Source organism: Pleurodeles waltl, chromosome 2_2 (assembly GCF_031143425.1).
Source record: "Pleurodeles waltl isolate 20211129_DDA chromosome 2_2, aPleWal1.hap1.20221129, whole genome shotgun sequence".
Taxonomy (NCBI): domain Eukaryota; kingdom Metazoa; phylum Chordata; class Amphibia; order Caudata; family Salamandridae; genus Pleurodeles; species Pleurodeles waltl.
Genome location: NC_090439.1, coordinates 171,923,262 through 173,076,694, shown reverse-complemented (window position 1 = coordinate 173,076,694; position 1,153,433 = coordinate 171,923,262). Strand labels below are relative to the sequence as shown.

General features: G+C 44.1%; 1 protein-coding gene across 1 annotated transcript; it reads left to right on the top strand.

The window, feature by feature from the left end:
* Positions 1 to 195,607: 195,607 nt before the first annotated feature.
* Positions 195,608 to 917,259, top strand: LOC138281273 (band 4.1-like protein 4B). Its single transcript, XM_069219592.1, has 16 exons — positions 195,608 to 196,207; positions 468,499 to 468,603; positions 537,192 to 537,234; positions 625,079 to 625,157; positions 716,444 to 716,488; positions 796,190 to 796,242; positions 798,529 to 798,649; positions 823,031 to 823,118; positions 834,570 to 834,658; positions 854,069 to 854,138; positions 854,233 to 854,402; positions 866,833 to 866,942; positions 888,909 to 888,939; positions 906,805 to 906,838; positions 909,561 to 909,622; positions 916,978 to 917,259. The coding sequence occupies exons 1-16, from the start codon at positions 195,902 to 195,904 to the stop codon at positions 917,123 to 917,125; spliced, it is 1,554 nt and encodes a 517-aa protein (XP_069075693.1). The 5' UTR covers positions 195,608 to 195,901; the 3' UTR covers positions 917,126 to 917,259.
* The last annotated feature ends 236,174 nt before the right edge of the window (positions 917,260 to 1,153,433 follow it).

The following is a 1,153,433-nucleotide window of genomic DNA, read 5'->3' as shown; positions in this document are numbered from 1 at the left end:
TCTGAAATCATTGCAGAGTCTGTGCCCCTAAGCTTCCTCCTCCCTGCGTTAGGGTCTCCACTGTCCATGCCATACTTTGGCTTGCAGTCTCTTTACACTATCATTAACTCCCTGATTGCCACCTCATTATTTTTCACTTTGTCCTCTAATTTACAGTGATCATCCCAGAATATACTTAAGTCCACTGATAGTTTGTTGATCTTACTTTCTAGTATCTTGCGGGACACGTTGAATGTGGTGAGAATTCCAATTTATCTTGGTGGACCGGGGTCTAGGCAACAGCCTCTTGTGCCACAACAGATTCTACCACCAAGGGCACTATGTGACCCTGCCTGCTCTTCTCCATGTGTGTCGTGTGGCCCATATTGCTACTAGCTCCAAACTGCGGGAGGTCCAGGGTAGTGGGCAGCACTCCCATTGCCCAATGGATCTAGAAAGTGTCAGTCAGGTCCATAGGTGAGTGCGGGCAGTCTAAGCACCAAGGCCCATATTTATACTTTTTTAGTCCCTCGTTTGCATCATTTTTTTACGCAAAACCAGTGCAAACTTGCAAAATACAATTGTATTTTGTGTGTTTGCGCCATTTTTACGTCAAAAAGCAGTGCAAATGCAGCGCTAAAAAAGTATAAATATGGGCCCAAGCCTTCTCCAGGCTGTAATAATGGCTCACTATTGTTCAAGGAGAGCACCTTAGCCAGTCGGTCCAGGCAGCGTCCCAATGGGCTTGTTTCTCTGATCTGTGGCAGATTCAGTCTGCACCAAACAGGTCCTTCAGAGGTAAATCACTGGCTTCTCATAATAGTCTGTCCATTTGTGTACAATGCTCCTCGCAGCCACTATCTCTGGCTGTAAAAAAGGGGCACTGTAGCTCTCTGTATAGCCAGGTCTCAGGGGCAGGATGTTTTGTTGTGTTACTGACACCCAGTAGGGGATGTTGCTCCATTCAGTGCCCCAGGGACTCCGTTGTGCAGCTCCACGTTCACTGAAGGTGGGCGCACCGCAGGATGGCACCTATTGTGACGGCAAGACTCTCTCAGCTATTTCAGTTAGCAGCCCGCAAGAGAAGCAGCCAGGCCCTGGCTCCCAAGCCACCGCGTTTCAGGTCCTGGTTCTCAGGCTGCTGAGCTCACACATGCTGACTGTTATGCTTGGCCGCCTCACCTTGCCTGCTGCAGGCAGACCTTGATCCATAATAAGTCGGATCTCCTCGGCGTTGAGTTTGAACCCCTAAGCATCACGGTCACCGCTGCTCCAGATGCTTGCTCAGTGGTGTTGAGTCCTACTGTGCTCCCTGTCTCCTTCAGAGGGCAGCCGCCATCTTGGGGAGCATCTCTCAATGCAGGCTACAGCTTGCCAACCTACAATGTTTGTACCTAGCCGTGCTGTGTACAGCACACCCCTGCAAGAACAGAGCCTGCTTTTTACACCAGGTACCAGTGGCTCTGTGCACCACTGCTGGGCAGGAATCAGAAGCAGCCTCAGAAGCGGCTCTAAGGTGCGGCCATCTTGGTGTGCAGTTAGCAATGCCCATCTACTTAGGTTCAATACTTTTATTTTTTTTTAATTTATTTTTTTATTCAATTTTAAGAGCACAAAACAAAACCATACATTAATGCAAACATATCCCTCGACGAGGAAAATCAGAGAAAGATGAGGAACATTACAAACCATACAGCTTCAATGGGATCCCATGTCACGAGAGCTCTCTGCTAAAGTCTCTCCCTATACACTCAATATCGAGGGATCTATTCTCAAAAATCCTCCCCACTGGCGGAGCGAAGAAGTCCACAGCCCCGGCGCAGGAGGAAAACTTACACGCCAGTGGTCATAACCTAGCATCGTCGAACAGGAAGAACTACAGGAAAAGCAAATTGCTAAAACCTCTAAAAAGGCAGGTGGAGCACGCAGTCACATCACGCAGATTTATCTTACAACATAGTAACACACATGATCCGAAGGGGGATGAACCTCACGGATGGGAGCCATCAATCACGCAGCACACTCTGTCCGGGCCGCCAAGTATTCGTTCAGGGGGGCCCAAATATCCTTGGGACGGGACCCCTCTGGCATTAGTCCCCAAAATACCGACAGCTGATCATGGCAGAAAGCCGCATCTCGCAGCCATTCAGACCTACGAGGAGCTCTCCCCCGACCCCAGCACATAGCAACCCTGCGCTTAGCCAGCAACATGAGGAGGCCTACTAGACGTCTATGCGGGCCCTGAATCTCATCCATACATCCCAACAGCGCAATCTTAGGGGAGAGAGGCAGCTCCAGCTCTATCATTCCAGCAATCGACCGCCATACCTCCACCCAAAAATTATACACCTCCGCACACTCCCACGCCAGATGTAAAAAGCCCGCATCCTGAGTCCCACAGCGAGCGCAGCATGTATCCGCCAGCAACCCCATGGAATGTAGTCTCTTGGGCGTATAGTATAGTCGATGCAAAAACTTAAAGTGCAGCAGACGCAGCCTATAATTCGGGGACAATGCTTTCATGTGCGCGCAACAGCCGCGCCACATTACCTCCGGGATAGGCTCTCCCATTTCCCTCTTCCATGCCGTCCTAGAGGACTCCCCAAAACCTCCCCCTTGCTCCTGCAAAGAATTATACAGCTTTGTTATCAGCTTAGAAGGGGATCTCGCACCGCAAAGTACCTCCAGGGCACGAAACTCCGAGGGAGCACCAGACGCACCAAAGAGTCGATCCCGTAGCAAAGCACGGACCCGGAGAGCATAAAATCGCTGCAACGCAGTACCATCACAGCCCGAAAGTGCCTCGGAAATGTCCAACAGACGGCCGTCCACTACCCAGTCTCCCAGCACCATCAGGCCAGAGTCTCGAAGAAACCCACGCACCCCACCATCCCGGAACATCTGAGCATCAGCAATTGCCATAACAGGCAGCGAAGGGGCGAATGGTACAGAGACCCCGAACCGCTGCATCAGCGCCCTCCACGCTCTCGCCGAGCAAGCCACCGTATCGATTCCCCTTGAACGGGCTGGCACCCGCCTTCCAAGCACACGCACCAAGCCGTCCGGCCACACAGAATCACTCTCAGGCGCCAGATGTGGCATGTAGCGAGTCGGATTCAGCCAATAGTATGTAAAATGCGCCTGAGCACAGTGATAATATAACTCCAGGTCTGGGGCCGCCAGCCCGCCCTGTTCAAATGGTAGCGTCATTTTCTCCCAGGCAATACGCGGCTGTCACCCCGCCCAAGCCAATCGGATGAGCGCAGACCTGAGGCGTCGAAAATAGCCCCCTGCAAGCGGAAGGGGAAGATTCACGAACAAATATAGAAATTTAGGGAGTACCACCATCTTGGCAATGGCAATGCGTCCGATCAGCGAGAGTGGCAAAGCGCTCCAGACCTCCACCTTTTCCTCCAGCCATGTCAGCGCTGCCCCATAGTTGGCAAGACGTAACGCATCCTCGTCACAACACAGGTGTATGCCCAAATATCGCACCGGGCCCTCCGCCCAAACCAAAGGATACCGAGAGTCAAATCTCTTCACGCTAGAAGTCAGAGGCAGGATCATCGACTTCGACCAGTTAATAGTGACACCAGAAAAATTCCCGAAGCGCACAATTTCATCTAATAAAATATCTAAATTCTGCCCTGGGTTTCGCACGTATAACGCAATGTCATCCACATATAAAGATATCAAGACTGGGCGTTGCCGAAACTGTAAGCCACTGCTGCTGTATTTCTGTCGCAAAGTCGCCGCCAACGGCTCCATTGCAGCCACAAAAAGAAGCGGAGACAGCGGGCACCCCTGGCGCGTACCCCGAGAAACCGGGAATGGAGCCGATACACTTCCATTAAGACGCAACCTGGCAGTGGGCAAAGTGTACAGCAGTCTTATCCAGTTCACAAAGCGCGCGCTAAGTCCCACTCGACCCAAAAGCGCAAACATATACTCCCAAGCCAGGGAATCAAAGGCTTTGGCTGCATCAAGAAACACCGCAGCCACATCATCACTCGCCTCCAATGAGCCCGCCACCGCAAAGAAGGTGCGCAAATTATGGCATGTGGACCTCCCAGGAACAAAACCTGATTGATCCGGAAGCACTAATCTAGGAAGAAGTGGCTGCAAGCGCGCCTCTATCATCTTTGCGAGAATTTTGTTATCGATGTTTATCAGGGAGAGTGGGCGATACGAATCACACCGCGTCGGGTCCTTCACGGGCTTCAGAACTGTTATTATTAAAGCCTCCCGGAGGGAGGCTGGGAGTGACCCAGTCGCCAGAGATTCCGCATACACCTCCAGCAGACACGGAGCAAGGATATCCACGTATTCTTTATAAAACGCAGGGGTCAGCCCATCGACTCCTGGAGACTTATCCCCGGGTAAACTTAGAATCGCCGCTGCCACCTCCTCCACTGTAAACGGCATATCCAGATACGCCCTGTGTGCCTCCTCAAACCACACCAGCGCAATGTTTTCAAAATACTCCTTCGTATCTGCCTCCCTCAGATCTACCGGGCCGCATACAGCCACGTAAAATATTCTATAAATACTTGCATCACGCCACTCGATCTGGTCACCCTGCCGCCCTCAGCGTCAATTGTCTCAGTAACATAATTACTGGCCCAGGGTCTACGCAGTAATCCCGCTAGCGTCCTCCCGGCTCTCTCACCCTCCCCGTACCTACGAGCCTGTGCATGTCTCCCAAGGAAACAAACTTCTCTTAGAGAGGCCTCCTCGTACAAGGACACCTCCCACCTGATTTCCGCAAGGACCTCACTTGACCATGTCGCCTCCAAGCGTCGTTCCAGCTCACCGAGCGTCCTTTCAATATCGGCCATCTCCCGCCTTAAGGTTTTCACAATCCCATGCTGCTTCGCGAGACACACCCCACGGATAACCACTTTGAATGCCTCCCAAATAGTGCCGGGAGATCCCAACGATCCTCGGTTCTCAACAAAGAATAGCCGAATCGCCTCCCGTACCTCCTCCCGAAAGATCTCGTCTCGGAGCGCTCCGCTGGGCAATCGCCACGTAACCATCGGTTGCAGCTCACTAGGTATCGCCAATTCTAATAATACCGGCGAATGGTCCGATAACGTACGGGGGAGATGATCTACCGCTCTTGTCCAAGCCTCCACATCTCTAGTGCTCAGCCATCGGTCAATACGAGACCAACTGCTATGGAAGTAGTTCAAGCAGGTGCCCTCTCGCACACCTACATGCCTCTGCCTCCACAAATCTACTAAAGCTCCGCTATTCATCACTGCCGCCAGAGATCTCGCCGATGAAACATGCTGCACCTTAGCTACGCTCTTGCGGTCCAACTTAGCATCTAGGACTACATTAAAATCACCACCCCAGATCACAGCTCCAGCACCCAACGACTCCACAAGGCGCCACACCTCCAGGAAAAATTCTGGGTCATCAACATTCGGCCCATACACAGCCACAAGTCGGCAAGCTCTGTCCAGCAACATTCCACTCAGTAACACATACCTGCCGTTGGGATCAATAATAATTTCGCGTGCACGCCACTGCAATCCTTTGCGGATAATAATTGCGACCCCGCGCGAGTAGTTAGAATACGTAGAGCAATGTGTCTCCCCAACCCAACCAGCTTTCAGTCTGCCCACCGCAGACGCCATCAGGTGCGTCTCTTGTATCATACAGATATCAATACCATGTCACTTAACATAAGCAGTCACCAGCCGGGCTTTCCGATTATCGTTGAGCCCCCGCACATTCCATGTCAAGCATCTAACAGTAGAGGCAGCATCACCCCTCATCCAGGATTATAGCCATACAACACTGCGCGTGAACACATCTCTCCACCTGCCAAGAACTTAACGAAAAGGTAACTTGAAACAGTCCCAAATTGGCCCAAACCCCCCACCACCCACACAGGCCCCCCAATCGGACCCTCACAGTGACCCACCCATCCAGCCCCAAAGTCACCCCCGTAAACTTAAAGCAAGCAATAACCGGACTCATCCAAGGGGGCAGAAGCCTGCCAAACAGCTCTCCACCCAGACTGTTCTAGGTGAGAGGGGCCATTGGGCCAAGCAGTAGCTACACATCAGGGGCCCGATCACGGAGCAGACCCGCACGCACCCACAACCCCAGCCATAGCAGTATCTTATGCAAGCCGGTTAGTCACTGTCGCTAAGAGCAGCGTCTTCTTCACCCGCCCCTCCAGATCCCGCCGACCCGAGCTGTCTTGGTAATCGTCTAGCAAACTTAGTCGCCTGCTTTGGATCCGAGAAATACTGCACCTTACCCTCGTGTTGCACCCTCAGTTTAGCCGGGTATAACAAGGCAAACCCAACTCCAGCCTGGCTCAGTAGACGCTTCGACGGCAGAAAGGCCCGCCTCTGGGCCTGTACACCTGGGGTGTAATCAGGGAAGAAGTTGATTTCGGAATTCTTATATACTAGAGGTCTTCTCTCCCTGGCCAACCGGAGGACAACGTCTCGGTCCCTGTAATTCAATAGACGTGCAATAATTGGGCGTGGAGGAGTACCATGCGGGGGCCGGGGCCCCAAGGATCAATGTGCCCTCTCAATCACCAACAGCCGTGAGAGCTCGCCGGCAAACAGCTCATGCAGCATATTCTCCACGAAGTCTTCCATACGACCCATATCAGTTGCCTCCGGCAGCCCCACAATGCGTATGTTATTACGCCGCGATCGTGCCTCCAAGTCCTCCTTTTTATTCCGTGTCACCTCTAGGAGACGCTCCATTTGCGCAATCTGTTCTCTGTCACCACTGCGCGCATCCTCCATTTCAGACGTACGTGATTCCAGAACCTCAAACCTGGCATCATGGTCATCAACCCGGGCTCTGATGCGATCCAGCCGTTCCGACACATGGTCCAGCTTAGCGTCAATGCCTGCCAAGCTGGTCTTAAGTTCCAAGAACATGGACCGCACAGACATCTCTGGAGACTCTTCTTCAGTCCCGGCGTCCCCAGGTTGGGAGGCGGAGGGGGCACCACGTTTTTCTCCACCCGAGAAGGTGAGTTTAGCTTGTCGCTTATCTGCCCTGCCCATCATTCAATACGTCACGAGTAATCACAGCATGCGCCAGCTCAGGAAAAAAAGATGAAGAGTGCAGAGTACCTCTCCAAAAATCATCCAACTGGCAGCACAGTTCTCCTCACTGGGCCACCAGACAGCTTCCAGGCGCACCGGCCCGCCGCCCGGGCCATCCAGGCCAAACCAGCCTCCTGTGTAGGGACTCCGCCAACTCTACCAATAGCAAAGTAATCCACGCAGCACAAGAGGGGGGAGGAAAGGGCGTCAGGTGGGCTCCAGATTCCAGAGTCGGGGTGTTCCACAGCCCCAAGTCACCAGGAGACCACTCGAAAGCACTCTACCGCACCAGCCCGGGCCTCTGCGCTCCACCTCACCTCCTGCACCAGTGTCCACTCGATCCTCTCTGCCCGGGGGAGTTCAGGGTCTGCAGTGCGATATGGAAGCCTCCTCCAACAGGGATCCGCAGGTGAGTACCTCAGGGCCAAGTCGCCGCTCCGACCGGCAGTCCTCACACCAGGCCTAAAGTTCCAGGCCCTCGCCCCCTCAGGCAGTCTCACCGTCCGGAGGCAGGGCAACTCTTCCCCTCTGCGCGCTCTCCGCACGTGTTGGCCGTCCAGGCCCAGCATACACCAGCCGGGAGCCCGAGAATCAGCAGGCCCAGGAAAGTCCTCCGGCCGAAGGGCCACGAGGACCCAGGGGGCCGGCACCAACAGCCGCGGTGCACACCAGGGAGGGGGGGGGGCGCGGCTCGATGCAGCCGCCGAACAGGCCCCCCGGAACTCTTCCACACACCCGGCCCCTCTTCACGGCCGAGAGCAGCCTCAGCGCCTCCTCTCCCTTAAGCGCGCATTCAGAGTCAGCGCGCGCAGGAGACCGCCGGCTCCAGGTCCGATCCATTATGACCGCTGCAGTCGGTGGTATAGTGGAGGTATTACCGCCAACAGGCTGGCAGTACCTACCTTCACTATTATGACATTGGCAGTTTGGCCAAAGCCAAACCGCCTATGTACCACACCGACTGCCATGGTGGGAACGACCGCCGGGCTGGAGACTTCAGTCTACAGCCCAGTGGCCGTCACTAGGCCACCCATGGCATTATGACCCCATCCACCGCCATGGTTTCAGTGGTTTCAGTACAGCTACTGAAACCATGATGGAACTCCTTCCCTGGCACTGATAGGGGTCTCCCCCTCCCCCTCCCAGAGTCTTCCCCACCACCCTCCCTCTCCCAACCCCCTGCACATTTACACACATACATGCACACCCATACACACAGGCATCCACACATTCACCCACGCATTCATACATTCATACACACTCAAAGCAACACTCACAAACATACATCCAGGCACACACGCAAACTCACAACACAATATGCACGGACACTTACACCCACTCAAGCACACATGCATTACATACACATGCACGCATTCACACACAGTCACACATACCCCCACTCATGCCCTCTCCTGTCGGAAAACCCGACTTACCTGCTTGCAGGGGGTCTTCCGGCAGGAGACGGGATGCAGCGTTGCTGCCAGTAGCAGCGTCTGCCAGCAAAACATTATATGGTAGGTGGTGTTTTGCTGGTGTGGCGCTGCTGCTGGCAGAAGCGACACCTTCCGCACTCAGCTGCCATGACCGTAGATGGAATACCGCCAGCCTTCTGGTGGTATTCCATCTATGGCCGTAATGCCATGGACGGTCGGTAGCCACGGCGACGGTATGTTGGCGTCCGTTGCCATGGCGGCATTTGCAGCCAAGATCCTAATGAGGGCCTTTGTCTGGTTTAAAGTTGGGTTTCTCAATTTCTTGAGGAAGAAGTCAAGCGCGCAAGCGCTTCCAACCTGTTGTCTTTCTGTTCGGCTTCTAACCACGCCCATGTCACACCTATCACTGTCATTCGTTTGTGGGCTTACCTTTTAAAATGCCCTTGATTTAATTTGTGAAAGGCATGCATACACCATTCTTTTTCCAGTGTTTAGCCCTCCGCGAGCACACCGGACAGCTACTTAAAACATATGAGACTCCATGTTTTCCACATGGTTTCTAGACTACTTATTTTTATTTCATACACAGCATGAGCTTGCTGGGCAGTAATCGAACGCTTTGCATTATTACCAGTTTAATTCTATTGTTTATCCAAGCGCTCTTTGGCAAATTCAGGGTTTTACAGAGTGCAATTGAGCTTGTTTTTTATTCTTATTTTTTTGTAATTTTCACCTGTCCCCACCCCTCCCCTGGAGATTTGGGGTAGTTGCTGCTGCACATACACATTGTCACACGTTCTCTAGTGTGATTATGTTTTCTTTTTTTGTGTACACACAACAATGTTCCTAGTTGTTTTATTGCTGGTGCCTTTGCAATGCTCAACACTCTACGATGGCTGTCTTAATGTGGCTACTGGTTCAAGTGCCATGCAGTGGTGCATGTGAAATTATGTGCTCGCTGTCAAGACATCAAGTGGTGTTGGGTTTTCAGAGTGTGGGGAGCAGCTTCAAAGGGCCCTGAGCACATGGCCATCTTTGTGTGCTGAACCTCCTGTGAGTCTGGACCCGCCTCGCCATTGCCGCATGCCTCCTCAGCACAGAACAATACATCCGGGCAGATGCAGGGCTGTCAGCATGGCTTCTCCATGGTATGGTCTGTGGGCTGGGGTGTCTTGAGCAGCACATGCTAGTTCTCTAGTGAGATGATGGAAGCGGTAAGGTAGCTGTGTTTGAATTTTCATATCTACCTCCAGCCCAGTGTGCTGCTTCTTCCAGCCACACAGCTCTGCTAGGATGAAAGGGACAGGCTTTGCTTCACTCGTACAAGATGCTTTGATATGAGTGCCCTCTCTATAACATGTTTGCGAAGACAGTTGTTTGTATAGTGTGTTGTAATTTACTTTAGTGCTACTGCCGTGCACACGTTGCATGTGGGATGTTGGCCTTAGTTATGACCTGTTTTGTTTTTGTTAACAGAACTTTATGTGGTGCAGCGGGAACTGTGACACTTGTATCTTTGGAATTACGGGTGTAAAAACTAAGCTGTGTTGGTGTACCACAAATACTTTGCACGATTGTAGCACACAGACTTCCTTTTCATCCCGATTGTGATTTATTTAAATGCTAACACGTCATTGGCACCATGTTTTGATTCAGCCGCTTCTGTTGGAATTGTCTCCACCACCCAGCATGGTCCTGTTAGCAGCGGCAGTGCCTCATTAGGGTGGAGGAGCTTTGCTGCCCCGCAAGCAGCAGAAGCTGCAAAACCTTTCACAAAGAAAGGATAATAAACTGTGTTTATTATCCTTTCATTGTGAAACGGGCAGGGCACTGGAATTGACGAGCAGTGAGGGAAGTGCATTGTGCACTCACCTCAGAGCGCATGTGTGTTTGATCGGCCATCTCGGGCCAGCCAAACACACATGCGCAGTGTGCTCTCTCGAGCCCGACACTTTGTTGCTGGGCTGGAGAGAGCAGGCACAGGCTCCCAGTCTGCCTGGGAGTGCCCTGGCTGGGAACCCCAAGCCAACCCTCACGCTGCTCTGAGCAGCCTCAGGATTGACCACAGGGCAGACTGGGAGCCTGTGCCTGCAGCGACAGGAGAAAGAGGAGCGGCGCAGTGCAGCGGCTGATCAAGTATGTTTTTCATTTTTTTATTTATTTTTTATTAGATTTTACCCCCTCCCAATCCCCACTCGCCCATCCCTGCGCGCCACAGCCGCCCCGCCCCTTGTGATCACAGCAAGCCATGACTGCCTGTTATAGCACAACACGTATGCCGAGTTTAGCCTAGTGTCCTGTGAATATATTCTGTGTTTCATACAAAGCCACTGAAATTATATGGTGGGAAAGGACGAAATTATGAGACAGGGTTGACATTTATGTGGCAACAAAAGTCCTGTTATGAATTTACAATGCCAATAGCTCTAACACAAGAAAGTGAGACCTATTGCATTGCACATGCTTGTTCTATTAGGTGGTTGCTAATGTTTTCTATTTAATTTTTGTATTGTATAACTAAAGAAAATGTGTTTTTTTATATATTTGGTTGATCACATTTTTATTTAAAAAATACATTATTAGGGTGTCTTTGTTACTCCAGGTTATTTTACACAGTCTCTTTAGTTTTAAATATTTTTCAAAAAATCATTAATTTTAGGGTTGTTACATTTATTTATTTAATGTGATGACAGTATGACCAAGACACCCAGAATGCATTATGCCACTATAAAGTAGTCCAGGACTTTATTCTGTGTTTAGAGTGACCTGTAATTCATTACATTTAGGGCCTCATCATGAGTTTGGTGATCAGAAAACCCGATCACCAGACCCGTGGTGAAGAGGCCGCGGTTAAGGTGGCGGTCTCCCCACCAGCCCTATTACAACTTTCCCACAGGGCTGAGTGCTGGGAACCAAGGTTCCCATCCGTCAGCCAAGTGGGAAAAGTGCGGCAGCATTGTTCCCAGCTCATAATTGAGCCAGCGACAATGCTGCCACACGTAGGGTGCACCAGCACCCTTGAAATGCACACTGTCTACACAGCAGTCAGTGAGCATTTCAAGGGTGCTGGGTAAGGGGCCCCTGCACTGCCCACTTCACAGGGCATGTTGCCCCCTACAGAGCATGTGGGCAAGTCACCCACTGGAGAGACTTTGGCCTTGCACTCCCCAGGACCAAGCACAGGGCATGTTGCCCCTCCAGAACCAGTGGTGTTGTTCCATCTGCCGGCTGAGGTGCCCCCCGTTCCCCTTCCCCCTTAGGTGCCTGCCTATTTTCCAACTGATGCCCCTGCAGTGTTCTCTCTGTGTTGGTGCAGTAGACAAGTGGGGCCTTAGGCTTTGTCATGTGGCCCTGTGGCCCACGCACATTGAGGACTGGGCAGTGCCCCTTGAACTGTACATATGTAGATACTTTTAGATTGAATGTTTGTATTTTTACTGTATTTATATTATTACACTCACTTTCATCTATTCCTGTTATCCTTGCATTATTCCTGAGGGGTACAGTGTGTCACTCTCTTTTTCTCCCCCCCTCCCCTGCCTCCCCTGTGCGCTAGGGGGCTGTACTCGCCGTGGTCATCTTCGCCATGGTTGGTGCTTGTGGTGGACGTAAAATATCATAGGAAAGATTTGCAACTCGGGTTCCATGGCGTCATGGTTGTTACCTGTGTCTCCAAAGGTGAATCCTTTTGTTTTTTGTGCAGTGTTTCCGCAAGGCTTTTGCTGTCGTTGGTACCGCCCTGGAAAAGGTGGTGGTTTGCAGGGTCTTAATATGGTGGGAGGAACACTGACTTCCATCTGGCTGTGGGTGGCTACCGCCGTGGTGGCTGTTGTTTCTGCCCTGGGGTCAGTGTGGTAAAGTGGCTGTTTATCTGAGATCTTTCCATCATGGTCATAATTTGGCGGTAGTTACCACCAGCCTGTTGGCGGAATTACCACCACTCTATCACCGACCGCCAGGGTTGTAATGAGGGCCATTATCATTTAAATAAACACAGAAACAAAAAATAATGAGCATCTTCCATATAGAGTTACATTTATATATAGCCCTATATTGAGATCCCACCAAGGTCGGACCACTGTAGCTGTGGCTGTCTGACCTCCACATTACGCGGTTGGCGGGCTGACCCGCCCACCTACCTCCATCCCCACCAGAATCAGTGATGCCAACTGGCTGACGGCGGTCCTGTTTATAATCAGCCAGGGTGGCGCTGAACTCAGTACTGGCCTGCTGATTACATGGGCAGTGCAGCCCCCCCCTCACTTTAGCCCCCTGCACCTGCTCTCCACCAGCCTTTTCATGGCTGCCAGACCACAATGAAAAGGCTGGCGGAGAAAAAGGTTGTAATCAGCAGGCCAGTACTGAGTTCAGCATCACCCTGGCTGATTACAACCAGGACCGCCATCAGCCTCTCCTGATTGTCACCCTTGTGTCCCACCCTGTCCACCTTGAACTGCCTTTGCTCCACTTCCCATGCCCCCTTAGACAATGTACCTGTGATCCACCTAGCCTGGACTCTATCCTGGACTTTCCCCCACCATCAACCCAGCCCATAACACATCCCACTCAACTTATTAGCACTTAAATAAACACCTTTTGAAAAATAATACAAGTATGGAGATTGTCAAATGATTGAACTATGTATTCGTTTAACAAGGTATAAACACTGCATACAACTGTACAGTAATGTATTCATAGGAATTACCTGTAGTTGGCTGCAGTCAACACACCATGAGCGATAGTGGGGCACAAATATCTGTAAATAGAGATGCCAAAGGGTACAGTGAGTGGCCATAGAAGTGGGAAAATCAGCCTGCCAGTGACAATGTCAAACACAAAACAGTCATTTAAATTTGAAGTTACACTGTCTTACCTGTGTGTCATTGGAAGTATTGTCAAATTCTTGCACTTCTGTTGTCCTCATCCTCTGCCTCCTCATCTTCACTGTCCACAGGGTCCACTGCTGCCACATGGCCATCTCCAGCCTCCTCCTGCTGCAGAAAAGGCACCTGGTGACACAAGGCAAGGTTGTGAAACATACACCATGCCATGATAATCTTGCAGACCTTCTTGGGTGCGTAGCACAGGGAACCACCTGTCAGATAGAGGCAATGAAACCTAGCCTTCAGGAGGCCGAATGTCCTCTCTATGATTTTTCTTGTTTGCCCATGTGCCTCATTGTAACATTCCTCTGCCCTTGTCCTGGAATTCCTCATAGAGGTCAGTAGCCATGAGAGGTTGGAGTGACCAGAGTCACCTGCAAATATCGAGGGACAACTGTTAGCCACACACTTACCATTAAGGCCCACACCGTACCCATACACCAACATCCACTGGGTGGAAAACAGGGTTCACCTATTAGCCACACCCTGTACTTCTGAAGTTCAGCCATCACATATGGGATGCTGCTATTCCTCAGGATAAAGGCATCATGCACAGACCCAGGATACTTAGCATTGACATGGGAGATGTACTGGTCCAACACGCACACTATCTGCACATTCATGGAGTGAAAGCTCTTTCGATTTCTGAACACCTGTTCATTTCTCCGGGGTGGGACAAATGCAAAATGTGTACCATAAATAGCCCCAATAATGTTCGGGATATGTCCAATTGCATAGAAATCTGCTTTCACTGTGGCCAAATCCTCCACCTGGGAGAAAACGATGTAGCTGTGCATGTGTTTAATCAGGGCAGATAACACTCTGGTCAGCACTATTGAGAACATTGCTTGTAACATTCCTGCTGCCAAGCCCACTATCACTTGGAAAGAACCAGTTGTCAAGAAATGGAGCACTGATAGCACTTGCACAAGAGGGGGGATCCTGGTGGGGTGACAGATAGCAGATACCAGGTCAGGCTCTAATTGGGCACACAGCTCTGTGATTGTGGCCCTGTCCAGTCTATAAGTGAGAATAATGTGCCTGTCCTCCATTGTTGGCAAGTCCACCAGTGGCTTGTACACGGGGGGATGTCTCCATCTCCTATTCATCCGCAGCGGTTGCAATATAGGGGGCAAAACGGTGAGCAGCTGGTCAGTATCCCATATTTCCAAACACTACCCTTCACTGCATGTTGTGACTGTAACAGTGTTAAAAATAGTGTCTTTGGTTGGCAGTCAGGTTACCCACGTCCAAGCAAGGACCCTCACTCTATTTAGGGTAAATAACACACAATCCAATTATCCTGTGCCCACCCTCTGGTAGCTTGGAACTGAGCAGTCAGGCTTAACTTAGAAGGCAATGTGTAAAGTATTTGTGCAATAAATCATACAATAACACCATTTAGCACCACAGAAATACACCACACAGTGTTTAGAAAAATATATAATATTTATCTGGATAAATGCAGGTCAAAACGATCAAAGATGCAATAAGTAAATGTAGAGATATCACTGAAAAGTGATATAAAGTGTCTTGAGTCTTTTAAAAGCAAACAAAGTCTTGTTCAAGCACCAAGTACCTGGTTTGCATGAAAAATCTCCGCAAAGGGCCGCAGAGGAGGTGAAGCGTGGAAACAAAGGGGTGTTTGTCGATTTCTCAGGCCACACAAGGCGATGGGCCGTTTAGTTTCCACGCAGGAATGGCAGTGCGTCGATTTCCGACGCTCGGTCGTGGATTCTCTTCGGGTTGCGGAGTATGCAAGTGAGGCTGAGTATCCTATGTTTGGGGTGTGTCTGAGTGAATGCACAAGGAGCTGTCAACTAAACCCAGCCAGACATGGATTGTAAGGTACAGAAAGATTTAAGTGCAGAGAAATGCTCACTTTTTCAAAAGTGGCATTTCTAAAATAGTAATATTAAATCCAACTTCACCAGTCAGCAGGATTTAATGTCACCATTCTGGCCAAACTAAATATGACCTTCCTACTCCTTTCAGATCAGCAGACACCACTCAAACAATGTTAGCCTATAAAGGGAGCAGGCCTCCCAGCAGTGTAAAAATGAATTTATGAGTTTTTCACTACCAGTGAGGTACCTATAGGTACATGTCCTGCCTTTTGCCTACACAGCACCCTGCCCTATGGGTTACCTAGGGCATACCTTAGGAGTGTCCTATATGTAGAAAAAGGGGAGTTGTAGGCTTGGCAAGTACTTTTAAATGCCAAGTCAAATTGGCAGTGAAACTGCACACACAGGCCTTGCAATGGCAGGCCTGAGACAAGGTTAAGGGGCTACTAAAGTGGGTGGCACAATCAGTACTGCAGGCCTACTATTTGCCTTTAATCTACAGGCCCTGGGCACATGTAGTGCACTCTACTAGGAACATATAAGTAAATTAAATAGTCCAATTGGGCATGATCTAATGTTACCATGTGTAAAGGGCAGAGCATGTGCACTTTAGCACTTGTTAGCAGTGGTAAAGTGGGCAGAATCTTAAAACCAGCAAAAACAGTATCTAAAAAGTGGAGGGAGGCAGGCAAAAAGTTAGGGGTGACCACCCTAAGGCTGTCAGGTCTAACAAACAGTACATTGTTGGATAGGCCCAAATGGTGCTTATGTCTACTGTGACGCCTGCCCCTCCATTCCCCTGAAATGGCGTCCGCCTGTCCTGTTAGGAGGGACATGTGGAAATGAGGTAATTCTGCAGACGTTATGCCTTTGCGGGAGGCGATCAAAAACCGCTGTGCAACTCCTCATTGGTTAACATTGAGCCCTATGGGTCACAGTGGCCAATAGTGATGTACGCCGGCGGTGATGGTACACATCGCCGCGGACGTGACCGCCATTTTCTATCTGTTCACCCACTTGCTACCTGACCTTCAACAGGAGAGGACCTACACTGCATGTGCTGCTGTGACCTGTGTCTGGAACCTACAATGGCTCGTGTCACTGGGGAAAGTGCACCTGCCTTCCCCGCGGCGGAGTCAGAGTGACTGGTGGATGGGGTCCTACTCCAGTACCGAATGCTGTATGGGCTTCCAGATCAAGCGGTGAGTACACTATGAGCACGATGCATGGGGCATGAATGCATGGAGTGCTTTGTGTGAAGGCCTCGTGTGGGGGTGTTGGTGGAAGGGCAGTGGGCAGCGTGCTGCATGTTTAGTGGGCATGTGAGGGCTATGGTGGGCCATGAGTTTAACAGGCAGGACGGTCTGACTGATACCTTTTCCTGTGTGTATTTCTCTGCAGGTCAGCACCCATCAGAAAAAGAGTATATGACGTGCCGTGCGGACCCTGGGTGTCTATGGCAGGCGGGGCACCCACTGTCGGAAACGGTAGGAGGATCTGAGACGCTGGGCACGGAAGACCACGGAGGCCCAGCTGGGGATGGCCTCCCAACGAGGAAGGGGTGCTCGTCAAACCCTGACCCCTCTATGGCCTGCATACTGGTGGTGGCCTATCCAGAGCTGGATGGGCTCTTGGGGGCATCACAGCAGCCACAAGGGGGTGAGTACAAGGCCCTAATTACTACTTGCGTGTGGTGGGATGGCATCCGGGTGGGGGATGTGGGCCTGTGGGTGCCCCTAGGCCAGGTTGGACATTGCAGGGTAGGTCCCATGTTGGGCAGGGTCCTGATGTAAAATATCTCCAACCAAGCTAGTAGGCACATCCACTACTAGGCAGGGGTCTGTGGGTCCCAGGTATGCTGCAATTGGCATTAGGTGTCCCTGTCCATGGGCTGGTGACTAGCATTGTGACTGTTAGTGCATTGCCTAGTGCGTAGGGCTGTTCCCTTTGTGAGTGTGCTGTGTACACCAACGGTGGTGTTGTTGCCACTACTAACCAAGTGTATCCTCTGTCTCTCCCCTCCCTTTTTGTTTTGTCACCCTGTCCTTATGTGCATTAGCATCATCTGGTGTAGGCGCAGAAGCACCGGTGAGGGGGAGAGCTGCATCTCACAGCACCCAAGAGGCTGAATCTACTGACAGTGAGGACACCAGTGATACAGAGGGAGAGGGGACCACCATGGCGGAGACTCGAGGGGACAGTTTGGACAGTGATACCACCTCCAATGGAAGCTCCCTGGTGGTGGCGGACACCTCTGTGCCCACCCCTTTTACAGGTACAGCCACCACCCCCGTACCAGCACCGCCCTCCCAGCAGCCCCTCAGGGTGGGCATCTCCTTCACCGCAGGCACCTCAGGCCCTGGCCCAGTTAACCCTGCTGCCCTGAGTGAGGAGGCTATTGACCTTCTGCGATCCATCTCTGTTGAGCAGTCAACAATTGTGAATGTCATCCAGGGGCAGGCAGCCCATTTGCAACAGACTAATGCATTCCTGGAGGGCATTCACTCTGGAATGGCGGCCCAACAGAGATCAATCCAGGCTCTGGCCTCCTCCCTGATGGCAGCCATTGTCCCTGTTTCTAGCCTCCCCCTCCAACTTCCTCTACCCAGTCACATTCCCCTCAAACCCAACCTATCCCAAGCACACAGGCAGACCAACATGCACACAGGACAACACACAGGAGTGGTTCAGGCAAACACAAGCACCACACATCATCCCACAGGCACTCACACAAACATCATCCAGAATCAGACATACCAACATCCTCTGCCTCCACTGTGTTCCCCTCCTCCTCCTCGTCCACCTCCCTCCAAGTAGTGTCTACACTCACACCTTCATACACTACATCCTCATCCACTACCACCATCATGCCTATCACTACACGCACCTCACTGGCAGTCACCATCCCCACATCCATGCACACGTCCCTTGTGTCCTCTCCCACTGTGTCTGTGACCCCTCCTCCAAAAGTACATAAAGTCAAGCACTCAGACACCCAACAGCCATCCACCTCACAACAGCATCCAGCCCAACCACCTGCACCCAAAATCAGCAGACAGCCACCTCCTACAATCACTTCCTCTTCCTCCACTGCCAAACCTTCACCCTCTTCCTGCCCCAATGTCCCTAAGAAGCTTTTCCTCTCCACCGCTGAACTCTTCCTACCACTCCCCCCATCCTTCACGTCAGACCAAGGTGGTCCAAACCCAGGCGAGCACCTCAACCACCCAATCCACGGCCACAGTAGTGTTGACAGCTACTGCAGGTGGGAGAGGATCCTGGGCACCAGGCAGCCACACTGAAAGGGTGCCTGCACCAGCAGTGTCTAGGAAGGGCAAGGAGGCACCACCAGCTGCATCTAGGAAGGGCAAGGAGGCACCCAAAGCTGCTACAGGGAAGGGCAAGGAGGCACACCCAGCTGCCACAGGGAAGGGTAAGGGGTAATCCACGGCTGCTGACAGGACGGGCAAGTGGTCTGCACCAGCAGGCAAAAAGGACAAGAGGCCTGGTGCTGGGACTCAGTCGGAGGCCCCACCCACAACCATGGTGATTCAGCTGTCGGAGGCTGCAGGGGAAGGGCTGGAACCTCCCCCCACCACTGCCACCAGCACCGCCACCAGCACTGCCACCAGCACTGCCACCACCAGCAGCAGCCCCAGTGGGCAACTGTCCGAGGCTGCAGGGGAAGGGCTGGAGCCTCCCCACACCAGGGCCAGCACCATCACCAGCACCACCTCCAGCAGCAGCAGCCCCAGTGGGCAGCCGTCCGAGGCTGCAGGGGAAGGACTGTAGCCTCCCCCCACCACTGCCAGCACCGCCACTGCCAGCACCGATACCTGCAACCCAATGCCACCACTGAGCAGCCGTCACTGCCGGTGGGCAGTATGTAGTCCTGCATCTATGGGCTGTTGTACGGCCTGGGCCCTGCAAAACCTGTGGGTCTGACACCCAGGTGAGAGACTGTGACCTTGCACTCCCCAAGGTCTGCATCACTGGGCACAATGCTCCCTCCAGAACCAGTGGAGATGCCATCCACTCACCCCATCCTTCCCAGGATGAAGCACACTGGGCACAATGACCCCTCCAGAACCAGTGGAAGAAGCCATCCACTCACCCCGTCCTTCCCAGGATGAAGCACACTGGGCACAATGCCCCCTCCAGAACCAGTGGAAGAAGCCATCCACTAGAGAGACTGTGGTCTTGCACTCCCCAGGATCAAGCACAGGGCATGCTGCCCCCTTCAGGGAATGTGGGCAAACCACCCACTAGAGAGACTGTGGCCTTGCACTCCCCAGGACCAAGCTTTGGGCAAACCACCCACTTGAGAGACTGTGGCCTTTCACCCCCCAGGACCAAGCAGTGGGCAAATCACCCACTTGAGAGACTGTGGCCTTGCACTGCCCAGGACTAAGCAGTGAGCATTTAGCCCCATTCAGGACCAGTGGGATTGTACCTTCTTCCGGCTGAGGCGCCCCCCCATTTCCCATCCCCCTGAGGTGCCTGTGTATTTGCGACCTGATGCCCCTGCAGTTTTCTCTCCATGTTGTTGCAGGAGTAAGGTGGGGCCTTGGCTTATGTGATGTGGCCCTGTGGCCCACGGACATTGAGGACTGGGCAGAGCTCCTAAATTTGTAAATATGTAGATACGTTTGGATTTTGATGCACTTATTCCTAGTATTTTTTCAGATTACACTTACTTTCTTCAAATCATTTTGTCCTTGCATTATTCATGAGGGGTATGGGGAAAATATGTAAAGTTACTGCATCTGTTTGTGTGTATGGTGTTGGGGTTGGGGTTGTTGCGTTTTGCGTGTGTGTTCCACTCTCTTTTTTCTCCCCCCTCCCTCGTTTGCTAGAAGGCAGTACTCACCGTGGTCATCTCCGCTGGCGTTGATGTTCATAATGCAGCAGAAGGTAGACGAGCATGGGGAATATGTGCAACTCGGGCTCCATGGCGTCGTGGTTGTTCCCTGAGTCTCCACAGGTGAGTCCTTTGACTTCTGAGATCTGTTTCTGCCAGGCTTTTGATGTCATTGGTACTCCCCCAGAAAAGGTGTCAGATAGGGCGGTCATAATAGTGTGGGTGGTTCATTGTCTTCCGCCTAGCTGTTGGCGGTTACCGCCGTGGTGCCTGCTTATTCCGCCATGGCGGTCGGTGTATTAAAGTGGCTGTTTGTCTGAGCAGTTTCTGCCGTGATCATAATTCTATTTTTGTTACCACCAGCCTGCTGGCGGTATTACCGCCGCTTTATCACTTACCGCCAGGGTTGTAATGAGGGCCATAGTGATGGAGCGTTTCAAGGGGAGCAACTTGCAAGTTATCAAAAGAAGCAATTAGTTGAGTATTGTCTGCATAAACATACAATTTATGCTAACAGATTTTATAAGTTTAGCCAGAGGACAGATGTAGAATTTGAGAAGCGTAGGGCTGAAGGACGATCCCTGTGGAGCCCCTTGATTTAGTTCCTTAATTCCTGATTGAAAAGGTGAAGGGTGGACCGCCTGGCATTTAACCTGAAGATAAGATTTCTACCACTGGAGAGCAAGCTCACAGATCACCACTTCCACCAATCTAGGCAACAAGATGGAATGAAAGACTGTATAAAATGTGCTAAAAGGTCTAGAAGCACCAGGTGCACACTGCCCCCTATCTGCCGACATTCTAAGATCATCATGATTTGACACTAGCGATATTTCTGTGCTGTTCACCGGGTGAAAACCAGAATGGACAGATTTTAAAACTTTATTTTGCTCCAAACAGCCCGAGAATAGCCTGTTAACATAATCCGCCAGGATTGGTATAGGGCAAATCATCACTGAAATTGGCTGAAAGTCAGAAAGAACAACAGAAGTAACACTGGGCTTTTTCAGAAGTGGAAAAATCAAAGCTATTTTCCACTCATCTGGAACAAAAACACATTGGTTAAGAGCTATTGCATACATCCAGAAGTGGCTTAACTAGATAGAGAAAGCCTCTTTTCAAAGCCTTGGTTGAAAAGGATGAAGAGGAGAGGTGACATAAAATGTCATTTTCTCTAAACAAATCAGGTGGAAGCAAATTAAAGTGCCCAAAACTGGGAAAGACCTGAGCAAATCGCCATCAACCAGAATGGAAACTGCAAACCCAATGCTGTGGGAAGTGAGCCTGAGCAAAATTGTTGCATAAAGCCGCAATTCCATCCCCAAAAAGACAGTTTGTCACAAAGTGAGTGGGAATGTTCAATGCTAAAAAAATGCTGTGTGCATGCATCCCTGTGTGGCTCTGTGTTGGACCCCCCTGATTTATTAACACCACGGTCTCCAGAAAGAAGTGCTAGCTAAAAGCTGTTTTCCATTCATGTTGTAACACACTTTGTCCCCACTCAATATTTTGCCATCACTATCACCATTATTGTTAAAGTGATATTGATTATTACTGTCATTACAAGTAATCATGAACTTAAAATAAAGTCAGTTAATATATCTAATGGACAAATCAACTCCTCATTTGAACACCTGATTTCAGTTAACATCTGAAAGGAACACGAATAAATTGTTGAATAATTATTTTGGTGCTCATTAATATGGTTCTAGACCCTTAAGAAAGATATGGAACACAGGACTTTGAGATTTAAAACAGTTAAATATAAGATCCCAAAATAACATTAAAACAGTTATATACGAGGCCCAAAATTAATCTACTTAAAAGTTAGATAGAATGAACGACAGTGGACTAATTGATAAAGTCCTACATGAAGATCAGAGCACTTAACAAACACTGAGTTATTGCAATCAGGACATACATCTCTGGGAATTTTATGAATAGGCATAATTTCTGTTTTTATATTTATGTAGTGAATTTGCCCTTGTTCTTGGTGGCGAAATGTTTATCCTCAGCCTAAGCATTAGGGTAGCTATCGCAAAGGTTGTCTTTGAAGTTAGGGTGTTAAGAGTCCCACAGTTGGAAAAGGTTTATGCATCTTTTCACCAATGTTTACAATACAGTGGTAACTATGTGGCTGGCATCTATAATCCCTTGTAGTTTATGTTTGTTGATCTGCGCTTGGACCCGGGAGCGTCTGGAGAATGCAGTAAACAGGAAGAAGCAGCAAGCCAACAAGGATCATGTGTAGGCAGGAAATGTGCAATCTAGATGAGTCTGACACTCTTTATCTGCCATTACGTTCTATGTTAATAAGTGACAAGTCTTCTTTTGTGTTCCCCGCGGCATTTAAATTACTACTAATTGTGCAAAGATGTATTGTCTGTTCAACATGTGGTGTCATGGGTTGGAGTGAAGATTTGCTCAATCTGCTTTGCTACAGAAAATGGAAGATAGTATAAATGTATCCCTAATTTGACATTGTTGCTTTGATTCATAATAACGCAGCAGGCTCATTTGACGTGAATGCTTGCACTGCCTTTCCAGCCCAACAATGGCACAAATTTGAGCGATGTTTGCTTTACTACTGCCACCTGGGACAAAACTTATCAAGATAAATACTCAAAAAAATACCGTTTCATTTTCCTGATTATTTCATTGCATGGTAAGCAATGGTCTAGATGCGTTTTGTTCTTGGATTATGTGACATTTGTTACATAGAGTTTCACAGAAAGAAAAAATCTGTCTAGCGTGCTTGTGTGTCGTTTAGCTTGAAGTCACGTGATGAATGTAGCAGTAAGATGTAAAGGATGAATCTTTCTTTATTTCTCATCAAAAACTAGCAGACAGAAGCATTGGCATAGACAATGGGACTGGCTATTGGTAATGGCTAGAGTTTCATAGCTCATACGATCACAAAAAAGAGCTGTGGTTAAGGTCCTATGTTGATCTTCTTTTCAGGCATTTGTTTAGGAAACAATCGTGTTAGCTCTCCCTTGACGTAGTTCCATTGGTCAAATCTGAAATACTGTTAAAGCACACCTCTTTTCAAATACAGTAGGAAGGGTCTTTGAATGGTGAACACCCAAAAAGCACACATTTGTGGCAAATACTAATAATTTTTTGAACTCCTTGGCAATAAACATGGGCAGGGCTTTCCATTGTGAAGTCTATGACAAAAAGTTATGAATTTGTTGTAACTACATTCATGAAGGTAAAACTACCTTTGAAGATGCATTACAGAACACGACATTCAGGGAAACAATTGTTGAGATAAAAGGAGACGTAGTGAAAAATTACAGGCAGCAAGATTACTGTTCAACATTGATAGCAGTCTTTATACCGTGTGGTCATGATTTGTAATCAAGTGAGTGAATTTCACTTTGTATCACTTTAGGGATTTGTTTTTTCCAAGTTTGTGCCTAATGTGCCTTGTTGTAGTATACAGTATAATCAATAATATGGTTTATTCTGAATGTTGTGATAAGCTAATCACATTCATTACAATAAATGTGCTAATATTAGAATTCGGAGCATTATATGATTGTTGTCAATGTTTTACAACCGAGAGGAAACACGATCCACAAGATCTACAGAAATGGATTTGTTTAATCATCTGGCTCGTTGGTAGAGCACGTGGTTAAAACGAGCTTTTACATTGAAACACTCACTAAAAGATATTAGCAGGTGTTACATAAGGTACGTTATTGCAGGATTATTATCGGATAAGCCAGTGGCAAAAAGAGACTATTGCCATTGCAGTGACACTTATACATTTGCCAGCTGGCATCATTGACGCCACGTTTTTAATCACTCTAGAACTGACAGTTGGCCAATAATCTCATGCATGGTCTGAGGGTATCGGTTTATGGTACACAACATGGTAGATTCGAGAGTCCATTTTGTCCGACCCAGGGTTGACTGAAGGGCCATGATAAGGTTGAGTAATGCCTCTAACAAAATTGTGGATTACTGCATTCCTGTGAGATGGGCAGGAGACACAGGAGGAAGGGAGTGCCAGCGTCTTCAGTATACCTCTTTGATTCAGATAGAGGTCACTGGAAAGGGGCCTGGGCACATCTGGGGAAGGAGATGGGGTTGATAGTTGAGTCATAAAGAGTAGTGCTGAGACCCAGGGGAAACCTTTTGATGAACATATCACTGTAACTGACATCCAGGTGTGAACATATTGGGGGCCATTATGACCTCGGCGGTCAGTGTAAAAGTGGTGTTAGTACTGCCAACAGGCTGGCGGTACATACCGCCACTATTATGACATTGGCGGTTTCACCAAAGCCAAACTGCCAATTTAACACACTGACCGCCATAGTGGTAGCGACCGCCATGCTGGAGACTACCGTCTCCAGCCCGGTGGCCATCACTAGGCAACCCTTGTCATTATGACTCCGCCCACCGCCATGATTTCCGTGGCTTCTGTACTTCTGTACCGCCACGAAAACCATGACGGTAGGCACTATCAGTGCCAAGGAATTCCTTCCCTGGCACTGACATACACACACATACACGCATATACATACACACTCATACACACACACTTGCCCACATTCACCCACGCATCCATACATTCATACACACATACAGCAACACTCACAAACATACATACTAGCACACACACAATCACATGATACAACATACACGTACCCTCACACCCTTTCATGCACACACACATTCCACACGCCTCACACCCACATGCAGGCACACAAACACAGTCACACACACCCCCACACACAGAGGCAACACCCCTACCCCTCTCCCCTATTGGAGAACCCGACTTACCTGCTTGCAAGGGGTCCTCCAGCAGAAGATGGGAAGTGGAGCTGCTGCCAGCAGCAGCGTCCACCAGAAGAACACTGCCAGGCCATATCATGGGACATGATATGGTCGGCAGCGTTCTACTTGCATATCGCTGCTGCTGGCAGCAGCATCACCTTACCGCCGCCCGCCGCCATGACCGTAGCCAGAATACCGGCAGCCTTCTGGTGGAATTCCGGCTATGGTCATATTTTGGTCGATGGATGGTAGCCACGGCGACGGTATGTTGTCGGCCGTCGCTGTGGCGGTAGGCGGTATTTGCCGCCAATGTTGTAATGAGTGTCATAGTCACTCCAATAGCCTGTGTTGTGGGCTATCAGATTTGGAGACTGCTTTCTGGAGGAATGGTAAGGTAGAGAGAGGGCATTTGAAAAGAGAGCAACATAAAACTCAAAGATGCAGACTCTAAATCACATTTGGCGCCTAGAAATGGACTGGAAAGGGAGCTCGAGGTCTCCAAAATTGTCAACTGTCCAGCAGCCAGACGGGCTGTGCAAGGAGGAGAAGCTTCACAAGGCTTCTGCCTGTGACCAGGACTGGAGGCTAAGGTCTGCAGGTCTTCCAGTTGGGTGAGAGGACATCACCTAGGGAATCCAAGACCACCTGCCCCTGGAGCCTAGTGCACCAATGCCCGCCTGCTTCCCAAAACCAGTGTGCCCTGTGAGGAAGAGGAGAGTCCTGGAGGAAGTGAGGTCTAGTGGGAGTTCCTGATGATTGGATCTTTGAAGCGAGGTCTGAGGAGATGGTTTCTGCACCTAGCAGGTTGTATTCTGTGAAGAGAGAGTTGTTGGCGACCCCATATGTGAGATGGGGCCACTGTGAAGATTACTTTTGTGCCAATAGGACATCACCTGTGTGTGGTCTGAAGTATGTGACGCAGTATGTCAAAGGAGGGCCACAGTGAAGATTACTGCTGTGCTGATTGGGCCACAGCCTCTGTGCAGAGTGAAGTGAAGGACCCTATATTCCAAGTAGGGCTGGTGTGAACATTTCTGCCATGCCCATCAGGCTTCAGCTTGTGTTCAGAGTGAGGAAAGTGACCTAGAATGCCAGGTGTGTGGTCTGGTCGAGACTGTCACCCAGAAGAAGAGACTGCCATGATAACCTGTGTGGGCCCTAGCCTCGACTTAGGTTCTGGACTAGGAGCATCAACTTCCCCCTACACCGACACCTATGGGGAGAATATAGGAAACTTAGCAGCTTTGGATGTGTACTGGGGACAATGTCTGCTGTGCCAGCTAGGCCTTTTGTGAGGAACTCAAGGACAGCCAACTGTTGCTCCTGAAGGTCCTCGCATGCAAGACTCACTAGAGACAGCTGTTGCAGACTCCGTGCCTACAAGGGGGACACTCTCCAAGACTTTGGCTGAACAGGTCCTGCTGGTGCATGTAATACTGATTATTGGGCTAGTGGCCCCAGAGGAATTGCCTGTCTTATAGCTCTTCAGCACAGGAACACATTTGACTTTAACTGGAGTTGGAGTGAAACTCCTGAGACTCGGGCTACTAGTGGGGCTTGACTTGTATGTTGCCTATATTGAATGGGGAAATAACCACTATTGCTAGAGAGAGGAGACAGGAACTCAGGAACCACCAATTGAAACACTAGAGCCCTGACTCTAGGGGCCTTACGGGATTGTGTGTATTGTTGTTAAAACTGTATTTTACTTTGTGTTGGTATATAAGTACGTGGGATGTCTAACGTTTAGGAATCTTGGATACAGGTGTGGTATTGGCCATTTTCAATTTAAGCCAATAGTATAAAAAGTCTAGTTTTACAAAAAAAATTGGCACACATAGTAATGGAAACATAGGGTTTGGAAGAGATGGATCAGATGAAGGATTTATGTAGGAAGGGTTCCCAGGAGCAGGGACCATATTGAGTCACTGGGTAAAAGGAATGAGGCTGTAGTTGATTCTGGGGAGGGAACCATATTAGGAATCCAGGATGAGAGCACTGTGGACTCACGCTTTAGGATCCCTTTAGGACAAATCTATTCCAGACAGATGCAGCGTATGTCCCCTAATGCATTTGCCATTTAGTTTCTAGAGTGCCCCAGGTGTACACGGCACCTCCAGTTTCAAGAGTATCACTATCACCAATTCCAGAAATAAATTCCTTGGATGGGTTGAGTCTAGCAGAGATCCTGAGCTTGCAGCTGGCTTTTCCGAAGGCTAAGACAGAGGAAGAGAAGGCTAGAGAGTTGGAGTGGGAGAAGTAAAGACCAGCTCACTAGGAACAAGAGGAGAGGAGGTGGGAGAGACAGGAGGAATGGGCCAGGGAAGAGACATTATGAGAGAGGGAAGAGGAACAGAGAGTAGGAGGAGAATCAGCAGGACAAAGAAAGAGAGCTCGAGAGGGAAAGGCTAGCCTTGTTGTCAGAGAGAAAAATGTAGGATGGCAGCAATGAAAACTCCATCTGGTTTAAGTGACTCTACTTGCACTTTAGGCCACATTGTGGTCAAGATTCCAAAAGATCTTGTGCACATATATGTGAGATGTCAGGACATCTTGGAGTGGTTTGTGTGCTTTGAGGTCACTTGTAAGGTGCAGGCCTAAGGCAGCTGTCACAATGAGGAACATACCATTGGAAGGGACAGCCATTAATGGGAGGATGCCAGTGGCAGTCCAGATAGTGTACGAGCAAGTAAAGAAGGCCCTGATTAGATGGTTTGGGCTAAAGCCAGCTCAGTACCTTCAGAGATTTCGGGACTACAAGAGAGTAGAATGTGTGCTGTTTGAGGCTTGGATTCATGGAGATTGTGTGATTGGAATGAGTGGGTGAGTGGGATGAAAGCCAAGGACTTTCAGTCCCTTAACCAGTTGATGGTGACAGAGTGGCTCAAGGAGGAATGCTCTACCCCACTTAAGCAATACCTGCCTGATCTGACAGAGGGGGATCCAGAGAAGCTTGCAGTGTTAGTTGACAAGTGGTTAGCTAACATATTTCACAAGGGGCTTGAGCAGCTTGGTTCTAAGCCAAAGAGGAAGAGGAACTCTCCAAAGACTGGTTCCAGACTGGAGGATAAGGGCCAGGGTAATTTCCATGGGTCTCATGGAGGGCCCAAGTGCAGTGGGCATGGTAATGGTGTGTCTGGGAAGGAGCATCATGAGAAGGGAGGACAAAGAAATTCTTCCAGGTTCAAGGTCATGATTTGCTGGAAGCACTGCCAGGTGGGTCACTTCAAGAGGGATTGTCGGGTGAAGGATCCTGAACCAGCATTACCTATGATAGCAAGCATGTCACATGTGGGTGAAGAGACCCAAGAGTGCCCAGTCACACTCAACCTAGTAGCTATGGAGATCTTAGAGAGTAACCCAGATGCTCTGAAGCACATTCATCATAACATGCTTTTGCAGGATGTTAGCATCAGTGGAAGGATGGTGCCTGCTCTGAGGGATACTGTAACCTATATGGTTGAGAGGAAGAACCTTCAGCTTAAGGAGATGCTCGCTGATACCAAGGATCCAGGTTAGGTAGACAATGGAAAGAGCATGGAGTATCTGCTTGCGAGGATTGAGATTGAGCTCAATGGCAAGACGGCCATGGTTGATGTAAAGGTAAGGGAAAAGCAAGGTGCTGGATGTCTTGTGGGCAATGACCCTGGCTTGGTGCCAGGACTGGAATTTGTGACTTGCACAACGCCAGCTGTGTTCACCACAGGACAGGCTGCTCATCAGTCTTAGGGTGAGACTGGGATAATACCTGAATCGCAGGGACCAGGACAAGCAGGTTTGCAGTAAAGGGTAGACTCTAGGAAGGTAGTGGTCATGGAGATGATTGCTTCTGCTCCAAATCGAGAGGACGATGCAGCTCTTGAAGTAGAGCAGGTGCTGGAGCCTGGGTAGCTTCTAGAACTTTAAGGTTTGTTAGCTGCTAGAGGCCTTACCTGTAAAGATTTACACAAGGCACAGAAAGAGTGCACTACCCCTGTGGGACTTCAGAAGGAAGCCCAGGAACAAGTCAGCAATGGAATTGTCGGGAAATACTGTTGGCTGGGAGGATGGCCTGCTTTATAATGAGCTGGTAAATTCTCATCCAGGAACTAGCAAGAGGCAAGTGGTTACATTAGTGTACAGGAATGTCCTGTTGTCACTGGTCCATTAACTACCATTGGCGGCACACCTGGGCATTAGAACAACCCAGGTTAGGTTGGAACTTCTGTTATACTGGCCAAGGATGCTCAGAGACACAGTGAGGTTCTGTAGAAAATGCCCCACTTGCCAGGTGAGTGGTGGGACAGAAGGGAGGACAAAGGCACCATTAGTGCCTCTACCAGTTGTAGGTGTTCCATTTGAGCAAGTGGGAACAGACATATATAGGTCAATTTGAAACTCCCTCACAATCAGGTAACAAGTATATTTTGGTTGTGGTGGATCATGCCACCAGTTACCAGGAAGCTATACCTCTGAGGACTATGACTACATGGGTGGTAGCGAGAGCTCTCCTGGGGATCTTTTCTAGGGTTGGATTTCTGAGAATGGTAATTTCTGACCAGTGAAGAAAATTGACCTCTTCTTAAATGAGGGAGATGTGGGAGCAAGCTGATGCCACATACAACTCCTCCACAGCAAACCATCTACAAACCAGTAGTTTGGTGGAGTGGTTTAACAAGACACTGAACAACATGATGGGGATACTGCTGGAGAACTTCAGGAGGAAGTGGTGTCTTCTCCTGCTATGTTTCTTGTTTGCCTAGCAGAGATCCCACAAAAGGGTGTAAGGTTCAGTCCCTTTGAGCTTCTGTATGGGAATGGTGGGTCTACTCACCTTAGAGACAGTTAGAAAAGAACCTTAGAGTGTCAGCAGAAGGATATTGTGAACTATGTAATTGGCTTAAAGTTGATGGTGCAATCCATGATTCAGGCAAAGGAAAGCCAAGTGTTGATGAAAGAGTGGTACGACAAAAAAGCTATGCTGACTGGGCATCAGAAAGGTGGGGTTGGTGCTGCAGCCTATTTGTCCACGGGCTTTGGAGGACACGTGGTGTGGGTCATAAAAGTTGGTTCCTAATATTACTTAGGTTAGCTACTTGGTGGACTAAGGTGCCAAGGGAACCACAAACGGATGTTCCAAGCGAACAGACTGCAGCCTTACCTCTGGGGTGGTTACACAGTGAATGCCATGACTATGGCGGAAGAAATAGAGGAAGACAGTAAGCTTCTTCTTGACCTTCGGCATAGTGACATTTGAGACGGCACTGTGGAAGGTGTTCAATTAGCCCCTGAGTTAACACCTGATTGGCAGAGAGAGAGTGGAAAGTTCTCTGGATGATTTGGCAACATTTCCTCGCTGTCTCCAGGGTTGACACCTGTCAGTGTGCGTGACCTATACACAGGAAACAATCTGCTAGTGAAAGGCAGGATGAAGAGAATGACAGGGTTTAGTGATGCGTTAAGGCAGAAGTTGTCACTATGTTGGACTTGGGGGTCACTGAGAGAACTTGTAGTCCATGGTCTGGTCCTGTGGTGCTAGTACCAAAGCAACCATCTACTCACTTGTGATTTTGTGAGAGCTACCACGCTCTCAGTGAGCTAACCAGAACTGATGCCCATCCAGTCCCAAGAGGGGGTGAGCTTGTGGATTGGTTAAGTGCTGCAAAGTACTTGAGCACCTTGTATCTGACCAATGGGGACTGGCAACTTGCCTTGGCACCAGATGTTACGGAGAATACTGCATTTTCTATGCCAGAGGGGCTATATCAGTTTAAGATAATTCCCTTTGGGTTGAAGAATCCTCCTGCCATTTTTCAGCACCTGCTGAGTCATGTTTTCAGAGGGCTAGAAGTGTTCTGTGTGCTTACCTGGATGACATTGTGGGGTTCAGCAACTTATGGCAGGACCACCTGAGGAACCTAGAATATGTGCTGGCTAGAACAGAGAAGGCTAAAATGACCGTCAAGGTGAGGGGCGACCCTCTGTAGTCTTCATTGGGCATGGGGTGTGGAACTATAAGATTCATCCATTAGATGCCAAGATTCATTCTGTGATGGAGTGGGAGGTGCCTACGACCCAGACACAGGTGAGGTCCTTTTCACAATTCACTGGGTCCTACATGAACTTTGTAGTGAACTATGGAAGTATAGTTGCCCCATTGACTGCTTTGACCTCCAAGAAGCAGCCCAGGAAATTGATATGGACACAGGAGTGTCAGAAAGCATTTGGGGAACTGAAGAACAGACTAGGCACTGCACCTGTATTGAAAGAACCAGCCTTGGATTGCTCGACCTCACTACCACTGAGAGGTAAGTACAAAAGTCTATTTATAGACGGGCTGGAATCTCACTTCATGCAAGCTAAAAAAGCTGTGATTGTGACTTCCTTTCTCCTCCCTTATATCAATCAGGGTGGCTCCAAAGTTAGTAATAAGACATATCGGCTGTCATAGCAATGCCAGAGTGTGCTCCTTTTCTCTTCTTCAGGTAAGCGGAATAGCAGAGCTCCCTATTTCCAAAACTTCCACAGTGGGGGCATTTGATGGCCATGCCAGTGCATATTTATATTTGCCGTCCTTCAAATGAGCCAGCCAGATGGAATAGCATTTATTAAAAACATTGGTTTAGCTAAACAAACAGCATTAACATTGTCATGAATACAATCTAATCAGAAAACGTATAAGTGCTGGAAGTAGATGTGCAGGGGTTTGTGGTGCTGTAACACCCCCAAAATAATCATGCAGGAGTTCAGAAGGTGAATAAGCAATAACAAATGTGGATTTGTTTTTATTTTGCTTTCAAATAAAGGGATCAAATACCAGGCTATGGCGGTCATTCTGACCGCGGCGGTCGCCGCCCGCCAAGCGGTTCCCGCCAAAAGACCGCTCCGCGGTCAAAAGACCGCGGCGGCCATTCCGGCTTTCCAGCTGGGCCGGCGGGTGACCGCCAGAAGACCGCCGGCCGGCCCAGCGGGACAGCCCCTTCAACAATGAAGCCGGCTCGGAATGGAGCCGGCGGAGTTGAAGGGGTGCGACGGGTGCAGTGGCACCCGTCGTGAATTTCACTGTCTGCACAGCAGACAGTGAAAATCTTTGTGGGGCCCTGTTAGGGGGCTCCTGCACTGCCCATGCCAGTGGCGTGGGCAGTGCAGGGGCCCCCAGGGGTCCCACGGCACCTGTTCCCGCCATCCTGGTTCTGGCGGTGGACACCGCCAGAAACAGGCTGCCGGGAAGGGGGACTGAATCCCCATGGCGGTGCTGCAAGCAGCGCCGCCATGGCGGGTTCCCTGGGCCAGCGGGAAACCGGCGGGAAACCGCTGGCTCCCCTTTTCCGACCACGCCCAGGAAGCACCGCCAGCCTGTTGGCGGTGCTTCCGCCGCACTCCGCCATGGCGGTCATGGACCGCCAAGGTCAGAATGACCCCCTATGTCTACTGACAAATTAATACACAAATGTTTCAAACTATATCAGCCTTTATGAAAGCAATAAGCCTTTATGAAAGCACGAATGAAGCACATTTTCTTTTGTAATTCTGAAATGTGATCAAAATCATGCTTTTAATGGGATCAAATCAAAATCTGGTGATGTACAAATGATAAATATTGTAGTGTATTGTATTATATTGCAGCATTTGTATACTGCATACTACCCCTATGTGAGGCACTGAAGTGCTTACCTACGTAGGCGGCAAGCTACTCCGAATAGGGTGTGGGGATTGAGGGTTGTTGCCTTGGTTATATGATCCTACGTGGGAAGTGTTGTGAGGTGCGGATATCATGTTATGGGACATATAGGTACAAGTGTGGTAGATGAGGTCAGAGAGACACAGACTCCCAGTATAGGACTTTCCAGTTTGCTGTGCTGTCAGCTTTGAACAGCTCTGCAGGTCTCTTAATGGTATTTCTTAAGATTATAGTCTACCCAGCTGGCTACTGCAGACATTATGGCCCATATTTATACTTTTTTAGCACTGCATTTGTGCCGCTTTTTGATGCAAAAACGGCGCAAACTTACAAAATACAATTGTATTTTGCAAGTTTGCGCCATTTTTTGGTCAAAAAATGGCGCAAATGCGACGCTAAAAAAGTATAAAGATGGGCCTATGTGTATAGTTGTGGACCTGAGGTGACAAGGTTAGAGGGAGAAAGAAGTGGAGACGTGCTGGGATGGACATTGTTACAATCATCCCATATCTGAATGTCAATGTGAGATGTAAAGAAGTGACCTTAGAGTACAGATTTTCAGGACATGAAGTGGTGAAATAGATTAAGCTCCTCCAATTGACCAGCAGTGTGTGACAGATCATTTCAGGAACTCAATGCATATTCATTTGGTAATATCTGGTTTAACTGGCTGCACAATATTGGTGATGGATAACCCTTGCAGCAGATACATGTATGTAAATGTAAGACAAATTAATTACAGTTAGCTAGTAATCATTGAGCGTTATGATATTCGTATTAGTGGGGACCAGAAATGTTACAAATGAAATTGTATAAATATATGATACCGAGGTGAACCAGAGGTCAGCCCTCCTTAATTTATGTGCCTATTGAAAGTAGTTACAGGTTGAGTTGTTTACAATCTATGGATTGTAAGTTGAAGATTGAGTTTGGGTGACAGTGGAGAAGTCTTGCAGCACCATTTTGGATGAGTTTTATTTGATGTACACAGGTGCATCAAGATACAGGCTGTTGAGATAGTCAAGCTTGGGTATTAGGAGCGGGAGGATGGTTTGCAGTTTCTACTGGCATCCCAAGAATGGGAAAATGCAACATGGTGTTTTGATTGTGTAGAAGGCACTCTGTGATGTTGTTAAGTTGTAGTATCAAGTAGAGGTCTGAGGGGGGGGGGCGTGGCTAACCACCCACAATGGCGGTCGCTTGATTGCGGGGCTCCCAACCCGAGCCCGCCAAACTACAATAATCCGGAGAAAATTGGGGCCATATACGGATCCCAGATCGATCGCAGTGCAGGGGTGATGGCGAAGCATCTGTGGAGCGAACTTTGAGCTCCCCACCGGGGACTGAATCCCGACGAGTGCTGGGCCTACAACGTAGGGCCGAGGTGAGGTGGGACGCGGTCTGGGCCGGTGCCGGGACGCGGTGCACGGGGGACGCGATAGAGGCTAACATCAGACGCTGAGATCAGGGCCGTGGCGGTGGATCTGCCGAGACGGCCGGCCTGGGCCTCCCCTTCTCCCTCCTCTCTCTTCTGGTAAAATATTGTGGAAAGCGTGCAAAGTAGTAGGGCAGAAGGAAGGGCCAATGCGGGGCAGCAACGATTGAAGAGGGGCCACGTCTAGCATAATAACCAGGGAGATTGGGAGCGTGCTCCGACAGATGCGAGGAGCACCGGAGAGACTGCGGCGATCCCTACCACAAGCGAGATCTGAGACTGAGGTGTTCCGGTCGCTGCAGATTCTGGCAGCCTCCCTTACCCCCCAATAAGGAGAAGCCGGGGGAGTGAGATAAGAGTAAGATAAGACATACAGAGTGAAACCAGGGGACAAGTGAACAGCAGGGCCAGCGGCACTCGGTAAACACAAAAGTAAAGAAACTTAAACGGCACATTCCCAACAGTGTGAGTGGGGGAAGTGTATGTTACGTGCCAGAGCGTAGATCCCACCCCAAAAGGGTCTCAGATTTGGCGCTAAGCAGCGACAAGACAACCAGGCAGCTCCTCTGTTACGACGTGAGTACCCCCAATGCAAATATTCAATATTAAGCTATAGAGGTGTGGTAAGAAACCGTAACTGGCGCAGGCCCCCTGTTGAATTGCCGGTCAGAGTCACTGCTTTACTGAACTGGAAACGTCACAGTGACATAAAACTATGGGCCGTACAAAGGACAAGCAATTTGAGGACATGGAGACACCGACCTCTGGTGGTCCTGCACCGATGACATCTGCAAAAGGCCAAACGGATAAGCTGGACGTCATCCTGCCGGAAATTGAAGACTCACGAGAAGCGATAGAGCACAGATTGGGCGCTATTACAACAGAACTGAGTATCCTGAAAGACGACCAAAGGAAATTGCCAGACAGAATAAAACAGACCGAAACAAGCGTTGCTGAGATCCTCCCGACCCACAGGGAAAATAAAAATACCATCAGACATCTTCAGCAACAAGTGGAGGCTTTGCAGGAAAAGGTCAAAGATGCAGAAGGGCGATCGCGCTGTAATAATGTCCTCATAATCGGCCTTCTGGAAGGAAAGTAGGGGAGAGACCCCACACAATACATGGAACACTGGCTGAAATCGATAGCAATGGACCGGTTATCAATATACTTTGCAGTAGAGAGAGCGCATCGTATACCAGGTAGCAAACCTCCACCAGGAGCACCAGCACGCCGATTGATTGCACAGATACTGAACTATAGAGATAGAGATATTATACTGCAAGCGGCGAGGGACTTAGACCCCATTGTTGTGGATAACACCCGAATCTCCCTCTACCCGGACTACACACTGACAGTCCAGAAGCGCAAAGCGTCTTTTCAATCAGTAAAAAAAATGACTAAGTGCAGAGGGGATAACATATGCCCTATTATTCCCTGCCCGATTACGAATCACATTTAACCAAAAAACAAATTTCTTTGAAACACCTGATTTAGTGTGAGCATGGCTTGATGAGACCTTTCGCAAGTCTAGTGAGCAAAATGATGCTCCTCCTCCGAGACAGTTCTCCCAGCCCCGCAGAGACAAGTGAAACTGAATACAATTGACGCAAACAAAAACAGGTCCGACACCTCTACAAGTACTGGAAGGTCAAAATGATGCCATACAATCAGCATACTCTATGCAGGGAGTAGACTCCTCTCCACACGGCGTTGCCTCGTAAATGGATAGCACTGTAGCGTCGGACTCAGAGGGAAGCCTGGCTTTATTTCCCGCTGTCACCCCGCAGACAGTGCAAGATCTCTAACAGATTAAATTTCCACATTAGCACTGACTATGCACCCATCTTTTGCGGGGATCATACCCCCCTGCCCAAATGGCGGGCTCGGGCGGTGGAGTTCCTTGATCTTCGTTACATACAGAGCAACCCACTGGCCACAGGTGAGAACTACTGAACGCACATCTTGTACAACCCCATTGCATAGGCTCCTTGGATAACTTTTCTTTTTTTTCTTTATCCTCCAATAATGGTTCCATATTGCACAAATGTTTGGCAGAGCGGGTTTTGGCTTTGCCTAGTGTTGCGGTTAGTAAATGGCACTGTTTATTATTTCAAAAGTTCGACATCAACATATACATCATACATAGTATGTCAAGGGGAACATAGGCTGAGATGGGCCAAGAGAGTAATAACTATCTTAGTACCTCCGAATGGCTTTGAAACGTGAGTACAACATTATCACTTGGAATGTACGGGGAATGGGATCTATTCAAAAGCGACATATAATATTGGCCCACTTAAATCATCGAAAAACACACATTGCCTAACTGCAAGAGACTCACCTCACTACCCGTGAGGCGATAAAACTCCGCAACAAATGGCGGGGACAATTCCTACACACATCATATTCCACGTTTGCATGAGGCGTGGCAGTGTGGATACGGGCGGGAGTACCTTTTGAGGTAATGTATACCAAGATAGATGAAGAGGGCAGGTACGCCCTGGATTAGGGGTAACCTAGACGGGAAACCTATGGTACTAGGCAGCATATATGCCCCGAATAGCGGACAGGACGCCTTTCTGGAACGCCTGTCAAGGGTGCTATTTCAATGGGCGCATATCCCGTGGGTGCTGGGAGGGGACTTCAATGTAGTGTTAGATGTTGCCTTAGACAGCACCACCCCCCCCCACTATCTGGCACTAATGCACGGAGACAAGCTGACGCTCTGCGGGAACTGGTTACAAGGCTGGTCACTGACAGATATATGGCGTGCTAGAAATGTCGGTATGAAAGAGTATTCGCACCCACATAAAATACACATGAGACTAGACTGCATTGTTTGCACAGCATCACTACAGGCACAAATGTCCCAGGCTACATACTTAGGGAAAACGTTATCAGACCATAACTCTTTAGAGCTGACCCTGTTATGGGGGCGCCTATCTACACCAATACCCACGTGACGCCTGCAGCCATCGATATTAGAGGATGCTGTATTGAGGGAAGAAATAACTCAGGTGATCACAAACTTCTTTAATGGCAACACAGGCTCAGCGTCCTTTCCACTTGTGGAGTGGGAGAAGTTAAAAGTAGTGGTGAGGGGTGCATTGCTGGGAGCAACGTCAGGAGTGCAGAAGGTACTGGCACGTGAGCTCCAACAAGTAGAGGACCGGCTAGGCTTACTAGAAAAAGAGTCAATATTACAACCCCCTAAAGCTCAGCAATTGCAGGACGCCAGGGCCGAACATGCAGAACTCATCGAAAAACTAAGGAAATTTGACTACGCTAAATACAGGGAGCATGCACACAGCGAGGGGGACAGGGCAGGGACACCTCTGGCGCGCCTTATAAAAGAAGAGCTATCCCCTACCCTCATCCTGCATATTAGCACACCACAATGTGCTAATAAAACCACAAAATTGGAAATAAATGCGGCATTCCGAGACTGTTACACAACGCTCTATTCCACCCCACCAGTAATGGACCGGATAAAAATCGACTCCTTTCTCGCTAATATTGAACTACTGACACTTAGCGAGGAAGCCAGGTTAAAGCTGGGCACGCAGATAACGCAGGGGGAGATACGGGAAACTATTAAAAATATGGCGTGCAATAAAGCGCCAGGATCAAATGGCCTTCCGTCCGCATTTTACACTCTATATAGCGCACAGCTTGCCCCACATTTAGAAAAATTATACCAAGCCTCGTTATCAATAGGATACCTCCCAGACACTACCAAACAAGCAATAGTGATTTCGCTCCTAATGCCGGGAAAGGCTGCAACAGATATCTCATCCTACAGACCACTGTACTTACTGAATACAGAATATAAAATACTAACGAAAATACTAACACAATGACTCCTCAGTTATATCAGCAGTTTAATACACACAGATCAATGTGGATTTGTTCCATCACGGAACACTTCCCTAAACATCCGGCGACTATATTATGTGATGGACGCTGCCGAGGTATTGGAGAGATTCCAGATACCTCACAATTATATACGATGTGTACGACTACTATATGCTGCACAAGCGGCTAGAGCATGCACAGGACAAAACATCTCTGACTCCTACCATGTTCACAGAGGCACTCGGCAGGGATGTCCGCTGCCCCCCCTGCTGTTCGTCCTGGCAATAGAACCCTTGGCACAACGATTGAGACGAGATGGCAAGATTTGGGGAATAGACATAGCGAATACGAGCCATGCGGTATCATTATACGCAGATGACATTATACTGTATATAAAAGATCTCCGACACAACCCAGACACCATTGCGCAGATATTCCGGGAGTTCACACCACTATCCGGGCTGGCCATGAACTTTGATAAATCTATAGCATTTGCCTTTTATAGATCAGATGTGGGTAGTGTAATGGCATTTGGAGATAAACAACTACAAGTTGCTGTGACTACATTCCGGTACCTCAGTATACAAATTTATCTTACCCCGACAGATTTGCTAGAAGGTTACCTTAAGGAGAGCGATGACCTCACTTAGGCCGCAGATCCAGTTTTGGATAATATTGCCTATATCAATTGCAGGCAGACTAGCAGTGGCCAAGATGGTGATGCTGCCCCGCCTATTATACTGTTTTACGAATTTGCCAGTGAAAGTGCCAGAGACTTACTTTAAGTCACTTCACTCTATGTTACTTGAACTCGTTTAGGGGAAGGGAAGGCATCTAATAAGCCTGGCCAAGCGGCAGATACCTGTAGATCAAGGGGGCATGGGCGCACCAGATTTCAAGGCCTACTGTATAGTGAGCCAACTTCAATGGCTGGCATATTGGCTGGCCAGACGAAACCTGCAAGAAATAGAATACGCCCAAACAATGCTGGACAGGGGCAGCATACACTCCTTGCTGTGCCCAGGATCCCAGGCTCCGGAGAAAATACCACTCTTATTACGAGTGGCCTTACAGTACTGGAAAATGTCGCTCAGATACACAGCTAACACAATCCCTTACTCTCCTAATATACCGCTGTTGGGACTACCAGTCAATGCTGGTACACTAACCTGTGTCCAAATAAAAAAATGGACACAAGATGGGATACACACAGTCGGTTCACTGTTCAAAGACCAGCGCTTGCTCACACATACTGACTATATCCACAAACACAGCCTGTCATCTTCACTCTTCCTTTTACATGCTAATATCACACATTATGTAAAGAGACACTTGGCCCCGGATAACATGGAACCCCCTGCACATGCTCTGGTATGTACTATACACACCATAGGCCATGGTAACCACTTGATAAAGTGGCTTTACCGGGGACTCAGAGTCCACTTATTACAACCCCTAACAGCACTTAGAATTAAGTGGGAGGCAGACATTGACAAAGAGCTACCGGATGAAGAGTGGGCCACAATACAAAAATACCTTAGTCAAATATCCCGCAACATAAGATTCAAATTTATTCAATATGCTATACTACATAGAGCATACCTCACACCACACAAGTTACAAATATTGTACCCCGAAGTGTCATCCAAATGTCCCAGCTGTGATATAGAAGAGGCAGGACTCCTACATATGCTTTGGAACTGCCCAGGCACAGCCCAATACTGGAATGGAGTGCACACTATATTAGAAAAAACAATGGGAAGCACTACATACTGTACAGTAGAGGTCTGCATGCTTGGACTACTCCCACGCTCAAGTAAAAGGAAAATGCTCTCAAGGCTGATAAACCTAGCACTCATACTGGCAAAACACCTACTAACTAGGCGTTGGAAGGCCGCATTAGCCCCCACGGTGACCCAATGGAGTATAGAAGTGATAGAATGGGGAAGGACAGAGTGGTTCACGCTCAGAACGGAAGAGAGTAGAGGAGTCAGAGGCCATCCTAGAGCTCAGGACTAGGATGACCAAATAGACACTTTTGAGACAATATGTGAAAAGGAAGGGACTCAGGTTTGATATAGGAATATCACTGATCAGCAGCCACAGAGGTAAAAACAAGATTATTAATACCAATAACCTGTCATACGTAGAAACACACTATGGAAGTAAGATCACTAAACATGAGTAATGGTAAAGGGAAAGTCCTCAAACAACATATATAACATAGAGATAAGGAGTCAAAGATAAACATTTTAAGTTTACTACACAGCGGCTAATGCACCCTACCAACACGAGACCAAGATGTCAAGTTTTAAATAGTGAGTAGGATAGGAATGTTAAATGTTTTGAGTTAAATAGGGAGACCATGTATAAACTGATGTATACGGATAATGTACCATGCTAACCAAAAGGTGCACACATACAGTAAATATTGTGAGACAATACGATGTATAGTGTACCACAACAAATGTTCTTGGGACACACCAAACAAATACCAATGTATGACGAGGTGTGAAAATAATAAAAATATGTTTTAAAAAAAAGAGGTCTGAGTCCATGGATACCCCTAGGTTTTTGGCTTCTCTTGATATTCTTGTAGGGGTCTCAAGTTCCTTATGCCACATAGCAGTAGGCTTGTAGTTTTGCCATTTCCGCAGGTCATAATCTCCATCTTTGCAGTATTCAGCTTTAGATGTTCATTCAACATTCATGTGTTTCTGACCTCAGTCGTCAAGTTTTACAATGTAGAGGTGTTCCATTCCATCCATTTTTAAAATGATTTGGGAGTCATCTGCAGAGCTGCAAAGGTGAGTTTAATAATTTAATCAGGTTTGGTGAGGGAGTTAGGTAGATAATAGAGGGGATTTGATGGACCTCTAAGTAATGCCACAGTGTTGTGTGCAAGGAGCTGACGTGAAAGGTGATACTAACACTAGATTGCAGTCACAGCTGATAGGCCATAAATTCAAGGAGCATTAGCTCAACTCCTTTCTCACTTTTCTCGTGTATGTCAAACAAGAATTTACTGTGTGAAAAGATTGCACAAATATGCAGGACATTGAGTCACATTGTTCTTAAGCCAGCAACGTTTATGGCCATTCCTATTCCTAAACATATCAGCCATTCAAAAGTAATGTCTAGTCAGGAAATCTCCATATACCAATATGGGGCATAGTGCTTTGATGAGCCTATTGGGCTGGGGAAGAGTCATCACAAATCGGGTATGACTTACATTTGACTGACATTGCTCCAGCCTACAGCCTTTCAATAGACACTGACCAATTGTGAAATACAGCTTGATTAGATACTTCATCAGTTCTATAGATCTTTATTTTGTTTGCAGGAGTCAGAGAGATGGTTAGGTTAACGTGTGTGCTGCAGAGGGCTGTAAATACCCTAATAAGCAGTAGTATGAATCTGAAACGTCCCAACATAGTCTTTCATGTCACAAAGAGCTGTTGTTCTGCACTAGCAATGTTTACAAAATATTTTAATATGTACATAGCCCTGCCAGGGTCAACGCGCTGAGGATTCATCTCCTTGAACAAAATATTGTGGAAACTATATTCAGAGCATCTGAGACTGAAAGCAGTTGTATTATAGTTTACCTCTTTTGAGATGTCTGCATTATTTTGACTAACATTTTCTAATCTTTATCTATTGTAATCTCTGATCTGCGTAGTATAAATCTGCTTTTTGAAATGTATTGCCTCTCATAAGTCTGCCTTATTTTTATCTGAATTATGGTCATAAGAAATACATTTATATAATTAGGCCCTATCTAGTTATTGTACTAAATTCATAACACTAACTGAACATTTGGGGTACCATTTTTACTCTGGAATTTTCCTTCACAGATTCCGTAAGATTCCAGAATTTTCTTTCACAACTATTTCAGAGAAATCTGTGATTTAGCAACAATCTGGTGTTTGCAGGGCATTCTGGTGAAGAAAAGATATTGGGATCCCTGAAAGCTACCCACATTGCCAGAATAGGTCAATTTGCAAAATCTTGATGTTTCCTTGTTTTATTTATGGTCTTACCCTTCACATGTAGTAACCCACCCACACAAGTGTGTATTATTGTTAATGGGAAAAGTGCAGGAGCACTGGTGTTTGAACATTTGTGATTCTATCCCACAGATGGGACATTTGGATTCTAGTTAGCTTGGTTGATAAGGGGTGATACCGCAAAACCGGTCCCAGGATGCTTCTTCCCAGTCCATGGAGGACCTAGCTTGGCCAATGTGCTAGTCTGTTCCCATGGGGAGCAGGGTCAAGACTGATTAGCATATGGCTAGGTCAAAACTGGGTTGACATGGCAAGCAAAATAACAATGGATTTAACCCAAATCTGAGACTGCGGGTGAGTGTTTGAAAAGTTTCAACACTCCACCCATCATTTTATTTTGTGGTGTTGCTAAGTGAAAGGTAGGACATGCACTTGTATGTTTTGCGTGCCCCAGTAGTAAAAAACAGCATATTTCATTTTTCACTACTTTGAGGTCTGCTCCTCTCATAGGTCAGCATTGGGAATTCCCTTATATGCCTTTTAAGTGTCAATTCCTGATCAGGAAGAAGTAGCTTTGTCATGTTTGGTATGGTTAGAATGGTTATGATAAGTCTATATGCTGGGTAGTTGGACTTTACATTACTATTTTAAAAATGTCACTTTTAGAACTTTTAGAAAGTGGGCATTTGTCTGTGCTTCTACCTCTGTGTGCTTTACAGCCTGTCTCCAATCCACATCTGGCAGGGGTGACAGCTACACTTGGAGCATTTCCTCTAGATAGCTACAACACAGGAAGGGCTGGGAGTGACACAGGATACATCTGCATTCATTTGCATACTGATAGCCTTCCTGAACTGGGAGAGGTGGTTCACACATATACTACAAAAGGTTGAGTTTCCTGCCCTCACACAAAGGGCTGATTTACCCCCTACTGATCATCTGGAGCCAGGGATGGGCTGAAAGGAATTGTTGTGCACTTTTAAGGGTTCCTCTGAAGTCACTCCTTGATTAAAGACATTTTTGAGTATAGGTACTGGGTCTCTGACTCCATGTTTTTAGATATTGTGTGGACTTGTAACCAGATGCTCTGGCTCTCCAACCTGCACTTTGCCAGAGGACTGCTTGTTAGAAATGTGGTCCTTGGTTGGCAGTCAGATTACCCCCTGTCCAGCAAGAACCCGCACTCTAGCCAGGGTAAAAGAGAATTACCCTCAGCTAACCCCAACTTACCCCCTTGGTAGATTGGCACGAGCAATAGGCTTAAATTTAGAGTGCTAGGTGTAAAGTATTTGTACCAACACACACAGTAACTTAATGAAAACACTAAAAAATGACACAACACAGGTTTAGTAAAATAGATTATATTTATTTTAAAAAACACAAGACCAAAATGACAAAAATCCACAATACACAAGTCAAGTTATCAATAAAAATGAGAAAAGAGTCTTCATGTAATTGTAAACACACACTAACACTGTTAGCATGAAAATGGACCTCGTTGCGTCAAAAATAACCCAGCACAGGCGAGTGTGCGTCACAAAGGGATTGCAATGTGTCGATTTCACTCACAAGTGAGACCTTGCGTTGTTTCTCCTTTCGTCGGGTCGGGCGGGTCGTTTCTTCTCTCCACAGTAGAGCGTTGCATCGATCCGGTCAGCACTCTCGGGTCCGGGCAGGCCGTGCGTTGCTTTTACACGCCCAGCGGTACTTGCATCGGAAATCCAGCTGCACGATGATCCAAAAACCACACAGTGCGGATTGCGATCTCACCAGCCTCCGTCAGTGATGCTGTGCGTTGTTTCTCCAGCCCGGACGTCGTTCTTCGGGTCACGTTGCAGGGGAGCGTTGATTTTCAGCTTCGAAGCCAGCAGCGCATTGATTTTTCAGCCGCAGATCAGAGTTGCGTCGATCTTTTCCCGGCACTGCGTTCTGTGCGTGAATTTCGTCTTCTTAGGCTGCCAGATTCTCCTTTCAGGGTCCCAGGAACTGGATGGGCACCACCTGAGAAGCTCTAAATCAAGCCCTTGGAGATCTTCACAAGATGGAAGGCACACAAAGTCCAGTCTTTGCCCTCTTACTCTGCCAGAAGCAGCAACTGCAGGATAGCTCCACAAAGCACAGTCACAGGCAGGGCAGCCCTTCTTCCTCAGCTCTTCAGCTCTTCTCCAGGCAGAGGTTCCTCTTGGTTTCCAGAAGTGTTCTAAAGTCTGTGGTTTTGGGTGCCTTTCTTATACCCAATTTCTCCTTTGAAGTAGGCCTACTTCAAAGCAAAGTCTCTCTTCATTGTGAAATCCTGCCTTGCCCAGGCCAGGCACCAGACACTCACCAGGGGGTTAGAGACTGCTTTGTGTGAAGGCAGGCACAGCCCTTTCAGGTGTGAGTAACCACTCCTCCCCTCCGTCCTAGCACAGATGGCTCATCAGGAAATGCAGACTACACCCCAGCTCCCTTTGTGTCACCTGTCTAGTGTGAGGTGCAACCAGCCTAACTGTCAAACTGACCCAGAAAGGGAATCCACAAACATGAAGAGTCAAAGAAATGGTATAAGCAAGAAAATGCTCACTTTCTAACAGTGGCATTTTCAAACACACAATCTTAAAATCAACTTTACGTAAAGATGTATTTTTAAATTGAGAGCTCAGAGACCCCAAAACTCCACATGTCCATCCGATCCCAAAGGGAATCTACACTTTAATCAGATTGAAAGGTAGCCCCCATGTTAGCCTATGAGAGGGACAGGCCTTGCAACAGTGAAAAACGAATTTAGCAATACTTCACTGTCAGGACATTTAAAACACATTACTCTTGTGGTCATTACAACCCTGGCGGTCGGTGTTAAAGTGGCGGTAAGACCGCCAACAGGCCGGCGGAAAAAAAAAATGGAATTACGACTGTGGCGGAAACCGGCAACAAAGACAGCCACTTTATCACTCCAACCGTCACGGCGGTACAAACAAATAGCACGGCGGTCACCGCCAACAGACAGGCGGGAGACAATGTACCGCCCACAGTATCACAACCTACCAATCCGCCACCTTTTCCGGGGCGGATTCACCGTAAACAAAAACATTGCGGAAACAGGACTTCAAAGGGAAAACGCTCACCTCTGCACACCCCAAGGGGAACCAGGACGCCATGGAACCCGAGCTCCACATTTTACCAGCCTTTATCTTCTTGCTCCTCTACCAGGAGCACAAACGCCGGCGGAGAAGACCACGGTGAGTACTGCATCTATGACACAGGGGAGGGGGGAAGGAAAAAACAGTGACACACACACGCAACACGCAACACGCAACACCCACACCCCCACCCTCACCCATGACAACACACACACTAATACAGCATGATACGTGGGGCGTGGCCAACCGCCTAGGATGGCGGTCGCATAAATGGGGAACTCCCGACCGGACCTGCCGTAAAACTGTAATCTGACACATATCGGGGGTGGGGGTGCAACCAGAACCCAAAGGCTGCTTCGGAGGAGGCGTCGAGAGTCAGAAGGTTCAATCCAGGGCCCCAAAGAGGTCGGAACAAGAACAAATAAGAAGAAAGCTGAATGGGCCTGTACAAGACAAGCAAAGTCGTGCGATGACGGGACCAGCTGCGGCCGAGAGGCGCTGAGCGGTGGTGACTGGGGGTGCGATCCGGGGCCGGACCGGCCCAGCGCACCCAGGGTCCCGACCCGGAGCCCCTCCCTGCCCGCGGTCACGTTGGGGGCTGGGCGGCAGCGTGCGAGGAATCCCGCAACACCTACAGATGCGAAGAACGGAACAGGCCTGGGGGCGAGGCACATGGACTGACATGGCAGAGAGGCGGTGAGTGAGGGGGAGCGAGGATGCGGCCGAGGGCGGAAAACCAACCTAATAACAGACCTGCTTGTCGATCTGGCCGCCGGCGTCCCTCCCCCCCCACCCTTGAAAACTCTGGCAACCGTGCACATCACACCGAAAAGCCAGCACCATTTACAACCGCAGAGCTAGGAGAAAACGCTCTAGTGCTGAGGAGGCGCTTTGGTCTGGGTTGGAACCTGGGCCTTGCTGCGGTTTCATTTGAGGAGCATGGCAACAACATCCCACAGTCGGAGAGTACAGACGACCGCTGAGACGGTCAGAAATGGCGCGAAAGGAGGAGTGAAGAACTAGATTGCGTTATAACAAATGTTACTACAGTACACACAAAAGGAATAACTCATGAAACCGTTCCCAAGACCTCACCTTCCCCCCCTGCCATACTTTGCGAAGTGGAATTAAGATTCTGACAACCTGATTAAATGCTATAAAAACAATAGGACCCGACCCTGCGGCCCGGGACCCTTCCCTGCCCGTGATCGCGCTCTGAACCGGACAGCAGCACGCGAGAAGGCCCACAGCACTTACGGATGCGGAGAACGGAATAGGCCTGGGGACGAAACACATGGACTGACATGGCAGAGAAGCGGTGAGTGGGAGAGGCCGAGGGCGGAAAATCAACCAAATAATAGACCCGCTTGTCGATCGGACTGCCGGCGGCCCTCCCCCCCTACCCTTAAAGGCCCCGACAACAGTGCACACCACACTGAAAGCCCCGCAGCATTTACAACCGCAGAACTGAGAGAAGACGGTCTGGCACTGAGAAACCGCTTTGACCTGAGCTAGAACCTGGGCCCTGTTGCGGTTACATTCGGGGGCATGACAACAACGCTCCACTAGGCGGAGGACCAGACACAGGGAAACGCCCCAGTCGGAGAATACAGACGGCCACTGAGACGGTCGGAGGTGGCGCGAGGGGAGGGGTGAAAAACTAGATTGCGTAGGAACAAGTGCTACCACAGTACACACTAAAGGAATAAACCGCGAAGCCATTCCCAAGACCTCCCCCCTACTATACTCCGCGAAGAGGAAATAAGATCCTGGCAACCTGATCAAATGCTATAAAAACAATAAGACTCAGGAGCTCGCCAGGAATGTACGTATGAAAATCCGACCTGAGGTGTAAGACAAAAGAACATTACAGGGAAGTTCGGTAATGGGCCGCACCAAGGGCAAAACAATGGAGGACCGTGTGACATCAACTCTCCGGAGTCAGAACCCAACGCCCCAGGTGAAAGAGAATATGGATAAGCTGAACACTATACTAAAAGAAATTAGAGACTCTCGACAAGCCATAGAGAACAGATTAGATATGATTACAACGGACATGAATATAATGAAAGATGACCAAGCAAAACTCTCAGACAGGTTAAAACAAACGGAATCAACAGTGGCAGATATCCTCCCAACACACAATGACAATATAATTGCCACTATGAAGCTCCAGCAACAGATTGAGGCCCTGCATGAAAGGATTGAAGACTCAGAGGGGCGTTCACGGCGCAATAATATACGCATAATTGGGCTCCCCGAAGGCAAAGAAGGAAACGACCCCACACAATACATTGAGACATGGCTACAATCCATAGCCAATGACAAACTGTCGACTCACTTTGTGGTGGAGAGAGCACACCGTATCCCTGGCAGAAAACCCATACCAGGAGCCCCAGCAAGACTTGTAATAGCACGAATATTGAACTATAGAGATAGAGACATCGCCTTACAGGTTGCGAGAGAATTAGATCCCATTATAATAGACAATGCCAGGATTGCACTGTATCCAAACTAGACCCTGGCAGTCCAGAAACGCAGAGCATCCTTTCAAATAATAAAACAAAGTCTACGCAAAATGGAGATAAAATATGCACTACTATTCCCAGCAAAACTACGCATCACACATAACCAAAAAACAAACTTCTTTGACTCGCCCGACCAGGTGAGTACCTGGCTCGACGAAAACCTCCCATACTCACGGGCGGTGGAACAGAACAACGGCCACCACGCAGGACAACTTCCCCAACATCGTTGAGAAAAACGGAATAAAGCCCAAACGTCGCGGAAAAGAACAGCCCCAACGTTACATCAAGCCCTGGAGGGACAAAACAATGCATTACAAACTGCGGGCTCCCTACGAGAGATGAACTCCTCTCCCTGCAGAACTGCTTCTTCAATAGATAGCATAGCAGCATCAGACTCAGAGGGGAGCATGGCTCTATTCCCAGACATTACCCCACAACTAGCTAGAGACTTTTAGCAGATGTAACTCCATAATAACATTCACAAAATATCTATTAAGTTTTCTGGTTGACCCCCCGTCCCCCCCCTATAATAATTGTGGGGGGCCCGGTTGGTAGAGCTCCTTGACACACAGTGAATTTTTTTCTCTCACATTATCACTAACAAACCTGCTGCCAGTGGGACATATTCTTGATCCACGCCCCATTGCGTAGGCCCCTTCCAGCACGAATTGGCTGCTTCGTTGTAGCACCTAAGTTATGTATTACGTAATTGTTTGGCAAAGCAAGTTTAGGCTTTGCCTGGTATTTCTATTAGAGTATAAGTATGTTTATTTGCTATTAAGACAGACATCTACACCTACGCCAGATACACTATCCTGCAGAAACTATAGACTAACATGGGGCCATAAGCGAATGCGGATGTACAGAACCAAACTCAAATATGCATACACAACGTGAATATAATATTGTCACTTGGAATGTGAGGGGGATGGGGGCTATCCAAAAAAGACAGAGAATCCTTGCACAATTAAATCGCCGCAAAGCACATATTGTTTATTTACAAGAAACTCTTCTTACTGCACATGAATCGGTAAAACTTCGTAAAAAATGGCGATGCCAGATCTTCCACACTTCATACTCGGCATTTGCACGAGTAACAGCCGTGTGGATAAGAGCTGGTGTGCCCTTAGAAGTGGTAGATACTACGATTGATGTGGAAGGTAGATTCGTTTTAATCAAGGGTAATTTAGATGGGAAACCAGTGGTGCTGGGCAGCATATACGCACCAAATACTGGCCAAGCCTCCTTTCTAGAACGCCTATCCAGAGTGCTAACACTATGGGCTCATAGACCCTGGGTAATTATGGAGACTTTAATGCGGTGTTAGATGTTGGCATGGACCAGAACACCCCTCCAATGTCAGGAACAAATGCACGGAGACAAGCGGATGCACTAAAGAGATGGCTACAGGGATGGTCCCTAGCAGATGTATGGCGGGAAAGAAACATGAACATGAAGGAATATTTCTTCTATTCTCACCCTCACAAAGTACACATGAGATTGGATCGGATTGTCTGCACTGAGGCACTGCAGACGCACATGATCAAAACCACTTACCTTGCAAAGACACTATCAGACCATAACCCTTTAGAAGTGACAATGAAATGGGGACGAACATCCACACCTATCCCAACATGGCGTTTACTCCCCATAATGTTAGAAGACACTCCTCTACGAGAGGAACTAGCGCATAAAATCAAGACCTTTTTCCATAACAATACAGGCATAGCTTCCTCCCCACTAATAGAATGGGAAGCATTCAAGGTGGTTATACAAGGGGCTATTATAGGAGCAGTGACGAGAGTACGAAAAACCCTGATGAGTGAACTGACACAGGCAGAAGAAAAGCTGGGTATCCTTGAGAAAGAATCGATCATTAACTCCACCAACACTACAGCACTGCAGGGTCTCAGATCTGAACACGCCCGCCTGATAGAAAAACTCTGGAAATTTGATCATATTAGATATAAGGAAAGAATGCACAGAGAAGGTGATAGGGCAGGACCACTCCTAGCAAGACTAATAAAAGAAGAACTAGCCCCCACTCCCATACTGCATATCAGGACAATACAACATGGTGATATAACTACTCAGTTGGACATTCATACGGCCTTTAAAGATTATTACATGGCTTTATACTCTGCCCCGCCCCCAGTAGAAGAGGGAAAAATTGACTCTAAGATGAAACTTCCAACACTTAACACAGAGGACGGGCAGATACTAGGAGCTCAAATTACACAAGGAGAGATCAAGGAAACTATTTAAAAAATGGCACACAATAAAACGCCAGGTACAAACGGTCTCCCAGCGGAATTTTATTCACTATTCAACACACAGCTCACCCCACACTTAGAGCGATTATATCAAGCATCCTTAGAGATAGGAAGACTACCAGACACAACGGGGCAAGCACTAGTGACGTCCCTGCTGAAACTGGGTAAAGATGCAACGGATATGTCATCGTATAGACCACTATCCTTACTAAACATGGAATATAAAATCCTAGCAAAAATGCTAGCACAAAGGCTCCTATCACATATAGCCAATCTTATACACACAGACCAGTGTGGTTTTTCCAACGAGGAACACCTCCTTGAATGTGCGTGGATTATACCAGGTAATGGATGCAGCAAGGGGGAAGCTCCCATACGCGGGATGCCTCTCGTTGGACCTCCGCCAGGCCTTCGACTCACTTAGCTGGGAATACATGATAAAGGTACTAAAGAAGTTTCAGGTTCCACCGGACTATATTAAATGGGTCAACCTACTGTATGCAGCACCAACAGCCAGAGCACGTACAAGACAAAATATATCAGACACTTATTCGGTACATAGAGGCACAAGGCAAGGCTGCCCTTTATCCCCCTTAGTATTTTTCTTAGCCATAGAACCACTGGCACAGCTATTAAGACAAGAGGGTGAAACATGGGGCATTGAAATAGATCATGCACAACACGTAGTTTCATTATACGCAGACGATATTTTATTAAATATTAAAGATCTGAACCAAAACCCTAACAAAGCGGCATATATATTTGACGAATTCATGCCCCTGTCTGGACTGCCCATAAACTATAGCAAATCCATGGCTTTCTCATTCTAGGAGCCACACAGAGACAGCGCGTTACCATTTGGAGATCACCAACTACAAGTTGCAATGGACACTTTCCGATATCTTGGGATTCAAATATATCGCACCCCAGAAGACCTCCTGGAAGGTAACCTGAAAAGAGCCCTCTCCTCACTTAAAACACAGATCGAATTCTGGATTACGTTGCCAATATCAATTGCGGGAAGGTTGGCACTAGCCAAAATGGTGGCACTACCCCGCCTACTATACTACTTCACCAACCTACCAGTGAAAGTTCCAGAATCATATTTTAAACTACTCAACTCTGTTGCTGGAACTTATACGGGGGAAAGGACGACGCAAAATAAGCCTGGCCAAATTACAGTTAACGGTAGAACAGGGAGGGATGAACGCACTAGACTTTAAGGCTTACTGCATAGCTGGACAACTCCAATGGCTGGAGTGCTGGCTTAGCAGCCGAAACCTACAAGAAATAAACTACAATCAACAGATGCTAGACAGGGGTAATCTGCACTCCTTGTTATGCCCCGGAACTCTGATTCAGGGACGCACCCCTCTCTTATTGAAAATAGCACTTCGACACACCTCGGGAACGATCCCCTATTCTCCCAATATCCCACAGTTGGGATTGCCAGTAACCATAGTTAATCTAACCCCTGCACAGTTACAAAAATGGGCACAGGAAGGCGTAGAGTCCATAGGTGCTTTGTTTAAAGACCAACGTTTACTAACACACACTGACTACATCCATGAACACAATCTATCAACCTCACTTTTCCTCCTACATGCTAGTATTATACATTACGTCACTAAATACTGGGCCCCGAATAACACAGAACCACCTACACACGCACTGGTACACTCCATATATACTATAGGCCAAGGGACACATATGGTCAAATGGCTGTATAAAGGACTGAAAACTCACCTATCTAAACCACTGACGGAATTAAAAATCAAATGGGAAACAGACGTAGGAAGAGAGATATCAGAAGAGGAGTGGACTAACACACTAAACTACCCAAGCCAAATATCCCGTAATACAAGATTTAAATTCATTCAATATGCTATACTCCACAGAGCATATCTTACCCCACACAGACTACATGTCTTATACCCAGACCTGCCCTCAACCTGCCCTAGATGCAGAGAGGAGGAAGCGGGACTCACACACATGCTCTGGAACTGCCATGCCATCTCTGAATACTGGGAAAATATAACCAACTCCCTAAATACATTAGCAGGAAAGACTATGGGGGTCATTCCGACCCCGCGGTTATGGACCGCCGGGGTCGGCGGGAGCACCGCCAACATTCTGAGGCCGCCTGCCGGCCTCAGAATGAGGCCCTATATACTGTAAAATTGAGACATGTATACTGGGAATGCTCCCGCGTCCCCCAAAAAAGAAAGTTTTCCCTAGATGGATAAACCTAGCACTCCTATTGGCTAAACGCCTACTGACTAGGAGATGGAAAGCCACGACAGCACCCACGGTGAGCCAATGGAGGGCGGAAGAAATAGAATCGGGTAAAGCAGAAGGAGTTGCTCTTAGAAGAGAAGAAAATGCTGGACGGAGGAAATACCCAATGGCCCAGGAATGGGATGAATTAGTAGAAAAATTCACATCGTTGGATAAAGATGGGCATGACGAGGATGCATCCCAATGATACCCATAAGATAATAATCACTAAGTACTTAGTAAAATCGACGAAACGCCCCCAGCCCCCCAGAAATTTTCTCTCACATACATCAATAATGTAAAATAATTGATAACAGTCAAGAATGCAGCGATAGAAAATGTATCCTCAACACCAAGATGTCTGATTAGTGGTCAATAGTTGGTAGTTAAGAATAATGTTTGATGTCAAGAACACAAGGTGACATAAAAACTTGAAAACGCCAACGCGATAATGCACGTAGTCCACCACATATGACATACTGAACGAGACAGTTTAAAGACAAAAGAGTCGATATGTAAAGACATACAAAATGGAATAGCATAAAAACTGGTGAAAAATACACATGTAAACCCATATATGCCTTTTGTGATCTCCATTGTTTCTTATGTTTATGAAAACAATAAACTATATTTAAAAAAAAAAAAAATACAGCATGATACATTACAGTTACACCCCCAACCCCCCCCGGAAGAATGCAAAGACAAAAGTAAATGAGGTGAACAATTGTAATATATTAAAAATCAGTAGTCAAATAATATACATACACTATTTACAAATATATACACCAAGAATATTAGTCCAGGGTATTCCACCCTTAAAGTCCGTGGACCACTGGGCCCCAAATGCATGGGCAAGGCCCACACAAGATACCCGAACATGATGGAGAGAATACTGTAGGGGTACAGATAGAAATAAAACAGGCACCTCAGGGGGAAGGGAAAGGGGGGGCACCTCAGCCGGTTGAGTGCACAACCCCAAATCCACGAGGGGGCCCCATACCCACTGTTCAAACCTGGGGAGTGCAAAGCCACAGTATCACAAGTCTCTACAGTGGCTGGTTTGCCCACTGTTCAATCCTGGGGAGTGCAAAGCCACAGTCTCACAAGTCTCTACAGTGGGTGGTTTGCCCACTGTTCAATCCTGGGGAGTGCAAAGCCACAGTCTCTCAAGTGGATAACAGTCTCCACTGGTTCTGGAGGGGGCTTGGTGCCCAGAGTGCTTCATCCTGCCAAGGACAGAGATAGTGGATGTGATACTCCACTGGTTCTGGAGAGGGCTTGGTGCCCAGAGTGCTTCATCCTGCCAAGGACAGAGGTAGTGGATGTGATACTCCACTGGTTCTGGAGGGGGCTTGGTGCCCAGAGTGCTTCATCCTGCCAAGGACAGAGGTAGTGGATGTAAATCTCCACTGGTTCTGGATGGGGCTTGGTGCCCAGAGTGCTTCATCTTGCTCATGGCGGCCTCAGTAGCAGCAGTGTTTTTGGCGCTCATGGGCCTGCGGTGCCTGTGGTGGTGGTGTCTTTGGCAGCAGTGCTTGTGGCAGCGGTGTCCTTGGCAGCAGTGCTTGTGGCGGCGGTGTCCTTGGCAGTGGTGCTTGTGGCGGGGGTGTCCTTGGCAGCGGTGATTGTGGCGGCGGTGTCCTTGGCAGCGCTTCAGCTGCTGGCGTTCCTGTCTTGGGCAGCGGGGCTGCTGCTGGCGGTCCTGTCTGGGCCAGCAGGGCTGCTGCTGGCGGTCGCCTCCTGGGCAGCGGGGCTGAAGCTGGCAAACGCCTCCTGGCCAGCGGGGCTGATGCTGGCAGTCACCTACTGGGCAGCAGGGCTGATGCTGGCGGTCGCCTCCTGACCAGCGGGGCTGATGCTGGCGGTCGCCTCCTGGGCAGTGGGGCTGATGCTGGCGGTCCTGTCTGGGCCAGCGGGGCTGATGCTGGCGGTCGCCTCCTGGGTAGCGGGGCTGATGCTGGCATTCCTGTCTGGGCCAGCGGGGCTGCTGGCGGTCGCCTCCTGGGCTACGGGGCTGATGCTGGCAGTCCTGTCTGGGCCAGCGGGGCTGATGCTGCTGGTCACCTCCTGGGCAGCGGGGCTGCTGCTGGCGGTCCTGTCTGGGCCAGCTGGGCTGCTGCTGGCCGGCTCCTGGGCAGCGGGGCTGATGGCGGTCTTCTCCACCGTGCTGATCTTCCCAGACTTGCCGGGTTTCTTGTGCCCCTTACCCACCTTGGAAGGTGTCGCAGCTGACTCCACACTCCCACCTGTACCCCTGGAAGTGGGTTTGCTGGCTGATGTCTTCCCCCTCTCCCGCCGGGCACTGGCCAACTTTTGATGCTTGACAGGTGGGGGACTGTCCGTGCTCTGGCTCCTTGCCACACTGGCTGCCCTGCTGCCTGGTGCACTCCAGAATCCGGTTACTACTGGCACCACTGGTCCCGCTGATGTTGTGGCTGAGGTGCTAGGTTGGGACCTGGAGAGTCGGGCCCTAGGAGACTGACGGGGTGGGGGAGGTGAGGGAAAGAGGTCAAGGGTAGACAGGAAAAGTTTCTTAGGAACACTGGGACGGGTAGCTGGAGGGGGTTTGGGAGTGCAGGAAGAGGTTGTGGTTGCAGGAGGTGTACGTTTGGTGACTTTGGGTGAAGGTGCATGCACTGGAGGCTGTTGTAAGGTGGATGGCTGTTAGGTGGGTGTGTGCCTGTGTTTGTGTACCTTGGGAGGTGGCGTCACAGACACACTGTGAGAGGACACAGCGGACGTGTGAATGGTAGTGGGGGGTGGTGACTGCACGTGAGCGGGATGTGGTGGTGGGTGTGCTGGTGATGGAAGTAGTGGCTGCAGATGTAGTGCATGCAGGTGTGAGTGGAGACGAGACAGGGAGGGAGGAGGGAAACGAGGAGGAGCGGGACACAGTGGAGGCAGTGGATGTTGCTATGTCTGCATGTGTGTGATGCTTGCATGAGTGCCTGTGGGATGTGTGGTGCTTATGTTTGCCTGAGCTTCCTTTGTGTGTTGAGATGTGTGTATGCTAGTCTGATGGTGTGCCTGGGGTAGGCTGAGGTACAAGGGATTGGTTCTGGGTGGAGGAAGTTGGAAGGGGGAGGCTAGAGACAGGGACAATGGCTGCCCTCAGTGCTGAGACCAGAGTCTGAAAAGCTCGCTGAAGGGCTGCCTGACCAGAATGAATGCCCTCCAGGAATGCATTGGTTTGTTGCAACTGTCTCTCTTCACCCTGGATGGCATTCAAAATGGTAGACTGCCCAACAGTGAGGGACCTGAGGAGTTCAATGGCCTCCTCACTGAGGGCAGCAGGGGTGACTGGGGCAGGGGCTGAGGTGCCTGGGGCGAAGGAGATGCCCACCCTCCTGGGTGAGCGGGCACGGGTCAAAGGCTGAGGGGCTGCTGGGAGGGCGGTGCTGGTAGGGGGGTGGCGGCTGTACCTGTAGATGCGGGGGGCACAGATGGGGCCACCACCACAAGGGAGCTCCCATCAGGGATGGGTCCCCCCATCCATGGGTGTCCTCCAGGGATGGGCGAGGGTGGCAGGGGGTGTCCCTGGGGGCAGGGGAGGGCACCTGTGGACTGCTTCCATGGTCAGAGACCATGGAAGTGGGCCTACATGTGGGCCCACATGCCCGCCCCCTCCTGTGCGCCAAAATGACATAGTATAAATAAGGCGCACAGGCCTTAAAGTCATTTTTTGGATGGGAAAGCCTACCTTGCATGTCATGAACGCAAGGCAGTTTCCCGCTTCCAGAAAATGACGCACACAGAGGGATTTTGACGTTCACAGGGTCGTGCGTCATTGTATAAATATGGGGCAAGGTTTGCATGAATGTGCGTCAAAATATTTGACACACATTCAGCGCAGACAGAGTATAAATATACCCCTCAGTTTATCAGATGTGGTACCTGTCTTGAACAATTCCGTTCTTTACATAGCATGAAGGATTGCCAGTAGGGGGTATTTCATTTCAATTAAAATCTTAGAAAAGCTAATTTGCATGAAATATGAGGAAATCAATATCCGTATGACCCATTAGTAAAGTGGAAAGTGCAATCTAACAGTTCATGTCTGAAGTGCAAAGTGCAATGTTGTAAAAAACTCACACTCATTAGTGTAGTACAAACACCAACAGCCACACTCAGGCCCTGTGTGTCACCATTTAAAACCTTAGAGAGAATGGTGTGGCTCTAAATCATATAGGGGGTCATTCTGACCCGTCACGAATTAAGGAAGCACCGCCAACAGGCTGGCGGTGCTTCCAATGACATTCTGACCGCGGCGGTAAAGCCACGGTCGGCCCGCCGGGGCCGGTGGTTTCCCGCCGTTTTTCCCCCGGTTGGGAGAATCCGCCAGGGCAGCGCTGCAAGCAGCGCTGCCCTGGGGATTCTGACCCCCGTACCGCCAGCCTGTTTCTGGCGGTTTTCACCGCCAGGAAGAGGCTGGCGGTAAGGGGTGTCCTGGGGCCCCTGGGGGCCCCTGCACTGCCCATGCCACTGGCATGGGCAGTGCAGGGGCCCCCTAACAGGGCCCCGGCCAGCTTTTCACTGTCTGCCTAGCAGACAGTGAAAAGCGCGATGGGTGCAACTGCACCCGTCGCACGGCCGCAACACCGCCGGCTCCATTCGGCTCCTGTGTTGCAGGCTCCTGTGTTGCAGGCCTCATTCCCGCTGGGCAGGTGGGCGCTAACATGGTTAGCGCCGGCCGGCCCAGCGGGAATGTTGGAATGAGGGCGGCGGTATTTTGGCCGCATGGCGGCCAAATGGTGGTTCCCGCCTGGCGGGCGGCTACTGCCGCCCGCCAGAGTTGGAATCACCCCCATAATGTTTCAGTCAGGTTACTGGTAAAACCTCACTAAAAGTCCTTCTGTGGGTTCAAGCACTAATTAGTTCAAACTAGATACCTATATATTCTACCAATATATTCAACAGCCCAGGAGGAAGCCCTAGGGCAGGTAAGCTACAGAGGTTAACAAAGCCTAATCATTATACAAAAACCTCTTTATGGGTCCACAATGTAAACAATGAGAGTTGTATGCCACTGTAGAAGTCAGCGTTGAAAATAGATAACAATGCCATTCATTCCTTTCATGAAGGAAGAAAATAAAGGGTCAAGTTACTAAGTCTGAGGTTGGACTAACAAGGTTTTCTTCCTTACAGTCCACATTTGTCCAAGAAATGTACCTACTGCACAAGCATAGAGAGATCTAGGGTCAGTTCTTAGTAGTCTTAGGGCTACAGCATGGTTCAGTAGGCCCATCTGGGTGATTCAAGTGCACCTTGATCGAGTGTAGGCTGCACAGACAAATGGGGTGCGAACTAAAGACTCAATGAAGGTATTACAAGCAGCACGTAAAGGGGATAGAGTTGTTAAAGTTGACCACCTAGCTGTGAAAGTACTAAGAGGCAAAGATCCAAATCTACATTGGATATATAATTCTCTATCTAGCAGACTAGTAATAAGGTATTGTTCAATGCGCTGTTGAACTAGTCAGAATGTCTTTCTGCACTAACCAAGTATAATTCTTTAATTCTCTCTTTATATGGTAGGCACTCAGTGGAAGACATTTCCCAAAAACCCTGCAGACCCAGAGAGCCCAAAATCTTAAGCCAGTATATTTTGTGAAATCTATCCTGTTTTACTAGCTATTGGAAGGCTTCAGCAAAGGCAGTTCATTTGGATGAGGCACTCAGCCACCTGCAATACAGGATTGGTCTGTCTTGCTTTTTCAGTAATCCGTTTCCTCCTCATATCAAGTTTTAATTGATATAATAGGGTGTATGAGGGGAGGAAAACTAAGGATCTTAAGAATCTATTTTCAGTTCTGACCACATCTGTTATGTTATGAAAGCCCCAGAACTCAGCACCATAGAAGGCAGCACCCACCCCCTTCAAGTCATAGCAGTAGCAATTCTTTTGCCACCCCCGTCAGCGCCTTGAGACCCTAGCGAGTGAGTAGCGCGCTTTACAAATGCTTGATTGATTGATTGATCTGTACAGATGGAGAAATTGGCTTGCTGTATGAAGCACTATGGCCCTGATTTAAGAAAAATGACGCACAACTGCACTAGCACAGTTGTGCGTACCAAAAAATTACCGTGGGCGAATGCCATTCCTTTGCGTCATCCGTGCGCCATATTTATCAAATGATGCACCGTGGTGCAAAGGGAAGGTTAGCGTTAAGTAAAATGACGCTTACCATTGTGACGTGCCGAAAGAAAAATTACGCTAATGCTGTAAAAGTGGCGTAAGAATGTTTTGTGGCATGTTTTTTTACGCTAAACGTGTTAGCTCCATATTTAGGAGCATTAGTGTTAAAAAAACATGTGCGAGCAAGAGAAAAAAATAGGGAGACAAGATGGAGAATGCAGGCCAGGAGAGACCCCAGAGAGATCCCAATGAGTGAAGTAGGAGCCAGGAGGGACCAGAAAAGTCCCAGGAGAAGAGGAAGCGGAAATGTCACTTTAATAAGGAGGAGAATGACATCTTGGTCAGAGAGGTGATGGAGCACCAACAACAGCTCTTCATCACCTCCATATTGCCAATAGGCAGAAGAGAGGCTATATGGCAGGCAATAATAGATAAAGTCAACAGCGTGGCAGAGGTGAAGAGGACTGTCACTCACTGTGAGGAACACTGGTACTATTTCAAGCGCAGAACTAAGGAGAAACTGCCCAGGAACCGAGAGGCAGCACTGCAGACTGGAGGTGGCAATCCTGCACCCCAGGAGGACCTGGATGAGCTGGAAGATATGGTGGCAGTGGCCAACCCAGAGGAGCTGATCACTAGAATCGCAGGACAGGACAGGACAACGCAGACCAAGACCTACCACAAATGCATAGCAAGTTGCAGGTGGGGACTATCTGGAATTTTACATATGGCAGAATGGGGAGGCACATATGACAGGCTAAAAGCATGCAAAATGGTTGCATTGGGACACATCAGGCCAGAATCAAAAGGCCCCATCACCACCCGAACCTTACTTTTAGTGACGCTCTGGTGGCGCTAACTATTCCGAAAAATACACAACGTGGTGTTAAGCCACTTATTGTGGCTTACCACACCTTGTAAATATGACCCCTACACACGCAGCACTTTGCCTGGAAGGGGCGTCTAATCAGTGTGTCTGTGCCACAACAACACCCTTTGCATATTTTTGTTACCCCAGATTCAAGACTACATGTTAACCTGAGGCTGCAACTAAATCCAACACTACCCTTGGGGTGGTGTTAGGATGGCGCACCAAAGCTAAATGCTTTCCTTCCTCCTAGTGCCATCTGACCTTCTTATATGTGCTGCATCCTACAGCACACATAGAAATGCCAAATCGCCATAATAGATTGTTTATGTGTAGAAAGGTACACTTTCCTGCACATAAACTATCACCTCAAGCAGGCATCCTTGCACCACGGTGCCAAGATGCCAGCGTTAGTGCAGGGAACTTAAATCTTCGCAGGGAGAAACGCAGTGGTGCGCGTATTCCTGTAAGTACAGCGCATCCCTGTGTTTCAAAAGTGGCACGGTGCAGCTCTTTTTTGCGCCACTTTTGAAAACAATCAGGACCTCAGTGTGCAACATGTATTAGGCTACTCACACAGGGTGGCCTAACAACAACTCTCATACACCTCCATGCACCATTTGGGAATGGGCACAAAAGTGTACATATACAACATATGGGGCATGTCTGTGATCATCATTTGTAGCACTTACAAGTATAATCGTAGCAGGTGCCGCAGTTGAAGCTCAGCTTCTGGAAAGGACAAGCCACCCTAACTCTTGGGCTTGGCAAAGATAAAGCAAGGCTGTGCGCTCAGAGATCCCATAGCAGAAAAGATCTAGAATCCATCCTGGAGGTGAACTGATGATGTACTAGAGCATAATCTGTATCTGACTGTGACGCGCAGGTTCTATCTTCCTCTGCTGGAGACACAGAGTAGAAGGTTTCTCCCTTTATAAAGCACCTGTAAGCTCCGCCCGCTGAGCCACACCCCGCCCACCCTCGAAGTAGGTAAAGGAATTCCCCGCCTTTTTACCACGATGATGGACAGCTTTCCAAACGACCCCACTGCGTTTACCGCCGATTCCGGTGGTGCGTTGTTGATGCTCAGAAGCACGAGGACATATCCACAAAGACGCACTAGTAACAATCACATTGCCAATGGCACACAAGGTTTGCTGGAGACGTTTTTTACCCCATGGCCCATCACGTACTCTTACTGTACAATATAAACGGGGCGTATAAAACATGCTAGGTAACGCTTACTGACATACTCGTAGAAAATACTCCGGTTGGGTAGGCCACGATGCTCATTTTACAGAAACTAAACCAATAACAATAAAATACACACACACTCTTTAAACCTGTCTGACTAAGTATTTTTTACCCATGATTCTAATTATGTATTGTATGTGCATATGTGTGTTTTATTCATGTGTGTGTGTGTATAAATATATATATATATGTGTATGTATGTGTATATGTTGTTTCTGTGCCTGGCATGTTTGTGGATCATTGCATGGCTCCTGATATCTATGAATTTCTGCTCTCTTTTTATCACACTTATCTACCCATCACTCTTATGTCATGTCTCTATCTAACTATCCTCCATTCTCACTTGGACTCATCCCAAATCCCTTCGACCACTTTCATCTCCTAAATATCTCTGCCTAAGCTCTTCCCCTCCACCTCCACATCTAACTCACCAAACCTCACTCTACCTCTGTGACCTCCCACACAACCCTACTAAATTCTCCTGCATTCTTCTCACCCTACTTCTATGCTCTCTCTAACCCATCCACATCCTCTTTTCCCTCCGCTCCCCTATTATTCGTCTCAAGCCTTTGGATACTCCTTATTAAATTATACTAATCCATCACTAATTCTTGTTGGGTACCGGAGTAGCGTGCTACTCATCGAAAAGCGCTTCGACGCCTCGTCAGGGGTAGTAAGCGCTATATAAATACGATTACAATTACAATTACAATTACAATTTGTGCTGCTGTATAAGTAGCTTCAATTTCACCACGTAACAAGGTTGCCTGTGTTGTGGGAATGGTTGGCGTTGTGCGAAAGGGACACCGTCAAGCGTAAGAACAGCCACAAGTGTCATCAATGTTGCACTACACACCCAATGTCACTAGTCCGTAATGCAACAGTACAATCATACAAATAGTTGCCAATGTGGATACAAGCTGCTACTTTCCCTCGAGCCACATTAACAAAGTCTCAAAATGCATGCATTGATCTATATTATACATCCTTACACCAACATATGCCTGTGGCAGATATGCTGTTTGCAAGGAAATGTCCCTTATGTAGGGAGGGACGAACTAATCAGGCTGACAATTGATACAGTTCCATCTAATTAGCACATGTGTGGCGCCTTCTAAACACAGATGACAGAGTGACACAAGCATTGTAAGCAATTGACCTCCCTGTGCTTTGCTGCACCTGAGCCATCATTAATTGTGCCAATGCAGTAAAGGACCAAAATAGTGACAACACTCATTAGGCTACTTTGGGAATGTCCACCATGGTGAATAGGAATGTAAATGATGTGCTACCATGGTGTCAGTGGCTGGGACAAGAGGCCTGCAACGAATATGGTGGTGTGGGACTAATGCACCAAATACCTTGAAAGGTTGTCCCATGTGTGATGTACAATGCAACACATAATAAACAACTACAATCTGGGGTTTGTGACATGTCATTGAGACACCAGTAGCAAGTAAATGATGAGCCACGTCAACACCCACTACAGTCAAAGATTGACTTTTTACTATCTCATTGCAGAGGATGATGCCTTACCTCCTGCCAACCTGCCTGTCCTGGATTTTACAGATGACATGGATGACCAGCTGCTGACCATCAATGAAGAGACTCTTCAGGATGTCCTGGGTTCTTTCCAGACATCACCTCCAGTTGCAGGGAGGACACACAACGTTGCAGGGACTCCACATGAACCACCCAACTACCAACACACAGCACAAACCTGTCCTGCCACATCCCTCAGGACCCAGACATCACCTTCCAGAGGACAGTGGTAGGAGCCCAGCGGGTGATGGCTAAGCAGGTGCTGGTGGGGATGGAGACCATGGCAGGCAGGCTAGAGGGAGTGCAGAGGTGCCTCCGTCTAAATAATGACAACTCAGCTGCCATCACACCCACTCCCTGCTACATGAAGTCCAGCAGTCGGGTGAAGGATCCTGAACCAGCATTACCTATGATAGCAAGCATGTCACATGTGGGTGAAGAGACCCAAGAGTGCCCAGTCACACTCAACCTAGTAGCTATGGAGATCTTAGAGAGTAACCCAGATGCTCTGAAGCACATTCATCATAACATGCTTTTGCAGGATGTTAGCATCAGTGGAAGGATGGTGCCTGCTCTGAGGGATACTGTAACCTATATGGTTGAGAGGAAGAACCTTCAGCTTAAGGAGATGCTCGCTGATACCAAGGATCCAGGTTAGGTAGACAATGGAAAGAGCATGGAGTATCTGCTTGCGAGGATTGAGATTGAGCTCAATGGCAAGACGGCCATGGTTGATGTAAAGGTAAGGGAAAAGCAAGGTGCTGGATGTCTTGTGGGCAATGACCCTGGCTTGGTGCCAGGACTGGAATTTGTGACTTGCACAACGCCAGCTGTGTTCACCACAGGACAGGCTGCTCATCAGTCTTAGGGTGAGACTGGGATAATACCTGAATCGCAGGGACCAGGACAAGCGGGTTTGCAGTAAAGGGTAGACTCTAGGAAGGTAGTGGTCATGGAGATGATTGCTTCTGCTCCAAATCGAGAGGACGATGCAGCTCTTGAAGTAGAGCAGGTGCTGGAGCCTGGGTAGCTTCTAGAACTTTAAGGTTTGTTAGCTGCTAGAGGCCTTACCTGTAAAGATTTACACAAGGCACAGAAAGAGTGCACTACCCCTGTGGGACTTCAGAAGGAAGCCCAGGAACAAGTCAGCAATGGAATTGTCGGGAAATACTGTTGGCTGGGAGGATGGCCTGCTTTATAATGAGCTGGTAAATTCTCATCCAGGAACTAGCAAGAGGCAAGTGGTTACATTAGTGTACAGGAATGTCCTGTTGTCACTGGTCCAATAACTACCCTTGGCGGCACACCTGGGCATTAGAACAACCCAGGTTAGGTTGGAACTTCTGTTATACTGGCCAAGGATGCTCAGAGACACAGTGAGGTTCTGTAGAAAATGCCCCACTTGCCAGGTGAGTGGTGGGACAGAAGGGAGGACAAAGGCACCATTAGTGCCTCTACCAGTTGTAGGTGTTCCATTTGAGCAAGTGGGAACAGACATATATAGGTCAATTTGAAACTCCCTCACAATCAGGTAACAAGTATATTTTGGTTGTGGTGGATCATGCCACCAGTTACCAGGAAGCTATACCTCTGAGGACTATGACTAGATGGGTGGTAGCGAGAGCTCTCCTGGGGATCTTTTCTAGGGTTGGATTTCTGAGAATGGTAATTTCTGACCAGTGAAGAAAATTGACCTCTTCTTAAATGAGGGAGATGTGGGAGCAAGCTGATGCCACATACAACTCCTCCACAGCAAACCATCTACAAACCAGTAGTTTGGTGGAGTGGTTTAACAAGACACTGAACAACATGATGGGGATACTGCTGGAGAACTTCAGGAGGAAGTGGGATCTTCTCCTGCTATGTTTCTTGTTTGCCTAGCAGAGATCCCACAAAAGGGTGTAAGGTTCAGTCCCTTTGAGCTTCTGTATGGGAATGGTGGGTCTACTCACCTTAGAGACAGTTAGAAAAGAACCTTAGAGTGTCAGCAGAAGGATATTGTGAACTATGTAATTGGCTTAAAGTTGATGGTGCAATCCATGATTCAGGCAAAGGAAAGCCAAGTGTTGATGAAAGAGTGGTACGACAAAAAAGCTATGCTGACTGGGCATCAGAAAGGTGGGGTTGGTGCTGCAGCCTATTTGTCCACGGGCTTTGGAGGACACGTGGTGTGGGTCATAAAAGTTGGTTCCTAATATTACTTAGGTTAGCTACTTGGTGGACTAAGGTGCCAAGGGAACCACAAACGGATGTTCCAAGCGAACAGACTGCAGCCTTACCTCTGGGGTGGTTACACAGTGAATGCCATGACTATGGGGGAAGAAATAGAGGAAGACAGTAAGCTTCTTCTTGACCTTCGGCATAGTGACATTTGAGACGGCACTGTGGAAGGTGTTCAATTAGCCCCTGAGTTAACACCTGATTGGCAGAGAGAGAGTGGAAAGTTCTCTGGATGATTTGGCAACATTTCCTCGCTGTCTCCAGGGTTGACACCTGTCAGTGTGCGTGACCTATACACAGGAAACAATCTGCTAATGAAAGGCAGGATGAAGAGAATGACAGGGTTTAGTGATGCGTTAAGGCAGAAGTTGTCACTATGTTGGACTTGGGGGTCACTGAGAGAACTTGTAGTCCATGGTCTGGTCCTGTGGTGCTAGTACCAAAGCAACCATCTACTCACTTGTGATTTTGTGAGAGCTACCACGCTCTCAGTGAGCTAACCAGAACTGATGCCCACCCAGTCCCAAGAGGGGGTGAGCTTGTGGATTGGTTAAGTGCTGCAAAGTACTTGAGCACCTTGTATCTGACCAATGGGGACTGGCAACTTGCCTTGGCACCAGATGCTACGGAGAATACTGCATTTTCTATGCCAGAGGGGCTATATCAGTTTAAGATAATTCCCTTTGGGTTGAAGAATCCTCCTGCCATTTTTCAGCACCTGCTGAGTCATGTTTTCAGAGGGCTAGAAGTGTTCTGTGTGCTTACCTGGATGACATTGTGGTGTTCAGCAACTTATGGCAGGACCACCTGAGGAACCTAGAATATGTGCTGGCTAGAACAGAGAAGGCTAAAATGACCGTCAAGGTGAGGGGCGACCCTCTGTAGTCTTCATTGGGCATGGGGTGTGGAACTATAAGATTCATCCATTAGATGCCAAGATTCATTCTGCGATGGAGTGGGAGGTGCCTACGACCCAGACACAGGTGAGGTCCTTTTCACAATTCACTGGGTCCTACATGAACTTTGTAGTGAACTATGGAAGTATAGTTGCCCCATTGACTGCTTTGACCTCCAAGAAGCAGCCCAGGAAATTGATATGGACACAGGAGTGTCAGAAAGCATTTGGGGAACTGAAGAACAGACTAGGCACTGCACCTGTATTGAAAGAACCAGCCTTGGATTGCTCGACCTCACTACCACTGAGAGGTAAGTACAAAAGTCTATTTATAGACGGGCTGGAATCTCACTTCATGCAAGCTAAAAAAGCTGTGATTGTGACTTCCTTTCTCCTCCCTTATATCAATCAGGGTGGCTCCAAAGTTAGTAATAAGACATATCGGCTGTCATAGCAATGCCAGAGTGTGCTCCTTTTCTCTTCTTCAGGTAAGCGGAATAGCAGAGCTCCCTATTTCCAAAACTTCCACAGTGGGGGCATTTGATGGCCATGCCAGTGCATATTTATATTTGCCGTCCTTCAAATGAGCCAGCCAGATGGAATAGCATTTATTAAAAACATTGGTTTAGCTAAACAAACAGCATTAACATTGTCATGAATACAATCTAATCAGAAAACGTATAAGTGCTGGAAGTAGATGTGCAGGGGTTTGTGGTGCTGTAACACCCCCAAAATAATCATGCAGGAGTTCAGAAGGTGAATAAGCAATAACAAATGTGGATTTGTTTTTATTTTGCTTTCAAATAAAGGGATCAAATACCAGGCTATGGCGGTCATTCTGACCGCGGCGGTCGGCGGTCGCCGCCCGCCAAGCGGTTCCCGCCAAAAGACCGCTCCGCAGTCAAAAGACCGCAGCGGCCATTCCGGCTTTCCCGCTGGGCCGGCGGGTGACCGCCAGAAGACCGCCGGCCGGCCCAGCGGGACAGCCCCTTCAACAATGAAGCCGGCTCGGAATGGAGCCGGCGGAGTTGAAGGGGTGCGACGGGTGCAGTGGCACCCGTCGCGAATTTCACTGTCTGCACAGCAGACAGTGAAAATCTTTGTGGGGCCCTGTTAGGGGGCTCCTGCACTGCCCATGCCAGTGGCGTGGGCAGTGCAGGGGCCCCCAGGGGCCCCACGGCACCCGTTCCCGCCATCCTGGTTCTGGCGGTGGACACCGCCAGAAACAGGCTGCCGGGAAGGGGGACTGAATCCCCATGGCGGTGCTGCAAGAAGCGCCGCCATGGCGGGTTCCCTGGGCCAGCGGGAAACCGGCGGGAAACCGCCGGCTCCCCTTTTCCGACCACGCCCAGGAAGCACCGCCAGCCTGTTGGCGGTGCTTCCGCCGCACTCCGCCATGGCGGTCATGGACCGCCAAGGTCAGAATGACCCCCTATGTCTACTGACAAATTAATACACAAATGTTTCAAACTATATCAGCCTTTATGAAAGCAATAAGCCTTTATGAAAGCGCGAATGAAGCACATTTTCTTTTGTAATACTGAAATGTGATCAAAATCATGCTTTTAATGGGATCAAATCAAAATCTGGTGATGTACAAATGATAAATATTGTAGTGTATTGTATTATATTGCAGCATTTGTATACTGCTTACTACCCCTATGTGAGGCACTGAAGTGCTTACCTACGTAGGCGGCAAGCTACTCCGAATAGGGTGTGGGGATTGAGGGTTGTTGCCTTGGTTATATGATCCTACGTGGGAAGTGTTGTGAGGTGCGGATATCATGTTATGGGTCACATAGGTACAAGTGTGCTAGATGAGGTCAGAGAGACACAGACTCCCAGTATAGGACTTTCCAGTATGCTGTGCTGTCAGCTTTGAACAGCTCTGCAGGTCTCTTAATGGTATTTCTTAAAATTATAGTCTACCCAGCTGGCTACTGCATTGGGTTGTCCAATCAGACATTATGGCCCATATTTATACTTTTTTAGCACTGCATTTGTGCCGCTTTTTGATGCAAAAAAGGCGCAAACTTACAAAATACAATTGTATTTTGCAAGTTTGCGCCATTTTTTGGTCAAAAAATGGCGCAAATGCGACGCTAAAAAAGTATAAAGATGGGCCTATGTGTATAGTTGTGGACCTGAGGTGACAAGGTTAGAGGGAGAAAGAAGTGGAGACGTGCTGGGATGGACATTGTTACAATCATCCCATATCTGAATGTCAATGTGAGATGTAAAGAAGTGACCTTAGAGTACAGATTTTCAGGACATGAAGTGGTGAAATAGATTAAGCTCCTCCAATTGACCAGCAGTGTGTGACAGATCATTTCAGGAACTCAATGCATATTCATTTGGTAATATCTGGTTTAACTGGCTGCACAATATTGGTGATGGATAACCCTTGCATCAGATACATGTATGTAAATGTAAGACAAATTAATTACAGTTAGCTAGTAATCATTGAGCGTTATGATATTCGTATTAGTGGGGACCAGAAATGTTACAAATGAAATTGTATAAATATATGATACCGAGGTGAACCAGAGGTCAGCCCTCCTTAATTTATGTGCCTATTGAAAGTAGTTACAGGTTGAGTTGTTTACAATCTATGGATTGTAAGTTGAAGATTGAGTTTGGGTGACAGTGGAGAAGTCTTGCAGCACCATTTTGGATGAGTTTTATTTGATGTACACAGGTGCATCAAGATACAGGCTGTTGAGATAGTCAAGCTTGGGTATTAGGAGCGGGAGGATGGTTTGCAGTTTCTACTGGCATCCCAAGAATGGGAAAATGCAACATGGTGTTTTGATTGTGTAGAAGGCACTCTGTGATGTTGTTAAGTTGTAGTATCAAGTAGAGGTCTGAGGGGGGGGGGCGTGGCTAACCACCCACAATGGCGGTCGCTTGATTGCGGGGCTCCCAACCCGAGCCCGCCAAACTACAATAATCCGGAGAAAATTGGGGCCATATACGGATCCCAGATCGATCGCAGTGCAGGGGTGATGGCGAAGCATCTGTGGATCGAACTTTGAGCTCCCCACCGGGGACTGGATCCCGACGAGTGCTGGGCCTACAACGTAGGGCCGAGGTGAGGTGGGACGCGGTCTGGGCCGGTGCCGGGACGCGGTGCACGGGGGACGCGATAGAGGCTAACATCAGACGCTGAGATCAGGGCCGTGGCGGTGGATCTGCCGAGACGGCCGGCCTGGGCCTCCCCTTCTCCCTCCTCTCTCTTCTGGTAAAATATTGTGGAAAGCGTGCAAAGTAGTAGGGCAGAAGGAAGGGCCAATGCGGGGCAGCAACGATTGAAGAGGGGCCACGTCTAGCATAATAACCAGGGAGATTGGGAGCGTGCTCCGACAGATGCGAGGAGCACCGGAGAGACTGCGGCGATCCCTACCACAAGCGAGATCTGAGACTGAGGTGTTCCGGTCGCTGCAGATTCTGGCAGCCTCCCTTACCCCCCAATAAGGAGAAGCCGGGGGAGTGAGATAAGAGTAAGATAAGACATACAGAGTGAAACCAGGGGACAAGTGAACAGCAGGGCCAGCGGCACTCGGCAAACACAAAAGTAAAGAAACTTAAACGGCACATTCCCAACAGTGTGAGTGGGGGAAGTGTATGTTACGTGCCAGAGCATAGATCCCACCCCAAAAGGGTCTCAGATTTGGCGCTAAGCAGCGACAAGACAACCAGGCAGCTCCTCTGTTACGACGTGAGTACCCCCAATGCAAATATTCAATATTAAGCTATAGAGGTGTGGTAAGAAACCGTAACTGGCGCAGGCCCCCTGTTGAATTGCCGGTCAGAGTCACTGCTTTACTGAACTGGAAACGTCACAGTGACATAAAACTATGGGCCGTACAAAGGACAAGCAATTTGAGGACATGGAGACACCGACCTCTGGTGGTCCTGCACCGATGACATCTGCAAAAGGCCAAACGGATAAGCTGGACGTCATCCTGCCGGAAATTGAAGACTCACGAGAAGCGATAGAGCACAGATTGGGCGCTATTACAACAGAACTGAGTATCCTGAAAGACGACCAAAGGAAATTGCCAGACAGAATAAAACAGACCGAAACAAGCGTTCCTGAGATCCTCCCGACCCACAGGGAAAATAAAAATACCATCAGACATCTTCAGCAACAAGTGGAGGCTTTGCAGGAAAAGGTCAAAGATGCAGAAGGGCGATCGCGCCGTAATAATGTCCTCATAATCGGCCTTCTGGAAGGAAAGGAGGGGAGAGACCCCACACAATACATGGAACACTGGCTGAAATCGATAGCAATGGACCGGTTATCAATATACTTTGCAGTAGAGAGAGCGCATCGTATACCAGGTAGGAAACCTCCACCAGGAGCACCAGCACGCCGATTGATTGCACAGATACTGAACTATAGAGATAGAGATATTATACTGCAAGCGGCGAGGGACTTAGACCCCATTGTTGTGGATAACACCCGAATCTCCCTCTACCCGGACTACACACTGACAGTCCAGAAGCGCAAAGCGTCTTTTCAATCAGTAAAAAAAATGACTACGTGCAGAGGGGATAACATATGCCCTATTATTCCCTGCCCGATTACGAATCACATTTAACCAAAAAACTAATTTCTTTGAAACACCTGATTTAGTGTGAGCATGGCTTGATGAGACCTTTCGCAAGTCTAGTGAGCAAAATGATGCTCCTCCTCCGAGACAGTTCTCCCAGCCCCGCAGAGAAAAGTGAAACTGAATACAATTGACGCAAACAAAAACAGGTCCGACACCTCTACAAGTACTGGAAGGTCAAAATGATGCCATACAATCAGCATACTCTATGCAGGGAGTAGACTCCTCTCCACACGGCGTTGCCTCGTAAATGGATAGCACTGCAGCGTCGGACTCAGAGGGAAGCCTGGCTTTATTTCCCGCTGTCACCCCGCAGACAGTGCAAGATCTCTAACAGATGAAATTTCCACATTAGCACTGACTATGCACCCATCTTTTGCGGGGATCATACCCCCCTGCCCAAATGGCGGGCTCGGGCGGTGGAGTTCCTTGATCTTCGTTACATACAGAGAAACCCACTGGCCACAGGTGAGAACTACTGAACGCACATCTTGTACAACCCCATTGCATAGGCTCCTTGGATAACTTTTCTTTTTTTTCTTTATCCTCCAATAATGGTTCCATATTGCACAAATGTTTGGCAGAGCGGGTTTTGGCTTTGCCTAGTGTTGCGGTTAGTAAATGGCACTGTTTATTATTTCAAAAGTTCGACATCAACATATACATCATACATAGTATGTCAAGGGGAACATAGGCTCAGATGGGCCAAGAGAGTAATAACTATCTTAGTACCTCCGAATGGCTTTGAAACGTGAGTACAACATTATCACTTGGAATGTACGGGGAATGGGATCTATTCAAAAGCGACATATAATATTGGCCCAATTAAATCATCGAAAAACACACATTGCCTAACTGCAAGAGACTCACCTCACTACCCGCGAGGCGATAAAACTCCGCAACAAATGGCGGGGACAATTCCTACACACATCATATTCCACGTTTGCATGAGGCGTGGCAGTGTGGATACGGGCGGGAGTACCTTTTGAGGTAATGTATACCAAGATAGATGAAGAGGGCAGGTACGCCCTGGATTAGGGGTAACCTAGACGGGAAACCTATGGTACTAGGCAGCATATATGCCCCGAATAGCGGACAGGACGCCTTTCTGGAACGCCTGTCAAGGGTGCTATTTCAATGGGCGCATATCCCGTGGGTGCTGGGAGGGGACTTCAATGTAGTGTTAGATGTTGCCTTAGACAGCACCACCCCCCCCCACTATCTGGCACTAATGCACGGAGACAAGCTGACGCTCTGCGGGAACTGGTTACAAGGCTGGTCACTGACAGATATATGGCGGGCTAGAAATGTTGGTATGAAAGAGTATTCGCACCCACATAAAATACACATGAGACTAGACCGCATTGTTTGCACAGCATCACTACAGGCACAAATGTCCCAGGCTACATACTTAGGGAAAACGTTATCAGACCATAACTCTTTAGAGCTGACCCTGTTATGGGGGCGCCTATCTACACCAATACCCACGTGACGCCTGCAGCCATCGATATTAGAGGATGCTGTATTGAGGGAAGAAATAACTCAGGTGATCACAAACTTCTTTAATGGCAACACAGGCGCAGCGTCCTTTCCACTTGTGGAGTGGGAGAAGTTAAAAGTAGTGGTGAGGGGTGCATTGCTGGGAGCAACGTCAGGAGTGCAGAAGGTACTGGCACGTGAGCTCCAACAAGTAGAGGACCGGCTAGGCTTACTAGAAAAAGAGTCAATATTACAACCCCCTAAAGCTCAGCAATTGCAGGACGCCAGGGCCGAACATGCAGAACTCATCGAAAAACTAAGGAAATTTGACTACGCTAAATACAGGGAGCATGCACACAGCGAGGGGGACAGGGCAGGGACACCTCTGGCGCGCCTTATAAAAGAAGAGCTATCCCCTACCCTCATCCTGCATATTAGCACACCACAATGTGCTAATAAAACCACAAAATTGGAAATAAATGCGGCATTCCGAGACTGTTACACAACGCTCTATTCCACCCCACCAGTAATGGACCGGATAAAAATCGACTCCTTTCTCGCTAATATTGAACTACTGACACTTATCGAGGAAGCCAGGTTAAAGCTGGGCACGCTGATAACGCAGGGGGAGATACGGGAAACTATTAAAAATATGGCGTGCAATAAAGCGCCAGGATCAAATGGCCTTCCGTCCGCATTTTACACTCTATATAGCGCACAGCTTGCCCCACATTTAGAAAAATTATACCAAGCCTCGTTATCAATAGGATACCTCCCAGACACTACCAAACAAGCAATAGTGATTTCGCTCCTAATGCCGGGAAAGGCTGCAACAGATATCTCATCCTACAGACCACTGTACTTACTGAATACAGAATATAAAATACTAACGAAAATACTAACACAATGACTCCTCAGTTATATCAGCAGTTTAATACACACAGATCAATGTGGATTTGTTCCATCACGGAACACTTCCCTAAACATCCGGCGACTATATTATGTGATGGACGCTGCCGAGGTATTGGAGAGATTTCAGATACCTCACAATTATATACAATGTGTACGACTACTATATGCTGCACCAACGGCTAGAGCATGCACAGGACAAAACATCTCTGACTCCTACCATGTTCACAGAGGCACTCGGCAGGGATGTCCGCTGCCCCCCCTGCTGTTCGTCCTGGCAATAGAACCCTTGGCACAACGATTGAGACGAGATGGCAAGATTTGGGGAATAGACATAGCGAATACGAGCCATGCGGTATCATTATACGCAGATGACATTATACTGTATATAAAAGATCTCCGACACAACCCAGACACCATTGCGCAGATATTCCGGGAGTTCACACCACTATCCGGGCTGGCCATAAACTTTGATAAATCTATAGCATTTGCCTTTTATAGATCAGATGTGGGTAGTGTAATGGCATTTGGAGATAAACAACTACAAGTTGCTGTGACTACATTCCGGTACCTCAGTATACAAATTTATCTTACCCCGACAGATTTGCTAGAAGGTTACTTTAAGGAGAGCGATGACCTCACTTAGGCCGCAGATCCAGTTTTGGATAATATTGCCTATATCAATTGCAGGCAGACTAGCAGTGGCCAAGATGGTGATGCTGCCCCGCCTATTATACCGTTTTACGAATTTGCCAGTGAAAGTGCCAGAGACTTACTTTAAGTCACTTCACTCTATGTTACTTGAACTCGTTTAGGGGAAGGGAAGGCATCTAATAAGCCTGGCCAAGCGGCAGATACCTGTAGATCAAGGGGGCATGGGCGCACCAGATTTCAAGGCCTACTGTATAGTGAGCCAACTTCAATGGCTGGCATATTGGCTGGCCAGACGAAACCTGCAAGAAATAGAATACGCCCAAACAATGCTGGACAGGGGCAGCATACACTCCTTGCTGTGCCCAGGATCCCAGGCTCCGGAGAAAATACCACTCTTATTACGAGTGGCCTTACAGTACTGGAAAATGTCGCTCAGATACACAGCTAACACAATCCCTTACTCTCCTAATATACCGCTGTTGGGACTACCAGTCAATGCTGGTACACTAACCTGTGTCCAAATAAAAAAATGGACACAAGATGGGATACACACAGTCGGTTCACTGTTCAAAGACCAGCGCTTGCTCACACATACTGACTATATCCACAAACACAGCCTGTCATCTTCACTCTTCCTTTTACATGCTAATATCACACATTATGTAAAGAGACACTTGGCCCCGGATAACATGGAACCCCCTGCACATGCTCTGGTATGTACTATACACACCATAGGCCATGGTAGCCACTTGATAAAGTGGCTTTACCGGGGACTCAGAGTCCACTTATTACAACCCCTAACAGCACTTAGAATTAAGTGGGAGGCAGACATTGACAAAGAGCTACCGGATGAAGAGTGGGCCACAATACAAAAATACCTTAGTCAAATATCCCGCAACATAAAATTCAAATTTATTCAATATGCTATACTACATAGAGCATACCTCACACCACACAAGTTACAAATATTGTACCCCGAAGTGTCATCCAAATGTCCCAGCTGTGATATAGAAGAGGCAGGACTCCTACATATGCTTTGGAACTGCCCAAGCACAGCCCAATACTGGAATGGAGTGCACACTATATTAGAAAAAACAATGGGAAGCACTACATACTGTACAGTAGAGGTCTGCATGCTTGGACTACTCCCACGCTCAAGTAAAAGGAAAATGCTCTCAAGGTTGATAAACCTAGCACTCATACTGGCAAAACACCTACTAACTAGGCGTTGGAAGGCCGCATTAGCCCCCACGGTGACCCAATGGAGTATAGAAGTGATAGAATGGGGAAGGACAGAGAGGTTCACGCTCAGAACGGAAGAGAGTAGAGGAGTGAGAGGCCATCCTAGAGCTCAGGACTGGGATGACCAAATAGACACTTTTGAGACAATATGTGAAAAGGAAGGGACTCAGGTTTGATATAGGAATATCACTGATCAGCAGCCACAGAGGTAAAAACAAGATTATTAATACCAATAACCTGTCATACGTAGAAACACACTATGGAAGTAAGATCACTAAACATGAGTAATGGTAAAGGGAAAGTCCTCAAACAACATATATAACATAGAGATAAGGAGGCAAAGATAAACATTTAAAGTTTACTACACAGCGGCTAATGCACCCTACCAACACGAGACCAAGATGTCAAGTTTTAAATAGTGAGTAGGATAGGAATGTTAAATGTTTTGAGTTAAATAGGGAGACCATGTATAAACTGATGTATACGGATAATGTACCATGCTAACCAAAAGGTGCACACATACAGTAAATATTGTGAGACAATTCTATAAATGTACAATACGATGTATAGTGTACCACAACAAATGTTCTTGGGACACACCAAACAAATACCAATGTATGACGAGGTGTGAAAATAATAAAAATATGTTTTAAAAAAAAGAGGTCTGAGTCCATGGATACCCCTAGGTTTTTGGCTTCTCTTGATATTCTTGTAGGGGTCTCAAGTTCCTTATGCCACATAGCAGTAGGCTTGTAGTTTTGCCATTTCCGCAGGTCATAATCTCCATCTTTGCAGTATTCAGCTTTAGATGTTCATTCAACATTCATGTGTTTCTGACCTCAGTCGTCAAGTTTTACAATGTAGAGGTGTTCCATTCCATCCATTTTTAAAATGATTTGGGAGTCATCTGCAGAGCTGCAAAAGGTGAGTTTAATAATTTAATCAGGTTTGGTGAGGGAGTTAGGTAGATAATAGAGGGGATTTGATGGACCTCTAAGTAATGCCACAGTGTTGTGTGCAAGGAGCTGACGTGAAAGGTGATACTAACACTAGATTGCAGTCACAGCTGATAGGCCATAAATTCAAGGAGCATTAGCTCAACTCCTTTCTCACTTTTCTCGTGTATGTCAAACAAGAATTTACTGTGTGAAAAGATTGCACAAATATGCAGGACATTGAGTCACATTGTTCTTAAGCCAGCAACGTTTATGGCCATTCCTATTCCTAAACATATCAGCCATTCAAAAGTAATGTCTAGTCAGGAAATCTCCATATACCAATATGGGGCATAGTGCTTTGATGAGCCTATTGGGCTGGGGAAGAGTCATCACAAATCGGGTATGACTTACATTTGACTGACATTGCTCCAGCCTACAGCCTTTCAATAGACACTGACCAATTGTGAAATACAGCTTGATTAGATACTTCATCAGTTCTATAGATCTTTATTTTGTTTGCAGGAGTCAGAGAGATGGTTAGGTTAACGTGTGTGCTGCAGAGGGCTGTAAATACCCTAATAAGCAGTAGTATGAATCTGAAACGTCCCAACATAGTCTTTCATGTCACAAAGAGCTGTTGTTCTGCACTAGCAATGTTTAAAAAATATTTTAACATGTACATAGCCCTGCCAGGGTCAACGCGCTGAGGATTCATCTCCTTGAACAAAATATTGTGGAAACTATATTCAGAGCATCTGAGACTGAAAGCAGTTGTATTATAGTTTACCTCTTTTGAGATGTCTGCATTATTTTGACTAACATTTTCTAATCTTTATCTATAGTAATCTCTGATCTGCGTAGTATAAATCTGCTTTTTGAAATGTATTGCCTCTCATAAGTCTGCCTTATTTTTATCTGAATTATGGTCATAAGAAATACATTTATATAATTAGGCCCTATCTAGTTATTGTACTAAATTCATAACACTAACTGAACATTTGGGGTACCATTTTTACTCTGGAATTTTCCTTCACAGATTCCGTAAGATTCCAGAATTTTCTTTCACAACTATTTCAGAGAAATCTGTGATTTAGCAACAATCTGGTGTTTGCAGGGCATTCTGGTGAAGAAAAGATATTGGGATCCCTAAAAGCTACCCACATTGCCAGAATAGGTCAATTTGCAAAATCTTGATGTTTCCTTGTTTTATTTATGGTCTTACCCTTCACATGTAGTAACCCACCCACACAAGTGTGTATTATTGTTAATGGGAAAAGTGCAGGAGCACTGGTGTTTGAACATTTGTGATTCTATCCCACAGATGGGACATTTGGATTCTAGTTAGCTTGGTTGATAAGGGGTGATACCGCAAAACCGGTCCCAGGATGCTTCTTCCCAATCCATGGAGGACCTAGCTTGGCCAATGTGCTAGTCTGTTCCCATGGGGAGCAGGGTCAAGACTGATTAGCATATGGCTAGGTCAAAACTGGGTTGACATGGCAAGCAAAATAACAATGGATTTAACCCAAATCTGAGACTGCGGGTGAGTGTTTGAAAAGTTTCAACACTCCACCCATCATTTTATTTTGTGGTGTTGCTAAGTGAAAGGTAGGACATGCACTTGTATGTTTTGCGTGCCCCAGTAGTAAAAAACAGCATATTTCATTTTTCACTACTTTGAGGTCTGCTCCTCTCATAGGTCAGCATTGGGAATTCCCTTATATGCCTTTTAAGTGTCAATTCCTGATCAGGAAGAAGTAGCTTTGTCATGTTTGGTATGGTTAGAATGGTTATGATAAGTCTATATGCTGGGTAGTTGGACTTTACATTACTATTTTAAAAATGTCACTTTTAGAACTTTTAGAAAGTGGGCATTTGTCTGTGCTTCTACCTCTGTGTGCTTTACAGCCTGTCTCCAATCCACATCTGGCAGGGGTGACAGCTACACTTGGAGCATTTCCTCTAGATAGCTACAACACAGGAAGGGCTGGGAGTGACACAGGATACATCTGCATTCATTTGCATACTGATAGCCTTCCTGAACTGGGAGAGGGAGAGGTGGTTCACACATATACTACAAAAGGTTGAGTTTCCTGCCCTCACACAAAGGGCTGATTTACCCCCTACTGATCATCTGGAGCCAGGGATGGGCTGAAAGGAATTGTTGTGCACTTTTAAGGGTTCCTCTGAAGTCACTCCTTGATTAAAGACATTTTTGGGTATAGGTACTGGGTCTCTGACTCCATGTTTTTAGATATTGTGTGGACTTGTAACCAGATGCTTCTGGCTCTACAACCTGCACTTTGCCAGAGGACTGCTTGTTAGAAATGTGGTCCTTGGTTGGCAGTCAGATTACCCCCTGTCCAGCAAGAACCCGCACTCTAGCCAGGGTAAAAGAGAATTACCCTCAGCTAACCCCAACTTACCCCCTTGGTAGATTGGCACGAGCAATAGGCTTAAATTTAGAGTGCTAGGTGTAAAGTATTTGTACCAACACACACAGTAACTTAATGAAAACACAAAAAAATGACACAACACAGGTTTAGTAAAATAGATTATATTTATTTTAAAAAACACAAGACCAAAATGACAAAAATCCACAATACACAAGTCAAGTTATCAATAAAAATGAGAAAAGAGTCTTCATGTAATTGTAAACACACACTAACACTGTTAGCATGAAAATGGACCTCGTTGCGTCAAAAATAACCCAGCACAGGCGAGTGTGCGTCACAAAGGGATTGCAATGTGTCGATTTCACTCACAAGTGAGACCTTGCGTTGTTTCTCCTTTCGTCGGGTCGGGCGGGTCGTTTCTTCTCTCCACAGTAGAGCGTTGCATCGATCCGGTCAGCACTCTCGGGTCCGGGCAGGCCGTGCGTTGCTTTTACACGCCCAGCGGTACTTGCATCGGAAATCCAGCTGCACGATGATCCAAAAACCACACAGTGCGGATTGGGATCTCACCAGCCTCCGTCAGTGATGCTGTGCGTTGTTTCTCCAGCCCGGACGTCGTTCTTCGGGTCACGTTGCAGGGGAGCGTTGATTTTCAGCTTCGAAGCCAGCAGCGCATTGATTTTTCAGCCGCAGATCAGAGTTGCGTCGATCTTTTCCCGGCACTGCGTTCTGTGCGTGAATTTAGTCTTCTTAGGCTGCCAGATTCTCCTTTCAGGGTCCCAGGAACTGGATGGGCACCACCTGAGAAGCTCTAAATTAAGCCCTTGGAGATCTTCACAAGATGGAAGGCACACAAAGTCCAGTCTTTGCCCTCTTACTCTGCCAGAAGCAGCAACTGCAGGATAGCTCCACAAAGCACAGTCACAGGCAGGGCAGCCCTTCTTCCTCAGCTCTTCAGCTCTTCTCCAAGCAGAGGTTCCTCTTGGTTTCCAGAAGTGTTCTAAAGTCTGTGGTTTTGGGTGCCTTTCTTATACCCAATTTCTCCTTTGAAGTAGGCCTACTTCAAAGCAAAGTCTCTCTTCATTGTGAAATCCTGCCTTGCCCAGGCCAGGCACCAGACACTCACCAGGGGGTTAGAGACTGCTTTGTGTGAAGGCAGGCACAGCCCTTTCAGGTGTGAGTAACCACTCCTCCCCTCCGTCCTAGCACAGATGGCTCATCAGGAAATGCAGACTACACCCCAGCTCCCTTTGTGTCACCTGTCTAGTGTGAGGTGCAACCAGCCTAACTGTCAAACTGACCCAGAAAGGGAATCCACAAACATGAAGAGTCACAGAAATGGTATAAGCAAGAAAATGCTCACTTTCTAACAGTGGCATTTTCAAACACACAATCTTAAAATCAACTTTACGTAAAGATGTATTTTTAAATTGAGAGCTCCGAGACCCCAAAACTCCACATGTCCATCCGATCCCAAAGGGAATCTACACTTTAATCAGATTGAAAGGTAGCCCCCATGTTAGCCTATGAGAGGGACAGGCCTTGCAACAGTGAAAAACGAATTTAGCAATACTTCACTGTCAGGACATTTAAAACACATTACTCTTGTGGTCATTACAACCCTGGCGGTCGGTGTTAAAGTGGCGGTAAGACCGCCAACAGGCCGGCGGGAAAAAAATTATGGAATTACGACTGTGGCGGAAACCGGCAACAAAGACAGCCACTTTATCACTCCAACCGCCACGGCGGTACAAACAAATAGCACAGCGGTCACCGCCAACAGACAGGCGGGAGACAATGTACCGCCCACAGTATCACAACCTACCAATCCGCCACCTTTTCCGGGGCGGATTCACCGTAAACAAAAACATTGCGGAAACAGGACTTCAAAGGGAAAACGCTCACCTCTGCACACCCCAAGGGGAACCAGGACGCCATGGAACCCGAGCTCCACATTTTACCAGCCTTTATCTTCTTGCTCCTCTACCAGGAGCACAAACGCCGGCGGAGAAGACCACGGTGAGTACTGCATCTATGACACAGGGGAGGGGGGAAGGAAAAACAGTGACACACACACGCAACACGCAACACCCACACCCCCACCCTCACCCATGACAACACACACACTAATACAGCATGATACGTGGGGCGTGGCCAACCGCCTAGGATGGCGGTCGCATAAATGGGGAACTCCCGACCGGACCCGCCGTAAAACTGTAATCCGACACATATCGGGGGCGGGGATGCAACCAGAACCCAAAGGCTGCTTCGGAGGAGGCGTCGAGAGTCAGAAGGTTCAATCCAGGGCCCCAAAGAGGTCGGAACAAGAACAAATAAGAAGAAAGCTGAATGGGCCTGTACAAGACAAGCAAAGTCGTGCGATGACGGGACCAGCTGCGGCCGAGAGGCGCTGAGCGGTGGTGACTGGGGGTGCGATCCGGGGCCGGACCGGCCCAGCGCACCCAGGGTCCCGACCCGGAGCCCCTCCCTGCCCGCGGTCACGTTGGGGGCTGGGCGGCAGCGTGCGAGGAATCCCGCAACACCTACAGATGCGAAGAACGGAACAGGCCTGGGGGCGAGGCACATGGACTGACATGGCAGAGAGGCGGTGAGTGAGGGGGAGCGAGGATGCGGCCGAGGGTGGAAAACCAACCTAATAACAGACCTGCTTGTCGATCTGGCCGCCGGCGTCCCTCCCCCCCACTTTTGAAAACTCTGGCAACCGTGCACATCACACCGAAAAGCCAGCACCATTTACAACCGCAGAGCTAGGAGAAAACGCTCTAGTGCTGAGGAGGTGCTTTGGTCTGGGTTGGAACCTGGGCCTTGCTGCGGTTTCATTTGAGGAGCATGGCAACAACATCCCACAGTCGGAGAGTACAGACGACCGCTGAGACGGTCAGAAATGGCGCGAAAGGAGGAGTGAAGAACTAGATTGCGTTATAACAAATGTTACTACAGTACACACAAAAGGAATAACTCATGAAACCGTTCCCAAGACCTCACCTTCCCCCCCTGCCATACTTTGCGAAGTGGAATTAAGATTCTGACAACCTGATTAAATGCTATAAAAACAATAGGACCCGACCCTGCGGCCCGGGACCCTTCCCTGCCCGTGATCGCGCTCTGAACCGGACAGCAGCACGCGAGAAGGCCCACAGCACTTACGGATGCGGAGAACGGAATAGGCCTGGGGACGAAACACATGGACTGACATGGCAGAGAAGCGGTGAGTGGGAGAGGCCGAGGGCGGAAAATCAACCAAATAATAGACCCGCTTGTCGATCGGACTGCCGGCGGCCCTCCCCCCCTACCCTTAAAGGCCCCGATAACAGTGCACACCACACTGAAAGCCCCGCAGCATTTACAACCGCAGAACTGAGAGAAGACGGTCTGGCACTGAGAAACCGCTTTGACCTGAGCTAGAACCTGGGCCCTGTTGCGGTTACATTCGGGGGCATGACAACAACGCTCCACTAGGCGGAGGATCAGACACAGGGAAACGCCCCAGTCGGAGAATACAGACGGCCACTGAGACGGTCGGAGGTGGCGCGAGGGGAGGGGTGAAAAACTAGATTGCGTAGGAACAAGTGCTACCACAGTACACACTAAAGGAATAAACCGCGAAGCCATTCCCAAGACCTCCCCCCTACTTTACTCCGCGAAGAGGAAATAAGATCCTGGCAACCTGATCAAATGCTATAAAAACAATAAGACTCAGGAGCTCGCCAGGAATGTACGTATGAAAATCCGACCTGAGGTGTAAGACAAAAGAACATTACAGGGAAGTTCGGTAATGGGCCGCACCAAGGGCAAAACAATGGAGGACCGTGTGACATCAACTCTCCGGAGTCAGAACCCAACGCCCCAGGTGAAAGAGAATATGGATAAGCTGAACACTATACTAAAAGAAATTAGAGACTCTCGACAAGCCATAGAGAACAGATTAGATATGATTACAACGGACATGAATATAATGAAAGATGACCAAGCAAAACTCTCAGACAGGTTAAAACAAACGGAATCAACAGTGGCAGATATCCTCCCAACACACAATGACAATATAATTGCCACTATGAAGCTCCAGCAACAGATTGAGGCCCTGCATGAAAGGATTGAAGACTCAGAGGGGCGTTAACGGCGCAATAATATACGCATAATTGGGCTCCCCGAAGGCAAAGAAGGAAACGACCCCACACAATACATTGAGACATGGCTACAATCCATAGCCAATGACAAACTGTCGACTCACTTTGTGGTGGAGAGAGCACACCGTATCCCTGGCAGAAAACCCATACCAGGAGCCCCAGCAAGACTTGTAATAGCACGAATATTGAACTATAGAGATAGAGACATCGCCTTACAGGTTGCGAGAGAATTAGATCCCATTATAATAGACAATGCCAGGATTGCACTGTATCCAAACTATACCCTGGCAGTCCAGAAACGCAGAGCATCCTTTCAAATAATAAAACAAAGTCTACGCAAAATGGAGATAAAATATGCACTACTATTCCCAGCAAAACTACGCATCACACATAACCAAAAAACAAACTTCTTTGACTCGCCCGACCAGGTGAGTACCTGGCTCGACGAAAACTTCCCATACTCACGGGCGGTGGAACAGAACAACGGCCACCACGCAGGACAACTTCCCCAACATCGTAGAGACAAACGGAATAAAGCCCAAACGTCGCGGAAAAGAACAGCCCCAACGTTGCATCAAGCCCTGGAGGGACAAAACAATGCATTACAAACTGCGGGCTCCCTACGAGAGATGAACTCCTCTCCCTGCAGAACTGCTTCTTCAATAGATAGCATAGCAGCATCAGACTCAGAGGGGAGCATGGCTCTATTCCCAGACATTACCCCACAACTAGCTAGAGACTTTTAGCAGATGTAACTCCATAATAACATTCACAAAATATCTATTAAGTTTTCTGGTTGACCCCCCTTCCCCCCCCTATAATAATTGTGGGGGGCCCGGTTGGTAGAGCTCCTTGACACACAGTGAATTTTTTTCTCTCACATTATCACTAACAAACCTGCCGCCAGTGGGACATATTCTTGATCCACGCCCCATTGCGTAGGCCCCTTCCAGCACGAATTGGCTGCTTCGTTGTAGCACCTAAGTTATGTATTACGTAATTGTTTGGCAAAGCAAGTTTAGGCTTTGCCTGGTATTTCTATTAGAGTATAAGTATGTTTATTTGCTATTAAGACAGACATCTACACCTACGCCAGATACACTATCCTGCAGAAACTATAGACTAACATGGGGCCATAAGCGAATGCGGATGTACAGAACCAAACTCAAATATACATACACAACGTGAATATAATATTGTCACTTGGAATGTGAGGGGGATGGGGGCTATCCAAAAAAGACAGAGAATCCTTGCACAATTAAATCGCCGCAAAGCACATATTGTTTATTTACAAGAAACTCATCTTACTGCACATGAAGCGGTAAAACTTCGTAAAAAATGGCGAGGCCAGATCTTCCACACTTCATACTCGGCATTTGCACGAGTAACAGCCGTGTGGATAAGAGCTGGTGTGCCCTTAGAAGTGGTAGATACTACGATTGATGTGGAAGGTAGATTCGTTTTAATCAAGGGTAATTTAGATGGGAAACCAGTGGTGCTGGGCAGCATATATGCACCAAATACTGGCCAAGCCTCCTTTCTAGAACGCCTATCCAGAGTGCTAACACTATGGGCTCATATACCCTGGGTAATTATGGAGACTTTAATGCGGTGTTAGATGTTGGCATGGACCAGAACACCCCTCCAATGTCAGGAACAAATGCACGGAGACAAGCGGATGCACTAAAGAGATGGCTACAGGGATGGTCCCTAGCAGATGTATGGCGGGAAAGAAACATGAACATGAAGGAATATTTCTTCTATTCTCACCCTCACAAAGTACACATGAGATTGGATCGGATTGTCTGCACTGAGGCACTGCAGACGCACATGATCAAAACCACTTACCTTGCGAAGACACTATCAGACCATAACCCTTTAGAAGTGACAATGAAATGGGGACGAACATCCACACCTATCCCAACATGGCGTTTACTCCCCATAATGTTAGAAGACACTCCCCTACGAGAGGAACTAGCGCATAAAATCAAGACCTTTTTCCATAACAATACAGGCATAGCTTCCTCCCCACTAATAGAATGGGAAGCATTCAAGGTGGTTATACAAGAGGCTATTATAGGAGCAGTGACGAGAGTACGAAAAACCCTGATGAGTGAACTGACACAGGCAGAAGAAAAGCTGGGTATCCTTGAGAAAGAATCGATCATTAACTCCACCAACACTACAGCACTGCAGGGTCTCAGATCTGAACACGCCCGCCTGGTAGAAAAACTCTGGAAATTTGATCATATTAGATATAAGGAAAGAATGCACAGAGAAGGTGATAGGGCAGGACCACTCCTAGCAAGACTAATAAAAGAAGAACTAGCCCCCACTCCCATACTGCATATCAGGACAATACAACATGGTGATATAACTACTCAGTTGGACATTCATACGGCCTTTAAAGATTATTACACGGCTTTATACTCCGCCCCGCCCCCAGTAGAAGAGGGAAAAATTGACTCTAAGATGAAACTTCCAACACTTAACACAGAGGACGGGCAGATACTAGGAGCTCAAATTACACAAGGAGAGATCAAGGAAACTATTTAAAAAATGGCACACAATAAAACGCCAGGTACAAACGGTCTCCCAGCGGAATTTTATTCACTATTCAACACACAGCTCACCCCACACTTAGAGCGATTATATCAAGCATCCTTAGAGATAGGAAGACTACCAGACACAACGGGGCAAGCACTAGTGACGTCCCTGCTGAAACTGGGTAAAGATGCAACGGATATGTCATCGTATAGACCACTATCCTTACTAAACATGGAATATAAAATCCTAGCAAAAATGCTAGCACAAAGGCTCCTACCACATATAGCCAATCTTATACACACAGACCAGTGCGGTTTTTCCAACGAGGAACACCTCCTTGAATGTGCGTGGATTATACCAGGTAATGGATGCAGCAAGGGGGAAGCTCCCATACGCGGGATGCCTCTCGTTGGACCTCCGCCAGGCCTTCGACTCACTTAGCTGGGAATACATGATAAAGGTACTAAAGAAGTTTCAGGTTCCACCGGACTATATTAAATGGGTCAACCTACTGTATGCAGCACCAACAGCCAGAGCACGTACAGGACAAAATATATCAGACACTTATTCGGTACATAGAGGCACAAGGCAAGGCTGCCCTTTATCCCCCTTAGTATTTTTCTTAGCCATAGAACCACTGGCACAGCTATTAAGACAAGAGGGTGAAACATGGGGCATTGAAATAGATCATGCACAACACGTAGTTTCATTATACGCAGACGATATTTTATTATATATTAAAGATCTGAACCAAAACCCTAACAAAGCGGCATATATATTTGACGAATTCATGCCCCTGTCTGGACTGCCCATAAACTATAGCAAATCCATAGCTTTCTCATTCTAGGAGCCACACAGAGACAGCGCGTTACCATTTGGAGATCACCAACTACAAGTTGCAATGGACACTTTCCGATATCTTGGGATTCAAATATATCGCACCCCAGAAGACCTCCTGGAAGGTAACCTGAAAAGAGCCCTCTCCTCACTTAAAACACAGATCGAATTCTGGATTACGTTGCCAATATCAATTGCGGGTAGGTTGGCACTAGCCAAAATGGTGGCACTACCCCGCCTACTATACTACTTCACCAACCTACCAGTGAAAGTTCCAGAATCATATTTTAAACTACTCAACTCTGTTGCTGGAACTTATACGGGGGAAAGGACGACGCAAAATAAGCCTGGCCAAATTACAGTTAACGGTAGAACAGGGAGGGATGAACGCACTAGACTTTAAGGCTTACTGCATAGCTGGACAACTCCAATGGCTGGAGTGCTGGCTTAGCAGCCGAAACCTACAAGAAATAAACTACAATCAACAGATGCTAGACAGGGGTAATCTGCACTCCTTGTTATGCCCCGGAACTCTGATTCAGGGACGCACCCCTCTCTTATTGAAAATAGCACTTCGACACACCTCGGGAACGATCCCCTATTCTCCCAATATCCCACAGTTGGGATTGCCAGTAACCATAGTTAATCTAACCCCTGCACAGTTACAAAAATGGGCACAGGAAGGCGTAGAGTCCATAGGTGCTTTGTTTAAAGACCAACGTTTACTAACACACACTGACTACATCCATGAACACAATCTATCAACCTCACTTTTCCTCCTACATGCTAGTATTATACATTACGTCACTAAATACTGGGCCCCGAATAACACAGAACCACCTAAACACGCACTGGTACACTCCATATATACTATAGGCCAAGGGACACATATGGTCAAATGGCTGTATAAAGGACTGAAAACTCACCTATCTAAACCACTGACGGAATTAAAAATCAAATGGGAAACAGACGTAGGAAGAGAGATATCAGAAGAGGAGTGGACTAACACACTAAACTACCCAAGCCAAATATCCCGTAATACAAGATTTAAATTCATTCAATATGCTATACTCCACAGAGCATATCTTACCCCACACAGACTACATGTCTTATACCCAGACCTGCCCTCAACCTGCCCTAGATGCAGAGAGGAGGAAGCGGGACTCACACACATGCTCTGGAACTGCCATGCCATCTCTGAATACTGGGAAAATATAACCAACTCCCTAAATACATTAGCAGGAAAGACTATGGAGGTCATTCCGACCCCGGCGGTCATGGACCGCCGGGGTCGGCGGGAGCACCGCCAACATTCTGAGGCCGCCCACCGGCCTCAGAATGAGGCCCTATATACTGTAAAATTGAGACATGTATACTGGGAATGCTCCCGCGTCCCCCAAAAAAGAAAGTTTTCCCTAGATGGATAAACCTAGCACTCCTATTGGCTAAACGCCTACTGACTAGGAGATGGAAAGCCACGACAGCACCCACGGTGAGCCAATGGAGGGCGGAAGAAATAGAATTGGGTAAAGCAGAAGGAGTTGCTCTTAGAAGAGAAGAAAATGCTGGACGGAGGAAATACCCAATGGCCCAGGAATGGGATGAATTAGTAGAAAAATTCACATCGTTGGATAAAGATGGGCATGACGAGGATGCATCCCAATGATACCCATAAGATAATAATCACTAAGTACTTAGTAAAATCGACGAAACGCCCCCAGCCCCCCAGAAATTTTCTCTCACATACATCAATAATGTATAATAATTGATAACAGTCAAGAATGCAGCGATAGAAAATGTATCCTCAACACCAAGATGTCTGATTAGTGGTCAATAGTTGGTAGTTAAGAATAATGTTTGATGTCAAGAACACAAGGTGACATAAAAACTTGAAAACGCCAACGCAATAATGCACGTAGTCCACCACATATGACATACTGAACGAGACAGTTTAAAGACAAAAGAGTCGATATGTAAAGACATACAAAATGGAATAGCATAAAAACTGGTGAAAAATACACATGTAAACCCATATATGCCTTTTGTGATCTCCATTGTTTCTTATGTTTATGAAAACAATAAACTATATTTAAAAAAAAAAAAATACAGCATGATACATTACAGTTACACCCCCAAACCCCCCCGGAAGAATGCAAAGACAAAAGTAAATGAGGTGAACAATTGTAATATATTAAAAATCAGTAGTCAAATAATATACATACACTATTTACAAATATATACACCAAGAATATTAGTCCAGGGTATTCCACCCTTAAAGTCCGTGGACCACTGGGCCCCAAATGCATGGGCAAGGCCCACACAAGATACCCGAACATGATGGAGAGAATACTGTAGGGGTACAGATAGAAATAAAACAGGCACCTCAGGGGGAAGGGAAAGGGGGGGCACCTCAGCCGGTTGAGTGCACAACGCCAAATCCACGAGGGGGCCCCATACCCACTGTTCAAACCTGGGGAGTGCAAAGCCACAGTCTCACAAGTCTCTACAGTGGGTGGTTTGCCCACTGTTCAATCCTGGGGATTGCAAAGCCACAGTCTCTCAAGTGGATAACAGTCTCCACTGGTTCTGGAGGGGGCTTGGTGCCCAGAGTGCTTCATCCTGCCAAGGACAGAGATAGTGGATGTGATACTCCACTGGTTCTGGAGAGGGCTTGGTGCCCAGAGTGCTTCATCCTGCCAAGGACAGAGGTAGTGGATGTGATACTCCACTGGTTCTGGAGGGGGCTTGGTGCCCAGAGTGCTTCATCCTGCCAAGGACAGAGGTAGTGGATGTAAATCTCCACTGGTTCTGGATGGGGCTTGGTGCCCAGAGTGCTTCATCTTGCTCATGGGGGCCTCAGTAGCAGCAGTGTTTTTGGCGCTCATGGGCCTGCGGTGCCTGTGGTGGTGGTGTCTTTGGCAGCAGTGCTTGTGGCAGCGGTGTCCTTGGCAGCAGTGCTTGTGGCGGCGGTGTCCTTGGCAGTGGTGCTTGTGGCGGGGGTGTCCTTGGCAGCGGTGATTGTGGCGGCGGTGTCCTTGGCAGCGCTTCAGCTGCTGGCGTTCCTGTCTTGGGCAGCGGGGCTGCTGCTGGCGGTCCTGTCTGGCCCAGCAGGGCTGCTGCTGGCGGTCGCCTCCTGGGCAGCGGGGCTGAAGCTGGCAAACGCCTCCTGGCCAGCGGGGCTGATGCTGGCAGTCACCTACTGGGCAGCAGGGCTGATGCTGGCGGTCGCCTCCTGACCAGCGGGGCTGATGCTGGCGGTCGCCTCCTGGGCAGTGGGGCTGATGCTGGCGGTCCTGTCTGGGCCAGCGGGGCTGATGCTGGCGGTCGCCTCCTGGGTAGCGGGGCTGATGCTGGCATTCCTGTCTGGGCCAGCAGGGCTGCTGGCGGTCGCCTCCTGGGCTACGGGGCTGATGCTGGCAGTCCTGTCTGGGCCAGCTGGGCTGATGCTGCTGGTCACCTCCTGGGCAGCGGGGCTGCTGCTGGCGGTCCTGTCTGGGCCAGCTGGGCTGTTGCTGGCAGGCTCCTGGGCAGCAGGGTTGATGGCGGTCTTCTGCACCGTGCTGATCTTCCCAGACTTGCCGGGTTTCTTGTGCCCCTTACCCACCTTGGAAGGTGTTGCAGCTGACTCCACACTCCCACCTGTACCCCTGGAAGTGGGTTTGCTGGCTGATGTCTTCCCCCTCTCCCGCCGGGCACTGGCCAACTTTTGATGTTTGACAGGTGGGGGACTGTCCGTGCTCTGGCTCCTTGCCACACTGGCTGCCCTGCTGCCTGGTGCACTCCAGAATCCGGTTACTACTGGCACCACTGGTCCCGCTGATGTTGTGGCTGAGGTGCTAGGTTGGGACCTGGAGAGTCGGGCCCTAGGAGACTGACGGGGTGGGGGAGGTGAGGGAAAGAGGTCAAGGGTAGACAGGAAACGTTTCTTAGGAACACTGGGACAGGTAGCTGGAGGGGGTTTGGGAGTGGAGGAAGAGGTTGTGGTTGCAGGAGGTGTACGTTTGGTGACTTTGGGTGAAGGTGCATGCACTGGAGGCTGTCGTGAGGTGGATGGCTGTTAGGTGGGTGTGTGCCTGTGTTTGTGTACCTTGGGAGGTGGCGTCACAGACACACTGTGAGAGGACACAGCGGACGTGTGAATGGTAGTGGGGGGTGGTGACTGCACGTGAGCGGGATGTGGTGGTGGGTGTGCTGGTGATGGAAGTAGTGGCTGCAGATGTAGTGCATGCAGGTGTGAGTGGAGACGAGACAGGGAGGGAGGAGGGAAACGAGGAGGAGCGGGACACAGTGGAGGCAGTGGATGTTGCTATGTCTGCATGTGTGTGATGCTTGCATGAGTGCCTGTGGGATGTGTGGTGCTTATGTTTGCCTGAGCTTCCTTTGTGTGTTGAGATGTGTGTATGCTAGTCTGATGGTGTGCCTGGGGTAGGCTGAGGTACAAGGGATTGGTTCTGGGTGGAGGAAGTTGGAAGGGGGAGGCTAGAGACAGGGACAATGGCTGCCCTCAGTGCTGAGACCAGAGTCTGAAAAGCTCGCTGAAGGGCTGCCTGACCAGAATGAATGCCCTCCAGGAATGCATTGGTTTGTTGCAACTGTCTCTCTTCACCCTGGATGGCATTCAAAATGGTAGACTGCCCAACAGTGAGGGACCTGAGGAGTTCAATGGCCTCCTCACTGAGGGCAGCAGGGGTGACTGGGGCAGGGGCTGAGGTGCCTGGGGCGAAGGAGATGCCCACCCTCCTGGGTGAGCGGGCACGGGGCAAAGGCTGAGGGGCTGCTGAGAGGGCGGTGCTGGTAGGGGGGGTGGCGGCTGTACCTGTAGATGCGGGGGGCACAGATGGGGCCACCACCACAAGGGAGCTCCCATCAGGGATGGGTCCCCCCATCCATGGGTGTCCTCCAGGGATGGGCGAGGGGGGCAGGGGGTGTTCCTGGGGGCAGGGGAGGGCACCTGTGGACTGCTTCCATGGTCAGAGACCATGGAAGTGGGCCTACATGTGGGCCCACATGCCCGCCCCCTCCTGTGCGCCAAAATGACATAGTATAAATAAGGCGCACAGGCCTTAAAGTCATTTTTTGGATGGGAAAGCCTACCTTGCATGTCATGAACGCAAGGCAGTTTCCCGCTTCCAGAAAATGACGCACACAGAGGGATTTTGACGTTCACGGGGTCGTGCGTCATTGTATAAATATGGGGCAAGGTTTGCATGAATGTGCGTCAAAATATTTGACACACATTCAGCGCAGACAGAGTATAAATATACCCCTCAGTTTATCAGATGTGGTACCTGTCTTGAACAATTCCGTTCTTTACATAGCATGAAGGATTGCCAGTAGGGGGTATTTCATTTCAATTAAAATCTTAGAAAAGCTAATTTGCATGAAATATGAGGAAATCAATATCCGTATGACCCATTAGTAAAGTGGAAAGTGCAATCTAACAGTTCATGTCTGAAGTGCAAAGTGCAATGTTGTAAAAAACTCACACTCATTAGTGTAGTACAAACACCAACAGCCACACTCAGGCCCTGTGTGTCACCATTTAAAACCTTAGAGAGAATGGTGTGGCTCTAAATCATATAGGGGGTCATTCTGACCCTGGCGGTCTTGGACCGCCAGGGTCACGAATGACGGAAGCACCGCCAACAGGCTGGCGGTGCTTCCAATGACATTCTGACCGCGGCGGTAAAGCCACGGTCGGCCCGCCGGGGCCGGCGGTTTCCCGCCGTTTTTGCCCCGGCTGGGAGAATCCGCCAGGGCAGCGCTGCAAGCAGCGCTGCCCTGGGGATTCTGACCCCCGTACTGCCAGCCTGTTTCTGGCGGTTTTCACCGCCAGGAAGAGGCTGGCGGTAAGGGGTGTCCTGGGGCCCCTGGGGGCCCCTGCACTGCCCATGCCACTGGCATGGGCAGTGCAGGGGCCCCCTAACAGGGCCCCGGCCAGCTTTTCACTGTCTGCCTAGCAGACAGTGAAAAGCGCGACGGGTGCAACTGCACCCGTCGCACGGCCGCAACACCGCCGGCTCCATTCGGCTCCTGTGTTGCAGGCTCCTGTGTTGCAGGCCTCCTTCCCGCTGGGCCGGTGGGCGCTAACATGGTTAGCGCCGGCCGGCCCAGCGGGAATGTTGGAATGAGGGCGGCGGTATTTTGGCCGCATGGCGGCCAAATTGTGGTTCCCGCCTGGCGGGCGGCTACTGCCGCCCGCCAGAGTTGGAATCACCCCCATAATGTTTCAGTCAGGTTACTGGTAAAACCTCACTAAAAGTCCTTCTGTGGGTTCAAGCACTAATTAGTTCAAACTAGATACCTATATATTCTACCAATATATTCAACAGCCCAGGAGGAAGCCCTAGGGCAGGTAAGCTACAGAGGTTAACAAAGCCTAATCATTATACAAAAACCTCTTTATGGGTCCACAATGTAAACAATGAGAGTTGTATGCCACTGTAGAAGTCAGCGTTGAAAATAGATAACAATGACATTCATTCCTTTCATGAAGGAAGAAAATAAAGGGTCAAGTTACTAAGTCTGAGGTTGGACTAACAAGGTTTTCTTCCTTACAGTCCACATTTGTCCAAGAAATGTACCTACTGCACAAGCATAGAGAGATCTAGGGTCAGTTCTTAGTAGTCTTAGGGCTACAGCATGGTTCAGTAGGCCCATCTGGGTGATTCAAGTGCACCTTGATCGAGTGTAGGCTGCACAGACAAATGGGGTGTGAACTAAAGACTCAATGAAGGTATTACAAGCAGCACGTAAAGGGGATAGAGTTGTTAAAGTTGACCACCTAGCTGTGAAAGTACTAAGAGGCAAAGATCCAAATCTACATTGGATATATAATTCTCTATCTAGCAGACTAGTAATAAGGTATTGTTCAATGCGCTGTTGAACTAGTCAGAATGTCTTTCTGCACTAACCAAGTATAATTCTTTAATTCTCTCTTTATATGGTAGGCACTCAGTGGAAGACATTTCCCAAAAACCCTGCAGACCCAGAGAGCCCAAAATCTTAAGCCAGTATATTTTGTGAAATCTATCCTGTTTTACTAGCTATTGGAAGGCTTCAGCAAAGGCAGTTCATTTGGATGAGGCACTCAGCCACCTGCAATACAGGATTGGTCTGTCTTGCTTTTTCAGTAATCCGTTTCCTCCTCATATCAAGTTTTAATTGATATAATAGGGTGTTTGAGGGGAGGAAAACTAAGGATCTTAAGAATCTATTTTCAGTTCTGACCACATCTGTTATGTTATGAAAGCCCCAGAACTCAGCACCATAGAAGGCAGCACCCACCCCCTTCAAGTCATAGCAGTAGCAATTCTTTTGCCACCCCCGTCAGCGCCTTGAGACCCTAGCGAGTGAGTAGCGCGCTTTACAAATGCTTGATTGATTGATTGATCTGTACAGATGGAGAAATTGGCTTGCTGTATGAAGCACTATGGCCCTGATTTAAGAAAAATGACGCACAACTGCACTAGCACAGTTGTGCGTACCAAAAAATTACCGTGGGCGAATGCCATTCCTTTGCGTCATCCGTGCGCCATATTTAAAAAATGATGCACCATGGTGCAAAGGGAAGCTTAGCGTTAAGTAAAATGACGCTTACCATTGTGACGTGCCGAAAGAAAAATTACGCTAATGCTGTAAAAGTGGCGTAAGAATGTTTTGTGGCATGTTTTTTTACGCTAAACGTGTTAGCTCCATATTTAGGAGCATTAGTGTTAAAAAAACATGTGCGAGCAAGAGAAAAAAATAGGGAGACAAGATGGAGAATGCAGGCCAGGAGAGACCCCAGAGAGATCCCAATGAGTGAAGTAGGAGCCAGGAGGGACCAGAAAAGTCCCAGGAGAAGAGGAAGCGGAAATGTCACTTTAATAAGGAGGAGAATGACATCTTGGTCAGAGAGGTGATGGAGCACCAACAACAGCTCTTCATCACCTCCATATTGCCAATAGGCAGAAGAGAGGCTATATGGCAGGCAATAATAGATAAAGTCAACAGCGTGGCAGAGGTGAAGAGGACTGTCACTCACTGTGAGGAACACTGGTACTATTTCAAGCGCAGAACTAAGGAGAAACTGCCCAGGAACCGAGAGGCAGCACTGCAGACTGGAGGTGGCAATCCTGCACCCCAGGAGGACCTGGATGAGCTGGAAGATATGGTGGCAGTGGCCAACCCAGAGGAGCTGATCACTAGAATCGCAGGACAGGACAGGACAACGCAGACCAAGACCTACCACAAATGCATAGCAAGTTGCAGGTGGGGACTATCTGGAATTTTACATATGGCAGAATGGGGAGGCACATATGACAGGCTAAAAGCATGCAAAAGGGTTGCATTGGGACACATCAGGCCAGAATCAAAAGGCCCCATCACCACCCGAACCTTACTTTTAGTGACGCTCTGGTGGCGCTAACTATTCCGAAAAATACACAACGTGGTGTTAAGCCACTTATTGTGGCTTACCACACCTTGTAAATATGACCCCTACACACGCAGCACTTTGCCTGGAAGGGGCGTCTAATCAGTGTGTCTGTGCCACAACAACACCCTTTGCATATTTTTGTTACCCCAGATTCAAGACTACATGTTAACCTGAGGCTGCAACTAAATCCAACACTACCCTTGGGGTGGTGTTAGGATGGCGCACCAAAGCTAAATGCTTTCCTTCCTCCTAGTGCCACTGACCTTCTTATATGTGCTGCATCCTACAGCACACATAGAAATGCCAAATCACCATAATAGATTGTTTATGTGTAGAAAGGTACACTTTCCTGCACATAAACTATCACCTCAAGCAGGCATCCTTGCACCACGGTGCCAAGATGCCAGCGTTAGTGCAGGGAACTTAAATCTTCGCAGGGAGAAACACAGTGGTGCGCGTATTCCTGTAAGTACAGCGCATCCCTGTGTTTCAAAAGTGGCACGGTGCAGCTCTTTTTTGCGCCACTTTTGAAAACAATCAGGACCTCAGTGTGCAACATGTATTAGGCTACTCACACAGGGTGGCCTAACAACAACTCTCATACACCTCCATGCACCATTTGGGAATGGGCACAAAAGTGTACATATACAACATATGGGGCATGTCTGTGATCATCATTTGTAGCACTTACAAGTATAATCGTAGCAGGTGCCGCAGTTGAAGCTCAGCTTCTGGAAAGGACAAGCCACCCTAACTCTTGGGCTTGGCAAAGATAAAGCAAGGCTGTGCGCTCAGAGATCCCATAGCAGAAAAGATCTAGAATCCATCCTGGAGGTGAACTGATGATGTACTAGAGCGTAATCTGTATCTGACTGTGACGCGCAGGTTCTATCTTCCTCTGCTGGAGACACAGAGTAGAAGGTTTCTCCCTTTATAAAGCACCTGTAAGCTCCGCCCGCTGAGCCACACCCCGCCCACCCTCGAAGTAGGTAAAGGAATTCCCCGCCTTTTACCACGATGATGGACAGCTTTCCAAACGACCCCACTGCGTTTACCGCCGATTCCGGTGGTGCGTTGTTGATGCTCAGAAGCACGAGGACATATCCACAAAGACGCACTAGTAACAATCACATTGCCAATGGCACACAAGGTTTGCTGGAGACGTTTTTTACCCCATGGCCCATCACGTACTCTTACTGTACAATATAAACGGGGCGTATAAAACATGCTAGGTAACGCTTACTGACATACTCGTAGAAAATACTCCGGTTGGGTAGGCCACGATGCTCATTTTACAGAAACTAAACCAATAACAATAAAATACACACACACTCTTTAAACCTGTCTGACTAAGTATTTTTTACCCATGATTCTAATTATGTATTGTATGTGCATATGTGTGTTTTATTCATGTGTGTGTGTGTATAAATATATATATATATGTGTATGTATGTGTATATGTTGTTTCTGTGCCTGGCATGTTTGTGGATCATTGCATGGCTCCTGATATCTATGAATTTCTGCTCTCTTTTTATCACACTTATCTACCCATCACTCTTATGTCATGTCTCTATCTAACTATCCTCCATTCTCACTCGGACTCATCCCAAATCCCTTCGACCACTTTCATCTCCTAAATATCTCTGCCTAAGCTCTTCCCCTCCACCTCCACATCTAACTCACCAAACCTCACTCTACCTCTGTGACCTCCCACACAACCCTACTAAATTCTCCTGCATTCTTCTCACCCTACTTCTATGCTCTCTCTAACCCATCCACATCCTCTTTTCCCTCCGCTCCCCTATTATTCATCTCAAGCCTTTGGATTGAGTAAATGAAGGATAAACTCCCAATTAACACTTCTGGATTTCTTTCCTCCTCCACCCCTCCATTACTCCAGTCAATCTAACTAACAAACTCTCATATCTGCAACTCAAATTAACTCATAATAATACTAAAACTGTACTCCTTATTAAATTATACTAATCCATCACTAATTCTTGTTGGGTACCGGAGTAGCGTGGTACTCATCGAAAAGCGCTTCGACGCCTCGTCAGGGGTAGTAAGCACTATATAAATACGATTACAATTACAATTACAATTACAATTTGTGCTGCTGTATAAGTAGCTTCAATTTCACCACGTAACAAGGTTGCCTGTGTTGTGGGAATGGTTGGCGTTGTGCGAAAGGGACACCGTCATGCGTAAGAACAGCCACAAGTGTCATCAATGTTGCACTACACACCCAATGTCACTAGTCCGTAATGCAACAGTACAATCATACAAATAGTTGCCAATGTGGATACAAGCTGCTACTTTCCCTCGAGCCACATTAACAAAGTCTCAAAATGCATGCATTGATCTATATTATACATCCTTACACCAACATATGCCTGTGGCAGATATGCTGTTTGCAAGGAAATGTCCCTTATGTAGGGAGGGACGAACTAATCAGGCTGACAATTGATACAGTTCCATCTAATTAGCACATGTGTGGGGCCTTCTAAACACAGATGACAGAGTGACACAAGCATTGTAAGCAATTGACCTCCCTGTGCTTTGCTGCACCTGAGCCATCATTAATTGTGCCAATGCAGTAAAGGACCAAAATAGTGACAACACTCATTAGGCTACTTTGGGAATGTGCACCATGGTGAATAGGAATGTAAATGATGTGCTACCATGGTGTCAGTGGCTGGGACAAGAGGCCTGCAACGAATATGGTGGTGTGGGACTAATGCACCAAATACCTTGAAAGGTTGTCCTATGTGTGATGTACAATGCAACACATAATAAACAACTACAATCTGGGGTTTGTGACATGTCATTGAGACACCAGTAGCAAGTAAATGATGAGCCACGTCAACACCCACTACAGTCAAAGATTGACTTTTTACTATCTCATTGCAGAGGATGATGCCTTACCTCCTGCCAACCTGCCTGTCCTGGATTTTACAGATGACATGGATGACCAGCTGCTGACCATCAATGAAGAGACTCTTCAGGATGTCCTGGGTTCTTTCCAGACATCACCTCCATTTGCAGGGAGGACACACAACGTTGCAGGGACTCCACATGAACCACCCAACTACCAACACACAGCACAAACCTGTCCTGCCACATCCCTCAGGACCCAGACATCACCTTCCAGAGGACAGTGGTAGGAGCCCAGCGGGTGATGGCTAAGCAGGTGCTGGTGGGGATGGAGACCATGGCAGGCAGGCTAGAGGGAGTGCAGAGGTGCCTCCGTCTAAATAATGACAACTCAGCTTCCATCACACCCACTCCCTGCTACATGAAGTCCAGCAGTCCCTGGCTGACATAGCTGCTGTCATGGGGCAGAGGCTTCAACAATTGCCCTCCCAAAGTGGCAGCAGCATGTTAGATAACAGACTGGGGGCAATACAAAATGCCCTGAAGTCCATGCAGTAGTATGTGTCCTCCCTCAGGAAAACATGGCTGCCTACCACTGTGATGTAGCTGCGGTGTTGAAAAATCAGCAGTTCCTCCTTGTGTCAGTGATGCATTATGTGTTCTCACAAATGGCAGCTGCCAGGACCCTTGATTCCACATTTCGATCCCCTGGTATGTGTGTGTGGCCCCCTCACCTTCAACAACAGCACCGCCCATGGCACAGGAGGCACCACACACATCAGAGGATGAAGATGTGGAAGGAACAACATTTACACGTAAAACCACCCAGTAGCACCTGTCTGTGCCAAATGGACAGTATTGCCTTAGTTCTGTGCTTAAGATCATGTCAGTGTTGTGACAGCTGGGAATGTGCCCTCTTCACTCAACCAATGTTGACTTATCTACTATGGACTGTCATTGTCTCAATTCCTACCTATTTTCAACTTGGACACCTCCTCACTAATGCACACTTCTCCTACACATGTCTCATGACATTTTCCTCACCCTTGGTCTCTGAATTTACATCAAATGGCTAAGGATCTCTCATGAGGTCATTGAACTGGAAATCGCATAGGAAAATAAACTTGCACTTGTAAATAAATCACCATAATCACATGTATCATGACATTTTTGCAGTGTTTAATCAACTCATACAAATGTCTGCATTATGTGAAGCAATGTCAATGAGAACAGAACCAAATGACACATGTGGCTTACTGTCAGACACAAAGGCACACACTAGGACTCAAACATGATAAAGGTGACCGATAGTACTGTGGTCTACAAATACCTTACTGAGCCTCACAAGCATGTACTGAACATATTACAGTGCAAGCTGACATATGACATGAAGGGTTCAGAAATCAAGTGTAGTTAAATTTCCCTGACGAATGTACCAATAAACAAATATATGAGGAACTGAATGGCATATTCAAAACTGTGACAGGCAGCTGTCAGTTTGCCAGTATCCATGCCCCAAATAAGATGGACTATAATGTGCAAAACCTTTCTAAAAAGATTGTGACAGATCTTAGTAATGAAAATTCATGTAGCATCATTACCTGCCAAATATATTGTGTCTATAGACAATTAAAGTGCCAGGAACTGCACTGAAAACTGTCTTGAGTTGCTGATGTCATTTCACTGTCAATCAGACAGGTCCTTGGTCATTGGAGATACACATAATCATAAATGTAAATCAATACTGAATGGATACTGTAAGGCATTTCCTCTGCTTGGCCCGTGCAGACATGAGAACACTCAGTCAATCAATCATCATGGACACCTAATTGTCAGAAATATAACAGGATTTATTGGTACCTTAAAACACAACCTATTAAAAATCTAACCTACTCACTAAATTACACTAAGCTAACCTATACTAACTTATCTTAACTTAAACCTACAGCTATCTATCCTATTCTAAACGTAACTTATACACATAGTGCAACTCAATAAACATTGTCCCCCACCCTGTTTATGAGACATTGGACATGTAGGAGAACATGAACTAATTTACACACGTACTAACCAATCCTATGTTCTAAACAAATATATATTTTTTGTATATTTTTTTAATTTTTAATTTTTTAGGTTTTTTTATTTTATAAACATACACCCCTGAACATAACCCTCCACCCAACTACCCCCAAAATAAAAACAATGCCTAAATCCCACCTTAAAACTACACTAACTATATCCTACAACTAACCTACACTATCCTACCTAAGCTATGTTTAACCACCTAAAATCCACTAAACCTTTGAACGATGCACACTGGAGAAGGTAAGGTCTATGGAAGTGGTGACTGGCCACACCAACAGCTTCTTGAGCTTTCTCTTTATAAATTTCAGCAATTTATCCTTTCTGGCATTGTCTGCCTCAAGTCTGGCCAACCTAGCCTTGAGCTCGGCCATGTCTTTTTGCATTTCTGCCTCAAAACTGGACCCAGTGGTAGATGGTGGAGGCTGTCGTGGTGCTTGTACTGTCTGATGTGCTGCAGATGTTGAGGGCGCCTGACCTGAAGGAGCACCACTGACTATGGGTGTTGAAGATACTACTGTAGTTGAGGTGGTTTTAGGATGTTTGGCTCGTCCACCATTATGGAAAGCTTTCCATTCCCCGGATGCCTTTTCTGTGATCTATTTCCTTGCCATCTTCCTGTAACCAGCCTGGACCTTGCAAAGGTGCCTGAACCTTTCGACATGTTTAGTGAATTTGTGTTTCTGCGCTGGAGTCATTGTGGCGGCTAAAACATGAGGAGAACATGTCATCAGTAACTGCATTGGCTGGAGGAAAAACAAGCATACATTGTATACAAAAGTTTGTGATGACCCATGTTGTCAAGCAGTACAAGGGCAAGACCCAAGTCCATGCTAATCTGCCTAGCAAGCATCTACAGTATTTAGTACATGTCAATGAGGTAAAGGCTCTCCAAAGGTGCACACTAGGGACAAGATGTGAGAGGGTCCAGGGCCTCCTTCTACTACATTAGCGTCATGAGCTATATGACACTAATAAGGCATAACAGGGCCAAATGGTCAGCAGAATATCAACAAAGTGCTGGAATACCTGCATTGTGCCACTTTGTCGCCCCTTGCCCCACCTTAGGCCTGTGCCAGGTACGATGTATGTAAGGTTTGCGTTATCCCAATAGGGTGATAGCCAAATGGCGCACTGCAATCTAAGAGATTCAACTGCCTCATTTTCCCCTTTGTTTTAATGCCAGCTCAGAGCTGGAACTAAAAGGGGGCATTTCATTGGTCACAATGGGCCCCTATGTACAGTCCACGGTTAACATTAGATTATCTTGCACTAACCATGATTAGTACATCATGTCCATCAAGATGTAAACCACAATTGGCACATACCCAGCGCCATGGTGCACCATATATCATATACAGCACGCACATGGGGGCGGATAGGGGGGAGCTAAGGACCTCTAGAGAAGGGATGCAGCACTGGGTGCAGTGCCTATTTACCTGTATCTGCCCCTATCTATTCACAAACTTGATACACCTCCTAAATACCAGGTACACACTCACCATGAACATTTCAAATACATGTGATGTGATCGTGCTTGCTCACAACTATCATGATGGCTAAAACCTGTCATTTCATCTGCATACATCTCATTTGCTACAATCCATTAACTTGTCCCACATCCATCTGGAGAAGAGTCCAAGACTGATGGTCTTCTCAACAGAGCTACTTGTACGTCCAGTGCCTCACTTCATTATTGAAGAGCAGTGAAGCACCAGGGTGCAAGTGTCTCCTGGCGAAAGGCCCTTGGAGAGCTATACCCAGGTACTTATATTGTACCATGTCCTGACTAAATTTCTGCAACGTGTGGGCACAGTGCTGCAACGGGTGCTGTGAAAACAGAGGTTTGCTACATCCATACATTGCAGCGAGCCAGTACCTCTGACACATATCGTGACTGACATCAGTGTGTTTGTGGCCATACAAAACATTTTCTGAGACCCACTAATCCATGGCAGCACATGTTGGCACCTGGTCAACATTCTATAAATTTCACATCCTCAGCATGCCATCAGTCATGATGTAGATACCAAAGGATAGATGATGGTGCAGAAATTGACACACATGTCACTTGTACATGGCGTAATACACAAAAAACCCTCTCAGACACAACACTGTATTTACATATGTGACATAGAAGGTGACACTTGCTGGTTGCACAGAGGGTCTTCAAAAGTGGAAACCTCTCCTATGGTGCAGTTTGGAGGTCTTCCTGCAAGGCTTTAGAGGAAAACATAGTTTTATGATTTGTGAACAAAGATTAGCATGGGCAACTGTTACACATTGCACTTGCTTAGCTGAGTGAAACTCGTCAACTTAGTGTTCGGAATGACCCACTACCATCTACAACATAGGTAGCACCCAAAAACATATATAGTATTGTGACGCACCAATACATGCATGTTTCTGATTCATATGTCTCACTTACTGGGCAACAGGACACTGTTAAGTGTACAAAGCTTAGAGGCAAATAATAGGGAAGTGTGGCTGCACCCAGTACAGAGCCATTTTGCTTGTGCCCCTTAGCAACCCACTACTGCCACAATGTGTGAGCTGTATCTAAGATAAGGTGCACCATGGCGCAGGGTAGGGGGAAATGGCGTCATAATTGTTGACAGCACTGATGTACAGTTCAGGATTAGTGCCAAGACTTTGGTCCAACCTGGAACAGTACATAGGGGCCCATCATAATTTATGGTGTGCCCCTTCTTGATGTCTGATCTGAGCAGGCCTAGAAAATGGCAGAATGATTAACAAAAAGATTTTTCTCTGTTTTCTCTGTGCCATTCATTATTTGGCCCTCCGACAGGGGGAATACCCCCCTTGCATACATCATGCATGGCCTAGGCATCATGTTGCCAATAAGCTCACAAAGTGGCACAATGCATGCATTGTGCAACTTTATCACCCTTTCCACTACTTTATGCCTGCACCAGCCATAATGTATGCAAAGGGGGCGTTTTCCTGTTGGGGGGCTGAAGAAATAGCACATTGAAACCTAAAGGTACACTTAGCTTAATTTTGTTTTGCACATTTGAACGCCTGCTCAGAGCATGTGTTAATAAGGGGGCACACCATTATATGTTGATGGCCCACTATGTACTGATCAGGGTTTTAGGCACATTGATGGAAATGACCCTGAACAGTACATCAATAGCATCTAAAATAATTACACAAATGCCCCATAACCTGTGCCATGATGCGCCGTATCTTAGATGTGCACAAATGGTGCCAGTGTTGGGGGGTGCTAGGAAAATAGCGCTGCACTGGGTTTAGAGCCACTTTCCTCACATCTACCCCTTGATGTCCTCACCTTTCTCATGAAATGCTAATATTTTCCTTCTACCCTACTGTCATGCACATGCAAAGGAAGATGTAGCAATGTTACAGATTACTTAACTACAGGTCCGCCAACCCGAATCACCAAGTGATCCAGAAGGTCACCTTCCCTGGCAGTGAGGTCTGCCCACCGGTGCTCGATCTGGTGATCTGTGTGGTCCACTTTGAAGATCCTGCGCTGCTGGAACAGGGCCTTCCCCAGGCAGCTTCCTGGCCTCCGTAGGGTAGCCCATGATCACACAGCCACCCATTCTCAACATGTTGGAGAGGTAGTGGCACACCAGCCACACCTTTGCAGTATTCCAACACCATATAATCTGTAATGCTCATAAGAGCATTTGCAGGAACCGCTGGCAACCTCATTGCTCTTCCCATGAGGATTTTGTGCGGTGACAATCCTGTCTTCCTATTGGGTGTGTTTCTCATTGTCATCAGAACTAACGACAGTGCCTCAGGCCATTTCAGATTTGTGGACGCACACATTTTCGCCATTCTTGATTTCAAGGTACCATTCATCTGTTCCACTGGTCCTAATGCTTCAGGGAGGTAACTACAATGCAAGTTCAGCTCAATGTTTAATGCGGCACATAGTAATTTCACTACTTAATTGTTGAAGTGACTTCCCCTATCTGATTCTAAAGACATTGGAAACCCAAAACGTGGTATCAGCCCCTAAGCAGTAATTTTGCTACTGTGAAGCTGTCATTTCTCCATTTAGTGTACGCTTCAATCCAGTGATTAAAAATGCAGACAATCACCAACGCATATCTCAAACCTCCACACACAGGCATCTCAAAAAAATCAATTTGCAATCTGCTGAATGGACCTCATGCTCTTCCAGTGTGGATCAAATTAACCACTGTCCCTTTTCCCGCGTTCATTTGTTGACAAATGCCGCAACAACGGCAAACTGCTTCATCAACTTGTCCAAACTTTGGATTGAACCAATTATATTTAAAAAGGCGAATCATGGCATCCCTCCTAACATGTACTTGACCATGATAATATTTAGCCATTTGAGACAACAGACTGTTTGGCAAAACCAAGTGACCCTCTTCTGAAACCCACAAGTCATCCTGTCGCTGTACACATTGCATTTTGCTCCATAATCGTTTTTCCTCCATCAACATTATTCTGCAGTGTTTTCAATTCTTCCAATGTGTATATTACTTACAATGCAAAATTTGGGCATGTTTCATCTTCTTCAGGTAACAATTCCCACTTATCTTTGAATGATATACAGTTCAATGCGACCTGATCTGCATATCCTTTTCCCATTGACACAAAATCTTGCGGTTTCAGATGTAGACTGCATTTCACCACGGCAATCTTTTCAGGCATTTGGATAGCTTGCAACAATTCTTTAATTTTCTCCCCATTCCTCACTGGTAAACCAGAAGACGTAATGAAACCACCCTGTGACCACAACTGGCCAAAGTCATAGACTATTCCAAATCCATACTGGCTATCCGTATAGATGGTAACTTTAAGCTGAGCAGAAACATGGCACGCTCTAGTCAGGGCTACCAGTTCTGCTACTTGTGCAGAATATACTCCTCGAAGCCAGGACACTTCCAGTATACCAGTAATTGTGCACACATCCTGCTCTCAGTACTCCTGTATTGTCTCTTAGACAAGAACCATCAACAAAGATAATTTGGTCATTTTCTTCCAATCGGGTACCTCTAATATCAGGTCTCAGTTTTGTGCACAGATCAGTTACTTCAAGATAATTATGCTCAATGTCTTCCAACTTTTCAATTTCAACATTTTTATTTGTAAGCAAGGATGCCGGGTTAAGCACTGTACATCTTTTCAATGACACATTTGATGACCCCAAAATGCTCGTCTCATATTGCGTCAATCTTGCACCTGTCAGGTATTGGTTCTTGGTTTAGGTAAGTAAAACTTCAACTGAGTGAAGGACCATTACTGTTTGGGGGTGTCCCATCATAATGCCTTCACATTGTGCAGGGCTCTGTTTAACCGCTGCAACTACACACCAACAGCCTGGTAAAGCTGCTGCAACTGGGTCCAAAGTAGCTGAAAAATAGGCTACTAGGTGGTTTGCACCTCCATGGACCTACGTCAAGACAGACAAAGAACATGCATTACGCTCATGACAAAAAAACGTAAAGGACTTAGGGGGTCATTACAACATTGGCGGTAAAAGCCGCTTACCGCCGTGCAGAAGACCGCCAACACACGTCCGCGGCCGCGGAATTCCGCCATGGTCATTATGACCCACAGCTCGGAATCCGCCAAAATTTAGACACCCACACAAGTCCGCCACACCAAAGGTCAGTAATAAACTGGCGAAAACAAAACCTCCACTGTCACGCCAACAGGAGTACACCCACACTATCATGACCCACAAATCCACATGGCGGTCTTTCAACCGCGGTATTCCATTGGCGGTACACACTGCCACGCTCAAAATACAAACACGTTTACAAAACACATCCACATTGGACAATTCGAAATACACACACCTGATACACATACACACACCACTCCCACACACCCAATACAATATAAAACACACACCCACAAACCCCTACTACCAAAAATTCCAAAAGAAGGCCAGAGAGAGACACCACAATCTACAAACAAGCATCCACAGGCACTCTACACCATCACCCACATAACATCCACGCACCTCACACAACATACCACTAAATATCACCCCACACATCACAACACACACCAACCCACACATCACCCACAGTATTGCAGGATCATTGAGTTCCTGTTGTCGATGTCCTCTTCTTCTGCTTCCTCATCTTCACTGTCCACAGGCTCCACAGCTGCCACAACACCTCCATCTGGACCATCCTCCTGCAGAAAAGGCACCTGTCGTCGCAAAGTCAAGTTGTGAAGCATACAGCAGGCCAAGATGATCTGGCACACCTTCTTTGGTGAGTAGAATAGGGAACCACCTGTCATATGGAGGCACCGGAACCTGGCCTTCAGGAGGCCGAAGGTCCTCTCTATAATCCTCCTAGTTCGCCCATGGGCCTCATTGTAGCGTTCCTCTGAACCTTGTCCTGGGATTCCTCACTGGGGTCAGTAGCCATGACAGGTTGGGGTAACCAGAGTCACCTGCAAATGGCGAGGGACAACTGTTAGACACACACTAACTCTTAGGGATATCCCCAGACCCAGACAACTATTCCCACTGATTTGGTTCCAGGTGCTCACCTAATAGCCACACACGGGGCCTCAGGAGTTGCCCCATCACATAAGGGATGCTGCTATTCCACAGGATGTAAGCGTCATGCACTGAGCCGGGGAATTTGGCATTAACATGGGAGATGTACTGGTCTGCCAAACACACCATCTGCACATTCATCGAATGGTAACTCTTCCGGTTTCTGTACACCTGTTCACTCCTGCGGGGGGAACCAAGGCCACATGTGTCCCATCAATGGCACCTATGATGTTGGGGATATGTCCCAGGGCATAGAAATCACCTTTCACTGTAGGCAAATCCTCAAACTGAGGAAAAACGATGTAGCTCCGCATGTGTTTCAGCAGGGCAGACAACACTCTGGACAACACGTTGGAAAACATAGGCTGGGACATCCCTGATGCTATGGCTACTGTTGTATGAAATGACCCACTTGCAAGGAAATGGAGTACTGACAGCACCTGCACTTGAGGGGGGATTCCTGTGTGATGGCGCATAGCTGACATAAGGTCTGGCTCCAACTGGGCACACAGTTCCAGGATTGTGGCACGATCAAGCCTGTAGGTGATGATCACATGTCTTTCCTCCATTGTCAACAGGTCCACCAGCGGTCTGCACATCGGAGGATGCCGCCATCTCCTCACATGCCCCAGCGGACGGTGCCTATGGAGGAGAACAGCGAGCACAGAGTCAACCAACTCTGAGGTACGTAAACACAGCTTACTCAGAAAACTATTCATAAACCGAAATTTGCCTGTATGAGTGTTGAGCCAAGGCCTAGGTATGTGTGACGCAGTTAAAAATAAAGCCATGTGGGCCCCTGAAATGGCTGCTTCCTGACCTGTAAAGTGGGACAATGGGATATGAGGTAACTGCGCTGGCGTTGTACACCGTCGCGGCAGGCGGTCAAAGACCGCTGCGCAATTCTGCATTGGTTAACATTGGACCCTATGGGTCCCAGGAGCCAATGACGATGTACGTCGGTGGTGACGTTACACACTGCCGCGGACGTGACCGCCATTTTCTATCTGTTCAATCACTCGATACCTGATCTTCGACAGGAGAGGACCTACACTGCAAGTGCTGCTGTGACCTCAGTCTGGAAGAGACAATGGCTCATGCGTCTGGGGAAAGGGCCCCTGCCTTCAGCACGGAGGAGTTGGAGAAACTCATGGATGGGGTCCTCCCCCAGTAAACGCTACTCTACGGTCCTCCAGACAAACAGGTAAGTACACTGGGAGCATGCAGTATGGGCAATGCCTGTGTGTAGTGTTGTGGATGATAGAAAGGGGGGGGAATGAGGCGTGCAAGAAACGACGGTGAGTGCATGTGCCACATGGCAAGGGTAGGGATGCGGGCCAATGACTGTGACGGTGCAGTGGTAATAACTTCTCTTTTTCCCCTGTACAATTCCTGTGGGTCAGCGCCCACCAGAAGAAGGATATTTGGCGTGCCATCGCCAAGGACGTCTGGACCCTGGGAGTCTACCACAGACGGAGCACCCACTGCCGGAAAAGATGGGAGGACATTTGCCGCTGGAGAAAGAAGACGGCGGAGGCCCAGCTGGGGATGGCCTCCCAATGTGTGAGGGATGCCCGTCGCACCATGACCCCCCTGATGTTCAGGATCCTGGCGGTGGCGTATCCAGAGTTGGATGGGCGCTTGAAGGCATCACAGCAGCAACAAGGGGGTCAGTACACTCTCATTCAGCTGATTCAGCGCGCATTGTAGGTGTCTGGGTGGGGGAGGTGGGCTGTGGGTTCCCCTAGGCCAGGGCGAGTTTGCTAGTTAAGTCCCCTTTTTCTGGCAAACCCCGTGGCACCCCACCCGACCTGGGTACAGTGCCAACTACACCTAGTCAGGCTCCTGTGACATCCATGTGTGCAGAAATCGGCCATAGCCTTGTAAGCCATGTCCCAGGGATTGAATAGTGGACCCCAAGTGCACGGCGTAGTGCAGGAGGCTTCTGTGTCTGTCGTGTCCGCCAACGGTAGCAGTATTGCATGCACTCAACATGTCTTTCTTCTGTCTTTCCCCCCCCCTTTTTGTGGTCTCCCTGTACTTTTGTGCATTAGCATCATCAGGCGGAGGTGCAGTAGCACCGGAGCAGGAGGGAGCTGCATCCCACATGGCCCTGGAGGGCGAGACTACGGACTCTGAATTCACCAGTGGGACGGAGGGCGACGGGAGCTCCACGGCGGGGACAGAAGCCGACACCAGCGATACGGCCTCCTCCTCTGATGGGAGCTCCCTTGCGGTGGTGGGCCCATCTGTGCCCCCCACATCTACAGCTGCCACCCCCCCACAGCACCGCCCTCCCAGCAGCCCCTCAGCCTTTGCCCCGTGCCCGCTCACCCAGGAGGGTGGGCATCACCTTCGCCCCAGGCACCTCAGCCCCTGCCCCTGTCACCAGTGCTGCCCTCAATGAGGAGGCCATTGACCTCCTCAGGTCCCTCACTGTTGGGCAGTCTACCATTTTGAATGCCATCCAGGGTGTAGAGAGGCAGTTGCAACAAACCAATGCATTCCTGGAGGGCATTCATTCTGGTCAGGCAGCCCTTCAGTGAGCTTTTCAGACTCTGGCATCAGCACTGAGGGCAGCCATTGTCCCTGTCTCTAGCCTCCCCCCCTCCAATTTCCTCCACCCAGACCCACACCCCTGTACCTCAGCCTATCCCAAGCACACCATCAGACCAGCATACACACACCTCAACACACAAAGGAAGCTCAGGCAAACATAAGCACCACACATCCCACAGGCACTCACGCAAGCATCAGACACATGCAGACATACTAACATCCACTGCCTCCATTGTGTCCCCCTCCTCCTCGTCTCCCTTATCCCTCCCTATCTCGTCTCCACTCACTCCTGCATTCACTACATCTTCAGCCACTACGTCCATCACCAGCACACCCACCACCACCACCACCCCCACTCACATTCACACATCCCCTGTGTCCTCTCCCAGTGTGTCTGTGAGGCCACCTCCCAAGGTACACAAACGCAGTCACACACCCACCCAACAGCCATCCACCTCACAACAGCCTCCAGCCCATGCACCTTCACCCAAAGTCAGCAAACGTACACCTCCTACTACCACTACCTCTTCCTCCACTCCCAAACACCCTCCATCTACCCGTCCCAGTGTTCCTAAGAAACTTTTTCTGTCCAACCTTGACCACTTTCCCTCACATCCCCCACCCCATCAGTCTCCTAGGGCCCGACTCTCCAGGTCCCAACCTAGCACCTCAGCCACAACATCGGCGGGACCATGGATGCCAGTAGTCACCGGATTATGGAGTCCACCAGGCAGCAGGGCAGGCAGTGTTGCAAGGAGCCACAACACAAACAGTCCCCCACCTGTCAAGCATCAAAAGTTGGCAAGTGCCCGCCGGGAGAGGGGGAAGACACCAGCCACCAAAGCTGCTCCCAGGGGTACAGTTGGGATTGTGAAGTCAGCTGTGACACCTTCCAAGGTGGGGAAGGGGAACAAGAAAACCGGCAAGTCTGGGAAGATTAGCACAGCGGAAAAGACTGCTATCAGCCCCGCTGCCCAGGAGGCGACCGCCAGCAGCCCCACTGCCCCAGACAGGACCGCCGGCAGCAGCCCTGCTGCCCAGGAGGTGACCGCCAGCAGCCCCACTGCCCCAGACAGGACCGCCAGCAGCAGCCCCGCTGCCCCGGATGAGACCGCCAGCAGCCCCACTGCCCCAGACAGGACCACCAGCAGCAGCCCAGTTGCCCAGGAGGCGACTGCCAGCAGCCCCACTGCCACAGACAGGACTGCCAGCAGCAGCCCCGTTGCCCAGGAGGTGACCACCAGCAGCCCCACTGCCACAGACAGGACCGCCAGCAGCTGAACCGCTGCCAAGGACACCGCCGCCACAAGCACTGCAGGCCCATGAGCGCCAAAAGCTCTGACGCTACTGAGGCCGCCACGAGCAGGATGAAGCACTCTGGGTACAAAGCCCCCTCCAGAACCAGTGGAGATTGACATCCACTACCTCAGTCTTTGGCAGGATGAAGCACTCTGGGCACCAGGCCCCCTTCGGAACCAGTGGAGAAATACATCACTATCTCAGTCCTTGGGAGGATGAAGCACTCTGGGCACAAAGCCCCCTCCAGAACCAGTGGAGATTGACATCCACTACCTCAGTCCTTGGCAGGATGAAGCACTCTGGGCACAAAGCCCCCTCCAGAACCATTGGAGATTGACATCCACTTGAGAGACTGTGGCTTTGCACTCCCCAGGATATAGCAGTGGGCAATCAGCCCACTGTAGAGACTTGAGAGACTGTGGCTTTGCACTCCCCAGGATATAGCAGTGGGCAAACCACCCACTGGAGAGACTTGAGAGACTGTGGCTTTGTACTCCCCAGGATATGGCAGTGGGCAACCCACCCACTGTAGAGACTTGAGAGACTGTGGCTTTGCACTCCCCAGGATATAGCAGTGGGCAACCCACCCACTGGAGAGGCTTGAGAGACTGTGGCTTTGCACTCCCCAGGATATGGCAGTGGTCAGACCACCCACTGTTGAGACTTGAGAGACTGTGGCTTTGCACTCCCCAGGATTGAACAGTGGGCATGGGGCCCCCTCGTGGATTTGGCATCGTGCACTCAACCGGCTGAGGTGCCCACCCTTTCCCTTCCCCCTGAGGTGCCTGTTTTATTTATATCTGATGCTCATGCAGTGTTCTCTCTGTCTTGTTCAGGTATCTTGTGTGGGATTCGCCCATGCATTTTGGGCCCAGTGATCCACGGACTATGATAGTGGAATACCTTGGACTTGTATTATTGGTCTATATATTTGCTTATAGTGTGAATATCTTAATATATGTATATATTTTTGATTACTGTCTTCGTATATATTACAATCATCAACTCATTTCCTTTTGTCCTTGCATTCTTCCAGGAGCGGTTGGGAGTGTAACTGTGATGTATCATGATGTATTAGCATGTGTGTTGTAGTGGGTGAGGGTGGGGGTGGGGGTGTTGCGTGTGTGTGTGTCACTGTTTTTTCCCTCCCCTGTGTCGTAGGTGCAGTACTCACCGTGGTCTTCGCCGCCGGCGTTCGTGCTCCTGGTAGAGGAGCAGGAAGATAAAGGCTGGAAAAATCTGGAGCTCTGGTTCCATGGCGTCATGGTTCTTCGTGGGGTGTGCAGAGGTGAGCATTTTCCCTTCGAAGTCCTGTTTCCACCGTGTTTTTGTTCGTGGTGAATCCGCCCCGGAAAAGCTGGTGGATTGGTGGGTTGTAATTCTGTGGGCGGTACATTGTCCTCCGCCTGTCTGTTGGCGGTGACCGCCGCTGTGTTTGTACCGCCGTGGCGGTTGGAGTGTTAAAGTGGCTGTCTATGTTGGCGGTTTCCGCCACGGTCGTAATTCAATTTTTTTTACTGCTGGCCTGTTGGCAGTCTTACCGCCGCTTTAACACCGACTGCCAGGGTTGTAATGACCACCTTAGTGTAGTCATGCATACCCAAAGCCGGAGCTTTGCACAGACTCGCTCTCAATTCAGCAAACACTTTCATGCAAGCCTGATCTAACACAAGGGGATCGGTAACCTCCCTATGGGTCAGCTTCTGCAAAGGTTTGGAAATGACAGAAAAATTGGGAATCCATTGGTCATAATATCCTACCATTCCCAGGAACATCCTGGCATCTCTCTGTGTGGCTGGGGGGCTCATCTGCAATATGGCTGTGACCCTTTCTATGGATATTTTCCTTATTCCTTTTTCAATATGGTGACCCAAGTATTTCACTTCTTTCTGACAGTATTGCAATTTAAGTGGAGACACTTTATGACCATTCTTTCCCAAATGGTTCAGTAATGCAATTGTGTCATACTCGCACTCATCCCTTGTTTTGGATGCAATCAACACGCATCAACGTACCGTAACAAGGTCGATTGGAAAGGCAATTCCAATGACTCCAAATTATTCTTCAAGATCTGATTGAATATGGAATGGAACTTTGAAAACCCTTGAGGAATTCAACACCAACAGTAAACTCAGTCTAAAAATTTGAAACAAAACAGAAATTGGCTGTCCTCATGAAGAGGCACATAGAAGAAAGCTTGTGACAAGTCTATGATGGTCATCACATGGAATCTGAAACAGAATCACGGCTGGATTTGGCACCACAGGGCAACATTTGATCAAAATGTAATTTATTTTTCTCAAATCCTAGATGATTCAAACTTTCCCACAGGGCTTTTTTAATCCTGTTATCGGTGAATAACATGGGCTCCTCAACTCTTCTTTCAAAACACCTTGTCTTACAAAATCTGCAATTATGTGAGCAACCTTCATAAGGATATCATGTGGCATGTGGTACTGGTGAATCTGGAGAAAAATTGTGTTCGGCTTTACAGGAACTTTAACTGGCTAACTCCCTTTATCAGACCTATTTCTTTCCCTTTCAGATCCCACACTTTCTTTTTAACCATTCCCTGTAAATCAGGAGTAAGCTCCTTCACTGTAAACACTGGAAAGAAATTAATCCTGGGGTACTCCTCATTTATCGTCTCACACTTGGTCTCTGGAGCTGGGTCATCCTCATCATCACTATTAGTCGGTATCTCAATTCAATTGTTTGAACAAGAAATCGGGCATCTGGTTTTACACAGGAAGTCTCTTCCCAGTTGGGATACCAGACTTGAATCAGAGACTACAAATTTGTGCAATCCTTTAAGGATGCCAATTTTAACCTGAACTGGTTCTATAATTGGGTTGGTCAAATACTGATTTGCTACTCCCACAATCTGGACTGTCTTTCCTGAAAGGGGCAAATTCAGAACTTCTGCAGTTCTCACTGTAGAGCATGTTGCTCCTGTGTCAACCAGGAATGAAACCTGTTGACCCATTACCTTTCCTTTCACATTTGGGCCTTTCTGATCTACTTCTAAAGACGCTGCAAGCACACATTTCTCTTCATCCAAACTCTTGCTCACCCAATCATCGTTTATTCCATTCCCACTGTGTAACGGGAATTGGTGTACTATGTTATTACTCTGGTTAGACCTCTGGCCTGTGACCTGTTGAGGAGGCATCACCTGCTGCTGTTCCATTGGGGCTTTAGGTATTTGAATTTGCTGTCTAGGTACGATCTGAATCTGCTGTTGCATTGGCTGCAACTGTGTCATTTGTACACGTGGCATTTGCACCTGCTGCATGGATTGAAAATTCTGCATTTGATTTACATTATTATAAAAATTCGGATTATGACCTCTCATTCTCGGGCCTCTCATGTTTTGGAACAAATTGATGTCACTTCTTTGCTGAACAACACCTTGCTGCACCATCATCGGACACTCCTGCTTCCAATGTCCGACCTCTCCGCAAGAGTGACAAGGCAACACTTTCTTCATGTTCTGCATATCATTCTGAACCACTACAGTATTCCGACTAGGACTACGATTTACATTACCAATTCCTCCACAACCTATACCTCTTATCTGGTTTTGGAACACCACATTTCGCTCCTGCTGCTGTGGAAAATTTCCCTGCATCCCTGTTTGTGCCACTTTAATCAGCATCACCATCGCCTTTTCCTTCAGCTGTCTCTGCTTCAAATCAATCTCGTCATTACAGTACTTTGCATACTGCAACACCTCATTGATCGGCTTTGCTTGCCAGCAAAGCAAATTACTCTTAATCATCTGGCTAATTTCAGGTCTCAACCCTTCCACAAATCTGAACACAAAATGAATCATGTCTTTCAACTCAATTGTCTCTTACATGCTTAAATACCTGAAACAATCTCTAATAATACGCACGTATCGACTTCTTGGCTTCCTGAGCTGTCTTGTCTGTTCTCTACCAGTCAATGTTTTTGGGAGAGATTCACGTCTTCAAAAATTCTATTAACTTGTAGTAATATTTCATTACTTCAGGAGATAGCGTACCTGTAATCTAATCTCTTTCTGGTTCTTTCGTTGGAAAATCTATACTCCTCTTACACTCCATCCACAGATCAGCTGGAAATATTATCTCTAATAGAGTGTTCAAGTTTTCCCACAGGCATTTTGCAACATTCACAAACCTGTGTGTCTGCTGATACCATTCCACTAGCTTCTCTCTCAACCTGGAATAGTCATTTGTAAAAGACAGAATGTTACTTCTGCTCCAAGGGACATGAACAAAATTCCCTCCTGGAATCTCTCTCATTGGTAAACATTTTACAGGATCCTTGCTCTGCTGCACATTTGCATTCGGCCAGAATCTCATTTTCTTTTATCTCTTTTCTTTGCCCATTTGCCTTCCCACTTGTCAGATGCTCCCTATGTTTGGACACTTTGGAGCAACTCACTAAGGTGTGCCTTCATCCCTGCAGATCTCATGTGTTCAAAGTCTTTTGTGTCAAAATCTAACCTGTAACTCCTTTTCAAATGCTTAGTTTTCTCTATTTCTATGCCTTACTTTTATGCCAATTCTGCTAACCTTTGATGCACTTTGCTTACTTCCCTCATAATTTCCGGGCACAGATATCTCAATTCTGCTTCTGTGTAGGACTCTAATCGGTTCATACCCAGAGTCCCTACAATGATTTCACCCACTTTGATTTCTAATTTTGCATAGTTTAAGTACTCCTCTTCCCTGGGAGCACTCTGTAGGGTATTCAGCTTATCTAACCATTCAGTCAATTGTTGGACAGTCAAACCTTGCAACAAAATGTTGTTGGCCTGGGCATGTGGAACTTATTGTATCACTGTATTCTGAGACTGCGGTGTCAGTAATTTCAGCTCTGACTAACATTCGACCCTATCACAGTATCCGGAGGAACTCCGAATGGACTAAGGTCTAGCAATGATCTTGATCCGTCAAAGGTCTGTCCCACAGGAGAGATTACTTGAATATTCTCATTGAGTCCTCCCCTCATTGAATTCTGACTCAGGACTCCCTGTCCACCTGAACTGGATTTCTCTTGTGCAAACAAAGGTACAATCGGACCAATGGTGGCAGGTACAGATACAGCATCTGGGCTTGGTCTAACATTTAGGTTCTGTGGTTTCATAGTTCCTATATTTTGACTCATCAATGCAAACATATCTGTCTGGTTCCCTGTTATCGGAGTGTACTTTGGCATTACTTGTGACTGCACTTGAGGCAGTAAAAGTCTCGGCTCTCCTTAATTTCTGAGCATTGTCCCATCTATCCTCTGCTAGTGCCTTTTCTGCATTTTTCACACTCCTCTTAAATTTGCTGTTGCTGTCTGATCACTAGCTCCCAGATTGCTAATGCCTCGAACTGTGCTGGTCTCGGAGGAGGTTTCAGATCATACAGCACCCTCCTCAGATGCTCTAAGCGCCTCAAATTAAATGTTCCATGGTCAGGAAAGGCTAAGCTCCTATCTTTCTCTGTTACTTTGCACCACTACTTCAACCAAAGACATGGCGCGACACCCTGCTCTTCGATTACAATGTAAGCTGGTATACCTTCTGGCGGTGCATTGTCCCCTATACTCGTTGTAATGTACTTATCTCCCCTTAGAGCACTCTTTAAAGCTTTGAAAATTTTCATTTTGTGACCTTTATGTTATTCGAAATCAAATCAGGAAGTGACTTTTAATCCCAGAATTCTCTTCACCCACCTTCTCAACCAATTGCGCTTCACGGATGGCTGTCAATCCGTGCGCAAGCCTTCTCACTAACCAACCTATCCCAGTGCGGCTCCAATGATGTCACCCTCACACGTACTGCAGCCGACAAAGTCTTGCAGGTTTTCCTCCCAAACTCAGATTCACACTCAAACTAATGCAAAATTATTGCAAGCACTAAACAAATTCAAAACCCAGTTTGTCATTTTACTACAGGGAGGGTAACACAATCACTTCTGAAACTTTACGGATTTTTCACTGACAGCATTTCACTCTAGCAGCTACTCCGTCTTTCTCAGTTTTGCTGATTCGCTAGCAAAATTCGACCCACAAATTTCACTCTCAACTGATCAGTGGGGCTGTCCTGGTGCACATAGGACTTGCCAGATCTCAGTAAAAAATTATTTTGCTCACTGTGGCTCACACTCTGACTTGTCGACCACACCCGACTGACCTAATAAACCAGACAAATTTCAACAAAAACCAAGTGTCTCATACACTTTTTAATACACTCTGGAGTCTTACACCATGAAGGGTCCGTATACCAACAACCACGTGGATAATTTTTTAGCACAAAGCGCCACACATGTGAAGTTCGACGACTTCCCTACTCTCACACTTCGGAGTACGCACACTCCTTCTACAACTTCATTTGGAGTACAAAAACTCCCTAAACCCTCACAAACATCACAATTCACCTGCGATTTGCATAAGCTGTGCAAGTGCAAAACCTACTCCATTCACACCATCACCAGAATGCTGAGAATATCCTCAAGCAATCATTGGCAAGCTCCAAGATTCTGGGAAAGTAATTTTAGGTACTTAGGGGCACATTTTCTTTCCACTGTGTATCATCGAATCCAGAAAAATCCAAAATTTCACCAATTTTCTCCCAATCTGCAATTATTTTGCTCTTTCTAGTGTATTAACCCTTATCCTACTATCATCCCTGGGGACACCTGTTATTTCTTTCTTACAGTCTCTGGGACCATATACTCTACTACCTATCTCTGGACTGTGTGATGGGCTCTTAAGGAGACAAACCATGTACCAAGCATCTATGATAGGCTTTTAAGGAGACAAACCATCAATCTCTGCTACCATCGCTGTTAGCGCGTCAGACCTTATTAAGTAAACTTACAAGGAAAACGCGAATAGGCAGACCTTTTGACTGCACTTCGAGTTTTTCCCACAATATATCCCGAAACCAATACAGATCAATAACATCAACAATCATTAACATAAAAAATCAATAGGAGTCAGTAATTTCCACTCACCATGATCTTGCGGCCATGAATAATCACACCTTTATGTAAAAGTTAGAATGTTTATTTCCCTATATTAACAATGCTAATGTCATGTCACTTAGTCTGAAAATCAAATGATAAACATACAGAAACACTACTGGCTGACCAAAGCGGCGAAAGAATCGCAGTCTTATCCAAGCTACTACACATTCTAAAGTTACAATGCAAATTAATAGCAAGAATAACTGCGCAAATGATATTACATACATTTAGGTTCAGCAAAGAAAAGACATCAACTGTTATTACGTGTAGCAAACTTCATCAGTAAGAACCCTAACTAACACCAGATTAGTATAGCATGTTTGGACTTCATGCAAAACAATTTAGTCACACAAATTTGGAAAAACATCTAACTATGGCCCTATCAAAATAGCGGTTGGTACCTAGAAACAAAAGCAAACAGACATTACAATCAGTAACATTGTCAGTATACCTGTCCTCAATGTGGTTCAGCAAGCTGTGACAGTCTTTGTCAATAGGTCACTCGGTCAGCAAGACATCAGGATTCAGCCTCAAAGTTCAGAATAAGCAAAAACTCTCTAAGCAGTAAAGTTAAGCATGTCTCTTCTCGGGACGGCAAAGAAAATAATGGCGGTATCTCCTCTCTGTGCAGTCTGGCTAAGTTAGATTTCCTAAAACTACGTCCCACATCCTAATTGGTCAGGGGATCGCATGCAAAGTAGTGTGGCATGTGGCTTATGTGTTGTGGTCCATACATCTGTGTTTCCCTGTCCATGTATGTTTGATTTTGCGTTTGCATTGTTTGTACTACAAGTTTGTTGTGTTGTGCGTGTTATGATTTGTATGGTATCTTACCTAAAAGTAGGCCATTGCCATATTGTCCATCCTGGAATTTTTGGTTTATAGCTGAGTGCCTGAAAATGTAAGCATCATGGACACTTCTGGGATATTTAGCAAGGATGTTTGTGATAAGTCCACGGTGGTCCACGATGGCCTGCACATTGATGGAGTTGGTATGTTTGCAGTTCCTATAGAGGTGTTTGATTGCTGGAGGAAGGACAAGTTGGACATGGGTGTAGTCCATAGCACCCAGCACATGTGGGAAGCCAGCAATCTGGTAGAAATCTTGCTTGGTCTCCTGCTGCATTTCCTGCGTACTGAGGAAGCATATGTGGCGGGGTGTGAGTCTGATGATGGAGTCCAGAACCTTCATAAGAAAAGCAAAGACGGATGGTTGTGAGATCTCACCCATCCACTTGTGCAGCAGTTGTCTGGAATTAACCTGATGCCAGCAATTGCAGGACAACCAGTAGTTTGGTCGTGGGTATAATTGCTGTGTGACTACGCACTCTTGCTATGCTATCTGGCGCTCTATGGTGGAGCAGGCGTACAATGGACCCCCGCCTCAGACGGTATCGTCTGATCACCTCTTCTTCCCTGAGGTCCAGGATGCTTGCACGCTAGCGAAAGATCCTCTCCCATCTTCTACACTGTGTTTGTGGCTGTTGTGGTGGTGTTTGTGGTTGCTGCAGTGGTGCTGGTAGCACTGGGCGGCATTGATGTCATCTTCTACAGGTGCCAAGTTGTAGGATTAACACTTCCATACTGACCTTTTGCTTTCCATTGCTCCTTCTGTGTGTTGCCATTATGTAGTAGTGTGTGGGTCCATTTTAATGCCTGGTTTGACCAGGCATTAAAATTTTGATGCCAATCAGACTTAGCGTCATTTTTTGAAGCTGGTCCTTTGTGTGTGTCGTTTTTCCGTCGGGTTGTAAATTTGGTGCTAGTGGCCTACCATCATTTTTAGGAGGGAACGCCTACCTTGCATATCACTGTTGTTAAACAACACAAGGTGAGGTGACACTCCCAAACATTAAGCTAAATCAAATATTTTGACGCTAGACAGCTCTACCGTCAAAATCGAAATAAGCAGTTAAGTTAGCACCACTTTTGCGTAAAAAGAAAAGCCACAAACGTGGTGCTAACTTTTCTTAAATCTGGGCCTATGTTCTTTACGTAAAGCACCAACAACGTGTTAAAGCTTTAGGGAGGTTTTGTCAACATGCTTGTTCTATGACATTTTGGATGATAGCCTGAATCCAAAATAATCAAAGGAGTCAACTTTTCTAGTGTTACCACTCCCATCATCTTCCTCCCTTTATACATTTTTTGTTGATTGATTGTCATAAACTTGGGATTAGATGTGTTAACTATTAACCCACACATAGTACAAAATTCCCCAAAGCAATTTAGCAGACATTGCAATCCAAGGGCAGTTTGAGACACTAATACCATATCATCTATGAAAAGTAAAGTAGGAATTTTAACTCCAGTCAAGGACGGGGCATCAGTAGCGTGCAGAGAGAGAAATTGCACTACATCATTCAAGCACAGAGAGAACAGGGTAAGGGTCAAAACACAGCCCCGGCAAATGCCCTTTTTAATGGGACAATGGTTTGTTAGTTGTCCCTGGTCACCCCATCTTACCCTAGCAAAATCATTCTTATGAAGACAAATTAAAATAGAGATTATCTTTGAAGGCATTCCCATTTCCTGTAGCACCCGCCACAGATTTTGATGGGGTACCAAGTCAAAAGCGGACTTTAGATCAACAAAGACCACATACAAGTGTCCTCTGCCAAACAATACTGTCTTCCAATACAAGGTCATAAACCAGAAGACCTGATGTATTATGCTGGTTTTACTCCTAAATCCGACTTTGAGAGTTTAGAGTATATTACTGTATTCAATCAACTCGTGTATCTACATGGCAGAAGCCTTTTTCAATAGGAACAATCAGGCTTATGGGCCTATAGTTTATAGTTATAGTTTATCCTGCCACCCTTTTTTTAGACTGGTAGAACCTCAGCTCCTTTCCAGAAGCTGGGAAGAGGCGATCCCGTCAAAACTGTATTTTTCAATGCTAGAATATTTTTGGACTAGATAACTTAATCGGAAAGAAAGATGTCATTTAGTATACCATCCAGACAGGCAGCTTTATCACGTGCATTTTTGTATGCCACTTATATAAAAAACCAAGTGCCACACCTTTTGTATGAGGACATTATGCTGTGGTGGATTGTCACAATAAAGAACTTATGATTCATCAGAATATAAACCCTTGAAGTAGTTAAACCAGTCAAGCAACAAAATATGATTAGCAGGCATTGGTGTAACCACTGTGTCCCCACCACCACCCTGGACCACAATTTTCAGGGATCTTTGTCAGTACATGGTTCCAATATGTCACACCATTTCTTCTCGTCTCATTCACGCTTTGCCTTATGTTGGGATTGTTTGTAGGATCTCCTCAAAGCTGTTACTTGTGCTAGTGCTTTTGATTTAATAGCCAGTACTAGCTGCATTCTGTCCTGTCTACAATCTTTATTAAAGCGGTTATTACTATTGCAAGGATATTTCACTGTTTGAGTTCTAGGAGCAGTAAAGTACAAAGCGAGCTGGTCCAAAAAGGATAAAAAAATAGGTGTTGTTTTCTCTATATTATTATTATTAGCCAGTAAGTCAAATTGATTAATAGATCTTGGTGAATAGAAGGCAGAATATCAGACACAGCTGCTATCTGGTGCCATTTAGGGGTACGTTTATTATTGACTAGCTCAACGACCTTTGTTCACCTGCAAGGGAGAGGATTGATTGGAGATGTTTCCCATATTGGCAGCAAGTAGAGGCATAAGGGATTGTGACCAATCTCTTACCCCTCTTTTATAGCAATGCCCCGACTTTCTCCCATAATCTAAAATCAATCAAGATAAAGTCAATATGACTTCCACAGTTGGGTTTACTGAATGAAGAGGCCTCACTAGAATCTGATTTAGTTCGATCATTTGTTGCCCTAAGCCCTTGCTCTAACGGAAGAGCCTTCAATTGGAGTGCTGGTTGAGTCCACTTTTTAAAGGGAACTAGGTCAAGTTGGGAAATACCCCACCTCTCTTCCTCTTCCCTAGTTAGCTCAATGTCATCCCTATCCAGAGGCTCAAATGTGGTATTAGAGCCCCTGCACATGATGATGTGGGGTGGATGTTTCTATATATCCCAATATCTCTCTAATGTTTTGAGCATTTCAGACATTTTGCCTCCCTTAACCCCTTCAGCATATACATTATAAATACCAACATTGAAGCCCCCGGTATTTCCTAACTGAATGCTCAGTATGTCAAGTGAATCAATTTCCAGTAATCTAATTTTGCAATTTAGTGAGGTTCTAACCCATATTAAAAGTCTTCCATATAGTCGGCCAGAAGAATTAGCTTCAGCCGCAATACAGTAGTTAATGTACCTAGCCCTAAACACTGGCTCAATGCTCCAAGTTTCCCAGAAGATACAGATGTCAAATCCCTCAATAAAATCATTTTAATCCAGGAGCTCAACTTTAGCTTTAAGGCCTGTCACATTCCAGGAGACAAGTGATACTGCAATGTTCTTGTCTGGTTTATGTATGCCTGTTGAGATAGAAGACTGCACGGGCAAGATCATTATAGTGTTAGAAGTGTTAGTTTCCTGGGCATTTTGCAGCAAGGTAGTTAGAGGCTACAAGTCCCTGCACCTGAGGTCTGGAGGATGAAACAAATTAATCAGATTCAACATAGAGGTATCTACGCTCATACATTACCTCTTATCACTACTATTGTTTGTAGCTAGTGCGTATTTTTTAGGTGAAAAAATAAAGCTGTCACTGCACAGTCAACCGACATCCCCTATGGTAAAATCATGAGTGGTATGTAAATTCAAGGTAGAATGGGGTTGGCTAATTGTTGATCAGACCAATGATATTTAAATTGGATGATAGAGCCATTCGGGGACATAGTTCTAGCATCAAGAGCCATCAAACTATCAGCTAGATTTCTATCAGTAAATGTCAGTTCTATGCAATCATGATCAAGACGGTTACCAGGACATCTTTTAGCACTAGAAATATCTTCTCTGATCACGATCTACACCCCCTGACATAACGTATCCAGCGTATGGCCTAATTTTTTGAATGAATTCTTATATTCACATGTTGATAAAGAAGAAAGTTTTTTACAATAAACATGTAGATCTGGGCTCCTACAGGAGATCCTCCTTTATAAGCACGTAGGACAGGCCTCTTGTCATCTAGGCGGTGATTCTTAGTTGTTGCACGTACATCTTGGGTGGTCTGAAGAGCTCCATATCGATTTTCATTGTCAGATAAAGGCAAATTACAAGGCCTAACCAACCTGTTCTCCCCTACATACTGATTACCAGCCTTTGATTTATATGGCAGCAGGATATCCGCCCTACTTGGTACCCCAGCTGCCATGGTAAGAGTGCCCCGATCTGGCCCATGAATAGCTCCCTTAAGGTCACCTCACCAAATCTGTCAGTACTAGATGAATTAGGTAGTTTTGATGTGCACTCAGCAATCTTTTTCCCGCATTGACCTCTTCCACTGGGATTAGCCTCAGCTATCACTGTAAGAAGTTGTTTCACCACATCTGCTAAGTGTGACACTACAGTTGCTCTCATTAACGAGCACAATTAGGGTGAAAAAACACTCCAAGTTGATAGTGCTTAATGGATATTCACAAATAAATGCTGGCTTGACTATGAGAACACAATAAAACATACTAGTACTAGCTTTAGCCCCTCTTGGGGGAAAGAGAAGTGAAAGGAACTGGAGTTGGCAAACAACAGGTTACAAGGGGCACAAACCTCTAACTCACTGATTCCTAGGTGCAACATAAGTCAGTTGTAGGCCAAAACAGTCATTTCGGTGCTAATGAGTCTGCATTTAATTCAAGCGGCACTCAAAGCTAAAGATAGACTGTGAAACTGCAACAAACTTGTCCTTATTCCTACCAAAGTAGCTACTTGCTAAGAGCTCTCAAATAGAATGTTGTAGTACCTTCAACTGTGCAGCCAAGAGGGATGGCCCAGCCCTCTTTGGACTCTGACGGGCCACGCTTCATCCAACAGCAGCTCGTGCGAGTCCTGCACAGCAGGATGAAGTAGCACTTTTTTAAGTGCCCCAGGTGGTTATGGTTGCAAAGCCCTTCTCCTCCATGGTCAAAGGCAATCTGGGACAAGTAGTCCCTTGTAGTAGTAGCCGGTGCAAGCGTTCCATGCAGGGGATGAAGACAGAGTTTTTAAGTGCTCCAGGTGTAATGGTTGCGAGGACCTTCTCCTCCAAAACCCAAGGCAGTCAGTGACAGGTAGTCCCTTCCATTTTACATACTTCCTGTAGAATAGATGTCTCAAAGCTAACAATTCCAGAGTAAAATGTGTATGTTGTTTTCAGGCCAGAGTACACTTGTGTTCAAGGTTTTTCATTGGTGAAAAGAACATTTTCAAGCATTGTTCCTTTAAGTATTGTAATAGTTCCAATCTCATGTTTACATGATCTGGTTTTAAGGTGGATTTGAATGGCACACCTTTTCTCAATAGTTTGGCTTCTGCTTCAATCAAAGGTCTGTTTGATAAATTATATGTAAGGGTTAAGTCTTGTTGCCACATCTTTAGATCTGTCTCTTCATCACGATTTCTCTTGTGCCCTACTCCTTATTCATCCATAGTTTTCCAAATCCACTTCTACCACCTAATCCTAAAAAATTCCCACGTTAGGACATTTGAAACTGCTTTTCGACAGTTCTGAATTGATGGTGTTATATGAGTATGATGAGCTCTCAGAGAAATTAATGAACCTCTCCTTCCTGCGTCCTTGGTATTGTGGTAGTGTCCTGACATTCTCCTGGTTGTTTATAATATTCCCTTTGCAAATAGGGATACTCCCTTTCCAATGAAAAGTTTGTCACACCCCTCTGAAACTTCTGTTTCAAGTTCTCAGTAGTAGTTTTAAACTTGCTAATCTTTTTTTTCAATCCGGAATAAAAGAGCTTTCACATTGTTATGTCAGAAGCTGTGCATGAGCAAACTCTGCACTCGTGTCTCTTTCATTCTTTTCACGTATTGGTTTTGAATTTTGTGGATTCAGTGGGAGATCAGGATACCAGTTGTCGTATGCTTGCGCACTAGTCCAACCACACATTTGGATGTACACATTGATTTATAAACTAACATGGAGCATGGGAAGAATGTCAGGGAGGGCTATAAGCAGGTGGCGGATGCACAACAGGACTCATCTGATGATCTTACTTGTGAAAGATACATCACTGCAATGGAATAAACAGCTCCTTTGAATTCATCGCCTCTGTGATTATTTGTGAAGTTGCTGCTGTATGCTCTGGAATTTCTTTACACTGGTGTTGAAGCAGATATGCTAATTAAGAAAATTATTAATGATCTATATGGTATTACTAATGAGAAAATGTGTAGAGAAAATAATTGTAGAAAATTAATGTGCATGTTTGAAAAATGCGCCCTCGGGGTATGGTCTCCATGTGTACTAAAACAACTGAAAATGTGCAAAATAATGAAAATATATGAGAAAAATGTGATAATATGTCAACTGCGCTGTTTTATAGAGATTCTCACTTAGGTAGAATTTTCCAAATTCATGTTCTCTCTAAATTGTTTTTCGCATGAAGACCCCCATGCTAATGCTAATCTTGGATAGGTAGGCTGTTAGGGTGAAGTAGACAGTGACAAAAGACTGACGAACTTAATTGCTGAATTACATTATTAATACTGGTATTCATAGCTTATGGTATTGCATTGTCACGTATGTTTTCTTTAAGAAATAATGTCTTTCTATTAATGAATTAATAAAAGTTTGAATTGAATAAACATTGAACTAACGAGTGATCTAGAATTGCAATCAATAGGGAAATAAAAATGGTTACACTCTTTCCTGCGTAATGGTTATTCTTGATAAATATGGTTTATAGTTGTTTTTCATAGGATGTTTCTTGAGTATTGATGTTAGCTACCGTTTCAGTAGTCACTGCGTGACTAGGATACTCCATGCGATTCAAAAGGTTCATTGGCCTATACGCATCCCCTTGTAAGTTTACTTACTAAGGACCAGGCGCGCTAGCAGTTTTTGGTAGCAGCTTGATGGTTAGCTTCCTTGGAGAACTAGTTATGTGGTGATTATTGGTTATGGTAGTAGTTTAAGGTAGGATTAGTTGTTTGTATTTTATGAGGTTTGAATTTAGTTTTTCCGAAATGGCAATTGAAGCAAGGATGATGTCCCCTTAAGCCCAGAAATAACTTTACCAGATCCTGCTAGTAAAGTTGGGTATGTTCTCGGCGTGTTTTGTGATAGTGTGAAAGTGGTAGGTTGCGCTTGCACAGGCTTAAGCAAACCGCAGGTGAATTGTGATGTATGAGAGGTAAAGTAGGGAGTCTGCGTACTCCAGTTGAGGTTAGTAGGAGTGTGCGTACTCCGCAGTATGACAGTAGGGAAGTCTTCGAACTTCACATGTGTGTGGCGCTTTGTGCTCAAAAAGAATCCACGTGGCTGTTGGTGATGTACGCACCCTGCGTGGTCGAAGACTCCAGAGTATATTGACAAGTGTTGGAGACACTTGGTTATATGTTGTAATCTGTCTGGTTTAGTAGGTTGTTCGGGCGTGATCAACAAATCAGTGAGTGAGTTAACTGAGTAAGTGGAAAATTTGGACTGAGATTTGGCGAGTTCTGTGTGCACCAGGAAAGACCCATTGATCAGTTGAGAGTGAAATTCGCAGGTCGAATTTTGCTTGCGAATGTGGGAGACTGAGAAAGAGAAATAGCTACATGAACGAAAGGGCCATTAGTGAAAATCCGTAAGGTGTCTAAAGCGATTGTGCCCCTTCCTGTAGTAAACCAGCAGGTTTGTTTTAGTTATTGGTATTTGGTTAAAGTGCTTGCAATAATTTGTATTAGTTGTGTGAGTCGAAGTAGGTGTTACGACTCTCTCGTCCCATTCCTAGGGGGCGCTGTAAGGGGACTGTCGGAAGCCTGGGAATCACTTTAAACAGTTATCTAGAGTCCCTTGCTGACTCCTGTTTGTTTCTCTTTTCTCCATTGTACACTTGTGTAGTACTACATTTGCTTCCTGGGACTGCAAATCCCATAATGCACAGCCTCGTAGTCAGGAAAGCCCGGATTCTGTTTTCCATTGTTTTCTATGGGAGAAGTCCAGTTGCTCCTTTTTCTCTTCTCCAGGACTTGCAAGTGTCTGAAACTACACACACCTGTGACCTCTCCTGTGCAGCCCAGCTTGGAACTGCTTATAAGCAGCCATTTCCTCAAGATCCCCGTCGCGCATTGGAGTTCGATTCCTTTGTGTTACAGACCCTTTGTCGGATGGTGTTCCAGTTTGGTTCCTGTTCTGTTCCAGCTTGATCCTGTTTCCTGTTTCTCTGACCTGCTCCTGATTGTTCCAGCCAGAGTCTGCTCCCTATCTCTTAGCCTTGACCCTGTTTGTTTCTTCCAGAGCCTGCTCCCCGTTTCTCTGCCCTGCTCCTGCCTTGTTTCAGCCTGAACCTTCTCTCTGTTTCCCAGTCCTGTTTACTGCTCATTTCCTACTCCCTGTATTCCAGCACTCTCCTTGCCTGTTCCAGCCAGAGCCTGCTCTCAGTTTCCCAGTCCTGTCTCTGATTGTCCCAGCCAGAAGTATGCGCCCTGTTTTCAAGTCCTAGTCCCGTCTTAACTTCAGCCTGAGCCTGTTCCCAGTGCTTGCCTCTGCCTTTTTGTTTGTTCCCTTCTGTTTCTGTTTCTTCTTGGTTCTTTGTGTCTGGTAAGTGTTCTATCAGTCTTCACCAGTGTATAAGTGTCCTCCTTTGTACTGGGGTTGGGTCCTGGTTTCCAGGAGGCAATTCCAGCCCCCATCCTTGTCCAGTGTTATACGTTGTCTTTCGTGCCTAACAGTGACAGTGTGCTATTGCTGTTTTCTCAGGAATCGCCACTGTGTTTCCAGCTGGACCCTCAAGAGCGTGTCTTGTGTATGTAAGTACTTTCCTTGTTTGTGCTCCAGGGTCCATAATTTCTGCTGCCTCCTTTCTATGGGGCTGGCAGGGTGACTATCTGTAAGAGCAAACTGCACAGATGCATTGACATTCCCTGTCACTGTGGGAGTTTCTACGCCTTACTCTGTGTACAACCCCACAGTGTTTGTCCCTTAGTAATCAGTTTCCTGTTTGTTCACACAAGGGTTGCTTTGCTTTTACTTTCCTGGGCCTATCCATAGCTGTCCTTTCTGTGTATGCCTTTAGCTGCTCTTCTTCCCCAGTATACTACCTCTTTAGGATATTCGGTGACCTCAAGGGGTGTCCCAACTAGAGTCCTGATCAGACCCGTCCGAAACCGTGACAGTAGGAGGACGAGCCGCAAGACTTTGTCAGCCGCTGTGTATGGGTGTGACGTCAGAGTGTGCAGCGCTGGGATAGGTTGGTTAGTGAGAAGAGTCGCGAGCGGATTGGCAGCCATCCGTAGGAGGCAATTGGTTGAGTAAGTGGGTGAAGGGAATCTTGGGAGTAAAAGTAATTTCATTATTGAATCAAAATAAATAAAACAGACAAAATGACGTTTTTCAAGGCGTTTAGCAGTGCGAAGAAAGGTGATTCTTATATTAAAGCGTTAGTGGGGGAGCCGACCCCACCGGAAAATTCTCTGGCTTACATTGTGATGGAGTAGCGAGGTGTAGCACCGTGTTTGTGGTTAAAGCAGAGGTGTAAGCTAACTAATAAGCGAGGGTCCTTAGCATTTCCGGAGCATGGAACGTTTAATTTGAGAATTCTGGACCAATTGCGAATGGCTTTATATGAGATGAAGCTGTTACCAAGACCAGCACAGTTTGAGGCTTTAGCCATTTAGGAACTGGTAGCCAGACAGAAACAAGAAATGAAGTTTAAAAAGAGAATGAAGTGAGTAGAGAAATCCTTAGCTGAAGCTAGATGGGATTGGGAACAGAAAAGATGGAGAGTGGAGACACTACAGTGTGTCAAATTGTTTCCTGCCATTACGGAATAAGATGAGGCAGAGAAGGAAGATAGTGCTAAAGAGGATGGGAGTGCAGAGAAAAGGAAAAAGATAAAGTCTTATGTTGATGATGAGGATTCTGATGTTAAGGACCTCATTACACATTTGTTAAGGGATAGACCTCCACCCTTTGTGACATACTCACGGGGTCCAAGTACTAGTGCCACTACAACTGCTCCAACACAAGCACAGGGATCTGAGGGAGCAGCTCAGATAGATAGTGGACAGATACCAGGGATAGTACAGAGTACACCTAATGCAGGGACTACTACTGTGATCCAAGCGCAGATGCATCCACCTTCGGTGCAGAGAATTTATCCAGATGTACCAGTTCTTGAGACAATCTCGAAACTAATGGAGCCAAGGGAGCATGTGCTTCTGAAGCCAATGCCAGTTCAGACAGAACTGACACCAATGCTCTTGCCTTCAGCACAGGCGCAGGGTTTGCCGAAGTTCACACTCACTCCACTTGTAGCGCTTCCAGATGCAGTAAATGGCCTGAATGCGAGTCAAAGTTTGAAACCAAGTGAGGTGCAACAGTTACCAGTGCCAATTGCGAATAACATTTCATTACAGGGATTGTCAGCCCAACAATTGGGTGAATGGCTAGATAGTCTAAACACTCCTCAAAATGCATCCAAAGGTTAAGAGCAGATAAATCGTGTGAGGCTAAATATAGAAGCAACCGAACTAGTTGAGGAAACAGTGGGTGTGAACAGACTGGAATCCTACACTGAAGAAGAGCTGAGATATTTGTGCCCAAAGATTACAAGAGAAGTGAGTAAAATACATCAGAAATTGGCAGAATTAGCAGAGAAACATGACATTGAGATTGAGAAAACAAAGCATTTGAAACGCAGTTACAGATTAGATTTTGAGGCAAAGGATTTTGAACACATGAGATCAGCAGGAATGAAGGCACATTTGAGAGAATTGCTGCAGAGTGCTCAGATCTGGAGAGCATTAGAGAAGTGGGAAAGTAGATAGATAACGAAAAAGGACAAACAAAAGCTGGATTCACACGAGGGGTCTGAGGAGGTTAAAAAAGAAAGGGAATCAGTAAAGATGCTTCTGATGAGAGAGATTCCAGGAGGGCAGCTTGTTCATGTCCCATGGCACAGGAGTTATATATTGTAATTTACAAATGATTAGCCAAAATTGAGAGAGAGGCCGGTCGAGTGGTATCAGCACATAGATTTGTGAAACTTTTCAAATGTTTGTGGGAAGACTTGAACACGCTATTGGAGACAGTGGTACCAGCTGACTTGTGGGTTGAGTGTAAGAGAGCAGTGGACTGGCCAACAAGTGAACCAGAAAGGGATAAAGTAACGGGTGCACCTTCACCTGAGATGATGAAAAACTACTATAAGGTGACTGAGTTTCTGAAGACAAGAATTTCTCCCAAAAATATTGATTGGCAGAGGATTGACAGAACAGTTCAGGTGTCTAAGGAGTCAATACAAACCTACTATGAAAGATTGTTAAAAGCATTCAAGGAGTACAGTGGTAAGGAAGCAATTGAGCCGAAAGACGTATTTTGTGTTCAGGTTCGTCAAAGGTTTGAGACCAGAAGTAGGGTAGATGGTTAGGAATCATTTGATTTGTTGGCAGGCAAAGCCGATTGATGAAGTGTTACAGTTTGCAAAATATTGTAGTGACAAGATTGAATTAAAGCAGAAAAAGTTGAAGGAGAAAGCGATGGTCATGCAAATAAAGGCAGCGCAGACAGGAGTGCAGGAAGCTATAGTACCGCCTATGCCGCCGCAACAGAGAGCTGTTAAGTTTCAGCCTCAAATGAGAGGTAGAGGACGTTGAGTTGACATGATGCGTGGTCCGGAGTTAGGGACTGTAGTGGTTCAGAACGACATGCAGGGGATGAAAAAGATGTTGCCGTGTCACTTGTGCGGAAACGTGGGACACTGGAAGCGGGAGTGTCCGTTGATGGCGCTCAGTGGTATTGTTCAGCAAGGTGATGTCAGTACATTTCAAACTGGGAAAGTCCCAAGAATGAAAGGATTTATTCCTAACGTTCAGAATAGAGGACAGAATTTCCTACTGGTGCAGCAAATGCAGGTGCCACGTGCACAATTTACACAGATGCAACCAGTACAGCAGCAGGTCCCCATGGTACCTAGACAGAAAATGCAGATACCTCAAGGCAGATGGATCAGAAGCTGGTGATGGTTACGCAGCAGGTCAGAGACAAGACAGTAGTAATAACACAGTGCACCAGTTTCCATTTTACAGTAAGGATGAAAAAACGAAGAATGGATGAGTGACAGTTCGGATGAAGGAGCTTTTGTGAAGGGAAAAATGATGGGTTGCAAGGTCTTATTCTTCATTCTTAGTGGATACAGGAGCTACGCGCTCTACAGTGAGAAGTATAGAGGTCCCGAATTTACCTTTTTCAGGCAGGACAGTTCAAGTTGTGGGTGTGGAGAATAGACAGTTGACAAACCCAATCACAGAACCAGTGCAGGTTGAAATTGGTAATTACCAGGTACTACATAGATTTATGGTGTGTGATTCAAGTCCCGTATCACTATTGGGAAGAGATTTACTGTGTAAGACAAAATGCTCCATTAGAAGTTGAAACGAATAGTGATGATGATGAGGAGCAGGTAACTGAAATGATGGTTAACAATACCAATAAAGAATACCCGTTGATTCAATTTTTCCCAATGTTTACTGTAAAGGAATTGCATGCAGACTTGCAGGGAACAGTGAAGGAAGAAGTCTGGGACCTGACAGGTAAAGAAGTAGGTCTGATTAAGGGGATGGAGCTGACTAAGATCACTTTGAAGCCCAATATAGTATTTCCGCAGCTTCCTGTCACAGTGCCCTTTCCTCGGGATCTACACTCTGCTGACCAAAAGGCCCACCTCCCGGCGTCACCAACTCAGAAAGCTATCAGAGCACAGAGTATTGATGAAGCCAGGCGGGTGGAAAGGAATTAGGGTAGGGAACTACAGGGAGAGAGATCTGAAAAGAAAATGGTTAGGACAAATATGCATATACTCTTTCATAACAGTATAAACTCACCAATAGACTCTGGAACAAAGGCGTCTCCTTGATATCGGATAGAGACCCTTTGTGAACTGGGCATAGCCCCTTCTTTGAATCATGGAACAAGAACGAACTGCAATCTCTGTACCTAAAGATGGCAAGAGCTTTGGACTATGATCATACTCTGAATATTAACCATGTAACAATTATGCTTTCATAACATAAATGTTTGATCTCAGCCTAGAAATGCACAAAGATTTAAATATGTATCTCACATATTGTACTTCCCAAAAAACAATGAAACTACAGCTTGCTTTTCTCAAGCGCTTTCTCATTTGCAACTGAGGCCTGAAAAGTTTTACTAATTGAACTTGAAGCGCTTTGATCATCATGCATGAAGTGCTTTACTCATTATGCCAGGGGCGCTTCCACTTGTTTTGCCTGAAGCGCTTTGATTGTCGTGCCAAGGGTGCTTTACTCATGTGGCCTGAAGCGCTTTGATTGTCGAGCCAAGGGCGCTTCCTCGTGTGACCTGAAGCGCCTTGAGTGTTGTGCCAAGGACGCTTTACTCATGTGGCCTGAAGCGCTTTGATTGTTGTGCCTAGGTTGCCTTCCTCGTGTGGCCTGAAGCGCTTTGATTATCGTGCCAAGGGCGCTTTATTTGTTTAGCCTGAAGCGCTAGCCTGAAGCGCTTTGCTCGTTGTGCGAAGGGGTGCTTTTCTTTTGGGAGTAAACAACCCCCTTCAAGATTTGACTCATCAAGACCTTACCGATACGAGTCCGACCTACTCGTTTTTGAATTCACCAAGGATACTCTGACATGCTGCCACTCTGCCATGCAGGAAATCCGCTTTCTTCATAGGAATTCCCCACGAGGTCCGACTGCCCCGAAGTCTTCAAAATAGTGAGCAATGTGCTTGGGTGTGACTGGGCTTTATAGGCCTCCCACAACCCAAGATGGCCTCTGCCTCTAAAAACTTAGGAGTTGTAGTCCATTCATAGAATGTCATTGATAAGTGCATCTTGTCCACCAATGTCCTGACCCTGCAGCTACATGAGCTTTACCACAGGGCAGACAACGCTGATGACCACTTCTGGAGCAAGCGGGGATGACAAGCAGCGTGCACGACACGCCACAAAGACGTGAAGCAGAGGTCAGGGCGAGCCATGGACCGAGCACAGCCTTATTCCTGACACTTCCACAGTATGACATGCCACAAGATGTTTTGATGAAGGTGGCACAAACAATTGGAGACTTTCTAAAACAAGGAGCTTTGAAGGAAGTGTTGAGCAGCCCAAGCAATTCACCAATAATGGGGTTGAAAAAGTCATGTGGGAAAGTGCGTGTTGTGCATGACTTGCTAAAAGTGAATGATTTGGTGGTTAAATGTTGACCAGTGGTGCCAAATCCAGCAGTGATACTGTCTCAGATTCCTTGCGATGCAGAGTGGTTCACAGTGGTAGATCTGTCACAAGCTATCTTTTATGTGCCTCTTCATGAGGATAGTCAGTTTCTTTTTAGTTTCAAATTCCTAGACAGAGTCTACAGCTGGTGCAGGCTTCCACAAGAGTATACAGAGTAACCATCACTGTTTAATCAGATCTTGAAAAAGAACATGGAGTCATTGGAATTACCATACCAATCGACTCTAGTGCAATACATTGATGATTTATTGATCGCATCCAGAACAAGGGACAAGTGTGAGTATGACTCGATTGCCCTGTTGAATCATTTGGGAGAATTTGGACATAAAGTTTCACCTGTGAAACTGCAGTATTGCCGAAAATCTGTAAAATATCTGGGACACCAGATTGAGAAAGGATTAAGGAGAATCTCTAGGGAGAGAATTACCATGATTCTGCAGAGAAGTCCCCTGACTTCACAGAGAGATGTCAGAATGTTTCTGGGAATGGTGGGGTACTGTAGACAGTGGATTCCGAATTTTGCTGAAATTGCTAATCCTTTACAGCAGTTGACACATAAGGAAGTTACAGATCCCATTACCCTAGGTGAAGATCAGATGAAAGCATTCACTGAATTGAGAGAGAGTTAGTGCAGAGCTCCAGCGTTGGGAATGCCTGATTACACAAAGTCTTTCACTTTGTTTTGTCATGAACGTGATGCTTGTTCTTTGTCTGTTCTGACACAGGTCCATGGAGGTGCTTATCACCCAGTAGCCTATTTTTCAGCTACCTTGGACCCTGTCGCAGCATCTTTAGCAGGTTGCCTGCATGCAGTAGCCGCAGTTGGTCAAAGTCTTTCCCAATATGAGAAGCTAGTCATGGGATACCCTTTGATGGTAATGGTACCACACTCTGTTGAGATTTTACTGACAAGGATGAAAACGCAATACTTGATGGGTGCAAGACTGAGAAGGTATGAGACCAGCATATTGGGTGCTCTAAATGTAACATCGAAGAGATGTACAGTGCTGAATCCAGCGGCATTGCTTCCAAGTGATACTGTTGAAATTGAAAAAGAAGAAGACATCAAGCATGATTGTCTTGAGGTAACTGAGTTATGTTCAAATCCAAGACCTGATATTAGAGACACACGTTTAGAAGAAAATGACCAAATTGTCTTTGTTGATGGTTCGTGTCTCAGAGATGGAACAGGCACACTGAGAGCAGGCTATGCAGTGTGCACAATTACAGGCACATTAGAAGCTTCATGGCTTCCAGGTGTATACTCTGCACAAGTGGCAGAATTAGTAGCTCTTACTAGAGCCTGCTATGTTTCTGCAAGATTAAGAGTCACAATCTATACTGACAGTCAATATGGATTTGGAATTGTTCATGATTTTGACCAGTTGTGGTCGCAGCAAGGTTTTATGACCTCTACTGGAACACCAGTGAGAAATGGCAACTGAATAAAAGAGTTTTTGTACGCAATACAGCTACCCAAATAAATTGCTGTGGTAAAATGCAGTGCACATCAAAAGATACAGGATTACATTTCATTGGGAAATGGATATGCAGATCAAGTCGCAAAGTTTTGCGCATTGAACTGTATATTGTTTAAAGACAAGTGGGAACTAATGCCTGAAGAAGAAAATAATTGTACAAGTTTTGCTTTAAAGTAATTGATACACTCGAAGAATTGAAAACATTGCAAGAGAATGCCGATAAAGATGAGAAATAACTTTGGGTCAGATTAAAGTGCATTCAAAGATCTGATGAAATTTGGGTTTCTGAGGAGGGTCAGATGGTGTTGCCAAACAGTTTGTTGACCCAGATGGCCAGGTATTATCATGGCCAAGCTAATATTGGAAGAGATGCCATGGTTAAACTGTTTAAGGTTGATTGATTCAATCCGAAATTCAGAGAGGCAGCAGAGGCAGTATATCATCGATGTGTAATATGTCAGCAACTAAACGTGGGAAAAGGGACAGTGGTGAATTTGAGCCACATTGGAAGAGCAGGAGGACCATTCAGCAGAATGCAGTTTGATTTCATTGAGATGCCTGCATGTGGTGGATTGAAGTATGTGTTGGTGATTGTGTGTGTGTGTTTAGTCATTCGATTGAAGCATACCCTACACAAAGGAATGACAGTCTCACAGTAGCAAAGCTGTTGTTTAGAGAGTTAATACCACGGTTCGGATTTCCGATCTCTTTAGAATCAGATAGGGGAACTCACTTCAATAACGAAGTGATCAAACTCTTATGTGCAGCATTAAACATTGTGTTGCGCTGCTGCGAGTGGCACGAGCCGAACATTCGGCTCGGGCCGCAGCACACGGTCATAAGACGCGACGCGCCCCCGGTCTGCCCTGTACCTTACGAGGCCCCAAACTGGGCATGGGGCCTCGTTCTTTTTTAGCGCACCGCGTGTCTAGGCAGGTCTGACCCCCCACTTACCTGTTCTTTTCTTTTCTTCTTTTTTCTGGACATCTGTTTGTGTCTTCTTTTATGTTTTTCCCCCTTTTCCATAGTACCCTTCTCTTCCCAGCATTCCTTGTTCCCTACTCTCTATGGTTCCTAGTCCATTCTGTTCTACCTGCTTTTCCCTATCTATGACGGTGTCCTTTTACTTCCTGTTGGTTGTTCCTGTTTGTTGGTATTTAAGGGCTCTGTTTCTTTCTCTCCTTGCGCTGCAACACTTTCTGTTTGGATGGTGTCTTCGCTCCTGCTTCCTTGTATTTCTGTGCTGGTTCTCGTCAGTTCCAGTGTATTTTCCTGTATTTTGTTCCTGCTGTTACCTATTCCTTTGTTCCTGTTGCAGGATTCTATCTTTTTTTTTTTTTTTTTCCCCCTTTCAGGTTTTTTTTTCCCTCTGGCACTACTACTGAGGGACATGGCCTGCTCTTGGCGTACCCATTTCCTGTAGCACCGTGGCTACCAGAAAGAGTCGCCCCTACTTGGGCCAAGGCCGAACATTCCAGAGCCGGTTCCACGCCACTCGCTCTGCGGCCTCCAGGGTAAAGCAGCAGTAAGTCGTGACACATTGATCAGAAGTTGCATTGCAGTTACCGTCCTGAAGCATCAGGACTGGTGGAGAAAATGAATGGTACATTGAAATCAAGAATTGCCAAGATGTGTGCCGCGACTAATCTGAAATGGCCAGACGCTTTACCTTTGGTATTGATGACAATGCGAAATATTCCTGACAGGAAGACAGGACTGTCACCCCATGAGATCCTCATGGGCAGAGCAATGAGATTGCCAGCAATTCCAACCAATTCTCTTGTCAATATTACCGATGATATGGTGTTGGACTAGTGCAAAGGTCTGGCTGATGTGGTTCGCTCTTTCTCTCAGCAGGTGCAGGCTGTTACCCTGCCACCCATCCATGACCCAGGTCACAATATGAGAGCTGGAGATTGGGTCATCAAAAAGCACATTCGAAAGACTTGTTTAGAACCACATTTGAAAGGTCCATACCAGGTGGTGCTAACAAATACGACAGCTGTGAACTGTGCAGGACTGCTGAATTGGATACATGCAAGCCATACAAAGAGAGTGGTGAGTCCGCAAGAACATGAAGAGAGCACTAACAGCAGCGAAACAGGTGGCTATACCTGAGCCAGAACAAGAACAAGTTGAACCTGAAATTGATCCTGAGCTGGTGGAAGATGGATCAATCACCCCTGTAAGAGACGAAAGTGAAGAATTACAGGAAGGTGAGCAAGAGTCAAATTCCACGGATACAGCAGGAGAACCGGGCACAGAAGGGGTTCTACCAGAAGCAGACGGTGCTGAAAAACAAGCAGAGCAAGTGCCAGATCAAGAAGGGAAAAGAGTTGAGACGGATCAAAGTCAAAGTGGCCCTACTACTCCTGAACCCATTGCAGGTCCATCAAGAGAAAACACCATAGAGAAAGAAAAAGAAAAGAGTCTAATTCTGAGGAGAATATTGACTGAAGGAATGAGAAAAGGAGACAATTGGCCTAAGTCGCGAATTGGGAAGAAGAAAGAATTGGTCATAAATGAACCAATAGAGGAAGAAGTGGATACTACAAGAAAGGAAGAATTAAGTGAAGAAGAATTAGGTAGAGAATGAAGGTTGAAGAGAAAGAGAATAGCAAGTCAAAGATACACAGGTCCTGAGTGGGCATATGCGGCAACAAGTTAATGGCAAAACAAGTTTATGTCCTTTTGTTTTGATAGAGAAGTTCTGAATCAGTACTTTGATGCAACCTGAAGGGGATCAATAGAATGTGTTGTTGAGCTACTCTGAAGAAACCTGAAAAGATACTGTTGAAATAAAAGGAAAAGACATTGATAACCTGATGTGACAATTTGAAAACCTGGATGTGACAAGCTGCTAACTGATTTTTGACAAAGGAGAAAAGGGTTCATATGTGTGAAACTGAACTGTGAGAAAGAAATATTTTTCTTCATTTTTGATTTTTCTGTTGCACTTTATCTAAGAATTGATTCTACTTTCTGATTCTTTATAGGTCATGTTCTGAATTAAATAACCGCGTTAAAACTATTAGATATTGTAGGTATTTGAGGGTTGGAGTGGCAATTATGCGTGGAATAATGTTCATAATAATGATTGTTGGGATGTCTGTTCATGAAATGAAGGAGGCTACTATTGCTTCTGTTCCTGAGACTTTTACACTAACGGCTTTAGATAGGTTTAAGTTAAATGAAAAATACTTGAATGACTATACTAATGCTCAAGGAGAGCTTTCTTCTAATGTGTTCTATCAGTTGTTGAGTGAGTATGTGGAGACGATGAATGTAAGGAATTGTCTTGTGTGTACTCAACTTCCTTCCTCTGTGGAAGAAGGTGTTATGTACCATATCCTGCTACTAACTTATGGCATACCTTGTAGTTTGCTTCTAACAAGATTCTATAACCAAGAGTATATTCAGTACTTTTATTCTAACCATGGCGTTGTGTTTTCCTTTGTTACTATTATTAGATATCTGAGTAAAGTAGCTAAAGAGCATGATATAGTAATAGTTAGAGGATTCTTTGAGCCAACACTAATATTTGGTACTGCTTATGCGCATAAAAATAATCTAACCTGCTTACTAACACCGTTAGAGAAGAGCTTTATAGAGCATACTGACGACAGGAGAAAGGCATTGAAGGAGAAGTTAAAGAAAGGCTTGGGGAAAAGGACTTATAAGAATGAACATGTTTACACTGCTATCAAAACGCAAGGGAAATTATCTTTAGATGCATTACATGTAGGGAAGCTTTGTATATATAGGCGAAATCATGCACTGACACTTTCTTTGTGGGAACGAGTGAATGTAGGCATGTGTTTTTGTTTCAGAGTAAATGGACTTTTATGCTGAATGGTCAGGACCCTGCGATTCCTGGAATCTACTATATTTGTGGACTTAATGATTGTTACTGTCTTCCTAGAGGATGGTTTGGGACATGCTATTTGGGGATAGTTCTCCCTAAAATTTATCAGATAGATGATTTAAAGAAATTCCTGAAAGTAACTGAATTACATCCTGAGTGACAGAGGAGGGAAACCTCTTCTGCAATTGTGGGAGACATTTTTAGTGCAGTAATTCCTTCTGTAGGAGTTATTTTGAATGCAATCAAGATACGAAAGTTGTCTACTATTGTGGATAACATGCTGACAAACTTTACACAGGCAATACTCCTGTTAAATACTGAATTAGCTGCGGATAGAGCTATGACAATTCAAAATAGGCTTGCTTTAGACATACTTTTAGCGAAAGATGGCGGAGTCTGTAAAATGATTAGTGCTAGGCATTGTTGCTCGTACATACCCGATAGTGATAAGGAGATGAGACTTACTTTTTAACTTAACTAATTCAATCAAGTATTTGAAGGAATTGAAGGAACCAGGGGTTTGAGAAACGTTTGGAAATGGATTTGCTTCTGTGGGTAATTGGTTTAGTCAAATTTGGAATGCGGTATTGTGGAAAACAGTACAGGGAATATTAATTGTAACTGTTTCTATATTAGGATTATTGGGGACATGCAAATTGTGAGAAAAGATAAAATTAAGGAAGACCAAGAATGATCAGAGGAGGGAAGAACAGCCTAGGAGAAGAATTTATAGAAACAATTTAAGGAGAAGTCAAGGAACAGCAGAAACACAACTGTAAAAATAATGATGAGGGAAGGTGTGATGATATATTTAGTCATCAGAGGAGGGACTGTTGAAGCAGATATGCTAATTAAGAAAATTATTAATGATCTATATGTTATTACTAATGAGAAAATGTGTAGAGAAAATAATCGTAGAAAATTAATGTGCATGTTTGAAAAATGTGCCCTCGGGCTATGATCACCATGTGTACTAAAACGACAGAAAATGTGCAAAATAATGAAAATATATGAGAAAAATGTAATAATATGTCTTAATGAGATGCATAACCTATGTTTTACATTAATTTATAGTGCTAAGTTAGCTGAACTAAAGGCCTAGTTCCACTGGGCCTCGCACTCTCGAAACATGAAGAAACCAGACTCCTTGCAAAGGACTGGAAACCGCTGTATGCAACCTTGACCTGTTCGAAGTTCAAGTTACTTAGCTAGAATTTTCTGCAATGTACTGGCAGACAGGAGATGATGAAGACTATTTGATACATTTATGTGTAGAGGAGGCTAAATGTACTTTCCCAGGACCTGAACAATAGAGGCACAGACTGGAGACCATATACAGCAATTTTGATACCTGAAGGGCCGGATGGTGAGGCCATCGCATGAAGAACCAATCCACTTCCTGTGACTTGGGACATATGAAAATTAGTAGATTTGGTAAACAAAAAGTATAGGTTAAAGTCATATCTGCTGACTGACTGACCAATTAGCAATTAGTGGGATGGACTGAGAGACCCTAATAAAAAGTCATGACAAGGGGTGAGAAATCAGAATTGAGGGAAGAAAATTGATGACGTCAGGAGACGCTGTCCGAGGTGCTGATATTGGGCTCACACTCTGTGAGCGTGATCTGTAGCTGACTAATTGAAGACTTGAAGACGAAGAGTGACTTGTTGCTGATCCATCCTGGATAGGTAGCTATGAAAATTTGACTGACGATTTTGTGCCTTTTCTTCTATGTACCAACTGTGCTGTTTTATAGAGATTCTCACTCAGGTAGAATTTTCCAAATTGATGTTTTCTCTAAATTGTTTTCTCGTGAAGACCCCCATGCTAATGCTAATCTTGGTTAGGTAGGCTGTTAGGAGTGACATCGACAGTGACAAATGACTGACGAACTTAATTGCTGAATTTCATTATTAATCCTGGTATTCATAGTTTATGGTATTGCATTGTTGCATATGGGTTCTTTAAGAAATAATGTCTTTCCATTAATGAATTAATAAAAGTTTGATTTGAATAAAGATTGAACTAACGAGTGATCTAGAACTGTAATCAATAGGGAAATAAAAGTTGCTAAACTCTTTCCTGCATAGTGGTTATTCTTGATTATTATGGTTTATAGTCTTTCTTCATAGAATGTTTCTTGAATATTGATGTTAGCTACCGTTTCAGTAGTCACTGCATGACTAGGATACTCCTTGCGATTCAAAAGGTTCATCGACCTATATGTGTCCCCTTGAAAGTTTACTTACTAAGGACCACTTACTAAGGTCCTTACTAAGTTTACTTACTAAGGACCAGGCGCACTAGCACTGGCAACAAGCGGGTTACTTTTTGGAAACCCTTCTTCATGAAAACTACAGAATCGCTAATTCAGTTGTAACCATGGATTCATAAAAAGAGATTAGCTGTTGGTATATAAACAAACCGTTCAGTTGACACATAGTTTGGCTTCTACTTCTGCAGTACTGACAGCAGTCCTCCTTTAATTCTGCTGCCAATTGGGTGGAGTGTGACACTCATTTTTACTGTACACGCAATTGGTGGAGTTAATGGACACATCCAACAGGAAGTGGAATTTCTTAATAGGATCCATGGCGTGTTTTCGGTGATGCGCACACCGTTCCTCATATATCGGGACATATGTTGTGCATTGGCAATACGCATATAATATTTCTTGCCTACAGAGTGTTTACGGTGATGCGCACAGCAACCATACTTTGGACACCACCTAGTGCACCTCCTACATGTGGTAATTATTATGGAACATTTTTCCTGGAACCCTTTGTGCATTATCTTCTACTGTGATGCACTCACCAAAAAGTAACATATTACAAGTGTGACATTCCACAGTACTTTAAGTGCTTCTCTTGCATGTATGTTTAACTTATTAACATGTTCAGCAATTACTTATTATTATATTTCAGCTGGAATTGTACCCCCACCATCTTTTTTTGCTGTATCTGGGGAACCACCTATGGATGGGAAAGGTGGTAGGACATGTTTTTAGTGCAGGTGATTGTATTAGAAGAAGAGACTTGCACTGCTGAATGGAAACTGGCTCTATTCAAACATTATCTAGGTAGTTGAGTTCTCAAAGAGTTTAAGAACGTGCCACCACTCTTTAATCCTGGTCAATTAGATCTTTTATCATTATGCCTCTAAACAAATGTGCATTAGGTATGGAAAAAAACTAGTATTGTCAGTGAAAGATTTAAGTTTTACTCAAGGAAGCAAGAAAGATGAACCCATAGAAGTGTATCTCTTGGCTCTCCGATCTTTTGCCTCTACTTGTAATGTTGAACAAATAACTTATGAACAAGTACTCAAGGACCACATTCTAAGGATTACAAACAATAAGAAAATTCAAAAAGGTTATGAACTAGCACCGACATGTCACTCAATGCAGATAATGATTTTGCAAAATCTATAGAGCACTCTGAAAAGTTTGTACAAGAAATCAGAGGTTGTTTAGACAATGGGATGCATGCGGTGAATGATGGGGCAATAAGATAAAAAAGTCCACAACGCAAAGAAGCAATTCAAATTGCTTTGTGTTATATGTGTGGAAGCTCTTGACATTTTGGCAATTCAAAGTTCTATCCAGCTGTTGAGAAAGTCCGTTCCAAAAGTAATAAGAAACAATGCCAAGAAAGCACATTTAGTGCAAGATGTTTCCAACAACACTAATGAGGATATTCCTGGTCAATTTTACAATTCATTTCTAAGTGTAGGTGAAGGAAACTCTCAGAAAGAATTTCCATCACATAACATTCACATTGATGGAGAAAAAGTAAATGTACTTGTTGATTTATGTGAATGGTATACTATTTTAGGACAATCTATAGCCAAAGGAAAATGGACAAAAAGAGAACTGTTACCACCCGATGTAGTTCCTTGTGCGTATACCGGTCATAACATTTAATTATTGGGGTATTTTTGGGCAAACTTAATGTTTGCAGGACATCACACTTATGGTAAAGTGTATGTAGCAAAGAGTAGACAATCTCTTTTAGGCTGGCCGCATCAGTAAGCTATAAGCATCAGACTTAATTCCAAAGCAAATCCTCCTGTATGACACAAATAATACAGAGTGTGCTGACAAGGAAAAATTAGATGATTTTATAAGCAGTCTTAAAACAACATTTTGTGATGTCTTCAGTGACAAACTGGGTGAATACCGTTAACTCAAGCATTGTATTAAGCTAGGTGACAAAGCTGCACCTACCAGACATAACATTAGGAATGTTCCATTATCCCACAGAGGGAAATTAAAGGAAATGTTGCGTGATTTATGCCAGGTTAAAGAACCTGTGGAATCTTCCCCGTGGGTATTCCCAGTAGTGATTTTGTTCAAACCCTGTAGTGAATTGAGACCATGTGTAAACTTACATATTATTAACAGTGTAATTTGGATGGATGCCAGTCCCTTACCTAATCTGCATAAAACAGTTACAACATTGCCAGGTGCACAGGTTTTTTTTCAACTTCAGACCCTTTCAGGTCTCTAACTTAAAAAGAATGCAAAATTTGAAGGAAGTTATGGCATAACCATAGAATTCACCAAATTGAAGCAGTTGATTGTTGATGCACCTTGTCTTGAACTCTTTGTGGTGCAGAAAGGATGTGTTGTATCAGTTGATGCAAGTGGATGTGGTTTAGGAAGTGTACATTTGCAAAGAGAACATGACAATGAATGGATTTTGTATCATGCCTCAAGAGCAATAAGGGAAGCAGAGAAACATTACTCGGTCATAAAAAGGGAACTGTTGGCATGTGTCTGGGGAGCTGCACATGTTAAACCATTTTTATGGGGAACTAGGTTTACAATTAAAACAGACCACAAGCCATTAGTACATATAATATCTCCAGGAGGAGGTAGAACTATGACAGCAAGGCAAGCTAGACTAGCATCAAGGTTACAAGCTTTTCAGTACCCAATAGGGTATGTTCCAGGCAAAAATAATACACATGCTAATTGAATGTCCATGTAACAACTATATGATGAGAATCTGATTGATGGTAATAAAGATGAATGTGAAGTGGAATTTTCATCATTTAACATTAGTCTGATTCGATTGGAGCATCCTGCGACTAAGGAAGACACGTGGTGTGCAGAAATGCAGAAGGATATAGAAATAGAGTAATGGAATCTATTAATAAAGGATGGACCAAGGAACGGGTGGTTCCTAGAAAATTGCTATGAATTTTCAAAGTACGAGAAGTATTAGCAATTGAAAATGGAGTCCTGATTAGGATTGACAAGTTTACTCTACTTTTTTGCTCAGAAAAATGATTGTTGAAGAACACTTAGGGGATTCCTCCACTAGACAGTGAGTTAGGGAGACATTTTGGTGGCCAGGTGTAAACAATATGGTGGTGTACCAAGTAAGAACATGTCATGCATGCGCATCCAGTGACAAATATGCCAAAGCACTCAAACCTGAGCCCCATCCTGTAGAGTATCCAGATGATCCTTGGAAGAAACTTTGTGTGAATATAATTGGTCCTTTTGCTATATTACCAAGACAAGAAACTTTTGGGGTAGTTATTGTGGACTACTTTTTCAAGAGGCCAGAAATCAAAATGATGAAGGAAGTTACTTCCAAAAGTGTGGCGGAATTTTTGGATGCAGTATTTTGCAAGGAGGATATTCCTTAAGACATTGTTACTGATAATGGGCCTCAATTTATAAATAATTGAACTGAAAAATATCAAGAAAGATGAGGGGTTATGCACATGAAAATATCTATCTTCCATCCTAAGTCGAGCAGTCGAGTAAAGAGATTTAACAGAGTAATAAGTCTATTCAACTATCTGTAAAGAGTGGGTTGGATTGAAGGAAGGGGTTGCAATCCATGCTACTAGCTTATAGAATGACTCCCAATAATGTGACTTCCAATAGTAATTTTGAGTTCCTGAGGGGGCATAAGCCAAGTGTATGCTTAGTTCCATGGTAGTTAAGAGGACAAATAAACAAATGTGAAATAGCTAACATGGATTTTAGGAAGATTAAGAAGACAGTGGAGCTATACAAACAGAAGATGAAAAACATTTTAGAGGACAGGAGAGGTAGTCACAGTAACCATTAAGGTTGGAAATTTAGTTTGAAGAAAGGAAGAAATGTGGGCAAGTGTCTCTCATGTTGGTCAGACCCTACTCAGGTGCTTGAAATTTTGAGAAATGCTGTACGTGTGGAAGGAGGAAATGTTTGGAACCTGAATTGAGTTTCAATGTATAAAGGGGAAATATATGGTGATGCTTCCATGGATAGAATGAGCAATGTATTTTTGGATGTAGGTGATGTGTGTGGAGTGCAAGCAAGGTTGTTGTGGAAAATTGGGCATGAAATGAAGTATGTTTTTCAACACTTGTTGTTGTGACTAATGACACCTACATAATGTCAAATAAGGAAGAGAGATGTAGGGCGTGCCATTCCTATTAACTACATTTTGACATAATGGATTATTATATGCATCTAGTTGTTATTCTGTTCTGCTGAAAATAATCTTTGTCTATTGAAGGGGAGATGTGTTGTGTCAGAAGCTGTGCACAAGCGAATGCTGCGCTAGTGTCTCTTTCGTCCTTTTCACGTATTGATATTTAAATTGTGTGGATTCAGTGGGAGATCAGAACACCAGATGTTGCATGCTTGCGCACTAGTCCAATCACACATTTGTATGTACACATTGATTTATAAATTAACAAGGAGCGGGGAAAGAATGTCGGGAGGGATATAAGCGGGTCGCGAACGCACATTGGGATTCATATGACGATCTTACTTGTGAAGGATAAATCGTTAGAATTGAATAAATAGCTCCTTTGAATTCATCATCTCGGTAAGTATTTGTGAAGTTGCTGCTGTATGCTACTGTATTTCTTTACACACATCATATATTATTGGTTTTCTATGGATTCCTCCTAATAATTGATCAGCCCCAACTCCTCCTTACTCTTTCCTTCAGCAGACTTGATTGAAAACAACATCCAGTCTCTAGAGCATTTTGTCTGGGTGCTACTAAAACAAGGTATTCAGGGTCATCTATAAAAAGGAGACGCTTTTCTTTAATTGTAGCCCCAAGGCTACAATTGTTCCTGTACGCAGATATTCTAATAAAACTTCATCAAGGACATTAGTGTGAATCGTTTCTTTTTCAACCTTGTTAGTATTTTACTTTCAGTTGGCTGGATATAGTAGAAGGATCCCCTCCTCTATTTAGAGTTGATGGCCTTTTCAAACGTTCCTCAATATCTTCCTCTGCATAACTTTAAGGTCTTAGGCTGTGACCTATGTTTATGAAATGCTTGGGTATGAGATCTTGCATCCTGTATGTGCTCAGAAGGCCTTTTTTAACTAATTAATTCACAGGCATCAAAAGTAGCATAAGCTATAGCGTAAATTATTTTTCAAACAACTCTTGTGTGCTAGTGCACACACAATGAATCTGAACAAAGAATGGGATGTGATCCTGTTAAGGCACTATAGGGAAGGATCAATGAAAAGTTTGGAAATTCAAGATCTCTCCCCCATTAACCATTGGTGTATCATCAGTTTGATAAAACACAAAGATGCAATTCAGTGTGCAAACCTTACTCTATAATCATTCCAGCAATTGATTTCTGTTAGAGCACTGCAAATCAACATATATTCCTACTGACACAAATGTACAGATATTAGATATACAAAAAATCGACAAAGACAAACAAATGAGTAACCAAAACTATAAATGCATACAGATATGTAAAACGACCAGAGAATAAAGTTGAAAAGCTTAAATACAAAACCATGGGGCCAGATGTATGAAAACAATTTGCACTCGCAAACGTTGCGAATCGCAAAATTCGGCCGTTTGCGAGTGCAAAAAAGTGGTCTGCGATGCATGAAAGGCATTCGCAGACCACAAATAAGAAATCTCTAAAATTGCGATTACTTGCGTTGCGACATGGTTTTGTGAGTCGCAATTTGCGATTTGCCAAATCCACATCGCAATGCGATGCTGCAAAAAAACGCAAAGTGCGATTTTTCAACACAATGGCATTTTGCACATGCAAAATACCATGGAATGAAACCAGGTGGTAACCTGGTGCAAAATTTTAAAATGCATTTAAAATGCATTTTTAAATTGAACATGTAAAGCACACATGCCCTTTTGGCATGTGTGCACCTTACATGTCCCCCAAAACATTTTTGGGGTGCATCAGAGGGGGCCTTAGGCCCCCAGCACCCTGGGCATTTGCATTTCCAAAATTGCGATTTCTGGGTCAGAAATCGCAATTTTGGAAATGCAAAAGATTTGCAGCTATGGGCCACCAGGCCCATAGCTGCGAATGGGGCCGGTATCGCAATTTACCATTCGGTAATAGCATTTACGATTTTTAAGAAATCGCTATTACCGATTCACAAATGTGATACATGGCACTTTGCGAGTCGGAAATAGCGATTTCTTAAAAATCGCTATTTCTGACTCGCAAAGGGCAGTGATGATACATCTGGCCCCATGAATCAAACATTCACAGAATTGCGGTGTACAATCAGTCTGTAATAGTTTTTTGTAGTCCTTAGACAATCTGTCTTCTATCAATTAATGAAGTACCAGAGAAAAGTGTGCTACTGTCCAATGCGCTCCAAAGATTGTGATTCGATTGCCCAGTTAATTAGGCAATGGGGAATGTTCTACGGTACTGTTCCACTCACCTACTCTCGATGAATATCATCGACGTATTTCGTCCTCCAGTGGCACCTACTTTACAGGTGATGTTAGCACTCTGTGCATAAAACAAATTGTATAGCCATTATTACAGATATAAGTAGATTACATTTCCTAACATGAAACAAATGATGGCCACGGTTGAACAGTAATGTTGTACATATAATAGACAACCAAAATAAATTAAAGTTAAGCCAAAAATTAGGAGTTAATTAAGATGTCACATTTCCAATATAATTTTAGATAGGTTGATTAGTGAACTTGCATATCTGAAATGTATAGCAAAACATCAACTTAACTGTATTGTTCTACTCAAAATTATGTGCTAGGTGCAAGACACAAAAAATTAACAAATAAACACTGAAAACATTGAAACCTCACACACAACAAAACAGTGCATTTCTAACCGCTCAACATTCTATTGACAGTCAGGTATGGCTAAAAGTATCCACAGTGCGAAACCTTATCAGAAATAGGGCAGAGGAACTTTGAGGGTGTTTTAAATACACTGCCACTTTGATATCTACTCCCAGCCAGTACGAATGACAAAATAATTAACTGATTGTCTAGTACAGAACATCTCACTGTCACTCTGCTTTCACTAAAAGTGCAACACTGCTTTCAGCATGTTTGTCTGTTCCCCGAGGGGAGAAATAAATACTTTTTTGGCCAGAACCTGATATCTACCGATTATCCACCGTCCCCGGAGTGCCTGTCAAACAGTTTGAAGACCTCTGGTATATATTGAGGGCTTGGAAAACTGCTATATCCGAAGCCTGCTTGGAAGGTGCAATTCCCTTGCCTGGATGGTGTCCACAATAACACATCACCTACCTCCTGGGTTTTCTACCAAGGAAGACACAATGCCAGTGATGCTGTGGTGCTGAGAAACTGTGACTGGGTTGTTCTTACCTAAAGAACTGTACAGGGCTGGGATCACTCTTAACAGTGGGTGGGCGCGACAATCTATACCTCCTGATCACTGCTGCTTTGGATGCTGAGGTTGTACTTGGGCCCACGGAAGATCCCCAAGCAGCACGATCCGAGTATAGACCTTTCACAGCCTCTTGCCCCCCATTTGTTAAACAGGGGTATACACATGCACTCCAAAGGTAGACAGTGGTAATGTCAGCTGGGCTGGAGCAGAGTCAGCACACATCTGCTCAGTGGGCCATGTGAGAAGACATGCCACACGGTGTGTAATTGATCTTGCCTAGTGCTGTAACACATAAGCCAAGCCTCACAAAAAAAAAAAAAAAAGACAGAAAGGCACTGTTCCACGGATGAGAGCTCATCATTTTTGGGATTGACCTAACTGCAAACTCTTGAGAAAGTTCTACAGGATTCAAGGGAGAGACATGCAAACATTAACCAAATAATTCCCCCAGGAGGGTAACTGTCCTACCTTTCACTCAGCAATCATTCAATACTTGTCCTACCGCACCAACCTAAGCTGTCTCCAGGTCCACAGCGACTATTACTGTAGCCTTTGGGAATAGGGTGCTAGGTTGACAGGTGCCCTGGGTGAAGACTGTATTATTTTCAAGGCTCCTGGGTTTCAGTTTTTACCTATTTTTTCGATATCTACATACACATCTAAACACATGTGTTTCCTGTCTGCATTTATTTTTAAAAGTGGAGAAATGCAGATAATTGGCTTCCTTTTAAGAGAATCACCATGTTTGTAGTTTTTTTATTAATTTCAAGCTAACAGCTGAGTAGATAGATAGCATAGAGAGTTATGAAAGAGGATGGGATATCCTTAAATAACCGCTTATGTTTGCAAGTATAATGCTAATATTTACCTGTGGATGTATTGTTTTGCTATATTTGGCTCCTTAATTTTCTAAAATTCGAAGTTATCAAAGTATGAGTGCAAGTTTCTTAGTTTAATATATGTGGGAATGAACAGTTTTATGTATCATTCATTCAATAAAGGCAACATAAATATGGATAAAGGCTGACATCGATAGGATGGACAAATTAAAAATATGGATACATACAGATGGAAATGTTTAAAAAAATATAAAACTGGCAGCCCTAATTATTTTTGAGTAATTCATTTTGGGATCAGGGTTTTATTTGTGTTCTGTGGTAATTTTAATGTTCTGGGGTGGAAATTTAATTTGTGGGGGTGTGGATAGTCAATTGGATTTTTTATGTTTTAATCAATCAGTATGTTAACGTTTAGGATGAAAACGCAAGGGTGATAGAGACCCTGAGTGGAGAGTGCTTGTTTTGAGCATTTAATTTTGGGGTAAGGATTTTTGTATGTGTTCCAGGATAATTCAATTTTAAGATTCATGCTTTTTGTAATGATACAGTGTTTTTATTTGCCAAATTTTAGGTTTTTATGTTTTTTAAACATTATCTTGTAAATGGATATTTTTGTTATTTAGTATGTGAGAAAATGTCCTTTTTTCTTTTCACCTGTGAAATTTTTCAATGCTTTTGCAGCTGCTGTGCCTTTTTCCACGTACGGTGGAGCATAGAGGTTGAGGAAGGACAGATGCTGCAGCGTCAGACAAATAGGAAACTTACTTTAATTTTTAACTTATCATTCCTTTGAAAGGGTTTTGGTGTGTTTTAAAAGTCAAGAGGTGTAGTGTGTGTATGTATATATATATACATATATATATATATATATATATATTATTTCATCAACAGATGGACTGATAGCCATCTGACGGCTGCACCGATCCCGTCACGTATCTCCCAAGTGTCGAAGTCAATTGAGTCCAAAGCGCTCGTATTTAGTTGATAAATTTATTTATTTAGCTTATATAGGTAATTCAGAGTCCCGAATGAGATGTCTGTCAACGCGTTTCGGCAAAACGCCTTCTACTGGACAGTTTGGCTAATCAGCCGGCATCATTTACATATAGCTATTACGTCCTACATTTATTTCTATAACACTGTGATGTACTACAAACGCGGCGGCCATTTTGAAGTGTGTAATTATAATTATTATAGATACAACAATTAATAGAGGAATAAACCTACATTGATGCCAATATTTACAGATAACATCAAAGTTAAAATTGGACAGTCATAAGGAATAAATATTGAATAATAGATATATTAGGAAAAAGGACAATTGCTTCCAATAATTCATAATGTTTGATCATATAAAAACATTAATTAAATAACAAGTACAATAATAGTATAAATATAAACGAAGAAACGGTAATATCAATTTTTTCAATTTTACAATGTTTAAATTATCATTCGTTATATATACTATATAATTAGTATCTTGTATTAAAATCATGTTTAGGTAGTAACAATAGTTATGTTTTAATACCATAGTTTTTATCGGATGCCCGTATAATCAAATCTAGTTCCTCACTGTCCTTATCTGTATACTAGGTAATTCCATACACATACATATAAATATGTTGTATTAAAATGAGGCCTTGGCGTAAAGTGCAATGTGCTGAAAAACTAAACTAATAATAAAGTGCAAAAGAGCATATAAAGTGCATAGAAGTGTTACAAAAACTCCAATTAAAAACAGTCAGATCTATTGATCTTTTGGTCCATGTTATAATCTAGATGTACATATATACCTCTATATATGATATTTGATATTCTTCAGTCGCCAAGTTATAGAGGAATAAAATGGAATCAAACATCATCATCAATGGTACAGTACAAATCTGTATACGAACTAATTCCATCTATGTTTCATCAGTTTGTGATATGAATTCAAACTAGGGAAAGTTATTAAGTCATGTCTATATTACAGATTACATCATGGCACGATCATTTAAGTAGATAAGATCTTATCACCCATCTTCCTAAAAAGGAAATATAAATAATATACTACCAAATTAGCACTACTATTTTTAGGAATTGAAACACTGGGGGAGTCTCCATCTAAAAAGCAATGAACAGTGTGTTTTCATCTAAGATGGACATAGAGCTCAGCATCAAGATTGTGCCCCAATGGGGACTCAGATCCCAATAATAAAATCATCTTGGATTCCATTTGTCTGAGCTCGAGTGTTCTATTGCCACCTCTGGAGTTGTTTTTAATGTGTTTGATGCCATAGAAAGCTAAAGTGCCACATTCTCCTTTGTGTACTTCCCAAAAATGTTTAGCCAGAGGATAGGTCTTATCCTGATTTTTAATGGCTCTAAAATGCTGTAAGAACCTAACTTTTAATTTATGAATGGTACTTCCAATGTATTTTTTCTGGCATCCACATTCGATGACATAAATCACAAATTCAGTGTCACATGTAATCCGATCTTTGATCTCGCACTGTCGACCATCAAAAGTTTGGTATTTGTATGTGTTTTTAGCATACTTGCAGGCCTTGCAGTGGCCACATTTCCAAAATCCCAAACTTTTTTGGCTCAACCAAGATGTATTGGTTTTTACTGAAAAATAACTTCTAGTTAGATAGTCTCCCAAAGAACGTGCTTTACGAAATGTTATGGACGGATGGGTTTCTATGTGATCATTAATAATGGGATCTTTCTGTAAAACATGCCAATTTTTTTGGAGTATAGTTCTGAGTGACTCATGTTGTTGATTGTACTGGAGAAATATTCTAGGTGCTGAATGTTGGAAATCATTACTAGTTACTGTGTTATTAAAAAGTAACTCATCTCTGCTTTTATTCCGTACTCTGTGTAAAGCATCATTTAAGATTTTTGGAGGATAGCCTCTACTTAAAAACCTGTTCACCATAGCCTTAGATTCCAACTCATATTGGTTTTCATCAGAGCATATTCTGCGGGCCCGCAGTAGCTGGCTATATGGAATGCTCCATTTCAGTGAGTGGGGATGTCCACTATTGGCATGTAATATAGAATTACAAGCCGTGGGCTTTCGATATATGGATGTCTTTAAATGATTGTTTTCTACTTGTAGTAGGACATCCAAAAAAGAGATGGTATCTCTATTGTAGATGGCATCTAGATAAATGTTGAATTGATTATTATTTAGTACATTTATGTATTCCAACAGCAGTTGTTCTGTGCCATCCCAGATAATGAACAGATCGTCGATATATCGCACCCACAATATCACTCTATCCATATAGATGTTATTGCTTTCTGACCATGCCACCTCCTTCTCCCACCAGCCCATATATAGATTGGCATAGGTGGGAGCAAAGGATGCTCCCATAGCTGTCCCTTGTTTTTGTAAGAAACTTTCATTATCAAAGAGGAACAGGTTATGTGTCAGGCAGAATTGTAGCATCGATAGGAGCATATTGGTATGTTCCAAAAATTCAATGGATCGTGTTTGTAAAAAATACCTACATGCCTGTAATCCATATTGATGTTTAATGGATGTATATAGTGATGCTACATCCATGGTGACCAATAAATAGTCTTTATGCCATGGGATGTCATGTATCTTGGCCAGAAAATCATTGGTGTCACGCAAGTATGAAGGTAATTCTGTGACAAAGGTGCATAAAAACAGGTCCAAATATCGTGAGGTATTCTCAAGTAGTGATTGATTCATACTAACTATTGGTCTACCTGGAGGATGGGTTTTGTTCTTATGAATTTTAGGTAGGAAGTAAATACAAGGAATTTTAGGATGATCAATTTTCAAATACATAAACTCATCATAATCCATCAATTGCTTTGTATACCATTCATTTAACATATCATGATATGTCCCTTGGTATTGAGATAGGGGGCTAATCTTCAACTTCTCATAATGCTCTCTATTCATCAATTGCCGATATGCTTCCTTAGTGTAATCAGTTGTGTCCATGACAACAATGTTGCCACCCTTATCTGAGGGCTTGATGATGATAGAAGAGTTCGACCTCAGTGTGTTTAGATCATGCCAATCTTGTTGCGTAAAATTAGGTCTCGTCTTTCTCGATATCTTTAAAGTGCTCTTATTGCGAAATTTGTCAATGTCGTTGATCACTAGCTCATGAAATATATCTATCATGTTACCACTGGGTAGTGGAGGATTAAATCTACTCAACAATTTTAGATTACTTTTTTCATAGAGGTTAGTTGTAAATCCCATCTGATTAAGCATATCAGTGCTCTTGTTTATATCATCATGTATAGAACATCTAGCTTCATCGCTGTCACGATCCAACTCATTGATGGCTATCAATTCTGAGCTTTCAGAAATGTTGAATCCAGAGAGTCCAGCCCTCTGGTTGATGTTGTCTGTCATTCGATTTATATCTTTATTTGAAAAGTGTTTGATGAGACGTAGTTTACGAACAAATTTGTACAGTTCAATACGGGTATTAACATAATCCCATTGTACATTGGGGCAGAAGCTTAATCCTAAATCAAGCATGTGAAGCTGATTGTCTGTCAAGGTGCTGTGGGAAATATTTACCACCGTACTCAAGTCATTCAATTTTTTGACTGATCCAGGATTAGGTTCTAATTTGATAGTTGATTGCTTCTTCTTCTTGCCCCTCCTCGTCTTCCGCTTCCTCGGCCACGTCTGCGATTTTGCCCAGGAGGTGGCGTGATCATTTGCATAAGGCGCATTTCCCCCTGAAAATCCAGCTTATTGCGCGGTATTTCATCAGCAGAAGACTCTACTTCTGAACTGTCATCTGCAGATGTCTGCTGTACAGCACATTCAGCCCCGATCTGGGACATATCTTTGGTTCTTACAGTGTCATATTTTCGAGCAAATGTGTAGATTCTTCCATGTTCGTAATCTATCTTGTCTCTGTTGAATTTATGTGCTTTACGTGATTTGATTTCATCTTCCTTGTGTTTAATCCGTTCTTCCATTTTTGCTAATTGAATAGAAATTTCTTGTTGGTTAGGCATCTTTTCTAATTCTTTTGTGAGTTGTTCAATTTTAGTGATTTGTTCCTCCATGCGTCTCTTGGCTTGAGTTATTAAGGTTCCCATAAGTTTAGTTGAGCAATCTGTTGTTTGCATTCACCATTCCTCTAGTAAATCAGAGTCCATGTCTCCTAAGGTGGGTAGAATTAGAATACGTAGACCTCTAGGAATTCTACCACTCTCAATGTATTTAGTTAATGAGGTCATTTCCCACCATTTTTTGAGTTCCGAATGTTAACGTTTAGGATGAAAACGCAAGGGTGATAGAGACCCTGAGTGGAGAGTGCTTGTTTTGAGCATTTAATTTTGGGGTAAGGATTTTTGTATGTGTTCCAGGATAATTCAATTTTAAGATTCATGCTTTTTGTAATGATACAGTGTTTTTATTTGCCAAATTTTAGGTTTTTATGTTTTTTAAACATTATCTTGTAAATGGATATTTTTGTTATTTAGTATGTGAGAAAATGTCCTTTTTTCTTTTCACCTGTGAAATTTTTCAATGCTTTTGCAGCTGCTGTGCCTTTTTCCACGTACGGTGGAGCATAGAGGTTGAGGAAGGACAGATGCTGCAGCGTCAGACAAATAGGAAACTTACTTTAATTTTTAACTTATCATTCCTTTGAAAGGGTTTTGGTGTGTTTTAAAAGTCAAGAGGTGTAGTGTGTGTATGTATATATATATACATATATATATATATATATATATATATATATATATATATTACCTTGTGGGGTTCGCCACTAGGTAGTTATATTTAGGACCCTATTTTATTTTTGGGGGTGGTTGGGGGGCCACATGGCCCCCTTCCCAGGGCTGATCTCGGACTGCGGACTGCATCTCCCGAGGTCTGGCCATGTGACCTGGATGCTCCCCAGGGCACCCAGCCACAATGTTGGGTCCCCACCTCCTGCAGGATCCAGCATTTCTGTCACAGAGAGGAGAGCTGATAATGCAGCTCCCTCTCTGTGAAAACAATTATTTCCTTTATCTCCCTGCCTGCATCTCTCTGCTCGCAGCGAGGGAGAGCTGTTTGACAGATCTACCTTGCTGCAAGCAGAGTGTTTGCTGTGACTTGGATACAGTTTTCAAAGCTGCAGCCAAGCCACAGCAAACAGCTATGGCCCAGGGTAGGCCCCCCAGGACATAGCAGGAGCAGTCTCTGAGGGGCTTTCCCCAGGGCCATCAGTGGCTCAATGAGCAGGGCCATGCAGGCCTCTTCCAACTCGCATAGCCCCACAGAAGTGGTGGTCTCTGGGGCTTTAGGGGGTCCAAAACAGACCCCCTTCATTCTTTTTTTTATAGCCCTGGAAAGGTGGTGGTCCCCAGGCTGCGGGGGGAGGCATGCAGCACCTATCATAATAGTTGAGTGAAGCACCAGGGAGGTGGTGGTCTCCGGGGTAGCGGCTCACTGCTCCCCACTCATATTAGTTGTAAGCTCCAGGGAGGTGGCAGTCCCTGGGGCAGTGGAGGGGCCTTAAAAATATAAATGCCATAGGACTTGGCCCACCCGGGGGCTTCTCAAGAACAAAGTGCAGGAGTCAGTGCTTTTTTATTTTATTTGGTCAGATTCACAGCTCTGCTGTGGATCACAGCATAAAGAAAAAAAATGTTTTTAGCCCTGGGGTTCCCTTGGGGACACAAACACCAGAGCTAAAGGGTCAGGGTGTCTGTACCCTGGTCCTTTTTGTTTTTGCATTCTTTTTTTATAGGGACTCAGCTGAAGTCGAGTCCCAACATGACAGACAACACTTCCTTGTTGAAGTGTTGGCAGCCAATCAGATCTCAGTAGGAGATCGGGAAGGGTCGCAAATCATGTGTGTCCCTTTATTGACAAATTTGGATTTCCTTTAATTTCTCTAAAACGACTGAATGGATTTACACCAAAAAAGAAAAAGGTCGCTTTCTAGACCAAGAGCTACCTTTCTGCCAAATTTGGTATAATTCCGTTCAGTGGGTGCTATCGGTGTTAAAAATCCAAATGGAAAAATGAATAGGAAAAACGTGTTTGGGAACCCCCTTTTTCTCAGCCCTCACTTGACAGATCACCCCAAAACTTTCCAGACAGCAGCTGACGTGAGTGTTGTATTTTCTTGGAAAACTTTGTGAAGCTTATATATATATACCCTATAGCCTACTGGCAAAATCCAATAGCTAGTTATATTGAGGACCAACTTTCCCCAGCCAAAGCTTTTTTTGTTTTGCTAATATCTTTGGTACAGTTTAACATGTCTTCATGATTTTGTTTTTTATAAGTGCTCTACTTTGCCTAGTTCTGCCAGTAGAGTTTCAGGGTGATCCATGAAGCGGGGGCCAAGAAAAAGGGGGTGGCCCAAGATGTTTTTTCTCCATGCCATGTCTATAGGGATTTTGGATTTTTTGGAAATGACTACAGCCCATACCGCTGAGCAGATGTACACCAAAGTTGTCAGAAAGGTAGATCTTGGTCTACAAAAGCACCTTTTTGTAATTTTGTGCAAATCTGTTTCGTAGTTTAGGGGTTAACAAAGAAATAAAAATGAAGATATCTAGAGACGCTGATCCTTTATGGAGCCACTCTTTGGAATCCACGGATCCCGGGGAAAAGCAAGGCTCTGATTGGCTGGTCGCAGACTGATAGGCACGTTGTGGCAGCCATTCTCTTTCTTGATTGAGCCGGGGGAGGCAAACAAAAGGGAAAAAACACATAAGACGCATGGAGTGGTCCCTCGGGAACCCCTCATAGGCAATAATTTGCCCTTTTTTTTACCGTGCTGTGTATCCACCATGGGGCTCAGTGCAGCCCTCCCCCCCCCCCCCAGTTTAAATCTGCGATGGATACACAGATCCAAAGCGGACATAAAAAAGACACCCATTCACACACAAAATCCCTGCCGGCTATGGTCAAAGGCTGTGCGCAAAGTGGAGTTAGGTGCATGCAGAGGTGATGGCAGTAGGGCCAGGCCACAGGCCAGGCCCTGTGGCCATTCCCCACCAAACCCAGCCTTTGTCCATGCATAGGGGTGGTTGTGTTATACATTAGTTTACGATAAAAAAACTAGAAATTCACTGAGAAATCCACTTGGCCTCAGAGTGTCCAACAAACCAAATGCACACTAAGGACTGATTGATTCAAATAAGTGTTTATTCCAAAAGTGACAGCTTAGTGATGTGTTTTGGCCCACCGGACTTGATCACGCTAGGGCACTCCAAGGGCAAGAGCAGGATGTGACTGACCAGGTTCCACGTGCAGTGGTGTAACGTGTATCTCAGTGGAGAAATATATATATATATATATATATATATATATATATATATATATATATATATATATATATATATATATATATATATATATATATATATATATACATATGTCACCAGTAAGCAGTTATGGTTAGGACCTAATTTGAATAGGAAAAGGTTTTTTTGTTTTTTCAATAACTTTGGCACCCTTTGACAAGTCTTCACACAACTATCAAAATTAGTGTGCCAGTCACTTCAGCTGATGTCTGTAAAGTTTCAAGGTAATCCGTCAAGTGGGGTTTGAGAAAAAAGACAGTTTTCATAGGGATTTTAGACACGACTACAGCCAGAACCGCTGAATAGAATTGCATCAAATGTTTTAGAAAGCTAGATCTTGGTACAGAAAGAGTGATTTTTGCAATATGGTGTAAATCTGTTCATTAGTTTTAGAGGTATTAAAGTAAAAACATTTATGTATATCTAGAGATGTGGATTCACAACAGATCCAAATGTCAATAATAATGCTGTGATTGATTGCCATAACCTGAAAGGAAAGTTGCGACAACCATTTTGTTCATCAGGACTTGGGGGCAGATGTATCAAAGGGTTTTACCCATTTTGTGTCTATGGGAAAATGTGTTCGTACATATGGCCCTTGGTTCCTTGTGGAGAAACTGAAATGTAAAAGTGAAAGAAGGGGTCAGGGTAGGGGTACCCAAACACCATGGGACTGATGGGGATGTGAGGGATATGGGGTTTGAGGGACCCCTCATGGACAAGAAATAGTCCCCAAACTTTATTTTTTAAGCATTTGGGGATCAGTGTTAACTGCCAAGATCCTCATGATTCCAGTGGATTTGGGTGGATCCGAGTATCCAGAACTCAATTGAAAAAACACATACACCCACTCAGACTCACACACCGATTCACACAACCCTACACACCCACACAATTACTCACACACCCACTCACACATACATATAGACATTCACACACCCATAGACACCCCCACAAAACACCTCACTCACCCACTCAGAGACCCACACAGCATTCTCACACACCCACAAAACCACTCATGCACCCACTCACAGACCGACAAAACCACTCACACACTCACCCACAGACCCACAAAACCACTCACACACTCACTCACAGACCCACACAGTAACTTGTGCCCTAAGGTAACTATAACTCGCACCCTCACCATGCACCTCTAATTACCCCACATCTTACATCACTAATGACATATATGACATTATTGATAATTTCACTGCAACATTTGCAGTGAAATTATTGATGAGAAAACTGTGCATGGCTGGGGCACACCAGTCATAGTTACCTTAGACTGCAAGTTAAAGTTACTTGATATAACTATAACTGCTGAATTCCTATGGTTTTGTGTGTGTGAAATCTGAACCTAACTATAACGTCCCTGATACCTATTTTTCAGTGAATTATTTTATGTATCTATGTATCTATGTATCTATCTATCTATCTATCTATCTATCTATCTATCTATCTATCTATCTATCTATCTATCTATCTATCTATCTATCTATCTATCTATCTATCTCTCTATCCATCCATACATACATATATATATATATATATATATATATATATATATATATATATATATATATATATATATATATATATATATATATATATATATCACCCAGTGGCGGTTGTCTCAGGGTAGTTATATTTGAGTCTGCTTTTCCACAGGCAGAGCCCCTCATTACGGCCGCCAGGGCCACGTGGTGGTCGGACCACCGCCAGTGTGGCAGTCCGACATGTACAATGACGGTCAGACCGCCAGCACTGCCACTTCTCCTCCACTGGAGGGGCTGGAGGTCCTAAACCGAGCAGCGCAGCCCTGGGGATTCCGACCCCCTCTCCGCCAGCCATGTGAAGGCTGGCAAAGACATGGTGCAGGTGGCCCCATGGGGGCCCCTGCTCTGCACATGAACTTGGCATGGGCAGTGCAGGGCCCGCATGGCCAGCCCCGTCACGTGTTTCACTGTCTGCTTTGCCGACAGTGAAAGGCGCAACGGGTGCAGGTGCACCCTACGCACCGCAACATTGCCACCGGCTCAATTATGAGCCAGTGTCAATGTTGTCAATGTTGTGGGTTGTTTCCCGCTGGGAAGAGTGAGTAGAAACTCTGTTTCTGCCAGCTGACCCAGCGGGAAACTCGTAGTAGGGGCCGCGGGAAGGGGAGTGTACTGGCGATACCCTGACCGCAGGCCTTCAGTGGATGGCCTTTTCCATCCGCAGAAGTCCTAATTAGGGCCAGAGAGTTTTTGGTGTTCTAATACCTTTGGCGCTGTTCAACAAACTTCACTAAACTTTCCAAAAAATGTTCATCCACCTCAGTTCCTTCCTGTAAAGTTCCGGGGGATCCCTCAAGGAGGGCTGAAAAAAAGGTGTTTCCCCAAAATAGAAAATCCCATATTTTCCATAGACTTTTTTGGAATGCAATATAGCAAAATCTACTAAACCTAAATGCACAAAAGTTGGCAAGAAGCTAGATCTTGGCCCAGATAGATTGCTTGTGTGCTTTATTCAATAGGTCTGGATTTTCAGCTCCAAAAGTATTTGTATATCTGTACGAGTGGGCTGGAAGGACTGTCGAGAGAGTCCCTCAAACCCAATCTTAAATAATAGAGCCTTCTGATTAGCCCAGGAGGCTTTTTACTCCCTTGGGCCATCTTGCTCCCTCAGAAGCAAGGCTCTGATTGACTTTCTGCAACATGAGGAAAAATCTTGCAGGCAGCCATTAAAAGACTCTGAGACTTTGGCCCTGATTTATATATTGGCAAAGAGGGTACTCTGTTGCAACGGTAACAGAGTTCTCCCCACCAATGCAGTTGTCCTCTTCACGGCAGAGACCACTACTTTGCTGACTTAATTAACTCCCTTCAACAACCCTGAGGAGTAATGGCCATCTAAGAAATCTGAATGGGCAGACATGTAATCATTTTTTTACTCTTTCTTACCACCAAGAAAAACCTGGTGGTGAGAAACAGTAAAATCATTATAATGCTCCCTGCCATGGGAGAGGTCTACCTTAGTAAAGGTTGCATTATGTTTTTTTTTTCATTTTCAAAAAGTAAATCCTGTTACAGGATTTTCTCTTTGAAAAGAAAAATGATATACTTTGTGCTACACGGTTCCATCCTGCCGATGCAGCCCCGTAGAAGAGCGTAAAATACATTGACAGGAACCACTATCATGCGGTTCCTGGCAGTACGTTTGCAAATGACTGCCTGCCAGGCTGTCATTTAAGAATTTAGTGGGCAGTCCTTCCACCAGTGCAATGGAGTAATTTACTCCATTCCCTGGTGGATCCATGGGCCACCCGCTAGGGTTTAAGTCAAGTCCTTAATCTCCCGTCCTGCATCTAACTCAAAACAAAAGTATAAGGGGAAAGAAAAGGAGGCCCTCAATCCCCATGGGGCCAAATATATATATTTTTCTAAAAAGTTGAGCTGCAGTGGGACTCCTGTGGAATTGCAACTTTTGTTAAATAATTAAGCGTTCCCTGGTGTTTTCATTTATTAATTAAGGGAGAGTGGCATGCAGCCGCACCTCTCTAAGCCTTAATCGGCCAACATTCTTGATAATAGGGAGGTGGGCCCTGTCCCTTAGCCTAAATGTGTTCCAAGGGATCCCTTCCCTTGCGACCAAGCCCTTTCGTTAGGGGAGAAGGCCCCCCTCCCTGATCCTTAAAAAGCCTCAGGAATTTCCATTTCCTGGGTTGCCTCTTTACATGTGTCCTGGGGAGCCCACCCCAGGGACTCAGTCATTTTCCCCAGATGCAGGAACACGGTCACTGAAAGAAGTGTGCCCTCATCCGGCAGGAGTTTCGTTGGAAGCATACTTCTACTTCCCTGCATGAGCTCTTGTGGGTAGGGAGACAGTGAATGTTCCTGCTTGGCAAGAGCAAGTAGAAATAACTGCTCCTCCTGGACATGAGTAATGTTTTGTGGGCTCCCTGGGTGAGCCCTGGGACACCCACTGTTAATTAATTAGGCCCCAGGGGAGAGCGTCCCGGGGACAAATTAAGGCTTGGGGACTGAGGCAAGGGCCCTCTCACAGTTAATTTATGGCCAGAGGGGATGAGGTACCCAGGGCCCAAATGAGCTCAATCAGGGAGCCATGTGCCTCCTCTCCTAATAGAAATATATTTGGCCCCAGGTGATGAAGTCCCTGTAGCCTCTTAAGGCTCAAGTGGGGAGGCTACACACCCCTCTACCCTATGATTAATAAATGGCCCTCAGGATGTCATTCCTTGGGCCCATTTGGGCTCAAGGAGTGGGGCCAAGCACCCCCTCGCCCTAATAAAAATGCCTTTGGCCCTGGGGGATGAGCTCCACTGGCCTCCTAAAGCTTAAGGAGGGGGGCCACCAGGCCCTTCGGCTAACCACACACCATGCTTGGCCGAAAGCTGTGTGCGAAGTGGGGTGTTGCCATGTGCGGCGGGGATTGACTTTAGGTATGGTACTAAAATATTACTTTATGCAACAAAAAAAACAAGAAACTCAGTGTGAACTATCCACAGCCTGACCCCACTCATCACCTCACATCGGAAGACGACGCCCGTCTTCGGGGGGTCACCAACTCCACCTAACAGAAAGGAACAGCAAATACAAATGTCAAGAAATACTGACATTAACCTTTTCCACATGAGTAATGGCACAAGTTGGAACTACCTGGTAACCTGGAAGCGGAAGGAGAGGAACCAGTAAGAAGGAGGAAGGGTAAAAAGGGAAGAAGGACAACATACAAGAGGGAGAGGAAAGAAGGAAAGGCGTTCAATGAGAAAGAAGACGGAAACGAGATGAGAGGAGCAAGACAAGGTCCCCAGTGAGGAGGAGGACACAAACACAAAGGACTGTGGAGATGAGAAGAAAGAGTGCGCAGACTCCAGGAAGGAGGAAGACGCTGACCCCCAGGACCGTGGAGATGAGGAGAGAGAGGATGCAGAGACCGGAAAGCAGGAAGAGTAATGGTTTGATGCAGAGTGCTGGGACTATGCCAGAGACTTTGAGAGTCCCTGCCCTTGCTCACGAGAGCTGTGGCCCTAGCGGTGAATTACTATTATGGGAATGTAGACAGAATGGGGAATGGATACACTAAAACAAGATTGCATCCAAAGGGGAGTGAAAGGGCACAAAGAACAACTGCATGACAACATCTATTTTCACTCCCTTAATTAGTTGCTGCGCCACTGACCATGCCCAAGTGAATAGAAGAGACAGCCTCTTTCTGGGGCCCAATAATTTACAGGGCTAATTTCTTGTTTTCTGGAGTTTTTAGATATTTTTTTGTTTGCTATGTTTCTCTCTCCTTCTCACCCCTCATACATACCTGAAACTGAGGGGAGGAATCCCCCTGACTCTTTATGAGACACCTCATTACACACCAATGGTGTTTTGGTGAAGGGAAAGAAAGTTAATACAAAACAGTTAATTACTCACCTCTGTTTTCTTTTCCTCTTTGTTCTCTTTTGGAGGACTCTGGCACTTGCACACCCCAACACCTCTCCTGCAAAAAAAGAAAGAGAAGGACAATTCCTGATAATGTCACTGCAACATCTGGAATTACATTTTTGATTAAAAGACTGTGCATGGCAGGGCACAAGTTATAATTACTTCAGGGCATTAGTTATAGTTGCTAGAGATAATTATAACTGATTAATTTCAGTGCTTTTTTGAGTTTAAAACGTTACATTGGTGTGAAAAGTCAAATCTATCTATAATGTCACTTTTTGTCAAATACAAATATGTTGTTGACATATGTACATAATATCACCACAACACAAATTTCAATTCCTTCTACTTGGAGTTCCAATGCTTCTTGCAAAGGCACTATTGATACCAGGCCTATAGGTATAACCACTACTGCTTCCAGACCCTTCTGGCAGGTATGCATTGTTAATACCTGTGAGATCAAAAGGAGCACAGGAACCCCCACAATCAAAGCGCAGAGTTTCTTCCCAGATGAAAATAACCTGCAATGCTTACTTCACTGTCATGCAACAGTAGGTTTAGACTGAGACACAAAGTCAGAAATAATTTTATAAGATGAATGTATTGATTTAAACATTCAGCACACAATTTAAAATAACAGCACAATAAAATGTATTGTGCATAAAATAACCAAGGACTATCACTACACTTGGAAGTGGAATATCTGAAAAAAGGTAAGGGCTCATTTTCCTTCATTAATGCAATAATTTCAAACAACAGGGACGAGTACACATTTAAAAAGGCCCATTCAGCAGGGAAACAGTACTTCACTCATGAGGTATGATATATAATGTGAGTAGTCCGATGGGTAAATTTTTATGAAAACCTTTGGCAACATGCAATATAAAGTGCACTAGACCAGTGACAATGGTGTCAATTATATATTTTAAATATAGTTTTACAGGGCTATTTTTACATTTCAGAAAAGGATCTTCACACCGCATTGCCATCATCAGTGACTTTGCAGTTGCATCTGGTTTGTGGGCCAGGTGGAGTGCTGACTGCAGAAGACCAATGATAAGGTGTAGATGCTTAAGGCATATCAAATGTGGGCTGCTTCTTTCTTTGCAAATCATTTGGAAACTCAGTTTCCTGGTAGAGTATACAGATCTAACTTTAAATATATGCCTATTTAATATGGTTGTCTCTTCATTGTTTTCTGTATGACATTCCCAAACCAAGATGGCATTTACTTCTCTTCCTTTGTTAACATTTCCTTTCTCAAAAGGGCCTGTAATAACATTTCCTGTCTTAAAAGGGTATGAGCTAGCCTAGGCTTGAGAAGAATGTGTCTCAACACACTAGTTCCCTGATTTGTTATTGTGTTCATCGGCCATTGTCCCTGAGTTTTGGATTTTTTTCAGGAGATGTTCCTCAGGAATTTGTCCTTCAGGAAGACCTATGCTGAGGTCTTACTCAAACCTGAATCATGGTGAACTGATGCCTTTCTCTCCAACCTTAGATTTGCCTTTCATCTACAATCAAGAACCATCAAAATTGACAAGGAGGAACTTTGCCTATGTGGCCGTTTCCTCTTGACCTAGACCCTCTTATGTAGGCACTTCATATCTTTCACATGTGTATTAAAGTGAAGTCTGGCACCATTGCTACTGGGAGGAGTCACTTTTTCCTGAGGAAATCAAGAAGAAAACAAGAAAGACCTTGTTTGCATCCAGTCCTAGTTAAATATATTGGTTCTTTCCAAGGCTTGTATTGCAAAGGATGTGTAGATAGTTTGACAGAATAAAGGAGATGGGTGTTCTTCCTCTGCTGAATCATTATGAAGAGCGTTTGCCTAGGTGCAATTTGAATTAAGTTGACCAGTAAAAAAGACAAGTGGTTTAAAAGACAAGTTCTCCTCCAATCATTCTTCTGGGAACGTTATGGTAAATTGTGAAATTTGAAATTGACTGTGATATTGGTCAAAGCTCATGGGAAAACTAGAGGCAAGTCAGATATATATAAGCACATTTAGCTACAAGTATCAATAGCAATTGGAAAAGGCTTAAATAAGAAGTCTAACAAGGGTATTGTAGTCAAATGATGTTTGAACACAACAGGCCCCCTTATCAGTGCTAGTGACCTCCTGTAGTTCTACCAAAATCACAGAGTTCAATCTGGGCCAGTCTTCTAGTGACCCATACATTTAGTATCAATATCAAAGGCTACAAATTGAGATTGCTTTGTTCACCTGAACAATGCAAGCTCAAAATTACTGCCATCTTCCAGCACATTCCAAATCCAAATGTCAGCACTTAATTCCCTCTTGCCACTAATGTATATGACTCACATGCCTCAGTACCAAACCTCAACATCCACATGTTACCAAATCACTGTTCAGTCTGATTTAGCCCTTCACCGTCAAGATGTATGTGTACCTGTGCACCTTTATAAATGTTTGCATCATTAACCTTGGGAAAACAATCTGGACCAATATTGTTGAAATTTGTGTTGTGGTGATATTATGTATATATGTCAACAAAACATTTGTAGCTAAAAGAAATGGGCACTCGTGGACGTTTGTTGTGCTGACTTCAGTTATTTATTTTTCAGACATCTGCCAAATAAACAAATGAATAAGCACAACTGATGCTTGTGAATGCCTGTTTCTTTTTTTAACAAATATGTTATTGACAAAAAGTGACACTATAGACAGGTGAAATTTTCCATGCCAATGTAACCTTTTAAAATAAAAAAAAGTTAACATTCAGTTATTGCTAGTAACTTTAGCTCATGCCCTAAAGTAACCATACCCTGTGTCTCTGCCATGCACAATCTTCTCATCAAAGATGTCATTTCAGATGTTGCAGTGGAGTTATCAGTGATGTCATAGAATATGACATGATTGATGTGATATGAGAGGTAATCAGCAGTGAATGGTGAAGAGGCATCACTTTAACATTTGCTTTTTTCAACTGAGTTTCTAGGGCTTTTTTAGCATGAAATAATATTTTAGTACCATATGTAAAACCAACCCCTGCCACACATGGCTCCACCATGCAAGGCATGGGGTACAATGCAGCCCTTCCCAGGCAAGAAAACCCCACATCATGCACAGCTTTCAGCCATGCACAGCCCATGTTTTTTGGTTGAGAACCTATTAATTGAACTGTTCAGTAGACAGGCTTTCACAGACACCTAGGTAGTTGAAAGGGCCCAGAGATCACTTGGACCACTCTGCATCCAATTATAGCCTGCATCCTCAATTTCAGAGACAGGGATACTGCGCTGCGGCTAGCATGTGAGCAGGTTGTTCTTAAATACCAGGGCACAAAATTTTTCATTTTTGCAGTATTTACACAATTTGTGCAAGAGGTGCAACGGAACATACCAGAAACATGGCATCAAATATAGCATACTTTTCTCAGCACATCTGGATGTTGAGGCAAACGGCCGACACCACACCTTCCATACCCCAACTGATGCTGTTCAGGTGTGCAAACAGTACAAGGGTGGTACAAACTCACTGCATTGTCCCCCACCTGACTGCTCTCCCACCGCCACTTCTGTGAGCTCTCAACATGACCCACCACCCCAAACGATCCCCCCTCTACATTGCTCGGCTAACTCTACCTGAACTACACTAGGTTGAGCTTGTTACCATGCAGTTAAAGTTATCACCCAGTGCACACCAAAGATGGAACTTGTCGCTCACTTGGACAGTGAAATTCCAGACACGTGATGAGATACCACAGGCCATTGATGTATTGAGTGCCTCTAAAGCCCCCTGGTTTGATGGGTTCAACTGTAACTTTTTTAAGGCACATAAGCATATCCTTACCCCCCACCTTCTGGAGGATTATGCTGAATCTTTTAAAACAGGCATATTACTCCCTCCCTTAGTGAAACCTTCATTACTCTATTGTTAAAACCTGACAAACCCACCCACCTCTGCACCTCTTACAAACCATTATCTCTGCTGAACAATGATAACAAGATACTTGCCAAGGTCATAGCAATTCATCTCTCTCTGTCTCCTGATGGAACACATAATGGCCATCATTACTACACTGGTGGTAAATCCCACTTACCGCTGTGCAGAAGACCGCCAACACACCGCTGCGGCAGCGGAATTCCGCTACAGCTATTACGACCCACAGCACGGAATCCGCCAAAATCCAGACACCCACACAAGTCCGCCACACCATAGGTCAGTGATAAACTGGCGATAACAAAACCTCCACCATCACGCCATCAGGAATACACCCACACTATCATGATCCACGCAGCGGTCTTTCAACCGTGGTATTCCATTGGCGGTACACACCGCTGCGCTCAAAATACACACACATTTACAAAACACAACCACATTGGACAATTCAAAATACACACACCTGATACACATATACACACCACTCCCACACACTCAATACAATACAAAACACACACCCACATCACCCACAAACCCCTATGACAAAAATTGAGAAAGAAGCCCAGAGAGAGACACCACCATCAACAATACTAGCATCCACAGGCACTCAACACCATCACTCACACAACATCCAAGCACCTCAGACAACACACACAAACACATCTCCTCACACATCACAACACACACCACCTCACACATCACCCACACCACATCATGGCACCGCAAAGACACCCCAGGTTCTCTGAGGAGGAGTTCAGAGTCATGGTGGAGGAAATCATCTGGGTAGAGCCTCAGCTATTCAGATCACTGGTGCAGCACACCCCCATAGCTAGGAAGATGGAGCTGTGGCGCAGAATCCTAGACAGGGTCAATGCAGTGGGACAGCATCTAAGAACTAGGGATAACATCAGGGAGAGGTGGAACGACCTACGGGGGTCTCAAGACACCAGATTGCAGTTCAGAGGACTGGCGGCGGACCCCCACCTCCTCCCCCCACAACTAACAACATGGGAGGAGTAGGTCTTGGCTATACTGCATCCTGAGGGCCTCACAGGAGTAGCAGGAGGAATGGACTCTGGTAAGTCAAATCTTAACTATTACATCCCCCACCCTACCTCCATGTATCACATACCCCACCCACCCTCACCCCCATCACTCCAACACCTCACATATGTCCCACTATCACAACCCACACATCCCAACACCAAGCCCTGCATGCAACACCAAAGCATGGACACCCATCACCAAAGCATGTCCACTACAGATACACACACAGATCCCCAAACCAATTATCACATAAGGTCCTACACAAGAATGCAAGCACTGGAGTACAGGGTCACCCACCCATTGCGCACAATGCCATACACAGATGCAATAATCATGTCTTTACACCCCTGCAGGACCCCTACCCAACGTCACCGGACAGGAGGTTCTAGACATATCCACTACACCCACAGAAGAGGCCCACAGTGATGACAGCAGCTCTGTCCAACTGAATCAAGATGACCAGCCCGGCCCATCTGGGACCTCAGGATAGTCGGTTTCCCTCACACTGGCACAAGCCACCACAGAGCCTCCCCCCTCAGGAAACACCAGCACCGCACCCACCCAGCGGGCCCATCACTCTGTCCCCAGGACACGTCAGGCAGCAGTGTGTCCACCACTACAGGCAACCCAGGCAAACCCACCAACCCAAGAAAATCAGGGACCTGGGGGCAGTGGCAGTGGGCACACAGTTCAGGGGACAGAGGCACAGGATAACAGGGGAACTGGGAGGACTGCTGTGCGACAGGGGGAGGACAGGCCCAGGGAACCCACTTTCCACGAGGCCCTCTCCAACATCATGGGAGCATACCATAATTCCCAGAAGACGATGGCAACGGTACTGGCCAAGTTTCAGGAGACCCAGCGGTTGCAGGAGGAACAGTATTTGGGGATCAGGGAGGAACTTAAGTCCATCAACACCACCCTGGTCACCATTGAAGGGGTGCTGAAGGACCTTGTCAACACCATGAGGGACACTGTGGCACAACAAGGGGCCCCTGACACTAGCCTGGATGATGAACAGCCCTCCACCGCCGCCGGCGCTAGTGGACAGGAGGCACCGCCACAGAACCATGACACCAGCACCCCACCCCCTGCAGAAGGGGAACCACCCCACAAACAGTCGCCGAGATCCAGGACAAAGACAGAGAACAATGCCAAGACCCCGCCAGGAAATGAGACCCCCTGAATGTCATCCCTCTGTCCCACTTCGTCACCCTGTCCATCTATCAACTGACCTAGCTCCACTTCCTAAGCCCCTTTAGACAATACGCCTGTGAAACTAATAGACTGGACTCTGCCATGGACAATCCTCCACCATCACCCCTGCCCATTTTACAACCCCCTCCACTATTTTGCACTGAAATAAACACCCTTGAATCACAAAACAAGCTGGAGTGAGTCTGTGCTTTCACAAATGTGTATTTGCAATAACTATGGAATATAGCAATGTTGATTGTATTGTCAACATACCGATGTAACACAGCTCTAGTCCATGAGGTAATATAGCAGAGGTCACACAGTGGGACCCACATCTGTGAAATGGAAAGGCAAAGTGACAAGTCAAGGTCCATTCACTGGGTGAAAGTGACAGACATATGATAGGTCTAACAATTGTATGAGAGGTGTGAGGCAGTGACATCTTCTTACCTGTGTCTCAGTGGAGGTATTGCTGGATAACGTTGTTTCTGTTGTCGATATCCTCTTCCTCTGCCTCCTCTTCTTCACTGTCCACAGGCTCCACAGCTGCCACAAGACCTCCTTCTGGACCATCCTCCTGCAGAAAAGGCACCTGTCGTCGCAATGCCTGGTTGTGCAGCATACAGCAGGCCACGATGATCTGGCACACCTTCTTTGGTGAGTAGTAGAGAGAACCACCTGTCATATGGAGGAACCGGAACCTGACCTTCAGGAGGCCGAAGGTCCTTTCGATCACTCTCCTAGTTCACCCATGTGCCTCATTACAGCGTTCCTCTGCCCTTGTCCTGGGATTTCTCACTGGGGTCAGTAGCCATGACAGGTTGGGGTAACCAGAGTCACCTGCAAATGTCGAGGGACAACTGTTAGACACACACTAACCCTTAGGGACAACCCCAGAACCAGACAACTATTCACAGGGTATAGGGTCCTTGTCCTCACCTATTAGCCACACACAGTGCCTCTGGAGTTGCCCCATCACATAAGAGATGCTGCTATTCCTCAGAATGTAAGCGTCATGAACTGAGCCAGGAAACTTGGCATTCACATGGGAGATGTACTGGTCGGCCAAACACACCATCTGCACATTCATTGAATGGTAGCTCTTCTGGTTTCTGTACACCTGTTCACTCCTGCGGGGGGTACCAAGGTCACATGTGTCCCATCAATGGCACCTATGATGTTGGGGATATGTCCCAGGGCATAGAAGTCACCTTTCACTGTAGGCAAATCTTCCACCTGAGGGAAAACGATGTAGCTGCACATGTGTTTCAGCAGGGCAGACAACACTCTGGACAACACGGTTGAGAACATAGGCTGGGACATCCCTGATGCAATAGCCACTGTTGTTTGAGAAGACCCACTTGCCAGGAAATGGAGTACTGACAGGACCTGCACTAGAGGGGGGATTCCTGTGGGATGGCGGATAGCTGACATCAGGTCTGGCTCCAACTGGGTACACAGTTCATGGATTGTTGCACGATCAAGTCTGTAGGTGACTATTACATGTCTCTCTTCCATTGTCGACAGGTCCACCAGCGGTCTGTACACTGGAGGATGCCGCCATCTCACCACCTGCCCCAGCGGACGTGCCCTATGGAGAACAGCGAGCAGAGAGTCAGCCAACACTGAGGTATAACGAAATGTCATTAGCAAACTTTTGTAAACCCGCAATGTGCCTGTTACTGTGTGTATGCAAGGCCTAGATAGGTGTGACGCAGTTATTATTAATGCCATGTGGCCCCCTGAAATGGCGGCAAGGGGATGTGAGGTAACTGCGCTGGCGCTGGCGTTGTACACCGTTGCAGTAGGAGGTCGAAGACCGCAGCGCAATCCTGCATTGGTTAACAATGGACCCTATGGGTCCCAGGAGCCCATGATGAAGTACGCCGGCGGTGACGGTATGCACCGCCGCGGACCTCACCGCCATTTTCTGTCTGTGCACTCAATTGATACCTGACCTTCGACAGGAGAGGACCTGCACTGCAAGTGCTGCTGTGACCTCAGTCTGGAAGCGACAATGGCTCATGTGTCTGGGGAAAGGGCCCCTGCCTTCACTTCGGAGGAGTTGCAGAAGTTAGTGGATGGGGTCTTCCCCCAGTACACGCTACTCTATGGTTCTCCAGACAAACAGGTGAGTACACTGTGAGCATGCTACGTGGGCAATGGCTGTTTGGATTGGTGTGGATGGAAGATACATGGGGGGGACTGAGGCCTGCATGCGGGGACGGTGAGTGTATGTGCGTCAGGGCAAGGGTGGGAACGTGGGCCAATGACTGTGACGGTCCGGACGGTTAAAGTTTTTCCTTTTCCCCTGTACTATTCCTCTAGGTCAGCGCCCACCAGAAGAAGAATATTTGGTGTGCCATCACCAAGGACGTCCGGACCCTGGGGGTCCACCACAGATGGAGCACCCACTGCCAAAAAAGATGGGAACATTCGCCCCTGGAGCAAGAAGACAGCAGAGGCCCAGCTGGGGATGGCGTCCCAACGTGGGAGGGGTGCCCATTGCACCATGACCCCCCTGATGTTCCGGATCCTGGCAGTGGCGTATCCGGAGTTGGATGGGCACTTGAGGGCATCACAGCAGCCACAAGGGGGTGAGTACCGTCATATCCATCTGACTCTGCGTGCATTATAAGGTGCCTGCGTGGGTGAGGTTGGCAGTGGGTTACCCTAGGCCAGAGTCTGGCCCTGAGCCCGCCACCAGCATCGCCGCCACTGAGCCCGCCACCACAGAGACCGCCGCCAGCACGGATGCCACAGAGGCCACCGCAAGCACCGCTGTCACAGAGTCCGCACCAGCACCGCCACAACAGAGCCAGCCCCAAGCACCGATGCCCCAAAGTCCGCCACCAGCACCGCCACCACAGAGCCCGCCACAAGCACCGCTGCCACAGATTCCACCACCAGCACTGATGCCACAGAGGCCACCGCCAGCACCAATGCCACAGAGGCCACCACCAGCACTGATGCCACAGAGGCTGCCGCAAGCACCGCTGCCATAGAGTCCGCCACCAGCATCGCCACCAGAGAGTCCGTCACCAGCACTGATGCCGCCGCCAGCACCGATGCCACAGAGGCCGCCGCCAGCACCGCTGCCACAGAGGCCACTGCAAGCACCGCTGCCACAGAGTCTGCCACAGCACCGCCACCACAGAGCCTGCCGCAAGCATCGCTGCCACAGAGTCCGCCACCAGCACCGCCACCACAAATCCAGCCACAAGCACCGCTACCACAGAGTCCACCGCCAGCACCGATGCCACAGAGGCCGCCGCCAGCACCGATGCCACAGAGGCCGCTGCAAGCACCGCCGCTACTGACACCGCCACAAGCACAACCAGCGGCCTGCGATGTGCTGAGCCAGTGGCACCACAGCAGACATGGCTTCCATTCCCAGTTGTCAGTCGACCGAGCCTGGTGGTCAGTTCATGGAGCCTGGGCAGCTTCCATTATGCAACACCTTCAGTGGAGAAAGGCATCCACTACCTCAGTCCTCGGCAGGATGAAGCACTCTGGGCACAAAGCCCCCTCCAGAACTAGTGGAGAAAGGCATCCACTACTTCACTCCTTGGCAGGATTAAACACTCTGGGCACAAAGCCCCCTGCAGAACCAGTGGAGAAAGGCATCCACTACCTCAGTGCTCAGGGCTTTGCACTCCCCAGGATAAAGCAGTGGGCAAACCACCCACTGGAGAGACTTGAGAGACTGTGGCTTTGCACTCCCCAGGATAAAGCATTGGGCAAACCACCCACTGGAGAGACTTGAGAGACTGTGGCTTTGCACTCCCCAGGATAAAGCAGTGGGCAGCCCACCCACTGGAGAGACTTGAGAGACTGTGGCTTTGCACTCCCCAGGATAAAGCATTGGGAAAACCACCCACTGGAGAGACTTGAGAGACTATGGCTTTGCACTCCCCAAGATAAAGCAGTGGGCAACCCACCCACTGGAGAGACTTGAGAGACTGTGGCTTTGCACTTCCTCGGGATAAAGCAGTGGGCAGACCACCCACTGGAGTGACTTGAGTGTCTGTGGTTTTGCACTCCGCAGGATAAAGCAGTAGGCAAACCACCCACTGGAGAGACTTGAGAGACTGTGGCTTTGCACTCCCCAGGATGCAGCAGTGGGCAAACCACCCACTGGAGGGACTTGAGAGACTGTTGCTTTGCACTCCTCAGGATACAGCAGTGGATATGGAGCCCCCTCATGGAGCAGTGGCGTCGTGCACTCGTTCGGCTGAGGTGCCCCCCCCTTCCCTTCCCCCCTAGGGTGCCCGTTTCATTTCAATCTGATGCCCCTGCAGTGTTCTATCCGTTTGATGTCTGGTATTGAGTGTGGGCCTCGCCCATGCATTTTGGGCCCAGTGGTCTACGGACAATTATTGGTGCACTATCCGGACTTGTGTAGTTGGTGTACATAATTGTACATACTGTATATTGAGTTTTAACTACTGGTTTTTTCATGATTACAATAGTTCAACTAATTTCCTTTTGTCCTAACATTCTTGAAAGGGGGGTGAAGGGGTGTAAATGTAATGTTGCAGCATGTATTTTGTGTATGTTGTAGTGGGTGAGTGTGGGGGTGGGGGTGTTGCGTGTGTGTGTGTCACTCTCTTTTCCCTGCCCTCCTCTCCTGTGTTGTAGGTGCAGTACTCACCGTGGTCGTCACCGCCGTCTTTGTTGCTCCTGATAGAGGAGCAGGAATGTCATTTGAGGGAGTATTTGGAGTTCTGGCTCCATGGCGTCCTGGTTCCTCGTGGGGTGTGGAGAGGTGAGTGTTTTCCCTTCCAAGTCCTGTTTCCGCCGTGTTTTTGCTCGCGTCGGTTCCGCCCCAGAAAAGGTGGCGGATTGGCCTCTCATAATAGTGTGAGCGGTACATTGTCTTCCGCCTGTCTGTTGGCGGTGACCGCCGAGATGTTTGTTTGTACCGCCGTGGCGGTTGGAGTGTGAAAGTGGCTGTCTATGTTGGCGGTTTCCACCACGGTCATGATTCCATTTTTTTTCCCGCCGGCCTGTTTGCGGTATTACCGCCGCTATAACACCGACCGCCAGGGTTGTAATGAGGGCCAATGTCTCACAAGCAATCTGGCTTTGTTCCCCACTGCTCCACATCGATAAACCTTCACACTATTTTTGTGGTCTTAAATCAAATCTCCCCTACTCTCCCCACAGCAGTCGCAATGGTAGATGCTGAGAACGCATAAGATTCACTTCAAAGGCATTCCTGCATGCGACGCTCACCAAACTTGGAATACCTAATGCCTTCTACAGCCTCATCATGCTACATTACAAAAAACCTATGGCATGCTTGAGAGTAAATGGCACGCTCTCAGCAGCTTTCCCAATAACTAGAGGCACACGTCAGGGTTGCCCCCTCTCTCCCTTACTTTTTATTATTGCCATGGACAAACTTGTCAGGCACCTGCAGGAGTGCCACTTGGGTAGAGGCCTCCAGTTCCGGCATGGTCCACTCTTGGCCTCATTATATGTAGACGATATCCTGCTGTTGGTTCATGACCCACCTATTAATCTTCCTTCCCTTATCTGTGAAATAAAACGGTTTGGCTCTGTTTTGCGTTATTGATTAATTGGGGCAAATCAGAACTCTCCCCACTCAAGGAGGCCATTGTGCCCTGCAGCTTGGACTATTCTTTGCAATGGTGCACTGAGTATCTTTCTACACAGGGATAAATCCAAAGTCATCCGTCGGAACTACAGTCCTGCAATTGATAAGCTCACCTCACAGATAGAGAGATGGATTAAACTTCCCCAGGCAGTAGCAGGGTGCATCACAATCAGTAAAATGGTGGTCCTACCCTGCTTTTTGTACCCATTCTTAAATATCCCCATAGCGCTGACCAACAACTTCTTTGACACCTTGCGAGGTGGTCTCTTGATGCGTCTCCTTTGGGGGGACGCGGGCCACGTATTAGATGGGAGACCTTGACATTTTCCTACGAGCTGAGTTGCTTCGGGGTTCCGGACATGCAGTTATATTATTTAGCGGCCCAATCCCACTTCACCTATCACTGGTATCACCCCGATACCAGGATACCATATCTTAAACTGGAAATAGCACAGGCACCTGACTTGCCTTTCACTTCTTTATTCCCTCAGGAACATCCCCGAGACTCCACAGACATACAGATCCTCTCTACAACATGCTGAGCTAGTTCAAACTCTGGCGATACTTAGGTGGTGGGATCCTATACTACCCACACATAGTACTTATCAGCAATGGCTGCCATTTACACAGGAGCGCTTACTGCAACACTTGCTACCCACAAGTTACATACGGTAGGTGAGCTTTTATATACAACAGCATGAAACCTAGCTTTGTACTCACAGAAGGAGCCTGCACGACACTGACTGACAGATTTAAATTCCATTGGCTACACAGCACCATGCGTGTTACCTTGGTGGCTTACCCTCTTGATTTTCCTCCCCTGTCCTTGGTAATGTCCACCAGGGATAGTGGCAGGTTGATATCCCATCTAAATCATACATTGCTTCAGCTGAAATCCACTGGCTTGGAGAAATCCAGAACAACATGGGAATGTGATTTGGGGCACTCCATTACCAATAAAACTTGGTACTACTGCTGTATGCAAACCAAACTATTCTCCAATTACCATAGACACAAATGGTTCAGTTAATTTTTTTTACACCAAACTTATACTAAACCTAAGGCGCAACTCTACGAGACCACATCACTGCCCGGAATACAAAATGGACCACCTTGACTTTGCACATTTAATATGGAATTGTAATGCCATTAAACTGTGTTGGGTGGAAAGTCTTCTCCACTGTGCCTGCCATGCTTGGACAAGTTATTGAACCTGACCCAATGACAGCCCTCTTGGGATATGTTAAACCCTTAAACCCGAACCAGCGACGCTTTGTGGCCACTGCCTTACTGCTGGCCAAGAGACAAATAGCTCTTTGCTGAGGCAGTTCTCGCCTTCCAGCCATTACTGTCTGTCTTCGAAACATGACCTTTTCTGACAATGCAAGTGAATTTTATGCCTCCCTTTGACCTACTACCTCCAGGACAAAGAAGTTGTGGCAGCTGCTTCAAGATTATCTATTGACGTTGAACCTAGATGACAACCAGGCTGATACTGACTGACATGGCTCCCGTATGGTATATACTTTATACTGTATAAAGCACATTGTTCATTGTAATTAAGCTACTATACTGTTGTACTGTACTATATGGTCTCTGTCTGATTGTCCTGGTGTGGTTCTTGCCACAGCTTTTTCTCTTTTGTGGATCTTTCATGTATAGAATGTCATTACACATTAGCAATTCTGTAACCTGTTTGATTTATTTAAAATGATAAATAAAGGTTTTAAAAAATATGTGTTTCCCTCTAGCAAGTGGGTAAACCAGGTCCTCCGGGAGTTTGGTATGAGAGATTTCTCACCTGATTTATGCAGATTTTCTCTGAACCAGCAAGAATCTGTTCAGGAAACATTAGTGGGAGTGCTGTGTGCAAGCGAAGCATCCTATTGTTTTGTTTAGTTCTTCTGGTGCTCTATAGAATGAGACCAATAAAATGCTACACCTAACTGATGGGGCACAATATGGTCAAAAAGTGACTATTATTTGTTTTCTTGTACTGAGGGGGTGTGTCTGCTAATACCACTGTGTATTGTAGCAGTTGTGTTAATCTCTTGGGCGCTATGGATGTGACGGTCATGTCTAAGTGACTAGGACTGGGAATCCCTCTGTTGCTGGCACCTGAGGGATTCCCTGTTTTCTCAGGTTGGGCTGCTGGGGAAGCCCTTCCCAGTAGCCTCAGGCTGTTTTTTTCTTTTTGATAATGACAATGAGCATGCATGCGCACAGATGTCAGTACTACAAAAAGTGAAAGTAAAATGATGCTTACTCCAAATAGTGGATTAAAACTTGATGGCTCACTTTACTTTCATCGGTGCCCAGGGCCACATCTCAGCCCCCCAGTCGTGATTTATTTGGGGAAAGTATTCCTGTGGTATGGCTCACTAATGGATCTCTGCTTGGGAATCGCTACAAGAGGCGGATCCCCAAGAAGGGATCCATCCACTAGGCATAAAGGATTAGTTTTTGAGGATGGATGCTTCTAGGCAATGGGACAGTGCTCACCCCCTTCATAAAATTCTTTCTATCCCAATAGGGGCAAATAAGATGTTTTACCTCCAATCTGGATCTCAAGGGGGCAGAAAGCCCACTAGATACCAGGGTGTTTTTCTAACAAAACAAGAAAGGAGTGGGGGAGTCCTATCTTTCTGTAGTGCCATGGTCCCACTTAAAATGGGCAATCCCGTCTTTCTGATCCCCTGGAAGCATTTTGGTGGGGTTTGCTCCCAATCTTCTCACTCCTAGTTCCCAAGGTGTTTATTAATAATACAATAACAAAAGAGTGGTGGTGACCCACATTTAAATAGGGCCATGGCTCTACCAAAGAGGAGTCCAGTCTTTCTTGACCTAATCAGCTGCCTTGGGGAGGTAAACAGCCTGCAAGACACCACGGAAAATAGATTTTTTAAAAAGAAGGAGGGTAGCCCACCCTGGCTCAGATTCAAATCCCTAACCTCAAAGTGGACAATATAGTGTTTCTGCCTCCCCATGAGACAGATCAGGGGATGCCCCCAATGTGCCCCCTCTCTTCCCCAGGAGGTTAGACAGCCCACCAGTGCCCAATATTTTGTTTATTACAGGAAAAGAAAGGAAGAGATGGAGGTTTCCCACCCAGCCATAGGGATAATTTAGTCTGTCTGCCCCCCAAGGAGACAGTTGCGGGATTTACTCCTAATATGCCCCACCACCCTCTGAGGTGGGAAAAAGCCCACTAAACACCAAGGAAAATATATCTAAAAAGAAGGGGTGGGTTTCCAACCCTGGCACAGGGCCATGCCCCTATACCTAAGGTGGAATATAATGACTTTTTGCATTGTGGGAGGCAGATTGGCATAACTGTTCCTACTCTATGCCATGGGGGCAGTAAAAAGTTGACTGGACACCATGGTGTTTATTTTTTACAGAATAACAAAGGCGCAGGGGTGGCCCATATTATAATATGGCCATGGCTCACCTCAAAGAGGAAATCAGTCTATCTGCCCCCTTGGAAATTAGTTCGGGATTTTGCCCCGAGTCACCTCCCATTGGGTGGGAATAGGCCCAAAAGACACAATTCAAAATATATATTTTTTTAAAGGAAGAGGGCAGCCCACCCTGGCATGGGTCAATGCCCCCAACACCTAAATAGACAATGCAATGTTTCTGCCTCCCCATGAGGCAGATTGGGGGGGGGTCCCTACAATCTGCCCCCTCTCTCCCCAGGAGTGTGAAAGCCCACTAGACCCTACTGTGTTTTGTTTGTTGAAGAAAAAGAAAGGGATTGAGACCCTTCCATAGGGCTAAATCAGTCTTTCTGTTCTACAGGAGGCAGTTGCAGGATTAACCCCTAATAACCCCCACAATCCTGCGGAAGGTTCAAAGGCCCACTAGACACCAGGGAAAATATTTTTTTAAAAGGTGGGGTGAACCACCCTGGCACGGGGCTAAGCCCCATACTCAAAGTGGAAAATACTGACTTTTGTGACCCCCTGGGAGGCAGATTGGGGAAAGTGCTTCCAGTCTGTGCTCCTGAGGCAGCCGAAAGCCTACTAGACACTAGATATTAAGCAAAATAGTTGTTCTATGAAAGGGGTATGGATGTTCTAATCAAGCATTGACTCATACCAGGGCCCCAAAAGGGACAAACCATTCTTTCTGTGATTCTGGGTGGCATAGAGGGGATTTTCCCCCAGGGGACAGAATACACTAGACACCGGGATTTCAACATGGTGCAAAAACAAACAAAATGATCAGAGCAGCCTACTTTGGCATTAAGTCATAATCCAACCCTTGAAGGGGCAATAGTGTCTTTCTACCCCCTAGGACGTTTGTCCTAACTGGAGATGCTGCCAGAAAGTTGCCCCTGGTAGCATAGAAAGCCCACTAGACACTAAGCATTTTGCATCAGGGGCAACCCTTGCATTGGGCCATATTCACGCCCCAAAACTGGCAAACCAGTCTTTCTGTTCCTCTGGGAGGCAGAGAGAGGTTGTGCCCCACTTTGCCCTGCAGGGGTGAGGGTCAGTTAGCTGACTGAATGTGAGATTTTTTTAAAAATAATTTTGTAGGCCCTGGCCCATCCTGACATCAGGCCTCCACCTTCACCCCTAAAGCCTTGCGAGAGTAAAGCGCCCTAAACCCAATGGCAAGTGAGGGGACATTTTGATTCTTAGAGTATTCTTTTTACATTGGGCCAGGGTTAAATCCCAATATCGTGCCACTTGCTATGCTGAGTCCATCGCCACCTGTGGAAATCTACCAAACAGACATTTCTGAAAACTAGACATCAAAGGGAGTCCAAGATCATATGCATCTTGTGGATCCCACATTTTTTACCCACAAAGCCCTGAAAACCTCAATCTTTGCCTGAAATCACATGTTTTCCTTGCATTTCTGTGACATAAGCCTCTGCAATGTACAGTAATGGAGAAACCTACTACCAACCAGTGTCCCCCCATTTGTCTAGATGAAAAAGCTATCCCACTTGTGTGGTTCGGAATAGCTGCCATGACCAAAAGTCCCCAAAACCCAATGTTGAGATGACAGCAATACGGGTAGGTATAGTAATTGATCCTGGGATTGTCCTTCACCTAGGAAAACCTACCAAACCCAGTAATTACTGAAAACTAGACACCTGAGGAAGTCTAGGGTGGTGTGCCTCCCTTGGATCCCATGATGTTTTCTTAGACGCAATGCCCTTCAAAAATCAAACTTTGCCTAAAAGTATGCATTTTCTTTGCATTTCTGTGATGTGAACGTCCAGAATCCATAAAATACCTACCACACAACACTCCTTCATTTGTCCTGATAAAAGCACCACACTTGTGCGGGTAGGCCTAGCATCTTCTATAGGAAAGGCACCAAAACACAATGGGGAGACATCAACATTTCCTGGTAAAAAAATGGCCTAATCTGGCAATGGAGTAACTGCAGTAATTAGCCCTGGCTCGGGTGCCACCTAGGGAAACCATCCAAATTCACATATTTCTGTAAACTAGATACCCGGGGGAGTCCAGGATGGTGTGCCTCACATGGATCCCACTGGCATTTCTTGCCCACAATGCCCTGCAAACCTCAACCTTTGCTAACCACACATTTTCCTTGCATTTCTGTGACATCAAGAACTCCTAACTTCCTAACACCCTGTGTCCCCCCACTTGTCCCGATAAAAACACTACACCACTTGTGTGGCGGGGCCTAGTGCTGTGAAAGGAACAGATGACACCAGGGTTTCAGAACCTCTTTCAGAGGTCACCCGGACAAGCAGGAGTTACAGAGGCCAGCCATGGGGGCTGTGGCCTTTTATGCACCTGAGCAGCTGGTCCAAGTTCCCCTTCAGCACTTGACTCTCAGTGATAGCATGGATCAAGCAGTCCACGGCTTCTTAGCGAGGAGGTGAATACAGGGAGTGACACAGGCTCACAACTCAAAATATGTGCAGCAGCAGCAATAAATGATTGCTCAGTCAAATACTTGCTTTTAGGAAAAAATAAGTATTCTAGTTTATCACTACTAACATAAAGGGAAATACAACATTTACAAACAACTTCCACAGTCCCTTGAGGTAAGGGGTCTAATGTTTCTTTAGACAGTTCCATGAGTCCCACTCACTCCTCACTCTAGTGATACTGGTCATTTCTCATTTACTTTAGGTTATATTCAGATAAAGCCTCACCACTAGTCTGAGCCTCAGGAGTCCTACTCCGACTCTGTAATTAAATTCAAAAGTATTCCAGCGCTGAGGTGATTTCTGCCAAGCCAAGTTCTCTTGGGGTCCACTGGCCCAAAATCAGTCTTACCGGCACCTGCAGGATCCGATCAACCAGAGTCTCTGAGCATGCCCTCTCTGTGAATGCCAAAGCTGCATCAGCTGTCTCCGGTAAGTTCTCTGCACACAGCCCAGGTGGGCAGAGTTCAGCAGTCCTCAAGTTCCTCACACGCAGTCATGTGGCTGCAGCGATCAGAGGTTCTTTGTGGTTCCTCCAACCTGGGTAAGTTCTTTTGTCCTTCCCAAAGGTAGTTGTCTAGTCACACTTCACTAAGGGAACCCACTCAACAGGATTCCTCAATAGACCTTGCTCCCTTTAATGCTCTCCTCTTCCTCACAGGGCACAATGTTCTTGGCAAGGAGACAAGTGCTGTTGCTTCAAGCTTCAGAGAAGTTGGTCTTGGATGGATTCTCTTGGTGATGTCCCTTTACCCAGCTGAAAGACTAGCAGGCCTTGGCCCTCTGTCCACGTCCCAGGCAGAAGTCTTGCAAAGCTTCTCCTCCTCACACAGTCTGACTGGCTACTAGACAGTTAACAATTTTTTTGGTCTCAAGCTCCCCTTCTTATAGTCTATTTTTAGACAGCAAATGTGATTTAGAGTCTGAGTCTATAAAGTTTATGTTGAGGGTCTGCTTCCTTTTTAAGTGCCCACTCCTCTGCCCTCTCTTCCTCCAGGAAGAAGTTTGTCACAGAAGGAGTGACTCCAAAGCTGATAGACTCACAACACAGGCCATGTGAGTGACTAGGAGTTTACATCTTGATGTCAGCCACAGTGATATGTGTCTCAAAAGTCCAGGGCCTTAGCCCCACTCTTTATGATTCCCTTATCAGTATGTGGTCTCTGCACCCACCAGTCAGAAGGAAACACATAGGTGCCTTAATTGTGGTTTGTTCAGTTGGTTTATGCTCTTTATTGTATATATATATATATATATATATATATATATATATATATATATATATATATAGAGAGAGAGAGAGAGAGAGAGAGATAGGAGAAGGAGAGAGAGAGAGAAGGGGAGAGAGAGAGAGAGAGAGAGATAGATCCCAGTCCTTAAAGGAACAGTGGAGCAGTTCTCTTCTGCTTCTTTTAGTCAATTGTCCCTAATGTTCTTCCCAGCTTTAGTCCGTCTGTAATCTGATTGCTCTTGTACCCTCAGAGTCCAGGCGTATGGTGACGTTCAAACAAAAGCATATAGTAATGGGTCAATCATTAACAAAAGAGTAAGTTCTGTGTGCTCTTAGTGCAATGCCCTCCACTGTGTGCACATGTGACTGTGACTCTATGTGCACTCTCCTTTTCCCCCATAACATCTCTGTTGCCCTTGCATCCCAGCCCACCACCTCTGAAATATACCCCAATATGGTGTTGATACTCACTTGGTGCCACAACCCTCCAGGGTCTTGGTCTCGGGAGTCCCAGCATCCACCTCTCCTTGTGGGTCACTGCACTGGAAGTGTTCTCCTTCCTGGGATCTGATGACGCCATCAGTTCTCTCTCACTCTCCTATCTGGCCGACACTTCTCTCCACGCCAACGTCTTTCACGCCATCCTCTTCCTCCCCTTCCTCTGCCATCCTGTTTTCTTCTCTTGCCAGGTCTGCATTCTCCGTCCTCCAGCCAACAGCACAGGACTCAGATATTCCTCTTTTTATGTCATTGTCAGCTTCAGGAACTCTTCCAACTCCTGCCAGAGTGACTGGTGTGGTGATGGTACATCCCCCTGGAGCATTGGCAGCAGCCATGTAGGAGGTAGGAGGCAAATTATACCATATTACACTGCCATTCCACCAAGAATGGATGCTTGGGTCATTCAGAGACAGGGCAACAGGAAAGGACATCAGAGTTGTTCTGTATACTCCACGGAATATAAAAAGCCTGAAATGAAAATGGCCTTGGTAGTGATCCAAGAAAACAAACAATTGGTGTTTTTTTATCTAAGGAGGGTTCCTCCCATGCTTTCAGTGAATTGACATTGTATAAATGTCCTACTTGCCCCCTGTGTGGTATGGACCACCTATACATAACTGATTCACTTTTTCTTGTATCTGGTAAGGATCTTGCCAAGTGGCAAGAACTTTTTTCTCAGATGAGAATAGTAGGGATTAATACTTTATCTCCCACAGTGAACTCTCTCAATTTGTTGCCTGCATCATAATTTTGTTTCTGTCTCATTTGGTCCTTTTCCTTGCAGTTAGAGCTCTACCCATAGCATACCCAATCTCAATGGGTTCACTAGCAGGGACCCATGAGGGAGAATAATGGGCTCTCTGTCACTAATCTGCACAGTGAAAACACTGTGGTCCCGAGAGTTGTCCTGCCCTTCCTCCCGACGGTTTAACTGCTTCTCTTGGTGAGGGACATGGCTTATTCTTCCCTAGTGTCCCCCCTCCCTGTATTGTTGGCTTTGATAGGGCTATAGGGGTTCATATTAGATGAACTCTGAATTAAGGAGAGTGGTGGAATACCCAAGGGAGGTCAACCACCAATAGTATAGTGAGGTTGGAATGTTGTTTTACCCATGGCCAGGTACTGCTGGGTAAGGCCTCTAGGTACTGTTCCAGGTACACTCATTCAATGATCTTTTCAATGGTGGAGGAGGTGGGTTGAAGCCACCTATTACCAAAGCCCCTAATTCAGTACTACAGAGCCCAAGGACTGTCTCCTGCAGTCAAATTGTCCTTTCGAAAACGATTCCAATGGTATTCCTGGTCACATCCTAGTCATTTTAGCATAGCTTTTTAAATATCTGCATAGAACATAACATCAGCAGGATTAGCTGCTTGGCATGCTGCTTGTAACTCGCTCGATATTAAAGGCACTATGATGCATTGTCCTCATCTCTACTGCGGCCAAGTTGCCGTTGTGGCCACCCTTTCAAAATCAACAACAACAAAAAATCAACATTATCTCATTCCTGGTATTCCTTTAGTATGTCCCTGGCAAATTAGAGTGTACTCCCACACTGGATATGGCATCTGTGAGTCATAGGATAGGTGAATCCTGAACTTTTTAATTAGTGGTCATAAGGACTATTTGGTATTTTAGAGCCCCCCTGAAATGCCTCCCATTCTTTTTGTGTGGTTTGGACCTGTTGCTCCAAAACTAACTAGCTGGGTGACCATCGCCTCCAAAGTAATGGACTATGAGAGCTAACACACACAAAGATTCCACTTCTGACACCATTATGGTCTCTGCACTCACTGGTCAGAAGGATTTGTGTAGCATTGGCCTTAATCATGGTTTGTTCTGTTTGTGCACTCCATTGTAAAATAAAATTATGCTTTTTTGCACTTATTATCAGTATAGATTTTTAGCACTTTGCACTTTATGCTGAGGCCTTACTTGAATACAACCTATCTACATGTGTTTATAGAATTACCTGCTATACAGATAAGGATAGAGATGAATCAGATTTGATCATATAGGCATTGGATATATACTCAAGCACTATAATATAATCAAATAGAATTTTAATACAGGATATTAATTAGTTAGTAATAATTATATTTATATATAACGATTGACAATCGAAATATTTTAAAAAATATGATACTATAGTTCCTTCGTTTATATTTATATTTATATTGTTACTTTTCCTGTCATTTGAGTAATGTCTTTATATGACCGAACATTATGAATTATTGGAAGCTATTGCCTTTTCTCTATTATATTTGATATTTATGACTTTCTAATTTTTCCTGAAAGTATTAGCATTAATGTAGGTTCTTTCTCTTATTAAGTGTTGTATTTAAATAATGATCATTGCACGCTTCAAAATGGCCGCCGCTTTTTCAATACACTAAAGTGTTATGGAAATAAATGAAGGACTTAAAATTTGTATGTAAATGATGTTGGCTGAGCAGCCAAACTGTCCAGTAGAAGGCGTTTTGCCGAAACGCGTCGACAGACATCACACTCAGGACTCTGTGTTACCTGTATAACAAAATAAATTCATGAACTAAATACGAGCGCATTGGATTCAATCGATTTCGAGATTTGGGAGATACTTGATGGGATCGGTGCAGCCGTCAGATGGCTATCTGTCCATCTGTTGAAGAAATATATATATATATATATATATATATATATATATATATATATAGAGAGAGAGAGAGAGAGAGAGAGAGAGACAGGTATGTTATTGTTAGGTTATTAATTTTCACGCACAAAACCACAGAAATTCAGCAGTTATAGTTAGAGTTATTTCAAGTAACTATAACTCACGCCCTAAGGTAACAATAACTCGCTCCCCCTCCTTGCACAGCTTTCTTTTCAATAATTTCACTGCTGTTACATTGATATTTTTAATGATGTTTTAAAAGTTGGCATGACTGCTGTTATATCTGAGGTAATTAACATTGCAAGGGCGTGAGTTGTAGTAACCTGAGGGAGCAAGTTATAGTTACTTGAAATAACTTTAACTCTAACTACTCAATTTCCATGGTTTTGTGCATGTCATTTCAGAACCTAACATTAAGGTCCCTGTAACCTTTATTTTTTTCAGTGAATTTCTATGTTTTTTTTCAATGACAAGTACTTTTAAATACCATACGTTAACCTAACCACCCGGCCTACCCCATATAACCACCAACCCCGTGCCACATAGAATGAGAAATGTTCTGACAAATTGAAAAAAAAATATTTGGCATGTAAAAAGAGTGATATCACCTTTATGTATGTCATATAAATATTTAAAGTTGAAAATAATTTAAAGCTGAGAAATTACAACTGACACACCTAGACTGGAACCATCAATCTTCTGTGTGAGGGTCTCAGAACTTAACCACTAGGCAACAGGTGACTTTTTACTATGCAGTGTCGAGACATCTCTATGACATTCAATCCAAAGATGGTGATGATAAAAAGATGTAAATGTTCTATCACTAGGAATATTTAACATTCAAAACATGAGTAAATAAAGAGACACAGTGCCAGGATTTGAACCTTCAACCTTCTGAGTCACACTCCAAAAGCTTTACTAGTAGGCCAGAGGGGACTCTGTTCTGCTGTACATCAAAACATAACTATAACATTTGTACCAAACATTATGGTAGTGTGACACTTTGAAGTCATTGTATGGAGAGACCATTACAATAACAATCCTCTCTCTCTCTCTTCTTTCCCATTATGAGATGGAAGAGAGAGAGAGAAAGTGACACGACTGCAGAGAGAGCCTGAAGGCATCCGCAGTCCTAGCTGGCAGCCTGTCTCCTGTGGGAGCTGGCATTGCTCCAGCACACAGGGAGCCACTGCAAATAGCAGCTCCTTGCATGCAGGAGCAATACTTTCATCTCTTTCCCAGCTCGCATGGCAGTGGGCAGGGAAAGAGTTAAAAACTCCACTTTCAGCATGCAGGAGCATTTTGACAGCTCCCACTTGCTGAAAGCGGAGTATTTGGTTTTGCTTGGTGGGAGCTGTCACAGCTCCCGCCAAGCAAAAGCAAATAGCAAACTCACAAGGGTGGGCACCTGGGGAGGCAGCAGGAACCGGCCCTGAGGGGTGCTGGTCACCAGGGACATGTATGGTTCCCTCCTTCTCTTCTGTTTTGCCCTGGGGTGTTATGCCATGCGTTCCGGCAGCGCGGTCGGGTCGGGCCACGGCGGGGGCCGCGGTCCAATTCACGTGCCATGGGGCCCGCCGTGCCCCTTTTTTCCAGCCTTGAGTCGTTTGTGCTGCTGCGGCAGGGATGGGAGCCCAGAATTGGGCTTCTGTTCTCACCTCTCTATGCGTGAGGAATATAGATAGGCCCTTGGGCGCTCCCCCCTTCAGCCTCTCTCTTACCTGGGGGTTTTCTTGGGTTTCCTTTTTTTTTTTTTTCTTCTTGTGGGAAGCCATCTTATGGCTACCCCATCATACCTTTATCTTTTCTCGTTCCCTGCATGCACCTGTTCCCTTCTTCCTGTGGCATCGTTCCTATCTGTTCTATTACTTTTTCCCAATCCAAGATGGCTGCCTTTCCTTTTCCTGTCTCTTACTTCCTGTTTAGGGGTATATAAGGGCCTTGATTTATTTTCTCTTTGCGTTGCAACACTTCTCTGTGGTGATTACGCTCCTGCTGGTTTTCTCTTGATATCCAGTTTTTTTCTCTTGTTTTTTCCTGCTTTTTTCCTGTGTTTGGCCTCGTTCAAGTGTTTGATTTTTCTTTGTGTCTTCCTATCTTTCAGGGAGAGCCCATCTGGAGGTTTTCCCCCTTTGGGGTTTTTCCTCAGGGACTCCTTCTGGGACGCACGGACTGTATTGGCGTTTACTGTCAACAGCACCGTGGCTACCGCAAAGGGTCGCCCCTACTTCGGCCAGATCCGGACCTGCAAGAACCGAGGTCGCACTCCATCTCCCTCTGGTCTGGACGGTAAGCCAAAGCTTGACACAGGGAGGTGGTGTTCCCCAGGGCCTGGTGCGGTCCGCAGGACCCCCCCCCCACGTATATGTGGCTCTCGGGAGGTGGTGGTCCTGTGTGTGCAGGAGGGTCAGTAGCCCCCCCTAGTAATTATATAATATGTTGCCCCAGGGAAGTGGTGGTCCCCATGGTACGGGGAGGACAAGACAGCCCCTTCATACCTTTTACATATAGCCCGGGGGAGGTGGTGGTCCCCATGGCCCAGGGGGAACGCAGGATCCTGCTATTATTATTTTTTAATGCAGCTCTGGGGAGGTGATGGTCCCCAGGGCTTCTAAAAGCCCTAGGAGGGGAGCCCCATATGCCTCCCTCTTGTTTTATAGCCCTTAGTGGCCCTGTGACATGGCCCACCCAGGGGGCCACATAAATTAGGAGTGCACGAACCACAGATTTTTCTGAAAACATTTAATAAATTGTTAGGAGCATGTGGAGAACCCAGTAATCAGTCTAACTTGTTTGCCCTTCTTTCCACCAGTAGATCATCTCATTTCTGTGGTCGGATTTTTCCCCTTACATTTTGTAAGATAGTCTGAGTATAATACGCTTTTTAATCTGTCAAGTGTTGCTGCCTCCACCACTCAATAGTCCCTCTCTGTGGTGCAATTGGGTTTTATACCCAGTAGTACCCCATATAGGATATTGTTTTTTAGGCTGTGCAAATGGTGACTCATAGCATGTAGCACAGAGTTGCCAGCTGTGCATTTTCTAAACACTCAGATCTATAGCTGACCATCTTTCACAAAGAACTTTAAGTCCAGAAAGGACACCTCTGTTTGACTCTGAAGACTTGTGAAATGTAAATTGAAGGTTTTTTGATTTAGGGTGTCATTATAGTTCCCTGCTGCTTGCTTGGTTCCTCTCCACACTTTGAAAAGGTTGTCAATATAGCATGTGCAGAGGGACTGGTTATCTACCCACTCTTCATACTCATCTGCCGATGCCATGTGCTTCTCCCACCAGCCCACAAATAAATTTGTATAGCTGGGGGTGAAGCATGTGCCCATGGGAGTTCCCTATTTCTGTTTATATAGGCAACCTGCAAATACAAAGATATTGTTGTTCAGACAGAATTTATTTGTATGGAGGATCATAATATTATGGTCATAAAATCTCAGAGGTCTACTTTTGAAAAACGATTCTACTGCTCTAACCCCAGCAGAATGCTCAATTAGTGTATACATTCTTTGGACATCTAGAGTAATCATCCAAAAGTCACCTTCCCAATTAATATCAAGAATTAGTCCCAGGACATATTTGGTATTCTTACATAGGAGCCTACATCTTTAACAAAGGGAATCAAGAAAAAAAATCAATGCATACTGAAGCATTCTCCAGCAAACTGGACTTTGAGGACACTATCTGTCATCCTGGAGGTAAGGTTGCATCCTTGTGAACCTTGCGTAGATGTTAGAATTTGGGAACCTAAGGAGAGGTGCTCTTGAGAAATTGGTATTTGTCATAGTCCACAGCACCCCAATCTCTCCAGTTATCAAGAAAATCATAGAATTGTCTTACACTGCGTATTTATACACCCCTGCTATGGGTTCATAGCATTTAGTGTCCCTCAGTTGTCTCAAGGCTTCCTGCTCATAATGGTCTTTAGTTAATAACATGAAATTCCACCCCTCTCCTTGTCTAAGGCCTTTCTGACCCATTGAGTATCTTTTCCAATGTCTCCAAAGCATGCCATTGTTATTGAGTTAGGTTCTAATTCTTGCATCTAGCACCACCCCCCGAATCACACCAACTCTTTACTCACAATCTCATGAAAGGTGCTACTTGCATCATGTGGTGTTTAGGGCATAAACGATGACTTAGGACTAAAATTACTTCTTCCACTTGCTTGTGTTATTCCTTCTTTCTCAAGAATTGTGATAATTCCCTCTGTATCTCAGTCTTGTTCTGCAGAAGACAGGCTCTCAAGGTTTCATAGAGTTAGAAGGGCCTCCTAACTTCCCCTGTAAGGGTGTCCATAATATTGGTGGCCTCACTCTCCCTGCCTTAATACTGCTTAGGATTCATCATATGGATCTTAAGTAGTTTAGCTTCTTGACAAATTTATAAAGATCGATCCTAGTTTGAGTATATTCAAATCTTGCACTAGGACATAATGACAAACCCAGTTGAAGTACTTCCCTTTCACTCTTGGTCAACACTTTGCTTGTCAAATTAATCACAGTTAAGGCACTCATTCCATTAATTTCTTCCTGCTCCCATGTTTTCTGCAAGTAACCCTCTTTGGTGTGGGTTCCGGAAGATTTCTTCTTGCCCCCCCTCTTGTTTTACTTCTCGCATTCCAGCATTCGCTCCCTTTTCAAGGTTTTTTGCCACATCTGGTGCATCAAATGATATTCCCAAATAAAAGTTGTTTTGTTCTCAGTTGAGGGACCCTGGATTCTTCCACTCAACTCACTCTCAGAGCAATCAGTATCTGTTCCTACATCTGACTCCGAGGTCTTGCGTTACACTGTGAGATTCCGTGTTCTATTCAATTCTCTCCTAGGGGCATTGTACTTCTTAGCAAAAGTCAGGACACCGCCTGTTTCATAGTCCTGTCTTCCCCTTTGAAACCTCCTTTGTTTGTGCTGTTTGATATTCTCCTCGTATGCCACTAGTCTTGTTTTCACCTATTGCCTCAATTCTTTACTTTTCTCCACCTCTTTATCATGCACAATTTTTTATTTCCTCAAGCAATTTTGTGTGATCACGCCATGCATATTTTACAAGAATGGGTACAATTCCTTTAGAGGAAGCTGCTGTGTACTTGGCCCATTCTGTTAAGAGCTGAGGATTCAGATTTCCATATGATTGGAACACGTAAATCCTAAAACCCCTCAATATTCTATTAGCATCTAAGTAACTATGTAGCAATGTAGCCTTTCACCATTTGCAGAGCTCATGTTTATATGCCCATTCCAATTTTTAAAATGTCTCTTGAATATTGGAGGTAGCTTCACTTAGTCTACTCCCCGTTTGCGGTCTGGTGCTCCGTAAAGTTATTTCAAAAATACCAGTTACCACCGCCTTACGAGTGGCGTCACTAAATATCCCTCCTGTTGTGACAATTTCAATCAGTCACTCATTGCTTTCTGTGCTTTTAACTAGCCCCTCACTACTTGCTCAATATCGCTGATGCTTAATGTCATAGTTGCAGTATGGGTGTACTCACTGCACGAGTCTGCACAGTTGGTGTGGGTCCTCTGACTCAATCTCATCTGCACGCTTAACCTGCAGACAGGTTCCCCTTCGTTCATTTCCCTCCATTAGTTTACTTCATCACCCCAGGAATGCCGCTATCCTGGGAGCGTCTGCAGTGACTTTCCCTCTCTCTGCGGCAGAGAAGGCAACCTAAACAGAACACACTCACTGTACTCCACCAAAGCCACGTTCCTCACACAGTGGGTGCCCCTTGAATGTGGGGGTGAAACCCACAAATACTTACAGTCGTACAAGAATGACCGGCATTAATGGAGCATAATATTCTTAAGGAATATTTAGTGAATGTGTAAGGTTTGTGAGGTTAGGCAGTGAATATCTTATATTGCAAACATATTTGTAGCGAATTAGTGCCAACGGGCAATGGGGGAATGCTCTTTCTATCACTCAAATGCATTTTACATCCTGGGCCCTACAGCAATTTGAGGGATCAATTCGAGATTGAGTGGACATTATTATGGATTGAACCAATGATCCTAATTATTCAGGGGAGAATAAGAAAAACAGTATCTTTTTGACTGTGTTTTTCAATGAATTATTGATGTCATAATGCAACATGGGATGTGTATTTCAAGATGGACGTTGTTTTAGATCCAACAACCACTATGCACTTTAATCACTTGTGTATTATGTGATCATGTGGTTATGTCTTTGTGTTGAAAAAGTGTTTTTTTTGTTTACGTCACTGGCATTGAAAATGGATGAATGCTGAAATGCGTTTGCACCATCGGTTGAATAAACATTTGGAATGTTATGCCCCTTGAGTGCCCATCATTCCTGTGAGACTGTGTATGTATTTGTAGGTTTCACCCCCATGTTCAGCAGGCACCACTATGTGAGGAACAATGACTTCGATGAAGTATGACGATTGAGATATTATACATATGTTCTCTCCATGCCAAAGTCTTTCCCGTAATCCTCGTCCTCCACTTCCTCTGCCGTCCTGCTTCCTTCTCACACAGGGTCTGCGTTCTCTGTGCTCCAGCTGACAACATAGGACTGGGATATCCCTTCTTTTATGTCGTTATCAGGCTCAAGAAGCCTCCTAACTCATACCAGAGTGACTGGTGTGGAGAAAGTACATTCCCCTAGAGCACTGGCAGCGGCAATGTTGATGGTCGGGGCACATCCGGTGCTGTATTGCACAGCCCTGTTTCCTTCCTGAGATGTGCCCAGGCCACTTTCCTTGTGACCTCTCTCTGAATTGAAGAACATCTTTTAAAGTGTGCTTGGAGCATGGCTCTCCCTCTCTGCAGCGTATCCCACCCAGTTTACAGGAACTTAGCAATACACAAATCTTCCTGGGAGGACTCTACCGCCTCATGTTTCACTATGCAGCCCTGGGTCTCCAAAAATGGAATCCAGAGACAGCCATGTACTGTACCAGTCACATGAACACATACACCCAGCGCATGAATACAGCATACATGCACTGCAATACATCCTTCAGGTAGTGTACCAATTACATGCACACATACACCCAGCACAGGCATATATCATACACACAGAGTATAGTTGTTAGGAATGGGGTCTGTAGTTGGCAAAGGTATTTACCTTTGTCCAAATAGGGACCACAATCCTAGTCAGGGTACGTCACACACAATCCAAATTATCCTGTGCCCACCCTCTGAAAGCCTGGCACTGAGCAGTGGGCTTAACTTAGAAGGCAATTGGTAAAGTATTTGTGCAATAAATCATACAGTAACACAGGGAAAACACCAAAAAAATACACCACACAGGTTTAGAAAAATATATGATATTTATCTAGTTAAATTAAGGTTAAAACGATAAAGATTCAATAAGCACAAGTTGAGAAATCACTTTTGCAAGATTAAAAACAGTCTTAAATCGTAGAAATCAACAGCTGTCTCTTGGTTTTACAAAGTACCTGGTGAGTGTCAAAAATAACACGCACAGAGTCCGCAGAGGAAGAAATGTAAGGAAAAATAGAGGGTGTGTTGGACTTTCTGGCGTGGCACAGATGATGCATTGTTTTCTTCCACGCTGCAAGGGGCTTTAGCATCGATTTCCGCTGCGCAGGCTTGGTTCCTCACTGCGATGCAGGGATCTTTTTGACACCCAGGGATGATGCGTGGAACTCCTGGCCGTGCAGGGTGTAGTCATAGGAGTGGCGTCAATCCGGTGTGACGATGTGTCGAATTTTCTGTCACACGGCAAGCAGTGTCAATTCTTCACTCAGGAAGTCGGGCTGCGCCATTCTGGTTCAGCTGTGCATCAATCCGGTAGGGCTGTGTGTCGAATTTCCGGTCGTAAGGCAGGCGCTGCATCGAACCTTCACTTGGGAAGTCGGGCTGTCTCGTTCCGGTTCCGCTGTGTGCCGATTTTCTCATCGCAACGAGGGCTGTGCGGCGTTTCCGGCAAGCTGTGCAGCGATTTTCAGTGCACCAGGAGTTCCTTGAAGAGGTGAAGACTTTTTAGCCCTGAGACTTCAGAAAACAGGCTCAATTCAAGCCCTTGTAGAGCACTTCTCAGCAAAATCAGGGGGCAGCAGGGCAGCAGGGCAATAGTAGGGTAGCGGTCCATCTCAGGAAAGAAGTTCAGATGAGTCCTTTGGGCAGCCAGTCAGTTCCTCTTGACAGGTTACAAGTTCGGGTGCAGAAGTGTCTGATTTGGTGGGGTCAGGGACCCAGTTTATGTACCAGAAAATGCCTTTGAAGAGGCAGAGACTACAAAGAGTGCTTTTGAAGTGCACAAGGTCCCATTTCAGTACAGGTATGTCTGCAGGGCCCCAGAAGGGGGTTAGGCAGTCCATTGGGTGAGGGCAGGCCACAAGCCTTTGAAATATGTGTCAGGCCCCTCACCCTTCCAGCCCATGAAGACCCATTCAGTATGCAGGTGTAACTGAGTATCCTGTGTTTGTGGTTTTTCGGGTGAAATGCACAAGGAAGCTGTCGATCAACCCAGCCCAGACGTGGATTGGAGGCAGGCTGTAAGACACAGATGGATTAAAATGCAGAGCAATGCTCACTTTCTAAAAGTGGCATTTCTAAAATAGTAATATAAAATTCAACCTCACCAATAAGCAGGTTTTTCTATTACCATTCAGGCAATACTAAATATGACCTGGTTACCCCTTTCTGATCAGAATCTACAACTCCAACAGTACATGAGGGTAGCCCTAATGTTATCTTATGAAACGAGCAGGCCTCACAGTAGTGGAAAACCAATTTAGGGGTTTTACACTACCAGGGCATATAAACAACACATGTATGTCCTGCCTTTTAACTACACATCACCCTGCCCTATGGGATCCCAGGGCCTGCCTTAGGGGTGACATATGTAGAAAAGGGGGTGTTAAGGACTTGGCAGGTACTTTTAAATGCCATGTCGAAGTGGCAGTGAAACTGCACACACAGGCCTTGCAGTGGCAGGCCTGAGACACGGTTAAGGGGATACTTATGTGGATGGCACAACCAGTGCTGCAGACCAACTAGTAGCATTCAATCTACAGGCCCTGGGACATGGAGTGCACTTTACTAGAGGTTTACAAGTAAATCAAATATGCCACCTGGGTATGACCCAATGTTACCATGTTTAAGGGAGAGAGCAAATGCACTTTAACACTGGTTAGCAGTGGTAAAGTGTGCAGAGTCCTAAAACCAGCAAAACAGTGTCAGAAAAGTGGAGGGAGGCAGGCAAAATGTTGGGGGGTGACCACCCTGAGGCTGTTAGGTCTAACAACAATGATACATCCTTCATACATTGTACCATTCACAGGCACATGTACATCCAGCTCAGATCCACCTTACATGTGCTGCGTACCCCTACACACCAAAGTAAGTAGAAAATCTTCATATGCCAGCAACCAGAAGGGTCTGTCAAATGTAATGGTATGATGCCTATGTAGATTTGCCATCATAACAAGAAGTTACAGATGAAATCATTGTCCCAAACAGCTGTTTTATCCTTCTCATTTTCATAATTTTTTAATTTCATTAGTTCGTTTTTTTCTGGAAACCCTTGACCTATCTACACAAGTTACCCCTTGCTGCTGCATTGTGTCTAGTTTTCAGAAATGTATAGCTTTGTGGAATTACCCCAGTGTTTCACACCTGTTTCCTCCACAAATTGCAAGTAGGCTGAAGTCAAAAATATGAAAAATTAGCTACCACTGCAAAAACCATAGAAATTCAACAGTTATAGTTTTCTCACGTTAACTATAACTCATGCCCTAAGGTAACTACAACTTACACTCTCACTATGCACTGCTAAATACCCCAGATATTATATCTTCTATGACATCATTGTAGTGAAATTATTGATGAGAAAACTATGCATGTCAGATGCAAATTCTAGTTAGCTTAGGGCACAACTTATAGTTCCTTGAGATAGCTATAAGTATAACTACTGAACTTTTATGGTGCTGTGTGTGTAAAATCTGAACCTAACTATAAATTCCTTGTAACCTTTGGGTTTCTCAGTGGATTTCTATGTTTTTTAATGCTATTTTCTGATTATATGTATTCATGTCCAAAAAATGCCAAGTTCCCCTAGGCATTCCATGGAGTAAAAGAATCTTGGGCCAACCCCTTCTTCTCAGCCCCCGCTTGACGGATCACTCTGAAACGTTCCTTGCTGAACTAGGCAAAATAGCACTTTGAGGATTTGTTAAACGGCACCAAAGTTATTAGCACAACCAAGAAAGCTTTGTCTGGGAAAAGTTGTGTATATATATATATATGTATATATATTCACAAAAAAAAAAAAAAAAAAAAAAAAAAGGTTACAGTGCCGTTATAGTTAGGTTCTGAATTTACCCACACAAAACCTAAGAAGTTCAGCAATTATGGTTAGAGTTATTTCAAGTAACTATAACTCACGCCCTTAGGTAGCTATAACTCATGCCTTCACCATGCGCAGCTAATTATTCCACATTTCATATCACTGATGACACCTTCTTTGGCATCTTTGATAATATCACTGCAACATTTACAATAAGATTGTTGATCAGAAAACTGTGCATGGCAAGGGTGCAAGTTATAGTTACTGTAGGACATGAGTTTTAGTTATTTGAAATAACTCTAACTGCTGAATTTCTAAGGTTTTGTACGTGTAAATTAAGAACCTAACTATAACGCCCCATAACCTTTGTTTTTTTCAATTATTATTTTTTTTTTTTTAGCATGCACAGACGTGAATATAAGCAGCGCCTGGGTTTAGCCATAGGGCCTGGATGGCCAGGCCCGGCAGCCAACCCTCCTGCATGCACCTAAACCCAAGCTTTGCCCGACCTTCGGCCATGTGCAGCACAAGTTTGGATACAATGGGTGTTTTTTTTTTTCAATTTTTCACTGGATTTGCGAATCCTCAAGTGGATTTGTGAATCTGGTATCTGTGGATCGGACAAAAAAAATTATTGGGAAATTTTTGCCCACGAGGGGTCCCTGACCCCTCTGTTCTATGGGGTCAGGATACCTGTACCCTGACCCCTTATGTGTTTTTGTCACCTCTTTTCCCACTCTGAACCGATGCAGCAAACAATACGGCGGCCACAACTTTTCTGTCAGGTTACGACCAACCAATCAGATTCTTCTTGTGGCACATGGATCCGCAGATCGATCCGTGGTGCATCCACGAAGTAGCCATGTCCCTATATATCTATATTTTGGGGCCCTAAATTACTCTGAAACTACTGAACAGATTTACACCAAATGACAAAAAGCTTGATCTGCGCAACAGAATCTATCTTTTGCCAAATCTGGTGTAATTCCATTCAGTGGATTGGGCTGTAGACGTGTCCAAAGATCCTATAGAAAAATGAATGATCCCCCCTTTTTCTCTGCCCCCGCTTGACAGATCACCCTGAAACTTTCAAGACATAAGCTTAACTTATATGTTTTGAAAACTTTGTGAAGATTCATCAAACAGCGCCTAAGTTACAGCAAAACAAAAAAAACATGTTTTCTATAGAAACTAGGTCCTAACTATAGCTACCTACTGGTGACTGCCTCTAGGTTATATATATTTGTTTAAACAATACTGAGATATAACAAAATCACATCATGTAAACACATTAGTCGTTGGTCGCTTCTCTTTCCTTCTTTATTGGATCAGTTGTGGTTTTCGTTAACACAGGATATACAGCCTTTCTTCTTTGTTGGATCACTTGTGGTTTTCATTAACAAAGCAAAAAAAGCAAATACAGCCAACACGTGTTTCGCGCATTCAGCACTTCTTCAGGGCTCAAAAAATAAAGCTTCTGCCTACAATATATATGTTCCTCAAAATTAAAAGTACATCTTAATCCCAAAATATCATCACAACTTTCATCTACGTCCAAGTTTGCTAATGCCAAATGAAAATCTATTCCATTCTCATATGTGTATATTTACAGACTCAGTAGGTCCCTTCACCTTGTTCCCATAAAATCTTGGCTATGCAGAGTGTTCCAAAGTTTATCCCATTGTTAGTACTTCACTTCTCTGGTCATATTCATAAACTGCTCATGATATGGGTTCCGCGTTTCACTTCGCCAGTTTCCTCTAGGGACTTTTTAGCCCTGGTGGGGTACATAAAGGTCCCCTAGACCAAGGTTAGGGGCTTAGGGTGACCCTACTTTGGCACTTATTTATTATTATTATTTTTTTTTCTGGGACTTGGCTGAAGCAGAGTTCCAAAATGGCTGCCAACACCCTGCTGAAGTTTGGCAGTCAATTAGATGTCTGCACAGGTGCAGTCAAAGCCACAGAGGATCTGTGTCTCTAGATATCTATATTTTTTAAACTCCAATTTCTCAGAAACTGCTAAACAGATTTACACCAAATCATGAAAAGAGTGCTTTTAGATCAGGCGCTAGCTTTCTGCCAACTTTGGTGTAATTCCGTCCCGCAGTTTGAGCTGTAGTTGTGTTCAAAATCCCCATAGGAAAGTGCATGGGAAAAAGACATTTTGGGACCTGCCTTCTTCTGGGCCCCTACTTGACGGATTACTCCGAAACTTTTAAAACAGTAGCTGAACTGACCAAAGTATAAGTTATAAAAAAAAGGTGAAGATTCGTCAAATGACGCCAAAATTATTGGCAAAACAAAAATAGATCTTTCTATGGAAACTAGGTCCTAACCACCTACTGACGACCGCCAGTAGGTAAGATATAAATATATATATATATATATATCCTAGCAGTATGTTTTGATGAATAAGTGCATACAAGTTGAACAATTCAGTTTAGAAGTCAAAAAGTTGTATCACAGCAGGGGTCACTAACTTCATGTTTTCCAAAAGATACAGATGGGCACTTCCCGTCTGATGTATGCTGAGACAGCGCAACATAAGGAAAATTACTTAAGCTGCAGAGAGGCCAGAGAAATTCCCTTCCTAAACAAAGTGGCATCACCACAAAGACAAAACACACACAAAAAAGGATTACAGCAACACCTGGGGCTGTACAGGTAGGAGAGAGTAAGCTGTACCGCAGCCGGAGCTTGGCATTGTGCTGGTTCACGGCTGCAGCAGGTTGAACGAGAGTGAGCAGGGGAGGAGGAGACGCCGAAGGAGGAGGAGAGAGGAGGGAGAGCCCCGGGGACTCGCTCTGGCGCTCACACACCCCCTCGGATCCCGACCTGCGCCAAGCGTGGCTCGCTTGTGTGCTGTGACCGCGCTGCCCTTCCCGTGCTGGCGGCTATCTCCACCCGGACTGGGTGCTTCTGATTTTATGATCCCCGCTCGGTGGGGGCTGGAGCTCCGTGCAGACGCAGATTCCTGGTACTTTAATCCATGCCTGGACTACGAGTCTGAGGTGACTGCATTTTATAGCCCCGCAGCTTGCGGCAGAGAAGCGGACCCACCCTTCTGTGGCCCCGAGGAGGCAGTGGATCCGGACTGGAGGACGGGAGAATGCTCCGGTTCCTGCGGAGGACCTTTGGCCGCCGGTCGATGCAGCGCTACAGGGCAGCGCAGGCGGCGTCCCGCGCATACCGGGACTCGCCGGACGGGGGCGGCCGAACGGGCTTCACGCAGCCCCGGCCGCCGCCCGCGGGCTTGTTCCCCACCGCCGCCGCTTCGGCTTCCTCGCTGTTGCCGCAGTCGCCCATGGTGAGCGGAGGCGCCACCGTGCACATCCCGGCTGCAGGAGACAGCCGCTCGTCCCTCTGCTGCCGGGTGCTGCTGCTGGACGGGACGGACGTCAGCGTGGACCTGCCGGTGAGTGTCTCCCCAGCCCCGGGACTCCCCCCAACAGGCTCGGCTGGGCAGAAAGTTGAGTTTCGCTTTCCCAGTACTTGGACGCGGTCAGGTATAGCAGTGTCCTCGTCCACCTGCTCATGTCGAAACTTCCCATCCTCTGACCTACTCTCTCTGTATTATCATCCTTCTTTTCTCCTGTGTCGATACACACTCACTTTGCTGTTCTTTTGGGGGGGATCTTTCCTCGCATTCAGTTTTTATTCTCTTGTTCATCTTATCCTGTAGCTCTCGCCCTTTTATTGCTTGTACGAATGTGTGGACCACCACTTTACCACCTTACGTGGCCGATGAGCTCCCTACCGTTTCACTTGTTTTTCTCAAAATGTATTTTTTCTTAGCACCCACAGTACGTTAATTGTCTCTTTCCCCTTCCTTTGATATCTTTTAATTTTCTTCGTTGTCACTTTTTTTCTTGCTGTAGCATTTTCCCTCTAATTTCATCGTTTTTCCCTCGCAAGGTTATCAGAATTGTCCGCTGCCTGTATTTGGCATCAACGTCAGACTCTGATGTGTGCTCTCTTTACTTGGCTGGAGAATTGTTCTTGAAACCTGTTGGGGCGGATTCGTGCATATGCTTCTCCGGTGTGTTTGTGTCAGTAGAGGCGGGTCAGTCCGGCTCCCTCCCTGTCTGCAGTTTCGGTTTACAGTAGTGAATCGCCAAGTGCGACGCTTCCTTCTCCCTATAGGGTGTGGGGATTTGAGGGTGGTGCTGCTATGTTTTCGTCGTGTGTGTCTGTAGCCCATGTTGGATGATCACAGTCAAGTGTTCTTGTTTGGTTTGCCTGTTTCTCGGGGTGATGTGGCTATGGGAGGGATACGTGGGAAAACCAGATAAGCCTGGCTTGAGATAGTTAGGAAGGAGCATACAGCGCGTGGCAGAAAACGATATGCCTTTCTTCCACCCTCAGAGCATAGAAAGCATCGTGTGTGGTGCACACATCTTGAAAACAATGCGCACTCGTTTTTGCTGCAGGGATATATTTCCTGGCAACATCACCATGGCTCCTGCTTCGCAAGCAGCATGAAACATAGGGGAAGTATTGCGATAGCAGAGACAACACCGAGGAAGTGCTACACCTTTAACAAAGAGGTGGGGCCAAGGGAAAACCACGATACGCGGAAGTTGTGTGGGGGGTGATTTCTGTGTAGGCAGCTTCTGCACAAAAGAGGCAGTGGCGCAGCAGGTGTGTCATGGGCCCTGGTGCACGGAGGAAAACGGACCTCCTCTCCAATACGTGGTAGTAAAAAGTAACCATAATTCGGGATTACGGGGCTCTGTGCCCCTGCACCTGCAGTCCTATTGGTAACGAACCCCCGGAGTCTGCTGAGTCTAGCATAATAAGTGTAGTTCACGTTGCCAGTGAGTTGCGGTGCACCCAGGTACACCACTTCTCCCCCACTCGCCACACTCCCTACACAACTACTCTCTGTTGGGCACAGTGGCAACATTTCTGCCCATAGTCCACCCGAGTCAGAAAGGTACTCAATCGCTCGTGTTTATGTAAGAATGTCAATCCCAGGTGCATACGCTGCCTCTCTTGAAGTGCAGCTCACACAATAATGCGTAAACCCTACCGTGTGTGAAAGCACAGTGCTGCTACACAAGGAGCATGCCAGAGTGTCGCTATGCCAACACACAGATGGCTCGGTGAGGCGTACGCTCGAAATGCCTTCCGCTTTATGAAATGTGACAGACAGATGTTTTCGAGATTCACTTCGCGTGACGTGCTTTTTTTTGCAGTTCGTTAGTGGGTATTGATTGGGTGGCAGCGGGAGATTTACACATGGGTTTATTTACTTTAGTTATGTGATGAATATGCATACACACAAGCAGATCCAAGTACACTTATTCTCTAAATCCTTAGACAGGGAGTCGAGAGACTCGAGAAGTTAAAGTCACCATGCCCAGAAGTTGATTTTGCCACCCAAATTAATTTCTCAAACGCTATTATATTTAACTTGTTAATATCAAATCGAAAAAAGAGGCATAAACGCTTCCAGCAGGTGCAGGAGGATTGTTAAGTGGGGCACTACAAATGCTCATAAATTAAGAATTCTTTCAGTAGAAATCTCATTACTTTGAGAAGGCAACGCACCTTTAATCTAATCCGACCGTTTTATGAGTTACTGTAGAAAAACATTGTTTGAGCTGAAGCAAATTGACACAATATTTTCAACTGTACCATGTGGCAAGTTTACGGGTGCATTGGCCACACTCTTAAAACGCCATAAAAATCGCTGTCCTCTTTTTAAACATGAAAATCGCGTTTTACTGCTCGAACTCCACAACGTCATTCGCTAAAGGACTGAAAGTAAGAGTCCATGAATGATTTAATTTACAGACATTTTTAGTGTAGTAATGTCTGGAGGGTACATGGAAGACGAGACACATCTTTTTTTTTGTTTTTGTTTTTGTTTTGACTTCTCACAATTTGTGCCCGGTTTGAAGTATTTTACTTGTCATGGACACTGGGACACTGCCACACTGGGCCTGTCCCTTTATCTGTACAGATCAAATAATGCAAGACTCAGTCACTTAATTCCTTCAATTCTAAGGTACTTTGAGTGATGATTGTGGTAAAAGCATGACTTGATTACATTTAACTGTATAACCACACTCATGCTAAAGCTGCCTGAGGCCTGCCACCGTCAGTTGAGCAGCAGCAAGCAGTGTACACCTTACGTCATGTTTTTGTTTGCTCGTGCCACCGGTGTGGAGCGGTGGTTGGAACGACAGTGGGGTCACTGAACTGTGGCACAGGGGGAGGCGCTGCAACACATAGCTCTTTTGATTGGGAACTCTGATAGCCGCTGGCTACTGAGCGGGTTGACTGGCTGCAGTCAAGGCGCACCTTGTTGCGACGGGACATCGTGTGCTTTAATCTATGTCTACTTTATTATTTCTTTTTATTACAACATATGATCCTATTTGAAGGGAATTTGAAACAGGCTTATATACAGGGATTGTAAGCTCCCATGTTTCATAGAACATTTCAGTCATTCTTTCCCCTGGTTTCCATCCACACGAGTGTCTGGATTTGTCTTTTATGGAAGGATAGATTTAGTGACTGCTATATTACCTCTGTGGTTTGTGCAGAGAGCCTCCTTCAGTTGAATTATGCTCATGGCTTAACATTTAGCTTGTGACGCAAGATCTTCAGGAATCCCAGTGTTCTGCCCATTTTTTTCACCTGTTCATTAGTAAGCACTTGTAAAATAGTTCTCAAGGGAGGGTAGTGTTATTCTTCAAGGAAAGGAGTGGAATAATGTTGGCATAGGCGCGGAGGCTTCCTTAATTAGGCCCTGATGCATGTAGCAAATATGTTCTCCTGGCCTGTCAAGACGTGTGCTTGAGCATTTCTCGGATGCATATGGTGCGTGAATGCTTAATTTGAACATTCAATGGCTCATTCAGCACTCTGTAGGTGGGGCAGTTATTCACCTGCATGTCATGCTCTACATGCCATGATTAAAACTATGGCTAGGTATAGTATGAATGAGACCTACTGCATTGGTCGTCGTAATAATCATTTATGTCCAAATTCTTCATAAATATCGAGCAATCCGCTAAATTGTAGACCAGCAAAGAAGTGTATGTGTATATATGCTGTTGCCTTTTCATTGGATTGGAATGTAATGTGTGTACTTGTGGTCGCCCTAAAACAGGTCTATTGTCTTTACTTTTTTTCTACGCTGAGATTATGAATTCACTTCTGTTCTCATACCCGGTGGACGGAGTGTTTTTTTTTTTTTTTTCCCTTTTCCCTTGCATTGTATTATCTCCTATATCGCTTAGAGGGAACCAAAGAAAAGGAAACCCTTCCTATGGATTTTATCGTTTTAATTTGCAAGGTCCAAAGATTTTTTTTCTGTCTTTCCAAACATGTGACCACTTGAAATTCATCTTTTTCTTAATATAGAAATTATCAAAAGGGTGAGAAACCAGCATTCAGCATTCAACTTTACATCTCAATATTTTATCTTCCTTATACATATATACCCTTTCAATGTAGTTATGTATCTGTATATTTGTTACTTTACTGTTACCGTACAGAAGAGGAATAAATAACTTTCACTCTCTCCAATGCACTACTCTGTGTCATCCCATAGCTCTCTCAATATATCCTCGACCTCCACTCCTTGACTCATCCCAAACCTCATTCTACCACAATGATCTCCAAAATAATCCTTTTTAGACTCTTTCCTCCTCTATTCCTCCTGGCTCACCCCAAACCACAGTTTGCTACTATGATCTTCCAATCAACCCTTTCTAAATTCGTCCCTCATGTATACCTCCTTTAAATCATCCCAAATCTCTTTCTCTACTATGATCTCCCGAATCCTTTCTACAGACTCTTCTCTTCTCCATCTCTCCTTTTTTACTCCTCCCAACCCTCATCTTACTACTATGGTCTCTCAAATAATACTTTATAAACTCTTCCCTCTTCTGTCCCTCCATTATCCTATTCAACCTAACTAACAGGACTGACATGTCCACCGCTCAAATTAACTCATACTTCCCTACATTAATCCACCACTAATTCTTCTGGGTTCCGGAGTAACGTGCTACTTGCCGAAAATCGCTTCAAGACCTTGTCAGTGGTAATAAGAGCAATATAAATACAATTTCAATAGATGTTCATTATATCTAGCACCAGATCAACAGAATATAAAATTCAAGTAACCTACCTATAAAACCACATCATTACAGACAATGGTTCCTCAGATCAGTTTCGAGAAATGTTGCTCAATATGACCGTAAATTTGCTGGACTTCGCATAGAGTAACATTAAAATTAAATGGTTTGTATCGTGCTGGTACATTACCTTACATCCTCGTAGCAGCTGTAGTAAGTAATTCTACCCTCTGGAAACTATCCAATGAATGTGAAGAAATGTGGAGGTCTGATCCGGAGGCTCAATTGTGTTGTTTTTCAGTGGAAGGCTTAAACGGTGCTTTTGCTATGCGTTTTGCTTATAACTTTGGCGCAGCTTTACTGATTTTACAAAACACTTCCCAAAAATATATATCTATCTCTGCTCCTTCCCGGAATGTTTTGGGATGATCTGTCAAGTGGAGGACTAAATAAATAAGGGGGAGGCCCCACATGAAGCATATATTGCAGCTACACTGAGGGCAGATTAAGCCGATCACCAGTCTCGTGGTAAGGAGACCGGCATCGAAGTGGCAGTCTCCCCACCGGCCCTATTACGACTTTCCCACTAGGTAGCAATTCTCGCATGCAGGGGGCACCAGCATCCTCAAAATGCACACTGGGTGGCCAGGGGCCTGTGGCCCCCTGCACTTGTTCCCCACCAGCCTGTTCATAGTTCAAGGTTGTGATCAGCAGGGCGTTGCTGACTTCAGAGCCGCCCTGGCTGATTATTACAGGTCTGCCCCCCAACCTCGTAATGTGGCGGTCGGACTGCCACAAACGCGGCGGTTTGACCACCACCACGTGTCTGGCAGTCTGTTGCCCGCCAGACTCTTAAAAAGGCCCTAAGTAACAAAAATTACTCATGACATGTTCAGTGACTGCATTGATAAGATCCGTAAGGACCTCTGAAATTACATTGTTAATGACAACAGTGTGCATGGCAGGGGAACAAGTTATAGCTCCCTTAGGGCACAAGTATATTTACTTGAGGTAATTAAAACTGGTGAATTTCAGTGCCCATCCAAATTCCAAAAACTTTTCACCATCCACAAGAAGAACGGGCACTTGGGTGAGTGTAAAGAATCATTTTAAAGCTTCAGCATCAGTAAGTATGACGTGTTTCGGCAGGATACTTATCTTTGCCACAATACTCAGCGTCATTTTGCACAGATCTTGGTTAATCATATGTGATTGACAACAACATAAAGAAAGAAAACATCCTCTGGAGTAAATGTATTATATCCAATTTGAAAACGGGGGCACATATATCTTTTCATAAATCAAAATGTGTTCTTTAGCGCATCGAATGTTAATACATTTGTAACAGATACATGATCAACAGTATATCTGAAAATTACTCAAATAAAAAAGTCATCAAGCCACACAAAAAAGCACCAAATATAGACACAATGGTGTTGATAGTATCCACTGTAGGCAAAGTCAAAATTCTTGCTAAAGAAGTACACTTGTATTATGCCGTAGTGAGCAAATTGGTAAATCATCATGTAAAGAACAATGGTAAAGAACAATTATATAAACTAAAGTGTTCTGCCCTGGTCTACGTAACGTTGAAAGCTTGAATATAGAGGAGCTCATAGAAACCGAAGTTGCAGAGGCATAGAGAATTTTTCCGCTATGTTGACCATGTTTTACGACTCCTCATACAAAATCTGCCTTCTTATATCTAAGATATCAATGACCATTTTAAAAAGGATTCTTTATACGCAACCAAGTGCCTGTACTTCTTTTGGAAGGTGAGGGGTTTTGGGGAATCTTTAGAGATATCTGAACCTCAAGACTTTCTCCAAATTCCTGCATCTTGAACATACAATTTTACTGATCACTCAAGTCCACCACATTCTCTATTCCCGGTCACTAAAAACATCAAGTGTCAGTGGTAAAGCGCTAAGAAAAATGAACTTTTTCTCTCAAATGGCTGATTTCACCTCCCAGTCATTACATCCTTAGCGACCCCAACCATTCAGACTGGCTTCATATTATTTCACACTACAAACTACCTTTCTCAAATTCATCTCATCGTCCGTTCTTATTCACAATTCAAGTCTCTTTGCCCATACATAACAGCTCTTCTCATTTCCCAAAGGTAAACAGCTTCGAAAAGTGTTTGATTTGGCAGTAACACTTTGTTTCTCAGACAAACAGCAGCTAAACCAGAGCCCTGTAGTACCAACCTGCCCCTATGTCATTAACCCGCTTCACATGAACACCAGCATATTGTATTGTAGTAGTATTTATATAGCACTTACTACCCCTTACTACCCCTGACGAGGCGTTGAAGCGCTTTTCGGTGAGTAGCACGCTACTCTGCAACCCAAGAAGAATTAGTGATGGGTTTGTATCGGGAGATATGAGTACAGTTTTAGTATTATTATGAGTTAATTTGAGCTGCAGATATGAGAGTTTGTTAGTTAGATTGACTGGAGTAATGGAGGGGTGGAGGAGGAAAGAAATCCAGAAGTGTTAATTGGGAGTATATCCTTCATTTACTCAACCCAAAGGCTTGGGATGAGTAAAGGGGGATGGAGGAGGGAAGAGTCTGTGGAAGGGTTAGGGAGAGCATAGTAGCAGGGTGAGATAAATGAGGGAGAATTTAGTAGGGTTGTGTGGGAGGTCATGGTAGTAGAGTGAGGTTTGGTGAGTTAGATGTGGAAGCGGAGGGAAGAGCTTAGGCAGAGTTATTTAGGAGATGAAAGTAGTAGAAAGGATTTGGGATGAGTCAGAGTGGGAATGGAGGATAGTTTGATAGAGACATGACATATGATGATGGGTAGATAAGTGTGATAAGATGAGAGCAGGAATACATAGATATCTAGTATAAAACCCACCCAGGAGCCATGCAATCACCCACGAACATGCCAAGAACAGAAACAACATATACACATATATACACATACACACACACATACAAACACACATGAATACACACACATATGCACATACAATACATAATTAGAACCATGGGTAAATATATTTAGTCAAACAGGTTTAAAGAGTGTGTGTTTATTTAATTGTTATGACATAGTAGCAATACATATTTTCTAAAGAACTATACATAACTAGAAATAGACACATAATCAGAAAAAATATTTAGCAACATAGGCATATACATTCCATAGTTGTTTGAATATGGTGGTTATGAAGGAAAGAGCCAACTCTTGAGTAGTTTTCTGAAGACAAAGTTATCTGTGGCTCTTATAGTTGAGGGTAATGAATTCCATAGTTTGGTTGCTTGAACAGAGAAGGATGTACCACCTATAGTCTTTTTCTTGTATGGTGGTGTTCTAAGGCAGGGTGCCAATCTTGAGCGGAGGTTTCTTTGTTGGATGTATTTGGTTATTTTGTTTCTCATAAAAAGCGGTCCTGTTCCATGTATAACTTTGTGGGTGATACCAAGCAGCTTGAAAGTGCATCTTCTGGCAACGGGTAACCAGTGTAGTGCCCTCAAGGCAGGGGAGATGTGGGCTTGCGGCTTTACATGTGTAACAGTAGCCTGGCTGCGGAACTTTTGATACGTTGCAGTTTTTTCATAATAGATAGAGATGATCCATGGTAGAGTCCATTGGCATAATCCAGTTTGGATAGTACAATCGAGATAGTAGCTTGCACCTTGTGTGGAAATCCGAGGTGGGGGAAGGTGCGTCATAAAGTCTTCAAGGTGATGAAGCTTGTTCGTGCTGATTTGTCCACTTGGGCATTCATAGTTAACTTGGAATCCATGGTGATTCCAAGGTTTTTAACTTCCTTGGATAATTGAGGAAGTGGTCTGAGATCATCATGTTAAACTTTTGTTTTTATTTAAGGCATGGGGAAATTAAGTGATTTGCTCAGCAATCACAGGGTGTTGTTGACCGATACAGGAATTTGAACCTGGTTCCCACTTTCAAAGTCAGCAGCTCTTTTGACACAAGACCACATCTCTCAAATGAAGGGTGAAATCTCTAAGGGACATAACGAACTGTCCTCAAACCTAGGGCATTAGGAGAACCAATTCATAACCTCTCATTCCTTTCATATAAACCCAAGTTGGACGCATGTACGCGCCTTGATGTGGAACGCAGTCCATTTTCACTGCTGGAACACTACAACTGAAAAAGCATACCATGAGAAATAGACACGTTTGGAACTAAAATCCATCACTTGAGAAAGATTCAGGGTCGAGATGCCACGATTGGTAAAGCGCCCATAAACCAACCACAGTGTGTGCACGGCCAATTTCCCACAACCACAATCAATCTATCCTGCAAAGACTGAACCAACTAAAAAACGAGAATAAAAACAAGTGAGATCGCACTGCGAAGATAGAGAAAAAGTAGTCCACAAACCTGACGGGAAACAGCGAGCCTCGCATGTTTTCTGTACTTGGTCGCTGCGCTTGAGGAGGGCCAACCACTGGAAAAGGCATGACGCATGCGTGCATTCAACTAATGAAAGCAAGCAGATTTTAACAGGCAAGCCAACAAACCAATGAAAGACACTGACGTGACGTGGACGGGGCTCCAAGCCCTTTTCTAATTCCTAAAGCGCCTCGCTAGCAATATGTATGCACAAGCGCATGCGACACAGGCTCGGCCCTAAAAAAGAGCAGATCTCCCAAATTATTACTTTTATAGTGGATTGAGACCTGCTACAAAAGTTTCGCAACTCTTGACCTAATAAAATGGCATGCCTTTGCTCTCCCTATGCTGCCTCACACTTGGAATTACGTACCTGGATCTCAGCATGCTAGTGGGAATAATAAAATAGTACAAACTAGCCCAATCCTACAGGAGTAAATTCCCTCCTTTGTTTTTCTTCCCTTTCATTTAATGTAGTAGCTAGTGTTCTTCCCCTGTCTATCTTACACTTTGAAGGTTTGTTGAAGGATCAAGTTCCTGGTGATCTTTAATGCACTTGGCCTAGTTTCTTGGATTGTGACTCTTGCCTTCATATGGCTGTCCTTTCAGGTTTTCAGCAGGCAGTCCTGATTATCACTGTCCTATGCCACAAACTGGTTATTAAGATCAGTAAGCCTGGTGTCTATCATTACAAGTGATAAGTCCTTCTATGTTATAGTAGCCAGTGCTGATTCGTTTCTCCTCGAATCTAATGCAACGCTGCAGAGACATTAATTTGTAGTTGGGTTTCTCAAACTCTTGCAGTTGTGTATTTCTTCATATTTTATGGATTTTGGGAGATGGAAGGTATATGATCTATAGGCAGTTTTTCTTCCGGTCCGTGGTAGTCGTTGTGTTTCCCATCCACTTTAATTCACCCTGCCTGATTGGAAAGCCAAGGGGTGGAGAAAGTCCTTTGAATGGAATCCTCATCACCGCAAACACGAACATTCCTTAGACTTGAAAGTAAATTGCATTTAAATTGCAGATTCTATAAATGGTTTAATTAAGCAGAGAGGGATAAGTTAGGACTTAGACGCAATTACGATCATTGTTTAGTATTTGAGCTAGAAGGATTTTCCTGATAACGCTAGTTCATGTTTGTTCCACTGTGGTCCAGATGAACAAAGATCAAGGTGTAATTAGATGGCTGAACGCTACACATCCTTATCCGTGCACCTCAAACACTTGATTCTGTTTATAAGAACAGTCCTTTCAGTGTGAACAATGAGAGACAAGTACATTTAACTAAAATGATTCGTTACAGTTTGAGGCCGTTTCTATTACACATACTGATTTGTTGATAACAAGGTATCAGTCAAATGCCTTCCGTAAGTATGTACGATCTGATAAATCCTCTTTACTCAAGACCACTAAAATTGCAGTCGCGAAGCAACTTCTTAGTAGGACATTGATATTGGAGGATTAAATGATATTAATGTATCCATTTGTTTAGCTAGTGTAACATTGTTCTGGTCTGAGTACAAATGATTTCACATGTTGAGGAATCCGATCAAAAGTTTAAGCAAAATCCTGTTTGGTAGTTTTAACTCACGTAGTGAGTGACGGAAAATCTTTCCCATTTTGGTTTTACTTTGTATGCTTCACAAAGGACAATCTCATTGGCACGAGAGCCTGCAAAAGGGTTCAGGAAGATGTTACTAAATAGATGATGTTTGGCTAGTGTGTGCTTAGTCAATGCACATTTAATTAAGAAGCCACATGTAATTAAGTTACTTCTGAACTCTAGAAATATTTATGAAAATCTCTTATTTTCCGGAGATAAAATTATGTTTTGCAAACCAGGCTTATTTCATATAGTACAGCTGAGAGGGATATTCCCAGTCCTCCATTTCGCCAAGGAAATTCCTCAGAGACTGGCATTGGTTCAGACCCCCTTGGATTATTGTGATGGCCTCTATACAGGTCTCACTAACATCTCCTTCGCCAAGTTGCAATGCATAAAGAACATGAGTGCTTCTTTAATTTTGAAAATTAAACACAATGACCATATTACCTCAGCCCTCAGATCACTGCACTGTCTCCTTGCGAAATAAAGAACACCCTTTAAAACTTTCTGCATTGTTCACAAAACTCTACATGACTGTGCCCCAAAACACATCTCTCGCATATTTGTTCCATACCAACTGCCCTGAATACTCAGGCCTATAACTCTGTCAGCTCCGCAGCAAATGGGATTAAAAAGTTTTAGTGGTCGCTCACTTTTCAACCAAAGTTCCTCCCTATGAAGCTCTCTATCAACCTGTTTGAGTCTCTTAAGTCACTACACCAAATTCAGGAAACCCTTACAGACCCACTTAGACCTTTTCATAAACTAGTTGTCAGAGTACTAGTGACTGCCATATTTACACTGTTGCCCCCAACCTCCGATCAGACCTCTATGACTGGTCTGCTCATTAAACTTGGAATTCAGACTTCTTCACATCCAAGGCATTTGTCATCAATGTCCTCTGAGACCATTAAATGAGGTGGTTAACAGCGCTTAAGAAAAACCCTAAATTCTTAGTATGCATATCCCTGGAGACTACAAAGTTGTATCTGCTCTGGGAGCAGTCTTCTAGTAACTTACAGTGTCTGGCTCATAGAAACAAATCGTTGCACGAAACCCTGTTAATCATACTCTTAACAGATTAATAAGTTTGCTTTTGAAATAGTTGTAAAAAGAGAAAAAAATGATATTGGCTCAAATAGTCTGAAACAAACTCGATTGTTTGAAAAAATTTATTTTCTAGGTAACTGTATTTATTTTCTAGTGTCTCTGCTAAGGAATACGGACCAAACTTTGCAGGAAGCTCCAATTTTTCATTCGTTTTTTAAAGTCTCTAAGACCTTAAAGGAGAAAAGTCGAGTTTGACCACAGCTACTCTTTTTGCCTACGCATATAATCCAGCACCAGGCTGAAAGGGGATTTCCTCCCTATTTGGTACCATGAATGTGTAAGAGCTGGATACTGCCCTCTCTGCTAAACAAGCCAAAGTGAAAATTACTATTCAGATACATTCTGGAGAAAGCTGTCCTTTGTGTAGGCTAATATAGGCATGTTGATGCTTTTGATAAATTAATTTCTAATTGGATATTCCTGTTTCACATAGCATGCCAAGTATCTGAATTGCAAAATGTTTAAGGTGGCATTTGAAATCTCACATGATTTGAGTGATGAAAGGTTGATCTATAGCTTCTTTGATCATTTCTTTAATTATTGATAATGGTATTGAGGCTAAACTCTACAGTGGAGTCACTGTTGCAAGCAACTAACCATAAAGTAGGTACAGTTGATTGTTAGTTTATGAATGGGCTGAGGTTGATGGACGTTCTGTTTGCCTATATTCACATTGCTTTTGCTTTAAAATGTCAATATACTGTGGCAAACCTTCACCAAATAATTATGGCTGATGACTTGAACTGTACATTTGGAAAAGAACCACAAATTATTTTGTATGGTTAACATACCCATTAGTCAGTGATTACAAAGTGCCTATCTCCTTGATTAGATCAGTGGAGATTTGTCATTTATAAGTAACATGGTCAATAGTGTTGTGTGGATTGAACCATTCTGTCATTCTGATCCAACTCTTGGAAATGCAAACTTCTCAAATGTTTGTGGGCTACCTGAGTAAACAGTATGACTACACTTACTAGTAGCTCAGGAATGGATCCTTCAATGGTTTTGTGCACAATACATCTTCCCCTTGGTAGAACAGCAGTTGACCATCTTCAGAATTGTATTCCTTCTTGTTAAATTCAGATATGTGAAGACACTATGGTACTGGATCAACATTTTTGGGAAATGTACCTATGATGTGAATTGGTATCCATTTGACTCTAAGAAATATTGTAAAGCTTTTCCAACTTCATACATGCAGCATACATGTTGATGGTTTTGGTGGAGTGTACAGTCGAGGATTTTGGGGTACAATTCTTAACATCTGTTCACCGTGTAGCTGTGAGCCATGTAATTGAATGTCTGGTAGACATGGACAAACTATAGTTTTCTTCTTTGGCTAACGATGTGCTAACAAAGAAAGTTTTTTTTAACACAATTAGTTTACCTTCACAGCTGCGGATTCCTACCTCGTCTGTCTTTTAATATGTCTGCAATTGGCAGTGATACTGTAGCCATTCCCCGTTAACCTATTAACAGTTGCTGCATATAGAAAAATCCAAAATGCTTGGTTTGAAAAATATTGTGTTGTGTTTGACTAAGTTTGTATTACCTCGAGCATCTCATCTTTGAAAACAAATCCCTCAAACCCTAGTTGCACAGTCCTGGTGAAGACATATTCTTATATATTTTAGTGTTCCGTTCGCTTTTGTTAGCATAAAAAGTAACAAGACGAAATTCATATAAACAAACAAATCACCCCCATCCATTTTATTGTTGCAGTGCCAGGGTAGAAGTACCGAGCCCGACATACTCTGATCTGGGGCTGAACAGGTATTTTCCCCACGTGGACTCATTCCTCTTCCCTGGATAATAAGTTGTGTCATCAGTTTTCTGGGAAAGACCTTCTCTCGGTAATTCTTGGTGAAGTAGTTCAGACGTGGGATCCCAGTGTACTAAAAGCTTCATCCTTACCCTTCGGAGTGTGCAAGAACTTTTGCATTCTGTGGCTCATAAAAAATGTATTTATTTATTTCATTTTTTTTAAACCTTTACTTCATTTTCTATTTTAGAGATGAAAAACGGAACATTTTGTGCAGTATAATAGGGGCAATATGGTACAGTCGTATGTACGTGGTGTTTCCTTATGAGCTGAATTGTGAACCAGCAGTGTGACAAGTAATGTTGCATTCCAAACATGGGAGCCACTTGTGCGTCTATAACATAAAGTGAAGCAGCGGATACAATAATCGAGGTGGCACAGGAACATTAAAGTGTTATAGTTGTACATCGTAAGCCTAGAGATCGGAGCATTATTGACGAATGCCGGTGAGGGGAACAATTCTGAACAAGAACGAGCTAGTGTAAAATCATTATGAAACAAAAGAACCTGGCACAGTGAACAGTGAGTGCACTCAGTTTAGGCGTTGAAGGTGGTGCAACACAGGTGTCTTGAAATCCGAAAGGAAGCGACAGGAGGAAGGGGGAGGAGGGAGGGAACAGGTTGGAGTATGAGGGAAGGAAGGGGGAGGGAGCATGGTCTGCATTGATGATTCACAGGTGGACGTTGTGGTCTGAGTCCCCTCTCAGAATTTCTCCATAAAGGTGACCCACGTCCCTGAAATGGGGTCTTTACAAGTCCCCATACCTCTTCCCTATATAGCAGTGTGCTCTCTGTCTGAACCCATGACATCGTGGAAAGGACCCAGGAGGAATCTGCGGGGTGAGGCACCGCCTTCCATTTCCGTGTAATTATGCATTTCATCAGAACTATGGCCAGGTCAGCAAATCATGCAACTGCCCTGCGCTTTTTACTGCGTCGGTACAGCCCTATGAGACAGACCTCCCAGGAATACGTGAGGACAGAGCCAGTGCAATGGGGTTGGTGTATTGTGACAACGTGCCGGTATTCAACCTGGGAATGGCATGACCAGAGCATATGAACTATACCTTCATCTGGAGCCATAAAATGGAGGCATGCGACGTCGGTACAGTGAAAGTATCGATTGATCTAACTACGGGTCATGTAAGCGCGAAGTGGGATATAAAGTTGGATCAATTTGAATCATGCATTACAAGCTCCCAGGGTAGGATATGGCAGTATGACCTGCCAGTCACTATCTGTACAGGCACGTCCAAGGTCTGCCCAGGAACCTCGCAGTGTACCAAGGGGTAATGCCACGTGGGGGCATAAAGTGCTGGCGATCCACTGTGTCTGGTGTCTGCCTGTGCCCAGTACAAGCAAGAATTGTAAAACTCAATGTTTCTGGGATTCCTGCTTTACTTCACCCCATGATCAGGTCAGAGTGTCTATGATAGAGGCGTGCAGTAGAAACTGGCCTGTTGGGGGTTCGGTACTAGCTGCCAGGTCATCTATATACAGAAGAGAGCCATCACTATATAAAACGCCTACGCTGTGCAAACCCACCGGGTGCCATGATAAAAGTTCCCTAAGAGCGGTACGTGTTTCACCGTGTGGCGTGCCAAGAAGAGGCAATGCGGGGGCATATAGCGTGATTGACTGGGTACAAAATAGCGCTTTGCTATAGCATCTGTGTGTAATGTTGAGGAGGGGAGTTGGTGTTGGAGCCTTATTGAGTGGATGGAATAAATGCAATATACGCTCCTGGTCCCAACTCATTCAAAATTGATGTTGTCACTCTCTAAGTTGCGATGTAGCTGTTGAATGCCACTTTGCTAAAATAACTTGTTTAGTAGACAAGAGCATAATGTTGGCAAAATCAAAACGTTTTGGTATTGTGGGCCTAAAGTTCTATAGATGGTACTGTATTTTCCGTTACTGTGGCATTCTTTTAGTTTATTTTCCATATCCGCCCAACTTACTAGTTAAGGTAGGACGTGCAATCTGTTGTGCTAATGCGGTGTTCAGTTTAATATTTCACAAGTGTGGTTTCCCCTCAGATATGTTGTACTTGTTCTACCACTTTGCCTTTTTGTAGAGGCAGTGCAATCGATTCATAGTTCCATGGATTTGCGGTTCAGTCAATCTCCTGACTTAGGTTTAATGATTTTTGCCCTCCATCATTGAAGTGCATTCCATTCAGGGAGTGCTTATATGATTCTTGTACATTATTGTGACAATATGCCAAAGAAAGTGTGGTTCATCCCACAGACTCGGACAATAATTAGGTTCCATTATAAGAATTGATATCAAAGTTTTTCTAACAATCATCTACAAGGAATTCCTGAAAGTGAAACAACGGGCCGGTCAAATGGCCAAATAAGAGGGCAAACCAGAGAAAACGCACATGTAACTAATTGGTTTTATACAGAATGGAATGCCAGTCCTCAGGAATGAAATAGTGGAAAAAGTGTGTGAGCTATTTAACATTACATTACATTACCAACTTAGTCGACTATAGATGTGGCGTTAAGAAGGGTAAAAAAAGGTATTTGCATAAAAAAAAAACACAAATTGAAAAATGAATACACCTGGTTGTAGATAGACAGCGATTACCAGAAATAGTGCCACAAAATGTTGGCAATTGCTGGCTATACATATTGCATCTAGTCAAATTAGTCAAGATTTGGTAACATCTGAGGCACCCTGGACCCACCGTCTCTTACAACTGCATAGATTCGAGTTAGTAGATTCAGTCTAGGAAAATGTGAAGGATACCTTATTGCTGGATTTAATTATTGGCAAGTAAAACGGAGATAAGTGAAAGTCTTACAATCAGTGACAAGCTGTTCCTTTATGGGTTACTGTGCTCAGCAATCAAAATATGGTAATTACGGTGGACAATATTGTACTATCTCATGTTCATTTGCATAATTAGAATTGTCTCCTTTCCTAATACTTGGTCTAGCTCACACCACAAAGCCCGTATTGAAAAAATTAAAATAGATGGGAATTGTCTTCATTCAAATTAATATTTGACTTGTTCTTTGCTTTCAAAATATTTGCCTACCTGTAGCCAGAACATGCTTCTGAAAACAAGCTTATTCCGGTGGATCAAGTAGGTTCCTTTCATGATAAGGGAACAAAACATCATACTTTAGCATTATGACTCTTGGTACAAAAAAGTCCACAAGAGGATGTAGACATTCGCTTTTTTCAGGTTTTGTGGACTTCCATGCTGCCTTTGAAACAGTTGATCAAGACCTCCTGTGGCAGAAGTTAGTCTCTTGGAATTTAACAACGTTTTTTCTTCGGCCCAAATAGATTATTTAAATGGATGCATTGAGATTCAACTGGATCAGGCTGGTAGCCTTTGCACCAAAGTTCTAACACCCGATGGATGGAAACAGGTGCATATTGGCACACCTGCCTTTCCAAAGCTTCATCTGCGATAAAAACCTTCCTTTACAAATTCTTATTTACTCTTAATGTTTTTTAAGCATATGAATTTGGGGGTCTTAGATAGCATCATAATGGGGCTTCTGTGCCAGTTAGAACTTATTGCAATGTTGGTCCACTGAAAATTTATAGCACTTGTGGTGTCAATCTTAGTCATGGTTAGGAGGATTCCTTATCTTGAAGTCTAAGGAGTGAAAGAGATATGGTAGCTTCAGGCTACTTGAGCTTTTTTAGAAGTATAATCTAATTCGGGAAAGACACTGTAACTGCTATCAATTAAATCACGCTCTGCAGTGCTGGCATTAGTCTGATTTAGCCACGTGTATAGAAGATTTTTGGTTGACCATTTAATGATGAGTACAAGAGCTATGGTTTTGCCAGGATGGTCGATTAAAATTCCGGGTAAAAGGCAAGTGCTGGTAAAAGGATTTTTACTGCGCTAATGGGATCAGTAGAGGAACCATTGTTTTTGGACTTTCATCTTGTGGCTAGTGAAGATCCTGGCGATTTAATGACTTTAATGTTCTCCCTGAAATTGCATATATTGTAGGCACCTGCCTATGTAAACTAAGAACAACGAATGTGACATATGCAAATTCATTCTCTATTGTCCTAATCAAGCGGCTGCATTGTCGGTCGACTTCCAGTGACAGACAGCATGTAAAAGGGGACAACTCCCTTTCCCCATCCTCTAACTGCTACAAGTTGCCTATTTGTGGACTAAGCAAGGCTTTTGCGCAATGTTCTGGATTTTGAATCGGAAGACTGCTGTTAAAAATGCCCTGGAGTGCCTGAATACTGTTTATCTTTAGATGATAATGTTTTGGAGTTCACTGTTAACACATTTTTAACTAAATTTTAGCTTTGTGAATTGTTTGTAAATTCCCGGCATACTTTATGCTAGAATGCCTTATTACATATATGCTTGTTTATGTAGACTAAAGGTTTAAAAAGTTATTTCATGATAATTTAGTTTCCCTGTTGAGAAGGAGCCAAAATTAGCATTTCACAGATACGTTTGCACTTTTACGTGTTGCGCCCGTCCTCTCACAACGCATTGTGAAATAATGTATTCATGATGAATTTTGTTTGCAATTCAGTTCCGCTCTTAATGTTGCCATTCGCTGTAAATTTAATATCTCAATAATGGCGAAAATGTCTTGGGACTAAAGGGTATCAGCACTGTCTTTTCCATAATACATACAGTATGATTAACCGTTTTCAGTGCTAGTTATGTTTACGTTGGAAGAAAATAAAACTAAAAAAGTGATACACATTCAGCAACATTTGCACTTTGCCTTTGCTTTTTATAACCCCAATGCAATGGGTCCAAAAGAAGGTCTTTCTCAAAGTAAGACTGTCTAACTTTGTTTGGTCTTTATATTTTCATTTATACTGACCCCCTTAAGAGGTAGAATTTTCATTTCAATGTCAGAGCTACCGCACTCATTTGATCTTTTGTTGCGGTCTTGCTTACAGACAGCTTTAACTGTTTGTCATCGACCAACCTACTCTGTATAATCTTTTGGTCTATACTTAGAGTGGACTTTGTGTCAGCCCTCTTCAAACCACTGGTTCGCTGTGTTTTTGTTTCATCCAGCCATTGGCTTTAGACATTGTCAATGACTTAGACAGTCTACAGTTAGTTGACTTGGCTTGTCACATTCTGTTAGAAATAGGGTTTTTGGTTGGCAGTCAGGTTACCCTCTGTCCAAGCAAGAACCCTCACTCTAGTCAGGGTAAGTCACACACAATCCAAATTATCCTGTGCCCACCCTCTGGTAGCTTGGCACTGAGCAGTCAGGCTTAACTTAGAAGGCAATGTGTAAAGCATTTGTGCAATAAATCATACAATAACACAATATAGCACCACAAAAATACATCACACAGTGTTTAGAAAAATATATAATATTTATCTGGATAATTGCAGGTCAAAACGAATAAAGATGCAATGTGAAATTGTAGAGATATCTCTGAAAAGTGATATTAAGGGGGTCATTCTGACCCTGGCGGTAAAATCCGCCAGGGCCAACGACCGCGGAGGCACCGCAGAAGAAGAGATACGTGGAAAAATGGTATGTGCGTCGATTTCTCCCCTGCACACACGGACTTGCGTCGTTATTTTTCATGCGGGGAAGTTGTGCGTCGTTTTCTGGCGCACGGACAGTCTCTTTCTGTGGTTCGCAGGATTACCAGATGTCCCGTGGTCTGTGCGTGGATTCTTCGGCTTGTTTTCCGGCTGTGCGTCGTTCCGGGAGGCTGTGCGTGGAATTTTCGTTCTCACGGCAGGTGTCGTGTCGATTTCCCCTCTGGAAGTCGGGCAGGGTTGTCCTTCCGAGGCCATGCGTCGAAGTTCCGGTCACCCCGAAGGCGTTGCGTCGGTGTGCGGCGATTTTCTCGCTGCGGAGCAAGCTGTGCGCCGAAATTTTTGGCGCACGAAGAGTCCAAATGAAAAAGAGAAGTCTTTTTGGTCCTGAGACTTCTTGGAACAGGAGGCAAGCTCTATCCAAGCCCTTGGAGAGCACTTTTACAGCCAGACAACAGTTCAGCAAGGCAGCAGGCCAACAGCAAGGCAGCAGTCCTTTGTAGAAAGCAGTCAGGTGAGTCCTTTGAGCAGCCAGGCAGTTCTTCTTGGCAGGATGTAGTTTCTGGTTCAGGTTTCTTATCCAGCAAGTGTCTGAGGTGGTAGGACAGAGGCCCTGTTTTATACCCAAATGTGCCTTTGAAGTGGGGGAGACTTCAAAGAGTGACTTAGAAGTGCACCAGGTCCCCTTTCAGTTCAATCCTGTTTGCCAGGGTCCCAGTAGGGGGTTTGGCAGTCCTTTGTGTCAGAGCAGGCCCTCCACACTCCCAGCCCAGGAAGACCCAATCAAAATGCAGATGTATGCAAGTGAGGCTGAGTACCCTGTGTTTGGGGTGTGTCTGAGTGAATGCACAAGGAGCTGTCAACTAAACCTAGCCAGACATGGATTGTAAGGCACAGAAAGATTTAAGTGCAGAGAAATGCTCACTTTCTAAAAGTGGCATTTCTAAAATAGTAATATTAAATCCAACTTCACCAGTCAGCAGGATTTTGTATTACCATTCTGGCCATACTAAATATGACCTTCCTACTCTCTTCAGATCAGCAGCTGCCACTTCAACAATGTGTGAGGGCAGCCCCAATGTTAGCCTATGAAGGGAGCAGGCCTCACAGTAGTGTAAAAACAAATTTAGGAGTTTTACACTACCAGGACATGTAAACTACACAGGTACATGTCCTGCCTTTTACCCACACATCACCCTGCTCTAGGGGTTACCTAGGACACACATTAGAGGTGACTTATGTGTAGAAAAAGGGGAGCTTGAGGCTTGGCAAGTACTTTTAAATGCCAAGTCGAAGTGGCAGTGAAACTGCACACACAGGCCTTGCAATGGCAGGCCTGGGACAAGGTTAAGGGGCTACTTGAGTGGGTGGCACAACCAGTGCTGCAGGCCCTCTAGTAGCATTTAATCTACAGGCCCTAGGCACATACAGTGCACATTACTAGGGACTTATAAGTATATTAAATAGTCCAATTGGGTATGATCCAAAGTTACCATGTTTAAAGGGAGAGAGCATATGCACTTTAGCACTGGTTAGCAGTGGTAAAGTGCGCAGAGTCTAAGAGCCAGCAAAAACAGAGTCCAAAAAGTGGAGGGAGGCAGGCAAAAAGTTAGGGGTGACCACCCTAAAGCATGTCAGGTCTAACACATTCTATCAGATGTTTGTGCCATTCTTTCATCTATGGAATCCTTGCAGTCTTATGTGTAGGTGACTGTTTTGTCTCCTGCCTCTCCCTCCGAAGGAGCTTACTTCTGCTTCCTCGACCCTCTTTACCTGCCGCTCAATTTTACCACTACCCTTTCTTATCCCCCTGCTTGTCCCATTGTCTTTTGTCCCCCCATCTCCTACCATCAGCCCTGCACCTTATTTATTTATTTACATTTTTATTTTTAAATTTTTTTTTAGGTGGGCCCAGCATCGGCACACTGCTAGCACATTGCTTGCTTCAATGAATTTGTGCAGCATCCCACATAAACTAGTTAGTTTAATTTAGTGTCGAAAAATGGCCCTTGGCCATCGTGGAAAAGTGAATAAACAAGTATAGGAAAATAAAAAGTGACAGCTGGTGGAACAGCATTCATGGCTGACCATCTTGTAATCCCTTTTATTTAGGGGAAATACCATTATGAGATGGCTGACCTCCATATGCATGCTTGCTGATAGATCAGTAGCCATCTTAGAGCGTTTTTGTTACATTTGAATATTACGTTACTATTACAAGATGATTGGCCGTTTTTTAACAGGAAATTACTAATAAATAGTATTATATATTTACTAATAAATAGCATGCAAGCTCTTCAACACCCGCTCACCCAGCAAGCACGCCGTGGAGATATGGAGCCTGGTGAAAGATGCTCCTCTTTCTCATTGAAGCATGGCTGACCACAGCTTCAGTGACAGACATCTACACTTCTGTCTCCGCCACATGCAGGATCGCTAAGCAAGACAGCCAAAACAGGCCCAGAGGACACCTGTATCTGCATGACCTCTGCTGAAGCTGAAACAAACTACATGGAGCACCTCAATTTCAAATTACTCACAGCAAATTTCACCCTGGGTATGATCCTAGTCAACCACCCCTTCCCCCCAACCCTGGAGCCAACTTTGCAAACAACATAATGGACTTCGTCCCCCTAGGCCTCGACACAAGCATTTTCATTCTCCTAGGAGACCTCAGTTTCCTTCTTAAAGACCGGACTGATCCCCCACCTCTGCTTCTCTTCTTGACAACCTCGAGAACCTAAGACTAACCCAACATGTCACGGAGCCCACCCAAGCATCCTCACATATCCTAGATGCCGTCTTCACATCTCTCTGTCATTACGATCAACACCCCAAGACCCATCTCTTGGACAGACCACACCATAGTCAGTTTTATATTCAACATCTCTCAACCCAGAAGAACCCCCAGAGTGGGCCCAGCACTCTAACTCTGGAACTAACTAACAGAGGCGCACTGGACAATGGCTCAACATGGGAACAAACCAGAACCCACAGGCATCATTGCACACAAGATCTAGAACTTCAACAAGTGAATCTTCAACTACCTCAACACTGTGGCCCTCACTATGGCCCCATGAAACAAAGCAGCACAGCAAAAAACACAACCCAATCCAGCTGTCACACAAAATGACCAAGCAACACTGCAAACAAATGGAATCGAAATGGAGATCAACACAGTGGAAGTGGAAAAAGTCACCTTCAAGCCAAACAAAGGAGGTACCATCAGCTAATCTGAGAAACTGAGTGGAAATCCCCTAAATTGACTGAATAAAAACAGTAGCAGAGAAATCTCCACAATCATCAAGGATGTCACCAAATCCACAGCTGTCACTGGAAAGATCAACCCATCACAAGATCATTGCAGCAACATCTCAGACTTGTTTTGCAGCATAATTGCAACCATACACACACACCCCAAATCCCCTCCCCCCCACATCTGCATCCCTTGGCCCTCTGCAGAAGTCTCCCAGTGACCAAGAAGTCTACAAAATCACCAACACATGGGGCACTTTGAGCACAGACACAACAACACTAAAAACCATTCACTTGCAGGTCCCCTGCGGACCTCTGACTCCACCACACCTTTGATAAAAGGAGCAACCCCATCAGTGAGGCCCTTACCCCAACCCTCAACACCTCCATCAGTACAGCCACCTTCCCAGAACCAAAGAAACATGCAACCATCAACCCCTCCTAAAGGAACCCTTGACTGACCCGACCCAACTTGACAATCACTAATCAGTATCGCTCTTTCTTTACTCAGCCAAAGTACTGGTAAAAGCAATCAACAAGCTCCTCTCTGACCACCTTCCCACACACCAGCTTCTCGACACCACACAATCAGGATTCGGTCCAAACCACAGCACAGAAATCACCCTTAAGTTGCAATTGTTGACATTCTTTACGGGGAAGGGTGGAGCCCTCATCCTTCTAGACCTATCAGCAGTCTTCCACACAGTGTCCCTCGAATGGATCTTCTTCTTCCTCACAGGAAGACCCCAAACTGTCAACATGTCCCCTTATGCCTCTGAAGCATGATATCTTGTCTGCGGAGTCCCGCAGGGCTACTTGCTTAGCCCAGTGCTCTTCTACATCTAAATGACCCAGCTGATTGGCTTTATACGAGCTCACAGCATAAACATCCTCACTTACTCCAGTAACACACAACTGCTACTGTTCCTCTTGGACAGAACACAAGGAACAAGTTAACCACATGCAAGACAGAAGTGGCCCCCTGGATGAAATCCAGTTGCCTTTTAAACTCAGACATACCAAGGTGGTAGTCTTCGGGAAGAACACATTGCCATGGGACTTCACCTGGTGGCCCATAAACCTTGGTACCATCACCATGCCTTGCTGGCAAGTGAGAAACCTTGAAATCATCATAGACAAGAAACTGGACATGACGACCAAAGTGTGCAGTGGTATCAGTCTTCCTCAACACACTAAGGATGCTGAAGCAAATCTTCAAATGGCTACCAGACAACTATAGGAAAACGATCACCCAAGCCCTTATCATCAGCATACTTGACTATAGAATCACTCTGTACACAGGTATTACCAACCAGCTCGCCCAAAGGCTGCTAACCCTCCAAAATGCAGCAGCCAGACTAGTCCTTAACCTCTGTACACTGAGCTTACCTCACACTATACCGTAGGAAACTTTACTGGCTCCCGATGCAAAAAGAGCACACACTTTAAACTCCTCAACCATACCAACAAAGCTCTCCACAATACTGGCCCTGGCTACATGAACAGCTGCATTCATGTCCTCCAACCTTCCAGGCACCTCTGGTCTGCCAGTCTCTCACCAGCAAACATCCCAGCCGGTCTTCAAAATCAGATTGGGAGCTGCCCTTTTTTGTACCAGGCCCGAAAGCCTGGGACGACCTCCCACAATATCTCAGGGCCTTCTCCTCTCTTCTTGACCTTTGCAAGAAGCGGAAGACCTGACTTTTCGAGTAAGCGACCAGGGCTGGCCTCACTCACTTGCTATGGAGTGCCTGGATATTGTCACAGGTGAATAGCGCTCTATAAAAACACCCAGCCAATAGCTCTGTGCCGACTATTGAAGGTAGTGCCAATTTGGCTTAGCCAGTGCTTGTTAAGAATGTTTTGCCCCTTCGAATATGATATTTACAAGATAAGTAGTATACTTTTTAGAGGTTAGGAAAATGTTTTTTTGCAGGGATGGTCAATGCATTTTTACCATATAGTGAACATATCTTTCCAACGAAAAACAGCCAGTAAGACATCAGTATCTCTAGTAGAGCAGTGATGAAAATATAAAAAGTACTGTTTTTTCTGTGGCTCCAATATTACACATTTTTCCTTCTCTACTGTGCCACCACCAGGGCCCGAGGTTCAACTCAGTGCTTGGCTGTCTGGCATCTTGCCAGTACCACTCCCAGCGTGACCACCTTAGCCTTCATTTTCAATCTCTGACGCCTTAGGACAATGTCTAAAAGGCACAATTTAATGGAGCCCCCCAATGCCAGTCTCACAATCCAGGCCAGGAGCAGTACTACGTACCCCCAGAATTCCACTATTACATTTTATTCACCACTTAGAAGTAAATCAGATGCAGCGACTCCAATAAGCATAAAACGTTTGGACCCCTTTGATGCTTCTTTAAAGAGTCCTGAATCAAGATGAAATCACAGAGAGAACTTGAGGCATCTTTGTGACTGTCCTCAGGATTTTAACACTAACCCCAGAGGTGATAGGTGGAGATGGGAATTCCTCACTTAGCCTCCTGCAAAATATGGTGTTGTATGATATGTGTGCTGTGAACCTGTACCAGTGATAGCAATGGAAGCAGCATCACATCATGTCCCTCGTGTTTCAGATATAGATAAGCTCTCTATCTAGTGATGAGAATGATATTGCTAGTGAAGTGTGTTCTTGTGGTTCTAGCCACTCTTACAGGTTCACTTTAGTTAACTTCAATCTACATTACATTGCTCATTATGGAATATCTGTCTCTGTAACAGCACAGATAGTGCTTCCATTAGCTCTGTAGCACGGTATCAAAAATGTAAATAGTAGAATACTGTCTAATGAAATTCTGTAGTATTTTCATTATACCTTTCACCATTATACACCAGTTTTGAAAAATTTCTATTGACCACTCTGCCTGTTACTATCGTATGTAGTTTGGGTTTATGTGCAAGGTGGTACGTTGTGTTAAGCTTAATAGTTGCTCTTTGGTTTACTGCACTTATTTTCTAAGGACATGCTTGAGTTTCTGTCCTGTTAGACTTGTAGATTCTTGCCAAAAGCAGGAAACGTAATAAGGTGGCTGAAGTAGGGGCTTGATGGTGGGTGGTAATTAGGAGAACTGAGTATTGCTTAGGCTTAGGAGTGCTGTCTTGGTTTGCTGGAGTTTTTAATGGCTCTTCATCCAGTCCCTCTTATAGGATGTCCAGTTGTATAGATACATGGGTCAACTAGCTGTGTGGTTTGCGTGTCCCCTGCATGCAGCTGTATCGAGAAGCATATGACCTTACTGATTTGATCATGCTCACAAAGAGGATCAAAGGTATTTATAATAGGGTGTCCCTCTGGAAACTGCTTGTGACTGGGATGATTTTAAAGGGAATTCCAGGAGCTCCACTGCCTTTTAATAGGTGTGTGGTGTTACAGCATAGCAAACAGAATTGATCTAGGAGAAGAAATATGGCTAGAGATGGAGTAAAGCTCTTAGCAAATCTCCAGAATGAGATGGGCTTGCAGGAATGGTTGTTGTTCCAGATTGATATTTTGAGGATTCTTTGGGAGAACAGAATGGCAGCTGTCTTTTTATAGAATAACTGGGTATAGTTTAATAGAAAAGGTGCTCGTGCAGAGGTTTTGAAAAGGAAATTGTTAATTTTTCACCTGGTGCCTGGGATTCGGGTACATTCTTTGGTCAGGTTGGCATGAATGGCATTTCATGAGATGTGTGGGCTTAATAGTGCACAATAGGATATAAATGAATTAAGAAGGATAAGCAACTAATTTAGAGGTTGAATAGATACTTATTCGTTACTATACTATAAAGAACAACTGTAATTCCCAGAATTGCCCACAAGTCAGAGAATTCTTTTTTTTTTTTTTTTTTTTTTAATTGTAATCCTCCTATCTTATTTGAAGGTTCCTAAGTACAAATGATACCAAGAGATTTGGAATGAAAAAAGGCACAATTATAGGATATGTAAACCTTTATATCAAGAACTTAGTGAAACCCTGACCACTCATTAAATTGTAACTACAATTGATCATGAACGTTTTGCCCGAGCTGGTGTTGAGAAAGTAAATATATCTAATGGCCCATGGCCAATAGAAGTGACTCTTTAATCCAATGCCTATTCATTTGTTGCCAGATGGTTAGAAATTAGTTAACTGACAGTTATCTTTTATGAAGTGAAAGTGATAAATAGCAACTGGATGAACCAAACAGGAGTGTACCCTAATTAGCTTGCAAAAAATATTAGTGACATTGGTAATTCTATTCTGCTGAAAGTCAGAAAGGACTGGACAGCTCAGAAAGATATGAATATTGTTGATAGTGTATGTACACCACTTGGGGGAAGCTAATATCCAACAGAAGAAACTTTTTTCAGTTTCTGCTGCATCCATTTTAGCATGTGGATGGAACTAAAAAATGGTTTATTTCTAAGTGGTGCAATTCTAACAAAATTGTACAGTAGATCAATAGATATATGACTTTTATCTCCGGGACCTCTCCCTGAGGCTTTATGTGTTCTGTTGGGTACACACTTTGGCTACATTTCCAGCCCTCATTTCCCACTGTGTTTAGTAATCATAATTTATACATTAGAACATACATGGATCTCACTAAACATCAATTCTCTTACACCAAGATGAGGGCTTTGGGATGCAAATGATGAAACTCTAAGATAGCAGCAAACTTAAATTAAAAGAAGTGCAACACACGTGCACCCACAGTCTGCCGCGCTTGACACTTTCAAGTCCACCTACTTTCAGGCCCTCATCACTTCTTTCCAAGCACACTATCAGAGATTTATTAAAATCATTGTCTTGCTCCTCTCTTCCCACACCACTGATTACAATCCTACCCCTTCAGTTATTGACTTTGCTACCCGTTTCTAATTAAAAGAAAGCACACACAACTATAAGCACATTACTCTTTGTTCTACCTCCACCTCTTTCAAACCTCTCCACACTCCAAAGCCCACTAGACTTTCCTCTTACAGTTCACAAGCACTTTGCAAACCGAACTCATTCATGTAATCAAAACTGTAAATCCATCATTTGCACCATTTGTCATGTTCAGCCCTCAGATTATTAAATCCTTATCACTTAATATCAACAAACCACATCTTACCTTTCTTGGCACCCTTGCATCAATGGTCCTACCTTCATCTCTATGTTGAACATATCTGCAGGCATGCCAACTCACACGGTGCTACTGTGTGTCCTACAATATCGACTCACTTTACATGGTCACCTGGTGAAGATCCGATATCACACAGAGAGCACCTAGAATTATTGTGTTTCCAGCTCAGCTCGTATGAAGAAGCTTTTAAGTTCTGAAATCCATTAGGGACTTCACAGCCTTCTGGGACGCACACATGGAGGCAGCTTCAGTATAGAAGCCTTTTGTGATTTGGGCCCAGGTAGATATGGGCAACCTATCATCTGAGTTGGCTGTCTCAGGTTTCTCTAAAGCAGCACAAGCTACAACAGCTCTAAGCCCCTCAGCGTCTCTTAGCCATGCCTTCACAAGTGTTCCTCCAAAGCTCAAGAGGCTGTGATGGCCTTAAAGTCGCACTGCAACCCCAGGTCCTTCCCCATCTCAGGACGCACCTCCACATACAATGAAAATATCCTCATGTTGACAAGTCTGTGTATGCTTAAAATGTTAAATTGCTGTCACTGAATTAATAAATGTCTCCTGGTTATACCGAATGCACTTTTTATATGATCCCTTCTGAAGTACAAAAACCGAACGAAATAATTTTTCTGTTTTTGTGTCCTATGCATAGTTTAACAATATTTTTGAGTCTGTATTTAAGAATGTTATAAGGAGAGGACCTTTTACCTTTTTTAATGTAAATGGTTTACGGCCCTATTGGAAGGCTTTAATCAGGTGGCCCATATTTTACATTATTTTTTAAAAAGGAAAGGTTTGCTGTCTTACTATAAACCACACTGCTTATTGACTGCTAAAGGCAAGCTACTGAATTCTAAGGTGATTAAGCTTGGTGAATTAATTGTGCGTGCAGAGTAGATTCTCGCGCAAATAAGGGGGAATGACCATAAATTACCAATTATGAAAATCCAGGAAATCATCACTGACCTAATTACAGTAAAGGAAACCTTTCTCGAAAGATGTTTCTTTCTAATTATCGCTTTAATCTTGTGCTGTGCATGACACAGGAGGGTTTTATACACACAGCACTTATGGAGATGACAAATTGTCGTGCTTTTATCCTCTTCTGTGGAGTCAATACTGCAGCCTGCATTAATGAACAAACAGGTCTAGGTTGTTAATCTGGTGTCTAGGGACTGTTGGGGGTCGACTACTGTTTAGAACATTTAATAATAATACCAAATTAATAAAGTAGTTATAGACAAAAGCAAAATTGAAAGTCTTAAAATGCACTGAATTTGAAATCTAAACTTTAAATTGGTATCCTTATCCTGATTTGTTAGAGCAGCACATGTATCAATTGAAGTAGCACTTGAACAACAAATAAAAACTAGCATGCCACTTGTTTTTAACTCCAAATGCATAAGTCTAGCATATCACTTTGTCTTTTGGAAATAAAACTAAATTTTGAAAAGCTCCAACTACCCTGTTAAAATTTCGATTTGTTGACATTTTTGTTTGTGAACTGAGCAAAGTATTTAATAAGTTGTGTATTTATTTGATTTCTGTATTTTCTGTGTATTGTTTTGAGGCTAAAATTGTAAAAATGGTTTAGATGGTGGTCCCCAGCCTCCAGTAATGATTCAATGGGTGTCCACAGAAGTTAACATGTTAAGAACTGCTGGAATAGGCTTCATATTGCAGATGTTGTCCTTGCACAAAGGACCAATATTTTAAAAGCATATTGCCGTTTCCCAATGGATGATGGGGCATATTCAGTAGAGAAAAATGTATAAAAAAACGTTTATCGTGGATAAGCTTTTTAAATGTAATTATATTAGCCTAAAAGCTAACCTATATTGTTGGAGTTTGCTTTGTGTGTTCAGTCGACAAAGAACAACATAGAACATGGTACTTGTCATGTGCTTCGAAAAAAATGAAACCTCATTTCCAGACAGGGTTGCTGTGCAGAACTCAGCAGTCCAGGCAGCATTTCCAGTACTTAAACAAATACCTTACGAAATATACTTTGTAATAAAAGCTAGGAAGTAAGTGTTACAGGGTCAATAAGTGTAATACCAGCGTAATATTAGAGGGAAAGAGAATGGGAAATCCTAGCAGTGCACTTTGTGAAAGACCTTTTGATACCAAATGTCTCTTGTATGTTAATAATGAGAATATCTCTTGTTTGTGTTTCAGTAGTTTACACTTAACTGAAAGAAAAACTGAAATTTTGATTGTTGTGGAGAAATACGTTTATTCACTTCAAATGTATTCAGAAGAAACAACTTCCAATTTAGTTTAAAAATGGTTAACTGTCCGTGAATAGCAACGTTTTTCGGTCCTATAGGAGAGGTTTGTGACTCTTATTATTAGTAAAAGCATCAATAATGTAGTGGTGGATATAAGCAGTTTGCAGTCAAATGTATAAGATGCTTGGGTTATGGGCACGCTAACCTCTTTGCCGTTTCTGTCTGCTGAGAAGCCTAGATAAAAAGTAGAGATTGTGTCCATAATCCTGGCATTCTAAAATATAGCGCATGGGCGGTGCGGTGCTAAGTGCATTGTATCAGTCTGGTAGTGTAAATGTGATTAATGGTGTGGCATCATCAAGTCATACATTTTTTTTTTTTTAAATGGGTGAACTGTTACTCCAGATTCTGCGTCTGTATTCAGGGATATGGTGACCTTGAATTAGTGAAAATTCTGTTTGATTCATAAATTTTGCTTGTGTCCAACTTAGATTCGTATGTTTTTCACAGTTTATCTTGCTTTAAGTCAAGAAAACAAGTTGTTTTGTAATTCTTAATTTTCAGTTTGTGTTTGCTGAAATGACGCATCACCAGGGCACCCAAATTTCCTTAATGCATTTGACAAATGCCAAAGAGGCAGTGGAGAGCTGTCCATACGATGTGAAAATCAAAACATATAAAAAACTAACTCACAGAATAATAATCAAGGTTGAAATAAAACCATTGTGAGAAGAAGGAAACCACTAGGAGAAGTGGGGCACAAAAACTACAGTTTAAACGACGCCTAAATTATAGTAAATTCTGAGACACCCAGATGAGTTTCTAGCAACAGTTTGCAATCTTGGAGAAATCAAAGATAATACCTACTCTGTGTGGAAACAAAACCCCATACTCCAGTATTTAGGACTGTATCCAATAATCCTTGTACCCCAAAATCTTTAGAACATCACAATTTACTTCCACTTCTAAGTTGCTCCTGCATATAATAGACAGTACCCAACATCAATTTAGCTGAGTTGTATATTAAGCCATGAAGACCACGCAATAACTGAGTTCTTGATCAGGGGAAACAATTTAAGGGTCTTATTACAAAAATCTCAAAATCAAGTGGTACAGAATACTGCCACATAGGTTAAAATGCAAAGATTATACAGATAGTCAAGTCAAAATCTTAAGTCTCCACTGAGAAGCAGAATTAAGGAAAAGTTGTACATCATCCCAAATAGAACGGGAAAGGACAGTCTGAAAAATTCTGGCTAACCCACAAAATCAAGGGAGTTTTATACACAATTCTTACATGGGGATATTAGCTAAAAGCACAGATTGAATATGACATGATAAATGTAACATTTCTTTAGCAAATCAGAGGACACTATGTAAATTACATTGTGTTAGTACTATCCCGTTTTCTAAGTAAGCCAGATGCTCATCAATCATAAAGTCTTCCAGAGGAGTTTTGAAAATACCTTGCAACATTTAACAAATGCTATTCATAAGCATGTGAAAAGAACTCTGCCTCAGAAACAAGGCGGAAGAAACCTTGAAACTTATAACTTTCCTATTATACAAAAACATTCAATTTAATAGATATTTGTGTTATTGTGCATTACGTCACTTGTCTTCGCTTTTGCAAAGCCATCAGGGAGAGAAGATGTGCAGGAGTACCTGATTGGAAGGGTGAATGCAGGGGTGAAGACCGAGAGAGAATCAGTGTACATGATAACTTATATGGTGTTTTTCTAGAATGTGGGATTACTAAAACATATTAACAAACACAATTATAACCCTTATATGAGACTTGTTACACCTTCATATTTATTATTCATTTGTTTACAAATAGGATTTTGCGTAAAAAATCATTAATACTCCATGTTAGTTGCAGGGTGAAAAAAATAAACCTTAATCTCTCACATCTATTTTTAGTTCTCGCCTGACCGATAGCTTTTAGATGTCTGGTTTCAAAGTCCACTTGTGGACCATACCAGATACAGTTGGTGAATCCCGCCCATTGCTTACCACTAGTTGGCTTTATTATCACGCTCATTTGCTTGCCTTCCTCTTCTTGTGCTCATCTCTTCCCCTGGAGCATAGCCTCTTCATCATTCTTTTGATTCATCGACTTATATCCTTGCACTGCACGCATTTAAAGAACTTCTTATTTCTATTCTTCACTTTAAGTCTTGTGCAGTGTAAGAATCACATGCAGAATATATGAAAAAGAAGTTCTGATATGCCACTGGACACAGTAATGATAACCAATGCTAAAATAGGTCCTGCCGTTGATGCTCCCTTGTGTGCAGCAAGGTGATGTTACAAAGTCTTAGGACATTTGGTTAGTTACAGTGTTGCCAGACCTCTAGGTTGACTCCTGAGAAAAAAGAAAATTGCCAAAATGTATTCTAAACAGATAAGTCTTTTCCCAAGTAGAAAAGTTCAACAGGAGACCAAATCATTGCTTGTGGTCCTGTTGAGACTAGAAGTCCCACATATTTTACGACTATCTAGGGCTCTCCACAAATTGTGAATATCTAGTAGCCTGAAGAGCTGATCTCTTAATTTAGTCTTATATTTAAAGGAAGGCTTGGAATCTCAATGTCTGCCAGCTCTTCCACAAAAAAATATTAAAGTACTCTAATGGATCCCAATCAGAGCCCAAGAAAGTAGTCAATGTAATTCATTCCTAACTGAAATCATTTGAAAATATAAATGTTTCAGTAAAACTTCCAATTAGCATTTGAATAAGAATTCACTATCAGCCCCATCACATGGTCGGAAGTTTAGAGTTGTATTTAACTCTTTGAAACCCTGTTAAGGGATGAAGACATTCACATCAATGAGAATAATCTATTATACTTCTTGGACCCATACCTGGGCAGACCATGTGCTTTTGACAATTATTTTACTGTAGGGCTGGTGCTAATTCTGATCCTCTGGGTTTCTGGCTGTCGGGACAGGCCTGCAGCAGTATGGGCTGTGGTTTAATTGAATGCCATGTTATTTTAACATGGTGAAAGCCGAGGTGGAGCCTATTTGAAATGTCTGAAACCCTGCATGTTTCCAAAGCAAGAGTTCCAAAAAAACATTAAAACTGAGGATTTTCACCATAGTGGAGAAGTTTTTCATATATGTTATTGGTAGATGATCCTTTAATAGTATTCCATTTCAGAGGCTTAAGCCTTCTGTTTTTATGTAAAAGTTGGCATTGAAGGTTTCTGTTTAGTGACGTGGACTTAACTCCGTGCGGAACTCACAGTTACGAAGTGATAAGGCTTGTAGTACACCAGATAACCAGGCAAGCAATTTATTGGGCCCTGTGAAATGTAACATTGTTTCGTGGAATGTGTGGTTTTCAATAAGAATGCTAAATATAATTATTAATGTACCTTTCTGCCCACACGTGTGATCAGTGGACAACTCGATCTTTTTGCTTGCTCGCCACGGTCAGATTTAAATGAATGTTTTTTTTTTTAAACACAAATAAGTCACATACCCACTGCAGGATGAAAGTAGAACAAGCTATAATTTAAGATGTTCGTATTAATCATATTTGCGATAATATTAATATTATTTTCTGGGGTGTTTGAAACTGTGTTTTCCACTTTAAAGGCCTAATATTTTAGCCAAAATAATTAACAGGGCTAGTTGGGAACCCTACAGAATTTTAACAGCATCCTTTGGAATTGTTAGGCGTTATGTGTTTACAGATGAATTCCTTCCTTGATAAACACTGCTATTGTATAACGTGCCTCTCACATTCAGGCTTTCCTGTCAGTGCCTTGCACCTGCTTCATAGCAGTGCTTTGGGACTGATCCAGACCCTTTGCTGCGATGAATAAGAGGCTTTTCCGGGTGCATAATGACGGACCTGTAACCCTTCATTGATATTTACTCCAGTCTCTCAGAGTAGGCCCTGTAGCCAGTGCTCTGCACGTTTTCTTCGATTAAAAGAATTGTGATGGAATTACTTGGATCGTAAAGCAGTCCATTTTATGCATGCTGAAACTTTACTTTCACCCAGCATTTACAAACTATTGTTTATGCTGTTCGATTCCCGTCTCCTATTGGATGATACAAATGTTCTATTCTGTCCAGGTTTATTGTATCTCTCTTTTGCCAATGATACTTTCAGATTAGTCTACTACCACATATGTAACTAGTTGAAAATCACCCTTTTCGTCTGAAACACCAAGCATAATTCAAGGGACATAGCGTACAAATTATAGTTACATATTTTTTGGTGCAAATGTTTGGTTAAGAAATGTGATACTGGACGGTGATCACTTGGGGAAATTAAGTAAATTCAGTCATTTGCCACTGGAGAGCCGTATTGTGTTACTGTGAGCCACATTTGTGTGTACTACGTCTGGAAACCATATACAATAGGTCAAATATTATACATTTTATGACAAGACCGGAGGCTCCTATTATGCATTCTTTTTTATGCTTTAATAAAATAGCAGCAAGTGAAGAAAAAACACAATTCCCATGAGCGTGGAAAAAAACAGCCAATGGGAAACAAAAGGTAGTCAAATAACAGTAACCAATGAGTAACTATATGTGATATTATGATGGAACTGGACTGCGAACAGCCCTCTTTTCTTGCTGCTCGCAGCCAGTTAAGTTGTTTTTTCAAATTCCTCTCATAATATTGTGTGTGATTCTAATTTTTATGGTTATTTCGTTTTTATATGCGCAATGTTATTGCTTGCTATTATGTGCTTAATCCACTATTTCCTCCTAGCCGGCATGTTGCCGCACTAACTGTTTTGTCCTCGCGCTCCCCGGCGCGCTCCCGGTTCCCTCAAACGGTTTTAACCGTTCCTCACGTCGCGCCATTGTTTTTCACAGCACGTAAGGAACGCATTACTTCCGTGCCTTCCTTCGATTTGGAGCTGCCTTTCAACGCGTACCTCTCCGCGTTTGCTGCAAAGTCAGGCCGTTTTGTCCAGCCCTCATCCCAGTCACGTCCTTCCCTTTTCGAAGCTCGTCTTCGTCTGCCGGAATCAACAGTAGGCAGTGTTAGGCACGCCCTGGGGCGGAGCTGTTCGTTTTTCTCCCATTCCCTTAACCATTAACCCTTTAACTACTGGTTTTCATTCTAACATGGATTCTGGCAGTTCAACTTCGCGTCAGGCGGGCCCTGAGGAGGTTTCTGCCATTAAACAAGATATTAATGACTTTATCCAAAATTCTGTACAACAAGCTGTTAATAACTCTATAAATAATTTGTCAAAAAATTTAGAATCCTCCGTTTTAAAAATGTTTAATAAGACATTATCAGCCCAGTCTGCAGGGGAGTGCAGACAGCGCCCTTCACTCAATTCAAAAGGTTCACAAAAATTGGCGCTGAAAGTTTGGGAGGCTTCCTCACCCATGGCAGAGGACGCGGCTCCTCAAAAGGCTCCAATTAAGGCGAATAGAGTCACTGAGGGGTACAGCTCAGAAACGCAAAGCAAAAACAAAAAATATTATGTCCCCTTTAATTATCACCTCCATCCCGGACACTGATGATGAAGTACCCGATGCGGATTCAGACGCTGATCCATCTGACCAAGATGATTGTGACTCCGCGCCTGTCCCCAAAAAACCCACATTTTCTTCCTCTAATGCCACTCCGCTTCTAGATTGTGAAGGCTTGCCTATGTTTGACCCTTCTTTCATATTATACCCCAATTCAACCGAATGGTTCCCGGCTACTCACGTGGGAGATTACGTTTCGGCCAAATTATTTTGTCCTCTAGATAAACAAACCTGCTCTAAACTAAAATCGGAGTGTCCTCGCCCCTCTTTAGAGCATAAGTCATCCGTTACACCTACTATTGACCAACCCATCCTCACTTTCTTCACTAAGTTTGGCAAGGATCCCAGGAAAGGGGTAGATAAAGCCTGGTCCTCTTGCCAGGACAAATTATTGGACGTCATTGGCCCTCTCACCCGTATCTTTGACATGGCTGAGGCTGCCAGAATCGATGGTTCCGCTGTGGATCCAGAGGAACTCTCCTTATGGGTCCAAAGATCTGTTTGCCTTTTAGGCAATGCTAACGCTGCGATTTCCCAGGAACCACACAAAGGTATTTTGCTCAAATTGGATCCCAAACTGGTTCATCTAGCCACAATTCAATCGCACACCAAAACAGAAGGTTTTCTATTTGGGGATAACTTCATCAAAGAACTGGGCAAGTACGTTGCTACTTTTACCCCGCTGGATAAGGCTCAACAGTCTCTAAAGAAAATGTTCAATCAACGGGTTTTCACCAGGGCCGGCAGAGGCAGGAGCCGCTTTGTCGGCCGCTCATATTACAACCAAGACTCCCGTGGCAACTACCACTACAACTCTTCATACCAAGACTTCAGACCACAGTTTTACCCGCAAAGGGCCAGAGGTTTCCGCACCAGAGGCTTCACGAACAACAGAAATGACAACCAAACAGGTAAATCCGTTTCCTTCTCTTGTTTCTGTGGGCGGTCGCCTTTGTCATTTTTTCTCAAATTGGCTATTAATTACCTCAGATCCTTGGATTCTAAACACCATTTGAGGTTACATTATAGAATTTTACTCAACTCCAATACAATTTGTTGCTCCTCGTCTTCCCCGTTTTTCTACAGATATGTCCGCTCTTATCTCCTCGGAAGTCCAATCCCTTCTTCAAAAACGAGCTATTGCTCTTACTCAACCCCACCCGGCAGGCTTCACCAGCTCCATTTTCTTGGTTCAAAAGAAGAACAAGAAAATGAGACCAGTTATCAATCTCAAGTTCTTCAACCAATTAGTGGTTTACCGCCACTTCAAGATGGAAACCATTCTCCATCCCAGAGACTCTCTGCTTCAGAACGACTGGATGGTCCGCTTAGATTTACAGGATGCTTACCTGGTAGTTCCGATCCACCCTGATCACAGGAAGTTTCTTCAATTTCAATGGCTCGACCAATTCTTTCATTTTACATCTCTTCCTTTCGGTCTCTCTTCAGCTCCATGGTGTTTCACCAAACTCATGAAGCCAGTGGTAGCGCATCTCAGGGCCCAGGAAGTGAGACTTCTCGTTTATCTGGACGATATTCTCCTCATGAATCAATCTCCTCATTTACTCACATCCCACCTCAGTCTCACCTGTTCTCTTTTATCAGAACTCGGCTTTATCATCAACAAAGAAAAGTCTATTCTTCTTCCTACCCAAAGTATAGAATTCTTAGGTTTCCTAATAAACTCAGTTTCGGCCACGCAGTTGCTCCCTTCTGCAAAGATCAAATCTATAAAGTCAGAGATTCTTCAAGTTATTCGTCATTTGTCCATTTCTCTGCGGACCCTTGCCCGCGTCGTCTGTCTTCTTTCCTCTTCCATTTAGGCTATATTCCCAGGCCCCTTACATTACCGGGCCCTCCAGTGGTTAAAGATTCAACATTTACACAAAGGTCTTTCTTACGCAGATATTATTCCCCTAGATCACGATTCGTGTACAGAACTGCAATGGTGGATAGACAATTTAGACGCTTGGAACGGGAGGACTATCTTTCCATCAGCCCCAGATCTTGTATTAGAGTCAGATGCAAGCCTAACCGGTTGGGGGGCCCGTTGTGGACCAATCTCGACGGGAGGTTCATGGTCATTAGAGGAGTCCAGATTGCACATCAATTGTTTAGAGATGCTTGCAGGCTCCTTTGCAATCAGGAGCCTCACAAAGAACAGGGTATGCTGTGCTATCCTTCTAAGGATGGACAACATTTCAGCGGTCCGGTACATCAACCATCTCGGGGGTACAAAATCCAAACCCCTAGCAGAATTGGCAAAGAGTTTCTGGGAATTTTGCCTTGCAAACTAAATTTCAGTTCATGCAGAGTATCTTCCGGGAACTCTCAACTCCATTGCCGATTGGCACTCCCGTCATCTACACGATTCAAAGCGGCTGGAATCTCCATCCCGCAATCTTTCATTTCCTACAAGACAAATGGGGGCCCATGACGATCGACTTGTTTGCATCTTGCCTCAACATGCAACTTCCCCAATTTTACAGTTGCCGACTGGATCCTTCGGCCCTGGCTTACGATGCTTTTCTTCAGGACTGGTCCAAGTCCCTTTCTCATGCTTTTCAACCTTTCGTTATGATCAGCAGAGTTCTTGCTCAGGTCCGTCGTCAGCAAGCTACCTTAATTCTTATCTCTCCTTATTGGCAGTCCCAGATTTGGTTTCCAATCCTTCTGGAATTAGTCATAGACTTTCCTTTTCTCATCCCTTCTTTCCCAGACCTTCTTTTGGACCCTCTCCAACGTCCTCACAACCTCATTTTAGACAATCTTCTTTCCCTTTCAGCTTGGAAAATTTCAGGAATTCCCAATTTTTCCCTTGCATTTCGTCACAAGCTTTGGAATATATCAGACAATCTTGGGCCCCTGGAACAAGGAATGCCTATAAGTCAGCCTGGGCTGTATGGCAAAGCTGGTGTTTGGAAAACACATTGATCCCCTTTCAGCAGATGTCACTTTTATAGTGAATTTCCTCGCTGCGGAAGCTAGCAAGGGTAAAGCTTTTCGTACTATTAATCTGTATAGGCCCGCCATCTCCTCGAATCATCAGTTCATCAACGGAAAGCCAGTGGGGGAACACCCGCTAATTTGCCAGCTTTTAAAGGGAGGAAAATTTTCTAATCCACCACTTCCTAAATACAGAGTTTTGTGGATGTTAATATTGTACTGAATTTCTTTATTTCATGGCTTGACAATTGCTTTCTTACTCTGAAGATGTTGTCGGCTAAACTCACTATGTTGTTGTGTCTTATTTCTCTTAAACGTATTTCTGACATCAAAGCTTTAGACATTTCCTCTCGACAGTTTACTCCTTCGGGGGTATTATTTACCGTATCCAGAAGAACAAAAACAAATGTACATTCTGTTTTTTACCCATATTTTCCGGATCATCCTAAATTATGTGTAGCACAATGTTTAAAAGTATACGAGCATATGACTGCTCATCTAAGAACGTCCTCAACTTCTTATTTCCTTTAGAAAACCTTACAAGCCAGTGTCTTCTGCTACTTTGGCTCGTTGGGTCAAGTGGATTATGTCCTTGGCTGGGATTGACACTTCCAAATTTGGAGCCCATTCTTCCAGAGGCGCTATGGCATCCAAAGCCTTTTGGGTGGGGTCCCGTCTTGAGGACATTCTTAGATCTGCAGATTGGTCTAATGACAATGTGTTTAGAGGGTTTTATTGTAAGCCGGTTGATAATGTGGTTACGAATGTCATTAATTTGCTTTAAACATGCATAATAGGAGCCTCCGGTCTTATCATAAAATGTAGATTTTCCTAGTTTTAATGACGGAAAGTCTTAATTTTATTAAAGACACGGAGGCGAGTATTATCCCACCTGTTGTTTTCTTGATAACTAGTGTTTGTTTATTTTTTCTCTCTTCCCTTTAGTGGCACCGTCTGTTCAACCTGCTACCTAAGTCATCATTTCATGGTGTGGATGGACCATCAACGTCAACGCTGTCTCCATATCCTCTTCTTTGTTTGGCGGATCACCAGTGTGCCTCCCTTCATCAGCAGTTTCCTAGACTTATGAACTTCTGCACCGAGTTGTTATCTTTCATTATGGCTCTTCTAATTTTGGCTTCTATTTTTCCTTTATTTCGTGCCAGCTGAACTTTAAGAGCAAGAAAAGAGGGCTGTTCGCAGTCCAGTTACGTCATAATAGCACATGTAGTTACTCATTGGTTACTGTTATTTGACTACCTTTTGTTTCCCATTGGCTGTTTTTTTCCACGCTCATGGGAATTGTGGTTTTTCTTCACTTGCTGCTGTTTTATTAAAGCAAGAAAAGAATGCATAATAGGAGCCTCCGTGTCTTTAATAAAATTAAGACTTTCCGTCATTAAAACTAGGAAAATCTACATTGTATTGCACATCCTAGTTTCAAGTGATGTCAATTGTCCAATGTTATTTTTCTGTTTTCTTTTATTTGGTCAAATGTGATGTGTAATTTTATTATGAACGGCCAAGCTCTGTTCCTTCAATTTAAAGATAAAGTTGTTTCAAGTATGCAAACCAAACCCGATCTGTGTCAGCACCAAGGGGCTAGTGTCAATTGAATTTGCACTCAATTTGTTTCATGTTTTAATAATATTTTAAAAACTGAGTTTTCTTTCAGAGAGTAATGACCAAATTTATTAAACCAAGTATGTGTAGTTATTTCATATGTATTACAGAAATTGTATGTATTGGTCTTTGAAATGTTTAAGTGGATAGATAATTAAAAACACCAATTTCATTCTCCTCCAAACACTGACAGAGAAACCTTTTGCAGAGCGGCAGACCCAGGTTGTGTTTACTAACAGTGTAAGAAATATTTTAATTTGCTAAAACAATTTAATTTAAGTCCAGAAGGCAGGCGTTTGACAAGGAAAGATTGGGCCAGGATCGTTTGAGGTAACGCATATGTGTACAACTCTGGAGACATCAGCCCATGTATCCATTATTGACTAAATGTTTTTTGATGGTAACAGTGAACCGTGGGTGGGCGATTTAATGTTGACTTAGGTGCCCCTACATGCTTTGGTGATGCCAAAAGCGTGCAATTTAACTGCAGCACTGTGTTCAATGACAACCATAAGCAGCGCACATGATACTGGCTCAGATGCCAGGACATGGGCCTTGGTAACAGAGGCTAGTATGTTAAATGACATTAGCATGGTGACTGGTTCTGACACTAAATTGCAGCCATCTAAACAGCACATTTATTGGTCATAAAGGCACTTGTAGTGTCATGAATGCTGACGTTCAGCACCAGTCTGGTGACAACCGCAGCCCTACATGCACGTGTTGAGAACTGGCGAGGTGACTGCTGGTGGGAGTAAGCCTAGTACATCTGGGGCAATATTTGATGCTCGCAACCAAGTAATACTTGAGTAGCAACATGTCCCTCTTACCAAGAAACTCACATCACCCTCCTTCCAGGCCAGTATCTCTGCATATCTCCTGCCTAATCCTGTTACCCAGTACTCAGAGTTTGCACTCCTCACCACAGCTACAACTCTCCATTTACACTGCTCTTTGTCCTAAGCACTTCCCACTCGCCCAGCTCCACCCGACCGTGAGATCATTTTCTGCATGACTCTACTACATATGTGTGTGCTGCGGCACATACAGCACACCCGACACATTCAAATGCATGCTTGATTAGGAAAATACTTCTAATTGAATTGTTCCTGGGCATCCTAGCGCCATGAAGCAGTACAGCAGTACACATCAAGACAATCTATATTAGGGGCTGCACCCTTTTCTGTAAAAATATTACTTATGTTCTACGAAAATCATCTGAGGGCCTAATCTCACAAGTGTTGTAATAGTGACCACATCATAAAATATTACATTGGTGACCACCATATGCAGTGATCACCTTAGCTCATCAGTTTCCAGCAGTAATGTAAAACAAAAAGGTAATAACATTGGTAGTAAGTCTCCAGAAAAGAATGCTTGCTTAATTTATCATTGTAATAATCAGCTGGAAATATATTTTGAAAATTGAGCCATTTTTCTCCAAATATTAAGATTTCTTCAAATATATATACATTTTATTCTTGAAATACACACTAATCAGTGTTAATATAGGTATATTAATTTAACAAGTCAAGAGGTTCGACTGGGCTGCACACAGGAAAGCTACTAGTAGATTACTAGCTTCTTTTATTGGTGAAGTCTTGTCTAAGGGGGCACAACTGTTGACGCAAAAAAAACTTGTGTTCATAAAAAAAAAATGTAGTTTCGTTAGAAGCCCCGACTGCTGGGATTTGTTGCCTCGCTCTAAGTGTGCTTGGAGTGTCTTTCTTCTACCTGCCCTACACTGCCTCTTTACATAACTTTAACAGGATCAATTTCCACTGCTTTCTCCCCTTGTCACTGCTTTCCTGTCTTTCTCGTCCTTCTCGTCCTCCTTTTTTCTCCCTTTCCCTTCTGTCTTGCTCCGTATCCCTCTGATGATAAAAAATAAGCCCCCTTCCAAAAATGAGCACCTCCAACCACCAGCACGTATTAAGCACTGCTAGAGCTTCTGTTTTAGGCTGAGGTCGCATTCGCTTAATCTTTATCCTTTTCATTAAGAAAGACCGATTTGTTCTTTAGAGGTTATCTCGGCCTAGGTGTTCCATTGCGTGTATGCTTTATTGCCAAAAGAAATGTGTTTTCGGAAACTTGTGTACACTTGTTAGTGAAAAATCGAGGTATGCGTTTATGCTGTAATGTTGTAACTTGGGCTGTGGTCTCCTGAAACTTGCTCTACGGGCTGTTTTCATGGGCGAGCGCAAAGCTCTCCATCCCATGCTGTAATCTCTCTTTGGGCTTCTAACCATGCCTATGTCACGTCAGTCGTTTTCATTGGTTCGTGGGCTTGCCTTTTAATATCTGCTTGCTTTCATTTGTGAAAGGCATGCATACTTCATGCCTTTTCCGGTGTTTAGCCTCCCACACAGCACCGGTAAACTACTGAAACCATTCGAGGCTCGATGTTTTCAGCTTGGTATCCGGACTACTTTATCTTTTTATTTTCCACGCAGCACGATCGTGCTGGGGTTTACATAGTGCGATCGTGCTCGGTTTTTCCGTTTTCAATTTCAGCGTGATCGCGCTGCATTTTACATAGCGCGATCACGCTGAGTTTTTTTCTTGTAATTTGTGTGGCAAGAAAAGTCCAGTTAGAAGTTTACAATGCTAATAGCTCTAACTCGATCAAATGCAAGACCCGTTGCATTGCAAATGCTTGTTTAATCATCTTGTTCAGAGCTGACAAATGCCTCTTTCTTGGGTGCCTGACAATCGGCGCATTGTTTGCACTTCATATATCCATATTTGTGCTCCATATAAAGCCCTCAACCAGCTGCATCTTCATGCAGTGATCCCCTGTACAGCCTGTTTTATAGCACAAGATCTGAGGCAAAGCAGAGAGAGTTGTGTGTGTGTTTTTTTTTTTTTAAATGAGTGACCTTTTCGTACCCTTTTATTATGGAAACTGTGTCTTAGTAACCATTGTGTCAGTGTCTTAATTGAATGACTACCAGGTTCTGGACAAGTCTAACTTCATTTAATCAGTACAAAAATAGAGCACTGCAGTCCCAAGGTAGCATCTTTTTCTTTTTATCATAACGCTTTTACAAAACCCTTTCTGTAGTTTTCTATCGCTTCCCTAATAGGATAGATACTTTTCAGTGGATTTTGTACGTGCATGTTGAGGGGATTTGTAAGAGCAGTGTACGTCCTGGAACTTCTTGGCGCTGTAGAGCCAAGATCAGAAGAATGACAGAATGCACAGTGTAAACTATGACTGTCACTGTGGTTAGAATTGTTTGCATCAGTTTTATTTGCAACATAAGTCTGAATTGCTAGATGGAACTTTTCAGAAACCTGCAGTATTTTGGTGAACAACTGATTGGTTCCTACTATAACCGCTCCCATGTGGTCTCGCTGAGCTTACCTTTTATGCACAAGTCCTCTAGGCACTCCATTCCACGAAGAACTGCACAGTCACGGTGAGACAATGAAGCTCATCTTTCACTTCTTCAAAATTTAAATTGATTCACTTAAACTTTATTGGGTTGCCAAATACAACAGGAGCAGCCCAAATAACACCTGGAACTAGTAGCCTTAATATATAAATGTGCAACACAGGTTCTCCTGGAACAACCGCAATTAGAGTAATAACAAACAGATTAAAAATCAGAAAGTTAATAAATCATGCTGATTTTCTTATTTTAATTGGGAATGTGTGTACTGTAATTGCGATTTTTCCACTTGGAACCTGTGTTAAACTGCATTTGAGCACCTGTCGCCAAAATTAATTTCTCCGAGCTCGGAAACCCCCCCAAAACATTTAAGACTTGGCAGGAAGTGTTTTCCTCACCAAATTATTCTGACCTATGTGAAATACGTATCAAATTAATCATGCCTTAATTTTCATGGAAATAGTTAATAGTTGATTGGTGTAATGGCAGCTATACAAATAGATTACCCAACATCTTTGTTATAAACCTACCTTCGGAACAGCCAGTGATACACATATACATAAACAAGCTACTTTGATAAGCTTCATGACCTGTCGGTTGGGTGCCCTTTTGAACTAGATCCATGATCCTCATACTTTTAGTTCTGCACTGCAGTACACTTTATGCAAAAAAACTATTTGGGGCTCCCAGAATTCCAAGCCTATTTTCTCATAACTGTTGTATAAAATTGGCAGTTTAAAACATATTTAGCAATTTAAACATTGCAGTTATGTTCAATTACCTTTTTAAGACTACAATGAAATATATGATTGATAGCATGCTAATGGCAACCGGGACAAATGTAAAATTATCTAAAGTGTGGATTTCTCTTTCTCTCTCTCTCATACTTTTTGACACCTACTTCCAGCTAGGACTTGAGTGGAAAAAACACGTAATTAATGGTCCATTACTGCGTGGCTCGCTGCTGCTCTGTTTTATTTCACTAAAACACAGGCTGAGGTTTGTCTTTTTCCTAGAGGGATGTTAAATGTTCCTATTTGCTAAAGCATAGCCACCTCCCTTGATCAATACAGCCTCCCCCACGGCGCCTACTCTCCAGTGACCTAGACTCTGTTTTTAAGACTTTGAAGCCTAATAATACAAGATAAAGAGCATCACTCTGGTCTCTCATGCACAAGACCAAAACCCTTGCCATATAGCCCAGACTGCAGTTTTACTCTTACAAGATAGCACTGCCTCATCTGCGCGACTGTTAAAGCACTTTTGAACCTCATTCAGGAGCTTATCTTCAAGGGGTTTATTTGGGTTGTCACATCCCCTGAATAACTGCATTCTGAGGTTGACAGGTGGTGGGGATTCCCAGTCGGGGTTAACAGTGTTAGGTATGGCATCAGCACCACTCGTCTAGGTTGCAGGGAGTGGAATCTACATGCAGAGGTGGATCAGCTGTGCTTTTTTTGTGTGGAAAGTCGCAGGTGGATTGAGAGCTGTGCAGCCTGGCAGGCCCTCAGCACTCCAACAGTAGAAATATTTAACGTCCTTCTGTATGCCAGACTACCAAGATCTTTCCGATTGGTTACTCAGTTGCACCTCTGTCATCACTTGTGTGTCATGGGCAAGTGCAGGAATTCCTATCTGCAGAAGTGTCGCTGGGGCCATATATCACTCCTGAGTCCTTGCTGTTAACTATGAGTGCTTTAGATGGAAGGTTTATTTATTTGGCAGCTGTCTGCATGAGTTGCTGGCATAAATCGAGATGTGCAAGGCTATATTTGTTAGAGTGGCGACATATACGAGCTTGCAGAGCATGGCATGTGTTGTCTGCTTTTCTGAAAAGCGTGAAGCTGTGATTTCCAAAGGTATTAAACTGCTGCAGGTAAACTTAATTGTGAAGAGTATTATTTGGTTAAGGGGCATTTGGCATGTTGACATAAGGGTTCTTCATGGGGTGCAGAAGACTACATATTAGTGCTACTGGATGAATAAAATGATCTTAATAGTATGCATACTAATTCAAAACTAAATTTAACATTTTCCCATGCCTTCTTGTTTTTACAAGCTTAAGAATAAGTACTACCACTGCCCATTACGCCGGCTGGCATGTAGGGCAGCAACAAAAGAACCCCCCCTTCTGTTTGTTTTGAACACAGTTCTGTATGATATCCCACCTGTGGCTCAGTGTCTTTATTTCTACTTCCATGGGACACCTTCACAGGGATGTGGAATTCTTATTGCCCGAAGCCCGGGACATATTGTATGGGGTCAAGGGCAACCAGTTTTCATGTTTATTTTGCCCTTGGGATAAGTAGGCCCAGACCCCTGCAGCACAAAACCCTTTGCTGCCAGTTTGCAGAGAAGGGAACTGTCTGCAGTTGAGGTAATATGTATGTCCATATGTTAATGCTGTTCAAACTTGTAATAATGGTTCATTAATGAGAAGCCTTCATTATTAGTGTGAACGCTGTAAATAAACGTTTTAAGGTCACATTGCACCGACACTGGTTCCAGTGGCGGGGGGGAAAAAGTGTACACAAGTTTCAAAAGTTTAACAATATGAGGCTAAGTATAATGCTCCCTGAATGCGTTTCTGTTTTCAAAATAAAATGTTCAGAAAAAAATGCAAGTAGGGAAAAAAAAGTTTTGCTATGAAATTTTAGGTGTTATTTCTTTGAAGCATCATTTAGTAAAATGTGTTGACGCATGCTAGTATTTCCTAAAACTATTCCTAATGGAAAATCAGTGTAGCCGTTTTCAACAAGATTATGGTAAGCATGAAAATAAACAAGCAATGGCAAAGCCAACCTATCCGACATATTTTGTGAGTCTTTTGGTTTTGTCAATGCGTGTTTTGTTTTGCCTTGGCTTTTGTAACACTTTATTGTTGTGGGGGGGTCTCAGGCCCTCACCATTGTAACAAACACTGACAAAAAGGAAATAAAGTTTTTAGTCTCAAAACGTACACATTGCCACCAGTGGCATAACAAAGGCCTCTCAGCCCCCCTTACAAGCCCCCCTCAGCACTGCACATGCACTGAGTCTGGAGTGGTGGGGCCCTTCATGTTCTTTTAGGGAGGCGGTCTCCTGTTTTGCTACGCCACTGATTGCCACACTAGTTCCTGGCACCAAACAAAACTACTTTTACGTCCCAATATGCTCCTTGTGGATGAGCAGAATGCGGCCACTCACAGTAAAGCCAGCCAATAGACAGAGAAATAGAATCTAATAAAAACAAAATGTCTTTGTTAATGCCAGACCTAATTAGGGCCCCAATTCATGAAGGAAGTCACAAATGTGCACTCATGGGTCATGTCTTTGAATTAGTGGCTTTAATGAATTTACAAGAGTTTACAGAAGTAGACTAGTAAATCGTACACCTAGAAAATATTTGTGAACTGTATTTTAGCACGAGCAAATATGCATGCATAGATTTTCTCATGCGAAAATCTATTGAGCGATTACAAGTTCACTTTCCTTCCAGCCACATTTTCCCAACCCTGGAAGAACATACTTTTGCCATTGTCAGGAGTACATTCTCAACCTTTCTCAATATGGGAAAAGATTAAAGAAGAGCTGGTGATAATCCCTAAAACATGCACGTTAGTAGGTTTGCAGACTCAAAGGCATTCCAGCCCTGGAAATATTGCTTACTGCTTCCTCTAGCCCCAGTATTTAGATCTGCAGAATGGTGGCAAAATAAGGAAATTGGTATGGTAGGGATTGAAATTGCAAGTATTCAAGCCGCATTATGGTACTAGCCCTGGCATAAACAGAGAGGCTATCAGAGCTCATATATAATGAGATTGCTGCCATAATTTGTCACCGGACTATGGCACCAGAGGGCAAGTAGATTTTTGTTACAAGACAAGTAGATTTAAGAAGCAACCTGTCCCATAGACAAGTAGACATTTTATTAAATTCCACACCCCTGCCTTCAGGTGTTATTTCATTTTCTATCTGGGATCCAGTAGAGAGCTGTCCTTGTGATGGAGTCCTGTTTTCATCTAATGGCGTGTCCTATCTATCGCCATCTTATTCTCGTAATGAAGGTGTCTTTTCCCTCCTGCTTATATCTGGTGAGCAGTTCCTGGTTGGAAACTGTTTGTGGCAAGAACCTTTGCAAGATTCTTATCAGGTTTTTGGTTGGAAGGCAAACAGTTTGGTGATTTTCCATTTCGTCATCAGCCAGTATTCTGATCCATGCAAGAGGGTGAACAGAATTCAGCTCTATTAAAGTCTCAGCTTGGTATTGGTAACTTACTGAGATAATCTCCACACATTGTTTAGCATCCTGAAGGCGTTACTGGCCTTGTTCAGTTTGATTTTAACATCACTGCCTGCCCTTCAATCATGTCTGATAGTACTGCATAGGTAAGTGAACTCTTCAGTCATGGTTAGGTTCTCTCCACCCACCTTGATATGTGAAGAGTTTGGGATGTTGAGTGGCATGGCTTCTGAATTCTTCATGTTGATCTTCAAGCCTGTTTGCTGTGCATAGAGAGTGAGGTGAGATGTTTTTTCCTGCGTATGCTGATGTGTCGGAGAGAGCAAGGCATGGTCATTCACTTAAGCAAGGTATTCCAATGTAGAGAAGAAGGTCTATGGCTTGGTCCTCTGAAGTGCATTGCATCACCCAGTCGATGACTAGGTTGAAGAGCAACACTGACAACATGCATTCCTGTCTCACACCAGTCTTGACTTCAAATCTGTAGTTACTATGCCACACCTTTTGGGTAAAGTCATAGAAGCTCTGAATGAGGAGAACTATCTGTTGCAGTATGCCATAAGCTCTCTATATGCACCAGAGACAGTCATGGTGGATACTGTTAAAGGCTTTCTCAAGCCTTTAATAACTAAAGTAAAAACGTGCAGATGGTTTTTATATTCCACCTACTTTTCAGTTTATCACTTATTCTAATAACCAACCTAACTCAATCATGATCTACGCATCTGCCATACTAGCCGTACATCCACTAGGCATTACCTCCCTTCAATATTCATTTCAACAGTACTTCCACTCAGTCTCCTAATCCACTCATGAGGTAATTCCAGACTGCCTGCTTAGGGAGTTGTATCATGCATTTGGGTTCTTTGGCTAGTTTGGCTTCCTCTGTACGCCAGAGGTACCACGGAATTAAAGTCATGGGCTTTCGCCAACCCTTTTGGCTCCCCAAACTCTAGAATTGAAATTCCAGTCCTCTACATCGCCTTCTGGCTCTGTTGCAGCAGCTGGAGCCTAGGTTAAACCATTGCATCTGCTCAAACCAGCCAACCATCATTAACTTATGTCATGTGGATTTTTAAAGTGTGGCTAATCACCCATGCGGGTATCCAGGCCCTGAGACGGGCAAGGGTGCAAGAAAGTTGGACAGATGGAACGATGCCTGTTTTTTCTGTAATAGCCACTTCTTGAGCTTCTTTCAGAAGTCCCTGAGGGTGGGGCGGGTTCTGAGGTGTAGCTGGAGGTTGTTCCTGGCTTTGACTAGGATATTTGAGACAGATCATCCCATGCGTCTGGTGGTCTTAACATGCGGGCTGCATGAAGTAGCATGGGAAGAGGTTGGTTGGTTGAAGTTGAGGCAGTGAATGAGGTATCCAGATCCAATTTTTTTTTTTTGGAGGGTTTTGTTGGTGTCCTTGAGCAGCTTGAATTCGCATCTTTCCTGAGGTGCAATGAGATGTGAGCGTTTCGTGTGATCTAAGTGAGTCTGGGGGTGGCGTTCTGGGTGGTTTGGAGTCTTGTGTAGGATGCTGGCTGGAATTCCTGCACAAAGGGTGCGTCCATAGTAGAATCTGCTTGTGATTAGAGCCTGGGTGACCTTTTGTTACGTGTTAATAAAGGATCCATTTGAAAATCTTGCGTAGCATTCACAGGATGAGGAAGCACCATCCTTTTTAGTTGGGTACACTGTGGTGATTGTTGTGAAATCTCAGAACTACCCCTTCTCCAAATCCCATGGACTGAGATACACCCCTGACACTGTCAGGGGTATGAAGCACTATATAGGAGCAATTCCAGTACAATACTGCATCCAAACACCCATATTGACGTGTATAGGATAATACTTGTGCTCAGCTCAGACCGGTTCAGAGCAATTTATGTCACCTAGGACCTGAGCTGAAAACCATAATCTTGTTTCTCCCAACCTTTTTTATGATACTTTGTGGTAAATGACTGCCACATTCTTTATATACAACCTGGGTGCAATGAATAGGTTCAGAAGAGTGTTATAGGGCACTTGCACACAAAACCTAGGAATGAAATTGGTACATTTTGTTAAACCCTTCAAGGTCTCTAGAAAAACATACCTAGGATCCTTCTCCGTGTGCCCTTCCTTGAAAAACATGTTGCATATGTGCAGGATTTAATGTGCTATTTATAATTGTTTGTTGAGTGTGGGGAGGTGCCTACCCCTCCCCCCTCCCCAGTGTACATTGAATTTGGCAGAACCCAGGAGTAAAGTCAGAGCAGTTACAATCATCCACAAGTCTGCGTTATTCAGTATAATAAATGTGGATGGAAATAATTAAGTTTATGGAGGTCTGCAGGAGTACACTGCCAGACAACAGACTTCTTTCATGTATTTGCATCTAACAGTAAGTAGCTCAAAACCATGAGACCTTTGTCTGATATTAATGTTTTGTAACACATAAGTTACAATTTATTGCAAATTACATTTTCCCATAGAATGTAGGATATAAACAACTTAGTGAAAAGTGTCTGTGACATGTAAGAGACTTTAAAAGGAAATTTGAAGTGATTTAAGTTACAATCATCCTAGAGGGCATCATAGGTTTTGACCAGAGGAGGCCGTATCACATTCCACAAGAAGTAAAACATAGGAACCAAAACTGCAACTGGTCAAACCTATGTTTTTTGTTCGATTGCACCTATTTGCAGCAATGTTGATTATTGTAATGATTACCTATATAATTCTGAGAAACCCCTACGAGTCCGATGCCTTATTGCCATGATGTTTTCAGCGGTGCCACACGTAGTGGCTAAGGATCATTGGCACTGAGAAAGCCATGGAGGATTTATGTACCAGCTCAGGATGGTACAATGTGTCTCTGAATGCTCTGACACACTCCAAATAGAATTGATAAAGAAAAGGAACAACCAGAATGGTCAGCAGGCCTATGTAGACTTGATTAGTATGTGTGAGGTATCAGTATCATCTGCCCTCTACTGAAACGCTCAGTGCTCCAGTAGGCCAAAGAGCAGCCAATCGAGCCAGTGAATAGATCTAGCTTTGAACCCTCCAAGCCAGGCACCATTGGAGTACCTTAGCAGATTAGTATTTAGTAGTTAAAATTACGGTTTTAACGCCATTTTGGCACATCCTCGGCATCCCCGTTGAAAAGTGCTTCTAAAGGGGACACCTCTACAATCTCAGAATGAATGCCTGCCATACAGTGGTTTTATAATGATTCTTTAAACGCTGGCAGTATTTTTTGTGAAACGCCGCAATGTCCAAACTTAGTTATGCCATGCAAAATCTATCGAACAGCTTTTGTTTCTCGAAAACGCCTTTTGACCAGTTGCCTCGCTTGGATTTAAACGGAGTTTTCAGTTTGCCTTTCATAAAACGGATTACACTGAAAGTAATGCCCCCCGGCAAGTTATAACTTGTTTGTGATTGCATTATTTTTCCAGGTTTTTGGGGTTGTTCCGGCTGCAGAGCGAGAAGATGAATTAAAAATAAAGCTGAATTAAAACATCTATTCTGAACAGTTTGGGTATGGCGAATCGCATGGGAGCGTCTTTGCTCCAAGCAAGCCTGCTTGTTACCTAAACTGTCTATACGCTGACTTACAACTATGGCTGCCCCAGCCCTGCCCCATATTAGGAAAGTGCTGAAGACTCGACGTTTCTGTGAACGCTACATCATGATGCAGTAACAATCAGCCAACCAGCTGCCCATCTCATTATATTTTGACTGTCTTTGCCTTCGGCCCTGTACAGTACTTCATTTCCTTTCGGCTAGATGTGCACTATATTAATACACCTACATAGAAACATACATACATACATGTGTTTAAATTGACTAGCTGCTAGTTTAGCTGGAGTACCAGTCAGACCTGTTTGCACAATTAAAATGGAGTCTGACCTGATCGTCTTTAAATTCGTCATCAACATTTGGATTGCTGGATGTTTACATAATGCCTTTTTTATAGTTGAAAAATACTTTGAGCTGTCACTTTTAGATGTCAAACCTCCCACGGTCTAGTTTTGTAAGCTGGAGTATATTGTGTTGAATGTGATTTACTGACTCGTTTGAGCAGAGGGTTGGGCAGTCTTCAGCATCGTCAGAGATTTTTGCTGTTATTACGATAGACTATATGTTGCTTCTTTTGAAACAAATCAATGAATTTTTAACACAATTCTAGTTTGAGTGTAAGCAATTTCTGATTTGTTTCTATCATTTGGCGAGATGTCGAGACCTGACTATTGTAGTAATCATGGAAGAGAGAGCCTCTGAAACCGAAGGCTGTAGGGGATCATTGGCATGCACTGATGAAGGGCACGTGTGCACATGTAACAATGAGTAACAAAAGTCCCTATTGTTTGGTGACAGCTGGATGTTCTCCTCGGTTCTTCGGTTTTCAGTGGATGATGTTGTGCTTTGCTGCCGATGGAGCAGTTCTCTGAACCCCCGGTCAGGTTATCAGTTGAACGCTCCTTTTCCCAATGCTCTGTTTTTCCTGTCTGTACTTAGCCCTCTGTCTGACATCATTCTTTCCTTTATTTTGTGTGCATGGTGCAGTTGTAGGTAACTGTTTTATTGCCTGGCACTGCCAATACTATGCAACATGGCCTCCTTTTACCTTTGTTTAATTGTCTAAAATGAGTCGATATAGTAATGTTTATTAGGTACTCCTTTTTTTCGTGGTCATTTTGACAGTTGCACTGATTTCTTCTTTGAGCCACTCGTAGTGTTGTCTTTCTTGTTGGCTTTGTCTGGCCCTATAATTTGAAGGCTGCACCTTGGTTGCATTCAGCCTAAGCGTTCTTCAGGGCCACGTACCTCTTTTCTTTGGGTCCATGTTGGCTTCAAAGCAGTTCTCTCAGGCATACTTTAGTTTCCTGTGAACTTCTTCTGGCCCGCTCTCCAGTAGAACCTTTTGTGTATGCCTCTTATTGACGGGTGAGCTTATTCTTTGAGTCTCTACTTCCACTTCCATAGGTCCATTGTCTTGACTGGCTGACTTACATCTTTTCTATGCTCACATTCATGGAATTACTTTTTACTTTTTCATTAAGCACTCCTTGAGGATACATGTGTATTCTTCCTCTCTTTTTGTGCTGATTCCCCTTTCTTTCTAAATTGCCAGCCCCCTCCCTTGCGTCCACTTCACACACCCCTCCTTACCCCTCCGTTGCTTCCCCCCATCGCTTATGGTCCATTAAAAAAATGCTGTTGCTGCCAAGCTGTTGTACATTGTCAGTGTGGTTTTGTACTAAGAAAATAGCTTTTTTATTTTGTGATCCAAGTGGTCTTGCATCTAGGATAAGCAAATAATTAAAAAAGTTAAAAAAAGTACTCATATCATTCACTAAGCATGTGTATAAATAGTGACACATTTGCTGTAACACATGTGAGTGCATGTTGGCACTACATCACCATGCCTTTACTTAAAAAAACAAATGTCACAGCATTTTCTCAATGCTGCACATTGGGGAAAAACATTGACCAAGCCAACAGTACAACAAACTGAGACCTACCGGCTTTGCCAGTGTATGTGTATGTTTCTTCTTTCCTCCTCCGTATGAGCTTGGCTTCTCTTGACAGTGTTTGACGACAGACTTTGGGTCAACTTAGATATGCTTTTTCATACCTATTCTTTTCTGCAGAAGAGCAGTGAAGGGGCCTTAAATGTCTTCAGCACTGAGGAACAACTGTGTTTGTGCGAGCAGGCACATATCGCTGAAAGATCAGGTATCAATGGCAAGCACAGGCTTTGATGATGCTGAAGAACTTCAATCAAGACTTTCCTTTTAGGAGTACGGTGATATGTTTAGTTCCATGTACACTGTCTCTCAGTGTAGACATTATTTGTGGTAATGTGACCTTTTCCTGCTTCATTCAAGAGTAAAGTGGAAAACACTGCATAAACTCACATGAAGGTACTTCTGTTTGTTATTGTCTCCACAGGCCATGATGCATTCACTTGCTAGACACAAACAGTCGGAGGGGGTGGTATAGTGGAGATTCTTGTTAATCTCTGAGTGCCCAGAAACTGGCAAAGCCCACTATGTAGGTATTTTTCCCCAATCATAGTATAACATTGAAGAGTGTGAAAGGATAGCTTACAGACCAGAAGCCAAAAAAGCGCAACTGAAAAGCAATGAACTGCAATTCTTTGGTTTGTAAATGGTATTTAATGCATGTGTCACAGACCATACCTAGGTTTGATTCTGATATAAATTGCATAATGACCTTCAAATATAACCTGTATTGCAAATTGAGAAGACCTTTGATTGATCACAATGTTAGCCTCTGTGTTTGGATGGGAATGCCCACTGCTTGATATATACAGCAGTGTTTGCCTGCGAAGAGTCCCCAACTGGTGTATCTAGTATCCTGGTTTTTAGTTTTGACCCAAGCTTCAATCTAATCTAGCCTATACACAAAGGACTAAGCCTATCCTTTCACATGGGTGACTGTGGACCTATCCTGTGACTTAGAAAGGTGCACCACTTGGACCCTCACTGTACTGACAGTGGACTACTGTCTCTGTTACAGGCTTAGTACTTGGAGGGATGATGACCATGAACTATGTTTTGTGCATCCATACTTAAGGCCAGACCTTTTTATGTGGCTCTCTTGAAAGGAGGCCAGTTCGATCACTCTTGTAAAGTTGTGCTTCAGTGTGCTTACCCGGTTCCTAGTTTTAGCATCTCAGACCCATGTTATGCATGGGTACATGCATGGTGTATATGAGTTAGGCACAGTAATGGGGGCCTGTTGATCCATTGTGGAAGCCCTTGGCTTAACCTTTGCACAAGATAAATGTAAAGTTCTTTTGCTGTACTGTAAAAGTGTATTGATGACATTTCTGAAGCTGGTGGGGGGGGGACCTAGCAATTGAAGTGAGGGAAGACAAGACATACTTGTTTAGAAATTTTGTTAAGGATTTTGCTACACAAAGAGCTACTGATTAGTTTTAATTTACCAGCATTTAAAGGAAGATCTTTTTTTCTTCAAATTTAGTCTAAGAGGACTAAACTTTAATGTCATTGCAGGTCTGTACATTACTTAGTCTGGGAATGATAGCTCGCTCTTGTCATCCCTAAATATAGTGGGGGTGGTGTACCCAGGAGCAGGCTTAATGAGGCCATGGAGTAAAGCCATTACAGAGTTCTCTAGCAATGTGAGAGTGGTCTGGAAAAGGAAAAATGCGGTTGTGGTGGGAACATCAGTAACTGAATCTGTAAAAAATGGATTATTAATTGGTGTAGGTGACTGCCCACCTCATGGAGTAATCACAACTTTTGACACGGTGAAAGTCACTAAATGAACCTGAGCTCAAGCCTAGCTCCTTATAGCTATGGCACAAAGCAGACATGCTTCATTCATGGGGATGTGTGACATATTTATGCAGTACCAAAATAGTAGTAATGTGAAAATGCAAAACACAAATTCAAAACTGAATTATAGAAAATAATTTAATTAAAGAAATTACATCACCATGACAAAAATCCAATAAAGGGATCTAGAGACATGTATTTAAAAGTTTTTATTAAAATTAGTGCCAAGAAGCACAAAGTGTCAATGTTTGTGGTAGAACAGGACCTAGGTTCAATTTGACACTCACTGCGATGGAGCTTGAGTTGGATACACTAACCAGGTTTGTCCTAGTCAGAGATGTTTTACCTTTTGACTTTAGTCATTTAAGTCCCACTCCACTAGAGAAGTACACTTCCAAAAACCCCCAAGGACCACAGAGGAGGCACTTAAATACTTGCATGGTGTCAGGCAGAGGCCAAGAGGAGGGCCCAGTCCAGGTCTGTGAGCTGGGCAGTTGCAGGAAAAGGCAATTTTTCAACTTGTTGTATCCCTGTAGCTTTAACAGGAGGTAAGCTTTTTGACCATTTGAATTAACTTCTTTGTTCTGGGTACTACAGGAAAAGCAGGTCCATTCTTCTAGCTTTTTCCTCACGCCTCAGAAAGCAGATTCAGTCCGCTTCTCCTACTTCTCTTAGTTCCACAGGTCTAAGAGTGATCTGAAGTGGGTACCTAGAGAGCCCACATTTATGCTTGCCGCAAGCTAGTGGGTGGAACTGACCTCTGGAGATGTCCTGACCAATAGAGTAAAGGCTCCGGTAGCTAAACATATCCACTTTGCACATTTTAAAGATGGCAACGGTTTTCAGCCACGCTAATCTTGGGCCGTTGGGCCTGTGTAGTTGTGTGTGGAGTGTACTGTGGTAATCAAAGTCCTCTCACATCTAATACTAAAATCCAGTTTGAAGCAGCCACAGGACCTCCAATAATTTCAGAGACAGAATTGTGGTAGAACAAAAAGTACGGTTTAAGCAACCAGACAGTGGTTATGCAAGAACTGTTGTGGTATTCTGTTTCCCTTCTTGAAAGTGTGCCACAAGTGTTATATGTAAATCCAGCAGACCTGTTGAGTAGGGTTTGACATTCAAGAAGGATGTGACAAGTTAATGTCAAAAGAATGCTCACTGCCCTGCCCTTCATATTCTGTCCAGTTCAGACGGCTCACCTCTGCCCGTTCAGGTCATGCAATTCTTTACTACTTGTAAGCATTTCACACCCATTCGCACCTATTCAAATGCTAATCACTGTCTGGCAGAAGTGGAAAAGCAAATGCAAATTAGTGTCCAGGAACTTCCGATAAGCAAATAGTAACTTTCTAAAGGTTACTTTTTTTCTAAATATTTTAGTAAAAATCCAACTTTTCCATTATTTTAGATTTTTAAAAACCTTTTAAAAATAGTTCTTTAGTTATCTTTAGAGCTCGTCCTATTCCAGAGATACAGTATTAGTACTTGATAGTGCATTCCAGTGTTTTTCTCTATTGAAAGGCTATACCTGCTACACTGCCCACTTAGGGATGACTTACAGATTTTAAAAGGAAGGTTTAGGTCTGTCAAACGTTTTGACAGGTAACATTTTCAGTTTACATCTGCAGCAGCTAAGCTACAGAGGATAGACCTGCAGTCATGTATACACCGTCCATGTAGTGAAGTCTACTTTTGACTTTATCTTGCAAGCACTGGGTACAGCAATGTACCATATACTAGGGGCATATAGGTTAGTTAAATATGCCAGTTAAGAGTATGATAATTTTATCATGTTGACAGGGGAGCGCAGTTACTTTACTGATTTGTTTACTGTGTGTTGCTCCTTTTCTCCACCAACCTCGTTGCTTTAAAACTGTAATACAAAATGTAATGCTAAGCGTATTTTTTAACCTTCCTCCAATGGTGCTTGTTAGGGTCAAGCCTGCTAGAGCATGCGCTAGTGCACGCGTCTCGCTAGTGAGAATCTGTTGTTATCTAAAAGGGGCTAGGAGCAGTCCCGTTCTTTACCATTTGTTGGGTTGCATGGCATTCTTCTTTAAAGTCTTGTAATTCGTCACTGCAGGCCAAGCATAATTTCTGTTCCTCTCTGTGGAACTTGGTCCAAGCACTGATTGATTCAACTTAATCAGTGCCTGTCCCCTGCTCTCAACGTGATTGAGGTACTTCTTTTTAACTTCTAGGGCCCTGCAAACAGAAAGTGTGTGACTGGCAAAAACGTGCCCAGCAGGAAAAACAAAATTTTGAAGTTTTATTTTCTATAGTTATAAGTCATCTTTTCTCCCTTTGCACTCATGTTTTGTTTTGTTTTGTTTTTGCTTGTGGACGCTGTTCTCAAAAGATGACGATTATCTTTTTCTAAATATTGAAAAGAGACATTGTTTATTTCTTATGTGTCACTTCCGAAATTATGTGCAACACATAATCCTGCAGTACACCCCAATCTACCCGGCTCCCATCCAGTCCTCTCATTCCAATCTAAAGCAATTCACTCCACCTCATCCCACAACAATTCACTCCCACTCAATTCAGTTGTTCCCAGACCAAACCACCCCACTCCTAACCAAACCACTTACCTAAATCCACTCCAATCATCACATTCCAATCCTCCCAACACAGCCAACTCCAATCTACTCAATTTGCTCCACTGCAATCCCAAACAATATGCCCCACTGCAATCCCAAACAATCTGCCCTGCTCCAATCCAAAACAATCTGCCCCACTCCAAACTGTCCCACTCCAATCCAAAACAATCTGCCCCACTCCAATCCAAAACACTCTGTCCCACTCCAATCTGCCCACTGTATTCTGCCCCACGTCAATCCCAGACAGTCTGCTGCAGGACAATCCAAAACAATCTGGTCCAGTCCAAAATAATCTGCCCCACTCTAATCTTCCCCACTCCAATCCAAAACAGTCTTCCCCACTCAAGTCTACCATGCTCTAATCCAAAAGAATCTGCCCCACTCCAATCTGCCCCATCCCAATCTGTCCTTCTCCAGTCCAAAACAGTCTACCTTAATGCAAAACAATTTGTCCCACTCCAGTCTGCCCCACACCAAACTACCCACACAAGTCCAAAACAATTTGCCCCACTCCAATCTGAATCAATCTGCAGCACTCCAATACAAAACAATCTTTCCAACTCTAGTCTGCCCCACTTCAATCCCAAACAATCTGCCCCATACTAGTCCAAAACAATCTGCCCTATTCCAATCTAAATCAGTCTGCCCCACTCTAATTCAAAACAATCTGCTCTACTCCCACCTGCCCCTCTCCAGTACATAACAATTGGTCGCACTCAATCCAAAACAATCGACCCCACTCCAATCTGCCGCACTTCAGTCCAAAGGAATATGCCCCGCTGCAATCTGCCTCGCTCCAATCCAGAAGAATCGGCCCCACTCCAGTCCACCCCACACCAATCTGTCCCACTCCAATCCAAAACAATCTGCCCCACACCAGTCTGCCCCATTCCAATATGCCCCACTCCAGTTCCAAACAGTCTGCCTCACACCAGTCCAAAAGAATCTGCCCAACTCCAGTCTGTCACAGTCAAATCCAAAAGAATCTGCCCCACAACAATCTGCCCCACTCCAATCCCAAACAATCTGCCCCATGCCAATCCAAAACAATCTGCCCTACTCTAATCTAAAACAATCTGCTCCACTGTGATCTAAAACATTCCGCCGCACTCCAGTCCAAAACAATCTGCCCCACTCCAGTCTAAAATAATCTGCTCAACTCCAATCCAAAACAATCTGCCCTACTCCAATCCAAAACAGTCTGCCCCACTCCAATACAGAAGAATCTGCCCAACTCTAAACTGCCCCACACCAATCCCAAAAAACTGCCCCACTCCTGTCCGCCACACTCCAATCCAAAACATTGTGCTCCACTCCAATCCCAAACAATCTGCCTGCTCCAATCTGCTCACATCATTCCAAAGTAATCTGTCCCATCCAATCCAGAACCATCTGCCCCACTCCAATCTACCCCACTTCACTTCAATCCAGTCCATGCCACTCATCCCATTTTACCCCACTCCAATTCACTCCAATCCACCCCACACCAATCCAATACAGCCTAATCCGATCTAACCCACTCCAGTCCGCCTCACACGTATCAAATCCACCCACCCCACTCCAATCCAGTCGTCCCAGCTCCAGTCCAATCACCTCACTTTAGTCCAACCCACCGCAACCCATTCCATCCATCACACTCCACTATAATACAACCCAATCCAGTCCATCCCACACCAATCCAAATCACCTCAATCCACCCTACTCCAGTCCAGTCCACCTTAATCCACCCCACATCAATCCCATTCACCCCACTCCAATCCACCCCACTTCAGTCAGTCCCACTCCAAAAACCTACCCACTCCAAAAGGTCCACCCCACTCCAATCCACTCCACTCCAATCCACCACACACAATCCAATTCACCCCACTCCAGTCCATCCCTTTCTAATTCAGTCCACCCCACACTAATTCTCCCCAGTCAATCAACCCCAATCCAAACCACCCCAATCCAGTCCACCCCACTCCATTCACGCCAATCCACCTCACTCAGTCCAATCCACCTCACTCCAGTTAAGTCCACCCCACTGCATTTCACTCACTCCACCCAACACAATCCACTCCGCCGTAGTCCAATCCACTGCACTCCAATCCACACCCACCCAGTCCATTTCACCCCACTCCAGTCCACCCCACCCCAATCCCATCCAGCCTATCTAACCCACCCCACCCCATCCTACACCAGTGCACCACACTCCAATCCAACTCACTCTAGTCCACCCTACCCCACCCCAATTCACGCCATTTCAATCCACCCAATCCTAATCTAATCCACACCATCCAATCCAATCTATTCCAGTCAACTCTATCCCAGTCCAGTCCGAACCACCCCAGTTCAGTCCACCCCCCACTCCCATCCATCCAGCCCACACCATTCCAATCCACCCTACTCTAATCCACCCCGCTCTTGTCCAGTCCACCACTCTAATCCACTCCACTGTGGCCCAATCCACCCACTCCAGTGAATTCAATCCACCCCATTCCAATCAAATTAATTGCACCCCAATCCAGTCTACCCCATCCAAATCCCTCCACCCACCCAAGTCCTGTCATTCTAATTCAGTCCACCCCCATTCTATTCTAATCTACCCCACTCCAATCCACCCCAGTCTAATCCACCTCAGCCTATTTATGTACACCCCTTTCCAATCAGGCCCATCCAGTCCTCCTACTCCAATCCATCCCAATCCAATCCACCCTACTCCAGTCCAGTCCACCTGTCGACCCCAATCCACTCCAACCCACTCCACCCTATACCACCCAACGCTACTCTACACCATCTCACTCTACAAAAATGCACTCTGACGTTGCCACCAAACCACTGAACTCTACTCTACTCTACTCCACTTTACTAATCTCTACCACACTCTACTCTAACAAATCCGCTCTACAACACTGCCCCCCCACTCCACTCTGACACTTAATGCCACTAACATTTAAACATGCTGAACAGCTACCACACTGGTATATAACATGGCAAAAACACATTACCAGGCCAGTGACTCTTGCATAGGCAAGACCTATTCGCCTTGCCAATGCTTGTTTTATTTTGAGGGCTCTGCGTCAAATAACATGTCTATGTATGCAGAGAGGGCCATCTGGTCCTGGGCTGAGTTAATTGTCCAGCCTCCTAGCCCCCCTCCAGGGAATCCCTTAGTTAAAACTCTGTTTGCTCTCCTGCAAGATCCTTGTCCTAAGCAGCACTTTTTCGTCGATCCAGATATTTTATATGCCAAAAAAGCATGGTATTCCCTTTCTGTAAACCTTACATTTTCAAATGTATTCTACATTGGATTTTCATGGTAGGACGACTAATTTAGATAGTGATATTATAGTCCGGTATGCTGGAATGTTAAGCATTAACACATGAAAGGATTTATAGCAAAGTGCTTATGTTAGAGTGTAGTCGTACTAAGCTCTTGAGCATTATGCCAAAGTCGACTTCGCAGCGCAAGTCTGTCCTTGGTTGAATTGTGAGATAGTTTACTGGTCTTTTTTTCTAACAGCAGCAAATAAAGTATTATTCATATAGATTAATTTCATATCCATGTAATGGTGTTTCAGTTAACAACAATCTGGTGTGTTAAAACGTCTTCTGTATAGTAATTCATTATTTAACTCGCATTCTTAAAAGTGAAAGCAGCTTTTCGTTCTAATTTTGAACCCCAGATCTCTCCTTAAACAGTCAATTTTGCTTTTACTCTAAATTATTTAACTTCTAAAACAGACCTCTTCGGGTACTTGGAGGTTTGTTTGAGATTGTTCTTGTAAATTGTGATACTGGAGTGGAGTTACCATATATTTTATAACTGTAGGCATTGTTATGGAAAAGTATAATTCTAACAACATTCCACAGTTCTACAAAAGAAACTGAACGGCTCCTGTTTACAAGAGGCTCCTTGTGATGTGCATAGTGTGGAGAGGGATCAAGGGAAAGAGGTTACGAATGAGCTTATAAGTGCATATGGGGCATTTACAACATTAACAGATGTAACTGAGGTGCATTCAGATGGGCAACAAGTAATCATCAGAGTACAGCATGGTGTATAACACCCAACATTAGGGTTGGCCTGGAGGGGCCACATTGTCATCATCCATCGGTTCAAGGTTATACTACGTCACCCAGCTGCCTCATATCTTTTGGAACTAACTTAGGCATCCTCTACTTTTATAAGTAACTTTCTCAGCCGCCGTTTATAGGTTCATTCCCGCCTTTGATTTAGATAGAGAAGGTGTCTCGGGGCACTCCAACGTTTTGCTCCTTCCCTCTTTGCCACCACCAGACCCAATTTACGGAAAAAAAGCTTAGCACGTGGGATATGTACATCTGTGGGTATGCCGAGAAGCACGTAATTGGGTTCAAATGCGGAGGCGCACCCCTAGTGTCTTGCCCAGTTCTGTCCTGTCAGTATCATTTGCCAGTATATTTGTGTGGTCAGACAGTTTCATATTGTGCGAAGGAAATATCCTCTATCTCTCCTACATCGCAGGCAGACAGGGAAATACGCCTTCCCGATCTTGTGTAGTTGGCCACGATCGTAGTAGACCCGGTGTACGATGTGAAATTGAATGAGTCGTAGCCTTTATTTGATGACCATCTCCCTAGGGTGCATTACCACTGCCGTCCAATCCGTGTCATTCAGTTCCTCCACTTCGCTTTTCCATTTTCGCCTCAGTTTCTTTTGGGTGTCAGGAATGTTATTAATAGTTTTGTATGTATAGGAGATGGCTTTTCCGTCTATTTATCCCATTAGAAGCCTGCTCTCCAGAAGTGCATATTCAGGTATATTAGAACTTTCAGGCCCGCTGCATTCCATGTGTGATTAGGATGCATGTATTGGAAACTGTGTACTTTGTAATTGGTATTCATGTTGAAGGAAGATAAAGGGTATTAGGAGATCACCAATTTTGGATATACCTATTAAATCCCTGGTTCTAAATACCCCTCAAGTTTCCTAAGTGCCTTAAATCTCGCTCCTGTCCAGAGTGGTGTCTATCGGGTGATTCTATGTGCCTATCCAATACATTTGCTGGGCCTGATCCATGCCTCCTGTCCTCTTCCCCCTCCATAGAGGTAGAGCAAGTAGGACCTGGATTGAAACTGTGTTCTTTTTAACACATATGTGGGATGATTCCCAATTGTGTAACCCCAATCATTGATGACTACTAGTGCCACCTAGTAGTGTCGCGTGGGCTCTCATTATTCTAAATGAGACTACTGGATTTCTAGGCAGCAGGATCGATAACGGTGTGGGGGACTGAGTCTGACCCACGTGTAAGGAACTCTGTCACCCTAAATCCGGTTGTTGCTCCGGCTAACTAGCAGTGCCTCATTTCTCCCACGAGGAAGAAATGATTGGGCAGCCGAGCGCATGACATCTTAGGAACTTCTCAGGGAAGTCGTGGTCACTCAGATCCAAACCAACTCTCTCATTCACAATATGGTCTCATATACAAATGACAAAGACAGTATAAGTTTTATATAATGTTTTAATAAAACGACTGTATTTTAGATATTAAGGCGTGAGCCGCAATAACCAGAACAATACAACATAGTAGGATTGATATAGTAACCAGGAGAGTAAAACATAGAAATAAAGCTATCATAATTCCTAACCGTTTCTACTCTCCCTCTGCTTGTTCTATTTAGAGCACAGCATGTTAAGCTTTCAGCTTGCCTTTCTGTATCACTAGGGAGACGGACACACTCATACCTGAGCAAAGGCCTGTGATCTGGTTCAGCATCTGCAACGAGGCAGTCAGCGTCTAGTTGTGGTTCCCTGGTCGGAATCTCCCTCTTGATGTATTGGGACAAGGAAGTGATTTTATAACTAACATGTCATCGTGATCACAAAATGTTCCTGCGCAGGAATGGCAAGTCTAGACTCCTACCACGTCTATCGGCAATGTACCAGACTGTATCCTTGACTAAAGCACAGAGTGAATATGTTATGAAGAACTCCAGTGCTGAAGTAGGCAAAACAGTGTGATATGAATAAAAAAACAACACCGTAGAACTGGCTATTCTGTAAAATAACAGTACGAAGCCTAATAGAAAGCATTTAGAGTAAAGTGCACAGAGGCTCTAAGCTGTTAGCAAATGAATAAAATATATTTGGGGCAAAGTGCACAGAGGCCTAAGGCCTGAAGCTAATGCGCAAAATATACGTAAAACTGACCACACTACACCCTCCCCTTGTCGGTAGCAAGTGGTTCTAACAACATAAAAAAAAAACATGACCTAAATTTAAACCCAACATTTCGACAAGATGAGAAGACAGCAAAGTCATAAATTTAGGAAACATGTGACGAGAGAGCGAATTGCAATATAGTGTCAATTTAGTCGGGAGAGAGAGAAAAAAAATCCAATTGTCAGACAGAAGCAATAGAACGTATAAGCTCCTCCACTTCGAGATATGTCAATATCGGAAGATCCACGCCACAAAGTACCATGGAGCAGGTGTGTTCCAAAGCCCCAAAACCATTCAGGGCGGCACCCCGTGTAGTGCCAAGGAAAGAGACAAAACCATCTTCCTCCAGGAAGGGAATCTCATAATCCGCTTCACGAAGCAAACGCAACCGTAGTGCACAAGTCTGGGAATGAGCCCTAATCGGGAACATCAACAGATCAAGATCAACCACTGGAGAGCGCTGCAGTGAGAGACAGAAAGCCAGTGCATGTTCAAACGAGCACCAAAGGCATCGAAACACGGGTTGCACACAATCCAAAACCGGTCGGAACGACAAAGACCAGTCACATTCCAAATGAGCCAGGAGTGTTGCTCCAAAACACTGCATCATGCGTTCACGACACAGCTGCGCTGACGGGAGCAGCAATACAGGATCTCGTTGCAGCGGGACAGCCATTGCGAAAAAATAGCAACAATAGCAAAACTCCAGCCAATAAAGCCAAAGTAATTGGGAAACCCCCAAAAATGCTTCCGAAAATAGAGTGTATAGCCGAAGGTATCAAACCGAATATGGAAGAGAAGGTGTGAACGAAACCAACACCAACGGCTTTGAAAAAATGAGCAATACCAGCAGTGCTGGATGCATTAAATATACGTCCCACAAGTTCACCGAAGTGATTCGGAAAGTTAGTATTCAAAAGGGACTGTATCTCCGCCGTTGACCTTGCCACTTGAAGTGCGTAGGTCTCGCTAGCAGATGTAAGGGCCACATGCTTTTGAAACAATAAAGCTTTCAGCCGACTCAACTTGTCGAAATCAACCTTGGAAGTAGCAATATGAGGCCAGATGTCCGCTACCTCCCTAAATTCAGTAGGGGGAAACAACACATTCCCGCAGCACGTAACGGCCTTGTTGACAACGACGATGTAAACTATTCCGGCACGCATGCCACAGCAGCATTCGCTGTTAAGAACAATGTAACTGCCGTTAGAAAGCACCTGGAAAGTGTTTTTAATTACCGGGACCGGAACTCCCTTCAGATAACAAGCTAAGTTAGCAATCGAAGCATTACACGCTCCGTGCAAGGACAGCTGTTTACAAACCATGGAATGGCTAACAGAAGTTTCGCAGTCGCTACCGCTAAGAAAAACTTCCCGCAAACCATTAACACATCTGTACTGAAAAGGAAGCTCCCACACCTCGTGTATGTAACTGTCACCCAATAGTTCATATCTTCCCACCGGAATGTGCTTCAAACAAGAAGTAAATTGCAGAGTGGAGATAGGCAAATTAATAACCCCATGAATCAACCACTCAGCTGACGGAATCTCAGCCACCGTAAAAGGCAGTTTCTCCAATTTTTCAATATTTAACATAACATACGTCGCTTCCTTCTTAGCCATCAATTGTTGTTGACGAGTTAAATTAAAGGAGATAAAGATCTCTCTGGCACGAATGTGCTGCCATGGAACGCGACCCGCCTTCAAGGTCTGAAGAGTCCAACCCAGCTGCATGATAGATCGTGTCTGACTCTGCCCATGATACAAAGAAGACATGTCTGATTTTATAATGTCAATAGCAGAAGAGACAATGCTGTCAATCGTGTAAACACGGTCAGAAAGGGTATGAATGCCATTATCAACAACAGACAAAGTCTGCAGCAGATTTTCTCGATCAATCTGTCTTAACCTGGCTGCAGCCTCCTGCTGGGAAAGTTTCCAAAACTCATTATACACTTCGTATAAGAACCTTTTTCTCCGGGGCACCTTGGGACCTGACAAGAAATCTTGTAAATCAGTACCATTAGACAGTAACTTGAGGTGTGACTTAACTGCACCCAGCGTGGAGTACTTCAACCATTGTTGACAAAGTTTCCCCACACTGTATGTAGTTATTATATCTGCATGTTCTGGTGAAATGTAACGAGGGTCTGCCCTACTAGTCCTGAACCCCCCAGAAGAGGTAACAAAACGTTGATGACACTGATTAGTGTCTACAGGCCACAATAACCACCCGCCCGGATGTAACGATGAAGCGTTAAGCGTACCATTCTGGACCCAATGCGTAAATTCACTAAAAGTAGCATTCACATAGTGCTGCCAGTTATTTAATTTAGAAGGGACAGGTATGCTAGGTAAAGTCAATTCTCTAATCGACGCCAAGCCCAAACAACTAGTCTGTTGTACTGTGTCATTGAGGAAAATCATTTGCACAGGGATAATGCATGCTCGAAATAATGTATCTGTGCCTTGCATCTGCCAATTTTTCGTACCCCAAACACTTCAAGTCAACAGTCTTCAACCAGTATTCATATCCTTCGACCGAAAGTTTAGATACAAACGAATTAGAATACAGTAATTTAGTATCGGTCAACAAAATCTGCTTATTAGAATACGGTGTCACTTTAAAATAGTAAGACTTAGCGCTTCACTGATCATGCCCAGAAAAATATGCAAATTTATCATTATACGTTTTCGAACTCCCTTGTGGAGGAGTCGAGCAATGTTCCCATTGTACATAATTAAAGATGGACTTGGGGCTACTCGCTTTGTGAATTAAGTGGTGTCCATAATAGGTGTAGCAAAACATATCACCATGATTATCTTTAAATTGGTAAGCATCTTCATCGTCATAGACAGTATAATATTGCAAATCTTTTAGCATAGCATCTACTGTCTTCACATCCCAATCATCAGAAACAATGCCTGGAATAACAATATCATTCATTGATAACTTAAGAACATACGGTATTTGAATCAATTCAGTGGGACCATATATTTCAAACATTACTTTATCCCACACAATTCCATCCGGAATTGGTATTGCAGAAATGTTCACATGGGATAAGTCTCTTCGAACCATATGAGACGAAAAATGTGGTCTCAACACAGTCTCCACGTGCTCAATGTCTGATCGATCCGGAAGAAAATGACCATGTATTACCAGAAAAAAGGTAACCACAAATCCCAACCATAAAAAAATAGTCAGTACAGCCATAAAAAGCCACAAATAGTTCCAAGGAACAACAAAATATGTACGTTTAAGCCAACTTAGTAGCTTACGTGGACCTCGGATTGAAGACAGCGAAGACGAAGAGCTGGATACAGCCGCATCCGCGTCGTTGAAGCAGCCAGAGGCAGTTCTTGCAAAAGGTGCAACAGTGAACAAGGAAGCTGATGGAGGTTCTCTCCTAGGCACGCTATAAATCACATGTTCAGAAACATCAGTAGAACGTACAGCAACTTGAGAAAAAGAATCGATATCAATCGTTGACTGTGGAACAATCGCAAGATCATCTTCCACCCTCCCCAAGCTCGGAGAGGAAACATGGTCGGTGCTAATCACCTGCAGCGGGACTTCTTCCCCAGTAGTGAGAGGGATGCCGGAACTACTGGGTGTCCCTCTTGGTCTGCTGTGCAGAATCGGCCACATGTTGTAACTTGACATTATCAATGGAAACAAAACGATTTCCTTTGGCCCCTTGCAGCGGCGGCAAAATCACAGTTCTCGTGCCGCTCACCCCCAACACCGGGACAGGTGCTCGATAAGAAGGACCAAATTCTTTCTTTACTGCGACCTTTTCACGCACTAGATCCCCAATCCTGGGTATCCAACCAGTAGGTGTTACTGGCTCATCCTTAATTCCAGAGGAGGCAGCACTCGCAGAAGAGTTATCTTCACGAAATTGTTGTAGATCCTGCAAAACAGTGACACGATCATTTATGTCAAAGGGCGTATCTGCCGCCTTCACACCAGAACCATCTAGATCAGGAACATACATTCGTGTTCCGAACAGGCACTCATATGAAGTACGACCCCCCAGTGACCTTCTAGGCAAGTTATTAAGTGCTCTCTTTACTCCATACAGGTGGGCTAGCCAACTACGACCCGTACCTATAACCCTGGCTGTTAAGGATTGCTTTAAATCACGATTTAAACGCTCCACGACAGAATTTCCCTCGGGATGAAATGGAGACGAGAATTGGAGTTGGACCCCCAACGAAGCCATGGTGTCCCTGAATGCCTTAGAGGCAAAAGCAGGGCCCTGGTCCGAATGAAAAGCCGCAACTGCAAATGTATCGGCAAAGATACGCAAATCTTTAATAACAGTCCGAGCGTCAGCCGAGCGCTGTGGCCACACCCACACAAATCTGGAGCACGAATCTACAGCAACCAATATGTATTTGTATGCACTATCTGGTGTCAGTGGACCACAATGGTCCAAGTACACACACTGTAATGGTCTATTTGATATCAGAAGAGGAGTCTGCTGCGGGCGTCTAGCCGACGATGCTTTAATTTGTTGACAGAAGTCACAACAAAGGACATACTGCTTTGTCTCCTTATAGAGACCAGGCCACCAATAACGGGCCTGTAAAAGCGAAATCGTGGCAGCCACACCAGCATGCGCAGATGCCACCCCTTCATGCGCTGCAGAAATTAATCGAGGTCTCTCAATCTTATTCGGTAACTCACGTACACCAACGCCTGGAATATTAACAACAGCATTTAGTGCACCACTCAAGCAGTAACTATATTTAGAAGGGAATCCTTTAGGAAATGGCGTGCCATCAGCCGTAGCTTTTATGGCAGCCGAAATCTCTATGTCTGGCTTTGAACTCGAACGAGTTACCGCGGCTACAGTGGCGATAGCCACTGCCGACTTTGCAGCCTCATCAGCCAAAGTATTCCCAGCAACGTGTATTCCAACGCGCTGGTGTCCAAGTGTATGTACAACATGGACTTTAGGAAGCGTTTCTTTCAGACCCGCAACCTTACCCCACAACAATTTATGTTTAATGGTGTTGCCTTTAGAATCTCTGAACCCATTCATTTTCCAATAATGCAGATATTCATTGAAGGATTGCACACAGTAGTAGGAGTCACAGACCAGCAAGGTCAATATCGCCGGCTCTGCATGCTCCAATGCTAACAAAAGAGCTTTGAGCTCAGCCAGCTGCGCCGTGCAATCTCCCAATGTTTTAGTATAAGTATGTCGGGGGCAGAAGACTCCCCCCTCCATAGTCCCGCTCACCACCGCACATGCAGCTGAATACTGTTGTTTAGTCCCAACCGCCGGTTGCGCAGAGCCATCGGTATACATGACCACTTCATATTGGTCAATAGGTAATGTTCCAGCAGGAACCGGGTACTCTATTTCATATTGAAGAAATTCTTGAGTCTGCAGCTTAGGGTCAAATATGTAATCCACATCAGTGGCCGTCAAAGACGTAGCCCATTGTATCCACCGCGGGTGTAAAGCTTTCGAATTAGGAACACTCGCTTTTGTAACAGCCTCCAAGGCCGGAATTGGGGAAACGACAATAATGCGTTGGCCCTGGGCTAGCGGTCTTTCTTTGATCACAGCCATCTGTACTGCAGTGAGAATTTTCTCAGTCTGTGCAAAACGTTGTTCTGCAGCAGAATACAAGTGGGACTTGTATGCTATCGGGACTGTCTCCCCTTCATTAAAGGTGACATACGTAAATCCAAGAGCCCCAGGATTTACCCTGATGACCAAATGAGTTTTATTGTCCCGCGTGTGTAAATGTTTAACCGCTAAGAGATCATTCTGCAGCTCTCGCAGTATGTGTGTATGCTCAATCGCCCAAAATCTACTTGAAAAATTCGGGCGAATCAGTTCATATAAGAGTTTTATACGTGTAGCATAATCAGGAATGTAAGTTCTGCCAAAATTCAGAAACCCCAACAAAGACTGGAGCTTCCGAACCGTATTAGGAGGCTGCAGTAAAGCACATTTCTCCAAAAAATGTAGCGCCAGGCTCTTGCCCTCACTCGATAACTCATATCCCAGGAAAATAACACTGAGGAAGGCAATCTTCGATTTCTTAAAATTAAACTTATAACCAATATCAGCAAAACCCACTACAATGCGCGATACGCGACTGAGATGTTGTAGAATCTCATCGTCCGTCAAATAAATGTCATCAACATATGATAACGCCTCAGGGTCCAACTCGTGCAGAAGTTCAGTCACACGAGCCGAGAACAGTCCTGGGCTATTCTTATACCCCTGAGGTAAACGACAAAACTTTTTCTGAGAGCCAAACGCACTGAAACCGGTATAGTCCCGACTTTCGGGTGCTATATTCTGGCAGAAAAATCCATTCGAGATATCCAATGTTGTTTTGTATTTTTTACGCACTATATTATTCATAAGCGCAGCGCTATGTGAATTCTGTATAGCATATGTGAGTGTATGACTATTCAAATGTCTGTAATCCACCACTATCCTATAGGAATGGTCCGGTTTAGCAACCGGAAATAAGGGATTATTCATCGGCGAGACACAAGGCTCAATCACACCTTGGTACTCCAATTGTGTAAGAATTTTCCGAACCGATGCCCTTGCTTCAAATTTAATAGGATATTGCGGCTGTGGCTGAGGTTCTCCTTTAATGGGAATGACCTGATAAGGTGATTGTTTATCCCACCCCACATTATTTCTATATAGGGCGGGGGCTTGTGCTAGAGCCCATGATTTACCATATGACTCCGCTAGTTCTCTCGGAACAAGTGGTGAAAAGGAAGGCGCAATAACCTCCTCCCCAACTGGACAGTCGCGAACAAAGTCAGGTGGCCAATCTTGTTCGGCCAACAGGACATCATATGATTTCACCATATGGTCCCAAAAGATGGCGTATACAACGCGGTCAATGTCCCCTTCTAATCGTAGAGTCACAAGATATACTTGATCAGGATCAGAGACTCGCATATCCGCCGTCTCGACTTGTATGAAGTCATCAGTTGCTTTCGCCTCCAGATGCTCTAGAAGACTCCGGCGAACTATTGTGACCTCTGCCGCGCTGTCTAACAGCGCTAACGCCCATGTCTTGTTCGTCAAGATAACTCTCTTCTTGAGCGGCATGTCTAACTGAGACTGCTGCCACTTTCTTCTTTTTAAACTGCTGTTTTTGTTGCAGCGGTTTCTCTTCTTGTTTAATAGAAACCTCCGCTGAGCGTTGTGAATCCTGTCTCGGTTTCACGTACTCCGTCCTCCGCTCTGACCGCCCACCTCTCTCACTTCTTTTCTCCGAGGAGTCCTGAAAGGAACGAGATTGGCGCGTATCAGTATATTGATATCTATCAGGCGTCTTCAAAGTATCCTTATTCCTGAGATTATACTTATTTTGTGGGGTATCCGGTTGCGGAGACTGCCCACCATCTTTCTTGGGTGTTTGCTGTTTCTTATCCCAGCGCTTTTTCGCACCCTCAGGTTGCTGTTGCTTAGAATTATCCTTATTATTTTTACCCTGCAATTGTGGTTTCTGCGGTCGAGCCCCTAGGCTATCACGACCAATACTAGAATATGTTTCAGCTATTATTCTCGGAAGTTCCCGCTCCTGATTAATCTGCGGAACGTCCCGAAGACGCATTCGCACTGCTAGTGCTACAGCCTCCCACTTGAGATTACTCAAAATAATAGAAGAAACCGCGTCAAAATTACCCATCAATTGCATGCCTAAATCCAAGGCAGGGGCAGCCCCATATTCATCCTGAATTTGTTTAAGCACCTCCGGCAAATTAGCCAAAGTCGGTGTACCGTGTGCTGTAGTATAGAGAGCGGCAAACAACGTGCCCCAAGTATTACAAAGATCCACCGTAGGAACCATCCCATACGGCAAACACATCGTCAAAATTCTATGCTTATCCTGAGGTCCCGTATGGGGAAATACTGCTTCCAGCGTATTAATTTTTTGCGCCAGCCAAAATGGAGTCTCCTCACGTTTAGCCGGTACCTTGCCCATTACAGAGTGTACAGTGGCCGGATTTATTCCCGGCACCACCGCATGTGGATGAGCTGGAGCAGCACGCGCTGCATTAGTATTTAATGTCTGCATCACAAACTGAACTAATCGTCTGTACGTTGCAGTTAATTCCACAAATAAACGACGCTCTACAGCCACTGCCACATTTGCCACTCCAGGATATGGTGTATATGTAGCCAATAAAGGCCAGGTCGGACCATCATTACTCAACGGACCTAACCGTACTGGTGTTACTGAATGTGGGAGGGCGCCATCAAGCCAATTATGGTGTTCTTGATAAGATAAAGGTATTTCTAAGTATGCATAAGCCCTGTATTGTCCAGGGACATTCGCAACAGTATATTCGTGAAAAGTATTTGTACCCCCATCAGCTGCTGGAAATACGACCCAAGAATAAAAAAGTTCTGATCTATAGGCTGCATGGGCGTCCACCACAAAAGTGACCGGACCCCCCTGGACCGTCAGTCCATGTGCTATCAGATGACCCGTGAGCGGAAATCGCATATTAAGCGGTATATCTACTACAACTGGATTCGCCATTAGTATAACAATAATAGCTCTAGGACAGAGAAGGCACACCAATATCGGGGTATTTCCTTTCAAAGTTCAAGCTTGAACAACCAACCACAAAGTATGAGGATGTACCCAACCCATGGTGGCGGAAACCCTCAGCCCCACGGACGTCTCCGCATACGGAACCGAGGAGTCAAAATATATACGAGACCGAGAGAGTCAGTCGGACCCAAACATTAGAGCCAGACCAAACGTTGGCGGCGCCATGTCGCGTGGGCTCTCATTATTCTAAATGAGACTACTGGATTTCTAGGCAGCAGGATCGATAACGGTGTGGGGGACTGAGTCTGACCCACGTGTAAGGAACTCTGTCACCCTAAATCCGGTTGTTGCTCCGGCTAACTAGCAGTGCCTCATTTCTCCCACGGGGAAGAAATGATTGGGCAGCCGAGCGCATGACATCTTAGGAACTTCTCAGGGAAGTCGTGGTCACTCAGATCCAAACCAACTCTCTCATTCACAATATGGTCTCATATACAAATGACAAAGACAGTATAAGTTTTATATAATGTTTTAATAAAACAACTGTATTTTAGATATTAAGGCGTGAGCCACAATAACCAGAATAATACAACATAGTAGGATTGATATAGTAACCAGGAGAGTAAAACATAGAAATAAAGCTATCATAATTCCTAACCGTTTCTACTCTCCCTCTGCTTGTTCTATTTAGAGCACAGCATGTTAAGCTTTCAGCTTGCCTTTCTGTATCACTAGGGAGACGGACACACTCATACCTGAGCAAAGGCCTGTGATCTGGTTCAGCATCTGCAACGAGGCAGTCAGCGTCTAGTTGTGGTTCCCTGGTCGGAATCTCCCTCTTGATGTATTGGGACAAGGAAGTGATTTTATAACTAACATGTCATCGTGATCACAAAATGTTCCTGCGCAGGAATGGCAAGTCTAGACTCCTACCACGTCTATCGGCAATGTACCAGACTGTATCCTTGACTAAAGCACAGAGTGAATATGTTATGAAGAACTCCAGTGCTGAAGTAGGCAAAACAGTGTGATATGAATAAAAAACAACACTGTAGAACTGGCTATTCTGTAAAATAACAGTACGAAGCCTAATAGAAAGCATTTAGAGTAAAGTGCACAGAGGCTCTAAGCTGTTAGCAAATGAATAAAATATATTTAGGGCAAAGTGCACAGAGGCCTAAGGCCTGAAGCTAATGCGCAAAATATACGTAAAACTGACCACACTACAGTAGTAAGCTCTGATATCCGGGAGGCGATACCTCAGTTGTATCGGTTTTGTTGCAGCATCCGCAATGCTACTCTGGGGTGCCCGTTATTCCATAATAGCTTTCTTATTACCATATCATTGTTAGTGAAAACCTCTTCCGGTATTTTGTAATATGTTTTTTTGATAATTTTAAACATGGCTGCACTGCCCAGTATTGTTAATGGTAGTGACTTCCAGCGGTTTGCATGCACGCGGTATTCTGCTAACACCCTCCTAATGTTCCGCTATAGACACCACTCTTGGTCTGAGATTACATAAATTCCGAGGTATCGGAGCTGCCGTGGGAGGCGAACTTATCCAGCTCCCTGCCTGTGGGGTACAGGACCAATTTGTCTCAGTTAATATTATATCTGTAGTGGGTGCCGTAATTCTCAAAGACCTGGCACACCCTAGCAAGTGACTTTTGTGGCCGGCTAATCTAGGAGAGGATGTCATCTGCATAAAGTGAAATCTTTTAGCCCCTGGAGACAGTCTCCATAGTTTGAAAGCCCATAATGTCAGGATGATCATGAATCAAGCATGCCAGTGGTTCCAGAATCAGGGCAAATAGGAGGTGGTACAGAGGGCACGTTCTGCACAGATAATTCCTGTGTCACATTCCAACTAACTGATGTCTTGATCTGAATGCAAAACCTGAAAGGCCTCCATGTTTGCCATCACCCACATGCAAAAGCACCATGTTCCCATTGAGTGGCAGTCCTGTCATAACTGAGTGGCACATGCTGAGCCCATGACATGGCTTTGTAGAATCAGTTAAGTCAGGTCACATTTGGAAGCATATGAACATAGATCTTTGTAAACCTTGTGCTTTATTTAATAAAAATATATGACCGCTACCCTGCCTAGCCATGAACACCTCCCAATCCGTGGTGGCACCTACCTTCTTCTACACGGTCTACAGACATCAGAAAATGGTGATAACTCAACTGTTTTGCAGCTCATCAAAGACAGGAAGTTCTCCATCAGTATATTGATCATTTGTGACAGAGTAATTTCCATTTGTGTCCCTGTACAGACTAATCTGCCAACAGCTCCAGCTTGTTCCAGGTCTTCTACCTGGGGCTGAGCCACACAAAGGTATTTAACCAGGTGCTAAGTGGGATGCGAAACCCTTTTTTTTAATTTATTTTTTTAACATGTTTTTATTGATTTTTCAAAAGAACCATACATTGTATTACATACATGTGTTATCAATGACAGGATATTGATGGTTTAAGTAGATCGTTAGGTTCTCACAAATTAAGATTAACAAACAACTAAGAACACTTCGTACACTTCCAGGTCCGGGCAATCTAGTCAGTATGTTTGAGTTTTTGCCTACACCGTTAATTAGCGTGTTCTATTGTGAAGAGGCTCCATCGACGCCTAGGATGGGGTCTTAGCTTTTGCGCGGGAAGGGGGGAATGGGGGGAGGTGCAAATTGTTGGGGTGCTAGTTTCAGTTGGTTGGGCGTACTGGCCTGCGGGCACTGCCTAAGGTATGTGCACTTAGGGTTTTAGTGTATTGTCAGTAGAGTTGAGGTGTTGTTGAGGGGGGTGTGTGCATCCCCTGACAGAGTGCTGCATTGTAGCCGGGTCCGTGCCCGCGACCGCCTTGGTATTCACGGCTGTTCGCGGTTCACAGGGGCCTTTCGTTGTTTTTTGTCTCTAGTTTAGAAACTAACGTGTTCCAAGTTTCGCAACCCGTGTGTCGCAGTCCCCCTCGCGCTAGGTTCGTTAGTACCTGGTACTCAGCACGGGTCCATCGTAGTGTGAGGGTGAGCCAGGCTTTCAGGTCGGTTGCATTGGGGGCTTTCCAATTCATGGCTATCAGTCTTTTGTACATTGCATAAGCCAGGTCCACAAACCTGTGTAAGTGTTTGTGTTTTTTCGTCCTTATCCTGAGGCCAAGTAGGCAGGACTTGGGACTCGCGTCCAGGTCGAGACCCATCATTTCTGTTAATGTTTTAACCACCCCAGTCCATTCCTTTTGTGTCCGTGGGCACTCCCAGGCCATGTGGTAAAACTGTGCTACTGGTGTTTTGCATCTGGGGCAGGCCGGGTCCGTCCATGGGAAAATGCATTTGATCCTGGCCGCCGCCAAATATGTTTGGTGTATGTAGTTGAACTGTGTGTATCGGAATCTGGGGTTTCTTGAGACCTCACAAGTGTGGCTCAAGGCTTTTGGCCATTCTGCCCTTGAGATCGGGGTAGGCAGTAAGGCATTCCACCTCTCCCAAGCTTTTAGCAAATTGGGTTCCGGGGGCTTATTCAGGAGTTTATATCAGTTTGAGACTGCTTTTGCTTGGGTATCGCAGCTCAGCATATGATGCAGTGTAGGAGAGGTGTCTGGTTCTAGATCTCCAGACGCCCATGTTTTTCTAATTGCGTGGCATATAGCGTGGTAGGCCAGGAATTGTTCCGGCCTCACTGCTGTGAGGGCTTGCATGGATTCGAAAGACATTAATTTCCCTTCTCGAAGCAGTCTCCCACTGTATATATGCCCGCATATGTCCAGGTTGCGGGCGAATGGGATCCAGTCTCAGCCCACCCGGGAAGCCGTTCTAGCGGGAGAAGCGGTGAGTAGGGAAGTTCTTTTGCGTCTCTTTGGATATACCTCTTCCAGCATGCGTGTGCCGCTGCCATCAGTGGGTTTTCGCGTGAGCTTTTGGTTTGCTTATTCGTGAGCCATACGAGCAGGGGGACTCCCTGAAGTCGGGACTTCAGCCAAATGGATTCCGCCGAGCTGGGCCTATGGATCCAGTTCAGTATCCACTGTAACTGTGCGGCCGTGGAATAAAGCTCAAAGTTTGGGGCGCCCAACCCTCCCGCAGCTACCGGATGGTGTAGCGTGGTGAGTGCGACCCGCTTTCTGCCCTCTCCCCACACAAGTTGCAGTAGGATAGTGTTCAGACTGTTAAAAAAACGTTTGGGAATAATGAGTGGCAAGGCCGCGAAATGATACAACAATCTGGGTAATCTCAGCATGTTTGCTGAGGCCACCTTGCCCAGTGGTGAAACTGGTAATTTGGTCCAAAATCGCATTGAGCCCTTCATGGAGGCCACCACTCTCCCCAAGTTACCATCCCTAAGGTCCTCTGTTCTGTGGTAAATGTTAACCCCTAGGTATTTAAATGTGTCAAAGCACCATTTTAGGTGGTCTGATGGGGCATTCTCTTGTTTCGCTGAGGGCCAACTTGCTAGCGGGAATATACGAGATTTTCCACCAATTGACTATTAGGCCGGAGATCCCTCCAAACTCAGATAGCAGTGACATCACCGGGGGCAACACCTCTTCCCCTCTTCGTATGTATATCAAGGCATCGTCTGCGTATAACGATATGGCGTGGTAGGGCCCGCTCCTCACTACCCTCCACTTTTCTTTTTTTGCACGAACGCGTGCGGCCAGCGGTTCCATCGCCAAGGCGAATAACAGGGGGGACAGGGGGCATCCCTGTCTTGTGCCCCTGCTGATCGAGAAGCTCCCTGATATGACCCCACTTGTTTTCACCCTGGCCTGTGGGTCAGTATACAATATACGTACCCAGCGTGTGAATTTTGGGCCAATACCCATTTGCTGCATGGTGGCAAACAAAAAATCCCATTCTAGTGTATCAAACGCTTTTTCAATGTCGAGTGAGATCACCGCTTCATCGGATGCGTTGGGGAGAGTGTCGCCCATTACACTCAGCAGCCTCCGGATGTTAAGAAAAGTGTTGCGTTTTGGGATGAATCCGTTTTGATCCTCGTGTACCAGGGTGTGCATGTAGGGAGCTAACTAACCTAATAGCTAGAATTTTACCAAGTATTTTACAGTCTAGATTTAGTAGTGATAAAGGTCTGTAGGATTTAACATCAGTGTGGTCGCGCCCTTGTTTGGGGAGGACCACTATCATTGCCTCCCTCATTGTGGGGGGTAGAGTCCCGTTGGCCCATGCCTCTTCGAATACTTTCAGGAGGTGTGCGTTAAGGTGTGTCGCAAAGGTGGAATAGTATTCTGATGGGAGGCCGTCTGCACCTGGAGCTTTATTCCTAGTTAGTTGTTCAAGGGCCTTATTGAGTTCTCCTAGTGTCAGGGGGGCCTCTAGTGTCTATCTGCCTGTGTAAGTTGGGGCAGGGGTGAGTCCACCAGAAAGGACCTAAGTTGTTGGGTGGTGCATGATGTACGTTTAGCGTATAATTTTGTGTAATATTCCCTGAACGCATCGTTTATTTCTTCCTGCGTGGTTGCCAGTGCGCCTGTGCCCATCTCTATTGCCCCGATAGGGGGGCGCTGCCGGTCATCACGCAGGAGCCATGCGAGTAGTCTACCCAATCTGTTGCCTTCCATTTGTAGTCGGGTCAAGTGGTATTTGTAATCGTGAAGGCAAAGTGTGGTGTCGGCGGCAGCGTATTCTGCGCACGCATCTTTTAATGTTGTGTATGGTGTTTCGTTACGGGCTACTGCATTTTCTAGTGCTCTTAGTTTCTTCTCCAGCTTGCTGACCTCTGCGTGGAGTGTACGTCTCACCCCCCATGTAGTAGAGATACAGTGGCCGCGAACCAATACTTTGTGTGCGTCCCACTCCACTGCTCTAAGATTTGTGGTGCCAGTGTTTAATTCCCAGTACTGTTTTAGCGCTGTTTACAGTGTGTCTGTGAATGCTGGGTCCTAGAGGGCTTCCACTTGAAGTCTCCATGTTGGGATCGCTTGGCGCTTCCTACCCCAGTCCAGAGTTATTTTGAGCGTTGAGTGGTCCGATAATGTCTTAGCTAGGTATTCTATCCCACTGGCTATTGTGCAGATTTCCTGAGTGCCCCACAGTAAGTCTATCCTGGTGTGTACCTTATGTGGTATTGAGTAGAATGAGTATTCCCTATGTAGTGGATGCTTCACGTGCCATATGTCCTGGAGGCCCATATCACTGGCCCATGCTAACAGTGGGCGTCTGGAGTATCTATTAGCTGTTGTTTGTGTGGGGGGGATAGACCTGTCCAACGCCGGGTCCGGTATACAATTGAAGTCTCCACCCCATATAGCAGGTGTTTCAGGATTCACCAATAATGCTGGGGTGAACGTACTCAGGAACTCGGGCAACGCGTTATTGGGAGCATAAATCCCTATTAGTGATAGTTGTTTGCCGTCGAGTCCACCCTCCACTACCTGCCTCCCTGATCTGTCCTGTGTGATGTTTGGAGGAAGGGGACGCTCGCTGCTATCCATATGAGAACCCCTCTCGCGAAGGTTGACTAAGATGTGCCTACTATCTGCCCCCCCCCCCCATTTACTCCGCAGTTCTGGATCTTGCATGTGAGTCTCTTGTAGGATTGCGATGTGTATGCCCTGGCGTTTAAGTCGTGCATGCACCCGGGACCTTTTACTCTGGGTCCCAAGTCCCCTGACATTCCAGGTGACTATATCATATTTGTGTGTACTGTAGGCTGTGAGTTGGGCCATGTTTTATTATGTGAGGGTGCATCTGGCACTCTGCCTACTAATAGGACCCGGCCGGTTCCCCCCACCCCCATCGCATCAGCAGTCGGCCCCCCTAGTCTCGGCAATGTTCCCTGTGTTATGGGCAGACCTGTAGTGTACAAACTAGCAATTACCCTCTTTCCCTCCCCAACTGGATCCCATCCCCAACTGTGAACTTGCAACAAACTACACACCCCGTTGGGGTGCGAACAAAATTGTGTCCATGTGGATATTTGTGGGGGAGCAATGTTACTATCCGGGTGCGGCTCGTTATGGGGCTCGCATCCTTCTGCAGACCGGGTCTGCAGATAATTTGGGGTGCTCCCGGGGTGAGCTGATCCCTCCCCCCGTGTGCCTTTGCTACCAGCTGCGCGCAGTTTGGATGTAGGAGCTATTTCCAAGAATAAAGAAAAGATACATAGGTTCAGGTGTGATAACCACCCACTTCCAGTGGGGCACGCGAAGTTCAGTTCTGCTCCTCAGTTGTGGCAGCCGGTCCCAAAGGAGCGTGGGTCAGCGATACTCGTTCAGAGTGTATCTGCAGTCTTAGGAGTGAGCTCTGGGCCCTTTAGCGCATCTGTTAATGTGGAGTCCGAGTTGATCGAGTCCGATTCCGAGCCTTCCTCCGGGTGTGTCCTGAGAGTCTCAAAGGAGTTCTGTGTCAGCAGGGGAGTTTCTTTCAGGACCCTGGCTCTGTCCTCTGCGGCCTGTTTCTCCGTGGGTTGTCCCCTGGGGCGCCTCTTGGGGCGTTTCCGTGATGAGGTCGTTGACCAGTTCTCGTCGGTGCCGGTTGCTTCACGGGGTGGGCGAGCCCCTTGGCATAGATCCACGCCCATGCGTCGTCCGGTGAGGTGAACACGTGGGTGCGTTCGTCTGTTGATACTCTTAATTTGGCGGGGAATAGTAGTGCATACTTTATGTCATGCTCACGGAGGCGTTGCTTTATTTGGACATAGGAGTTGCGTTGCTTTTGCACCTCTTGAGTGAAGTCTGGATAGGCGTTGACAACTGAGTCCTCATACTTGAATGGGCCTTTGTTGCAGAACTGCTGCAGTATAGCATCACAGTCTCTGACGTTCAGGAACCTGGCTATCAACGGTCTTGGGGGTTGGCCCGGAACCGGGGGACACCCCGGGATCCTGTGCGCTCTTTCTACAGAGAAGAATTTCGATGGGGCTCCATTTAGAATCTCTTTAATTAACCAGTGTTCCAGCAAGAGCTCTGAGTTTTGATCCAGTGATTTTTCAGGGAATCCGAGGAACCGTATGTTGTTACGGCGGGATCTGCCCTCCGCCTCCTCTGCTCTTCTCAGCAGTGTCTTTACTTCTGCATCTAAGCAAAGAATTTGTTTTTGGTTGTCCGCTACTGTGAGGGCCAGTTCATTTAGCACCTGTTCCGTTGACTTCACCTTTTCGGATAATTTGCGATGGTCTACTCTGAGGATGTTCGGATCTTGTGACACCGTGTCTATCCTGCTCTCCAGTGAGGATTTAGTGTCCATAATTGCCTGTAGCTCTTTCTCGAATTGTGAGGAGTGGGCCTGGAGTGTGCTTTCCAGCAACTGCATGTTGGGTATAAGTTGTTTATCGCCGGGTGCCGGTCCGTGCGTGTTCCGGTCTTGGCTTTTCGCTGATTTGGACTTCCCGGCCATTTTGCCTTGTTTGTAATTGTCCTTTAGGTGGGTATACTGCTCCACCGGGTGCAACCAGGCGGATGAGTTCACTGGTAGCACACCCGCGTCTCTTTATTGTGTGTCCTCGTTCCACTTGCGCCCACGCGGTCACCCACGTTCCCTGGGCCGTTCAGGCAGGGGGGCTACATGACTTCACGGGTCAATGCCGATGTGCACTCCAATTTCTGGGATTTCGGCCCTCCTGTTGGTCTCCAAGATGAGTTCTGGTTCGGGCGGGCAGGGGCTCCCCGTCGCTGGGCCCATCAACCAGCGAGGGTAGGAGAGGGGGGGGCAAGACCCACGTGCCCTTACTGATTCCACCGCTGACGACAGATCCCGGGTCCTACATCCTCTGATGAAATGGGGGGGGGGGAAGGATCCTTCCTGTGGGCGTGCGCCGAGCGAGCTCCGGGCGCTCGCGGATTCACTGCAGCAGTCCGGCACTCACACGATGGGGCGGCGCCGCTCGCCGCGTGCCAGGTCTAGGCCTGGTCCGGTCCGGCTGAACATGTGCCCCGCAAGTTGTGGCAGCGAGTTCCTCCTGCGGCCCCCAGGTCCCCTCTAGGGGGGCGCGCCTCGCCTGCGAATGTTGAGGGGGGGGCACCCCCAGAGGGCTCAGGCAGCCAGGTCTCCGTTTTTCGCTGCCCCCCCCATCCAAGCGGGGGGGATCCTTGGTGGGAGAGGGGGGGGAGCGAAGGGAAAGCAGGGCCCAACTGTGGGCTTACTACTTCCCCAATACGAGCCCCTCCCGCCGCCGCGCACCCACCTTATTATCTGGCACTCCGGTCGGAGTCCGGAGCACTGCCTCGAGAAAGATGGCGGCCGCGGCTCCCTAAAGACGCCGATTATCCGGCGGCCGCACCCCTCGGCCGCCCGGCTGCACTCGATGCCGCAGATGAAGGGTGGGGGCACACGGAGCAGATCCCTTCTCCACCTCCAGGTATTGGCGCCCTGGGAGCGCCTTGCAGTTATTTTTCGGCAAACCCGAGACTGAGCGCTTGATTAAGCGTCCTTCCCGGTCGCCATCTTGGCTCCTCCCCCTGAAACCCTTTGTTGACCACAGAATTTAGACTAAATCTCCTTATTCTGGTCACCCTGCAGAGTCTCAGAAACCTGGCTCATGTTGTCCATATAATGTTGAAATTGTTCACCCAAGACAATTTCCTTTTCCTACCAGCCCATTATCAAATTTGTATTCTATCGACAACAAAAGCATCAATTCCTTGGATGTTACAAGTTATATTGCATGGCACTTTCCAATTAACCACATAGGCATGTTGACCACCAAGAGAGCAAAAACGCAATTCTAAGGATGGGTCCATCGACCAGGAAATAAGATTGATTCTAATTTATAACAAAGAAAGTATGCAGATCAGGAGGATCTTTTAGAAGTATTGGAATATTGTGATGGAGGACCCAGAAAGCAGAAATAAACTGAAACCAGCAGTTTCCATTGCCTTTAAAAGAGCTCCCTCTCTTAGAGACAAGTTAGTACATAGTAATTTCGAGGACAAGCAAAAGGAAACATGGTTAAGCAATCCCAAGAAAGGGTTCTATATATGATAGATAAAAACATGAGATTAATGTAATATATGTACTGGAATGGAAATGTGGCTTCAAGTATGTTGTGAGCACGATCTGTCCCTTACAGAAATTAATCATCAGAGCTGTGTACAATAATGACACCACTTATGCAATGTCCAAACATTTAATAAAGGAGCATGAAGGGGCCACATGGAAAATGTTGTCCTACTATGGAACTGAACATGTGCTTAAAACTCCAAGTGGAGTGGATCGGATATGTCAGTTGAGACAAAAGGAATCCGAATGGCCCCAATAGTGATGAGTAACTTTACACACATTTATAACTTCAAGAGACAGAATAACACTAGGATGTTGATTAAAATTGACCGCAATCTGGGGGAATTTGCAACCACATAGGCTGGGACCATGGCAGATGGGGGTCTCTTGGGTGGTCCTTTCATTTCCACAAAGTTTGTTACCACTTTTTCCTCACTGGCTAAGGCCCATCAGTCCATCTGATAAGTGTTCAACTAAAAGGTTTTTGGTGAGGCCAGAAGAGGTAGGGGGCACTCCTCCAGTCGCGTGTATACATCAAACCCCCACATGTTCCAGACCAAGTGCTCTGTGCATTGACCAGACTGAAAGATATTTGGAGGCTTCTACCCCACACAGGGAAACAGTGCCTTCCAAAGAGCCAGCAGTGCCCCTGGGGGCTCAAATGGTAAACGCTATCCTTTTACCCCATCATAGGTGGGAGGCAGGTTATGATGGTTCCTTCAGACTTGGATATCGATAACAGAGGATGCATGGGTACTGAAAATGGTGGCAGGCTTTCACATAGATTTCTATGGTACTCCCTGGCAAGGTCCAGATCCTTGGACCCCCATTTTCGCAGTTAGTTGACCAAGAAGTGTTGCACAGAGGGGTGATCGCCCCCACAACCTGCTATCCAAAAGGTTTTCTCAGCAACACCTTCCTGATGGAGAAAAAAGAGAAAGGGTTCCGTCCTGTCATCAACTTGTGGGAGTTCAACAGATGGGTGGTTTACCGTCAGTTCAAAACTGAGGGGATTCACCTCCTTCAGGATATCCTACTCCCGAACGACCGACTTGTCAAATTGGACTTGGACACCTATCTCACCATCCTGATCTTTCCCGCACACCTATGTTTTCTACAATTTGTGTGAAGGGAACAAGTCTTCGAGGTCACATGTCTCCCTTTCAGCCTCTCCTCTGCACCATGGTGCTTCACCAAGGTGTTACACTGGACCACAGAATGGCTAAGAGCGAGAGGAGTCGGACTCCTTGTCTATTTGGACAATATTTTGGTGAAGCATCAGGATCGTATCAAACTAGGGACGCAGTTTGATTTGATGATTTCTCTGCTTCAGAACCTAGGGTTTGTCATCAACAGTCAGAAGTCTGAATTTGTGCCTTCACAAAAATTGCTCTACGTGGGCCTCAGGATAGATTCAGTGGCTCAGTTCCTCAGACAGCAGCATGAGAAAAAAGCTTCTCATCCACAGGAACTGCTCAGAGCAGTAGAGAAGGACCACATTTCTCTCCTGCACCTAGCACGGATTGTCAGACTTCTTATCTTCTATTCAGGTGATTTTTCCAGAGCCGCTACTCAACAGAGTACTCAATGGTTCAAGGCTAATGCTCCTCAGCAGAGGTTTGACCTGTGCCCAAGAGGTTGTTCTTTCTTCGGAAGCATGGATGGAAATTCGCTGGTGGCTCGATCACATGCAAGCCTGGAATGCCAGGGCCCTCTTTGGTACAAATCTGGTCATAGAATCCAACGTGAGTTGCCAGGGCTAGGGAGCCCATTGTGAAGAGGTTACCGTCGGAGAACCATGGTCAAGCAGCGAAGAAGCGCTGCACCTCAACTCTTTAGAGTTCTAGCGGGGTCTTTTGCAGTCCGAAGCATGGTGGCCAGCGGGGTCTCTTGCTCCATCCTATTGCAGATGCACAACGTGTCGGCGCTCGCTCCAAGGCACTGACAGATCTGGACAGTGATTTTTGGAATCACTGTCTGGCACACAAGATTATAGTCATGCGGAGTACCTTCCAGGTTGAATCAGATGGTGGTCTGGCACTCTAGCCATCTCTGGGATTCCAGCTCTTGGGGGCTAGAACCAGTTCTGTTCTGTTTCAACGATTAAACTCAAATGGGATCCATGTCAAGTGGACCTCTTAGCCTCCTGTCTTGACTCAGTCGTTTACTGCACTGCTTTTTCAGTTGGCATTTGGATCCGTTGACAGAAGTGACAGACGCCCTCTTTCAACACTGGAGTCACTTTCGGGGGTATGCGTTCCCGCCATTCTTAGTGATCTCCAGACTTATGGCGTTGGTCAGGTGTCAGAGGGTGGAGATGATCCCAGTGACACCACAGTGGAAGTTGCAAGTCTGGTATCCAGTTCTTCTGGAACCTTCAATGGATTTTTCAATCGCACTTTCCCAGACTCCTTTTTTCTGACGGATGATCACGGCAGCTTGCACCAGTCATCAATATCCGCCTAATGGTGTGGAGGATTACAGGGGAAGCTGGGACTTCACAGGCCTTTCATCACATGCTGCTTACTCATCAAGAGAGCTTGGGCCGATTCTACAGTCAAGCAGTATGGTTCAGCTTGGCTTAGATGGTCCCACTGGTGTCTTCCACGAGATATTGATCCAATGGGGGCGGATGTCATCCACATTGTGAATTTATTTATCAGATTTGTCGGGCACTGGGCTGGCATACTGTACTTTTAATGCATGTAGGTCTGCCATTTCACTTACTGTTTTATGATCTACCAGCTGAGCAATAGCCTTGTGTGCAGACGATTGAGAGGTATTTGGGTGTCTACTCCCCCGGAACCATGCTATTTTTCTCTGTGGGATGTAAATATGGCTCTGCATCTGTTGTTATGGTAGGATAATAGATATCTGCAACACAGGGAATTGTCTGGTAAGTTGGTAATACTGTCTGATTTCCTGTAGTAGGGTGTCAGATGTGCTTGTTTTCACAGTGCACATCTTCACTCCAAATGGGGTCTCATTTTCTTTCTCGAGGAGAATCAAAATGAATTCCAGATTAGTACATTACCAGGCTTTTTCTTCTCACCCCAAGCTGTGTGTGGTTAAGTGTCTCCGGGTTTGCAAGGCCATGACTGCAGAGTTCCATCCTCGGGGGATAAGGCAACTACTCATAGCCCTTAGGGAGCCATTCAAGCCAGTTTTTGCAACTATTATCGCACAATAGATAAAGTGGGCATTACAGGAGGCGGGCATTGACACCACCTTCTTTGGAGCACACTCTGACGGGGTTGCGATGGTCTCAGAAGCCTTCTCTTTGGGGGGACGATTGTAGGACATCCTCAGGATGGCAGATTGGCCATCAAACTCCATGTTCAAGACCTATTGTAAACCTGTCCTTGAAATGGCCTCACTGGTGGTCAGCCAGCTTGAAACGTGCATAATCTGAGCTTCCAGTCCTGACAAAAAATATGAAATGTCCTAGCTAATGTGAAGGAAAGTTTCAGTTCTATTACGGTCACTGAGGCAAGGATTATCCCTCCCAGTTATACATTTTCATTCAGAAGCCCTCCCTCACCTTAACGGAATTACGAATGTGAGGATGGGTATCTTTTCCTTGACATCCTCTTTATATCATGGTATTGTGTTATAATCTTATTGCTATTACTGTGTTTGAGAATAGTCTCTTAATGCTGTTTGAGTCTGGAGTTTTGAGTCTGTGGTGTGGATTTTTATTTTTTCTATAGTATGATTGGATCAGAAGCAAGATGTGTGAATTTAAACGATGGAAGTATGCCTATTGTGAGAAGAAAGAGGAGGTTCTTTTCCTTGGTGGACGATTTATATGACGGACTCTGTGGTTTGATTGTGGAATTTTCACACACCAAGACTAATGGGATTTTTAGTGTTTAATTTTGATGTGATATAATGTTTGTTATGGCTGCTGAGCAATAAAATGGAGAGAGTTATTGCATAATCCTCGTCTCTGTGTCCTTAATAGAATTGAAACTTTCTTTCATGTTAGCTAGGCCATTGTATATTCTGCAGCCAACCTGTAGAAGTTAGTTTACAGCTCCAGGTACATACAGTCCCATATATTAGGGACTTGTAAGTAACTGTGGCAATTAGCGCATACCAACTTTATCTGGCTTAAAGGAGAGAGCACTTTACTTCTGGTTAGCAGGGATAAAATACACAGAGTCCTATTGCTCACAAACAGTTCAGCAAAAAGAGAGGAGTGAAGGTGAACAATCTGGGGGAATACCATGCCAATGATGTCATGGCGAACAGGAAGGAACAATAATGTCATAGTCACTTAGCTGTAACAGTACAGAGTAACCCATAAGACAACTACCAGAAGAGAATACTGCAAGTAGAACTCTTTTCTGTGCAATTAAGCCTCACATGCAAATGCATAACAAATAGAGATTTTATGGCAAATTAATGTGTAGTGAGCTAAGGTGTATTTACACGAAAGTCAGTCCAAACCCTCTTAATTAATCTGCTGAAAGTTTAGCTTATTATAAATAACTTGCACAATGTACTTGTTAAAGTTTTGTCACTAGATATTTCTATACACTCCAAATCTTTTTACTTTTAAGCATTAACTTCTGATGGACAGTTGCTTTGAAAACATAACCCTCCCATGATGCCAGTGATCAGGTGAATAGACGGTGCCCCAATTACATAATAGTGCTCTCCTGGTGCCAATAATCAAGTGACATGCGCCACCGCCTTGTTCCAGCATGCAATAATAAACATTTACAAATGGTGTAAGGTTGGCAGTGGTGCTTGTTTTTGTATACTGTACATACTAAAAGTAGTTGTCCCCGTGTCTTCCTAATGTGCCTGAACCATAACAGTAATGAGGGATACGTCTTAGGCGGCGCCAAGGTTTTAAGACATCTTCCCCTCTGTCGCTGATATGATTGGAAGGGACGGTGGCAGGTCAATTCTCTCCGCCTCTGGGGCTTGTGTTCATTGTTGGTTCCTCTCTCGATTTAGTTCCTTGTATTGGTAAATGTAATGAAAAAAGAATTCCTTTTGCTGGCTTTGGTGATTAGCGAGTTATACTTGGGGGAAAGATTTTAGTCAGGATCCGGTGCTGTCCTCTCCTCAAGCTGTCCCTCTTTGCCTCCTAACTCACATATAGTCTGCCACTTAATTTCCCACCTTCCCATCACCTTATTTTAATTGTTTAAAAATTTCTTAGCGGGATGACTGTAAAGCCCAGGAAAATGGTCAACCATATGGAACCTTCTCTGGATCTAAACTGCAGAAAAGTTATTTGAGTGAGTGTGTGGCTGACTGCTGTCAGGCCGGCCTCCTCCTACAATCATTACAACAAGAGTGCTCCCTCTACCTTGGGGATGCTCCCATTGTGGTGTCTTTGCTGGAGGGTTATGCTTGAGCTTCATTTTGGGTGGCCCTCCCTGTTTTCTGACATCATCACGGAAAGGCATGTTGTTCCCTAATTTAAAAAAATCACAGTCGTACTGCGCATGATATTGGTTTATCTCTTTCTTACCATGCGTATATTCTGTAGTTTAATGTACTCAAGTAAAAATTATACTGCACATGTTTTTGATGTGTTTCTTGGGAAGGGTTGTTTTTTCATCTGAATTTGGTAGGCGCAAGTTAGTGGTCAGTAATTTTCTGATGTTGCACAATTTCATGTTATAAAATAAGATATATCTGCCTTATGATCCAGAGGTGCTTTCTGTCTTCGTGTTGGTGGTATGAAGAAGCCAGGTGTACAGCCAATGCACAGACAATATGGTGTTACCGTGGACTCAGTTACATCAGCCATCGAACTACATAGAGGAGGCTCGATAGATACTTATAGAATGTCTGGAGAAATGGTTTGTCTGTATGTCCTATTCACTCGTTTACAAAAAGATCTTTTCCCATTGGATTCAGATTGTCTATTATTAGTTGCCATGTGGTGGTATTTTCATAAACTATGGTTGGGACTTACTATTTATTTTGGTTTCTACTTTAGCTGTGTTATTGTGGTACCGTGCCTCGAGAAGTATGTCCTGCTGAGAAGTACAGGAGGGGAGCATGGTATAACCTACCTTCATGGTCATGGCTAAGTGTCACCAACGCCCTTCTAAGGGCTCTCATTTGTGTATGCGTGACATCCTGTTGTGTTACAATTGTGTTTCCTATAACAAAGACCAAAATATAGATGTCCTAAAACAATGAAATCCAATTAATCTTATGTACTTAACGAAATGGCGGGATTATATGAACATGAGATAGTTTTTATGTTGAACTTTACCAATATTCCTTAGTTTATCATACTTTCACACAATAACTGTGGTGCATTACTTTTTGTTTGGATGTTGTGTGAACTGATTAGCGTTTTAAAACCTAGGTGTGTAGCAGTGCTATCTGAAGTGTTATCTGAAGCCATTGCCCTGTCCATAGTTCAGTGTTTTGTATTTATTTAAGGCTTTCGACGTGCCTTGAGGCAGAACAAAGGTTGGCCTTTCAAAAAGTACATCATAAAACAATAACCGACTAGATGAAAGGCAAGACATGCTTTGTAATTACTCTGAAAATACCCTTGACCTCCTTATAGTTGTGTCCCAGCAGTCTGTACACAGACAGCTTGCATTTCACTTTTTAGAGCATTTTTGCTGAATACAGTCTATGTTGAAATCAGTGTAGGCTCCGCGTTAGGAGACCAAACCGTGCTGATTTACTTTTCTGCCTTTACTCTCTTGTTAAAGACCCCATCTGAGCAGGAACGCTTCACCCATCTAAAGTCTGATGAAATGAATGTAACTGATAAAGTCAAGTATTGGTGGGACATGATATAGTTTAAACATAATTGCAGAGCAGAAGATGGAAATATTCAGAGAGGGTGGTAAGGATTTACTGTTCTTAACTCCACATCTACAAGCATCTGCAAGGTACTATACGTAGAGTTCGGTATAGAAAATGTATACAAACTTACCATTCGTTATTTTACCCTCAAAATTGTTGTAATCATATTCGGTCCCGTCAATATTCGGTATTCAATTTTCCCAGCCTACACCTTGCGAAACAAGCCTGCCCTCTCTTTCTTTAGCTTGAACACTGTTCGGTGGTAAATATCAAAGAAGCTGAAGCTGCATTCACTCGTTTGTCTGTCCTTTTGACTTGCAAGTGAGTTGCTGAAAGCACTTGCATCATAAGAATGATGCTGCTTGTATTGTTGGTCATTGAGTCACTGTTCTTCACAAATAATGAAACGCCCTCTGCATAATGCAGATAATTCCCAAGGTAAGAAATGCAATCTTATTTTTGAACAGTTCACGAAAAGTTATCTTATTGTGTAATATCTGAAATTCAAAGCAACACTTATTCCTTACACAAGTAGCACCCTTCTTGCTTCACATAGCTCATATTCTCTCTTAGGTCCTACTTGTTTGATCTCACCTACCACACTGCTATAAGGAGTATATTCACAAAGCATCTTGTGGACCATTGAAAAACTTGGATTTGGACCCACCCATTGCTTATATCTGGCTTCTCCATCTCCTTCAGGCTTTATTCTATTTTATTTATTTATCTATTTTATTTGTAAAGCAGACGGTGCAAGTATAGAAGGACCCTAAACATCAGGAAACATTAAAATGCTTGACTCAAAGAGCAGCATAATTATATAACATCCATCTCTTTTGCTCCTTCCTAAAAAAATCACATTTAAGAGTGCTAATTTCAAATTTGCAATGGGTGAGAGTTTCAAAGTCCCACTTCTTGCACCCCAAAGCCCTAATCTTTTCTCTGAACTTTTGGAGCAAGATAATATTGAAAAGGACTTGCGTGCACAGAGATTATGCAAAGGATTGTTATCTTCAGAACTGGCCTGCTGTTATCAATGTACATGCTTTCACAAGATGCGCAAAGTATACTAAAGAAATTATCAAAATCAAGAATCCTGCTTAGAGCAATGAAGAAGCTATATTTTTACACTTGAATCTGGTATTTTCCTATCTTTGTGATTTCAACGTTCTATGTTCAGCATTATGGTTATACCTAAGATTACGGTTAATGTTGGTTGAAGGGCAAAGTTTTGGATTGTGTTAGAAATAAGATTTCAGGTTTAGGGATGGGTTGAAGATTGGGTTATGAATAGTATTTGGATTGTGAATAGAGTATGATTTTAGTGGGTGTGAGAAATTCCCTCTTTGTGTTTTCAGCCCCACCTTTTTGCTGACTTCTATTGCTGGTTTTGAATTCTGTGCACCGGGACACTGTTGTCTAGTCCTCGTTGTTGTGTTCTGATTCCTAAAACATGGTAAAATTGGTTAATCTCCAATTGGCATATTTAACTTTCCAGTAAGGCCATTAGTATATGGTTCAGGAAAATGTAGTAATGGCATGGAAAGTTAAATGCCACATGCATCCTTGGCAGTGAGCTAACACAGGTTGTTTAAGGAACCAGTGGGTAAGAGCACCCAGGGTGGCCTGCTGCAGAGCTTTGAGGGTACTCTCACCAAACAGAAGGTGCAAAGACACAAGAGGAAAGTAAGCAGTTAGAAGGCAGGTTCCGTCCCCAGAGGAAAGACCTGCGGGCCATTGGTTAACTGCTGTGACAGGAGTGAACTAGTAGACTGACATTGATGAGTTCACTTCTGACCTGAAGGCATTGCCTGCGCTATCACAGGTACAGGAGGTAGTAGACTTAGACCAGGAAGATCCCTGCCCTACCCTTAAACTTTATGTAACCCTTGAAGTGGTTGTGAGTCCATTCCAGAATTCCTGGACTACCAGCAACTGTACAGCTTCATGAAGTTAGCACTGTGGTAATAGGAGCGAAAGTAGAAGGAGTGTGTCTAAATCCAGAGTAGCCCCCAACTCTGACAAACCTAAGAGGACAGAGAGCCCTCAGGAGTGAAGAGGTGACCCAAACCCACAGTCAGGGAGCGGGGCTAACCAAGGCAATGGACTGAAGCATCCACCTTTCAGTGGGTGGGCAGTGGCCTGATTCCTGACTGTGATAGCTGTTAGTGGCCTCTGTTGTTTGCATCTCATTTGAACAGAGCTAGCCATATTTTGCGGAAATAAGTCTGGCCTAGGGGTCACCATGGGCCACATCACGTTTTCGCCATGGTGTACTGTTCCCACCTGCTGGAAAGAATCTTTGGTTAGACTAGGGCTAGTCCTTTTCCACTTGGGGTCCACAGATGAGCAGAAGGGTTCCCATCTGGGTAATGTTTGTGGCTGGGGCTGCTGCTGAGCTTGACAGAATGGCAGTTCTGTTGATGACAGACAATGAGAGATGTCCAAAACTGTTGATGTGATCCCTTGTCCAACAGGAGGTATTACCCTGTCAACAGGTGCCCCCTATTAGAATTTCCCATTAATGAGGTGTGAAAACTGCTACCAGAGTAGAAACAGTGGCTTATGCTATGTGGCTGGAAGATCTGGATATGAGATGTGTGACTGTTGTCATCTCAGGAAGGGCAGCTGGTGAGGGCTCAGGCTCTTCATTAGCTTGGCTTGGAAGAGACCATGGTAAGACCTCCCTATACATATTTAAGTATAAAAAGAGACCTGAGAGAGAGAGAAAATCCTTTGTTCTGTGGGCTAACTGTAGCTAGATTGGCACTAACCAAGGTAAAGGGAGAGATGGTCTCAGAATCCGTTTGATGTAATTTATAGAGGGTGGACTGCTCATTTCCCTAGTCACCTCCCCTAAAGGGCAGAACTGTTCTGCCATGTTGGATGTGCTGCAAAAGTGGATAGGTAGGACCCTGGGAACATTTTTCTCATTGGTCGGGTAGTGCTCAGGATACAGTTCCATTCAATAGTACTAGTGGATCCTCAAAGTGTGCTTTGCCCCAGCTCACCAAAACACTTTATGGACTTGTAAAAGAATGGGAGAGGGCTAGATGTGCTCTATGTAACCTATGGGGGGAGATGAAGGGGTGACCTTGACCGCACATGTACCCAGGACCTAAACGTGGCCTCCAAAGGTCAGTTGGCTGCATGAAAAACAAGCTGCAAAAGCCCCCTTTTCTGAGGTGACTAGATGACTTATAGCAACCAGACCAGAACTCTATCTTTGTTGTAGCTTCTGCTGAAGTGAGTCCTTATCCCTAAGTGTTGTCCCAGAGGCCCTGGGACATTAAAGAGAATAAGAGGAAAGGCTCCAGAAAGTCTGAAGTTAGAACTTAAAAATAATTTTGACTTCCAAGACCTTCAATGCAGGATCTAGCAGCAAAGGAGTCTGGTTTTGAGAGGGCTTTGTCAATTACAGCGCCCAGGCTTGACTCACTGTGGATTTTGAGCATCAGTAAAGTAAGTCCAAAAACTGAAATCTTGACTGGATGAAAGCACAAAAAAGATCCAACTGAGGAGAGGACTTTCGTGGATGCAAATCTAGAATTTTCCCACTTGGAGCTTTCCCTACTACAACCAACAGCTTCCCTGGGACCTCATCGTGCAGCTATTCTACTTTGAGAGGCCTTTGCTGGATACAGCCTGTAAAGAAATGGCTCCCTGTTGCAGTTCCCCCCCACTTTTTGCCTGATACTGATGCTGACGTGACTGAGAAGTGTGCTGGGACCCTGCTAACCAGGCCCCAGCACCAGTGTTCTTTCACCTAAAATGTACCATTGTTTCCACAATTGGCACAACCCTGGCACCTAGGTAAGTCCCTTGTAACTGGTACCCCTGTTACCAAGGGCCCTGATGCCAGGGAAGGTCTCTAAGGGCTGCAGCATGTCTTAAGCCACCCTAGGGACCCCTAGGGATCCCTCACTCAGCACAGCCACACTGCTTGCCAGCTTGTGTGTGCTGGTGGGGAGAAAATGACTAAGTCGACATGGCACTCACCTCAGGGTGCCATGCCAACCTCACACTGCTTGTGGCATAGGTAAGTCACCCCTCTAGCAGGCCTTACAGCCCTAAGGCAGGGTGCACTATACCACAGGTGAGGGGATAGGTGCATGAGCACTATGCTCCTACAGTGTCTAAGCAAAACCTTAGACATTGTAAGTGCAGGGTAGCCAAAAGAGTATATGGTCTGAGAGTCTGTCAAAAACCAACTCCACAGCTCCATAATGGCTACACTGAATACTGGGAAGTTTAGTACCAAACTTCTCAGAATAATAAACCCACACTGATGCCAGTGTTGGATTTATTAAAAAATGCACACAGAGGGCATCTTAGAAATGCCCCCTGTATTTTACCCAATTGTTCAGTGCAGGACTGAGTGGTCTCTGCCAGCCTGCTGCTGAGAGACGAGTTTCTGACCCCATGCGGTGAGAGCCTTTGTGCTCTCTGAGTACAGAAACAAAGCCTGCTCTGGGTGGAGGTGCTTCACACCTCCCCCCTGCAGGAACTGTAACACCTAGCAGTGAGCTTCAAAGGCTCAAGCTTCGTGTTACAATGCCCCAGGGCACTCCAGCTAGTGGAGATGCCCGCCCCCTGGATCCAGCCCCCACTTTTGGCGGCAAGTCCAGGAGAGATAATGAGAAAAACAAGGAGGAGTCACTGGCCAGTCAGGACAGCCCCTAAGGTGTCCTGAGCTGAGGTGACTCTGACTTTTAGAAATCCTCCATCTTGTAGAAGGAGGATTCCCCCAATAGGAATAGGGATGTGCCCCCCTCCCCTCAGGGAGGAGGCACAAAGAGGGTGTACCCACCCTCAAGGCCCATAGCCATTGGCTACTGCCCTCCCAGACCTAAACACACCCCTAAATTCAGTATTTAGGGGCTTCCCAGAACCTAGGAACTCAGATTCCTGCAACCTAAGAAGAAGAGGACTGCTGAGCTGAAAAACCCTGCAGAGAAGGTGGAGACACCAACTGCTTTGGCCCCAGCTCTACCGGCCTGTCTCCCCCCTTCGGAAGAACACTGCTCCAGCGACGCTTTCCCCAGGACCAGCGACCTCTGAATCCTCAGAGGACTGCCCTGCTCTAAAAGGACCAAGAAACTCCCGAGAACAGCGGCCCTGTTCACCCAAGACTGCAACTTTGTTTCCAAACTTAACGGCAACAGCGTTTCCCGCCAGAAGCGTGAGACTTGCAACCCTGCACCCGGCGACCCAGACTCGACTGGTGGCGAAACAACACTTCAGGGAGGACCCTCCGGCGACTCCGAGACTGTGAGTAACCAAAGTTGTCCCCCCTGAGCCCCCACAGCGACGCCTGCAGAGGGAATCCCGAGGCTCCCCCTGACCGCGACTGCCTGACTCCCAGATCCCGACGCCTGGTAAAGACTCTGCACCCGCACCCCCCAGGACCTGAAAGATCGGAACTCCAGTGCAGGAGTGACCCCCAAGAGGCCCTCTCCCTTGCCCAGGTGGTGGCTACCCCGAGGAGCCCCCCCCCTTGCCTGCCTGCATCGCTGAAGAGACCCCTTGGTCTCCCATTGATTTCAATTACAAACCCGACGTGTGTTTGCACACTGCACCCGGCCGCCCCCGTGCTGCTGAGGGTGTACTTTCTGTGCTAACTTGTGTCCCCCCCTGTGCCCTACAAAACCCCCCTGGTCTGCCCTCCAAAGACGCGGGTACTTACCTGCTGGCAGACTGGAACCGGGGCACCCCCTTCTCCATTGAAGCCTATGTGTTTTGGGCACCACTTTGAACTCTGCACCTGACCGGAGCTGCTGGTGTGGTAACTTTGGGATTGCTCTGAACCCCCAACGGTGGGCTACCTTGGACCCAAACTTGAACTCCGTAGGTGGTTTACTTACGTACAAAAACTAACAAATACTTACCTCCCCCAGGAACTGTTGAAAATTGCACTGTCTAGTTTTAAAATAGCTATATGTGTTTTATTTGAAAAGTATATATGCTATTGTGATTATTCAAAGTTCCTAAAGTACTTACCTGCAATACCTTTCATGCAAAGTATTACATGTAGAATTTGAACCTGTGGTTCTTAAAATAAACTAAGAAAATATATTTTTCTATACAAAAACCTATTGGCCTTGAATTGTCTGAGTGTGTGTTCCTCATTTATTGCCTGTGTGTATGTACAACAAATGCTTAACACTACTCCTTTGATAAGCCTACTGCTCGACCACACTACCACAAAATAGAGCATTAGTATTATCTCTTTTTGCCACTATCTTACCTCTAAGGGGAACCCTTGGACTCTGTGCATACTATTCCTTACTTTGAAATAGTGCATACAGAGCCAACTTCCTACACAGCCTGCAACCCTGTCCCCTTTTGTATGGCAAAATCTTTGACCATGGTGACCCGCTTGGTGTATATGACTTCTGCACTATCATGGTCAGCCTGAAATCACACCTAGGCCCTGGCCATCCAAGAACAGTGACTTTTGATTAGTGCTTCACATTTTATCTACATTTTTGCCCAAACACCTAAACTAATTTTGCTGGTTACCTGTAATGAATTTTATTTGTTCTGGTGACATTTTTCTTAAATTGATTTTTATTTTTAGAAATTGGCTGTGGGGTTTTTGTTGTATTGTGTTTTGACTTTTTCATTATTTTGGTAACTAAATACTTTATACAATTTGCATTCAGGCAGTCTGCTCAGTTCCATAGCTCCCATGGGCTGAGTTCAGGTTTATTTATTGAACTTGTTTATTGGACCTACCAAGATCTTGGACTTATTACTTGAGTAGGATTTACATCCTCCCCAACTAATAACCAGTTTTCTTAACAGCAATAGTTAAGGTATGAAAAAACATCAATTTCTGATTCTAACTGTAGGGTAGTTGTCAAGCATTGCCTTCATTCTTCTATACTTCGTTTTCAGAATTGTAGGTTTTTGATGCAAATTTTGTGTTGTCTACATTTATTACATTCAGACGTATGGGCCAATTCATATACAGATTTGTTTAAAACACCTTCATGGGTTAGAAGGCTCCAGATTGTTCTGGCTAGGTAAGACTAATTCATTTTCAGTCTTCTTGAAGAGTAAGTTATATAGAATAGGTTATGATTGACAGTCACTCTACTCTATTTTGTAGGTTGCTATCTGTTTGTTGTCCTGATGAAGACTTTGATTCTTTTTGAGAGGGTTTAAGCATCGAACCTTTGTGGGTCTACCCAAACTTTCATTGTTGGACTTTTTCAAACGCAAATCCTTGGCTTTGCAATGGATGTATTCATGTGTCCTATTGACGTGGACCCAATGTATATATTGTAAATACATATTCTGTATTGTGATCTGTCTGTCTTGTTCTATGGCTCACTATACCACACTGGAACTGCGCTGTCACTGGAGCATCTTCTTTTGATTACTTCGGATGATCAGTCTATTACCTTATCTATGTTTCTTTGAGTATAAGTTTTGTATCGCCATTCATGTTGGTCTTATGTTCCTTTCTTGTTATTGTCTTTGTTTACCCATGGTTAAAAAAACATTGTTGAATGATTCCTGGAAGAACACTTGTTTTCAATGCATTTGATTTCCCCTTGTTCTTGGGAATATCGGGTGCCCCAGGTTTTTGTAGTGAGGGTGTTCTTTTCTTCCTCTTTTGAAGGACTGCAGAATAAATTAATTTTTCCCCCCTTTGCTTTCCTTTTGATATGTCTGAAAAGGAAACTTTTTCTTTCAGTGAGGAACATATTGAACATTTTTAAGAGGGTCTTCCTTTTTTGGTACAATCCCCAAAGCAGTAGACAAAGTTTTAAGTAACAAAAAATAGACAAATTAGAGAAACTAAATAAAGGATTGATACATACACAGGTACATGGCCACCAGATGACCCAGTACCTTCTGTGTAACACAATTCTATTAGGTCTTCAGGTTAGGAATGAACCAGACACTTGAAACAATTGTTCAAGACTTTGGATGGTCCTGGGCATTGACACTGCTTTGTAGCAGGTTAGAAATTTGGAGGAAAACATAGCTGGCTTAATTAAGGAGATTTTAGATGATCAGACTCTGAGTGATGCCAAGGAAGCCCTTGCCAACTTGGAATAAAACTGTCCCAAAATTCAGGCATGTTGCACAACAGCAGAAATTTGATAAATTGGCCAAAGACATAAAAAAGTATGATAAAACATCACTTAGCCCTATTTCACAGAAGGTTATTTTGATTAGGACTCCGAGGGGAGGTTCATTAGCAGAGGACATCATTTTTTTCTGGAAATTGGTGACTTTTTCTGATACTTCTGCATCTGGCTATTTAGATTAATAACCGAGCACCAGCACTGCACCACATCATAGTAGTGTCTTCAGTCCTGAAAATTCAACTTTTTTAGGTTCATATTCAAGGGACCTATGGCCACCAGGAAGGGGTTCGTTCCGGTGCTACCAAGATCAGAGAGGCAGAGGCCGTTACCAACACAACAAACGCATGGAATGACAGACCAGGAAACAGAGATACGAATGGTAGAGGAAGCACGGACCAATGACAGGACAGATACGGCCCCAGTGTTCAATCTTTCCAAAAATCCTTTGACAACAAGTAAAATCTCTGTGCTCAAGACCAGATCCTTTTTTGGTGCAATTGGAGTTACAAAGATTTGTTTGGTAGAGAAGACTGAGGGATTTTCTTTTGGCCACTAGTTATGCATGTAATTGTAGTGTGTTGTGTTTGGGTTCGGTGCGCGCTCTTCAGAATGTTTGTGTTCATTGGATTCGGGAGATGACAGTTTGCTGTTTCTCCGAGTTGCTGGACGCTAGGTCGCGCATTACCATTAAAGCTGTTTATAATACCTTTATTGTGGACCGAAACTTCTATTCACCACAGTTTGGCGACGAGGGACTTGGCGCAACCTAGGTCAGCAGCGGCAGGGTGTTTTATTGGAGATGTGGATACGATCGACATTGCTGTTTCCTGAGGGAGAAGTGGGTGCACCTGCGCCATTGTTCACACCTCGATTTTCACTGGAGTGGCGAGGCAGCTTTGAGTGTGCTGCTTCGTGTTAGCGTGCTGTGAGCCAACGTCATTACTGTCGTGCGGAGAGCCAGCGCTGATACTGCCATTGACATTGAAGTTTTTGGGTGGAGCACCAGAGCGGTTTTCCTAGTGTTCGGTCGGGTGTGTGAGCGGAGAGCCGGCACTGAGGAAGGAGTGTCACTACTTATTACACTACTGCTGTTCCTGTGTGTGAGCAGTGTTTTCTGGAGGAGCGGAACGGCTGGGGCTTTCAGTATGCGCAGGAGCCGGCGCTGATGTGACGTCTTCGTTTTTTACATCCTGAACCTCTTGTGCAACCGGAACCTCTTGTGTAGGAAGTAGATTCTGAGGCTATATCCCGGAAGTGTTACTGCCTTGGTTCGTCTAAGTGTTAAAACAGGTGGAGGTGGGAGAACATTATTTTGGTTGTTCTGCTCGTTCCTAGAGGGACTCTGTGAAACTCCTGACTGCATTTAAGTGCCTCTACTGTGAGAACTTTTTACCTGCTTTTATGATGTTCAAGTAATGGCCACATAGCTTTTCTGTTTACTGCATTGTATCGTTTCTTTTGTGTTAATACGTATTTGACAATTGCTATGATGGCCAACTACTCCAATATTTCTCCACCACCTTTATTTCTACCTGTTCCAGGGGTGCCAGTCTTACCTTGGGAGGATTGGGTGGAAATGCTGGAGAATTACATTGTTGCCTTGGATGGTCAGGGTTATACTCCTCAAAGGAAAAAAGCTATCCTTTTGAGTACTCTGGGGTGTGAGGGTCAAAGGATTTTTAAATATCTTCCTCCTTGTATGGGGCCCAATGGACAGCCTATGGACGATATTTATATAGAAGCAATTAAGAGGTTGGAGAACAGGTTTGTAAAAGAAACTAATTTAGTTTTAGCTAGGTATAAGTTTTACACACAACCTCAAGATCATCATGAGTCAATTGATGATTTGGTGTCGCGGTTGAGGGAATTGTCTGTTAAATGCAAGTTTGGTACTATGACAGAAGAACTGATACGTGATCAACTCATTGTGCAGTGCCGCGATAAAAAAATTCAGGAGAGACTATGGGCGGCTAAGAATCCCACGCTACAAGAAGCAATTGATTTGGCAAAAGTGATGGAGGAATCGAAACGCTGTATTAAGGAACTGGAAAGGAAAGAGAAAACTGTGGAAGTTATGGCTTTAACAAATGATTCTAAAATTTTGAGACCAGAAACGGGAACGGCAGCAAAGAAAAACATACTTGGTGGAAGTAAGGGGAGGGAGTGCTTTAGGTGTGGTAGTACTTTGCACTTGGGTGACTTCAAGAAATGTTTTGTCATCAATAAGGAGTGTCGCAAGTGTGGTCGCAGAGGACATTATGCCCGTGTGTGTAGAGAAAATACTCGGGGTACTAAGGAGTTTAAATCAAGCATAAATTTGGTTGAGGAAGGTGGTGAGTCTCCTTGTGAGGATAGAGTACTTGTGGTTGGACAAGACTCCAACGTGAGAGTGAGTGTGAGTGATCGTCGATGTTATAGACCGACAGCCTTTTTTTTAATTGGGGAGGTTCAACTAAATCTCATGCTGGACTCGGGTTCGTTGTACACCATTATTCCTGAGAGTCTTTTTAGACGTTTTTGGGGTAATGAAGAGTTATTACCTAAGGATATATCCCCGGGGGGATATCAAGGGGTGGAAATTAGGTTGCTGGGTTACATGTTGAAGGAAATTCATTTTGGGGGTAGGAAAGTTCTTGGAAAAGTTTATGTGTCTGTTGAGGGCCCACCTATATTGGGTTGGATGCATCAATATGATCTCAACATTGTCATCAGTCCCAGAGCGTCCAATCAGGTTTTGGTGGTTGCGAATATACTTTTGGAAGATATTTTGGAAGGTGCTGGGGATGTCTTTAAAAAAGAATTAGGATGTCTAAAGGGCTACGTGCATAGAACAGTATTGAGAGAAGATGCCCATCCTATCCAACATAAAGTCCGCAAGATACCATTTGTGGCAAGAGGAAGTCAAGAAAGTGATTAACAACATGTTGGTTGAGGGTATCATTGAACCGGTTGAAGTGTCTCCATGGATTTCCCCGCTTGTTATTACGCGGAAATCGGATGGGAAGGTTCAGTTATGTGTGGACTTGAGGTCAGTAAATCAGAACATTGTCGTAGATACTTACCCTTTACCCAATATAAATGAGTTGTTATCTGCGGTAAAAAATTGTAAGTTTTTCTCTAAATTAGATTTGAGGAGTGCTTATCATCAGATTAGACTTCATCCTGATTCCAAGCATGTCACAGCATTTGTCACTCCGGAAGGTACCTTCCAATTTACTCGCATGCCTTTTGGTTTGGCTTCCGCTGCGAGTGTGTTTCAGCGATTGATGGGTCAGATGTTTGGAAAATTCAAGGATGTATTATTTTTTCAAGATGATATACTTGTGATGGGTGATACCGTTGATGAACACAATGTCACACTGAGGAAAGTACTCAAGATCATTGGAGATTCTGGTCTAAGCTTGAATAAGGAGAAGTGTATTTTCTTGGTAGAGGAAATTGACTATCTTGGGTATTCTATTGCTAAAGGTAGTATTAAACCGAAGAAAAGCCTGTTGGAAGCCATCAAATTTGCACCTGCACCAGCTGACAAAGACCAGTTGAGGTCCTTTTTGGGACTGGTGGAGTATTACTCCAAGTTTGTACATAAATTTGCGAGCAAGACTGAGTGTCTAAGGAAGTTGTTGAGGAAAGGGAGTAAGTTTTGTTGGCTTGAGGAACAAGTGGATGGTTTTAATCGTATTAAAGGTGAGATTTGTAGTGCAGGTATTTTGTCAGCTTTTGATATTAATTTACGTTCTATCCTGACTGTGGATGCCAGTGGGACTGGTTTAGGAGCTGTGTTGTCACAAGTTCATGGGAAGCAAGAGAAGACAGTCGCGTTTGCGTCTCGTACGTTGACACAAACGGAACGGAACTATTCTGTTATTGAGCGGGAAGCTTTAGCGGCTGTTTGGGGCACAGAACATTTCAGAACGTATTTGTGGGGGTTGGAGTTTACTCTAAGGAGTGATCACAAACCCTTATTGAGAATATTATCGGCTGGTGGTGCTGGTAAGGGGTCAGCAAGGTTAGCTAGACTTTCTGCAAGATTGCAAGAGTATGTGTATCGTGTAGAGTATGTTCAGGGTTGGAGAAATGTTCAGGCTGATTGTCTGTCCAAGTTGTCTCTGGATTGGGAGAAGGTGGATGCCCAGTTGGTAAAGTCTTGTGATACAGATGATGCTGTGGCCTCTATTGGTAGTGTTGTTGAATGGGGTTTAGGTACATTTACATTGGATGAATGGGAGAATGAGATGGCAGTTGATGATTGCCTTAAAAGTGTTTTTAGATTAGTTTCCTTGGGAATTCGAAGGGAGAGTACGCTTCCACTGTCTGTCAGGCCTTTCTTGAATGTGTTGGATGAGCTGTCGTGTTGTGGGGACAGTGTATTGATGCGAGGGGAACGTTTTGTTCCGCCTGTGGGACTGAGGTTTAAGTTATTTTCTTTAGCTCATGAGGGTCATTTGGGCCAGGGGATGACTAGCAGAAGATTGAAAGAAAATTTTTGGTGGCCTGGTTTGGATGGGCAGGTTAAGTGTTGGGTGGAGCAGTGTGCACTATGCAAAGAGAGTGAGAAAAGGTTGAAAGTGGGAGTGGGTAGGGTGGAAGGCCATATTGAAGATCCGGGAAAACCTTGGCACACGATTTGTTTGGATTTCATTGGTCCACTAATGGAAGTTCCCTTTCAAATGCGCTTTGCTGTTGTTATTGTGGATGTTCACTCTAGATGGTTAGTGGTTAGATTTGTACATGATGTTACCACGACCACGACCATAAAAGTTTTGGAAGACATTTTCATGGAGGAAGGTATTCCCAGGGTTCTTATCACGGACAATGGCACTCTGTTAACTTCGAATGAGATGTGTTTGTTCTTGAAGAATTGTGGAGTGCGACACACCAGGACTTCTCTGTACTACCCACAGGGTAATGGAATAGTTGAGAGGGTTAACAGATTAATCAAGGGAACTATACAGCTAGCTTTGGCTAATCACTGTAGTGTGCAGAAGATGATAATTGATGTGGTAAGAGCATATCGCTCCACGATTCATAGTACTACGGGTGTGTCTCCTTTCAGTGTGATGCCGGGGAGACCGATGGGGACGAAATTGATTCCTTCTTGGCTTCAAGAGTGGGTTGCATCTGGTGGTAGTAACAAGACGGGTGTTCCCTGTCAGCATGATCACGGATTGAGTGTGGGTGACTGGGTCAAGGTTAAGTCAGGTAGAGTAGGAGCGGGTGTTTCAAAATTTAGAGGCCCCTTTCGTGTGAAGAAGGTTGGAAGATTTAAAGTTGAGACTGAGGAAGGAGAGAAGTGGAATGTGAGAAATGTGGCTCTTTATCAGAAGGGGGGGAAGTGTGTTTCGAGTCAGGTGGAGGATGAATGTTCTAGCTCTTTCTTTTGGAGTGTTGATGGTGAGTCAGATATAAGTCACAGTACTAATTCTGATGCTGTAAGAAATGAAGGTAGAGAATCTACTCCTGGTAGGGGTTATGTTTCTGAGGCTGGAGAGAGTGAATCACAAAGTGTAACTCAAGAGATTGAGAAGTCTCGAACAGAAGGAGTGGTTTGTGAGCAATTGACGAGGTCTCGCAGATGTCCTGGTTATCTTAAAGATTATATTTTGAAGTGATTTGGTTTCATAATTGTTTTTGATTTTTAAAAAAAAACTGTATTATTAAGTAACAACTTGTTTTTGTTTAAGTTATGTTTTATGTTAGATATTTCCTTTTGTACACAGTCTGTGAAGGCAAGAGGATATGTTGTGTTTGGGTTCGGTGCGCGCTCTTCAGAATGTTTGTGTTCATTGGATTCGGGAGATGACAGTTTGCTGTTTCTCCGAGTTGCTGGACGCTAGGTCGCGCATTACCATTAAAGCTGTTTATAATACCTTTATTGTGGACCGAAACTTCTATTCACCACATAGTGCCACTGGTTTACTCCTTCTCTCCACATTTAATCCCCTATTGTCTTGAATTCCATCTGAAATTGTCACCAATGACAAGATGGTTCGCAGAAATTTTAAAGTCTATACAATACCTGGATATATATCAAACATAATATTTCAGCAGTTGAATAACTAGCCTTAAGAACACTTGCAGCCATTAAAGAGATTGTGATTAAACCTCCTGACAAGAGGAGCACAATAGTGACACAGGATAAGGAGGCTTACTGTTCTTAGATATGACATTTGGCTGTGATTGAACACTACACAATGCTCAGGAATTACCTCAAGACTGAGGTTAGGTCTTTAATCATAACTATAACAAAGAAAGGGTTGGATGCAAGTTTCCTTTCCAAATTGGAGCATCAGTTTTGACAATTTCACAACCCAGAATGCCCGGGATATACACTTTCCCAAAGAAACATAAAAATCTCTCCAAACTTCCTGGTTGTCCGAAAGTTTCTGGGTGCAGTTATCTTTTAGAACCCCTATGTCAATATATGTGGACATTTTCCCTAAACAATTTGTACCCTTAACATAGTCATACATCAGGGATAGCATGGATTGCATACAAGTTGAAAGTAGGGTTTTAGTGACACCAACGATTCATTGGTCACCATTTACATCCTATCCCTGTATACCAGTATCCCACAACATGAAGAACTGATGGTGGTGAGGGCCATTTTGGACACTAGGGAAAGGCCGCAATAGTTCCCTTCTTGATTTACTGAAATTGCTCGTGGTAGAAGCTTGATGCTTTCTATTACCAGAAAAAAGGGTTTGTCCATGAGAGACAGATTTTCTCCAGATCTGGGAAATCTTTGTATAGATGATTATAAAAAGACGTATTTCTTTTTTAGAAATCACAGGTCCTCCAGACAAAAGATTGGCTTTTGGTGTTGCAATATAGATGATGTCTTCTTGATCTGGGATGGTTCCACAATTAACTAAGTGGGTTTTTTGAGTGGATTAATTTTTGATCACCAGATTTCCAATTCACTATGGAGAATAGTAATATATGTATCACATTTCTGGACCTTACAATTAAAACAGAGGGGGCTATTCTGTATACCTCTCTCTATAGAAAACCACTGAAAGGAATTCCCTCCTGATGTACTCCAGTCATCATCCCAGGGCTCTGTCTGACAGTCTTCCATTTGGCCAGTTTTTGAGAGTATGCAAGACCTGTACCAAGAAAGAGGATTTTTTTAATGGAGACAGACTTCTTGATCACCAGACTAGGCTGAAAGAGATTATTCCACTAGATTACTCAGGAAAGCTAGGACCAGAACTTGGTACAAGCACAGGGAACTTCTGCTACCACCTAAGACATGTCGAACCACTGAAGTATGCATGATATTCTTAGGTACTTTTCACACTAACAGCAATGGTGTGAGGAGCATCATTTACAAACATTGGCATTTTGTCAGGGACGTTGTCCAGCATAAAGAGTTACTGTTATGCTCCTTCGAGAGAGGCCATAGTATACAAGACAGATTGGTAAGGGCGGCTCTAAAATCCCCAGTGGTATCCACAATGGGGTCACCAACCCATCAAGGGCCATTTTAAATGTAGTCAATGCCTATCTTGTAACTATTGCATGGAAACCACATAGTTTGTACATACAAATGTCAAATGTTAATTATGCTCCTTCTCTAAATGTAATTCCCAAAATGTGTTTTATGCTATTTTATGCCCTTGCTCTAAGAAATATATTGGGCAGCCTACGCAGAAGGTAAAAACTTGCATTGTTGAGCTTTGAAGCAGAATCCACTGCAAGACACCCGGAGCCACTGTAGTGGAACACTTCAGAGAACAAGGCCACATGATGGAAAATATTTGGTGACAGGTGGTGGAGGTCCTGAGACATGACCCTTGAGGAGGTAACCACATCAGCAAGCTTTTGGAACTGGAATGCAGATGGATTGAACAAGGTGTGTCCCATGCGCATTGGACTGAACACTCGGGACAAGTGGGGACACTTCATAATGCATGTGATGGAATGATCATCATGGACTGTCTCTTGTGCTGCATTTTGTACTATATAAGTGTTGATGCACACTGAAATGTTATTTTATGTAGCATTCCATTTGCTTAGTTTTTCTGGAGACACTGATTGATTGGTTTGTTGTGATTGTTGGACATGGGTGCCTCTAACCATGTGTTTATTCTGTATGGTGGATTGGGGCATGAGTCCACCGTTGCTTGGGTTCCCATTTCTTAGTTGCCTTTATTCACAAGTTCCCTTGGGTTGAATATCTTTTCTTTTGTACATGGACTTGTTCACCTTGTTTACACGGTTCAATCACAAGCCTGCATGCGGTTCCGGGTGTGTGGTGTAGCAGTCCAGCGGTAGGCCTCACATACTCTGTGGTTCTCTCGAGCATTGATGTCATCATGTCGGACTGTCAGCATTAGCATCGGCTCTGTACTCGCCACATGAGCCGTGCGAAGGTGAGTCACTTTACGGGCACACTTCAAGGATGTTTAGTTCAATCTGGGCAGGATTTTCTTATCTTTGATGGAGATGATTCCACGTCATACGTTCTTTTAAAAAAAAAAATGTATCCCCCTGTTTCCAGTAAACTTTAATACATCGCTCCTTTTTTATCACAGATGGGCTTGATTTGTTTTTGGTATTCATATTAGGTAACATAGGCACAAGACTTTATCATGGATGTTTTATAACACAGGCCATTAAGAGTTTTGCTACTTTTGGTTGCCTGCATGTAAGACTATTGGCTGTGGTGAAGTCCCATTCCTGATTCAGAGCATCTGTAATGTTTTTTTTTAATATGGCTGTTCCAGAAGTAGTTTGGAATTTCTGCAATTTCCAATTCAGGGTTAGCTTGGTGTTTGGGAGTATTTTTGGGTGGGTCTATCTCGTGGTGTTGGTGGGCGCTCATGATTATATAATTTTATGGGCAATTTTCAGCGCTTTGCAGATAGTTTCCCGAAGGGCATGATAGTGAACGGGGAAGGTACCAGACAAATTGATAGGATATAGTTTAAGAGGTTACAACTACTTTAGATTTCCTTTAATCCTCCAAGTTTTTGGAAAATTCCCCTGAAGTTGAAAAATTTTCTCAAAGTAAATGATCATCGCCAAAAGATCAAGTTCTGGCCATTTTGTAAGTCTGTGGCTCATGCCCACAGCCCTTCTAATTCATTATATTTTAGTGCTTCATGTATCTGCTTTAGGCTTTCAGATTAGTTGTAAAGTTTGTATTTTATACACGTGCTGTAAATAGGAAAACTATAGCAGAGGAACCTTGGTTCAAAAGTAAAGTTGAGGGTTGGATTCCAAAGAGACATTTGCCAGGCTGTTTGGGAAAGCAGACAAGCATACAATAACCTGCAGCTATTCCCCCCCCCCCCACAATCTCACATCGCCCAAGACAATATCTGCATTGTATAAAACTGGAAGGGCGACTACAGTAACTGGAACAAGTCTGTCTTTTAAAAGGTTACAACATTATCTACTTCTAACCGGTATAAACAGACTGGGACTGGTGGCTTTCTGAGCTGAATGTCTATTTGCAATTGAATAATGCTTTGCCCGCTGCCCAGATTTTGGTATTAACAGGTCATAAGGCACATCTGGACGATCCCCGTCAAGTCGGCCTTATCACAGTATACAAACGCTACACGGACAGTCTTGCATAGGCAGTATGGGGTCTATTAAGATTGAAAACGAGGTGGGGAGAGCAAGCGCTGAAACAATAAATTCATTGACAACTAATTTTGGCACATTAGTGGAAAGTTTTGAAAGTGAATTGAAAACTGTAATTTCTAACACATGGAGACAAAACAAGTTAACAATGATAGAAATTCTTAAATGCTAATTCTTTTATTCCCTATTTCCTACTTCACTTATTTTCTGTAGTATTGTTTAGTTGGCCAAAAGCATTGGTACACTTGCAGGTTGCGACATTTAAAATTCTTAGTCCCATTCGGTAAGTGTATGAGAAGGCATGTTAATTTTTTGAACCCGAGTTCATTCCATTAAACCAATACACAAATGGTAAACAAATGTGAGTCTTTGCACGGCAAAAGTGTACCAGCGCAGTGCCAACATCCTGATTGAGCATTACTTGGGATGTCTCAGAAAAGATGGGAAATATACATTTTTTTCAGTCTTTACAACAGTTCAAACCTAATTGGTAAATAACATCACCACGGTTTGATGCGCCTAGATGCAATACAACTAATTGTACCCACATTGAGCCTGGCCTTAACATAAAGAAAATCTTATCAATTATCCCTTTTTTCATCTTCAGTTGTGTTCCTTTGTATTGAGTCAGTGCCATGTAGTCAACACAAGTGCCATGTAGTCAACACAAGTGCCGTTGTTTTTTGTGAATATGCTTAAAACTCAAGATTGTACTGTTACAGTTTAATCAGACATGACAAGCTGTACTTAGCACGGTATGTGAAAGAGCTGTCGTCCTACTAGTACAGATCATTTTAGTCGGAACTATCCCTCCGTTTACAATCAGATACTTATATTAGGGAAAATTATATATTCCACCACTGGGTCAAGTATATATCAGACCATGTCAAAATTGCTGCTTCTATGTACATATAGGTGCATATATAGAGGGTTAAGCCTGTAATTAATAACAACAATATGTCATCTATATTTATGTATATATTTTAATGACAGTTATTTGAAATACTAAAAATGCACCACAAGATAAATGTGGACAGCAGATCATGTAAATATTGCTGCTTCTATGTACATATGAGTATTTTTATAGAGGGATTTAATCCAGCAAACAAAACTGTACCAGGCATCATGTGTCCAAGTGAGCCACCCATATCTCACAGATACTCATTGGTCCTGGACAGAGTATGGCACGGAAGGGTTTTGGGGCTCCCATGCACCCTACGGGCGGCAGATGGTGTGCCATGGAGATTTTTTGGCTCCTGCGTAAAGATAAAAAGGCACTTTACCCTTTTTGCTCACATGCCCTGTGTAAATGACTTAATTGGTTTATGCATCAGGTCGATAACCAAATGCCGTTGTTTAGGGCATGTCTTCAAAATTATTCCTTATCCAGAAAAGGTTAGACTTTAATTTTTATGTTCTAGGATTGGTTACATTTGTTAAAGTCCAAAAATATTTTATATCGATTCTGTTTGCAGCTTTAACTGATAATCATTTAACTTGGAGTTGAACGGGAACCACTAGTGATGTAATAAAGAGGTCACGGAACCCCAGAAGTGAATATGACTTTAATTTATCTCTTCCCTTATGTCGATCCCCGCACACTTCACCTGGCATTTACTAGTTTTTCTTTCCTTTGCTCTGTGCTCTAAGGTTTTGTTCAGAAAAAGTAATTTCTAAGGGTGAATGTGTGTATTTGCAAAGAAAATTGTTAAGTTTGTTGATTAATAAGTGTGTTTTTTTTCAGTGTCTTGCAAGGGTGCAGTGGGCCATTAATTAATCAACGAAAATGGTACCCCTTTGCGACCTTGTAAAGAACATCTCAATTTAGTTGCAGAGGTCCTTTCACCCCCCGTGATCGACCCTGTGGACACTACACCTGCTGAACAATTGGTTACTACACCTTTTATATTCTCAAACTACTGTTGTATGGGGCTCACCTGGTCAGCAGATATCTAGTAGTCACTGAGTCTACATTTAAAATACCATTAGTTTTTAATACAGCTCCATAGTTTTTAAGACCGCTTCAACCCTTGTAGTTATCCATTTTTATAACACCTTTGTGCAGGCAAATGCTAATGAGCACTAAATAGTTTAAAATATTTTGTTGATTTATATGCTGAAGGGCATCATGGTCCATATTTGGTGCTTATTCTTGGTGATTTAAATGTGCACAAATGTCAGTTGGGCTGCGTAAACAATGATGACTATCATATTGAGTATTCGGAGCCTGCGAACTTTGAACACACCACAAAGGTGGAGTTGTTAGAAACCATTATTGCAGTCTGCACTTTGCAGTGCCTTAATAACGAGTGGGTGGAGGCCTCTATCCCCTCCTTTGTAGGAAGGAATTGTGTTACAACTATTGATCATATTTTAATTTCTGCTTTAGTTTATGATGGGGCTAAAAATGTTGTTGTTAAGAGGAGTCAATATAGTGATCATAACCCTCTTGTTTTGAGTTAGATTGGGATGCAGGGCTCACAGGTGGAACAGGAGTGGGGTGTGGAGGAATTAAGCTGTGACCAAAGGATAAAGGCTGCAAAATTAAATGGGATGAAATAGTACTAGAAAACTTTGTTAGCAATCTTTATAGTTTGCATGGCTCTGATTTTAATACTTGTTTAAGTCAGGATCGGTCTGATGAGGAGGATTTAATTGTGTTTCAACTAATTTGCTGGCAGGTGGCTAAAGATCTTAGTAAGCCCATGGCCAAGAGGTTTATGGAGGGAAGTAGATGGTTTGATCAAAAGTGTTCTTGAGCCCATAGGGACTTTAAGGAGGGCTTTAAGTAATATCCTGAGGGATAGTATTGAGGTTGCAAAGAGGAGGAACATGTACAAACAAACCTTGTTGGATAGGAAATCTGAGATTAAAAAAAGAGCCTGGGATGATCTGCTCCAGTATAGCGTACTGAATGATAGTGCAAGGTTTTGGGAGGTGTTCAGTAGACCGTTCTTCAAGGAATGTGAAAAGTATGCTGTAGCTTGCGTCATTGCACCTGCCGTTTGGGTTTTGAACTTTCAGAGTATGTTTGAGAACCTTGGGGAGGACACTCGGTTTTTGGACCAGGGAGGTCGGTCCATGACTTACACATTTGGGCTAGGTGAAGAGGACGTATTAGATGCAGTTGTAACAATGCCCAATGGGATGCTCCTGGTCCTGATGGGGTGCCAGCTGATCTGTTTAAAGCAGAGTCTCAACCTTGGGCATACATTGTATCACACATAGGTAATGCTGTTTGCAGGCAAGGTATCCTGGAATCCTGGTAGAAAGCCAATATTGGTCCTGTCTTCAAGAAGGGGTTAAGATCGGACTCAAAATGCTATCGACCTATTTCCCTTATTGATACAACAGTTAAGGTCATATGTAGAGTCATTTTATCCAGGTTAGTAGAGAAGTCTGATTAAAACCTTGTGATTTCTGGTCTCCAGTATAGATTCAGGCCTCTGAAGGTTGCTCTGGACCAGTGTCTGAATTCACAACTGATTATTGGGAAATATACAGGAAGCAAAGAAGGGTTCTTTATATATGACATTCATGGACCTTACCTCCCTGTTTGATCATGTACCCAGAGCAAAACTGTGGGGATGGTGATTGATACAGGAATGGATAAAAATATAGTGCATCTTTTATTTGATTTGCATCAGGATCTTGCTGCCACAATAAGGTATGACCAGGAAGGGCTTTTGTCAGAATCTTTGAGTCACTATGGGGGCCAGACAAGGCTGTATTTTGCCCCCTTTTTACTTATTTTATCTATCAATAGGTTGAGAGGCACAGTCTGTGGGGATATCGCAAGGGCTGGCTCACAATTAGTACATGCCCTTCTTTATGCAGATGAGTGGTACTACTTGCCAGGACTGCGTAGGGTCTACAACAGCTGGTTGACTCGTTTGAGGCCTTTATGAATGTGCTTTATTTGAGCACCAACTATTTCAAACCGTTGATTGTTGGAAATAGGAAACTCCAGAAAAAGTGTTCTGGTTGGGGGGGGGGGAGAACTGGTTAGGGTCCTGATCTTTTCATATCTGGGAGTTCTCTTTGTTGAGAAAGGGTTGTGGGGTCTGCAATTGAGATTGAAAAGGAATGCCTTGTCACGAGCGGCAGCAGCAACGTTAGATTTTACCAAGAAGTTGGGAGAGAAACCGACTCTGGCTCTCATAAAGGTTTATCAAGGCAAATGTGTCCCATTTGTGATTTACGGTAGGGACATCTGGGGTTTTCAAAATATGAAGGATATTTATTTAGTCAATGCAATTTGCTGTTGATGGTTCCACAGTCTGACCCCATATTTATCATACATGAGGAGTTGGGGCTTGGGTATATTTGTGATCAATTAGCTCCAGCACCCCTGCTCAGGTGGATTAGGGTATGGTATAATCCAGTGTTAGATCTTAATCGGGCCATCATTAAGGATTAGTAAAGGTGTTACATATCCCCTGGTTTAACCATATCAAGGATGTCACTCAGAAATTGGAGCGCCCAAAATTATTTGAGAACCCATATGCTATTACAAAGAGAGATCTAACTTGGGTGAAGCAGCATTTTATTATTGTGTTGAGCGTGGACAAGGAGGCACAAGAACTTATTAAACCTACTGTTCGTTCCTATGTAATGGCAAAAACTAGCCCCTTGTTGAAACCTTATTTGATCACTGTTACGTTGTCGCAACACCACTCACTCTTGATGAGTTTTAGATTTAATCTTCTACATTGGTGGCTTACGGTTCCACTGGGTAAACATAAGATGGAAGAGAGAGGCCCCTGTGCTTGTGATGGCTTTTCCTCATAAGGCACCGTACATTTTTTTTTTCTTTCTTTATAGAGCACTACGCCGTAAGTATATTTTACCTTTGAGCAGGGAGCGTTCTTTTAAGCAAGTTAGTACATTCGCTGATGTACTTACAAATGTTAACTAGTACTTTTATCTGTTTTAGTGTTGAAAACTTTTTGATGGGGGCCCATAGGATTAAGAGGACTGTGCCTAGATTAAAAAATTATCTTTTCGTTATGGGCAGTGGTCATGAATTTTGACTCTGTTTTTAATGTTCCATTTTTAATAGTGTTTTTATCTGCTTTTATTTTAAAATGACATTGTTATATTAAGTTGGTTTATGCGCTGATTGTGTGCTTTTATAGCTTTTAGTAGTCAAAGTTTTTTATGATGAAGATGATGAATTACCATCAGGGAAGTTTTCTTAGACTTTTTACAAATATTGTGTTGAAAAACAAATCTGAGTACTTGACCTTGGCATTCAGTTTTCCCATCACATTCTTTACAAACGTAGTTGTTTAGGGTTTTATATGTTTTAGTTTTCTAAACATCAACATAAAACAGACCTTTTTTACAGCAAAATCAAGTAAAAATTGATTTCATTTGCATAAGTATTTAATTTAATAATGCTAAGCAGTATACTCAGCCATAATAATATTGGCGTTTACTTTAGCTTGTTTAAAAAATTGAATAAGGTTCATGCATGTTTTGTGACAAAGCAGATCAAGAATTTTAGTTGATAACTTGATATAAATTGCTTCTGCTTTCGTGCATTCATGAAATAATATTTTAAATGAGTCAAAACATAAATTGAGATGCTTTCAGCCTGGTTTGAGAGCATTTTGGTACACTTAAAATTGATTGGCTCCTGGATACATAGGAATATGGTTGTACTTTACAAGCTTGCTTTTCTTTAGCAATTTTTCCCTAATTTGTGCTAGCACAGTGCCTATCCTCTTGGTACTGTCTAATCTCTGCATAAGACTTAGGACAACAGAGATCCTTTTTTGGATGGTAAATGTGGATGGTGCTGGTTGAATAGCGCACTTAGCAGTGGAGTGTTAAGCAATATGTGATAAACACCAAGGGTAATTCTCAGAGAGCAAACTGCAATTTTCTTCAAAGAATGAGCGCTACTTGTCAGTCAGGAAATTAGGGTTGGGCTGTTAGCAAATAGAGATGGAAACTTAAATTGTTGAATAATTCTTCTTTTCCAGAGTTGTTATAATTTATGCCATAATCTGGCCAGTCAACCTTTATAGACTTTGTGTTTACCATATTAAAGCTCACTGTACCGTACTGTGACTGTGCGGCCTGGTTTTCGACCCACTAAAAGAATAGTTCCTACCAAAATATCATGCAATGTTATATCTGCAATTTATTATAATTCTTACTCTTCATGCAGTATTTTGATCTTGTTGGACCTTTGGTGCTGATATGTTCGGACAGCGTTATGATGCATTGTATTATGATACATTGTATACACAATCTGTGTCGCTTTTGGGCTAAATTCTCCCTGCCCGTCTGCTAGTTTCACAGTATATGTATAAAGCTCATATAAGTACATTCATACATGTATTTAATTAGGCAAACCAAATTCTAATTGATCCAGTCATTTGCATTTACAATAGAAGTATGGTTCTGCTATTTTGATCTCATCACTTCATCCGTTCTTTTTTTGTCTTAGAGGTTTTGATCTTCAATTATTTTTCTGATTAGGCCTCTAATTTTGGAAATGAGCTACATGTTTCCAGGTAACAATGTGAGAAATGTTAAATTTATTGACAATCCCTGCCTCCTTGACCAAGTTCCCTGCTTTGAGAGAGGGAGGGTTCTTTGTGAAATTGTAAACCCCTTTCTCGTTACAGTTATGATGCTTATCATGATTCAGGTCTTGCAATTACTTACGTTGGATGTAAATTTTAGTAGAGATTGTGTTAGCGAGTCATAACAATTACAGGGTGCTCTGTGACTAGGTCTCAGTTGAGAATTTTTGGAGGGTTTCCTTTTTTATTTTTGAATATGTGTGCCTTGAGGTAGGATGGCAAAGGACCCCTTTTTGTATCTCTCTGTTAAAACTCTGATTAGGTTCAAACTATATTAGGATATAATCCTAATGTGGTATTAAATTTAAACTGGTTTACCCTGATGAAGCTGTGGAACAAACTAATTACTTATATTTGGGATCACTGTCGCCTGATGAATGTTGCTGAGCACGTAACCTTCTGTGGAATGCAATCTATTCTTTATTAGTGCTGCATTGCTTAAACACCCTGTTATTATTAGAACTTGTGTTTAGCTGTGGCAATTAAGTGCTCTGTGTGTGAGCTGCAGCTGATCACCAACCAGTTTTACTTCTTCAGCTTGGTAGGTGTGGACATGTCAGATTAGTGCCCCTGGAATACCATTTGGCAAAATGCCAATAGTGATTTTCATCTGGAGCCCTTCCACTTTGTAACAGATATTTGCCCAAACCTGCTGTAGGATTCTCACTGTTATTTGCAGCAGTAGTTTTATTTAATCTATTTAATCGATTTAATTATTTTACCAAACAAGCCTGTAAAGCAGCAGTATGTTGCTCATAATTGAAAATCAAACTGGTAGGTGCAGAGTTCGGGTTCTAGTGATGTATTTTTGACTTCCTGACTACCTTGTAATCCTTTATTAATTTATTCCTGACATTTTAGGTCAGGCTTGCAGCTTCCGAGCCCTTTCGGAGGAACTGGCAGTAAAGTAGATGAGTCAGTGCTTTAAGAACCTAAGATCATCGCAGGTGAGGACCTGCTCACAACCTGCTGCGGTGCCATGGGCTCCTGTGATCTTGAAATTAACTCTGGTTCCAGGTTTGGGAGGTGAGGGTCTATGTGGGTATGCAATCAAATATTAACACACTGTATTGTACAGAATATCTGAATGAAGATGGTTGCTGAATCTGATGTGGTCTTTTTGCTGTAACCTAAGACTAAACTTGGATTGTTCCAAGCCTCAGGGTTATGTGTTCCAGTGCTCTTCCCTCTAGAGTCATTTTGATTAAAGGATGTTGTTATAATTCGCGCGCTAGTCACGCTGTCAGACAGCCTTTAGTGACAGAACAATTTGCGATACATCTAGGGCCCCATCCTCAATTAGCTTTATTCTTCACGAAGAACAGCTTAAAGAGGACTCTGCTGTGTGTCATTACTGCTGTTAGCTCACATCAAGCGTTAGAATAGAATATGAGAATGGAACCAGCTGCTCATCAAAAGATGGTGTCTAGAAAAATACTCTGCACACATCATGGGGCATCTGAAATAGTAGCCTTAATTTAAATTGTGGAAAACATTGTAACATACCCACTTCTACTGATATATTTTCTAGTCTGGACTGATTTCTAATTGCTTCAGAGAGAGGCTAACCAAACAAATGTTGAATATTTATATTACTAAGTACATTCAAATATTTGGTTATTTACAGTTGTGATTCTCATGTTGCATTACCCAGAGGAAGGGCAATAACAGACAAATGGAAAATTACTAAAGCTGTCCCCCATAAAAAGGCGAGATACAAAAGGGATCAGTAAAAAGGGTTGTTGAAAGTGGGAAGAGGATTGGTGTGAGCATCAAGATTTTTTTGGTATGAGCTGTTAAATAGCACATCGCCCAGCAGTGTACATAGCTGTGATACATCTTTTTTTTTTTCAAGGTTTTTTTCCTTTATGCGTAGGTAAAACCTGTGTGGTTCTGCTTGACAAAAAGACTTACTTGTGGATTTGTTTTGGCTTGCGTGTGTTTTACCTATATGTAAATTAAAAACAATACAAATTACAGTTGCTAGGCCACATACCATAATGTACAGGCAAAACGCATATATGGACACTCGCATGGCTGTACATATCTGTCTCTCTGTATGTACACAGGGCGTGTGAAGTCCCTGGAGCTGAGGCTGGCCAATGGGCATTGGAAATGCATTACCAGTTCACAAAGCTTTGGATTCAGACGTGGTCGTCACTCGGGCTTTCTTCTCAACTCCATGCAGTGGGAGTACAGCAGGCAGGAGGGGGATGCATAAGGCAGGGGGTCTCGTTAGGCCCCTGCTGTTGCTGAGGCCTAGGTGCCTCCACTCGGGTGTACAGCGAGTGCTAGGACTGGAGGTGCCACGTCTGGCCCAGAGCAGAAAGCTGTAGCTCAATTCAATTCATAAAGCTTTATTCGGCACATATAAATGACCATAAAAGCATGAACAAAGAAGAGAAAAAAAAAAGACAACAGTACATATTTACAAAGACATTGCAATTAAAACTTACAGTTATTAATTATAGTTAATGGCTCATTGAGTAATACATATGGTCATTCATAAATATATAAAAAAGAATAATAAAATACATTTAAAACTCATACTTTTCCTGGAATTGATGCACTGATTTAAAAAGGTGGCAGTATAAAAACAAATATCTGCCGATTGCAGATTAAAAATTAAAGCCATGGCATGTTTAACTGTACGTGTTCCGTATTTAACAAACAGAGGTTTCAAAAATACTATACGAAAACATGTATACAGTTTACAGAACAGCAGAAGGTGCACAGTGCTCTGTGTAGATACATTATCGCACCTACATGGCCCAATCGGGTGTTTCTTAATGTTTGGATGGGCTACTAAACAATGTGCCATCCCAAATCTTAGTCTGGTTAGCACGAATTTATGTGAATTCCTAGTCACCATAGTTAGGTAAGATGGAAAACCCTCCATTAGATTGTATCTATTATAAAAAATGACGGAGGACAATGATCCGGCTATAGTTGCTCGTTTCCTTTCTGCATAAGTTAGAAATATACTTTTCATTTCTGATTTGGAGATCGCGGTTGCTGCACTAGGATTATTTAAAATATTCAGATTAAAAATGTCTGAAAAACAGACAACAACATATTTAACCCAGGGAATATCTCGATATTTATCCAAACGTAGGCAATCCTCAACAATAGTTCTGTTAAGTAGCTTCTCATCGCCAAGCCAAAAAGACCGCCAGACCATCAATGGTTTAAGTGATATCAGATCAGTTAAATAATTAATGGCTAATTCGCGATGGCTTAATTCAGTTGAGGCAGAGATGGGCAAAAACAGGAGCTTTTTTAAAAACATATTTTCCTCCAACTGTAAGTTGTAGGTACAGCTATAACCCCATACTCCTGCCCCATACAGAGCAATAGTCACACATCTAGCTTGGTAAATCTTGAGCATATCCCTGGTTCGACGATCCCCAACTTTTGCAGCAAATCTATAAATACCATAAGCATTTTTTGCCATTTTATTCCGGATGTTATTAAATTCATTGTTCCATTTCCTGTCGTTAGAGAAGGTAATACCTAGGTAACAAAATTTATCCACCTGTTGCACCTTTTCGCCGTCTATAAAAAAGGCATTTAACGTTTTGGCTTTAGCTCCGCAGGTCATGGTATGCGTTTTTCCCTTATTAATTACTAGTTTTCTATCTTTAATAAAGGAGGAAAAACTATCCATTAGTCGTTGTAATCCGACAGGTGTTCGAGAGAGTAAAACAGCGTCGTCGGCATATAGTAACACCGGCACCGGAACACCGTTGATCTGAGGAGCATCAGCATTAACCTTTTTTAAAATATCATCAATTCCATTAATAAATAAAATAAATGAGAGGTGCCAAAACACAACCCTGTCTAATTCCTTGTGTAACACAGATTTTTGGAGTACATTCTCCTCTGGTTCCAAAACGTACGTTGGTTTTCAATTTATCGTATAACCTAGCGAGGAAAAAGATTATGCCTTCAGGGGCTCCTAAATTTAACAGAGTTGGCCATAAAATGGAATGATCTACCATATCAAATGCGCTGCTCAGGTCAGCAAAACAAAGATACAGGGAACCGGGTTTCGCTTCAGTATACTTCCCGATCAGTAGATCAAGATTGATGCACTGGTCGAGCGTACCTCGTCCCTTCCTAAAACCATACTGGCTATCAGCCAGTATGCTATCCTGCTCAGCCCATTCCTCTAATCTTACTAACATCACTCTACTCATAACCTTGACTGAAGAGTCAAGGAGAGAGATCGGGCGGTAATTCTTAGCATCAGATCTACTTCCCTTTTTATGAATTGGCACAATGATTGATTCACCCCAAGTTACAGGGGCCTCGGCACACACGGCAACGTTAAAAACAATGGTTAAAAGGGGGCCCCAGACATCTGGCGCAGCTTTATAAACGTCTATAGGTACCCCGTCCGGGCCCTGAGCTTTCCCTCCTTTGCTAGCCCGTATACCATATTTGACCTCACTAACGGATATATCCAAAGGCAGAGTAGGCCACTTATTGGGACTAGGATCATTGTCTTTATCAGAGTCAAAAATGCTGGAGAAATGTGCAATCCAACCCTCGCTAGAAACATTAGAAGTCAACTGTGGTGTTTTTTCATCCCTTAAAAAAGGCGAGTTGACCGTGGCCCAAAATAATGTACAATTTGATAATTCAGCAGCTTGGTTGAGGGAATCCCAAGCCTGTTGCTGCAGTTCACCCTTCCTCTGTTTGAGCGCACATTTATATTCCATTCTTAATTTATTTACCAGTTTTTTTTCCCTGGGCCTCGCTGCTAAAGCCTGCTTGAGGCCAGTTAGTGCGGAAGTGCAAAGGTGATTAAACCATCTCGGTCCGTTCCTACTTTGCCTACTATTGCGACTGGTAAACTTGGCATCAATAGCTTTATTAATTTGGTTAAAACAATATAAAACCCTCTCAGAGTCAGAACTATTTTTTAAAATAGAAGCAATGTCCAGCAGGCTCTCATTAATTATGGAGCTAGTTAAATCATCGGCTCTTTCACCAATCCATCTTAGCCTTACACCGTTAGTCCTATGTGGTTCTACATTAGAAATAATAATTCCCACATCCACCGAACTACCGGCCCAAAGGGTAGTGTCCAGAATAATACGGTTGTGGTCACTTAGGGTAGTTACTTCAATTCTTGGTGGATCACAGTAAGAACTAATATTAGAAGATGTGATCACATGGTCAATGACCGAGCTGGTGTGCCAATTTTTAAAAGTGGGAATGGGTAAACCATTAACATCTTTACAGCACTCCACTATTTCCAGGTCATAGCAGCCCATGAACTTATGCAGTGCTTCCCCATAACTATTATGTCCAAAATGCGGGACATCCCAGCCGGCACTGTTAGTAACCCCACAAACCCTTTGTGTAGACAAATCGCACAAAGTAGTATTGAAGTCCCCTACCCAGATGAAGTCAAATACAACATTATGTTCCAGACATAGATTTTCGACAGCGCCGGCTAAGTCTGTTACTACTTTGACCCGGGTAACATAAAAAATGTTATTATAATAGTTAATCAATAAAACATTATGGTCTTTGTCATCCACAAGCCAGAGGATCTGCACAAGGTCCCCTACAGGTATATACTTTTTAACCACAATAGGACGACAGATCGTTACAAGTATAAGGAGACCGCCTTTCGCTCTACCTATACCACCTCCCAACGCCGGTAAATTGTAAGAAACGAATCCCTCATAGTTAACTTCATCTTTACACCATGTTTCTTGAAGACATAAAATGTCATGGGCATTAACAAACGTTAACCATCCCGGATCCCTCTCCTTCGATTTCAGCCCTGCCACATTCCAACAAACAATAGTAATAGTATCCTTACCCCTAACACAATTACTATCAGGCACCATTCCATTGTTTCGTCCCCAATTCGCATTCTGGTTTGAATTGCTTATGTCCCCACAGTCGGGCGGTGCCCTTATATCCACCGCCAATTCAATTTCTGTGTTGTTGGGCATCTCTTGGGCCATGGTATTGTCTATACCGATATCCACACAGGGAATAATAATCACCTGGGGTAAGAACTGCCCTCCCTCATTAAGTCAATCATTTGCATCCAGAGAACTTAGGGGTTGAAACCGGTTTTGCATTGAAATATCAGGGTATAGCCTCTGTGTAGCAGGGCATAATCTACTTCCTCTACTCCCATAAGGGGCATTATTATGATGGCTGTAAAAGAAAGCAAGCGAGCGGGCACACACATTATTATCAGTAATTGGTAATAAGGCAGCTCTTAATAATACAGTGGCAGCATGTTGAGGGTGTTTAAAGTTTATAATGACACAGTAACCACTAAAACTTTTCTTAGAGCTCCCTATCCAATTTACCCTTCTGGTAGTCAGAACTTGATCTGAAAGTTCAGTTGGGAATCCACAATACCTGTGCATCCAGGAAACGGTTTTATTTTTTAAAGACTCGTGGGTTTCCTGATGATTCCCCTTTGCAACAGGGGGAACATTAGCTAAAACTACCACATATGGTGCGCAGTCAGGAGGGAGATTAATGGCGCGCCTTCGCCTTACCTCAGTCCAATCCTCTTTTCTATCAGGTATTAAAACAACCTGGCTATCATTAGAGGCTAAGGACTGTGCTGTCGGGTAGTTCTGTACAACACTCCTACTAATATCTAAACCTGTAACATCACCGGGAGGAGCAACCTGAGTATCATGATTGCTTATTGTTATTGGGGCTGACACACTATCTGCTTCCACCAGTGTTTTTTTGAGGAGATCGCCTAATCTATTAACCTCCGCGGTTAGCTGATCAATTTTTACCATAAGAGGTTTGACAATACCCTTAATCTTTAAGTCAATAATACTTACTAAGTTTTTTGTTTTTTCTACATCTAGTTTAACGTCGTCGATATTTGCCGTATTATCCTCATCCTTATCTGGATTCTTGAGGGGGCTAACTAATCTTTTTTTTGCGGGCCGAGCACCCCCACGTTTAGTCTGGGTCTTTCTACATGCTCTAATCACTCTAGGTAGTGGGGTGGGTGGATGTTGCACTATGGGATCAGTAGAAACCTCTAGATCGGCTAAGGTAGAAGTATTCTGCATAATCATTTCCCTATCAGGAACACCGGAATTAGTGCAGACACTACTACTGTCATCCAGAGCCAATGGAGCAGGTGAAAGTTGCACACTAGATAATGGGGGGGGCTGCTAAGCCCTAGGGATTGTCTCCTCTCGCAGTTAATTTTACTAACAATCTTCACTAAATAATTATCCAATGTCTGGGGTATAGAGGGGACTTTTTGCTTTGACATGCTTAACAGTCACAAATTATCACTTTAAAATCGAATAAGGCTTTTCCAAATTACACACGAATAATAAGATAATAAGGGCTGCTTGAAAACAAAATGTGATATACACAACCTACATACAGTCCCAAAAAAAAAAAACTTAATGAACTCTCACAGTGTACAGGTACACAGGTCACAAAAGTTAGCAGCCTGTATAAACCAGAACCTCGTCACAAACTGTCCGCCCTTTATCCGGGCTTCGTCCTGGGCGCAGCTGTAGGCTACCTGCAATATAGGGAGTCAACAACCAATGGGCAGATGGACGTACACGGCTGAGACTCCCCATGCGCTCCTGGGAGCTGTAGTCCCGTGTAGCGCTTCACCAGCTCCTTCCCAGCAGTCTCCAACAATCGCACCCCCTCTAGGGACTACAGCGACACAGGTATCGAGATGCCTCCAAAGCGCTCTGTCCTTTGCTGCTTCCTCACTCTATGCGGCTGTCTCGACGGTACACAGACACCGACAGAGCCCGCTCTCGACGGCACACAAACACCGACTGAGCCCGCCGCACAGACACCGAAAGAGCCTGGTCTCGGCAGTATACAAACACCGACAGAGCCCCTTGCTCTGCTCCGTCTTTGCCTCCACACCTCGTCACTGTCTCGCTTCCCCTGCTCGGAGCCCGCGATCCTCGCAGCCGGCGTCGTCACTTCCTGAGCAACAAGCAGGAGTTTCTCTCAGCAGACCCGTAGTCAAATTTCTATCCGCGGCCTCCCACTTTTCTCATGCAGAAAGCTGTAGCTGTTTGTGGCAAACTCGCCCTTCACAGCTGCAACGTAAAATGAAATAGTAAGCACATTTTGCTTTCATTATTACCAAAGATGAGTATTTTATATTTTTAGACATTATTTTTAAGGAGGAGGTTGTGTTGGACGTAACTTACAGTGCTTTGGAATGTAAATTCAGATTTGCGGAATGAATTAGACGAAAACTATGAAATTGCGTATCTAAATCTTGACTATAGAATCAGGAAAAGTTGTTGTAAGCATTTCCAGTTTTGTTTCGAAGTGCACAAATTCAAATTGCTCGCTGTATAGTGTGTTAGAGGGTGGAGGTGGCTGTTGAACAGATTATAAATAAAACCACTGTTTCAGTTAGGTTTACTCCCGTTCATGCACAGCTGCAGACGCTAAGCAAGCAAGACTGTTACGTATTGTTTAACTTCAAAGCCAAGTTTCGGTAGGATTATAGAGATGATGAATTCAAAAATCAGGTTAAGCATCTGGGTTGTGAAAAAATCACTTTTGTTTTTGTAAACACTAACCGCTAATAAGCGACAATTTACAAAACATACAATTGATATAAAATTGCCTTTCCTTGAGGTGACCATGAATGCATAATGGCTTGCGAGAGCTACCTGGGGCTATCTGCAGCTCGTGGCAGATATGGATACTGTCAGGGTAGCTGCAGTAACTGCTCTTTTTAGAGTCTATCTACACTTTTCTCTGAACAGAGGACTTAGTTAATAAATCATTACTGCCACATGCCAGTGGCTATGCTGGAATGCCCTCGACTTGAGCTATACGCCTTGTCCGCGGGTGAGGGCATATAACTTCCAACACAGTCCAAGGGAGAACTATGAAGTTTACTAGAACATTCCACCTACCAACAGTAAAATCTTGTGAATTAAACAGAGAGAAACTGAAATAATGTTGGTGCAGAAGGGCAATGCAAGCCATTATTTGCCCTCTGCCTTGGCTTAAGTGGATTTTTCTACATTCCAGGAAAGTAAATACAGAAAGTAAACATTACTGCGATGTGCTGCAATTGGTTTTATATTTGTAGGAGAGTAAAGGTGCTGAATTTTCTGCTAATGCATGCAGCACAAGAATAACGCATCCAGCGTGAGCCCGTTTCAGTTTAGTTTCACATAGGAGTTTGCACTTTTACTGACCAGGGCGGGGATTTAAACTTCTGTTGCTAAAGGTGAAATGCCTTTTGTTCAGACCCATACTTTAGCATGATAGCAGAACAGTTACCATTGTGCCGTTTGGGCACTCACAAACACGACCAGCCTACAATAAGAGAAGTTAATGCCAGTGGCGTCCGGCAGCTTTAGGAGGAGGGGCGGCGGGCGGGAAGCAAAAAAAAAAAAAAAAATCACACACAGACACACACACACACACACTTTGTTTTAAAACATCACACACACACACACACTTCATTTTAAAACATCACACACACACCATTCATTTTAAAACATCAGACACACACACCATTCATTTTAAAACATCACACACACCATTCATTTTAAAACACCACACACACACACACCATTCATTCTAAAACATCACACACACTCATTCTTACACACACGCACCAAACATTTATTTTAAAACATCACACACACTCCTTCTTTCACACACACACGCATGCACAGCCATTAACACTCATATCATTCAAACATGCAGGCATGCACCAAACATTCAATTTAAAACATCACACACACACACACACACACACACACGCACACTTACCTTCAGACTCCAGGTTCCAGGAGCGTTGGGACTGCTGCCTTCCCTCAGCGAGACTGCTGACCCCACCCCACTCTGTGACGAAGTGTCACTGATTGACACTCGCCCTGGGCGCTTCAGGGCTTAAACCTGAAGCGCCCAGGGAGAGTGTCAATTGGTGACGCTTTCCTCGTCACCTTGGGGAGAGCCTTGAGGCACCTTTGCTGAGCCGAGGAGGTCACGCCCAGTGCTTGAAATGGAAAAAATAAAGTGCAGGTACCCTCTGCCAGAGTACCTGCTTGTTTCTGAGAAGTGCCGGTACTCTCCAATTAAAAGTATTAAGTTTTTCTTGAGATGTGCCGGTACTCTCCCTCTTAAAATAAAAAAGTGCTGGTACTCAGTACCGGACAGTACCGGCCCATTTAAAGCATTGGTCACGCCCATAGGAGCTGTGACCTCCTCAGCCCAGCAAAGTTCAGCTCAGGCAGCCAGGAGTCTGCGCAAATCACGCATGGCTCACTCCTGGCTGTCTGAGATGAAAATGAAGAGTGTCTGTCAGGCTGGATACTAGGGGTGGGTGAAATATTTGTTCCGGTGGCAGAATTGGCAGAAATTTGGTGACTTTGCGGCAGAGTTCTGGAAAAATTGGCAATTACTGCCTGGTGGAATTTTATTGTCATACGTGTGCCAAAACATTAAATTTGAAAGTGAGATTTGACATCCCCTAGCATGATTCTTGGTCGCTAGGGTGACATCATGTGTGCCTTTGCCATCGCGGATGCTCGCAACCTTGAACGGTCAGAAGGCTGCCACTCCATTAGAAATTGTATACTCGACCCGTAGCAAAACCAACTTGTCACTGCACCCTCTTGTGCGCTGCGTGGTGCCGTTTGCGGAGGTTTTTTTTTCAGCACAGAATACACTCCTGGTGCAGAATCACACGGCGAGCTGCCCAACATGCCTATTTCTGCCCTTTGATGAAACTCCTTGGAATCTTGCAGACTTTATTTGTAATTTTGCGGAATTCCGATTGTGTGCATTACACCTACTCCTAAAAATTATCTCCATAATCGTTCTAGTGTTCTTATGCTGCAAGTCAGATGGATTTCATTCTTGCTTGCACATTCCTGCAATATAGTTTTAGCTAAGATTTTTAAATCTACCTAATTTACTCTCCAACAACTTCTATACATTTGAATTTTATGCTCTAGAACCCTTTGAACTAGGTAATTTATCGAGAAAGCATGCCTTAATAAAGATCAGTGAAATAAGTCTTTGGCTAAAACAGCTGCCATTTTTGGGTAATGTCACACCTCGGAAACACTGACTGCACGTGTTTTCGCATGTCAATCAAATTATCTTTTCCTTACAACTACGAATAATTTATAATTCCTCCGATCCTTCAATGTTATTTATTATTGTCCAGTAGTTGTAATAACTGCTCGTATTTCAGTACAAGAGACCTAAATTCTCATTGGGCGATGTACATTTTTTGATGGGTCATTGGACCCCTACAGATTGAAAGCCATTGAAAAATGTTGTTTCGGTAAATCACTGGTATGGTCTCAAACATCGCTGCTGATTTCTATTTATATATACATATATACAGCCTTAATGTAGCGTAACCCCCTGGCCATAGCCATTGTCAATTTAAACATAGAAAGTAACTTGAATGTCGACATTTATATTTGTCAAACACACATATTAAACACTTTGAATCGCTATCATTAATAACGTCTGATTTTTCTATATGGTGAAGCTTTTACTTCTAGCACCAAATAACTACTTACTTAGGTATGTTAATTAATACAGGAGGCAAAAGTATATCATCATTGTTGCTACGTGATAGATAACTACTTTCCATTTGGAATCATCAGCATTCACCTTCCTAGGTCAACGGGCTAGTATGAGTATCTAACATATTATTACTGCTGTTACGTGAAATAAAGTTTGTGGTTGAAAAACCTTCATCACTGCACTGTTTGCAGTGATTGTTTTCAAAATAACTTCTATTTGTTTAAAACCTAATATTAATGTGTGTACGTTTCATTGTGCTTTACATGAAGTGACAAGCATGTACCGAGTTTTTAATGTGAGTTTTACTGCTATATTTTGTTGCCATGTTTAAGTGTGTTTAATAGTAACAACGATATTAATGTTGTAGAGCGCCCCTACGCCTAGCCTGCGCCAGACAGCTATTCAAAAACCTGCCAGTGTCCAGCAGCCTGGTATGCAAAGGATTTGCCACCTGATAAGTCTTCAGTTTGAGAGCGCACAATAAGCCAGTGTTAGTGGACCTCAGCTTGTGTCGGAATGTACTGGCACAGCTCGCGGTTGATGCAGTGTGGAGGTTTGCCATGAGCTACCGCATAGTCTAGGAGGTTCTATAAAATGTAATGCCGCGCTTTGCAGGGTGTCATTACCAACGATCAGCTGAGTTGATATAATATTTTTATTGATATTACCTCTTTATGAAAGTTCCATAGTCATTTTTGACAGGCGTCTGTGTTTTCCCAGCACCCAAACTTTACCTTCTACGGTATGCCTCCTTTTGAAGTTATGGATCTAAATTTTCCTAGGAAGCAGAGGTAAAAACCAATCTGTATTAAAAATAGTCTTGGCTCATATAACACCTTATTATACAACATCATGACTGGGAAAATGCAATAATATGCTGAAGTATTTTTCGCTTATGGTGGGCTTAGCTACTTATCCCTGCTTGCTTCTGTGTTATTTGGGATAGCCTTTCTGAAATGAAGAAATATGTAACTATTGTCCATTTGTGTACAAGGGCAATCTGGATCTTCTTAGAGATTATTTTCATTCCTTCTTCTGACTGTGTGTTACTGGAGCATCACTAGAGTGAGCAAATGGGGTCAAATTGGTACCATAATTTGAATGAGCTTTTATTTTGAAACAGGCATAGCAGATATCCCGAGATTTTAAAAAGGCTGGTTACTCATCCGTTCTCCTACTTTGGCTTTTGTCTGCATCGAGTAGGGCGTACACTCACACTGTTACGTGCACGTTGAATATTTGATATTTTTGATACACTACTGGCCCTTCTGATTTTGAAAGTAAACTTCTGGTTGAAACATGGGGCCAGATGTAGCAAAGGTTTTTACCTATTCTGTGTCTGTGGGAAAAAGTGTTCGTGCACATGGCACATGGTTACTTGGGCGGGTTGGTCAGCGTGTGAAAATGTGTCCAGCGGATGAGAACCCATAACTGTTTATGGAAGGGTTGTTTCTAAGAGCTATCATTTCTCCAGCTTTAGCTGATAGACTTGCAAAGTGACTGCCACAGTATTCCACCACTGACAGGTCAAGTCATGTTAGAGACAATACATTCCTAAATATCTGCTTGTTTGTCGCCTATAGTAAATCCCAGAATTTAGTGATCTATTGTTTAAACTTACTAACAGTAGACATACCAAGAAAGATAAGCTGTTGGAATTTAGAGGCATGCTGTTAAGATTACTCTAACATTGGCAGAAGCCACTTGAGAGGGGCATGTGAAAAGGCCAAGTACACCTTGAAGATATTTCAAATATTTTTTCTTTTTCAAATATATTATTGAATTTCCCTTGTGGTGGCAACCAAGAAACGGTGAGTGCAAACCAAACACAATACATGCTTACAGTTCAGGCATTGTGTTAATTCGCAGTATAGTGTTTTGTGACATAGTACACCTCCTGACTCTCCCCTCTATCTATCTATCTATCTATCTATCTATCTATCTATCTATCTATCTATCTATCTATCTATCTATCTATCTATCTATCTATCTATCTATCTATCTATCTATCTATCTATCTATCTCTCCCCCCTCTCCCTCTCCCTCTCCTTCTCCTTCTCCCCCTCCCCCTCCCCCTCTCCCCCTCCCCCTCTCCTCTTCTCCCTCTCCCTCTCCCTCTCCCTCTCCCTCTCCCTCTCCCTCACCCTCTTCCACACCCTCTTCCACACCCTCTCCCCAGCCAGGCACAAACCAACACTGGCCTGCAGTTAGGGCATGGTGTCCATTTACTTACAACTTAATGCAATACAGGACAGCTCCTTCTGGTCCTTCACAGTGCCCATCGACCAAGAGAACCGGCAACACTGGGATCAGTACTTCCTCAATTTCGACCTTTTGACCCAACATTATTGGCCCATTTGACACCTCTCCATCTTCCTCTGTTTGTTTATGGGGGACCCCGTATCTTGTCAAATTTGTAAGAGCACCATTGGACCTCTTTGACCAGCTCTTTGGCCCTCATGCACTAATCCACATTGGATTCAGATTCCCGGAGAGCTGGGGTAGAGATGCTTTCCCAGTACCTCCCTATGTCTTGGCTTGTTATGTTACAAGATAGTAACATGTGTCTGATATACCCAGTGCCACCAACTGTGGATTAAGCCACACTAGTTCATCTGCCACTGTGGATATTGTTTTCCCTACCTTCCCCTAGTAAACCCGAATATGGAGTCATTCCCAGATGATGTGCCTTGCTGACAGCATCCCCCTAAACAGAGGTTCTTGGTACAGTGCTCCATCCAGTGTAGTCTAGTTCTTTTGCAACAGACAGCGTATAGTATTGTAAGCTGAGCTAGGCCCAAACCTACTCTCATTACAACCACACATGGGTAGCGACAGTCTGCACCCATGCTTTGTCTTCCAACTTTCCGAAGTTCCATTCCCATTTGTCCCTCAGTATGTCCAATTGGGGAACACTGCGAGCGGTCAAAGTGACTTAGATCTGTGAGACCGAGACAGCATGTTTAGTCACAGTGGCCTGGACCACTTAGCACTCGAGGGGGCATTCCTTCCGCATTGCCACCCAGACTATCCCTGAAGTATGAGTTGTAGCTGCAGGTAATTAAGATATTGACTCCCCAACAGTTCATATTCAGCCTGCTGCTTGGAGAAGGTTATCAGCTAGCCGCCCTTCCAGATGTCCCCCCTCCTAGTGATACCCAGCATGTCCCATCTACTGTGACCTTCAACTGCCCTCAGTTGCCTCAAGGCATCCTCCTCCCAGAAGGGTATCACCATTGTTAACCTCCCCTTTCATCCCACGATCTGCTTCACCTTCTTCCATATCCTGACTACAGTGGCCATCAGGGTTGGGAGCCTGGTTGTCCTTCACCTACCATACAGCTGGCGAAGGTAGACTGTTGTGTCCATTACCTGTCTCTCTGCCAACAGAGATGCCTCCTGCTGTGCCACTAAGACTCAGTTGTGAACTACCATCAGCTGGGCTGCTCAGTAATAGAGCCCCAGATTGAGCAGGGCTATGCCTCCATGCCAGAGCTCCTCATCAATGTGGTAAGGGTGATCCTGGGGGGGCCTTCTATCCCCACAGAATAGCCTGATGGCTTGATCTAACATGTGGAAGAACCAGTCAGGAAACCTCAAAGGGAGTGCTCTGCAGGGCATTGAGGAACTTGGGCAGGTAAACCATCTTGTAGAGTGCTTCCCTACCCATCAACGAGGGGGGTAGGCTACGTCCCTGTCCCACATCTTGTTTGTACTCTGTGAGTACTTTGTGAAGGTTTTTGCTGAGGAACAGCTCGTGGTTTGTTGTGGCATAGATCCCCAGGTAATTGAAGCCTGTGGTTTCCCACCTAAAGAGACAAGTCCACACCTCAGTAGGCTGCCAGTCCAACAGTGGGTAACCCACTGATTTGTTCTACTTTGTGGATTCACCCGTAGGCACCAAATATCTAAATCATTTCCAAGATCTGAGTATGAAACTAACCCTGTCTCACAGGTGTAAGAAAAAACTTGTCCACATATAATCAGACAACATCCTCCCAGTCTGAGTCCTGTCTCATACCACCAATCTGTGCATCTCTCTGCATCCACGCTAGCAAAGGTTAGATAAATCACTGCAAATATTAGAGGGGACAATGGACATCCCTGTCTGGTGAAGTGGGATCCCTATAAATCAGTCTCACCCAGTTCAAGAAAGACAGGCCAAATCCCATTTTGGCCAGGATGGCCATCAGATAGGGCGATTCCAAGTAGTCAAATGCTTTTTCAGCATCAAGAGCCACAATTCCCGCTGCTCCTGAATCTTTTCCCTGCAGGCAAGGCTTCCAAATAGACACCTGAGATTGAGTCAAGTTGCCCTATGTTTCCCAAATCTGGATTTGTTTAAGGCCACCAGGAAGTCTACCATTTGCATAATCGGTTGGCCAATATCCACGGCAGCACCTTGATTCCTACAGTAAGGAACAAGTTCAGTTGATAAGTGGCACATTCTTTCGGGCGTTAACCCTGTTTGTAGATAAGAACAATAAAGGTGTGCCGCAGTTTCCATAGCAGGGTACCCCTGCCTCTGGCCACCTTGAGCAAGACCACTAGGGGCTGCGCTGTCTGCAAGCAGTCACTCTTAAAGAACTCAGGAAGTTTCCTATTTGGGCCTGGTAACCTCCTACTTCTGACCTGGGACAGGAGTTTGGAGATCTTGGCGTCTGTAAAGTATGCTTCTAGGAATCTCCGGATCTCACCCCCAAGCTCTAGAGCTGGTATGTTACGAATTAGTTTCTCCAGGCCGATACAGTCAATGACTAATCGCAGTTGGTAAAGATCCCTCATGTAATCAGCAAACACCTGCTGTGGCCTCAGGGGTTTCCACCAGCACTCAATTCATTTCTTATTTCACACTTCTCACTTCACTCAGAACTAGGGTGATGTGTCAGTTATTTCCTTACTCGAGACATGCAAAGCTAAGCTGTTCTACTGCCGATTTTGGGGGCCAGTCTGTGGGAAAATTGCAAAGAAAAGATGTTTACTCCTCAGGGAACTTGATGTTGGAAAACAAAAACCTTACATTACTTAAAGGGGCTACATATTCTGTCATAAGGCTAGATTTTAGATTTCGATTTCAGTTTGGCTTTTTTTGTGAAAGTCATTAAAGCGTTTTGTAAACTAATGTCTTAAATGGATAATGGTGGCAGGCCTACTTGAAAAAAATTTGTTTTAATACAAATGCGACTGCTAGACCCTACAAAGTCCTGTTTTATTTGAATTGTGTAAAGCGTTTAGGATAGCTTCCTGGAAGAAGTAAAATGTTAGAATAGGGGCATGTGGGGCAGTAGAAAGGGGAGTTGTGCCCCCAGGGCTAGTTGGCAGGTGGTACAGTCCAAATGAGTGTTGGTCAGTTTTGGCTGATGTTAGTTGTTAGATTCCGAAAAAATAAGCTGATATGGACAAACAATATGCACCTAGTTTGCCTATGAGGCTCCTTCTGCCTTTTTACATTTGTGCAGGAATATTTTTATGTCTGGCTTGAGAGCGCAATTCTTGGGTGACGTATTGTTACCAGTTCTTCAAAACATACATAGAGTGTCTTTGGCTCCACTTCAAGGTGTATTACCCACTAACACCATGCTATTGGTGTACAAACCCACCATTCAGGAAGTGCTTTCTTTGAATGTATGAGGGACTATTTCACATTTAAGAAGTACACCCAATCAGCATGCTGTGTGTCACATTCAATTCTTTATCTCCAATATGCATTCTATATAGAAAGCAAGCAAGCCTTTTTGACAACCTTTTTCCCAGCATTGAGGAAAAAAACCTGTGACAAACGGCATTTGTGCTTTAAACGCATAGAGAGCATTTGTGGAAAAACTGTATTTACATGTGTTTTTACTTTAAGTCCACTGGATTTACCAGTGCTAGTTACGGGAGGTACAACAATTTAGAGTCTTTTAAACTGCTCTTTTGGAATGTACAGGAAGACGTTTAAAATAATATGAGTATTAACAGAGGCGGGGCTAAACGAGCTGATGGCTTGGTGTACTATTCATTTGCAACAAAATTATTTTCATATGGCAAAGCGAATATTAGATGTGCTTTCCATTGCAGAATTCCGCTGCCCTTGTCGGATCAGTCGCCCTTTTATAAATATTTTTAAGAAGGAAATACATCCGAAATGGTTTCTAATCGTTAAGGCATTGAAAAATAATGTAATTTTAATCGAAGCTACACTACCTTCAAAAACGTATTTTTGTGATTCTGAATGATTACTTATTCAGTAATCAGACATGCTTCTATGCTCCGAAAACAGCAACACCTTTTGAATGATTTATTTAATGTTTGGTAGGTGCAATAAAATGTAACTATTGCAATACTGAAGTTTGAGGCTTGGGCACAGAATATGACAATCAGAGTCCTGGTAGATGACACGGGGTGGGGGGAGGTGTAAGGGACATTATCCATAGATTGTAGACCAAAATGGTCCATATGCATATTTAGGTCCTCATTCAAATAGTCCGGTAATGTATGTGTGGACACAAACAGGAGTTTGCTCCTGAACGATTTGTGTGAAATTTATACTGATATGGCATGGTTTGGTGGTTTGGAGGAGGCCATGCGGCTGAGTGCAACAACAGTTCACTGCACACAGGTGGGCATAGTGGAATATAAAAAAGAGTTGTATATAGTAAATTATTAAAAACCACAAGTCTTTGTTGAAGGTAAGTTCTGGTTAACTTAGCACATATCCTATTAACGTTTGTTTGTGATAACCTTGGAAATTTAGTGGAAACGCATCAGTTAGTGATCATGTTGTTCCAACATAAACTTGAAAACCTCTGAAATTTGAAATGAGGCTTTGCAAGTCATAACTCAGCAGTGCTAGCCACTGCACATGACCTCACATGACATCAAGGATGACGTCTAAAATGACACTACTGACATGCTTTGACATCTCAAATCACATAATTGATGACATCGCGGATGAAATCATGCTTATCATTGGGGACATCCATGTGAACAGCTAGAATGTGTGGAGAAGAGTGCATGCACTATAACTAAGGACAATAATGAATTTAAGGCTTCACTATATACCTTTTTATGAAGCCCAAATAATACAACAGCCTATAAATAAGAATGAGACAAAGTGTTGATATGATTGTGCTTGTACAACTGTAATCTTGTGTATGTAGCATGTGCTAAGCACAGATGGACTATTTCTTGATGGCGGTTATAGAAAAAAATACTCTTTCTTTCACAGCACTTTTTCACATTTAAAAAAAAAATCAAAAGAAAAATTAACAATGTTTGCTACATGTTGAATATTTTCTACATTACATGCATGGGAATCCATAACACCTGGGTACCTTTTAGAATCCCCAACATATGGGAAGAAAATTATGCAAATTTAACCTGGGTATCTTTTGGGAGGATGGGGGGGAAGGTATGGGAGGAAAGATAGCTTTGAAGGGTTAAGATAGCAGTGCCCCAAACATCAAAAAGCACTGGGGTGGGAAAAGCCTCAGTGGCAAAGATGTTAATTACTTATTTGCCATGAATAAAATCAAAACATTTTAAATAAAAGTGACAACTGCTGTTTACACTTCTAAGGTTGAGCATTCAAGACATTTTGTATATACTCTAGTATATACGTCTTTGTGGGCTCTCTGCTTTTTCATTGGTTTTAGTGTCCTTAAAAATCCTTGATTGCTAGTGGTCAATTATTCTTCTTTTTCCCTCCTTTCTGTCAGTTGTACACTCCCCTGGAGCATAGCTCCAGTACTTGTACCCTTCAACATGTGCCACTGTAGCATCTGCTTAGATGTAAATAAAGAGAGCATACATGTGTGAAAGAAAGCACAGTTATCAACGAAGCACAGGCTATGATTCCACTGCAGAAAAAAGTTCTAGAGGCTTCTCAGAAGAATTCATCAGTCAAAGGGTTATTCCTGTCCCCTCCCCTTCTTCAACCACTTTAGTAGATTTAGAAGAATTACAACCACTACTACAATGCAATTCCAAGTGTGTATCATATTGTAAAGGGGTTCTGCACAGTGGGTAGTTGGCAATTAACTTCTCACATCTACCAACTTAACTCCTAAATAAAGAATACGGGATCCATCATAGAAATAAATTAACCATTTATTTTAAAAATGGGAAACAGGAAAAAAATCCTGACCTGGCTACTCTCCACCTTCAAACAACATAGACCTGTAAACTCTATGGATGAGGTTTCTTGAATAATTGATCATGCTTCACCACGATTGAGTTGTGTATAAGAGACAAAGGGAAACAGGTAGACTAACAAACTCCGCTGGGTTCAAGAAAGGCCTTAGTGCAAGATCTTTCTGTTAAGCACTCCAAAATAATTATGGTGGAAATCTATGATGTGCATCCAAATATTATTCAAACACTAATTTCCCCAGTGATCATCTCACCATCCAGTCTTCACAGTAGTAACTGACACCTTAGCGTCATGAACATCATGAGGTTCAAGGAATCACCCCAGGTCCAGATTGAGAGAAAAACTTTGATGGAGGACTCATTTCATACAGATGGCAATGAAATGAAAGGGATGTATATGTGTGTCTTGCTGTGTCTTACTCTTCTTTTTTCTGCCTCCTCGAAGAGCACCCTGTGCAGCCCTCTGAAATTTAACATCGACCTCAATTCCATTCTCTTGTTGATCGTAGCAACACTGGACACAATGTCACTGTTCTACAAAGACCTCATAAGTGAGAGCAATGGTTGTACAGATCACTGTAGTCTGTTTTTCCAGACCTAGTGCTAATGGTGGAAGATATGGCAGATAGACCGAAATTCCGTGGCTTTGTCGAAGCCCACTGCAATTGTAGCAATTCAGCAGTTCTTTTCAAATTTGGTTAAATCTCTGAAGTAGTACAGACAGTATAAGAGGATTGCAACCACCTCCCCCGAGGGTCAGCCACTGGCCCTCTGACAAACCAGCGTCAGGCACTAGCACACACATAATACCCTGTCTCCTACTTAGAGGTTTAAAGTCTGAACCAGATCCACCAAAAATTGGCACTACACAATCCTCAAAATAGAGCACACAGCATGCCCAATATTAAGCATGGCAACAACTAAGGAAGATTGTCACTACTACACAATATTGCCACCAAAGAACTTTGGACACGTCCTCTGTTCTATAGGCAAGATGAAGTCAAGCAAGTTAGGGACTGAAGAGGCATATCGAATACAAACAATGAAGGGCTAATATGTCGGGAGTGTTTAGAGAAAAGTTGGTCCTGTGTACGGTACTCCCATCATAATACCAAAAAAACTAAAGTACACAGTTCCAGCCAACAGACTAGTACAAATGTATACAGTAAGTAATAGAGTCTATGCGTCTGCTCTTATTAGAACAAGAGCCCTCACTCACCAAATGGTGACATGCTTCATCATTGGGCTTTCGCTCCTCGTCAGGCTGGCACTGCAATGCCTGACGGGCCCCTTGTGGGGGCTCTTTGCCGGAGATCTTTTGAGTGTAAAGAATGCCGGTAGCTGAGTGCTAGTATGTGGGATTGGTATATGGGTATGTGAAAATAAACATGGCTAGAGGTCTGGAAATATCCTATTTAATCAACCCAGACCCCTGTCATTATTAAAAACAGAGTGTGGGTAAGGATTAGAAGTAATGTCTAGTCCACCCTCAGAAACAAAAAAAACTGTCAGTCCCTGAATTGGGGGAATGTGGAGAGTTAGAGTACAGAATTAACTATACTTCTATCATCGGGGTCAACATGTTTCTCGCAACAAATGTCTGTTAAGATCAGTGCGATTCGTCAGGACCCAAAAACTTACCTAATCCACAAGTTATAACCGACTACGGGATTTCTTTGTACCACAAAAACCCTCCTTGTATTAAAGGATGGACCCCATTGGGATAGCGATAAGCATCAGTTGTCCAGGCTTGTATAGTCAACCCGCTCGTGTGGCCACCGGGTGGATAACCTACTCATGCTCCGCGTCCCGGAAAAAGAGGCATAGCCAGCAGAAAATCCACTCCCTCAGGAGGAGTATCTGGAAAAAAAAAATGTTAAACGATTTTGTGAATCACACTTCAGGCTCATTATGCAGCATGAAGTGTAGATTCCACACAGCTATTCAGATAATTCCAGCTGGCTGACAAGATGATGAAGAGAAAAATGCACAACAAGCAATTAAAGTCCTTGGATACTAGCTAGAATAAGATTGTGGAACATGAACACGATGAAGCAAATGCTGTCTCCACCACAATGAAGCAGCCTCTGGGCTGCTGGAACCAAGAATGTTCTTGGCCAGATTGAAAAGGATACTGCCATCAAAAAATCTACCAGAAGCTGATTATATTGATGCACGTAATGGTAACATCTTCACTTCATAGTCCGAAAGGAAGTCTTACACATCTGGCCTTTGGTCTTTCAAAACTAGGAAACACTAAACTTAGCCACTGTTCAGGGAGCAAAGCATATATAGATGATTCTCTAGATTTGATCAAAAATTGGGGGCATGTTCAGACACTCCTTCCAACTGTGAAAGCAACAAATAACCAATTAAACAACCCCATTGAGGATAGTCGCTGGGAAAAATCCAGTGTCAACTCCTGTAGAGCAGTTTGCCACCCGAAGCACAGAATAATGATTAACAAAATCATCTTTACAACCCTTATAGCTTCAGATAAAATCATGGTATCCTTAATAGCGGCAATATTATGAAATCAACTCATTCATTGCCAAAACCAAGTCATGCATCTTTAGATGATATATTAGTGAAATTGTGGGGAGAAAAGATAGAGTGAACAGATTGAGTCTACAGAGATCTTTCAATCGAGTTATAGCCTGGTAAAAACAATCCTACCAAGTAAAGATACACTTGCAGAGTGGGTCGTAAAAATCTCCCTAAGAGCAGAGGAACCATTCCCCAGGATCTTGGTCAAGCAGAGAAGCAGAAAATACAGCATAACAGGCACAACAAGAAAGTGGCCTATTGATACAGAACTGGCTCTCTTTCAAATTTAAGCAAATAGAGATGACCTGTCCAATTTGAAGGGTGTCCTCCACCATCACTTTGAAGAGAAGAAGATTGTGTTGATAACAAACAATAATCATCAACCAGGACATGGCGGATGGAAGAATAATGACATGGGATGATTAGAAACGGGATTAACATTACCAAATAGCATCTGGTCATTGGGAAACAGTCAGTTCCTGGCACTCATTTTCACCCGGCTCATTATAAAGCTGGAATATTGCGTGGTTAAAACATGAAACAGAAGACAAGAAATGGGTTGGGTTCATAAAATCTGTGAGATCGTTGGTTCCATGTAATGTGGACTCTAGAAGAATTGGCCATGGATAGTTGTATCCTGTATTGTGTTCTAGCAAGTAAGGCAATAAAGGCCAGACCAAAATGAGGCTTGATCACGTGGAGTTCAATCAGACTCTCTGTTAAGGGCCAAGTAATCTCAATTTTAAATTAAAACGTACAGCACCTTATGCTGGGAAGTGATTTCATTAATATCACCATCTTTACTGCCTACCTGCCTCCAGGCAAAAAATTACAGGTGCCAATTATTAAAGTCTGCAAAGACCATAATTAATAAAATACGATCAACAACAAAAGAGACTGACTTAAATAGAAAGAGCAAAATAATTCTAGTGTATGGTGACTTTAAAATTAAACCTCTTGCATCAATGACATCCTAAATAGATGCAATTGTAGAGGAATTGTATGGGATATGGCTGAATTGTCAACAAACAAATTCAGAGATACTAAGGAAGGACACCAATTCACTTTAATGGTGTCGTTTGTGCACTCAACACATTAAACAGACTAACTATATCAGTCAGCCCGGGAAGGGAAACATATGGAGCAAATAATTTTGCAAGTCAGGTGGACTATATTTCAGTTGTCATTGAATCATGCCCACTTGCTGCTGACATGCATGTGGAAGGGGAGTAGAGAATGACCATGAACCATTTATTATTTTTCTTTTTATGCCGGGACTAACATTTAGCCACCATAAAGTAGAGAGCCATCTGATGTCCCTTAACATTGCAACAAAGTCTGGACATGGCAGAATCAGCTGGCAACCGACTACTCCAGTCACCCAGAATCATAAAATAGATGAAGCCTTCAAGGAAAAATGTGAAAGGATTACTAACTTGTGAGAAATATCAGAAATGGTAACAGACACAATAGTCCCTTTTAAGCCTGGATCTGCGATCAAGATAGAAGACTAAAATTCTTAGAAACACTGTAAGAATCTATGTGAATAATCTACAATATGGTATGGTGATGAATGTCTAAAGGAGAAACGGATATTGATAGAACATCAAAGGACAAGGTATTGACGTATGATATACAAACGCACATAATTGTGTCAAAGTATGGGACCTGGTTAAGTCTGGTTTAATAAACGAGGACTCAAAAAATATATTTAGGGCCTAGTTAGGTGAGGTTGTGAGGGCCCTTCCTTAATCATAGACTCACACATTGACCCTAAGCAGTGGCTAGAACACTTCTCTTATCTATACAGGGCTTCAAGCCCCTCTGAAACAGAAAATGATAAAGCATCATAAACAAAACTTCCCATTTGGAATATAGTGAAAATGAAGTAATTTAGGCAATTTACAGCTATAAACCCCATAAAGCCCCAGGACCAGATCGAGTCCACTCTGATGTTTTTCGATTGAATATTTTAGCATGGGCTCTACTTTTAAAAATTATTTTATTGCAGCCCTAAAGCAGGGGAAGGTCCTCAGCTCCTCGAGTTGAGCATTTTTTATTCCCCATTTGTGGAAAGCGTTCACACTCCGATCACGAGAATTATCATCCAACTTCACTACTCAATGGAGTTGGAAAAAATCTATGGGAATTTATTCTTAATCATATCCAGGATGGAGCTTAAAGTGACCTGATTTTCTTGAACTATGGAGCACGGTTTACAAAAGGAGTTAGAACATTAGATCAAGCCATGCGACTTAATTTCATATGCATCAGATGCACAAAGCTAAGTAAATCCACTGTTTACCCGCCATTTACAGATGTGAAAATGCCATTCGACTCCATTGATAGAAATCTTTGGTCCACACAGAGATTAGGACGATCCCAAATAACTTCCTGCGTGCATTACAACACCTTCACTATGACAACACAGCTAGGGTCAGATATGTTCCTAAGAGGATTGCTCTCCAGACTTCCCAATTCAACTTTGATTTTCTCCAAGGCTATGTATTAGCACCAGCTTTATTCAACATGGAAATATGTGATGGGGATGGTTCCTTTTAGACCTGCACTCCGATATGCTATTGATGGGAGGCTAAAAAGTCCCCCTGTCTCCCACTCCTGTCTTCACGGATGATGCAGTATTGCTGGTACAAACCGAGCTAAATAAGCATTACTTACTCAATGGCTTTGAATGTGATTTATTGTTCTGATCCCGAAAGCAACTTTGAAGAGAACATCCACGTCCGAGGAAAAGCCTTTGTTTATCGAGGCATTTATTTTACAGATTATCAAGGTTAAAACAATTGGGTAAAAAGGAACCGGGAGTGAGCCAGAATACAGGTGCTGTCTTGTGCCGCAAGTATAATTTTGGTGGTAATCTAGTAAAATCCATTCTGCATGTATACACGTGAAAACAGTAGGTGCAGCCTTGTATCATTGCGCATCGTGGGGGGTACCGATGGGCACCCGAGCTGCAAAAATTTAGAACCGTTTCGTATGACGCATCCTGTGCGCCTAAAACATGGTACTCCGTTGGACGCAGTAAGATTAGAATTGGGCATTCCCAGCATTGAGGAAGTGAATCATTTAAAATGTATACGGTGTAGGGCCAAACCATGGGTCAATCCTTCGGCACAAATATATTTGAAACACTTCTCAAAGTTTAGAAAAATAAAGACTCATCAGAAATAGAATGGGTATATCACATTAAACATACTTTAAATTAGGCTGGCCTTACAGATTATTTGAATACCCAGAGTCTAATGAGCTAAATAAATATCGCAGCTGTTAAAAACTGGTATTGAAAAAGTCCTTCAGGAGGCTCATAAAACAGCTTGTAAAGGAAAGTTGATGCCATCGTATCTGGAAGTAGAATTCTCGAGCTTCTGGGAACCTGACATGAACCACTTAGTCCTAGAACTAAAATGATGGGTCTACATAAAGTTTAGACTAGCAACATTACAAGGTCTACCATATGTTTAAACAATTATTGGCAAAACCAATAGGTCTCGCCTGTGCAAGAGCTATTGGCTTAGGCAATGTGTTTTGCCATGTTGTCCTCCAGTTTGGCAGCTGTCCCGCATGGCTAATTGTTAGTTGTGAGGAGTGTTAGAGTGGAATGGGGTAGTAAAGTGTCTTAGAGTGGATTTGTTGGAGTGTCTTAAAGTGGAATAGGGGAAGTAGATTGTTCTTGACTTGAGGGGAGTCAACGTCAGTGGTTCAGTGTCAGGGTGTGTCACAGTAGATTGGGATGGAATGGATTGGATTGAGGTAGAGTGGGGTGGATTGGATTGGGGTAGAGTGGGGTGGATTGAGTGGATTGGGGGATTGGATTGGGGTGAATTGAAATGGGTGAGGTGGATTGGATTGGGGTGGGTGGCTTTGATTTGGAGTGATTGGGCTGAGGTTGATTGGATTGGAGTGGGGTGGATTGGATTCACTGTACTAGAGTGGATTGGAGTGGATTGGGGTGGGTGGTTTTGGTTTGGAGTGATAAGGCTGGGGTTGATTGGATTGGAGTGAGGTGGATTAGATTGGGGTGTGGGAGATTGGATTGAAATGGGGTAGGCTGGATTGAATAGAGTGGGTTGGACTGAACTGGGATAGGGTGGACTGGATTGGGATAGAGTAAGGTGGGCTGAGGTAAAGTGTGGTGGATTGGAGTGAGTGGGGTGGATTGAAATGGGGTGGGGTAGATTGGATTGGGGTGTAGGGGACTACAAAGGGATGGATTGGTTGTAGTGGAGTGGTATAGATTGGATTGGGGTGGATTGCAGTGGGGTGGATTGGAGTGGGGTGGTCTACATTGAGGTGGGGTGGATCGGATCAGAGTGGGGTGGACTGATCTAGAGTGGGGTACACTGTAGTGGGGTGGAATGGATTGGAGTGGGGTGAATTGGATTGGAGTGGGGTAGGCTGGATGGATTGGATTAGATTGGAGTGTAGTGAACTGAACTAGGATGTAGTGTGGTGGATTGGGGTAGAGTAGGGTGGATTGGGGTAGAGTGGGGTGGTTTGGGCTGGAGTTGGATTGGAGTAGAGTTGACTGGAGGGGGCATATTTGATTGGAATGGGGTGTGGTGGATTGGATTAAGGTGGCATTGGCTGGGTTGGATTAGACTGGGGTGGATCGAATTTGAGTAGATCAGGTTGAGGTGTATTAGATTTAAGTGTGTTGGATTGGATTGAGTGGGGTGAATTAGGTTGGGGTGGATTAGATTGAGGGTGGTGGATTGTGTAGGGGTGGTTTAGGTGGAGTGGACTGGATTGGGGTCGAGTGGGTGGATTTGATTGAGGTGGGGTGAATTAGAGTGTGGTGTATTGGAGTCGGGTGGGATGAATTTGAGTGGTTGGATTGGCATGGGGTGGATTGGACTGGAGTGGATTGGGGTGGATTGGGATAGGTTAGATTGGAGTTTAATGGCTTAATGTGGACTGGATTGGACTTGAGTGAGGTGGATTAAAGTGGATTGTATTGGAGTGGGACAATTGGGGTGATGTGGGTAGATTGTATTGTATTGAAGTGAGGTTGATTGGTTAGCAGCGGACTTGGTTGGAGTGGGTGGATGTTTTGGAATGGAGTAGGGTGTGTTGGATTGGATTGGAATGGGGTGGGTTGGATTGGACTGGAGTGGGGTGGATTGGAGTAGGGTGGATTGGATTGAATTGAGGTGGATTAGAGTGAGGAAGATTTACTTGGGGGTAGATGAGATTGACGTGGGGTGGATTGGAGTGGGTTAGATTAGAGTTGGTTGGATTGGAGTTAGGTAGGCTGTTACGATTGGAGTACAGTCGGCTGAACTGGGGTGGAGTGGGGTGGATTTGATTGGGGTAGAGTGGGGTGGATTAGGGCAGAGAGGGGTGGTTTGGAATGGGGTGGAGTGTATTGAAATGAGGATTGGATTGAAATGAGGATTGGATTGAGGTAGAGTGGGCTGGAGGGGCTATATTGGAATGCGGTGTGGTGGATTAGATTGGGGTGGTGTGCAGTGAAATGGATTAGGCTGCGGTGGGGTGGATCGAATTTGGGAGATCAGATTGGACTGGAGTGGATTGGGGTGGATTGGGATAGGTTGGATTGGAGTTGGATGGCTTAATGTGGACTGGATTGGACTTGAGTTAGGTGGATTAAAGTGGATTGTATTGGAGTGGGATGATTGGGTGATGTGGGTAGATTGTCTTGTATTGAAGTGAGGTTGATTGGTTAGCAGTGGACTTGATTGGAGTGTGTTGGGTTGGAGTGGGTGGATTTTTTGGAATGGAGTAGGGTGTATTGGATTGGATTGGGGTGGGTTGGATTGGGATGGGTTGGTTTGGAGTGAGGTGGATTGGACTGTACTGGAGTGGGGTAGATTGGACTGAGTGGGGTGGATCCGAGTGGGGTGGATTGGCTTGAAGTGAGGTGGATTGGAGTGGGGAAGATTAGCTTGGGGTAGATGAGTTTGGCATGGGGTGGATTGGAGTTGGTTGGATTGGAGTGAAGTAGGCTGGTCAGATTGGAGTACAGTTGACTGAACTGGGGTGGAGTGGGCTGGATTGGGGCAGAGGGGTGGTTTGGAATGGGGTGGAGTGGATTGAAATGAGGATTGGATTGAAATGAGGATTGATTGAGGTAGAGTGGGCTGGAGGGGCTATATTGGAATGCAGTGTGGTGGATTAGATTGGGGTGGTGTGCAGTGAAATGGATTAGGCTGCTGTGGAGTGGATCGAATATGGGGGATCAGAGTGAGGTGGATTGGATTGGGATGAGGTGGATTGTGTAGGGTTGGATTGGATAGGGGTAGATTGAGGTGGGGTGGATTAGATTGGGGTTGGGTGGATTGGAGTGGATTGGAATAGATTGGATTGGAGTGGGGGATTGGGGTGGACTGGACTGGAGTAGGGTGGATCAATGTGGATTGGATTGGACTGGAGTGGGGATAGATTAAAGTGGATTGTATTGGAGTGGGATGGGCGGATTGGATTGGAGTGAGGTTGATTTGGTCGCAGTGGACTTGATTGGAGTCTTGTGAGCTGGAGTGGGTGGATTTGTTGGATTGAATTAGAGTAGGGTGGATTGATTGTAGTGGGGAGGATCAGACTGGACTGAAACGAGGTGGATCGGACTGGACTGGACTGGACTGGGGTGGATTGGATTGAAGTGCGGTGTATTGGATTGGAGTGGGGTAGATTGACCTGGGTTAGATGGGATTGGGGTCAGTGGATTGGAGTGAGGTAGGCTGATCGGATTGGATTGGAGAACAGTTGAATGAACTGGGATGGAGTGGGGTGGATTTAATTGGGGTAGAGTGGGGTGGGTTGGGGCAGAGTGGCGTGGTTTGGACTGGAGTGGTGTGGATTGAAATGGGGACAGTGTTGGGGTAGAGTGGTCTGGAGGGAGTATATTGGAATGGGGTGTGGTGGATTGGATTGGGATTAAATGGATTAGACTGGGGTGGGGTGGATTGAATTTGTGTGGATTGGAGTTGGGTGGATTGGATTGAGTGGGGTGGATTGTGTAGGGGTAGATTGACTTGGGTTGGGGTGGATTGGAGTGTGGTGGATTGGACTGGATTGGGGTGGATCAATGTGGACTGGATTAGACTGGAGTGGGGTGGATTAAAGTGGATTGTATTGGAGTGGGATGGATTGGGGTGGTGTGAGTAGATTGGATTGTAGTGAGGTTGATAGGGTCGCAATGGACTTGATTGGAGTGTGGTGGGTGGGATTGGGTGGATTTGTTGGATTGAATTGGAGTAGGGTGTTTTGTATTGGAGAAGGGTGGATCAGCCTGGAGTGTGGTGGATTGGATTGGGGTGAGGTGTATTGGATTGGAGTGGAGTGGGGTAGATTGGCTTGGTGTGGATGGGATTGGTGTGGACTGGACCGGACTGCAGTGGGGCAACTGGAGTGGGGTGGATTGGGGTGTCCTGCACAATTATGTGTTAAAGCATCATTTTAAAAATTACACATAATAAAGAAACAATGTCGCTTTGCAGTATTTAGAACAAGAATAATCATCTTTTGAGAGCAGCGTCCACGAGCAAAAAAAAAAGAAAACACGAGTGCAAAGTGAGAAAAGACTACTTGGCAAAATATAGAAAGTTAGCTATACAAATAAAAAAAACTTTGCAATTCTGTTTGTCCTGCTGGGAACGTTTTTGACAGTCACTGGCTTTTTGTTTGCAGGGCACTCAAAGTTAAAAGGAACGAAATATTACCTCTGTCAAGGAGGTAGCAGTAGATGGGCACTGATTAACTTGAATCATTTGCTCCACACAGAGGAACAGAAATAAAGCCAGGCCTGCAGTGACAAATTATGACGTGATAAAGCAGAGTGTGCTATGCAAGTCAACAAAGAGTAGCAACATGCAGGCTACAACGCCTTTACTGTACACAACAGAGGCTCACAAACAAGATCTATGCACTAATGCATGCACTCGAAGGCTCAACCCTAAAAATGGTCAATAACTGAAGACTGCTCTAATATTGCAAATGTGAATTAAGTGGTGAGAGACAGTAACTATTTTATGTTCCTTTGAACTAAATACTTGCTGCTAAGGAGCCAGCTCCGTCTCTCCCTTTTTGGAAGCATAATATAAGATCTTGGAACGAGGCCAAGACCCTGTGGCCTAGGAGTGACTTAGAAAGTTATATTTTTTCAGTTGCATCTTGTATTATGTCTTCTTTGAAACTAAAAAGATCAGATATTTTGTAGTCTCTATTATTCCTGATTGGTGTTTTTATTTTATAGTCAGTTATTCAACTGTTGGTCTGTTTGTAAAGGGATGTAATTATCTGTTATCACTTATTAACTGAAACAAACGAAAACCTGGATTTATTAAGATAAAATAAGCTCATACTCTGGGCCTTTCATCAGCTAATAGTGTTTTATTCAATGATGGTAATGAACCTTGAGATATAAATATGATTTGGAATTTTTATTGCACATATTTGTCTTGTATATTTAGTATTCAAGTTCAAATAATCTTTATTCAGATAAAAGAAACCATAAAAGAGTACACATAAAACACATGTTAAATACAATCCAAAAATGTAAAGTCTGATATCATATGATCGTTCCATGTCCGTTTAGAGTCAGCAATATCATTAAAATACCAAGCTAAAACACAGCAGCAAAACATGTTTTAAAAAAAAACTCACCCCAGCCCTTCTACAGACAGTACTACACAAAAAGTGACTGAGTGTTTAAATATACAGAAATATACAAAACAATTTCAAAGCAGATACTAATACTAGTACATATGAGACCATTTCTATAATTTGATAGTGGGGATGACATTGGAGCCATATCATATTTCATTTCCGACTAATCTGCGCACCTTAACTACGGCTGCAAAAAAATCTATAAACTGTATTGCAGACCGTATTGATATGCAGCACCTGGAGATACTCCATTGTCGCCTTGCACTCTCTGATTTTAAGGCTTCTCAATAAAGAAATTAAAATATTCTTTCTCTGATCCTTGTATAAATCACACGAGAAAAACAAGCATTTGTAATGCAAAGGGTCTCACATTTCCTTGAGTTAGAGCTATTAGAGTTGTAAACTCCTAACCAGACTTCTTGCCACCCAAATTGAAAGAAAAAAAGTTTACGATCATGCTATGTAAAACGCAGCTCGATCACGCTGAAATTAAAAACCAAAAAAATGAGCATGATTGCGCTGTGTAAAAACCAGCGCAATCGCGCTGCATGGAAAATAGAGATAAAGTAGTCCAGAAACCATGCTGAAAACATTGAGCCTCGTATGTTTTCAGTAGTTGGTCGGTGAGCTCGAGGAATGCTAAACACCAGAAAAGGCTAGATGTATGCATGCCTTTTATTAATGAAATCAAGCAGATTTTAAAAGGCATGCCCACAAACCAATGAAACTGACAGGCTTGACATGGGCGTGGTTAAAAGCCCAAAGCGTGATTACAACAGGGACGGAGGGCTCGTGCGCTCGACCCTAACAAATGCAACTAAGACTGGGGAGTTATTGAGTTACACAGACAGTGTACTAGATCCCTGTTTGGATAAACACCAGAAGGGTACGAAACGAAAAATGAGCCATGCCTAGTCTCTTGGTCATGTCAAGTAAATGCTCAAATGTGTGCCCACTGTATCTAATTGTGGGCCTCACCCTCCTCAGATGTTTCCACGTACCATGTCCTCATGCTAGCAAAAAGGACCCCCAGATAAGTGAAGGTAGATACGTGCTGTGGTTTGGTGCCATCAATATAGAGAGAACTGATATTACTCAAAGGACAGCCACAAGGACTTTTATTTTGTTTGTTGAAAAACCCAAGTCAAACATGAATGCAACAAATCTGATTAAAAGCATTTGGAGCACTCCCCCATTCTTGCCATAAGCTCACAATCGTTGGCATACATCAGTACTGGCAATCACCTGGTCCATGCCCTAGGGGGGTCTGCCTCAACAGCCAGTAGGTAGGTGTCAAGATCGTTTCTATAAAGACTAAAGAAGGGAGGGGGCCAACATGCTCCCTTGCCTGACACCCTTACTAATTTTTATTGGTTGCTTACATCCACCATTCGGGCCAAACCTGACGCAGCCTTTGACGTCCTCATGAAGTTCAGAGTTGCCAATCTTAAGATTGTTCATGTACTCTATGTCTAGCAGCTTGCTCTACAGTCTACCCCTAATGCCGTTATCAAAGATTGTACTAAAATCCATGAACACCAAATAAAGGCACCTCCTTTTGGCAATCACATATTTGTTTATTAACATGTGAAGGTTCAAGGATTGGTCTGTTGTTCCCAGTCCTTGTCTAAAACCCCACTGGATGGCCGTGAGGGTGCCCTTCTCAGTGGCCCAACTCTCCAATCGAGCTATCAATACTGTGCCCAATACTTAGGCCATGGAGTCAGTCTCAGAAATTGGGCAATAGCACCCAGGGTCACCTCTGTCCCCTCTTCTGGAAGAGGGGCACAATAATTGCGCTGGAAGAGAAGGGGCCTGCAAAAATCTCACTGGGCAGCACATTTACCAGGATTGGGCCCCAGAGATCAAGATTGTTCTTGAAAAGTTTGATCGAAACACTGTTGGGTCCTGGTGCTTTATTACTTGGGCACCTTTCCACTGCTGATATTACATTTTTTATTCTAACTAGTGACTGGTTATCATCCTCAATGTTGATTGTCTTGTTCAGTATGATACCATCATGATCTACTGGCCTATACGAATCATATGCCTTAGTGAAATGTGTAAACCAAATGTGCTCTGGAATGGTCACATCTATATTGGTGTTGGAGCTGGCCACAAAAAAAGTTATGTTCACTACTCTCCAAAATTGATATACATCGTTTGTGGAACACGCATTGGTTAATTGCTCCCAAGCCTCTTTTCTGATCTTTTCTGTCCTCACCTTGTTAACATCCTTATAAATGTTCCTGCAGGCTGTAACTTCCAATATGTCCCTTGGTGACTTTTTGACTGTCTATATCAGGCTACTACGTGCTTTTGAACAAGATTTGTCAAGCCTTTTTTTGTGCTTTCGAGCTCCTCACCCCTGAGGAACCACCATCAGCTCAGTTGCCCTCTTGCTTCTGTCAACATAGGCACCCATTACTGCTAGTGGGTTGGACTGGTAGCTTAGGCATACCTCAAACTACTCTCTTTTATTCCCCAAAGGTGAGTGCAATAATTGCCTAGGGTCATTGTTTGTCCATTGACGTTGCACACCTCCATTTCTGGTGTGCTCGACTGGAGGGACCGTAAAATCATGGTCTGGTGTCAGTAGCCCTAGATATAAATCTAATACTATTGGGCTGTGATCACTCATAGAGCGTTTAATAATAGAGACATTTTTTGTATTATTTTCACTGAATTAATATGAATACTTATATTCTTGTCGTGGTCTATTGCAGTCTTGGATTTAGATTCCAGTCCACGGTAGAGGCATCATTGGGATGTCACAAAGTGCCTGATGCAAGATGAATAAATAATGTGCACTTGCTCTACCTTTTGCTAAATAGATGAGGCCCAGCCTATTTTAGACAGCACCAAACTCAATAAATAGGGTTTTCTTTTTTTTTAGCATGGTGGTATTTCCAGTTAAATCTAAACAAATTATTTAGTTAAATTAATACAGCTAATTAATAGCACTGGAGTGTCCTGGATTCTTGCTGTTCACTTCACATGCCGCCAGCCTCATTGGGACATATTGTCTGACACTTGCTCATCAGAATCACTTTTGGCATGACATGGTCTAAGACTTATCTTTGTGTCTGAATGGAACTGTTTCACTTGGACATACTTTAAAGAATGCATGGGTGTCCCACTATAAGATTTAAAGGTGTGCTAAAGAAAATTAATCCATTTATGGCTCTCACAGTGCCTTCTGGGTTTATTTACTGTAGTCCATGCCCCCCCTTTCCATGCATCAAGAGAGCATGAATAGTATTAAAGCACAATATATCCAACTAATTATCTGTTACATTACTCTTTCAGCTTCCATATGTGCCCGATGGCGTAGATGTAAATTTAAGTTTGTGACATAGATTTACAGACCTCTGTTTAGCTGCAACACATTGAGCATAGTGTAACCTAAGTAAGTTGTCTGCCATTTTCTATTTGACCCAACTCCCTTTGAGAACCTTGAATGCTAAGTAAACCAATACTGTGTGAATCCAAAGTGCCCTAAACGATAAAGTAGGAGAACGCTTAAGTATACCATTTTATGTAAGCATGTGGCTCTTTGCATAACATACAGTGGCAGCTGGTAATTGTAGCAGGGAGAGGGATGGGTGGGCCACACATGCACACATACACACTAACAACCATATATTCTCACTCGCGTATCCACTCATTCTTAACAAGTCACTCCCAAATATTTGTACATACACACATACATTAAACTCATTACATCTACTTGCTGCAGCTCTCATGGGATGCCTTGGAGGTCCCCGTAGGGTTGGTACTACTGCACCTTTTCTCATTGGCTGGTCTTAGGAGAGAGGAGGAAGCTTTCTACTTCCTCATTGATAGGGATGGGGTCAGTTAGTGTTACTGACCACATGCCAATCTGTGATGAGCTGTCAGTGATAGACACTCTGCCCTGGGCACTTCAGGGCTTAAATCCGAAATGCCTAGGTCAGAGGGTAGCAGTGACACTGTCCCTTGTCATGAGGGGGAGAGACTTGAGGTGCCTTGCCAGGCTGAAGAGGTCAAGCACATAGGAGCTGTGACATCTTCAGTCTAGCAAAGTTCAGCCCAGGCAGCCAGGACCCTGAGCATTTAGCACGTCTAGCTCCTGGCTGCCTGACCTGAACAAGAAGAGTGTCTGTGAAGCCTGCTCTTGCGAGGCAAAAGGTTGGTGGTGGGGGGGGGGGGGGGGCTTCGTCCCTCCTCTTGTAAGGACAGTCCATGGCTGATAGAATACCATGAAGCTGTGTCACTTTATTGATGCATCCGTTCTGCGTCAGAACGGAACGTGCAAGGAGTTGCTTTTTATGATGGTGGAGAAGACATTGTGGGCTGTTTGGCAGGTCGTAAACGTGTTTCTGTCCACCAATAAGCATGGAAGTTCACATTCATTAACTGTTAGTCATGTATTGTTTTGGGTCGAAATTGTTTATGCGGAATCCACCCAAGAGAAACATGTTGCCACAGTAAAAGGTGGTGCAGCACTTAATACTGAGCTTTTATCAGACGGCTGCATGTAGGTCGTTCACTTCCAGCACCCTGGGACCATACAACTAGCATCATCTCTGGCTGTGAGTGGTTTCCATTCTAGTAGCGGTCATGGCAACCTCGATACATGAGGCCACGGATGTGTTTGAACACAGTAAGGCACCCTTATAGTAGTTTAACTATAGTTATATCATTGTTGTTTCATGTTATATTGAATGCTTGTGATGTCTGGCACAAGGCAAGCAGTTCGTCTTTATTGAAAGGGGAATGAATTTCAATAGCTTGTAAGAATTGAACCTTATCCTTGCTAGCAATAGAGGTTCACTGCACTGGCAGCAGTCAGTTCTAGTCCATCCACGCCTGAATGTGACATATTTAGTTCGTGTGTTCCATAAATCGCACTAAATGGAATTCTACGGATTTTGGCACAGTTTCCTACGTGCTCAACATATGCTGCAAAAAAGTTGAAAGAAATGAAAGCACTGACGCAATCCTAAAGCGTCTCTGCCAAGACTGTAATTATACCTGTCATTTTTGTGGTTTTAGTGGATTTTGTTGCCGGTTAAAATAGTGGTTTATTTTCGACTACAAACCACAAGATACTCATTTTTAAGCTACTACAAATCCACAGCGTTGTTTGCTGTACCATGACTGAAACCTGCATGCCTTGACTTCCTTTGCTGCTACGGATTCATGTTTGAGATAGTCATGTGGTTCCAAATTCTCTACTGCAAGTCCTAGGCTGTTGCACGTAGAAAACAAAATATTCTTCAAAGGAAAGGTTTTGCTTTTTACTTTCATTTGCACTTCTGGTTCTTTTCAGATTTGAATTTAACGACGCCTAACTCGACATCATGACTGGCAAGAGTTGTACTTGTCTTAGTCCACCCCACAAGATTTGTTATATTAGTTAGTATTTGTTTAATACACATAGGCCCGTCCCAGCTTGTCCACGCTGTGTGTTATTTTTTAAATCAATTGTAACACCTCAACATGCTCGCTGTTCACAACCTATTTCTTTAGAAAAATAGTCCCATAATATTTATCGGAGTTGAGACTTACCTGAGTGGTGAATGAAATGCTAGTACCTTCTGATCCCTGTTGAGTAATTTTGTGGTTGCATTGTAGTGCAACATTTATAATACGCTTACTACTCCTGTATGGAGCACTGAAGCGTTTGCCTAGTTTGGCAACAGGTGATATTAGATGTTTATATCCTACATGAGAAGTGTTTCCATTTCGTGTGCGATGACCACTGATGTGTGGTTCTTGTGTTATAGTAAGTAGGCTTAACAGTGTGTTGGATGAAAAGGCGTGAGAGAGACTATGTTGTTCAGTAGGCTGGCAGCTTTGAGCAGCTCTTCAGATGCTGTTGATATTTCTTATGAATATAGTTTGTTTAGCTGGTAACTGCACTGGATTGTCCAGCCTGATATTTTGTTTAAAGTTTTTGGTCCTGAGTGTAGGTGAGTGTAGGTGCGGTTGAGGAGAGAAATAATGATGAGATGTGTGGAATGGACTTTGTAACTATCCTCCCATGTCTGATGGTCATTGTAAGGAAATGCCTCCTTGGCATGGTTGCCCCCTGACTTTTTGCCTTTGCTGATGCTATGTTTACAATTGAAAGTGTGCTGAGGCCTGCTAACCAGGCCCCAGCACCAGTGTTCTTTCCCTAACCTGTACTTTTGTATCCACAATTGGCAGACCCTGGCATCCAGATAAGTCCCTTGTAACTGGTACTTCTAGTACCAAGGGCCCTGATGCCAAGGAAGGTCTCTAAGGGCTGCAGCATGTCTTATGCCACCCTGGAGACCTCTCACTCAGCACAGACACACTGCTTGCCAGCTTGTGTGTGCTAGTGAGGACAAAACGAGTAAGTCGACATGGCACTCCCCTCAGGGTGCCATGCCAGCCTCTCACTGCCTATGCAGTATAGGTAAGACACCCCTCTAGCAGGCCTTACAGCCCTAAGGCAGGGTGCACTATACCATAGGTGAGGATACCAGTGCATAAGCATGGTACCCCTACAGTGTCTAAACAAAACCTTAGACATTGTAAGTGCAGGGTAGCCATAAGAGTATATGGTCTGGGAGTCTGTCAAACACGAACTCCACAGCACCATAATGGCTACACTGAAAACTGGGAAGTTTGGTATCAAACTTCTCAGCACAATAAATGCACACTGATGCCAGTGTACATTTTATTGTAAAATACACCACAGAGGGCACCTTAGAGGTGCCCCCTGAAACTTAACTGACTGTCTGTGTAGGCTGACTAGTTCCAGCAGCCTGCCACACCAGAGACATGTTGCTGGCCCCATGGGGAGAGTGCCTTTGTCACTCTGAGGCCAGTAACAAAGCCTGCACTGGGTGGAGATGCTAACACCTCCCCCAGGCAGGAGCTGTGACACCTGGCGGTGAGCCTCAAAGGCTCACCCCTTTGTCACAGCCCAGCAGGGCACTCCAGCTTAGTGGAGTTGCCCGCCCCCTCCGGCCACGGCCCCCACTTTTGGCGGCAAGGCTGGAGGGAACAAAGAAAGCAACAAGGAGGAGTCACTGGCCAGTCAGGACAGCCCCTAAGGTGTCCTGAGCTGAAGTGACTCTAACTTTTAGAAATCCTCCATCGTGCAGATGGAGGATTCCCCCAATAGGGTTAGGATTGTGACCCCCTCCCCTTGGGAGGAGGCACAAAGAGGGTGTACCCACCCTCAGGGCTAGTAGCCATTGGCTACTAACCCCCCAGACCTAAACACGCCCTTAAATTTAGTATTTAAGGGCTACCCTGAACCCTAGAAAATTTGATTCCTGCAACTACAAGAAGAAGGACTGCCTAGCTGAAAACCCCTGCAGAGGAAGACCAGAAGACGACAACTGCCTTGGCTCCAGAAACTCACCGGCATGTCTCCTGCCTTCCAAAGATCCTGCTCCAGCGACGCCTTCCAAAGGGACCAGCGACCTCGACATCCTCTGAGGACTGCCCCTGCTTCGAAAAGACAAGAAACTCCCGAGGACAGCGGACCTGCTCCAAGAAAGGCTGCAACTTTGTTTCCAGCAGCCTTGAAAGAACCCTGCAAGCTCCCCGCAAGAAGCGTGAGACTTGCAACACTGCACCCGGCGACCCCGACTCGGCTGGTGGAGATCCGACACCTCAGGAGGGACCCCAGGACTACTCTGATACTGTGAGTACCAAAACCTGTCCCCCCTGAGCCCCCACAGCGCCGCCTGCAGAGGGAATCCCGAGGCTTCCCCTGACCGCGACTCTTTGAATCCAAAGTCCCGACGCCTGGGAGAGACCCTGCACCCGCAGCCCCCAGCACCTGAAGGACCGGACTTTCACTGGAGAAGTGGCCCCCAGGAGTCCCTCTCCCTTGCCCAAGTGGAGGTTTCCCCGTGGAATCCCCCCCTTGCCTGCCTGCAGCGCTGAAGAGATCCCGAGATCTCTCATAGACTAACATTGCGAACCCGACGCCTGTTTCTACACTGCACCCGGCCGCCCCCGCGCTGCTGAGGGTGAAATTTCTGTGTGGGCTTGTGTGTCCCCCGGTGCCCTACAAAACCCCCCTGGTCTGCCCTCCGAAGACGTGGGTACTTACCTGCAAGCAGACCGGAACCGGGGCACCCCCTTCTCTCCATTCTAGCCTATGTGTTTTGGGCACCACTTTGAACTCTGCACCTGACCGGCCCTGAGCTGCTGGTGTGGTAACTTTGGGGTTGCTCTGAACCCCCAACGGTGGGCTACCTTGGACCAAGAACTGAACCCTGTAAGTGTCTTACTTACCTGGTAAAACTAACAAAAACTTACCTCCCCTAGGAACTGTGAAAATTGCACTGTGTCCACTTTTAAAGTAGCTATTTGCCAATAACTTGAAAAGTATACATGCAATTGAAATGATTTAAAGTTCCTAAAGTACTTACCTGCAATACCTTTCAAATGAGATATTACATGTAGAATTTGAACCTGTGGTTCTTAAAATAAACTAAGAAAAGATATTTTTCTATACAAAAACCTATTGGCTGGATTTATCTCTGAGTGTGTGTATCTCATTTATTGTCTATGTGTATGTACAACAAATGCTTAACACTACTCCTTGGATAAGCCTACTGCTCGACCACACTACCACAAAATAGAGCATTAGTATTATCTATTTTTACCACTATTTTACCTCTAAGGGGAACCCTTGGACTCTGTGCATGCTATTCCTTACTTTGAAATAGCACATACAGAGCCAACTTCCTACATTGGTGGATCAGCGGTGGGGTACAAGACTTTGCATTTGCTGGACTACTCAGCCAATACCTGATCACACGACAAATTCCAAAATTGTCATTAGAAATTGATTTTTGCAATTTGAAAAGTTTTCTAAATTCTTAAAAGACCTGCTAGGGCCTTGTGTTAGATCCTGTTTAGCATTTCTTTTTAGAGTTTAAAAGTTTGTAAAAGTTTGAATTAGATTCTAGAACCAGTTGTAGATTCTTAAAAAGTATTCCAACTTTTAGAAGCAAAATGTCTAGCACAGATGTGACTGTGGTGGAACTCGACACCACACCTTACCTCCATCTTAAGATGAGGGAGCTAAGGTCACTCTGTAAAATAAAGAAAATAACAATGGGCCCCAAACCTACCAAAATACAGCTCCAGGAGCTTTTGGCAGAGTTTGAAAAGGCCAACCCCTCTGAGGGTGGCAACTCAGAGGAAGAGGATAGTGACTTGGAGGACAATTCCCCCCTACCAATCCTATCTAGGGAGAACAGGGACCCTCAAACCCTGACTCCAAAAATAATAGTCAGAGATGCTGGTTCCCTCACAGGAGAGACCAACACCTCTGAAATCACTGAGGATAGCCCCAGTGAAGAGGACATCCAGTTAGCCAGGATGGCCAAAAGATTGGCTTTGGAAAGACAGATCCTAGCCATAGAGAGGGAAAGACAAGAGATGGGCCTAGGACCCATCAATGGTGGCAGCAACATAAATAGGGTCAGAGATTCTCCTGACATGTTGAAAATCCCTAAAGGGATTGTAACTAAATATGAAGATGGTGATGACATCACCAAATGGTTCACAGCTTTTGAGAGGGCTTGTGTAACCAGAAAAGTGAACAAATCTCACTGGGGTGCTCTCCTTTGGGAAATGTTCACAGGAAAGTGTAGGGATAGACTCCTCACACTCTCTGGACAAGATGCAGAATCTTATGACCTCATGAAGGGTACCCTGATTGAGGGCTTTGGATTCTCCACTGAGGAGTATAGGATTAGATTCAGGGGGGCTCAAAAATCCTCGAGCCAGACCTGGGTTGACTTTGTAGACTACTCAGTGAAAACACTAGATGGTTGGATTCAAGGCAGTGGTGTAAGTAATTATGATGGGCTGTACAATTTATTTGTGAAAGAACACCTGTTAAGTAATTGTTTCAATGATAAACTGCATCAGCATCTGGTAGACCTAGGACCAATTTCTCCCCAAGAATTGGGAAAGAAGGCGGACCATTGGGTCAAGACAAGGGTGTCCAAGACTTCAACAGGGGGTGACCAAAAGAAAGGGGTCACAAAGACTCCCCAGGGGAAGGGTGATGAGACAACCAAAACTAAAAATAGTAAAGAGTCTTCTACAGGCCCCCAAAAACCTGCACAGGAGGGTGGGCCCAGAGCCTCTTCACAAAACAATGGGTACAAGGGTAAAAACTTTGATCCCAAAAAGGCCTGGTGTCATAGCTGTAAACAGCATGGACACCAAACTGGAGACAAGGCCTGTCCCAAGAAAGGTTCCACTCCAAACTCCCATCCAGGTAACACTGGTATGGCTAGTCTCCAAGTGGGATCAACAGTGTGCCCAGAGCAAATCAGGGTCCACACTGAAGCTACTCTAGTTTCTGAGGGTGAGGTGGATTTAGCCACACTAGCTGTCTGGCCGCCTAACATGCAAAAATACAGACAGCAACTCTTAATTAATGGGACTAGAATAGAGGGCCTGAGGGATACAGGTGCCAGTGTCACCATGGTGACAGAGAAACTGGTTTCCCCTGGCCAATACCTGACTGGAAAAACTTACACAGTCACCAACGCTGACAATCAGAGAAAAGTACATCCCATGGCAATGGTTACTTTAGAATGGGGAGGGGTCAATGGCCTGAAACAGGTGGTGGTCTCCTCAAATATCCCAGTGGACTGTCTGCTTGGAAATGACCTGGAGTCCTCAGCATGGGCTGAGGTAGAACTAAAAACCCATGCAGCAATGCTGGGTATCCCTGAACTGGTGTGTGTGAAAACAAGAGCACAATGCAAGGCACAGGGTGAACAAGTAGAGCTGGAGTCTGGAAGAATGGCCCAGCCTACCAAGAGAACAGGAAAGTCAGTTGGGAAACCAACTGCAACACAGCAAAAGAAAGGGAACCTCTCTTCTCAGGAAGAAGTTCTGCCCTCTGAGGGAACTGAGCCTTTGGAGCTTGAACCTTATCAGGTTGAGCTCTTAGGCCCAGGGGGACCCTCAAGGGAGGAGCTGTGTAAGGGACAAGAAACCTGTCCCTCTCTTGAAGGCCTTAGGCAGCAAGCTGCTGAAGAGTCCAAGGGCAAGAAAAATGGAACGCATAGGGTCTATTGGGAAGATGGACTCCTGTACACTGAGGCCAGAGACCCCAAACCTGGTGCCACTAGGAGAGTGGTAGTGCCTCAGCTGTTCAGAGAGTTCATCCTAACATTGGCCCATGACATTCCCCTTGCTGGACATTTGGGACAAACCAAGACGTGGGAGAGGTTAGTCAACCACTTCTACTGGCCCAATATGTCCAACATGGTTAAGGAGTTTTGCCTCTCCTGCCCCACCTGTCAAGCCAGTGGTAAGACAGGTGGGCATCCAAAGGCCCCCCTCATTCCACTTCCAGTGGTGGGGGTTCCCTTTGAAAGAGTGGGTGTGGACATAGTTGGTCCCCTAGAACCTCCCACAGCCTCAGGAAATAAGTATATCCTGGTAGTAGTGGATCATGCTACCAGGTATCCTGAAGCTATTCCCCTTAGGTCGACTACTGCCCCTGCAGTAGCCAAGGCCCTCATTGGTATCTTTACCAGAGTGGGTTTCCCTAAGGAGGTGGTGTCTGACAGAGGTACCAACTTCATGTCAGCATACCTAAAACACATGTGGAATGAGTGTGGAGTGACTTACAAATTCACTACACCATACCATCCACAAACTAATGGCTTGGTTGAGAGATTCAACAAGACATTAAAAGGCATGATCATGGGGCTCCCAGAAAAACTCAAAAGGAGATGGGATGTCCTCTTGCCATGTCTGCTTTTCGCTTACAGAGAGGTACCACAGAAGGGAGTAGGATTCTCACCCTTTGAACTTCTGTTTGGTCATCCTGTAAGGGGACCACTTGCTCTTGTTAAAGAAGGCTGGGAGAGACCTCTCCATGAGCCTAAACAAGACATAGTGGACTATGTACTTGGCCTTCGCTCTAGAATGGCAGAGTACATGGAAAAGGCAACCAAAAACCTTGAGGCCAGCCAACAGCTCCAGAAGTTTTGGTATGACCAAAAGGATGCACTGGTTGAGTTCCAACCAGGGCAGAAAGTCTGGGTTCTGGAGCCTGTGGCTCCCAGGGCACTCCAGGACAAATGGAGTGGCCCTTACCCAGTGCTAGAAAGGAAGAGTCAGGTCACCTACCTGGTGGACCTGGGCACAAGCAGGAGCCCCAAGAGGGTGATCCATGTGAACCGCCTTAAGCTCTTCCATGACAGGGCTGATGTGAATCTGTTGATGGTAACAGATGAGGATCAGGAGGCAGAGAGTGAACCTCTCCCTGATCTTCTGTCATCAGACCCAAAAGATGGCACAGTAGATGGAGTGATCTACTCAGACACCCTCTCTGGCCAACAGCAAGCTGATTGTAGGAGAGTCCTACAACAGTTTCCTGAACTCTTCTCCTTAACCCCTGGTCAGACACACCTGTGTACCCATGATGTGGACACAGGAGACAGCATGCCTGTCAAAAACAAAATCTTTAGACAGTCTGACCATGTTAAGGAAAGCATCAAGGTGGAAGTCCACAAGATGCTGGAATTGGGAGTAATTGAGCGCTCTGACAGCCCCTGGGCTAGCCCAGTGGTCTTAGTCCCCAAACCTCACACCAAAGATGGAAAGAAAGAGATGAGGTTTTGTGTGGACTACAGAGGGCTCAATTCTGTCACCAAGACAGATGCTCATCCAATTCCAAGAGCTGATGAGCTCATAGATAAATTAGGTGCTGCCAAATTCTTAAGTACCTTTGACTTGACAGCAGGGTACTGGCAAATAAAAATGGCACCTGGAGCAAAAGAGAAAACAGCATTCTCCACACCTGATGGGCATTATCAGTTTACTGTTATGCCCTTTGGTTTAAAGAATGCCCCTGCCACCTTCCAAAGGTTGGTGAATCAAGTCCTTGCTGGCTTGGAGTCCTTTAGCACAGCTTATCTTGATGATATTGCTGTCTTTAGCTCCACCTGGCAGGATCACCTGGTCCACCTGAAGAAGGTTTTGAAGGCTCTGCAACCTGCAGGCCTCTCTATCAAGGCATCCAAATGCCAGATAGGGCAGGGAACTGTGGTTTACTTGGGCCACCTTGTAGGTGGAGGCCAAGTTCAGCCACTCCAACCCAAGATCCAGACTATTCTGGACTGGGTAGCTCCAAAAACCCAGACTCAAGTCAGGGCATTCCTTGGCTTGACTGGGTATTACAGGAGGTTTGTGAAGGGATATGGATCCATTGTGACAGCCCTCACTGAACTCACCTCCAAGAAAATGCCCAAGAAAGTGAACTGGACTGTGGAATGCCAACAGGCCTTTGACACCCTGAAACAAGCAATGTGCTCAGCACCAGTTCTAAAAGCTCCAGATTATTCTAAGCAGTTCATTGTGCAGACTGATGCCTCTGAACATGGGATAGGGGCAGTTTTGTCCCAAACAAATGATGATGGCCTTGACCAGCCTGTTGCTTTCATTAGCAGGAGGTTACTCCCCAGGGAGCAGCGTTGGAGTGCCATTGAGAGGGAGGCCTTTGCTGTGGTTTGGTCCCTGAAGAAGCTGAGACCATACCTCTTTGGGACTCACTTCCTAGTTCAAACTGACCACAGACCTCTCAAATGGCTGATGCAAATGAAAGGTGAAAATCCTAAACTGTTGAGGTGGTCCATCTCCCTACAGGGAATGGACTTTATAGTGGAACACAGACCTGGGACTGCCCATGCCAATGCAGATGGCCTTTCCAGGTTCTTCCACTTAGAAAATTAAGACTCTCTTGGGAAAGGTTAGTCTCATCCTCTTTCGTTTGGGGGGGGGGTTGTGTAAGGAAATGCCTCCTTGGCATGGTTGCCCCCTGACTTTTTGCTGATGCTATGTTTACAATTGAAAGTGTGCTGAGGCCTGCTAACCAGGCCCCAGCACCAGTGTTCTTTCCCTAACCTGTACTTTTGTATCCACAATTGGCAGACCCTGGCATCCAGATAAGTCCCTTGTAACTGGTACTTCTAGTACCAAGGGCCCTGATGCCAAGGAAGGTCTCTAAGGGCTGCAGCATGTCTTATGCCACCCTGGAGACCTCTCACTCAGCACAGACACACTGCTTGCCAGCTTGTGTGTGCTAGTGAGGACAAAACGAGTAAGTCGACATGGCACTCCCCTCAGGGTGCCATGCCAGCCTCTCACTGCCTATGCAGTATAGGTAAGACACCCCTCTAGCAGGCCTTACAGCCCTAAGGCAGGGTGCACTATACCATAGGTGAGGATACCAGTGCATGAGCATGGTACCCCTACAGTGTCTAAACAAAACCTTAGACATTGTAAGTGCAGGGTAGCCATAAGAGTATATGGTCTGGGAGTCTGTCAAACACGAACTCCACAGCACCATAATGGCTACACTGAAAACTGGGAAGTTTGGTATCAAACTTCTCAGCACAATAAATGCACACTGATGCCAGTGTACATTTTATTGTAAAATACACCACAGAGGGCACCTTAGAGGTGCCCCCTGAAACTTAACCGACTGTCTGTGTAGGCTGACTAGTTCCAGCAGCCTGCCACACCAGAGACATGTTGCTGGCCCCATGGGGAGAGTGCCTTTGTCACTCTGAGGCCAGTAACAAAGCCTGCACTGGGTGGAGATGCTAACACCTCCCCCAGGCAGGAGCTGTGACACCTGGCGGTGAGCCTCAAAGGCTCACCCCTTTGTCACAGCCCAGCAGGGCACTCCAGCTTAGTGGAGTTGCCCGCCCCCTCCGGCCACGGCCCCCACTTTCGGCGGCAAGGCTGGAGGGAACAAAGAAAGCAACAAGGAGGAGTCACTGGCCAGTCAGGACAGCCCCTAAGGTGTCCTGAGCTGAAGTGACTCTAACTTTTAGAAATCCTCCATCTTGCAGATGGAGGATTCCCCCAATAGGGTTAGGATTGTGACCCCCTCCCCTTGGGAGGAGGCACAAAGAGGGTGTACCCACCCTCAGGGCTAGTAGCCATTGGCTACTAACCCCCCAGACCTAAACACGCCCTTAAATTTAGTATTTAAGGGCTACCCTGAACCCTAGAAAATTAGATTCCTGCAACTACAAGAAGAAGGACTGCCTAGCTGAAAACCCCTGCAGAGGAAGACCAGAAGACGACAACTGCCTTGGCTCCAGAAACTCACCGGCCTGTCTCCTGCCTTCCAAAGATCCTGCTCCAGCGACGCCTTCCAAAGGGACCAGCGACCTCGACATCCTCTGAGGACTGCCCCTGCTTCGAAAAGACAAGAAACTCCCGAGGACAGCGGACCTGCTCCAAGAAAGGCTGCAACTTTGTTTCCAGCAGCCTTGAAAGAACCCTGCAAGCTCCCCGCAAGAAGCGTGAGACTTGCAACACTGCACCCGGCGACCCCGACTCGGCTGGTGGAGATCCGACACCTCAGGAGGGACCCCAGGACTACTCTGATACTGTGAGTACCAAAACCTGTCCCCCCTGAGCCCCCACAGCGCCGCCTGCAGAGGGAATCCCGAGGCTTCCCCTGACCGCGACTCTTTGAATCCAAAGTCCCGACGCCTGGGAGAGACCCTGCACCCGCAGCCCCCAGCACCTGAAGGACCGGACTTTCACTGGAGAAGTGGCCCCCAGGAGTCCCTCTCCCTTGCCCAAGTGGAGGTTTCCCCGTGGAATCCCCCCCTTGCCTGCCTGCAGCGCTGAAGAGATCCCGAGATCTCTCATAGACTAACATTGCGAACCCGACGCCTGTTTCTACACTGCACCCGGCCGCCCCCGCGCTGCTGAGGGTGAAATTTCTGTGTGGGCTTGTGTCCCCCCCGGTGCCCTACAAAACCCCCCTGGTCTGCCCTCCGAAGACGTGGGTACTTACCTGCAAGCAGACCGGAACCGGGGCACCCCCTTCTCTCCATTCTAGCCTATGTGTTTTGGGCACCACTTTGAACTCTGCACCTGACCGGCCCTGAGCTGCTGGTGTGGTAACTTTGGGGTTGCTCTGAACCCCCAACGGTGGGCTACCTTGGACCAAGAACTGAACCCTGTAAGTGTCTTACTTACCTGGTAAAACTAACAAAAACTTACCTCCCCTTGGAACTGTGAAAATTGCACTGTGTCCACTTTTAAAGTAGCTATTTGCCAATAACTTGAAAAGTATACATGCAATTGAAATGATTTAAAGTTCCTAAAGTACTTACCTGCAATACCTTTCAAATGAGATATTACATGTAGAATTTGAACCTGTGGTTCTTAAAATAAACTAAGAAAAGATATTTTTCTATACAAAAACCTATTGGCTGGATTTGTCTCTGAGTGTGTGTATCTCATTTATTGTCTATGTGTATGTACAACAAATGCTTAACACTACTCCTTGGATAAGCCTACTGCTCGACCACACTACCACAAAATAGAGCATTAGTATTATCTATTTTTACCACTATTTTACCTCTAAGGGGAACCCTTGGACTCTGTGCATGCTATTCCTTACTTTGAAATAGCACATACAGAGCCAACTTCCTACAGTCATTGTGAGATGTAAAGATGTGGTCATAGTGTTTAGCTTGCTGGGATCTGCAGTGGTGGACTAGAATAATCTGGGGGGCCAGCAGTATGTAACAGATCTCTCCAGTTATTCTATGCATGTTCAGGTAGAAGGGACTGGTTTTACCTAAAGTACTGGGTGGTGGCATGACCAGTAGCTTAACACGTTTTATGTGAGCATAAGATGAATTGGCTATAGTTGGCTGTCGCATGCGGAATGTCATGGAATTCGTATTGATGTGGTCCAGAAGGGTTGTTCCATATTTGTGGGCTGTGAACTGCTGATTGAACTTGAAAGCACAGTTATCGTTCTGGGTTCAATTCCAGCATTGTGAAATGTTGTAGTTATTGTGGTAATAACTGTATTTTCAACAGTCTTCTGAAATGTATATGTTTCTGGATACTTAGATTCTTGGCTGGCAGTGAGGTCCACAGTTTGACAGCTTATACCGAGAAGCAGTGCCTCCTACAGGTTTCTTATGGCAAGGTGGTATGATGATTTGTGGTGCAAGACTTGAGCACTATGTCCTATTTTGTTTGTTTAGGAGTTGGGACTACTGTAAATAGAAATCATCTTGCATGTAAACCCTGAGGCAACACTTAAGAGAATTAACAATTGCAGTAACCAGCTAAGATAGGCCAGCATGTACAGAGACAGGGAGCTGAGAACAACAAAATGGGAACTGCATATGTGAAATGGCAACCTTCAGCCGAAAGGGACAAGGATATATTGGAACTGGGCACTGGGAACCCTACATTGTGTGCAAATGGGCCAGAATTCCATACTCCTAAACAATGCCTAATGAAGTAGTGCCAACTGAAACATGGTTAATGAGACATCAGTCACATAAATCAAGAAGAAAGAACAAGGTGACAGAAAAGCCACTGCTTTCCCAACCATCAGTCATACAGAAAAAAGTGTTCTGCATCACACCAGCTCAGCTTTAAACATAGTACTATGAGTAATCTAAAACAAACCTACTAAGATCGTAAGACATATCCTTTCACTCAATATTGGGTCATTTAAGACAGTCACAAGTGACAAGGATAACTCTCAGCATTTCCACACTGATTAGGCGGGGAAGTTACAACACCTCCCTAACCCATGAAGAACCCGATTTTGGGAAAACCAATCACCTTCCGGATTACAGACTCACACTTTGATCAGGGATGATCACCATCAACAAGAAACACCCTTCATTTGGAAATGCTCTGTGCTAATGCCCAGAACTGCCATTTAAGCTCTGTCAGTAAACAAAAAAAACAAAACCACAATGCACAGCCACTTGTTGAAGAATGATGAGGGTATTGCACTATGAGGCAAAATAAATGAATACTTTATGCTCAAGTATGTACCTTGGAAGATATGAAGTGAGAATAGGAGGTTTGGTTCATATGGTAAATGGTATCTGATGGTATCCTTCTGGCGGATGTAAGTAGTCAGGTGAGCAAGGCTGGTCCACTCTGAGTTCATAGTTTAAAGAGATATATTTTGCCTTTTACCATTGCATGATCCTTTGCAATGCCAAACCCACTCTTTACATTTTACACAAATCTTTGCTAGTAAATACTACAAAAGAGCAAGGAATTGATTACAGGCCATGAATAAAAAACAAGTGCTGGCAAAAACAATAGATATGGCTTGTATTTTGAGTTCCCACTAAAATATTTAAAACACCTTCTGTAGTGAAAGAGAAAACAAAAATGGTTTATTTCACTTAGCTGTCTTTACCTAAAGCAAGGAAATAAATTGTGTTAAGATAGTGTATATTTGTGATGCCAAATAGTGCCTCATGCATTGCAATGCAAGCACTCCATAGGAAAAGGAATGGTACACCTGTCAGCCAGTTGCATAGTTCTTGCAGGAAGCACCTGTGTAAGGCCTGACCTAATGATTAGCTGTGTTTTGCAAATGATAGTACCTTCGAACCTAATTTGCTTTTTTGTATGCAGAGCAATCTGGCAGTTTACCCTCCAGGAACGATTACCTTAGCTTTAAGCACTGGCCCCAAGCAGGAGGAAAGAACTACATTCCTTAGCTTTTAACGTAGTAGTAATAGGGAATTGGAAGTCTTTGAAATAGCAAAACACCACATGTTCTGGAATATTTTTCATTCATGTCTGAAGAACAAACAAGCTTCTGTGCCAATCATATACTAACATTCACTGAAACAACACCACACTGAGCACCCAAACCCACCATCCTTCTAGCACTGATTAAGTACGAACATTTCATCAAACGACAAATAACCAATATCACATATTTTAACTGACAGTTTGCACTCCCTGAGGGAATAACATATTGTTGACCAATTGTGACTAGGTAGTCCACCAACTCAAATGGATTCATTCAGGGATGAAAGAGATAAGATATTTCTGGAAATGTAAACTCAGAGGAGGGTTGTACAGCTCAGTCAGGAGGGAAACAACCAGAAGGGATGAAGAAAAAATATATTCGATTGGGAACAACTTCGAAAACAAGAATTGTTCCTTTGGTGGGACTTAACAGTTCTGAGGAAATATATCACAGATAAAAAAGTGCCATGGGGTCTCAGTAGTGATATTTCCCTCATTTGAGGACCTATCACCCAAACATACAACAGATTGGGAGAAATTACTTTTTGAGGCATCCAAGGGCATGATGTAAATTCTAATACAACATGCAGAAGAAAAGAGAGTGAGTCTACTGAAAAAGATACGTGAATTGTAACTAGAGATTCGAGCCCTCAATTTACCAGTAGTGAAAGATAAAAATGATAAGATCTTAAAAGATGTATTGGACAAACATCAACAATATATAAAGAGCAGAAAAATGAGTAAGATACTAAGGGATGATAGAGATTATAAAAAATGGATGAATTTACACTTCTGCAAACAAAATTGATGGTATCTCAATCAAATCTTCTAATAATAATACACTTGATGTAATCAATGTATCAGAAAGTGAGTCAGAATTCTCTATTACATCAGGGGAACAGGAGAAAGATGATCAATCAAGTGATAATGCAAGTGTAGTTTCAAATACAAATCAAATTGCTTCATCAAGTTTTTTTTATCGCAAGCCAAAATATATTGGTTGGGAAACAAAAGAAACTTTTCTCAACAAAGCATGCCAAAACAAGGTTGGCCACTTTTTGGTGATAGACACAATTTAAGGAGATGTGGTTTCTGATGAATTTCCCCTTCCTCCCCACTGCGTTCTGGCTTATATGGACTCATTGAACAGGAATAAGGTATATTCAGGGATACAATCTCTACCTCATGAGACATTATTGCCTCACAAAAAACTAACTCTTCACCTCTGATATTTTACTATGTATGGGATCACGAGGTGTTTCTTCTTTTTTTAATTTTATTCTTATGTTTTAAGTGGACATTAGTGTGTTGGAGCACTTTCAAGTCTCATATTTTTCAAGAAGAACATAACAAATTTTAGTATATGGTTTGGAAATGGTGATTTTGGGGCACACAGTGCTTTGTGATAATGTTTTTAACAATATTTTTTTTAAATCATTGGTGGCCCCAATATTGGAAATAACTTTCGAAAGGGTAGGCATATGGGACAGGTTGTTTAATACTATTTTTGTGTTGATATTTAATCTGCCTTAAGAAAGTCCTGTAATGGAACGAAACACATGTCGGCTGAATTTTACCATTATTTGCTGAAGTACTTGCAGGCGGAATCTTACCATGATTTGTTGGAGTACATGTGAATTCTGAACAGCTGCAAACCTTCCGTTATAGAATAATATAACCCTGTACAAACCGTCAGCTTGTTTTCTTTTGTTTGAAATTATTTACATTTATGAGGCCATATAAATCATAAATGTGAATCTTTGTAAATGAATATTTTTTTGAAAATTAGGAATGTGAATTTTTGTAATGAGGTTTTTTTTTTGTGTGTGCAAATGAAACCAGTTAAAAAAAAAAAAGGAACAAAATGATACACACCCTTATGTCTATGTATTGATATGTGATATTGGTTATTGTCTTTTGATGACATTTTCGTACTTACTTACATGTTTATACTAAATATCAGATTAACAAGTAGATACTTAACAAACTTAGTCTGTGTGTTCTCCCTCTATATGTTTTTGCTTTGATATTAAATGGTTTAGGTTTCAGATTCCAGTTTACACACCTTGGCAACAGATGTGTTATAGTTTTTGAGCACCATCAGTGATTTAAGTAAACTGTAGGGATGTGAAGCTAAATTACGTCAATGTTGCCTTGAGTCCTTTGAATCCTTCTAGCACTGCTAAGGTGACCTACCTGGCCATTTCCTTTTCCACCACAAACCCCAGTTCACCAGGATTTGCCCTCCACTAGAGTTTCACATGGTAGAAAGCCCTTCCCCCTGTCAGTCCAGCTCGCTGCAAATAACCAGAAGCTTGCACAGCCATCTAAGCAAATAAACATTACCTAAGCATTGGTGGACACTTAGTATGGGTTTGTAAATTTGTAAGGGTACACATTAGCAAATGTAGGTGTTGAGGGAGTGGTGGATGAGTGTGGATGACTGGATGTGTGAATGTGAATTATTGGGTAAATGTAAGTGGAAATGCTTAATGTGGGTACTTATCTATGGATGTGTCTATGGAAGAAGGTAGTCAGACATGCAGAATCACTCTCATCCTTGTTTTTTCAAAACCCTGTGGACCGATGCAAAACCTCATACACAAAACTAATTGATTTGGATATACAGGCCCCAAACACACAACACATGTGGACGCTTTGAGTACACAGAACACTTTGAAATTTGTCCCTTGTTCCCAATGACCCCATTCTGAATTTTGCATACGGACTCCACACAAACATCCACCAAGGTGTACACACTGAGCTAGAACCGTACATAAGATCCACTCCGTATAGCCCTCTTTGTGTCAATGCTTTTTACTAAATGTGCAATTTTGGGTGACAATTTATTTTTGGCTACTAATGACTTCCACAATGAACATAGTTGCAAATGATGAATTATTAATGTTGCACTGGAAATTATTTTATTTAGAGATTTAGAAGTATGTTTATTAATGGAATTTAATTATGCCACATTGTTGCAAGGACATAATTTCGTTAAAATCAATGCCTGTTGTGGTGTTCTGTTCATCTTGCTTCTGCGCATTACCCCTCCCAATTAATGTTTCCCTGCATGTCTTTTCTCCCCACAGAGTTTGCAGAGCACAAGACACTATGATGTAATTGGTTATTTTCCATAGAGAGCATGTATTGTGAATGAAACTTTCTTTGTGTACCTTATGTAACATTCTGAAGAACACTTCTGTTGAAAGTTCCCATGCAGACTGGTTAGCACACTGGTGTATGAGTCTTTGTTTGAAAATGTCTTCTATTGTGTCTACTTCTCGGTACTGCTGTGTTGCTGTGGAAGCCAGTGGACGATTTCCTCTGCCTTAGAAATGAGTTAATGTTACATTTATTTTTGTGACAATCTCTCCTCTGATTTACTCAACATGTGTCATGCCATGCTGAAATTTCAGCTTTTGTGTATTACCTATTCCTCAAATGTGTATGAAAGCCCTTGTTTTTGGGGGTGAGGTGAAGCCTGTCTATACTTTCCCTTTAGAGATTCTATCGGAGTTCCTTGTGACAATGACCGGTAGATCTGAGAGTCTTTTCCTGTTCTAGGGATGCTGTCCATTTGATGGCTTCCTGGTTCTGTCCAAATTTTAAGAGCCTTTCCTTTCTCCTCAAGGGATGTTGTCTGCCGTCTGTTGCTCTTATGATTTGTGTTCTTCTTCGAATTTGGAATAATTCTGATTTCTATGTACTCAGTATCTCATTCTTCGAAATATATATTATGCATTTCTCTGTATTGACTATTTTGAGATTTTATAATAAAACTCTACACTTTGCATTGATCTAGAACTCCGTTATTGAGTAGTCCCAGTCACTATTTTATTGCTCTGCTAAGTCGATTTGTAGGGACAGATGTTGAGGAGGGTAGTGACCCTTATCGCATGGTCAGCAGTGCAGAAGCTGATCCGCTGAAGATAAATGTTAGGGTGATCAAAATATTGGGGTTTGGGTCCCACTGCTTAGCCCTCTTTGCATGCATTTTAACACATATGAGCTACCACTGACTAATGCACACTTAAACAAAGACACTTCTGCACACAGATCCTCTGCACAAAAAAATTGTGCACACCACAGTAGGCACCTTTGCGCAGCATTCCTATAAATGGCCATCTACTGCACGCATGTAAGTGTGACATGCAAAGGCTCTGTCATATCCAAAATGCAGGCGAAGTGAACTGCAAAGTATTGCCAGAACCAAGAAAATTGCAAAAACTGACTTCAGTATTCCAAGAGGGCATAATGTTTGGCTGTCCTCATTACCTTCCCATTCAGTCAGTCAGACCCACCAGGTGAAGTGCATTGTATTATTTCAGTGGGTAGTCCGAACAAGTCAGTTGGGGTGACAAAAACTCCCAGCAAAGGGACAAGCAGAAGAGCCAGGCCTTGCAGCTGAGACCAAACACCCAAGATGTGAAGGCAGCCCGCCTTGGACCCAGTAAAGGCACTACGACCATGTGCTGACTTCACTGCTCAGTGCAGGTCTTCCTCATGTGTCCATAGCTCTCACCACCCCCATGCCCACTCAGATACGTGGAACTAAAATTCTTAAACTGCATGGGGAACAAGAGTGAAGACCAGTGTAGCACATGGATATATTACTGTCATCTTGTGAGATCCCCATGGAGCCCACCTCTGCACCCTCACCCAAGTAATCATAATAACCCAACGGAGAAGAAAGGGTGTAAATAATCTTTGCATCAACAGGATGAGGGTATATCAACTGCACCACTAGAGCCACCCCAGTTCCATATTGACTCCCTTCCTACAATAGTTTCCTTGTGCAACCTAGGCCCTGCAGCAGTGCACCTGTCTCAGCTCATCCAATTACAACCCCCACTGATGCACCTTACAATGCAACCAAAAGTTCTGGGGGCATGGATTAATCATCAGCTTACACCAAGATCCCATAGCGCACCCCGCACACTTGTTAGACCTGGCAGCCTTAGGGTGGTCACCCCTATCCTTTTGCCTGCCTCCCTCCACTCATTGGACACTGTTTTTGCTGGTTTTAGGACTCTGCGCACGTTACCACTGCTAACCAGTGCTAAAGAGCATATGCGCTCTTCCTTAAAACATGGTGACATTCGATCTTACCCAACTGGCTTATTTAATTTACTTATAAGTCCCTAGTAAAGTGCACTATATGTGCCCAGGGCCTGTAGATTAAATGGTACTAGTCGGCCTGCAGCACTGATTGTGCATCCACTTAAGTAGCACCTTAACCATGTCTCAGGCCTGCCATTGCAAGGCCTGTGTGTGCAGTTTCACTGCCAGTTCGACTTGGCATTTAAAAGTGCTTGCCAAGCCTAAAACTCCCCTTTTTCTACATATGTCACCCGTAAGGTAGGCCATAGGTAACCCATAGGGCAGGGTGCTGTGTAGACAAAAGGCAGGACAAGTACCTGTGCAGTTTACATGTCGTGGTGGTGTAAAACTCCTAAATTTGTTTTGCACTGCTGTGAGGCCTGCTCCTTTCATAGGCTAACATTAGGGCTACCTTCATATACTATTTGAGTGACAGCTTCTGAACTGAAAGAATTAATAAGGTCATATTCAGTCTGGCAGAAGGGTAATTCAAAATCCTTCTGACTGGTGAAGTTGGATGTAATATTACTATTTTAGAAATGCCACTTTTAGAAAGTGGGCATTTCTCTGCACTTAAATCTTTCTGTGCTTTACAGTCCACAGCTGGCTAGGTTTAGATGACAGCTCCCTTGTGCATTCACTCAGACAAACCCCAAACACAGGATGCTCAGTCACACTTGCATACATTTGCATATTGAATTGGTATTCCTTGGCTGGGAGGGTGGAGGGTCTGACACTTACATGTCAAAGGACAGTAGCCTGCCCTCACACAAAGCACTGTCACACACCCCTGCTTGGAACCTGGCAGACAGGATGGAACTGAAAGGGGACTTTGTGCACTTCTAAGCCACTATTTGAAGTTTCCCCCACTTCAAGGGCACATTTGGGTATTTAAACAGGGCCTCTTCCCCTACCAAATAAGACACTTCCTGGAGAAGAGAACCTGAACCAGAACCTGCAACCTACCAAGGAGAACTGCCTAGCTGCCCAAAGGACTCAACTGACTGCTTTCTGAGAAGGACTGCTGCTTTGCTGTTGCCCTGCTGCTCTCTGGCTGTACTGAGAAGTGCTCTCCAAGGGCTTGGATAGAGCTTGCCTCCTGTTTCCTGAAGTCTCAGGACCAAAAAGACTTCATTCCTGCAAGAAGAAATCCCGGTGCAATGAAGATCGATGCACCACCTGCCAGAAACGACGCACAGCCTGCACCGCGGTGGGAGAATCACTGCACGCTGAACCGGAACAACGCAGACCGACTTCGCAAGGAGAAGATCGAAGCAGCGCCAGCGTAGCGACTGGAAATTCGACGCACGGCTCTCTGGATCGACGCAAGGCCGAGCTGGAACGACGCAGCCTGACTTCCTGAGAGGAATCAATGCAGCGCCAGCCTTGCAGTAGAATTTTCCACGCAATGCCCACCGGATCGACACAGCTCCTGTGACTTTTTCCTGCCAGTGCTGGATTTCAACGCCTTGTCCCCGCAAGCCAAAGAAGATCCAAGTCCGAGCGCCGGAAATCGACCGAAAGCCTTCCAAGTGTGAAAAACAAACCACCATGTGCGGCCCGAGAAATTGACACACACCTCCCTGTTTTCCACGCCTCTCCTCCTCTGCGGTTCCTTGCGTAGATTTTGCACGCAAACCAGGTACTTTGTGCTTGAAAGTGACATTTGTTGCTTTTAAGAGACTAAAGATACTTTTTTTCACTTTTACAGTGATATTTCATACTATACATATAGCATCTTAATCGTTTTGACCTGCATCCTACCAGATTAATATTATATATTTTTCTAAACAGTGTGTGCTGTATTTTTGTGGTGTTCTACTGTGTTATTGCATGATTTATTGCACAAATACTTTACACATTGCCTTCTAAGTTAAGCCTGACTGCTCAGTGCCAAGCTACCAGAGGGTGGGCACAGGATAATTTGGATTGTGTGTGACTTAGCCTTACTAGAGTGAGGGTCCTTGCTTGGACAGGTGGTAACATGGCTGTCAACCAAAGACCCCTTTTCTAACAACACTTTTATGCAATCTGCAGAGGACCATATGGGGATGGAAAGTGTCATGTAGCTAGAGTCAGGGTTCAGGGCCTAGTGCAGATCCAACCACAGAGGAGGACGGTCAGATTATGTGGAACATACATGCATGATGGTAGATGCAGCAGTCAGACAAAGCAACCACCAGAACTGGTGGAAGACCAAGGGTTGGCTAGACAAAGGCAAGCACTGTTTGAAGGATGTAACAAGCAGTAGGGTAATCAGGTAGGGAAGTGAGAAAGTGTATGCCATCGGCTAATGCCTCCAGGTCACAACTGTATTGTTTTCAGATTCGAAGTTCAGAGCTTATTCTCTGAAAGGCTGACCCAGATATCTGGAGACTTGAGTTATTTGTTTTCTATTAGTGTGATCTCTGAGTTAGGACACTGCAATTAAAATGGCACCTCCTTTGGTGAAGTGGCTGTGGCTTTAGTCCTGAAGGGAATCCTAGATAGTGGTACATGTGGGACTCCTGCCACATACACAAAGCACTTGTTGTTGTCTGCAGTGCAATGCTTCAGTCTGTTGCCTCTGAGACAGGCTGGTTCTGCAGCTCGAGGACCCCACTTTCTTTTCTACCCGGTGGCTCTTGTCTGCCATCACCCTTCCTGGTGAAGGGAGTGCATTCACAGATACTGTCTTCATGACTTCTTCATACTCTATACGCCCGGGCAGTGAGTATCTCCAGGACTGCAAGCTTTTGTTGGGAACAGACAGTAGTGGCCGCTACCGCGTATGTCAAAGGGGGGCTGGGGAGGCATCATTTAAAAAAAAAAAAACACTTAACTCGCACCCCCTGTCTCCCACCGCCATCTCCTGCCGCCTCGCTCCTTTTGTGTGCTGGGACACCAGCACAGGCTCCTCAGCAGTCCTGGCGCTGCCTACATGCTAAAAATAGCATTTAAGCAGGTTCAGGATTGGTGTAAGTGGCAGTCACTGCCGCTCAGACACAAGCATGGGGTTGTGCTGTTTCTCCAGCCCAGCTGTGCACACATCCAGGTTGGAAAAACTTACGTTTGCATGTGTGTTTTGCACACATGCTCACCTAGTGCACTCTCCTACCACCCCCCCCCTCACCTTACGTGACCAAGCCCCACCCCTCCCCGTACACTCTGCTGGCTGAGCCAGCAGATGAAAAATTATGAAAAATGAAACTTTATAATAAAGCTATTGTTTTATTTTTCATCTGCTGGCTCAGCAAGGGAGGCAACGCCCCTCCACCACCGCAGAGGAGCCGCACCTGACAGACAGGAGCTCATCTGACTGGCAACTGATATCTCCAGCTCAGCTGCAGACTTTTTGATGGAAGTGCCAGCTCCAGGCATGAGTAAGGCTCTCGAAAGTTAAGCACATCATGCATCATAAATGATAGCTGGTGCTCCTTCTGTATTAAAACACACAAACTGCATAAGAAACAAACACTTGAGATATGATCTAGATAAGAGACCTAACAAATTTTGTACATTTAGATACTATTAGGGTGCTTTTCAAGTACGCAAATGTTTATTGCATTCAATGTATTGCATTAGGGGAGGAAGCCTTCATTTTAAGATGGCATTTACGTTGAAGGGAATAGCCTTGTAATAGCCGCAGACTGCTACACCTGAGGGCAAGTCATTCCATACATTCCATTGAACCACTCTTTAGGAGAGTATGAATGCATCTAATACACAGTCATATAGCATATATCAGTGAAGAGGAAATTATGCTATGGCCTGAAACAAAATGCGAGTGACAATTGCTGAAGGATGCTGTGCCAAAGCCACTCTGTATTTTTTTTGTTCTTCGTGTCGGTATGGAGAGCCTGGTAGAAGGGGGATCAAAAGATGACCACCAAGTCACACTAAGCTAGGACCATCACTCTGCTGGCATCACAATGAAGAAGTGAGGCTTGAAGGCTCTCTTCCTACCCGGTTTAGCAATACTACTCAGGGAAAAAAAGCACAGTAGACACATACAAAGTAGTTATGACTTCAGGGAAAACCATCGACTAACCATAGAATGGCTTGGTAAATGGGGCTACAATTTACCTGAACAGACAAAACGAAGAGATATTTTCCAGCAGTGTAAGTAGTAAATATGTATTTGGCCGTAGAAAGAAGATGGCTAGATTTCTTCCTTCCCCAAGTATTTTGTATACCTAGAGATGTACTACCTTTGCCTTTTCATATAAAAATAGTTCTTCAAAGTGAACCTCTAGCACATGCATATTTATTGGCATGTAAACTTTGTATTCTCTGAGAATGACCATTTACACAAATTAAGAAATGTTTTATAGGGCGCTTCAAAAAGATCAACGAAGTCCGCCATGTGTCACTGAAGACAACTAGTCCAAATTGGTTTGTACATTTTATCATCTCCTTACTTCCCAAATTTCATGGTGCAGCTCTTAGAGTATCTACTAAAATGCACTTAAAGCTAATATGTTTTAATGATGGGACAGAGGTATAATTTGTGCAGCTTGTCCTATTTTCTTTGCTTGAACTAGAACCCATGGCATCCTTGCTAAAACTTTTCCAGTGTCCGAAAAGAACTGCAACAGAACAATTCTCTTCAATTCTCTGGTTTAGCAAAAGCCAGAGAAATGCTGAAAGTAGTGAAATAATTTTGTTGAAAGTTAGAATAGTATATGCATATCATGGCAGGGATGTCTAGTTGCAATAACCACTGGTAGAGATGCCTGCCATATTCACGATGGACATCTACTTCCTATAATTTTATAATATACTTCTACAAACGAAGATTTTCGGATCAATTTTACGGTGGGATACAGTAACAGATACTGCCACTCTCTTTTTGGCCTTACAACAGTGGATAGACAAATTCCTTCCTTGGACCTCGGGTCATGGTACCTTAGAACTTAATCTCTTTTTCTCCTGTTTTTTTTCTTAATGTATTTTCACCTGTACAATAATAATGTGAATCCTAAAGAAAGTAAACAACGCATCACTTGTCCGAGGCCAGTATTGAGGCAAATATCCATCGCAAAATGTCTGATTAAGGCCTCCATTTAGAAACTCTGGGATACATTTTCAAACGTGACATGCAACACTCTAGCCTTGGTGTTTCCCAAATCTCCTTTGATATGGCATCAGAAAAGTTTTAAATTCTAGCTGATACCTGTGTTGGACCGACTGTATTAGGCTTTTTTTTATATATTGTGGCAAATTTTTATAAAGATCTTCGTGACCTTTTCAAATAAATCACCCTGTGAAACGTCTTAATCTTGTGACAGGTATATTTTACTTTACTTTACTTTTGGCACTGAGTTTTTCCGAAAGATTGAACAGCTAGGCCCATCCTGTAATCTTATTATTGCATACTTTCTAACTAGAGATATTAATCTGTTGATTTAAGTTTCTCTTGCCAATGCTGACACCGTGCCCTTCTGGACTTGTTGTCCTCTGGAGTTCCTATGCTGAGGCGGCTAGCATCTGTCGTTATCACAACATGTTTTTTTTTTTATCCCAGAAGTAATCCTACTGTTTCCATTTTTTTTACCACACCAATTGAATGCCTTTGTATACCACGCTCTTAGCTCAAAAGGTTTTCTTGTGGCTTCCAAACTAATATTACAGTCAAGGTATTCCTTCTCCATCATAACTTGAAACCCTTCTTTATCTTTTCATCATCTCTATGTGAAGTGTATGCACTGCACTAATGAGAAATCTTTCATGAGCTGGGTTTAAGACTGACTATTTTTGTTCATGTTCATTTCCCTTGCCAGAGATCCCTGGAAGGTTCCTTGGATCTTCTGTGGACTGCTCCTGCAGGACTGTGAACTGTAGAAGGCAGGGGACTTCTGCTGTCCCAGATGCTTTGCAAGTGACCAGATAGGTGACCATGTGAGACCTGTAGGGTGCAGGCAGGAATGGCAACCTCCCTGGGGGCCTTTGGTGTGCTGCTGAGAAAGATATTGGGCCCAGGAGAAATACCAGGTGCCCAGAGGAGATAGCTCTTGTGCAAGGAGGGACCATACTGAAAACCAAGATCCTTCAGAAATATAAAAATGTAAAGGCCAGTAGGTCAAAACCTACCGGTGCTCATCGCTAAACTGGCCACCAGGAGCAAAAGAAGGACACCACGATTGTCACAATCACCTCATAGGGTGGAGAAAACAAAGAGAACGGGAGGACCGACCAGGACAAGGCACATCTAGCGCTCCGCTCGGAGAGCTGCCTAAATTCCCAGGGAGGACCAAACCCCAAGGGGTCGATGCAAATAAAAGTGATACGATGTTCAATTTGTGGCAGAGAATACAAGAAGTCATAATGGACTCAATAATGTTAAAGAAAACAGGCTAAGGAGTACTCATTTGTAGAGTTTGTTTTGAAGAAAAATGATGTTACTGACATGGACCTCATCAATGTGTTAGATGCACACGCGGTGCAGCATCCAAGCCCACCTATAAGGAAGCGAGTCAGTGTGCAAAAGCCACTGATAATCGACAGAAAGTTGCATTCAGTCTGCAATCCTGATACCATTTTCAGTGTTTTATTCAGGGCCAGAAAACTGTCGTGTCAGAAGCGTTATTAGAACACGCCTGATGAGCCGCTCTTACTGCAAAACCACGCTTTTATCTTTTGGAATTGATGTATGGCAGACTTTCCACTTGCATAATAGATGGAGAAGAACGGTGATAATACTTTACTGCTTATATTATTTTTCTGAGATGTTCACTGTATTACCTGTGCGTCTGCGATACTACAGTATCGATTTGGTAGCTGCTTCCGAGCTACTGCAGGCAAAGTGTAACCAATACACTCCAGTGTTTATTTCCTTGGGGCCTGGAATGTGCCGCGGTTATCACTTTCAAATAACTGGTAAGATAGTGTGTGTTAAAAACTTCTTAGTGAAATCTCTGCAGCGCTCAGAAAACAGTGTAATTAAATGTTGTAGACGTAAGTGGTGCTTTAAAAAGCGTTTAAAATATACAGTAAGTACAGATTAGTAAAAGAAGTAAAGGAACTGTGGGAGCTAAATTACTTTTGCTCTCTCCTCACCCAGTAGGGTTTTCTTGTTACAAAAGTAGATTTAAACGATCAATGTGTACCTGTCATTTAAAATTAAAGGTCCCAATCAATAGTTTTGTTTTGTATCTTAGAATAAAGTAAAAATAATTATTCTATTCATTATTTTTCAAAACGTATCTGTATATGCCTCACTTAGCTTTCAGTCCCGTGAACTTTCCAGTAATCGCCTGATGGACAGGGCAAAATAGCTTCTCTTCCTCTGTATGACTACTGAATCCAGCAAGGTTAGCTATAGTGAATACTAGTTACAAATATGTAGAGGATGGAAGAAGTTAATTGATCGTACGGCCTATTTTTTTGGTATACGAATAGTATCTTCAAATCGTTCGTTGACCTGACTTTTGCATAACATATCAATGTCAGTTTGGCTTTACATCTCCAAAGAGGCAGTGAAGGTACAGCCAGACAGATAGACAAAACAACCATCCATGCTGATCCCAAACTAGCACTCACTCTGACTCCAAACCAAGCAGTGCAGCATGCAGATAGGCACACTTGTCAACACATATATAAAGACACACACGATACACACAGACAACTGTAGAGTCAGACTGCACAAACCCTAATAGTCATCGACAGCCACTATACACTTACAATATTGGGTGGACACATGAATGTGTTAGTACTTGAATGACAAGATTGAGAGTGGATTGATACTTGGATTCTTGGATGGGTGCTTAAAATAATAGATTTGGTGGATTGGTGCATGTATGCATATATATATTGGTATTTGTAGTTTGCGATGTTCCCAGTTGTTTTTATTTTGTTGTTTTCGAGATTTGGATGAAATCCATCTTCTTTTCGTAGTTGCCCCCGTTTTGTTTTCAGTCTGCAGTCTGTATTTGTTCGAATTTTGCTGTGGTTTGAGGCATGCCTGGCAGAGTATTGATTCCCAGGTTACAATTATTCAATGTAACCATTTATTTAGATGCACTTGTGATAGGTTTCCTATTTTTCATCTGATTTGGTGCAGCTAACGCTTGTGCTGACATTTTTGCATGGCAAGCGGTCAGCGGTTGGTGTTGGGTGGTATGTGTACTGAGGTTACAACTGTTAAATATGCCCCTTTAAAGGCCATAGAGAGCACATATTGTAGACCTCTTAGCAGGAACATATTTGGTCAATTGCTATTGTGAGGGGACTATTTGATGTGCATGGATAACAGCTTGTAATCAGACTTTTTTCCTGGTCTGGACTAGTCTAATCCCATATACATGTTAATTTTAGTGTCTTTTACTGATTCAGAAGAGTTTGTCGTGCATAAACTACCACTACACCTTTGCAGATAAACTCGTCAAACTTGCAGGGCTATAAGCATTAAATAAACTAAGCAGGTTAACCCAGGTGTACCAAACTTCACTCTGTGTGGAAACTGCCAATGCCCACAGTTCTAGCCCTGCTCCTATGTGTGGTACTCAGTGATGTACCCTGAACATGCTAAACTGGTTTGGCTCATTCACCACCCGTCACTTACTTCATTCTACCAATAAAACTAAACAATATTGGAGGTACCTTAAATGACCAAAAACAACATATTTATTGCATTGGTCAGTTACTGTTTACTGTCACCAAGGGTACCATTTTGTAGAAAAGCAGTGAATAAGATCATAGCCATCACCAGCCTGTTAATCTTGCCCGTCCAAATGCATTTCCTAGAAATGTAAGGGAATGGTGTTGCTGCCTTGTGCTGAAAAGCCTTTGTATTACAGTCTCACTGCGACCAGTGGTGGATATTGTCGCAAATGTATGCATTTTCTTGCCTCGTATTTTTTACCGCAAACTACAATTGAATCAGAAGCTAAGTGCGTCTACTTATGTTCATTTTAAACAGGCTCCTCTACAAAGCACATAAACGGGCACTGCACTCCTTTTAATGTGCAGATCAACAAGGTGTTACCAAATTAGTTATTTTTAAATATCTTTGCTTGGTGGTTCCAGTGCTGCCGGTAACTGAGTTCAGATATATTCAAGCCGTATTCAAGAGTTATGTTTAGATGCATGCATATTCACAGGTGTCTCTAGTCATTTCTGATGTACATTGTGCAGGATATTCTGCATATATTTTCCTACTTGGGCTGACAAATATTGGAACTTCATTCCCCTTGCTACTCTTCATCCCTGATCCATTTTTGCCAGCTGTAAAACCATGGCTGTTTGCTTGATCTGTTTGTTTATTGTTGACCTTCTGCGTCTTAGCCATTACAGGAGTCATGTGACTGTAAAGTTAACAGCAGCATTTTACGATGAATAAATAAAACTTCCACATTCAAGGTTTCCCTACTTTTCAATGGATCACAATAGAGTCGAAAATTGATTTGGAAGAATTGTCCTGCGGCCTGCCAATGGGCAGGATATGGTCAGAACCTGCAGTTAATGGTAAATCGAGCCAATATTGAACTCAACAGTAAAGAGCGTGTTTATGGAAGCCAGAGGTAAAAAGAAACAGTCATTGAGATGTGTGGTTACTAAGGCAACCACGTGGTTCATTCATTTGTAACAAATGCAAGCACTGGAAAGATTTAGCAAATTGAAAGGATGTGCTCTCAATTAATAAAGAGGAAGCGTAAGTGATGCAATCCATTGTAAGTGGCAAATCTTTCCATGTACTGGAGATTGAATGCCTATGTTTTTAATATGTAGTGAGAGTGTCCTTGAAACTATAGATGTCCGGTGAACTTTAAGTGCAACCCTGAACAATTATTTCTACTTAGATTATGCCAGTTAATTATTTATTTTGCCAAGATGATGTTTTTATCGTTTGTATGTATGGATACAGATACCCTGAGTTTTGAGCCTGAGAGAGTGAAAGGGGCCAAGTGGGGTGGGGAATTAATTGTAAAGTACTTCGAGACAATTGTTGCAAAAGCACAAAAGACTGACATGTTCTGCTTTTTGCAGTACAGTTGAGCTTATTTGGTTGAAATGATTAAATGTAACAGCATCTGTAGTTATTTATATTTTCCAAATCATTTTTAGTATAGTAATATTAATAACGTTGCACGTGATTGCAGGTTATAGTTTTTGGCGGTAATCATACAATTGTATTAGTAAACACAAGATATGTGAGAATGTATGAATTGACTTGATTATTTTTCGCGCTGTATGTTTATAATTATTATTGGACATAATTGTATGGAATTGACTGGTATTCAATGTTTAATTTGGAATTGTGGATGAATTATGACCGCCTTGAAGTACTAATGCTCCTGAGACGTACATCTGTGAGTCACCTGAAGGTCACATCAGGGGTGTGGAATTTAATAAAATATTTATTTGTCCGTGGGGCAGGTTGCTTCTTAAATCTGCTTGTCCTGTAAAAACATCTACTTGTCCCTTTGGTGCCATGTAGTGTAGCGACAAATTATGGTAGCAATCTTATTATGTAAGAGCTCCGATAATAGCCTCTCTGATCACGCCAGGGCTACTACTGTAGTAGGGCTTGAATTCTTGCAATTTCAATCCCTACCATAGCAATTTCCTTATTTTGCCACCCTTCCGCAGATCTACATACTGGGTTTGGAGGAAGTAGCAAGCAAGAGGTACAGGGCTGGAATGCCTTTGAGTCTGCAAACCTACTAACATGCATGTTTTAAGGATTTTCACCAGCTTTTCTCTAATCTTTTCCCATAATGAGAAAGGTTGGAAAATTTACTCCTGACAATGGCAGAAGTAGAGGTTCGTCCAGGGTTGGGGAAAAAAAAGTGGTTGGAGGGAAAGTGAACTTGTAAATGCTCAATAGATTTTCACATGAGCAAATGTACACATGCATATTTTCTCATGCTAAAATACAGTTCACAAATATTTTCTAGGAGTATGATTTGCTGGTCTTGTGAATTCATGAAAGCCACTAATTCAAGACATATACCATGGGTGCACTTTTGTGACTTTCTTTAAGAATTGGGTCCCTAATTAGATCTGGTGTTAGGATAGACATTTTGTTTTTATTAAACTTCTATTTCTCTGTATATTGGCAGTCTTCACTGTGAGTGATCACATTCTGCTCTTTCACAAGGAGCATATTGGAACACCAAGTAGTTTTGTTCAGTGTCAAGAACCACTGTGACAATCAGTGGCGTAAGAAAACTGGAGGGGTCCCCCTGCAAAGAACATAGAGGACCCCCTCACCTCAAGACTCAATCAGGGCAGGTGCTGTGCTAAGGGGGTCCCCTGGAGGGGGCTGCGGGGCCTTTGTTTTGCCACTAGTGGCAATGTGTGCTTTTTGAGACCAATTTTTTTTTTTTCTTTTTGCCAGTGTTTGTTACAATGGTGAGGGCCTGGCAGCTACCACATCAATAAAGTGTTACAAAAGCCATGTTAAAACGAGACGCATTGACAGAACCGAAAGACTCAAAAAAAAATGTCAGATCAGTTGGCTTTGCCAGTGCTTGTTTATTTGAATGCGTCCCATAATCTTGTTGAAAACGGTTACCCTGATTTTCCATTAGGAATATTTTTGGGAAATACTAGCATGCATCAACACATTTTACTAAATAACGCTTTAAAGATGTAGCACCTAAAATTTCATACTAGCGAAACATTTTTTTCCTGCTTGTTTTCTTTCTGAATATTTTATTTTGAAAGCAAAGAATCATTACTCTTGCTTACAAGCTTATGCAGGTATTTGCATCTAATCAGAGAGCGTTTTGGGAGCATTCTACTTAGCATCATATTGTTAAACCTTTCAAACTTGTGTACACTTTTTTTTTTTTTTTTAACTGAAACCACTGTCAGTAGTGCACTGTGACCTTAAAACATGTATTTACAGCGCTCAGCCTAATAATGAAGGCTTTTCATTTATGAGTCACAAATACAAGTTGGAACAGCATTAATTTATGGACACACATATTACCTCAACTGCAGACAGTTTCCTTCTCTGTAAACTGGCAAGCAAATGGTTTGCGCCGGAGGGGGTCGGGCCCACTTGTCCCAAGGACAAAATAAACATAGAAACGTGTTGCCCTTGACCCCAAATATTGTGCTGGGTGTTGGGCGATATGAATTCCACATCCCTGTCATATGTTCTTATCTTGGTGATCTGATTCAGCCCTTTTTCGGGTCGAGTCTGCAACAGTATACTTCTCGCTTACAAGACTGTTGTTTACAGTAAAGGGTTTAGAGCCTACCCATTAGTTACCATTTATTGGCTTGCGTGGCACTCTTCTTTACAGCCTTTTAATCCAGCACTGGAGGCCAAGCATAATTTTCGGTCTCTGTCAAGCAGGGACCAACCACTGATTGATTCCACGTAATCCGGGCCCATCCACTGCTCCCGATGTGTTTGAGGTACTATTTTGCTTGCTTCAACTTCTAGTGCCCTGAAAACAGAAGACATGTGACTGGCAAAAATGCATCCAAGAGGACAAACCACATTGCAAAGTTTAATTTTCTAAAGCGAACTCACTTTGCATTCATTGTATTATTTTATTTTTTGGGGGTTTTGGGCGCTGTTTTCAAAAGATGATGATTGTTTTGTTCTAAATATTGCAAAGCAACATTGTTTCTTTCTTATGTGTAATTTCTGATGTGATACTTTAACACTTAATCATGTAGTACACCCAAATCCACACCATCCGCATTACTACAATCTACACCAATCCATCTCACGCAACCCAAACCACTCACCCTAATCTAATCCACTCCAGCCCATCCACTCCAGTCTCTCCAGCCCACCCCAATCTAATCTGCCCCACTCCAGTTCACCCCACTGTATTCTGCTCCACTCTAATCCAAAACAATCTGCCACACTGAAATCCAAAAAGAGTTGCCCCACTCCAATCCGCCTTACACCAATTTAAAACAATGTGTCCCACTCCAGTCTGCCCCACTCAATTCCAAAACAATCTGTTCCACTTGAATCTGCCTCACTCCAATCCAGAACAATGTGCTCTTCTCTAATCCTCCCCACCCCAATCCAGAACAATCTGCCCCACTCCAATTCACCCCACTGTAATCCAGAACAATTTGCCCCACTCCAGAACATTTTGCCCGACCCCAATCCAAAACAATCTGCCCTACTCCAGTCCGCCCTATCCAATAATACCCACTCCAATAGGCCCTACTCAAATATGCCCAACTCCAGACAACCCCACTCCAGTCCACTCCACCCCTCTCGAATCCATCCTACACCAACCAGATCCATCCCACTCCATCCAATCTACCCCACTCCAATCCGCACTAATCCAATCCAGCCCAAACACACCTACCACAGTCCTACTGACCCCACACCAATCCAATCCAATCCACTCCAATCCACCCCATCACATTTAAGTCCACTGCACTCCAATCCAGTCTGCCCAACTATAGTACACTCCACCTCAATGCAGTCCACTCCCCCTCAGTGCAGTCCACCTCACTCCAATCCAACCATCATATCCCATTTCAGTCCATTAACTCTAATGCAATCCATCCAGCCCACCTCACTCCAATCCACCCCACCTCAATCCAGTCCACCCCACTTCAATCCACCCACCCCAATCCACCCCCTCCAATCGACCTCACCCAAATCCAATCCATCCCACTCCACTCCAGCCCACCACACACCAAGCCAGTCCACCCCACCTTGTTTCAATCCACCCCACTCCACCACATTGTACTCCAATCCACCCACCACTCAGCCAAATCCATCCACCTCATCCCAGTTCAGTCCAACCCACTCCAATCCTATCCATGCAGCCCACTCCAATCCAATCCACCCAACTACAATCCAGTCAACCCCACTCTAGTCCTATCCACCCCACTCCAATCCAGTCTAATTCACCCCACTCAAATCCACTCCCCATCCACACTAAACCTGTCTTTTCACTGCAATCCCCCACCTCACCCAATCCGATTTAGTCCACCCCAATCCGATTCAATCCACCCCAATCCAATTCAATCCACCCACCCCATTTCAATCCACCCCACCCCACTTCAATCCACCCCACCCCACCCCAATCCACCCCACCCCACCCCACTTCAATCCACCCCACTCCACTTCAATCCACCCCACTCCACTTCAACCCACCCCACTCAATCTACCACCCTCCACTCAATCCACCCACTCCATCCACCCACTCCACTCAATGCACCTACCCTACCCCAGTCTAATCAACCTCAATGTACCCCACTCCAACCTATTACGCTCCACTCCAGCCCTATTCCATTCTGCAACTCTCTATCAAATCTACTCCACTCTGACACTCCACGCCACCAACTTTTAGCTATGTCGAGCAGCAGCCACACTGGTGTACAATGTGGCAAAAACACATTGCCAAAGCCAATCTTCTTGTGTAGGTGAGACCTATTGGCTTTGCCTGTGCTTTGTTCCTTAGTGGTGAATTCTGAGTAACAAAGTTGGAGTGGGCTGGACTCAGGGAGAGCAGGTATGCAAATTTTGCACATTTTGCAAAAAGTGAAATCCTAAAAGTGTGGTAGCAGCCACAAATTCAGAATTACCCAAAGCAGTGTTTGTATGTGTATAAATATATGTGAATCCAAAATTTAATGAAGTTGAAGATGAAAACCAATGGAGAGTGCATAAAACAGACTGTGATAAGGTTTGATTTGTGAATGTGGAGACAACATGAGAATGAGGATGGGAGAGGCAGCAAGACTTGAAAGTGAATGGAGGAGTTGAGGGACGCCAGAAGATGGATGTGAAGCTGGCATAGAATATGAGGTCAGGAATAACGCCACTTATTGTCGTGTCTGTGACAAATGGGGTGAGCTTCGATTAAATTCCACGCTTCCAGGTACGTTGTGAACCCCCCTACTCTATCTCCTAGTGCGGGCGGGGTTCTTTATCGGTCTCTTATCTGTAACTTGGCAGATAAAAGCTCATATGTAATGCTAGCAGAAAGAAAGATAGCTTTTGAGAAAAAGAAATTAAGGATAGATGAGTGGATGAAAGGATGGATGATGAGTGGATGTAAGGGTGGATGAGCGTGTAAAAGGATGGGTGGGTGAAAGAGTATGTGAGTGGGTGAGAGGATGGTTAGATTTGGTGGATGAACGTATGACAGACTAAATGGAATTCAGGATGGTTGGATACGTGAGTGGGTGAAAGGATGGCAGAGTAAATGGAAATCTGAAAGGATAGGTGGGTGAAAGGATAGCAGAGTATATGAAAATCTGAGGATGGGTGGGCAGGTGGGTGAAAAAAATGACCGAGTAAATGGAAATTTGAGAGGATGGATGGATCTATGAGTGAAAGGAAAGTAGAGTAAATGGAAATATGGGAGGGTGGATAAATGGCATAGTAAATGAAATGTGAGAGGATGGATGTAGGAATGGATGTAAAAAACCATCAATTGATGGATGAAAGGCTTTATTGATGGATGGGATGGGTGGGTAAGTCAAATGATGCATATTTGGCTAGATGGAAGTATGGGTAGGTAGCATGCATATATGACGGATGTGCAAACAGATGGAATGGCCAATAGATGAGTGGAATATTTAATGATGGATGAGAAATTGAATGGATGCCAGAAAGTGAAATGATTGATGGCAGTTGGTGGATGGAAGGGCGAAAGGCTGAACAGATAAATGCTTGGATAGGAGAGCACTTTTCTATTGAGGTTCGGCCTCAATTTCTTTACTTGCTCGGTGCCAACAGAGCTTTAATTCAAAGAGGGGGCATTTTAATATTCTGACTACTTGCTTGCCTGCTTCTGTTCTTCTATGCTGCACATTTGGAATATTTTCAATTCTTTCCTAGCACGACATGAGTCATTTCGGTGTATGCATATGCTGATGTGTAATGATTTATTATTTGTTTAGTAATACACAATTACAAAGGAGGCAAAGACTTCTACCATTCTCCCTCCCTTCACATCTCACTGTTATCCCTTGGGTACCCCTTAACTCCTTCGCTGCCAGGCCTTTTCCCCCTCAGGTGTTAGGCCTTTTTTTGGCTATTTGGTGCAGTTCGCGCTTAGGCCCTCATAACTTTTTGTCCACATACGCTATCCACACCAAATTTGTGTCCTTTTTTCCAACACCCTAGGGAGTCTAGAGGTACCCAGAGCTTGTGGTTTTCCCTGAAGGAGACCAAGAAATTAGCCAGAATACAGCAAACATTTTTTTTTAATTGGGGAAAAAAGGCTGCAGAAGAAGGCTTGCGGTTTTTCCCCTGAAAATGGCATTAACAAAGGATTTGCGGAGATAAAATCACCATCTTCCCAGATTTCAATAAAAGGCAGACTTGAATCAGAAAACCTCATTTTTCAACACTATGTTGCCATTTTACTGGGACATATCCAATTTTTACTGTTTGTTGTGCTTCTATCTTCCTCCCAGTTAGTGACAGAACTGGGTATGAAACCAGTGGTGGATCCTGGGAAGCTAACCATTTCTGAAAAGTAGACAAAAATCTAAATTCAGCAAGGGGTCATTTGTGTAGTCCTACAAGGTTTTCCTACAGAAAATAACAGCTAAAATAAAAATATTGAAATTGAGGTGAAAACAACTGCCATTTCTCTCCATGTTTTACTATCTAACGTTTTTCTGCCATGTCAGATTTTCAAAAGCATTATACCGTTAAGTCTGCTGGACTCTTCTGGTTGCAGGGATATATAGGACTTGTAGATTCATCAAGACCCCTAGGTACCCAGAGCCAATAAACGAGCTGCACCTTGAAATGGGTTTCATTGTATACCGGGTATACAGTAATTCATTTGGTGAAATATAAAGAGTGAAAAATAGGTGTCAAGGAAACCTTTGTATTTCTAAAATGGGCACAAGATAAGGTGTTGAGAAGCAGTGGTTATTTGCACATCTCTGAATTCTAAGGTGCCCATGCTAGCATGTGATTTACAGGGCATTTCTCAAATAGAATCTTTTTTACACACTTTCTTCTTACATTTGGAATGCAGAAATGTAGAAATAGACAAGGTGCAATAACACTTGTTCTGCTATTCTGTGTTCCCCCAAATCTTCGTATAAAAATAGTATCTCACTTGTTTGGGTAGGCCTAATGTCCGCAACAGGAAACTCAACATGGACACATCACGTTTTTACATTTAAAATCTGATGTGTTTTTTAGAAAGTGCCTAACTATGGATTTTGGCCGCTAGCTCATCCGGCACGTACGGAAACCTACTAAACCTGTGCATTTTTTTAAACTAGACACTTAAGAGAATCTAAGATGACTAATGGGGCTCTCACCAGGTTCTGTTATCCGGAATCCTTTGCAAACCTCAAAATGTGGCCAAAAAAACACCTTTTCCTCACATTTCGGTGACAGAAAGTTCTGGAATCTGAAAGGAGCCACACATTTCCTTCCACTCAGCGTTACCCCAAGTCTTCCAATAAAGATGGTACCTCGCTTGTGTGGGTAGGTCTAGTGCCTGTGACAGGAAATGCCCCAAAACACAACGTGGACACATCACATTTTCCCAAAGAAAACAGAGCTGTTTTTTGCAAAGTGCCTAGCTGTGGATTTTGGCCTCTAGCTCAGTCTGCACCTAGGGAAAACTACCTAACCTGTGCAGTTTTGAAAACTAGACATCTAGGGGAATCCAAGATGGGGTGACTTCTGGGGCTCTCACCAGGTTCTGTTACCCAGAATCCTATGCAGACCTCAAAATACCACACTTACACACACAACAAACTCCCTGGTGCCTAGTGGATTCTGTCCCCCTTGGGGGCAGATGGACCTAAAAGAAATAGACTGATCTGCCCCAAGGGGGGCAGAACTGCCCAACAGTGTTTTTCCCCCTTTGGGGGGTGATCCGTGCCCAAGGGGCCTCCCCCCACACAAAAAAAACAAACCGCACAACATCATTGGTATCGTCGTGGCTTCTACCCCCCGGGGCAGATATTATTAAAAATAATGAGCTGATCTGCCCCCAAGGGAGGCAGAAATGGTGTAAAACATTATGCCCTCTTAGGGAGGCTACCCTTGCCCAAGGAGCTGCCCCCACACAAAAACACACACACACATATACACACCAAGAAAATCCCTGGTCCCTAGTGGATTCTGCCCTTCTTGGGGGCAGATGGTCCTAAAACAAATATGCCGATCTGCCCAACATTGTTTTTCCCCCTTGGGGGGGCGACCTTTGCCCAAGGAGCCACCACCCACACACAAAAAAAAACGCCCATCATTCCTGGTGTCGTAGTGGTTTCTACCGCCACCTGGGGGCAGATCAGCTTAAACACAATAAGCTGATCTGCCCCCAAGCAGGGCAGAAACAGTGTAAACCATTATGCCCCCTTAAGAAGGCGACCCTTGCCCAAGGGGCCTCCCTCGCACAAAAAACACACACACACATAAAGAAAATCCCTGGTCACTAGTGGATCCCTGGTGTCATCGTGGCTTCTACCCCACCCCCTCCGGGTGGCAGATTGGTTTAACAATAATGAGCTGATCTGCCCCCAAAGGGGGCAGAAATGGCGTGAAGCATTATTTCCCCTTGGGCAATCCCCAGCACAAAAAAAACACACACACAAAATCCCGGGTGCCTAGTAGGCATTCCTGCTGCCTGATCGCGTTGCGATTGGGCGGTAGGAATGCTAAAAGAGGCATTGAGGGAAAGGAAAACAATTTCCTTTCCCCTGATGCCTCTTTTGAAGCAGTTCCCCCTCCCTCCCCCGGCCGGAAGAGAAACTCACTTCTTCCTCCCTCAATGTGCTGGAAGCATAGTGCTCATGCACATATGTCCTCACCTGTGGTATAGTACACCCTGCCTTAGGGCTGTAAGGCCTGCTAGAGGGGTGACTTACCTATGCCATAGGCAGTGTGAGGTTGGCATGGCACTTTGAGGGGAGTGCCATGTTGACTTAGTCATTTTCTCCCCACCAGCACACACAAGCTGTGAGGCTGTGTGTATGTGCTGAGTGAGGGGTCCCCAGGGTGGCATAAGACCTGCTGCAGCCCTTAGAGACCTTCCCTGGCATCAGGGCCCTTGGTACCAGGGGTACCATTTACAGGGGACTTATCTGGGTGCCAGGGCTGTGCCAATTGTGGAAGCAAAGGTACAGTTTAGGGAAAGAACACTGGTGCTGGGGCCTGTTTAGCAGGGTCCCAGCACACTTTCAATCATACCTTGGCATCAGCAAAAGGCAAAACGTCAGGGGATAACCATGCCAAGGAGGCATTTCCTTACAGTCTTTAAATATTTTGTCATTTGTGAAATATGTAGCAGGTTCTCAGATAACTTGCACAGAGCCATCCCTCCACCATGGCTGCTGAGAACCTAAGAAAAAGGACAGACAACCAAAGCTTACTTTGGAGCCAGCTGACTAGCCCTTCGAGTTACTCTGGTTGTCTTGGGATAAAGCAGCAAAACAGGCCTTGAACATCAGGGCAGTCCTCTGAGGGTGCAAGGCAAACTTCAAGCAACAGGGCAGTTCTGTGGTAGTAGCAGGGTAGTCCTCTGAGGTGCATCGAAGGCCTCAAGCAGTAGGGCAGTCCTCTGAAGTACAAAGCAATCCTTCTGGGGGTCCTCTGTAGGTGCAGATGTGTAATGAACAGTTGGTCTGAGGATCCAATATTTATATCTGGTGCAATCCTTTGAAGTGGTAAAGACTACTAGGCTATCCCCTACACGTGGTTCTGTAAAATGTTCTTCCTTCCCCTGCAAAATCTTGAAGTGGTCTAGAATGACAAAAGGCCAGTTTTGAATTCCTTTGTGATTGTGCTGGAGGCTGGGAAGAGTTCCACCCCACCCATCCTGCTAACATCTTGCCCCCCCTTCGTCTCACTGTCTGGGAGGAATACACAAATGTCAACTGCCAACTAGTCAGTAATGTGACCCAGGGAACATGCTGTAGACACCTAATGGTTAGGACAAGAAAATACCAACTTTCTAAAAGGGTCATATTCAGAATTGTGACATAGAATCTGACGTTACAGTTAAATAGGATTATATATTACAATGCTTCTGAGACCAAACATATTTGTACCTGTTGCAAATCAAAAGTTGGCACATAGTAAATGTAGTTAGGTAACACAATGTTATCTTATGGGAGAGGTAGGCATTACAGTAGTGAAAAAATAATTTGGAAGTTTTTTACTACCAGAACAAAAAATTAAAAAACAATACTACCTTTTAAATACAGTGCACCCTGCCCTGTGGGCTGTTTAGGGCCTACCATAGAGGTGACCTATATGGAGATTTAGGCCTGGTATAAGGTGTATTTTGCCAGGTCGAATTAGTAGTTTAAAACTGCACACAGGCTGCAATGACAGAGCTGAAACGTGTTTTAAATGGCTATTTAAGTGGGTAAAAAAGTAAGTGCTTCAGGCGTCCTAGGAATATTTAATTTACAAGCTCTGGGTACATATATTACCACTTTACTAGATACTTAAGAGTAAATTAAATTTGCCAGTTGGGTTTAGGACAATTTTACCATGTTAAAGGGCGAGAGCTCAAGCACTTTAGCACTGGTTAATGTGCACAGTCCTAAAGCCAACAAAAACACATTTTGGAAAAAATTAGGGGAGACGCCAAAACGTTTGGAGGAAGGCCACACAAAAGGCTGCCAGGTCTAACGATTCCAATTTCTGTACCCATGTTCCATGAGATGGTGATATCTCACTTTGCTCTCACGATTGTCATTGCAGATATCGTTTACATCAGAAGTGTTACTTAACCATTTTTATCTTACTTGAGTCTCGGTAGCCGCATTGAAGGATCTGCTGACCATGCCCTATGCATTGTAGTGTTCTAAAATAATTAGCCCCTGTTGTGTGCTGTACAAGTAGATTGTTATGCTTTCGGACCTTAATATTTGTTTCAAATCCCTTGCCTAATACTACAGAAGTCACGAATTGCTTCATGTTTTCCATATGCCATGCCAGATTAGTTATATACGATGGAATATAAATAGTGCTTTTTGGCTTGATCGAATATGTGGGCGTATTGTAAAGAGTTAATAAAGAGCCATGCGGGCTCTCCATGTGCGCCTGACGTGCTCTGCGTGTCCGGGAGGGGCACGGAGCACGAGGGTATAAATAAAGAGCGAACTGCGGGTGACGCAGTTCCATGCGTGTGCTCTCAGCAAACACTGTCTGTGCGTGTTCTTTCAGCTACAATGAAGGCCCAGTACATTGGCGACGAGCGGGATCGAAATGCGGGACAGTAGAAGAAAGTGCAGTTAAATATCGAGGCCAGGCTGAGAAAACGTACCGGGAGGAGAGCGGAGCAGTGTCGGCTGCCGCGATCGTGGTGCCGGGCCGGTCGCCGGAAAAAAAAAAGCCGGGTTCACGGAGGGAACCTCAGGCGCGCGACTGGCGGAGCGGACGACGAAGAAACTGACCGGTTTCCCGATCGGGGAAACCCAAAGACGGTGAGCCGCGCCCCGCGCCCTCCCCCGCAAGGAGCACACCACGTGGGGCTCTGACACCCCGCCCAGGGCGTCCCTCGCTGCCCGAGAGCAGCACCACGCGAGGCTACAAGGCCCCGCCCAGGGCGTCCCTCGCTGCCCGGAGCAGCCGAAGGAGACGCGTGCTTCCTTGGCCGGGCGCGCCGTGCGTCTCCTGCGAGGCCGGAGAGGAGGAAGCCCAAAATAAAAGAAAAGACGCGTGGTGCACGTCAGATGTGTGCCGCCCCCGGGAGGGGCTAAAAAAAAAAGGAAAAAAAAAAGGAAAAAGAAAAGAAGAGAAAAGAAAAAAAAACAGCGGTAAGCAAAAGGAGATGGTCACTGAAAAATAAAAGGCAAGAAAAGGGAGGCAGAAGTAGAAAACAAAAAGAAGTAAGGAAGGCGGAGTCAAAAAAAAAAAAAAAAAAAAAAAACGAAAGGACAGCTTCACCGTGTGTACAGCGCAAGGGTGAGAAGGGGTAAAGATGAGTGCCCCACCACAGGATGATGCCAATCCTCCACCGCCACCAGGGAACCCCCAGCTCCCAGCACAGTTGACCAACAGGGTTCACTCCTCGATCGTTTCGCTACCACCGTTTAGCCAACTAATTGACCCGGCTACCGCTGCGCCCAGATGGCGTTTGTGGATAAACAGGCTAGAAAACTACTTTCGTGCAACCAGGGAAACGGACGGGGAAGTGCGGAGGTCAGTAATGCTGTTGATGGGTGGAGATGAACTACAGGAGCTCTTTGACTCGCTTCCTGACACAGGGGATAAGGCTGATTTTGATACAGCAGTAACTGCTCTGAACAGGCACTTCGACCCGCAACTCAACTCGGATTATGAACGTTTTAAACTACGACAGGCCCAGCAGACCGAAATCGAGTCGATGGATATGTTTTATGCCAGGTTGAGGAAGCTAGCGAGCTCGTGCACAGGTCTCAACCAGCAAGAGGAGATCCGTGCGCAAATCATTCAAGGGTGCCGGTCGAATGCTTTGAGGAAGTTGATTTTGAGACAGCAGGGCATGTCCCTCGATGACATTCTAATTCTTGCAAGATCACATGAACTGTCGGCAGTACGAGCGGATGCGATGGCGGCAGTAAGAGGTCAGTCATTAGCGGCTGCGTCATCGTCTCGTGTAGTCCAGGTGAAGGAGGAACAAGTGGATGCGATCCGAACGCGCCCAGCAGCGCAGCGGAAAACAAGCGCTGCCAGGCCCGGCGACAGGGCCTGTGGAAGCTGCGGGTATGACCACCGACCGAACATGGGATGCCCGGCTAAAGGACAGTCCTGCAACTGTTGTGGCAAGCCAAATCATTTTGCCAAAGTGTGTAGGTCCAGGAGGAATAAGCCAGGAGAGCAGAAGGGAAGAGATACAAGTGTTAAAGCTGTATCCAAGGACACATAGGAGGTGAGAGACCAGGCGATGGCGAGTGGCCCGGTCTTCGAGGAAGATGAAGAAGAGGACATATTTGTAATATCGTTCACGGGGGGCAAGGCACGGAAAAGGAGACCGCCGCCCATGAGTGACGTTCATGTCAACGGCATGCTTGTTTCCGTACTCATCGACACAGGGGCGTCGGTCAATGTCATGGATGAAACGCTTTTCCACCAACTAATACCTGCCCCGCCACTGACCCAGACAACCACTAAGATATACAATTATGGAGGGCGAGACCCTCTTCCCCTCAAGGGAACAGTGGAGGTGGCTGTAAGTAGTGGAGATAAATCAACAAAAACCAAATTCTATGTGGTGGCTGGGGATCGTGGCACTCTGCTAGGATGTCGCACAGCAGAAGAGTTGGGACTGGTGTTTTTTGCACGACAGGTGTATGAGACTCAAGTGGAACGCCTTCTCAACGAGTTTCCACAACTATTTGAGGGGTTGGGTCGGTTAAGAGGAAAACGCATCAAATTGCACATAGATCCCAACGTGGCTCCGGTGGCGCTAAGGCATCGTCGTGTACCCTTTCATCTGAGACCTGTCGTTGAGAAAGAGCTGCAGTTGCTGGAGGACCAAGGGGTCATAGAGAAGGTGGATGGGCCTACGCCGTGGGTGTCGCCGCTGGTGATTGCGCCAAAACCCAAGCAGCCAGGAGCGATTCGCCTCTGTGTTGATATGCGACTGCCAAACAAGGCTATTCGAAGGGAAAGACACATAACGCCCACCATGGACGACATCATTGCAGATCTGAATGGGGCACAGTGGTTCTCCAAGTTGGATCTCAATGCGGGGTATCATCAGCTAGAGCTAGACCCGGAAAGCAGGAACATTACCACTTTCTCGACGCATGTGGGGCTGAGAAGATACAAGAGGCTGAGCTTTGGAGTGTCCTCCGCGGCGGAGGTGTTTCAAAATGCGATTAGGGAAACCCTGTCGGGGTTGCCAGGAGTAATCAACCTGAGTGATGACATTCTAATACACTCCAAGACGAGAGAGGATCATCATTGTCATCTACGTGCGACGTTGAAACGGCTATCTGAAGCGGGACTAACGCTTCATAAAAAGAAGTGTGCCTTTTACCAAAACTCTGTAGAATTCTTTGGATATGTATTTTCGAAAGAAGGCCTGCAAGTGGACCCACGGAAGGCTGAGGCTATCCGTCAGGCCGCGGTTCCGCAAAGTGCCACGGAGGTTCGTAGCTTCCTAGGGATGGCCACGTACTGCGGGAGGTTTATACCACATCTAGCCACCATGTCTGAACCTCTCCGGCAGCTAACTAAAGGGCAACATCGTTGGGACTGGACTCCAGAAGCACAACAGGCCTTCATGGATATTAAGGAGGCGTTGCTAGACAAGGCAACTATGGCCTATTTCAACCCCAGCAGAAAGACCGAAGTAGTGGTAGATGCGAGCCCCGTCGGGCTTGGAGCTGTCCTCTTGCAAGAACAGAGGCATCAGGAATGGGTCCCGGTCGCATATGCCAGCCGGGCGTTGTCGGCCGTTGAAACCAGGTATGCGCAGATTGAGCGTGAGGCTCTAGCCATCCGGTGGGCGTGCCGCCATTTTCACTTGTATTTGTACGGGCACGAATTTCAAGTGGTGACTGACCACAAACCTTTAGTTCCGTTGTTCGCTGGTTGCCCGCGTCTTGCACCTCCGCGGATTGAGCGATGGACCGTTCTCCTTCAACCTTATAGGTTCACTGTCGTTTACCGGCCAGGGGCAAACAATCCGGCGGATTATCTGTCTCGCCACCCTTGTTCGCAGGTGTCGGATGCGCAACAAGAACAAGATGAGGAGAGTACGGAAGTCTTTGTAAGCATGGTCGTGCAGTCGGCGTGTCCTAACGCCCTTCTCGTACCAGAGATTGTAAGTGCCACGCAGGAAGACATCATATTGAGCCACGTCAAAGATGCGTTGAGCCATAAAAAGTGGAAATATTTTCTAGAAAAAACACATGCGTCTCGCCCGGAACAGAGAGTGGCCATGCAAAGTATCTGGAAAGTGCGAGATGAACTGTCTACTGATAATGAAGGATTGGTTCTACGGGGAAGAAGGATTGTACTTCCACAAAGTCTCTGGTCTAGAGTGATTGAGCTGGCACATCAAGGACATCAAGGGGCTGCTAAAACCAAGGCTAGATTACGTGCCAAGGTATGGTTCCCAGGTATGGACAGCCAGGTTGACGAGATGGTAGGACGGTGTCACTCCTGTATCATCACGTCCGTGGAACCTCCGAGTTGTCCAGTGATAACGGAGCCGGCTACTCTGAAACCATGGGCTAAGGTAAGCATGGACTTCGGAAGTTTTCCAGATGGGAGATTAACTGCTGTTCTGATTGACTCTTATACTAAATTCCCGGTGGTTGAGGTTGTACCGTCGACGGCGTTTGAGAACGTGCGACCAGTTCTACAAAAGACATTTGCATTGTTTGGTTTGCCTGATGAGATTCGAACGGATAATGGTCCCCCATTCCAAGGCCAAGAGTTTCGGTCATACCTTGAGGGTCTGGCAATTCATCATCGGAAGATAACGCCTTACTGGCCTCAGGCAAATGGGGACGTGGAAAGGTTCATGCGAACTTTGAACCGGGCTCTTCGAATTGGAGTAGAGAAAAGGGAAGACAGCGAACAGTGTCTACACCAATTCCCGAGTGCCTATCGTCAAACGCCTCATAGTACTACTGGTTGTGCTCCCTCCTCTTTGATGTTCAAAGTATCTCCACGTGACTGTATTCCATCAGGTCCTAAATGGAGACCTCCGGTGTTGGATGTTAAGGCCACTCAAAAACGACGGCGAGCTACTAATCAGAGGGCGAGTACCCAACGACGAGCAAGGTACCGAGGGTTTCAAGAAGGAGACCAAGTGGTGGTGAAATGTCGGAGAAGGGGAGGAAAGTTTATAACTCCGTTTGAACCTGAGGTATTGGAGGTTATTGGCGTGAAGGGGTCCATGATCACTGCGGCCAGAGGAAGACAAAGAGTGACACGGAATGTGTCACATTTTAAGAAAGCTGGACGGAGGGAACCAATTGATGATGAAGGAGAGTTTGAGGACATTACCGGCGGGTCACCCATGGTGACCAATGAGGTGGAGAGTGTCAGGAGGCCGGTGCTGACTGAACAAACCTTACCGGTTTATGCCCCTGGGAATGCAAGTTTGCGCACAAGAAGTCGAAGATATGATCTACGTCCCAATCCTGCACCGAGTAGTCAGTTGAAGGACTTTGTCTGTCATGTAGGCTGCTCATAGTTGGAGTTCCGTTGCCAGGTGGCTATAACAGGATGAAGACGGAAGTTAGTAAGGACCGTGTTTTCATTGAGGTGGACTGTTTACGTGTGTTTTGTAGTACAAACTATTCCTAAGTGATTTTATACCGTTGTGTGTTAAGTTTGGTGTTGGATTTGTTAAGTCCAACCTCCATGTGGAGTAAAACATGGGGGGGATGTAAATAGTTAATAAAGAGCCATGCGGGCTCTCCATGTGCGCCTGACGTGCTCTGCGTGTCCGGGAGGGGCACGGAGCACGAGGGTATAAATAAAGAGCGAACTGCGGGTGACGCAGTTCCATGCGTGTGCTCTCAGCAAACACTGTCTGTGCGTGTTCTTTCAGCTACAATGAAGGCCCAGTACACGTATCTGGTTTTGGAGTAAGGGTGCAGTTCTAATCTGGTTACCTAAGTGAAGAATGTAATTAAGACTTCAACTGATTGAAATGGGGACGTGTGCCACCGTGTGGTCACCGACGGCATCGTTCCGTACCCAATGAAAGAACAGTGTGGTTGGAGAACATATAGTACAGAGCAATAATGAGATTTGCTAACTGAGGCATCAAAAAGAGGAGCGATAATACGATTTAAGCCTAGAATTAGCAACACCAAAGTGACTAACGGTGAAAAGGAAAATTGAAAGGTGAATCTGACTTCATAGTTCGAAACCTGTAAAGCTTATTCCAAGATAAAGGTGTCCCTGACCACGATTTTCTGCCGGTGTCACTGTGCTTGGCAGTGGACACACACATTGTTCAAGAGTATTAAGTAAAGCGACTAGTGGCTTTGTGAGCGTTAGACTGACACCTGCAGGAAAAAGGAACTACTAGGTACCTCCCCGTGACTGGTGCTTAGGTGGAAGCTGGTAAAGTTTAGGAAATCGTTTATCTCTGCTCTTACTCAACACAGCGAGAGAATAAAAACAGGAGAAGCTTTGAGTAATATTGTTCCTTTGGAGCCTTCCATTTGCTTTCAGACCACCAAAGTATCCTCCCAAACTCCAACCAATTGTAGAAAGCTTAAACGCCTCTTTTACAATTTTTATTTATTTATTTATTTTTTAAGAAGAACCGACCAACCTTAAAGATGGCTTCTCGCACCAGATAAATTCATTCCATTACGTATTTAAAAAAATAAATGTGGGCTTTTCACAAACCATATAAACAATCACAGAAAATGACATCTAGAAAATAGCAACCAATCCAAACTCAAAAAACGACTTTACTTTCATGAAAGCTCAAAATACAGTTATACATATGTACACATATGCAGATTATTTCCTTAAATTACCCAGTAACCTTTCTAGTTGGTCTTTCAAAACAAAACATGTCTGCATTGTACTGTGAATAAAACTTTATTGGCAGGCCATGAATTATTAAAAATAAAGTAAAAAAATATTGTGACAGATTCTTGATATACTTATCAGTGTTTAGGGAAAACTTCAAAGTCATACCTGAAGAAAACGTACCTGAATTTACTGAGATCTTAATGACACCCTTCGGGGTACTCTATAGTAGACACAGCGTTTTTATGTATTTTAGTTTAATATGTTCACTTTTTAAATTGCTATGACTTTAAGACAGGTCTGGCCCAACTATCTTCCAAAAGTGGTGAAATAAAATCATTTTTGATGCTGGAAGGCTCACCAGGTCGGGTTTTCAGTTTGGCTAAGGTTTTCAGTTTGGCTAAGGTTTTCAGTTGGGTGTAATTTCTCTGGAATAATCATTCTGAAAGGTTTAGATGCCTGGCACAATTTGGTTCTTTCAAATTCTTCTTAACCGAGGTGGGCTCAGGGACTTAGTCTAAATGAGTGGTTAGTGACCACAAGGGTAAAACCGTGTTTAGCATAGAGCGTCACTAAAATAAATACTCTACTTAACCAGGTCACAAAAATCAACGACAATTGAGCGTTAGTACCTACAATATTTTCTGCTGGACAGCACTTCTAAGCGCCATGAGAGCATTATTACAAAAGCTTGCAACTGAGTCACAAATTAAATTTGTGTCTCCTCTCTGGCATAATTGCACAGCATCCGCACGTCTCGTTGTAAGAATAAGTTTCATTTAACTTGTATTTAGTGGCTTTAACTGAGGAATGATTGGTAGTAAGTGAGAGTAGTCCTCCTTATTTAGAGGACACAAATGGCAGTTGGTATCTGTCAATTGCTGAGTGGGCCATTGTCTGATTGCTTGCGACATCTATAAATGTTGAAAACGTACCCTTCAAAGGTTTTCTAATGTGTGGGTATAGACCGGCTACCAAGTATTGCTTGGAAGTTGATGAATCCAAAGGCATAATGATTAAAGCTCCACGCTTTGATTTAGTTAACTATGTCGTATCAGGCTTAAAACCAACTTCAGCCAGTTTCTGACAGACCCCCTTTAAAAGCAGAGACTTGAACCAGTTGAGACATGCCCTGCTTCAGCTAAATCACATGGCATCGTCAGTGTATCTACGGGCCCTTTATTCAACCCTGCAAACATCTCCTTGCACAGCCCTGGTCCAAGCGAGGCTTCATTTCTCTCCCCAAGTCATAATAATGGGATATTTCTGCAATGACAGCCCTTCATGATAAAGATAATTTCCTTCATTTCAGGTGGTCAGGATACTACAGGGTGGACGTCTTCTAATTATACAACTTTAGAAGCAATTTAATTCCCAGGTAATCTAACCTGAAAACAGACCTGGATTAAAGACGTCTGTGCATCTGAAACAATGTTGCTGCTTAGGACGCATAGCACAGGGTTGACAGCACCCCTTTTCTTATGTGGATTGCAATTTTGTGAGAACCATCGAGGACCTCGCTACTCTGCTTAATAAATTACCCATATGTAGTTCCTAAAGTATATAACATGCCAAAGTATATGTATTTCCATGCCTAGTCCAGTCTTAATCCATCCACAAATATAAAAATGTAACCTTGCCGTTCTCAAAGACCAATACTGTGGTCATACTAACATTCATAAGGTTTGTTCTTGGAAGTACAGAACTAAGGCACTAAGAAGATATTGGGTGCCTGTTGATATCTGATCCAAAAGGATATAATGAACACATTATCTGAGTCGGGGTATTGTGAATATACATTCATAATTGTAACACAAATATTAAACAATGTAGTCACCAATAAGCAATCCTGATTCAGTTCAAGTGGATGAATGTTTTGGGAGTTAAAGCACCATTAGTGTTAGTCTGGACCTGAACCAAAGTTCAACTCTTTTAGTAGGTTCTGTGGTTTTGGTCATACCGCATGCTTTTCAAGCTTCTGCCTAAGCATTAGTCTGTCCACCTGGTGGAACATTACACTGAAGTCAAAGAAGCAACCGTACAGTTTTCAACCATCGGCAGACTGCCAGAAGATACCATAAAGTACAAGGCCTTGGTATTGTCCAACTTGCTGAAACCTTGCCTGGATCCAGTAAAATTTGTATTTATGAAACCTTAAATATTAATACGTTCAGGCACTGAGTCTAACATTCCTGAGCAAATGATTTGCTCACAGCATAGAGGAAGGCTAATAACCGCCAGTTGGCAGTTAAGCTGCAGTCATCCTTTTTACCCATGGACACATTCCACGTTTAGTAGTGGGTCTAAAATGGAAATAGAAGTCTCCGGTTGATGGATATGAAGTTTACAGGAAGTGTGGTTCTGACTGGTGAATTTGTGCAGAGCAGAGATGGGACCATACATGGCTGAAAGAACTTTGTTGTTGCATGCAGCCATATAGAAAAAAGCATGCTATAATTTAGCCATTTCAGAAGCCCAATTGTTTGGCTTTATTTTAAATATACCCCGAGGAAATAATTAGCTACTTTAGTGTTTTTTGTTTCACAGCATTTACATCTAGTATTTCCATTCTGTAGTTTAGAAGCCAACAACAGATTGTCAGCCTTCTGCACAGGATAGTGAGTATAATGGACAATAATTATGCCTAAAGAAACATCTTTAATTTCACTTGATTTGTCTGTTCCTGTTGGTTAGCTGACTTGAGCAGTCGGAGTCATGCTAACACCATATTGGTTGACTGCAAATAAAAATAAATGAAATCCCGCTCAAAAGTCGGGCTACCAGTATGGATGCAAGGATTTTCAGCCGTCCAGGCAAAATAGAAATCTGCTTATTGAAGAGTTGCCACACACACAGACATTTTGACCAGCTTTTAATAAATGGATGTCTAACCTAGGTGGCACTTTGTATTTTTCCTTACTTCACCATCTGGAATTGCTGGCCCTGAGGGCTGCTGAAGGTGTGTCCTCTCAACAAGTGGTGCTCAGCTTGACTGACTGAGGACTGAAAACTCTGAAGAGAAACTCGATGGTCTGGAGTTTGCATCAAACAAGAGATTTTGCAGGTGTTCCACATTGGTGCTTACCAGTAATAATATTCTCACAGGCTTTGTTTGAACTCTTAGGCAAAATGCTCAGTATTGTGGGAACAGAGAAAATATCCTATGAGAAACATTCCGTGGAAGGTTCTCTTTCTTGGGCAGAAAAATCGAAAAGCAAAAATGAAAAATGATACATTTCTAGCGGTAAGGGAATGTTCATTTACTCTGCCTGATCGAAACTGCAGAGTTACAGAATATGAACATACTTCTTCTCACTCTATAGAAGAAAAAAGAAGAAAGCAACGAAGAAAGAAGACAGAGTAGACAGCAGCGAAAAAGGAAGAAGTCAGTGAAGAAAAAAGATGGCACGCATGAAGAAAAAAGAAGTACCTTCAGTGTCGCAGCCAGAGAGGACGACACCGGCCAGTGTCCAATAGGAAATGACCAGAAGGAGTGCTAGGTCCACATGCAACTTGATGGCAAGATTGCCAATAATGACGATGACAGGAAGTGACGTGAAGATGACATGCTGGCCAATCTGAAGCAGGGAACTCAGAGCGAAGTTGGATGAAGTTACTTGTTTTTTTTTTTTTTACTTTTTTTTTTAACCTTCAAAAGATTTCGCAAGTATGCGCGCAAGTTCATGTGCAGGCGGAACCTAAAAAGGTATACCTCTCTCATTATGTTCATGTAGGCTTTGTTTTTAACCTTTGCCATTGGAAGTCATTGTGGCTTGTTCTGTGTTCACCCCTTTGGGATACTAGAAGGTCCCCTTTCTACTAAGCAATATTTAGGGGAAATATGTGCGTTAAATATGTTTTTTTAAGTTTCTCATTGATAGGCTTTCAAAGTTAATGATATGAAACTTTAAATATGGAAAGTCATTGAGATTTTCTAAAATTCTGAATTCCATCGTGAAAAAGTCAGTTGTTTGGTGATAACTGTCATACAAAAATTAATTAATTGAAACTTCAAAATTAATTGTGTAATCTCATTGATAAAAATTTAATGTTAGAAAAGTAGGACCTGTCATTGTTCCTCTGCATGCAGTATTCAGCTACACAAGACATTATTTTTCTTAACTTCTCTTAATTGTTTTGTTTTAGCATTGTAACCATGCTGCAATGCTTGAGTGTCCTCTTCCAATGCTTACCTATAAGAAAAGTAGCTCCCTGAAGGACATGTTGGTAGACAGTTATAAGTGCAAATTGAAGGGAACCTTTTTGGACAAACAACAAGGTTTCTACATATGTGCCAAATGTAAAGCATGCAGATATAGTACTAACCGGAAGGATTATCTGTTACCTACCGGGAAAAAGGAGAACATCAGGAAATTTTTGAGCTGTACTTCAGATTTTGCTATTTATGTTATTGTGGGCCCATGTGGGTTACAATATGTGGGGAGCACGATTTTTCTCATAAGGAAACGGATTCTTGAGCATTGGAGAGCTATAGTGTAGAATGATGTAACATACCCGGTATCTCGCTACTGCAATCTGGCTCATGGAGGGAAGGTGGAAAAGATGACATTTTTTGGCATTGATATGGTGCTTAGTACCCCTAGGGGCGGAGATAGAGAGAGGTAACTGAGGAAGTTGGAATCGGAATACATCATTCGATTAAATAGTCGTCATCCTTGGGGGTTGAACAAGGATGAGGAACTGTTTGTTCATATTGGATAGTCTGATTATTGAGGTATGATAGAGTTGATATTTTCAGGGTTTCAGATTATTTTGCATTCTAATTTTATTTGATAGTATGGTCCATGAGGCATCTAATCATCTTAGTAAGCAATATTGTGGGCATATTGGTATTTTGTATTGGGATAATTGAGATTAGAAACATCTAACAAGAAAAGGAAATAAGTAGGAATTAAGACAGGGGAAATGAGAAGTGAAGAGACAGAATAGCAATAAAACACACATGGGGGAGAGCAAAGTAGGAAAGAAATTAAAGAAAGGAAAAGGAGGAAAGAAGGATAGGAAAAAAAAAAGACTTTTCTTCTATGTCCATGATGTGGGTCAGCTGTTATGTTGGAAATAGGAGGGGCCACATGGTTTGTGCATTTTTCATTTATTCTTTGTGGGCCAAGGAAGAAGACCGATCTAGTGACTCGCGATATAACAGCGCAATATTGTTGCCGCACCATGGGATGCACGCAGGACATGCCTGGGCATGCTTTCCGGCGAAGACAGGCCACTGCTATCACCCAGTCTCTCAGATATTGGGTAGAGTTTATTATTCCAACCAGAAAACTGGGCAGTAGAGTTGCAGGGACTTTCTCAATTACAGTTTGGCTTCTGGTCTGATTTGTGGACTGTGGAACAATTCTTAAATCTCTCCCTGATAATTCAAAAGTATACTACGGCCAAGAAAGATTCTCTCCATATCTCTTTTATGGACCTTACATGTGCTTTGATACAGTCGATTGTGCAAAGTTATGGTCTATCATGCTGAGTTTGAAGAGTGATAGAGCCATTGTCTCCCTTCTTAGTAGGCTCCATGAACAAACCCCAGCCAGAGTCCGTTACAGTAATGGTGGGGAGCTTACAGATGAGTTCCAGTCAATTATGGGGGTTTGACATGGCTGTGTTCTGGCCCCCTTTTTATTTCTAATCTATATAAATTTGTAGTGAAGACGCCGTAAAAATGTAAGTAGATTTCAATAATATTTATTAGTACAAGAAACCACCCTAGCGACATGTAATTAAGAAGCTCCTCTGTCCAGCTTCTTCTAACGCTCACATTTCCTTTTCAAAATCAAAACGTTCGGCACGGAGCGCTCACCAAACGCGTCTCGTGCCAAACTGGTTCGCGAGAGCGGCACGCGGGTAAAAGAAAATACTGCGCGCCGATGCCGCGAGCCGGCATACTACATGGGTTTTCTTCTTCCAAAAAAAACAAATGAAAGAGAAAACATATAATAATACTTTGGGAAGCTATATATATATACTACACTAAGAACATAGCACTATCACAAACAGTAGTTATACTAAACAACTCTATTTAGACAATTACAATGGAATTTAAGTATTGACAAAAAAACAAATAACAATATAAAAACAAAAAAAAACGGCAAGATTAATAGAACAATTAAATATATAACACCAATCATCTGAAGGATAATAAAAAAAAACAACAATACATTTATTCATCTAAATCTGTAAGGCTTACGTCTTATACGAGCACTTCTGCGTACCATGGAGAAATCATCACGAATCTTGCCTGCACCCTCACGCTCCTTGCAACCCTCATCCTGGAAATCACAATTTTTTTGAAACTCAGCTTCACCAACTAACGGGCTCATTTTGGCTGGAGATAGAACTTTCACCACCTTAGACTTGTTCCACCAATGACCACCCTCAACCCTGACAGCATTTCCACATACTTTGTTGATTAAAACCGGAGACGAAAACTTTGAGTCACCTTTCTTGATAAAACCACCAAATTTGATTTTCACGAAATCTCCAGCATTCACCTCCAAATCAGACACTCTCCTCCTTTCATCATAATGAAGTTTTTGTGAAATTTGCGCCCTCGCTACATTCCTTCTCACAAAATGATCTAAACTCTGGACACACACCTCTTGTTTCAATAACTTGAACATCCACGCAGGCTTGAATTTAGTGGCTGGTTTCCTTCCACGTAATAGTTCGAAAGGAGAAACCAAAGTGGAAGATTGGGGTGTAGTCCTATAAAACCACAACATTGATTGAGTAGCAGTGTGTATGTCAACTTTGTTCTGTAAGGCCCATTTAATACAATCACCCAGTACCCGATTAAAGCGCTCTACAAGGCTTGAGCGTGAAATAAAGAACTTTTTAGGTGTTTAATACTACTATTCCTGAAAAACTGTTCCACTTCATTGGAAACAAATTGAATGCCGTTATCAGAAACAATGAATTCAGGGAAACCCTCCCTCATGCACACATCTCTAATAAATTTCACCACAGCTTTTGAATTTGGTTCACTAATAAATCTAACTTCTGGCCATTTTGAGTAATAGTCTATCAGGACTAATGAATACTTTGAATTTGATGGGAGGGTGTAAAAGGGACCAATCAAATCAACACCTAGTTTCACCCAGGGTCTCTCCGGCAGTTCAATGGGCACTAAGGGTGGTACAGATGTTTTAAGAACTTTATCACTAGATGCACAAATAACACAACCCTTAACTACATTATCTACCTCTGTATCCATTTGGGGCCACCAGAAAAATGAACGAACCCTACGTTTAGTGAAAGTAGAACCTAGGTGTCCCTCATGGGCTTTTGTTATTATTTGATGTTTGAACACATGAGGAGGTATCAATTTGTCCGATCTCATGACCAACCCACCCTCCAAAGATAATTCCTCACTAATTTAAAAAAAAGGCTGAATACTTGGTTCCAAATTCTTCTCTTTGGGCCACCCCTCGCCGATAAATTTAGAAACGGTTTTCAAAACAGGATCACTATCTGTAGCCGAAATCCATTCTGCTTCAGAAAATGGACCAGCATCATCTAATTAAAGAGAAGCTATTAAGCAACTCTCATCTTCACATTCATCTTTTAATACCTGAGATGGGGAAGCCGCAGGAAACCTAGACAGAAAATCAGCTCGTGCATTTTTCCCACCAGAAATGTGCTGAATATCGAACTGAAATTGAAGAAGGCGAGCTGAGAACCTTGCAATCCTGGGCGAACAGTTTTTTACATTCCTCCCACTTAGTATGAAAATGAAAGGCTTGTGATCAGTCTGGAGCAAAAACTTTGTACCCCAGAGATAAGTGCGGAATTTCTCTATCCCCCACCAACAGGCTAATAGCTCCTTTTCAATAACAGAATACAAGCATTCTGAATCTCTTAGGACTCTGAAAGCAAAACCCACAGTGTTTTCACCTTCAGGGGTTTGTTGCGTAAGAACTGCACCTAAACCCACATTACTGCCATCAACAGTGAGTACAGACTTCAGCTCAGGATTAAACGGTTTCAGTCCCACACATTTGGAAAGCTGAAGTTTAATCCATTCAAATGCTTCAATGCACTCGCTATTCCAGTTAAAATCCACTTTGGTTTTCAGCAAGTTAGAGATAGGCCTGACTCTGGAAGCAAAATCCTTAATAAACCGTGAATAAAATTCACAAAGACCCAAAAAGCTTTTAACACCACTTTTATCAGCGGGAGGAGGCGCATCGAGAATGTTCTGAACCAAACCAGGTTTTGGTTTGACACCACAACTAGAAATCACATGGCCCAGATATTCTACCTCTTCTTTGAGGAATTCACACTTTTCCCTTTTTAACAAAACACCACGTTGTTGAAAAATAGACAAAACTTGTCTGAGTGTGGCATCATGAGATTGACGATCCGGCCCAAAAATCAACACATCATCTTGGAAAATGGCTACTATATCAATACCCTTGAGTAAACTTTCCATTACTCTTTGGAAAACAGACGCAGCTGATGCTAAACCGAAAGGTAACCAGCAATACTGATAGGTTCCCCACGGTGAAACAAAAGCGGTGAAATGTCGGGATTCAGGTTCCAATTCAATTTGATGGTAGGCAGATGCTAAATCTAATTTAGTAAAAAACGTAGCACCCGCAACAAAAGCTAACAAATTGTTGGACTTTTGCTTTTGCAGGGTCATCCCCAGACTTTTTTGCCTCCTGCCTCCTATATTTTTCTGACATGTTGCTGTTGGCTTTTCAACTCTGAGCACTTTACCACTGCTAACCAGTGCTAAAGTGCATATGCTCTCCTGTTTAAATTGTATGTAAGTGGTTTATCCATGATTGGCATATTTGATTTACCAGTAAGTCCCTAGTAAGGGGCACTAGAGGTGCCAGGGCCTGTAAATCAAATGCTACTAGTGGGCCTGCAGCACTGGTTGTGCCACCCACATAAGTAGCTCTGTAATCATGTCTCAGACCTGCCACTGCAGTGTCTGTGTGTGTATTTTTACACTGTAAAGTCGACTTGGCAAGTGTACCCACTTGCCAGGCCTAAACCTTCCCTTTCCTTACATGTAAGGCACCCCTAAGGTATGCCCTAGGTAGCCCCAAGGGCAGGGTGCAGTGTATGGATAAGGTAGGACATATAGTAATGTGGTTTATATGTCCTGACAGTGAAATACTGCCAATTTCGTTTTCACTGTTGCAAGGTCTGTCTCTCTCTCATAGGATAATATGGGGGCTACCTTTAAATATGATTAACGTGTAGATTCCCCTAGAGAGTAGATGGACATGTGGAGTTTGGGATCCCTGAACTCACAATTTAAAAATACATCTTTTAGTAAAGTTGATTTTAAGATTGTGCGTTTGGAAATGCCACTTTTAGAAAGTGAGCATTTTCTTGCTTAAACCATTCTGTGACTCTGCCTTGTTTGTGGATTCCCTGTCTGGGTCAGTTTGACAGTTGGGTTGTTTTTCACCTCACACCAGACAGTGACACAAAGGGAGCTGGGGTGTGATCTGCATTTCCTGATTAGCCATCTCTGCTAGGAGGGAGGGGTGGAGTGGTCACTCTCATCTGAAAGGACTGTGCCTGCCTCTGACAATGCTGTCTCCAGCCCCCTGGTGTGTGTCTGAGGCCTTGCCTGGGCAAGGCAGGATTTCACAAGAAGGTGTGAGTCCCCTTTGAAGAAAGGTGACTTCAAAGACTAAAATGGGTATAAGAAGGGCACCCAAACTTACAAACTTTAGAAACACTTCTGGAATCAAGGGGAACCTCTGCCTGGAGAAGAGCTGATCGCTGAGGAACAAGTGCTGCCCTGCCTGTGACTGTGCTTTGTGGAGCTTTCCTGCAGTGCTGCTTCTGCCAGAGTAAGAGGGCAAAGACTGGACTTTGTGTGCCTTCCATCTTGAAGAAGAAATCTCCAAGGGCTTGATGTAGAGCTTGCCTCCTGTTGTTGAAGTCTCAGGGATAGCAAAGACTTCTTCCTGCCAGCACCTGGAGTCTCTGGAGAGACCCCTACTCTGCTCTGTGGTGCCCTTCCAGTTCCTGGGACCCTGAAAGGAGAGGCTGGCAGCCTAAGGACAAAAATACACGCACCGAGTGCCGTGCGGAGAAAAGATCGACGCGAATCCGATCGCGGCTGAGAAAACGACGCGACGCCGGCTCCGCAGCTGAGAAACGACGCCGCAGGAAACGCGACCGGAGAATCGACGCCCGGAGCAGGAGAAACGACGCGCAGCATCGCTGACGAAGGCTGAGAGATCGCAGCCAGCGCCGCGGGACTTTCGGACCGTCGCGTGGCTGGCTTTTTCGACGCGCCTCGCCGTGCCGAGCTGTTTTCGACGCATATAACCGTGCAGGGTTACTTTCGACGCACACCGCCCGTGCTGGGTTATTTTTGACGCAAACCAGGTACATTTTCACGCTAGCAGCGCTAGTGTGGTGTTACAACTACCTAAAGACTCTTTTTATTTTAAACCTTTAAAAAATCATAACTTGACTTGTGTATGTTGGATTTTTGTCGTTTTGGTCTTGTTTTGTCTAGATAAATATTTCCTATTTTTCTAGACTGGTGTTGTGTCATTTTGTAGTGTTTTCATTAAGTTGCTGTGTGTGTTGGTACAAATACTTTACGCCCAGCACTCTGAGGTTAAGCCTACTGCTCTGCCAAGCTACCAAGGGGGTAAGCAGGGGTTAGCTGAGGGTGATTCTCTTTTATCCTAACTAGAGTGAGGGTCCTTGCTTGAACAGGGGGTAACCTGACTGTCAACCAAAGACCCCATTTCTAACATTGGTGACCAGCGGTCGGGATTGGACTTGTATTTGTACTTGACATACAGTAATTAAGTGTACACTACTGTTTTGATCTCAGACCACTACGTGACCACATACTACTTGTCTTGTGATTCTGCTTTTTGTTCTCTGATGTCCTCCTGGAAGTATTGATGATATTTTTGGACTTTGTTTTTTGGTTGTGAAGCCTTTGCAGAAATGGAAGTCAATTTCTGGCACCTATCTATGTATAAAAAGTGGCAGCTTAAAGCATTCTGCATGGAAAGGGGACTGGCTGTGAACAAGGAATCCAGAAGGGAGGATCTTGAGTCAGCCCTGTTTCAGGATGAATTGAAACGTTGTCAGGCAACACCACCAAATGAGTCTGAGGAGGATAACTACTCTGAGGAGGAGGACTACTCCAAAGAGGAGGGCAGTGGCCCTGAGGAGGGAACAGAAAGAGATGATAGGCTCCTAGCTCGAATCCGGAGTCTGGAAGAGCTTAAGAGGGCCGAGGAGAAGAGGGCCTTAGTCCTGGCAGAAAGGAGGAGGGACTTAGAGATTAAAAAAATGATTTATGCTTACGAGCTTAAATTGAAAGAGCTGGAAGTCATGAGGGCTGAGTCCAGCTGGAATGGTGGCAGCAACAATTGTATATCCAGTGATGCTGCAGAAGTGCACATGCCCAGAGAGGTGGTGCCCTACTTGAAGGAGGGAGTTAACACACGCCAGGAGGTTCAGGGGTATGAGGTAGCTCCAGTGATGCACAGGGTCCCTGAGGTGGATTGGGGAACTGGCATGGGGAGTCATATTCCTACTGGTGGGAGGGACACTCTACTGACTCTAGGTGAGAGTGACAGGGAGAGGGGTTCCCCCCAGGTAGAAGTCCTGGTTATGGAGTGTGAAAACATCCCAGAAGAGTGTGGGTTGAGTGTCAGGGACAGTCAGGTACTGTCTCACCAGTCTCAGGAGGGTGATGTGGGGTGCTTTTTCAAAGCAGAGTCACTGGATGGTTGGGTGAAGGGTACTTTGGTTAATTCATGTGAGGGGCTGAGTGATGTAATTGCTGGAGAGCATATGTCTAGTCCTTATTTTCCAGAGCTATGCCAACACCAGGTGGAGTGTGAGTTCTCTGACCCCAGGGAGCTTACAATGGAGGCAGACTGCTGGGTGAGTACCAGAGAGTCTGAAGAGGCATTTGGGGGTGCTCCTGAGAGGAGTGGTCTAGGTAGTTCCCAACCAGGTGAGGTAGGGAAGGATTGTAGTGTCCCAGGTAGGTCCCAGTGTAGTGGGATGGGTGAGGGACCCCATGTCCAGTCTCAGAGGAGAGGGAATGGGGATGGGTTGAGGCCCAAGGTGCCCGAGATCCGGTCCCAGGTCCTGGAGGGTTCCCTGCGGGAACACCAGGAGGGGAGCCTATCCTGTACCATAGGGCCATCTGTTGAGGGAGACCCCACAGTGTCAGGAGAACTTGGGGGGGCGGCTGTAGCCAGCGTCCCACCAGTTCTGGTGTCTGGCAGTACCACTCCTAGTGAGGGGGTGCAGAAGTCCAGACAGAGGGTTGAGAGGGGGTTGCGGACCCCAGTGGAGAACCTGGAGGGTCAGGGGTCAGCTCTGAGAGCAGAGCCCCCCATGAATGACCTTGGTGAGACCATTTCTGGGTTGGGGGGAATCCAGACTCTGTCAGAGGGGCAGAGGTCAGGAGACCTGCGCCAGCCAGACTCTTGTGTGGCCCTTCGGGACAGTGTGTCCCTTGAGGGGGGTAAGTGTGCCCCCCTGGAAGTCCTGGTGTGCCAGGCAATGGTTCAACCGCAGGGTGGTGACTCTGGGTTGAATAATCAGGTTCAGGGGGTAAACTCTGACCTGATGGGGGGTAAGTGTGCTCCCCAGGAAGTCCTGGTGTGCCAGGCAGTGGTTCAACCGCAGGGTGGTGACCCTGGGTTGGATGACCAGGTTCAGAGGGTAAACTCTGACCTGGTAGGGGGTAGGTATGCCCCCCAGGAAGTCCTGGGTTGCCAGGCAGTGATCCAGTCTGTGGGTACAGGCCCTGGATTGGGAGGCCAGGTTAAGGGTGTCCCCCCTGACCTGGAGGAAGGGGCTACTGCTAACAGTGCCCCTACCATGTTGTCTTCTGGGGGGCCGCTCCTAGTTGGGTGGTTCAGGACCCCAGAAGAGAGGGCAGGGGGAGGGAAGCCTCACCCCTGGCCCTGGTCCAACCTGAAGGTACAGACCCCAGGTTGGAGGATCAGTTGCAGGTTAACATCCCTGCACTGATGGAAGAATTGTGCAGGACTGCTTCTACAAGCACCCTGACAGTTTTTGACTCTGGGGGTGCCGCTTCTGCAGGGAGGGTACAGAGCCCCAGAGGGGAGGACCAGGGTCAGGTTGTCATCCCTGACCTGGTGGAAGAGAGAGTGGTCAAAGGGTGCCAGGCACCTGGGGCTACCACCCCCCACTCTCCACAGTCACAGTGGTTAGAGAGGCCTGAGGTCGGGCTCTCATCCCTGACAGTTGTCTGGGGCCACTGTGGCTTGCTGTCCTGGTGGACAGAGTTGCCCCTGGGGGGGGAAGGACGAGAGTCACACCCCAGGGGTGGAGTGGGCAACACCATTGTGTTGGCCCTGGTGGTACTATCTGCCCATTGCAATACATCTGTGAGCAAAGTAAAGTTAGGTGTTGCACAGATGGTGTCTGTAGATGTGGAGAAGGGTTCCCCATGGGTTAGCTTAGTGGGCCCTGAGAGTATGGACAGAGGGATCCAACTGGAGTCAGGAAGGCGTAGAACTGGAGCATGCCCCTGCTGTTGTGGGCCTGGGTCCCTGTTCTATCGCCCCAATCAGGGAAGTACATCAAGGTATTGATTGTTCTCCCCTGGCTTTAGGCTGGTAGGGGGTCGTGTTGGACTTTTGCTTTTGCAGGGTCATCCCCAGACTTTTTTGCCTCCTGCCTCCTATATTTTTCTGACATGTTGCTGTTGGCTTTTCAACTCTGAGCACTTTACCACTGCTAACCAGTGCTAAAGTGCATATGCTCTCCTGTTTAAATTGTATGTAAGTGGTTTATCCATGATTGGCATATTTGATTTACCAGTAAGTCCCTAGTAAGGGGCACTAGAGGTGCCAGGGCCTGTAAATCAAATGCTACTAGTGGGCCTGCAGCACTGGTTGTGCCACCCACATAAGTAGCTCTGTAATCATGTCTCAGACCTGCCACTGCAGTGTCTGTGTGTGTATTTTTACACTGTAAAGTCGACTTGGCAAGTGTACCCACTTGCCAGGCCTAAACCTTCCCTTTCCTTACATGTAAGGCACCCCTAAGGTATGCCCTAGGTAGCCCCAAGGGCAGGGTGCAGTGTATGGATAAGGTAGGACATATAGTAATGTGGTTTATATGTCCTGACAGTGAAATACTGCCAATTTCGTTTTCACTGTTGCAAGGTCTGTCTCTCTCTCATAGGATAATATGGGGGCTACCTTTAAATATGATTAACGTGTAGATTCCCCTAGAGAGTAGATGGACATGTGGAGTTTGGGATCCCTGAACTCACAATTTAAAAATACATCTTTTAGTAAAGTTGATTTTAAGATTGTGCGTTTGGAAATGCCACTTTTAGAAAGTGAGCATTTTCTTGCTTAAACCATTCTGTGACTCTGCCTTGTTTGTGGATTCCCTGTCTGGGTCAGTTTGACAGTTGGGTTGTTTTTCACCTCACACCAGACAGTGACACAAAGGGAGCTGGGGTGTGATCTGCATTTCCTGATTAGCCATCTCTGCTAGGAGGGAGGGGTGGAGTGGTCACTCTCATCTGAAAGGACTGTGCCTGCCTCTGACAATGCTGTCTCCAGCCCCCTGGTGTGTGTCTGAGGCCTTGCCTGGGCAAGGCAGGATTTCACAAGAAGGTGTGAGTCCCCTTTGAAGAAAGGTGACTTCAAAGACTAAAATGGGTATAAGAAGGGCACCCAAACTTACAAACTTTAGAAACACTTCTGGAATCAAGGGGAACCTCTGCCTGGAGAAGAGCTGATCGCTGAGGAACAAGTGCTGCCCTGCCTGTGACTGTGCTTTGTGGAGCTTTCCTGCAGTGCTGCTTCTGCCAGAGTAAGAGGGCAAAGACTGGACTTTGTGTGCCTTCCATCTTGAAGAAGAAATCTCCAAGGGCTTGATGTAGAGCTTGCCTCCTGTTGTTGAAGTCTCAGGGATAGCAAAGACTTCTTCCTGCCAGCACCTGGAGTCTCTGGAGAGACCCCTACTCTGCTCTGTGGTGCCCTTCCAGTTCCTGGGACCCTGAAAGGAGAGGCTGGCAGCCTAAGGACAAAAATACACGCACCGAGTGCCGTGCGGAGAAAAGATCGACGCGAATCCGATCGCGGCTGAGAAAACGACGCGACGCCGGCTCCGCAGCTGAGAAACGACGCCGCAGGAAACGCGACCGGAGAATCGACGCCCGGAGCAGGAGAAACGACGCGCAGCATCGCTGACGAAGGCTGAGAGATCGCAACCAGCGCCGCGGGACTTTCGGACCGTCGCGTGGCTGGCTTTTTCGACGCGCCTCGCCGTGCCGAGCTGTTTTCGACGCATATAACCGTGCAGGGTTACTTTCGACGCACACCGCCCGTGCGGGGTTATTTTTGACGCAAACCAGGTACATTTTCACGCTAGCAGCGCTAGTGTGGTGTTACAACTACCTAAAGACTCTTTTTATTTTAAACCTTTAAAAAATCATAACTTGACTTGTGTATGTTGGATTTTTGTCGTTTTGGTCTTGTTTTGTCTAGATAAATATTTCCTATTTTTCTAGACTGGTGTTGTGTCATTTTGTAGTGTTTTCATTAAGTTGCTGTGTGTGTTGGTACAAATACTTTACGCCCAGCACTCTGAGGTTAAGCCTACTGCTCTGCCAAGCTACCAAGGGGGTAAGCAGGGGTTAGCTGAGGGTGATTCTCTTTTATCCTAACTAGAGTGAGGGTCCTTGCTTGAACAGGGGGTAACCTGACTGTCAACCAAAGACCCCATTTCTAACACAAATCATTAATTTTCGGTAAGGGATGAGAATCAATCCAAATCTCTTTGTTCAGAGCACGTAAGTCTATGCATACCCTAAGCTCTCCATTTTTTTTCTTAGCAACGACTAAAGGAGAAAGCCACAGTGAAGACTCAATTTGTTCAATAATACCTGACTTAGTTAAGGAAAGCAACTCTTTTTCCAAATCATTCCGTGCACTAAAAGGTACTCCCCTCATCTTGTGTTTTATAGCTAGGGCACCTTCTTTCACTTGAATTTTGTGCTTAAAACCTTTAATTTTCCCCAGTTCTCCAGAAAAGACTTTGGGAAAATCGTTTAATAAATCTTCCACCATATCTGAATCTCTCACGGCGAGAACTTGCTCGCATGTACCAGGTCTTAGTATCATACCGAACAATCCTTGGTGAAACCAACCAAGAATATTAAGACCCTTTACAGCTACATACATTTTTCCATAGATAACCCTCCCTTTGAATTTCAGAACATCTTCAAAATAACCCATCAAGTCAATTTTCCGTCCTTCATATGACACTGGAGATCTGTCTGGAGGATGAAGAATTGTATTATTCCATGTATCTTGAAAAAGTTCTTTAGTGATCATTGTAATACGAGCACCCGAATCAACTAACAGACGAAGAACTTTGTCTCCAACGCCCAATTCCACATACGGATCAACACAGTCTGAAGGATCGCGCCACTTGACAACACCATCATTTACAACTAAAACCATGTCTTGTAAATCAGAGACGAGATCACTTTCTTGAAAATCCTGAGCTTCGTCTTTGATAGCACCAACATTAGTTTTGTTACAATTGGAGCTTTGACAAACCTTAGCAAAATGACCAACTTTGTTGCACAATCTGCAAGTAACAAACTTTGCTGGACAAGGTTTACTCCCCTTTTTGTGAAAATTATTTCCACATCTGAAACAAAAGTTGGACTGTGAAAAAAATATTTTAGAGTTGGTGTTCCTCAAGGAATCTCCTTTTTTAAAAAATACTGGAGACTCCTTATTGTACACAGGGCAGACATGGTCTTGAGGTTTGTCTTCAAGTTCCTTCACTGATCGTACAGAAGTTTCAATGCTTTTAGCAACTCTGATACATTCATTGAGGCTTGGATTCCCCAAAGTCAAGAGCTTCTGTCGAATATTTTTGTCTAAACAGTGGCAAATAAATTGGTCTCTTATAAGCTGATCACTAAAATGATCAAATTCACATTCAGCTACCAAAGATCTTAATGATGATATGTATGTATCAATGTCCTCATTAAATTTCTGTGTACGTTTGAAGAATTTATGTCTTAAAACGACTAAACTTGGAGGCTCATTGAACCTCAATTCCAGTTTTTTTACTGCTTCTTGGAATTCATCCAGTTCTTCATCTTGTTGTATTTGTATATCTGGTAGATGCTTAAACGTAGATCTCCCTTCAAAACCAAGAGAGTGTAATAAAAGACATTTCTTTCTTTCTGGTCTAAATCTTGTAGCTCCTATCGCCCCTAGATATGTCTCAAAAGCATCAAACCAACGTTTCCAAGTGATAGGTGGTTCACCAGGAGTTTCTAGGAAAGGTGGAGGTGGTGTAACAGCCTGCATACTGATTCTCAAAGAAATGCGTTGTGTAGGTAACCTCACAATTTGATTGAATATTATAAAAGTCTTCTAATTTGTAAACAACATGTTCAGAATCCTTTAGTAAAAAAAAATGGCGTTGCTTCTGTTCCTCAACAAATCCACACAAAAAAAAGAGGTTAGCAGTCTAGTTGTAAATAAGGCTTAGCTGGAGAGAAGACCAGAAAAACAACTCGACTGAGCCACAAAGAAACAGATTTAGTGTCTTAAGGTTAGCTTTCTAGTTGTAGAGGCGGGGTTTAGACTCACAGCGCTGCTCACGACGTGTAGAAACTCCTCCGATCTCGTCTTGTGGGTTCGTTGGGTGGTTTCTTTCACCTCGTCGCCACAACTGTAGTGAAGACGCCGTAAAAATGTAAGTAGATTTCAATAATATTTATTAGTACAAGAAACCACCCTAGCGACATGTAATAAAGAAGCTCCTCTGTCCAGCTTCTTCTAACGCTCACATTTCCTTTTCAAAATCAAAATGTTCGGCACGGAGCGCTCACCGAACGCGTCTCGTGCCAAACTGGTTCGCGAGAGCGGCACGCGGGTAAAAGAAAATACCGCGCACCGATGCCGCGAGCCGGCATACTACAAAATTCTTTGGGGAGGCACTTATCTAGGGAGGGGAAAGAAAGTCCGAAAATGGTCACAAAAGAAATTCCTGTTCTGCTTTACGCAGATGACGCTCTTCTTGTAGCTCGTGTGGCAAACGCCCTTCAGCTCCTTTAAGATTATTTTAAAACTTTTATAGACACTTTGGGCCTTAAGATTAATTGAGCTAAATCTTTTGTGATGAAATGTGGCCCCAAATCTGGGAAGATTAAAACGTTTTTGCTTAATGGTGAGGAAATTCTGAAGTCCCCTCCTTTTACTTATTTGGGGATCCCATTTGATAAAGACCATAATTTAAAGTTTTACTTGAAGTGAGAGTGATGCAATTTCAGTGCCATATTGATGCCATTTTGAGATTTTCAAATTGTTAGGGCCATAGGCTGGTGAGAGAAATCATTTGCATCTTTAAAAGTAAATGTGTCTCAGTGGTCGCCTTTGGGGCAGGTTTGGGGTTGCATGGACAGCACCGTTCTACAGATCCTTTAAAATAAGTTTCCGAGGAGACTGTTGGCAATCCCACAGTCCACACGGCACCACTTTTTGTCATTAACCCCTTAGCTGCTGGGCCATTTCCCCCCCCCCCCAGTGCTGAGCCCTTTTTTGGCTATTTGGGGTAGTTCGCGCTTAGGCCTTCATAACTTTTTGTCCACATAAGCTATCCACGCCAAATTTGCGTCCTTTTTTTCCAACATCCTAGGGATTCTAATGGTACCCAGAGTTTGTGGTTTCCCCTGGAGGAGACCAAGAAAATAGCCAAAATACAGTGAAAATTTCGTTTTTTCCAAAAAAATGGGAAAAAAGGGCTGTCGAAGAAGGCTTGTGTTTTTTTCCCTGAAAATGCCATCAACAAAGGGTTTCTGGTGCTGAAATCACTATCTTCCCACCTTTCAGGAACGGGCAGACTTGAATCAGAAAACCACATTTTCCAACACAAATTTGGCATTTTACTGGGACATACCCCATTTTTACTATTTTTGGTGCTTTCAACCTCCTTCCAGTTAGTGACAGGAATGGGTGTGAAACCAATGCTGGATCCCGGAAAGCTAAACATTTCTGAAAACTAGACAAAATTCTGAATTCAGCAATGGGTCATTTGTGTAGATCCTACAAGGTTTTCCTACAGAAAATAACAGCTGAAATAAAAAAATATTGAAATTGAGCTGAAAACAACAGCCATTTTTCTTTATGTTTTACTCTGTAACTTTTTCCTGCGATGTCAGATTTCTGAAAGCAATATACCGTTTTGTCTACTGGACTCTTCTGGTTGCGGGGATATAAAGGGCTTGTAGGTTCATCAAGAACCCTAGGTACCCAGAGCCAATAAATGAGCTGCACCCTGCAGTTGGTTTTCATTCTATACTGGGTATACAGCAATTCATTTGCTGAAATATGAAGAGTGAAAAAGAGGTATCAAGAAAACCTTTGCATTTCCAAAATGGGATCAAGATAAGGTTTTGAGGAGCAGTGGTTATTTGCACATCTCTGAATTCCGAGGTGCCCATACTAGCATGTGAATTGCAGGGCATTTCTCAAATAGACGTCTTGTTTACACACTCTCTTATATTTGGAAGGAAAAAATGTAGAGAAAGAAAAGGGGCAATAACACTTGTTTTGCTATTCTATGTTCCCCCAAGTCTCCCGATAAAAATGATACCTCACTTGTGTGGGTAGGCCTAGTGCCCGCGACAGGAAAAGCCCCAAAACACAACATGGACACATCCCATTTTTTGATAGAAAACACAGCTGTTTTTTCCAAAGTGCCTACCTGTAGATTTTGGCCTCTAGCTCAGCCGGCACCTAGGGAAACCTACCAAACCTGTGCATTTTTTAAAACTAGAGACCTAGGGGAATCCAAGATGGGGTGACTTGCGGGGCTCTGACCAGGTTCTGTTACCCAGAATCCTTTGCAAACCTCAAAAAGTGGCAAAAAAAACAGGTTTTCCTCACATTTCGGTGACAGAAAGTTCTGGAATCTGAGAGGAGCCACAAATTTCCTTCCACCCAGCGTCCCCCCAAGTCTCCCGATAAAAATGATACCTCACTTGTGTGGGTAGGCCTAGCGCCCGCGACAGGAAATGCCCCAAAACGCAACGTGGACACATCAAATATTTTGAAAGAAAACAGAGTTGTTTTTTGCAAAGTGCCTACCTGTAGATTTTGGCCTCTAGCTCAGCCGGCACCTAGGGAAACCTACCAAACCTGTGCATTTTTGAAAACTAGAGACCTAGGGGAATCCAAGATGGGGTGACTTGCGGGGCTCTGACCAGGTTCTGTTACCCAGAATCCTTTGCAAACCTCAAAATGGCAAAAAAACAGGTTTTCCTCACATTTCGGTGACAGAAAGTTCTGGAATCTGAGAGGAGCCACAAATTTCCTTCCACCCAGCGTCCCCCCAAGTCTCCCGATAAAAATTATACCTTACTTGTGTGGGTAGGCCTAGCGCCCGCAACAGGAATGGATCACACAAGGGTCAATGGTAGTCCTTGCTTGAGGTCTACTGTTAACCCTGGAGTGATTCATTCCTGAAGCAGGCACTAGGCGCAGGCACACAAGGAGGGTTGTGTTTTTATCAGGACAAGTGGGGAAACACTGGGTGGTAGGAATTTTGAGGATCCCTGCAGATCCCTGGACTTCTGCTCATTGGAATGCAAGGAAAATGTGTTTTTTAAGCACATAATGTAATTTCAAGGGGATTCTGGGTGAAGGAAAACTGGTGAGAGCCATGCAAGTCCTGCACCCTTGGACTCCCCTGGTACTAGTTTGTTAAAGTTAACCCCCCACACACACTGGTTGGTTTAGCACCTCCAGAAATTATGGTTTCAAAGCATGATTACTTATCAAAGTATCTGAATATTGAAACCAAGCCTTCTGAATGTGGGCCATAATGCCGCGTCCAGGCACCAACCTCTTTATGGTCCATTCACACGCCATTCACGCACACCAAACAACCCTTTCATATCACCAGCCACGGGCCCAATCCAACCAATCACTCCACTCACATTAACTTACCGCTGCCAGACAAGGGCCCATCACATTCACACGCCACAGAACGGAATAAGTTTGACTACATTTTACCACCTGTCAATTAACTGCCTCCTTCTTCCTTAACATTACCAAATGCATGCATAACGAATCTTTACTAATGACTCCTGTGACAGCCACCTGAGGCTCAGGAAGACATGTTTTTCATGCGCCTTTAACACACTCTCTGTGCTAAATCCAACTCCTTCCAGTTTGTGGATGCAAGTTGGGGGTGTCCGAGTATGCCGTACAAAGCGATTCCTCGAACTGAGTGAGCATATCTACCTTTGAAACTAAGGAAGACATGCTGGGGATTTCTTATGCTGTTACCTAAAGAGAAGGTCATAGGCTACCTGCCTCCTTCTTCCTTAACATTACCAAATGCATGCGTAACAAACCTTTACTAATGACTCCTGTGACAGCCACCTGAGGCTCAGGAAGACATGTTTTTCATGCGCCTTTAACGCACTCTCTGTGCTAAATCCAACTCCTTCCAGTTTGTGGATGCAAGTTGGGGGTGTCCGAGTATGCCGTACAAAGCGATTCCTCGAACTGAGTGAGCATATCTACCTTTGAAACTAAGGGAGACATGCTGGGGATTTCTCATGATGTTCCCTAAAGAGAAGGTCATAGCCTATGGAAAAGGGTAGTGTTTGGTACATAGGGGAGTCCATGAGAACGTAGCATATGTCCCAGCCAACATTATATGCAGTGATGTGACTATAATGCACTTATACAGCAAACTGAACATCTACTAAGTTCTGATGGAGGATGAACATGAAAAGCAGGTCAAACACTGACCTATACAAGTCATTCTCCTTCAGTGCTGGGATGGCACCAATGGGTTTGAATCCATAGGTGTAGATGATGTACATCTGTACTACCTTTACTATCTGCCTTCTACCTGTGCAATAACCCTGTGAAGGCACTCCTACCATAAGCTTTCCTTACCCATCCATGTCTCTGTTCTCATCAGAGTCCTGGCTAATCCTGTATAATAGCCAAGTGAACCTATACTAGTTTGTGGAAGCAAGTTGGGGGTTTCCAAGTATGCCGTACAAAGTGATTCCTCGAACTGAGAGAGCATATCTACCGTTGAAAGTAAGGTAGACATGCAGGTGAAGAAAGGGTACTCCGTAGCAATGTGGCATATGTTCTGTCCACTAGTATATGCAGTAGGGGGAAGAAAATGCATGTTAATTGAACAGAACACCGACTACGCCAAAAGGAAGTCCATGATGAAGTAAAATTCTGTGGCTCCTTGCCTAACGAAGCAGTGGCCCATGGACGTTCGGTATCCATGCACTGCCACTGAAAGGATTACCCAACAGCAGCTCAACCTAAGTCGATTTCCAGAACTTTGCTTTAGTATGATACAACGTAAAGCAAGTAGGGATACAGAGGCCTGGTTGTGATGGACACTGGGGACAGTAATACCGACTCTCCTGCCGCTTTCCATGCTTTGAGCACACTTTACAGCGACGACATGGACGATCCTTTTTGGGTGTTTTAGGTATGCGATCAGCAAAGTGTCGCTCCTGCAGCCTTGCCACATCCTCCAGAACATATGAGGTGGAGGCTGCTGCTTCTTCTGTAACAGCAGTGAGGCTTTCAATTACAGACAACTGGAAGTCAAGGAAAGTCATGAGTCTTCCTGTTGTTGTCTGACGGTAAACAACATACGAATTATATGTTGCCATCTGAATCAGGTGGGTAAACAGTTTCTTGTACCAAGTGCGAGTTTTATGACACGCATTGTATGGTTGAAGAACCTGGTCGTTCTTGTCCACTCCACCCATGTACTTATTGTAATCGAGTATACAGATGGGCTTGTGGACTTCGGCCATCTGACCCCAAAGCGTGATGGGAGAAGTGCTCTCATCATGAATTGTAGTGAGCACGCATACATCACGCCTATCTAGGAACTTGACTGCGAGCAGTTCGTTAGAACGCAATGCAGTACTCTGTGATTTCTGGAGCTTCTTGCAAACAAGCTCCTGCAGGAATCCTTTGCGGTTTGTAGAGCTCACTGAACAGCTCTACTCCTGTATAGAAATTGTCCACATAAAGGTTATAACCTTTGTGAAGAAGTGGCTGGACAAGTTCCCATACAATCTTACCTGTGACCCCTAATGCGGGAGGGCAACCTACAGGGTTTAGGGTAGAATCCTTCCCTGTATACACTCTCAGGCTGTACACATAGCCAGTAGAGCTCTCACACAGCATGTACAGCTTTATGCCATAGCAAGCTCTTTTGCTCGCAATGTACTGTCGGAAAAGCAGCCGTCCTTTGTACAGGATCAAGGACTCATCGACTGCTATATTCTTTCCAGGAGTATAGGTCTCTGGAAACCTGGCAGACAAATGTTCCACGACAGGCCGAATTTTGAACAACCTGTCATGATCTGGATGGTCCCGGGGCAATGCAGCAGAATTGTCATTGAAATGCAGCATGCGCTGCAGTAGCAAAAACGATCTCTGCTCATGTATGGTGCGAAGATGGGAGTTACCCAAACCGTGCGAGTCGTCCAGTAGGACTGCAAGGTGGGTTTCTGTACTAACCCCATTTTGAGCGTAAGGCCCAGAAATATCTTCAACTCCGCCAGCGAAGTGGGAGTCCACTGGCGTGCCCTAGAACGGGGCCCTAGAGTGCCTCCGCACTCCCTCAGAAATTGGTCTGCATGCAAATTTGTTTGCTGCACAACTTTCTGAAGAAAGTCAAAATCCAAAAACAGATAGATGTAGTCGACTGGCAAAAAGTTAGCTGTATCGACTTTACATCCAGCGTCACCAGTAAAAGGTGGAATTTGGGGCTGAACCAAACAGGGGGGCTGCCAAGAGAGCACTCTCTCTGTGCTTGCGGCAGCAAGCACATGCTCTCTGGGTTCGGCTAACCCAATGTGGTCCTGCTGCCCCGAATGTGCTTGCGAAGGGACAGCACGGATGTCGTCATTGTCTCCTTCAGACTCACTGGAAGAGGTGTCGTCAGATGGGACTCCGCCGACTGAAAAATCACTTCCCAGAATCTGCCCCATTGTCCTCTCCCTCAGATGCTGTCTCAGTGTCTGCTGTCTCAGTCTCTGAGCCTACATCAGAACTGTCCTCCATAACCCGAGCTAGGGCTTGATCAGCAGTCATCCAACGAGACGCCATCTCTGCAACTGGCTAAACTGTCCCTCTAAATTACTAGCCTACGTAGAAGGCAGATAGTCACAAAATTGCTTGTGGGTATGTTTGTTGTGTACTACAGGAAATGTCGTCACCTTACCTTCGCTTCTTCTCCAATTCTGCAGATTCTCTGAAAACACTGAAAAAAACAAAGAAAGAATGTATTACTTCACCTTACCACACACCCTGTGCAACAGTCATTTTTGGTGCTCTGCCTCCCATTACCTCCTCTTCTAATTCCCTCAGTACTACCCAGCAAAAGTGCCACTCATATCTCCATAGTCACCCTGGCATTACATTTGTTTTAAAGCGCAGGTAACGCTTGCCTTTACTAATCCACTCAGCTACTTTATGGCAACTGCCACTACAGAAAAGACATGCATGCATGCATATATATATATATATATATATGTATATATATATATATATATATATATATATATATTGTGTGAACAAGATTCTCACCCCACTCCACGAGGTTCAAATTGGCATCTTTTATTGCAAGCAACAGCCACGTACGCGTTTCGACTCTCAAGGATTCTTGATCACAGTAAATGAGTCCCTCTTTTCTTTCATTGTTTATACTTGCTATAAAACATGTCAATTTGAACCTCGTGGAGTGCGGTGAGATTCTTGTTCATAAAATATTTTCTAGGTTGCTCTCCTCCATCACTGAGCACCGGCAGTGAAGTGCGCTGCGCAACAATCTTTTTAACCAATTTGTGTTGCATATATATATATATATATATATATATTATTTCATCAAAAATTTAGCAGTGCACTCCACCAGGGTAAAGTAATTCTTGAATTTATTTGAAACAAACAAAAGAAAGCAGAACAACACGTTTCGACCGGATGGTCTTTGTCAAGTTCAACAAACAAATCACAAAGCAAGTTCCTTTTATAATGGAAAGTATTATACCCATATAATGCATGCTGGGAGCTGTAGTTAAACAAATATTCAATAAAAATTCTCAGAGTTACATAATATTGCAATCAATCTATTCTCAATGAAAGTGCAATCATAATAAAATTCCAGCATTCTAAAAAGATAATTATATAGCAAATTTACTTCATTTGTTATTTATATATAATTTAAATCCCGTTTTTCCCATTAACTTAATTAACTCTATACTGGTATTTTTAACTCACTTTTTCTAGTAATACTATTACAGATTTTTTTTATTTATTATTATTACAAATTTTGCTAATTTCATATAAATCAGGACTTGCTCTGAAAACAAAGAAAAATAAATAAAATAATTTTTTAATTTATATCCAATGCTCACAATGATAATTAGGATGGTTATTAATTAAGAACTCAACCAATCAAACAGTTCATCTGTGCTGCTTGAGTTATACACTCATAGATGAACATAAAGTTCTTCATCATTGTTCATCCCTAAAGGGGCCTTGGTTTTCATTCGAATTATGAATTTCGATTCTAATTGCCTCAACTTTCTTACTCGATCTCCTCCTCTTTCATGATCTGGGATATGATCTATACCATAATATCTCAGTGTCCTCCAATCATTCGATGTATGTGTTTGTAGATGTCTGGCTGTCACATATGTTCAGTTCTTATGAGTAATAGCTCTGATATGTTCAAGGATTCTTTTCTTAAGCGCACAGATTGTACTACCAATGTACTTTAGACCACAGTGACATTCTATTATATAGATTACATATTTTGTTTCACATGTAATTTTATGTTTAATGAACCATTCCTGACCATTTGGTAAATTGATTTTTAGAATGCTGGAATTTTATTATGATTGCACTTTCATTGAGAATAGATTGATTGCAATATTATGTAACTCTGAGAATTTGTATTGAATATTTGTTTAACTACAGCTCCCAGCATGCATTATATGGGTATAATACTTTCCATTATAAAAGGAACTTGCTTTGTGAATTGTCTGTTGAACTTGACAAAGACCATCCGGTCGAAACGCGCTGTTCTGCTTTCTTTTGTTTGTTTCAAATAAATTCAAGAATTACTTTACCCTGGTGGAGTGCACTGCTAAATTTTTGATGAAATAATTACTCTTGGGCTGGTTCACCCAGAGCGGCTGCACCGGTATTCTTCGAGCGCAGCGCCCTTCATTGAACCGCGTTGCTGTTAGACATCTTTGATTCATGGCGGTACGCGCCCGGCAATTGTAACTGAAGGAAAAAGAAAATGAACACACGCGCGGCACGGCGCAGAAGCCAGCGCTCCGATTCGGAGTCGGAGGACGCCGAAAAGGAGATTGCTGAGCCGAAGGTAAGCCCTGGCATTGTGTTTATTTTGAAGTGAAATGAAGTATTGCCGTTACAGCCCCGAGGCGACGCCACTTAACTGAACGGGGCCACCGAGGTGTGATTGACAATTCTTTTGATAAGCTTTGAAACATCAAGATAGGTATTTTTGTATCCTGCTCACGATAATGGAGGATAGGAAAGCAAAGAGAGCTGCGACTGCAGCCAAAATGTTTGACACAACTAAAACATGTATGGAGGAAAAATCGATACCAGGTGACATTAACCCAAGAAAGGAGCCTTCTTTAAAACAACATTTTTTTGAACTGGAAAAATATAAAAAAAAGGAAATAAACAAGAGTTGGGAAATTTTATCTTTAGAGAAATACATTGAGGTCAAAAGGATTCCAAGGGGCTTACGTATATTTTTAATGCCAACTTACACTGGGATCAAACCTGAACTATTTACAGAGTGGGCAGAAAATAATACACAATGTTCCCATAACATGATGAAAATATTAATTAGGCATGCCAAATTAGACTTGGAAGAAACAAATGCTAAAATCAGAGAATTGGAGGACTTGTTGAGTAACCAAAATGACAAAAATGGGCAAACCACTTTTCGACAAGCTATGGAAACTCATTTGAATAATTATGAAGATGAAGTCCAGCAGAGAAAAAAGAGTAAATTTTTAAGGGATGAAAAGGATTATAAATTTGGGAGAGTATATACATTTGCGAAAAGATTTGATCAATTAAAACGGGAATCAAGGTTAACTAGAGGACAATCAAATTATAGTGGAGAGGAAACTTCGATTGAATTTGAAGTAGAACTTAGTGAAGGGGAGGGCACGGATACCAGTAATACTACTTTTTTTAGAGGAAATGCAAGTACTCTACTTGGACCAAAAGTTGTCAAGAGGAAGAGGCAAAATCAAAGGACGGGGTCTTGGAAACAAACAAAATCTGGCAGGATCAATAAAAGACAAACAAGAAGAGCCAAAAGAAACAGGCAAAAGAAAATACTCTCTCAGAAGCTTGAGAAAATAACAAAATCCCCGAATTTAGTAGTTAATCTTTCGGATTATGAACTAACGAATCTTGAGTTACAAACGCTAAATAAAGGCCTATCCTTTTGCCCTGAAATTCATCACAATTTTGTGGACACTCGGATTGATATTTATAAATTTATCAGGAAACTAAAATTATTAAAATTTCATACACAACAAAGGAAGAAAATACCATCTGTTTCTGAAGATAACATCATAAAAGAATCGGAGGAATCCCCACTTATAATTGATCAAGTTATAGATCTCAAAACTTTATTTGATTTGACACATAATCTACAAGATGAGGACTACACTGAGACGGAAGTATTACAGCACTTAGATATAAATACAAAATGTCATAAACCATCTGGCTTAAAAGAAAAATCAAAGTTTTGTCCTATACTTTCACCAGGCAACAAAATTGATTTATATTCGGAATTAGTTTTAGAGGATTTGGAACGTCTTCAAAGCAAAAGTTCATTGAATAAAACAGAAAATTTAACTAAGAAAGAGCGGCTGGCATTGAAAAATCTGAAGGCTAATAATAAAATTATAATAAAACCAGCAGATAAAGGAGGTAATGTTGTTATCTTAAATACATCTGATTATATGATGGAAGCCTACAGACAATTGAAGAATCCAGCTGAATATAAGAAATTGACAAAAAATCCTATAAAGAACATGACTCATATGCTACATACAAAATTAGGTATTTGGCATCAACAATTGCTACTTGATCGGGAAAAATACATGTATTTGAAAAAGGAGAATCCAACAATACCTACAATTTATTTCTTGCCAAAAATTCATAAATCTTTGACATTGCCACCTGGCAGGCCGATAGTATCGGCATGTGATTCATTGTTTGAAAGAGTCTCTAATTATGTAGATGTTTATTTAGCTCCAATTGTTAAGACACTTAGCTCATATATTAAGGACTCTGGAGATCTCTTAAAGATACTATTAGATTTGGACTGGCATGATAATTATCTCCTAGTGACAATTGATGTAATCTCACTTTATACTTCTATTAATCATACAATTGGTTTAAATGCTTGTGAATACTTTTTGAAACAGCGCAATATCTCAGAATTAGAACATTCAAAAATGTTACTTGATATGATTGAGATGTGTTTGAAAAATAATGTCTTTATATTTAATCATGAGGTATATCATCAACTATGTGGGACAGCCATGGGCATCTCCTTTTCTCCAAATTATGCTAACCTAGTGATGGGTTGGTGGGAAAGGGAGATAGCATGGAATAAACGAAATGAGGAATTTGCTGAGAAAGCATTATTGTGGGTTCGTTTCATAGATGACCTTTTTATAATTTGGAATGGATCAAAAGATGAATTTCTGCAATATTTTAATATTCTGAATGATAATGAAGTTGGTCTAAGATTTACTTGTGAAATCAGTAAAACATCTATAAACTTCTTAGATATTACTATCTACATTGAGAACAATAAAATTGAAACCACAGTGTACCGTAAGGAGACTGCTTGTAACAGTGTACTACATGGCAAAAGTTTTCATCCCAAACACTTGGTAAATAGTATCCCCTTGGGGGAATTTATCAGAATGAGGAGAAATTGTTCTCATGAAAGGGATTTACTAATGAAATTAGATGAAACATATGAGAGATTTAAAACTCGAGGATATAATGACAAGATCCTTAAAAGTAACATGAGTATTATTCAATCCAAAAAACGTGAGGAGTTTTTGTTTAACAAAAGAGAAAGAGAATCTGAAGAAAGAGTGCGAATGATTATGCAATATACCAAGGAAAGCACATTAATTAAAAACATTCTGTGCAAACATTGGGGAATAATAGGTAAAGATCCGGATTTGGGACCCATAATAGGTTCGAAACCCTTGTTCTCATACAAAAAGGCACCCAGCATTAAGGATATATTGGTTAAAAGTCATCTTGTGTTAGAAAAAGATAGCAATTGGCTGGAGGCGGAGAACAAGGGTTTTGTCAAATGTAATTCCTGTAAAGCATGTAAAATAGGGCAATCAATGAAAAAAATCAATTTACCAAATGGTCAGGAATGGTTCATTAAACATAAAATTACATGTGAAACAAAATATGTAATCTATATAATAGAATGTCACTGTGGTCTAAAGTACATTGGTAGTACAATCTGTGCGCTTAAGAAAAGAATCCTTGAACATATCAGAGCTATTACTCATAAGGACTGTACATATGCGATAGACAGACATCTACAAACACATACGTCGAATGATTGGAGGACACTGAGATATTATGGTATAGATCATATCCCAGATCATGAAAGAGGAGGAGATCGAGTAAGAAAGTTGAGGCAATTAGAATCGAAATTCATAATTCGAATGAAAACCAAGGCCCCTTTAGGGATGAACAATGATGAAGAACTTTATGTTCATCTATGAGTGTATAACTCAAGCAGCACAGATGAACTGTTTGATTGGTTGAGTTCTTAATTAATAACCATCCTAATTATCATTGTGAGCATTGGATATAAATTAAAAAAATCTTTTATTTATTTTTCTTTGTTTTCAGAGCAAGTCCTGATTTATATGAAATTAGCAAAATTTGTAATAATAAATAAAAAAATTCTGTAATAGTATTACTAGAAAAAGTGAGTTAAAAATACCAGTATAGAGTTAATTAAGTTAATGGGAAAAACGGGATTTAAATTATATATAAGTAACAAATGAAGTAAATTTGCTATATAATTATCTTTTTAGAATGCTGGAATTTTATTATGAGTGCACTTTCATTGAGAATAGATTGATTGCAATATTATGTAACTCTGAGAATTTGTATTGAATATTTCTTTAACTACAGCTCCCAGCATGCATTATATGGGTATAATACTTTCCATTATAAAAGGAACTTGCTTTGTGAATTGTTTGTTGAACTTGACAAAGACCATCCGGTCGAAACGCGTTGTTCTGCTTTCTTTTGTTTGTTTCAAATAAATTCAAGAATTACTTTACCCTGGTACAGTGCACTGCTAAATTTTTGATGAAATAATTACTCTTGGGCTGGTTCACCCAGAGCGACTGCACCGGTATTCTTCGAGCGCGGCGCCCTTCATTGAACTGCGTTGCTGTTAGATAGATATATATATATATATATATATATATATATATATATATATATATATATATATATATATATGTTTAGAAACAAAGTGGTTGAAGGGTTGCTGGGCGGCACACTCCACTGCCGGTGCCCAGTGACAGAGAAGACCAATCTAGAAATTATCTAATGCTGAAAAATTTCACCGCACTCCACGAAGTACAAATAAACGTGTATTTTATTGCAGTTAATAACCACCAACGTGTTTCAACTCACCAAGGAGTCTTGATCACGGTCCTCGTGGAGTGCGGTGAAATTGTTCACCATTATAAAACAACACACACAAGAATAACAAGCATTTACAATGCAATGGGTCTCGCATCTGCTCGAGTTAGAGCTATTAGCGTTATAAACTCCTAACCCAACTTTTCTTGCCACATAAATTGATAATTGAAAGTTAAACTCTTTCACATAAGAGAGACGATTCACAGCGCCACGGCCACCATGAGCATCATGTGAAGAGTTACACAAAAGGAAAAGAAGTTCGCTCGCAGTTAAACGTAACAGCAAAAGTGCAATTAGCCATGTACCAGGGGCGATGGCCAAGGTGGTAACAAAACTTCCCCAAGGAGGGACAAAGGTAAATCATTTTCCAATGTAATCAAAGGATTTTTGAAGGGCAAGCCTACGAACGAGTGGTAGTGATGGGCGTGAGGTGGGCGTTGTTAGAAGCCCAGATACACACCAACAAGTCAGAAAAGCAGCACATAGGCGCTGCAATGCATGTCCTGAAAAAAAATATATCTATATCTATATCTATATCTATATATATATATATATATATATATATATGTATACATATATACACATATATATGAGAGAGAGAGAGAAAGAAAACAAGACACTCATGTCACAAACCTTTTTTTTTTTTATACATGTGTGCTTGCCCTTGGCAAAGCACACATGTATAAAAAAAAAAATGGCCCCATTGATGGTCACTCTAAGGGTTGACCACCAACAATTTGTTTTTTTTTCTCTTATTTACCCTGGGGGGGCGATCGGCCCCCCCAGGCAAAACTACATGGTTTTTTTTTCCCCCTTGGGTCGGCCCGTGTTCCAAGGGCCGACCCCACCATTTTGTTTTCATTTTTTTTTTTTTTTACTTTTTTTTTTTATTGTGGGGGGCGCGATCGCCCCCCAAAACCGCGTAAATAAATAAATATTGCCCCCGGAAGGGGGGGGCGGCCCTTTTATGAGGGGGCCGACCCCCCCAAAGAAGATCCCTCGTGCCTAGTGGCGTTTCCTGACCATGGATCGCAGCCGCGCTGCGATCCACGGCCAGGAAACGGTGCCAGGAAGGCATCTATGGAAAGGGGAGAGCCTCCCCTTTCCATCGATGCCTCCCTGGCATCTGGGGAGGCCGTTTCGGCCTTTTTTTCCCCACCGGAGAAAAAGAGAACGCTTACCTGCTTCTCTCCTTTTTCCGGTGGGGAAAAACTGTGACGTCAGCTCGCCTCGCGGCGCGCTGACGTCATAAGGGGGCGGGAGGGGGGTGGGATGGAGACGCGGAAGCTCGTCCGCGTCTCCCACAGTTAAAAAAATAAAAAATAATCCTCCGGTGCATTGCACCAGAGGATTTTTAACCCCCTCCCTGGTGTCGGCCACTGGTCGTGACCCGCCGACGCCCGCATCTAAAAGGTTAAGAGATTGGGCTTTCCTATTTGAGAGGCTATTTTGAGCTTCAACTCTGTTGTTGTGGCACAGGTTCTGGACCAATCCAGAGGAGCGGCTGTGTCGAACTATAATCAGGGACTGCATGCCACTTGACAGGAATCAAAATATTTCTTGGCTTCAATACATTGACTAGTTTTGAAAGATTAGGTTTCCTCTCTTTTTATTCTGATCCTTGCAGTTTAGTTTCCATCTCTTTTAGTAGGATCAAAGCACTTTTTAAGCAATGTTATGGTGGTGGTTGTCCTGCCCCAATTAACGGACGGGCTGTCAGTCGCCCCTGTGACCTTCCACTGTACCCAGCAGTTTACTTGCAAATTATTTCTAATGAAAGACACATTTTAATTGACTCGATTCAGAGTTCAAAAAAATATTTTTTATTGGCTTTTTCCCCCAAAAGGTACTTGGTTTCCTTCCTTTCCTTGTTGTCACTGCCAGCTTCTTCCACCACAAAGCACACTGCACTTGATATTGTTTTGTTCTTTTTATGTGCCCCAAAGACGGCAACATGTTCTTCCCGCTATAGGTACTAAGTCACATGTTGTTGCTTATGCATTTTTATTACATCTGGGTAAATAAAGGGTTATCCATGCTATTTTAAATTTCATACTCCGTGCCTTCAAGGTGCGCTCAAGATATTAAGGCCCATTTTAATTTGATGGCTCCTTGCATAAAGTTTTTATATGTACCGAATATTTTGTGGTTTTGGTTGAATGCACCTAGTGTTACAAGGATTCTTGTGGCTTATTTTTTTTAACAACACTCTTATTGTTTTAATATGTTCTCTTTTTACTTTAACTCATAAATGTTATGTATTCTGTTTTTATTTGACTTTTATGGCGTATAATTTGCAGAATAAAGTATTTTGATGATGATGGATGTTGAAACAGACATAGGTTGTAAGAACAAAGGAAGGTCTAGGTCTATAGAGACACAAAGAAACGTAAATCCAGCTAGAGATAGGGATATAGACAAAAATATATATATTATTTATGGTCAGAGATTGAGAAGGAGGACACAGGGGCCACGTAACTATTAACAGGAATGGACAAGTTACTCATTCTGCAGTAACACCGCACGGAACAAAGCTAGACTTTAGAAAGCAGAACTACTACTCTTTTACTAATGATGGCACACAGAAGAACTACTATTCAGGTCATGTATGTATGTGCGTTCATAGGTTCTTGTTATACATGTACCTCTACAGAAACAGAGTACTGAACTCACTGGTGAGAGCCCATTGTCTATTTGTAGAATATTACATTTTAGTAGAGAGAAAGTAAGCACTTATCGGATGAGATGATCATGTTCTGTGCTGATATGTGCAATGTATATTTCTGAATTGTAGAGGTGTTCTAATGTTGAAGGTGATGTTCCAGATCCTAGATGCAGAGAATGACAATGTTTGCCTTGCATTCTGTTTTTTTTCTTTACTTGTTTCCACTATGAAGATGTCTTCACTGCTAGTGTGATGCTGTTTGACCTGTGACGTTTTCTTTGCTGGATAACTAGATGTTAGAGGTAATTTATCTCCCTTCTAGAAAATAAAACACAGAATGAGATTTTGGATACCAAACTAAGTCTGGGTCGAATGATGCCATAGAGCTCTTGGAGCTGTGCCTCAGCGACCCATCAGCAGCTTTTCCCCACCATATGTCTGGCTGGGCTGTCCATTCATCCCAGAGGCTTGTCTGAACACAAAGCTGACCAACACTGATTCAGGTGCTTGGCAGATCTTACAGGAGATCAGCCGACTCTTGCTTGCGGTGTTTAGTTTATGTGCAGACCAGTGACCGCTTGACATTTTGTATCCATCTCTGATTGCTTACTTTATAATTTGCCAAGAAATGTCTAAGTCATAGAGACCCCACTGATAGTCTGCTCTCTACTCTGCCTCCTAGGAAAACACATTTCTGTGGCTGGTTGGTGCCTTCTCCCACCCTTTCTTTTTAGAACAAGGCCAGGAAGATGTTTTCTATGTTAGCTGGCTGCCGTTATGAATTTTGAACCCAGCATCACAACTTGCCATGACTTCCCATCAGCGCTGCCAGATCTAGATATTGTTTTTTTCCCCGTTATTGATAGTGTATCAATCTCGATTTCTAAATAAGCTCTAAAACCCCAGTACAGAAAAAGTACTCTGGAGGTTTGTTTTTCCCAAGACCCAGAGCATCCATAAAGCTATGTGTAAAACCGTATTGGTTGAACCTCTCTGCAAGAAGATAATGTACTGCCCAGAATTTGAAGACGAAGAGACCCCCCTAATAAAGAGAACAAGACCCAGGTAACGGAATGGAAATGCACTTTGCAAGGTGACTGAAGAACTGCAAGATACATCCCAGGGCTTGAGTTCGGAGTCTGCATTGACCTGTTTATTCCTTTACTGGCTCTTGGTGTGTTGGACGCCCTGTCATCCCTATTCCCTTTGACCCTAGGTAATAACATTAACATTTGCCTGAAGTTAGGCCCTTGCACTCTTATACTATTCCATGATAAACATTCTTCTGGGCTCTCACCCTTTGCCCTTGTTTCTCCATACACATTGGGGGGAAAAGTAAATCTATTGGGTGCCTCAGGTCCAGAGGTTGTTTTGCCACTCAGAAACGTTGGCACTATTCAGCCTTATGGGCTTCTGTGGGACTCACATGTTTGTATTTTGCCTTGGAAAAAAATTCATAGAAAAAAATCAGTATCTCGATGAAGCTTTATTTCTGTAACATACAATGTTTGTTTTAAAATCTGTTACTCCATTTGCTGCCTTCATCTGTGCTTGCCAAGTCTCCCAGCATATGGCAATGTGAAAAAAAAATCTGTCAATACTAATTTGAATTGTAGGCATCGGGATGCAGATGATTGTAAACATTGGTTCACAAACAGTTTTAAAGACAGATATCCCTGTTACAAATGCTTGTTCTCCTTCCTACCTCAGGTTGTATGGAGTTTTGAAATAAAACAAAAAAAAAGCACCTGTGACATTTTTATGTGATTTGTGTATCTATAGTTATTTTCAGGTCAGGCGTTTCAGCCTCATTATTTGTGCAAAGGGCTATTTAAATTATTAATGTCCATGTTAGTTTGTTTTTCGGGGCACAAAAAGGGCCTTATATACAATGGTTTCTCTGTTTAGGCTTTCACTTCCGGAGCCTTTGTTATGAACGGGAAGCCATGAGCTCCCAATGGCGCGGCACAATCTGTTCTCTTCCCAGGAGCCTGCTGCACCTCTGGGGGAAAGTGTAAAACATTAGCCATTTGGCTAACGTGGCACCGAAGCTGCAGCTGAGAAGATTTTCCATTATTTATCAAGGATGAGTTCAAAGCCGCCGTGGATCCGTGCTATAAATAATGTGCGCGTTTAACCAGCCGTAATTGTGATTTGAGATGCAAAAAAAACTCCAGAGGATTCGAGTGCGTCCCAGTGCTTTAGCCCCTATGTGCCATTCATTTTAGAGTATGGTTTTGTTAATCACACAAGAGAGAAGTGATTTAGTGTCAAAGGCCCTGATTTTTAAAGCTATTGGACATCTAAGCTGATCTTGGGCGCTCACAAATGTCATTTAAGCTCACAGAATACGTGTCTGTGGATTTTTAAGATGCATATTAAGCGCACAACAGTTGAAAATCTGTGAGGAGGTCTCCAAACTTTTTAATGCCGCGCCCCCCCCAGTTGAAAAATAAAAATAATTGGGCCCGCCTCAGAATTTTTCACAATTATTATATAATCATGGCAATGTTTAAATATGTCTAAACCTATTTAAACATTGCAGTTAAGTACTGTTACCTTTTTATAACTGCAATAACATGCTTCTGCTTAAAACAAAAGCCTGTTATCTGTATAATATTTATTTTGGCCAGAGTCTGGGGCCCCCCCTGGGATCACTTCAGGCCCCCCAAGGGGGGCCAGCCCCCCAGTTTGAAGACCACTGCTCTAGGGGGTGTGGCTTGACCTTCCAGCTAGTGGCTGCCACTTTGTGAGGCTCTGCTGAGCAGGGGAATTTTATCCTGCCATTTCCCCTGCTGGGATCGGCAATCAGATGTTGGTTGGGCCCCCCCTTGCGCGGGGGTTGGGGGTGCACCTGCACAGAATCGAAGTGCCGCGGATTCACTTGCAGGACCGGCGAAGGCAGTAAGGAGGGGCGAGGTGGAGCTGGGCCTAGCGCCCACCTCGCGGCTGTATTGGGGGAGTGGCCTGGATCTCCGCGCTCCCGCGGCTGGCTGCAGCGGAGTGCGCCCCTCTCTGCGCCACTCTCCCAGGAGCTGGGAGAGGCTGAGGATTTGTGGCCGTGCGGGACCCCGGTCAGGTGGGAGGCTCGTGGGGCCCAGGTGGCGGGCAGATCAGCCCGCGGGCGCTGAGGCTGACTGGCTGGCAGCGATGGCGGGGCAGTCGGAGCTTTGCTGCCTCTCCGCATTGTACACCTGGGCCTGCTGGATAAATTGGACATTTGCGGTGCCCTGCTGCCGCCCTGACCTCGGATGGAGGGGACGCCGTGGGGCAGTGACTGGGCTCTGGCCCTGATCCTGGCCTGAGTCCCTATTTCGTATTTTACGCGGCGGCAGCGGCCGTTGGACGGGACAACTGGCCTCGCAGCTCCGGGCGGTGGGCCTTGCGCCTTGCATTCTCTGGCGCTGCTGCCCGCCGTAGAGGCTTCGCGATGGTGCCCATTTTTTGCTGATTGTTGTCCTTGCGGCATGGTGGCTGGGCCCTGTCTGGTGTGCTGAACCAGCTTTATTTGGAACTGTCGGTGCTGGTGTGCGTCTTTTGTCCTGGCTGGGCAGCAGGGGAGCCTCCTGCACATTTTTTATTTTGCCTGGCGTGTGCATTCGAGCAGGAACTTTTTCGGCGGCCGCCGTCTGGTGGCGGTGCCTGTGCCTAGAATGGGGAAGGCAGATCAGAAGCAGCCCAAGCTGATGTTCGAGGGCAAGAAGAAAAGTAGTCAGGCGAGCATCTCGCTGTTTGTCCTTTCCCAGGAGAAGGACATGTAATTGTCCAGTGTGAAGGCTATTTTTGTAGACCTCAAGCATAGCCAGGCCAGCATTGATGGCAAGTTGGATCACTTGTCTGCGCAGATCGGCTGCTTGAAGGAACAGGTGGATGGCCATGCCACCTGACTTGACCATGTGGAGTCTCGGATGTCGGATTTGGAGGACGGCCGCCGCAAAGAGGGAGAGAAATTGCTGAGGATGGAACATGTGCTAGAGTTCATTCGTAATAAAAATGCAAACCTTGAGGCCCGCTCCCGCTATAATAATTTTTGTATCTTGGACCTACCCAAGTCCACAGCCATGAGACGCCTGGAGGACTATATGGAGACTATGTTCACATCATTGTTTCCGGGCGACCTCTCTCAGGTGCTGGTGGTGGAACGGGCGCATCGATCACTGGGCCCCAGGCCTCCACTGGGGGCACCAGCTCGGCTGATCATTGTGTGTTTACTGAACTATCAAGATAGGGATGCCATACTTCGGTTGGCTCAGGATCGACGGCCAGTGATTTACAATAATAATGAGCTCAGCATTTTTCTGGACTACACGCCTGGGGTGCAGGCTGCCTGCCAGGCATTTCTCCCGCTCAAGCGTACCTTAAGCCAAACTGATGCTAAGTTTTCTCTTACTTACCCTGCCAAGTTACGTGTGATGCACAGGGGCAAGCTGCATTTTTTCACAGATCCAAAGCTGGCGGCCAAGTATGCTAGGACTGCTCCTAAGAACGCGCCTCCAGCTTGTGCTCCAGGCAGGGAGGCAGATGATGCACCTCCCGAAGGCAGTGATAATGACTAAACTTTGGTTGCTGCCACTGATTGCTCTGCCTATGGGCTGTGCCTGAACTTTGTTTTGTGAGGAGCCGGCTGGCTGGTGGCTGATCCCAGATTATGAACGCTATCCTGATACCCCTGCTCCCACCCTCCCTACTAGGGTGGTTATTGGGTGGCCTCACTGATGCCCTTGTAGATTAGTCCAAATCAGTCTTTTGTTGCTCTGCTGCAGTTCTCAAGTTTGTGTGGGGGATGGTCTTCCGGGCTGGCTCAATTGGGGAGCCAGCATGGGTGGGGGGAAACTGCTGGGTTCTTTGATGGAGTTGTTGCTATATCTTCTGTTTCTTTTCTTCTTTTCTTTTCTTAGCAGCTGTTGCTTCCTGTTGGCTGATTGGGGTTGATGTACAGTTGAGATATTGTCGAGATGGTGCCTAGAGATGCGCCTGGTATTGCCTGGTGGATGCCTTACTTGGAATGTCAGTGGGCTTAATGATAGCCGCAAGATGAGACTGATATCAGCATACGTACAGCACCATGCGACTGATGTCTGCATGTTGCAGGAAATGCATCTGTCTGATGGCATGAAGGCGAGGGTGAGGGCTGGCTGGATTGGTGAGAGTCATATGGCGACATACTCGGGATATGTGCGTGGTGTTGCGATTCTGATCCGGAGGGGCCTGCCATGGCGCACGGGATGGGTGCTGTTAGATCCATGTGGCCGCTATGTCATGTTGAAGGGCACACTATATGATAGGCCATTTTGCCTCGTCTCCCTTTACGGCCCCAATGTTGACGATCCTGTTTTTTTTTGTTGTGGTCTGGCGCTTGATCTGCTCGCTGGGCCCTGGTTCTATGCTGTGTGGCGGAGACTTCATGTGGTTCTTGACCCTGTCGTGGACCGGGAGAGTAGGGCCAGACCTCGGCATGTAGCTGCAGCAAGAGCTTTAACACATATTATGGAGGAAGGTGCCTTAGTGGACTTATGGAGAGACAAGCATGGGGAGGAGAGGCAGGGAATGTGCATCAACCATGCGCATGGTAGCTGGTCTAGAGTCGATCGCTGGTTGGGTACCAAGGATGTGGGACTCTGGGTGACCTCCATTGAGCATATGCCTCATACACTATCGGACCATGTGCCAGTCTTGCTGGAGTTGCGTGTGCCCGGGGGCCCAGCCGTGCATTTTCATGGTGTCTGCCTTGTGGGGCGCTGCAGGCTCCTGTCTTCCAAGCCGAAATTCATACTGCTATCGTCGATTACTTCAATATAAATCAGGGCTCGGTGTCATCGGTGGGCACCCTTTGGGAGGCCTTCAAGGCTGTTATTCAGGGAATCTGCCTTGCTAAGAAACATGGTGTGCTGAGGACACTCCATAGAGAACTGGTGGGGTTGGAGATGCACCTAGCTGATTTGGAACGGAGATTAGCCTCTGCCTGGTCGGCGAGCCTTCTGGCTGAAGTTCAGGAGGCATTGTCCTATTATGAGGAGGCGGCACAGCATGAGGTTTGCTATTTGGGTAAAGAGGCCAAAGCGCGGTGTTGTGGTGAGGGTGAGTGCGCTGGTAGGCCTTTGGCAGTTATGCTCCACAGGCCATGGGCCAGGAACTATGTAGTTGAACTCGTTGATTCTGGGGGGACGCTGCGCACGGGCACGGCTGAGGTTCAGCGTGTCATGATCGACTTTTACTCGGATTTGTACGCTGAGCGCCCCGGAATATCTGCTTCAGATGCTGTTAGTTACTTTGAGGAGATTAGTCTGCTTTGGCTAGAGGATTCACACAGGCAATATCTGGACGTCCCCTTCACAGTAGATGACGTGATTCAGGCTATACATAGCCTCCCCAGGGACAAGGCCCCAGGTCTGGATGGGCTGACACCTGCATTTTATAAGGCATATGCTGATGTTCTGGAGCCACATCTCCCTGAGGTTTATGCTGAGGCCCTTGAGTGAAGCTCTCATAGTGACGATTCTGAAACCCGGGAAAGACCCTAGCAGATGTGACTCTTACTGGCCGCACTCACTCATATAGACACTAAGATCTTGCAAAACGTATTGCGACACAACTGCAGCCCCTGCTCCCATCCCTGATATTGCCAGACCAATCGGGTTTTGTGCCGGGTCGCCGACCTCCTATGATCTCCGTACCTTTTTTGCGATTTCCCATATTCTCGGCCTGGGGATCGTGCGGTGGCGCTTTTCCTGGACAGCGCGAAGGCGTTTGATTCAGTGGCCTGGGTGTATATGTTTGCTCTGTTGGCCAGGGTGGGCTTTAGCGCGCGATTCCTTAAGCTGATACATTTGCTGTACTCCAAGCCGACTGCTTGCTTGAGGGTCAACGGTTCGATATTGGATTCTTTTATGGTTTCCCTGGGTACACAACAGGACTGCCCTCTCTTGCCACTTTTTTTTGCGGTAGCTATGGAAACCCTTGCGGCGCGATTACTCCAGCATCACAATCATAAGGGGTTGGCATTTCGGCAGCGCCCTGTTTTGATTTCCCTTTATGCGGATGATGTTGCGCTTTATATCCGTGACCCGCACCTTCATCTTGATATCCTGCTGGACGAGGTGGTCCATTTTGGGCGGCTCTCTGGGATGATGAACAATTGGTCCAAGTCGATGGTGCTGCCTTTAACTGATGCTATACTGCGTGTCCCTCTGGCTACCCTGTATGTTGGGCGGAAGGGCCGGTGCTATATTTGGGTGTCTGGCTGAGCCGGAGGGTGGGCAAGCTTTGGACGGCTAATTATAGAGTGGCGGTTGCGTGGCTGGAGGAAAGAGCGGCGGTTTGGCGCTCGTTGCCGCTTTCTCTAAACGGGCGGAATGCAATAACCCAGATGGTGGTGCTGCCTAAGTTCTTATACCTCTTTGTTAATCTGCCTCTTGTTCTTACCACCGGTTTACTGAGACGGCTTCGATCCTTGCTTGTGACTCTTGTATGGGCCGGTAAACAGGCCAGAATTCTCTGGGAAACGTTGACGCTGCCGTTTGAGCGGGGTGGCTTAGCGGCCCCGGACCTGGAACTTTATTATTACTGTGCACTGGCCCACTTTGTTTATTTCCGGCTGCATCCTGTTCGTTATCTACCGCATTTGGCTCCTGAGGCTGATTTGGTGTGGCCAGAGAGATTGGGCGGGGTGATTGGCAGGCCGCCTCGGCCCCGTAGCTGTGGCGTGGCGTGGACACTGTGGAGTGCACGGCAAGGGCCTGGTCTTGCTTGTTGCGGCGGGCTAAGTTGCGTGAAGTCTTTGCACTGTCAATGCTAGTGCGGGATGTGGTGGGCCTTTCCCCATTGGAAGATGTTCAGCTTTCTGAGCGACTCCAGGAATTGGATATGACTACTCTCGGGCTTGATTCCCGGCGGGGAAGTTTGTCTCGCTGGAGGCTGCGTTGGGTGAGCATGAGGGGTCTGCGATTCATAGACTATTTTTTTTCGAGTGCAGGCTTTATTGCGGGAGCGGGACCCCTGTTTCCCACAGGATCCTCCACTCTGCCGGGTGCTGGAGCTGCTCTGCACGACGCCGTCTGCTCGCCAACTTATCACGCTTTTATATGTTTGTTTGCAAAGTACAGCGCCTTTTGCTGAATCTAGGGCTCGAGTGCACTGGGAGGCGGAGTTGGCTGTGTCTATTTCTGAGGAGCAATGGAGTTATTGCTGTGCCCAGATGAATGAGCTCTCCCCTAACTACAGACTTTGCCTCAAACATTTTAATTTTCTACAGCAGGTATATTACATGCCTGGCAGACTGAAAAGAATGGGGCTGCGGGTGGATACTCGCTGCAAATGTTGTTCAGCTTTGGAGGCAGGCTTCTTGCATTTGGCATGGGACTGCAGGGCTCTGCGTGAATACTGGTCTGAGGTGCTGGGTGTACTCGGCGAGATGACGGGCCTGGAGCTGCCGCGCACCCCTAATGTGGTGCTTCTCGGTTATGTGTAGGAGGTTTCGTAGGTTAGTGGGTCTGTTATTGCTCCTTATAAAGCGTAGGTTGGTGATGTGCTGGGGTCAGGGGCGGGTGCCCCACTGCGCGGACTGCCTGAAGGATGCTGCATACTGTCAGGAACAATTGGCAACCTATTGGGAGCTGATGCCGGAGGGATCCCACCCGTGTGATATATATGGTCCCCCTTGCTGACGTACCTGGCAGCTCGCGCTTGGGGAGCGGATTAGCTTCTCGTGCCTTCCCTTCGATTTAGTCTGAGGCGCCCAGCCTCCTTCGAAGCTGTTGAGATGACCTGATCCCCTCTCCAGGATTGTTCTGTAACAAAGCAGTTTTTTTCATCTCCCTCATCCTCTGCTGCTTTTCTCTCTGTCTCTATCTTACCATCTTTTTTACACATTTCCATGCCTTGCTGTTTGATGGATGTTCATGTTATGATAAGCGTCTGCTTTATCCTGTCACTTTCTTTATTGCTCAAATGGTTGTTGACTTCGATGGAACTTTTGCAGTCTGCATTGGCCTTTTGCTGTTTAGGCATGGACTTTACTTTGCTTGCTGGTTGTTGTATATCTAAAATGCTATAAATAAATAAAAAATAAAAATAAACTTTTACTCTAAGGGTTGGAACCTGAATGTTCTCAGCTGAGAGGCATAACGGCTATTGGTAAGGTACTGCACTGATACTGCGAGTGCCAGCTATGCCAGGAATTATGCCCTACTCCCACCCCACGTTTTCTGGTGATGGAGGGGACATCGGTTTTTCTATCTCCTCAGGCAGAGCGGAAAAAGTAAAGGTGCCTGAACAATGAAAAGGTGGAAATTATTCCTGCAGAGGATTTGGTTTATGTAGGAAGTTGGCTCTGTATGTGCTATTTCAAAGTAAGGAATAGCATGCACAGAGTCCAAGGGTTCCCCTTAGAGGTAAAATAGTGGTAAAAATAGATAATACTAATGCTCTATTTTGTGGTAGTGTGGTCGAGCAGTAGGCTTATCCAAGGAGTAGTGTTAAGCATTTGTTGTACATACACATAGACAATAAATGAGGTACACACACTCAGAGACAAATCCAGCCAATAGGTTTTGTTATAGAAAAATATATTTTCTTAGTTTATTTTAAGAACCACAGGTTCAAATTTAACATGTAATATCTTGTTTGAAAGGTATTGCAGGTAAGTACATTAGGAACTTTGAATCATTTCAATTGCATGTATACTTTTCAAGTTATTGACAAATAGCTATTTTAAAAGTGGACACAGTGCAATTTTCACAGTTCCTGGGGGAGGTAAGTTTTTGTTAGTTTTACCAGGTAAGTAAGACACTTACAGGGTTCAGTTCTTGGTCCAAGGTAGCCCACCGTTGGGGGTTCAGAGCAACCCCAAAGTTACCACACCAGCAGCTCAGGGCCGGTCAGGTGCAGAGTTCAAAGTGGTGCCCAAAACGCATAGGCTTCAATGGAGAGAAGGGGGTGCCCCGGTTCCAGTCTGCCAGCAGGTAAGTACCCGCGTCTTCGGAGGGCAGACCAGGGGGGTTTTGTAGGGCACCGGGGGGGACACAAGCCCACACAGAAATGTCACCCTCAGCGGCGCGGGGGCGGCCGGGTGCAGTGTTAGAACAAGCGTCGGGTTCGCAATGGAAGTCAATGAGAGATCAAGGGATCTCTTCAGCGCTGCAGGCAGGTAAGGGGGGGCTTCCTCGGGGAAACCTCCACTTGGGCAAGGGAGAGGGACTCCTGGGGGTCACTTCTGCAGTGAAAGTCCAGTCCTTCAGGTCCTGGGGGCTGCGGGTGCAGGGTCTTTTCCAGGCGTCGGGACTTAGGTTTCAGAGAGTCGCGAAACTCGGGATTCCCTCTGCAGGCGGCGCTGTGGGGGCTCAGGGGGGACAGGTTTTGGTACTCACAGTCGTAGAGTAGTCCGGGGGTCCTCCCTGAGGTGTTGGTTCTCCACCAGCCGAGTCGGGGTCGCCGGGTGCAGTGTTGCAAGTCTCACGCTTCTTGCGGGGAGTTGCAGGGTTCTTTAAAGCTGCTTCTGGAAACAAAGTTGCAGTCTTTTTGGAGCAGGTCCGCTGTCCTCGGGAGTTTCTTGTCGTCGTCGAAGCAGGGCAGTCCTCAGAGGATTCAGAGGTCGCTGGTCCCTTTGGAAGGCGTCGCTGGAGCAGAGTTCTTTGGAAGGCAGGAGACAGGCCGGTGAGTTTCTGGAGCCAAGGCAGTTGTTGTCTTCTGGTCTTCCTCTGCAGGGGTTTTCAGCTGGGCAGTCCTTCTTCTTGTTGTTGCAGGAATCTAATTTTCTAGGGTTCAGGGTAGCCCTTAAATACTAAATTTAAGGTCGTGTTTAGGTCTGGGGGGTTAGTAGCCAATGGCTACTAGCCCTGAGGGTGGGTACACCCTCTTTGTGCCTCCTCCCAAGGGGAGGGGGTCACAATCCTAACCCTATTGGGGGAATCCTCCATCTGCAAGATGGAGGATTTCTAAAAGTTGGAGTCACCTCAGCTCAGGACACCTTAGGGGCTGTCCTGACTGGCCAGTGACTCCTCCTTGTTGCTTTCTTTGTTCCCTCCAGCCTTGCCGCCAAAAGTGGGGGCCGTGGCCGGAGGGGGCGGGCAACTCCACTAAGCTGGAGTGCCCTGCTGGGCTGTGACAAAGGGGTGAGCCTTTGAGGCTCACCGCCAGGTGTTACAGCTCCTGCCTGGGGGAGGTGTTAGCATCTCCACCCAGTGCAGGCTTTGTTACTGGCCTCAGAGTGACAAAGGCACTCTCCCCATGGGGCCAGCAACATGTCTCTAGTGTGGCAGGCTGCTGGAACTAGTCAGCCTACACAGACAGTCGGTTAAGTTTCAGGGGGCCCCTCTAAGGTGCCCTCTGGGGTGTATTTTGCAATAAAATGTACACTGGCATCAGTGTGCATTTATTGTGCTGAGAAGTTTGATACCAAACTTCCCAGTTTTCAGTGTAGCCAATATGGTGCTGTGGAGTTCGTGTAAAACAGACTCCCAGACCATATACTCGTATGGCTACCCTGCACTTACAATGTCTAAGGTATTGCTTAGACACTGTAGGGGTACCATGCTCATGCACTGGTACCCTCACCTATGGTATAGTGCACCCTGCCTTAGGGCTGTAAGGCCTGCTAGAGGGGTGACTGACCTATACTGCATAGGCAGTGTGAGGCTGGCATGGCACCCTGAGGGGAGTGCCATGTCGACTTACTCGTTTTGTTCTCACTAGCACACACAAGCTGGCAAGCAGTGTGTCTGTGCTGAGTGAGAGGTCTCCAGGGTGGCATAAGACATGCTGCAGCCCTTAGAGACCTTCCTTGGCATCAGGGCCCTTGGTACTAGAAGTACCAGTTAGAAGGGACTTATCTGGATGCCAGGGTCTGCCAATTGTGGATACAAAAGTACAGGTTAGGGAAAGAACACTGGTGCTGGGGCCTGGTTAGCAGGCCTCAGCACACTTTCAATTGTAAACATAGCATCAGCAAAGGCAAAAAGTCAGGGGGCAACCATGCCAAGGAGGCATTTCCTTACAGTTTATGAATGGGATTTCTACCACTTTGTAATTTTCTTTATAAGCGGTCGGATGTTTAAAGATTAACTTCACTAAAATTATCAGTTTAAGACACAAAATTATAAAACTACTCTTTTCTTGATCAGTCGTTCTCAAACTGAAATCAGGAACACACACGTATTACCAGGACTTGCATCTTTTCCATTATATGCCTCAGTTCCCTTACCTGCTAAAAGTTGAGGATTTCACAAGTGGATAAAATCCATGAAGCTATTTAAAAAACTTTCCATTTACCAGGTAAACGTTATATTGGGTCTTGTCTTTTTTCGGCTCTTTTAGGTTATTTTATGTTTAATTTTGAAGAACTCGGTTGCCTGATAAGGCACACCAAATGTCTACATAGTCCTCATTATCCCTCAACACTAAGGACATGTTGTTACACAACTTGAGGACTAGATGTGAAAAGAACCCGCCTCCAGAAGGCGTTCTTCTAAACTGATTGATTTAGTATTGGCATTGATGGTCTGTGTAAAAAACACTTAAGATTTTTTTTCATCAGTAGAAGTAACTGTGAATCATGCAAAAACAAATGAATTGCTTTCTGAGGTACAGTAAGTCATCTGACACAGTCGAATTTTCTAGTGTTTGCTTCTCCTTGCCGAATCTCATCTTCTTGCCTAGTCTGTTTCTTTTTTTCTCTACAGCGTGACCTTCAATCTTCATAATTTAGTAGACAGTTTGAAAAAACTTTCCAAATTGATGGTTAAGGAAAAGGGTTAACTCTTGTGAAAAGCATTGTGAACCGTTTACATTGTTAACCTGTGCATACAAGGCATGTGTGCAAAAGCATTATGAAACATGAGAAGGGCACCCTCACACCAAGGCAGGTCTGACTTTAATATGTCAGTGCATGAAATATGATGGTTTCGTTTGCTGGATGTACAAATGCTGTTTAACACATAAAAGCCTGCTTTGGCAATGCTGGAAAAAGTAGAATACAAGTATTATGTTATGTATAATTAGACAGGGCAGACTATGTGATAATTTAGTGTACTTTTCAGAAATGAAATAGTCCCTCATGTATTCTAATGGACACATTTTCTAGAGGCGGAATGATACACCAAACAGCCAATAGCATAAGGTGAGCGAGTTGTCCTTCTCTGTGTGGAGCCAAAGCCAACTCTCTTTCTCTCTATATAAGTATTGTATATTTAATGAACTGGTAGTGAGATGCAGTTTATGAGCTACACTGTCAAGTCAAACCTAAAAAGAAGAGCTGGCGAAGGACGGCTGTTTGAAATTCAAGCATTCATGCAGTACGAGGAAGACCAGTGGCTCAGAGTTCCTTTTTTCCCCTGGGAAGAGCCCAGAAGCACACTGTTGTGTAAAGCTCTCTGCATGTGTGATTTTTAAGTGGTTCTCTGTCTCAGTGCCTTGCTAGACATCCTGCTATATGTAGCTGTAGAATAATAGTATAGTAACAGTCTATCACAAATTGTTTAGAAGCATTTCACATTGTGAAGGAAGTCACATCTGTTTATTAGTCTTCGGGTTGTTGAAAATCTCCTCAAAAGGGATAAACTGGAGAGAGGCTTTACATGAGGATTTGTCATATTTGCCTTGTTAGCAAAAAACTAACAAGCCGGTCCAGTTCTGTTTTGCTCTGCTAAATTTGTTGCAGATTAGAGGTGACTCAGCTACTGGTTCTCGATCTCCGTTTTTTTTGCGGGTTTGTTTCATAGTAGTTAGTTATGGTCTAAAAAGGTATGCAGTCTGCTTCTATTTTTGCAGATGGGCAGAACCTTTCGAAATGGGCAAAAAGGGTGAAAGATAGCAAAATTCTAATAACAGTGATATTGTGCTGTACTTGAATTATCGTTCTTTCCTTCAGATGCCCTGATAAATGTAATTGTTTTAATGTCTGAGCTTTTATTTGCTGAAACAGTCTCTGGACAACTGCCTTATTTCCTAGATTGTTTCACAGCTGACTCCAGTCCAGAAGACCTCATGCTCACACCCCCATGTCATACCATGCTCCAAAGGCTCGCCATTCAGTTGTAGTATTTGTGGGATGAAAATTTACAAATAAAATGGTACAGTCAAGAGCAGTGGTTCCCAATTTTTTTACAACCATGACCCACTTTTTAGAACAAACTTTTGCGACCCACCTACCTTTAATGGGCTTGAGGAGGGGCACATCGCCATTTACAGGTAGCACATTTTCCATTGAAATGGCCTCTAAATTTGCACAGACGTACAGTTTTACTGATAAAGCTATACAGCACAGAAATAATAATGTATGGAAATCGGGTTTCTTTGAATATTTATCAATTGTACATCACCAAGAAAATGTCTTGTTTTGATCCTATTTAAATCTGTTTCCAGCACTCAGAGTTACAAAAAAGTGCTTCATTCTGCTTTCCTAAATGCTGGATGCACACAGTTCATTTACAGGTATTTACATTTTGTTGTTTGTTGCAAAAACAACATCCAACATTGCCACATAACTCAGTTTAAAAACATCTCTCACTTTGCAGTAAGAGAAAGAACAGTAAACACCAATCCTGATGCTAAAAGAATGCAGCAGCCTGGCATTTGAACTTGGTCTTGGAATCAACGGCAAATGTGACAAGTAAACACAGAATTTAACGACATCTTTAGTGCTCTGATTTTCGTGACCCACCAAAAATCAGTGCGGCCACCAACAATACATTGTACCAAATACAAAGGGAATCACTGCACTCTCCCGAGAGTCAATCGACCTCTGTAACATTTTCAAACTAATAATCGCATTAATATATGGAAACTTCCTGGAAGGAAAAGTTCCTTAGCTTAGCACCTTTCCATAAAAAGAAAAAGTCTTACCAACCTCCCTGCGGGTCATATAAAGGTCTCAGACATCTGTTCCCTTGTAAGACCCTTTGATAATGTAGAGACCACACTACACCTTCAACAATTCCTAGAGTCTGTCACTGTTGTTTGGAGGTGGCCTGTGCATTTTAACCAGTCAGGGGCTGGTGAAAAGGTGGACAGGATTTATTCTACTAAATGTCTGTGTGAAAAATGCCCTGGACCACATATAGCATACAGTCTTTTTCTTCTAGAACCATGCACTGTTTTTATGTATCTGAACCAGGTAGTCCTCATCAGAAGACCTAAATTCTGCAGCAGAGAAAACCACCACCACAAATTGATTCTAACCCTTTCTTACAACTGCTCCATATCTACAAAGCGTTGAGGCAGTAGTGTTTCTTTTGTTTTTCAGCTTATAGGTCCTAATACTATGTAGTTTAATATCAGTGGGGTGTTTAACGCCATACCTCCCACGGAGAAAACATTCCGCTATAAATCTTGTCTACAGAAAGGACATGAATTGATGCCAACTACCAAATCTTAACTGGACTGAAAAAAGTAAGAAATTGACTTAGATAAAAACTAATCATACACAGGCTTGACTCTGTAGCACTCACTCACAATGTTGAACTCAACTACTATTTAATGATAAAACAAGGTTGAAACTGTAATTGAAAGTGCAGTTTAGAATGTCACACCAGTCAAACTGGAATAATGATTAAAGAGCAATTGGCTCTTTCGCCTATAGGCTGAGAGTGTGCAGAAACATTTCAGCACTTTCAGAGGAAGATGGGGTCATGGTACCCCTAAACATACAGTAATTTTTTATTCACTTTTTATTCATACCTGAGGTTCTACATAATAAAATATGTACCTGTGGTATACCTTAAGGTATTTAAAATATAAACCGGATACTTTATTATCCAGAAAAAGAATATATCTTAAGAGCTCCCTCATTAATTTGAGTCCGTCATGGTAGTTCCATCTTAGCAGGAAATAATTAGGTGTGATGATGAAGCATGCCACATTACATGTGTGGGGCCACTCCATCCAACATCTTTTTTGATCCAAAAGGGTCCAGTAAGGTAGGGACAAGGAGTTAGGAATAGGAATTACCTGTTCTGTCAATAGATTGATCACATTCATTGTGATTTATGATATTCACCAAGGCACAGCTGCCGCACTTGCCATCACTTGGCCTCCTGGGTCGTGCTCAAGTGGCTTCTTTCAGGCCGATGTGGTTTCTTGGGACCACAACTTGGTTTTCTTTGTTGAGGCTGCACGTCTGCCCTGATCCTCCATGGGATTTATTTGGTTTAATGGGTTCTGCACACTCTTGAATTGGGCATAATATACTATTAATTTCAAGAATTGTCTAACATATTCTGCACGCATACATACCTGTAACTTTTCAGTAATAAGTGGCATATCTGGCATGATTGACACAACACTGTGATGGAAAGGTGCAAACTAGATTTCAGATTCATCTTCACCACTACTATCAATTCTGTGATCATGGGGAAATTGATTTTTCAATCCCCATCTCAGATTTTTTGCTACAAAAGATGGAAATTGGTGTTTCTGTCTCCTTTTGATATATATGTAGTACAATTGTTTTATAATATGGGGATCGTGTATCTAGTGGAAAAAATAATTATTTTTGATTGCTTGTTTTGTGTATAGTATAGATGTAAAGTGTATAAACGTGCAATAGCAAGTACATGATTGGTGGTTTTTTTTTTACATTTATTTTCCTAACGTAGATTGAAAGTGGATTGTTGTTGCGTGGAATCCTTAGAACATACAAAACTGCTTTCCTATTTGCTATACGTTGTCAAGTTGTTACTTTTGTGTCCTTTTCTCGTCAAATTGTCATTTTTCACATACATTACTCACTCTTGGTTGGGCCTTTTAGGACAAACCCGTTTTGTCTTAGTGTTTCTGTCATGAATACTCGTCTGTTTCAATTTCTTCAGTCCAAGGTGACTACACCTAACCGCAGCCTGTTTCTCTGTACATTCAGTGTAGAGAAAATAAAGCAATCCACTTTACCCAGTCCTGCATTGCAAACCGTCACCAAAAATAGACATTCTAGAATGTATGTCTATTTGATGATGCCAGCCTGGAGTTTGAGACCTATTTTAACATCATGGACTGAGTGGTTCATCTAATGAGACTTGCACACTTACTGTACCAACAGTTCTCGCAGGGAAAGGTCATTTGTCCCATGTTACATTGCTGTCTTGTGTGGTGTCCTTGTGGTGTTTATTGATAAGTTGTTCTTTCTCTGTGTGCAAGTGGGTATTGTTTACTAATTTTGTGTTAGTGGTGTTTACTGGCTTAACACTGTGAGAAAGGTTAGCAACTCACAGAATCGTAGGTAACTCAAAGATTAGCGGTTTGATCTCATGTTCGTTCTTGTAACTCATGAGGTTGTTAAAAGGACGCTCATCTATGTGGGACAACTGAACAGACTCTTATGGTGTACTAAATAGATGAGTCCAGTCAGGTAGTCACTTGTGAAAGCTAATAAGCCTCATTTACTTAGTATAAAAGAGGCAGCTTTTAGAAATTAACTCAATATACCAGACACGTTCTTTGCAACCTACAAACTCTGTCTGAAACGCCTGGAACTAAACTCTCTCAATTCCCCCATGCTGCCCCTTGCCAAAGTGTTCTCTCTCTCATTCCCCACCTATACCTGACGGTACCTCTGCCAGTATTGTTCATGCGTGTGTTACTGCTTGTGCCATCCTGTCCATGAGCCCTTGCCTTTCTTTCTAACACCATGCCTGAGCCCCTGGGAGGGGCCAGTGCCTCCCTCTTGCATGCTCCTGCAATCCCCTCCTCACTCCCTTCTACCTTCATTCCATGGGCCTTGCTAAATCCCCTTTACAAAGTAACCTTGTTTCTCCTTTTTTACACTGTATGACTCTTTGTGCAGCCACTGGGTTTTAATTCCTCTCTGCGCCAACCTCTGTTCCGCTATGCCTGCCCATGCCACCTTCTGCCTCTGATCCATTCTTGCATCCTGCTCCGCAAGCTCCCATCCTCTTCTCTGTTCCTCTTCCTCTCCCCCTTCTTATTTGTCTCCTCCCTTTCTCTTCCTCGCCTCCCTTTCCCCTCCTCTCCTGCCTTTCCCCTTCTTCTGAGTGCACCGTACTTATGGCTTTGTTGCCGTCCTGCTTTGTGACTCTTGTGTTCCCCCGCTTTTGCCTCCCGTGCCTCCTTTCTTTGTATCCTCCCCTTGCACCTCTTATCTTTCCATGCCCTCACCCTTGATAACCTCTCTGTAGTACCTTTCCCGTGCCACCGGTGTTACCTTGCCTTCGCTTTGTACCTTCCTTTCACCTGTCCCGTTTCACCATGCCCATATTCCATCTCTGTCTTTGCATCCATTTGTCACATCTACCACTTCTGTGCATCTGTGTTTGCCTTTCCGGTTTCTCAATGGTAATTTCCCTCCTGTGCCTCCCTAACCATGCCCGGCCCTGTGTCTCGCCTTCCACATGCCCTCTGTACTGTTTTAACCATGTTCTCTGTCACCTCCAAAGAGGCCCCTGCATCTCGTTGCCCTTGTGTCCTCTGCTCAGCCTTGCCTGTAGCCGCCCTGCACATAATGATATTAGGTCCATGTTCCTGAAGGGCCGGTCTGTGGCTCTTCACGCGAGTTGAACCACTTGTCCGGTTTAGTCCTTAGTGCAGTGGTTCCCAACCTGTGGGCCGGGGACCCCTGGGGGTCCGCGGCAGCTTAAAAAATGTAATAATATTAGGTCCCAGCTATCAGTATAGACTCAGTGGGTGTCCCCCGGTTCCAATAATGATTCAGTGGGGGTCCCCGGGCTCCAGTATTGATAAAATGGGGGTCAACAGAAGTGAAAAGGTTGGGAACCACTGCCTTAGTGAATTAAGCACACACTGCTGCTGTCTGTCCTGTTCATGTTCTCTGTGTGCAGGAAGCTTACTCTATTGTTGAATATGCTGCACCCTCTGTTAGGTAGTGAGTTGTGCTGCGGTAGCTGTTGCGTCGACGCACCCGTTCTGTGTGCAAGAAACGCCTATTCTGTTTGCGAGAGAAGCTCACACTGCTGCAGTCTTGGCCGCATCTGATCTTGTGAGGGAACGATGTGCTGCTCGCATCTTCGGGCTACCGGTCGTGAAAGAGGGATGCTCGTGCCATCTGTGGTGCATCTATTCTGTGTGAGGGGATGAACCGCCCAGATATCGATGATGCGAAGGTCATTTGCGTGAGAAATGATTGGGCGACTGCCTGTCCTACGCAGGTTCAGCGCTTCCGCGGTCGGTGTGGCTCTTGGGTTGGGGGTGAAGAAAAGCGTACATTATTGCTGTCCATGTGGCAAATCTAAGTAACAAGGAAAGCTACTGAAGGAGCGTGCCACATCCTTCGAAATAATATACCATTTATAAATTATTCTGTTGTGTGTAGGGTGCATCTTACTCAAGATAACATTGTCATACAAAAGCCAGAACGATTAGTTCAGCCAATGCTTTTTACGGAGCTGCGTTGCATAGAGTGCGCATATTGAAAATCAAGGTTGGTTGTCCTGTGAAGAAAAGTTAGTGAGTAGGAATAATTTTAAAACCTTGCGAAAAGCCATTGATTCACTCGAAATGTTATTAAGAACAGAACTTCTGTCGCTGTAACACAGATACCACCGACGACCTTCAGCGCTCGACATGTTTTGAAAAAATTTACAGTCATATCCTGGCTCCATGGGTGTATTCAATTGCACGAGTAAATAAAATCACTGGCAGAAACGTATTTGTTCCTTGTAGTGTGGTGTTCCACACCTCATACTAATGCTCCCAAGTTTTTCCTTCAGTCCCACCTTTTCTTTCTTTGCGACCGCGGAGCTGTGTGTATAATGTTTGGAACATCATGTCTGCAAGGGTATTCTTCAAATTAATATTGTTCCATGGCAGGAAAAGAGCTGTTCCTGTCATCCATTTGTATCGCGGAGCATCGTTTAATTATCCCATAAATGTTAAATCCACCTCACCTAATATCTCTGAGGCATTCAAATATTCAACCTGCATACAGCCATTCCCATGGAGCATATTAATCATATAGTGACCATGCCCTAGTCACAGGCAATGTTTTCAGTTTTGTTTTCTGCCATGACCCTTCTGCTTTTTGGGTCACAATAAAATCAATTGAAACGTTGACTGTTCCTATACTGCGTTTGAGAATCCATTCCTTCATACTAACAAACACATTTTCCCCATGTTTAATTTAAATATCTATCAATTCCAAACTTGATAATTATTCCACAGCTGTCTTTTTTAAAATATAATTTGCACTAAAGCCTAAAACATTTGTAATGCAAGAAGTGCTACCATAAAGAAGTAAGTACTTCGCTCTCTGTTCAGCTGGTTTTGTTTGTTTTGCTTCTTTCATTGGTTCAGCAGGAGAACACACTAACAGCTTCCATGATGAATTCCAAGGAAAGGTTCTGTGTCTTCTGGCACTGACCAGACAACCAGCATCTCCTTGCTTCCTGGGAGAGAGGCCTGACACAACTCACTGTTTGCTTTCTGGCAGTGTATATTATTCTCTCTCTCTCTCTCTCTCCCTCTCTCCCTCTCCCTCTCCCTCTCTCTCTCCCTCTCTCTCTCCGGAACAAGGGTCCTCTTGCCTCTTAAACCACCAGGAGAAGATTTGCTTGTGTAAGAGAGGATATACAATGTGAGGTTGCACCTAGCAGTTTTGGTAGTGGTGGTCTACTGCATGTGTTAAACACTGAAAGCCAGTGAGCACACCTATCTACAGCAGAGTGGCTCTCTGTGTACAGCATGATTCCAGATTGTAGAACCTTTGTTGGTGCTGGCTCCTGGTCATCCATAAACAAATATGCTGAATAAAAGCCATTCCTTCAGTGACATAAGCCAAGGTCTAGTCTAAATTTGATAAATGCCTCTATGCTTTCTTTGCCTTCATTGGTGCAGTTTGTCTATTTCCAGGGGCATTGGTGTAGGTGACACCAACAGTGCAGCAGACTCCCATTTTCGGTGAGTATGGGATCTACATCTAAGTGGATTCCATGTTGGATGGCTGTTTTAGGGCGAATCTTTACTGGACTAGATCCTCTATAGGACCATTGCTGTTTACTGCCTCAATGTATATTGGTATTAGTTCTTAAATTTCACATCACAAGCCCAGTCAATATGTGTTTTGAGAAGTATATTATCTTTACATCGTGAGATTGTTCATGCACCAATGGATATCACACCACCTGTAGTCCTCCTAATCTGCAAGGGTCTGATAAATATGACCTGTAGATCCAGGGTGACATATAATTACCAGTGCTCGATTTAATAAACGCTGTTGGTTTTAGCAGTGGCTGAGGGGGAAGAAGGAAAATTTCCTCCCTCCACATTCTTATCAGCAAGTGAACGCTCCTCCCTGCTTTGGGGCTGGGCTCCTTCTCTGTAGAATCTATATGCGCACAAACCTATTGTTGGATTCCTTCCATCATTCCTTCTTGGCAACTACAAGTCAAAAATTGAAATCTGAACCTTGAATGCAACAATTAAAAGCTTTGTAGATTGAGAGGACGCTCTTTAGTGCAAAATTACTATTATAAGGCAGAAAGACGTGACAGGTAGAAGAATTAACAATTCGGCCAGCAACTAATACAGAAGTCTAGAGCAAGAGAGTCTAGCAAACACCATGAAAAGCAGAAGCGGTGAACACCAGACATATTAGTAAAATGATAATTGTCTTGTCAATCTTCACAGATCCTGAGCTGTAGAAATACACACACATGCACATGGACAGCAGCGGCGGTTCCTCCTTTTTTGCAGAGGAGCATCGCCCCCTGCCTAAAACGCCCCCCAGGGATGAAAAACAAAATGGTGATAAAGTTAATTTATTTCCATTTTATTTTCAATCCTCCCATCCTGAACCGAATTTCAGGATGCAGTGGGGCTACTGCTGCTGAGGAGCAGCAGTGAACTCTGCACAGTTTAAAGTGTGCATGTCTTTTTGGCCAGCTGTCATGCGACGACCAACCACACATGCACACTTTAAACTTCTCTAACCTAGCTGTCTTAAGAGGGGTTAAAGAAAGTACAGGCCTCCAGTGCTCTTAAGAGCGCTGAGAGAGGTCTCTCCCTCCAATCTTGGCACTTCTTTCACGCTGGTGACCAGCATGGAAGCAGCACCAGGATTGGTTAAGGGAATTTACTGGAGCCCAAAAGGAGACTGGAGTGAGGAGGTTGTCGGACGTCATACAGAAAGCAAGGTAAGTGCTTTTTTCTTTTTATTTACACACCCAACTCACCTTGCATGCATGCACGCATGCACCAACACCACATTTGCCCGCTCCCCGCCCCACTTTGTCTACGTCCCTGCTTTGACTGGTGGACAGAACAGATTCTACATTATTCCATTGTCTGTGAAGGGTTAGTGCTGTAGTCTTGGAATTAACCCTCACCTACTGGCAAGAAGGGTAAGGGAAAGGAAATGTGGGCAGGGGCGGCTCTTCCTTAAGGGCAGAGGAGCGTCGTCCCCCCGCCAGCAGCGACAGCTGCAAATCTTTTAAAAGAAAAGGATAATAAACTTTGTTTATTATCCTTTCCTTTTAAAGGGGTGGGGCCACAGGCTGTGACGTGCACTGAGGGGGAGTGCTCACCACTCCCCCTCAGAGCGCATGTATGTTTGGCTGGCTGTCTCGGGCCAGCCAAACATACATGCACAGTATGCTCCCTGCAGCCCAGCAACACAGTTGCCAGGCTGCAGAGAGCCTGCACAGGCTCCCAGTCTGCCTGGGAGCGTCCTGGCTGGGCGCTCCCAGCCATTCCTTACGCTGCTTTGAGCAGGGTCAGGATTGGCCACAGAGCAGGCCGGGAGCCTGTGCCTGCATGCAGCCAGCCAGCAGGGAAGAGGAGCACAGTACGGAAAAGGTAAGTGGTGTTTTTTTGTAGTTTCATTTATTTAAAAAATGTATTATATCACCTTTCCCTAAGCGCCGCCCTGGTCCTTCCACCACCTGTGAGCCACTCCTGAATGTGGGGCTTGAAAATCCGAGTCAAGTGTTCAGTGTAAAAACAACCTTCTACAGAAATAGGACCACCCATGCTAATCTTGCTTTCACCAGTCTTCCATCAAAGCACATAAAGGTTAGCTACTAAAGACACCACTGCACTGTCAGACATATAGTTAAAGCTTCAGAATTTCAAGCGCCTATGTGGTCTCGGAATGTGGTCATAAGACACGTGTCAGAAATCTTCACTTACCAGAATGAGAATTTAAAAACCTCTCTTCAAGACGTAATCTACAAAATAAGTACCATCTGTGTAAATTCTACTTAAAAGCAATATGCCTAAAATGATTTGAATTGCAGTCCTTAAAGTTACTTTACTATGGTGAAAGTAAGTAACATGGGATGCCTCTTTTGGGACGTACTGAAGTCCTAACCATCATTCTGGTATATGGAAGTCATTTTCCCCTTTTCCCTATCGTTTTTATTGACACTGGAAAATCCTGCATCCAACTTACACATTTATATATGAAGATGAACTCGTGCTAGTGCTTTGATTCCTTTTGGGCCTTTCTGTTTAGAGAAGTAGGTACTTCAAAGCTATGTAAGACATAGTGAAGAATACAAATGATGGATAAATATTTATGACTGACTAATTTGCCAACACCTTCAATACTTAAGATTGACTAATACATTTTACGCTGAAGTTATTGGCTTTTAATAGCATAGTTTTTAATACTTTTAATATTAAATTTGAGTGATATGGTAGGCAAACATATTGAGGATTTCGGATTTCATAGAAGCGCTTGTAATCATCATGAGGATAGGAATTCACTTTGAGTTTTATGTATTGTCATATATAAAGCATGACTCTACTTTGTCTTCTTAAGAGCACTTCAAACTATCTACTGTTGGCCATATCCCAACCCCGCCGCCTTTACTCCTATCCTTGCAATTGTAGAGACCACCAAGTAATATCAAATGCCTAGGTCCAGGTGTTCCCTCTTCTAACTAGGAAAGTGTGCTCTGCGTTGGCAACGGAATGTGGTATTCCTTCACTCTCGGGATAAATCCTGACGAGAAGTCGTGGTCTAGCTCAAAGTATGTGTTATATGGGTGATTCTAGTTATGGTACTGATAGAGCGGTCCGTACTAATAATTTACCTGTATTCGGACGCTCTTTAGGCCGATGAATCTTTTGACTAAGTGGGACTCTCCGTACTCTTAATCAATCAATTTCATTAAAATCAATAATCAATAACGAACATAAGCAATACCTTGATCAACATAACACTTAACAATTAATCCAGAATACATTTCGACGAACCCTGACCTTTCAGTCAGGAATAACCACACCAGTTTATTGCAAAGTTAGTGAATTTATTTCCCTATATTAACAAAGCTAGCACAATATAAATGTGTCTCAACACCAAATGATAAACGTAAATGAACATTAATAGCTGTCCATAACGGCGAAACAAGTGCAATCTACAGGGAGTGCAGAATTATTAGGCAAGTTGTATTTTTGAGGATTAATTTTATTATTGAACAACAACCATGTTCTCAATGAACCCAAAAAACTCATTAATATCAAAGCTGAATATTTTTGGAAGTAGTTTTTAGTTTGTTTTTAGTTTTAGCTATGTTAGGGGGATATCTGTGTGTGCAGGTGACTATTACTGTGCATAATTATTAGGCAACTTAACAAAAAACAAATGTATACCCATTTCAATTATTTATTATTACCAGTGAAACCAATATAACAACTCAACATTCACAAATATACATTTCTGACATTCAAAAACAAAACAAAAACAAATCAGTGACCAATATAGCCACCTTTCTTTGCAAGGACACTCAAAAGCCTGCCATCCATGGATTCTGTCAGTGTTTTGATCTGTTCACCATCAACATTGCGTGCAGCAGCAACCACAGCCTCCCAGACACTGTTCAGAGAGGTTTACTGTTTTCCCTCCTTGTAAATCTCACATTTGATGATGGACCACAGGTTCTCAATGGGGTTCAGATCAGGTGAACAAGGAGGCCATGTCATTAGATTTCCTTCTTTTATACCCTTTCTTGCCAGCCACGCTGTGGAGTACTTAGACGCGTGTGATGGGGCATTGTCCTGCATGAAAATCATGTTTTTCTTGAATGATGCAGACTTCTTCCTGTACCACTGCTTGAAGAAGGTGTCTTCCAGGAACTGGCAGTAGGACTGGGAGTTGAGCTTGACTCCATCCTCAACCCGAAAAGGCCCCACAAGCTCATCTTTGATGATACCAGCCCAAACCAGTACTCCACCTCCACCTTGCTGGCGTCTGAGTCGGACTGGAGCTCTCTGCCCTTTACCAATCCAGCCACGGGCCCATCCATCTGGCCCATCAAGACTCACTCTCATTTCATCAGTCCATAAAACCTTAGAAAAATCAGTCTTGAGATATTTCTTGGCCCAGTCTTGACGTTTCAGCTTGTGTGTCTTGTTCAGTGGTGGTCGTCTTTCAGCCTTTCTTACCTTGGCCATGTCTCTGAGTATTGCACACCTTGTGCTTTTGGGCACTCCAGTGATGTTGCAGCTCTGAAATATGGCCAAACTGGTGGCAAGTGGCATCGTGGCAGCTGCACGCTTGACTTTTCTCAGTTCATGGGCAGTTATTTTGCGCCTTGGTTTTTCCACACGCTTCTTGCGACCCTGTTGACTATTTTGAATGAAACGCTTGATTGTTCGATGATCACGCTTCAGAACCTTTGCAATTTTAAGAGTGCTGCATCCCTCTGCAAGATATCTCACTATTTTTGACTTTTCTGAGCCTGTCAAGTCCTTCTTTTGACCCATTTTGCCAAAGGAAAGGAAGTTGCCTAATAATTATGCACACCTGATATAGGGTGTTGATGTCATTAGACCACACCCCTTCTCATTACAGAGATGCACATCACCTAATATGCTTAATTGGTAGTAGGCTTTCGAGCCTATACAGCTTGGAGTAAGACAACATGCATAAAGAGGATGATGTGGTCAAAATACTCATTTGCCTAATAATTCTGCACTCCCTGTATGTAGCATTTGAATAACAAGGCACTCGATAATAGCAATGCAAATCACTAATACGATAATCTGTAATGAACTAATTGCATACATTTAGTCAGCATAACAAGGTCTCAAATTGCATCGTGCAACAAAAGGAATCCTCATCTAACCTCAAATTAGCATAGGCATGAGGGACTTCATGCAAAAACAATTTAGCAACATTAATTTAGAAAACTCCTAACTAGGGATCTTATCAAAATCAGCAGTTGGTTACCTAAAAGAAACACAATGCAATTGTACAATTTTCTTTCATATTTACCAATTACGATCAGCATACAAGGAAGTCTTCGTCTCACAGGTACCGTTTCTCGATCAGCATGGGTACCGTTTCGATCGGCATGGGACGGGGCAAAGGGGCAAGGTGGACGGGGCAATTGCCTCACGGCGGCAAGGTAAAACTATTACTTCATGCAAAGGGACAAATCAAAGTTACAGTCTCTAGGGCCAGAATCATTTAAAGTCTCTTTCTCTCGATTAGAGAAAGCATCAAAGTCTCTTTCAAAATGGCGTCGCAGCAAAGTGGGCCATAATAGCTGCAAAGTCTACAAAATGGCGGGTATCGAGCTGGTAATGGCTACTTTCTTCTCGTGCACCTGATTTTTATAGACAACAGTTCAAATCCAGTAGGGTCTTCCATTGGAGGGTTCATAGGTTAGCTTCAAATTGTCCAATCAAAAACGACAGTTCTCAAGCTTTTACTTAAGCATACATTATCCTTGGAGATGGGTACGCAAGTTGCAACATTTTATACCAATTAGCTCACTTTCAGAGCCTCCATTGTCTGCACCTGCAGATCGACCTTGGAGTAAAGAGAAAATATGCCAGGCTGGCACGAAACCTTAAGATAAGCATGTGAACGATCTCAGTGGAAAAGTACAGCTTCAAGCAAAAATACACGTTTAATAGCACATTGGAAAAATACGAGCATCTAAACCGTGAGACCAGGCAACTAGGCCAAAGCCTCCGCTAAAGTTATGTTAAGCTAAAACATTTCAAACAAGCAAATCGTAGCACACGTTTATGATTATGTCGGACTAGTGCAATTCTAGTACATCACGTTATATAAAGCACGCTTATAAATGTTGGCAAACTACTCTAAGGGCACATTTTGTCCCCGTACAATCTTTATTAGTTCGGTTAAAGTCACACATGATTATTGCAGCACTACGTTTAAGCGTAAATAAATCAAAACCTTCATTTTCTGCTTCATCAATCCCTCCTCTGATGACTACTTGTCATCACACCAAATTATGCCCACAAATTTTATTCCATTAAAATTCTGTCAGTTCTCTTTTCCTTTTAATTCCCCTAGTTTTCTCTTTGTATTCTTCTGCCATTCTTTTCATAATTTTCTCCTCCTTCCGTCTTTTAATTCTTTCCATAATCATTATTATTCCCCTTTTTATTCCCCAAATTCCAAATACGCAAATTATAACTATCATAATTCCCTCTATTATTTTTAGCAATATCCCATTCCAAATTCCACCAATCCAATTTCCCACTGAAGCAAGTCCTTTTCCAACCTTCTCCCACACTCCTGGTTCTTTCAATTCCTTCAAATCTGCACTTTCTTTTGTTAGATTAGCAAGCATAGTTTTAATTTTCACACTATTGTCGGGAATATACGTACAACAGTGGCGCACACCAAGCATTTTGCAAACGCCGCCATCCTTTGCTAAAAGAATGTCTAAAGCATGCCTATTTTGAAGAGTCATAGCTCTTTCCGCTGCAAGTTCAGCATCTATCAGGATTATAGCACCTGAAAACTTTGTCAACATGTTATCCACTATAGTAGACAACTTTCTTATTTTGATGGAATTCAACACAACTCCCAATGAAGGAATCATGGCTCCAAATATATCTCCTACCACAGCAGCTGCGGTCTCTCTTTTCTGGATACGATGGGATCCAGATGTCTTTTGAATCATCGATAGGTCATCCAGTTGATAAACCTTTGGGAACACTATACCCAAATAACATCTCCCCCACCATCCCTTTGGAAGACGATAATAGGCATTATACCCACAAATGTAATATACACCTGGAATGACAGGGTCAAGTCCGTTCATCATGAATGTCCATTTGGCCTTAAAGATAAATGTATGTTTACACTCACTCGCTCCTACAAAAATGTTATCATAATAAGATTCACCTCGATATATACAAAATTTCCCTACATGCCAAGCATCTAAAGCAATTCTCCCTTGTGTCTTTATTGCGGCAAAATCATAATTATCTACTGAAGTCCTCTTATGTAGCTCTTTTTCTAATTTCGCATTCATTTGTGCCCTTCTATCATCTGTGCGATCTAAAAAGCTTATTTCTACTGCAGAGAGCGAGCAGGTAAGATTTTCCCTATGAGCGTGAGCCGTTTCAAAAGTTTGCATTGGCTCGAAAAATTCCCTCATAATTTTAGCATCCCAATCTTTAGCAATCTGGCTTAGCTGCGCTATTATAGAAACATATGCAAAGGTAACATCATAATTCGAGTAAAAATACTGTATGTTAGTTTGACCATAAAATCTAGACATTACTATACTACATGTAATCCCATATGTAAGAGGCATGTGGTGATAAGTCACCCCTTCCTTTACTGATGTCGGTATCTGTGTACACACATAACAATCTTTTGCATCCATAGTCTCAACATATTCTGTTAGCAAGCGATAGAAAACATTATACGAAAGTTCTTTCTTATCATGCAAGAGTCTCTCATCCAATTCTAGTCTTTTCAATGCTGTTAGTTCAGTGACAGTAACAGGAGCAAAAGTAGAAGCATCTATTCTCTCATTCTCACCCTTACCATGCATTCCAAGTACAATTGCCATTATTATTAGTACACATGCAATTATCAAGCCTATACACACATATTTACAATATTTCTTTCTACTGTTTTGCGTCATGATCTGTATAGAATCAGAGAGCTAGAAGCACCTATAAAGAAACTATTTAGCAATTCAGTTACAAAGCTGAACGAGCGCAATGTTCACACCGTCTTCTTCAAGAGGCCAAGTCACTTATCGGTTAGCAGCATTTGTCTCAATTCGGCAATAACTCAGTCTTTATCGGTTTAGCAAATGTCTCATCCGGTTTAGCAATATCTCAGCTGGTTTTATCACTTTAGATTGTATCAGGCAATGTCATTTATCACCCTTTCAATCAACGCTGTCCATAAAACTTTTCTTTTCTATTGGTATCTCTTCTTCTTCGTTCTCGATGCTTAGAGATACAAACTCGTCAGTCCAATTGTCATTGACTGCATACGCCCATTCAGGACCGGAATATCTTCTGTTCAGTATCCTTTTCCTTTTCAATTTTGCTTCTCTTTTCGATTCTGCTTCGCTGGTACTTTCCACCTTTGTCAAGTCCTTTTCTTCACTCGGGGATGGTACAGCGACAGTTACTTCTTTTCTTTTCTCTTTCACTTTTGGCCTTTCTCCGTCATTCGAACCTTCTTCAGTCCTTTGTTTTATTGGTGATATGCTTAGTCTCCTCTTTGCACCATGTCCATTTGATGGACCTGCGATCTTTTCTGTGGAAGCTTGAACCCTTCCGTTCTGTTCGGCCTTGTCCCCTCCTTCTGGGGAATCAATCACGTTCTCCTTTTCTTTTTCTGTATCGTCTGCTTCTGGTAAAGCCCTCCTCTGATCAGGCTCTCCTGCTTTTTCACCTTTTTCGAGCCCTTCGTCACCGTTACTTTCGTCAGGCTCTGTATCACTTTCAGCTGCTTCAGGTTCTTTGCCACCTTCAGCTGCTTCAGGCTCTTTGTTACCCTCAGCTGCTTCAGGCTCTTTGTCACCTTCAGCTGCTTCGTCGCTGTCTGAACTTTCTCCTTGGTCTTCCCCAAGTGAGTTGGTCTCTTCGTCCTCCAATAATATCTCTCTCTCTTCCGTTTGTGCCTGTTCGTTTTCAGTTCGGTTTTGTTCTGTCTCAGCACTCAGCACTGTTTTATCAGGCACTGGCAGTTTCAGCGCTTCAACTTCCTCATCTGTGGGACACAACACCTTCTTTGTGTGACTGGCGTGAATCCAGTTGGGAACCCCCGCACACTTCACAGCGGTAGTTGTCGTCAGGATCACTTGGAAAGGGCCTTTCCAACGGGGTTCCAGACACGACTTCCTCACGTGCTTCTTCACCACGACCCAGTCACCTGCTTTCAGTGCGTGTCCTGGACTTTGGATCGGTGGTAAGGTGGTCGCTTCCACCTGGTGAGAGAAAGAGCGAACCACGTCAGCCAGACCCTTGCAGTAGTCTAACACCATATCATCTGTAATATCCAAAAGCGCGTTTGCGGGAACTGCAGGAAGTCTCATAGCCCTGCCCATGAGAATTTCGTGCGGAGACAGTCCAGTCTTTCTATCAGGGGTGTTTCTCATTGACATTAGCACCAAGGGCAATGCGTCAGGCCATTTCAAATTTGTCGATGCACATATTTTCGCCATTCTTGATTTCAGTGTACCATTCATCTGCTCCACCAGTCCTGATGCTTCAGGGCGATAGCTACAATGCAGCTTTTGCTCAATGTTCAGCGCTTCGCAGAGTAACTTTATCACCTCGTTATTGAAGTGACTTCCCCTATCTGATTCTAAAGAGATCGGGAATCCGAAACGTGGTATTAACTCCCTCAACAATAGCTTTGCAACTGTAAGGCTGTCATTTCTACGTGTGGGGTATGCCTCAATCCAGTGACTAAAAATGCACACAATCACCAACACATACTTCAAACCTCCATGCACAGGCATCTCAATGAAGTCCATTTGCATTCGACTAAATGGGCCACTGGCTCTGCCAATGTGGCTCGCGTTCACAACCGTTCCCTTCCCTGGGTTCATCTGCTGGCAAGTGACACATCGATGGCAAACTGCCTCTGCAGCTTGACGAAATCTGGGGTTAAACCAATCAGTTTTGAACAATCTTATCATGGCATCTCTCCCTAGGTGAGCTTGCCCATGATAGAACCGCGCAAGCTGTGATAAGAGACTATTTGGCAAAACAAATTTCCCCTCATTTGAAACCCATAACTCGTCTGGTCTCTTTATACATTGTGATTTAATCCAGGAGTCTTTTTCATCCTCCATGACGTTATTCTGCAATGCTTTTAGTTCATCTATTGTATCTACGACCTTTAAGGCGAATGCTTCAGCTGGTTCGAGTTCTGGCTCACTTATCGAATTCCATTCATCCCTGAGTAATATACAGTTCAAGGCACAGAATCTTGCGACTTGATCCGCATATGCATTTCCCAGAGAAACATAGTCCTGTCCTTTTGTATGAGCACTGCACTTTACCACTGCAACTTCAGCTGGCATTTGAATGGCGTGTAACAATTCCCTTATTCTCTCCCCGTTTTTCACTGGGGATCCTGAAGAAGTCAGGAAACCTCTCTGTGACCATAGTTGTCCAAAGTCGTGCACAATCCCAAACCCGTACTGACTATCAGTGTAAATGGTGACTTTCATCAATGCGGACAGTTGACATGCTCTTGTAAGGGCTACAAGTTCTGCTACTTGTGCAGAATAGACTCCTTGAAGCCATCCCGCTTCCAAGACACCTGTTACAGTACATACAGCATATCCTGCTTTCAAAATCCCCATCCCATCTCTTAGACATGAACCATCAACAAAAACAATCTGGTCATTTTCATCAAGCTTAGTATCCTTAATGTCAGGTCGAGGTTTTGTGCAAAATTCAGTCACCTGAAGGCAGTCATGCTCGACGTCTTCAGCGTCCTCAATTTCAGCATTTTCACCAGGAAGCAAGGTTGCTGGATTCAACGTAGTGCACCTTTTCAGCTGCACATTCGGTGAGCCCAGAATTATCGTTTCATACCTTGTGAGTCTTGCTCCAGTCATGTGTTGCGTTCGGGAGCGGGTCAAAAGTATCTCAACTGAGTGAGGGACCCTGACTGTTACTGGGTGTCCCATCACTATTCCTTCACTCTGAGTGAGGCTGATACCAACTGCTGCTACGGCGCGCAAACACCCTGGAAGTGCTGTTGCGACCGGATCCAAAGTAGCTGAAAAATACGCTACTGGTCTGTTTACGCCACCATGGGCTTGAGTCAAGACAGACAAAGAACATGCATCACGCTCATGACAAAACAATGTGAAAGGCTTTGTGTAGTCAGGCATACCTAAAGCTGGAGCCCTACACATGCATTCTTTCAATTCAACAAAAGCATCCATCTCATCTCCTTTCAGCTCAATTTGATCCAAGGCATCCTTCTGGGTCAGCTTCAGTAAAGGCTTTGCTAGGGTCGAGAAGTTGGGAATCCACTGGCGACAATAGCCCACCATTCCCAAAAACTTTCTCACTTCCCTCCTTGTCTTTGGTGGACTCATTTGAAGTACACTTGTTATTCTTTCCTTCATTATTTTCCTTGACCCTTTCTCTATCTGGTGACCCAAGTATTTCACTTTCTTCTGACAGAACTGCAATTTGGAAGGAGACACCTTATGTCCATTCCTTCCCAAATGGTTCAACAGAGCAATGGTGTCGGCTGTACAGCCACTTTCTGTCTTTGATGCAACCAGTAAGTCATCAATGTACTGTACTAGGGTTGACTCGAATGGCAATTCTAATGCTTCCAAATCTTTCTTTAGAATCTGATTGAAGATTGACGGTGACTCAGAAAACCCTTGAGGAATTCGACACCAACTGTATACTCTGTCTAGGAATTTGAAACAAAAGAGGAATTGACTGTCCTCATGAAGAGGCACAGAAAAGAATGCTTGTGACAAGTCAATGACTGAGAACCACTCGGCATCGCAAGGGACTTGAAACATTATCACAGCGGGATTTGGTACGACAGGGCTACACTTGACTATGATGTCATTTATTTTCCTCAAGTCCTGCACAAGTCGGACCTTTCCACTTGGCTTTATTAGTCCCATTATTGGTGAATTACATGGACTGCTTAACACTTCTTTCAGTACCCCCTGTTTTACAAATTCGTCAATAAGTTGAGCAACTTTCATGAGGGTGTCTTGTGCCATGTGGTATTGTGGGGTCTGGGGAAAGATTGCATTGGGCTTTACAGTCACTTTCACTGGTTCCACTCCTTTCATCAATCCCACCTCTTTCCCTGTCATATCCTACACTTCCTTTCCGACTGTTTCCCGTAATTCGGCTGGAATATCTTCTTCAGTTATCATCGGGAAAAGACAAATCAGAGGATACTCTTCATCGACAGTTTCCATCTCATCCCCCTCTACACTCTCCTCTTCTTCCCCATCACTGCTCGTCTGGATTGTTATTCCTTCGTTCGAACACATGATCGAACAACCCAATTTGCACAATAGGTCTCTCCCTAACAGTGCTATCGGGCTTGAGTCACATACCACAAACTGATGCACCCCTTGATAGTTACCGATGCTGACTGGTACCGGATCTGTTATTGGGTTCGTCAGGTGCCTGTTTGCTACTCCCACCACTTGAACTGTCCTCCCTGAGAGTGGCAAATTTGGTACTTCACTGCTCTTAACAGTTGAACGTGTGGCTCCTGTGTCAACCAAGAATGAAACACAATGACCCATTACTCTTCCCTCTACGTACGGACCCTTTTGATCAACTTCCAAGGATGCTGCAAGCACACAATCTCCTTCTTCTGAGCTTTCACTCTCCCATACATTGTTTATTCCACTCTCACTGTGTAATGGGAACTGTTGTACGGTGCCATTTGTACTCATTACCTGACCCGAGACCTGTGGAGGAACCATCACTTGCTGCTGACTCATTGGTGCCAAAGGTATTTGCATTTGCTGATTAGGTACCATGGGTAACTGCTGTTGCATTGGCTGCATTTGCATCATCTGCATACGGGGCATCGGCATCTGTTGCGGCTGCATGGGCTGTAACCCCTGCAGCTGATTTATGGTCTGAAAATTTGGGTTTGGACCTCTTATTTTCGGTCCCCTCATTGTCTGAAATGCATTGACATCATTGTTTTGCTGACCAACACCTGCACCTGCACCTGCACCTTCCTGCACCACCATCGGGCACTCGCGTTTCCAATGACCGACAATTCCGCACACGTGACACGGCATCACCTTCTTCATTGCCGGCACACCAGTCACAACAGTATTCAAATCCGGACCATTATTCGCAAAACCTCCTCTGCCTCTGCCTCTGGCCTGTGGCTGAAACGCCATGTTTCCCTGCAACTGCGGCTGCGGTTGCGGTACCTGCTGTTGGAACCCTTGCATCCCTTGCAAACCTTGCAGACCTGTCTGAGCTGCTTTAAGCTGCATCATCATCACCTTCTCTTTCAACCTTTTCTGTTTCACTTCAATTTCGTCGCTACAGTATTTCGCATAATTCAACACCTCATCAATCGGTTTCGACTGCCAGCAAATCAAATGCGATTTTATCATCTGACTTATCTCTGGTCTTAGCCCTTCCACAAATCTGAACACAAAATGAAGCATGTCCTTCGCCTCTATTGTTTCCGTGCCGCTGTAGTTCTTGAACGCCTTCAACAACCTCTCATAGTAACTATGAATCGACTCTTTAGCCTCTTGTGCCGTTCGATCGATCTTCTGCCAGTCCACATTTTTCGCGGCCACTTTCGTCTTCAAATGCTCAATCACCTTATAGTACAAGCTCATCACCATAGGCGATGGTGCACCCGTCTCCCTGTCTCTCTCTGGTTCACTCGTCGGCCAACCTACAGCTCTTTTGCAATCCTCCCACAAATCTGCCGGAACCACAATCTCAAAGAGAGTGTTCAGATCTTCCCAAAGACATTTTGCAAGCTTCACAAACCTGTCAGTCTGTTGGTACCATTCAATCGTCTTCTCTCTCAGTTTGGGAAAATCATCCGTAAATGACTGAATGTCGCTTCTGTGCCATGGTACATGTATTAATTTTCCCCCTGCTGTCTCCCTCATTGGTAACATTGTTACTGCCTCGCTACTCTGTGGTCTTTTCTCATTGAGCTCTGTAGCACTGTCCCTCCTCTTTTCCTTTCTCTTTACCCACCTGCTTTCCCACTTGTCTAAACATCTCCACACTTGTGCACTCTGCAACAATTCTCTAAGGTGCGCCTTCATGCCTGCTGACCTCATGTGTTCAAAATCTGTGGTCCCAAAATCCAATCTATAGCTCCTGCTCAAGTGTTTTGTCTTGTCTATGTCAACCCCGTTTTTGTCAGCTATTTCTTGCAAGCTTTTATGTACCTTGTTCACTTCTTTTGTAATCCTGGGACATAGATATCTCAGCTCTTCTTCCGAGTAGGACTCTAACCTATTCACACCCATAGTCCCTTCCACCAATTCTTGTGCTTCCATGTTCAACCTCATCCTATTCATATAATCTTCTCCCTTCCCACTGTCTGAGCTTTGTGTGGAATTCAAACTGTTGAACCACTGTGTCAGCTGTTGCGCATTCAACCCCATCAGTGTAGCGTTCACATCGACTGCCATTGATGGCTGCGGCAACTTTTCAGTGTTCGATGACAGAGGTATTATCAGTGGGGGACTCGACCTCACCAGTGTGGACTGAGCACATATGGGACTAAACTCCATCAAGGATCCAGATCCATTTGGCTGAGCCGCTATCAGAGTTATCCCTTGAGTGTTTTCTATGCACCTCCTTTCTGTCCCATTCTGCAGCATTGATCCTTGACCGCTCATACCCAAATTAGACTGACTGTACAGAGGTACCGGCGGACCTACAGTAATGGGTAGCGATATCGCATCTGGGTTCTGTCCATTCCCCATGTTCTGAGGCATGTTCATTCCCACACCATGGGTCATCATTGCCGGCATGCCCATCTGACTCCCCGTCATCTGAGCATGTGCTGTTCCCCCCTGCATCTGCTTTTGAGGCATCAAAAACTGAGTTGATTCAGCTTGTGCCAATGTTGGGTTGTGACCATTCTGTACTCCCCTTACGGTTGGATCTAGAATCACTCCTGCACCGTTGTCACTGCTGTAGTACCCTGGGATCTGCGGCTGATAATTTTCTGCTGGTTTCAACATGGGCACATCTGGATATATTCTCCTAACCTGCGGTATCTGCGGGGTGAACAGCAGACTCGGGTCCTTAGATCCCGATGATGCTCCTGAACTCTGAGTTTCATTATTCTGTACCGATGCCGGAGGGGCAGAACTGGTACTTGGACCTTGTCCACTCTCTGCATAGGGTGGTGGACGGTCGTTCAGCAATTGCATTATCAACTCCTCATCCTCTAACTCCTCTTCTCTTCTCAACTTTTCCTCGTCCTCTCTATCCTTGGAACACTTCCTGTTTGTCTTACAGGTAGCTTTCTTACCTGTCTCCTCTTCTTCCTTAGTAATTGCGGGGAACAATTTTATCCCCTGCAATACATCTGACCTCCACACCTTCTGTGCATTATCCCACCTAGCGTCCGCTAGTGTCTTTTCTACTTTTCTTATCCTGTTCTCGAACTTATTTTGCTGTTGCTGTCTAGCCATCAGTTCCCAAATCGCTAGAGCCTCAAACTGTGCTGGCCTTGGAGGTACCTTCATGTCGTACATCGTGAATCTCAAATTCTCTAGAATCCTTATATTGAACGTCCCATGGATCGGGAACGCTACGCTCCCATGTTTCTCTGTCAGCTTGTGCCATTGCTTTAGCCAAAGGCACGGGGCTACCCCTTTTTCCTCCATTACAATGTAAGCCGGTGTGCCTTCGGGCGGCGTCTCCTCTCCTACACTCGCTTTAATGTAAGATTCCCCCTTCATCGCACTCCTGAATGCTTTAAAGAATTTCATTTTCTCGTCTTTTATTTCACAAAGTTTGTAATCAATAGGTGACTTTTATTCCCGGAATACTCTTCGCTTGCCTTTCCCCTTCCAATCGAGCCCCACGGACTGCGTCCAATCAGTGCGCGACCCTTCTCTGCAACCAACCTATCCCAGCGCGGCTCCTAGTGACGTCACTCACACACACTGCGGCTGACAAACCTCGCGGCTAGTCCTCCTTCACTCACCTCCTCCCGTAACAACTTCTTGCATGTATCGCGAGCTACCAAAAAATAAAACAGATCTGTCGGTTTACTACAGGAAGGGTAACACAGTCGCTTCAGGACCTTAGGGACTTTTCACTAGCCTCGGCAGTTATTCCGTCTTTCTCGGTCCCCACGTTCGCAAGCAAATCTGACCCGCAGACCTACTCTCAACTTGTCAATGATCTATTCTAGTGCACTTAGAATATTGTCAAAGCCCGAAGTCGAAGTTTCTTTCACTCCCTTACACACGTACCGACTCGTTGACCACGCCCGATCAACCTACTAAACCGCCCAGACCACAACATAGATCAACATACTCCGGAGTCTCTTGACCTCGCAGGGCCCGTCTCAACAACAACCACGTGGACCTTTTTATGCACAAAGCGCCACACGGACATGAAGTTCGACGACTTCCCTACTCTCACACTCGGAGTCGCACCTCCGCTATTTCTATGAAGTTCGACGACTTCTCTACTTCTACACTCGGAGTCGCACCTCCGCTAACCTCTAAAAGAAAAAAAATTCCTCGCAACCTTTTCACACACCCTGCGGCAATAAGCTGTGCAAGCGCAAAACCCTAACTTCACTCATACCATCACTAGTACCGCCAACGCTGATCTCCTACCTCCGTTCTCTCCATTCGCAAGCTCCGAGATCCCGGGAAAGTCGCGGTGGACCTAGCCCATCATCATTCTATCAATCTATTTTACCCAAGAAAAATCTAATTCAACTTCTCGAGTGCGGTCTCAAAATGCGTACCCGTTAATTCAACACCATGTACTCTAGGAGTACAGGGTCCCAAAAGACGAAACCGTCCTCTGCTACCATCTACTGATAGAGCGGTCCGTACTAATAATTTACCTGTATTCGGACGCTCTTTAGGCCGATGAATCTTTTGACTAAGTGGGACTCTCCGTACTCTTAATCAATCAATTTCATTAAAATCAATAATCAATAACGAACATAAGCAATACCTTGATCAACATAACACTTAACAATTAATCCAGAATACATTTCGACGAACCCTGACCTTTCAGTCAGGAGTAACCACACCAGTTTATTGCAAAGTTAGTGAATTTATTTCCCTATATTAACAAAGCTAGCACAATATAAATGTGTCTCAACACCAAATGATAAACGTAAATGAACATTAATAGCTGTCCATAACGGCGAAACAAGTGCAATCTATGTAGCATTTGAATAACAAGGCACTCGATAATAGCAATGCAAATCACTAATACGATAATCTGTAATGAACTAATTGCATACATTTAGTCAGCAAAACAAGGTCTCAAATTGCATCGTGCAACAAAAGGAATCCTCATCTAACCTCAAATTAGCATAGGCATGAGGGACTTCATGCAAAAACAATTTAGCAACATTAATTTAGAAAACTCCTAACTAGGGATCTTATCAAAATCAGCAGTTGGTTACCTAAAAGAAACACAATGCAATTGTACAATTTTCTTTCATATTTACCAATTACGATCAGCATACAAGGAAGTCTTCGTCTCACAGGTACCGTTTCTCGATCAGCATGGGTACCGTTTCGATCGGCATGGGACGGGGCAAAGGGGCAAGGTGGACGGGGCAATTGCCTCACGGCGGCAAGGTAAAACTATTACTTCATGCAAAGGGACAAATCAAAGTTAAAGTCTCTAGGGCCAGAATCATTTAAAGTCTCTTTCTCTCGATTAGAGAAAGCATCAAAGTCTCTTTCAAAATGGCGTCGCAGCAAAGTGGGCCATAATAGCTGCAAAGTCTACAAAATGGCGGGTATCGAGCTGGTAATGGCTACTTTCTTCTTGTGCACCTGATTTTTATAGACAACAGTTCAAATCCAGTAGGGTCTTCCATTGGAGGGTTCATAGGTTAGCTTCAAATTGTCCAATCAAAAACGACAGTTCTCAAGCTTTTACTTAAGCATACATTATCCTTGGAGATGGGTACGCAGGTTGCAACATTTTATACCAATTAGCTCACTTTCAGAGCCTCCATTGTCCGCACCTGCAGATCGACCTTGGAGTAAAGAGAAAATATGCCAGGCTGGCACGAAACCTTAAGATAAGCATGTGAACGATCTCAGTGGAAAAGTACAGCTTCAAGCAAAAATACACGTTTAATAGCACATTGGAAAAATACGAGCATCTAAACCGTGAGACCAGGCAACTAGGCCAAAGCCTCCGCTAAAGTTATGTTAAGCTAAAACATTTCAAACAAGCAAATCGTAGCACACGTTTATGATTATGTCGGACTAGTGCAATTCTAGTACATCACGTTATATAAAGCACGCTTATAAATGTTGGCAAACTACTCTAAGGGCACATTTTGTCCCCGTACAATCTTTATTAGTTCGGTTAAAGTCACACATGATTATTGCAGCACTACTTTTAAGCGTAAATAAATCAAAACCTTCATTTTCTGCTTCATCAGTACCAAACAGGTAACACGCATGCAACAATAAGTTCCGGTCAGATTTGTGCGTGTTTGGGAAGGCAGAGCAATTTAACATTCCAGGATATATTAAAACAGTAAAAATAACACATATAACAGTACACAATACAATGGAAAGGTAAGGTAACACAAAACAGTGCTAAACCAGTGCGCCTTTGTGTAAACAGTGCTTGTCGTTCCTTTTGCGAATACCACAACATAATACCAATGCAGTTACCTCAACCATGAACTAGTTCAAGCAATAATCGGACTTTAAAATAATCCTGAACTTTCATCATGTGCAAGAATGAATTTTTGCTAGTCTAGAATGTGTGCAGTGTTACAGTAAACAATGCTTAGTTTAATTGTGGTAATTACTTGTGACTCACCAGCAGCCTTGTGTCGGTATAGCGACAGCGGGGCAGAGCTCAAGTTAGGGAATTATTCCGATCTCTCAGTACACCTTGTACTTTATCTCATTTGTGTTAACGCTAATTAGGGTAAACAATTACTCCACATTTGGCATTATTAGCATAAGACAGAAGGGAGATGATACATTACTAAACATTTCTATTTTATTACAACAATAATTTATTACAAAATGTGCCCTACAGTCTTGGCAGCAGTTTGTTGTTTTCATTATTGTAAAATTTGACTTTTACCCAGTTATAACCAACTTTGTTTTCCTCTGATAACTAATTGATGGAGCCACCAGTTAACATGTTTATCTTCTCTCATACCCAAGATTAGAACTGCAAAGCCTAGTTCTTTTTGCGGTAGTTCAGAAGACGGAACTAGTTATCAGTGTGGGAACTGTGAGGGGACGGAAAGAAAATGTGGTTGTTTTTTGTTACAAAGAGATAGTTGTTTCTTTTCTGCACTTATACCTCGTGAAGGTGCAGTAATGAGGCACACTTTTCGCTACATTGCTGGTTAGTTCTGTTGTAAACAATTTGGATTACAGATTTCAATTCTGGAAATATGTGCTTGCATTGGGACACTCTTTAATGTCAGGGACTCTAGCTTGTGTGTGTTACTGTGAATCACCCAATGACCTCGGGCAACACGCTCTTCCACTCTTGGATCGAGGTTTGTTCTACGTGCCTCAGATGAGTTTAGCACGTGTATGAGAGGCCTGTACGTCTCTTCAGTGAGAGTGAAACGACAAACCTCCCAAGTCTGTATTCTACAGCAGATCCTCTTGCCTGGGTAATATTCGTTTTCCCTTACATTAGAAACAATCCTCAAATGTTTACAGTGCATGACTGCACTTCATCCACCAACATACAATACCTCATTAATGCATCTAATGTGCACCATTCCAGTGGCCTTATGGTTTTGTAATGATTTATGGAAATTGCAAGCAAATGGCTTGTTTCAGCATTACTTCTGCATCATCATCCCCCGCATGTGCAATTCTCAGGACAATATTTTATGCGCTATTTGCACCAAACGAGCCTTAAGTCCTTATATGTTGTACACTGAACACTACATAAAATCATGATGATTACACAGATAGCGTCCAAGGCTAGATGACAGATACCCTCCATTGACAGAGCCTTATTTATCAGCTCACAAAATTCGAGCTGATTAATGGTCCCACCAAATAAAATAAGTGTAGTGCCAGAGCGTGAATGAGGGAAGGGATTTTGCTGCCCCAGCTGTCTCTGCCCTGCACAGAGCAGCATCTGCACACAGTCTTGTGACTTCACGCTGTAGTGTACCTCCCTCAGTTAAAAAATTCATTATCTTATGACTTGATGCATTTACTCCCATTTGAGGTTATCTTTTTTGTTACATTGTAGTATGTGACATTATCATTGCAGAGAAACAATTAACCTACGCCTAATATGAGTGATCCAGTCATTGTAGAGAAATAAGTAAAACAGACTTAGTGTAGGAGACTTAGACTTCAGTTATTCCTAATAGTATTACACAACTAACTTTTGAGAGGGAACAATTGAGCAATGACACCATGTTAGTTTGGATCCTGTTGCGTGTAGTTGTAGACCGTGTGTTGCATTGTTGGTGGTTGGGATGAGTTGTGGCACCTTTGAGTGTGTTAAGGGAGGATGCAAACTTCTGAGCAATAGCTGGAGGATAAAGTGGACAGGAGAGAGAGAGCGGAACTGTGAGAGAAGTGGAGCAACTAATCAAATGCACGAGCAGGGGCTGAGGGAGAGTTTTAGGGGGATCCTGTATGGGTGGGGGCTCACTGTGTGTGGTGGCATCTTTAGTTTGTGCCTGAGGCACCGTGCCTACCTCTAGAAAGGTGGCAGTAGAGCGTTGCACTGTGGACCAGTGGGTAGGGCCAGAGGAACAGGTATTGGAAGGTTTGATAATCAGGTTGCGAGTCCCGTGTGTGTGTGTGTGTGTGTGTGTGGAGGTGTCTTTTCACATACCAGTTCCTGAAATTGAGAAAGCATAGTGTCCCCGGCCGCTGCTGTGGTTTGTTAATTAAGGCTTCTTTGTAATGTAAAGCTATGCTTTCAGCTTTCCTCTATCAGAGGAGCACCTTTGATGCATTTACTCCTAAAGCAGCAAAGAGGTTAAGGAATTTGAATGATTCTAGATCCTTTCTTGAAGCTGAGGCATGTTCCTTCCTAAACGAGTAAACTGAACAATGGCCATTCTTTCAGTCACATAATCTGAGATATAGTCCAAATTTTATAAGTGTCCCTATGTTTTGTTGTCTTCATTTGCGGGGCTTAATGTCTATTCTCAGGGACACTGGTGTAGGTAACACCAGGAATGCAAAGCAGTCTCGCATTTTCAATGAATATGGGGGTCTGCATTTAAGCATATTCCATGTTAGGTGACTGTTTTAGGGACAGCTGCTTGGACAATTGCTCTTTAGGACAGATATGCAAAGAAGGACCAAAGGAGGTGGCGTAAATGGGTGCATGAGACATTGGCGGATGTGTTATGATGCAAAGGGCCCATTAAGCAAGTCTGGCGGCGAGTGAAGTGGATGAAAGTAATTCAGATGGCAGCAGCAGGAAGAGATTTCTGATAACTACCTTAACGTCTTAAAATAGTCAGTTTTAAGCAATACTGTACAATGTGTTTTTTACTAGTCTGTGATGTACGTTGAGTGCCCAACTTTGTGTGGTGTTACAGAAAGGCTCAAGTTCTGAAAAAGCACCAAAGGTGGCTGTGCAGGAGGTGTGTGGTGCCTCAGTAGACATGTGTATGTGTGCAAGTATTAAATGAGTGATTGTGGGAGTGAGAGTATTAAGGAGAGTGGAGTGGGTGGGTGCACCTTGATTAGATTTGCAGTTCATGCTGTAGGGTGAAACTGAAAGGCATCAGCAAAGCAGTTTGTCATATCCTATACTGTAACAGCAAGAGTGGAGGCAGGTGAGTACCGACTAAGTTTTGAGAGCAGAACAGGACTGTAAAGTTCTGCTCTTCTGCAAGCAAAAGGACACGATTGGAAATTGTTTTATCTGGAATGGGGGAAGCAGTAGCAAGGCTGACACCAATAGCCAGTTTCTTATTAATGGTACACAGTCTGATTTAAGGGACACACAAAATCTCAAATGAAGCACTCCTTGAAAAACAATCACGGAAGAATTTTTATTAAACAGTCCTTTGGATTAATTGAATAACCTTAAACTGTGGAAAGTGAGCAATGAACAGGCTTTCGTCCATATGGCACGTACTTGTCACAGACGTGGTGAATTAGCCAAGATGAATATCTGATTAAGGCAACTGGTTACTTGTTAGAAGGGCCTCTTTTTGATTATGTAATTGCCAACAGTACTGTGCACTATGTAGATGGGTGACCGAAGCTACAAGTTATGGATTTCTAAGTACTCTTCACGAAACAAAGCATTCAGGTCTGGCTAGCACGGGGCCAGTGCTAGCCAGACCTTTAGAGGTCGCTAGGAGCCGGAGTTATTGTACTTTAGCTGGACATGACTCCCACATGCTGTCAATAGCCCCGAGAGGTGAAGGTGACAAAATGATTCACGGAGGGCGAGGCTTCTGGTCCAGGCATAAATACTTCTATGAAAGCCCTTGCAAGCTGCAGCTGATAGTCTGAGGAATTTAATTTGATTAAAATATGTCAGTGGATTTATTATAGACGTGCGGGCACGCTTGCCAAAAGCTTCGAGCCTCCTGGTGAAGTTTATGGTGTCTATTTTTCTTCAAAGGGCATCTTTAAGTGTTAAAATTGTAATTGAGTTCGAACAGGTATGGCGATTTTTAGGACGAGAGGAGGGCAGAGGGATTCGGAAGAGGGCATGGTAATATGTATTTTTTCTACAGTGTGTGTTAAACGCGCACGAATGTATCATCCACCTAAATGTCAGGATATTAATTTGCAGTTTTTAAAAGTCGATAATGACAGCTAACTAACATTCTCCTTCTCTCTTCATTTATGTTTCAGAAACACGCCAAAGGGCAAGATCTGTTTGATCAGATTGTATATCATCTGGACCTTGTGGAAACGGATTACTTTGGCCTGCAGTTCATGGATGCGTCCCAGGTTTTTGTACGTATAACCTTTTTCTAGTCCTTGTTTAGGCTCATCTCACGTAATCCCTTCCTGCAGGGAGGGCTGAGAATGGTAAGCAGTGCTACAGTCTTGCCAGCTGATAGATGCCTGACGCAGAAAAGCTATCCAAATTTATTCTGGGGAGTGTGGGTCTCCCATTAGACCTTTACATTGGCCCTGAAAGAAAAGCCGAGGGGATGAGAGTTAAAGAATGGCGAATGGCTGGTTGCCATTTATTCATAGTGTTAAATGAAACTATTGATTTTGCAGGGTGAGCGAAAGGAGCAAAGTACGATTTTGTGTAATTCAGTGTCCTGAGTGAGAGAGGGACGAAAGAGAAGCCCTGATTTGAAAACTGGCGATGCTGTACACATCTGAAGGAGCCCGGCAGAGCAAATATGTTGTGATAGTTGCATGGAAACAAACTGTGAGGAAAGGTCTGAATAGAAAAATAAATGCAATGACTATGATGCATTGGGACATGAGCAGTTGAGTCTCAAAACCAGCAACAGTGAAATGTACCGTGACATGTGCAACTACAAGATCTACAATGAAATGTGACGAATTAATGCAAATAGATAATAAACTAAAAGTAATAACTTGAATGCCAATGATGCTGGTTTGTCGGCGTGTCACTACAGCCCACATTTTCGAATAAAAGAGTAGGCATCTTTAAGAAAGACTATCTTAAATCAGGAGGGTTAGGGAGAACACTTATCAAATCTAAGAACAGCAGAGCCATTTTGCCAGCAGGCTCATCAAGCCTTAAATAGAGGTCGTGTGGGTGTTTGTGTTTGGTTGATTTTTGCGAAGAATTGGCAAGAGACTGAATCAAATATGTCTTTTGAAATCGTAAAGCGCTTCTGTGTTGAGTATGGACAGGGGTATGGTTGCGTATGTGTGCTTGCAGTACACAGGACCTTGTGGGCAATTTTAAAATGTGGCGTAGAGTATCTGGGAGTGGCGTAGAGTAGTAGAGCATCTTAGTGTGGCGTAGAATGTCTTGGCGTGGTGTCTGAGGGTGGCGTAGTGTGTCATAGAGTGCTGTAGTGTGTCGTGGAGTGGCGCAGTGTCTTTGAGTAGAGTGTCTTGGGGTGGCGTGAAGTGTTGTGGAGTAGGGTGAAATATCGTGGCGTGGCATGGAGTGTGGTAGAGTGGCAGGAAGTGTGTTAGATTGGCGTGGAGTGTTGTAGAGTGGCATGGAGGGAGTGGAGTAGAGTGAAAGGGCGTAGAGTAGAGGGGAGCAGAGTGCAGTAGAGTGATATGGAATGGAGTGGCATAGAGTGTTGTGGAGTGGCGTAGAGTGTCACAGAATAGCTTAGAGTAACAAGGACTGTTGTGGAGTTGAGTGTCGTGGAGTGTCATGGAGGGAGTAGAGTGGAATGGCAGAGTGGCTAAGTTCAGTGTTGTACAGTAGTGTCTTAGAGTGGAGTAGTGTCGTTGAGTGGAGTGGCGTAGTTGAGTGAGGTGGCATAGAGTTGAGTACAGCATTGTACAGTACACTGAATTGTCATAGATTGTTGTAGTCTGTTGTGGAGTGTCTTGAAGGGAGTAGAGTGTTGTAGAGTTGAGGAGTGTGGACTGGAAGGGTGTAAAGTGGAGCAGAGTGTTGTAGAGTAGAGTGGCATAGAGTGGAAGGGCAAAGAGTGTCATAGAGTGAGGTGTCATGGAGTGGAGTAGGGTGTTGAAAAGTGGAGCAGCGTGGCATAGAGTGGAGGGGCATAGTGTAGCAGAGTGGATTAAAATGGCATTGATTGGCATAGATGGAGTTGTGTGGAGTAGAGTGTCGTGAAGGGGAGTTTAGTGTGGTAAAGTGGAGTAGAGTGTCTGGCGTGGGGGGGGTGTAGAGTGCAGTGTTGTAGAATGAAGGTGCATAGAGTGGAGTAAAGTGTCATAGAGTGGAGTGATAGAGTAGTATTGAGTGTCTTAGAGTTTAGTGTCGTAGAATACAGTAAATAGCTATGCTTCACAGAAGGGACAAACTCAAGCTGGACAGCCTAAAACAAATAAAGCCTACAAATAGAAAGTGATTAGATATGAGTTACAAAATACAATGGAAAGCAATGGGAAGGATGCACTGTCAGGGAAGCTTTCAGAATGTCCCCAAAGTGTTGTTGTCTTACCAGAGAGCTGTGCTATCCGGTAGGCTTCGACCTAAATAGTGCCATTTAGGTGCATCATTTTTGGATGTGTGTTGCAAAATGCATTGTTGCCACATTTCTGGAGAGGAGAGCATTACTGGCTCTGGTGCCTACATCTGACCCAAAAAAAGTTAGTTGACACGCATGGCAACTCTAGAACTCTTCAAATGTCAGTCTTGACGTCCAAAAGGTTACTCTTATCTTGACAGTAAATGTAATAAAGTTTTGGAATTCACAAAGAATTTCAGGTGTACTTCTCAGAAGATGCCACTATTGCTTTTGGCTGTAAATTTCCATATCCATAAATGTAGCACATCAGTGCATTCACACTAAATACCTTTTTTTCCTAGACATTAAAAATATTGTTCCCTGTGGAGCACATAAATCCCTTAAGCACTGTGCATTTTTGGCAGAATATATATTGTTTTCCATCCTAACATCGGGTTTACTGCTAGCACAATTCCAAATTGCAACTGGGTAGGGTAATATCTTCTGCAATGATGCATAGATGTTCTGTGCTGCAAGTAAAATATAATTTTGCTGCTGGAGCGCTTTGTATAATAATCTTGTCGCCTGACCTTACGTACATGTAGCATTATATAGTCCCTGTCATTTTAATCTCTAAAACAATGTTGATCATGGTATTCCATTGAACATTGTCATAATCAAACGTATACTTTTAACATGATGGGGTGGAGTACTGTAGTAAAAAACCCTTCTCAATAATGAAAACAAACACACACTGCTTGTGATTCGCCGCACCTCTTATGGGTGAGCCAGTCGCTCTAGAAAAACAATTTTATTGGTCTGTATGTGCTTGTGTTTGTGAGTGAAATGAGGCCACATGCCAATGCACTTACAAGATGCCCTCATGTCAAGGCATTCCTTCTCCAGCCAAGGACCCTGTTATCATCTGTCATTATTAATGGGGAATCAGTGTGGAACCTGAGACCGTGGCTAATTCAAAGAGCCAGGATCAGACTGGGGTAGAAAACAGACCCAGACATCAAAATAAAAGTGGCCTCTATTTGCAAATCTGTTTACAAAAAAAGTGGCCTACGTTTGCAGATTAGGCAGTTTTGAAATTGTAGAGGTGACTAAATGATTTTGTGCTTGCTGTAGGCCATGTTTATGGTAATATCAGGGAAAGGAACAGTAAAATCTGTCAGGCCGCAATCTGGTGGTGATGGCTATCAAGAGGAAGGGTTTGTTGGGAGTGCATAAGGGAATTATTTAAAAAGTACTATGAAGTGGCTGGCGCTGGCCGCTTCATACTGCTTTTAGGTAGAAGAGCTAAAGTATCAGTGCTAATGTAAAGTGGTCCAATACCTTTGTATTAAATTGGCACTATATAAACCTGCACTAAATAAGTTGACTGAATGCATTGCCAAATGTTTGTCACTCCTTTTTTTTTTTTTTTTTGGTGAGGTGGGAGGTGTCCAAGCAACAAGGGGGGGCTTGGGGTTATTAAAAGCAACAACAGGAGGGTCGGGAATAATAAAAAGTAGCGATGGGAAGGTTGGGGGGGGGGATGATTGAAAACAAAGATGAGGGGTTGGGGAATTAAAAGCAACCACAACAAAATAAAACCAGAGTCTTCTGTAAACTCAGCACAAACAGCGGATGAAAAAGTAGCCCAATAAAGTCATATTAAATTGGACATATAAAACTGCGATACATGAAAGCATTGCCGAAGCTTTGCCAATGTCTTTTCATTTTTTCTGGCAGGGTGGTTGGGTGAAGTGGGAAGTCTGCAGGCAACGAGGGGAGGTTGTGGGAGAATTAAAAAAGGCTGGAGGTTGGCGGCAATTGAAAACAATAACAGGAGGGTGGGGTGAATTGGAGATTATGGGAGGTTGGGGGGTGATTGAAAACAACAATGGGAGGACTGGGGGAACTGAAAATGACCGGGGTAGAATTGAACACAACACCAGGAGGATGGGGGAAGGACTGAAATTGACGGGAGGATGGGGGAATTAAAGATGACGAGAGGGTGGGGTAATTGAAAACAACGATTAAAGGGTGGGGTTATTGGAAACAATGGCGGGAGGGTGGGGTTATTGAAAACAATGACTGGAGTGAAATCAATGTGATTGAAAACAATGAGAGGGCTGGGGCAGGTTTAAAGCAACCACACCAAAATAAAACCTGAGTCTGCTATAAGTTCACCACAAGCAGCGGGTGTAGAGGTCGTGTTCAAATAACTGGTGATCACATAATGCGGTCCAGTACCTTTTAGTTGAAATGGCACTTTATAAAGCTGCCAAAAAATAATATAAAAGCATTGCCAAAGCTTTGCCAGTGCGGTTTTTCTAGCGAGGAGGGAGGGCTTTAAGAAACAATGGAAGGCTTTTTAAGAATCTTGTCAACTCTGGTCAATTTGCCTTAGAAATTATCACAGCCTTCTGTCTTGGGTTCTTAGGATAGACTTTGTTTCACAGCTGGGAGACCCACTGTAGTGCTGCCTGCAAAGTCACGTACAAGTGAGAGTCTCAAAGATCATCTAACTGCATCTAATATTCATACTCTTCAACAGGCATTGAATACTTTAGCTGATGCATACGTTAAAAGCATATCTGTTAGTGATGTGATTTCTTTCTCAGCCTTTATCTTTTTTGTAAGTGACGAACTACACTCCGTGGGCTGGGGGTGTTCTGCTGTTTCTAGATAACCTCTTCTGTTTTTTGGAACTGTTTGTGTTCTATCCCGGCCTATGCCTTGAAACTAATTCATGTACTGAAACTCAGGGTGTAGCACATACTTTATAGTTTTGTTTTCTGCACGCTCGTTTGGTTGAGTGGCACAAGGTGGAGCCTCTTCACAAGACTGAGTTAAATTCTGTTTCCTATCTCCACAAGACGACGAGCAGCAGGAAGGAGAGGAAAGGAGCAAGAAACACCCTTTACGGTTGTAGAGGTATGGGAAAAGCAAGCAAGGGATGGAGCAAGCTGGAGGAGGATGATTGGAGGGTGGGAGAAGCAAGAATGCGTAGTTCGATTGCACATGAAAGGGCTATGGACGGAGCAGCAGCAGAGGGCCTGACTAGGAAGAGGCAGGAAATAGTACCTCATTCAAGTCTGGAGCAGCGGGCGAGCATGGATTAAGCTTAATCAATCAGTGCTTTGTGAAGAGGGCTGCAAAGAAGAGTAACGCAGAGGCAGACAAACGGTAAGACACAGATGGGCTCCAAGTCTTTTGTGCATGCAGCAGTGTCCCACAAGTGAAATACATGTGGCAGCACATGCTCTTGCAGGTTCCACCCTAAAAACCACTAGAGGTGGTCTAGACTCTGACTGGGAACTCTTTGCTGCATAGCTCTGACTGGGAACTCTTTGCTGCATAGCTCTGACTGGAAACTCTTTGCTGCATAGCTCTGACTGGGACTCTTTGCTGCATAGCTTTGGAAAAAGGGAGAGATGTCCTTTGCTGGAATTTGAGCTTTTTAAAAAAAAACTTTAAATAAAGAACGTCTGGTTGGCATTTGCATTCTGCCTTGGTCCCTTGAGTAGTATAAATACTGCTCCACTCAACGAGTGCTTGCTCCTTGAGGATTGTCTGGGCACCACTGTAGGAGGGAGACAACTATTAAGTAGTGGAAACTGTGCTGAAATGCTGCTCTTTCTCCAGATGGGACTTATGCCTTGGAAGCTAGCATTGCTGCAGTAACCATTTGATCGTAACACACTGTTAGTTCTCGATAGATAGTCCCTTAATGTTGCCTCAGTACAAAATTATGCATCTCCTGACTAATCACAATGGATGTGTCATTTGATTTTGTTTAAATGATTTCAACCCTCTAGGGAATAATCCTAACTATCGAGCTTCAGTTCCACCTTTGGTACAGTAAGCGTCAGAGCTAACCACTACCTTCAGTACTATCTAATAGATGGAACCTTCCCCTCTGAGGTGGAATAAATAAGTCCCAGCCACATCATACCTATAGCATACACTTTTGCTCGTCAGAGTAGTTTGATCTGTTAGCTTGCTGGTCACACATGTCCTTTTAATATATAGTTATATCAATGATTTAAAACTTGAATTGTGGGACACTTTCCTAACTCACTCCCATTCTTATTTCCATTTTTGATCATATATCTATGCCCAAATAGGAACTAGCAAACCCATAGAATCTTTATCTCCTAGTTAGGTTTCACCACCAACACCAGCCTCTGCAATATTGGCGTGACACATCATTCAAATAAAGCAGCATCTGCAGAACAATGTTTGTCAGCGGTTGCATCAGCGTTACTGTTTTTGTTTGCATAATCAATAATGTCAGACAAGCATAAAGCAGTGCATAAACCCAGAGGAGGCTAAAATGCATGACACAATTGTAGCGCATTATCAGTATCCCCAAAGATTAGTGAGCTATTCCTTGCCAAATCAGACAAATTCACGTCTTTTCCTGTATGCCCAGGCTATCTCTGCCCGAAATGAGCCCTATGGGTGGAACAATCCTTTCTTTCATACTTGGTTTAGTACCTTCACCATCATGACAAGCATTTTCAGTTGTCCTTGAGCCAAGCATAAAGCAGACGTGGCAATATCTGCATTCCTACAAGGCACCATTTTTTGGTCTGGTCTTCTCATGCTGGAGTCCAAATCCATTACATATTGTAACTGTGCGGTAAAGTAGTACTGTTCAAAGACAGTAAGGCTTATCGCTCCATTTTTATTAGATTGAACTAAAAGAAGTGACGGTCACTCTCAGAATGCCGGACAAAAGCTTTGTAACATGCTTGGCAAGAGACTTGAGGAATTTGGATTTGGTTTTAAGCAGGAAATTAGCCAAAATAACAACAACCCATGGAAAAATCACGATCTTACACTGTTCTATCTGATGATTAAGAACAGTCTCTGCACTCTCCAAATATTAATCTCGTTATTCAGCTAGGTGTCACCCTCCCTGTGTTACCTTCATAAGTGTCCAATGGGAGTGGTGAATTTTTACCCCTTCTTTTCTAAATGCTGTGGATTCCAATTCAGATTTGCATGTTGGACGTGTATCTAGGGCTTTACCTGCTAGTGCCGTCACTGGACACACGCACAACTTGTCTTTAGAGTTGTGAAGAAAAGGGGGGAAAATTATAGGGATAGGGGCTAACAGAATATCACCAAAACATTTCTTTAACAATATATAGTAAATACGGTGCTCCCGAACGGAGGGTCATCCCAGCACCTCCAGTGTTTCTCCAATAGGAAAAACCAAACTGATTCAAAAGGCCAGGGCACGCGTATGAAATAAGATAAGAGTCTGTACAGTTAGGTTCTTGGTCTTCGGAAAATCAATATATAATCCAAACAGAGTTAAAGTTCAGTGTCTTTATTCTTGTGCGAGGTTTTCATACATGTTCATCACATCAGAAAGATTCCATATGTGGTCATCACAACAACATCCAAGATTATTCGCATTAGATAATGCTTAGCAAATTCATCCACCCAGTTGGACACTGTCTTTTAGTTGTGTCTTTCACACTTCAAGATGGCGCCCACTTTTTCTTTCAATACTCTGTCCTTTTTCTATTTCGGACCAACCGATGATTCTCATCATCGAATAAAAGAAGGACCAAACAAACATACTGCCCGTCATGCCGAGGAGTTTCACACACACTCCTGAGATCTTACTCTGTGTCTCTTCTATACCTTATACCTCTAGGTAGGTGACATTAATGTTAACTTATGTATTTTGCACTTTATTTTGAGGGGGCGGAGTCTGGTTGCTCAACTTAGAAGCAACATATGATTATAATCTTTGTTACACGGTTTTAGATGAAACGGAGGGCTTACATGTCCTTTTTCTCTACGTACACGCCAGCTTAATTATTGGGGAGCAAGACACAGCGCCCCAACAGAAGAATTTACCCAAAATAACTGTTTTGTTTATAGGTACGTGACCTTTTACTTTTAGATTTATGCCATATTGCTTATGCTTGTCACTACTTCCTTAGTATAGCGATCTTCTCTTCTAGATCGCACCGTAAAAGATTTTGGATCCATACGTGCCGACTTATGAGTACTCCCTCGCGAAGACTTGGGGATAATAGTGTTTTGCCCCCGTCACGTGATTCCCACTACTCTTCTTCTATTGGTACGTGATAGTTCTTTTGTTAGTTCCTTTTAAATCCAGCTTAATCATTATCTTCCTCCTAATGACTTGCAATCATTTTATTTCAGATCGTACATTATCTTGAAGAGTTTTACTTTATTAGGATAAGCCATCTATTCATGTTAACACCTTACTTATATTTTGGTGTGTTTTTCTTTATTCAGACACACTTGCGAATGCTTAATTTAGCACACTCACTCACCAATTTCCTAGGTGTTATGACGCCTTTCTGTTTCCTTTTTTCCTAATGACACCCTGTCATCAAGTGTATATTTCTCAACCTTGGTTTCCGTTTCTCATCGCCACATATCTAGTGGGAGTCTTTATCCCTATTTCTAATTCTCAATCTCTACTTCGTTTCACGTGCACATCAAACTTTTGGTGATATTTATAATAACAAGTTTATCACTTGTGGTAAACTGTAATCACAGTTTTTTCTCTGTGGCTCCGTTTGGTACTGTCACTTGATGATTTTAGACACTCACGTGGTACTGGTGAAGGACTTTGCCATGATTTTAGTGCCAGGTATTAATTTTCCATAATCATGTATAACTACAGATTATGACCAAGCTCATTATTATGTTTCTTACAGCCCTGACGAAGTCAATGAGATTAATTTCTCGGAGACGAAACACGTGTTGGCTGTTGGATGTTGTTGTGATGACCACATATGGAATCTTTCTGATGTGATGAACATGTATGAAAACCTCGCACAAGAATAAAGACACTGAACTTTAACTCTGTTTGGATTATATATTGATTTTCCAAAGACCAAGAACCTAACTGTATAACTTGTCTTTGTCAGTTGAGGCTGAATACGTCACTGTCGTCATGTTTCATTGGGCCTGAATCTGAGGTCCCTTGCTATGCAGGGCATACAGGAGAAATGTCTATGGCAAAAAGAAAGGTCACATAAGGCTTACGATCAAAACACCATCTCACCCCTACTACACTTCTTTCTTAAATTACCCACAGTGTCCTCCACATCTAAACCAATTAGTAAGGGATAAAAGGGAGTAAAAGAGCCGGACTTCCCTCTCTGTCTCTCAAATCTCTGAGATCAGAGAGCCAGACTTCTGACTGCACTGGTTTTGGGCATAGTAATTTAACCCAGTTTGCTGTCTGCAACCTGAAATTAACTTTATCAAATAGTGCAAAGTAGAAACTCAACACATCAATTCCAATGCTTTTTCTGCACCCAGAGAAGCAGAAGGCAGGAAGAAGTGGAGCAACAGCAGAACTCGTTTCAGTGATGTTACGTCTCAAATAACAGGAATAAAAAAGGCCATAAGGAGGACTGCCTTTATTACAGCATGAGTTTCTGGGTGCAGTTAGGTTTCCCAAGTTATCTTTTTGCCTTCTCTAGGGCTCTGTCAGGTGTTACGAAGAAAGCCTTTTCGTCCATAGCAATTTCCCTACTTCTTAACATCTAGCCAGCTTCATCCCTTTATGCTGCCCAAGCCACTTCTTGTCCTCACACAGATTAGACCATGACAATAACAGCATGTATGTAGCCGCACACACATGAGGTGGGGCAAAATTAATGTATGTCTACATTTCGAGCTGAGAGTCCTGATGGCCTTTTCAAATTCAGTATGGCTTTCCTTCCAGGCACAGGTTCACCATATCTGCTTCAGAGGCAGTGGTTTTGCTTAAGATTTTAACATCCTGATTCTTCAGGATGCATTGATAATAAGCAATATGAAGATTAGAGATTCATATCCTTATTTGGTTTTAGAAGCAGCACCATTATAATGAATCATGTGCATAAAAGTGTGTGTGAAGTGTGTGCTCGCGGAAGCCTTAACCCGTTCTGTGCCCAGGACGTAATGGTTACGTCCTGAGGCACAGTGCTGCTGTGCCCAGGACGTAACCATTACGTCCTGGGCACACAGCCCAGAGGGAGCGCTAGTGCTCCCTCTGTGGGGTTCCCCCCCAAGTCAGGGATGGAAGGGGAAGCCCTTCCCCTTCCACCCCCCCGTGACGTCAGCGCGTGAACGCGCGCATGCTGATTGTCACAGAGCCTCCCCCATCGCGCTGGAAGCTCAGCTTCCAGCGCGATTGGAAGAGAAATGCTTTGCATTTCTCTTCCGATCATGTGGGGGAGGCCGAGAGAGGCTTCAAAGGGAAGGAAATATATTTCCTTCCCTTTGAAGTCTCTCTCGCGTTTTGGCAGCCGGATTGAAAGCAATCCGGCTGTCAAAACGCCCACTAGACACCAGGGATGTTTACAAAAAAAGGAAATTGGCATAAGGGAGCGACCCCTTGGGCAAGGGTTGCTCCCGGGGGGGCATTTTTTTTTAAGGCCTTTTCTACCCCCCCTGGGGGGTGACGTGTCCACGTTGTGTTTTGGGCCATTTCCTTTCATGGGCACTAGGCCTACCCACACAAGTGAGGTACCATTTTTATCGGGAAACTTGGGGGAACGCTGGGTGGAAGGAAATTTGTGGCTCCTCTCAGATTCCAGAACTTTCTGTCACTGAAATGTGAGGAAAACGTGTTTTTTTTAGCCACGTTTTGAGGTTTGCAAAGGATTCTGGGTAATAGAACCTGGTCAGAGCCCCACAAGGCACCCCATCTTGGATTCCCCTAGGTCTCTAGTTTTGAAAAATGCACAGGTTTGGTAGGTTTCCCTAGGCGCCGGCTGAGCTAGAGGCCAAAATCTACAGGTAGGCACTTTGCAAAAAACACCTCTGTTTTCTGTCAAAAAATGGGATGTGTCCACATTGTGTTTTGTAGCATTTCCTGTCGTGGGCGCTAGGCCTACCCACACATGTGAGGTATCATTTTATCGGGAGACTTGGGGGAACATAGAATAGCAAAACAAGTGTTATTGCCCCTTGTCTTTCTCTACATTTTTTCCTTCCAAATATAAGAGAGTGTGTAAAAAAGACGTCTATTTGAGAAATGCCTTGTAATTCACATGCTAGTATGGGCACCCCGGAATTCAGAGATGTGCAAATAACCACTGCTCCTCAACACCTTATCTTGTGCCCATTTTGGAAATACAAAGGTTTTCTTGATAGCTATTTTTTACTCTTTATATTTCAGCAAATTAATTGCTGTAAATCCGGTATAGAATGAAAACCCACTGCAGGGTGCAGGTCATTTATTGGCTCTGGGTATCTAGAGTTCTTGATGAACCTACAAGCCCTATATATTCCCGCAACCAGAAGAGTCCAGCAGACGTAACGGTATATTGCTTTAAAAAATCTGATATTGCAGGAAAAAGTTACAGAGTAAAACGTAGAGAAAAATTGCAGATTTTTTCACCTCAATTTCAATATATTTATTTTTCAGTTGTTATTTTCTGTAGGAAACCCTTGTAGGATCTACACAAATTACCCCTTGCTGAATTCAGAATGTTGTCTACTTTTCAGACATGTTGCGGTTTCTGGGATCCAGCATTGTTTTCATGCCCATTTCTGTCACTGACTGGAAGGAGGCTGAAAGCACAAAAAATCGTAAAAATGGGCTATGTCCCAGTAAAATGCCAAAATTGTGTTGAAAAATTGGGTTTTCTGATTCAAGTCTGCTTGTTCCTGAAAGCTGGGAAGCTGGTGATTTTAGCACCGGAAACCCTTTGTTGATGCCATGTTGACGGGAAAAAACCACAAGCCTTCTTCTGCAGCCCCTTTTTCCAATTTTTTTGAAAAAAACGAAATTTTCACTGTATTTTGGCTAATTTCTTGGCCTCCTTCTGGGCAACCCACAAAGTCTGGGTACCTCTAGAATCCCTAGGATGTTGGAAAAAAAGGACGCAATTTTGGCGGGGGTAGCTTATGTGAACAAAAAATTATGAGGGCCTAAGCACGAACTGCCCCAAATAGCCAAAAAAAGGCTCGGCACAGGAGGGGGAAAAGGCTTTGCAGCGAGGGGGTTAATGTTGCTTAAACAGATAGGATAGCAATAACACTAATGGTCTTCTAAAATGTATCCAGAAGGAAAAGATTCCCAAGACATTTACCTCCTTTCACAGATTGTTTTGCATCCGTAATTCCCCCTACTGTTGTAGAAGTCCAGATCATCCTGCGTATCATTTGGGAAGCATAAACTTTCTTAATAAAATTTGTCTTTAATCTCCCCATTGCAGAGAGTCAAAGGTATATCTCAAAATTGTAGTTAGGTCTGTCTGGATGCTGACAGCTCATCTATCTGCTTTTGATGAATAATGTTATTGCCAAGTGAACTTTGTTCCATAATTAACAAAGGTTAGCATTTTCAACGTAGCAGTTTAACCATGCATTCTGGATATATGTTTAAAACTTATTTTATTGAGTTTTCACAATACAGGTACATGGTATATTGTCACATTCATCCTCCGTGCTCCAACCCCCGATCGCATTCAAAGTAAGCAACATTTTGTTATACTAAAAGCATATACCATCCATGTACATGCCGATATTCTATTGCCCTTTGACAATTAGGGCCCATAGGCCTTTGATATAAGAAGTTACTCTGTAACGTGACCTTAAGGAAAAGAAAAGATACAGTAAACCATGTACCAATCCTAAAAGAGAAAGGTTAGTACAATTAAAGTAATGATAAGAGTCGTTTTGGATATTCAGTAGTGGTAGGTTTCTCAATATCCTTTCACTACAATAATCTGGGGTTGAGTCTCCATATAACCTAAGTGGATTGTCTCTAGAGGTCTAGGGTTTCACCTAGGCCTTATTATTTCTCAGGGCCATCCCGTTCCAGCTTCTTCTTGATTTACTATGTGCCCTCCTTCCCCAATTGTGGTAAGTGTTCTAGTATTAGCATCCAGGCCTCCTTCCACCTCCCAGGTTTCATCTACCTGTGAGCCTCACATTTTAATACCTTTCTCTCACAGCCAGCCCATTTGTGAAGTTTAGATAGCCAGCTCCTTAGCCTTGTCAGCTGGTGTCTAGCAAGAATTAATGCCATGCCAGTGAATCTGGTTGTTACAGTATTTGCCTAAGGTCGAGGGAACCAGCCAGTAGGCAAGTCTCAGGTGATGTAGTTAAGGGGCATGCTGTCATCACTGTTATCACCTCCATTACCTTGCCCCAATAGGGTTAGAGAGTTGGCTACTCCCAGCCCATGTGGACAAAGGCCTCATCAGCCTCTCCACATCTGAGACCGCTCAGATTCGTCTGTGGGGACATCAAGTTTATTCTATTGGGTATGAATCACGCACGTTGGAGAAAATAATATTGTATAAGCTTAAATTGTGCATTACGTGAGACTGTAGGGGTGTGTGCTAAGATTTTGGGGCAGTCGGAGTCACTTATGGGGCCCCCAAGTCTTATTGCCAGCATTATTGGAGTGGCCAAAGATCTGTTTTAGTTTACCCCAACAACACCCTAAATAGTAGTGAACTTGCATGCTGCCAACGAGAGATCTCACAAATGCACTGTAATCCTAGGTGAATCAGGGGTTTGGTCAATCCAGAACCCCCAGTGTTGCATCACAGCTGTGAACACCCTGTGGAGCAGAAAATGTCTCACTTTGGATTCCGTATTAGCCTCACAGACTGTCACAGACTGTCAAAGTCCGCTAGTGTATCATTCATATATAAATAAACCACCTTGGTAAGGTCAAGTGCCAACCAGTCCCGGAGTTCCCTCCAGTTTCCCCAGTGAAGTAGGGAAAGCATCGACTGCAACCGGAGTTCCCTGGCATAAGGCATTCCTGTGTTAGTGTGCAGTAGTGAAAGTGACAGATAAAGGAAGTGTCAGCCAGAACCTGAGTGCCTGGTGTAATGAGGCCAGCACTTTACAGTTTAGCAGTTTGTCCACTATGTGATATATTCTGACCCCAAGCCAACAGTTCAAGGGCTAGTGCAAACAACATTGGCAGCAGCTGCTCTCCCTGTCGGGTGCCTGTGTATTCCCTATAGCTTTTCAAAATGACTGCTCCAGTCTTCACTCAGGCCGTTAGATTTGTATAGAGCAGTTTAGTCCAGCTAATGAATCTGCTTCCCAATCCCATGCTGTCATTGCTACGTGAAAGAAGTCCTAGGACGGGGAGTCAGAAGCGTTTCATGATCAATGACTAATGCCACGGATGGCGCAAGGAGCTCCACAGGGCGGTCCTACACCTTTTTCAGCTGCTGTATGTTTTGCAAGCTGTTACATGTAGGAATAAACCTGGCCTGGTCATGGTAAATAAGGCCCTATGTGCGGGGCAACAGCCATGTCAGCCATTATTCGGCTGAGTATCTTGTAGTCTACATTCATTAAGGGGAGGGATTTGTACGAGCCAGCTCTTTATCACTCCCCGATTTGGTTAGCGCTATTATTAGTGCCTCTTGCATGCTACTTTGAAGTTCTCAGGCTTCTCTGGCCGTGTTAAACAATGATGTTAGCCGGGAGATCAATTGGTCTGGGTAAGTTCCATAAAACTAAATTGGGAGACCTTCTGTACCCAGCACTTTTCCCTGTGACATAGTTTTGATCGTCCCTCTACGTTCTTGTTCGCATATAGTCTTGCCCAATGGTCTACCTCTGCTGCCAGTAGGCATCTCAAGCTAGTGCTTAGGACATAGTCATGAAGTAATAGTGCTCTACATGCTTTCCCTGGTGCATATAGTTGTTGATTATATTCTAGGAACTCTTTGTTTATTGTTGTCTGCGTGTAAGCCAATTCATCATCTTTGTTTTTGAGGCTTAATGTTTGAGATCCCCGCTTTTAAGGGTTTGCGAGGCAAGCTAGTACTTTACCTGATTTATTATCCTTTTGAGCTTTGGTGATATAAGAGGTATAGTTGTAGCTCCTCAGGCGCTCTACCAGCGCTATTAGCGACTCTCTCTCTTTGCACAATCCAGCTTCAGCAGCGGGGTCCCCACCCAGTTCTTTTTCCAAGTGCTAAAGGTCCTCCTGTAGTTTAATATCTGCATGCGATTGCGTGCGGACCCTGTTTGTTGTTGTAATGCATTGACCCTGTAACACCACTTGGAAAGCGTCTTATTTCAACATCTTGGAGAAGGTAGTGTTCTCATTCTTCCTGAAGTATTGATCTACGGTGTCCTCCTATGCATTGCAGAAAAACGGGTCTTCCAATAATACTGTGTTAGATCAGCAAGTTGGGATCAGAGGTCTAGGAGCTTTCCAGTTAAGAGTCAATGAGTGGGTTGTAATCCGAGGACCAGTGCATTCTGGCCAGGTATTTAGCAGGCAGCACTCTGCCCTGGATGGCTGCATTGCTTAGGATTCTGTCTAGGCACACATAGAGTGAGTGCACTATTAATAATAAGAATATTCCTGCTGTAGGTGGTCAAGGAGGTGCCACTTGTCTACCAATTACCATTACATCATCCATTCACGAAGCCCCCTGGAAGTCTTGTCTGGGATGACATTGTGCAGCGGTGGTGTATTCTATCTAGGAGTGTGTCAGCTACACAGTTGAAGTCGCCTCTCACCTTAGGGAGAAATTAGTGATATTAGCCAGTAAAGGGGCCAGGGTGTCTATAAACATAAGGAATGTAATATCTTTCCCATTAAGATGTTATATTATGAGTACAGAGCTTCTCTCTCTATGGTTGAATCCATATCGGTACTCTTCTCACATATGCAGAGTATGTTGCGTAAAATACCTTGCCTCTCCACTGCAAATGTAGTGTAGGGCTTGGCCCACCGCACTAGTCAAGTGTGTCTCCTTTAGGAAGACTGTCTGAGATTTTTGCCACTTAAGGTATGCCTGTACATTATATCACTGACCAGGGTCGTTAAGTCCCAGAACATTCTATGTTAGGACTCTTAGGGACATCATCAGGCAAATGTCACATTATCACTAGACGAGCCCACCCTGGCATTACCCTCCTTCAAGCTAGAAATAGAGTTAACCTCTGTAGTGTAGGGCAACATTAAACCATGATTGTCCCTCCCCCTACCCACCCAACTCCAGTAATCCCCTGTACCTGATGGCATTATGTCTTCCTGGTGTACCCCAGGTTTCACACCTAGAGGTTACCTGCTAGTCTAGGGTTCAACACTGGGCTCTGCTGTTTTATTCCATCTGAGGCTTATGACCCACTGGCGCTCTCCTCTGAATCCAAGCTATGTTCTGAGGCCAGACGATCAAAATGGTGCTTGTGGTAGTGGGTCACTTCTGCTACCACTTGTGCTGTGGCCATGGCCACCTGCTTCTCCGAGGGAGGGGTTCCGTGTTGCTGAGTGGCAATAATTTTACCTCTAATTTTGAGAGAACTGCCAAATAGGGAAATTGGGTGGTAGCAACATGGTGAGTGTCTGTCCCCTTTCTTAAAAATGGGGACACCAAGCTTCTTTCCAATACAAAATAGGGAACCCTTTAATAAAAGCTTTAAAATGTTAGCTAAAATTGGGGTCCAAAGTGCAGAATTGTCTGTAAAAAGGTCTAGAAGGACTCCATCAGGACCTGGGGCTTTTCCTCCGGGGCTGTGAATGAGAGTGGCTATTTCGTCCCTTACCGAGATAGAATCACTAGGGATGGAAGAGGTCTCTAGGTTACCAAAGGCTACCTCACCATATTCTGGGATAGGCTTTGAAAAACCAGTATTAAAGATGCTGCTCTAGTGATCAACCCAGTCCTGAACAGGGATAACTGTGTCCACTGAGCGCTGTTCGTACCCTGATAAAAATGGCAGAACAACGACTTTTCAAAATCTGTTGTTACTGGGGACAATGTCTCAGTGAGCATTAGTTTACTAGCTATGAGGCGTGTTTGCCTCCATGGTTTGGGCTGTATTGGTGGTTTTAGGATGGCTCATTCTAAAAGGTATTCGTGGAAGGGTCTGTTGGGTATGTGCATTTACCAAATGTTGGATGGGAGTGAGTTGCTTACTTTTAAAGTGCATTTATTGGGTTAATTGATTTAATTGTAGTCCAGTGAATATTTTGTTAATAATACGGCCTTCTTTTGTAATATGATGGACACACCAGTCTTTGTTTTCTTCCTGTATTCTTCTGCAGTGTGGCTAGTTTATTTTGGATTCTCCAGAGACTCAAGTGATTTGATCTGGGCATCTTGACTTTAGATGGGGGTCTCATGATTTTCTTCCACTGCGTGGTTTTGTGTAGTCTCGGTGTTAGGGACCCAGTACACTAGAATCTGCTGTTATGCCTGTCTTTGTGTTACCTAATGTTCTCAGGAAAAGTTGTGCTGTGTGCAACCGCTTTAACTTTGTTCCTGTTTTTAAAACTTTATTTTATCATTGTTATGTCGTCATCAACATTTTCAACAACTTTGCATCAGGTACAGCGTATCAAAAAGAGGGTCAAACAGTACATTTGGTAGGTGTGCTTCCCATCCCTGGTGGGGGAGGTGGTGGGGGAGCACAACAATCAGGAGAAGGATGGGGAGCAAAGCAGCAATCCATACAGTTTCCCCTGAGTCTGATGCCCGAATACACAAACATCTCCTTGAGCCATAGGTCAACTGTGCCGGTCTATCTTGAATAATCCTTTTCTCCTCTGGGTTTCCTACTGCTGTGAATTTTGATTCTTTTCTCCATTGATAGTAATGTACATCTTTTGTTTACTAGATTTGCATTCTCCAGGTGCCCCATATTTTCCCATATTCTTCAGGCATCCCCTCCTCTTATATATCTCTTTTTCTAGCATTTCGCTTTAACTTTGTTGATCATTTATTTTGCATGTTTATAGGATTTTGCATTATTTCCTTGTCCTGGCTAACAATAGTGACATTTACTATTGATGTATTAGTCACAGAAAAACTAGATTTGTGTCTATTTTTAAGACTAATGATATTCTTTGGCATTTTCGTTACTTTGAAGAGCTTATTAATTGTCTTCTGATATGCTATTGTGTCTCATTTGAAAAATAGTTGGTCAGTGTTTGTCTTAATGCTTTGGTTGAAGTCTACAAATAAAGTCTGTGGGTGACATTTGAGTGTGGCTATATTGTCACTAGAGGGGGTGGGCTGAATTGTGGACAAAAGAAGTGTTTTTTTTTTCCGTGAATGTCAGTCTGTGTTACCTCATTAATGTCTAAAACATTGGTCGATACACTGTTTATTCCATCCTCTCTCGACGTCCTGGGTCATACTAGTTGCATTTCATGGTTTTCATTGCTTAATGATTCATTGTCCTCAATTCTCACTTATTATACTCCATCTGCTTTTTTTCTTTTTATAGTGCCTCCCTCTCATTATTGCTGTTTCTGTACGTCCACTTGTTCAGCAGTTTCCTCTGATGTTGTTGGTAGTGAGTTTCAAAATAATAATCAATTAAAGAGTCACTTTTTAACAAGAATATCCTTTTACATCTGGTTCAATAGTTTAGAATCGACAAAAATCAAAGTCAATGTGGCCGGGATGGAGCAAACTCATCCTGAGATAGCCACTCTTACATGTGGCTCTTTATGTATCCTCCCGGTTAGAAATTGGGTCTTTAGTTGGCAGTCAGTTTGCACCCTGTCCAAGTAGGAGCCCTAACTCAAGTCCGAGTAAGGGAGATACACAGGTCAGTTAACCCCTGCTTACCCCCTTGGTAGCTTGCCACAAGCAGTCTGGCTTGTCTCAGAGGCAGTGTGTAAAGTATTTGTACAAACACACACAGAAACACAGTGAAAACACCACAAAAGGACTCTACACCAGTTCAGAAACATAGCCAATATTTATCTAAATCAAACAAGACCAAAACAACAAAAATACAACATACACAAGCAAAGATAGGAATTTTTAAAGTAAAATGAGTCTTAATCCATAAAAATCAATAGATGTGTTGTTTCAGCACAAAGTAGCTGGTATTCATCAAAAATAAAGCCACATGGGCGAGCGTGCATCGGAAAAGCGAGCAATGCATAGATTCCTTAGTCACAAGTGAGGCCGTGCGTCGAGTCTTCCCTAGCAGGGAAGTGATGTCGATTTCCAGACAGCAGCCTCAGTTCTGTGTGGTGAAGTGGAACTTTTTGATGCACAGGGTCAATGTGTGCCAAGGGTCCACATTGAGAACAGGTGCTGCATTGATTCTCCAACCGCGATTTTCCCTCGCAGGTTACCAGCTTCCACTTCTAAGGGTCCAGGGACTGGATTTGACACCACTTAGCAAGTCAGGACTCACTGCAGAAGGGCACAGACACTTGCAGAGGAAGTCTTTTATGTCCCTGAGACTTCAGAAGAGGGGGCACGCTCAGTCCAAACCATTGGAGAAACTTCACAAGCAGGATTTCAGAAAACAAATTCCAGTCCTTTCCCACTTCAGACAGAAGCAGCAGGCTAGCACAGCAAAGCAACAGGCAGAGTGGCAGGTCCCCCTCAAGAATCAAGCTCTTCTACTTGGCAGACGTTCCTCTTCATCCAGAAGTAATCAAAGTCTGGAGTTTTGGGTCCTCTACTTATTCATTTGTGCCTTTGAAGTAGGAAACCTTCAAAGGAAAGTCTTTGTAGTGCACAAGACCCTTTCTCTCCCTTGCCCTGCCCCAGGCAGAGACTGGCATTGTGTGAGGGCAGGCACAGCCCTTCCAAGTGCAGATGTCAGCTATTCCATCCCACTCTAGCTCAGGAAGACTCATCAGGATATGCAGGACACAGCTCAGCTCCTTTTGTGTCACTGTCTAGAGTGAATTCACAAACACCCCAACTGTCAGTCTGACCCAAATGTCTATTCAGCAGCCAAGTGGAGGCAGAGATTGGTTAAGCAAGAGCATGCCCACTTTCTATAAATGGCATTTTCAAACAGAGAGTCTAAAAGCCAACTTAAGCAAAATGTGCATTTTTACATTTTGAATTCAGGGACCACAAACTCCATATCTCTATCTGCTCCCAATAGGAAACTGCTCTTAAAAGATGTTCAAAGGCAATCCCCATGTTAACCTATTGGAGAGATAGATCTTGCAATAGTGAAAACTGAATTTGGCAGTCTTTCACTATCAGGACATGTAAACCACTCCAGTACAGGTTCTACCTTTTAAATACACTGCACCTTATCCATGAGGCTACCTAGGTCCTACTTTAGGAGTGACTTACATGTAGTAAAAGGGAAGATTTGGGTCTGGCAAGTGGTTAAACTTGCCAGGTCGAATTGGTGGTGCAAAACAGCACACACAGACACTGCAATGGCAGGTCTGAAACATTTTTACATGGCTACTCAAGTGGGTGGAACAATCAATGCTGCAGGCCCACTGGTAGCATTTGATTTTCAGTCCACTATACTAGGGACTAATTAGTAAATCAGATATGTGAGTCATGGATAAACCAATCACCAATACAATTTAGAGAGAGAGAATATGCACTTTAGCACTGGTTAGCAGTGGTAAACTGCCCAGAGACCTAAAGCCAATAAAAATAGTTCAAAAAAAGTAGGAGGAAGGAGGCTGAACGTTTGGGGATGACCCTGGATAAAGAGCCAGGTCCAACACTCTCTCATGAGGTAACTTCAACCTGATGCCCAGAAGCTTCCTACGGGCACAGACACAGAAACCTATCTGGGGATTCTGTGCATCCATCGCACATCGAACCTCCGTGAAACTACTGTGTGTAGCGGCACTAGGGCTTCATCTGAAGTACATTCTAGTGGTAAGTACCTCCTGGGCTGGACTTGAGTCATTGCTTGGTGACAACATTTCTGTTTCATTGACTAAACTGAGAGAGCAGGGTTTACACTCAATTCCCTGGGGGTTGCAGCAGGCCAGCAGGGACCAGCACCAATAGCTGTGCTTAAGTGCACCTGGTTCCCCATTTCTTCAACAAGCCCACCTGCATCTGCGCTCCCTGCCCAACTCCACTCGCATATACAAAAGCACAGACAGAAGCATAGGTCATGCTTATTAGTATGCTAATATTCACAGTGCATGCCGGGTCGATAATTACAATCTGTCTGTGCTTTTGCTCATATGAGTAGAGTCCAAGCAAGGGCATGGTGGCCTGCTGGTTGGGCAGGGGTAGGAGGGCAAGAAGCGGCACTCTGAAGCACTAGAAATTGTGGGGAATGAGAGCTGGAAAGGTACCAATGGCAATTGAAAATTCTACTGGGAAACAACCTTTTATGCAGAGTGGAACCAATCAAACCGATTAGCACAGCAATTATGCAAGAGACGTTGCATGCATCTACCAAGAGGTCTGACTTCAATCTACTTTAGCATGCAAACAGGCATGCACAAATGCTATTTGTTCCCATGCCCCTTTTTAAAGCCCGAAATATTGCCATATCTTGTTTCAAGCTGTAGTTGTTTGCAGCACATATGGTTTGATTGCCCTGTACCTGGGGTAAGCTCTCTGTTGAAGAACCGGTGGTATCAACCAGTTCATTATTTGCTTTGTAGGATTTCAGTGTGACATAAAGTCCCTAAGGTCCAACTCTATCTTATATAGGCCTCAACTCCATCTTAGTTCAGTGAGCCCACCATCTTCCTTAATGTAGACAATGGAAGTTGCCATATTCCCTGATTTATGCTGAATCATTGTCATGTCTGCCTTTAAATGCAGATGTCACCAGACCTTATCCTTCCAGGAACTGTGATATCACCAAGTTCTTTAATTAGTGACATAGATCAAAAAAATCTAATGCAACATTTGTATGGTTCATATGTATACTCACCATGACAAGGTCAAATAACAACATATAAGGAGAAATAACCAAAATAAGATAGTCTGAATTGTCGTCCTCCTGAATTAAATGTTCACAAGGGAATATCTGGGGCGCACATTTTGATGCACATAATCTATATCAAACATTCCTAAACTTATGTCAGAATTTCCAATTTCTGATAACATTTAATATAAAAGGACTGGTACTTGACAACTGCTCAGGAGCGGTCTTTCTCACAAATTATCGCCTGAGATTCTTCTAGAGACGATCTCACTTGCTGCCATCACACTTCACAGATGATACATCTCGACTAAAGCTGATAAAACCAAGTCCTAGAGGAAGACCAACTGACTGCTACCGCAGAGGGTGTTTGCCCTTCGCAGGAACACTGTCCACACCTTGGCTGATAAAGACAGCCTTTACTGTCAACAAGGAATGCAGTGTATCTCTTCTTCCTATGAAACTCTAGATTGCTAGTTGCTCTGCCTTTCTTTCTCTAATAGTATAGCACAGAATAGTAGGCATTAGGGTGTTAGGCTCTAGATAACATTTTAAAAGACATTTTAGCAATGCTGGAAATGTTCATTTTTTTGGTTAAAAATGTGTCTTGTTGCTGTGTTTATAATACTCTGTGTAGTTATTTTAGATGTGCTGAGAAACAGATTGTTGCCATATAATAAAAACAGTTAACATAAGTGTTCATTATTCTTAGTACAGTGTAGGTGATACTGCGAGTAAAAATTCACAGTGTCTCTGATCCCTTTATGGGATTATTAGTGACGAAAAGCAATACTCCTATGTCAATTACACATTGAATAGTCTTTTGCGGGGCTACAGTAACTTGTCTTTCACATTTATCACTGGTGCATTGAACCAAGTTCACCCATGTCACCCGTGGGTGGGAAAGCACCTTACGTCAAGTTATTAATTTACTCAACAAGTATTACAGGAAATACTCCATAAACAGGGTAGCATCCACATCTTCCCCCATGCTATAACACAGTGTACCTTACATTAGTTGTTTTATGGAAGGATCAGAGGAAATTAGTAACTTATGCTTGTAGGGTTTGTTCCCACAATCCGGGCCTTTTTTACAGTTTCAAAAAGTACAATGGAATTCTAAGGCGATAATTCTGGCTCTAGGAGTGGAAAACATCATTTTAGAAAAACGAAGGCATGGACTCAGTGGGCCGGGTTTTCAACAAAAACTGCAAGGAGATACAGTAATTGGGAAGACGTGGCCTGAAAAATCAGCCAATATTAGTTATGTATTTGTTTGGACAGTGGATAAGCATTGTAACTTAAACACATATGCGCAACAAACGGAAGCCTAATTTGCAGCTGCCCATTTGGCTTTGGATATGTTGAAGTTCGGAGTGTTTTTTTCCACCTCAGCTGTCTGGTGAGCGACACATGTCTGAGTGACGAGACACGAAAACGTCGTGTGAAACGAAAGCCATTTGTAAGAATTACGATGCTCAAGTAACAATGCTGCAAATCATGTACAATTGTGAAATCTCTTTCTTTATTTGTTTAGAGTGCTTTAAAAACATGAAAACCGGAAAGGGGAAGAATAAGGACAATTGTTGGTTTGCAAAACATAATGTTCCTTACCGTTTATCGCCATTATAGCTTATGGTTTGCACAGCTGTCTTTATTTTATACTGTTGTATATAATGTCCTTCATAAACTAGAAATCTTTTTAGTTGAATGGCACAGTTAGATCATGTAGTCATAAAAGAAAATCATTGAAATGTTTAGGAGTTTAAGTCTGAGGGGAAATCGCTTCCAAGGAGGACGTCAAGGCACTCCTGCTTAGTGTGTTTGATTCCGCTTAGATGACTTGATAAAAGGGAAATATTAATATCTAGCTCTTCTTACAAGTGCAGACCTCTCCGTTAAGGCTCTGACTATTCATGGCCCGGGGATATGACTTGTAATGTTCCTACCAGCATGAAATGTATATAAAATATATAACTGGTGATTATGTATTATAGGCCTATATTACTTTTGAGGTGTTGTGGTGACATTTGCCAACATGAGGCTGGAGGCAGAGTGGTTTATAAATATCACCAGAACCCCTAAGATGGCAATATTAAACCATTTTACGCATGTGACTCGTTATGTATTTTTCTATATTAGATGATTTGTTATTGATACTGATGGTCTTTAGATAGATTTAGAGTATTTTGAGCGTCATCCGTTTAGAATTCATCATTTGGGACAGCAGGTATATTGTCAATGTTTTGAGAAGAGTGTATTTTTTTTTAGGGATAATGTGCTGATATTTCAAATGTTTTATGGAACAATGTGTATTATAAATCACATTTTAAATACAAAGCACATTGTTAGAAAAACATGCATTCTGAAATGTGTTTTTCTTTTCTAGTACATTGACACTATAGAGTATACTTAACAAGACGTAAATAAAGGAAAAATAAATTGGTGGTTGCTTTCCCCAGGGATTGGTATTCAAGGGTTGACTTATCAGGTGTGCTGAATAATTACATAAGAGCAACACTGTCATTATGTAAGGGTTTTTTTACGAGTACTAAAAGAAAGACTACATCCTAAGTTAACAATCCATTTAACATTTTACTGTGTATGGGAAGCTAAATATTCTGCAAATCAACTGAGCCCTTTGAATTACAAGAAATAATTCACAGTTAGAGATCTTTTGTATGAAATAGTTTTGAAATATCCCTTAAGACTAATTACTTATGAAATATAATATTTATTTATTAGCTACTGGCGATAGCCATTAGGCAGTTATAGTTCCGACCAACTTATCCCATAGACGGAGCATTTTTTGGTTTGCCAATAACTTTGGCACTGTTTAACGAATCTTAAAAAAATAAATCAAAACTAGTACTCCAACTAGTTCAACTGCTGTCTTGAACATTTCGGGGGTGATTCATCAGGAGGGAAAATATATATTTGAGGATTTGCGGATCCAAGTGAAAAACAAGGCCCTAATTGGCTGCCTGAAACCTGACAGAAAAGTTGCTGCCACCATTTTTTTTCTCGCATTGGCTGGACGGCGGTAAAAAACACTGTAAAAATGTAAGGAGTCAGGATAAAGGTATCCTGTCCATGCAGAAAAACACAGAGGTGAGGAGACACCTGATGGGCAAAAATTTGCCCAACTTATTTTTATTGGGCCGATCTACCATAGGGGTCAGTGAAGCCCCCCCAGTGTAAACTCGCGAAGGATCTGCGGATCCAAAACAAAATGGGAACAAATCACTGAATGTCTGTTTTTTAAATTTTATTTCCTAAAAATAACATCCCTGTAAACTTTTTTTTTTTTTTTCGAATTTCTGTGGTTTTTATAACACATTTTAATTACTATGCGTTAATCCAACCTTTTTATATATATATATATATATATATATATATATATATATATATATATATATATATATGTGTGTATATATATATATATATATATAATAGATATATAGGATAGATATATATATTTAAAATGTTTTAAGCTAAAAAAACACTGAAATTCAATAGCTATAATTATTTCAAGTAGCTAGAAGTCATGCCCTGCCATGCATTGTTGTTGTCTATCAATGATGTCAGTTCAGTTGTTATTAGTAATGTTATCAATGATGTCACAGTGCTTGAGTGTTGTATGTGAGGTCGTAAGCAGTGCATGACAAGGGAATGAGTTATAGTTACTTGAAATACCTATAACTGTGGAATTTCATTTTTTTTGTTTTAGTTTAAAACAGTGCTTTTAAAACTGACATTTCCCCCCTAACTATAAGATCATTGTAATCTTTGGGTTATTTTCAAGTTGTTTTTTAATGCAAAGTAAGATCTTATTACCATGCCTAACTATAACACCACTTTAACCTTTGTTTTCTTTGTAAATGTTAAGTAATATTTTATTGCCATATGTAAGGCTTACCCACCATGGCCAGTAAACAGCTCACATGCACATTTTTGTGAATTTCTAGTTTTTTTTTTAATGTAAATGTGTGTGTGTAAGACCAACCCCTGTCTGATGCCAGGGCACCTGCCCAAACCCCCAGCCAGCGAACCCTCGCCATGCATGCCCTTCAACTATGTGTAGTGTGGTATTGGCCACAGGACCTGGCTCTGTTTCCGACTCGTTCCCTCATGGACAGCCAACACTGTGCGACCACAGGATTCCAGGTGGGCTGCACTGACCCTATTGGAACATCTCCGTGACCATCAAAGTCCATAAATTATTATTTTTTTTTTTTAATCTGACACAGAGGGAGGGTCCCTGTCAGCCCCCCACTCCCCACCCCACAAAGTCTAGATGGTCAGTGTACCTTCACCGTGCACCTTAATGCTCTATTTTTTCAAAAACTATTCGGGACACTGGGACCAAGTCCTTGTGTCACGAAATGGCAGCCACAACATTTCTTTTTATATTACAGCCAGCCAATCGGAGTACGAGCTCCTGTGAGAGATGGCTGAAGTCTTTCACTGCCAAGGGAGGAAGGCAGCCAACGAGGGGCAAAAGCCCCCTCAGGCAATTAGATTGTTCTATCATTTGAATTTGCCTGATCGTGGGACGCTGCAAGCTTCCCACAAACCCAACCATGTAGATATACACATTTGATTAGCTTAATTTTTTTTAAACTACCAACAGGAGTTAAACCAAATCGAAAAAGCATATTTTGAGGATCAAGGTCCAGCTTTCTGCCAAATTGGGTGTCAGTTTCTTTAATCGTTTTCGCATTATCGTTGTAAAATTTGACTATGGAAAATTGCAAGGGGGAAATTGCATATTCTAGCCCCTTTTCTCTCGGCTATTGTTTAACAGATCACACTGAAACTTCCCAGGAAGAAGCTGAGGTGGATGACATTTTTTTGGAACGTTTTGTAAAAATTCATCAGAAGGCCCTAACTATAAGTACTGTTTTAGCTCCCATAACCAATTCTTTCAGAAAAATAGAGCAAAAACTGCTAAATGGATTTACACCACACAGTGGCATGAAAGTAGAGCTTTACTCAGAAAGTGTGATTGTCATAGTTTCTTTAAATTTGTTCAGTAATTCTCAATATTCATGTTTAGAAAAGGTGCTGAGTGGGATTTAGAGGTTTAACACTTTTGCATATTTTCTAAGTTGAAATGGTATTTTATAATTTGCTTATAACTTTTTACACCATTTAAAAAATGTACTTGAAATTTGGTAGTTAATTAGTACATTCAGATTCTTATGGGTATTTTCAAATTTGTGCACATCCATAAAGAGGGGACCCACTTAAAAGGATGGGAGGTGATCATTTATTAAAAGGTTTGGAGCCTTGTGATGAATCTGCCCAAAATTACAAACAAGCTAGGAAGGATTAGTTTTCAATTGAAATGCCAAATTGTGTACCAACCCTAGAGGTAGAAACTAAAATAAATGCCTACAAGGAGATCATTTATATAGAGAGATACAACAAATGAGAAAGTATATATGTCTGTTAATGTCTTTTAACACACTGAAAACATCTTATGAGAATTATTTAAAAAGAAACCTTTTCAAAGTCATGCTATGGAAAATAGAAAACAAAACAATAAAAGTAACAGGAGTACAAAAGGTATTAGAAACATTTAGTCTATTGAAAAATCATTGTGTCGCTATATAATGGACTTTGGTCAATTTTACTCTGTGGTCCTGTGATTCAGTCGTGGGCTTCCATTGAGGTAGCTTTAGGCTGAATGACCGAGCAGTTACCTGGCCCCTTCATGTATTCTCAGGATATTTGTGATCAGTGCCCCGGGGAGGCGGTGGTGCCTGGGGCTGCGGGGGGGGGGGCAGTGGCTCCCCACACACATACTTTTTGTTGCCCCCTGTGCACCCCCTCCCCTTCATGAAAGAAAGAAGCCACAACCACCATTTATTCTTTGTGATGCAGGGGAGTCCCACAGAAGTGCAGCAACAATTGCTGTATTGTTATTCATTTCTTTTGGAGGGGAGTGGTTTGTGGGTCCCCCTATGGGGCATAGGGGAACAGGGTATCCCTACTCTGCCCCCTTATGGTTTTTTAATTTAGCACTTCAGGGCAGGTACTAAGGGCCAGATGTAGCAAAAAGTTGCGAGTCGCAAATGGCCCGAATCGCAAATTGCGACCCCGCAAAATCGGAAATGGGATGCAAGAACCCCATTTCCGAATCGCAAATTGCGACGCGAGCCATTACCGACTCGCAAATTCTGCGATCCCATAATGCGACTCGCAAATAGGGAGACGCAATTTGCGAGTCGCAAACCATATGAAAAAGCCACTCGCAAATTGCGACTAGTCGCAAAAAGCCTATTTTGCACACCAAAATGACCACTAACTCAGAGCAGGTGGTAACCATACCCAAAGTATAAAAGGAGACCCAGAAGGCATCTGGGTTACTCAAGATGGCTGAGGTATACGTGATAGCAAGGAGGAGGAGAGTCCACGCCGCACAGCAGAGGAGGAGGAGCCAGAGACAGGAGAGGATATACAGAACCAGGCAGACACTTTTCCAACAAACAGAAGAGGAGATATATGATAAATACAGACTCAGCAGTGCAGCAATATTAGAATTAATAGATCTACTCCATCCGCAGCTGCAACGCCAGACTGTACGCGGCAGCGCCATCCACACACATGTGCAAGTGCTATGCTCACTGCACCTCTTGGCCTCGGGTAGCTATCAGGGGGTCATTGCTGTGGCAGGTGGGGTATCCCAAAGTGCACTCTCACGTTTCTTCAGATGTTTCTTAGATGCTATACTCACACACATGTCCAGATACATATACCTACCCAGGAATGAGGCAGAAATCAACAGCACCAAGTTGGAATTCTACAGAATTGCCAACTTCCCTCATGTGATAGGGTGTGTAGACGGAACACATATACAAATATGCCCTCCTGCAAATCTGGAATATCTGTTCCGCAACCGGAAGTGTACCCACTCACTGAACATCCAGGTGGTATGTGATGCCCATTATGTTATCACTGACATGGTAGCCAAATTTCCAGGGAGTACACATGACTCTTACATTTTCAGGCACAGATACACCAACGCCTAGAAAATGGGGAGTTTGGAGACGGGTATCTCTTAGGTATTTATGCACAACATTGCCACCAGACGTGGGCTACATCTCACCCCTGAAGACCTAGATTCGGAGGATGACGAGCAAGAGCTACCACATCGCCATCATGGGGATAGAAGAATTGCAAATCAAGGCAGACAGAGACGGACCACATTGCAAACCAATACTTTGGAAGGTACGTGGTAACTGTCACCACACACACTAATGTAACACACAAAGAGCCCAGTTGTGAAGTGGCACAAACAAGAAGTTTTATTAAGTGAACCTAATAAGTGAAGAACTGAACTTTTGTGAAGGGGCTGTAAATGTCCACCTGCAATGAGGACACATTCTCTTAATATGCCTCATGTGTCCTGCAGTGTATGGGCTCAACACCTCCGCCTGGGACGCCCAGCATGGCCAGTGCTTGGTGTGTCAGCAGACCCCTGACGTGCACTGCCACTCCTCAAGACACGTGTGTTCGTGGCAGATGCGCTGCTGACGGTGGACCCCTCCTCACTATCCTGAGGTGTCTCTGCCGTGCCCCTAGCCACCTGTCTAGCCTCCAGCATGTCCACAGCGTGGCTGATGCGACCCAGTCCCCGAGCCACATCCCCTGCAAAGTGGCCCAAGTCCACCTGCAAACTCATAGTACGGCGTGACACCACTGTGGTGTTGACAGAGAGGCGGACAATGGATGCATCCATGCGGTCCAATCTGTGTACCAGTTGCCGCTCACGGCGCCTTGCACTCTGTCTCTCAGACACTAGTTCTGTGACCAGTTGACGTATGGAGAGTGCAAGGTCACCAACATTATCGTTCAGACGTGTGAACTGTGTGTTCACCTGTGCCAGCCCAGTGGTGAAATTATGCTCCATCCGTCGCATTGCCCCAGATATGATTCTCATCTGCCTTGTTTGCAGGCGCTGACCAGATATGAGGGCTGCTTCCGCTGCGAACATAGATGAGTCACCTACATCCTCCTGGGACACTGCTGGGAAATGGAGTCTGCGTCTGCGACGCGGTGTTGCTTCAGGGTCCGGCTGTCTGACACTGTGGCTGGAACCAGGTGCTGTGTCTCTTTCCACCATGTCCATTGGTTCAGCTGCAGGGAACTGTGGTGGTGTGGTGCTGGGTCCTGAAGTGGCTGCTTCAGACTCCTGTGCTGCCTGTTGGCTGCTCTCTGCACCCTGGACGGACTGGCTGGTGGGGGTGTCTTGTGGGAGACCTGTGGGACATAGGGAACACACTGTCAATATCTAACATCTGTTGTATGCCTCCTAATAAGCTGTTGCCTATCAGCTGACTACTGAACTACATTGCCCATAATGCATCATTCTGGTGGTTGCAAGTCTGGAATGGAGCTAGTTTGGTTGTGCATGCTGCTGTGTACTGGGTGGGTGGGGGTATGGCAGTTATGGGTGTACATGCATGTTTCATGGTACTCACTTGTTGATGTCCCTGGCGCTGACGTGTCCAGTACTCCCATTCCTGCCACTGGCTCAGGCTCAAGGGTCTGTTCCACCAGTTCCTCCATGGGTGTGGGTGGTGGGACGGTGGATGGGCCTCCTCCTGTGCCCCTCATCTCCCTGAGGCGCTCTGCCACCCTCTCCTTGGTCCTGGAGCACAGGTCATACCACCTCTTTTTTATCTCTTCTATACTCCTGTGGCTCACCCCTATGGCGTTGACCCTCTCCTGGATATCATTCCAGATCCTCTATTTTCCCGTGTCTGGAACACTTAGGGCAGCCCTTCCGAAAAGCTGGTCATGGTGCTGTCAGCATTCCTCTGTCAGCACCTCAAGTTCCTTTTCAGAAAACTTCAGTTTTCTCTTCCTGCCTGCACTGCCAGAGTCTTCCATTCTTGCTGCTGTTCCTCCAGGTGGTTGCTCAGCAGTTAGAAAAGGGTGTGGTCCTCCCTCCTCCCAGGTGTATTTGTTAACTTCCTGGCTGTGATGTCATCAGCAGGAGCCAGGAAGTGTTTTTCAAACTGTTTTGCTGCACCTGCATGCAATTTGCGGCACAGTCGCAATTTGCGACACCCACTCGCAATTTGCGAGTCCGTTTTTATCGAGTTCGCAAATAGCGACCTCGCAAACAGCGGACTCGCAATCTGCGGTGAGACTTCATTTGCGAGTCGCAAAATGAAGTCACTCTTTCTTGTTGGATACCATTTTGCGAGTCGGAAATTGCGAGTCACAACAACTCTCAATTTCCGACTCGCAATTTTTTAGCTACCTACATCTGGCCCTAAGTCTCTGAGTCCTCTAAAGGCTTCCAGCTACATTTTTCTTATGTTGCTGGCAGGCAATATGCACGCTTGCTTCTGCAGGAGTCTGATTCCTACAAAAGCAAATTGGCCCAAGCGGGAAAAATAATCAGTGGACCAAATCAGAAAGCTCAATTTTTAAATTGGCGCTCCTTTGAGAGTCTCTCAAGTCTTTTGTGGGCCCAGATGTCCATCTATGCAAATATATTTTACCCTTAATTTCTTAAAAGAAAAAAAAAGAAAAAACTAATGAATGGATTTACACCAAATCACAAAAAGCACAATCTGTGGACCGAGATCTAACCTCTTGCAAATTTGGTGTAATTCGGTTCAGCAGTTTTTGCTGTAGCCCTGCCTATATAAGTCTATGGAAAATGCATGAGGATTTAGGGGGTGATTCTCACCCTGGCGGGCGGCGGAGGCCGCCCGCCAGAGTTCCCCCCCTCCAAAATACCGCTCCGCGGTCGAAAGACCGCTGAGGGTATTTTGGGTTTTGCACTGGGCTGGCGGGCGACCGCCAAAAGGCCGCCCGCCAGCCCAGTGCAAAACAGCCTTCCCACGAGGACGCCGGCTCAGAATTGAGCCGGCGGAGTGGGAAGGTGCGACGGGTGCAGTGGCACCCGTCGCGTATTTCAGTGTCTGCAAAGCAGACACTGAAATACAAAGTGGGGCCCTCTTACGGGGGCCCCTGCAGTGCCCATGCCATTGGCATGGGCACTGCAGGGGCCCCCAGGGGCCCCACGACACCCCATACCGCCATCACAGGATGGCGGTATGGGGTGTCAGAATCCCCATGGCGGCGCAGCGAGCTGCGCCGCCATGGAGGATTCTACAGGGCAGCGGAAAACCGGCGGGAGACCGCCGGTTTTCCCTTTCTGGCCGCGGCTGAACCGCCGCGGTCAGAATACCCTGTGGAGCACCGCCAGCCTGTTGGCGGTGCTCCCTCCAACCCTGGCCCCGGCGGTCCATGACCGCCGGGGTCAGAATGACCCCCTTAGTGTTTTGGGACCCCAATTTTTTCTCAGCCCCCGCTTTACTGATCACCCCCAAAACTTTCCATGTACAAACTAGGCAAAAAAGAACACCTTTTTGGAAAGGTTTGTGGAGATTCATCAAACGATGCCAAAGCTATTAACATCACAAAAATGCATTTCCTATGGAAAACTAACTATAACTACCCTGTGGCAACCACCATTGGGTAAGATATATAGATAGATTGATAGGTAGTTTTTAAATCTTTTTCAACCCCTTCGCTGACAGACCTTTTCCCCCTCCTGTGCCAGGCCTTTTTTTGCCTATTTGGGGCAGTTCGCGCTTAGGCTCTCATAACTTTTTGTCCACATAAGCTAACCAAGCCAAATTTGCGTCCTTTTTTTCCAACATCCTAGGGATTCTAGAGGTACACAGACTTTGTGGGTTCACCTGAAGGAGGCCAAGAAATTAGCCAAAATACAGTGAAAATTTCATTTTTTTCAAAAAAATGGGGAAACGTGGCTGCAGAAGAAGGCTTGTGGTTTTTCCCCTGAAAATGGCATCAACAAAGGGTTTGCGGTGCTAGAATCACCAGCTTCCCAGCTTTCAGGAACAGGCAGACTTGAATCAGAAAACCCAATTTTTCAACACAATTTTGGCATTTTACTGGGACATACCCCATTTTTGCAATTTTTTTGTGCTTTCAGCCTCCTTCCAGTCAGTGACAGAAATGGACATGAAACCAATGCTGGATCCCAGAAACCTAAACATTTCTGAAAAGTAGACAAAATTCTGAATTCAGCAAGGGGTCATTTGTGTAGATCCTACAAGGGTTTCCTACAGAAAATAACAACTGAAAAAGAAAAATATTGAAATTGAGGTGAAAAAAACATCAATTTTTCTCTACGTTTTACTCTGTAACTTTTTCCTGCAATGTCAGATTATCGAAAGCAATATACAGTTACTTCTGCTGGACTCCTCTGGTTGCGGGGATATATTTAGGGCTTGTAGGTTCATCAAGAACCCTAGGTACCCAGAGCCAATAAATGAGCTGCACCCTGCAGTGCGTTTTCATTCTATACCGGGTATACTGCAATTCATTTGCTGAAATATAAAGAGTAAAAAATAGCTATCAAGAAAACCTTTGTATTTCCAAAAAGGGCACAACATAAGGTGTTGAGGAGCAGTGGTTATTTGCACATCTCTGAATTCCGGGGTGACCATACTAGCATGTGAATTACAGGGCATTTCTCAAATAGATGTCTTTTTTACACACTCTCCTATATTTGGAAAGAAAAAATGTAGAGAAAGACAAGGGGCAATAACACTTGTTTTGCTAATCTATTTTCCCCCAAGTCTCCCGATAAAAATGATACCTCACTTGTGTGGGTAGGCCTAGCGCCTGCGACAGGAAATGCCCCAAAGCACAACGTGGACACATCCCATTTTTTGACAGAAAACAGAGCTGTATTTTGCAAATTGCCTACCTGTAGATTTTGGCCTCTAGCTCAGCCGGCACCTAGGGAAACCTACCAAACCTGTGCATTTCTGAAAACTAGAGACCTAGGGGAAACCAAGATAGGGTGACTTGTGGGGCTCTGACCAGGTTCTGTTACCCAGAATCCTTTGCAAACCTCAAAATTTGGCTAAAAAAACACATTTTCCTCACATTTCGGTGACAGAAAGTTCTGGAATCCGAGAGGAGGCACAAATTTCCTTCCACCCACCATTCCCACAAGTCGCCCGATAAAAATGATACCTCACTTGTGTGGGTAGGCCTAGCGCCCACGAAAGGAAATGCCCCAAAGCACAACGTGGACACATCCCATTTTTTGACAGAAAACAGAGCTGTATTTTGCAAAGTGCCTACCTGTAGATTTTGGCCTCTATCTCAGCCGGCACCTAGGGAAACCTACCAAACCTGTGCATTTCTGAAAACTAGAGACCTAGGGGAATCCAAGATGGGGTGACTTGTGGGGCTCTGACCAGGTTCTGTTACCCAGAATCCTTTGCAAACCTCAAAATGTGGCTAAAAAAACACATTACTCACATTTCTGTGGCAGAAAGTTCTGGAATCTGTGAGGAGGCACAAATTTTCTTCCACCCAGCGTTCCCCCAAGTCTCCCGATAAAAATGATACCTCACTTGTGTAGGTAGGCCTAGCGCCCACAAAAGGAAATGGCCCAAAACACAACGTGGACACATCACATTTTTTCATAGAAAACAGTGCCTACCTGTGGATTTTGGCCTGTACCTCAGCCGGCACCTGGGGAAACCTAACAAACCAGTGCATTTTTGAAAACTAGAAAGCCAGGGGAATCCAAGATGGGGTGACTTGTGGGGCTCTGACCATGTTTTGTTACCCAGAATCCTTTGCAAAACTCAAAATTTGGCTAAAAAAACACATTTTCCTCACATTTTGGTGACAGAAAGTTCTGGAATCTGAGAGGAGCCACAAATTTCCTTCCACCCAGCGTTCCCCTAAGTCTCTCAATAAAAATGGTACCTCACTTCTGTGGGTAGGCCTAGCGCCCACGAAAGGAAATGGCCCAAAACACAACGTGGACACAACATATTTTTTCACAGAAAACAGAGGTGTTTTTTTGCAAAGTGCCTACCTGTGGATTTTGGCCTCTAGCTCAGCCGGCCCGGGGGGGGGGGGGGGGCAGAAATGCCCTAAAATAAATTTGACCCCTGCCCGGGAGCGACCCTTGCCTACGGGGTCGCTCCCCCTGCGTGACATTGGCGCCAAAAAACAAATCCCCGGTGCCTAGTGGTTTCTGCCCCCTTGCGGGCAGATTGACCTAAATTCGGCCAATCTGCCCCCAAGGGGGGCAGAAATGGTCTAAATACAATTTGCCCCCTAGGGCAGCGACCCTTGCCTGATGGGTCGCTCCCCATCTCTAAAAAAACAAACAAACAAAAAAATAAAACACCAAAAAAAAAATTGACCTGCCGCCTAGAGGTTTCTGCCCCCCCTGGGGGCAGAAATGGCCTAAAATAATTCCCCCCTAACCCCCCCGGGAGCGACCCTTGCCTACGGGGTCGCTCCCCCTGCGTGACATTGGCGCCAAAAAACAAATCCCCGGTACCTAGTGGTTTCTGCCCCCTTGGGGGCAGATTGACCTAAAATCGGCCAAATGGTCTAAATACAATTTCCCCCCCAGGGGAGCGACCCTTGCCTAATGGGTCGCTCCCCACCTCTAAAAAAACAAACAAACAAAAAAAAAACACACAAAAAAAATTGCCCTGCCGCCTAGAGGTTTCTGCCCCCCCTGCTGGCAGATCGGCCTAATAATAGGCCAATCTGCCCCCAGGGGGGGCAGAAATGGCCTAAAATAATTTCCCTCCCCAACCCCCCCGGGAGCGACCCTTGCCTACGGGGTCGCTCCCCCTGCGTGACATTGGCGCCAAAAACAAATCCCCGGTAACTAGTGGTTTCTGCCCCCTTGGGGGCAGATTGACCTAAAATCGGCCAATCTGCCCCCAAGGGGGGCAGAAATGGTCTAAATGCAATTTGCCCCCCAGGGGAGCGACCCTTGCCTAATGGGTCTCTCCCCACCTCTAAAAAAAATTAACAAAAAAAAAAAAAACACACACAAAAAAAATTGCCCTGCCGCCTAGAGGTTTCTGCTCCAAATGGCCTAAAATAATTTCCCCCTCCAGGGGTCACTCCCCTTGCGTGAAATCCACGCAAAGAAAAAACTCCCTGGTGTCTAGTGGTTTCTGCACCCCTTGGGGGCAGATTGGCCTCATCAAAATAGGCCAATCTGCCCCCAAGGGGGACAGAAATGGCTTAAATATAATTTGCCCCCTAGGTGAGCGACCCTTGCCTAAGGGGTCGCTCCCCACCTAAAAAGAAAACAAAACATAACAAAAAAGAAAAAAAAAAACATTATCCCTGGTGCCTAGAGGTTTCTGCTCCCCCTGGGGGCAGATCGGCCTAATAATAGGCCGATCTGCCCCCAGGGGGGGCAGAAAAGGCCTTCCCGAAAAATGCCCCCCCTGGGAGCGACCCTTGCCCAAGGGGTCGCTCCCTTACGTAAATTTCTGAAAGAAAAAAAAATCCCTGGTGTCTATTGGGGTTTCAAAAGCCGGATTGCAAGCAATCTGGCTTTTGAAACCCTGGGAGAGACTTCAAAGGGAAGGAAATACATTTCCTTCCCTTTGAAGCCCCTCCGGGCCTCCCCCAGTGATTGAAAGAGAAATGCTGAGCATTTCTCTTTCAATTGCGCTGGAAGCAGAGCTTCCAGCGCGATGGGGGAGGCCCCTGTGACAAATCAGCGTGCGCTCGCGAGCTGACGTCACAGGGGGGGTGGGAGGGGTCGGGGTGGAAGGGGAGGTCTTCCCCTTCCATCCCCGCCTTTGGGGGGAGGGGGGTGCACGGGGGCCGTGCTAGCGCTCCCCCAAGTTCCTGTGTGCCTTGGACGAGGTCACCTCGTCCAAGGCACACGGGAACTGTAGCCTTGGACGAGGTCACCTCGTCCAAGGCACAGAACGGGTTAAAGGGGGGGGGGGACCCGAAAATCCCAATTAAAAAAATAAGAAAAGTTGATTTTATTTTTTATTGGGGAGGACATCCCTAGACCCCCGCCTTATTAATTACCCTTACAACCTTGTGGCTCCACCCGCCCCCAAAACTCTAAAATATCCTTACCACCCTTAACCCCACCTGCCCATAATCTTAAAAACAACTTTAGAACACAATACCCTTATCCATTTCTAAACCCTAATAATATGCTTACCACTCTATACCCCGAATTCGTAATGTATGTTTGTGAATATAACCTACTGGCAGTCACCATTAGGTAGTTATAGTTAGGACCCAGTGATCATAGGAGAAGCATTTTTTGTTTTGCCATAATGTTGCCACTATCTTCAGCTGCTGTCTTGAAAGTTTTTGAAGTGCTTCATCAAGCGGGGGCCAAGAAAAAGGAGGGGTCCCAAAATACATTTTCCCCATGCAATTTCCCATAGTGATTTTAGACATAACAGCATGAACTGTTGGATGGAATTACACCAAATTTATCCGAAAGCTAGTTCTTAGTCCAGAAAGTGTGCTTTTTGTGTTTTGGTGTAAATCTGTTGAGTAGTTTTGGCAATATATTTAAAGTTGAAAAAAAATATAGATATCCTTGAGTGTGGATCCTCCGCGGATTCAGCAGATCTCAAGCTGAGATCTGATTGGCTGCCAACACTTCAGCCAGGAAGTGTTGGCAGCCATTTTGGAACTTGGACTTAGCTGAATCTCAATTTTTTTTTACAAATAAAGAAAAGGGGACTGGGTAGGAATACCGTAGGCCTGGTGTTGTGGTCCTCCAGGGTCCCTGCCTGGGCCAAAAAGCAGTTTAAAAAAATATTTTGCAGTAAAATTCCAGAGGATCCGCAAACCTTTTTTAAAAGACAAGCGTAGTCTCCAATGCTTGTTTAACCATAGAAGTGTCACGGGTTGTTCTAATCAGCCCTTTGTTGAAACTGAAAGTGCTCGGCCGATCATATCCCCCGCAGCTTCTCTCTCCTGTAGGTGGCCTGTTAATTCTTGTAGCCCTCCTCTGTTAATAGAAACTGTCTCCTAAATGACTAAACCCCTCCTTTGGCCCCTTCCAGAAATTTCACCTCTAAACTAATAGAAGTGTTTCAAGTACAGTAACAATCTCTAGGAGATGTGAAGCGTTTGGAAGCAGCACACTCTTTTTTTATAAAAGGTAATTTTTTCATTTGAAATAATTCTTCATGCGGAATCTATCGGGGTTGAGGATTCGAGTACGTTGTAGACAATGCAGCCAACAGTGTGGAATTGTCCGGAATTCCCCATGTTTCCAGTGGCAGGTCTTTTAGGTGACGGGAGGATCTGAAATAATGCACTTAGGGTGGGAGTCTCCTCTGGGACCTCCCTTTTGGGATGCAATCTCATGTGAAGCCATTGATTGAACGATTGGTGTTGGGCTGCCAGGTAGTAGAGTTCGGGGTCAGGCGAGGCTAATCCTCCTTCAGTGGTCGGCCTTCATAATTTGGACATTGCCACTGTGTGTTTCCCAAGTAAGTTCCACCATCAGTGAGCAATGACCCCACTTACTTAGCTCAGAAATTCAAACGTTATTGTCCTGCTAAGGATTTACGTTCCAAAGACACGTTTTATAGTCAGTGCCCCGTATTTGTTTGGCGGGAAGTATGAGAAGATCTTTTACCTAGCTGCCACTGTTCTGCTGGAACACTTAGCAACTTCACGTTCGTCCTTGTTCTGATTTTACAAGGTTCAAGAAATTGCTCGAGCCTGGGTGCTTTATGTTCTGACTGTATCTGTTTCTAGCGCATTATGTAAGTTATATTAACATTAACATGGCAGCAGATTTGCCATTAAAAACAGCCTCAACTGTGCAGATATTGAAGCTCTCTACCAGCGTTTGTTACTGCCACAGTGCCAGACACCAGTACATGCAAATATGTAAACACTTCAAATCATCATTTGTAAGACAGCATAAGTTTTTAGCTCCCATCTGCTCTGTATCTCAGAGCGCACATCATATACCCATTCCAAAACCATGAGGCTTCGGCTAGGTATACTGTTGCTCTTGGATTTGCAGTGCCGACTATGTAAATATATCTTTTCCGCCGATAGTGGGCTCTGCTTTTGTGTTCAGAACTCCATGGGCAGACACTGGAGCCAGAGACCCGGGACTTTCACATAGCAAGGGAGACACTGCTAATTAGCGAGTACACTGGCAGACAGGCAAGCAGTGTAGGGGTGAGTGTTAGTCTTTACAAACCCTATTGGGAAGCACTACTGGTAATCATGAACTCATGGTAATCATGAACTCATCTCCACGATGCCAGAGTTACAAAGTTCTGCAGTTTTGAATTCCGACGAGAGTGAAATATGTAAAAAGAAACACAAAAAAAACATCTTTGCATAAAGCAAACTAACTTCTTCATGGTGACTAACATTTACGAAGTCTAGACTGCCTTCCAGTAGGCTTCCCATACAACTTTTTTGAGCCTTGTGCTCTTCACCTCTTAAATAAACAAGCATTTGCAATGCAATGGGTCTTGCGTTTGCTCGAGTTAGAGCTGTTTACATTGTAAATTTCTAACTGGACGTTTCTTGTCACATATATTGAAAATCAAAAGTAAAACAGTTGATATAAGTGAGCCAGTTCAAAGCAACACAGCCGCCATAAGTATGAGTGCGAAGGAGAGACACAAAAGGTAAAAGTATGCTCACAGTCAAATGTATCAGCAAACGTGCAATTATCCATTTAACAGGGTCGATGGCCAAGGCGGTAACAGAACTGCTCCAAGGATGGACAAACGTAAAGCATTTATCAATAACAAAGGATTTTTGAAAGGGAAGCCCATGAACGAGTGATAGTGATGGGCGTGATTAAAAGCCCACAGAGATTACAACACGTCAGAGCGTTAGCACGTTCGATCTAAAAAGGTTTACTTGTTTTCACTGATAGGATGTTTGGGGTCGTGCAGTGTCTACTTCAACAGTAACATACCTATCGACCTGATTCAGGCATGAACCTCCAGATTTTTAACCCCTTCTGTGCTGCGAACGTAATGGTTACGTCCTGGGCACACAGCCCAGAGGGAGTGCTAGCGCTCCCTCTTTGGGGTTCCCCCCCACCCTCCCCCAAGGCAGGGATGGAAGGGGAAGCCCTTCCCCTTCCACCCCCGAACCCCCCACCCGCCGTGACGTCAGCGCGCGATCGCGCGCTGTTTGTCACAGGGCCTCCTGCCATCGCGCTAATGCTTTGCATTTCTCTTCCGATCACGTGGGGGAGGCCAAGAGAGGCTTCAAAGGGAAGGAAAGTTATTTCCTTCCCTTTGAAGTCTCTCTCTGCGTTTTGGCAGCCGGATTGAAAGCAATCCGGCTGTCAAAACGCCCACTAGACACCAGGGATTTTATTTAAAAAAGGAAATTGGCATAAGGGAGCGACCCTTGGGCAAGGGTCGCTCCCGGGGGGGGCATTTTTTTAAAGGCCTTTTCTGCCCCCTCCTGGGGTCAGATTGGCCTATTATTAGGCCGATCTGCCCCTGGGGGGGCAGAAACCTCTAGGCACCAGGGATAATTGTTTTTTGTTTTGTTTTGTTTTTGTTTAGTTTTTTGTTTTAGAGGTGGGGAGCGACCCCTTAGGCAAGGGTCGCTCCCATAGGGGGCAAATTATATTTAGACCATTTCTGCCCGCTTTGGGGGCAGATCGGCCGATTTTAGGTCAATCTGCCTCCAAGGGGGCCAGAAACCACTAGACACCAGGGAGTTTTTTTTTTTGTTAGTGAATTTCACGTAAGGGGAGCGACCCCTTAGGCAAGGGTCGTTACCCTGGGGGACAAATTTATTTTAGGCCATTTCTACCCCCCCAGGGGGGCAGATCAGCCTATTTTATTTAGGCCGATCTGCTCCCAAGGGGGGCAGAAACCACTAGGCACCGGGGATTTTTGTTGTTGTTGTTGTTTTACAGATGGGGAGCGTCCCCTTAGGCAAGGGTCACTTCCCTGGAGGGGCAGATTGTATTTAGGCCATTTCTGCCCGCTTTGGGGGCAGATCGGCCGATTTTAGGTCAATCTGCCTCCAAGGGGGCCAGAAACCACTAGGTACCAGGGATCATTTTTTTGCTGTCACGCAAGGGGAGCGACCCCTTAGGCAAGGGTCGCTCCCCGGGTTACATTTATTTTAGGCAATTTCTGCCCCCCCAGGCTAATTTTTTTGTGTGTTTTTTTTTTGTTTGTTTGTTTTTTTTAGAGATGGGGAGCGACCCCGTAGGCAAGGGTCGCTCCCCTGGAGGGGCAAATTGTATTTAGGCCATTTCTGCCGCTTTGGGGGCAGATCGGCCGATATTAGGTCAATCTGACCCCGTAGGCAAGGGTCGCTCCCCAGGGGGGTGGGGGGGCAAATTTATTTTAGGCCATTTCTGCCCCCCCGGGGGCAGATCGGCCTATTGTTATAATGCCGATCTGCCCCCGGGGGGCAGAAACCTCTAGGCTCCAGGGCTAATTTATTTTGGGTGATTTTTTTTTTAATTTTTTTTTTTTTTAGAGATGGGGAGCGACCCCTTAGGCAAAGATCGATCCACTGGAGGGGGGGGGGGCAGATCAGCCTAAATTATTTAGGCGGGGGCAGAAACTACTAGGCACCGGGTATTTTTTGTTGTTGTTGTTGTTTTACAGATGGGGAGCGACCCCCCCGGGGGGGGGGGTAAATTTATTTTAGCCCATTTCTTCCACCCCCCGGGCCCGCTGAGCTAGAGGCCAAAATCCACAGGTAGGCACTTTGCAAAAAACACCTCTGTTTTCTGTGAAAAAATGTGATGTGTCCACGTTGTGTTTTGGGCATTTCCTTTTGTGGGCGTTAGGCCCACCCACACAAGTGAGGTACCATTTTTATCGGGAGACTTGGGAGAACGCTGGGTGGAAGGACATTTGTGGCTCCTCTCAGATTCCAGAACTTTCTGTCACCGAAATGAGAGGAAAAAGTGTTTTTTTTGGCCAAATTTTGAGATTTGCAAAGGATTCTGGGTAACAGAACCTGGTCAGAGCCCCACAAGTCACCCCATCTTGGATTCCCCTAGGTGTCTAGTTTTCAGAAATGTGCTGGTTTGCTAGGTTTTCCCAGGTGCCACCTGAGCTAGAGGCCAAAATCCACAGGTAGGCACTGTTTTCTGTGAAAAAATGTGATTTGTCCATGTTGTGTTTTGGGCCATTTCCTTTCGTGGGCGCTAGGCCTACCTACACAAGTGAGGCACCATTTTTATCGGGAGACTTGGGGGAATGCTGGGTGGAAGGACATTTGTGGCTCCTCTCAGATTCCAGAACTTTCTGTCACCGAAATGTGAGGAAAATGTGTTTTTTTTTTAGCCAAATTTTGAGGTTTGCAAAGGATTCTGGGTAACAGAACCTGGTCAGAGCCCCACAAGTCACCCCATCTTGGATTCCCCTAGGTCTCTAGTTTTAAAAAAATGCACAGGTTTGGTAGGTTTCCCTACATGCCGGCTGAGCTAGAGGCCAAAATCTACAGGTAGGCACTTTGCAAAAAACACCTCTGTTTTCTGCCAAAAAATGGGATGTGTATATGTTGTGTTTTGGGGCATTTGCTTTCGCAGGCGCTAGGCCTACCCACACAAGGGAGGTATCATTTATATCGGGAGACTTGGGGGAACATAGAATAGCAAAACAAGTGTTAATGCCCCTGTCTTTCTCTACATTTTTTCCTTCCAAATATAAGAGAGTGTGTAAAAAATACATCTATTTGAGAAATGCCTTGTAATTCACATGCTAGTATGGGCACCCCGGAATTCAGAGATGTGCAAATAACCACTGCTCCTCAACACCTTATCTTGTGCCCATTTTGGAAATACAAAGGTTTTCTTGATAGCTATTTTTTACTCTTTATATTTCAGCAAATGAATTGCTGTATACCCGGTATAGAATGAAAACCCACTGCAGGGTGCAGGTCATCTATTGGCTCTGGGTACCTAGAGTTCTTGATAAACCTACAAGCCCTATATATCCCCGCAACCAGAAGAGTCCAGCAGGCGTAACGGTATATTGCTTTCAAAAATCTAACATTGCAGGAAAAAGTTACAGAGTAAAACGTAGAGAAAAATTGCAGATCTTTTCACCTCAATTTCAATATTTGTTTTTTTCAGCTGTTATTTTCTGTAGGAAACCTTTGTAAGATCTACACAAATTACCCCTTGCTGAATTCAGAATTTTGTCTACTTTTCAGAAATGTTTCGGTTTCTGGGATCCAGCATTGGTTTCATGCCCATTTCTGTCACTGACTGGAAGGAGGCTGAAAGCACAAAAAAATCATTAAAATGGGGTATGTCCCGGTAAAATGCCAAAATTGTGTTGAAAAATTGGGTTTTCTGATTCAAGTCTGCCTGTTCCTGGAAGCTGGTGATTTTAGCACCGCAAACCCTTTGTTGATGCCATTTTCAGGGAAAAACCCACAGGCCTTCTTCTGCAGCCCCTTTTTCCCATTTTTTTGAAAAAAAATACATTTTCACTGTATTTTGGCTAATTTCTTGGCCTCCTTCTGGGGAACCCACAAAGTCTGGGTACCTCTAGAATCCCTAGGATGTTGGGAAAAAAGGACGCAAATTTGGCGTGGGTAGCTTATGTGAACAAAAAGTTATCAGGGCCTAAGCGCGAACTGCCCCAAATAGCCAAAAAAAAGGCTCGGTACAGGAGGGGGAAAAGGCCTGGCAGCGAAGGGGTTAAAGACTGCTTCTAAAACGTTGTCATGTATTTGAGTGCACAGTTTTTTTCCAGACTGGTGGAACTACTCACAGCTTGAGACTTGAGGTTCTAACCACAATCTTGGGGTAGACAAAGCAGCGATCTTCTGTGAGCCCCAGATACAGTGCAGCACAAGCAATGAAATGTAAGAAATTCATTTGCACAAGCCACATTTAGTTGTCTCTTGATAACTTTTGCAAAAGGAATGCTTGCATTTCAACTGTAAAATGCAAGTATTAATTTACTACCTCTGTGCCCGCCTCCAGAAACCACACATATGTACACCAGGAGTAGGAGCTGAAATTCACTGAAAACAATCAAGGATTACAGGGACGTTGTAGTTAGGAGAACGATTTAAAAAAATAAAAACCTTAGAACTTCACTGAAAAAAGCAAATGTTACAGGGACTTTATAGTTAGGTTCAAGTTTTACACGCACAAAACCATAGAAATTCAGCTTTAGTAAGCAACTATAATTCGTGCCGTAAGGTAAATATAACTTGCACCCTTACCACGCACTGCTACTTACCCCACATATTACGTAGGTAATGACACCTTGTATGACATCATTCATAATATAACTGCAAGAGTTGGAAAAAAATTAGTTATGACAAAACTGTGCATGGCATGGACGTGAGTTATAGTTACTTTAGGGCACAAGTTACAGTTTATTGAGAGAAGTATAACTATAACTGTTGAATTTCTATGATTTTTCCTGTAACCGTTGGTAAACACACACAGGTTACAGTTAGGCTCACATTTTAAACGTATCAAACATAGAAATTCACCTGTTTTAGTTCAGAGTTATCTCAGGTAACTATAACTCATGTCCAAAGGTAACTATAACTCGCGACCCCACCATGCACAGTTTTTGGCTAAATAATGTTACTATAAATGTTACATTGATATTATGAAGTACGTTATCAAAGATGTCATGGGTGAAGTTTTATGTTGGGTAATTAGCAGTGCATGGTGAGAATGCAAGTTATAGTTACTTGAGATATCTCTAACTATCACAGGTGAATTTCTATGATTTGGTACGTTTAAAATGTGACCCTAACTATAAAGTCCGTGTAACCTTTGTTTTTTCTTTAAAGAGAATTTATATATATTTTTTAAATTCTATTTCCTAACTATAACACCCTTGTAACTTTTTTTTTTTCCAGTGAATTTCTATTGTTATTTTTTAACATAAAGTAATTTTCATTACTGCAGCCAACCCCTATAACAGCCCGACCCTGTGCTGCACATGGCAATTAGTTGTGCGCAATAGGTTTTGGCCGCAGGGCCTGCAAACAACCTCTTTAACCACCCTGCCCCGCGCTGCACACAGCCATTGACTGTGCATAGCAGAGTTTGGCAACAGGGCCTGGCCACAAACCATCTCCTATAACAACCCACCCCACATGCCACACCCATCCCCCAGGCCGATCTCGTCCCCGGGCAATCCATCACTGGGGCCCAGCCTAAATAAAAAAAAATTGGGGGGTGGGGGGGTGCGCCTCCTGTCCCCAGGTTGATCTCGGCCCTGGAGACCCCATCACCCAGATCCCGGCCTAAATATTTAATGTTTGGAGGGGGGGGTGCATGCCCCACCCCCTACCCAGAACCAATCTCTGCCCGGGGGACCCCATCCCCGAGGCCCAGCCATGTGAGCTGGGTGCCCCCCCACCACAATGTTGGGGATGTCGGGGGAGGGGGCCTGAAGGCCCCAGCGGTTCCAGCTGGCTCCCTGCTTTCTGGGAAAGCCAGCAGTGCTGTCACAGAAAGTGAGCTGCTAAACATGCAGCTCCCTCTCTGTGAAAACAATGTTTCCTCTGTTTCCATGCCTGCATCTCTGCAGGCAGGGAATCGGAGGAAACCTCTGCTTTCAGAAAGTGAAAGCTGTTTCACAGTTCTCACTTGCTGGAACCGGAGTGTTTGCTCTGACTTGGCGGCAGCTGTCAAAGCTGCCACCAAGTCAGATCAAACAGCTATGCCATGGGGGTGGGCACCCCAAGGCCATCAGTGGCTCCTTCAGGAGACCCTACAGCCTCCCTGCAACTAAAATAACCCAGGAGAGGCAGCCCCCAGCATTACATTTATGTAAAACCTCGGGGCGGTGGCAATCCCCAGGGCTGTGGGGAGACAGGCAACGCCCCTCACCTACCTCCCCCACATTAGGTTTGTTAAAGCTCTGTAGAGGTGGTGGTCCCCCCACGTTTTAGTTATTTGAAGCTGGCCAGTAGTCCATTGGAATGAGTGCAATGTTGAAGCACCTGGGGGCTAGGTTTTCCAACAGCATAGCTCGTGCTGAGTGGGGAGCAGTAAAGCGTCAGACAAACAGACTGCACCAGTGCTTTGGCAACAGCAAGAAGATAAGATGGAGCATTTTGCAAAGGATTGCTGCCACTGCCCAAAAGCTTTGCCTTCGGAGCAACAATTTTTTATTTTATTTTGCAATGCTATGGAAGATCATCTCAAAACAAAAGAAATAAAAAAATATGTTTAATAACATTTTAAAAGTTAAGAAAAAAAAAACAAAGTTAACAAATGGTGGTTCAGTACTGCAAAGAATAACCAAAAAAGTACAAATAAAGCAAACCAACAAAAAAATACAAAAAAGTACAAACTTTTTCCCGAGACTCCTTTGTAAACAGTCAGAGATTGTTGTATAGAATGGTCAGATTTTATAGTTTCACTGAGTCTGGTCAGAGAGTAGGACTTCTACTTAATCCCCTACTGCATATGGCAGTATTTCAAGTGAGGCTCTCATCCTGAAGAATCCAGAATATGATGAAAAAAGCAGAAATTCACTGAAAAAATGAAGATTAAAGTAACGTAATAGTGATAGAACTGTGATAGTGATAGAAACTGGACCTTGTTGTTGCTTGTTGAGTCCTTTCTAGACTAGAATGCCTACAGCATACAGTAACATTCATTGAATATTTTCTTCAATGATGTCAGTTACAAGGCATTTAATAATTAAGTGGTGTATGATGGGGCACAAGTTATATTTAGCTCACTGAACTGTAACTGGTGAATTTCAGTAGTGTTGAAGCTGTTTAAACATTACTTCTTGTGTGACTGCCACCTAACTATAACTTTACTTTAATATTCGTTTTTTTCTGATTGATATATATGTATAGTCACTGCAAAAAACAGAGGTTACAGGGTTGTTAAAGTTAATAAATAGAATTTAAAAAAACTTTAAAATTCACTAAAAAAAATAACGGTTACATCATCCAGTGTGTTTTGTAAAACTTTTTCACAATGAAAAATGTATACTGAGGTATTTCATAATTAATTTCATATTCTGTCTGTAGTACTAATGAGCTTTTAGTATTTTTCACATATACTATCTGAAGTATAGTTCTGCTTTTAAAGTGGGTGTACTATTTATGAGTGAAGTTGCCTCTCTGCTGACGTGCCCGGTGCTGATGTATGTGTATGATAGTGCTTTGCAACAGTCTAAGCTGTTCATTGAGACTTCACAGTGATGGCTGAGTATAGTTGTGTTTTACGACATACTGACCACTTTGCATAGACCTCTCTCTTTTGCGATAAATGAGTGCAATAGTAGTTTGCAATAAATTAATCTGTTCACTAACACCTATCTCTAGGGTGATGGCTAAGGGTAGCAGTGGTTTGCAACAGACTGACCACTCTGCTGCCATCTCACCCCAGGATGAAGAATAATTTTACTAGTAGATTGTGGCACACTGGCTTGTCCACTAAGACACCTTTACTGGGTGTGTGTTGTAGTGGTTTGTGTAAAACTGACATCTGGACTAAAACCTCTTTACAGGTTGTTGAATGGTGTTGTGGTTTGTGCTTGACTGGACTGTACTGTTAGACATGTTACCTTGTTCATTAGTGTTTTGAATACTAGTTTAGAGACAGGACTATCCACTGAGAACTCTCTCCTAGTAGATAAGTCAGTGTAGTAGTTGATAAGGTCAGAGTGAGCTCTTTTCTGTATGTTTCTCACATGTCTCATTTTCTTATTTAAAAAATAAATGAAACGTATTTTAAAAAGTATATTGAAGTTTACTTTGCTGGATAATGTCATCACTGATGTCATTTGCAATATCATCAGTGATGTCACTGACCATGTCATGACGTAATATGTGAGGTCATAAGCAGTGCATTGTGTGGGGCATAAGTTATAATTAGTTCAGGTCCCACAAAAACCTTGATATCCTGCAAACCAAGGAAAACCATTTTCTTAGACAGATCGCCCGCCTAGGTATGGGCTCACCAATGACCCCTCTAAGGCTAGACCTAGGTTTAAACAGTATTAAAACCACTGCAGCCCTAAGGCCTCTTTCCTGTTGGATTCGTTTATGGAAATCTGTTGAACTCGAACCATACAGGCTGGCCATAAGAGAGCTCATAGCCACCCCTCAGGCACTGGAGAAAATTCCATGGCTGAAGGAAATGAAATCTGCCTGGGTCAAAATAGGTTTTCCTTCCTACTGGAAATATCCGGAGCAAATCCCCGATAATGCAAGGAAACTTGTTACTAAAAGATATTGGGAGAAAGTAAATGAAGACTCCTTGCATCAAAAAGGGGCGGGCAGGCTAACAATGGAATTTCTCCAACTTAAGCACGAGCCCTGGCCTGAGAATTTCTTGAACCTTCCCATGCCTCCGTACGCCCGTGCTTTATATCTCCAACTAAGATATGGTACACTGCCTATCAATGGTTTTACGGCTCACTGGTCCTCTAACATCGTTTCAAATGATAGATGTATCTCTTGCCAAAATCGTAAAGAAACAATAGAGCACATACGATTTTTTTGCCCTTCGTATAAGAGTCCCAGAGGGAGGTGGATCATTCCCCTCTGCAAAAATATGTCATTACATGATAGAGCAAGCGCCACCAGAATCTGTACATACGACACATCCTCCGTGGTAGCTATTACAGTTACCAAATTTTTAGCGGAGGCCTGGTACATCCGGCGTAGGCTTATTGTTTTAAAGGGCATGTGAGCCATCTTGACATTAGTCGACAGAAGGAGTCCCAGCTGTTATTTTTTAGTAGTATCAGTAGAAATTTCTTAGCAGGAACCTGTTGCCCCCTATATGAGGATTGATGATGACCAGGTCCTACGGGGAAACACTTGCACACATTGGTATGTTAGACAGAATTTTATATCCTAGTTTTTATCCTTTCTCTCTTAACATTTTAACCCATGTCTTATTTATTGTACTTTTTATCTACAATCAAATATCTAGTCTTGTTGATCTTATTCTAATACTATCCTGATTACTACTGTTTTTATACTGTTATTATTATTATTATTATTTTATTTTTATTTTTTTTTCTCCCCAAACAAACACTATTTATTATGTATGATTGTTATCTCTGTTATTTTAAATGGCCTAGATTTGTAGACCGAATGAACTCAAATAAAAAAAAAAAACTATAACTGCTGAATTTCTATGGTTTTGTGTGTAAACTCTGAACCAGCTATAATGTCCCTGTAACCTGTTTTTTTCAGTGAATTTCTACATTTTTTATGCTATTTGCTAACTATAACATTCCTTTAACATTTGTTCATTTAGTGAATATATATATTATATATATATATGTATGTATATATATATATATATATGGAAAATATACACCGCCTATTACACATTTTGTGATATACTGCTCCAATTCCACTCGTAATTCCAAATGTCTCCCACATTTTCACACAGAAATGTTGGCAGTTTTCAGTGTTAAAGTAAATAGATTTTCATTATTTCTAGGTTTCATATTTCCGGTGGGGCAGATAACTGCTCTTACCAGCCCTACCAGAATTAAAGTGTTCACTTGTAATAAGGGTATAAGAGGGTTACATGGTGGCTGACCTCCACAGTGCCCCGGGGGCTTGTCTTTATGACTGCTCCCCCTTCGAGTCTCGATAGTTTGCAAGTAACCTCCTCAATGAACATGGCTCTTAACGCCTTAATATCACAGCAGGATAGTGCATGGCTTGCAGAGCATACGCTGTTTCTAAACAAGCTTTCCAACCATTATGTCAGGGCATGAACACAGGCACTGTAATGCGCCGGGCAGCCTCCTTTCCCTAGGTGTTCACATTAAGACTTGTTAAGCACTGCCATGCTCCCCGATGGAACCTTCCACCGCTGACTGGGCTGCTTATCATTTCCAAGTCTAAAGCAGATGTAATTCACAAATAAAACAATGTCCAAATAGTCTTTACTCTTTCATACAGCATCCCTGTTGCAAATTACATCTGTTCTCCAGAAAGGCTAGGTTAAGAGAGTTACCAGTGTGTTATGAGCCATAGTGCAAGGAAGGAAACACCCTCTATGGCTTCTGTTTGAACTGTGAAATACAGCAATAATCCGGGTTCAGTGGGCCACTTGGCCCTCTGTGCCCTGGTGCCTCTGCACCTGCTGCACCAATGGAAGCCACACCTCTAGTTTATGCATTGTGTTTGAAAGTAAGGGTGGAGGATAAGCAATATGTGTTAGTGATAAAAAAAAAAATGATTTACAAGAACTGTTTTTTTACTGCAAATCTTATACTACTATTTCAATGTGAATACATAAAAAAAACATGTGTGCAGATGTAATGTAATATGTGTGTTTTAATTTGTGGGCAGGCATGGGGAACACCTAATTAAAAAAGTGTAGCCTTTTATCTTCTAAGGAAGAGACTAAGTACATTGAAAAACACCAAAAAGAATGCACCCATAAAGAAATACACTTACACAGAGATTCACAGCTCCACATACACACACAAACCATGATCACAGATACCTAACCACACAGTCGTACACACACACACACACACACACATACAAACAGAAAATAACACCCACAAGCAGATACTCAAATACAAAACACATAAACATACATACATAAGGAATGCACTCAGGCTAAAAGACAAATACACGTAGCCCAGCACACACCTCATTGACTCTGAAGACAATAGGTAATAGGAAGTCACTGACATGGTAGAGAACTACACCAGAAAGGGAATGAAGTAGAATTTCAAGTAATACGACTCTCTACAGCAGCATGTAGGATGGAGCCCTAACTTGGTCATGTACTCAAGGGGGATGGCGTTCACACTAGGGGGCTTATTTACAAGCCTCTTGTGCCTCTGGAGCGTCCCTTTTTAGACACAGGTCGCTGCATTGCCTCACACTGCATTGGGAAGGTGTGCCACGGGCGTTGCTGTGGGTGTTCCCACTCAATACCCATGGATTTTGACACTGCCCCAGATTTACAACATAAGAAGCGCCAAAAAAAGTACGCCTCACCAGAGCAGGTGTAATAAGGCGCAATGTTTACATTTCTCCTTGTTTTTTCCTCTTTCCAGGTGTGCTGCACGGGGCCACCCCAGTCAGGAGGGCCCAGCTTATGGTGACAGCGCTGGGCCATGGAGAGTGGGGGTTGGGGAGCGGCAGGCTCACCTGCCCCCACCCTGTTACAAAGTTATAGCCGATTGGCTGTGGTGATGTCGCAACCCCGGATGCACTGTTTGTGCTTCCAGGGTCTCGCACACGAATGACATCACAGGCGGGCCTTGAAAAGGCAGTTGCGCGCTGATGTCACAGAGCGGGGGGGTTGTCGGGGGGTGGAAGCGGAAGGGCTTCCCCTTCCATCCCTGCCTTCTGAGCACAGGAACTGGTGCCTTGGACGAGGTGACCTCGTCCAAGGCACACAACCGGTTAACATCCATCCTTGCATTAGAAATTATTGGGACTTCTCAACTTCTACCCTGCATTGAATTTGGTCTCTGTTGATACGCTCCTTGCATACCACCAACATTCCCCATAAACAGCTTAATCTGACTACCATGAGCAGCTTTCAACTGAGCAACCATTAACTTCTTCTTCTGCTTCATCTCTAGTTCATCACAACAATACTTTGCACATCTTAACCTCTCATCAACTGATTTATTCTGCCAACAAATCACGTTTTGCTATATCATCATGCCAATATCAGGTCTCAATCCTGTTACAAATCTCAACACAAAATGTCCTATCTCCTTGGGTTCAAGCGTTTCCTTTGCACTATACTTATTGAATGCCTGCAACAATCTGTCATAATAAGCATGAATCGGTTCTTTGGGTTCCTGAGTCGTTCTATCAATTTTGATCCAATCTGTATCTTGAGCTGGTACCTTTGACTTCAAAAATGTCATCACCTGCTGATACTTTTTAATCATCAACAGCGAAGAACCTCTCGTCACTAAACTTCATAGTGGTTCTGATTCAGGCCACTGAACAGACACCTTACTTTCCACCCAAAAGGCACTCGGAACCACAATGTTATGTTATATTATTGCGTTTTATATTGCGCCAAACTACCCAGAGGCTTTGTGGTGCTGAGAAGGACACTAGCCTCATAGCAAGCAGGAAAATACTGGATCACAAGGAATTAAAATGAAAAAAGCCAGGTTATAATGACTTTCTGAAATTCCAACTCCTGCCTAATCACCCGGATGTTGAGGGGAAGCGAGTTCCACAGTTTGGCTCCCTGGTATTTCAGCGATCTACCACCCCATCTTGCTTTTTTTTTTTACTTTGGGGAGCGCAACTAAGGCTTTGGAGGAAGATCTTAGAGCTCTAGTAGGGGCATAGAATTAAGCTAGAGTTTTCAATTGATGTGGGCCCCTATTATGTAGGGCTCTGTGGAAAAATGCACAAAGATTTAAACTTAACTCTTTTCCATACTGGCAGCCAATGCAGGGTGGTCAAAGCTTGCTTGGCTGATGTATGCTTTGGAATATTAAACAGTATCCGAGCAGCCACATTTTGTACTGTTTGCAATTTCTTAATCACATATTCCTGTGAGCCCAGAAAAAGACTATTACCATAGTCAAGCCTAGATAGAATAAGGGCCTGTACTGTAAGTCTTCTGGCCAGGGGGGGAAGCAAGCCCATAACCTTTCGTAGTAACCTTAATAATCCAAAACAGGAGGCGGAGAGCATCCTAGCTTGGTATTCTAGTGTTAGTTTGGAATCTAACCAAATTCCTTGGGCTTTAATATGATCTTTCGGAGGGGGTAAATGTTCCAACCGGATAGCCGGCAGAATATTATTCGCCGGGTTGGAAAGCTTTCCCAGGAACATTATGTCTGTCTTTTCTTTGTTGAGTTGGAGCCTGCTATCAGTCATCCAACTCGAGACAGCTTGCATGCAGGCTGGCAAAGAGAAGTTATCTGCAACCTTCGGGGAGAAAGACACCACCAACTGCGTGTCATCGGCATAGGATATCAGGGACAAACCAAAAGGTTCCACTAAATCTGCTAGTGGAGCCATGTAAATATTAAAAAGAGTTGGACTCAAAGATGAGCCCTGGGGTACCCCCCAGTGTGATCTAAACTGTTCCGACAAAAAGGAGCGATCTAAGACCTGGAAGGATCTATTTTGAAGAAAAGACTTCATCCATTTAAGTGCCTGGCCTTTAATTCCATCTTTTTCCATTCTTTGGAACAGGAGGCCATGGTTAACCGTATCAAATGCAGCACTTCAATCCAGCATTATGATAGCTGTTGCCAGTCTCGGATCCATCCGTTTTCTGGCCTCTTCTGTAACATCTATTGTAGCTGATTCAGTGCTATGGGCCGGTCTAAAGCCCATTTGCGTTTGATGCAGGATGTTATGATCTTCAAGAAAGCTGAAAATTTGAGTATTGACATGTTTGTCACTTATTTTTGCCATAGCTGGAAGAAGTGATATCGGCCTATAGTTCTTGAATTCGGCCCCATCTAGGTTAGGTTTGTTTAGCAGGGGTTTAACCACTGCATGCTTCCATTGTTCGGGAACACTGCCACTTTGTAAGGAGCTGTTCAAAAGATCCGTTATAACAGATGTTGTGGCAGGTGCTCCAAGAGTTAATATGTGAGGAGGAGTAGGATCTAGAGGTGAACCCGATTTCAGTTTGCCAAGAAGCAAGACAGTGCTTTCTTCCGATGGCTGAACTATTGTTACTATCACTAGTCTGCTCAAACATTGTCTCCTCTTCCCCTGGGAAGTTCTTATAGATATCCTCAATCTTCTGTAGGAAGAATGTGGACAAGTTGTTATTATGTTCCTCTGATGCTTCCGTTGCTTCAGGGCAGGTAGGAGAGTAAAGCATCTCCTTCAACACCCGAAAGATTTCTTTTGGGGATCCTGTTGCCTGTTCGATCTTATCCCCATAGTAGGCGGCTTGAGCTAGCCTTATATCTCCATGATAATGCCTGATTGCTTGTCTGTACTCTTCCCTATCTTCCTGTTTTAAGGATTTCCTCCATTTCCTCTCTAGACACCTACAATTCCTCTGCAGTATTGTCAGGTGTGGGGAAAACCACAAGGTTTTATCCCTTCTCCTGTGCCCAGAAAGATCCTTATAAGGAAGCAGAGTATCAAGACAACTGGTAATCCAGTCATTGAAAAGAGTGGTGTCCATATGGTTATCCCTCACATAGTCTTCTTTACGGTTCATTAAAAGTTTAATCCACTCTTCTGAATTGAGATTGTGCCATTTCCTTGCCCTTTTGCATGTAGGCTGTTGAAAGCCCGATCTCTGGGGTATATCCATTTTTTATATAATTAAAAAATGATCGGACCAAGTAAAGGGGAAGGGGACAGAGCGCTGAGCGAGGGAAGATTACTAAAGGCCAAATCAATAGTATGTCCTCTCTCCTGTGTAGGACCGCAAATTAGTTGGTTTAGTCCTAACGCTTCCAAATCGCTCAGCAGACGTTTGGATGCAGTGTGCTCTAGGTTGTCTACTTGTATATTAAAATCACCTAGCACTGTTAAATTTGGTTTCATTCAAATTAATTCTGCTACTTGATCTAGAAGGGAGTTCAGGAAATATTCATACGGCCCTGGTGGCCGGTACAATAGCACTCCCGTAAATGTAAAGGTGGGGTTAAAAGCTAAAGAGAAGCACATACCTTCGCACCCCGCTAATTCCAGTGGATAATAGCTAAAAAGAAAATCCTGTTTAAAAAATACTGCAATTCCCCCTCCCTTACCCTTCGCTCTGTCGAGTCTTGAAATGACATACCCTTTAGGTAGAGCTAGGGCAATATCCGGACCTGAACCCTCATGGAGCCAAGTCTCCGTAAGAAAGAGGGCAGCCGGTGACAAATCGCTTAATAAAAGATTTATGTCTAACTTGTGTGCAGGTAGCGAGCGGCAATTTATCAGTTGGAGAACTAAATGGTGGTTAAGGTGCTGTGTGTCTAAACCTCCAGGGTCTTGTGGGACCCATTTACAAGAGGGACAGGACCAAACACTATTCACTAGATTAGGGCATACCCGACAGCTGTCCCACGGGCCTTTTCTCAGGTCCCTCAGTTCCACTGAGGTATATGAACCTACCATTATCCTTAACATATAAAGGGGACTGGCCCCTGGGCCCGTCTAGGTGCGGACGGGCGCAGACGGGCTTGCCTTTGGCACGCTGGCGGCGCGCTGGTGGCACGCGTCCGCTGCGCGCCCGCCGGGTCTGAGCTATAAACGTCTGGGTTCCGATAAACTAGACCGGCAATAACCCAAAATGGCGGCCACCAATGGGCCGCCGGTTAGTGAGAAAAATGGCGGACCCGCTCACCTGTGAATAAAAGGTAAAAATCCCTAGAAATTCGAATAAAATAGGCTCCCCAAAAGAAACACCGGAGCCAGCCAATAAAAAGTTTCAAATCACTCAAAAAGATTAAAAATACAATCATAAGCAGCCCTCTTACATAGGCTGACAATCTCCCCCTCCTGATGAATCTTTGAAATCACACCAATGATTTAAAATGAATCCAGAAGCAGCCCTCTTTCTTTGGCTGACAATCTCCCCCCTCCGTTACCTCAATAATACACACAGTATTGCCTACTAGATTGTTTTGGCAGTCCGCTGCGCGCCCGCCGGGTCTGAGCTATAAACGTCTGGGTTCCGATCAACTAGACCGGCAATAACCCAAAATGGCGGCTACCAATGGGCTGCCGGTGAGTGGGAAAAATGGCAGACCCGATCACCTGTGAATAAAAGATACAAATCCCTAGAAATTCGAATAAAATTGGCTGTCCCAAAAGAACCACAGGAGCCAGCCAATAAAAAGTTTAAAATCACTCAAAAAGCTTAAAAATACAATCACAAGCAGCCCTCTAACATAGGGTGACAATCTCCCCCTCCTGATGAAACTTTGAAATCACACCAATGATTTAAAATGAATCCAGAAGCAGCCCTCTTTCTGTGGCTGAGAATCTCCCCCCTCCCTAACCTCAGTAATACACACAGTATTGCCTACTAGCTTGTTTTGGCAGTCCGCTGCGCGCCCGCCGGGTCTGAGCTATAAACGTCTGGGTTCCGATCAACTAGACCGGCAATAACCCAAAATGGCGGCCACCAATGGGCTGCCGGTGAGTGAGAAAAATGGCAGACCCGCTCACCTGTGAATAAAAGGTAAAAATCCCTAGAAATTCGAATAAAATTGGCTGCCCCAAGAGAAACACAGGAGCCAGCCAATAAAAAGTTTAAAATCACTCAAAAAGCTTACAAATACAATCACAAGCAGTCCTCTTACATAGGCTGACAATCTCCCCCTCCTGATGAAACTTTGAAATCACACCAATGATTTAAAATGAATCCAGAAGCAGCCCTCTTTCTTTGGCTGACAATCTCCCCCCTCCGTAACCTCAATAATACACACAGTATTGCCTACTAGCTTGTTTTGGCATGCCGGCATGTCAAACAGAGTGTTCAAATTGACCTACAACACCTGTGAAATTTTCACAAACCTCTAGACTTGCTTGTACTGGCTTTTCTCTCGGTTTTGGGAAGTCATTAGTGAATGATGCAAGATCGCTTCTTCTCCAAGGCACATGTACATAACCTCCACCAGTTGCTTCTCTTAATGGGAAATGTTTTCACACACACACACACACACACACTTTCTCTCTCTTTTTCTCCTGTGGGCTTCTTTGGCACTTTCTTTCTCACCATCGAGCTTCCTATTCGCCCAACTTATTCAATTTTCAGATATTGTTATCCCTGAATTTCTCATGTCGGTTATGTCCTTTTCATTAAAACATACACAATACCTCCTCTGTAAAGCTTTTTTCTTGTTCAAATCTATTTTGTGTCTCTGAGCTAATTCTTCTAGTTTGTCATAAACTTGTCCTGCACGTCTAGTAATGTCCTTACATATGAACACAAGTTCATTTTCCTGCTACGTATCTAATCGAGTCATCTCAAGATACCCACTAATCATCTCATCCAGTTCCAATTTTAATTTCCCCACATCTACCAAATTATCTCTCTCCGTGACTGAATGGTTCCCTGACTCAACTCTGTACTCGCACTTTACCCTGAAGGGGTATCACCATTTTAAAAATATTTTTTATTTAGAACACGCACAGCAGTAGTCACATAGTAGTCAATATAACAGTACGTTCCCTCTTTTTATTGGTTTTTGTTCATTCTTACAATTGTTTTTTTTACAGCTTTTTGACTCAGTAGTGCCACTTTTGCCACTCATAAAACAACCAGAGTTGGACAGGGCTTCGTTGTTGTCAGGCGTACATGTCACAGTCCATATGCTGTTATAACTTGCAGGTATTCATCGAGGGGTCATAAGTTCACAAGTTGATGTGTCACAACGAGATGTTTGTGTGGCTGAATATGAGGATGACTAACTAGGGGAAGGGAGAACTGAGGGGTAGGGGTGTCATGGAGCTCTGGGGTACAGCATTGAGGGAGCATGGTAGCAGCATCGGGGTGGAAGTGTACACATCTTTGCACGTGGGTTGAGTAGGAAACATCTACTGGCAGTGCCAACATCTAGGAGCATGGGGGAGGGGTGTTTAAAGTTCATGTCTGAGCGAGGTGCCATCTCCAGGGTGGCTCTAAATGGGTTGTGGGAGCAGCTAGTATGCCTGCTTCATGAGCAGGGGTCTGTAATTAATCAATGTCTTGGCAAAACCTCCAGGAGGTAAGGAAAACAGATCGGACTACAGGTGTCTGCCAGGTTTCTAAGGTGGTCTGGTGTCATCATGCGGGTGCTATTGAAAGTGGACTAACATTTTAGCACAGTGGTGAAATATTGGTTGCCTGCAGAGGCCGCGTATCTCCTCACTATGAAGCTCCTCTTCCTCAGCCACATCCCAGTTACATAAAATGCCAGTGCAGGTTGACATGGGAGGGTGGCTGATGTCAGAATAAAGTGAGTACGCAAAGCGGGAGCGGGCCTTATACCTTTTCTTCCATTTAAGTAAACATAGTGTGCTGGCCTCCCAAGTTTGGAGGTCTGGTATATCTGTAGCTTCATGTAGTGTGCTCTGAACTGAGGACCAATACTAGAGTAGGGAGGGGCAGAACTACAGCATGTAGCAAAGATTAGCTCCTAGGTTAAAGCAGTGCAGGTCGGTGAGCTGTGCTGTAGGGAAGTAACAGTTTAGGTACGATGGGGTGAGATATGCCCTACGCAGTAGGTAACATTGAATGTTCTTGAAGCTGGAGTTGCGTGAGACCCATTTTGGATGGGATAATGCTATCTCCCATTCCTTGTCCTGAAGTGGTCTCCCTATGTCTGACTCTCACTTTCGCCACAGGGCGTCCACGTGAGACTTGGTGAGTTTACAGATAGCTCTGTAGAGGCAGGTTATTAGGTGGGGGCACGCGCTCATAATGACGGTCGCGTGTATGATAGGATGTGTGGCAATTCAGGGTGAGTGTTGGAGCTGTGTTGCAAAGTTGTTGATATGTGAGAAATTGCCCAGCAGGCAGAGAGCCCTCAGCAGTGAGGGGAGGAGGTGGTTATGGGCCTACAGGTATCCCACTGTGTAGATGGAGCTTGACTTTTGGCTTCTCACCTGCTGCGCAAAGTTAAAAACCATGAAACCGAGGGAGGCCCACTAAGGGAATGTTGGGTGTGTAGCATGATTTCCCTGTTGAGAGCCTGTGCATACACTGCATGCAAGTCTGCACTGTCATCACCTGTAAGGGTTGGGGGAGGTGGGTAGTACCCTGGGAAAGAGCAAGTCACGCAGTTGGGCCGGGGTAAAGCTGCCACGAAAGTCAGTCACCTCCTCCATATATCACACAGCTGTCGAGCTCCATAGTCACTACAATTGAGCTGCCAGGAATAAAGCCTCGAAGGAGGGGACAACAAGGACACCTTTCTCAGCTGGGAGCTGTGAAACTCTAAGTGCCACCAGATGGTGATGGGCACCTCAGATCTAGGAGGTCTGCATTCTTTGCAGCGAGGGTGGGGTGGGGCTCTCTGGAGGTTTGTGAAATAGTACAGTAGTCTAGGTAGAATAATTATTTTTACAAGGGCTGTCCTCCCAATGGGGATGAGGGATTGCCAGAATGTCTGTTTGCAGATTTCAGCAAGGGCCCTGCGGAGGTTGCCCTCATAAAGATCAGATTGGGAATGATAGAGGCGTATCCCTAAATAATGGACCATTTCTTCACCCCATCGCAAAGACGTTCCCCCAAGGGTAATGCCACTTTGTGGGCATTTCCAGGTGTAGGGAGTATATAACTGACTTGGCTGCAATGACTCTCGGACTGGAGATCTCCACGAAGTTAGTAAATATGCCACATTGCGGGTCCAGGGGTTGACGTTCATCTTTAATGTAATTAAGTAGGTCGTCCGCGTAAAGGGAAACTGTGTAGACCGGATTCGTCAAGGGTATGTCCCACAACTGTCCCACTATTAGTAGGCAGATCGCCACTGGTTCCATCACCAGGGCAAACAGTTGAGGGTAGAGCGAGCAGCCATGTTTGGTGCCTCTTTGCACTGGGAAGGAGTCTGATAGCAGAGGGCCTAGGCACACATGGACGACGGGGCCGTATATAGCAGTCGAGTGTAGGCTAGTAAGATCCTCTGCCTGCCCATGCTGGTCAGCACCTGGAATAGGTAGTCCCAGGAGAGGGTGTTGAATGCCTTTTAAACATCCAGGACAAGGCAGGCTGCATGCGGAAAGACATTCTGGACCTGATCCTGCAAGTGAACCAAGCACCTGATGTTTTGTGACTTGATGCAAAGCCATTCTGGTCTTCAAGGACCAGTATTGGGCCGATCTGGGAATAGCGGTTCACTAGGATTTTCCCCAGGATTTTATAATTGGTTCCAAGTATTGCTGTGGTTCTTTAAGAGCCTAATTGGGTCGGGTCTTGGTCAGGTTGCAAAACTTGGACTAGTAGGGATTCATGAAGGGAGGGTGGAAGAACCCCTAGACGTAGAGCTTCCTTATATACCTGCAGGAGATGTGGTGCCAATTTGGGTGCAAATGTGGAGTGATATACCAAGGGGAGCCAATCGAGTCCCAAAGTTTTGTTGTGGGCGAGTTCTATAATGGCTTGGCGGATCTCCTGCACCATGCTAGGCGCACCCAGTGCTTCCCTGGTGGCGGGTGGAACACAATAGAGTTGAAGATCTGACAGAAAAGCAGGTGAGGTCTTGCAGAGGCATCTCAAGGGCCTTGTATACTGTCACATAATATGCTGTCAATTCACAGAGTATCGCCTCCTGTGTGCAGAGTGAGCCCCCTGAGGAAGACTGTATCTCTGTGATAGGGGAGCTGGTTGCAGATTGCTGGACCAGCTAGGCCAGCAGCCCTCTAGCTTTGTCACCCTCTTTGTGGGTCTGAGTGTGCTTTAAAGTTGAAGCGCCGTAGGCACTCCAGGGGAGATGTATGAGTTTCCCGTGCCTCTATGGGTTGAGGGAAAGACGCTGGGTCCCTGACGGTTGAGTTATCCAGGGTGGCAAGGTGGGTCTCCGTCTCTCTGATTTCGCACTCTGTGGTCCATCTCCATGATACAGATACCACAGGTCACTGTTTTAATAGCACAGGAAGTGGCCGAGTTATGGTTATCAATGAAGTAATTTTCATTGTGTGTGTCTAGCTTGTTGTGGAATGCAGTTTCTTCCACTGTGTCATGCTGGAGGCACCAAAGTAGGATTGGCGGGCAAGGGGGAAGCCATGCAAGGTCCACTGTATGGGCCGCATGATCCTCAGCCACCTTCCTGAAGGATTTCAGCATGCCTCACTGTTTGGAGGAGGGATTCTGAACAGAGGAAATGATCCAGTAGAACACAAAGTTGGTGAAGGCTGAAAAAAAGGAGTAGAGTCAAGCCATGGGGTGCAACGCACACCATTCATCTACTAGGGTCCAATGATCAAGTCATGCATTGAGGTCAGCTGCCATGTGGCTGGTGGGGAAGCGAGGGAGGGGTGGGTAGGGTCTATCCAGTGCTGTATTCAGCATGCTATTGTAGTTACCCCTACCACTAGGGCAGATATGTTTTGTGTGCCAAGTGAGCTGAAAGTTCCCATCAGAAGAGGTTCTGTTCTAAGTATGGTGCGTAGATGCTCCTCACCAGTATTAATCTACCATTCAGACAGCTCTCTAGAGGGACATAACTGCCTTCTCTGTCTACTGTGACACCCGTCTCCTGGAACGGAAGGCCAGGTCTCAGTCAGACTAAGGCCCCTCTGGCATATGCTGAGTATTTTGTTGCATGTAATGTCCTCGTGCAAGTGCTCCAACTCCTTGAGTGTGGTGTGCATTTCCTGAAGGCATACAACATTTGCCTTTTGGCACCTAACATAACAGTACACGGTATAACGTTTTCTCGCGGTGTGCATGCCCGCATGTTAAGCGTGAGGAACAGTACCCCTGTAGCAGGCATCATAGGAGTACCCATGGCTGGGGGGGTGCAGGGGATGGTGGGAGAGGCACGCAACCCTGGTTGCCTTAGTGGTATTGCCATGCTCGCATTTGGATAAGAGGTGCCTAGTGGACTCTGTTAAGGGGGCTGGGGAGGGGTCTAGGGATTGGAAGAGCATGGGCAGTTAACAACCAACTGGGAAAGTTCACCACAACAGGCTGAGTGCCCAAACTATTGTCATTAGACATCTCTGAGTCGTAGTAGTTGGGGGTGTGGTTCTGCGTAAGGGGTTGGATGTTCTGTACGTAGGCTCTATACTTAACATTGTGTAGGTGTGGATGACCGGGTATGATCAGTAGTGACTGGTGTTTGAGTGGGTGGGGGAGGATTGATTATCCCTGAAGGGGATAGCGTGGAGTCCTCTTATAAGTCCCAAATGCCATGAACATTACACAACACTGCATATATGGTAGGGTGAAAAGCAACAGTTCCGTTCTCATCAAAAAGACAGCATAAATCAGGAGACATTAATTTGGTTGGAGAGCGTCTTGGGTATCATCAGAGCTCGCTAACTCTTCGTCAGAGGAGAAGATATGTGGGCCTTTGTCTCCTTCAGTGGAGGCGGCTGTCCCACCCATCGTGCCCACTGCCTCCAGTGTACCTCTACGCTCCTTGATAATTTCTCTTGGTCTGGAGGTGTATGAGCAAGACTATGCAGTGTAGATGATCCTTTGGCTCTGTTCCCTCGATGGCACTGGTGGCACCTTGAGTCCAGGGGGTGCTCACGGCTCTGTGTTGTAGCATCAGGGTCCTGTCGATCCAGCCATTCTCAGACTTCTGCAGGGTCCTTAAAGAAGACACTTTTCTCATTGACGAGTGCTTTGAGGGGGGCGGAAATAAAAGAGAGTACTGTCGGCCCCTGTGCCTAAGGTGGTGCGTCACAGTCAGGAGTGATGTGCGCTGCTGCTGTACGCTTGGTTTGTAATCTGGGAAAAGCATGACAGTCTTGCTTCCATCCGCAGAGGGGTCGGCCTGCTGTGCTGCTCGCAGTATAATGTCCCGGTCACCAAAGGCCAACCTTGGTCTGTGGGGGAGACCCTGGAGGGTGGCAATGCGATGGGACCATGTGGCCTTCTCCAAGTTGTAAAAGGTGGTTTTCAAGGAAGATCAGGGGATCCTGGCCCTCTGCTCCCTCCTGAAGGCCCAGGATGCAGATGTTACTCCGCCGGAAGCGACCCTCTGCATCCTCTGTCCTGGCCTCCAATTGTTGTACTCTTACACAGAGGTCCTGAAGTACAGTGGTGTGTTCCATCACTTGTGGTTGTAAAGTTACCACTGTAATTCCCCCATCGGATACCTTAATCACTAATTTGCAGTGGTATTCTCGCAGGAAGGTGAACTCCGTAGTGAGCATTCCTAGCCGATCTCCACCGATATTCTGCAACTTTTAATGGTCAGTAATCCTTGAATCAGTTTGGCTGACATTTTCACAGGTCCAGAGGCATCTGGGGCTGGGGTCTCTGGGATGGTGGCTGGCAGAGGCCCTATTGACATTGTCACAGTCGCTACCCCAGATCTTAGGCAGGTCATTGTCTGAGATAGGGATGCCTATGGGAATTAACAGGGGAAATGCTACTTTTTTTACAACCCCTCCCTGTTCTCGGCCCCTGCTTGACACATCACCCTGAACCTTTCTGAGAATAATGCAACACTTTTTTGGGAAAGATATAAGCAAGTCAAAAAACGCTTTTTCTATGAAAACATGGTCCTAGCTATAACTACTCCCCATATTATGTATGTAGAAACAATTAAAATGCATCATATGATGAATGCGTATTGGGGGGATGGAGAATACTACAAGTCAATCTTCTCTTCCAGTAGCCAAGCCTATAGCCCATCTCCCAGCGAACACAGATAACAGTTCATTACATGGAAGCCCAGCACCACAGTACCGCTCATAGTAAGCCACAGCGCAGCTCGCAAGAAATATTCTTATCACATTCAGTACAGTTGGTAAAAACATTTTAAAAAAATACACAAAAAGCACAACAGGACTATGTATTATCACATCACAGCTCGAAGTCCTGCTAGAAATACAGCAGCACCATCACAAATACTCACAAAACTGGCAGTTTTGGCTGGCACTTAATACAACTGGCAACAAAGCAGCACCATTGCACCTTCTTTAACTACACCGCAGCATCACTAGCACAACAGTCCTCAGTGCAGCTGCTCATAGCACTATATAAACTGTGTTTACGACATGTTTTCTTTGCATAATTTAAGTATCTCAAATCATATGATTAACATTATTTAAACATTATTCTTCGATAATTCGACAGGGAAATCATATTACAATACTTCCGTGTGGTTTTGGTTAAAGTGTCGTTTACAATATTAAAAATAAAGCCTGTTCAAAATGTAATGGATTTCTCTGTAATTTTAAGCAATTTATACTCAGTTTCAAATTAAACTCACCAATGTCACTACTGGCATGTATAAATACCTATTGCACGTATTAATAGAAACCATAAGCTTACTCTTTATTTATACATCCATTGCTGTATATTTCCCCGTCATTGATATTGCCACTATCCTTCGTTAACCTCCATTCACATATTTAACATTCCTACAACTCACCACAATCCTGACCTCTCTGTTGACTCCACCTATTTACAACCTTAGATCTTTTCTCTACATCTAGTTTCGACCACCTCTGCCTACAGGATACCTTTAAAGAAATAATGTAGTCTTTAGCTCTCTAGTGCGTCATTTTCAATTCAAATACTATCAGGATTCTCCACATAAAAATACGTATCTCAGCATTTTCTTTAACAAATCAATGAATTAAACCCCTATCTATAATACCTTAGATACTTACATCACTTGCAGGAGATTACCAAATGTGCACCCCCACAGCTATCACGAATATACACATTATTTAACAAAATTACACATTCTTCTGCGCACATCTTCATTGTGTACTCTTATGAAGCATTTCATTCACTTAACTGATTGTGCACCCTAAAATGCATATTACACCCTTCATATATTTACTTAATATCATTTTATTGTTAAACACTGTTTTGGACTCGTACTGAATTGAACAATTGAAAACCTGCATTGGTGGGATGGTTCCAGCATAGGTACTCATTTGCTGTTCCACCCCAAGGAGGGGAAGGTCAGTAGTGTGAAGGGGTGGTGGTTGCAGTGCATGAGAAAGTATGCAGACTTATACCAAAAGGGAACCTCTACAGAACGAACCAGGGTGCCCAAAGGAGAATGAAGAGGGCATCGGAGAGGCACCATGTAAATGGGCCAGGACTAATAAACAGTGCCTGGGGGAGAATACAAAGGTGCAGCAGATGGGGTGCCCATCAGTTTACTAGCTATGAACAGGGACAATTACTAGGGCTCGAATGAGTTGGATGGTGGTGTGACAGTAAGCCTGACAGAGCAGTAGCCAGGAGACAGGTGCATTATGGAAATGTATTGGGGAGAAAAAAAACAAGGAATGATGATGGGCCTGCCACCACTCTGGAGGAGGAATGGGGAAGGCAAGGAGCAGCAAACATTGCTGTAGCCTCCATAACACGCATCAGAATGGGAGAAATAGTGAACAGCTCTGCTTGAGAATAGAGAAAGAAGAGAGACTCTATGCGAGCCATCCCTTAAAAGGGTAGTTGAGGGCCACCTGCAAATGCTAAATGATAAGTTCACAGAAGAAAGGCATGAAAGGTCTTCAGTCACTACCTTGTCTAGGATGCCAAATAGTAGTCCTTGGGAGCCTGTGTTGTGCCTTCAGCAGGGCTGTTTATTTTCTCTATCCTGATGCACGTTCTAAAATGATTGTTCACAGAGTAGAAAAAGATACATACACCAAACATATCTCAAGGGGAAGTGATAGGACTCTAGGAGAACAGCAAGGGTTTGGGAAGAGTTCAGAGAAAGCTCAGGATTTATCATCACTGCTTAAGGGGTGAAGAGTGGATGTAGAATTTGAGATAAACCAAGGGGGAAAGGAAGACATAGAGGGGGTTAGACAATGGCAACCAAATAGTTCAGAGTAGACCAGCAGATACGTTTTTCTTCATTTGCAAGGTCTCATGCACACCACGTTTCACATACTGGATTGCTTCCCTGCACCTGTCCAGTTTGGACAAGTTTTAAAATTATGACTTTTCAGTCCTTCTCGTAATAGATCATCCACAGTCCAGATGATCACCGATCAGTAGTTAGTTTGCCATGTTTTGTTGCCCTTATAGATATATCCCCTATCACCAATTGTATATACTTGCGTCAATGCTTTTTGTTATTGTTTTTGTACGTGCTCACACCAGCACTTTTTCGAGTCCTGTGGCATTTAGCACAATGTAAACCAATAAAAAAACTTCTATATGTAAGGAAAAAGATGTTTTTTAGAGGGGCAGAACTTTTGCATCCAGTCTGTCTGCAGGATAGTTTAGCTTATGACTTTCATACTGTAATTTACATGGTTGCCTTGTCTATCGTTAGTTGTTGAAAGCCATGGCATACATCAGTAAGAGACTCAATTGAGCCCTGTTCCAAATCAAATACCAATTGTGTAGTGTGTTCAGATTGTTCTTCTGTTTAAAAATCATCTTCCCATGGTGGTTTCTGTGAGTGAGGGCAAACCCTTGTGTTTGAATGCACCAAATTAAAACCTAGGCAGACATCTAGGGGGCTAGAATAGGTGGTGTACCAGAATAACACGTAAAGCATGCATTATGGCTCTAATTGGGAAATAATAGTAAATTGATAGTCTTTCTAGAGTGCCAAAAATACAAGCACGTGCTCTGTGTCTGCTATGTTGAGAAATTGGTTTACTTTTTAGGTCTAGTGAAGAGAAGATCTAGAGAACCTCATGCTTTCCAAAAAATACACAGTAAAATACATATTTATATACCTATATGGGAGATTTCGCTGAATCCTTTTATAATCCATTGATATATTCATGTGTCATTAACGCTTTGATTCTGCGCACTACAGCATACAGCATGAGGAGTGAGTCGTTTGACTTCAGACATTGAGACTCTTCACTGTTAACAACTTCATTATATTTGAGCACATGCACATTAGCACCTACAGTATTTTCCACTTCAGCACCCTTACTCATAGGACAATCGGTGCTTTGAGTTCATTTTTTAAAATGTATTTTTGTGACCGTTTGCAATAATGCACACTTTTTCTATATGGTGCCATTTTAAGCTCCTAATACTTTTATACTTTGAACGAGTATTGTATATTTTCACCGTAGATAAATAAATAAAACATAACAGGCTTGCCAAGATCAGACCTATTGGCTTTTAACAGTGCTGTTTAATGCAATTATTGCTACCCTAGAAGGATGAGCACTGCTTTTATTTATTAATAATCAAGGAACCTCCATAGGTTCCACGACCTCTGAGCTGAAGATCTTTAACCTCCTTTTCACCGTATGGTGTTCCTCTTCACCCCGTCAACCTTAAAGTTTTAAAGTGTTAAAATGCCAGATTGTGGGTTTTTTCAAAAGATGATACAAAAATATAGAAGATTCATTATCGAAAATTCATCAAGCAAATCTATAAAATCATTATCAGATGATTATTTTAATGTGAAAATAATTCTTCCGATTCACTCATATGGCTCCTTCAACCCATTTGGATTTGAAACTTTGTTCTGATCCCAAAGTTTACACTTTTTATTTTTAGATTGAGATTAAACTGGTATTGACCAGTCTATATTGTGCTGGTAGAGGTCACGATTTCAGCTTTAAAGATTAAGTGCTACTACCTCTCTGGAATCCTTGCATGTATTAATATATATTATTATTTCAAATGTAGCACTGGTAACAGTACCTGAATAGAAACGCCCTTCATAAATTAGAAAAATTTGAGTACTTTGGTGCATCACATAACTTCAGGGCAGTTGGAGGCAAAGGTATACCTAACAACTGTGGAACAGGTGAAATGGCACAGAGCCTGTAGTAGGAGAAGCCCTCAGTGAATAGGGGCAGTTTGCTTGCTGTCTTGAGGTTCACTGACATTCTTCCTTTGCCACTGGTTGGATGTGGAAGGTGGGGGTCCTTGCACAAACATAAAGGTATACAGAGAGAGTTCAAGTCTCAATGTGAGGCCTAGCAAAAGCATTTCACTAATGTCTCTTGGTTCTTTGTGTTCAGAGCAAGAATGCTTCTGTGTCTTTCAAGGTGTATTAAGTAATTGTGGAATGATGGTAGCCTGGTTTGATCTCCATGCTTTGTTATACATAGTTCTGCTGTATGGTTTGGAAAGTATGTGCTGCTTGCAGGCTTTGCAGAGTGAGTAGATTGTATATACTACCCCTTACTACATAATACTGCTCAGCACATGGTGTTGTCGATGAGGGTCCACCGAGATCATTTCCAACAGAGAGAACAACATTTATCAGATTAAAAAACACTTCAGTCTGTTGAGAATATTATATGTGAGCACAGATGATACAAGACATTCTCTAAAGCAATTGGTTTTGTACGATGGTGTAAGAGAAACATCAGTTTTAAACTGTTATGTTACATCAATTTAAGCATCAGACAACCACTAGCGACCTGGCTTAGTGACTAAAATAACTACCAAGCACCCTTTTTGGTAGATAGTTCACTGGCCATGAAAGACAACAACATGGTATAGTTACACGGATATCTCACTCTTTACTGTGTAATTATGACATTATTGGTATTTTAGCCATAATGAGCGTTCATGAATATCAAATAGCGCAAGTGGTGGGAAGGTTTTTTGTTAGGGTGCAGCTATCGATAATGCATCAGGTGCTGTGGTGCTGCGGCCAAGGGGCTTTGAGGGGTCCATTGCACTTTAGTGTCTGTTTTTTTGGTTAACTATGAAACCAAGGGATGGGGCCGTACTTTTCTTTCTTGTGTCAATGGCACCCCCTGCTGCATCAGACTGGTAGTCTGATTTTTTTTTCTTAAAATGGGGCCACCTGTCGCTTGCTGTTCATTAAAGTTTGAATCTCCAGTTGAGCCGTCTGTGATCAGAAACGAGTTCTATATCCTGTGAAATGTCTCTGTCCAGTCATGGTGTTGCTTGGGCGCGTGGCCATTTCAAAGACAATCGTTGCTTATAATTTCTGCAAGGTAGCTGGTCCTCAGCAGACCTAGGGAACTGAGTGCCACTGTATCTTTTCCTGTTAAATTACAAAGTGAAGAGAAACGTGAACCTAGTGCGATAAAGCGTGTCAGATGATATACAGGTCTTTAGACCAAAGTAAAGCACGTCGGACTGTCGCAAATTATAATTAACACAAGGGAGCGTCATAACAGCTACATTTTCATAAGTTAACTTCAGTTCATTGAAATTCTTTAGGCGGGTTGTTAACTACTTTATAAAAGTGCTCAGGCTGGCCGAAAAAGCGCGGTTTTATGAGATTGCAAACTGTCACATTAGAAGGGCCCAGGCAGCTCCAGCTCATCTGTCTATAAATCACACTCCTGCAGTGTCTGTCCACAGAGGAGTTTCAATGCTGGCAGATTTCAATCTCCGAAAGGGAAGCATAACCTTTCTTTTCTCCCAAGTAAGAAGCACAGGGTTTATGTTCCGGTGAGATATTGTAAAGAATTTCCCGTAGAAAAATAAGTGGCTCGCGAATATCTTTAACCTTGAACAGAATTTCAAACACTAACATGATTGTTTTTTTTTTGTTTGTTTTTTAGCATTGGCTGGATTTTGCAAAGCCCATAAAAAAGCAAATAAAAAGTAAGTATTATGAACCTCAGTTATTTATTTTGGTAATTTAGGCATTTTTTTTTAATTTTAAGGTTTAAAGTTTGGTTGGGCAATCATTTTGTGAGTTAAACTTATGTCTTGGTCACCTTACTAAATAAAGCACTAAAGATATTGCAAATAAGAAACTAAACATCTGGTCGCCAGGCCCGGTTCCAGGAATTCATATCTGGATGGGCCAAGGGTGCATTTGGGTGGGCCAACGTGTGCCCAAATTTCCGACAGTTCTGGAGGTAGCCTACTACCTGGGCTCTGGTGCCACTGCACCTGCTGCATCATCGGCAGTTAAACCCCTGGCTCCTCTTCCCCAACACACACCTCTCCACTGCAGCTTGCCTGAGACATGAGCTAAGGTCTCGACCGGGCTGTTTTCTTTTTACAGCATGCTCAGAGTTTTGTCTCAGGCTGTAGAAAAATAGGGAAAATCCTCTAAAGGTGGTGTTTTATACCCCATCAGTACACAAGTAAAACAGCTATGAAAATAATGCACTTTAAAATGTATTCTGGAGATTTCTCGTTGACCCCTGACTGATAAATAATGTAAACAAACATGAAAAATATCACATTTACCGGCATGGAGAAAGCACTTTACATTTGCTTTCTCTGGGGCCTCTTTTGCTGCTACTGGGAGGGCCAAAGGTCAAGTTTGGGTGGGCCTGGCCCACCCGCCGCTACAACCGGGCATGCTGGTCACTCTACATACATCAGAACATACTAGGAAGCAGGCAGACAGGCACTCTGCTCAGGGCCGGCTTTTGGGTGGTGCGAGCGGTGCGGCCGCACCGGACACTGACATCAAGGGGGGGGGTGCTGTGTTTAGCAATAACATCCGAAACCTACGATTTAAAAGCACCTGCTGGAAAGTTCCTTGTGCGTGGAGCCTTCAGAAAACAATTAAAATGTCAAGATACCTCTTGTGATTAATGTCCCTGCTAGGGAGAGAGATGGGAGTTTTTCCTAGCTGCAGCTTTGACTCAACTTAAAGTAGCATAGAGGGTTAATATGCCTGCTGCAAAAAAACAGAACTATGGAGCATAAAAAAAGTAGCTACCACTTTTCTTGCACCCCTTAGTGCCCCCTAACGCCACCATGTGTGCGTCATATTGAAAATACGGCGCACCATGGCAGTAGTTAGGGGACTAGCAGTAGAATTTTTTATGCTAGTCCAGCGCTTTGCAGTATTAGCATAAAAAATTATTGATGCTAATCCTGCAAAGCACCCAGAGGCCCATTGTAACCAATGGAAGCCTCCTTTTAATGCCTGCTCGGAGCAGGCGTTAAAAGTGCTGGAAAAAAATGAAAGGGATGCCCCCTTTGAATATATTATGCCTGGTGCAGGCATAATGTAGCGCAAAGGGTTACAAAGTGGCACAATGCATGCATTGCACCACTTTGTAAATATGGTGCAGCATTTTTGGCCTTCGAACACCACATTAGCATTAAAAAATTACACGAATGTGGCGTTAGGATCACACTAGGGGCTCTTAGAAAAAAGTGGCGCTGCACACAGTGCTGCACCACTTTTCTTGTGCCCCTTAGCCCCCCCAACACCACCATGTGTGCGTCATATTCAAAATATGGTGCACCATGGCGGTAGTTAGGGGACTAGCGTCAGAATTTTTTTATCTAGTCCAGCGCTTTGCAGGATTAGCATAAGAAATGTTGATACTACTGTAATCCTGCAAAGCACCCAGAGGCCCATTGTAACCAACGGAAGCCTCCTTTTAATGCCTGCTGTGAGCAGGCGTTAAAAGTGCTGGAAATAAATGACGCAAAGAAATCTGTCCGATTTCTTTGCACCATTTTTTGGGCCACCCTAACGGGGGTAATGCCACCTTTGGATATATTATGCCTGGCACAGGCATAATGTAGCGCAAAGGGTTACAAAGTGGTGCAATGCATGCATTGCGCCACTTTGTAATTATGGCACAGCATATCTGGGCTTCTAACGCCACATTAGCATAAAAAAATGACGCTAATGTGGCATTAGAATGGCGCTTGGGGCTCTTAAACATGCCCCTATATTTTATGTGGATAGCTGAGTGGATTAGTAAAGCCAGTCTTTACAAGTGCTTTAAAACACAGGAATGTATATGAAAGGAGAGCGATGGAGAGATGAGGAGCACATTTGCTAGGTGGTAGTGCGTGAAACCGAGGAGGAGGTCATGGGGTGGAGGCGCCAAAATAAACTTTCGTACAGTACGCCACCAGTCGTAAAGCAGGCCCTTCAGTCCCGCTTCTTTAATCCGGATTTGCTCCAAGGATCCACATGGGTATGATGGTAGGAGCCCCTCGAGTGGCATTCACTTGTAGAAATGTAATGCACTACTCCCCTGCTCTCATGTAAGTGGTAGGCTGTGTAGTACAACAGTTTGCAAGGCTGACACTGGCACTTAGTTCCCCTCTCTGTGATTTTCATTCTCCCTTCTTCAAGCAAGACTTAAGGGGATATGCTGCATTTTAGGTGAATGTCGCTGCATCTTTTGTGGGTTATGGGGCACAAGCAGCTCTGTACTTACCCCAGCTCTGGCGACACCACCCGAGTGCACATCGAGTTAGAGCAGTTGTGGAAAGGAAAAGCTAATCGCGCACAGCCAGAAGTTTTTTTTTTTTGCATGCACTGAAGAAGGCTTATGCTCGTGCGCAAATGTATTTTTCCTAATTGCACTTGTGCTCATGGTGGAAAGTATCTCAAGGAATCGGCCAGTGGTTTGTTAGAGAGATGCTGTAATAATTAGACTAATTCAAAACGAAGCATAGAAAAGACTGGCAGGATGGCCCTGTGAATTAAGCTCTCCTTGCTGAGGTATGCGGTGATCTGCAAGCAGTTACACTTCTGGCACGGCTCACTCAACCTTCAGTTCTTCGGAGGTTGGCACATTGACTACCGTTAACGTGGGTAGTACGGGCCTTGTGATAGTCAGTGGTGAAACAGTGGACTCGCAATATGAAGCGTTGTATACAAACAGGTTATTAGTTTTGGTGTTGCGATTGTTATTATTAGGCTTGTTTGTTGCTCACTGGTAGTCCATAGCCATCTGGAATCCAAGTGCAGTGTAACCCGTAGCCAGAAGGATTTTGCGCACAGGAACTTTGTTGGCCTAAATCAAAAAGCTGAAAAGACAAGTTACCCAATGCAGATTGCAGCTAGCAAAACGTCACAATATGACGAAGTTGTAAGATGTGCCATGGGGCCAGGTGGCAGCAGTAGTACTCAGTTGAGGCGTTTATTAAAATAGTGTACTATTTGAAAACATTTGGACAATTAGCTTTTGGTATCCGTATAGTAATCTTGTTGCGAAGTATGCAGCATCGGTTTGTAAATGCAACTCAGGGGTCAAGGAAATGATAAATCAAATCTTTCATTATGAAATTCTTGAATATTATACTATACTATACTAGCAGCAGAGATGCAAGCCCTAAAATGATGTGAAGGGGCACCATGGTCTATACGCCTGAAATTGCAACAATTCAAGCCAATCATCGTCTAAAAATTACACTACTTAAATCAAGCTCACTCTTGATACCCTCCCAAAATTAAGTTTGGGAGTCACTTTTCTATACATACAAGTGGAAATGACTGCACATTTATAAACAATAGCTGTTTGAAAATATGAATAGACAGCCTTAAATGTTGGAATATATATAATATGTTTGTTCCTCGAGCAGCAGTCAGTTAGCTAATAAGTTGTTACAGCAAAAAAAATACAGTACCTCTGAACTAGACCATAAAACTACAGAATTAGGAAAGATTTTACAAAATATATTTTTAACACTAGTTGCAGAGATGGAAACGAGAAAGCACATTTAACATGTGCAGTGTGCAGCACATGAGAAACGGATTTGAGGCGTTATGTCAACTTTAAAATAATTCATTAAGAAAATACAGCTCGTTATCTGTGTCTCTTCTGTGTTAATTTAGCACACAATTTTAGCTCACACTCGTAAGAAACCACCAATGTGAACAAATGGCTATAAATATATGTTCTGCAGGAAAGGCAGTTTTCTTCAGCAGTGACTAGTTAACAATTTAGAACAATTCACATGTGGAATACACCTAAGAGCATTTGAAAAAGCGGTGCCACCATATGCAGTATTCACTGTTTGGTTTTCTTTTTTAACTTCAAAAGACACATACCACCCCTGTTAACTTATTTATGATTGCTATATAGTGATACTTTTAATGTCTAGACTATCAGTGTGTTTTACATTTACCAGAAACATTTGATTGGTGTCTCACAAATCTGTTGAAACATAAAAATTTCAGAAGAGAATCGAACATTCTCAAAAATACAGTGCATGTTTGAAAGCAGTGAAGATTGAGGGGGCAATCAGAGAGGGTGATTATCTGAGATAAGGATACAAATGTATTCTTCGTCTGCTATCGAACAGTGGATAGAACGAATCTAAATGTTGAAGTGAGCATTGAATGAAGGGATTTACATTTTTTTCTAGACCATGTGTTCCAGCCGTATTAAAATTTATGAGAATGAGTTTCAAATTGAGGGACCAGGCCCATAAATATATTTTTTTCACAGCAGAGTGGAATTTAAATCTGTTTCATTTCAATTTGCCTGATGTTTTTGGTGCCTCTGGGTATGCTTTCTGTGGAACGGACCTCTGCTGAAAGGGCTTTGAAAGTGAGGCAGTCAAGGTTGAACGAAATTCTTGTCTCCATGAGTAGCCAATGAAAATGTTCTTAAACTGATGTTATAAGGATATACAGTCTGGTAGCTATTTGGATTTTGAAATTAATTTCTTCCTTGCTTCTAGTATGCTTCGCTGAACTGAAAACCAAAATTACCCCTGCAAAGTTGTTCAACTCGTCCCCACACTGCAGGAGGCCATGACTAGAAAAACAAGAATAGGTCCATGGCTGTATGATTGGGTTATGGAAGCCACCCTACTTTGAAAGCACTCCCAAATTCTGGGGCACATTTGAAAAGCACGAGTGGCACAATACCCAGTCTGGCACGGCTAGTAAGGGACTTACAAGCAGTACTTGCATACGGCTCTGTAGGGCCAGCTGTCACAAAGCACTCGTCTTTTGACTTCCTGAAGTAATGCAGCCGTAAGCATAATTTATAGTATTGATGCTTATGTGGACATCGGAATTCCACCAAGGAGACGACGATATTTCAGAACCTTTTGACTGACCCAGAGTCACTTGAGAAAGTTTTTAAGACAGTAGTACACCGAGGGTTTCTTGAAACTAGTGAATGCCCTTGGTCATCTTGCATCCCTGTGTTGTTTTTTTACCGGTTTGAACCCCTCCTCCCCCAAACACCCTCCCGCTGCCATGTTTTTTAAATATAAGGCCCTTTGAAAGCCAGTCTTGCTTCTACTGGTATTCAGTAATGGTTAGGTTTCAGATGTCTAAGCCTTCTGTCATAGTCTGCTCTCTGGCCTGATTCTCACCATGTTCTAAGTTCATTTGGGTCTAAGGAATGTTTATCTTTGTAAGATAAAAGTCATTTCTACAAACTAAATAGGAATTTCTGAAATTGCCTTTCAGAGGTAATGAAAAATATTCTTAGCCACTTGGTTGACGTGCTGTTAGAACCTCGACCTAGTTGAACACAATTTTTTTTTTTAACATTACTAAACACTACTGTCTTTTCACCAAATAAGTCTAGTATAGTTCCGAGATGTAGCTTATTCTGTAATCTGATGTCAGTTTCAAATTCACCCCTTCAGTCCTGAAAACATTAAGTTTAGGAAAACTCTTAGTTATAAATTCTTCGTTCTATGATAAACATTGACCCAAAATGTTATATTGCCCATTTCCCCCTTGACCATAATCATGATTCGAATGTCATAGGTATATGATTGAAAATGCACATTCAAAAGTCTGATGAAACACAGATGCATCTTTATGCACATGATTTGTATGCAAGTGGACCTAACTGAACTTTGCGGTACCACAACACAAAATCAGAGATGGGATGGATGTGCGTTGTCCCCTTTTGACTGTTTGCTCTGCTAGAAAAGATGCCAGTGATTAGTTGGTAGCCCCGTTAATATTGCCAGCTTGCACTATTGATTGCTTTATTCATTTATTATTGTGCTTTTATCCAGAGAACTGTCCAAAAGCTAAAATATTTAGTGAAATACAAAGCAAGCCAATCAGGCCCAGCCATTATTAAGAAGTAGACCCCGGAGACTGGAAATGGTCCTTAAACAAATTTAAACAAGGACAATGTGAGAGCTGATCAGACAGTTGGACGAAGTTAGTTTCACAGCAAATGAACCAGGTGTTCAAAAGAGCAGACACAAGAAAAAGCACAAGGTGAGGACAGAAGCACATCGGAGGTGATGGGCCAGGGAGGTTAAATAAGAAGCGGTGAGAAAGTGAGAACATTTAAATATAATATGCAGAAAGCAAAATTTAAATTGAAAGTGAACATTTTTCCAGCACAATTGTTACAAGCAAGAAGCAGAAGAGCAGGGAGGAAGAGTAAAAGGATCAAATGTAAGCTTTCTGCAGGACAGAGGAATAGTGTGTATTTAGGCAGCTTCACACAGAGAAGAGCAATAACTTAGGAGCAGCAGGACGGGTGAGAAGAAATTTCAAAGAATAAAAAGTCGACTAAAAGTGAAAATGACAAGATATTACAACTGCAATCTGCGGAACGAAGTTGAGAAATAAATTGAATCTAAAACCTATATTAAGCTTGTTAACGCAGAGAAACCCTAGCTATATTTTAGTCACAAGAGACTAGATGGTGGATTTCACACACTAGGTCGATGAACCAAACCAAATCTGCTTTTAAGAAAACGCCATCCGAAATACGTCATAGACATCACATATAACATATGATAATCACTTCAACTTCAAAAACCACACACGTTTATTAAGAAGTTAATGATTTATTTCCATATATTAGCAACGTTAAAGTCAGGAAAGTAATTATTAAACGCCAATGATACATGTAGAGAAACAAAAGCTGATTCGAGTGACAGATAAATCTAAATTTAATCAATGTAAAAAGACAAATTATCTCAATGGTTATTACACAAAACCATAGCATCAGAATATGAGCAAGGAAAATTGAATAATCTGATATCAATAAGACAAAAATATCAATGATTATTCATGAGCACAAGAGTAATACCTCACTAACAACTAATTAGCATCAACATGTTGGACTTCTTGCAAAAGTTTTAGTAACATAAATTTGGAAAACAGCTAACTATGGTGTGATCAAAAATTAGCAGCAGTAAATAAACTTGTGCAGTTGGTACCTGAAAACAAAAGACAAATAACAATTCACAGCTCATACATTTACCCAATCACTAAGTTAATGAGCAACAAATGTCTACTTCATCGGAGGGGCAGCAACATTAGGCACCAACATCAGAACAGGACCAGGTAGCATCAGGAAAAAGAGTAGGGTTGATGGTTTATAATTTGGACTATAAGATACACTAAACCATCTAAGCATAGGTTCAGTATTGAACACACTGATAAAGTACCAAAATGTCAATAGACTATCTGGAAAAACATGAAATTTCAAAGTGACCGATCATAAAGTAAGTCTCTGGAACTTAGGCTACAAGTCTGAGAACATCAGAGTAGGAATACTTAAATGACGAATGCCTCAAAAACTACAGTGACTGAACATTTAATTAAACTTGTTAAATAAAAATGAGTGGATAAAACATGAGGTGAGAAAGTTATGACCAATCAGGACATTAACAGACATCAAAATGATATAAAATGTTTACTCTAAGCTCTTCTGTTTGCTGTTATTTTATTGATGAAAACAAAACAAATACAATTGTATGTTGCGCATCCTCTACTCCGGCTTCATCTGTGGACCCTTTGTTTTCATACCACCGGAATACGAAGTCACAGGAAAACAATTACAAAATATGTTACCACATCATTTCTTTTCCCTCGAGGAAAGACATACAAGTTAGAAACGTAACTAAAAACAAAGAAGTGGGTCAGACTACGGAACACAACAGAAACATTGTATACAGATAGCTTTATACAGTGACTTTGCATCTGTTTCTACTTTAGTCCAGCAGAGGCCACTAAATACACGTTTAATTCTGATATATATTTTAGTTAAGAAACACACTCTTTTGTAAAGACAAAATAATTTCATCAGCTTGAGTTAGCATGGAAAACAAAATATAGGCCTTACATATGATGATGGCGATTTAGTTGATCACAATTCTCGTAAACACAATATTATAATTAAATGAATTCACTCATTAAGATGTAAGTATAATTACGTAAAAACTAAACATTTATCAAGAAAAGTTCTGCCCTCACAATCCCTCCTCTGATGACTATATGTGTCATCACACAAAAACCCCAAATAAATTTTATTTCATTTCTTAATTCAAAATCTCGATTTCTTCACCTTTTTATAAATGTTCTTTCTCCTTGAATTTTTCCCATAAGATCTTTACATTTGAACATCTACTCCCCTCTGTTTCGTTTCAAATCTTCTTCTTTTAATCATTTGAAATATTTGATATATTCCCCAAATTCCAATTAGACAAAACACAAAAATCTAAATCCAGTTAACTAATTTTAATATAAGACATTCTCCCAAGTTGCCAAGCCAATTTCCCATTGAAGCAATTTCCTTGCCAACTTTTTCCCAAATAGTAGTTTCAGTTAATTCTTTTAGTTCTGTTTTATCTTTTGTTAAATTGTTAATAAAATCTCTAACTAATTTACTTTTGTACGATGTGTATGAACAACAGTGAAGTGGACCAGGTAATTTGCAAACTCTGCCCTCTTTTGCTAAAAGAATGGTAACGAAAGGAGGTTTTGAAGAGCCATAGCTCTTGTAGAAGCCATTTCAGTATCTAAGAGAATAGCTCCCGAATAATCCGTTAACATGTTATCCACAAATGTAGACAACTTTTGTAGTTTTATTAAATTCAGAACAACTCCCACTGAAGGAATTATTGCTCCAAATATGTCTCCCACAATGCTTGAAACTGATTCTCGCTTGTTTTATTTGTATTTCAGTCAATTTAGGAAACTTACTTAAGTCTTCCTGCTGGTACATTTTCGGAAACACTATTCCCAAATAACATGTGCCATACCATCCTCTGGGAAGACGGTAATAAGCATTCTTCCCACAAATATAATATACTCCAGGCACTGGAGGATCCTGACCATTTAACATGAAATTCCATTTACTCTGAAACAAAAACACATGCTTACATTCGCTCGTACCCACATATATTCTATCAAAGTAACTTTGTGGCCTATATTTTCAAAGCTTTCCCACATGTTGTGCGTCTAATGCTAACTTCCCTTGTTTAGTGGTGTCAGTGTAAGCATGATCAATCCCAGGGCTACAGTGAACTACTTCCTTCTCTATCTTAGCTTTAACTGCTCCTGTCCTATCTTCTGTGTAATCTAGGAACTTCTTTTCTACAGGTGAAAGTAAACAGGAAAGGTTATTGCGATGTGCGAACGCAGATCAAAGGTTAATGTAGGATGAAAGAAACCTCTTACTAAAACTATGTCATTATGCTTTGCTATTCTAATTAAGATATCTAATTATAGATACTAAAGAAAATACTACATCATAGTTGGAAAAGAAATATTAAATGTATTCCTGATTATAGAATTGGGTTAGTAAAGAATATAACTTATAACATAAGTAAGCGGTAAACTATGATAAGCAATTCCCTCCTCAACCGAGGCTGGAATCTGTATACAGACATAACAATCTTTTGCATTCATTACATCAGCATACTCATGCAATAAGCAATAGAAGACATTAGAAGAAAGATATTTCTCTTCATGTAAGTATTTCTAATCTATTTTAAACCTATCTATTGTTGGATGAGTAGTAGTTGACTCTAAGGACTAACAGTTGTGAGTGTTTTTATAGTATGGTTGGCTCCATTCGTCTCAATGACAATCACACTCACAATCAATAACAAATATACTATTGCACAAAACAATTGCTGAACCAATACCTCTACATTTACGAATATTCTTAATGTGTTGATTACTAAAGTTTCCAATGGTCTGTAAAGAATCAAAAAGTAGAAGTAAACAAAAATTATTGCTATGCAGCAAAAGTCAAAACAAAAGACAAAAATTTCAAAAATCTTCAACTTTCAATCTTCAATCCTTCCTAATTTTTGTGTGTGTGTTTTTTTTTTTTCTTCAAAAGTTCATTCACTCTATCAGGATCCTATGTCAAAATGCGGTAAAAATGTGGCAAATCAGTTTAGCAGCTTGTTAAGTCAGGTTATCAAAGTCTCCTTAGGTGCAACTTCATCAAAGTCTTTTCATTTAATTTTCAAAAATTCAGCTTTCCAGCAAATGTTCATTAGTCTTTTCTCTCCTCTTCACATACCAAAATATACACTCGGAATGTCTCTGTCAAAACAAAAATTACAAAGTTTTTCTTGCCATTCATTTGTAGTTATTATGCCCATTCGGGACCAGAGCATCTTCTATTAGCAACTGTCTCACTTTCCGACTACTACCAACTTCTTCACTGAAATCTTCTCCTTCATTTAACTTGTTTTCTTACTGAATTGGTGGAACCACGTTTATCTTTGCTGCTTCTGAGCTTTTCTCTGGCCAGTTGTCCCCTTTCAAAAGTCTTCTTGTTAATACTCTTTTCAGAATTGAACTCAAACTCTTCTCCATTGACGTTCTCGCAACTGGTTCAGGAGGAGTCAAACCCTCTGTGCTTGGAACAGTCTCAACTCCCTTTCCATTGAGGACTGTCACCTGTTCAGTCTGGTTTGTCAGACCACCTTCTTCCGAGGACACCCTCCTCTTAGCAGGGTTTCTCTCGACTGGTACTCACTCTCTCTTGTTCTCCTTGGACAGGTTATTTTACTACTTCATTCGAGGATGATTCACCCTCCTCTTACAGGATACTCTCCACTTTGTCTGATACAGGAGTGGGTAAGTCGATTGGAACTCTTCCAGGTACAGTCTCCAGTTCTATCTCTTTCTCTCTTTTTGCCCTGGAATACGTTTAGCTGCAGGTAATCTCAACAGATCTTCTTCTTGCTCTGTTGGATTGTTCACTTTCCGAGTGTGGCTTGCATGTACTCAGTTCGCACGACCTACACACTTCACAGCTGTAGCATGACTTTCTCACATGCTTACGAATGACAACCCAATCACCAGCCTTCATGTTGCTTCCACCTGATGAGAAAAAGATCGGACCATATCAGCTAGACCTTTACAGTAGTTTAACACCATGTCATCTGTAATATTTATAAGAGCATTTGCAGGGGTACTGCTGGTAGTCTCATAGCTCTACCCACGAGGATTTCATGGGATGACAATCCTGTTTTCTTTTTAGGGGTACTTCTCATTGACATTAGAACCAATGGCAAAGCATCTGGCCATTTCAGGTTCATGGATGCACACATCTTTGCCAGTCTTGACTTAAGAGTTCCATTCATCTGCTCCGAGTCCTGAAGCTTCTGGGCAGTAACTACAATGGAGTTCCTGCTCAGTGTTTGAAGCTGAACATTGCAATTTAATCATTGTATTGTTGAAGTGGCTTCCTCTGTCTGATTCCAAAGAGACCAGGAAACTGAAACGTGGAATTAACTCTCTAAGCAGTAATTTTGCTACTGTCAGACTATCATTTCTCCTTGTAGGGTAAGCCTCAATCCAATGACTGAAAATGTACACAGTCACCAATACGTACTTCAAACCAGCACATGCAGGCATCTCAATGAAATCCATTTGCATTCTGCTAAATGGTCCTCCTGCCATGCCAATATGTCCCATATTGACCTCTGTCCCTTTGCCAATATTCATTTGTTGACAAACAATGCAACTATGGCAAACTGTCTAAACTTTGGATTAAACCAGTGTTGTTTGAAACATCAAACCATTGCATCTCTCCCTATGTGTGCTTGTCCATGATAGTATCTAGCCATTTGAGTCAGTAAACTACTTGGCAGATTTCCCTTCCCTTCTCCTGTCACCCAGACATCATCCTCCCTCTGGACACATTTAAGCTTGATCCAATCCCTACGTTTCTTCTCTTATAACATTATAACATTATCTTGTGGAGCTTTCAGCTCTTCCAAAGTATCAATAATTTGCATGGGAAAATTCATATACACTTCATCATTTTCAGGTAACAATTCCCAGTTTCCTTTGAAGGATATGTCATTCAAGGCACAACATTTTGCAACTTAATCTGCATATGCATTTCCCAATGACACGTAATATTGTGATCTCTGATGTGCACTGCACTTCACCACATCAATTTTCTCTGTTTTTTTTAAGAGCTTGTAACAACTCATGAATTTTCTTACTATTTCTCACTGGTGAACCAGAAGAAGTTATGAAACCTCTCTGTGACCATATCTGGCCAAAGGCATGCACAATGCCAAATCCATATTTACTATCTGTGTAGATTTTCACTGTAATCTGACCTGAAATATGGCATTCTCTAGTAAGAGCTACCAATTCTGCTACTTGTGCAGAAAACACGCCTCAAAGCCATGAAGCTTCCACTATGCCTGTAATAGTACATACTACATATCCTGCTTTTAAATTGCCCACATTATCGCTCAAGCAGGAATCATCAACAAAAATAATTTGATCATTGTCTTCCAGGCTGGTGTCTCTAATATTTTCTCTGGGTTTTGTACATAACTCTGTAATTTCCAGACAATCATGCTCCGTAGCATCCAATTTATCTGAACCAACATTTTCAATCGAAGGTAAAGTTGCTGGGTTAAGCACTGTACATCTCTTAATCGTAACATACGGAAACCCAAATATTGCAGTCTCATATCTGGTCAGTCTAGAACTGGTCAGATACTGAGTCTTTGAACGAGTGAGCAATATTTCTATCGAATGGGGAACCATCACAGTAAGAGGGTAGCCCATCACAATATTTTCACTTTGAGCGATGCTCTGCTCTAATGCTGCAATGGACTGCAATCATCCTGGTAATGCTGTTGCGACCAGATCCAAAGAAGGTGACAAATATGCTACTGGACGATTGACACCTCCATGTGTCTGAGTCAAAACAGACGATGAACATGCATCACGTTCATGACAAAACAACAGAAAACTCTTTGTGTAATCAGGCATACCTAAAGCAGGAGCTTGACACAAACTCCATTTCAGATAACAGAACGCTTTCATACAAGTTGCATCAAATATTATAGGATCAGATGTATCTTTATTAGTTAGTCTCTATAAAGGCTTTGAAAGAGCTGAAACAAATCAGAATCCAATGGCGACAATAACCAACCATTCCCAAAAACATCCCCACATCCTTGTGCGTACTTGGTACTTTCATCTGCAAAATTGTCGCAACACTCTCTCGAAATTCTCCTAGTTCCTTTCTCAATAAGATGACCCAAATATTTCACCTCTCTCTAACAATACTGCAATTTAGTAGGGGACACTTTATGACCAATATCTCCCAGGAAATTCAACAATGCAATTGTATCATATTTGCACCCTTCCTTTGTCTTTGATGCAATCAGTAGATCATCAGTTGTATTGCACCACTGTTGATTGGTAAGGAATTACCAGTGACTCTAGATTCTTTTTCAGGATCTGTTTGAAAATAGATTGTGGCTCTGAAAACCGTTGTGTATGTCTACACCAACAGTAGACTGTGCTCAAGAATTTAAAACAAAAGAGATATCTGCTATCCTCATTAAGGGGCACAGAGAAAAATGCTTGACATAGGTCTAACACAGTAAACCATTCAGCATCAGGTGGGATCTGAAACATAATCACAGATGGATTTGGCACAACTGGACAGCACTTAATCACAATGACATTTATTTTTCTCAGATCCTGTACAAGATTAATGTTCCCACATGATTTTCTTAAACCCATTATTGGTGAATTATATGGGCTACTCAACACCTCCTTCAAAAATCCTTTCTCCACAAACTTCTCTTTCAAAGATCTTACACCTTAGTGTCATCGGATATTGTGGAGTCTGAGGGAAAACCACATTAGGCTTCACTGCGACTCTGACTGGTTTTACTCCTTTGAACCACCCAATATTCTTTCCTGAAAGATCCCAAACTTTACACTTAACAGTCTTCTGCAAAACAACCTGAAGATCTTTTATTTGAAAACTGGAAAGAAACTAATCAAAGGTGCTTCTTCAACCTCTGGCTCATTGAAACTAATCAAAGGAAATTCCCCAGACACCAACTCATTGTTGACAGTTAGTGTTGGATCTTCATCATCACTGTTTGTCTGAATCTCAATTCCCTCATCTGTGCAAGTAACTGAACATCTTGTTTCACACAACAGATCTCTTCCCAGGAGTGACACTAGACTTGAGTCAGAAACCACAGACTTGTGCAAACCCTTAAAATTATCAATCTTAACTATAACTGGTTCTGTAATAGGATTTTGTCAGATGTTTGTTTGCAACTCCCACAATCTGAACTGTCTTCCCTGGCAAGAGTAAATCTGGAACCTCTGCAGATCTCAGTGTTGAGTGTGTAGCTCCAGTATCAACCAGAAAAGAAACTTTGTGACCATGCACCTTTCCTTTAACATAAGGACGTTTCTGATCCACTTCTAATGATGCAGCCATTGCACACTCTTCCTCATCTGAACTATTCAACAGCCATACATCGTTTATTTCATTCTCACTATGTAAAGGAAATTCATGTATTGTATTGTGACTCTGGTTTAATCTTTGACTTGTGACTATCTGAGAAAGCATCACCTGTTGCTGATCCATTGGGCTCTGCGGTATTTGCAATTGTCTAGGCATTTGAATTTGTTGTGCAGGCACCATGTGCGCTTGTGTCTGTATCTGCTGCACTTGGGGCATTTGTACCTGTTGTGCCTGCGGTTGTACATTTTGCACATACTACATTGTCTGTAAGGGTTGGAAACCCTGCATTGGATGTATATCAGTCTGAAAATTCTGAATTTGACCTCTCATTCTTGGTTCTCTTATACTCTGAAAAGTATTGGCACCATTTGTCTGTTGAACAACACCTCCCTGATTTAGCATTGGGCACTGCCATTTCCAATGTCCAATTCCTCCGCACACATGATCAGGTAACATTCTTTTTCCCTGCTGCTCTCTTTGCATCATCATAGAATTCAAATCAATACTTAGATTAACAAACGGAAATGTCATTCCACCACATCCTCTACCACTGCCTTGATTCTGAAAAATACTATTTCCCTGCGGCTGCTGAATGTTTCCTTGAATGCCTGTCTGTGCAGCTTTAATCTGCATCACCATAGCTTTCTCTTTCAACTTTCTTTGTTTCAATTCAATCTCATCACTACAGTATTTTGCATACTGCAACACCTAATCAAACGGCTTTGCTGTCCAACAAATCAAATGACTCTTAATCATCTGGCTAATCTCTGGTCTCAATCCTTGCACAAACCTGAACCCAAAATGAATCATGTCTTTCGGCCCAATTGTTTCTGTACCACTGTAATGTTTAAATGCTTTTAACAACCTCTCATAATACGCATGAATTCATTCTTTCCCTTCCTGAACCGTTCTATCTATGCAATGGCAATCAGTGTTTTTCGGCAAAATTCTTGTCTTCAGGAACTCAATAACCTTATAGTAATATTTCATTACTTCAGGAGATGGTGCACCTGTTTTCTGATCTCTTTGCAGTTCAATTGTAGGCCAATCTACACTCCTTTTACACTCAGTCCACAAATTTACTGGAACAGCTATCTCAAAAAGAGCATTCAAGATCTCCCACAGGCATTTCGCGAGTTTCACAAACCTATCTGTCTGCTGATACCATTCCACTGGTTTCTCCCTCAACCTGGGGTAATCATTTGTAAATGACAAAATGTCACTTCTGCTCCAAGGTACATGTACAAAATTCCCTCCTGGAGTCTCTCTCATTGGCAAAATGTTTACTGGTTCTCTTGTTTGCATTACATCTACAGGTGAAGAATCTGAACCTTTCCTCTGCCATTCTCTTTTCTTGACCCATCTGCCTTCCCGTTATTCTAATGCTTTCCAGATCTGTGCTCTTTCAAGTAACTCTAAGATGTGTTTTCATCCTTGCAGACCTCATGTGTTCAAAATCTTCAGTCTCAAAATGTAATCTATAACTTCTCTTTGGGTTCTTTGTTTTTGTTAGATCTATTTCGTATTTGTCTGCTAACTCTTGTAATTGCTGATGCACTTCAGCTGCTCCCTCTGTAACTAATGGGCACAAATATCTCAACTGAGCTTCAGTATATGATTCAAGTCTATTTACTCCCATTGTCCCTTCAGGAAGCTCACCTGCTTCTTTTGATAATCTTGTTTTGTTTAAAACCTTATTTCCCTTACTTTGTTTATCTGGGACATTTGAAACACTCAATTCTTCCAACCATTTCAGTATTTCCTGTGCAGTCTGACACTTTAATAAAATATTATCAGGCTGAACACTCAGTGACTGCTGCTGCATTGAGCTCACACTTTGAGGAGTTAATAAGCTCCTCTTCTGGCCGCTGCACGATCAAGTTATTTCAGAATTTCTAGCAGGAGTCAAACCTATTAAAGATCTTGACCTATTTAGAGCCTGTCCTATGGATGACATTAACCCAGTGTTTCCATTCTGACTTTGAACTCCTTGATTAGCTACACCTCTGTTGCCCTGAACATATAAAGGCATAGGTGGGCCAAATGTAATTGGTACTGAAATTGTATCTGAGCTCCTGGTTTCTACATTCTGAGACTGCATTATTCCTGTATTCTGCATTTGTGGTAATATTATCGGAGTAGGCTCTTTCTGAATCAATCTCAGCTCTTGTGGATTCTGACCTGGAGATAATACTAAATTAGTAATTGTTTTCACAATTGGAACATCTGGATAAATCGCAGGAACATTAATCTCTGGTGGCTGCCTATTGTCTGTTGACTGATTAAAGCTACTCTGCATCGGTATTTGCACTAAAGGACTAGTCTTCCCCTAAACTCTGATTCACATTAGGATTAAACTGTACTAAACTCTCAGTTGTGTTATGGTCACTCTGAACTTAACTCTGTGCCAGTACAACTGGTATTGGTGCAGTAGGGTTTATATCAGTGGTACTTGAACCTTCTTGAGCCACACATGGTGGTGGGTGATTTCTCAAAATCTATGTAATAAACTCAGCATCGTCTGATTCATCATTATTAAACCAAACCCTTTTAGGCTCTTTTGATGACTGCTCTTTTTAGTATTCTTTGAAATCTTGTTTGTCTCTTTCTCGTTGTCTTTTGACATTGCCGGAAACAATCTAACACCTTGTGAGGTATTGAGTCTCCACTTTCTCTGCTCACTGTTTCATCTAGCTTCCGCTAGTGACTTCTCTGCCCCTCTCATTCTTTTCTCCAATTTCAAAGATTGCTGCTGTCTAGCTTCTAGCTCTCAGATCGCTAAGGCTTTGAACTGAGGTGGTCTTGGTGGAGGTCTCATACCATACATCTTCTGTCTCATATTCTCTAGAATTCTGTTAGAAATGGGGTCTCTGGTTGACAGTCAGGTTACCCCCTGTTCAAGCAAGGACCCTCACTCTAGTCAGGGTAAAAGAGAATCACCCTCAGCTAACCCCTGCTTACCCCCTTGGTAGCTTGGCAGAGCAGTAGGCTTAACTTCAGAGTGCTAGTGTAAAGTATTTGTATCAACAGACACAGTCATTTAATGAAAACACTACGAAATGACACAACACAGGTTTAGAAAAATAGGAAATATTTATGTAAACAAAACAAGGCCAACATGACAAAAATCCACAATACACAAGTCAAGTTTTCAATTAAAAAGCAAAAAGAGTCTTTATGTAGTTTAAAACACAGACTAACACTGTTAGCGTGAAAATGTACCTTGGGTGCATCAAAAATAACCATGTACGGGTGAGTGTGCGTCAAAAAGGGCTTGCGATGCGTTGATTCCACTCACGAGCAGGACCTTGCGTCGTTTCTCCTTTCGTCGGGTCGGGCACATCGTTTCTTCTCTCCACAGGAGAGCGATGTGTCAATCAGGTCAGCACTCTCGGGTCCGGACAGGCTTTGCGTTGTTTTTACATGCCCAGCGGTGTTTGCGTCGGAAATCTAGCTGCACGATGGTCCGAAAACCACTCAGCGCGTGTTGCGATCTCTCAGCCTCCATCAGCGATGCTGCACATCGTTTCTCCTGCTCCGTGCATCGATTCTTTGGTCGCGTTTCCAGCAAGCGTTGATTTTCAGCCGTGGAACCGGCGGCGGGTTGTTTCTTTAGCCGCAGATTGGAGTCGAGTCAATCTTTTCCCCGCATGGCGCTCTGTGCGTGGACTTCCTCCTCTTAGGATTCCAGCTTCTCCTTTCAGGGTCCCAGGAACTGGTTGGGCACTACAGGGCAGAGTAGGAGTCTCTTCAGAGACTCCAGGTTCTGGCAGAGAGAAGTCTTTGCTGTCCCTGAGACTTCAAACAATATGAGGCAAGCTCTAAATCAAGCCCTTTGAAATCTTCGCAAGATGAAAGGCACACAAAGTCCAGTCTTTGCACTCTTACTCCAAAAAGCACAGTCACAGGCAGGGCAGCTCTTCTTCCTCAGCTCTTTAGCTCTTCTTCAGGCAGAGGTTTCTCTTGTTTCCAGAAGTGTTCCAAAGTCTGTGGTTTTGGGTGCCCTTCTTATAACCAATTTCTCCTTAGAAGTAGGCCTACTTCAAAGCAAAGTCTCTTCTGAATGTGAAATTCTGCCTTGCCCATACCAGGCCCCAGACACTCACCAGGGGCTTAGAGACTGCATTGTGTGAGGGCAGGCACAGCCCTTTCTGGTGTGAGTGACCACTCCTCCCCTCCCTCCTAGCACAGATGGCTCATCAGGAAATGCAGACTACACCCCAGCTCCCTTTGTGTCACTGTCTAGTGTGAGGTACAACCAGCCCAACTGTCAAACTGACCCAAACAGGGAATCCACAAACAGGCAGAGTCACAGAAATGGTATAAGCAGGAAAATACTCGCTTTCCAAAAGTGGCATTTTCAAACACACAATCTTAAAATCAACTTTACCAAAAGATGTATTTTTAAATTGTGAGCTCAGAGACCCCAAACTCCACATGTCCATCCACTCCCAAAGGGAATCTACACTTTAATCAGATTTAAAGGTAGCCTCCACGTTAACCTATGCGAGGGACAGGCCTTGCAACAGTGAAAAACAAATTTAGCAATATTTCACTGTCAGGACATATAAAACACATTACTATATGTCCTACCTTAACCACACACTGCACCCTGACCTTGGGGCTACCCAGGGCCCACCTTAGGGGTGTCTGACATGTAAGAAAAGGGAAGGTTTAGGCCTGGCAAGTGGGTGCACTGGCCAAGTCGACTTTACAGTTAAAACTGCACACACAGACACTATGGCAGGTCTGAGACATGATTAAAGAGCTACTTATGTGGGTGGCACAACCAGTGCTGCAGGCCCAATAGTAGCATTTGGTTTACAGGTCCTGGCACCTCTAGTGCACCTTACTATGGACTTACTAGTGAATCAAATATGCCAATCATGGATAAGCCAATTACATAAACATTTTGTAAAGGAGCAATTGCACTTTAGCACTGGTTAGCAGTGGTAAAGTGCCCAGAGTAACAAAAACAGCTAAATCAGAGTCCAGCACACATCAACAACCTGGGGAACAGAGGCACAAAGTTAAGGGAGACCACGCCAAGGATGAAAAGTCTAACACGTGCCCCCCCCAGTTGAAAGTGGGGAGCAACTACCCAACCTCATGGGAGATCTCATCACTAAGGCAGAAGAACCTGGACAGACCATCAGCATAAGCGTGCTCTGTACCAGGACGGTGTTCCACCGGAAAGTCCATCCCCTGTAGGGAAATGGACCACCTCAACAGTTTTGGATTCTCACCCCTCATCTGCATTAACCATCTGAGGGGCCTGTGGTCAGTCTGAATTTGGAATTGAGTCCCAAACAAGTAGGGTCTTAGCTTCTTCAGTGCCCAGACCACAGCAAACGCTTCACGTTCCATGGCACTCCACCTATGTGCCTTGGATAGTAACCTCCTGCTAATGAAGGCTATGGGTTGATCTAGGCCCTCTTCATTAAGCTGTGAGAGTACTGCTCCAATACCATGCTCTGAGGCGTCTGTTTGCACAACAAACTCCTTGGAGTAGTCAGGTGCTTTCAGCACAGGTGCTGTGCACATGGCAGCCTTCAGGGCATCAAAAGCGTTCTGGCAAGCCTCTGTTCAGATCACTTTCCTGGGCTGCTTCTTTGAAGTCAACTCAGTTAAGGGGCTAACAATGGTACCATATCCCTTAACAAACCTCCGGTAATATCCTGTGAGACCTAAAAAGGCTCTCACTTCAGTCTGGGTCTTGGGAGGCTCCCAAGCCAGAATTGTGTCAATCTTAGGCCGTAGGGGTGCCATCTGCCCACTCCCCACCTGGTGTCCTAAGTACACCACAGAACCCTGCCCTATTTGGCACTTGCTCGCCTTAATAGTGAGGCCTGCCTTCTGCAGGGCCTCTAACACTCTCCAGAGGTATCGCAGATGTTCCTCCCATGTGGAACTAAACACAGCAATGTCATCCAGGTAGACGGCACTGAACTCACCCAGCCCACCCAAACACCTGGTTGACCAACCTCTGAAAGGTGGCAGGGGCATTCCTCATCCCAAATGGCATCCCTTTAAATTGAAAGTGTCCATCTGGGGTAGAGAATGCTGACCTCTCCTTGGCCCCCTCAGTTAAGGCAATCTGCCAGTACCCAGATGTTAAATCAAAAGTACTGAGGTACTTGGCAGCCCCCAATCGGTCAATGAGCTCATCAGCTCGGGGATTGGGGTGTGCGTCAGTCTTGCTGACCGCATTGAGTCCCCAGTAGTCCACACAGAAGCAAAGTTCTGGAGTGGCACCAGGTGCAGTAGCCATTGGGACCAATACCACTGGGCTGGCCCAAGGACTGCTGGAGTGCTCAATAACTCCTAGGGCAAGCATTTTGGATACGTCATCCTTAATGCATGCCCTGACCCTGTCAGTCACCCTGTAAACCTTCTGTTTAATGGGTGTACTGTCCCCAGTGTCCACAAGTGTGTGACTCCTGGGATCAGGGAAAACAGTGAGGAAAACGGTCCCAACACATGGCGACAGTCACCTTGCTGCTCCTCAGTCAGGGAGGTGGAGAGGATCACTCCCTCTATTGCCCCATCTTTTTCTCCTGCAGACAGGAGGTCAGGAAGAGGCTCACTCTCCTCCTCTACCCCATCATCTGTTGCAAGGAGCATGGACAGTTCAGTCTGCTCAAAGTGAGGTTTGAGGCGGTTGACATGCAGGATCCTTAAAGGGTTCCTTGGAGACCGCAAGTCCACCAGGTAGGTGACTTCATTCTTGCACTCCACAACCTCAAATGGCCCAGTCCACTTATCCTGGAGTGTCCTAGGCTCCACTGGTGCCATCACCCACACTTTTTGTCCAGATTGAAACTCAACCAGGGTGGCATTCTGGTCATACCAGCGTTTCATGTCCTCCTGGCTTGCTTCCATGTTCTCCTGAGCAAGACTCCTGAAACGGGCAGTCTGGTTTCTCAGAGCCAGCATGTAATTGAAAACATCCTGGGGGGGTTTACTAGGAGCTTTTTCCAAAGCTTTCTTAACCAGATTCAAAGGTACCCTCACAGGGTGGCCATAAATCAGCTTAAAGGGACTAAACCCAAGTCCCTTTTGAGGCACCTCACTTTAGGCGAACAAGAGGTATGGCAAGAGGACATCCCACTTCCGCCTCAAGGGCTCTGACAGGTCCATGCTCATGCCTTTTAAAGTGTGGTTGACTCTCTCAACCAGACCATTACTCTGGGGGTGGTAAGGGGTGGTGAACTTGTAGGTTACCCCACACTCCTTCCACAAAGACTTCATATACATGGATATGAAGTTGGTACCCCTATCAGATACCACTTCCTTGGGGAACCCCATGCGGTAAAAACCTCCATCAAAGCACGACCCACCACAGGGGAAGTGATTGATCTTAAAGGAATGGCTTCTGGGTACTGGGTGGCATGGTCCACCAAGACCAGGATGAACCTGTTGCAAATGGCTGTCTAGGGATCCAGAGGCCCCACAATGTCAATGCCTACCCTCTCAAAGGGAGTACTGACAACAGGTAAAGGTTGGAGGGGAGTCTTACATTTCCCCCCACTCTTGCCGCTTGCCTGGCAAGTCTGACAAGACAGGGCCAGTAAAAGTGAGTGACAAGCCTCTCAAAGGTCTTGTCCTGCCCCAAGTGTTCAGCTAAAGGCACATCATGAGCCAACCCCAGTAGGAAGGCCCTGAATCACTGGGGTACCACCCGCACACAGGCTAACCCAGGCTCAGGAACCCTAGGCTCGGTATACAGGAGGTCATCCTCCCAATTGATCAGGTGTGCTCCTGGCTCCTTGCCAGCCGCCTGGTCTGTAGCCTGCTGCTGCAAACCCTCCAAAGTAGGGCATGTCTTCTGTGCTGCACAGAATGCTTCCCTGGTGGGCCCCCCCTTCCTGCTGCCAATGCGACAGCTCAAGGACCTCCCCCAGTTCAGCCACCTGTTCACCTGTAGGCTCCTTGGCGTCACCCTCAGGCTCCGCCTCCTCCCAGACCGTGGGAACTTCTGAGGCCGGCTTCACGCTCCCCCTGCCCTTCCTTTTCATGGCGATCCCCTGGGCAACTGTTTCAGGCTCCAGGGGCTCTTGATTACCCTGACAGTCTGCCATTGACCAGGTGGATACGCATATCCATCCAGGCAGGCCCAACATCTCCAAGTGCGACCTGTGTTCCACCTCCTTCCAAGGGGAGTCCTCCAGGTCATTGCCTAGCAAACAATCAACAGGCATTGTTGGACTCACAGCTACCTTCAAGGAATCTTAGACTCCCCCCTCTCCCATTCAAAGGGAACCTGGGCCACTCTGCACAGGCGCTCTGAGTTGTCCACTGCAACTACTTGGTGAAGTACCCGGGGATCGATCTGCTCTTCAGACACCAGCTGACTCCTCACTGTAGTCACGCTGGCTCCTGTGTCTCTCAGCGCCTCCACCCTCTGTCCATTAATGGTCACCCACTGCCTGTACATCTTAGTGTTTTCAGGCACTAGGGTTCTCTGGACTATCCCAATATCCCCGAGTGATACAAGGGTAATCTCAGCTGGTTCCCACCCACCTGAAACCAACTCCTCCCCAAGCGCTATCCTGGTCAAACCCTGGGACAGCGCACCAGTGGGTGCCGGTGTACTTTTGGGGCATTTGGGGTCCCCCCTCACATGACCCACCTGGTCACATGCATAGCACTTACCTGGGGGACCACCTGCCACTGGCTTCCCTTTGGAGAACCATGTCTTCTTCTCACTGGGGGGTTGTGAATCCTTACCCTGTGAATCAGTTTGGGGCCCTTTAGAGAAATCCCCCTTTTTACCCTTACCCCCCTTTCTTTTAAGAGGGACCCTGCCCACCCTTGGCGTGGTCTCCTCAATACCTCTTTTGGACCCTGGTGCTCTCCTAGCGGTCTGCTTCCTGAGCAATCTTCCTGGGGGTCAGTCAGCTTGCTGTCAATCAGGTGCTGGGGCAGCTCTGGAAAACATAAACTGTACAAGTGCTCCCAAGCAATCAGATTATAAAGCCCCTCATACGTAATTACCTTACTGCCCTTCACCGAACCATCCACTGACCTGCAATAAGAATTAACATATTCCAACCATGTTTGGGATTCATTCTTTTTGTAGGACCTAAACTTATCCTTGTACTGCTCAGGGGTGAGACCATACCTTGTAAGCAAGGCATCCTTCATGTTAGAGTAGGTGAGATGCTGAGCATCCCCTAAGGCAGTCAGTGTATCCCTCCCCTCTACCTCAAAGTGCTTCCACAGACCGACCCTCCAATGAGCTTCAGGGACCAGATTCATATGGAGAGCAGACTCGTACCCCTTAAACCACAAGTATATGCCATCCTTGCTCTTGTAATCCTTCACAAGATCTTTAGGAATGTGCACCCTCCTTTCAGGCTGCACTGTGATGTGGCTGCAACCATCTCTACTAGACTGGCTCCTCTGATGCAGCTCTCTCAAGCTACACTCATGAGCCAACAAAATATTAGTCTCTTCTATGGCCATCCTCATTTTCTCCAACTCCCTCTGGTGCTCCCTCTCTGCCTGTCTGTCCTGCAATTCTTCAGGAGTCAGACCCTTAGATGAGACACTGCTACCTGCCCTGGAGACCCTCTCCATGGACATAACAGGTCCACCCACAATAGCATTGTGTATGGAACACTCTTCCTCCTCCTCCTTATCTCCCTCATCCTCTGTGTGCCCTTCGGTGCTCTTGGCTGTCACCCAGGCCCTCAGCGCCTTTTGCAGCTCCTCCTTCTTGGATGAGCTCTTAACGGGACAGTCAAAACTTTTACAGAACTGCTTTAGCTGTTTCTTGGTATAGCTATCCAATTTCTCCTGGTCAAAAGCAGCTCCAACCGATGCATCTCCAGATTGGGACATGATGAAAAGTCAGCAAAAGTGCAAAGTTCCAAAAAGCAGAAAAGTTCCCAAATTAAGTTCAGAAGTCAATCAAGGATTGCCCCAAAAATGGATGTAGGGAAAAATCCAAGCAAAAAGAGAAAAATCAAAGATCACCAAACAAGTAGTGTGTGGTCACGTAGTGGTCTGCACTCAAAACAGTAGTGTATACTTAATTACTGTATGTCAAGTACAAATACAAGTCCAAATCCCAACCGATGATCACCAATGTTAGAAATGGGGTCTTTGGTTGACAGTCAGGTTACCCCCAGTTCAAGCAAGGACCCTCACTCTAGTCAGGGTAAAAGAGAATCACCCTCAGCTAACCCCTGCTTACCCCCTAGGTAACTTGGCAGAGCAGTAGGCTTAAGTTCAGAGTGCTAGGTGTAAATATTTGTACCAACGCACACACAGTAACTTAATGAAAACACTTCAAAATGACACAACACAGGTTTAGAAAAATAGGAAATATTTATCTAAACAAAACAAGACCAATACGACAAAAATCCACAATACACAGGTCAAGTTATTAATTAAAAAAGCAAAAAGAGTCTTTATGTAGTTTAAAACACAGACTAACACTGTTAGCGTGAAAATGTACCTTGGGTGCATCAAAAATAACCATGTACGGGTGAGTGTGCGTCAAAAAGGGCTTGCGATGCGTTGATTCCACTCACGAGCAGGACCTTGCGTCGTTTCTCCTTTCGTCGGGTCGGGCGCATTGTTTCTTCTCTCCGCAGGAGAGCGATGTGTCAATCAGGTCAGCACTCTCGGGTCCGGACAGGCTTTGCGTTGTTTTTACATGCCCAGCGGTGTTTGCGTCGGCAATCTAGCTGCACGATGGTCCGAAAACCACTCAGCGCGGGTTGCGATCTCTCAGCCTCCATCAGCGATGCTGCGCATCGTTTCTCCTGCTCCGTGCATCGATTCTTTGGTCGCGTTTCCAGCAAGCGTTGATTTTCAGCCGTGGAACCGGCGGCGGGTTGTTTCTTTATCCGCAGATTGGAGTCGAGTCAATCTTTTCCCTGCATGGCGCTCTGTGCGTGGACTTCCTCCTCTTAGGATTCCAGCTTCTCCTTTCAGGGTCCCAGGAACTGGATGGGCACTACAGGGCAGAGTAGGAGTCTCTTCAGAGACTCCAGGTTCTGGCAGAGAGAAGTCTTTGCTGTCCCTGAGACTTCAAACAATATGAGGCAAGCTCTAAATCAAGCCCTTTGAGATCTTCGCAAAATGGAAGGCACACAAAGTCCAGTCATTGCACTCTTACTCCAAAAAGCACAGTCACAGGCAGGGCAGCTCTTCTTCCTCAGCTCTTTAGCTCTTCTCCAGGCAGAGGTTTCTCTTGTTTCCAGAAGTGTTCCAAAGTCTGCGGTTTTGGGTGCCAAAAATCCACAATACACAGGTCAAGTTATTAATTAAAAAAGCAAAAAAACTGTCTTTATGTAGTTTAAAACACACACTAACACTGTTAGCGTGAAAATGTACCTTGGGTGCGTCAAAAATAACCCCGCACGGTCGAGTGTGCGTCAAAAAGGGCTTGCGATGCGTCGATTCCACTCAGGACCTCAGCTCTTCTCCAGCCAGAGGTTCCTCTTGTTTCCAGAAGTGTTCTAAAGTCTGTGGTTTTGGGTGCCCTTCTTATACCCAATTTCTCCTTTGAAGTAGGCCTACTTCAAAGCAAAGTCTCTTTTGAATGTAAAATCCTGCCTTGCCCAGGCTAGACCCCAGACACTCACCAGGGGGTTGGAGACTGCATTGTGTGAGGGCAGGCACAGACCTTTCAGGTGTGAGTGACCACTCCTCCCCTAGCATAGATGGCTCATCAGGAAATGCAGACTACACCCCAGTCACCTTTGTGTCACTGTCTCGTGTGAGGTGCAACCAGCCCAACTGTCAAACTGACCCAGACAGGGAATCCACAAGCAGGGAGAGTCACAGAAATGGTATAAGCAAGAAAATGCTCACTTTCTAAAAGTGGCATTTTCAAACACACAATCTTAAAATCGACTTTACTAAAAGATGTATTTTTAAGTTCTGAGCTCAGAGACCCCAAACTCCACATGTCCATCCACTCACAAAGGGAATCTACACTTTAATCAGATTTAAATGTAGCCCCATGTTAACCTATGAGAGGGACAGGCCTTGCAACAGTGAAAAACGAATTTAGCAATATTTCACTGTCAGGACATATAAAACACATTACTATATGTCCTACCTTAACCATACACTGCACCCTGCCCTTGGGGCTACCTAGGGCCTATCTTAGGGGTCTCTGACATGTAAGAAAAGGGAAGGTTTAGGCCTGGCCAGTGGGTACACTTGCCAAGTCGAATTTACATTTAAAACTGCGCACACAGACACTGCAATGGCAGGTCTGAGACATCATTACAGAGCTTCTTATGTGGGTGGCACAACCAGTGCTGCAGGTCCACTAGTAGCATTTGATTTACAGGCCCTGGCACCTCTAGTGCACCTTACTCAGGACTTACTAGTGAATCAAGTATGCCAATCATGGATAATCCAATTACATACACATTTTGTAAAGGAGCACGTGCACTTTAGCACTGGTTAGCAGTGGTAAAGTGCCCAGAGTAACAAAAACAGCAAAATCAGAGACCAGCACGCATCAGCAACCTGGGGAACAGAGGCAAAAAGTTAAGGGAGACCACGCCAAGGATGAAAAGTCTAACAAATTCTCAAATTGAATGCACCATTTTCAGGAAAAACTAAACAACCTTCTTTCTTTGTGGTCTTAATTCAGTGTTTGAACCAAAGACATGGTCCTGTACCTTTCTCCTAAATTACGATATATGCCAGAGTACCTTCTAGCAGACAAATTTCTCCTTCCTTTGCTGAAATATAATCATCTCCTCTAAGAGCACTTTTAAAAGCTTTGAAAAACTTCATTTTCCACAGATTTTATTTCAAAAATCGATAATCAGGAAGTGATTACAATCCCACAATCCTTTTAGACTCCCTTCTCATCTAGTTACGTTTCACGGTTGTCCACCAATCCATGCGGGACCCTTCTCACTAACCATCCTATCCCAGCGCAGCACAAAAACTGATCTCACACTTACACACAGCGGCTGACAAAGTCTTGCGGCTTGTTCTCCTAAACTCAAAAACACTCACACTTGATGCAAAAATTAATCACGAGCACTTCTTTAAAACCAAGAAAAAACAAATTTGTTTATTTACTACAGGTAGGGTAACACAATCGCTTCAGGAACCTTTTAAATGTAACTGTTGGCTTTTGCTCTTGCAGTTATTTGTTTTTCTCAGTTTCCCAGATTCACAAGCAAAATTCAACCTGCAGATTTCACCCTCAACTGCGCAATGGAGACTGTTCTGGTGCACATAGAGCTTGCCAAATCTCAGTCAAAAAAATGTAAAAACACTCAATTTAACTCTCAAACTTGACTTACCAACCACGCCCGATTAGTCTACTAAATGGACAAATTACAACAAAAATAATTCTCAAACACAAATGATACATGTGGAGAAACAATAAAGGCTGATTCGAATGATGGGTATATCTAAGTTTAATCAATGCAAAAGTCAAATTAACTCAATGGTTGTTACACAAAACCATAGCAACAGATACTGAGCAAGAGAAATTGAATACAACTGATATTGATGGTTATTCATGAGAGTTATACCTCACTAATTAGCATCAACATGTTGGACTTCATGTAAAAGTTTTAGTAACATAAATTTGGAAAACAGCTAACTATGGCGTTATCAAAAATAAGCAGCAGTAAATAAACTTTTGCAGTTGGTATCTGAAAACAAAAGACAAATAAAAATTCCCAGCTCATACATTTACCCAATCACTACTTTAATCAGCAACAAACGTCTACTTTGTCAGGGGGACAGCAACATCAGGCACAAACATCAGGACAAGAAGAGGTAGCATCAGGAATAAGAGTAGGGGTTATGGTTTAGAATTTGGACTATAAGATACACTAAAAGATCTAAGCATAGGTTCAGTATTGAACATGCATAAACTGATAAAATACCTAAATTTCAATAGACTATCCGGAAAAACATAAAAGGTCAAAGTGTCAGAACATAAAGTAAGCCTCTAGAACTTGGAATACAAGTCCAAGAACATCAGATTTAGGAATGCTTAAATGACAAATGCCTCAACAACCAGTGACTGAACATTAAATTAAACTTTTTAAATAAAAATTATTGGATAAAACATGAGTTGAGAAAGTTATAACCAATCAGGACATTAACAGATATCAAAATTATAAAATGTTTACTCTAAGCTCTTCTATTTGCTGTTATTTCGTTGACGAAAACAAAACAAATAAAATTGTATCTTGCGCATCCTCTTCTCTGGCTTCATCTGTAGACCCTTTGTTTTCATACCACCAGAATACGAAGTCACAGGAAAACAATTACAAAATATGTTACCACACCATTTCTTTTCCCTCGAGGAAAGACATACAAGTTAGAAACATAACTACAAACAAAGAAGTGAGTCAGACTGCGGAACACAACAGAAACATTGTTTACAGATAGCTTTATACAGTAACTTTGCATCTGCTTCTACTTCAGTCCAGCATAGGCCACTAAATACACATTTAATTCTGACCTTTATTTTAGTTAAGAAACACACTCTTTTGTAAAGACAAAATAATTTCATCAGCTTGAGTTAGCATGGAAAACAAAATATAGGCCTTACATATGATGATGGCCATTTAGTTGATCACAGTTCTCGTAAACACAATATTATAATTAAATTAATTCACTCATTAATCTGTAAGTATAATTACGTAAAACTAAACATTTATCAAGAAAATTTCAGCTCTCACAAGGTCATAGGTAGAAAAAGAGATCTTAGGGAGAGGAAAACAGATTTTAGATGGCCTATGAGATCAGTAATGAGCAAAACGGATTATAACTCTTGGTCAAATAGAGTTTAAGAAAATGAGTGCCTATCCTATACTGGATAGTAGAGAGAGAGGAGGAGACATTGTCCTGAAGAAGATTGGAGAAAGAAGAAAAAGAAAAAATATTTAGGATTCACCAACATAAAAGTGAGGATCAAAGTCATAACCCTAAGAATGATCTACTGGGGAATACGAAGGGACCAAGAACAGAGCTCATAAGTGCAGTGGATTGAGAGAAAAAGCAGATACATTCTAGGAGACCGTGTAGAGTTCAGAGAGGTATCAGGGAAGCCAAAAGAGAACTGAACCTGTGCTGCCCAGAGAAGACAGAAAGGCAGGGTGATGCAGAAATGTCAAGAAGGATTAAGACAGAAAATTGCTAATCAGTGGCGTAGCGTGGGTTGTCAGCACCCGGGGCAAGGCAAGTAATTTGCGCCCCCTAACCCGGGGCAAGGCAAGTAATTTGCGCCCCCTAACCCGTGGATTTAGTCTCTTCCAAGATGTTGCGCCCGGTGCGGCCGCCCCCCCCTGCACCCCCCACGCTACGCCACTGTTGCTAATTGTGGCAAGAATGAAGAAGGGAATTTGAGATAAAGAGGAGTGTCGTTACAGTGTAGTGGCTAAGGCAGAAGCCTGTCTGAACAGGGGAGTGAATTATGAGTGCCAAGAAATGCTAACATCCATGAAAGAACGAGATGCTTGAGAATTTTGAAGAGAGAGTAAAGAAACAGTACTGAAGTTTTCAAGGTCGTGAAGAATGAGCGAGAAGAGGTAGAATGGTTACAGCCTTAAAAGAAGGAAAGATTCCATATGGCATAAAAAGAGTAAATGAGGAGCAAATATGCAGAATACAGGATTGACCAATGTGGAGGGAAGCAAGTCGGATGGTGCATCTGTGAGCCTGCAAAGAAAAGGAACATCTTCTGATTCAGAGATTCTAGAGAAATAATTAAGACTAGGAGAAAGAGTCAAAAGCAAAATGAGAGAGAGGTGCACTTATTAGAGCAAAATGATGGCCAAAACATAGAAGCAGCAGAAAGAGAGAGAGAGAGAGAGAGAGAGAGAGGTGTAATTATTGCAGATCTTGGAGTTGAAGTAAACGGCAGTAAGAGGGAATCAAAATGGCAGTTGAAAGAAGGAGAAGAGAGTAAGTAATTGAAAATCGCAAACTGACTACTATCCTTTGTGGCAAATAATATCATCCACCAAATTGGTGGAAGCAGCTGAGTCTGTGAGACTCAGCAAGGTCAGCCGTGTCCATTGCCTTTGATAATGTATCTCAGATTTTAGCATAGCTGGATCACTGCAGTGGGAATGCCAAAACATTTCATGCCAATAGGAGCTTGGCATCGGGCCATTAGTTTTTATTTGCCTCAGGACTAAATTTTGTCCTTTCAGTAGTGGCATATTAAGCATTGTGTGACAACTCCTGCCTAAGATGTAATCATTTTGGCACAACTAGGAGGTGCAGAAAAATAAGGAAAATGTGCTTGGAATTGCTGTATAGCAGGGTAAACAATGTTTTTCAAATATTGTTAGTGAGGAGGATCAAGTATCCTTAAAATTTACATCCATTGCACTATTTGTTCTCCCTTTTGTTTCCTAGTATGCAGTATTAAATGGTTGCAAATATTATCATGGTCTGGGGTTAGTAATTTTTTTCAATAAATGAAACAAAATAACAATATTTTTTTGCACATGCTGCACACATACACATGCTGATATGGGCTTGATCACGGAGTGGCTAACAGTCTTTAGAAATGTTTGACAATTGGGCAAATATCAATTGATTCCAGTCGCTGATTAGCAAATTGATTTGAATGATTTGCCCTTTATCCAGGAGTAGGAAAGACATAGGGGGTTATTACAACTTTGGAGGAGGTGTTAATCTGTCCCAAATGTGACGGATATACCACCAGCCGTATTACGAGTTCCACAGGATATAATGGACTCGTAATACGGCTGGTGGTATATCCGTCACTTTACCGTCACTTTTGGGACGGATTAACACCTCCTCCAAAGTTGTAATAACCCCCATAGTTTCTATTAGAAATTACAATGATTTTTGTTGTATACCCCCAGATGTATTTGACTTCTCTAACTAAACCCATTTGTGTTGGCTGTCCTCCTGTGCACACTTTACTCCTGCTAGCCAGTGGCAAAGTGCTTGTGCTCTCCCCACCTAGGTGACACATTTAATTTACTTACAAGTTCCTAGTATATGGTACTAGATGCCCCTTGGGTCTGTAAATTAAATGCTACAAGTGGGCTGCAGCATTCACTGTGCCACCTACTAAACTGGCAGTGCAGAACATGCCTCCAGGCATGCCCTTGAGGCCTGTGTGCACAGTCTTCCACTTCAACCTGGCAAAATAAACCGTTTGCCAGGCCTAAACATTCCCACTGACTATGTTAAAGAAAAACCTAAGGTAGGCCTTAAATACCTATAGCTCAGGGTGCATGGTGTTTTAAAAGTAGGATAGGTATATTTTACGTATCCTGACAGTGGAAAAAACCTACAGTTGATTTGCATTGTGGCAAGACTAGCTCTCCCATAGGAAAACAGAGTTAGATTATAACAATTTATAATTCTAAACTTCAATTTGGGAGCAGCTAAAACCATGATTCAATGACTAGTAGTAATTTAAAATTCAATGCAATGGTCAGGTTGGATTTTGTATTACTATTTCTGAAATTACACTTTTAGAAAGTTGACATTTCAAAAGTGCCTTTCTTCCAGTGTCACCTGACTGTCAATGGCTGCCCTGTGGTGTTATGCATATTGTATTGTTTCTAGATCAGTGGACAAAAGGCTTGTGTGTATTTTGTCCTTGAGCATGGTGGCCTGGGTGATTGTATCCAGCCCCTCCCTGAGCTTCTAAGGGAGTCTAAACCTGTCACTGGCAGATATAGCTTAAACTTAGACCTGCCTCCCTTTGTCTTCCTAGGCAGTGTGGCTCCAACCCTATTGGGGGAGCTGCCCCAGAACTGGGTTGTTGTGACCAGAAGGATGGGTTTGCCCATTATTATAGCCGCACCTTGGGTGGGCACAGGGAGTTTTAACTAGAAGGAGAAGGGTTTTGCCAAGTTGAATTTAGGTAGAGAAGAGCACTGCGGATAGTTTATCTTAAAAGACACAGGAAGTGCTGCAAACATGGCTAAGGTCACCCCTGGAAACATTTACCCTATTTGTTATGGAGTGGACTGGAGCTTCTCCCACCACACCACTGAACACAGAGGTTACATCCCAAGTACCCCTCTCAGAACAGTCCTGGACCTGTGAAGAGTTACAAGAAGGTCGTCTCTGCTGTCTGAAGAACTTGAAGGAAGGCTGGACCAGCTTGACTGAAACCTAGGACCCCAGACGTGACTCCAGGGGTCAGTTGGCTATCTCTTGTTTGCACCACAGGAATACAGCAAGATTTTGAAGGCCTTTCCTGCAACTTTCCAGTTTTCCAGAACTCACCGGGGCTGCCCTGGAGTCTGCTGCTGGACTCTGCTGGAGTATATTGTGACTCCCAAGTGCTTTCTGTAATCTCCTGTACCCTTGACTGGTGTCCAAGTGGACTTCTTCTAAAGTGTCATGACACTTTGAAACTTTTTGCCAACGCTTTGGTGCTGAGAACCGACAGACTGACTGGGACCAGCCTGCAAAGCCGGTCCGACGCGGGTGCATTCCCGCTGGGACAAAGATTCAGATTGCCCCTGCTTTATTCTTCTCCGCAGCAGCAAATCTTATCCAGCAGGACTTCATGAAGATGGTGTCTGGCATTGTGGAGAACCCTTTGGCTTCAACCTGCAGCCTTGCTTTGCAGGAAAAATCAAAGCTCAAAAAAAGTGAATCAGTCCAAAGGTAAAATCTTCACTGGTGAAAGCTCAAAAAGTATCTGACTGGCGAGGGACCTTCTCCCGGTGTAAAATTCAAAATTCTCCTGCTCAAAGCTTTCTCCCTAAAACTGGCTCACTCTCTTGATTGATGGGCAGATTTTTAAAGGTTATGTCAGTTGTCCCAAACAGCATTCAAAGTGCCCCTATTACCCATGCTTCACCTGGGCTGGCTTATGGTGCTCAACGTATGTTCTAAGTCTTAATACGTCCCTTATGTGTTTTTTCTTTTCTTGTCTGTACTTGATAAATGTAGTTTGTCTGATAAGAGAATGAAATGTAATGAATTTCATTAATTATACAATAAGATATTTACTTGCTTATTGTGTTTGGAGTGGTATACTGGCCTATATTGGCAATGGGACTCACCTCTATACCCCCAAGACCCAAACAGTCCTGAAGACATAGGGGAAAACACAAAAATAAAGGTGTGGAGGGGGGGAGCATGCAATCTTGGAATCAGGTCAATACCCCTAACCCTTCCAGTCCAAGACAATCATTGTGCTGCACCCTGGGAGATAGAATTTGGGATTAATCGTAAGGCAGATGCACTTAACATGCCCAACTTAGATTTCAGATGATCAAATGGAAATTATTCTGAGGCTGATAATCTCCTCTCTCCTTTCATACTGATGCTGAGCTTTACGTGGACTTTCAGAATGCCAGTTCCTTTTATATGCCTCTAAATAGTGATATCCTTTACCATTTGGGCGTAAGGCAATGAAGGGTTTTGAAGGGCCTCCACTGTCTGTGGAGCCCAAATCCAAATTTTACCAAAATCCTGGAACAGTGTTTGATGGCTCTGAAGCCTGTTCTACACTTAACTCAGCTGTACTAGAACCAGTGTTGGCTAGTTGAGTAAACACATTTTTGAGCTTGGAGTTCACAGGCAGATCACTCTGTTTTGGGCTGTTTTTTTAACTGAATTTCTTATTGATTCACCTTTCCAAATAGATCTTGGTAGTTCAAGTGTCTTTAGTAACATTGAAACCCAGATCTTTCCCTACAGCACCACGAGACCGGGAGTCCAAATGTTTTGAATCCCAGGGGCACAAAGTGTTTCTTACTTCAGGCAGTCTGGCTCTATGCACTACTAACTCTACACACCTACTTGAATGGTATGCCCATGCCCTCTGGGAAGATTGATGCTGGATCCTATTCACTTCCTAGATCACACTGAAGGTCTGTTTTCAGAGTTAGTAAAAGATGGCCTAGGTGCCTCAGAACAAATTCTGAAATGTGGACGGCACTCGGCTGAACAATTCCACTAATAGTACTGTCACTTTTACAACTTTTCTAGGGGCCAGCCTCCCCAGCAGCATTAACGCTTCCAAGTGGTTCAGTCCCCACAATAATTTTTCTGCTCCTTTCTCTGGAGGTATGGATGTAAGAAACCCCCCAAAACAGGAGCTTCATAACTTCCTTACTTTCACTTTAATTTGCTTTCCTACCACTACCAGCTTTCACTCAATAGACGGGTCTCCCTTTTTCTGGTCCCATTGGGAACCCGTCACCATGGGTGGGTGGTCCTGCTAATCCAAAAGACTTACACACATCCATTATTGAGTTACACCACTCGTGGATATTTTGTTTTTACAAACACCATGTAGTGCATTCCATCCCCTAACTTGATCTTGAAGGCGCAAATTCTGCCCTTGCTGCAAAAAGGGGTACAGAAATTATACTTATGAAGGAGAAGTGAACAGAATTCTACTCCCTTTTCTTCTTGTTTCAGAAGAAAGAAAGTAGCCTCATATCTAGACCTGAAGCTTTTAAACGTCTTTGTCCATCAGAACCACCTCAAAATGCTCTCTCTGTAAGGTTCTCTTGGTACTGAATGTGCAGGATTGGATGGTGTCCTTGAATCTTCAGGGTGCTTTTTATCTACTTGCTGATTTTTTTCAACTCATTGGTGTTACCTCTGCTTCACTGTTAGGTTCACGCTCTGCCAAGTCGCAGCACTGCCTTTTGGTCTTACAAACACTGTCTGAGTTTTCATCAAAGTGGTAGCTGTGCTGGATGCCACCATGTGGAGGTCAGGAGCCCAGGTACTTCCATGTGTGGATGATAGGCTGTTCTAAGTGGGTTTCAAACCATCAGTAGTGCCCCCTGATCCTACTTTACCTGCTAGGTTTCTCCATCAGTCAGCAGACGTCTGACCTCATTGCAACTCAGGTTGACTTTCAGTGAACTGTTCTGGACATAACCTGAATGGTGGCTTTTCCCACACCTTAGAACATCTTGCCCATAGCACATACCAATGTTTGACACTCTATTTCGTGTGTAAGTTCCGAAGGAAGTTTTGCTCATTGATCTTAATGCCCTTCTACATCCTTCTGGTGCCAAATGCCAGTTGGTTGATCAGATCTCTTTAGTGAGGTCTCGTGAGGCAGTGGCTCAGCATTAGGGGAGCTTTTCCGCTCACAAGATCATTTGTTCAGTTCTTGCAAAGTGTAATTGGTGGATATATCTCCTGAACCTCAAAATTGATCATAAGTTCTGTCATCTGCAGCCGAAAGCCAACGTTGGTATGGATGCTCTTCCGTTGGGCTGGGGTGTTCAACTGGGGGAAATGACCGGCCAAAGCCTTCAGTACCTATCAGAAAATCACAAGCACCTGAATTTGCTAGTGTTGAGGGCATTCACAGATCACTCAAGGAGTTTCTTCCCTCCATCAGGCAGATTGGGGAGAAGGTATATTGGGTAGGGTTTTACAGACACTCAGCCACTGGTCATTAGCTGAACCAAGAAGTCACATGGATTTTTAGGCTCAGTGCTTCAAGGCCTCATGATTGTTAAATGAGCCCTACAAAGGAGTATTTTCCATGTGGCAGCTAATCCTGCATCTGAATGTGAGGACAGATGCCTTGAGTTTCCTGTCCTTGGAGTATCAGGAACCGGAGCTCCACCTCTGTGTGACAAACATGATTATTTCCCAGCTGGGAGTTTTCTTAATCAGATTTTCTTGCCACAGCCATAAATAGGAAATGCCCTTAATTTTGCACCCTACGCTTTCCACCATGTAGTGTTCTGGGGGAGGCCATTCAACATAATGGGCCACAGGCTACACATTTTGCATTCTTCTGATTCCGTTGATCTTCAGAAAGTACGAGAGGATGACCAAAGTCGATTGTTATCACATAGTACTCTGAATGGAGGATTTGGTACACAGGTGTGTTGAGTTTCTGTTTTCGACCCCCCGTTCATCTCCAGCTAAGAAGAGACCTACTTTCACCGCAGGGTGGTTGGCTTCTCCACCACAGACCTAGAAACTTTGTGGCTTCTCTCACTCAACCGGGTTTAGCTGTTTCTATGGTGAAGTTATACGTAGCAGCCTTATCTGCCTTTTGTTATTCTACAATGGGGCTTAAATTTAGTTCTAACTTTCCTCATGGTGTCACTAGGCCTCTGAATGATCAGTGTCTGTTTTCAGCTTATATCATTTGAAGCTTAGATGCATTTTATTTCTGTATGGTGGTATAGAATGCATTTTCTGTCAAGGTTATCAAGTCTATATGCAGCATTCTTTCTGTAGTAAAAAGTCCTTACAGGTCCAATGTTTAGATTGATAAAAAGGATTTTACCTATCTCCTTAGAAAACTAAATGCAGTTTTGGACTATTGTGAACAAATATTCTCTGTAAACTGTAACTCCTGTAATTCCAAGCTTATTTGGCAAGTTTCCACTAAAGCCCCACATATTGGGGACTCCTGACCCTTTTCTGGAAAAGGTGAGAACAAGAGCTGTCTGTACAAACCTTTTGTAGACAAGAGAACGTATGCTGTATCTTCTGCTGTATCTTCTTGCTGTTTAAATGTTGTGTTGGTTGATATATCCTGTGTGGCTCTTGCATATCCTAGGATGGATAGATTGTATGTACCTCTCCTGTTTAGGTGCTATCTCTTAGTGCTACCGTCTGCTAGTGGACTAGCCACATGCGCCCCATGGCATTGTAAAGAGCCTACTCATTAACGGATAAACATAAGCTTTCCCGTATTGATGCTTCAATCCCATCCTCCTCTCCACATTCAGGATAGAATTGGAGGCAGAGTGATGCTTATGTTGATCCAGAGGTTGCAGGAGATGGCTGCACCATCCACTCAATCCGGGCAAGCCTATGGCGGTGTATTTATGGAAGTAAAATGTATGGAAAAGTCAACCATCTCCATTACTCACTGGCTGAAAGGTAGAGCAGAACTCTAGCATTGAAGGTTAAAATGTGAGGTTTCTGGACTGTCTCCTTCTTCTTTCTATATTGTGACTGTACAGATTCTGCTCCTCTCACTTGAAGGCAACTATTTGTGTGGAGGTTTGGCTGTTTTTAGGCATTGTATTGTTGGGGACAGCAGATCTTCATGCCATGTTAAGGGTCTGAAGTAGAACTCTCTTATGAAAAAGATGCATATCCAGCACCACTGTTGTAGCCTACACTCTGAATTTGTTTATTATTCAGCATTGGCTTTAATCATTTTTAAAGCTGACACTCCAAACCGGTTTTATATCCTGAATCGGTAAACACAGACTCCACAAAAACTGTATGCTCTCAGACTTTGCATCCTCAAACAGGCAAAATTAAAAATACTCCTGATGGTAAAGGATAATTTGTTTAGGCTTTCTAAATGAAAAGTCTTCGCTGGAAATGTTTTAGATATTATACAGCACTCTAGGTTTACTGAAGGCCACCTAAAAAACGACTCTAAGACGTGCCTTGCTGCTTCCCTGAAATATCCTGGGGGCTACAAACCGCTGTTCTCCTGGACTGCTGCATCGTACTGCCTACAAGGTCACACCAGCAGTTGTCAGACTTTTTCCAGTGAGGGCTGTCCACCCCCACACTATTGAGGTACCTCTAGTCACAACTAAAGACGGAAATCTGCAAGTCTCAGTTATCAGACAGAGCAGAGCATATAGCTCTCTCAACAGGCCTCGCTTCTTCCAATGAACCCTTTTCTTATGTTGATGTCTTAGGCCGGTGTTCTTCCATGTAAATGCCTCCTGGTCTTCTCAGGGAGAAGCTTCTGGTGGATGTTTCCTTCATGATTCTTTGTTCATGGGCCCACATGAACAGACTATGACATTTTCTTTAAGTTGTTTGCATTGGATCTGAGATTAATGTTTTGTTTCTTGCACCAGTCCCTGCTCTTGTGGAAAATCTGCAGCTCCTATGTGATAACTGGCCTCTGAATAGATCTTACAGGCGTGAGATGCTTCAAATCTTGGAAAGCCTGTTAATGACACCGATGCTTCAGATATTAGCAGCCTTCATTCCCGGCACTTGAAATAATTTCCGATGTTTCCTCCCTGCCATGACTTTGATGACTTTCAGCGTAGTTTGAAAGCTTGTGCTTTTGCATGTAAAGTCATGTGCTGGGGTTCAACGTGAATATAACAGAGTAAGTGACTTCAAGTATTTAGGTCTCACCAATTGCTGTTAAATGATCAAGAGGAAAAACTGGTTAACTATAGTTTACTCTACCCAAATATTAGTTGGGGTGCCAGTTGTTGCTGGGCCAGATAACCTCCAATGTCTTTATAGATCAATTCAGTATTCCAAACAAGAAATGAGTGCGCTGGTAATATAGGAGTGTTACTTATCAAGCAGATTAGTTTACAAATGCTAGCGTTTGCCTTGAGGTTAGAATGGGTTACCTTTTTATATTTTCAAACTCATGTTCTCTAATTTCTGCCACATCTTTACTCGTTCTGTAGTGTAGCATGACCATGTTCCTTTTAGTAACAGTGCCAGGTGCCTCAGAGAATACCTTTCTAAACTGAACTCGCTAATCCATTTTCAGACCTATATGTGCACTTAATGCATTTCTCGACAAAGAATTTACATTCTTCTTCGGCTCACTCATTTTTCATCCCTGCATGTGCAATATGCAATTATGTTCTGAAAAAAAATCTTAATTTGAACCTTCTAATCCGTGCACTAAAGGCTACAATTAGCATATCCAAACTTTATTGTTTGTGTAGTTAATCTTAAAAGTCCGGTCATTTCTGCTTGTGCCCTGCATTTGCCCTGGTGGGCGACTTGATTGGCGAAGGCACGTTTACCCAATTAAGCCCAGAAAAGGGCTGCTTCGCAGACCGACAAAAATGAAGGTTCGCCTCACAGATACAATGCCACCGCAGTACGACACGCAGTCAAGGACACATTTTCTACTTTATCAATAAGATAAGAAAGCGTTTTCCACTGCGTGCAGGTGAGTCATGGACCTGTAGCGTTTAGCACTCCTGAATTTGCCTAGCAACAGCCCACTCAGCCTTAACCTGCTTCAACCTTCAGTCTTTTCTTACTTTTGTGTTTTCAATAGATTTGCTTCTGCTGTTGCTGTGATTCTTTTTTTCTCCTTAGGTGCTAGTGATCTAGAGTTGTTGTGTAGAACCGATGTATAAGTGATTGCACGCCCCTAATCCAGTGAATATGCCACAGGTACCTAGAGGCAAGATGGCGTACCCGCAAATTTAAAGTAATCCTTCTGTGCAGATTAAAACCTGTAAGATTGTATCTCCGTTAGCAACTGTCTTGTTACTGCCATTCATTGTTGTTAAGGCAGATTGCACGAACTTCATTTCCATTGTGCCTACATGGTTACTCAATTATGTAAGCACACGTGCATGTGAAAGATGTGCACACAAGGCTGTGCTTTGAGTCTTTATGTAAACTATGAAGTGTAGCATTGTGCTTACAAAATTGATGCGATAAATAGATACCATGTTTATTCGTTTTTATGGAATATTTACCCATTCTTTAATAAAAGAAGTAATCGTTGAGGCTCAAAGGGCTCTCCAGCGAAACGTAAAGATATTGTAGAGAGCTCGCATGTAGTGTTGGAATAAAAAAGAGAGGGAGATTCCGACCAGGGAACCACAACTTGACGCTGACTGCCTCGTTGCAAATGCTGAACCAAGATCACAGGTCTTTGCTCAGGTATGAGGGCTGATGTCTCCACAGTGATTCTAATAGGCAAGCCAGAAGCTTAACATGCTGTGCTCTAGATAGAACAAGCAGAGGGAGAGTAGAAACTGTTTGACAATATGATAGCTTTGTTTTTATGTTTTACTCTCCTGGTAACTATTACAATCCTACTGTGTTGTATCGTTCTGGTTATTGCGGCTCACGCCTTAATATCTAAAATACAGTCGTTTTATTAAAATATTATATAAAACTAATACTGTCTTTTGTCATTTGTATATGAGATCATATTGGAAATAAGAGAGTTGGTTTGGATCTGAGTAACCACGACTTCCCTGAGAAGTTCCAAAGATGTCATGCGCTCGGCTGCCAAATCATTCCTTCCACATGGGAGAAATGAGGCACTGCTAGTTAGCCGGAGCAAAAACCGGATTTAGGGTGACAGAGTTCTTTACACGTGGGTCAGACTCAGTCCCCCACACCGTTATAGATCCTGCTACCTAGAAATCCAGTAGTCTCATTTAGAATAATGAGAGCCCATGCGACATGGCTCTTCCATTGTGTTTGTCTTCATTGAAAACTTTTTTGATTAGTTAGATAGCCTATTTTTTAAACCCTTCAAAGGCTTTTCACAGTTTGAATTGTTACTTTTCTTCTTTTAAATTAATGTGATTATTTGAATTAAAATCCCTTAAAATTACAAGGATTATTTTAAATCTCTGACTAGCCACAATTACTGATAACTTAAAAGTAAGAAAAAAGACAAAACAAGATGAAAGCCACCAACGTTTGTGCATGGAGGCAGGGGTAGCACCATCGATTTCATCCTAGTCTCATCCAGACTTGTTCCCTTACTAAAGAATAGTGACACTTTTCCTTCCAATCCGAGTGATCATAGCCCTGTCTCTCTCTTTAAATTGGTCCTGATACATGCTCACCACACAGAATCGGTCCCAGATCTTCAGTTTTGGCCCAGTAAGGGTGTTAGTATTAAGTGGGGGAATACAGATCACACTCTCTTTCTTAAGGACCTCATAGTAGGAAATCAGGAAGAGGTAATGTGCTGTCTCTCAAAAGACTCAAGAGATCAGGATGTGGTGGTCAGTTATGAGAGGTTACCTAACAGGGCATCAGACTTGTTAACCTAAAAGAGGTCTAATAAGAATTGCCCCATTCAAAAATGGTTTGATCCTGCCTGTACTGCAGCCCTAAAACATCTGAAGGCAGCCACAAATACCCTACCATGTAAACATTGAGAACTTCAGACTGACAAGACAATCCTAAAAAGTGACTTTAGAGAGGAGAAAACAGAGGGCTTGGGACGCCCTAGCAGCAGCTGCTGAACTAAGGAATAAAAAAGCATTTTTGAAAATTATAAATCTGCCTTTCTCTTCAAGTAATATTAAGCCACGTCTAGAATGCCATATCCCTGACAATTAATGGGTTGCCTGCTTCTCCCAAGTTGTTGACCAAGAAGATATTTCCGTAGGACAGCCTTTAGGTCAATCCACTGTAATTAGGGAAAATCAGTCTTCCCTAAGTGATACGATAACTGTAAGCAAAGTCACAAAAGTTTTTATTAAGTGCCTAGATGGTGTCCCCATTAATGTCTGTAGACAAAACTTAAAATTCTGGGCTCTCCTATTAACAAATGTATTCCAAGCAGCAAATAGGGGTGGACTTCCACCCTCATGGAGCAAGTCTACCATTGTGCCAAAATTTAAAAAGGAAGACAGAAACCAAACATCTTTCTATCCACCATTCTCCCTCCTTGACTCTTCTGTAAAGATTCTCAGGAGGCTAATCCTGAGTAGAGGAGAATTTTTTTTTAAGACAGTTTGGTTTCATCCCCGGTTCGGGAACCATGGAACAAACATTAAATTTGACTTTGCTTACATGAAATATATAAAAGCTAGAAGAGGGTCGACCCATATGGCATTTATGGACCTCTCCAGCGTCTTCCAACTAGTGGATAGGGGGATGCTTTTGATCCTGATGGAAGAAGCTAGTTTTGAGTCCCTTTGACTGACCTCCTTAAGCGAATGCCCCAGGGGATGATCCCTCAAGTCAGATGTGGTCAGAATGGGGTGTGTACCCCTTTTTTAAGTTCAACCGTGGAGTCAAACAGGGCTGCATTCTTCACCCTTTTTTGTTTCTTTTTTTTTTTTTTTTTTTAAATTACTTCTCTAGACTACTTTTTAGTATCAAAGGGGAAGGATTTATTAAAAGTGGACAGCCACCTGGTACCTGTCTTACTATATGTGGACGATGTGAATGCAAATGGTGTGCAAGTTATGCTTGACCTTTTTAATTAATTTAGGGAAGCCTTAGCTTGAAGGTCAATCTGTTGGACGTTAATTTAAGATGGGATAAACTTTTAACACAAAGGGCCACTGACTTTGTTGAAGCAGTTGATGCAATTTTGAACTGTGCAGGGAAACCTGGCCATAAACCCTTAAAATAACTAATAATGCTATACCATAGTAAGTGTCTCTTGGTGAGCACATATGGTGCTGGAGTATGGGATTACATTAACCCAAAGATGCTGGAAAAAAACGAAAATACATTTTTAAGCATGCTATTAGCAACACCAAGGAGTACTCCTAGTTTCATTACCCACTCAGAAACAGGCCTTGCTTATTTGGAAGACCTGATTAATGTTTCAGCGTCTTTGTTATGGGCAAAGATCTGGCTTTCTCCTCTAACAAACTTTTCTCACCTAACGATAATAAAACAAGATTTTGTGGATTCCATTCCCTGGTTGGCCTATGTCAAGAAATCTTTTCTAGAACTTTGAATTCCACATTTTAATTGCCCCAGTGAAATAGATAACGCCAAGAAAACAGCTAAAGCTCTAATTCTAGAGCATAGAAATGCCACCAGATACTCTGTGTTAAAAATGGAATCAACCCTTTATCACTTGGTGATAACCACCACCAATTGGATTGAGTCCTATCTGCTATGGATAGCTCATCATGAATGGAGATTTTACTTGACCCACTCCAGTTTGGGCATTGTGCACGTTTTGGTGGCCCTCCCACAGGGTGGTACTTGGTTTGAGTTTTTCGCCCAAATCCCTGTAATAATTGTTCCCTGTAACAATTATTCCCCTCAATCCAATCTCTTATTCTTTTTATTTCTTTGTTCTTTTTACACAGTATCGAGGAAACAGTTTGTGACCATCGTCCAACAACGTATATGTCAGGTCTGCGTGTTTAACAGCTTTTAGATATGCAGCTTATTTGTTTCCTGTAATAAGTTATATCTCTAGCAGCTCAGAATCAGGAGAAAATTAGTTATTCAAGCCTAGTCCGTATAGGGCTATCTGCTTAGGCTAAAATTAAGCTAAATATTCTGCTAAATGTGTAAAAACCCTGCGCTAAATTAGTACCCTACCCAGTTAATATACTGAAAGTTTTCAACTTGTGTTGTGTTTTTATTTACTTGCTTCTAAGTCCAAGTTGTTGTTTTATGTGACAATCTTTTATGGCGATTTGCCGACTACAAATTTTTGATGATGATGAAAGCTTGAAAATATTTTAAAAAACCATTTAAAAAGTCTGTTATTTCATTTTGAAAAACTGCAAAATTAACGATTTAGTCGTCCTAAACACGCCTGGTGACCTCATGCATAATCCCAGACTCTACCAGTCAATAGGTTGATGACCGCATCTCTCTTTGTCATTTGTGGAAAGAGAAGGGGTTGGGAGGGGGGGTGGGTAGTGGCAGGATCAGAGCAGCCAACGCTACAATTCTCATGGAGTCTACCATCAGGGACTGAAACGTATAGATGATATCACGAATCTGCCACTCCAGCTAACCAGTGACAACTAACGTGAGGATCTGATGCCTGCAACACTTATTATTAGGTAGCAGACAACACATAATAGAAATCGAAATATATTAAGGTCAAGATCTAAGTTTCCTTTCTATTGCTTTTTTTATTTTTAAATGTATCTTCTTATTCCAAGGGCGATTCACCGTGTTCACTGCTGGCAAACTGTGCATGCTTATTGTGGGCATTGTTGCATATATGTGCAGTAAGTACCCTGTTAATCAGAATGAATAATGCTAGTATCCACTTGCGAATGAGTTGTCATTTGAATTTACCCGTTGTCCACAAACTAGACTCTTTGTCTCCTGATTCAGTTGTTAAATAAGAGGTCACCTTGCCTGAACCTGTACTAAAATAAATAGAGCCCTTATTGACGAAACTAGTCAAATATAGCTTACAAGTGCACAAAACTGTGTCACCATCGAAGGTGACTTATGGATCTTAGCATCATAACCACAACTATTCCGAATCTAGATAGATCATTAACACTGTAAGATTGATAAATAATTGTACTCTGGTAGCACTTACTCAGTTGCATATCAGTAATTCTATCTGTGATGTGGCCTTTAATTTTTTTGGCCAAAAGAGCAGAAGTTTCAGGAATGCAAGCTCATTATCTTTTGTTGACAGCACGTCACTTCGGTAGATGTAGTCGAGGCGTAAAACCTGATTTTATACCACGCATATGGAGAAAATAATATTAGAACCCACAATTCACTCTGATCGGTGTTTTAAATAGGATGGAGGTGGGGAGGGTCCTTAAAATGAGAGTGACCTAATAAGCGTCTCTGAAAAAAACTTTAAAAAAGGTGTGGCCTGTGTAACTAAAGGTGCAACCTAAAATAAGTGAAATAGAATCCTATGCTCGGCAAATTCATAAATAGTCTGACTGGACAAAGAAAAACCACAAAGTATGATAATTTACTTGCAAGTTCATATAACATTATTATCCTGAGCCATATGCGCTAAAACACTTAACAAATTAAATGTAAAAGTAAGCGGCTAAAACTTGGGTTTTCAGTTGGAATGATGGTAAGCAACAGTATCCACTGCGTCCCTTCCTGAAAAAGGAGGTTTCCAGTGACCTAGCGCTACAATTTTGGCAGGAACAGACAGTTTTTTTTTCTTAGTTAGTGAAGGACCAAACTAGATGGCCCCAAGTGCCCCCTGACTCTTTTCCTTAGCTTTTCCTGACTGATTTTTTCCTTAGTCATTTTCCAGACGGGGACAGGCTGTTGCCCACTTATTCCTGTAAACCAACATGGCCGTGCACTTAGTTTCATAGACTTCATTGGCAAGGAACTCTTGCATACCCCGAGTTTGGCATAAAATGCTTCTCTTTCATGAAGTAGCGGGGAAGTGATTCTTTATATGGAGACATCTGCCCTAGCCATTCCCATTTTCTGGAATCAGTTACTGAATTCATGGAAACAGTATAACTGCTGGAGTGCTCTAGCTACAGTACCACTCGGAATTTTCTTCACATGTTGCGTCTTTGCGACATGCATTTTATACTAGCCAACACTGATGAGTAGTTCTTTCAAATTACAATAGGCTTTAATTTCTACAAGGAGTTTTCCACCGTGACACCCGTCCTCACCATAGCGGTGTTGTGAACATACAAGAGCAAGGGAAACACCATAACCCAACAATGAAATGGATCCTCTAATAACAGAACAATGATTCCTACATGTTACACACACACACAAAACCCCCACTCCTCCCTCTATTGGCAGCCTGGCATAGTTTCCAAAGGAAAAGCGTTTTTTGTTTTGCCAATAACTTTGGTGCCAGTTGGCAAATCTTCATGACATTTTAAAATTTAGTTTGCTACTCACTTCAGCTGCTATCATGAAAGTTTTGGGGTTATTCGTCAAGTGGGAAGCCCAAAAAAAGGCATGTCCCAAAACGTGTTTTCCCCATGCAATTTGCCTTGGGGATTTTAGACACGACTACAGACTGACCTGCTAGATGGAATTACACCAAATGTGGCAGAAAGTTAACTCTTGATCTGGAAAGTGTGCCTTTTGTGATTCAGTGTAACTTCATGGTCTCCCATGCTTTTCAAAGATTAGCCTCCCAGGTGTGTTGTGTGTATAATAAAGTTGGGAGGAGGGTGCACCTGGCCCCCTTCCTCAGGCTCTTTTAAACCCCGGCGACCACCTCCTACCTGGGGTTTTATGTAAATAATAGAGGGGGGATGTGTGAACCCTCCTCCTTATGCCCCTAAGAGCCACTGGGACTATCACCTCCCAGAGCACTAATGAGAATTGGAGGGGGTCTGTGTGGATCCCTGTCCTGTGGCTCGGGAGCCCCGGGGACCACCACCTCCCTGTGCCTTCAAAACTACAGGGAGGTGGTGGTCCCGCTCCTTGTCCCTGTAGTGCTTTGAGGACCATCATCTCCCCAGGACAACATTTTTAAATAATGGAGTCTGTGCAGCCCCCCTCTTGAACCATATACTGCCCCGGGGACAACCACGTCCCGGGTGCTGGCCTATGCAACCTAAAGGAGGGGGAGCGCGTGGGCTGGCTCCCTATCTCCTGAGGCACTCCTCCTAGGGAGATAGCAGTTGGCTTTCGCTTTAGCTTTGACAGCTCCCACCAAGTGAAAGCAGACTGTAAGTCCACTCCTAGCTGTTGGGAGCAAGAAAACAGACAGATGAAAGGATTGTTCCCACATGCAGGAATAGCATTTTTAGTTGCTCCCTATGTGCTGGAGCAGTGCCCGTTCCTGCTGGAGGCGGGGAGCCGGCAGGGACCATAGTCCCGCTACATATACATTAGTGGTATGCAACTTCTTCTCCCCTTTTACAAGATGATGGACAGCTTACCACAAACCCCCCTCTGCACCTTTCCCACTGGTTTTGGAGATGAGTGTGTAATGCAGATGAATATGAGTATGTCTCAACCAAACAAAGAAGCACTTACTATATATAATTATGAGGAATTACCCATGTTTTGTGGAGATTCAACTCTTTGTAGTCTCTTCAGTTTCTCTTCATAAGGATTTATGTTAGTAGAGATTTCTGTTTAAAGCCACTCAATTTTGCTTAAAACTTGCCCATTCTGGCACCAACTCTTATGTCACAGAAATTAAACCTGAATGGGAAGCACTGAAAAATCTAAACAAAGCAGGTGTCCGAAGTTGAAACTCTGCTTCCAAGCCCTGCGGCAACCCCTGCCGCATATGACCGAAGGCTGTGTGGTACTTGGGTTAGATGCCTACGGGGGAATGTCTGTGGCCAAACCATCATGCAGACAGACAAAGTCCATTTGTGGTGCAGGGTTGGATGCCTACGGCACTTTGGCACACATATCCAAGGCTGTGCGAGGCATGGGGTTGGATGCCTGTGGGGAATTGGCTGCAGGGCCTGGCTTGCAGCCAGCCAACTGCCTCATGCGGCATTAGATGCCTACGGGGGTGGTTGGCCGGAGGACCTAGCCCGGGGCATGGGGCTGGCTACATGGTGGGGGGGGGAGGTGTTGACTGCAGGACCCAGCTGGAGGCAGTCCCTGTGGCTAGTGCACCCGCTGTGTTTAAAAAAAAAAAAACTAGGAATACACTGAAAAAAACAAGGGTTAGAGTAACATTGTAGTTTGGTTCAGAATGTACATGCTCAAAACCATAGAAATTCAGCAGTTCTAGTTATTTCAAGTAATTATAACTCGTGCCCTAAGGTAGCTAGAAACTTGTGCCTTCGCCATGCACAGCTAATTACCCCACATATTACATCATTGATGACATCTTCTGTGGCATCATTGATATGATCACTGAAACATTTGTAAATAAATTCTTAATGAGAAAGCTGTGCATGGTGGGGGCCACGAGCTATAGTTACAATAGGGCACGAGATGTAGTTACTTAAAATAACTCTAACAGCTGAATTTCTATGGTTTTGTGCTTGCAAATTCAGAACCTAACTATAATGTCCCTCTAAACTTTGTTTCTTTCAGTGAATGTATACATATATATAATATATATTTTTTAATGTGGGGTAGGAAAGGAGCTCTAGCTGACCTCTTTCTTCAGGGAAGAGATCTTTTTCCGCCAGAATCTGTTAGTGTTCTGTACTGATCCTGGGTCGATACTCTTTATTTAGTGTTTTTAGCATTTTTACTGGAGCACTTGGTCGAAGGCTGCCTCAAGAGCAGAAAAGTAGCTTCTCCACCATAGGTATATTATTTCTTTATATCCAAGTACAAGCAAAATATCACTTCTGTTATGTAGATATCGCAGTGGTGTGAAAATATTTGTTTTCACCCAATTATCGATTCTTTCCGGGATCCATTTTTGCAGTCCTCCACAACCTCCCCCTACCCAACCCCTACAACTTCCCCCACTGGATCGTTGAGGAATATTTGGAAATAGTTTGCTAGAGATGTTTATTGCCTCAGTATGAATTCCACTGTTTCCGAATAAGACTGTGTTCCTTCTCAGTGGAGCACATCCTTTAACACATTGTGATCACCTGTGCTTGGACAATGGAATTATGTTTGCATAGTTAGACAGGAACCTGATCTTGGAAAAGTAGAATTCCTTGTGGGCACCGCAAGATCATAAGTTAGGTCTTTTTTATTTAAGTCTTACTATCGGGCTCCCCCCAACTGCAGAATAATCCAGGAAATGGGAGGGTTGGAGACTCCATCAATATATCTGTAATTCGTGTAAGAAAGGGATTCAGGAAGCAAAACACATTCAGATATGTTAAACCTTAGATAGAAATACCTTATTTTGATCTTTCTTAACCATTTATACATAATCCTTCAACAGTCCCTGATGGCCTCAAGTATTATTTATTTACATTTTTAGTTAGCATATCATGTCAGATAACTTCATTGTGGCAGCCAGTGCCATAAAAGTCTTCCTGACAACAGTCTAAGTAAATAATTAGATACAAAATAAATGATCACTTAAAAGTTGAAGTTAGTAAAAACACTACACCATCTTCACCAACAGTTAAACAACACAGGAAAAATACGTCATTAGAACTGAAATATACAGTTAAAAAAAAATAAAACAGCAGAACTATAGCTCCATTAGGTACACAAATTATTGGCACAAAACACTAAAAAGAATTATTGGCTTATAAAGTGTTGAATAACTTCCTCCTAGTGTGCCACTTGCCCCCAAGAAACTTAGCAACTGCAATAGCAATCCATAAACTAAAATCATATTTAAGAATTCTTAAAGCTGTGGCATGGTCATGAGTCCCTTGCCACTTACGGATTAGGGGCAGCTATTTCACCCGAAGTAGTGCATAGCTTGAGCAAGCAAAAAGTGCATGTGAAATGGATTCAGGGCCAGCTTTACAACCAGGGCACAATATGGTGGAGGCTAGAACTATTGTGCCAATTACTTGTCAAATAATTTACTGGAAGGGAGCTGAACCTAAACTGCGAATAGCGCTTCCTATCACTCGGCAAAGTTATGCAGTCGAGGTAGGGCTCCAGAAACCTGGTACAGTTAAAACACAAGAACTCACTTGATAACTGCCCTGGGGTGGAAGTGGCTACCTCAGTCAGTGATACCCACTCCCAGCAGAACACTTTCACTTTTTCTTTGGAAGGTACAAGCCCTGGAAGGGAACAATTCTCCCAGCCCAATAGCAGTCAGTAGTTTCTTCAATCTATTTATCCGAGGGATTTTGCTAGAACTATCTAAGGAGCAAACTTACCTAAATGCCTTGGCATATGAGTAGTTTCAGTGTTGCCATAATTCTCCTCCAAAACAACAGAGGTCTTAGCTTGGCTTTATGAACTATATATTTACGAGCTATGTCCAAATACAGGGGAAGAAGTGAGGTGCTTATGGGAATAGACACAAGCTTTCTCAGGTACATATGTTCTGTATTAACAAGCTTGCTTAGATTCTCAAAACCCCATAATTCAGCCCCAGAAAGGGCCACACCTGTTGGTTTCAAATCGTAGATCTGAAGTGCAGCTGCTATGGGTCTACTGGTGGATAGATGGTGCTTCCTCAGTAGGACTCCAACCAACTGTCTGAACTTCAGGGCCCTTGAATTCACACGCATTTTCCATGACATAGTATCCATTATGCCTAGATACTCAAAAGTGATACCTTACTTGAGTTTAGTTCCATCCAGAGTAGGCCTCCCCATATAAGAACTAATGTGGGTTAATCCCCATGAACTTTGCTTTTGCTGTATTCATCTCGAGCCCTCTTGCTACACAGAATTCTTCAAAGCAGTTCAGCAGTAACTGGAGTCTCCTATGGGTTTTAGACACTAACCAAGGGTCATCTGCAAATAAGTGTCACTAATCTATCCTTACCTAGTACCAGGGCCTCGGTGGGTTGGGTGGACAGAAACTCAATACCATTGTTTAAGTACAGAAAGAAAAGGGTTGGGGCCAAAACACACCCCTGGTATACGCCCCTATTCATGGTAATTGGGTCTGTTAACTGGCGCTGTTCCCCCCAATGCATTCTAGCATAGTTTGTTTCATGGAAGCAAACAACTAGAACTAAAATCTCTGGCAGCATTCCCATAATCATGTAATGCTACCTAGAGCTTACCGCTGAGAACCAAGTCGAAAGTCGAAAAACGCTTTTAGTTATATGTTCTGCATATCTTGAGTTATTATTATTATGGTGTTTTGATATGCTAATCATATGTTAATCTGCTGATCTCTTAATAAGATCAACAATAAATATGAAAATAATCTCACAAACATAAGATTGGGGGCACATTAAATGGGGTGTTTCCTTGTACTGGGAAATACCCACAAAATCGTTCCCTTAGCCGTCCTCAAAGTTTAGTTGGACAGAAATCTGTATTTTATTTTTAGGAGACACATGCTCTTCTAAAACTTCGATTGCCAGCCTGTCTGATGTAAGAGGATGAGCAGGCCTTTAGCTACACAAATCCTCTTTTACCCTCTCCCATTGCTGATGAAATGAGCCCTAGATTGACCTACTCTCCCTGTGCATTTGGAGGAATTGCCATTTGACTTATAACTCAAGCACCTGGTCTAGCATAACGTATTTTGTAAGTCATTATAATAGTTGGTTTGGAAGTGTGAGCAAAATTACCCAAAAAACAATTGAGGTCCAGATCAATGGATGCAATACCCAAATGTTACCAAGGACTAGGGAGGACTGTCCCCTCTAATTTGAGTGTGAGACAGCATTATTCTTTATCTTAAAAAATAGAGGATCATAATCTGATTCCACTCACTCATTTAACAAATGCCATACTCTTGGAAATGGCCCTTTCTGCGGGGTTATCCCCAAGCATTTTGCCTTCCTCCTCATATTTTTCTGACCTTCTTAGTGTTGGCTTTGGGACTCTGGGTACTTTACCACTACTACTCAGTGCTAAAGTGCATGTGCTCTCTTCCCTAAAACATGACATGTTTGGCTTACACCTGTTTGGCATATTTAATTTACCTGTAAGTCCCTTGTATACCAAATACCCACGGCCTGTAAATTATATGCTGCTAATGGAGCAGCAGAGCATATTGCACCACCCACAAAAGTAGCTTTGCAAACGTGTCTCAGACCTGCCGCTGTAGTGACTGCGTTCGCAGTTTACTGCCTCAGTGACTTGGCATTTCAAATTACTTGCCAATTTCTAAACTTCCCTTTTAATACACCTAAATCACCCCTAAGGTAGGCCTGAGGTAGCCCTATGGGAAGGGTGCTGTGTATTTAGAAGGTAGTACATGTACTAGGTTTTGCATGTCCTAGTAGTGACAAACAGCATATTTCATTTTTCATTACTGTGAGGGCTGCTGCTATCATAAGTTAGCATTGGAAATTCCCTTGCATACATTTAAGTGGTAATTTCTGATCTGGAATAAGTAGTGTGGGTATGTTTGGAATAGTAGTGAAAAATCCTGATTACTGACTATCTTAGAAATGCCACTTTTAGAAAGTGGGCATTTCTCTGTGCCTTTAACTCTGGTGTTTTGTAGCCTGACTCCAATCCACATCTGTGGCAGAGTGACAGTTGCACTTTTAGCATACTTTCCAGACAACCACCACACAGGAGTGGGGCTAGGTGTCATATTAAAGGCACCTGCATACTGATAGTCTTTCTGGGCTGGGAGAGGTCGTTCACACCTTACATGTCAATAGGCTTTGTGCTGCCCTCACACAAAGGTCTGAGTTACCCCCTACTGATGTCTAAAGCTAGAGCTGGGTTGAAATGGGTTGTGTGACACTTTAATGAGTTCCTTTGAAGTCACTCCTTACTTCAAAGACATTTTGGACTATAAGTAGAGGGGCTCTGACCCCATGTTTAGAGAGCACTTTGGAGCTGGAACTGAATATCTGTCAGAAGGACTGCTGAGCTGCACAAAGGGCTAATCTGGACTGCTCTTGTATGTTGCCCTGCTTCTTGCTACTTGTAGGGTGGCCTAAAAGAATCATTGGATTGTTTTTCTACCTGTTGCCCTGCTGCCAGCTGTGCCCTGACTTTGGTTGTACTAGGAACTGAGTGGGACTTGTAACCAGATGCTGCTCGCCTTACAAATCTGCAAGTTGCCAGGAGGACTGCTGTGCTGTTAGGAGAAACTGCTATTTTTGAACTGGTGCTTTGTTGTGCTGGCCTGCTGCCTGTTAGGCTGCTGGAGGGACTGCCACATTACCATCTGTCTTGATGTGCTTGCCTGCTGCCTGCCACCTTCCTGGGTGCCCCACCAAGAGTGTTCTTTAGGAACTTGCAGGATTTCCACTCCACCCCCCCCCCCCCCACTGTTGCCTTCAAGGTCCCAGGGATACAAAAACAGCTTCCCGGAACCAAGATCTGCATTTTGTAGCACTGCTCGATCTTTGTGTGCTCAGTGCACTGAGATTTCCCCTTCTGAAGTGAGTTTCCCCTGGGGAATTTCCCTGCAAGTGCGATGCTTATTGCCCATTCCTTGCACCGTTCTGCAAATTACAAGCTCTCCACCTGGGAGAGCCCAAAAGCCCCGTTTTGTGGGGAACTATAGCACTGGGCTCAGCGCACCGTGTCTTTCCTTAAAGCCGCCGGCTGCTGCACTACGAGGAACCCCCTAAGAGGGGCTCAACCAGTGGACTAACATGCCAGATTCAGTGTTGCGCTGCAAGGATCCTCCCAGTGTGGCCCTGTCCGTCAGCTTTACAGGTCGACCGATGTTGGAGGTGCCTAAGCCCGGCCCCAAAACAAGAGGCCTGAGTACAGCACTGGTGGCCCAGGTTCTGTGTCAAAAGGCATACTTACGCCAGCAGTTTCACTGCACACTGATGGGCAGCTGCCTTAATCCTGAAACCTTAAATGCGGCGGGACCAGAAGAGGTGTTCCTCTGATACTTGGCGGGGCATCTGTTCTTTGGTTGTCCTGTGAGCCGAGTCCTCAATGGAGGCCCCCACTCAGGATTGGCTCACTGTGGGAACACTTTACCATATTGAAGGTAGTAGGCATGTGGGTGTCCCAACGGCCTAGAGTACTTTGTAAAATTACAGCCTAACACCTAATATGAGTGGAGGTGCACTACACCTGATATTCTAGTGAGGACACTTCAATTATTGTAACGTGCGGATTCATGTGTTTATATTGCTGCACTTTATGCTTTGTATATTGCTAATTTAGGTTGTTTTGGGCATCCTAGAACCAAGAATAGCCAGTACTGCTTCAATATTTATGGAATGTGCACAGTTATCAAACCTCGTGCTTGTGGTGATGTTTGGTGATGCAAGTGTTTTACTGTACCAACTCATGCAGCAATGCATGTCACATTCACCTTACATTGGCCTTAGTTTAGGCACAGTACTTATGAGTTATAACATTGTGGATCTTATGACAGATATTTGCAATGTAAGAAACATATTTTTATATAATCCTGTGTGGAGTCTCTTTTGTGGTGTATTTATTGTGTCACTGGTGTGAGTGTGTTGCGCAAACACTTTATATTTTCCCTCTGGGGATAAACCTGACTGCTCCACGCCATGCTACCATGGGGTGAGCACAAGTAATCTTTGGTATGTAACTTACTTACCCTGACTAAAGTGATGGGTTTTGTCCGGCTTAGGTGCATGCCCTAGCCAATCAGAAACCCCATTTCTACCATTAGTTATCAGATGTCAGAATAGGACTTTCATTTGCGTGATACCAGAGTGACAAATTGTTGCAGTACAAACTCTGCTCTTAGAACATTACATGTTTTGTGATTCTTCTGTTCTCTTATTGATCAATTTTAATGTTTATTCCTATCTCCTTTTTCTTGCACTTGGGACTCTGGTTGTGTATACCAGTGTTTTTACTTTGCCAAAATGGGTACTACCTTAGACCTAGATAACTAGTTTGTGTACAGTGTGGAGGAGTTGAAGGGGTTCTGTAGGGAGAGGAGACTAACTGTGGGGAGGGAAGCCACACAGTCAGATCTTCGGTTAGCCTATATTATTTTGAGACAGCGGACTTGGAAAAAGCAGCAACAGAGGACCAGGAGGGGGTGGTTCTTAGGGAGACCCTGAGGAGGACCCCAGGATTATTGAGGACTCTGAGTGGGAAGATTCCCCATCCTCACCTCCAGAGGACAGTGACCCTCAGGAAGTTGAAGAGGAGGGAGAAAATGACTAGGAAGGGACACCTGTTGAAAGAGGGAGCCCCTTACTGGGTCTGGTGTCAGGATCAGTGTCACCTCCCACATCCTGTCCCCTGAGGAGCTCAAATGTAGACAGGCTGAGAGGGACCGGAGGTTGCAGCTGGTACATCTGGCTGTAGAGGAGAGCAACCTAGAGGCTGAAAAGCTTTAGCGCAGGAGAGGATGGTAGAGGCTGAAAGGGCCTTTGCCAGGGAAAAGCTTGCTTTTGAGGAACAGAAACTGACACATGAGCATAGTTGTAGAGCTCTAAACTCACCAGTTTTGCTGGTGGAGTCCAGTGGTGGCAGCAGTTGTACATATAGTGTTAGGAACCGCACCCACCTACCCACAGAGTTGGTGCCTACTTTCAAGAAGGAGGATGACATACATCAGTGGCTACAGGATTATGAGAGGGCTTTGACAGTGCGCAGTATCCCTGATGTGGATTGGGGAACTGGCCTGGGGAGTTATATTCCTGATGAAGAGAGGGATGCCCTATTGGCCTTAGAAGGGAGAGCCATGTAGAGGTACACCACCATGGAGGAAGCCCTGATGGCAAGGTATGGAATTGCCCCCGAAGAGTATAGATTGAGGTTCAGGGGCAGTAGGAAACTGTCTCAACTATCTTGGGAGGAGTTTGTGGAGGATTGTTGCAAAGCACTAGATGGATGGGTGCTGGTTAGCAAAGCAAACTATTCTGAAGGGCTGTACTATCTGGTTATCAGAGAGCACATTTTCCGTTGTTGTTTTCCAGGGCTACACCAACACCTGGTGGAGTGTAACGTCTCTGACCCTAGGGAACGTGCAAAGGAAGCAGGCCTCTGGGTGAGCAGCAGAAGGTCTGGTAAGGCACTTGGGAGTGATCCTTATGGGAGTGGCTCAGGTTCTTCCCAACCGCTGGCGGGGTAGATTCACAGTAGCCCGGACAGGTCCCCTTGTAGTGGGGTGGGTACAGGGTGTCATGTCCCTTCTCAGAGAAGGTGGCGAGGAGGTGTTGGGAGACATCCCAGGGTATCCTGTGCCCGTCCCCAGAGCCTGGAGATTACCCCGAGGGGGACCCAGGAAGGGAATCTAGTTTTTACTGGGATACCATCCACTGAGGGCAGCCCATATTGTGAGGATGACAGACACAAGTGTCCAACCAGTTCTGGTGTCTGGCAGCACAAATCTGCAAAGGAGGGTGCAGGAGCCCAGATGGAGAAGCAGGGAGAGCAAGGATGCACCCTTAACCCCTGTCCAGCCTAAGGATACAGTTGGCTGGAAGGCCAGGTTCAGGGTATCACACCTGACCTGGAGGAAGGAGCAGCTGTCAGAGGTGTACCTTCCATCTAATAGAGACCTCTAGTTGCAGATTCCTTACCTTAGAATTTCCCCCAGGTGTCAGACTGGATCCGGAGATTTTACTTCAAACAGTATCCCTGCATGTCATCAGGTGGTGTCAGTTGACTCCACGTCCGTCGTTGGCGTTGTGGTCGCCATGATGATGTTGGGATCATACATAGGCGCCATCTCAGCATGTTACGTCAGTTCTTTTCTTTCCGTGCCACACGCTGATCCGGAGAGAGCTACCCTGGTCCTTTTATGACCAATTTCAACACTTTTGTTGAGTTTTTTGGTGACTTTTGGTGTGTCGAAGATGTCCCCAAAGAACTTTGAGGACTGCCACTTAATGACGTCCGTGATGGATCTGCACCGGGTCTGCTTGTGGTGTTTGGAGCACAACCACAACCCGAAGTTGTGCTCCATGTGCCGGGCCATGCACCCATAGGCTTTGAGGGAGCGGTCCCTAAAGCTCATGACGGTCCAGCGCTTGACTCTACACCGCTCCTGGTCTCGCTCGAGAGGAAGGTCTTGAGATCGCTTGCTGAGTTACCACCACTTGTCGTCCTCCAAGTCTTTGGGTCACTTGGGTAAGAAGAAGTCATCGAAGAAGGCTAGGCATTCTTAGACTTCACCCAGTCGTTCGGCTGATGGGACGACTGTCAACGCTCGTGGCCTCCATCCCTGGAGCCTACGTCTGGGTTCAGTCCTTGCCTCCCCGAGTTTTCGGTAGCCGGAGCAACCCCTGCAAAATTAAGAGTTTTATGAGGCCATGCATCTCATATTTGGACAGTCCGACCCCTCTGTGGCACCTTCAGGGTGTGGGGGTTCGGCTGGGGGCCCCTCGAGTTCTCCTTTGCCAGCTTTGGCCTCATCAACCGAGGGCCCCCTCCGAATCCACTTTCAAATCTTTACTGCCAGAGGTCGTACCATCCCGACCTTCCCTGGTGCGGGCTAAGTCGTCGACACTCCTGACATTGGTTGGTCCCACGATCAACGTCAACCATATTCTGATTCTCGATGACACGGAGCCGTAACTGTGTCGGCCAACGCTCCAACTTCGATGGGGTCTACTCCCCCCAGGTTGGATTCAGACTTTTTCCTATGGGTATGAATACGAGGAAGGATTGGAGGGGTCGCTAGTCCCTTATGAATACCAGCTGGATGGACCCTAACATGGACGGGGCACAGGAATAAGGTGAGACCAGTGGTCTGAATTCTTCTCCAGACACTGGCATGCTTTCTCCACCTACTATGGCTACGGAGGAGGGTGCCTCCTATTTAATGTCGGTCAGCAGGATGGCTCAGGTCCTTTGCCAACTGCCCACTGTAGCTGTCAGGACTAATCTCCTGACGGAGGTGCTGCAGCCTGGGGCTTCCGCTTCGGAGTCTCTCCTCCCTTTGAATGAAGCCCTCACTGATGTCCTTCTGGCTACTTGGTCCAGACCCAACACAGGGGCTCCCGTGAATAGGACAATCACTCACCGCCATCAGCCCGCTTCGAATTACCCTAAATTCCTGTACCAACACCCCACGCCTGAGAGCCTATCCAGACATCCTTATTTGATTATGTTTTTGGAGTCTGTGCTTTTCATAGTATGTGGAAAGGCTGACATTCAATATGATCAATAATGGAGTTCAATCATAATTCAGCAACAACTGAGATTGACATAGTCATACGCGATTATGAGTCTTCATAGTTCATAAACTAATTGAGAAAATGTTCACACATCTTCTCATGCACATATAACTGCAGCAGCAAAAACCAGTAGTTGAACAAGTCTACAATTTGGTGCAGTGGCTGTTCTGACGTTTATAGCCAGAGAAGGGCATCCCAAGTACACTATTTTGGGTCTCTAATGCTGCATGTGTTAGAAATGGGGTTTCTGGGTGGCTATGGTATACACATAAGCCAGGCAGAACCCACCACTCTAGTCAGGGTAAGTACGTTACACACCAAAGATAACCTGTGCATCACCCCTTGCTATCTTGGTTCAGAGCAGTCAGGCTTATTCCCAGAGGCAATGCGTAGAGGAGTTTGAGCATCACACTCACAGTCTTACAGGTAATTAAATATGCCAAACAGGTGTAAGCCAATCATACCATGTTTTAGAGGAGAGCGCATATGCACTTTAGCACTAATTAGCAGTGGTAAAGTGACCACAGTCCTAAAGCCAACAAAAAGAATCTAAGAAAAATAGGGGCGGGGGGAGGCAAAAAGGACAACTCTGGTGGTGGCGTTCTGGATCTATTGTAGGTTGTTCAGGTTCTTCTTGGAGGTTCTAGCATAGCGGGTGTTGCCGTAGTCAAGTCTGCTTGTGATAAGGGCATGTGTCAGTTTTCCTGCAGTCGTTGGTATCCATCTGACAATCTTTCATAGGAGTTGGAGGGTGTGGAAGCAGGTGGAAGCAACGGAGTTGACCTGCCTGGTCATGGTCAGAGCTGAGTTGAAGGTGACACTGAGGTTCCATGTGTGGTCCGTAGAGGGGGAGGGGGGTTAGCGAGTGTTGAGAGCCACTAGGAGTCGTCCCAAGCCGACGGTGAGGGTCCCAGGACAATGATCTCGGTTTTGTCCGAGTTCAGCTTGAGGCAGCTTTCCCTCATCCAGGTGGCTACTGCTTCCATCCAGTCTCTGAAATTCTTCCTGTCTGTTGATGGGTTCTCGGTAAGGAAGAGTATCAGTTGGGTGTCATCAGCAGAGAAGACTATTTTCATCCTGTATTTTCTGATGATGGGGGAGTGGGATCATGTAGATATTGAACAGCGTGGGGCTCAGAGACGATCCTTAGGGTACTCTGCAGTTGATGTAGGTGGGTTAAGACTGGTGGGGCGGGAGCCTGACTTTGTGTTCTGCCTTCCAGGAAGGAGTGAATCCATTGATTGAAAGATTGCTTCGTATGCCTGCTGCATGGAGTCAGGCACATAGTGTACAGGGGAATACTGTATCGAAGGCGGCTGAGAAGTCGAGTAGGATGAGTGCTGCTGTCTGTCCTTGGTCGAGGAGGGAGCGAATATCATCTGTGGCTGCAAGCAGGGTGGTTTTGGTGCTGTGGTTGGATCTGAATCCTGATTGGGAGACCTCCAGGATATTGTTGTCCTCGATGTGTTGTCGTAGCTGAGCGTTGATTGCCTTCTCGGTGAATTTAGCTGGGAAGGGTAGCAGTGAGATGGGATGTTAATTCTTTAGGTTGGTTGTGTTGGCTGTAGGTTTCTTTAGAAGAGAGCGAATCTCTGCGTGCTTCCAGTCTTCAGGGTAAGTTGCTGCATCTAGGGAGCACCTGATAGTTTTGCAGAGTTCTGGCATGATCACAGCACTGGCCTTGTTGAAAGTGTAGTGTGGGCAGGGGTCAGTCAGGGCTCCAGAGAGGATGCTGCTTATGGTGGAGAGGGTGTCGTCCATCATGAGGGAGGTCCACGTGTGCAGGAGTTGATGGGGTTCGGCTGATCCTGGCGAGAGGGTTCAATGAGTAATGAGGTCCGAAACTGTTGCAAATGTCCTTGATCCTTATCTGGAAGAGAGTGGCCAGTCTGCCACAGAGCTCCTGAGATGGAGGGATGTCGGTGGTCTTGGCTTGTGGTTTGGCGAATTCTTTGATGACGTTAAAAAGATCTTTAGTGTTGGGAGAGGTGGAGTTGATGCGGTCTTGCAGGGCATCCTTCCTGTTAGAACTGATCAGGCTCTGGTGGGATCTTGTGGCGGCTTTGAAGGTTACCAGGTCTTGAGGGGATTTGCTGTTTCTCCCTTTGAGAGAGTGAAAGAATGCTTTCAATGCAAGCCTGATTGCCCAGAGCTCCAGAAGACTGATGTGGAGTCCAGACTCCGCCAAAGACCAGGAATCAATCACAACGGACAGGTGGGTTTTGCAGATCGCCCAAAGGGGCTACTCCCTCCCCTTCGAGACTGTCCCTCCGGCCATGCCTCCATCCTTCGGCCGCCTTCCAGAGGATGATCTGCAAGGAAGTCACAGCTCTCTTCGCCAAGGGAGCCATAGAGTGGGTCCCTGCTCCAGAAGTAGTTTGTCATTCCCGCTACTTTCTGGAGCCCAAAAAGGACAAGGATAGGATTATGTCCTGTCCTAGACATTCGGGCCCTCAATCTCTTCCTCAAGGAGAAGTTCAAAATACTCACTCTGGCTCAGGTCCTGTCTGCTTTGGACCCAGGAGACTAAATGGTAGCATTGGACTTGCAGGCCTCTTATTTCCATATCTCCGTCTTGCCTTCCCACAGACACTACCTGCGATTTGTGGTAGGTTGTGAGCACTTTCAATTTACCGTACTCCCATTCTGCCTTACGAACTGCCCTTGGGTGTTCACAAAAATGATGTTGGTGGTTGCAGGTCATCTGCGCAGGTTAGGGGTTTCAGTCTTCCCCTATCTCGACAACTGACTGTTGAAGGCGGTCAAGTCCCAGAAAGTTGTCTCCCACCTTCAGACTACGGTGAACTGGGTTTCACTATAAACATGCTGAAGTCACACCTGGCTCCCTCTCAAACGCTCCCTTTCATCGGAGAATGACTCTGAAGCTGCTACGCCTCCTGCATCCAGCTAGTGTCACATTCCAGATGGCTTATGCGGGCTTGGCAGTGGGACTGGAAGGTCCAGTGGGTGCAACATCAGAGGAATCTCTCAGACATGGTCCAGATATCAGTGGAGACTGCGAAAGATCTGAGGTGGTGGCTTTCAAATCCATTTGAAACATGTTACATGTTCTGATAACCATCAACCATCTCAAAACGGTTTTACTACAACAACCCCAAAACCCTTTTTCCATGAAAATAGCTTTTTTTGTGTAACAATCTGCATAGGATAACACAGTAATTAACATGTCATTCCTCACCTGACAACGGAAAAGTATTTCCTAGACTACAGATATGCCAGACAGGAACCCAGTCTCAGAAGTATTTTCAACATCATCCTAAAATTAGACCCTCTCATAAAACCTCCTTCCTAATGTCTACCATTCACTGTCAGCAAAACAAAGTGAGCAAATTATTGCTGTCTTTGCTTTCTAGAACTATCACTATACATAGCAAATAAATAGATATGTATTTGTGCTAATATTTAAAGTCATTTTTAAATTTCATTTACATTACCAATTAAAATAACTACTAACAAAAATGAATTTAAAAGAACACCCCACGTAGCACAATATTAATTCACCTATCTTCACAGAAGCCCATTGAAAATCACTTTAAATTAAAATTTAAAATAGCTGTCAGATGCGTTATTGCTATCACAAGTACGGCTAGTACTAAATTTCAGCTCTGTTCAGCTCCTTGATTTCCACCTTTATTAACTTAAAAAACAGTAGACAGTTGGGTTAATTCACCATTAAGGAAAGAGGCAAGACAAGACAGCTTCCCTGCATATTCTTATTTTAAGAGTTCTAAACATTGGATGCAGCCAAAATTTCCTTGGCGTTTACAGTTCCTTACAGATACAAACTATGTGGCTTACGGACTCTAGGGAGGAGTGGTGTAAGTTGCACTGGTCTTAGCCTACAGAGTTGACATTCAGGGCTGTTGTCAGTGGTTGTTTGTGGTAGGTTGGTATATTCAAGGGATCATACAATTTTACTACCAATTTCCCATGCGACTTCTTGCCAAGGCTGATAAAGTTAAAATCCACAGATAACATTTTCGCTTGCTTGACCAATACCTTTGATAATTACTTATGTGGAAGGTTTCTCCCTCACAATTCATGTGCCTGTAAGTTGCATAGTGCGGTGTTAAAATATAACTGCCCTGAAGACTTCTCTTGTTTCAGTAACTGCCACAAATAAAAATGCAAAGTCCCTATTGTGACCCTGTTCCGTTTTACACAATATGAATGAAATCTTGCATTCAGTATTAACTGTTGTCCAGTGGGACTGAATTCTAGTTGGATTCACTATGGACTTGTGCAATCTGGTAGATGAAAAAAGTTGTCAGTAACAGTTGCATTGGACTTTCTGCAACAAGATGTTGAATTTTATTTCTCAAAGCGATCTCTCCACACGGAAATGTTGGCATGCTAAAGTAGGGCCTTGAGCCGAACTTACTTCGTCCTTCACATGGGATGCTTTAAGGCATCTCTTATCCATCCAGGCCTCTAGGTATTAATAGGAGACTACCCTCTTTAGTTTTCTTTTACTTAAAAACAATGAACCACTTTTGTTTAGTTTATGGCCAGAAATGATCAATTTAATTTTAGAGAGGTTGATTTGAATGCTATTGGTTTCAGAGGATAGAGCCATGGCATCCAAGGATCCCTGCAACCCAATGTCTGCCTGATCTAATCAAATAGTATAGTTGGCATACTGGAGCGCTTTTATCTTTACTCCGGCTAACAGCAGTGGAAAGGCTCCTGCTGAATCGAGTGTCTGTTTCAGGTAGGCTAGATATAAATTTAGCAAAAGGGGGGATCAAATGCAGCCTTATTTTAACCCATTATTGGTTAAAAATATATCATGTCCGATGTGACCAAATTTACAGTTACCTTAATTTTGACACATCTATCTGAGTATAGATTTATTCTGGTATTCAGTAAGGGTTACAGGATGGAATTTGAGGCCAGACATGTTTTGAATAGAGCGAACAAAGTTAATCACCCAATATGATTGCATTATTGTGAAAATAGTTGCTGGGAAGCTGTTGGGGCCAGGGGAACCACACACTTGAGACACTCTAAAGTAGTGTTCAACTTCCTATAGAGTTAATGACAGAGCCGCATCCTCAGCCCCTGATTGAACACGCTCCAACTTTGGTTTGCCCACATTTAATGATATACTGTTTTCCACAAAGATATTTTTAGTATTCCTTATCCATTTGGTTGGGGTGATGTAAATGGTTGTCACTTGAGTTTTCTTTGACAGGAGCTGGTTAATGATAAACCAAAGTTTCCTTAAGTCTTTTGATCAGATTATTTCATGGAGCTTGATCAAGTTCTTTTTTTCTCCTGCCTTCTTAAGCTCTCACAGTTCTTTCTATATTGAGATGTTATTGCTTTTAATTCTTCTTTAGTAGTGTGATTGCCCTTATAATTTCAGCATAGTGTTCTCAGAATCCTATCGATTTGGGCTTTCAGATGTTGTATTTCTTTCCATCGGGTTGTATAGATCCTGCCCCCTTAATTAATTGAACAGGACGGATCTGCATCTCCAAATCCCATGCAGTAAGGACACCATTTATGACCACAGACCGGCTGAATAAAACCTCAAAAACTCTTTAGATCAGTTGTCATTCAAAAATTGATCCACCAAGGTTATAAGTCTTCCATCTGATCTTTCAATTGGTTCCAGCTCAGTTGCCCATTTGTTTTGCAGGGTAATAAGTCCATATGCATTTGCAGAACACAATCTTATATTGCATGATTGCTTGACCGATATGGGGTCACTTTAAGTTCTCCTATTTGCACTAACATCCCCAGCTATTAACATAATTGCATTTACAAAATTCATGTTTAATGACTGTAGCTTTGGGATCAAGGTTGCTATGCTGTTTTTTCTGTTGGTAATGTTAGGTTAATATTAATGCTACCAATTATTGGGGAGATGATCTTCTAACATTGATTTTTGTAATCATTTCCAGTTTCACAAAGAGATAATCCCCACTTCATGTGTCGATTGTTGATGTATCAACTGTTAAATTATTTTTAACATAAATCAAAACCTATCCGAGTGGATGGCTGTCCTGCTGTGACTCCTTGGCAAGCAAGAACAATTCAGTAAAATCTAGCCATGGACAAGATCCTAAGGGCCATGTCTCCAGTAGACAAATGATATTCTGACTCCTCAGATAAGAGACTGAGTCTGTCTTAGAATCAGTAATGGTTAGACCCCTGATGTTCAGTAACATATGAGGGCATAGGTGGGAGGTTGGGACTGCTGATGGTGTACTCCGGACATTCAAGTCCAATCATTTGGCTTTCTATGACTTGTAATGTACTTTGTTTTGGTTCAGTCATCGTACTTTCCGGCAATTATTAGGCCTAAATCTATGCTATGGGTTTCTGGAGTTCCTTTTGCATACTGAAGAATTGAAGTATGGATTTTAGATGATTTCTGTGGGTTTGACCACTGCAGCGGTGGATATGGTGACCCCATATGATATGCTATTTAGATTGAAGATTACACAGTATTTCGCTCCCGATAGAGTTACTATATTGATTCTCGACTGTACCAGCATTTTCTCATGACCCTCTATCTGTTGACCAATCTTATTATTTGCAAAAAAGTTTTTGTTTGCTCATTCATCTATTCTAATGCATGGGACTTAAAAGCTGCAGCCTCAAATCCTTTTCAGGACACATTACCTAGGTTAGTCAGGGAATTGCAAAGCGTAATAAGAATATATTATTTATCACAAGACTTATAATCAAAATATAGGATGATTATATTATGATTTCACAGGTGCAGTTGGAGGCTAAGTTGGCTTTATTTGTGGCAAAACCCTGTGTTATCATGGTCTTTTCTTGAGATTTACCTGGGCTTCCCTTGCTAATATTTGCCCCAAGCCCAGAGCTGACACTATTCACTGTCTCTTGGTAGGACAGTAGTCTCTTGTTACTTATTTGCGGGGCATGTGTATTCTTGAATTCATCGCTTTTCCCACTATTTCATTTTTGGGCATACTTAAAGCGTTGCCCCTTTCAGTATTATCTGCTATTGAGGCACTAATACTAAGAGAATTGTCACTTTTGGAAGTCATATTATCCAGGTTACTTATGGCTGGACTTAAGAACCTGGCCCCGCGCAATGGATACACTATGAAGTGGGCCCAGACAGACCCTAACGTTTTATTGAAACAGGTAATACGCCAATGCAAACATGCTTTCGCAGACTGTCTAAGAGAGAACCCACATCCAGGGCAATGTCTAAGTGCGTTTACAACGATTACACAAACTATAAAAGAAGCCCTCACTACTAAAAGCAGTAAGGTAGAGAATAAAAAGATGTGCGGATGGTTTGACCACACTGCACCCAAGCACATAAGAGACTGAAAAAGGCCCTAAATGCCCCAAAAAGGTGCTCGAGTGACATACGCAAACGCAGACAGGAATATAAGACAGCAATAAAGGAAAGGAAATTGACTATAAAAACAAACTTGTGGGAAACCCTCCATATAGCAAGTCGTAAGAAAGATAATATACTCTTCTGGCAGACAATAAATTCCCCCATGCTAGGGGACAGTGACATTCCTAGGATGGAAATTGCTATCTCCGAAGAAGACTGGGTAGCACACTTCTCTAATATATATTCATTGATGAGTAATATATTAGACCATACACATGACCATGACGCACAGGAAGGTTCGCGCCTAGTCATTACCCCCCAATTTAGTCTCCAGGAGGTAGAGGAAGCTATAATAGAAAGTAAATCAGGGAAAGCGCCAGGCCCTGATGGTGTTCCGATCGATATATTTAAGGCCAATATTGAGCTGTGGGGGCCTGTACTGACGCAGACATTGAGGGCTATCTGCACATGCGGACCGCTACCATCTTGGAGAGATTCTAACATAATCCCAATATATAAAAAGGGTGACCGCCTTAATCCAGCCTGTTACAGGCCAATCTCCCTGCTGGACACAACAGCTAAACTAGCAGGGAGAATAATTCTGAATAGGCTGCAAACATGGGCAGAGGAACAGAACGTTTTATCCCCGGTCCAGTATGGATTCCGGAAAGGTATCGGAACTGTGGAACAAAGTCTAAATTTAAGTCTCATTATTGCAAAGTATACCAAGATCAGACCAGGCAACCTGTACCTGCCCTTTATTGACTTATCATCAGCCTTCGACTGTGTAATCCATGATAAACTATGGGATATTTTAAACAGCATGGGGGTGGAACCGGCCTTAATTCAATTTATTCGCGAAATGTACTTAGGGAGCAGAGCAAGAGTGAGGTATGGCCTAAAAGGGGAATGTACCCGCCCCTTTGCTCTACATAGAGGAGTGCGCCAAGGCTGCGTTCTTGCTCCGTTCCTGTTTTCAATGTATATAAACAATCTAGACAATGAACTGGCCACTAGGTGTAACGATCTACCCCAAATAGATAATCGACCTGTTCCGGCATTACTTTATGCAGACGACGCAGTACTAATGGCCAGGACCCCAATAGCTCTCCAGAAACTCCTAACAACCTGCATTACATACATGACACAGCTGGGACTCACTGTCAACCGCTCCAAAACTTTTATCATGAACTGCGGAGGGAAGCGCGGCAAGCTTTACAACATCACTATTGCAGATAGCAAGGTCGAAATCGCACAAACCTTTTCATACTTGGGCATAACACTTGATAAGCTGGGTTCTTGAGCCAACTGCAGGAAGACGAAGAGAGTGCACCTGATCAAAACAACGATGGCACTACGACTCTTCTCCAAAAGGCTTGGGGGATCATACCACCTATTATGGTAAAGATCTATAAAGCCAAGTGCATTCCAGCTGTTACGTACGGGGCAGGAATTTGGGGCCATACAAACTGCGATCTAGTCCAGACTGTGGAAAATGATTTCCTACGACACTTGCTGAGGGTACCAAAAGGCACCTCATCGTATGTCACACACTCGGAACTTGGGGTTCCCTATATTGCAGACTTGATAAAGATTCAGCCATTGTTATTATGGCATAAAGTCTGGACCTCGGAACACACTAGTTTTAATAAGGCCATTCTGTCCGATTGTACGAAGTCATCATACTCATCAAGGGTACCATGGTTAAAATACATCATGACCTTTTTTGGAAAATTGGGCAATAAAGACTATTATACAAATCCAGTCTCATTGCAGAAGATATCTAGGAAGGATCTGAGTAAACTGGCATTAAAACATCTAGAAGACATACGTTGAGGTGTGGAATAAAAAAAAAACTTCAGTCATTCATAACCAAATAATTTTGACGGCTGAGGGCATGCAGCCTTACTTGGCAAATATGGTACTCCATCGCCACCGTTATGTTCTTACTAGATTTAGGCTAGATACGTTTCATCGCCTAGTTTCATTCCCAACTATGAACGATTGGTCCACCTTGTTAAAACCATGCCCTTGTGATGCAGAAACACCGCAATCCACAATCCATGTGGTTTTATTTTGTAATTTCTACGCCTACCAGAGGAAGCGCCTAGTTGTTCCACTTTTAAGGAAAATCAATCTCCCCCAATATTCTTTAGAGACATGTGGAATCTTAGCTATTTTTTTATGCTCTGTATTAAAGATAAGGAAATCTATGGGGAATACAATCGAAATATAATCTACTGTGATAGGTTTCTTTTACTGTTGTGTGTTTTTTATCACATTTTTATTATTTTACCTACTTGATTTTTTATTGTATATTGAAATGTATGTACCATAACTGGAGATCTTTTTATGATTGTTATGTCTTTTATGACTTGGTGAAAGTCGAATAAAGATTTTGTACTACTACTACCTGAACCAAAGTGAGCCTAATAAGTTTGCTGGGTGATTCATTACTTGGGGATTTTGATTTTAGAATGTTTAACTTCTTTTGCCATTTCCATGACACCATTTATTTCTCTAATATATCTATGGATTGGTAGTTTGAGTCCCTCCCTAGCAGTTACTGGTTATTTTGCTTTCACAAATTTGCCCTTTTGTGGTTTCATGGGGTGCCCCCAGCTCAACAAAAGCTTTCTCTTGTGATGTGTTTTCTTTTGGTGGGTTTCTGGAGTTGTTCTGTTTGCTGATCAGTGTGTCTTCTTCAGCACCAAAAATAGATGTCATTTTGGTTCTCTTCTCTCTGGTTGTGAGCCTTGTGTGTATCTGTAGTAGGGATGTTAATCAGGGTCTAATGTTTTGGGTCAAAAGCTGGTCCTTCATTTGAGGTATTTTTTGTAAGCTCAAACGGGGAGAAACATTTTGCTTTGGGCTAATTTGTGTTCTCTTTTTGCCAAACACTTTGTTTGATCTTTTTTATTCAGCTTTTTATGCACTTCCTGCACAGAGTGTGTGAGCAGTCTAGAGCTGCGTTATCTTTGGTCTGAGGTGGCAGAGGCACTTGTGGCTGACGTGGGCATATAATTCAGGGCTGCCTTCATTATTCAAACTCTTTACTTCTGATTGAGAAATATTAAGCTCAGCTGTCTCAGTATTGTGGTCGATTAGAAATTCACTTGTCTTTGCTCTCAATGTAATCTGTATCAGTACTTGCAATTGATAGTCCTCACTGGATGTTATATATTTTTTATTATTCCCTTCTTTGTGCCATATATTTTGGCCTTTCCTGTTTACTCTTTCAAATCATCTGTCATTGTTGTCATTATTTCAGATATCAAGGACCACTGGGCCACATCGGCATGTAACCTCTTCTCTCTTGTGCCTTCTTCTGGGATTTACACATGAACTCTTTCCAATTTGGTGTCAGTAGCCATTATGTAAGTGGCTAAAATTTGGAGTAACGATATCTGGATATCTAATTTGTCTGCATACATCAACGCAGTTTGGCCTATTGCTGTAAGGGTTTTACCAGTTATTGCCCAATAAGCAGGCACACTTCCCGCAGGACCCCACTTCTGGTCACCACTAGTTATATTTACAAAGTTTGATGGTGGCGATATGGCAGATGGTGGGATGGAGAAGCTGTGATGAATAAGGAGGGATAAAGATGACTTTAGCTCTGATTTTGATTTGGCTCTAAATATTATTTCAGCTGTGGTTGACTCCGTAGTTGACCCTCCTGTTACTTCATAACTTACCTGCATAATGGGTTCACACGCCAACTCATCCTTGTTTGCAATTAAAGTGCTTCACTAAAGTGCGTAGAGTACTTAAAGTGCTTTCCTTAGGGAGTTTGTGGTGCTTGAGGTGATTAAAACGTGCTAAGGGTATATTCAAAGTTTTCAAATAAATCCACATTTTAAAATGCTGAAGTATTTCAAAATTTCAAAATATAAAATATGTTAATCTGGAGTCACTGTGCTACTCACAGATTGCACTTGTGCCCCTTTTCTTGATGTCAGCCCGTGTCTGCAATTGAAAACATGGGCTTTCTTGTAAAAGAGGAGCAGAGCAGGCTATCAACGAAGATTCAGCTTGATGCAAAAATAGACCCAGCTTGGCAGAAACCAGGTCATAGGAAACCAAGTGCGCTAAACCGTGACCAATAGGTAAGCTGGCCTCTTCACTCACAACCGAGTCACATCAGACAACCACACGGTGCATGCCTGCCAACTTTGCTCAAAAGCAGGCTGTGTATTAGGCCAATGGCTGTAAACCGGCCAAAACTCAGTAGTAGGTGTTTTCTCTCCACCCCTACCATGCTCATCGCTGCTACCAAGTGAGCCACGTCCCTCCAGCCGCCTTGCAGTCCAGTCACAAATGGAGAGTGTCCACAAGTCTAGTGGACAGCTGACCTTTAGGGACTCCTCAGGACACACCTCATGCTGGGTCATGAAACAAGCACCCAAGCTAAATCTGCTGTTCTCGGATAGCTTCCCTGGTTTGCGCCTACTTAGACTCTCAGCATCTCATCTCCTTGTGACTGCACTTACCCTCATTGAAACTGAAGCTAGCGCTCTTAGACCTGGGGCAATATTACAGAATATGGCGTTCCCTCCTTATTTGTGCTGGGTGTACCGTTCAAAAGGTGCACCTGGTACAAACAAGCAGAGTGCTCCATATTTTATTGTATTAAAAGCTGTTCCGTCTTTCTCTGTGCAGGTCCTCCCCCACAACCCCCGTCTGCACTTTTAAGGGGGATTAGAGATCCCCTTGCAGGCGGGTGCACTGAGTGACTGCACCCGCCTGCAAGGAAATGTCTGACCCGTTTTTTGCTCAACAGAGGGCTGCCTTTAGGAGGCACACTATAAGTGCCCCACCTTTTTGTGGCGCACTTTCAGTGTGCCTTCTAAAGGCATGTTTGCCTCTGTGCCGACGTAGGTAATACGCACGAGCGCAGAAGCAAAGTGATTCCCTCATATACATGGGGTCACACCCCAATGCAAATGAGGGAACGTCCTCCATTGATAGAGCTGGCGCAATGTGTGCGCCAGTTCTAGCTGTATTACAGAAGGGGGCCACACAAGAATTTGCGGACCCTTGTGTAATACAAAAGTGCCCTGGGGGTGCTCAAAGCGGGTGCAAATGCCTGCTGCACCCCATGGACACTTCTAAATATGGGCCCTGGTGTCCATGCACACTGACGCTAAACCTGACTTTCTCAACATGTAATGCCCAAGCACTCACACACAGATGGGTGGCTCCCAAAGTCATCAAGAAAGCTACTTCAGAGTTGGTAACCAAAAGCGCTATTAAGATTTTCTGATTCCTTTCTCTGGTGATTCAAGTTGCAGTGAATTCATATATATTTCTTTTTTTGCTCAAATATTGTTTTTTTTTTTGTATCCTTACCTGTCACAGGCAGGGCGTGTTGAAAAGGTCAAATGTTCACACTTCCATTTTTTGACCTGCACTGGGCATTTCTGTTGTGTGCTTTTTCTTTAGGCCAGACGTTTGTGGAAGGCATAGATTCTGAGCAGAGCTTACCTGCATGATAATTGCTTCTTTTCTGGAATTGAGATTTATATTGTTCCTGGTAACTTTACTTACTCCTGAAATCTGTTAAGAAGGAAAAAGGATGGATTGTCAAGAGGAGGAAGGTTCATTCTTCTCAGGTTTTGTTGTGTTATCATCATTTGTATTAGAGCATTTCCGTTGTGCGGCATTATGGTACTTTAGAAGTCTATGTACCTTTCCATGTGTGTGCACAACAGATGGCCAAAGTTTCACATTTTGTATGTCCAGGAAAGAATAAAGATGTCCCAAAAGTCATTGTTTCTCTCCCAGACTTAGGTTTCCAAACCTTTTATGCCTCTTGACAAGAAGATTTAAGAGAAGGTTGCGGCTAGTTAAAACAAATAGAGCTTCAAGGAGGCCTCCAAACAGCATTGTGTATTTAACAAATGAAGAACCATTTCTTGCAGTTCTACAAATATTTGTTGTTCTATTTACTCAATAATTCCAATTGTCGTTTATTTTTACAGTCTACAGAGAGCACGCGTTATTTTAGCCTTCCGTTAAGTTTAAACTAATAAATACGGAAGAAACTTTTTATTGAATCATTTTATATGCCGTATGATCAAGTCATCCGTGAATATTGAGAATAAAGTCACACGTTATTCTGCCCAATTCAAATAAACAGTAAATTGTATTTCCAAATTGAATTTACTGCTTATGTGTGCCCTTTATGCTCAAGGAAAGGGAACGGGCACTGTTCTAAACATGTACTAAGAAATCTCTATTACTAAAATGTTTCAATGTCTTCCTTTTTCTTTGTAGTATTGTGCCAAAAACAAATGTTTGTAGCGATGCTAGTGACCATTCAATAAACGTGCATCCTCTATATTTATGCTTTGCCAATTCCCCTTTGTGATGCCATTAACTTGATACAGATCAACCCCAGCAAATTCAGCGGTTAAACTGACCCCCCTCCCGAATTTAATTCTGGTGAAAAAACGAATATCTCCATGTTCAAGGTAATTGGTGTGTATGCGTGTTCTTTTCAACAAAGTAACTGGTTGTAATAGGTACAACCTTGCCTTTCCTTTGAAGGGACCTGCGGAGAGAGAGACGCAGTCTAGTCTCTCTGCGGGTTGATTCGGGACGGGGGAAGTGGCGCGCAACGCACCCGATTGGACAGGAGGTAAGTGGGGGCGGGGTTCTAGTGTAGGTTTATAAGGGGGGTGGAGGGTGGGGTCGGCCCTTTTTTGTGCGCCGACTAGGAGGGAAGGAGGTTAATTTAGGTAGTGAGGTAAGGAGGCCCCATTGCAGTCAGTTAGGCCATCTTAGCAGCGAGGGGGGTTTTTACTAGTCAGGGCCTCGGGACGAGGACAGCGAACAGGGAGAAGGGCATCCGGAAAAGGGGGGGCAGCCCCACGTGCATATTTAACGGCCGCGAGTCGAAACGGGGGAGGCCACCCCCTTGGGCATTTTTGGGCATTTTTGCGGTCGCAGCGCGCCGTTTTAAAGGGAGCCGGCCCCTCGGGCAAAGTTATTTTCAATGCGCGGAGAGCACGCGCGCGCCGACACGAGGCGGCCCCCCGGGCAGTAGGCAAAGCGCGGAGGCCGTTTAAAAGGCCCGCCTATGCATTTTTAGCGGCGCAGCGGCGCCACCACACCCCCGCGGGGGGAGCCACATTAGCAGGTAAATAAACGCGCATCGGGCGGGGAAGGCCCCTCGGATACAAAAATCTTTTGGGTTTTTATAACATCAGGTTGCCAGCAGACATATATAAACAGATAGAAACACGCATTAGGATAACCATTACCATAACAGATATACATATACACAAGGAGGGCAGGAAATTCTAACAGGACCACATTAGAACGGCAGCTGGTACTTACAGGCTGGCAATACGGCCACAGGCCACGACGCAGAGGCTGTGAGGGCCGCACTACGCGTGCTGGTTGAAGCAGGCAGGGCAGATTTACTCAGGCCAGGGGTCCTTGAGCAGGCCTGGGTCGGGATGGCACGCCCCACCAGGGCTGCATCTGGGAGGGTCACGGCCGCAGTAGCGGCTTGCGAGTCACAGGACTCCGATGGGGAAACAGATGAAGGGCCCATTCCCCCCGGACAGGACACAAGGGCGCAAACGCTTCACGGGGCACAGAGCCCGCTGATGTTTGGAGAGGAGACACAAGCCACCCAGGACAAGGGAACAGACAGCGTGCAGGCGGGTTTTGACCGCTCCGGCGCAGGCGGGCAGGTGGCGGGGGGGCCGTGGCCACAGGGCAAGGCAGGGAGACAGGGCAACCAACACCGGGGCCCAGCGGGGATTTCGCCCCCCTAGATCTGTCATGCCACAGGGGGGAGGCCCCCAACCCAGGTTGGTTTGGGGCGCCAGTAAAGAAAAGAGGCAAGTACGCCGGGAAAAACAGGGGTGGGCCGGGGAGGGCCAAGACGGCGCCCCGTCAGGCCAGGGGGGGGAAAGTCAAGACACCACAGGAACCAAGGGTCGTGGAGAGCCGGAGTCCGCATACTCAAGGGAACTGGGAACAGGTAGATACCTGGGACCTAGAGGCCAGAATCAGGGAACAGCGCAGGGTGGTATTAGAGACGGAGGCCAGGTGGGCACAGCTGTGCAAAGACAGGGAAGAGGCGAGCGCCTACAGCGAGACCACGCATAAAACTAGAGAGGCCGGAGGGCAACCAGGCTTGCGGCAGACAGGGCAAGAGAGAGGAAGCTGGGTTTGGGTGCCACAAGTAAGAGGAGAACAGGGTCAAGAGGCTAGAGCGGCCGAAGGGTTAGTCGGCGCGGGGAAACCCGGTGACGCAGACGGTCACAGGGACAACAGGGCAGCGATGCCAACGACAGAGGTTAGCAAGAGGAGGTACACGCCGACTGGGCGCAAGACGGCCCAAACATGTTGGCACGAAGCACTGGAGGGGTCTACGGCGGCCTTCTCCACACCGAGGGACCGAGGACAACGTCAAGAGGACACACTTTCTGCGGGCAAGGAGGCAAATGAGAGTGCCTCAAACAATGCGAGAGAGGGGGGCCAAAGTAAAGGCCAGTGGGAAGGCGAAGATGAGTTGGAATTGGATTACGAAGAGGAAGGGGATGAATGGGAGGATGGCGAAATACACGATTGGGAGGTGAGCGCTGTGAAAAAGGGTGGCGGGCGAGGGCGCAAGAGCGGCGCAACCTCTTCTTCGTGCTCTGTTTTGCAGGTTACAGCCCCGCTGGAAGGCCCCACTGGTGTTCGACAATTTACGCCACGTGGCAGAAGCCTAAAAAGAATACCAAGGAGTCTGGGAGACAATGCGGGAGGTAAGAATTGGTGGTCGGTGTGGGGTGAAGGGAGCGGGTCAACAAGGGAGACTAACACGAAAAGGTCCATCGGGGTAGGAGACGGGTCAGTCTTAGAGAAGGCAGGTGAGAGCGACACGCAGAAGACGGTAGAGAGCAAAGATAAAGAAAGCACCGCCACGTGTGGGACGGACACAACAGGGAAGGTGGATACAGGAGAAAAGACGGGAGATGACAAGGAAGGGGGAGGGCACAGAAAGAGATTGCCGTACATGGGTTTAGCCATGCCCCTAGGCTCGCATGTGGCTGAGAAAACAAAAAAAAATATATGGAAACACGAATATGTAGATGTGTTTAAACTGTTACACAGGGACATACAGGCAAAGGAAGGGTCCAAAGAGGAAGAATGGGAATTAGCACGTAGGCCTCGGGTACCGATAACAATGGACAACTGGACATCGGCCTTTTTGATATTCGCCAGTATATACTGCGAGAAATACCCGGACAGGGCCATTGCACTTTTTAAATACATGGATATAATTAGGAAGGCCCAAATGCATTTTGGAGGTTTCGCATGGCTCAGTTACGATGAGGAATTCAGGGCCCGGGTGAGTGTCAATCCGGAAAAACCATGGGGTGACGTGGACCCCGAATTGTGGATGCAATGGATGGCATCGGCACAGACAGCGGCGTCCACTCACACTGCGAGTGGCCTGCCAGTGACTTACAAGCCCTTTCAAGCTCGCCCAGGGAGGGGCGGGCAATACCACTAAGACAACAGGGACAACGGCAGGGGCTTGTTGGAACTTTAACAAAGGTTTTTGTTCCAGGGCACAATGCAGGTTCAAGCACGACTGCTCCAAGTGCGGCCGTCACCCAGTCACCCAATGTTTCTCCTTGCCCAGCCCAGCTGAACAGTGGAGGGCCGCCAGAGGGAGAGGGGGACATGGCACTTCTGCGCAAAAAGGGGCCTACACCAGTTAGACTGGAATTCCTGTTACCATGGTTACATAGATACCCAGACATGGATAAAGCGCGTCTACTCGAATGGGGTTTTAGAGAAGGTTTTAGAATAGGTTACCAGGGCCCTCGGCAACGGAGATGGGCTGACAATTTGCGGTCAGCCAAAGAACGCCCGCAGATAGTACAGGACAAATTGGCGAAAGAGGTAGTGCTAGGCAGAATAGCAGGCCCATTCTCCGGGTGGCCAAGTGACACCCTGATGATATCCCCCTTGGGAGTGGTACCCAAAAAAGCACAGGGGGAATTCCGGTTGATTCATCATTTGTCTTGGCCGGAAGGGACGTCTGTCAATGATTTTATTGCTCAAGAGGACTCTAAAGTGATTTACGCATCAGTTGATGATGCGATAAAGCTGGTCCTAAAATGTGCCAGGATGGCGGAATAGGCAAAATGTGACATTCATTCAGCTTTTAGACTGCTCCCTATTCATCCAGCAGATTTCGACCTTTTGGGCATGCAGCTAGACGGCAACATATACGTGGACAGGGTGCTGCCCATGGGCTGCTCGATATCATGTGCTCTGTTCGAGACTTTCAGCACATTTTTACAATGGGTCTTTGTAGGGGCGAGCGGCCATAGGTGGGTGACGCATTACCTAGATGATTTCCTATTCGTGGGGCCAGCGGCATCTGGGGCGTGTGGGCGGGCTCTGGATGTTTTCCAGAGGCTGACACAACAGGCAGGTGTGCCTTTGGCTCCAGAAAAAACGGAGGGCCCCGTGCCGATTTTAACTTTTTTGGGCATTGAACTAGATACGAAAGAACTGGTCGCCCGTTTGCCAGCGGCAAAGGTGGGAGAAATGCTGGATTGCCTAGCGGAGGTACGCACTTTGCACAAAATGGATTTGAGAATGGCTCAGAGGCTATTAGGCTACCTTAATTTTGCGTGCAGAGTAGTTAGGGGAGGTAGAACTTTTTGTAGGCGATTGGGATTTTCCATGTCAGGTGCTGTACTTCCGCACCACAGGATAAGAGTATCATTGGCGTTACGAGAAGACATTAGAGTATGGGAAATTTTTCTGAGACATTTCAATGGAGTGCCGATGTTTTTTGGGGAGTCGGACACGGTATGGCAAGTACAAATATTTTCAGACGCAGCAGGTGCATCAGGTTTTGGCTTGTATTGGGACGGGAGGTGCTGTGCGGAGTCATGGCCGGCATCTTGGATGCAGCAGGGAAGAAGCATTGCGTTTTTGGAGTTTTTTCCCCTTTTAGTTGCGCTGGCAGTGTGGGGACAAGAATTAGCTAACAGGACAGTGATTTTTCAGATAGACAATATGGCAGTGGTAGAGTTAGTCAATAGACAGAGAGCAAGGGACCTCAGAGTTTTGCGCTTGTTGCGCCAGTTCATGTTGTTATGCCTGTCTCTGAATATTATTTTTAAAGCTGCACATATACCAGGGATTTACAACGAGATTGCAGACTCACTATCTCGTTCACAGTGGCGGCGTTTCCGCGAATTGGCACCTGGAGCGGATCAGAACAAGACTGTGGTCCCGGCAGACATCTGGGAATGGGGGGCATGATGATCACAGGGCTGGTGGAGATGTCATTAGCGGTATCCACGCGGCGTAATTACAGAATGGCATGGTTGGAGTTTCAATCTTTTGAACAGTTTTGGGGCAATTTTTGGGCACAAAGCCTGGCAATGTTGGAAGCCAGGACTAGACGTTTCGTGCTGTTTCTGATCGGGGAGGGTTTATCTCCAGCCACAATTGGGGGGAAACTGGCTGGTGTGTCTTTTTATGGCAAATTGTTTTTCAGTTATGACCCAGCGCGCAATGATTTATTGGGTAAAATGCTGAAGGGATGGAGCAGGGTTAGAGCGAGCGGTGACAAGCCAGCAAGGGAACCCATTACGTTCGAAATGTTGGTAGAGATGGTACAGGTGCTACCAGTTTGTTGTAGGGATGACTACGAGGTGAGTTTATCTAGGCTATGTATGTTGTGGATGTTTTTTGGCGCATTTAGAGTATCAGAGTTGTTGGGGGTGGGGAAAGAGATCGGGGTTCGAAGAAAAGAGGTATGCGTGCATAGAGACAGGTTGGGGATATGGCTAAGACGGTCAAAAACTGAACAGATGGGGAAAGGCAAGTGGATATGGTTGAGTAAAGGGGGTGTGGAGTTAGCTTGTCCGGTTGAGGAATGGGTCAATTTCAAAGAGAGATGGCCAGGGACAGGTGAAACGGGGGTTTTCAGGCATGCGTCAGGGAAGAAGCTAACGAGTTATCAACTTCTACAAGTTATGAGGATGGCCCTAGGAAAGATAGGGCGGCGCGCAGGTGACTACGGAACACACTCATTTAGGATTGGCGCGGCAACAGAGGCAGCACATTTGGGATGGAATTGGGCTAAGATCAAGGCTATAGGGAGATGGAAGTCTAGGTGCTGTGAGAGATATGTTAGGCCTTGAAGAACATGGAGCAGATAGAAGGAAGAGAAAGGGGGGGGGGAGGGTTTTTTGTGTATGTCAGGCATTTGTTACAATGTTTTTTCTTTACAGGCTGTGTGGCCGGGCCGGAGACGGGAAAGATGACGACATGGTTGGTCGGCCATTCGTTTGTGCACTGGGCAGCAAAATTTGCAGAGAAACAGGTTTACGGCAGATCATTGGGACTGCCCAGCAGAAGCCATGAAGTGCGTTGGTGGGGCAAGAGCGGTATGAGGTGGGGGAGCTTGCTTCCATTTATCACGAGTAACTTGCCTCAGTGGGGATGCCCAGATTTGTTATTGATACATCTGGGGGAGAATGATCTGGTGAAGTTATCAGGGCTCAATTTGATTCAATTGATGCAGAGGGATTTGGAACTTTTAAAACAGAAACTATATGGAACATGCTTGATATGGACGGAATTTGTGCCGAGAAGGGTATGGAGAGGGGCGATCAATCATGGAGCCATAGAGCGGGCTCGGAAAAAACTGAACAGAGCTATGAGAGTTTTCTGCTGGGCCCAGGGGATTAAAGTTTTGAGACATGGGGACATAAAAGAACAAGACCAAGTTTTGTTTCGAGACGATGGGGTACATTTATCTCAGTATGGTATGGTATATTATATCACAGAGTTGAGACTGATGCTAGAAAGCGCATGGGGTACAAATTTGTGCACCCGTAAATAAAGGGGGTGGGGCAGCGAAACGCCTCACGGGTTTCTCTGGTTGGCAGGAGATGGGGGAGGGTGGAGAGCCAGGTGCGGGCTTGTCCACCCTTCCAGGGGGAAAACAAGGAGGTGAAGCATCAGAGCGGGGAGGGGTAGGCTATAGGCAAGGAAGGCATGGGCGGAATAGGGGAGCATATACGGCAGGAAAATTGAAGGGAGACATTTGAGGAGAAAATGAAGGCGAGGGAGTTTTGTAAAAGTTAAAGTCTGCTTTAAAAGATATACAGCTGAAGGTTTTAAAGTATTTGTTTGTTTTTAAATCCTGTTCTAATAAAATGACCTTTTACACCAACAATGAGCGTCACGTATGTATGTCCCGATGAAGGGACCCGTGGAGAGAGAGACGCAGTCTAGTCTCTCCGTGGGTTGATTCGGGACGGGGGAAGTGGCGCGCAAGGCGCCCGATTGGACAGGAGGTAAGTGGGGGCGGGGTTCTAGTGTAGGTTTATAAGGGGGGTGGAGGGTGGGGTCGACCCTTTTGCACGCCGACTAGGAGGGAGGAGGTTAATTTAGGTACCACCCACCCACCCAGCTAGGAAGACAGGGGGAGGAAGGGGCTTTTAGTTAGGTATATTAGTTAGGTCAGGTAGGGGGGGGGTCAACAGTCATTTAGGACAGGTGAGCTGTGAAGAGATAGCAGGAGATGGGGGAGGGTGGAGAGCCAGGTGCGGGCTTGTCCACCCTTCCAGGGGGAAAACAAGGAGGTGAAGCATCAGAGCGGGGAGGGGTAGGCTATAGGCAAGGAAGGCATGGGCGGAATAGGGGAGCATATACGGCAGGAAAATTGAAGGGAGACATTTGAGGAGAAAATGAAGGCGAGGGAGTTTTGTAAAAGTTAAAGTCTGCTTTAAAAGATATACAGTTGAAGGTTTTAAAGTATTTGTTTGTTTTTAAATCCTGTTCTAATAAAATGACCTTTTACACCAACAATGAGTGTCACGTATGTATGTCCTGATGTTCCATGCAGCGATTATTTTTCGAGAAAACTGTCACTCCATAATTACATTTCTCTGACTATCGTTGCCACATGGCACAGATATATGGAAAATAAACAGGATAAATCAACTCAAGCTTTTTTATTAGAAAGTTTCGGCGAATACAAACCCGTTTTGCCGTCTGCTGTATTTTTTAAATAATAGGCGTTGTGATTTTTCTGATCGTTTTGGTTTGTTCCATTTCCAGATTTCTGCAGCATATCATGATCACAGTGTAAAATGGAGCAGTGGCATTTAGGGTTATGTTTAGATGTTCACTTCAGTTTCTGGATGGCAATCTAATGTAGAACAAGCATTTGCAGTAAGTCTCGCATTTGCTCGAGTTAGAGCTATTAGCTTTGTAAATTCCTAACTGGACTTTTCTTACCAGTTAAATTGAAAATAAACAGTAAAACAGTTGATATAAGCCAGCCAATTCAAGTCGCCACAGCCGCCAGGAGTGCAAAGAAGAGACACAAAAAGCAAGAGAAGTTCGCTCGCAGTCAAACATATTGGTAATCGTGCAATTATTCATTTAAGAGGGGCAGTCTGCAATGCGGTAACAAAACCGCCACAAGGAGGGACCAACCTAAAGCATTTACCAGTTATGATTAAGGATTTTTGAAAGACAAGTCCACGAATGAGTGAAAATGCTAGGCGTTGTTAAAAACCCACATTACTTGCACAGGTCAAAGCACTGGCGCGCTCAACCTAAAAACAATGCTTTCATGCCTTGTTGCATGATGATTGCTAATGGTGTAAGTAGTTGAGGAGGTTAACTAGAATTAGCCCATTATAGAGCAGAACACACGTTTTTAGGTTTCACCTCCTCAGCATTTGCACCGTGCTTGCAGAATCTCTTGTATTAAAAAATAAAAATAAAAGCGGCTTAGAGTATTCCCATTACTTACCTTTACTTACCAGTGGCTGGTTACCACGTGGCTCTCACATAATTTTACTTACCATTAACTGGCACCCATGTCATTCTTATTCCTTACTTTCAATTGGTCATTACCTCGTCTTCGTCTCTGTCTTGCTCCTGGGCTTTAGTCTTTGTTGTGACGTGGAGCCTGGACCAAGTACTGCTTCTGGTGGCCAGTGTTCCTCCACTGCAGGCTCCTGCATGCACTCCGTGGAGTGCATATACAAAAGTACAGCTATCCTGTTGTGTATTTTCCCACACCCCTGCCCTGCTATCGCTTTCTGGTTTGTTTCCGTTTCCCCGCCATTCTCCTGATGTCCATTCTGCTCCCACTGCCTGTTCTGCACCCCTGCCCTCTCCTGACGCCATTCTGTCCCCACCCCCACCTCCCATCACTGTTTGGTCTTTTTAAGGACAGACAAGCTGGCTTTATATAAAAAGCAATTAACATATTATAAAAAATTACATTTTCTGCTACGAAGGAGGATCCCGCCACACCATCGTGTCCTAGTCAGGATTCAGCGGTCATGCTGTCATTTCCGGGTAAACGTAATTCTAACATACATTCCATTGAGAAGGGCACATCACCTTTTACTAATTTTTTAAAGCATAAAAAGCGTCATTAGTGTCTCAAGTCAAATTTCCTTTTTGGAATCCCGTGGACCAAACGCATGGCAATGGTATTAACTCACAACTACAGATTTCCCAGGCATCAACTCTTCTGAGCCAACAATTTTAAATTGTCGGCACTCCCGTCTAACAACCTCATTAAAAGAAATAGACCAGGCGCTAATTAATCATTCTGCTTCCTGTGTGAGTTTGGGTAAACCATTTGAATATTGGAGTCACTGTACCTCCTTGCACAGAAAATGTTTTTGTGTGTTGCTTGAGTTTTTTAATGTTCTTGCGAACCGCTATCTGGCTGTCTGGTTTTAAGGCTATTGTCTGGGCAGACAGGGTAAGCACGTGAAGTAAAGCCTCATTTTTTTCTTTTACACCACCAGTATAGTATAGCCTCTTATCGCATTCAGAGTCTGTGTGCAGGTGATCCATGAACCTGGTTTCTTCTCCTGGCCTTGGGTTGAAAAAGAAAGAAGGGCCCAGGGGTGGCTTGGCTATACGTCAAACAGTCAACATGATGACATTCTTCTAGTTCCCCTTCTTCCCTATACCCTCACCTTCCCCATCTTCCTCCTGGCCTCACTGTTCTTCAAAGCAGCAAAAAAGCCATAAAAACTGCAAACCATACCATCACTTTCACCTTTGGCGATTTGAAGCGGCAGACTCTACATTAGCTCAATAACAGTGTGCTTCCTTCTACCATCATGCCTGCTCCCTCTGTCATCTGCAGTCTGAGCAATTTAATTTTGTTATCAGAGTATTTATACAAGAAAAATGTACATGTAATATGTCTCTACAATGGACCACAGGCAACTGACTGCATAGATGAGATGCCGAGTGACCGGGGATGAATTGTAAAAACCGAAAGAATTCTTGCATACTGGCTTCGAACCACTCTTAGGCTTGAGGAAGTGCTTGTAGCTTGAAATAAGCACAATTTCAAGTACAAGCAGCTTGAAACAACATACTTGGCCAAATATTTCTTTACTAGCTTCCAGTATTGATTTTTCTATAATAAAATATTTTTTTTTATTTAAACATTTGTAGTGTGGTCTTTCTAATTAAGAGAGTATGGACCATATTCTGAAGAGGATTTCTATGATCTACGCAGGTGCAGATAGAGAAAGCCCCCATTGCCCTACATCAATTCTGGTACAAGTCCTTTAACGTGGAATGCTCTAAGCGTATAGTGAACAGAAACATTCCCTGCAAGAACTGCATGCCTTGGACCCCACTATTTCTGGTACAAAAGAGCAGACGATTACAATACTATCTCGATGGCTGGGTCAGCTGTTTTTTCTTTTCTTTTTTTACTCTAAACCATGTTGCACAGGGGCTGGCGCGTCTGTGCAACATGTAAAAAACACATTGACAAAGCCAATAGATCACACGTAGGCGAAACCTATTGGCTTTGCCAATACTTGTTTACATCCCGTCTACGAAGTGAGCTCAAAAGTAGCTCTAATTCTCTCCCATGTCTGCAGTGCAAGTCTTTACATCACCCTTCTTGATTGTCTTTCTTCCATTCTTCACATCTGCCCACCTCATTGAGAAGGGTTAAACCTAATGCTTTATTCAAATGTTGATTATGAAGGTCATTGATGTATAGGTCAGGCACAAGGGGATTTATAAAGGTCCCAAGGCTCCAGGCAAAAGAGAATAGAGTCTGCAGAAGATTAATTGGTCTCCTGCCCAGTTCCCCTTCTGATATATTGCACGTGGGATTGGTGCTTCAGTGTAGGAAAGTACCCTCTTTTTGGCATGTTACCCCCAATTTCTGCTTGATGTCAGTGTGTTTGACTGTGTCACTGGGATCCTGCTAATCAGGACCCCAGTGCTTATCCTCTCTCTCTCCTCTAAGTTTTGTCACTGCATACTGATAACCCAGTATTTCATCCCAAATTGACTTACTGGTAACCCTTTATAAGTCCCTAGAATATGGTACTTGGGTACCCAGGACATTGGGGTTCCAGGGGATCCCTGTGGGCTGCAGCATCACTTTTGCAACCCATAGGGAGCCCATGCAAAGGCTTCTATAGAACTGCCATTGCAGCCTGTGTGAAATGGTGCATGCACCATTTCACAGCCATTTACACTGCACCAGGTCACGTATAAGTCACCCATGTAACAGGCCTTCCAACCCTGAAGGCTGGGTGCAAAGTACCTGTGTGTGTGAGCATCCTTGCACTAGCAGAGGTGCCCCCACGTCATCCAAGACCATTTTCCCAGACTTCGTGAGTGTGGGGACGCCATTCTACGCGTGTACTGGGCATAGGTCAATACCTATGTCCAGCTTCCCACTGGTAACTCTGAATATGGCCATGTAAAGTGTCTAACATCTTGGAATTACACCGCAGTGCTGATTCTAACATTGGTTGTATAATTCCATGCACTATGGGGGCTCCTCAGTGGACCCCCAGTACTGCCATACCATCCTTCTGAGGGTTTCCAGGCAGCCCCAGCTGTTGCCACCTCACCGACAGGTTTCTGCCCTCCTGTGGCGCAAGCAGCTCGAGCCAAGGAAGGCAGAACAAAGCATTTCCTCTGAGAGAGGGGTTTTACACCCTCTCCCTTTGGAAATAGGTGTTACAGGCATGGGAGTGGTGGCCTCCCATAGCCTCTGGAAATTCTTTGAAGGGTACAGATTGCCCTCCTTGCATAATCCAGTCTACATGGGTTCAGGGACCCCCAGTCCCTGCTCTGGCATGAAACTGGACAAAGAAAAGGGGAGTGACCACTCGCCTGTCCATCACCCCGCAGGGGTGGTGCCCAGAGCTCCTCCTGAGTGTTCCTGGCATTAGTCATCTTGGATTCCAAGGTGTGGGGACCCTCTGGGAGCATCTGAGTGGCCAATGCCAGCAGGCGACATCAGAGACCCCTCCTGATAGGTGCATACCTGGTTAAGTAGCCAATCCCCCTCTCACTGCTATTTAGCGCCTCTCCTGTGGGTGTTCCCTAGATTCCAATTGCAAGACTCCGGCAGGAATCCTTTGCATCCTCTACTTCACCTTTTACTGACAAAACTGCATCTGGACCCTCCAGGAACTCTACAAACTGCAACAAAAAAGCAAAGGCAACTTCTGCAACGTTTTATCTTCAGCTCCTGCCAGCAACTGCAAATGTTTCCAGGATGTGCATCCTCCGAGGACTGCCTGTCTTCAGCCTACACCAGAACAACAAAGGAATCTCCTTTGAATTGAAGGAGTTACTTCCCTGCTTCGGAAGCCACCCCTCTGCAATGACGACTGGTGGCTTGGGTCCCCTCTCCTGAAGAAGTGCATGGATCCAGCAACTCGTGTGGTGGACTGAAGTGGTCCCAATGGTCCTGAAGTCCAGCTTTCCAACTTTGGTGGAGGTAAGAGCTTGCCTCCCCACGCAAGACAGAACCCCTGTGTACCTCGTGATTTGCAGTTGCCAAGGATTGTGTGCGACCTTCCACAAAGTTCTTTGTGCACAGCACAACTCAGGCCCCCCACACTCCTTCCTGTGATGCACAGCTTCCTTTGTGGTTCTCCAGTGGCGTGGGACTGTGGGACTCATGTGTGTGCTGCCTGGTCTTCTGAGGGCTCTCTGAGTTGCTGAGATCTCCCTCTGTCTCCCACTCCTGGGTAGATGCCACCAGGTCCCTCCTGGTCCCGGGCAGTGCCATTTTCCAGCTCACTGCGACCTTTGCATGTGCCAAGGCTTGTTGGCGGAATCCAGCGAGACAAACCAGACTGCAATCATCCATCTGACGTGGGACATCATCTGCATCAACCAGGAACCCATCTTCTTGGGTGTAGTACTGACTGTTCTTCACCTGTGGTTCTTCTTTTGCTCCTTCATCTGGGTTAGCAGGGGATCCTGTTCTCCCCGGACTCCTCAGTGCTTCCTGGACTTGGTCCCCTTCTTCCGCAGGTTTTCAGGTCCAGGAATCCATCATTGGTGTCTTGAAGTCTCTTCTGGTTCTTGCAAAATCTTCTATCACGTGTATTCTAGGAAACTTACTGTGATTTACTCCAGCTTTCCTTGGCTCTGGGTTGGGTTCCATTACTTACCTTTGGTGTTTTCTAACACTCCCAGCGCCCCTCTACACAATACACTTGCCTAGGCGGGAAACCGACTTTCGCATTCCACTATTTTGGTATATGGTTTGTGTTCCCCCTAGGCCAATTTCTAACTATTGTAATTTTCACTATCTGCACTTTTTGTAATTGTTTACTTGCCTGTTTTTGGATACTAGTGTATATATTGTGTATATTACTTTCCTCCTATTTAGTATAGTCTCTAAGGTATTTTTGCCATTTGTGTCACCAAAATAAAGTACCCTACTGAGTATTTTCTTTCATGTGTGTAAGTACTGTGTGACTGTTGTGATATTGCATGAGCTTTTCATGTCTCCTAGTTAGGCCTTGGCTGCTCATCCACACTACCACTAGAGGGTCTGGCTACTAGACACTGACTACATACATTAGTAAGGGATAATTTGACCTGATATGAGTTGTAAATACCTTAGGTACCCCCTGCAAACCAGACCTCTTATACATCTTGCGCTTTTATGTTGTAGTCCTCTGTCTGGAGTGATCCTCTGGCAGTGCCTAACAGAGAAATCATTGGCTGTTGCTTATCTATTCCCAAGGGACATCTGATTCCTTGACTAGAATATATCAGGACGACATGCATCATCTTGGGCAATCTATCTATTTTCTCCAATCCGACGGGTCTGTTTAAAGAAGGACAGTGTTTAAAAAAAAACAAGAGACATCTTTTTTTAGCCCTAAGGGATCAGGGATCTTTGGAGTTAGTGAAAACTCAGAATAAGTAATATATTCATATAAAGTGCTTTCCCTGTAAGGAATGAATTGGCTTTTTAACTTTTAGATTGATAAACTCATCATTTTTATACATTAGGAGATATGTATGGTCTCGATTTTTTTAAATGTGCTTAATGTCTTAATAAGTGTTGTTGTACTGATGCTTTTATTGATCATTGTATAATGTACGAATAAAGCTTATAGAATCAAATGCCAATAAGATTCCCCTGATGGAGAAAAACGTTGGTTACCTGTATTGTGTATGAAAAAAACACTGTCCTCCCATAAAGTACCATGGAAAAGAAGCAGAATTTTAAGGTCTTCCTATTTCCATTTAATATTGCCAGAAGAAACCGAGTATTCATTTTCTAGAAGGATGCAAGCTGGTATTGAAGTGGCTCTTGGCTGCGTTAAATTGACAGTGTAGCTTATGCCCTTGTATGAGATAGTGTGCCAGTGGAAAGAATTGTTTTTCATTTTCCTTGTTTGTTTCTGAAAGGGAGAAAGTAAAACACATTTGGCAGCAATGTAGGCCCAAGTATTTCAGAAGCGTATTTAGAATTTGTGTTCTTTTTGCTAAATAAAAATATGGTGGTGCTAATAGTTGGGCAGAAGTCATTTTGCCTGTTGAAATGGTTTTGAGGCCCATGCGTTGAGAAAGGTATTCTAATGCTTACAAGTTTAATAGATACCCATTGTTGTGAACTGTTCTTGTAGGAAAGTACCTTTTTTTTTTTTTTTTTTTTAAAGCAGAGGATCAGCTTGCAAAATGTTTTGTACATCTATGTTTAACGAGGTTGGTAAAAAAATATATATAAAAAAAATATATATATATATATATATAATCCATGTGCACAAGTAGTCTATCCTGATTCAGAGTCTTGATTTAGAATCCCATGAATTTTATGCACACAAATGGAGCTTATCCCCAACAACACATCTACAAGCTGCTTCTGTTTTTAAATAGTTATAGGTTTATGTTTGGGGTTGGGAAACAGCTGGCACATGAGGTAGTGCTGTGGGTGGTCACTTGAAAGTGATAAATTACATTTTCACAATTTATAACTTTTCACAAACATTATGTACCCCTTCATCTACAAATTTTGGAGTAAATGCGAAATTGTTTGTGGAAAATTTCTAAACTCATTTTGAGGAGTTCAGGAAAGAGAGACTTTCCATATGGAAAAACATTTGCCATGCAGAAAATAGTTATAATTCATTTGTAATCAAATTGGGTCAGCCAACATGTTTTCTATGAGTGCATAATCTGCCATGTGGGATAAAGCATAAACTCAGATTCTTAACGGGTTTGAAGATATGGATACTTATCCTTTTGAGATATTTGTAAAGACGTAAGGCTAAAGTGAGTGCTTTCAATAAAGTTGAATGAAGCCCAATGAGACTAGTATTTAAAATCTAGTAAGTTCTTATTGGTCTGTAAAGCATTAAACTATTTAGAAGGTACTATAAATTAGGTTTCCAAGGCACAGTGTCTATATTGAACTGATATTGCTTTTCTTTTGTTAAAAGAATGCTGCCTTCCCAGTACCTAAATCTTCTCAATGTGTTAGGAATTCACTGTGAAATAACATTCCTCCTCTGCCTTTTGCTTGATGCTAAAACTTACTTGATCAGTTATATTGGGTCATAGAGATTTGTATAATGTTGTATTATAATAAGCATGTCCTTCAAGTGCAGTCTGAGTATGGTTGTTTACACACCCTGATCTTGAGGAGTCTATCACAGGGCATAGTCTGAGTTGTGGTAGTTTCAATGGCTCATTAGTGCAGTGGCTACAATTTTGCTTTCGTGTATGTGTTTGGTTATACTTGTGTTATAGTTATTAGTATTCTTTGATAAATCCTAAATACAGGTTGTTTAGAAATTCATAATTCCTTGGTACAAACAATCCTTGAGCACACTTGATGTACTTGTCTAAGTTTTATTCTACTCCTATGTAGAATAAGCAGCCATGTAAAAAGTATGTGTCAAGAAAGCATCCTTTTAGTATGCCCTTTCAGCTGCAGAACCATGGATGTACATTTTAGTTTCTAAAGAAGCACTTTCAGTTATCAGCATTAGAACAATTATTAGGTTGTAACACGGTACCTAACAGATTAATTCCCCAAGGGTTAGACTCTAGACAATCTTTGAACTTTGATGTTATGTTAGATGCTGTAACCTAATTTATATACCCTTGGAGTTATTAGTTTAATTTAAGGGCATATGAAGTTTTTGTTACCTAGGTGAAGTATCAAGTAGATAATGATTAATAATCTGCGCATTCTCTCTATTGTTTCTTGTTTTCCCACTTCTGCATGAGTTCCAGTAGTAGCTGAACAACTTTATAACCGTATGGATGTTGGGGATTTTTATTCTCAAAAGCAAAAATGTGAAAAAGGTGCACTCTAAAGTATGTATTTTAGAGTGAAAACTAACATTCAGAAATTTTCACTGATTTTAGTAGTAATGTTGTGAGCATTGAGGTTAGTTAACATGAGAAAAAAGTTAGCCACTTGTCATGGTTCTTTTTAATATATTTGTACCTTTCATTTACATTGCAAATCTATTTTGATGTATTGAAAGCTGGAGTATGTCCCTAATCCAGAGAATGCCTACATTAAATACTATTTGCCTCCTAACATACATACATTTTTCAGTAGATTAATAACCACAATATGCAAATTTCTTTTCCTTGCCATTACAGTTGGACCTCCTTATATACTGCACTTTAGAATAAAATATTATTCATCGGAACCCAACAATCTGCATGAAGAGTTTACTAGGTGAGCCCATCTTTTTATCATGATTTCTTCTTTCCTGTGTTGAAAGTTGTAGAGCTTTATAATGTGCCAAAACATATTTTGTGATAGTATTGTGTACAGATGAAGTGTTTTCAGTGCATAGAATCCTTCTCTTGTCCTGTTCCATAGATTGAATCAGTATCCCTAGAATTTATTGGGTATGTCAGTGCTTTAATCCAAAACATATTAAGGATCGCCATACCTAGTGAATTTAGTAGTGGGATTCTGTATTGAAGTAGATGAGATTTTACCAGAAGCCAACCGTATGACTTGCGTTTGGTCTCATTACATGTGGCTTTTGAAGCACAATTGGAGCATAACAGTGTGAAATGCTCAACTTGTATCTGACTTCGCTATTCAGCATTTCAGATTTGGATAGACAAATAGACAATATGTAGTATTTTGGTGAATGATTTGCATACCCGGAATAACTGGCTACTTGTTAGGTGTTCACAATTCCTAGCTCTCAAAACTGCCCTTATTATATGCCTGTGGATAGTCACGACTATCAGTGATTTATATATGATCCTGAATGGGCATTGGTAGAAGAATGCCGCTTGAGGGAGGTGAGAATGAAAGAAAGGGCAGATGGGGGCTGCACGATATGGGCTGAAATATTGCAGAATGGAGATGAGTCAGCAAGCCTATGTGGTTTGAAGGTTGAGAATAATAGACTTGAGGTACCACCTGGAGTTGTATCCGCGACTCACTGACAAAGGGACACTAGTTGTATGTAGATCTTTTTTGTGATATCAAGGCAGACTGAACAAATGTGAGTAGCATACTGTCAATTGTGTAGGTTCTGCTATGTATACATTGGTCAAGGTTACTAAATCAGTGTTGCAGGTAAGTTGTATGTCCCAGTTTGGTTCATGAAACATTTTAAATAAATATTTCAAAGAAATATGACTTACTTATGATCAACAATTGTTTAGGCTGGGTTCGTTTTTGTACCTCGAATAGTAGCTACCAATAAATTTGTGAACAAATGCCATAATTTAGGTTTATTTAATTGATTGAAGGTTAAAAAAAACCTTTATTTTAGATTGAAATTAACTATGCTTGAAATCACACTTAAGTGATTAAGCTTGTGACAAATCAAATGCATATAACAGTCCTATTTCAGAAATCGGTGCTATGAATGCATTGGCTTATTGGGATGCAATTCTTTGTCATAACTGGGAAATGGTGTGCCTCTACCCCTTTGATTTTTTCTGGAGGACCCTTTTTCTCCTGTGCACTTGACACCAAACACGTACATACCCATTGGGTAATAGTAACTCCTGCCTCCTTTAGCTCAAGCTTTGTAGCGACTGGTTAAGCAATTTGATACTTTCCTCTGGGTTGACCTTGTGCTGAACCATTGCTATTGAAGTCAATACACTCCCCCCATGGCTGGGATTTCTTTCATTCATTCTGAGAGAGACATGTAAAAAGGGTATGTGTCTGTTGTGTTTGGGATTTAAGATCAGTTGGTGAATGGCAGGAATCCACTTGGGCTCTGAGTGCCTGCTGAACATGTGGTAGTTTTCTATGAGAAGGCAGGTTGTGTCCATATTGCCGGTGTCAGCCTCCTCTCCTGGTCCCTGTCTTAGAAATCTGTTGTTTGCATGTGTGTAGATGGAGGGAAGTAATGTGTTCCATTGCCCAGAATAGGGTTTGTCTTACTAGTATGAAACCCACCCCTTCCCTCTTTCCTGTGTTTTTGCTGGTTAGCCTGGAAACAGCTGTTAATGAATAGCTTTTGAGTCAATTCCACAAAAACACTTGAACCAGTCCAACCTGGTCTTAGGCAGGGTGCTTGCCTTCAGTGCTGTGTAAAACTGTATAAACAAGAGAAATGCACTTGTCCAGGTTCAGTCTTTGAATTTTGAAAAAAGCACCAAGGTTGTTTCTGTCTTGGCAGCCAGGAATAATATGTTTATTGACCCACTCAGCTAGTACATGGTCATGGAAGTGTGTTTGGACACTTGTGAGGTGTACAAACATGGATAAGAGGAGGAAATCTGACAAGGAGTAGGAAGCTCTGGTTGGTTACTATTCTTCCCCTGACGGGGCCTATATTTGAGCAACTTCCAAGAAGCATTGCACACCTGTGGAGAGAAAAGATGCACACCTGGCAGGAGAAACCAGCTTAGTCAGAGAAAGAGTTGTTTCAGAGCACGCTGATTGGAAGTTCTATTTGGAGGACATTTTGACATCACCCTACAGCCATGTGATCCGTCTGGTCAGCTTACCTTTAGGAGTAGGTGTTTCCCCCTTGTTGCGGAGCTGTATTGTCACAAGAGCTGGCAGGTCAGTACTATCTACCACCAATTGCATGCTTCCAGGGTATAAACCAATCCCTTCAGTCCAACAATGACCAGGATTCAGTCTGCATTAATAACCACAGTGTGGGATTCTTTTTTTTGGCCGCATGAGGTTGTCTTGATTCCAGCGCAATTCTAGTCTACATGGTTCGTAGGATATAATCTTTTTAAGCTACTGTCAAGCTCTTACCCTAAAGTTCCAATCCCTTTTAGATCTATGGGCACCAGTGACTATAGCGAGGGGACCAGTGACTATAGAGAGGGAACCAGTTCTGTGGATACCACCATCAGTGGAAATCTTGGCCACAACCAAAAAAATCTGATATATGGCCCCTAATATTTTTAGCCATTATGAGGACTTTGCAGTGAGTACTGGTCCACTGCCAAACCTGCCATTTCATAAATATCACAATCTATAAGATATTAGTGTTTCTTTAGGCTGTCTTCCTTATTGGACAATGATGACAGGATCCAAGGTTATCACCAACTTCATCACATTATATTCAGAGGAGCACCATTCACTTAATTGTGGTAGATTTTGAGGATGTAACATTTTGTGGGAGACACTTTTTTTTTTTTTTACCTTGAGTATCAGAAATGCAGCAGTTGGGGTTTCAGCTCACTGGGTTTTCTAGTGTGGTATTCATGATTGGTCTGGGACCACAAATAGGGCCAGATACTGCATATCTTTTTCCCTTGAACAGGGCCATTATCAGATGGTTTATAAACTCTTGTGATTAGCAGATAAAAGCTATATTCGGGACTGTGATCTTAATTCAAAAACAAAATGTGCTTGCTTCTTCTAGTTTTCTGAGTGCGCCCAGCGCTTAATGAATCAATTAATCTGCATGGTAATTCAGGTCATTTATACTCTTTAGTAGTTTATAGAACACAGTCAGTACCTCAAAAGTGTCTTGATGATAAGATTATGATCTGAGAGAATTAAATGACTAATAACACTGCTCATATGTTAGGAAGCTACCTCTTTAAAAAGAGAAAATCATAAACATGAAACAATTTGGCTGAGACTTTAAATCCACAAGTAGAGAATTTTATTGTTTGGACACACAAACAAAAAATAAGCTTTCTCCAGTCTTGCCTTGTTGTAATGGTGAACAGTCAACCTTGTCACAGTGGATGATTGGATGGGCCCATCAGGAGTATATGGTCTTACTTTTGCATAAATATATGCTGGTCCTTACTGGTGGAAGGCAGGTTGAACTAGGCAGAGGCTCTTGGGCAGAATAGATCTACCTGTGGGAAGCCAGTGGATTTATACTATGATTGGGAACATCCGAGTGTGTTGTGACATCATGTGTGCTTCAAGATTTTGTTTCAATTGCAACTTATACTGCTCATGTTTTGGTAAATTCAAATGCACTGTGTTACAGTAATCCAGCCTTGAGAAAATGGTGGCCTCCAAAACTCCTTTCCTGTAAAGAAGTGTGAAAAGGGACACATTTTCTTACACATCATCAAATAATAGAAACAAAAAGATGTTACCTTTATTGATGTGTAGCTTAAGACATAGGCCCCCATTATGACAATAGCGGTAAAAACCGCCTACCGCTGCGGCAACCAAAAGACAGTTGCCACGGCTACCATCCGTCCTCCATAATACAACCCCAGCCGGATTTCTGCCACAAGAAGGGCGGAAAGCCAACTGTGGCCATACTGGCAGATGGTGGTAAGGTGGCGCTGCAACCACCAGCAGCGCCATGGCAGTAGACCGCCGCCAACTGTATTACGACAAATAATACGGCCTGGCGGTGTTCTGCTGGCAGGCGCTCCTGACGGTATCAGCACCCCGTCCTGTCCTCTGCCGGAAGACCCCCTGAATACACGTAAGTCGGGTTTCCGACAGGGGAGGAGGGTGGGGGTGTTGTGTGTGTGTTGGGGGGAGTGTGCTTGTATGTGTGAATGCGTGCATGAATGCAGGTGTGTGTTTAGTGTTGTTTGCATGCGTGTATGAAGGTGTGTGAGTGCATGTATGAATGGAAATGTGAATGCGTGTCTGCGTGTAAGTTTGGATGTGTGTGCTGATGTGTGCGTGAATGAATGAATGGATGCATGCGTGTATGTATGCCTGTATGTCTGTGTGGTTGAGTGTGTGTCTGTGTGTATGTATGGGGAGAGGTTGGAAGGGAGGGGAAGCATGGATGAAGGGGGGTGTGGGGTGTCTGGGGAGTGTTGGGGGAGGGGGCCTCCCTGTCACTGATAGGGCCTACCGCCATGGTTTTTGTTGTGTTACGAATGCCACAAAAACCATGTCGGTAGGCAGAGTCATGATAGCTCCGGCCGCACAATAGCGGCCGTCAGACTGGAGTTTGTTATCACCAGCCCGGCACCTGCTACCACCATGGCAGTCGGAGTGTTACATTGGCCTGTCACAATGTGGCGGTAAGTACCGCCAACCTGTTGGCTGTACTGCCACCACATTATCTCCGACCGCTGAGGTCATAATGACCCCCCATAGTATTAGACATTTTAATGCCTAAATTCATCTAAAAAGATACTGGGGTCAGAAAAGGACACCTTTTGCAGATGGGACCTATCAGGTGACTAGATGTTCTACAAGTCTCCCAAGACAAGGACTTTGGTCTTTTTTTGTTAAGCTTTGGGGCATTCCCTAACATCCACAGAGCTACCGCAGAAGGGAAGTTCTTAAACCTTCCTTTGCTTTGGCATGTGGTATCATCTAAAATGAATGATTAACTGGGTACTGTTGGACTTGACAACTTTAGGGTGGTCTTCCCCCCCAACCTTTTGCCTACCTCCTCCACTTTTCTGACCTGATTTTTTCTTGCCTTAGGACTGTGCACTTTACCACTTCTATTCAGTGCTAAAGTGCTTCTGCACTCTCCCCTAAACATGGAAATATTGGCTTATCCCTGGTTGGCATATTTAATTTACTTGTAAGTCCCTAGTCAAGTGCACATGTGTTGAGGACCTGTAACTTAAATGCACCTTGTGGGTCTGCTGTACTGATTATGACACCCACTTAAGTAGCCCTTTAACCATGTCTCAGGCCTGCATTGCAGAGCCTGTATGTGCAGTCTTACAGTGCCACGTCAACCTGGCAAAGTAGATCTTTTGCCAAGCCCAAACCTTTCTGTTTTATACAGGTATTTCACCCCTAAGGTAGGTCCAAACGTCAGGGTGCAACATATTTAAAAGGCAGGACATGACTTTTACGTTTTACGTTTCCCGGTAGTGAAAAACTCTCAAAGTCGTTTTGCACTACAGCAAGGTCTGTCTCTCCCATAGGGTTACATTGGGATTACCTTATTACATCTTATATGTGGAATTTTCGATACACTTTTTGGTTTGTTGTCTCTGGAATCACAACTTATGGCAAAGTCAGATTTTAAATTTCAATTCTGAAAAAGGCTGTTTTAGAAAGTTGGCTTTTTCTGCCTTTAGCGATTAGTACCTGCTGCCTGTCTCTGATCACTTGTTGGGGACGGTGGGTGACAGCAGGGCTTTGCATACCCCCTCAAGACAGCCACACACAATTGGAGCTTAGGTGTGACTTTATGGGCCAGTCTGGAAGCATTGGGGAGAGGAGCTGGCTGCAGCCTCACTTACACCTAAATTGCCTGTCTCATGTCTCCACATAAAGGGCTGCATAACCCCCTGTAGTGAGTCTGGAGCTAGGACAGGACCTCTGTGCACTTTGAAGACCTGTCTTTGAAGTCTCCTCCACTTCAAATGCCCAACTGGCTATAAATATTGAACCTCTGGCACCCCAACTCAGTACACTTCTGGACCTGTGAATACTCTGCCCCAAAGGAGAACTGCTGTGCTGCTGAAGGACTGCTGCTCTGCGTGACTGCTGCTTTGCTGGACTCCTGCCTTGTTGTTGTTCCCTGCTATCTGCTGTTCCCCTCCAATTTCAAAGATGTACGATCAAGATAGGTCAAAGGATCTGATCAAATAAGGTACAGAAGCGATCTATATGTTAGAGTACGGCCTAAAGGGGATCCTTGTAATCTGAAGGGCACTTTGATTCACTAGTATGACGTCAGAAAGAAAATAACTTTTCACTGCTTGCCTCATATGATTTGCATAAGATGTGGACCAGTTTTCTTTACTTTTAAGCAATGTGTGGCATTCTATGCTTAGAATGCACTTGGTGAGAACCTTGGGGTGGTAATCAAGGTGACGGGAGACGGTTGATGAAAAGGATCGTGAGAGACCAGGAGCGCGTCTGTAGACTGGGGTGCATTTACATGGTACCTCTAATAAAAGAGACTTTATATACTTTAAGCAGTCTCTTTTACAGAATTTCACAATGACTAGACCATTTCAGCTATATCTGATAGAGACTTCTAGTTGCAGATTCTTTTCCTTAGAATTTCCCACAGACGTCAGCCTGGATCTGGAGATTTTTCTTCCAGCAGTGCCGTTAGGTGGCATCGGTTGACTCCGAGGTGTCGTTGGCATAGTGGTCGCCGTGATGATGTTGCAGTCGTAAATAGGTGCCACCCCTCCGCGATGCAGTTAGTTTTTTTTCTTTCTGCATCAGCCTATGCGCAGATCTGAGAGAAAAACTACCCCTAGTCATTTTTTGACTAGCTGCAACACTTTTAAAGAATACTTTTTGATGAGTTTTTGATGCGTTGAGGGATGTCCCGGAAGACGGGTTTTAAACCCTGCAACTCCTGTCACTGAGTAATGTCTGTGACGGATCCTCATCTCTTCTACCTTTGGTGTTTGGAGTGCGACCACGACCAAAAGTCGTGCTCCGAGTGGCTGGTCAAGAACCCGAAGACTTTGAGGGAGTGGTCCCCTAAAGGTCATGGCTGCCCGGCGCTCTATTCCCAGTCTCATTCAAGAGGAAGGTCACGAGACAGCTCACAGAGTCATCACCAATCCTCATCGTCCCATTCCAAGTCCTTGGGATGATTGGCTCACACGAAGAAGCAGTCGAAGAAAGCCATACGTTCTTTGATCTAACCCCATCGCTCAGAAGACGTGATGTGGGAAGAGCGTCTATGCTCTGGGCCTCCGCCTTCGGAGCCTGTGTCCGGGTCGGCTCCGCATCTCCCAGACTTTCTGAGAGCTGGTGCCACACCCCTGCCCAGTTGAAATTATTCTATGAGGCCATGTGCCTCATATTTGGGCAGACCAACCCGTCCTCAGCGCCTTCAGGCCCAGGAGATTCTGGGAGGGCCCCCTGGGTTTCACGCCGGTGGCTTAGGCCTCAGCTCCAGGGGGGCAGCTGCGAAGCAGCTCTTGGATCTGTACTGATGCCAGTTGTGCCAATGCGACCTTCTCCAGTGTCGGGACAGACGTTGATGCTCCCGACGTCAGTTGGGCGCACAATTGACGTTGCACCTATACTTATCCCTGACGATCCAGACCGGTGTTGTATGACGCTGATTCTGTTTTCCATGGGCTCTCCGGGGCCCAGAGCAAATCCTGCCCCTTCTTTCTATGGGTATGGATATGGGGATGCTGGACCCTTTAGAATACTAGCTTGACCCCGACATGGACTGGGTTCAGGATTTGGGCGACGCTAGCAGGCTAGATACCTCTCCTGATGCTGGCATGCTTTCTCCCCCTACCATGGCTACAGTGGAGGAAGCTTCATACTCCATGGTGGTAAGAAGGGCTGCTGAGGCTTTAAACCTAGAACTTGCTTCTGTAGAGGTCAGGACTAACCTCCTGACCAAGGTGCTTCAGCCTGGGGCTTCCAGTTCGGAACCCCTCCTACTCTTTAATGAAGTCCTTACGGATGTCCTACTGGGTACCTGGTCCAAACCCAGCAAAGGGGCTCCTATGAATAGGCTAGTTGCTTGCCACCTTGGGCATGTGCCACCCAACCCAAAACTTCTGACCCAACATCCTACGCCTGAGAGCCTTGTGATCCAGGCTTCCTCATCTTCTGGGGCATTCCCTTCGGAAGCCCCAGTTAGTAAATCAAAAAGACTGGATAACTTTGGGAAGAAAATGTTTTCTTCTGCCCGTCTAGTGTTGCGGTCCGTGAACACTGCATGCCTTTTGGGCTGATACTCCCATACTCTCTGAGATACGGTCGTGCAGGTGCTGCCTCGAATCCCAGAGGAGGCCTGGACCATTCTCTCCCAAGCTGTTACTGACGGGAGAGATGCACAAAGTTCATGATTCTTTGTGGGCTGGATATGACCAACTTACTGGGTAGATTGGTTGCATCGACAGTGGCCTTGAGGTGCAATGCCTGGTTAAGGGCATCTGGCTTTTAAGGGGATGTCCAGCAGTCTCTAATGGACATACTGTCTCTTTGGAGACAAAGCGGGCTCAGCGCTCGATTGCTTTAAGGATTCCTGGGCTATGGCTCGGTCCCTTGGCCTTATAGCTGCCCCTTTGCCTCCACAGTCTGCTTTTCACCCCTTACGTATCTACCGAAGGGGCACTCAGCCGCATTCATTTCTACCCAGCCACTGACCCATGCTTGCTTCACAGCCTCTGTGCAGCTGCAGACATGGGATCCCACATGCTTGTGGATCAGGGAACCAGTGGTCCTCCCAGTCCACTGCCTCCAAGCCCTCCTAGTCCATTGAAACATCCTGGACCAGTTGGTGGCAGGATCCGCCATCACCTGCCCCACTGGGAATTCTTCACCATGGACAGGTGGGTGTTCCAAATTGTCTGAAGGGGCTCCTCCCTCCCCTTCAAAACTTCCCCTTCAGCCATGCCACCATCTTATGATCATCTGTCAAAGTATCGTGTGGCACTTCTCCGTGACAAAGTCAACGCTCTTTTGGCCAGGAGAGCCATAGAGAGGGTCCCTGTGCCAGAAGTAGGTCGTGGTTGTTATTCCCGCTACTATCTGGTGGCCAAAAATGATAAGGGCCTTCGCCCTATCTTAGATCTCCAGTTCAAAATGCTAACTCTAGCTAAGAAACTGTCTGCCCTGGAGACTGGATGGCAGCGTTGGACTTGCAGGATTCCTATTTCACATTCCCGTCCTGCCGGCCCTCAGACCTTACGTGCGATTCGTGGTAGGTCACAAGCACTTTCAGTTCACGTGCTCCCTTTCAGCCTTACCAGCACCTCTCCAGTGTTCACAAAAGTGATGGTAGTGGTTGCAGCTCATCTCCCCAGCTTAGGGGTTTCAATCTTCCCCTACCTCGACGACTGGCTGTTGAAGGGGAACTTGCCCCAGGCTGTCGTCATCCACCTCCAGACTACGAAAAGCCTCCTGTATTCGCTGGGGTTCACTATAAAAGTGCCGAAGTCACACCTGACTCCCTCTCAGATGCTCCCTTTCATCAGAGCTGTTCTTGACACAGTGCAGTTTCGAGTTTATCCTCGCAAAAAGCAAGTCCAGGATATTCAGGCTATGATTCAAATGTTACAGCCTCTATCCTGGATTTCGGTGAGAATGAGTCTGAGGCTGTTGGGCCTCATGGTCTCCTGCATCCTGCTGGTCCAACATTCCAGATGGTCCAACATTCCAGATGGCATATGTGGGCTCTGCAGTGGGACCTGAAGTTCCAGTGGTCGCAGCACCAGGGGAATCTCTCTGGCATGGTCCAGATCTCGGAGAGGACTGCACTAGATTTACAGTGGTGGCTGTCGAATCCTGGTTGGGTAAGTGGCAGATCTTTCTCCCTTCCCCAACAAGCTCTCACAGTAGTGACAGATAATTTACTCCTGGGATGGGGTGGCCACGTGGAAGAGGCAGAGATAAGAGGTCTCTGGTCCCTGGCGAAGTACGGAGTATCAACCCTCTGGAGATCCAGGCGATCCGACTTGCATTGAAAGCATTCCTTCCCTCTCTCAAAGGGAAAGTGATGCAGGTGTTCACTGATAACACCACCGCCATGTGGTACTACAACAAGCAGGGTGGAGTGGGGTCGTGGACCCTCTGTCAAGAGGCTCTTCACCTTTGGACATGGCTGGAAAGCCAGGGCATTCCTCTAGTGGTTCAACATCTGGCAGACTCTGAACGCCAGAGCAGACAAACTTAGTTGTCAGTGCATAGTCGACCACAAATGGCGTCTCCATCCGGAGGTGGCACAAGGTCTCTTTCAGCAGTGGGGAGAGAATTGGTTAGATCTGTTGGCCTCCACAGAGAACACGCAATGCCAGCTGTTTTGCATATTGAAGTTTCCAAGGTGGCACTCGCTCAGCGACGCTTTTCATCAAGAAAGAAGCTCAGGCCTCCTTTATGCCTTCCCGCCAATACCACTTCTTCCCAGAGTTCTGAAGAAGATCAGGCACGACCGGGCCCAATTAATCCTGGTGGCTCCAGACTGGGCATGAAGAGTCTGGTATCCCGAGCTATTGAGCATGGTTATCGATCCTCCGATCACGCTGGCCCTTCGGGAGGATCTTCTGTTGCAGCAGCAGGGGACTGTCCTTTACCCAAACCTGTCCAGTCTCTGCCTCCTTGCATGGAGATTGAGCGGCTGCAGCTGGCAGTTTTCGATTTTCCGCTCAAAGTCTGTGATGTTATCTTGGCAGCCAGCCGTCCCTCCACCAAAATGGTATACGCCTGTTGTTGGAACAAATATGGGGCATGGTGTATCAACAAATCTATTGACCCCCCTTTCTGCACCTCTCTCAGAGGTTCTCCTCTTCATTCTCTCTCTTGCCCAGCAGGTCTCTGCTATGGGCACCCTCAAGGGTTTTTTGTCTGCCATCTCTGCCTTTTTGTAAGGCTGCCAAACCAACCTTCTCTGTTTAAATCTCCCATTGTTGGCAGGTTTCTAAAAGGACTCACCCACATGTTCCCTCCTATCCCATTCATGATGCTCCAGTAGGACTCAAACATGGTTCTTGCATATCTCATGTGTGCTCCTTTCTGGCTGCCCCACAACTATCCTCTGTGGCTCTTGACTCTTAAAACTGTTTTCTTGATTGCCGTCACCTCTGCTCGCAGCGTGAGTGAGCTTCAGGCTCTCTCTTCGAAGCCACCATTTCTAACTGTACATCCTGTCAAAGTGGTGCTTTGTATCAGGGCTTCCTTCCCAAAGTGGTGACATCTTTTCATGTAGGCCAATAAAGTCACTTTGCCTACTTTTTACTCAACCCCCACATCCCACTCATGAGGAGGAGAGACTCCACCGTCTGGATCCAAAAAGAGCATTAGCGTTCTACCTCAGTCGTACCAAAGATTTCCAGGTGGGTGATCAACTCTTCGTGGGTTATGTGAGTGCAAAGAAAGGAAGGCGTGCAGAAGACCATCTTGCAATGGGTAGTCCTCTGCATCAAGATATGCTACGCTTTGGCAAAAAAGCAACCCACTGAGGCCTTGTGTGCTCATTCCTCCAGAGCAACTGCTGCTACCACAGCATTAGCCGGCTGAGTTCCACTCCTGGATATGTGCCAGGCAGCGACTTGGCCATCGCTGCCACTCTTATCTAAACATTACTGCCTGGATAGTCAGGTCTGCAGAGATGGCTACTTTGGCCATTCGGTCCTGCAGGACTTTTTGGTGTGATCTCAGTTCACAGCCCACCACTGGGTGATGGTATTGCTTGTGTATCTATTCTAAGGTAAGGAATCTACAATTAGAAGTCTCTATTGGATGAACAAGTTACTTACCTTTGGTAACGATATATCTGGTAGAGACATATTCTAGTTGTAGATTCCTTACCGACCTGCCCATCCTCCCTGCTCTGCGAACTGATTTCTAGGGACAGGAACTTCCCTTTCGGGCACTAGTTCTGGCGCACCATTCTCAGTGTTCTTCATGGATCTGCGCTACTGGTGTGGGAAGTCGTGAAAAGAACCTAACATCAGCGTGCCAAGGTGGAGCCTACATATTCTACTGCGACGTCATCACGGCAACCATGACTCCCACAGAGCCGACCAACGCCACCTGATGGCACACAGGGGTACTGCTCGAAGAAAAATCTCTGGATCCAGTCTGACACCTGGTGGAAAGTCTAAGGTAAGGAATCTGCAACTAGAATATGTCTCTATCAGATGTATAGTCACCGAAGGTAAGTAACTTGGGGCCAGATGTATCAAAGGGTTTTACCCATTCTGTGTCTATGGGAAAATGTGTTTGTACAAATGGCCCTTGATTCTATACTGTATCTCAGTTTCTAACCCTCACCACCTCCTAGTGTAAGTCCTAACTGCTCATCTTGAAACGTCAGGTGCCAAAGGGAATAACCTGATTATCACATTTAAGTGCGGTAATAGTCTCTTCCTGACACACGTGGTAAATGATAGCACGTACACCACATACTGCCTAGTAACCACTAAATAGGGTTTAATAGGGTTCTTTAGATGTCATTACAGACATGGTTTCTGGTACTAGTTGTTTGTGTGATCAGGTAATACATTCTGGGTGTTGTAATCTTGCTTTACTTTCATTTAAATATTTAGACAAACACACTTGATTACAATGATTGTAGGTGAAAGTTTCAGGACTGGAAATGATGCCCATAATGCCCTGCAGTGAGGTGGGCTCCCTACCACTAACTATCCTCTGACCCCAGGAAAATGCCTCACCCAACATCAGTAGCAGGATCAATCTTAAAAGAAAAAATGAGGGGTGGGGCTAACCAGCGTCCAAGATTGCTGCATTATTCGAAGGCTCATGCATCTGCCCCCTTTGGTTGATTGCTGAAGCAACCTAGGCCTGCTCTATGACATCTAAAATCTGGGTGGTTAGAGCCAAGAAGGTAACAAACTGCTGGGCAACTTATGAGGTGCACATGTGGCGGTTGTAAGTTTCTGGTCTTTCCTTCTCTCTCCTGATCACCTGCATCAGAGACGTCAATTGAAAAAAACAGGTTGAGTGGCAGTGGCTGCTCTGTTGCCCAGCTTTGAGCCATTAATTCTATCAGAGATGGGTGGAGTCGAGAAGTGTTGGCAGTAAGTTATTAGCCCCGGCTAACCTTGAGCTAACCACTCTATTCCATGCTACAAAACTACTACACTCGATGCAAAACCACTCTGCACAGTTTTAGGACATTCTGCACCACTCTGTCGTACTCCGCTCTATCGTACTCCACTGTGTCCCACTCCACTCTTTCCCTTTATACCCTACTTCTCTCTACTCCACTCTGACACTACCACATTCTGCACACAACACTCTAACATTCTACTCACGCCATCCTATGCCACTCCACTCTATGCCACTCTACTCCACTGTATGGTACTCCACTCTACTACACTATGCCACTCCACACCACTCCACTCTACTCTACTACACTCCTCGCTACCTTATCCCACTCTACTCCAGTCCACACAACACCACTCCACTCTATGACACTTGTTGTGGGGAACTAAAATAAGAAAAACAAGACTCATTTTGGCAAGGCAAAAGCAGGTTTACTGTTGCAGCAGGGAGAGTAGCTATCCCCACACAGGCAGACAGTTGGACTCAAATGGCTGCGTACAGACAGCCGCTTATATAGTTACATGAACAATATCTTATACAAAAGGTCAAATAATAGGTTACTCAATAATGATATATTTGTTAAGAAAACATCAACTCACCTGTGTCCCTTAATTTGTGACCTTTGCTCTACACATTCTTCAGTGTAATTCTGACAGTGCTTAACAAACCATGTATTTGCTTCTTTCATATCATGTGTGTGCTTTTGTGTTTTATTGCTCTGCTCCAAAGACTTTGTGTCAGATTCTGTGTACACTTGACTAACTCTATCTATTTTGTGGTGTTGCTGTGTCCGCCCTGAGTGGCCAAGGAATGCCCAGAAGTGGGTCCCTTGCTTTCTGCAGCACTGGATTCAAGCTAGCCTGGCTAATGAGGGATGACATCCCGAAACCAGTCCTAGGATGCTTGTTTCTGGTCCAGGGGGTACCTGGCTTGGAAGTTCTGGCTGGAGTGTTTTTATAGGGCTCAAGACTGATTTGTATATGGCTAGGTCAAAACTGGGGTGATGCAGTGAGCAAAGTAGCAATGGATTAAAACCAGATATGTGACTGGGGGTGAGTGTTTGTGAAGTTTCAACACTCGTCCTTCGTTTATTTTGTGGTGTTGCTAACTCTATCTCCTGTACACGTTCTTTCACTCACATTTTCAATTTACCAAGAACAAATAATACATACTTGTGTGTTGTGACCATAAATTCCTCTACGGTTGCAAACACAGGTTTTCCTTTAAATAAGACCTTGCTGATCATGCACTCTGTTTTCTAGTGAACTCTTCCCCTGTCTTGCATCCTTGTGAAATTTAGGCCTGCATTGTTCTTTCACCATGTATAACTCTGTAACACTCTCTACTGATGTTTACAATGGTGCAACTTCTTTGCGTTTCGTTTCCTCTCTAACATGCTTTACTCCACTGCTCTCCACTCAACAACTCTCCACTCGAACACACTACTGCTCTATGCCACTCTACTCTGACACTCTGCGCCACCCTACAGTACTCCATGATACTGAACTCAACGCCACTCTACTTTACACCACTCCAGTCTATAATACTTTGCTCTATTCCCTCCCCTCAATGCCACTCTACGCCCCTCCACTTTGTGTCTCAACACTGTACTCCACGCCACTTCACAATAAGACACTCTGACGCTCGTCTTCATGCCACTCCACAACCCTCCACTCTATGCCTCTTCACTCTACAACACTCTACTTGGCTCTGTGTCAATCCACTTCCTTCCACAACACTTTACTCCATGACAATTTACTCCACTCTCTCCACTTTACTCCACTCTACACCCCTCCATTCTGTGACCCTTCACTCCATGCCTTTGGCTCTGCGTGCCTTCACTCTACCGACTCCACAATAAAGCGGCATAAGACACTCCTTTCCACTCTACGCCACTTCACAAAATTCTGTGCATTCCACTCTACGCCACTTCACGAAACGCTATGCCTCTTCACTCTGACACATAGAAACACTTTACTCCACTCCTGTGATCTATGCCCCTCCATTCTGCAACACTTCACTCTGCAACACTACACGCTGCTCTGCTACACTCTGATGCTCTGCTCTACTGTATGACACTCTGCTCTGTGTGGCTCCACTGTATGATGCGGTTATGCTCTACTCTACTCTGCTCTACTCTACTCCGCAATGCTCTACTCCATGCCATGTCACTCTACTCTGCTGCACTCCATGGTGCTCCATTTAACTCTGCGCCACTCTACTCCATGATACAACACTCTACTCCACTCTTCTCCATTACACTCCTCTCCACTCTAAGCCACTTCTCAACCCCCCCAAATCCACTCTATGCCACGTTCACAACATTCTCTGCCTCTCCACTCTATGATACTCCACTCTAGGACACTCCACACCACTATATGTCACTCTTCACCACTCCACACAAGTAAGTTTTAGCCATGCTGAACAGCCGCCACGGTGGTGTACAACATGGCTGAAACACATTGGCAAAAACAATAGCTCTTATGCAGGCAATTGTATACAAAAAATTTAAACACTAAAGAGGAACATTACTTTTTCAAGGTTAAAATGCTCTTGAGAGAACCTCCCTGTGTTCTTTACCACTACATATTTTAGTATGTACAATCCACTCATTTGGGCTTTAATTTGGCTGTCTGCATGTAAAGTGTTTTAGTAACTTTAGTTGAAGGTTTGATTACAGTGATAACCTTAAAGGCAATTTGTTTGAGCATTTTATGTTTCTGTGTAAGTTTACACTTGTGTTACTTATTGGGATTCTGATGTGCTAATTATGGCCTTAGTACAGAGGTCTTCCTGAAATATAGAAGACAGCATATTTTGTAGTAATGTTTATTTTCTGGCACATTTATGATAATTATTAGCCAGCTAAATTATATGCTTCAGAAATTAAGCATGTCCTGATTCATCTTTTTATTTGTAATAAAGGCTCCTACTTTTCTTGTGCTAGTATATGCTTAAAAATGCAGACATTTCTTTAGGCCTAATGTATCTCCTTTTGCTTTAAAGCATGTTTTAATATTGCAATTCTGCCTTTGATTTGGAGGATATGCATTGGGACGACAGGGTGGCAGTCGTAAGTCTGTGGTGTCAATGTGCTTCTATACATTGGGAATTGAGCATCCTGGCCTTGCGTCGGATGCATAACTCTCTTCTGGTGGGATTGTCAAGTTGTCAGGGTTGACCTGCGGCAGAAGAACTCCTCCAAGCTGCCTGTTAACTGAAGGAAGTAGTCTAAGGCTTAACATGCCAATATACCTTCCATTAACATTTGCCTCCACACTAGTTCTTCTGCAGCTTGTAATCGCAGCATGACTGATGCTAGTGATGGCCTGGCAGCTTACTGGTGAGAGTGTGGCTGACAGAACTACTGGTATGTGTAGTTACAACATTTTCAATACTCATACACTGAACTTAACATAAATATTATAATGTCGGGTATATACACATGTGGCAAAGTGTTCGTGAAAAATAATGTAATTGCATGAAAGCGTGTTGAGCATTGTTTGAATTAATTTAAAATAGCTGTGCCAAAACAGCTTTCCTCCAGAGAAAAATATAGTCTACATTGCCAACAATGAAGCTCTAATTAAGCAATGGAAAGAACAGAATAACAATTCTCATTCTGTAGTCCAAACAGATCAATTTAGCTGCAGGATTCAGAGTCATAATTCCACCATAAAAACATTAAAATAAAACTCTGAGTCAAGCCACACTGTTGATCATCAAATCTGATGAATGAAAAATGTAATTCAGCAAGAGAAACAGAAATTATAATTTCTCCTGTACTTATGTGGGAACTTTGACTAAGAAGCAAATCGTTAGAAAGTGCAACATTAATAGAAAGTAGTAGATGAGCTGGTCTGATAGGGACAAAAGGTTTTTCAGTAAAAGGTTGAAACCAATTTGTAATGGAGGAAAAGGGCACACATAGGGTGTTTTTGCGTGGGGTGAAGGCTATGCTTTTGGAACACCAGAGGCATTAAATGCCATCTCAATGACCAACACTGAAGGAAGACTGAATCAACTTGGCGGGTGGTATCTTCGGTAAGGCAAACCTACTGAAGAAAGTAAAGAGACAGCCTTCTTGACATAAAGTGGACGAAGGGGAGCATGCTGATCCTGCTGATGCTAATCTCCCACATTCTGGAAGTACTGTTGAACCTTCACACAGTAGTGAAGCGTACATGACCGGTGTTAAATTTGTGTCACCCTTAATGACGATGTGCAGTACTAGGGCATGCTCAGGGCATTTTGCCTTAATCTTTCATCGACAATGTCACAGGAATGAATAGAAGCACTCTTGGAATAAATGGAGCACAGATTATTTTTTGCTTTGGAGGTAGTAACATTTAGGGGCCTCCTCTAGGTCAGATTGTCCTAGTTTACCCTCCCCTTCTACACATATTATATTAGAACTGCTTGAAAAAGAGAGAAAACTACTGCCAGGCAAATCAATTAGCCCCATTTTAAAACTGGAATCAGGAATAAATCACATTGGGGGTAATGTTCAAGAGCAGCAAACTAAGTCACTGAAGACGTTCTCAAAGGTCTAAGTGTTTAAAGAGTTTAGTCAAAGACATTGAGTTTGGTGGGTTATATGAATTATCTTGAGTTTTGCATTGAGGCACCCTATCTGGGAATGTTGGTTTTCCAGCAGTTGGGAAGGGTTCAAATATTCAAGATTTTCTATAGACCTGGCTGAAGGAAGACTTTAATTTGGTGCTGGAAGCTTCCCTAATTGAGATTTTGGATAGCTACTGCATCAGGTCAAAGGCCCCTGAGAATCATGATGGCCGCAGATGATGCATATGGCAATCATGATATGTTTATGTGTGAGCTTCATGAAAAAGAACAGGCTCTGTCCCAGGATGCGCTCATCTTGTTTTTTCCAGAAGTAGCTAGAGATATAGAAAAAAGAAGAGATGTGGAACCACTGAAGAAGGCGTTTGAGCAAGAGAAGTGATTGTTACTTGCTAAGTTCATTTTTCTGAGATGAGCGATTGTACGTACCGGGATTTTGAGAGAGAAAATTATGGAGCAGCAACCGCAAAGTAATTGGGATAAGAAGAGAGTTCAGGGTCTACCACCTAAGGAGACGCCTGAGACATTGACAATGGTAGTTTGTGTAAAAGGCATTCCCATTACAAGAATATTTGTGGTATGTGTTTCTCTACATCACTGTATGGGCTAGGCTTTATGAAGAGTAAAATACTGGGTGTCTTACATAGTATGTGGTCTTGCCACATATACTCTGTGTGCTAAGGTTGTGTTACTGCACTCCTGTGAATAGTTTCTGCAGTTAAATATGTTTTGGAGACATAGCCCACTGCTTGGTTTGTATAAATTACAATGCACAAACATATACATTCATATAAAAGGGCACATATTTATTTACAAGTCAGAACATTTATATATGTTTACAAAACAATCACAGATTCTGTCCTTGTTTGTAAGATTGAGCTGCAGAGCCTCACATTTTTATAACTGCTAAAGAACATTAAAAAAAATGTATTTTAAATATTAATACTTGTACAAACCTATTGCATGTAGTTAAACATTGATAGCCTTGTTTAGAACAATAAAAGATATAGGCAACTTGTTCTAAACAACTTTATTAACATTTCAATAACATATTAATAGCTGTGCATAAATAACAGCTACATACCCATAGCTACTGGTATCAGGTTCACAGATGCATATCTCAGGGCCACAGTACCATTAATCAAAAACACAGGATTAAAGAGCAAACCTGTAGAGTGAAGTAAGCCATCAAACTTGTTATATCGCCAAGAGCCTTCTATAGCAACAACATTGAATTGTGACATTCAGTGACCCTTGTTTTTGCTAGCTAAAACTTATAAATACTTCTGATAATATTTTCCAATGAATCACAGCTTTCTGAAATTGAAAATATTAATTGCTACCTTTTAGCCTGATTGATAAAAGCTAAAATATAGGTAATAACATGTCTTTTCTACATAAAGGTCAATTTGCAGGTAATACATGTGTACATCCTTTTCTTCTTCTTTCCTGTGGGATCAGAATGGTCAGACTTTACAATTTTTAGACAGACTTGTAATTTCAGCCATCTTGTCACTGGTCTGTGCATCCATGCAGTAAACTAAGCTAAACAGCAAGAGAGAAGTGAAAATCCAACGCTTATCTCAGTGGAAGTTAAAAGCTGCAGAGAACCCAAGGAATTGTGGATGCACAGTTGTTTGATTCTTAAGCTGACAATTATGTAAAATGATTGTTTCCCATCCCTTAATTTTTTTCTTTTGCCTTTAAAGAGTACTGGGCATAATAAGGAGTCGCACTGGTGATGCTCTGGCCCTTATTCTTATTTTTCTTCTGCGGATGTACCTTTCTAGGATGTTTGAGAGGTAAAGGAGAGTTACCATCAATGTTTTGATTCAATTGACAGTGTAACCTAATTGGTCACACATTAAAATCCAGGAGGTGGTAGATAAGGTTTGAAAGTTTACTACGAATTAACCCCTTTGGTGCGGATCTCGACCAGTGGCCGACACCAGGGAGGGGGCTAAAAAATCCTCCAGTGTATTACACCCGAAAATTTGTTTTAAAACCCTCCGTGAGAAACGAAAAAGCTTCTGTTTTTCCTCCTGCCCCTTTGTGATGTCAGCACACCGCAAGGTGCGCTCTTGTCACACTTGTCTTCCCCATCGGAGCAGGAAGCAGAGGGTAAGGCCGCTTCCTACTCTGGTGAGGAAAACGGGCCCAAATGGGCCTCCCCACAGTTTGGGAAGGCCTCGTTTAACGAGGCCTTCCTGAAACCGCACTAGACACCAGGGAATTCACTTAGGTGGTGGGGTAATCCCCCTCTGGAAACGGGCAGGCACATTTAAAAAAAAAAAAAAAAAGTGAGTTTACTTGGGCGCTAAATCTTTTTTTTTTTTTTTTATGAAATTGACAAGGGTTGCCGGTGGGCAGGGTGACCCCCTGTGGGGGCAATTATTTTTTTAATAGTTGTATGGTTTCCCAGGGGGCAACTATGGCCCCCAGGGAAACCATACAACTATTTAAAAAAAAAAAAAATAATATATATATATATATATATATATATATATATATATATATATATATATATATATATATAATCTCTATACTTCAAGTGACGTGATTATTCAAATGTAGCTTTCAGGCAGCAGTAAAAAAAAAAAAAAAAGTCAAGTAACTCTTGTGATTATATTTCTCCTACAAAAAGATCTGACTTTTGTCTAGTGGCAGTTTTGATGCCATAAAGTAGAGCATAAGGTTTATTTGTATTTTAAGTAAATAGCTGAGTGGATTAGTAAAGCCAACAATTACCTGCACTATAATACAAATGAAATGTATGTGTGAGTGGGGCTATGGAGAGATGAAGGGAACATTTACTGGGTGGTAGTGAGGGAATCCGAGGAGAAAGTCTTGGGAGTGAGAGCACCAATAAGGACTGTTGGACTGGGCGCCAGAGGCGCTAAAGACTGTGACGATTCGTATGTGACAAGGTGAAGTAATAGTGTGTCTTTTTTGAGTGTCTTGAGAGAACGTGCTGATTGAGGGAAGAAGCAAAGGTAAGGTGACTGACCATTACTGTTGTACGCATCAAACACCCACCAGCAATTTTGTGACTGTCTACGTAGGCTAGTGTTTTAGAGCAAGAGTATAGCCAGTAGCAGAGATGGCGTCTGGTTGGATGACTGCTGCTCAAGCCCTAGCTCGGGTTATAGAGGATAGCTCTGACATAGGCTCAGAGACTGAGACAGCAGATACTGAGACAGCATCTGAGGGATAGGACAATAGCTCAGACTCTGGGAGTGATTTTTCCGACAACTGCTCTTCCAGTGATTCTGATGGAGGGGAAAAGGACAGTCCTGCCATCCCTTCGCAAGCACAGTCTGTACAGCGGGACAAAAGCAGGTTAGCCCAACCCAGAGAGCAGGTTCATGTGGCGGCAAGCACAGAGAGAGTGCTCTCTTTGGAGCTCCCCAATTTAGTTCAGCCCCAAATTCCACTGCCCAAATCGTATTGTGGAGACATCAAAATTATCTATTACAAAACAACCTGGTTTTGGAAGGCAGGCAACTGCGTTGTTGGTCCCAGGCTCGGCGGCCATATAGGGAAACCTACCAAACCCAGACATTTCTGGAAACTAGACACCCGGGGGAGTCCACAGAGGTGTGACTTGTTTGGATTCCCAAAGTTTTCTTACTCAGAATACCCTGCAGAGGTGAAATGTTGAAACTCTATTTTTTTTTGCATTTCTGTCACACAAAATACAGGAATATGCTGGTAGCGAGATTGACATTAAAGTGTGCCACACTGGTATAGGTCAGTTGGTGTGTTGCTGTGTTGCTTTTAGTGGTGGGCTAATAAGGGATCGCGCTGCAATAGGTTGTTACTGCTGAACAAGATATTGATATTTGATTGGGAAAAATGAAATGTTTTAAGACTGTGCAAGACTTGTGTAGAGGAGATGTGCTTATACCTTGTAGAGAAGAAGAGGCACCTCTGGAAGATACTTCATGCCATTACATGGCGATAAATGTAGGCTTTCATACATGTATTTGGGTTAGTCAGTGGCACAAGAGCACAGAAAACAAAGGTGTATTGAGGTTTCCATGATATGACACATGCAGTTTGAGAATTATTGAAAACTTGAGTAGGGTGTGGTACGAAATTAAACCACCACCTAGACCTAAACGGTATGAGGCACTTGATGATTGGAAACGTGCTTCTCACGCTAGAGAGATAGAGCCCAAAGAGTGGTGCTCACTTATGCAGATGTTTGGTTATGCAGATGCTTGAAGAAATGCTGATCAGAAAAGATGGAGGACTGATTAAATAGAGGGAGTCAGATTGTATCCAACTTTCTTGAGAAAAAGATTTGAGGGAGAGAAGGAAAAGAAAAGAGATATGAAATAAAAAGAGGGAAAGTGTAAGGACCCAGGTGATATGAGTAAGGTCAGTGACAGTGATTTTGGAGATAGCAACCTAGATGTGCTATTGCTAGAATGTCCACCCCCGTCTAATGTAACTCGAGAGGAGGATTGTAATGGCACAAGTGGTAGCGGAAAGGTTGGATTTGCTACTGTGCCAGTAAATATGACTCCTTGTCCTGTGGGGATCACTCCAGCGAATGTACATTATGAACCAAGGGAGAGGATTCAGGAATTAATGTTCTAGCTGATTCTGTCCCAAACACTGTTGATGCTATTACCATCCCAGTTACTATTGGTACTATGGTCCCTGTGTACTAGTCTGAAGGCCCAGGAAAGACGACTTATGACTTGGCTGTCTCAGGTACAGTTGGGTTGATCAGATAAAGTTGAAGCAAGTCTTGAGGCAAGAGAATGTGTTACTTTGGTTCGAACGTGCACCAGTTCTCCAAGTATGGCGAGTGCAGATTTGATTTAAATCTTTCAGGGTGTAGTTCCATAGGTATATACAAAAGAATATCAACTGCTGGAACACCCATATGGAAGCCACCTTTAACTCTTAGTAGCGGTGCCCAGGGAGATGGAAATATGACTAACATCCCGCTAGTAACACGGAGTCTTATTGCCTAGGACTAAATACGTGGGTGAAAGCTTTTAATGCTGATAATCCATCTAAGGAAAAGCATAAGTATGAAAATGAGTCAGGGTGACAATTCAGTGACTTGCGTGAGAGAACTTGGTAGATGTGGCAAAATTAAAATTAGACTAAGTGAGATGAGTTGCGGGAATCTTGAAGTGACTCGTTTAGATACTTATCATGAAAATGAACTTGTGTTCATGTGTTATGACATTACCAGATGTGCAGGACAAGTTTATGACAAAATAGCGGAGTTAGATCAGAGAAATGAGGTAGACTTGAACTAGACCAAAATGTTAGAGGAGTTATTGTGTACTTTTTAAAGAAGAGGATATGACCAATGTGAGAATTCCAGTGATGAAAACACAAATTAAAGAATTGATTCAAAACATTCGGAAAAGGAGTGAGTTGGACAAGTGGAAACCTTTATAGGTGAGGAATAAAGTTGCAAAGAAACCCACTGGTGAACCCACGCCCTGTAGCAGAGAAAGGGGGTGCAACAAATTTCCCTTAGAGAAAAGTGCCTGGTAGATGCGGTGTAAATGGAGTAGAAGTGATCGTGCATTATTCACTAATAATTTCCCAAGACTGAGAGGAAAAACAGTGGAGTGGCATAAGCAAGTTGAGAGGTTTGTGAACATTTCACAGGTGCTGTGGGTCAGTTTGAACACTGTGGTTCCAAGTGGCTCATGGGTGAAGAGTAAAGTGTCTGTTCAGTGGCCTGAATTAGAACCGCCAATTATGGTGACAAAAGGTTTTTTGCCATTGGTGGTGGAAAAGGTATCAGCAGGTGATGACATTTTTGAAGTCAAAAGTACCACCCTAAGTAACAGATTGGATTAAAATTGATAGAACAACTAGGACACCCAAAGAATCGATTCATGCTTACTATGAGAGATTCTTGCAGACATTTAAGCAGTATAGTGGAATGGAAATGCTGGAACCCAAGGATATGGGACATTTTTGTCAAGCTTTGTGACAGAATTGAGAACCAAGTTTATCATAATGATTCACCAAAATTTGATTTGTTGACTGAATAAATCAGTTGATGAGATTTTGAGGAATGTGAAGTATTGTAGTGATGAACTTGAGATGAAGCAGAAGAAGCTGAAGGAGAAGTTAATGGTTGCTCGGATGAAAGCTGATTAGAGAAGGAGTTAGATACAGCCATTTGTTGGAAATGTTATTGCTATGCAAGGAGTGTATAAACCGAGACCAATTCAAATGCAGGGTAGAGATCAAGGAGGAGTCCCAATTGATCTTAGCACAGGGATGGATGTCAATAGCTTGAAGAAGACAACTCCTTGTCATTTTTGCAACACGTTGGGGCATTACAAGGCAGAATGTTGTCTTAGCCTAGCTAATCAGCTTCAGAATTCAGGAGTCAGAATAACAACCCTGGATAGATGCCAAATGTTCAAAGACAGCGAGGACAGAATGACAATGTGTCACAAACTCGAGTAAGGCAGATTTCACAATCCCCAATTCTACAGCAAAATGTTAATGGTCCTAGACTAAATTCTAATTAAGTCCTAAGTATGAACACAAATGTGTCTCAAGACAGTAATCCTTTTCAGCAGTTACCCATGTTTGAGGCAGTCAATAATTATGGTCCTGATCAGTCAGTCAGCTGAGAGGGGAGGAAAATTGTGTGCTTGTCACAGTCTTGGAGGTAGAGGAGAGTGGTCCATTCGTAAATGGTGAAGTGAATGGTCACCCTGTGTCATTTTTGGTTGGCATTGGTGCTACCCGTTCTACTTTAAGAACAGTAGAAGTTACCAACCTCTCTCAGGAAAAATGGTCCAAGTTATAAGAGTGGTGACTAAACCAGTGACAACCCAAGAGACAACAGAAGTGTCTGTGAAAATAGAATCACCGATTTTGTGGTGTGGTATTCCACCCAGTGAGTCTTCTTGAAAGCGAACTTCTTTGTAAGTTGAATGGTGTCAGCTATTGTTTGCCGACAGGCGTAGAGTTACAGCCTTATAAATTGGCGAACGATGAATGATAAAACACATTGTTTACTCTAATAATTGATGATTTACCACCACATCTTAAAGATACATTTAAACCCGAAGTATGGGATTTTTCAGGAAAAGCTATCAGTCTGATCAAAGGTGTTGAGCCTGTCTGAATTACAGTCAAACCAAATGCTGAGTATCCTGGAACACCCCAAAATAATCTGACACCAAAATAATTGATGGGGTAACTCTAGTGATCAAGTCCATAATTCAACAGGGGATCGTGAAAGAAATTGTGCAAAGTCCTTGCAGTTCAGCCATTAAAGGGAGTGGGAAACACCAAATTGTGCAGGACATGCGAAGAGTGAACAACATTGTTTTTTCTTGTGTTCCCATGCTACTGAATCCTACTATGATATTGTTTCAAATTCCATGTGAGTCTGAGTAGTTCACTGTCATTGATTTGTGCCAAACCTTTTTTCCGATACCATTGCATGAGGACAGGCAGTTTCTGTTAGCATTTTTGTTCTGAAATTGTGTTTCGGCATGGCGCTGAGTCCCACAGGGGTATAGTGAGAGCCCCTCCATTTTCAACCAGATCCTTAAGAAATATCTGGAGTCCCTGGTTATGCCTTGTAACTCAGTACTAATACAGTACATCAACCACCTTTTGGTGGCGTTGAACTCTCAGGAAGTTTGCAAATGAGATACTATTGCACTGTTGAACATAAAGTATCTCCAGGAAAGTTGCATTATTGTCAGAAAGTGGTTCAATATCTTGGACATTACAGTGGGAAAGGAGCAAGTAAGGTTTCACAAGAGAATATTTTAGCCATTGCGAAAATGAATCTGCCAACTACACAGAGAGAAATGAGGATGTTTTGGGGAATGGTGGCCTTTTGTCACCAGTGAATACCAAACTTGCCCCTAGTGGCTAAGCCTTTGCAGAGGCTGACACACAAGGATGTGTCTGATCAGGTATTCTGGGATAAAGATCCCTTAATTGCCTTCCTAGAACTGAGAGAAAGTCATTGTTGTGCCCCAGCACTTGAAATGCCTGATTACAATAACTAATCTGCACTTTTCTGCATTGAGAGGGAGGGCTGCACTCTCAGTGCTTACACAATCATATGGAAACACCAAAAGGCATGTGGCCTATTTCTCTACTACTCTTGATCCCATTGCTTCTGCACTGCATGGTTGCCTTAAAGCGAAGGAAGCTATTAGTGTCATCATAGCAGTGGAGAGCCTTAGAGCTGTATATACTGTCTGCACAATTTAAGGAGTTGTTAAAGCCTCCTGTCTTCAAGGAATATTCTTTGCACAAGTGCCAAAGGTGACTGCTCCCCCCAAAGGGGAGTTTATGATGTCCTCTGGATCCCCAATCTGGATTGGCAAGCAAGTACGGAAAATCCTTGAAGTGCTACAGCTGCCTTGACAAGTGGCTGTGATAAAGTGCCCTGCCCACCATAGTGGGACTGATCATGTTACATTGGGTATTAGTTATGCAGTTAAGGTCGCAAAGTACTGTGCTCTCAATGTTTGTACTTTTAATGGAGAATATAAAAATGAGGGAATGGATGAGACCAAGTACAATCTTTTGTTAACAACTGCAGATACATGGAAAGAGGTAAAGAGGCTCCAGGAAAAGGTGTCAAAGGAAGAACAGCAAAATTAGATCAGAGCAGGCTGCGTTAAGAGATGATGACATTTGGGTTTGTACTGGATGGAAGTCCAGTGTTACAGAATAGTTTGTTACCTCCAATGGTTAGGCATGTTCACGGTCCAGCTAATATTGGTATAGAAGCCATGGTGAGGTTGTTTCAGCAAACGTGGTTTAATCCCAAGTTCAGTTTGATGGCTGAAGAGTTGTGTTATAGATGTGTTGTGTATCAACAGAACAATATTGGAAAGAGAATTGTAATAACACTGAGTTGTGTAGGGAGATCAGGAGGACCCTTTAACAGGATGCAGTTGGACTTCATCGAGTTGCCTGTGTGTAATGGGCTGAGGTATGTCGTAGTGACTGTGTTCATCTTCTTACGTTGGGTCGAAGCGTACCATACCAGAAGAAATTACAGTCTCACTGAGCAAAACTGCTGTTGAGGGAGCTTATATCCAGGTTCGGCTTTTGGACTTCTCTGGAATCAGATTTCTGGACTCATTTTAATAATGAGGTCCTGGGACTGTTGTGCGCAGTATTGCAAGTTTAACAAAGATTACATTGCAGCTATAGACCTGAGGCCTCGGTTCTTGTTGTATAGGTGAATGGGAAGCTGAAATCCAGACTGGCTTAGATGTGTGCTTCCACATCTCTGAAATGTCCTGATACTTTGCCTCTTGTGTTGATGAGTCTTCGCAGTGCACCTGATTGAAAGACATGACTGTCTCCCCATTAGGTTCTCATGGGTAGGGCGATGAGGTTGCCAGCAATTCCTGCCAATGCACTTGTGAACATTACAGATGATATGGTCCATGACTACTGTAAAGAGCTAGCTGATGTGGTGCGTTCCGTCTCTTCAGGTTGAAGCAACTACAGCCGCTCCACATCGAGTAGTGCCATGACCTCAGTCCCAGTGACTGGGTCTTGCTGAAGAAACCCTTAAGAAAGATGTGTTTGGAGCCTCATTGACGCAGGTCATATCAAGTCATCTTGGTCACCACAATTGTTGTGAAGTGTGGAGGTCTCCCTAATTTGATTCATGCTTCCCATACTCACAGAGTTGAGTGTCCCCTTGATGTGACGGCACCTGTTCCAGGAGTGCTGGTGGTGACAGAGAGACAACAGGAGTATATTAGTGAAGCTGTCTGGGTCAGATGTAGTCTGAAATAGCACATGATCAGTCTGAAGGGGGTCTGGAGCCAACCACAGTTGAAGCTGAAGCAACTGAATCCTGTCCTGTAGTGGTGAACGAGTCAAACTCGGAGTCTGAGCCTGACGAAGGACCTAGCGTTGTGAGAAAGCGAGTGAAAGGTGGAGACTGGTAGCCTAGAAGTCAGGAAAAGAAAGAAATTGAGTTGGCCTTAAGAACGTGTACCTCAAACAGTCCCAGTGGACACTGAGAACTCTGATCAAAGTAAAAGCAAGAATGAAGGATTGGCACTATGAATATCAAAGAGAACAAGAGTGCTCTGTGTTAGGTACTCTTCACCTGAATGGACATACTTTGCTGAAAATGACGACAAGAGAAAGTTTTAGGGCAACATTGCATAACCAACTGAACCTCCTTGAACTGAACATTATTTTGGAATTCTATTTTGAGGTTCCTGTGCTATTGGATAGATCAAGACACTGCATTCTGGATGTGATTGTCAGTGATTTTGAACTGTGCATATTTCAGAGTTTGCATTTACTTTTTTAGGGAGTTAAGAAGAGTACTGAGGCCCGAGGCATAGGTGAAGGAGTGTAAGGTTGTCCTTTAGAAGGAGACGGAGTAAGGCTAAGAATGTCTTGTGAAGATTTTGTAAATATTTCTGTTGTTCATCATTTGGACTTTGTTTTGCATAGGTGTAACTGTCAGAGAATATTATGTTGCTGCTGCATTCCACCCTAAAAGACCTGATATTAGAAAAATCATGGAAGCTAATCAGAAAAGTAGGCATAGGTGCAGCATTGCTTATTACTCTTGTAGGTTTAGTAGTGCTTGCTATTAATAGGAGCATTTCCCCCTAAGCCCCCTGTGGAGAAAGGGTTACCACCTAGTGTTCCCCACAAGCACTGAGTCCTAGAGAGGGTAATCTTTATAGGCTAGTTGAAAAGGCTTTGCACTTAGTTGATTCTAGAGGAGAGTATTCTGCAAATGTATACTTTGGATTGATTTATGAATATATTCACATTATGGACATGAGGGGTTGCTATGTGTGTACACATTTACCTGCTTCTTTTTCTGAAGGCATCATTTACCTTCACATTCCTTTGACATATTGAGTTTCTTGTAGTCATTTGCTGGTCATATTTTATTGAATGAGAAGTTTCCAATATTATTTCTCAAACTATGATTCAGTTCTCCCAGAAGTTCCTTTGATCAAACATTTGAACGAGAATCTTTATTTTATGGGTGCAGAAATAGCAGGGAAATCCTTCATATCACTAAATCCTTTAGATACTGTTTATGCACACAGGCAAATTGTCCAATGACAGTTGTAGAAGGGAATTCTCACATTTAGTGGAAGACAGGAGAAGGTATTATAGTCTAAATCTAAAACAGACAAATATCTTAAGAGAGAATACAGGTGGAATAGAGAAGAGATTGAACACCAAGTGAAGGGAAATTTACCAACTATGACTTTAGATTGGCAACACAAAGAGAAGCTGTTGACCAGAGTTATATAGAACCATTGGTCTTTGGGGCGAGTGACTGTGAGCGAGTGACTGTGACAGTGACTATCAGAGGAAAGAGTGAATTCCTCCTTAAGGGAGAAGACCCTGAAATTTCTGGAGTGTATTTAATTGGTGGAAAATATGCATACTTCCAACTGCCCAAGGGATGGCATGGCATGTGTTATTTTGGGCATAGTTTTCCTGAAGATTTATCATGTGGAGCATTTTGATGAGCTTGTGTGGAATACGAAACCTAGAACTAGAAGAGGTGTTAGTGCTGGAGAAGTAGTGGGAGACGTCTTTGGTGCATTGATTCCATCCTTAGGTGTGATTCTGAATGATTTGAAGATTAAAAAGTTGTCTACAATAGTGGATAAATTAGCCCCTAGTATAGTGGATTTCTTATTGGTTGTAAACACAGAAATTGTAGCGATAAAATCTGTGGTTTTGCAGAATAGACTTTTGTTAGATGGTCTACTCCCAAAGTTGGATGGAATCTGTTGAATGCCTAAAATTCAGCAGTGCTGTACTTACATCCCAGATAAATTTGGAGAAGTATATTTGAAACATTTCTGGGTTGACAAATAATTTGAATGATTTGGAACACACAGGTGCATGGGAAGCAATTGGAGAGGGATTTTCTGCTGTAGGCAGATGGTTTGGAAGCTTAGGAAGTGGAGTTGTAGGTTTTGTTTTGAAGTTGTTATTGATTATTGCTGTATGTGCAAAATTGATCAGAAAATGAAGGTTACAAAGGAAAAGAAGAGGAAGAGAGCAGATGTTGAGCTACAAGATAGCGTAAATATGATGATCTGAAGCATATGGAAAAATCTAGATGAAAACTGGTGAGAACAACAAATTTTTAGTCTGTATCATTCAAGAGAATTAGTAAGATTGTGATGACTTGATTTGTCATCAGAGTGGGGTTGAGAAAGCATAACTTTGGCTCAGCCATTATGCTTTGTACATGGGACATGACATAATGCAATCCACAACATATAATATGTGCTCTAATGTACTGATATCAAGTAGTGCATCAAAATCATCTTATTCAAGGTGCCCTCATAAGTAGGAATGTAGATCGCCAGAAAAATAATATATGTATGCATTTATATTCAATGTATTGGGATTACCGCACTACAGTTAAGTTATGTAATCAGTTATTTGCTATTTATTATACTTATGAGGAGAAATGCACCTATAACTAAATATTTTGAATGTGCATTGAACTGCTCGTTAAGTTGACTCAAGTGAAGGCCTGAAATGATTTCTATCCTTTACCTTCAACGTGGATTTTGCTTGAGTTGTACTTTTCTTTCATTTGCAGTTGCATCTGCACAAGTCTACAGTTAATGAAAGTCATGTTGTGTATTAGAGATAAAGGAGTATGTACAGGAGTATAGCTTGGCAAGGACAAGAATCACTAACAAACAGAAGAAAGAATAACTCCTTTGTGAGCTCCTGGACCAGGGAGGTACCCAAGGGTGTCCTGATGTTTGGTTCATGGGAGGTAGTCTAATGGGAGTTACAAATCAAAACTTGCACGGAAAATGGAAAGCTAGTGATTATGATGACGTGGAATCTCTAAGGTTCTGCAAGGTCTAGAGTGGTGTTCAGTTGATTAGGTGAGACAGACCTTTTCTACTCTTTGGCCCTCATTACCATGCCATGCAAAATCCCGGCCCCAACCCGCCAGTGTTGGCGGTACAGTCTCCGGCGTATTACGAGTCACAAACACCAAGCCGATTAAACACAGCCAGAAATCCAACACCACCAGTGCCGCAGACAGCGAAAGAGCGACTGTCCGTTCCCCGGGCCCGCCATGCCGACACCATTCTGGCCTCCATACTATGAGTTACAAATCAGCACAGCGGAACATGCATGGCGGTAAACCATTGGCGGTGCACACCGCGGCGGGCTAGAAAATCACCGCCAATAGAAGGCAACACCAGATTCGACTGCCCGAATACCCTACACCTGAAACATATACACACCTGTTCACTGCATTATAATACACACCCCCCACAAACTCTTGAGAGTATCACCACAAGCCAGATATATATGACCCACGAACCACTGCACATAGAGCAATAATTCACACATTGCACGCACCCCACAACAATCATCCGCCCGCACTGCACCTCACACGCATAGCATGCACCCCCACAACATCATGCCACAAGCACCCACGGTTCACTGACAATGAGTTGCAGGTCATGGTGGATGAGATTGTCATACTAGAGCCACAAATGATGGGAGCACAAGTCCAGCAAACATCAATTGCCAGGAAAACCGAGCTATGGCAGAGGATAGTTGACAGGGTGAACGCAGTCGGCAGCTACCCACGCACCAAGTAGGACATCATAAAGAGGTGGAATGACCTCAGGGGGAAGGTCCGTTCCATGGCATCCAGGCACAACATCGCCCTCAACAAGACTGGCGGTGGACCCCGACTTCCTCCCCTTGACTGACAACCTCAGAGGAGAAGGTCTTGGACATCATGCATCTTGAGGGCCTGTCAGGAATCATTGGAGGGATTGATACTGGTAAGGAACCTACACCCCCCCTGAGCACTAACCACTCCAGTCCTGCATGCCTCCCAAGCACCTACCACTCCCCATCATCACAAACCACAAGAATGCACCCCCCACTATCCTACTCTACATGCCACACCACCCCTTTCCCACCATCCACACACCCACCCTGCACAATGCACGCTAAACCTTCCCTATCTCCTCAACTACCACTACCACAATTCATCACTAGGCATGCCGGATCCAAGTCACACTCACACCTCACAATGGTGCACCTGCATGGACAGTCATCCCACAGACCACCCAGACTGCTAGCCAACACCACCTCACTACCAGTGCCAATTACAGCAATGTCAAACCGCAAACCCATAACTACAATTGATATCACAAGCATGGCCCAAAGGCCATTCAACATGCAGTGTCAGCATTGCTTCAAATGTCATTGCCATCCCTGGGTAATGATTCCACCCACTGCAAGAGGCACACCATGACACTACAACAACATTTCCATGTAATAACTCTCACCCTTTCCATCCACAGCAAACCCTGCTACTGCCATCCAGCAGAAGATGCGAGGGTCAGACAGTCCTCCCCAGGATGAAGGCCCCAGTGGATGTCTGGAGGGCGATGAAATGCCTGGGCAATCTGGGGCAACTGGCCAGTCCACCTCCAGCACCCCCAACCTAGACACCCCTGACTCACACTCCTGTGTGGCTACAACACAACAGCTAGTCCCTCCTCCCCAAACCTGTGCCTCTGGGACCATTCAGTTAGAGGTGTGCCCCACAATACAGGAGCCTGAGTCAACGGCACCCACCGTAGACAATGAAGGCCATGGTGCTACTGGGAGTGGGCACACTGTGCCAGGGGCACAGGCACAGGGGACCAGGGCTAGTCGGAGGGATCTGTGGTCCAAGGGAGGGGGCAGCAATAACATCAGACTGGCCAGGAGGCCCTCAACCAGGTCCTGGGTACATACCACCAAACCCAGGAAACCATGGCCCAGATCCTCACTGCCCTGCAGAAGACCCAGAGGCTACAGAGGGAGAACCATAAGGAGGCCATGCAGCAGTGGCAGACCCACAATGCCACCATGGCCACCATAGCAAGGAACTTGCCACCATAAAGCATCAGTCCACCCCCCACCAGCAGGCCCCTATCATAATCCAGATCACATCAGAGCCCTCCACGTCAGTCGCAACCAGTGGAATGGAGGCCCTGCCCCGGGACAGCAGCACCCCTTCCCCTGTAGCTGAGGAGCCTCCACGCAAGCGAGGACGTCCAACCAGATATCCAGCCTCCACTGATGGCAAGACCAAGACCACCGCCAGGAAGAGAGCTACTTCAGACCATACCCCGTTGTGTGTCACAGCGACATCCTGTTGACTGTCCACTGTCATAAACCCTTTTTTCACATGGCCATCATACTGGACGACGACTCCCTACAGGTGGGCTAAGTACTCTTATGATCCCACTCGCCATGACCCTACCCATCAGTCCTTGCACTTGTATTATAAAATAAACACCTTTGAGCACAGTTTCTGTCTATGTCTTTATCTACCATGAGTACATTATGTACAACTATCCGATATGTAACAGGAAGACCAATGACCTACCAATTTATGTGACAGTGCCAGAAGGGGGAGCAATCATTTACAAGTTCTGTAATACAGTTAACACCACCACATCTAAAGTAATGTGTACACACTACACCCACATTGAATTCACAACCCTCGTAGCAGCCCTGCACACGGCAGACATTGCTACTGGTTACATAGCATGGCTCTGACACATACCTGTATGTCAGTGGAAGTATTGTTGTATCAGCTCTTCTCTGGAATCAGCTGCATCCTCATCATCATCCTCCATCACTCCCCATGTCCCCTTCATCAGCCGCTGGCACAGCTGCACCCTCATCAGCATCCAGCAATGGGATGTGAAGTCTGATAGCCACATTGTGCAACATGCAGCACGTTACAATGATCTGCCACACTTTTGCTGGTCTGTACAGTAGAGCCCCTCCAATGAGGTGCAGGCGCCTGAATCTGGCTTTCAGCACTCCAATGGTGCGTTCGCTTACCTGTCAGGTCCTACCATGGGCCTCATTCAAACGGTTTTCTGCTGCTGTAGTCGGATGCCTGAGAGGTGTCAGTAGCCGTGGCAGGCTGGGATAACCAGTCACCTGTGTGTACAGAGGAAATTGGCATATTGAAAACTGTAGGTAAATCTGGAAGGTGGTGTAGAATGTGCAGAATACAGAGGTACACACATGACATGATAAATACCGATGAGCCAGGCACGATCCCTTTGCAGTGGTTCCATCAGGTGTGGGATACTGCTGTTCTGCAGTATGTAGGCATCGTGCACTGACCATGGGAACCGGGCAGTCACTTGAGTGATGTAGAGGTCTGCGAGACATACCACATGAACATTGGTTGGGTAGAAGTTTTTACAGTTCCTAAACACTTGTTCACTCCTCCTGGGTGGCACAAGGGCAATGTGGGTTCCATCAATAGCCCCGATCACATGTGGCACATGTGCCACATCGTAGAAGGCTGCTTTCACAGTGGGCAGATCATCACGTTGGGGGAACATGATATAGCTGCCAATATGTTTCGGTAGGGCACATAGGACGTTCTTCAAGATGTTACTGAACAAGGGCTCGGACATTCCGGCAGCCCAGCCCACTGTTATCTGGAAGGACCCTGAGGCAATGAAGTGGAGGACTGCCAACACCTGTACTGTGAGTGTGATGGCTTTGGGATGACCAAGACCAGGCCACAGATCCGGCTCCGACAGCCTCATAAGATCCATGATGGTCTGATGGTTGAGCCGATATCACTGGATGACGTGCCTCTCTTCAATGGTGGCAAGATCGACCAAGGGTCTGTAGACAGGAGCATTCCTCACCATCATTCTTCCACTGTACCTAGAAATAGGAGGGAGTGGCAATCATTATGTACATAAAGGACTGTGTGGACGCTGCGGAGCTGTGCACAGGTCACTATTAAACATCCATGACGTACCTCATAAAATGTACACATTGTAAAAGTAAAATGGCAGCCCCCTGTCCTGCATGCACAGGACAGATAGAAGTGAGCAAATTCAGCTGGCATAAGACGTCATGGCGATAGGCGATCACAACTGCCGTGCACCTCCTCATTGGTTAACTTGGTTGCCAATGGGAGACATGAGCCAATGGTGATCTCTGCCGGTGGTGACTGTGATGTCCCCTCCGGCCGTGACCGCCATTTCATGTGCTCATGTTCACTTGACTCCTGGCACTCGTGCTGAGTATACCTCCACTGTGTGTGCTGCTGTGTTCTACCACTGGTAGCCAAGATGTCACATGCTGCAGGGGATAGGGCCCCAGCCTTCTCACAGGAGGCACTTGAGAAGCTTGTGGAGGGTGTCTATGGGGCACCAGGGCAGCAGATGAGTGCACTATGACTGTAATGGCTGTAAGTGTATGCATGTATGTATTTCGCATTTATAAAGCGCATTCCGACATAAGCATCAAAGCGCTAGGAACAACAGTAAGCGGGCCAATAGGACTAGGCAAAAGAAGAGATGAGACCAAAACTACTGCGGCAAAAGCCAGGTCTTTAGCTTCTTTCTGAAGGCCAGGAGATTGTGTTCTTTCCTAAACATAGGAGGGAGCATATTCCAACATTTAGCTGCAGCCACTGTAAATGCCTTATCACCACATCTGGGCTTGCGAGTTCGTGGTATGAAGGCCAAATTGGAGTCAGCAGATCTGAGCTGGCGGCTAGGGATATACCAGCGAATACCCGAATTCACAAGATCCAGACTGCTGGTATGAATGTAGATTGGGGCCTTGGGATGAGGATGAGTGACTTGTGGAAGGACCTGGCTGAGGGCTGTGAGGACAACGAAATGTGCGTATGTTAAGGAGATGTGTTGTGTCCAATGCAGTCCCTAAGATGGCGTGCTACATGACTGTCTCCTTTTCTCCATGTTATCCAGGCAGGTGAGCGCCCATCAAAAGAAGGGGGTCTGGCGTGCCATCGCCAAGCAAATGCGGACCCTGGGAGTCCATGCCCAGTGGAGCACTCAGCGCAGGAAGCAGTGGGAGTACCCGCGACGCTGGGCAAGGAAGACTCGTGAGGCCCAGTGGGGACGGCCTCCCAACAGGGAGGGGTGCCCGTCAGACCCTGATGATCCTTATGTCTCGCCGCATTTTGGCAGTGGCGTACCCTGAAGTGGATAGACGCTTGAGGGCAGCACAGCAGCCACAAGGGGGTGAGTTCACATTCATACTTAGGTGATGTGGTGAGTGATCTGTGCAATGTGTGCTAGGTAGCTACTCTATGACTAGGCTTGGGGCCCATTAATGCAGGATGTGCTACATACATGTGTTCATATGCCGTGCAAGATGTGAGTTGGGGTTGACTTCACTGCTAAGTGGCATCGATGACAGGGAAACTGATTAGTACATGAGCAGGGTCTTAGATGTGTACAGAGTTCCTGCTTCTGGAGTTCACACACATTGTACTGCCAAGTATCCAATCAGTGTTGCTGGGGCCATATCCCTATGTGCTGGCATGTGGTGTATGTGTAGTCTGCGAAGTCTGAGGTTTCACATCATACAACTATATGTGCTTGGGTTATGTGGGTATGAACGTATGCCTCCAAGTGCCCGTAGAGTGTAAGGTTTTGGACTCGTGATAATATATAGCCATGAGCCAATGGGGTGGGTCAGACATGTGTTGAGGGTATGGCTTTCATCCTGTACAGCATTGAATGTGTCAGCATGTGTGAAACTCATGTGCATGACTGAGGTGGCACGCATGGGCTGTCATTGCAGTTGCATGTGTGTGTGAAGCCTTGGCATGTAATGACATGGCACTGGAGTATGTTGTAGTGACTTGTAAGTGCCTGTTGTGCTGGAATTGCCCACTTGGTCCCTGTTTCTCTTTCTCCCACCCTGTCTCTCACTGTCCCACCCTCTCTCCCTCTGCTCCTCTGAATTGTGTGCAACAGCATCATCTGGCGAAGGAGAAGTAGCACCGGCAAGCGGGGAAGCTGCATCCCACAGGGCCCAGGCTGATACCAGTGGAGCCGAGGGGACCAGTGGGACGGAGGGTGAGTGGAGCACCACAGGGGAGACAGAAACATCTACACCATCATCTGATTCTTCCTCCGATGGTGACTCCCTGGTGGTGGCTGAACCGTCAGGCCCTATGCCTGCACCATCCTTGCCTGTCACCCCCCTTACCAGCACTGCCCTCCCTGTAGCTCCCCATCCAGTTGCACATGCACGCTCACCCAGGAAGGTGGGCATCTCTTTTGCCGCAGGCATCTCTGCCCTAGTCAGCCCTGCTGCTCTTAATGAGGAGGCTACTGACCTCCTGAGATCCGTCTCTGTTGGGCAGACAACCAATGTGAATGCCATCCAGGGACTGGTATCCCAGATGCAACAGTCAAATCGGTTCCTGGAAGGCATGCATGGTGCCCTGCCTGCCCTTGAGAGATCGTTTCAGGTTCTGGCCTCCTCATTGACGGCAGTCAGTGTTCCTTCTTTCATCCCCCCTCCAACTACCTGTTACCACATCCCTCCCCCATTTCCCATCCAAAGCACACTTTCATACCAGCATGCATCCCTACCAACAGACCCAGAGCGCAAAGACATTCACATGCATCACAAATGCCACCACTGCCATGCACACACCCACCATTCAAATGCACACACACCAACATCCACTACCTACCCTGACCCCACCCACCTGCTCCCCCTTCACCGTCACATCGCCACTCACACGTGCAGACACCACATCATCGGTCCCAGGTCCAGACACATGTCCTGTCACTGCCACAGCCAACACAACAGCTGACCCCATGCATGCACGCCAAACACCACATCCGCACGCACCACAACAGTCAACACAACCACATGCAGCACATCCACCCTACCTACACACACACCACCCCAACATTCACTCACACATCCCCTTGTCTCCTCCACTCCTCCTCCCAGTACACCTTTACGCCCGCACTCATCCACCCAACACACACCCAGCAGACACATTTCATACACCCATGCATGAGCACCCAAACCATATCCACATACACACCTATCAACCATCCCCTCTCTCGCCACTCCCAAACGCCTAACCCATGACCTACACAGTGACCCTAAAAAAAGATTCCTGCTTGAGATTTCCGTGTTCCCGTTTCCTGGTCCAGTCCCTGTCCCCCCCCCCCCCAATCGCCCTGTTACCCTTCCCAGAGCCCTGCCTTCCACCCCCCTGTAAATGCCTTATCACCACATCTGGGCTTGCGAGTTCGTGGTATGAAGGCCAAATTGGAGTCAGCAGATCTGAGCTGGCGGCTAGGGATATACCAGCGAATACCCGAATTCACAAGATCCAGACTGCTGTTATGAATGTAGATTGGGGCCTTGGGATGAGGATGAGTGACTTGTGGAAGGACCTGGCTGAGGGCTGTGAGGACAACGAAATGTGCGTATGTTAAGGAGATGTGTTGTGTCCAATGCAGTCCCTAAGATGGCGTGCTACATGACTGTCTCCTTTTCTCCATGTTATCCAGGCAGGTGAGCGCCCATCAAAAGAAGGGGGTCTGGCGTGCCATCGCCAAGCAAATGCGGACCCTGGGAGTCCATGCCCAGTGGAGCACTCAGCGCAGGAAGCAGTGGGAGTACCCGCGACGCTGGGCAAGGAAGACTAGTGAGGCCCAGTGGGGACGGCCTCCCAACAGGGAGGGGTGCCCGTCAGACCCTGATGATCCTTATGTCTCGCCGCATTTTGGCAGTGGCGTACCCTGAAGTGGATAGACGCTTGAGGGCAGCACAGCAGCCACAAGGGGGTGAGTTCACATTCATACTTAGGTGATGTGGTGAGTGATCTGTGCAATGTGTGCTAGGTAGCTACTCTATGACTAGGCTTGGGGCCCATTAATGCAGGATGTGCTACATACATGTGTTCATATGCCGTGCAAGATGTGAGTTGGGGTTGACTTCACTGCTAAGTGGCATCGATGACAGGGAAACTGATTAGTACATGAGCAGGGTCTTAGATGTGTACAGAGTTCCTGCTTCTGGAGTTCACACACATTGTACTGCCAAGTATCCAATCAGTGTTGCTGGGGCCATATCCCTATGTGCTGGCATGTGGTGTATGTGTAGTCTGCGAAGTCTGAGGTTTCACATCATACAACTATATGTGCTTGGGTTATGTGGGTATGAACGTATGCCTCCAAGTGCCCGTAGAGTGTAAGGTTTTGGACTCGTGATAATATATAGCCATGAGCCAATGGGGTGGGTCAGACATGTGTTGAGGGTATGGCTTTCATCCTGTACAGCATTGAATGTGTCAGCATGTGTGAAACTCATGTGCATGACTGAGGTGGCACGCATGGGCTGTCATTGCAGTTGCATGTGTGTGTGAAGCCATGGCATGTAATGACATGGCACTGGAGTATGTTGTAGTGACTTGTAAGTGCCTGTTGTGCTGGAATTGCCCACTTGGTCCCTGTTTCTCTTTCTCCCACCCTGTCTCTCACTGTCCCACCCTCTCTCCCTCTGCTCCTCTGAATTGTGTGCAACAGCATCATCTGGCGAAGGAGAAGTAGCACCGGCAAGCGGGGAAGCTGCATCCCACAGGGCCCAGGCTGATACCAGTGGAGCCGAGGGGACCAGTGGGACGGAGGGTGAGTGGAGCACCGCAGGGGAGACAGAAACATCTACACCATCATCTGATTCTTCCTCCGATGGTGACTCCCTGGTGGTGGCTGAACCGTCAGGCCCTATGCCTGCACCATCCTTGCCTGTCACCCCCCTTACCAGCACTGCCCTCCCTGTAGCTCCCCATCCAGTTGCGCATGCACGCTCACCCAGGAAGGTGGGCATCTCTTTTGCCGCAGGCATCTCTGCCCTAGTCAGCCCTGCTGCTCTTAATGAGGAGGCTACTGACCTCCTGAGATCCGTCTCTGTTGGGCAGACAACCAATGTGAATGCCATCCAGGGACTGGTATCCCAGATGCAACAGTCAAATCGGTTCCTGGAAGGCATGCATGGTGCCCTGCCTGCCCTTGAGAGATCGTTTCAGGTTCTGGCCTCCTCATTGACGGCAGTCAGTGTTCCTTCTTTCATCCCCCCTCCAACTACCTGTTACCACATCCCTCCCCCATTTCCCATCCAAAGCACACTTTCATACCAGCATGCATCCCTACCAACAGACCCAGAGCGCAAAGACATTCACATGCATCACAAATGCCACCACTGCCATGCACACACCCACCATTCAAATGCACACACACCAACATCCACTACCTACCCTGACCCCACCCACCTGCTCCCCCTTCACCGTCACATCGCCACTCACACGTGCAGACACCACATCATCGGTCCCAGGTCCAGACACATGTCCAGTCACTGCCACAGCCAACGCAACAGCTGACCCCATGCATGCACCCCAAACACCACATCCGCACGCACCACAACAGTCAACACAACCACATGCAGCACATCCACCCTACCTACACACACACCACCCCAACATTCACTCACACATCCCCTTGTCTCCTCCACTCCTCCTCCCAGTACACCTTTACGCCCGCACTCATCCACCCAACACACACCCAGCAGACACATTTCATACACCCATGCATGAGCACCCAAACCATATCCACATACACACCTATCAACCATCCCCTCTCTCTCCACTCCCAAACGCCTAACCCATGACCTACACAGTGACCCTAAAAAAAGATTCCTGCTTGAGATTTCCGTGTTCCCATTTCCTGGTCCAGTCCCTGTTCCCCCCCCCCCCCCCCTGAAACGCCCTGTTACCCTTCCCAGAGCCCTGCCTTCCACCTCCCTGTCCTCCTCTTGGCTGAGCCATGCCCCGCGGTCTGCATTGCTGACACAACAGGCACCTGCCCTTTACACCTCCAGCCTTGGTAGCATTCCATCTGGGTCCCCTGCAGTGGAGACCTCCACCACAGTCTCACCACACTCCCACCTAAGAAGGCGGGAAAGAAGGGCAAGGCTAAGACATCCCCCCCTAAAGCAGGACAGTAAGGGGGGGAAGCCTTATAAGAAGAGGAAGGACCCCCCATCCAAACCATGATCACACACCCCCGACACTCCATCCCTGAGGTGCCTGCTTGCCCCACTGATGCCCCTGCCCTGTGGAGGTCTGCACATTGCAGTCAGGAGTAAAGTAGGGCAGTCCTCACATGCCCAGTGTGCCCGGGACATTTGGACAATGATGTACTGGCCCTTGGGGCATTTTGTAAATAGTTATTATCGTGAAATTTTTTATATTTCCAGTAATATTTATCTACAGCGGCACCGTTGGTGTTGATGCTACATAACTTGTCCTGGCTTTCCTTGTGCATGTAAGTATGGTGACTGTGCATGTGTGTGTACTAATGTCCTTACCTCCAGTGTGTGCTAAGATGTGGTGCTCATGGCCGGTGTATATGTTGGTGTCGCTGGTCCTGAATGTCAATGGCCAGCAGCAGCATTGGAAAGACTTGCAATTTGTGTGCCATGGCGCCTACGGACGTGCCTGTGTTCCAGGAGGTGGGTGCTTCCTTTTATGTTGTTCGTTTCCGCCATGGTTTTCGTGGTGGTTAGACCTCCCCGGAAGTCCTAGCGGTGTACACCCTCATAATACGGTGGCCGGAGACTGTCTGACTGCCGGCCTGAAGAGGCCGTCTGCCGGCAATAGCGGTCCGTCCACATTGGCGGTTCAGACCGAAACTTAACTGTGTTCTGCAGGTGCCTTCCCAGTACTTGTAATATGGCGGTCTATACCGCCAGTCCTGCAGCGGTGCAACCGCCATCTCCACTGTGGCAGACCACTGACTGCCAAACTCGTAATGAGGGCCTTTGACTAGGACGCATTCCAATAACCTTTAGAGAGGTAAAGAGCTCTAAATTCTTACTTTAGCTGAGTGGCTTAACGCTGTCCTCATCACTCTTGCAGAACATGTACTGAGGCTTCTGTTCTACTGACACTTTTTGAGTATTTTTCAAATCCTTGCATTTCCAGAGAATTACTTGGTTTTCCCCATAGGTTAGTTAGAATATTTAGATTAGGTTAACTTTCAAATAATTAGACAGTAGGATCGCCATTTGGATTCTAACCACCAGGTATTCGTTCTTATCATTGGTATTGCTGCAACAGAAATACTCCTAAACTGTATGCTTGTACGATTTAATCTGATTTGACACTTTACTTTGCCCGTGATAATTCTGTGCTTACATAGTATGTTTCTGAGACTCATTTATATAAGTCTGAACTTAAATTTGTAATTAATCTTTGAACTTGAATTTCCATCTCCGAGATTTTTATTTTATAAACTCCTTTATTGATTGTATTACTTCAGTAACATAATAACATGTCACACTGGTACCATCAGTACAGCACATTTGATCATTCATACAGGCATAGACTCTGTAGATCTGCTTCATTGCACATTTCTAGGGAATTTAATATTAGCTTGCCAATCCCTAGTCACAAAGTTTATTCCACGTTTATCATCACAGTCCCTTTCCATTTACCCCACACTTTATCATACTTTGCTGGGCAACCTCGTGTTTCATATACCAGCTTCTCCTACTGGGCACACCAATCCACCCCTCACCTCCACCTGGTCAGTGTGGGTGCTTCTGCCAATTTGAAAGCAGTGGGTACTGGCTATGTGTTTTCTGTATAGTCCGTAATTTGGGATTTTGTGGATTCCAGCGGAAATTGCACCCAGAAAGGCTACACCAGGTGCACCTTTTAAGACTAGATAAGTTGTAGTGTGGAGCAAGTGGACAGATCTTTTTTTGCTCCAAGAGTAGTAATTTCTATTATCAGGTATGCTTTCCTCAAATTTTTAATTGAGGAGTCCCGTGAATGAAGCTCATCAAGTGTTTTGATTTGATCTCCTGCAGCGATTTGCTTTGTGCCTTATAGGTAACTTTTAAACAAGGTAAGGACAAAATGCATTCTATTTAAAGGCACCAAAGAAAGAGTTTGGGGAGGAAGGTGAATCGAAATACTCATGAATACGATATGTATTGGATTGAGCTATGGTTTGTCAATTGGTGTGTCAGTATTTCCTATGTCGCATATGTTGATTCAAGATCAGAGCTGTATATTGAGCCATCAAAGGCTTCAGAGTTTCTATTTTGTAGGGGCAAACCTGTAAGCATAGCATGTTACTCGATAACGTAGGCACCTCTCTCTCAAAATGCAGATTAATAGAATTGTTGAGATGCTCTTGTTGACTTCCCATTAGAAGATTTGTATATGGGTAAAGGATTTACCACATTCTGAAATAGACAAAATGATATACGGGGAGGGCTGTATACACCATTACTGTTGTCATTAAAGCAGTTTGAAGCAGTCTCAGAGGCGTGTGCTTGGGACTATAAAGACAGAGTAGATGTTGCTTGCTTTGGCTCCATCCCCACTATCTTTGGGAAAATAAAACCTGCATCTCGTGCTCTATGTGCCCATGGAGCTAAGCAACACCAGACTGCCGAGCCCCACTCAGGGCGCAAAGGTCATAGATTGCCTGTGTTCCTAGTCATGGAGGGCCTGGCCTAGCAGTTGGGGCTCGACTGTCCCCATCCGAGCAGAATCTGGACGGGTGATGCATATGGCTGGGTCCAAACTAAGGTGGTATGATGGGCAAAACATTGTGGGTTAGATCCTACCCCGAAGGATTGCCTAGACAAATTGCAAACATTTCTCCCATCATCTTTTGCGTGTCGAATAATTCAGGTTTATACCGTGGATGTTTGTAGTTGACCGGCAGGCTGCACTGTAACTACTATTGATTAGTAAGAGGATGTTTTGTTGGTATAAATGGTAGCAGGTTCTTCAGTGTTGCAACATGTAGATTTTGGATTCCTTGTGTTAAAAAGGAAGCAGAGGAGGTGCAACAGATATTTGTCTAGAGATGTGGAGAAGTCACAGCTGAGTTTTCAAGTGGTTTATTTTTTTATGTGGCATGAAACTTTCACGGGGCATCAATGTTCTTTTCTGTTCTTCACTGCACTTTATTGACAGCTTCCTTTGAAATCCTCGCGGAGAGCACTGATATTTTTCTGTAGACCTAACCGATAGAGTTAGCGAACTAATAAAAACCGTGCAAAGCCTTTGTTTTTCCACTTCATAATCCAAAATGTAAGCCGGGATGTGCGTGGATTGCAGAACTGTAAATAAATCTGAACAAAACACAGTGTTCTATTACATGACAGCTGTGGCCAAAGCACATACTGCACCCTTTCTCTTGCATTTAGCAGGTTGTGTTACTCTAAAAACCGGACGTAAATTCCGTGAAATTATGCTTAAAAGAGATCAATGAAGGCCATTTTATGGGTGTAGCACGAAATAAATCTGTGTGAAAAAAATATGGTTACACTTTTAAAGATGCTTTTGCATACATTGAAACAGAATGTTATGTACCTTTATCAATCCTAATGGGTTTGCAAATCATCCTTTTTTTTGAGAAATTGATTATTAACCCCTTCACTGCCAGGCCTTTTCACCCTCCTGTGCCAGGCCTTTTTTTGGCTATTTGGGGCAGTTTGCGCTTAAGCCCTCATAACTTTTTGTCCACATAAACTAGCCAAGCCAAATTTGCGTCCTTTTTTTCCAACATCATAGGGATTCTAGAGGTACCCAGACTTTGTGGGTTCCCCTGAAGGAAGCCAAGAAATTAGCCAAAATACAGTGAAGATTTAGTTTTTCCAAAAGAAATGGGAAAAAGTGGCTGCAGAAGAAGGCTTGTGTTTTTTTCCCTGAAAATGGCATCAACAAAGGGTTTGCGGTGCTAAAATCACCAGCTTCCCAGCCTTCAGGAACAGGCAGACTTGAATCAGAAAACCCAATTTTTCAACACAAAATTGGCATTTTACTGGGACATACCCCATTTTAAAAAATGTTTGTGCTTTCAGCCTCCTTCCAGTCAGTGACAGAAATGGGCGTGAAACCAATGCTGGATCCCAGAAACCTAAACATTTCTGAAAAGTAGACAAAATTCTGAATTCAGCAAGGGCTCATTTGTGTAGATCCTACAAGGGTTTCCTACAGAAAATAACAACTGAAAAAGAAAAATATTGAAATTGAGGTGAAAAAAACAGCAATTTTTCTCTACGTTTTACTCTGTAACTTTTTCTTGCAATGTCAGATTTTCGAAAGCAATATACCGTTAAGTCTGCTGGACTCCTCTGGTTGCGGGGATATATAGGGATTGTAGGTTCATCAAGAACCCTAGGTACCCAGAGCCAATAAATGAGCTGCACCCTGCAGTGCGTTTTCATTCTATACCGGGTATACAGCAATTCATTTGCTGAAATATAAAGAATGAAAAATAGCTATAAAAAAAAACCTTTGTATTTCCAAAATGGGCACAAGATAAGGTGTTGAGGAGCAGTGGTTATTTGCACATCTATGAATTCCAGGGTGACCATACTAGCCTGTGAATTAAAGGGCATTTCTCAAATAGATGTCTTTTTTACACACTCTCTTATATTTGGAAGGAAAAAATGTAGAGAAAGACAAGAGGCAATAACACTTGTTTTTCTAATCTATGTTCCCCCAAGTCTCCCGATAAAAATGATACCTCACTTGTGTGGGTAGGCCTTGCGCCCGCAACAGGAAACGCCCCAAAATGCAACTTGGACACATCACATTTTTTTAAAGAAAACAGAGGTGTTTTTTGCAAAGTGCCTACCTGTAGATTTTGGCCTCTACCTGAGCCGGCACCTAGGGAAACCTACCAAACCTATGCATTTTTTTAAAACTAGAGACCTAGGGGAATCCAAGATGGAGTGACTTGTGGGGCTCTGACCAGGTTTTGTTACCCAGAATCCTTTGCAAACCTCAAAGTTTGGCTAAAAAAACACATTTTCCTCATATTTTGGTGACAGAAAGTTCTGGAATCAGAGAGGAGCCACAAATTGCCTTCCACCCAGTGTTCCCCCAAGTCTCCCGATAAAAATGATACCTCACTTGTGTGGCTAGTCCTAGCGCCCGCGACAGGAAATGCCCCAAAACGCAACATGCACACATCACATTTTTTGAAAGAAAACAGAGGTGTTTTTTGCAAAGTGCCTACCTGTAGATTTTGGCCTCTAGCTCAGCCGGCACCTAGGGAAACCTACCAAACCTATGCATTTTTGAAAACTAGAGACCTAGGGGAATCCAAGATGGGGTGACTTGTGGGGCTCTGACCAGGTTTTGTTACCCAGAATCCTTTGCAAACCTCAGAATTTGGCTAAAAAAACAAATTTTCCTCACATTTTGGTGACAGAAAGTTCTGGAATCAGAGAGGAGCCACAAATTTCCTTCCACCCAGCGTTCCCCCAAGTCTCCTGATAAAAATAATACCTCACTTGTGTGGGTAGGCCTAGCGCCCGCGACAGGAAATGCCCCAAAACGCAACGTGCACACATCACAATTTTTGAAAGAAAACAGAGGTGTTTTTTGCAAAGTGCCTACCTGTAGATTTTGGCCTCTAGCTCAGCCGGCACCTAGGGAAACCTACCAAACCTATGCATTTTTGAAAACTAGAGACCTAGGGGAATCCAAGATGGGTGACTTGTGGGGCTCTGACCAGGTTCTGTTACCCAGAATCCTTTGCAATCCTCAAAATTTAGCTAAAAAAACACGTTTTCCACTCATTTCAGTGACAGAAAGTTGTGGAATCTGAGAGGAGCCACAAATTTCCTTCCACCCAGCGTTCCCCTAAGTCTCTCGATAAAAATGGTACCTCACTTGTGTGGGTAGGCCTAGCGCCCACGAAAGGAAATGGCCCAAAACAGAACGTGGACACAACACATTTTTTCACAGAAAGCAGAGGTGTTTTTTGCAAAGGGCCTACTTGTGGATTTTGGCCTCTAGCTCAGCCGGCCCCAGGGGGGGCAGAAATGACCTAAAATAAATTCCCCCCCGGGAGCGACCCTTGCCTTCGGGATCGCTACCCACTGTGACACTGGCGCCCAAAAAAAAAATCCCCAGTGCCTAGTGGTTTCTGCCCCCTTGGGGGCAGATTTACCAGGAAATGGTCTAAATACAATTTGCTCCCCAGAGGGGCGACCCTTGCCTAATGTGTCGCTCCCCATCTCTACAAAAAGAAACAAAAAAAAAACACAAAAATAAAATGTGCCCTTGCGCCTAGAGGTCTCTGCCCACCTGGGGCAGATCGGCCTAATAACAATAGGCTGATCTGCCCCCAGGGGGGTCAGAAATGGCCTAAAATAAATTTGCCCACCCACCCCCCCAACACCACCCGGGAGCGACCCTTGCCTACGGGGTTGCTCCCCCTGCGTGACATTGGCGCCCAAAAAAAAATCCCCGGTGCCTAGTGGTTACTGCCCCCTTGGGGGCAGATTTACCTAAAATCGGCCAATCTGCCCCCAAGTGGGGCAGAAATGGTCTAATTACAATGTGCCCCCCAGGGGAGCGACCCTTGCCTAATGGGTCGCTCCCTATCTCTAAAAAAACAAACAAACCAAAAAAAAAAACACAAACAAAAAACACCCCAAAAAATGTTGCCCTGGCGCCTAGAGGTTTCTGCCCCCACTGGGGGCAGAAATGGCCTAAAATAAATTTCCCCCCCCCCCCGGGAGTGACCCTTGCCTACGGGGTCGCTTCCCCTGTGTGACATTGGTGCCAAAAAACAAATCCCTGGTGCCTAGTGGTTTCTGCCCCCTTGGGGGCAAATTGACCTAAAATCGGCCAATCTGCCCCCAAGGGGGGGGGAGAAATGGTCTAAATACAATTTGCCCCCCAGGGGAGCGACCCTTGCCTAATGGGTTACTCCCCATCTCTAAAAAAACAAACAAACAAAAAAAAAACACACAAAAAAATTTGCCCTGGTGCCTAGAGGCCCCTGCCCCCCCCCCCCCGGGGGCAGATCGGGGCAGAAATGACCTAAAATAAATTTGCCACCCCACCACCGGGAGTGACCCTTGCCTACGGGGTCGCTCCCCCTGCGCCTAGGTGTCTTGTGGTTTCTGCCCACCTTGGGGGCAGATTGGCCTCATCAAAATAGGCCAATCTGCCCCCCAAAGGGGGCTGAAATGGCCTAAATATAATTTGCCCCCTAGGGGAGCGACCCTTGCCTAAGGGGTCGCTCCCCACCTAAAAAAAAAAAAAAAAAAAAAACATCCCTGGTGCCTTAGAGGTTTCTGCCCCCCTTGGGGCAGATCGGCCTAATAATAGGCCTATCTGCCCCCAGGGGGGGCAGAAAAGGCCTTCCTAAAAAATGCCCCCCATTGGGAGCGACCCTTGCCCAAGGGGCCGCTCCCTTATGTCTATTTCACACACAAAAAAGACATCCCTGGTGTCTAGTGGGTGTTTCAAAAGCCAGATCGCAAGCAATCCGGCTTTTGAAACGCTTGGGGAGACTTCAAAGGGAAGGAAATACATTTCCTTCCCTTTGAAGCCTCTCCTTGCCTCCCCCATGTGATCGAAAGAGAAATGCTTTGCATTTCTCTTTCGATCGTGCTGGAAGCTGAGCTTCCAGCGGGGGAGGCCCTGTGATAAATCGGCGCGCGCTCGCGTGCTGATGTCACAGGGGGGGTCAGGGGTGGAAGGGGAAGGGCTTCACCTTCCATCCGTCCTTGGGGGGGGTTTGGGGGGTGCACGGGGGGGGCGCTAGCGCTCCCCCCAGTTCCTGTGCCTTCGACGAGGTGACCTCGTCCAAGGCACACGGGAACTGTAGCCTTGGACGAGGTGACCTCGTCCAAGGCACAGAACCGGTTAACTGGGGGAGAGCAGTAGATGAACTCCGGACAAAGTTAAGTGACTCCGAACAATCAGGTTTAAATTAGGTTTACACCCGCCTCGAACTAACAGGCTTTCCTGAATGAAAATGCATTTAAAGTATTTTTCCAAAACCTACATAATTTGAAGGTGAAGATATTAAACCAATACAAACACCAATCAATTTTGTAACGTGGACAACAATTTGACGATTGAAAAAAATGATACACAAATTTAAAGGTGCCAAGAGATCCGTTATTAATAAGCTACAGTTTGTCCAAAATGCCACTGCCAAATTACGTTTTTTTTCTCCCCAGATTTTGTTCCGTCTCCGGGCTCTTTCGTAAACTTCATTGGCTGTCTATTGAGAAACGCTTATGGTTTAATGCCTTGAGCAAGGCTCACAAGATCATGTATGTGCTAGGAGCCCCTACTCTCTTTGGACATATACAGCCTTACATACCCACAAGAATCCTCACTTAGGCTGATTTAAATCTGGCCCTTAGTCCACGGTTCTATAGAATGAGATCAGGAGGCCGCAGTTTCAGTGACCTGGCCTTGGACTTATGCAACGACCTGCCCCTACTTGTTTTTTTGCAGTTTAGAGTCCATGCTGTTTTTATAAGGTGCTCGCCCCTTCTTGCTGTTCTATCGTTGTGTGGTATGTTGTGTTAATGGTGTAGTGTTGAGAAGCCCCATTGTGGGGGCAGCCGTGTGCTTTATAAATCCTTTTACCAAAACATGGAATAACATAACATAGAATAACCTAGTGTAGTGTCGTGAGACTATATGCGCTTGGACCCTTGCGGTTTTAGGCGGACTCAACAGAGGAAATACATAACTGGCTGGGAGATGTTAAGGTGTAGTTATTAACGGTTATGACGTAATCAGTGAGCAGTGTGTGATTGTATGTTGAGGAATAAAGACGTCTGTAATAGAGCTCAGATTCTGGTGTGTTAATTTGCAGGCTTCTAGGCTGGTGAGGATGCTACAGTTGGCGACGAGTAGGGAATATGTGCCATAAGAAACAAGACTGTTCTTCAGTTTGCAAAGATACAGCAAACTGCTCGTGTGCCACATGCGCCCAAATCGATGAGCTTGAAGTGGGCTTGTGTGGAGTTGAAGCCCTGCTCCAGCCCATATACAGCCCTTAAAGAAGTGATTGGCCCTGCAGAGGAGCGCATTCAAAAGCCCACTAGAATTTGTTGGTAAGCCTGAAAGAAGAATTACTGCATCGTGCCATAACACAGAGCAATCAGGCATGCAAAGCAAACGCTAAAAGCAGTGATAACCAAGTATGAAAGTGAAAATGTACTTATCAGCTAGAGCGAAGGAGTTGCCACCCAACCTTGAATAGGGAGTGATGACCCAGGCCCGGTCGGGAAGCAGATGTGTGTATAGTGGCGAGTGGTATCCAGCGCACTAAAAGCCATCAAAATAGTGAATTTGTGCAATGGCTGCAGAAAACTGTGATGCAGCTGTGTTTCTGAAACCACCATTCAACACTGCCAAGAAGCAAAATATTTGCTCTAGATGCATCGAGATGTAAGATGTCTTTATAGCTCCCCTAGAAGAAGTAGATGATTAGAAAATCATTAAATATTTAAAGATTCTTGATGGTGACAGAGTAAAAGACGTGCTGAAGAAAATCTTGCACGCTGAAGCAATATCATACCATTCGATCAAAGAAGCATTTGTTACCAAATTCAATCCGATGCTAAATGCCAACTATGAAGGGTACATTTTTCAATCAGCTGGTGAAACAATGGATGAATTTGTTGAAAGACTTGATGCGCTTATCAAAAACTCTAAGTCTAGTTAATTTAATGATGAAGAAGCCATACGCCTCAGTCATCGATGGCTGTCTGATTTTTTCAGAAGGCATATTTTGAGAGATGTTCAGTTTAGAGAAAATATTAATGGCTACAAGAGCTGATAAAAGAGCTTATCAACAAGCTGCCGATATGGAAGATGGAACTGTGAAAAGTGAATCAGCGTTGGTCATTAAAAGCATGCACAAGTAAAATGGTAGATGCAGGCAAGTTGACATCTTAAAAATGTTTCCGGTGTGGGTTTTCATTTCTCCATGAAGGTAAATGTCCAGCCATAGTACAGCCATGCAAAGGATCCAGAAAATCACTTCATAACGGTTTGCTAACCGAAAGAGAAACAAAATACGTCACAGCGAGGAGAGAAAATGGACACCAGAATGTTCCAGAAGCAGCCTACCCACGGTCAAAAAGCAGCACCAGTTACAACAACCACAAACCAAACAAAGTCGATCATCGTCAAGCTAATCCTAGAAAGGCTCTTCAACGTCATTATCAAGCACCACTGAAGAAGAAGGATGTGCGATGATGGTATCGACCAAAGAATGACAGGATCCTGTTGGTTTGGCTGCTTGCAAGGAAGAACAAATACAAAGACAAAGTATCTAATGAAACAACTAAAATCATATGGGCACTGCCCCAAGATTACAGTAAAAGTCAATGGCTGCCTCATTACCTTTATCATAGACAGTGGGGCATTGATAAACATCATGCCAGTGGAGAAGGTCAATAGCCTGTCTCCTCTGCCATGGATCAACCTGTCCAATACAAAGGTATACACATGAGCTGCTTCTAATCTGTTGCAGAGTCAACGGTCATTCACAGTGACAATGCAACACAAAGCTGTATCAGTGCATGAGCCAATTCACTTTCTTCTGGAAACTCCGTCCAATGCATACCTACTCAGTTTTGTCACTGCTGCTGACATGGGACTGAATATCTCTCAATTACAACCTCCACACTCAATCTGAAATTGTGAGTCAGTTTCAGTCATTGTTTTATGTCATAGGAAGACTCGAGACATTGTAAGTGCAACTTCACATTAATGAGGGCATTTGCATGTTGGCCATGGTGATCCCTCTCGAGTGATCAGCTGAAAGTGATCAACATTTCAAAAGAATCAAACACGTGATTGAGAATGTAACAGAGATGATTGTAATGCGGGTGTGGCCACCAAGATTGTCGACTAACAGCTTTCCTCACCGGCTCTGCCGGCTCGCTCTATAATCCAGCCTAAATCCTGCCCTTGTCACAACATCGAATATGAAAGTTTGGAAAACGTCAACCCTCCGTCCATCATGTCAGTTTGTGATGTTGCTATGTGCGCCCTAAGTGGCAAGGTTATGGCAGACGTGGGTCCCGTGGCGCCACTGAATTCAAGCTAGCCTAGCTGATGTGTGGGTGATACTTCGAGCCAGTCTCATGATGCTTGTTTCAGTTTCAGAGAGGACCTGACTTAGCAGTTCGGGCTGGACTGTTCCCATAGGGAGCAGGGTCAGGATTTGCATATGGCTGGGTCTAAACTGGGGTGACATTGCAAGCAAAATAACAATGGATGAAACCCAGCTCCGTGACCGGGGGTGAGTGTTTGAAAAGTTTCAGCACTCCGTCCATCAATTTATTTTGTGATGTTGCTTTGTGCTCCCTAAGTGGCAAGGGTATGTCAGATGTGGGTCCCTTGCTTGCTGCACAGCTGGATTCAAGCTTGCCTGACTGGTGACGGGTGAAACCCCGAAACTGGTTCCAGGATGCTTGTTTCCAGTCCAGGGACGACCTGACTTGGCAGTTTGAGCATGACTGTTCCCATGTGGAGCAGGTTCCAGATTTGCATATGGCTGGATCCAAACTGTCGTGACATGGCAAGCAAAATAGCGATGGATTGAACCTAGGTCTGTGACTCGGGGTGAGTGTTTGAAAAGTTTCAACACTCAGTCAATCATTTTATTTTGTGATATTACAAAATACTATATCCCAATCTGTCCCTGATACTTTGAGACAGTAAACTACACAGACTGGGACAATTCGGAAGCACCTCCATGCCCATCATGGGCCAGAGAAGGCAAGACGACCTGTAGTCCCACAGTGCGCCTAGGGTGTGCCAGAGTGAAGTGGAGGAACGGGGCCAGAGAAGAGAACCAGGACTAGTGAGTAGTTGCTACCCGGTGCCAGAGAATTCAGAGACCATTATCTTGAGCCCCAGACTTGTGGTGCCTGGGTATGCCTGCTACCCTGACATTTGGCCCCTGGGGTGCTAGGGCTGTGTTGGAGAGGGCCTCAATGGTCCAGCAAGTGCAGAGAAGGTAGGCAGAGCACCAAATCACAGAACCTGCCACCAACAGGCCACCTTGGCTGTGGATCAGTGGAAGACCAGGGCTGGGATGTAAGGCCCTACCCCATGAACCGATCTTGAAGTAAAGGCAAGTTACCGTTAGGACAGGAACTGTGGCGCTTGCGCCTGCCGCTGCCTCAGACCACTGGTGAGAGACGGTCCCCAAGATAAGGTGACGCAGCTTGCCGAGACCATAGGGTGAAAACGCGAGGCCGAGTGACTTGCTGCGGTAAAGTCCGGAGCCTCGGGCAAGTACAGAACCTGCTCGGTAAGACGCTGCGCTGACAAGTGTGAAAAGCGGATATGGTGACATAGAAATCCCTGGGCCTATCGCTGCGGTCTGAAAAAGCTGAGCCCTGGCAGATCTGACCTGACAGACCAAGGTTTGAGTCAGGCCTGGACTGCCTTGGATGACGAGCCGGCAGGGGTGGACAACACCCAGACGCGGACCCCGGATTCCAGGTTTTGGGTGAGGGTGTTAGGAAGAGAGCATTGAATGCTCCCTCTTTCCTTTACCTGAATAGCCAAGAGAAAAGTAAAGCCGGTGAGGGACGGACCAATGGACACAAACGAGGGGGGGGGTGAAATAAGAGGTTGAAATTTCCAATAACCTCCCTAAATGGTGAGATTTGTGCAAGCATTCGAAGGCAGCCATAGCATCGCAAAGGACCCCCCTACCTCACAGGTGTGACTGGAGAAGGCGGGCCATGAGCCTATAGCGTGAAACACAAGGATACCTCAAACCCACCTAGAAGGCTGGAATACCTGAAATGCAGGCCCAGAGGCAGTTCAGAGGATCCTGTGCTTCCGACATACCCATCCACACCCCCATCTCCCACATAGGAGTGTATCAGTGATCCGTACACAACCCACAGCCCCTACACTGGCTGTGCCTAACTAAACAAAGGGGGAGAGAACACTGCAAGCTAGGCTGTATTGGATTATCTCAGCCTCCCATTTTGGCATTCAGACGTGAGACTAGGGAGAACCCTGGCTGAGCCTGCAATCGGGCATACAAATATCAAAGGGCCACACATTTACTCCACATACATTGAGAGACTGTCAGACTGGTCCCACTCCCATTGAGACACTCCCTAGTCATCCTTCCAAAACTGAGTAATCTGACAAAATGTCTAAAGACAAAGACCATAAGCACCTGAAGCAGGGCTAAATGGACAGATACACTAAAGTAGTTGGCTCACAACCTGGGCCTAAAGAAGGGTTGACAAACATGCCAGATAACGCAGTGCTCCAGCAGGTCATAACCATCTCAATAGAGACCCTGAGCGGAAGATTGGAGAAGTCCTCTCCGAGGACTCCCTGCTTCGCCAAGACCTCTTTAACCTTTCACAAGGGGTCATGCATCCAGGAAGCAGGATATCTGAGCTCTAAGATTCATCTCAAGTCCTCACCCGTAAAGTCGCAGAACTTCGAACCACCCTTAAGGATGTGGCCTGGAGGTTGGTTGACTCTGAAAATCATGCAAGAAAAAATAACCTGCGTTTCGTGGGCTTCCCAGAGGGTGGGTAGGGCCCCAACATGGGAGCATTTTCACATGGGAGCATTTTTAGAACAGTGGCTAGAGACTACCTCCCACTAGTGAAATCCTCTTCCAGTTTTGTCATTGAATGGCCGCACAAAGCCCTTAGTGCGAGACCTTCAGAGTCACGGTGTAAAGTATGCGTACCAACACACACAGTAACTTAGTGAAAACACTAAAAAATGACACAACACAGGTTTAGAAAAATAGGAAATATTTATTTAAGCAAAATAAAACCAAAACGACAAAAATCCAACATACTCAAGCCAAGTTATTGATTTTAAAAGCAAAAGAGTCTTAATTCCTTTAGTAAGCAATAGAATCGCTGTTAGTCTTGAAAAGTACCTGTGTATCGTCAAAGTAACACGCACGGGCGAGTGTGCATCGAAAAAGGTTAACGATGTGTCGATTTCTCACCTGCAAGCATGACTGTGCTTCGATTCACCTTCTCTGGTCGGGTTGGCGTACATCATTTTTCCTCTCCGCAGTAGAGCGATGCTTTGATCCGGGCAAGCACTCGGGTCCGAGCAGGCGTTGCGTTGTTTTTCCACACCCAGCAAGGTTTGCATCGAAAATACTGCAGCACGGTATCAGCAAAACGGTGCAGTGTGGGTTGCGATGGTACCAGCCTCCGTTAGCGGTGTGGCGCGTCTTCTCCAGCTGCGAGCGTCGATCTTCCAGCTGCGCTGCAGGCTGAGCATCAATTTCAGCTGCAAAGCCGGCGGCGTGTCATTTCTTCAACTGTGTTTCGGAGGTTGCATGGATTTTCAATCTTGGTCTGCCAGCTTCACCTGTCAAGGCCCCAGGAACTGGATAGGGCACCACTTGGCAGGGCAAGAGTGTCAGCAGAGAGTCCATGTGCTAGCAGTGGAAGTCTTTGATGGCCCTGAGACTTCAGCAACAGGGGGCAAGCTCAGGACAAGCCCTTGGAGATTTCGTCACAAGCAGGAATGCACAACAAAGTTCAGTCTTTGTCCCTTTTCACCAGGCAGAAGCTGCAATTGCAGGATAGCTCTACAAAGCACAGTCACAGGCAGGGCAGCACTTCTTCTCAACTCTTCTCCAGGCAGAGGTTCCTCTTGATTTCCAGAAGTGATCTAAAATCTGTGGTTTTGGGTGCCCTACTTATACCCATTTTGGCATTTGAAGTAGGTCTACTTAAAAGGAAAGTCTCTCTTGGTTGTGAAATCCTGCCTTGCCCAGGTCAGGCCCCAGACACACACCAGGGGCTTGGAGGCCGCATTGGGTGAGGGAAGGCACAGCCCTTTCAGGTGTGAGTGACCACTCCTCCCCTCCCTCCTAGCACAGATGACTCATCAGGATATGCAGGCTACACCCCAGCTCCCTTTGTGTCACTGTCTAGAGAGAGGTGCAAACAGCCCAACTGTCAAACTGGTCCAGGTAGGGAATCCACAAACAGGCAGAGCCACAGAATGGTTTGAGCAAGAAATTCTCACTTTCTAAAAGTGGCATTTTCAAACAGACAATCTTAAAATCAACTTTACTAAAAGATGTATTTTTCAATTGTGGGCACAGAGACCCCAAATTCCACATGTCTATACGCTCCCAAAGCAAGTCTACGCTTTAATCATATTTAAAGGCAGCTCCCATATTAACCTACGAGAGGGATAGGTCTCGCAACAGTGAAAACTGAATTTGGCAGTATTTCACTGTTGGGACATATAAAACACATTAGTATATATCCTACCTTAAACATACACTGCACCCTGCCCCTGGGGCTACCTAGGGCCTACCTTAGGGGTGTCTTACATGTAAGAAAAGGGAAGGTTTAGGCCTGCAAGTGGGTACACTTGCCAAGTCGATTTGTCAGTTTAAAACTGCACACACACAGACACTGCAGTGGCAGGTCTGAGCCATGTTTGCAGGGCTACTAATGTGGGTGGCATAACCAGTGCTGCAGGCCCACTAGTAGCATATGATTTACAGGCCCTGGACACCTCTAGTGCACTGTATTATGGACTTACCAGTAAATCAAATATGCCAATCATGGAAATCCAATTTGTTGGAGGCTGGCCTGGCTTATAGTGGGGACCTTGTGGTACTTACACACTGTGCCAGGTCCAGTTATCCCTTATTAGTAGAATAGAGGTGTTTCTAGCAGCTTAGGCTGATAGAAGGTAGCTAAGGCAAAGCTTAGGCTGAACTAGGAGACATGCAAAGCTCCTACTATAGCACAATATCATAGAAAACATAATACACAGAGTTACTAAAAATAAAGGTACTTTATTTTTATGACAATATGTCACAAGTATCTCAGTGAGTACCCTCAGTAAGAAGGTAAGTAATATACACAAGTTATATGTACACAAACCCAAATCAGGTAAGTAAGAGTAAGAAAAGTAACGCAAACAGTGTGGAATTAAAATAGGATGCAATAGGTGAACATAGGTCTAGGTGCAACACAAATCATATACTCCAAAAGTGGAATGCGAATCACGAATGGACCCCAGACCAATGGGAGCTTGTAGAGGGTCGCTGGGACTGTAAGAAAACAGTCAGGGTGTCCAAGATACCCCACCCCAAGACCCTGAAAAGTAGGAGTAAAGAACACCTACTACCCCAAATGGACACAATAGTCGTGATAGGGGGATTCTGCAAAAACCACAAACACCAGCAACGCACTCAAGACGGATTCCTGGACCTGAGGACCTGCAAGGCAAGGGGACCAAGTCCAAGAGTCGCGATAGTGTCCGGGGGGGCAGGAGCCCAGGAAACCCCAGATGAAGGTGCAAGGAAGCTGCCTCCGGATGGGAGAAGCTTAGGATTCTGCAACAACGAAGAGAGCTAGGAACATCTCCTTTGGATGGAAGATGTCCCATGGGGTGCTGAAGGTTGCACGCAGAAATACTGCTAAAAAGCCTTGCTAGCTGCAAGGGTCACGCTAGAGGTTTTTGGGTGCTGCTGGGGACCAGGAAGGACCAGGATGTCGCCCCTTGGAGGAGGAGCCAGAGGGGGTGCTCAGCAACTCAGAGAGCCCCCACAGAAGCAGGCAGCACCACAGAAGTACCCGAACAAGCAGATTTGTGAACCAGAGCTGGCTCAGAGATACAAAAGAGGGTCCCACGACGCCGGAGGCCAACTCAGAGGATTGAGCACTGCAGGACGGAGTGCTGGGACTCAGGCTAGGCTGTGCATGAAGGAAATCCTGGAAGAGTGCATAGGAGCCGGAGCGCTAGGTAAAAAAAGTGGTGAGTTCTCACATGAAAAATCAATAGTAATAAGCACAATGCCTCAATAATAGTTTATTTGCATCAAGAAAAAGAGATCAGTTCCAAATAGTTCTTGTTATAATATAACAGTCTTTAAGCAAAAAATAAAATCCAAAAATCAACTACTCTGTAGTCCAATCAACCAGTACCAAGGTTGAGAAAGTATCACATGAAGATATTTCAACAGCAAAACTGCCAGATAAGAAAAAAGATCAAGTAGTTCAATTCGATGGAGGAACAGCCAACACGTGTTTCGCCCCTTAAGCGGGTAAGCGGGGGCTTTTTCAAGGCTGTGGAAGATATATATATATACAGTATAAGTCACAAAGCAAGCAATGAAATTATCAAAATACAAGCTTGCAATCCATGCAAGTCATGCAGAGCAAAATGTGCTCCCTCTTGGTGAAAACAGTCATCAAAACGGTGTGGTCTATAGCAAACTTCCAAAATGAGCCAAGTGCTGAAGTCATAAGTGGAATGTTAGTGAGATACGACCATAAGTGAGATAAGCAAAAAAACATTTAATCACTCATGGGTAAATTCAAGAACAGAAGAAAAAGTAATATTGTTGGAAACCAATCAAAGGTGATGAGTGAAGAATGCGCAAGCTGGCACACACGTGATATTAGTTAAGACTTTTTAACTCAGGAAAGATGCAAGCAAGCAGATGTTAATGAAAACACCCTGTGAAAAGGGAATTACATACCAAAAATAACAGACTCTGAGGGATTGGTAACATACCCAATTCAAAGCATTATAAGAAAACTTCTGGCATCTATTGTCAATATTGCGAATAATAATCTAAGCAAGGAAACAAATTTAGAAAAATTCTCATTTGTAAGCAGTATTATATAACTAATACAAAAACCTTAAAGTACTCAGATATTTGAAATAGCGATCTCTCTCCCCAGAACCAAGGCACCAATGTATGTAAAACGGCAATGTGAGCCTGGATACAAATCAAAACAGGAAAAGTCATAATATGACTAATGGATGTGAGCGATATGCTCATTGTTCTCGGAAAGCCATTAGAACCTTTATAACCATATCACACAGAATCGAGAGCCAACAATATAAATGTTAATGAACAGCAATTGAAAATTAAAACAATATCTTGATATGACCAAAATAGAATGAGTTAAGGTAAGGTACTCGTGATCACATGAAACTTATTCACGAAAAGTGTTGCTCCCCTTTTCACAAAAGAACAGCCTTTCAGGGGATGGATAACTAAGCTTTGTAAAACAAATCCGAATTCACAGTAAATGAAGAACTGGTCAAATAAATAGAATTTCGTTACCTAAAGTTGTGGTAAGCTGCGCATGTCCTGCGTTAAATCGCACTGGCTCCATATGGCAAGAACGCGATGTTGATATCAGACGCGTCCTTTCTCCATTTCGTAAAAATGAGACAGAGAAAGGACACGGCATACAAGTTACTGATGAAAATGGCGGCCATATTGAAGGAGGGCGATACGACAGATAATCAAGAGGACCCGCATAGCCAGTTGAATTGAAACAATAAGGATTAAGAGGGAAAGATGAAAATTAAAAACACATGCTACAGAGAGAGGTGGCTAAAAGATTGAGAAAATTTAAAAGAGGAAAGGGAAAAAGAAAAATTAATAAGACTTAATAAGAGACAAAACAATTAAGAAATGTTTTCCCCGCAACATTACCAGTTATCAACTTGCTGCTCTTAACAACTTAAGAATGAACCCCAATATTATTATAAAGGAAGCAGATAAGGGAGGAAATATAGTCATTTTAAATACATCTGACTATCTTCAAGAGGCCTATCGCCAATTACATGATTCCCAATGCTATAGACGTTTAGACTCGAATCCTACAGCTTGTTTCCAACACAGACTCTCAGTACTCTTGGATTATTGGCTCTCCCGCCATGTTATCACACCTCAAGAAAGAACGGCTTTATTTCTCCCTTACCCTACTGTCCCGACCCTTTATTTATTACCTAAAATTCACAAAAAAGATTTTCCTCCTAAAGGCAGGCCCATAATATCAGGAGTTAATTCTATCTGTTCAAAATTAGGATCGTTAATTGACCAAGTACTTCAGCCCTTTATGATCAATCTGCCATCCTACGTGAGAGACACGAAAGACATCATCTGTAAACTTCAAGATATTGACTGGCAATCTGATTACCTTCTCGTGACTATAGATATAGTTAGTCTTTATACTTCCATTGGACACCAGGATGGTCTAGAAGCTGTCAGACAAGCATTCTCTACAAAACCAGTGTCTTTCACCACCCATAACTCTATGATACTGAATATGCTTGAGTTTTGTGTAGAACACAACTATTTTCTCTTTGACGGCCAGTTCTACTTACAATTACAGGGAACGGCGATGGGGGCTAAATTTGCTCCCCCATACGCCTGTATCCTTATGGGAGCTGTAGAAAGAGAGTGGCTGTGGAGCGAACAAAATGAACGTTTTTCCCACAATATCATTTTTTGGGGACGCTATATCGACGACATTCTGCTGATTTGGCAAGGACATAGAACTCTACTTACCCAATTTTTGCAGTCCTTAGTACCCAATAAATGGGACATTGATATTACATATAACATCTCGGACTCACAGGTGGAGTATCTAGATTTACTAATATATGTGGAACATGAGAAATTGCAGACACGCTTTTTTAGAAAATCAACAGCGGCAAATGCAATTTTGCACGCCACCAGCTGCCATCCTCCCAGTATCATCAACAATATTCCTCAGGGTGAGTACAGACGAGCAAGAGTCAACTGCTCTAATTTTAGTGACTATGTTCTGTTCTCCTCACAAATAACGGAGAGACTCCTGACCAGGGGATACAATCATAAGTTACTGACTACCTCGAATAACATTTTGGGTAGTATGGACCGCAACAAGATGATAAATTCCCCACCTCGGCGTAAAGAGGATACCACTATTCGGTTTATCACCCAATTTCGTAATGGCCATCATTTTATAAGGAAACAACTTCGAAAGCATTGGCATCTCATCAGCAGTAATTCCTCCATTCAAAAATATATTTCTCAATATCCAAAAATAGGGTACCGTAGGGCCCCTAACCTTCGTGAGAAACTCTGCCCTTCCTTTTTTCAACCAACAGCTCCCGAACCGCATTTCCCTAAACCTACAGGTTTTTTCACATGTACCAAATGTTCAATATGTAAACTGGGACTGAATAGATCGACCATACTAAACATCAATGATAAAAAGCTTATCATTAAGGATTTCATCAACTGTGACAGTAAAAATGTGATATACGTCATTTTTTGCCCATGCCGAAAGGCTTATTTTGGAAGTACGATTCGCCCTTTGAAACTTCGAATCCAAGAACACTTTCGGAACATTTTGAAATTGAATACTACGGCACCTCTAGTGGAGCACTATAAAGCCTTCCATCACAAGGAACGTTTCTTCAAATTCAGTGGGATACACCGTATCACACCGTCCCCTCGGGGCGGAAATTTACAGTTACGTCTACGTCAAGAGGAAAGCAGGCTGATCATCCATTATGATACAGTGAACAATGGTTTGAATCAGGACTATGAGTGGCACTATTGGTTACTGTAAATGATGTACTGTTTGAGCTTTTTGGATGAATTACTGTTAAGGCTCATGCTGTTCTATTACCATGTTTTTCTCTGTTCTAATTTGTTGGTTTTAACTGTAGTCAAAGGATTATCACAGTTTTTATTATTTTCCCTCTCTTCTTTTTAAATCAGCCTTTATTTCTGTACAGATCCTAGATCCCACTCCTGCTGTTTTCTATTCCTTTAATTATTTTTTCTAATAATTTTCCTCATAAATTGTCCCTTTTTTCTCTCGTTTCTTTAATCTGTTTTGCAACTAAGCGATTCCTTCTTAATTGTTTTGTCTCTTATTAAGTCTTATTAATTTTTCTTTTTCCCTTTCCTCTTTTAAATTTTCTCAATCTTTTAGCCACCTCTCTCTGTAGCATGTGTTTTTAATTTTCATCTTTCCTTCTTAATCCTTATCGTTTCAATTCAACTGGCTATGCGGGTCCTCTTGATTATCTGTCGTATCGCCCTCCTTCAATATGGCCGCCATTTTCATCAGTACCTTGTATGCCGTGTCCTTTCTCTGTCTCGTTTTTACGAAATGGAGAAAGGACGCGTCTGATATCAACATCGCGTTCTTGCCATATGGAGCCAGTGCGATTTAACGCAGGACATGCGTAGCTTACCACAACTTTAGGTAACGAAATTCTATTTATTTGACCGGTTCTTCATTTACTGTGAATTCGGATTTGTTTTACAAGGCTTAGTTATCCATCCCCTGAAAGGCTGTTCTTTTGTGAAACGGGGAGCAACACTTTTCGTGAATAAGTTTCATGTGATCACGAGTACCTTACCTTAACTCATTCTATTTTGGTCATATCAAGATATTGTTTTAATTTTCAATTGCTGTTCATTAACATTTATATTGTTGGCTCTCGATTCTGTGCGATATGGTTATAAAGGTTCTAATGGCTTTCCGAGAACAATGAGCATATCGCTCACATCCATTAGTCATATTATGACTTTTCCTGTTTTGATTTGTATCCAGGCTCACATTGCCGTTTTACATACATTGGTGCCTTGGTTCTTGGGAGAGAGCTCGCTATTTCAAATATCTGAGAACTTTAAGGTTTTTGTATTAGTTATATAATACTGCTTACAAATGAGAATTTTTCTAAATTTGTTTCCTTGCTTAGATTATTATTCGCAATATTGACAATAGATGCCAGAAGTTTTCTTATAATGCTTTGAATTGGGTATGTTACCAATCCCTCAGAGTCTGTTATTTTTGGTATGTAATTCCCTTTTCACAGGGTGTTTTCATTAACATCTGCTTGCTTGCATCTTTCCTGAGTTAAAAAGTCTTAACTAATATCACGTGTGTGCCAGCTTGCGCATTCTTCACTCATCACCTTTGATTGGTTTCCAACAATATTACTTTTTCTTCTGTTCTTGAATTTACCCATGAGTGGTTAAATGTTTTTTTGCTTATCTCACTTATGGTCGTATCTCACTAACATTCCACTTATGACTTCAGCACTTGGCTCATTTTGGAAGTTTGCTATAGACCACACCGTTTTGATTACTGTTTTCACCAAGAGGGAGCACATTTTGCTCTGCATGACTTGCATGGATTGCAAGCTTGTATTTTGATAATTTCATTGCTTGCTTTGTGACTTATACTGTATATATATATATCTTCCACAGCCTTGAAAAAGCCCCCGCTTACCCGCTTAAGGGGCGAAACACGTGTTGGCTGTTTCTCCATCGAATTGAACTACTTGATCTTTTTTCTTATCTGGCAGTTTTGCTATTGAAATATCTTCATGTGATACTTTCTCAACCTTGGTACTGGTTGATTGGACTACAGAGTAGTTGATTTTTGGATTTTATTTTTTTCTTAAAGACTGTTATATTATAACAAGAACTATTTGGAACTGATCTCTTTTTCTTGATGCAAACAAACTATTATTGAGGCATTGTGCTTACTACTATTGATTTTTCATGTGAGAACTCACCACTTTTTTTGCCTAGCACTTAAGCATTGGGGGCTCAGGGTCCAGGCCCCCTGGTTTGAAGTTCTCACAACCTTCTCACTAATTCGGCATTTTAAGGAAGTCAATTGGCTGGATTCCTCTTCTTCCTCATAGGAGCCGGAGCAGCTGCAAATCATGCAGTACACAGGTTTGCAGTCTAGCGTGGGGAGGCAAGGACCTACCTCCACCAAACTTGGACTGAAGGATCACTGGACTGTGAGAGTCACTTGGGTAGAGTTCCTGTGTTCCAGGGGCCACTCCCGTCAGGATGAGAGGGGACCCAGAGGACCGGTGATGCAGTCTTTTGGTGCCTGCGTTAGCAGGGGGAAGATTCCGTCGACCCACAGGAGACTTCTTCTTGGCTTCCAGTGCAGGGTGAAGGCAGGTGACCCCCAGAGCATGCACCACCAGGAAACAGTCGGGAAAGCCGGCAGGATGAGGCACTACAATGCTGCTGGTAGTCATCTTGCTACTTTGTTGCGGTTTTGCAGGCGTCCTGGAGCAGTCAGCGGTCGAACCTTTGCAGAAATCGAAGAGGGAAGTGCAGAGGAACTCTGGTGAGCTCTTGTATTCGTTATGTGAAGAATTCCCCAGAGGAGAGACCCTAAATAGTCAGAAAAGGAGGTTTGGCTACCAAGAAAGGAGGATTGGCTACCAAGAGAGGTAAGAGCCTATTAAAGGGGGTCTCTGGCGTCACCTGCTGGCACTGGCCACTCAGAGCAGTCCAGTGTGCCCCAAAAACCTCTGTTTCCAAGATGGCAGAGGTCTGGGACACACTGGAGGAGCTCTGGGCACCTCCCCTGGGAGGTACTGGTCAGAGGAGTGGTCACTCCCCTTTCCTTTGTCCAGTTTCGCGCCAGAGCAGGGCTGGTGGATCCCTGAACCGGGGTAGACTGGATTATGCAGAGGTGGGCACCATCTGTGCCCATCAAAGCATTTGCAGAGGCTGGGGGAGGCTACTCCTCCCAGCCCTTCACACCTATTTCCAAAGGGAGAGGGTGTAACACCCTCACTCAGAGGAAACCCTTTGTTCTGCCTTCCTGGGCACGGGCTGCCTGGACCCCAGGAGGGCAGAATACTGTCTGAGGTGTTGGCAGCAGCTGCAGTGGAAACCCCGGAAAGGCAGTTTGGCAGCACCCGGGTTCTGTGCTAGAGACCCGGGGGATCATGGAATTGTCCACCGAATGGTATTGGGGTGACAATTCCATGATCTTAGACATGTTACATGGCGATGTTTGGAGTTACCATTGTGGCCCAATACATAGGTATTGACCTATGTATATTGCTCACGTGTAATGGTGTCCCCGCACTCACTAAGTCTGGGAAATTTGCCCTGAACGATGTGGGGGCACCATGGCTAGTTCCAGGGTGCCCACACACTAAGTAACTTGACACCCAACCTTCACCAGGTGAAGGTTAGACATATAGGTGACTTATAAGTTACTTATGTGCAGTGAAAAATGGCTGTGAAATAACGTGGACGTTATTTCACTCAGGCTGCAGTGGCAGGCCTGTGAAATAATTGTCTGAGCTCCCTATGGGTGGCAAAAGAAATGCTGCAGCCCTTAGGGATCTCCTGGAACCCCAATACCCTGGGTACCTAAGTACCATATACAAGGGAATTATATGGGCGTACCAGTGTGCCAATGAGAATTGGTAAATTTAGTCACTAGCCTGCAGTGACCAATTTAGAAAGCAGAGAGTGCATAAACACTGAGGTTCTGGTTAGCATAGCCTCAGTGATACAGTTAGGCACCACACAGGGAACACATACAGGGCACATACTATGAGCACTGGGGTCCTGACTAGCAGGATCAAAGGGGGTAAAACATACATACATACATACAGTGAAAATGGGGGTAAACATGCCAGGCAAGATGGTACTTTCCTACACAATTACATACACATTTTATATAGGAGCACTTGCACTTTAGCACTGGATAGCAGTGGTGAAGTGCCCAGAGTAACAAAAACAACACAAACAGAGCCCAGCACACATCATCAACCTGGGAAACGGAGGCAAAAAGTTAGGGGAGACCATGCCAAGGGTGCCAAGTCTAACAAAAGGCATACCTTTGATTCAGCCATGCAGAAACCTTGGGCATTGAACATACCATATATGTTGTTTCCAGCTAAGCTTAATGTCATGTTTCAGGGCAGGACAAACTTCTTCCAGGCACCTGAGGAGTCATGGGACCAGTTAGAGGCATGCCCAGACTAGCACAAAGTTAGAGGCAAATGGGAGACACAGCAGATGATAACAATAGGGGGAACCCACACCCAAAACTCAGGAGTCAGGGAAAGACGGCAGTGGTGGAACAGCAAGCAAACAACGAATGAATACTGGAACTAACTCGACAGTGGCCAAAAAAGAAACTCAAGACAAACCGCAGAAAGATGCTACTTCTGAACAATCAGACCACAAATGCTCAACTGAGTCAGAAGACACTACTGGAGGTGATAGCTTAAGTCGAAATTGAATCATCTTCCAGGGTCTCCCAAATCCTGCCACAGGTCCACAAGGAACATGACTGATAGACCGAATGAACCTGGGCGAGCACCAGAGGTTGAAGTTCAGCTTGATTCACCCTCCGTAGAGACCTCTACGTTGTGTGACATGTGGATCAGCTTTTGTTAACCTGTTTGTTGTTCCCTCACAGGCTCGGGATTGAGCTTTAGGGATCCTCTGGGTGGGCAGCTGAAGTTGTAAAGGGCAAGTTTAGAATTGAGGTGAGAGGTCTATAGACCTTTCAGGCTTGACCTGCAAGACTGATGTCATATTGATAAATTGAGGTAAAGGGGGTGGGTAAGAATTGAGGGAGGATATGGGAAGTTAGATAGCGGAGATAAGTTATTGCTACATGTGGGACTTGTTCCTGATTCAGGCAGATACAGATGGCGGGGCCCCAAAACGGGAAGGCTGGACAACAGTAGGCAAGATGGATGATGGGGCAGACAAATATATTGATGGTAGACACTCACTAACGTCATGGAATGTGACTCGGCTTGGCAACAAGATCAAAAGAGGGCCAGTAGCCACGATTAAGAGACATAAGCCTAATGTCATTCTACTACAGGAGACACATTTACGATGGTCCCACTGCAGTTTCCTCGGCATACAAGATGCTGGCGTATTCAGGTTTTGTAACTTGATCCAGTGGAGGGGCTATTCTGATTAGGAAAGAAAAACTTTTCATGTAGATAAAGTATGGGCAGACCCAAATGGGATTTATGTGGCGGTAAAGGGACTCTGGGACCGCAGGGATGTAACCCTGGGCATTGTATACGTCCCTCTCCCTCGAGATTGCAAAAGCCAATCCTGGGTAAAATGGCGGGGATTATGCTAGAAGCAGCCTCTTCTATACATATTGCAGGAGGTGACTTTAACGATGTAATGAACCAGTCCCTGGACCGTACTAGTCTGGTATGTGGTCCACAGACAGAGACCACACTGGCAGCCTTGTCACTGGCCATGGGGCTTTTGGGTCGCTGGTGCCATTTCAACCCTAATGACCGGGTGGTGTTCATATTTTTCAGGCACCCATATGATGTTCTCTAGACTAATCTATACTTTCGTGCCAGCAGGAAAGGCATGAGAGAGAGAAAAAGTGGAGTACTTGGCCAGGGGATTTTCTGACGTCTCGCCACTCTGGCTAACCTTTGGGCGGGAGCTGACCTTGAGACTGAATGCTTGGGATTTGAGATGAAACAGTGACCAAGGAAATCTGAGTAGAGACAGAGCTATATTTTAATGGTAATAAAGACACTGTGGCATCAGCTGTGGTCCTGTGGGAGGCGAGACATATAAATCAGTCCTTAGAGACAGGGCACAAAACATCATGGCACATAAGATAAAAAAGGAAGTGCGGTAAATGGAGGACATGGAGCAGTCACTCTTGGACCTGAAAGGCAGACCCGGAGTGGAATCTGATCCAATCATAATGCGCAAATCTGCTGTAATTCGCAGGGAATACCAGGCATTGTCTCATAGAGAAGCCAAAGTCTTGATCTATCTACACAACATCGTTTATATGGCACTGGGTACAAAACAGGACTCTGTTAGCCTTCTTAGGTAGAAGAGAAGCTGAGGCCGTATCGGTGGCTAATATAATAGGGGTTGACGGCACTTCATAGGCCACACTAGGGAAATTACAAATGAGTTTGCATAATACTATGCTGCCTTCTATAAATCTTGACCACTGGCAGACACTAAAGGTAAGAGATTAATTGAGAGAGGTGACAGTTCCAATCCTAACAGGGTAAGAATGACAGGCTCTAGAGGAAAAGGCAGCAATAGGCAGTCTAAAAACAGGAAAAACCCAATGCCCCAAAGGCATAACAGTGGAACTTTTCAAAACAAAAGCAGCACTCTCGGGTCCTCGTCTGCTCAAGATGTTTAATGAGTGGAAAGAGGAGAGTGCCCTCCCATGGGACCTCCTTGCAACTTATAGTAGTGATTAACAAACGGGGAAAGACCACAATGCAATGCAGTTCCTCCCGCCTGATTTCACTCTTCAACCTCGAGACCAAAATATTGGCCATAATATTTGCTTCAAGACTCTTTCCAGTGATTACCAACCTCTTACATATAGACTTTATGCCCAAAAGGTCGACCAGGCTTAACCTCCTCAGACTCCACAACTGTCTCAAGACTTTTGAGTTCAGGAAAGACCCCTATTTAAACCTTTTATTAGATGCTGAGAAAGCATCTGATGTGTTCACTGGCCATTCCTGAAACAGGCACTGATGAGGTTCTGGTTTGGCCACAACTTCATGGACTGGAAAGAGCTACTCTACAATCATCTGGTCATCAGAGTCAGGGTAAAGGGGGAGCTATCCACTGAATGTTCCATTGAAAGGGGTACAAGACAGGGGTGCCTTTTATCCACCCTTCTATTTGCCCTCATGCTGGAGCCCTTAGCCTGTGTCATCAGAACACACCAGGACCTTTCAGGATTCAGAGAAAGGGAGGGAGAGACAGGCACAAACAGATATCACTATACACTGACAATATCCTCCTGTATGTAATTAGGCTGGTAGAGACGCTCCCCAGCATTTTCCACATATTTGACCGGTATGGGGCCCATTCAGGATACCAAATCCATTGGGATAAAACAAGTCTTTACCCAGTGGGAGGCTATTTTGATGAAACTGACTGCCCAGGACAGATAAGAATCAACACACAGTTTTAAATAGCTGGGGATGTATGTGACCTCAAACACAGAAACCAACCTAGGTCATAATATCTGGAGGGTACTTGCAGACTTCCATGAGGATGCGGAACGATGGAGGACACTGTCCCTGACATTACTAGGTAGGGCAGCTATATACAAGATGCTTACACTACCAAACCTCTTATATATATCTTTCAAAACACTTATCATAAGATTCCTCAGGACATCTTTCCTAAAATAGATGAAGAAGTGTTGACGTTTTTGTTGTAACAGAAGTCATTGAGGGTGGTACTGGGAATGCTACAGAGAAAGCAATACAATGGGAGCATTTCCCACTCCAAAATCCAGGCATACTACTGGCCAGTGCACCTTATAGTGGTCAGTGACTGGGGCATATGCCCTGGGACCACATCACTTATGCACTGGAAAGGACCCGGTTCCAAACTCGCCCATACCTACACTTCCTGCACAGGGGGATGGGCTCAAAGAACCTCCTGAAGGTAACACAGATGACCATTGAGGCATGGAAAGGGGTAGAGAGACTGACAAAATTGGAATTTCTACGATAGGAGAACTGATAGAGGAAAGCTCATTGACCCCCTTCAGTTTCCTCCAATGAAAATATCACTTGCATAAGACACCAACATTTAAATACCTTAAACTACAGCATGCCTGGCAGGCAGAAAAGATTGAAATAGAAAATATTCCAGAATACGCACCACTGGAAGGGACGCTCCTACAGGGTGAGATAGCAGAGAAAGAGGTCTCGGACATATGAGACTGTTCTCAATAATGTCCAAGAGACCCTAAAGAAAGTTACAGCTACATGGGAGGGAGTGGTGGAGGAGCTCGACAAGTCGGACTGACAGGCACCCCTGATGCCCCCAATAGAGGTTACAATCAATTCAAGGCTGTGACTCATTCTGTATAATGTCCTCCACAGAATATACTACGACAGGGCCCGCCCGCATAGATTTCGGAAGGCAGAGATCCCTAACTGCCTGAGATGCAGGGATGAAATTTGGTTATTCATACATATACTGTGGTCTTGCCCTGTAATATGAGAGTATTGGAATTCCATACTAGAAAAACTCAATAAGATACTGAGGTAATGCTTGCCAGTGGACCCTAAGTACATCCTGTTGGTAATTCCTACGGAGGTAGACATACCCAGAACCAAACTTCTCTTCAGAAACCTGGGTCTTAGTGGCAAAGTGGGATGTGGCTAAACATTGGGGTGCCCCCGAATTGCCCACTGTCAGAGAATGGAAAACAGGCATCGATCTTTATATGACAGCAGAAAAAGTCACCAATAAGGCAAGAGGCTGCCCCAAAAAGTTCCATAAAGTGTTGGATCCCTGAATTGAATACTATGGCATAGAAATAAAGGAGAGGAGGGCATCCTGCTACAGATGTCCATGAAGTGTACAGATCCACACCGCAATAAAAATCAAACATGTGACGTATTGCTCCAGTACTGGCGGGAGAACAATAGTCGCACTGAATCTGTACTGTATTATTGCAACTGTGTACGATTATATGTTGAACCCAAGACAGCACTGTTGATGGATGTGCTATTTAATATCATGTATTGTTTTATTGAAAACTCTAACAAAAATAGTTTAAAAGAAAGAAGAATACAGCAGAGATGGACCATTTTGACCCTAAGTTACATACATACTGAGATCATAGTAGATGCAAGCCCGGTGTGGTTGGGGGCATTCCTTGCTCAGCATAATGGTCATCTGAATGTCCAGAGACATTGTGGACTATGCTGATCAAAGCATGTCTGAAACAGAATATGCCTATTCTCAGCCTGAGAAAGAGAGCCTGGCTGTAGCGTGTGCCTGTGAACATTTTCATGTCTTTCTATACAGAAAACATTTCACTAACATTACAGACCACCAAGCCCTACTCACTATTTTTGGAAACTCTAAAGCCAAGATGCCCCCGCACATTGAAGGGTGGGGGTTGTGGCTCCAAAGATACAACTTTGCAACTGTACAAAAGCCAGGTAAGGATCAGAACCCTGCTAATTACTTTTCACTAGTAACCCCACATCATCGCAGTGCGATATCCAAATCCGCTGAGGGGTACATTAACTTCATTGTGAGGTCCTGCATGCCAGCAGCCCTACCCTTTTGAACAGATTATTGCTGCTACTATGCTGATTAGAACATGCTTATCTTCAAAGACATCATGTCAATCGTTGCTGACGATGTTGAATTTACAAAATTCAAAAATATATGGGATGAACTGTCTCTGAACAGGGAAGGTGTTGTATTGAGAGGCTCGAGAATCCTCATACCTGAGAGTCTAAGACAGCAAGTTGTTGAACCAACCCATGAAGGACATCATGAAATGTAGCCACAAAAAAGCCCTAGGAGACAGAGTGTGGTTCCCACGCCTAGTCAAGCGAGTTGAAAGAGAGCTAAAAGGACGCCATCTTTGCAACTTCCTTTTCCTCAAAGTGACGCAGCATCCATTGACAATGTCTGACCTTCCTGCACAGGTTTTGGGAAAGAGTTGCAGTTGATTTCTTTGGGCCCTCAGGAAACGGACATCATCTCATGGCAGTCATTGTTGAGTTTTCACGCTTTCCTTTAGTAGAGGAGTAATCATCAACAGCACATGACATGGTTATTGAGTGGCTGGTTGACATCTTTGCAGTGTGGAGTATCCCTGCCATTTCCAATTCTGACAGTGGTCTGCCATTCAGTAGCAAAGAATTCAAGGAGGCTCTAGTGCGACTAAATGTCAAGCACCAAAAGGGTACACCTCTGTGGTCCCAAACCAATGGTGTTGTGGAATGATTCATGGGTACCCTCAGAGGGATAATTCAGCGAGCATCGACGGAGGAGGGTTAAGTTACACCAGGCCCTGGTCAAGCCCTCCATGCTTATAGTTCAACTCTTCATTCCACAACTAGTGAAAGTCCTGCCACCTTGCTATTTAAGAGAGCCTTTGGAACCAAACTGTGGCAGTGGACCAACCCTTGAATGCTGATAAGGTTCTTGTAACAGTCACTTCTCAGTATCAATCTTTATTCAGCACAATTACAGTGGCCTTAAAAGCTCTATTCAATAAATAGTAAAGCATAAAATCAATGTATATTGTACATTGTTGAAACACATACACTAACAATTCACTATCTTTCCCTCTTGTTGCCTATTTAATTTCTTTGTATATTTTCTGAGTCGAATCACACCCCATATATTAAGCTCAGTGCTGTAACATACAGAGTAATTCCCAAGTGCACACTTATATCTTAAAGATGCATTGTGATCCCTAATGTTCTGTGCAAGGAAAATGTTTTTTTATTCATATTTTCTTAAACCCTCATAAAAGCTGTAGGTTGATATGATAAAGTGCTGTGTGCTCTGCTTTGAAATGCCATTGCACGGACAGGGGGTCATAACTGTAAGCTTTTGCTTCATTACAGGGAAGGCAACTAAAAAATGTACTGTACCCAACCGCAACCTGGATAGAACAAAGCAATGCTGGATATTAGTCAACCAAGGCAGGTATGCTTGATATACCTCCTGAGAAATATTCACAGCTTAAACACAACCATATATTTCTTTGATGCTTCAAAGGCTCTTTTTCCCTGACTAGCACTTTAGAATGAGGCCTTTATTTCACTCTTGTCAAGGACTAGCACACTATGTGGGTCATGCGATTCAGACATATTAAACAGCAGTTTAAAGTCTCATTTATATAGGATAGCCAGGGAATGTTAAAGACATCGTCTAACGCTAAGCGATCTAAAATAACGTATTTAGTAAACGTGTTTCAGCTTTTGCACAGATGGAATGCTAACATAATAGAGGCTTCAATTGGAGTGAGTCATCCAGATAACTCAGACTAGCCTCCTTGTCAACAATAACAGTTGGTATGGAGGTTGGAGTACACCGCAAACGCCTAAGAAAAGTGCTGTCCTCGGCCTGAAGGGGACCAATAGATGTATAACCCCAAAGGCTGCCTTGAAACATGGCAGTGGACAACGCTCTTGCCTCATGAATAGTCGTCTTGTTCTTGACTAGACAGCTGCCAAGTTTGTGGGAAAACCTGAAGGCTCCTTAACAGACTCGGCTCATTTTTGAACAGGCATTTTGCACCTGCTGTAACAACGTGCCATTAGCAGAGAATAGAATCCCCAGATAACAAAATGAATTCACCCTCTCAATTGGGGGACCCCCCTATGTAAAATGTCCTGCACTTTTACATTTTTCCCACAGACCATTGTATGTGTTTTTGATGTATTAATCTTCATTTTTCTGGCCTCCATAAATGCTGCAAAAAGAGTACATTAGTCTCTGCAGTCCAGCTGTCGTCCCAGTCAGCAACACAGCGTCGCCGGCGTACTACAACACCGGGACCGAGCATCTGACGACAGTAGGCACATCTGCCTACAGAGCCGGGGGGGGGGGGGCATCAACCCCACTGATAAAAAGCAAAAAAACTGAAAATGCACCAAAACCCAACCCTGTCTAATACCCCTCTTAATTTTAATCGAAGAGGAACATTCCCCATTGCGGCCATAGCAGACCTTGGCTGGCCAGTTCTCTTTCAGCCTTGATAAGAAGGAGACTTTATTTTCCCGGGCACCAAGAGAAAACGGGGTGGACCAAAGAATGGAATGATCAACCAAATCAAAGGTGCTACTGAGGTCAGCAAAACATAAATAAAGAGATCCTGGCTTCGTTTTGGTGTTTTTGCCATTGAGCAGGCCAAGATTCATAGATTGCTCCACTGTCCCCAGCCCCCCCCGAACCTATACTGTGCCTCAGTCAGGATAGAGTTATCCTCTGCCCACTCCTCCAGTCTCTGTTGGAAAACCCTTCCCATCAATTTACCTGAGGATTCCACAAGGGAGATGTGCAAAATGCAAAGTCCAAAATGAAAACATATGCTGACCGGCATTGACAAGGTCAGGAAACAGTTTTGATGAAGGTGACTGAGTCCTGGTCAAACAGAAACAAAAGTGGAAAACAGACACTCCATATGCTGCTTGCACTCGGAGGGTGGTGATGTGCAAGAGATGGCATTGTCTCAGAAAGTCCATCACACAGTACTTGTCACACTTGAAGCACCTACCTCGACGTTCGTAAGTTTCTGCAATTAGGAATGAGGCGATCCTGCCTAACAGTCCAGATCAAGCATCAGAACCTGTACCATTGGTGCACAACCAGAGTGCTTCTCAACTACATCAAACCACTTTAGTCTGGCCGACTAGAGCAAGCGCCTTGACGACTTATTGAAGAACTAATGTGACTGTTTATACTTTTTATTTAACAAAGGAGGAGATGTAGTGTTGTGATACTATGTGCGCTAGGACCCTTGTGGTTCTAGGCAGACTCAACAGAGGAATGACATAACTTTCTGGGAGGTGTTATGGTGTGGTTATTAACAGTTGTGACATAAGCAGTGTGCAGTGTGTGAGCGTATGCTGAGGAATAAAGACGTCTGTAATGGAGCTCCATCTGTGGTGGATTCATTTGCAGGCTTCTGGGCTGGGGAGGACGCTACGTAGGATAACGTAGAATAACATAGAATAAAAACATAGAATAACATAGAATTAAAACATAGAATACCATAGACTAGAATAACATAACATCAAATAACATAGCACCACATAGAATTACATCACACAGAATTACATCACACTGAATTACATCACACAGAATAACGTCAGATAGAGTAACAAGGATCAGGAGTTGAAAATGTTACAAAAGAAAGCAACAAGTATTCATAGAAACGGTCTGTGAGTTCAAAGTCCATGTTAGCATGTAGGATGCGGGTAGACGAGTTCTGTGCATCCATTGAAGCTGACTGCAATTTGGAGTAGGTCAGACAAATAATAGTGGTTCATCCTGTTCAACACTTTTATCTTCTGCTGTTTTTATCAAGCCAAAATACCTCAAAGGGAAATGGCAGAATGCCGTGACTGCTGTAAGGGTCCACAAGGTTGGATGCATTCAACCTGGGGGAGGGAGGAAAGTCCCACTAAGCCTTGAATTTTGACAATAACTCTAGTCTGAAAAACATGTAAACTGTGGCCTCTGAAGTCCTTTCACAGCTGGGGTTGTCTATCTTTTTTTGCTGCCTATTCCCACACTCTTGCTCTGCTTACAGATTTAGTTATTTTTTTAGGTAAAAATCCTGTTGTGGGGTAATTCTGGGAGCTGCAGCCAGATAGACCATCTGATGCCAGACACCACCTGTTCACGGTACCCAAGCAGCCTTGAACTTAACAAAAAGATCTAAGATTATGCCTCCAAAACAGCACTTTTTTAACAAAGCCTGCATACCTTGTCTAGTCTTCTGGAAGTTGAAAAACTTCTCCACAACTTTAAAAGGCTCTTCCTGGATGCTTCAACCGCTTTCTAAACATAAAATACAGCTCAAAATCTCAGTACAGTCATCTGCAAATTTACGAATTTCAAGTTCCTACAGGTGTACCCATACTTGATTTAAATCCATGGTATTTTCCCGCACTTCAGGGAAGTGTATGTGTGAACTTGAGTTCCCACTGCCTTGGACTCATAACTCAATATTATGGCAGTGTAGTGTCCAGTATCAAGGAGAAGATCAAGGGATGGAATTTACTCCATAATGCGTCAAATCGCCCTAGTAAAAATGGTTATACTGTCTAAATTACTATACCTATTCTATAAGATGCCAACAGGTCTGAATAAATAATTTTTCAAAACGCTCCAGTACCATATCATTACATTAGCATGGACTGGTGGCAGTCCTTGACGTTGCCCCATGAACAAGGGGAGCTGGCAACTCTCGACTTTGAGATTTGTTAACTATATGCGCAAGCGCAATAGGCCTATTACTGGCTACACACCTCACCTTATTTGGCGCAGGTGGTGGAGCAAAACACAGCCCTTAACAAAGTTGCGTACAACAATCAGGCAGCCTCCCTGTCAGAGTACCACAGAGATAAATTCAGTGATAAGCACACGGCTAGCATGGGAGGAGATTAGGAAGGATATGTATTGTCTCATTCTCTATGCCCCAGATCAATCATTAGCGTACTACTGTCTAAGTCAAATCACAATGGAATGACCATCCCTGAATAGAGTGAGGAACTGGGGAGTAAACTTGATGGCATGTTTCTGGGGGAAACGTTTTGGAATATGCCATAATGAATGGTTTCCACTGTAGCGGAGAGTTTCACATATCTTTGCATACATGCTTAATACAAAGCTAGTTACTCATCTTTCCTCCAGGAACCTAATACCTGTAAGGCACGATCTTTGCTTATCCCACTTTCATCAAGCAGGCATATTGTTAGGAAACTATACACATCAAAACTGATTGAAGCTCCAGTGATCAAGCCCTAGCAAAAATGAATTGGGAGTCTACTATGGGACAGACATTGTTGGACAAATATTGCTAGTACTAGTATACTCAGATTGGGAAACATTCCCATAATGGACGATTCAGATTAATCTACTTCAAATTTATGGACAAAGCCTACAGTACACCACTCAAATCCTTCAAATCTAACCCCACTCATAATGCTAATTTTGTGTGCTGTCAGGCACCAAGTTACTTTTTCTTCACCAGGATTAGGTCTGCCCAACAATTGTCAGGTAGTGGGATGAGGTGTTAAAACATGTTTTCATGATGATAAATGTTACCATTTTACCTTCTCCTAAAATAACCCTACTAGGATGTAAAAACCAGATACCACTATCAGTCCTCAGTCGCTATGCTGCTTGCCAAAAGAAGATTGGCCTGTGTTTGGGGAAGAAATAGAACCCCTAAGGTGAAAAACTCATGGTCTACTGCAACAAACTGCTTGAAACCTATTATTTCACTTTGCTTTCCTGTAGCAGACTCAAGGAAATATGGCAACCAATACAATCCAATCTCCTTACCGCAACCCTTCCCTTAAAGGAAGCATCACAAAAAGTAGGCAGCACAGATGGCGGATCCACTGACCGAGTGGAGACTGATTTGAACATACAACTTGAAGACTGCATGGTGACTAAGTCTTTTTTGGTAACATTGACCTGGTTGCCTTAGCCTCTACCTCAAAACTGGGAGGAGATATAATGTGACTGATCATGCAAACTCATACCCTCAAACCCTGTTGTCCATATGTGAGGGAGAAGGGGATAGATGGAAATGTTCATGCAATTGAGCCTAATCAGTTGGACACAATATGAACGTAATTTTATGAGATGCTGGTTTTGCTTGTTATGCTCTGTGCTCTACCGTCTGAAGTTTTGTTTTAAATTCTGCAACATTTTTTTTAATGCTCACATTTTGGAGCCCTTCTTGGGAACTGGGGCAGCATTTTATACCCCACAATTCTTAGGGCTACAATGAAAAGGCCAGTATAAGTGGTCTTGCTGATTCTTTCTTTCAGGGTGTCCTGTTACCCTTAATTCCCATGTGGCCAATAAAAGGTCAAATCCCCTCATATGTTGGTGATCCCCTTTAGACTGTGGGCAAATGTGACGTCAGGATCCAAGCCCTCTGTCTTTTCTCAGACAGATAGCAGACATCAAGCGTACTTCTTTGAATCTTCTCCAAGTTCAATTATATTCTGATTTCTAGATGGAGACCACCCCTCCAGCCGCCCTCCCCCACCCCCAAGCTTATATATTGCCACTGTAGTTGATGGTAGGTCCTACACATATTCCCCCTAACTTCCCTCAATGGATATTTCTAAACTTTTAGGCAGTTCCTATGGCTAAAACATTAATGGGAAGCACTAAGTGTACAATTCACAAAATACAGAAAGTCGTACTACAGGACTTCTCTTGCAGGCCTTTATAAATTGCTCCCAAAACGTCCAATTCCATTTTTATTAAAAGTGCAAAAGAGGTAGAGTCCTTTCTATTTGACCTAATTGTGCATTATTTTGGCTTGAACAGTGCCATGTTATTCACATTTAAATGATTATGACCAATTATTAAAGGCATGTAAAATAACATAAGAGTGCTACTTTACATACTCTATATCTCTTTGAGAATAGGCCATGTTTTTATTCATAATACCAAGTGGTTACTGCAGCTCCATAAGCTCGCTTTCCTTGTCCTTAGACTCATCTATAAAAGGTGGTCACACCATTGGATTAGGGTAGCCAACCTGGAAGGTCATCTTCAAAAACAAGTCTACATTGCATCCCTTGGTTGACATAAAGAAGAAACTTCCAGATTTCCTGAAATCCTAGGATTGTATCAGCTTCCTTCACATTTTGATGTCAGGTAAGTGTAGGTTGATCTTCTATAATTAACCTTCCCCTCCCCTCTTACTGCAGGGAAACCTCCAGAAACACATCAGCCACACCCCAAAAGGGCCTTTGGTCTCCAAGAAGACCATGGTTAAGGGTCATTCACACCTACGCCAGTCAGTTCTAGGCCTGGCAAATCTGATCACAGCCAATGATTCAATTTATGGAGCTGGCAAGGCTCAGGCAGAAATTTAAACAATCTTTAAAGAATATCATTTTTAATAACTATGAAAATGCTGTGAATATTTGTTCTCTAGTGTCAGGTTTTAGAAATTTTAAATTTTAAAATAAAGTAAGCCTTTGCACTTAGAAGCACGTTTAAATTTCAGTGGCACAGAGGCATATTAGCTACCCACTTGGCTTGGATCCCTTTGCATTATCCATCTAGGCACTGTGTGCTCCAAGACACTGTTATTGGTGATTTACTTAATGTTTAAAATAGGCTGTTTTAAACACATGATTTTGATGGGTTTTCTGCTGCTTGGCCTACATCATTCCAGAGTTGCTGGCGTAGTTCTGGTGCTGTGCTTCAAAGTACCCTCATGTGGATAGTGTGACGAACAAACATGCCCGACGTATGACATTTGATTTTTTATGCAACTTGTATTGTGTTTGCACATTTTTACCATAGCCTTATCTAAAAACCAGATAAGCAGGTGGTGGAAAGTTAATTAACTCGCCATGTTTTAGAAGTCACAGCACATCCACTGGGAGGTGTTTATCAGCCTTTCACTTCACAGAGTCAAATATACCAGCAAATCCATATGAAAAATGGGATAACCCATTTATAGGATAAAAATGTTATAATTTAATGGCAACTGACCCTTACACACTGAACTAGGATGAATACTAATCAGGAGACCTGACCTCTGCATCATCGGTTCATCACCTGGTTTTGTGTTTTCCATAATGGATCTTTCACTCTGGATATGTGTTATTAGATCACACAAGGAGACAGGTCATTGACACAATGCATATGGGTTTAATTTTCAAGAAGTATGTGCACTGCAACTCCGCAAACATATTGATAGTGTCCACCCACAATGAAAGTTTTGTTTCCTCTGGGAGGCCCTGGTTGAGAAAATTAAATAACAGTTGCAAAGCCAATAGCTCTTGCTTGTCCTGGTTAAAATATTTTAAAATGCCAGCTGGAGTGAAAAATAAAAAATGTATTGCTTTCTGTATGCAAGGCATCTTGGTGATAAATAATTAAATTGGTGAAGAAAAATCAATGAAAACATCTGTGCTGCCACGCCAGAAATGAAAAAAAAGATTAGCATAACTTGTGATCTAAAACCAAGACATGGTTTACGCCTAACTATACTCTGATATGTGGACCCCGTTTGTCCTCAAGATTCCACAAATGTCTTTAAATCAGTAGGTTGTATGCCTTAAAAACCCTATATAATTATTATTACTCTTAATTATTGTTTTCATGTTTCGCAACTTTATATTTGTTATTATATATTTACATTTCAGAGGTGAGGCACTAGATCAACACTACAATAATTTTTTTAATCAGTTTTTGTTTTCTCTTTTAACACTTATCGACGTAACTTACATCTGCGTCATGTGGAAAGTGCATTTATTTTTTTCCTGGTTTTAATGGTTTGTTTGTTATAAATTCGTCCTGCCGAAAGCTTTGGAAATATGATTGTCCTGGTGTTTTAGACCCATATTCTCTCACATGAGATTCACTCCATCACAAAAAGTCTCAATTACAGTCTTGGAACACTGAGCCAAAGTATTTCTGTTTGCGAAGGAAGATGCTGTGACCCTTTTTTTCCCACTGCAGGAGCTAGTTGATGGTCAGTCACAGTCATTCTGGGCTTTTATCTGTCATATGTCACTTAAGGTTAACTTTCCATCTATGCATTGCAGTAGAAATCCTAGAAGCAATCCTGATAGTTGACTTGTTAAGTAGCATGCGTCTCTCCATGTTGTAAAGCCTAACATTTCTATGTCCATTCAGAATTTATATGACTATGGGCCTCATTATGAGGCTGGCAGTCTTGAGACGGCCAGCCTCGCGGTGGCAGTTGGACTGCCGCACTGCAGGTGGTCCTGGTCAGCCGCGGCGGCGCTGAGTTCAGCACCACCATACTGATCACAAGGCCTGTTTCTGCCATCCTTTTCATGGCAGGGACTCTGTCATAAAAAGACTGGCAGAAGCGGGGGCCACAGGGGCAGACGGAGCGCATTCCGAGGGTGCTGAAGGCCCCCTCCGTGAGACGGCATTGGCCTCGGCTCCATGTGGAGCCGAAGCCAATGCTGCTGCATCATTTCCAAACATAGAGCTTTCCGCCGGTCAGCCCAGTGGAACCGTTGTAATTGGGCAGGGTGGGAGACTGCCAGCTCCGCAGCAGTCTCCTCTCCATGGCACTGGTGGGCCAGTGGTCAGCCCACCAGCCCCGTAATGAGGCCCTATGTCCGGAGCAGCTTCATGAGAATCAGGTTCTCCCTTCTATAAATGATCATAGGGCTTTTCTGTGTAATGCAGATGTTCTTGGAATTATTAATACTGCAATGCACATGCTCTATAAATACGTAAACGTAGTAACAAGTTTATTTGTGAAACTGTAGGTCCTAGTGGGCCATTCCTCCCAGGAATAAAGAATAATTATTACTTGAGTGTTTCCTCAGCAAATTTTCAGCTTGATACTGCCCAAGAGATGCCACAGCTATTTTTAATGGTGAGGTCACTCCTACCAAAGATTTTGAAAATTTAGATGGGTGATGAAATAGTGGATATTCATCAGTATTTGTTATTAAACAGCACTGCTCCCAAGATCACATTTCCCAAGAGCAGTGAAACCCACAGTAATTGATAATTATATTTCCTCTGTTTATTTGAAACATTTTTGTCCTGAGGAAGCTCTACCACTTTTGTGATTCTTGAAACAATTAAAATAGACTTATATGTTTTGTTAACTTCTTTGATATCCACAGACATGTCTCTTGGATTACCTTAGTGCGTTGTGATTAGATTGGATGGCTTTGAAAACACAAAACAACTTTGACAAGCGATTATAAATGTTTGGAGGACTGCTTTATGGGTGAAATCAATTTATAGAAGAGATTAGGTTTATGATGATGAAGTGATTTTGTTAAATTTGATGTAGGTGTGTATAGAAAATCGTGTTGTTGATCATTGAGGAATTATTTACTGGCACTTCACCATTTCTGAGGTGACTAATTAAACCCAGAAAATTCCCATTTACGTGTCTAACTCTCTTTGAAAGTATGGGTAGCTTAGTAGAATAGTCAAAAATAATTACAGATTGTTTAATTTATATTCTGCTGTAAAGGTATTGCTTCTTAACGCGACAGAAGGAGTAGCTCTACATTCATTTACAACAGATCAGCTAAGCTCACACAAGTAATAATTTTGGCCCACTATCTGTAGACTGCAGAAATCTCTCAGAGCAGGTGGGAAGCCAACAGATGAACCCTTCTCCATTTAATGTGTTTTGAAAGAAGATTTGTAATTGATGCATATACTGTTTCTATTTTGCATATATATATATATATATATATATATATATATATATATATATATATATATATATATAATATCATACATTTTTTCATCTTAAAAGGTATTACATGCTCCTCTTTGTCATGCTTTTGATATCATTCCAAGCTACATTACAAATAAAACACAGTACATCTGCCCAAAAGAATTCTTCCTTGAAACGTTGGTTGAAAAGGGGAATTGCAAGTTCAGCATCTGTGTAATATCTGCAACATCAAATGTATCTTCTTCAGTTCTCCAAACTTGGACTGTGGATTATCATGCGACTGAGAAAGGCATTTTCGACCTTATGCTTAGTTTCTGGAAATTTGAAGCAACGTTTGCTTTATGGAATCTGCGGGCCATTCTACCTACATATTTCACCCACAGAGCCACGGCTTGCAAATTTAGTTTATTGGAACAAATATTTCAAAGAGTATGATGTCTTACCCTACTACACCCCCACCCTCCTCCTAGACTGTAGGCGACAAAAAAAGTAAAAAGTGTGGCACAAGTTATGTGAGCAATGTCTTCTGAAATTAAAGGAGACAAGGGCACCCCCAAACACGAAATAAATCAAAGGGAGGGCCATACCACACCACCATACTGCAGAAGATAATCACAACGTTGTTTCTGGGTTATGACCCACCCTCCTTAGCTTGTTTGCATTGCTACTCTTCTCTGATATCACAAGAGTTCAGGGGAGAGTGGTAAGGGAACATCTAGAAAATAAAGTCAGTTACTGATTTACCTTGATGAAGTCACCAGTATTTTCCATGCGTTGGCAAATTTCTCAGTGTGAAAAGCCCCACCACCCTTAAAACGACAACCAACATATACCTGCCACTTTTTTCTCAAAGTATTATGTATTTCAGGAGTGCACACTGTTTATGTTTACAGTTATCGAAAATACATTGGGAGTTGCAAAGTAGTAAATATTTTTATGTTGTTGTGAGTTTAAAATGTTAGGAAATTACCAAATATTTCACCTAACTATAACATTACCCTACCCTTTGTTTTTTTCAGTAAATTCCTAGATTCTTTTTTTTACGTCAAGTAATATTTGACTACCATACGTAAAGCCAACTCCGCGCAGTGCAGTTCACCCCAGGATCCCATCCCCTGGGGCTAAATTTAAATAAAAAGGAGGAGAAGTGTGACCCCCCTCCCTTAGGCTCATTAAGCTCTAGATACCCCATCCCCTGGGTCTAATTTAGATCCTGGAGACCTCCTCCCAGGGAGAATTGAACTAAAAAAGGGAGGTTGCTGCTCCCCTCCCTGAGCCTCCTCATGCCCTGGTAACCCCATCCCCTGGAGTTAGATGTGGGTGCCCCGGTGCCCACCTGGTGCACCCGCAAAGCACACATTGAAGGCTGCGGGGGAGCCCTAGGACATCTATGGGCCCAGCCAACACCCAACATGCTGCAGTAGCTAACACTGCTCGAGCAGCTGTTTATGCATACTCCCTCCAGGCAGGAGCAGTATCTCTTCTGTTTCTTTGCTCAAAGAAGTGCAGGAATGGAAATCTAACAGAAAGAGTCTGCTACCAACTCCGTGGGAGCAGGCTTGCCTTTCCTGCCCACACTCTCTCAGGCAGAGAAGGCATGTTTACTCTTGTGTGGTAAGAGATTTAAAAATGCTCCTGCCGGTGGGAGAAAACATATTTTTGCAGACAGGGAAACTGTTGTGTCCTGGGGTTGGGCTCTCTGGGACAGAGCTACTGGGCCAGCCTGTGGGATGGGGTCCCCGGGGCCTTTAAAGGATGAGGGTGAGGGGGCTGCACAGCTTCCTCCCTTTTATTATACATTTCAGACCTGGGGGATGGAGTCCTTGGGACCTATTTAGGCTCTGAGAGGCGGTTGCATGCCATTCTCATAATTTATTTACTGGGCTCTGGGAGATGCAGTCCCCAAGGCCTCTCAGAGGCTCAGGGAGGGGGGAATGTGCCCTTCTTCCTCCAAAATAAAATCCTACCTTTACCCTGCGGGCACTGGTCATCTTTTTTTTTGTTCTTGTTCAAAAAACCAGAGTCCATGTTTGTGTTTTTTTATTTTTTATTTTATTTACAGTGGATATGATGATCCACTATTAATTCATGGCAAAAAAAATTAAGAAAAGGTTTTTGGCCTCAGGCAGTCCTCGCCACCAGGCCTAGGGGGCCAGGGTATTTTTTTTTTTTTATGACTCACAATAGAGTCCGAAGATGGATGCCACCACTTCCAGGTTGATATGGTAGCAGCCAATCAGATCACAGCATGACATTTTTCAGCTCCAGGGATGCTCAGTGGTGTGATGTATAAAATATTTTTGAGCCTTAAGTGCTCTGAAAGTACTGAACAGATGTAAACCAAGTCTCAAAAATCACTTTTTCTTCACCAAACTCTAGCCCAGTTTGGTGTAAATTTGTTCAGTGGTTTGAGCTGTATCCTTGTCTATAGTTCATTTGGGAAAATGGATGAGAAAAATACATTTTGGGAATCCTCCTTTTTCCTCTTCCTCCTGCTTGACAGATCCCTCCGGAACTTTCCATGCACAAACTAGTCAAAAAGTAGCACTTTCTTTGAAAGTTTTGTGGAGTTTCGTCAGACAGTGTCAAAGTTATTAGCAACACAAAAAAGTCATTTTCTATGGAAACACAGTGCTAACCATAACTACTCATTGGTGACTGCCACTGGGTTATCTATTCAGTGGAAAAAAATCAAAGGGTAAAACTTGGTTACAGTTAGGAAAACTATTATTTCTATACAAACCAAATGTGAACTAAACATACATCAGTAATTATAAATGTATAGTTCTACTTTGTTTCCAGTTTACGCACCACCTTCAAATTACTGTAATTCAAGCACTTCTGTGCAGTGTTGTCTACTCGCCAGTCAGAAGCAAATATCTATAACTTGAGCCTTCATGATACACTGCTTAAAACCCCTTCATATTAAATCACTTATAACATAAGAAATCTCTGCATGCATAACAGCAATTATGACATTTGAAATGACATTTACGAGAACACTGTGCATGTTAGACTGCCAAGTTATAGTTATTGTGGTGTGCCTAGCAAGTTGACAACACTCTGTACAGAGGTGAGTAAGATTCAGTAGTTTGGAAGTGGTGCATAAATTAGACATTCAAGGTATAACTGTGCATTTGTAGCTTAAGCTGGTTTATATAGGAGGAATAAATTACATTTTCCTAACTATAACAAAGGTTTAACCTATATATATATATATATATATATATATGTATATATATATATATATATGTATATATATATGCAGTGTGTAAAAAACTAAAGGTTACTGGTACGTTATAGTTAGGTTCACATACTAATTGCACAAAGCCATAGAAATTCAGCAGTTCTGGTTATCTCAAATGACTAAAACTCAGGCCCTAAGGCAACTTTTACTCATGCCCCCACCATGTACAGTTTTCTCAACAATAATTTTACTGCAGATGTTGTAGTGATATTATTAATGATGACATAGAAGTTGTTATGAGAGATATAATCTGTGGGGAGCAATTAGCTGTGCATGAGGAGGGTGTGCAGTCCCCCTACATACCGTAAATTTAAGCCCAGTGGAGGTGGTGATCCCTGGGGCTCCAACGACCCACAGGATGGGGTGATCCATGCTGCCCCCTACATAATAATCATGAAGCTCTGAGGAGGTGTTGGTCTCTAGGAGTCAAAAGAGCCCATGGAGAGGGGTCTGCGCCCCCCCTCCAATATGTGAAGAAAGGTCCGGGGAGGTGGTGGCCCCCGGGACTTAAGAGAACTTCGGAGGGAGAGCACCATACATAATGTTGTATGCCCCCCAGGTCCTGGTCCACCAGGGAGCAAAGGTGTTGACCTTGTTTTTGTTTTTTGATTTTCAGCAAGTTTTTTAAAATAGTTTTTTTGCCCTGAGGGACCTCAGCGCCTACGCTAGGTGGTCAGGATATTCCTAGCCTGCCCTCTTTACTTACTTACTTTTTTTTTGGGGGGGGGGAGGGATTTGGTTGAGTCTGAGTCCCAAATTGGCTGCAAACACTTCCCGGCTTCCCATGCCACTGGATTCAAGCTAGCCTGGCTGATGAGGGGTGAAACCCCGAAACCGGTCCCAGGATGCTTGTTTCCAGTCCAGGGAAGACCTGGCCTGGCAGTTCGGGCTGGACTGTTCCCATAGGGAACAGGGTCAAGACTGATTTGCATATGGCTGGGTCCAAACTGGAATGGCATGGGCAGCAAAAAAACGATGGATTAAACCCAGATCTGTGACTGGGGGTGAGTGTTTGCATTGTCAGCACTCCGTCCATCATCATTTTGTTTTGCTAATGCCAGTCAGATCTCAGCATGGGATTTCTAGGATCCGCTGAGCCTCTGCGTCCCTAGATATGCACATTTATTTTTCCTTTATTAACTTCAAAATCACTGAATGGATTTACACCAAATAAAAAAAAGCGCTCTCTGCACACCAAGATCTAGCTTACTGCCAAATTTTATGTAATTCCGTTCGGGCTGTAGTTGATTCTAAAAACCCTATGGGAAAATGCATGGGGAAAACCCGTTTTGTCCCACCCCTTTTTATCAGCCCCTACTTCCCCACTTCATGAATCACCCCGAAACTTTCAAGACAGCTGCTGAAGTGAGTTGTGTAATATATATATATATATATATATCCAAATCTCAGTGCATTTTCACATAACTTTTCTTGGACTGTCTGAATGAGTACACAGCATAATGTTGGGCTTTATTATGCTTTCAGTGTTCAATTATAGGTATTTTTAGTTGCACTAAATTTTTCCATTGTCCTTATTTCAAATAACGTAGCAATAACTGTTTACAGTCTTTACTCAAGAAAAATGTGGTTGAGGATACAAGCAAAGTGAAAGTCTTTTTTCCCATGCTTTTAAGGGGAATGGTTGCACAAACCTGTTTGTTTTTTACCATGAAGAAGAGTGAAAGGTGTTGCTGTGAATAAAACTCCTTTTGACCTCCGCTCTGGAATGCGACTAATTGGTGTCGGGAGGGTGAGACACTTTTTGCTTAACAAAATAAAATAAATATATATATATATATATGTGTATATATATATATATATATATATGTGTGTATATATGTGTGTATATATATATATATATATATATATATATATATATATACACATATCATTTTATATGTATTATTTTATATATTACCTACTCGTGGCCACCAGTAGGTAGTTATAGTTCAGACCATGTTTCCATGGAAAAAGCATTTTTTTACTTACCTATATCTTTGCAAAGTTTGATGAATCTTAATGACATTTTCCCGAAGTAAAGTGTCCCGGTGATTCTTAAGCATGTAAAGTGTTGGGGTGATCCGTCAAGTGGGGACTGACAAAAATGGGGTTGTGGGGGTCAGAACATATGTTACCCGTGCTAATTCCCATAGGACCTTTGAACATGACTGCAGCCCGAACCACTGGATGGAATTACACAAAATTTTGCAGAAAGCTAGCGTTTGGTATGCAGATTACGCTTTCACTTATTTGGTGTAAATCTATTGAGTAGTTTAAGAGAAATTAAAGGGAAAATACGTTTGTAAATCTGGGGCCGCAATCCTTCTGGATGACTTCGCGGAAATGAGTTCATGTAGGAAAATGCATAGTTCTGTGGCCAACCCCCGCTACACACGGCATATAGCCAACCACTGCTGCAGATTAAGCAGTGGTGGTTGGGTTAACACATAGGTGCTGATTACGATTTTGGCAGTATTTCAGAAAGACCGTCGTGCTGGCGGCAGCCGAAATACCACCAGTGATGGTGGTCTCCTGACTGCGCTATTACAAACGCACATACAGGAGACCGCCAAAATCAGACCGAAAACTGCCACTGCCGGGCTGACTGACAGGAAGGAGGAGGCTGTCCCACCACCGCACACTGCGAGGACTTTGCCCACCATTTTACGAATAGTAATATGCCATGGCGGTGCAGCATTGGCGATTTGAAACGCCCTCTACCTCCTCCTGGACGACTACCTTGACGTGGGCCGCTGTGTGGCCCAGACAGGTAGGTGGCCTGACCGAAAGGTGGGAGGGTGTGTTTCGTAAGTGCATGTGTGTGGTGTGTATGTGTTCAAGTGTGTGTTTTGGAATGGGTGTGCGAGCATGTGTGGTTGTGTGTCTGTGTGCGGAGGAGTGAGGGTGCGTGTGCCAGCGACAGGAAGGAGGATTCCCGTCGCGGGGTGCGTTACCACCAGGGTTTTTGTGGCAGTGCGACCGCTGCGAATACCATGGCGGTTTGCTGCCTTGTAATACGGCCAGCAGTTTTAGGCATGCCGCCGGCCCGGAGGAGCTCACCGCCAGCCTCAGTGGGACTGGCGGCATTGTTGTGGTTTGGCTTTGGCCAAGCTGCCTCACTCGTAATGCGACGGTGAGACCGCCACCTCTACCGCGGCGGTACACATATCGCCAAACTCGTAGTGTGGACCATAGTATTCAAAATTACTTTATGTTAAAAAAACATTGAATTTCACTGATAAAACAAAGGTTACAGGGATGTTATGATTAGGAAATAGAATTTTACAAAAAACATAGAGATTCACTTAAAATACCAAAGGTTACCGGAACGTTATGATTAGGCTCATATTTTAAACGTGCAAAACCATAGAAATGCACTTGTTGTAGTTTGAGTTATCTCAAGTAATTATAACTTGTGCCCTATGGTAACTATAACTCGTGCCCTCGCCATGCCCTAGTAATTACCCCACAAATTACGGCACTCATGACATCTTTGATAACATCATTGATAATATCAATGTAATATTTGCAGTAACATTTTTCTTAGTGGAGAAAGAGGCAAGCTCTCGAGTCATTCTCAGTACAACACAACCCGTTAGGTGATGAAATGCTTAGTTTTGAAGCCTCTGGAAATGTGTAATCAGACTTTCATGAAAGCGAAGGTAAACACCATTCGTATTTTAGATTAATGCACGCATAGTCACTACTAATGTTGAAAATAGAAATAGCATAGTGGTTGTTTTTGTAGGTGCACACAAGATCTGTTCCCTCACAATGCCGCTGACTCCTGCCTATATTGTTTTAGCATCTGGCTACAAACAGCTTCAGATGTCCTTTGCAAGCGCTCACAGGACCAATATGTTCCACAGCATTTGTGGAGCGTTGCTTTTGGGACAGGAATGTCCCTTGCATGTTGAATAAATAGGTATGTACCACTGCCCTCAGTGCCCAAATGCATGTGCAACTTTTAGCAGAGAACTAGACCAGACCCTGGTATTGTGCGGTCCAGAACCTTTTTTGTAATCTGCCACAGGTCCCAGGGTGAGTCTTCACAGCAGACATTAGTTTACTGTGCATGCACTTGATATGTCCGCTGAAGTGGTAGTTTTGGTGTAGTGTGTAGAATCGCCAGAACGTTTTCCCTCCATCAGATGAGAGATGAGTCTACTGACTCCTCTTGTGTAAATTTGTGTTTTGAATGTGAACCGCAGACCATTTGCTGACATTCTATGTGCATGTTGAGTGTGTGTGTGTATGTTTGATGAATGGGTGGGTCACGTTGGTGGTAGTAGAACTTGGTGTGTGGGTTGAAACCCTGAGTACTATGATCAATAGGATATGATTTGGATTGCCCTTGGTTTAATACATCACTAGATGAAGGATGGATAAAGATTCTCCATACAGTGGGGAAAGTGTATTGCCTGCCTTCCTTTGGCTTGCGGGGTAGATTCAGTCATTGAAGTGAGGGAGGATGAAGACATGTCTGCATCAGGGCCTTGTAAGTAAGGACTCCTGATTAATGATTCCTTAGCACTGCCATTCAGTAGGTTGTAGAACTGCTATGTGGTGTTCAGGGTGAAGAAATTCTTGGTAGGGCCTGCCATTTTGTCTGCCCCTGCTGACTGCTTTAGGAAGCCTGATGCCAGCCTAGGGAAGAAATCTCATACTCTATTGTGCCATTGTTTTAGATACTTCTGCTTGGAGCCAGCACCATTAGTACTTACTGTGAGAGCCATTACCTTGCACAAAGGATGTGTCTGGGCAACAGAAAGAAAACAACATTTGAAAGAGAACAATCCACACCAGTTCTGAAGCCTTAGTCATTTGATCAGTCTCTGGGGAATGTGTATAAACGTGGGATCCAAAGTACACCACTTTATTCCAGTTCCAAATACGTCTTGACTAAGGAAGGAAACGCCCAGCAGAGTACTTGAAGGACTGCTGTGTGACCAGAGCTGTTGTCTTAAGATGGCGAGTCTCCTTAGGTGAGGGCTCATCACCTGTCTCTGACGTTTCCAGCAAGAAGCTGAGAGTCTATCTGAGCACCTAGAAGCCTGTTTGCCTACTCGGAGAAGGAAAGTGTGTGTCTTGCCCTGCAGAAGGAGAGACTTATAGGTCAGGAACTTAGGAGTGTTCCCTGTGTGTGGAACATCAAGAACCAGCTGATAGCTGGCAGGAAGCAAAGTTGGTACTCACCCAAAGTGTAAGGGACACCGAAGGCTTACTTTGCTAGTTCTGCTATAAGCAGCATAGGAAGATTTGCTTCAACTGGGCATTATGCTGCCTTTCCACCCTAGAGGCATGGTGCAGTGCCCATAGGCGATGTGCTGCTCTTATAGGCTTGGTGGCCCTAACCAAGCCAAGCCCCCTCCTGCATAAGCCTTAGAGGCCACAGTCCGCAAAGATGAGTATCCACATTACCTGCCCAGAAGCTGCATCTGCCAAAGACAAATGCCGGCATGCTCCTGGTACCGTGACTACAGATCGGACAGCCAAGCACGATGTTGAAACTCGGTGGTTTAAGGAGGCATGAAACCTTTGTCCTCAATCCCCAGAACTGATGCCGGAGCCCGAGGGTGCAAAATCACTTATTGCACAAGCCTGTGTCACTGATACACCATGCTATTGTAACAGGTATTGCGGAGCTGTGCTCTCTTGAACTGATATACTGTGCGTAATATGCTGCTGAAATCCTAACATTTTCTGATTCAAACTTGTTGGACCTAAAGACAGTTGAACGGACTTACAAACTGACATTTGAGGTAATCGATAGTGATTTGAACCTGTGCCTAGTCTTTGCATATACCCTGCTTTTTGCCCAGGTTACCCTAGGTGTAGGGTGACCAGGTATCCCGGATTTTCCAGGACAGCCCCGTTTTTTCACCAGCTGCCCCAGCATATTTTGGGAAAATTAGCTCATGTCTCGGTTTTTTGAGAGGGTTGCCTGAAAATTGTGGGAGGTGAATTTTTTTGCTGTCCAAAGATATACTTATCAGTTGTTATCAGAAAGCAATTTAATTAACAGGCATTATACTGCCATTTTATTTATGTTATTAGGGCGTTTTCTGTAATGCTATGCTGTTAATTGCTGTCATTCTGTGCATGCGGTTGAAGTAGTCCTTCTATCTTTATGATATGTCCCCATTTTTGTGTTTTAAAAATCTGGACACCCTACCTAAGTGTGGGAACTTACACAGGAGATGAGGTACCCAGCACCATGCAGCACAATCAGCATTTTGCTAGGAAGATTGCAACTCTGTATCTGCAACACCTTTGAAGTGTGTAGTATTTCACTTTGTTGTATGATTAAAGTACTTTTTCAAACTGAAAGATACACACTGGGCTGGGCATTATAGTAGTGTTTCTGTGGGTTGACTGTTCAGTTCTGAGCCCTTTAGAAGACTAACTGCTCACCCTTGCTGCCGTGAGTCGAGTTCAGAAAGGGTGTACTTGGTCCAGTTTGCAAAGGTAAATTAGGGTGGATCCCTGGACACCAGTAGCAAATAACCCCAGACACCATGGTTGTTGCCCAGTAGCTCCTTTTATCCAAACCGGGTTTGATAATTACATTGTACCATTGTGACTTTTGTGATGTGGAAAATTCGCTCATTATTGCACGCAGAGCAAACGCAGACCTTGCTCATCAAAAGCAGCTTCTCCTTGTTCTGAAAGGGGCTTCACTTCGGACGTCTGCAGCCTTCTTAAATACACTTGCCCAGTTGTCTGCCCTGGGTAAGACAACAGAACTTTTCACACAGTGCATGCCAGATGCATTGGCTTCTCCAGTGCATGTTTATTTAATTGGTCAAGCTCTCCACTTGAGATATTTACAATACAGTGTAGGCACGAAACAGAAATGTATACCTATCTGTTATAAATGGTCCTTTGTGAAGTTGTACGTCTATACTTCATAAAATGTATTATTACCTTTGTAATTTCTTACAGTTATATTCCCCTCCTTATCTTACGATAAATGTTTTAATTATTTAAAAAAAAAAAAATACATTGACAGGAAGTGGGATTTTCCAGACCTTTCTTCACAGGTTACCAGGGCCTGTAGACATGCACATTTCTGCACTTAGCATTCAGAAGGACGTGTCCTTAATGTTGGCAAGCCATATTCACCAACATTGCGTGTGCGCGCGCGCGCGTTTGTGCTAGTTCAGCTTATGTTAAAATTACTTTTTGACCCAGTAAACAGCAGGGGCCACATTACATTGCTTTATTAATCGGTGCTAATGTTTCCTTTTTTTCTCCTTAGGTACTTGTTTGTATTGCAACTCCGGCAAGACATTCTTTCAGGAAAGTAAGAACTCTTTGTTATCGCTTGTGTCGTGTTAAATGTATGCACAGTATTCTTTCTTGCAACTAAAAAAACTGTTAATGAGCTTTTTTATGGAACTCTTTTCAAATGTTTATTTTTATGATGGTGTGAAGATTGAGGCGTTTGATATTCCAGACAAACGTTGATGTAGGCAAGCAATCGTGGGGCTTGAGTAAATTCACCCTTACAACTCCCAACAGAACATGAGCACGGTGCCCTTGGGCTGCATAAAAAAGCAATGATGGATGTTTTGCTAAGTTTCGAAAAATATCATCATTACTAGTAGTAATTTGAGGACCCTGGTATCCAGTAGTAACAGATTTATGCTTCCTTCTGCTGACTTTATAGAGCATTAAGATGCAGTGGAAGTCCTAGATGATTTTCCATAAACATTTTCCGACTTAAAAAATAAGCAAGAGATAGAAATTACCATGGTAGCTTCTCTGGAAAACAGATAAAGAGTTTAAGGGGTGAATTAAAAAAATCTCGTGTATTAATGGATGAGGCAGCCAGATTAAAACCCTTTAGGCTTGAAGGTGTGAAGAGATACATTCGCCCATTGAACTCCTCGCTAGCACTGCCGTCCTCTGAAACACGAACCCTCGTAAATAAAAAGATATTCGATGAAGAGATGAAATAGACAGAGGCTAGAATAATAGCAAAGAGCTCTTAATAAAACATTAATGCTGGACCAAACCGTGTAATCCTCGGGCTACACATAGGTGGAGCAAATATCTGATTAAGGATGGAAATGAGACATTAGACTGTGTGGAGTGAATCCAGCTCACCCAGCACCTTAAGAGAAACACATCTTCCCTATGAAACATTGAAGCAATCAGAAGTCAGATAATCCACCGGACCCACATTGAAAACAGCAAATAAGTGAGGCACGGCACAGCATCCATCCCGTAGATTACAGCATGTAAAAAGGAGACATTAAAAGGCGAGTCGTGCTAGAAAATCCCCCACCTTCACAACATCAAAGACATCCTCAAGTTCCTACATTTCTAATATTCATATGCATTTTATGATATATTTATGCCATAAGGGCAGTCAAAGGGCTACAAGAGGACTTAATACGTGAGGATATTCTCAACACGATCTCTGCTCACAAGTTCCGACTTGACTCATATGCACTCACCGTTAAGAAGGCTCAACCATCAGCCCTTTATCCTAATCCCTCCCACTTACTACCTCTCATCTTTTTCCACTACTCTGCTTTCCTCCCACCTGTTCTTTCTCTTTTAATTACCTCAACAGCTCATCTTCTCTCACACACCTTCTGTTTCATCTTCCAGTCCTATATCACACTTTGATTTGCCCATGGTCCATGTCCAGACTCCTGTCACTCGTGGTCCTCACTTCTCTTCCTCTCACCTATCCCTTCTCACAACTTCTCATGTCTTCTAGTTTTCCACAGTCCTTACTTCTCTATTGTCACCTGACTCTCTGCCCCCCCGTTTTTCCCTCTCATCCTTCACCCTTCACCTCACTCCCCTGTAGTCATCTTCCGTTACCATTGCCCCGATCTCTCCCACTATACCTCACTCCTAACTCTGCAGATTCCATCCTCTTCTCAACTTCACAACAATCACTCAACCCTTTTTGTCCATGCCTTTCAAGAAGCTTCTGGACTTTCATCATCCCTAATCACTTGTTTATAAAACATTTTAACACTATCAAAGTAGAAAGAGAGAACTTGTGAGTGTGTTTTTGTCTGTGTTTTTGTAAGAATGTCTTATGAAATGCAACAGACACCTCACCATACCCGACTGAAAGCATCTGTACCTCAGCTACCAGTCCATTTTCCTGTCTCCTGCCTCCATCCCAAAAGGTGCCAATCTCCATCGTCACCTGCAGTATCTCTGCCACAAAGCCGGTACACTTGTTATACACTCCTGTAATACCAGTCCACAATCATCTTCTTATTACCCAACCCAACACCTTTCCCTCTCTCATCTCCCGTTGAACAGCCTCAACAACTGATACCATATTTGCAGTTCACCCATGCCCCCTTCTCTGTCATATTGTCTTCCAAAACCTCACACTCTGTCTATTACTCTTATCCTGTTTTTAGCCCAACACACTTCCCCGTTGTGTCAGCCATTCCCTTCTCCCATTTCCCAATTCCCCTACCCTTGAGCCAGTCTTTTGAATCTCACCACACTCCTTTGCCATCGCGTTTCTCCCAAACGCACTCTTAAACATCCTACAAATTTCGTTTGTTGCTGTTGTTCTCCTAATTCGCTCTTCATCACCTCTACCCACTGCCTCCTTCATCTAAAACCTTTTCCACTCTCTTTCCTATATCAGTCTCTTAGCCATCACACCACTTTGGCCTTCATTATCACTAGTTTCCTATTCGCCTCACTCTTTAATCTACACTCCTTTCTCTCACTTCACTCCGCATTACATATAATATTGTAGTTCCGCACTGCACCAAAAATACTGTATGACACATTATCACAACCGTCCAAAAAATACCCCATAAAACAATGTCTATGGTATGTGTCTTCTTCATCATCCTCATTAATGTCTCCAAGACTCTCATTTTGCCCCCTTAAACTCCACTTAATATCACCCTTGCTTATGACCACATGATAACCAGCACACCTCACCACATCCTTCCACTGAAGCTTACACTACACTGTACACTTTACACTTTACTTCTCACCACACATTTCACTATACCCTGTGAAATAGAACACTCCATCCACCATTACGCCGACAATTGAAAAGCTTTTTTAACATTTTGTACCACAAACCAACACATTACTCAACCCAAGTGTTGATGCCACACAACCCATCATTTTCCACACTGTATCAAACTAGATTGCTGTGCACATTGAAATACTCCAATGTACTCATCGCCACTATATAGCTCAAACCACATCTCGGTTATTAAAACACCACCGCACTATACAAGTAGGAGAAACTGGAGTATTCATAGAGTTCACACGCACAAAGTTGACGTTTGAAAAGTGTGTTATGTAAATCTAATAATGTTCTGTACCAACTCTACAGCAACTAACTCAATCATCAGCATAAATGTAGTATACAATATCACAATGCAAGCTGGTACCACACCACACAGTCCTAATAAAGACGTCATAGCTGACAACATGCCTCCAGTGCCTCCAAACAGCAGGACTAGCACATCAACCCTACACGTAAGCAATTTCAGAAAACTCAACACATGATATCACCTACTTAGATTGCATCACCCAATCCCTAAATCACTCTCACATGCATGTGTACACTTGTGAGCACATAACTACAGGGTACCCTACATTATCGTTCCCACTTTTGTGTGGGCCATTGATATGCATTTGGGTTCAAAGGAACATCAGTATGCCCATTCATTCTGACTCAACCTCGGATGGAACTACCTGTAAAATTAATTCTTAGACAAGACCACAAGTGATGGCACACAGTACAAATACCTTACATTAGCAACTGCTTCCAAAGTTGTCAGTTCTTTCAGAAGAAAGTTGCAATTTCCAAAAAAAACTACTTCTGGAACACTGTACTTTAGGACTACCATATACACACACATGAAATGTAATATATGGCTACAGTTTACTCAGTGTACAAATAGAAACTCTTCATATTTAATGTTGAGGCTCACATAGTAGCAGTTGCTTTGACAAGAGTGTCCCAGAAGCACTATTAAGGGTCTGCCAGTCCCTAGCCCAAATAAAATAACCATTGTTGAAAAGCCAAAATATTTTTTTTATTTTAAGAGCAGGCATAGCAAAGTACCACCTATTACTGAAAGGGACTACTTATTATGTGGTTGTATACATTACGCAAGAGCAGAATGCCATCAGTGCAAATCATGTAAACCAATGGCTGACGTGATTTGAAGCTGTGTCCCATGCTGTGTGTTATGGTGGGCGGAAGCAAAATGTGAGTTGCACTAAAGAAGAGCAATTGATGAAGCAGTCAGATTGGAATTCCCCGTGTGTAAGTATGTACAGAATACATATTTTTATTAACAATATAAAGTCTTGGCTAACACCTGCCTTAAAAAAGAAAACAAAGTATGCTTCCAAAATATTTAACTTCTAGTAGTCTCTGCCTTTCCCTGCAAGTTTGCTCAAGCAAGTAACGTTGTCAGCTGTGTTTGTTTTTAGTTTTGATCTCCTGTGTCCTAAATTGTTAGTGTCATTGTTATTTAGGCACCAAGGCACAACACACATCGTCCTTAAACATAACACATTAAGACAGAATTCTGCACGTCCATCCAAAGCAGCCGAGATAGGCCATTACCTGAATGTTCTATACATCTGCTGGCAATGGGCTTGTCTGTGGATCCAAGGGCTTCATAAGCTGTACGCTACCTATCTCCGGTTTCACCCATCTGATGCAAAATAAACAAACATTCACCTAACTGATATGTATTTCAATTTCATGTGCATCTAGACCTCTCCATATCAGACACACGTCCATGATGGAAATATATGAATCATTTAGAAAATGTATTTGAAAAGTTCTGCAGTGCCATGCCAGGGGTAGAGTGTCATACATATGCAAAATAACCTTATCAGCAATTAGTAGTGTAATTCATTTGAATGTGCAATTTGATTTCTTGAAACATTTGAATAATTGTGTTATGTAATCATTTGCTTATTGAATATTTTAAAACTGGTTATTTGCGTGATTAGACTAAATTGACAGTGAGGAAAGAGGAACCTTATTAGCCTAATCTTTACAGTGGCCATTTAATTTTCGTTATGCTACATTTAAAGGATGCACAAATCGCTGTAGTTAATTATTGTTCATTATTTGTTGGATTCCTATTGATTTAAGACAGTAATTCTGAGTAGTGTTGTGATGAAATTGTGGAAAATAATTTATGCCTGTGACATGAATTACGTGAATTATGAACTGTTTGTGGAGTTGTCACTGCCAAACGTGAAGTTGAATGTTAAATGTATTCAGTTATCAGTTCATTTATGGCTAATTATTTATCATTGGCCTTTGTGCATTGATCACTGGAAAGACTGAATCATAAGACGTCAATAGCATTATCAATTTCTTTGAGAGTTAGTAAAAATACCTGTGGAACACACATCTTCATAAATGCTTTAAGTTATGAAGGTATTGCTATAGAAATGTTGACGTCAAAAGACATTGAAAGAGAGAGACAACCTCGTAGTGGCGGGCCTCAGCCACAGGTGGGGCAGACACCTGGTCTGGAGGAGGTGCGCACCACCAGCATTTGCTATTAGGTGCTTTGTTTTAAAATATAAGCATTGTCCTGCTTGCCTGGATGCGGGCACGGGCACGGGCACAGGAAAGGGCTTTTGATCCGTGGATCGTGGAGAGCACCCACATCGCTTTCCGAAGAGCTGTGTCGCTGCCGACTGTGAATGCAACCTGCCGCACCAGAGTTGAGCTTCTTTTAACCCGCCCACCCATCCTGAGTTTAATGTTTGAGGTGTAAAATGGGTTTTTCAGGATGTTTTCATGTGCTCCATCTCGGTTTTCCTCTGTTTGTATGCTCCCGATTTCTTGTGTTTATTGCAGTGACAGAGTCACGTTTGGCCACGAAGCTAGTAGACATCTTGGCAGCTGAAATAAGAATGCAGGCGAATTCCGGCTACATTTGGCTTTAAATCTTTGATAAACTAGGGACTACGTTCTGTAAAAAAAGGCCCAGTGATGTCCGCTACAATGATTTCTCTCGGCTTTCCGGGTTGTTAATAGGCACTGCCCTGAGGATTGCGGGGAGTTGGAGCTTGCATCATGGGACAAAGATCTGGCCTAGTTGCCCAGGCCCATCTCTCAAAGGGTGCCGGGTGTTCCCTCTTTTGGGCTCTCTGGCATGGGGGTTTAAAGGTCTCAGCTGACTTGCTGGCCTCTTGGCTCCTCTCCCTGTGTGGGAGCAGGGGAGTTCATCTTGTACAGAGTATATAAGTGGGCACCGTAGGTAGCACTTGGGCTCCCATGTCAGTTAGACAGGGATCTAAGGACCATTGGGGTGGCCAGTAGTTGGGGGATTTCCATGTATAGAATTTCTACAAACCCTTTTTCGATTTATGTATTGACATTGTTTGACTGAACCAAATGTTTTGAATCCTAGCTTGTTGTAATAAATAAAGCCTGAGAACTGTTTCTCAAAAGCAAATCTGATTGTCTCAGGTCAATTATTTTCCTTACATTATGGAGTGTGGGCCAGAAAGTGGGCTAGAGGGGCTCTTAGACTTCCCACATCTACCCCTGGCATTAGTGCGGGGCCCTACCTGTAGAGATAGGCAATGTCATATCTCCAAATATCTATACAACATTAGTTTAACCTCTTCGCTGCCAGGCCTTTTCACCCTCAGGTGCCCTGCCTTTTTTGGCTAGTTGGGGCAGTTCACGCTTAGGTCCTCATAACTTTTTTTCCAACATCCTAGGTATTCTAGAGTTACCCAGAGTTTGTGGGTTCCCCTGAAAGAGACCAAGAAATTAGCCAAAATACATCGAAAATGTAGTTTTTTTTTTGTTTCTTTTTTTTTTTTAGAAAAAAGGGCTGCAGAAGAAAGCTTGTGGTTTTTCACTGAAAATGGCATCAACAAAGCGTTTGTTGTGCCAAAATCACCATCTTCCCAGCTTTCAGGAACAGGCAGACTTGAATCAGAAAACCATATTTTCAGCAAATTGTTTGGCATTTTACTGGGACATACCCCATTTTTACTATTTTTTGTGCTTTTAGCCTTCTTCCAGTTAGTGGCAGAAATGGGTGTGAAACCAATGCTGGATCCCGGAAAGCTAAACATTTCTGAAAAGTAGGCAAAATTCTGAATTCACCAGGGGGTCATTTGTGTAGATCCTATAAGGGTTTCCTACAGAAAATAACGGCTGAAATAAAAGAATATTGAAATTTATGTGAAAAAAAGCAATTTTTCTCCATGTTTTACTCTGTAACAATTTCCTGCAATGTCAGATTTTCAAAATTAATATAACGTTACGTCTGCTGAACTCTTCTGTTTGCGGGGGATATATTGGGCTTGTAGGTTCTGTTACCCAGAATCCTTTGCAAACCTCAAAATGTTGCCAAAAAAACACTTTTTCCTCACATTTCAGTGACAAAGTTCTGGAATCTGAGAGGAGCCACCAAGTTCCTTCCACACAGCGTTCCCCCAAGTTTCCTGATAAAAATGGTACCTCGCTTGTGTGGGTGGGCCTAGGGGCCAGAAAAGGAAATGCCCAAAAACACTATGTGGACACATCAAAACTATCAAATACAAAACTATGGTGGTCATTATGACCCCGGCGGTCTGAGACCGCCGGGGCCAGGGTCGGCGGGAGCACCGCCGACAGACCAGCGGTGCCCCGCAGGGCATTCTGACCGCGGCGGTTCGGCCGCGGTCAGATGCGGGAAACCGGCGGTCTCCCGCCAACCTGCAGAATCCCCCATGGCGGCGGAGCGCGCTCCGCCGCCATGGGGATTCTGACACCCCCTACCGCCATCCTGTTCCTGGCGGGTCTGCCGCCAGGAACAGGATGGCGGTAGGGGGTGCCGCGGGGCCCCTGGGGGCTCCTGCAGTGCCCATGCCCAGGGCATGGGCACTGCAGGGGCCCCCGTAAGAGGGCCCCACAAAGTATTTCAGTGTCTGCCATGCAGACACTGAAATACGCGACGGGTGCCACTGCACCCGTCGCACCCCTGCAACTCCGCCGGCTCCATTCGGAGCCGGCATCCTCGTTGCAGGGGCATTTCCGCTGGGCCGGCGGGCGCTCTTTTGGAGAGCGCCCGCCGGCCCAGCGGAAATGTAAGAATGGCCGCCGCGGTCTTTTGACCGCGGTGCGGTCATTTGTCGGCGGTACTTTGGCGGGCGGCCTCCGCCGCCCGCCATAGTCAGAATCAGGGCCTATCTGTTTTTGCGGGGGCACCTGTGTTTTTGGTCCTGGGCTCAGCAGACATATAGGGAAACCTACCAAACCCAAACATTTCTGAACACTAGACACCCGAGGGAGTCCAGGGAGGTGTGACTTGCATGGATCCCCCAGTGTTTTCATACCCAGAATCCTCAGCAAATCTCAAATTTAGCTAAAAAAAAAAAATCACATTTCTATGTGGGATCACCGCTCCGGGACAAATTTCCTACCACCCAATGGTCCCCTCAGCCTCAAGGTAAAAATTATACCTCACTTGTGTAGGTGGGCCAAGTGCCTGTGACAGGGAAGAGCCAAAAACATGTTGAAATTGAGGGGGAACCAAAGCAGGTCCAAAGGGGCAGTTTGAGAAAAAAATATTTTTAGGCTGACAAGTGGGGCAGAATCTTTATCGGTATAGATGCGACAAAGCTGGGTGGTAGGAAATTTGTGAATTCCTGCAGATTCCGGAAGGTTCCATCACAAAAATGTGGGAAAAATGTGTGATTTCCAGCAAAGTTGGAGGTTTGCAGGGCATTGTGGTAAGAAAATGGTGCGGTGTGCATGTGAAGCACACCACCCTGGACTCACCCAGATGTTTAGTTTTCAGATGTGTCTAGTTCTTGTGGATTTTTGTACATGGCAGCGTCCCAAAGTCCAAAAAGTGCAGCCCTTACCATTTAAAATGGGACAATTTTGAGAGTTAGACAAGCCCTCATGGCCCAAATGTAAAACCAAAACCCCAAATAATCAAATGTCCTCTTGCTTGCTGTGTGATAAGATGCTTTAGTGTGCGTTGGAGAGAGCAAAAAGACTGTTACCCCCTTAGGTTGGGGTGGGAGCATAACCATGCCCATACTGGTTGGTAGCCACCAGCCCACTATTTTTTTTTTTTTTAATTACCTGGCATCTAGTAGGCTTTCTGCTCCCTCCCCGCCCCCCCCGGGGAGTCGATTGGCATTAATTGCCCCATCTGCCCACCAGTGGGCAGATCAAATTTGTCCCCATTTATTTGGTGTCGGTGTATAGCCATTTAAAAAAAAAAAAAATCTTTCCTATTCTCTGGTGGGCATTCTGCCCCCCTTTGGGGCAGATGGGCCTTCAAACAATTGGCCAGTCTGGCCCCAAGGGGGTAGGCATGGCCAACAGTAATGTGCCCCCAGGGTAAGCGGCCCTTGCCCAAGGGGCTGCCCCCCCCCAAACAAAACACACACATGCACACACACCAATCCCTGGTGCCTAAGTGGTTTCTGCCCCCCCCCCCCCGGGGCAGATGGCCCTACTAGAAATAGGCTGATCCGGCCTAATAAATTTGCCCCACCAGTGGCGCTCCCCTTGCCTATGGGGTCGCTCCCCTTACGTGAAATTAGCGCAACAAAAAAATCCCTGGTGCTTAGTGGTTTCTGCCCCACTTGGGGGCAGATCGGCCTAATTAAAATAGGCCGATCTGCCTCCAAGGGGGGCAGAAATGGGCTAAAATAATTTTGACCCTAGGGGATCACTATCCACATGTAAAAAAAATAAAACAAAAACAAACAAAAAATAATCCTTGGTGTTTTGCTGTTTCTGCCCCCCTCTGGGCGGAGATCGGCCTAATTATAATAGGCCGATCTGTCCCCAGGGGGGCTAGAAATGGCCTTCAAATAATTTGCCCTCCCCTTCATAAGTAAATAAAAAAAAAAAAAAAACTCCCTGGTGTCTAGTGGGCATTTCTGCTGCCGATCACTTCATGGTCGGGCTGCAGAAATGCTGAGAGAGACATTAAAGGAAAGGAAAGGCCTTTCCTTTCCTTTGATGCCTCTCTCGCCCCCTCCACGTCATCGGAGGAGAAATGCTCAAGCATTTATCTTTCTATGTGGAGGCGATCTCTGATGGGGTCAGCGCATGATCGCGCACTGATGTTATCAGACGTCACTGGTGAGGGTGGGGGGTTTGGGCGTGGAAGGGGAAACAATTGTCCTTCCATCCCTGCCCTGGGGGTGTGGGGGCGAGGCTCAGCCAGTCCAAGGACGTAACGGTTACGTCCTTGGTGCCGCAGCCAAGGACATAACCGTTATATCCTTGGCTGCGAAGGGGTTAACTGCCGTGCTGTAATATAACACATTCATACAGAGCAATCATACATGGATTATACTTTTTGTAGCTGTGCCCTTTGAAACTCCATTAGCTGTATCACCATACTTCTTTAAAAAAAAAAAAACATATCTAATAAATACATAAAGGAACTTTTGGTCAGTGGGCTTAATCCATTGGTCTATTTCTTGTCATTCACATTTTGCTTCTGTCCACCACGTCATACAGCACAGTGCAGTGTTTCAGCCTACTTTACTGATTGGTTCCATTAACATTAAGAAACTGCACAAAGCCTTTGAACATTTTTAACATTTGCGTTATAAGAGTTACCTTCTGTTCACTAATATAACTAATTTGCAGAGTGCTTTTTATTTTATATATTTGTATTAACTTTAAAAAACTGAATATTTATTCTGTCAGCACTTGGTGTCTTATTAGTTGGTGATTTATTTTAAATGACTATTTTTTAAAGTTAGTTTTCTGAAGTGATATTGTGATTGAGTACCTGCCTATGAGTGAGTACTTGGGTTGGTTGTGATTTATTCTTATATTCATTACAAATAATAAATTAATAGGCATACTGAAATAATTTAAAAAATAAATCACTAGCAAAACAGCACATTAATAATTGTTTTTAAATGTATATTTTTGTTGCCAACATATAGAACCCACGTTTAGGTGATGGAACTTTTTTTTTTTTGTGCCTTATACACCAGCTCGCCAAGGCCAGCCCTTTTAGATTTGCCAGTGGTTGTTTCCAGATGCATTGAAAATTTGAGCCAGTGAATTTTCAGTAACTCTTTGTGGTTTGGTTCTTTTGCTGACATGTTTTGTGTGTTTTTGCCATGAAGATTTGTAGTTTAGAGCTGCGTATCCTTTAAAGTCGAAGGGAAGTTGTAATTACTAAAATCTTCAAGAGTGTCATATTGAAATCTCGATGTGCATTTAGACACCGAGAAATAAACATGAGAGCGGCAACAGGATCATATTATCTGTGTTTTTTTTCTCCCAGCCAGTAGTAGTGATCCAATATTTTAAATATTTCTGAAATAACATAATTGATGGCACTGTCTGAAATTTTTCAAACACATATTAGCATTGTTCATAGGCCACTAAATGCCTTAATGTTTCACTGTGCTACTGTAAGGGGTTTAAAACAACCTGATGCTGCCCCTGTGGCACAGGGGGACACCCACCCTTCTGGTCCCAATCAGTGAGCTCTGGGACCTCAAGTGCCCCTCACCACATTCTGCAGGGGAGCTCAGTCATTTTACATTATGCCCCTGATGTTGCACTGTGGTCTCTACGAAAGAAAGATTTTCACATTTGAAAATGACTAAATATTATCTCTGGAAATTACGTAATACAATCCTTTGATGTTACTATAAACCCAGAGTCAAACTCCCTTCTGTACTCCAGTAGGACTCCCCAATCCTTCTGGCCTCTTCTCATCATCCCTGCCTCTTCTCCCCATCCTCCTTTCCATTACAAATCACCTTTCCACATCCTTTTACCTCTTCTCTCGCTCTACCACTGAGTGCACTAGTGTCGCAGCATCACATGAGAGTGCATCACTTGAAAATCAACTCTTGTATTTACCCAAAACGTGATTAGAATTGTATTTACCTTCAGTGTTTGCAGTCTGTGGTATATATACCAAGGGGGCCTTTGACTCCACTGCAAACTAGGAAAATGGTTCTTCCTTTCCCACTTTCAATAGTAAAAAAATAAAAAAGTCATGAAGTGCATTGAGTTCCTCACAGCATTGAGCACTGATGCCACTGCACTTGCTGAAATATTGATTACACCACCCCTAATTGCAATCACAAGCATTGTTTGTAAGTGACACTGCCTCACCCAAGAGCACCACTGTAAAGAAAAGGGAAAATATCAGTTGTGTTTATCCAAAAGCTGTTTTAAGTCCCATGATTCCAAGCTGGTATAAGAGCACACAAAAAAAAACAGATGATTGACGGAATGCTGAACAAAACAGACATTCACCCCCAGTCACAAAGATCTGTGTTTAATCCATCGTTTTTTTTTTGCTCACCACACCACCCCAGTTTGGCCACAGGCATATGCAAATCAGGCTTGATCCTGTTCCCCATGGGAACAGTCCAGCCCCAACTGCCAAGCCAGGTCCTGCCTGGACCGGAAGCAAGCATCCTAGGACCGGTTTCAGGGTATTACCCTTCATCAGCTAGGCTAGCTTTAAAATAGTGATGCAGTGAGCATGAGACCCACGGCTGGGCATACCCTTCCCACTTGGGGTGACAAGTGCAAAAAGAAGAGATGATGGACGGAATGCTGAACAATGCAAACATTCACCCCCAGTCACAAAGATCTGGGTTTAATCAATCGTTTTTTTGCTCACCACACCACCCCAGTTTGGCCCCATTAGTATATATTGTGAATGTTAAAAACACTAAAATCCACGAAAAAGGAAAAGAAACTGTAGCATAGCTATCAGTGGTGCAGCAGATGTAGTGTCCCCAGCCCAGAGTTGTGAAGGGACAACTGTTTTCCTGCTCCCCTCCCCCTGACAGGCTACCACACTCTCCAATTTATGCACGTTTTTACTACCCAGAAGTGCAATGACAGGACCCATTTTCCATATATGTACTGGAGCCCATGGCACCCTTGCTATTTAGTCCTCTTGCGTAGGTTCTCATTATACTAATGAGACTACTAGATTCGGGCGGCAGAATCACCTGGACTGGGGGAAACTGAGTCTGAACCCGCACCATGTGAGATCTATCCGTTTCTCTCAGTTACATTAGTCTCACATATGCAAGGACAATCAGAGGCCTAGTATAGTTCAATAGTGTTTTATTGAAGTAACTGCATCTTAGATAATAAAGCATGAATTGCAATAACTAGGACGATGAAGCACGGTAAGATTATAATTGTGACAAGAACGGTAAAAAACAAGAATACCGCTACCATATTGTCACTAGAGTTTGTGTAGATAGTTCCTCCCTAAGCTATGTTAGAGCACAGCATGTTAAGCTCCAATTCTGCCCTTCATTGAATGTTAAACAGGTGAAACCAATGGCACCAGCAATTACTCTGATCACCAGATTTTTTTTATTGTCCCTTGTGTGTAGGTGTTGTGCTGCAAGCATGTCTTCTTGCAATGCTCTAATGATGCATGTGTGTTTGAGTGTCCAGAATTTAGCGGAAAAGTCAGGACGTATCAAGTCATATAAGGGTTTTATGCATGATGCATGTTCCGGAATGTATGTTCTGCCAAAATTTAGAAAACCCAATAGTGATAGGAGTTTTTTAATGGTATTTTGAGGTTGTAACTGTGCAAATGTTTCTGGGAATTGTGGCGCTTGATTTCCTTCGCTTGATAATTTGTATCCCAGAAGGAGGACACTAAGGAAGGCTACATTTTTTCTTTTTTTTTGTTGAATTTATAGCGGAATTCGGCAAATCCTGCAACAATGCAGGCTACCTGTCTTAGATGTTGCAATAGTTCATCGTCTGTTAAGTAGACAATGCTTCAGGGTCAATGTCGTGCAATATTGAAGTCACATGAGCCGCAAACAGTCATGGGCTGTTCTTGTACCCCTGTGGTAAACAACAGAATTTTCTCTGGGAGCCTAGTGCACTGCAACTTGTTAAGTATCTACTCTCAGGTGCTATATTTTGGCAGAAGAAGCCATTGGAACTATCCAATGTTGTTTTGTATTTTTTGCGCACTATGTTATTCATAAGTGCCGTGCTATGAGAGTTTTGTATAGAATATGTGAGTGTATGACTGTTTAAGTATCTGCAGTCTAAGACTATTCTGTATGAATGGTGCAGTTTAGCTACAGGGAATAGAGGATTATTCATTGGTGAGACACATGGTTCAATTACTCGCTGGTACTCTAGTTGTGTGAGGATTTCCCTCACATGTGGTTTAGCATCATGTTTTATTGGATATTAGGTTGAGGTTGGGGTTGATTTTTAATTGGAATTACATGATAGGGGGAATCTTTATCCCACCCTTTGTGGTTGCGAAATAATCGGGTGCCTGCACCAATGCCCAATCAATGGCATAGGATTCTGTGAGCTCATAGGGAAGAAGAGGCGAGAAAGAAGGTTTGTTGACCTCTTCCCCACATGGGCAAGTACAGACAAATTCAGGTGGCCAATCCTTTTCAGACAGTATAATATCATAAATGTTAATGGCACGGTCCCAAAAGATTGCGTAAAATGTGCGTTCAGTGTCTCCTTCTAACTGTATTGTTACTTTGTACACCCTGTCAGGCGTGGAGACACGCATGTCTGCAGTTTCAACTTGTAAGAAGTCATCAGTTGCTTTCACCTTCAGATGCTCTTGAAGATTCTGGCAAACTACTGTGACCTCTGCTGCACTAGCAGAGCTAGCGCCCACGTCTTGTTCTTTAACAGAGCCCTCTTCTTGAATGGCATGACGAATCGCAAGTGCTGCGACTTTTTTCTTTTTAAATTAGGGTTTGTTTTGGGGAAGTTTCTCTTCTTCTTTCACAGAAACATCTGTAGAGCTGTGTGGTTCCTGTCTGGGTTTCACGTACGCAGTTCTTCGCTCTGACCACCAACCTCTCACTGCGTTTTTCCAGTGAGTCCTGAAAGGAACGAGATTGGCGTGTATCAGTATATTGATATCTGTCAGGCATTTTAATATTATCTCTATATCTATTCTGAGGGGTCTCCGAGTGCGGAGATTCTCTCCTTTCTCTTTTAGGTGTTTGTTTTTTATCCCAGCGTTTTTTAGAACCCTCAGGTGCTTGCTTGGTAGAATCTTTTAGATTTACCCTTAAACTAAGGTTTCGTGGGTCTGGCCCCCAGACTATCTCGACCAATACTAGAATAGGTCTCTGCGATAATCTTTGGCAGCTCCTGTTCTTGATCCTGTGGAGGAATGTCCCGGAGCCGCATTCGCACTGCTAGTGTAACTGCTTCCTCTTTAAGGTTACTTAATATAATTGAAGATACAGTGGCAAAATTGCCCATAAGTTGCATCCCCATGCCTAGGGCCTGGGCAGGCCCGTATTCATCTTGAACACTTCAGAAAGATTGGCAACTGTTGGTGTACAGTGTGCAGTAGTATAGAGCATGGCAAATATGTGCCTTAAGTATTGCTGTTATCTACTGTGGGAACCCTTCCCAAATGGCAAGCACATAGGTAATATATGCTTATCCTGAGGTCCCGTATGGGGAAATACTGCTTCCAGTGCATTTATTTTTTGAGCTAACCAAAACGAAATCTCTTCCCATTTGGCAGGTACCTTACCCATAATCTAATGTACAGTCGCAGGATTAACACCTGGCGTTGCTGCATGCGGTTGCGCCGGGGCAGCACGTGCTGGGTTTGTATTTAATGTTTACATTACAAACTGTACTAATAGTCTGTATATTGCCGTAAGCTCAGCATATAAATGGCGAACATCAGCTACCGTCAAGGTTGCTGCATCAGGGTGCAGTGTATATATAGCCAATAAAGGCCAGGTAGGACCATCATTATTTAAAAGACCTAACCTAACGTGTAGGACTGTATGTCGTAGGACGCCATCAGGTCAATTATTTTGGTCTTGATAAGATAGAGGTATTTCTAAATATTCATAAGCTCTATATTGTGCAGGTATGTTTGCAGGTGTATAGTGGTGAAATGTATTTGTGTTCTCATCAGCTGCTGGACCCCAGAATAGAAAATGTCTATTGTGTATGCTGCACGAGCTTCAACAATGAATGTAACTGGACCCCCCAGGGCTGTGAGGCCATGTGCCAGTAAATGTGCAGTAAGGGGTGGTTGCATATTAACTGCAATTGCTACTTGTTGCAGGTTCGCCATGGTAAATAGTAACATCTGTTCAGAGATAAGCACACCAAATAGGGATTATCCTTGTAGAGTTCAAGCTTGAACAACCTACAGCTTTAGTTAGGTACTCCCTACTTAGCTGAGGAGGTAAAATATTTAATACTAAGGATGCCTCTGTAAATAGTACTGAGGTGTCACTGCATTTAGTGAGATAGAGATACTCAGCAGGACCCAAAAATGAGTGCCTGACCAAATGTTGGTGGTGCCATGTTGCGTAGGTTCTCACCAGCCTAATGAGACAACTGGATTTGGGTGGCAGAATCACCTGGACTGCGGGATACTGAGTCTGAGCCCTCACCATGTGACATCTGTTGGCCTAATCCGGGTTTGTTCCGGCTAACTAGCAGTGTCTCATCTCCACTCAAGAGTAGGGATGACTAGAGCAACTGGACGCATGAAATAACTCACTCAGATCTTATCCGTTTCTCTCAGCTACATTAGTCTCGCATATGCAAGGACAATCAGAGGCAGAGTATAGTTCAATAGGGTTTTATTGAAGTAACTGCATCTTAGATACTAAAGCATGAATTGCAATAACTAGGACGATGAAGCACAATAAGATTAAAATTGTGACAAGAAGAGTAAAACACAAGAAAAACGCTACCATATTGTCACTAGAGTTTGTAGAGATAGTTCCTACCTAGCACAGCATGTTAAGCTCTAATTCTGCCCTTCAGGTTCCCCCGGATATCATCCCTCATACCTGAGCAAGAGACCTGTAGGCTACACAAACAGCTGTAGCTAAGCAATCAGCATGCAGTTTTGGTCATCTGGCTGAAATCTCCCTCTAACGTACATGGGTAAAAGTAGTTTTTATCATAAAACAGCTGATGTTCCTAGAAAGGATCCCCACGTAAGAGTGTGTATGTTTCTGTGAACATTAGAGACAAAGTGTACCACTTTTGCTGGCAACCTATCTTACTGCAGCCTTGAGAAAAGCACTGAGTGAAAGAAATGTCTTGTTTAAACACTCAGTGCTGACCTTGGGGAAGAACAGCTAGTTAGAGAAAATATAACAAGACCGCAAATGTGGCTACTGTTAAAATAATATAACAAAGCTAAAATAAAACATATCTAGGTCAAAGTGCACAGCGGCAGGCCTAGTTTGCTAAAATAAACTACATAAAACTATAGTTAAAATGGGTGCACAACAGTTATTTCACCAGATTTAAACTTCTCAATATTATTGGTCAGAATGGTTGCAGGAAATCCTTTTCTCCAAAACACACAATCAAGAAATGTAACTGCAGTTCTGGTATCCACCTTATTGATAATACTCAATACAAACCACCTTGAAAACATGCCTACTAAACTTTAATACTTTTAGAACCCCCATCATTATGGGTCCCATAATATCCAGAGCCACATCCTCCCACAGCAACTTTGGACAATTTAAACTCAGTGGTGGATTAGAGATTTCCTGTGCTTTTTAAACTATTACACACTTTTTTTTTTTTTTTTGTAAACAAAGTTTATTGCAATTTCGATCAACCAGTGAGCAGGTAAACATAGTATAAGAGAACATACAGTGATCTACATAGACTCTGAGGGCAATAGCTTTTTCAATCTATACATCTCTGCACTAACAGTAATCTAATGTTGCAACATCTACCCTATCCCCCATCCCACAACCTCCCCAACAGTTCCCCTCCCCCCAGTGATGATGCTGGTAGCATATCTGGATAGTTGTATTGTATGTAGGTGTGTTATGAAGGAGTCAACCCTCCGCTCACTATGTGAGAGTGTTTCCCCCGTCTAATCCAAACGTAGGATCCTGCCCCGGGGTCATCTGTAATGGCACCAATGGATTGGGTCTATAGGTAACTTCACAAAATATCATCATTCAATCAGGGGAATGGACCCAATTGACATTCCTCCTTAAAGGAGTCTAATATTGCATCCCAACCTTGCGCCGCCTCCAGGGGCCGCCAACCCCTTCTGGCCTCACCATGTAGAACCGCGCTCTCGCACCCAGCCCACCTAGTTAATTCTCTGGTCCATTGGGACAGTCTCGGCCCAACTGGATTCTTCCAGGACATCGCTATTTCCCTCTTGGCCAGCACGTAGGCCAAGTCCCGGAACCTGTTGGTTATTTTGTACTTAGCCGTGCGTGGAAACCAGCCAAGCAGACAATGACCTATTGTGCAAGGGACCTCCCTTCCTATCGCTCCAGCCACCAGACGGCTCACCTCCGTCCAATACACCTCCGTCGTAGGGCAGCTCCAGAACATATGTCTAAATTCCGCCTTCTCTAGCCCGCACCTCGGGCAATGTACTCCTTCCACTCCAAAGTACCTGCTGATTCGTTCAGGGGTGAGGTATGCCCTATGTAGTACATAAAAATTAATCAGCTTAAATCTGGCATTGCGAGTCATTTTGGGGAAGCCCCCCAGAATACGCTCCCAGTCCACTTCGGATATAGTTGTGTCTAGGTCTACTTCCCAGGACGATTTGAGCTGAGTCAAAGGTATGGTCCTATCGGCCTGAACCCTGCTGTAGAGATTAGAAACTGCCTTAAAGGTGCCAGACGAAGTCGCCAAATATGTACAGGTTGTTTGTGCAGTGAGCTCTCCTGTCCGTCTCAGCCAATGTTTCCTGATACTAGCCACTACTGAGCCATATAATAAGAAGTGCCCTCCCTGTAAACCGAATTGTGTCCGAAGGACTTCAAACGGCATCAGCGTCCCCTCCTTAAATAGTGCTCCTACCCTCTGTATCCCGGCCTCCACCCAGGACTGGGGTCCACCCCAATCACCTCGGTGGGGCAAAGCTCTTACGGACAAGAGGGGTAGGTCAGGGGAGTAAGGAGCCTTTACTTTAAGTTTACGTAAAAAGCTCCTCCAACAGCGCGCAAGGACTTTAAATTCAAGGGAATCATGCTTCCCAGTACTCGGACACTCCAACAACAGTTCGTATAATCTAGTCTCTGGGGGAGTAAATGCCTTTACCCCCAACCCTGTCGCTGCTCTGTTGGCTATCCATTGCGCCAACCACTGGAGCTGCGCTGCCAAGTAGTAAGCCTCAAAGTCTGGAACTGCTAGGCCTCCGTCTGGGGATCGCCTCTGAAGTTTGGTCAGAGCCACTCGTTTCCGTCCACCCCACTAGATAAAGGCTATGACCGTGGACTCCAATTCTGCAAATATGGCCTTAGGAATCCATACTGGCAGGACCGTGAAGTGATACAGGAGGCGAGGCAACACCACATTTTAAGGATGGCTACCCTCCCCGCTACAGATAGAGGTAAGGTTTGCCAGAAAGCCATGTTGGAACGGAGGGAACGCATTGAGCCTCCAATATTGCTGTCTATTATATCCTGTGGGTCATGGAAAATCCTGACCCCCAAGTATGAGAGGCATCTTGGAACCCACTGGACATTTCCCAACTCCAATGGTGGGGTTACATTGGCGTTCAGAGGAAACAGGCCGGTCTTGCCCCAATTCACCCGAAGTCCAGAAAGCTCGCCAAATTGCGAAAGCATCTGTTGGGTTCGGGGAAGGTCTCTGTGTACATCGTCTAAGAAGATCAACAGGTCATCCGCATATAACGCTATCTGATGTCTCTTGCCCCCCGCCACTATGCCGGGACCCCCACCACCACCGCGCGCTGCGGCTGCCAGTGGCTCCATAGCCAGTGCAAACATAGCGGTGATAGAGGACACCCCTGTCTGGTACCCCGCTCAACGGCATAAGGTCTGGATATAGTCCGTCCTGTCCGTACCCTAGCAGTGGGCTCGGTATACAACAATCTGACGCAGGCAATGTATTCAGGTCCGAAACTAAGGTGGGACATCACCGTATAAAGCAAAGCCCACTCCAAGCTATCAAAGGCCTTTTCTATATCGACTGCGAGCACTCCAGGGGCTGGGCTAGTCGAATTCTGATCGTTCATGACCGCTATAAATCTGCGTATGTTATCCGCTGTGTTGCGCCCCGGGATGAACCCTGCCTGGTCAGTATGTATTAGTGTTGCCATGTGGGGGAGCAGCCTAGAGGCCAGTACCTTGCTGAGGATCTTGTAATCCAGGTTCAGCATGGATAAAGGTCTGTATGCCCCGGCTTCCGCAGGATTTTTCCCAGGTTTAAGCAAGGGCACTATTACCGCCTCCCTCGCTGTTGCTGGCAAAATTCCTCGGTCTCTGGCGGATTGAAATAGAATCTCGAGCCTAGGAGCTAACAAATCTATATACATGGCATAGAATTCAATAGGGAGACCATCTGTCCCCGGAGTCTTTCCCCTCGATAGTTCACTAATGGCCCTCCGAATCTCTGATTGTGTAATGGCGCCCTCAAGTTGTGACGCAGCGTCCGGGGGTAGTGCCTGCAACTGCAGACTTAATACATAACTATCGATGGAGTTACCGTCAGGACGAAGAGTGCTTTTATATAATCGTTCGTAAAAGGTCATGAGGTGAGAGTTAATTTGCTCCTGCCCGTGAAGGGGATTCCCCCCCTCCGATATCATTTCCAGGATAGGTGATGTCTTATGCGCTTGCGATACTACCCATGCTAACATCCGACCCGCTTTCTCTCTCTCCCTGTGTGCTCGTGTGATATAGTTTTGGTAGTCGAAGCAACGAAGGCGCTCCACACAGTCAGCGACCGTTGCTCTAAGCTCTAGGATAGTAGGTTGAAGGAGCAGATTTTCAGGTCTTTTTTTCTCCACCTCTCGCAGCTCACTCTCCGCTTGTTCAGTGTCCCTGAGTAGTGTCCTTCGGACCCCCACCGCTCCCGCAATACAGCGCCCACGCATTACCACTTTAAAAGCGTCCCATTCAATCAAGGGGTTATTGGTCGAAGCCTCGTTATCTACAAAGTAGTGGGTAATATGTTGTCTCAGCTCCTCCCGAAAGGGTGCGTCTTCTAGGGACTCAGTCTTCAGCCGCCAGGTGGGGATGCGGGAAGGGGGTGAACCCCAGTGTAACTCTAATAATAGAGGGTTATGATCAGAGATTGTGCGGGTCAGGTATTCAACATTATGCACCTGAGGGAAAATGTCTGGGGAGCAGAAAAACACATCTAAGTGGACATGGAGCTCGTGCCAGGGAGAGAAGTAGGAATAGTCTCTGGTCTCAGGGTGTAGCCGTCTCCAGACATCCACCAGCCCCCAGCTCGCCTGCCAGGAGGAGAATAGCCTTGCTACTCTCATCAGAGGGGAATCATGTAACGGAGGGTGGGAGCGATCCTTGGAGGGATCGGCCACACAATTAAAGTCACCCCCCATCACTAGAGGGAACTGCAAATAGGTGGCCGGGAGACCCGATAAGTGTGTAAAGAACTCACCCTGGTCCCAGTTCGGGGCATAGACATTGATCAACGCTAGATCCCTTCCCTCCAGTCGACCCCGGATTGCTACAAAACGTCCCTCAGGGTCTATGAGCTTGTCCAATAGCTGGAATGGAACCCCGGCTTTGATCCATATCAAGGCACCCCTGGCGAATGCGGAATAAGAGGTATAGTATGCCTGGCCCCTCCACCGTTTCTGCAGTGCTTGCCCTTCAGCCTGGGTTAAAATCTGAATCCCTCTCCGCTGTAAATGTGAGAATACCTTATATCTCTTAGACATTGTGTGCATGCCCCGTACATTCCAAGAGAGAAATTTATAAGTGCCTAATGTCGCCATAACTGTATTTCAGTCCCCATCTGTGACATGCCCCAAGCAGGGCTAGCAGATACCACGAAGATCCCAACTCTCACATTATACAACACCAGCAGCCCAATGTTAAACATCCACCACTCATCACTCCCCCTAAACAAGCCCCAACAATTAACATCCCAACTCCCCTTCCCCAGGACAAAAGTTTGAACGACTCTCATCCAAACTTTGTGAAATGTCAACTAGTTTCTCGAAAGTGGGGGAACTCCTACTGTAGATCACAAAAGGAGTGGGCCATCGCTCCGATCCCCACTACCGGATTTCAAGATATAGTAGTACTTGTGGACCCATATCTCATCCATCTGGTGGGTACAACCGCCATAGTGACAGCTAGTGCGCCCCTCCCATCGGCTACTACGGTGTCTGCCAGAGGAGGCTCTCATTACCAGGGCAACTGGTGCAAGTGTAGATCGATGGGAGGACTCTCATATGATACAGTCAGAGGTGCCCGGTGTTATGGCCGGGCCCGATCCGTCGGACACATGGGAGGTCTCGGATTCATGGTCCGAATCAGATGGTTCGTCGTCCGCAGCGGTCTGTACTTGGGATCCCCGATCAGAGCCGCTCAATGAAGCTGCTGCCTCCATGGCTTTTCGTCTCTCAGTTTGCATCTCCACAGGGGAAGGACTATTTACTATTGGGGACGTGTTGCGTTTAGCCCTTCTCCTACGTTCATGTTCAGGGTTCTGTGGCAGAGGACCATTCCCCTCATGTGTCAGCAGATCAAGCCATTGCCATACCTCCTCCGCCGTAGTGAAAAACTGTGTACTGTCTTTGGCCACTACCCTAAGCTTCGCCGGGAACAGCATGCCATATTGTAGACCTAATTGGCGCAGTTTCTGTTTTGCATCCCTGAAGGAGGCTCGTTGTTTCTGTACTTCCCGGGAGAAGTCTGGGAAGATACGTACCGTGTGATTGTCCATTGTGCGATCTCCTTTGGTCCTGCTCTGATGCAACAGGTAATCCCTATTTCGGTAATGAAGAAGCCTGGCTATTATAGGTCGCGGGGTGGCTCCCGGGGGGGGAGGACGCGTCGGAACTCTATGTGCCCTCTCAATCGCAAAAAAGGGAGAGAGTCCATCGCTCGCTAAGTCCTCTCGGAGCCACCGCTCGAGGACCTCCGCCAGGCCAGTTTGTGGAACACTTTCAGGCATACCGATCACTCGTATGTTATTGCGTCGCAATCTATTTTCCGCATCTTCGGCCCTTAATTCTAGGGCTCTGATCCGGTTCTCCAGCTGCTTTGTAGACTTAGTGGCATCCTTGACCTCCGGAAGGAGCTCTTTAAGTTGTTTGTCGGTGGTGGACACTTTTTCGGCCAGGCGACGGTGATCATCTCGCAGTACTGTGAGATCCGTGGCCAAAGCGTCGATTTTCCCCTCCAGTGCTACACGGGAAGCCGTTATAGCTTGTAGGACGTCTTGAAGTGTGGGGTCGTCGCGTCCCTCTCTTGAAGCGTCATTCCTGGGGTTAGGTGGGTCTGCTTGTGCCTCAGCTGAGGACCCACTTTTTTGTTCCATGTCCCTCCGGCGACCGACTTTACCCATTTTCTGGGGTATGGCTCTAACTCCGTCTGGTCGGTGGGCTCTGGACCTCAACTCTCCCGCCTCAGCGCTGTATACTTCACTGCCAGAGAGATCGCCAAACTGTTATTAGAGAACTGCTGTTTCCGGTGCTCGGTACTCGTGTAAGAGGCTTATCGCCTTCCAGTGCCAGCCGCACTCCGCACTCTGGGCCGCCAAGAACCCCTGGGTACACCACCCGTCAGGTAGTCCGGACTCTCTCTCTCCTCTCAGTCAGGGTGTGGACCTGTCGAGCCAAGTAGCCTCGCCATTCGTGAAGGGCGCCATCAAGCATTCATGTCTCTCATCCAGTGTCCGGGGGCCCCCTGCACTCTCCTGTAGGTAGCACTGCGCATCTAGAGGGACCCCTGTACAGGGGGGGGCCTTATGCACCGCGCCTCAGTGCAGGCCAGGTTCGCCCTATCAAGCCACCGACTTCGTCCCCCTCGTTCCAGCTCACCTCAGGAAGTCCATGGAGTCAAGCCTCCCCAGGAGTACCCCCCGGCGTTGCCGTGCAGACTGCGATCAGTCGTCCTCAGAGGGGAGCTGCCAAAGGAGCTCCGGGGGAACCCCGGAATTATCGCCTCTAACTGTGAACCATTGGATCCTTCCCTCGGGTGCCGGCCGCCATGTTGTGTGTGCTCCGCAGACCTCAGCCGAGCGCTGTCGCAGTGCTGGGCCCCACTTTTCACCGTCGTGGGTCCCCAGGGGGAACCGCCAGGTCCCCTTGTAATTCTTGTTTCTCAAAGGGGTGAGCTGGATAGGATCAGGGAGTTGCAGTAGTGGATCGTCTGCCACCGGGAGTGTCGGTCAGATCGCAGCCGCCATCTTTTTTTTTTTTCTTTCCCCGCGGCACTCCATCGGCATCAAATTCGGCCCCAAAACTCTCTTCCCTTTGGGATCGGGCCCCTCCAAATGAACCTCAGGACCCCTTCGCACTTTCAGCCAGGCAATGAGGCGAGTTGGGGGTCCACTGCATTTCAGGCTGGACCGGAGTGGGGATCGCTAGCAGGAGCCTCACAGAGAGGCTTCCTCTGCCATCGGCGTCAGGCAACGCCCCCCTTCCACTATTACACACTTAACACAAAATCCTACAATTCTCTCTGTAGCCTTATCATTTTAAATCATTACTGTTCATTTAGTTTAGGAGAGGAATGTCATTTCCCATAATTTCAAATGCTAATCATTTTTTCACGCAAACCTTTGAGAAGAATGACTTTATCACCTCTTATAATAAATGAATCACACACACCCAAATAATTTCTGACCTCCCAAAATCAATTCAAATTTTTATAAAGACCACTCTTATCTCACTTACCCCAACCATTCACAGCCTTTTCTTTCACTTCAAGCAGTTCATCATCTTTATCCTCAGCTACCAACCAATCATTTCTGGTAAAACTGTCACGAAGAACATTCACCTGGAAAATACTAGCAATGGAATAGTCATTTCAGGGATCCCTTTAAATCTCTGTAAGTGGCAATGTCATCCTACTTGAAAAATCTGCAGTAAAGTTCTCTGCACCTGGAAGGTATTGACCGTCACAATTAAAATTGTACAAGCGATGGATCATCTAGCTGTTGTAGCTGATCCTCTAAGCAGTCTATCTGTAGCTAATAACTTTGTTAATGGATTATGGCCAAAGTAAATTTTCTACCCCACAAAAACTTCCAGAAGTGTTCCAACGCCCAAATACACACCAATGTTTCTCACTGTATTACATAGTATTTCTCCTCAGTAGGTGTGAGTGAACGAGGCACAATGATAATCTCATTGTCAAACTCATCAATTTGGAAAAGAACACCACCCACTCCTTTACTATTAGCATCAGTAGCAACAGTAGTGCTAGCAGCAGAATCAAACCCTTATAAATTAGGTGTCCTACTTATGGAATACTTGATATCTTTAAAACACTGTTGACACTCGTTGAACCACATAAAACTAACTTTGTGTATTAGCAACATTCTTGTAGCATGTGCTTTTTCAGAAAATGTGTCCACAAACTTAGAATTAAAGTAAGCCAAACACAAAAATGATCTAAGATCATCCTTGAATTTGGGTGAAGGTGCACGACCAATGACATTTGCAAGTTTCTCCTTTGTTCTTATGCTTTACTGCTAATTTTATGACCAAAGTATGTGACCTTCTTTTCTGCAAGCTTACATTTTGGGAGCCTTTTTCTTGTACCACACTCAAGACCTTTCTCAACCTTCCATTGTGTTCTTTTTTGTTGTGATCTATGACCAAAATGTTATCCTGAAAGAACAATATGCCTCACATTTTATCACACAGTTCCTTCATCAGTCTCTGGAAAACCGTGGCTGTAGAAGCTAGAAGGGCATACAGCAAAACTGGAAACACCAAAATTGAGTACAGAATGCTGTCAAATGTCTACTGGATGGATGCAAGGTAATTTGGCGCTATGCTGAAGATAGGTCTACAGTGGAGATCTATTTACCAAACCTCGTAAAAGAGAGCATGTCTTCAGTCCTTCAATCCTTAATAATGGAAATTGGCCCACCACAATACTATCCTTCAAGCTTCTAAGATCCTCACATAATCACATTTTTCTATTGATTTGCCTTGAGACGACCACTGGGTAATCCTTTCTGATGCCTCAATAGGCTCTGTAATGTCAGAATCTTGCACATTTTTAAGCTCCATTTTTAACTCATCCCCCACAATAATAGGAACATTGCAAGCCTTGTGTGTTTTAGGGATGGCTGATGCTGTAACTCTCTTTATTATATGTAGTTTTATTGATCATTAGCATAGGTTAGTGCAATGTTTAACCAGCAATAAATGGTACAACAAGAAGAACCATAACAGTTCATTGTTCACTTGTTTACCAAACCAATCAGCAGTGCTGGTTCAGAGTCCTCCTTCCTCCCCCGCTAAGGGTGTACCAAATTCTTCATGATTTCCCTGTATTCATGGATATACCAGATTTTCCCGCCAGAGCCATGTGCTCCATTAGGCGAGTGCACAATCCCCGCCGTCACAGTTCACCCGGTCATCGTACCCATCCTCTCCTCGTGGTGTAGCGTAGGTGTGTTATGAGGAGTGCCTCTAACTCTAATTTGATCATTAAACCCCTTGAGCTTTCCAACCTTCCCATTAGATACATTTTGAAATTCATTCAAAACCCAATTCTTGGTGTCGTCACCATCACGTGATTAAAACTTGCTCGGGACTGTTGGGATCTAAGACTGTGTAAGGCCCTTGTGTCCTTCCAACCCAAAGAAGAAAGGCCATCAGCTGCCAAATGCAACTTACACATTGCACATTTGTTCTTGAATTTGAATACCAGAAGTCTGAAGCCCAACATATAAATTTTTTCAATCATAAAACTCTGAGTTTACATCAGTAGGTTCTAAATGAAAACCATTAACACTCACACAGTTCTTTTTCCCACACAGTACATGCAACATTAGTAAAACAAGAGCCTGAATCTGCAACAACCTGTAAAGGAACCCTCAAGCATTTCCATTAATATTCAGAACCACTATTTTTTTTACTGCGATCCTTATGTGAAGTAGCATCATCGGACATTTCATCAGACTGATTTCCTGATGAATCCTAATCACTTTCTCTCAGTCAGTTCATTCTAATTTTCTTTTTACTCTTGTTTTTGCATACTCTTGCAAAGTGATCAATAATCCACGTTCTAAGCTTTTGGCAGATTTAGCATGACACTCATCAAATCTGGCAGTATGCAAGGTGCTACAACAATGAAAGCACATTAAGTTGGTAACTTTTCCTCAACTTCTTTTAACTCGTTACACAGTTCCTTGTTAATGGTCTCACGATCTCCAACTCTTCTCGAATCGAGGCTTTTCCGTTTTTTTCCTTAAGTAATCTTAGTGACCGAAATGCTATAACCACGTGGTATAGTAAGTCCGTCACATCTCTCTGACAATTGACTAAGGCAATAATATCCTTTGAATTAGAATCCCATTCAGTTCATAATGTTTCTTGTATACCTTTCTTTCTACATAGTTAATTGATCACAAATTACCTAATTCCCAAATCTGCATGTTGCTGCCAATTATTTTCAGCAAAGACACATTCCTCGACAGATTCATTGTGTTCCTGGTTTCCTTTGAAAAATATATGTTGCATGACAGCAACACAGACAGTAGATGTATAATGTGTATCTTAGCCTAAGATAGCATTTCTTAACACACAGAAATCTCCAACCCTGTCTGTTGTTTGTATTTGATTGTAGATTCTGAGCCCTTAGGGACCCAGAAAGTGCATACAGATTATTGTTGTCCTTCCAGCAGATAAAATACTCTCATTGTTTTCTAATGAGGCTATATACACTAAAAATAAATACTCCTTAATCTCCACCTATTTAATACAGGGTTCCCGCAGACTTGAAAAAAAGTATTTTGACGTAGCCAAAGTTATGCCGGAATTAGCATTACTTGAACATCTTGCATCCATAACCGTACAGAATAGATATTCACTTCAAGAATAGTGCAAAATTAAATGGTCCGTTAAGTGAACAAGCGATCAACAATTTTACACCATATATGTTCCAGGCACGAAGCAGTGGATACTTGCAAAATTGTGGTACTTTGGAGGTTAAGTGACATATGGAAGCATGACATACACGTAGTGATGCATACAAGGCTGTGATGAGTTAATCCCAGGAAGTTCCAATCAGAGCAGTGCATGCAATATCTTGACTAAGCACAAAATCCAATAGTGAATGTTCCTACTGCTGAGGTGCTCATGGCCTCCTTTCCAAATGACGAGGACTGTGCAAGGAGAGCCAATCTGTTAGCCAGGTAACCCAGTTAACACTGAAAAAACGAAAACGCTGCATTCAGTTGTAGATTAATGATGAAAACAGCTTGCTATTTTGACCTGAGAATTAGCGAGTTCAGCGATACACAGAATTGTATGAGAGGAAGCAACATATGTAAATCATCCAGGTATTACAAGAATGGTTTCTGTTTGAAGGAAAGATGAATCCGAGAGTAGAGCAGAAGTCTTCCTTTATCCTATCGACCTCAAGAGTACCTCCATTGGCAACAGACCGCCTCTACCTAGAATGTCCCCTAACATTCCATGCCCCGAATAAATACACTTAACAAAGAAAATTACGCATGGCAAATTCTACCCTGTAAAAAATACAGTGCAAGACCAGTACTACAACTGTCAGATCACTAGAATGCACGACTGCCAGTAGCCTATTTCCTAAATTAATAGTGTTGCCAAGTATGCAGGTCACTCCCCTGGTTCTGGCATATCATATGATAACAATTAAAGATGGAAGCAACACGTCTCTTGTCTGCACCACACTGTATATCTCTTGATCGTGGTTTCAGATGTTTAAGGATTTTAAGTCCTTATTGTTTTTTTCCTCCCTTTTCTGGTATTTCTTGCCATGGATACTTGCATTGCCATGCTTATTCCTGGGCCTTCAATGTGTCTTTGGTGAACAATCATCCAATCCCTTGCTCCATTCCAAAGGAAGATAACTGAATAGTACTTTAAGATCTCTCACATTTCTCAATTCTATGCATGAGTGGGCTATTGAGTACAGGAATGTTCTTTTGATTCATAAACTTGTAGTCCTATTTGTTAATGGCTTAAACAGGACACAAATCCCAGCATGCAACGGAAAACCTGTAGTGGCTCAGTATGCCTAGAGCTGAATAAATTGAGAGATTTGCATTTATGTCCCACTCTTAACTAACTGCAGTGGAATTCTCTCCTAATTTATATGTTGTATTTTGCCTTTCTTACTGATATCTACATAAAGCAACAAGCATTGGAATCTTTGTCTGCACGCAGGATGAAGAGTGCCAGAGTAGTGCAAATGTGATTTATTATTTTGCACTAAGATTTTTAGCAGTAGACAACTGCAACAAACTTTGGTAAAGCAAATAGTTCTGGCACTGGTCACTGGTCTTATAATTCTTGTTTAGTTTTTTTCATGGTTTTTGCAAAACGTTTTTTGAGAAGCTGCTGGGCTTTCCTAAATCTAAAGGAAAGCATTAGTTGAACTTAAAAATGTTATTTGTTCACAAAAAAGCACACATTACCATAGAACTTCCTGGCACTGAAGGGAATTTCCTTGTGTGTGGATGAGTTATGGTACGCTACGCTTATGAAAGGGTAGCGTGCAGTAACTCATAGTGAAGAGAGCAAGTCGCCGAAGTGTGCTGATGCATTTCCCCTTGTTGCATGCCTGAGTGGGTAGAAGAAAAATGTGAATGACCCAACTACAGACGAATAGATAAAGTGTGGCTGAAACTCCTATGAATAGCTGTCATATGCATGCTTGTAGTAAAATCAAAAGGTGTTAGCTAACATAGACCTAAAACAGCCAATCTTTATGCCATTGGCTGCCAGCCTCTTGCCTTTGAAAAGGAAAGAAGGAAAGGAAAAGGACAGCTAGGGCAGGAAAGAAGAAAAGAAAGAAGGAAAAAAGGAGGGAAGGAGCAGGAGAAAATAATGAATGAACAAAGGCATTAAAGAATGAAAGAAAAAAAAGGCAGGAAGAAGGCAAAGAAGAAATCAAGGAAGTAAGAAGATAAAGAAAGAAGAAAAGAAGTAAAGTAGTGAGATCAAACAATCTTAGCTAACAGAGACCTAAAAAAGCATATTGTTACGACATTAGCTGCCAGCTTCTTGCATTTGGGACAGAAAGAAGAAAGGAAGGAAAGAAAACGAAAAGAAAAGAAGATAGAATGAAAAGGATGGAAAGAAGGGAAATAGGAAGGAATGTAATTGGGAAGGAAATAAAGAAAACAAGGAAGGACAGAATGAAGCAAAGAAGAACAAGAAAGAAGGGAAAAAGGAAAGACGGAATGCAAAAAAACTGATAGAAAGGAATGAAAAAGGAAACAAAGGAAGAAATAAGGCAAGCAAGGAAGAAAGAAAGGAGGGAAGCAAGAAACAAGGGGATGATCAGAAGGAAAGAAAGCAAGAGAAAGAAGGAGTAAAGGAAGGAAAGAAGGTAAGCAAGAAAGGAAGAAACAGAAAGAAAGAAGGCAAGAATAAATGTATACAACTGCTGCAAAAGAAACACAAGAATGGCTGTTTTTCTTCCTGCGCAAAGTATATTGAAGATCCATTGGTGTAAGTGAGCACAGAATAAATGTGTTGTGCTTGGTGTTACTGCAGGAGTAGATAAAAGAGGTTAACTTAATGCAGAACAGTTTCAAATTGACACAGTCTGGTATGAAGTGGCAACCCAAAAAGGAATTTACAACAGCTTCTGCAGGAGACAGGAACTGATAAAGCTGGAATGTGCTCAAGGCATGAAGAGTTGGTAGAAAATATTCTTCTATCACATCAGGCCCTAAACAAAAAAGTAACACTAGAGTAGTAAAGTAAAAACTAAAACACTGGCACTAAAGGAAACTACCTTGTGTGTGAATATGCTTATTTGTGAGAGTGCAGTATGCTCAAAGTGAAGTTAGCCAGTGACTTAAGTAAGCTGATGTACCCACTGCCGCATGCTGTATCCCGTAGTGGGTGGAAGTAAAATGTGAGTTATAAAACTGACCAATGGATGACGAGAACTGGCCCGAAAGCCCCTTTAAGTAAGTATATTACACATATATTTTAGTAAAGTCAAAAAGTCTTGGCTACCACCAGACCTAAAAAGGAAACTTGCACCATCAACCAACCCCACTAATGACAGCACACTATGTAATCTGACATATGATGTGGAGGCCTTGTTATCCAGCTTTCAGTATTAAAAAAGTGAACACTTTTAACTCTTTTATTTTATATGGCACAGTTCCCACCTAAAATGTGTCACTAAAAAGTATTCTTAAGAGTTTTTATTTAATTATTATTCACCCACACTGTAACAATTGAGTGCCAATGTTTTAGGCAGCTGGCACAAAGAGAAAGCTCCTGAGCCTCACAGTTCGGCATTGAATCTGGAGTTGTAGCTACCTGATTGGCTTCCAATCTTAAGGTCCTACTTTAGAGCTTTTGATTTCACTGAAGTTATATGTTTAATATGCTTAAAGGGGCTTTCACATGGCATTCTTTATCATTGGTCTCTTATTGTGTCTTTCACATTCAGTGTGTCAGGCCACTTCAGCCATTGGCTGACTTCACTGATGGTGATGGTATTCTGCCCTTTCACAACAAGCACATCCAATTTATATACACAAAGTAGTTCCCTTCACTTCATGGATTACTACGTCAAAAATTTTTTAGCGTTTAGCCAGTGTTTCTTTAATGATTGAGGAGAGCCCACCAGCTTCCCGACAATAACGTTTTTGCCAAACTTATGACAAAACAAGCTTGACAAGCTCAAAGTGCTGGTAGCCAATGCCAGACCTATTGACTTGCACAACGCTTGATTTTTTATGTTGGAGAACTGCTGACATTTTGCCCAAATGTGTCCTATAAAACCTGCTAAAGTACCTCACATTGGATGGTGTTTCAAAAAGGCAGCCATGACTGGCTAATTTCTTCGAGCACTTTTCATGGCCCAGTCAATGATCTAGGTCTTTTTTTAATAGAAACAACCTTTGGTACAGATCACTTTTGGGGTGCTGTGGCGCAGCTGTAGAATGACTTTCTTTGGACCAAACTTCTCCAACCCGTGGTTCATGAGCTTCTGGTAGCACTCAAGCTACTTGTAAGTAGGTCTATGTGCAATCCAAGCTAATAAATCAGTAGCTTTTGTTAGGTTCAATTAATATTTGTACATTAAAATTGTAAACTGTGTATTTGAAATGAACGTGTGTATTTTCAAAACTTATGAGCTGATGTTAAGCGAAAATGGTTGCATTTCCAAAATATATATAAATCTGATATCAATCAATCCAAAATATTTGTAGAGCGCGCTACTCACCTGTGTGGGTCTGAAGGCGCTGGGTAGCGACTGATAAACCTTATAGTGTTGAAGAGAGCTATTTACATTGTTACTTTGGTGCGTGGGGCACTGCTCCTATGGCTATTATGAAGTAACCATGACGAGGCCTTCCAAATTGGCAAATACCTTTTTACATTACCGCTGGCCACCTTGAATGATGCACTGATGTGTTTGCTGCTGGGAAAGTTGTTAAGGATGGTCATAAATGTAATCTTGGTTGATGTGGTTACTGGACTAAAGATATTAGTACCTTGGGATGATTTTCATTTAACATAAATAGCTCTTATTGCAGAAAAAGTTGGAGACCCCTGCTTTAAAAATTTCGAAATTCAGCAAGGGGAAAGTTAAAAACCTTCCTTTCCTCTGACTTTGGCCCTGTCTGCACACTGCTGCACCTTCTTTGCACTGTATAGGAAAGCAGATATTTATCATTGTGGTCTCTCAATTTATGAACATTGCATTGGTTGAGTTTGAGTATATGCAAATATTCTGATCACTCATAAAAAAACTGGACTTTTACAGCCAAAATGTTAAATTACATCATGCAAAAACACGCTAATCTATATTCACATTACTGTATTCACGCCACCTTTTTACAGAATTGGACGTAATTATCAGAAAGGTGGTTTGAGGTAACCCCCCCCCCCCTTAAGCCCAGTTTCATGCCACCCTTCCTGGTTACATCACATCATGGTCAGTGATCCAGGCTCAGCTGAACCTACCACATTGTAGTGCTCCATATGTGTCAACTCATGTTTCATGTGCAAAAAGCTATAATAAAACATTCTGTGTGAAACACGTCCCTGCTAGTTGGCGCTACATCGGCGCTCTATCAAATGGCTTAAAAAGAAGATAAATGTTTGCTTAATGCACCATTCATGTGTTACTCTAACACAGTAACTCTCACTTGTTGCAATTCACAATACTCCTTTACAAAGCCAATAGGTTTGGCATTCACTGCAAGACTTTTGTTTTTGTCAGACTTCTTTTGTTTGCCATGGTTTTTGTTTCTAAAACCACATTATTGAGGGATCTGCGGAGCCCCCCGGCAATTTAAAAAATGAGCATTGGCTAAAAGCAAAAATATTTTTGGGCTCTTGAAAAGCACACATTGTACTAGTAGTTCATCTCACTGATGGGAACTACTTTGTGACGTGATGTGCTCCTTATGAAGGAGTAGAGTGCAGTTAGCTCACAGTGAAGAAAGCCAATGGCTGAAGTGGGCTCACCCATTGTCCCATGCTGTGGTGGGTGGAAGAGAAATGTGAATAACAGTCTAGTGGATGATGAGGGCTGACGGAGAGCCCTTCTAAGTAAGTATACTAAATGCATGGAAAGAGGCAGCAAAGTACCAGTCGGGCAGCACTCTGTGGTGAGCATAGATTTTTAGCTTATTTGTTTAAGCCCGGTGCTTTATCACATAATCAACCCCCTCTGAGAGACCCCCCAGTTTATTCATCTCACCTAAAGCCCTACTACTATTACTCCATTGACTGGCCCCTTCGAAGTGCTAGGGAGGTAAACAGTCTGTTAGATGGGAGATGATTAAATGGCAGCCCGCAGAATTTTTCAATACAAGATGTCTTGAAGTGGTTAAATGTCGGTTTCTTGGTTGTAACTATACACAGAGTAACACACAAATCAGCGTAGCATGATTAACCCTCAGAAGCAAGCGGGACGGGATAAAAAAAAACATGCACGCCGCTAGCGCAAACTTGTTGGAATTGTGTGACACACTTGCATGGCAAAACCACATCGCAACATGACCCGTTGTCCTTGCCCTTCCTTATGCTCAGCCAGTGATGGACAAAGCGGATGAAACGTCAGAGGGGATAACAACTACAATAAAGAAAAAACGCAGCTCGGTGGAATGAGGACAGCAACACTCATGAGGATTCTTGAACCAAAAGGTTAAATTAAGACATGGCAAGTGCACTATTTTACAATTCCCAAGTCCATATAGACCCATTAAGTTTGAAAGAGTAGCCCCTGCTGGGTACAGCACTATTAAAAGTAAAATTACAAAAGACCACAAATGTATCAAGAGATGAATCAGACCAGTTCTATGCACACATCCTGAATTGTTCCAAAACACTGGTTGTAACCCAATAATTATTTTGAAGGATGGCAGCACCTCTTTAAGGGACCAATATTTCGTGAAAAACCACTGACTGCCTCCATGGCTTCTCAGGCGGGCACCCAAGTATCTAATGAGTTGTCCCAGTAGCACTTAACACAGACATTTTAGTCCATCCCCACATGTTCCCAATGCAAGTCAGGTGTGGGAAATGAGCAACAGGGGGATACAGGTCTTTGTCCAGGATCACACGATGAAGTCCAGTGGGTGAGCCGAGATTACAACTCCACGGTCCATGATGGGAACTTTACCCAAAAACACCACATAAGTTCAGGAAGAAACCAGGACCTGAATGCAGCATGGCAATAGGACAATATTTGACCTGCGCTCACTGGGCTAGGAGGCAGTCTGAGTTCACAGTGATAAGCAAACCTTGTAAGAGATCCATGGATTCTGACAAATATGCAGTGTTTGTTAATCTACACAACATTTGCTGCCTTCTGATAGGCTGTCATGTGAGTGATGTGTCACTGCTTTTTATGCCTGCCTTCGACTTCTTACTTCTGGGCAGCTTTAGGCTCGCATCCATCGCTTGTAATGTTTCTAGTTATGGGAGTAAGATAGTCTAGTTGGTGAATGCATTACCAGCAGCAGTGTGTGCAAACTAAAAACAACTTCTTCCAAATCCAGTGAAACAGGCGTAGCTATCGTTGTTAGTGATGTAAACTGAGCTCAGCTGATTGCGTAATATTTTCCTTGCGTGCACCATGACCCATAGCATCCTTGCTACTCTACTGCTGATGTCTGCTGCTCTAAGAAGCAAAAAAGTTATTAAATAGCAAGCGCTTTGTGAAACATATAGTATTATGGATGATTGTTTTGTGCCAGACCCTCAGCAGGCAACCAAAGAGCATGAGGGTCGGCATTCCTCACACCTTATGTGTTTCTTGTAGTCCTCCGTGGGGAAAAAAGCAGCAGAGTAGATGGCACTGTAGGGACACAGGAATAGTACAGAGGAACAAATATTCAAAGCAAGCTGCTTTCCTATAATCAAGTATGCATGCATGCCACAAAAGAAGGGCACAATAGAATATGAACACACTCCTGTCTCCCCAACTTGACCACACTAAGTGACCTTGAGCAAAATACTTGGTGTCACATAGAAAACTGGCTAATCACCTTATAAAAGAAATTCTGCATTGCGGGGAGCCTGCACCAATTGCAGAGGAGAGTGGGAGAAGGGAGGGGAGCAAAGGTGGAGTATCTTGCCCTCATCCTGCCTCCGGCAACTTTCTACCAAAGTTGGCGGCGCTCATCCCATCGTTGGATAGCATGTTAGGAGGTGTGCCTGCGGGCAGCATCAGACAGTCATGGTCTTCTCTCCCTCCCTTTGTAGCGAAGGTCAAACTTCAGACGAGGGGTGTTCAAGCAGTTCATACAGGCTCTCTCTCTTGGAGGCTGAAGTCGAAAGCAGCAGAACGCGACACCCCAGAGGACTTAGTAGAATGTAGTTGTACGGGCCATCGGTGGAAGACACTAGTGCATGGCAGCCTCCAGGGGAGAAAACATCTGCATCAGACTCCACTCCACTCAAAGCTGCTACCTGAGATCCCACTGCAAGCATGCTGAGCGGACGAAGAGCGAGGCCGCAGCGCAGGGAGACGCTGACACAGCACTCCCTTTTTTGTGTTAGATGAGCTGTCAGCAGAATGAGATAACAAAAAAGAAAAGCAGACAGGGTAATAGAAAAGAAAAGTGTTGGTGAATGCGTTTTGTTACGAAAGTGTGCATGTTTAGTGAAAGTCGGGCACCCAAGCTGACCAAGCACCCACAGTGTAACACGCGCAGGCAAGAAGTAATAAACTAGTTACCCAAAGGAACAGATAAGCATGCAAAGTGTAAGGCTATAGTACTTAGTAGGTGCTCCGTTGGAGGAAACAAAAGACAAAAAGGAAGAACAAAGAGAAATGATTGACCATTAGCAAGCAAGGATTTTTAAAGGACACTGACATAGACAAATGAAAAGCAATTGAGGGCCCTGAAGTGCACAAAGTATATACAGCAGTTCGCTACGCGACCTCATAAGCGCTGTCTAGGTGCAACCTAAAAATAGTAGCAGGCAGCCTGGGTAGTCAGGTTGGCCTTGTGTGCATATTTTAGTTCCTTGTTAATGTGATTACATTTGGGCAAAAATCCCTTAGCAAAGTACAATCTGTGTGCTAGAGAACAAACTTCTTCTCAAACTTTAGCCGCGTTTGAAGAGGCAGAGCATATTTACTTAATCATTAATACAGTTTGTACCATGATGCAGATGGTTAATTATTTGACCTGGTTCAATAGTAGTCCATAGCCCATACCTGTGGTATAAGTTGAGCAAATAGTTGGTTTCACTGTATTTGTGCAAACTGAAATGCAGGTTTGATGTGACACTCCTTAAACTCAAGTTTGAGCATTGGGTATTTTATCAGGTTCACAGAGAACTGCAGTAGTTTGACACAAGCTTCGGAAAAGCTAATTGGCTACCATGCTAACTACAATATTTTTAAAAGGCACATATACATGACAAAAGGAAACAAAATGATTGTTTTCTTACAGCAATGCATTTACAAGAAAGGATTAAATGTTTCATTATTCATTGCTCTTTTAAAATTGTCTCTTGTGCATTTCAAAGCAACCACTTCATAGGAGGGAAAATGATACAATAAAGTGCTAGTAGCTTGAGGTGAGAGAGACTTTGCCCTCTTGGTGGAGCCAAAGTTCACTGTTTTTATATTTTAAATAATTGGTAACAATAGGTCATGTATTCTGCTATGCTGTCAAACCAGAGCTAAAATGTCCTCCATAGATTCAAGACACAGAAAATACTTACTCACCTATGCTGCTTTTATATGCCCTATGCAACGAGTGACGTTAATATGCTGAGTGTGGAAGTGGGAGAAAAAGCAGTGAGCTAGAAGCATAATATTGGGGCTAGATTGAGTTTTTGGGTGTATCCACCATTTGAGGTTTTAAGGGCTGTCGGTGGGAATGGTGAGCAGTTGTGGGTGGTTATGAAGGACATTTTAAAAAGGTGAGTACTCAATAGGTTGGAGCAACCACTCTAAAACATAGCATAGAATGGTGTACTTGAGTTCCAAAATACCTACACTGGTTAATTGTCAATATGTGTTCGGTGCTGTCAGTTTCTTGGCAAAGTATGCTGATCTCTTTTTGTGTATTTTTGCAAGACTCATAATTATTTTAATTTACTTTGCTCTGATCAGGAGTTATTGAAGCTGGTTCAGTGTGATGTTGTTGTAATATGATGCCATTGTTTGAGATTCACAATGAGCTCTGTATCATCATTTCAAGCTAAAAGTGATTAACCTTTAAGTTGGCATTCCAGTAGGCATGGGGACCTGAGCTTGCCTACTGGGCCTTTGACATTTTTTATGTGAACCTCAGACTAAAGCTTAACTCTTCAGCGGACTTCCATAGACACAACCAGGAGGCTGATTCAATAGTGTTAGTGTTTCAGCAACAGTGAGTAGGGCTTGGTGTTAGTAATTTGAAACTTGAGACTTGTTGGCAGGAATTCCTCTTTGTTGCATTAAGAGAAACCATTTGTTGGGCAAATGTGCAGTGGTATTTAACAAATTATTGTACTTCATGGCATCGTTGATTCAGAGATTTTAGTTGAGGTTTGTTTATTGTTTTCAAAATCTTTGTGAAGTAATACGTTTGCAGTTGACAGGATTAAAGTTGGAGTCTGTCATTCCTATGAATCATGGATTGCCTTCTGGTTCCTAAATGGTTTAAGTGAGTCAAATGTAATTTGATGACTATGTTAACAAGTTGCACAAAAGTCCATAAGTGTGAATGTGCTCTATCAGGCGGCCTATTTCTAATAGCTATCTTGAATGGATACTGATGTTAAGTCCCACTATATGGAACTAGGCTGGTTGGTAACCTCATTTTAGGAATCTTGCAAGCAAGCAATATACATTCACTCACACATCTCTGTCAATTCTGGAGCAGCATGTGGGAGTTGCTGCCAGTGAAGTAGGTCCTACCTAATGATTATTCCTAACACTGCTTAAATTGCACCTTGCTAAATGCCCAGCATTTACTACTAATCAACATGACAAATGGCCTTAACCAGGAGCATACCACCTTTATGATCCTGTCACAGAATTTTGACTAAAGTATCCTAAGTGGCCTTTTCTGACATGTGTGTGCCTTGTAATGCTGCTGGATTGTGGTTACTGGGTGTCAACATGTGTAAGACGATATTGACACAAGTGGTGTTCATTGTTGCCTGAGGAATAATACAAGCCAATTCAGTGTAAGAGCACATACAATGGAAGCCCCACTTTCCTACTCAGTTTTAAAGATGGTCACCAAGGAGTAAATGCCAGCCTGAAATGGCTCTGTTGTGGGGGAGTGGTAGTAGTTATTGAGCTGTAGTAGTGGATTGAGCCAGCAAAAATGACACACATTGAGAAACTCATTAGATGCATCTCACCATTTGCACTTATACTGAATAATGATAATTAGTAGGAGTTGCAGGGAGGCATATGTGAAAGGCTACAACAGTGACATCTTTTGCACCTCTTAGTCTAGCAACCTAGCTAAAAGGCACTGAATGCTCCATCAATGGCATCTTGTAGCCCACAAACGTGACCATAGTTAGATGCATTGGTCACAACAGAAAGTACAATAGGCCCATAAGTTGAATCTTGTGAAATGACAGCAGTGCTACAAAGTGTCCATTACGCCCTCAGTGGAAAATATGGAGCGTGACCACAAGTTTCATCCCTGTGTGAATGGCATGTGAGCAGATATGTCACCTCTTATGCATGTCAAAAACTCATACTTTTTTTTTGTAGAAATATTTCACCTAATTCTCTAAGCAGGTTTTATTCTTTTATAAGATTGTTATTGTTTTTAGACATTATACTCAAGACAAATTTATAACATCTGCAAACCTATACTCCCGGATTGGTCTAATTAGTGAGACATTTTTCTGCATAATTAGTAGTGCTTAAATGTAGTAATGTCTATCATAATTGATCTTGTTCCTGCAATTACAGCTTTTGGAGCTCATTTTCACTGTTATCATTTGAGATTTGGAAATGTTCCCACCATTGGCCACAAATCTCATAGTGCTTGCCGGGACTTATCTAGGGTTTATAAATCACTTCTTCCATACATGAACATTTGTCGATGCCCTTCAGTCATTGTTCCTTTGTGGGGTATGGGGTGCTTTCTGATATCCAATATTTCTCTGTCCAGTTTAGCCAACAATACTTTCATCCATACCAGTCCTTTCTTCCTCGTTTTTTGTCTCCCGTTCTGTCTAGAATTCCAGGCAACATTTGTTTGAGTTGGCGATCTACTGGTATTCCCAGCACCAGTGAAAGTGTTTTGTTAACGTAAGTCCGACTTATTTTAATAATTGGAGAGCCCAGGGCATGAGGAAAACCTCACCTCCATTTTGGTGGCATCTACAACAAATATTAGAATTAACCCTTCCCATACTCATAAGACTTGACAGGCTGTAGGCTCGTACCTTTTTAAAGTGGCGGGGTGAGTTAAGTGACCCACCACTTTGCAAAAAAAACCACCCCTCTCTGAAAAACCCGAACGTAAACCTCCCTTCTGCCCTAAAACCCAAATAACACTAGAACACAAACACTACAAGTACATGCACTACACACTTACATGCACTACACATGTATATAACATTACACACATGCATTACACAAACATAACACTTTTTTTTTTTCCTTTAAAAAGACACTTCCTCCTCCGTGTGCTTCTGCTCTCCGATGCTGGAAGATCTCCCCTAACCAATCCAGGCGCTGCTCGCATGGTGTTAACCAGCATGAAAGAAGCACCTGGATTAGATGGAGCGTCCTGGCTGGACGCTCCTTCAGGCCCTGAAGGTCTGTGTCTGGTTTCCATCCTTCTGTCTTTGACATCTGAGTGGAGAGCTTCAAAGTTTGCTGGTCACTTTGGCCAGCGCAAAGCAGATGGCCAAAATGTCACACACATCCCTGCCAGGCACTGCTCCAGTCCTCTGCTGGTGGAAGCACAGTCAGTCCTCTGTTGCTGGCAGCAGAGAATGTGCCCAGCATGTTACTGGGCTGATGTAAGCTGCGGGGGAAAAAATAAAATGGCAATGAAATCTTTTCATTGCCATTCTATTTTTATCTGCGAAGCTTCTGTTCCCAGTCTAGAGGACATCTATCTACTCCCTAGTCAGTACAACAGCTTTCTGGCCTTGACACTTGTTTTATTTTGTGAGGCACCAAATACCAACTTTTCCTTCTGCAATTGTCAAAGCTTTTGGCCCTCCATCTGAAATACATTACAGAACAAACTGTGCAAATTTTGAAGCGTGCTTTCTTCTCCATAGTTTACTTGTTCGGCACCTATCTTTATGTATCCCTTTCAACTGGGACACAAACTCATTAGGACTGCTTCATAAGGTAGGATCAACCAAATTCTTTCAAGTTCTAGAAGTGATTTGGTCTCATACAATTGTGTGGCATCATGTTACACACATACTTGAAAATAAGTAGTACAGAAATTATCATTAGAAGTGGCACACTATAAAGCCTTAAGACATTTAGGAAAGTAATGCAATAAATGAACATTCAGTTAACAATCAACATATCAATCAATCAATAATTACTTTATTCGGTTTAAAGGTTTTCAATCATACAAGCATATAAATGCACAACACATCGCAAAGTCTCAAACCTCATATCCCCCAGATTAAAAATGTTAAAACAGTTAAAGAAGGATGATTACCCGCAAAATCACATTACTCAAAAATAATGGTTCCATAAAAAGCAACAATTTAAAACCAACACTAACCAAAATTTAAAAAGTTAAAAATTAGCGTTGTTCCGCCAGGTTATAGCTCCCTTTAAAAAGGAACCAATCCCATGCCAGACCAGTGCATCCAAGGTCATATTCAGCCACATAAGCTGGGCGGTATTGCACAAAACTCCTTTCTCTCAGAAGGGGGACTAAATATCGTTCCTTGAAAGGTGCATAAACTCACAAAACTTAGTAAAATGGATTAGGGTCTGTGGGGATACACCGTCACACGGACACAATTTTATAAAGTTCAGGTCAAACTGCCCTGAAGGGAAACACAAATTACTTCTAATTACCCCCAAACAGAATCACGTGATGAGGGTCCTTTCCCATACATTTTGGACCACTAGGAAGTAGGTCTCTGGGCCAACCCCCATCTTTATCATGATAAAATCCCTCACTGTTTTTTTCCTTAACTCCACCTCTTTCCTCTTAGCTGTTGATATTTTTAAGAAATTCTCCTTCACCCATTTTTTATCTGCGGTAGATGGACCCTCTGGTGCATCAAAGATGTCTAAACGTCCCAAAGCACTAGCTACCTTTCTTACATAAGCCAACCAGGGAATTTCCTTAGCGTCATCGCATGTCAGACAATCCTGAAGGATTTCCCTGTTAAGGGACGCAAATTCATTTGACCAAATTGAGCTCCACAATACAATCGGAGCAATTTTAATGGCATCTTCTATAAAATCCAGATCCAGCTCAGCATGCAGGCAGAACCCAGAAGTGTTTTGACGCACACCTAATAATTTTCTACAAAAATGATTTTCCTCAATCCCGGGACACTGTTTTCCTTATAGCCCCAGAGTGCGGCTCCATACGCCAAAACTGGAAGACATTCACGTCTATAAATCTCCAACAGGTGTTTAATAGGTTTGTTACCCACCCTGGCAGCGAACTCACATGTGGCACCTACAGTGGAATTGAAGAGTCTCCCTCTCTTAGAGTTGCTGGTTTTCCAGGTGACCTTATCATCAAAAATCACTCCAAGATAAGGAAAGTTTTGTACCTTTCCAGTAACCTGTTCCTTTATTTTCAGCGCACCCACCTTACTCAGAGGTTTGCCATAGACCATAAAATAAGATTTACTACAGTTTATTTCTAAATCCAAGGCTGACATAAAAGTATCATATGCTTTAACTGCCTCACGTAAGTCATTCATGGTGTGGGCCATAAGAACAGCATCATCCGCATACATCAGAACTGGAATACTCTTGCCATTAATTTTAGAAGCGTCCTTAAATCTTTCAACTAGAAAGTCATACAACCCATTTGTATATAACAAAAAAAAGGGTAGGGGCAAAAACACACCCCTGTCGCACGCCCCCATTTGATTCAAATAACTCCGTACTGTCACCATGCACCCCAACCCTCACGTTAGCATTGGTGCCTAAATGAAGGTAACGCAGAAGCTCCACAATATGGGAATCCATACCCATCTACATTAGCCTATCCCAGAGCTTACTGCGATTTACCTTATCAAAAGCGCAGCTTAGGTCCATAAAGGCAAGGTACAGGGTACCCTTCTTGGCTTGTGTATATTTGCCTATCAACATAAGCAGATTTAGACACTTCTCTAGGGTACCTAACCCTTCCCTAAAACCATATTGAAACCTGCTCAGGATTGTATTGTCAGACATCCAATCCTCAATACGTTTTAGGATTATTCGACCTAAGATTTTTGCTGAAGAGTATAGTAATGAAATTGGGCAGTACGACTTCAGGTCATTGCGATTGCCCTTTTTATAAACGGGTACAATACATGGCGATCTCCAGAAAGCTGGAATTCTTGCACTAACTGCTGCATTGAGGACATTAACCAGAATGGGAGCCCACAATTGTGGACAATATTTATATAGGTCCATTGGAATAGTATTGGGGCCCGGGGCTTTGTGACTTGCCTCCTTTACCTCCTCAAGGTTGAACATAAGGGCCAGATCAGGGGGATGTCCCTGCTGATCACCCCTTAGTTCCCCTATACGGCACCCTGAGAAAATTCCACAGAAATGGGTCACCCACGTCTCCGGAGCAATATTACATCCCAAACCCTCAGAGGTTTCTGTCTCAAATGAGCCCCTGTTAAGCACCTTCCAGAACAGGCCAGGGTTCTTGAGTAGTGATGCTCTTTCCAACTCCTCCCAGGCCTGAGCTGTTGCTTCCTGGCCCTCAGGACGGATTTATAGTGTGCCCTCGCATCTCTTACAAGAATTTTGTCTTTCGGTTGTTCTTTTAGTGCCTTCCTCAGGAATTTCTTAGCCTCATAACAGGGCTTACTAAACCAGCCACCCTGTTGCTTACACCGAGGCTGGACTACTGCGGTCATACCTTCTTTGATATCCCCATTTACTTTGGATATAACATCCATGACTTCGCCTGGGCTGGAAGAGTCAGCCAATAGAGTACTTAAGAACAGATTAAAGTTTTTACCCACTACTCTCTCTGTTACTTGCTGAATGTTAACCTGCTTCCAGCCAAGTCGTCTGCCCTGATCTTTGGGTCGCACCAAGGCTGGACCACCTCGCACTAACTTCTGAATCGTCTCAGAAAAATTAAAGATATTCTAGGAGGATTGTGGTCACTAAAATACTGCACCACCACTTCATTGCCCCTGACCATGTTCCTTATGGGTGGGGACACAAAAATATAATCAATTGTTGTTCCAGCCCCCCTACCTACAAATGTGGGGGCCTGCTGTGTACCCACCACTCCCAAATCGCAGAAATTCAAAAGACCCAAACTCCTTAGGCCTTTTAATAAGGCCCCACCCCTCACATCATGTGATCCCTCAGCTGAATTTATCCTATATTCCTGTACAAACGGGTTCTCCATAGTATTATAGCTCCCAATTTTAGCATTAAAGTCCCCTGTCACCACAGCACAGAAGCCAGCCCAAGCCCCTTCAGTTTATACTTTATTTTCTGCAAAACAGAAAAAAGACTTCAATTTGGCAACCAGAGTCCAAAACAGCATTATAGAAGTCAATCAGTACAACATGAAATTTGTTAGAAAAGACTACCCAGTTGATTAAGAAGCCCTGATGTTTACACATAATAAGATAGGCTCTTGCTATTTTGGAGGATCGAATCAGGGTGACTAAACCACCTTTAGGACGACCACCTTGAGACCTTACGACCGGGACTGTAAATCTTTGGAAACTATCCCACACAGCCAACCCATCTGACCAGGTCTCTTGCAGTAAGATAGAATCATAATGTGCCACAAAGTATAACCAATTACTGTCCAGGACCTTAGAGTCATACCCTACTACCTTCCATGAGATGAGGCAACACTTCAAATTTGGACCATCCCCACCTTCTGTAATCAAGGCATCGAGAGGAGATTCTATCTCCCCGTCTATGTGTCTCTGCACATGGCGTCAATCCACCCTCTCCAGCTCGGAGGAGGTAGGGAAGTCATTACCCATACTAGTTGGCTGCAAACCACCCTGGCCTCTGTTAGATTCCCTAGTTCAGGGATTGCCACTCAGCTGGGTGTGGTTATAAAAACAAAAAAACAAAGGGAACATACCAATCTTGCTCTTCAGCTGGAATGACAGACATTGTGACAAAAGGATCATCTGGGCCAGGCCTGGGTATCTGCAGTTTACAATCACACAATCCCCATTCCTCTCCTTTACCCGAGACCCGACCCAATCAATTCTTCTGACAAATAAAATATCCTCAAAATCCTTGCAAATGAAATCACAGTTTTTACTCAGCCAATGGCAAGTCTTATTCTCTAGTTGAACCGTGGACTCACTTATGCCCAAAACTAAGGCGGGAACATCAGTGAGCACCACCACATAGGGTGCACAAGCTGGAGGGAGCTCTAAGCGAACAAGGGGGGGGAACCTTTCATCAAGTGTGGGGTTTGAGACTTGTTACTGTCTTGAAACCCACCCACATCATCTGCGAGCCCACTACGGTGTGACCAACGAGACCCCCTTCTACAATTTGTCTCATAGGTTGCTGAAGAATCTCCTGAGGCAGTCTCCACGCGATAACTAGCATCCCCGAGGATAGGATAAATTGGGGGATGTTGCATCTCTCTCAGCAGGGACTGGGGTTTTCTTTTTGTTGAGGCATCCCCTCAGCCAAACTACTTTGACACCTAGAGTCCAAGGGGCACTCTATAACAGCGGCCAACCTTGGCCATTCTTTACCGCTCATCCGGGAAACTGTTGTTTCAAGCGCCTGCAGTTTCTCCATAACTGGGGCCAAACAGGTCTCAATCATTTAAAGTGATTGTTTCATGGTGGTACAGCAATTTGTGTTGACCAACTACTGAAAGGTGTTTTTGAAACTTCTCAAAAATAGTATTTGCTATTCTGACACAATTAACTCAAACTAAGAACTATTGAGATCAATTCAACAGTTAAAAAAAAAAAATTCAACTCTATTGTGGTAAATTACAAGGGCTTTCTTCTGGCCAGCTCTCAACAATGTTATATCTTATTTTGATATAAGATATGTATTTGCATATGTTCATTTTCAGTTCCCCATAATGCCAATTTATTCAAAACTATTTCAGTCATTTCTCCTTTCTTAATAATTCCTGAACATAGGGCCTAATTTATTGGTACCCAAAATTAAGACCTTATGTGTTTGCATCCCAGTTAAGTTATACAGAATGAATGCTTCAAAACTGAAATACGCTGGATCCAGAGTTTACTCCTTCTCAGTAGAATTGTATCGCAGCTGATTAATAGTATGGCTGGTTTTACTAAGATGTTTTTTCTTTAGGTGCAGGTCTTAACTCCCCCCTCCCCTAGCAATCCTGACTCTTTTATGTGTGAATTGGATAGGGAACTGCCTCGCTGCCCAGTGGTACAACCTACCTAATGGCCTAGTTTTTTTTTATTGTTAAACTTTTTCATTTTGTAGAACAACCAGACAGCTTAAAATGTCATGACAATCACTGGCCAGGTACAGAATACACAAGCGCAAATAGTGTGGGCACTCAGTTAATATGGTAATCGTCTGGGTATAACAGACAATACAAATGACATCACACAGTAAGAAACCAGGACATTTTCCACTACAGGCATAATACCTTTTGCAACTACTAATCGAGGCCCACTTAACCTCTCCGCCGCCATCCCCATGCAGAGGCACGCTCAGCAATCTTCTTCCTGGCAAGGCACAACACCACACGTTGTGTATTTGTAATGTTATATACCCTAAGAGCATTCAGCCATTGATCCATCACAGTTTCTGTGATGCTATCCCGTTCTCTTGCATATCCGCAGCTTCCCTATCCCTGGAGTGTGAAGGAAGTGCTTGCTAAGGTCCCCAAATATCCCTCGGAAGGTTGCAGAGTGGCGTGAGGCCATGATAAGAGTCAGTTTGGGTATTGCAGTCTGTCATATCAGAAAGCCAGTCCGGTAATGTTGGGAGAGGGCCCTTCATCCCATGCATCATTATCCTGCGTTGCGCAGTAGTATCCGTAGTACAACAAGTTGCCTGCAGGCCTTCTGGACATCCCTGTCATAACTCAGCAGTGCTAAAAGGGGGTTAAATGAAACCGTTTCATATGTAATCTGCTGCAGTACCTCAATAACTGTGAGCCAAAAGCGCAGTACACCAGGGCAAACCCAAGCCACATGAGCAAATCCAGCACCATCCTTGTTTCCTGGAGGCCACAGCAAAATAGCCGAGCCAGTTTCTAGTACATATGATTGAGATACTTGAAGTGTATCAAGTGATTCCAGCCATTCAGAGAAACGGTTTGGACCACAGAACAGCACATTTTGTCTTTAATCCCTAATTCTAAGTCCTCCTGCCATCCCAGTCTAGCCCTGGTGGCACCAGGCAAGCCTAATGGCCTAATTGCCCACATATAATTTATTTGTTATATACCTTTTATATTGCCTTAACACTTGTGGAGATGAACTGGTGCATTGCTGGTGTGTGTGGCAGGCCTTGTAGGCCTCCCTTGAAGAGCTAGGTTTTGCTTACGTGTGGTGTGTGTGCCAGTGAGAGTCCATCTAAGTGGAGGTGCCTGGTGGAACTGCACATGGCTGTTGAGGTAGGCTGACCTCATGTAGTGCGTTGTATATGTGAGTGAGGAGACTGAGCTGTCCGCCCTTATGAATATGGAGCCAGTGTAGTTCCTAAAGGTATGGTGGGATGTTAGACCAGTTTGGAAGGTAGAGTACCAGTCTTGCTGCTGCATTCTGGATGGTCTGAAGTTTTTATGTGAGTTGTTCGGTGATTACCACATTGAGAGTGTTCCTGTAGTTCAGTCTGCAGGTGAGGAGGGCTTGGGTGATGGTTTCCCTATTGGTGCAGGGTAGCCAGTTGAATATCTTTTCCAGCATCTGCAGGGTTTAGAAACAGTCCATGATGATGGCATTAACCTGGGCGGAAACGTCATGTTTGCTGTCAATAATTATTCAGAGGTTTCTTGTTTGTGCGTTGGGGAGGGTGGTGGGTCCAAGGTCTGTCTCTGTACTGTGGTTTGGTCTGAAGCCTGATTGCTTGGTGTCAAAGAGCCAGTGGCTGGTGAGGTGGTCAATGATGGGGTCAGCAAGGCTTTTTTTTAGGACCCTGGCTGAGTATTGTAGAAGGGAGATCAGTCAGTAGTTTGCAAGTTTGACAAGGTCTGCTGAGCGCTTCTTCTGGAGGGCAATGATGGCTGCGTGCTTCCTGGCTTACAGGAAAGTGGTTGTGTTGATGGCGGTGTTGCGGATAAGGGTAAGAGTCTTGCTGACTGGGGTAGAACCTTTGTCAAAGACGTGGTGGGGGCAAGGATCAGACGTGGGCTCATGTATGGTCTTCATAATTGCTGTGGTTTCTCTGTTGTGATAAGGTTCCATGTTGTCCAGGTATTGCCTTTGTCTGATACTGGAAGACTTATTGCAAGACTAATGAGGACCAGTTGTGGTTTAAAGTTGGAGTAGATGGCTGTTATTTTGGGGAAGATGTTCCCTGAGAGGTTGTTGCACTGTTCTTAGATTGGGGTGTTGTTGCTGAGGATTGCTGCTGGTGTGGTGAAGTTCTAGATAATAGCGAAAACTCATTTGCTGCTACTGGAGATGTTGTTGATGCTTTTGGCTCAGGTCCTCCTTTTTGTTTCCTAGATGTGCTGGTGTTGCTTCTCTGGGCGGATTTGAATACTTCCTTTTCCAATTTCTTTTGCCAAACTTTAATTCCATTCCAGTGCTTGCAGCGCCATTTTGTCATTCTGAGTTCATTCAAGTACCAGCTGGTCTGCATTTGTGTTCTTGCTACTTGTCTTATTTTCCGATGGGCTAATGTCTTGACATAGGTGGTGATCCAGTTGTTAAAGCTGCTAATGTTGCTGAATAGGTGCCCTTGTGCTCTGATTGTTTTTTGTGGAGGACTGAAGCCCAATCCACCTCAGATATGTTGTTCTAGTGTTGGTGGGCCGGACCTGTTGTGATAGTTCTTCTGTGGTGAGGAATGTTGATTGAGAAACCAATGCAATCTGACTGAATTTCTCTACTCTACTCCAAAGGTTTTCCACACAAGTTGTCACGTAGCTTTTTTTGTGACCAGAACTTTCCTGTCCTTTTTGTAGTCTCCAAGCTTTTTAATCTCATCATTTGAGAAAGTTTAATATTTGGATGGGACATTTTCCCTCTTGTATCAAGCATCTCATTATGGGATGAAATCCGAAGAGAACAACGGACGCTGCAGTTGTCATTTCTTTAAAATAAACTTCTCCCAAAGTGAAAATATTGTAATTCTGCTGAATTTCAGATGGATTCTACGTAGCATTTATATCTTGAATATTTTCCAAAATATTGTTCAGTTTGGCTACTTTATAATAAGTAATCGATAATGATATATACAATGGCGTCCTGTTTCCAGCACAATTATATTAGATAATCACTATTTAGTTCAAATGTTTTGGTTTTAAACTACATTAATTAAGCGTCATTTAAGAAATACAGGTTAATTTGCGACATTTTTACAACATCAGTAAATGACTCTACATCAGCACAATGTGTCCACCTCCAGTTAATTTATACAACATATCAGCCCTTGAATATGTAATTAAAGTTTATTTTGACTCTCAAATGTGTTCATTTAGATTGTGTTAAATTGACTTAAATTAATATTAAGGTTATATGTTGAAATCAGCTACCTCCCTTGTAATAAATGTATTGTTACAGGGTAGCTCTTACTGTGCAATAGAAAAACTTCGTACCGTCCATACATTCACTTATCCTAAAATACACCTAGCTTCGCCACGAAAATAATAAGAAATATTATTGCCTCTGTCTCCATACTTGTTTATTGGCATCAGAAAAATGTCGGTAGTGAGACAACAAATATTAAACATTCTGTATAAATAATAACAATACATAGTTGATCAATTAAAAATCTAAACCCATCAAGAATTACACGTGCAAAAAGACCTATAGCTCACATTCTGTGTTCAAATGTCACACCTTACTTTCCTGGTTATGCGCGATGTATATTTAACAAGCATGCTAAACTTCATCGACCCTTACATGAAAAATGTGTATGTGTCAGGGCTATAGTGTAATTATCATGGTGTTTCAAAACTGTTCATATTCATATTCTATTTACATACAAGCATTTCTACACAGAATAAAATCATGTTTTGAAATATTAATTGTAAACAAAATAAACGAACCGTTGGCAAGTGTGTTTTTTCCACCCTGCAGCATGGCCAGGCAATGTAAAGTTACTGAAATCCCCTATACTGGGCGAGCAGCGCCTTCCTACAATGTAGTCCAGTAAAATGCACATAACTCCTTCTGACCAGTGCAAATAGAGCAGTTGGTGACACTTCACTCATTTAGTGGCCTCATCTGGTTCAATAAACTATTCCTAATCAGTAACAAACTTTCCAACAATTAGTTTATTGGGGCTTTTCACACTTTTAGGAAGAAAATGAAATATGCAGCTCTTTTAAATAACATTCTCGGCTGGTTACAGAGATTAGCGTTTTTCAAGTTGAAAAACAGTTCTTTGCTTACTCCCCAGGTTAGTGCAAGACCTGAAGCCTCACTGTCACATTGTTAAGATAATCGCTTGTTTGTTTTTTAATGGAAGCAAAAGTTGATAGAAAAATTGACCCTTGTGGCTATATAAGTCTGTTTGCTATCATCCATGGTTGAAGAACACACTCTACTTCATCACTTGGCCTACCCGATAGCTGGAAGTTAATTAGACTATCAGACTAGTTTTAGGGTGTCCTCATACATGCAACATCAACCCTTACGTTTGTGCCATAACCCTTGATGGCAGGCTGGAGGGATGTGCCCTAAAATGTAGTGATGCCCAGCTGCCCCTATGCGTAGGGCAGGAGCAGCATGCTGTCCGGCAGCTTGATACTTAAAGGCCTCAGTTTCCTCTATACCCCTGCAGGTCTTATCCACATACATTTGCAAGCAATAGGTCTCTTCATTGACATAACCCCGGACACTCTTTGCTCACAACAGAGTTTTTATCGAAGTAACATTAAGGAATCGTAGCAAGGACTTGCAAAGCTGATATTCACATCTGAAAACTTGCCTCTGCTCCTCCTTTTGGAAATAGTGATACAATGTCCCGGGCTTGTACACTAATGTATCTAGGTTTTTCGAAACAATAGTATCAGAGGTTCATCTATAAAAGATAGAAAAGTAAATAGAAACCTGCCAGGCTGTGATTTAACGTCGTGTATAGAATCAAAAGAGGAATCTGGTTAGCCCTAAATGTAATAATTTCTCAACTGTTTCACTATCATATTAAAAGAGTTACGCATATTTTTTCTTTTTTTTCTTTACCATACCCAATATAAATACCAACAGATTTGGATGGCGACAGGCTAGCAGCACTGATAGGTTTTTAGTAATATTCCTATAGCTGATCAGAAATAAAGGATGATTTTATTTCTTGTTTAAACAATTCTTAAAAGCACTAAAAAAAACTAAAATCCTGTGTGTGAAGTGTGAGGAAGTGGATTCTGACCCACAAAAGTGCAGTTTTTTAGTTTTAGACCTCTGTATTTTGGATCTTTACTTCAATTAAATCTTCATCAATGATGTGTCACAGTAAGCATCTGTTTGAAAATGGTTTTGAGCTGAAACCCCAGTGCTCACCTTTTAAAATAAGTTCTACTTGTGCACAGCTTGGATTAGGGACCCTGCACTGGTTCTCCGTGAACACATTTGCACGCATATGTACACCTGTGGGCAAGGAAGGCTGTTGGCTGATTTATCCTGATATCAGCATTGAGGTAGCGCTATGGAAGGTGCAATCCAGAATAAGTTTACTAACCCCTTACAATTCAATTGCGAATCTGAAAGGAAATGTCCCCTTCCTTTTTAGCTGAAGCATTAAATCTGTAATGTTGTAACTGGTTTTGCATTTTGAGTAAAATATGCCTAGATGCATCTTTTAAATGGAACAGTGTAGGAAATCCGTTGTTTTTCATAACGATTACTCCGTCCCGAGCACATATCCAGAGTTAGTTATGCCTTGTTCCATTTTTTTATTTGTAAATTGGATATAGTTCCCTGAGCCAGCCTTAATAGAATACAGACTTTGAGATACTCCGCTGTGCTATGTTCATTACTCAGCTGGTAGTACAGTGCTTCCCATGGGCATTATGCCCACTCAGAGAAATTAGCCTTCCACTATCAGAAGAAGAAGGTGGTGAGAAATCTCAGTGAGGTAATTACCTGCCTCTCTCTGAGAAGCCTGTGCAGGATGCATCCACAGTAATGCACAGAGCAAGTGGTTCTCTGACCCCAACCACCACAGGGGTTGTCCTTGAATTCTTAGTGGCAGGAAACCAGATCTGACTGGGAGGATTCTAGGCCAGAGTAAGGGTCCTTCCAGCCATTCTTCAAACTGCTCTACTGAACATTTACAGGATTCTGTGCAGAATAATTGTATAGCTAATGGGTTGTTCCCAATAAGTGCCAGCGAGGATTGGAAGGGTGATGTGGTATCTCTGGATTGAGTAGTTAATTCCACCTTCTGGAACTCTCCTCCCCCATCTTTAAACTGCTCAAATTGAGAGAGGAGACCCACAGAGGAGGAAGAAGGACCCACAGCATGAATGAACCCCTTTATGGAATGGAAGAAGACTCTGTACTTGTATATGTACACATTTGTAAAACTCTGTATGCAGAGCTAGTTGCACTGAATCCTCAACTCCCTTTTGGTGGCACATGGGACTTTTTCCAGAGCCTGAAGCAAGAGGGTGTACTCGCCCATTGGATCCAGACTTCTGCTGAACACACAAGCAACCTGTTAATGGCTGAAGGTCTGAGGTGCCTGGGGAGTGAGGGCAGGAAGAGTGCTCCCATCCACAGTGGAGTTCCTCGGTGAGCATACCCCCCCCCCCCACCACCTCATCCACTTTAGTGAGTCTCTTCAATTGATAATAGCGATGGTTGTAAGGGCCAGGAGGTCGAATGTGAGGCCACACTCATATACCCAGACCCATGGTTCTTGCCCGACTAGAGAGGTTCGCTCCAGGCTCGTAGTCAGATCATCTTGGTTGCCAAAAATTAAATAGTTAATCGAGAGCAAGGGACTGAGTTTTACAAGAAAAACCAAGCTGCATTCTGAAATACTGCCGTAGGTGTCCTCTGGGCGCACCTGCAGCAGCCAGATTTTCCCATGCAGGAGTTGTTTATAACTCCCAGGAAGCCCATAAGTCTCTGTGTCCCACCACCATGGGAATCGGGGTGATCATGGACACCATCACATTTTATTCCCAAAATATTCCTATTAGAGAAGATGTGATCAGACAGCCGGGGGTGCCCCTGAGCCACTGCCTAACACCCTTATGATTTGGGGGCCTTGTGGCACTTGTTTTTTAGTTGCTTTCACCTGTGCTGAAGGAGGTAGATTAGAGCAGCAGGTTAGTTTGTTCACCCATTCGCACCTAAGGAAGAAGTGCTTTGGCAGGAGGATGGACCACTAAAACTATGTGGCTCCTTAAGCTTGCTGTGCGGTCTGGCCTTCTGTGGCATTTGTTGATACTACAGAACAGCGGGGGTACCTACGTTCAAACACTGCTCTGGTGGGTGTATTAAATCAATGCTAAAATTGGGAAACAATTAATAAAAAGTTAAAGAATAAACAGGCCGTGGACAAATGAAAAAATCATCACAGGCTAAAGGCATGCCTCATAAGCTATGGGCAGTTTAAACAGATTTTGTTTTCTGTCTGGTGTCGCTCCAGAGGGAGCAGCAGCGTTGAAGAAAAATACTTTGTTGATCTTGAGTACTGGCAGAAGAGTGACAGGATCCCACCAGTGTCCCTCAGGTTTTAAACTTCCCAAACTCTAAGCTTCTAGGGAAAGCGACAGTGAACCTGGGAGATGTATCAGCTTGTTCTGAACACGCCTAAGGTTGACCCTTTGGTGTAACATAGGAGCAATAGACCCATTGTGTTGCTGGGTTCACGCTGGTTAATAGGGAAGTCAGAGTTTCACTGAAATGTGATCTGTTTTAGTACTGTTTTCTAGTATATATTTGTTAAAAGTCAATGTATGTGCACATTTGTGATAAGCTCTTGCAATGGAGATAATGATGAAATGTTTATTTTCTTAAAATTGTTAGGTGTACTGGTAACAGCCTGTGACACAGCCAGTAGGCCAGTCTTTTTATTGTTGAATCCCCCTTTACAATAGGCAGATCGGGAGGAGGTGACTATTCCTTTGCATTTACCTCATATACTTCTGTAAGGCCCTTAAATGGGTGTTCATATTGGTGTTTTCTTCTGCCATGGTGTATATTTTGTGCATATTTGTTTTTGTCTATTAAAGTAATTTGCCTTTTGAAAGAAAAAGCACTGGCTTGAAATTAATTTATTGACTCTGAGTCTCTAGCCCACGACACCTCCCTTAATAAACCTTAAACTCCTCTGCCTAGCTATCCTGAATGAGAGTCAAGAAAAAATCTCTTTATTAAACATGGAGACCTGCAATCCCTGTATGAAAACCTGCCTCTAATTTTCGCCTTACAGTATAGTTGTGATGTCACCAGTCACCCGTAATGAGAATTTGATTCTGCTGTTCAAGGGTAATAACTTTTTACATTTGAGTGTGATGCCACAATGTTCTCTGTCAGAGCCAGAATATGGGTTAAAGGACAGGCTAGGAACAGAGTTACAACTGCCATTCAAGCATTGACATCTAGGACTCAATTTCACTACTCTGAAATGTTTTCCTTCAGCTACGTCATCACATTTGTTCTGCATATTTGAAACTGTACCTGTTCATGCGAAGGAGCAAGGGGCATTTCAGGGAGAAGAATAATAGTGTGATTATGTGTTGTAAGGAATAAAATACCCTATGTCCGATGTCAACATATATTGCAAGTCAACTAAGAGTTCCATGACCTTCGGCCTCAGTCTCTGTAAGGTCATTGAACTCCTCAGTGACTTGCAGTATCCTTATAATGTGCAACAGAGGCAACTAAATCTCACTTGTAATGTCCTCTAACTTATAGTATTTTTGTGGGGCATGCGGAGGCAGTCTCTAGCCACATGGGACAGGCTCCAGTGAAGCATTGTGGAACTCGTTTTTCTTTGAACGAGTTCAGGGGGGTGTCAAAGTAGTGGTTGTGCATGACCAGCAATCATGGCTCCCCAGGCCTTTATGATGATTGGTATCAGAATGTTCACACCAACCTCTGTTAGGCAAGACAAAGGTTTTAAGTAGTAATAACAATATGTGAAGGAAGTATCCCCATCTGAAGAGAAACTGGATAGTACAAACCACAATCAAGTTCTGTAACTTGATAAAGTCACTCGGGTAGTAGCTGAACCCACTCTTATGATTTTAAGTTTTTATTTTAAAAAATGAACAGTTTTTGAATCTTTATGCCTTGATTCCAACAGCTCATTTTGGAATGATAAGAGCAGCATTGATAGAGCTTAGTATCTAAGACACTGCCTAGATGTTTTAATTAAATTGTTGTCAATCTAGATTTTTTTTAATCTGTTGGACGTTCCGAATAAAAATGTGGTATTAATCCCGACCTTTGACATCTAATTGCTTCAAGATCCTTGACAGTAATTCACTTCCCACTGATCTTGTAACTTGTTTCCTACTGAAATTATGTGGCCGAAGAGAACCAAATTAAGTGGCATATTTGACTAAATATCATCAACAAATGAAGAAAAGGCAAATAACGTGACTAATGAGGCACATTATGTGACCATACTTATTTATTTTGTATTTTTTGCTCACAGTAAGACTGTGGGGGTTATTACAACTTTGGAGGAGGTGTTAATCCGTCCCAAAAGTGACTGTAAAGTGACGGATATACCACCAGCCGTATCACAAGTCCATTATATCCTATGGAACTCATAATACGGCTGGTGGTATATCCGTCACTTTACCGTCACTTTTGGGACGGATTAACACCTCCTCCAAAGTTGTAATAACCCCCTGTGTGAGCAAAAGGGTTCACCTTCACAGTACAACTTTAAAACTCAAATACAGCAATGCGCTACTGAAAGGTGACCAGTCAACCTCTGCGAAGGGCCTTCTATTGTGCTGCAACACGTTGCCGGGTTTTTAATAACTTCTTATCCATTTGAGCTACACACATTTTTTGTAAAAAAAAAAAAATTGGCAAAGTATGCAGCAAGTGATCTATAATGTCGTGTATGCTGCAAATCCGAAAAAAGCCTAGGTCGCAGAATCGCATAATTCCTGGGGCCCTCCTCATAAGGTTTTCTTAATATGGCAGTTTACATGGTTTAATCTCATTATGGTTTGCTTATTTACTTTGACATCCTCAGGTAGGATTGCTAAAACTTAATTTCCTAGCCATTAGAATCAGGGTGACACTCTTAAGCAGGTTTGCGGGTTTTCCAAAATGGTATGTACTTTAAACTTTCTGGAACTTTATTTCAATATGTTTGAGAGGGGACATTTCTGTTCTTCTGAACGTCAAAAAGCCAAGAAACAGCAGCTCAAATTGACTATGCATACATTACCTTTAGATTTACGCGCATCTTAACCACATATTTCAACCAATAAGTGAACATGTTCCTGTCTACACATGGACTGAAAAATTATATTGCTTGTCTCCAACGCTACTGTTTTCAAGAAAATATTCTGCATTATAAATGCTAAAAGAAAGCCTGCTTCCAGGCTTGTCAGTTCAAACAATGATTAAAAGGATGCCAAATGTAGCAAAAGGAAGACATTTGTTTTGGTTTAGTGGTTTTGGATTTAAGGGTAGTTTTACTAGCAAAAGCAGTTTATTAAATTGATAAAACTTATTTCTGACTGTTTTTACACATACAAATGCAGACCAAGTTCAAATGTATTATAAAAGCAAGAAATAGTGGGCTATAACAAGGATTAGGTAACTAGAAAGCATTTCTTCAGCACAACGCAAAGAAGATGTAAACACACAGCATACCAACTGGCCTTGCCAGACAGAAACTCCCAAACATGGATTAATAATGCTGATCCTGTAGAAATTAGTTTGACAGGCATTTGACATGTGTAACTGGTTGCCCGTGCATCACATGCGATTTATAAATAATTCCAGATTTGAGGGTCAGTGTGAGTGATTCCGCAAATAACTTAGTCATTAGGTTTTATAGTGTTGAAAACACAGCCTATCTCCCTCTTTGTTGACCCTTTAAGAATATCTTTTACAGCTGTGTCTGTAGGTCTACAGCTTGCTTCAATGAGCATTGGATGCTTAAATCGCATTCCAAGGTTGTGCAGCATTGGACAGGTGCATAAACTGTGATTACGTGTCTGGGTATGTATCCCAAAGATTGCTGTGCCTGTCTTTTTTGGCACTGTTGCTCTGTGCACTTTTAAATTGAGATTATTACTATACAGAATAATGATTTGAAAGAATTTCCTCCTAATCCTGGTCTTCAAGCTAAAGTTTACATGAGCTTGCCTACAAAAAACCTATATTAAGAGCATCTTTTACTTTTGCAAAGCTAGAGGTCCTGTATAATGGACACTTCTTGACCACAGTTTTCAAATGATATTTTAATGGCATTTAGGTTTTGAATTCCTCATGTAAGAGTGAGTAATATAATGGTTTAAGACTTTGTAGACATACATAATAACTATGTTTTGTTAAGCGCTAGATCATGCTAGCACAAAATGAGTGTTCAAACACTGCCTTAAAAGAATTCTTTAACACTGGCGCATGATAAGAAATGCTTAATAAGAATGGATCAGCCAGTGCGGGCTTCAAGTAGACACCCCGTTCAAGATGCGACTATTGAAGGATTAATGGGGTGGTCAATGACAATAAATAAATTTGGACAGACTTCATGTGTAAAAGATCAGACGTAAGATTTAAACTGTCAAGAAAAAGCATCTGACCTGTACAGTATAGCAGTCCACTTTAAATTACTATCCACTACTACACCAATGTAAGGATACTCATGTATTCTGTTTCTATATTTTCAGTAAATAAATCTGACTTTCATTTTTGAGAATTAAAGCAGTTGCCTCTTCTGTATGGTCACCCCAAATGTGTTGCCTTTTTCTGGACCATATTTTTCTGGTATTATGATTGTGCACTGTGATCCATCCAGTGCCATAGTGTGTGTGATCTGCCCCTAAAATGGTAGTGTAAAATTGCTTTTACCCAGTTGATGTGTTTAACTCTCCACTAAGGCTATACTACGTTGACACAGAAATTGCACCAGTGGCGAGCAAGTTAACTGTCATATGTGGACAGCAGTCTGGATGTATGCCTTCCACATGTACAACAGAAATATATGGCTTGAGGGAGCACCATAGTGCACTGACCTGGCTACGTTTTACAAGCACTGGCAAAAAGTGTAAAAGAAAAGTACATTTTCCATGTAGGAAAATATAGTTCGATATTTAATGTTCAATCATTCTTTATTGAGTTTTAAAGAGTGCTTTCCAGAAAACTTTACTGAAACTACGGTCATTGCAAACTCATGGTTTGCTTTTTACAAAAAATGAAACAATGAAGCCTCCTTCACCCTCGTTTCTGCTACTCCTTCCAGTTCTCCTGGGATATTAGCAATGAATTGCCACGCTATTATTATGCAGTACCCTTCTAGTCTGTTCCCTGTTTCTTCCATTCACCTAAGCACAAAGCCACTGTCCTCATGGGTAATTAAGTTTGTTGTATGTGTAACTGCTTTAGGCAGCATAATTCCCTAAAGTCTCTAGACAGATAAGTGATGGGCCACTGAATTGCATGAATGTCTCCCCCCTGCCAGAGGAGCAGTATGCTAGATTTTCCATGCCCAGGAAGAACCATATCCTCACCCGCCTGGACACCATATTAGGTCTTGACACCTTTCTCCACCAATAATTCCTAGTTTTCTGCAAGAACTAGGTTTGCTGTAAGCTTGCCCTTTAAAATTTGAAAGTGGTAAATCTCCAATTATTGGGTTCCTTACTGGATTGCTTATGGACACTTACTTAGTTGGCTACTTGTTTCTTTCTAGATTCCCAATAAACTATCTGTGAGGTAACAGATAGTTTATTGGGAGCACAACAATAGCATATGAGATACTGGTTGCACATTTCCTAAAGCCACTCTAGAAAACGTCTGATCATGTGGCCTCTATTAAATGCATATGCACTTGGTGTTAAGTGCCACCTATATAACATTTTAAACAAGTTTTTTTTTCACCTTTAGCATGTATTCCTTATGGAAATGTCCTGCTATTGATCTTCGTCTAGCTACACCTGAAATTTCCACTTACAGGCTATTTGGAATGTAGCCTTGTGCCCTCCCCCCAGCCCATTCAACTGTAAGGTCGTAAAGATTGGACATGGCATGTGTCCTATACCTTTGATCTGTAGTCACCTCTCCGCTCCAGTGAGAACCCTGGCATTCTCTTGCTGTCCCTGTGGTTGCAGCACTGAAAGCTCCTGTTCCTGTTTAATTCCCTGAGCCCCTTCAGTTGTCCTCTATGGAACATATGTTGTAGTCTAAAGCAGCTGGGTTTCATTTTGTAAACATCTCTCTGCAACCCTGGTCTGAAATCCAGATTCCACCACAATGGTGAAAAATGGTGGAGAATTAAGTGGCAATCCTCCATTTACTTTGCTGAAAGTGTCACACATGTTCATGACTGCAGCTAACACAGGCATAGAATATTATATTGCATTGTTGCTTTGATAGCCACTGCACCTCCCATAGGTCTTGTCATCTAAGGGATGTTTTAGCATCACCAACCTTTTTAGTTTTTTATCCATCCAATCACTCAAGAATCTAAGTTGGATGACCTGATTGTAAGCTGTCTCATTTTGTGTTTCAAAGCGCACCTCTAGACATTGTAATATTTGCAATATTTGTTGAGACCTCTTTAATCTCGGCTTCTCACCTGCCCACTATATAATCTTCCTTGACCTTCTGTAAACAAGGACTCTATTAGTTGCTAATTTACAGAGGTAATGTTTGAAAAACAAAAGGTATCTTAGGTAGTAATATTTTGATGCCTCATATTTATCCAATCCAAGAGGAGATGTTATGAGAAGTAGCTGCACTTTAACTGACTAGTATTGTGATCCATAAAGTCCTTTAGCACGGTCTTGTCCTCTTTTACAGAAGTGTCAACTCCCAAGTAATGTATGTTATTCATGGATACATTAAATAAGGTAGTATGTTTCATCTTTTCAGATGGGTCCCTGTTTATTGGTAACACAAAAACTCACTTGTCAGATTTATTTTGAAACCCATCGCACGCTAGCTCAGCCAGTAAGTTTTCAGCAGCTATTAATGGATCAAAGAGCTTCAGAAGGGTGTCATCTGCAAACATGATTTTGAATGTGTTGTTTCCTAGTAATAGAGACCAAAAAGGAGTGGAGACAATGGGCATCCTTGTCTGGTACTTATGCTTATTCTAATGAGCTGTGTCATGAACCATTTAACCTGCCCCACAGTTTGTGGTGACCCATAGCCTGCCAGCATCTTCTTTATCAGATCTTCCCTAACTCACATTTTAATTAGAGTTACCTTGAGAATGCCAAGTACACCCTGTCAAAAGCTTTTCTGTGCCAAGAGAAAACAGTATACAATATTTCTGTTGTTTCTAAGGTTATCTATCAAGGGTAAAACCTTTTAAGTATTACCACTGTTCTGTGTTACTTTTCTATAGCCTGTTTGATCCTGACATATTATTTTAAGCATAGAATGCTAGTGATTAGTTTATAACCTATACTTACGAGTGAAACAGACCTATAGGGTTGACAGATTCCAAGGTCTTTCCCTGGCTTCACTAGTAGTGCATTAATGGCTCCATCAGTATTCTGTGTCACTTGGAGCATGTCTCTGAATGAGGGTAATTATTTCCAGTGGAGTTCAAAAAACAAAGTCAGGAGCATATGTTCTACAAAACATAACTGTAAACAATTTAGGGTGGCTGATATCCAGCAAGAATTTTTTTTTTGTCATTTGGATTCAACTCTTCCTTATCTACCTCTGTTAAACTAAGTAGAGAAATATCACCCAAATAACCATATCTCTTGCCAACCCCCCTTTCTATTTCACAGAGTTATTGATAGAAAAAAACCTTGGAATGCCTCTTTCCTTCATCAGATGTAATAATACATTGTCCGTCCTCCATCTAGTCCCTACATTATTTCCTCTTTCCTAGCATTTAATGTCTAAGCGTGTAATGTCTATTTTGATTTTCTAATTTGAGAATGCTAATCTGACCCTTAGTTGCTATGGTCTTAACCCAGGTGTGTTTCTTTTATTGTAAAGGACATAGCTCAGAGATGTTATCTGGGTTTCCCTTTTCTTTTTCAGTTTATTCACCCCCTGTAGAAAATGGCCCCTGACCACCCCCTTTAAGGCATTCCTCCTCAATGCCACATGTACGGCACTGGGTCTGTTAAAGTGAATGTGTTCTTTAATGATGTCTCCAATATTTCTTATGATTACTGGATCCCTGATGTCTCCACCCATCAGTTAGGTCTACATCCTCTAAGATACCTTTTCCCTGTTCTTTACTAAAACTCATTTCCACCAAAACTCTTCCGGGTTTTGTCTCGATCAGCATTCAGAACATCATTATTACACCTGATGGCCCCCTAAAAAAAACCTGAAAAATTAGCGCACTGGTTGCTGGCCTCTTTTCCATTGTTCAGGAATTTTTTTTAATTTGAGGCATTTTTCATCATCGGGCTGTGAGGGCATTTCTTTCGGGAAGCATACATCAGTATTGGTTTGTCTACGTTCTCGTAGGATTGTTACCAAAAGGACTACTTTACCCATGTGTGTTGTAAATTTATATGTGGTCATTGCATTCATAAATTTGGCCTCAGCAGAGGTTAGAGCTCAGCAATGTAACCCCAAAGTTCTTTGTGTCTATTCTGAAGGATAACTGTACCCCCCACTTTGTTCATCCTTATCCCACCCTCACAGTTCACATCCCTTGATCCCCTCCATGCCCACCCCAATTCTGTACATAAATCCCCAAGGCTCAAATCTGGATTACCCAAGTATGAGCCGAATGCCATTCTGTAATCCTCTCCATCTGGAGACTACTGGTAAACTATCCTCCCTGACTTCACTGTCATAGAAGTGTAGGTTTTTCAGGCTCTTGTTCTTAGCTTCCTAGCTACGTCAAACACAATGTTACTCCCTCTACCCTCGACCCACCCTGGCTGCCTGCTGCACAGCACCCACAATGAAGAAGTTTGCCTTTACACTGTGTAGCTCCCAGCTCTGTAACATCAGTCAGTTTTCTGAATCTGAGAATTTCTGTTTGGCACGTTGTTTGCTGCTCATGTGTCTCATTTGTTGCAGCTTCTGTCTCCATTCTTCTTGCTGTTATTCACGACAGGACCTCCCGATTTGCTTCATCTTCAGGCCTTTGCCATTATAGTGTTCTTTCAAGTGTTTTGCTTTTGCCATTTGTTTCCGTCAGTGGATTTCTTTACTCTAAAGTGGTCAGTGTATGGCTTGTTCTTTATTGATTTCTTTGTGTTGTGAGCTGTCCCAGCTGCAGACTATATTTAATTGGTGGCTACACCAGTACTGTGCATCATATTTCCCAAGACGTCTGCGGATAGTTTAAAAAACGTATATTTGAGAAGTGCTACCATTGACAGGTCTTGATAGATTTGCAGCCAAGTTCATTCATAGGAGACCCCCTGTTCTGGGAATATTGGCCTTTAGGTGCACTTTGTCTTTGTAGTAGTGACATCTGATTCATCTGTTCTTTCCTCCAAGGCACGGCCTTGCATCCCCTGATAAGTCACTTCCATCTGGATGTGTTTAAGTCTCTGCTGCAGCTCCATTCTGACCAAGGAGATTCCTTTCCTAAAATTTGAAAACAACTGTTCCATGGAGCTGCAGGTGATGTGGATAGCTGTGCCCTACGTGCATGATGAGTTTCTGGTAGCTTTAGGACTAGCAATTTGGGGCACATGCCTCTTGATTATCCAGCTTTGTGCTGTTATTATTATGCTTTAATAGGGATTAAAGATTTAGGTATTTTTCCTCAATACTTAACTTGGTTTATGACATATTTTGTGACGTGGTAGCAACAGTGGTGTGTCTCTACAGTCTATGAAATGCCAGTGCATGACCACAAGCATCTTACTTTTAGGCTTGCCTGGGTTACCCATTCACCTGAATAATCCTTGTTCCTCTGCATAGGCTGCTAGTTAGGGCACCCCATGTGTTTAGGATCATACTATGTAATCTCTCTGTTAATTCAAGATTATATTCCTTAAGGGCCAAAGTATGTGACCATAGACTGTCCAGGTGTACACTTTGTTTGAGCTGCCGTCCCTATGGCCAAGGACCTACCATGGGCCCATCCCCCCAAAGTTGTCCTCTGCCTTCGCTGATCAGGAATAGCTTGATGCAGTGGCATTTCGGAGGTCACTTGCATTCATCATGTACCACAACACTGAAGTTTGTAATAAGTGCTTCCGGCACAGGACTCCGCTGATGGGGCCTTCAACTCTACCCCTCCTGGGTGACCTCCTACCAGCTCAGTTATAGTCCTCCATCAGTAGCACCCTCAGTCCTCTCCCTCTGCTCTGTTTAGTAGAGTTAGTGTAGAAAAAACACAACCCCTCAGGATGCCAGCTGCTGTGGCAGTACAGGTAAAAAGTTACCTAAAATATGTGGAGACAACTCAGGGAAGCCACCATGGGTACATTTATTAAACATGTACAATTTCCAAGGTTTATCATCATTGGGGTTCTGCTGTGAGCGCAGGAAGAGAGAGTAAGCCACTTACATATAGTCCCATACGTAAGGTGGCAATTGTGTGGTAAGGTTCCGCTAATGTGATGTAACTTGCATCCATGTGATCGGCTTTTCTTAATTAAACAAGGTACTCTATTGAGGCACAGACACTAATGAACATAGTGTGAAATTCATAAAAATGTTTCCTGGCTAATCCACCTGTATGAGTAACTGGCCATCATGTTTGACTGCCTAGTTATACTGTAAGTTATTCACGGCCAGGGGACCAAATGAAAGAGTAAGTCTCACCCCCATTTAGGGTTTGCTCCTGGAAGAAGGGAATAGTGAGTAATAGAAATATCCTCTAGTGGGAATAAATCAAAATCTGTGTACTGTTTCAAAATAACATTACATAAATTACCTGTACTCACTTTAGGAGTTGCATACTGGCACGGTACGGTCAGGTTGGAATGATTGTCCTAGTGCACCAATAGGTGCAATACACCCGTTTGAGTCTTTATTTCTGAATTCTTTGAATTGGTTGCAGTAAGTTAAGAAATCAAAAATTAGTTAATTTGTGTTGCCACTACATAATATATATATACCCCCAAAATAAATGAAAAAGAAAGGAGAGTGATGTTCACCCTCCATCTCTATGACAGAAATAGATCCAAAGTAGATACATTAGGAGAGAATCCTTTAGAATTTAATTACACAAAGAGTGTTATGGTGGTTTGTAAGTAATATCCTAACTTTGTCTAATTAAATAAGTTCATGCTGATATAGGTCTGGAGGTTCTTGTAAACCCTAGTAGATGTTCCTTCCAGTGGCCATGAATGGATGTTGGAGATGGTTGTATGACGGAACCACGCATGCTTTTACAATGCGACCTTTACAACGCAGGTACCATTAGCACACATAACCTTTAACACGCAGGATTTTACAATGATTATGCTTTGACCACGCATTTTGTACTACAAATTTCATTGTAAAAGCATGAATAGTAAAGGCATATGCATGTTAAAAGTTTTTTCAAGTACATGTGAGTATTTTACAAGTAAGTATAAACCTTTTTTATGTGTATAAAGTGTTTAATGTTTTCCTTTAAAATGGTTACATTTCATATTAAAGCCATCCATTGGAAAGGCATTTGCTTTGCTAAAAATGTACAGGTAGGCACAGATTCTATCTATCTATCTATCTATCTATCTATCTATCTATCTATCTATCTATCTATCTATCTATCTATCTATCTATCTATTAATCTATCTATCTATCTATACATAAAACTTACCTGCAGAATACTTACGTTTGCTAGTAAAGCCTTTACTATTCATGCTTTTACAATGAAATTCGTTGTAAAGGCATGCGTGGAAAAGGCATAAGCATTGGAAAATCCTCTGTGGTAAAGGTTATGCGTGGTAATGGTACCTGCGTTGTAATGGCTGCATTGTAATGGTATTACGTGGTAACAAGCGCGTTGCAAGGGCTGTTTCACGCTGGAGATGGGCAGGCAAGCCTCAGCCAGTAAAGCTCCTGGTCCCAAGTAGTATGTTATATCAAAGGGGCACCATGTGAGTTAGGCGGTATTGATTTATTAACAATGAGATCCGTTTGTGACTTTGGATGTAAATTAAACACGGTTTTCAAAGCAAAACCTAATCCTGTCAAAGTAAAAAGCTACTGCACCAGTTCTACATTAGGTTTGTGACTGTGCGTCCCCAGAAGCTGTCGGTGGATGCAAACGTTTGCACAGGAATTAGAAGCAGATGTAGCTATAAAACCAAAACGATAGACTGAAGAATGCTGCCAGCCATACTGGGGCAAAATGAAAATAAAACACCATGCCTAACATGTTGATTGAAGCAAAAAAAGGACCTGCAATATAGTACTTCAACAACAACCGATAAATTAGCCCATATATGGCCGACCCAATTTTGGGTGAAGTAAAGAGTGCAGCAACCCACAGTGTAAAGGTTGTGTACAATAATGTTAAAACGCTCATAATTGAAGGGGTGACGTGGAAAGTGACTTATCAGATTGTGGTCCACGATGACATTGAAAATGAAGCCATAAAGTTAGAAGTGGGTGCATCTACACTTTATGGCCAGGGCTTCCCTTTTGATTTGTGTGTACCATGCTAACACTTTTGTTAGGGCCTGGCTTGCAAGTGCGATGGAGACCCACCTACTCTGTTCTTGCACTAAAACAGCACCCAGCCCTGCTGTACTTGCATCCACATTCTGATAGAGGTAGATTTCAGGGCTTCAATTACACAGTACTTTTTTGCTAGAGGTTTCTTTAACTCTGTTGTGGAGTAACGTTTGTTATAACTGTGCATGCTGCTTACCCTTTTGAAATATTTTAGTCACCGGTAGAGTTTGATGCTGTACATCCCCGTGCAGGAATTTTTTATACATACACAGCAACTGAAATCCTTGTTAATTATGAACCGTATTGTGACTTAGTAGCGCTGTTAGCTTATCAAGAACATCAAACGTTTTGGGGGTGAACTACTGATGTAGTTCAAAATATTACACCGGGTTCCGTGAGCAAGCATGGGGCTTCCTGGCCCTTATTGGCAGAGTATACAGAATATCCTAATGTAGCAAATATGACAAGTGAAGAAGTAAGACACCTATTAAACCAGATAGTGGCCATCCACATGTGACTTAGTGTATTTTACAGTTGACTACTACAAGAACATTTGTTTCCAGTCCTGCACAAAAAGTGCATCCTGTGGTTCAGACAATTAGTCCACAAACTATTATTTCCATTATGAATAAAGCACCCACAAAACAAGTCAAGGTTTGGTTTTGGATTGCTCCCAAAACTAACCAGCAAGAAGCACTTAATCCTCATATAACACCTCGGGGATAGATATAGTATGTTAACTATATGTGTTCCGCATGGTATGGTACCACTTGTACAAGACTGTATCACTTGGCAACAATATATGTGGGTAATTATAATACTACAGATGACACACACTCACTGGTGTTACCAGAGGTGCTGAAAGAAATACAAAATGACATGGAGCTGTACCTGCTCTTGATTTCAGAATAAAATGAATAAATAATATTAACACTGTTTCATTGATAGTTGTAAGTAACATTCAAGGAGAAGCTGCAGTTCTAGCAGAGGGTGGCATTGGGTCCTATTCGCGACTGTCAACTACTGTGTCTAAAGATTTCAAAAGTTTACACATGTTGATCACAAGCTGCAAAACCACAATTCAAAGTGAAAATGAGAATAAGGGCCCTGTTAGGGAGAAATCTGCACTGAAGCCTAAGAAAAACCAGAAAGCAAATCCACAAAACTGAAATGGATCTCCTTCAATGCAGCAGTCCATTAGGCCATTAGGGGTGGATATAATTTGAGGGACCGTGATAAAATCAGAAAGCCCGATCAATATCTGTATACTGAGAGCTATTTGGCCCAGTTGTAGAAAAAAAAAAAAAAAAAGAAATTGTATTATTAGTTAAGGGGGCTGATGGCCCACCTTAAGGAATAAACATAATCCTTTTCAGGTTGAACCACTAAAGTTACTAAATTAACCTGAGCACAACCTCCTGGTAGATATGGCAAAAAGCAGATAGGCTTAACTGGAAGGTAATGTCAAAAGTATTTATGCAAGACCAAAACAGTAATAAAGTCACAACACAAGAAAAATTCCAAACCAATATAGAAAACATAGTAAATTGTAATAAAATACATGACACCGAAACAACAGAAATTCATTAAGGAGGGGCTTTCGAACTGTACATATATATTTTTAAACTTCTAAATAAAAATTGTGCCAAAAAGTATTAAATGACTCCTGCAGTCAACTGGTCATGGTAGTCCGAGACCTAGACGTTATTAGAGGCCGACCACAAGAAGCACTGGTCATGTACAAAAACCAGGTTTGACCCTTTGGCATGTTTTACAGTGGAAGTTAATCTAAGAAATGGAAGTCCAGAATCTTCAGTGGTCTGAACTCACTCTAGCAGAGGCCGCAACAGGGTCCAGGGCAGGTCCAGTCAGTTCTGGTCAGCAGGGCAGTTGCAGGAAAGTTCTCTTCTACCTTGTGTCACTGTAACATGACAGGCAGATCAGCTTTAAGACATCTGGAGTCCACTTTTTTGTCCTGTGTGCAAGAGAGAGCAGGGTCAATCTTTCGGGACTGTTCCCAGATCATAGACAGCCGGTCCAGTCCTCTTCTGATCTTGCTTAGGTCCAGCAGTGTTCTGAGAAGGATATTGGGAATGCCACACTTATGCCTGGTAGGAGCCTGTGATGGAGGTGACTCCTGGCTAACCTACGCAGGAAAAATGTTATAGGTTTACCTTACCTATTTTTGCAGTTTCCTGTGTGCCCTACTGCAAACAATCCCATAGTGCCCATCTCTGCTTAAATCCTTGTTAAGAGCAGGTATTCCCACCCCAAAGAAGTGGCTCTTCTGAACAATTCAAGGGTAGCTCCCTCCCAACTGGTTTTCAGCCTCCCTTGGGGGGATGAACGCGGTGGGGGGCATGTAAGGAACAGCCAGTCCAGTTGTCATCTGAGATATGCCTGTGACATGGAAGGCCCCTTTGAAGTTGTTTCTGGACACTGCCTAAATAGTCATCCTGCCTATTGAAAGATAATGTCATAAGCATCTGACAAATGGGAGCAGAGTATAGCTTTTTAACTTTGCGCAGTATATCACTCTCAATTTTTTATCTCTACTTCATAAAGCCTGTCTGGATGGTTTACATGTAAAGGAAGCTTTGTGCGGTTAATATAAACCTTTCCAAAAAGCAGGATTAAAATATTCATGTTGATAAAACCATTAAATATCTTGTGATTGTCAGAAAACAGTCAAATATAACAAGGCAGATTAATTTCAAGACATTTGGTTGTGCTGATTACTAACTGTTTTGCTATCCACTTTAAGGATTTTACAGTTCTGCTACCCAGTTGCATATGTGTTGGATTAAAACATTCCTTGTTCACTGGTTGACATGATATAATGTTTAATCGTTGCATATATTTGACTGATGACATGAAATACAGGTTTTAATGAAGGGCCTATCAGATTGTTTGTTAGTTTCAGGAAGGCGAACATTAGATTGTTTTCCTTCGTTTGATTTTCTCTGCCCTTCTGACGAAGGTGCCATTGTTTGTTGAGCCATATTCCCAGGTATTTATAGATTGGGGCTCATTTAATTGGTCCATCACTTGGGTGCCATTCTCCTTTTCTCTAAGTTTGTTGCTAAACTACAGGCTATTAGATTTCTGGTAGTTTGCCAACAAATTGTTGTTAGAGAAATAAAAGACTATGGGCCTCATTATGAATGTGGAGGTCCGATGACTACCACAGAAGCTTTGCTGGTCAGACTGCCGCACTCCAGGCGGTCCAACTGGCAAATTACGACCCTGCCAGGCAACCCCCAGTGCCGGGTTGGAGAGAGCAGGCAGACTCTCCCAGTCTGCATGGAAGCACCCAGGCTGGGTGCTCCGACCAATCGGAACCCTGCTGTCATGCTGCTAGCAGCACGACAGCAAGGTTCACATTGGCCGCAGGACAGGCTGGCAGCCTGTGCCTGCGGAGAAGTAGAAGAGGAGCTGCGCTGTGGTGGCAGATTCAGGTAAGTTCTTTTTTTTTAAACTCCCCCAACCGCTGCCCCGCCCCCACTGCGAGCCTGTCCTGCCTGTAGGTATTCCTTAGTTTGAGTCACCACCAGAACTATTGCAATTTCTACTGCACTGTCCTGAAGCACCATTAACACTAAGGCCCATTTCGTAGTTTACAAAGCATTTCTTTTTTTTTTGCTAGCAATGTTCCTTTTGTCTTTAAATGAGTGTTTGGGCCCAAACCTTTCTTATTCATCATTTCTGCAATGCTCAGCCCATCCACTCTTTTCTCTCTTTTTACTGTCCCCAAAGTCCTGTAAAGAATGGTGTAGGAAATTACCATTATTTGCCTGCTGTACCCTCAGATTTCTGCCGTGTTTTTGCTTGGTGTAGAATTCTATGCACTTTACTCCTGCTGACCAGTATTAAAGTGCTATGCTACCTCTTTCAACGTGGTTGAATTGGCATAACCCTAATTGGCTTACATAACTTATTTAAAAGTCCCTAGTATATGGCATAAGGTCTGTCTTGGGCATGTAAGTTATATTGTGGTCTGCAGCACTTATTGTTCCATCCACTACAGTGGCAAAGCAAACAACGATTCATGTCTACCGCCATAGCTTGACTGGGGCAGTTTACAAAGTGCAATTCAACCTCTCAAAATAAGACCTTTCAACAAGCCTAAAACTTGCTTTTAAATACATATGTTTCCCCTAAGTAGGCCTATAAGTCCAAACGGCAAGATGCATGGTATTTAAAAGTAGGACATGTAGAGGTTTAATGTTAAATTTGGCCTTGTAGTGACTAGCTCTTAAAAGCTACTTTCATGGTAGCCTAGCAAGCTGTCCTATAAAGAAACAATAGGATGCTTTATTAAATGTAACAATGCTGTATTTGGCTAGAAAATTATTTATTGAAGTCCGTAACATTTATTAAAATCCCATATCACAAGTGGTCAGATTTTCAATCCATATAAGTGAAACCTACTTTAGGAAAATTACCTTGTTCCTGCCTAATTTGCTTTAGCCTCCCGCTGCAGCTCACTGATTGATCATGCCTTAATGAGGTATGAAAACTGTTCCCTGAGCAGAGCAAAGGCCTAGGTATGGGGAGGTTTATTAGTTTTTTCTGTCAGGGTGACTATTTGGGTCACACTTTGAGATCCCAACAAATTCAATTATAACTCTTAAATTGTCTGACAGACTTTATGAAGTAAAGATACAAATTGAGGGTGATGTACTGTGCAAAGTTAAAAAGCTTCATTCTGGTTTCATTTGTTGGATACTTAAGACATTATCCTTGAAGAGGATGGTTACTCTCCAGGTTTGGTAAGGGATGCACCTTGAGGTGAGGAAGTAATAAAGCAAGCATTTTCCTTCCTAGCTCTGGAAAAAACTCTGGAAAAATATGCATGAGATTAGGCTTTAAAACAGGCCACTACATTTTAGAGAATCCTTGTGAGGCGGGACAAAGCATCTGTTCCACATGTGATACCCTTAAGAAGTGAGTTCCAGGTTCAGTTTCACACATTTTTTTTTTTAGACAGAATCTAAATGAGATCTAAAATGTATTTTAGATTAGCAGCACTATTAAGGTGTATTAGTGTATTGCCACTCCGCCATGAACACTCCTACTTTTCGAGCATTAAAACTTGATAATTCATGCAGAATAGTTTATTGTAGATTTGTGAATGCACATACATACATACACACGCTGTACAAATGCTCACAGTACAGGATTAATGACTAATCTGGTTGGGATCTAATATAAAAGAGCATTAGATATATCATAAGGGGTTTTTAGTCTGAATATAGCACCTGAATGTTCATTTGGCGGATTTCAGTATGGTTATACAAAATTGCCCCTGAGGTAGAACATCATCCCTGGGCTCTTTGCAGTAAGGATTATTGAAATCATACAGGATCCCAAGGCACTATCCTATCTTGATGACATCTAGATTACGGAAGAGGACTTGACTGAACACCTGGCAAGGGTGAGCAGGATAATGATGCTTTTAGTCAATACTGATTACCAAAAAAAAAAAAAAAAAAGAAATCTAAAAATGCATATCTTAATGTGATTTTCCTGGATATGACTTATCCAGTGAGTGTAATTGATTAGTACCAAGTGTATTACTTTACAACCTTCAAATTCATTAAAGTAATTGCAAGCCTTGATGGGATTTCTTAACTTTGAAGAGGGCTTACCAATCACTGTATCCTGAGTTGAGTAAGCCTTTGTAAGAACTAACTACTCCAAAGTTTTCTTAAAAGAATTGGAAGGAAATGCATAGAGCTATCATGTGGACTGCAAGCAAACACATAGACTACATATTTACAGAAACCAGGCAGAAATACAAACCTATTAATTATGGTTGTTCCTAACAATTCAGGATTATAAATATGTAGTAATGAGGGTCAGACAGATCACACCTGTATTCCTCTGCTGAGGAATGATTTACTGCTACTGAAAAAATTCTCATTGCAGTACAGACAGCAATACTGAAGGAATGTCATTTAGCACAGGGAAAACAAATTATTATAGTTTCCCCTGTACCTACACTGGAATCAAAGCCAGCAATCCTAATGCATGTGCTCTACACCTCCATTGGGTACAGTCAGCTGCGTCTTTAAATGCTACTGATACAAAATTAGAAAATCACTTTACGCTTCGTACTCTAGAGATTCTACAACACACACAAATTATTCCACACACTCTGGGCATATTACCCATACATGAGTATGAGAGCATGTTCTACAAGGATGGCTCTGCACAGCCTATGATTGGTACTAAACAAAAATATACGCAGCTTTTGCTTCAGTGCAGGGAGTTTTTAAGGATGGTGACTTCAAGGCTCATCACTCATACTGAAGTTTTGAGTGCCTTCACTATATGTTAACAAGAATACATGCCCTGTTACTTGTCCATCTGAAGGATGGCCCATCAGTTCCCTAATCTATTGTGTCAGGTTCAGCACTTTGTGTACACAACTATAATGTAGATTTACTGCATTGGTGTTCAGAATGGATTCCAAGATTCAAAGGGGAAATCACTAAAAAGTAAGCTCCTTTGAAGAAAAATAGCTGTTCTACAGGACAAACTTTCTCTCATCTATATACCACACAGCATGGCCCATGAAAGAGAAAGAGCAGGGAGCTTACCTCAGATTTGGCTGCAAAGACAGCACTGTAAATTTTTAAGGTACCTTTTTGCACCTCTATCTCAATCTAAGGTAGACACAGACATTTTAGTGGCATTACAGGCAGCGGTGAAAGGAGAAATCCCTCCTGATGGGTTTCCCTCTACATATTCTTACATCCTAACTAAATATAAAGATATATCACAGGTGGGATATAGATATACATCTAATAAGTGAGCTAGATTGCATTCAATAAAGGGCGCACATGGGGTGTGGAGTGATATCCGTGGAGCATGCTGTTATTAGTGCAGCTGCATCAGTGTTATTGTACCAATACTAGTGACCATACTTATTGAAGCATACAAAGAAATATGTGCAACAATGCAATATTTGTCCATAAATAAAACACTCAAGTGTTGTAAGACCAGAACAGACTCCCCTTACTATCCTAGACCATGCTGGACCACTCTTGGGTGTTTATCAGAATTAATTGCAGTTGATTTGTGCTTTAGACTGCTGAGTCTGGGGACAAGATGTGACCATATCCTGGTCAGCTCCTTTTGACACCTGTTGTAGCCAGGACACAACTGAGACAAAGGGAATTCTTCAAAAGAGGGTTTTGGACTCTAGTGCTTTAAAGACTTCCAACCTCACTCACTCCTCATGCCTAAAGGATTCAGTTAGCTCAATGTATTAAGATGCTACTGCCTATTTCTCAGAATGTGCGTAAAACACTAATTCATAGGCAGGAGGTCTGTTGGGGAAAATGTCTGGTAAAAGGGTCCAAGCTTGAGAACAGCTGCTTGAACTGAAACTTAACAGTTCCTAGGCTCTATTTCAAGCACTGAGTCAAAGCTAAATGTTATGCACTATTTTGACATCAAAGCAAAATAGTACAGATCTTCACTTATTTAATTAATTCTTGGTTTAAAAAAACAAACTCTATTACAGAGATATACATGCATTCAACCCTGCAACAAAAGTTAATACAATATTTCAAATTATTAAAAATACAAATGAGTATCACCTCTCAGTGTTAAGTTATTTCCTGTAGTACCTACTTAACTTATATTTATCACACTGTTAAGCAATATCTTGAATCAATAACAGTACAGTGGAGGGATTTAATATACTGATTGCACAAATTAAGAATTTACCAAAAGAAAAAATGTTAAGGGTTCAACATAAGCCACATAACCTAATTAGTCAGTGCAATTCCAAACCACGCACCAATAGACCCTTAGAGTGGGAGATATCAAATCAAATCCTCATCAGTGTAATTATTCCTAGAAGAAAATTGATTTTCTCATAACCACTGATTTTACCCTATGAAAAATCATAATTTGATATACCTTTTCACTTGATAATGTAACCAGGTCTGCCTCAAGAGATAGCTCCTGTAACAGTGTCTCTACATTGTGGAACGGATAAGCGTAGAGCAAAATGCAATGTAAACTTGTGTAAACTACACTTAGCAAATCATATCTTACTATTTGGCAGTGCAGCTTCTGGGTGAGTATGTGGCTGCAGCCTGGTGGAAATGCTGATATCCAATGCAAACTTACATGGGAGGCAAAAAGGTGCTACTGTTCTTTTTGGGGGTGATGTATTGGGATTTTCCATTGTAATCGGTTTAGATCAGGACTCACTGAGGTGTACACTCTGAAATTACACTCAATGCACGCCCTAAAATCCACAGAGTAATTCAGGAGGTCAAAACCTTGGGAGGAGGGCCAAAATGCCCAACTAGAATGGGTGATCTATTTAAAACTGCTGTCCATCAAAATGTTGACAATTCAGGGAATAACATTATATTCAAGTAGGTCAGTTTCTCATTCACACATTGCTGTCTTGAGCAGTCAACATAACCCGGGGATGCAAGGTGGATGAATCAACCTCTGTACATTGTTCAGGCAGTGCTATCTAGAAAGATGTTATTGCAGATGTGACTACTCTGCAGAACAAAGGGGATACAGAAATGGTCTTCCTTGCTTGGGATAGCTGCTAGAACATCTAGAAATGCCTGGTGCAATGTCCTTCAATACAGTTATGTACACCTAACTTATTTAACACCCAGGTGGTTGCAAGACATGTTCCCTGGTCTCCCACACACCAGTCCCAGGAATGGAGCTTAACAAGGAACATTCGGTTACTGATATTTTTGTCTATACTAGCCAGAATGCAAAACATGAATAATACTGATACACGTTTCCTGGGGTTAATGCCTTGTCCAAAATCTGAGAGATCTAACTTGTTGATCTTGCACACCTCCCTGTGAAATAGTAGACAGATTTCAACTGATGACCCAGCGATTGGCCAAGTAAAAAAAGCATGCAAATCTGATTTACTGTAACGAGCTAATGCAGAGTATGAATAACAAACTGGGACAGTCTCATACAGAGGTTGGCTTTTGATGTTGGATGATACATCATTCATAGGCACTGAAGTGGGGGGGTGTAGGGCAGGGTGCTGGAGCACCCCCAAAATAAACATATTTTAGTTCAGAAAGTGGGTGAGCCTGTAAGTTGTATTTTTATCTGTCACATTAGCTGTGCATTCAGAGACAGAGATCAAATGCCAAGCTGCGTGTACTTTCAAATTGCTGCCTGTTCTTTATATATGGAGTCTGATGTTTACTTTTCTCAGATTGCTAAGTGAGAGAATTTTGTTAAGTCGGCTACAGGGCAATCTTGCTGTGGTAAACGGAATATGAAAGGAAAGGTTGTAAGATGTTATTGTATTTTTTTAAACACACAACAAAATGTAAATACCTGTTAATGAACTGGACAAATACAGTATTTCAAAATATACCAGCAGTTAGGCAAGCACACATCAAACACATTTGTAATTCTGAATTGTGAAGGAACCAAATATTTTAATAGGTTCAAAACAAATCAGGACATTTTACTTGGTGATACACTAATGATAAATATTCACTGAAACACTTTTCCACACATCGCACGTGTGTGCTCTATTGTTTTACCAATAAAACCGTATGTCTGTGCAGATTTAGTGGCTATTTCAATGGAAAATGGACTGTTTGTAAAGGACAGTGTGCTACCGCTTCATGCTTTTATAATATATTAGTGACAGAGTTCTCCAAAATGAACCACTAGCTAAATATTACAGCCTTATCACTCTGTTGCTGAATGGGTGTGGCAGATTTGCTACACGTGTTCTTTGTGTAACCCAGGAGTGTGATGATCCTATAGTCTGACGCCCCGGACAAATTGTTTAGGGTCAAGGACAATACTTTTTCATGTTTATTTTGTACTTGGGAGAAGTAGGCCCAACCCCCTGCAGCACAGTCCCTTAGGATGCCAGTTAACAGTAACCATTATAGAACAGGAAAGGGAATGTTCTGCAGTTGAGATAATACTTGGGCCCATTTTCTAATGCTGATTGAGCTTGTATTTATGTTTATTAATACAAAGCCTTTATTATTAGGGTGAGCACTCTAAATACATGTTGTAAGCTCAGACTGCAGGACTGAATGTGGTTCCAGTAAAAAATAAATGTGTACACGTATTTGCAAAGATTAACAATATGAGGTTGCAGGTAATGCTTCCAGAATGCTCTCTAATTAGATGCAAATATTAGCAGAAGTTTGAAAGGAAGACTGATGATGATTTGCTTTCAAAATAAAATGTTCACAAAAAAATGCAACTAGGGAAAAAAAAGTTTTGCTAAATTACTGCGCAATTTTAGGTACCATTTCTTTGAAGCATCTTTCAGTAAAAAGCATTGATGCATGCTAGTATTTCCATAAAATATTCATAACGGTAACCAGCTTTTACCAGATTATGGGAAACATCAAAGCAAACAAACATTGGCGGGCAGTCTTTTGACTTTGGCAATATGTGTCTTATTTTGTCATGGCTTTTGTAAATCTTTATTGTTGTGGGAGCTGCTGGGCCCTCATCACTGTAACAAACATTGGCAAAAAGCTAAAATATTTTTTGGTTTAATAAAGCACATATTGCCTCAGTACTTCTGGCAGCGAACAAACTATTTAGTCTGCTGATATGCTCCTTGTGAAAGATCAGATTGCTATCACTCACAGTGAATCCAGCCGATAGATGGATACAGAGAGAGAGAATTTTAATAAAAAAACAAAAGGTTTCGGTTAGCGCCAGACCCAATTAGGGGCCCAGTTGTTAAAGAAAGTGACAGAAGTGCACCTCTGGTCTATGTCTTGGCATTAGTGCAGATTTACATATTTGATGCACTCACAAGAATATACAGACATTAACCAGGAAATCATACATATTTGTGAACTGTATTTTAGCACGAACAAATATGCATGCATAGATTTGCTCATGTAAAATTATGTTGAGTGTTTACAAGTGGACTTTCCCTCCAACCACTATTTCCTCAACCTGGGAAAAAAGTCTACTTCTGCCCTTGTCAGGAGTAAATTTCCAACCTTTCCCAGCACAGGAAAAGATTAGAGTAGAGCTGGTGAAAACCCATAAAGCATGCAGGTTAGTAGGTTTGCACAGACTTAGAAGGGCATGCCAACCCTGGAAATTGTGCTTACTGCTGCTTCCAGCCCCAGTATGACGGTCTGGGGAAAAGTGGCAAAATAAGGAAGTTGCTAGTATTAAAAGCCATGCTATAGTATTATCCCTGGCATAATCAGAGAGGCTATTATTGGGGCTCTTAAATAATGTGGTTGTTGCCAAAATGTGTTGACGCTTTACATGGCACTAAAGGGACAAGTAGATTTTTACAGGACCAGTAGATTTATGAAGGTACATGTCCCATGGACAAGTATATATTTTATTAAATTCCACAACACTGTGTAACCCTTATATTTTTCACATTCCCTATGACTTAGGTGATGTAACATTGATGCAGCACACCACTCTGTGAATTTTTCCGGCACCACTCAGACCAGTCTGAAGAACCTCACAAATCATATGTGTCTCTTTTTTGCCATGTTGCATAGCCTGTTTCTTCTCCTGTCAGTAATGCATGTGTTATTCCTTTGAATGCCTTAGTCTTCACATTAAGGCCTCATTTGTTTTATTGAATGTTTTCTTTTTCGTACTCTTGCTTATTATTCATGATTGGCAAATTTGGTATTGTTCTCATGTTCCATCACCTATGTAAAAAATTGTTTATTTTGCCAGCTATTTTATGTTTGAAAATTAATAGATGTTTAAAAAAGGAAAATAATGGCTTCTTTGACCACAGCCTTAAGCTCACAATATGAAATCCTTATATGTTTTAAAGTTTTACTAAACCCAAGGTAGTTAAAAAAAATAAAAAAAATACTCGTTAGCATTGGTTCAGCCCTGGATTCATAAATAAGTACTTTATCTGAGAGATATGGTGTTAGAAGGAGTTTTCTGCACTCTCATAATCTTCATTTCAGTGCGAAACGTAGCACTTGCCCAATTGAATTTAAGTCTTATCATCATCTTGATCAGTTTGAAATGTACTTTTTCTTGATGTTGTCGGCATTTCTATAAATATAATTCTAGATTTTCTTTGAGAATATCCAAAATATATCTCTGTGCGTAGGCGATTTAGCAGTTCTTTTACTAAACATTCCTTGATTTTTAAAAAAAACATTTTATTTACCATACATCACTTGAATTTTCCTGACATTTATCTGGAGGGCTTTAAGGCAGGAGAGCTCAAGCTAAATGTGTAAAGGATGTGTTTAGTCCACTTATGATGACGCGGCAGCAGGTCTACATCATACTGCATGACGCCCAACTTATATATTTTCACCCAGAGGAGAGGAAAAGGTTAAGACTAGCTTTAGCAAGGCATCTATGATTATTCATGTATGTCTAGTAATGGAAAAATAGCATAATGATCCCAGTAGATGTAATAGGTTCTTACAGTAGGACCAAGGTCATAAGAAGAAAATCAGCTAATATGTTGATCAGTGGAGAAGGAAATACCGTTGCAAGAACTTTAAACAGAGAATCAATTGGTCTAAATGGACAAAAGTTAGAGTGTGTGCCTGGGTCAAGCGTACAGTGTGTCTTGAGTGTAAGTGGTGACTGCATTGGAGATTAGTTGACTTACTGTGGCAAAAATTAGTTTCGATAGATGTTAAGATGTTACTTTCAAATCACATGTCAAACTTGCCCATCAGTATTTGTGAAAAAAGCTTGACTGGAGGGCAAACGTTTGAGAGAGGTTAGTAAAAGGAAGGGATGTGGGGATCAACTTTTTTGTGTGAAAATAGAGACCACCTCCAGAACTCGGGTGATAAAAAGCTGCTAAACCTAAAGCCCACTACGGCATATTCTGTTTTATTAGATTATTTCTTGGGCCATCTGGAATCTTGGCTTTGGTGGTGTTACAGTTTTTTTAATTCTTTGTATTAAACGACAAAACAGCCATTGCATCATGTAGCGTGCGACCATCAAGAACCCATCTTTTGACAACAACACGAAGTGGGAGTACAAAACAATACAATATCGAATTGGCATCATATGCAGACATCCCCTACTTAGTATACAACAATTCTACGACCACCATCTGAACTCCTCCCGCCAGTACAGAGCAAGAAGGATGATCAATCCCTTCTCCTCTAGGCCCCCCCCCACCCATTGCAGATTTTGTTCCATTCCCCGGGCACCCCCTGCTGTCATAAATTACTTTCTCCGCCCTCTGCACTAGTCGAGGTCTGACCTCCACTCCTGAAGACTAGGCAAGGACTCCGTGCCCCACAACCGTGCTATATGACGCTTGGCAACTATAGCTGCTATTGCCAACCATATTGCCTGCTGCCTCGTCCAGTGTTCCTCTCCTACTATATTTAAGAGCAGCAGCATGGGATCTAGCGGGACCGTCTCACCAAGGACCCGGGCTGCCTCTCCGGCCACCCCCTGCCAATAAGTCTGCACACTGGGGCAAGTCCATGGAATATGAAAGAAGGTGCCCTCCAACCCGCAGTGCCACACACACTGCACACTCTGAGTCCGACCCATCTTTTGCATCACTACCCTGGAATAGTATGCCCTGTGAAGAATCCGAAGCTGAATCAGTCTGAACTGTGCCTTTATCGCCACCACCCTGGGACCCTGCCTCGCCACCCCCTAGTCCTTGTCAGGGAGTGTACCCAAATCCGACTCCCATTTTGCTCGTAGGGCCGTCATCGGATCTGGCGAGTTATTTAGTGGTTTCTTGCAAAGCAAGGATATGGCCTTTGACTTTAGGGGTTCCAGCAGGAGCCGGTCCTCCAGAGAAGTTGCCTCCAGCAACTGCTCGTGTTTTGGAACATATTGACTCAGAGCATGCCGAAGCTGCTGGCACCTGAACCGTTCCGCTCCCGCCATTGCGTATTCCTGCTGGGTGTTACAATTTTTATCCACATACAAAGCTTTGATTGTCCTGATTATGGATGCCTCCATAAAGTACAAGTTACTAATGGTGCAATTTATCCCAACTGATAATTATCCGGTGAGAGAAAGACAGCACCATCAGATTCACCGACACCCTACAAATTTCAGCTTCATAAACTTGCTAAATGGGAAAAGGTTTAGTAAACACCGGAACATGCAGATTTTGGTGTCCAAACCCCCAAATGAAAATTTAAATGATAGGCCCCATTTCTGAAGGCTCAATTTCTAATCTTTGTTATTTTACAAATGGTTACATTCTGATCCCCAAGATTTTGTGTTTATTATGTGTGATAAATGGCACATCACGATCTTTAGCACTCCTAACTAAAGACAAATGATAGAAAGCACTAGACCTACAGTTTCTGAGTAATTTTTGATGAGTGATTACTGCCCCGGGACTTTTCTTTTAATTACAATCTAGAAAATGTTTATTGAAGTAATTACCCAGGCCATAGTATGTGGGTTGACCATATTCATGCTGGAAGATGGTTTATTTTGAAGAACACTTTGCAAGTTTCAATTTTACATTCTGCTCACAAAAATGACTTTCGAATATTGTTTTTAATGGCTGAATAACTGAATGTAAAATATTTTGAAAATATTCATATCTGCTGCTCTATTCTTTTGTGCAGATTACAATGCCCGTACGAAACGTCAGTGGAATTAGCTGCCTGGTGTCTACAAGGTGAGAATTTGTTTTTTTTCACACCTGTATATGAGTACATTTGTTCATTTGGCTGGTTACTCAAATTAAATCAACGTCTAAAATGTAACTGCCACCTTATTGTGATTAATTCTTAGATTACTTAGAGATGGATACATCGTCTGTACCAATATGGCCCGCCCATATAGCTCGCTGCTATTTAAGGTTGCAAGAGATGATTGCAAAAAGTTGTTCAGTTCCGGGTTTAAACTTCAATGTTGAAGTCTTTGTACAAAGTTGGAGAAATAAATTAACAACTTAACAACAACTTTTTATTTTAATCCAATAGTGTATTTCTTTTTCTTAAAGAAAATGAATTTTGTGTTAGGCAGTGTTTCAAAGTCTATAATTTAGCTTGTATCTTGTAGTAGTGTGGAAGCCCGAACCCCAGTATTTTATTGGACTCCAGTATTTTGATCACCCCAAAATCTACCTCTGGCTTCTCAGCTCCAGAACTCTTGATCTAGCAAAAAGTCACCATCCTCCATAACAACAGGCCCAAAATTAGCAGAGTAAATCAAAAAGTGACTGGGAGCCCTCAATAACCGAGTTCTAGATTGATGAAAATAGAGTTTTATTACAAACATCTCAAAATAGGGGGTACAGAGAAATGCATTAAATGCCATGAAGGTTCAAATACAGGTTACCCAGCCTGAAATCAGAATTAATTCAAGTTCCATTAAGTAGCAAAAAACTTAAATGGAATAGACCACATCTCTGGAGTGAAAGGAAAAGAGAGAGTCCAATCAGGAAAACATAAAGTTTCTCTGTAATAAGCAGGACAGAGTCTCTTGTCAGTAAAGGGAGGTCTTCATCAAAAGCCTATATATCCAATTCACAAGCAACACTGAGCATCTCCAGGAGAAAAGAAAAAGTATCTTTCTCACCCAAAACCAGTTTATTTTTATTTTTTATAAGCAATAAGTAAAACCTTCAGATTCAGAATTGCATGATTAGCGATAACACATATTGGACAAATCAGAATAAAGATCATCATTAAATGTTTTATAAAACTAGCCCATTTCTAAGGGATGGAAATCTTCCATTTGCTTCAACAGCAGTTTGGATATGCAAAGCACAATATGAAACATTCTCAAAGACTCATTCACTAATGCGCTAGCAAGCCTACATCGGAACTTCCATCGGAAATGTCCTTCAGAAAGATACCTAAGGAAGATGATAACATTTTTAATTCACTATACCTGCTCTCTAAGGAAAATAACCAACGGTGTCACTGTGTGCTGTGCTGTACATGAACTGTGGGGAGAGAAGACGCAAAGGGGGACATTTATTGGGAGGGGGAAATAAGCAGAAACCGGATAAGCAAAATACTATATTGCATCCATCTTAATGAAATGATGTCTCTAGGAAAATGTGGTATGACTAAACAATATTAATACTCACACTTCTATACTGTCTAATTAAATCTTTTTAAGAACAACACTGTTAATTCATTGATTACGACAATATTCTTCATATAAATCATTAGTATGCACAAATTATTTGTTACACGAAATTAAAAAACAAACTTTCACAGTTGTTCCAAATGCTGTATTAAGATGTGAACATTATCACAAATATGTGAAGGACTGTGGCCCAGATGTGTAAAGGTTGGGTCACAATGTAGTCGCTGGTTCCTACAGATGGTTGCTTTATGATGAGGCCTGTACAGGTCTGTCTCATTGCAAAGATGTACAAGCATTCTGAGTGGTTTTAAGCTTTAGCACAGTTGTCTTTGGTAAAGTTGTGCACAGATAGTTATGTATCCTTCTGATGTGATTGGTAGACAAAAATATATATATTTTAACATCCAATTTTAAAATTATGAAGTTGGTTAATAAATAATCATTATTACAAGCGCAATTTATAAACACTTTGGGGTGGCTTATTAGCCAAGTTTACAATGCACTGAATGTATACTTTTTATGCCGTATTAAGGTTGAAAAAGATATCATACAAATCTCCCCCGGATAAACTAGCAACGTTTCTGCAAGTACTTCTAGTTTAATGAATGAGCAGTGATGCACAACAAAGTAAGAAAAAATTAAATGAAATAACATTATATGTATTAGTTTGTACAATACGAATTATGCTCAAATCTATAAAATCAAGGGATATATTTCTTACAATGTGTTTTTAGTAGGGGGAAAGAGTTCTAACTGTACTTAAAGTACGGTTGTGAGTGTGTTAGTTCCTACATTGTGAATGAAAAAAATAGTGGACTGTTGGCTGTGTGTTAATTTTTATTGGTGTTCTGTTTGGTTTCAGCTGAGCTTGGAGAGTGCGACCCCCCAGACCACACACCAGAACTCGTATCTGAATTCAGGTTCATCCCGGGCCAGACGGAGGCTATGGAGCTGGACATTTTTCAGAAGTGGGTTGAATGCAGGTACATTACATCCCTTCTCTAGGTTTATCTATTCATATGCCTGGGTTAGCCAGCGGTGGTAATGTCTGTCATGATACAAAGAACTTTGTATTCTTAAGACCTGGCAAAATGTCAGTCGTGTCTTGAGTAAAGTTTTATACCGAGGTACTACTATATGTTAGATTCCTGTCGTTGTCATAGGTAGGTAACGAACGGCATCCCTGTCAGTTAGAACAAACCTTAAAATGTTACCTAGCTGGGGTCCACCGTGCTCCCAGCACACACATTGCCTTCTTTCCCGTGATTTTACTAAAAGCATCACGTCCCAAAGTTAGACTAGATTTTAAACATAACTAAAAGTAGCACTTCCACATTTGAATAGATTCACGAAAAGGCAAAAGTGATTTTTGTAAATTATTTTATTGTTGGAAAAACATTGTTTTTTAATGAATATAAAAGGAAAGCAACATATAAGTAGGGAGAAAAACAACCCTGATATATATGCATAACCATCAGAACCATAGCTAAGTCAGTTTATTGTGTATTGCCTTGAGCTCAGTTCACGGTGGGAGTCCGATGTTACTCTAACCGTTTATTCTTCATGGCCTGCTCTGCTCGCATTTGCTGTTCATGACTTAGACCTGCTGACCATTCCAAAATATGCATGTTCCTTTGTCCTATTTTTAAATGACGTATCAAAATGTGACAGAAGGTGAACTTTATAAGTCTTGGGGTGTAAATACCATCCTCTGTATTCCCCCGCAAAATATAAGGCCACTTAATGTATTTACATAACATATGCCTAAACAGGAGTATTGTTTCTTGCAATTGATGACGTCCATGCACTGTCCCTGCTTGTATAGAGATTTAAATGCTTATGTTCAGAAGTGTACCTGAATGCTTTTGATCACGGGGAAAGTTCCACAGAAGTTTGTTATATAATATTTGTGGTACGTGCTAAAATAGCTGTGTTTTGAAGATGAATAACAAAGTGCAGTGTTGAAACCATTTCTTGCCATTTTCCCTAGCAAACAGTGTTCTCAATTTCTCATCATTATAGTTGGCAAATTAAATCTGCATATAATTGGTACTTTAAATATATTAGTGTCTTTTGGCAGTGAGTTCATAAAGTTTGGCGCTCAGTGTTTTAGTGAATATGTGTATATTTAAGTCATCTTTTATTCTTATTTTTCATCCTAGTATGAAAATAAGTTTTGATTATAGACGTATTATTCATTCTCTTACATTACCTCCTTCCATTATTATTTCTTGGAAGTTACATTATGTTAAAAACTCCAACTTCTCCTTGATTCTTTCCTTGATGGTTGCTTGTGATGAGTGTTCCAGTAATCCTCCCTTTGTTTAATTGTGTTCATCCGTAAGTGTTTTTTTCACTCAGAAAGGAAAGGAGTTTTGCTCATAGTAGTCACTCAGTAGTTGAATACTCTTTACTGCTAAAAATGGAATCGCCGCGGTGAAACACATGAATAGCTTCTCTTTATATGAATGTCATGCACAGTTAAATGGTAGAAAGAGACCACTCATAATAATAATAGTTTAGTCCTATACACTGTTACATGGTGAACTCTAGTGAGCGGGCTAATGATGTAGAATGCATGCCTTCTGGAATTCATTTTTTTCCTTTTGGATATAAATATGAATGTAATCTAGCACCCTCTTTTTACTCTGAAGGTCTGATTCTACAACCCACCTGATACAGATATTAATCTAGTCTAGCACCCCCTTTTTAATCTTAATGACTTACCTTACAGCCCATGTTGCCATGCATTGTCGGTCATGCAAGTAATGTGGACTAAAACAATTGGGACAACAAAACAGGCCATTGACCTATCCTTGGAATCTCACTTGTTGGCATAATATTTTTATTATTTGATTTCTAAAGAGAGGTGTTTAAAAAGTATAAGCAAAATGTGGCATATTGTTAACGATTGACACACAGCGAATCATTTAAGCAGCCACTTTCTGCACTGGATGGAGAATTGAGACTTGTCCAGATAATCAGTGGGCTTGGAAATAGTGTATGTATTTTCATCACTTTATGAGCAAAACCAAGCCAAGATCAAGCCTAAAAAAAAAGAAAAGCCAAATCTCTGTCTAGTTTTTTGTTATAACACAGATCACTCACACAAAACAGGAGGAGTAAACCATCATCCATAAGTCATTCTGGCCGTGTTCTCTGTGCCCAAATGATAGCTGTTAGATTTGACAGCCTTAGGGTGGTAATCCCCCAACTTATTGCTTGCCTCCCTCCCTGTTTTTGCAGTTTTAAGGACTCTGCACACTTTATCACTGCTGACCAGACCTACGCATGGTGAAATTGGTTCCTACCCTATTTACATATTTAATTTACTTGTAAGTCCCTAGTAAAGTCCACTAGAGTTTCCCAGGCCTGTAAAGTAAATGCTGCTAGTGGAACTGCAGCACTGATTGTGCCACCCATGCAAGTAGCCCCTTAACCATGTCTTAGGCTGGCCATTGCAAGACCTGTGTGTGTGTAGTTTCGCCAGGCAGAAAGGACTGGGCTGAATGGGGAACTTGTGCACTACCAAACCACTCTTTAAAGTTTCCCACACTATAAAGGCATTTTTGGGTATATAAACTGGGTCTCTGACCTCCCAAATCAGACACTTCTGGACTTACACCTGGACTCTGTCACGGAGACTGCCTAGCGGGCCAATGGACTCATTTAGGCTGCTTTTCTGAAGGACTGCTTTCAAGCTTGTTGCCCTGCTGCCTGGTGCTCCTGGCTCTGCTGGAAGGACTCTGAATTCCTCCTAAAGTGCTCTTCAAGGGCTTGGATTGAGCTTGTCTCCTGTTTCTGAAGTCTCAGGGCCAACAAAGACTTCGCCCCTTCAGGAAATCCTTGTGTGTCGAAACTTGACACAATGCCTTTAGAAACCAATGCAGCATCTGCCTCGCAGCTGGAAAATCACTGCACCCCTGACCGGGACGACACAGTGCTGGGCAAGCAACCAGAAATTACCGCAGCACCCATATCGCAGCTGAAATTTTGACACATCGCCTACTGGATCGACGGAGCACCGGCTCCTTCTACCAGCATGCCAAGGATTTTTTAACGCATCAAAAATCACCACATCCCAGTAAAGACCAAGGCTGTGCTCCTGAAATTTGACGCATCACCCCGCAACTTGGAAGAAAATAACGCATCGTCTGTGCTGCACCCGATAAAACATTGCAGTACCTTATTTGTCCACACATCTCCTCCTTTGCGGTCTCCGCGAGTCGTTATTTTTGATGCATCCGAGGTACTGTTTGTTACAATTGAATTCTAAGGATTGAGACTCTTTTAAACTTTTTAAAAGTGATATTTCAATTTGTGCTTGTTGGATTTTTTGGATTTTTGCTGTTGTTACCTTATTTTATTAAGATAAATATTGTCTATTCTTCTTAACCTATGTTGTGTATTTATGTGTTGTGTTTTCACTGTGTTACTGAATTATTTATTGCACAAATACTTTTAAACATTGCCTTCTAAGTTAAGCCTGACTGCTCAGTGCCAAGCTACCAGAGGGTGGACACAGGATAATTTGGGTTGTGTTGTGACTTACCCTTACTTGGATTGTGGTCCCTACTTGGACACTGGTGTATACCTCTGCCAACTGGAGACCCAATTTCTAACAATAGCCATGTCATTTGAGCTCCTCACTAGCCACTTGCCATAGCTCCATTCAAGTGTACAGCCTTCAACCTCCTCTCACATGGAGACCTCATCAACAACCTGAACACACTCAATCCAACCTCTTATGAAGACAACATACTACCAACATCATATCTCTTCACAGAGATGCATTTACTCCTCTCCTCAACATAGTCAGTTCCTCTTTCTAGCCGCAAGCTTTCTGGGATGCCTTCATGATAGGACCTCCCCACCAAAAGAAGCAACCCTGGATTCAGGTGAAAGGGCAGATGTCTGTCACATCACCCACTGATGCTTCTTTAGAAAATCATGACAAAAGCAGTCTCTATCGAACTGCAGGAGAAGATCAACAAGAACACAACACTACAGGCTTACCAGTCTAGCTTCCGACCAGACTGCAGTATAAGAACAGCTACGCTTTAAGTACAAAAATAATTCCTGTCTTGTTATCCTTCCCCTTTCCAATAAATCCAATTGAAACCCAAGAAGCATGCATTGGTATTCTGCTGTGGCTTACATACTACCTCATTCAGTTTGTGAAATCTTATAGAGGAATGCTTCCTAAATGTTTTTAGAACCACAACACACATTTTATAGTACAACAAAGCTTTGCATCCAACCTAGCTTTAATGGACACGAGATTGGCGTTCTTTTTTACGTAACTAAAAGTTGTGTGGTAGTGCATTGTACATTTTTACTGATAAAACTATATTTGATATAAATGATAATATGTTGAAATTTCAGTGAATATTTATTGTTTTGCATCACCAATAAAGTCCTTTGAATTATTCTGAGCTTATCACAATCTTTGTTTCAATCACACTTCAGTATACTAAGAAATGTGCTTCATTATTGCTTTCCTAACTGCTGACTGTGTACATTTCATTTACATGGTTCACTTTACGTTTCTTTGTCTGACTGCAAAATTAGAAGAGTTTGTAAACACCAGTCCCCATGTTAAAAATATAAGCAGCAGAAGACATATGCTGATACTTGACTCTGTCTTTGATGCACAGAAAATGTGACAAGGTAAATACAGCATTTAACGCCATCTGTATTTATTACGTAGGCTTTTGCGACTCGCTAGTAGGTTGTGACCCACAGTTTGGGAAACACTGTCATAGAGCTTTACTAACTGACATCACCATCAGGTGTCAGTATACTGACACCACTATTTACTCAGTCTAAAAAAAAAAGTCTCCAGCACTGGAAGTCCAGCACAGAGGTAAAACTCAACTGGACCATATGACCAGAGACTGAAGCTTGGCATGCAAGCATAAATAAGGATGTCTTCACTCTCTGCTGAAAGTCAGTACAAAATCATTTGGATTCATCCTTAAAACTAACCTTTCCTGTAAAGCACACATTGACTGGGAAACAAACACAGCACGGCCCCAGCTCTCAGTTCTTAAAAGGTGATCCTGTTCTTTCCAGAAACTAAATTCTGACCATTAGTGCGAGACCTCATCCTTACACATGGAAGGAGGCAACAGTGCTCAAAGACCGACTTAACACCACTCTGACACCTCTCAAATCCACTTTACAGACTGTTGCACTAACTGTGAAGGGCCAGATGAAACTCAACCACATCACTCTACTACTGAATAAATTATACTTGTGTTCATATAGTCCCCTTTATTAACAAGCAACGAAATGTCAAGATCATTAGTGTGTTCAGCACTTGACATTGCAAATCCCACACGCTGTGAATCATAAACAGGTAACATAATTAAATAAATAATTTAATTCTTTACACAAGGACATCAAAAACTATTTTTCAGAACTGAATCTGAAAATTACTTGTATGATTAGAGCAAGCAAACATGAAAAGAAAACTATTCAACAAAAATGTGCCATTCAGAATGAATGGTGAAATTAAATGTCATTATAGATGACATATCCATGTTTTGTCACATGATTTTTTTATGCACATTCGAATAGCAGACTTGCAGTTGGTACGATGAGAGCCAATAAAATGTCAGTCACCCACGTTCCTAGTTGTCACCCTCAAAAATAGCTACTGTATTGTCCAGTGCTTTATTTGATCCGGTGGTTTCCAGTGCCCGTCACCAGCACTTATATCAGTCTGCCACATGGAGCTGCTGTTTCCTTCAGTTAGAGATGCGCACAACAGCTGTTTATTAATTAAATGTATATGGACTATTACTAAAACCTGCCACTCTAGCTATTCTTATAGCTTTGGGGGCTTCAAACAGTCTGAAGTGTCACACTAGAAGTTGTGTGCTGGTTAGTAGTTGTGTTGGTTCTGGCATTGGCAGGGAAATGGGTGGTGCAAACTTCAGTTGGCCTCCTGATGAGGGCCGTAGCACTTACTTTTATTTATTTTTTTATTTATTTTGCCAGTTGAGTACTGATTTTGTACTGTTGGGCTTCATGGCTATCCCCCTTCACCATTATCTTTCTACTCATGTTATCTAGTACTTCCGGTTGCCCTTCGCCATGCCCAATACCCTTAAGGAGCAGTGGAACCCCCCATCATCTCCCAGCTTGACTACTCCATCCCATTATACATTTGACTGCCAAAATGGCACATCTCGTGTCAGCAAGTGGGTCCCTACTCTGCACCTAGGCGGGAACCTTTTAAGTAGCCATGAGACTCCATCTCATCCACCCTGAAATGTCTTCCAGCCTGCTCCCCGGTCCCTTCGGGACCCTCTGCCTCACACATAAAAGTATTAATGGTAAGGAATAAAATAGCTGTGGAATAACATGCCGGTATCGTACTCCTTCAACACTATCTGCACACACTGGAAAAATCCTTCTTTAAATCCTAAAAAAAATGCTGCATCCTTACATTGCATATGCTTTGTAATATAAGGACCTCTGGTATGTAACGCATTTGCCCAACACTGTTATACCAAATCCAACTGGCCTTTCTTCAGAAAGTGACCAAAGTGTTCTATACATAAATGTTTTTCTTCCTGAGTGCCCCGCACAGCCTTACACTCTGATTCTATTCATCCATTCAGTCAAAGAAAAGAAAGCTCCTGTCTGATATCATGAAGAGTGGAACTTTCAGTTGAACCCTATTGATAAACCACAAAAGTAAATCAACAAGCTTCATGTAAATGAGAGGAAGGATTGATGAAATGAAATCCCATTTCATAAACTCATAGTCCATGAAGATGTACAGCACAGTGTGCCTCTTATCTGATGGTTGCTATAAGCATCTGTCTCATAACTCTACTTTTCATTCCTTGAAACTGTCTACCCTGCATACAGCCTATGGATCATAAAACGCATTGTCATACACAGGCTTTCTTGCATGATTAAACCACTGTTCAGTTGCCTCAATTCCAGTCAGAAAATCATAGTCTGACTGTGCATCTAAAACGTCAAAACTCGGGCATGGTTTAGCCCATGCAGAAGATGGCGACTCCTTTGTGAGCTCCAGAGAGCCCGCATCTTCCTCACCGCTCCCTAGCAGCTTTTTCGGCTGGTAGCAGGTCAAATTCGGTTGTCGGAAGGCACGCTAACCAATCCAATATAATTTTTTTGATCATCCCGTAGCAGAGCACACAGAGGATCATGTGTGAGAACCCGGCCTGCTTCTGTTCGTTTATTGCATGATACTAGGAAGATGGTGCGCCGCAGCAAATTTGAGGCTCCCTTTTGACAACTACACCAGTGACGGCATGGTGCAATGCGGCATCGCCCAACTCTCTGTATCTCCCAGAGGCACATGAGCAATTTCTGACTTTTCACCACCACCACATTCACCTCCCATTCATGTTGCACAGTGGTGACTGAGAACAGAGGGTGAGGCTCCTGAATCATCACAGCTCTGAGAAATAATGCTGCAGGCCTCTGACTCACCTCGACTCCAGAAAAATGATACAGTAGTGCTGATCCTATGCTTCTCAGGTGTTTTGCAGTGTCACAACAACGCAGTGATGTCACTGCTTACCAATTTGTATTTCACCTCCTTTTCTCAGCCCTATAAAGTTCTACTCATGCAATTTCCATAACTCCATGAATGTGGCTTCAGCTCAATGATTTCATCCCATGGAACCCGTGATATTCCTTACAAACCTCTGTAGCTCTTCAACGCACCTGTGTTTTGTCTTACCAGGTCTGTTACTTTTTGTGAGCCTGTTGCTCAGCCTCTGGGTTAACTACTGACTCGCTACGCAAACTGTATGCTATTTTGGCTGATTCCTTACTTTAAATTCTCTGGTGGTACACACCTTGGCCAGAGTTAGTGAAAAACTCCCAAATTGTTTTTTACTAATGCAATGCCTACCCCACCTATAGGATAACATTGTGGATTACTTATTAGACGTAATAAGATGTAATTCCTAAACCAGAGTTTGTAGATATACCATGTTTGATATTTATGAACTTGTAATGATAAATCCTCTTTAACCCCTTCGCTGCCAGGCCTTTTCCCCTCCTGTGCCGAGCCTTTTTTGGCTATTTGGGGCAGTTCGCGCTTAGGCCCTCATAACTTTTTGTTCACATAAGCTACCCACACCAAATTTGCGTCCTTTTTTTCCAACATCCTAGGGATTCTAGAGGTACCCAGACTTTGTGGGTTCCCCTGAAGGAGATCAAGAAATTTGCCCAAATACAGTGAAAATCTTGTTTTTTTTTTTTTCAAAAAAATGGGAAAAACGGGCTGCAGAAGGCGGCTCGTGTTTTTTTCCCTGAAAATGGCATCAACAAAGGGTTTGCGGTTGCAAGATCACCATGTTCCCAGCTTTCAGGAACAGGCAGACTTGAATTAGAAAACCCAATTTTTCAATACAATTTTGACATTTTACTGGGACATACCCCATTTTTACTATTTTTTGTGCTCTCAGCCTCCTTTCATTTAGTGACCGAAATGGGTGAGAAACCAATGCTGGATCCCAGAAAGCTAAACATTTCTGAAAAGTAGACAAACTTCTGAATTCAGCAAGGGGTCATTTGTGTAGATCCTACAAGGGTTTCCTACAGAAAATAACAGCTGAAATAAAAAAATATTGAAATTGAGGTGAAAAAAACAGCCATTTTTCTCCACGTTTTACTCTGTAACGTTTTCCTGCGATGTCAGATTTTTGAAAGCAATATACTGTTACGTCAGCTGGACTCTTCTGGTTGAGGGGATATATAGGGCTTGTAGGTTCATCAATAGTCCTAGGTACCCAGAGCTAATAAATGAGCTGCACCTTGCAATGGGTTTTTATTCTACGTATACCGGGTATACAGCAATTCATTTGCTGAAATATAAAAAGTGAAAAATAGGTATCAAGAAAACCTTTGTATTTTACAAATGGCCACAAGATAAGGTGTTGAGAAGCAGTGGTTATTTGCACATCTCTGAATTCCGGGGTGCCCATACTAGCATGTGAATTACAGAGCATTTCTCAAATAGACGGCTTTTTTACCCACTGTCTTACATTTGGAAGGAAAAAATGTAGAGAAAGACAAGGGGCATTAACACTTATTTTGCTATTCTGTGTTCCCCCCACGTCTCCCGATAAAAATGGTACCTCACTTACGTGGATAGGCCTAGCACCCTCGGCAGGAAATGCCCCAAAACACAACATGGACACATCACATTTGCACAAAGAAAACAGAGCTTACAAACAAAGTGCCTAGCTGTGTATTTTGGCCTCTAGCTCAGCCGGCACCTAGGGAAACCTAGCAAACCTGCACAGTTTTGAAAACTAGACACCTAGGGGAATCCAAGATGGGGTGACTTGTGGGTCTCTGATCAGGTTCTGTTACCCAGAATCCTTTGCAAACCTAAAAATTTGGCCCAAAACACTTTTTCCTCTCATTCCGGTGACAGAAAGTTCTGGAGTCTGAGAGGAGCCACAAATTTCCTTCCACCCACCGTTTCCCCAAGTCTCCCGATAAAAATGGTCCCTCACTTGTGGGGGTAGGCTACCACCCGCAAAAGGAAATGCCCCAAAACACAACGTGGACACATCCAATTTTTCCACAGAAAACACAGCTGTTTTTTTGCAAAGTGTCTAGCTGTGGAGTTTGTCCTCTACCTTAGCCGGAACCTGGGGAAACCTAGAAAACCAGTGCATTTTTGAAAACTAGACACCTAGGGGAATCCAAGATGGGGTGACTTGTGGGTCTCTGACCAGGTTCTGTTACCCAGAATCCTTTGCAAACCTCAAAATCTGGCCAAAAAAACACTTTTTCCTCTCATTTCGGTGACAGAAAGTTCTGGCATCTGAAAGGAGCCACAAATTTCCTTCCACCCAGCGTTCCCCCAAGTCTGCCGATAAAAATGGTACCACACTTGTGTGGATAGGCCTAGCGCCCACAAAAGGAAATGGCCCAAAACACAATGTGGACACATCACATTTTTTCACAGAAAACAGAGGTGTTTTTTACAAAGTGCCTACCTGTGGATTTTGGCCTCTAACTCAGCCGGCACCTAGGGAAACTTATCAAAACTGGGCAGTTTTGAAAACTAGACACCTAGGGGAATCCAAGATTGGCTAACTTGTGGGGCTCTGACCATATTTTGTTACCCAGAATCCTTTGCAAACCGCAAAATGTGGCCAAAAAAACACTTTTCCTCTCATTTCGGTGACACAAAGTTCTGGAATCTGAGAGGAGCCACAAATAGCCTTCCAGCCAGCGTTCCCTCAAGTCTCCCGGTAAAAATGGTACCTCACTTGTGTGGGTAGGCCTAGCGCCCACAAAAGGAAATGGCCCAAAACACAACGTGGACACATCACATTTTCACAAAGAAAACAGAGCTGTTTTTTGGAAAGTGCGTAGCTGTGGATTTTGGCTTGTAGCTCAGCCGGCACCTAGGGAAACCTAGCAAACCTGCACAGTTTTTAAAACTAGACGCCTAGGGGAATCCAAGATGGGGTGACTTGTGGGGCTCTGATCAGGTTCTGTTACCCGGAATCCTTTGCTAACCTCAAAATGTGGCCCAAAAAAACGTTTTCCTCTCATTTCGGTGACAGAAAGTTCTGGAATCAGAGAAGAACCACAAATTTCCTCCCACCCAGCATTCCCCCAAGTCTCCCGATAAAAATGGTACCTCACTTTTGTGGGTAGGCCTACTGCCCGCAAAAGAAAATGCCCCAAAACACTATCTGGACACATCAATATTATCAAAAAACAAAACTACCTGTTTTTGCGGGGGGCACCTGCATTTTTGGTCCTGGGCTGAGCAGCCATCTAGGGAAACCTACCAAACCCAGACATTTCTGAAAACTAGACACCCGAGGGAGTCCAGGGAGGTATGACTTGCGTGGATCCTCCAATGTTTTCAAACCTCAAATTTAGCTAAAAAATCCAATTTTCCAACATTTCTGGGTGGGATTACTGCACTGGGACAAATTTCATACCACTCAATGTTCCCCTCAGTCTCCTGGTAAAAATGATACCTCATTTGTGTAGGTGGGCCAAGTGCTTGTGAAAGGGAAGAGCCAAAAACATGTCGATATTGATGGGGTACCAAAGGGGGTCCAAAAGAGCAGTTTGCAAAAAAACATTTTTAGGCTGACAAGTGCAGCAGAATTTTTATTGGTATAGATGAGACAATGCTGGGTGGTAGGAATTTTGTGGGTTCCTGCAGATTCCGGAAGGTTCCATCACAAAAACATGGGAATAATTAGTGATTTCCAGCCAAGTTGAGGTTTGCAGGGCATTGTGGGTATGAAAATGGTGCGGGTGCATGTGAAACACACCACCCTGGAATCACCCAGATGTTTAGTTTTCAGATGTGTCTAGGTCTTGTGTATTTTTCTACATGACAGCATCCCAAAGTCCATAAAGTGCAGCCCTCACCATTCCAAGTGGGACGATTTTGAGAGTTAGCCAAGCTCTCATGGGCCAAATGTAAAACCAAAACCCAAAATAATCAAATGTCTTCTTGCTTGCTGTGGGATAAGATGTTTTAGAGTGCGAGGGAGAGCTGAAAGACTGTTACTCCAGGTTGGGAAGGGGGCATAACCAGGCCCATACTGGTTGGTAGCCACCACCCCAATATTTTTTGTTTTTTTAAATTACCTGGCATCTAGTAGACTTTCTGCCCCCCGGGGTGTGGATCAGGGGTAATTGCCCCATCTGCCCACTGGTGGGCAGAACAACGTTAGCCCAATTTATTTGGGTTGGGGGTATGGCCATACCCCAACCCTCTCATTTTGGAAAAATAAAACTTCCCTGGCCTCTGGTGGGCTTTCTGCCCCCCCCTTGGGAGAAGATGGGCCTTCCAAAAATAGACTCATCTGCCCCAAAGGGGGGCAGATATGGCCAACAGTAATTTGCCCCCAAGGAGAGCGACCCTTACCCAAGGGGCTGCCCCCCTAAATAAAACATACGCCAACACACATACCAATCCCTGGTGCCTAAGTGGTTTCTGCCCCCAATGGGGGCAGATTGGCCTAAAAAGAAATCGGCCAATCTGCTCTCAAGGGGGGCAGAAATGGTCTAAATACAAAACTGGCCCCACAGGGGAGCGACCCTTGCCTAAAGGATCGCTCCTCATCTCTAAAACTTTTTTTAGCCCTGGCGTCTAGAGGTTTCTGACCCCCCCTGGGGACAGATCGGCCTAATAACAATAGGCCGATCTGCCCCCGGGGTCGATTAGAAATGGCCTAAAATAAATTTGTCCCCACCACCCCCTCGGGAACGACCCTTGCCTAAGGGGTCACTCCCCTTGCGTGACATAGGCACAAAAAAAAGATCCCCGGTGCCTAGTGGTTTCTGCCCCCCTTGGGGGCATATTGACCTAACAAAAATTGGCCGATCTGCCCCCAAGGGGGGCAGAAATGGTCTAACTACAATTTGCCCCCCAGGGGAGCAACCCTTGCCTAAAGGGTTGCTCCCCATTTAAAAAAAAAAGAAAACAAACAAAAAAAACACAAAAAAATTAGCCCTAGCGCTTAGAAGTTTCTACCCCCCCCCCGGGGGCAGATCAGCCTTATAACAATAGGCCGTTCTGCCCCCAGGGAGGCCAGAAATGGCCTAAAATAAATCCCCCCCCCCCCCCCCGGAGCGACCCTTGCCTAAGGGGCCACTCCCCAACTAAAAAAAGAGAAATGATCCCTGGCGCCGTGGGGGTGGGGTGGGGGGGGGGAAGAAAAGGCCTTGAAAAATATTGCCCCCCTGGGGAGCGACCCTTGCCCAAGGGGTCGCTCCCCTCATGTCAGTTTCATCCAAAAATAAATCCCTGGTGTCTAGTGGGCATTTCAAAAGCCGATTGCTTTACAATCCGGCTTTTGAAATGCTCTGAGAGACTTCAAAGGGAAGGAAATTCCTTTCCTTTGAAGCCTCTCAGGCCCCCATCACATAATCGGAAGAGAAATGCTTTGCATTTCTCTTCTGATCGCGCTGGAAGCTGAGCTTCCAGCGAGAAGGGGAAGTAGCCTCTGATGAGACGTCACTGGGGGGGGTCGGGGTGGAAGGAGAAGGGCTTCCCCTTCCATCCCTGCCTTTGGGGGGTTGGAGAGAAGCGCTCCCTCTGAGCTCCGTGTCCAGGACGTAATGGTTACGTCCTGGGCACACGAGCACCGTGCCGCAGGATGTAACCATTACGTCCGCGTCACAGAACCGGTTAATCGTAAAGCCGGATTTATCATTATAAGTTTGAAATTGCCACTTTTTGAAAGTTTGCCTTTTCCCTTCTTTAGTCCTCTGTGCCTGCAGACTACCTTAGGCCACATGACTGGGTGTAACTGACAGTTGAAACTTTGTGAATTTACCCCCAGACAGTCACACAATAGGGGGATTAGCAGAGCCTGAATGGGCCATTAACTGACTTAATGGTGGGGAGAGCTAAGCACAGCCCCACTTGCACCTGCAGAGGCTGGGCTGTGCCACCACACAATAGGCTTAAGAGCCCTGTATTGTCAGTGCAGCCAGCTAAAAGCCAGGGCAGGAGAGGCAGGAAACTTCTAGATCTACGAAGAACCCTTCTGGAAGCTTCTCCCAACTTCTAGGAGCAGGGCACCAGGATATAAAAATAGGGTTCTCACACCCACTCTTCAATTAACTGCTGGACCTGCGGAAGGACTCTCAGAGGACTACCTGCTGTACATTCTACCATACTGCTGCGGTACCTGGAAGGACTGCTTTGCCGCCTGGAGCCTGCCTTGAAACCTCAAAGGCCAGCCCTGCTGTGGAACCCTGCATCTTCACCTGCACTCAGGACTTCAGAAGTGACTCCAAGGGCTAGGTTAGCTGGCCTCCCATTTAGAGCCACAGAGGCATGACAGGCTTCCCACCATCTTGAACCCGCACCTGGACCCAGCCTGAGTGAGTCATGACACGCTTCCCACCATCTTGAACCCGCACCTGGACCCAGCCTGAGTGAGTCTTGAACTCCCAAGAGGTCGCCATCCACTCCTGAACCCTTAGTTGTGATGCTAAAGGTGCTTATGTGGCCATTTTCCTAAACTGGGTAACTGCTATTTTGAACCCTAAGCTTAAAAAAAAAATCATAACTCTGGTTCTACTAATTGGATTTTGATGGTTTTGGTGTCACATAATTTATTAACATTTAGCCTATGTTCCTAAATTGGTTTTGGATTTGTACTATGTTGGGTTTTCACTTTATTTAGATTTGTTTACGGCATAAATACTTAACATATTGCCTCTAAGTTTAGACTGACTACATTTTGTGCCAAGCTACCCAAAGTTAAGCACATGTTAAATTTGTGGCTTTTTGTGGTTCACCCTGCAGGGGATTGTGGCTGTTGCTTGGCCAGGACTCAGACCCCAATCAACCAGCCACCCAATTTCTACCCTCCCCCCCTGTGTTTTGATGTTTAGACCTATCCATCACCAACACACCGAGTTGATTTTAGTATTCATGAGGAAGGTCAAGACAGTCCACTGGAAGGACACCAAGATTCCATCTCCCAGTATTTTGGTCGGGACATGATTATGAGGAGGAATGTGTTTTTTTAACCCGCACAAAGACTCTGGCAGTAAGGTCTATTCAACACTCCTTTGTGGGCTCATCAAAGTTTAGAATTGTCTCAAGGGTCGTTCACACATCTTCTTTGAACTGATAGAATTTGTAACTTTCTCTGGCATCAACTTTGAAATCCAAATGGAGGAGACCAATGAAAAGCCTGGCTAACTTGTTAGATGAGACGGTTATGCTGAGCTGTTTACCAACTATGAGCATAGTTGATGTCTCATCTGACATGTCTCTTTATCCGTTTTCAAGTTCTCTGGAGCTTTGGCTCTATTGTTCACTGTTTCTCTATTCTAGTTTGGTAATCCCTGTGAATTAGGCCAAACGTGTTGATAGAATTTATGATTTTTTAAGACTATAACTAACATATAATATTTTTGCTTCTTTGTCCAGACAGAGGATGGGGGTGGTTTAACGCTTTTTTCTGGACAAACATTAATGGTGTTTGTAGCTGTTTTACTTTTGGCCAATGGCTCCAATTGAATGCCCTGTTGCCTTTTCATATCATGGAATATATATATATATATATATATATATATATATATATATATATATATATATATATATATATATATATATATATATATATATGTGTGTGTGTGTGTGTATATATATATATATATATATATATATATATATATAGATAGATATCCTGCAAAGTTCTTAGACACTCTTGAAAGTTCTCTGATCTTGTTATGGGTGCCACTCCCAATCTGCATCTCCAGCCTCGTATCATGTTCTTATGTGGACATTTTAGGCACTGCTGACTTGATTCACAGTGACCAAATGCTATGTTGACTTATTTAGTTCTGGTCATTGTTTTGGGCCTTTTTGGTGTTATATAGTTCTAGCAATAATGGTCTTTTTTTCAGATATTTTCCATTATCAGTATTAATGCCCTCTAAACTGCTCAGTTTTTTTTTTTTTTTAACAGTGGGTCTTATTCGCTGGTCTCCTTGTTGGTATGCCTGCCCTGCCTATTGATTCTGGGAGGGCTGGGAATAGATATGCTATATCTATCTATGTGTAGATCCTCTCCTTCATTTATCTGTTTGGGTATCATAAGGGTAGGTTATTATAGATTGCATTCCCCATGCCTAATTGATTTAGTGGTTTTTATGACTCACAGCAGATGTTTGTTTGATTGCTGTGTTATGGGTTTACCCTGCCCATCCAGTATATTGGATGACCTTGTTTGCTTTTTAGGTGTTGAAGGGGTCGACTCCCATTTCCTACTGCATATGTACTCCACTGCCTAATCCATACTTGTTTTGCCCCCTGGAGTACACATCCCATTTTTTAGTGCGTTTTCTTGTTTTTTTAGTTTAGTCTTTTCTCCTTTTCCTCCATTGTTTTGATGTCTTATTCTTTCAGAGCCATGTTTTCCTCATAAGACACTGTAATGTATGGTTGCTAGATAGGTGACGTTTATTTCTGGCACCATGCAACTCATTAGGGTACTATTTGTCAGATTTTTGTCTACGCTGAAAGTCGTTTCTTTAAACACAAAAGAGCTTAACCGTCCGGTGAAGCGCAGGAAGATTACTGGCTGTTTAAAAGAGGATATCATGTTTTTACAAGAGACAATGATTGAACTTGAAGAAGTGCTCTGTATGCGTGGTGGCTAGGTGCAGAGCTTTTCATGCTCTCTCCACCTGTGTTAAAGAAGAATGGGGCTGTTACATTGATATCAAGGTATTCTGGTCTTTCTATCATTACATCGGAGCAGGACGATTGTGGCAGGTGATTCATTACCTGACCTCAAGCTGGGGCTTGGAAGTATTTGCTATAAAAATATATGCACCAACTGTAGATGACCCCACCCTTTGGTCTAACCTAGCTTTCAAGCTGGCCCTGCTTCACACAAATGCCTACATCATCCTGGAAGGTGATTTTAACCTACCAGTGGATACATTTCTGGATAGGCGCTCAAACTTTAAATATAGAATTCTTTATGCCCACAAGGCAGTGTGTTCACTGTGCACTGCACATGACTTAGCAGACATGTTGGGGTTGCATAAACCAACTGGTAGTCACTTCACCTTCTTTTTTCCCCCCGAAAATAGTTTCTTTAGAGCCAATTACATTCTAGTTGATAATGCCCTGCTGCACGACACCTTATCTGCTATTATTGAACCCAATACCATTTCTTATCATACAGCTGTCTCAGTCATTTTTAAAGTTCTTTTCCCCACTCAACCTAAAAACTGATCGTGGAGATTGAATTCTAAAATTCTTGAGAACAATACCGATGTCCAAGTACTAGCCCAATAATTTACATTATTCTTTGAGGACAACACCTCCTCTGTCTCTTCTCCAGTCATCCTTTGGGACACCTTAAAATGCTTTTTCTGAGGACTGGTGATAAGCTGGTTGTCCAAGAAAAAAAGAAAAAAATAGACCCCTATGGGTAAGATAGAGGCAGACATTAAATACCCAAATTCTTTTCAGAAGTTCGAGGGATGTTTCTGCCCTAACTAAGTACAAAAATAAATAAAAGATAACTAAAATATAAGTACAATAAAATTGTAAGTAAATGTGCATATCCTTCATCTCTTTCAGAAATTCTGTGCTGACTTTCATGCCCCTTTAGTAACCACCTCTTAGGAAGACTGCTTAACATTTCTTCCTTTTTTATCATTAAGAGCTTTCTGCCTTGAAGACAATAAAAGGCTGAATGAACCAATAGCAGAACACGAGATACAGCAGGCAGTTAAACATATCCCATCTGGGAAAGCCCAGTGCATAACGAAACTTGAAGGCCCTTCTCCCCCACACCCCCTCCCCTTGAAGTCCCTGGAAGGGTGCCCACCCCAGACCCAGTCGGGAACTGCCACCCATGCACAGTGGGCCTTTGTTACATCACTGGGAAAGACCCTGGCCCTTATGGCCTTCCCATAAACTTTTACAAGTCTTTTGGCACGGTTCTCATGGACCTGCTAGGACAAATACTAAATAATTTTGTGACCATTGGTTCAGTATGTGACACTGCAACAGAGGTGGTTATTATTGTTACTCGAAAAGAAGTGAAGACCCCTCTGACCCAAAACATTTTTGGACAATTTCTTTGGTAAGCCTGAAAGCCAAAATGTATGCTAAGATCTTAGCAACCTGCTTTGCCCCTTAAAAAAAGAAGATAATTAATCCCCGCAAACAGTCTTTGTCACAGGAAGGTTACCATGTAATAATATCTGCTTGTTCTCCCATGTCATTGAAAAATCATCCCTTCTGGAAGCCCCATCGGCAGCAGCCATGGTTCTGGATGAGGAGAAGGCCCTTAGGGTTTCTTGGCCTTTTTTGGAGGCCGTTCTGACCAGTTGCACCCTTGGAGATATCTATATTAAAATGGTCATGGCCTTATATTCCAAACCTTCTGCAGGTATCATGGTCGGTCAAAGGAGATCTGTCCTTCCCAATGCCACTCCATCAGGGCACCCGGCAAGGCTGTCTATAATCACAATTACTCTTCTTGTTATCCATTGACCCTGCTGACTCAGACTTTAAACATGTCTACTGACATTGAAGGAATATGGTTTGGTGATATGATCTTTAAAACCGCTGCTTATGCGGATGGCATCTTAATTTTTACTGGGGAACCGAATACAGCTATTCCTGCCATAGTATAATTAGTCAACAGATTCTCTGGTTTCTCAGGCTAGTCTTTAAATCCAGATAAAACTGAAGTCATAACTTTCAACATTCACTGCACCTCCTCATGTCTGGGGTCTTCTCTATTCAATTTAAGTCCGTCAAGTATCTGTGTATCTAGTTCTGTAGCAATCTAGCAGGTTCCCTTTCACTGAACGAGAGCAAAACTCCTGATAAAGTTAGTGATCTCCTCTCAGCTTTGTCTCCTAAATTCATCGTATGGTGGGCTGATTGGAAATGTTAAAGATGATGACGACACCCATGAGCAACTTCCTTTCTAGTATGTCCCCACTCTTTCTTGGCTTCTTCCTTTTCTACGATTGCTAAAATGTGTTTCTAATTCCTTTGGAATAATCAGAGTGCCAGACCGAGCTTTAAAAACGTAGGGCCCCTATGCGTATAAGTGGCTGTAATCTTCCAGATTGGTTCATCTATCAGATGGCATTTTTAGCAGCTCACGGCATACAATGGTTTGATCTGAACCTGATTCATTCACCTCCCCGGATTAAGATTCAACAGCATATTAGTTATCCATTCCCACTGCCAGCAACATTGACTCTGTCTTATCTTGTCTCTGCCCATTCTTATGGATGGGATTAAAGCTTGTGGGTATTAGACAAACTCCTTGCTTCCAATGTTAATAAATCCTTTTATGTTTCACTATGGAACAGTATGAAGTTCTCGACCTCCAGCTCGTCAGTTTTGAGCTTCAGTTGGACAAAGAATGGCATTACCTTGATCTCAGATTTATATGAGGGAGAGAAGCCCTTATCATTCGCGGCTCTAGCAGGATGATATGCGCTTCCCAGCTTGGACTTTTATGAATTCCTAAAGCTTAAAGCTAATTACTCTAAATTGGGCCCCCTACACGCCCCTCTGTTTTTCTCTGCTCTCAGGCACATTCAATCTGGGAGAAGATGCGGCTTCCTAGATTTACAAATTGCATGAGAGCTCTTTCCAACGCAAACTGAACCTCCCTTCCTAATGGTCTAACCAGGTGAACAGATGTGGGATGCAGGCCTCGAAAAATCATACAAATGTTACTAGACCTGCAGGTATAGTAAACTGAATAATCTACCTGACCATACTGTGATGCACTTTACCTGTAAACTGGTCGCAATTTGTGTGATCCTAGGCAAATATTTTATTTAGCAAAGCCACTTTGTTCTTCATTATGACATTTGCGCTCACCTTCAAATATGCGAGTTCAGCATTTTTGCTGAACCAAAAATTCTCTTGTTTGATTTAATCCACTAAACATTTACCCCGTGTATTTAAAGACTCTATCCCGCTTGAGGGTACACCTGACCCCTTAATTCACTAATAGCATTGCCAACAGGGTCGGGCAGGAGTGTTTCTGAGTTCATGTTTAAAAACTCACTTTTAATACCTTACCCCTTTGTTCACTAATAACATTGCCATCAGGATGGGGGCAGGAATATTTCTGAGTTCACATTTAAAAACTCACTTTTAATAAATATATCACTAATGCATGATGTGGTAGTGCACTGTCATTTACAAACAACACATTTTCCATTCCATTCCAAAAAACCTTACCACTAACATAGCATATGAACAATCTGTGGAAATTGGGCTTCAGCTAAAATATTTGTCATTTGCACATCACCAAATAAAATGTAATGCTTACGTTTTTATCCTATAAAATCTTTTTTCAGCACACACAATTACAAAAAATGTGCTTTTAGAATTACTGAAATATATTTTGAAATGTTTGTACAGTTCATGTACAAGCTACTTAAGTGTGTGTTACAAAAACAAACTGACATTTTACAGCATTCCATTGCACACTCTTTGTTCACTTTACAAAATCTAGCTTGCAGTCAGAGAAAATAATTGTTAGAAGTCATACACCGACTGTTGACATTGGTCTCTGAAGGCAGAGAAAATGTAACAAGATAAAACTATATTTTAAAGGCCTCTTTATTGCTCATTGACTGTCTGAGTGAACAGGACACCTGTTCTTTGTCTGTTCACCAGAAGGGGCCATTAGACCCTAAAAATATCTCGCCCTGATACAATATAACGTGCCATAGTGAGGGGGCGAGTTGATGTCTCTGTTTCAAGGTAAAGGGGTATCTCCCTCTCTAATGCAAACTAAATATTTTCTTGCATATTCGCTGTATTGACCCCTAGTGAACTTTGCAAATTGAAACAAAAAGATTCTGACTGTTGTTGGTTCTGTGCTACAGAGCGTGGTATAATGGAGCACACATGTTTTTACACGTCCTTTTATTGCCACCTATTGGACTGCAGAAGCTGTCCAACTAAGTAAACATTTAACACTATTATTTGACTATTTCACTTGGTCCATATGCCATCAAGACCTTTTCCAACCTTACAGACAGCAATCTCATTCTCCTTCATTTGTTGACCACTATAGCTATTAAAGTTATTATATTTGAATGAAGAAACTTTCAACACGTTTCATATCACTATTGGTGGGCGTGGGTAACCTATCTTAAAAGCACATACTCTGCTCAGTCGTGTCACATTAGGATCCCAGTCCCATCTGTGTGGTTATGGGAAACAGTAGAACCCTTTATAAATAACCTGGAATGATTTCTCACTAACCTTCCCACACGCTCACCCATTTGTGCAGCTTTAGGCGTTTGTTTGTAGCACTGGTTATCAACTACATGGCTCTCTTTCATATATTTCGCCTATTGTCTTTCCTGATTTCTTCTTTACTATCAAGTCTTCTGTTCCTACATGCTGTACTTACCTCGATCTGTTGGTTTCGTTTTTCCTGCTCTGTATTAGCAATTGTGTTTATAGACACCCTTTTCATACATCTCACCACTTGCTATTATTATCAGTCTTTGATGTACTATTCCAACTACTGGATTCTTTAGGTCGCTTTTTATAGTTTATTGTTGGACCTATTTCTCTTAGTGTTGTTTTAGTGGTAATGCAATGCTATTGTCTTTATATTGCTTTTTTGTGTCTATTCGTTGATATTTTGTTATGATTCTAAATGCCAATGGAGGCATATTTCTTGTGTTCCCTAAAAAATGTAATAAAACTTTTAGAACCAAAAAAAACCCCTCAATTTTACTAATTTTCCTAACGAAAAAACTGACCATAACAAAATCCCTTTTTATTGACCGCCAAGGTTTCTGCCACAGCAAAAAGGCATATGATTAAATTACCAACTATAACGTATCCTCACACTAAGGATTAGACTGGTGCATGTGTTGGCTCTGAAGCTACTTGAAATGCCGCAAATAGTCAGAAAATGAAGACACATGCTTATGATGACAACACTTCCTGGCACGTGTGTGGACCAGGCAGATATGGTTGTCCCAATTGATGAAGATGTTGATTGTGACACATTGGCAGTTGCTAGTTCCTCACAGCCAGTTCATCATGATTCGGGTCATGAACACTCATTCATGCACAACATTTCTGGACATGTAGCTTGGCTCCTGACACCTTTTAATTTGGATATTTGGCCTGACCCAGAATTGTAGAGGGCTCCTAGATAAGCTAGAGCAAGACTAATATCAAGTGTTTTTCAGCAGAATGGAAGGTCTATGTGGCATGATATTTTTATTCCATATCACACTCAACCAAAATTTGGTTACTGTATTAACAAAGTACATAGGTGATGCAAGCTTGCCTTGTTGGACTCGATGTTATATAAATTTGTCATGGTTCATGAGAAAGTATATAAGACCATTAAAAAAAATACTGTTTATATACACCGGACATAAGCTCTTAAGAAAACACATTTGCATAAATGCATATTACCTTATTTTGAATTTACAGTAAAATTAGTCCAATTACAATCATCATTAACCCCCAAATTATTTCACATATGAACTGGGATTGCACAGTAGTAGTAATAACTTTCTAGAATGAGGCTGTGACACATTTCGCTAACATGGTGGGCAATTCAATTTCAGGTACACCAGAACACTGCTTCAGTGATTTACAATACCAAAGAAGGGTATGATACATTGTAAATGTGAAAGTCCTAGGTGGGAGGTGATTAACCAATCACTGGATGCAGAGATTAGGGCCCTTGATAGACATGTAGGAGGGAAACCTTGAAGAGTGGCTGTTAGAGAAAGAAATTCTGGTAAGTTAGAAGAAGACCTGCTTGACTGGAGGGCACTGACTAATAGTGAATGTAAGGGATGAGGACTCAGAACAGTATTTGTAATGTGAATACTTCCTGCCTGATTACCCTCCAAGGTTCCGCTTCGCAAAGGTTTCCATTTGATTTTAATAATTTTCCCTGTTGCCTTGCATAGGTTTAGAAATGTGTGTTTTGGAAAAATAATAAACCTTTTTGGAAAAAACGCTGGGCTAATATAACCATCATGTAATTTACTACATTCTTGACAGTGGATCATAACATGAGTTGTTTTGTTTCAATACAAACCCTCCAGAAGTAACATTTTCTCTTGTGCTAAAGCAAGTCCATCCAAGAACCTTCATTATTAGGTTTTTCGCAGTAGCCAAAGTGAAATAGCAAAAGTGACCACCTTGCTTAGTGCCCCTCTAAAGAATTCACATAGTTTATGCTGACTCTATCTTTAGAAATCTTCCAGTAAACATTGTAAATAAGAAATGCTTAGTCAGCTATACAAGATCAGTGTTTTGGTCAAATCGATCATTTGTTTTTTAAATAGTTTTTGTGCCTTTGCATCAGCAAACAGATTTTGTAAAATACATAAAATTAGTTTCCAAATAATGCACTTTTTTTCCAGCTGGTCAGATAAGAAAACTGATAGCTTGATGAAGCAGTAGAGAGTGTGCATAATAACAAAGGGTGTAGTCTCTCTAGGATTCGGGTCCAGCACTATACGAATCATCTCTAGGGAGGTGGCTGCTCTCAGACTAAGCTGTCTCCTTCATAGGGTAACCTCAAAAATAACAATGCTTTCTCTAACCCACATGACCTAATTGAGGTGCTATATGTTGATCTAATTAGGGCTTTGCCATTGCAGCCAATCTCTCTTAGATAAACAATAGGTAACCAAATGTATTAGTGAATTTGATCACATTCACACTCTTCCAGTCTTCCAACACCTCACCATAAAATTACCACACCATACCACTTTCAGAACATTTCCTGAAAGCCTGCATTGTTCACCTCTTCCCACGTCCAACCTTTGACAGTGCCACATTCCTGTCACCATTTGCAGCACTTCAAGCCTCCAGCTGTCAAGTTTCCCAGGCCATGCGTGAGCAACTCACACAGTGCAGATGTATTCTTTGCATTCTGTGACTTTTTGTCCTGTACTTATACTAGGATAAACTGGAATACAAGTCCCAGAAAGCAAAGCAAAAGCCTGAATTTTGCATAGACCTCGAAACACCTTAGCAGCCAATGTAGCAACCATCCTCACATTGATTACGTTATGTAACTTGTTTTACCTGGATGGCAGAGGAGCCCTTGTGGGTTGTTGAAATACCATCTAAACAAACATTCCTAAAAACCAGAGTGGGAGGGTATCTCTAAAATCTCACCTAGTTCCGTTGTCACCTCCCAAACAGCACTATATAGTCCAAAGACACTTCGAAAAGCATCTAGCACACCTCTCTGACAAAGGTTTTCACACAGTAATCTTATTGAGATGTTGCCTTACAACCTTATTTTCACCATTCTTAATACCAGGAAAACTTTTAGGACAATCTACCTTGTTTCTTCCTTGCCTCTTAGGGAGCGCGACCTTCAGCCACAGATGATTGAACGCCTGGAGCATAATAGCCCCCTCTACGATTTCATTGTATCAGAACACCTCAATATCTTTCTTTTTTAAAGTTAAGCATACATATTTTACTCTTCCAGTAGAGTATGTCAATGTTAGGTGCATGTGAGAATGTGTACTGTGGAGATGCATCTCACCACTAATTTGCCTTGTGGCCTAACATCCTTGGACCGCCATTTACATTTTTAAATGACAACACTTGGTAGTCTTAACATGTTATAGATCAAAGGTAAATCTATCTGAGTTTGCCACATATTTTAAATATCCTATTCGTTAGGAGGCACAATTACTCACATTAACGGCTTGCTGCATCAATATGTAAGTTGTTTTGAAATTGTAAAATGTAATCCCACTCTCACTTAAATAAGTTATTGATTGTATTTATAACTTATTGCTTGAAATTTATTTGTATTCGACTGTCACAGGGGAAAGAATCCTGCACAGGCTGAACTCTGCTACTTGAACAAGGCTAAATGGTTAGAAATGTATGGTGTTGACATGCATGTTGTTAAGGTAAGAATCTGTATTCCTCTCAATTTTCTGATTGTGGGCAATTTACTGGTGTAACTTGAAGGACAGGCATTTTGAGGCCAAATCGATATTTCACGAGGATTGTTTGCTTAAATAAGTGTATTATGCAGTTGACACTAATGTGGCAAGTGGTTACCTTGAGCAACTAAGGCTGTACACTGGCTTACCAAATGCCACTATATTCTCTAACCACACAGTTATAAACCTCTTTTTGAGTTGGTGAAATTGAAATTGATAAATAGTGGTGTATACTCACAGCCAATAAGTGCTGGATAACCTTTTACATCTATTTATTTATCCTTTTATCAAGTGCAAAGCAACATTGTACACCCCAACACCACTACAAAAAATATTGTGACACACATCTTTAAAACTCTTTAGAAATATATATATTATCATATTATAAAGCAATGCAGTCATTGATCCCTCCTCTGGTCCTGACCGCATACCCAGGGTTTTAACATGTCCACTAGCTTCCCCCAGTATTTAATCCACATTACTTTTGACCCTGTCTGATATGTTTTTAAGTATTGCAAGTAGGCCCCTGCCGTGTTCATTAGTGTTCCTCTTCTGCTTTCATTGCAGTCTATCAAATGTGGGATTCAAATCTTCAAGTTCTCATGCTCATCCTGTTCTGTCATAATCTTTCCCTATTGCAACTGGCCATGTTTGGCTCAATGTGATCTCCGATTCACAGCTGTCTACCATCTAAAGACACTATACATTTTTACTTTTTTGTAGGTTCTGGTGGACTTAATCTAAAGTGCCGGACACTTAAGCAGAAATACCTTGTATCCAACCACTGATTTACCAGAATTAAAAACACATGGTGGTACACAACCTTTTTAATGCACTCTTTATTTTTTTGTATTAGGTCTTGAGTATTGGTTCTGGCTACAATGCTTAAGAGAACGACATATGGAAAAAAGAAGTCATTCATCTGTTAAATAACTTTTCCGCACTTGGTAGGACGTTGTGATGTACTTGACAAAGCCTGATAGGCACCAGAATGTGTCTTGAGGAGAACTAATAGTGAAGGCACCAAGGTCAAAGCCATTTCCGCCTTTCATGGCTAAGTTATGTTTGCTAGTCATGAGGTGCTCTTCAGAACCATGAGAGCCATCTTGAATATGATGCACAGTTTTGCAAAAAGTATCAATAAAATGTTCAAAGGGGAAGTTCCCTTTTTGGACATTGGATTGCCCATGATGCAAAAACTTAGAAACAGGTTTTGTTTTAGGTCTGGCTTGAAAGAACACTTATCTCGATAACTATTGTTAAGATTTCTTTAAATGCATTAAATTATTTATCTCACAGACACTTTGTCTAGAAAAAGCAAATATTTGTAGTTTATTTTTTCACAGCCACACATTTTCAATATTCCTGTTTTAATCCAGGCTCAATATGCAAGGCAGACCTATAAGCTTTGACAATGCTTGTTTCCAAATTAGCTTCTGTCACATTTTTTCAACTTTAATAGCTAAAAGTAAAAACTAGGAGTATACTGCCTTTTTTCCTCGTTGCTGACACATTTCATGTGGGTGAGAGACACATGTTATTTTACATGACAGGCTTATTCCAGAGTAGCAAAACACATACATTCATGAAGCCAGAAGATAAGACCTTTGTCTCAACAATTAAGTTGCCAAATTGTGCGCAAACGTGAAGCTTCCTTTTTGATTCGAGAGTGTGTATTGGATGTATCTCTCATCCGCACATATAAAAACAGAGTTCAGTTACTACAATTATGGGCTGACACACTCCCAAAAAATAGGAACATACTAACTCGCAGCTACTATCTTAGAAAAAGGACACACGAATGTAAAGATTACCTTCGAAAGGAATACTGAAACTGTGGTCCTTTATCATGGGAGGTGGTCAGATCTCATTAATTAAGAGTATAGAGTAGGAATGTGTTCGCCCTTTGTATAGTTTCTCAATTTACTTCTCTTTGTTTAAGTGGCACAATACAAGTTACTATATCCATAACGTATCACGTTGATGGATTTGAAATCAATTATTTATTTTTCCTGTGATGCATAATAATAGTCATCCGGATAGTCAAGATATGTTTTGCCCCTTCTGACGCCCATGTTTGGGGCTTTTTTAAGGCTGTAAAACACTTTATTATACATGTTATTACTTTTTTGCAATAAAGCTTTAGAAATATATTAAGGGTGAGGTTGGTGATAACACTACTGTGACTCTGCACTTGTGTGAAAGTTGCATAATAATTGATGGAGTGTATTATGCAGCACTGAAGTGAAGTATTCAAAAGAACGTACATTTTCCATTGTAGCACAGGAGCCCCATGAAAAAGATTTTAGGGCCTTTTCAGCATAGAATACTGTAGTCCTAAGTAGATCACAGGTCACACACTTGCAATGGTAAAAAGTAAAGATTTTTTGATGTGAATGGTTATTATAAGAGATGGTGGCAGTTTGGGGTAGTAGGCCGATGAGGGCAGTCTATGATAAGGTTAGATGGACTGAGTTAGACCTGACATCTTTTGCATGGTATTCACCCCATACTTTTCGTGTGCCGTCTCCTTCAAACATGGTAAAATTGGCTTGCACATAATTGGCACATTTAATTAACTTGCAAGCTCCTAGTAAATGGTACTACATGTACCCAAGGACTGTAAGTTAAATGCTACTGTTGGGCCTGCATGATTAATTGTGCCACCCACTAACGTAGTCTTTTGAAACACGCATCAGGCCAGCCACTTTCAGCCTATAGTGCAATTTTAAGCTGTCATTTCGATCTGGCAAAATAAATATTTTGGCAGGCCTAAACCTTCATTTTTAATAAGTATAAGTCACCCATAAGATAAGACGCCCTGAAGGTTCATAGGTTCGGGGCATTGCATTTAGAAAGTAGGACATGTGTACTTAGGGTTTTACGCGTCATGGCAGTGAAAAACTCGTTAAGTCGTTTATTACTGTTGAAAGCCCTGCCTCTCCTATTGACTAACGCTCAGTTACCATATTACATTTAATAAGTGACAACTTTAGATTGGGAGTAGATATAATTATGTTGTTTACTCTCAAATGAATAGTAATTTAAAATCCTCTTTCAAAGCGAAGTCAGATTTTAAGTCACAGTTCTGAAAATGCCATGTCTAGAAAGTTGGCATTTCTTGTTCTAACCATATGTGCCTTCTGCCAGTGTCCTAGGCCACATGACTGAATGGCTCAGCTTTTGGGATTGTATATTCCTCCCAAGAGTGAAAAAAGAGGACCAGGTGTACATCCTGCAAGAGGGCGCTGGGATGGGGAAGAACATTGCAGAGCCTGATGTAGGGGTAGTAAAGGGAATCCACCACACCAAGGCTGACACAAGGTATAAATATTGGACCTCCAGAGACAAATTTAGAACACTCCTGGACCTGTGGACAATACAGAAGAAGGACTGTTCTACAGCTAGAGTAGTGCCCTGCTTCTTGATTACTGCTTTGCTGTATGAGGAGGTGGACTGGAAATGTCTTCCTTCATCCCACGCTAACCTGAGTGACTTCAAGGATCAGTTGACTGGCCTCCTCTCTGAGCTACAGGGACATAACAAGCCCCAGAGTCCTCCCTACATCTGCCCAGCTGACCTGCTGCAGATGGACCTGGATGCTCCACCTGTAACTGGACAGACCTGAGCGCTGCTGACCTCTGCTAGAGTGAGTTCCTGTTCCCCAAAAGGTGCCCCCTAGGACCCGGACCCTTGGTTGGCATCAGTCAGAGAACCCCTCCAGGAAAAAGGTGAAATCCTGAAGTTTGAACTTCTCAGCGACCTTGAGCAGACCTATTTGTGCCAACACTCTGCCGCCCGTGACTACTACCAACACAAAGCTCTGGGGAGACCAGTTGTTTGTGCTACAGCAACTGCCAGCAATAACCGGCAATGCAAGACCTGCACTTCACGCTACTGCAGCTACATTACACAGTGACTGCAACACAAAGCTCCAGCAATGACTGTCCATGACACCTGACCGACTCCTCGCTCTACAGCAACGACAGCCTGCACCGCCTGGCCTGCTCTTCGTGCTTCAGCGACAACCATCAGCAATGCTTTCCCTACTCCTCATGGTCTCTTTCCAGTGTGAACAAAACTCTTTGTGTGGTACTTTGAAATGGTAACTCGTTCAGCAGGACAAACGTGGCCCCTGTGAGGATTATGGTATATTATATAGTGTGGTTGTGCAATTTCACAATGTGATAAACTCACAAAACCACCTTGGGTCCGGTCAGGCTCTTTTGTAAAACCTCTTGTTCAACCATGGGTAGCTGTGGCTTCAAACAACAAGGCTTAAACAGAAGAACTAGTGTAAATCATTTAGAAGCACCAGACAACAGAATAAGAAAGTCATTCATCATGCAAGAAATCCAAAAGTAATTTACACAACTAGATTATATTTTTATGAATTTCTAGACACTAATATGAGGACAATTCACCAGAGTGTCTTGGAGATATAGATTTGTAAACTAAATGTAACTCTCAGGTTTTTTTAGTCCCAATCTCAAACGAGCATTGTTAACTGTAAAGTTTGGAAATGTTTGAAAAGTTTGGAAGAGTTGTGTTTTGCTCCTCCAGCCAGGAACGGATAACCAGTTCCAACAGGGAGAGGGTCAGGGAGGTCGATAATAAATATTTGGACAATTACCTGGTCAACAAAGTAGTCTCAAGTCTGGTTCTACACTTTGCATCAAAACCGCTATATACTTCAATGGAATGTTTGTAATGCTGAGTATACAGAATGCTGAAAGATGCTCTGGATGGCGTGGGGTCAGCTTGAGATTATTCTTCAGATCTCAGGTAAGGTGGGGCAACTTTGGCCAGAGGGTTTGGTGTCCCTTGAAGTCCTCTTTGGAAAGTAGAAGTTGCGCAGCGGCTGGGCTACCGACCTCCAGTCACAGCGGGTCCAGCTCTTTCCTTTGAGAACTAATGTCCATCTTTGGTGACCAAGTTGCGCTCTGGTGACTTTCCTGAGTCCGGCAGACACAAAGCAAGTTTTGAGTCAAGAAGGAAAGTCTTCTCGGCTGCACGTCAGCAGTCACCGGGATTTTCATGTGGTTGGATACTGGCTAACCAGGACAGGCTACTTCAGCTTTTATGACCCTTGTGCTGCAACAGGGGGTCAGCCGACTGACCCTTGGAGTTCACATGTTCATTCAGGGGCCTTGAATGTGATCGGAGGTATAACGTTCAAGGGGTCCCATATGTATGGCCGGAAAGTGCGCTGGGGGATGATGTAGTCATGATCTCCGGCAATGTGTGGAATCAAGCAATCCCAGAGTGCACTATTCTGCCTACTCTCAAGGTGCTCTAACCCTTCTTTGATCGTTAGGAGCTTGTTAGCCCACCCAAGAGGTGTGGCTACCTGTGGGCTGCATGCTCACAGAAAAACTGGTTCGGCAACTGGTTTCCCATTTCTGTTCCCACCACAAGCAGCCCTTCAACCTAAACAAAAGGGCAGCCCTTCTTCAGTGTGAGCCCCATTTCCCAATCAAAGGTGACATCTCCTTTGAAGCTCACCTTTTGGTTTCAACACCCCGTATGGCTTCCTGCAAGGGAGAGGTAACACATCCCTCTGCAGGCCCTCCGGCAGGCCTCTATTGTTCCTAAGCCTGGGAGTCATTCACGCTACACCCCTGTAGGGCAGACGCCTGTCCTGTGGCCAGCAACTGCAAATGGCCATAGGATAAACAGGGTAACAGAGTGGCAACTTTTTAAAATTTGCTGTTCTTTAAAATTGGCATAAGGTTCGACTTGGGCATCAAGTCGTGCCTAATGCCACAATTAATTTGATACCCTGAGGTACTCATTTTAATAGTCCCATTTAGAAATTAGCAGATCTTTGGTGTCAGCCTGTAACTGTAATGAGCCTACTAGCATTTTCAGAGTAATAAACGACAATTTGGACGTTTAACTGTTAGAACATGTTAAAATGTGTCTCTCTAAATAATACAGCTCCCTGCTTTAGGGCTTGATAGGCGTTCCTTAGCGGAGACATTAATATTTGTGAGGGACGTGGGAACTTTGCCATTGGTTTAAATGGCAAAGTTGAAGTAGCAGTTTAAAATTGCTCTTCCAGTTCCCAGTGGCAGGCTAGAGCCCATGGTTTGCTTTGTCACAATGTGGGTGGCACAATCAAAGCTGCTACCCAGGGTGGATTGTCCCTGGGTACTCTTGGTACAATATACTAGGGACTTATACTTAACTTAGTTTAGGTCTCTTGGGAGTAGCCAATTCAACATACATTTTCTAAGGGTTAAACCAGTTATACTGAGTTCTGGTAATCAGGCCTCAGCGCAGTCTTAAGTTGAAAAAACAGCAGCATCAGTCCAAAACTTTGAGGATGATCATGCAAAAAGACATTTCCTTACAGTCCCTGGATCAGACCCACACTCCATTGCTGTCAGCATGGGCTTGTGACATACTCACAGGTGTTGCTTTGTGCTTTAAGGTGCTAAATTTACTTACAACTTCAAAACTAACCATTTATCTTTCTTCTGATTGGATTTGTATCATTGTTATCATTGTATTTAATAAAATTGACTCTATTTTTCTAAATTGGTTTGGGATTTTTCCTGTGTTTTGTTTTCACTTTATTTATGTTTACATGCTGTATAAATACTTTACACGCTACCTCTAACTTATGCCTGACTACTTTGTGCCAAGCTACCAGAGTGTTAAGCACAGGTTAATTTTGTGATTTTTGAGGTTCACCCTGACAAGGATTGTGGTTGTTGTCTGAGTGGGGCTTCCACCCTCCTCAACCAATAATCCAATGTTTTACGTACTGATATCGGAGGCTGGGTTACAAGATGTAATTCTGGTTAATAAGCTTAAGACTGCTAACTGGAAGTCTCTGAATAAGCTTTTTTGCTTCCCTTGATCATTAGATTAGCTTTGCATGGGAGGCAGTGGGCTTGTGTTGCCCATGGTCATCTTTGTGGGATCAGATAATTAAGGTGCTAATTTCTCAGCCCTTTGGTTCCCCGGGTCTTTTTCAAATGGCAAGATTGAATTGTGGACAGTGTGACAGGTAGTAATATAGGGCTATGAATTACAGAAAAAAAAGTTTCCATAAATGCTGGAAAATGTGAGCGAGACATTCAGAAAAGGTTGTGTGGGTGGCCAGGCTAAGCAATACCTTGGGACTTGTAAGTCACTTTTCTGTATAATTCCTGGGTGATAGTTAAAGATCTATATTTTCGGGAAGCTCCGCTTGCTGTCTGTGAAGTAATGAGGAAGCACCACAGTAACCCACTGTAATGTTGTGTTGGGGTTGTTAGGTGCTGTGAAGATTTAGCTTATTAGTGATTGGCCATGCTAGTGGGATTTTCTGACCTCCAGGAGATAAGCAGTTGGCTGGCTGTACTATTGAAGGGTTTAATAAGGGTATCCCATGGAGACGCAAAAAGAAAATAAAGTACAAGGATCGTCATGTCTATAAAAGAAAGTCAGAATGGTTAGGTGGCAAAATTACCTCTCAATAAATCTTATCTTGAGTACTGTTAAAAGAAAAAAAATATTGGCGAAGAGCAGATTGCTATACGCAATTATAATGTTGAGAAACCAGAGACAAGGCAGTGCACGGCAGGCTGGCTGGGCAAAAGGGGGAATAAGGTCTTACCTTTGTTATAAGGTGTGATAAAGTGTACACGTAAAGTCACTGCGGTTGTAAATGAAGGAGGATGAATATGCCCTCCGAATGAGCAATGCCTTTTTCTCCCATATTTAATGTTGGAAATGCACTAAAATAAAGAGGGTGGGTGGAAGCCTTTGGATTTCTAATTGGGTCCTCCATTACAGGAATGGCAATAGTGCATTTTGTATTCTTTATTCAGTCTTTGACGTACAGAATCCAGTCTGATGATTAATTTGCTGTCAAGATTCCAGAGGTTTAGCTTTTTGACTTGACAAGCAGTTAAAGCAATCACTCCACAGTTGTCCCTTTCAGGGATGAGTGACGTTGACCCATTACATGATTCTAAGGTCAAAATTGAGTATACCTCTTGTTTCAGGTGGGCACGGCTCTCTTCTGTGAGCTCTGGCCAGTCCATCTGCGAATTATCTCTTCTAGTTAGGGATCTCAGTTAGGTTGAAGCGTGTTATTTAAATATCAAAAATATCAAAGATAAGCCCTTCACATAAGCTTCTAACAATGCTTGTTTTAAATAACAGACCTTGACTGAGAATTTCTGTGCTCTGTACCTTTTGTTCAAGATGTATGAATGTTTTCCTTAGAAATTACAGATATTCTGAAGTGAGGTCTGAGCCATACGCCTCTCACCAAGGTATTATCACTTCTGTCTTACAAACATTCAGCCAGTATATAGCCCAGCCTGAATCTGAAAGATCCAATTCTTGCAACATGATCATTTTATCATGGGCTTGCCCTTTAGTTATGTTCTCATTAGTTGTTTATATTACCATCTAGAGGAACCTGGCCTATTGCAGCAACACCAAGTCTCATATGGCTGGTCTTTGTGAAGTGGCAAATCGGGTTAAATAAAAAAAAACATTGTGCACTGGAATGTGATCAGAGTATTACCAGTGTCTGAAATTAATTTAAACATTCTATCCATCACTTTTTGATATTCTAAGTGAGCCTCTGTTGGTGCCCTGTATTTACATTTGGGATACTTGCATCAAGTGGATTTTCAAGAAACTGTCCCCAATTTGGTCATTTTCAAAAACGCAAGAGAATGCATTTTACCCTTGAAAGCTCTGCAGATCAGTTCTTCTAGCTGCAACCAAAGTAGTGTCTGAACTATGAATGAAAGATGCAGGGCCACTACTTTCTGAAGCTAATCATCATTCCATTGTGTGAGACACCAGTTTTGTGTTTGCTGTGTATACACTTGCTGATAGAGCAGATGCCTTCAAATAATGTAAGGATGCATTTGTGCAAAACAGCTTTCAGATTCTGCACAATCTGCTTCCTTTTGCAGAGCCACCTTCCAGGTCAGTAAGTCTTAAACAGGGAATTGTGTTGCATAATTCTATTCAGTGCCAATTTAATGTCAGTCTGGATCTTAAACCAAACCGTGGGCCAACTTTGCGCCCATGTGGCTATTGGTTTCTTTATTATGAGCTTCATTTAGCATCACATTTCACCTTAAGGAGTCCTCCAGGACCACTGAAATATGGCCTGCATGATTTGAAAGCAGGGGATACATTAACACACACTGGTGCAGGTGCTTGTCCTCAATGGGGTACATCTTCATCAGTAACTGATGAACAGAAGCTTTATCCTGCCCCTCCATTTGCAAAACTGCAAATCAATTAATATGTGGGCGAGTAAACTGAGATACGATTCCCGCTGGTGATAGGAACCCCCCCCCCCCTCTGAAAATAAACCAAAATTAGCCCTATGATAGTACATGCCTAGTGCAACCCTATGCATAGAAATGAGACCTCCGCCAAGCTCTACTGGAAGATACCTCTGCCCCAGTATCAGAGGCCCATGAGAAAGGAGATAAAGAATCTGAAAAAAAGATTACAGCGGAAAAACCTGCTCGTGACTATTTGCCTTCCTAGTGTTATTTGCCCGGCTGCCTGATCACTTCAGCCATGGTTTCTCTCATCGTGTTGAATAACCTGGCATTTGAGAAGTACCATAAGGGAATCAGAATTCCTATACCCCTTCTCCTTGCCTCTTGTGCCGGAAGCCCCATCCTCGAGGCTCGCCCTTAAAAATAAAAGGTAGCTTTACTCGAGGTAGACTGGCTGTCCCAGACTTGGAGTGGGATTGGAGGCTCAGTGTGACATGTATTGGTTTTATCCACCTCCCCATCAATCGCACTTGGTGGTAGAAACAGATCAACTTTTATTTTCAGACATATTACACACTTTATGTAGAACTTGGAATCTTATAAGCCATTGTTTAATCCTTGTTGTCACATTATTAAAAATTTGTAAATGAAGTTTAAAAAAATGAAAAAAAGAACACTGCATTCTATTTTCCTTATTAATTTATTCATCTCTTCTATTTCTTTCTAGGAGAAATAGATAGATAAAGGCTTCTGATTAATGCTTTCATTGTGTTGGACTTGGTATTGAAAACCATGTAATAGGTTCATATACGCCAACAATTTTGCTTGCATGTAGAGGTTTGCAAAGGTGACAAAGTTAGCAACTATGTGAAGGTGAAAGATTTGCCACATTTTCAAAATGTCACCCTTAGAATTATAATTTTAGTTATCTGTGCTTTTATTCAGCCTTGGTTGCTTCCCTATTGCAAATAAGCAATAGCATGAATGTGCTGTGTGGCAGTTGCAATGTCCGTGACATATCCATTTGTTAAGGTTTCATTAGGCATTTCAGTAGAATTACACACCTTCAGGGGAAAGATAATGTAAGACCTTCCGAGAACAATCCGACTTCCTTAAGGGTTACTGACTCCCACTTCTTTGTCTTGAAAAGTACATTGTTTGCCGTCAGGCGCTAGATTTCAAGTAAATTCTGCCATGCAGTAGGCTGTAAGCACCGTCTGCTGTATTGCAAAGGTAATAATGGATCTCTCTACAAGGCTATAAGGAAAGCCCTCCTAGCAATCTGTTGACTCTCACTTTATCCACTAGACGCAGAGAGGATATTGACAGGGAGTATATAGTTATTGCTTTTCTCAGAACTAAATGTGATTTTTTTTTTCTGCAGCAATACAGACTTCTCTCAGATGCGTTTTGTGTTATAAACATTTTGGCTACATCCAAATAGGTTGGGATTCTCAACACAACCCTCATACTTTGGAAATATGTAATTATACACTCGTGTTTCTGGCTGGACATAAGTTTTGTATTAAGCTTCGTGTCCTTCTTTTCTGTTTAACCTCCTGAACAACAGCCGCCATTTTATCCATGCCTTAGCCACAGTTATTACATCTCACTTGCCCATTGGTAGCCCCACCACCACTCTTCGTCCATCTGGTCTTGAGGCTCTTGAGGGCAGGAGGAGGAGCAGTAAGTGTGCGGGGGTTTAAGGGCCGTACTTAATTTCTGTGGCTTCCACTTTTTGCCTATCCGTTAACCTCTATGCATCTAACAGGTTGCCACATTGAAAGTCACTGGGGTGACAGTGGGAGTCAAAGAAATTTGGTGGTGTTTCTGCTTCCCTTGGTATTTTGTGAATTGACAGTGATGATCCACTTCAGATTTAAAGAGACCACACAAATCAGTTTAGCCAAATAGATGCATTTCTCATTGTATGAGGCTTATATAGTTTTATAGTTCATTAAAAGTTTTTGAAAATACTACTTCCTGTTCCGAATCTTGTGCTATGGTCAAAGTAATAATGCAATTATCTTGTCCCTAAACAGAAACTGCTGACATGCTTTGTTTCTGATGTATTTTATGTAATTTAGCTATTAACACCCTGAATCCAGAGGCTTGCATCCGAATTGTTCTTACATAACGAATATTTTTTTTTTATTTACAGGGAAAGGATGGCTGTGACTATGCTCTTGGACTGACGCCAACAGGCATATTAATCTTCGAGGGAGCAAATAAAATAGGCCTGTTTTTTTGGTAATTCCAGTTTGCTTCATAATCCTTTTCTTTCACTTTCGAATCCTCCTCCCCCCCTTTGAAATAATGTACCATTACTGTAGTGACAGTTCAGAAAATGCAAAACAAAATATAATGCATATGAATAAGGGAAGGATTGAATTAATAAATATATGTTGGGCAGATTCTGAAAATGCCACTTAGCATAAAACACTTGCCAACTGTACTACATTTCCATATCTTGAAACGTTGCAAACATCTCAGGTATCCTCTTAAATGGTATAGAATTTCTGAACATTGACGCTATTTTACATATGTTCACTACTGCCACTACGGCTCCTTTGATGAGAATATTTTCAAAATAGAGAACAATGTTTTTTTAAGCTGTTTTATTAATTTTCAGATAACGTTGTCAGTAACATTTCCAGGATTTACCCGAAAGGCATTAGTGCATTTTAGCAAGGAGACCTATCAAGACACCAGCATGGCTAAAGCTCCCATCTATCAGTAAGGTGGATGTAGTGTATCAGATTATTGGGAGTGGAGGGTGTCTGAAGGACTAAATAGCTAACAATATTAAAAATGAATTAGAAAAAACACAAACTAAAGTGCAATTGCCCAGTTCTATAGGATCTTACAGAGAAGAACTGTATAGGTTGATTTTAGTCACATCTCAAAGATATGGGGTACCAGGCACAGTTCCCCCAGGTATGGAATGCAGGTACACCTTCTAGCCCCCGCCCAAGGGAGGTAACATCAACAAACAATTCTTATCATCAGCCCCATCAAAGGAGTCCACCAGCTCGCTACATAGATCAGCAATAGGGTATTTACATTGCCCCCGGTGCTCTGCATTTCGCAGATCAGCAACTTCTTCCTGGTTGGGGGTGGAGGGTGCTGGTGGCTGAGGAGATCTCCTTTGCATCACTTGGGGGTGCTGGGCTAGCATGCACGTTAGATCGGTGAACCTGGAGCCCATTATCTGCCCCTTTGTTTGAGTGTCCAGGCCTTGCAGGCAAGTTTTTGCCTCGAACTTGTCAGTTGTGCCTAACGTTCTCCCCAGTTCTGAAGTTACTACTTGCAAAAAGCCAATCTTGAGTAACCAGGTCCATGTCATATGGAGGAAAAACCCATCTACCATTGCACACTAAGAGCATCTTATAGCAGTGGTCTGAGCAATGACATTCCTCTCATGAGGTAAATAGTGTGCAGGTCATAAAATTTTGTATATAGAAATCTGGTGCTCATTATGACTTCGGCGGATAAGACCGCTGACCGCTGTGCTGGTGGCCGCCAAAAGACTGCCAGCACGGCAGTCCTCAGACCCCCATATTATTGTTGTTGTTGGCTTTCTGCCATTTTTCAGGTGGAAATTCACCACCAGTCATACTGGCGGTCAGTGGTCTTGTGGCCCTTGCACTGCTGACACCACCACACCAACAAAACACAGCCCGCTGTATTTCAATTCGAAAAATACCAGGCGGTGTTGTGTTGGTGGGGTGGTTGTGGGGGTGCAAGTGCCAGGACCCATTCCCTCCCAGATGACCACCTCGATGACCTGGTAGGGTGATCGTCCGAAAGGGGAGGCGGGTGTTTGTGTGTGTGTGTATGGATTGGGAGGGGGTTGCACGAGAGTCTAGGGGTGTTGTGAGAGTGACTGTGTGTCAGGGTGTGCGTGTCTGTGGGTGCGTGCATGTGTGTATGCGGGGGTTGGGGGTTAGTGCGGTGATCCGGGGTGGGTGTAAGTATGTGTATGCAGGGGGTGTTACTACTGGGAGCAGGGGGAGGGGGTTACTGGGGGGTTCGCAGGTGGGAATGTTGTAAGGGAAGGGGGGAGAGGCGTTAATGGGGGGGTGGGGGAGTCAACTATTGGTGACAGGAATGCAACTTCCTGTCGCTGGTAGCCTTTCCACCATTGATTTGGTGGTGGTGCTACCTCCATGAAACCCCTGGCAGATAGGGGACTTGTAATACCGCCAGCGGTCTTTGGTGGACCGCCGGGTCGGAGATGCTTATCTCTGGCCCGGCAGTCTAACCGCCATGGCAGTAGGAACAGGAAAGTGCTGGTTTGGCACAGGCCAAACTGCCACACTCGTAATGTGGCAGTGCACACCGCCGGCCCGTCGGCGGTGGGACCGCCGCCGCGAGACTGGAGATCAGAAGACCGCCAGACTTGTAAGGAGGGCCTTTGTGTGTGGGTGGGCTAGGGCTAATTTCCACTTCTTATCTCTTGGTTCCTACCCTGTCTCCCTCTCCCAGTAAAGCCCTCAGCATTGTTACTGTGCTGAGAAACATGTGTTGAAGGGATTTATACAGCCAGGCGATAAACCAGCATCCGCCTCCGAATGTGATTAAAATCTGTAAAACTTTGTGCTGGTGGTTCAGTAGGGCAGTCTCCCCACATGGCCCTCTGGGATTTCACCAGTGCTTCATATACCAAAAACTGCGGCTCATGTAGCTCCTCCTCCTCATCAGTTAAAGAATGCAACTTATGGAGTTTTGAATCTGCATAGCAATAACCCAGTGTTTGGATTCCCACTCTTGCAGTCTTTAAGCTATAAAGTACCCACTCCTTGCTGCGGGTAAGCCTATCAGGGGTGCTGTGATATTTTAATATACTACTCTTTTCCAGTACCAAAGTACAATAATAAGTAGCTTAGAGGGCCTACCATCTTGTATCTTAACTTCCACCAGTAATGCAACCAGGACTTCTCCATGCTGTCCTTGGCGTATCAGTCCCAATTCCATGTGTCCAGTCCCATCAAGCCATCTGGGGAGCCACTGCAGCTGAGCGGCCAGATAATATAGCTCCTAGTCCTCCTCTACTGTGCATCGTAGAGAGGTCAGTGATGCTCGGTCTACTGCTGTCCCAGATCAATTCCCTTACTAATACATTCATTGATTTAAACCAGGACTTCTGGATCCAGATTGAAAGGTTCACAAAGTGGTAAAACATGTTCAGGAGCATCACCATTTTAGATAAAGCATTCCTTGCCATTTTGGGAAGCTGTAAGGAATGTCACAACTCGACTCTACCCCATCAAGGCCCTCTTGGTTTCCTCCAAGTTCCCCTCCTAAATATCCTCATCTTTGTGGTGTATTGTCTAATCCAGTTATTTGAACTTTAGGAGCTCCCATTTAAGTAGGATACTGTGTGTGTGACACAGTGCAAAGAAGGAGACCCTGGTAACACCCACAACTTAGTCAACTTGGTGCGAAGTCCCCAAACTCTACACAGGAGATGCACATTCAAGGGGACATCCTCAGTTGTGTTTGGCAAGTACATGAGCATATCATTGACGTAAAGTGAGATGTAACAGAATTCCTCAGCCATGTTCCTACATCTTCACCACACCTACAAAGGGCTCAAGCGGGAATAGCATAAGGGTTAGGAGCCACCCCCTACTTTGTTCCCTTGAAAATATCCAAAGGAGATGAGATGCAACGGCTAGTCCAAACCCTGGCTGTACCTCCCCATGCAGCTACATGACCTACTTATCACAGCCTGCTCCTAGTGTCATATGTCTCACTATCACCCGCAGGTGATCCCATAGCACTGTGTCAATGCCTTTTGTAGGTCATTCAACAGAACACAGCATCTGGGTGTAGCCCCGTGTTGGTCTCCACAAGGACCTTAAAGAGTATCTTGATATTTAGGGGTGTGTTTCTCTTAGGAATAAAGCCTTTCTTAAATGTTTGTATTAGAGCCTGCAGATATGAACAGAAGTAGTCTGCCAGTACCCCACTGAGGATCTTGTAATCCAAATTCAGCAAGGAGAGGGGTTTGTAGGACACCCCTCTCTGCCCATCATAGAGATAGAGACTATCAGTCGCACCTTACTGGTATCCAGTAGGCAAACCCTTCTCCCGTGCCTCCCAGTATACCTTTGCAATTAGAGAAGCATATTTCTGATAAAAATCGGCGAGCAGAGAGTGATAAATTATGTGCTAGTGCCTTAAGTGCCGCTTTTATTTTGACCTCAGTTATAAAGCCCCCGCCCCAGGAGATGCCTGGCTGCCTCCAACACCTATGGCAAGGTTGAGCTGTCCAGGAAAGAGTCTACGTATCTTTCTACGTTCTGCTCATGTGGGCTGTAGAGCTCCTTATAATGGTGTGGGAATTCCTGGTGGAAAGCAATCTGCATATGTGTAGGTGATCCTCCCTGAATCCTAATGCTAGTGATAGGTGCACACCTAATTTCTAATTGTATAAACCAGGCTATTGTCCTGTTCACCCTCCTATACTCCCTATATGGTTCAATGCGGTCAGGCAAGCCTCCCTGGTCTGCACATAGAAAGGCACTATCTCCTCCAGGTAGCGTATGGTCCCCTACATAGTGATAAGCGCTGCCCCTAGGGATTTCGGAACCCCCACAGCTTGACTGAAACATTGACCCCTTCCCCTCACCACCACCACCTTAAAGGCAAACCATTCAGTGCTGAATAAATATCTTGTTTGACGGTTGATACCTAAATATTCCTGAACAACTTCCTCCAAAGGTTCCATAAACATGGGGTCTTGTAGAGACTGTATTGGGGCAATCCACCATGTGCACTGCAAGGATAACAGTAATGGATTATGAGTGTGTGCGGCAGAGGTACTCCAAAGTGACAACCATATCAATAAGCCTATGGGTGCACAATATCTTGTCCAAGCATGTAAGTCATGTTCCAGGGAGTAGAAAAATAATTCCTGTGCTTGGTGTTTTTATGTCTAAGGACATCCCCCAGTTTACTCCACATCACGAACTCCTGATGACTTCACCAGCCAAGGGGTGGAGCAATCTGCATCCTCATCTGTACACCTTTATTGTGTCCTCTAAGAATCCATGGTACTTACTCTCCCCTGGATAAAATAGGTGCTAGGGAGGTGAGAAGCTGTATCTGTCGCATTAAGTTCATAAATGCTGCCATAAAAGCCTGCACTTTTAAGAGGGGAGAGAGAGATCCTCCTGCAGGTGGGTGCAGTGAGTGACTGCACCCACCTCAAGGGGATGTCTGGGTGGGTCCCTTGACCCCTTTCAGAGAGCTTCTGTCGAGGGTGCACTGACTGTGCGCCCCCTTTTTAGTGACGTACCGGGAGTGTACCTCCTGCCACCTGCTTTGCCTTTGCTCCCACTTCCATAAAAAGGTGCAGTTGCATAGGTAAAAAGATGTTGTCATTTGCATGAGGCCAGGCCCCCATACAAATGAAGGAATGCCCTCTTGATATAGATGTGGCACTACATTTGGCCCATGTGGACCAGTTATCTCAAAACTATACAAAACGTTGTTTGCTCCTCCTCCCTACTACGTAATGGTCTGTTGCTCAGTTTTACTGTTGAGACCACAGAAGTGCCCAGATATTGATGTGCCCGTGCGTTGTCCATGCTTAGCCACTGCAATGACCGAGCCAATCTACTGTTCTCATTTCTGTTCTAGTGTACCACAGCTTCGTGTGGGAAGTACCACACCTCTGTGAAGAAGCACTCAGCGTGAAGGTGTTGATACAGTAGTATCAGGGAGGTGACAGGACTTGTGATTGATTCTACTTATTCACTTAATCAATACTCTCCTCTCATTAGATGCAAACTTATTCTACCCTACGTATTTGGCATTATATTTTCAGAAAGGAGGTGATGCAGGCGTACTTAATTGGGTTCTGTAGCTTCTACGTGGTTTATTTGTGATCTAGTTTACACTGCACAAGCTGTCACTCCTGGTTGTGTATTCTGGACATTTCATCATCTTCGCCTAGCACCAAGTTCACTATTGTCATTTCAGCCATAGAAAGATTTGAAGCTATTGGGTTTGCTTTTTTTTTTTACCATCCTTGAAAGCATAGAAGCACATTGTTGTCTGTACTTTGCTGTACTTTGAAGATGACTGAAATGTTGCTTGAAACAATCTGATGATGTTGCTCATTGACCATCTTGAATGAGAAAGTAGCAGTATTTTCAAACTTTTCAGATGGCCACCACATTCCATGAGGCAGCATGACTACGCAGCTGGGAGGGTCTTTGAAAGTATCAAAAACATATGTTGTAATTTCAGCATGGCAGCTGAGCTGCATCACGTTGCATCCCAATACGTGCTGTCCATGCTGAAAGTAAAGAAAACACTGTTTACAATTGTTCAGGGTCAGACTGTATCAGACTGGGAACCCAAAGCAGCCCTGGGAATTTTTCCAGACCATCTGTGTGGTACCCTGTTGTATTGGTCACTCTCATTCACTGCAAGCGCAGTGAGTGAGTGAGAGTGATCAATACAATAGGGCTTGAAGGGGTTCTCCTCTCAAGTAAATTTGGAAAAATGGCAAAAGACTTCATTCTGCAACACATTTTCCATTATATATTCAATTGTGTTGTCTTTTAAAGCATATTAAACGATGACCTTACAATCGCCACAATACACTCTCTTTGTTGAGGTCCTTCAATGATTCCTTCACTGTCACCCTACAACAATGCCCCTTATCACTCCATAGACCCTCTCTTGCAGGTACTTCATGTGCTTTATAGCGCCTCTCATATCACTGTACAGTCTTAGAGTACATTAGATCATAGACCCTTACAGAGACAATAAATCATACATATATAAATTATTGTATAGAAAATATTACATAAGACAAAAGAAATGCCAGATGTAGGCTACATATGCCACCCATGCTGGTAGTCATTTCTAAGAGTACTTGGTCTGGAGAAGTTACAAACTCAGGATTCAAAACATAACAGTGATTGGGTTTGGATTTACTAATAAGAATGTTTCTTTACCCAAAAGAACCAATTTTAGCAACATTAGGACAGTGAAAGACTATGGAGAAAAACGTAATTTGCATACCTGTACCAATCAGTTTGCATGCAACACTTTAATGGCAGTTCATAGCTCACTGTGCTACATTACGATTGTAAATTATGAACTGCAAGTAACAAAGGGATCTCTGTGACAAAAGCAGTGACCCACCGAGGTATGCACATACAATATTCCTGTTTCATCTGCACTATACAGTCTTTGCAACAGGCCTATTAACCCTCTGCTCTACTTTAATTTAAACGAGTCAAAATTGCCAATAGCCAAAACTCCAATCGCTCTCTAGGATTAATCACCAGATGTATCAATCTTGAAACGTTTATTGTTACCTGAAAATTGCTGGAAGTACAGTGAGAAGTGAGTGAATATGCTGGCCAAGCCTTCTGATTTTTTTACTCGGACCCTTTATTGCAGCACTGCGACAAAGCAAGCCCCCAGTAACAAAACCGGCCAGCCACCCCTGCAACCTTCTTGGGAAACGCCCGATACCCGTACGGCCAGTCCGTTCTTGCTATAGTTTTAAGAAAGCTGGTCATCACCATTGCCTTTGTCAATAATGGTGCGTTTTAAAAGCATCTGACAATGACAAAGCTGCAGCCACAATGAAGGGGGAAAGGAGCTGCAAGGGGGGATAGATGAGTGAAAGAGGGACCACGAATCACAGTGAGATGCTGCAGGACAGCATCCTTGCCACCGGGTGTGCAGCGGAGCATTAATGAATGAAAGGGAGAGACGGGGAGAGGATGTCTGGGGCTGCAGAAAAGCTTCCAGGACACCGAACATGTAATCCAGCATCTGGCGTGGCGTGTCAGATCAGGGAAAGAGAGCTAGTTCTCTTCGAGCTTGAAGGAGGAAAAGGAGCAACCTATTCACACTCTGAGTACTAAATGAGTAATTAAGTGGGAAAAGAAAAGTAGTCCATGTATTAGCAGTTACGTGTTTCACTTTATTTAGTGTAAAGGAAAGGTAAGGAAGCTTACTTCTGGGGCGGGACAATCACAGATAAGGAGGAAAGCCGTTGTGTAAAGAGCAGGGAGCTGAGATAGACAGGGCATCCATTAATGAGCAAAGGGCTGCCCCAAAGCCCACTTTTTGTAGCGCTGTGTGCAACGCTTCCTGTGACAAAGAACTGAAGTGGTCTTTAGCGAGTCTATAGAAACATTTGTTTTGGCCATAAATACAGTGGATCAGCAGTATTACAAGTTGTATTGAGGCAGAGTAACAATTAACTGGGCCCAGCTATCTCTCTCTCTCCGGAAGGATGCATTTTTTGCGAGTTTTTTTTTTTTTTAATTTGCCAGAAGGGTCTCAAAGTTCAAAAGGTCCCAAAGCCCCTCTTAGATGTTCGGTATGTTTACAAAGTAGCCAGCGTAGTATTCCGTGTAGGGGCATGCCGTTTCGTATGCGCGCCAGACACCATTAGGCAACCGTTGAAGATGGGTAAGGACTGGGGTGGTTTGGTCAGAACGGTGACTGAAAACAGCCTTGCGAGGGGGAAAAGATGCACTTTGTATGCACAATCACAAATGAAGTGGTGGATACTATTGTACTGAGTATTCACAGCTTAAAACTATGAACCAAATGGCATTGTATTGAGGCAGTTGCCTTGTTACCTGCTCTCGGTAAGGTATGCAAAACCAGGAGATTTCAAGACACCTACCTATACGTCTGTTGGTGGTGCCCCTTTTTTATTGAAAGTGCATTTTCATGCTTAAAATACGCGAATAACCGGCATGGTGGAGAGATGTATGTCACTAGTGAAAGCTGGTGAAGGAGCATTGTCTGATAGTTATAATGAATGTATAGACTGTTGAGTGTTGAGAGATTATCGTACATCAGCAAACAGTTTCAAGGGTTAAAGACATTTTGAGCTACTTTTTGGACGGCCAATCAATCTGCTCCTTGCAGGTGATCAGGGAACCGTCTAGAAACGATGACGACATCGCACGAGCAGTCATTGGAGCAAATGATAAAATAAAACTGAGCTGACAGTAACATTCATGTCACCTCATATTAATTTGAAAGTGGATTCTAGTATGCAATTTAGAAAATTGACGCTGTGTTCAATAGGGAGCTCATGCTAGTCACCAGAGTCAAGTAAAAATGGTTTCGGCTGCATTCGAATAGCACTCCTGTGCTTTTTTTTAAATATTATCTTCGTGATTTCATAAAGTGCGAACACGGCCCGGAGGCATCACAGCGCTTTACGAAGAACAATTTACCAACGGATCACAGCAGTACATTAGAGCTACAACCAATTAAAAACATATAATTGAGAGTAAGGGGGTAATCTGCACACGAGTACAATTCCCAAGCAATCAAGGAAAGAACACATTTGAAATGCACATTGGAAAAATTAAAATCAGACATTCGAGAGCGAGTGGGAAAAAATGCATTAAGCCCAAGTGTGTTTCAAAGAGAAGCTATCCACTTCGGTAATTCTGTGGATGCTGTGTAGGTGCTATACATTGACCTAGGTTTCAGGGTTTTGCCATCCGGTTTTACAGAGCCCCACAGATCAAATGACGAGCACTCGTCTATCACAGAACATCAAAAACCGTAAAATAATATCAATCATTTTTATAGCAGGTGCACCTCTTCCAACTGAAGAAAGCAGGGATGCCATGTCTCAAGCTGAGTTACAGTAACATGAAGGCAAGTCACCCCACTGGGCCTAGAGCGGGCAGAGTAGTTTGACACTTTGCTCCTGAGCCAAGGTTCAGCCGTCTGTAGGCAAAGTGCACCTAGGAAGAAAAATAAAGTAAAGCTGACTTCCAGTCTTACATGTCAGAAGTCCTTCATTCACCTCGGTTGGTATAGACAAAGTGACATACACAGTGTGGGTCTGACCAATGTGAGTTTTGGAGGTGCTGGTTCCTTGAATATCAAGACAAGATTTGACCATGTCGGTGAAGTCAACCATCACTCATTTTTAGGGACTGGCGCTTATTTTTCCGTATTAGATGCTTTACAATAGCAAGTAAGGGAAAAACAAACTGTAAAGACTGAGAAAGAGAGTGACGAAAAAACCGTCAGAAATTGCAACAGTGAGACAAAGGGACAGGGAGTGTCTGGTAGAGGCATGGGATTGATTTAAGTCTACAGAGTCTTGGTATTTGGCAAGCAGATATTTAATTACACCATCCTCGGGGTTCTCTGCAGGTCTTTGAGTAATTGCACTAAACCTCGCACACAGCTACTCCCATTGTAATATTCACAACTTCACTTATGTTAGTTTGGAAGCATTTGGCCACAGTTTTATTAGTTCAGCGGATTACTGGCATATGCTCCCTTTTACTTCATTGGAGCCATAAATCCTTCCTCCTGCTTGCCGATAATAAATCAATCACTGTCATGAACTTGTCAAAATTGTTAACTGTCCGCATAAATTGGGCCATAAATCAAATGTACAGATCATAAATCAGGTTGTAAATCAAATTGACAGGATTCTTGCACACTTTTAATACAGCAATAAATCAGGCCATAAATCATATTGACGGATATCAATATCATTGGAATCTTTGAGCTGGATTTTTTTTCCTGCATGTCAGTAGTTCCACAATCTCTTTAAGGCTTAACTTGCTACTTTTGCCTGAACAGTATAGTTCACCCTCCTGCAGGCCTGGGCTGCGAGTGCCGTAATCCACCCCCACCCCTCCACCATCTCTGATTGCTTTGCCCTGCTGTAAGGCATCAAAAGATATTTAGCCTGGTCTGCCAACTTGCTGTTGTTGGGTATGGCCTTTCAAACCCTCTTTGAGCTCATCTCCATTTCTGCTTGCTCACTGCAACAGTAGCTGCTGTTAGGTGTGGGCGTCTTCGTGGTTCTGCACCACCTGTCTGTCCCGCAAGTAGGGACTCAGAAAGCTCCTTTAGAACACTTTATTTGCTCCTAGGGCAGGTTTCAAGTGCCGCTCTGTGGACCTGTGCTGCAAGTATTGTGTTTTGTTTACCCCCATCTCTGACTGCTTTATCCTGTCGTAAGGCATCCCAAGGTAAGTAGCCTGATCTGCCAGTCAGGTGTGGCCTTTCAAGCTCCCTTTGAGCTCATCAGCACTACAGCTGCACTGTCCGTGGGCTTACGTCCTTGGGTGGCTCCCCTCATCCGGTTGAGTCATGCTCAGTTGCACCCAGCCAATACGATGGCTGCCCAGGTTGGCCTGGAAAACTTCTGTGCTAACGTCGGGCATGTGGACCCTGTTGTTGCTCAAATATTCGGGGTACCTGAGGTTATCCAGGGCATGCCTGGTGTTTTCCTACCCATTCACCCTTCAGAGCTTGGTGACTGCTATGTTGTGTTTTTTCCATGACTTGTCCGAAGCCCTGATGGACTAGGTCTCCCCGCCATCTGTGCCGGGGGATTATTTCTCACCATATCCTTCCTTGTGACCCTATCCATCTGATGTCTGTGTTGTTGGGTTAGCGGGATCTGGGTGCCCCCTTGAGTTCTACCGTTCCTGGGTCCTCCGAATGAACAAATGCCAGACTACCCACACTATTGTGGAGTGGCTCTGGCTGAGACAAATGCTGTCAATTTTCTCTCTTCTGGCCCTTGCCCCTAGCTTTTTTTTTATGCCCTGCCCCCCAGGGTGGTGGCTGTGAGCTGGGGCTGTTTGTAAACCCACTTGTCAAGGGGCCTCCCACTTTCTGGACTCTTACATGGCTCTTGCAAGCTGTGGAGTGCCACCTGCCCACTGCCTTTATGCCCTCCACTGTAACCCCCAACCGGCTGCTGCTGTTACTGCCCCAATGCAGAAAGAGTATGTGCCAGAATTGGCTGCTGGGAGCCCTGCGCTGGTCAGTGCCTTCCTCAGCACTGCCTGGAATTGGAATTTGCTCAGGAAGGCCCCATTGCTGTGCATAAAGAGGGCTCCCTCCCCTGCGGGCTATGTCAACCAATATGTGTGAATCCATCATACTATACAAAGGTCAGGGTCAGACAGGCACTGCATTTCAATCCACGTTCTCTTTGCCTTTTGGTCCTTTTTGGACCTCCTCAGAAGCACTGCTACTTTCCTTGTCCAAGCTGTACGTCCTGCGCTTGCAGACAGGCCTCTCTGGCCTCATTTTTGATGGGACCACCAGCTCGTTGCCCCTAAATGCTCCAAAGAAAGCCAATGTAAATGCAGGTTTGGGCAGTGTGACCTCGAAGGCGCCCGCACAAATTCCAGAGTCCCCTACCCTCACCAACTGTGATAGGGTGTGATATTCAGTAAGTCACCTTTTGTCCTTTCTTTTCCCTTCGAGTCTCAGCCAACTGTTCAATTGCTGCCCTGAGGTAATGCGACCTGGTGGTGTCCTTCCTGGTGACGAGCTTCATGAAATGTGCAACTGCTGCCACATGTTGCTGCACCCAGGATTCCACTTTTTTCTATTGAAATGCCCATCTTGTGAACTGCTCCGCATTCTTTGACACACTATTGGCATCCTTGAAAGAATCCAAGGCGGTGACCCTCCACACTGTTTTGGCATATGTCTTATAACTCTGTGCTGTTTTGGGAGCTAGTGCAGTCTGTATGAAATAGGACAGTTTGCATCTGCCAGATGCTCCTGTGGGAAAGGGGGTCATTGCCTGCTGTGCCTTTGGGGCCAATCTCCTGGACTTGTCCAAATGGAATTGAGAGAGTGTTTTTGACCCCCAGGACACGCCTCACCCTCAAGACGAGGTTACTGGCTAGCTTTAGCCTTACCATCTGTCTCAGGAGCTTTAGGACCCGGGAGCACCTGGCTGCTCCTTTGTTGATTGAATGCACTACCACCTGGTTATCAGACCACAAAGTTAACTTCATATCTCTTAACCTATCCTGCCAGACTTTTCAGTACCACTGTGATTAGGAACAGCTCCAGAAACGTGATGCTTTTAGTCATGCCCATTATGGCTCACTCTTTAGTTAAATTGTTTACCGCACCATTTGTCCCCTAGGATTGCCCCAAAGACCAAGCTGTCAGGGTGATTTGCCTGTCTGACACCCAGCCTTCTCTCCAAATGAGTACTCCATTAATGTTCTTGAGGAAAGCTAGACTCTGAGGTTGTGTTTTACCCCTGATCCTAGCCTTGTGTGATAGTGCTTCTTTGGCAACCCCGTTGTCAGACGAGTGAGGCGCCTAGTGGATAACCTCTCTGCAGGGATCACTCTTGCTGCCAAGGTCAATATGATCTTTTGTAGCTCCCCCAGCGTGGGTTTCTCTTTGCCTACCAGAACTGTGATTCCCCTTGTCATGTCCTTCACCTCATCCTCTAGCATGCGGGATGTGCCTTTGGCCGAATTTAGCCCCTTGCCTAGGAATACTAGCATTGTTGTGTGGCTCACTGTTTTATCTGCTGCCAGCGGGACGCCCAGCTCTGCCTCCAGTTGCTGCAAAGAACCTAGCAAATTCTTGCACTCTGCAGTGTCTGGCCTTCGTATGAACAGAAATTCAGTGGAGCTTGCCCTCTTTGCGGTGTCTATTGTGTAGTGTCCCCTCTAAGAATGTCCTGAAGCGCACAAATTACAAGCATGATATGGAGAATATCGTGGGCAGAGCCATGTCAAAATAGGTTTTTCCTTCAAATTTAAAACCGAGGAGATGGTAGCCATCTGGGTGTACTGGGAGTAGTCTGAAGGCAGATTCAGGGCACGCAGCCCAGCTGTGCACACTAACTCTATTGCGTCCTCAGTTGAGGCATACCCTACTGCACAGTCACCTGGGTTGATACCATCATTCACCGATCCCTCCTCTGGGAAAGTTAGGTTGTGGATCAGCCTGAATTGGTCGGGTTCCTTCATGGGTGCCACCCCTAATGGGGAGATCAATAGACCATGTGTGTACCGAGACCGTAAGGTGCCCTCCGCTTTCCCTAACTCCCTCTCCTCCTCAATCGTCCATTGCACTATTTCAGTGTGTTTGAGTTCTGGGAGAAGAGTTTTCGTTCCTCCTAGCCTGACTGACCCAGTGAATGGGATTTTAAAACCCTTCTCAAACCCTTTGCATACTACTTATGGAGCTGTCTTGTTGTGGTAAAGGTTGGCTAGCTGTCTCATTTTCCTTCCTATACTTATCACATGTAGCCAGATCCACTCTGTCTATCCATATTACCAACAATGTAAATATGTCTATAAACTCCTTTCACCAGATGCCTTTTTTTACAGCCTGGGGTAGCAGACTGGCTAACCATGTGGCCCTGGTAGCCATGTATGGCTGCCCTAATGTGCCCCTTCTCCATGCCTCAGGTGTTAACCCGTCCCTTGCTAAAGCTGCCTGTACTTGTCCTTCATCTCCCAGCACCCCCCCAATATCTCTGGGTTCCAGGGGTGCTGGATTTGTGCTGGTGTTTCCAGTTGGACAGTTGTGGGCAACTCCTCAAAAGGGCCCCGCAGAAGTGCAGTCACTGCACCTGCTTGGTCCTTTTGCCCAGCTCCCATGTCCCCAAGACCCACACCATTGTTGGTAAACAGCAATTGTGCAAATGATTTCAAAGATTCTTGCACAATCCGGCATATCTGCTCACCAGCCATTGTTTTGGCTCTTTTATTGGTACCAGGTGTTACTGCCAAAACTGCTGATCCAGGCTCCCTGGTCTCCTTCATTTTCACTGCTTTCTTGCCGCCCCTGATGGGGTTCCATTGCCACTTCATAGGCTTCTCCCTTCCTTTGCTCTCTTCTGGCCGATCCTTGCTGTTTCTAGGTTCCTCTGGCTGCACACCTGACTTGCCTCTCGGCTGCCTCGAGATCTATTCTTTCCCATGAGTGGCCGCTGCTTTTCTTGGTGCCTTCAGTATTTCTTCAATCGCATCTTGATACACATGCTTCCTGGCTCTGCTGTCTTTGTTTTGCTTGCTCGGTGTGTTTGGTGCTAATGGGTCCAGTTGCCAAGCCTGGCTGCCCCCGCTGTTTAAGGCTTTGCTGCTGTTTATGCCTCTGTCCAGGCAATCTCCCCTGTCCCATACCGAGTCTCATCACCCTCTTGGGCTGTCCCTCGTCAGTATCTGTGCCCGCTGTTGCTGGCCCACCTCACTCGATGTCCATTTGGTAAGAGGTGGCTATGTTAAATTGCCTCAGTTGTCCTTTGCGGGGAGGCTCAGGGAGCCAGGCCACTTCGCCCCTTTCCAGGGCTGTTCATGACTTCCTGCCCAGCGTTTTGCCTCCTGCACTGCGTGTCACCTCTCCCTTAGTGGGCTGTTCCTGTGTGCTTGCTTTGTTGCCCTTTTGTGGGTCTTTCCCAGTGTCCTTGCTTGCCTATATTGTTTGTGGGATGGGACTGCCCCTTCCTTTTGAGCTGCTTTATTTTAGCTTTGCTTCATGTGCGACGTGTATGGGCTACTCTGTGTGTGTTTGCCCTTAGGTGCTGTTAGTTCTCCCCGATAATCACCTTTTGAGCTCCAGCAATTGCCCCTTCACTTCCAGCTATGCAACCAGGCTTGTATATTGATCCGGAGTTGGGGTGAGCTTGTGTCCCCCGAGGCCTTCGATCCTGATGCTGAGCTGTGGCAGCACTCTGCTGCCTCCTCATGCCTCCTCATTCTACCTCATGGTGGGTGGGGTTGTCCTCCCTGCCTGCATCTCTTCCACATTGCAGGCACTTTAAGGGGCATCTCCTCACCTCTTGCAGCTTAGGGCATCTTCCGCTGCTTCTTCGTGGTGCTGCGCTGTGCCTGTCTGTCTCACAAATATGGGACTTCAGCAGTGCCTTAAGAGCACTTCTTTTGTCCCCAGGGCTTGTTTCAATTACCACTCTGCCCCCTCCCTCACCCGCCCCCAATTGGCCAGCTTGTTCTCAAACTTTTTGTCTTTTGACACCTTGCAAACAACTATCCCCCCGGCCACCAACTGGGGGTGGGATACCAGTTCCAGCCTTGTATGTCCCTTTTCGGGACCCCACCTCACATCCCTGCCTCGGTGCAGTTTGCTGTGCTGACCTCTCAAAGCGCCGTTTGGGTGGAGACCTCTGCCCATTCATTTGCAAATTAAGTACCCCCTGCCAAACAAACAGGGTTAATCTCAGTTCAGCGGAATGATGCTGAAGTTATACTTTTTAAAGATTGTGTGTAGCGCTGCTCACCAATAAAACCGCACACAAAGGGTGACAGTTTTATGCTAGTGACCATATTTCCATGCCCAGTGTACTTTTCAGTTCATGTTAAGATTAGTATTCTTTGGAAAACCTAATCTTCAGCAAGCCTATTTTACGATGCTGAAGTAATTAAGATGAGGCAAACAAGTGAAGCATTTAAATCTTTGACAATTAAAACCTTGAAACAGACTGTATCTTATATTTTGGGTCTTGGGAAAAGGAAAGGTCTTCAGTGTCAGATGTTTTCTAAAGTGGGTGAGGATTGTATTGTCATCGCATGTATATAGAGCTCACTACCCATGACAAGGTAGTAATGCTCGTTACGCAGGGCAGCACACTGCCTCGGAACCTAAGGTTAGTGGTTAGTCTAATGGTTATAGATTAGTGTTAGTTATTGGGTTTAAACTTGTGCTCTCAGGAAAACCATTTATTGCATCTACACCAGTTTCTTTGTGGTGAATTTACAGTGTTGAAGTTAGGTTTGATCATTAGTGGGAGGAGGTAAATTAGTTCTTGCAAATGGTTGGTGGGACTAATATATGAAATAGAGGAGATTAAGGCCCTCATTATGACTTTGGCGGTCTCAAAGAGAGACCGCCAAAGCCATAGGTGCCAGAAGACCGCCAGTGCTGGTGGTCTTTTGCCCGCAACAATATGGATACTGCCGGATTTCTGCCACATTTAGGGCGAAATCCGTCAGTAGCCATGCTGGTGGATGAGGCGCCGGAGCTGTGCAACCACCCCCACCCCCACCGCCCCACCAGTGGGACGCCGCTAGCCGTATTTCATCCATACAGATGGCCTAGCAGTGTCCTGCTGGCGGTGCGCTGCTGACGGTAGCAGCACTCCTTCCCTGCCGGACGACCTCCTCGCCAGATAAGGTAAGTCTGGCATCCGTCAGTGGAGGAGGGTGATGGGTGTTGTGTGTGAGTGTGGTGTCTGCCTGTGTGTATGAATGTGTGTGTGCGGTTTGTATGTGTCTGTGAGTGTTGTGGTGTATGCATGGTTATATGCATGTCAGTGAATGCGTGTATGATTGTTACAGTGATTGCGTGTCTGCATGCCAGTGTGTATGCGTGTGAGTATGTGTGAGTGAATGCGTGTATGGAAGTGGTGGTGCCTGGGTTCATGCGTTGTGCGTGTGGGTGTGTGTGCATGTTTGCGGGGGTGGGGGGTTGCGGGGCCCTGTGATTCTAGGGGAAGTGGGGGGTTCATGGTTGGGGGGCGCTGTGATAGGGGGGTGGGGGTTGGGGGGGTGCTGTGATTCTAGGGCGGTTGGAGGGTGCTGTGATGCTAGGGCGGAGGGGGGTTAAGTGATTGCAGGGGATGGGGAGCCTTCTACTAGTGAGAGGGAAGGAATTCCCTGTCACCGGTAGCCCTACCACCGTGGTTTTCGTGGTGGTCATACCGCTGCGGAAAGCATGGTGGTAGGACGGCTCTTAGTACCGCTGGCGGTCATGTGTGGACCACTGGGTCGGAGATGCACATCTCCTGCCTGGCCGTTCACACCGCCATGGCAGCATGAGTGGAGATGCAACCCGCCACACTCATAATGTGGTGGTGTACATCCCCATCCTGTTGGCGATGATACCGTCACATTAACTCTGGCGGTCAAAAGACCGCCAGGGTCAAAATGAGAGCACATGTTTTGTAAGGTTACAGGTATGGGTTCCAAAGTAGAGGTTGTGATTTTAAAAAAATGAAATGAGAGCAATGTACAGAAATAGAATAGTAAAGTTTAAGGCAGACATGTAGGCTGTACTCAGATGGAGAAGGCATGCAGAGGACGGAAATTAAGCCACGGGTAATTCGAAAGACCTGGAGAGGGTCAGTTGGAAGTTTTAAGCCAGGATACATTTTTTCACACAGGGGTTTGGGGATACAGTGGCCAGAGTTTTGAGATGGCATTCAAATCAAAAATGCAAAAGTGTAAAAACAAATATTATTTGCATGTGAGATAGCACTATATTAGGTAGTTTAGATGGACACTAGCATCAGGCAAACATTCTAACCTCTGAGAGGCTACTGCTAGACCACCACTTCAACAAGGACATGTAGTTTAGGGGTTCAAAGCATGCACTAAAGGCTGGATGCATATATAAACACTTAGGTCCTCATTTTGATACTGGCGGTAAAACCCGCCTACTGCAGCAGCGATGGCCGCCAAAAGACCATCGCCGCGGCCACTAGCCATCCGCCATATTATGACCACAGCCGGATTTCCACCAGAAGGATGGCGGAAATCCGGCTATGGCCATGCCGGTGGATGACGGTAAGGTGGTGCTGCTGCCACCAGCAGCGCCACAGCAGTAGACCGCCGCCAGCTGTATTATGACCCATAATATGGCCTGCCAGTGTTGTGCTGGCAGACGCTGCTGGTGGCAGCAGTGCCCCATCCCGTCTCCTGCCAGAGGACCCCCTGCACACAGGTAAGTCGGGTCTCCGACAGGGGAGGGAGGTGGGGGGTGTTGTGTGTGTCCATGTTTGTGCGTGGATGTGGGTGTGTGTTGCGTGTTGGATGTGAGTGTGCATGTATGGAGGTGTGAGTGCGTGGATGTTGTGTTTTGTGAATGCGTATGTGCGTGCATTTTCAAAATGTGTGCAGGTGTTTGTGAGTGGATGTATGCATGCGTGGATGTTTGTGTGAAAAGGGTGTGTGTATGTGTGAGTGTGTCAGGGGGCACGAATGTAGGAGGGGTGGGAGGGTTTTGAGTGGCAGGGGGTGGGCGGGTAACTGGAGAGGGAAGGGGGGAGACCCCTATTAGTGACAGGGAAGGAATTCCCGGTCACTGATAGTGCCTACCGCCATGGTTTTCGTGGCAGTAAGGAAGTCACGAAAACCATGGCGGTTTGCGGCAGGGTCATAATCCCACAGGTGGTACAGTGATGGCCGCCAGACTGGAGATGTATATCTCCAGCCCGGATGCTATCACCGCCGTGGTGATTGGAGTGGTATGGTTGCCGGTTGGATGGCTGTAAATTCCGCCAGCCTGTTGACAGTACTTACCCCCATATTACCAGATGGGTCGTAATGACCCTCTTAGTGCTTTAGGCTGTGCTCAAAGTAAGCAGTACCCTAATGAGAATAGAAGCATGAGTCAATACACAGGGTAAATAATGCAAACATTGAAAAGAGGCTTCTGCAAATGCTGGTTTGCAGGTTTTCTGATATTCACTCATAAAGTTTGGCTCAGATTGGTAATTGCATATATAGAAAGTGAGCTTCAATTTGGATGCTCCTGCCTTAGAGTAGTTCGAAAAGGGGGTGAAATTACCTTCCCCAGACAGTGGAGGTGTATTGTCTGCATTCTGTTGGCTGCAGAGTGAAGACACAGACACTAAAATGTACAGCTAATCTTGCGGTCTCTGTTACTATTTTGTAAAATGTCAAAGTTTAAATAGTCTTGAAGAAAATTCTCTGTTAGACTAAAGATCTTAAACACAATGACATTAAAAAGGAGATTATTTAGCTTTATCCGATATCCATGAAATGTCTAATTCTTGTCAGAAGGTTTACATTGACTTTGTCATTTATATGTTATGAAGAAGCAATTGCAGGCATTTAAAATACATTATTATTTTTTAATTACCAGGCCAAAAATTACCAAAATGGACTTCAAGAAAAGTAAATTAACACTTGTGGTTGTTGAAGATGACGACCAGGTAGTATATTCAGTTACATACCTTTCTGTACTATCAGGACCACAATCAAGCATTTTGGTGTTAATAAATGTACTTTTGTTATTTTTCTTTTCAGGGTAGAGAACAGGAACATACCTTTGTTTTCCGGTTAGACAATGCCAAAGTATGTAAGCATCTCTGGAAATGTGCAGTGGAACACCATGCTTTCTTTAGGTTACGAACGCCAGCAAACAGTAAACCAGACAGGTCTGACTTCATACGACTAGGATCTCGCTTCCGATTCAGGTATTTATTCATGTTGATGGTGATGCTGTTCTCATACATACTGTAGCTGGTTTGAGTGTGAACTGAAAGCCACCATATTGCTAGTAATTCTGAAGTAACAGTAACAACCGGTGATTCATAGTGCAAGATTAGTGTCAAAATAAGTTATCTTCATCCCTCCCATGCTGCCCCACCTGTTTTAGGCATTTTCCCCTTTTAGGTATTGACATTGATCGCTTTACCTGCATGCAAGTATTCAGGTGATACAAAATAAAGAGAATACCGAGTGGGAGTTTTAGTGTTGAATTGGGCAGTTGCACATTTTACATTGTCTTGGTAAATTGTTGAAAAGGCGAGAAAAAAGTAGTCTCACTCTGCAGTCACTTTATGGAAGTTTGTGATGTTTTTGTATAACAGTTTAGCCCAATTGTGATGTTTATGGATAATAATTGGCAGAGCATCTTCAAGCCCATTCCCAGGCCCAGAGCTGACCCCTTATTTTTAGTATGGAAGTTTCAATGTTGTCTTAGATGGTTGTCTAAAACAATGTATTTACGGGGATATGTAGGTGTGCCTGTCTTTTTCTCTTTGACGACTGAGGTTTTCCACGAAAATTTCATCACCAAAGATGTTTTTTGTGCCGTACGATTGTTGAAAATTGGTTTATTAGTTGAAGAGGTTGAAACCTTACTCAAGCAACGACCACAATTTGTGTCAGAGTGAAGTCACAAGCAAACCAGAAATACACCTTTGCTTAACTGTCTTTTAGCTTGGCACAAAGCAGTCAGGATTAACCTAGAGGCAATGTGTAAAGTAAGTATGCAGGACGTCGAACAGTAATAGAGTGAAAACACAACACAGGGTAAATCCCACACCAGTTTTAAAAAACTAGAGTAAAATGTAATAAATTATTTGAGATTAAAAATGACAAAAATCTAATCAGTGGAAACCGATAAGCAAATTTAAAGTTTTAGGTGACAATAGTGCCTAGAAGCACAAAGCGCCAGCTGTGGTCATGACATACCTGGACAAAGAGACATGTTCAGACTGACAGTGATGGAGCGCCGGCTGGATACAGGGGCCAAGTTATACCCACAGAACAAAGTACCTTACATTCATAGTTGCAGAACGTTGCAAGATCCCTCATTCAACATGTGTCGCATAGCATCAGTTCTAGGAAAGTTGTGATGTGGAGTCCTGCATCATCGTCGAGGATGCATTTGATGAGGGACTTGTGATGCAAAGTCCTGCATCAAAGATGTGTCGCACACTGACAGTTCCAACAAAGCTGTGGGACTGCCATGCAAAGTCCTGCATAGTCGAGGATGCCATTGATGAGGGGCTTGCGAAGTGAAGGCCTGCAGCGAGGATGCGCCATGCAGCGGTGGTTCCGAGGACACTGCAGGCTGCGATGCGAGGTCTGGATTTCGGGAAGTATCACGCTGTGATGCTTTCCAAAGCAGAGCTTTGAGGAAATGCATCGCTCTGCGTTGGTTCTGCTCACAGCACCACAGCTGGGCTGGCAGAGCACCTCCAAGCCCATTTCCAAGGTTCCAAGGCCCAGAGTGGCATCACTTGAAGGGCAAGACTTGCAGCCAGTGGAGTCCAGATGCTGCATTTAAGATGGTCAGAGTATTTTCTGTCCCTCAGGCTGTGATCAGGAGGCGAGCCAACTAGCTCTTGGAGTCACTCTGGAGGTCCTGAGTTTAAGATGCAGGTCCCGACCTTTCACTCAGACAGCAGGGCTCCAGAGTAGCAGTCCTTTTTGCAGAGTAGCACAGCAGTCCTTCGGAGTCTACCACAGGTCAAGAGTTATACTGAAGAGTTGGGTCTGAGGGTCAATTTTTTCAGTTGAGCTTGCAAGCGCTTTCACCTGTTGTAAGTATTGTGGGCTTTTAACCACACCCACCTCACACCCATCACTTTCACTTATTCATGGGCTTGCCTTTAAAAAATCCCTTGATGTCCTTGGTAATTGCTTTACGTTTGTCCCACGTTGAGGATTGTTTTGTTACAGCCTTGCAGACTGACCGTGTTACATGAATAATTGCACGATTGCCTGATATACTTCAGCATTGCTGAACTTTTTTTTTTTCTTTTCTATTGTCTCCCCCCTTCATGCTCCAAGGCAGCCATGGCCCCACAGCGGAAACTCCATCAGCGGTATTGGAGCGCTGGTCTCCTCGTTCACACGGTTAACTAATCAGAGTCATTTCTTTTGGCTCCCCACTTCACACTCCATACCTTTCCCCAAAACACTTATAATTGATAATAATGCTTTACTAAAAAATTCAGAAATTCACAGCGCAGTTCTCCCGGCGCAGTGGGAGAGCAGATTCTAGAATATTCACTGCACCTGAAAAGTCACCCATAATGCTTTGCAAGCATTCTTTTTCAAAACATGTTTGCCCCTAACTCTGTGGTGGTCCTAGGATAATGGGACCACCACCATAATGTTCATCATGACTCGCTTTTTCTGTTTAGGTCCTCTCTTATTTTGGGGTCCCCACTACCCTCTCACACCAATCAGTCCTTTTTAAGCTCTTTTATGGCTGGAACGTATGTTTTACAGCTTGGAGTAGTTTGTTTTCTAAGGGCCTTAGTATTGCAGTATGTCTGTTAGGCCTGAAAATGTGAATCTAGAGGCTAAATATATGGTTGCACTACATTACTTTGTACTATTCTATTTACATGTGGCTATGCCCTCTAGGGGATAATTATATGGTTACATGACCATGTTTCATACAAATTATACTTTTATTGTGGTGTCCTCTTGGGGCTCTTCTGAGCATTACAGTCAACATACTACAATATTTGCTGCACTCAGTCGTCCCATAAAGCTTTGCAGGGCATTCTTTTACAAGACATTTTGCCCATAACTCAGCTTGTGGTGGTCCTAGGACAATGGGACCAACTTCAAAACGTTCACCACACCCTGCTGTTTCTGTCCCCACACTAGGGTAGAAGCGACCCCAAAATAACCCCGTCCTCCATTCAATGCCTTTATAATCTCTCTCGTGGCTGGAACTAGTGCTTTATAGGTGACAGTAGTTTTTGTTTTAAGGATGTTGTTTGTAATATTGCAGTAGGCCTGCTAGTCCTGAAAATGTGTAATGCACTACGCCTTTTACGGGCTAAATATATGGTTACACTGCAATACTTTGAGTCATTTTTTTTGCATGTGGTTATACCCTCTAAGGGCTAACTATATTGTAACATGACCATGTTTCTTACAAAAGGCTATTTTCTTTGTGGTCTCCTCTAGAGGCTTGTCTGAGCATTGCAGTCTAATGCCAAACCTTTATTTCTGCTAAACGTTTTTATTGGGTTTATATGACAATTGTATACATTTTATTAATCTCTCCTTATTGCATTAATGACCATGATTCAGGCCAACTTAACATCCTTATTACACTATGAACGCTGTGGATATGTTTGGGTGGCCATTCTAGTTAATTTTTTCTCATTACTCATCTTTGGCTGTCTTAGGAATTTTATGGCAACATTTTCATTTTTGGCTGCAGACTGAGAAATAAGGTAAATGGAAGTGCTTTAGTTGTATGCAGTGCCGCTGGAATTATGTGACAGGAAAAGACCAAATTATGTGGCAGAGTTGACACATTTATGTGGCAAGAAAAATTAATTTATGAATTTTCAACTCCAGTAGCTCTAACTCAAGCAAATGCGAGTCCCACTGCATTGCAAATGCTTGTTTTATAACTGGTGCCCACTTTGAAGTAGGAGAAGGTTCTGGAGGTTTCCACCCCCAGTGGTGTTTGTAATTTCCTGCCTCACTGCCCTGGCCCCAGCTTGTCTGAGGTCACAAAATACTAGTGTCTAACCATTTGTGAGTGTACTCAGGCAAAGCCTTTGTGATGTAGTAGGTGACAGCTCTGCCCCCCCTTCATCAAGTTAGAGATGGCCCATCCTTCCAACACCTATTCTCCTTATTCCAACTGTCTGGTAGCAAGACACAAAGACAAACTGACAGCTTCACCTAGTCATGTGTCCCAGGATACAAGCACCAAATGGCAAGGACAATAAATGCCACCTTTCTAAATGTTGCTTTTTTAGAATTGTGACTTAAAATCTGACTTTACGATCAAAGAGGTTTTCAAATTACAGTTTTCTAGACACAAAAATCCACATTTCCCCTTGCTCCCAATTGAACATTAGTACTTGTTAAATATAATAAGGTAACTCAATGTTACCCCTCATGTACTTAAATGTGCATGTCCAACTTTTTAAATACTCTGCCCCTTGCTCTCTCTGCAACTTTTTAAATGCACTGTCCCTTGCTGTCCGTGCTGTTTAGGGCCCACCTTAGAGGTGACGTATATGTATTAAAAAAGAAGGTTTAGACCTGGAAAAAGCTTTGTTTGCCAGGTTGAAATGGCAGTTTAAAACTACAGACACAGGGTGCAATAGCAAGCCTGAGACATGTTTGATAGAGCCACTTCAGTGGGTCCACAATAAGTGCTGCATGCAGTTTAGTAGCATTTTATTTACAGGCCCTGGGTACATGGAGTGCCTCTTTACTAAGGAATTACAGGTAAATTAAATGTGCCAATTGGGTGTCAGCCAATTTCACTATGTTTAAAGGAGAGAGCACAAACACTTTAGATCTGCTTAGCAATGGTAAAGCAGACAGAGTCCTAAAACCAACAAAAACTGGCTCAGAAAGCAGAAGTGTGAAGGCAAAAAGTTTGGGGATGATCCTGCAGAAAGGGCCACGTCCAGCAACTATAATAAAGCAAAACATCAAACACTTTGCTGTCAGGCAGCCTCTTTGGTTTAGGTGTTATACCTACTCTCTCCATACCAACACTAGATTCCCTGATATACTGAGCTGCAGTATGTTGTATTCTAGTGGTAAAATAGTGGTTTGGCGGATGAGCTGTTGTAGGATTTCTTGAGTGAAGTAGTGTCAAGGTGAAAATTGTGGATGCTGGCACATATGGAAGTAACATTTAAGGCCTCTGATGTACAATTTAGTAGCAATGCCACATGTGCGTTGCATTTATACTACCCAAGTATATGACTGTTGAAGCCTGACTTCCGGACTACTATTGTCACCTGATGGCTGTAACTTTTAAAGCCCTGCAGTAGCATATGTCAAAAGAAACCATTTTGGCGTATAGAAAAGCTGCTTTTAAACTTTAGATAAGTCACCTCTAAGTACGCCTTGTAGCCCACTCGCATAGGTGCTTAATCTATTACAACCCCAAATTGGGAGGCAGTAACTGGTCAGTGTTTTGTGACCGGAATTACGGTTACAAACCATTCATATATATGTTACTGATTCAACGTTTTGAAGGCACACATCAAACACAGACCTTCCAAGCTGTGAATCTATAGTAATTTCTAAACCCATATAGTGATTCAGGAACAAACTTTTCTTAATCTCTAAATTGGTTTAGTACGTTAGCAAAATGTTTTTACCAGTCTCAATCCCTCTAATTTAGTGAATCGGAGGGTTGGCCACAGGTGAAAGCCTTTGTGCTTCTGGCACTAAAAGTTGCTGAGGTGCGAAATAACTATTTCGACAGTTGGGAGGTGTGTGGGGGAGTGGGGCAAGATGGCACAGAGTACAGTCGCACTGGCATGAAGCTCATGCCCGGCTGACAGAATCCTGCTGTTTACTAGGTCATAGGAGTCTGCTGAGACCCATATAGACTGGTGCAACCTTGGCTATGCTATAGGGGATGGCTTGAGGCTCTCGATTCTTGATGGCAGCGGTGAGTCCCACATGTGAGGCCTGGGCTGTGCAGGAGATGTGCTGCATCCTGTGCGGCAGTCCCGCCACGAGACCTGAAGCTCGATTCTGGTGAGAGAAAAGAAAGGCAACCGATTATGGAGAGGAGCTGCTGCAAAGGTACCTTGCGGTGAGTGTCAGCCCTGGGGGGGCCTCATCTATCAGAGCGAGTGGACGGACACCGCTCAGAATACTGCTTGCCTGCTGCTGATAAAGGTGGCCTTGAAGAGGCAACATCTGGGCCTGGGAACATGACTGCGTAGGAGAGAGCAGCTGCCCGAGAGGATATGTGGCCTACATCAACTGCCGAATGTGGTGCTCTTGCAGCCAGAGGGTGGGCAGGGCTCCCGTCCCTGCCTTTGGTCACTGTGGGGTTTTGGGGGCCTGTGTGCTGCATGAGAGCATCGAAGCTCAGGGGGCCATAAAATCAATGTGACTGTATGCCTCAAACCAAATGCCTTGCTGAATGGAGGAGGCAAATGTTTAGGACTGGCCATTCCGCATTTGCACATGGGGTTTTGATTTGGATAGCCCCAGGAGTGCCCTTTGTTCATATCAGGGTTGTTATTGACTCAATGGGGATGTATGTGATGCTGTACAGAATATTGGATGGAACATAGAAACAAGATGTGGATCCACCCACATGGTGGAAACCTGCTACCAGTAGTGGCAGTATAGGCCCCTAATGCACTTCAGGGAGAGTTTTTGGACACCTTGTCCACAGCCTTGTTCACTGATTCCAAAGCACCTAGGTTCTGGAGGAGGATATTTTAATTCTGTTCACTGTACAGGGGTAGACCATTCAGTTCCTCATCTTCCAGGAACGCTTGGATCTGGGTGACACATCACTTTCGACAATGGACAGCGACAGATTAGCTGCATGATGTGTGGCAGTTGGGATACCCAGAGGGAGGCAGTTTTTTCATATTATGCCCCAGGCCACCAGGTGCACACTAAGCTTGACTATATTTTTGAGAGTGCTGAGTTTTGGCCCAAGGTGGTCAGTTCGGAATATCTGTGGCAGATGTTATCTGATCACAGCCCATTGCCATTCTCTTTCCGGTGGGCTGGAGTCTGCACTTGGATCCTCACCTGGAAATTGCCTCCAGACGCCCTCCTGGATTCAGCCATTAGGGGAACACCATTGTCACACACATGCAGCAATATTTTTAGGACAATGAAGGGTCAGTGGTGCAGAGTAGGGGGACCGAGTGGGACATCTTGAAGGTGGTCTTAAGTGGACACTATATTAAAAACACATGGGAGGTCAATACATCTGTAATCCACAGCCTGCTGACAATAAAGGGCAGCTCTGAGAAGCTCGAGAAGGAAGCTATTAATGGTTTAGGGTCCTTGACATCCCAAAGGGCACTGCAAAAATGACATCGGGATCATAACCACCAACTTAGCAACATTGACTACAAAACATATTTTTTCAGGCAGCACGCTGATGGTGATAAGCTGGGCATATCCTGGTATGGCTGCTGAAATCAGAAACCCCCAGAATCTTAATTGAGGTGATTCATGACAGTAGTGGTCACACTGAGAATACCCATGCTGATAATAATGTGGAGTTCGGAAATTATTATTACGAGGTGCTGTATATCCCTCTTCATGGCTCAACCTTGATCTAGTTTGGGCATATGTGAGCTCAGCTTCTCTTCCCAGGCTGACTCCGTTACAGGTGCTGGAACTGGAGGAACCTTTGCAGGTCGAGGAACTGTCTATCATTATCCGACAAATGGCTCGTATGAAAGTGCTGGGCAGCAATGGGTTCTCCTTGGAATACTATGCCATTTACAGCGTAACTCTTATTCCCAAACTATTAGATATGTATTGTGAGGCACACCAGGAGGGAATTCTGCCTGTGTCCCTCTGTGAGGCCCACATATATATATGTACTTCTAAAGTACTTCTAAAGTGTGATCCAGATCCCCGGAAGGTGAACTTCTCTTTTCTGTTAAACATTGATTATAGGATCTTAAGCAAGGTACTTTGGCATAGACTATTGCTGGTGTTGCCTACAAAGACGCATCCTGACGAGAAACCATTGAAATTCAGCAGCTATAGTTAGTTATTTCAAGTAACTATAACTTGTGCCCTAAGGTAACTATAACTCACACCCTTGCATGCACAGTTTTCTCATCAATAATTTTACTGCAGATGTTACATTGATATTATCAATGAAGTTATAAGAGATGGCATTAGTGATGTAATAAATGGGTCACTTAGCAGTGCATGGCAAGGGTGCGAGTTATAGGTATCTAAAGGCACAATTAATAGTTACTTGAAATAAAGCTAACTATAACTGCTGAATTTCAGTGGTTTTGTATATTTGATAAAGAATATGTAAGGTCCCACTTAAGCAGTCTTTTTAAGGTCAATATGCCATTAAGTTCAGTGGATTTGATGTATGAGATTACGACAAAACACCTTTGTTGCTCCAATGAGAATTTGAGCCAATCTCACTCCCAGATACACCCTCTCACACCTTTTCTGACACCCAGAGAGGCTGCGACCAACTTCTGCACAGCATGAAGTTGGGTGGTTGGCCATAAGGACTGGCTGCAGGCCAGCCCTTGCGGGCAACACCTACTGGGCATGGGCAAAGGCCGTGTACTGTGCAATGTTGGATGCTTATAGGAGGTTGGTCTCGGCCAGGCTCTGTGGCCAAATGCTGCTGCAAATGGCAGGTACAAAACCATAGAAATTCACCAGTTATATTTAGAGTTAACTCAAGTAACTATAACTCGTACCCTAAGGTTACTCTGACTCGTGCCATCCACATGCACTGCTAGTTACCCCACAAATAACGGCAGTCATGACATCTTTGATAACATCATTAATAATATCAATGTAATATTTACAGTAAAAATGTTGGCAAAAAAAAACGTGCATGGCGGGGGCGCGAGTTATAGTTACCTTAGGGCACGAGTTATAGTTACTTGAGGTAACTCTAAGAATAACTGGTGAATTTCTATGGTTTCGTACGTTTAAAATGTGAGCCTAACTATACCATCCCTGTAACTGTTTTTTTAAAGTGAATTTCTATGTTTTTATTAACTCTACTTCCTAACTATAACACCCCTGTAACCTTTGTTTTTTTCAGTGTGTGTGTGTGTGTGTGTGTGTATATAAATATATATATATACACACCCCACATACACTCAACAGGTGTTGTCAGCTCTGTCTGAGCTACTGGAGCACTTGGGGGCAATGACTGGCCTTAGGACCAGCTGGGGGAAATTCTGTTCCCTCTGCGGTGAGTGGTATGAGTAGAAAGGACAGAGCTGCAGACCAAGCAGTTGCCCTAGTGTGTGGAAACCTTTCGCTGCCTGGGGATAAATGTATGTCACTTGGACAAAGATTTCCTTGATGTTAACTTTGGTACAGTGTTATCTACTCTGTGCCTCTCCCTGACCTTTTGAATGCGCCTCCCTCTCTTGCCTTTGGGACGTACGGTAATAAAAAAAGATGCTAGTTTTGCCATGCTTTCTGTGCCTGTTACAGCATTACCGGTAGTACCCAAATGTAGTTTCTTTAAGGAACTGAGGGATCTGATGTCGGACCTGGTCTGGTGGGGTGTGGGGGGCAGACAGAGGGCGATCGATTGCCACGCTTCAGCAACTCTTGAAGGCCTGGGGGGGCTGGACCTTGAATTATATTACGCTGCAGCCCAACTACAGGGGTCAGTGCGATAGCTGGGCAATAAAAAGAAGGCTGAAAGTGTGGCCATCCGGGGTGAACTCTGAGGGACCAAGATATTAAACTAGTTGATGGACAGATGCAGTCCTCTGAGAGGAGTGAGTAGGTTGGCATAGGCGGCTGAATCTGCTAGAATAGGTAGATTCAGCCCTGGTACCAACAGGTGCCTTAGGCACCACAGCTTCCGCTATGGAGTGTCCCCGGCTCACTGTCCATAATACCGACCTATGGCATTGGTCGGGTGGGGGATCCCTATATGGAGGAGATTCTGTGCTTTTTTTCTGATCTGCAGTCTTCTCACAGCTTGGGGGCAGTCCTTTTTCTGGCACACAATGTGTGCTAATGGTGCAGGACACATGAAGAATGGGTCAGAAGGAGCAAGTGCTGTACGAGGGGATGCAATGTGTTCTTGCTGATGGAATGCGGAGACGGGATGTTGAAGTATTGCATGGTGCATTATCAGTCAAGGGCAGAGACTAGGCAATACACATTAGGACCAAGTGAGAGGAATGCATGGGAGTGGCCCTCTCAGTTAAACAATGAGAGATGGTACTTTAATGTGTTAAGCAAGTCTTGTGCAATGCCCGCCTGAAGTATACGTAATTTAATTACTTGCAACAGACTTACCTCATGCCACACCAGGTGCACAGGATGTTTCCACTCTGATCCCTGGAGTGCCCATGCTGCCGACATCCAGAAGCAAGGTTTCTTTATATGGTATGGGCGTGTCCGGTTCTGGCATGGATATGGGTGAGAGTGATAAGTTTTATCGGTTGTGGTTGATGAACCAATAGGACCATTTTATGTTAACATAGTGTTTTATTTTTTATGTCTGGGTGTTACGTTATAAAATTTTCTAAACCACTGACACCCCCAAAGGGGCCTTGTTGCACTAGTCACAGTTGAGATATGACCGCAGTAAGACACAGAATAGCAGACTGGCTGCAAAATAGCCAGGATTTCAGATGTTTCTGGAATTGTAAGTGGCCCTGCATTTTCCTAATGTTAGGTGGTAATAGGGAGTTTCATTTAATAATCCCCACTGCTCCCTGGACCATTGCAGAACTCACTAGCTGCCGCACTGCTGTTCCTTTGGGTCCAGATGGTCATAGGTTTACTGCGGGTAATTAATGTGAGTAATTATATATTTGCGTCAGCTAAGTTGTCTTCCATGTTAACTGTCAATTTTTAGAGACAAAAAAATAAAAATGCAATAAGACATAAAAAAAAACAGAAAAATAACTCATCAGGAAGAAAGAATAATCAAAGCAGTAATCACTGACCACTTATTCTATAAGATGGGAGGTGGCAGTGGACAGGAAAAGATGGTGTCACAAAAGGCCAATCTAGGACATGGCTTTTTATGGTAAACAGGAACCTAGAATGAGAGGGGGCTTTGAACTGGGCTTCTTCTTAGACTTCTTTACTCGGTTTTCAGTTGGGGGAAACTCAGCCATCAGTGGATTTTCAGTTTCATAGCGCAGACCATAAGTGGAGTTTTGAAGTAGCGCACCCTGGGGCAAAGGTCCTGCCATCAGGAACAAACATTTTTGGGATAGTTTGCAGGAAGGTAAACAGGAAGTGTTTGCAAAGTAGGATAAGCCGCGCTAACAGAATTCTGTTATGATTGAATTAGGAATTGTCACCGATCACTACTTAGCTTGAATGATAAGAATGTCATGCCATCACCAACTCATGAGAACAGAACTGGACCTGTTTAAAACTCAGAATATGGAAATTCCTATTGGGACTATCTTTGAAGAAGACTGAGGTGAGACATGCTCTTCACTTGTACCCTGGGATATTAGGTGATCTCAACATGGTCAGTTTGCTGCCACCCTGTTAACTACAGGGAGAGAAAGTGAAGTAGGGTTACATCCTGTGTGAATGAATCAGTTACCTGTTTGGGAGTCCACTGCCCTGGGCCCTGTGGGATCCCTGGCTAGAGCAGATCTGTGTCATAGGAGCCCCTACTGAAAGACTGAGAGATGTAGGAAAGCCCGAAAGAGCTGTACGAGAGGCCTATATTTTTCCATCATGTACCAGAGACTGGGACATAGTCATTTTTTAGAACTCTGGAAATTGTGACAAGGTGCTGGGGTTCTACAAGAAAAACGTGACCCCTGCGTTTGCGGATTTCTGGTTTATCCCTCTAAGCAAATTTTCAGGCAAAATTGAAGGCTATTATGAGACTGCTGAAAAAAGAAAGAGATGTATCCAACCCTACAACGGCCTGAAACTTTAGAATGCTGTAGGATTTTGAAAACGAAAAAAGTAATTGAGGTCAGAGGGACCTGGCAAAGTCAGTAAAGGCACCAGAGCTGTAAAGCGACCTCAGTTATGCCAGCTTTGTACTTGTTAGAGCTTTCGTCACCAGATTTTAAAGCTTCCCTGAGACTCGGGGACACTCACCTCCTGAAAGATCCTGCCTAAATCCAGGGGAAGGGTTTGTCCAGATGTAAAACGTTTGAGTTGTATAATCTAGTTCGTTTAACTGCACCCACTCCATTGTGGCCAGCCTAAAATGGTGACCAGCTCCCAGTGAAGTACAACTATTGACATTAATTGGTGCATTGTGCTTAACATTATGAAAAATAATTGTAACGTTTCCAGGTTTAAACATTCTTATCTTTTTAATTGTTGTATTTGAATCGTTGTCCTTTATGACAAATTGTTTTGACAATTGTATTTATTGACTCTCTGAATTTAATGTTATTTTAGTGTTACTTAATCAGTTACCATGCATTTCTGAAGAGAAGCCTTCTTCTTCCATAGCTGTCATGGTTTGAGCAAGGTAGTCTCACTGAAACGATTTTGCACTAGCGACATATTGTATTATTAAATTGGTGGAGCGCCTCCTCCCGGTTTAGTGATCCAAAATCTCACAAGTTTGTACAAATTATCAAATCCCTGTTTGTGTAAAGAATGCTTCGTATGCTACAGTAAGTATTGTTTTAACTATTAGCTAATAACAGTGTCTCTGATTTTCAGTGGAAGGACAGAATATCAAGCAACTCACGCAGGCAGATTACGGAGAACCAGCACATTTGAGCGGCGGCCCAGCAAACGGTATCCTTCAAGAAGGCATTCCACATACAAAGGTTATTTACTTTACTTTCTCAGTCAGCTGAATATTCCACTACCATTTAATAATGTTTTCATGTTTGTGTTTACACGTGGGTTAGATGTGCTTGCGGCCATTTGGGAACAAACAGCACAATGCAGAGCGCAATATAGACATCCCTAGTGTTCATTTATATAAGTCTTACCAATGCTGATCAAATAATAAGCTGCACAGCACCTTGAAGCCTCTTTCCTCGCCTTTTATTTGCCACATCAGACTGCGGCTGGCCTTTCATAGAGTAGTAGATGAAAGGAAACTAAAGCAGGGATACCAAGTGTATAGCTTTCTGGCCAGTCTTACGGCATGTAGTGCAAGTATTCATTGTCTAAAGATACATATTGAAAATGCTACTTTGTGTGAACTGATTATACATTTTCCTTCATTGATATTGTTTGCTTCCATGGTTTTATAAATGGTAAGCTGAGCAGTGTCTTTTGTATGCCTTGAATATGGCATGCACCAAATGTTGATTATACGGTGTCTGTTGCTGCACCACATTTATTGTTAAATGGGTAGGCGGTCAAATGACAGTATATTGTAATTATTTTATTCAATGTATTGCTTTATTTTTGAATTATCGATAACAGAGGTACCTGGTGGCTAACTGCCAAAACACATAAAGTGCTAAGTGTGTTATTAGTCAGGAAAGAGAAGGAATTAACAAGGTAGGAAGTGAATGAACAGGGAACGTATTAGTTGCCACCAAGTATGCAGGAATTGAGTGAGGATGCATCCGCACATTAAGCAGATCGGATGGCGAAAGTGACAATTTATGTGATGGCACACAGGTGGTACGTGCCGTCATGGATGACATAACTATGTTAGTCACATCAACATCATCCAGTAAGGAATTGCAGTGTTCATACAGAATGCCGAAAGAATCAACAGACAATAAGGCCTTCATTGAATCTATAAACCTTTCAACTCATGTCATAGTATTTAAACTTAACTTCTGGACTTAAAAGTTTTTAGGCATCCATGAAAAAAACACCACAAAAATGTTAAATACAGGGGACGAGTTATTTAGCTTTGGCCATTTCTATTGGCTACTGTTAGTCATGGCATCTTTGGCGTGGTCTCCCCTGTCATTTTTTGCCTCCGCTTCCCATGTTGTGACTGTGTGCTGGAGTCTGTTTTTGCTGTTTTTGGTACTCTGGGCGCTTTACCACTGCTGGCCAGTACTAAAGTGCAAGTGCTCTTGTGTAAAGTGTATCTGTAATTGGCTTTTCCATGATTAGCACATTTGATTTACTAATAAGTCCCTAGTAAAGTGCATAGAGGTGCCCAGGGCCTGTAAATCAAATGCTACTAGTGGACCTGCAGACCTGGTTGTGCCACCGACATTGGTAGCCCTGTAAACATAGCTCAGACCTCCACTGTAGTGTCCTTGTGTGTAGTTTTAAACTGCCAAGTTGACTTAGCAAGTGTACCCACTTGACAGGCCAAAGCCTTCCCTTTTTTATACATGTAAGGCACCCCTAAGGTAGGCTCAAGGTAGCCCCATGGGCAGGGTGCAGTTTATGTGAAAGGTGGGACATGTACCGATGTGTTGTACATGTCCTAACAGTGAAATACTGCCACATTTGGTTTTCATTGTTCCAAGGCCTATCTCTCTCATAGGTTAACATGGCGGCTGCCTTTAAATATCCTTAAAGTGCAGTTTCCCTTTGAGAGCAGATAGAAATCTAGAGTTTGGAGTCTTCAAACTCACAATTTAAAAATACTTTTTTTAGTGAAGTTGATTTTTAGATTGTGAGTTTGAAAATGGCACTTTTATTAAATAGGCATTTTTTTGCTCAAACCATTCTGTGACTCTGCCTGTTTGTGGATTCCCTGTCTAGGTTAGACTAAAAGTTGGCCTGTTTGTGAATCTCATCTAGACAGTGGCACAAAGGGAGCTGGGGTATAGCCTGCATATCCCGATGAGCCATCTGAGCTGGAGTGGAGGGAGGAGTGGTCACTTACACCTGAATGGGCTGTGCATGTCTTCACACAGTGCAGTCTCCAGCCCCCTGGTGTGTGGCTAGGGCCGGGTCTGGGAAAGGCAGGATCTTGTGAACAACAGAGACTTTCCTTTGAAGTTTGCCTACTTCAAAGGCAAAAAGGGGTATAAGTAGTGGACCCAAACCCCAGACTGTTAGATCACTTCTGGAACCAAGAGGAACCACTGCCAAGGAGAATAGGTGAGAAAAAAGTGCTGCCCTTGCCTGTGCTTTGTTGGACTGTCCTGCAGTTGCTGTTTCTGCCTGTGAAAGGGTACAAAGACTGGACTTTGTTGTGCATTCCTGTTTGAGAAGAATCTCCAAGGGCTTGGACTGAGCTTGCCACCTGTTTTGAAGTGTCCGGGCCATCTAAGACTTCCTCTGCCAGCACTTAGACTCTCTGCTGAGACTCCTGCCCTGCCAAGTGGTGCCCTATCCAGTCCCTGGGTCCTTGAAAGGTGAAGTTGGCAACACAAGAGGTGAAATCCACGCACAGAACGCCGTGCAGGGAAATTTTCCACACACCATCTGCAACATGGCTGATAAATGATGCGCCACCCGCTTTGTGGCTTAAATCAATGTTCCACCTGCATCGCAGCTGGGAGATTGGCGCATCACAGCTGGAGAAACAATGCAACATTCGCTTGCAGCTGCTGATAATGATGCAAACACCACGCATGCCAGTTTTCTAACACTGTGCGACTGGATTTCTCAAGCATCGTGCCTGGGCATCAGTCATCGTGAATCTGCAAAGATCCGAGGTGTCCTGTCCGGAAATCGACGCATCACTCTCTTGCAAGGGAGAAAAACAATGCATTGCCTATCCGACCAGAGAAGAAACAACGCACGCCTCGCTTGCGAGTAAGGAATTGACGCATCACTGACTTTTCTTACACACGCTCGCCCGTACTGCTTTATCTGTAACACAAACCAGGTACTTTGTGTAAAATCAACGTTTCCATTGTTTTCTGTGGAGTAAGACTCTTATTCTTTTGAAAATTCATATCTTGTCTTGTGTATGTTGGATTTTTGTCATTTTGGTCTTGTGTGATTTAGATAAATATTACCTATTTTTCTAAACTGGTGTGGTGTCCATTTTGTAGTGTTTTCACTGTGTTACAGTATGTTGGTACAAATACTTTACACATTGCTTCTGGGCTATGCCATTCTGCTCGTGCAAGGCTACCAAAGGGGTGAGTGGGGGGTTAACAAAGTGTGTTTCTCCTTTGCCCTGACTAGAATGAGGGTCCTTGCTTGGACAGGGGATAACCTTACTGCCAACCAAAGACCCCATTTCTAACAGCTACTATATCTAACCTTAGATTAGTCAACATGAGAATGTCTTCAGGTGCCAAACTGGAAGCACAAAACTTCTTTGCATGTGCAGATAGATGTCATTGTTGGCTTCTGTTGTATTCCATCCACCTCCAGATGTGAAGACATGCAGCCACATGATTAAGCCACAGTTTGTATTAATCTTTTCAGCACCCTCAGATGTGGAACATCGCTAGCAAATCACTAAAAATGAAGTCTGCAAAATCACTTTGGAACCTTATTAACTCCTACAAGATTACCTATTGTAATGGGGAGGAGGGTGTGCAGTGGAAATTTGCAATTAAAGTATCAACGAGAAAGAGTGTTACTGAAGGTAACACAGTACTCTTATGGATACTTTATGAATAAATACAAAAACAATATGTACTCAGAGGTGGTGCGTGTCTCAGGGGAGGGCTGCACACGAGGAAGTCTTGAAAATCTGAACGAGTAAAATGGCCACCTCTGAGAATTAATACAGTAGCGCCTGGTGAATGTGTGGATGGATGCCCACCTGACTGCCTTGCACGTGGGTGTCTAACACAGAAACACTTTAGCTCCGGTGAAATGAGCACTAAGGTTCTCAGGATTATCCACTTTGCCCAAAGTATAACACATTTTGATGCAGAGGACAATCAGTTGGCATAATGTTCACTTTGGACTGCCTATCCCTTTTCGTACTGGAGAACCCAACAAATAGTTGATCAACAATGGGATATTCCTTAGTTCAATCACTATAAAAACTATGAGCACCCTCAGGATCCTAAAAGGTGAAGGTGCTGTTTCTCCTTGGATGGGTGTGAAGAAGTGAAAAACACACTGGGAATGCGATGGACTGTTGCACCTGGAAAGGTGAAAGAAATTTCGAAAACATTTCATTCACAGGTCCCAAGCACCACTTTGTCTGGGAGAAAGGGGGTATAAAGAGTCTGACCTGACAATGCCTACATGCCTTTGACACAGCACACAAGTGATTGGATAAAAAACTGCATTTTCAGGGTCATGAACCTGAATTACAGCTGTGGAGAGGCTTAACCCGGGCACATAACAAGAAAGTCAAGACCAAGTTAAAGATCTACTGTTGAATAATAAATGAAGAGGGAAAAGCCATATGCACAAGCACCTTCATAAAAAAAATTCACGCTAACAGGTTATTTAAAAAGAAAAAGGAGGGCAGATCTTGTAAACGGAGGAAGGTGAAAGGGATGACAAATAATAACTGCGCAGATAATACAATAATGCACCAAGCAACCTCAAGTAAGGTGAATCAATGTGCCTGATCCGAAGAGACCAAAACGTTAAAATAAAAACAGTTACTGAACGTCAAGTATGCTTTTTTGTGTTTCTGAAGTTTTATTGTTAGGGCACTGCTTTAAAGCAGCACCTTCTTACGTCTCCTGTAATGTGTGTTCATTGGGATTATTTTGTATAGTTACAGTAGGGTCTGTCCCCAAATTGTCCATGTATGTTTACAATTGCATTAAAATACTCTGTTTATATTTTTGAAATGTATATCCGATAAATAAAATAAAATATAATGGCAGTACTTGAAAATTAGCTAAAGTTTTTAGTTTTGAACTCAAAATTCTAAATAAACACGATATTTTGATTAAACTAGAATGAGTGTTTCATCCACAAAATATTACTAATTAAATTGTGAATGTGAATGTAAGTGTTCCATCTGGGTGTGCTTTTGAGTTTAGATTGTCTGACTCAAGCTTCTGGGGGATTACTAGGTATCCCTTGGTGGTTAGTGCTTAATGTCAAACAAAATTAAAGCACTGTGCAGCTGTATCCCAATTCCACGTTTGCCTTAGCCAGTGTTCTAGATACAGATAACCAGGCACTAGGCCATCTGGGCCCAACAGTGTTTATGGGCTAGGGAAAAAAGTAAATTTGAAAATAAAGCAGAACAATTATTTGTAACCATTATTGGTAATACAAGATATCTGTTATACCCTGTGAATCAGCAATAGCTTCAGCCTAATCCTATTTCTATGTGCATTTAATTGCTTACTTCAGGAAATATCTACTTCACTATGTTATTTGACTATTCAAACCTTTGAGATGCCCGAAAAGTCTACTAATGATACCTACACTGAGTATTTTGCCAGAATGCAATCTGCCATTTAATGCCTAAATGCCTATGAAATGCAAAAGAGAATTAGTTTTAATCCCTCATTTGCCTGTCCTCTTCATTAAGCATGTGGGACCGTAGATGTCTCATTATGTATTTAAGACTTCGATATAGCATATGCCAGAAGTAAAATCGGTACCATGTATGGCAAACATAAATAATCATCTGTAGACTTTAAATATATGAAAAAATGTCAATGCAGTTCCTTCCAAGTGGGAGTGCTGACAATTATCTTTCTGTATTTCAAACATCATAGAACATGTTGGTATTCAATTATGTAGTAACGTGTTTCCTTAGTTGTGAAAGTATACACAACACATACATTTTATTCTCTTTAAAGTTGTTCCTGAATTATACTTTAAATATAATATTTTTTTCTGTCTTTTTCACAATTTATAGTACAATGCAGTAGACAATATAGCTAATTGTCATCAAACAGATAAACCTGAGAAATAGCAATGCTAATGTTAAAAAGCCTTTGCATAGACTGTAAAACAAGCAGACCTTTGCCATACATATCAGACCCCATTTTAAGTGTGAGCCACAAGACAGGGAAGGGCTATTGGGCACCACCCAGGATGTTTGAGGCAGTTTGCCTCTGGGTCTGTCCTTCTGTGGCTCTGCAAACTGGCCCAAGTACATCTCTTCTGCACAGTAGTGAGGGCCAGAAGTTAAAGGCTTCTCATGGAGCTAATGTAGGGGCAAGAACTCGGAACTCACCAATCAACGAAACAACCTACAACATAACATACTGTATAGCCCAGTGCTTTTCTTGTAAAAAGAAGTTATTTTTTCACAGCAAAATGTAATATGACATGTCTGCGCATGCCTTTTGTGTATTTGATGTACTATTCTGTTCATGCCCGGACATGTCCCATGCTTATTGTACCACTGGAACCAAGCTGCAACCAATTAAAAAGGCCCAAAACAATCTTAGGTTGGTTGTGTTCCAGTTCATAGAGGACCTGGCTTGTCAGTCCAGGCTTGACTGTTCCTAGTAGAGCAGGACCAGTGCTGATTTTCATATTGCTAGATCTAATCTAAGGTGTCATGGTGGGCAAAAAAACTGTGGGTTGGTGTGCTACCCAGTTAACCATCTATGGTTATTTACACGCATTCTTCCCATAACCTTGTGTGTGTTGTAAGAGTATACAAGGTAAGAATCTGCTCAGAGTACTGTATTATGGATATAAAATCACTGGCCCAATGTGCAAGACCCATCGTCTATTCAGTCTTGTGTCTATGAGTTTAAGCAGCCCTCTGGCTGAATTGAAATATGCAGTTCTTAGGCAAGAAAGATGTCACTCTTTTTTTCACTCTCCGACTTACCTGTCTGGCAAAGTGCTGTTTGTCATGTGGCAGTCAACTGCGTTCCTTGAAGTCACATGGCAGCAAGAGCAGGGGTGCAGAGGTGGCCTCGCCTCTCAGGTTGCATCAGAATTACAGCAAGGAGGCTAGAATCACCAGTCGTCCCATCATCTCTGCAGTCAGAGGGCCAAGTCCTCTGGCAGCATTAGAAGGATTGAGGCAGTGATCCCAACTCTCAGATGATGTCGGAGTTGTGTCTTCCCCTCTGCAGTTACAGCCTGTTGACCAAAGGTGATGTTTTTGTCTGCAGGGCAGTGGTGTTTGGTCACACTGTTTGCCTGTGGCAGCAGCAGTCCCTCCGAGTGTGAGAGAATTGCCAGATGGGTCACTGATATTCATGTAGTTCATCAACAAACCATGCAAGTGAGCTTGTTCTGCATGATCCACACTCTGGCAACACAGGTGGGCTTCTCATCCTGGACAGTCACTTCTCCTTCAGTGCTAGACACTCTTCTTCCGTTTCTCAGAAGGCAAGCAGGCCCCTGGGCACTAAAAGGGCATACAACTTCTCCAGCAAGTTGTGCAGACTTCAGGTGGTCTTCCCTCACCTCTCAGAGAATGAGTGACATACACCAGCTGTAGTAGCACTGCAGTCCTTTAAGGTCTTTGTGGAACACTTCCTTCCTTGGGCAATAAGAATGTGGAGCAGGAACCAAGTGGGGTGGTTTGGGTTCCACACTTGTACTCCTTTTCCAAATAGATTTGGATCCATTGTATAAGGTTCTGCATTTGGATTAAGGTGATTCCTTTTCAAATGCCATTAGCTGTCTGTAATACAGACAGTCTTTCTAACTCACTCCCTCTCCATTACCGCACACCAAATGTATTGCTTAGCAAAGACTAATCAGCAGCACCGTGCTAAAAGGACCTCATGGAATTTCTAAAGGTAGCTTTGTCTCAATCCTCCCTCACCTCAGTGTCTGGGTCTCCTCCCTCTAGACTAATGGATGCAGGCAATACACTTACTCTATTTGGGGAAGCGGAATCCACCTTCCATCTTGTGCCATGTTAAAACTGGGGCCATTCTAAATGTTTCTCTCTGTCACAATAGGCAAACCCCCACTACCCACAGTCCTCCTCTGACATGACATATATAACATATACCCACTAAGCACACATGCACTAAACACACATCATGCCAGGCAGGCGTCAGGTTGTCATATCCAGTGAAACTTTACATGAATAAGTGGATAGGCTGCACTGTTCTGAATCAGACAAAAAAGGCTCTGCTCAAAACTATGAAACCTCCAATACTGGTACACTGCCACCACCTCTGTAGGTCTTCAAATTAAGCCATGGGCAGAAATAACATGTCTCTACAGAAGTTACGGTTGATGCAGCCTCCTTTGTCATAGAACAGGTTCTGCACCCTGCCTTTGCTATGGACCGGCATAGCCCTCAGAGCACGTGCCAGGTTAGCTTGTAGTCAGGATACCATATTCACATGCATTAGGGCACTCTGGGCAGAGTACACACCTGTATACCACGTAGGGAACATTCCTTTCCCAACATTATACTTTCTCTTTGCTGTGTGGTCTTTTTGAAGGATTAAGCAAGTTGATCTTACCTTGTATTTTGGACCATCACTCTTTGTATGACTCACTAGCCCCCATTTAAATACAGTGGCAACCAAGCATGGGAAAACATAAAATAGCATACATACATTCATAAAGGAGTAACTTCTGTACGTGTATATACAAGTGTTAAAAAGCAACAAATATGTGTACAATATTGTTTGTGTTTAACATTTAATTTTGATAGTAATTTTCTAAGGTGTAGTAATATATGCTTAGACATAAGCAGATTTGACTTAAAATATACAGTACATCCTTGCAAAGGGAATCTCATTTATTACTGTCATGACATATCCTCCCTGGGGACTTCCATGTACAGTTTCTTGCAACAAACTAACTTGATTTTCCTCCTTTTTCACTAAAATAATGCAACTCTTGGACATACTTTGTTCCTAAGCATCAGTCATCTGCTGATGTGCACGGCTTTAACCCACATGGCTCAGTTTCTTTCCACTACCCAGTCTTGCACCCACAGAAGAGGTTTAGCCCGATATGTCTGCCACTTGTTTCAGAATTATCTTTTTGGCACGAGTCTGTCTCAACATATTGCACAGTATTCTGGTGTACTCTGCATTTTTCTAAAAAGGAATTTCTAGAGTACCCAACTGATTACAGCATGATGCTTGTGACAGAATGAGAAAAGTGCTATGTTCCAATCAGTCTGGTTTCTGGGGCCTTACAAACTCCTCTCCAGTATCACACTGCGGAGACCTTGTTGGAAGTGGAATTTAACACTTGTGGAAAAGAAATGGATGATCAAATCCTGTTTGGATCCCTGCAAACCTTGAATAAATAAGCATGTTTTCATCATCTTGTTATCCAGTTGCAGGCTGTGATGCAATGCATACCTTTCTGGCATGGAAATTCATCACATGTGTTAGAAATGGGGTCTTTGGTTGACAGTCAGGTTACCCCCTGTTCAAGCAAGGACCCTCACTCTAGTCAGGGTAAAAGAGAATCACCCTCAGCTAACCCCTGCTTACCCCCTTGGTAGCTTGGCAGAGCAGTAGGCTTAACTTCAGAGCACTAGGTGTAAAGTATTTGTACCAACACACACAGTAAATTAATGAAAACACTACAAAATGACACAACACCAGTTTAGAACAATAGGAAATATTTATCTAAACAAAACAAGACCAAAACGACAAAAATCCGACATACACAAGTCAAGTTATGACTTTTTAAAGATTAAACTCAAAAATAGCGCTTAGAAACAAAAATGCTTTGATGAGATGTTAACACGGCGTCGTGACGAAGTCGTTCCCAACGAGCCGACACCAGCGGCGCCGGACACGGAGTCGTGTAGACCCCCAAGTACAGTACCTTTGGTGAAGGGTGAAAACAAGGCGATGCGCGAAGTCGGGGATCGCAGCGTCTCTGCGAAACGTTGAATCCGTGCACTTCGAGCGGCGTCGGTCACGACGTGGTGCGGTGACTTCCACGGAGTCGCGGACTTCAGCGGGGCTGCAGCGGCGTCGGGCCTGTGAAGAGCGTTGCGTTCCAGCGAAGGTCACGGCGTCGGGTGCAGGCGGCGTTACCGGATTCAGCAGCGGCGTCGGTCCGGAGTCGTCCGAAGTCGATTTCCTTGGATTTCCACCAGCTTTCCTTTCAAGAGCCCAGGGACTGGATAGGGCACCACTTGTCAGAGCAGGAGTCTCTCCAGAGACTCCAGGTGCTGGCATAGAGGTCTTTGCTGTCCCTGAGACTTCAAACAACAGGAGGCAAGCTCTAAATCAAACCATTGGAGATTTCTTCACAAGATGGAAGGCACACAAAGTCCAGTCTTTGCCCTCTTACTCTGGCAGAAGCAGCACTGCAGGAAAGCTCCACAAAGCACAGTCACAGGCAGGGAAGCACTTCTTCCTCAGCTATCAGCTCTTCTCCAGGCAGAGGTTCCTCTTGGTTCCAGAAGTGTTTCCTAATGTCTGTAGATTTGGGTGCCCTTCTTATACCCATTTTAGTCTTTGAAGTCACCTTTCTTCGAAGGGGACTCACACCTACTTGTGAAATCCTGCCTTGCCCAGGCAAGGCCTCAGACACACACCAGGGGGTTGGAGCCGGCATTGTCAGAGGCAGGCACAGTCCTTTCAGATGAGAGTGACCACTCCACCCCTCCCTCCTAGCAGAGATGGCTATGCAGGAAATGCAGGTTACACCCCAGGCCCCTTTGTGTCACTGTCTAGTGCGAGGTGAAAAACAACCCAACTGTCAAACTGACCCAGACAGGGAATCCACAAACAAGGCAGAGTCACAGAATGGTTTAAGCAAGAAAATGCTCACTTTCTAAAAGTGGCATTTTCAAACGCCCAATCTTAAAATCAACTTTACTAAAAGATGTATTTTTTAATTGTGAGTTCAGGGACCCCAAACTCCACATGTCCATCTACTCTCTAGGGGAATCTACACTTTAATCATATTTAAAGGTAGCCCCCATATTATCCTATGAGAGAGACAGGCCTTGCAACAGTGAAAAACGAAATTGGCAGTATTTCACTGTCAGGACATATAAACCACATTACTATATGTCCTACCTTATCCATACACTGCACCCTGCCCTTGGGGCTACCTAGGGTGCCTTACATGTAAGAAAAGGGAAGGTTTAGGCCTGGCAAGTGGGTACACTTGCCAAGTCGAATTTACAGTGTAACAATACACTTACAGACACTTCAGTTGCAGGTCTGAGACATGATTACAGGGTTACTTGTGTGGGTGGCACAACCAGTGCTGCAGGCCCACTAGTAACATTTGATTTACAGGCCCTGGGCACCTCTAGTGCACTTTACTAGGGACTTAACAGTAAAACAAATATGCCAATCATGGAGAACCAATTACGTACACATTTTAAACAGGAGCACTTGCACTTTAGCACTGGTTAGCAGTGGTAAAGTGCCCAGAGTTACAAAAACAGTAAAATCAGAGTCCAGCACACATCAACAACCTGGGGAACAGAGGCAAAAAGTTGAGGGAGACCACGCCAAGGGTGAAAAGTCTAACAACATGTAAATCTATTTTCTTCCAGTGTTCATCATTCATTTCACGAGGATCTGGAGTTACTGCTGATCTCTTTGAAACCATGGTTTCCACAAGTCTTTTGAAGCAATCAAATCTTACTCCCGACATCTGTCACTCTTAATTGTACCTTTCTTCTTTATTCTGGTGTTTGCTGTTCCTTTTCTATCTTTGTTACAGCTGACATCTGTCCATCTTTCCAGATGTAATTCACTTGACAAGGATCACCAACACCAATTCCACAACCGTGGCACTTCTCTCGCAAGCCAACCCATAGATTACCCAGTGTAGAACATTAGCTGTAGACTGGATGCCATTTGCTTACTCACTTCATTGAACCAAGCAAAACCCATCCAGCACTCAAAAGAAGTCTTCATGGCAGTCACATTGTGATTCTCCAAAACCCCCCTTAAATTCTCTCCCATTCATCTTCTGTCCTCGTCTGCATTCACACTTCAGAAGCATGTCTTCAAATCTAACAGCACAGGAAACCATATTTAATGGATGTTTATTTTTAATAGCTTCCAACTTACAAAAACAGTTGTGCAGCAGCGATTGAAGAGATGCTCAGGTCCCCACATCTGTGGTGAGTCTTATCTGGGTGCTGTAGTTCCATACCTCCTCCTCCGGGTTATACCTTTTTACTTTCCCCTAGCCCCATGGCTATGATTATTGTTCTTCCTATGCTGAGAAAGAGGAAAAAGACAACTGTCCCCTTCTGCTTGTCGCTGTCCACATTTGTGGGACAACTGTTTGAAAAGAAACAGCCCAGTCACTTCACTCTAATTGATAATGAGCCACCTACTCATTAAACTACTCCTTAACACCCAGGATCCTTACACATAATTTGAAATTTTATTAGTGACGCTACTAAGTCCACAGTCCTTTATAGAAGATAATGGAGTGGATGTGGCGTTAAGGCCAAAGAAGCTGACTTTTGAAATGGGGAGCAAGGTTTGAGTCACAGCATCGATCTATATCCTGTGATTCTGGTTTAATCACTTTCGCTCCCCATGTCTAAAAATGTGATCCGACCTTGTTCAGTGTAAGTGGTGCTCATATAAAGCACTCCAGTACATTTGAGTCGAGTTTGTGCTATGTAAAACTGCACAAAAAGTAGTATTGGAATCCTCATGATTAAATTACAAGCAATAGTGAAATCAGACAAAATTGGAGAAAACGAAATTCTAACATAGTTGATATAGATGTAGTTAAGAATCATGAATTACATTTGCTCTCGGACCTGCAGAGCTATGTGAAACTCTCTCTGTGTACCTTGATATAGCCCATGTGACTACCCGTGACTACCTACGGTCTTATTGTTGAAACATTTCTTTGGGACTGATATGATCCTCATGCATTTAGATAGTTCCTGCCTTCCTCCTGGAGGAAATTGGGTTATATAGACCTGGTGATAGGTGTTGCCTGGCAAGGATGACATGGCAACCAGTTTCTGGATGCAGAGGCTTAGTAAGTTGTTCCAGGGTGAGAACACCTGGTAACTCGTTACTGCTGTCTGTTGCTTAGTGACCTGTTGCATAGTAAGGGTGCATTGCAATTACTTATCCTAGGGAGTTCTTGCAAGAATTCACCACACACACCATTACTGAATTACCTAGCAATCATTTTTATTAAAGTGATACATATTTTATAACAGAGCATTGTATTGGTTATATTATTTTTCATGCAATATCTACACAATGCTCTTTATGTCCTTTTGGTTTGTACCTGAAAGTGAAGCAGTGAGTAAGGCACTACACCATACATTGTAAATCACGTGGCAAAATGAATGAGTTAATAAGTAAATCTCTCCATTACTAAGCCCTTAAGTGCTTCTGTCGAATGCTCTTCTTAGCTTGTCTCGGTTCCTCCTCTGAAGAGCATATCCTTAGCCAGTGATCTTGACTGTAATATTATTAACAGCTTTACCTAAAGGAAAGTTAAGACTGGTAAGATTTGTTAATGCATGAATGTATTTAATTACCACTTTATGGGAAAGGCTTGTATATTCTCCCTAAAGAAATTGCTTCACTAATGAATTTCATGTGGTGGATTTTTAAAGGAAATTTTGTAAAACTTTAGTTCAGTGACAGAGTAAGGACCTGTTGCTTGTGCTCTATAGTTCTCCACTGAAATACTTGCTGTGCAGTGACAGGCTGTTAAGTGGTGGTCAGTTGGTTAAGTGGCCAGATCCAGAGTCCACAGTGAAGGAAGAGACAAATCAAACATGGCGGTGAGCCACAAGAAGAGGTTGATTAAGGATGTCTTGTATGGTGGACTAGGAGCATAGTGGCCAGTGCAGTGCCAAGTAACTTGTTTTAAAATGCCAGTGTCCCTCTTACAAGGGTAGGTTGCTCTGTCTTGATGGGTAGATCACTGCAGCTACCACCCAGCTTTTGTGTTGGCTAAGAAGCATAGAACATTGCTTCCACTCAGTGGTTAAGTTTTCAAAGATCTCACATGCTTCATTGTTAAGAATGGGTTGCTCGTGTAGCCTTGCCCTTTAAATTCAGAGCTCAAAATTGCCCTAACTTTCTTCCCGAGCTAGTCGGATTAAGGCAGAGAAACTCTGGGGCAATGTTAAGCAAGTTTCTCCACTGGTCGTTGACAGCCATATTCACCAGCCATTGATTGTTTAAAGTGTCCTTCATTCATTATGACGCTTTTATTGTGCAAAGCATAAGGGCATCTCATTGGTCCAGCAAAGAAATTAGTCAGCATAAGGAGTGCTTCCATTGAAGTGCATGGACGGTAGAGGAGAATCCACTGCATCAGCTGTCTTTATGCAACCTCTCTCTGATCTCAGCAGTTGTGGTGTTCATAAATTTGTAGTCTGTTGTGGCTGAAAAATATCATCAGGACCATGTCTTGTTCTTTCTCATACCTGTTGTAGAACCCAGAGGCCCTTGTATTGTGACCAATCCACAAAAACATTTATGGGTACATGAACTTTAACTACTGGAGTACTTTTTTTTAACATACTCTTACATGTTTTGTGACTCAGCCACAAAACATTAAATTCCTTTCTAGAAAATTGCAGAGGGCACAATCCTTTGCATTTGTACTGATTGTTTATGAATATTTTAATTTCCTTTCCATTTTAGATTTCTTGGGGCCAAGTCACCAAGGCTTGCAAAAGTGCATAAAACTGCACTTCATGAGTACTGTGTACATACTCAATACTGTATATGTGAACGAGCCTCCTCGCCTTTAAATGTGCCTCGGTTGTCAGACTGATTTTTGGGAGTAAGTCAGAGGTTATGCAAACTGACTTATTTGCTGCTTCACATATTGCGTAGCAAGGGTTTGGCGGCTTCTGTAAACTACAGTATAATATGCAACCGTTTTTCCCTCCAGCACAGCCATTACAGCAGAGAATACATTCTCCTAAACTAGCACAAATGTATCTTTGCAAGCTTGTTTTCTTTGTGGTCTGGTAGTTGTGCGTAATCACCAACTTCATGGCCATTGGACAGCCACGCCCCCAGGCCATAACGCCACCACTCTTCACATGTAGTTACATAATTCCTAGCCCTCAATATTTCAGTTTTAATCAGTCTTCTTTCATATGAAATAAATGGTTCAGCTTAAACTTTCGATTAAAGCACTTTGAGTTGAAGTGATCATTTTAGCAAGAAAATACTAAATGCTGGTCCAGTTCGATTTTTCTTTAAACGCGCTTTCGTCTGAAAACGGCCATTGCACAACCTTCCAGTCTCCAAGTCCAAGGATTATAGTGATGGTAAGAGGTTTTTTGACTCTAAAAATAAAGTCTGTTCTATATTTCATATTATTTTTCATTAAAAAAGGAAAAATCTCACTGCCTCTCTGTACCTATTCATTACTCTCTCTGTTTCACCAATGCTACGGGAATTACATTGATTACCCATATAAAAAAGAATTCAATTTAAAACCCTATGCTATGTGGATAAAGCTAGAGCAGGGACGGGCCCAAAATACATACAAGTATTGATAAAAGCATATCAACCTCCTTGGACGTTATGGTCTATTGTGCAGTCTTTGTGTGGTTCCTTTGGTAAAATCCACACGCATGGAGGCCGTTCCTTTGCATTCCTAGTCACAGAATTACGGAATAGGCTGCCAGCTTTCCTCAGAAATTGTTAATCATTAACGCTGTTTCAAACAAAGCTCAAGACATGGCTCTTTTAAAGTAGTTGCATTAGAGATACCTATTTTGTTGCAGTGCCGGGAAACCCTATGGTCACTATATTAATATTAATGCTGAATGCACAGTAAGAGGGTTTTAAGAAGGGCGGACCAAGTGACTTTATAAACTGGGTCTCCTGACCTATCCCTCTCAGAATGCAGCATCCACGTCCATCACCTCAATTCTTCCCTAGGGCCTAAGACTAAGCTAAAGTGGGGGCTTGAGTGTTGTATAGACTATTTGTATGTTTACCATCTTTATGTGAAAGAAAATTCCTTGTTTAAGCCCCTCCCAGGTGGAAAAGTGATGCAAGTTTCCAGAAGCCATTTTCAATTTCAATAAAAGTATAGCTGCATATAGTAGTATTTATTTGAATTCTGCTTGTTAGAATGATCTTATTGTTAATTAGCACTGCTAACGACAGGTATCTCACCCATCTCAAAAGTACTCTTTTATCACTCTGAAAACGATGAAAAGTGTTTTGGCCATATGAGATTTAAATCTGCACCAACAAGTTGGCCTCCTAGTTCCTCAGTAGTAGCATTAAATCACTAAAATCCCATAACCTCTGTATCTGTTGGCTAAGTGGATCAGCTGGTAAGAGAGCTCATTCGGTGAAAAAGCCCTCTGCCAAAAGTGTGTGTAGTGAGTATCATCTCACATACTGGTAAGATGGTTCGTATGGTTAACATGTCTGTTCAAGTGTGCAGGCTCCAACCAACAGGCCACATGTTCGAGTCCTAGTAAGAGAGTTTAATGGGTTTGTGTGTTAGTTGCAAAGATCCAACTGTAACATGAAGGTCCTGCTAAGATAGCATAGCCGTTTAAGCTTTTGGTACTTCGTGTTGCCTTCTGTATACATATTCATTGTTAGTATAATTGTACAACTAGACCTACATACTTTACACATGTTGTTAATTTACGAGTTGAGTTCTTGTTGGAGTTTATCTTGAGCGATTTCTGGTGTCTCAGTGTTGTTTAAAACACTTTGTGAGTCTGGAATTAGACAAAACCTTTCGTTTTTAATAAACATATTTGTGCGATATATCCACTTACCAACAACTCAAGGCTAGGTCTGCTATGCCGCCTGCTTCAAGTCTTATAATCCATTCTCCTAATATCCCTTGTTTGACATTAAGCAAGTTCTTGTGGCAGTGACAAGATCATATGTAACTTGCTGCTAATCCGTATGTCTTAAAGGTATATAACATTCGAGTTTCCCTCATAGTCTGATCCTAATGTTTTGTTTCATAATGATTAACAAAAAACAAATCACCTTGTCTTCACAGTGCTCCACAGAAGTTACTTAAACTAAAAAGACTCCATAAATGTCAGTAAGTATTGCATCTTCCCTTAGTTCTACCTCGCATTGTATGGTTACACACAAGTGGGACCCTCAATCCAATTTAAAGCCACACTTCAGTCACATGTGTGGCACCTCCTCAAAGCAACAAGCCGAGCGTACAGAGCTCCCACTAGTTATAATCCCAAGCAGGTAAATGACGTCTGACACTTTTGATTGGATTGTGGAGATACGTCATTGTCATTGCCACAAGAAATTGCTGTGTAGAATGGGGTTCGTAACGTCAAGTCAGTAATGTAACTTCCTTTTTAATTGAATATTTTCTATTTACATATTCTCACAAATAAATGATAAAATATGTATATTCTTTTTTGCAGCATTATGGTTTGAAGTAACAACTTTGATGTGACAAGGGGCCCTTTTGTTGTTTTCTGTATGTACGATACATATTTGCATACAGGGGCTTTCACTCAGCCTTCTTTATCCATTTGTATGACGTACTGTCATTCAGATTTTGCTTTTGCCCGTCACAGCATAGAACATGGGAAACAGAGTAGGTCCACTTCAGCCACTGGCATGCCTGACTGTGATACTATTCTGCGCTTGAACACTGTACACATCCACACAATAAGTTGCCTCCTTCAGTGCCAGGGAGTACAGGTGCAATGGGTGCTTTTACTTAAAAACATAGGGGATCATTACGACCCCGGCGGTCAGTGTAGTAGTGGCGGTAGTGCCGCCAACAGGCTGGCGGTACGTACCGCCACTATTATGACATTGGCGGTTTGGCCAAAGCCAAACTGCCAAGTTAACACACCGACTGCACAGCAGTAACTACCGCCGGGCTGGAGACTACAGTCTCCAGCCTGGCGGCCCTCACTAGGCCGCCCATGGCATTTTGACACCGCCCGCCCCCATGGTTTCCGTGCTTTCTATACTGCCACAAAAACCATGGCTGTAGGCACCATCAGTGCCTGGGAATTCCTTCCCGGGCACTGATAGGGGTCTCCTCTACCCCCCCTCCCAGAGTCCTCCCCCACCATCCACCTCCTGACCCCCCAGACATATACACACAAACTCACACATACATACACACCCATACACACACGCATTCCTACATTCATACACACTCACAGCAACACTCCCTAGCATACATCCAGGCACACATGCAATCAGACGACACGCACGTACACACACACCCTTTCATATACACATGCATTGCACACGCATGCACGCATTCAAACGCAGTCACACACACACCCACACATGCACACAAGACCCCCCGCCCCCTTCTCCTGTCAGAGAACCCGACTTACCTTCTTGTAGGGGGTCCTCCGGCAGGAGACGGGATGCAGCACTGCTGCCAGCAGAAGCATCTACCAGCAAAACACCGCCAGGCTGTATCATGGCTCATGATACGATCAGCGGCGTTCTGCTGGCGTGGCGCTGCTGCTGGCAGCAGCGCCACCTTACCGCTATCTGCCGCCATGACCGTAGCCAGAATTCAGCCAGCCTTCTGGCAGAATTCCGGCTATGGTCATAATTTGGTGGACGGTCGGTAGCCACTGCGACGGTATGTTGGCGGCCGCCGCGTGGCGGTAGGCAGCATTTGCCAACAGTGCTATAATGAGGGCCATAGTTTGGCATTTAGACTGCTTGTTTTCATATAATGAGCACTTTCATATAGAAGCCACCCACAGACAAAATAAGCATTGGCAGAAATAAAAGGTTAGCTTCAAACACCAAGAAATTGGCTTTGTCGAAGCTTGTTTCAGTTTTGTGTTTGAAACAACTTGCCTTTTAGGAGGCTTGAGAAAGTATCCAAGTTTCGTATCTTGATGAATCTCTGTTGACTTGTGGATTAAAGCAGACAATACAATGTGAGGGCCCCAGCAACATTAGGATTTTATCCAGGGCCTCCTACTCTTGTGCCCATACAAGGCACATATAGCCAAGATGCAGATGCCAGAAAGATTGTAATCCTGTAAGTCATTAGTGAGAGAAAGGTAATCTCTCTTCTGTTCATTGTTTCCTTCCCATTGAAATTCTGGGTAAACAGCAACATCATGCTTGGAAAGAAGGGGGAAATATGCCTGCATTGAAGGGCCCATCTCCAGGCACTGTTTACAAACTGGTTAAATAAAAGTAAAAATGCTCTTGGGATGGGAAAGTCCCTTGCATGGTGATGGAAGTATATCCCAGGCCTGAGTGGCTGAACCGTAGTGTCTGGATCCCTCGTACTGATTTTTGTTTTAATGGGTGAACATGAATCATGCATGTGCACCATGATATAGGCCTGTCTTCCTGATTGCGGTTGTTTTAGACAGGGAGAGGCGTCCAAAGCGCTACCCTCATAGTTGTGAAAGGTTACTGTCCTTGCTAAGACTTGAACAGCACAAGCGTGGTGGTGGCTGCATACTGTGTATTGAGCAGCAGAAGTATGCTGGCATTTTTACCCGTGTTTCTGGAGTGAAGTCTCCCTTATTTAAAGTTCCACTGCTGTGTGCATAACTTACCCTTGGCCTACATTTGTTTGGTGTATAGGGCTATGCAGTGCTTGTGTGTTATACATCTGCTGGGTATATGTGTGCCTTTGAAGGGTACAATACATGAGAGATTCCAGTTTCCGTTCTGGGAGACTCTGGGCTAACTGGAGGAACAAGAGGAAGTAGAGGAATCTCCTCCCCACTTCCTTAACCATGGCAATTTGTAGTTTGCTACATTCCTGTCAGCTGGATGGGACACACTGGAGAAAGGGAGACCCAGGCTCTTCAGTATATTTTAAAGGATGCTGTTTGATTCAGAGAGAGGTCACTGAAAAGGAGCCTGGGCACATTTTGGAAGATGGGACTGATAAGAGACTCATGAAGAGTAGGGCTGAGGTCCTGGGGTAATCTTTTGATAAACATATCACTATGGCTGACATCCATGTGTGAACTTCTGGTCACTACAACTATGGCCTGGGTTTTGGGGCTATCAGATTTGGAGTCACTACTGCTGTGATCAACTGCCTTGTGGAGGAAGGGCAGGGCAGAGAAAAGGCAACTTCCAAAGAAACCAAACCTCCAACATAAACATAAACACTTGCACTCTAAATCACATTTGGTGGTGTGTAATTGGCTATAGCAAGTGGAGCTCAGGCCCCCAAATTATTCAGCTCTCAAGCTGTCAGTCAGGTTGTGTGGGGGTGAGAAACTCTGCATGGCTTTTGTTCCTGACCAGGACCAGGGCCAAGGCCTGCCAGTCTCCCAGCCAGGTGAGGGACATCATCCACCAAATCCATGATCATCATCCCCTGGACCCCTGAGTACCAGTGCCTGCCTGCTTGCCCAAGACCATTGTGACCTGTGAGGAAGAGGAGAGCATTACAGGGAACAAGGTCCAGTAGGTGATCCTGGCAATTGGATTCCTAAAGTGAAGTGTAAGTAGAAGGCTGATTCACCATTCCGGTCATTGCCCATGTGTAAGTGTGAAGTTGGTGACTCACATACACCAGAGGCGGGCTCCCCCTTAAAGTTGCTGTTGTGCTAGTCAGCCTGTATCCTGTGTAGAGAGTGAGCATAGTGACCCTGTATGCCAGGAGGGGTTACTGAGAAAAGGCAAGGATTGTGGTCTGGTCAAAACCGCTGTCAAGAAGATGAGGCTGCCATGGTAACCCGTGTGGGCCCAAAGCACTGACTCAGTTAGGACTAGCACTCTTGCAACTACCCAGCAATGGAGGAGCATTGAGGATGAAAGCCCCCACCCCTCACACCCCTTCCCACCTGGCTGCTGCCTCCACAGGACTGAGTGTGAAGAACTCGAGGACACCTGACTGCTACCTCTCCAGGGCTTGATGTGAAGAATTCACCAGAAAAGTTGCTGCAGCTTCATTGTTGGTGAAGGGGGCGCGCTCTACAACTCCAGTCAAGCTGGTCATGTTTGATGCCAATAAGGCTGATATACGACCAGATGGCCCCAAACGAACTTGCCTGCCATGTAGTGCTTTAGCGCTGGTACACTTCACTTAAGAGTTGCAGCGTTATTCTTGAGACCCTGGTGACTAGTGGGGCTTAACGTGTATGTCACCTATAGTGAATAGGGAATACTCACTACTGCCAGTGAAAGGAAAGTGGAACCCAGGAACCCACATGCTAAAAGACCAGAGCCCTGATCTCAAGAGACTGTGTGTATTGTGTGTGAATGCCATATTTTACTTTGTGTCGGTATATAAATACTCCTTTTTTCTTAATAGTAAGTATATGGCTGGACGGTCTTTTATTGCTGCTATTGAATGCATTTTGAGTTGTGAGCCTGTGTTTATCCCCCGCCCAAAGAAGCCTCAAACTGCACAATCCACACTACCACTAAGAGACAAGTGCTGAAGTAGTGCTTGGTCCAGTTGCTCAGGGTCCATAGTATGTTAAGCTCCAGAACATCTGGAGTGAAAGGCCGCAACCCCTATAGTTGGCTTAGTAGCTCCTGCTTGCCCTGTGGCTCTCTGAACGGTATTCTGACAAATGCTTAAAGGCTCTACAGTTTTCTAGGTAAGTGTGGATGGCACTGGGCTTATCCTATGCCTAAAAATTTGAGGAGAGCAGAGTCCATTGTTAGCGGTGTTGTATACTCCCTTCATATAAAGGAGCAGCTCTTCACATATAGATTGGTATCTACTCAGGGATAGCTACTTGGGTTTGGCATAATTTATGCAACACTCCAAGCATGAGGGACATCGTTTGAAGCTTGTGAAAGTACTTTTTTTGGGTAAAAGCCATATTATTCCTCAGTTAATAGCCACCTTCAAAGGGAGCTATTCGGTTCTTCGTTGTAATGTGTTAGTGAACCTGTTTTTTTTTTTGGGCCAAATGTATACGAATTTACCTTGGAGAAAAGTACAGTTGTTAGGCAGATGTATAAACAACCTCGGTGTTTACAATGAAAGTAACGGTCAAAATATGTTAAGCCAATTCTTTGAGGAGATGCATGCATCTACAGCATAAGTGTGAATTCTTAACATTTGCATCAATTATTAGAAATGTCTTTTAAGTCTCTGACATCTTGCTACCTACCGTGCTAATGCTTCCTGTCAAACAATTTTGTTTCCAATAGCCACCAATCCTGTGAAAGCAGCCCAGCTTTGGTAAGTGAACCCACAGTATGAATGATTTGTGAATATTTCTGTGAAATGCCTCGCACATAAAGGGGCCCGGAGAGCCCAGTAGCGCAGAGGCGCTTCCTGTTTAATGGAAGGTGCTGAGATGATTGACACTTGACACAGTAAATCACCGTCGTAGTTAAACAGTCTGTCTTGGAAAATTGCCATGTTCCATATAATCCAAACCACGCAGATTAATTTTCTCACTGGCCGCGAAAGATGTCAATCATGGCGTGCGTCTTCTATTACTGCGGCATTAGAAAGAACTCACCTGAGAAATGTGTAGCCAACAGAAAATGTGTTTAGACCTCCATTGTGTTTTCCTGATTAATATCTCCCTGAGATGTCTACCACAAAAATTATTGTTCTTTTAAATAAGAGAGCCTCGTCATTGTCTGGAACATCTGTCAGCAGTGGTCATGTTACAAAACACCCTTGTTGACTTAAAACTAGGTCACCTTTGTTGCTTATTACTATTATTTCATGTGGGGAGATGTTGTGGCATAACGGCCGGATATGCCATTTTAAGAGCTTAGGAACCAGGTTCGAGTCTCTGTATCACTTTGTGTGATTCTGGGCAAATCGTTTAATCTCCCCTTGCCTGCAAATATGAATATGTTCTTTTGTAATGTAACTGGTGCTCATGTAAAGCGGTCCAATACCTTCAGATCATGGTCTTGCTGGCTAAAACTACATACAAATACACAAGCTTTAATTCCCAAAACAAAATTGCAGAAATAATGTATCAGACAGAGGGCCAGCTCTTCCATAAGGCTAGGTAAAGCTGCATCCTACTAGTAGTTGACGAACTGCCCATAACAAATGACTTTTAAATACTGCATAAGAAATACTCCAGCAGACAAAATGCTCTTTGGCACAGTTTTATGAAAATCCGTGCCTGTCCCTTCCTAGATACCTTCCTTGCACACTGGAAGCTCTCCCTCATAACGATGCCCACCTGATTGCGCATCAAAATTGATGTGAATAATTTACAACCACACTAAAACAACTACACTAGGTTCTAGCTGACATGAAATTTTAATCATGCCGTGAGTTTAAAAGGCCATGCGCTTATGAACACTTAACTAGCTCTCACATGTCCAGGGTCTTTACACTAACCACAGCCCAACTGAATCAAGGCTAAAGGGCCAGAAGACATGCCAAAACTAAAACCAGCCTTCTCCTTTTGCGTACACCAGCATTCTGAAAGAAAATACTAACTTGGTACTTCAAACCTGCTCCTTCCCCACCCTTTAGAAAATAGCTACAATTTTATCTCGTATCAATGTTCTTACTAGATATGAGCAAGCCCATATTTTGTAGGAAATGCAGAGGTAGGGGATCCGCTTGGCTACCGGAGCAAAACCACGACTCAAGACAACTAAAAAGCAAACTGTTTCCACATTGTCTGATTATGGTTACTAATAATGATCTAAGCTTAGCCATTTCTTCCTTTTACGTACACCCACAGATTTAATGCTTGTCACACAAACGTTTCTTTTTCTTTATTACTCTTGCATTTCCTTTGATGTTTTCATCCCCACACCCACTCTTTCGCAGGCCCTGCCAACTCACACAGTGCCACCTTGTGTCACATGATCTGATAGTCTCCCAAAGATCACTCAGTGAAGTGCCAGTTGACACATACTGAACACTGGGTGAGCTGAAAGCCTCCTCAATAAGAGTGGTTTTCTATGTTGTGTCTGGAGACTCTACAGAGTTAAATTCCACTTGCAGGTTTTAAAACCTCCCGAGGACATAGGAGGTGGGTGCGTTTTGGGAAGGGTAGGTTCCCTCTTTAATGTATATCCATAGCTACTGGAGCAGTGATTGACTCCATCCCGCTACTCCCCCCTCCCCTGCCTCTCCAAGACACCACATAGTGTCTCATTTAGTTAAACTCAGGTCTGCTCTCCCTCTTTCTGACTTTGCTTTTAATTTGCACCAAGCAAATTTATTTACTTCTCCTATCACACAAGCACACAAACATACACACTAACTTTCTCTTTTCTACTTTCTAATTTTCTCATCCCTGCCATCAGTTTCTACCTCTTTTCCAGACTTTTCTTCAGCCACCCTCCCGGGGCGAAAGGGAAATTATGTGCAGCTATACGCCAGCGCCCCGGGGATCACCAACTCCCTGGGGTGGAATTGTTATTGGCCTGGGGGAGGCCCGTCTACCTCCCCTCAGCCCAGGGGCCCGCCACCTACCTAGCACTTAAATTACTTAATAACCTTGCGTACCCGGGATCAAGACCTCCCCGGGGCTATATAAAATAAATAGGGAGATGTCCAGCCCCTACCCCTACCCATGGGCCACCACCTCCCCGGGGCGTTAGTAGTATTTAGTGCTGGGGGGCCGCATGCCCCTCACCCGCTGCCCCGACGATCACTACCTCCACAGGACATAGATTAAAAAAAATTGTGAGGGGGTCCCTGTCAGCCCTCCCTTAGCCCTGGGGAACACCACCTTCCAGGCCTGCTTCTGCTACGTCCTGGTGTGCCCACCCCCTGGACATAGCTGTTTGCTGTGGCTTGGCTGCAGCTCTGAAGCTGCAGCCAAGTCACAGCAAATAGTTTGGTTTCTGACAGCGGGACCTGTCAAAAACCGAAGCTTTCATCTCACAGGCAGGGAACAGAGATGAAATGCTTCAGCAAGCAGGGAGCTTCTGAAGCATTGGCACCACAAGTAAAGCTTAGGGCTTCCCCCACAGTACCAGAGTGCCAGTTAGCCCGCAAAGGGCATTTTGGTAAAAAAAAATTAATAAAAAAAGTAGGGACCACGGCGGATACCGTGAGGGTTACCTTCCAGTCCCTAAAAGCACATAAAGGGGTAAAAAAAAAAAACAATCGCTCAGTGTGAATGATGCAGACCTTCACATTGAGCAATCAGGGTTCGAGTCCAGCTTCCCTTTTTTTTTTTTTTTTAAGTGGCCCACCTCCCCCGCGCACATCTCTCAGCCATGTGTGGCAATGGTTGGATTAACGTACAGTTATGAAAATTGCTATACTTAAAAAAAAAAAAAAAAACTTTGAAATTCACTGAAAAAAACAAAGGTTACAGGGACATTATAGTTAGGAAATATTTAAAACAAAACAAAACAAAAATTTGCTTAAAAAACCAACGGTTACAGGGAAGTGATAGTTAGGTTCACATTTTAAACGTACTGGACCCTTATGGGGAATTTTGCCAACTAAATGTGAAACTTTGCTCGTGTTTGCAGGAGGAGCTTTTTATGATAAGGAAAACTGTAGTACATTTTTGTTCCGATTTTGTCCATTAACAGTCTGTGACCTTAGCCTCCTTTGTGACCATTTGTCTTAGTATGACCTGCTATGATCATTGCTACTTATATGCAAAACAGAAATATATTACTGTCAATTCCATTGCATCTAAATCATACGCTTAATGATTTGCGGTATAAGAATGCGTTGTCTATAAAAATAATGCCCTCCTAGCTGAAGAGCGATTAAAATCTATAGGCCAAAAATTCAGAATTATGGACTTAAACACTCGTTGACAAGGGAACACTAGTTGTGGACTGAGTTCAACAATAGGTAAGTCCTAAAAGATATGGACGGGTTGACACATCAATTTTTACCTGTTGAGTTGCACCATTATGCCAATTCATCCCAATAGCCACAGGCTTAAATTGTGTTGGGAACTTTCCCGAATGCCATATACGTTTTGAGGGTAGGTTTTTACATTTTTCCTAACTACACGGAGGAAAAGTTGATCTCAAAATATTCCAATGGGTATGTGATGATAGGATTCAAATGGAAGCCCTCCAACAGAATGGCGTAAATGTCGGACAGGAGTCGTTTGTCCGTCTCTCTGGTTAGCAACCATTGTTCAGATCTTGTGAGGGGTCGTCTTGTATGTGGGCATATCACCGGGAAGTTTCCCAGTGGTGAACCGCCATGTATTGCCAGTGTGTGATGCCCGGAGACCATACCCTGCTTGGAGATGGTTGAAGTCCATGAATCTGTCCTCATCAAAGAGGTTGCCTATCCTCTTGCAGTTTGATTCCTGCCAGGGTCTAAAGGTGTGGTTTCTAAGTGCGGGATGAAAGTCTGGGTTGCAGATGAGCGGTGTCTGTGGGGAGATCAGTGTGGACAGCCCTGTCCTTTGTCCCATGTTCCCAGTGTAGCTCGCAAGTTAGTGGAGACATACACCCCTGGTGGTCGATGTTTCTTTGGCAGCCATGGTACCTTCCAGTCACGTCCTGGTCGATAAAGCACCAGTATTTCTCTGTGAATGGTCGGGTCCATTTGCCCACATAACGCAGCTGTGCAGCATAGTAGTAGCTTAGCAGGTGTGGGACTCCCAATCCTCCCTCGGTCTGTGGTAGGTATGCCTTGGCCTTCAACATTCTGGCCCTCTTGCCGCTCCAAATGTACTCCCAAATAAGCACTTGCAGTTTGTCTGATAGGTTAGGAGCGGGTGTAAAGACAAGGTCTGCATAAGGTAGAGTATTTTAGGCAAAGTGTGTCATCTTAACCGCAGCTAGGTGGCCGAGCCAGGAGAGACCGTGTGTCTTCCATCTCAACAAGTCTTACGGCAAGGTGTTTATAACCCTATTGTAGTTGTGTTCTACTGTTGCCTCTAGTGTGGGAAGTATCCGCAGGCCCAAGTACGTAATCCCTTGTGTAGCCCACAAGAAGGGGAGGTTAGCCTCCAAGGGAGCACTTTCAGGAATGGTGAGGTTCAGTATGGACGATTTAGTGAGATTGGTTTTAAATCCTGATGCCTTAGTAAAGGCAGTTTGCTCCTCCATGACCATTGGGAGGGAGGTCGGAGGCTGGGACAGGTGGAGGAGCACATCGTCTGCTTAGAGAGCCAGTATATACCACCCATCGGCAAGCCAGATATATCTGGATGCTGCCATATATACTCAGTGTAGGGCTCCATATATAAGGCAAATAATAGGGGCCAGAGGGGGTGTCCTTGTCGGGTTCTCTTTGAGAAAGGAAATTGCAGAGACAGTTCCCCATTCACAATGACCATGGCTCTAGGTTTATCATAATTGCAGAAGAACCTGGGGACAAGTCTGAGATGCCTTAAGACCGTGTGAAGGTATTGCCAGTGCACCCGGTCAAAGGCTTTCTCTGCATCAATGGAGAGGAGGAGGGCTGGAATTTTAGAGCAGGTGACATAATCTCTTAGTGTTGTTGCTACAGGACCGCTTGGGGATGAACCCGGTTTGGTCCGGATCTACCAGGTCCTACACATACGAGTTCAGCCTATGAGCTAAGATACCCTTGAAGATCTTAGCGTCCACGTTTAATAATGTAATGGGCTGGTAGGAGGAGCACAGTTGTGGGTCCTACCCTGGTTTAGGAATAACTGCCACCATACCTAGTTGCATCTTAGGGGGATAGGTGGGATGTGCCCAGCGCATTGTAGAGCCGAGCCAGCACAGGGGCTAGCTGGGTTTCAAAGGACTTATAAAACTCTACTCCAAAACCGTCTGCACCTGGCGATTTACCTGTTTGCAGATGATGTATGGTCGTGAGGTCTTTCGTGGTTGTGATATCCCTCTCTAAGATGGTGCTGTCTGCGGGGGGATCCGGTGCAGAGGAGTGGAGTCCAGATACTCCACCATGCCATTATAGTCAAGCTTCTCTGTGGAATATTAGTCCGAGTAGAATCGCTCAAACTAATGAAGGATCAGCTCTTCCTGGGATGTCAGGGTGCCATCAGGCAGCCTCAATTCTGCCACCCGTTGTCCCATGGCCTGCGTGCAGAGTTGGTGGGCCTGCCTTGTCTTCTCCCGCAGAGAACTTTTGCTTAGTCCGGAGTAGGACATACTCCACCTTAACCTCATCAAAAGCCCGTAATTGTTTCCGGTGTGTGGTGCGTTGCCTCCTCACTGCTAGGGACCCAGTTCAACCATGTGACAACTCCAGGGCCCTTATGGCTTCCTCTAGTTGTTGACGCTTAATACGGCATGTGACACTTAGTCTCGCTTCTATCGCTATGAATTGACCTTTGATGACTGCTTCAAGGGCTTCCCTTTGGGTCGTGATACTGGTTGTAGGGGTATAATTTATGGTTAGAAAGCGGCTTATCATGTTTCCAATTTCTGCCAAAGTATCCTCATACGCCAGAAGTCTTGTGTTAAGACGCCAGTGTTGTCTACTTGGGGTGTGAGAGGTAAGAGCAAGAGACAGTGTGAGTGGAGAGTGATCTGAAATAGAGGCCACCCCAATCTCAGAGTTGGTAGCCAGGTTGGTAATGCATGGAATGGTGAGGAAAAGGTCTATATGGCCATATGTCTGGTGGGCACCCGAGAAAACTGAGTATGCTCTATCCTCTGGGTGTTGCCAGCGCCAGATGACAGTCAGTCCTGCCCCCTTCAAGCCATTCTTGGAAACCCTTTTAGAAGGCGCCTGTCTGGCCATAACTGGATGGGCTTATCGAATTGGGGATCCGGACTATATTAAAATCCCCGCCTACCACGGAGTCCTCGTCTGGTGTTGTTAGAATCTTCCCTAAGTGCATATTTTAGGAAGCATTCCTGGTGTTCATTCAGCCCGTAAACATTCGCTGTCATTAGCCTGAGCCCCCATATGCCAATTTGTAGGGAGAGAAGCCTCCCAGGTATTTCAGCCTGCAAGCAGATTACCTTCCCTGGAAAATTTGTGGCCAGTAAGATTGACATTCCCGCTGCCCAGAATGGAATTGACGGTCAAACCAGCGTGACTTCAGTCTTTTCCAGTCTGAGCTGCGTAAATGAGTTTCCTATAGTAGACATGTATCACTCTTCATGTCCCGGAGCTGCAGTAGGAGGGCCTGTCTCTTCACGAGGGCATTAAGGTCCCCTTACATTAAGACTGAGTATTTGTTACCATTGGTGAGACAGTTGAGTGTCGCTATACTGTATGTCATATGACTCCCTCATTGTGAAGGTGTCTCAATGTGTAAACCCATGAATGGTGAGAAGGGAAGGTGCCATCCCATCAGGGTCAATGTGGGAAGGTAGAAAAAAGGACAATCAACATGGGGTGAACTTTTAACAGTGTCCCCCACCTGGGAACAGTACAGGCATGTCCGAGGGGTTTGGACCAATTCATCATTCCGTCGTTCGTTCGTTCGTCTGCCACTCTGAGAAGTCGGAGCTCAAACATCCGGGTGTCTCAGTCTATTGTCTCTTTGCCTTTACCAGATCATGGTCCTCCCACTCAAATTACCCACCAGGTATAATCTTGTAGACTGGGGGGAGAGTCCCATGCAGATTACCAATTAATATCATTGGCCTGAGTTCTCTGATATGCTGTCACAGCTGCATAGGCTTCTGAGCAGTGCTACAGACCTTTTGGGTCTCCACTGTTGTGGGTTTATGAGATTTGTTTCGTGGGGTGTGGGTTTTCAAGCACCCCCATGTCGGCTCATGGCAGCTGTACCTGTGATGCTGGGTGTTGAGTTTTGTCTCCAAGGTGTGGTGGCATCCCATCTAGGCCCTGTGGTTCTTCTAGTGTGCGGATGCTGTGGGTTTAATTCTGCCAGATAAAGTGGAGGCAAAAAGGGTGTCCCCATTTTTATCTGATACCTTTTTCTTTGAGGAAGTCTGTCACAGGACGAAGAGCTCTACGGCGTTATAACATCGGCATCGACAGACCCTTAAATTAAATCAATGTTTGGTCACAGACAGCTGCCATTATGGCCTCTCTTTGCTTATAGTAGTGTAGACAGGTTAATATGTCCTGAGCCTGACCTGGAGAGTGGGCAGGACAGCCGGCTCTGTGTTCTGTCAAGCACAATGATCTGGTTTTCATGGCCGGCGCCACATGGCTGAAGAGGCGCACCACAAAGTCCTCCAGGCCCCTGTCACCGCCTGTGCAGGTACTTCTTTTATACGAATGTTAGAGCAACGCGATCTGTTCACTAAGTCTTCTAGTTGATATTGCAGTTCCTGATCCCTGTCCTGTAGAGTAATAAGTTCTCACCTGTAGCATTCCAGTTCCTCCTCTCGTGCGTCTGTTCCAGTGTGTCCACGCATTGTCCCAGGTCAGCAACCTCTCTCTTGAGAGCCTTAACTTCTGCTGCTATTTCCTTTTTCAATGTGGCGAAGTCTTCATGTAGGGCGCGAAAGAGCTGCTCCATGAATGTTGTTCTCGATGGTGCTTCCCTGCCCTCTGATGGTCCCGGCTCTGCCGTCTCTCCTCCCTCCATTGCTGGGACCCCATTTGGATTTGCTTTCTTGGCAGGGGTTTTATTAAGGAGGTCTTTGAGGGAGGCCTCCTTCTTGTTATGTCTCTAGGACGCCATCCCTATTCATCCATAAGTTATTATGGGACCTTTCCAGACTACAGTCCCCGGGCTGTGGCCTCAGCTAGCTTGCTGCCCCAGGAGTTTCGGTTCACGCCAGTGTCTTCGATGTCTGTGCTGGTCCTCGGATGGGCAGGATGCCTAAGTCTTAGGCAGTGTCCAGGGCGAGGTACTCCATCAGACTGACAGTGGGTCCAATGGCAGGCCCGACGCGCGAGACGGCCACAATGGCCGAGCTGGCTTCTCACCATCTGTACGGGTCGCTGCTGTTGCTGCACTAGCTTCAATTGTACCTTGTTCAAGTCCACCTAAGGCCCTGCTCAGGAAGGGCCAGCCTCCTCCCACCTGTGTGAGCTCAGCACAGTCCTCCAGGCCTGCGAATTTCCAGGGTTTTGTTGTGGTTTGGACTGTACTGGCCAACTTTGCTCTGTGCTACCGCGGCAGGGGACTGCCTCCTCACCCACCCCCGTAGCAGTGTCTGCACAGGACTTCTCCTCGGCCCCAGCTAATGCTCCTCACCTGCTTCCCTCCAGCTTCCATTCACTCCCTGCGTGGCCCAAGCATCTACTCAGCCCATGCCAGCAGCCGTATGGGAGGCATCTAGGCCTGTGATGGACGAGTGAGGGTTGCTGTTCCTCTGTGGCCCCTACTCCAGCAACGTCTACCTTCCTTTCTCCGCATGTGCCCAACACGGTTGTATGGGCCTATGGGTTTCCAGTGCTTGTTTTTTCGGCACAGCTGTCTGGGGCGTTACACGTGTTGCACACGTCGGCAGGCCATATACTGCACTATCACAGAAGGGGCAGCCTCATCCCCTGTCCCCGCCGCAATTGCTTCGCCAGGCTTCTCCTCGGCCCCAGGTGGGGCCCCCTCATTTACAGCTCCTCCGCTCCTCAGCTCCGCTCTGCATAGCCCAGGCACCTACACGGCCTGTGCCGGCAGCCACCCGAGCGGCTTCCAGGCCCACCATGGCTGAGCAACGGTTTCTGGCCCCCCCTAGGGACTCTGTTCCAGAGATGTCTGTCCTCCCTCCTCCGTACGCACCCAGGATGGTTCTCTGAGCCCGTAGGTTTCCTGGGCCTGCTGGATGGGCAGGGCTGGCCGGGGCAATACAGGTGCTGGCTGGCTGTATTCCTCACCATCACGGCGGGACGTCCTCATCCCACGTCCCCGCTGCAACCGATTCGCGTGGCGTCTCCTCAACCTCAGTTGGGTCCCCCCATCTACGCCTCCTTCGCTCCAGTCTCCACCAGTTTTGTGGTGTCCATCTTGCGCGGCCCAGGTGCCCACACGTACCGTGCTGGTGTCTGCTCGGGCGGAGCCCAGGCCTGCAGCTCAACCAACGGGCCCACCCACCGGGCTGCAGCGAACACCAGGTGGCAGCGCCGTTCAGCCGCACTTGGTAGCCCGGCGGTGGCAGAGCGCGGGCCCCACCTCTCCTCCTCTGGTTCCTCTCCCACCAGGCAGCACTCTTCTCGCCGAGTCACTTGCGACTCACCGTGGCCCTCTCCTAAGCCCTTCAGTGGGGCCACAGTACCCCAAGGCACGTCTTCCCTGGCCCCAGCCGAACCTGGGGGCTCCAGGAGACACAAGGGTGGACACCGCACCTCCTGGATGGCATTGTCGGGCACCCAATCCAGTCTTTTGCACAGGCAATGGCAAAGCTCCGAAAGAATGCTCCTACCCGGCAGCCATCTAAGCCGCACCCCCTCCTACAGCACTTTAGCCATGCTTTTGACTTCTGAAAGACACATCCACCTGCATGTCATTAAAATACATGTAATTCATACCCCTTGATATAACCAGTGATGGTAGCTATTTACCATCATCAGTCTTTGTTGCAAAGTTATTTGTACGGTAAGAACAATGTTAAAATAAAGTACTGCGACTTGTAACAAAAATGTAATTTTCCAGTGGCTGCCTATAGATGATATTTGTAAGAAGGTCCTCTAATCTACCAAATGACCAGACCCTTTGACACTAGATAGTCCTTTTTGAACTAACTGATTATTTTCTGAATAAGCAGTATGGTTTCTGTTTAGCGGGATAAAAACAAGTTAACCACTGTATAGCCAGTTTTCAAAATCTTTCTTATTTTCCATTGATTAACGGAATAACAGTTAAGTTAAAAAGTCAAAACAAGGCTTGGCTAGGGTCAGAGTAGAATTTCTCAAGCATTTGTGTTTCCTTGCAAATCCTGAATTCAATTTTGTTACTTGTTCTATTTTCTGAATCACATTGTAACATTGAAATAATACCCCAAACATATTGAATTAACTGAACTGGTCGAACAAAATTATCCAGAAACGTGTGACAGACCGTTAAATGATGGTATGATTGCCTCCAATATCTACAAATTGTTAAATATTCCTCCAACATATCCTAAAAAGATCCACGTGACTCAAACAGATCAAGTTTTTGAAGTACTTTATTATATGTTAATATTTTGCTAATGCTTTGTCTTACCACTTATTTTGTAATTTAATTTGAAGTCTTCTTTGAAATGTTTCAAACACAAAACATTACATTGACTGTCTTCATATCTTAATAATGCTAGGTTGAAAAAAATATAATTATATATATATATATTTTTTTTGTGTGTAAAATGTTGAGCCTTTTCCAGGTGTCTCTTAATATGGTAGCCATCAATGTATGAAAGTGTAGCAAAGTAGGGTTGGCCTTATTAAGGAGAGCGTGGGGTGTACAAGAGCAGGTTTACTGGTGTTACGGTTTTCAATAAAGTATTTTAGGGTGTGCTGCAATAGATGTTCGGGGTGTAGCTGTAGACACTCCAAACCCTAGTATGTAGAGAATGTATTAATTGCTCCGATTGGACCAGTATTTCTTGTGAGGTACATTAAATCACACGTATGTTATATGCATATGTCACTTTATTGCTGGACTGTAAGTGGGTTATTCAAATTGAATATTGGAATTTTCAGTGGACATCTTTGTATTTAGATATTTTAGATCAAATGTAGGCTGAAAGAACTGCATTGCGCAAACTATCTTGGGGACCCGAGTGTTTAAACTGCTGATTGATTCATTTGCACATTACAAGATGGTGCTACTGATTTCTCCAATATGTATAGTCGTAGGAAAAGACATGGGACTAATGATGTATTAGAGGTGTTTGTGTGCACTGGGGGGAGTGTCCAGTTGAAGGCGTTAGACAAAACGCGTTGATATTTCCTTGGGGGGTAAAGCATATAGCTGAATAAACTTAATACAGTGCAACCATGGCTGATGGACATGTCTATGCAAAACGAATATTGTGGTGATTCTGTGCCGGAGTGCAGCTGAATGGTGAGCTGAACCTCACCAATTTGCAAGTAATTGATTGCAGTTTTCCCATACACAAAGTAGCTTGCACGCTGAGTATAGTGCGTGTGACTCTCATTGGGAGTCTGATTTGGTACACGAAGAAGAGGCAGCACTTTGCCAAGGTGCATGAACATTCCCCGGCAAGTTGGTAAGTGTTCCTGCTCTCCTGGGGGGTAGGAGAGTGCCTGTGGTTGAGAGACTCATACCGTCTGAGGGTTTACGTGGCCATTTTGATATTTGGGATTCGGATCGGTTACTGTGACTGGGATTGCGATTCTTGAATGCTAGGCACTTCCGGCTAGCACTTACGCATGATATAGTGTAGAGCACTAGTACTCTGGAGGACAGCCACAGTGATGGTTTACACAAGCTGATATTAAAAATTAAATGCTTCCTCTGATTGAACTTAATAAACTGTAGCCAGCATCTCCTTTGTGGTTGAATACCATGATCCATGTGACAGTATAAAATGAAGTTTCACGTCTGTCTCTGCTTTGAAGCATTTATCAAGAGGGGAACAGTATAACCTTTGTGGGATATGGAAGCTCTAAGGTAGAATCAACGGAGCTGACACTGATGTAGTTAACATGTTAATTTGAAGGTTTCAGTGTTCCCCTCTCTCGACACTTGTTTCCATCCACATTTGTTTATCTTATGTTTTGGTTACTCACACGCCCAGGATGGCGGAACGCAGAGATATGTGGGAGAAACGAGCAGTAGATGTTTTCGAAGGAAATTATAAGCAATCAGACATGAGACAAACAAATAGTACACGGACTAGAACAACGTCTGTTACTATCAGAGACCTTGAAAAAGCATGTGTATCTGAATTAAAGAAATGGTGGGAGATGACATCGCTTACCAGATATATGGAATGTGGAAGGGTGCCAAGGGGCCTTCGTATTTTAATTCTGCCCACGTTTGGGGATATGGATGCAGATTTATTAGAAGAATGGACAGCGCATACAGCTGATTGCTCCTTAAAACTGATGGGGACATTGACAACAAATGCCAAACGGCGGATTGAGTGACAGACCAAGATTATTGAAGAACTATTGAACCACCTAGAAACAGTATCTAATCAGGAGGAAGTGAAACTGTTGTCAGCAGAGATAGAAGAACGTATTTTGAAACAGGAGGAGGAAATCAAAACACAAAATGCACAGGAATTCAACAGGGATAAATTAGATAATGAACATGGCAGTATCTACACCTTTGCTCACAAATATGATACATTAAGAGTTAAAGAGAAAATGAACATTGGGGAGAAAGTGGGGGTTCGCATAGTAACACAGATATGAGTTCGGACCCGGGATTGTCAGCAGATGAAGCACCAAGGAACAAATTGGATTTTCAAGGGGAATTGAGATTAATGCAAATGGCCACACCCCAATCAGAAGCAGATGATGAGACTGCAGTGGCAGAAAACAAGACTGAAAAAACAGGAAGGAGGGACAAATGTCAAGGAATAGTTAAACTGGCCAATCGACAAATGTAATACTCGATGAATACGAGGATTTTTAACCTCTCCCATATAACAATTACTACTAATCACAAAAGGACCCTGAATCTTGGCTTCAGTTTTTGCCCAACCACAGATTGGGATTATGCCAAAACCCGTGTTGAGATCTACAAATATGTGTGGACATTGCACCTGATGAAATACTGTACTATGAAATCTATTCCCATGAAACCAGTACAACAAATACATCATTCTGAACATTCGGGGTTTGAGATTAAAGATATTCCTGGTTTTATGGCCTTTAATGATTTGACAGATTAAATTGTACAGGATGGATACCTTGGTGCCGTGAGTGAGAATACAGATATTGAGAAGTTAAGATCCATGGGCTTTCCTACTGACTACTCAATTATTAGTCATCTTAAGCTGTCTAGTAAATTTAATACACATTTACCCAGTGGCAATCTTATTGACATTTTCCATGAGCTGGTGGTAAGTGACATGGATAAATTATGGATGAAAAAGAATAGACTTAAGGTATCCAAAAGCTGTAACAACAATAGAAACGTTACCCCCTAATGACTTGAAAGAAATCAATACACTCAGAAACAATGTATCTGTGACCATTAGGCCCTCGGATAAAGGTGGGAATATTGTTATTATGGACATGGAGCAATATATAAAGGAAGCTCATAATCAACTAAATAATGGTGAACACTATGAGAAACTCAAACGAAATCCAATTTCAGACTACCACAGAACCTATTTTGAGATGTTGAATGGGTGGTTGGACTGCCATCTTATTGAGCATGATGAATATAGGTACATGAAACAGGACCATTCAAAGATTCACTGCATCTACTTTTTGCCTAAAATTCATTAAGGCAAACGTTGCCCCCCTGGGAGACCGATTGTAAGTATGATAGGCTATCTCTTAGAATATACATCCAGATGTTTGGACCTCTTTCTATGTCCTTATTTCACTGAACTCCCTTCCTATTTACAGATACAACAGCATCCTCCGGTAATCTAGTTACCTTTTAATGGCAATGTATGTCTCGTCCCTTTATTCGTCAGTCAAGCACCAGTTTGGTATGGAAGTATGTAGATACTCTCTAAGAACTTGTCCCATAGAGCTTGCACAGCACACAGAAATGTTGATGACTATGCTATCATTCAGCTTAACACACTATGGGGGTGATTCTTACCTTGGCGGGCGGCGGAGGCCGCCCGCCAAAGTACCCCCGCCAGAACACCGCACCGCGGTCGTCAGACCGCTGCGGTGATTCTGGGTTTTCCACTGGGCTGGCGGGCGACCGCCAAAAGGCCGCCCGCCAGCCCAGTGGAAAACAACCTCCCACGAGGACGCCGGCTCTGAATGGAGCCGGCGGAGTGGGAAGGTGCGACGGGTGCAGTTGCACCCGTCGCGAATTTCACTGTGTGCAATGCAGACAGTGAAATTCAAAGTGGGGCCCTCTTACGGGGGCCCCTGCAGTGCCCATGACATTGGCCTGGGCACTGCAGGGGCCATGGCGGCGCAGCGAGCTGCGCCGCCATGGAGGATTCTTTTGGGCAGCGGAAAACCGGCGGGAGACCGCCGGTTTTCCACTTCTGACCGCGGCCAAACCGCCACGGTCAGAATGCCCTGCGGGGCACCGCCAGCCTGTTGGCGGTGCTCCCGCCAACCCTGGACCGCCGGGGTCAGAATGACCCCCTATATTTTCTTATTCAACAATGATTATTATCTTGAAAAACAGGGTGCGGCGATGGGGGCATCATTTACGCAGACATATGCAAACCTCTACATGGGATGTTGGGAGAAGGAAGGGGCATGGTTTGATGACTATACAGGGAGTGCAGAATTATTAGGCAAATGAGTATTTTGACCACATCATCCTCTTTATGCATGTTGTCTTACTCCAAGCTGTATAGGCTCGAAAGCCTACTACCAATTAAGCATATTAGGTGATGTGCATCTCTGTAATGAGAAGGGGTGTGGTCTAATGACATCACCACCCTATATCAGGTGTGCATAATTATTAGGCAACTTCCTTTCCTTTGGCAAAATGGGTCAAAAGAAGGACTTGACAGGCTAAGAAAAGTCAAAAATAGTGAGATATCTTGCAGAGGGATGCAGCACTCTAGATGGATGATGAGATCTCTCAACCCAGACTTTTCGGAATTTACTTGTCCGCATCAAGCACTTAAAGACACTGTAAATTGTAACTGTCATGTGTTGCAACAAGATCAACATATAAAAACTAAGATTGGCCAACATCCCCAGATTACATATCGGAAGCTAGTCCATTGGGAGATTTGTTAACTAAGAGTCTATTTGTGAAACAAGAGAAAACATCACGACTGACGAAAAAGTTTAGGGTTTTGGGGGTGCGGCCATTGTAAAATCTATACATATGCAAGCCTGAGACATTTGAGGGGAGGATCTGTCCCATTACAGATAGAATCGCCTGTGAAACTGATTTTGTAATTTACATTATCCCATGTGGTTGTCGAAAAAAATATGTGGGTAGTACCATCCATAAACTAAAGATCAGATTCCTGCAACATTTCAGAGCCATTAAAAATCGAAATAGATCTTCTCCACTAGCAAAGCATTTTTGGGATGTTCACGAAGGGGACTGTATTAGTCTGACATTTTATGGTATTAAACAAATTAAGCTGGATGAGAGACAGAACATTGGAATTAAGAAGAATGGAATCTAAAATGATTTTAACATTGCGATCAGAAAAGCCAATGGGACAACATTTGGATGCAGAATTAAATGTGCATTTATAGAGGGTGCCGAAAGGTCTCACTTAAGGGACATTACACCACTCTGAGGCACAGTTCCATCGTTTCCATTTGAGGGAATTGTTCTACTTGTAAATGTAATGATGTATGACCTATGTAGGATGTCCTCCAGGTGTCATGTTAGTGGAGTATATACTTTGGATATGAAATAGGAGTTAAGACGATTGATGCTTGTTATGTGGTTTAAATGTTAGGTCTCACAAACACTTGTGGGGTTCTTTTTATTTTTGGGATGTTAATTTTTTATAGGATGACGCCAGATAGTAGTTAAAAGATGCACTGTGAAATAGACAAAGTTGTTCTCACCAAAACATGAGGTAAATAGCCCTGTAAATAGTGAATAACACTATCATTTAAACATATGGGTAGACAAGATAAAGTGCTATGCAATGCATGAGGCTTTACACATCTCTCAGATATGAGCCATATGTAGGTAAGACACGAAGCCTCTTTGAAATATATGGCACTCAATTTGAATAAGTGGTCCTTTAATCTAATAATTTCTTGATCCTTATGATCACATTAAATAGGTTATTGATAGAAATATGAGATTTGGAAATATTAGTTGTGTGGCACAGGTCACCTTTATTTGATTTACATTTGCACATATGGATAATTCAGCCATTTTGCACTTACTGTACTTTGCACAGCACGTGTCACTTGAAGCGGGTATATTTGACAAGGGCTATGTGATATCATCTAAGAAAACTGTGGTTCTGACATCTCCATATGCCGGTTATGAGACACATTGGTCGCATTTGTATCACATACTATGTGCAAATATGGCCATGGGATAAAGAGAAGGACTAACAGGCAAGGAAAACATGGATTTTAAATTTTTATTTGGGATGGGATCAATAAAAACAGGATGTTTTAATTTAAGAAGTGTGGCAATACTGTGACTAACCAAGAACATAATGTCTGTACAATGTGAGGATTCCTGTGCACTTGTCACTTTTTTGCCAAGGTACATGCACCTTGTTAAAATCAAATGTAGGTACCTCCAGTGGACGTACATGTCACTTTATATACCAGACTCAAATTTATGCTGCACAGATTTCAATATGTAAACTTTTTTAGGGAATCTGGATGTATAAGACTGTCAATCAAATGTTTTTGCACTCTAAGGTGGTGGAACCCATGTCTCCAATGTATATAGCTGTGGCGATAGATAAAGAACTAATGAGGGGCAGGATGTCCTAATCCTTAAGCCATAAATTGTGGCTATATTGTGATCAATCAAAAATAGGATGTTGTAGAAATGTTAAGATCTATATGCATATGTCACTTTATCGAATGTTTGTAGAAATGTCAAGATTTTTATGCATATGTCACTTTACTGCTGGACTATAAGTGAGTTATTCAAATTGAATATTGGAATTTTCTGTGGACATCTTTGTATTTAGATATTTTAGATCAAGTGTAGGCTGAAAGAACTGCATTGCGCAAACTATCTTGGGGAACCTGTGTGTTTAAACTGCAGATTGTATCATTTGCACATAACACGATGGCGGCACTAATGTCTCCTATATGTATAGTCGTAGCAATAGACATACGACTAATGATGTATTTGAGGTGTTTGTGTGCACTGGGGGGAAGAGTCCAGTGTAATGCGTTAGCCGAAACGCTTCAAAATTTCCTTGGGGGGGTGAAGCATATCACTGAATAAATTTGATACAATGGAACAGTGGCTGTTGGATATGTCTATGCAAAATGAATGATGCTGTGATTTTGTTCTAGAGTGTAACTGAATGGTGAGCTGAACCTCATCACTGTGCAAGATATATATATATATATAGATAGAGAGAGAGATAGAGAGAGAGAGAGAGAGAGAGAGAGAGAGAGAGAGAGAATTAATTCTAATTTAGAAGTACATAGGCAGTTGCTTATTTTTCTAATCTTCCAAAGTGAATATGTTTGTCTAGCTGTATAGGTGTACTAATAATTGTTTTGAACATTGCTTTTTTACTTTTTTTGTAGTGCTAAAAACAATCCAGACATTCATAACTACCAGGTAAGGAAATAATTACAATTACACGTGAGTAGCATGCTCTTTTGTTTTGTTTTTTGTTTACAGTTGCACATTTGTTTATGAAATGTGGGTGGCATAAAGTTTCTTGAAAGTTATGCTAGTAAAGTAATGGCTTAATGAACCTTTAATGACAAGGGTTGGTCAGAGTGTTTTGTTTGTGTGCCCCTGGCCCCTGCTAACCAATAAGTAGTCATCCTTTTGGGAGTTTACATAAACTTGAATTCCAGATCTTCACAAACTATAGAATGAACATAACAATACATTTACAGCACAATGGAGATCGGAGGACTCTAATTCAATATACTGCCACCATTGTCAAAAGACAAAAGAGTCACTCGCGCACTTTATGTTTTTTTGTCCAAGATATCTGGTACCTAGGAAAAAGTGGATTGCCCCATTGTGTAGGGCAGTTGGGATAAGGGAATGGAATACAGCATTACGATTTTTAACAACTGACACAAGTGATAAAATAGTCTTTTCTGTAGCGGGATATTTACGAAGTGCATGGGCCATAAGAACAAGAGAATTACTATAAACATGTATTTTTAACACACTGGTTTTAGATTATATACATTTTATATACCAGGTTTTATCGGATGAAGTTAAAATTTCAATGGCCTCGATTTTTAGATTTAAAGAACAATGATGATTTGCCTGTTTCTTACAAATTTATGACCCCACTATTCTTCTAGGGTTCTTAAAACAAATCACAGAATTTTCACCCTTTATACTAGATAATTGAGATAAATGATAAAATTTGGTGCCTCTGCGACAAGGTACCTATAGAATACAGGGGAGATATGAAACAGAGAATTTTTATATCACGTGTTTCTTATTCATCTGGTTTTAGATTATATTTATTTAGTTTGATAACTTTTAAATTGACTAGAGCCAATTTTGATGATTTAATATTTTTATACCTTTCAGGGCATTGTAAAAACTTTTTGTTATTTTTATATCCTTAAAATTGTTAATTGATACGCCCTCTGACCATGTAAATGTTTTGTATTTTCTACTTTTATGGCTTATAGCCGAAATAAAGTTATATGATGATGATGATGAACATAACAATATGAACTCTGGGATTCAAGGGGGGCGTCCTTGGCTTCAATATATCTATTACTTTCATTATTCCAAAGAATGCAAAAAATCAATCTGGAAATAAAAGGTGGTTAGCTATAGAAAATAAAGGATAGCCTGTCCTGACTCATTTTTTGCAAATATTCCCAACTTTCTTTTCTTAAGAAATGCCCTGGCGACAAAGCACTGGTGAAAAGAAAATTGTGAAAAATCTCTTTATAGGTCTGTTTTAAAAGGTGACTAAGATAGTTGTCGTCCACATGTTTTAGTCCTTTTATACTGATAATGTGTGCATTGTTGCTTAATATTTTTTGCCTCGCCTTTTTCTTTACCTTATGAAAAATAGAAGACCTCATGGGGCAAAATTCTAACATTCAGTTAACATTAATAAATGCATTTCCACTGCTTTGTATTTGAAACAAACTTTCAAAGTTTAGTTTGAACTACGAGTATCAAATCTGTTGGGTGGATAGAAGTTATAAGGCTGGGGCTGTAATAGTCAGTAAAGGCATGCAGGAAATTCTATTCTTAGCCGAAATGCTATCTCAGTGGCTTAGAATGTATGACCAGAACACTAAATTCACGTATGTTCATAGCACAACACAAATGTTTTTCCTCAGTCCATGACAACATAGGTACGTTGATGGATACAACTTGGCAACAAGCCCCATTACCAAGACACCCAAATGGCATAGTCTTTATCTTTTATACTTTTCCCAGCTCACAGACCTTCTTTATTGCTAAGAGGCTGCAGAAACTGAAATTTGCACGAGGGTGTAGGCCGTCTCCGTGCAAATATTTGAATTGTGCTCAGACTTTGTGATAATGCATGAGAGGCACAGCAGACGTGGCCCCCTTAAGCTTATCCTTGAACCCACTCTTGTGTACTATAGCTTGCTGCATTTTGCTTTGGCAGCTGGGTGCCCAGGATGTGCCCAGCACGATGTTGTCCCTCTCCCCGTATCATACTTAAAATGGAGCAGTGTGGATGGGATTCAGGCTCCTAGCCTGTTAACGATATCGAGCACTCAGCAAGAGCCATTCCATCGCAGCCTGGTTAAATGAAACGGAATCTAGTCTTGCTTTATTTCATATTTGTGTATGCAATTGTATACTCCATGTCGGGCATTTATACCTGATGTCTGAAAAATTGTGGTTTTCTTTCAAAGTTCAGTTATTTTATCAGTTTTGAAAAACGGAGAAGGCTGGCTTGACGTACTGACTAGTCACAAACCTGATGGGCCTATAGGAGTCGAGTCAGGTTCAACCTGGCGGCACCACATGCATTTGCCAAACATGTTTTTAGTTACTGAAATGCCTGTGAGTTTACAAGAATGTCTGTGGTAGTGCAGGGCTCTTATCTGTAACTTTGGGCCAGCAGCTATTGAAGAAGCAGTCCAACAGAAAGCTTTGTGGTTCAGTAAATCGGCACTTAATACATTATCAATATGCCAAAGAGGGAAGTATCAATCTGGTGACGTAATTTAAAATTCTTATATGTGCAAACGTTTTTTGAAGACGTACTGGGCTTAGACTAAATAGTAGATGTCTATTTGCTATGCAAATAAGCTAAATAATTATCAGATGAGCAACACAATCATGAACTATGTTTTTTCGTTCACAGTACGTTTCTAATATGCAGCAGAGTCAAGCACATTGGCACCCTCATACTCCCATAAATACAAGGTAAGCTATTGTACTCGATATTCTGTACAGGGCATATTAGAGGTTAAGTTTCTACCAGACAAAAATCCACTCAAATGTAATTATGGAAGCGTTGCATAACTGGGTTCAATTTTGTATTTGCCCAGCTGCATGACATTTATATACTTTTAGGGTGCTGGCTTTGTGAAAACGTATTACTGGTACAACTAAGAATGCCTTCAACAATGAGATCCTTTAGGTGTTTGTTTAAGTGGAACCTTGCCCTCCATGATTTGCGTATTGCCCTTTTGGGCGTTCCAGGGATGTCCTATGATGGATAGTTACCACAACAGACCAGGCAATAACTAACCAGGAGGAACAAGTGGATTCCTTATTTTTGTGAAGTGACCCAAATGTTTCATATGAAAACACAAAAATGTTTGTACGCCCATTAAAACTCAAATAGCTAATTTAGCCACAGTGTGAAAGGAAGTAAAAGGCACTTCTTTTACTTAACACGTCAGTCAATTTTCTACTGAAAACTAATTGAGACACCACATACGTTACTCACTTGTAGTCATACATGATCAACTTTTGATCAATGTTAATCTCTAAACCATTGAGAGAAATGACCTACTCAAGAAAGGAGTTGAACTTAAACTGAGTCCACAGACTATAATTTGTCTGTGGACATAGTTTAACATTGTCACCGCTGTGCGATGTGTAGTACATATATATATAGCGCTGGGATGTCCCATGGCACCTATGCGCTCTATAGGTGCCAAATACAAGACAGTTATGGAGAAGTGCTGAGCTTACTGTGTATGTTTCTAAGAGAATGTTTAACAAAATATTTGGGGCAGTTATTAATGGAAGCTAAAATAGTTGATTTTGGTTTCTTATAAAGTCAGCTTTTCTTTCCTCCATTCATAAAACAACCAGATTCCCCCTTCAATCGTGAATGGGTGCTGTCATACATTGAACAAGGATTAGCAACCACGTACTATTCATCTCAAAGTGTGTTCTTTAAGGGTTTGATTATCTTATTAACGAGCAAAATCTAGGTACATATCCATTAACATAGTACAGGGCATATAGGGTGTATTACAAAAGGAAATCAGGTTTGCAGATAGTTCATCCTGATGGACGTACACTCCTCTTTACTCACATCTCCGAAAGTAAGAGATGAAAGACTAATACTCCCTGTAAAAACAGTAGTCAGTCACCTTTGTTACTCGACCACTTAATTTGCATCTGGTGGTGGTTTTCATTGGTGCAGTCAGCAGAAAATAGGTTGGCCCAACACTTTAACCTCATACTCTAAACAGCGTCCTTTATACATTAATTTGAACACCGGGTGTGGGAAAACAATATACTAAAATAGAAAAGATGCACACAAAACAGTATCCATTAGTCTTGCTCATATTTGAGCAAAACTAAATTGGAGGAAAAATGGGATTGGGAGATGTGGCCCACCTCAGTCATATACTTGTTTAAATCTAGAGGAAATTGCAGCAGTGGCTACAAAGTGGAATAAAATTAATTCTGGACAATTACGATTCCTAAATAAATGCTGCTTTATTATAAATTGTTTGGTTTTCTCATTGTGGTATATAAACCGCATCACCAGCAAGATATTTGCATGTTTATGTCACTTGGTTCAGGAACGAGGGACCTAAGCAAAAAGCAGTCTTGGAAATCATAAGGATTTATACCATCATTTGAGATGAAAAATGACATGTGTATCTGAACCTTCAGTTCTATTATCTGTCCTCTTTTTAATGACGTTTTAAATGTTGTGATAGTGATGGCGAGGCAGCAGTAACACCCGTATGACAATTAATGATGCGTGATGGGACTGTTTCAAGATAGCATGTTTTTCTTTTTAAATACGTCACATCTGATAATATTTCAGTGTACGAAAGAATTGAGAACTCCATGCCTTGATCATTTGACCTTGGGGAGGTGGCCTTCATTGGCACAAACCGTTCGTCTTTGCGAATTTCTACTTTCCTCCTAAATTTTCTCAAGACGCTTGTTTGACACAAACGTTTGTTTCCCTATCTCATTTCGCTAGAAAAGTAAGTTGGTTTGTGCATATTGCTGTAATCACAGATAATGTGGTAATGGATTTCAGTTTGCCATGTTAAAGTTGGCATTTAAAAAGGACCATTGGATTATTTGATTATGTTTCCTTAAAAAAAAAACTTATTTTAATGGTGTTACCACATTATCCACAATTGACTCCTGGTTTAAACTAGAAATGTATTTCTTGCTAAAATGGTCGAAAGTTACAGGGAAAAAAAAGCTTACCAGGTGCTAAGCAGTGACAGTCCCTTTGCACTTATTAACTAGTCATCTTTTAGTTGTTGATTGTTGGATTCCGTGTTAAACTGGTGTTAACGAAGTAATACTCTTGGAGAATTTGCAGCATTATGCAAGGCTGGTGTGGCTTGGCTAGTGAGTAACTCATTTACTGTCATATTTTGTGCATTTTGTCATTTTATGCATATGGCAAATGTTTATGAAGAAGACCAGATGCACTACCTTTTGCAGTGCGTGTTCTAGGTTAAAATAATAATGCAGTGTTCTCGGACGGGGTTAGCGTACCTCAGTAGTGTGACCAGGTAGTATATCGGGTTATAGGAAGAGATTTCAGAAATACTCCCTTGTAATCTTTTGTATGAATAGAAGTTCACAAAAGGTTTAAAATTATCCAGACTGTAATTTTCTGTTGAAAATAGGTTCAAATAAAACAGAGGTTGGAATTCCAAAAGACCAATTGCATCAGCTGCTGTTTTTATCTGAACAATTCCCATGACAGCAGTTTTAAGCACAAAATGCCACCTCGCTTTTATATTCACAAGATGTCAGTGTGGCTGTTTTGATGATAGATTTGTTAGTGTGGACCTGAAAGCAGTTTCTCGTGGTCTCATTCCAGATGCCTATCTCATAGGGTTGTTCTGCCATGAAAGTTGATACACTGAGTTGAATTCTACAGCAGTTTGTTGAAGTGTGCAAGCAAGTAACTCACATGAATGAAGAATCTTCGTGCCTTATGGTTTATGTAGGTAATCAGGATGACGTACCTAGATTTTCCTGAACAGCTTTGACATTCCTTTCATGTCCTAAGGTGGTTGTAATTCAAAACGTGGTTAAAGGCTATTAGGAAAAGTCACTGTGACTGGTGAAGCATAGACTACTTGGAGAAGCGTGCGTGGGAATGTTCTTATCAGCCAAAAGATAGTTAGTTACAGGCAAGTAATATGTTTACATTTGTGTGTTGGGTGGGCTTTTTAGTTCAAGATGATAAATAACATGTTCCTTCATCCATTGTCATGGCACGCTTTATTTATCAATATTGCACCTCATTCTAAATCTTTGAGAAACCAAGTGGCCCTAACATAGTTTTAGTTTTCTGTCATTGTACGCTTAAATTTGGGATTTCCAACTCTACCACCATACCCTTTTCATCCTAACTTCTTTAAACACAGGTATTGTCTTGAGAAATAAAACATTCAACCTCGTTTGTGTATATTTATAGCCATGCAGTAGCGATGAACAGGTGGTTATTGGCAATTAGTGAAAGCAGCTTTTTCTTGACATCTTTGTGTTAGCCATACTTCTTTTGGAGATATTCTAAGGTTATCTTATACCATGAAATACCGCAAAACTTTACTACTTTTAGTCCGCGAGCACACAGATGTTTCATTTTAACTAACAAGGGTAAATCTGTGGAATTAAATTAAAAGTGAGTTCTCTCCTATCAATCACTAGCTGAATTACGAAATCATAGAGACTGGGTGAATGTGTGCTAGAAAAGTAAAACGTTCAGACCTAACCAGCCAAAGGACACAATCAAATGCAGACTTGGCAAGAATATCCCTTAATGCTTTAAGGCCTCAGTCGCATTTGTCCACACCTCCCATGCCCCATAAAGCATATGAAAGCTTTTCTAGGCCTGGTCCCCAATGCTTGAAGCATCCCATACAACAGATAGGAGCTCAGATTCTCTCTTAAAACAATGGAAGTCGGAAGTGTACTAAATGGTCGGACTGTTCCCTCTGCTGCTCCCACCAAAAAAAAATCATAGACCTATAGACCCCTTTGAGATTTAGAAATGGGAAGAATCTTTCTCATTTTTATGGGAGATATACAGTGCCTCAGCTGCTGAGTATAATGTTACACTTGAGCTCTGAAGTTACTCTCCCTCATTGTGAAGTATGCATTTATTACCTCTGTTTATTCCTCGTTAATATTGCTTTCTAACTAAAGTTCAGAACCTAATTTCCTTATACTGCTGATAGGCAAGTGCCTACAAAAGATCCCACTGAATGGCATTTAGCTCACTTAAAGTTAGTGGCACTGAATCAGTGCATCTACCCAAGAGTTATAGTCCCATCCTTTACAAGTTCTTACTAGCAATACCTGCCTTCGTACTAAAAAACATCATCAAGCCTTGCAACAGAGGAAAGGGTGATTGCACACTGAATCATGACCACTTTATCCTGGGTGAGCGCTACTGTGTGAACTTGCAGAAGTTTCTCTTGTATCTCTGAAAACGATGGAGCCATAGTGCTCTCGTAAACTTGTAACTGGACACCTATAAATGACGTTGTCAATATCAGTGTAGCACAGTTCTAAAATGTGGGCTAATTTTAAAAGCATTGCCTGCAGGCATGTGGTGGTTATCCTGTTGAACAACCAAAGTGTAGCAGAGTGGTTTTAAATGCATCTGTAATATTATCATGCCTGCATTGTGCGTGTGGTCTGTTTCAATGAAGCCGTAGTCTACCTAACTGAACTGCCTCCAGGTATTCCGTTGTGTCCAACTAACTATGACCATGAGATGTATAAACATTAGGGATTGGCATAATTTGCGTAATTCAGTGTAGCATAATCACACTGAATTACCAAAAATTCCATAAGATTATGCAAGAAGAGTAATTTTACATATAGTGCTTTTTTCTTAGAGGTCAAAAGACGTCTCCACCCAAAATGGACATGATGATGCATTTTGCATTAAGGAATAGTACTAAATGCAAAAGAAGCTGAATAGCGAGCTTTGCACTTGGTGTAGGATTTCCCCCTTAAGTACTCCCAGTATTTAGCACTTGTTTCTTAACACAAAATGCATCCTTGCGTCTAAAATGGATGAAAGGTTGTATTTTATGCTACAAAAATAGCAGTAAGTGCAACAGAACATAAACAGCAACAATAGCAGCCTTTTGCGCTCACTAAATGTCCTCTCACTTTAGGATGTTTTTCCCCAAAATTACTCCTAATGTCCCTAGCGGGCGTAATCATGTTAATCAGAGTAACTCAGAATTACCAAAATTACTCTGATTACACCTGTGTAATTGGAATTCCACCCAGACTTAACTTAGGCTGAAATGTGAACATTGTGGATATCTGCACTTACTGAACAATCGACTGAATTAAACATGCAACATACCTGTTTATACTTGAGAAAAAAGTCAAACATTTAAATTCTAAATGTTCCTCTCTAGCTTCCCATTTCTGTAAGTCTGTATCTTGTGCCAAACCTGCAAAAACAGTTCAGTCTGCTCTATAGTTTACAAATGACTCATACTCCCATGGAGGGACAACCCTTTACAAGAGTACGTGATAGCGCTAAACTAGATTTCCATTCAAATAAGCTAAAGTACTCTTCTTCTTCAGCCGCAGTCCGTCCTTTAGGGCGGAGGGGCCACGCCACCCACCTTTTGCCCCTCATGGAGAGTGCCGGTCAGGCTGAGCAAAGGTCAGCCTGATAGACACCCTTCATGTTGAGATCTGTCAGCCAGGAGCGGGACATGCGCTATTTGCGCAGACTCCTGGCTGCCTGAGCGGAACTTTGCTGGGCTGAAGAGGTCACAACTCCTATGGGCGTGACCTCCTCGGCTTAGCAAAGGTGCCTCAAGGCCCTTTCCCTTGGTGATGAGGGGAAGCGTCACCGATTGACTTCGACCAGGGCGCTTCAGGTTTAAGCCCTGAAGCGCCCAGGGCGAGTGTCAATCAGTGACACCTCGTCACTATCTCCAGTGACAACTGACCGACATCGGATCCCCCACTTCGCACATCTTCTCTCTATTCACTTTGTGTAATCCCTTGCACATTCTCAACCTCCCCCCCCCCCAGCTGTTATACACCTGTAAACTACTCTGCTCTCTATTGGGGAGGTATTCTTCCCCTGGAAAACTGCGGCAGCGAAGTTGAAAATGTTTTGTAAACTTCACTGAGACGACCTTTCTAAATTTGCCATCTTAGGTAAAGGTTTTATCCTTACCCACATCTGGTATATAATCAGCATATTTTAAGTACTAAGGTACTCAGCAGTGTGTAAGGGCATTCACCTGTGCATACCAAATACCTAAACAGCAAAAGGGTATTTTAGTTTACACCAACACCTTTGTCCCACTCAGAACCAATTCATGTTACTGAACTTTTGTAGTATTCTGCATTAAACTGACGTATGCCTTGTTTGCATATTCAAACAGTAAACATAAAGGTGGGACATAATGATGTCATGGGTATAGTGCGGTTGAGCGATCAATCGTATGTGCCTCAGACACGTTTTTTTTTCTTTATTATAACCTGAGTCCTGCTGATAAAATAGAAAGTGTGAACATCTGAGTAATGCAAGTGTCATTTTATTTAATTTCTCTCCAATTCTCATTGATTCTTCTTACCTTCAACTAATCGGTGAGATGCTGTTCGGTGGCTGGTTTCTTGATGCTGCTGGGCGGCTGTGGAGGTGTCAGGGTGATGGGGAATCCAGCAGTTATGGTGAAAGTGCTAGTGCATTGTTTGACAGATTGCTCTGCTTTTATCATTGTGTTGGATTTGTGGTTAAAGCTGTTCTGCAGTTGGCCTTGAGGCGTTACGTTGTTTGTATTCTAACAAAGTAGTTCTGCTGTGCCCATGCATTTAGATGTAGTTAAGAAGGAGCGTTGAACAACCTGGATTGTGGCCGACCGTACTAATTTATGGCACTTTGCATTGCGTCCTAACACAGTTATCCGCTGCAGATTCGCAAGCTTTGGAAAAAAGCAGTGTTTTCACGTTTTCAACCCTTGCATGCTTGAGCACATATTACTAGCATGGCTTGCTGCCATTTTGCTTCCACTTCATTTGTTTCTTGTGTGAGTTCCGTTGCACTTGAGCATGCAGGCGAAATCTCCACCTACGTGCTTTTAATAACCATCAGTCAAACCTAATTATGCAATCAATTCTTCGCATGAAATTATCCAGCCCTTTCTTCATCCATATTCATTGCATCTTGTTTGGTATCGTTGCATGCTATTATACACCTTGCATAAGAAATGTATGTTTCATTAGTTGTTTTTTTGTTTAACTCCATGTCTCACTAACCATTCCATGTGCAAATGGTACAGGCCTCCTTCTCATGATGACAGGGTGCAGTGGAGACCCGTTACGAGCGGTGATGGCAGAAACACACGGTATATCCAAGATCAGAACCAGAAGAATTTAGGAGCGATCCAAAGTGTGGTATACCAAGATAAACTCATGACAACCCTCTGAAAAACTCTCTCTCCCTAAGTTCATCAACCATCAAAAATACTCGTCATGTTCCATAAACTCACCATCTACTTCATGGCATGGAAAAGATGTAATGTAAAAGTCATGCTTTAGCTCATCTCTCTGTTGGTGCAAGTGCCATGTTTATATTTCTATGCACTCTTGAAAATAACTAAATTATGTTTGTATGTTAATTTTATATAGAGAAATTTGTTCAAGATGAGCAAACTCTCAGTGTATTAAGCTGTCGCGTGAGAACAATCAATTTAATTTCTAGTTTGTGTTCTTAATAAGGTAGTAAGAGGAGCTTCGAGTCCAGGCACAAAGCATTGCATTAGCTGTGTATGTTTTAGTATACAGCAGTTTACCACTTCACTCAATTCGTTGTTTCATTGCTGGGTCTTACTTATGTACTGTATCAAAGGAACTGCGGCTGGTCAATCACATCTCTCTTTTGAAGCCTGAGGGGTTCAATATGGATATCCACCTGCAATATTCTAGTTGCAGTTCACTTGCTCAGACTGTTTTAGCAAATGGATCCGGTAACCTGGAAATTTGTGCATCTTTTAATGTTTTTAAAAACGTGCTAATGTTTCGTATGACCAACACCGCACAGGATTAAGGGGGGTGGGGTGGGCTGTGGGGTCGAGGGAGGGAACACTTGAATGTTTGGGGTTTACCTCTTCAGTGCATCTGTTATTGCTAATTTAATGATTGTTTAAGCTTAAAACTGCAGACCCAAAGGTTCTTTTTGCTGCTATAATACAGAAATGTTCTAAATGATGCCTTAGCTGTGGGTGCTTGTTTTATGTCTGATTTTTTTAAATCTATATAATTTTAAACACAATGCAAGAGAACCATAAAACCAGATTTTGACAGTACACCCTTCTCAACCAGGAAGTGCGTCACCTTCTTTTGTGCTCTTATGATAAGCACTTACTGGAAAGGTTGTCCCGCACATTTTCCAAAACTGTGCTTGTGGGCATAACTGATAACTTTATCATTTGCTTGCTGCAATTGCATCCTCATTTTAAATTTGTTGTGCAAGTCTTCAAAAGATTGTATATTCACCCAGGTCTTAAAGCGGTAACCTTCTAGGCCATGCTAAAAATGATATACCGTCCGTTAACGATAATTTAATGCTAAATCGGTTCGAAATTTGAATTTAATACACTGTCTTAAAAGAATGGAAGGGTTTACCTTTATTTCAAAGCAGGATTTGAAAATGTTATATTTCTTGTAAAATATATTGGTTTACAAATGCTTTACTTTTGTCATTTGTTTGAATTTTCGTTGTATGTGCTAGGTACAAATAAATATCCTGCTGCTCTGAGTTTTTTTTAATTTTAGTTGTGAGTTTCTTGCAGTTTGATTTCTAATGGCTTTGGAGTTCTCAAAAATGTTTCTTGTCTGGTGGTGAATTGGTTTGCTGATCCTTAAGGGTGGAGCGCATTGCTGAAATGCACATGTGAATAAGATTTAGGTATTTGACCAGGTCTTAATTTGTAAATAAAAACGTGTCGGTGCCCACAGCCAGGGACTGCCAGTTTGTGTTAATGGTCTTTCAAATAACCAAGGCCACTGGACGTATACAATGCTGCACTGTTTTTGACATTATTATGGATTTGCCGCATTTACCAAATAATCCATCATATGCTGCATGATCTGTAGATTTTACCCAAAAAATTGTGTCTAGCTCAATTGGATCAAGTGTTATTAAAAACATGGTGACGTGTCCCTGGTCACTGGAAGACCATTTGCAAAGGTATTGTATTTGTATGTGGGTGTAAAATGGCTACCAATAAGAGAAAATATTTTCCCAGAGAGTGTTACCTTGTGTAAAAATAACAGAAATAATGTGGACAAATATCCTAAAATGTGCTGAATTCTTCTGGATTGTTTATTTTTTCTTGCCACATATTTTAATCCACCCTGCCACGTAATTTGGTCCTCTGCCACATAATTCCAGTGGCCCTACAAATAATCCCATATCCACAGGTAATTACCATGAGTAACAATGAGTCCTGCCTTGTCAACACCAATTAGTTTATACTCCCTTAATTGCTTCCTAACAGTAAACAGAAGTCAGAATAAAGTGCCACCCAATACACTGCATCAAGATTAGGCTGCACCCTCATTTATGAAGCAGTGCATTGTTTTTGGTCTAGCAGTTCTCTGCAGGACATACTGTTACCAGTGCTTCCAATTATAAACAGAGTGAGGTTTGGTTCCACCCAGAGGACTACTACTCTCTTCATGCTAGTGGCAATTTTGTGTGTCATTCTAGGAAATGGTGGAATTAGAATGCATGAGGGACTATTTTAAATCTGAAAGTACACTCACTCATTACGTTGTCATGTTCAATCCTTTTTCCTCTACGTGCTTCTATACAACAAAGCAATCCTTACCTGTTTCATTTACCCCAACATTGACAAATCCAATAGAGCAAGCATACCGTGACAAACAACGTTTGTGCATGCAACTCATGTGCACAATGTTAGTAAACTCTTTTGCTTTAAAGTGTTGACACTTAAAATCCATAACTCTTGGCTTTGCCAGTGCTTGTTTAGGCTGTGATGTTAAGATATTTGTATTGCCCAAGTTACAGTGATCTATGAACTTTTGATCAGTGTTGAGTACTGCAACACCTCAAGCACTGCATTACTAATACTTCTTGTGGTAACAACTAGTGTGAACACATGGCTCTGTCTTGGTACCTCAGCCGACTTAAACCCTGGAAAGCTTCACTGTGAGTTGGTGGAATCTGAGGTGTGGTTCAGTTTAATGTCAGAAAATACTCTCACCAAAGGAATGGTAAACTAGTAGTTCAATTCACAGTGCACTTAATGCCTACCTGAAAATGGTAACCATGCCACCCTATGTAGGACAGTGTGCATAATATCCATCCTAGCATCTAATTTAACAGCCACCTGCACACATCAAACCAGACTGAATTCCCACTACTGTAGCCAAGCAACCACTACAGTCTAGGGCTATTTCAACCTGTTTACAGAACAGCCATTCATAGGTGTGCTAATTAGATCACAACACGTTTAACCTGGAAGTAGTGAGTACAAGGTTCAATAAACTAGGTAATCTGTGAGCTAAGGACACGGATAAAGCAATGGTGTTAGCAGTCCATGAAGGAATCTAAGCACGAGTAAGATATTGGTAGAAAGGTACAGTGACTGGTACAATCCTGATAAGTTTCTCATTGAGATGAGTAAAGTGTTATTTACCCATAACCTTGGGTACTCTCTTCATATATGATCTCTAACCTCTGTTGAATGTGGAAGGTGTTACCATGGGTAGGTCCACAACCTGTTACAATTTTTCCTATTTTGTTGTTGTTGTGGACACTCCCACCCTTTTGACATTGATGTATCATTCAATCATGCTTCAAAACAAAGTGAGAGCCTTTGAGTTTGTAAAATCGAAATAATTGTGGTGCACACATCCACTACCATTACATGGTTCCATAGAAAGTGTGGCCAAGCATAATTTGCAGGCTGCTTGGGCATTCTCTGAGTAGTAAAACGCTGTCCGAATAGTTGATTATGAAGCCGATTACAAGCTATTGTTTTCATGCCTCTGCTGGTAAATGTTGGAACAGCTTCGTGAGAGCCCTTGTAGGAGCAGGTACAAACAGCTACTATTTTCTATGATGGACAAGCTTGATGTCTATGATCCTAAGTTTTTTTTTTTTTTTACCTCTCCTGTATGGAATAATGTATCAAAAGGAGAACCATGCTCATCATGACACCACTTGGACAGATAATTTTTCAATTGTCTAATGTAGCACTGACATGTTCCACAAAGCTACTTCCCAGTGCAAACCTGTTTATAGAGATTTGTCCACTTTATAATTTTTTCCACTTACATAGGAGTTGTTCAATGGCCTGGATGTGAGAGTCCATGTCTCCCAAGACCAGTCCATCAAAGAAAGTTGGACTTTATCTGTTTTGTTCGGACCCTATTCCTTGCACGAGTTTGGAGTGGTCTCAATGAAAGCTGGAGCGGCCAAGGATATCTCTCAGATTGGAGAAATTAACTTACTGTAGAGTTTGGCTGAACCGTCTTTGAAATACATTGGACTACACAGCAACTCCTGTCAAGGAAGGCCAGTGTCATTGTCTTTTGAAGGATGTGTCCCCTGTATGAGGATATTGATGCTTGATTGAATGACAAATCATTTTCAACACTATATTAAGGCAGGGAAGTTCTTTGAGACAAATGCATTCCCATGACCTGAGAGGGTCCTACCAATCAAATGCCCAGTATTTATGGAAATGTATTCCTGTGGTTGATACTGTGAATTACACTTCTTGGTGCTAGAGAATGACTTTGTGTTGCACAAAGAGCAAGTACATGCATTTAGAACTTTCTCTTTGGCTGTCATGCTCTACTACCTAGCAAAGACAGTTACAACCGAGGCTGAAAGCTTCTACAGTCAGGTCAAGCACACATAATCTTTCTAACCATAAAACACCTGCATTTTCATTCATTCAACTCTAGAGTGAGACATAGATTTAAACATTTAATGAATTTAGTGCTGGATAAACAAAACTCGACCTCTAAAACTTTTTTTAATTTAGCTCGGTGATCCTATCTCAATTCAAATTTTCATACATGGGTAACCTTGGAGTGTACAACAGATGATATTCAGGGCTGATGGTGCAGTGTATATAGGAAGGTGCCAAGCAAGTGATTATGTATCAAACACACATTGCAACATAGGTATGTCCGGGTTGAATTCAATGGTGAGACAGTGTAAGGTGATAATTGCCCTTCAAGCTAGAACCAAATGTTATATAAAAAAAAGTCAGAGCAACAGAAGTATGATGCCTGGTGCAAATAAATCAAAACCTCTGTGTCACTAAGTATGTAATTTGCAATTGTCATCTGATGAAGGGAATGGGAAAAAAAATGGCTAAACAATCTGATTAAGATGAAACTTGGTGGCAACCTTTCGCAAGAGTTTAGGAGATAGAAAAACAAAGACAGACTCTCTGGAAGAAACCTGAGAAAAGGCTCGTAAAGAGAAACTAGTCCCAATTTCTCCTAGTCTGTAGGCTGACATTTAAAAAAAAGAAATATGATGTTTTTCGATAGAGGGGAACTTAATTTAAGGGCTTTAACTGAGCTGACGCCAGACCCTTAAGAACTGAGGAAAAATCCCAGGAGAAGACAGAACCCTTGGCCTAGATCAATCAAAACCCCTAAGAACATGAAGAGCAAGAAAGAGCATCTGATTCCCACAGGGTTACCTGAAAGCGTCGTAGGCACCTGCCTGGCACAAAACACTCCCTTATTTCCAGAACAGCAAAGTGGATCACAGGAGAGATGGCAGAGACCTTTAGGAGTATACCACAGAAAACAGTTAGCATTCTTATTATAGGAATGTAGAGTGGAATCCCTTTGGGATTTTGCAAAGATAAAGTTAGTTCAGATGTAAACCGTAACTTACACCTTGCCTTTTAGTGGGCAAATTTGGAATCTAGCGGGAATGAGGATTTTGGGAGGATGAAGAGGCCATCAAGGAGGACTTAGTGCTGAAGATCATTGAAGGGTGGAAACTAAAACTTGCTCAGAGAAGCTGGGGCTACCAGGGTCACCTGAGCCTTCTCATGACAGGCACACAGAAGAATATTTTGGCTCTGAGGAAAGAGGGCTGTGCAAACTGGGCCTTGAGGCCAATGGGAAGATAGCACATCCATCCTCATTACTTTGAGGACTCTCTGCCAAGACAGAAATTGAGGGAGCCTGGAGTGGAGAGATGATGTAAATAGGCCCATGCATGGAACTCCAAATTTCAGAAACAAATCCTGAAAATAATCCACCTACCGGGAGTAGTCCATTGATGAGGGAAGTATCCTGCTTAGGGAGTATGCTGGCACGTTGTCTTTCCATGGAACGTAACTTACAGTCAGCGATCGAAGGTGAGGTTTTGCACAGGTGAAGATCCAATGAGCTACCACACCGAGAGTGAGACTGAAAAACCCACTGCGGGTTCACATAACACTTGGCTACCAGATTGTTTGTTCTTACTAGAACTGTATGAACCTTAAGGGGTGGAGTAAACAAAGATCTCTAAGAATGGCAGTTGTTTCCTTGCAAGTTGAGGGTTGTGTAAGCTGTGACTGAGACCACACGTTCTGACAAGGATGCATGATGCAGGGTTGCTCCTCATCCTTTCAAGCTAGCATTGATTGTTATCACCGGGTGCCACAGAAGGCAGATCTTTCCCCCTGAAGAGGTATCTAAATAGAAGCCACCACTAGAAGGAGCAATTAATGAAGTTGGTGACCAGAATCTGAGAGTGGAGTTTACAGTTATTAGCTCTTGAAAGAAAGAAAATGTGGTTCTCAAGATGTTTTGTGTGGAACCTTGCCCAAGGAACTGCTGACTTTTAGGTGGCCATGTCCCCTTACACCTGAACCCATCTGTGGGTCAGCCACGGATCCATTCAGTGGAACACAGAGGTGAGATTGATGGAATTACTATCAATTGGTAAATAATCATAAAAGTAAAACAGCTGCAGTAATTTTGTAAGCTTTCTTGGAATTGAAAAGTAATTAACCAAATATAAATTTGAACAAGGGTATGTTAGACCTGACAGCCTTAGGGTGGTCACCCCTAACTTTTTGCCTGCCTCCCTCCACTTTTTGAACACTGTTTTTGCTGGCTTTTAGACTCTGCGCACTTTACCACTGCTAACCAGTGCTAAAGTGCATATGCTCTCTCCCTTTATACATGGTAACTTTGGATCCTACCCAATTGGACTATTTAATTTACTTATAAGTCCCTAGAAATGTGCACTGTATGTGCCTAGGGCCTGTAGATTAAATGTTACTAGTGGGCCTTCAGCACTGGTTGTGCCACCCACTCCAGTAGCCCCTTTACCTTGTCTCAGGCCTGCCATTGCAAGGCCTGTGTGTGCAGTTTCACTGCCACTTCGACTTGGCTTTTAAAAGTACTTGCCAAGCTTAAACCTCCCCTTTCTTTACATATAAGTCACCCCTAATGTGTGCACTAGGTAGCCCGTAGAGCAGGGTGCTGTGTGAGTATAAGGAAGGACATGCACCTGTGTAGTTTACATGTCCTGGTAGTGTAAAACTCCTAAATTTGTTTTTACACTACTGTGAGGCCTGCTCCCTTCATAGGCTAACATTGGGGCTGCCCTCATACATTATTGAAGTGGTAGCTGCTGATCTGAAAGGAGTAGGAAGGTCATATTCAGTATGGCCAGAATGGTAATACAAAATCCTGCTGACTGGTGAAGTTGGATTTAATATTACTATTCTAGAAATGCCACTTTTAGAAAGTGAGCATTTCTTTGCACGTAAATCTTTCTGTGCCTTACAATCCACGTCTGGCTGAGTTTAGTTGACAGCTCCTTGTGCATTCACTCAGACACACCCCAAACACAGGGTACTCAGCCTCACTTGCATACATCTGCATTTTGAATGGGTCTTCCTGGGCTGGGAGGGTGGAGGGCCTGCTCTCACACAAAGGACTGCCACACCCCCTACTGGGACCCTGGCAGACAGGATTGAACTGAAAGGGGACCTGGTGCACTTCTAAGCCACTCTTTGAAGTCTCCCCCACTTCAAAGGCACATTTGGGTATAAAACAGGGCCTCTGCCCTACCACCTGAGACACTTGCTGGAGAAGAAACCAGAACCTGCATCCTGCCAAGAAGAACTGCCTGGCTGCTCAAAAGACTCACCTGACTGCTTTCTACAAAGGACTGCTGCCTTGCTGTTGGCCTGCTGCCTTGCTGAACTCTTGCCTTGCTGCAGAAGTGCTCTCCAAGGGCTTGGATAGAGCTTGCCTCCTGTTTCCTGAAGTCTCAGGACCAAAAAGACTTCCATCTTTCAACTGGACTCCTTGCGCACCGAAAAAATCGACGCTCAGCTTGCTCCGCAGTGAAAAATTCACTGCACGCCGATCCGGAAAGACGCCGCTCGCCACAGCAAGGAAAATATTGACTCGACACCTGTGGTGCGACCGGAACTTCGATGCACGGCCCGTCTGGACAACGCCGCCCCGACTTCCAGAGAGGAAATCGACACAACGCCTGTCGTGAGGGAGAAAATTCCATGCACAGCCCACCGGAACGACGCGCAGCTGGATAACAAGCCCAGGATTCCATGCATAGACCCCGGGACATCTGGGAATCCCACGACCCACAGAGGAGACCTGTCCACGCGCCGGAAAACGACGCACGTCTTCCCCGCGTGAAAAATAACGACGCAAGTCCGTGTGTGAAGGGGCGAAACCAACGCACACACCATTTTTCCACGTATCTCCTCCTCTGTTGCCCTTTGCGGAGATTTTCCTCTCCAACCCAGGTACTTTGTGCTTGAGAGACACTTTGTTTGCTTTTTAAAGACTAAAGACACTTCATATCACTTTTCAGTGATATCTCTACAATTTCTTATTGCATCTTTTATCGTTTTGACCTGCAAATATCTAGATAAATATTATATATTTTTCTAAACACTGTGTGGTGTATTTTTGTGGTGCTATATTGTGTTATTGCATGATTTATTGCACAAATACTTTACACATTGCCTTCTAAGTTAAGCCTGACTGCTCAGTGCCAAGCTACCAGAGGGTGGGCACAGGATAATTTGGCTTGTGTGTGACTTACCCTGACTAGAGTGAGGGTCCTTGCTTGGACAGGGGGGTAACCTGACTGCCAACAAAAGACCCCATTTCTAACAGGGTAATTATAAGTTACAACATAGACAGCCTGAGCAAATTCTGTTGATCACTCAGAAGCTCAACAAGGAAAATATCCCCTCAAATGTTGCTCTCCTTATGGACAAATAAGAGCTGATGAAAGATGTCATGGGGCACCTCTAAATGATCTCCTTGCTCTTTGGATGTTCCTCACAAAGCACACAAATATATCTGGTCTATTCACAATATGTTTTGTCAGATGCCTTTCTATGCAACATTAAAAAAAAATAGGCCTTCAGCCATCATCTGCAAGGTTACAACGTACACTGAAAAAAATACGCCAGGCCTATTGCCATATGCCACCATCTACCTCTGCTTGCCCTTCCTCTCGAATATATGAGGACTTCCCTGATTAACACCCCACCACCACATTGCCCTTCATTCTCGTTCGTCATTCTTCGAGAGCTGTGACTGATCATGCTTCAAGAGACTGGGAGCAACCTTTACACTCAGCAGAGGTTATGTGTAACGAATATGGCTACTGACAAACGGGCCTACATTTCTTCTCTCAATGCCAGGCCAAAGCTGCCCCAGGGCATGCTGGGATGTCGGTGGGATGCAATGCTGCTGCACTAGTCTTTTCTTGAGCCTCTATGCCATGGGTCTGTCCAGACCTGGGTATGCGGAACACAAGGGAACAACCACAATTCACCTCTCATTTACCTGAAGGAGACCCAGGAAAAGGAGGGAAAGTAAGAGCAAAAGGATGTTTTCTCCTTCTTTCTTGTGGAATAACTGGAGAGGGAGTGGAAGCGAGCTCCAATGTCTGTCGCATCATACAGTTATCCACCAAAGTGATTGATTGACACGACATCCCCGGTTGCAGATGAAATATCGCCTCACAAAGAGTACACTAGTTTCGTACACTCTGTCTTTTTCTTGTATAATATTAACTTGTTTCACAGATAAACTATATGATAATGACTTGTGGAACCAAGAACATGTCTCTAGTTCGTTGGTTTAATAAGTTAAGGAACAAGATTGCAGTGATTCACATGAAAGCTATTTAACATTGCGATATTACCTAATCATACAACCTTTGAAAGCCTCCTTGATGACTTAACGAAATATAGTTGCAAAGTCCATTGTTATATCGGAAAGTTTGAAAATGTTTAAATAAAATCATCGTACCTGACTGATATCACTTGCCTCTGAATCACTTGCTCAGTCTGCCAATTTTCTCCGGACGCCACATACAACTTTACAATTTCCTACTGAAACTGTGAGGCAGCATGATGCAAACCTAACATAATTGGAAACTAGAAAACGATGGTTCTCTTCACAGGTTACCAATCAAAAACGCTGCATTTAAATGCTAGTTGTGTACTAGTCTATTAGTGTATCGTGTAGAAGTTGAGATGCGCTCATCTGCCTGTGCTTTATTTGTGTTAGTATACGTGTGGAATGTTTCAACATTCAACGTCCCTATCAAGCTCGGTGTAAGTGGTGACAATTTCTAATTGTATGGTCTATGGCTGTCCTTGCGATGCTGCTGCATTCAATAGAATGCGTTTCTGATTGCTTATTTCGTTGCTTACTGAATCCGTATCATGTTTTACACGAGGTTAACGTTATTCATATTGATTTTTCTTAAGGAACAAGTGCCCTGGCAGAACAATGTAACCAGACTGGAATACTTAGTACTTGCCACCAGCCCATTAATTGATTTATGGTAAACCGTGGCCATTATGCCAGCATATCTGTTCTCTCATGCCTACTTGGCTGTTCGTTTAAAATGTGAATATTAATATGTTAATATAGGGCACGTGGCAAGCAAATCCCACTGATGAGTAAATATTTCAGTTAGCTTGTGAAAAGTGTTTTTCAGAGAGAATCAATTCTACGACATTCATTAAAATATGGATGACAGTTGCTGCAACGTAAATTGGGGACTTAGGCTATAAGTTATACTTTTTCAGTCCATCTCTCACTGATGCTGATGAAGGTGGTACGTCAAACAATAATGGTAAACAACATTTTGTAGGTTAAATTATGAATGTAAACAATTGATCAATACAGCAAAAAATAACCAACAGAACACATAGTTCCAAGCCCTTAACTCAATACGTTTTGCATCAGAGGGAATATTAAGATCCCTTAAGAATCTATAGTGGCTGTAGTATTTCTTTATAGTCATTATCTGATATTCTGCATCCTTTATATATTCCTAAAGGGATATACTTGTTATCCCACTACAGAGTTGCCACAAAGCCTGGCAATAGATCTGCCTGCCCCCAAGTACTCCACTTCAGATTCCTGACTAGACACTAGGTCCAGTAGTTGGCAGGGTCATCCAGGTCTAGTGTAAGTTTATTTAAGAATGGAAGGATCTGACCTGTCCTGAGTGTCTAGGAAGATGCCTTATTTGAGAGAAGCATTGATAATGGTCAGTAACTGAAAGAGAATCCCAGAGAGAGCTGTGTTGAAGGATGACACAACATCTTCATAAGCTTCATAAGTGGCTTTGAGGGAATTGAGTATGTTTGAAAGAGATAGGTCTTTGAAGACTGACCTTTTTGGGTTTCTATGGGAAGCGGTGGGTATCCGAAATGAAGCAGGCTTGATTTTGCCAATGTGCAATTGGGCCTTCTGTTTTTTTTCCACTGAAGAAGAGATTGATGGCCTTGCACTTTTCTATATAGCAAGAGATAGGTGGGCCTGGCAGGGGATTGATGCAGTGCCTGATTGCCTCTGCTTCTGCTGGTGGCTTCATTGATGGTGTTGGTATTGTACTTTGCTTAGGCTGTTGCTGACTTCTCTGAACGTGCTCCAGGAAGCATTGGTCCTTGTTGGAGGAATCAGAGTTTAGCTGTCAACTGAATTTCTTGGCAGCCCAAAAGGTCTATCTTTTTGATATTTGCAGCAAAGAAAAAGATTTTCTGACACCTTTCTTGTGAAGTGTTGCTGATTGAATTGCTTGTATGACTGGTTTGTTTCTCCATCATATTTAATAGTTTTACAGTGTGGAATTTTGCTTCATCTAATTGCGTTTAGAAAAAAGTTGCTTTCCTTCAAGAATGCTATTTTTATACCTTCTCCTAATGTGAATTCTAGTAAAGTTCATGGTTGAGGGATTTCGTCCCCACTCTGGTTATGCTGATGTAAGATGTGTTCTCCCTTCATACAGGTCCTTATTCTACCACTGAGAGGTGATTTATTTTCCTTCTAAGTTTCTTGAAAGCCAGTTCCACAATTCTATGGGTAATGGTTTCATTGTAGTGATAGGTTTAGTTTGTTGCTGTTTGCACTTTGTGCAAGGGTTGAAGTTGTGTCATGATTTTTGCAGGGCACTCATGTTTTGTCACTTTGATCCACAGTTTAGGTCTGAAGTTTTGTTTTTTGATTCAAGATCTTTCAGAGATGAAATGGAAAAGAATGAGGTAGTGGTTAGTCAAGTTAATCAGTATTAAGGAGATCAGCAAGATGTGTGCAATTTGAGGGCCACAAGTTGATCTCTTGATGTCGGTAGGGCCCGTAAATAATTGGATTGTATGTTTGTTACTAAGAAGGGAGCTCAGTTGCTCTACTGAAGAGCCCATGGGTTGTTTAATTGGATGCACAGTTTCTTAGGAAGATGTTACTGGTGAACATTAGGGATTGTTGAGGAATGAGATCCATGAATGTTTCTAATTATACTTGGTTGTCTTGCAGTGTGTATGAAATGGTATGCAATTAGCGTCTGTTGCTTGGATATATATTTACCTGTGTAAACCAGGAAAGGGGGGAGTCAGGAACAGAAATTTGTGAGTTAGGGGGTGACTAGGTTCCTGTATGTGTTAGAGGGTGAAGTTACGGTCCTAGGGGAATAGGTCTTCAAGAAGCGAGAAGAGCCATTTTCATTGTTAAGTTGAGCATTTTGATAAGGTATTCAAGAAATGACTTCTCGATTGTGGAAGTTTCTGTGCATGAGGTAAATTCAGGTGCTATTATTCAAGGGAGGGGAGGGCTGATGGTGGTTTTCGGTGGAGGTTTAGAGGTAGTGGACAAAGGTTCTTCAGAAAGAGGGGGTGCCAGCACGCTAGGGAGGTGCTGGTGCTGTTGCTTGAATTCACCCATCATCCATCCTGTCTTTTTAGGTCTGTGCCTAGATGCCTCTTCCACATCTTCCACTGATGGAGCACTGCAGCCAGTCTCAGAAACAGGGCATTGATGCTGCTACTGGGCAGGGCTTTAATAGGAAGCCGTCTGTAGGAAGACTGCCCACTCTCAAAAGAGCAAGGGCTCCCACAACAGTTTGAACTGCTTCCAGAAGCAAATGAAGGTGGAGATTAGCTCTGTTTTTGTCGTTGTCTTGTCTAAGGGTCTGGGTCCTGTCTCATTTTAGACTAGTTCAATACTTGGGGTTGATGCTACTTAGTTCCCTTGCAGACTGTGCATAACATACTGTCTTCCCGGTTGTTGAGGTGGCAGCGATACCCCTGGACTGTCCGTTGCCAGCTTTGCATCCTTTCTGTGCACTTTAAGGAGCATTGTAACACCAGTTGACTTGATTACTACATTGCCTTGTACCACTCTCCCCTAACAGATAGTTCTCATCAACTCTCTAGTGTAAGCAACGTATCTTAATTTGATTGAACACATTTTTGGAAATCTAAGTCTGATGCAAAAAATCAACAAGTCTCCTAATTTAGTTGGTGTAATAACTAATCTGATGTATAGAAAGCCATGAAATATCTCTGGTAGATTAATAGTATGACATAAGATTGTGAAAAATCGAATATAGGCATACCTGGAGATGTAACACCGCACCTCAAAATTAACTTTTTATTCAGGACTGTTCACTTATCAGGGACCTACCATGATCACTACCTGGTTGATTTCTCTTCACCTTTAGATACCACAGGTATATACCACTTTACCAGATTGAATGGATAGAGCAAACAAGTTATGACCCACACATTTATCCCAGGTTACCTCGAGAGAATGTGTGTTAGTCATGTCAGAGACTGTCAGGTATTTTGATTTGTTATTGTGAGTTCTGACAGCCTTTCACACCAAGTGCACCAATACAAGATATCCATGCCATTATTTTTAAGGCCTTATCCAAAGTCAATTTTAGTGCAGGATAAATGCAAGTATATTGCCATGATATAAAAAATAATTGTTGCGAATGCACAGAATGTAAAAATTAAGAAAAAGGACAACATGGTATGGGGCATATGTTGAGTATTACTACATGTCGAACATAGCATCAAAAATCTGCCCTTTAAGACAATTAATTATTTAGGTATAATCATCACACCGGCATACCTAAATTTAATTTACTTCCCAGTCCACACCCTGTCTCCAAGAATAAGCTGGATTGTGTCTCTGTAGCAGAATTTTTATGAGGTAGTGACCTTGGTGCAATTCTACGAGGAACTGCAAAACTCTATAACTCTCACTCTTTCCTTGAGAAGAGGCTGTGAGCAATCAATTTATATCATTCAGATTGTTTCTTTTCGGAAAAATTAACCATCTGCTGGAGCATTTCCATCCTTCATAGGAATCCATGCTCATCATGGCGGATGGATCTTTGGAACCTGCAAAAGGATGTGGTGAAACCATTAACACAATTTTCAATATAAACTAGTCATTTAAACAATATGACCCATTTGGCAATACAAGGAAAACTCCAATCAGAAACAAAGTTAAGGGATGTAATACAAACTCAAAGTCATGTAGCCAATTTGCAAGGCAAGGGGACACAGGGGTCACCCCTACAGTTTATCAAATCAGGAAAAATGTGTGGGGCTGAACACATATGGGCAAAAAACAACAAGGGCAAAAAGAATTTGGAAAAACATAATTTCAGACAGTAACAACTAGCTAAGGTGGGCAGCAGAAAGGTAAAACGAGAAAGCATCAACATATCAGAAGCTCAATCAGGAGTATTCTAAAAAATGTTGGGGAAAAAAACAATTCTAAGTTTCAATGGGGCAACTCAAAGAGGCAAAAGCTTAGAGGAAGATATCTCTCTCCAAGGTGCATAGCATGCAGGGCACAGGAACATGGGCTCAACTTCTCACCTTCAGGATTCTGAAGGGACCGTCTACTAAGGGAAAATCTGTGAAGCATCTGCAAGCATCTGACGAAAGTTCAACTGGTCATCGATATATCAAAGTTCATACGACATTCGGATTCGTCAAAGATGGCAGTCCATTTTACATTGGAAGGGCATCATCCAATAGACATCAACACACGGCTCCAAACTGTGACATCCATATATCCTCCTAGGTCTGTCATGGGAACATCTTCCATCTATGTGACTCCACGCAAGTTTGAACCAATTGTATAAAATAGTAATCCATTTTCCACAATGTACAATATTCAAGGACATTGTTACATTACACTCTATGCTTAAAACAATTGGGGTCTAGTACCAAAGCTTGTCTTCTCGAAGTCTGAAAGAACACTCACATTTAGGAATGAATCAGCATTTTCTGCACAGTCACGAAATACAATCTTAGCATGCATCACCGAGGCTAACACAAGCATATTACAGAAATATATGCAATAAATATGTTTAATATACACATCCTAGTATGCAAACTTATGAATTTCATCATTAATAATACTTCTTTAATATGTGTGTTACATTCACTTTGAACGGGCAAAAGACTGTTAATGATTTTCAGTAAGTATAATGGGGAACTAAGTTTCTTCCATTCTTTCACGCAAATTTCATCATTAATCATTAAAAATTAAATATCGTTTCAATACATTGTAAGTTTAGAGTCTAAATTACATCATAATGCCAGTTTATACCTTCTAACACTTAATTTAATTTAATTCAAACACCACTTATGACGAACTCTAGAATATAAACAAGAGTCTAAATTACATCATAATACCAGTTTAAACCTTCTAACATTTAATTTAATTCAAATACCACTTATGTCGAACTCTAGAATATAAACAAAGGCACTCTAATAAAGAACTTGTCAATGCAGCTTGTGCATTCAATCCATTAGTACTTTGATTATTCATAAGGCATTAACTGTCACTTATGGACACCTTCTGTGACATGGGAGACACCACTAGAATCTAGACCACATCACAAGTGATTCATGTTAGGTGAGAAGAAGAGCAGGAAAATTTACTTGAACAGTCCTAATAAAGCCATTATACTTCTTCCAAAGCATTATCCTTTTAAATTAATATATAAACATGTGAATTAGAAGCATGCTATCAGATGCACAATACATACAACATACATTATTGCGTGATAATCAACATAAATATATATAATATAATTAATAACTGCAAGTAGATAATGACTTATAAGGTTCAAAGCCTTGATTAGAGAATACATAAGTGGACAATATAGGGGGTTCTTAGGAGACATATAAGGCAGAATACATAACACACGTAAAATTATGGAATTCCACAAAAGATGTTATTATATGTAACCACACTAAAGCTGATTGTGGTGTACCTAAATGCACGTTTTTATATGATTAAGCAAGGCAATGGCCTTACTTTTAATTCAACTATTCAGCAAGGTTTAAAAATTCTATTAGATTAAAAAAAGGTACAAAAACTGCAAGCAAAATCTGCCAGTAAAGGGAAGCAGCAACAGCTGAAGACCATTCATTTTTTCAATCTGAGTTCTGTCATATTGACAGGCCTGGAACCTTCACATTTCAATCAATCAATCAATGCATTTATAGAGCGCGCTACTCACCCGTGAGGGTCTCAAGGCGCTAGGGGGTGGGGGTTACTGCTGCTTGAAGAGCCAGGTCTTGAGGTGCTTCCTGAAGGCGAGGTGGTCCTGGGTAGTCCTGAGGTGGACAGGAAGGGAGTTCCATGTCTTGGCTGCCAGGTAGGAGAAGGATTTACCTCCGGCGGTGGTTCTGCGGATGCGAGGGATGGTGGCGAGAGCGAGGCTGGTTGAGCGAAGTTGACGGGTGGGAGTGTAGAAGGCGAGCCGATTGTTGAGGTATTCGGGTCCCTTATTGTGGAGGGCTTTGTGTGCGTGGGTGAGGAGCCTGAAGGTGATCCTTTTGTTGACGGGGAGCCAGTGCAGGTGTTTCAGGTGGGCGGATATGTGGTTGTGGCGGGGTACGTTGAGGATGAGGCGTGCAGAGGCGTTTTGTATGCGCTGAAGACGTTTCTGAAGTTTTGCGGTGGTTCCTACGTATAAGGTGTCCCCGTAGTCCAGGAGAGTTGTGACGAGGGCGTGGGTAACTGTCTTTCTGGTATCGGCGGGGATCCAGCGGAAGATCTTCCGGAGCATTCGAAGGGTGCGGAAGCAGGAGGACGAAACGGCGTTGACTTGCTTGGTCATGGTGAGAAGGGGGTCCAGGATGAATCCGAGGTTGCGTGCGTGGTCTGAGGGGGTTGGTGCGGTGCCCAGGGCCGTGGGCCACCAAGAGTCATCCCAAGCGGACGGGGAGTTTCCGAGGATGAGGACCTCCGTCTTGTCTGAGTTCAGTTTCAGGCAGCTGAGCTTCATCCATTGTGCGACGTCTTTCATTCCATCCTGCAGGTTGGCTTTGGCGGTGGCTGGGTCTTTGGTGAGGGAGAGTATCAGCTGGGTGTCGTCGGCGTAGGAGATGATGTTGATGTTATGTCTGTGAGCAATGTTGGCAAGGGGGCTCATGTAGATATTGAAGAGAGTGGGGCTGAGTGAGGAGCCTTGTGGGACGCTGCAGATGATCTCGGTGGGTTCTGAGCGGAAGGGCGGGTGGTAGACTCTCTGTGTTCGGTGCGAGAGGAACGAGATGATCCAGTTCAGGGCCTGTCCTTGGATACCAGTGGAGCGGAGGCGGGTTATTAGGGTGCGGTGGCAGATGGTGTCGAAGGCGGCCGAGAGGTCATTTAATGTGTGAGGTTGAGTCCATTATCGAAGGTGAATCTGAGAATCAAACCATTGATATCAAGGAAGGAGTTGGTGATGCTACAGAAAATGCAGTTATTGAAGTCCGCAAAATATGGCCACATTTTGTAGCATACAATGCTGCCGGTGAGTAAGGCATCTGACGAGGTGCTGATGAGCATATCTGCAGGTGTTGAAGCAACAGTACCCGGAAAGCCAGTAACTCTGGCATATGGTGGAGATATCAGCAACCTATCATAGGTTGATGGCACATGAGGCAGAAGTGCACTGTAATGAGATGATGGGCAGTTACAAAGCCTCAAAAAGTGAATAATGAGTAAAAAATATGAGGATCATCTCCCATGGATTTTCTGCAAGCACAGCTGGATGTTCCCACTGTATTGATTGACGATAATGCTGCTCAGATTGGTTGTTGGGATGGAAAAGTTCTCTCTACGGTGAAGGGCGTGCACCACTGACTTGAGTGCCCCAGCTGCATGACAATATGGCCCCCTGGTGATTGTTATTTAGGGGCAGATATGGATCATGCATGTGTGACATGATCCATGCCTGTCTCAGGGTTATGCAGACTTGTTGGACTTGGAGTGGTGCATCAGTTGTCACCCTCGTGATAATAGAGGGCTAATGCATTACCAGTAGTTAACTGACAGAAGCACAGTGGTGACAGCATACCATTTTTTGTTTCATAGTGATCAGTAGTGTGAACAGCCATTTTTACTTGTAACACAGGAGTAATGCCTACTGGCTCATTCATGTAAAGTTCTGTGGCTGTATGCTTAACTCACCTGTGGCATCTTGGCAAGGGAATCCAAGTTAGCGAAGTGTGAGACTCCCAGTTTGGACTGGATTGCTGCAGGAGAGTGGGCTGCCCACATGATCTTGCTGTAGTCTGCGTCCCCCATGTGACCAGCAGGGAGGACAGTGTGAAGTGATAAGTCATCGACCCACGTGTGACCAGGAGGGGGCCTACCATGAAGTGCGGGCCATCGTCTCTAGACACCACTGTCATCAATGTGCAGGCCAAGTCCGTGACACCAATGTGTGACTAGGATGGTGGACCACTGTGAGTTAAGGTTATTGCCCTGGTTCATCCTGCTGAAGAACCTAGGAGGAACACCGACTGATTGCTGCAAATGTTGGCAAGGATTGATGAGGATGACACATCATTGGGGAAAGATTGCAAGAGGTTGAGGACCGTCGCCAACAAAAGACTGGAACTTACGAGGGAGCACTACAGTCATCCCGGGGTTGCCAGCTGGTGTTGGTTTGGGCAAGAATCTTCCAGGCCATCGAGCCTGCTAGGGCCTTGCGCAAACGTAGCACCTAAATGCTGCTAGCGTTGACCATTAAAGCTAGATGTAGACTTTGTTGCATGGGGGCTAGTGTGGACTGAATCGGGGAGCCTCCTCCAGAATAGAATGGGGAATTACCAACTCCACTGGGCAGGGTAGTGGGACTCAGGGATTCTGCCAAGACAGCGTTAGCATGCTGACCTTAAGAGGCTGTGGGGATTATTTAGTGTGTTGTTTCTATGCTTTGTGTGATCGAGTTAAAGTACTCTTTTTTTTTTTACATAAAAGCAAGTATTTGACGGGACAATCATTTGATTGACGTTACTCTCTTTACTTTGAGTCTTGAGCTTGTGGATGCCTCACATCTACCTCCCCTTCAAAGAACCTTGGACTGACCGACCTGCACTACCACTGAGAGTGAGGTGTTGAAAAGGGAAGTACTTGGCACAGTTACTCAGGACCCACAATAGGTCAGGTCCCGAGACATCTGTAGTAAAAGTCCTCAACCCCCATGGTTGGGCCAAGAAACACTACTTGCTCCATTGCCCTCTGAAAAGGATTCTGACATGGGCACAGCAGATTGATGGCTAGTGACTAGAATGACCACAGCTAAGAGAAAAATAACTGTTCCGCTGAACGAGTTTGAAAAAAGGGGTACACTTTTGAATATTGTTTTGAAAATAGTTCATTGCCCAGACTATATCCATGAACTGTAACCACCAGTCCTGTTCATTGTAGAAGAAAGCACCAACCTAGTCAGAGAAATGAGTCGGAAATTAAGTTAAAATATCTGTCTCTGCTGCAGAATTTGCTGCCTGAAGAATTTTGAGCTGCAAGAGTTAAAAACACCTCTTTTTTTATTAAGGCTGCTTAAAGCTTATTCATGTTGTCACGACGGGCACCACTGACCTGAGTGAGTCAGGGAGTAAATTAACCGAGGGGGCAGACAGGAACATAAGAATCCCCTGATGGAGGCAGATACAATGTCTGCCCGCGTTATTTTACAGTCATTTACATAGATAAATCTAGCCTTGAGGCAACCCATAACTTCACATGTCAGTTATGGAAACATAGCTACCATTTTTTAGAAAAGCGTGTTATGAGGGAATTACAGCTTCAGGCACAGCTTGTAACATGCAAACAAACCCAGGCTTTGAAAACTCACAACACCCATGAACCGTGATAAGATTAGATAACAGTAAATGCCCTAAAGAACGAATTCATAAAGATGTGCCAATGAAAGAGGCAGCATCCGTAGCATTATGTCAGCATAAAATTGAAATTGAAACAGAAGTTCCTATCAGTATAAGAGATATTGTATTATAAGGGTTTAAACATTTCGTAGATGTTTGTTGAGTTCACCTATAAAATGACAAGTGGTAATAAGCGGAAAAATAGTCCCATGTAGCAACCACATAAAATTAAGATCGTCACCTTGAGAAAAAAAGGTGTGACCCATCTATTTGCGTTAAAGAGAGAAGATGATAAAATGTATCTTTTTCCACATACTGATACTGATGTGAAATGAAATTATGAGTTGCAAAGAGAACAGTTCCATTAAGAAAGGACCATGTCACCCAATGTGATTTAATTGTCCCCAGAGCACAACGCAACTGGGTATTTTCATATGACTGAACTTGCTCTTGACATAAATTATATATGGTGGCTCTAATTAGTTTTAAAGCTGAAGTGATAAAAATAAACTCATTTAGTGCTTGAAACTGTTATCTGTGACAAAATGTATCCTGTAGAACCTCTTCATCTTTATTTCTTATACATGTAGCAGCTTCTTTTAAGAATAAGGAACACTGTGTTGTATCAAACTGTAAATTAAACAAGGAGACTATTTCCCCTCTCTCAGACCTGAACCTGAAAGAAATCCTATTACACGCACATTGTCATGTAATTTCATCAGGTGGTGCTTCATAAAATGAAGGGTACATTTCATCAGTCCTTTCTGCCATGGTTGTTGACTGTAACTGATGAATAGATAGGATCCGGCCTTTTTACTGTAGTACCAGAGGTCTTCAACAACAGTCTTTGAGTACACTTGTTATTCTGGGCGTCCCCAAGGCCAACTCCATTTGGAACATATGATGGCATATTAAATGTACCGTTTATATTTACCTACCCCATTTCATCACTGAGGACATCAATCTTGCCTGAACGTGCGTGTAAGCTAATAGAATTTCAAAATCCAGTCATAAAGTGTGCTGAACAGTTTCATTAAGAAAAATACATTTTCTTTGCTATAGCAAGCAGGAGGCAATGTATCAAATCCCCTAATTTGTCAAGGTTAAGAAACCCTAATTATTTTCAATTTAGTGGTATGGTACTAATAAGTATAACTTTATTCTAAGAATAACTCTAAAACTATAGCTTTGTCTAGAGATCAAAGCTGTTAGCAATAAAGAATCTTGCACACAAAAAAAATAAGCAGACAAAGCCAATCTTCTGTCAATATTGAAGAATATGAATCTTTTCTGCAAGTCGTATATAAGCCCACAGGATCTCGCAGTGTTCCATTGAGTGCAATTATACAATCCACATTGGCTAGTTTATTGATAAACTTAGTGGTGTCAGTAGTGACGACAATAGATCATTGTAATTATCTACATTGAAATGAGGATCTTCATTCAAACATAGGTATTCAAGTCATCTAGGAGCTGCTTAACCGCCTTAATAATCCTTGGAGTTGCAAAAGAACCTGGCCTAACCATGACGTCAAATTAAATTTGCGGACCATATAGTATTTATACTGCTTCCACTGGCCATGGTTTATAATATGGAACCCTTGCACAAAAAGTGCCATCAGTTAGTGGATAAGCAATATGATGGGTTCTTGCCATATAATGAGTAAATGCATGTGATTGTAGCTCTTATGTCACATGAGATGGTGGAGAATATTATGGAAGCTTATGCTGATGCCCCATCCTCAAGCATTGTAATCCATTAAAGGACTGGTGAATTTACTGCAAAAATCCAAATATCTAACCATAATGGACAAATGTACTCACTACTTCCCTTCCATCTACATCCACCACTGATGTCGGATGTTGGCAGTGTTTCTGGGAGACATGGAGGAATACCTCTAGTTTCTTCATAGGATCATCTCTTGACAATTACATTTCTTAAAAAGGAACAGAATCTTTTTACTGTTGTAGATGCTTGGTGTGCAGTAGATGCAATTAATGTTGAAGTAGGTTCAATTAAGTTGTCACTGTTTGCACCAAATCAGGATTTGGTGGGTGTAGATCAGGAGACTTGGCAATCCCTCTGGTTAAGGGCATTAACTCAACTTGGCTGACCGCTTGTCGAGGCAACTCAAGAATAGTCTGAAGACAAGTTGGTCTTATCTGGAGCCACTTTGACAGTGGCAGGGGCCAACTGAACAGAATAAGCAAGTGGGAAATGGCATCTGTCTCAAGTTCAAAAGAGGGTGTGAGGGCATCAATATGCTTCCGGGTCTCGCGCCCAATCTCCATTGGAGCTGATTCCCTCTCATGTCCCAACGCACCCTTAGTTTCCAGGTCCACCAAGGTGTCACAGCTATGAATCGTCGGCACTCTACCAGCTCCCTCTGGCGTGTTTTGAGGCCCCAAGGATATTCAGGGGCCTCCAGTTGGACTCCCACTGGTGTATCTGCCCTCTGCAGTCTGTGCCTCTTGAACACACACAGGATTCAGCCTGATTCCGGTTCCCACTTCAGCTCCTGCACCATTCCCTGCACCGGTCATGATCACAGTGAAGCTGGGAGATAATATACAGCCTATAGGGCTATCCGACTCCGTACTGAATCTGCCACAACCTCATCTGAAGGCATGCACCAGCTCTCGGCAATTTCTCTGATTCTGATATCATTCCCTTACCACATAGTAGGGACTAGACTCTACATAATCTATTTGGAACAGATTCTTAAAACCACTATGATGACAGGGAAATTTTTTTCCATAATATAATGAGGACAATTGGTATGACAAGCTTCAGCTTGGGTGTAACACTTTGTCTGATACCAGCTGAGTATCTCCCCTGGGTCCTGCTACAGAGGAAAGCACCTCTTTCGCTATTGTGATGCGAAGGGCACCTAATATATTAGACCTCCATGCCAACCATGGAAGTGAAAGACGATGTCTTCACTAAAGTCTTGCTACTTGGATAGGCTCCCACTTGAGCCACTGTTATTTAATGAGGCACGCACTGACTCTCTTTTGGGCCAAGCCCTGTTTAGGTCTGCCTGTCATTAGACAAGCTGACCATTGCCCTGCAACTGGATACCCTGCTTTCCTAACGCAACATCTGATCTGGAAAGTTTTATGTTCCAAACATCTACCAGCAGGGTCAATTTGAATCCTTTTCCTATTCCACCTCCCATTCATGCGCCCGAATGGTTAGAAATTTTTGGTAAAATTATTTTTTCTTCCATGAGTCTTGCTCCAAGATGGGTCGATTCCAGCTGCGTTCTTGGCTGTTAAACCCATGCCTCTGGAATATTTTAACAGCTGGTTGAGGCAACCTTCGGGCGTCTCTCATGCAATATGTGAAACCTCATAACTGGACACAACTGATTGCCTAGGATGTATCATGGGTGCCAGTGTGGCTGTCCACCACCACACCCTGGATAAGATCTACAGATTTCTGTGGGTTTTCCCAAACATCTTTAATAGACATTCCTTTTGACAGGCCTGGGGACTTCAAACCCAGAGAGCAAAACATCAGGGAAATCTGTCAACTATTTCCCAGCTTCGGAGGAAACTGTAAAAGATCTGCAGTGGTTACTGGGCCTTGATTTGGTCTGTGGCAGGTCCCGCTCCTTACCTCACCCAGAGGTAACTGTGGTCACAGATACATCAATGCTGGCTGGGGAAGGCCATCCGAAAGAGGCAGAGATCATGAGTCTATTGGAGTTGAGAGTGATTCACTTGGAGTTGAAGGTCTTCCTGACTGCCATCAAAGGAGGGCTGGCACAGGTGCTCATGGAAAACATCACCACCATGTGGTACTGCAACAAGCAAGGAAAAGGGGGGGGGGGGGGTCCTGTGTTGTCACAAGTCCCTGGGCCTCTGGAAGTGGATGGACAGCCAGGGGATTTTTCTGGAGGTTAACCACCTATCGGGATCTTTAAAAACCAGGGACATGAACCCATTTGCAGGTGCTTGCAGATCATGAATGGTAGTCACACATTTATTGGTACAAGCCATCTTCAGGCAATGTGCAGAACCCTGTCTCTGTTTGATGCCACCGAAAACAGACAATATCAGCACTTCTGTGTGCTGGAGTTTCCAAGCAGCTCTCACTTGGAAACTCCTTCCATCTACAGTGGAGCTCAGGGATACTGTAGTCCTTTCTACCACTTCCTTTCCTGCCCTGAGGTCCGAAGAAGTTCAGAAACAACTGTGCTGGATTGTGCCAGGAGAGTATGGTACTTAGAACTCCTAGGCATGAGCATCTGTCCTCTGTTCAAGATGCTACTTCTGGAGAATCTTCTCTTGCAACAGCTAGGCAAGGTATTTTGCCTGGTTCTGCTTCCTTGGAGATTGAGTGGTTGCAGGTGACCTCGTTCGACCTGCATCCCACGGTCTTTGATGTTATCTTGCATGTGAGGCTTTCTTCCACTAAATCAGTATATGCCAGCCATTAGGAAGAATTTGTGATCTGGTGTGGCACCCGCCACATTGAGCCTTTACAGGCATAATTGTCTGATGTTTTGTTGTTTGGCCCTAGCCCCGTAAGATCATACCTTTGGTGCGATTAAGGGCTTCTTATTGGATCTTTGGGTCTTCCTGCAGTTGCCGGATCAGCCTTCGTTATTGAAATCACCAGTTGTTATGCATTTTTTTAAATGTATGAAACATTTGTTTCCACCAAAACCTTGGTGACACCCCAATAACTTCTTGATGTGCACCCTATTTGAGCCATTGCATAATTCTTTTATTTTTATTTTAAGACTTCTGACCTTAAAGACAGCGTTTCTCAACACCACAGTATAGACTAGATATGTGAATAAACCTCAGGCTTGCTGTGTAAACCCACTCTACACTACCTCCTTCCCTAATAATTTGTTTTTGAGGACCTGAGCTTATTTTCTACTGAAAGTTATCACTCATTTCTATGTTGTTTGGGTCATCACCCCTCTAGCAGAATTCTTTGCTCCTTGAGCCCTCTACAGAGGAAGGGAGACTCCATCTTTTGGATCCTAAAAGAGCATATAGTTTCCATATTAATCATACCAAGGAACACAGGTGGGACGATCAGCACTTTATCTGCTTTTATGGAGCAAAGTGTGAAGCAATGCAAAAATAGACCGTCTCCTGGTGGAGTGTTCTGTGCATAAAGATCTGCTAAGCACCTGTGAAAATCAGCCCCCAGATGGTTTAGGGGCTCATACCACCATGACTAAAGCTGCTACCACTGCACTAGCACGTAGAGTTTTAGTACTGGACATCTGTAAGGCAGCCATGTGGACATTGACACACATGTTCACAAAGAACTACTGCCTCGAAAGTCAGGACCTCCAGAGGGGCATTTTGCCTACTTGGTTCTGCAGCACTTTTTGGTGTAACCCAGGTCACAGACTCCACTTTGGGAGGTACTACTTTTGTATCTATTCACAAGGTGAAGAATATGCTGTTAGAAGTAACCATCAGAACAAGTTACTGACCTTTGGTAGTGATGTTTCTGGTAGATACTCTATTTAACTGTAGATCCTAACTGACACTCCATTTCCCCCTCTGTAAACAGTACTTGTTTCTGTCTAAAAAGATGCCAATCTAGTAATCTGCACACTTGACAATACCAATTGTCAATGGGCCTGGCTTATGAGGATGCGGGCAGCCTGAAAAACAGCTGATGTCTGCATGCTGGGATTACACTTCTACGCTCCTCTTTTCGTCACTTCCACAATGGAACGATGTCAGTATCCAGCTGAATGATGCCACATGGTGGTGCACAGCACATATGCTCAGAAAGCTTCTGGATTCAGTCCGCTGCCCGAGGATTGCTTGCAAGGTGAAGATACTGAGGGTAGATAGTGTACCCACCAGAAAGATTGCTACCAAATGTAAGTAACTTGTTCAATGGTGTTCATATTTCTTTGTACCTTTGGACACCAATATTGTTGTTGTAGCATTGACACTGTAGCATTAATATTTGTTTGGGCTTATGCCACACGCTCATGCACTGCTTTTATTAGATCTAACCCAAGTGCTTCATTGAGAAGGAGTCTATTCCCTGTCCATGGAATGAATACCGTAGGAACACTGTCTTCATTCATACTGTAAGAATACTTAACAGGGAATACTCAGGTAGAATGGGCCATTTTAATGTTGCCTGTCTTCCTACCATGATATCTGTGTCGATTTCAGTTAGTGATTCTGTTGCAATAGCAGCCTTACAGGTAAGCCCAGCTGTCTTGGCAGTTACGTCAGCCGTGCAGTTTCATTTTAACGGGCCACCGTATGTTGAACATGGATCAGTGGTAGCATAGCTGGTAGCTTTCATTCAGTTACCAATTGAATCTCTGTTTCCTTTCAAGCACCAATGGAGTAGATATACACCACACTGGAAACTAATTATTTTATTTTTGAAAATGTATTTCATATCCGTGTATGGCAGTGCTTCCCACACTTTTTAGAATCACAACCCAATTTATGGAGCAACAAACTTTCTCAACCCACATACCTTTAATGGACATGAGGCGGGGTATTTTTAAAGGTAACTAAAGCATCGTGTGCAGTGCATTATCTTTTACAAACAGCACAGTTTCCATCAAAATGGCCACTAGATTTACACAGACATACCGCTTTACTGATATAACTATATAGCACACAAATGATAATGTGTGGAACTCAGGTTTCTGTGGATATTTATGATTTATTCATCATCAAGGTAAGCTGTCTTGATTTGTTTTTATTCTAATAAAATCTCTGTTTCCAGCACACTTCGGAATTGCAACAAAGTGCTTAATTTTTCCTTTCCTAACTGTTGAATGCTCACAGTTCATTTACAGGTATTTACATTTTGTTGTGTATTGCAAAAAACATCATACAACCTTTCCTTTCATGCTTCCTGTACTGATTGCCACATAATTAATTTTAAAAATGTTGTAATCAAAGAAAGATAAGCAAACATCAGGCCCCATGTTAAAATATTAAGCAGCAATTTGTCAGAAGACCTAGCCATACAATTGACCTCTGTCCTTGAAGGACTGGGAAATGTGACAAGATAAATACAGAATTTAAAGTCATCTTTATTTATTTATTGCTCTCACTTTCCTGACTGACTAAAAATCAGGTTGTAATCCACCAGTAGAATGCTGGTGTGGGCCTAAAATAAGGATTGTTATGTCCACCCTCTCTAAATGTCTGCCTCAGTGATAGTCCAAAAATATATATCATTAGTGCATGAGAACACTGCCAGATCGTCCAGTTGGATTCCCCTTATTCTTTCTGAGAATAAACCTAGTCTGTTTTATACTCTTTTGTTAAACTCTTGTGCACATATTACATACTATCTCTTATGAATGTTGTTGAATACTGTGATTCAGGTGGAATGTTTTGGCTAAATAAACTATTAGTGATGTCAAATGTAATTTGCATTTTTTCAGTATTTAGTTCGCAAGCACTCCAATGCTGTGATCATTCAACACTGTGTAAGAGAATGCAAGTGTCTACAGTCCAGTCCTGTATATTTTATATTGTCTGCTTTAACCACCAGGAAGAGGGCAGTGTCCCATGTCAAGTCAAAAAACACTATTGCTTCCTCATACTGCTTCTGTTTCAATGAATATCAGTCTTGCACCTGTGGTTCACTCCACAGAATAATCACATGTGACAGAGAGTCTCTATCCCATCCCATTTGATTTCTACATAATGTTGGTGCTTGTGTCAAAGCCCACAATCATGCATTTTGCCCAGGAGATCCTCCAGCCCTGTGGAAGAGAATACTGTAGTTTGTCCTGAATGTATGACACTGACAATTACCACACCTGCCTTTACCATGCATTTTTTACAACACATGCCTTTACCACTCATATGCCTTTACCATAGAAGTATAAAAAAAAGTGTGTGTGTGTATATATATATATATATATATATATATATATATATATATTATTTTTCACATTTTTGGGGGGAGACCACCAGCACCTCTTTTTTAATTAACCTTACTCCCCTATACCCCTACCCACCCCAAAAACCTAAACTACCCATACTATCCTTTATCCCTGCCAACCCTTAAACCCTAAAATACGTTTACCACCATACACCCTTGTGAACTCCTAAACCCCAATGGTAGCCGCAGCGACAGTTTTTGGCTACCGTTGCCATGGCGGTAGGCAGCATTTACCGCCAATCTTAAAATGAGGGCCTATATTTGCACATCATATGGTGCACTGTGCATGCTTTTCTTTGCTGTGGTGAGTGTTGCATACTGAATATTACATGTCGCTTTTGTTACAGAATGCAAGTTGCCACTTTCCAAGGCCTCTGACACTAAAATCCAATAAATGGTTATGTTTTAATGTGGTATCTATAGGATTTTATTTGCATTTTTACACATCTTTTGCTACAATTATACATGACACATTTCTCTATGGTCAGTACTGTATATTGAACAACACATATTCTCCTAATTTTTAGGTCCCTGTTGTTCAAATGCTATGGATTTTGTTCTCTCTGTTAATTCCAGATTTTAAATATGCATTATATAGCACCATGCACAATGCCACTTTCTAAGTCTACATTGTTTACACCGAATGAAGTGTTTTGTACTGTGATCTATCAGTTTGCTAATTAATTTAAACTTCGACATTTAAATTGGAATTTATGTAAATGTTGGAGGAGTTGTATCTTTTGACGTGATTTTTAATGTATATGTATTGCTGTTTTGTTCTCTTTTTAAATCGGCTGTTATTAGATAGGTGGACTTCCGTTGGAGTTCCCTAGCATAATAAAATTATTGTCGTGATTTTGTTGTCATCTCAAACTTCGATGAAGGGCATGAGGTGTCTTGGGATCTAGTAGTTGAATCCGACCATGCTTATTGACTTGCTCTGAAGAATTGCAACCGCAAGCTCTTTCTATTTGTTTTATGGGTGAGGAAATCTAATAGGTATTTCATAGGAAATACTAGTAAACAAGATTATTCCTTTACAGCTTTTTACAGAGGATGCGCGATCATTCTCTCTCTGTTGAGTTCATAAATCCCAGTGTCAGCGCGTCCACCCAGCGTTTTCCTCAAAGGACATCGCGTACACAAATGCAGCCTATCTTGTTTGTCCTTTCCTCGTTCCTAATTAAAAGTTGGACGTTGTTCTGAGGAAGATTTAAAGTCTCCTCTAAAGATGCTCAATTTCTCACCATCTTTCCATGTCCAAGGCTTGAGCTGGTGAAATTAGAATTCAGCAGCGTCCTGCCTCCTTCTACAGGGCAATGAATCAACATTTCCAAGCAGGCTCCTTTCATGCAGTGGCAGTGTGCACATCTAGTGCGGAGGCAGTTTTCATGGAAAGCACCTTCCTTTTTAAAGAAATGGCTATAATTGAACTTAAAGAATGTATTTTACTAAACGCAGTGCCCAGGTACATTGAGCTGAACAGAGTATACAGCTTCTCCCTGGAATAAATGTTGGTTCTAGTACGCATTCCTTATCCATATACCCTTTTCGTAAAAGCAGAAAAGGATACACCGCTCCTAGGAGTTACTGATACTTAGGCTATGGTAACGCTGGGTGGTGTGGCAGACTAGAAATTCCCCATCGAAATAAGAAATTACCAGGGGAATCATTCATTCTGCCCCCGATTCACGTGGTAATTCCTCGCTTTCTCGTTTGGAACAGGAGAATATTTTTGGAGATAAACACTTGGTCTGGGTTAAATCCATGGACCTTGAACTATGGAAGGGGTTAGTAGCGTATGGTACAAGCCCTTTCAGAATTAAAGGGGACTCTGCTGTAAGGCAAACCAGCCTTGTACATTTGAAAGGTGGGAACCAAAAGCGGATGTGATTACAATTTTCTCACAGGTGGCAGAGTGATATTTCTTATTATATTGTGGTTATTACTAACACACAAGTTGTTCCTTGCATGCGGTGTGTCTATTCCCCTAGGGCCGTGACACACCCTATGCTGGGAGGGCGTGCTACAGGAGAATGATTATTTTCTGGGTTTTTACTTGCATCTCTTCTTGGCTGCCAACTAGAATGTGTGCTCGAGTTCAGTGGTTTATTGGTGACACATCAGATCTTCAATGTGATGCTTCCGGGGGTCAGTGGAGTTCCTGAAGCGTGGGGAGGGGCTTGACATTTGTCAGTTCCTTGATGAGTTATACTGTGATGTGAAGGCGGTTCTTCAAAGGCATCAGGTATGTGTGTGGTAAGCCAGCCAATATGACACTACTTTGTCCTGGTAGTACAAAAAAGTGATCCAACGGGTGATTTCAAAGGTTCAGCAACATGAATACCCCCTGTTATCAAAACTGTGAAGTATATGAGGGTGGACTCTTACTGAAGATAGGTAAGTATGAATATGGAGAACCCAAAGCCATGTGTTCTCAGAAAAAAATATGCAAACCCATTTGGCACAAGTAGTATCCCATGAATTCAGACCGGTACTTAAGATACACATGAAAATGTTTTCTGGAGATGACACCCTGACCTGCAAGATGTAGCATCGATGATACCACTATCATCACCCCACTCAATGCTCACAAGGCAGAGTCCCAGTTTTGACTGGTCATATGAATACCAGAGGTATTTCAGATTTTTATAAAGATAATGTGACCAAGGCTAACCCCCTTGATTACTGAATATGTTTACCTGAACACGAAATTTACAGTACATCCAATTGGGTCTAGTGGTAATCCTAGCTCATCACAAACCCTGTAGTGCTTAATAGAGAAGTGCAATTGCAAGTTCTAGTTGAGGCCTCCCCCGATTAGAATTTTAGAAAAGGCAAGGCTAGCAATGGCACATTGGCCTTTGAGCACCACCAAATGATTTTGAATATGTTAGTGTTCACTTACACAACTGACCAACAAACAAAAGCCTTCTGACATTATTGTCATCTGTAAATTCTAAATTCTAAAGGCAATATGATACTTTCAATCAAAAGGACAAAATCTGGCTATTACAGTGCAACGTTAAGCATGGAAGAGAGTCCAAGCTTTCTGACTTTTATAGTTTCAAAATACATCATTTTTGTGGCACAAACGGCAATGTCGTTTTGGTTCCATGACCAATAACACAAAACAACTAACATTGGCAAAGCCAGTGGGTGTACCCGGCCACCAGTCTTGAGTTTGGCGATTCTTGTGTTGTTCTGTAGCGTTCCTTGCAAAGCTTTATTGTTGTAAAAGCTGCTAGACTTCATCAGTCTGAAAAAGAGAACACATTACCATAGTAGTCCCTGGCACAGAAGGGAACTACTTTGTTGTGTGGATGTGCTCTTTGTGGAAAAGCATCACTTTCAGTGAAGTTAGCCAATGACTTAAGTGAGCCTGATTGAGTGGGTTTAAGAAAAATGTGAATGATGCAACAAACGAATAATGGATGAAGTCTGGATGAAAACCTTGAAAAGCAACTATGTTAAACATATAATTTTAGTAAAATCAAAAGGTTTTGGCTAACACCAGACCTAAAAAAGCCAACTGCTCTGATGTTCTCTGCTAACTTGCCATTGTGCTTTTTTTTTTTTATATATGTGTGTATAATATTTTTGTAAATCTTTCCTGCAAATAGATAGGGAGGGTTGAAAAAATAGACAAAGAGGCACACAAAGATAGGTAGAGAGGGTTGTATAAATAGTGTTGCATAGATAGCTAGACGATTACATAGATACATAGCTAGACAGAGATGTTTGTATACTGTAAGAAAATACCACTGTTGGCATGGTTACCCCCAAACCTTTTGCTGTTTGTTGATGATAGTTATGATTGAAAGGGTGCTGGGACCCTGCTAACCGGGCCCCAGCACCAGTGTTCTTTCCCTAAAACTGTACCTTTGTCTCCACAATTGGCACAGCCCTGGCACACAGACAAGCCCCTTGTAAATGGGACTCCTGGTACCAAGGGCCCTGTGGCCAGGGAAGGTCTCTAAGGGCTGCAGCATGTATTATGCCACCCTGGGGACCCCTCACTCAGCACATGCACACTGCTTCACAGCTTGAGTGTGCTGGTGGGGAGAAAAAGACTAAGTCAGGGTGCCATGCCCACAACACACTGCCTGTGGCATTGGTAAGTCACCCCTCTAGCAGGCCTTACAGCCCTAAGGCAGGGTGCACTATACCACAGGTGAGGGCATAGCTGCATGAGCACTATGCCCCTTACAGTGTCTAAGCCAATTCTCAGACATTGTAAGTGCAGGGTAGCCATAAAGAGTATATGGTCTGGGAGTTTGTCAAACACGAACTGCACAGTTCCAGAATGGCTACACTGATTACTGGGATGTTTGGTATCAAACTTCTCAGCACAATAAATCCACACTGATGCCAGTGTGGGATTTATTGAGAAATGCACACAGAGGGCATCTTAGAGATGCCCCCTGCGTGTCAGCCCAACTACTAGTGCTAGGCTGACCAGTTTCTGCCAGCCTGGCACATCCAGACGGGCTTCTGGCCACATGGGGTGAGTGCCTTTGTGCACTCTGTGATCAGGAACAAAGCCTGTCCTGGGTGGAGGTGCTTCACACCTCCCCCTGCCATAATTGTAACACCTGGCGGTGAGCCTCAAAGGCTCAAGCCTGGTGTTACAGCGCCCCAGGGCACTCCAGCTAGTGGGGATGCCCACCCCCCAAGCACTGTCCCCACTTTTGGTGGCAAGTCTGGAGGAGATAATGAGAAAAACAAGGAGGAGTCACCCTCCAGCCAGGACAGCTCCTAAGGTGTCCTGAGCCGAGGTGACCCCTGCCTTAGAAAATCCTCCATCTTGCTTTGGAGGATTTCCCCCAATAGGATTAGGGATGTGCCCGCCCCCCCCCCCCCAACAGGAAGAGGCACAAGGAGGGTGTAGCCACCCTCAGGGACAGTAGCCATTGGCTACTCCCCTCCAGCCCTAAATACACCTAAGTTGAGTATTTAGGAGTGACCCCGAACTCAGGAAAACAGATTTCCTAACAACCTAAAGAAGAAGAAGGACTTCTGACCTGAAAGCCCTGCAGAGATGACGGAGACAACAATTCAACAATTGACTTGGTCCCAGCCCTACCGGCCTGTCTCCAGACTCAAGGAACCTGCAACAGTGATGCATCCAGTGGGACCAGCGACCTCTGCCAACTCAGAGGACTGCCCTCCAACCCAAAGGACCAAGAAACTCCCATAGGCAGTGGCTCAGTCCAATCTACAAAGAAGAAACCATCTTTAAAGGGACTCCATCCTCACTCCGAAAGCGTGAGTCCCCAACACTGCACCCGACGCCCCCAGCTCATGTCCAGAGAAACCAACACCCTGAGACGACCTCCCTGCACCCCCACGGCGACGCCTTCAGAGAGAATACAGAGGCTCCATCTGATTGCGACTGTCCGGTAACAAAGAACCCGACCCCTGGAAGAAACACTGCACCCGTAGCCCCCAGGCCCGAGAGGAACCAACTACCAGTGCAGGAGTGACCAGCAAGAGGCACCCATTGTTGTCCAGTTGGTGGCTGGCCTGAGAAGCCCCCCTGTGCCCTGCCTGCATCGCAGGAATGACCCCCGGGTCCCTCCATTGATTTCAATACTAAACCCAACACCTACTTTGCACACTGCACCCGGCCGCACCTGTGCCACTGAAGGTGTATTTTGTGCGCCTGTGTGTGACCCCTCCCAGTGCTCTACAAAAACCCCTGCTGTGCTGCCCGAGGATGCAGGTACTTGCATAGCTAGCAGACTGGAACCGGAGCACCCCTAGTCTCCATAGGCGCCTATGTTATTTGGGCTCTACTTTGACCTCTACACCTGACCGGCCCTGTGTTTCTGGTGCTGGGTGTTTGGGGTTGACTTGAACCCCCAACGGCGGGCTGCCTATGCCCTGGAGACTGACCTTTCAAGTGCTTTACTTACCTGCTAAACTAACTTGTACTTACCTCCCACAGGAACAGTTGATTTTTGCAGTGTCCAATTTTGAAATAGCTTATTGCCATTTTTGCCAAAACTGTGTACCTTACTGTTTTACTTCAAAGTTCCATACTTACCTATGCCAAGTACCTTACAATTTATGTATTTACTTAAATTCTGAATCTTGTGGTTCTAAAATAAATTAAGAAAAGAATACTTTTCTATATAAAAACCTATTGGCCTGGAGTTAAGTCTTTGAGTGTGTGTTCGCATTTATTGCCTGTGCGTGTATAACAAATGCTTAACACTACCCTCTGATAAGCCTACTGCTCGACCACACTACCACAAATAGAGCATTAGTATTATCTATATTGCCACTATCAACTTCTAGGGGGAGCCCCTGGACTTTGTGCACACTATCTCTCACTTTGAGATAGTATATACAGAGCCAAATTCCTACACATACGTTGACAGGTTTGCATAGATAGCTGGTTGCATGTATAGATCACTAAATAAAGGGGGTTGCATTGAAAGATAAGGTTGTATAAATAAATCAAAACATAGAGTTGCAAAGTTAGATAAGCAAATTAGAATAAACACCATAGCTTCAATTAGTCAATTAAGTTACATTTTTGTATAATCACGAAATCCAAGAGCAAAAAAAAGCAAACTAGAAAACCATACAAGCATGACATACAGACTAAATTGGTTTACAAGTATAAATCTAGTCCTCAATTAAAATAATTACAAGCATAACATACAGGAGTAGAGTTATAAATGCATTTCTTTGAGTGTATAATAAAAAGAGGATAGCTTCATAAAGAACCTTTTCAAATGGACACATACTGGTATGCTGATAAACAAAGCCATCCCAGGAGGAATCTTGATTCAGCATTAGCAGGAGACAGGAACTGATGAAGCTGGAATGTGCACTGTGCTTAAATGAAGAGCTCATAGAAAAGTTCATGCAATCATGCACACAACCCGAATTAAAAAAGTATAAGCAAAAGCACTGGCACTGAAGGAAACTAAATTGTGTGTGGATGTGCTCTTTATGAAAAAGCAAAATGCAGATACTCAAGTTAAGTTAACTGGTGGGTGAAGTAGCCTGCCCAATTGCCCCATGTGGTATGCTTTAGTGGGAGGAAGCAAAATATGAATTACCCAACAACGGACCAATGGTTGAAGGGAGATGTCTGAAAGACCCTTTAACCTGCTCAGCGCAGCAGGCGAGCTGGTCTCATCCTGGTTGCCGTGTGCCTGAGACGAGACCAGCTCGTCCTGCTCCCGGCTGACACCCCCCAGTCGGGGATGGAAGGGGAATCGCTTCCCCTTCCACCCGACCCCTCCCACCCCCTCAGTGACGTCTGATGATGTCAGTGTGCAAATTGTGCACTGACCTCGTCAGAGGTCACCTCGGATTGTGCTGGAAGCATGCTTCCAGCGCAATCCCGGAAGAGAAATGCTAAATCCTTTCTGTTCAGACCGGGAGGTGGGGCGGGAGAGACATGAAAGGAAAGGAAAGACCTTTTTATTCCATTCATGTCTTTCAAAGCATTTCTGCTGCCCGATCGTGATGTAATCAGGCAGCAGAAATACCCACTAGATACCAGGGATTTTTTTAAATGTATTTTCAATAAAGGGAGTGGCCCCTTGGGCAAGGATCGCTCACTAGGGGGTCATATTATGGGCAGAAACCACTAGGCACCAGGGATTGGTGTGTGTGTGTTTTGTTTGGTGGGGGGGCAGCCCCTTGGGCAAGGGTCGCTCCCCATGGGGGCACATTACTGTTGGACATATCTGCTTGGGGGCAGATGGGCTAGAGAGCCCAGCAGAAACCAGGGAAGATTTATTTTTCAAAATAAGAGGGTTGGGGTATGGCTATACCCCCAAATAAATGGGGCCAAAGTTGTTCTGCCCAATTGGGCAATTACCCCTGATCCACACCCCGGGGGGGGGGGTCAGAAAGTCTATTAGATGCCAGTGGATTAAAAAAAAATGTGGGGTGGTGGCTACCAACTAGTATGGGCCTGGTTATGCCCCCATCCCAACTGAAGGGGGTAACAGTCTTTCCGCTCTCCCCCGCACACTAAAACATCTTATCCCACGGCAAGCAAGAGGTAATTTGATTATTTTGGGTTTTGGTTTTACATTTGGGCCATGAGAGCTTGATAACTCTCAAAATCGTCCAACTTTGGAATGGTGAGGGCTGCACTTTTTTGACTTTGGGACACTGCCATGTAGAAAAATCCACAAGACCTAGACACATCTGCAAGCTAAACATCTCGTTGATTCCAGGGTGGTGTGCTTCACATGCACCCGCACCATTTTCTTACCCACAATGCCCCGCAAACCTCCAACTTTGCTGGAAATCACACATTTTTTCCCATCTTTGTGATGGAACCTTCCGGAATCTGCAGGAATCCACAAAATTCCTACCACCCAACATTCTCTCATCTATACCGATAAAAATTCTGCTGCACTTGTCAGCCTAAAAATGTTTTTTTTCAAACTGCCCTTTTGGACCCGCTTTGGTTCCCCCTCAATTTCGACATGTTCTTGGCTCTTCCTTGTCACAGGCACTTGGGCCACCTACACAAGTGAGGTATCATTTATACTGGGAGACTGAGGGGAACGTTGGGTGGTTGGAAATTTGTCCCGGTGCAGTGATCCCACACAGAAATGTGAGAAAAATGTGATTTCTTTTACCTAAATTTGAGGTTTTCTGAGGATTCTGGGTAAGAAAACATTCCCTGGACTGCCTCCAGTGTCTAGTTTTCAGAAGTGTCTGGGTTTTGTAGGTTTCCCTAGATGGCTGCTGAGCCCAGGACCAAAAACATAGATGCCCCCCCTCGCAAAAACAGGTAGTTTTGTATTTGATCATTTTGATGTGTCCGGATAGTGTTTTGGGGGCATTTCCTGTTGCGAGTACTAGGCCTACCCACACAAGTGAGGTACCATTTTTATTGGGAGACTTAGGGGAACGCTGGGTGGAAGGAAATTTGTGCCTCCTCTCAGATTCCAGGACTTTCTGTCACCGAAATGTGAGGAAAACATGTTTTTTTGATCAATTTTTGGGGTTTGCAAAGGATTCTGGGTAACAGAACCTGGTTAGAGCTCCACAAGTCACCCCATCTTGGATTCCCCTAGGTGTCTAGTTTTAAAAAATGCACAGGTTTACTAGGTTTCCCTAGGTTGCTGGCTGAGCTAGAGGCCAAAATCCACAGCTTGGCGCTTTGCAAAAAACAGCTCTGTTTTCTTTGGGAAAATGTGATGTGTCCCACGTTGTGTTTTGGGGCATTTCCTGTCGCAGGCGCTAGGCCTACTCACACAAGTGAGGTACCATTTGTATCGGGAGACTTTGGGGAACGATGGGTGGAAGGAAATTTGTGCCTCCTCTCAGATTCCAGGACTTTCTGTCACTGAAATGAGAGGAAAATGTGTTTTTTTGGCCAAATTTTGAGGTTTGCAAAGGATTCGGGGTAAAAGAACCTGGTGAGAGCCCCACAAGTCACCCCATCCTGGATTCCCCTAGGTGTCTAGTTTAAAAAAATGTGCAGGTTTGGTAGGTTTCATGTCGCGAGCATTAGGCCTACCCACGCAAGTGAGGTACCATTTTCATGGGCAGGCTTGGATGAACACAGAACAACAAAACAAGTGTTATTGCCCCTTCTCTTTCCCTACATTTTTTCCTTCCAAATGCAAGACCGTGTGCAAAAAAGACGTCTATTTGCGAAATGCCCTGTAATTCACATGCTAGTATGGGAACCCCGGAATTCAGAGATGTGCAAATAACCACTGCTTCTCAACACCTTATCTTGTGCCCATTTTGGAAATACAAAGGTTTTCTTGATACCTATTTTTCACTCTTTATTTTTCAGCAAATGAATTGCTGTATAACCGGTATAGAATAAAATCCCATTGCAAAGTCCAGCTCATTTATTGACTCAGGGTACCTAGGGTTCTTGTTGAACCTACAAGCTCTGTATATCCCCGCAACCAGAAGAGTCCAGCAGACGTAACGGTATATTGCTTTCAAAAATCTGACATCGCAGGAAAAAGTTAGAGTAAAAGAGAAAAATGTCGTGGAGAACAATTGCTGTTTTTTTCACCTCAATTTCAATATTTTTTCATTTCAGCTGTTATTTTCTGTAGGAAACCCTTGTAGGATCTACACAATTACCTCTTGCTGAATTCAGAATTGTGTCTACTTTTCAGAAATGTTTAGCTGTCCGGGATCCAGCTTTGGTTTCGGACCCATTTCTGTCACTAACTGGAAGGAGGCTGAAAACACACAAAATAGTAAAAATGGGGTATATCCCAGTAGAATGCCAAAATTGTGTTGAAAAATTGGGTTTTCTGATTAAAGTCTGCCTGTTCCTGAAAGCTGGGAGGATGGTGATTTTAGCCACCGCAAACCCTTTGTTGATGCCATTTTCAGGGGAAAAAAACACAAGCCTTGTTCTGCATCCCTTTTTTCAATGTTTTCACTGTATTTTGGCTAATTTCTTGGTCTCCATCAGGGGAACCCACAAACTCTGGGTACCTCTAGAATCCCTAGGATGTTGGGAATTAAGGACACAAATTTGGCTTGGGTAGCTTATGCGGACAAAAAGTTATGAGGACCTACTGCGAACTTCCTCAAATAGCCAAAAAAAGGCCTGGCACCTGAGGGGGAAAAGCCTGGCACGAAGGGGTTAATTCAACATACTATACACATAATTTTAGTAAATAGAAAAGTCTTGGCTAAAACCAGAGCTAACAAACAACAAGGTGAGGGACGTCCTGCTTGAATTTATCTCAGCCACCGGCGATTGCTCTGTGTTGAATTCTAGTCAATTGTTTTTCACTGACTATACCACTCTAGACCAAATTCTACTGTTTGCAAATCAGCTGTTGTTTTGCTCCATTGGGAATAGTCCATCCCGATGTGACAGGCCAGGTGACATTACATAAGCCTACCATTATCCCTGAGGAACAAAAGTATAAAATACTTAACATGGCACTCCAGACGTGAAAGCATAATAACAACTAAGAAAGCAATTGGTATCCATTTCTGTTACAAGATCTACTGTTGGAATTATGCTGAAACCTGTGTCAAAGACAGTACACATGTTGCAAATGCCTGGTAAGCTAGGATAACCACTGGCAGCTTACTTCTGTGGACTGACCTACCCAGGTAAGTGTACATTAGTAGTAATCAATGCATACTTAGAGTTCCCAATTGGTGAGACAAGTTGTGTTTACAGCTGCAGCTCCAATATTCTCCACCCTGGAAGGGGTGATGGCCTCCTGGGTTACCGAGACACGGAAAGTAGTCAAAAAACTACCAGACAATCTCTGTCACAATATGATTTCTAACCTTCTTAAAATGGCACACATATCTATACCGCCACTGTGACCTCAAGCCATTTAAAGGATGGTTTCCTCCATGGGTATCCACACCTAGACAGCACAGAGAGAATAGAGTGGAAAAGGACCTTTTATGGCAACTACAGATAAAATAGCAAACATCACTGCCCATCCCAACTAAGGTTTTGCATACAAGTGCACCATGGCACATTTAGGTACCAATGGAAATGAAATGCAAGAAGAGGAGGAAAGAATATATTTAGAGAAGAAGAGATTGGAAGCTAAGAGAAAATGTTTACTGTGAAGACTGAGAATCAGATTCGATCCAGGAAGATATCGCACTCAACCATAGGAGATGTCACAAATGGTATCACGAAGAGCAAACTAAGATAAGCACAGCAAAAGGATTCTTACACATAGACTATGATGGTAATAGTGCTATTGTCAGGAAGCAATCAGAAGCCACCTGCCTGCCTGTTAGACCTGGCATCCTTGGCATGGTCTCCCCTGTCTTTTTTTGCATCTTCTTCCCATGTTTTGACTGTGTGCTGGACTCTGTGCTGTTTTTGGTACTCTGAGCACTTTACCAATGGCTGTCCACTGCTAAAGTGCAAGTGCTCCTGTGTAAAGTGTATGTGTAAATTTTCTTTTCCATGATTGGCATATTTGATTTACTGGTAAGTCCCTAGTAAAGTGCATTAGAGATGCCCAGGGCCTGTAAATCAAATGCTACTAGTGGGCATGCAGCACTGATTGTGCCACACACATTAGTAGCCCTGTAAACACGGCTCAGAGCTGCCACTGCAGTGCCTGTTTGTGCAGTTTTAAACAGCCAATTCGACCTGGCATGTGCACCCACTTGCCAGGTGCATAAACCTACCCTTCTTATATGTGTACAACACCCCTAAGGTAGGCCCTAGGTGGCCCCATGGGGAGGGTGCAGTGTATGTTAAAGGTGGGACATGTATTGATTTACATGTCCTGACTGTGAAATACTGCCAAATTCAGTTTTCACTGTTGCAAGGCCTATCTCTCTCATAGATTAGCATGAGGGCTGCCTTTAAACATTCTTAAAGTGCAGATTCCCTTTGAGAGCAGATAGAAATGTGTGTTGAGATTGGTGTCTCTGAACTCAGTATTAAAAATGCATCTTTTAGTGAAGTTGTTTTTTAAATTGTTAGTTTGAAAATGCCACTGCCAGAAAGTAGGCATTTTCTTGCTTGAACCATTCTGTGACTCTGCCTGTTTGTGGATTCCCTGTCTGAGTCAGACAAACAGTTGGGCAGTTGGTGAATCTCCTCTATACAGTGACACAAGGGGAGCTGGGGTATAGCCTGCATATCCTGATGAGCCACCTGAGCTGGAGTGGTCACTTTCACCTGAATCGGCTGTGCCAACCCCCACACAATCCAGTCTCCAACCCCCTGGTGTGTGTATGGGGCCTGGCCTGGGCAAGGCAGGATCTTGTGAACGCAGAGACTTTCCTTTGAGGTTTACCTACTTCAAACGCAGAAAGGAGTATACGTAGTGGACCCAAAACCCCAGACTTTAGATCACTTCTGGAACCAAGAGGAACCTCTGCCAAGGAGAAGAGCTTAGGAGAAGTGCTGCCCCTGCCTCTGCTTTGTTGTGCTATCCTGCAGTTGCTGCTTCTGTCTGTGAAAGGGGACAAAGACTGGACTTTGTTGTGCATTTCTGCTTGAGAAGAACTTCCAAGAGCTTGAACTGAGCTTCCTTCCTGTTTTGAAGTCTCAGCACCATCAAAGATTTCCTCTGCCAGAACCTGGACTCTCTGCTGAGACTCCTGCCCTACCAAGTGGTGACCTATACAGTCCCTGGGCCCTTGAAAGGTGAAGTTGGTAGAACAAGAGCTGAAATCCACGCACAGAACGCTGTGGGGGGTAATTTGCAATGCACCATCTGCAATGCATCTGATAAACAACTCGCCATCCGCTTCACGGCTAAAATTGAATCTCCACCTGGATCGTGGCTGGGAGATGGACGCATCGTGACTGGAAAAACAACCCAACACCCGCTTGCGGCTGCTGATAACAACGCAAACCCCACACAGCATGTTTTTCTAACACCATGCGACCAGATTTCTCATGCATTTTCCATGGGCGTCAAAGTCATCCCAACCCTGTGCGGGCCCGAGGTGCCCATCTGGATATCTATGCATCGCTCTCTTGCGACTAAGAAAAGCAAAGCATTGCCGGCCCAACCGGAGAACAAACCACTCACTGGAGAGTAAGGAATCAACGCATCACTGACTTTTTCGACGCACGCTCGCGCGTGCTCCTTTTATTTTTTACTCAAACCAGGTACTTTGTGTAAAATCAACATTTCCATTGTTTCTATGGCATAAGGCTCTTATTTTTTTGAAAATTCATATCTTGACTTGTGTATGTTGGATTTTTATAATTTTGGTCTTGGTTTGATTTAGATAAATATTACCTATTTTTCTAAACTGGTGTGGTCTCCATTTTGTAGTGTTTTCACTGTATTACTGTGTGTGTTGGTACAAATACTTTACACATTGCTTCTGAGTTAAGCCTGCCTGCTCATGCCAAGCTACCAACGGGGTAAGTGGAGGTTAACCAGGTGTGTTGTTTCTTCGCCCTGAACAAGAGTGCAGGTCCTTGCTTGAATGGGGGCAACATGATTACTAAGCAAAGGTCCCATTTCTAACACTGCTGGCAGCGGTGGGATTGGACTTGTACTTGTACTTGACATACATTGATCAAGTGTACACTAATGTTTTCAGTGCAGACCATTATGTGACTATATACTACTTGTTTTTGCTTTTCCCCTTTTTGCACTTTTTTTTCCTTTTTTTATATTTTTGGTGATCTTTTTGTTGATTCTTGAACTTCTCGTTGCGAACTCTTTTTTTCTGCCTTGGAACTTTGCACTTCTGATTTGCCATCATGTCTCAATCAGGAGATGCACCAGCTGGAGCTGTTTTTGAGTTAGGGAAACTGGAAAGTTACACACTTGCTCAATTGAAACAGTTATGTAAGGATCTTGCCTGTCCCAATTAAGTTCCACTAGGAAGGCGGAGCTGCAAAAGGTACTGAGGGCCTGGGTGACAACCAAGGAGGCTGGGGACACACAGAGGCGGAGGAGGAGGTTGAGGATAAGGAAGTGCAGAGTATTCACAATGGTGTACTGGAAGTACCTGTTTTGCCTGTGGGGATGGTCTCCAGGGCAGATAGCAGTATGTCATATAAGGGTCTGACTCCTGAAGAGTTGCAGGACAGACAGGCAGAGAGGGCTCACCAGTTGGAGTTAGTGAAGTTTAGGATGCAAAGGGAGATGAAACAGATGAGACTGGCCATTGAAGAAAAGAAGACACCGCTGGTTCATGAGCTTAGTTTTAGGAAATTCAATCAGAGGAGCCAGACTAGTAGAGATGGTGCCAGCAGTACCCCGGTGCAGCCTGACAGGAGGGTAGACATCCCAAATGACCTAGTGAAGGATTACAAGATGCAGGATGACATATATCTGTGGTTTAAGGGGTATGAGTCTGTTCTCCATATGAATCTGGTCCCTGAAGCACATTGGGGGGCGGGTCTGTGGAAGCACTTTGAGGTGGAGGGGAGGTATACTCTGACATCCTTAGGGGATCCTCAGGAGCTCACTTACTCTATCATGAAGGACGCCCTACTCACAAGGTATAGTCTCACCCTTGAGCAGTATGAGATCTTTAGGTTCTATAAAAAGAAGGAATCCCAAACATGGTTGGATTGTGTTGACTCTTTTTGCAGGTCACTGGATGGTTGGGTGAAGGGCAGTAAGGTAACAACATTAGAGGATCTGTACAATGTGATTGCTTGGAAGCATTTGTATAGTCTGTGTTTTGCCGAGCTACACCAGCACCTGATTGACAGCAAGCTGACTGACCCCAGGAAGCTTGCGCAAGAAGCGGATCATTGGAGAGCACCAAGGTCCAAAAGAGATATGTGGGGAGACCACGCCAAGGGTGGGCAGGGTCCCGCTCAGAAGAATAAGTGGGGGGTAAGGGCAAACAGGGGGAGTTCTCTAAAGGGCCCCAACTTAGTTCCTAGGGTAAGGATTCCCAGCCTCCATTTGAAAAGAAGCTTTGGTTTCCCAAAGGGAAACCTGCAGAAGGGGGTTCACGTAAATGTTACGCATGTGGCCAGGTGGGTCACGTGAGGAGGGACCCCAAATGTCCCAAGTGGACAGAGGCACCCACTTGTGATCAGCAGTAGGGTTTGTTCAGTGTAGCGCTTGGAGAGGACTTGGTTCCAGGGGGTGTCCTCTAGTGAGATGACCCTTGTCTCACTAGAGGACAGTGAGACAGAGAACCCTTGTGCCTGAGAATACTCAGAAGTACAGGCAGAGGGTGACCATCAATGGGCAGAGGGTGTAGGCTCTGAGAGTCACAGGAGCGAGTGTGACTACTGTGAGAAGTCACCTGGTGTCTGAAGAGCAGATAGATCCCCAAGTACTTCACCATGTAGTTGCGGTAGACACCTCAGAGCGTCTATGCAAAGTGGCGCAGGTTCCCTTTGAGTGGGTGTGTTCTCAGGTGCCTTGAGAGTAGCTGCGAGTCCAACCTTGCCTGTAGATTGTCTGTTGGCAATGACCTGGAGGATTACATTTGGAAGGAGGTGGAAGTCCTGTCTCACTTGGAGCTGTTGGGACTGCTTTGTCCACCCGGTCGATGGCAGCCAGTCAGGGTGATCAGGAGACCCTGGAGCCTGAAAGAGTGGCCCAGATGTCTGCCAGCAGGAGGAAGGGTAAGGGGCATGGGAAACCTGCTCCAGAAGATCCCACGGTCCAGGGGGAGGTTAAACCTGAGGGTGAAGCCCTGGAGCCTACAGGGGAACAGGTGGCTGAGTTGGGGGAGGTCCCTGAGTTGACTTAGTGGCAGCAAGAAGCAGGACCCCCCAGGGAAGCATTCTGTGAGCCACAGAAATCATGCCCTACTTTGGAAGGTTTGCGGAAGCAGGCTGCAGACCAGGCATCTGGCAAGGAGCCTGGATCACACTTGATCTACTGGGAGGATGGGCTCCTATTTTTGAGCCTAAGGTAGCTGGGCCTAGGTCAGCCCTTGTGCTGGTGGTACCCCAGTGCTTCAGATCCTTCCTACTGGGTCTGGCTCATGATGTGATTTTAGCTGGTCATTTGGGGCAGGGCAAGACCTTTGAATGGCTTGTCACCCAGTTTTAGTGGCCCCAAATGTGCTGGCACTCAGATGCACACTGTAGGTCTTGTCAAACTTGTTAGGCAAGTAACAAGAGTGGGGGGAAATGTAAGCCTCCCCTCCAACCTTCTCCTGTGGTCAGCAATCCCCTTTGAAAGGGTTGGTATTGATATTGTGGGGCCTCTGGATCTCAAGACAGCCATGGGCAACAGGTTCATCCTGGTCTTGGTGGACCATGACACTCGGTACCCAGAAGCCATTCCTTTGAGATCAATCACCTCCTCTGTGGTTGGACGTGCTTTCATGTTTTTTTTACCCGCATAGGGTTCCCCCAAGGAGGTGGTGTCTGATAGGGGTACCGACTTCATGTCAACCTATATGAAGTCTCTACGGAAGGAGTGTTGGGTGACATACAAGTTCACCACTCCTTACCACCCCCAAAGTAAAGGTCTGGTTGAGAGATTCAACCGCACCTTGAAAGGCAGGATCATGGGCATGTCAGAGCCCTTGAGGTGTAAATGGGACATCCTCTTGCCATGCCTTCTGTTCGCCTACAGGGAGGTGCCTAAAAAGGGTCTTGCATTTAGCCCTTTTGAGTTACTGTATGGCCACCCTGTTAGGGGACCTTTGAGTCTGGTTATGGAAGGCTTGGAGAAAGCCTCCAGTAAGCCCCTCCCCCCAGGATGTATTCAGTTACATGCTGGCTTTTAGGAGCCAGAGACAACCTGGAAGCAAGCAAGGAAGATATGAAGCGCTGGTATGACCAGAATGCCACTCAGGCCGAGTTCCAGCCTGGCCAAAAGGTTTGGGTGATGGCCCCAGTGGAGCCCAGGGCTCTCCAAGATAAGTGGACTGGGCCATTTGAGATAGTGGAGCGCAACAGTGAAGTTACCTATCTAGTGAACTTGTAGACTCCCAGGAACCCTTTCAGGGTCCTTTATGTCAATCGCCTCAAGCCTCATTTTGAGAGGACAGAGGTAACAATGCTCTTGGCAACAGATGATGGGGTGGAGGAAGAGAGTGAGCCTCTACCAGACCTCCTGTCTGCCAAACAGAATGATGGTTCAGTGGAGGGCGTGAACCTCTCCTTGACCTCAGAGCAACAGAGGGACTGTCGTCAAGTATTGGGACAGTTTACCCGTCTATTTTCCTTGATGTCAGGGGTCACTCATCTGTGTACACATGATGTGGACACCGGGGCCAGACCTCCTGTTAAACATAAGGTTTACAGAGTGACTGACAAGGTTAGGACCAACATAAAGGATGAGGTATCCAAAATTTTAGCCCTTGGGGTAATTGACTTTTCCAGTAGCCCTTTGACCAGCCCTGTGGCCTTGGTCCCAAAAGCTGCTGCTCCTGGTGCCATCCCAGAATTCGGGTTCTGTGTGGATTACCGGGGACTTAATGCAGTCACTAAAACTGATGTGCAATCCATCCCCCCAGCTGATGAGCTCATTGACCGGTTAAGGCCTGCCAAATATCTCAGCATATTTGACTTAACGTCTGGATATTGGCAGATTGCCATGACTGTGGAGGCAAAGGAGAGGTCTGTATTCTCGACCCCAGATGGGTACTACCAATTTAGGGTGGTGCCCTTTGGGATGACGAATACCCCTGCCACCTTTCAGAGGTTGGTCAACCAGGTGTTGGCTGGACTGGATGATTTCAGTGCCACCTACCTGGATGACATTGCTGTGTTCGGCTCCACTTGGGAGGAACACTTGCAGCACCTCTGAAAAGTTTTGGAGGCCCGGCAGAAGGCAGGCCTCACTATCAAGGCTTGCAAGTGCCAAATAGGGCAGGGTTCTGTGGTGTACTTAGGACACCAGGCGGGGAGTGGCCTGGTGGCCACCTACAGCCATAAATTGACACCATTCTGGCTTGGGAGCCTCCCAAGACCCAGACTGAGGTGAGAGCCTTTTTAGGTCTCACAGGATACTATAGGAGGTTTGTGAAGGGGTAAGGCACTATTATTGCTCCCTTGACTGAGTTAACCTCCAAAAAGCTGCAAAGAAAGGTGATCTGGACTGAGTCCTGCCAGACACCTTTTGATTCCCTGAATGAATCCATGTGCACGGCACCCATACAGAAGCCACCTGACTTCTGCAAAGAATTGTTCGCGCAGACTGATGCTTCTTTGGGACTCCTGGGTTCAGACCGACCACAGGCACCTTAGATGGTTAATGCAGATGAGGGGTGAGCATTCAAAACTGTTGAGGTGGTCCATCTCCCTACAGGGAATGGACTTACAGTGGAACACCGCCCTTGCACAGAACACACCAGTGCTGGTGGTCTGTCAAGATTCTTCTGCCTTAGTGATAAGAACTTCCATGCAGTAGGGTAGTTCTCCCCACTTTCAGCTGGGGGGACACGTGTTAAGCCTGGCATCATTGGTATGGTCTCCCCCGTCTTTCTTGCCTCTACTTCCCATGTTTTAACTGTGTGCTGGACTCTGTTTTTGCTGTTTTTGGTTCTCTGGGCAATTTACCACTGCTGACCAGTGCTAAAGTGCAAGTGCTGCTGTTTAAAGTGTATGTATAAATTGGCTTTTCCATGATTGGCATACTTGATTTACTGGTAAGTCCCTAGTAAAGTGCATTAGAGGTGCCCACACCTGTAAATCGAATGCTACTAGTGGGCCTGCAGCACTGGTTGTTCCACCCACATTAGTGGCCCTGTAAAGGTGGCTCAGACCTGCCACTGCAATGTCTGTGTGTGCAGTTTTAAATTACCAATTCAACCTGGAAAGTGCACCCACTTGCCAGGTCTAAACCTTCCCTTCTTATACATGTGAGGTGCCCCTAAGGTGGGCCCTGGGTAGCCCATGGGCAGGGTGCAGTGTATGTTAAAGGTGGGACATGTATTGATGTGTTTTACATGTCCTAACAGTGAAATACTGCCAAATTCATTTTCCACTGTTGCAAGGCCTATCTCCCTCATAGATTAGCTTGGGGCTGCCTTTAAACATTCTTAAAGTGCAGATTCCCTTTGAGAGCAGATAGAAATATGGAGTTTGGTGTCTCTGAACTCACAATTTAAAAAATTGAATCTCCTCTAGACAGTGATACAAAGGGAGCTGGGGTGTAACCTGCATATCCTGATGAGCCATCTGAGCTGGAGTGGAGGGAGGAGTAGTCACTGACACATGAATTGACTGTGCCTGCCCTCACACAGTGCAGTCTCCAACCCCCTGGTGTGTGTCTGGGGCCTGGCCTGGGCAAGGCAGGATCTGGTGAACAGCAGAGACTTTCCTTTGAAGCTTGCCCACTTCAAAAGCAGAAAGGGGTATACATATTGGACCCAAAACCCCTGACTTTAGATCACTTGTGGAACCAAGAGGAACCTCTTCCAAGGAGAAGAGTTGAAGAGCTGAGGAGAAGTGCTGCCCCTGCCTGTGCTTTGTTGGGCTATCCTGCTGTTGCTGCTTCTGTCTGTGAAAGGGTACAAAGCCTGGACTTTGTTGTGCATTTGTGCTTGAGAAGAATCTCCAAAGGCTTGAACTGAGCTTGCCTCCTGTTTTGAAGTCTCAGGGACATCAAAGACTTCCTCTGCTAGCACCTGGACTCTATGCTGAGACTCCTTCCCTGCCAAGTGGGTCCTGTCCAGTCACTGGCCCCTTGAAAGGTGAAGTTGGCAGAACAAGAGCTGAAATCCACGAACAGAACGCAGTGTGGGGAATCTTTTGACACACCATCTGCAACACGACTGATAAACGACGTGCCATCCACTTGACAGCTTAAATCAACACTCCACCAGCATTGCGGCTGGAAGGTCAACGCATTGCGAATGGAAAAATGTTTCAACACCCACTTGCGGCTGCTGATAACGATGCAAACCACACACAGCGTGCTTTTCTAACACTGTGCAACCGGATTTCTCACACATTGTTCCAGGACGTCGGTCATCCAGATCCCGCAGACCTGAGGTGCCCCGTCTGGAAATCAATGTATCGCTCTCATGCAAGGGAGAAAAACGACACATTTCCGACCCGACCGGAGAAGAATCGATGCACAGCCTTACTTGTGAGTAAGGAATCAATGCATTGCTGACTTTTCTGATGCACACTCGCCCATGTGGCTTTATTTTTTACTCAAACCAGGTACTTTGTGCAAAATCAATGTTTCCATTATTTTCTATGGAGCAAGACTCTTATTCTTTTGAAAATTCATATCTTGACTTATGTATGCTACATTTTTGTTGTTTTGGTCTTGTTTGATATAGATAAATATTACCTATTTTTCTAAACTGGTGTGGAGTCCATTTTGTAGTGTTTTCACTGTATTACTGTATGTGTTGGTACAAATACTTTTACACATTGCTCCTGAGTTAAGCCTGCCTGCTCATGCCAAGCTACCAAGGGGGTGTGTGGGGGGTTAACCAGGTGTGTATCTCCTTTTCCCTGAACTAGAGTGAGGGTCCTTGCTTGGACATGGGGTAAGGTGACTGCCAACCAAAGACCCCATTTCTAACACTGCCCCATCAATTAACCAAGCTCATTCCACAACATCAGTTGTCAAGAGCCAAGGTGAGGGTGTGACACAGGGAGTGTCACTGAACAGCAGAGCAATTGTATACCAACACAAGAAGTGATGGATAGGAAAACGGAAGTGGCTCTGTTGACGGCAGTGATGAAGGAAGATGAGCAGCAGCCCTTTGTGATTATCACTAGAACTAGGTAAGTGCCCATCAATTAATCAAGATTTGTTTTTAGATTTTATGATGGATGACCCATTCATGCAGGACCACTTTAAGTCTGCTGATTGGGGTGGTGCTCAGAAAGAAACAAGAACATTTCATCTGGCGAAAATACTATTGGATATGTACTGAAATACTGGGACCCACATTTTTCAGATAAGATGGGGTCTACCCGAGCATTATCATTGTACTGCTCAGTGTGTGTTCAACTCCCAATGTCTAGATTCCAAAGCGTGTCACTGTCCTATGTCAATAACAGGAAAATTCTGAAGAGATCGGTGATGGGTCAGTCATGCCTTTTTCAGCATGGAGGGAGGAATTTTGATGAGATTTTCACTTAAAAATGACGTCTATGCAAAGAGTGTATGTCCAACCGTCGTAGGCCCGCATTATGACCCTGGCGGATGGGGGAGAAGTGGCTGTAAAACCGCCAATAGGCCGGCGGAAAAAAAATTAATTATGACCATGGCGGTATCAGGACCCTGCATAAGGCCATGGATTTCGGGACCGCCACGAAATCCATAGCAGTAGGCACTATCAGTGCCAGGGAATTCCTTCCCTGGCACTGATAGGGCTCTCCCCTCCCCCACCCGAGTCCTCACCCCACACCCCCCACACCCCTGCTACCCCCCAAAGGTGACAGGAATCCCCTCCCCACCCCTACCCCCAACATGCACAGACACCCCCCCCACCCCTACCCCCAACATGCACAGACACACACCCCTACACGCACACATACACTACAACAACCCATACCCGCACACATACAAACAGACATGCACACAGACCGACCCGCGCACATCTCCCATACACACAACACCCCCCCCGCATGCATACACGCACTCACACAACTCCTCTACATACTCACACGCACACCCCCATGCACGCACACACCACACAACACCCCCACCCCCCCTCCCCTCCCCTGACGGACGATCAACTTACCTTGTCCGTTGATCCTCCGGGAGGGGACAGGATCCATGGGGGCTGCTCCGCCTCCAGCTCCCTGTCACCAGAACACCGCCACACCGAATCATGGAACGTGATTCTGTGGGCGGTGTTCTGATGACGAGGCGGTGGAGGTGGAGCAGCCTCCACTTCCCCGCCGACCGCCAGCATGGCTGCTGGCAGCTCTCCATCTGAAAAAGGACGTAGGGCTGACAGCAGTCATAATACGCCGAGCGGAACACCGCCTGCACTGGCGGTCTTCAGCACGGCGGTACCTTCAAAGACCGCCGAGGTCGAAATGTGGGCCTTCGTTTTTTAAGCATTCCTTTCCCAAGATGCCTGGAGAAAGCCCAGCTTTCATCTACATATAGTAATCTGTTGAACTGGGACTGACCTCCACAACAGGCAGCGACTAAATGTTTTCACATAATCCTTTATTAAAGACAAGTAAATTTAGTTGGGTGGAATGACAAGTGCAAAGCTTGCAGTCCAAGAAAGCTTTATGTGGCTAATTATTTTTCACCCAGCAGCACATCATGGAGTGCTAGGTCGGTTTCTATTGTGCTGTTTCAGTTCCTAATCACACCTGTGCCAACAATGCTATTCTCAGTGGGGGAAACGGAATATCAAACACCATTGTTTGTGAGGTCCCGAACCTTTACCTGAACCTACCAGCTACTGAGCAGATATTCTTCAGCATTCGATTGGCGCACTAATGTAATAATGAATAGCCAAGTTGAACCATAAATTTATACAATTTGGAACAGCCAGTGTCTTGAGCCGTGTGGTTTTTCCATGCTACCTTTTCCAGAAAATCTACATGCTGTATACTCATTATTTTGTTTTTTATCGAGTGATTTATTTATGTAACGCTCATATCATAAAGAAGATGTATGGTTCAGCGGTGAAATAAAATATGTTTCTATGCTGCATCTTCGCACAAGAAAAATTTATTTACAAGATGGAAATAAATACCCCTTGTCAAGTGTGTGTTTTTCCCCTCAGGATGTTATCAGTGGGTCAAATGATGGTGATAGTATTATTTTCGAGGGTCCTGAAGCACACTGAACAAAATGTGTAAGAAAAGTCCACAATTCACTAAGGCATGTTTCTCATCTTGAAGTGCTCTTTATTTTCCAGAAGAGTGTAAAATAAATATTGACAATGTCTTTGCCAAACAGCAGCCAACACATATTTCTTCCCATATACTTTTTCAAGGCTGAAACAATAAGAAATAAGTCAGGAAAGTGTACTGTGCTATGATAAGCCTCGTACTGAGTCATGTCATGGTGACGAGGCTTATCATGGCCAGCCCTGATACTGGAGTTGCAACGCTCACTCTGAATTTATGCCACTGAGTCTTACTGTTGTATCCACTTCGTCATCCATGGGATTGAGATATAGCATTGATAATATGCCACCAGACCTACCTTTGCACCTAAGAGGAGGTCCACATGCTTTCAATACGAGGCATATCTTCGCCGTCCTCCTCTCTGTTATGCATCTGTTTAACAATTAAGTCAGTACAGGTTCCTCACTTATTACTCTTTGCTGTAGCCTTGAAAAGTCCATGGGATGAAACACCTGTCAGCTTCTGTTTGGAGAAGACATTCTCAATATCTATTTTACACTCTTCTGGAAAATAAACAGCACTTAAAGAGAAAAAACATGCCCTTGTGAATAGTGGACTTTTCTAACACACTTTGTTCATTGTGCTTCGGTACCCTCGAAAATTAGTTTTTCCATCTTGATTTCTGGGCCATGCTGGCATCACCCAAGGTGGCAGGGTGACTTGTACCCTGACAGCACCTGATATATCATGACGATGGGACATTACAGAAGTCCTTTGTAAAAAAAAAAGAAAAAAAAAAAATACTTGACCCCATTACTTATAGCTACAGCTGCGATGTGCGGGTGCTCCAGCATTGACACCAGTTTGTTGTATGGTGATAGCGTTACCCTGGTCTATGAACACCTACGGGTGCCTTCATTCACTATCCAAAAGTGTAATCTGGTTTCTTGTCGGGAGCTAGGTCATGTCTGCTCCTTGGTCAGAATTTCATTGATGTCTCTGTCGCAGTGTTTGGGGGGGTTCTCATTTCTGTCTTCAGAGTCAAGTCTTGATTTGGTTAATTATGCCAAGCACACCTTGATCAGGAGAAAGAAAACCACCTTTAAAGGCATTCAACCTGTCTGTACACAGATGGTGCCGGGGGCAACTTGCATGGAACATTGCCTGAGTAAGCATAAGTAAAGGCTCAGATTGTTGTTGACTGCCTCAAGTCACAACAGGGTAGGTTGCATATGTTTATTTTATCACCCATTAGTTCTCATCTTGTAGTCAGATTGTAAAACCTTTATATTTTTGGGATTTTTAATTCCGTTTGATGATGATTCTATCAATGGGTTTTGGATCCAGGTACTGCTGAATTATGCATTTCAAGTTTTCTTATATATTCCACTTCTCATGGAACGCTTCCTGAAAATTGCAGGACTTCCATTGTTATTTGTTTATAATATAACACCCCAAAAATGGTTCCGAGGAAAGGAGGTCCTGCCTTTGTAGTTCATAAAAATATTTTTCTTTTTTGCTCCATGAAAGAATCAGTTTGGGCTGGGGGGCGGGAGGTTGGAGATGTATGTTGTGCAAACCCAACAGAGCAGGTCTTCCCAGTAGGAGTGCAAAGGGGGCATTAAGCTCCAGGGCCTGAAATGTTTTCAGGGTCTGCAATCTTGCTGCAGAAATAATTTACAGATTTTAAAGCAAGCCCGCCTGCGTCCTAATAATGAAACAGCTAAACACTTACACACCAACAGATGGTGCTAGATGCTAGAGATGCTATGTTTTATTTTTCCTTGAAGATTACCTTCTTTTAACTTAGAAGGAAGTGCTACTGCCACCTGCATAAATGGAGGAAATGCAGGCTTGGTGTGGACCAGTGCAGATGTTTCCAGGGAGTGCAGACTACCCATGTGTGTTCTCACTGCCCATGAGAGCCTCTCTGCTCATAGTTTAACATGGGTTAATGTTTATAATTAATTCTGGCTGTAAAAGTGGATTGCCGTGGAGCAGCTTCATGATGTTTACTATCATTGGATTCACAATGACTAACCCCTTATCATGGAAAAGATAGTTTTGTCAATAATACTCAAGAAATGCCACTTTTAGAAAGTGGGCATTTCTATGTTCTAAGATCTCTTTGCATGAGTTTTTTTAATTTAGCTTCATTCCCCTGGAAGCAGTGGGGAAAGCACATCTGCGCATTACCCAGACACAGCTATAAAAATTAGGCAACTGGAGTGACAGACCTCTTCCATTTGGGGGCCTGGCTGGATAGATTGGAGGGAGAGGTTCTGGCACTTGGGATCTCTGAGCCAAATCATGGCACCACTAAAGATAAAGATCTGCATTCCATGGACCCATGGCAGACAGGCCTGAAATCTAGGTGAGACATCTGTGGTTCAAAGGGGACAACTTCAAAGGCACACAATTATAACTACGAGTACCATACAGATGCAACTTAGAGATACACTAGCAGGGATGTGGGACCATACCGCTGGACTGTGTGGTGCACACTGCCAAAATAATCTGTTGTGCACAGAAGTATTTTCTGTTCTTGGAAGGGATCTGAGCACACTTCCTGCATCATAGCTGGCATGGGCAGATTACCTGATGTTGCTGGGCACTCTGAAGTGTGCTCTCCAAGAGCTTGTTGGATTGCCCCCTATTCTGTCTGCAGGTCTCAGGGACATCAAAGACCTCCTGTGAGGGACCTACACCATCTACTGGTGTCATCTGGAGAGCGGTGCCCTTCTCCGCACCTGCATCATCTGCTGTACTCCACCTGGTACCAGCGGTGTGAGTGAAGAATAAATATTACTCCTGGTGTCCAGAATTCCCTGGTTCGAAGCCTCAAGATACTGCACGCACCTACAGAGTGTGGCCCTTCATCATGGAGCCACTTCACGTCTAGACATCCTGTTTGTTGTGAGCGGGTTCACTGATTGTGGGACCCCAGGCCGGCTTTTGTTGAGCACTTCGCATTTCTCTTGTGCAACACCCGACTGCATACTCATTGTTTGTGGTGCCCAACTCCTAGGTTGTGACCCTCGAAGGTGGAGGTGCATCCGGGGCAGTGCTGCAATCTACCTTGTGTGGCACCGCTGAACTTGCGTCTTTGTGTGTGACGAGGTTGCCTGGTGTGACTCAAGTCATTGCGTACCAGATGGTGTGCCCCATTCCAGGGCGGTATGGAATTTCCATTTGTATGTGAACAGATTGTCTGGTACGACCAAAGTTATCGCACACCTGGTGTGCCAAGGCATTGCGCCTTGTTCCTGGAAGGCATGGCATTGAGCACTTTCATGTGAGATCGGAATTGTCTGCTATGACTCAAGTCATCGCACACCAGATACTATGCCTCCTACCCAGGAGGGCTGGACCTGGTAACTCTTCAATGTACAACTGGAAGTGTTGGGGCGGGACAAGTCATCACACCCTGATGTATTCTTCCTTCCAGGGAGGTGTGGCATTGTTAACTACTGGGGTTTTAGAGTGCCTGGCTGGGCTGGGCACCGCTATGACTAGCGTGTGGCCACCCTGACTGACCCTGTGCTTTACAGACCTCTGAGTGAATCTCCCGATTGGTGGCTAAACTTCCATGTGTCAACTGCTGCCTGATAACCCGTTATCTCTTTCTTCCCCCAGCTTGCCCCAGGATCCTGAGAAGGCTGACTTTGGCTGCCACAGGGCTAGTATCTAGGAAAAAGATTGCTTTCATCTCCAGCTCGTTTGGGGGTTGGGGGGGGGCAGTGTAGCAAGAATTGTTTGGTGGTTGGAGGGCGGTTTGGGACCTCAGGTGTCTGCAAGCACAATGACATTAACCCGGCCAAACATCAGTGCACCACATTAGAGTGCTAGGAGCAAGTGCATGCGAGTGCATGTGTACAAGCCACCTGATATCAGTGGCACCGCATAGCGGTGCAGAGTGAATGCCAGAGAGTGTATGTGGGTGATTGTTGAAACAACACAGTGGTATTGCCGTAAATGTTATTTTTTGCCTATACCAATTGACATTAAGTTTTACTTGTGCAGCCCAAGCTGCGGCACTAAATTAAAGTTCTGTAAGTCTTTGTATGTACATATTGCTGCTAACGTTGTGAACTAACGTGCACCCTGCAACAGAGTGTTATTGAATTGGGGTAATCTCTAGTGTGTCTTGTGCTGACAATGTTTGACATCGCATGAGGGTACTGGGAGGAAAAGTGTTATTTTTCTCACATGTCATACTGGTTATGGTGTTTAACAGAGTTGGGCCTAGTACTGTGAGTAATATTTCTAATTGTGATTTATGCCCAGATTTACATGATGATCAAGCTGTGTTAATAAAGTGTGTTGAATGCTAACTTTGTTTACATACACCTTCTGTGAAGTCTCTTTTGTGACGCTCAGTGTACTTGTCTGGTGCTGTGCCAATGCTTTACACATTGCCTCTGTGATAAGCCTGATTGATCTGTGCCAAGCTAACCTATTGTGAGCGCAAGTTACACAGTGAGTGTAATCACTCACCCCTGACAGGAGTGATGTTCTTTCTGGCTAGGGCCTCGCCTCTGCCAACCAGAATGTGCCACCTCCAACAGACCTGTGTCAACTCATGGTTCTGTAAGTGTTTCACTTCGTCCAACAAAAAAAGAAAAAACGTCAGTGTAAAGCTTACTTATAATGAGTGGGATCTCGCGTTCCCGTTCTGTGCTGTTGTGTAATTTTAAATAGTACGCTGTTTATATTTTTTATGGAACTTTGCAACAATGCTTGAAATAAGTACTTTATATGTATAATTGATAACCCTGATAAAGGTTCGAATAAGTATCCTGGACCGAGGTAAAATGTGACATAAAAAATGCTTGTATGTACAAATGGCAAGCTTTTGTGCAAGAGTGTAATGAAAAACATAATTTGATTGCAAGGTTGCAACATAGACTATTTTTGTAGTAGTACAGCTAATTTCCAAATTAAAATCATATATGTTGTCACACACATTGTTCTTGAGCACTTTGTTTGTTCTTCATTGAGGCATCACATGTTTCAAAGTCTGAATAAGTGGAACGATCTGAAAAGGGCCATGAGCACTGTACATTTGATTTTTTCAGAAGCCTCAAGTCGCACACTCGATTGCAAAAGAGACATGCTTGGCTCAAAAGGCACAGACCATGCACTTGGTTCCAAAAGGGCACAGATGACTTCAGGGTGGCACATTTCACTCGGTTGCAGGTGGGCTCAGATTTTCAGATGGCACTGTTCCCTCATTTGGAAAAGAGACCTGCAACATCGCACTCAATAATATAAAGATCATGGGAGACCAAGGTGACGCAGTTCACTCGATTGCGGGTAACACTTCAATATGGATTATCCCTCGTTCATTATAATTGTGTTACTAGTGATAATTGGTTTTATATATCACTTGAGAAACACAGGTTGCAAGTGTTCGACTCTATGGTATGTTTGAATTATCAACAGGTATTTGGGTCACAGGAAAAGCCCCGTCCTTAGGTGACCGGCTGCTTGTACGTGATTAGCGAAAATAAGGAAGGAGGCAAGGCTCATCAAGGACAACTGTCTTCTAATTCACAGAATACGGGGATATTCTTGTGGTGATTCCAAGGAATTTAGTTAAATATGAAAAGGGCAGCCTGGTTTTCAGACAGCTGTTCCAAGGAAACCGGTAGGAAAATTACAGTCCCAGACAGATTGATCCTGGTATTTTCCTTCATTATATTTTTCAGTATTTTCCAAAGAACTCTTTCCTCTATGAAGGATCACTCAGTCAGTGATTAAAGCCATTGATGAAGTGAGTGTCTGTGGCAGCAAGTCCTCTCCATTGTGTTCATTGAACTGTTGTTGCTGGTACAGGATCAAGGGCGTAGATGACACTAAAGATCTAGGGGAGGGGGTATGGACGGGTGTTATAAGCACACGACCTGTGAAGTGATGTGAACCTGAAATCAACGTTAAGAACCAATTTTTGTATATAGGTAACCAATTGTTTACATTTGTTATCATTGTGTAAACGTAGTTTTAAAATAATAATCAGGCTAATTATATATATATGTTTTCACTCAGATTGATTGTATATATAATATTTTCACCAATGGTACACTCCTAAAGTCTCCTTAGAATTCTGAGGAGAATGGACTAGCCGGGAGCTTACCTTGGAATGTTGGTAGAAGACAGTTGACAGATGGCAAGGAGGAGTTTGTTGCAAAAAAGTCGTCTTGATCTCAGTCAACAGAGTTCCTGTCATATATTACTACAATTAAATTTGGGCGACGAGGATGAGATGCTGCGCAGGGGGCTGTTGAACTCCTCACCCCTGTTCTTTGTGCCATCGTGTGAGGTTATGTCGAGTTGAAGACTCTGTCAACAATTGTGGAGTTGCTGAGGAGAGTTCTGTGTCTCCAGGACACTAGTGCACACTCTGTTGTGCTACGTTTGAAAAGGAAGACACCGGTTGCGGAGGGTGCCTGTTCCCAGATTTCCCCTCTTTGTTCTCGGGACCAGCGTCAAGTCACGCAAGAACCCCCGGCGCCGCTCCTCAGTCCGCCAGGTTAGAACTCAGCGCGTTGAAGGGGACAGCATAGCTCCTCTGTTTAGGCATCTGTTTCCGCCTGGTTTCCGCATCCTCATTCATAGAGGACGTGGCTTTACAGTCACGGACACTGGTCGGGGGGCTCTGCAGTCTCGGGGACGTGCATGGTCGAAGGCGTGTTAGCAAGTCAACAAGCTGCGGGAGGAGGAGTCGGTGGCGGAGCAATGCGGACAGTGGAGGTGCACGTTTTCACGGCACCAACGCGACGCGCACAGTTGAGACTACTTCCTTGTTATTGTCTAGAGCTGTGTGCCGTGTATCAGCAGTACAAATCAAGACATCAAGCAGCGTTAGAGTGCGCATTCAAGAGGAATCGTAAAAGATTCTGTGCGGATAGTAAATCGAATATTCCAGGATTCAACCAAACATAGAAACCATGATCTAAGTAACTGCAAGTAAGGAACAATTATTCTGGACAAAAGTTTTGTAAGTTTTGAACTTTGTTAGTGTTTCCACACATAGAAGTGTACGGCATAAATGTAATCTAAAAAAAAAAAATGTAGTACAGTTATCTGCATGTAAGTGACCATTATAGTTGTTTCTAATAGTTTCATAATTTCCTGAATTACTGTATATTCAAGTAATATTGTTTAACATGGCTGCTGCTAGCATGTCCCAACCACCTCCATTTCTTAATGAGGTAGGGGAACCTAGCTTATTATGGAAAGACTGGGTTAAGTTGTTCAAATCTTATCTGATAGCTATAGGAGAGGAAAACTTTTCACCCTTGAGGAAACGACACATCCTCCTTCATAACTTGGGCATACAAGGAAGGAAGGTTTATGATAACTTAACATTACCTGAGGAGGAGGAGGAAGATGAGCTAGATGAATATGAATTACCCCTCAAGAAACTGGAATGTCATTTTGGACTAAGAGTTAACATTGTACGGGAAAGACATACATTTTTTAACAGAACACAAGGTAAGGATGAAAAAGTGGCTAGCTATATTGCTAGTTTAAGAGGTTTAGCCACGACCTGTGATTTCTTAAATCTTAAGGATTCCTTAATTAGGGACCAGTTGGTGAGATGCACTAACAGTATTAAAATACAGGAAAAATTATTAGTTTTAAACCCCACCTTAAAAGAAGCTATTGAAATTGCCAAGAGTGTTGAGCATACCACGGAGTGCATGAAATTGATTAAAAATGTTTCCATTGAAGAGGAAGTAAAGGACGTTAAAGTTAGTTCAAGGCATGAGTGTAGGGAACCAGTGGTTGATGAAGTAGCTAAGGTCCATGAAGTCTTGCAAAAGAAAAAATGTCCTTTTGATGGTATGAAAGGCAAGTGCTATAGATGTGGAAATAGCAGACATCTAGCCAACAACCCAGCATGCCCCGCTCGAAGTTGTACATGCAGGAAATGTGGTGCCAGGGGACATTATGCAAGAGTATGTAATAGCGATAAAACAGGGTACAGTGAAAAGAGAACAGTACACCGAATCGTGGATTCCCAAGATCCTCAAGGCAAAATTGTACTACAAATGAATGGAACTAATGAGGCCCAGAGGAATAATGAGACATATCCTTCATGCGACATCAGTCTGGATGGTGAATGTGTAAGGGTATTTGCGTACTCTTGTTCCACTTTTACTTTTATAAATATTGGCGTTTATGAGAACAAAATGAAAAGGAAAGGATATGTACTACAACCTGTGGACATTTCCCCAGGGGGGTATAATGATCCCATACCATTGATGGGGATGTTAAGCATGCACATCACATTTAAGGACAGACAAACCATAGGCAAGGTATATTTCACTAGGAAGGGATCAAATCTTTTAGGCTGGGAACATCAGCGACAACTGGGCATTCGTCTAGACCCTAACATGGAAGAACCAGTACTACTAGTGGAAGCGTCAAGTAGTGAAAATACACTATGTAAAGAGTTTCCCAAAGTTTTTGAAGATAAATTAGGTCTACTAAAAAACTACCAACATAAAATTGTCCTAAAGGAAGGAGCAATTCCCGTTGCCCATAAAATAAGACCAGTTCCATTCCTTATGCAGGAATCTTTGAGGCAGGAGTTAAACAATTTGGAACGGATGGGGGTTATAGAGCCCATCGAGAGCTCCTTATGGTTGGCACCCATTGTTATAGCCAGGAAACCTGGGGGTAAGGGCATACGTGTATGTGTTGATTTAAGATATTTAAATGCAAATATTTGGGTAGAGAGGTTTTCCCCTGCCCAGGATTAATGAGATTCTAAGTACTGTGAGGCCAGCTAGATTTTTTTGCGTAATAGACCTATCCTCGGCCGACCACCAAGTCGAGCTACACCCTTCCTCACTATCTCTCACTTCTTTTATCACGCCATTTGGAGCTTTCAGATACCACAGAATGCCATTTGGTCTGGCATCTGCGGCAGCCGTTTTTCAACACATCATGCAAAACATCCTGCAAGGCATTAGTCGTGTGCTGTGTTTTAAGGAGAATGTGCTGATTTATGGTGCAAACAAAGATGAACACGATGATACTTTAAAAGAGGTATTCAAGGCTTTGAGTCAGTCTGGCATGACGATTAAAAGAGAAAAGTGTCAGATAGGTGTAGAATCAGTAGAATACCTAGGACACAAAATCACAAGTGAGGGTGTCCGGCCAAAACATGATCTTGTAGAGGCTGTGAGGGAAGCGTGTGCACCCACTAGTAAACAAGAACTAAAATCATTTTTGGGTTTGGTTGAATACATGGCGAAGTTTGTACAAAATGTTGCCATTGTCACAGCTCCCATGAGGGAATTGTTAAAAAAAGGATATTCCATTTGTATGGAATACCGAGTGGCAATCAGCTTTCGAAAGAGTAAATGAAGCCATTGTCCAATCCCCACAATTAGGGAATTTTGATCCAAAACTTAAAACGTGGGTGACCACAGATGCTAGTGGCCAAGGTTTGGGAGCAACATTATTTCAAAGTGGCAATGGACAAGAAAGAATCGTGGCCTTTGCGTCAAGATCATTACATGAAGCTGAAGGAAACTACTCTACCATTGAAAGAGAAACCCTGGCATGTTTTTGGGCCATAACGCATTTTAAATTATTTTTATGGGGTTTACCCTTCACTGTTAGACTGATCATAAACCTTTGGTTAACACATTCACTACCCAAGGCAGGGAACGTGCCACACCTCGCATAGCCAGATGGATGATGGGCCTTGAGGGTTACAGTTTTGACGTGATATATGTCCCAGGTAACAAGAATTTCCATAGCCGAATACTTGTACAGGTCGACTAAAAGTGATCCCTGGGATGGGAAGTTGGAATTGCAGACATCTGAACCTGTGCTATTAGTGGAACTTGTGAGTCTTACTAAGGATGAATGGGTTGAAGAGACTAGGAATGACCGGATATTACAAATGCTACGGGAAAATATAGTCAAGGGTTGGCCTAGTAAACTAAAAGACGTAGAAGACGATTGAAAGGGCTACTGGGACATCATGTCAGCATTGCACATTCCTGATGAATTGGTCATGAGAGGTGAGAGAGTTGTACCTCCTAGTAAATTATGGGACAAATTAGTGAAGCTGGCACACAAGGGACATTTGGGACGAAGCCTTACGAAGAACAAACTGCGAGCCACGTATTGGTTCCCAAAGATGGATTGGTATGTAGAAGGTGTAGTAAAAGATTGTATCACGTGTGCCATGAGTGAAAAGACCAAAGTATTGCGCAAAACCCCGCTGTCACCTATGTGTGTCCCTGCAAAGCCCTGGGATAAATTAGGACTAGACATATTAGGACCTATAAATCACCTGGGAAGCAGGGGATGTTATATTTTTGTACTTGTGGATTATCATTCGCATTGGACAATGTTTAAGATTGTGAACCAAATAACAACAGTGGATGCTGTTAACTTTTTATCAGAAGCATTCATGAGAGAAGGGGTTCCCAGTACTCTTGTTACGGACAACGGGGTGCAATTCACTTCAGAGGTTATGAAAGAATTTCTTAACAATTGGGGTGTTCAACATATTAGAACTGCATTGTATAACCCCCGAGCCAATGGATTAGTCGAGAGAATGAATAGGATGTTCAAGGAATGTATCCAAAGGGCAAGAGTTTCGGGCATGTCAGGGGAAGCAGCACTTAACCAAATGTTATGGTCGTACCACACCACTCCTATTGCAGGTACAGGGCTATCACCATTTCAGTCCTTAAAGGGAAGGCTACTGGGAACCAAGCTCAACCCCAACTGGTTGAAAGGAGGGGAGCAAGTATGTGAGCAAAAGGAGGCATTTACTGTGTGTATTCGACAAAAACAAGAAAAATACAGGAGATGGTACAACATAAAAAATGGCACCAAAGACAGACTGTGGCATGTTGGGCAGTGGGTCAGGGTTAATCTCCCAGTGCGCACACAAAATAATTGCAGCAAATTTTCCAATCCATTTAGGATTAGAGAAGTTTGCAAGAATGTTGTCAAATTAGAGGATGGTAGAATCTGGAGTATGGACGTGTTGTAAGTCACCTGGAAATGAAGGACAAGTTGGAAAGTAGCTTGGCAGGAGGAAGTAATGACTCCAATCCAGGGAGCGTGCAACATAGGAGCAGCAACACCTGAAGCAGGAAAAGCCCAGCATGGCATAAATACTTTGTTTTCCCACAGTAAGGAGGAGAGATATGTTATAAGCACACAACCTGTGAAGTGATGTGAACCTGAAATCAACTTTAAGAACAAATTTTTGTATATAGGTAACCAATTGTTTACATTTGTTATCATTGTGTAAACGTAGTTTTAAAATAATTATTCAGGCTAATTATATATATATGTTTTCACTCAGATTGATTGTATATATAATATTTTCACCAATGGTACACTCCTAAAGTCTCCTTAGAATTCTGAGGAGAATGGACTGGCCGGGAGCTTGCCTTGGAATGTTGGTAGAAGACAGTTGACAGATGGCAAGGAGGAGTTTGTTGCAATAAAGTCGTCTTGATCTCAGTCAACAGAGCTCCTGTCATATATTACTACAACAGGCTTGGAGATAGCTCAGCCAGGGGTCTATCTTGGCTCCAAGAACCAAAGCACGAGCCTAGCCTGTAAAAAAGTACACCAGGGAACAAATAGCTTGAAAAATATTATAAAGCCTGTTTCAAATGGAAAAAAATGTATTTTTCAACTCTTTTGTGTGTCTCGAATATGAAAATATGATTGTACCGCTGAACTGAGTGCCATTTGTTTAAATTAATATTTTTTTAAGCATGAAACATTCAGGAGTACTCCCAAGGTTTCACGTTGTTGCCAAAAGTTACAAAAGGCGTCAGTTTTTCAGGTATTCTGTTTATATGACCTACATTGCTATTGAACGTGAAGGATGGTTAATTGTTTTTTTTAAATGTCAATCAAGTGACGTTTCGTGTAGGTCAGATCCTGAAATGAATTACTTCAATGTGCTCTCAAATTGGTTGTTTAAGGAAAACAATGCATAGTGAAGTAAAGTTGTGTGCCGTCAACTGGGGAAGCTGGGGTTTAAGGCCAGGATTCCTGGTTGTAAATTGTGCAATTCAGCCACTGTGGGGTTACATCTTTCTCTCTTCTGATCCAAGTGCAAAGACAGTGACCGAACATGTCTGTCTGAAGCAATGCTGCACATCCAGTGTGTCTCCTTGAAGTGCTGTAACCCGAGGAGAGAACTCCGAGAGGATCCAATACCTATTTGTTTTGCTAATTATTTAATTGCAGTCATTGTGGTTTTGAACCTCACCCATGGGAGGAGATGCGGCCTAACAACCAGAACTGCAGGGGAATGTATGATGGAACAAAGCATGCCCCAACCACGCATGCCTGAACGACCACTGCATTGTTTCCACGAATGCCTTTACCACACATGCCTTTAGAATGATTTTTCATTGTAAAGGCATGTCTAGTAAAGGCATGTGTGGAATGGCATGCATGGTTTTCGCATAAAAATACAACTACCCCGATACCCCACACTCACCCTTAGCACTAAAACCTACCCCACCCCCCACCCGCATCAAAAACAACCAACCCCATCACCAAAAATAAAACTACACTGCCACTAAAAACAAAATTACCCTGGCCCCCACCATCTAAAACCAACGACCCTCCCACCCTCCAAAAACCAGACTACCCCGATCCCCATACCCCAAAAACCAATGACCCTCCTCTACCCCCAAAAACCAAACTACCCCGACCCCCCACCCCACACCCAAAAAAACAAGCTACTCTGACACCCCACCCTCAAAAAACGACCCCAATAACCCACCCCCAAAAAAACAAACTACCTCGATCTCCCACCCAGAAAAACAAAAGTACCCCAACCCCCAAAACAAAACTACCCGACCCCCCACCTTCGCCCCTAAAAACCAAAACTACCTCAATCCCCTCCAACCGCCCCTAAAAAAAAAACTACTCTGACCTCCCCCACCCCAAGACCTTAATCCACCCCCTACCCCTAAAAACTATCCCCCAACCCTGCCCCACTTATCTGCCTGCGTCCTCTCCCGATGGTGACTCCCTTTTTCTCTGCTCTCACCACACATGTGCGTTGTTCAGCCCATCCATGGTAAAGGCAGAGAAAAAGGGATTCATTGTTAATGCAAGTGTGGTTCCGCTTGCCTTAGCAGCGTAGGTCATTGTTCCGGATGTTCCCCTCAGCAGGGTAATTTATCCCATATATAATTGGGAGAATACTCTAGTCTCCCTAGAATTGCCTGTCAATTTTTTTTTATGACAAGTATATTTTGATGCCAGAATATATATCAAAAGAAAAAAATACCATTCTTCTATAATAATTTATTACGTGCAAATGATTATGTCACAGTGCCAGCCCACACATTGCCTTTGCTGCAGTGCTAGCCGTGACAGGATGTCAAACTTCTTTCTACCCGCCTGCTGATATGCAAGAGTAAAGAAAGCAGAGTAGGAATGCAGCCAGATCACATGCCCCCTCTCCCCACCTGACGAGTTTAGATGTCAGCACAAGTAAGACTGGTGACCTAAGCAAAGCATTACCTGCACACAGAAGGGGACCAGACAAGCAGGCTCCACACACCTCCCCTGTCCGCCAACCGAGATTACAAATCAGTGCAGGAGGAACTGAGGTACAGCTCAGCCTGCATGCAGCAGGGGACAGGTTGCTGGACTCCACATGCCTTCCTTGCACCGGCTAAGATTAGACATCGGCATAAACGGACAGAGAATGCAGGACACAGCCTTTTAGAGTAGCAAGCAGTGTGGGGGTGGGCGGGGGGGTGTGATGGCTGGTAAAGAGGTGCAAGGTCAGGGCCAAAGGCTCAAAAATACAAACCAAGTGAGAGCTTCAGGTACGTTCCTATACAATATGTCCTCTTAGTTTGCACATGCCTGCAGAAAAAACTGTACAAAATTAATATTGTTTGAATGTAATGCACCAAACTTCATGTATGTGTGACACATTCAAGCACTCTAATCCTTTGCCTATTCTCTTTGGTTTTTGGAATGTGTAGTTTTATGTTAATCATATAGGTTTATGAAATTCCATAATAAATTGCAATTCTTTCTAATATGTCACTGCTACGCAAAACATAAGGCCCTTTATCAAGCATAGAAAACATGCATTGTAAGGGATTAAGTACTTCGAAATACATGTTAAGATGGATATTGCATGTTACTTCTGAGTTCCGTAATATTATGAATGCACTCAGGCTTTGGCCTCGCTCCACTCTTTGGTCACAATACTAACCGGTGACTTGCAGTATCCTTATTACACAAACTTAGGGATACTCGATCCCAAATGTTACAGTCTGGTTGTGACATCACGAGACAGCTGCATTGAAAAAAATAGCACAGCTGCTCTGTTAGTTATTTCTGTTGTGATATAACATCACATCTTCAGCCAGTTGACAATGTTTAAAGTAAGCCACTCAGCAGGATTGCATCTGCTATTTAAATAATGAAAGAGAGAACTTCCTGTTTACCGCTTTACTTAGCCATTTTCAGTGATAATGTTCTCTATATTTATTGTAAGAAATTGAGTTACTGGTTGACGTGGTGCAACCCTTTTCAAGCAGCAATTGCAATTCTTCTCAGGGTGAAGTCACAAGCAAACCTCTCAATTCACCTGTGCTCAACTCTTACAGAGCAGTTAGGCATAACTCAGAGGCAATGTGTAAAGTATTTGTGCAGCACTTCAAACAGTACCACAGTGAAAACACACTACAAAAGGAGCCTATAACATATTTAGAACAATGTAGTACTCTTTAATAAATAAAACAAAACCAAAATAACAAATATCCAATCAGTGGGACTTGAGGTATTCAGTTTTAAAGATTTTAGTAAAAATAACACCAATAGGCATAAAGTGCCGAATGTAGATATCTGGTTGCGCCAGACTGGGACAAAGTCGCAAGTTCAGGCTAACAGAGATGGAACGCGAGCCAACTACAGGGATGTAGTAAAGACAACTGAACAAAGTAGCTTCAATTCTGGTTTGCTCAGTTTTGCAAGGATCCACGCCGAAGATGCGTCGCACAGCTGAAGCGAAGCTTTGGTTTTAAGATGCAGCGAGGCTGTGGTGCAAGGTCCTGTTGCATCGTTGTTGAAGAGCCCATCGGTGAGAGCTTGCCAAGCAAAGTCTAGAGTTGGGGATGTGTCATACATTTGGGGCAATATGTCGATTCCGAGGAGCTGCGATGCAGAGTCCATTATTATCATTGATTCCGCCACTGAGAGATGTGAGTGCCTTAGCCAAGGATGCTCCTAGAGGAATTATTTAGATATAGTGTGCGTACCTATTATTCAGTCTTCAATTAATGAATAAGACAACTCCATACTGTTAGGGAAATACTGGGTTGCCCCTAAGTGTGTTCATTAGCTAGGGATGCATCACTCAGCAGTGGTTCCAAATGTGATGCAGGTGGTTGCAACAGTCACTATGGCTGATTTACAACAGCAAAAATCCATTAAGTCCCTCAGACCCTTCTGGTCAGAGGAACAAATAAGCTTTCTAGGTTTTCCAGTAACATGCGATAACCCGAGCTCACAAGTGAGCCGCAGTTTATAATTACTTTTTTTTTGTGTACCCACAATGCAACATTTCATATGTTAAAATCTAATGAATGAAAAATGGGTGTGAAGAAATCATGCATATTTGTGATATGTGCACAGGATACTAAGTTTAGGAACAGTGATTATTTGTACACTGTGAAATTTGTGATAACCCATACTATGATGTGTTTCTGATGGCATTTTACAAAATGTTTCTTGCATGCTGCCTTACATTTGGAAGCCAAAAATGCTGAGAAATCTAAATCCAATTTGTAATAACTAATGTTCTACTATTCTGTGTTCCACATATCTCCCAAAAATGTGGTATCCCACATGTTTGGCTAGGTCTGGGGCCCAGGACACAAAGAGCCCCAAACATGCTCTGGAAGAAGCATCACATGTCACCCAGCAAATTCAATGCTTTGTAATGGTGTGTGTATAGCTGCCTAATTTGGACCCGAAAACTGGACACACAGGAGAGTCCAGGGTGTTGTGACCTGTGTGAATCTCACAAGGTTTTCTTACACAGAAGGCCTTGTAAATCACAAACTGTGGTGAAGAACTTTCCTCCCATTCCAGTGAGAGAGAGTTATGGGAGCTAGAAAAACACACAAATCTCCAACCACCCAGCATTGCCAGACTTCTATCAATAAAAACTGTACCTCACTTGTGTGGCTGGGTCTGCCGTAGAGACATCAGCTATGGGCAATGGCAGCTAGTTAAGCCACCATCCAGGGAAACCTACCAAACCCAGGACTCACATTTTCCTTGGTTTGATCGATTCCTGTCATAGGTACTAGACCCAGCCACAAAATTGGGGTAGGGTCTTTATTGGGTTAAGTGTGGGAACTCTAGGTGCTAGGAATTTTGTAGATCCTTGCAGATTCTGTAAGTTTCCATCACTGAAATGTGAGGAAAATGGGTTATTGTAGTCAAGATTTGAGGTTTGAAGCATATTTTTTGGTAGGAAAGCATAATCAGAACCATGGAAGGCATACTACTCATGACTTCCCTGGGTTTTTAGGTTTCAGAACTGCCTAGATTTGGTAGGTTTCCTTGGGTGGTGGCCCAGCTCGGACCCAAAAACCACAGCTACCCCATCATCAATATCTCCAAGTTGTGTTTTGGGATTCTTTGTTTTGCATTTGTTAAGCCAAGCCACAAAAGTGGAGTAGCATTTATGTAAACAGAAGTTTGGAAACACTAGGTGGTGAGAATATTGTGAATACCCAGGTATTTTGAAGTTACCTTCACAGAAACATGAGTATAATGCATGATTTTAGCCATTTAGTCAAAGAGTGAGGTTTGGTGGGCATTGTAGCCATATGAAAGCAATCAGTTCGAGTTACACCACATTGGGCACCTCTGAGTGTTTAGTTTTTCAAAAATGCAAGGCGTTGTTATTGCTTCTGCGGAGTTCATCCGTTACTGAAGTACAGACTTGCACCGGTTGGTTTTGGTACTACCAGTAGTAAAAGGATCAAAGAGTAAATACTAATAACTGTATCAGAATATTGGACCCATCACTTAGTGGTAGTAAGCCGTAAAACACACAGTGGCTTAAATTTAAATTAGGAAGAAAAAAAATCCTGGATTTTTTCAGTTCCTTCCAAATGTAATGGAAGAATCAAAAAGTTACACAGTTACTCAAGTAATGGGCCATGGAAGTTATGTATCCATGAACACCCTACTGGCGCAGCTAGTAGCTCGTCATTTGTGCACTCCACCTCAGTCGGTTTCCTAGAACTTCACTTTTGTGTGGTACAAAGCGAAGCAAGTTGGAAAATACATGCCAAGCTAAGATTGTTACTATGGACAGTAATATCTACTCTCTTGCCTTGCCTAGCACACACTCTACATCAGCAATATTGACAGCTCTTTTGTTTTGTGGCAGGAATTAGGTTGGTGGAGTGCTGATTCTGCAGCCTTGCAAAGTCCTTCACAACAGAAGGAGAGGCTATGGCTTTTACATCAGGAATTCGGCAACAGTAAGGCTTTCATTAACAGACAGCTGAAATTCAAGGAAGGACATACGTTTTTCTATGGTGGTCTGCTGTTAGACAAGATATGCATTGTATGTTGCCAGCTGAATCAGTTCAGTAGCTTTCTTCTAATTCCAAGTGTGAGTTTTACAATTCACATTATATGGTTGACAAACCTGGTCATTTTTATCCATCCCACCCATGTACTTCTATACAGTTGAATGCTGAATTTCTGTCAACTGACCCACAAACAGTGACCAGAGAAGTGATGTTGTAGTGAAGTGTAGTGAGCACATCTTTTTCACTTGCGTGAATTTGACAGTCAGGGGTTTGTTGCAATGCAATGCATTGCTCTGGCCTTTTTGTAGGTTCTTACACAAGCTCCTGAGACATCGCTTTGCAGTGTGTTATAATTGTAGTGCAAGCCATAGTGCCAGCTTTTGTACAGTTCACTTAATAGCTGGCGTCCTGTATGGGAGTTATCTTCATAAAAGTTATAGCCTTTATGAAGGAGAGATTGGGCAAACTCCCATACAATCTTCTAACTAACTCCTAATGTGGAAGAAGAACCTGCAGGATTTATAATGGGTCCTTACCTGTATATATTTTCAGGCTGTGCACATAACCAGTAAAACTCTTGCACAACATGTACATGTTAGTACTGTAACAAGTTATTTTACTTGGTATTTGTTGCCTAAACAGCAGTTGCATTTTTAGAAGGTGAAGAACTTGTTGACTGCTGTATTCCTTCCAGGAGTATAAATCTCTGGAAACTAAGAAGACACATGTTGCCCAACAGGCTGAAATTTTAACAGCCTGTCACGGTTTAGGTGGTCCTAGGCCAATGCAGCAGAAAATCATTAAAATGCAGTATACGGTGCAAAATCAAAACCTTTCTCTACTTATGACCAGTGCAAAATTGGGTGCCACCAAGTTGTACAAGTAGACCAGTAGTACTGTACCTTTAATTTGTGCACTATTTCCATGTGCATCCTTGGGCGAGAAATATTTTCTACTCCCCAAATGAAGTAGGAGCCCACAGGTGTGTTCTAGAGTGAGGGTCCAGAGTGCCTCTATGCTCCCTCAGAAACACGTTAGACACACAAATGTGTTTGGTGCACAGTTTCCTCAAGTATATATTTTTATCCAGAAAAAAAGATAAAAGTGACCATTCAGCAAACAATTTGTCGTATTGACCTTACATCCACATAGAGTGGAGAAATTTGGGACTAAACTAAATTAGGGGTCTGCCAAGTGAGCCCTCTGCTTGCACTCCACATTTACCTACCTGCACCCTGGATTGGTCTACCCAGTCACTGGCTCTCTGATGCACAGATTGTGCTTGTGAAGGGACACCATGTCTTCCATAGCCATGTTCCTCTGAATCATTGAAAGATGAGTAATCATTAGAAGGAACTCTAACTGAAAAATCACATCATGATTCTGCTTCCTGACCCTTTTCCGCTTTTGCAGCCTGTTTCAGAACATAACTCACAAGTCTCCATTATTTCAGTTAGAGTCTCAGAAGAAGTCATCCAGTGAGACACTATCTCTGTTTTCATCTAAAACGTTTTGACCTAGGTAGAATGCAGTGGTCCTGACATCATGGGCCTGAAAACACCCGACAAAAGAGGCAAGTGGGAAGAGGTGGGAGAGCACCAGGAAGACAAGCAGGAAAGAGAACAAATAGTCCCTCCAGCACTGGAATGCAGACTCCTGTGGGCCAATAGGCTGGAAAAAATGTATTCAATAAATGTATTTTTTTAAATCTAATCTAACAACAGCTTTAGCTGTGTTTGCCACCGCTGTGTTTTCCCAAAAAAATCTTAATAAGAATAAATATATATAAGAATTATACAGGAGTTTTTAGTCAGCCCTCTTCATCAAGGTGGCTATTCAACTGTCATTCACATTTTGCTTCTCCCCATCCATCGCATAAAGTGAAAACTGGAAGTCCTGTATTCCAATGACATTAGGGTAGTTAAATATATATACAGGAAATACTTACAGAAAATATTTGATGCTGCTGCATGGGCAACCTGACGTAAAGGTCCTGCAGGCACCATCAATGTGCTATAGATTCATGATTCAGAAAATCTAATCCTTTGTCAATGGTTGTACGTTGGAATAGGTGCTGCAAGTTATCATGCAGTGCAAGTGCAAATAAAGTTAGAAACACAAAACATAAAATAGTGTGTGCAAGAACATATGAATAACTATCTTAATAATATGGACATCATTAGACAAAATAGAATCCAATTCAGAAACAATTTTATGGATATCTATTGCGTCCGGCACGAAAAGCAAACTTGACTAAGGCCAATCTATTGGGGGAGGAACCAAGATAGCCACCTGAGTGGACACCCTCTCCTGTAGCTCGACAAATTATAGTTGTTGGATCCCTCCTCAGCCCCTGATTGACAGCCCATGGGGCACAGAGGATCCAAGAGAGGAGATCCCCACATCAGCACCAGCTACAAGCACTTGGAGGTGTCCAGGCACTGAGCCACATTGTGGATATGGTGCACAGTAAGTAACTGCGAGGCTGAAAGAGGAAGCCAGTGACTTCCATTGGGCCACACCGGGGATCCCTACTAAGAGGACTGGGGAACTGAGGGACCTGCTGGCCAAAGCCGATGAGAGCTGGTGGGAGGTTGGATGGCGATCGAGCCACGCGGGCTTGGTGGAGTTGGGCCCAGACGATCTGTGATGCTCCTGAAGCAGGCCAAGGGGGGGAGGCATGAACCGCATGGGCCTGATTGCGGTTGTAGCTAACCCACTGGAGTCCTGATGTGGTGGGAGCTACGGCCGGACTGGGTGTGCTGTCGTGAGGGGCTGAGCCAGGAGGAGGGCCCAACACCCACAGATTATCGAGCTTTGTCACAGAATTTGAGCTGTGGTAGACCTGTCATTCTTGGTGTGGTTCCCATGACTCTTTGACCTCTGACCTCCTATTTGTCTGACTTCATTTCTACTGGCTTTAGGATCTTGTGCACTTTACCACTGCTAATCAGTGCTAAAGTGCAGGTGCTCTGTACTCTAAGCATGGTGTTATTGGCTTATCAACAAATGACATACTTAATTTACTTGCAAGCCCCTAGTAAAGTGCAGTATTTATGCCCAGGGCCTGTAAATCAAATGCTAATAGTGGGCCTGTGGCACTGATTGTGCCACCCACTACAGTAGCCCTTTAAACATGACTAAGGCCATGCAGAGCCTGTGTGTGCAGTTTTAAACTGCCACGTCGACCTGGCAAGTCAACCCCCTGGCCAGGCCCAAACCTTCCTTTTAATATATATGTTACCCCTAAATTAGGCCCTGGATAGCCCTAAGGGCAGGGTGCAGTGTATCTAAAAAGCTGGAAATCTACGTTTAAGTTTCACATGTCCAGGTAGTGAAAAACTCTTAAATTTGTGTTTTACTACTACAAAACTTATCTCGCCCATAGGTTAACACTGGAATTACCTTATTACATTTTATAAGCATAATTTCCAATAGGGATAAGATAGTTATTTCAACTTTGGGATCTTTGGACTCGCAAATTAAAATCACAACTGATGGTAAAGTTGGATTTTAAGTTGCAAGTCAGAAAATGCCACTTTTAGAAAGTTGGCATTTTCATACTCTAGCCATACTGTGCTTCTGTGTGTCTCCGAATACACATCTGGGTAGGTGACGGCTGGTCTCTTGTGCATTCCCCCTAGACAGCTACACACAAATGGAGCATAGATGTGGCTGATTTACCATCCACAGCCTGATGGGCTATTAACGTCTTGATGGGTCATCCTAGACAGGATGGATGGGAGGCACTGACAGTTATACCAGAATAGGCTGGCTCCTGTGACCTCACAAAAGGCTGCATAACCCCTTGTAGTGTGTCTGGAGTAGGGACTCTGTGCACATCAAACACCTCTCTTTGAAACCTCCTCTCAACTGGGTATAAGTTCTGGACCCCAAACCCCACTGAATCAGTACACTTTTGCATATGACGACATTCTGCCAAGAAGGAGGACTGCTGTGCTGCCAGGAGGGACTGCCACTCTGCTGAACTGCTTTGCTGTGTTGGCCTGCTGCTTCTTGTCTGGGAGTGAGAAGGGCTGGGCTTGCCTCTACATCCTCTAAAGAACTTAAGTGACTCCAAGGGCTTGTTGACTTGCCTCCTGTTCTTAAGTGTCAGTGCCATCAAAGACTTCCTACAACCCTGTTGAGCTTCTAGATGCTGCCAACTGTGAGTCCTGTCCTGCCAAAAGGTCAATCCAGTCCTGGGCCTTGAAAGGAGACTCTGAAGCTCCTTTCCTCCAAATATTGACCCAGTTGTGCCGATTGGAACCACTGCATCCTCTCTGGACACCAACGCATCACTGATGCCGCTGAGGATGAGGACTTCGCAATGCTGCCTGCGCGGCTCAGGATTGACGCATCACCACCAACCCCGGTGTATCGCCTTCGCATCACTTGATGTGCAGCTCAACAACGCATCGCCTTCATCACAAGAGTTTAACACCGCACCTCTAGGACATCGCTGGCTGTGGAATTTGATGCTGCATCTCCTGGACTGCGTAGATGGGAACTGATGCCTCACCTTTGCATTGCCTCCTCAATGTTGTCTCAACCCTATATCTAAGCTAATTTTCAGTGGGCCCTGCATGGGTCCTGTACCCAGCCTGCCCTCCATTGTGGCCTGCCTGACTTAGGATGTACCCTAGTCTAGCGAAATCTCAAGTAGCCTTTTAGCGCTATTGACTTCTAAGCACTGCATTGCAGTTTATTCTTTACAAATTAAAATCTTGAGTTCTACCTATTAGATTATTGTTGTTTTAGTCTTGTTTTACTCATATAAATATTCTTTATATTTCTAATCTGGTGTGGAGTAATGTTGTGGTTTTTTTACTGTGTTATTGCAATTTGAGTTTTGCACATATATTTTACACATTGTGTCTTAAGTTAAGCCTGACTGCTCTGTGCCAAGCTATCAGAGGGTGAGCACAGGTTAATTTAGGTTATCAGACTTACCCTAGCTAGTATTGTTGTACCTAGTTGGACTGGGTGTATACCTCTGCCACCAGGACTTGTGTTTGAGCAGTACGTTACAGTAATTTGGTGTATACTACAACCCACATTGATTCATTTGCATCAATTGTCTCTCATCCCCATTGGCAATTTTTCTACTCCATCTGAGTGGCATTTTTAATTTTTCAATTCTCCCTGATTTGCATTTTTGCTTTTCCATAAACCATGTCTCTGATTGGAGGTCCCATTACTGCACCTGCAACCCTGGATTTTGAGTTGGCCAAGCTGGAGACAGATGCAGTGACCCAGCTCAAGAATGTTTGCAAGGTGTTTGAGGTTTCTACCAAAGGCGTTACCAAGAAGGTGGAGCTGTCAAATGCACCGAGTGCCAGGAAAGAAGCTAGGGATGTAGCACGGAGACCCCTGAGGAGGAGGATGTGGAAATAGAGGATTATAAAGTGCTGGGCCAGGACTCAGCAGATAATCTGAAACTGCCTGTGAGCCAGGAGACTGCTACTTTGCAAGGAGCAGTATATTCTGCTAGGCCAAGGAGCTGCGGGACAGGAGGGAGGAGAGAAAATGGAGCTGGCTAAGTTCACATTGCAGAAAGAGAAAAGTGCAAAAAGATTGGCTATGGAGGAAAATAAATGAAGTTGGCTCAGGAGCTGGACCTGACAGAGCAGGAGTGCTAAGTCCAACCAAGATGGTGGCACCACTTCTACAGTGCCCACTGACAGGAATGTCCACATACCCAAGGTCCCTGTGTCTGCCTTTGTGTTGGGAGATGACATAGACAGATGGTTTGAGGCCTATGGAATTGCTCTGCAGATGCACAAGGTGCCTGGGGAGGATTGTGAGCTAATTTGTGGAGGCACATCCCTAGTGAGAGGAGGGACTCTCAACTCACCCTAGAGGGGAGAGACAGGATGAGATACCCCATTGAAGGAGGCCCTAATCAGGAGGTTTGAGCTGACCTAAAAAAATTACAGACAAAAAGGTTCAGTGACAGTCAGAAGCAATCCCAACAGACCTGGCTGGATTGTGTAGATTCCTTTTGCAAAGCAATGGATAGTTGGGTGAAGGGCAGTAAGGTAAAGGATTGCCAGGGGCTGTACAATTTGTTTGCAACAGAGCACCCATTCAGCCTTTGTTTTACAGTTCTGCACCAACAGTTTGTTGACAGTAATCTCCCTGCCCACAGAGAGCTTTCTAAGGAGGTGAACTGCTGAGTCTGCACCAGGAACCACAAGAAGGTATATGGAGGGGGATCACCCCAAGAGTGGACAGGACCACCAGAAGAAGTAGGGAGGACAAAAAGAGAAAAGATTTCTCTAAAGGCCCCCAAACAATTTCTCTGGGTAAGGGTCCCCTTCTCCCTGCTGAGAAGAAAAAGAAGTGGTTCATGACAATAAGTCTGCAGGGAAGTGTTATGAGTGTTAACAAGATGAACACTACAGGGGAGATGCCAAGTGTTCCAAGCGGGCACAGCCCCCTACAGGTGGGCAGTCACTGAGGTTGGTGAGTGTAGAGCTTAAGGAGGAGATTTCCCAAGGTAGCTTTGGGTATAGATCTCTGTCTTGAGATGCTTTCTGGAGGTCTCCAGTGAGGGAGATATGCATAGGTAGAGGTTGTTCTTCAGGTTGGCGGCGAGGTAGGAGATGGATCGACCTCTGAGTCGTTCGGGGTAGATGCTTGGGACATGGGCTAGGGCGAGGGTGGTTGATCGGAGTTTCCTGGTCGGTTGGTGAAAAGTGAGCCAGTTGTTGAGATATGCTGGTGCGGAGTTGTGGAGTGCTTTGTAGGCATAGATGAGGAGTTTCAAGAGGCTTCTGTGCTGTATGGGAAGCCAGTGGAGGGCTCTGAAGTGGGGAGTGATGCAGATTCTTCTGGGGTTGTTGAGGATGAGTCTTGCTGCAGTGTTCTGGATGGTCTGAAGGCAGTTAGTGAGCTGTTTTGTGGTTCCGGCATAGAGTGCATTGCTGTAGTAAAGGCAGCTTGAGATGAGCACGTGGGTGACTGTTTTTCAGGTGGAGAGTGGTATCCAGTGGAAAATTTTACAAAGCATGCAAAGGGTGTGGAAGCTGGTAGAGGAGACGGCATTGATCTGTTGCTTCATGGTGAGTTGGGTGTCCAGGATGATTCAGAGGTTGTACGTGTGGTTGGAGGGTATGGAAGTGTGGATCAAAGGAGGCAGACAACCAGGAGTCATTCCAGGAGGAAAGCTTGTTTCAGAAGATAAGGATCTCTGTTTTGTCAGAGTTTAGCTTGAGCCAGTTGATCTTCATCTAGTCAGGGACGTTGGTCATTGTGTTTTGGAAGTTGGAGAGTGTGGTGGAGGCGTCGTCAGTAAAGGAGAGGACTAGCTGGGTGTCATTGGCATAGGAGATGATGCTGAGTACATGGGTGCATGCGGTGTTGGTTAGAGGGGTCAGATAAGCGCTGATGAGGGTAGGGCTGAGGGAGGAGCCCTGGGGAATGCCGCAGATGATGTCTTTGGGGGGGGGGGAGAATTAGGGTGGGATGCGGATCCTCTGTGTATGGACTGAGAAGAAGGAAAAGATACAGTTAAGAGTGTTTTCTTGGATGCCAATGCTGTGTAGTCTGGTGATAAGAATGTGGTGGGAGACGGTGTTGAAGGTTGCAGATAGGTCGAGAAGGATGAGGGCTGCTGTTCCTCTGAGGTTTAGGCGATGTCTGATGCTGTTGGTTGCTGTGATCAGTGCAGTCTTGGTGCTGTGGTTGGATCGGAAGCCGGATTAGGATGGGTCGCACAGGTTGTTGTGTTCAAGGTAGTCCATGAGCTGGTGGTGATGGCCTTTTCCAGGACTTTTGTGGGAAATAGGAAGAGGGATATGGGGTAGTAGTTCTTGAGCTTGCTGGGGTCCGCTGAGGGCTTCTTCAGAAGGGGTTTGACCTTGGTGTGTTTCCAGGCTTTGAGGACTGTGGTGATGGTGATGGAGGTGTTTAGGATTTCTGTGATGGGTGCTCCTATCAACTCCTTTTCTAGGTTATATAAGTAGTGAGGGCAGGGGTCTGTCATTGTGGGTGATCGTCATGATGGTGAGGGTGTATTCGGTGGAGAGTTTCTTCCATTTGATGATTCCAGGGGCTGAAGGGGGGTCAAGTGAGTAGAGTTTGGGCTCGAAGTTGCTGTAAATGTCGGCAATTTTGTGGTGAATGTAGTCTGGCAGCTTGTCGTAGAGGGCTTGTTAGGGGTGAATTGAGTTCTCTGTGGTAGATGGGCAGGAGAATTCTCTGACTATGCTGCAGAGTTCTCTGGTGTGGTCCTCAATGCGGGTGGAGAATGCATTTTTTCTGGTCCCTCTCAGTCAGTGGTGGTATGTTTTGAGTGTCAACCTGAAGGAGTCGAGGTTGGCAAGCGTTTTGTCAGAGTGCCAGTGTCTTTCTTACTTCCTGCAATGGCGTTTGAAGGTCTGATGTTCTGGGGTGAACCAGGTGGCCTGTTTGGAGGTTTTGTTGCTGGCGGAGTGTTTCAGGGGGTGACTGTGTTAGCAGCAGATGAGAGCCAGTTGGAGAGGTTTAAGACGTTGAGTTTGAGTGTGTCTGCTGCACTGAGTCTGGTGTCCTTGAGGGCGGTGATCCATGATGTTTTGGTGGCTTTGCCCCAGTTTTTGTGTGGGAGGTTGGTGGGGTCTGGTTGAGGAATCGTGACGATGCTCGATGATGAAGTGTACAATGTGGTGGTTGGTCCCTGTTACCTTGGTGGTGTGGGATAATTTTGTTCTTTTGCTTGTGGAGAAGATGGGGTCCAGTGTGTGTGCTGCATTGTGGATGGGGGGGAGACCACCTGGCAGAGGCGGATGTTTTACAGGTTTTTGAGGAGCAAGCTTGAGTTGGCGTGTGTGTGTCTTCTAGGTGGAAGTTCAAGTCTCCTAGGAAGATGTAGTGGTTGGAGTCGATGGCAAGGGGTGCGATGAAGTCTGGGGTAGAATTGCAGAAGTTTGGGCTGGGTGGTCTGTAGGCAAGGGTTCCTTTTATGGTGATAATGGCATCAGGTTTGATTTGGAAGTTGAGGTGTTCCATGATTGGTTTTGTGTCATCGTCCAAGGCTGTGCAGTGCAGAGAGTCTTTATGGATGATGGTGATGCCTCCACTGTGTCTTTTAGGTCCGTGGATTATCTTGTATCCGGGTCGGCGTCACAGTGGTAATATCAAGTGTTGATGCAGGGGTAAGCCAAGTTTCACTGATGAACATTATGTCAGGCGCAAGAGTGGTAATGGTGTCTCAGATTTCAATGGCGTGCTTGCAAAGGCATCGGGTGTTGAGTAAAGTGCATTAGAGTTGTGGTTTATTGCCAGGCGTCAGATTCCTGGCAGTGTTGGTGTCGCCTGCGTCGCAGGAGAAGCAGCAGTTGTGGCTGGAGAAGGTACCTTTTGTGGTCCGTGGTGAGCTGTGCAGCAGTTTGTGTTGTTGATCTTGACACTGTCCAGGCACAGACACGTGCATATGGGCTTGCCTTTGCTTCACCTTCCTGGGGGAAGTGGCAGAGGGGGAGGAGGATAGACGAGGGATCGGGAGAGGCAAGAAATGGCAGGGAAGTGTGTGGGGGGCTGGGGTGCACAGCAGGAACAACGGGCATGGAAAACAGAGCAGTAAGCGGGAAGAAACCACAGCACCAAGACTACACTCATTGCTGCCACAGACGACATTAGGACCATGCTCGACGAAGGAGAAACAGCAGCACTCATCCTCCTGGACCTCTCCGCAGCCTTCGACACAGTATGTCATCACACTCTCCGCATACTCCTCCACAACGCTGGAATCCGCGACAAGGCACTCAACTGGATCTCGTCATTTCTCTCGGGCAGAATCCAGAGAGTCTGCCTCCCACCCTTCCTGTCAGAAGCCTCCAGAATCATCTGTGGCGTTCCCCAAGGATCTTCGCCCAGCCCCACGCTCTTCAACGTTTACATGGCCCCCCTCGCCAACATCGCACAAACCCACCACATCAACATAGTTTCCTACACAGACGACACTCAGCTCATCCTCTCCCTCACGAAAGACCCTACAACTGCAAAGAACAACCTCCACAACGGACTTCACGCCATCGCCAGCTGGATGGAATCAAGCCACCTCAAGTTAAACACAGACAAGACAGAAATCCTGATCTTTGGCACCAACCCCTCAACTTGGAATGACTCCTGGTGGTCCACCTCCCTAGGAACCGCACCCTCACTCACCACCCACGCACGCACGCAACCTAGGCTTCATCTTGGACTCCACACTCAACATGACTCAGCAGGCCAATGCCATCTCCTCTTCCTGCGACAACACTCTCCGCATGCTCTGCAAAATCTTCAAGTGGATTCACGTCGAAACCAGGAAAACTGTCACCCAAACCCTGGTCAGCAGCTGATTGGACTACGGAAACGCCCTATATGCAGGAATAACAACCAAACTCCTAACAAAGCTGCAAAGAATCCAGAACGCATCCGCCTGCCTCATTCTGGACATCCCACTCCGCGACCACATTTTCCTACACCTCATAGACCTTCACTGGCTACCAGTATCAAAGAGGATCACCTTCAAACTCCTCATCCACGCACACAAGGCCCTCCACGACACAGGCCCAGCCTACCTTAACGAAAGACTCACCTTCCACACCCCAACCCTCAATCTTCGCTCTGCCAGCCTCGCCCTCGCCTCCATCCCCTGCATCAGCCGCACCACCGCTAGAGGAAGATCCTTCTCTCACCTAGCCGCCAAGACCTGGAACTCCCTACCGCTCCACCTTCGCCAGACCCAAGACCTCTTGACATTCAGGACACGCCTCAAGACATGGCTTTACGACCAGTAGCTCCCCCCCAGCGCCGTGAGACCCTAACGGGTGATTAGTGCGCTCTATAAATCCTTGATTGATTGATTGAAGAAAAAGAAGGGCAGCCCAAGGCAGCAAGCAGGCAGAAAAGTGGACACAAGAACGAAGGACAGCAGGAGACAGCACTTAGTAGGTTGAACAGGCGCAAAAGAGGACACAGGAAGGAGAGGCATCACATTGCAGCACAAGCAGAGCAGAAAAGCACAAAAGAGGCACAAAGCAGAGCAGAGCAGAGAGGGACAGAAATGGCACAAAGCAGAGCGGAGCAGAAGCGCACAGAGGAGGCACAAAGCAGGGCGGAGCAGATGGGCACAAAAGAGGCACAAAGCAGTTACAGAGGCGAAGGAACAGCATAGGATGGGCAGAAAAAAGGCACACAGTAGAGCAGAGCAGATGGGAATAGAAGAGGAACAAAAGCATCAACAGAGACAAAGGAAAAGCACAAGGCAGCAAGGCAGAATAGACGGGTGTCAAACTGGAGGGACGACAAGGATGGTGAAGGCAGCACAGTGTGCCACAGAGGCAGCAGTGGGCAAGGGCATCGAGGAGAGCCATGTTCAGGACCTGCTCAGTGGGGACATGCTGCGACTGCCATTAAGTAGGTCCTGGGGGGTACATGGCACAGTGGAATGAGGGTGTGCAAGGGATCGGGGGAGGTGAGAAATGGCGGGAAAGCACCAGGGCAGCTGGGGTGCATGGCAAGAACAACGGGCATGGAAAACAGTGCAGAAAGCAGGCAGAAAACTAAGGGCAGCCAAAGGCAGCAAACAGACAGGAAAGTGGACAAAAGACAGCAAGAGGCAGCACAAAGTAGGTTGGATCGGTGCAAAAGAGCACAATGCAGCATGAAGAGAGCAGACAGGCACAAAAGAGGCACAAAGCAGAGTTTAGCAGACAGACACAGAAGAGGCAAAAAGCAGAGTGGAGCAGACAGGCACAAAAGGGGCACAAAGGAGAGCGGAGCATACCAGGACAGAATAGGCACAAAAACATCCACAGAGATGAAGGGGAAGCACAAGGCAGCAAGGCAGAATAGACAGGCGTAGAACTGGAGGGAAGACTAGGACACCAAAGGCATCACAAGGCAGCGCAGCATGCCCCAGAGGGCAGCAGATGCAGCAACAAGGCTCAGCAGTGGGCAAGGACAGCGAGGAGAGCCAGGTGCAGGACCTGCTCCTGTCTTCAGAGCAAGTAGTCCCTAATGTGTTCCACCAAATTGTTGCTGCTGACAACCTTCAGAGCTACTACCCAGTGACTCTGGTTCCCTTTGAATGGGGAGGTCTCAGATCTGCTTTAGGTAGCTGTGAGTCCATTCATGCCTGTGGATTGTCTGTTGGGTAATTACTTGGATAATACCATCTGGGTGGAGGTGAAGCTCAGGTCTCACTTGGAAATCTTGGGGTTACCTGAGTGGGTGCGCCTGACCACATGGTCCATTGCAGCTTGAGAGGGTGATCAGAAGGACTTGGAGCCTGCAAGAATGGCCCAGGGTCCTGCCAAAAAGGGGAAGGGCGCAGGGCACAGGAATCCCACACCTGGAATTCCCAGGGTCCAGGAGTGGGCTGAACCTGACAGGGAGGGTTCAGTACCTAAAGGGGAGGATATGGCTGATCTGGGGAACCTACCTCAGTTGTCCCACTGGCAGAAGGAAGGGGGTTCCACCAGCGAGACGTTCTGCAAGGTCATAAGGAGTGCCCTATTCTTGTGAGCCTTAAGCAGCAGGCTGAGGCCTAGCAGCTGGTGAAGTCTCTGGCAAGTACCTGATCTACTGGGAGAAAGATCTCCTGTATAGTGACCCTAAAGCTTCTGAGCCTGGTGCAACACGTGTGCTGGTGGTCCTCCAGTGCTACCATGCTTTCCTACTGGGTCTGGCTCATAACACGTCATTGGCAGGTCATTGACAGGTTTGTCACCCACTCTTATTGGCCTCAAATGAGGAAGGCCTCAGCTACCTACTGTAGGTCCTGTCCACGCTGCCTGGTGAGTGGCAAATCAGAGGGGGAATGCAAGGCCCCCCTGCAGAGCCTGCAACCTTTTCCTTTTATTAGCAGCCCTTTTGCATGGTTTGGCATTGCCACTGTGGGGCCTCTGGAACCCAGGGCACTGATGAGGATCTTTACCCGTGTTGATTTCCCCAAGGAGATGGTGTCTGACTGGGGTACAAACTTTGTCTAACTACGTGAAGACCATGTGGAAGGAGTGTGGGTAACCTACAAGTTCTCCACTCCTTGCCACCCCCCCCCAAACCAATGGGTTGGTTGAGAGATTCAACCAAACCCTCAAGGGCATTTTTAATGGCCTACCCAAACTCATGAGATATAAGTCGGATGTCTTCCTGCAATGCCTGGTGTTAGCCAACAGGTAGGTGCCTCAAAAGGGGGCTGGCTACAGCCCCTCTGAAATTCTTTATGGACACCCTGTGAGAGGGCCTTTCAGTTTGGTGAAAGAAGATTGAGAAGAAGCTCCTAGGACAGCCCCTCTCTATGTGGTTAGCTACATGCTAGCCCACCGGAATCGGACAGCTCCCTTCATGAAGCTTTGCCGAAGAGAACCTAGAAGCCAGCCAAGTCAACATGAAACACTGGTATGACCAGAATCCCACTCTAGTTGAGTTTCAACCTGGCCCAAAAGGGTAGATCATGGAGCCTGTAGAACTCTGTTCTCCGCAAGACACTGTTCTGGGCCCTATGAGGTAAAGGAACGAAAGATTAAAACTCCTGAGAACTCTTTGAATCTCCCTGACTGCCTATCTTCCAAAATGCAGATGGGGTAGTGGAGGGCATCAGCCTCTCCCCTACACTGATCCTGCATCACACAGAAACTGCGATCAGTTGCTGATGCTGTTTGCCTTTCTGTTCTCATTTACTCTAGGGCTCACTACATGGTACACCCATGATATTGACACTGGGGACAGCCCACCTGTGAAAAACAAAATATGGTGGTTGTAGGATAAAGTGAGGGCTAATATTAAGGAGGAGGTCTCCAAAATGTTGGCCCTAAGGGTTATTGAGCACTCCAGCAGTCCTTGGTCCAGCCCAGTGGTGCTGGTCCCTAAGGCTGCCTCGCCTGGTGTCATGCCTCAACTCTGGTTCTGTGTAGACTGCAGTGGGCTCAATGCAGTCACTAGGACTCGTGCAGACCCCATCCCCAGGGATGATGAGCTCATAAATCGGCTTGCTGCTGCCAAGTTCCTCAGCATGTTTGAACTAATGTCTGACTACTGGCAGATTGCCTTGCCTGAAGGGGCAAAAGAGAGGTCTGCATTTCTACACCAGAAGGATACTTCCAGTTCCGGGTCTTAACCTCTGGGTTAGAGAACGCCCCTGCCACCAGTGGCTGCTAAACCAGGTCCTGGCTGGACTGGAGAACTTCTGTGCTGTCTACCTAGATGACATTGAGGTCTTCTTTTCTAGTTGGGAGGAACACCTTAAGGAAGTGACTCATGCTCTGTAGAAGGCAGGCCTGACTATCAAGGTCAGGAAGTACAGATAGGGCTGGGTTCAGTGATCTACTTGGGTCACCAAGTAGGAGGTGGCAAAGTGCAGCCCCTCCAGGCCAAAACTGAAACCATTCCGGCTTGGGAACCCTCAAGACTCAGACAGAAATGAGAGCCTTCTTAAGCCTCAGTGGAGAGTAAAGGAGATTTATCAAGGGATATGGCGCCATTATTTCCCCCTTGACAGAGCTGACTTCCAAGAAGCATCCATGTTGGCTGAACTGGACAGAGGCGTGCCAGACAGCTTTGGAAACCCACTAGCACACAGGGAATATTTGAGTGAAATGTGACATAGGATATATCCTGTCTAGTGCCTGTCTGAACATTTATTATATTGACACCCTCTGGTCAAGTCCTTTCTAGGGGCCTCCCAGTAATATTGAATGGAGAAATGTCCCTGATTGGCTTAAAATGTCAGAACTGGGACATATCACTGATTTGTACAATCCCCATTTTGGTGTTGTCATATGGTAAAATGTTTTGTCATGTTGTATGTGATGTGGGCTATAACAACACAAAATTTCAATGTAACTTTTAGGTTTGTTTCACTTTTACTGTTAAGACCATTTTGTTGAGTGTGTATTATGTTGTAAATAAATAGTGATCACAGCATTTCAATTATGTGCTCACAAATGTAAAGGAAAATTATTGGAAGCAAGATCAGTACTGGCACCTATTTTGTTTTGACATCTAGAAAGTTGTCATTTTCTTGCCTTAGTTGGTGCCTGACGTTGTAGTTGCAGGTAAGCTTTGTGTATTCCTCCTAGACAAACACACACAATAGGAGCTTAAGTGTAAGGTGAGAGGGAGAAGCTAGGCCCAACCTCACTTACACCTTAATAGGCTTTGTCCTGTCCTGAAGGGCTGCATACCTCCTGTAGTTAGTCTGGAGCCAGGTCATCTATACACTTCAAAGTCATGCCTCTAGAAGTTTCTCCCCACTTCCAAAGAACAACAGTGTATAAAAGAAAGACCTCAGCCACCACAACTTCAGAAATTCAAAACACTTCTATAACTGCGAAGAAAGAGGGCTGCAGTGCCTCTTAAAGTACTGTCACTCTGCTAGGCTGCTACCCTGAAGAAACTGCTGCCCGTTGTGCTGACCTGCTGCCTTCTTGCCTGGGTGAGTAAGACTGAGCCCATACCTCATGAACCCAGAACCCAGAGTGACTCTAGGGTTTAGTTGGCTAGCCTCCTGATTTGAAGTCTCACAGACATAACAGACTTCAAACAATATCCTTGCATCTGCACCTGGGCTCTGCCATCTGTGAGTCTACCCTGCCAAGTGGTGCCACCCCAGACCTGGACCCTTCAAAGTGGGCTTAAGGTACATGGTCAGCCTCTGTAAATTCAGCGTAACTGACGTATCGCTGCTACTGCATGATGCATCCCTGCTCCCGAATTCTCATCTCAAGCCCCGTCGATTGGATCATCGATGCAACAGGACCTTGCACAGCAGACCGGCCGCATCGCAGAATGGATGCATCCCCTTGCCTGCGTGATGCACCTATGACACAAATCCATGCAACGCTCTGCAAACCAGGATTTAAGGTTCTCAGTTAAGCAGGCCTAACTATGTCCCTGTAGCTGGCCTGCACTCCATTGGTGTCATCCTGAACTTGTGTGATTTTGTACAAGTCCAGTGTGACCAGATTTCCACAGCTGGCACCTCATGTCTTGTGCCACTTTTTTCCCTAAAAACTTTTAAAATACAATACCTCTGGCTCTATTGATTGGATTTTTGTTGTTTGGGTCTTGTTTTATTTATTAAAGTATGCTCTCTTTTGATAACCTTGTGTGGGATCTTTTTGCATGGTGCTTTCACTATTTTACTGGTTGCACAAATACTTTACGCATTGCCTGTACGTTAAGCCTGACAGCTCTGTGCCAAGCTACCAGTGGTTGACCACAGGTTAATTTGGGGTTTGCTGGTGCCTTACCCTCACTAGGATTGTGGTTGCTGCTTGACCAGGGCTCACACCCCAGTCAACAAGTAACCCACTTTCTAACACATGAGAATCTGTTGTGGTCATCCATATTGATCCTAAATATATATACAAAGAGTTCTACCCATAATTACAATATTTCCTCCTTTGTCAAAGGCTTTAATAATAATCGTATTGTCAACCTTCAGTGTTCTGAGTTCCTTAGCAGTAATTGCTGATTAAGTTCATTTTTTTTACTCTTGTTGCATATAGATTTCAATGTATTAATGTCCTCCACAGCTAATTCTTGAAGTATGCCTGTTTTTTTTTCCTTTTGGTATTTAGGACATCCTTTACTTTTCGGTTTGAGACCACTGGCTTGTGGTATATCTATGTTGAACTCACATCTGTCGCATTTTGCACTATCCATCTGTGTTTCTCCCTTCTGTAAGTCGTTCTCATTTTCTTGGATGAGCGCTCATATTTTCAGACATTTGGAAACATCCGTGCCACATAGTTTGGGAACTATTTTTCTATACTTTCTTTTCTTTGCAGGTATCACAAAATACTTATTGAACTTCAGTTTTTGAACAAACGTATAGAGGTCTCTTATGAGGTGAGGAAAATGTTTGATGGCAGGCTAAATGATAAACCTTTATTTAGTAGGGTCTCTTGCACTTTTGTTAATGTTTTAGATGATATGGTTACTACCAAGGAGTCATTTAATGTTCCTATTTTCGACCGTTCTGTTCTCTGGGTCATTGTCCGTCCTCCTCTAGGTTTACCACATCCACTGCCTCTTGACGTTGGCATGCCTCACCCTCTGTTGCATCGCCATAAACAATTTAGTTTAGGTGTAGCACCTTCGCCCACTTGTGACCCAGTTTCTGAGCCGTCGTCCACCTCACTTGCTGTTGTATTCACATTTAGTCCGTTTGTCTAGTTGTTCCTTAACTCTTAGGGATTCATACCTTTGTATAAAAGTGTAAATGTGCCCATATTGGTAGTTAAGACGATCACAAGTAAATGTCCCCACCTTCTTTTCTTGTAAATCATTTCATATTTCTCTACATTCGGTTCCCCATTATTCAATGGCTCCTTCCCTTCCTTCAGAGTCTTGGTTGGTTCTAGTTCTTTCATCAGTTATTTGATGTTTGTATTTCCATTTTCCTTTAACATGCTCAATTAGAGAGTCCATTAGCTTCCAAGTGCAATCTACAGGGTTATCCCACCAATCTTCCAGATCGCCGTCCATGTCACTGATGGTTGGCATAAGCATAATTCTCCCACCTCTCCTAACTTTTTACATTCAGTGTATTTTGTTAAGAAGGTTATCTTCTACCACATATTGCCTTGCATTATGTATGCTTTCTCAAGTCCCTGATTATATGTGATGTTATTCTCTTAGATTGTTGGCTAACATTCTGAGAGTATCTTTGGCGAACATTTCAGCTGCTGCCTTATCTTTCCACCTTGTTTCTAGTTATACCTCTGACACGTTAATGAATGCTCTTTTATTCCTTGCTAATCTTGTATCTAAATTAATAAATCCTAAAGTGCTGCTTTGTGATGTTCACATATTTATCCTACGGGTTCAATCCTTAAATTATGCTTTCACAATAATATCCTATATGCGTATCTACATATATTTAAATTATACAAAAGAGGATGTTTGTTTGGGTTCCCATCAATTATTATTATTATATATATAGGAATATCTGTTGTTGGCAAGTTACCAAGCACAATGCGTGGTAAAGACATTGAATGTAATACAACACATTGTAAAGGTGAATGCGTTGTATTACATGTGTATTGAAGGCATGTGTGTTAACAACTGATATTCGATCTGGCATTTACTAGCATACATAAGTGGTGTTGTGCCAGAGCATAATTTAACTTTATCTGAAACTAGGCTTGTGATTCTGATGTAAATAAGTGTAAGGCTGTCACCCCCTTTTTAGGGTGGTTGATGGAAACATTTTCCACGTTTGATAATTGGGTTGCGCTGTTGATTCTTCTGGAAGCACGTTATCTGACGGTACGAGAAAGTGTTGTGTGTTTTTTACTTCCTGCTTGCTGGGATTCCTTAGGCTTTGTAACCCATGTTCTTCAAACTGACGTACATGGAATTTTATAGGAACAGTATGTTTTTCTATTGAAGGTTAGGGACAAGATAACAGTATGGCCCTTTATTTTGAGGCCAACCTAGTTTATGAATAGAGATTGCTCTGGGACTTGATCAGCGTAGGTGGCCTGGGTATTTTTGGTGTTGATGTAGATTGGGAACACCAACAGTCTACAAACAATTACTGTTTTTTTCAAAGCAGAGACAGCTTGAAATTTGACATTAAGCAAGGATTAGATAGCCCCGTTAGTATCAGATTTAGCAAGATGAGAAGATGTAATTGCTTAAAGGTGAAAACACCTACAGCTATGGAAAACATATTGGTGACTAATTATGATCCATCATTAGGACAGTTTGAGTGGACATATGGAGACACAGAAAAATCTTTCTAGGTAGGGTGACTAGCAACTGTAAAAATCAATATAATTTCACATTTTTCTACTTCTCTTTGAAGCTCTCTCTCGTGTTATTCCTAAATTTTTCTTCGAGAGTGCACAAGATTAAATGATCAGTTCTAATAGGCAGATAGATTCCGCTGGATAGGATGTCAGAAATTATCTACACCCTTGTTAACCCCCTTTGCTGCCAGGCCTTTCCCCCTCCTGTGTGAGCCTTTTTTTGGCTATTTGGGTAGTTCGCGCTTAGGTCCTCATAACTTTTTGCTCACACCAGCTATCCACGCCAAAGTTGACTCCTTTTTTCCAACATACTAGGGCTTTTAAAGATACCCAGAGCTTGTCGATTTCCCCAGAGGAGACAAAGAAATTGGCCAAAATACAGCAAAAAAATTGTTTTGGGGGGAAAAATTGGAAAAGGGGCTGCAGAAGAAAGCATGTGACTTTTTCCCTGCAAATGACATCAACAAAGGGCTTGTGGTGCTAAAATCACCATTTTATCAGCTTTCAGGAACATGCAGACTTGAATCAGAAAACCACACTTTTCAACACAATTTTGGCATTTTACTGGGACATACCCAATTATTACTATATTTTGTGCTTTCAGCCTCCTTCCAGTTAGTGACAGAAATGGGTGTGAAACCAATGGTGGATCCTGGACAGCTAAACATTTCTGAAAAGTAGACAACATGTTGAATTCAGCTAGGGACCATTTCTGTAGATCCTGCAAGCTTTTCCTACAGAAAGTAACAGCTGAAATGAATAAATATTAAAATTGAGATGGAAGAAACAGCCATTTCTGTCCACGTTTCAGTCTGTAACTTTTTCCTGCTATGTCAGATTTTCAAAAACAATTTACCGTTACATATGCTGGACTCTATTGGTTGCAGGGATATATAGGGCTTGTAGGTTAATCAAGAACCCTAGGTACTCCAAGCCAATAAATGAGCTGCACCTTGCAATCGGTTTTCATTGTATACAGGGTATACAGCAATTTATTTGGTAAAATATAAAGAGTCAAAAATAGGTATCAAGGAATGTTTGTATTTCCAAAATGTGCACAAGATAAGGTGTTGAGAAGCAGTGGTTATTTGCACATCTCTGAAATTGGGGTCCCCATACCAGCATATGAATTACATGGCATTTCTCAAATACATGTCTTTCTTACACGCTGCCTTGCATTTGGAAGGAAAAAATGTAGAGAAAGACAAGGGGTAAATAACACTTGTTCTTTTATTCTGTGTTCCCCCAAGTCTTCCGATAAAAATGGTACCTCACTTGGGTGGGGGTGGGGGGCTAGTGCCTGTAGCAAGAACCGCCCCACAACAAAACATGGACACATCACATTTTTACATAGAAATCTGACGTGTTTTTGGGGAAAGTGTCTAGCTGTGGATTTTGGCCTCTAGCTCAGCTGGCACCTAGGGAAACCTAGCAAACCTGGGCATTTTTGGAAACTAGACACCTAGGGGAAACCAAATTGGGGTGTTGTGTGGGCCACTGACCAGGTTCTGCCACTCAGAATCCTTAGCAATCCTCAAAATGTGGCAAAAAATCCTTTTTCCTCAAATTTTCGGTGCTCCAAGGTTATTGAATCTGAGGGGAGCCACAAACGTCCTTCCGCCCATCATTAATCCAAACCTCCTGATAAAAATGGTACCTCACTTGTGTGGGTAGGCCTAGTGCCTGCAACAGGAAATGCCCCAAATCACAACGTGGACACATCAAAATGATCTATTACAAAACTACCTGTTTTTGCAAGGGGGCACCTGCGTTTTTGGTCCTGGGCTTGGCAGCCATCTAGGGAAACCTATCAAACCCAGACATTTTTGAAAACTAGATACCCATTGGAGTCCAGGGAGGTGTGGCTTGCATGGATCCCCCAACATTTCCTCATCCAGAATCCCTTGCAAACCTCAAATTTAGCTAAACAAATCACATTTCCCTCACTTTTCTTTGTAGGATCCCTGCGCCAGCACAAATTTCCTACCACCCAATGCTCCCCTCAGTCTGCTGATAAAAACAATACCTCACTTGTGTGGGTGGTCCAGGTGCCTGCAACCGGGAAGGGACAAACTCATGTAGAGATTGAGGGGATAGCACTTCGAGTTGATAAGCACAATTTATTTGAATGCATTCACAGGCTGACTCTGCTTTGGGGACCCACACAAGTGAGATCATTTTACTTGGGAGACTGAGAGGATTGCTGGGTGGTAGGACATTTGTGGCAGCACAGTGATCCTGTCTGTGGACTGGCATTTGGCTAGCAGTATGTTGTTATGGCCAACAGCAAGTCACTATTTACACTGCCAGCCACGTGCCACTCCATGCACACCACCAGTCAATTGCCACTCCATGCACACCGCAAGCCAAGCACCACTTCACGCACAATGCAAGTCAAGCGCCACTCCACGCACACCGCCATCACTTTTATCTTAACAAAAAAGAAAATTACTAACTAATGATAAGTAAGAACAAAATTACAAACACAAAAGCTGTAACTAAATACAGGACATTAATGCCAACCGTGAAACTAAACTAAAAATATAAAACAATACATAACAGGCAGTTTATGCTCATGGTAGTTCCCATTAATTCTTTTGGGTGTGGTAACTTCTGAAACAGCCGGCACACACGGCCCAGGCTTAGAAGGACAATCAGGGCAGTGCATACGAGTCTCCCTCTGGATACCTCTTCGGGCACAGATTGTACATTTCTTAGTGCGAAAGTCTTTTTTGGGAGTGGGAGGAACGTGATAAGGAAAGTGGCAATCTTTCAGTCTAGCCACATCTTCCACCACTGCTACTCTAGGAACTCTTGCCTGTTCCACCACAACAAAGTTCTCTATCATTGACTCCTGAAGTTTAACAAATGTAATCTTTTACTCAGGGGAGCAATCCTTGAACACAATAAAAACATAGCAATTTGCTAAATGGAAGAGATGTACAGCCAACTTTTTATACCAAACATAAGCCTTACAAACATCAGTGTAAGGTTCCAACCTCCGATCAACTCTATTTACGCCACCCATGTGTTTATTATAAAATGCACAGAGGTTTGCACACTTCAGCAACCTGACCCCAAACAGTCGCCAGGAAGTACACTCATCATGGATGGTAGTCAACATATACACATCCCTCCTGTCTGCAAATTTTAGAGCTAGCAACTAATCATTGCGCAAGGCACTTCACTGCCCTCTCTCAAGTTTTTACAGAGAAGCTCCCTTGGATAGCCTTTCCGGTTATAACGGATTGTACCACAAGCAACAGTGTCCACTCTGAACAATTCCCTGAACAATTGCTCTCCAGTGTAGAAGTTAACTAGGTACAAATGGTGACCTTTGTTAAACAGCCGTCTACCAAGTACCCTCACAATTTTCTCACTAACTCCAAAAGTGGGCGGACAACCAGGGGAGGTCAATACTAGAATACCTACCAGTGTAGACCCAGAAATTATAAACATGTCCTATACTACTTTCAGTCAGCATATACATCCTAATTCCATACCATGCCATCTTTCTAGGAATGTACTGCCTAAAAACAAACGTCCCTTGAACCGGACCAAAGACTCATCCACAACTATTTCTTTCCTTGGAACATAGACCTCTGAAAACCGATCTACAAAATGATCAAGGGCAGGCCTAATCTTAAAAAGACGGTCAGAATCAGGGTGATCTCATGGCAAGGTTAAGGCATTATCCACAAAACGCAGCATCCGAAGAAGAAGCATTTACAGATTACAACTCATAGTTGCAGGAAATATAGCTTTTGCCATCAAGGGATTACTAGACCAATGCGAAGGTAGGGACGGCTTCCTTATCAATCACGTCAAAAAAGTTAAACCCAAGAACCTTTTCAACTCTTCCAGATTTGTGAGAATACAGTGGGTAGCTCTAGAGTGTGGCCTAAGTCTAGTACTGCTGTCCCTCAAGTACTGCTCAGCATACAAATTAGTCTGCTCAACAATCTTTTCCCAAAATACATCATCCATAAACAACTTAAAGAACTTGATAGGTAAAATGTTTTCCGTATCCACTCTACATCCCAGGACACCTGAAAAGACAGGCAACTCCGGCTGCTCCATGTTTGGGGCAACCCAGAGGTCAGGTCTTCCAATTGGAAGCCTTTCAGCCCCAGGCTGCTGCACGATAGGCACATCAGTGTACTCCTCTACAACAGGCACTTCATCTACACTCAGAGTGACTTCATCATCAGATGATTCCTCTCTTACAGAAAATTTACTGCCAGAATCTAGCACTTCCTCCTCTGCCTCAGATGCAGAGTCAATCTCATAATCATGGTCAGAAGATGACTCAAAAAGAACACCAACAACCTGCTGATTGGTCACCCTGCGGCTAGCCATGGTCCTTCATATGAAAAGTAACTTGACAAGTGTGCCACCAACAGCCAGCAGTGTGTAAAATAAGTAATAAATAAAGTGTGGCTTTATCACAAAGAGTTATGTACTCAAAAACTAAACCTGAAAAAGCTAGACTTGCCAGCAACTACTATGCACAGACACAGCAATCACCAATGATATCCCACTAAAAAGGAAAAAGAAAAGAAAATTACACATAAGACAAAACAAATATCATCATGCACAAACCTAAGGACAATTTCACACACAATCCTGCATTTAGTACTCCATTTACAAGAATGTAATTTATGCAGAAGGGGGGCGGAAATGGCCAACAGTCATGTGGCCCCTTTGGGGGTGCGACCCTTGGCCAAGGGGCTGCCCTCCACACAAACAAACAGGAACAAAAAAAAAATCCCTGGTGGCTTAGTGGATTCTGCACCCTTGAGGGCAGGTGGGACTAAAAAAAATAGGCCAATCTGCCCCCAAGTGGGGCAGAAATGACCAACAGTTGTGTGCTCCCTTTGGGTAGCAACCCTTGCCCAAGAGGTCATTACCCCCACACAAAAAATCAAGCTGAAAAAAAACCCTGGCGTCTTTGTGGCTTCTGCCCCCCTTGGAGGAAGATGGGCCTAAAAATAATAGGCCGATCCGCCCCCTAGAGGGGCAGAAATGGCCAACAGTCATGTGCCCCCTTTGGGGGGCAACCCTTGCCCAAGTGGTCCCCCAACAAACAAAAAACACAGTCACGCAACCATCCCTGGTGCCTAGTGGGTTTCGAACCCCCCCATTCCCCCGGGGGCCCTGTTCGGCTAAAAAAATGGTCGATCTACCACGGGGGGGCCGAAACATTGAAAAATATATTGCCCCAAGGGCAGCGATCCTTGTCCAAGTGGCAGCCGCCCTAAACATACATTTTTATGAATCCCTCTTGCCTAGTAGTTTCGACCCCCCACTGGTGGCAGATCACCCAAAAAAGTGGCTGATCTAGCCCCAGGGGGGCCGACACATTGATCAATTGCCCCCCGGGGACCGACCCTTGTCTAAGGGGTTGCTCCCCAAAATAAAGAAAAAAACATCCCTGGTGTCCAATGGATGGATTCCTGCTCCAGGATAATGGGCCTCTCCTGCGGTTGTGGAGCAGAAATCCATTCAAAACAGGCACAGGGAGAAAGGAATAACTCTTTCCTTTCCCCCTTTGTCTGTTCTTTCCCCCAAAAACCCTCCCCTGGAGAAGGACTCACCAGTTTGCGTCCTCTCCGCTCACTGCCCTGGAAGCAAATAGCTTCCAGCGCGTCCCCGACAGCAAATGGCTTCCAGTACATCCTCAGCAGCATCTGATGAAGCTGGCACGCTGTGAACACGCCAACATCATCAAATCGCCAAGGGGGTGTCGGGGGTGGCAGGGGAAGTTCTTCCCCTGCCATCCCTGACCGGGGTGTGTGGGTGGGTGGCCCAACAGGGGAGCACTAGCGTTCCCCTCGTGGGCTAGGTGCAGGATGAGCTGGTCTTGCCCTCGGCACAGCAGCACTACAGCCGAGGACGAGACCAGCTCGTCCACAGCACTGAAGGGGTTATTAAAGGAAGGTGGTCTATTCCAAATATCAAGCTGTATTTCAGGACTCAGTGATAATATTTATTAATACTTTGGTGAAACTGCAGTTTAGGAATCATCCAATGCATGAACTGCCTTAATGTGTACTTTGCCAAGGAGTATCAAAGATTTTCTCTTGCAAAGGTATGTAGACATAAATGAAAATGAACACATAATCATAATTATAGGTAAAATGAGAAATTGCTGGGACATGGCAAATGATATATGATCAAATTCTTAGAAATACATTTTGAGGAAACCAATAATCTTCAATCAATGTACTACATAAAATACCAATTACACTCTACTCTAGCATGGATATATGCGCTCCCTAGACATGTATCAAAGCAGTGATTTAAGTGCCAAAGTGAATGTGCATTGTTCCATAGTAATCTGGGTTGCACTCAGTTATTAGACTGTTGAAAAAATACACTCAGACACTTTATCACACATCAAGTGGATAGACACTACAGTTTTTGTCCATAGCTAATGACATCTGATAATTAGTAAAAGGATTTGGGTCATGATTAGCCTTTTACATTATTGGAATCTACTTTCTTCAGGATTAAGTCTTTGGGCCTTTGGAAATATGAGGAAATAGTGCATCTCAATTAGGAGGCTCCAGACTGGAAGAGATGCAGGATTTAAGTAATTTATTGATGGTAACAATTTTCTGTAGCCATTAGCAGTATGCTTTGTGTTCTGCATGTGTGTGTGTGTGTGTATATATATATATGTGTGTATATATATATATATATGTGTGTATATATATATATATGTGTATATATATATATATATATATATATATGTGTGTGTATATATATATATATATATATATATATATATATATATATATATATATATATAATGTATTTCATTAAAAGGGCTTTTAGACGGCTGTCTTCATCCGTTGACCTGTTGTTTCATTCACACTTTGCTTCCGCCCAATACAGAATATAGCATAGGGATGGGGTTCAGCTCACTCAGCAGCTGACTAACTTCTCTTTCAGTGACTGTGTTATACTTATCATACTTGGCGTGGTCTCCCTTAACTTTTGCCTCTACTTCCCAGGTTGTTGATGTGTGCTGGGCTCTGTTTTTGCTGTTTTTGTTACTCTGGGCACTTTGCCACTGCTATCCAGTGCTAAGGTGCAAGTGCTCCTATACAAAATGTGTATGCAATTGGTTCGTCCATGATTGGCATATTTGATTTGCTGGTACATCCCTAGTACAGTGCACTGGAGGTGCCCAGGGCCTGTAAATAAAATGCTACTAGTGGGCCTGCAGCACTGGGCGTGCCACCCACATTAGTAGCTCTGTAAAGAGGTCTCAGACCTGCACTGCAGTGTCTGTGTGCACAGTTTTAAACAGCCAATTTCGACTTGGCAAGTGTACCTAATTGCCAGGCCTAAACTTTCCCTTTTCTTCTATGTAGGACACCCCTAGGGTAGGCCCTAGGTAGCCCCATGGGCAGGGTGCACTGTATGTTTAAGGTAGGACATATACTAATGTGTTTTATATGTCCTAACAGTTAAATACTGCTAAATTCTTTTTTTTACTGTTGCAAGGCTGATCCTTCTTACAGGTTAACATGGGGGCTGCCTTTAAATATGATTTAAGTGTAGATTTCCTTTGGGAGTGGATAGACTTGTGGAGTTCGGGGTCTCTGAGCTCACAATTTAAAAATACATCTTTTAGTAAAGTTGATTTTAAGATTGTGTGTTTGAAAATGCCACTTTTAGAAAGTGAGCATTTTCTTGCTTAAACCATTCTATGACTCTGCCTGTTTGTGGATTCACTGTCTGGGTCAGTTTGACAGTTGGGCTGTTTGCACCTCTCTCTAGACAGTGACACAAAGGGAGCTGGGGTGTAGCCTGCACATCCTGATGATCCATCTGTGCTAGGAGGGAGGGGAGGAGTGTTCACTCACACCTGAAAGGGCTGTGCCTGCCCTCACATAATGCAGTTTCCAACCCCCTGTTGTGTGTCTGGGGCCTGGCCTGGGCAAGGCAGGATTTCACAAACAAAAGAGAATTTTCTTTGAAGTAAGCCTACTTCAAAGGGCAAAATGGGTATAAAAAGGGCACCCAAAACCACAGACTTTAGATCACTTCTGGAAACCAAGAGGAACCTCTGCCTGGAGAAGAGCTGAGGAAGAAGAGGTGCCCTGCCCATGACTGTGCTTTGTGGAGCTATCCTGCAGTTGCTGCTTCTGCCTGTGTCAGAGGACAAAGACTGGACTTTGTGTGCCTTCCCGCTTGTGAAGAACTCTCCAAGGGCTTGAAACTGAGCTTGCCTCCTGTTGTTGAAGTCTCAAGGACAGCAAAGACTTCTCTCTGCCAGCACCTGGAGCCTCTGCTGAGACTCTTGCACTGCCAAGTGGTGCCCTATCCATTTCCTGGGGCTTTGTCAGGTGAAGCTGGTTGACCAAGGTTGGAAATCCATGCACAGATCGCTCTGCAGGGAAATTTCCGACGCAACCTCCGAGAGCAGCTAGAAGAATGACGCACTGTCGGCTCTGTGGCTGATGATCCATCTGTGCTAGGAGGGAGGAGAGGAGTGTTCACTCACACCTGAAAGGGCTGTGCCTGCCCTCACATAATGCAGTTTCCAACCCCCTGTTGTGTGTCTGGGGCCTGGCCTGGGCAAGGCAGGATTTCACAAACAAAAGAGAATTTTCTTTGAAGTAAGCCTACTTCAAAGGGCAAAATGGGTATAAAAAGGGCACCCAAAACCACAGACTTTAGATCACTTCTGGAAACCAAGAGGAACCTCTGCCTGGAGAAGAGCTGAAGAGCTGAGGAAGAAGAGGTGCCCTGCCCGTGACTGTGCTTTGTGGAGCTATCCTGCAGTTGCTGCTTCTGCCTGTGTCAGAGGACAAAGACTGGACTTTGTGTGCCTTCCCGCTTGTGAAGAACTCTCCAAGGGCTTGAAACTGAGCTTGCCTCCTGTTGTTGAAGTCTCAAGGACAGCAAAGACTTCTCTCTGCCAGCACCTGGAGCCTCTGCTGAGACTCTTGCCCTGCCAAGTGGTGCCCTATCCATTTCCTGGGGCTTTGTCAGGTGAAGCTGGTTGACCAAGGTTGGAAATCCATGCACAGATCGCTCTGCAGGGAAATTTCCGACGCAACCTCCGAGAGCAGCTAGAAGAATGACGCACTGTCGGCTCTGTGGCTGAAATTGCCGCAGGGCTTGCAGCACGGATGTGAAATCGATGCACGCAGCTGGAGAAACAACGTTCTGCATCGCTGACGGAGGCTGCAACGACTCAACATCGCTGGGCGCGGAAAAACAATGCAAGTCTGCCCGGACCTGAGGTGCTTTGTCTGGAACGACGCATCTCTCTCCTGCGGGTAAAGAAACATCACACACCGATCAGACCAGAGAAGGAGAAATGATGCATGACCTCGCTTGTGGGTGAGAAATCGACGCACCGCTTAACTTTTTCGACTGACACTCGTCCGTGCAGGTTATTTTGACGCGACCCCAGTACTTTTTCACGCTAACAGTGTTAACGTTATGGTTAAAAGGACTTGAAGACTCTTTTGCTTTTTATTTAATACCTTGAGTTGTGTATTGTGGATTTTTGTTGTTTTGGTCTTGTTTTGTTTAGATATTTTCTATTTTTCTAAACCTGTGTTGTGTCATTTTGCAGTGTTTTAATTAAGTTATTGTGTGTGTTGGTACAGATACTTTACACCAAGCACTCTGAAGTTAAGCCTGCCTGCCTGCTTGTGCTAAGCTACCAAGGGGGTGAGCAGGGTTTAGCTGAGGGTGATTCAATTTTATCCTGACTAGAGTGAGGGTCCTTGCTTGGACAGGGGGGTAACTTGACGGCCAACCAAAGACACCATTTCTAACATTGGTGATCAGCGGTTGGGATTGGACTTGTATTTGTACTTGACATACAGTGATTAAGTGCACACTACTGTTATGAATTCAAACCACTACGTGGCCACACACTACTTGTCTTGTGAGTTTTGCTTTTCTCTTTGGGACTTCTTTTTGTTCTACTTCTTGCTGTTCCCTTGATTTACTTTTTTTTAAAACTTCATTTGGGAACTTGTTTTTCTGCCTTTGGAACTTTACACTTTTTTAACTCTTCATCATGTCTAAATATGGAGATGCATCAGGTGGAGCTGCTTTTGACATAGATAAATTGAAGAGCTACACAGTGGCTCAGTTGAAGCAGTTCTGCAAAGATTTTGCCTGTCCCATTAAGAGCTCATCCAAGAAGGAGGAGCTGCAAAAGGTGATGAGGGCCTGGGTGACAGACAAAGAAGCTGAGGGGCACACAGAGGAGGTGCAGGAAGGGGAGGAAGGGGTGCAATTCACTCACAATGATGTAGTGGGTGGGCCTGTTAAGTCCAGGGAGAGAGTCTCCAGGGCAGGTAGCAGTGTGTCCGCCAAGCATCTGACACCTGAAGAGTTACAGGACGGACAGACAGAGAGAGAGTACCAATTGGAGCTGAATAGGCTCAAGCTCAAGATGGAGAGGGAGAGAGAGAACAGAAGGATGGCCATTGAGGAAAAGCAGATACTGCTGGCTCATGAGCTTAGCTTGAGGGAGCTAGATCAGAGGAGGCAGTCCAGTAGAGATGGTGGCAGCAACAGCACAGTGCAGCCTGAGAGAAGGGTACACATTCAAAAAGACCTTGTGAAGGATTACAAGAGGGAGGATGACATATACTTGTGGTTCAAGGGGTATGAGTCTGCCCTCCACATGAATCTGGTCCCTGAGGCACATTGGGGGGGGGGGGCGGGTCTGTGGAAGCACTTTGAGGTAGAGGGGATGGATACTCTGACATCCTTAGGGGATTCTCAGAGGCTCACCTACTCTATCGTGAATGATGCCCTACTCACAAGATATGGTCTCACCCCTGGGCAGTATAAGGACAAGTTTAGGTCCTCTAGAAGAAGGAATCCCAAACATGGTTGGAGTGTGTTGATTCATTCTGCAGGTCACTGGATGGTTGGGTGAAGGGCAGTAAGGTAACAACATATGAGGGGCTTAACAATTTGATTGCTTGGGAGCACTTGTACAGTTTATTCTTTCCAGAGCTGCGCCAGCACCTAATTGACAGCAAGCTGACTGATCCCAGGAAGCTTGCCCAGGAAGCGGACAGCTGGGAGAGCACCAGGGTCCTCAAGAGATATGGGGGAGACCATGCCAAGGGTGGGCAGGGACCCTCTCAGAAGAAAAGGGAGTAAGGGTAAACAGGGGGGTTCTCTGAAGGGCCCCAAACTTTTCCCAGGGCAAAGATTCCCAGCCCCCCAGCGAGAAGAAGCCATGGTTCTCCAAAGGGAAGCCAGTGGCAGGGTCACCCCCACATAAGTGTTATGCATGTGGCCAGGTGGTTCATGTGAGGGGGGACCCCAAATGCCCCAAGAGTACACCTGCACCCACTGGTGCGTAGTCCCAGGGTTTGGCTAGTGTAGAGTTTGGGAGGAGTTGGTTCCAGGTGGGTGGGAGCCAGCTGAAACGTCCCTTGTCTCAATAAGGGATAGTGAGATGGTCCAGAGATCCCTCATGTCTGAGAACACTAAGAAGTACAGTCAGTGGGTGACCATCAATTGACAGAGGGTGGAGGCTCCGAGAGATACAGGAGCCAGTGTGACTACAGTGAGGAGTCACCTGGTGTCTGAAGGGCAGATTGATCCCCAGGTACTTCATCAAGTAGTTGCAGTGGACAACTCAGAGTGCTTGTGCAGAGTGGCACAAGTTCCCTTTGAATGGGGGGGTCTCAGGTTCATTGAAAGTAGCTGTGAGTCCAACCATGCATGTAGATTGTTTGCATGGCAATGACCTGAGGATTCCCCTTGGAAAGAGGTGGAACACAGGTCACACTTGGAAATGTTGGGTCTGCCTGGGTGGGTATGCATATCCACCAAGTCAATGGCAGCCCGTCAGGGTGGTCAAGAGCTCCTGGAGCCTGAAACAGTGGCCCAGGGGACTGCCAAAAAGAGGAAGGACAGGAGGCGTGGGAAACCCGCCCCAAAAGTTTCCATGGTCCGGGAGGAGGCGGAGCCTGAGGATGACGTCCCGGAGCTGACAGGGAAACAGGTGGCTGAATTGGGGGAGGTCCCTGGGCTGTCGCAGTGGCAGCAGGAATGGGGTCCACCAGGGAAGCATTCTGAGCAGCACAGAAGACATGCCCTACTCTGGAGGGTTTATGGCTGGCAAGGAGCCAGGATCTCACCTGATCTACTGGGAGGACTGCCTCCTGTATAGTGAGCCTAAGGTTCCTGAGCCTGGGTCAGCCCGTGTGCTAGTCGTACCCCAGTGTTTCAGGGCCTTTCTTACTGGGGTTGGCTCATGATGTGCCTTTAGCTGGATATTTGGGGAGGGACAAGACCTTTGAGAGGCTTGTCACCCACTTTCACTGGCCTCTAATGCGCAGGCACTCAGATGCACATTGCAGGTCTTGCCAAACTTGTCAGGCAAGTGGAAAGAATGGGGGGAAATGTAAGGGTCCCCTCCAACATTTTCCTGTTGTCCGTACCCCCTTTGAAAGGGATGGCATTGACATTGTGGGGCCTCTGGATCCCAAGACAGCCATGGGCAACAGGTTTATCCTGGTCTTGGTGGACCATACCACCTGGTTCCCAGAAGCCATTCCTCTGAGGTCAATCACTTTCCCTGTGGTGGGTCGTGATTTAATGGGGGGTTTTACCCGCATGGGCTTCCCCAAGGAAGTGGTAGCTGATAGGGGTTATCAACTTCATATCCACGTATATGAAGTCTCTGTGGAAGGAGTGTGGAGTAACCTATAAGTTCAGCACCGCTTACCACCCCCAAAGTAATGGTCTGGTTGAGAGGTTCAGCTGCACCTTGAAAGGCATGATCATGGGCCTGTCAGAGCCCTTAAGGCGGAAGTGGGACATCCTTTTGCCATGCCTCCTGTTCGCTTACAGGGAGGTGCCTCAAAAGGGACTTGGGTTTAGTCCATTTGAGCTGATCTATGGCCACCCTGTGAGGGGACCTTTAAGTCTGGTGAAGGAGGCTTTGGGAAAAGCTCCTAGTAACCCCCCCCCCAGGATGTATTTAGCTACATGCTGGCTCTGAGAAACCAGACTGCCCACTACAGGAGTCTCACACAGGAGAAACTGGAAGCAAGCCAGGAGGATATGAAATGGTGGTATGACCGGAATGCCACTCTGGTTGAGTTTCAACCTGGTCAAAAGACGTGGGTGATGGCACCAGTGGAGCCTAGGGTGCTCCGACATGTAGACTGGGCCTTATGAGGTGGTGGAGCTCAAGAGTGAAGTAACTGATCGGTGGACTTGCAGACTCCCAGGAACCCTTTAAGGGTCCTGCATGGTAACCGCCTCAAACCCCACTTTGAGCGGACTTAACTGTCCATGCTCCTTGCAACAGATGATGGGGTGGAGGAGGAGAGTGAGCCTCTTTCTGACCTCCTGCCGGCAGGAGAAAAAGATTGGTCAGTGGAGGGAGTGATCCTCTCCCCCTCCCTGACTACAGAGCAGCAGAGGGACTGTCACCAGGTGTTGGGACAGTTTGCCTCACTGTTTTCCCTAATCCCAGGGGTCACGCACTTGTGCACACATGATGTGGACACAGGGACAAACCACCCATTAAACAGAAAGTTTACAGGGTGACTGACAGGGTCAGGGCTAGCATTAAGGATGAGGTATCCAAAATGTTAATCCTAGGGGTGATTGAGCATTCCAGCAGTCCTTGGGCCAGCCCAGTGGTATTGGTCCCAAAGGCTGCTGCACCTGGTTCCACTCCAGAACTTAGGTTCTGTGTGGACTACCGGGGACTCAATACGGTCAGCAAGTCTGATACACAGCCCATCCCTTGAGCTGATGAGCTCATTGACCAGTTAGGAGCTGCCACCTACCTCAGTACGTTTGACTTAACGTCTGGGTATTGGGAGATTGCCTTGACTGAGGGGGCCAAGGAGAGGTCTGCATTTACAATTTAAAGTGATGCCATTTGGGATGAAGAATGCCCCTGCCACCTTTCAGAGGCTGGTCAACCAGGTGTTGGCTGGGCTGGATGAGTTCAGTGCAGCCTACCTGGATGACATTGCTGTCTTAGTTTGTCATGGGAGGAACATCTGTAACACCTCTGCAGTGCTGGTAGCCCTGTAGAAGGCTAGCCTCACTATTAAGGCAAGTAAGTGCCAAATAGGGCTGGGTTCTGTGGTGCACTTGGGACACCAGGTAGGGAGTGGCCAGGTGGCACCCCTGCAGCCACAAATTGACACAGTTCTGGCTTGGGAGCCTCCCAAAACCCAGACTGAGGTGAGAGCCTTTTTAGGTCTCACTGGCTACTATAGGAGGTTTGTCAAGGGATATGGTACCATTGTTACCCCCTTGACTGAGTTGACTTCTAAGAAGCAACCCAAGAAGATGATCTGGACAGAGGCTTGCCAGACCGCTTTTGATGCCCTGAAGGCTGCCATGTGCACAGCACTGGTGCTGAAGGCACCTGACTACTCCAAGGAGTTTGTTGTGCAAAGAGACGCCTCAGAGCATGGTATTGGAGCAGTACTCTCACAGCTTCAAGAAGAGGGCCTAGATCAACCTGTAGCCTTCATTAGCAGGAGTTTACTTCCCGGGGAACGTAGGTGGAGTGCCATAGAACGTGAAGTGTTTGCTGCGGTCTGCGTACTGAAGAAGCTAAGACCCTACTTGTTTGGGCCTCACTTCCGGGTTCAGACAGACCACAGGCCCCTCAGATGGTTAATGCAGATGAGAGGTGAGAATCCAAAACTGTTGAGGTGGTCCGTTTCCCTACAGGGGATGGACTTCAAGGTGGAACACCTCCCTGGTACAGAACACGCCAATGCTGATGGTCTGTCCAGATTCTTCAGCCTTAGTGATGAGAACTCCCATGAGGTTGGGTAGTTGCTCCACACCTTCAGCTGCGGAGGACATGTGTTAGACTTTTCATACTTGGCGTGGTCTCCCTTAATTTTTTGCCTCTGCTTCCCAGGTTGTTGATGTATGCTGGACTGGTTTTTTCCTGTTTTTGTTACTCTGGGCACTTTACCACTGCTATCCAGTGCTAAGGTACAAGTGCTCCTATACCAAATATGTATGTAATTGTTTCATCCATGATTGGCATATTTGATTTCCTGGTATGTCCCTAGTACAGTGCACTAGAGTTGCCCAGGGCCTTTAAATAAAATGTTACTAGTGGGACTGCAGCACTGGTTTTGCCACCCACATTAGTAGCTCTGTAAAGATGGCTCAGACCGGCCATTGTAGTGTCTGTGTGTGCAGTTTTAAACCGCTATTTCGAATTGGAAAGTGTACCCCCTTGCTAGGCCTAAACCTTCCCATTTCTTACATGTAAGACACCCCTAAGGTAGGCTCTAGGTATCCCAATGGGCAGGGTGCCGTGTATGTTTAAGGTAGGACATATACTAATGTGTTTTATATGGCCTAACTTTCACTGTTGCAATGCCTATCCCTCTCATGGGTTAACATTGGGGCTTCCTTTAAATATGATTCAAGTGTAGATTCCCTTTGAGAGCGGATAGACGTTTCGGTTTTCTGAGCTCACAATTAAAAGAAACATCTTTTAGTAAAATTGATTTTAAGATTGTGTGTTTGAAAAAGCCACTTTTAGAAAGTGAGCATTTTCTTGCTTAAACCATTCTTAAACCATTCTGTGACTCGCCTGTTTGTGGATTCCCTGTCTGGGTCAGTTTGACAGTTGGGCTGTTTGCACCTCTCTCTAGACAGTGACACAAAGGGAGCTGGGGTGGAGCCTGCACATCCTGATGAGCCATCTGTGCTAGGGGGGAGGGGAGAAGTGGTCACTCACACCTGAAAGGGCTGTGCCTGCCCTCACACAATGCAGTCTCCAACCCCCTGGTGTGTGTCTAGGGCCTGGCCTGGGCAAGGCAGGATTTCACAAACAAGAGATACATTTCTTTGTAGTAAGCCTACTTCAAAGGGCAAAATGGGTATAAGAAGGGCACCCCAAACCACAGACTTTAAATCACTTCTGGAAACCAAGAGGAAATTCTGCCTGGAGAAGAGCTGAAGAGCTGAGGAAGAAGAGCTGCCCTGCCTGTGACTGTGCTTTGTGGAGCCATCCTGCAGTTGCTGCTTCTGCCTGTCAAGAGGACAAAGACTGGACTTTGTGTGCCTTCCCGCTTGTGAAGAACTCTCCAAGGGCTTGAAACTGAACTTTCCTCCTGCTGTTGAAGTCTCAGGGACAGCAAAGACTTCTCTCTGCCAGCACCTGGAGCCTTTGCTGAGACTCCTGCCCTGCCAAATGGTGCCCTATCAAGTTCCTGGGGCTTTGTCAGTTGAAGTTGGTGGACCAAGGTTAGAAATACATGCACAGATTCCTGTGCGGGAAAATTTCCGACGCAACCTCCGAGGGGCGGCTAAAAGAACGATGCACCGCAGGCTCCACGGCTTAAATCAACCCAGTGTTTGCAGTGTGGCTGTGAAATCGACGCATGTGGCTGGAGAAAGGATGCTCGGCATCGCTGATGGAGGCTGCAACGACGCAACATTGCTGGCTGCGGAAAAACAATGCAAGTCTGCCCGGACCCAAGGTGCTTTGTCCAGATCCATGCATCTCCCTCCTGCAGGGAAAAAAACGACGCACACCGATCAGACCGGAGAAGGACAAATGATGCACGACCTCGCTTGCGGGTGAGAAATTGACACACCACTTACCTTTTTCAACTCACACTCTCCCAGGTAAATTTTCAAGCTAACAGCGTTAGTGTTGTGTTTAAAAGGACATGAAGACTCTTTTTGCTTTTTAATTAATAACTTGACTTGTGTATTGTGGATTTTTGTCATTTTGGTCTTGTTTTCTTCATATAAATATTTTCTATTTTTCTTAACCTGTGTTGTGTCATTTTGTAGTGTTTTCATTAAGTTATTGTGTGTGTTGGTACAAATACTTTACACCTAACACTCTGAAGTTAAGTCTGCCTGCTCGTGCCAAGCTACCAAGGGGGTGAGTGGGGCTTAGCTGAGGGTGATTCTCTTTGTATATTAATTGAAGAGTACAGTTACATTTGTTGTTGGTATGGCTTTCTTATTTGCTTTCCATACTCTTGTATGCCATTATATTTTTTAAGAAATTAAGGTGGTCGTTATGACATTGGTGGTGACTGTTAAAGTGACGGTAATACCGCCAACAGGCTGGTGGTAATTACCGCTAAATTAAGACCATGGCGGTGATAACTCCCATAGACAGCCAATGTACCACACCATCCGCCAGGGCGTTACCAGAATGCACCTTGGCGGTAGCCATCAACATGTAAAAAAAAAAGATAGAGGGGACCCTCCTATCTCCGATATCCCAAAGGGGACAGGGCACCGTGACACAGTGAAATAAAGAAATTCCCGCAAGGGAAAATAATCCAATCACCCCACACACTCAATCAATGAATCTATCAAATGATCAATCTCAAAACAAAGGAATCTATGAATATACATTTAATAATACAACCCCAAATAATTAAAACCCAATGTCATAATAATCACAAAACAAAACCATCAATAAAAACCACATATAAAGACAATCAAATCCAATAAAAGGGAGACAAAAAGAAGACATCTACAATAGTCTATTATAATTAAACTGTCCCAATTTTGGTAGACTTAGGCCAATCGATTGCTGTCATCAATCCTTTTTCGATACCGGCCTCCTCCTTTGGGTCCAGTAATGTAATATAGCCATCAACAGCCAGGTGGAAGACAAAGTACCGCCTACCACATTTTGACACACCACACCGCCACGATTTCCAGGGCGGTACTAATGCCATCAAAAGCCTGGTGGAAACACATCACAGAAGACCAAAGACTCACCAACAGAGACACTAAGAAGCTCAACGCTGCCATGCTCTTCTACACCATGCTCCACCTGGAACACCAACACCAACGAAGACGACGACAGTGAGTACAGCTGCCTTGCACACAAGGGAGGAAAGGAGGAAAAGGAGAGTGACACACACATGCACAACACACACCATTCACACACAAACCATACACACAACCAGATGCAGAGTTGAAACAATGGCACACGGCATAATAATACAAGGACTAGAGGTCGGAAGTACTGAAAATGAAATTGCAAGGCAAAATCCACCATATGCTCCAATTTTAGAACAAATACATAAACAATTGTCCAGAAAGAGCCAATGCCCATTTCAAAGTCCATAAGGCTCACATAGCCACAGGGCACAGTCCAATCCCCAACTTGATCCTGACTAACTACGCACAAAACAGGGGCAACATCACAGAAGTAGACAGGCACCTCAGGGGGAAGGAGGGTGTGGGGCACCTCAGCTGAAGTCAGGAAATTACTCACTGATCCTGGAGGGGGCTCCTTGTACAACAGTCCCTGGAGGGTGGCCTACATGTCCTCTTCTGAAGGTGAGTGCTGCTGTGTCTCAGCTGGAGGTGAGGGCTGCATTGTCTCTGCTGGGGGAGGTGTCTCCTGGGCAGCCTCTGCTGGAGGTGAGGGCTGCATTGTCTCTGCTGGGGGAGGTGTCACCTGGGCAGTCTCTGCTAGAGGAGAGGGCTGCTGTGTCCCAGGTGGAGGTGAGGGCTTCTTGCCTGTCATTGGTAGTTGAGTGGGAACCTTTTCTTGCATTGGTGGTAGAGTGGGAACCTTTTCTTGCATTGGCGGTAGAGTGGGAACCTTTTCTTGCACTGGTGGTTGAGTGGGAACCTTACCCCTCCTGGCTGGTGGAGAGGGATCCTTCCCTTTCCTGGCTGGTGTAGTGGGACCTTTCCCTTTCCTGGCTGGTGAAGTAGGATCCTTCCCTATCCTGGATGGTGGAGTGGTATCCTTCCCTTTCCTGGATGGTGGAGTGGGATCTGTCACTGTCTTGCCTCCACGACTAGGAGGTGCATCCACTGTCCCTTTGGACTGTTTGGCTTTGGTGCTGGGCTGGGTCGTTGGGACCCAGCTCTTACAGGCAGGACAACAGGAGAGGGGGAGGGAAGAGGTCAAGTTGGGCAAGGAAAAGCTTCTTAGGGATGGTGGGGTGGGATGTGGGAGGAGGGATGGGAGTGGAGGTTGAGGGAATGGTTGTTGGAGGAGTACGTCTGCTGGACTTGGGTGCAGGTGCATGGGCAGTGTGCTGATGTGAGGTAGGTGGCTGTTGGGTGTCTGAGTGCCTGCGTTTGTGCCCTTTAGGAGGGGGGACAAACAGGGTGGGAGAGGGGACGTGTGGATGGATGTTGTGGAGGTGTCTGCTAGTGAGGTGTGTGTGCTGCTTGGTGTAGTGATGCTGGTGGTGGCTGTTGAAGCAGTGCATGCAGGTGTAGGGTGGACGTGACTGTGAGGGAGGTGGAGAAGGAGGAGGAAGGGGACACAGTGGAGGCAGTGGATGCGGATGTGTGTGCAACTGTCTGGTGTTTGTGTGAGTGCTTGTGGACTGAAGTGTGGTGCCTGTGTTTGACTGTGCCACTCTTGTGTGATGCCTTGTGTGCATGCACATCTATAGGTGTGCATTGTAGGGGTTGGGGAGACTGGGAAGTGGTAGTTAGGGGGGAACGGTAGGAACAGGGACAATGGCTGCCTTCAGAGAGGAAGCCAGAGCCTGAATCGATCTCTGTTGGGCTGACAATCCACTGTGAATGCCCTCCAGGAATGCATTGCATTGCTGCATCTGGGATGTCAACCCCTGGATGGCTTTCACAATGGTTGACTGCATTACAGAGATGGATCTCAGAAGGTAAATAGCCTCCTCACTCAGGGCAGCAGGGCTGACTGCGGCAGGGCCTTATGTGCCTGGGGCGAACGAGATGCCCACCCACCTGGGTGAGTGAGCACGGGCACCTCCGTGAGGGTCTACTGGGAGGGCTGTGCTGGTATGGGGGTGGAGGCTGTACCTGCAACTGGGTTGGTCACAGAGGTGTCAGCTACCACCAGGGAGCTTCAATCAGAGGAGGTATCTGAGTCAGTGTTGTCACCTCCTGTCTCCACCATGGTGCTCCCCTTGTCCTCCGTCCCACTAGTTCCCTCAGGCGTGGGTAGACTCTGCCACCTGGGTACTGTGGGTTGCAAGACCCTCTGTCGCTGGTGCCCCTGTTCCTCCGCCAGATGATTCTAATGCACACATGAGCAGGATGATAGAAGGAGAAAGGGCAGGGGAAGGGAGAGAACAGGAGCACTGGGTAAACTACAGCATCAACACCATAGTTGGCATACACAGTACCGTCACACACAGGAATTAGGAATGAGCATTATGCATTGCACTGGCATTCAATTGGCTAGATGCCACAGCAAGATGAGGGCCAACCACCGCTAACTGCACCCCTCCTGGGACCCTGACTGACATGAAATGCAACCGAGCTAGGTTACCTGCATTTTCTATACACCCATTACCTTTGAGCTGGATCACGCTGCAAACTCTGAGCTGGCATTAAGGGGCACCCTCTAACTCACATCCACCAACTGGATCCCATGCCACCTACCAATTATTGTAGTAACACCCACTGTACTCACCCCCTTGTGGCTGCTGTGATACCCTCAAGCGCCCATCCAGCTCTGGGTAGGCCACTGCCAGTATGTGGTCCATCAGGGGCGTCAGGTTCCGGTGGGTACCCCTTGAGAGTCCTTCTCCAGCTGGGCCTCCACAGTCTTTCGTGCCCAGCGTCTTAGGTCCTCCCACTGTTTCCTGTAGTGGATGCTCCGCCTGCCATAGACCACTCAGGGTCCACACGTCCCTGGCGATGGCACTCCACAATCCCTTATTTTGATGGGCACTGACCTGCAGAGGGAATACAGGCAGGAGGACACCATTACACATACAATCCAGCCTGTCACACATATGGCCTACAAATCCTGCTTCCAACTCCATTGGCACACACATCGCCTGGCGCTCACCATGTACACTACCAACAGACATCCCCCCCCAAATGACATGATGCCTGCACACACAACTCCATGCAACCTTCCCACATGCATCGTGCCCAAGGTGTACTCACCTGTTGGTCTGGAGGCCCATACAGCTGTCCATACTTGGGTAGGACCCCATCCGCCAATCGCTCCAACTCCTCCGAACTGAAGGCAGGGGGTCCTTTCCCCTGTCACATGGGCCATGGTAGGTTCCAGACACAGGCCACAGCAGCACACGCAGTGTAGGTGTTCTCCTGTGGAAAGTCAGGAATCAAGTGAGGTTATAGACAGAAAATGGCGGTCATGTCCAAGGCAGGGTACACCATAACCACTGCCACTGATCCCCATTGGCCACTTTACTCCATAGAGCCCAATATTAGCCAATGAGTAATTGCACGGCGGTGCAAGACTGCCTTCCACCACGAAGCCCAACGTTGGCGGAGTTACCTCACTACCACCTGTCCCTAGATACAGGACAGACGGTCATCATTCCATGGTGTTAGACTACATACAGATCTTCCATAACTGAGTCATTGCCGAAAATTGCACATACATTGCCATTCCCACTGTCCCATCACCTTAATGCTGTGTGCACACTGAGGTGGTGGTTCCACTGTTCAAATTTTGACAGCCTACTCACTCTTGTGTCCCTTAGATACCTACCACTGCAGATGAATAGGAGGCGGAGACAAACCCTCTTGTACAGACCTCTTGTGGACTTGGCTACATTGGAGGACAGGCACAATGTACTCACCTGTAGACTGGAAGGGCCACAATCACAGAGCTGTATGCCCAATTGGAGCTTGACCTGATATCAGCTATCTGACAGCCCACTAGGGTCCCCCCTCTTGTGCAGGTTCTATCAGTGCTCCATTTCCTGGCAACTGGTTCTTTCCAAGTGACAGTTGGCTTGGCAGCAGGAATGTCACAGCCAATGTTCTCAGTCGTGCTGGCAAGAGTATTGTCTACCTTGGTGAAACACACGTGCAGCTACATTTCTTTACCCCAGGTGGAAGATTTGGCAACTGTAAAGGCTGGATTCTGTGCAATGGAACATATACCCAATATTATTGAGGTGATTGATGGCACACATGTTACGTTTGTCCCCCAGCCAGAATGAACAGGTGTTAAGGAATCTGAAAAGTTTCCACTAACTGAATGTGCAAATGGTGTGCCTGGTTGACCAGTACATCTCCCACGTCACTGCCAAGTATCCTTGGTCAGTGCTTGACACCTTCGTTCTGAGGAATAGCAGCATCCCAAATGTGATGGCCCAACCACAGAGGCACAGGGTGTGGCTAATAGGTGAGCCAGAGTCCCCACCCACTGAATGTCAGTGTATGCCTTCAAGTGTTATCCCCATAGGATTGTGTAAGGCTCAATTTTGTCCCTCAATGTTTGCAGGTGTCTCTGGCTACCCAAACCTATCGTGGCTCCTGACCCCTGTGAGGAATGCAGGGGCTGAGAACCGTTATAATGATGCACATGAGCGAACCAGGAGAATAATCGAGAGGACCTTGCCCTCCTGAAGGCTAGGTTCAGATGCCTGCATCTGACAGGTGGATCCCTGTGCTACTCACCCGAAGAGGTCTGCCAGATAGTAGTGGCATGCTGCATGTTGCACATCCTGACCCTCAGATGACATGTGCCTTTTCTGCAGGAGGAAGGGACTGGAGATGCCCCGTGGCAGCAGTGGACCCTGAGGACAGTGAGGATGAGGAGGCAGAGGATCAGGATGTGGACAACAGAACATCAGGTATACCTCAATACTTCCAATGACAGACAGGTGAGACAGTGCAACTGACCATTACTCTGACGATTGATGTTTTCAGTGTGGCTGTAGCATGAAGGCATTCACGTCCTTTGTATCTCAACTTATGTCACCTATGGCTTGTCCTTCTACAGATGTTGGTGATGTGACAACAGTGTCCTGTTGTGTTTACTGCAGACAGCTACTGGTCATTATTTGTATGCTATCACAGTGTTCAGATAATTTGCACTAGATGTGACTGTTCCCATAAGTGCACATTTTCAACACATAAAATGGTGACACTCAAATTGTGTTCAAGGGTGATTATTGTAGTGCCAATAATTGAGGGAAAGATACAATGGAATGGGTTGATGGTAGAGGAAAGTCCAAGGTATTGTTCCAGACTGTTTGTAGCACAGGTGCAGTGCCTCAGGGGCCATAGGAAGGGGAGCAAAGGCAGTTCAAAGTGGAAAAGGTGACAGGGTAAGACACAAGGGGAGCAATCAGGAGAGTCTCATTTTCTGGTCGTGGTCTTGGTCTTGGCAAGTGTGTCTGGCTTCTGTCTGGGTGACGGGGAACGTTTGCACGGTGGTTCACCTTCTGCAGGGGGAGGGGTGCTGGTGGCCTGTGGGTCCAGTGGGGGGCCTCCTGCCCACTAGCTGCAGCGGGAATGGAGGGGTGGTCAATGGACTGGCTAGTGGTAGGGGCCCACTGGTGTGCTGTCCATTCCCTCATGATGTTGGCCACGTCTGCCAGCACCCCTGATATGGAGATCATGGTGGTGTTGAGAGCCTTCAAGTCTTCACCGATCTCTCGATGGTGTTCCTCCTGCAGCCGCTTGTTCTCCTGCATGTTGTTAAGGATCTGGCCCATCCTGTCCTGGGATTGTTGGTAGTCCCCCAGGACATTGGTGAGTGCCTCCTGGAGAGTCAGATACCTGGGCCTATCCTCCCCCAGGCGCACAGTGGTCTTCCCAGTGTCCCTGTTGCCCTGTGCCTCCTGAATAATGTGCCCACTGCCACTGACCCTAGGACCCTGATTCTCTTGGGTCCGAAGGGTGGACTGGGGTCCCTGTACAGGTGGGCACACTGCTGATTGACGTGTCCTGGGGACAGAAGTGTGGGGACGCTGGGTGGGTGTTGTGGTGTTGGATACTGACAGGGGAGGCTCTGTGGTTGACTGGGAGTGGGCTGGGGTGACCGACTGACCAGTGGTCCCTGATGGGCGAGGTAGTTCATCCAGATCCTGAAGTCCAGAGTTACTGTCATCACTGGGGGCATCTTCTGTTGGGGTACCTTTTTAGTCGTGGCACCTCCTCTCCGCTGGTGTATAATGCTTCATGTCTGTGACATATTGTACATCCCTAGCTTCCCCTCTATCGTTGCTGGTGCCCTGCCACCTTTGTTTGTGTGTGCTGATGTATTGTGGGCTTGTTAGTTCTCCATGCTGTGCATGGTTTTGTGAGGGCTGTCCATGCATTGGTATGGCATGGAGGGCTTGGCATTGGGGTTAGTCATATGTGTAGGTGCAGTGTGTGGGAAGAAGTGGAGTGATGGGAGTGAGGGTGAGGGTGTGAGATGGCATGCAGGTATGGGGGTGATAAGTAGTAAATGTTGACTCACCAGTGTCCAGTCCTCTGGCACTCCAGTGAGTCCTTCAGGATGCAGCAATGCTAAGACTTACTCCTACCATGCTGTGAGCTGTGGGGGAGGAGGTGGGACTCCATCTCCAGTCCCCTCTATGACGAGCTTGTGCCTTGCTGCCACAGAACGTACCTTCCCCCATAGGTCGTTGCACCTCTTCCTGATGTCGTCCTTTGTTCTTGGATGCTGTCGCGCGGCGTTCACCCTGTCCACGATTCTCCACCATAGCTCTATCTTCCTGGCAATAGATATTTGCTGTACCTGTGCTCCAAACGGCTCTGGCTCTACCCTGACTATTCCTCCACCATGACCCGCAACTCCTCATCCGTGAAACAGTGGTACGTTTATGGGGACATGGGTGTTGTGTGGTGTATGTAAGTGTATGGGTGTTGGGTACTGTAGTTCGGTGTGCAAAGTGGGCTGTGTGAGAGATGTATGGGTGTATGTGTCTAGTTGTCGCAGTGGTCTTGGTGTCAGTCTGGTGGCAATAATTTGTATTCGTAAAGGGTTGTGGGTAATTTGGCTGTGTGTTTTATAGTGCAGTGGGTGGTTTGGTGTGTGTATGAGTGTCGGGTGTGTGTATTTGGTATTGGCCAATGTTGTTTAGTATTTGGGTGTCCATTTTGAGCATGCCGGTGTGTGCCGCCAATGGTTTACCGCCATTGAATGTCCGCTGTGGTGATTCGTGTGTCATGATGTGTTGGGCGTTGTTCTGTTGGCGTAATGTTATGGGTGCTGGTACCGACACTTTAGCACTGACCTTTGGGCTGGCGCATTTGTGTATGTGGTAGTATTCTGTCGGATTGCTGTGTGTGTCTCATAATATGGAGCACGGATACTCGCCACCGCAGTGGTATGTTGGCGGCCGTCACCACAGCGGTAAGTGGGATATACCGCCAAAGTCATGATGAGGGCCTTAATCTGTTTGTCATGGTAGTTTGACTTTCTTGTGTACTTGCAACTTTATGTTGTGCTTCTGTAGATGTTTAACTATTGTATTTATTAATTGAAGCACTCCTATTTATCACAATTTCCTGCCCTGTTTACCTGCCCACACAGCCAGGTCTATCTACTCCACTCTATCTATACAACTCTATCAATCTATAAAACTCTATTAATCTATACAACTCTATTTATATAACTCTAAATATCTATGCATCACTATCAATAAAAGATCTATCTGTCCAGAGGTCCCTGACTGGCCAGGTTAGTCATTGTGATCCAGGCGTGCAGAGCTGCTGTCATCACTGTGGGCCTCTTCTGTGGGGGAACTGGATGTGGCTGGCACCTCCTCTCTGGTGATGTTAAGTGGGGCTCCTGTGGGGATGTAAGTGCAGTGTTATTGTATCTGAGTGTGCCATCTTGTGCATGGATATGTTTCCCTCTATGGTTGTTATTAGCAAGGCAGCTTTGGCTTGTGTGAGTTGTGCTTGGTTTTGCTAAGTGATTTTCAATAGTGTGCATGCTGTGGTGATGGATGTCCATGCAGGTCTGTGATGGGGGTCCATGCATTGGTGTTGTATGCAGGGCTTGGTATTGGGATGGGTGGGTTGTGATGGTGGGGTATATGTGAGGTGGTGGAGTGATGGGAGTGAGGGTAGGGGTAGGAGTTTGTGATGGCATGCAGGTAGGGGAGTGATAGTAATAGAGAGTTGACTTACCAGAGTCCAGTCCTCCTGCTACTCCTGTGAGGCCCATAGGATGCATGATCGCCATGACTTGCTCCTCCCATGTTGTTAGTTGTGGGGGAGGGGTGGGGGTCCACCGCCAGTCCTCTGTACAGCTACCTTGTGTCATGCAACCACAGAACGCACCTTCCCCCGTAGGTCGTTCCACCTCTCTCTTCCTGATGTCATCCCTTGTACTTGGGTGCTGTCCCACGGTGTTGACCCTGTCCACGACTCTCTGCCATAGCTCCATCTTCCTAGCAATGGACTTCTGCTGCAGCTGTGATCTGAATAGCTGTGTCTCTACCCAGATGATTTCCTCCACCATAACCCTTAGCTCCTCCTCTGAGAACCTGGGGTGTCTTTGTGGTGCCATGGGTGTAGTGTGAGTGGTATGTGTGAGGGTGTGTGGGGTGATGTGTTCAGGTGTGTGCTGTGAGGTGCGTGGATGGTGTATGGGTGATGGTGTTATGTGGCTGAGATTCAGTGGGTGCTCCTGGCTTGTCTCTCTCTCTCTCAGTTGGCAATATTTTTTTAGTTGTAAGGGGTTGTGGGTATGGTGGGTGTGTGTTTTATATTGGATTCGGTGTGTGGGTGTGGTATGTGTATGTGTGTCAGGTGTGTGTAGTTTGAATTGTCCAATGTTGTGTAGTTTTGTATGTGTGTGTGTATTTTGAGCACAGCAGTGTGTACTGCCGATGGGTTACCACGGTTGAATGACTGCCGCGGTGATTCGCGGGTCATGATGCTGTTGGCGTATTTCTGTTGGCATAATGGTGTGGGTTTTGGTACCGCCAGTTTATCACGGACCTTTGGGCTGGCAGACTTGTGTGGGTGTCTGTATAGTGGTGGATTTATCTGTGTGGGTCATAATAACTGTAGCGGTATTCCGCCGTGGTCACGATATGTTGGCGGCCGTCAGCACGGCGGTAAGCAGCATTTACTGCCAATGTTGTAATGAGGGCCATACTGTCAAACGTCTGAAAGGGTTCTGCAGGGATATGGGAGTACCCAACCAAGGTGCCTTCAGAAAGGAGGAATTTCAAATGGCGCTGAGGGCTTGGGAAGAAGCCCATTCAGAGGAGGATGTTGAGGAGGAGGGTCAAGAGGATGGCCCCTCGGAGGATTTATTGCCATCAGTGGATGATGTCATCACTGCAATTGTGCCCCCTGCCAAACCAGGGAGCAGTGTCCCTGATCAAGGCCTGACCGCAGAGGAAAGGAGAGAGGAGAGAGAATTTCAATTGCAGATGGCAAGGTTGAAAATTGAGAGTCAACAGGAGGAAAGAAGGGGAGAGAGAGAAGCCAAACAGGCTGAAGCTGAGAGAGCAGCCCCTCAGACTGCAGCTGAGAGAGCGTAGGCTGAGAAGAAACTTTTGTTGAACTTAGTCTCAAGGAGCTGGAGATCAAGGCGAGACAGTCTGAGTCCAGCAGTGATGGTGGCTGCATACATGCAGGACCTGTTGGTGGAGAAACATTTTCATATACCCAAGAATGTGGTGCCAATTTTTGTGGTGGGAGATGACATTGACAAGTGGTTGGCTGCCTATGAAGTTGCACTAAGGGCCCATGGGGGTGGCCTTGTGGTTTGTTTGTACCAGCAGTGGGGAGGGACACACTTCTTACACTAGCTCCACAGGATAGAGATGTCTATGCACCCATGAAAGTCGCTTTACTGGCCAAGTTTGAGCTGACCCCTGAAAAATACTGTTAGAGGTTTAGGGACAGCACCAAAGTTTCCATACAAACTTGGGTAGATTTTAATGATTTCTCCAATAAGGTACTGGATGGATGGGTGCGGGGCAGCAAAGTGAATGATTATAAAGGGTTATATGACTTGATTCTGAGAGAGCATATGCTCAGTATTTATTTTACAGAGTTGCGCCAGCACTTAGTAGATAGCAAGCTGACTGATGCCAGGAAGCTTGCTGAGGAGGCGGACCTCTAGATTAGCACCAGAGTGTCCAAGAAGGCATCTTGGGGGGGGACACCAACAAAGGTGGTCAGGATTCCCACCAGAAGAAAGAGGGGGGGAGATAAACTTAAAGATAAGGAGTTATCAAAAGGACCCCAAAACAATGACCAAGGGGGTGTGGTAACCATTCCTCTTCTAGATTTGGGAAGAAATCAGGATTCTTTGCCAGAAAGTTAGGGAAGTTCATCCCCAAATGCTTAGAGTGCTACCAGCATGGACACTCTAAGGGCGACTCCCAGTCTTCCAAGAGAGCACAGTCCATTACTGGACAGACACCTAGGTTGGCTAGTGCAGCGCTCGGGGGACAGACAGAGGTTTCCCTAGTGTCACTGTGATATAGAGAGATGGTGCCTAAAGCTCACATGCCTGCAAATACTTCAAAGTATAGGCAGTGGGTCACCATTGATGGGCAAAGGCTGGAGGCTCTGCGTGACACAGGAGCCAGTATGACTACTGTCAAGAGTCAGCTGGTGTCAGCAGAGCAGATAGTCCCTAATACATTCCACCAGGTCATAGTCGCTGACAATCATGAGAGTCACCAACCAGTGGCTCTGGTTCACTTTGAGTGGGGGGGGTCTCTGGTACTCTGAAAGTAGCTGTGAGTCCAGCCATGCCTGTAGATTGTCTGTTAGGCAATGATCTTGAGCATACTGGCTGGAAGGAGGTGGAGCTCAGATCCCACCTGGAGATGTTAGGTTTGCCTGAGTCGGTCTGCATGACCACAAGGTCCATGGCTGCCCGGGTAGGGAGTCAAGGGCGTCTGGAGCCTGGAACAGTGGCCCAGACAGCTGCAAAGAGGAAGGGCAAGAGGCACCGGGAAACCCACCTCAGATGTTCCCACGGTGGAGGATGGGGCCCCTGAGGAGGAGGAGGCCCCTGAGCCAACTGGAGAGGACATGGCTGACCTGAGCAACCTACCTGAACTTGCTGGCTGGCAAGTAGAGGGTGGGCCAACCAGGGCAGAATTCTGCAAGACGCAGAAAGAATGCCCCACCCTTGAGGGTCTGAGGAGACAGGCTGCAGCCCAAGCAGCTGGTGAAGCCTCTGGAACTCACCACATCTACTGGGAGAATTATCTCCTTTACAGTGAGCCTAAGGTTCCGGGCCCTGGGCAGCATGTGTGTTGGTGGTCCCGCAGTGTTACCAGGCCTTCATACTGGATCTGGCTCACGACATTCCCCTTACAGGACATCTGGGCCAAGACAAGACCTTTGGCAGGGTTGTCACCCACTTCCATTGGCCTAGAATGAGGGTAGCCTCAGATAATTTCTGCAGAGCCTGCCCCACCTGCCAGGCTAGTGGGAAGACAGGGAAAAAGCTTAAAGCTCCCCTGATCCCACTCCCTGTCGTTGGCACACCCTTTGAAAGGGTGGGCATGGACATTGTTGGTCCCTTGGACCCCAGAACTGCCTTGGGTATCAGGTTTATCCTCAGTTTGGTGGATCATGCCACCCGCTATCCAGAGGCAATCCCTCTGAGAACAGTGACTGCACCGGTGGTGACCAGAGCCCTGCTGGGAATATTTACCCGTGTGGGATTCCCTAAGTAAGTTGTGTCTGACAGAGGCACAAACTTCATGTCTGCATACATAAAGTCCATGTGGGATGAGTGTGGGGTGACCTACCGGTTTACCACCCCTTATCATCCTAAATCCAATGGGCTTGTTGAGAGATTCAACAAGACCCTTTAAGGCATGATCAATGGCCTGACTGAAGACATAAGGTGTAAGTGGGACGTCCTCTTGCCATTCCTGCTGTTGGCTTATAGGGAGGTGCTCAAGAAAGGGGTGGGGTTCAGCCCCTTTGAACTTCTCTATGGTCACCCTGCCAGGGGACCACTAAGCATAGTTAAAGAGGGCTGGGAGAAAGCTCCCAAGACACCTCCCCAGGATGTGGTCAGATACATGCTGGCCCTCTGCAACCAATCCCAATGCTTCTGGAGTAACCTTGAGGCCAGTCAAGAGGTGATGGAGTGGTATGACCGGAAGGCCACTCTGGTTGAGTTCTCACCAGGAGACAAGATTTGGGTGATGGAGCAAGTAGAGTCTAGGGCTCTCCAGGACTGCTGGTCTGGTCCATTTGCGATTAAGTAGCGGAAGGGGGAGGCCACTTACCTAGTGGACCTCAAGACCCCTAGGCGCCCCCTAAGGGTTCTCCATCATAACAGACTCAAACCTCATTTTGAGAGGTATGAGGTCAGAATGCTCCTGGTCACAGATAAGGGCATGGAAGAGGAGAGTGAACCTCTCCCGGACCTTCTCTCTGCAAAAGAAGGTGATGATCAGTGGAGGGTGTCATTCTTTCTGACTCCATGACTCTAGATCAGAGAGGAGACTTCTATGAGTTGTTAGAGCAGTTCTCTTCCCTGTTTTCCCTTACTCCTGGACTTACCCATCTGTGTGTCCATGACATTGACACGGGAGACAGTCCCCCTGTGAAGAACAACATTTACAGGTTGTCGGATAAGATGAAGGCCATCATCAAGGAGGAGGTCTCCAAGATGTTGACCCTAGGGGTTATTGAGAAGTCTAGTAGTCCCTAGGCCAGCTCGTTGGTGCTGGTTCTTAAGGCTGCTGCCCCCGGTGCAAAAACAGAACTCCGGTTCTGTGTGGTCTACCAGGGTATCAACTCAGTGACATGGACTGACGCTCACCCCATCCCCGGAGCTGATGAGCTAGTGGACAGGCTAGGCGCTGCCAAGTTCCTGAGTACCTTTGATCTCACATCAGGGTACTGGCAGATCACCTTGTCTGAGGGGGCTAAAGAGAGATCTGCATTTTCCACACGTGATGGCCATTACCAGCTCCGGGTGATGCCCTTTGTGGCTGAAAAATGCCCCTGCTACCTTCCAACGGTTGGTTAACGGGGTCCTAGCTGGCAAGGATGCCTACTGTGCAACCTACCTAGATGCCATAGCTGTATTTAGTTCACCTGGGAAGAACACCTGCTCCACCTCAAGGAGGTGCTTCAGGCTCTGCAACAGGCAGGCCTGACCATCAAGGCTAGTAAATGCCAGATTGGGCAGGGTTCTGTGGTGTACTTGGGACACCTTGCAGGTGGTGGCAATGTGCAGCCACTCCATTCCACTCCAGTCCACTCCAGGCCAAGATTGAAACTATCAAGGCCTGGCAACCACCTAGAACACAGACCGAAGAGAGAGCCTTTTTAGGCCTCACTGGATAGTACCTCAGACTTGTCAAGGGCTTTGGTACCATGTATCACCCTTGACAGAACTTACTTCCAAAAAGCAATTTATTGTGCAGACGGACACTTCAGAGCATGGCACAGGGGCTGTTCTAGCACAGCTAAATGAGGGCTCAGACCAACCAGTAGTCTTTATTAGCAGAAGACTATTACCACGAGAACTGAGGTGGAGTGCTATTGAGAGAGAAGCATTTGCTGTGGTTTGGGCACTAAAGAAGCTGAGACCATACCTGTTTGGGACACACTTCCGGGTTCAGAGAGGCCACAGGCCCCTCAGATGGCTCATGCAGATGAGGGGTGAGAATCCTAAACTCATGAGGTGGTCCATTTCCCTACAGCGGATGGACCTTATGGTGGAGCATTGCCCGGGGATTGACCACACCAACGCTGATGGTCTCTCCAGATACTTCCTCCCTAGCGATGAGAGCTCCCAGGAGGTTGGGTAGCTCTCCCCACTTTCAGCTGGGGGGGGGGGACACATGTTAGACCTGACAGCCTTAGGGTGGCCACTCCCAACTTTTTGCCTGCCTCCTTCCTCTTTTTGGATACTGTTTTTGCAGATTTTAAGAATCTGCACACTATACCACTGCTAACCAGTGCTAAAGTGCATATGCTCTCTCTCCCTGTAACCATGATAACATTGGACCATACCCAATTGGACTATTTAATTTACTTATAAGTCCTTAGTAGAGTGCACTTATATGTGCCCAGGGCCTGTAGATTAAATGCTACTAGTGGGCCTGCAGCACTGATTGTGCCACCCACAAAAGTAGCCCCTTAACCTTGTCTCAGGCCTGCCCTTGCATGGCCTGTGTGTGCTGTTTCACTGCCAAGTCGGCTTGGCATTTAAAAGTACTTGCCAAGCCTAAAACTCCCCTTTTTCTACATATAAGACACTCCTAAGGTATGCCCTAGGTAACCCATAGGGCAGGGTGCTGTGTAGGCAAAAGGCAGGACATGTACCTATGTAGTTTACATGTCCTGGTAGTTTAAAACTCCTAAATTCGTTTTTAGACTGCTGTGAGGCCTGCTCCCTTCATAGGCTAACATTGGGGCTGCCCTCATACATTGTTTGAGTGGGAGCTGCTGTTCTGAAAGGAGTAGGAAGGTCATATTTAGTATGGCTAGAATGGTGATACAAAATCCTTCTGACTGGTGAAGTTGGATTTAATATTACTATTTCAGAAATGCCACTTTTAGAAAGTGAGCATTTCTCTGCACTTAAATCTTTCTGTGCCTTACAATCCACGTCTGGCAAGGTTTAGTTGACAGCTCCTTGTGCATTCACACAGACACACCCCAAACACAGGATACTCACCCTCACTTGCATACATCTGCATTTTGAATGGGTCTTCTTGGGCTGGGAGGGTGGAGCGCCTGCCCTCACACAAAGGACTGCAACACCCCCTACTGGGACCCTGGCAGAGAGGATTGAACTGAAAGGGGACCTGGTGCACTTCTATGCCACTCTTTGAAGTCTCCCCCACTTCAAAGGCACATTTGGGTATATAAACAGGGCCTCTGCCCCTACCATCTCAGACACTTCCTGGAGAAGAAACTTGAACCAGAGCCTGCATCCTGCCAAGAAGAACTGCCTGGCTGCTCAAAGGACTCACCTGTCTGCTTTCTGTGAAGGACTGCTACCTTGCTGTTGCCATGCTGCCTTGCTGCTCTCTGGCTGTGTTGAAGATGTGCTCTGCAAGGGCTTGGATAGAGCTTGCATCCTGTTCTCTGAAATCTCAGGACCAAAAAGACTTCATCTCTATAAGAAGGACTCCTTGTGCGGCAAAATTTGACGCACAGCCTGCCAGAAACGACACACAGCCTGCACAGCGGTGAAAATTTCACTGCACGCCGAACCGGAATGACACAGCCTGACTTTGCAACGAGAAGATCGACGCAGCGCCAGCATAGTGACCGGAAATTTGACACATGGCCCACTGGATCGACGCACAGCCAAGCCGGAACAACGCAGCCTGACTTCCAGAGATGAATCGAAGCGCCTGCCGTGCAGTAGAAAATTCGACGAAACGCCCACCGGTATCAACGCAGCCCCTGTGACTTCGTTCTGCCAGTGCAGGAAATCATGCATTGTCCCCGGGGCACCTGAAAACCCCACAACTCGAAGAGGATCCACGATTGATCACCGGAAATCGACGCACAGCCGTCCCTGCGTGAAAACTAAACGATGCATTGTCCTGTGCGGCCTGAGAAATCAACGCCCACCCCTTTGTTTTCACGCATCACCTCCTCTGCGGTTCTTTGCAGATATTTTTCATGCAAACCTGGTACTTTGTGCTTGAAAGAGAGTTTGTTTGCTTTTAAAAGACTTAAGACACTTTGGGGGTCATTCTGACCCTGGCGGTCATTGACGCCAGGGTCAACGACCACGAGAGCACCGCCAACAGGCTGGCGGTGCTCTCAAGGGCATTCTGACCGCGGCGGTTTGGCCGCGGTCAGAAAGGGAAAACCAGCGGTCTCCCGCCGGTTTTCCGCTGCCCTCAGGAATCCTCCATGGCGGCGCAGCTTGCTGCGCCGCCATGGGGATTCCGACACCCCATACCGCCATCCTGTTCCTGGCGGTTCGCCCGCCAGGAACAGGATGGCGGTATGGGGTGTCGTGGGGCCCCTGGGGGCCCCACAAAGAATTTCAGTGTCTGCTTAGCAGACACTGAAATTCGGGACGGGTGCAACTGCACCCGTCGCACCTTCCCACTCCGCCGGCTCCATTCGGAGCCGGCTTCCTCGCGGGAAGGGGTTTCCCGCTGGGCTGGCGGGCGGCCTTCTGGCGGTCGCCCGCCAGCCCAGCGGGAAAGCCAGAATGGCCTCCGCGGTCTTTCAACCGCGGAGCGGCCATATGGCGGTTCCCGCCAGGCAGGCGGCTCCCGCCGCCCGCCGGCCTCGGAATGAGGCCCTTTATATCACTTTTCAGTGATATCTCAACATTTACTTATTGCATTTTAATCGTTTGGACCTGCATTTATACAGATAAATATTATATTATTATTTTTTAACACTGTGTGGTGTATTTGTGAGGTACTATATTGTTTTTTTGGTATGATTTATTGCACAAATCCTTTACACATTGCCTTCTAAGTTAAGCCTGACTGCTCAGTGCCAAGCTACCAGAGGGTGGGCACAGGATAATTTGGATTGTGTGTGACTTGCTTGGACAGGGGGTAACCTGACTGCCAACCAAACACCCCATTTCTAACAATCCTGCATAGAGAAATCATGTTCACCCATAAACCTTGCCCATATCAAGTTGAAGCAATCAATAACCATTGAAACTATCTCTTTGGTTCTACACAACTATGTGAAACAGATAATGAAAGTAGTGGGTTACTGGCAGGGTGTCAGGGAAAGCCAATAAAAAAAGGTCTAAAGTATTAATGTGTGTAAATTTAGCATTCCTAGTAAGAGCATCTGGGAATAGCCTGGAGAAAATATCTGTAAACTAGGTGTTATAAACCAATTAGATGGGCAAAATTACTTTGATAAGACTTTAAAATTCTGCACCATGACCACCTCTGATTTTGTTCCCTCTCTAAGGCTTTGCTCCAATTGTTTTGCTTGTTTACTTTGATCTTGACCAGTGCTTGCAGATTCATTAGAAGTGTGTCAATATCAGGCAACAAACTTGTATCTGGAGAGGAGATCGTATTGGAATTCTATGGAATTTTCTGCAACTTCTCAGCTGGCCAGTTCCAACTGAACCTACCCTGGACCCTGCAGCTGGCCTCTGCTGGAGGGAGTCATGACCTCCAAACACTGTCCTGAAGGTCCTGGGCCCTTGGCTGGCATTAAAGCATGTTCCTCTTAACTTTTCCTGAAATATGGGACTTAGAAACTTGTTGGCTGCAAAGACCTCAGGAGGGCATGACCAACCTGCCAAGCCAATCCAACGAATGTGTGTTTCACTGGGCCAAAGATTCAGGTTGCTCCAACTCGGAGCTCTTTGACAGCAGCAAATCTGATTAAGCAGTGGAGCTCACGAAGATGAAATTTGGCCTCATGGAGTCCATAAATTACTCTGGTGTCCTGTCAGAAGTACCATCCACTGGATTAATAAATGTCCACCAACCAGGTGGGTCATTTCTTAAAGCATTGACAGCAACTGCCGTAATGACGGTTCCTGTCAATGCTTTTTGCAGTATAGGGCAAGGCTTCGTCAACATGACACCAAACTCTTTTCTTTTTTTATTTGCACAAGGAAAATCCCAAAGTGGAATATACTTGGATATATTAAAAGATATGCTGCATCCTAGTTTCCAATATTGGGACTGGAGGACCATGTCACCAGCTTGGAATTACCATGGCCGATCTACAGTGAATTTTGTCTAGGCATGTAACAAAATATTGAGTCCAGTAACATTTCCTGCAGGATAACCAAATAAATAAAAATATAGGCAAGGCATCCATTTTAACTAAAACAAACAATATAGGGATGACACAATGCTTGAATTAATCTCGCCCACTGGTGATTGCAGGGGCCTCATTCCAGTCAATCAGTTTTTGCCTGCTGTGCCACTTTAAGCCGAGACCAGTGGACTTTTTTAGTCCAAACTCTGTATTTGGTGGTCCTTGCCAGCCGGTATTCTGCTGCAATTAAACTTCCTGTAATGCATGCAAACATTATTATGTGCTCTATCATTTATCCCGTTCTGATGATGACCTTTTAAATAAATCAACAAGGTTAAAACGTAGAGGTCCTAAGGAACAGACTAGGGGCCAGATGTAGCAATCTCCGAATTAGCTATTCAGAAATTGCGAGTCGGTGCGACTCACAATTTCCGAATCGCAAATTCAGATGCAGAACGGTCTCTCAGTCACCGTCTGCGAATCGCTATGTGGTCGCAAAGACCCACCTCATTTATATTAATGAGGTGGGTCGCATTTTGCGACCCCATAGCGATTCCCTGCACTCACAGGGATGGTGGCCTGCTGGAGACAGCAGTCCTCCATGTCTGTGACTGCTTTTTAAATAAAGCTGTTTTTTTTTTTTTTTGTATTGCGGCCGGTTTCCCTTAAAGGAAAACGAGTTGCAATAAATAAAAATAACTAAACCATTTGGTTTCGTTTTTTCAGAGTAGGCAGTGGTCCATTGAACCACTGCCTGCTCTGAAAAAACATTTCTGGCAACATTCACAAAGGGAAGGGGTCCCATGGGGACCCCTTCACTTTTGCGAATGGGTTACCACCACTATGACACTGGTGGTAACTGCGAATTGCTTTGCGACCGCGTTCGCGGTCACAAAGCAATTTAGCATCGCGGTGCGAGTCGCAAATAGGAAGGGGACACCCCTTCCTATTTGAGAGTCGCATTCACATTTTGCGAGTTGGTAGCTTCTTGCAAAATGTGAATGAGCATCGCAATGCGCATTTTGCATGGCGCAAACTGCGATTTTCACAGTTTGCCCCATGCAAAATGCTACGTACATCTGGCCCTAGGTTCGATCTCGAACTGTAAGACTTTGTTGACATTCTGTGAAACGAGAAGTGTTGCTTGACCCAAGCCCAATGTTATTTAACACATACAGACTTGCATTTATCATTGCTGGTATCCCCTGTCTGATAACTGTGGGCACTGAGCATTTTGATTGCTGCTATTTGAATTATATCTATTTGTAATAGGTATTTTTAAGCTTGCTTGTTTTGGCTTTCTCTGCATCGATTGCATTTGTAATTGATTTACCAAAACTGCTAAATTCACAATTAAGTGAATCCTTTATGAAAGTTGTTTTTTATTTAGATTATAATCCTGGTTCCTACTAATCATGGTGGGACACCCTTGTTCCTCTTACTACCAATAATCATGAAGGGCATGGTTGAAAACATATGTACTAAACGTTTTGAGCATGACTAAGCTTTTTGTGTGAATATAAAAAGGATGACTAGGGTCTGCCAGTCTGGAACAGTGGGAAGTATGCCGTTTTATCTGAAGGCTAATTTAGGTACAGAGATGTGTCATTTTTTTGTAAACGTTAAAATGGATTGGTTTCCAAACTCAGGCCGTTAATGAATGGAGCTGTCATTCTAATAAACCTAAACATAGAACGTGTATGTATACTTTATTCTGTGAAACGTATCGTAATTGGGACCTCTGTTACTTGACAAATTGACACAATTAGTGAAGCGTTTGCAGTGCTGTATAATCCTGATACTGTTAATGCTTGATGCAGACTTGAATTTGAATTGTAACACTAGTAAGTATTATAATGGTTTATTGTAATGTATTTATTGTCCCGTGGAATTTTTTCATAAACAAAAAAATTAATAGAAGCCCTGTAGCAAACAGTTCTGTCTTTATGAAGCCTACATATTAATCTCTTTATTTTCTCAAACAAAACAAACTATTTAGACAGGTTTTTATCCTGAAACAGATACTGACATACAGACAAAACAACTGTATTCGGCTGACATGCAGCCATAAAAGTATGCAATGAATAGAAAGCAGACATCAATCAAATAAGAACCCGTCTTTAAAATAAGGTAAAATAGAATAAAACTAACTGTAAAAACACACATTAATATCAAGTCGGTAAAATCGAGACATTTAAATCAAACAAGTAACATTAAAAGACAGGGTCTAGTTACAGCAGTGACTCTCATTAACAACCTAAATGCATTCTTTTAGTTACTCAAACCACATGGAGTTTCTAGAGCATACCACTGCATGCAGGAACAAGCTTATACAATGGCAAGTTTCCTCTTCCCCTAGTTCTAACAGAGAGCAATAGGCCTGAACACAATGGGCCTCATTACGGCTTCGACGGTCTTTTAAGCAGACCACCACTGCAGTCAACAGACCGCCAGTGCTGGCGTGTATGTGGAGGGTGGTGTATGCCTGCGTGTATGCGGAGGGGGGTGTAGTATGAGTGCGTGTATGCAGATGGAGATGGGGTGGTGAATACGTGTGTGTATATGGAGGGGGAGGGAGGTGGTGAATGCGTGTGTGTATGCAGAGAGGGGTGTAGTATGAGTGCGAGTATTTGGAGGGGGTGGTGTATGCATGCGTGCATTTGTAAGGGGTGTAGTATGAGTGCATGTATGCGGGGGTGGTGAATGCGTGCATATATGTGGAGGTGGTGGTGAATGTGTGCGTGAATGCGATTAAATGTGAATGTTTGTGTGCGTCTGTGCACGTGAATGGCTGTGTTTGTGTGCATGGGTGTGCCTGAGTGAGTGTAAGTGCGTGAATGCATGTTTCGGTGTGCATGTTTGATGGGTGTCTCTGAGCGAATGGGAGTATATGTAGTGAGTGCATGGGTTAGTGGGGTGTATGTTTGTAAGAGTGTGGACGTGTGTGGGTGCATGTGTGTCGGTGTGTGGACATATGGGGTGTGTCTCCCAGCGGTAGGAATGAAGAATCCTGTTGCTGGGTGTGTTACCGCCAGGTTTTTCGTGTCGGTACGACTGCTGCGAAAAGCCTGGCGGTATACTGCCTCCTAATACGGTCAGCGTTCTGAGGTCTGTGACGGCACCAGCGGACTGGGCAGCATTGTGGTAGTTTGGCTTTGGCCAATCCAGGCAAAAAGTAATGCGTCAGTCTTCACTGTCGGGTCCGTGGCGGTAGGGCCGCCACAGCAGGTGTGACGGTCTCAAGACCACCACACCCGTAACGAGAAGAAGAAAAACCACGGCACATCGCAGATACATAGAGATTTAAATGTATTCCTCTGTGGTGTCTCAGGAAAAACATCACCTGACCCAGTAAGACACAATGGGCACGGTGTCAAAAGGCCAATACAATTCTCATGTTCAGAAAAACAACAGCCAACACATGTTTCGTCAGAATTGACTTTTTCAAGGCTGTGGACATATACAGATGGAATACGTCAGTCACAAATATTGCTAGTATAATCAAATACTACAATGCCTAGTGTGAACTGGAATAGAAATGAGTCTAGTGAATAAAGAGAGAGGCCCGATGCCACAGATTGATAATATGCCTTATTTAAGCCACAAGTAAAAGCATAACACTTCTACGACACCAGTGAAAGTAAAAACATTCCAGTGATTGATATATAAATTTTATTGGCAACAAAGTGCCAGTGCCAACATGTAAAATGTGTGATGACAGGCAGAAAACAGTGAAAAATATATAATCAAAGGAAAAAGGAAGCCATGATGCATACACCGTGTTGAGGATTCCAACCGTGTTCTGTGTCGAGTTGTAATAACATATGGAAAGATTATGACATCAAGAAAGGCACATACGCATGCCAGAAAAGGCAACAGACATACCTCCAACTTGTGGAAGTATCAAATTGCACTGTTAAGCTCCGATGGCCACTAATGTTTTAGAAGGTGAAGTAACATGAAATGAAAAAAGTATCCCAAGACCATGATAAGCCTAAAATGAAGAAAAAAGAACCACACACAAAAAAAATGATAAAATGTAATTTGTGAGCTAAGCTCTAAAAAACAGATTATTGGAAACAAGGGCGATTAAATAGAATTGTATCCAAAATAGTATTTTACTTTAGTATATATACTTTTTCAAAAAAGCAAATGACACCAGTAACGAGAGCCAATGTCACAAGTTTCTGAGTCTCAGAACTGGAACTAAACATCTTTTAGTATAAAGCTTGTAATAGCCACAGAAACAACGAAAAGTAGATCAGGGATTGCTGAGAGGAGTTATTACATGGACATTTGGTGGATGCGAGCTTTAGTCTGAAGGCCCATCGGGAAGAATAGGTAATATTGCATTATGCCTGCCCTAAAAAGGAACAACAGAACTCGATCCCAACTCCTGGTGGTGTTCCGTAAATAACTTGTGGCACGGACCCCAGATAAGATTTGCAGATAACTTGCCACAGCCACTTTCTTTCTTCTTCCCTCGATCTCTTTAATTGCGCACGCTCAAGCAACAGGGCATAAGCTTGCTCTCTGCCGGGTCGGGAACCAGGTGGTGAAACAGAAAAAAATATCTGTAAAATCGATTTCTACAGATTTCAGGAGGGACTTTTTCACAAAAGCCAATCAGGGTATGGAAAGGCCCTTATCGCAGGTCAGGTAATCAAATACTATGTTTCTTCTTAAAGATGTATTTCCTGTGTATAAAATGGACAACCACAGAAGAGGGGGGCAGGTGCGAATATAATCACTCAAATATGCCATACCTAACTCCTTATGGCAAAATGAGATGTTGATACCAGGGCTCGCTGTACTCTTCTCAAAAAAATGTTTTTTTTTCCCTTTGTAGGGATTGTGGATCACCTATATCCAAAATTCCTGCCCCATATGTTGCTATAGGTATGCAGGGGCGGAATATATTTGCAACAGCTGTGCAAGTACCCTCTCTCTCTTTAGAGATGCAACCACATGTCATTAGAACTAAACGTGACCCCCAGGTAGGGAAAAATGCAGGTGATAGACAATGTAGTTGGATCCACCTTAATTGAAGACAGCCTAACTCGTTTCGCCCCACAGGATACAATAAGTGATTTAGCAAAATTAGTCGTCAAATCAAGGTTTGCCATAAATTGCACAAATGAATTAACTAAAATGCAGAAAGCTTTTGGGACGTGAGCTATTAAAAATGTTTTGTCCACGTAAAGTAGGGCAGGGAGGGGGGGCGACTTACCATTGGTACATCAGATGTACACTTAGAGAGTTCCATATCATTTATATACAAAATAAAAAACCTTGGAGCCAACACACATCATTGGCATACCCCACGCTGTATATTAATGATGTCAGACACTTCTTCCTTGCTTCCAAACCCGACCCGTGCCTCCATGCCATTGTGTAAACACACCAGTAAATGTACCAATGCAGTATCCATACCCAGCTTAATAAGAACTAGCAACAGCTTTGAGCGGTTTACACAGTTGAAAACAATTTACAGGTACATGAAGGCTAGGCGGAGTGGGGGATTGCTTCGCCACAGTATATTTTCCAATAATTAGGTGAATGTTTCAACACTGCTCTACTGTTCCTAATCCTCTATGGAAATCAAACTGCCAAGCATTTTTTAAAATTGTTGTCAATAATCCATTCCAGTGTTACATTATATATCACTCTTCCAAGACTTTTAGCAGGGATATCGATCAAAGAGATTGGACAGTAGCATTTTGGTTCCAAACAGTTCCCTTTTTTTCAAATTGGAACAATAATAGAGGACACCTAAGAATCAGGAATTGGTGAGGGAGGCAGGCCATTAAAGACCTTTGTCAACAAAGGTGCACAAATACTCATATCACTTTTAATTAGATCAATTGTGACACTATCCAGTCCCAGCTCCTTATCCCCCACACTCTCCTGAATAGCCACAATAACTTCCTGTAGGAATACACGGGGAAAGGGTTGGTAAACCTTCAGTGTGGACGTTCCATCATCATAATCTACAGCAGCATAAATTCCCCTGAAGTGTGACACCCCATCCGCCCGCTTTTATTTCAATCAATGGAAGTGCCCCCCCAATTTATAGTACACATATGACACGTCCCTCCAGAAGGTCTGGCTATATTTGGTACGGGCTGTATCCGCTAATACCCCCACTGATGCCTAACTACTGCTTTCCTGCAGTTGCTTATAATGGCTTTTAAAGCTTACGTTGGGCTGCTACCAAAGCTGGGCCATGTGGCCGCATGCTTTAAACTCTCCGCAACAGGTGATTTGCCTGAGAACATTTGTGGTCGAACCAACAACAGGGCAGGGGAACTTGTTAATTGGGTGCGAGTAGTGAATGTCTAATCTTTCCACAATGAAACAGCACCTATGGTCCAACATTACCAGGAGCGACAACATACCTTCGAAGACTTTAGAGGGCAAGTCATTGAAAAGGTTATTCCTTCAACCAGAGGAGGAGTTATTGCATTGAACTGACAGAGACTGGAATGTAAATGGATTGATACATGTGATTTCATAAGAAAAGGATTGAAATCCATGGAATAATAGAGGAAGTATATTACACTACTGAACTGATATGCCATATTTTATGGTGTAATTGTATATTACAGTCAGCATTTTTATGTACCAACTGTTAATTAATGTGACAGTCCATTTCAGGTTTCAATTGCCCCTCCCTGCATGTTACTCTGATCCCTTGCACTTCTCCTTATACATATGTCCAGGAGCCACTCCTAACCATATATACATGAGGTTATTATTCCCTTTCATTCCTTATGTCCATTTCCTCATTAATTTACCATCTGAACCTTTTTTACTTCCCTCATTGTTTATGCCGCATATGTAGCACTTCGCAGACACTCTGTTACATTTATATTGGCTGAGTCAACATATCAACAAAATCCTTATCCCAGAAATACACATCATATTGGCTGAATGAATAATATCCACTCCAATGATGTTTGTAATTCTCCCAAATCAGTGGTAAAGCAACTCCTTCACCTTTCTGATTTTTCAACATTTATCGGGAAGCCGTTTCGATTTGCTCCTTGTTGGCTGTGTGACACTTTCATTACCTACCAAGATAATATTGACCTAGCACTTTTCTTTTTATTTATTCTGTATTTTTTATGCATATTTTTCTATTATTAATTCCTTCTCCCACGAAGCATTTGAATTCAATATAATTCACTTACAGTTCCTGGATTCCGGCTATATCTTTAATTCTTGTGAATTAATGGTATTAGTGACCCATTCGTCCAAATGACATTTACCCCTTATTTAGTAAAGCCACTCAGATCACCTTTACGGATGGCTAAGTGGCAATTCCATTACCTATTAAGGCTAAGGTACTAGTTTTGATTCTCCACTCAACCTATTTTCTTCCTTTTTTTAAATTTCCGCTCAGAATTTATTTCTAATAGATTACACTCACTTACACGTCTGTTCCAATTCACATTCAACTTTCTCATAATTATTCTTTACATTACCTAATTGAAATGAACCCAAAGTATAATATCTTTCTCTTCGACTTGTCCACAGCGGTTTCTAAAAGTCAGACTTTGGGGGTCATTCTGACCCTGGCGGTCAGTGTTAAAGCGGCGGCCAACCCACCAACAGGCTGGCGGTCCAAAAAATGGAATTCTGACCCTGGCGGGAACCGCCAACACAGGCCGCCACTTTAACACTCCGACCGCCACGGCGGCACAAACAAACAGCGCAGCGGTCACCGCCAACAGCCAGGCGGCAGACAATGTACCGCCCACCCTATCACGACTCACCAATCCGCCACCTTTTCCGGGGCGGGAGCCCCGCCGATAAAAACACGGCGGAAACAGACATTTCCAATGGAAAACGCTCACCTTGACACGCTCCACGCGGAATCGGGACAGCATGGAACCGGAACTCCACATCCTCCCAGCCATTGCCTTCCTGCTCTTCTTCCAGGATCACGAACGTCGCCGCAGACGACAACGGTGAGTACTGCACCTACGACACAGGGGAGGGGGGAGGAGGAAAGCTTACGGGCACACACATACGCCACTCACCCACCCCCACCCTCACCCCCACCGAAATACCTACACACCAATGCAGATTAAAAAGTCAGAGTGACACCCCCAAACCCCCAAAACAAAAAAGCCAAGACAAAAGGCAATGATTGTAAAAATATAACTATATTATAGCAAGAATTAAGTATAGCGAACTTAGCAATATATAAAGAATATTACACATCTAGAACTATATATATATACAAGTAGCAAAAGTCCGGCACAGTTTTGCAAAGTTCAAATGTCTGTGGGCCAATGTGCAGCAACACATGGGCAAAGCCCACACACGAGATCGAGTCCATTGGAGAGAACACTGCTGGGGCATCACAAAAATCAAATACTGGCACCTCAGGGGGAAGGGAAGGGGGGGCACCTCAGCCACATGAGTCCACAACGCCAGATCCACGAAGGGCCTCCATGCCCACTGTGCCATCCCTGGGGAGTGCAAAGCCACAGTCTCTCAAGTCTCTACAGTGGGTGGGTTGCCCACTGTGCCATCCTGGGGAGTGCAAAGCCACAGTCTCTCAAGTCTCTACAGTGGGTGGCTTGCCCACTGTGCCATCCTGGGGAGTGCAAAGCCACAGTCTCTCAAGTCTCTACAGTGGGTGGATTGCCCACTGTGCCATCCTGGGGGGTGCAAAGCCACAGTCCATCAGGTGGATTACAGAGTCCACTGGTCATGGAGGAGGCATGGTGGGCAGAGTGCCTCGTGAAGCCCTGCCCGACACAGAACCGGGCCTGCCAATGGGCCAGCGGTGCTTGACAGGAGGGCCCAGCGGAGCGGTGCTTGACAGGAGGGCCCAGCGGAGCGGTGCTTGACAGGAGGGCCCAGCGGAGCGGTGCTTGAGATGAGGGCCCAGCGGAGCGGTGCTTGACAGGAGGGCCCAGCGGAGCGGTGCTTGACAGGAGGGCCCAGCGGAGCGGTGCTTGACAGGAGGGCCCAGCGGAGCGGTGCTTGAGATGAGGGCCCAGCGGAGCGGTGCTAGACAGGAGGGCCCAGCGGAGCGGTGCTTGACAGGAGGGCCCAGCGGAGCGGTGCTTGACAGGAGGGCCCAGCGGAGCGGTGCTTGACAGGAGGGCCCAGCGGAGCGGTGCTTGAGATGAGGGCCCAGCGGAGCGGTGCTTGAGATGAGGGCCCAGCGGAGCGGTGCTTGACAGGAGGGCCCTGTTCAGAGGTGCCTGTCTTTGCGGGGCCCTGTTCAGCGGTGCTCCTCACGGCGGGGTCCTGTTCAGCGGTGCTTCTCACGGCAGGGCCCTGTTCAGCGGTGCCTGTCTTGGCGGGGCCCTGTCCAGCAGTGCTCCTCACGGCGGGGCCCTGTTCAGCGGTGCTTCTCACGGCGGGGCCCTGTTCAGCGGTGCTCCTCACGGCGGGGCCCTGTTCAGCGGTGCTCCTCACGGCGGGGCCCTGTTCAGCGGTGCTTCACACGCCGGGGCCCTGTTCAGCGGTGCTCCTCACGCCGGGGCCCTGTTCAGCGGTGCCTGTCTTGGCGGGGCCCTGTTCAGCGGTGCTTCTCACGGCGGGGCCCTGTTCAGCGGTGCTTGTCTTGGCGGGGCCCTGTTCAGCGGTGCTTCTCACGGCGGGGCCCTGTTCAGCGGTGCTTCTCACGGCGGGGCCCTGTTCAGCGGTGCTTCTCACGGCGGGCCCTGTTCAGCGGTGCTCCTCACGGCAGGGCCCTGTTCAGCGGTGCTTCTCACGGCAGGGCCCTGTTCAGCGGTGCTCCTCACGGCGGGGCCCTGTTCAGCGGTGCTCCTCACGGCGGGGCCCTGTTCAGCGGTGCCTGTCTTGTGTTTCGAGTGAACCACACCTGGCCAATACTTCCTGCTCAGTCAGCCTCGGACCTTTCCGTTGCGGGGCCCTCCTGTGATGGAGTCCTGGGGCCCTGGGTCTCCTCCGATACCCCCGGAATGGGGCTGGTGGGGCCCTCATGGCCAGGTCGGCTGCTCCCTGCCTTTTGCGCTTTGCTGCCCTTGCCCTCCTTGGCAGACTCTCCGTGGCCCTTGGCTCCCTAACCCGATGAGGCAGGTGACGGTGCAAGGCTACCCTCCTTGGGGGCAGGCGTATCAGGCCTGTTGCGCCTGCCCTTCAGTTTTTTGCTCCTCTTCCCGGAGGGGGGGGGAGGGTGGCTGTGCCTTTGCTGCTGGCCGATGTTCCTGCACAAGGAAAGGGCGGACTCCAAAAACCAGCCACGACGTTCTTGGGAGTTGCTGGGCTGGTGGTGGCTGAGGTGTTTTTGGAACTCTTACGAGATGAGGGGGTGGGTCAGGTGAGGAAAAGAGGTCCAGTTTATAGAGGATTAGTTTTTTAGGAGCCATGGGAAGGGTAGCTGGAGTGGGTATGGGAGTGGAGGAAGAGGATGTGGTTGTAGGAGAGTCAAGTCTGGTGTCTTGGGGTGCAGGTGCTTGGGCTGGAGGCTGACGTGAGGTGGATGGCTGTTGGTTGGGTGCCTGCCTGCGTTTGTGTGGTTTGGAAGCGGGGGTGACAGACACACTGGGAGAGGACACAGGGGACGTGTACATGGCAGTGGGGGTGGTGACTGCACGTGTGCGGACTGGTGTGGAGGGTGTGCTGGTGATGGGTGTACTGGCTGATGGTGGTGTGCATGCACAGGGAGGGAGGAGGGAGACGAGGAGGTGGGGGACACAGAGGAGGTAGTGGCTGTTGGCATGTCTGCATCTGTATGTTGCTTGTGTGAATGCTTGTGTGTTCTGTGGTGCTTATGTCTGGATGAGCTTCCCTTGGGTGTTGAGGTGTGTGCAGGCTGGTCTGTAGGTGTGGATGGGATAGGCAGAGGAACAGGGGAGTGGGACTGGGTGGAGGGAGCTAGAAGAGGGAGGCTGGAGACAGGGACAATCGCTGCTGTCAGTGCTGAGGCCAGAGCGTTGAACGATCGCTGCTGGGCAGCCTGACCCGAATGAAGGCCCTCCAGGTATGCATTGCTTTGATGCACCTCCCTCTCCACACCCTGGATGGCATTCAAAAGGGTAGACTGCCCAACAATGATGGTCCTCAGGAGGTCAATGACCTCCTCACTGAGGGCAGCAGGGGTGACTGGGGCAGGGCCTGAGGTGCCTGGGGCGAAGGAGATGGCCGCCTTCCTGGCCGTGCGGGCACGGGCCGAAGGCCGAGGGGCTGCTGGGAGGGCAGAGCTGGTGCGCTGGGTGGCGGCTGTACCTGTAGTATCGGTGGGCACGGATGTTGCCGCCACCGCAAGGGAGCTCCCATCCGAGGACGTGTCGGTGTCACTGACGTCTGCACGGGTCCCCGTGGTGGAGCCCCCCTCGCCCTCCGTCTCACTGGTCATGTCGGGTCCGTTGCATGGCCCTCCGGGGCCATGTGAGATGCAGCTCCCTCTTGCGCCGATGCCGCTTCTCCTCCGCCTGATGATGCTAATGCACACATTCACAGAAAAACAAAGAAAATAGGGGGGGGGAGAAATAAAGACAAGTTGAGTGCATGCATTGGGGACACCGTTGGCGGAGAAGACAGACACAGAAGCCCCCTGCACTACGCTGCGCACTTGGGGTACACTACTCATTCCCTGGGACATGCCCTACAAGCCTATGGGCGACAACTGCCCACACAGAATACACAGGTCCATGAATAGCGTTACTAGGCACCATACCGAGGTGGGGGGCGGGGGCACAGGACCATACCTCACGGAGGCGCCTAGCCTACAGAAATCGCCCTGGCCTAGGGATACCCACAGCCCTCCTCCCCCACCCAGGCACCTCCACTGCGCGCAAATATAGCTGAATGTGCTGTTACTCACCCCCTTGTGTCTGCTGTGATGTCCTCAAGCGCCCATCTAAATCGGGGTAGGCCACCGCCAGGATCCGGGACATCAGGGGGGTCAAGGTACGACTGGCACCCCTCCTAGGTTGGGAGGCCATCCCCAGCAGAGCCTCGGCGGTCTTCCTGCTCCCGCGGCGGATGTCCTCCCACCTCTTTCGGCAGTGGGTGCCCCGTCTGTTGTGGACCCCCAGGGCCCGGACGTCCTTGGCGATGGCACGCCAAATATCGATCTTCTGATGGGCGCTGACGTATGTGACATGTACAGGGGGGGAAAAGAAACATCATCACTTTTCTGCATGCTCGATGTGAGTGGCCCCCCTCCCCAAACTTGCCAGGTGGCACATGCTCTCATCTGTCGTGCCATGCATTCGTAATTCGCTCCCCTCCCCTCCATCGTACATCCACCCCACTCATCACAGGCATTGCCCACTATGCATTGACCCCCGTGTACTCACCTGTTGGTCTGGAGGACCGTAGAGTAGCGCATACTGGGGGAGGACCCCATCCACGAGCTTCTCCAACTCTTCGGAACTGAAGGCGGGGGCCCTTTCCCCAGTCGCAGCAGCCATTGTCACTTCCAGACCGAGGTCACAGCAGCACTTGCAGTATAGGTCCTCTCCTGTGGATGATCAGGTCTCGTGTGATTAAGCAGAGAGAAAATGGCGGTCACGCCCGCGGCGGTTCGTACCGCGGCGGTGCGTACCGCGACCGCCGGCGCACATCGTCATTGGCTCCTGAAACCCATAGGGTTCAATGTTAACCAATGCCGCTTTGCGCCGCGGTCTTCGACCGCCTACCGCCACGGCGTGCCACGCCAGCGCAATGACCTCACTTCACATTGTCACAGGCAGCCGCCATTTCAAGGGCCCACATGGCTTAATTCCTACTGCGTCACACATGGCTAGGCCTTGCATCGACACACATACAAGCTATTCAATCCAGAGAGATTCGTGTACTGTGCAGGCTGTGGGAACTTACCTGTGGGTTGATTGACTCTGTGCTCCATGTTGTCCTTCCTAGGCACCGTCCGCTGGGACTTGCGAGGAGACGGAGGAATGTTCCCGTGTACAGACCGCTGGTGGACCTGTCGACAATGGAAGAACGACATGTCATACTCACCTACAGACTCAACAGTGCCACTATACAGGAACTGTGTGCCCAGCTGGAGCCAGACCTGATGTCACCCATCCGCCAACCCACAGGGATTCCGCCTCTAGTGCAGGTGCTGTCAGTACTCCATTTTTTGGCTAGTGGATCATTTCAAACTACAGTGGCCATTTCATCTGGGATGTGTCAGCCTATGTTTTCAAGGGTATTGTCCAGAGTGTTGTCTGCCCTGATGAAATACATGCGGAGCTACATCATTTTCCCTGAGGTGGGTGACTTGCCTACATTGAAGGGTGATTTCTATGCCCTTGCACACATTCCCAATATCATTGGTGCCATTGATGGTACCCATGTGGCTTTGGTCCCCCCAAAAGACAATGAACAGGTGTACAGGAACCGAAAAAGTTATCATTCCATGAATGTCCAGGTGGTCTGTTTGGCTGACCAGTACATCTCCCATGTAAATGCCAAGTTCCCAAGGTCAGTGCGAAATAGCAGCATCCCTTATGTGATGGAACAGCTACAGAGACAGCGTGTGTGGCTAATTGGTGACTCTGGTTACCCCAACCTGCCTTGGCTATTGACCCCAGTGAGGAATCCCAGGACAAGGGCAGAGGAACGGTACATTGAGGCCCATGGGCGTACTAGGAGGGTGATCGAGCGGACCTTCGGCCTCCTGAAGGCCAGGTTTAGGTGCCTGCATATGACAGGTGGATCCCTAATGTACTCACCAAAGAAGGTGTGTCATATCATCGTGGCCTGCTGCATGCTTCACAACCTGGCTTTGCGACGCCAGGTGCCTTTCCTGCAGGAGGATGGTCCAGATGGTGGTGTTGTGGCCGCTGTGGAGCCTGCGGAGAGTGAAGAGGAAGAAGACGAAGAGGACGACACAGACAACAGGGACAGAGTGATACTGCAGTATTTCCAGTAACACACAGGTAAGAATCTACTACTGCATTTTATTATATCTGTAACAGTACTGGCTCTCTACTGTCTGACCTTTCACCCCAATGTATGGTAACTTAGTTGTGAATTTGCCTTCCTATTTCAGTGATCTGGTCCCCACGGAGTGCCCTCTGGTTTATTTCCCCATGGACTAACGCTGAGTGACACTGGTATGTTGTCATCACAATGTATTTGGACATTTTTGGTTGGTTATATCGAATACATTTGGTTAAAAAAAATAAATAGCAGACTCCAGATGGTTTTTGTGGAATAATTGTGTTTATTGAAGTGCAAAAATTGGTGTATAGTTCAAAAACGGTGATGGGTGATGGTGGAGGCATGTCCATGGCAGAGTCCAGACTCACGTTCGCACAGGTGCATTGTCCATATGCCTGTGGAAGGTGGAGCAGGGGCAGTTCAAGGTTGGACAGGGTGAACAAGTGGGACAGTGGGATGACATCCGGGGGGATCCGTGCATGGTGGGGGTCTTGACATCCTACTGTGTCTTCTTCCTCGATCTCAGGCCTTTCTTGCGGGGTGGTTCATGTTCTGCAGGGGGTGGGGTCCGGGTGGCCCGTTGCTGTTGTGTCGGGGCCTCCTGACCACTAGCGCCGGCGGAGGTGGTGGGCTGTTCTTCCTCCATGCTAGTGACAGGGGCCCTTTGGGGGGCCACATGGTCCCGCAATGTGGTGACAATCTGGTTGAGTGCCACCACGATTGTACCCATTGCGGAACTGATGCTGCGCAGTTCTTCCCGGAACCCCATGTACTGGCCCTCCTGCATGGCCTGGATCTCCTGGGACCTGGCCAGGACCGTCGCCATCGTCTCTTGGGAGTGGTGGTACGCTCCCATGATGGTGGTGAGGGCCTCTTGGACAGTGGGTTCCCTAGGCCTGTCCTCCCTCTGTCGCACAGCAGCCCTCCCAGTTCCCCTTTGTTCCTGGGCCTCTGTCCCCTGGACGGTGTGCCCACTACCAATGCCCCCAGGTCCCTGTTGTTGTTGGGGTGGTGGGTTGCCCTGGGTGCCCTGTAGTGGTAGACACACCGCTGCTTGACCTGTCCTGGAGACAGAGGCATGGGCCCGCTGGGTGGGTGCTGTGCTGGGGTTTCCAGAGGGGGGTAGGTCTGCTGGGGCCTGTGGCTGCCTGAGGGGAACCGACTGTCTAGAGGTCCCCGATGGTCCGGGCTGGTCATCAGGTTCTAGGTCGACAGAGCTGCTGTCATCACTGGGGGCCTGTTCTGGGGGTGGGATGGACATTTCTGGACCCTCCGGGCCGGTGTGTTGGCGTTCGGGCCCTGCAGGGGTAAAAGAGTATGGTTGTTGCTTCTGTGTGTGCCATGGCGTGCGATTTGTGGGTGCCCTTGTCCCCCAGTGCTGGCATTCCCTTGTGGGAGGAGTTGTGAGGGTGCTTTGGGGGGGGGGATGGGTATGTGCAGTGGTCATGCTTAGGTGATGGGTGTCCATGGTTTGTGTTGGCATTCAGGGGTTGGTGTTGGTTTGGGTGGGTTGTGCTGGTGAGACATTAGCAGGGAGGATATGTGCTGGGGGGTTGGGGTGAGGGTGTGGGTGGGGGTTGGCATGCTGGTGGTTGGGGGGGGTGAAGTAGTTGAGATTAGACTTACCAGAGTCCATTCCTCCGCCTACTCCAGCGAGGCCCTCAGGATGCAGGATGTTCAAGACCTCTTGCTCCCATGCTGTGAATTCGGGTAGAGTGGGTGGGGGTCCGCCGCCAGTCTTCTGCACAGCGATGTTGTGTCTTGACACCATCGTCCGCACCTTCCCCCGTAGGTCGTCCAGCGCTTTCGGATGTCTTCCCGATTTCTGGGATGTTGTCCCACAGCGTTGACCCTGTCGACGATCCTTTGCCATAGCTCCGCCTTCCTGGCTATTGTGGTGTGCTGCACCTGTGTGCCGAAGAGCTGGGGCTCTACCCTAATTATTTCCTCCACCATGACCCTGAGTTCTTGGTCCGAGAACCTGGGGTGTCTTTGGGGTGCCATGGGGTGGTGTGGATGAGGTGTGGGGTGGTGTTTGTGGTGATGAGTGTAGTGGTGTGTGGTGTTTTGTGCGTAGATGTAGTGTGGGGGATGATGTTGGGTTCCTGTGTGTGTTGTGGTTTGCGTTCCCTGTGCTCTCTCTCTGTGTATTGCGCCTTGTCTCTGAATTTCGATTTGTGGGGGTTTGTGGGTGATGTGGATGTGTGTTTTATATCGTATTGATTGTGTGGGAGTGGTGTTTGTATGTGTCTCAGGTGTGTGTATTTTGAATTATCCAATGTGGCTGTGTTTTGTAAAGGTGTGTGTATTTTGACCGCGGCGGTGTGTACCGCCAATGGGATACCGCGGTTGAAGGACCGCCGCGTGGATTCGTGGGTCGTAATGGCATGGGCGTATTTCTGTTGGCGTGACAGTGGAGGTTTGGTCATCTCCAGTTTATCGCTGACCGCTGATGTGGCGGCCTTCAGTGGAGGTCGGGTTTTTGGCGGTTTGGCAGTTGTGGGTCAGAATGACCCTGGCGCGTTACCGCGGCCGCGGCGGTGTTATGGCGGTCTTCTGACCGGCGGTAACTGCCTTTTACCGCCAGGGTCAGAAGGACCCCCTTTGTCTCCAGAGGCTATTTATAGAAGGAGAGTCAGGTCTGACTTTCCCTTGTATCCAGACTTCAGAATTAAGAAAATACAGCGTTCCCACTGTTGGAAGATGCTGCCAGTCTACCCAGCTCTTATATTAAGTTGACAAAAACACCATTCTGGGTCAGACATTGATACCTGTAGCAAGATATTTCTGCTATAATATTTAAATTGATTCAAAATGAGTTTCCCATGCATATGTGTTTTGTGATAAATATACCCAGGTTCACTTGGACATTCTGGGTTGCTCTTGAATTTGTTTAGTAATCTTTCCACAGAGCATCACAAAAGAAGCCACCACCCACTCTATTTTGTTATCACCTGCTAAACATTCCATAAATAGGAGCGCATTCCCAGCTATCATTTTATGCAGAAATAGCAAAGAATTAGACAATTTCCATTGCAGTCGAAGATTGTCTGTAGATAATTTTAAATTCCTAAGGCCTGGGCAACCTTGTGAGATCTCCCAAGGGGTTACTTGAATCGCAGTTTCAATCGGATTGTGGTCCCCAAAATTAGAACTAATAATAGAACTATGTTTCAAGACACAGTCCCTGCACCCTTAAATGATAAGCAGGCATTAAAATCTCCAGCTAAGCAGAGATACAGTTGTTGGCCTTTTTGATATTTTTGCTCCACCATGCCTGTTATAAATTCAGATGGACTGGGTTATTTCTGATTAGGCATATTACAAAAATCATTATTGTAAATGATTACCAACAATAACAACACCCTCCTTAAACCACACAGCCGGAAAATCACTTCCAGGTGGTTTTACAGGCTCTGCACATTCCCCAAGTAGTAGGTTAACCCAAATTGATAAACCGCCAGACACACAACCAGAACGTGCTGGCGGTGCTGGTAAACTGAAGCATACAAAGCCCTCAAATGCCATTGGATTAATTTCCAATGTCTCTTGCAATATCACAATGCCCTATGGCTTTATAAATGAAGCCCAGTCTGGTATTGAAAGCTTCGAGCAAAGTCCAGCAATGTTCCAGTTCCAAATTTTTAACAAGCACTTTTTAGCTTGGAGGGGCATTGAAGCAGAAGATACAACAGGGGACCCCGGTACAGATGCAGTGACGTTAATCAAACCAGTTACTGGATCGCAGGACATAGGGGTAGTATTAGGGCAATCCAACTCTAATGTGTTGTAAAAGGCCACTGAACAAGCAGAAGGAGATGCCACTTTTTTAGGCATAGCATTCAGTTCATCAACGACCTGGAGTGGACTCCTCACAGTACTGGCCATCAATCAATATCATTTAGTTCTGCTAGCGCTGAGAACCTGTTACTACAGGGTAATCTCCAAGAGGACTTAAACCCTGGGTTTGAATAGAATAGTTGTTGCAAGTGTCTGGGTGGCTTGTAAAAATGGCCTAAAGTCATAGTCACAATCTTAGATCTAGCTGTTGTCTCGAACACATAAGGCCCCAATAAATTTCTCATGTTGTGTGGATACTTACAGTTAATGACAACACAGACTCCTGTTATGTTTTTCCTGGAAGGACCTATGAAACCTACTCTCCGTACCATAAGGATCTCATTACTTCTTGTGGGGTTGAAGTTTCTGTGTGCACTTAACAAATGGATCACTTTATTCAGTAGCACTACCCACGTCTCCTCCTTGTTATTTTTCAAAGGTGGTACATCCACCAATATCAAAACGTAGGGACTAGCCTTCTGAGATAAATTTAAAATCATGGGGCTAGACTCTTGTTTTGAAATTAAGTATGTTTGACCACTGACTTTGAGTTTCATCACTGTGCATATTAGTTGTTCAATGTTCACCAGTAGCACATTACATTTTGTATTCGGTTTAGCTGCCTATTGGCTTTAACGTGGCATTAGACATTACATTCTGTTTTCAGTTTAGCTGCTTATTGGCTTTATCGTGGCGTTAGACATTGCAGATGAGCTGTGTTTTTCCACATTGTAAACCAAGCTTGCGTTTTTCGTATTTTCTCTCACCGAACACTAGCATGATAAGGAAGCGCATATTTGTGTTTTTCTCTAGTGCAGCCTTGGGAAAGACAGCCTTGAAAACTTGACCAACTTTTAACGCTTGTTTTCTTCCAACTCTGACCTACAGTAGCCAGTATGTTTTGACTATTAGAGGGAAGGGCCTTTCAGCAGGCTCTTTCATTATTTAATCTATAAAAGGTGTCCCTGGGCAGCAACGAGGGGAATTTTCCGAGACTTCAGCCAGGAGTGGACGTCAGCTGCCTGACTTGTCCCGTAAGGGTGGAAAATCTCTTTCTTGCAGTTGAACAGGAGTCATCAACTTGCTGGCATGAGAAAGATGATGAGCAGTGATATGCCCTACGGTGATGAATTTTGACTTTTATTCTTTGCTTTGACAGTTATGCTATAATATAATCACATATATTTGCTGTGTACATTGCAATTGAGAATCACTTTGATATATTTTCCTTTCAATGCTGTGACTATTTTTAAACGTGTGCCTCCAACTTACTAATCTCCTCTCTCAGGAACCTCGTGGTGAAGTAATAATAAATGTCTTCTTTAAACTAAGAAGTGCATTCCAGAGATTGTTTTCAGCTTGGTCATTAGTGAAAGCAAAACAACTCCTCACCCATGCGGCTGCTTCTTGCATAATTATTGGCCATGAGGATTTGACTACTCATTGGAAGTGAAGAGTGATTAATACCAATGCTCTTCACGCCATAGGCAACTGGCGGCAGGTTCCTATTGCTGTTCTCAGTCTGGATGGAGATGGTGGGTGGTAAACTCACTGCAGCTAGGCAAGAAACTGCGGTGCTAATTGAAGACCCCCCCCACTAGGTGTTCTAGGAACAGGTATCAGGTGAGTCATGGGGCACTCTCATCCTGCGGATGTAGGAAAATTGAGTGAAGCTGTTATTCAATAGCCTCCAGCCAAGCCATTATCGGTTTTAATTTAACTTCATAATTGGCTGAAATCCTACTGCAAATCTCCTCAATGTTGGCATTATCTATTGAGAGAGTGTTTGAGACCTTCTTGGCCAACAAGTGGCAAGGCTGGACCTTCCAACCTAGTACTTGAGTGCACTGTCTTTTCTGTTTAGTTGCTGGCTCAATAGTGGGGAGGAACTATTAGACCTCAAAGGTTCAGAGATGTCACCAGGGACTGTCACATTAGATATTGGCCTTGGCACTGTTGGAGAGTCATGATGAAATACTGTGACCTCTGCTCTCTCAGCGATGCGCACTTCCATGAAGCTGTTACACTCATTACAATCAGTGCTACTCCTTCGTCCAAGGGATAACCTACACTCAGTTAGGGCAATTTCATTTAATACCACCTGAATCACCTGCTCCAGCATGGTATCAATGCTCTTAGGTTTATGTATAACTTTTTGTGATTGGCCAGTGCAGCCCATTAACTTTTGTGTGCCCATTTTAGTTCAAAGTACAAACAAGAAAAGAAACAACCAAGTCTAGCGTAATTAGAACAAAACCTCAGAGGGGTGGTGTAGGAAAGTCCTTTTTTTTGCCTGATCACCCCCACTCTTTCTGGATAGGTACTGGTGGTTACTGACTCTTGGCTGTGCCCTGGGTACTGCTTACCAGTCCCAGGGCCAGTGCTCTGTGTAAAATGGATATGCAAATTAGGCTAATTATAATTGGCTAAGTAAACCTACCTATAAGTCCCTAGTATATGGTAGGGCATGTAGGTTTAGGGACCACAGCATAGGTGGTGCACCCCTAGGTGCATTGCTGAGGTGCCCAGTGTCATTTTAAAAGCAAGCCTGCCTTGCTGGCTGCTTTTAAATTAAAGTTATATGCAAATTCGACTTTGGAATTAAAGGTACTTCCAAAGTCTTAAACTACCTTATTTTTACATATAAGTCACCCCTAAGGTGTGCCCTATATGCCCCTAGGGCTGGGTGCCATGTAACTATAAGCAGGGACTTTATAAAAATAGATTTATAAGCCCTGGTGAGGTAAAAACAGCCAAATTCGTTTTTCCCTCATTGAAGTAAATGGCCTTCATAGGCTAGAATGGGCAGACTTTATTTTAAATTTTAAAGTCTCCTTAAATGTTACATACCAAGAATTTGGTATCAAATTGATTGTTATAATAAATCCCACAACTTCCAGTTGTTGGATTTAATATAACTAGTTCAGGTAAAAAGTTTAGACTTTACCTAAAAAGTTGCCAATTTCAGCTCTGCATTGTTTTTGCTGCTGTGCTCTGATTGGCCAGCCTGCAGCAGCTTCTGCCAGGCTACTTTAATGAGGTGTGAAGTGGCCTGGCTTCACACAAAGGAATGTGCTTGGAGGTGAGAATCTCCCCTCAGCAGATGGTGAGGCAGGAAGGGGGAGGGCTGCCAAACTGGTCTTCAAAGGCAGAGAAGGACATCTGGAGCACCCAGCAACACCCCCACATCCTGCAAACCCAGACAGCTAGGTGCCCCCTTGATTAGATTAGGAGAGGGCAGGAGAGGGGTGTGTTTATGGTTTTTAGCCACACCAGTGGGTGGGCTCAGCCAGATCTCTCCTCCAAAAATCAGATTCATCCATTTTGGATTTTTAGAGACTGTTGCCTTCTGGGATGGATTTTTGCCACACTTCCCAGGAAGTGGTCATCACAGGGGGACGACCCTGTCCCTGATTGGAGAACCAGGGCCCTCCTGCTTTTCACCCAGGAGCAAGGATAAAACTGGCAGACCTGCACCCACGCCTCAGATCCCCACCAAATTTCAAGAAGAAGGAACTACAAGGAGAAGAAGGACTGCCCTGCTGGACCCCTGGCCTGCACCTGGACCCTGCACTCAGAAAGACTGCACCAGCTGCACACTTGGGCTTCACCACAAGAAGGACTTTGCCTGGCTTCCACTGGTTCAAGGAGGGACTCCCTGTTTGCTACAGGTGAAAAATTGCTATCCAGAGTCCCCTGCACCAACTCCTGAAAAAGTGACCAGCTGACCACTGTCCAGTGGCCAAAAAGGAGTTTGCGCCAGGTGTATTCTGGGAGTTGAAGTCCGCACTTCCCAAGGACCATCACAGAACTTCTGGACCCTTGGGGTGAGCTGTGGACCCCAAAAGAACCTTAAAAGAACATCTGGGTGAAGCCCCAGAAGTTTGGAAAAGATTGGAGAATTTTTGAAAAAAAGCTCCATAAAGTGACCGACCCGACGCGGAAATTCTAGCCGGCTTGCCTCAACCGCGACCCGGCCTGACTTCGTGGTTCGTCCCGGTAAAGAAAAACATCCAAAAAAGAGACTAAGTCCGAACGTAAAAAGTTGACCGGGACCTTCCAGCCATCGTATCCGAGAAGGGCTCCACGGACGTCGGATCAAGATCCAGGTTTACCCCGGTCGAAGGATTTTCATCTCGAAAAAACGACTAAGTCCGAAGGTAAAAATCACCACCGAGGAAACCGACTTCGCGTATCCGGACAAGGGCTCCAGGAGGTCGGATCCAACTGGCAGGTTCGTCCCGGGGAAGAAAAACATCAAAAAAGAGACTAAGTCAGAAGGTAACTTTTTAACCGAGGCCTCCCGTGACTTGTAGCCGAGCAGGGCTCCATCGCGGTCGGCCTGAAAGTTTGACTTTGCCCCGGTCCTGGTGCAACCAGATGACCCGATTGGCGCTTTTTGTTTCTAAGCGCTAGAAAATAATAATACTTTAAAAATTCATATCTCCGGTTCCCCTGAACCGATTTTAATCGTTTTTGTGTCATTTTAAAGATAAAAATATAAGCTATTTTTATAAATTGGTTTTGGATTTTTAAACTGTTTCCTGTGTTTTATTTAATTACTGTTTTGTGATATTTGAATGCTTTACACTTTGTCTCCTAAATTAAGCCTTGACGCTCGTTGCCAAGCTACCAAGGGTTGAGCTGGGATTAATTTACTGAGACCTAACTGTACCTATGTGGAGGTTAGTGGCTTGTTGCTAGGTGTAGGTACCTACCTGCCCTACCAATAACCCATTTTCCAACATAATTGGAAGCAGCGACGGGATCCTGTACTTGTGTTCAATATCACGTTACAGTTTTGAGTAAAATAAATAAAAAATCTTTTAAATTGTCCTAGTGCAAAAAAATTTTTTATTTTTTATTTGGATTAATTTCAATTATTGAATTTTTGTAATTTTTCTAAATTCTTGTTTCCAATTTTTGCAAAAAGTTTTTGTTGACACAAAACTAGGGAACCATGGAGCTTGATCTGGCTAGCCTACCCACACTGACAGTAGTCCAGCTTAGGAGGTTGTGTATTGAAAGAGGGTTGCCTGCAACCACTAATCTCAGGAAGGAAATCCTGATTAAATCCCTGACAGCATGGGCTGAGGCCCAAGAGGTAGAGACAGAGGAAGCTCCAGAGGAGGAAGAAAAAGGGGAAGATGCTAGCTCTAACCTTTCAGGGGAGGGAAGGCATCAGACCCCAAGTGAGGAAGAGGAGGAACGGTCCTCAGTGGATACAGTCACTAGGGGCAGACCCAAAGCTAGTGGTAGGAAGGGGGTCCTTTCAGGAGGAGAGAACCCATCCATCAGAGAAAGAGAGCTGGAAGCCCAGCTAGCCTACATAGCTTTGGAGGCAGACAAGCTTGCCCTAGAAAAGAAAAAGTGGGCAAGCAAAGAAAGAAAAGATGGAGGCAGCGAGAAAGAAACTGAGGTGTCCCTGGGTGGGGGTTTTGCCCCCAGATTACCCAAAGGGGTGGTTCCTGCCTATGTAGAGGCGGATGACATAGATAAGTGGCTGGGGGCCTTTGAGAGGGCCCTCCAGATGAGGAAAGTCAAGCCTCAGTACTGGGGTTCACTCCTTTGGGAGTTAGTTCCCAACTCTGGGAGGGATAGGCTCCTAACCATGAGTGGGGAGGATGCAGACTCATACCCCAGTATGAAGAGTTGCTTGACTAAAAAGTTTGGTCTAACCCCAGAGCAGTATAGGCTTAAGTTTAGGGACACCCAAAAGACAAGCACCCAGTCCTGGGTGGACTTTGTGGACATTTCAGTAAAAGCACTGGAGGGCTGGATACAGGGCAACAGGGTAAGTACCTTTGAGGGGCTGTACAATTTGATTATGAGGGAGCACCTTCTAACTAATTGTGTCCAAGAGAGGCTCTGCCAGTATCTAGTAGACTCTAGGTTGACCAACCCCAGAGAGCTGGGGGAGGCAGCAGATGACTGGTTAAGAACTAGGGTTAACCAGAAACCCCCAGGGGGTGATCAGAAAAAGGGAGGACATGGTTCTTCTCAGGGGATGAACAAGGGGAAAGATGACAAAAAACCCAAAGAGTCCTCACAAGAGTCCCCAAAAACTTCTCAGGGAGGGGGAGCCCCGAGCCAATTCACTTTTAAAGGGAAAGGGTATCAGGGAAAGAATTATGATCCTGCTAAAGCAGGAAAGTTTCAGGAGCTTGCTAAGGCCGGCAAGTGTTTTGACTGTCATCAGCCAGGACATAAAAGAGGAGATGCTATCTGCTCCAAGAAGCCCCCCACTGGTGGGCAATCCCAGGGGATTGCTAGTGTAGGGTTGGGGGTGGAAGTTGGCCCAGGGGTGGAATCAGGGTACACTGAGGTCACCTTAGTATCCGTGGGTGGGGTGGACATTGCAACTGTGGCCACCTTACCTCCCATCATGGAGAGGTATAGGCAGAGGCCTAAAGTCAATGGGACTGAAGTGGAAGCTCTGAGAGATACAGGAGCCAGTGTGACAATGGTCGCAGAAAAGCTGGTTTCTCCAGAGCAGGTCTTACCTGGTGTCTTTCACCAGGTGACTTATGCAGATACCAGAACCAAACTCCATCCCATGGCTATGGTGAGTCTGGAATGGGGAGGTGTGACTGGCCCTAAAAAGGTAGCTGTAGCTCCTGCCCTCCCAGTAGAGTGTCTGCTGAGAAATGATCTTGAAGCATCTGAGTGGTCAGAAGTGGAAAGAAGGGTCCATGCACAGATGCTGGACCTCCCTGAATGGGTGTGTGCTGTGACCAGGTCACAGGCAGCACAACAGGGAAATGCTGGACACTTGGACCCTGGAACAATGGGCCAAGCCTCCAAGAAAAAGAGAAAGGGCACTGGGTCTGGCTTGCCAGCCCCAACAAGTACAGAGGGTCAGGAAAAATCCAACCCTGAGGGGGAGGATCTGAACTCTGAGGGAGGGACACCTTCCCTGCAAACTCTGCCTGACTTGGCAGAACTGCAAGGGGCAGGTGGGCCCACCAGAGAAGATTTGTGCCAGGGACAAAGAGAGTGTCCCACTCTTGAGGGCCTGAGGCAGACTGCTGCCAGGCAAGAACAAGGGGATACCAGTGGTACCCACAAGGTTTACTGGGAGGATGGAGTTCTCTACACTGAGGCAAGGACCCTCAAAGAAGGGGCTACTAGGAGAGTAGTGGTCCCCCAAAAGTATAGAGAATTCCTCCTTACCTTAAGCCATGATATCCCCTTAGCTGGTCATTTGGGACAGACCAAGACCTGGAGCAGGCTGGTCAACCATTCTTATTGGCCCGAAATGTCAGAAAAAGTCAGGGAGTTTTGCAGCTCCTGTGTCACCTGTCAAGCCAGTGGCAAGACAGGGGGCAAGCCAAAGGCTCCCTTGATTCCACTGCCAGTGGTTGGGACTCCCTTTGAGAGGGTGGGGATTGACATTGTTGGTCCCCTAGACCCACCAACTGCTTCAGGAAACAGGTACATTGTGGTGGTAGTGGACCATGCCACCAGGTACCCTGAGGCAATACCCCTCCGGACAGTCACTGCTCCCACAGTGGCTAGGGCCCTACTTGGTGTGTTCACCAGAGTGGGATTCCCAAAGGAGGTGGTCTCAGATAGGGGCACAAACTTTATGTCAGCCTATCTGAAAGCCATGTGGGAGGAGTGTGGTGTTACTTATAAGTTCAGCACACCCTACCATCCACAGACCAATGGTCTGGTGGAAAGATTCAATAAGACCCTAAAGGGCATGATCATGGGTTTGTCTGACAAACTCAGGAGGAGATGGGATGTCCTCCTCCCATGCCTGCTGTTTGCCTACAGGGAGGTGCCACAGAAGGGGGTTGGATTCAGCCCCTTTGAGTTACTGTTTGGGCACCCTGTAAGAGGCCCATTGTGCTTGGTGAGAGAGTCTTGGGAAAAGCCTCTCAAGGAATCCAAGGAGAATGTGCTGGATTATGTACTAGGCCTGCGGTCTCGCATGGCTGAGTATATGAAGAAGGCAAGCAGAAACCTGGAGGCCAGTCAGGAGCTCATGAAGCTCTGGCATGATTAAAAGGCTACCATGCCTGAGTATCACCCAGGACAGCTGGTGTGGGTTTTGGAGCCCATGGCTCCTAGGGCACTACAGGCCAAATGGACTGGGCCCTATCCAATCCTAGAGAAAAAGGGTGAGGTCACCTACTTGGTGGACCTTGGCACCCCCAGGAATCCTCACAGGATCCTACATGTAAACAGGATGAAACCCCACCAGGACAGGGCAGACATGACCATGCTGATGGTCACTGATGAAGGGAAGGAGGAGGAGGGTGAACCTCTGCCAGACCTCCTGTCCTCAAAGGCAAAAGATGGGTCAGTGGAGGGAGTGGTACTCTCTCCCAAATTGACAGATCAGCAACAACAAGACTGTAAGCAAGTCTTGGGACAGTTTGCTAGTCTGTTCTCCCTGACCCCTGGACTCACCAATTGGTGTGTCCATGATGTTGACACTGGTGACAGCTTGCCTGTCAAGAACAAGCTGTACAGGCTGTCTGACCAGGTCAAGGCCAACATCAAAGCTGAAGTGGCTAAGATGTTGGACCTGAAGGTAATTGAGCCCTCTGATAGTCCTTGGTCCAGTCCAGTGGTACTGGTGCCCAAAGCTAATCCCCAAGGGGGGAAGAAAGAATTAAGATTCTGTGTGGACTACAGAGGTCTAAATGCAGTCACTAGGACTGATGCTCACCCCATACCTAGAGCTGATGAGCTCATTGACAGGTTGGGGGCTGCCAAATTCCTGAGCACATTTGATCTGACCTCAGGATATTGGCAGATTGCCTTAAGTCCAAGAGCTAAGGAGAGGTCAGCATTTTCCACACCAGAGGGCCACTTTCAGTTCAAGGTGATGCCCTTTGGCATGAAAAATGCCCCTGCCACCTTCCAACGGTTGGTGAACAGAGTCCTATCTGGGTTGGAATCTTTTAGTGCAGCTTATCTGGATGATATAGCTGTATTTAGTTCAACCTGGAGGGACCACCTGGTCCACCTGAAGGAAGTGCTTCAGGCCCTGCTTCAAGCAGGCCTGACTATCAAGGCAAGCAAGTGCCAGATAGGGCAAAGTTCTGTTGTGTACCTGGGCCACCTTGTTGGTGGAGGCCATGTACAACCTCTCCAGCCCAAGATCCAGACTATCCTGGATTGGGAGGCTCCAAAAACCCAGACTCAGGTCAGGGCCTTTCTTGGCCTGACTGGGTATTACAGGAGGTTTGTTCAGAATTTTGGGACCATAGTGGCCCCTCTGTCTGAGCTTACCTCCAAGAAACAGCCCAAGAAGGTCATTTGGACCCCAGAGTGTCAAAAAGCTTTTGACACCCTAAAACAGGCTATGTGTTCAGCACCAGTGTTACTGGCCCCTGACTATAGCAAAGAATTTGAAGTGCAAACAGATGCTTCAGAGGAAGGGATTGGGGCAGTGTTAGCACAAGTTAATGAAGAGGGCCATGATCACCCAGTTGCCTTCATCAGCAGGCGACTACTCCCCAGAGAGAAAAAATGGAGTGCCATTGAGATGGAGGCCTTTGCTGTGGTTTGGTCCCTGAAGAAGTTGAGGCCTTACTTGTTTGGCACTCACTTCCGTGTAGAAACTGACCACAGACCTCTCAGATGGTTGATGCAGATGAGGGGGGAGAACCCAAAACTGTTAAGGTGGTCCATTTCCCTACAGGGGATGGACTTCACAGTGGAGCACAGACCTGGGACTGCTCATGCCAATGCAGATGGCCTTTCCAGGTTTTTCCACTTAGCTGATGAGGACTACCAGGGTGTAGGTTAGTACCCATCACCTTTCATCTGGGGGGGGCAGTGTAGGAAAGTCCTTTTTTTTGCCTGATCACCCCCACTCTTTCTGGATAGGTACTGGTGGTTACTGACTCTTGGCTGTGCCCTGGGTACTGCTTACCAGTCCCAGGGCCAGTGCTCTGTGTAAAATGGATATGCAAATTAGGCTAATTATAATTGGCTAAGTAAACCTACCTATAAGTCCCTAGTATATGGTAGGGCATGTAGGTTTAGGGACCACAGCATAGGTGGTGCACCCCTAGGTGCATTGCTGAGGTGCCCAGTGTCATTTTAAAAGCAAGCCTGCCTTGCTGGCTGATTTTAAATTAAAGTTATATGCAAATTCGACTTTGGAATTAAAGGTACTTCCAAAGTCTTAAACTACCTTATTGTTACATATAAGTCACCCCTAAGGTGTGCCCTATGTGCCCCTAGGGCTGGGTGCCATGTAACTATAAGCAGGGACTTTATAAAAATAGATTTATAAGCCCTGGTGAGGTAAAAACAGCTAAATTCGTTTTTCCCTCATTGAAGTAAATGGCCTTCATAGGCTAGAATGGGCAGACTTTATTTTAAATTTTAAAGTCTCCTTAAATGTTACATACCAAGAATTTGGTATCAAATTGATTGTTATAATAAATCCCACAACTTCCAGTTGTTGGATTTAATAACTAGTTCAGGTAAAAAGTTTAGACTTTACCTAAAAAGTTGCCAATTTCAGCTCTGCATTGTTTTTGCTGCTGTGCTCTGATTGGCCAGCCTACAGCAGCTTCTGCCAGGCTACTTTAATGAGGTGTGAAGTGGCCTGGCTTCACACAAAGGAATGTGCTTGGGGGAGAGAATCTCCCCTCAGCAGATGGTGAGGCAGGAAGGGGGAGGGCTGCCAAACTTGTCTTCAAAGGCAGAGAAGGACATCTGGAGCACCCAGCAACACCCCCACATCCTGCAAACCCAGACAGCTAGGTGCCCCCTTGATTAGATTAGGAGAGGGCAGGAGAGGGGTGTGTTTATGATTTTTAGCCACACCAGTGGGTGGGCTCAGCCAGATCTCTCCTCCAAAAATCAGATTCATCCATTTTGGATTTTTAGAGACTGTTGCCTTCTGGGATGGATTTTTGCCACACTTCCCAGGAAGTGGTCATCACAGGGGGACGACCCTGTCCCTGATTGGAGAACCAGGGCCCCCCTGCTTTTCACCCAGGAGCAAGGATAAAACTGGCAGACCTGCACCCACGCATCAGATCCCCACCAAATTTCAAGAAGAAGGAACTACAAGGAGAAGAAGGACTGCCCTGCTGGACCCCTGGCCTGCACCTGGACCCTGCACTCAGAAAGACTGCACCAGCTGCACACTTGGGCTTCACCACAAGAAGGACTTTGCCTGGCTTCCACTGGTTCAAGGAGGGACTCCCTGTTTGCTACAGGTGAAAAATTGCTATCCAGAGTCCCCTGCACCAACTCCTGAAAAAGTGACCAGCTGACCACTGTCCAGTGGCCAAAAAGGAGTTTGCGCCAGGTGTATTCTGGGAGTTGAAGTCCGCACTTCCCAAGGACCATCACAGAACTTCTGGACCCTTGGGGTGAGCTGTGGACCCCAAAAGAACCTTAAAAGAACATCTGGGTGAAGCCCCAGAAGTTTGGAAAAGATTGGAGAATTTTTGAAAAAAAGCTCCATAAAGTGACCGACCCGACGCGGAAATTCTAGCCGGCTTGCCTCAACCGCGACCCGGCCTGACTTCGTGGTTCGTCCCGGTAAAGAAAAACATCCAAAAAAGAGACTAAGTCCGAACGTAAAAAGTTGACCGGGACCTTCCAGCCATCGTATCCGAGAAGGGCTCCACGGACGTCGGATCAAGATCCAGGTTTACCCCGGTCGAAGGATTTTCATCTCGAAAAAACGACTAAGTCCGAAGGTAAAAATCACCACTGAGGAAACCGACTTCGCGTATCCGGACAAGGGCTCCAGGAGGTCGGATCCAACTGGCAGGTTCGTCCCGGGGAAGAAAAACATCAAAAAAGAGACTAAGTCAGAAGGTAACTTTTTAACCGAGGCCTCCCGCGACTTGTAGCCGAGCAGGGCTCCATCGCGGTCGGCCTGAAAGTTTGACTTTGCCCCGGTCCTGGTGCAACCAGATGACCCGATTGGCGCTTTTTGTTTCTAAGCGCTAGAAAATAATAATACTTTAAAAATTCATATCTCCGGTTCCCCTGAACCGATTTTAATCGTTTTTGTGTCATTTTAAAGATAAAAATATAAGCTATTTTTATAAATTGGTTTTGGATTTTTAAACTGTTTCCTGTGTTTTATTTAATTACTGTTTTGTGATATTTGAATGCTTTACACTTTGTCTCCTAAGTTAAGCCTTGACGCTCGTTGCCAAGCTACCAAGGGTTGAGCTGGGATTAATTTACTGAGACCTAACTGTACCTATGTGGAGGTTAGTGGCTTGTTGCTAGGTGTAGGTACCTACCTGCCCTACCAATAACCCATTTTCCAACAGGTGGCCCAGACTTAACCGGGCGCAGATGGGCCCACACTTGGCCTGGTCTGCACCCAGGCGGTGCCCTGGTGCATACTGTGCACTATAAACGTATTGAGAATGTCACCCCGCTTCCTCCTGTTGCGGTCAGAAACGCCTCCAGGCACAAAGTGTGCTTGTTGATGCAGTTCAGAGAGCCACCAGGGCACAGGCCAATACTTAGGCATCCTGCGCTGCGGGATGCTTGCAAGCACTATAAGCGCACTGAGAATGTGGCCCTGCCCCCCTTTTGTGGTCAGAAGCACCTTCAGGCACAAAGTGTGCTGGTTGATGCAGTTCAAAGAGCCGCTGGTTCAAAGACCAACACGTTGGTGTCCCGCACTGCAGGAGGCTTGCAAGTGCAATAAGCGCATTGAGAATGTGGCCCTGCCCCCTCATGTCATGGTCAGAAGCACCTTCAGACGCAAAGTGTGCTGGTTGCTGCAGTTCACAGGGCCACCGGGGTTCAGGCCAACATTAGGTAATGTATTTGCGCTAATTGTAGCATGGGACGACATTTGAGATCAGTATAGACCCTAACAACATCATTGTCGTCCTCCTCTGCGTATCATCATCAGCTTTTGAAAACAGACACAGGAACTCAAGGCACTGTCTTCATTTAAATTAGGACCGATATAGCAGATCTTGTCAACATAGTCATGCTTCCTCCTTTCTGGTCATGAGCATTCAGCCAGCCTCTTTAAACACAGTCCCTTAAAACTAGGCAACCTCCCAACCCTTTCTTTTTTAATGTATACCTGTCCTCTACTCCTAGTGCTCAGTAAATCAGTCTTGTTTACTTGCTCAACTACCTGTATGACACCTAGCTCATTATAAAATTAGAAAAGCTTTTGAAAGTAGACTGGTATGCCTAAAACCTTTAGATGTCTTGATGTTCTAGAACCACTAACAGCTCATCTTCTCAAAAACGAGATGCTCACTTCTGAAGCATGGCAAATATATGACATCAACATTTCACCTAAGAAAATGCAATGCCCACTAGATACTTCTTCAGAAGTAAATAACCAAAAGCGCTTTCATCAGGAAATTCCTATGCCAGATTTTGATTTCTATTGAGACTCTCCCCCAGGAGGATGCTGGCCTCAAGAGCTCTAGTTCTATGATGCCCTGAATATGCTAATGGGCTTTATAAGATGCTGCCAAGCATCTAATCAGCAAACTAAACGAAATTCAGAATGTCAAAGCTAGACAATTGGTACACATGTGCCCCTGTCCTCTGGGCCTGTCACTGACTTCCTGTAGCTAGCAGAATCTCATTCATGGAACTCTGTACTGCCCTACTGTAATCTGTGAAAAGAGAACTGGGTTGCTTGAATTCACATTCAGGCTCTGTTATCAAAGGAGAACCCACAAATATAGAATGGCTATCTTGCTAGTCAAAAATGTGATAGGGCTAAAGATCATTATTTGTACAGAAATGAAGGCTCTGGAACATGCTATCGGAGATAAGGATAATAAGGCAATCATCTTGAATTTAGAGGGACAATATTGTAGCACCACTCCAAAACTGGCCCCGTTAATAAAACCGGCCCCAACCCTTCCAGCCTCCCAGGGAAACACTCCGTGCCCACTATGGCCAGTCAGGGTAGGACCATTACCATCCTTTCTCTTGAACAGAAGTCAGCCAGGGGTTTATTTTACGCTAATTGCTGCAAGCCTGGGTATGACAGGAACCTGGCGCTGATAGATATGGAAGTAAACTATCAGGCGATGCAACTGATGGTGGTGAGTGAACGTATATACTCCCCCAATGTAGGAGGGGAATTCAAGACCCTTCTTGAAAGGGCTAGATTGCAGTGACTCAATATAATACTGTAAATTCTGCAGCATATTTGTGCAGATGTTCTTTTGTAAGGAATATGATATAGATTTGAGCTCGTATGGTATTTTGCCTACTGTTTTTCCTATTTGTAAAATTACGAGAACTTAAGAAAACGATTTTATTAAAACAAAAGAGTAAGGTATTTAAGGGGAATGACGAATAGGAAAGAAACAGTGCCAGATGCAGTGTGTTGAAGTAAAGGTTTGAAGAATATTTAAGGGCTATCGACACGAGATATTGCTTGTATATTGTGCAATGTACATTGTACATTGTAAAGATGACTATGCCCATATATAATTATATTGTATTTTTGTACTTTCTGTTTTGTGTGGTTTTTGGTGTGTGCGTCTGTCAAGTTATTTTGTGTACTTCTTGTGCGAGTGTTTTTTTTTTGGGGGGGGGGCGATTTAGTGCGCTCTGTAGTTATGTAAGTTGATAAACAGTACAAAATCAGTTTGCACTGATTTTTAAGAAATAAAAGACTATTATTTCTTTATAAAAATTATTTTAATGAGTTCATGAGTTAATCTTATTAAATGAGTTAATGGATATTGCATATAATTTGCACCGATTTCACAATTGTACCCTTCACGTTTTTCCCTCGGGCAAACATTTTTGTGGGCTGAAGAAAATGTTTGATCCATTTCTTATCAGTCCAATCGGAAAAAGTGCAACATTGATTTGCTCTGCTTTTTGGTATAATAGGGAACTTACATGATGTTGTCTTTGATCTATTTCCTATCAGCCCAATCGGAAAAAAGCAACATTGATTTGCTTTGCTTTTTGGTATAATAGGAAACCTACATGATGTTGCCTTTGCCTCATTTCCACTTCTGGAATGTTCGCTTCTGTCCACATCCCCAAAGAAGCCAATTAGGGTCTCTCGGTGGCGTAGCATTGGTTCCACAGGCCCCCGTGCAAGCTCTGTGGGTACTAAGATGCAGCAATAATCACAGTTCACTGGCCTCCTCATTGCCCCCTATTGTTCGACATTTAATTACATAGATAAAGAAAATGGAGCATTTTTAATTAGCCTGACTTGATTCTGTAAGGAAGAGGCATTTTCTGCTAGTAATGAAGCACGCGACCATTCAAGTGGTGAAGCCACAACCGCTATACTGCCATCGATATTCTACTCCAGGACTTGCAATTCTGTGTCTATTAATGTTGTAGGCCAGTCGCACCAAGGCAGTTGCTCAGGTTTTGCCCCGAACCTTGTACGTTTGGAAAAATATTACAGCAATATTGAAAAACAGTTGTTTTAACCTGTAGAACAAATTATTATAATTTATGGCGGAGATGGTTTTCTTTATAAACTCAATTTTTCCATTTAAAATGGCTTTCATGTTTTGCCCACACGGATTGCACCAGATCTGTATAACTATATTTGCTTTTTTATCTGGTGATAATGAATATTAGGCGTACATAGTGTACTTTAGTTTGACATGTCTCCAGGGGCAGCGATCCACCGTTTTACAAAATTACCTCTTAATAAAATCTTCTGTTCTTAGTAATGAGGACATCGGTTTTTTCTTTGCTTTAGCTTCAGCTTCCAGGGTGTCATTTTTTTCATGAGTAGACCATGGGGCTATGAAAACACTTGTATCAAAGCAGTTTGACAGATTGTCCAGATGGTAGATTTCAGCTGAATATGTCACTGTTCAGAAAAGCCTCAATTTCTTTCCTCACTGTTTTTTAAATTCCCATTGTTCTTAAATAGATGTATTAATTATCACGATATTGTGAAGGCGGACATTTAATCTCTGATCTTCGCCAGTAGCCTATCGTCATAATCTCTGTGAGACTATTTGTCCTGTTACCCTGATGGTCCTACTCAGTATGTCCCAAGACAAACAGGCTCCATTTATTTAAACTCTTAGCTGCTGGGCCTCCACCAACCAGACCCCCCCGCTGAGCCCTTTTTTGGCTATTTGGGGTAGTTCGCACTTAGGCCTTCATAACCTTTTGTCCACATAAGCTATCCGCACCAAGTTTGCGTCCCTTTGTTCGAACATCCTAGGGATTCTAAAGGTACCTAGAGTTTGTGGGCTCCCCTAAAGGAGACCAAGAAATTTGCGAAAATACAGTGTAAATTTTGTTTGTTTTAAAAAAAAATGGGAAAAAAGGGCTGCCGAAGAAGGCTTGTGTTTTTTTTCCCTAAAAATAGTGTCAACAAAGGGTTTACAGTGCTAAAATCACCATCTTCCCAGCTTTCAGGAACAAGCAGACATGTAGTTCCTTGAGAGATATCTTGGTCCATAGTTATGCAAGGAGAAAGAAGCGAACCGTTTTAGATACACAATCAGGTTTCTACAAATGTTCCAAATGTAAAGCATGCAGATCTAGCACCAGTCGTAAACAGTATACATTACCCAAGGGCAAGAAAGAGAACATTAAGAAATGTATTAATTGTGCTTCAGATTTTGCTATTTATGTTATTGAGTGCCCATGTGGGCTGCAATATGTTGGAAGCACAATTTTCCCCCTCAAAAAACGTACTTTAGAACATTGGAGAGCAATAGTGAATAAGGACACCACGTACCCAGTAGCGCGCCACTGCAACCTAGCACATGATGGAAAATTGGATACGTTGCAATTTTTTGGTATTGACAGGGTAGTGGGTACCCCAAGGGGGGGGGGGTGACAGAGAGAAACAATTGAGGAAGTTAGAATCGGAATACATTATTCGATTAAAATGTCATTTCCCCTGGGGATTGAATAAGGGTGAAGAACTTCATGTTCATATTGGATAGTCAGATATTGTTAAGAATTGGGAGAATTGGGTCAGGGTTTCAGAGTTCTGTATTTTTCAGTATTATTTTGTAATTTTGTTAGTAAAGTCATGTGGTCACCCCACCAGTTCGAAAACAATGTTGAAGATATTGACACATTGTTTATTAGGTTAACTTTGAAGGTTGGATGAAAAATGTTGAATACTAGAGATGATTTGGGTACTTGGGTAATTAATATTTCAAAATCAAAATAGACGTAGAATGCACCCGGTAATATATAAAAAAATTAATTAAAAAAATATGTTTTCTATGTCTATGCAATGGATCAGTGGTTATATAAAGAGGAGAATGGGTCACATGACTTGAATACTTGGAGGGCCAAGGAGGAAGACCGTGATGGTTGAAACGCGTTGCCCTAAAATCTGTGATTTCTGAGTTACATGGATTGATATGAAATTTTTTATATAAATAAAGGACAGTAATCTGCATGGAGTGCCATCGTTTGAATTTTATGTGCAGCATATATATATATATATATATATACATACACATATACATACATATATATATTGATCTATATATTCTTTTAGTAATTGTATGGTTTCCTTGGGGGCCATAAGATGGACCCCAGGAAAACCATACATCTACAAAAAAAATGATTGCCCCCACAGGGGGTCGCCCTGCCCACAAAAAAAAAAAATGCCCCAGGAGAGGGCGATCCTGCGCAATCGCACCCCCCCCAGGGGACACCCAACTTGAATTAAAAAAAATTTGACCGGGGGGGGCCCATTTGCTGAGGGGGCCGACCCCCTGAAGTGAAATCGCTGGAGTCTAGTGGGCCAGGAAACCTGTTCAGGAAGGCCTCGTTTGAAAGGGGAGAGTCTCCCCTTTCAAACGAGGCCTTCCCAAACGTCAGGAAGGCCGTTTGGGGCAATTTTCCCTTGTGGCTGCTTCCTGCTCCAATGGGGAAAACAGAACACTGACGTCAGCGCGAAAGGGACGGGTGTGTGTGCGGGGGGAGACATGGAAGATCTTCCATGTCTCCGGGGGTGGTTTTAATTTTTTTTAAACCCCTCCCTGGTATTGGCCACTGGTTGTGACCTGCACTAGGGAGGTAGTGTGGGTGTCGGCCAGTGGCCGACGCCCGCTCTAAACGGGTTAAAGGTTAAAGATTCTTAAAGATGCACATTTGAGGGTGTTGAACATGTCTAGAGAAAAACTTCTTTTTAAATCTGGAGGCACTAACAATCAGATTCAAGATGATGGATCTCCGCCCAGACTTTTTCTCGAATTCAATTCTCAACACTTTCAATTAAATAACATCATACAAAAAAATTGGCATGTTCTTAGACATGATTCTGCCATAAAGGACAATATAGGTCCTCATCCACATATAACATATCGCAAAACTCAATCATTGGGTGACCATCTCACCAGAAGTCTATTTAGCTCCAAAGCTAATTCATCTTGGTTAGCAAAGAAAAGCCTTGGCTTTTGGAAGTGTGGGCATTGTAAATCTTGTTTATATGCACAAAACACCCACACATGTACCACATTTGAAGGGAAAATTTGTGATATAACTGATTGCATCACCTGTGAAACTGAATATGTCGTATATGTTATTGAATGTGGCTGCCATAAAAAATATGTAGGCAGCACCATTCACAAATTGAAAGTCAGGTTTTTACAACATCTCAGAGCTATCAAGAACCATGACCCATCTTACCCTTTGGCTAAACATTTTTGGGATGTACATTTTATGGCATTAAAACCATCGTTGCCCATCCCCGGGGGGGGGGGCAATAGAACTGCCCACTTAAGACAAATTGAATCGAAAATGATTCTACTCTTAGGCACAGAAAACCCCTGGGGTCATAATTTGGATGCAGAACTTCATGTACATCTGTGAAATTTTACATTTTTACATTCTCACATCCCTAGATTAGAAATTATAAAATTCCTTCTGCATTGAAGATCCTTTCGGGATCCTATTATTGATTAATAATACTTCCGGATTGGGACACAGTCTATTTTGTCATTTTATACATTACATCACCTATTTTGTTTAATGGTTTTACACTCATTTTATCACTTTTGCACTTTATTATTAATTTTTGAGGGAAGTTTTAGCGGTTTGTATATATATGTCCCCGTTGTTGGATTTGATGGAGTTCTCTTTTACATTCTTATATTAATAGTATTTTTGCCTGTGTCATGGACATAATAATAATTTTTTCAGTTGATATAACATTGATATTTGGAGGACTTTTTTAAAAATTTTATGAATTGTGTAATTATTCATCTATAATTGAATTCAATACTGTCATTAAGATTAATTGAGATATTTATATGTCAGCATAAATTGTACAGATTTTTGGTTAGTTATATCTATTATCCATATATCTGTTTTTCTGTATATATTTTTTATTGCCATTCATCGATATATATTGGTTGGAATTATTCCGTTTATTTACAGCTTTTATATATATTGATTGTATTGAAAATAATTTATAGTACATATATTTATCTATTTATTCATATATTAAGCCTTTGGAATTGTTAAGCTAAAGGTAGACAGTATTTTGATACTAGAGAGAGAAAAAAATATTTATATGTGGGCTGTCTTCCTCCTCTTATTTATTAATTATCTATTGAGAAAATATATTTATTTATGCATTCATAGGGGATTATATCACAAATGTGATGTTGTATTATAATATAAAAGACATACGTAATGTTATATTTAAGAGTTCATATCCCATCTAAGCACAGGGTCATTATTTTCTATCTTTGCATTTTAAAACTGCTATGTTATAAAATGGCCGCTCTGTTTGCACTTTCCTTTTTAGCTATGTAGTTGATAGCAAAGAAGGACTATAGGGTTTAAATAGTTGGGTGTAAAAATGTCTGCCAATGTCCAGTTGAATGTTATTGCCGAAACCCGTCGACATTTGGTTGGGACAGCGTGTGTTTGTTCTTTGTGGGCACTTTAGAGATTTTTTATACGTGCCATTTACTTATTATACTTTTTTATGCGGTGTGAAATTAACCTGCATTTGAGCTTTTTCAATAAATTGGAGCCGATAATATTATATATGAGTGTTTTTCGATTCTACATTTCACGAGCCTGTTTGGATATTGTGCAGCCCTTTGGTGTGTGATTGAATTGCACTGTTTTTTTAAATATTATATATATATATATATATCTATATATATATATATATATATATACACATATACATACATATATATATTGATCTATATATTTTTGTAGTAATTGTATGGTTTCCTTGGGGGCCATAAGATGGACCCCAGGAAAACCATACAACTACAAAAAAATGATTGCCCCCACAGGGGGTCGCCCTGCCCACAAAAAAAAAAATGCCCCAGGAGAGGGCGATCCAGCGCAATCGCACCCCCCCCAGGGGACACCCAACTTGAATTTAAATAAATTTGACCGGGGGGGCCTGTTTGCTGAGGGGGCCGATCCCCTGAAGTGAAATCGCTGGAGTCTAGTGGGCCAGGAAACCTGTTCAGGAAGGCCTCGTTTGAAAGGGGAGAGTCTCCCCTTTCAAACAAGGCCTTCCCGAACGTCAGGAAGGCCGTTTGGGGCAATTTTCCCAATCTGAGCAGGAAGCAGCCTTGTGGCTGCTTCCTGCTCCAATGGGGAAAACAAAACACTGACGTCAGCGCGAAAGGGACGGGTGTGTGTGCAGGGGGAGACATGGAAGATCTTCCGTGTCTCCGGGGGGGTTTTAAATTTTTTTTAAACCCCTCCCTGGTATCGGCCACTGGTTGTGACCCGCACTAGGGAGGTAGTGTGGGTGTCGGCCAGTGGCCGACGACCGCTCTAAACGGGTTAAAGGTCTAATCCAATGCAGGACATGACTTTGTGGCCACGCATCAATAAAGCTGCCCCAGACTGCTTTTGTACTCTTCACTGTTGCATACCTATGGTCTCATAAAACTCTACTGTAGCAAAGATGCCTTTTCTATATGTTCACACTGGAATTTTTGTCTTTTCCATTTTTTCTGGTTTAATGACTGCGCACTGTGACATTACTAATAGTGACACACAGTCAATGAGCTATACCCCTAAAACAGTTTAGTAAAATTGAGTTTACGCAACTGATGTATGTTACTTTTCACTAAGGCCATTGTATGCGGACAAAAGATATGCCCCAATTTTGTGTAAGCTAAATCTCATATGTGGGCTGCAGTGTGTTCATATATGACAGATATGACAAAAGGTATATGGTGTCAAGGAGCACCATTGTGTCTGGCTGGGCTGAAGGTTAAAGGCACAGCAGAAACACAACAAAAAGAGCCTTTGCAATGTATGAAAGCCTATGTTTATATAGTAGATAAGTAATAGGGTGGTTTACACCATTGGCAATTGTCAGGCCAATTAATCTTTTTCTGTCTGTTTCAAGAGATCAACATGAAATTTCAAACCTTAATTTCAGTGTAACCCATTCGGTCACACATTCAACCTAGGAACAAATTGAACATTTTAAAGTAATTTATTAAAGACTCAAGGTCAGACTTACATACATGAGTCTCAAAAGCATTCTATAAATGTAAAGTGTTATCAAAGGCGAATCAAAGTGCTGTGCCACATGAAACTTGATCAGCAAATAAAAGACCAATATTTCAATAGCGACAATATAGAAAGTGAGGAAAAATTTACGGTACCTTGAAATCAGGCCTAAGTCCTCCTGCCTAATCATCTATTCTATACTCCTGGGTATTTTATACCAAAAGAATTTTAGAGAAAAAAAGTGTCAGCACTACAAAATCCTCTTTAGAGGTCCTGGCAAAAGAGATGTGAACACCAAATAGCCACAGAATTTAGCAAAGTGCAAGAAGTCTGTACTTCTCATAGTTCCACTCTAATCAAGGAGCAAAGGGAATTTGAAACAATACTTAAATCCTTGGATCTCCAAAAGGCTGACCTCACGGCCAAAACCTTCTATTGGAAAACAAAGTTATAAATTGTACATTTAACTGCCACGTCCATCCTTTCATCCTCGATGTGCTTGTTCTTGGTCTCCACACTGCTCTTTATGTTCCTGGCAACACATCTTCGCAGGCCCCCTCATCACACAATAAGAGTAACACATACTTTAGCCAGTAGCTTATACCATTACACATGCATTAAAAAAAATATGCAGCAAAACAAGCTTCTCATAGAAAGTTAAACCATTAAAATAAATTCAGGCCAAATTAATACAGACATAAATGCATACTTGATTTGAATGACTATACACATTTCTCTCATAATGCAATGAATATAAATAATTATGGAAATATTTTTTCTAAGAACTACAACCTAAACTTAAAAAATGATAATAAATGTGGTTTACACAGAAACATTCATAGAGCTGTAATCATGTGTGCATCTTACTAATTTGTATTTCAATGTACCACATTATATAAAAGTCATTTACACCTGTTATATATTAAGCTGATTACTCCCTCATTAACATTTTGGAAGAAAACAATGGCACAGCCAAGTTATTCTCTCTCACCCCCCCCCGATGGCATTTTAAGTCATCACAAACCTATTTTCTCTTGGGTGAGACTCTCTAAAACATGGTTGTCTTCATCAACTTTCATCTAAACAATTCATGTCATCATAATATTTACAATGATTGGCTTTTATTACAACTTCTGCTCTCTTTCCCTTCCTTCCCTTCTGAATCTACATTCTCTGAAAGATCTTATACGCAACCAACAGAACCATTGCCACTATTGCAATAATCAATAATAGCTTCAGAATAAGTCCTACAATTCTACTTCCCAAGATCCCAAACCATCCGCCTATAGCAGTAAACCCTGCTCCAATTGCTTCCCATGCTCCTGTCACTTCAAATCCTTTGTCAATGCTGAAATATTGTGAATATATTTCTCCAAATCCTTACTCTTGTCAGCAATATAAGTACAACATTGCTGAACCTTCACAGCATCTAACAGGATCAGCCCTCTTTTACGAGTAACAAGTCTAACACAAGTTGATTTTGTAAAACCATTGAGCTTATCACTACCATCTCTGTGTTTAGAAGCAACAAAGAGTTTGCTGTGCTAGTAGCTAACTTATCCACTATTGTAGACAGCTTCCTAATTTTCAGATCATTCAAGATCATCCCTACTGATGGAATAAACACACCAAAGATAATCTCCAACTCTTTCTGAACACTAGCTCCTCTCTTAGCTCTAGGTTTCACCTTCCTCACAGGATCCTAAAGATGCTCCAGATGATGCATCGTTGGACATACTATTGCCAAATAACACATACCATGCCATCCTTTAGCTAACTTAAAATATGCATGGTGTCCACAAATGAAATATACTCCAGGAGCCACAGGATCTTTTCCATCCAGAAAGAATTCACTCTTGTCTCTGACATCTAAAACATAATCACAGTCACTTTTCCATATGAAAAATGGGTCCATGAACTTTGATCAATGTGAATGCGCAATATCCTTTTGTGTTGCCAAACTAAATTTATTGCGGGAAAATTCCCTTGCACTTGATGTTATACTTCTTCCTTATTCTATCTGTGTTCTGCTCTGAGATCTTTATATGTCTTGGTGCTAGATTATAATTCCCACCTTTGGTCTTCTACTAAATTCAAAAACATCTTTTCTATCTTAGTCATAAAACAGGCCAGATTGTGTCTGTGTGCATGTGCAGTGTCTAAAGGTTTCAATGAAACAAAATATTTCCGTGCTCTTTCTATGCCTTTAGAATAAGGATTTTTATTTAAATGTTGAAACAATGCAACGTCTGGCAACACTTACTCATAATTTGATCAATAGTATTGAAAACTTGCCTCATTGTAAAATATGCTCAATAAGAGACTACAAGAGATGCCATAGGTCAGCGGAATGTGATGATAGGTAATACCTTCTGACACAGAAGAAGGTGAGTGTGTGCAAACGTAGCAGTCTCAGGCATTCATTGTGTTAGTATATTCATATAGCAACTTAAAGTATACATTTGCTGAATACTCTCTTCTAGACTTATCTAAGTGTAATACTTTCTCATGTAACTCGTAAATGTTTGTGTGTTTAGGATTTAAAGTCTCTGGGGAAACACTAGGTGGTAACTCTTTCTCTACAGAACGTGTAGGGTGAAAACACACCTAATCTCAGCAATACTAATGTCACAAGGAGAATAAGCACTAAAACACCTATTATGTACTTATGTCTACTCTTCTGACTTGGCTCCATTACAACTTCAGGATCATATCCGTTAAATAAATGCAGCAGCAGCAAAATATTTCTTAATTGATTCAGTAATAGGAACAGCAACCACGTTCAAACATTCAAAAGTTCATAATAATGTGTACACACCTTAATGAGACATTCCTAGCCCTACTCCATGTTCTTCTAAATGATAACACTTTTTTTTCTTCTACTTGGACCTATGTATTTTTCTCAATTCTTTGACCTAATTAATATAAATGTCTCTAAGGTTCACACAGACCAAGATCAGAAATGGAAATAAGAATTCGATATACAGCTCAATCACAATATTCAGTTCAAAGAGGATCAGTCAGACTTGTATATTGACTCTAATTCTCCCAGAACTCACTGTCTGTTTAATTTGCCAGGTAGGTCCGCTCAGGTGAAGAATACCTACGACTAGGCGCTCTTGTTCTCTTTGACCTTCTCAAAGCAGCACTTTCATCTTCGCTTTCATCTTACTTCTGGGCCATTAGTCTGCAGTTTCACTCACTCTCTTCCAGCACTAGGTTCTTCGTTAGGATCTGATTCTGAGTTTGACTCGTTCACCACTTGACAAGGCTCGGTCACTTGTGTTTTCGCTCCCATTGTAGCTTGTTCACGACCCCCTTCAGACTGGCAAAGTGCTGTTTATGGCTCTTGCTGGTCCCTGATAGCTTGACTAACCTGCTGCCTCTCTCTCACCACAGGTTCTTCTGGAACAGGTGCTGCCAAATGAAGGGGGCATTCAACTATGCAAGTATGGGAAGCGTGAATTTAGTTGGGGAGACCTCCACACTTCACAGCAGTTGTAGTGCCCAGGATCACCTGGTACGTCCTTTTCCAGTGGGGCTCCAGGCACATCTTCCTGCCCTGTTTCTTTTCCAAGGCCCTGTTGCCGGCACTGAGATTATGGCACTGTACTTGATGCAGAGAGGCTGCAGCTGCTCCAACCTGATGAGACACAGAACACACTAAATCAGCTAGTCCATTACAGTAGTCCAGGACCATATCATCAGTAATGTTCACAAGTGCATTTGCAGAAATCGATGGCAGTCTCATTGCCTTCCCCATAATGATCTCATGGGGGGAAGTCCAGTCTTTCGATCAGGTACACTTTGAAGACTCATTATTAGAAATGGGGTCTTTGGTTGGCAGTCAGGTTACCCCCTGTCCAAGCAAGGACCCGCACTCTAGTCAGGGTAAATCACACACAATCCAAATTATCCTGTCCCCACCCTCTGGAAGTTTGGCAGTGAGCAGTCAGGCTTAACTTAGAAGGCAATGTGTGAAGTATTTGTGCAATAAATCATGCAATAACACAGTATAACTCCACAAAAATACACCACACAGTGTTTAGAAAAATATATAATATTTATCTGGTTAAATGCAGGTCAAAACGATTAAGATTTAATAAGTACACTTTGAGTTATCACTGTAGGAAATGATAAAATAAGTCTTTAGTCTTTAAAAAGCAACAAATGTCACTTGCAAGCACAAAGTACCTGCTTTGCGTTCACATTCTCCCCAAGGGGCTGCAGAGGAGGGGATGCGTGGAAAACTGGGAGGTGTGCGTCGATTTTTCTCGCACACACTGACGATGCATCGTTGAGTTTTCACGCAGGACAGGCCCTGTGTCGATTTCCGGCGCGTAGACTGGGACTCTCTTCAGGATGCGGGGTTTTTGGACGCCCCGGGAACGATGTGTTAAAATCCTGGGTGTGAAGGCCAAAGTCACAGGAGCTGCGTCGATCCAGTGGCCGATCAGTGGAAATTTCTGCCACACCGCTGGCGCTTGCGTCAATTTCTCTAAGGAAGTCGGGCTGCGTCGTTCCGGCTCGGCTATTCGTCGATTCCGTGGGCTGTGCGTTGAAGTTACGGTCGCAACGCTGGTGCTGTGTCGATCTCCACTTCAGGGAGCCGGGCTGCGTCATTCCGGTTCGGCATTTGGTGATTTTCTCACCACGATGCAGGCTGTGTGTCGCATTTTCACCGCACAAGGATTTATTTTGCAGGATGAAGTCTTCTTGTCCTGAGATTCCAAAGAAAGGGAGGCAAGCTCTATCCAAACCCTTGGAGAGCACTTCTCAGCAGAGCCAGAGGGCAGCAAGGCAACAGCGCAACAGCAGGGCAGCAGTCCTTTGCAGAAAAGCAGTCAGGTGAGTCCTTTTGGGCAGCCAGGCAGTTCCTCTTGGCAGGCTGCAGGTTCTGGTTCAAGGAATCTTCTCCAGTGTTATCGTGTCCAGAAGTGTCTGAGTTGGTAGGGTCAGAGACCCTGCTTAAATACCCAACTGTGCCTTTGAAGTGGGGAGACTTCAAAGAGTGGCTTAGAAGTGCACAAGGTCCCCTTTCAGTTCCATCCTGTCTGCCCGGGTCCCAGTATAGGGTGTGGCAGTCCTTTGTGTGAGGGCAGGCTACTGTCCTTTAACATGGAAGTGTCAGGCCCTCCACCCTCCCAGCCCAGGATGACCCATTCAAAATGCAGATGTGTGCAGGTGTGACTGAGCATCCTGTGTTTGGAGTTTGTCTGAGTGTAATGCACAAGGGAGCTGTCAACTAACCCAGCCAGATGTGGATTGTAAGGCACAGAAGGATTTAAGTGCAGAGAAATGCTCACTTTCTAAAAGTGGCATTTCTAAAATAGTAATATTAAATCCAACTTCACCAGCCAGCAAGATTTTGTATTACCATTCTGGCCATACTCAATATGACCTTGTTACTCCTTTCAAATCAGAAGCTACCACTCAAACAGTATATGAGTGTAGCCCTAATGTTAGCCTGTGAAAGGAGCAGGCCACACAGCAGTGTAAAAACAAATGTAGGAGTTTTACACTACCAGGACATATAAAGTGCACAGGTACATATCCTGCATTTTATCTACTTAGCACCCTGCCCTATGGGTTACCTAGGGCCTACCTTAGCGGTGACTAATATGTAGAAAAAAGGGAGTTTAAGGCTTGGCAAGTACTTTTAAATGCCAAGTTGAAGTGGCAATCCACACACAGGCCTTACAATGGTAGGCCTGAGTCATGGGTAAGAGGCTACTCATGTTGGTGGCACAATCAGTGCTGCAGTCCCACTAGTAGCATTTAATCTACAGGCCCTGGGCACATGTAGTGCACTTTACTGGGGTCTTACAAGTATATTAAATAAGCCATTTGGGTATGAACCAATGTCACCACGTTTTAAGGGAGAGAGCATATGCACTTTAGCACTAGTTACCAGTTGTAAAGTGCACAGAGTCCTAAAACAAGCAAAAACAGTTTCCAAAAAGTGGAGGGAGGCAGGCAAAAAGTTAGGGGTGACCACTCCAAGGCTGTTAGGTCTAACACTCATCAACTCAAGAGGCAGAACATCTGGCCATTTCAAAGATGTTGAAGCACACACTTTCGCCAACCTGGATTATTTCAGTGTGGCATTCACTTGCTCCACAAAACCCGGAGCCTCAGGTCTATAGCTGCAATATAACCTCTGTTCCTTTCGTAATGCTGCACAAAACAATCTGGGAACCTCATTCTTGAAATGAGTTCCTCTCTCTGATTCCAAAGAGGTTGGAAAACTAAATCAGGGGATAAGTTCCCTTAAAAACAATTTAGCCACTGTGAGACTCATTTTGCCTTGCTGGATGTGCCTCTACCCAATGGATAAAGATACATACCCCGACCAAAACGTATCTCAACCCATTGCATACAGGCATCTCCATAAAATGTAACTGCATTGTGTTAAAAGGCCCACCTGAGTTTCCTGTGTGTCTCAGAGTAACTATAGTTCTTTTCCCAACATTGTTCTTTTGATACACAATGCACCTGTGACACAACACCTCAGCCATCAACCTAAATTTAGTTTGTCAGAACAACCACACTACAGTGTCCCTGCCAATTTGAGCTGGACTATGGAGATGTCTAGAGATCGGAGAAAAAGATTATTAGGAAACACTGGTCTTCCATCCATCGAAACCCAGATGTCATCATCTTTTGACACAACCTGCTCCAACCCAGCTCTGCTGTTCCTCCTCAGAAATGTCCTCCTGCAACCATTTCACTTTGTCCCAGGTATCAGCTGTTGTAAACAAGAGGTTAAAAATAATCTCACCCAGACCCTCATTTATAAATTCACCATTAAATGTACACATATAATGGGTGCAATACTTCACAATCTCATCTGTGTGTCTATTGCCCAAAGTCACATGATCATCTACAGAACTGTCAGGGTACTTGACCCCTACAACCCGCTCAGGCAATTGTAATGCATAAAGGATGTTTCTCACTTGTTCACTATTCTGAATCAGAGATCCGGAGGACGACTCTCTACAGCCAAAATAACCTGCTCATATTTACTGAGCTGGCTGCTTGTAAGTTGTTGGGTTCTGGTCAAGAACAATTCAACAGAGTGGGAAACATACACCATCAATGGGTGACCCATGACAATATTTTCACATATCTCTATGCTAGTGCTGACTGCAACCACTACTTTAAGACAGTCAGGCAGCACAGAGGCTACAGGGTCCAGCATGGCAGACAAATAAGCCACAAGTCTCTTGGAATGTCCATGGATTTGTGTCAGCACTGAGAGAGCACAGCCCACCCTCTGACTGCAGAAAAGTGCAAAAGATGTGTTATAATCAGGCATCCCTAGAGTCGGGTATGACAGAGCTATTGTCTCAGCTCTAGAAACATGATGAGACAGCTATTATCCCATGGTACAGGATCGGACACATCCTTGTGTTTCAGCCTCTGAAAAGGCCTGGCCACCAGGGAAAAGTTGGGTATCCACTGTCTACAGTAGCCCACCATTCCCAAAAACCTACTGACTTCTCTGTGTGTAGTTGGCAGATCCATTCTCATGATGGCTGAGAATCTCTTTTGTGACACTTTTCTCGCTCTTTTCTCAATGTGGTGTCCAGAATATTGGACCTCTTTTTTGCTATAGTGCAGCTTTCCTGGGAATACCTTGTGTCTATTCTCAGCTAGGTGGTTCATAAATGCAATATTATCCTGTCGACAGGCTTTCTAAGTATTCAACACCACCATTAGGTCGTCGGTGTATAGGATCAAGACCAAGTTGCAGGGTATAACCAAAGATTCTGGGTTTTTCTTTAGAATCTAATTAAAAACTGAAGGACTCTCTGTATACCCTTGTAGAACTTGTCAACATGCCAAGACCATGTTTCCGAACTGGAATGCAAAGAGGAATTGCATATCCCCAGGCAACGGTATCGAAAAGAAGGCTTGACACAAATCAATAGCAGTGAACCACTTAGCCTCACATAGAATCTGAAACAATATTGCAACTGGATTTATTACCAAGGAGCAACAACGAACAACATAGTTGTTTATTTTTCAAAGGTCCTGCACAATTCTATATTTGCCACTTGTTTTCTGAAGACCCATGATTGGTGAATTATAAGTACTGCCCATTATTTCTTTTAAAATTCCCTGTTGTATCATTGATTGGATCACGGGAGTTATCACAGCAGTCGTTTCAGGAGTAAATTATACTTTAGCATTCTCTGCAGCTCAGCATTTGGTTAAATAGATATCTGGACAGGCTCCTTTTATCAGTCCAATTTCCTTTCCTGTAAAATCCCACACTTCATACTTGACTGTTTCTTTCAAATTTAGGCGCAGATCATCAACAGTCACTAAAGTCAACAAAGTACATTGTGGCTCATTTCTCATTACTTTAAATACAGCATCCTCATCTTGGGTTTGTATCTCAATTTGCTCAGGTGTGCAAAAGATAGCACAATTCAGTTTGGAAAGCAAATCTTTTCCCAACAGATTCACTGGGATAGATTCACATATTATAAATGGGTGTTTGTCTTCAAAGGATCCCTTCTTTACTGTTACTGTAGCAGTTTCATGAGTTACCATCTGTTTATTCTCCCCAACAACAATTTGGACAGTTTTTCCGAAAAGGGGTAGGTTTGGGATTTCTATTGTTCTCAGAGTAGAACGGGTAGCACCAGTGTCAACCAAGAATTACAAGTGATGACTATCCACTTCACTATATTTGAATGGTCTACTCTGGTCTGCTTCCAAGGCTGCGCCAAGTATGCAGTCCTCCTCCTCTCTCAGACACCGTCAGGCTGGCTGGTTGAAATCATTCCTCTCACTCAAACTAAGGAAACTGTTGGAAAGGATTATTATCCTGTGATATATTGGCATTCATTCTCAGACCCTGAATAATATCCTGTTGAGGCACAGCAGTATTTTCCTGTGGCATCGGAGGTTGTGCTACTTGCATTATCGGTGCCTGAGGCATATAAAAATGTTGACTCCTGGGTCGCTGTATGTCCTGCATCTGATTACGATTATTACCCTGAGAAGGCACAAATCCTGCATTCGGGATCTGGTTAGCTGGATTAAAACGACATTCCCACTTCCAATGTCCCAGCTTGTTACAAACGTGACAAGGGGTTGACATTTTTAGACTATTTACATCCATTTCTGTACCTGGGTCAATAGGAAGCCCTCAATACCTAACCTGCATTGTGTTTGGTGCTTGTCGACATGACCCTGCATCATCCCCACATTGCTTACAACTGGGGACATTTGGCTAGTTGTTTTAGCCTCCTTCACCTGAGCAACCATAAGCTTTTCCTTCAGCTTTTTCTGTTTCATCTCAATCTTGTTGTAGCAATACTTGGTGTACCGTACAATTTCATCAATTGACTTATTTTGCCAACAAATCAAATGTTGCTGGATCATCATGCTGATCTCTACCTTCAACCCTGTCACAAACCTTGAAACAAAATGTCCCATATCCTTGGTCTCTAATGTCTCCAAACCACTGTACTATTTAAAACCTTGTAATAAACATTCACCATAGGCATGAACGACTCTTTTGAGTCATGGGTTGTCCTACCATCTTGACCAAATCAATGTCTTGGGGAGGAACTTTCTCTTTCAAAAATGTCATGACATGCTGCTACTTCTTCAGCACCAAAGGCAAAGGAGCTTTAGTTATTGGATTTCTAGTTGGTTCGGTCTCAGTCCACTGAACAGCTGTCTTACACTACATCCACAAATCACTAGAAACAACATTGTCAAACTACGCATTCAAATCAACCCACAGCACCTGTGAAATTTTCACAAATATTTCAACCTGTTTATATCATTCCACTGGCTTCTGTCTTAATTTGGAGAAATCATTGATAAATGATGCAAGATCACTTCTGCTCCACAGTATACGCATGTAACCTCCACCAGCAATTCCCAAAAGGGAAAGGTTGTAACTCTCCCCCTTTTCTGCTTCTGGAGCTGGTTCTCCTTAAGTCTTCTTTACCTCCTTCTTTTTTGTCCATTTGTTTTCCCACTTCATCAAACAATACTTTATTCGATTGTATCTCACAATTATAAAAGCAGATAGAATATACAAAATAACACCAATCGACATCCACATAGAATAAAAAGTGTTTTCCCACTCATCTAACTCTTTCTACTTCCTGATGTTATGAATTAAATTCTTAATTTTCGTCTTTCATCCCTGGTATTCTCATATCACTAATGTCCTTTTCACTGAAGGGCACTCAATAGTTCCTTTGTAAAGCTTTGGTTCTATTCAAATCCACTTCATATTTGTGTGCCAGTTCTGCCACCCTATTGCAGATCTATCTTGCTTGCCTAGTAATAGCTCTACACATAAATGTGAGTTCACCTTCCTGATACGTCTAATTGATCCAAGCCAATATTTATAACACCCATTTTATCCAATTCTCTGGTAAGCTTCATCACATCTAGCATTCTTTCTTTCAGTGACGACTGAATTCTTCACTGACTCACCTAGGTTCTCACACATTCTCCAGATGGAGTTCCCCCGTTAAAAGCTTTCACCCATTGCCTATCTCTTAGCACTGATTGTTTGAGTCACTACAGGAATGTTGGCCTAATGTAATTTCCTTGATCACCATTTCCAAAATTCAATGGTGGTTCCCATACAGGAGTTGCATGGGTAGGTATTTTCTGATAAGTTCCTATGGACGTACATCCAGACATATTCAATGTTGAATCTGCACTGGCTCCACATGGGGTGCTAGTATGTGTTGGTATCAAAGGGACACATTCTCTAGCATCAGGACTATTTGGAACTCCTCTTTGTCCACCAATAGGACTAGGTACAGCCAAATTGTAAGTGTCGTTCCTGAACCTGTCTGTTTCATACATAGCAACTACCAGGCCAATAGTAACTGGAACGGACAGAACATCTACATTGCTTTTTGTAGGACAAATGGCAAAAATAATCAGTCCACCACTTTTAGCACCATTGCTTCCTCCCTCACCTCTGGCTTCATTATATGGAGCTGGACATTCGGCAATAGTTCGTCCAGGAAACTATCTCCAGACTCGCTATCAGTACCTTTGTTCACACTGCCCCTTGACTTTAACCTTACTTTCCTTCATTCTCCTGGTCTTTCCCTTATCACTCTCTCCTACCGGCTTCTCAGTGGTTATGGTTGGATTTGGATACAGCCTAACTCCCTCAACCATATCTGTACTCATCTTTTCTGATCAGCATCCAACCTAAAATTCGCATAGGTGTGTATAGCTTTCTGTGCCCTACCCTGGTATTTCTCTTTCTCTCTGGCATGTGTAGCACGCTCTCAAGCATTAAGTTCCTCATACTGTGCAGGTCTAGGAGTAGCTTCATTTCATGTAGCACCTTCCGCAAATTTTCGATAATTCTCAAATTTAATGTGGCATATTGGTGAAATCTCAATGCACCTTCCTTTTCTGTGATCTTGTGCCATTGACCAAGCCAAACACATGTATATAGTCCCCCATTTTTCACCATATAATGACCTGGGGTCTCTTCAGGAGGCGCCTCCTGCCCTTCCTGCGAGGAATATTAACATTTCCTCTAAACAAATCTTGCATAATTTCAAAACTTTTCATTTTCATTTTCTACTCCGTATGACATTGTCAGCCAATAACAGTGAGGCACCATATCATCTAACCTATACCAGTGTGACACACTAAGACATAGACCTCACTCCTTGCAGCAGTTTCCCCTCCTTTACAATCTGCAGGAACATGCTCTCCGCAATATCACACACGTTCAAAAATACAATACAATAACTTTTTCTCAGCTCGGCTAAGAAAATTAAGAGTTTTTCAAACGCGCAAGAACTTTCCTAACACTTCAGATGAAACCACGACCTGCAGGGTATCATCTAGATCAGTACAGCTTCTCTCTGAGCATTTAGATCCACTATATTAGTCACCTCACATTCACACAACCGAAATCACTATCTTAACTGTGCCATTGACAACATCTCACAACAAACACAACCACTTAGCAGACAATTTATTATGGTGTCTTCTACATCTTTCAATACTATCCCAGGATCTCAGGACATGTCGGACCTGATTACCTCTTCAACATCTTTATAAATCACCACACTCAAACAACATACAAAATATCTCCGCAAAGACACTATCCAGACTCACAAACATGGCAAACTAAACATGAACTGCTCAAATTCACAACTCTATTAATACTCACACCTCTACTGCCAACACAACTCTCCTCCAGATTTCCACAATTTCACAGATCCTCTAACTCTAGGCATGGACATTAGGGATTTTGTTCTGGGACTAACTACTCTAGAACCTGCTTCTTGTTTGCCTCACTTCAGAAAGAGTACCATCCTCTGCTACCATCAAATATGGTGGTTTACACCATTGCCAATTCTCGGGCCAATTAACCTTTTTCCTTCTGTGCTTAGGGGTGAAGAGATCAACATAAACTTTCAAACATTCATTTCAGTGTAATCCACTTAGTCACACATTCAACCTCAGAGACAAATTTAAAGTTTTAAAGTATCTTATTGCAGACTCAAAGTCAGACTTACATACACGAGTCTCAAAAACATTCCATAAATTTAAAGTATTACCAAAGGCAATCAAAAGTGCTCCACCACATGAAACTTGATCAGAATATCAAAGGCCAATATTTCAATAGCAACAATACAGAAAATGAGGAAAAGCCTATGGTGCCTTGAAATCAGGCTTAAGTCCTCCTGCCTAATCATCTATTCTATGTTCCTGGCCATTCTAAATCAAAAGGATTTTAGAGAAAAAAGTGTCAGCACTACAGAATCCGCTGTATAGGTCCTGGCAAGAGAGATGTGAGCGGCATATAGCCACAGAATTTAGCAAAGAGTGAGAAGTCTGTACTTCTCATAGATCTGCTTTTATTAAGGGGCAAAGAGAATCTGAAACCTCAGATAACTCATCAGTACTTAAAACCGTGGATCTCCAAAAGGCTGACCTCACGTCCAAAACCTTCTCTTGAATTTGATTTTTATAAATCGCACATATAATTGCCACTTTCATCCTTTCATCCTAGATGTGCTTGTCCTTGGTTTCTCCTGTGCTTCAGGCATTTGGAAGTTACTGTCTCCACATTGCTCTTTCTGTTCTTGGTAACACATCTTCAAAGCCCTCTTACCACACCATAACAATAACTCATTCATTAGCCATTAGCTGATACCATCATACCTGTAATTCAAAGAAATATGAATATATTCATAGAAAGTTAAACCATTAAAAGAAATTCAAGTCTTCACTCCGGCCAAAGAAATACAAACATAAATGCATACTTGATTTGAATTAATACACTTATTTCTCTCATAATGCAATGAACTATAACATAAACGTACTTGAAAAAGAATTACTAAATGCAGTTTATACAGAAACATTCATTGGGCTGTAATCATATGTGCACATAACTAACATGCATTTCAGTGCACCACATAATGTAAAACTCATTACACAGGGTATATATGAAGCTGATTACTCCCTCATTCACACTTTGGAAGAACACAATGGCACAGACAAGTTATGCTCTCTCAGAAGTCACCCCCAAGGTGTTTTTTGGAAGCACACATGGCTGAGTGGTTAATGTATAAGGATGTGGCATAATAAATGTTGAGAATGAATGCCCTCACAGGGAATAATTGTCCAAAAGATGTTATCTCTCTTATAAGTAAAACTTAAATTTGCCAAGAACAGGCCTTAAATAAAAAGCTTTGATTTATATCTCTGTCAGGAAACATTCTAGAATAATCCTTCAAAGTTATTTTTAGCTTTCTTTCAATGGTGAAAGCATGCATTTGCTTGTTATAGGAAAATTGTTACTTTTTGTGGTGTACTTTGTGCTGCCTGAGACATCCAGTTTAAAACTGTCTTGCCGCCCAGCCCTACAGCAGTAGCCTAAAACACATTTTTGTCCGGCTGTAAACAATCCTGCTTCTGTAAGATAAAAGCTTGGTTGCTGGGCCCTGGAAGGCAATGGTGCTGTCAAACACACAGGGCTCCTGGCGGGGTACAGTTGAGGTTGCTACTTGAAAATTGAGCTGCTATAAACTGCTGTCATTCATTCTCTGAGCCCTCCTAAATTTTGTCTCCAACCCCAGCTGGAGGTAGGACCTGTTTTAACCATGGCATATAGTTGGATATCTCTTTTCCACATGGAAGTGGAAGGATCAGAGCTCCTTTCAGTGTTTTAGGGCACATATTAAGGTTTGCAATAAACCAAGAGAGGAAGTACTGCAAGAGAAGGTGGGGAATTTCTGAGAATTTTGTTTCAATTGTATGGAAGGAATTCTGCCACTACTGGTAGTGTGCAGGATAAAACTGGCACCTCATGTTCACCTCCTCAGAGCACTCCTGGACCTGGGAAGAAAGCAGAAGATACTGCATGACTGCTGGAAGGAGATCACTCAGGTTGACCTTCTATTTGCCTGCTGCAGGGACACAAAAAACACATGTGCCACTGACTTCAAGAAGGTTCAGCTGACATCTGAAAACTTAACTGTGTAGGAGCCCTGGATATGGAGAATCTTGGTCCCAAGAAACTTGCCTTATAAACCTAGGAGTGACATGGAGAAACATTCCCAGAATGTTTTTCACTTCTTGAGGACAGGGACAGAATGCTCAAGACTTCTCCCAGAAATAGTACACCCTCAGCAGGCAAGAAAACTAGGTTTGTCCTGTTCAGAGATTTTTATTGCCCTGACATCTTGCTTGGTGTGACCTTGCAGTAAAGATATTTTGCATTGTGGAGTCCTGTCTGGCTTTGGCCTCTATCTTTTCCTCACTGATGGATTTTAGGGAACCAAAAAAAATGATTAAGTCAGAAGGTAAAACCTTGTGCTGGTAAAAGGCAACACATCTATTCCTCTGGTGAAGTGAACTTTCTGACCTTTTAGTGTCAAAGCCAGCAGCTTTAACGGGATATTGATAGTGACTATCCCGTATTCGAGGGATCCTTGCTGGCTTTAACTTTGAACCTTGCCCTACTGGGCGAATTTGAACTCTAAAAAGTAGCTCCAAAGTGAAACTTTGACTAGTGAGGTTTGCTTGCTTTACCCAAACTCCACTTGTCCATGACAGAAAATGCATCTGGGTCCTAGTCAACTTCAAACTGAACATTGACTTTTGTGCTCTACGTTTTAGATGTGCTTTTTGCCTTAAAACTTTACAATTAATATCTGTAGTTTCCTTTACCCGATTTTATTATTTAGTGTCTATTTGTACATTCATTTTGTCTCTATTGTTCTAAATTGGTGTAGCAACTTTATTGTGTTATATTCTTTGCTTTGAATTGTTGCCATTTCTCGAAATTAACTTGCATTTTTCGGGAGAACTGCCTGCTGCTTGTGCCATAGGCACTAGGGGTTAAGCAGCATTTCACTGAGGAATGTGCTGGGAGGTAGTAGGGTGTGTTTATTTGGTTGTTAACGGTACCCATTTCCAAATTAACAACACACTTTCTGAAATCTGCTGTCACCACACTTTCACTTGTGTACATAGTGGCCCATGGTGCCACCTAGCAGAAATGTTTATGCTGCATATTATTAAGCTTAGTGGGTAAACTTGATGTCTGCATACATGAAAAACGTATTCTCGATGGGCTTCGGTACGTCTAAGCATGTGCACATCTCAAGTGCCATAAAACTCCCTGTTTCTATATATATTCTACCTTTGGATGGGAGCTTTCTAAGTGTCAGCACAGACTAAACATAGGGTCGCCTTAAAACACAAGCATCCGTTTTTTTCTGGGCCACAGAACTCAAATCAAGAGAAACCTTTATAGTGAACACTGATTACATTAAGTGTCTGAGGGAAATATATGTTTTTTTACCATGGTTATCTAAGCCAGGCAGCATTACATGATATTTTAGGGGAAACAACAACATTTCTATGATGAGATAAAAGCTGTATTTTCCACAAGATTTAGCCTGGCCATGTTGTGTGAGAAAACTTCCCTTAAAAGTAACGTTATTAGCAAAATTGAATGTGAAAAACTAGCGAAAATTTCTGTGGGGAAAATTTAAAGGACAAACACTACTACATTTGAATTTGTGAACGATTTTTTTCACCACGTACAGGCAACCCCAGGTCGAATACCAGAGCGCGATTCAAGGGAGGTATTATTGGAAAAACTGACTGAATTGAGTTTCTGAAACTAAAGACACATCTTCTACAATATTTTGGAATACTACTTGAAAGAGACATGAGGATAGATTCACTTTAATCTTTGTAATCACAAAATCAACTCGGTGCACAGTTGCTAGCTTTTGAAAATGCACATTCTCAATTTGTAAGGTACAAAACTACATTACAATTTGTAGTTGACATTGCAAATCACACTTCACACCTTGCCAGTCATAGGGGACAGGAGAGAGCAAAAGGTGTGTCCCCGTCCTTGGATTGAAAAGGCAAACTATGGGTGATGTTTGCTGCTCAGTAGGTCTCAATGGATTGAGTTACCATGTGCCTAAGAACTTGGTTGCCATTTGCAAAGTTTACTTGTGAAGCAGCTAGCTTGCGGTCAGCAAGTATCATTCCAGGGGGCACTAGATGCTCTAGCAATGTTCATTTCATCTTACCCTAATCAATGTGACATTGTGAGTACAGTAACTTTAAGGAAAGGGAAGTGCAATAAAAAATAAAAGCAAAAAAGACTTAGGTCTTCTGTCTCTTTTAGACTCCTACCTTGCGTTTGGTACTCTGTAGAAAGACGCATAGAGGCCAACCTCTCTCTTACATTTGCATGAGTTTGGCTGTCTGTGTGTCTCATTCCGAAAGTTCCTTTACTCTTTGCCCGGTTATTACATCTCAGATTGGCCCTGTTGCAGGATTATTTTTCCCCATTTTGTTCAAAACGGTGCAGGTCAGGGCACGATACATTAAGATTTGTTCTGGACATCTTTTTCTATCTGTTACGTTGGGATTTTATTGTTCCTGATGAGTAATTGTTTCAAACTGTTTCTATACCTGCCCTCGTCCAGGCCTCTAATTGCTCACTTGTAAAGTATCCAAGTATGGATGGACTAAGGCATAGACTGGGGTCAGTTCATTTAAGGACCTGGGTCTGTTCTAGAACATCAGAGCTATATGGAACTATCCACATTTTTCCAAGAGCGTTTCACCTGCTGAAAATGAAAATTTATTACTGCCCTTTAGCTATGAACGAACACCTTAAATGATGACCAAATCCACCTCACCGATTCACAACATGGGCATTTGTACTTTCAAGTGGATTTCCTCATTCTACCAGTATGGTGGAATTTACCTCATCAGAAAGGGCCCGGCACCTACAAAAGATGGAGAACACCCACAAGCAAATATGTTTGAGGCTTTTCAGAACCCTTGAAGGTAGTCTTTACCTGACAATGGTCATTCATTTATTTGTCAAATGCAGGAGTAAATGGGTCCGATTCAGAAAGAAAAGTTGTACACTTACACTTTTACCCATGGTCATGTGTAAATGTATGAATTCACAAACATGCACAGTGTGCAGGGAAAGTTAAACCAATCACAGCTTTACAGGTGTGTACTTCTCAGAATGTGATGTGGCATCTGATATTTCACCAGTGTATTGTTAGAAGAAGGGTTAATTCTGCATTGCTGACATACAGCTTGCTTTGAAAATACATACTTAATTTGTTTTTCTGTCTTTAATCCGTGGATACAACATTTTATGTTGGATAAACCAAATACTTCTATAATGTTAAGGGTGTTCGATTACTCCACTCCCCTGGAGAGGGATTACTCTGCTCCTGCTTGAAGTAAATCACTGACCATTTCCAGGATTATAAAGGATTGGCGAGAAGTTTGTGATTAACAATGCGAGCACAAGGTTGTGGGCGTTCACAAACTCTCTTGGCAAGCCATGCCTTGAATCTATTAATCTCACCACTTTAATGGGGTTTTTTACTGCATAATTGTATACAGTTGTGATGTGCATCTATACAGTAGTTAGGACATTTGTGCTTGAAAGTTATTATTTTCTAGAAAGCGGCCTGGCATGAACAGAGACTTTTTCAACCTCAAAAAAGGATTCCTAAGGGGATACCTATGGCCATAATTAATTGTGTGACTTTGGACCAGTGTGTTTTCATAATGGGAAAGGGACAGAACAGCACCAACCATGGTGGCAGGTTAAGGTAGAGGCGTCTATGTCAGGAAAATACTTTCCCCCAGGAAATACAGACTTGCAAGTTCGAACATGCCCGTCAGCATGTAATTTCAGCAGATTTCAGCAAGTAAATTTTTTACAATTTGAAAATATTATGTATCCAGCTGTACTCCGGGATTGTTTGAAAATTCCAGCTGGGCTGCAATTTTATCAAAAATGAATGTGCAAACCTACAGAAGTATAAATCTAGCTTTTTTGAGTATCAGGCATGTTGGCCCACTCTGCTTCTCAGTTTTTTTTCTTCCTGTTTTCTCTACGGGATTTCAGCCCATTCTTTAAAATATCTGGTCTCTGAGTTTAACCCTCTTAAAGTGAGTGAGTGAGTTTTTGAAGCTCTACAAGAAACTTTGTCTACTACGGACGGACATTTCACAAGACTTGCCAATTATTTCCCGAAATAATGGATAGTTCACCTTGGATCTCTCCGTGGTAGTGTTACTTCAAAATGCTGTGTTGAAATTATCTGTTTGTCTGTCTCACCCCACCACTACTGAGCTCTTCTGCTTCACATATGTGCTCTGAACTGCTGGTATTTTCTGCCTTTCAAGGTAACCGAAGACGCGCTATTCCCAAATATACACACACTGGAGTTTGAATAATACCTTGTCCCTAATGTGTGGGCGTATTTCTATGCCTCCTTTGATTTTCATGGAAACATCGACATAAAAGTACTTCAAGGAGGCTGTTCCTGAATAATCACTTAATTTGCTTTTCTGCTTTCAAATTGCAGGTAAAGTTTGCTTGATATAAATGCACTTCGCTAACAAAATGAACCCCCAATCAATTCATAATGTTAGACATATATATATATATATATATATATATAATAATGAGTACTCACTGCTATTTTCCAGGGGCCACAAAGTTTGATCTGTGGTGTGACTGAGGGCCGCACTGAGGCTAGCAGCGTGGCGATCAAAGGGAGAAGGTGGCTCTGGATGGGGAGGGGTTGTGGCGTTATGGTGGGTGTAGGGGGCAGCAGAGCATATAGATCTAGTGGCTGAATTGCTCAATGTGAAACCAGAAAGCATGGCATTAATCCCAGCTTCCCCACTTTACCAAACTGTGTGATCCTAGGCAATTGTTTTATTTCACGTTCCCTTCATTTTCTTCATTATTGTATGTAGGAGGACTTCACAATGCATGACTTCAGTATGTGTGCTGTGTGAACCCTTCTCCTGTGTTTGATTTAATAAACTATGAAGTTCTTCATGAATAATAGTAAATCAGGCCAATCAAAGAGTGCAGTTAACTGACTTGCCTCTTAATTCACTATTGGCATTGTTATTAAGGTGGGGGTAAGAATGAATGTTTCTGAATTTATATTTGAAATCTATTGTTCTTGAAAAAAAAAATCTGATGTAATCTGATGTGGTAAAATGAAGTGGTTGTGCATGTAAATGAAATTGACTTTTTGAATTTTTAAGAACCTCTATCATAGTTGCAGACATTTGCTGCAAGGTTTTTAAAAAAATGAAAGTGGTCCTGCAGTTAAGCGTTTCTGGACAAATTCCTTACTTCCTTTCTTTATCTTCAATAGTGTTTAAATAAAGTATTGCCTGTTAAGTCGAGTAAATAGCAGCCTAGTGCTACTGCTGCCTTGCGGGCCGCATGTAAAGGTCAAAAGGGCTGCCTGCACCCCCTGGGCTGTACTTTGAGTATCACGGAGATATATATATATATATATATATATATATATATATATATATATATATATATATATATATATATATATCTATAGCCCAAGTCTAGAACTATTCCAGCATACAGTGGAGACATAATTGATCAATTTTCTGATACTTTAATTAAAGGTTTTAAGATCTTGAGGGCCCAGGTAGTCAAGAAAGCAAACACACAGATTAGTGGGTACCATAAGACATTGAATAAACTGTCCAATAATCCAGAAATTGTGGTGCGGAGTTCTGATAAAGGAGGAAACATTGTAATTTGGCCTAGACAACAATACATGGAGGAGGCTTATACACAGTTGAATGATATCAAATATTACAAAAGAATTGATTTAGAATATGTGGAAAATGTCAAAGTAAGATTTGATTTAGAATTGATACAATGGAGAGACAGAGGTCTCATAAGTGAGCAAGAGTACAAGTTTCTTAAAGTAGACTTCCCCAAATTAAATGTATTCTATTTAATACCAAAGATCCACAAAAACGCACACAAACCACCTGGGAGGCCCATTGTCTCTATCAAAGGGAGTCTGTTTTAATTTGTATCCCAGTATTTAGATGCATATTTACAACCGCTAGTCAGAAATTTATCATCTTATTTACAGGACAGTAGTGACTTTTTAAGAATGATCTTTGATGTAAGCTGGGAAAGAGATTTCCTTTTGATGACTTTAGAAGTAACAGCACTATACACAAGCATCCCGCACAATCTGGGAATTCAGGCAGTTGAGTAATTTCTAAAAAAGAGATCCATTAAGTTTTATCAACATAGCAAAATGCTGTTAGAAATGATTGCATGGTGTTTACAACACAACATGTTTTATTTCAACAACGAGATATTCGAGCAGGCATGCGGTACAGCGATGGGAACATGCTTTGCTCCTAGTTATGCCAACCTATTCATGGGGTGGTGGGAAGAACAGATTTTAAACAATTTCCCCTTGGACAAATGGAGTGATAATATTATCATGTGGCTTCGATACATTGATGAGATTTTCATAATTTGGAAGGGAGACCCAACCACTGCCGATAAATTTATCAAAGAAATTAACAACAATAATTGCAATTTGAGATTCACAGGCAAAATTGACTCACAAAAGATTGAATTCCTAGATATTAAAGTGATTGTTGCAGATAATAGAATTGAGACCACACTGTACAGGAAGGCCACAGCAGGTAACAGTATATTACATGCTAGAAGTCATCATCCACAGCCATTGAAGAATAATATCCCTTTTGGAGAGTTATTAAGAGCAAAAAGGATTTGTAGTACACAACAAGAATATGCAAATGTTGAGAGCAAGACGATAGAGAGACTAAGACAGAGGGGTTATCCAAATGAGATCTTAGAGAATAGTACCACAAGAGTTAAATCCCGCACGAGGGAACAATTGTTGTTTACTATAGATAAAAAAGGAAACTCGTTGGAAACTAAGAAAAACAACAAACGAAAAGATACAAGTAATGTGAGATTTATTACTACGTTCAACACTGCCCATGAATCCGTAAGAAAGTTATTGCAAAAACATTGGCATATGCTCAAAAGTGATCCAGTCATAGGCACAGCAATAAGCAACAGGCCGATTATAACGTATAGGAAAGGAACATCGATGAGAGATATTTTGGTCAAAAGTGATGTGAGACAAGTGAAACCTTTGAAAAATAGTTGATTAAAGTCACAAGATGGATTCTTTAAATGTACCAAATGTAAGGCGTGTAGAAATGGGGAAAACATCAAAACCATTGAGCAAGCTTATAGAACAATACACACTATTAAAGGCAGATATGACTGCAAGAGTGAATATGTAATCTATATTTTAAAATGCAGTTGTCCAAAGCTATATGTAGGTAGCACCAAACTTCAAGTACATAAAATAATTTTACAACATCTGAGGGCCATATCATATTCAATAGAGATGAGTCTTACCCGGTTGCCCGACACATGCACGAGTTTCATGGAGGACGTGCTGAAGAGGTCAAGTATAGTGTAATAGATGGTATCAGAAAGGACATCCGTGGAGGTGATAGGCGAGAAACATTTGAGAAAATTAGATTCCAGATATATATTGGCATTAGATTCAAGAGAACCAGTGGGGTTAAACTCAAGTGAAGAGTTATACATACATTTAAGTTAATATGGTCAATTCAATCATTATCAAAAGTTTATAATTAGTGACAAGAAAAAGTTCACAACGTCACTTTATTTACTTCATGACATGTTGTACGGTTACATGAGATTTCTCCTATTAACAAATGTCCTATTAACAAATGTCCAACAGAAAAATCACGTAAATTAGATTGGACTCGGTTGATCTCTCCATTAACATATATGCAACAGTTTCTCTGTGATTCATTTAGATTTATTGAGATTTGTAAATATTTATTAGTGATTTTCCAATATTTACTTGCACTTTATGTCACATTTATTATTATATTTCTTTTAAATGTAGTGTATCACATCTATTATTATATTTTTTTAATGTAGTGTATTGCTTTAAGAGAATGACAATACATAGGATATATAAAGGGGGCCAAAATGGCGGCCCGCAGGTTGATAAAGGCGGTCACGCCGAAACGCGTTCCTGTTTTGTTAAAATAAACCTACTGGTTTAAACTATCGTGGAGTGCTGGAGCCTTAATGATTTCTTAAGGAACTGTGTTTATATATATATATATATATGTCGTTAACTTAATCGTGGACAGAGCTTCTAATTTTCAACATGTGCCAGAAGAAGGGCACTTGATCTTGGCCAAAAATCAAATTAATGCCAATGAATGCCTTTTTATTGCACTCTTTCCAGGATGAATGGCAGTTATTTCCTGTAGTCCAATTTCCCTGTCAACAGACCATTCGCGTTTTAATGGAGATTATATAATAATAAATCTGTTTAACACAATCTGCCATTACCTCCTGCCATTTTCTGGGACAAGCAGATCAATGAAAATTAATCAAAGTTATATTAGCTGAATACATCAAGCAGATGACTAACAAATAAGTAAACACATTAGCCTGTGATTCTGATAACAAGACAATCTGAACCGAGGAACAGCCTTTACAGCGATGTTTTTATCACACTGTGCCTTTACATACATGGAATTTTTGGTGCCTTTATCACGCATGGTAAGTATAGTTAAGGCAAGTATATATATGTTGTATATTAGGGATAGGTAGGGGTATCGGGTGGTAAGGGAATTATTAAGCTGTAGGGGGTGGGTAGGGACATAGGGTGGTGTGTGCTCCATCTCCAGTAAACAATGGTGGGGAAAGCCAGCAGGCTACAAACAATGGTGATGTTCAGTCATGTACGCAATTGCCAATGCATACTAGCAAATTGCAACAAAACACTGTCCTCTCAATCCAGAAAAGGCTGGCACTCCAGGAGTGCTTTCAGATAGTTAGTTCCATTCTAAAGCTGCAAAAATGGTCATCTCTGCATTCTAGCTTCCTCACTAGCCATGAGCACGACCCACATGCATATATACATACGCATACATACACTCCTCTCAATTACTAGGTGATCAGGATACCCTGCCCACTTAAAGAGCTTTGTGTGATAATTGTCACAACACCAGGATTATTTTTCCCCAAAATCAGTGATGGCGGCCATTTCATTATTGTTACTCCAGCAGTCAGCTAATCAGAGCACAAGCTCCTGAGGGACTCATGAGAGCCTCTCACTTCTGTGAGAGCAACACAGACAACGGGGAAAAATAGATGATTCTATTTTTTATTTCACGCAACTACAAGACTCTTATGATTCCAACTGTCCCGATACATCAATATTTTTGAACCTTATGTTCTCAAAATCCACATAACGGATTAACAGCAAATAACAAAATCACACTTTGTTGGACTATGTTCTAGCTTACTAGCAAATTTGTTGTAATTCTTTTCAGCCGTTTTGCCTGTAACACATTAAAAAAAAACTACAGTTGTTGCACAGGGAAATTTGGTTTGGGACCCCCCTTTTTTATCTGCCCCTGCTTCACTGATCACCCATGAAACCAGGGGTGGCTCCTCTCTATAGCGAAGGAGGGTCGCCCCCCCCTCCACCCCCTGGCTGAGCCAGCAGCAGAAAAATAAAACCATAGACGTTTTATTTTCCTAATCCTGGCTCAGCCAGCAGTGCATGGAGAGGCAGGGCTGGGCCAGAGGAGGTGGGAGGGGGGAGGAGGAGAGAGTGCACCTAAGTGTGCATGTGTGTTTGGCCGGTCGTCTCAGCCTGGCTAAACATACATATGCACTTAGGTTTCTCTAGCCGGGCTGTGTTTAACAGCCAGGCCTGGTAAACTGCACAGCCCCTATGGCTGTGTCTGAGCCGCAGTGTGAGCCGCTAAGACCAATCCTGGCGCTGCTTTCATGCTAGGTTTAGCATGAAAGCGGCACCAGGATTGAGGGAACATGAGCGAGACAGCGGGAGTCAGCGGTAAGCTAAGTTTCTTATTTTATTTTTTATTTTCCCTCTCCATCTCCAACCGCCCCCCCACCCCACCAATCCCTAATGTTTTCATCAGCTTTGCCCTGCTTCTCTTTCTCTACTATGCCTTCCTTCTATGTTTTAGAATTAATTGGTAGGTATGGTCACAACTTAAATTAGGCCGGTAATTGTCATTGATGTCACTGTCACTCATTAATGGGGACCAGGGTTTAAGTTTCATCATCAGACTTTGACCCAGAGCAAGGCAAAAAAACATAGGAAAGAGAAGAGAAAGAAAATGGTGACAAAGGAACAAAGCAGAGATGAAAAAACTTCAAGAATGAAATAGAAACAGGAAATTTAGTGTACAGGAAGAAAAAGGTATGCAGTGGATTGAAAACTAGGCAGCGTTGGCATACAGCAACCTCGATTTTTAGCAGTACACTCTTAAGTAAAACATTAGCCCACTGAGCATATTTTTTTAATTTCTATTATTGACATTTTATTTTCCAGAGTGAGCACTAGGTGTATGGTTGAATTTGCCTTAAGATATTCAGGCTACACTTGATTTGTTCAATTTGTGCATGGTAGAATCTGCTGAAATAGGTGTGTCTGATCAAGGTCTAGAAGGACAGGATGCATGTTAGATGGGTGTGCTATAGATAAGACTTCGAAAGCTGTTCATATATAATTTCATCTCTTTTTACTCAAAACTCAAACATGTAACATCTATTGTTGCAAAGTGGATTCCTCCTAGATGTTTTGCTTCTGACTACCTAGTTTTTGGCACTTTGCTGTGAGTAAGCCTCACTACCTAAATCTCACTCATGTTAAATTCACAGTAATTAGACTGAGAGTGGGCAACCACCAGTGTTGTCCTTTTAAAGGCCGAAGCTGTGCATCCTAGTGTAACAGTCTCTGGGCTTGTTACAAAGGAGCATGTGAGCACATGCATGTGCAAGATGTGCACACTACCGTCTTCAGCAGATTTTTACTGGTGGTAGGATTTCTAATGTGACTGGGCATTTGTAGTGTAGGTCTATAGTGCTTACTGAACGTCTGAGGGGTTCAAACTGTATTACAAATTACAGGCAAAATCTGCACTACTTTACAGGTTCACCGCACTTAGGCCTACAGGGTCCAGGTGGTTATCAATCCAGAGATAAAAATATTCCCTGAGTGTAGATCCACAGTACCCTCACCATGGTTACACTCCTTATGACACTTTAAGTAGTGTCATATTTTCCTGTCTCCCCTCACAATCAAATTCCAGGCCTTTGCTCCCCCTACTAGGCCAACATAATTACTATGTTGTCTAACAGGGGGATCACAGGCTCCCCAAACAATAGGGCTATTAACAGTTCTTGACCCAGTTCCTAGAAGAGGAAGGGATGAGGATGAAACCTGCATCTACTAATTAGCCCATCACACTGCCCCTGGGCTGTGACAGCCCAGAACCACAGAAACAAAAGAGGAGGACAGGATCACTGGAATTCAACCCGGAAGGGGCTCATATTTTAATTTTTCGTGGGAAGGGATCAGGTAGCTGTATCAGCTAGGCTCTCATTCTGCATGACAACTTGAAGTCACCCTAATGGAATGTCGCAGAATGCTGTACAGGAGGATTGTGACAGGTGTTGAGTGGCTTTTGGAACATTTCAATCCCACTTAAAATACCCTCAAAAAGGGAGACTGGTGAGAAGACACATGATCTGACAGAAACAACAGTGAAAGGATGCTCAGCTGGAAGGAGAAGCAAACTGATGCCCCTGAAAGGATGTACTTTGAGGCTTTGACTCCAGCAAACCCCTGGGACTAGGATAGACCTCTTTAGGGCAGTGGGGCTGGCCCTCTTATGCCCCCTAATAAACATTTGGGGTAATGGACCTGCGGAGAGGACTAGGGTGGTTTCCCTGGGACTTCTGTGGGTGCACGGGTGAGCTGCAAACAATTAGAAGCTGTGGGTCCTGGAAAGTGTAGCAGGGAGGAATGCTGGATAGCTGCAGAGTAGCTGTGAAAGATGTTCCCCCAAACAGGCAAGATTGATATTGAAAGCCATTGACTTCAGTTGTGTTGCATTGGTGAACTACAACATAGCTTTTTTTTTTTTTACTGATGCCACAGTACTCTGACAAAGCCAGTATGACTTCCTTATTGTGAATGGCACCCCCTTATATTGTGATGTTGTATCTTATATAGGTGGGGAGTAATGTGGTTGTAGAATTCAAGACTAGGGGTGTAATGTGAAAGGAGGGTGTCACCAAAGGTATTTCTATCTATGTCTCTAACTAATTGCATGTATTTGTAATCTGTTGAATAGTATTTAGTTGTATGTGTGTAATAGAATAGATTTTCTTTTTTTTTATAAGAAAAAGCATTTACTTGACAATCACTTATTGAGTGTTGATGTTGCATACCAGTGAGCTGGGATTACTAGGCCACACCACTTCCCCTGAGTAGGCCTTGTACTGCTCTATTTTGTTACACTGAGAGAGGCAAGTGCAACAATTGGGTACTTGGGGCCGATGTAGCAAGCAGTTTTGCCCATTCTGTGTCTATGGGAAAATGTGTTCGTACATGTGGCCCTTGGTTCCCTGTAAAAAGACAATTGCAGACTTATTAGTTGGGAAGTACTCACATCCTTGTCAACTAATATCCACCTTTCTTACATCTACCACAGGCCTAAAAGCAAAAACAAATACAAATTAAATCTACTAATATGGTGAAATTGCAGCCTTACCAAAGTTAGAGTAACAAGAACTCCTCTGACATTGACTACTATAATACCATTATTCCCAACTAAAATATCATAGCAGTAATGCGACCAGCACAGCGCATAGTCAAGAGGGCGTGGCTTCTGGCATCAAGATGGCGGTCGCACTTTGAGAGTGCTCTGGACCCCTCTGTCATCCGCCTGAAATAATTGCCATCCTGAGCTCTGCTCTGCATTTCTGATCGCCCCTGGAGGTGTGGCGATCGATACTGCCCGAAAAACGGTGGGGTTCGATGCAGCGGCACCCATGCGGCCCCTTAAAACTGAGCTGAACTCGCAGCCAACATGGCGGCCGGGACCCGCGCCAGCCGACGAGGCTCCAGCCGCGGCGCGTTCTCCTGAGAGGAACGTGCCCAAAGTGAAAAATAAAGAAGAATCTGTCCGGTCCGCCGCTTGAACCAAGCGTGGATCCCTGCGCAGCCCCGGAAGGGAGTGCTGCGATTGGCTGGCCTCAGAGGCCGGGGTGCGCCATCACCCATCGGCGGCCCGGGACCGTCCGAAGCCGAGTCCTGGACTGGGGCGAGGGGCATCCCCTAGGACGAGAGCTCTCTCCTGGGTGCCAGCTTGGAGGCGCGGTGCCGAATTTGAAGAGACCTGCCAGGAGCAGTGGGGTTCCGCTCGGATTGACCTGAGCGACGATGGCCCGGCCTGGGGAGCGGGCGCTGGGGCCCTTGAGGACGGCCGAGGGATGCCGCAAGTCCTTGTCGGGTGGGGTGAGGCCCCGCCCCCCGCTGTGATTGAGGGACGCTGAGAGGCTCGTGCTGGATGGTCTGAACCAGCTTCTTGACAGTGGTGTGAACCGGGGCCCGACCCAGAGGCAAGAGTCCGATGTGCACCCTCTAGGGATCGAGCCCCGGGCCCTATGAATGGTGGTGCGGTGGTCCCCCCCTGCGAGGCAGAGAGACAGAGGAAGGTGCACCGGCCTGACTACCCCAACCCCAGGCAACAACTGAACAATCTGATGATGCACACGGGTCCAACTCACAGGGCCTGACTTGGGACCCCATGGGCACTCTGGACCCGGGGACGAGACCGCAGTAGACTCTGAGGCCATCCCATGCGCCTGGAGGGCGATGGGCCTTTGTTGCCTCGCCAGTGGGGGAGAAGATTACCCTGTCGAACCCCCCCCCCCCCAGAATGAGTGAACAACTGCTACCTTTGGGCTGGGAAAGACACCACAATCCTGAAGTGTTGTGTGTGAAAGGCGCCGAGGTCCCATTGCGTAATATATGTGCCACAGCGGGCCCCCTAAGAAATATGGGGAAAGACAGAGTGACTAAGCAACCACCAACATCCCAACAAAAGATCGACCAATTCACTACACCAGCGGCCTCCCGGAGCGAGGGAGATGGCCCCGCTGGAGGCCCTGCCCCTGACGGAGTGAATGCTATCCTTCAAGCAATCCAAACATCGCAACTAGCCATAGAGACTCACACAGAGCTCTGCCTCTGCCAAACAATTGTATATAATCCGTATGAATGGAGAGGTCCACCACTTCATCTTAGTGACAGCCCATCTGGCTGCGTTACCTTGTTTTGGTAGTTGGGCGACAGGTGCTTCCTGGGTAGAAGTATGGGGTGGAGGGGAGTTGGGAGGTGTGAAGTTAACTATGGGATTTAGCAACGTTGTTTTGATAAGTTTCCTTTTTTGTGCTTATTTTATTTTTATTTGGTTGCTACGGCCACCTCTGGGCCCTCTGATGGGCTCCCAATATCATACTATACCGACACAATGGACATATGGCCCTCACTGACACAGATTGTTTTGTGGAATGTGAATGGCCTCCTGGACAAAATTAAGAAGTCTGCTGTGTTTAGTACCCTCCGCAGATACACCGCATTCGTGGTCTCACTACAAGAAACCCACTTACTTGGCACCAATTGCCCCATGCTGGCACGTAGGGGATATGACAAGGTCTACCATTCATGCTTTTCACAGGAATCAAGGGGGGTTGCCATTCTTCTCCATTGCTTGCTACCAATTGTCGTTACCTCTACGAGATCCGACCCACAAGGGAGGTTTGTGGTGGTGACCGGATCTCTTCAGGGGTCACCGTTTAACCTTGTATGCGCCTAAGCCCGACTGGGTTTCCAAACTTCCTACTTGTACTCCGTTGGGTACTGGCGGGGCTCCCCCAGGGATCCACACTGTTGGGAGGAGACTTTAATTCTGTCCTGGAACCCAACCTGGACGTCTCCGGGACAATATCTGCCTCTCGATCTGGTCTGGCATCGAGCTTGAATGGGTGGGCGGAGAGCCTTGGTCTGTGTGAGGTATTGAGAACCTGGCACCTGAGAACATGACAGTACACACAAACCTCAGCCGCCCACCAGTCGCACGCTAGAATTGACCTTGTGTTCATACCTACACAGGATATTTCTAAAGTTACAGGGGCAGAGATACTATCACGGGGGTCTCCGACCACTCACCAGTACGAATCAGACTGGGTGGCTCTGACCCAACCCGATGCCCGCTATGGCGCCTAAATGCGTGGCATCTACAGGAGGGCGAGTATACCCTGGAGATTAAAGAACATCTCACCCAGTACTTTGAACATAACCTAGGATCGGTGCGATCACCTGGCACGGTCTGGGCTGCATGCAAGGCTAGAAGCCAAAGCGCTGCGCCTTGAACGACGAGTCACGGGAGATGCATCAGCCTCCACCCTGAGGCAACTCACCATGATCAGAGAAGGGATTAAACACTTGGTCCTAGAATACGCAAAACAAACCTGGAGCGCAACGGCAGCCCGGATATACGGCTGGGGTGACAAAAACGGAAAGCTCCTGCAATGGCTGGCCACACAGCCACTTGCAGACAGGGTCATTTCTGAGGTCACTAGCGAGTCTGGAGCGCTCGCTAAATCACCAGGTGACATCGCCCAAAGCTTTGCCTCCTATTATGCACAGTTATATGCGAGGCGCCCCAGACCCATCGCTGAAAGAGAATCCCCTCTTCTGGAAGACAGCGTGCTTCCGAGGATCTCACAGGCAACCAGGGAGATCCTGGATGCAGAAATAACTCTTGCAGAGATCGCAGGGCAATTGCCAGCCTGTCGTCGGGCAAAACCCTTTGCCCAGATGGTTTTCCGGCGGAACTCTATCACAAATGTAGCGATATCCTTAGCTCCCACCTCCTCAATATGTATGAGGAAGCGTAGAAAGAAGGTTGCTTCCCCTCTGGGATCGACCAAGCCACTATCGTGGTAATCCCCAAGACCCAGCCTCCGTCGCGCAGCTGCTCGGCATACTGACCCATTTCCCTCTTGAACAGTGAGATCAAGGTGTTATCGACTATACTCACCACCAGATTGAGAGACGCACTCCTCACATTGGTGCACAAAGACCAATGTGGGTTTATGCCCACGTGCAGCACTAGACACTGCATTAGACAACTGCACGTTGCCTTAGCACACCGCAAGATCCTGACCCGGGCACCTCTAGCCCTTCTCCTCCTCGATTTTGAGAAGGCCTTTGACACGGTGGACTGGACCTACCTGGAACAAGTCCTCCAGAACAACGGGATTGGGCCCAAATTCCATAGCCTTGTAAAGTTACTCTACTCCAACCCGACCGCCCGAGTCCAGGTGAACGGTGTGGTCTCAGACCTGTTCCCCATACACCGCAGCACTCGTCAGGGATGCCCACTCTCCCCGTTACTGTTCACGCTTGCGATAGAACCCTTGGCGAAATTACTGAGAGAGGACCCCCTGATAGAGGGCTGGGCATGGCCGACGGGCCCTGAGGATCAAGTGGCATTGTATGCCAACGATGTCCTCGTCTACTTTTCCAACCCAGCTACAAGTGGCCCGCGGATCCGGCAAATATTAGACCTCTTTTCCCAAGCCTCTGGCCTGATCTTAAACCCTAGCAAGTCCCTCCTAGTCCCTCTACACCCCTCCAGAGAATGCATTGACTGGCAACAAAACATTCCGATCCGATGCAACAACTTTAAGTACCTAGGCATGCATATAGCCCTGTTACCCGAACTAGCATGGGAGTTAAATGTCTCGCCACTCGCTAAGAAAATTAAGGAAGACCTCCAAAAATGGAGGAAGCTACCCCCTCAACTTGCTGGGCAGAATAGCTCTTTATAAAATGATGATACTCCCTAGATTTTTATACCTCTTGCCAATTTCCCGTACCCGGTTCCCCGGAAATGGTTCACAGCGATGGACACAATGGCGCGTCAATTTTTGTGGCATGGCTCACGTCCTATACTGGCCCTCACCACTTGCCAAAGAGACACCTACGATGGAGGATTAGGGATGTCTAACATCTACTTCTACCACCTTGTAATACATTTACAAGTAATTAATGACTGGTTGGGAGGAGGCTGGATGGACCCTGCTTATAGACTTGAGCTCCAGATAATGGGCTATCCCGGGGTCTTTGATGCGTTATATGGTGGCCGCATTCCCCGGGACACCCTGGAAGTTACCAGGGTGGTTCTGTTGGGTTGGGGTGCGGCCCAGAAAGCGACGGGCTGGTGGGATCGCCTCACTCAGCAGACCCCCCTATCGTAAGGGAGACGACTGCTGGAGGGCTCTACATTAAGGGGATTCCGGAAGTGGGATAACATTGGCATATCTACCCTCGGAGATGTCTGGGGAGGGTCACACATGCGGTCTTTTGAGGAGATCCAGGAGACCTGCTCACTAAACAAAACCCAATTTCATAAATATTTACAGCTTAGACATGCACTACTGGTGCACATCCGACCAGGAGATAGCCTACCTGACTGTAGTCCCATGGAGGCAAAGGCCTTGATGGGAAGGTAGGGCAAAAAAGGAGTCTCCCAAATGTATCGCTCCCTACTCACTAACGCTGCCCCCTCTCTTGAGGGTCTACGCCGAAATGGGAGGGATGGGTGGTCCCCATAGAGGAGGAGGACTGGAGAGATGTGTTGATGGCCCCTAGGACCCTGACCATGGCATCTAGATTTCGAGTACTCCAGACTCTACCTACACACAGCATACCTTACCCCTGAAAGACTCTTTAAAGCAGGCCTGCGACCAACAGCCAACTGCCCCCGATGCTCCTGCTTGGATGCCGACTTTTTCCACATGGTCTGGGCCTGCCCAATCATAGCAACTTATTGGAGGGCGATCATAGAGGAAGTTTTGAGGATCCTGCAATTGAGGTTAGAGATGGCTCCCCTGCCACTCCTCTTGGGGGCTATGGGGGAGATGGGGCTGGGAGGGGCAGACCGTATATTCCTGGGAGTGGCCTGTCTGGTGGCAAAAAGAGACATTATGGTAGACCAGAGCAGCACCCACAATGGCCAGATGGAGGCAGGGTGTGGACTGGTGCACGCAATGTGAAAGGCCTGTATACGAAGCCAGGGGATGCCTGAACAAAAATAACAAGATATGGGGAAAATGGAGAGGTGTGTAGATCTCGTGGCATGTCACGGGGCGGGGCCCTCCACATGTGTACACGTATGGGAGGGGTCATCCGTTGGTCATGGCCATAGACCACCCAGCTCGTCCGCCACAAAGGACCAGAACCCACATGACACAATATTAATGTTAATACTATTCAAATTTTACTCAATTAATCAAGTCTATGCTTATAGCGCACATGTACTCATTGATCGTAGAGCCCTAGGAGCCAATGTTATGTTACAGCCGTCCCAAGACACGTTTTGGTGTCCTGTTATTTACTTTTGTGTTCGTAATTATGTGTTTTCAATTATTCATTGGCCTTTTATAAAATCAATAAAAGATCTTCATCAACAAAAATAAAAGAGCGGATAGTCAAATTGTGTTATACAGCATTTGCTGCAGATGAATAACAATATGCAGTTCAATGCTGATAGTTGTAGTGCCTTGTTTTATTATATTCAAAGACAACCCAACCCAGTAACAGTGGGTCAGTCCCATGCATTTCAGCTTGCAGCTATCTTGTTCTTATAGAGAGTTTACAAAGCACAGGCAGTGCTTAATTTCTAAAAGAATAAATGTCAGGGCCCAAAGTTTTACTCAGACGTTCATGGTAGCACTACCCACTGTCGGGGTGCCACTTACCATGGCTGTGTAGACTTGATTCCACCTCCTGTCTCATTCAGCCACCACAGTTCACAACCGGGTCCTTTATATCACTTGTGCACATTCTTTTTCATCCCTGTTTTTACCCTTCATCACTGCTTTTATGTCTTTCTCCACCTCCTTCTTTCATCCTTCCATGTTTTTCTCTCTCTTCCTCTGGTTCAAAATCTAATGAGGAAAACTATGTGCTGATACCAAAATATAAGTGCCATTGGCCCCACCTGTAACTACTGACTCAAATTGAGCACTGCATGTTCTCTGGAATTTCACTACATTTGCTAACCTTCACTGGGTAGGAATAAAGCTACATATCACTGAAGAATTTAATCTTCACAAAGTTTCCCAGATATAACCAACATTGTGCACTCATGAGGCATTTACTGAGTCTGGGATCTACATTTCTATCATCTCCTTTCACCCACTTGTATGTGTGCTTTGAAACTTTTAGGCTCAATACCTAATACTAACAATACACAATAGGATGCAACCCTTTTTCATTTCTTTGATCAATAATGGTAGCAATTTCCCTTCTGCTGGAAGTCCGTCAGCCTAATATAGTTTGATGCCATATGCTTCTGTGGTTCTTGGAGCCGTCCACCTTTAATTGATCCTTGCCGTACTCCTATGCTCAGCTCTTGGGTGTTTATGCTCACCTTTCATTATACTGAAGATTGGCCTTTAGGAATCTTGCTGCTGATAAATCATCCAGCTCTAATAAACTCTCCTAGTACATCTCTGGTTGCAACTCCATCCTGCAATCATCTCAATCATGTTTCCCATGATAGAATTGATTGCACTGCTGCCTCAAGATGTATTTTGTATTGTATTTTTGTTGTAAATTTACATATACATTGCTACCCCTGATGAGGCAAGAAGTGCTTTGCAGAGAGTTAGCCTGCTTTGTGGAGCCCAGTGTTAGTTTCTAGTGTTAGTAGTAACTGTTGAAGTTGTTCATACATGACGTACTATTATTAGAATTGGAAACCGATTTGTTTCATAGAGTTTCCATCCTAGAGGAAGCTGTTGTTAATTATTGATGCAGATGCAGTAGTTATATATCAACTTGCATTCCTAATTGTGTCACTGTGATTAAAGAGAATGGAGGAAATGTGTATTGTTCTATCTTTTGGTTTTATGTATTTTTTGTGTCATGCTTCAACAGCCTGGGTCTGGAAGTTTGGTTGGAAGAACTCGTTAGATTTACTTTGGAAAGTAAAGCAGTATAGGACAGAAGAAGACCTGGAGTAACATGGATGCAGTTAATTAGGGTATAAAGTAAGCATGTTATGCAAGTCAGGTGCTTCTGTGAATCTAGTTCTGTGGCTCACATGCTTTGTCTGGAGTAGAAATAAGAAGGTAGTTTCATTGACATTTCTTACCTGTAATTAAACAGTTGACTCCTTCAGATCATGTGAGCACTGAAAGTTGTTGGAATTTATTGGCGTTGTTGGGGTTGTAAATGTGTGAGATAGATGCAGGACTTCGACTCCAGCAAAACCCTAGGACTAGGATAGGCCTCTTTAGGGCAGTGAGGCTGGCCCTCCTATGGCCCCTAAGAAGCATTTGGGGTATATTTTACTAGAATAATGTTTTGACATACATAATGGTTCCTAAGCCAACTTTCAAGGAAGAGGGGCACCTTGGATTTTGGTTCACATGGTGCCAGGATTGGGCTTCTATGTTAAATTGTGTGTTTTCAGTATCGACCCATAGTCCTGAAGTGTTGGCACTAATGCTCATAACAGTTTCTCAATGGAACCACTTTGGGGTATGGGATCTAGTGGTGGAAAGTGTCAACTTAATTCAATATTTCTGATAATGTTAATTCCTACTTCAGTGACAATTATGTGTATCTATACAAACATTGCAAGCTGTCTCAGCCATAGGGATCTGTTCCAACTCTGCACCATGGGTCTATCTTCTTGCCTTGTTCCATGAACAAAGAAAAAAATCACAAACAACTAAACTGCATATCACTACCTACACTTGCTAACTTTAGAAAGAATCCATCTGCAACGTTTAGAGTAGTGGTTCTTAACCTTTGGTCCAGGGACCTCTAGGGGTCAGCAAAGTCAACTCAGGGGATCTGGACTGTTTAGAAAATTAAATATTCTTAGTTGATTAATAAAGTGTATCGAAATAAAGAAGCAAAATGTAAAACAAAGTTTTACAGCATTCTGTAGATATGAAGAATTAGAAATTGGAGGCTGAAAATGAAGTTAGTGTCCTCAGATTTATTTGTGGGAGCAGTGCAACAGCATCAAACAGATTATAATATGGATGATGAGTGTCCTCAATTGAAGTTAGAACTCTCCATACTTCTAATTAAGATTAAGATCTTTATTGTTATATTTGCTCCTACATTAAATAAAATATTTCATGATTTGTGTATTTGGTTGATGTATGTTTGTATATTGTTTTGGAGTTCAAATCATCGAAAATGCTTAGGCTGGGGTCCTTGGTTATTGTAATGAGTCAGTAGTGATCTCTGGATTCAAATGATGATGCAGTGGGGGGTTGCCAGCTTCCAGTAATGATTAAGGGCCAGATTTAGATATTGGCGGAGGGGTTATTCCATCTCAACGGTGACATATAACCCCTGCTGACATCTAAATACCATAGAAACGATGGTATTTATATTTCGGCAGACAGGACATCTGTCATCCATTGTGATGGAGTAACTACTCCTCTGAGATCTAAATCAGGCCTTAAGTGGGGCTCCACAAAAGTCAAAAGGTTAAAAATAACTGGTTTAGCAGACAGAAGTTGTTGCCATTAAGAAATTGTGTCCTAAAGTAACAGTAACTTGCACTCCGCCATGCACAGTGTTATCATGAATGATGTCATTTCAGATACCACACTGATGTTATCATTGGTTTCATAGAACCTGTCATGAGTGATGTACTATGTGAAGTAATTAGCTTTGCATGGCGAGGGCCCGAGTTAAAGCTAGGGCGCACATTTTAGTTCCTTGAGATAACCATAAATAGTAAATTCCACTGGTTTTGTTTGTTTAAAAAAATCATGTGTCTGACTATAGCCTAACTATACTCTAACTGTAATGTCCCTTTAACCTTTGTTTTTTCAGTGAATTTCTAGGTTTTGTTGTTTCAATTCAAAGTAAGGTTTTAATACAATTACTAACTATAACATTGCTTCAACCTTTATTTTTTTTACAGTGAATTCCTATTTTTTTAATGTAAACTAAGATGTCCATCGCTGTGCACAGAGTGAAGTTGGGTGCAGAGCCTGTCCTGAAGCATGCCCAGTGCCCTAACCGCACGGGCACCAAACCCCATGCCTGACACCCAATTCCCTTAGGGCAGTCACAGCTGACTATGCCATGTATCAATATAAAGGGGGTCATTTTTAGGAAGGCAGACCTACTGACTTTTTCAAATGGTCAGAACACCAAACTGTACAATGGCGGGCCTATTGTCCTTATCAAGGATTCAGCACATCTACATATATTTTCAATAATGCATTTTTTTCAAAAACAAACATTAAACATATCTTTGAGTCTTTTTTGAGTCAAAGTGCAGCCATAGAAACAACCGCATGAGTTTCCGGCATTTCAACTGAAAAGCATACAGCTCACCCTGCTTTAAAAAAACGTGGGGAAGTCTCCTGAGGTCATGGAGTCTATGACCCAGGAGACTTACTGTGCTTTTTTATGTTGCTTGGGGGCTACTGCTCTCCCTTCATCCCCCCTCATAACATTAAAAAAATGCTTGGTGGTGCCCTAACAAAGGACACTCAAACAAACTTTATATTAACTTTCATCATTATTGACTGCTGCTGGAGGAACTGCCTTCCAACTCCCCAGCCAGCACCCATCCTGGGTGCCAGCGTGAGCCGGTTCTATTGTTTTTCTTCCATCCGGACAGGAGTACCTTATTTCTCTGCTCCCGCTAGATGGGAGCAAAGTTGTGTTGCTGCCAGGAAGGCTGTGGGCAGGGAATTACATTTGTATTCCCTAACCACACACTCCTGGGCATGTAACAGCAGTGTCCTGGGTGAAGGGGTCCCTGGGATACTGATTTGTTCTAACTTTGGGGATGCAAACCCCAGGGGTGTTGACCAGCTCTGGAGGGGGGCAAAATGTCCTCTTCCCCTAAATTTCAAAGTCAGCCACAGGGGAAGGGGTCCTGGGACCCTGGATCTTCTCTGAGGCTCCAAGAGGGGTGCAACACTACCCCCTCCCCTAAAGTCAAAAGTCAGCCTTGGGAGATAGGGTCCACAGGGCCTCTATGAGGCTCATGGAGTGGGTGCTGCAAGCCTCCACCCCTAACTTTAAAAGTCTGTCCCGGGGGATGGCTTTCCCAGGGCCTCTATAAGGCTCTGGCAGGAGAGGTTGAACAAAAATATAAATTGTCGAGGTCCTGGGCCCTGACTGAGTCAGTTATTTGTGAAATGGGTGGGAGCCTGTCCTTTTTGTTTTATGGGATCATGGATCTGCGGACCCTTTACGGATTTGCTGAACCAATTAAAAATAATTAAGTTTGGAGCCACAGGGGAAGCTTAGGAGGGCAGTATATCCCTACCCTGCCACCATATATGGTTATGTTATACTTTTAATAGGACATGAGACGGAGTCCCCGAATCCTAAAGTGGCTGCCGCCACATCCATCTTTGTTAACATGGTGGCAGCCAACCAGATCTTAGCTTTAGATCTGTTGAGATCACTGATCCTCCTCTGCCTTACATATACGCACATTTTGAACCTTAGTTTCTCAAAAACTACTGAATAGGTTTAGATCAAATCCCAAAAAGCAAGATCTTGCTTTTTACTAAATTTGGTGGAAGAGTCGTTTTTTAGAATGTTTTGAAAACAATTGTCAAGCGACACCAAAGTTATAAGCAAACCAAAAAATACATTTCTTATTTATTTATCTCCAATTGTGGGAAAGTACTGCAATGTAATACAATGCATAGTAAAGGACAACATGTTGGAAATGTGTTGTAAAGGCATACATGGTAACAACTGGTAACAACTGATATTCGTTGGGAAAGGATCATGCTTTGGGAATTGCTAGCAGAATCCAGAGGAAGAAAGAGAACAGGTGTAGCAGAACAATAGGTTCCTGCAGAGTTAGAAGCCATATTTGTGATGGTTGAAATGCCATTACTAGTAGGATATCTTCTATTTTTGTACGAAAACTACCACCATTGATTTTTATAGCAAGAGGGTGGCATTCTTAAGGACGCTACTGTGCCCAGTTCAAGAGGAACACATCTATCATCACTGGGATACTTCTCCAGCTATAAAGTTTTGGAAAGTCAGAATGCAAACAGAGGAGGGATGAAAATAATATTTCCCTTCTTGACTAAAGAGACATCAGCACCAATTCTCATATATTGTAAAGAAATTCGGGACTTTTTATTCATAGAGTTCGTTCTATGGGTTGCACATATTTAAGACTTTCACTCATTTTCCGATGCAAATGGAGTAATACTGTGCATTCCCCTTTCCCCCCACACTTTTAGTATTGTCTGCTGGCCTGACTAATCTGCAGGAGTATGTGCAGTACATCATTAAACTTTTTTCCTATTTTCAATATGTTGAAAACCTATTTATCTCTCGAATAACGCTTTACTCTACTGCCCCTGAAACACATGAAATTTGGGGAATCTTTTATATCCAATGTTTGCTCCTTCTGCAACCTTTGTTTGGTGAAATGAATTGGATAAGACCTGGGCCTTGTTGTGTGTTTTTGATAGTCATTTAGTATTCCTATTCCAAGGGATAGCAATGTCCGTGCCCGTAGTCTTAAACTTAGAAATGCAAAAATCCAAATCTAGTGATAGATTTTACGTGGTACTAAATTTCACACGTGACCATACGTATCACAATCCGTAATTTACACTACAGCTGACTTTTGAAAATGCTTGTCTTCATATTATAAATAAAAAACAACTGCATTTGTAGACCACAGGCACTCTCTCTGGGTGAGTATCGTATATACAGTAAATAATTATAGAACTGTATGCAAAACTTAGTTTAAGCGTCCTTATAACTGCAGATGGTGTAAATTGGCATAGTAAACATAACCATAGCGGTAAGGATAGGATAGCCTAGAAGACAAAATGTAATTAGGCTGCAAAAGACTAACATGCATCCCCAAGAAAATAATCCATTCTCCTCCTCCTCCTCTCCAGAGGTCAAATCATTAACTGTCAGCCAAGGTCCTATTTTATTTCTGCATGGATGATGTAAGAAAATCACATTATTAATTCTCAGAATTTCCCCCACCACTGAATTTGAGTACCAACAGACTAACCTAAGAAATGGCTCATAATTATAATTTTACAACTTTTCCAAATAAAACATTAATTGTGAATGCTTTTGAAAATTACAGAGCAAATCATGTCATAATATAATAAGACCAGGGTTAGTCTTGTCTTCACACATGTACTTTTGATGTCTGACTAGGTTACCTTAAGCCTTTGCCTACTTAAACAGCATGTGAAGCAAGTCAACTTCTATGCCCTGACATTTCCTACCTGGTTAAATAAATAATGAGTATACATTGAGGCAGTGGCATAACATAAGCCCCTGCAAGGCAGGGGGGCCCCCAACCTCCAGGGCACCCCCTCAGCAAAACTGTCAGGTGGTGGACCGGGCAGGATGGGCCTCTTCCATGTACTTTTCAGTGGGGCCACCTCAAGTTTTGTTACGGCACTGCATTGAGGGGCAGATTTACTAAGGACTCCTGTTGTCCTTGTGTGACGCAAGCCATCGCAAGGCAACACATTCCTTAAATGGGATATACAAAGCCATGCAAGGAGCTATTTTAGCCATGTGGCATGACTTTGCAAATACATGTAAAGCAACGCAGTGGCCTGTGCGTCACTGCGTTACTTTTCGCTATGGTAGTTTTTCCATAGGTGGAGCATGGGCATTACAATTCATTCACCGATGGAGTTTGACCCAATTGCAGATTTACTAAAGGCAGTAAAACAAGAATTGCACCAAAATTGTGCGCCTACAGAAGCAAGTTGTAACTAGGAAAAATATCTTTATTTCTCCTTGTTACTTCCTCTTTATGTGTGTGATGCATTCTGTACCACACAAAGAAAGATGAACTAGACTTGGACTGTTTTTGTACAGGAAGGTATCCTTCCTGCACAAAAACAATCTTCCCTGTAACACAAACAGCTTTGCAGTAATGGGGTAATTTTTGGTTTCCTTAATTGTTGTTCTTTGTTTTCACATTAAAATACTGACTGAGTTCTAAATTTGCTAATGTTAAGTTCCACTTTTAATACACGTCAGCAAAAGTACTTCAGGATGCATAGACATATCTGGTATGATAGGGAAGTAAAGGAATGCTCTTTTTTTGTGTATTTAAATTATATTTCAAGAGCATTCTTTCAGGCCACAATCCCACACTTACCTTTAGGAGGCATGCTTTACCACAAGGCCCCTCCTCACACTAGTCATGAGTGTTGAACCAATGCGGGCTACAAACCCCTCTTTCTAAATCTCAAACTAGAAGTTGGATGTAAGATGTCTCAAAAAAAGGTACCAGAAGGGGAAAAGGATAGTGTGGTTAAAACAACCTACCGGTTCATGATTTTTATTCCTGTCACCAGTGAACAGGATTAAAAAGAAATGCAGGAGGATACTTTGGCAGTTAGGACGTCGACACGTGTTATCCCTAAGTCAAGTGCACTCTTTGGGGTCTAGTGGTTTTCTTCAGGACCAAGATCCTTCCTGTTATTGTTTCTATTAACTGTTTGTAAATGTTGTTGAATAATCATTCCTCGTTATGACTATAAAATGTTGTTATAAAAGACCAGGTAATTCCCTGGGTGGGATAACAGCTTACCATTCCATGGGACATGCAGGCATAAACATAAATAGCAGGACAAGGGTAGTAAATTAAATATCAATAATTTTACATCAAAGATGAACCTTGCATACCTGGCCCACTATTAATTTTTTTTATTAATTGAATACTTGTGTACTATATTTTCCTTCATGTTCTCATATTCCTATAACCAGTTGTGATATGACTGCACACTTGACTAGTGGAGAACAGTCATGCTAACCCCCATAAGTGGTCATATTGCATTCTCAATTCATTCAGTTTGCATGCTCTGGCCCTGTCTAAAGTGGTTAATACAAAAATAACAGATGATGGATGGAATGCAGACCAAAAGAACAAATCAAACATTCACCCCAGTCACAGATGTGGGTTTAGCACATCATTATTTTATTTTGTTTGCCATTCCAGTTTGTCTCAGGATGCTTGTTTCTGGTCCAGTTTGGACCCAGCCATATGCAAATCGGTCTTGACCCTGCTCCTCATGGGAACAGTCCAGCCCAAACTGCCAGGCCAGGTCCTCCATGGAACAGAAACAAGCATCCTGGGACAGGTTTTGGGGAATCACCCCTCATCAGTCAGGCTAGCTTGAATCCAGTGGCACAGTGAGCATGGGACCCTCACCTGGGCACACCCTTCCCATTAAGGGGAACAAAAGGAAAAAGAAAAGATGATGGATGAAATGCTGAACAAATCAAACATTCACACCCAGTCACAGCTGTGGGTTTAATTCATTGTTTTTTTTGTTCATGCTATTCTAGTTTGGACGTAGCCATATGTAAATCAGTCTTGACCCTGCTTCCCATGGGAACAGTCCAGCCAGAACTGCCAGGCCAGGTCCTTCCTGAATCAGAAACAAGCATCCTCGGACTGGTGAATATCACACAATCGTAAACTTAAACAAAAGTGTAAGTTTACCTTTGTGAATCAGGCCCATAGAATACACGTTACAAGGCCCATTATATTGTTGATTATTTTTCTTTATTATTCATGACTTAAAATGGAAATTGGGAAACTATTATAATACAGCATATTTCCTCCCAACTTCCAAGATAATAGACATTAACCTCTTTATAGAGGGTATGAATAAGAAAAATGACCAAACTGAGACTGGAGTATGACTTCATGTGGGCGCTGCAAGTTGCTTTCTTCACAATTCAAGTGTGCATTGACATCACAAGACTTAAACCACAGAGAACATGAAGGACAATGGAACATATATTTATTATTGTAATAATAATAATAATAATAATAATCATAATAATCATAATAATAATAATAATCATAATAATAATAACAACAATAATAATAATAATAATAATAATAATAATAATAATAACAACATTATTTTACTAGTGGACCATAGATGTGAGGGTCATCTTTGGTACATAATTGTTTTATGTTAAATTTATCAACTTTGTCCTGTTTAGTTTTATTCTTGGAGGCCCAATGGGGGGATTGGTGTAAAAAGTTAGCCTACCTAAGTAAATACTTGATCTAGTATAATAACCTTTTTATGGTCATGCTGAGAAACAGTGATTTAACAATGAAAAAAAACCAATTGATAGGAACAATATTGAGGAAGCTTTGTATTTAACAAAGCCCCTGGGGACTTTTGGGAGATTTCAGAAGTGTGAAGGTCCCTCACCTCTACAGCGCCCTAGAGGTGAAGACTTTGAGGCAGACTGTAAATGGAATTAAGAACTGTACATTCGCAAATCATGAACATTTAATTCAGCTCGATTATAGTCAGATATGAGAGTTTGGGTTCTATTTCTAGATTTTTTATTAAATCATTTGTTAATCATCTTCTGTATTAGTAAATCATTGTTCTCAATCAAAGTACAGAACAAAGCATATAGCTTCTCCCTTAAAATAAAATCCCTAACCTAATCTAATGTCGGGGAAACCTGCAACCTTTGTTTGGTGAAATGAATTGGATAAGACCTGGGCCTTGTTGTGTGTTTTTGATAGTCATTTTGTATTCCTATTCCAAGGGATAGCAATGTCCGTGCCCGTAGTCTTAAACTTAGAAATGCAAAAATCCAAATCTAGTGATAGATTTTACGTGGTACTAAATTTCACACGTGACCATACGTATCACAATCCGTAATTTACACTACAGCTGACTTTTGAAAATGCTTGTCTTCATATTATAAATAAAAAACAACCGCATTTGTAGACCACAGGCACTCTCTCTGGGTGAGTATCGTATATACAGTAAATAATTATAGAACTGTATGCAAAACTTAGTTTAAGCGTCCTTATAACTGCAGATGGTGTAAATTGGCATAGTAAACATAACCATAGCGGTAAGGATAGGATAGCCTAGAAGACAAAATGTAATTAGGCTGCAAAAGACTAACATGCATCCCCAAGAAAATAATCCATTCTCCTCCTCCTCCTCTCCAGAGGTCAAATCATTAACTGTCAGCCAAGGTCCTATTTTATTTCTGCATGGATGATGTAAGAAAATCACATTATTAATTCTCAGAATTTCCCCCACCACTGAATTTGAGTACCAACAGACTAACCTAAGAAATGGCTCATAATTATAATTTTACAACTTTTCCAAATAAAACATTAATTGTGAATGCTTTTGAAAATTACAGAGCAAATCATGTCATAATATAATAAGACCAGGGTTAGTCTTGTCTTCACACATGTACTTTTGATGTCTGACTAGGTTACCTTAAGCCTTTGCCTACTTAAACAGCATGTGAAGCAAGTCAACTTCTATGCCCTGACATTTCCTACCTGGTTAAATAAATAATGAGTATACATTGAGGCAGTGGCATAACATAAGCCCCTGCAAGGCAGGGGGGCCCCCAACCTCCAGGGCACCCCCTCAGCAAAACTGTCAGGTGGTGGACCGGGCAGGATGGGCCTCTTCCATGTACTTTTCAGTGGGGCCACCTCAAGTTTTGTTACGGCACTGCATTGAGGGGCAGATTTACTAAGGACTCCTGTTGTCCTTGTGTGACGCAAGCCATCGCAAGGCAACACATTCCTTAAATGGGATATACAAAGCCATGCAAGGAGCTATTTTAGCCATGTGGCATGACTTTGCAAATACATGTAAAGCAACGCAGTGGCCTGTGCGTCACTGCGTTACTTTTCGCTATGGTAGTTTTTCCATAGGTGGAGCATGGGCATTACAATTCATTCACCGATGGAGTTTGACCCAATTGCAGATTTACTAAAGGCAGTAAAACAAGAATTGCACCAAAATTGTGCGCCTACAGAAGCAAGTTGTAACTAGGAAAAATATCTTTATTTCTCCTTGTTACTTCCTCTTTATGTGTGTGATGCATTCTGTACCACACAAAGAAAGATGAACTAGACTTGGACTGTTTTTGTACAGGAAGGTATCCTTCCTGCACAAAAACAATCTTCCCTGTAACACAAACAGCTTTGCAGTAATGGGGTAATTTTTGGTTTCCTTAATTGTTGTTCTTTGTTTTCACATTAAAATACTGACTGAGTTCTAAATTTGCTAATGTTAAGTTCCACTTTTAATACACGTCAGCAAAAGTACTTCAGGATGCATAGACATACCTGGTATGATAGGGAAGTAAAGGAATGCTCTTTTTTTGTGTATTTAAATTATATTTCAAGAGCATTCTTTCAGGCCACAATCCCACACTTACCTTTAGGAGGCATGCTTTACCACAAGGCCCCTCCTCACACTAGTCATGAGTGTTGAACCAATGCGGGCTACAAACCCCTCTTTCTAAATCTCAAACTAGAAGTTGGATGTAAGATGTCTCAAAAAAAGGTACCAGAAGGGGAAAAGGATAGTGTGGTTAAAACAACCTACCGGTTCATGATTTTTATTCCTGTCACCAGTGAACAGGATTAAAAAGAAATGCAGGAGGATACTTTGGCAGTTAGGACGTCGACACGTGTTATCCCTAAGTCAAGTGCACTCTTTGGGGTCTAGTGGTTTTCTTCAGGACCAAGATCCTTCCTGTTATTGTTTCTATTAACTGTTTGTAAATGTTGTTGAATAATCATTCCTCGTTATGACTATAAAATGTTGTTATAAAAGACCAGGTAATTCCCTGGGTGGGATAACAGCTTACCATTCCATGGGACATGCAGGCATAAACATAAATAGCAGGACAAGGGTAGTAAATTAAATATCAATAATTTTACATCAAAGATGAACCTTGCATACCTGGCCCACTATTAATTTTTTTTATTAATTGAATACTTGTGTACTATATTTTCCTTCATGTTCTCATATTCCTATAACCAGTTGTGATATGACTGCACACTTGACTAGTGGAGAACAGTCATGCTAACCCCCATAAGTGGTCATATTGCATTCTCAATTCATTCAGTTTGCATGCTCTGGCCCTGTCTAAAGTGGTTAATACAAAAATAACAGATGATGGATGGAATGCAGACCAAAAGAACAAATCAAACATTCACCCCAGTCACAGATGTGGGTTTAGCACATCATTATTTTATTTTGTTTGCCATTCCAGTTTGTCTCAGGATGCTTGTTTCTGGTCCAGTTTGGACCCAGCCATATGCAAATCGGTCTTGACCCTGCTCCTCATGGGAACAGTCCAGCCCAAACTGCCAGGCCAGGTCCTCCATGGAACAGAAACAAGCATCCTGGGACAGGTTTTGGGGAATCACCCCTCATCAGTCAGGCTAGCTTGAATCCAGTGGCACAGTGAGCATGGGACCCTCACCTGGGCACACCCTTCCCATTAAGGGGAACAAAAGGAAAAAGAAAAGATGATGGATGAAATGCTGAACAAATCAAACATTCACACCCAGTCACAGCTGTGGGTTTAATTCATTGTTTTTTTTGTTCATGCTATTCTAGTTTGGACGTAGCCATATGTAAATCAGTCTTGACCCTGCTTCCCATGGGAACAGTCCAGCCAGAACTGCCAGGCCAGGTCCTTCCTGAATCAGAAACAAGCATCCTCGGACTGGTGAATATCACACAATCGTAAACTTAAACAAAAGTGTAAGTTTACCTTTGTGAATCAGGCCCATAGAATACACGTTACAAGGCCCATTATATTGTTGATTATTTTTCTTTATTATTCATGACTTAAAATGGAAATTGGGAAACTATTATAATACAGCATATTTCCTCCCAACTTCCAAGATAATAGACATTAACCTCTTTATAGAGGGTATGAATAAGAAAAATGACCAAACTGAGACTGGAGTATGACTTCATGTGGGCGCTGCAAGTTGCTTTCTTCACAATTCAAGTGTGCATTGACATCACAAGACTTAAACCACAGAGAACATGAAGGACAATGGAACATATATTTATTATTGTAATAATAATAATAATAATAATCATAATAATCATAATAATAATAATAATCATAATAATAATAACAACAATAATAATAATAATAATAATAATAATAATAATAATAATAATAATAATAACATTATTTTACTAGTGGACCATATATGTGAGGGTCATCTTTGGTACATAATTGTTTTATGTTAAATTTATCAACTTTGTCCTGTTTAGTTTTATTCTTGGAGGCCCAATGGGGGGATTGGTGTAAAAAGTTAGCCTACCTAAGTAAATACTTGATCTAGTATAATAACCTTTTTATGGTCATGCTGAGAAACAGTGATTTAACAATGAAAAAAAACCAATTGATAGGAACAATATTGAGGAAGCTTTGTATTTAACAAAGCCCCTGGGGACTTTTGGGAGATTTCAGAAGTGTGAAGGTCCCTCACCTCTACAGCGCCCTAGAGGTGAAGACTTTGAGGCAGACTGTAAATGGAATTAAGAACTGTACATTCGCAAATCATGAACATTTAATTCAGCTCGATTATAGTCAGATATGAGAGTTTGGGTTCTATTTCTAGATTTTTTATTAAATCATTTGTTAATCATCTTCTGTATTAGTAAATCATTGTTCTCAATCAAAGTACAGAACAAAGCATATAGCTTCTCCCTTAAAATAAAATCCCTAACCTAATCTAATGTCGGGGAAATTAATGTTCAGTAGAACCCCAGAGCTGTAGTCCTAGATGTGGAAGCATATGGTTTTCTTATTAGAGCATCTCTTAGGAAGGAGACAGAGAATTTCAGTGGGATCACTCAGCAATACAGTTAGGCATAATACATTGGTCTCAGAATTAATTGAAGGCACATCAACAAAGAAAATAAGACAGAAAGTGTCAGAGTACTCTCAGAAGCCTTTCCCCCAGTCTGTGACTGCCGTAAATGAAAGGAAATGGTCTCGCTCATATCTGAAAACACGCTTTTGTAACATTGTATACTGCAACAAATGATAAAACCTGGGTAGATAATCTTCGGCTCTGATCAATCAGAGCTTGATGTTTTCATGTGAACAGGACAGCTTCCATTAAGATGGCACGTTTATCAAAGAAAATTCTAAGTAAACAATACATTTAACTATTATCTAAAACATAAAGGAATATTATTTCTTCCCACCAATTGTTGTTCACTTCAGTTCTCATATGCCAGTGCTTCCCAACCTTATGACTCCTGAAGACCCCCCACTGAATCACTACTGGTAGCCAGGGACCCCCAAGCAATGTGTATAATTTAAATTTCAAACATTAAAAAAGTAATTCACAAAAAATACACGCCAAACAAATACTTAAATTACTAAAGATATAGGCCCTCATTACAACGCTGGCGGTCAAAGACCGCCAGGGCTGTTCTGGAGTTTGTACCGCCAACAGGCTGGCGGTACAAACTTGGGCATTACGACACTTTTGTCCCGGCGGTTTCCCGCCACTTTTGTCCCAGTGGTTTCCCGCCACTTTTGTCCCGGTGGTTGTAATCCCCCAGGGCAGCGCTGCTTGCAGCGCTGCACAGGGGATTACGAGTCCCCCTCCCGCCAGCCTTTTCATGGCGGTATTAACCGCCATGAAAAGGCTGGCAGAAAGGGGAGTCGCGGGGCCCCTGCCACGGCCCCATGGAGCTTTTCAGGGGGCAACTGCACCCGTCGCACCGCCCAACACCCCCGGCTCCATTTGGAGCTGGCTCCCGTGTTGCGGCCGACATCCCCGCTGGGCCAGTGGTTTCCGCCCGCCGGCCCAGCGGGGATCTCCAAATGGCCTCCGCGGGAGTGCTGCATTGGCGGCCGCCCGGTGGATACACCTTGGTGGGCGGCGGTTGCCGCCCTCCAATATTGTAATGATGGACTTAATTATTTTATATTGGAAAAATTTATGCATCTTTTCAGTGCTTGGTTTTGTTTCGGAAAGATTAATCTTAAGTCAGATTCTACATTTCCCAAGTAATTTCTGTATTTATTTTTTTACGTACATAAGAAAGCTTTTTCATATATATATATATATATATGTATTTGTGTGTGTGTGGTGGGGAAAGGAAGTAAAACCTTAAGGGCCTCTAACTCACCATAGTCACATGTAGTTCATTTGTTTTATAGCACCTCTCATACAGTGTAGGGTGTTGGATCAATTTACATCACACACATACAGAGGCAATGAATCCTACATGTGTAAATCAATGTGTAAAAAATGTTACATAATGCAAAGGGGACTACAAGGTGTAGGATTTGCATGTCATGCATATTGGTAGGCATTTTCTAAGAGTGCTTGGCCAGGAGAGGCACAAACTCAGGATTCAGAACATAGCACAGTTGTTACCATTAACTTTAATAATAAGAATTTATTACTACACAAACCACCCTTATTTAGCAGCATCAGGAAAATGAAGACTGAGAAAAACCACAGCTTTCTAACTTGTACCATTGCAGTGTGCATGAAGCTCTTTGATGGCAGTTCATAGCTCACTGTGCTAGATTATGATTGTATCTCATGAATTGCTCAGTAACAAAAGTATCTCTGTGACAGAAGCAGTAACTCACTGAGCTATGCACATGAAATTGTGCTTTTTGATATGCATGATACACGTTATTTGGATCAGGCATTTTAACCATCTGTGCTATCTTAGATGAGTCAAAACTGCCAGTAGACAAAATTCCATCTCTCACTTCATGCACATTAATCACCAGAGTTAGCTTGAAACGTATTTGTACCTTAAGACTGCTGGATGTACAAGAAACTTTGCAGTACTTTGAAAACTGCTGCACAAATATAGAAACACACACTGTTGCTTTTGGGAGGTCCCAGCTGGAGAAGTGAATTCCTGCTGGCCCAGGCCTCTGGATGCCTGTGGAACCCCTGGGAATGTGTCAAGGATCCCTGAGTGTTCGCGGTCCACAGGTTGCAAACCGCTATTGTCTTCTGACAGCCTAGTCATAAAGAAACAGTTTTTAAGATTCATCTAACATTGCAGTAATTTGCATAGGTTAAATGGTCAAGAAACAATGCTTTAACTTGTTCTCTCTCTCTATTCATTTACTTGTAACCAGAGAGCATTTGAGTCATGAAATGTTACAATTATTACCATGACAAAGGTCAAAACTAACAAAGAGGAAAGAAAGAAGAAAGGAAAGAAAGAAGAATTTGTCCTTGTCAGCAGTTCAGCCATGTACATGTTGTCATGCACGCTTCAAATGCAAAGTCACGTTTAAAATGCAGTGTTTAGTTAAGGCCTACAAAAACTCTTTTGTATGATTTTATTCTTATACAAGATTCTCTATCAATATTGAGAAGGGTCTTGGTCCTAAAGAAAGTCCCTAGACACTTATGGAGGGCTCTTAACTAAGGGTTGAAATATATTGACTTCCTAACAGAGTCCAAGTACTACCCTCTGTTAGTTTTTAATCCTATTCAGTAGAGACATCAATGAACAAATTGTCAACCTGTAGGTAGTTTTAATCGCACCATCCTTTTACATTTCTGGTTCCTTTTTAAGACACTTCACAACCAAATAGTCAACACTTATAGACAGAAAAAGCTCCACATGCAAGGGTTGTAGCCTACTCTACTTCAACATTTGTGACCTCTGTGAGGAGGGGCCTTTTTATGAAGCATTCCACCTGAGGGTGGGTGAGGGCCTTCTGTTCTTAAAATGAAAAGGTTTGTAAATATCATTCAGTAACACAAGAGATAGAACACCTGTTCCACTTTATCATAACAGAATTTTCTATGTATCCAGGAGTCAAATTGATTATGTATGTTATAGTTAAGGGAGGATTGGTAACCTTCCATCTCTCTCCTGTGGTATTTGATGAGTTCCACTTTCAACGAACTCCAAGATATCAGTTTTTTGTCTTTCAACAATTTGCAATCTAGTTGTTTTGATCTGATGTGGAATCCCCGATTTTCCAAAATATGTTATACCTGGTTGCAGTATTAAGGAGTGGAAGGAGATCTGAAAAGTGCTGAGAAAAGAATCTTGATGTGATGTACTTTCACATCTAACTGTGATCTCACCTGGATGTTTTTGTTAATGATATAGTACGAGTCGTGTCTCATAGCCACCGGGGCAAGTGGAAATGACTGTGTATTCTTCTGATTCTTAATCCATTTGCTGCCAATTGAAATTATATTGTGGTATCAATCAATCAAAATTTGCTTTGATTATAAAAATAACCATAGTACAAAAATATGCAATTCAATAAAAACACAAAATAATGAAAAGCTGTAAATCCATGTTTAAAATTATAAAAATGAACAATTCACAGAATTACGCCAACATACTGTACATTTTGAAAAAGACTCTCCCCTCAACATACTAATTCATAGGGCACCATATGCAAGTAAGAAAAAGCCATGCTTTTTGGGTCTAATTGACCTAAGGGAAAGCAAAAGCTACACCTAATGGTGCCCAAATGAAATATTGTAATAAGTGTCCTTTCCCTTACATTTCTGACCTGTGATAAATAAGGCTCAATTCCTGGATGTACCTTAATCAAAACAAACTTCTGTCCAGAGGATTTCCTCAGTTCATTAGCTTCCCGTTCCTCCATCCTAAGTTTTTCAAACTCCATCTTAACCCTGCACTTATCTGCCTTAGTTAAGAGCTGCGGGGGAGGAAAGATCTCTGGGTGGCCCAAATAAGATGAAAGATTCTTGATATATTTTAACCAAGAGATATCCTGACCCAGATCACATGACATACGATCTGTGATAAATTCCTATTAAGGGAAGCATGCCCATTTGTCCAAATAGAGATCCAAAGAAGAAAAGGTGCTAACTTAATACTGTCCCCAACATGCCCCAGGTCTAATTCCTCACGCAGACAAAAACTCCGGCTGCAAGGCCCAGCATCTAGTTGCACCTAGTAGCTTTCTGCAAAATGTATCCTCTTCTTTATGGGAAAGAGGGGCTGTTCTGGTTCACCCCAAATTTGCGCCCCATACGTTAGGACTGGAATGCTTTTATGCCTGTTCACCTCAAGAAGGCGCATATTAGGTTTATATTCAACCCTTGAGGAAAATTCAAATGTTGAGCCTACTCCAGCATTAAAACGAAAACAGCAATTAGAAATACAGGGATGTCAGTTCCCTTTGTCATCGAAGGTCAAACCTAAATAAGGAAACTCATGTAAGCGGGTAATAATCTGGCCATTAATTGCAAGTCAGCCCAGTTCACTCTGAGGCTTACCACACACCATATTTGTTTTAGCTATATTAACTTCCAGGTCTAAATCAGTCATATATCCACAAAGGCATTGACTACGCCACTTAAGCCATTTATGGTGCCTGCCTTTAAGACCGCATCGTCTGCATATAACAGAGAGGGCAAACTTTTCTCATTTATTACTGGCGCATCCTTACATCTCTCCACTAAAAAAATAATCATGCAGGCCATTAATATACAGAAAGAACAACAAAGACGCTAAGATGTATCCCTGGCACACCCCTCTATGGAGATTAAAAAATTCAGTGCATTCACCATTTTACCCACACCTTACAGAGGTATCAGTTCCAACATGGAGCGCCTGCAGAAAATCCACAATAGAACTAGGCATCCCCATCTTATAAAAGGACCTCCAGAGCATAGCTTGATTCACCCTATGAAAGATGCTACTAAGGGCCAGATGTAGCAAACGATTGCGACTCGCAAATGGGCCGAATCGCAATTTGCGACAGTGCAAAATCGGAAATGGGATGCAAAAAGCCCATTTCCGACTCGCAAAAAGCGATGGGACCCGTTTGCGAGTCGCATCCGGTGCGACCCCATTTTGCGTCCCGCAAATTGCAAGTCGCAATTTGCGAGTCGCAACCCATATGCAATTGCAACTCGCAAATTGCGACTAGTCGCAAAAAGCCCAGTTTGCATGTCCCATTTACCACTAACTCAGAGCAGGTGGTAACCATTACCAAAGTATAAAAGGGGACCCAGAAGGCATCTGGCTTACTCAAGATGGCGGAGATATACCTGATAGCAGTGAGGAGGAGAGTCTACGCAGCCCAGCAGAGGAGGAGGAGGGGCCACAGACAGGAGAAGATATATAGAACCAGGCAGACTCTTTTTCAGCAAACTGAAGAGGAGATCTATGACAAATACCGCCTTAGCAGCGCAGCCATTCTAGAATTAATAGATTTACTGAAACCACAGCTAGAACACAAGACTCTGCGTGGCTGCGCCATCCCTACGCATGTGCAAGTACTATGCGCACTGCACCTCTTGGCCTCAGGGAGCTATCAGGGGGTCATTGCCGTGGCAGGTGGGGTATCCCAAAGTGCAGTGTCAAAGTTCCTCAGGGCATTCCTAGATGCCTTAGTCACGCACATGTCTCACTTCATATACTTACCAAGGAATGAGGCAGAAATTAACAGCACCAAGCTGGACTTTTACCGCATTGCCCACTTTCCTCATGTCATAGGGTGTGTAGATGGGACACACATTCAAATATGCCCCTCCTGCTAATCTGGAACACATTTTCCGCAACAGGAAGTGTACCCACTCACTCAACATACAGGTTGTTTGTGATGCCCATTATGTCATCACGGACATCGTAGCTAAGTTTCCTGGCAGTACCCATGACTCCTACATTTTTAGGCATAGTGGAATACATCAACGCCTGGAACGTGGGGAATTTGGAGACGGTTACCTCCTAGGTAGAGCCACAGACACTTGCAGACATACACACAGGTCACCGTGCACGACTATCTGGACTTCCTAACAGTGTACTTTTGTGCCCAACAGGTGACAGTGCATATGCTCTCAGGCCTTGGATCATGACTCCGTTTTTAACACCCAGAACTGAATCAGAGAGGCAATACAACAGTGCGCATAAGAGGACCAGGAACCTGATCGAGCGCACCTTCGGACTGCTGAAGGCAAGATTCAGATGCCTCCACCGCAGTGGAGGCGCCCTCCAATACACCCCCATTACCGCTTTAAAAATTGTGGTCGCATGCGCCATCCTCCACAACATAGCCACCCGAGTGAGGGTGTGGTCCTGCCTCCTCCCAGGTGTATTTGTTAACTTCCTGGCTGTGATGTCATCATCATGTGCCAGGAAGTGTTTCCAGAGTGTTCTGGTATGCTTTCTGGAGTGTTCTGCTGCACCTGCAAGCAATTTTGAAGGTAATCGCAATTTGCGACACCCACTCGCTAATTGCGAGTTCGTTTTTTGCACACTCGCAAACAGCGACCTCGCAAACTGCGGACTCGCACACAGCGTTGCGAGTCTGGCTGCGAGTCGCAAAATCGGATCGCTTTTTTTTCTGACATTCCAATTTGCGACTCGCATTTTGCGAGTCGCATCAACTCGCAAAATGCGAGTCGCAATTTTTATTTTTGCTACATCTGGCCCTAAGTTCCATAAAGGCCAGTAGAGAGTGCCTTTATTGGCTATTGTATATTTATCAATAAGTAATGACAAATTTAAACACTGTTCCTGGGTCTCTAATCCTTCCTTGAACCTGTACTGATCCGGTCGGTTCCTCCAACCAACTCTCAACACACCATAAGACAAAGCGGCCCAAAATCTTCACAAAAGAGTCCAACAGAGAGATAGGGTGATACATTTAGGGTCACCATGGTTCACTTTTTCATATACAGGCACAATACACGCTGACTTCCATGATGGTGGAATCCCATAACTCACAGCAGTGTTTAAAATGTTAACAATGATAGGGGCCCAGAAATGAACATTCACTCTATAAAGATCCATGGGGTTGCCGTCCGGTCCATGGGCTTTGTTTACGGGACTTTCCTGAACAACAACAATCACCTCATCAGGAGAAAATATCATAGATAAACTATAATGGGATTCACCTAAGTCCACCTCGCTTCCCATCGGAACCTTGTTGGACCTGGCCCTTTTACAGGGTCAATCCCCAGACTTTTTGCCTCCTTATTTTTCTGACCTTTGTTGGCTGACGTCTTTTACTCTAAGCACTTTTTCACTGCTAACCAGTGCTAAAGTGCATGTGCTCTCCCTTGTAAAATTGGTATGATTGGCTTATACCTAATTGGCATATTTAATTTACATATAAGTCCCTTGTAAAGTGGCATCCCTATACCCAGGGCCTGTAAATTAAATGCTACTAGTGGGCCTGCAGCACTGCTTGCGCCACCCAATGAAGTAGCCTGTCAAAGCCTGTGTGCGTAGTTTTCTGTAACAGGGACCTGGCTTCTAAATTTACTTGTCAGGCCCAGAACTCCCATTTTACTACACGTAAGTCACCCTTAAGGTACGCCCTAGCTAGCCCTATGGGCAGGGTGCCATGTATGTAGAAGGCAGGACATGTGCCAGGTTGCATGGCCTATTCTGGTAGTGACAAACAGCCTAACTTGGTGTCTCACTGGTGTGAGTGCAGCCTTCTCATAGGATTGCATTGGAAATGCCCTGCCTTATGTGTAAGAAATGCTGCTTACTGGCGTAGGTTTATTTTTTATTTCTATGCAGTGTGCATTTTTCTGTGCTTATGACTCTGGTGTTTTTGCAGCTTGCCTCAAATCCACGTCTGGGCAGACTGACAGTTGGGGCTTTGTGCATACTTTTCAGACAGCCTGTACACAGGGAGGGTGGAGGTGTCACAGAGGTGCATCTACATATTGTATAGCCTTCCTGTGCTGAGAGAAGGGAGAGGCGTGGCACACCTGCATTTGTAAAGGCTGTGCCCTAGCCTCGCACAGTAGGGTTGTTTACCCCTCACTGATGTTTGGAGACTGTGCTGGAGGAGAGAAAGGGCACTCCCAGAACCAGTTGTAGCTGGTTGGAACACCCTCTCCTCCCCATTGTAAAACCCACTGTAAACTTATTGAGACAATCTTTGGACATTCTTGGGAATCCAGAAACCTTACCTGGAGCTGGACAGGACGCTGTTGAGAGGACTCACCAGGACCACCTTGGACTGCTGCGCTGACCTGTGACCCGCTTGGTCATTAGGAGAAACTGCCACTGATGACATCCCGTTGTGTGCTGGCCTATAGCTGGGTTCGCCAGCCCTGTGACCCTTCTTCACTTATTTGTCTCCAGAAGCAGGGTGCTGTGGCCCCTGACCTCTGTAAACTAATTTCAGCACAAAGAGTGCTGCTTTGCTGAAGCAGCGCTGGGAAAGTGCTCCTGGATGCCCTGCATGCTGTTTTTAAGCACTCTTTGTGCCCAAAATAACCACTGCAGCCCGGCATCACCATGGTGCCCCTTGCGCTGTTTGGAGTGCTCTTTGTGCCCAAAAATCACCACCGCAGCCCGGGCGCCCTATAATCACCAAGCGTGAAGATCACGCACCTCCTAGTGCCCCGGGGGCATGAGCAAAAGGTAAACGGAGCAAGTGTGCTTCTATTGGTTCCCGAGGGGCATGGTCGCTTCTTGGAAGCACCCCCGGGGCACCAGCGTCCCTCCACTTCTGCTACATTCACCGCGGCTGCCCGGGAAACAAAAAAAACACTCACACCCCATATCGGGTGCGGGCGAGTGTGTCTTCATGGGCCCCAGCAGGGGTCCGATCTCTGGATTTGAGTAGCAGGACTCGGGGGAAGGGGAGGGGAACTCCATCTTAACCTGGTCTCTGACGTAGGAGCAGGACGCTCCTTTTCCAAACCGGGCAGCATTTATTTTTAACAAAAATGGAGAAGGGAGACCTTGACGGAGGCCCCCCTTCCTCTCGCCCCCATAACTGCTTGTTGGGCCTTGCCTGGCACCCACCCCATGCAAAGGGGCGTGCGAAGGCCGAGGGAGGCCCCTACCAAAATCGCGGGTCCCAGGAGGGGCTTGTTTCCCATATTGGAGAGGGTGCAGACCGCCCCTCTTCCCAAGGAGCACCGTGTGGCCCCTGTTGTGCACATAGGAGTGCCAGGGCCCCCCATGCTCCTCTTCTAGGCACGAGGAGTGCCTCTTCATCAGAGAATCAGGTACTTTTTAGGAAATATTGGCTCAGTGAGCCTAGTATGAACCTTGGGGGGGGTTTATATGTTCCTACCTGCTTTCATGACATTACATATATGTGCTGATGTTTCTTTTAAGGGCATGACATGCTAATGCTTATTTTTTATGACTTGTAATATATTCTCTAATGTTCCTTTTATGGGTATTTACGAGGTATTCATGACAAGTGCATAGAATTCTTACTGTAATTCCTGACTACTGCTTATGTTGCAGAATCCTGAGTATGTACGTATGCTAATCTAACAAATGCATATTCTTGCAAAGTATTAGTAACTTGTGTAACATTCTGACAACTCCTAAGGTAGCAGGGTATTACTAACATGTAATGTTGGTCTAATTATGTTTTGTGCAATACAGTTTATTTTTACATAGCTCAGTGTTGTGTTTACTTTTGTGGTGTACATTTTGTGTCACGTGTGTTGTGCAAACGCTTTACACATTGCCTTCGGGTTAGGCCTGACTGCTCATGCCAAGCTACCAAGGGGGTGAGCAGGGGTTTTCTTGGATGCGTATCGCCAACACGATCAAGATCCCCAACACATACTTCAGTCCTCCACAAACAGGCATTTCAATGAAATCCATTTGCATCTTGTTAAATGGACCTCCAGCTCTCCCAATGTGGCTCAAAGTTACCACGGTTCCTTTTCCTGCATTCATCTGTTGACAGATGATGCATCTGTGACAAGTAATTTCTGCGGCATGCCTGAATTTCGGGTTAAACCAATCAATTTTGAATGATCTAATCATGGCATCCCTTCCCAGGTGAGCCTGTCCATGATAGAGCCTGGCGAATTGAGATAGAAAGCTGTTTGGAAAAACTAGTTTCCCTTCTTCTGAGACCCCTAGATCATCTGCCCTTTGTACACATTGCATTCTTTGCCAAGAGCGTTTTTCTTCCTTGCTTGCACGGCTCTGTAATGTCTTTAACTCATCTAATGTGTCAATCACCCGCAATGCAAAGTTCAAACGTGTCATTTTCAGTTTGTGGTAACAATTCCCATTGTTCCTTGAACGATATACAGTTCAATGCGCAAAATCTTGCAACTTGATCTGCATAACCGTTTCCCATGGACACAAAGGGGGTCATTACGACCTTGGCGGGCGGCTACCGCCGCCCGACAGGTAAATCGATCAAATTATGCATTGGGAATAAAGTAATCAGAGGGTAGTCTTCATTTGTTCCCGTTTCTTCCTCTAAAAACTGACTTTCATCTCCTTCATCGTCACTATTTGTCTGTACTTCAATTCCGTCATTGGAACAGTAATCGAACATTTTATTTTACACAACACATTTCTTCCCAGTAGGGATACTGGACTCGAGTCACAGACTACGAACCTATGTAGCCCCTGGAAGTTGCTGATCTCAACCTGCACTGGATCTGTAATTGGGTTAGTCCAATACTGATTTGCTACTCCAACCACTCTTATGGTACGCCCTGACAGAGGCAATCTTGGAACTTGCGCACTTCTGACTGTGGAGCGTGTGGCTCCTGTGTCAACTAGAAATTAAACCTTATACCCCATCACCTTTCCCTCTACATATGGGCCTCTCTGATCCACCTCTAAGGATGCTGCAAGCCTGCACTCTTCACTGTCTGAGCTATCATCTGACCAATCTTCATTCATGCCATTTTCACCTCGTAATGGGAACTGTTGTACAGTATTGTTTTGATTTGTTACCTGGCCTGCGACCTGCTGAGGAAGCATCACCTGTTGCTGTCCCATTGGGGCCATTGGTAATTGCATTTGCTGTCTAGGCACCATAAGAATCTGCTGCTGTACTGGCTGTAATTGTATTGACTGAAAACGCGGCATTTGCATCTGCTGCATGGGCTGTACCCCTTGCATTTGCACCAAATTGTTCTGAAAGTTCGGGTTCTGATGTCTTATTTTCGGACCTCGTGAATTTTGTAATGAACCAACATTAGTACCTTGATGAACAACACCATCCTGCACCATATTCGGGCACTCCCGTTTCCAGTGCCCCACGCCCCTGCACGCGTGACATGGTGACATCTTTTTCGCCCCTTGGATGTCATTTTGAATTACAACCGTATTCAAATCTGAACTTCGGTTTACAAACCCTCTGCCTCGACCTCTCGGCTGTGCCTGAAACATATCATTCATTTGTGGTTGCTGCTGTATCATCCGTTGAACTCCATTTCCCTGTATTCCTGCCTGTGCAGCCCTTATCTGCATCACCATCACCTTTTCTTTCAACTTTTTCTGCTTCAACTCAATCTCGTCACTGCAGTATTTCGCATACTGCAGCACCTCATCAAGCGGCTTAGCTTGCCAACAGATCAAATGATTCTTAATCATCTGGCTAACCTCTGGTCACAACCCTTCAACAAATCTAAACACAAGATGGTTCATTTCCTTTGGTTCAATTGTCTCAGTACCACTATAATGTTTAAATGCCTTCAGCAATCTTTCATAATATGCATGTATTGATTCTTTAACCTCTTGGGAGGTCCGGTCGATTTTCTGCCAATCAGTCACTTTCGGCGACACCTTTTGTTTCAAAAACTCAATCAATTTATGATAATACTTCATCACCTCTTCTGAAGGTGCCCCAGTCCCCTTATCCCTTGCTGGTTCCTTTGTTGACCAATCAACACCTCTCTTACACTCAAGCCATAAATCAGGCGGAACAATTATCTCAAACAAAGTATCCAAGTCTTCCCAGAGACATTTTGCGAGCTTCACAAACCTATCTGTCTGTTGATACCACTCGATCAGTTTCTCTCTCATTCTGGGGTAATCGTTAGTAAAGGATAGAATGTCTCCTCTGGTCCATAGCACATGAATTACGACACCACCAGCTGTTTCTCTCATAGGCAATATTTTTACGGATTCCAGATCGGGTGAAGCCTTGGCTTGATTAGATCCTGGGCCATCTCCCTTTCCCTTGTCTCTTTTCTTTGCCCATCTGCCTTCCCATTTTTCCAGTGCCCCCCAAATTTGTGCGCTTTGCAACAACTCTCTCAAATGTGCTTTCATTCCCGCAGACCTCATGTGTTCAAAATCTTTTGAGTCGAAATCTAATCTATAACTTCTTTTCAAATGTTTGGTGTTTCCGATATCAATATTGTATTTGTCTGCCAAGTTCTCTAATCTCTGATGTACTTTGCCTACTTCTTTGGTAATCTTAGGGCATAAATATCTCAATTCTGCCTCCGTGTATGACTGCAATCTATTTACTCCCATTGTACCTTCCACTAACTCAACAGCTTCTGCCCCTAATCTCACAAAGTTCAGGTATTCATCCTGTTTTTCTTTCTCTGGTTCGATTGTAACCGCTGCAGTCTTTTGTGAGGTATAAGTCTTTTCTAACCATTCATTTAACTGTTGGACTGTAAAACCCTGCAATAAAATGTTCCCTGCATGTATCATTGGGGAATGTGAGGTGTTCGTACTCATTGTTTGTGGAGATAAAACTCCTAACCCTGCTTGACGCATGGCTTCGAGAGGCGCTCCTACCGGACTAAGGTCCATTAAAGGCCTTGTTTGTTCAAATGTTTGCTCTCCTGGGGCCATAATCTGGGGAGTTCCCTTCGACCCTCCTCTTATCACATCTTGAGTCATCACTCCCTGATCACGCATGCCTGTCTTGTCCTGTGCATATAATGGTACTGGTGGACCAACAGTAATTGGTAATGATATGGCAGCAGGTGTTTGACCCGGACCCAAACTCCGTGGAGCAGTAACTCCATATGTCTGTTCTAAGGTACCCAGGACAGGTACTAATGGCGGTCCAGCCACTGGGTTATACCCTGGTATCAGCTGTGGCTGTGGTTACGAAAGCAACTTCGGGGTTGATTCAATCTGTATTAGCTTTGGCTTTGTATATATCGGGTCTGGCGGCACTATCAAATTTGTAAGTCGTTTCAAGTACTGGGACATCTGGGTAGATTCTCTGTATCTGTGGTGGAGGCTGCAACTGTATCGGCATGTCTGGAGCAGTGGGTACATTGACACCATTCTGTATCGAGACAGTATCATTAGTCTGTACCGTATCAGTAACTCCCTTTTCCTGCGTCTGGTTCCCAGGGTCTGTGCTAGTACTTGGAGCATTGTCGCTCACTGCATAAGGTGGCGGATGATCATGTAATAATCTGTCCATAAATTCCTCATCATCTGAATCATCTTCCTCTTCCCAAGATCTTTTATTCTCTTTAGATTTGTTCGAGTCTTTATCTGTTTTGCAAGAAGCTTTCTTTCCTGGCGTCTCCTTTCCCTGTGCTATTGCTGGGAACAGTTTTAACCCATCTACAATTCCCCGTCTCCACATTTTGTTCTCATTGTCCCACCTAGCCTCTGCATAGGATTTTTCTGCCCTTCGCAATCTTCTCTGAAACCTTTCTTGTCTATGTTTAAGTGCCATCAAGTCCCAGATTGCTAACGCCTCATACTGAGCTGGTCTTGGAGGTGGTTTCTGTGTACTTAACATCCACCTCAAATTCTCTAGTACCTTAGGATTGAATGTTCCATGTTCTGGGAACGCTAGACACCCTTCTTTCTCTGTTAATTTGCGCCACTGTTTCATCCATAAACAAGGTGTGGCACCCTTCTCTTCCATGACTATATAAGCTGGAGTACCCTCGGGTGGTGTAGGTTCCCCATCGGTTGCAACAATATACACATCTCCTTTCAGAGCGCTCTTGAACGCTTTAACAAAATTAATTTTGAGATTCTCTGTTAGTTTTGTATTTAATCAGAAGTGACTCAGTTCCCAGGACACTCTTCACCCTCCTTTCTCAGCCTATTGCCTCTCACGGACAGCAGCCAATCCGTGTGCGACCCCTCTCGACGACTGACCTATCTCAGCGCAGCACCACTGACGCCACACTCACATACACACTGCGGCTGACAAAGTCTTGCGGCTTGTCTGCTCCTCACTGAACTCATACAAACCCATACAACTAATGCAATTATTGCGAGCACCTTAAATGACAACACAAATCTGCTGGTTTACCTCAGGAAGGGTAACACATTCGCTTTAGAACTTTACAGAGATTTCACTTGAAGCCTCGGCCGCTACTCTCTCCTTATCAGTTCCCGCACACGCAAGCAGAATTCGACCTGCAAATTCTACTCTCGACTTGTCAATGACTCCTTCTAGTGCACTTTAGAATTTGTCAAATCTCCATCGAAGGTTTCATACACACATTATGACTCAAACTTGACTTGTCAACCACGCCCAATTGACCTATTAAACCTCACAGATTACAACATAAACCACATTTGTCTTCATACTCCGAAGTCTTAGACCTCAACAGGTCCGTACATAAACAACCAACCACGTGGATAATTTTGAGCAGCAAGCCCCACACTCATATGAAGTACGCCGACTTCCCTACTCTCATACTGTGGAGAACGCCCACTCCTACTAAACAATTTTTTTTTTGGCCTAATTACACACAAACCTTCACAATCACCTGCAAAATGCATAAACTAAACAAGTGCAAAAAACCCTAACCACATACACTATGGCGCCGAGAACATTCCCAACTCACTTAGGCAGGCTCCGAGATCCCGGGAAAGTCATGGTGAACTTAGAAACCCATCATGCCCCCAATTTGCATTATCACAGAAAACAAAATTAAACAATGAATCTCCGTCCTAGGGCCCCCAAGGGCCAAACCCTCGCTCTGCTACCAGAACTGTCAACGCGTCCCTCTATGTCAATTTTATACACATCAGGATTCGTTTTAGGCCAATGAATCTTTTGACCCAGTGGTGAGACACCGTAGAACGAGATAACTAATCAATATGTCAAGTAATATATCAATAAGGTCGCTGATATTTATCACCACATTACACTTTACTTTGGATAAAGACATTAATCAAATTGTCGACGCAACCATGACCTTTCAGCCATGAATAACCACACCTTGTGATAGCATTTTATGAGTTTTATTCCCTATTGATTACAATCTACTAGCAAAGTGTCAATCTCAAAACCAAGAAGCATAGTCACAATATGGTAACTGTAATAAGATCACAAATATGAGAGCATAACATAAAGTAAACATAGATCGGAACACATAGAATATCATGTAAGTCTTAGTTCAGCATGGTATAATGTCAGTCATGTCAGTTTGTGTCAGTCAAGGTGATTTACCTAACCTAGCCTCTAATTAGCATCGGCATGTTGGACTTCATGCAAAACAATTTAGAACACCAATTTGGAAAACATCTAAACTATGGTCTCTAATCAAAATACAGCAGTTGGTACCTAGAAACGAAAAGCAAATAGACAAATTACAATAGCATTGTCATAATTACCCTCCAAGGATTGAGTTAGCATACAGGATCAGTCTTCGTCTTCAGGACATCAGTCGTATCGCCATCAGTTTAACTTAGTCTAGTGGAGAGGGGACACTTCCCTCTTAAGGAGGACAAGCATAAAGACAGTCTATGGGTGAGGATAATTTATTAAGTCTCTAAGTCACCAAACAGAGTGACAGAGTTTCTGGATAAAATCAATAGCATTCCCTACCTAATTCTCTCGACTCTTCTTCAGCTTTTATCCCTTTTTCGCAATACCGTCCCCCAAAATTCTATTGGATATTCGCTATACCCCACTATCTTTAACCAAATTATACATTAGGTAATCCAAATTGTCACCCCACGGTAATTTATAACACTTTGATTGGTCTTCGTAATTGACGTCTTCGTAGGTGGCACATCCGGGGTGTTGTGTCATCATCTTGGCACGTTTCTCGGGTCATGAGCTTCTTTATCCATGGTCAAATGGCCTTGCACATTCCTTTGGTATACTTTTGTTTCAAATCTGTATAAAACTTATACTAAGGCAGTTAGTATGCGGATGGGAACAGGATGAAGTTAGCTACATAAAACAAAGGAAAGGAGCAAACGCTGGGTCATGGCCCTTTACGAGTCAGCACACTGAAAAACAGAAAATATGCTTTAATATGAGAGCTACACAGCTAAAATCCTCAACTCACGCTAACTTAAGACCTATGGGTTTTAATACAAATGCAATATTCGTAAGTGTTAATATATTCAATTAATCATGGTGCAAGCAATTATTTCTTACAATCGACATTAGTTTATGTGCACAGTAGTAACTTCACACTTATAATCATATTGAGAATACACACTAAGCAACCAATATTTATGGTCGTTTTTCATATGCAGCATTGTTAGGCATTTATATAAGCATTTCACATTTAATATATGTAATATTTAAGCTACGCTCTCTCAATAATGACACTGCCTCTCCTAGTGGATCCGAATTTCGGTGGGTTAAATCAATTTCTCTTCCAGTTGTATTAACTCCTGTGCTTAGGGCCCTTAGCACCTCAGGACCTCCCCTACGCTAGAAAGGTCCTTCTCTGTTGCCCGTGTAGCTACCACAGTGGGGAGATCCCCAGTCACTAGTCCCTTCAAGAACAGACAAGATTTCTCCAGTGCACCTCCCCCTTGATACTTTGTAGCCAGTTCTTCAAACTACATTGTATCCCCACCACCAGCAGCAACAATGTTTCACTGTTCATCGCCTGAGTTTGTTTCTGTCCTCATAGAGACCTAAATGGCTTCGTTCTATACAGCACTTGGCATTGGCGGGGCAGAGGAAAGGTATCCAACAATAGTTGACTGCCCAGCTGCTGACCCCAAGGCCCTCTCCCTCAGCACACTATGAAGCACTTTTCTCTGCTGCAGATGAGGCTCTGCCTGGGTATTCTGAGGTTTAGCCCCCATCACCGCTCCAGCACTCACTACTCCTGCACCAGCTGCCATTACCTCTGCTGACAAGCCCTCTTTCTTCTGCTGTGTCTGTTCTCCGCCAGAGGCCTCACTCCATGAGCACTTGTCCTTTTCACGCAGGGGGCATCCTGCTTTGGGTGCATATTTTCTCGCCAGTTGCTGCACTTTAAAATTTAAACTCCTGCCACCTGTAGCACGGCCCACAGCACCACCCACAACACTGAAGCCGTGGGAAGCACAACAACATCAGCCTCCGTGGCCACAGCGTAGGCAGATTTTGGCTAGGACTAGACCCGGAGTGAGTCACAACTAGCTGGCATCGGCACCTCGGCATTCCGTGCTTCAGCTGCTACACCTCTGATTTCCCATCACGTCTCGTCACTGCTCCCTTGCAGATCATACCACCAGTGGGTAGCCTCGGTGGAGTAGAGAGAATTTGAGAGCAGCACAACTTGCGATCGCCATTTTGTCTCTGATGTTCCCCATGTTGACAACTCAATGTCACTGCTCTTTGAACCAATACTAAAATTTAGAATGTATCTAGTTAGATTGTTAAATAATGTTTTGACAGTGTTTACAAAAAAACAATTTGCAAAGACCAATCAATGTACCATCCATGATTAAGAGATCATCTTAAACCGGGATTAAGCCCCCAAAACACCTGTGTTTGTGCTAGCACAGAAGGGAGATTGGATAAAAATATGGAATATGGATAAAAGTGTAAGGGCCAGAACACATCCCAGGCACTGGAAGTTTTATATTGTGATTTTCCCTAAACGAGCACCCACTCATTAAATTTTCACTTTAGGCCATTTTAGACTGTAATTTTCTCAATATTGCTGGGGTATTAGCCATTTGAGTAAATGTTTCCTATAAAGTGTTTCAGTTTACCAAATCGAAAGCTGCTGTAATATCCACAAAATAACAGAAGAGATTTTCCTTCTGTTCTCTAGATATGTTCATCATTTTCCAAAGATTGAAGCAGTGATTGATGGTTGTGTCACACTCTCTGAAGCCACCCTGCTCTACAGGGATTACATTCTTATCATCAATTCTTTGTTTTAGGACTTGCTCAATTATTTGTTAATATACCTTGGCTACCGTTTCTTGTAGGAAAATCAAGAGATGATTTATTAGTAATGTTAGATATTGGCTTGATCACCAGCTCTTTCCAGCTATCAGTGAATTGACCTTCTACTTGAATTGTTGGAAAAAGGGGATGAGTCTTTTGGCTTACCAATCAACACTAGTTTTGATGTTGCTGCTAATTTTACTGGGCCAGTGGCCTTTTGTTAAATTTAAAGGAATAATAATTAGTTTTATGGTATCTACAGTAAATAAATCTGGCCTTAAAGAGTAACATCGATAATCTGGAGGATGGCCTTTTTGGAGCAATAGTCCCTTATAGTTTATAGTATCCTATGTTATTCTATAAATTAGCAATAGTCGCTTATTTGCTATTCCATGATGCACTAACCTCCAGATTTCTCTACTGCTTTTAATATTTATAACAACCAATGGTGCTCACTTTGCCCCGGGAACCAAGATACACCAGCCTGAATATTTCGAGCAAGGCTGAAACCTGTCTTGTGTTGCTTGTGTTGTGGTCAGAGAGGACCTGGCTTGGCATTTCAAGGTGGAATGTTCTCATTGGGCACGACCATGGTTGGTTTACATGTGATGTTATGTTATGTTAAGATGATTTGTAGAGCACGCATATCACCAAGGGAGTACTTGATGCCTAAAAAGAGGGGGAAAGAAGAGGGGGCCTCCCTGACTGGGAGCCTATTGGAAGGTATTACATTTTTTGCTAAATTCTAGTATGGAGGTGGCTGATGTGTAACAAGAGGTCATTCTAGGCTTTGGGGGCCAGGTAAGATAAGTTGCGACCCTTGTCTCTGGCTTTGTGGATGTGGGTGTCATGGATGAGCAAGAGGTAGGTGGAGCAAAAGTGCCTGATTGGGGTGTGGAATTTGAAGGGAGTGTTGAGGTTTGTGGGTCCTTGCTTGTGTAATGCTCTGCGGGTGTGAGTGAGGAGTTTAAGGAGAGTGCATTTGCATATGGGGAGCCACTGAACACCACTGAGGTGTTTGGATTTGTGTGTGTGGAGTGGGAGATTGAGAAAGAGTATGCTGGAATGACCTGGAGTTTTTTGGTAAGGTTTGAGAGGATTTCAAAATAGACAGTTCTATCAGACAGGTAGCTGGTGAATAGTGCTAGTGATCTGTGCCTGAGTGACTGATCTCAGGGTACTTGGTGAGAGCCATCTCAAGACTTTTTTGAGGCGCTTGAGGGTGTGGAGGCAGATGGAGATGACAGTTTTGAACTCGTTAGACATTAGGATATGATTGTCGATTAAGATCTCTAGGTTTCTTCAGAGATCAGCAGGGTGGTTATTTGTCCTAGTTCTGAGGGCCAGCAGACTGCAGACCACTTTGACTCTTGTTAGTGTTGCGCTTCAAGTAGTATGTCCTCCTCCAGTTTGCTACTTCAGAAGTGAAGCTGGAGAACTTTATCTGGGTGCTCCTGAGTGGATGATGTGTGTCATGGTGGCAGGTTCCTGAGGGGTGATGGTCAGCCAGTATGTCACAGTGGTTTCTTGAGTAGGCCTCTTGTTATTATGGAGGGAAATGACTGTTGCAAGCCTTGGCTGGGGAACAAAGTTGTTGTATATGTTGATGCTTTGGTGCTGAAGTATTGGGAGATCTGGGTGTAAAATAAAGTAATGGGCGATGGTCATGGAGCTAACAGCAGAGAAAGGGAATTCATTTACTATCTTGCAGATTTCCTTTCCATTGTTGGAGCTGTTTTCAATCTGTTCAAATATTGCAATGCGCTAAGTGGCCCTAATTAATTTGTGACATAAGAAGGGCTGGTTTGTACTTGTTTCTGTCTTTGTTGTGGTGGGTGTGTATCCATCTGTGTTCCAGCTGTTTGCAGTGGAGTTAGGAGAGCCTTACATCTTTCTTGTACCAGCTTACTTTGGCTTGGTCCGTACTGTGGTAAAGGTCTTGAGATGGGACGGTGTGTCTCTGCAGGAGGTGATCCAACTGTTAAAGTTTGAGAGGACTGCATATATCTGTCGTTGTCTGGTGGATATTGGCACAGGAACTCTGTGGTCCAGACTCCTTAAACATCTTGTTCCATTTGCGTCGGGGGGTCTTGGTCAGCTTGATTCTTCCAGTGTTGGTTAGGTGGGCTGAAACAGATGAGGAAGTGGTCAGTCCCAGTTGGAATGGGGTCAGTCTGTCTACCATGATGTCTGCAGCTTTTGGTGAATACAGGGTCAAGGATAAGTGGGTGGGTTTGCTTAATCCTGGGATGAGCCCCATTATGTTCAGGTCTTCCAAGAAGTTGGTGGTGATGATGTTGGTTTTGGTGAGGTCCTAAAGTGAAAGTTGAGGTCATGGAGGAGGGTGAAGGAGTTGGATATGAATACCAGTGGGGCATCGGTAGAGTAGGGCCCCTTCTATGGTGATATTGCTAGAGGTGCTGATCTTGAAGGCTATGTGTTTGAGGTGGTTGCTGTATTTAGTTGACAAGAAGGAACAGGAGATGTGTTGTTTGTAAATGATAGATATTTCTCCTTGTGGTTTTCTGGGTCTGTCTTGTCTTGTTATCTTGTAGACAAGTGGAATGGGTACTGTGATCTCCAGAGTGGGAGACGGATTGAGCCAGGTCTCGCTGAGGAAGAGCTGGTCCGGGGAGCGTTGTGCGTGGTGGTGGCTTGAGATGTATTGCATGTGTGGTGAGCGGGCAGAGTGCCTACGGAGTGGGTTGGAAGATGTATAGGTGATGCAGCACTCGGCACAGGAGAATGCACTTAATTACTGTAAGGGGAGGCCATGGTACAATGCTAGGATGGGTATCCTGAGTTCATAGAGTGGAGCACTGGTGCACAGTAGCATCCTTGGCTGCATTGGGTAGGTGGTAGATCAGGGGTCATGGCATTGGCTGTGGGCGGTGCACAGATGGGAGAGGTAGAGATGAAACACTGAAGGGTAGCAAAAGGTATAAAGCAAAGGGAAAAAAGGCAAGAAAAAAGTCAAAAAGAGAGGGAAAAGAGGAAGGCTGTGGGCCTGAATCTGGAGCATCAGAGAAAAAGGAGGGGATGAAATTACCAAACCTGGTCACAGGATTAAGACAGCAAGTAAGGCAGTCATTAAGGCCAAGCAGCACCTTCTTAATGGCTGGCATGCACTTGGCTGGGCCTAATCTGAGGTGGCATCATGGGCAAAAAATTATCGGTTGGAATTCTACACTGAGCAATTGCAAGTGGTTAGACTATTTGCAAGCATTCCTCGCATCACTTTTTGTGGATGATGTGTATGTGCATTGATGATCTGGAAGATGGCTTGGTGGGCCAATAAACCCATACACGTCTCCTATATAAGAATTCCATGACTCCTGTGGTATTATATACATAAATGGCATTTGCTTATTTGATATTCCATGATGCACTAACCTCTAGAATTCTCTACTGTGTTAATATTAATAGCAACCAAAATTTGATTCCAGCACTTCATATTACATTCTAATTTCGTAATCCGCAGAAATTTACTATCTTTGTTTCAATTTTACTGACATTTTCTCCTTTCCTTCTGGTCATTTGCTCTTTTTAAGCTACAATACATTTTCCTTAAATTGGTTTTAAATTCTAGGAAGTGCCTATCAAACCAACCATAATGATCGAATGCTTCCTTTTGTGAGTATTCTGCATCGTGCCTGATTTCTTCAGCTGTATCTTTAGACAGGTCTCCACCTCTTTTAATAATTCCAAATACCCTACCATTTCTGATTCTGCATTTCTGTACTCATTTTCATAATTCTGGTATTCAGTTAGTTGGCCAGAATACTTTTTATTGAAGCATATTGTTTAGTCATCATGGTTAGTCTCCATTGACTGCTAGAATGCTTTGCCTTGACCATTCATGATGTGAAAACTCTGTGGCCCTTTTAATATTGATCCTTTGGGAAAACTGCTGATTGTATGTGGTTGAAATTCAATAAACCTTTCAATAGACGTTCCAGTATATTATCTATATGTTTTAATTTAGGTGTAGATTAAAATCTCCCAGAATAAAAACTAAGAAAAAAGTTGCTTAATTTCACATAAATCACTTAACACATTTGTAATATTTCCATCCCCTACCAGTCTATCTTCCTGGGGAAAAACATTTGCCATTATGAGTCTGTCCATCCCTTGCAAGTCAGGGTATATCTCAATTTTTTATGCTAAAATCTACTTTCACTCTGTGCAATTTCAATTCAAAATGTCTGATGAGATTGATTTGAAACCAAGGATATAGGCAAACATCTTAAGGAGTGAACCCTAGTGTGGGCTTAATTTTTTGCCTCTTACTATTTTACTTTGCTTCAAGGAACAGGCTTGTTGTACAATGGTTATCAAGGTCCTCTAACAGAATAATACATTTGCAGTGCACCCCAGTTATTGTTTAGTTATATCGGAAAGCAACTGACCATCCCATAGGTCATTCATTTGAAAAAGGTATCCTGGGTACTAGGACATTCCTCTCATAACATTGACACTCCCTTTTCTGGTATTCTTTGGTTGAAGACTAGAGCAATGGCACCTCTGTTTTCTTTTAAAAATTACTTACAGATCATTGCTTCATTTTATGATTATGGGTTGGCCAAAGATGCAGCTGTTTACTAGAATGTGATCACCTAGCTCCCTCACAATCATAGGTCTGGTTGAAACATAAACTGAGGTGGAATCATGATTCTCTACCTTAAATTTGTTTCACATCTGTTTGCATACAAATGCAATATCTCGTAATTTCTTGAACTTGTCTCACCAATGTAATCATACAAGCATTTATCTGTTTTAATTCAGATTAAATTATTTTCCGATCTCCTGTCTGTAATTTTACATAATCATTCTTTATTGTCTCACTTCCAAAGTGTTTTTTATTTCTCTTTCCAAGTCAGTTACTTTTAGCTAAGGATTGAAAATATTTTTTAAAAATCAAACTAAAATCATTCTTTTAAGAACCACCTTTATTAGGTTAACAATAAGAAAAACGTATGTTGTTTTTGTCATGTCTGTCTCTAACAGTGAAATTATGCTACTAGGAACCGACATCCAAAAGTAATAGTGTCAGATTTGCAAATAAATGATACAATATGCCCCAACGTTTTGAAAATCCTGGGATATTTTGTTGGGCCGTCCTATGTACTAATTGGTCCTATCTGCGGTCAACCTGTAATTATGCAGCCAATCACTGTTGGGTACAGTCTCTGGCCATACTCTTTAGAAGTTGGGTGCTGGGCTTGGCATGTGGGCAGGTCCTGCGCCCAACCCGCTGCGGGTGGGCACAACACCTGTTGTGCACAGCCTCAAGTCATGCACAGCTGTAGTTGACCTGCGGCCAGGCCCTGCACCCAGCTTGCCTTCTGAGAACCAACCCTCTTCTCATGAGAGATTCACATGAGCCTTTTATAGGTTTGAATTTAAAGGGATCAGTAGGCACTACTGTTGTACAGTCCCCAAGCAAAGAGATAAATATTTTCGGGAGAGGATATCTTGCATCTGTTTGTAAAGAGTATCGATAATCAGGATCCCTGATTAAATGAAGATGACTCCAGTGGCTCCATGCATAGGGAGAACTTTAGGGGAACAATTTGGAACCTTGTTGAACCCTTTGTTGCAAGTTAAAATCTCACCTTAGAGGTTCCAAATATAACAGATTAGAACCAGTTTAATATTAAGAGGTAAGCCAATTTAAGACCACACCATCAATGCGCTATCAATCTGTAAGGATGTTGTCAGAGAAGTATTGAGGATGTTGAAGGTAATGGATACACCTACAAGCATCAATAGGCGTGAAATGCTCAAGTTGAGGCTGCAGTGTGCATCATTTACAACCTGAAGAAGAGTAGACTTGGTGCTACAACTTGGTCAAAATCTGGATTCCAAGTTATCTAGACCCGTATACTCATGATATACTGAGAAACTTGGTTAGGGAAACAGCTTTCAATCACTTTCTGTAGGAAAGGTAGAATTGATAGAGGACAGAAGTTAATAAGATCATTTGCATCATCTGAACACACTTTATTTTAGAGAAAACATAATTAAAGTGGGCCAGAAGGCTAACATGTATCTAGACATTTCCTTAACAATAGTCCCTGAAACCACCACCAAAAACTGCTTCAAAGTGTTCACCTTGGCTATACTTTTAATTTAATCTCTCTCGAAGGTTTTGATGAAATCAGACTAAGGGCCTGATTTAGATATTAGTAGACAGTTTACTCTGTTACAACGGTGCTGGATATCCCGTCCGCCGAAATCTAAATCCCATAGGACATATATGGTCTAAGATTTAGATTGTGACTGAGTAACTCATCTGCCAATATCTAGTCCCTAATCAGGCCCTAAGTCATCTGAGCTTTGTAATTTAGGTTGAATTCATCAGGAAAAAAAATAAATTTTTGGCAGACAGATTCTAGATCAGAGAACTGTGATGCTGAATTCTGAGATGAGTTATCCCTCCAATGTTAGGCACAGAACTAGGCAAGGATGCCAACTGACCCAAATCTTGTTTTTGCTCTTTTTTGAATCCTTGGCAATAGAAATTCAAGAAGATACATAAATTGCACCACCCCATGATATGGTGATGACATTATACTTTTTTGGAAACTTTTTTTGAAACCAGAAAGAAGTATATTGAGTCAAGTGCTCGAGGTGTTTGAACTGATTCAAGACCTAAGGAATATAAAGTTAGCCACTTGAAAATAAAAGCCACGGTGTTCAATTTGCATTTGGAATTATTACTGAACTCAATTTGAAATGTACATATCAATAGGCCAAATATATATTGAAGGATATTTGTGTCTACAAATTTAGAAGACCTTTATGACCTGATGTAGGAAAGTACCATCTTTCTTGGCATGTTACCCCCAATTTCTGCCTGTTTGTCAGTGTGTTTTGCTTGTCTCACTGGGATCCTGCTAGCCAGGACCCCAGTGCTCATAGTTTGTGGCCTATATGTGTTGTCAGTATGCTTGACTATGTCACTGAAGTTCTGCTAATCAGAAATCCAGTGCTTTTGCTCTCTCTACTTACCAAATTTGTCACTACAGTTTAGTGACTCCAGATTCCAAATCTGATTGGCACACTGGACCCCCCTTATAAGTCCCTAGTATATGGTACCTAGGTACCCAGGGCATTGGGGTTCCAGGAGATCCTTATGGGCTGCAGCATTTCTTTTGCCACCCATAAGGAGCTCATACAAACCTTTCTTCGGGACTGCCACTGCAGCCTGAGTGAAATAGTGCACACACTATTTCACAGCCATTTTCCACTGCACTAAGTAATTTATAATCATCTAATCTTCATTTACTGAAGGCTAGTTGCAAAGTTACTGTGTGAGGGCACCCTTGCACTAGCAAAGGTGCCCCCACTTTGTCCAGGGCCAATTTCCCGGACTTCGTGAGTGCGGGGACACCATTATAAGCGTGCACTACATATATGTCAATACATATATTTAGCTTCACAATGGTAAATCCCAATATGGCCATGTGAGGTGACAAACATCATGGAATTGACCGCCAAATCTGGTATTGGGGAGCTAATCCCATGCACCCTGGGGGCCCCACTGTAGACCCCAAGTACTGCCAAACCAGCTCTCTGAGGTATCCTCTGCAGCCCCAGCTGCTGCCACCTCACAGTCAGGTTTCTGCCCTCCTGGGGATTGAGAAGCTCAATCCCAGGAAGGCAGAACAATTAATTTTTACACCCTCTACCAATGGAAATAGGAGTTACAGGCGTGGGTGGGGTATCCCCCCAGAGCCTCTGAAAATGCTTTGAAGGGCACAAACAGTGCCCTCCTTGCATAATCCAGTCTACACCAGCTCAGGGATCCCCAGTCCCTGCTCTGGCACGAAACTGGAGAAAGGAAAGGGGAGTGACCATTCTCCTGTCCATCAGCACCCCAGGGTGGTGCCCAGACCTCCTCCATAGTGTCCCTGGCATTAGCCATCTTGGATTCCAAGGTGCAGGGACCCTCTGTAGACCTCTGAGTGGCCAGTGCCAGCTGGTGACGTCAGAGACCCCTCCTGATATGTGCATACATGGGTAGGTAGCCAATCCCCTTATCAGGGCTATCGGGGTCTCTCCTCCGTGTGTTTCCTCAGATTTGGTTTGCAAGATTCCTCCAGGACTCCTCTGCATCCTCTGCTTCAGCTTTTGACTGTCGGATCAACCGCAGATTGCTCCAGTAACCGCTGTAATTGCAACAAAGTATCCAGGACGACTCCTGTGACCTGCAACTTCAGCTCCAGCCAGCATTTGCAACAGTTTCCAAGGTGTGCACGCTCTGAGGTCTGCCTGTCTTCACCCTGCACCAGAAGAACCGAAGGAATCTCCCGTGGAGTGACGGAGTCACTTCCCTGCTCAGCAGGCACCCTTCTGTGATGACAATCGGTACTCTGGGACTCGTCTCCTGATGACGAGCGTGCTCCCTGGAACACAGGTGGTGGACTGAAGTGACCCAGACTGTCCAATGGTCCAACTGTCCAAATTTGGTGGAGGTAAGAGCTCTCCCCCGTGCTGCAACAGTACCCTTGTGCACTGCGTCTTCTGCTCCTTGGGCTTCTGTGCAATTCTTCCAACAGTTCTTCATACATAGTGTAGCCCAGGTCCCCAGCACTCCATCCTGTGATGCACAACTTGCTGAGTTGTTCTCCGGTGGCGTGGGACCCTCCAGTGTAGAGCTGCGATGATTGCACTTTGCATCTTCTTTGTCCCCGTGTTCTGGGACTCCCGTGGGTGCTGCCTGGTTGTCTGAGGGTTCTCTGAAGTGCTGAGAGTCCCCTCTGCCTCCTCAGTCTGAGTTGAGACCCCCCAGGTCCCTACTGGGTCCAGGCAGCTCCTCTTTGATGCAAACTGCGTACTTGCTTGAACCAAGGCGTATTGGCAGAATCCTGTGACGCAAACAGCCTGCAACCAACAACTCGACGTGGGACATCTCTTGCACCAAGCAGGACTCCATAGCTATCTTCTTTGGTGCTTTTCTGCACTTTTCTTCTAACTAGAGAATCCACTTTTGCACCTTCTTCCAAGTCGGCAGAGGCTCCTGTTCTTCCTGGACTCTTCTTCGACTTCTGGGCTTGGTCCTCTCTTCACAGGTCTTCAGGTCCAGGAATCCATCAGTTGTTGCTTGCAGTCTTGCTTGGTTCTTGCATAATTCTTCATCAAGACTTGTAGTGTGTTCTGAGGAAACTTGCTGTACTTTGCTCCTGCTTTCTTGGGCTCTGGGGTGAGGTACTTTATTTACCTTTTTTTTTATACTCCCAGTGCCCCTCTACACACTACATTTGCCTTGGGGGGAATTTGACATTCACATTCCACTATTTTAGTATAAGGTTTGTG

Coding starts and splice junctions, on each gene's coding strand:
- LOC138281273 (XM_069219592.1), top strand. CDS start 195,902: ATGCTCCGGTTCCTGCGGAGGACCTTTGGCCGCCGGTCGATGCAGCGC. Junction 196,208..468,498: donor ACGTCAGCGTGGACCTGCCG/GTGAGTGTCTCC, acceptor TTTATGTTTCAG/AAACACGCCAAAGGGCAAGA. Junction 625,158..716,443: donor CTGCATGAAGAGTTTACTAG/GTGAGCCCATCT, acceptor TTTTCTCCTTAG/GTACTTGTTTGTATTGCAAC.